The 1,153,433-nt window shown below is 46.2% G+C and overlaps 3 protein-coding genes and 1 pseudogene across 7 annotated transcripts; 1 reads left to right on the forward strand and 3 right to left on the reverse strand.

Moving 5' to 3' along the window:
• Positions 1-17,205: 17,205 nt before the first annotated feature.
• MARVELD2 (MARVEL domain containing 2) lies at positions 17,206-247,365 on the reverse strand. 2 transcript variants are annotated; one of them, XM_078675302.1, is made up of 7 exons: positions 247,255-247,365; positions 195,395-196,581; positions 116,809-116,844; positions 110,906-111,054; positions 98,263-98,434; positions 58,142-58,192; positions 17,206-18,278 (listed from the first exon to the last, which is right to left on the reverse strand). In XM_078675302.1, exons 2-7 carry the CDS (start codon positions 196,565-196,567, stop codon positions 18,159-18,161), a joined length of 1,701 nt encoding a protein of 566 aa, XP_078531428.1. In that variant the 5' UTR covers positions 196,568-196,581; positions 247,255-247,365; the 3' UTR covers positions 17,206-18,158. The 2 variants fall into 2 exon arrangements, with proteins under 2 accessions (XP_078531428.1, XP_078531427.1); XM_078675301.1 differs by lacking the exon at positions 247,255-247,365 and adding an exon at positions 199,788-200,019.
• A 504-nt stretch (positions 247,366-247,869) lies between these two features.
• On the forward strand, positions 247,870-812,602 carry RAD17 (RAD17 checkpoint clamp loader component). Of its 4 annotated transcripts, none has more exons than XM_078675299.1 (17): positions 247,870-248,041; positions 448,604-448,704; positions 449,220-449,489; positions 454,917-454,994; positions 503,965-504,121; positions 514,747-514,883; positions 553,377-553,429; positions 553,545-553,670; positions 553,783-553,852; positions 596,071-596,182; positions 637,917-638,114; positions 710,534-710,619; positions 720,437-720,583; positions 753,690-753,836; positions 792,316-792,436; positions 794,956-795,013; positions 811,886-812,602. In XM_078675299.1, exons 2-17 carry the CDS (start codon positions 448,663-448,665, stop codon positions 812,139-812,141), a joined length of 2,058 nt encoding a protein of 685 aa, XP_078531425.1. In that variant the 5' UTR covers positions 247,870-248,041; positions 448,604-448,662; the 3' UTR covers positions 812,142-812,602. The 4 variants fall into 4 exon arrangements, with proteins under 4 accessions (XP_078531425.1, XP_078531423.1, XP_078531426.1 ...); XM_078675297.1 differs by lacking the exon at positions 247,870-248,041 and adding an exon at positions 395,177-395,330; XM_078675300.1 differs by lacking the exon at positions 247,870-248,041 and adding an exon at positions 411,176-411,196.
• On the reverse strand, positions 362,929-394,688 carry AK6 (adenylate kinase 6). The gene is made up of 5 exons (XM_078675303.1): positions 394,534-394,688; positions 387,761-387,853; positions 386,305-386,363; positions 386,068-386,213; positions 362,929-363,222 (listed from the first exon to the last, which is right to left on the reverse strand). The coding sequence occupies exons 1-5, from the start codon at positions 394,580-394,582 to the stop codon at positions 363,033-363,035; spliced, it is 537 nt and encodes a 178-aa protein (XP_078531429.1). The 5' UTR covers positions 394,583-394,688; the 3' UTR covers positions 362,929-363,032.
• On the reverse strand, positions 734,148-734,705 carry LOC144819107 (mitochondrial import inner membrane translocase subunit Tim23 pseudogene; annotated as a pseudogene).
• Positions 812,603-1,153,433: the final 340,831 nt, after the last annotated feature.

Here is a 1,153,433-nt window from a genome sequence, read left to right on the forward strand (position 1 = left end):
TAATCCGCCCGCCTTCTCTGTCCTCTTCCTCCAGTAATTCGCCTTCTTCACGGCTTTACTCATCAAAATCTAGTTCCTAACAACCCATCCCTTGATGCCATTCACCCTGAGATCCCACCCTAGAGTCGCTACTGGCCCCCTTTGTTCCTACTTTTAGTGGTGCTGACTGCACCCATCGGTATTCCATCGGCCCAGCAGACCATTTGGTCATGTTTTCCTGGTGTTGGGGCCAGTGAGGTCGCTCTGGGCCTACGTAGGCTGGCCATGACGGGTTCCCCAGTTGGTACCGGGTGCGCCGCTCTATGCTCCACTCTCCCTTCTCCTCAGCACCAGTAAGCCGCTCCCACCTCTGCAGAGTTGGTCCCGTCGCGTTGCTCCTCCACCTGAAAAACAAAAGTCTAGTCTGGTGTGGTGGGCCAGAGCAAAATCCCCTTCTGCTCCAGTCTCCTCTTCCTACCTTGCTGCGAGCCCCATTCTACCCACCCTAAACCTGACATGAAACCCCTGACCGCTTCACTGTTACTGCCCCCTCTTCATCCCCGCTCCTGTCCAGCATGGCAGCAACGCACACCAATGCCGGGCCCTGCACCAGATTCCGCCCAGGCCCCCCAAAGTTGGGCTGTAATTCCACCCCCACACCCTCTTTGTGGCCCTCCCCTTCCTGACCCCTATACCCCTGCCCTTCTGCCAGTGACCCCCCTGAGCATCTAACTAACCCACCCTATCCAGAACCTCACTTCTGCATTCCATGAAGTGAAGCTATCTAACCCCTCCCAGACATGAGTGCCCCTTCTGGCTCCCAATCCCCAGGGATGTTGTTTTCTTTCCCCTCATCAGAGTCCCTCAGCTCAACTAACCCCCATGCAATTCCAAAAAACCCTCCCTCCCAGTGGCCAAACCTCCCCATCCCCCTGAGGCCTCTCCAAGATCTCCTTGACATTCCCTACTCGTGCATGCCATGTCAAACCCAGTGAGGTCATTACCAGCCTCAAAATCACTCAAGGCCCCCAAAACCTGCTGAGCAGTTGTATGCATGCATGCTTCTACTTCAGCACGGCGCCGCAACTTGCTCCTGTCGCCTCCTCCTCACTGTGCCTTCAAAACTGAAGTCCTCGCTCCCTTTCTGACAGTTCAGAGGTCTCCGGTCTCATTCACCTTGGGCCCCGGAGCTGCCAAAGCCTTCTCCTTCCTTCTTGCGTCTGCTGTGCCCTCATGGCCCAGCCCCCCTCCTTCCATCCCGGAACCTCCGACACAGCCCGATGCCCGAGTAAGCAGACACACCAGGGGCCGCTTTCCTAGCATACGAGCTGCCCCTCGCACTTACCCCCTCTACCTTTGACCTCTTGGAAGAGGTGCACGCCACCACTGTAGCCGCCGCCCCCACCGACACTCGCCGTGGCGGGGATGATGAGCCCAACACTCCTGGCACCAACAGGTTGAGCCGCACTGAGAAGCCGCATCGCCTCCAGCACACAAAAATGTTCCATGGTAATACTAAATAGCCTATATAACTAACCCAAACTCTGTCAAACCTAACGTCCTACAGCAAAACAATTCTCTATGCTACCACAGCTCCCAGCCACCAGGTCACCAAACCTAAAATGGTGGCTGGGAGGGGCCCACGCTGACCCTTATAATTTGGGCTATAACTGGGCTATATTTTACGAGCCCAAGGCATTACAAAATGGCCGGCACTCGGTCGGTCCACCCCCTCCCAATATGTCTGGGTGGCAGACCTCCCTATGCTCAGCTGCCCCAAACCCCCATTGTTATTAAAACCTTTTCATTAAACCACTGCTCATTGGGTTTCTGATAGTAGTACTAGGAGTTTAACAAACCATATTGTCTTTGATCATGTAACCACACAACAACGCAGCTTAGTCAGCCCTTTATTTTCAGAAATCTAACTAGAGAGATATACAAACCGCCTGAGTCCCTACATGTGGGTACACCCCCCTGTGTTATATATAAGAACAATAGTTCCAAGGCATGCTTTATTGTCTTTGCCGATTTCTAATTGGGTCTCCTTTGTGGCACTACATTTCCCATGTCCGCGACAAGTCATGTGACTGTGCGATTCTCGAGTGGCTACATCAGTGTTTACAATCCATATGACACCGTCACGCTGCGGCCAAAACATACACTGGTTCCTACTTATTGTTAAGCGGGAACGATATTTAAAACGGCGCCCTATTGAGACCTCTCTCCCCTCCCGATGGGGCTACAGAGGCTCGGTCGTCGAATAAACAGATAACAAGCTCTCCCGGGAACCTTATAAACATAAAGGATGGGCAATATTAATGTTCTTTCAGCCTGCATCTTTGTCTAACATAGGCGTCGGTGCAATGAAGGGTTTGTCACAAATTCAGAGATCAGCCTTCATACCAGATCAACCATAATACAGTACTTTCTTTCTGACGCCGCAACCAATATGCATATTGGTTCCTGCTCCAGGTGATGCTTATGTTTCGTGATGTGAAGGTTGTAATTTTCCCTACGCCTTTGGATGTAGTGTCCTGCGGCGCAGGGTAGTGTTCCAGTCTACCCGCGCCTACGAGGGCACGTTAGTGCGGGCACGTGTCGTCACGCGCCCGCTACAAAAATAAAGGGGCGTGGCTGACGTGATCAGTCAGAGCCACGAGCACAGCAAAGTACCGGCTCCTGAGTCTTATTAGCGTTGCGGCGCCGCATTAATTCGCGCTAGTGCCACCCGCGACATCACATTGGCGACGAGGAGCTTATCGACCCCATGCTGTGCTAAGTGCCCCCCCTCTGTTGTGTTGTTGGGCCAATTTCGTGTGCTGTGGTGTTCAGGCCCAAGAAGATCATGAGGGCTTCGCGGGTGCCTGCTACTGGTACTGAATGCTGCTGCCACAGTCCCCTGAATCCCCATCTGTGCCCACTATTGCTGAGAGCTGCAGACATCACTGAAAGTGAGCCCTCAACAAACCCTGGAGCTGGCCCACACCCGACTGCCACGTGAGCCCACCACTGAGGTCAGGGCTGTGCACCAGGCGGGTGACCATCAGAGAAGAAGGGAGGGTGGACCAGCCACACGGGTACCACCCGACAGTCACCACCGACCTCGGCCAGACACCTGCCAGAGCACCCGAGAGGTGGGTGAGCAGCACACGTGCCGCGGAGCGCACCACGCACGCGCCAAAATGGCGCTAATTCCCGCCATCGAACCGTTTGTCATCAATGGAGCTCCGTCATCCCTCGCTCCGCGATGGAGAGACTGGGTGGATCGTCTCCAGAACTACTTAAAAGGGGCGGGCACGGCCCGGGAGAAGCGCAGAGCATTGCTTCTTCATCTGGGAGGAAAAGATATCCACTGTATATACAAAACGATAGTGGAAGCCACGCCGAAGACGTACCACACCCTCCTCAACGCTTTAAACGCGCACTTTGAACCTTTGACAAGTAAAGACTATGAGAGGTTCATCTTCCGCCAGGCTAAGCAGGAAGCAGAGGAGTCGCTGGACGCCTTCCACGGGAGACTGAAAGAGTTGGCCAGCAAGTGTGGATTCCGTGATTAACAGGAAGAAATTCGAGGACAGATAATTCAAGGGTGTTACTCATCCAAACCTAGAGTCACCATCCTCCAGGAAGATGGCAAGCCGCTAGCAGACATCCTCAAGCTGGGGCGCTCCAAGGAGCTGTCGCAGGCCAGAGCCATCCATATGGAAGCAGCCCTCCACCGGCCCATCAAAACGGAGCAAGTCAACATGGCGGAGAAAGCGAACGTCGTGAGACCAAAAGCACTCTAATATGCTGGCAAGAAACAGCAGGACAAGCGTAAAAGAGTGTGGATACTGTGGGGGACCGCCCCACCGCATGCAGGATTGCCCGGCAAAAGGAAAGAGGTGTAGTGCATGTGGGTGGATGAACCACTATGCGGCGGTATGCCGGTCGACGAAGTCAAAGAAGGAAGCTGCACAAGCAGTAGTGGAGGAACGAGACAGTGAAGACATGGACGACGACACAAGTGACTATCCGGTCCACTATGTGTTTGCGATTGATCAGCCACGGCGAACGAAGCGACGTCTGCCAAAATGCCGAATCAAAGTCCATCAGCAGGAGGTGAGAGCCACTATCGACACAGGAGCATCCATTGAGCTGATGGCGGCCAACGTGTACAACCAGCTTAGTAATAAGCCCCCCTCCGCGAAGCAAGGATCAGGGTATTCACATATGGCCAGAAGACGCCAATTCCACTCATAGGGTGTTTCAAAACGGATCTGCAACACCACGGCCTCAAAGTCCCCACCACCGTTTACGTCACCAAGGAAGGTAGCGGCATGCTAATTATTGGACAATCAGCAGAAGAGCTGAGGCTCATATCGTTCACCATGGCAGTGCTGGAAGATGAACTAGAGGCCCTTTTAGAAGAGTTCGGAGACGTCTTCAAAGGCATCGGATGCCTGAAAGGGAAGGAAGTCTCCCTCCATATCGACCCATCGGTCCAACCGGTGGCACTGAGACACAGACGCATCGCGTTCCACTTGAGGAAGAAGGTCGAGGAAGAACTGGAGGCATTGGAGAAACAGGGCATTATCGAAAAAGTCAGTGGGCCCACTCCGTGGAGAAGCGTGGCTCAATGGTTAGAGCAGCAGACCCTGATGCAGAGGTCTGGCCCGGGACCAGGGTTCAATTCCCGCCTCGGCGGCTCTTAGACTCAATTTCCCCGGACCTGATAATTCTCGCCTCGGTGTGTGGAAAATGACTAAAATCGGTATACATAAGCGGCGTTCATTTATGTTCACCACAGCCACTGTCGAAAGTAGAGCGACAACCATGAAAACAGTAGCCACGCCATCTTGTCCCTTTTAGGCCCCATCACGAAAGTAGGTGGCAGCCATTTTTGTGTCACGACCTCTCTGCCCACTGCCAATAGCCTGCGCGCCTCTCCCCCTCACACCCCAGCCTTGCAAGCATTCCCCCGCGCCCCGACAGCCCCCGGTTTCTCCTGCTTGGACCATAAGCGCACCTCTAGCGCGACCCTGTCTCCGAGCCACATCCCGTGCTGAACCCCCTCGCTCTTTCATCTCATTCAAAGAACAGGCCCTTTTTTTGATAACCTCTTCCTCCCTGCCCGATTGTCCAGCCCGATCCCAGGCCATCACCTAGCCCGGCAGATGCAGTTTATTGCCCCCTACAGTAGGACCCCGCCTCACATCAAAGGAGCGGTGGTTAATCAATACCCTCACACCTCCAGATCCGACCGATCGCCCACTTTCCCGTTCCCAGCAGAATGTCCAGCTGCGCGACAACCACCACATGCTGAGGTCGAGGTGGGAACTCTACTGTAAATATGTGTGGGAACGGGGGTGAAGCGGGGATTCCGAGGATGTCTTTCCGTACATCAAGTATTAACAAGAATGTGTTTCATGTAATAAAGCAATAAACCTGTGTATAAGAGGCCAGGCCTCAAGGATGCGTTTAGAGCACCTCGAGAAGATACCCTGTTGTCTGATTTGACGTGTTCTGCTCCGTCGGAATAAACTCCTGTTTCCTGCCTTCTGTCTCCAGCGCCTGCCTCTTTGTTTGGTAATCTCGAATGGTATGAGAGGCGGCTAACGCCGGGCAAATACTGAAGGGTTCTTGGTCGAATTCGGCCCTACCTTTCGACAATTGGCGTCTCAAACGTGGGGCCCATCAGCGACGCGTGGATCCAGTGAGAGAGGTCCCAACGACAGAGTGAATGACTGTAACGATCGGGAAGTGCACCTGCCCGATAGACCCTCGTCTGGCAGCCGATCATCCGAACTTCACCGGTTCCGAGCAGACCTCTCTCGAGTGATCTACGGTCCTGACTGGGAACCATCAGGAGTGCCACAGCAATTACAGAGAATAGAGGACGATCAGGCGCTGGAAGCAGAAGATGAGAAACTGTCCATGCGGTCCGGGTAAGGTCGTGTAAACACGACGAATTGCGAATTGATTGTTTGAAAATACTAGTATTACTCATTTGATTGTTTCTGAGAGATTCTCTATTTGCAAACAAGCACGGAGTCGCCATACTCTGTTTAGTCTTTGCAGATAGTGAAGGGTAGGTAACGCAGGCCTTTGCCCCCGTTGTAACCCGTCGTGCCTACTTCCCTCTCCATTTGATTGATTTTTATCCAAGCCTTTACTGTTTTGGAATTGGTTCTCTTTGGATCATTCTCTATTTACAAAAAAGCACAGAGTCGCAATACTCTGTTTAGTCCTTGTGAATAGCGAAGGATAGGTAACGCAGGCTTTTGCCCCCGTTGTAATCCGTCATGCCTATTTGTATCCCTCATTTGATTGATTGTTTGACCGAACATTGATCGTTCGGAATTGGTTCTCTTTGGGTTATTCTCTATTCACAAATAAGCACAGGGTCGCAATACTCTGTTTAGTCTTTGCGGATAGTGAAGGATAGGTAGTGCAGACTTTTGTCCCCTTTGTAACCAGTCATGCCTATCTTTGCCCCGTTTGTTGGTAGTTGGTTCAGCCCGGACTGTTTATTAGAGGCAGATCATCCGGCTCCACCGGAAGACGCCCCTAATAAAAAGGACATATATATATATAAAAAATTGCGGGTTAGCCGCTGTATCGTGCTAGCAAACAAAAAAAATATATATATCGTTAGGAAAAACAAAAGGAATCGAGCAAAATCAGTAGGCCACTGATGGGATCTCTTTTCTGACCTCGCTAAAATAGAAACATTAGGAACAACCCCTCATGAGAAATATGAAACTAGTGAGAAGAATCGAGCTCGACGCCATGATGGCTGCAAGACAGCTCGGCTCCACCGCCCACCCCGCCCAAATAACGACAAACCCTATGCAAATATTATAAATATATACAACACTCCAGCAAAGTAACATGTTAAACTTTTTATTAAACAACTATTTAAAACTTTTTATTACACAACTATTTACATGGCAGCCGGCTGCAACAACAAACCCAACGCATTCGCCGTCTGCTTAACGCTGTTCCTGTCCCGCCTTCAATGTTGGGCTACTTTGAGCCACTTTTTAGTAGGCTTTGGGCTATAAAAAGTCTACAAAAGCCATCAGCCGGCGAGGCAGCGTCGGTAGCGGCCCGTTGAGCGAATAGGCCGGAGGCTACCCAACGCGCCAAGGCCTTGCTGACAGCCATCGGCCGAAGAGGTCGTCGGGTGGATGGCCCGGAAGCACCACGGCCACGATGTCGTTGTACTGGCCTTCCCATTCGTCCGCCCTGAGGTGGCATCCGGATGGCGTGGGGTGCGCTGGGAGGGAGAGGCGGCGCGAACGAGCCTCCCCCACCTCCCCAGGTGGAGGTGCCTCAGCTTCATGCGGCCAACTGAGTTGCGCCCGCTCTTGCGGAACAGTGCCTCGCTCGGCCAGCTGAGTTGCGCCCGCTCTTGCGGAACAGTGCCTCGCTCGGCCAGCTGAGTCTCACCCGCTCTTGCGGCACAGCGTCTCATCCACCATCCGGCTGAATTGCACCCGCTCTTGCGGTGCAGCGACAGGCGGCTGCCACGGAGCTCACAAAATGGCGGCCGACACCTTGGATTTGGGCCTGGTCCATTGGAGTGGTTCTGGGCTGCCTTGGAACTCGGATGCTTGCCTGCTCGGGCATGAGCCCCACTCTTGAAGATGTCCTCTCAGTTTTAAAAATTCTACGAAAGTCACTGGCCCTCGGCTCCCGCAGGCTTCCGGTGGGGGCCACCGCCACTGTTGCTCGACTATCCCCCATGGATATGCCACTGCCCCGGGCGACCGCCACCTTATCCACATCTGGTATCGAAGGAAAGACTGATTCAACGTATCGGTGGAGGGATACACCTGCTGTCCCGCTCTCCGGAGAGGCCACAACGTTGTCACAAGATGGTGGTGCTCTCGTGCTGACACCGGCCTTTGTACTGCCAAACTCGATCAGCTCCGGTGGGACCTCAGCGGGACCCGGTAGGGAAGATTTTGCCTTCCTCGCCTTTAAGCCGCAGTCCACGGCCCTTGTCCTCTCTGTTGGCGCTAACGAACTCTTTGAACTACCGAAAGGGATTCTGGTCCGACCGCTAGTTGTCGGAGGCATTTGGACTATACTCTGGACCCACCCGGCCACGCCCCAAAATGGCGCCAGTATAGGCGAGACTTGCAACTCCTTATGACGTTTTAGTTACGTAGCCTTGATATTATGGGATATGTATACGGTCCTTGAGCACGTGGCGGGCGGGGAAGGGCACTGACTGGGCATGCGGACAACCCTCCTGATATTGGTTGTTATTCACTATTGATTATTGTATTTTCGAAGTAATACTACTCATGATGCTCGCCCATGGTATGCGTATAAACGATTTTATTGTTACTGATCTTGTTTTACTTTCAATTATAAAATCAACCTTCATTGATCCTGCAACCATTTGTCTCGTTTAAGTTTTTCCAATTACAATGGCTCGCTCATCACGTACTCCTATACTACAAGTGTAATCTCTCCTTACCTCATACATTTCCCGTCTACCCCGTGGCCGGCCTGTATGGTTGCAGGCCCGTATCTTTATGCTGACATCTTTTTCAATCAAGGTTTTAAAAGAAAAAAATATATATATATAAAAATATGTAGAACTAGCCTCATATCAGTCACTTAGATTGGTAGGTTCTCGGATAAAGGCTACTATTTTCAAAATAAATAAAGGACAAGTAAAATGAATCAATTTTGGTTATGAAAAATTAGAAAGGCATGGTACATACTAACAATACGAAAAGAATAGTCAAGATCTGTCGTATTTTTGCACTCCTGCAGCATAAGCAATAGGTAAAAGATTCGGATATTTAGATATATCTATGAATAGGACAATAGACCAGTTCCTCTGGGCTGCAACGCCGAGATGCAAGGTACTGCTTCCCAAAGAAGATAAGTTAGGCACGTGGTAGGTAAAAACATTTTCGTGTTTTTGCGCGCTGATGTGCTTTGTACGCTGTCACCCCCCCCCCCCTTCTCTTTCTCTGCAGGTTAATATCGGAATTTCAGCTGGAGTATGGAGAAGACCCAGAATGCACCGTGTTACACGCAGAAAGAAGAAGAATTGTATGGTATGAATGCGCGCGTGGGCCCCGATTTGTGTTGTATGAATGCTCATGTGTGGCGCACGTCTGGGTTGACGGACGAATGTTTTTTTTTGTATGACTGAGGTATGGATCGAGCGGTTAATGGAATAAGAAAAACAAGCCCGAACATGATACCTGCATGTGAAGGACGAGAAAGAATATAGCACTTACCCTACCTAGGAACGACTCTCTCCCTCTCTGGAGCTAGTGAATGGGAGAGTGGCCTACGCCAGAAACTTGAAGGGTTATTGTAGTACCTCGGACCCCAACCGATATCCCAAATGAACGCCCTAAATGACGCGCACCAGTGAGTCAACTTAATGTGCAGACTAGATGAGAAAAGTTAAGGATACCCCGGGTTGGGATTCATCTAAAATCCCCCCTCAGCCCAGAAATTAGGGATATTGTCATGTTTTAGATTCACCCCCTCTTCTTCCATCCTCATAGAAAAGTCAGAATTGCACCATCGCACATCCGACAGACACCCCTCCTTTACCTCAACTCGGATCGTCATTTGTTAGATGTTGGAAGGCCCCACCGTGGGTATAAGCACGACTGGACCAGTGTCCGACCAATTAAAAGGAGTAAGTATTTATTGAAGCGAGGTTACCAACAGAAATTGTCTGCTATTAGGAAGGAAGGAGAACGAAGAGCTCGACCCCCAAATGAATTAAATGGAGTACTGAAAATATGCAACACGCATGAAAAGGCTCTTTCGCCAAAAATAGCCCTCTGTTTTATCTTAAGTTTTCGTACTTGATGTATGTACTGTCGCACCCTATCTGGTATTTGAATTTATGTTTTCCCTCAGCTTGTGTTTTTTTTTACGTGAAACTGACCCGTACTGATCTATATGTGTGTGCACTGAATAGCCTATTATTGTACACGTCTCTCCCTCTCTCTCCCTCTTTTTATGTTGTACGTGTACTAATAGCCTATTTGGTACGCACGACGCTCTCTCCCTCTGAGGGCTCCCTCGCTCCCTTTTGAATAAATGACGACACTGTACCTCGCCGGTACGGGAATAATTGGCTCTTAGACACGACAGTGTTTGAACAAATTGACAGAAACAAAACAATCGTATTTTTGCCATATTACTGCCTCTCCTTTCTGTAAAATGATGAAACTTAATTGGCTGAGAAAGAAAGGACAGGTGAGACGACTGATGTCCCCTAATCTGACCCTTGAAAAGGGAACTATATGTCAGTGGCTTTTGTCTTAAGTACTTTGGTAACACCACCCTCATCGTTCGGATTACCACCGCCCATTGTACAAAAATAGAATGTCCGATACGTCCCCGTTCCTCCAGAATGGTCCCAGTTCTGTACCAGCCGTCCCAGAAAATCTTAAAGACTGTAGCTATAGTCCCATGATAACAGCATTTCACAATTTTTATAAATTAACAGACCTTGAAGAAACATATAGCTCAACAGGATTTGTTTTAGACAAACGCGAGTCTCTACTGAAGGAGCCGGTTTGAATTCGATAAACTATGTAATTTTTAGACATCAGACTTCTTGCCACATTCGCAAATATAACAAGAGTAAAACGCCAGACAGACGTGTTGTTTGAAAATAAAAAATGCTTGCCAACCTGCACTACAGCAATGATGCATGAGTTAACAACATACACCGATGTAAGGATTACTAAGCATCCACCCTATCGTGACCAATGAACGTTTCCCCAACTACTTGGGGTTGGGAGAGAAATTAAAGTGTGTAAACGTCTTCCCCTGCCAATTCTCTAAAAATTGTTTTTTATACTCATTCAAGGATAACGTGCAGTCGTCAGGAGGAGAGAGGCCGGATGTGACGCACAGCCTGGCTGCAGATCGGGGAATATCTATGACCTCGACCTAGGTGGAGCCGCAGAGCAAAGAGCTGCGGGACAAGGCACCGTTCTCAGCGTGGAAAGTGAAGGAAAGAAGGGCCACCCAGAAGCCCCTGCACATTGATGAGCTCGTGACGAAAGTCCCAGCCCATTGTGCCCGATTGGTGGGCCCACTTGCTTGAAATTTCTGCCCTCCTTGGTCCGTTTCAGATCTGATCCCACTCCACCCTCTCTTCCCTCGGCCTCCCAAAGCACGCCCCCATCACCCCCTTTTTTCGTATGGAATTTTTTTAACTTGACTCTGAGACGAAAGACAGCACAAAAGATAGAATAGGGTTTGTCATGAAGGAAGAACGGAATGCGGGTACCCCGCCTAAGGTACCTATGATAGGTTAGTTAAGGAACTGGACAAACACAGGACTGTGGTCCGAGAGCAAAGAATGGCCACACCCTGCAACGCGAGATCTGAAGTAGAGCTGGACGCATAGCTCCACCGCCGGTGCTCAACAGTGCCAACGAAAAAAAAAGAAAAACAATGAGAGCTTACCAGTGATGGCTCGCTGTAAAAAGACACTGGACAGACGAACCCTTTTTGAACATTGCCACCCCTTGACTGTCCCTCGTATTAAGTTGAATTCCTCTCCCAACCACTTGTATTGATTATCACCCAATTGAGCTTTCGAAACCTTACATCGGTCACTTTCAACTGTACATGGATAACTAAGAAAGTGGTAACTCTGTATCATGACTTAATAGCCCTTATTTGGCCAGAACATTTTTGTATGACATCATGTTTGTATTCGAACGAATTTCCTACGTCGTCTAAATAATATCCCCGACTCCAAGGTCTAACATACGACACAGCTAATGTAATTTTGTATGCACTGCCTCCTCGCCTATCGCATCGACTACATGTGGTTATGTACGATTCTGTTAACATTGATAGCAGGATTATTTCCATCTGCCCGTAATGCATATGGGCTACCAAAGACCTCGATAGACAGCCCAGCCACATGCTTCCCTTATTAGTATAACTAGATGTCAGCTTGTACGTCCTTACCTCAGACATAAACAGAAATGAACTAACTCATGATAAAAACTGGGGACTGTGGAAAATGACTAAAATCGGTATACATAAGCGGCGTTCATTTATGTTCACCACAGCCACTGTCGAAAGTAGAGCGACAACCATGAAAACAGTAGCCACGCCATCTTGTCCCTTTTAGGCCCCATCGCGAAAGTAGGTGGCAGCCATTTTTGTGTCACGACCTCTCTGCCCACTGCCAATAGCCTGCGCGCCTCTCCCCCTCACACCCCAGCCTCGCAAGCATTCCCCCGTGCCCCGACAGCCCCCGGTTTCTCCAGCTTGGACCATAAGCGCACCTCTAGCGCGACCCTGTCTCCGAGCCACATCCCGTGCTGAACCCCCTCGCTCTTTCATCTCATTCAAAGAACAGGCCCTTTTTTTGATAACCTCTTCCTCCCTGCCCGATTGTCCAGCCCGATCCCCGGCCATCACCTAGCCCGGCAGATGCAGTTTATTGCCCCCTACAGTAGGACCCCGCCTCACATCAAAGGAGCGGTGGTTAATCAATACCCTCACACCTCCAGATCCGACCGATCGCCCACTTTCCCGTTCCCAGCTGAATGTCCAGCTGCGCGACAACCACCACATGCTGAGGTCGAGGTGGGAACTGTACTGTAAATATGTGTGGGAACGGCGGTGAAGCGGGGATTCCGAGGATGTCTTTCCGTACATCAAGTATTAACAAGAACGTGTTTCATGTAATAAAGCAATAAACCTGTGTATAAGAGGCCAGGCTTCAAGGATGCATTTAGAGCACCTCGAGAAGATACCCTGTTGTCTGATTTGACGTGTTCTGCTCCGTCGGAATAAACTCCTGTTTCCTGCCTTCTGTCTCCAGCGCCTGCCTCTTTGTTTGGTAATCTCGAATGGTATGAGAGGCGGCTAACGCCGGGCAAATACTGAAGGGTTCTTGGTCGAATTCGGCCCTACCTTTCGACAGGTGCCTAGTCTAATCATGGGTCCCACTCTGTGACTCTGGGCAATAGCTTGCTTAATCTCCACAACGGCCCCAGCAGCGCTTGGATGCCTGGCTTCACCTTGGGGGTGCCCAGGAGTGGACATTTCACAGGAAAGCCAGGATGGGTTCCACAGCAGTATGAATACAGCGCTACGAGACCTCTGGGTAGAAGTGCGCTATATAAATACAAACACATTTACACGACTACCGGGTAGAGTACAAACCCGGCTCATCGAATCCCGCAGACTACCTCTCGAGACATCCCAGAACGGCCACACAAGCGGAAAGAGAGGAGGCGGAAGATACCGAAGAAAACGTCCGGCTAGTACTGGAGAGAGCTCGGCCCCTGCCAATGAGTCTGGAAGCCATCATCGAAGCCACCCGGGGAGATGAGTGTCTACAACTGGTCGCAGAGGCTGTCCAAATGAACGACTGGTGCCCGATCCAAGCCACCCTGAACAGGCAGACACCGCAAGCGAAAGGGGCACTAGAGTCCATAATGCGGGTCAAAGACGAACTGTCGGTCGACAGCCGAGGCTGCCTCTTACGAGGACCACGCTTGGTGATGCCTTTCAGCCTGGCTCAGCAGGCCGTTGACCTGGCACACCGAGGGAGGCAGGGTAAAAACCAAGAGTCGGCTGAGGGCCAAGGTATGGTTCCCAGGAATGGACGCAATGGTAGAACGGAGGTCATTACCAAGTTCGAAAAAACCATTGCTATGCACGGAATATTCGAGGTGGTCAAAACAGACAATGGCCCACCCTTCCAGGGACAGGAGTTTGCGGACTACCTAAAGAGCTGGGGGATTAACTACAGGAAAGTGACTCCCCGCTGGCCCCAGGCCAACGGGGAAGTGGAGAGATTCATGCGTATGCTCAACAAAACAATATGCATTGCACATGCTGACGGATCACCCGTGGAGAGAGCCATCTACAGTTTTTTGAGAGAGTACCGCCTGACACCTCATCTCACAACCGAGGCAGCCCCTGGTCCGGCAACCATGGGCAGAGTTGTGAAAAACACCCTCCCGAACCACCCAAACTGGGTCCCAGCCTGAGTGGATGTGGAAAGAACCCTGGCTAACCGGACCCAATCCAACAACCAAGCCAGCGCCAGAAGACGGGCTAAAGAATCAGACATCCAAGAAGGAGACAACGTGTTCATCAAAGACCGATATCCAGGGAGCAAATTCCGGCTCCCGTTCGAGCACAAGCCCTGGACCGTTCTCCGCCGAACTGGCACCATGGTGACCGCCCAGAGGGGATCCGAAGTTGTTACTCAAAACATCTCGTTTTTCAAGAAGGCACACCCCGGAGCACCAGGTCGTCAGGAACCAGATCGCTCGACAACCAGGCCTAGCCAATGAATGGATGAAGACGACTATGAACTACCGGGGCATTACCCCACTGAAAATGAGAACCAAATGGACCCGGACACTCAGCCGATGCCGGAGACACCAGGGGAGAGCCGGCCAAACTGTCCCGTCTGGTCTTCGACAAGTGGGACCTGCAATGTTCTGTAATACTGTAGATCTACTCTTAACAGCATGATCGATATATAAGGCATACATTTTTACACTGAGTGTGTAGGTGGTGACATCATAGGGATTCCCCTCTATAGCACCTATCTTTGTTGAAACATCCGATGTACCATTGTATTACTTCTCACACTTGGCTAATATAACATAGTTGTAATCCTAGTGCATATACTTGACAGTAATTGACATATAACACCAGAAACCTGTGCTTTCCTTTTCTATGAAGTTCAGAACGCTGGGTATCTCTTCATCTTTCTTCTCCTTCCGATTAGACAAGCTTCGAGTATGCAAACTACATTGATATCTCGATATAAGTGCATATACTGGATATTTTTGCCTAGTTCCTTTTACATATAATGAATGCCCAGAAGAGCAGTAACGGACTACTAACCACCTCTCAATTCCCACTTATCTTTCAGAGCGGTGATATTTCCTGAGCCACATGCCAGTTTGAGGTGAGGCTTCTTTCCCGACCCCAACGGGTAAGCCTAATCATTACAAACTTTATAAGCGTGGGGCTATAATGAAATAACAGTTACGGGTATTTCCGAGCTATAACCTTGGCATAAATACAATTTTGTCTGTGGTTTTGTCTTGATTAGTTGGTTTCACCATTGAGCTACTATAACTGTCCTATGCTTTGACCTAGATTTTGTTCAATTGTAACTAAATCTTTTTATTTATGTACACATTTCTTTAGGGACCACCTGTGAATCCCTCCCAAACTAAGTACAAAACTTTGTACAAATTGATTTTTGAGATCAGTTTCTATTGATCATACTAATTGGGTTCTGTGATCTTGGTATAAATGATGGAATGAATGGAGATCAGTATTGGCACTTCTTTTGATGTTCAGTATTTATGGTCTAGCCTTACGGATTTTTGGCCAAACTCTTTCTTGGAGAGTTTTTTTACCTTCCGGCAGCTTTTTGTCTTGTCTGGCAATGTCCTGGTTCCAGATGGCACCAGAAGTAGTACGATTCTTGGCCAAGTATGTCAGGTACCATATCTGATGACCTTGAAGATGATGCAACTGGTGATGAAGGGGTTGAATGGGCAGAATATAATCCCTTCAGTGCTGTGGGTCATGTGATTAAAAATCTTCAGATGCTTGATGGGATGTGCCTCTGTGTGAAGGATGATTTTTACGGATGCCAAAATGGTGTCTGTAGGGGGCATAGTGGAGCATTACTTACATCTAGGTGGGAGAGGAACTTAAACTGTTTTAGTCTTATGGGAAATTTTATCTTGGAATGTGAGGTCTTTATCAAGTGTGAATCCCAGGAACTTTGCATTGTCTATCAATCGCGGTGTGCAGTCAACTACTTTGGTTTCAGGGAGCCAAACTCGAATAGAGCTCTCGCAAACAAGAGGGATTGAGCTTTAGGTAGGTACATGACACCCAGGGTTGTATTGTTCAAGACAAGATTTTAGTACCCGATTTGGCAGAGGTTGATGTTGTCAGCTTATTGGTGGATCTTCTCTAATGTTTCCATTTTAGCATATGCCACAACTAGGCGGTAACTCTGAAATTGTGTTTCAATACACAGACAGTGTCTGAACTTGGGGCTTTGTACATAATGGGATCTGTAGCAAAATAAAAGCTTTGTTACATTTAATAAATTCAGGGAGCTTGGCTTGCTGAGTGTTTTGTTAAACCTTAAGCATCCAGCAGATCGGCTTAAAGTTACAGTGTTAGTTACAGCGTAGTTTGGCAGTCCCTACAATATAAGCAAGAGAAAAACGAATGGCATCCTGACACTTTCAGGTGAAAAGTTAATATATATGTATCAAAAAATTACACACTCTATACATCTCGATACAATATCTGCCGGCACTACTCATTTTTATAAGAGATATGGTTATTTGAGACTGGCGACTACGCTCTTAGCTTGGCATTCCACCTCCCCACACAAATATATCCTCCTCTCCCCCTTTGCTTGGGATTCCGGGAATGACAACAGTTCTTAGAAGGCCCAGAAAGTTCGGCTGTTCAGCAATATTATTAGCCAAAGTAAGAATTGCCAATGCTTGATTTTTAGGCCTCTCACTAACTAATTAAGTGTGAAGCAGTAACAATGGATAAAGTAATGCCAGGCAGAACACGCAACTCCTGTTGTAACACGGTTATCGCCAAGACCCATTGACATTTGACAGAAGGCAAATATTGCCCTCTTATCGCCTCTAACTTACCTTTATTGTGCTCGGATGTAGTTCTGCTGGAGATACATCTAAGTAAAATATGAGAGAAGCAACTTGGTATTACATGACTAAGCTGTAGAAAATATGTTTAGAAAACATTTACAACCATTGGTATGTCATCACTACAGAGTGTGAATACTTCAACCTGCTGAACACCATTATGAAGACTATTAACTAATGTGCAAAATAAACTACAGCTTTGTAGCATCACTATCAAGATTATTTACATATTCCTTCAACCTTTTTGATTTTCTAGATGTGAAAAGAAAGAAATGTACGTGTTTTGTTTAACTAAAATAAAATGTGTGACAGCCAGGAGAACCAAATTAGTATACTTAGCACCTAACAAACCAGGCAACGCTTTAATAGCATGTGCGGTGCGATGCCATTTTATGTGTGAAAACCTGCAATCGATAAACGAGAGCAAAAAGTACAACATAAAGTGTGGACAATACAAAACTCATGTGGGAGCAGTTAAATTAAGAACCAAGCTTCCACTGCTAAAAATAAAACTATGACTCAGATGTTGTAAAGCTCAATTTTCTTTATTGCACTTTTTATTAAGATTAGCTTTCTCAATCCGAGCAGTACGAAGGTCTTCCCTATGTGCTTGCTATTTTTTCTCCAGTCCATTGCTGTATAATCTACTGTACCTGTCCTCCTAATACACGCTTCTTGGAGCACGTGTTACTTCTGTGCTAATAAGGTAAAATACACAGCAAACATTCTATACCTTGTTAGAAGGAGACTCATGTCTTTTGAACACCCGAGACTCTCACTTCTATTGAAGATCCAAAATTCTGTGGCCAGACTTAAAAAAGCAGCTCAACTAGTATTTACTTTGCATTTAAAAATAAGTTGTGGTAAATAAGAGATCCATGAAAACAAGGACATTATAATTAGCTCCTCTCCAATTCGCTTATGCCACCTTGCCAGAATATGTTCATGACAAAGCGACAAAAAAGCTATGAAAATCTAATTAAATGTACACAAAATAGAACGAACGAAATACGTGGTGTTTTGTTAAAATGTAAATACTGTACAGGGACGGCACTTAACAGAAAAAACATATTTTCAACTACAATATGCATTATATTTTGGATGGCAGAACATTATATAATATTGATCTACAATCAGTTGACATCTTTTTTTTTTAAGTGAATGCACTATCAGCTCAAGCCTCGATGGTATAGACTTTTGATGCAGCTTTGTTATGGTTTTTTGGTTCTGTATAATGGTTCAACTACAAGTTCAATAAAAAAAAAGTACAAAAATATGTAAAAAAAGATAGCAAAATATTTCTTTCCGTGTTACCATATTAAAACTCAAGCTGCATTTTATTGTAAAAAAAACTATTATTCGTTCTTAAATAAGGCATTTATATAGTGATACATTTGCTTTCAAGCTCTTCAGACATAGCAGTAAATTTGTACAAAAAAGCAATTATATAGAATAGACTGTTCATGCAAGTACGGCTTCCAACTAGTTGTATCCATCATTCCAATTCATAACTTTATCGTACTCCTGAATTCTTTGTTTTATATGAGAGAGTTTGTTCTTCAGATATTCACATCGTTCTTTCTTCTCCAAAAAAGTAGGATCCTTAAAAAAAGATGAAATCTATAAGTACACACAAACTTGGAAAATAAATACTTTTCAGATACACAAACATGGGACCAACATCCAAGGAAACAGATCCATATAGAACAAGGCACTTTCATTTTTATTAATCATCATCCATGTTTAAACCAAAGTATTGTGTTAGTATTGTCAGCAATTAAGTGCATTCAAATGGATAGGCACATTAAAACGGGTTTCAAGTAAAAGCAATACAAAATACCCAGACAATGGGGCCCTTGCTCACTTTGCCACTGGATTCAAGCTAGCCTGGCTAATATAGGGTGTTACCCCGAAACCAGTCCCAGGATGCTTGTTTCTGGTCCAGGGAAGACATGGCTTGGCAGTTCAGGCTGGACTGTTCTCATAAGGCAAAGGGTCAAGACTGATTTGCATATAGCTGTGTCTGAACTAGGGTGACGAAGTGAGCTAAAGAACAATGATGGATTCAACCCAGATCAGTGACTGGGGGTGGAGGGGGTGTCTGAAAAGTTTCAGCGCTCGGTCCATCATCTTGTGTTTGTGATCCACCACTAAGACAATTTTACAATAAAATGACACCAATACTGCATTTCATAGCTGTCAAAAATTAGATAAACAATCAGTAGATATCCGTATTCTAGAAATTGTGAGCATCACCATACAAGGATAATGGACATATACTCTCAGAAGAATAAGTTACCTAGTACCAATACTGTAAACGCATCAATAACAACCAGTAATCATATAATATCGAAGACATACAATACAAAGATCCCTCACTGCCTCAAAGGTTAATTTTTGAGTCAGTCAAGTTCTTCAAAATGTTTCTAAATCGTTCAGGTGATCAAAAATCTTCACATGATCCTCAAGAAAGATCCTTAATTTCACTGGGCCCACAAAGGAAAAGGGGAAATTACATACTTTTAGTTCCAATTTCAGACTGAGAAAGTTCTTCTGTTGCAACGCTGTCAGTATTGCATAGGCTTGAGAAATCCCAAATTTTTTGGGCCGTTCCATATCAGGGTTTTTAATTGCCTCATTTGGTCGAGTATTAGTTCAGTGTGTTGATATCTAAGTGGACGGAAAATCATACGTCTTGAACTTCAAAGGGCTCAAGGAGCGCTTGGAGGGTATTCTGTGGGCTCTCTCATTTTCCAACTGTTTTGTGAGAGATAGGCCCATGGGTTTTTGTAGTCACGACACCAGGAAAACACAGGCCTCTCCTTCAGAATCATCCGGGGGGCACAAAATTCCCAAATTACCCCTTCTGTTCCTAGCTTCTAAGTTGGTAACCTCTCTCTACAAGGAGGTTACATCCTTGGCCATCATGTCAGATTTGGTTGGACAGCATGTCTTGACTGTCTTATACTCTGCTGATCTGCATTTCTGCCTTCTCAATTCAGCTGGTTAGAGATTTAACATCATTTCTCAGGCCAGAAAGTTCAGCTTGTAGTACTTCTGTGTTCGTCTTTGTACACGGTGATGGAGAGAGTAAAAGTTGAAGAATGATGTCCATGGCGCTATCAGATTTACCCTTGACCGCTGAGTCCCGAGCAGGAGGATTTCGTCCATAATGTCCATGGTGCTATCAGATTTACCCTTGACCGCAGAGTACGGAGCAGGAGGATTTTGTTTTGTTCTTTTTTTACTCACTTTTTTGCCTTTTATGTAGAATGTTTGTCTGCCTTCTTTTGAATCCATGATTCACAACGGGTGGAACAAGAGTAGGAGGGAGTTAGGCTGACAGTGAAATGGGTAATTGAACAAGGAACATGTTTCAAGAGAGACCAAGAAGCTCACTACGATCAGATCACATCTAGTAGAAGTTCCAGACATGGCTCAAAATGTATCCATACATAGGACCCAAAAATCGCTGGAAGGCAGTGCAGGCCAAGTGATTGCACATGTATCTATGGTGTTTATTAGGCAACAAAATAAGGAGTGAGGTCGAATAAACTTGCTCAGGGGATACCCGGAGGCCCAGATTTCAGCAATGACCTTTGCATTCTAATAAACTATTCACAAGACTAGCTCATTCCCAAGTTGCGAATGAATTGAAACTGCATATTTACATTCACGTTCTCGTTGCCTCACCCATTGCCAGTGGATCAAAGTCTAAGGAGTGAAATAGGCTGGTAATCATATAACGGCAGGATATACTTTGTTGCTTCAGGGACAATCAGCGATCGCAACACAGCAGCGAATGTCGCACAGGCAGGCCTTCGGCCAGGCAGATTTATTAGACAGTGAAGCGGCTGAAGCAAACAAATGGGAATAGGATAAAATCATGTACATGCTCGGGACCGCAACCACCAACATTGCACCCACTTGCGCATCCATGAGGGCAGATGAAGTGGTTACAACAAACTTCCCTCAGAGGATGTAATGAGAGTGCACTATGCCATCTTAGGAACAGCTGTGTCAGAACTACAAAGGCTACACTGAGCAGAGTAATCTCATGAATTTAGTTTAAAACAAGATTGCTAAACTCTAGTGATGGATGTAGATCCAAAGGCAGTGAAATGATTATCGGCTCTGTAGTGTAGAACCACCTGCACCTGTGATTTTCATTCAGCGGCAGCGTTCCAAGCCTTGGTGGCCATTTTGGTTAAGGCACAAATCACGACCCTTTAGAGCCCCTTCAGCAATACCAGTTTCTCCCAACCCCATTTGAGCAAACAGATACATACCACTGTGTAATAGCTAACAGAGAAAGTGCCCTCAAAGCCCTGTGGTTGGGCGGATATGTGATTGGCCCCAGCAGTCGGCATGGTACAGGTGCCCAGACAGGATGACATGCTGCAGTGGGTTGTCAAGTGGCAGAGGCTGGTGTATATGAACTGTGGTCTATGCAAGGGATATGACGGTTCTGTTATAAAAAAAAATACATTGGCTGGGGTTGGCTTCTGGTCATTCTGGGCCTGAAGTACAGTGGATGGACTGAGGGATATGAATGGCCTGCCTCTCTGGGGTGACAGCCAACCAGAGTAGCTGCTGCTCCCACCTGATGGCATCAGCCAGTAGGGAGCAACCTTTACAATTGCATATTAAAGGGCAGATCCTTAGGCAGGAAGCCCACTGGCAAGAACTTCTTTTACCCAAGGCTGGTTTGTATGCTGTGCAGAAATGCTGGTGCTACCACTTGCAACAGGAACAATGCAGTGAATGCATGAAGGGAGCCAAAGGCGTGCTCTGCATGATATACCATGTAGACAAGGTGGCAAGGCAGTTGGAATTGGAGCCAAGGGTGCTCGCCCAGTGCGTAAGAAGGGCCAGCACTGACTTTCCACAGATGTACACTGCACCACTACTCTTCAGTAGTGTTGGAGATGTCTCCTGCACCCCCTCAGTTCATGGGAGAATCGGTGTCTGTACATGAGGCCAGTCTAGTCAGCCCCTACAAAGCCCTGGAGGCGTCCTTGATAGTGCAGCAACAACTTTTGTACCCATAGGTGGAACTGAGTGAATAAAGCAATATTGGCACTTGGTAGCAGAGTTGAATCTTTGGAGAATCTTTGCTGCGTGGCCCACATACAGTTGTTGGGGTTCCCTGCAGTCACCTCAGTCACATCGTTTTCCCTCAACCATGAAAGAGGCGCCTGCGTTGAAAGAGTATACAGACTTCCCTCCTGGACTTTGTATTCATATTATGAAATTCAGCTGGTATGACAAATGTGGAAGGTCTGTATGGTTTGGTATCCTTGTGGATTCCTTCCCATTTGATGATGAAAGATGGGAAGTCTTATGTCTTCATCCAGTAGAAGTGGTGTAAATATTTTTAGAGTGTTTGAGGGAAGGCTCTGACATTCTTAGCAGACAATGATAGACTGAAGATACTGTGTTATGCAAGTACCCTCACCTTCAGAGCTCTCGAGGCCACTAGGACCAGTTGGGAAAAGTAGCGATTTTGGGGATGTTTTTTGCAGGTTGCTTTATTGTGAGCTGGAGTTCTACTCTTTTTGCCTGCTGCGTCCCTCTCATTTCTCCAATTCTTCTCTCTCTTTCGTCTGTCCATTCCTACTTGTGCCACTTCACATGTTTTCCCTCCTTGTTTATTCTGTGAGGTGAAAATTCTCTTGCATTCAGGCCACCATATAGTGAAACCCTGAACAACGCTTTTCTGTATTGCAATTCAGTAACAGTCTTGTGTCAAACTGTGGTATTAAACCTCTTGAATGATGGGGAGTACTTCTTAGATGTTAATGGTGTGGAAGATAAACAAAAAAAACACAACAGTGTCCATGATGAGAAAAATACATATGTGCAGGTCTAAACTTGTATCTTGTGACCTCCTGACTTATGCCCCTCTCTTGAACACCAAGAAAAGCTGTAAAGGCCACCATCCCTCCTTTTCCAACACTGGAAAATACATGCCAGTCCTTTCTTGCTTTAAGACATATGCTGTATCTACACATTACTTGGTGTATATCACCGTACCAGCCTAAAGCTAAGCATTTTTTCCCACAACAAATTTTATTACGTTTTAATGGCACACGGTGGGCGGAGCCCCAAGCATACATTACAGATACAATTCGGATAAAAAGTACCAATCATTTTTAAACATCAAGCTAGCCTGCAAAACAGCAAGACCGACAAGTGAAACTTGAGACAGGTTATCCCATATAAAGCTAAGCATTTTCACCAAGTTACCAATTGTCATGTCTTGAGAAGCTAAACTATTTCTAATTACAGAAAGTCTTGTTAGAGTTATGTGGCTCACCTATCAAGCAATAAAACACTATTTTGTACATGCTTCAATTTGCAGGGAAGTAAATGAACCTTGACCATATCATGTGTAAATTTACTGACTATTTTTTAGTCTCTGCAGGAGTCTGGCGGAGGACTGGGATATCTTCTTCAGTTAACACACTACTTCAGCACTGTCTAAATAAATGTGTCTTTTATTATTACCTGACGCTCTGCGTAAACAGTGATTTTCTTAGACAGTATATTTTCTGTACACTTTAATAAAAGCAATTCAAACCTAAGAAATACTTTACAAGTAAACTGTCTACACCACTGGCAATGTTACATAAGACATTTCTGGATTTGAGTTCAGTGGCTAAAGCCACAACACAGACATTACTGCACCAATTGGCCAAACAAGTGAAGGATGCTAATGGTTTGAGATTAGTATATTCTACTACAATATTCTGACTGCTAATAGATCTTGTCAGAATATGAGCTTGATCTATTGTCACCCCAAATACCATTAATTAACGATCCACTACAATCACCTGTTCTTTGTTAAGTAATCACTCCTTCTAGAAGAGATTCAAGAAACGAAGGTTCGGTGAACATTACGTTTTGCTTGAAGGCACAGTCTTATGCAATGCCCTACCAATTGACATTGTCTCTGCTGATGACCATCTCTTATTCAGAAAGCATCTTAAATAATCCTAGTTAGAAATACATTCATGAGACCTCGAGTATAAATAAATCTCTTCTACCAGCTTCCCACATTCACCTGTTGGTGCCCATCCCATGCTCTAAAATGGTCTTTGGGAAGAATGTGGCTTGTTTCAAGACTTGCATGAGGCCCTTACTGAATGTGTGCAGTACAGCATCAATGACGGGTAAAGAGAGGACATGGAAGGGATAGCCAGCAGGATGACTCTGATGGACAGTGCGAACAGAGCACTGCACCTCTCTTTGCTGGTGGCAATAGCTTCAGATCAGGAGCATGAACACTGGCATCACATGGGCACACATGTGATTGATGCCAGGCCAGCTCCAAGCACTATCCCAACTCTACAATATAAATAAAAGTTGCAGCAATCATGAAATGGGTGATAAGTGCAAGGCTGAATGTTTACAGTGTAGGTGAACAGTCAGAGATCAGCAAGCCTAGAGGACATCAACATTGTAGAGTGATGCCTTTGCCTGAATCCTTTAAAATGTAAACACAAAACTCTTGGCCTATGAGAGGACTTATTTAGTGGAATAGAAAATATAGAGGGGAGGCAATTAGATTGTTGTCAATCTTAATGTATAGAATGACCAAGATGCTTGAAGGTGTCAGTCAGTCAGTCACACAAAACTTTATTTGGTTTGTTACAACCATAAAAGTACAAGTTACCTCGTATCCTAATAAAACATAAAAAACATAAAAAACATAACACAGCGGTATCAAAAAAAAAAAAAAAGTATAACATCAAAATACAAATAGTTTAACTTCCTTTATAAAATCGGAGTATTATAACATTCTAAATTATTAAAATCACTTAATACATACATATACATCAGATCTTTCACCTATAGCAAGTAGTACTGTAATCCCTTGATGGTTCCACTTTTGTGTGGTACTAGAAAGAAGCATTTTTAGTGCTTACTCTGCGCACTTGAGGAACACTTTAACTTTATTCATATATTTCCCCAGAGCACAGGCTATATCTAAATTCCTCATTTCCGCCAAAAGGTTAACTGCTTGCATCCTATTCACAATCTTATAATTTTTAAAAATCGGACATAAATACTCCTTTCGTATATCTAAAAACCACATACAATCTAATAAAATGTGAAATATCACAAGCGGTACCTAATGTACAAGTGCATTTACCATTGCAACCTATCATAAGATTTCGAACCCCTTTGTTCGTGTAACATGGGTTTATCCCAATTCGCATTTTTAAAACGTCCCGCCTTAAACTGTAACTAGGTAGGCGGTCCACATAAGGGAAATGTTGGTTAATCTCCCAAGACAATGTCATGTGGGCCACCGAGGTTTTTTGTAAAAGGTACTCCCGGTCATATATACGGGACGTATCGGCCCCTAAAAGCCTTAATTCTTTCTTACCTATTGTCCTGTGATCTTGCAGCGAACCTGCCGTCAAATCGAGCACCCCATATGCATCCCTTATTGATGCTCTGGTCTCTTTTGCCCAGGGTAACTCACTGGTGGAAATTTCCTCTTTGGCCCATTGGGAGATTTTAAGAAACTCCCCTGCTCCCAATCGCTGCCAAAAACGTACGAGGGCCATACAAGCAGATATCGCCCAGGAGGTAATTCCCAGCTCAAGTCTTGCTGCCTGTACCATGGATGATTTAGGCAGCAGGAATAAGCTTTTTAGTACATTTCCCTCCTCTTTATCCCAGGAGGTCTTACCACTTAGGTAAAGAACCTCGGCTCCATACAAGAATTGCGGGGGCACCATTGCTTGGTAGGCTTTTATGACCGGCCTATCCGACAGCTCTCCATAGGTACCATTAAATCTTTTTAGGCCTTTCACAGAAGCCAGTGCTCTCATTTTTAAGGCTTGCAGGTGAGTATGCCATTTCAAGGTACCAGTAAACCACATTCCCAGATATCTATAATCAGATACTCTCTCAAGCAAAACTGTGCTAAGATACCATGAGAACTTCGTTTTCCTCTTTCCAAAGCATACAATGTTTGTCTTCTCCACGTTTACTATTAGTTTTTTGGTTGAACAATATTCTTTAAACCTATTTAATTTTCTCTGAAGGCCTATCTCCGTCTGATCCATAATCACCAGGTCATCAGCATACAGAAGGCACGATATCTGGTTTCCTCCCAATTTCGGGTTCGCCCCTCTAACCTCTCTTAGTTTTTGGGGTAGATCAGCTAAAAACAGGGAGAACAAAAGGGGGGCAAGTACACATCCCTGCCTTAAACCATTTCCAATTGGGATTCTCTCAGACAAACCTCCCTCCTCATCCAAAATTATCTGCGCCCAATTATCTGTATGCAGTGCTTGGATTAGGGCTAGCAAATCACTCTGTATTTCAAGCCCTACCAATGTTGACCACAACTGCTCCCTGTCCACCAGATCGAAAGCTGCACGGAAGTCCACGAAACAGCAGAATAAATTACCCCTCTGATCGATCGACTTCCGTGCAATGGACCAAAGAGCAAAACAGTGGTCAACTGTTGAGTGACCTTCTTTAAAAACCCCCTGCTCTGGGGGTACTATCTGATTATCGTCCACCCACTCTTTGAGTAACCTTAGAACTACTTTAGAGAAAAGCTTTTCACCTATGTCTAGGAGGTTTATAAGGCGATAATTTTTAGGGGAGTTTACATCGCCTTTTTTATGTATTGGTCTAACAATAGCCCCTTTCCAGCTATCCGGGAAAATGCCAGTATTTAAAATCCCTTGGAACATGTTGGAAAAGAACTCCGCCCACCATTCTATGTTTGTTTTTATAATAACAGCTGGTAAATTATCGGGGCCCGCAGCCCTGGTTAAATTTAACGTAGTTATTATACCTCTAATTTGGTCAGGGGAAAAGAGCTCTTTTATCTCTTCCCTTGTTCCAATCCAGGCGTTGGCTATTGTTTCCTTCCTCCTTGGCCATTTACCGTAAATTTCCTCTAGGTATATCACCCACTTGTCCTCTGGCACAGAGCACTGCAGGGTCCCTTGGACTTTCCCCATACATTCCTGTATTAATTTCCAAAAGCCTTTCACATTTTTTTCTTCAATTACCTCTAATAGGTTCGCCCAACATTTATCCTTAAAGAGCCTTTTTTTGTCTCTGATAGTAGACTTATATTTTATCTTTATTTTCCTTAGTTCTAATACCGCTTCGTCACTATAGTTACCTCTGAGACGTCTCTCCAATTTCCTAATACCGGCTTTTATTTTCCGGCATTCATCATCAAACCAATGTTTAGTATTATTAAAATGTGATTTGACATTATTTAATGACTTATATTTTCCGTGCTTTAATTTTATCCTGAGACATTCCACTAGTTGCCTTATTATTTCCTCGTACCAGGATATACCATCTCCTGGTGCTAGGTTGTCTAGATTCACCGTCAGCTGGTGGGCGCTCAGTTTCTTTATATATTCCTCAGTAATTCGTGTAGTAAGGCGCTTGGGGTATTCCACCTCTACTGGTAACACTTTTTGTCTATACAAGGGGCTGTTTACCTGGAATTCAACCTGCAATGGATAGTGATCGCTACCCTCCACCCTGAGTATTTCAAACTGCTTAAGTAAATGGAAGTTCCAGGCCTGTATGAATGCGTAATCTATGGGGCACATTTGTTGCCCTACTTTAAATGTACGATTTGCGGGCTGGTCCGCTTCCTTTCTTCCATTCGCGCAGACCAGGCCCATGGCCCCCAACAGTTGCCCTAACTCATCATCTTGAGATGAGATGTCGCAACTGGGGAAATGTGCGGATTCTATTTTGTATACTCCTAACAGATCCCTCATCCAGGAGTCAGTTTTTTTGGGATTTAGTCTATGATTAAAATCCCCCAGTACCATAAGCACATCTCTTGGATAACAGTCACATAAATCCTCCAAGTCCGTTTTTAAGCGTTCCAGATCCGCATTATACTAATTTGTTTTCCCTTTCTGTATATATACGTTTATAATACATAGAGTCACTCCCCCTAGCATATTATTCAGGGTTCGTACTCTACTACCCAATGCCCAGTTACACTTGAGTTCGAGGGGTTGAATGTCTTTTGCAATCCTTGTGGAGACTAACGTCATCTGACCACCAGATGGTCTACCCACTATATTCTTTTTTGCTGGTTTTACATGGTGAGTGAAGCCTTCGGTTGCAGGGGTTTCGTCGCACAGCCAAGTTTCCTGGAGACATACAATATCGTTTTTCCTCAGGAGATTTTTAAAGTCTCCTTGTAACAATATTCTTTTGTATCCATTTACATTCCAGGACAGGATAGATAGGCTGTGCGACGACCCTACTTCCTAATCAATATTACTCATGTAACCATCTTCCTCACTGTTCATGTATGCCAACTCTCTATATCTATTCCCTGCAAGAACATCCTCAGCATCCCACCTCAGGTCTTTTGGTATTATTGTGATTTCAAGGGCGTCTTTCTTTCCTCTACCCAAGCTAATCAGTTTTATTTGTCTTCACCTAGTGCCGCATGGTTCCTGAGGAATGATTTCCCTATTTTGTCCAACAACACTTCCTCCCTTTTTAATATTCTAATTCCTTCCCAAAGCATCTCAGTCTCCGCCTTTTCTATTGCATCTTTTATTAGGGCTGAGTGAAGTAGGACCTTAGTTATTTCCTCTCCTTTACTATTTACCGTAAACCCAACTTCTTTTAGATCAGCGGTACTAACATATCTTAGAGTGGGACACTTTGCAAATAAGGAGAGGAGCTGGGAACGATTCAAGGGGTTCAATTTTTTGTTTCTTTTCCCCCCCTTTTCCTGACCTGTTGGCTCTACAAATATCCAAGTGTCTGCAGACAATTCTAGGTGCCTTTTTTGGGAATTTCCATCTGGCATTTCTTCCCTTATATGCCTACTTACTTCTTCACTACCTCTTATTCTGGCACCCTTTCCGTGGGTTAAATTAGAGGGCCCCGCACCTGCGGACATATCCATCCCCCATGCAGCTGTTGCGCTCTCCTTTACCCCTGGTTGGTTCCTTATGGTAACCTTTTCATTTTATCCCATATTAATCCTTATTTTCCGTCTTGGTTGTTCCTCAGGTCTACTGCTACTTGCTCCTATATCTACGTGGTTAAGCTTTTTATTATTTTGCCTCATTACCTTACTCATTATCTTATGTGCGGGGGTTTCCCCCCTCCCCCCATACTCCTGTTGCTTCGTCGTATGGCAATTAACTAGGGCCTTATTCCCTTTCCTTCGCCGTGTTGTATTTTGCTTTCTAAACCTCTTTTCCCCATACCTTTTTATAATCATCGGGCAGTAGGATATATATTCTGTTGGTATGTCCTCTGGGGGACTACTCGCCCTTCCCACAACTTCCCCCCTGACCAGTTTGTTATCCTCCTTGGCTTCTACTGGCCTTACTAGTGAGGGCATCAAGTTTTTAATCTGTGCCAACTCCCCGATTATATCTTTAAATTGGTCGCCTTGTCTTTTCAGAATGTTATTATTTAGGACTGAAACCTCTAAGATGCCCTGCAAGGTTTTCTGGAGTGTGGTAAATAAATAAATAATACCCTATTTTTGACTAGGCATATATCATAACAGATAGCTCAATAAATAAGAGTCAAGATTCGAGGTAGTAGGAGTTTCTGCAGGTTTATTACAGCATAAGGACAGGATCAGGACAACCTGCATAGGAACAGAATGGCAGGGCTAGAGTGGCCCGGCAGCTGCCGGGGCTGGGTCTGGGATGAGCGCGCTAACTTTTAATAACAATACACGGGCATATATACATAGCGCGAACACATAGCATTACATTGCAGTAGGCGTAGCAGTGGGTGGAGCAGAAGGTGTGACGCGTAGCAGTCGCGAAAGATAACAGTAAAAGTAGGTGTAACTGGGCGTATACATAGACATGTGGTGCAGACGTAACAGAATATGTCATGAATGGGGCGGAAACATTGGAGGGGGCTACCTAAGGAGCCGGGACCTCTAACCTGGTGGTGCGCGTAAACTGGCAATGACGTATCACTAGGAGAAGCTGGGGGCTATGAACTCTGTGCTAGGAGCAGAGACTAAAGTCTGGAGGGTCGGAGCGACATGTACCTAAACCCTATCTAGTATCTGATGTTTAGGGAACATGTTGATATAAACTAGAAGTCATGAGGGGAAAAGCTAACTTGACTCTAAGACTGGACCATGCATTATTCTACATGTAGTGCGTGATGAAGAATATTAAATGACCAGTAAATACAGTATTTCTCTAACATGGAGACGTGAAGGCTAGACAATGACGGAAACTATTGATGCAGTTCAGTAGCTTAGGAATGCAGAGAAGGAGGACTGAACTGATAACTGGAACTATAACATACTTTTGGCAGACTCAGAGGCAGAGCCAAGCTGCACCGGGCACTGCGAGGCAGGAAGTAAGCGAAAGGTCGAGGATACAGGTGGGGGCTGGATCGCTCCTTAGCGAGGCTTCAGGAGACAGGAGCTGAATCTGATGTCCGGGCCCTGTTGAGGCCTGGAAACGGGGACTTTATAATGGAATAACGTGTACACTGGGGAACGTGGCAACGTAGCTTTACATAGGCCTGATATTCGTAGTATTCACGAGAACTGGAAACTGGCATACTAGAGGTGGACACAACTATAATTGCGTCATTAATCGGACATGGGGAATAACATATGCATATTGGTCATGCACACATAACATATGATGGATGAGGCGTAGGGACACAGAACATGGCAAAATTTACTTTTCCACATTCCCTCCTTGTCACTACGTTTCCATCAGGAAACATCAATATTCATGATACCATCTATCATTTCATATAGTATCATTTGCTCATCTCGAATTGTCTTGGAACGGGATTTAGAACGGGGCTTGGGACTAGGAATACAAGAGGTAGCACAAATGCCGCAAATCGCAGGGCCACATTGTATACAGAGGCAACAGCTGAATATGATCGCTACTGCAATACCTAGAAAGGACAGGATTTTCCATCCCCATGCGGAAATTATATTCCAGAACCAACCGGACCATGTCCAGGTGCCTGGGTCTTGGTGTAACAGATGGGCAATTTTATGAAGTCTGGTTATAGCTGAATAAACAGACGGCGCGTTATTAGGAATGAAAATGCAGCAACTAGATCCGACAACTCTACAGGCCCCGCCCCTATCGGCCAGTATGACGTCAAGGACGAGACGATTCTGGAGCACAACAATTCTCATAAAGGATTGCTCTTCGGTTAAATTACCTAGAGCGGAGGCAGTCTCATCTACTACTGCTTCAAGGGTTCTTGTTAACCTACGGATTAGCTTACTGTTTACAACTGTACCTAAATAAGGGAACACACCTTTATCAATATCAATGAATTGCTCTGCAGCGGTTTCAGTATAATCGACAATCGGGAGGTTTCTCTTGTGTCTAGTATGTACTAGATGTGTGTTTCTATGATAGTCAGGTGGGGCTAGAAAAACAGGTGGCAGTAGGAAGGCAATGTAACAGGTTCCCTCCCAATCGAGGGGCAGATGAACATATGCAGTTTGACCACAAACAAAATAAGAATGACGTGAAGCTTTAAAATTAGATTTCCCACTGTCACTATACTGGATAATAGTAGTACAATCACTATGTCCTACGTGTATAGAACCATGACTACGGACACATAATTCGCCTTTGACTGGTAGTACTGAAATAGCAGGTGAGTCTGGAGTAGTATCAGACTGGACATTCAGGACCATGAAATTCGACGAATAATTACCTAAATTATACACTTCATTTTCTAGATCTAAACCTGTTCTGTGGGGGAAACCTTGCTTGTCTGGGAAACATGTACTGTTAAGAAAAGACATATCTGTCGAGGATGACGTTAACGTGGACCATGCTCCACACGAACCATTATGTGAGAATGGATAAGGAAAGAGTGGCAGAACTCCCTTCGGGGTCTGGAAAGGGGGGAGTCGACCACACACCCAACAATTAGTGGCATTGCTGGTCTGGTGTGAGTAATGTAACATACGGATAAATGAATTGTTACGCATAGCGAGGCGGTAAGCATATTCGTGAGGAGGCAGATCACTAAACGTGTGCTCTCCTGTAACATTAGCAGACTTATTTACATGAGAAACTGAAAAATACAGGAAAAATGCATAGCTGATGCAAGAAATCATAATGCTGATGAATAATATGAAGCTTAGAAAAATGATACATTGAATTGAACTTTGACTGACTCTCTCACTATGGGGGTCTATTTTATACATGTCAGAAACAGCCTAACCGTTTCACCTAGGGGAGGACTTATACAATCAAACTGACTGACTTATTTTACTAGACCGGAGCTTTAACTTATACTCCTGCTGCGGAGTTTTCTCTAACAGGGAAGGGGTTGTGTCAATGTCTTTTGCGGGACAGTCCTTAGGAACAATATTTCGGCAGTCTTTAAAATCCTGGGAATCCTTGGAAATATTTTTAGAAACGGGTTTCAATCCATTGAAAAGTTTTACATGAGAAAGGTGTATCCACCCCTTCCTGCCTTCCAGCTTGACGGCAGTACGGGTGGTCAGGAGGACCTGACGGGGCTCCTTCCAACGAGGTTCCAGCGGACTTGATCTGTCAAAGTTTCGGATCATCACCAGCGAACCTGGAACGATTTCATGCGGTGCCACCCCGGTATTGTCTGGAAATGCGGCGGCAACCTGTGAACGACATGAGTTGAGGGCAGACATCAAGGAAGCTAGGTAATCTGTCAGCATATTACATGAAACATCAGTAATACTTCGGGGTCTAGGAGTACCCCACATGTTAGGGGGGCGGCCGAATACGACCTCATACGGGGACAGACCTGATCTGGAATGTGCGACCATGCGCATATAAAACAAAGCGACTGGCAGAGCTACTAGCCAGTCCACACCTTTTTCTTTACAAACTTTGGCAATGCGGATTTTCAGAGTCTGATTATGTCTCTCGACTAGACCGGCTGCTTCGGGATGGCGTACACAATGGAACTTCCACTGGTACCCTAACAAAAGGGAAACGTGCTTCATGAGTTCAGATGAGAATGGCTGGCCGTTATCAGAATATACGACCCTTGGGAGTCCATAACGGGGGAAGAATTCACGAACCAACTGCTTAGCAGTGGTCGCGGCTGTGTAATCTGAGACTGGATATGCTTCTGTCCACCTGGACAAAGCGCATACAACTACAAGGACATACTTGAAACCTCGACATCGCTCCATCTGAATATAATCCATCTGGAGGACTTCAAAAGGGTGGTCAGGAGGCTGGAAACCACCTTGCTCCACCGGGACACTTTTACCTGGATTAAACTGACAACATATCATACAGGTACGGACTTTCTGCTTGGCTGCAGCTCGTAAATGCTTGTTGAACCAAATGTTCTGGATACTGTCTAACATAGCTTTTTCTCCTAAATGTGCTGGACTATGTGCGGTATTAACAATGACTTGAACCATAGAGTCGGGGAGAAACCATGTGGCTCTACCCTTTGTTAACCATCCTTGATCTGTCTGGACCCCTCCTTGTTCGGACCATTTCTTGATTTCATCGGGAGTAGCATGTAACTGGATATCTATGACATCTTGTGTAGGGTCCTTAACTGTCATGCATGTAGTCAGATCTGGAGTATGTGTCATGTTAACTGGAATGTCTGGAGTCTGTGCTGTAAGCTTGGCTGTGCGATCTGCTAGATCATTACCTTGAGAAATAATGTCAGTAACTTTCGTATGTGCTTTGCACTTCATGATAGCAATAGATGTCGGTAAATGTATGGCATCTAGCAGAGCTTGAATAAGGAGACCATGCTGAATCTTGGTTCCATGAGAAGTCATGAAACCTCTCTCCTGCCAGAGCACTCCGAAGTCGTGTACAACTCCGAATGCGTAACGTGAATCTGTGTAAACATTAACTTTCAGGTTCTTGGCGTGTATGCAGGCTTGTGTCAGAGCAACTAGCTCTGCTGCTTGAGCGGACAGAGTGTCAATACGGTGTGTTTCAATAACTTCGGTGTCAGTAGTCACTGCATACGCGGCGACTAGTTCTCCTGTACTAGTTCTCATACATGAACCATCCACATAAAGTGTCAGGTCGGGATCTGGTAATGGAATATCTGTCAGGTCTTGTCTTGGCTTTGTCGTAATGTTAACTATTTCCACACAGTCATGTGGGTCAGGATTTGAATTAACTGATGGTAACAGTGTAGCAGGATTCAGGACGTTGCAGCGTCTAATTTCTATGTGTGGCTGGAACAGTGTCAATTCATAACCTGTTAAACGTGCAATTGTCAAGTGCTGAGTTTGTGTTCGGTTTAAAAGAACTTCTACGGAGTGTGGAACCTGTACTGTCAGGGAGTGTCCTAAAACTATGGAATCACTTTGTCTAATAGCTAGTGCTGTGGCTGCAACTGACTTGAGGCACGCAGGCAACGCCTGGGCGACTGGATCTAATGTGCTCGAAAAATAAGCACAGGGCTTGTATTGACCTGCTTGATCTTGTGTGAGAACAGATAATGCTGTACCTTCGCGTTCTGTGACGAAAAGTGTAAAAGGCTTACTGTAGTTCGGTGTAGCTAGAACTGGAGCTTGGCATAAAGCTGTCTTTAACTCATTGAAACTAAGTGTATGTTCAGATGTCCAAGGGAGAACAGTCGATGCGGCTGCCTCCTGTGTCGTTAACTGTATCAGTGGCTTGACTAGGAATGCATACTGGGGAATCCATTGTCTGCAATAAGAAGTAAGGCCGATAAAGGCACGTACCTCCTTCTGGGTTCTGGGCTGGGGAAGACTCGCTATCAACTGGATACGGTCTGGTGTCAACTGCCTACCCCTCTTGGACAGCAAGTGTCCTAAGTAGACCACTTGCTGGACACAGAATTGAAGCTTCGAAGGGGACACCTTGTGCCCCATCTCGGCTAGGAAATACAGTACTGTAAGTGACGCTCGCTCGCAATCACGTTCAGAACGGGCTGTGATCAGTAGATCATCGACATACTGGAGCAGGGCAGTGTCAGTTGGCATGTGAATATTGTCTAGTTGTCTCTTGAGTGCTTGACTGTAAATACTAGGGCTTTCTGTGAAACCTTGAGGAGCGCGTGTGAACATATAGCTCCTTCCATTTAAACAAAATCCGAAAAGAAACTGGCTGTCTGGATGAATGGGAACACTAAAAAATGCATTCTTGAGATCTATGACAGTGAAGAACATGGCTTCGGAATCAATGGCTGTTAACAGGGAAGAGATATCTGGGACAACTGGGTACTGCGGAATAATACATTTGTTAAGTTCTCGTAAATCAATCACTAATCGATATACTGGGGGTGCATTTGGGTCAGTACGTTTCATGACTGGAATGATCGGAGAATTACATACATTGGAGTCAGTTTCTACAACTACTCCTTGAGCAATGAGCTCGTCTATAATTTTGGATAAGGCTGCTACAGCCTCGGGTGGCAATCTATACTGTCTGATTCGTGGTAACACTACACCTGGTTTTAGAGTCACACGATGGGGTGTGATTTGCATGTAACCTACATCAGTTGGACCTTGCGCCCACAAATGCTGCGGAACATTAGACAGTCTTGAATCAAAATCTCGTAATACATAGTGACCCTTAAAGTCACGTAGGAACAGTCGTATTCCCTCTGGGGAACAGCATATGACTGCACCCAACTCTTTCAGTGTCTTAATGCCTAATAGATTTTCTGGACATGACTTAGTAAGTAACAGATCAGTAGTGCGGGACAATGGACCTACTTCTAGAGTGACTGGCTTAGATATCTCGTTAACGATAGGTTTTCCTGAAAATCCAAGGGAAACATTTCTTGAGCCTTCGAGCGGAGCCCCTGGAACTTCGGCATGACTAATTGTGGTCCTACTTGCCCCTGTATCAATCAGAAACTTTCTGTCTTTCCCTAATACTTGACTGTGTACATAGGGACCTTCTTGATCTACAGGTATCTCGATGAGAGGCAAGCCTACCTCCCTCTCTAGGCTGTTTCATGAATATGGCTGGTACTCTGGATACTCAGACTGCGCATACTGGTACATCTGTGATGTGACATGCTGCGTTGCAGCAATAGGCTGCGGTGCTGTAACTGTCTGTTGTGCATTCTGTGGCTGAGGAATCTGTGAAACTTGTTCTTGTCTAGGCGGACGTGGTCTTTCTTTAGTCTTACCAGTAGCTATGTTGTGTTTCAGAACTGCACACTCATTTATAAAATGACCTGGCTGTTTACAATAATTGCAGTTCCCTTTAACGGGAGCTGCAGGATGACTGGCTTGATTCGGACCCCTCTTCTGGCTGTCTTGAGGAACAGATTGTGCAACTAGCACTTTCATTTTCGTGTCTTTCATACGTTTTCTCTCGTGTTCTTGCTCTTCCCTGATTCTATTCTGGTGATACTGAAGCATCTGGAGCATCTGGGACGGAGTATTTGCTTGCCAGGTGCTTTCGACTTTCAAAACTCGATTTTTAATTTGTGGACTTGAATTCTCGACTAATTTAGTAACGAAAAGGTGAGGGTATGACTCACTACTTGTCTTGAGACCACTGTTAATACTAAAACATTTTTCAAATCTAGAATAAAAATCACTAATATCTTCATCTTGCTTCTGTTTACAGGCTGAGATTGCATCCCAGTCTTCTTTTCTCGTTGTCAATAATCTGGGTAAAACTTGAATTAATAATTCTGGTAATTCTTTACATTTATCTCCAAGGCCGGTACCTGGTACTCGTGCCTTGTCTTCAGCTTCTAGAACTGTCCAATCGATCTTTTTCTCTCCCACCTCCCATTCTTTTTCCTTTAGTTTTTCATACACCCCTGCGGGTAGCAGAACTTTTAACATTTTAATGATATCTGGGTAAGTGTATTCTCCCATACGGAGCATGTCTTTTAATTCTCTATGGAACCCTGCTGGATCTTTGTCATGACAGGGAATTAATTTCTTCATCTCGAGGAGTTCCATCTTTGTAATTGGAGTGTATACAAACACTCGTTGCATTTCGCCACCCGTTCCTCTAACTGGGTGGACTTCTCGTAACGGATTCTGTCTGTCTATGTAGAATGGTTTACTTTCTGGGGGTGAGACATGAACAAAATGCGGGTTCAAGAACGTTCTATATTTGTGACGCTGTTCTAGAATGACACTAATTAAATCGGTACCTAGACCTCTCCATTTATACTGGAGTAACTCGTTCAGGATATCATGTAACGGACCTGGATCAGAATGTTGACCCTCATACAGAGTAATGAGGTGCTGGATCATATACATACCCACCAGTCGCTGCTCGGCTGGGGGCAGTTTCAGAAACATTTGTGCCACTATTTCGTCTGGAAAAGTGGTAGAATCAGTAATCCATCGGACTGCTGATCGGACTAGTTCTTGTTCATGCATAGTACTTAATTCACTGTAACCGATTCGTGATTTCAGAATGTGATCGGTAGCTTGAAATACTTGTTCTAGGGAACCTTGTTCTGGTACTGAATGATGGAAAATAGACTTGGGTTCTAGACGTAAATGACGATCTGGAAATCTAGATTTTCCTACATACGCTATTCTAGCAGAATTCTCGTCGTCTTCCTCTTCAGGATCAGAGGTACTTTCTTTCTCGCTTACTTGTGCTGCTTTACGCTGTTCGTGTATCTTTATTATCTCTCTACGGATTTTCTTGTACATACTTTCCATGGCACCGACGGTCTTGTGCTTACCCTCGGCTATATTATCACTCCACCTTGTCAGGATTCTCATTTCGGCAGAATCTTTAGACGGGTAATCTTGTTCTCTTATTAGACAATTAATCAGAAACTTTAATATCATGAGCTGGATCTCGGCTTTCCTTTGAGACATGGCTTCGTGAATACTTTCTGGATCATCCCCTGTACGGATGAAACGATATATTCTGTCTAGATCTTCTTTCATATTCGGTAAGGTGACTAGATACTCGGCCACCTTTCTTACGCGGAACGAATATAAAACCATATTATCCTCGCCTGGGACTGGATCATAGACACATTCGGCAAGGGATTTTCTTATTTCTGCTACCGTCTGATGTCTAGGCGTACGCTGTGACGCTTGTGCATGTAATTCGGCTAACGTTAAACGCTTGTGTGGCGGCGGGGTTTGAGGAGGACCTCCTCCTGCGGCCCCTAAACTAGAATCATCGACGGACATTCTTCGTGGCGGAGCGGGAAGTTGAAATGCTGGCTGGACCGGGGGTACCGTAGCAGGTACTCCGGTGTCTGGAAGAGCGGGAAGTGCCTGATTTACAGGGACTGGCGGAGCGCGAACAGGATTTGCATATTCTGGGACTGTGTCGTCCAAATAGGACGAAATAAAAATATCAGCTGCGGTCTGTTTGTGACGTAGCTTGGTCGGAACTAATGGTGGCGGGAAATTACTGGATGTCTCTGGGGTCGCTTTTGGCGAGCCCTCGGCAAGAAGAGGATACATACCCTTAATAAGGGCATGCCTCTGTCTGTCTGACTGTTCGGCTTTGACTTGTTCACCTATCTCGATTAATTCTCTTTCTTGGGCTCGTTCTTGGGATTCTCTACTTAACTCTGACTTTCTGACTTCCTTTTCGGTTCTTCTATGCGCTTCTTTACGCCATAACTCGATGGCATCTTTCTGTGACTGTCTGGCTTTCTTTTTCCATAATGCTTCTTCTACTCGCATGATACATTCGGCATCCCATGTACCCGATACAGGCCATCTATACTTTTCTTCTAACTGTTTGGTATACTCTACCCATAAATCTAGATACAATTTGGCACTTATGCCATGTTTCTGATACATAAAATGACCTGGACTGTCCCTCGGCGGAACAGGAACTGCTTCTTCTAATAAACCCTTTCTAGTTTTTAACTGACGTAACTTGGAAAAGAGCGGCATTGTAAACTTGAATCGGAACACAATACAATACACAAAGAACAATAACAATTGGGAAAACAATTCAGGCATACCACGACATTGAAAATACATTAAACAATATCATATCATAACAGTTCGAACAGAATATTACCTGGAATACTGAGAACAGAAATACAAGAATTTTCTCGAGAACGGAACAGACTAGAGTTACTGGATGCACTGCTGTAACAGTACGGAACATACCGGTCCCATAAAGGGACGCATCAAGACCCGTATCCACCTAGGTGAACACTTCGTTTGTGAGTCTGGGTACCACCAACCCACGGACCAGGAGTCAATTTAGATTGGTCCTGTCTAGATACTACCCCTGCAATGGTACTCACCGGGCAGCACGGAACGGAAGGCCTCGGACTGGACTGGACTGATGACGACGAACTTCGGACTTCGAACTTCAGTTACGGGTGGGCCTCCGGATACCTCGGACCTTGGACTCTCGGCTTGGGCTCTGGTCGGGACTCGCCGCGTTCCTCCACCGTCTCGTTTGGATGCTGGACCGCCTCCTCCGTCTCCTCCGTGGGCCTGAGGGATACTTGAAGCAGAAATATCTGCACTTGGCCAGTATGGTTCCGTCACGACTGCAGAGGGTCAGGGGGTCGGCGTGGCTTCACCGACGCGTGGGGAAAGGGCAAGTCCCTATTCGGGCGCCATTATGTGGTAAATAAATAAATAATACCCTATTTTTGACTAGGCATATATCATAACAGATAGCTCAATAAATAAGAGTCAAGATTCGAGGTAGTAGGAGTTTCTGCAGGTTTATTACAGCATAAGGACAGGATCAGGACAACCTGCATAGGAACAGAATGGCAGGGCTAGAGTGGCCCGGCAGCTGCCGGGGCTGGGTCTGGGATGAGCGCGCTAACTTTTAATAACAATACACGGGCATATATACATAGCGCGAACACATAGCATTACATTGCAGTAGGCGTAGCAGTGGGTGGAGCAGAAGGTGTGACGCGTAGCAGTCGCGAAAGATAACAGTAAAAGTAGGTGTAACTGGGCGTATACATAGACATGTGGTGCAGACGTAACAGAATATGTCATGAATGGGGCGGAAACATTGGAGGGGGCTACCTAAGGAGCCGGGACCTCTAACCTGGTGGTGCGCGTAAACTGGCAATGACGTATCACTAGGAGAAGCTGGGGGCTATGAACTCTGTGCTAGGAGCAGAGACTAAAGTCTGGAGGGTCGGAGCGACATGTACCTAAACCCTATCTAGTATCTGATGTTTAGGGAACATGTTGATATAAACTAGAAGTCATGAGGGGAAAAGCTAACTTGACTCTAAGACTGGACCATGCATTATTCTACATGTAGTGCGTGATGAAGAATATTAAATGACCAGTAAATACAGTATTTCTCTAACATGGAGACGTGAAGGCTAGACAATGACGGAAACTATTGATGCAGTTCAGTAGCTTAGGAATGCAGAGAAGGAGGACTGAACTGATAACTGGAACTATAACATACTTTTGGCAGACTCAGAGGCAGAGCCAAGCTGCACCGGGCACTGCGAGGCAGGAAGTAAGCGAAAGGTCGAGGATACAGGTGGGGGCTGGATCGCTCCTTAGCGAGGCTTCAGGAGACAGGAGCTGAATCTGATGTCCGGGCCCTGTTGAGGCCTGGAAACGGGGACTTTATAATGGAATAACGTGTACACTGGGGAACGTGGCAACGTAGCTTTACATAGGCCTGATATTCGTAGTATTCACGAGAACTGGAAACTGGCATACTAGAGGTGGACACAACTATAATTGCGTCATTAATCGGACATGGGGAATAACATATGCATATTGGTCATGCACACATAACATATGATGGATGAGGCGTAGGGACACAGAACATGGCAAAATTTACTTTTCCACAGGAGCATTAACATAACCTCAAGCATGGATAGGCAGGAGGAGCCTGTCACCTCGAGGCTACGTAGAAGCCCTTCTGATACATCAAATACAGCAGCATTTGAATTTTCTTGTCCTTCATGTCCATTTAAGCTGGATTCCCTCCCAGCAATGTTTCCTTTACCCAAGGAATTGCTACAGTTTATTCCTTCTTCATTCACCATCTCTACTCCCATGTCCTGGGTGAATATCGACTGAAACATCCTTGGTGAGGAGGACAAGCGAGGATCCATTGGTATCCCAGCAATGTTGAAGTCAGATTGGTTCAAGGCTTCTATGCTTGTAGCTGCCGAGTCCTCGATGGTTTGCGGGGACTCTAATGCACTTAACTCCTTATCTACTGACTCTTTCTCTTTAAAATATTTACCAATAAAATTTTTAATGGACTTTAATACCGCCGACCCCCCTTTTGCGCCTGCTGACTTAGAGGTTGTCGGCGCTAGCTGTGGGGTTGAGCTTGGAGGGGTGGTTGCTCCATTGGCTATTACTCTGCTGCCGGTTGGAGATGCCAAGTCTTTTATTACGTCATCCGGACCTTTCGATAAATCAGTCACTTCCCCCGTCACAGATTTATTTCCTGATTTTTTAGAGTTTTTCTGGACCTTACGTGGTTTAGATTTTCCTATGGCCATTGCCTTTGCTTTTTCTTTTCTTAAATTCTTCTTTCCGGTGTACGAAAATTGCGGCAGAGTTTTTTTTTCACTTTATTGGCATCCACCTCTGAAAAGATACGCAGCTACCCCCACTCCCTATATACTTCCCCTAATTATTGTATTATTGAAAAGGGGTAAAAATGTCTCCTTCACTTACCTCTGTTTCTATTGGCCCGCACTCTTTCCTCCGCCTCTCCACTCAATTTTCCAGGTTGTGTGCACAGCCACTTATATGATAATTAACTGCTGCAAACTCTGGTGGCTGTACATTCCCCTCCACAAATCCATACATACATAAAGTGCTTTATACACCTGTTGTATTGATCCTGCCACCTGTCACTTATCGAGGTATTTATACTTGGCTTGTTCTCTGGTTTGATGTCTGGCTGCCACAGACCTTTATGGTGCACATGCCCCGTGTTCCATATCTCCAGCGGTGAGGTGAGGCTCTTTCCCGTGCCTCTCACGCTTCTCGCGCAGGGGCTTCACCGGCCCTAAACCAGCCGCGAGGGTGCGGGCACCACGCCCTCTCGAACCCCCGCAGGCACCGGTCGTCGCTCGTCGCCTCTCATACACCAGCCGCTCCTGCCCAAGGTCCGTGATCCGCTCTTCGTAAAGCGGCGGCGGTGGCAATCAACGGGGTCAGAAAATGCAATCCTGGCCGGGGTCTCGTCAGACCGTCAATCCGGAAGTCGGAAGTTGGAGTAGACGCCGGACGTGCTGGGAACAGGGAGGCTCAGCGAGTGCTCGGGCAGAAACAGAGGTTGTCACATCCGAGGTTTTCATCAGACTACGCCAACCTGACACACCATAGGATTCAAAGCAATGAATATTTTCTTACCTATGTGTGATGTATTTGGGAACATTAATACTACCTTGATTGTAAAGGCGTTTTTGATTTTACTGTGATGTCCTAATGCCACACCACCTTTACCCAGTCCCTCACATACCTTTCACTCCCTTTCCCTATTTCACTGAGAGCACTATTCGAATGTAATGAATCTACAATTACATTGAATGATTGATCATCAATTACAATATGATGAATTCTCTGTTCAAGATTATCAATGAATGATTTCTTGTGGATAATAAATGCAATTTGACTATGAATATTGCACTAGTTATAATCCATTCAATTGAATTATATGTGGTGTTTTTTGGTACAAAGTAATAAACTTGTGTATACATAAAATTGTCAACTCGGACCACTACCCCTTCTGTACTTATTAACGACCCCAGGTCCTTGAGTTTACAGGGCAACCCCTTTATAACTCACACACCTTAGAGGTGTAGGGACAGACTAATCTTTTCTTCCCCTTTTGAATAGATGCAGTCTAGACTTCAAGTGGGAACGATTATTGCATGCCTAATGCTTCTTGAACTTACTCTACTTTTTATTTTGAGTCGTCTGAGACTCCTGCGTAGGATTATGTTTGTATTAGTGGCAGTTTCTTTTCTTAACCTCTTGCTGAGGTTCTTGTATGTCCAGTTGTTTTTGGCTTTGTAATAAATCTTCAAATTTTACCTCGTAGTCAGTGGTTCTTTGAATTGGGATGTATTTGGTCTTTTGAAAATTGTCATAGTTATGAAATTAGAGAACTTCCTTTACACTTTTTAGCAGACAAAAAGGTTCAGTCGGCCAGGGAAATCCAAGGATTGGTAAGGTGAAAATGTATACGAGAAACCTAGCTTCATCAGTTGGTAGCAACCGAGGATGGTTGTCTCTGGAAGTAAGGGAGTTCTAGATTAGGATAAGAGTTTCCCCAAGGCCCATAGAATTCAGGTGATGACCGTCCTGTGGGTCACCGGTGGAAGACAGCGTTTCATGGAAACTGACGGAGAGTGACAGTGCGGCGAAAGCAGCAGTTCGTGAGAGAGTGAGTATGAACAAGGTTATATGTTGTTAGATTGCGGTGTTTTGTGTTGTGATGTCTTGCGGAGTTGGAATGCCTGTTGTATGAAAGGAGATCAGGCTGTGACGCGCGCAGCCCGGGAAAGTCTTAGGCTCAAGGAGTAGCTTAAGCAGTTAGGGTGTAGCAGACACCCACTGTAATTGTTGACCATTGTTAAGGGAATCGTGAGGTACCATCGATTGCCCGCTGGACCGAGATAGGGGGAACGAATGTGTGAGTGCGTGAGTAACTGACGCTGGTCGCGGGTTGCAGAGTGTTTGTAACCTATCAGTTGAGGTGATTGTCCGGTCCTTTTGTGGACAGACAGATGCCAGTTTTCGGTAGACAATTACACGACTGTTTACGTACAGTCAAACCGTGAAAGTACAGTCAGCGAAGTAATTGCTTGGACGTACAGGCGATGATTTCAGTGTATGAATGGGACGTATGCATGAGTGAGAACCCGAACTGTAAAGGAGGGGAACTGCTGCGAGCGGGGAAAAGTGACGTCAGAAGGTGCCGCGATGTGATAGGGCGGTTGGTGGGATTGGTGGATTGTCATCGGGAAGTAAACAAGTGCTGCGAAAAAAGAAACGCTGGCTTCATCATGAAATGTTTTAAAGTTTTGTGGGATTTGTTCAAAAGAGAAAAGAAATTAGAGCCCCGGGGTGGGGGAGAGGCTCAAGTCAGGGAACACGCAGAAACAGAAGGCCGAGGATGAGGATAGCGGTACTGACGATAGCTTGATAGAAAGGTTGTTATCTGAGAGACCACCTCCCTACAATACGGAGTCAGAGGGGGAAGAGACCAGCCCCGACAGAGGGAACTCTGGAACCACAAGCTCCACAGAGTTCTGAAGTAGTGGGAAAGCTCTCAATGGGGGAAATGCAGAACGCAGAAAATGTCAGTTCTCAGAGGTTACCGGATGCTCTTAGGGTGCCAGTTACCATTGGTCCCATAGTGTCAGTGTACAATCCAGAGCAGGCGAGGAATGGAAGCCCATCACAGACAGGAATGGAAGGAAGTGCTGGCTTTGCCGGGAACAGTGTAGTGAATGGGTTGGTTCCATTACCGAGGAATGAAGAGTCGAGCACACCGTTGCCGGCTACAGCAGATTCATCAAGAGGAAAGATGGATCTGAGAGGACCAAGACCGAAATCCCTAGGAGAATTGAGGTCAGATTTGAGAATATGGGAGTTGGTTGAAGGGACTCAGAGTGACTGGCAAAGGGAGGACTGGGATAATGGGAGTGCCGAGAATAGAGTGGCTTTGAGGGACACATCTTAAGTGAGTAGGTGCAGAGAACAGGACAGTGACTGCAGAGAGTCGAGTGGTGCATTTAGTCGAGGTACCCTTAGGACAGCAATAAGGGCCAAGAGGTTAGAAGTGATGCGACTAAAAGCAGAAGTGGATGAGATTGTTGAAGGGAACTTGCGTCTAGAGAGAGTGGAACTCTATGAGCCAGACCAGGAGTTGTTTGTGGCAAAAGATGTGACCCGCAAGGCAAGGTCGGCACATGAGAAACTAACTGAATTGGCGAAAAGGTATAAAGTGGATTTGTCTAAAACGAAAATGTTGCAGGGTGGTCACCGGTTACAGTACACTGATCAAGATTTGGACGAAAAGAGGGCAATTGGACTAAAGACCCACATCAGAGAGATGATTATAGGGATACACGCATGGAATAGGCTTGATAAGTGTGAAGAAAGATGGTCCAAGAAAAATAGTGTTAAGGGAAATGCGGCAGAACCACCTCCTCCAGGAGGGGGAGTACATGGAATTGGGAACTACCCTTTACGAGACGAAGCTAGCGGAGGGTATGTGCAAGTGCCTTGGAGTAGAGGAGATTTTGCGGCATTCACAAATGACTTCCCAAAACTGAGAAAGAGCCCAGTTGAGCGGTATGAGCAGGTCGAGAGGTTTGTCAAGATCTCGAAGGTGTTGTGGATTTATTTGAAAATGTTGTTTGACATTGTGGTTCCGGGTGACTTGTGGGTAGCCTGTACGATTGCTGTCGAATGGCCCCCCTCTGAACCGGACAGGGATGTTGTCACCAATGGACCGTCGCCGATTATCATGAAAAAGTACAGGCAAGTGATCACGTGGTTGAAATCTAAGGTACCGCAACAGGACATTGATTGGGTGAAAATAGATCGGACAGTTCAGGAACCAAAGGAGACAGTGCATGAGTATTATGAAAGGTTGTTGCAAGTATTTCAGCAGTACAGTGGGTTGGATGTAATGGTTCCTAAGGATATGGGACAGTTTGTGTCGAAGTTTGTTCTAGGGTTGAGACCTGAGATTTGTCTTATGATCCAGCAGCATTTGATTCGTTGGCAGAACAAACCACTGGACGAGATATTGAGGTATGCTAGATATTGCAGTGACAAGGTAGATTCGAAGCAGAAGAAACTCAAAGACAAACTGATGCTGGTTAAGATGCAAGCTGCCGATAAGGGAGGCCAAGTACAGTCAGGTGGAGGTAGGCTGGGAAGGAAACAGAATGGTCAGAACAAGGGAAAGGGAAACGCAGAGGATTCTAAGCCAAGAGTGGATTTGGCAACACTGAAAAAGACTACTGAGTGTCATCAGTGTCATCAGATTGGACACTGGAGACAAGAGTGTCCCTTGAATCCTGCAAATCAGTTGCAGCAGGAGGAAGAGGTAGTGCAGGTACAAGCGCCTGAGGTGACAAAGACAGTAGTAAAGCCAAGGTCGATGAAAGGGCAGACTTCGGCTCCGCGAGTACAGGTTCCCCTGCCTCCGAGGATCCCGACAGGGACTCGGACCTATCAGCAGATGCCTCTTTTTGATGACAGCGATGATTGTTACCTAGACCCGTTGGCATGACGGTGCCTGAGGGGGGAGGAAGACTGCATTCTTGGGGCAGTCTTGGAGGTAGACCAGAGGGGACCATTCATGGAAGCTGATGTTGAGGGTCACCGTACCACCTTAATGGTTGATACTGGTGCTACCCGTTCTACTGTAAGATCTGCAGTAGTCCTCAACCTACCCCTCTCGGGACAGTCTATCCAAGTTGTAGGTGTTGCAAACAGGAAAATAACAACCCCTTTGACCGAACCTATTCCTGTGAAGATAGGGATGTTCCGAGACAAACATCAGCTTGTGGTGTGCGATTCGAGCCCTGTTTGTTTACTAGGGAGGAATCTCCTGTGTAAACTCAATTGCACCATTTATTGCACCTCTAAAGGAGTGGAACTGCAAACCAATGACGATGATGATGCTTTTAAGGTCACACATCAACATCTTTGCATTGAAATGTACCCTGTTGGGACTGTGGGAGAGCTTCCACTTGATTTGAGAGATTCAGTCTCACGGGAAGTGTGGGACTTCACTGGTGAGGTTATAGGCTTGATCAAAGGAGTTGAGCTCGTTAAGATTCAGGTTAAGCAGAATGTTGATTCCCCAATACAATTTGACCCCAGAAACGGATGCAGGGATAAAACCTGTGATCGATTCTATGATCAAGCAAGGGATCTTGAAGGAGATAATGGGCAGTCCATGTAACTCGCCTATTATGGGATTGCAGAAACCAAGTGGGAAATTCAGAATTGTGCAGGATTTGCGCCGGGTTAACAACATAGTTGTTCCCTGTTGTCCAGTGGTACCAAATCCATCTGTAATACTGTTTCAGATTCCATGTCAAGCTGAGTGGTTCACTGTGATTGACCTGTAGCAGGCTTTCTTCTCGATTCCATTGCATGAAGAGAGCCAATTTCTTTTTGCATTTAAGCTGGAAAATCGTGTCTTAACATGGTGTCGTATCCCACAGGGGTATACAGAGAGTCCATCGATCTTTAATCAGATCTTGAAAAAGAACCTTGAGAGTCTTGTACTGCCGCAGAACTCTGTTCTTGTCCAGTACATAGATGATCTCCTTGTCGCATCAGACACTGAGGATGCATGCAGGATTGATACCATCGCCATACTGAACCATTTGGCAGAGAATGGACACAAGGTGTCGCCAAATAAGCTACAGTACTGCTTGAATGAGGTGCAGTATTTGGGTCATCGGTTAGAAAAAGGCAAGAGGAAGGTGTCACCAGACAGGATAGAGGCAATTATGGGAAAGATGATGCCTTCTACTCAGAGTGAAGTCAGGATGTTCTTAGGGATGGTTGGCTACTGTCGTCAGTGGATTGCCAACTTCTCATTAAAAGCAAAGCCTTTACAGAGACTGACGCACAAGGATGTAAGTGATCCGGTACCATGGGACAGTGACTGTATGAAGGCTTTCTTAGAGTTGCAAGAGGATCTCTGTTGTGCTCCGGCACTGGGGATGCCTGATTACAACACACCTTTTTCACTATTCTGTTGTGAGCGAGAAGGTTGTGCACTGTCAATTGTAGTCCAAGATCATGGAGGTGTCAGTAGACCAGTTGTCTACTTTTCAGCTACTTTAGATCCAGTAGCTTCAGAGTTGCCCGGATGTCTCAAATCTGTTGCTGCAACAAGTGTCAGCATTGAAAGGTATGAGAGTATTGTCATGGGTCACCCATTAATTGTCTATGTTGCACATTCTGTTGAATTGTTGATGACCAGGACCAAGACACAGCACCTGATTAATAATAGGCTCACACGCTACGAGCAGGTTATACTTGCTGCGGAGACTGTGACCATTAGGTGTTCTGTTTTGAATCCTGCCACACTGTTGCCGTTACCAAACACACTTGATGAAGATTGTGTGGACCATGATTGTATTGATGTGACTGAGTTTTGCACCAAACCGAGACCCAACATTGTTGATGAACTATTGCCTGACCCTGGTGAGATTTTCTTCATGGATGGTTCTTGCTTAAGAGACAGTGTTGGTCAGTTGAGAGCAGCATTTGCGGTCTGTACCATTACAGGAGTAGTTGAAGCTGCATGCCTGGAAGGAGTATAATCCGCTCAGGTGGCTTAGATCATTTCTTTGACTCGTGCCTGCTTGGCAGCAGACCAAATTCAAATTACCATTTACACTGACAGCCAGTATGACTTTGGACAACTATGGTCGCATAGAGGTTGCATGACCTCGTCTGGATCACCCATCCGAAACGGGGAGTTTGTGAGGTTGCTCCTAGAGGCCTTACAGCACCCCAAGGCAATTGCAGTTGTTAAATGCAAGGCTCATGGAAAGGGGACAGATTTCGTGTCACTTGGGAATTGCTATGCGGACGAAGTTGCACGTTTCTGTGCCGAACAAGGTTGTTAATTCACTGAAAGTCATGTAGAAGGGAGCCAACAAAGAACCAAGTTCAACATGATGTTGGCCATGGCAGATACTTGGGATGAGCTCAAGTGCCTGCAGGAACAGGTTTCAGACCAGGAGAAGAATGTGTGGATCAATGCAGGCTGCGTGAAAGGGGATGTGGATATTTGGGTCTCAAGTGATGGAAGAGCAGTGTTGCCGGATGAGTTGTTAAGCCCGATGGCAAGGCAGATTCATAGTGCAGTACATCTGGGAAGAGATGCAATGGTGCGAGTGTTCAGACAAACGTGGTACAATCCGCGATTTCGCGCAGTGGCAGAAGCTGTGTGTCAGGGGTGCATTACATGTCAATAAATGAATGCTGGAAAGAAAACTGTAGATACAATGAGCCACATTGGGCGGTCCGGGGGACCCTTCAACAGGATGCAGTTGGATTTAATTGAGATGCCTCAGTGTAACGGGTTGAGATACATCTTGGTTGTGGTGTGTGTGTTCTCAAGGTGGGTGGAAGCTTACCATACACGTAGATGCGACAAACTAACTGTAGCACAGCTGTTGTTGAGGGAACTCATTCCTAGGTTTGGGATTCCGACCTCTTTGGAATCGGACAGAGGAACGCACTTCCATAGCAAAATAATTAAGATGCTTTGTACAGCATTGCAAGTTGATCAGAGACTCCATTGTAGTTATCGTCCAGAGGCTTCTGGGATAGTGCAGCAGATCAATGGGACTTTGAAAGCTCGAATGGCGAAAGTGTGTTCATCCACGTCTCTGAAATGGCCTGATGCTTAGCCTTTGGTGTTGATGAGTATGCGCAGTACCCCAGACAGGAGAACAGGTCTTTCACCTCATGAAGTACTGATGGGGAGGGTTATGAGGTTACCAGCGGTTCCATCGACAGCCTTGATAAGTATCACCGATGATCTGATCCTTGATTATTGCATGGAACTAGCTGATGTAATCCATTCTGTGTCCCATCAGGTGCAGGTTGCTGTGGTTCCGGCTTCAAGTGATCTCTGTCACGACCTAAGCCCGGGGGACTGGGTGCTGGTTCGGAAGCACGTGAGAAAGAGCTGCTTGGATGTTCGCTGAAGAGGCCCATATCAGGTTATCCTGGTGACGAACACTGCAGTAAAGTGTAGAGGATTGCCGAATTGGGTGCATGCTTCTCACACCCGTCGAGTTTCAGCCCCTTGGAAGAAACAGCTCCTCTCCCTAATGAAAATCCAGCTGAAGTGACAGGGCCACAGGAGGGGACAAGCCAAGCTGTGAGAGTGTCTGAAGAAGCTTGTTGTTCACCAGACCAAGCTGAGGAGGGTCACTATGACAGCGACACTGAAAGTGCCTCCGAAAGGGGAAGTTGCTGTGTGAGTGGTCCAGAGTCAGACTCAGCCGAGAAAAGTTGTGAGCAGGGTGAGCAAAGAAAAAGCAGGAGAACAAGCAAAGCAGAGGAGCAGTGGCCAGAGAGACAGAGGCGACTGAACTTTATCTGGTCTCCTCGAGGGATCTTGCTCCCGTGTCTGAAGAGTCTGAATCAGACGAAGGCGAAGAAGAGCAAGCTTGTGGAGGTCTGAGGTGATCAAGACGAAAGAGAGTGCCTTGCCGAAAGTACATGACTCCAGAGTGGTCATACGTTGTGGCTGATGCCAGGAGTGCTGAGATCAGGGAGGCTGAGGGCAGTGACAGTGGTTAGTACCAGCCCTAACGTGAAGTTGGATGTGGTGTTGTTAGAACCAGGACTTGAAATTGAAGGAGTGCTGACCATCACATTTCTGAATCCTCCGATTCTGAGCAGATTTCGCAACTTGATCTTGAATAGACTGATATTTCCTACCTTTGGAACTGAGATACCATCTCATGAATCTATTGTTCTTCGTCTTGAACTTTTGCAGCATGTTCTAGAAGCTGTTGGAGCAAATCTTATTTTGGATTAAAGTGACTTTGTTGTAAATAAGCTGAATTAGATAACCTAGGTACGAGTGGAAGAAGAAGAAATTTAGGGGCTTTCCACAGAGGACGGAGAAGGGTTAAGGTTGTCTTTTGCTTGCTGTAAATAAGGAACTGAAACAAAAAGGGGACTTTCCGAGGTGTGGTTCGAGTTGGTTCACAATCATCTGAAGAGGGAGGAAAGACTTTTGAGCGTTTATTGCTGAACCAAGAAGCTGAAAATATTTCTGAGACCATGGAGGCTGGAAACCCAAATCTTAGAGCCTGGTGCATAGTAGGCACACTTATAGGAGGAGTGATATTCTTCATATTTCTAGTAGTTGTAGTTTCATACTTTTTTTTTATTACCATTTTATTGCATCAAGAAACAACTGCATGCCCTGGTACATCGTCACACACAATCGGCCCTCTGGCCTGCAAAAAACTTTGTCAAGAAACTTACACAGCCAATGTGCCAACAACCCATGTCGGGCAGGCGGCGGTAACCATTCTGATCAAGTGTTCTCTCTATTGGACACTCAGCAAAGCATCTCAGGTGGCATAACATAATTGCGTGTCCTTAACGTTCAATATATCAATAGCTCAGGAACCTCTTGACCCTGTGTCCACCCCCCTGGCGTCCACCTATTCCCCTCCTTCCAGCACTTCAGTGTTGTTAAGTTTATACGCAGTATAGAGCACCCAGAAATCCTTCAGTCGGCTCCTGGGTGAAAGCAGCTCACTGTAATTTTCAGACTGCGTGCAATAATACATCATATCATGCGACCATTGTCGTAGTGTTGGGACTGGACCCCTCATCCAGCACATCGCAATCCTACGCTTGGCAATTAGAAGCCCCATATCTACCATTCTGCGAATAGTTTTGGGTAATTTCTTGGTGTTCCCCAGTAACGCCATCGTCGGGGCAGACACTAGGTCTACCTCTACCACTATCCCCAACTCTCTAAATAGATCCTCCCAAAAAGATTGTATTCCCGGGCACTGACAAGCTAAGTGCAGAAAATCAACAGACGGCGTTTGGCATCGCTCGCAAGTCGCCACTTCCCGAAGGCTGTACCTCCACAGTCTCTCCGGGGTGTAATAGGACCTGTTAATAAATTTGAAGTGTATAAGCCACTGCCGGCCGTGGAGCGAGATCTTCCTAGTGTTCATGCAGCAGTAGGTCCACATAGAGTCATCTATCTGTACGTGCAGGTCCCGCTGCCACGCTAGCCTGGCCGCAGTGTATTTGTTTTTCCTGTGTGCCATGGCAAGCTAGTATAGGGCCGTTTTCATCTTATGGGGGACTTAGTCTTAATCACGTGGGACAGCTCCCTCACCTCCGGTGGTTCTTCCAAGCCATCTCCCAACATATCCCGTAGTGCTCCTCGCACCCTGTAGAACTGAAATCTACTCAATAGCATGATTTCTCCCGCCGCCCCCTCAGCCTGCTCACAGGGTTTCACCACACCATCGATAAAGAGGTCTCCGGCTACTTCAACTGACATTGAGCGCAACGACTGCACCACACCCATATCTCTACATGGCCCCAGCCACCGCATCCATTCAATCGGCATGATTGGGGAATACAATAATGCTCCAGCTTGCTGCAGCAATAGAGTATGCCAGGCATGTACAGTGGAGTTGATGGGAGTCTAAAATGCCAGTTTTACGGTCAGGAGGGTCAAATATTGTGGCAAGTAGCGGAATTGGTTCTGCAAATAGATTTTCCATACGCAGGTACGGGATATTTGACTCACCGTGTATCCAGGCATAAAGCTGAGCTCCCTGCGCCACCCTGTAATATAATTCGAAGTCCGGTGCCCCCAGACCGCCCATATGGTATGGGAGTACGAAGACATACCAATGTACCCTCGCCTGCTTACCAGCCCAAGCCAGCTTAATCATGAACTGCCTAAGTCGATGGAAAAAGGAATGTGGCAAACAAATCGGTATATTTGTAAATAAAAACAGTAGCCTGAGCAGGACAACCATCTTCATAATCGATATTCGCCCCATCAGCGACAAGGGGAGACAGGAACACAGTTCAACCTTGTCTTCCAATTTGTCTATAACTGTGCCATAATTTTCTGGAAAGACAATCTCTGAGTCAGTATGCAACATTATACCTAAATACCTAATAGAGTCAGTAGTCCATTGCAGCGGGTATTCCATATCAAATTCCACTGTGGCAGGAGTGAGGGGAAACACCAAGGACTTCGCCCAGTTGACTCTCAGCCCAGACAGCGCTCCAAAGTGTACCACCTCTCTAATCACCAAGAACAGATTGTTCTCGGGGTCCCGAACGTACAGCAAACGTATCGTCCGCATACGTCGACACCACAATCCTGTACGTCGGGAATCCAATTCCCTCAGTTCCGTGGTATTCCCGCATTGCGCATGCCAATGGTTCTGAAACCAGTGCATAGAGGAGCGGCGACAGGGGACATCCCTGCCTGGTCCCCCTGGATATGGGAAATGAGTCTGTGACCAAGTCACCCAAACGGATCCGCACCGTAGGCTTGTAATATAAAATTCCAATCAACTGTAGAAAGACCGCCCCCGGTCCCATTCTCGTTAGCACCTCTCTCATAAACGCCCATTCCACAGAGTCGAAGGCTTTTTCCATGTCTAGGAAAACTGTGATAGCCTTGTTCTCCTGCCTCACATGCTGCATAGTGCCAAACACTGTGCGTATACTGTATGTAAGGTTCCTGCTCGGGATAAATCCAGCCTGCTCTGGAGCTACAAGGACCTAAGACAGAAGTGCTAGCCTGGTCGCTAAAATGTTTGCAAATATCTTAGTATCTACATTGAGCAGGGAGAGTGGGCATTATGAGCCACACTCCTCTGGGGGTTTACCTGGTTTGGGGATGGCGACCAAAAGGGCCTCCCTCATCGTTTGCGGCATCGTGTCTGTGACACACATGTCATCAAACAGGGTGTGTAGTTTCGTATTTAGCACCACATGAGCAGGCAGTGGAGGTAGAGGGAACACCTACACCTACTATTCCTAGCAAGAAAGAGGTCAAAATAGGAGACGAAAGAGCTTTGCTACTAGAGGAGTGTCGTAGGTTACATGCAGATCGGTCTAGAGGTGATTTTAAGCTAAATGCGTATGCGAAGTTGTTGTATGAGTATATTGATGCAAAAGATTGTTATGTGTGTATGCAGTTGCCAGCTTCAGTGGATGAGGGTATCAGATACCATCATCTCCCATTGACATATGGTATTATATGTAGTTTGCTGCTTAGCATTTTCTAAGGACGAAATCATTTTGAGTATTTCTTTTGAACTATGATGTAGTTCTTCATGAAGTGCCAGCTTATAAGCATTTGAATAAGTATGATTATTACAAATCAGAGGATAGACTTCGAACTTATTTCATTCCGACTCAAGAGTTGGATACGGCTTATGCTCATCACCATAATCTGACGTGCCTGTTGTCGGATGTGGAGAAGAAATTCATAGATCAAGTAGAAGATAGATACAGGAAACAAAAGCAGTTGCGAGATTCAGTACAGGGTAGAGTAGATTGGACAGATGAAGAAAAGTTACTCAAATCGAAGTATAGTTATGGTCTGATAGCTCTAGATGAAGTGCAGAAGAGGAAGTTATGCATAAGTAGACCACAGACCTATTATGAGAATGTCAATGTGGGGCAGACCACATGTGAGCATACCTTTACATTGGAGTATTATGCAAAGGACGTTTTGCAAAGTGTAGTGCTAATAATTCCAACGGTGTATTTTGTTTGTGGGAGGAATGCCTATGTGCGATTGCCTGAGAAATGGTATGGTACGTGTTATTTAGCGATAATTTTTCTTAAGATTTATCATACAGAAGGGTTTGGAGCTCCTAGAAGGAGGACAGCATGTAAGAGTGAAGCGAGGTGAAAGTGCAGCAGCTGTGGTTGGAGATATTTTTGGAGTGATGATACCAACATTGGGAGTGATTTTGAATGATGTGAAGATTAGAAGGTTGGCGACTGTTGTTGATGAATTGTCAATGAATACAGCTAAATCATTGGTGTTGGTTGAAGGAGAGATGTTATCGATAAGGACAATGGTTTTGCAAAATCGTCTTGCTTTAGACGTCCTTCTGGCAAAAGAGGGAGGAGTCTGTAAACTTTTGAAGGTCCAAGAGTGCTGTACTTATATACCAGATAACAGCAAAGATGTGGAGAAATCTATAAGTAACATCACTGCCATTCACTATGAGATTGAGGATTTGACTGAAGAAACTGTGTGGGAAAAAGTTAGTAAGGGTTTTGGTAAAGTGGGGAGTTGGCTTGCAAACCTTGGAAAAGGGTTCCTTGGCTATGTGTTGAAACCCCTTATTATAGTTGTGGCATGTGTGATTGGATTGTGGGGTTTGATAAGAGCTTACAAGTGGTACAAGTCTAGCCGATTGGAGAGATCACTGAGAGTGCAAGAGAGACTAATGAAAAGGCTGCAGGACAGTCAATATCATAACCTTAAGAACATGGAGATGCTCAGGAGAGGAAGAGTGGCAACAAGTTCTGTTTAAGTCGGTTCTTTCCCCAAGGGTGGTGTAGTTTGTGATGACACAGGCAATCAAAGGTGGGAGACTGATAGAGCGCCATGTTGTTTTGAAATTGTAGGGGTGCATTGTAACCGCTCGTAGTCAGCATCCACATATTTAGAGGACTGTATTAACGTGTGTTTCTTAGAAATGTAGAACTAATCAAGAGTATTGCAAAATATAGAAGGGTGCTCATATTATTTGAAGACTTATGTAGTGCCATACTCGAGAAATATGCCTTAAGTAACTTAGGAATTATTGCTTCATGTGGAAAATGTTGTATTAGGCCTGAATGTGCCATGTTAAAGTTGCATGTGTAGGTTGCTATTGAAGAGGAAATGGTGTTCTAACGAGAGAAGAATTAATGTTTAGAAATGCCATGAAATAATGCTTTTAGAATGGTTTCAAATGTAATGCTTATGTTATAGTATTAGAAATGCATTTAAAAGTGTAAAGGCCTGAGATATGAAAACGCCAGTAGAGGCCTAACTGTATTTCCTTAGCTTAGCTAACATGAAGATTTGAATGTGAAATTCTTTCCTTGGGAAAGGCTCCTTTTCACAGTAAAATTCAATTTGTAACTTAGAGAATGTGCAAGGTTGCTTCTCATGTATTTCTGTTGCAGGTGCAAGGACGTGAGGCTCGTTGGGTAGAATAATACATTGTTTAGAAGTTAGACTGGGAAATCCTCATGACCTAAGGCATAAAAATACCTAGCCAGAAACACACAACCAATGACAATAAACAGCACCAACACAGAGATTGTTAACTTCCGGAATCTCAAACAATGTAGACAGCCTCCACCACAGTAGGCTAATAATAGTTTGCTGGAGCTATGGACATTAATAACAGAAGGGAATAAATACAACGTGAGATTACACTTCAAGGCAAAAAAATCAACAAATTACACTCCAATACAGAGAATTTTGGAAAGAGGTACACATTAATAATACAGCAGATATGTCAATAATCGGCTAGCAAAAATTAAGATGGCAAACATTTTCTAAAGCTGGGTATTACCAAAAATACACAGATACTTCTCAAACAAAAGTAGGCACATTACTTATAGGACAAGCCCGTTGCCCTTTAGCAGCTACTGGGAATCGGTCTGACTAGAAACTGACTCTCTCATGATAGGATATGTTTATTTGCAGCAAGCCGTGAATAAAGTGAATGTTGTATTGCACTGCATCCAGTTTCACAACCTTATGCTGTTCACTGATTGGTAATAACTCTTATCCCTGACCTTGGGGTATTTGGTGCTCGACTGCTTCTAGATGGAAATCTGAAGTGGAGGGCTGATTTCTGAGTTTCCGTTCAGCCATTCTTACACGATGCATCCCAGGGTTTTTAGCAGTTATCTTTTTTAGTTTTTATGTGTGTAGTTTCCTGTGTTCTTCCTCCACCAAGGTTGCCCTCTCCCTATCTTCTATAACACCAGTTGGGAGCTCGATAGCCATAGAGGTAAGATGGAGGATAAAGCATCTGCAGATCTTAGTGACTGCTGGAGTTTAGAGGAGGAACATCGGAACACTCAACATTGCAGTCACCCGATGCTAAGTATAGAGGGTTTCTCAAAGCCAATATGCAGTTAGCATTTCTGGGTCAACGAAAGAAAAGCTGGCTTGACTCCTCTATTTTGAGGTGAGTAGACAGCAATGAGGTGTGTTACAAAGTTTCAAACTTTCTGTCTCCGTCACATTTCTGCACTCCGCATTGACATGTTTTTGTTTCTGCTCGGTTCTTATTGTGTCATATTCCTGTTGCTAACTTTGTTGTTCATGTTTTCTTTGCATTTATATTGAGACCTTTTTTTTCTCTGTTAGGAAGGTGTGAGGTTCTTCGTATTTACCTTTTTCGGAGATTCTGTGAACCTACTGTTTTATGAGACTGTTTTTCCGGTCTCCCTTTGCAAGCCCCTTTTTTTAGGAAGATGGACTAATGGTGTCCAGAGATGGTTGCCCTTCTCATCCCTTCAGCCGCCACCGAAGTAAGGTAAGGGCTGACTTACGACTGCCTCTTATCAGGACATTCTACATGACAGTAAGCAGATCTTGTTTTTTAGTCGAACTTTGCACAAGTGATAAGGAGAGGAAGCAAGGGTTTAGATGTTGCAAAGAAAGTATTAATAGGAAAAGGGATCTGATATGATGTAGGGGACAGAGATATCCTGCAACCTGTACACCATATTTTGAAGATCTGTAGAAAGCCTTACAATATATAGAAACAAGGAGATTGATATGAGAGTCACAACAATTGTAACACCACCACAGGGACAGGAAAATATATTTGCAGATGTATGCAGAAGGTTGACATTGATACACAAATTGTACACCTACATTATCTACACACTGGCAATAGCTACCTATGTCAAAGCTATACAAAATGATACCCAACAAATTAATTCTCATTATTTGCGAGTGTATTGGCAGACGGGGAGTCATTTTCTCTTAACACCACCAGTATCAGGCCCTAAAAATCATGGATGTAGATATTTTCCACACAACTCGTTGTTACATTTACCACAGGTACAGTGAATTAACAAGGGTGATTTTTTTACAAAGTTTGTGGGAACTGGGAAACAGAACCCGGTCATAGGAGTAAGTAACTCTGTAGTCAGTTGCGGCTCCTCCGCTAAGGCGGAGCGTCGGCCCACTGCTCGTTGAGCAGTGCAAAATAAAAATAAAATCTTAATATCAAGAAGTTATGATCATTTTATTTTTTTTGCGAGACTCCAACTCCAGCCAGGTCGCGCGGGGCTAGGTTGGGCTCCCCCACCGTCAGAGGGTCTGTAGCCTAGTAGAGAACATGCCCAGCCTCACAGTTACTGCCTGAGCCTCAGTTTTGGCTGCTCAGACCAATCATGACGCTGCTCCTGCAGTGTCGTGATTGGCTGGGAGAGGCTGGGAGATTCCGTGCTTCCGGTGTTCTGGGAGGATAGAGGAGAGAAGTGCAGCGGAGAAGAAAGTAAATTATTTTTTTATTTTTAAATCATGCCTTCCCCTTCCCTCTCACCCCAGCCCCGTACAGAGGCAGCCACCACTGTGTATAGTTGAATTTGTCTTTGAGAACAGGAGACCTATACTAGCTAACATGAGTTGACTGCAATGACGTTCATTTTGCCAACAACTTAGTAATGGGTATGCAAAATATAAAAGACGCTCTCACAAATACATCTATATATCTTTACACTCCTCTTGTAATTTATTAAAAGGTTTGAATACAACAATATAAATAAATAACTCAGTTTGTATAAGAAGCTAAACACTCTTTGGCACAGGATAGATGATATATGTAAACATGTAACTTAGAAGCTTACAAATAGAAATTTCATGAGTAAATAATTTCTGATAATTAAACAGTCAGCGTCCCTGAAGCTTGGCAAATACCAGGACTCGAGGGTATAAAATTAAGCAAAATAAACTAGCAATACTCACATTCTTTTTCTTTTTGTATTCCTGAAGGACTTTTGCAACCCGGTCATATTCCTAAAGAAGAAAAAGAAAAAGGAGTTATGCACAAAAAGTTATTCCGACACATAGGGCCCGATTTAGATCTCGCAGATGGTTTACTGCATCACAACGGTGACGGATATCTTATCCGCCGAAATATAAATCCGAAATATAAATCCTGCTGATATCCGTCACTGTTGTGACAGAGTAAAGCAGTCTGCCGAGATCTAAATTAGGCCATAGTCATAGTAGGTTCTAAATATAGAGTTTTTGCCTTTTGTAAGGTTAAAAGTGATTTAAGTTTCTACTTAAAAAAAATAAAAAATTACTGCAGATTTTTCAAATATAAATATAAAAACATGAGAAGCGTCGCATAGTAAAAAAAAAAACCCTATCCTTGCCACGAAAGATATAAACAGCTCGATGTGGTAACCGATAAATTCATAAATTTACCCTGTATAAATGTCATTAAACACCATATAAAGTACAAAGAGCAAAATACAAAATTGCAGATTCAGGCAAAATAAATTAAAAACCAGTCCCAATTTACGACGATGTTCTAACCGAGTTGAGACTGTCACATTGAGCTCAGTATAATTACAATTAATTCATGACATTAAAACATTGCTAATAGTTTATAGAAGCCACATAAAGTGCCATTCGTCGATTAAAGTGCAAATAGAGCAATAAACATTACTCAAAAATATACTAATCTCAATGTCAATTATTGAAACGGTGAAAACACATGCGATTCATAGCCAAGGTGCAAAATATGCAACCAATATTACTGAATTCAGCCAGGATAAAAAGAGTTGAGTACTAATTCAGACAGTACAGTGCATAAGGTGGTTCTATCTTGCGTTGATATAGCAGCACTGTTGTTCCCGAGGGGGTTGTGCACCTCTGATATAGGACAGCCATATAAAATCTCACTAATTTTGGGAGACTTGGTTTAGCACCTTTGACCATTTAATCCAGCTGCGCGGACTGCAGGACACTCACCCACGTTCTGTATAGAAGCACAGATACTGGCTTTCCTTCCTTTGCAAGCATACAAGGAAATTTCCAAATAGTATATTGACAACAGAAGTGCAAGCAATTAGCGAAATGACGGGGATGGGGCCAGTCTGGCTGTATTGTATCCAGCCAGACTAACGCAATGCAGATATGAACCACTGCCATGATTACAAAGAACTGATCGGGCTTTGTAACCCCCTTCACTGTGCATGCCCAACAACATTCAATAAATCAATCAGCGTTTGTAAGCACAACACTATCACCCCTAGAGGAATTTGGGTGCTGAGGGTGCAGTGTTTCTGCAAAAAAAGCCAAGTCTTGAGCTTATTCTTGAAGTCCGCCAGGGACAGTGCTGTTCGGAGGTGGAAAAGTGGTTGTTCCGGGTCTTTGCAGTGATTCAGAAGAAGGAGCAGCCCCCACTGCGACTGTGTCAGATGCAGGGGGTTGTGCAAGGGTGAGTAAGGTGGAGCACAGGTGCCTTGGGGACAGATGGAAGATCAGTCTGTGAATGATGTAGGATGGTCCTTGGTCGTGGAGAGCATTGAATGCGTGTATGAGGATCTTGAACTAGCATCTCTTCTGGATGAAGAGCCAGTGCAGGTATTTCACGTCTGAATATGAACAAGGAATAAAGAAAATTACACATCTAAACATCGTGACTTGGTCCTCTTGTCCTGATGAAATTTGTGATCAGTTTATGTCATCGACTATACTTTGTATATGTGTAACATGGATCTATTTTGATTTTACATTCTTGAGATTGCCAAGACTTTACACAATTGGAAATGGGGTGTGCTTCGCTTACCTTCTCTTTTGGGTTTTTAAGAATGATGCAGGTTTGTTTGGGGGGGTCTAGGATGAGTCTGGCAGCAGCGTTCTGTATGTTCTGGAGTCTGCTAAGGAGCTGGGTGGAGATCCAGATTAGAGCATGTTGCCGTTGGAAACAAGGGCCAGTGGGACTGTCTTTCTGGTGTTGATTGAGATCCATCTGAAGATTCTGCGAAGCATGCAATGGGTATGGAAGCAGGAGGAGGTGACTGCGTTGACTTGTCATTTCATGGTCAGCTGGCTGTCAAGGATGATGCCAAGGTTTTGTGCATGTACAAACGGGGGTGGTGATGGACGGAGCATCTGAACCAATCAAACACTCACACCCAGTCAAAAGATCTGGGTTTGATCCATCACTGTTCTTTAGCCCACTCTGACACCCCAGTTCAGACATGGCTATATGCAAATCAGTCTGACCCTGTGCCTCATGGGAACAGTCCAGCCCGAACTGCCAAGCCATGCCTTCCCTGGACCGGAAACAAGCTTCCGAGGACCGGTTTCTGGCGTTACAGCTGTCTTCAGCCCGGCTTGCTTGAATCCAGTGGCAAAGTGAGCAAGGGACTCACGTCTGAGCATACCCTGCCACACTTATGGCGGCCAAAGCGGTACAAAAGGGGGAGGTGATGGACGAAGCATCTGAACCAATCAAACACTCACACCCAGTCAAATGATCTGGGTTTGATCCATCACCGTTCTTTAGCCCACTCTGCCACCCCAGTTCAGACATGGCTATATGCAAATCAGTCTGACCCTGTGCCTCATGGGAACAGTCCAGCCCGAACTGCCAAGCCATGCCTTCCCTGGACCGGAAACAAGCTTCCGAGGACCAGTTTCTGGCGTTACAGCCGTCTTCAGCCCGGCTTGCTTGAATCCAGTGGCAAAGTGAGCAAGGGACTCACGTCTGAGCATACCCTGCCACACTTATGGCGGCCAACGCGGTACAAAAGGGGGTGGTGATGGACGGAGCATCTGAACCAATCAAACACTCACACCCAGTCAAAAGATCTGGGTTTGATCCATCACCGTTCTTTAGCCCACTCTGCCACCCCAGTTCAGACATGGCTATATGCAAATCAGTCTGACCCTGTGCCTCATGGGAACAGTCCAGCCCGAACTACCAAGCCATGCCTTCCCTGGACCGGAAACAAGCTTCCGAGGACCGGTTTCTGGCGTTACAGCCGTCTTCAGCCCGGCTTGCTTGAATCCAGTGGCAAAGTGAGCAAGGGACTCACGTCTGAGCATACCCTGCCACACTTATGGCGGCCAAAGCGGTACAAAAGAGGGTGGTGATGGACGGAGCATCTGAACCAATGAAACACTCACACCCAGTCAAAAGATCTGGGTTTGATCCATCACCGTTCTTTAGCCCACTCTGCCACCCCAGTTCAGACATGGCTATATGCAAATCAGTCTGACCCTGTGCCTCCTGGGAACAGTCCAGCCCGAACTGCCAAGCCATGCCTTCCCTGGACCGGAAACAAGCTTCAGAGGACCGGTTTCTGGCGTTACAGCCGTCTTCAGCCCGGCTTGCTTGAATCCAGTGGCAAAGTGAGCAAGGGACTCACGTCTGAGCATACCCTGCCACACTTATGGCGGCCAAAGGTTTTGTGCATGGTCGGTCGGTGTGGATAAGAGTCCAACTAGCCAACAGCTGTGGTTCCAAACAGAGGTGGTCTTCTTGAAGATTACAACTTCTGTTTTGTCGGAGTTAAGTTTGAGGCAGCAGTCTCTCATCCATTTGACTGCATCAGTCATGGCGCTGCAGAAGTTGGTTTTGGTGCCAGAGGGGTCCTTGGTGAGTGACAGGATTAGTTGAGTGTTGTCTCGTAGGAGATTATGTTGAGTACGTGGGAACTGACGACATCTGCGAGGGGGTCATGTAGATGTTTAACAGGGTGGGGCTGAAGGAAGAACCTTGTGGTATGCTGCTTATGATGTCATGGGTGTGGAGGTGTAGGGAGGCAGTTTGGTGCTCTGTGTGTCCTGTGAGGAAAGAGGCGATCCACTTGAGGGCGTTTTGCTGTAAGCCGATGTTATAGAGTCTGTCAATGAGGGTGTGGTGGGCAATGCTGTCAAACGCAGCAGAGAGGTCGAGGAGGATCAGGGCGAGTTTTTCCATGGTTGAGGAGGGTCCTGTTATCTGTGGCAGCGATCATTAACTCGGGGGTCAGAGTAACGTTAAGTTTTAGCACAGGTTCCATGAACTTTGTTACATCGCGCTTAAGTGTTTCAAACGCAGGGTATGTACTGAAGATATGAACCACATCCGTCCCCTGACTTAGACAGGGAGGGCAGCTGTTGCCTACTGAGCCGCTCCCATTTGGCAGTTTTTGCCGGTGTATAATAAAAGTTGAGAATTGTTTTGTAATGTTGCACCTGCAAACCAGGTGAACACAACAGAGTATGGCCTAGCTAAAGGGATTCGTAAAAACAACAGTGTCATGCCCAACTTCTTCTGCCATTTATTGCTATACTTCTCAAGATAATCAAGTGATAAAGAACTAAGACCCCCCCCAAATATCTGACTAATTGTACACCCCTCCCTAATCCTTAGTAGCTCCATTAGAGCATCTTTGTCGAAGCCTCCAGAGCCCCCGGTTTTCTATTGAAGAAAATCACGTACCTGTAGGTCTTTATAAAATTCCTTCTGATTAATCCTAAAGTCCACTTGAAATTCCTCAAATGAGGCTAATCTTTCCCCCACATAAAAATCCCCCAACCTTCTGAGCCCTTGGACCTCCCAGCTAAGCACATAAGGGTCCTGAAAACTTACGGAAAGTGATGGGTTTCTCTGCAGTGGAGTATAATAACTGAGCCTACCAAGCACCGTCTTTAACCTCAAAGTTGACCAGATCTCAAACGCACCCCAGAGGGTTTTTTTTAATCGGACCTTCTTGTAATAACTGGGTTCTATGTGCCTCAAAAAACAACTTCTGACCTCTTCCCCAAGTAATAGCTCATAAATGGGGGGTGCCTTTTCTCCATCCCGCCAATCTCCCACATGCCCTCCAATGAGGGAGCACATTTAGTGCAGCGCAGCTGCCCACTGATAAAGTTTCAAATTTGTGATAGCCCAACCCCCTGTGTTCTTAGGGAGTGTCATGTATTTCAGTGTTCTTCTGTTTGTGCATATGATCAAATGAATCTGCATATCAAGTCATCCATTATTTTGAGCCAACATTTTGCAAACTCGAGTGGGATTGCCCTAAAACAATAACATACTTTGGGTAAAAAGAGCATTTTCACCACATTGCAGCGGCCAACAATAGACAAATGCAAATTGTCCATCTTCCAGAAATCTCTGTTCGCCTTTTGGATGATGGGGCTAGACTGAATTCCATAGTTTGGTACACATCAGCTGCAATATTCAAACCCAGATATACAGCTTTCTCAACTAATCATGTTTCAACAATTTGCATCTGCCTATTGGCCACCAACTGAGTTTTTTGACGATTTAGAGAATAACCAGAAAACATCTGAAACACCTGGACCACTGTTTCCATCTTCTTCAGTGTTGAACCAGGATTGGGTGTCACAACTGCTAAATCGTCTGCGCAAGTAAGGACCTTGGCACTCCATACATGAAAATGCATAGGTCTAATTAGTGCATTAGCTTCTAACTTCCGAATCAAAGGGTCTATATAGAGAGTAAATAGCAAGGGGGGACAGGGACACATCTGCCCGTTGCCTCTTCCAATCTGTATTTGCCCGGACTGTCTCCCCATGATCTGAAGCCTAGCAGTAGGTTTATGATAGACTGCAGCCTTGATGTAGCTTATCCCAAATCCAAACCATTTCATAACAGCCCACAAATAGCCCACAGAAAACCTATCAAACACTTTTTTTTTCTGCGTCTAATAGGGCTAATGTCATGGGATCCACAGAGAGAGTGGCTGCATAAAAAAGCGTTTTAACTCGTCGAATATGATCTGTGGTCCCGCTCCCTAGAATAAAACCATGATGTGTAGGAGAGTCCACCTTACCTATAATCTGACTGAGCCGCGGGGCTAGAACATTAGAATATAACTTAGTGTTGCTGTTGATTAGCGTAACTGGTCCATAAGACCCAGGGTCTTGCAGGGGCTTTCCCTTTTCCAATAACACTACTATATTAGCCAAGGACCACGAGTCTGGTTGCCCCTTTTGCACCTGTAAGAATGTCTCAGCTAGATCAGACCCTAGGAGGGTAACAAAACTTTATAAAATTCTAGTGGGATCCTGTTGACACCTACAGCTTTCCCAGACTGGAGATCTTTAAGGGCCTCCTGGATTTCCTCTCTAGTGAAGGGAGCGTCAAAAGATACCGACCTTCAGGGCTTATCTTGTTTACTAGAATTGAATCAAGATATTGCCTTATATTTTCCTCCTCAGCTCAATAAAGCCCCTCAAAATATGTTTGAAACACCGAATCCAATCTGAATCCGAAACTCTAATTTCTGCAATCTCCCCTCGGAACACTTTTTGCCTGGTGCGTACCGCAAGGAGATGTTCAACCTGCTCGCTGTATTCATGGCACTCCCACCTCCGTACCAAAAATGTTTCTGCTGCTCTTTTTACAGAAATGTCATTAATGGCTGCCTTACCTAATACAAGTGTTTGCTGGACTCTCTCAAGGTCTAATACTTCCAAGACAGCTACAATGAGTTCCGCCTCGGCATCTCAGAGCTCTCCATATAACTCCCTCATATGCTGATTTGGTCTTTTCTGCCGGTTCAGGCTGCAGCTAAGAGTTCCCCCCCCCTTACACCGACTCTGAACGCATCCCACCCTATTCCGAAGGAAGCACTCCCTCTGTTGCATTCTAGGAATTCAGAAATCCGGTTATTCATATGGGAAATATATGCTTGCTCCGTGAGCAGACCTCTCTTAAATGACTAGGTCTGCACAGCCCTACCATGCCCAACAGGAGAGATCTCAATAACCAGCGTGTTGTGATCGGACATAACCCGGGGACATTTTTCAATTTGGCAGCAAACTGAGATATAAAACAATAATCCAGTTGGGGGTGCGTCCTATGGGTGCCTGAGAAAAAAGAATAGCCGGAGTCCAGCATTTAATCTTATGCCATATGTCAAGTAGTCCATGGTCCTCCCTCAAATGACGCAGAGCTTTAAAAACTTTAGGTTTACGGCCGGTATAACTGTTGCTTCCAGCGTCAAACAACCCACCAATCACATTGATATTCAGATCCCCACATATAAATCGGGGTTGGCCACAATGCCAACTCCATATACAGAAAATTAAAATCTGTAGGGTCATCTACCATTGACCACTGAACTGAACATAAAGTAAAGACGCAATAGCATGGTGATAGCCTCCATCTACCATATTTATCAGCGAAACAGAGTATAAACCTACATACATTTTTATGCAGCAATATTGCAACCCTAGTGTTCTGGTAACCTATGTAGAGTATGTTATAAGTGTGAAGCCGAGAGATTTCAACAAGTTTTTCGTTGACGCCTCAACATGACCTTCAGAGATCGGTTATCCGCGTGGTTCGCATTGGGGGACGTAAATCGAAGTCTTTTACAAGGGCCACGTTGGAGCTCTGCTCTATCATAAACTTCGCTACATTGGTAGGATCAGCCTCTGTCCCCCTTAAAATGGTACCTGGTGACTCCTCGTGAGACAGGCTGCCCCCAGAGACTGGGGCTGTAAAAATACTCCATAATCAAAGACAGAGACTGCAATGCTACCCCTGTAATCCATATTGTTGGCACTCCCGGTTCATGAGTTTCTTTTCCAAGGTTGCCTGTTGCTTTTGGCAATTTGTGGTTCTGGCTTTTTTACCCTCATTCCAACACTACTCCGGTCTGTGGAGCAAGGATGCCCAGAAAGGCACGGTCCCTGTGCTGCAATCTCCTTGTCCTGAATCGACATTGAAGTTTTCTGTGGCATTCTGCTCGCTACCATTTCACGCACACAGACAACTAAACACTAGGACGCCACTCGAAACCAATGAAACGTCTTGGTGTTCCTACTACCCACTAAGCAGCCGGGGATGCTACCAACGCTACCAGCACCAGTACCCAGACCTCGATCGACCAGCAGATCTTCTGCTTTACTCTCAGAGCAGGGCCGAGCAATTCTGCATGCCTTGTCTGATAAAGCTGCTCTCCTTTCACTAGCTGCAGGGAAGGACCAGTTTATGAGGCTGCTATGCGGTCACCATCTTGCTTCTCAAGAAGATTCTTCTTACTTTAAATGAATGTGATAGTTTCAGTGCCTTTTTAGATAAAACATAATTATAGGTAGAAGACTCAAATGTTTGTGCTTTACATTATACTATTTATACTAAGGGTGAGTAGTTCAGATCGCAAATTCTAAATTAATTAGATTATCAAAAACCGTTACAAATTTAAATAAAAACATGTACTATTAGAATGCAGTTAGACAAATATCAGCTCTCTGTATGACTTCAATATACTTCTCATTTTTCACCGAACGCAAGAGTCACAAAAAATATAGCAGTTAAATATACATGTTGCTGAGTTTAGGAGCTCTGTGTAGTATTCCCTGCTTAGAGGTATGCTTCTAAACGCAGGTTCAACAGCAGAGCTCCCCCAACTGACATATCCACATGCTGTCCTCCTTGTAGCGGACTTCATCATTCTGTCTCCTTCCTCTGAAACTCCAGGGATTTTAGTATTGAGGTCCTATGCAATGGCCCTTCACTGCTTGAACACTAGCTGGAGAGTAATCGACTATTGGCTACAACATTCCCCTATGCTAGAGTAGCCCAATGGGACTACTCAAACCCTCTGTGTGGAACATGGGTTGCAGCACATTGGATGCCTGACAATACAAGGAAAGCCTTAAAGGTGGTGTGACCTGTGGCGGTGAACAGGAGCTGGCTAACAGTGCTTTATCAGGGCCTACACAATCAGATCCACAGACCATCCTTACATTGCTAATAGTTGTCTGCCACTTAATTACTCACCCTAGGCTATGTTAAATACTACCACCTAAGTTAGTCAACGGAGCATGCATCCAGCTCACATTTGTCCTCCTAATTATGAAAAGCAAACCAGTGCATTCTTCTGCTCACAAACACTGTAGGAAGGCGCCTATACATCTTTTGGTCTGCCTTCGGGTTCTGCTGCATAGAGCATTTTTTACACGTGCATCAATTAAAAATAAAATCACTGCTGCCAAAAAATATACTCATCAGGAATGCTGCTAATTTACAGCAGCACCTTATTTATTATGTATTTATTTATAGTATTTATAGAGCGCGAGCGAAGGCCCTTGGGCATCTCGGCGCTAAGATCTCTGCCATATTCAGCCAGGAGGGAAAGAGGGAATCACTGATTAAAGAGCCAGGTCTTGAGTTGCTTTCGAAAAGACCAGAGAGACGGGCTAGTTTTAATAGCATGTGGCAGTGTATTCCAGAGTCTAGGTGCTGACACGAGGAATCTTCTGTCACCCCAAGACACCAGTTTGGTACGAGGTACCACTAACTCGTGTAGATTGGAAGATCGAAGGGGTCTGAGGGGACGATGGGGAGTGAGATTTTGGATCAGAAAGGCTGGTCCTTGGTTATGCAAGGCCTTAAAGACAATGCAGAGGGATTTAAATTTAATTCTATTACTGATGGAAAGCCAATGGAGTTCTCTGATGGTTCCTGACACTGAGTGGAATTTGGGGACACCTCCCAGAAGCCTGGCAGCCGCATTTTGGATGGCTTGCATTTTATTGAGAACTCTTTCTTGAGTGTTCAGAAATAGTGCATTGCAATAGTCCAGAGTGGACAGTACCAAGGATGTTATCAGGGTTTTACCCGCTGTGGCCGGGAGAAAAGGAAGAATTTTTAGGTTTCGACTTTGGCGAGGGGCTAAGCCCCTCCCAATCGAAATCTTTTGTTTTTAGTAGTGAGGTTCGGACCGCCTCTGCCTCTCATTGGCTAGCTCCATAAATGGAGGCTAGCCATTGGGAGGCAGAGGCTGTCAATCGCGCTTTCTCTCGAAAACGCGATTCGGGGGCGTTTCTGGTGCTTTTTTTAAGCCCCGCCCCTTTGTCCCGGGCCGCGCTGCGATTGGCTGCCGGCCCGGGACACCCCCGTGACGTCATTCCCGGGCCGCGCTGTGATTGGCTGCCGGCCGGGACACCCCCGTGACGTCAGCCAATCACAGCGCGGCCCGGGACCTGACTTGTTTTTTTTAGCCAATAATGGCTTTATTTTAGGTGTCTCGTGTCTAAAACCGCCTACATATCAATGTGGAAAATCCAATTCCCCTGATTTGTTTTCTTCAAAACCCCAGGTTAAAAATGATGGCAAACATGGTATTCTATCAATTGTTTGACAGATATTGCTCTCTGGTGCAAGCCTGCAGCATCTCTCTAGAGTGCCCTGCTGGACTCACCTTGCCACACCCCGGAGGCCCCCACAGGATGATGGAGGGCACCTCGTTTGACTCCAGCAGGCTCCTCAGCAGCGTGTCCGTCCCCAGCACCTTGCTCTGCCCCATGTACTCCTCCAGGGTGCTAGGCCGCATCTTGTCCGCCAGGGGTTTGCCCTCCAGCTTCTCTGGGATGCTCTTCACCTGCTCGGGTTGGGGCGTGGGACCAGCAGCGGGGCTGGCGCAGCTGGAGGAGGGGGAGGGCGGCACGGGGCAGGAGGCGCCCTCCACGCCCGGCCGCTGCTTGTGGAAGAGAAGGAAGGGCGCTGCGTTGGGGGACAGGCGCCGCTTCTTGGCGCTGTGAGACCCTTCTTCCGGTACCGCTGAGGCCGTAGGGGAGCCTGGGGTGCCGTTGTGACAGGGGGCCGCGGGGGGCTGCAGGCAGCGGTCCAGGTGCGCGTTGATGCGGGACGAAGGCAGCTCCTGAGCGCAGACAGGGCAGCGCACCCGCTCCTCGGCACCCGCCGCCTCGTCCATGCTGTCTGCCCTGGCAGGCCCTGCCCGCTGGAGACTCCGGTTTACACTTCAGAGACAGCTACGGCGTTACAGTTATGATTTTTCACTTTACCCGCGAAAGGACCAAAGGTGAAGCCCCTGCCTGCTCCTGCGCGGTGACAGCAGCGGAGGCTCTCGGGAATTGTAGTCTAACTAGTCAGCGCGCGCTGGCAAGAGGCCACTACTATACACGACCACTGCCCCGAGAGCGGTGTGTGAAGAAGAAAGACTCCCTTCACAGGCGAAAGTTTTTATTCCTACTGGAGTGTACGGGTCCGGCATCGATTATGTTAAACTGGAGAGGATATCAACACAAAAAGCTCAAACTCGGTGGTGCATGTTGTGCGAGGTTGTGTCTGGGGGCAGGGGTGGGGACTACTGCAGCTAAAATACTTTCGGTTGAGAGGAAACTGCAGCAGTATCATGGGGATTATGGCAGATGTACTGCACATGTCGCCGTTTGTAAAAAGAAAACTTACGTATTACGTAGAACAGTAATAAAAGAAATCAGCAAAAAAAGAGTAAAGCTCAATGTGTATTTGTGAGTTCAGGGCAGGAAGAAATAAGCAAGCCATAATGACGCAAAGAGGTGCCTGCATTAATAACAAAGACGGAATGAGTTCAGAAGTCTCTGTGGAGCAAATCGTTAAACAGTTTGTTATAGTTAAAGATACAATTAAAAAACACTGTTCAACGAGGTTTCTATTCCTTGCCCTGAGCATTTTTCTTAGCTGATCCTATTGCTGAAAGATATCAAAACGTGAAAATACCTGAATTACATACACTTAGAAAACGAAATCCCCTAAAAGTGCTGAGAAGTCTGTTAAACTATAGGGTTTCAATGATGCAGTTTATCTACATGCGCGTTCTTTCGCCCCTGGCAGACTGGTGAAGAGACCCCGTATAGAGCTGCCAACGCCCGGCGAAGACGCGAGCTGTGCAAGTGAGAGGTGAGCGGGGGGAACTGCCAGTGTGAGGCAGGGGGGGAAACGAAAACACAAGGGGGTAACGCTGGTACGGCACCGGAGACCTGCGTGCGGATCACGGCAACAATCGAGTCTCTCTGGGATATGTGTGGATTGCTTCCACCGTGGCACGGCGGGAGTGTGAATTTTAGTATGGGGGAATTTAGACATTAAAATTGTCGGGGTCGAGGTCTGTGAGGGGCACAGGGTTTACTCTCATACCTCACCCAGGTAGTCGGTTAAAGCAAGCTTTTGGAATATTAGTATGCTTCCGGCCGAGCGGTTTCCGCACCGGCAATCCCATCGGCGGAAGGATATTTTCTATGAACTGGGCAGCATAAGAACCTTTTATGGGTGTTACTTCCCCCACCTCATCCTCCCTCCACTACTACTAATCGATCGTACCTAGAGAGCCCCTTTTATACCCATCTTTTATGGGTATTTTCTTCATTGCATTTTTCCCCTCCCCCAAGCCCCGCCCTTCGGCGGTAGATGTAAACAGCAAGCTGTTAAGGAAATTTGGCCTAAGTAGAATGAGGCGGGGGTGTGTTATCGCCCTTGCTGTGTGGATATCACCTACTCCGACGCCCCCTTTGCGATCAGAGGGGCACCGGTCTGTGTTTACCAGAAATTGAATGATGGGCCTGTCTCCGCCGGGGAATGGTCCTTGTCCACTTCCGGGACGGATATTCTCTCATAACTAATCATGGTGTGTATGAATGAGTTGGTAACCGTTCCATTCTTCCGCGTTACCACCTTGCACCCCATTTGAAATCCGATTATGTTGCTGCGTCAATGCCCTGCTTAAAAAAAAAAATCTTATGTAGGACATACCCGGAAATAGTTTCATTTCAGGCTGTGGCTCCTGTCCGGAAACGGTGGGAGGGTTGGAGACAACCACATAAAAGCACAGAACTCATTTGAATGGCACTCTTAATCACGGCGTTTAAATTGAAATGTGCAAGCTAAGTTGACCGGGACCCTAGTGTTAACGTAATCTAGTCATGTCACTATAGGCAGGTGGAGGAGCTGCTTCTCACTTTCCAAATGGTGATCCGTTACCTGAGCGAGGAGCCTTTTTGAGAGTATTGCATCCATCGTACGTGATCCAATAGAATTTTACAATAATTACCTAGACGCTTAAACAATGTAATTGTCGCCTTTGGCTACATCAGATAGCGAATGTAATAGTATTAGTGCATAATTTAGCAACTTTTAGTGACATGACTCCAATTAAGTAGGGTATCAATGAATGAAAGCTGTACTTTTGCGGAAGGTATTTTATACTGGGTTGGGCACGCCCACAAAGATGTAACCAGGAGTTTTAAACCCTAACGTGTTTTTTTTTTTAATGCTCCGGGCTTCTAGATCACTGCAACAATAGCACCGCGTATAACAAATAAGCCTTCGTTGGTATTGTATTTATATTGTGCTTACTTCCGCTAATGTTTTGAAGCGTTTTACACTGGGCAGCACACTGCTCTGTAACCCAACGTTAGTGGTTAGTTAGTCCAGTGTTTTTGGATATTGTTGGTTATTAGGGTTAGTCTTGTGCATTCAGTTAAACAATTCCATGCATTCCAAGTTTCTTTGTGATATTGTAATTACATTTATATAGAGCTTACTACCCATCGCGAGGCACGAGCAAGCACCAGCATCCGGGCACTGTGGGTGGCGCCTCAGTGTTGTAGTAATAAGTATTTACAATACGTGTTTGGTGAAGGTACGTGGACGTTTGGTTCAAGGCCTGCGAGGATGGCTGGCTGAGTTGAACGTTCTTTGCTGCAACTTAGTGATTGCTAGTCATGACCATTACCTTGGTAAATTGAGTGCCTTAAATTGGGCAAATGTAACGTTTGGAACCTTTAGTGCTTAATAAGCATTGGCAATGCCACTAGGTCTCGCTTTAAATAAATTATGTATGGTACTGTGAAGCATTACAAGTAAATAGCATGGGAATGGATATCTATTTATGTGGAAGCAAGGAACTGTAGAATGCTACTGGTGTAGGTTAAACGGTCAGGTGACAGTTGCACCGTCAATCAACAAGAAAGGGACTGTAGGGCTTTTTAGAGAGGTCCAGCATGCATGCCCTGTGTGTGTGGGTGGCTCTCTGTGTGCGTGCATGTGGGTGCAAATGCAATAGGTCTCGCATTTGCGAGAGATTAAGCTATTGGCATTGTAAATGACAATGCCATTTATTTATCGGTTTTCAAAACCAACACATAAATAAAAAATTTGTCATTTACAATGCCAATACCTCTAACTTTTACAAAGGCGAAACCGTTGCATTGTAAATGCTTGTTTTTATAAGTCGTAACTTATGGAAAGCGGAGGAGGTGATCTGGTTGGCATGGGGGAGAAAGGTAAGACGGTCATCGAACATAACTCCCAGATTCCGCACCCTGCTCACAGGGGTGGGAGGGGGACCCAATGACAGTGGCCACCAGAGGGAAGACCATTCCGGCATCAGATTTCCGAAAATAACAACTTCGGACTTGTCAGAATTCAATTTAAGGCAATTGGAAGTCATCCAATTCCCTATTGCTTCCATGCCCAGATTGAATTCCTCTGATATTTTTTGGCCATTATTCCTGATGGCAAGGACCAACTGGGTGTCCTCAGCATAGGATGTAAGGCTCAGCCCATGGGCTCGGATGACATTGGCCAGGTCCGACACATATATATATATTGAAGAGTGTCGGACTCAGGGATGAGCCTTGGGGTACTCCACATGGCAACGAGAGGGTGGAGGACTGAAAAGATCCTATGGTGACCACCTGTGTCCTTTGTTCCAGGAAGGAGGCCAGAAGAGTCTTAGCCCTTTGCTGAACACCCATGCTTTCGACAAGGTCGATCAAGATGGTGTGATCGACCGTGTCGAAGGCCACCGACAGGTCCAGCAATATGAGGACCGCTGTTCCCCCAGCATCCCGAATAGTTCTAATGTCCTCCGTGGCCTTAATCAGTGCCGTCTCCGTCCCATGATATTGACGAAAGCCAAACTGGGAATCATCCAACAAGTGGTGTTCCTCTATAAAGGCTGAAAGTTGGAGATTCAGAGCCTTTTCGGCGATTTTGGCCACGGCTGGGAGGCTGGCAATGGGCCGATAGCTCTTGAGTTCGTCCATGTCAAGATTCGGTTTTTTGAGCAGTGGTCTTATTAGGGTTTTTTTTAGCGTGAGTGGGTAAATACCTGAAGTAATCATGGTATTACAAATGGAGGTGATGACAGGTAGTACCACTTCAATCACCGGGGTAAGTACTTTAAGGGGACATGGGTCAAGAGCAGAACCCGTCTTAATGGAAGACATAATGTCCCTAATCTGGGTTGTAGAGACCTCTGCAAACTGAAGGAATAAGGGGGTAGTTCTAATGTTGCAAGCCAAATCAGAGGTGGTTTTAGGGGTGATTTTAACACCATTGGCAAAGGCTGCGTAGATGTCATTGACTTTGCTAAAAAAGAAATTAGCCAGTGCATCACAAAGCGGCTGGGAAGGGGGAGGATGTAAATTGGGCGAGTAGCCTGCTAGCTGTTTGGTGGTTTCATACAAGGTCTTGTTAGAGTTTTTAGATAGTTCTATTCTCTCACAGTAGAACTTATTCTTGGCCTCAGTGATCCTGATTTTATATTTAGCCACCATTTCTTTATATTTAATTTTGGCCTCTTCAGAATAATCTCTACGCCAGTGCCTTTCTTTCTTCCTACACAGTTGTTTCTGTGTCCTTAAGAGGTCAGAGTACCAGGGGGCTGATGGGATTGCTCTGTTGCGGGAGCATTGTTTCACCTGAACCAGTACTGAGGTCGCGGAACCCACCCACTCATTATATTGGGTAATGGCAACATTTGGATCGTGTGTAAGGGAAGGATTGGAGGTGATCAGGAGTGATTCTAGACTGGCACCATCGATGCCATTCCAGGCCAGATACGACTGGCGAGGATTAGGGCTTGCCAGGGGAACTCCAGTATCATAGGTGGTCAATGAAGGCACTATAACATGGTGATCTGACCAAATGAGGGGAAGGATATGGATTACATGTAAGTCCTCCAGGTTGGTGAAGATGCCATCAAGAATATGGCCCCCTTCATGAGTAGGGGATTTAACCCGCGAGGAGAGACCATAAGTTGTCATATCCGCTAGGAAGGTGGCTGTGTCATTATCTTCTGATTTATCAAAGTGAAAATTAAAATCACCTAAAATGGTGAAGGAGCTATCCAGGGCAGTAACTTCCAAGACAGAGCTAATGTCGGAGACAAAGCCAGACCTATTACCTGGTGGTCGGTAAAGGAGAATGCCTTTAAAATTGACTGAAGGCGTCAATTTGATTGAGAATTGAAGAGCTTCGCAAGAGAGGAGCGGGACCGCATTGGTTCTAACCGCGTATAAGTCGCGGGCAATAATTGCTATCCCGCCACCTCTCCTGCGCTGTCTGTCCAATCTATAAATAGAAAAACCTTTGGGAACAGCTATTACTAGGTCAGGATCAGAAGAATTGTCCATCCAGGTTTCTGTCAAGAATAATAGATCTAGCTTTTTATCCTCTATCAGCTCAGATATTTCCTGTCGGTGTTTGCCGAGTGAACGGACATTAATAAGGGCAATTGAGTGTGATCTTGAAGTTTTATTCTGGTTACGTAAAGGTTGTTCCGTGTATAAAGGGATCGAAACAGAGCAGCTCTGGCAACAGCGAGGTAAGTTTCCAGTAAGGAGCCGCGGATCAAGTATTTTGCATGTTTGGTCTTGGGAGGGACGCCAGTGTCGAAGCTGATTTGGTGTGTAAAAACCTCCGGGGGCAAGGGATAAGAACCAGGGGGGGTGGCCCTGGGCCCGGTCCAGGCGCGGACGGGCGCAGACGGGCTTGCCTTCGGCGCGGACGGGCAGGTCGGTTGTTTATATGCATCTGAAGGATAGGAGGAGGGCAGGAGGGGCGGAGATCTCGATCGCGAGCCTTCCCCAGGCCAAGATGGCGGCTGAAGATTCTCGGGAAGTGCCTAGCGCCTGGCAACAGTGGCGCTGTGTGATGCGGGAGAGAGACCTGGGGCGATGTGACTCTCGCTCCAGGTAGGGGCTGATATAAAAAAGCTCCCTCTAAAATATTTACAGGTTTTAAAAAGAGATGTAATTAGTAGTCAATAACACCCACAATCAGCAAAATAATTACAGCGTGCAAGGGAGCGCAGAGTACCCCCGGCTTCCGCCTCAAGGGCGAGTTTTGGCAAAGTATCACGAGCACTAAGATACCCAACCCTTAAATATCCTGGGAGGGCGGGAGGGGCGGAGATCTCGATCGCAAGCCTTCCCCAGGCTAAGATGGCGGCTGAAGATTCTCGGGAAGTGCCTAGCGATTGGCAACAGTGGCGCTGTGTGATGCGGGAGAGAGACCTGGGGCGATGTGACTCTCGCTCCAGGTAGGGGCTGATATAAAAAAGCTCCCTCTAAAATATTTACAGGTTTTAAAAAGAGATGTAATTAGTAGTCAATAACACCCACAATCAGCAAAATAATTACAAAATAATTTATTAGTAGCCCTCTCACTACTCCAAGGAAAGGGGGCATTAATGCAAGGGATTTCTTGTCATACATGAATTGCAATGTATTTTTCCAAGTCTTTCCTCTTCCAGCAATCCACTGAAAATAATACATATTTTACCTTTTGGGGCTAAGCTCTAGATCAGGTTATACCATATCCTGCTTTTGTTTTAAAGGCAACTGTCACTGGAGAACAGCACGTATCACATCCTCCATATCTTAATGCTCAAGAGAAGACTATTTCGGATTTTTACTCAGGCCACATATAAGAATTACCCCACTCAGCTACTCCCAAGACACTATCCAAGTATACAAACCTGACCGCACTGGGATCTAGAAACCAGATGGCCATTATAACACACATTACCTACTCATTATGTATCTCATTAGTCCCTATGCAATCTGGGGTAAACCCACTTTGCAGCGCATGTACTCAGCTGCATAACACAAAACAGTTTTTTGCTTTCTTATACTTGGGTCCCAGGGCTCCAGCGAGAGTCCCCACTGGGGATGTGCTCCCATAGGTTCTGGTGGAGAGCCTGTGGTCATGGTTCAGAGTCACAGGTAAGCAGATATGGCTTACCTTGATAACTGTTCCTTCCCAGACCCTAACAGACTTCTTTCTGAAGCTTCTCAACTTTCAACCAAACACGAAAAGAGACTCACCATCAGGTGCCTCTTCTTTGCCAAAACAAGTAGATTCTTGTGGACCAGATCTCGGCTTTCCATTGTTTGTTCAAAATGTTTTTGAACAAATGCCCTAAATCCTACACCTTATTCTGACCTTCCTGAAGAAAACTATTGACTAAAATGCTCCTTAAACAATAACTATAGCACGCCTCTCGACTGCAACACCTGGGTGCAGATAGATAGATAGGTAGATATTCACAGCCATCTTTCTTCAACCCTTACTTTGCTCTCTTTATATATAATTTTTTTATTGAGGCTTTCCACACTAGCATTTGGAGATACCAATAGGGGCGAAGCATCTCGCCAACATGCGCTACATTCACATACTAGGCTCCCTAAGAACTAAGCAAGAGTAAAAATAAACTTCAGACAACCTTTACCCACCCTGCCTAGTACCTATAACCCTAATATACATTCAATAGACCACCAACTGCGGCATAAGGTGGAGTGTAAATAATCCTGATGCCACCATTATTCAATACCGTCCTATTGTTCTATTGAGGTAAATAACCTAATGCTCTAGTTGCACACATAGCCCCAAGGGTTTCAATCTAGGGGAAAAGCCATACATGGCAGACCCTCCGACATGCCATCCAGCAAAGGTTTCCAAATCGTGTCAAAACTTCAAGTGCCCCCTTGACATTACTGGATAGTCGTTCTGTTGCTAAATTGCTCCACACTTTTCAATGCCATTGATGCTTGGAGGGACAGGTTCTTCTTTCTCCTCTGGCTTCCTACGACCAGTTAAGTGCCTCCAAAACAATTCCATAAGAGCGAGCTATCATACTTTCTAACCACTCTCATGCCCTGCAGTCTTACGCCCAGGCCAGCCACTCCAGCATTCCTCTAAAATGGGATAGCCCTATACCTTCTTAACGGTTTCCAAGAGCTCTTTATGCAAAAGGCATAACCCTTGACTGCACCACCAAGCCGCGTATCTCCCATTTAACCCTCCAGCATTCAGGACTTAATGTTCGAGATCATATAATTTTGTAGTGACATAATACCAGTTGGATATTAATTTACATTTATAGTGGACCTCTATATTTCGAAAGTCAATCCTGCTCCTCGCCATGTCTTTTTATAAGGTCTTCCATGATCTTCAAAGTATATACTTCCCCAATTAACACGCCCATTTAGATGCGTGTGCCTATGTGGCAGAAGTGCTGAGAGATTAATAGTGTGTTATGCAATACAGCGATCACCCTTTTGGTTCCAGAGAAAAAAGTGGAAAGTTTTTCAAATTGGGGTTCCTCACTGATAAATACTATCTTAATGCCAGGATGTAGCAATCAATGTTTAAATTGCCAGTAATGCAGTATTTTCTCTTCTCCTAAAACAAAGTCACATTTCTAGGTGTTGAAGGAGCTAACTGGGTGGGTCCTGCGAAAAATGCACGATAAGATCATGCATCCTCTGCCGCAGTCTCTTGAAGGTTTTCATGTCCCATCTCCAGAGTTGGCATGCATCAGTGTACGTGGAGAACGAAAGGAAAGTAAACCACATTTAAATGTTACACAGTCCCAGACTCCAAAACTTGTCCTCGTGGGAGTAGTTCAATATGCGCTGGGTAACCATGCTACAACCCGGAGCATTCTGCCCATTAATGTTCGTTCCATTTGGATCCATATTTTATCTTTTTCTATTAGAGACCACTCAAACAGGACTCGAACCCGGGCAGGTTGGTAATGTAGCTTACATTTCGGAAATACCTGTGCATCTTCAGAATAAGGTCCCTGCAGGAGCTTTAGTGCAATTCTGAATTTTAATCAGTTACATACAACGAAGTTGCCCTTATTAAATGGTAAATTATTGCTAACTCTGGAGGGACCTCACTATATGTTGTTACCTCCATGTGGTGTTTTCTTAATTAATCAATTATAAAACATTCACGTGTTTCTGTATTCTATAACTTTCTTTTTAAATCATTTTATGAACGTTCTACTTACATTAAAAACATTTGTTCATTTTTAATACATAGATTTCTTGTCTTGACGAGCATAATCCTGTTGTTTTGGTGCCGTAATTTGCACCTCATGGCTTCTTTTATTAAATCATAAGGATTCCTCCCTTTTGTTCTTTGTTTTGAATATTGCAAAGTCTCTTTTGTAGCTTAATTATTTTTTAATCCCCACGTAATCCACCGTTGACTTGTTTCTTCCACACACATTACTTAACTAGTGGCATCATTACGATTTTCCAGACATGGCAACCACCCTGCTGTTCGAGTCCGCCAGACTGTGTTAACGACTCCCCTGACCAGGCTCGGAGGGGACCCACTATTCTCTCCCCAAGTAGCAGAAATGCCCGGGTTGTCGTTGGAGCTGGCAAGGAGCCATAAGAGCAATGTCTATTCAACTCAATGCCATGCTGCACACTTCAGTAATATTATTTCAATGGTAAAGCTCGTTTATTCTCGAAATGGATAAAGGGTCGGGGAGCATGCTGATAATATGTAATATTTATTTCTCCTCCAGGGAAAATAAAGGTGATAAATCCACATAACATTAATAATAAATAAATCCGTATTTGTTAAGCGCAAAATACTCACCCTTACGGGTCTCAAGACGCTGGGGGCCGTCGTGGAAATTAAGTGAGCTATTGCCCAGAGTCACATGGTGGTGAGCTGAGCTACCGCTGGAGCCGGGGATCGAACCTAGAACCATGTGCTCCGAAGGTAGCTGCCCTGGCTGCTGCACCACACCTTTCCATTGACACTAATCATATATATCTTTCTTCTGCAATACTTATACGGGATAACTTTAATTTTTGTCTTTATGAAAGTAACCTGTAGATCTGTGCTTTAAGACCGGTGATAGTATTTAAAGCTTGCATAGCAATGCTAGTCTAGAAGACCTCATATATGCAATCAATGGTTAGTCTATATTTTAGACAGGTAATTGGACACACTGCTATTGATTTACTTGCTCATCCTACCCTTACTAATGCCCCAGCACCAAACCTGTTGCATTATACATTAGTTCCGGGGTAAGGTTTGACTTAACAATCTCACATATTTTTGGCACACAGATTTCTAAGCGACCATCTCCCTAGTTTGCTTCAAGGCATTGTTTTCTATATTAAGAACTGCAATTTGCTGCCATAAAGCATGTATACACATCAATGTATAAGGTATACATGTGATGTCCCAAAATTGTTTGGGAATGGCTATAGTAACAGGTTGCTAAATTTTCATCTGGCTAAGCTAAAACATCCTCATAAGGACACACAATTTAGTGAGAGTGGTCATCATTTTGGGAAGTTATTTACCAATCTGCTTCACATGTGTCTGCTATTCCCTCCTCAATGCACAGTACTTTTACTGGCACTTTTAAACAAAACAGCCATAGTAAAAATCAACCATGGTTTGACAGTGTTGGAAGATTTGGTAAAAAACAAAATTCCAATACAAGCTAATATGTATAGGAAACAACGTATACTGAATGTAGGAGAGAGAGAAAACACGTTGCAGCCTCTCAATGTGCAAGAACTTGGCAAGAGGTGAAAGGAAGGGATGACAGACCAAGACGGAGATCTTGTAATAAGAACATAAAAGCATGGCATGCTCATGCAGAAACCGCTTATGGGGAAAAAACAACAATGCCATCTTTCAATACATATCTACACCTGGTGGTTGGAAAATAAACTGGACTGTAGCAATATTAAAGTAAATTATTCAAACAAACAGCTCCAGTGTACTACGACCAAACGGAATTATTAATCCCTAAATTTGGACTAAGGAATTATTACTGTGGCACGTGATGTTGCCAACAAACAAAGGATTTCTTCCTGTATGTTGGAAAGCTTGTTGAGGTTAATGCACGAAAAGGGGAAATGCTATATGCCTAACAATTTTAGTTTTTTTGTTTTTTTAAGTGTTTTATATAGCACGAACTAGACCCGAAGATATCAGAGCGCTTTACATGAGCACCAGTTTCATTACAGATGGTCACATTAATTTTTAGGTCTCGGACTAGCGTCCCACGAAGTGGGCGGAGTCCGAGATTTTATGTTGTCTAGTATGGGGGCTAGAACACGCCCCTCTTCTCCATTGGCTGGCCTCGTAAATGCTGGCCAGCCATTGGAGGAGAGGGGCGTCACTCAGTTCAGGCCCCGTCTTAACGCGATTCGGGGGCGTTTCTCTCTTTTTTAAGCCCCGCCCCTTTTCTAGTGATGGGCGTTACACCCTCCCTCTCGCCGAGGTCTTAGTCTATTTCTCCAGTAATGTACCCTTTGCTACCTCTTGTATTTTGTTTGCTTACAATTGTCACTTTTGCCTAACGTAACTTAACGTCTGCTTTTGTAACGTGTTTACTCGTCTCATGGATCATTTCTGTTCCTATTGTGACCACCGCTTGCAGTCACCTGAAGGGGCCGCCGCGCTGCTCGCGGCGACCCGGAAGTGCTTCCCTACAGGACCCGGATTCAGACCTGGGTTCTCCAGTCGTTCTGGCGAGGTTCGAGAAACTTGCATTTTTTTGTGGTGTTTTTTTTTCAATTTTGCATGGCACCTCGTGGCCTTAGTTATAATTTTTTCGATCAATTATGTTTTCATTCACTTTTACGGCATACTAATTAATTTTTAACAGGGCTCATCGGGACCTTTTCATTTATTTGTGCGAGATTGTCTGCTCATTTACCTTTAACCTTTTAGCGGTACATCACTTCCGCTTTGGGCAACAATACTCTTACTGCCGGTCTAGTTGTGCTGGCTCACCCGGGCTGCCCTAATTTCCGGTCATACTCCTTCCTGTAAGGGGCCGCTCTAGTCTCTACTGGTTGGCTTATAAATCACTTCCGCTCATTCACCGAAGCCTCCGTATGCATTATACGTGAAGAGCGTTAGAAGACACCGTGCTGGGAGAACAGGTAAGCGTTTTTTCCTTCCCTGACTTTACTGTAGAGACGTCTATAGTCGGATTTTCAACCTTGACTCCGCTTCCACATATTCTATTCTTCAGGTCTCCTCCTCTTGGATGCACCCGTCCAGACGATAGTTGTAGTGTCTCGCTACCCGAGGCACCAGCAGTATTCTATCGCCGTGAGATGCCATCACACGAGCCGGGGCCGGCAGAGGCACCCGGGGGCTTGCCACCCTGAAAGGATTATTTGCTATCATGCAGGCAGCGTTTTTGTGTAATGCAAATCTGCAGCTATGTGCATATGGACCCCGGCGGCATTCCTGTATATTCGCCAGGCCCTTGCACGCAGTCCAGCATGAACTCAAATGCCCCCCCCGCCCGTCTCCCCCCCCAGGCTCAAGATGGAAGTTGCCGAGCAAACACAGTCACCCGCTGCCACCCACCCAGGAATGCTACAAACTGGCAATCAAGCTGAAGGCCTGCTAGACAATTAATGTCTCTGCTCAAAAGTACCCATAAAACACGGCTGTGACGAATAGTCTTCCGAGAAGGCATGCCGGTTTCTCAACAATGCGCCGAAGCAGTCACTAACTGGCCAAGAGAGGACTGCAGCCTAAAATCGCGGAGCAGGCCTCTGGGATTATAAATGTGTGTTTGCGTGCTTCTAAACGTGGGTCGTTTTTTCTTACCACCATTGTTTTCAGTGTATTTGTGTCTAGATTTTTGTAGATGTCAGTAAATGCATGCAGATAAATATTATAGTTGTGTGTGCGTGTAGCTATATATATATATATATATATATATATATATATATATATATATATATATATATATATATAAATATATATAACTTATATTCATGTATACATCTTGTTTATATATAGAGACATGAGGGGGCCTGCATCTTACTTTTAAGACGGGTCTCAAGGGGGTTAGTGCAGTGTTGATTCCACTAGTTTCTCTCTTTCCGCTTGGACAGGCTTTGCTTCAGCCTTGGCTAAGGAAATTTGAGAGGATTGATCTAAAAAACTTGATACAGGAAGGACAAATGTTTTTAAAAAAAAGAAGTAAGGGCATTTGAGCAATAGTAACATCTGTAAAAAAAAAAAACGTTTCAAGTCTTCTGTGTGTCATGCAACTTAATCTCCCCATGTCTAATATAATGAATGTGTCCGTCTGTAACGCAACTGGTGCTTATGTAAAGCGCTCTGATACCTCCGGGTCGAGTTGGCGCTATATAAAACTGCAACAAAACTAATACAAATACGTAAGAGATAGATGTATCGTCCATACTTATGAACAACTCATGCAGTCCCCCACGCCAGTTAAAAGGGCCTCCTTGCTGCTCTGAATTCCAATTTTCTGCAGACTCCTGAAGCTACCGCCCTCTGCTGGAGCTCATCAGACAAGAACACGACATTGCTTGTTTTCATGAACTAGCAGGGTTCTCCGAGTCAGCCTAAACACAGGCTTTAACAATGGCACTAATTATTGTCTTCCTACAGCGAAAACATGTTGCACTATTCAGCAGAGTACAGAACAGGTGCCACATATTTATTTATTTATTTGTGTATTTTATAAAGCGCGCAGCGGCCCCAACGGGGCATCCCGGCGCTGAAAACTCTGAAAAACAGGAGGCATTAGGACGGGGGACCAAACTAGGAGGAAAAGAGATGGGTTTTCAGGGATTTGCGGAATAGTGGTTCGGCTTGACAGCTGCACAGAGCTAGCGGAAGCTTGTTCCAGTGCTGAGTGGCACAGACCTCAAAGGTTTTTCCACCTGCACGGGATCGTTTAAATCGGGGGGTTTCCAAAAAAAGAAGGGAGTTGGAACGTAGGGCCCTGGGTTTGATGTAAGGACGTAGGGTGTTTTTCAAATGGGCTGAACCGTTGCCTTTAGATGCTCGGAAGGCCAGTGTCATAGCTTTAAAGACGCATCTTTTGGCGATGGGTACCACTGAAGTTTACGGAGATGTGGACAGGCCCGGACTGGCCGTTGCGGCACCGGGCAATCCCCCGGTTGGCCGCGAGGGTGGGGGCCGGTTTTGGGCCCTGGGGGCCGTTTTTGTTACAGGGCCGTTTTTGCAGCATAGCTGCAAAATCGGACCTGTAACAAAATCGGCCGAATACCGGCCCTGGCAACGAGCGCGGTCGCACCCCCAGGGGGCCAGCCGAGCACTTTGCCAGGGCCGGTTTTGGTGCTCAGTCCGGCCCTGGATGTGGAGAGATATGATGTCTAGCAGGAATTCTCTCCACCAGCCGAGCAGCGGTGTTTTGGACCGTCTGTAGTTTGTGACACAGGCCAGCTGTGATTCCAAGATAGAGGGCATTGGCATATTCAAGATGGGAAAAGATGAGTGCCTGGATCACAGTCTTACGGCAGTCCTCCGGCAGATAGTTAATAAGCCGTTTGATTGTTCTAATTTTAGCGAAGCAGGAGGCTGCTACTGTTTGTACCTGGGAGTTGAAGCTGAGATGATTATCCCAGCGTACACCTAGGTTTCTCACCGAGTCTTTGGGCATGGGGGCTTGGCACAGGTCTACGGGCCACCACAAGCTAGAGTCCAGGGGAGATGGCGAGTTAAAAAACAGTATCTCCGTTTTTCCTGCATTGAGACGGAGAGAATTGGCATCCATCCAATTAGAGATATCTCTAAGGCAGGATTTCAGTGGATCGAAAGCAGAGGCAGAAGGGGTATCAAACGTGAAGAGTAGCTGAATGTCATCGGCGTAGGATATAGATTTAATCCCAGTTAGAGCAATCAGCTTGGCCAGAGGGGTAAAATAAACATTAAACAAAAGTGGGCTGAGGGAAGAGCCCTGTGGGACTCCCCATTTGAGCGGTCGAGCGGAGGAAGTGAAAGGGGGGGGTAAAAACTCGTTGAGAGCGGTCAGACAGGTAGGAAGAGAGCCATTTCAGCACAGAGCCGCCCAACCCTAAGTCCTCCAGCCTTCTCAGCAGGATCTTGTGGGAGACGGTGTCGAATGCTGCTGAGAGATCCAGCAGCACTAACACCGCCCTCGAACCTCGATCAAGTGTCCATCTCACCGAGTCGGCCATTTCAATAAGGGCCGACTCCGTGCTATGTCCCGATCTAAAGCCGTAATGGGAGTCGTGAAGAAGCCCATTGGACTCGATGAAATTCGCCAGTTGAGAGTGAACCAACTTTTCCAGGATCTTAGCTGGAGCAGGCAGAAGGGAAATGGGCCTGTAGTTGCTGGGGAGGTCGGGGTCCAAGTTGGGCTTTTTTTAAAATGGGGACCAAGGAGGCGTGTTTCCATTTAGAAGGGAAGATTCCTGTTCTGAGGGAGTCATTCCAGATGTGATTTAGATATGGGTTAAGTAGGGGTGCCAGTTTTTTATATTCCTTGGCAGGCCAGGGATCGTTGGGAGAGCCTGATTTACATTTAAGTAACTCTGTCAAGGAGTCAGCTTCCGATATTACTGTAAATTCAGACAGGGAGGCTGGTGGCGGTGTAAGGGATAGCTCATCGCCTCCTTCTCTATTGGAGGGGGGAAAGGTCGAGTAAATGATCTCAATTTTGTCCTCAAAGAATTGAGAGAGTTTGTCGCAAAGCGCCTGAGAGGCGGGCTGGGATCGGGTCAATGCGGTAGGGTCTGTGAAGGATCTCACAATGTTGAAGATCTCCCTGGCGCCATTGTTGGAGAGTTTGATCCTGGAGGCCAGAAAGTCCCGTTTATGCTTCTCTATCATTCTCCGATAGTCTTTGAGGGCAGTCTTATAGATGGTTTTACTGTCCGGAGAGTAATTCTGTCTCCAGTGGTGCTCAAGAGATTTACAAACAGCCTTTTTCTGTCGGAGTACCAGGGGGCTGATGGAACCGCCCTGAAAGTTTTAATTGGTTTAATGGGGGCCAGGGCGTCTAAAGCCTGACCAATCCAGGTGTCCAGGTGGTTGATGGCTAGCTCAGGGTCAGAAGAAGGACATGGTTGAGAGTTATTAAGGTGTTTCTGGAGCGCAGCCAGAGTGATGCGGCTCCAGTTTCTACCTGAAATTTTAGGTTTGATAGTAGGTCTGATGGGGCGGGGGATATTGATCTCAAAAGGGATAAGGAAGTGATCCGACCAGGTCACCGGCGAAGGGGATGACACCTGGATTGAGGGGATATTGGAGCAAATAAGGTCCAATGTGTGACCCGCTTTGTGTGTCGGGAGGGTTATTATTTGGACTAGATTGCAGGCCGCTAGCGTGGAGATAAAGTGACTGCTATACGAGCAGGATTCGTTGTCAACGTGGAGGTTGAAATCTCCTAAGGCGGTAAAGTTGGCGTATCGGGAGCTGAGCTGGATAATATAGTCCGTCAAGGCTGGTAAGTGCGATAGATTGGAATGAGGGGGACGATAGATGAGTATTCCTGAACAGGAGGAGGTCGGAGAGGTCTGGATGCAAAAAGGCAAGGCTTCAACACAGTCGATTTGGTCAAATGGGGGAAAGGAAGCTGTCCATGAGGATTTATGGATTAGGGCAACACCTCCTCCCGATTTACCATTGGGTCTATTAGCGCAGCTAATACTATAGCCCTCCGGTAGGGCAAGGGAAATGGCGGGGTTCGTGGTGTCATTCAGCCACGTTTCCGTTAGGAAGAGCAAATCCCAGTTGTTGTCACGGAGGGATTGCCAGATGTCAAAGGCATGTTTGGTCAATGATCTGCAATTAATAAGCGCAGATCTAAGGGTCAGGGAGGGGTGAGCATCAGAGGTGGAAATCGAAGTGGGAACAGAGATAGAGCGGGTTATGAGGGCCGAAGGTAGGAGGGAAAAGTGACAGACTGTGCATGCATAGTTCCTGCTCTGTGCGTGCATGAGAGAGCAGAGGTGGCTCGCGCAGAGAGGGGGTCTCAAGGACAGCAGATCAGTCCGAGTATATGATGGGGTGATGTGGCTAGAGGATCGAGCAGGGGGGCCGGCCCCGGTCGCGTCCTGATCGCGGACGAGCGCAGACGAGCTTGCCTTATGCGCGCCTTCGGCGCTCAATCGTCGTGCCCGCTGTGCTCGTCCGCTGCGCTTCCGGTCCAAGCACATTTTTATAGCGGAAGGGTGATGGCGGGGGGCATGGCCTCAGGGAGGGCGTGTCCCGGGCAGAGCGTGTGGAATGGCGATGGAAGCTCGGCGATTTCGCCCTTCCAAGCGCTCGGTTTTGCTTAAAAGAGAGTGCCTGCAGCAGCAGTTGTAACACAGAGTAAGTGTATGGATGCGCAGTGCACGCGCCTCCCCTCCACGGGACAGGTGCAGCATAGCGGCATGGGACAGGTGCAGCACAGCGGCATGGTGCAGCATAGCGGCATGGGACAGGTGCAGCATAGCGCCACTGGACAGGTGCAGCATAGCGCCACTGGACAGGGGCAGCATAGCGCCACTGGACAGGGGCAGCATAGCGCCACGGGACAGGGGCAGCATAGCGCCACGGGACAGGGGCAGCATAGCGCCACGGCACTGGTGCAGCATAGCGCCACGGCACTGGTGCAGCATAGCGCCACGGCACTGGTGCAGCATAGCGCCACGGCACTGGTGCAGCATAGCGCCACGGCACTGGTGCAGCATAGCTCCATTAGCAGTGAAGATGTGCAGCTCTGGACCAGCAGCGCGAGCATCCCTCCCTCCCGAATACCTATAGCACGGCCTCGGGGGTGGAAAGTTCCATCACCCAGCACAAGTCCATGGCAGGTGGTGGCAGCCAGAGTGCACGGTACCCTCACATGCGCCTAGTGCAGCACAGGATGTAGCAGTGCGACTTCCACACCCACTCTCTGCCCTGGGGAGAGTAGACAGCCACCTCAGCTTTTTTCTCTCTCTCTCTGCCTGTCTGTCTATATATTCTACGTTCTCTCACCTTCCCTCCCGTAGTGTGAGACCTTTTATTATGTTTTGGTTTTGGCATTGTTATTTGCAATGTCAATAGCTCAAACTCGCGTAAATACGCGACCTATTGCATTGCAAATGCAATAGGTCTCGCATTTGCGAGAGATTGAGCTATTGGCATTGTAAATAACAATGCCATTTATTTATCTGTTTTCAAAACCAACATATATTAAAAAGTATGTCATTTACAATGCCAATAGCTCTAACTTTTGCAAAGCCGAGACCGTTGCATTGTAAATGCTTGTTTATTAGGCACGGGGAGATTCAGGGATTTGCCCAGAATCACAGGATGTTGAGCGTCATTGCCGAGACTCAAACCCGGTTCCACTGCTTCGAGGTCGACCGCTCTAGCCGTAAGGCTACATCCTGTTCAGCAGCTCTGCTTGATGCAGAAAGTACACTCTTTGCACAAGTTCTCTAGATAAATTCAACATACTGGATGGAAAAAAATTAGCTTATACCAACCTCCCAAAATGGTTCATCAATAGTGGACAATGGAATGCCACTAACAATATTTGCTTACTTTCATAAATATAGGCACCATCCCCAATATATATATATACATAATGGGCAATAACACGTTTCCCTCCTAGGCTTAGAGGCTCCATGGTGTCAATCCTAGCATATACAGATGATGCAAGAAACTCTAGGATAAACAGGTGATTTAATAATCATGACCCAAGCACTGGTGGGCGTCCACGGCCTTTGGAATAATCTATTGCTATAAACAACAAGTGCAATGAATTAAAAGTGAACACACTGAAAACCAAGATTTTGGTTTGCGCTAGGGGGCAGTTAAAATACTCATGGTATGTGCTTAGTTTTCAAATGGAAGAGGTCACCTTTAAATCTACCTTAAATATGTTTCCAATTTGGACCACAAGAAATTGTGTCTGGGTAGAAATGTTTTTTTGTTATATTTTGAAACTTTATTTAAACCTTTATTTTTATTTTTTTATTTTTTTTTAAAACCTTTATTGTGCATCAAAAATGAACAAATACGGGCCCATAACCAACCGGCCGGCCACGGATACAGTCAATGCACCAACGCATGCAACACGGCGACACAGTAACAGTTTGTCACGAAAAGCAAGCAGTTGAGAGTTACACTGTAAATCATAGCGGTACTGCGTCTCAGGATTATTAAAGGTTTGTTTTACATTTTCCGGCGGGTAGGAAGGCCTACAGCCGCCATCGTGGCATAAACGAAGAAATCAAAAGAGTCAAGTCCGAGTAGGCATGGCTTAATAGTAATCACAACACTATCATGCAGTCATGAAAGTCAGGAGTAAGTCACATAGGCGGCAGAGCGGTTCTGAAATTACACGCAGGATTATAGCAATCAACGTCATAAACAGTGCTCATCACCCCCCACCCACCAACTATCCCAAACACGGACCCAAGAGAAATTAAGAAGGAAAAACAAAGGCAAAAAGAAAGAAAGCAAAAAAAGGTACCATAGAAACCGAAACCAAACTCAAAACCCATCCCTCAACCCCCACCCTACACGCATGCAGAGGCTATGGCCTACCCCCCCCCAGCAGTGTGTCTGTCGCCCAATAAACCCGAAATATAGAATAAGAAGAGAGAAGAAAAAGGAAAGAACATAGATGACTTCTAAGATATAGGGAGTAAGAAGAGAGCAATCTAGTCTATAACTCCCAATAAGAAGAAAAGAGGGGGAGGAGCCAACCGGATACCAAATCTCTCGGACACCCCAACCATGCAACCTCTCCTACCCTATATACCGTAACAAGAATAAAGAGTATACAGAACAAAAGAAGGTAGAGAGAGCACAGGTGTCACATCAGTACACACTTAAAAGACGTCTCATCCTGAATCCCCACCCGTCCATCAGCCCAAGTAATTATATCCCCTCATGTGGACCAGCATAAGCAGTGAGCTACAGGCATAATATAGAACAAAGAGCTTCACAGTAGCACACTGTAAGGAAACGCTTCAGTCCGAGACCTCGCCAGCCAGGAATGTACCATGCACCAAGGGAGTCCGCTACCCCTGGCCAGTCCGCACACGTCTCCCCAGCCAAAACCCCCGTGGGGCAACCTCCACGGGCAGAACAAAGGAACAAGATGGCCGCTCTCTGCAGGGAGTTGTTGTTCGAAGACAAAATGGACGGGTCCATTCCCGACCAGATCCATGAACCCCACGGATTAGTGTCAACAGGTACCCCCAATTGTGCAAAATAATCAGAGTCAGAAGCGGGGCAATCGGAGCGTGGGCAGGCAGACGATGTAAACGCTGTGTCTGCGTCGCTAGTCCCGAAGGCAGCATAACCTTGGCAGAAAGTACGAGCTCCGATGGAGGTGGAAACAGTGTAGCGCTGGCGGAGAAAGCGGGCATGAAATCGCGGTCACCAACACTGCCGGAGAGATGAAGTGCGGAGCACTCATGCGGCAACAAAATAGCCCGATCATGGGTCAGGATAGGCAAAGCGGGACACTGAGAAAAGCAAGCCCGCGGGGCACGAATCACCCCGGGCGCGACAGCCTCAAGTCTCTCGCACAGCGACAGAAAGCCTCCACGCATTTCTGCCCGCAAGTCGTCGATGGCAGCAAGAATAGAGCCAAATGTCAGAACGGCCGGACGTTCCATCCGTTCCACAGTCACAGGCGCGGCCACCAAAACAGTACAGCGCCCGGGGTCCCGCAGCTCAATCCAGGTGTAGTCCGGGGTAACGTTGGCAAGCAGTGCAGCCGGACCCGCCATCTCAGCCGCCCCACCGGGGAATATACCGGGGCGCGTGGGCGCAAATATCCCAAAGCAAGAGGGACTTAGGTCGTCATAGAAGCCACACGCAGGCAAAAAGGAACAGGAGCAGGCTTGTGGGGAGGCTACGGTATGCAGACGCCGGCCGCCACGGGAGGGGGCTCGGCGCCTCTCACCTGTAGATCCCGGCAGCAGAAGCACCAGTGAAAAACCCCGGTCAGCAGGCACACAATTTAGGGCAGGCACAGCCCCTTAGCCGACAGCAGCATCAATCAGGGCGCCGGGCTCGCTCCGCATACAGGACCCCTCGCAGCTCCGGTGGTCGCCATGTCCGGATCTCAGCCTGAGCTCCGGTAACAGGGGAGAAACAAAGTCCGCAAATCGCTCCAAATACAGCGGGTACTGAGGCAGGCAGGGACCTCGGGGGAGCAACAGGCAATTCAGCGCTCACACGCCGTCCTCCCGCTAGTATGCCACGGCAGGAGAAAGCTCAGGATATCGTCGCGAGGAACAAAGGATCGAGGAGCCGAGAGACTACACGTCCGTCCTCATCGCCATCTTGGCTCCTCCCCCTAAACCTTTATTTTTTGATGACTTGCAATGTATTACTTTGGTATATTCTTTTACCCCTTACTCTCCCATCTCTTGTTCTTTCCCCCTTCTCATTTGGAATGTTGCAAATGAATAGTTCTAAAGTTGTCAGTTGACACACAGGACTGAATGAGTCTGAGTTCTGACAGAAGATAGTTTGGCTTTTGGTGTTGCTGATCCCAGTGACCCAAAAAGTACTTGTTTAACCTTACTTCCTCAGTTCACCCTTAGATCTGCTTTCATGACAATTTTGGAGGGTGCTCTTTGGATCCACAGACACAAGTTTTCACTAGTAAGAGAGTGTTCGTTTTACTATATTGTGCACCTGCATTTTACGCTGATAGTTATGTCCAGTTATATAAGCTGAAATGCAAACACATTATTATATGCGAACCTAAAATGCCTGCTCTTTCGGGGAATCTTCACTTTAACCGAATTCATTGAAATACTGCGAATAATTACGCCTCACTCATCTGGGAACATTTAGACAAGGAAGTAAGTAATGAAGAAAATCATATTGAACCTTTATTGACAAAATGAAATCATAAGTAAACATGGCTATTCATAACACAGATCAAGGCCTCACTTCATGGTCTCGCCTGCAAGCTGCTGCATAACTGGAGCTTTAATGATGAAAGGCTTACTTTGAGCAGGTAAAAAAATTGGTTCTCTTTTGCTCAATCACTATGGAGAACTATTCGTTTAGAAATGCCTATACACTATCTTAAACCCACTTCCTGAAAATTTGGTTATGAATATTCAAATGTCTGATAGACGTTCTTGACATTAAGAATTGTTGACATGAAGCTCTCCATGTGTAGAGTATTGTCTCGGCCACCTGGCTTAGAAAAATGAATCACACATATTCTGTATATGTGACAAAAAACAGTGGAAACATTATCTGAGAGGCATATTAATTGAAAATGCTACATATATGATTATCAAAGTTATTGAATTAGGTCAATGGAGGGATTAATAGAATTCGCTTTAGAGTGATTACATTTCTTAGAGGAGTCATACAATCATAGTACATCGGCAAATCACTTCGCCAAATTGGATTACCTTAGAAGCAGCTAAAATTATTCTTTTAAATTCTGTTTTAAGGGCTGACCTGCTAATCTAGTGCATTTTGGTGTTTCTTAAAACTATGATGTAATCCTAGGCGCATGCAATACTTCTTTCTAGAGGTTTAGATGTATTTTTGTAGGTGATACAGTATTGTACTTGTAATTTCACAAAGGAGTTGTTGCTGGTATTTATACTAAGTGGCAGTAAAGTTTAAATTCAACACTTTCTTCAGTAGCTTTCTTAAATCTTTAAACTCCTTCAATGTCTTTAACTGCATCTACTTTCAAATTTAATATTTATGTGTCCAAATTGGCAACATATTGCAACATGCTTTTGTTCAGGTCATACTAAAACCGTTATGGTCAGTAAAAAGGCTGTGCATTTGTCATACTGTTTTCCTTCTCATTTTCACAGACATGCTGCTTGAGGCAAAGTCATAATTCAGCCTGAATCTGTATTTGCAGAGCATCTACACAAGGATTCTCCAACGTGTAGTTCGTGGGCTACTGGTAGCTCTCCAGTAAATAGCTGTCCTATGGCATTCCAGTCTACTGACTTAGAAGCTTCTGCTTGTAGAATTACCATATGTGTACCAAAATTTAAAGTTTATATTCAAGACAAAAAATTGTTTTTTAGAACTTATAAGCTAATATTTGGAGAAAAATTGCTGAATTTCCAAAATATATTTAAAGCTGTATTGGAGTAACAAATCACGTGGCATTGGCAAGACGGTTTACAAATGTTATTACGTTACTTCCAGAGGCACTGGGCTGTGGCTGTTATATATTTCCCATGTAGAGGCATTCTAGATTGACAAAGCCTTTTTTGCATCACTACTGGCAACCACACCTGATGCACAGCAATGATCGCTGGTAGTATTTTTGCATGCGGTAGGCACTATTGTAATCTTTTCTGATGGGTTCGCTGCTACAACATTAATAATATTAGTACCTCGCAATGAGTTCCTTGAACATAATTAGGTCTTCTTACAGAAAAGTTACAGACCCAGGGTCTACCCTTTTAAAACTCACTGTGGGGCCAACATCTCACAGTTAATTGCTGTGGTCCTTCTGGAACACTCCATGCCTACAGGGGCGGGTGGTGACATTTGAAATTGATGGGGCGTAAAATGATAATCATACTGCACCGTAGCGAGCGAGCGCAGCGAGCGATCCCGAACCCCCTAAGGAGTGTTCGGGGGGAATACCCCCCGAGAAAATTTTGAAAACACCGTGGACAAGTGGTGCATTTTCAAGCAAATTTGAGAAAGCAGGAAGGTTAATAAAGCAATTGTGAAAGTGCAGTTATTACATTAATAGATGTCATAACATAGGTAGCTGCTTATTCAGTATAACCACAGAGCTTCATACATTCCGTCCTATTACGCTGCTGAATTCAGACTATAAGACTTTCATGAAAATCTCAGCTCAAAGAGTAGCAGAAGTTGCACAGAAGTTGTACTTTCCTTATTCCGATATAACATCAGCACAGATAATGTTTGTTGGGTGCTAGAAAAAATAACATCCTACACCCTCTAGTCTCATATGGGCACTGTGCAGGATTGTCACATAAAAACATTTCTATCACTTTGAAGTCAGAGAAAGAAAAGTAAACACCAAGCTCCCTTGGAAGACAGAGAGTGACATTTGAGCTCTGTCTTTCAATGCACAGCAAATATGACAAGATAAGATTTAAAGGCCTGTTTACAGAGAGGCAGAACTCGGAAGGATCCAGTAAACAAGGAATGCCCACGAGAGAGATGTACTCAAGCTGAACAGCCCAAAGCAACTAAAACCAGATAATAGAAAGCAGGCAACTGTGAGTTACAAACTACAAAGACAATGGTAAGCAATAGGTGAAATGTATTCCCAGAGAAGCTTTCAGAATTTCCCTAAAAATGAGGCTCTGTGGAATAAAAGGTTTGCCTAGGATCACACAGTTTGGATAAGCAGGGAAGCCGGTATTGCACGTTATCTGATTTTATGTTTTGAGATTTGGCCACCAGATGTGTCTCTGTCTCTCTCTGTGTCTCTCTCTCTGTCTCTCTCTCTCTGTCTCTCTCTCTCTGTCACTCTCTCTCTGTCACTCTCTCTCTGTCACTCTCTCTCTGTCACTCTCTCTCTGTCACTCTCTCTCTGTCACTCTCTCTCTGTCACTCTCTCTCTGTCACTCTCTCTCTGTCACTCTCTCTCTGTCACTCTCTCTCTGTCACTCTCTCCCTCACCCTCTCCCTTGCTCTCTTTCCCCAAAAGTCACCGTTTGTCTTTTTTTCTTGGTGCAGGATGATCAAAACCAATACAGACATATTAGACCCAACTCAGGGCTAGCAGACCCAACTAACACTCCCAAAATGCATTTATTTGGAGTGTTCCCCACCCCAAACATCCTCCTGAGGCTACGCCCCTGCTTGTATGGGATTATAACCACAATATATAAAATATATGAAAGCTAGATACATGCATTTATAAAATAAAATATGTGATAGATTAACCAGCTTCTTCTTGATGAGTGATATATTTTATGAAAAATGCACTCCAATATATTCTGTCTGGTACACCCAAAATAAAACAAAATGGGATTGTTTACTACCTTGACAATACAAAACCGCAGTGTTATTGTTTCCATAGTGATTCAATAATAATATAATTATTGCCTGTGCCTAATTGAGGAACAAGTGTGTGTGTGTATATATATATATATATATATATATATATATATATATATATATATATATATATATATATATATATATCACATCTAATTTTTTGTGTGAAATAGATTGAACAAATCACATCATAAGAATAAACTAAAAGGAGAAGTGGGGAGAAACAATAACAGTATAAACATGATTTATAATGTACACAAAATGATCATATTAGCTCTTTAAAGCAGTGGTCGGTATGTTTATTTTCGGTGGCTTCTGCTTGAATTAATGTGCCTGTAGAAGCACATTAGAGGAAACACGTTGAGCAGACAGGTTTGGAATTGGCAATCAAACAGAAAGGGGGCTTTTCATGATCCTTAGAAATGTTACCAAGTGTGAACAAAGAACAGATGGCAATCACACACCCTCCTAAGAAATATTCACAGCAGAGCGATGCGTATTTGAAGCAGCAGCCACTGAGTGCAAGCTGGAATCTGGACTCTTTCTCCAATTTCTCTGAATCGATTTTGGATATGTTAGGGTTGTCAGGACATCACACTGGTGCCCCAAATCATCTTAATTATTGATTTAGCATTTTTTTAATTCAATTTACTTCGTACCCATATATAGAGAGACTGCGAAGTCTGCAGCCAATAATCTTGAGATTCAGCGACTTCGAGGGACTGCCAATACCGAGAAGAACTAATCAACAGAGACTCAACCTGTAACTGCAATAAAGATTGCAAGCGTCACGTGAAGCGCGGTATTTTTCTCAATTGACATGAACTGAATGTATTTTCTGTTCTGTAAGCAACAGAATAAGCGTTGCACATTATTTGGGAATAAGATGAGAACTGCTGTCTCGGACACTATTGCAAGCATTAAGACAGTGCTTCTGGTAAGGGGAGGGTGAAACTGCTTATATAAGGCAAATACTTATTTAATAGCATTTTTGTAGAAAATATAATTCTGCGCTGGCTGCCTCGCAGATTCACAGAAACTCGAGCAGGATAGGGCCACAAGTTATCACATCAGAAGTAGTCACGTCGTCACGTGTGACATTTTACAACCCCGCGGCACTGTTTGAAGCACATGTAGACAGGGATGTCAGTTAACCACCACACACTTTCACCGTCACGCCACCACAAAGGCTCTCTCCTGAGGTTCTGCGGCCTTGGCGGGAGAATGTGAAAGGTGGCAGGTGCTCTTGTAAAAATATCACAAAAGAAATCTGCGCTCTCCATCCCAGGGGGACGCTTTCTTTTGTGTTTGTTTGATGTCCAGTTCTGAACAAACCTAGTCAAGTCGAGGCAGCCAGAACCCTGTAACTGTTTCAGTGCCAATGTCAGAGGCCATACAAATGGCGTGTATATTCAAAAACAAACAGGACATGTTCCCTTTTATTATAAGTATATGTATCTGGGATAGGTAGCCATGAGGACTCCTATTAGTGAGGTCCTCTGGCAAACAGGAGCAACGCAGTTTGCAGAGGAGCTAGTTTTGATGTACAGTGGCCAAAACTAGCTGTGAAAGTTTTGCAGCTTCTTTGTAAAGAACGTCCTGTTTTTTGGCAGAGAAAAGGTGTCTTATTTAGGACACAGTGTAAACTAGCGGGGCAACCCAGGATGAATACAGTCGGCTCTCCTATTTCCACAGCCAGATAGTACAGCTGCTGTTCAAGAAGCCTGAGGTTTGTTTAGTGACGTGCCCTCCTCACAGCCAACTGTGACGCAGCGTGGCAACCTGTCTTCGCTGTGATGCGGCGCGACATCAAAGAGAAGGTTCACGTGTTCTCTCCCAGCTCATGTAAAGCGCTCTGATACCTTTAGGTCGAGTTCGCACTATATAAAATTAAAACTGCAATTTTCTTTTTCTTTAAATTGCTAAAGCCTTTTTGAATCGGGCCCTATCACCGATGGTGTCACAATGACTGAAAAAAGTATTAAGACATTATTTATGACATAAACAGAAACTGTATAATTTCTGTCAGTAATAAAGACCATTCCTATCCTATCACAGCCATGCAAATACACACATCAACAGAAAATAACATAATATACCCCTATAATTAACTTTATGTACCTCACAACACACATATGTCTGTTTTTCGGATCCTCTTTTATGCTAGTCATGTTAAAGCATGCGGTCTGGAAAGAACAGCCAACTCGCGCCTCCCTCCATTAACGTTGAAAAGCTCGGTTTTTCTGGAACCGCGGAGCCGGAGGTCGAAGAGATCCAAATGTTGGGATCATGATTGATGTGCAAGAGAGATAATTAGGTGTGAGTCATTAAATTTGCGAGCCCTGAAAGCTCAGTACGTCGGTTCTTGTATGCTATTTTAATTGCAACGATTGTTAAAAATGCAGAACTCTCTTCATATACATGGAAGGAAAACAATAAAGAGACGATTTTCCTCTCTAGTGGTCAAACTGTCCCACCTACTGCGCATCACGTTTTCGGGGCACTCCGTGCCCCAGTCCATGGAGCAAGCCCCCCTCCCCCAGTCAACAGCAGCAGGCATAGCATTTTTAGGTCAGTGTCACATCCAGGATCCAGCCCACGGTGTTCATTTTTTTAGGCAGCATGGCGTAGCTATCAATACTAGTACTGGGGCCTATTGTTCAGTTCTGCATCAAGGATGTGGCGTGGGCCCATGGCTCTTTTAAGTCGGTTTCTAGAACATTATATTTCCAGAAAGGCAGATATCAGACCTTTACCTCATTCCATGAACAATACTGCCTTGGTTGTTCTACTTGCGAGCAAGTATCCCTCAAAGTACCACACGCAATGCATTGAAATGCCGCACATAAGCACAGCACATTATGAAAACTTTGCAGCTACGGTGAGTGCCAAGCCACAATTATAAATCCCATTATGGTTGATTCCATCCTTAATGTTCATGAGGACAATACCCTGGGACACGCTACACACTGTTTACTGTGCTATGAGCTAAACTATGGTAACAAGCGCTATGGAAATGCGTTATTCCGAATTGTTGCTTTGCTAATTCATTTCCTATTGAATGAGCAGTAGGCGGGTTAAAACGTACGTCAGGAACAGTGAGGCCGGAAGCCAAGGGCACGCAGCCCCCCCCCCCGGACACCGCATAAAGGAGCTGCTCTGAGCCCGCGGAAAAGATGAGTTCACCCCGAGGAAAGCACCTCTTTGAGGGCCCGGTCCTATGGGCTTTAGTTTAGGGACCCACTGAAAATGTGCCCCGCCCGTATTATTATTAGAGGCTCAGGCTGCGACAAATCCGCAGCAGAAATCAAATGAAGTAAAAACATATGATATGCAGCTTGCACCCACCTACTGTGTCAGTGATTGAACGGTGACTGTGTGACTGTGGTGCCGTGTGGACCGTTGGATGTCTGCTGGACTGGCTGCTGGCTCTGCACGTGGCGACGACGACGACACTAACCCTGCACCAACTTCTGTTAGAAATAGAAAGTAGTAACTCACACAGAACGTCAGGGCGTGCGCGTCCCGAATGGCCAATCACTGCATGGCTTCATGCTGAAGTCACACAGTGATTGGCCATCATATATAGTGCTGAGCATTGTCTGCCACTCTGCCCCCACCCACGCGCGGCATCCAATAATGGATGTTGTGCCGTGGACCAGCCAATCCTGGCGCGGCATGCAGCGCCAGGATTGGCTAGGGGGGCACACTAAGTACTCGCCCTGGCGCCTTTGTAAAACCCGGGCCGGCTGAAGCAACACCCCCGGCCCCTTCGGACCCTCTCCCTATGCTGGGTGTTTGTCGCGCATGCTCGGGCAAGTCACAGGCCAAAATTCCTCATGCGCACACAGTGCTGCTGGCCTGCTGCAGACTGTCACTCAAGCTGCAGCAGACCAGCAGCCCCGCCCTCACCCCCTGCGCACTCCGGACCTATAATAGTACCATTGCTCGCCTGGCCCGTGTCCCGCGCTGCGCTGTGGCACTAATTTGATAATGTTTAATAATACTTTAAATAGCTTGCCACGGTGCGTCCAGGCTTAGTGGGGCTACGCCCCTACGCCCCAATGGACGCTCCGCGGGTGCATGCCTAGGGTCTTACTTCAATGTTGCACGATTTCAAAAATTCTTATTTCTGTAGATGAATAAATGCCATTGTCTCTCGGTCCCAGTTTTGGGTTTTTAAAATCTGGAACCTTCACAGGGACACAGACAGTATGATGATAACAAGGGGAAAGACAAAAGTGGGAGGCTGAATGATCCCCTAATCAGTGCACTTTTCCCTGAAACAAAGCACGAATAAGCTAGTAGTGAACAAGTCTCTGGCATAAATGACAAATGCTTTTGCTCACAATACCTCAGTAAATGAACACAACATCTTGAATTATTTCCCCTGTAGCACTATCGTGTTGCAAGCATGCTTAGACAGTAAAAGAATAATACTTACCATCTGGTTATCTGGGTTAAGAGGCAGCTTGCTCATCACCGAATCCAGCTCATCAAACTTTTTTAACACTGCCTGCACCTCGGCGGAAAGTTCTTTATATTCTGAAAATTGATCATTGAAAACTGCCTTATAGCGATCTCGTTCTTCGTCTGATCGAATTACTGGATATTTTCTGTATGAAAAGGAATCACATAATTAGAATGAATATTTACAGCTATTTGTCATTTCATCATAAAATATCTTTCTAAAGTAATATTCAAATCAATCCGTAAGAAACGAGTGCGGATGCTAGACTGGATCAGTTGTCAATATCCAAAAATGTCTCTTTTGTAGCTCAAAATTCAGATCTATATTATCACTTCCCAGAAATGTTTCAGTAAGCCTAAAAAAAAAAATAGCGGAGATGAAATGTTCAACAACACACATCAAATCATAGCCAATGTATCCTTAACTAAAATAAAGATTTTGTCACTGCAAATCACATTGCAACTATTTGTTAATACAAAGTATTTGATTTTTTTTATTCTTGCATTGGTGCATAGAGAACCAGAGTTTAGATCACAAACGAATTTTGTGACCAGCGGAGGGTCAGTTAATCTGTAGCTTGACAAATGGTAAAACAGCTGCCAGACCTGTTTTGGGGAAGGGGGCTTCACGGGGACTACTGAGGTAGGACTGTGATGGTTAGTGTCATTTGCCTTTGGTGTTGTTCGGGGGTCTGTCTTATAATGGCTCTGTAAACTAGGCCAAGTAGCAAGGGCATGCAGTCAAAGGCTTCTCAGTGAGGTGATGTGGGTGAACTGAGTCTCAGAAATCAAACAGTCAAACAACAGACACCAGAATAATTCACTGTCCAGCCAGTACTAGTCTTAGTAAAAAAAAAAAAAGTACAAAAAAAAAAGTACTTTATTGTCACATCCAAACGGAATACATCATCCATTAACGGTATTTCAGCAACAGAGTACTACAGCCTTACCTACATGTGATAGTCAAGAGCCACACCACCTATAGTGACATATCCCAACTCTTAGTGTGCCCCCCAAGTATCTTTGATGACTTAGCAGCAATAAATGGTCATAAGGCCATGATTATGCCCAGATGCAAGTTCACTAAGCGATCATCATCTCGAGTAACCCATATGTTAGTTGATTCAGTGCTTGCATAGAAGAGTTCACCCCAACAAAAGTTAACTTCTTAACGGCAGGCAGACAATATAGGCACAGTCTATTTGGCTTTCTGTCTCAGGCACTGTAATCCATTTCAGTGGCAACATCACTTGCTGTTGCGCAGGATGGTGCATTTGCTCCGTTGGTGTCTTTGTCTGTGGCGCCGGACCAGTGATGGCAGCCTTGCTCCTCACGTGGATCATTGGAAATGAACATTGCAGCAAGCATACTGGACGGATGCTCATCTTTGATAGGAGTCGTCCCTCTGGGAGGTGGAGCAGGGGTGCCAAACAGCCAGGTGACGCATCGCAACTTGGGTAAGCACTGGTTGCTTTGCCAATGTCAGTCAGCTTTACTAGGTGCATCTGACGCTAATAAAATGGCTGGGCTTCTCCTTCTGGACTGTCTCTATTCCTGCAGAGCCAGACACTCGCCTTTCCTCTCTGACATGGGCACAATGTGTGAATCTGTCATCTGTCAATTATCAACCTTCCTACAGTAGCAATCAGAGAAAGACCAAAGGGCAGGCCCTGCCTCGAAATGTCCTCACACTCAATAACAGAGACTACTCACTGATCCCCTCTCCTTCACCATCTACTAAATGGCAATGTTCAGGTTGGAATAATCAGCAACACCTACTAAAAGGCTCTTATTTCTAACCGAACCCTTGTGTCGATCCTCCCTCAATTCAGTGTCTGGGCCTCCAGCTACTGGAATGGAGGTAAAACAACGAAACCAGTCTCAGGATGATTGTTTCTGGTCCAAGGAGGACCTCGCTTTGCAGTTCAGGCTGGACTGTTCCCATGAGGAGCAGAGTCAAGGCTAATTTGAATATGGCTGGGTCTAAACTGAGGTGGCATGATGAACAAAAGAACGATGGATTAAACCCAGATCTCTTGCATGGGGGTGCATTTTTTGAGTTGTCACGCATACTGGCCATCATTTGGGTGTCTTTTGCTCTCCCAACAACACATTAGGCAGCTAGACAAATAGCATTTTCTGGCTAGCACCTCTTTGTTCTTGGTAACACTCCAAATACCTCCAGCATGCATGAGAGGTCCCTCGAAATATGCATGCTAGAAAAGAACAATTGTTACTTACCTGTAAACGGTGGTTCTCCAGTATTGGTGTCTTTCATTGATTCACATGCTTGAATATTCCCCGTAATCGAAGTGGGAGCCCCACGGTAAATAAAATAGCAATAAAACCAATAATATAAGTATATAAAAACATAATTACATTCATTCCAAAACCATAAATACTTATAAGTACCAAGGTTAGCATTAACACATAGGAATACATTAGAAAAAAAAGAACACTTTTATAGCATATCCATGTCATTATGTTAGTACAAACTACAGCCAATCAGGCGCAAGCACCCCTCTAGGACCTTCTCCTCAGAGGCTCAGGCCCTCAGATTTTCGTAGCACAAGAGTGACAAAACAGTCTAGAAGGAGAAGGGAGCCTCTGAGGGGAGGTGGGTGGGTCGCATGTGAATCTTTGAAAGACACCAATACTGGAGAACCACCGTTTACAGGTAAGTAACAATTGTTCTTCTCCAGTATTGGGGTGTCTTTCATAGATTCACATGCTTGAATAGAATAGTGAGCAGTAATAGCTGTCCGCAAGACAAAATAGCAGTGCATTAGCATGAAAATGCAATGAAATGACATAAAGCTGCCAGACAGATAACAGTAGAAACCATACAGACGGAGGGAAGGAAAGAGGCTCACCTTATTTAAAAAGATTGCGAAGCACCGCTTGGCCCACTGCTGTATCAGCTTTGTTGATTGTGTCAAGGCAGTAGTGCTTGGTGAAAGTGTGCCTGCTGGACCACGTGGCTGCTCGTCATATTTGGTGAATCGGCACACCAGCAAACAGGGCAGTAGAGGATGATATCGCCCTGGTGGAATGAGCTCTCACTGTAGATTGAAGAGGCTTGCCAGCCTTCTGATGGCAGAATGAAATTGTTGAGGAAATCCAACGTGCAATAGTTGGCTTGGTAACAGAACCCCGCTTGCGCATGCCTCAGTAAGCAGCGAACAGTTGATCTGAACTACGAAAGGGCGCTGTCCTGTCGATGTAGAATTTAAGGCATCTTTTAACGTCCAATGAATGCAAACGTTGCTCCGCCGGAGATTGGGGATTAGCGAAGAAAGTCTTTAAGAATACTGGTTCATTGAGGTGAAAAATCAGTTGGCACCTTAGGCATGAATGCCGGGTTGGTGCGAAGTACAACACAGTCCGATTTGAATTGAAGAAAAGGAGGCTGAATGGTAAAGGCGTGGATATCACTCACGCGACGTGAGGAGGTCAAAGCAAGAAGAAGGGCCACCTTCCAGGTCAAAAATTTCAAATCCGCTTTGTGGATGGGGTCGAAAGGCGCCTTCATCAAAACAACATTGAGATGCCAGATAGGAAGAGGACGCCGAATGGGCGGGAACATCCTGAACAGCCCCATGAAAAACTGCTGAATGACTCTGGAAGAGTAGAGAGAGGAAGACCCATTCTGGTGAAAACTAGATATTGCCGCTAGGAAGACCTTCAAAGTGGAGTGGGAAAGTCCTGATTGAGCCAACTGCAGAAAGAACGGCAGAAGCTGAGCAGGAGAGGAGTGCACGGGATGGATGTTGGCAGATGCACACCAGTGACAGAACCTTTTCCACTTTAGCTTGTAAGTCTTTACTGTGGACGGAGCTCTCGCATTGGCAAGAACGTCTCTACATGCTGGCGAAATATTCAAGTGGGCAAATTCAAGGTGCTCAGGTTCCAGGCCGATAATTTGAGAGAGGAGGGGTCCGGATGACAGATCTGACACTTGTCCATTGTGAGGAGATCCGCTCGAGGACGAAGGAGGATGGGTTCGCACTGTGAGAGAAGCAGCAGTTCCGAGAACCACCCTTGTCGAGGCCATCTGGGAGCAATCAGGAGAATGTGACACGGCTGTCTCCGCATTTTCCACAACACTCGGTGGAAAAGCGTAGGCAAATAGATTGCATCAGTCCAACAAAAGGGCATTCCCACATGACCCTTGATGGGGAAGCCAGCTTGCATAAGACTGGCATTTCCGGTTCACAGGGGTCGCAAAGAGTTCCATGTCCGGGCGACCCCACAGCCGAAAGATGAAGTCCAGAGTCAGATGATGCAACTCCCACTCGTGGGTCGCGGACCTGCTGAGGGAATCGGCTAGGATGTTGGAGATGCCTGGTAGGTGAACCGCTCTCAGGGTAATTTGGCGACGGAGTGCCCAGTCCCAGATGCTCTGTGCCAGCTGAGAAAGGAACGGTGACTTGGTGCCGCCCTGTTTGTTTACATAGTGCATACTGGTGGTATTGTTGGTTTGAATGAGCAAGGATTCTCCCTGGAGTAGAAGATGGAAAGACTTGAGCGCCAGGAAAATGGCCATTAGCTCCAGTCTGTTGATGTGCCAGGACCGTTGAGACAGGGTCCACTTGCCCTTTATGGATAGCCCCTGAAGATGTGCGCCCCAACCTTCCAGGGAGGCATCCGTGGTAAGGACGAGCTCCGGAGCGATGGATAGGAAAGAAGTACCGTCGGCGATGTTTGACGGTTGAGCCCACCATTGGAGAGCGGACCTCATCCGAGCGGTCACCAGGACCAGATCGTTGAAAGAGCCGGTGACCTGATGCCACTGTTTGTCCAGTTCCTCCTGAATTGGGCGACTCTGGAGCCTGCAATTTGGGATCAGGGAGATGCAGGAGGACACCATCCCAAGAAAGGACTTCAATTCACGAACTGAAACGGACCCTTTTGATTGGATGAGAGTCACTAGGCGTAGAATCCGCAGCTGACGCTCGTGAGTCATGAATGCCTTCGCCAGCGAAGTATTCAGAGTGGCTCCTAGAAAGATCCTGCAGGGAGCTGGATCGACCAGAGACTTCTCGGTGTTGATAGAGAGACCGAGGGAGTGGAATAGGGTCTGACAGAATTGAGTGTCCAGAGACGCCTGATGTCGAGATTGCGACTTGATGAGACAGTCGTCCAGGTAGGGAAAGATTTGAACGCCTTTCAAACGTAGATATGTCAACACCGGGGCCAGGACTTTCGTGAAGACGCGAGGTGCGGAGCGAAGGCCGAAAGGCAGAACCTTGAATTGAAAGTCTCTGCGCCCTACCCGGAAGCGCAAGTACTTCCGGTGTTTTTGAAGTATCGGCACATGGAAATAAACGTCTTGGAGATCGATGGTGGTCATGAAGTCGTCCTTTGAGAGAAGGCGGAGAATTTCTGCGAGCGTGAGCATGCGGAAGGATTGGCACTTCAGGTACTTGTTCAGGGCTCTTAAGTCGAGGATCGGACGCCATTCGCCGGACGAGGAAAAACCGGGAATAGAATCCCATCCCCTTCTGAGACTTGAGAACCACTTCGATGGCACCTTTCTGAATCATTAGTCAAATTTGTTGAAAGAGCTTCTTGAGGTGAGCCGGAGGTGGACCAGTTGGAGGAGTGTTTGGAGGGAACTTGACAAACTCCAAAGCAGGGCCTTTTGATACAATGTCCAGCACCCAACGGTCCGAGGTGATTGAAGACCAATTGGAAAAGAAAAGGAAGATTCGACCTCCAACTTTGAGCGGGGAAGGCAAGTCATTGCTTCTTAGAAGCGGAGCCTCTGTAGGAAGACTTTCCTCTTTGACACTTGGTAGACTGTTGCCGATAGGACTGCTGTGACTGGGAGGAATATCTCTGATTTCCTTGGCCATGGAGCGGTACTGGTTGGATCCGCCGCAAAAAGAAGAGGAGGTGCCGCGTCCGCGCAATCCACGAAAAGGCTGCTTGCGAAACTGCAAAGTGCTTAGGTCTGTCTCGGTGTCCTTTTTGATGGTTTGAAGTGCGTCGTCCACATGCTGGCCAAAGAGCGATTCGCAGTCATAGGGCATGTCGAGGATTTTCGCCAGAACCTCCTGGCGAAAAGAGCCCTAAGCCAGCCCTGACGACATAAAACGGCTGCCCCCGAAAGCTGACGAAAACCAGTGCACGCAATGTCCACAGAGCAGTCGATAATCTCTGATGACGCTCTCTCTCCCTCCTGAAGAATCTTGAGAGCCTCTGCTCTGGAGGGCTTAGGAATGAGGTCGATAAAAGAAGACATATCCAACCCCATCTGGTGGTCGTAGCGCCCCAGAATGGACAGAGAATTCGCAGTCCTCACGGTGGTAGAAGCCATAGTGGAAAATTTTCGTCCAATGACATCAAGACGACGTCCCTCACGGTCAGGAGGATCGGTAATAGGAGAAGACGGATTCCTGGAACGGCGCTGTGCGGCCTGGGTGATCACTGAATCGGGTTTAGGCTGCGCTACCATGCAAGCTGGAAAACCTTGGGGCGCCCTATATTTCTTCTCTAAACGAGGAAGAAGCGCCGGAATAGAATTTGGCGTCTGCATCAGTTTGACACCCTCGTTCCAAATTTAAGTCAATTTTGGGCACTGCCCGGACCTGTTTAAAAGGTTGACTCTTGAAATCATAAAGAAAACAGTCCTCATCGTTCAGAACCATAGGAAGCTTAAAGCGCAGTGCTGCTCGTTCCATAAGTTGGTGAAAAACAGCTATATCCACAGGAGGGGAATCCCCTGGACACGAAGGTGGCGGAGACGGTGTCTGTATCTGATAATCGTCCCAATCCGCCATGTTCCCATCATCATCATCAACTTCGCCGTCTTCCCGATCTGGGCGAACGTCATCATCCTCATAAACCGTTGCATGGACCTGAATAGAGGTTGTAGATGGTGCAGAAGGCGCAGTTGTCTCTGGCAGTGTAGTAGAGGGAGGAGCTGCTGTAGTTGCAGGCACCCTAGGTTAAGGAGACCCCTGGTGAGACAGTGGAAATCGTCTATTATAATCCTCTAACATGTATTGGAGATTAGAAATGAGGCAGAGCGGTATTTGTGCTGTGGGAACCTGAGCAGAAGGTTCCTCCTCATGGAAGTAAGGATCTTCCTGATCATCCTCATAGTCCTGACATTTAATAACCAGCTCCGAAGGGCTTTGAGCTGGTCGGAATCTATCATCTTCCTCTCATCAGAACCAGAGTCTTGCTCCGAACCCGTGGCAAAAAGAGGTGACGGAGGCTGAGAGTGACGTGGAATCGGAAGCTGAACCAAAGGCACATGTCGACGTTGGTGCAGAGGGTCAACAGCAGGAGCCCCAGAACCAGATGAAGAAATTGGCACAAGAGGCAATGATGCGAAGGTAGACGTCGATGACAGTAACACCGCCGACGGGACAACCACCGTCGACGAAGCAGTCGACGGCAAGACCACAGCCGTCGACGAAGCTGCCGTCGACGGAGCCACCGTCGACGGAGCCGCCGACGAAACAGCCGTCGTCGACGGAGCACCCGCCGACATCTCTTCACAGCAAGCATCGACAAAGATTTTGATGTCGACGAGACTCCCTTTTTAAACGTCGACGGGGAGATTGGAATCGCCGACGAGACAGATTTGAAGCTCACACACACCATCGTCGACGCAGCCGCCGTCGACAACCCGCTAGCACAAGTCGTCGTCATCAGAGAGCTAGAGGCGGCAGATTTCGTCGTCGACGCTCCCGTCGACGATTTAGCACGTTTTTTAGTGGAAACATGCATAGAAGGAGCCGTGGACGACTGAGTGTCAGATCTCGGGGGCGTAGGCGCAGCAGGAGGAGGTGGAGACACAGCAGGAGCCTTCTGGAGTTGAAGTTTCCTCTTCTTTAGGAAAGGAGATGGCAAATCCTGCACACTGCTACGTTTAGAAGTGGCTCTAGACACACCTGACGCAAGGCTTTCTGCATCAGAAAGAGGTGAATCCTTATCCTTCAACCTCTGCAACCACAGGAGGAGACGCCCTTCCCTGTCCTTAAGGGTCTTGGTTGAGAGAGTCCTGCAAATTTAACATTTTCCTACCTCATGCTCTGGATAGAGGCAGTAAATACACTTCTTGTGAGGGTCCTCTGAGAAGAGCCGCAATTTCCCACAAGAAGCACATGGTCAAAACAAAGACTTATTACTTGAAGACATCCCAGAAAACTGTAGAAATCCAGAAAGAATTTGAAAACTGAGCAGAGCTCAGGGAGACTCCCTTCACACGACGTGCGGTAGAAAATCTGAGGGCCTGAGCCTCTGAGGAGAAGGTTCTAGAGGGGTGCTTGCGCCTGATTGGCTGTAGTTTGGACTAACATAATGACATGGATATGCTATAAAAGTGTTCTTTTCCTTCTAATGTATTCCTATGTGTAAATGCTAACCTTGGTACTTATAAGTATCTATGGTTTTGGAATACTATTTTATTTACCGTGGGGCTCCCACTTCGATGACGGGGAATATACAAGCATGTAAATCTATGAAAGACACCCCAATACTGGAGAATCTGTGTTTTGGTACCAATTATAACAGTCTGTATCAGTGCTCTTTCTTGTAAAGATCCAAGAGAAATACTTAGGCATTCTCAAAAATAGGATCAGGGCAGGTCTGTTCTTTAAATGTTTTCACTTTCTAGTTTTTCATTTTATTAATGTCAGTCTGTTAGAGTTAACTTACAAGTAAACTGCAAAGCAAAGAAGGAGTGTGACAAATGGGGTGATCTGACGAAGCATTTATAATGGGGACAAAGATCAAAACCATCCTTCATGATCAGAGCATTCTTCATTGGTTAGACTTCTAGTCACTAAGCTATCATCCCAAACTGTTCTGATTCGTGGAATTACTGTCTACAGCTCCCAAAAAAAAATCACAGGGTTGCCAAACCACATATGCTGACCCAGCTATGTGAGGGCAACATCTCCTCCAGATAACCTGTGCAAAACACCAGGTACAGGAGTTAATGATGTGGTATATGTGGAACATTTATATTTTTAAGTGCGACAAGCCAATTGAAATGAGTAGTCCTCATCAATGTGAGTGGGGCATGGATCATACAACTGGCCTTTATAAATTCATTAACATTTTAACAGAATGCTGCTTCAAAGATATAGTATTTAATATACACAAGTCCAGTCCTGGATAGCTTGTGTTCTCGTTCAGGGTAGGCCTGGCCTGGCAGTTTGGGCTGGACTGTTCCCATGAGGAGCAGGGTCAAGACTGATTTGCACATGGCTGGGTCCAAACTGAGGTGGCTTGATAAGCGAAAGAATGATAGGTTGGAATGGTACCTGGGTGATTGCCAGTGGTTAGACAAATTGTAAGCTTTCCTCCCAGCACCTTTGATGTGTTCTATGAGCATTAACAGACACAAGTCTTTTTTCTCCCAGAGGTTGAGAATGATGTGGACAGTACCTGGTTTTGTGTTGTGTTTTGGTATGAAGCTAGACTGTACTTTGTTCAAGTGTTGATAGTTCATAGCTATGATGTGTGTAGTAAGTTCAGCAGTCACCATCTTTTCAATGACTTTGCTTTCTAAAGGTCATTTTGTCACGGCCTGAAATTTTAAACGAAGTTCAATTTCTTAGGTATTGGAGTGACTTGTCCCAAATTTAAAGTGGTTGGTAAGCTGCCTTCAGGCAATGATGTATCTACAAGTTTGAGAAGCTGGGAGAGAAATCAGCTGCTGATAGAGCTTCATCTGAAACAGTTGATGAATTGATAGTCATAATGATATTGCAAGGTCCTCTGTGTCCAGAGTTTGAAAGGATGACCATTTGGTAAATGATCTCCCTTGCTACCTTTTCGACCATGTCTGAAAGAGAATTTTGGATCTGCTGCCTGTGTCCCCAAACTTATTTTTTAAGTAGCTGTTTTACATCATGAGGCCTTTCTATGTGCATTCTCAGAGGACCAGAAGCCATCTGATTTCATAGTTCTCCAATTTTTTTTATAGTTGTAACTTTAGATTTTTGCTAAGATTACCTTCCTTAGAGTACCATGTTTTAGAGGCCTCTCTGCCAAGAGTGAAAGCAGCTAAATGATTGATGATGTTGGGCACAGACTACATTTAGTAGTTTTTAAGGGTAATATTTAGAGCCCCAAGTCTTAGAGTGATGGACCAAAGATTTTAAAAAGCAAAGAAATGTGGATAGTAAACACTTTATGGGTCTTTTCCAAGGTTAAAAACAGATGATAACCATTATCAGTCAACTCTCTGAGTTTTTCTGTGAAATTGGGGCTGGATCAAGGAGGGCAGTGGGGCTTATACCATGGTAATCTGAGATGCCACACGGTGAACAGGATAAAAACAATGTCTATTAATATGGGGTCCGACAGAGAGAAAGAAAGATCAAACTGAGTTTAAATGCAGCAAATTAGGATGATGATGTAGCTACATAGTCCCTTGAACTTTTATGAATGAAAGCTACTCCTTTGTTTTTATATGTAAATTTGTCTTTATGGAAGAAGGCCCATCCCTCTTGTCTAGGATGTCTGGATACATGAGAATGCAGGAGAAAGCAACATTTCTATTATGAAGAGCATGTCTAGAAGTTGAGAAGTTAATTGACCCAGGGTTCTGCAAGAGTGAGCTATAACTGATCTATCTAGTGCTGATGAGCATTCATCTTAAGGCTAGAGATGACTTTAAAGAGATAATTGAGGATGCAGTTTTGATAGGCAGAAACATGTTGAAATGAGTCTCTTGACATGGGTTGGTGATTGAACGAAGGAATGGAGTGATGTCACAGAGAATAGTAATTTGTGATCTTGTGGCTTTTTGGTAGACACATGATCCAATGGCATCAGTGACTGAAGAGTCAGGAAGGTGAATCTGAAGTGGATGTAGTTCAAAATTACATGTGAAACTAGAACGGTAGTGAAGGTCTGAAGCTTTAAATTACAGCTTCTAGTGGATGAGTCATTGTACCAGAGATCAACAAAAGGCATATGAAAGAAGTGAAGGTCAAAGTAAGTAAGAGATATGTTCACACTGTTGGCAGCTTAGCACTGTGTGGTCAGAATAGGAGAGAGGCCTTAAAGATTGGAACACACAACCTCTATTATAGGAGGCAATCTTCGAGGTTGGACCAAGTTGTTTTACTTTAAGTCTTGTCTGCCAAGGACACACTACAAACCTCATGAGAGAGTACAAGGACAAAACATGGACACAAACACACAACAAAAGATAGGATTAAAACATGGGTACATTGGAAATTGACAACAAGAAAGCAAAGAAACGCAAAGAGATTCCAGGAGTACATGTCCATACTTGTGCATTACCCATTGACACCCATGCAGTACTCACTGACACCAATTTCCTTACATCTTGTAGGTGTGAGACACCCAGCTACCGAACCCCCCGAAAACAGAATATCCTGGCTATCACCTTCACTGGCAACTCTAGTTGCCCAACAGGCCACAGAAATCCACTTCACACAATGACAGGGATACAACATGAAGCACACGAAGAAGAAGACGCTCCTCTGCTTCAGCTTCTTTTTTAGAACAGTTTACTCTACCTGCAACGTCAACAAACTTCCTTCCAAGGAAGTACTCCGACGTTGGTGCCAGCAGAACATCTTTGTGACCATCTTGGATGGGGTACTTTCATAAACAGATCAGACCACCAAACTAACCTGCTTATACACCATTCGATTTTACTGCAAATCAACGATCCATCTATATCAGAGAAGCTAATCAGCACTGGAAGAGATTTCAAAAGGAAGCCGGTGTGGTAAAAATAGACTAGGTATTGTCAGGGCCGGACTGAGAACCAAAACTGGCCCTGGCAAAGTGCTCGGCCGGCCCCCTGGGGGTGCGGCCGACCTCTTTACCGGGTCCGGTTTTCGGCCGATTTTGTTACAGGGCCAATTTTGCAGCTATGCTGCAAAAATGGCCCTGTAACAAAAACGGCCCCCAGGGCCCAAAACCGGCCCCCACCCTTGCGGCGCACCAGGGGATTGCCCGGTGCCCGCAACGGCCAGTCCGGGCATTGTGCTTCAGAATGGACGGGTTCAGAGTGGTGAAAGGAGCAAGTAAGCCATCGACAGATTCTTTATTGTGGTGTTGTAATATAAGTAGGGCTCCTGGTTTATGGTATTTATTTTTTAACATTTCCCCCTGTCTTTATGCATATTGGAGACATCTTATTGCTATTTAGACATATTTGTTTTGTGTTTATTTAATAAACTATGTGCACATTTGTATATTTCCACATGTACTTAACAGATAAACGTGCACTCATACTTTGATACCTGGCGAGTTTTAGCAAATTAAGGAACAAAATATAACAAAATAATACATAGACAGGTAAATATTAGCATTAAACTTCACATATATACTATTTTTAAGGATATCTAATGCTCTTTTTTTTAACTCCCATGCATTCTATCTATTAAGCTGTGGGCCTGGAATTCATCTAAGACAACATGGAGCATCACTTAAAAGAAGCCTAATTTTCTGTATTTTTATGCTTTTAAAAGTAAACACATACAGTAAACATATTGTTTTATATCTGTATTTATCTGTAAAAATCAGTAGAACCGGGACACTAGGAGCCTTACATATAAGACTAACTGCAGAATTTTACAGAAATCATCGCTTCACATAATAATACCTACCCTATATAGTCAGCCAACACTATGGGCTTAGGGATGTGCCCTGCTGGAATATGCCCACTGAGCAGTTCAGGTTTCAGCATTATGGATTTCAGTTTTGGGTTAGCCACTTGCACTCCGCACGATGGATCAGTCCCTACTGCCACTTCATGCTAAACAAAGAACACAGGCATTAAATCACATAGTAATACTAGGAATTTTACTATAGAAATATAAAATTACTTGCAATAAGACAATGCAACTTTAACAATTGTCTAAAAAAGTATGAGGTTACAAACTGGCTCTAATTAGTATAAAGACCTGACAATTGAACAAACTTTAAATACAAAAAATGGGTATTACCAACCATTGAAGTTCAAAATCACATTGCCAGTAAAACACCAGCTCTTCAATACGAATGTAATTTATCACATCAATAGGCTTTAGCTGATCTAAAAGAATGATGTCTAACACCTGATCTAATATGTTCCTTTTTACTTTGTTATTGCATTGCCAACAGTCATGGAAATATATACTGAGATGTAAAAACAATTATCGTCCCATAATCATACTTCGATATCAGATTTGATTTGTCTACTGAATTCTGGAATTAATGTTAATGTAACCCCTCTACTTCTTATCCTATTTGAGGTCCTAATAAAACAGAATATAACCACTAATTTAAATGTTCTGAAACCAATTTCATCATAAAGTACTCAACTGACACATATAAATTCCTAAGATCAAGATGATGCGGGCAAATACATAAGATGTGTTCAACCGACTCATAATAAAGGTTACAAAGACAACACTTGCAATTCACTCTTCGAACACCTCTCTATACACCTTAAAACTGGAAGATTAACTAAACTTAATCACAAGAACTTTTTTTAGCTAGTCTGAATCGAAACAGGATTATCAAATAGAGAGAGTACCACTAGTATAAAAGGCAGACCTACAATGATGCTTTAATGGTTTTCGCTGACAATTTATTGGTTGGCAAGTCACATCATTTTCCTACTGGATAAGTTGGTATCTGAGCAACATTAGACCATTAAAACTTAACATATTTGTTCTGGAGAGGGGTGGAGCTCGAACTTACACAGGCCCTCGGGTGGGAGGTTCCCCATTACCCGATGTGCTTCCTTTTGGGGGTGTTTGATGGCCTTGACGGCTCCAGGGCGGATAAGCGTTTCCTAGGGACGGCAGTGGCGGTGGTGAAGAGAGATATAGCAGCGCTCTGGTCTCAGGCCAAGTAGTCGACTGTGCGGAAACGGAGGAGAGGGGTGGATTGGTGCGGAGCACAGGAGGAACCCCTCTTTGAAGCCCGGAGTTGTCCTGAACTCTGCAGCAAAGTGTGGGGTAAATGGTTCAATTTGTTACCTGTCTGAGGGGTCCGACTAAATCTTGAAGATGCATAGTAATATGTGAATGTCACACTCACTCCATTTGGGCCTCCAATGTTTTTTGTTGGCTTACCCTGATTGTACTTCATCTTATTAAGGTGCTTGATCTGCTACCAATGAATTTATCTGTTACTAATAAAGTTCATTAGCAAAAAAAAAATTAACATTTATTATTTACATTTCTTATAGAAGTTATCATTTAAGAGCTTTTGTAGGCTTTTAATGAGACAGAGTCTATTTAAGTTCAGGACAAGAAACATCATAAAAGATACAGTTAGAACTGATATCCTTGGCTTGGTATTCCCCCAGACATTTTACCTTCCCACCCCTGTTTTCACTGAACTCGTTTTAGTTGGAATTAGGACTCTGTGGACTTTACGCCTGCTAAACAGTGTTGGAATGCTTGCATTTTTTTCCCTTAAACATGGTAACATTGGCATACACCTAATTTGCACCTTTAATTTATTTAGTATTCCTTAGAAAATGGTAATTCATGTACTCCGGGTCTGTAAATGAAATGATATAAGTGGGCACCAGCACTCATTGTGACACCAACTAAAGTAGCACTGTAAAACACTTCTCAAGCCTGCCTCTGCAGCCTGAATTGCAGTTTTAAAGTGCCATTTCCACCTGGCAAAATACATCTTTTTGCAAGGCCTTAGCTTTACTTTTCATGTAGCCTTATAGCCCGCCGTAGGGTGCTATACCGGCTATTAAAGGTCTGCTACAGCGTTAAAGGCCCGAGCCTGAGGTGAGGGACTTTAACAAGGGAGCGAAACTTTAATAGCTGGTATAGCCCAGCTACAAAGGGCTATAAGGCTATTAGAACATTCTGCCACTAGAGGGCAGAATGTTCTAATAGCCTTATAGCCCTTTGTAGCTGGGCTATACCGGCTATTAAAGTCCCGCTCCCTTGTTAAAGGCATTTAATAGCCGATATAGCCCGCTACAGCAGGCAATAAGGCTATATTAGTTACCCCTATGTTGGGCCCCAATGGCTCATAGGGCAAGGTGCATGGTATTTAAATAAGACATGTGTGCTCAGCTAGTCCGATCTATGGTGCTTAATATGACATCCTGCCATCTACAACGTTTAAATAATTACTACAACTCAAAGGGTATGAAACAGATGAGGGTGCTTTTGACTGTATCCCCAAGTGAGGACATGGTTCCAAGACAGTGAATGGAAACCCCAGTTATGCTCTCACTGAAAAAAGCTGGCTTGCCCAACTGACTTGCCAAATGTTCGCCCATTCTTCAGATCTACTGTGCTCAGCCAATGCTTGTAAAACATGTAGAATTGCCCCAAACCACAATATAGTAGTGTATTTTAGGCTCTAGAGGAAAGTGCATGCAAACCACCTCTCTAGTTGGTTGGGCAGTGACAGTCAGTCAGACATCACCGGCAAACTAGAAAACAAGGCCCTATTTAGCTACACAAGAACGTAGGGAGGCTTGCTTGCTAACAAGTGTTACAAGTCCATACAAGTGAATAAAGGGCTATGTTAAAGGTCGCAATCCAATCCGGAAAGGCAGCTAAAGAAATCCTCCATACATAGAAATAGTAGCTTGAGCATACAAAATGCAAAAGACAATAAGTGGAAGAAGCAGTATCAACCCTGAAAAGGATGAGGGTATCTGCAAGGGAAACCCCAAAATTGTACTTTATTGGCAGTAGCTGTATTGAGGTCCCAGGTAGGTCGTTCAAATGTGAAGAGAGAAATTAACTTTTAGAAGTCCAAAAGGATATTGGGTCCCTTGAAGCCCTATATTGATTGTTTATATTGACACAAGTTCATTCTTGTTGCAGAAATTAAGACAAACTCTTCTTCCATAGCCTCCTGAGTTTGACCTATGACCAACACTCTTCAGCGAATAAAAGACAATGGCATCTCCAGAGACCAATTGTGTTTTGGAGTAAACGGCCAACTAAGTAAAAGATTAAATTCAGGGTTAAAGATGATATTATATTTCCCCACCTGCACTATTTAAATCATACATGAGGGACCTGGTATCCTACTTACAGCTCTAAGTCCTACACATAAAAGCGCTGGGAGTGATGTCAGGAAGTACTCCTTTCCCTGTATGCAAACAATGGTCTTACTTGCAAGATCAGGAACAACTACAGGTTAGAAAGTATCCCCAACAAGAAATTTCTCCAGGAATGGGTAACAGCTCACAGGAACGCGAGCCACAAAGTTTCATACACTTTTCAATATTCCACAGAGCATATTTAACGCCACACAAATTACATACTATGTACCTAGCGGCCTCTTCGGGATGCCCATGTTGTCACATACTCAATGCGGACTTAATCCATATGATTTGGTCGTGCCCATCACTGTCAAAATTCTGGGGCAAAGTCTCGGAGGGCCACCCTCACCTGTCTGGAATCAATTCCTGGTCATCCTTGCACTACTGTATATTGGGTCTGAACCCACTGCCTAAAACAACTAAAGTGCTCATGCGCTTAACTGACCTTTCGTTACATTGGCTAAAAGAATGTTAAGACAATGCTGGAAGTCACATCGAGCTCCTATGGAGGGGGCTTGGGGGAAGGTTGCTTTACATTGGGCAGCCGCGGAGGGTGAGGCACTTAGGCGAGAAGAATATAGAGGGCTCTGTAAGAAGCCAATATTGTTGGATTGGGCTCACCTGCTGGAGGAATTCTATGCACACATACCGAAGCCTGAAAGGTATAAAGGAACACGTCTCTTCTTCTCACCCAACTGTCAACACATTAGCATTTCCAGTGCATTGCCATTCAAAGGCCCCTTGTGTGCCCCAACCGCCTGCATGTTTAACCGAGACACGAAAACACAAACTGGTTTCTAGAGGGAGGTTTAGGGAGTTTGTTTTCTTGTTTGTGAATGTTTCCCTCACTTTGTAACAGTACATACTTGCCTATAATTTTTATAGGCAATATTTCACTATAATAATTCAACAATAATCCTATGGGTTCCAGAGTAGCGTGCTACTCGCCAAAAAAGAGCTTCAAAACCCCATCAGGGGGAACAAGCGATATATAAATATAAACCTCTTTCCCTCTTCTATCCCGCCACCTACCCTTCTCTATCCATATCCACCACTCAAATTACTTCATATTTCACTATACTAATTTTCAACACTAATCCTTTATGGGTTCCGGAGTAGTGTGCTACTCGCCAGAAAAGCGCTTCCAACACCCTTCAGGGGTAACAGGTATTATATGAATGCACACCTTTCTTCCCTTTCTATCCCTCTGCTATCCTTCTCACTCCAAATAACTGACTAATATCCACCACTCAAATGACTTTCATATTTCACCACACTAATTCACCAGTAATCCTTTATGGGTTTCCGGAGTAGCGTGCTACTCGCCCAAAAAAAAGTGCATTAACACACCATTAGGGTTAACAAACGCTATATAAATACCAACCTTTTGTCCTCTTCTATCCTTCTGGTATCCTCCCAAATCCAAATAACTGACTAACCTATCCACCACTTAAATTACTTTCATATTTCACAATAGTAATTCAACACTAATCCTTTATGAGTCCCGGAGTAGCGTGCTACTCGCCGAAAAAGTGCTTCAACGCCTCCTCAGGGGTAGCATGCGCTATATAAATGCAGTTACAATACAATACATACATATAGAAATGCTGTTATAACCCAGCTGAAAGTGGAAACCACATACGTCTGGAGACGTACTGGGCAGGGAGGAGAAGATGCGCCACAAGTTAGATTATGTCATGCCTGGAATAGATTTTTCCAGATCAAAGAAGGCAGTTTCTGTCTCTTGCAGCCATTTTGAGGCTGTCAGACACAGCAGACGATCTAAATATCACCCATGCATACTCCTTGAAAAAAGTTTCTCTAATTACCAACAGCCACCCAATCGCCCTACTAGAGCAAGAAGGATGCACTGCACCTTTAGACGATCCTCAAAGAACAACAAGCATCGAGACTCCATCGCCCTTTCCACGTTTTGCGAGTCATGTATTTCCTAACAGCCAGAATGCTTACACTATACAGCTCAGGAGATTATTCTGCCCACAGTCACAGATTGGAACGTCCTGTGGGGCCTTCGTCGTGGTTAAAAAAAGATTCTTGTCTATTCACTCACAGGCTGCAAACATTTAAGCCGCACGGGCACGACGCAAATCGTCATGGTGAGCAAACAGGCAGAGACAACAGGAAATAAATAGTTATTGAAATACCCGCGGCTCAATCAAAGCGATCAGTCCCAGATGCAAAAGCAAATAGTTGTGCTCTGTTCTAAACTCAAGAAAACAGATATAAGGTGGCGGGGACCAGGAGGGGATTCAAAAAACTGCATACACACTGCATCACTTGCTCGACTCGTGTTTTTCAAGCAGGACAGAAACTACTGCAAACAAGCAGCCTTTTTACACGGCCAAATGAGTATCTTTCCAAGGTTAAACAGATCCTAAAATATAGTGAGTGGGTATTGGTAGAACTGTGCTTCAAACGGCATTAAAAAAAAATATTTATTCTATAGCTTTTAAAAAGGCAACTTACCAGGTCCTTGGCTACTGGAATCGGATGCGCGGTCATCTAGAAAAAAAACATAATTAACAAATCAGGGTTGGTTCTGAAACAAACTTATTTATGAATTTACTGCTCAGGCTCATCCCAATCTCTCTAAATGCACCACTCTTCCAAAAAACAGTGCTGCAACTGAGTCACATAAGGAAGAATTGTGGAACTGACTCCTACAAAAAACGTTGGAAAGTACTTTTGTAGGAAATAATATGCCTATGTTCGCCGTAAATGTCAGACTTTTGGAATTGAGAAAGATTTTCAGGAAGAGATGATGCGTTTTTCCAGTACCCACATGCATAGGCAGTTACACATGCCTAAATGTAACAGGTGTACATTTATATATTGGTAAATGTTAATTAAACTTGCATGTACACTTTGCAACTTTCTTTCTCCAATTGAACACAAATGTTTCCCGCGAAGAAACCCCTCTCCATACACCCCCAAGAACTTTGTGAGTGTTCCCTTTCCATTCCTACCCTGGATATGCACCTAGTTCTGCCTTGAATGGCTAAATCTCCAATCAGAGCCAACGGTGGAGTAAGCCTATAACAGGTTTTGAACACACACAAACCTGCAAGCCGGCAGGTGTTCATCTACCTGGGCAGGTACCCATCACCCCATTCACTGTCCTACACTGGCATGTCCATCACTACCATCCGACGGGAAGCTGATTTGCTCATAGGTGGCATTACATAACCCTCCTGAATATTATCTGTGCACAAATAAATTTATAAGCGTAAATCCAAGTTTTGAAAATACCAAATGCAAATTAACATGGAAATACAGGAGTAGAAAACACCACAATTCCATCCATTGTAAAGGAAGAGTACAAATGCAAATCATGGACTAAGCACCCACGGAAGAACCTAGGTGGTGTAGTTTCAACCGACCCTTGTGGTTGGGCTCCTTCCTCAATAGCCTTATCTAAGCAGGTGCTGGGTGGGGCTGTGTGGTACAGGGCGTTGCTAGCAGAGGCTGACGCTGTGCACACTACATAACAGTCAAACCTCATACAGACCAGCCTCCTTAGAGTAGCAGCCTTCTCCGTTATAGAGCTGCTCTCTACTGGGAAGGACCAAGAGTGCCACAAGACCAACATCCGATTTCACCTCAACCTTCTTCGCCTTTAAGACAGAATCCATTAAATCAGACCTACTCAAGGACGTTATATCCATCTCGGACCTGAAAGAGAGCCCATCACTGTCCCTTGCTGATGCCCCAGCCAATGATCTCCCACTTTTTAAACTAAAAAACAATGCATCATGGTCCCACTTCAACACTTACAATGAAGATACCATACTAAAAACGCTTAACGCGCTGAAACCATCCAATCACTTCACTGACCCGCTCCCGGCTAACTACTTAAAAGACTTCACTTCTCTCTTACTTCCCCTCTGGACAAAGATCATTAATACTTCCCTTCTGCAAGGATCCATTCCAGACACCTTGAAAACAGGGCAGGTCTCGCCTATCCTAAAGAAACCCACAGCGGATACCACTGACCCTAATACCTATTGCCCGATCTCCAACATCCCTATGTTAGCTAAACTCCTGGAAAAATGCGTTAACATACAACTGAACTGTCACATTGATCTTTTCAACTTGCTGAACCAATTTCAATCTGGTTTCAGAGCAGGTCACAGCACAGAATCAGCCATGACACATGTAGTAGATGACGCTCTAAAAATCCTCGACCAAAATGTCTGTTAATCCTACTCGACCTGTCATCAGCTTTTGACACCGTCAAACACGACAACCTGCTGAATCTCTTGAAACATAGAATGGGTTTATCTGGAAGTGTATTCAACTGGTTCGCCGCCTTCCTCCAAAACAGATCCCAAAGATTCAAGGTCAACCAATCCTTGTCCTTCCCCTCGTCTGTCACTCTGGGGGTTCCTCAAGGCTCCTCCCGCTCTCCCTCCCTTTTCAACCTTTTCATGGAACCCCTCACTGATCATCTCAGCCTCTCCAAAATACAATTCCACATGTACGCTGACGATACCCAAATCTACATCAAAATTCACTCTCTGGAAGACATCAAATCACTCAACTCCACACTACAAAAAAAACCAAATCTGGCTGGCCGAAAACCACTTGAAACTTAACTCCCTCAAAACGGAATTCCTTGTAATCGCCCCCTAACAAAACTCTATCACAGACTGGAAGAAGCACCTAACATCTCTCAATTAACAACCAATCATAGTCGTCTCAGCAAAATCTCTGGGGGTAACGCTGGACAGTAATCTCAAGATGCTGAAACACATCAGCGCCTCAACAAAGGGAGCCAACTTCCACCTAAGGACCCTGAGAAAACTGAAACCCTATCTGCCCGTCTACGATTTCAAACAAGCTATTCAGGCCTTAGTTATCCCTCGCTTAGAATACGGAGCAGTAACCCTATGTGGACTCCCGAGTTCATCGACAGCCCTGCTAAGAGCCACGATCAACTCTGCTGCGAGACTCATCACAGGCTCTAAGAGAAATGCCCATATATCCCCAGACTTGAGAGCCCTCAACTGGCTACCGTTTGAAGCCAGAATTCATTTAAAAATCGCTTGTATGACACACAAGGCTCTCTACCACAACACCCCACTATACCTAGCTCAGAAACTGGTGCTCTCAGCGGGCAGCAGAGCTTCCAGGAGTGCCAAGACTTCTCCTACAACCTCAAGGATTTGCCAAGAAAAAAACGTTTAAAGACGTTTAACCCGTCCTTCTCCGGTATGGCTCCAAGGATATGGAATGCCCTGCCCAGTGAAACTAGAATGAAGCGTTCCTCGGCTTCCTTCAAAAGAGAAGTTAAAGCTATCCTCATGGCTCAATTCACATGAACGCTTTATCTATTCACTGTACTTTATTACTTGCTTTTCTTCGCTTATATGCGTCCTTATCTTTGCCATTTTGCATTAACATCGCACTGCCTTTCTTGTTCTAGACTTATCTAGCACTTCCTTATTGCGCGATTCACTATATCGTAATATACTCTGTATATATTTCTACTTGCCATGTAAAGCGCTCTGATACTCGCAAGAGTCTGGTTCGCGCTATATAAAACTTTGAAAAGAAATAAATAAATAAATAAATAAACATGCACTGTGCCAGCATAAGCAGGCGTGCAGCTCTAAGCTGTGGTGCAGGTACATCTTTGGAGGCACACCTTTGGAAACACTTGCTTCCGCCTCTTCTCCCATTTTCAGGACTAAACAAAGAAAGCAAGAAGGGGAGGAAAGAAGAACAAAGCAAAAAGAGAACTTGGAAAATAACAGAAATTGCTCAATGTGGTGATATACGGTTTCATATTCGTAAGTGGATCTAAGGAAGGGAACCTAAAAGATGTACAAAACCAGTTAAAAATCCCAGGCTCAACCAGGGATTAAGTGGCCATATTTCTCTGGGGCCACAAGAAGGGTGCCTTTGTGGTGATGCAGAGGTCGATGGTTACTTCTTGCGTGAATACCCAAGAAACATTATCAGGCATAGGTGCAGATAATATAGTCGGAAAGTGTTCAGCTGATGAGGCTAAAAATGATAATATATGGACAGGAATGCTACCAAAAAAGTATGGAATTGTTAAAGTTCCAGGCTCAGGCCCCTATTCCTTTTCTAGGAAGTGTGCTTATCCACCTGTCATTGATTAATCTTCCAAAATTTCATGGGGAAAGTCAACCCAAAAAGGGTGGAGTGTTTGCTAAGTACGCGCGCTGGGTAACTGAGAGGGAGTACAGCGTGGGAGCTTGCAAATGCCTACACAGAATGTCAGCTGAGGCTGTGTGACTTGCACAGACCGGACCACAATTACGGACCCTGTGGAACCCTTCAAATATTTACAGCAAAGCCATTTGCGGTGCCACATGCTGGACTCCTAGTTTCCATTTCAGATACCCCACAGAGTGTGGGAAGATGGACCATAGAGCCACCACGTGATTCAATGCACGAACCAATGTGTGGCTGACCGGATGGATCACATATGAATTTGTGTTTGTCCAACTGTGAGAAGGAACATAGTAGTGTAAAATGTTGCAGCCGTAGAAAGGTGTGAATTTAATATTGCATACATATATGACTTCTTGCAGAAGTATATAGATATGCAGGATTGGACCTGGATACATTTAGTATATATGTGTGTGATGCAAGTTGAACTAGGAAGTCTCTTGGGACTTGTGTTTGTGTGAGAACGCAAACCTGGGCATTAGTCAGAGTGGCTGAACCAGGTACCAGGGGGAGGTCAGGCAGGGGCGTAGGAATCACAGGCTGCAATATGCATGGAGCATCATGTGAGACCACATACATAGAGCAAGCCTACAGACTTTGTCTTAAGGTGGTGTATCTCGAAGGACCAAAGCGTAACCTACATCATGGCTATCACAGTTAGTATGCTCATGAATCCATGTGGTAAAGTGTATTAAGTTTGCCAGGAAAGAATTTGAGGTCAAAGGTCATGGTAGGAGGGAGAGCGAGAGAGGGAGGGAGGGAGGGAGGGAGAGAGGGAAGGAGGGAGAGAGGGAAGGAGGGAGGGAGAGAGGGAGGGAGGGAGGGAGAGAGGGAGGGAGGGAGGGAGAGAGGGAGGGAGAGAGGGAGAGAGGGAGAGAGGGAGAGAGGGAGAGAGGGAGAGAGGGAGAGAGGGAGCGAGGGAGAGAGAGGGAGCGAGGGAGCGAGGGAGAGAGAGGGAGAGAGAGGGAGAGAGAGGGAGAGAGAGGGAGAGAGGGAGAGAGAGGGAGAGAGAGGGAGAGAGAGGGAGAGAGAGGGAGAGAGAGGGAGAGAGAGAGAGAGACAGACTCTGAAGGCATGCCTCTAGGCTCCAGCTGCTGGCAGGAAAAAAGAACTTCTCTTCAGAAATATTAGTGTGAATCTCCTGGAGGATGGACAGGAGACTAAGGGACCCATGGGCTGGAAGACCTAGCACTCGAGCCTAGTTCTAAGTCGCAGGCAGGCTTTCTAAGGACATCTTGATCCAAGACCACCACCAAGATACATGGGGACGTAGTTGATGAAGAGTAGCTGGTGGGAACACGGCTCTCAAGCTAGGCACAGTTGCACGCTGCTGATCCCCACTGCTAGGTTTACCAACACTGTTTGGTCAGAAAGGGCAATAGGTGGAGCTTCCTCCTTTGTTGAGTTGACGGGGGATGCTCCAGACGTGGCCTTCAGCCAAGCGCAAGCAGCATATTTCTAAGCTAGTAAATTCAGACAGGAATATTGCCGACAAAGGCCAATTCTGAGAAACGGAATCATTAAAAATAGCCAAATAAAGCATGACTGATACTGAACTGGAATCTACCCTCTTTAGACTACTATTCTGGGAATCTCGAGAAATCTGAAGTGATCAACAGGGAAGGTCTTACAACTATGTACATATTTTCAATGATACAAAGAAGTAATTCTGTTAAGCAACATTTTTGCACCTCTGTGGGAAAAGGTTTCTCCTACATTAATTTACCCATTCTGCAACAAAAACTGTTAATTTCTAATAATTAAAGTAGAGTTATGGGAACACTACCACATAACAGTGACTCAAGCTTTCAAGTCAGGAGATGGGTGAACGACCAAAGCTACTATACCCAAATAAAATAAAGGACATCTTGCTGCCACCTCTCCATCATTTATCAGAATATGGGGCGATTGTGCACTACTGAAGGAAAACAAACTCATTGGAATGGTGAGATACTGCCAAATAGTGGATCATCTGGATTTGATGCCTTGTGTAAGATAGCAGAGAAGGTTGTATACACAGGTCGTAGTTGCCCCTGGAAGTTCACTAATATCGGTTATCAATGGAAAATATGTCATGGACTTAATTGAGATTCTTTAATCAGGAGGTCTTGAATGTTGGGGTTTATTGCCACGCTGAAATGGTGATAGCCACCATACGCCACTAATGACACAAAGTTATGAATTGTTACACTTAAGCAGTAGTTCATCAGCAGATGCTGGAGACGTTTATTAACATTAGTGTGGTTGGAATTCTGCGGAATTACAAGCCTGACCATATGTACTGTTAAGTTATCAAAATGAATAAAAACCGTTTTGAAGGAGGATATCGTGCTGCATTAATCAAGACATTGTTGCTTCTTTCTGCTGCCTGAGGTCCCCAATTCTCTATGGGGAGTCAAATCAAAGACGGCAACTTGGCAAAACGTATAGCATATTAGTGGGAAAGGGTCAGGCAAATCTGTAAATATCTCAACATATACAACTTCAAAATTGCTTACAAAATCTGAGGAGTAACCTCGTTTCATCCCTGAGCCAGTGATACTGCCAGTTAAGATTATCCAATTTATTTAAGTTATGGGTTTGCCAGTATTAAGCACTGCACAAATCTAATGTACATTAGTAAGAGCGGGCCTTATCCAAGCCACCGAAGAGGACATCCTGCCGATGAAGGTGACTGACGGCTCGTTTGAGTCTTTTTAAGGTTTATGTGTAGTAGAGGATACAATAAGCTTCCAGAAACCACCCACCAGACCTCACAACTGTAATACGCTTTTGTTAAGTGATATAGAACAGCTATAATTTTAATAGAAACCAACTTATGCTGCAGTTTCAAATGGGAAAGTACCTTTAATTTTTCAACAAGTCTTACTTTCTTGCACAAAACATTTAAAGAGAGGGCATATATCACTTCACTGACTTGGAGAACAGGCCTGGGTGAAATTTCAATTACACAGGGGTAATTTTGTGAATTTCATGTTACTCAAAATACTGGAATGCAAGCGACTGTCATTCGTGGTACTAGTGTTTAGGGTGCCATATGGCGTAATTTCACATAATTTCCCAAACTTTTTTGCATAATTGCACAACAAGTTAAGTGAACATCACACATCATTGAGACTCCAGCACACTGATTGAGCTGTATTCTCTACATTCCACAGGCATGATTTTACAAAACAGTGACAACGTGAACACAGTTTGCCGTTCCCCACCATATAACCCCATCCTGTAACTGCCATCTGCTTCTGCAAACTAAGCATTACCATTTGTAAAAATAAAAAAATAAAAAAAAGAAGGCATGACACACTACGTAAAATAATGGATGGCACATCTACTTGTCACTGGCTCAGACTGTAAAGCACACAGGGAACTGACTCAGTGTGTTCAAGTAAAACAAACAACCTGTGAATCCAGAAACCATCGCCAGCCTTTGTCTCAATTCTAAAATGCAATTTCTAGACAAATCATTGATAGTAGATTAAAGCTCGTGTTGCAGTTTGTTTACCATTCACATGGTCTTCCAACACAGCACAGTAATAAACTCACAATACCCTACAGGCTTGCTCACAGCATGATTTCATTCTAATTTCCCTCTCTGAGAACTTGCCACAAAACACCATCCCGCGGCCGACCACCTTACACTGGATTGGAACAGTTACCTCAATCACCTTTCTTTTAAGGTATCTTGTCCAGCGACCTCCACTCAATCGCCAAAAACATTGAATAGTGCTGACTAAGGCTGACTTTCTTTAATTATACCACGATTCAAAATCCATATGTGCATCCTATGTTGCTATTTACTAAGGATTTGGCACTTATCAGGACCCCTGTACAAACGTTTAAAAAGTATAATAACTCATGCAAATTCACATCCTGAATGTGTCCTACAAAGAGTAATTCAGTATCAATTTGTTCAGATTGGTTTGGACTACTATTTTAAGAAAAACAAGCATTTACAATGCAATGGTTTTGCCTTTGTTAAAGTTAGAGCTATTGGCATTGCTCTTGACATTATTTCTATTTATGTTTTTTTTAACATAAATAAATGGCATTGTCATTTACAATGCCACTAGCTTTATCTCTCGCAAATGACACACACAAACACACACAGAGCCCCCCCACACCCACCCACACAGAGCCCCCCACACACACAGCCACACAGAGCCCCCCACACACACAGCCACACAAAGCCCCCCACACACACAGCCACACAAAGCCCCCCACACACACAGCCACACAAAGCTTCCCACACACACAGCCACACAAAGCTTCCCACACACACAGCCACACAGAGCCCTCCACACACCACAAGCAGGCAACAGGGGCACATGGAGGCACAAGCAGGCAACAGGGGCACATGGAGGCACAAGCAGGCAACAGGGGCACACGGTGGCACAAGCAGGCAACAGGGGCACACGGAGGCACAAGCAGGCAACAGGGGCACACAGAGGCACAAGCAGGCAACAGGGGCACACAGAGGCACAAGCAGGCAACAGGGGCACATGGAGGCACAAGCAGGCAACAGGGGCACGAAAACGGAGGCACAAGCAGGCAACAGGGGCACACGGAGGCACAAGCAGGCAACAGGGGCACACAGAGGCACAGGCAGGCAACAGGGGCACACAGAGGCACAAGCAGGCAACAGGGGCACACGGAGGCACAAGCAGGCAACAGGGGCACACGGAGGCACAAGCAGGCAACAGGGGCACACGGAGGCACAAGCAGGCAACAGGGGCACACGGAGGTACAAGCAGGCAACAGGGGCACACGGAGGCACACGCAGGCAACAGAGAGGCGTTTTATGTAAAGAGTGTGTGCGAGGACTTGGCACGGGGAGTTGTTGCGGGAGCTGGTTATTAAAGAGCAGGACTGAAGATGTTCTAATGTAAATGAGGTGGGACAGACGGCCGGAGACACGGACAGTGGGAGGGGGGGTGGGTGGGGGGTGGGGGTGCGGGAAGGAACGGGAACACGGACATTATGGAGCTGGGGGGCCAGGGTCGAGTCTCGGCGTCGACAACATAATCTGTTAGGATAGTAAAGAGGCCATTGTGCAGGGGAGAGAGAATCATGAATCTTAACATTTCAAACAAATACCTTTATATCTATAAATCTCAGAAAGCGAGCATGCAAGCATGTATCTGACAGCTGATCACTTACAAGACAGCGTGCCTTTGGAGGCTAATAATACTTCTCAGCAGGAACCTCTAAAACGAAGACATTCTCGAATGGATCGCGGATTGGAATGTTTGCAGCACTATTTTTGGCTAGACATGCCTGCTAATAGACAGAACGAGGATGGCGGGGATGAAAGGAGTGAGCGCTTGTGCGCCCGGGCCCGCTCACCCTCCTCTCCGGATCCGGGGCGGGTTTTCACGTCGAAGGCAATGCAGAGGGAGTCGCGCCTTGAGTTACACTTAAGATATCCGGAAGGGGCGCGGGATGGGTGGTCAGAAGGGTCGGCTCCTCCACGCACAGCACAAGGAGGGAGCTGCGGGCACACACTGTTCTCTGGCCCCCTGCATCCCTTCGGTTTCTCTCGTGTTTTGCTCTATCTGCCGGAGCCCCCGCCCAGCTGGGGGCGCTGTGTGGGTCCACGCCCCAGAATGTGTGCGTAGAGGCGCTGTAGCCCAGCTGGATGCTGTATGGAGTGGTGCGAATTACATTTAAAGGGGTGGGGGAGGAGGTAACAACACCTGCAGCCCCCGCACACCTCCCAGAGAACACAACTAACGCAGCACTTGTATTTAGTAAACAAACCTAACCTTCACCTTAACCGCAACCTTTCTCTAACCCCTCCAGGGAGCAGCGCCTCCCTCCACGCTCGCTCTCACACATTAACCCCGGCTGTTATTTCTGTCACGTTTAAATAAAACAATGTGTAAAGAAATGCATTATTTCGCACTTTTCAGTATTGAGTGCTTGCTGATTTCTGGAGAAAGGGTGCTTACGGGATTTAATTTGCATGAGCAATAAACGCCTGATTGTTTATAAGCAAAGTTTGGGATGGTGCTATAGTAACAAAAACAAGCAACTTATTTTGTGTGTGATGCTGTTTGGAATTCGATTTTTAACCGGTTATGTGGAAACCCTAAAAAAGCCAAGGAATTTGCATTGATGCCATTTTACGATCATAAAACGATGTTTACACGGTTTCTTCTCTAAGATCTTCTTATATAGTAATACAGATAATATGAACGTCGCGTTGCACGGTGCTGTTTGCCGAAATAAGAACGTCTATTTGCGATTAGCCTCTTGCCAGCATTCCCTTGGACACAAAATGCAACAGCATCAATTGTAATTAAAAATCAACCTTAACAATTGTAAACTGCTTTCCTGCAAAGCAACTGCCCCAATTAAAACATTTCGTTCCAAAATACTCGATTCCATTCGAGAAAGAACTAGAAGGGGCATTTTCAAACGGATACAAGCGTTTTCCCCATTAAATAAAGAATATATGCAAGACTTGAATTCCACACAGCTTCTGCTCCTTACGCTATCTGTTTTGACGGGCGACGCTGTAGTTTTATGCGTTCAAAATATCATTTAAGAATCTGGTATGTTCGGTGCTGTTTTTTTTCCTTGTTTAGCTGTTTTATTAATTGGAAGATAGTTGCAATTAAGTCCGGGCTCTAATTTCGGATCAAGCGCGCCGCTCAATTATGACCCGAGCCTTTAGTAACAGGAGAGTGCGTATACAAAATTGCACCACTGGCATTTTTGTTTGTTTAAAAACATAGTCAAATTTAGTTATGCTATTATTAACTAATTAAAGCCCGTCTTTGTATTTAAACGTGCAGCATCGAAGATCCGTGAAAACAATCTTTATTGGATGCAGTGCCAAACATATGTGATAGTAACGCTACTAGAGCTACCGTTTGCAAAAAAAATACATTTTACATTTTAACAACGGGTATACTTCATCATCCAGTGCTGTCCAGAAATGGGAATCCTAAAAACGCCGGCGATGGGCTTTTCGCCGAGAACAGTTGGGTAATAGGTGAGTTCAACTATATATTTACGAGTAGTAAGTGGGCATTAAAAGCAGCTTTTGGCCCTGTTATTTGCTTACGCGTCAGGCCTCCATTGAAATGCGCACGTGGAATAAACACTCGTCACTGTGAAGATGAGAGTGCGGCTAGGGCAGCGATGCAGCTGGTTTTATTGTGCAGTGTCCAGTAGCTGGAAGCGTCCGCGGGGGCAGCAGTAAGACTTGCAGTCGTGGCGCTCCTTGAAAGTAGGGCGGGGCCTCCCCAGGGGCCAGCACTGTGTTTTCCACCGGGACTGATCAGTTGTGCCCTTTAGGGCTCGAAGGGCTTTTGTGCCCTGTAGGTGAATGTACGCATCGGAGGTGTGCTGTGGTTTGGGGAGATGTGGGAGGGACTATCATAAAGGGGCCGGGGAGACACAGAGAGCGAGGCAGTGGTAGGGGGGTGGGAACGGGAGCCGAGGCAGCGGTAGGGGGGCGGGAATGGGGCCGGGGAGACACAGAGAGCGAGGCAGTGGTAGGGGGGCGGGAACGGGAGCCGAGGCAGCGGTAGGGGGGCGGGAACGGGGCCGGGGAGACACAGAGAGCGAGGCAGTGGTAGGGGGGCGGGAACGGGAGCCGAGGCAGCGGTAAAAAGCAAAAAAAAAAAAGCAAGCACTCACCTGGACTTCTTCCGGGTGCCTTCAATGGCGGACCAGATTCGGGGGCGTTCTCGGCTTTTGGCTGACGTAGCGTGACGTAGCCAAAGTGGAAAAATTCTCGGGAACGCCCCCGAATCTGGTCCGAGATTGACGGACAGAGCCCTCTACCAATGGCTAGCCTCCATTTATGGAGCTAGCCAATGGGAGGAGGGGGCGGATACCCGACCCCACATAGAGATATCATTAGATTTTGCTAGCGCATGCGTACTTCGTACGCATTGCCAAGCAAAACCTAAAAATGGGACTGTTAGCTTAAAAAAAATCTCTAAACATAAATGCTGTCTGGCTAGGCCCAGGGTCTATGAAATGTTTTTCAATATGTATAAACAATTTAGGCATTTCTATGCTTGTTGGGTGTGTCCATGTCCTCCCTGGAGTCAATCTGTTACAATTCTGCCCCAACATGGGCTAATGTCAAACTGTGTGGTTGGTAAGCTACAGATTCGATATGCAAAGCACTTAAGGCCGATGAAGAAAAAAGCCTAATTTCTCCTCGTCCAATCAGATGAGAATTGTCTCACATACCAAAAGTTGTCTAAACCGATTAACGCATTTTACCCATGATTTAAATAAATCACAAGAAGGAATTTCTTCTGGCATATACTTTATCTGCATGTCAAGAAGAATAGCAAAAATTAATATTTTATCGAAAAAACTTGGAACCCCTTGACCAATCTGCACCTTATTGGGAATGAAGAACCAAGGTCAGGCAAACCAAGAATAATTTTTCAAATATTAAAGAGTACAGAGGCCCTACCATGTCTCCGAAATATTTAGTTTTATGGGTTCATTCTGAAAATGTAAGCGGCACATAGACTTTCACTAATGCCTAAATCCGCTTGTGTAGTCCCTTCCTAGTGAGGCGAGTTAGGGAAATGCTGGTGCTCCATCTGTTTAAGCTCCCCATCTGCCCAAGCCCCTCAGTCGTCGTTGAGCATGCAAGAGCATTTCATGCATGCGCAGAGACTGGCAAGTTACTTTTGTTCTTATTGTTTTAAGAAAGTACAACAATGCTCACAAACCTATTCCCCAAATATTCCAGAACAGGAGTTAGAATAGTAAATCATCCTCTTCTCGAATACCTGGGGTTATTTATATGCATCTCTTCCAAACAAAAAACAACACATGTGAGAATAGAAGCAGCACAGAAACCTAGGCACTTCCTGGTGCATAGACAGACGTGTGAGCTTGAATAGTTTGGTAGGGCAAAGACGTTGCAACTCTCGTGTCCACTCACTTCTGGGAGGCGTGTAGTATCATTAGACTAACCTCTGAAGAGCCCGTAGGACTGGGCAGTGAGACACGTCAGACAGCCCTAATACATGCTCTAGCCACACTTACCTTCAATGCAGAAAATTAAATAAGCAATTATGTTGAGGAATAAAAATATGAATTGAGTATTATATACTTAGAAATACATATTACTCCTATTACAAACAAAAACAAGGTTGACAGGAGAACCAATGAGTCTAGTAGTTTCAATAAGGTATCACACCCGTGGGTTTAGTGGTAATTTGTTGATTTCTAAAGGCCTGTGATGGGAAACAGATTAATGAAGCAGAAACTGGAATTACAAAAGCCAAGAAAGTAATCAATTCTGAAGCAAACCTGCACAGTGTTATTTACGTTCTTTTTAATATCTGTAATGCCACTGCTGGTAGCTCATTTAAACCAGAGTGCAGTAAATCAATTTTCTTCAGGGGACTGTGAGAAGGCTTGTTGGTTACAGAATGGAGATTCAATCATGGAGATAGGCTGGCATCCATGGGCGACTGATGACTGCAACTAGTCCCTCTAACTGTGTTCTAACCGATTACTAGCCGAAGCAGACCACTAATGGTGGGGATGTCTTTGGGAAGCCTAGGAAAAGGGCATTACTAATACCTAGCAAAGGGACAATCAACATATGAGTCATAGTTTGGATCTCCAAGAACCAGAGGGTTCGCTTGGTTTGCCGCGCTCAGAAGGACGGACCATGATGCCATTTCATTACTAGTTGGTTGTAGGTGTCAAGGTGAACCGGAAGTCATTTAACTGAGTCTTCTATGACTTTTTTGGGGCACATTCAATTTATGCAACAGCAACTGGGAAATTATTCTGGTTAATAAAAGGAGATAAGACCAATATTTCACATCTCTAGTATGTAGTTTGAATCTGGAATTGTACTACTAATGGTCATTGCTCGCAGCAGCTATATTGGGAGGGAGGGGTGCAGTACTAAAAACTGACCACTTTTTTGTGAGTGAAAAAGGGCGCTTTATTGAAACGTGTGCATCACAAATTGTCCTGGCAAAACTGTGCTACAAAACTAAAACCTTGCTATATATCCAGTGAACAAGCCCCTGGCTCCACCCCTACGGCCCCCAACATACCCACCCTGCAGCTAACTCATTTAACTGTATTGCATTCCAACATTTCAAAACTTTTTATTCCCCCTACATCCTACTACTATATGTATGAACAGCCAAAGGGACGGATGGGAGGGGTATTTAAAACATTCTAAACTCCCAACTCCCAGCCACCAGGTCACCTGAACCTAAAATGGTGGCTGCTGGTAGCCCAACTTGACCCCCAAAATATACGTTTGGGCTATAAACGTAGCCCAATACAAAACGTCAGTCACTGGGGGTAAGTGGGGGCAGGGGGTGCAGACTTCCCTTACCTTACCTTCAGGTACCCCCGATTGGCATAGCTGTTCAATTAAAGCCAGCTTTCCTTTTTTATTGTAATAAGTATATTTATCCTGTCTCCACCTCACAGCAGAGAAAAGCTTTGTTCAACATTTGGTCCACTTTAGCTGCAAAATCGGTTCAATCAAGTTAAGTTTTTCCATGTAAAACAATCTGAATACATTTTGTCTCCTTTTCCGCATGGTTGACGTCTGAATATTCGATTAACAATAGGGTAAATAAGTGTCATACTCTTACCACCCTACACACCATATTCCTATTGTACACTGAGCAGCTTCACCCATGGCTTTGCCTGATTCTTCTGCTCCTTTGTATTAACTACTCAAGCATAATCATGGCTTTTATTTTAATCCATAATCTCATTTGAGTAAAATCCTCTCTCAGTGACCCTCCGAGGTTCACTTCAGGATTTGGAACTTGCCAAATGAATAAACAAAACCACTTATACATGTCTATTTACCAACAGAAATCATCCTTAAGACTGTTACAACCCATCCCAAGGTTTATTTGCGAAGTTGTATATAGCGCTGGCTAAAACCAGAGGTATCAGAGCGCTTTACAGGAGGATCAGAGTGTTACAAGGTTCCTTCCGCTAGCTTTAACTTAAGATGATTGTAGAACAAGGTAGTCCTATATCGGTCCACAACAGTCAGACATATTACGCATTCAGGATTGCCACATACTATGTAAATGATCACTTTTTAGATTATTTGCATGCACATTTGTCACACATGGTTATTCGGAAAAATCGGGCACCATCCAACCCCTATGATGCATTGGTGGACATCCCTGATGCAGAGAATGTACCAGAGATAAACATGTTGATATAGTAAATAAGCAAACTTGCGTTCTTTGGAAACATGAATGAATGATACTCTGACATACAACAGTCAAACCCAGTTATCTGGGCAATTGCTACATCCCAAAGCACATTATTTCCAGGCTATATGCTAAAAGCAGAAACTGTTCATCAAGATATTTTAAGTTTATCGTGAAAACAGGGGCCACACACAGTAATAAGTCAAAACCCGACAAAGAAAGAGAAGCACTAGATGGGCTCAATGACTTGCAAAAAACAAAACATTCAAAATCTACCAAATTACTAAAAGTTAAATGTGCAGGACCAGAAAGCCTCAAGCTGAAAATGAAAAAAGGGGAGATTAACTAAAAAATGTGTGTGGTCAACTGGAAGCATTTGTGCCCAAGGAGGTCAGAATACAAAATCAAGTTGGCATAGGCTTTTGTTACATTAAGAACAACTTCAAAACAGAAAACTGAGAGCAAAACCTGCAATTTTCATTCCTGGGATAATGCATCCACACCGCAATGGATGTTTTCCATGAAGGTGTACATTGCTCAGGATTAGGAGTAGATACAGGAAAATAGGAGAAACAGTTTGAAGGTGCCATATGGAGTTCCATAGTGATCATCTGTAAATCCTCTCCACTTTGAAGCCAATCTGAAAACACAATCTTTTTTAACCACTCCTGCAACAATGCTTCCCACCATCACATGCATGACTAACAAACACCACCAACACCAGGACATGCATACCTACCTGTAATGGATGGATGGTACAGGCTTTCTGAAATCCTAAACTGCTCCAAAGTTGAAATTTTGCTTATTGGGGTTAAATATGCTTAGGTACCTCCAAACCTACAAAGCCATCAACTCCTGACAAGTCAGTCACCACCAGCACAAAATAGTCGAAGAAGCACTATCATCTTAAAAAGGCAACTTAAGTTAAGATATGAATGTTTCATCCCAGAACTTCTTGCATTACTTTAGCTGCATCCTTAAATTTGGAGATCCAAAATGGATTAGTAGTAATAAGGAATTACCATCAACTAATGCTTCGACTCTGCCAACACACTTTATCAGATAAACTCAGTGGCCTCCAAATCCATACAACTAAACATGACAATTAAACTACTCATTAAGCAGAAGTCCTTGGTCTTTATCCACTATCTAGAAATCACTCCTCTGGCCCTCCCTTTAACTTTTTGATCACCTACAAATAATTTACAGGATATGAAAATCCTCCATTTAAGAGTCCCAAACTAGAACACCACAATCCTGGAGGTTTCTCTGCCACCATAGCCAGTTCAAGGTTCTCAGAGCACTCTGAAGGTCTGAAAAAACCCACATTACCTCGCCATCTAGGTAACCAGCCTGAGCAATGTACTACTGTTTTCTGCACCAAGATTTACCACCTCGTTGTCAGAAGAACTTCAAGCCGATATGTTATGAAATATTCTTTGAAACATCTAATTCGGGCCTAAACCACCTTGAGGCAATTTGCTCTATTTAGTGCTTTATACAAACTAACACTGAGGACAAGATTAGATTTCCATCTTTGTTTGAAGAAGAAAAAAACCCAGAACGGAAAGGTGCACAGATAGCTCCTAAAGTAGGGCCACCCACACCAACAAAAGGGGACGAATAGACCGTCTCAAAGAGACAATTTCTGCCCTGTGATTACAATGCCTCAAGATATGCAAAGAGAAAAAGGCAAAGTAGGACACTGAAATGCAAAGTGGAGAAGTCCGAGCCACGCTAGACTGAAGTATGCTATTCTGACAAGGCACTTACTTCAACATTGCTACAACATTCAACATGTAAACACAGAAAAAGCACAAAATTGTTTCTAAGTTGTATTGTTGTGTGGGGTTTTAAGCTCAGAGTGAATTTTCCCGATTCATGCCCTTATATAGGTACAATTCACATTGCTCTTATATAGGCATAGAAATCAAGCCCTTATTTAGGCATAGCCCATGCTACCCAAATACAGGCATGGCTACTTCCACCCGTACCAAACGTCACAACGATTTCTTGGAAAACCAGCTTAAGCAGTTAGGGAACTTCCCCTTGCTTGAATATTGATTTCTCCAAGAACTCAGTTACTTTACAATGAACAACTATTCCCCAGGGGTTCATTCATGACGTTCATATGCCTGACTTTACGTCAAACTATGGCATTCCTAAACACCTTCAAGGTACAAATATACCTTCACTTGCTATGGCAAACTACGGTGCTTTGGAGCAGTTCGAAGACCTACCTGCCCGACGCAGCTCGCTACAGCAAGTGCAGAAGGAAGCAGACTCTCCAGCTGACGCACTGATCAGGAAGCTGCCTTTCTCCTGCAGAGAATCCAGCTCCAGTGCTTCCGGCTCCCCTTGCGGGGTGTTGGGAAATCGAGTCCCGAGACAGAGATACCAGACCTCCTTCATTCTAAACCAAGGTATGGAGCTGATTAGAACCTAGAGAAACCTTTGGTAGATTCTTGGCAAAAAAACTAAATCTATGCTACACAATACTTACTTCTTCCCTCGTACTAGACTTAGGTTAGGTACATTGGGGTAGGTATATTTTGGAAGCACCAGTTGAGTATTTTAGTCAATGTTATTTATGTATGTTTTTTTATATGGCTTAGAAACCATACAATGCTCTTACAGTATTATTTCATATTACTGTTTACGCTGTACGCATTATACTTTGCAGTCTGCATAACGATTGTAGCAGTTCACTTCTCTTGCATGAGAAAGAAGACGGTTCAATAAACCCTTTTATTGAAAACACCCGTCTCTCTATTTCTCTGCAACTCTGTAGAAATGAAGCATGTACACTTGACTGAGTGAAATACTTATCTATTGTTTCCGCGACTCCGAGAGATATATTCTTATTCTTGGGAAACAAAGTTGTCATGTTTATACGGTTGTCAGAAACGAATCCCTTCTTGTGTATTTGAGAAAGTTTCTAGTGACCTCTGAGTTAGCTGGCACACACACAATTAAGTTTAGTATATTTGATAGAGACCTAGTTGACCTCAGTCCCACCTCAAATCTATAGGATATATTATTCCAATGCGCAGAGCCTATTTGGAACATAGGAACTACACTACAGTTTTTGTAATCATACCACATCTAAACTGCACTGACCAAATGCTGAGGGTCGCACTGTGCCCTCTTTTCCCTGAAACAGAGAGAAAGTAAGATGGAACCGCTGAATCTATGTTATTCACAGCTTGATCTGTTCAGCTTAATGTTACAAAATGGGGATCAATTGTGCAAATTTGATTTTGTTTTCTATTTGCTTGAACCATATTGTTTTGTTAAATTTTTTTAAACTCAGAGCCAGAAAAACACACAAAGACGTGGGCAGACTCGAAATGCCCAAACTTTAAATGGTAGTAGCTATACTTTTTAAAATGGTGTATTTATTTCTATTTTTGCCACATTTATGAGCCAAAAGCATTAGAAAATCCATTTCCATTATTTAGTGTTGATGAGATTCAGTATTTTGTTAGATCTCATTTATAGCAATTGTCTGAATCGCAGATTATCCCAATACATCAGCAGGTGTGACTACCTAGGAGTAAGTAACACTTCTTCATAGGAAATAGTGTAATATTTTTGGGAAAAAGAAAACACCGAACATGCCCTACACCCAGGTCAACCACAAAAATATCCAGAACCTACATTCACCAAACCAGTAAGGCATAGTCCTTATTTATTTCATTAGAAGTGGAGGGTTTGTAACGCCACATGGTAACCAATGCACGGCCTTCTAGCCGCAGTTAGATGGTTTCTGTGCTTCAGCATCCAGATCAAGTAAACACTGGTTATCTGTGCTATTTATATTCGCGGTAAAAAGCATTCAAGTAGTCTAGCCAGTAAGAAATAGCAGACCCAGCTGTACAGATTGAGCGCTGAAAGTCATGCAGATGCATGGTTTTTCTCTTTAGGGCACATAAACAAAATGTTACCATCTTAGATTTGGGGCTAAAGCAATATGTCAGCACCATCCAAGATTACTTCGGCTTTTTCGTTTTTGCTATTAGTAAACAGATTAGCAGCCTAATACTTGTTGCAGCTTTGGTGGTTCTTCCTTTATCGCTTAATAGATGTCAATGCAAATAAAGGAGTGACACTCCCAACAGTTAAGTGACATCAATAAGTCAATTAATTCTATCTAGTAGGTCATCAATTAGGACAGTTCTGTCTTTAGTGACTTATAAGAGCTTTCTGAAACCATATGCCACCTGCTGGTCAAGAAATTCTAAAAACATTCCAAAGGCTTGCCTTCAATGCATCCCAAAGAGGCCGCGGTGGTGGTCGGTAGCACAGATATTAGGAGAGGCAGAGGTAACAGGGTCCATTTGTATAAGGTTGATGTTAGTGGGGGAAAGACAGACAAAACATTTTTTTCATGAGTGGAAAGTGGTCAAGGAGCAGGTAATTGCGTATTTGTGGAGAAGTGTGGCTCACTGGTTAGAGGAGGCAAACCCTGAAGCAGAGGTCAGACCCGGGACCAGGGTTCAATTCCCGACGCGGCAGGGTTTTGAGCCCAAATGTCCACGGACTCGATAATTCTCGCTTCGGTGCCTACTCGAATCGCGGGTTCACACTCTGCAACTCTGGGCAATAGCTTGCTTAAGCTCCACTACGGCCCCCCCGCGGCGGGATGCCTGGCTTTCACCTTGGGGATGCCCAGTAGGGGTTATCGCACAGGGAAAAGCCAGGACGGGTTCCCAAAGCAAGCGCCTTGAGACCTTGCGGTGATAAGGCGCTACATAAGAACCTTTGACATTTATTTGGTTGCTTCACAGGAAGAGAGACAGTATTGATAGGGCCGTCACTTTACAGGCGGTTGTATCTCATATGTTGCGCCCATTCTGGAATAGCATATGAAGTTGTGCATGCAATTTGTTGACCTGCTTCCTGGCTGTGGTAGACATCTTCAGCAAAGGAAATGCTGAGTCTGATGCTTTAGGCATTCTGTATCCATAAAGTCAAAATAATGGTGTAAGGAGAGCCTAGTCCTACGCTCTTTATATTACACTGTGGTGCTGGTGAGCATGGGATAATGTACCGTAGAGAGGATTTGCTGACATTGAGCTCCGAACAGCTCAGTGTTGATGTGAACAGAGAAGAGGTGCATTCTGTTAAAATTGATAGGACTTTTATCAATAGTCAAGATTTTAACTCTTTTTCAAGCCTTCTGCATCATTTACCTTATGATTTAAATCAGCATGTTATTAACCACGTGGGACCGTGTCAAGGTTTGAACTAGTTTGGTTTTGCCATCATTAAATCTGATTCATGTATTAGTAGTAGGTGATTTTAATTTCTGGTTTAAATTTAACAGTTTCCAAATGTCTGTGAAAATGTTCTGCTGCAACCCTTGCTTAAAGTAGCTCATCTTGTGGACTCTCGCATCCTCTAGAGTATTTACAATATGGTTATGTTGGTTAAGGTGGTGGCATGAGCCAATCATCATGCTTTATTTTCTTCTTTGTTCCTGAGGTTTCCATCTGGACTAAAGATGTACTTAATAGTTGTTTATTTTGATTTTAAAGAAGTTGTTAGGTCAAATACTTATTAGCAGACATTTATGAACATTCTGCATCATATCAATTTTTGCCATCTATTAAAACACTATTTAATCTTTAGTGATTAGGAATGTCCCTATACGTATGTCAATTAACAGCCCCCCTAAGAGCAGAAGAAATAACAAGGTCCTTGATATGTTTAAAAAGGAAGCCTAAACTTTAGTGAAGGATTTTGCTTCCGTCGCCAAATAGCCATGAAGACAGTGTTAGACCCAAGTTAAGAAGAGGTTTTTTCTTTTCAAAAATGTTAAACTCTCTTAAGTAGCTTAGGAAGCTATTAGGCATACCAATAAAACAATCTCTCTACAGTGCATCATGACTACTAGGCTATGCAACTTTGTCAAGCAGTGTCACCTTTAAGGTTTTGTGTGGTAATATCTACCGTACCGGATGTGGAAATCGTCATAAGAGGACAAGCCACAAATCACAGTGAGTAACAAAGCCCAGTAACTAAATAAGAGGTGCCCAAAGCAAGCAACAGATAAGAGAAAGGAATTCCTACAATGAGAAGCTCAAGGTGTTCAGAGGGTCAGGTGGGAAAACTCTGTCCTTCTGAGTAAATGGCTATTACTGTGGCTCCCTCGCTTTACTCACAGAAAGGAGCAGCAAGAATGAACCTCTGTCAGGATCCTAAGTGACAAATAATAAAGCAGTACTCATAAGACAGTGGCAGGACTGGAGATGGTTACTTCCTAAAGAAATACCAAGGCAGAGTGAGAACAAATAATGCAGCAAAGACAACAAAAATGCCCGCTTTCCCTTAGAGTTCCTAGTGAGGTCGCCTTATCTTCCCTAGTTTTGATGTCACACAGAGAGCTACTGATAGAGTCTTAAAAGAGAGGAGACAGAGTTCTGGTTGCCGTGAACCATTTTGAGTGCCTAACAATGGCTTCTCTGGGCTAAGGAACAGAATGCTGGTGTCCATCAATCTGGCATACAACTGAAGCCGGTGAGAACAACAAATGGTGGCAAATACACCCACAACCCCTTTCCTTCCTTTTCAAGTGGAACCATTGGAATCTATAGACATTTGCCGTCTTGGGAAGGCCTCCCCTTGAAGGTGGGAAGGAATAGATAAGTACTTTAAGATGTTTAATAAGAGCCGAAAACAAGCCCATAAACCATCATACTTCAGAACTGGCTCCAGCCTCCAACAGCCAGAAAAGGGGAAGTTATAGAACCAGAATGCAAAAGCAAGTGAAAAACAAAACATACAAAGTCTCAAGATGATGCTTGAGGTGCAAATATGTACAATCAATATAGCCACCCCTCGACTACACATTAATGAAGACATATCACAATGTTAATGATCGAAGAGTACACCAGGGACCCAAGGAAAACCAATTTATATTGTTGTAATACAGGCTGGAAAAGGGGAAAAGCCAGATAATTAGGAAGCATGCCTAACAAGCGTTCAACAGCCCATCCACAGAAAGGCCTGCTAAGCCTCACCATGTCAACCTGACCTCAATTCTCCCCTGAGCTGCTTTTCAGTAACTTGCCTGTGCCAAAGACTTTTGTTATGGTGCTACCCACCCTGATACAGTAGTGGCCTTCGTGGAATGGTAGGCTGAATAGTCATGTTGCATAATGATAGAAAGCCACCTGCGAGGGAATGTCTGGGTGGGTCCAAAGGACGCTTTTGCCCCCTCCAGAGGGCTGCTGTCAGGGGGTGCACTGACATCGGCCCCCTGAGAGCTTCTTTGCCTCTGCAACCGCGTTTATAATACGGCACAGGCGCAGAGGCAAAGGGATTCCCTCATTTGATTGGGGCATGCGCCCATGCACATGAGGGAACGCTCCTTGAGGAAGCACTGGTGCTGTAAGTGCACCAGTGCTTTCAGCATTATAGAAGGAGCCGCACAAGCTTCTGCGGCCCCTTCTGTAATACCAAAGTGCCACGGGGCACGCAAAGCGGGCGCAAATGCCCGGTGCGCCCCGAGAGACTTTGTGTAATACAGCCTCTGTACCATTAAAAACATTCGCTTAAATGGCTATTGCTCCCACTCAGTCTCTGTGGTCATATCGCTGTCGGGTAGACCTAGGGCAGGACTAATGGCATGGTTTAAAGTCACTTTGGATTGTAAAATCAGTTTGGATCCTTCAGATTGCACTTTATGTCGAGCTTTTTTATTCATGTGGCCCATTGCCCAATGCCTGAATATTGTTTTCATTCATTTTTATAACAGGTATTTTGAGATTGATAACAGTGCCAATTTTAACAAGTTATATGATTTTATTCTTGGCTTGGAAGCCCAACTTTTACACAAAGATTTTCAAATCATTTTAGGGGGGATTTTAACACTAAACTTGGGTTAACACAGATGGAAAATGTGTGAATTATGTTTGATAACACTGTTATAGGCCACAATTACCACCTCAGGGATCAAAGAGGGTATGCACTCTCCGAATAAGTCACTCGATCTTACTAATGTGACCGAACTCTGTGACCCATCGTATTCTGTCAAGAACACTTTTGAAAGGGGAGAGTGCTTCTCTATCATGGACTATATTTTTGTTACCCATGATCTGTTGGCTAGGGTTTTCAGGGCACAGACACAGTCATTCGCGCTTCCAGTGATCATAACCCCTTAATCTTTGATTTATGTAGTCGAGGGGAGTATGTGGCTATGCAATCTTTAACAATTAAGACTCAAGGTTTGCGTCTGGCCCGGAGAAATACTTATCTGAAAATTCTCAGGTCTAAACTTGTCTGAAACATTTTCCTTTGGTGTCAAATTGTCTTCCTCTCTATGAAGATCACCAGGCTGTGGACAATCTATTTGTTCAGCTGAATATAGCGGTGAGTGGATTGCTTTTTATACCAAGTAGACGAGGGGGTCATGAGGTTAAATGGTTTGATCAGCATTGTAGGAAGGCCTTGGTGCATCTACATGGGGCACTGAAGGAGATATCCAGGGACTTCTGCAAAATCCAACAAAGTAGAGTGGAGCATAAGGCTGCGCAGCGGGCCAGAAGCAAACCGCTATAAAATGAATCCTGGGGGAAGCTGGTTAGGTCATATAGCCTGAAAGACACTAGGGGCCTTTTGGCTGGAGGCTAATAACACTATAACTGCGAGAGTTAAATTTAACAATATTTTTACCACCATTAGCCCGTAAGCCTGGGTTAACCATTCTAAAGAAGTGCTCACCTGTCAAAGGGAATAAAGGTTGCTGAAATTAGTTAAAAGCTGCACGCACTTGTCATATATTTTATAAACCTGGTCACAAGCTGGGATGCACACCAGTGAAACAGAACATGACCGCTTAATAACAGGTGCGTACATTATGCAAGTCAAAAAAAAAAAGTCTGTAGTCATTGTCTGCATTCATCAAGCAGCACTGGGCCTAGTGTTTCCAATGGCTATGCTGAGGAAGTGGCCTTCCCATTAGCCCTGGAATTTACTCTTAATGATGAGGTTGTAGATGTGATCAATAAGAGTCCCTCAAATAAGGCTCCAGGTCCACTGTTGTGTAATTCCTTTAATGCCGTTTGTAAGGCGGGACTCTCAAAGTCATGTTCTTGTCCTGATTTGTAAGAAGAGTAACCCTCACTCGCCAGGGTGTTACCGGACGATATCCCTGCTGGACTCTTCAGGGTGAGTTGTCGCGGAGCATCTTCTTACCTGGGGTAGAGAGACCAATACGGTGAAAGAGGTGCAGCATTGGTTGCGTGAGGGGATCAGCACCGTGGAGCAATGCCTAAACTTGCATCTGCTGATCAGCAAGTATATCGTCTGGCTTTCATGGACCTCTCCTGTGCCTTCAATAGTGTGTTTAGGTCTAAATTATGGGAGATCCTGACCTATCTAGCGGAAGAGGTCGATTTGGTACAGTTCCTGGGAGCATTACACTATGACCGGTCAGCTTCAGTTCGGTTTGGTCCATCAAGAGAGCAGACACATTGTTTCAAGATGGGGAGAGGGGCGCGCCAGAGATGTCCGGGCTCTCCTATTGTTTCTTTTATATATTAATGGTCTACGCAGGCACAACCCTGTCTAACACAGTTTTGGACACCCAGTCAATTGGTAGGAAAAAGGTCCCAATATTATGATATGCAGATGAGGCTGTTTTACTCTCCAGAACCCGCAATGGCCACAATATTTTTTTCTCAAGAATTTGCTTCTTTAATGGAGACACTTGCTTTGGTCTCTAATCAAACCAAAACTTTTATCATGGTTTGCAATCCTACGAAACATAAGATGTGGGCATATTTTTACAAGGTCCACCTGTCGCCCAGACCCAGGACTTTTCATATTTTGGCATAGTTATGGATGTAAGGGTTAATTGGGAACCCTATACTGCTAAAGTACGCCAGAAATGTGTACGTTCAGTGGGGTATATTTTTAATCTGGCTTACCGCATTGGGAAAAAACGTGTAACCCCCCCTCTTGAAAATGCCTCTCACTCTTTACACTTTGCTCGGCAATTTGGGGTTACTCTAATATTAGTCTCCACCAGGGTGAGCAAAACAGGGTTCTTATGCGACTCCTGTGTGTTACACCTGCATGCTGTACATTTATTATGCACGCAGGAACGTGGGGCGGATTATGCTGATATTATTAAGCCGGCTGTTGTATTCTCCTACTTCTCCTGCCTCTCACCATGGAATGTGGAATCTGGAATCATGCATTGCATGCAGTGGATTCCAGATTCCCTTCATTCCGACCTGGCGATTGCTGAGGCAGGAGGCTCTGTACTTAACTCCTTCTCGGAATAAATCCTGTCTACTTCACTTACCTGATCTCCAGTGTGTCCTTCATCTACGACAATTTGGCGACGATCCTGCGAGACCCACGGCTTCCTGCTGCCTGCCGACTGCTGACAGCCTGTCCTCAGTCACCGCGTCTTGAACTGACTTTAGACGCTGCCGGAGCCTCTCCTACAATTTGGTGCACATCCTGGAGCTTCTCCCCTCTTCCCGAGGTTGCCGTGAGTTATACTTTTCTGCCCTTTCGATTCCTAACGAAAGAAACCATAAATTGCCATTCAACGGCCTTCCCCGAACACACGTTGCCAGGCAACGCTGAACATCGCGCACACCTCGCGCCCAGGACAAACACCGCGCGCACCTTCACTCGCGCTGAAGCCCTCCAACGCTGCACGTCATTACGCACTCACAACACGCACGGCGGCCATTTTAAAGATAAAATCTTCATTTTGCCAACCACGACGTGAGACACATTGCCAATCACGTCACTAAAACTGTTTATAACCGTCTTAAACACAACTGGAGCATAAAAGACACGGTGCAGGACTATTTTATTCAGTTTTATTAATATAGAATAAGGAGAACATTATCAACTATTTAAAAAAAAAAAAAAAAAAAAAAAAAATTTTTTTTTTTTTTTTCTCTCTTTCTCCTCCTTGATAATAACTAACAATTACCATACAAACTCATTCAAGAAACGAACTCATCCCAAGCAACCGTTCTATGGACATTGTACTTATTGAATCTACAACCTTTCCTGCCTCAGCTTAATTCCGCATTGATCACCCTATAATTTCTCATTACCATGGCCACGACAGCCAATTCCACCATTGCACCTCCTCCCCCATTTTTAACCGAAGGAGATACACCAGCCTTAGAATGGGAGGAATGGATTAGTGTCTTTGAAAATTATCTTGAAGCCATTGATGGCCTAAGGTTTCCCTTGTCAAGAAAGAAAGCAATCTTATTAAATTCACTAGGCAAGGGTGGTCAACATGCATTCAAGTTTTTACCTGAATTACGTGGTGCAGATGGTGAACTAGTTGATAATCCTTATATGGAAGCGAAAATGAGACTTGAGAAATACTTCGGAAAGAAGGTGAACATCGTCATGCAGAGACACAAGTTTTACACTATGCCTCAAAAAGATAAAGAATCCATAGATCAAATGGTAACACGACTTAGGGAACTTTCACTTAAATGTGATTTCGGACCTATGACTGATCAGATGATCAGAGACCAATTAATCGTCCAATGCAAGAACAAAAGGATGCAGCAAAAACTTTGGGCTGCAAAGAATCCAAGCCTAACGGAAGCCATAGCCATTGCAAAAGTAGTGGAAGAGGCCGACAAATGCATGGAAGAAATGCACAGCTTGGATGTGAACAAGGATGATTCTATATGCGTTGTGAATAAAACAGACAAGAATCCCACTTCCGCAGATGTCAGACCTAAAGTTTTTGGTCCAACTGAAACAAAACCCAAAATTTCCAATTTTAGACAGAGAAACAGAAATTCTAATTTGGTTGCGAAAAGCAAATTTATGGGTTGTTTTCGCTGCGGTAGCATGGCTCATGCAGCCGACTTTGCAGGGTGTTTTGCCAGAGACAAAACCTGTATGAAATGTGGAAGAAAGGGTCACATTAGCAAGGCCTGCAGGTCGCCTTCCGTGAATAAGGTTGCTTATGTAGATGATGAATATGTTCCCAATGAAATGTCTTTATGCATTGAAGGCTGTGATGATGTGAGAACGTGCCTTTGTGTTAGTCTCCAGAGGCCGAAAGCAAAATTCATAGTAAATGGTGCCACCATAACGCTTCTCGTTGATCCGGGATCCATGCATTCCATATTTCCCATGTCATTATTCAAAAAACACTGGCCCGATATAACACTTCAAGTGAGTGACATAATTCCTAAAGGGTATAGTGGGCAAATTATCAACATTAAAGGCGTTATGGATGCTTCATTTGAATTTAAAGGCAGATGTTCTCATGGTAAGGTATACATTTCAGATGACGGCCCGGCAATTTTGGGCTGGATACAACAGTACGATTTACACATTATTTTAGACCCGCGTTCTACTGAAAGTGTTTTAGTAATTGATGAATGTCATAGTATTGATTATATTTTGGATAAATTTGCAAATGTTTTTCGCACAGATTTGGGCAAATTGAGCGGTTACATGCATGTCATTAAACTTAAAAAAGATGCCTCTCCTGTAAGACACACTCTCAGGAGAATACCCATTGCCATTCGCAAGGAAGTAAAGGACATGTTAGATGACATGCAAAAACAGGATATTATAGAACCTGTAGAAGTCTCAGAATGGCTTTCGCCTGTTGTCGTTACTAAGAAAAAGGATGGGAAATTGCGTTTTTGTGTGGACCTTAGGTCCCTCAATCAGAACATAATAGTAGATAAATTCCCACTCCCTAATATTTCCGAAATGGTACTGTTAATGGACAAAGCGAAATTTTTTAGTAAACTAGACCTCCGTTCAGCATATCACCAAGTAGTTCTTCATCCTGAGTCCAGAGAACTTACTGCTTTTGTCACTGTTGAGGGAGTATTCCAATTTAAAAGATTGCCCTTTGGGTTGGCTTCCGCAGCCAGCGTATTTCAACGAATGATGCATTCTTTATTTGGGAGCCTGAAACAAGTACATTATTTTCAAGATGATGTTTTAGTGACAGGGATTAATGAATCTGAACACAACGATAATTTAGCCAAGGTATTGCATATCTTTTCTGATGCGGGTCTCACTCTTAGAAAAGATAAATGCCAGTTCATGTTAACAGAAATAGATTACCTAGGTTACACTATATCACATGCAGGTGTTAAACCCAAGGAAGACTTGTTGAAAGCCATCAGATGTGCTCCCATTCCCACGAACAAAGAACAATTGAAATCGTTTCTAGGGTTAGTGGAATATTATTCTAAGTTTGTCCACAATTTTTCTCACAAGACTGAAGCTTTGAGGTTACTTCTTAAGAAAGGTGTTCAATTTGACTGGGGTTCTATGCAATCTGATTCCTTTGAAACAATCAAGTTAGAGATCGTCAATGCAGGTATTCTCTCCACATATGAACCAGGTAGGGATACGTTTGTGACCGTAGACGCAAGTGCGTATGGCATTGGGGCAGTCCTTTCTCAGAAGAAGGGTGACACAGAGAAAGCAGTAGCTTTCGCTTCACGCACCTTAACGGTTTCAGAACGCAATTATGCGGTCATAGAACGTGAAGCGTTGGCTGCTGTTTGGGGTGTGTCGCACTTCCGTACTTATGTATGGGGCTCACACTTTTCACTGAGAACAGATCACAAGCCCCTCCTCAAAATACTTTCACCTGGTGGTGCAAGTAAAGGTTCTCCTCGGCTCATGAGGTTTGCTGCAAAGCTACAAGAGTATGATTTTTCACTACAACACATCTCTGGTTGGAAGAACGTTCAAGCAGACTGCTTGTCCCGTCTCCCTGTTGATTGTGGAGAGTGCTATGATTTTGATGATGAGACTGTGTGCTTAATTGATGATTTTAGTGATATTTGCTCAAATTGTTTTAATTCCATATCTAGAGAAGAATGGCATCGAGCTGTTTTGGCCGATTCTGATTATGCAGAATTGATTAGCGCCATCCGGTTGGGGTGGAAGCGTGAGGGTAACATTAAATCTTCTTTACGCAGTTTCATACAAGTACAGGAGGAGCTTAGTGTAGGTAGCTCTGATGATTTTGTTTTGCGGGGTGAAAGATTTGTACCTCCAAATTCACTGAAGAAGAGACTATTTACTCTGGCCCATGAAGGTCACCTCGGTCAGAGTATGACTAGTAAACGCCTCAAGACCAACTTTTGGTGGCCAGGTCTAGATGATGATGTAAGGCGTTGGGTGGAGAACTGTATGATGTGCAAGGAGAGTGAAAAAAGGTTAAAAGTGAATTCACGTCCCTTGGGATCTATCTCTAGCTGCGAGGATTTACCTTGGAGCAAGGTTTGTTTGGACTTTATCGGTCCTATGGACTACTTGTCTGCTGATTGTCGGTTTGCAACAGTCCTTGTGGATGCGTGCTCTCGTTGGTTGAGTGTTGAGTTCATGAAGAATATAACCACGGAAAATGTGATTGGGTATCTTAGGTCGGTTTTTATGAAAGAAAGTTTTCCGTGCGTATTGTTGACAGACAACGGTACACAATTGACGTCTTCCTCCATGCAAATTTTTCTCTCCAACCATGGTATTAGACACATGCATACGTCCTTATATAATCCACAGGGGAACGGCATTGTGGAGCGTATGAACAGACTTATAAAAGGGGTTATTCAACTGGCTTTGCAAGGTAAACGGAATGTTCGTAGTGCTGTAGAGGAGGCTGTTTGGTCTTATAATACCACAGTTCATAGTGTGACTAATAAAGTTCCCTTTGTGACCATGCGTGGTAGAATTCCCAAGACTAAGATGATTCCTCAGTGGTTATTGGAACTTAAGTCTCAAGGATTTGAGGGCTCCCCTAACACTAATTCCATGCATCACAGAAGTTTCAAAGGGAAGGTTGGTAAAGTTGATGTTGGTGATTTTGTCAAAATCAAGTTAGGTAGAAAGGAGTCTGGAGCGAACAAATTTTCTGATCCGTTCAAAGTTAAAGAGGTGCACAAGTGGCATGTTGTACTTGAGAATGGCCAGAATTGGAACTTTAGGAGGATTGCTCTGTTTGCGAAAGGGAGTGGTGGCGTTGTCAAGAATGACTCGTGTGACTCTGAGAATACTACCTGTTCTAGTAATTCTGGAGTCACAGTCGATCCCAAATCCATCCCTAGTGGATCTGAGCGAATTAACGAACAGGTCAGTCTGCCTGCACAAACAGATCCTCGTTCCTCAAGACAGCGTAATACTCCTAGGAAGTTTGATAACTTTGTGTTGTATTAATTCTTACTCTAACCTTCCTTTCTTGCTCCCATTTGCTATTCCTGGTTAATTATTACTTATTACACAATAGAGTAAGATTGACAAATGATATTCATGTAGTACAAGTTATATCTTGTTTGTATAATACTTTCATTGCCATTATTTATTATCTTTAATAATTTCATTGCTTAGTTATGTTTGTGCTTTCTCACTGCACTTTCACTCGGCAAATATCTTTGTTCCAAGCGTTAGTTTAACATGATACTTTCATGATTGTATTCTATGATTATATAGTTTATACTTTGTTCATTAAGAAGAGAGGATATGTTGTATTCTCCTACTTCTCCTGCCTCTCACCATGGAATGTGGAATCTGGAATCATGCATTGCATGCAGTGGATTCCAGATTCCCTTCATTCCGACCTGGCGGTTGCTGAGGCAGGAGGCTCTGTACTTAACTCCTTCTCGGAATAAATCCTGTCTACTTCACTTACCTGATCTCCAGTGTGTCCTTCATCTACGACACCGGCCCACTGTTCTGGTGTTTGGTCAGGGTGAACTCACCTGTCTCGCTAAACATGGAGATCATCAATGACTGTCTCTAGTGCCCTATCTCACACCGGGCCGCCTGCAGAGGTTCTTTCCAGAAACTCACTTCGAGTGTCCCCGCTGTCAATCTCCAGGAGCGGATTTCAGGCATATGTTCTGGGACTGTCCCACCCTCCGAAGATTCTGGGACACGGTCCATCGCACCCTCGAGGAGGTTACGGCCATCACAACCATGACCACATGGGAGGCATGCGCGCTCGGGAACTTCCGTAGACGGAAAACCAAGAAAACACAATGCCGCTTTCTCTCACTGGCCATCCTCCTGGCGATACGAGGAATCGCCATGCATTGGAGGTCCCCCACGGGGCCACCAGAAGCGGCATGGATAGGCGCGGTACAGAAATGGGGCAAGCCGGAGGAGGAGATACTCCGAGAGGAAGAGGTACGTGGACATCACAAACACCCCATATCCCTGGAGTGGGCTCAGTTACTATATAAATTTACACAGGCGACACGCCCCCAAGAATCGCCCACCGCCTCACAATCCCAGACACACCCTGCCACACCAGCCCCCACACTTCCATAACATTGCCATAAGCACCACCTGACCATCATAAGCGGCCGTGCCCAGCGACCCTTTAGCAACCGGACGCGAGCCGACTACTCCCACCAAGCATCTGCGACATGCGACCCGGGAGCACTGATTCAGCGCCCTAACACAGAGACCCAACCGCCCCCCCCACCCTGCTGCCCCCTAACCTTTCCCCACCCACGTCATCCAGTTCATCCCTACGTTCTTGGGAGAGTTAGGAAGCTTAAGTTTGAAGGGGCATTCCCCCCCGAATATGGTTCACTGGAAAGGCCGATAGTAAATATCGCCACAACATCACGTGCTGTTGCGGATTCTGCCCACGTAGTTAGAGCCCCCTGCGACACCCCCACAGTAACGGCTACACTGCGAGTCCATCCCCTCATTGACACTAATTGACAGGTTCAAGTGGACGGTACTACCTCCCCGCAGAGGGATACACGCGATCTGGTGGGAGGCCACGTGGTCCACACTGCTGACTTGCAAGGAAAAAGGTAGTCGAAAGACATAAGACCTCGAACTGGGGGGGGGCGCAATGGGACTAACTCTAAAACTATGTATCAATGATCCTGTATTGCGATGTCCGTCTACTTTTACGATTACTGTCATGTTGATTGTATAATGCAACCTAAAACCCAATAAACAAATTTAAACAAAAAATGACTGTCTCTAGTGCAAGAGAAGTCTGAAAGTTCTTTGGCTTAAAAACATTAAATCTGACCTGACAAATTTGGGAAGGCTGTCCTTTTTTTCTAACCCAAATGCTATAACAAAAACTGATTTGGCCTGGGTAAAAACCACATTTAAGATAAGGATGGGAGTTCTTAGAAAGAAACGAACTCAACAAGCATTGAAAATGCACTAGGTCTAACCTTTGATTAAGTTAAAGCCATTTGCTTTGCTAATGGTATTGTATAGCAAAGCAAATGGCTTTAACTTAATGATGCAACTTAATGTATTCTTCTTGTTGCACACAAACAGGACACATTCTAGAGTGTTTCCCTTGGTGGTACTGGTGCAGGGATATTCGAAACTCCCACACTGGCTAAGTGTGCACTGGGAATGGAAGTTCTGGGGAGCACCCTATGCCGAGGACTTGCCCCTTAGAACACTCAGAAAAGACGCCGGCCCAAATGATAGCACTGGGGTAGTACTAGTGAGATGCCAGATCCCTACCAGTTAGCAAGCACCCTTGCCACCATAGCTCTCAGCTTGGAGGCAGGACTTATTGCAGTAGGCATTAGTGGATGAGCAACATTAAAAGTAGACAACTTGCAAGGAAGGGAAGTTTAATCCGGGATCAGGCAGCAACTGCCGATCCCCAGCACGTTTTCCATCCACCTGTGCCGGCATGCCACACACACAGCTCTGGAATGCAGGCACCCAATTCCTCCAAATATCCCCTTTCCTCACAATGAAATACAAAGACAACAATGTACAATCCAATTTACAAATGGATACAAAAATGATGATACTGCAACCGACGAGAGGAGGCAGGAGCAGCCGGAGACCTCTCCAGGAGACAGCCTCAAAGCACACCCCACGTCCGGATCTCCCCAGCGCTCATTGACAACCCCCCTTGGGCCAGAGCCTCGCTCCTGCCGGCCGACCACCTGTGCCCCCGGGCACCCACCCGCTGACGGCGAACAGGCCACATTTATACTAGGACTGTGAATATATACAGGTGGGACTCCAAGGTCTCAACGCGTAATGTGTGCCTGGAGGCGTGAGAGGAGAGGTAACTACTTCTTAGCGCTTCAAATTGTGACAAATATGGGGACCAATGCAAACAGAAAAAAAAGCATTGGCATAGCCAATAGGTCTCGCCTTTGGGACCTTATAAGTGTTTAGCCATGCAACAGTTGGTGTTGTTGCACCAAGGATACTGTGCTGCTAAACTAAATACTTATAAAGGTCCCAAAAGCAAGACCTGTTGGCTATGCCAATGCTTGGATGCAAGGCGGAGGGGAGAAGGGTGCAAGGCGCAGGGGAGAAGCGTGCAAGGCGCAGGGGAGAAGGGTGCATGGCGCAGGGGAGCAGGGTGCACGGCGCAGGGGAGCAGGGTGCACGGCAGAGGGGAGCAGGGTGCAAGGCAGAGGGGAGCAGGGTGCAAGGCAGAGGGGAGCAGGGTGCAAGGCAGAGGGGAGCAGGGTGCAAGGCAGAGGGGAGCAGGGTGCAAGGCAGAGGGGAGCAGGGTGCAAGGCAGAGGGGAGCAGGGTGCAAGGCAGAGGGGAGCAGGGTGCAAGGCAGAGGGAAGCAGGGTGCAAGGCAGAGGGAAGCAGGGTGCAAGGCAGAGGGAAGCAGGGTGCAAGGCAGAGGGAAGCAGGGTGCAAGGCAGAGGGGAGAAGGGTAAATGTAAATGTAAATGTAAAGGAATTTATATAGCGCAAATCACCAAGCGGTTTCTAAGCGCTTGCTTAGGGAACCCGTCCTGGTATTCCCCTGTGAGATAACCCCGGCAGGGTATCCACAAGGTGAAAGCCAGGCATCCCGCCGCGAGGGGCCGTTGTGGAGATTAAGCAAGCTATTGCCCAGAGTCGCAGAGTGTGAACCCGTGAATCGAGTAGGCACCGGAGCGAGAATTGGTCGAGTCCATGGACCTTTTAGGACTCAAGACCCCGCCGAGCCGGGAATTGAACCCTGGTCCCGGGCTGACCTCTGCTTCCAGGTCTGCCTCCTCTAACCAGTGAGCCACACTTCTCCAGGGTGCAAGGCAGAGGGGAGAAGGGTGCAAGGCAGAGGGGAGAAGGGAGTGACTATCATTGTATCTCTATCCATGTGCGTTTGTGTGTGTAATATAAATATATCAGTGTGTGACCAACAGTGGAATAAATATCACGAAGTGTGACTTTCCTTGTATCTCTATCCATGTGTGTGTGTGTGCGTGTGTGTATTATATGTATAATATATCTATTTATCAGTGTGTGGTTGTCAGTGGAGCTGTATGATTAACATGCTCGAATGAGTGTCTATAAAGGTGTCAACAGTAGCAGATGGTCCAGGGAATCCAGGCCTATATCTTTCTTCGCAATTGTTATGGAACCCGCGTCGCACACTGAATCATCCGTAGGACATCGCTATTTCGAGAGATTCACCTCCAATGAAAATTGTATGTGGAAAGCCATCTTTGATGTTACTGTGCATCGCAAAACTGAAAAAATTTAAAGAATGATTGAATCAAATTGATATAGCCTTGAGAAAGCCCTGGCGTCACTTGCCACATAGGGCTAAACACGTGTCGGCTGCTGCTTGTTTAATGTCGAATCAATAAAGGAATTTCTTGGATAAATCTCAATGAAGATGGAATGAATTCTTAACATTTGAATGGTGTTTGTAACAAAGAAAAAAGGATTTAGCCTTTAACTTACTTACTTACAGAAAAGGAACACATACTTATCCCTAATCTGTATCAAGGTGTGACTGCATCAGTGCTCCCTTTACACGTGGTATCGCAATCAGCAGCTGTCTCCTCCCGTGCGTGGCGACCTGAATTCATGAACCCATTCACCGCCATATAAAACCCCTTAACGTGCGTTTCTACCCTTACCGTGTATTTACTTGCGCATAACACTATCCAAGGTGAAGGCCTCGAGGACATTTGTCAACCTCAGGAATAGTTAACAGCCATTCCACCACACAAATGTTCTTCCCTGTGAATCGCCAACCAGTTATTGACCCCCACCTTATGCATCATACAACAATATTAAACCCCTGACACGTTTCAGCGGTGTGAGAGTCCTAAATACAGGCATGACCCCACCCATGCAGCCCAGCACAACGACCACCCACTACATCCTACATGAAGCACCCATTATTAAATTGCAGACCTACGCATACCCAGATTGAACATTAAAATGTATGAGCCACGGGCACTGCCCCCACAGCATAAAGTATGAGCCACAGGCCCCACCCCCACACAATAAAAAAATGACACCGCGTAAAAAGTATCTGCCATCGCCACACCACTAGCATGAAGCCAGATACATGCGCTTCCCTCCAGCATGAAGCTGCAGAGATATGCGCTACACCTCCAACAAGAAGCTGCAGTCACATGCACCACTAGTCCTCACCATGAAGCCAAGGACGCATGCAGCGGCCCTCAGCATAAAACCGCAGACACGCACCCCCAGGCATTAAGTTATTTATACATACACGCTCCCCCCAACACAGGTCGAAGACACTCACCTCCTCGTTTGCAACCTAAGACATTTTGCATCTTTTCTTTAATGTCTCGGACATATGTCCTTTCCTGTCTGATGCTTCAAACGCATGCACCTCTTATGAAACCTCAATAAGCTGCAACTTCCAATATAAAATCTTAAAACTGTGTGAGATCTTAAACTCGAACACATACCCCACACAAGGTCATAGACATGCAGGATGACCACAACACGCTCGCCCATTGCAGACAGCCCTTGTATGGTACAGTCCCTGATCCCTAAACAGGTACTCTCAGCTTGCGCTGCCGCTCGTATTCGGCTTTGCCAGGGGCGTAGCTAGAGCTTGTGGCGCCCGGGGCTATCCCTCAGATTGCCGCCCATGGCATCCGCAGCCCTGTGATTGTGTGAGCTTAAGTCTCGGACTCTAATTTAAATCTCACCTCACTGTCAAATTTTGGGTACAAATATTTCTCACATTTGCCGCCTGGGTCCGGCCCGCCTACAGTGATAGTCGTGCTGCAGTGGCGGCTGCTCACGAGAGGCAAGCGTGGTGATGGAGCGCGTGACTCATCACTTGTCACTGCTGCGCTTCTTTTCAGCGAGGGCTGGCCAAACAAGTTATGCCCAGGGCCATCATTGGTAGCGCTTTCCCGAGCTACAAGATTGACGGCCCTGGTACAGGACCCACAAGCAACCACAAACGGGGTACATAGCGCATGCTGCACGGCAGGCAGCTTTTACAAGCAGGTGCGCTTGCCTTGCTCTTAACACAGGGGTCGCGCTGCACTGGGGGCGGCCTTTATAATTTATTTGAGGACACTGACTGCAGTCACTGACAGTGAGTGTCCCCAAATAAATTATAAAGGCCCATAGCTGCCAAGGTTTCAGATTGCTTATGTGTGACATTTTCGTAATTTGAGTGTAATTATGAGTGACATTCAACAACTACGAGTGACACTTTCTGGCGAGCAAAAATCAAACAATTAAGATGAGGGAAACATATATATCAGAAATTACAGCCATTTCAGCAATGAGAAACACTATGAAGATCTTAAAACTAATACAAACCACCAGAAATGGAAGGGCACTATCTGACAAGAAACACAGACTGCGTAGCTGCCACGTTTTAAGAGTGCTTATGTGTGACATTTTTAAGGTTTTAGGGTACCTATGAATGCCATTCAGCTACTAAATGGATGATACTAAGAGTGACACTTTTTTGCAAGCAAAATCAACAAATTAAGTACATGGAAACAGATAAACATAACAAATTACATTAATTTGAGCAAGGACAAGCTTTGAAAAAAACTTGAAACTGCTGCAAAACACCTGATCCCACCGTAAAACGATTGTATACCCACAATCTACTCTAGTGATTTCACACTTGTGATCATTATTGATTCTTGCAGAGCCACAGAAATTGCATTTGCCAGTGTAAACTTGCTAGATCATGTTTGGCCACGGAGCACCTTATCGCACTTTGTTCAGCAATCCAACTCCTATTCTTTTTGTAATCTGAACCTTATTGCATACTCTGTCCCTAAACACAAACATCACTGATTCTAGCGCTTGCCCCTTAGTGTAACAGGCCATTTACCAACGGGAAAATCCTGTGTAGGGCTGTAGTGTCTAAGCTGCAATGTGAAACTCACTGCTGACAGCTGCTCTGCTCAGAGCTGCTCACAGACAGTGCTATGCTCGAGTCCGTAGGCAATCGATACACCACAGTGCTCTGACGTGGGCAGAAAAGGGCAAATGCTCTCAGCAGCAGAAATAACTTACATTGCAGTGCGCGGTGGATGTCTTTTAAAAAGCAGCGCTCACCATAATGAAACCAGTGCAGTCGAGTACTTCATTTTGTCTATGAAAAAAACACACCTGATCCATCCAGTCAGGAGTTAGTTATGTGCCATCCCTTGAAAGAGCCAGCCAGGTTGTGGAGGCATGATTACATTGAAAGGAGCCTGCCCCGACAATGAACGATTATTTAAGATATTAACTTTTACCGGCTGTGATTTCGAAAATAAAAGCGGAGAATTAAAACACATTGCTCTGCTGAATGCCATCCCGCCCAGCGTTTTGCGGCCTGTGTTATACTTGTGATTGCGTCCACAAGAGGCCTTTACTTAATTGCCGCACTCACCAGCATTAAATTACAGATAAAAGTAAGCAGAGCAATGTATTCTAATTCTCCGCTTTTATTTTCTAAATCACAGCCGGTAAATGTTAAATTCCTCTGTGTTGACATTTAGCAAAAGTGGTGCAGTCTACTCATTCCATGTTCAGTTATCGCAAATGAAAGTAAATTCAAAAGTATATTTTTATGTCACTCACGTTCCCTAATTGAGATTGGAGTCGTCCAAGCTGTTGAGTGAGTCCCGAGCGCGGGGCTGTTTCCTGACGGACTAGTGTCCTGGCTGCCGAGTGGTGCCCCGCAGGTCACTTTCTCCTTCCGGTGTGTCTCGGCTGTGGCAAGACTTTAATTTGCCAGGGTGCAGCAGCTGACAGCACACTTCGCCCGGGCCAGGCTTGCTAGGGGCCGGTGCGAGCTGCAGATGGAAGCTACGAGACCCAAAAATGCTTTGCAGGCGGCGCGGCAAACTCACCAACCAGCCGTCTGCAACAAACTGAACTACCCGCTCAAATAACAGACAGGATGTGACGACGGTCCACGTGGTGCTGGCACGTACTTAATAGCACACAACCTGACGGGGCCCGTTAGGCTGCCGCCTCCAAAATAGTGCCGCCTGGGGCGGACCGCCCCCCTCGCCCCCCCCTAGCTACGCGAGTGGGCTTTGCGCTCCTTCTCCTCGCGCTTCTGCTTCTCATCCAAAGTGCTGCGCTTGCTCAGGGTACGCCTGAAGATATCCACGCGTTCCGGTGAGGTGACGGGCCCCTCTCGCGCGCGCGCACTCACTCACGTTCCCTTTCTCATTCAGCGTTAGACCGGGACCGTGAGCGCGACGCCTGCCGCAGGTTGCGCTTGCTCTCCAGTGACCTGGAACGCTTGCGCACACGCGGCTACGCTTCTTGTTGTGCTTGCTGCTCTTGACGTGCATGGAGCGGGACGAGCTGCGGCTGCTAGAGCGGCCCATGGCCGAGCCTGCAGAGTAGAAGAGGGGAAGGTGCACGCTGGCCAGGAGATTATAAATTGAAGCTGCTGCTACGAGCAGATATCGCCCTCTGAGACTAAGCTGACGCTAGACACCTCCTCCTCCAGGGCTTTAAACCAGTCACTATGTAAACAAAATGTATCAGAACTGTCAAAGCTAGAACAAGCGCTCGCGTGAACTTTTTTGTTTCTGCCGTCCCACTTGGACAGCCTTGGCCTGCTTTCCTTTAGCTGCAAAAGGTTTTTATTATCTTTATGGGCCATGTGTTTGACCCCCCATAAAGATAACAAACCTTTTGCAGCAGAAGGAAGTCAGGGCAGTCTGTCCAAGTGGGACGGACGAAAAAGAGAAAACTGTTCGTCACCACAAGCTCTTTCCCAATGGCTGGCCACCATTTAGCATAAACGGTGATGCCGGCCAATGGCAAAGAGGGGTGGGGCTTAAAGCCCACTAGTGAAACATACCCTAAATCATTAAATCTCACCAGTCTTACGCTAGGCTCGACCTAAAAACCTACTGTTACAGAGTATGTGGAGTTACACAGCTCACTAACCCTGAAACCCTATCTGGAATGGATCAATAGATCAAGGGACAAATTATTAACTAGGTTTACGTAAGGATTTGCGAGATGGCAACTTGGCTTTTCTCTTGGCCAATCTGAATAATCTAAAGTACTGATATGTCCATGTGACGAATCCTCCCCGCAAAGCCTGCAGTATTTTACTTTTTGTTGTATGTATAGGCATTTATATAGCGCACTACTTACCCGTAGGGTCCCAAGGCGCTTCGACCGCTGCGAAACCCTTCCTGGCTTCCCTGAGAGATGGTCCCTTAATGGGTATCTCCAGGGTGAGACCAGGCATCCCCGGCGGTCTGGTGGGGCCGTTAGTGAAGATGAGGCAAGCTAATGCCCAGAGTTGCCGAGTGTGATCACTGATCAGAGTGGGCACCGAGGCGAGAGAATTATCGAGTCCGCTGACCCTGGTCCAGAAACCTGCCGCGCCAGGAATCGAACCCTGGTCCCGGGCCGTCCTCTGCTCTCGGGTCTGCCGCCTCTAACCAGTGAGCCACACTACTTCACTTGTTGTCAATTTTTTACCAAAAGGTTTCTAATTTTAATTATTAGGGAACAGGGAATCAGAAACCCTTGTTCAGCTCTGTGTTTTTTTGCAGCAACTTGATTCCACATTCAAATGTATAAATATTTGCTGCTTTTTAAAATGTGTTAACAGCATAAGGAAATCATTCATGTTTTAATGGGGTGAGTCGTACTCATAACATCCGTTTCTTTTAGGGATTTGCTGCGATTGTTACTTATTTGTGAAAAGATGTTGGGCCGACCATTTGGTTTTCATTTCTTTTGTTTTTAAATGTTTTTATAATTATCGACAACGTATTCCACTTTATCTGCTACTACCTCACACACAGAAAGAATGACCCATCGAGGTCTGAACCAATCTTGTTAGCTATGTTTATGGCTTTCTGTGGCACGGTTTGCTGTCTGCTTTTTAACAGTGATGTGTATTTGCTGATGCTTTTCCAATTTTAGCGCAATTGATTGTTGCGTCTGCCTTTATGATGTGATTTTTTATGTGCTCTTAGGGTTACTTTTGTAACAGAAATAAAGTCGATTTTGATGTTATTTTATGTAGGAGTGTCCTAACCAAACCTAAAGCAGCTGCGCTTCGGACACACTACAACCTTGGATTTTTATTAGCCTGGAATCCAAAACAGACTTCAAAACAATGCAGACTCTGTAAATATAAATGGAAGTCACTGTTGCACACAGGCTGCACTTGCCCAGTGCTGCTTGACGAATGCAGACACTGACTACAGACTTTATGTTGACTTGCACAATGTAGGCACCTGCTGCCAGGCGGTCGTCTTCTGTCCTAGTGGTGAGCATCTCAGCAGGTTTATAAAATATATAAGTGCGGAAAGGCTTTTAACTAACGAATTTCAGGTCTCAAGGAGCTGAGGGGAGGTGTGGGGGGTGCTGCTACTGCTCGTAGAGCCAGGTCTTGAGGAGTTTTCTGAAGGAGAGTAGGTCTTGGGTCTGCCGTATGTGGGTAGGGAGGGTGTTCCAGGTCTTGGCGGCGAAGTAGGAGAAGGATCTGCCGCCGGAGGTCGTTTGTTGGACGTGGGGGACAGCGGTGAGGCTGGCGGAGCGGAGCTGGCAGGTGGGGGTGTAGAAGCGCAGTCTGCTGTTGAGGTAGGCCGGTCCGGCGTTGTGGAGTGCCTTGTGTGCGTGGGTGAGGAGCTTGAATGTGATCCTCTTGTCGATGGGGAGCCAGTGTAGGTCTCTCAGGTGGGGGGTGATGTGGCTGTGGCGGGGGACGTTGACGATCAGTCGGGCGTAGGTGTTTTGGATACGTTGTAGTCGCCGTAGGGATTCATGCATAGAATGCGTTGCTGTAGTCCAGTCTGCTGCTGACGAGGGCCGTTCTTGTTTCGGACGGGATCCACTTGTAGATCTTGCGGAGGAGTTGAGGATGAATCCTAGGTTGCGTGCATGGTCGGTGGGTGTTGGTGCTGTTCCCAGTGTGGTCGGCCACCAGGAGTCGTCCCAGGCTGAGGGGGTGGGTCTGAGGAGGAGTACCTCCGTCTTGTCCGAGTTCAGCTTCAGGCGGTTGCTCCTCATCCAGTCGGCGACGGCCTTCATTCCATCGTGGAGGTTGGTTTTGGCGGTGTGTGGGTCCTTGGTGAGGGAGAGGATGAGCTGGGTGTCGTTGGCATAGGAGATGATGTTGAGGTTGTGATGGCGGGCCACTTGTGCGAGGGGGGCCATGTGGATGTTGAACAGCGTCGGGCTGAGCCCTGAGGGACACCGCAGATGATGTCGTTGGCTTTGGATCGGAAGGGTGGGAGGCGGACACTCTGGGTTCTGCCGGAAAGGAAGGACGTGGTCGAGTCAAGGATTCCGGCTTCTCAGAGGCGTGTCTTTAGAGTGCGATGGCAGACCATGTCGAAGGCGGCCGACAGGTCCAGGAGGATGAGGGCTGATGTTTCGCCGTTGTCTAGTTGGCGTCTGATGTCGTCTGTGGCGGCAATGAGAGCTGTCTCGGTGCTGTGGTTTTGTCTGAATCCGGACTGGGACGGGTCCAAGATGTTGTTGTTGTCTTCTTCCAGTTGGCGGGCCAATTGCCTGTTGACGATTTTCTTGATGACCTTTGCCAGGAAAGGGAGCAGGGTGATGGGCCGGAAGTTCTTGAGGTCCTTGGGGTCTGCCTTGGGCTTCTTGAGGAGGGCGTTGATTTTGGCGTGCTTCCAGCTTTCCAGGAATGTTGCTGTTTCAAAGGAGATGTTGATGACCTTCCGTAGTTGGGATGCGATGGCTGTATCTGCTTTGTTGAAATCGTGGTGTGGGCACGGGTCTGACGGAGATCCTGAGTGGATGGAGTTCATGACGTTGCATGTCTCGTTGACGTTGGACCAGGAGGTCAGGCGGATGGCGCTGGTGGTGTTCACAGGGGAGGTGGAGTCTGGCGTAGTCGCAGCGGTTGTGGTGTTGAAGCGGTCGTGGATGTCAGCGATCTTGCGGTGGAAGAAGATGGATAGTGAGTCGCACAGTTCTTGTGACGGCGGGATGTCGTTGGCGCTGGGGTTGGAGAGTTCCTTTACATTGCTTAAGAGTTCTTTGTTGTCGTGTGCGTTGCTGTCCAAGCGGTCTTTGAAGGAGGATCTCTTGGCTAATCTTATGAGGTGGTGGGGTCTGCGGGTGGAGTCCTTGTGGGCTGCGTGGTTGTCCGGTGTGCGTTTGTGAAGCCATTTTTTCTCCAGTTTCCGGTATGCACATTTGGAGGTCTGGAGCTCATCGGTGAACCAGGTGGCTCTCTTGCTGGCGTGGCTGTTGGAGGGTTTCTTGAGCGGGGCGAGGGTGTTGGCGAAGTCGATGATCTACTGTCTTAGGTTGCGGGCTGCGGCGTCTGGGTTGGTAAGGTCGGTGGGTGGGTTCTGGGCGAGGGTGGTGATCAACCGGTCTTCGGTGACTTTGCTCTAGCAACTGCGAGGCAGCTGTTGGGTGTGGTGGTGCGTGGTTGGTTTCGTGAAGGTGAAATGAATGCAGCGGTGGTCGGTTCAGTGAAGTTCGGTGGTGTGGTCGAAGGCGACGTGGGTGCCTGTGGAGAAGACGGGGTCTAGCGTGTGGCCGGCGGCATGGGTGGGTGTGGTGATGAGTTGTTTGAGGCCGAGGTTGTCGATCAGGGTGGCGGAGTTGGTGGCGTTGTTGTTCTCGAGGTGGAAATTCAGGTCCCCGAGGAGGATGTAGTCCGTGGATGTGAGCGAGTGGGTGCTGGTGAGGTCGATGATGGAGTCGCTGAACTGAGCCCGGAGTCCTCTGAAGGTGGTGTTGGGGTCGGTGTGGATCCGGAAGTGCAGGTGTTCGGCGGTGTTAAGGGTGTCGTCTGCGTGGGTGGCGACCTTGAGGGTCGACTTGTGGACGATGGCTATTCCTCCTCTGATTCCGTTGGCGCGATCCCTGCGGGTGATCCTGTAGCCGTCCGGGATGGCTATGGCGACGTCCGGCGCCGAGGAGTCGTTCCACCAGGTCTCGGTCAGAAAGGCCACGTCTGGGGCGGAGGTGTCGAGCAGATCCCAGAGCTCGTCGGCGTGTTTGCGAGCGGAGAGGGTGTTGAGGAGTATGCAGCGGAGGTGGTTGGGTCCAGTCCTTGGAGGTTTGGTGGTTCTGTCGCAGGTGAAGCTGCCAGTGCGGTAGGAGAAGGGTCCGTGGGTCCATTTCGGGGAGGCCTGGAAGCAGGTGTGGTATCGGCCGGTGTTGAGTGCGTGGAGGCTGCTGGCGTCGTAGTAGAGTCTGGTGTCGTGGCGTTCGCGAGGTCCAGGGGTTCTGGCGCTGGGCGCGGTCCAGGCGCGGAAGGGCGCAGACGTGCTTGCCTTAGGGCCACCCGCTAAGCGCGTCCGCAGCACGGCCGCACAGCTGCCGCCATTTAAACAGGAGCTGGGATGGAGGAGGAGCTGGGAGGCAGGGGCAAGCAAATGGGCATGGGGGGGTGGGGCCGCAGGGGCAGCAGCGGCGGGAAGTGAGCATTGGGCACGGGGGGGGGGGGGAGGAAAGGTAGCGCCCAGGGATGGGCAGCAAAATACCAGGGATGCGGGCACATGCGCAAGTGGAGCTGCAGCAGGGGGTATGGGGGGAGCGACCTACCTGGAAAGTCAAGGGTTGCTCTCCTCACCGCGCAGCTGCCGCCATTTAAAGGGGAGCTGGGAGGGAGGAGCAGCTGGGAGGCGGGAGGCAGGGGCAAGCGAATGGGCGCGGGCCGCAGGGGCAGCCGCAGCGGGAAGTGAGCAGTGGGCACGGGGGGCGAGGAAAGGGAGCGCCCAGGGATGGGCAGCAGGTGGAGCTGCAGCGGGGGGTGGGGGGCCACCTACCTAGAAGGTCAAGCAGACTTAATTCCCTCAGACAGGAAAGCGCTACTTAACATAAAAGCACCAAGCACTCTCTGAACGTTCTTCCTAGTTAGAATTTGATATTTTCTAAAGTGCTTGGGCAGCCCGGTTACTCGTAGTAACTTACAGATTGTGCTAAGCCTGCAAAGAGCAAAACATCTTTTCCTGCTGGATCACCATCTGAATGCACTCTGATCTTTAATCGGATCGACACGCGAACCTGTCTACATATTGAATTCAATGACGAACCATCCCATCTTCAGATGCTCATTTTATTAAGTTCATATTATTAATGCCAATTTTATTATTTTATTATCGATCAAAAGTATGGTTTTAATTAACTTAAATATATTTCTATGACAATGATGCCAGCATCTAGAACCAATGTAGACAGAGTGAGAAAATAAGAACACCATCTCCACCTGGATTTAGAAGGAAGAAGGCTGTCTGAGGATAGATGTGCACATGCCAGAATGCAATTTCTAGTGAAGTATGAATTAGGAGAATATATGTGTAATCATTACGATATCATACAGAAGGACGGGAAGACTAAAACTCAGGACTCTACAACTCCTAGAACTCATATTGTTATTGGCTAGAATAGTGTGGACAAATGAAGGTGTCTGAGGTGCTTTGAGACTATAAGACATGCTGTATAACTTGGGTGTTGCTGCAGCTGATGACTACTAAAAGTATAAAAGTGTGTGAGAAAAGCCATTTTGACCTAGGTGCTGAGGAGAGATCGTGCAGAAGAAACTCTACCCTGGGTCCTTCCTACGCTTGCCACTTGGAACTACAAGGTTAACCCGCTCATACCAGGAAAGAAGGGTGTGTAATCTCCTCCTACAGTATGCACCCAAGGTGCTCCAGCTGTGACAAGACAGATCTAGTGGGTGGTGAGGGTGGTAGGATAGTCGTGGGAAAAACTAGTCTGCTTGCTCTGTATGCAGAGATAAAACTGAGAAACGTAGTCTCAGTATCGTGCACTTTAAGAAAATATATCTAAACCCTACATCTGAAGGGATCACCCATGCACTGTAGAAAACAAATGATCAGTGGCCCAATTAGTTACAAAGGTTTATTAACAATGGCAATATGATGTGCATATGTATTATGTTCTCGTATCCAACATGATTTATAGATGTGCAGGTTTCGGATACGAAGTCACATTCAAGTGGCGCATGTCTAGGACGTCTGTCCATGTAATCTAGTAACAAGAAGGAAATAACGAATGCTACTCGTTGGCTTTATCATTCACACAGACATTGATCCCTAACTGATGCAGAGGAACCTAGTTTTCTTGAAGGAGTGCAGGTGTTATGTGCGAATGCCGCAGAAACTAATTCTACCCAGGGCAATAGCTACTAGTGATAGAATTTAGGCCATTAGGCAGTAGGAAACCGCTGAAACTTGTTGACTTGTACTGGCTGTTTCATTAATTACAAATAGCACAAGAGAAAAAGAATTTACAATCCCAAAAGTAGAAAAAATGATTGCTTCCTGTATACAATGCAGATATGAGAGAAATAATTTTGTGTGTGATGATTCAGGGTATTTTGGAGATGTCAAATAGTTTCCCCATGCCTTTCAATGCCAGAACGCCACAGAAGGTGGAATGATGCACCAAACAGCCAACAGCATGAGGTGACCGAAAAATACTAATCTGGAGAGAGCTATAGCCCATTCAATTTATTGGTTGTCGCACTGGTAAAAGAAGGAGCCCTCAAGCCAAGCCAAAAGATGCTGTTCCCCTAACAGAGTTCAGGACATGTATGTGAGGCTATCTAGTGTGACACTATTTACACTGACGCAGCCACATAATGCGTGGAGTATATAGAGAGCCCGATATTGTTAAAACAAGGGTCCTACCAGGCTCTTACACAGACACCTGGTGGCAGTGGTGATTAAAGTGTTTGTCCATAAGGTCCACAAATATGCCTTTGGTTAATGCTAATGATATCGATACTTATAATGCGCACTGCAACCCTACGGGTATCCTGGCGCTGAGATACAAGTACACGCACACCAAATTGCCACACAGACCATGTTACTACAGAACTTATGCTTTGGGTAATAGCCAAGATTTTATCTTCCTTTGGAACTCAAATAGGTTCGGCGTCTGTCTCAGATCGGTTGGTAGGCAGTTCCAGAGTCACGCTGCTGCGACACTAAAGGCTCTTCCCCCCCCATTATGCCGTTTTAAACCTGGGCACTTTCACCAGGTTGGCTGAGGAGGAACGAAGGCTACGGCTGGGATTATACCAGTCAAACTTGTTTTGTACCAGTATAGGCCCAGTCCCATGCAGCGCCTTGAAGACAATGCAGAGAGATTTGAATTGTATCCTCTGTGAGACCGGGAGCCAATGCAGCTTCGCCAATGCCAGGGATGTAGATGCTCATCGTGATCTCATAAGGGCAGGGCCGCCACAGTTTGGATTCTCTGGAGTCTCTCAATCAGATATTTTGGGGACTCCAGTAGCAACGCATTGCAATAGTCCAAACGACTCAGGATGACGCTTCTTACTACTTGTGCTCGTGCTTGGATTGGTAGCATCGGTAAGATCTTCCGGAGTGTTCCGATAAGAGCGAAGCTACTCCCCAAAACCTTATTGACTTGTGTTTCTAGATTCAGCTTATCATCAAAGCTGATTCCTAGATTGCGTACTGTTTCAGGGGGTACCAGAGGTGAATCCATAGGGATGGGCCAAAATCCCATCGGAAGTGGGAATGGTACTTTCCCTGTAGCACAGCACAATATTTCAGTTTTGTCGCTACAGAATTGCAAGGGGTTATTTCTCAGCCAGTGCACCGTGTCTTGCATGCAGGCATGAAAGTTTTCTAGTGAGTCCGCCAGGTCTCCCTCCAGTGACAGAATAAGCTGAGTATAGTCAGCATAGTTCACAAGGCTGACATTATGTGACTTGATGACAGCAATCAGGGAACTCATATAGGCGTTGAATAATATTGGGCTGATCACAGAGTCCTGGGGTACCCCGTGCCTGATATCATCTAAGTCCGATTGAAAGGGGGCGAGCCACTTCCTGTTGTCTGTTTGCCAGGTAGGACTGAAACCATTTCAGGGCTACACCCAGTACCCCGGCTCTCTCCAGCCTTGCTAGAAGGACTGCATGGTTGACCGTGTCAAATGCAGCAGACAGGTCCAGTAGAATTAATATGGCCGATTGTCCCCTGTCTTCCCGCATTCGAAGATCATCCAAAAAGGTCACCAGAGCAGTCTCCGTCCCATGACCTGGACAGAAGCCAAATTGCACATCCTCCAGTTTGTTGTTATCCTCCAGAAACTGAGAAAGCGCCCTACTTTCCAGGCGCTCTGTGACCTTCACTGGGTATGGTAGGAGAGAGATGGGCCTGCAATTCTTAGGACAGGCTGGGTCAAGCGTGGGATTTATTTCAGCAGCGGAGTTATAATTGCTTGCTTCCAGCTCAGTGGCACCATCTCACTGCTCAAGGACTGATTGCACAGCTAACAAAGTATCAGGAAGAGTTCAGATCCTAACTCCTTCCAGATTTTATGAGGGAAGGGGTCCATAGGGGAGCCAGAAGAGACTCCCAGTGCTGCATTGTTGAACTCCTCCTCTGAGGGTAGATCTAAATGGTCTAAACAGACCACCTGGTCGACTAACTTGTCCCCACCATCCCCACCCTCTTGTTTGCTTGGTGGTGACCTATCATCTTTCTCACCAAGAATGCCCAGGTCATCCATTTTTAGGCCTTCAATGATTTTAGTTATCTTTTCCTTAAAAAAGATGGCTAGACTGTCACATAACTCCTGTGTGGGAGGAGTCTTATTTTTTGTACAGTATGGACTGGCTATATCATTCATGATTTTAAAAATGCTCTTGGTATTATTGGAGGCCTTCAGGATAACTTTTACAAAATGTTCTGCTTTAAGCAATCACAATTTCCTTTTTATAGCAGATTATTTTCTCCTTCCACATAGCTTTCTGTTTCTGCATAAGCCTTCCTCAACTGACTGACTGTTTGCATCCCTTTTTCGAGGTCCTCAGTTTTTCATTGTACCAAGGGGCAGAAGGTCTACCCAGTTCCCGGATGTTCTTTTACCGGGGCAATATGATCAAGTGTTCCAGTTATGTGTTTACAAAAAACTGCATAATATTGTTTTACCTGTTTCCTAGAGTCAAAGGACCCATTAGCATGGGAAAAATGTGACATTTTGGCCCTCTTCACAAGTCCCTTCCAGTCCCTACCTAGGAAACTTCCTCCCATCTTGTTGGTGTCTGCACTCAGCCTGGGGTTAACCACCTGAAACTTAACCAGATGGTGGTCAGACCAGCCCACCGGTAGAGTATTTCCTACTCGGACGGAGTCTTGTCCAGCAAAGATCAGATCCAAGACATGCCCTCCCTTATGGGTAGGTTCTGTGATACATTGTAATAAGTTCAGGTTCTCACAGGATTGTATGAGGTTGTTATAACCAGAATCCAGGCTACCATTAGCCCACAAATTAAAATCTCCCAGGATCTAGCATGAGTTAGTGCCATATTACTGAATACGTCAGCCAAGTTCTGCTATTGTTGAAGGCTTGCTGCACCAGGGGGCCGATGGCATACGATGTCCAGTGAATGTCCATTGTGGTCTTTCAAGGAAAAACCCAACAATTTGATGTCTATCACTTCATCAATGTCCAATGACGATATGTTCCATATCTCCTTAAAGATGATCCCAACTCCTCCACCTCTACCACTAGACCGTGGTTTGTGGAACGCTTATACCCGGAGGACATGTCAAGCCCAACTCTAAATCAGACCCGGAGTGCGTCCAAGTCTATGTCATGAACAGGACGTCTAAATCATGTGTTTCCAGCAATATCTGAATTTCCAAATGGTGCTTTGGCAGTGACCTCACATTAACCAGGCCGCATCTCAGGGAGTCCTTTTTTACAAAGTCAGTCTCCGGGCCAGCGGTCCCTTCCAGCTTAGTTCCCCCCTGTTTCTCTTCCCAATCACCAATAGCCCCTAATTGTTTACCTGTGCAGCTGTAACTGGATTTACCGGTGGAGTGGGTCCTCAAACCGACAGCGCGGCTGGCAATGAGTGCACCGGGTGCAGACGGGCTAGCCTTTGGCACCAGTGTGATATACCAGAACAGGCAAAGAAACTAGAGTGCTAACCCACAGACGTGACGGGCCCACTCTAACAGGTGGACACCGCCAGGGTTCGAGTGTGCTACAGGAAAATTACTGTGGTAGTCTTAGAAAGTTAAAAACAACTTTGTGAATGATTTTAAAATATAAAGTGCAGATAACAGGTGCACGAGCAAAACACTAGCAGCAACAACACACAGTCAAAGATGGTATCAGCATGTATCAGCGCTGCGCGGTCGCGCCAGTGTGATGTTATAGACCAGAAATGGCCAAGAAACTAGAGCGCTAACCCACAGACGCGACGGGCCCACTCTAACAGGTGGACACCGCCAGGGTTCGAGTGCGCTATGGGGAAATCTTAGAACGTTAAAAACAACTTTGTGAATGATTTTAAAATATAACGTGCAGATAACAGGTGCGCGAGCACTAGCAGCAACAACACACAGTCAAAGATGGTATCAGCATACATAACGACTGCTAGCTCCTTCGTTGTAGGAGGAGGAAGGCTAACGGTCAGACAACACCCTTCATCTTCACCTTGTTCGAAAGGAGTGTATTGTGTTTACAGGCTTTGCCATTAAATCACTACAGAAAATACAATTGGCACAGACAAAACAGGTAGCTTTCAATAACGTTACTTTCTACAGACAATGCACCACTTATTTTGCTTAAGGTTATGGCTCAGCACAGTTAACCATGCCTCACTAAAAATAAACTGTTAGTTTAAGTGATGTGACTCTGAGTAACACCTGTTGCAAAAACACAGTTCAAGACCACTTTAAACGTTGATTTCTTCAATTACCAATTAGGTCAACCCAGAGTCCTCAATGTGATTTCAATAATACAATTAAAATAATCAATACTAGACTTCTATAAACACATTCGAATAAGTCATTTCTCTTAAGATGACAATAACAGTTTTTCACGTGTCCCACACTGTGATTCATATGCTGGAGTAGCACGTTTATTTAGACATACATACGTTGTGTTTTTCATAAATAGACACACCCAGGTGACGTCTCCTCCAAGGCCACTCTACCAAGGTCGCACTTATGTCTGTGATACTTCCGGTGGCGCTGGGTTGTTTGTAATTAGATCAGAAATGAAATCATACTGAAGAAAGTGTATGTGTGATAGGCATATTCTAAATATTGTCCCTTACCGAACAGGAAGAACAAGAATTAAAAACACGAATAGGTGTAGATTTAGAACACAAGTAGTCATGAATGAGTAAAAGGAGTAGAATTAGGAATATTTGGTGTGTACATATTTTGACAAATATAATTTGAACTACATATTAGAAAAATAAAGTGCTTAAAGGTTGTATTTATCAGTCAGTCAAAGAAGCTTTATTCGACTCTGCAAGTCATAAAAGCATTACAGATAAAATGTTAAAAAAACAGTACATTGTATTTGTTCTTACTCCAGCACAATGGTGTGTGTGAGAGGTAGTTTCCACTGTACAGTACAAATGTGTGTAAGGAATGTTAATGTAAAAGTCAACGTAAAGATACAGGCAGTGCAAACTACTTTTGGCAGAAGTTAGTGGTAGTTTGAGAAAGGAAATAAGGGCTGACATTGCAGAGAATATCACTAAATATGTTACATAAGAGGAAATGGAACACCTTTTAGGAATCGCTCTGGGCTTTCCACACGCACATGCGTTTTGTTTTTTTTGGTCTTTGCGTGTGTCATTCTAAAAAAGACATCACGCAATTGGTCATAGGCGTATACATGTATCCGCCCACGGCGTAAGCAAGCGGTTACGAGAAGAGGCGCGCTGTGTGCCATCTGTTCGGTATCAGATTGCAAAGGCTTTGCATCGCTTTCACTTTGTGTCCGCGGCCGGGCACTGTTTTCTGTAAACAGCGCTTCTCTGTTCGTGCCACCATCTAGCCTATAATTGTTGATTTTTACTTCCGGTCCTAGTTTACATCTTTTGTTGTTGCGTCACATCTTTCTTTTTTTTCATCACTACCCTTGTTTTCCCTGCTTCTTTTAATTCCTGTCCCTTGTGCGAATTTCGTTCCATCTCCCTTCACTCACTTCCTTTAAAACTCGAGTCTCCGTTTATTTCTCTAGTTTATATTAGATCTAATTATGTTGCGACTATTAATGCAAGCAGTAAGACCCGGCGGCATGGTAAACAAAACAAACCAAATCCATTCCGCGCTAAAGAGAGCCAGGCTGAAATTACTTATCAGGACGGTGATGGGTGTATTGCTTCAGTCGGTTCTACCGGAGGCCTGGCTAAAGTTACCCTCATCTGCACTCAGTAGAGTACAGGCGTCCCAGCTGCCTAATAGCGCAAAAGTCTGAAAATAGTGAAGAGCAGGCAGGTGCGCGTTCTCGATGGAAAACGTAATATTACTCAACGTCAGAATCACTTGAAACCATCTCTTTGTCAAAAGGGGCCGCTTGGGTACAAGCCGGTGGGTTGTACCTCTGGCGGCAGATCGTTCTCCCACCTCGCCGCCAAGACCTGGAACACCCTCCCTATCCACCTACGGCCGACCCAAGACCTGCTGACCTTCAGAAAACTCCTTAAGACCTTTCTTTTCGAGCAGTAGCAGCATTCCCCACCCCAGCGCCTTGAGACCCTCACGGGTGAGTAGTGCGCTTTACAAATGATATGATATGATTAATTGGGTGCTGCTGGGGCACCGGTCCACTAGCGGCTGTAGCACCACTTCCGGAACAGAGGAGCAGTATATCTCGGGGCAGCAGGGAAAGGTAGGTAGACCTTTCCAGGGGGCGGGACATATATTCTAGCCAAATGGGAGGATTCACTGGCACTTGCATCTCTACAAGCTATGGTGCCGGCGCCTGTCAATCGGTATGAAGCTTGGTTTTGGTTTTCCCCTCCCTGATTGTCTTCTATTGAAGTTCGTCAGTCGGAAGCAGCAATCTCCTAGTTAGGAAGCTAATGGATTTTAGACATCTTGGCGGGATGTAATGACCAAGCCCAGGAACCTCTTGCCTGGATTGTGCAGTCTGGGATATGGACAGGGGAAGACTATTTCCTTGCCAAGTTGAAGAACAAACCACTACCACAGTCCCACTGGAGTCAAGACTACACGGGTAATGGTACCACTGCTGCAGGAGGCTGTGGGCAAGGCCTTCTAGTTGTTTGCAATGTCACACCGGCGGGGACACCGACCATGACTGCGTAGTGTACTTGTAAACGGGGACACTCAACAGTCAGAGTTTGAACCAGCTTGAGTGTGTACCCATCCGCTTCCAGAGAATGCAGAGGTTGGTATCTTGTCTTTACCTTGAATGTGACATAGCAGCTCGTTGTTGTGTAAGCACACATACTGTTCCTATTTGTTAAACTGCCATAGTCTTAGGATGCTCCAAACAATTGAATTGTACTGCTCGTTTATATAGGGTACACCACATTTATGTATGAACAAATATACCACCTGAAATAAAGTGTGTTCATGGTGGGTATAGGATACTGGTTTTAGCAGACACGGAACTAGGAAAAGTCTATCGCGCTTCCACCTGCACATTATTAGTCTCACTTCCACTCAGTTAATCTCAAAGCCCAACAACGCACAGGTAACAAATGCATTGTAGTTGCACTTATATAGCACGTAACTAAGCCTGGCGAGGCGTTGAAATACTTAGTGCCAGGCAACACGCTACTGTCGAACCTAAGGTAGTGGTCTGTCCAGTGGTTATTGGGATTTGCCTTGGAAGTTTCCAAGTTTCCAAGGAAACTTTTCCATGCATTCACTCCATTTTCTTTGTTGTAAAGTGCAGTAATAGGAATTATTTTAAATCCTTTTGGGAAAGTGTGAGTTTATACAGATGCTTGGTGGGCTAATAGATGATTTAAAGGAGGTTAGGTAGTGTAAGGTTACAGGGATATCACTCTCCAAACCAGCATTGGCATAGCCAATAGGTCTCGCCTTGGGACCTTATAAGTGTTTGGCCATGCAACAATTGATGTTGTTGCACCAAGGATATTGTGCTGCATAACTAAAAACGTATAGGGTACCAAAGGCGAGACCTATTGGCTACGCCAATGCTTGTTATAAATGCATTCTTAGGTGCATCAGTGACCTTTCAGTATTTTTTTTACAACAAATTTGCAGGCCCAAGAGTCTCATTTTCAATGTGTTATTTGCAATTTCGGAATAGCAATTGTATAAGGCAAATGTGCCCCAGTTGAGAGAGAGTCAACTGTATCCTGTATGTGCCCAGAACATGGGAGTAAGGCAGGCCCTACTCACGCAATGAGGGCAGCTTTCAGCCTAAAGCCTATGAATATCTGTTAGATACGTATGTTTCACGTGCCCCTCATCACATCCTACAGAGGAGCCCTATCACTTTTCATAGATGCCAAGGTTTCAGATTACTTATATGTGACATATTCACAATTTCAGTGTAAATATGAGTGACATTAGACGACTATGAGTGACACTTTCTTGCGAGCAAAATCAAGCAATGAAGACACAGGAACAATGCATCCACATGCGTTCCCGCTCACATAGCAGCTGTATTAAGAGTAAATTGAAAGGGAACTGAGGTTATTTCTGTCGTTGGGGTTTCCAAAAAGAATGCAAGGCCTAGGTGCATCCAGTCATATAATCATAAAATTTTTTTTTTTAAATAGCACTTCAGCATTTCTATAAGGAATGGATTTTGGTGTAACAACTTAACAACGCTCAATATACTGGCCTCTGGAAGAAAGACACTAAGTGATGTTTAAATTACTACAGTGTTTACAAGCAAAACGTAACTCGTGTAGCTGCTGTACAAACACGCCTCTTAAATAGTCAAGCTCTGACTAATAAGTAGAATACCCGAAACCCTCTAATGTTTGCTGCAATACTAGACTCATACCTCTTACTCAGCTGTGAAAAGTTGGCACCGTGGGCGGGGCTGTACTTGCGGTACTAGCCCAGGGTGCAGAGGAGTACCGTTGCCAACAGTGCTGTGGCCCAACCCTAGCCTGCTCTATTGCTTGATGCTGGTCACCTACTGCTTGTTCCTGGTGTTCGGGGGCCAGGCCTGGGCCTTCTCGCTGCTGGAGCAGCCTTGCGAGGACGACTTGTGAAGGGCCGCTCACAAAGCATTCCTCACCGATCATCTCTGCGTGGCCGATACCGAGCTGGAGCCGTTTCTGGTGCAGATGCTGGAGGCCTGCACCATGGGAGTGTCCGTGCTGCGTAACGTTTTGGGTGGTGTGCAGTGGCCTCTGCAATTGAATTTACGGTGCCATGGTCATATGCATTGGCCTAAGCGGTGGGGATTGAAAGCTTTTCCTGTTTCTGGAGATCGTGTTGCACTGAATGTAAGATTTTATAATCACTGGTGAGTTTTAAATATTTACAAAGTATGCAAAATGTTACAGTGATCAGAAATACTGATGGCTTGACTGAAATCAGATGTCAGCAAACATGGGCGGGACTGTGTTCACATTTGGAGCACCGTCACACACACACTCGGGTGGCTGCACACTGCACCCCTCCTGTCTTACTTCACACCAGTTGCTGCAGCTCAGGCCACGAGCCACCGTCGCAATCACCGTTTGAGCCTCACCTGGTCACAGTCAGTGAGTCCTCGAGTCGGCAAAGCCTGTCGTGTGCAATCCAGCAGGGGCGGTGGGTGACATTTGAAAGTGGTGGGGCGCAAAGTGATTTGCATACAGCACCGTAGCGAGCGTGCAAGCCCGAACCCCAAAAGGGGGGTTGGGGGGGGTTACCCCCCCTAGAAAAGTTTGAAAAAAAGAAGAAAAATTGTGCGTTTTCAAGCAAATTTGAGAAAGCAGGAAGGTTAATAAAGCAATTGTGAAAGTGCAGTTATTACAGTAATAGATGGCATAACATAGGTAGCTGCTTATTCAGTATAACCACAGAGCTTCATACATTCCGTCCTATTGCAGACTCCGATATTGGCATTAAAAGTACTCTCCAGCTTATCAGCTTCAGCAAGGTTTCCAACAGCATAGCACCCATCCCTTTGCTACACACAGATTACAGGTTCAGCCACATGATGAAAATAGCAACTCATTCAGTGTGATAATTAAGGGAGCAGAGCGCATGGAAAACATATTTAGTGATGGGCCGAGCAAAACACAACGAACAAATTAACTTCTTTCATCTCCTTTATTTCAAACCATTTACAGGGCTCAGGTGTTTTAAACCTTGTGAAAACAACAAACTAATTTGGTGAAAGCATACTTAGAAATCTGTTTTTATGTATTGTAATTGTAGACTGGACCAAAAAACGAGTGAAGGGGCTCCACCAAAGCACCTCTCCCTTAATTATTTACATATAAATTTCATGCGGTCTGACAAGTCTGCCAAAGCTGCAGCAGATGAGCTGGGGCATTTACTCCTGGCCTGGGTGCTGAGGAGTTTACTCCTGGCCTGGGTAATGCTGCAGAGCTGCAAACTAAGGCGCTACCAGGTAACCAAGACTCAAGTGCCACCACAGCATCAATCTGTGCAACCATTCAACAACTGGTTCAAATATGTTCTCTCAATGTTTCAAGCTATATTACAAATGTCACCAAAATATGTTAATATTTCACTTCTGTTCTTGGATTTTCCTTTACCCTAGACATTGCAGTATAGTCAGCACCATAGTCAAAAAGATCAACCACAGTAGATAACACAGGGATGCCCATTTCAAGGCAACACATCCCATAACATAGACCGTGGCACAAAGTTAACGATGTACAGTCAGCAGCCTAGTACATTACAGTCCATTCTAGATCAAGTTCTGCCTTCTGGCCATATTGGACCCTCGATGAAAGAAGTTGCACTGCAGGAGGCACATGCAAGCCTTCAATTAGTCAGAGATGCTCCAAAAACACGGAGCAACTCCTGACATCAGCATTATAGGATGGCAACAACCAGTACACCAAAGAAGCCCTGCCATCAAAGACACAGTAGAGGAAGAGAAACACTGGCTCTCACTAGACTCCAGGAACATAGAACAAATACACACATTACGAACAAAGACATCCATAGGCCGAGCACAGTTTGACGCAATGGCCTCAGGTGCAGGGAATGAGTCGATCATTTTAGAATGGCATGACACCAGTATATCAGCAACGGTGTTTAATGAAACGAGGCAGTCTGGAGAGTGGGGGATTGAAATACGGATGACAGACAGACAAGAATTGTGATTCATGATCAACCGGTAGAACTCGGTATCAACTACTGTACTGGAAAACTACCCCACAGAGATCTGAACACGATAACAGAAAATCGCTATTTACAAGTGCATACATGCGGCTCTTTTTAAAAAAAAATCAACTGCAGCTCTCCAGTCACTGTTCAGGGCCCATTAAGCACGTTGCTCGCACGTTATAATCCTGCAGCGGCCCTCCAAATTATTAGCGACTGGGGTTGCATTTTTCAATTCAAAATTTTAGCAGCGGAATTTTAATCTCGGAAAACCAACGTGAAACTTTGAATGGCTGAGTGTTTCGGTACTGTGCCCTCAGCCACAACAGCAGAAGGCTGTCCGATATTTAAGCCCACATGGTACATTGTTTTAACGCCATGTCTCACTTTTGCACTGACTTGTGAAACTCGTGTCGAGCCCAGGTCATGCGCGCTGGACGTTTTTCCTCGCACACCAACTCTTCAGATGACAAAATCATCGCTCAGGCAATTAAAGTGGAGATTGTGACAACTGGTCAATAATACAGTTTAGCAATCGGAAAGATTTATGATGCGCACAATTTTCAATCTCAAATCAATTTGGAACAGCATTTCCCTGGCAGCGGACTATCTACGTAAGGGGCTTGCATCCTGCATGTGTTAATACCGAACAAACGATGTGGTGTACACACGTGCACGGTAAATATGCAAATAAAGTGCACAGGGTGCTAAACAGAATAAATAGTACCTCTGGCTTCCCTGTCGCATCCTCTTTTCACCCATCTCTTCCTAACCAGAACCGACACTCAATAATATCCCCTACAGAAGTCAACCCATACATCTGAGACGAAGAAAAAATACCCATTCTTTTTACAATTGTCTCTTAAAATCAACCCCACACACCTCCCATCTTCCAGCAAGTAATTTACAGCACAAGACAGTCACAATCACAAACCTTCAGTCGGTGCGGCGCCTCAGGGCCAGGGGAGTCTGCCACGGTCGGTGACACGGACGGGACACGGTCTCTGCTCACAGCAGCCAGCGCACGCATCCCGGCGATAATGGCCAATCACTGCATGGCTTCACCTGAAGTCACACAGTGATTGGCCATAACAGTGCGGCTGAGGCAGTGTGTGTCACCCCCACGCGCGGCATCCAATGATCGATGCTGCGCGGTGGACCAGCCAATACTGGCGCTGCATGCAGCGCCAGGATTGGCTAGGGGGGCATATTTGCTGCTCACCCCGTCGCCCTCTGTAAACCCCGGGGGCTGCGGCCAGGTAAACCAGCACCCTCTGGTCACGCTGTGTAAGGGAACGTTCAACTGTGCGCATGCTCGGGCAAGTTTTACACCAACTTGCACTTGCGCACTACGGTCTGGACTGGTCTGCTGCAGCCTGAGGGTGTGGTCATGGACTGAGTGACTGTCACTCAAGCTGCAGCAGGCTGAGGCCACCCCCTGCCACTCTGAAATCGCCGGGTGTGTCCCGGCGGTCAGGCGGATGATTGCAGTTTAAATTATTAGGGGGGATTGCTGCTAAATTAATGCTTAATGCGAAATGCAATGACGCCGACGGTGGGTCCATGTGGCTGGTGGGGCTATGCCCCTACGCCCCAATGGACGCACCGCGGCTGCAATCCAGTGACAGTCCGTCAGTCCAGTGTACCTCTCGGCAACAGATATTGAGATCGCCGGGTCCCGGGTCAAATTTACTGCACCTGCTCAGAGAGACAGCTGAGCCACATGGTCGGCTGTGGGAGCAGGGAGCACTATCGCGCCATGATTCGCCGCAATTTAAAGTACAAGTAAAATGTTTTGTTGCTTCTTCCACAATTCCGGCTGGACTGGGCAGTCATGTCTCGGTAGTAGCCATTGGGGACTACCTCGACGTAATCAGTGATGTCAATCTGAGAGCCGCACCCAATCAATCTCAGCAGGAGAGGGTCTGAACTTAATGATGATACATTGTAGCATGCAGCCTGCCAGCAGAGATGCTACTAGCACACGTAAACTCGTGCCACGGCGAGCTGCACTGCACTGCTGAGGCGCTATGAATATAATGCATGACAATGCATTTCAATGCAGTGATGCGGAGCACCACACTGAAATGCGTTTGTCTAAAGCGTGATGCGTGATATTTGGCTAGACTGATTTTGTGTTACACCACTGTTCGAGAGAGCATGCGCGCTGGCGGTGCTCCTCGACTCCCAGAACAGAAGAGTACCATCAGGTATTCAGAGCGATCAATGCACGTGCAAATAATCTCCTCTGATATCAAGTGTATGTACACAGTCAATATTGTTTACTGCTGTCCTGAAAGTTTGACTGGACTGTGTTCTGTGGTGGGACAGCAGTAGTGCAGGCCTAGAAGTTACTGGTTAGAGAAGATAAAGCAGTGCGAGTCTGACGAACAGCAGTAGGGGCACCTTGGAGGTATCTTTCATTGCACAGCAGCTCAGTGACCAACGGACGTCACAGAAGGGAGGGGATGAGAGACAATGACAGAGAGCGAAAGGGACAACAACGCAAAGAGCAGACAGGCAGCAGTGATGTATGCCAGTGGTTCTAGATGGAAGCCCAGCAGCTGTTGCAAGTGGGGTGGCACTGGATATATCAGTTCTCAATAGGGTACAGCAGCGTCTGTGTTTTTGCCTCCATGGTGAAAGGTCTAGTCACTGCCCATTAGGATTTTGAGTTAGTGGAATAGGAAAACGAGCAGTAATTTAGGAGGTGAATACTGCAGGAGCCTTAGTGCTGGGTGACAAAGGTCAGAGAAGAAAGGTGCAGAATGAGCTGTGCCACCTTCACAGATTACTTTTCTTGCAAGGGCAGCTTTGGACGGTAGCCTACACCAGGACTCAAACCCGGTGGCATCACTGTGGCAAGGACTAGCATGAGGTTAGGAATAACATATGCATTATAGTTTTATGTGGTTGATAGACAGTGGCATAGGGTGCATAATCAATGAAGCATGAAGTTCAAGAGAAGGCTAGAAAGACAATGTTCAGTGAGACAGAAAGCGCCAGCTTGGGGGATAGAGGACTGCCCAGATAGGAAACAAAAGCTCAGCAAGAGCAGACATAACTGAAAAGAGTGACGAGTTTGCCAGGCTCAATCACTGGTGGTATCTAATCAGAAAAAAAGATGGCGGGATTAGAGTCTCGTTGATGAGCAGTGCTTGAGCCCCTCACAGTGCCGAAGAGGTTGTCATCCATTACTCAGGGTTAGATTCAATGACATTCAACTATGGAGATCTTGGATGGAATTCCTTTCCCTGAATGGCCCGGTCCCACTTTGGAATGGGCCATTCTGACAGAATTAGTTGCACTTAAGGCAAGGTACTTAGTTGTGCAAGACTTGGGGTGCTGTTGGAACATGAAGGGTGACTGGGGATCAGCTAAACTGCAAGTTAATCAACAAGACCTTTTTCAGTTTAGGGTCACTGGTTTTGTGATATCCTGAGCCTTTTCATTTAACATAGTTATTTTTAAATATATATTAATATATTATATATAAATATATAATTAAATAAAAGTGCCGATGGTACTGGTTTCACAGCTCAAGAACCCTTCTTCCTGAAGAAAGGGTGCTGTCCCTTCAGTTTTACCCCTGCCCAAGAGATAATTTGGGGGTAAAAATGATTAGGATGTTTGCTTCTTCTCGCTTAATCTGTGCCACATAGAGGAAATGGGGACAACTTTCTTGCAGCCTTTTTCGTCTGAACTTGCTCGAATCAAGAAAGCTACATATAATATTACTGTCTAGCGAAAGAACTACTGAAGAGCTGTCATTTAATAATTTTTCATAGGCTGTGAAAACTTCAGCTAGTTGTTCCTCTCCAGGGCCAATGAGGAGCCAACCAATCTATGACAGTGCTTGCAGCTCCCCTTTAAAGTTTCCAGAGCTTGCTTTATACAGAATCTCTGAGCTTGCTCAAAGTTATTCAGGCAGGAGGTAGGCCACCAAGCCTTCGTCTCTTGTGGTCTTTCTGACGCAGCGGCTGCCACTCCTGGGGCCCTTGGCAATTCACCATTGCAACTTTGATATTTTTCGTCGATTGTGGCATGACATGCCTGGTATCTTTATACGTTTAGAAGTATTATTGCCAGTCTTGACATTTCTCCAAACTCCATACACGTTTGGGGAGATTAGCTTCTGTGAGCAGCTTACGCAAGGAACCCTAAAAATACATGAAACCATAGACGTATGTAACAAGCATTTACAATGCAATGGTCTCGGCATTATTAAAGGTAGAGCTATTGGCATTGCTCATGACATTTTTTTTCATTTTTTTTTTAAACATAAATAAATGGTATTGTCATTTACAATGGCAATAGGTGAGCATTAGAGAGTAGTAGAGAGTATTTGCGGACACAGAGCCACACACACACACACACACACACACATACATACAGAGCCGCGCACACACACAGACAGAGCCACACACACACACACACACACAGACATAGAGCCACGCACACACACACAGACATAGCCAAGCAGACACACACACACAGGCAGAGCCACGCACACACACAGGCAGAGCCACGCACACACACAGGCAGAGCCACGCACACACACAGACAGAGCCACGCACACACACAGACAGACATTATCCCTCTTTCAGCTGATTGAACCCTCGCTAACAGCAGAGCTATCCCTCCCTTTGTGCGACAACAGAATTATCCCTCTTTCAGCCGATTGAACCCTCGCTAACAGCAGAGCTATCCCTCCCTTTGTTCGACAACAGAGTTATCCCTTCTTCAGCTGATAAGGCTCTCACTCAATGCAGAGAGCACAGCTGTCCCTCGCTGGTAGAGCCCTTGTCCACTCTAGAGAGCAGATCTATCTCTACTTTGAGAATGGCCCCGGAGTTATCCCTCCTTCAGCTGATTGAACCCTCGCTCACCGCAGGAAGCAGAGCTACCCCTCCCTTGTGAATGACACGCCTCTTCTTTACCTGACGTAACCCTAGCCCGAGAGTAGAGCTATCCCTCCCTTGTGAAAAACATGCCTCTTCTTCACGGTCACCTGACTTAACCCTAGCCCGGGTCCCAGAGAGCACAGCGAGCCCTCCCTTTTGAGACGACAAGCATCACGTTTCCAGGTGACGGAACCCTCGCTCCCTGCAGACAGCAGAGCTATTCCTCGCCTGGCCACAGACAGCAGAACTATGTCTTGCTCCGCTGATGTACCCATAGGGAGGCACATTCATGTCCCCAGGAACTGAGGACACAGGGAGGCACAGGTACCGAGGACAGGTGGGGACACAGATACAGAGGACACAGGAAGACACAGGGTACAGAGGACAGGGAAAACACAGGGTTCTGTGGACACAGGGAGGCACAGGTACTGAGGACAGGTGGGGACACAGATACAGAGGACACAGGAAGACACAGAGGACAGAGGAAAACACAGGGTTCTGTGGGCACAGGGGAGACACCGGTATAAGGACCCGGGAAGACAGATACAGAGGACACACAATAGCACGGGTACTGATGACACCGGCAGACACAGGTACTGAGGACACAGCAAGACACAGGCACAGCAGACACAGGTACTGAGCATACAGGAAGACAGGTACCGAGGACACAGGAAGACACGGGTACTGAGGACACAGCGAGATACAGGTACTGATGACACAGCGAGACACAGGAACTGATGACACAGGAACTGAGGAAACAGAAAGACACAGGTACTGAGGACACAGAGAGACACAGGTACTGAAGACATGTGGAGACATATGTACTGAGGACACAGAGAAACACCGGTACTGAGGACTCAGGAAGACACGGGTACTGAGGACACAGGGAAACACAGGTACTGAAAACACGTGGAGACACGTACTGAGGACAAAGCAATACATAGGTATTGATGACACAGGGAGACACGGGTACTGAGGACACAGGGAGACACGGGTACGGAGGACACAGGGAGACACGGGTACTGAGGACACAGGGAGACACGGGTACTGAGGACACAGGGAGACACGGGTACTGAGGACACAGGGAGACACGGGTACTGAGGACACAGGGAGACATGGGTACTGAGGACACAGGGAGACACGGGTACTGGGGACACAGGGAGACACGGGTACTGAGGACACAGGGAGACACAGGTACTGAGGACACAGGGAGACACGGGTACTGAGAACACAGGAAGACACGGGTACTGAGGACACAGGAAGACCTGGGTACTGAGAACACAGGGAGACACGGGTACTGATGACACAGGGAGACACGGGTACTGAGGACACAGGAAGACACGGATACTGAGGACACAGGAAGACACGGGTACTGATGACACAGGGAGACACGGGTACTGAGGACACAGGGAGACAAGGGTACTGAGGACACAGGGATACACAGGTACTGAGGACACAGGGAGACACGGGTACTAATGACACAGGGAGACACGGGTACTGAGGACACAGGGAGACACGGGTACTGAGGACACAGGAAGACATGGGTACCTAGAATACAGGGAGACACAGGCGCTGAAGACATAGGAAGCCGCGGGTACCAAGCATGGCGGGGCCGAGGCGCACACACGGAGTTATATCGGTTGGTTAAAACCAGGCTGAAGGACACAGGGACAGCAGAGTCTAGAGCTAAAGAAATGGGGCATAACCGGAACGTGTATGTCCCAAGTACTGAGAGGGAATCACGAAGCCCTGGTGGCACCAGGCTCATAAGACCCTGCGCCAGGAAGAGCACTTCCAGACAAGACTCCGAACCGAGCCATGCGCTGCTCTGCCGTGTGGAAGGGCTCACCTGTACACATAACACAAACATCCATACACACTTGCTCACACGCAGCCACGTGGGTCAGTGGAAGGGCACAAACCCCTTCACCTGTCCAAGTCATCGCGTGCACAGCGGACGGGGGCGAGGTGGGTTCTTCAGACCTGAAGCCTCCTGCAGGAATGACCGCACTGACAACTCAGGACACTATTCCCACTCACGACTGAGGACCGAAGGTCATAGGATTAACCCTCACCCCTTTGAAACCGTAGGGGCACCCTGATCCTACAATTGTGCCGCAGATGGAGAGTGAAGACCCACTGCCCACGGGTCACCTCTGCCAGAATCACCCCAGCCATCAGTCTGCACTTAAGCACCTCGAGGCCAAGGAGCGGGTGAACTCTGCGCTTTACAAGTTCACATAGCAGGCCACCGCCAGCTGCCAACATCTGCTGCTTGCCTCAGGTGCCGCCCCTGCACCCCAGGGTTTACCGGCTAACCTGCTGACTTTGGGACCCGGGCTGCCGTCCTGGTCTTGGCACCTGGACTGAGATGTGTGATTCTAGGCTGATCACTTAATATGGAACTGTGCAGTTCTCACTGGTAGGTTCTCACTTGATATACACAACTTTGTGTCACATCCCAATCAATGTACAGTGCCATGTTAGCTGGGTTAGTGCCATATGATTGACAATACTTGCTTACCAACCCCGCTCGCCACTCTCCCAGGGGCCGGGCAGGTTCCCAGCCCTTCTATGTGTCCATCTACTAAGTGCACTGACTGTAGAGAGACAGACCCAGGGCTGCCTACTGTCCTGGGACGTACCCATACTTCTAAACCGTGACAGTTTGCCATGTACCCCACAGCCTGCTTGTCACACCCCTGTGTGTGTGTGTGCTCCACCTATTCCATGCCTGGGCTGAGACAGATCTCTGCTTCTGTACTCTGCACAGAGCTGAACCATAGTCAGCGCAGGAACTGGTACCTATAGAGCTTAGAAACAGCAAAAAACAGGATATAAAGCGCTATTTAAAAACATGTTATTGTTATTAATTGCCTGAAGCGTTCCTGTGCAGCTAGGCACAGACACCGCAGAGAGGGCAGCTGGCTGGAACCTTAGTGTTGTTTCTGGAGGAGTGAGGGGGTGCAGTACCCAGGGCACAAGGACGGGGTGGGACTTATCAACAAAGATCGGTGCTTAAATACAGAAAACACAAGAGACGAACCTGTCACCATCCAGCCTTTACTCTCAATAGACCTTACTGACATATCTGTAAGAGTGATGATCTTTTTGCAGACTTAGTATCCTCAAAAAAAGAGGGTGACACAGACACTCACCACACCAAGAGGAGTTGACGAGTATCACTAGCTCTTTCTACACCCTAGCACGACCACAACATCCATCGATAGCTGGCAAGCCCCTCCCAGCAATGCCCTCTTCACATTCGCTGCACAGCGTGGCGGCGACAAGTTCCTCCCTGTCACCCTCCAAGGGTAGCCTCCCTCTTCTCACTCCTCCATGGGATGCCATACGTCACGACTCGCGATCCCTCGCCCCTCTCAACAGGATGCCCACTTCCCCTCACCCCTCTGTGTGTGGCGGGACGTTTCTCTCACCATTTCCCTGATGCCCTCGCCACCACTCTCCAGAAGATGCTCGCTCCCTCCGACCCACACCACGATAGTGTGCCCTGCCCGGCCGCGTACCTTGAAGACATCCCCGTAGGTGCCGCTGCCCACCCTCTGGAATAGCTCGTAGTCCCGCAGGGGGTCCTGCAGGGACACGTCCCGCAGCTGCAGCAAAGGGGGCCCCGGGGGGCCCCTCATGGCCCAAGAGCCGCTGGTTCCGTTTCCTCTGGGCCGCTGTCACAGAGCAGCAGGAAAAACAACACAGGGAGGGCGGGGGAGCAGAGATCTGGGAGGCGGGGACCACGAGGCCTGGACCCCGGGGCCAAGCTTCGGCCCACAGCACAGCCCCAGCACGCCCACTGTGCCGCCCTGCCCGGTCCCAGCAGCTAAGCCAGCCCCGTACACCTGCCCAGGCCCGGTACAGAGCACTACCCCTGGCAACGGCAGGCCGAGACAGGATCTCCAGGCCTTGGCAGAGTCAACTGCTGTTAGAACGCTGGAGTACTCGGCTGCGCATCTTGCTAATGACAGTGCAAGGAATAAAACACGTCAGCCTAAAATGCACCAACACATACAATCTTCACTCATCACTTGCTCACGGAACGAGTTATGTTATCCTTGTGGAAAAGGGGATGTTTGTGTGAATTCTCCGAGCCTAGATATTTAGATTAAACATGAACAGCAGTCCTGGGTACACTTGATCATCATGTTGTTTACATCCAACAAGCACGGGCATCACTCCCCTGCAGGGCCAACAACTAGCTACAAACAGAGCTAGTTAGAATCCATCCAGCACCACCCGCTGTTACAGATGCAGGCGATTCTTTGCGCAGAAAACACAAAGGCCCAGCGGGAGCAACGACAGACTGCAGCCACACCGCCCCCCTCCAGCAGCAGCGCGGTTCTGTCTCTCTCCTAGCCTCCCGCCCCTCTCACCTGGCAGAAACGCTTGCAGTATGACACCGTGGCTGCCTCGCAAGCTGCTTGCTCCCGCAGCCGGGTCTCCAAGCCTCGTAGGGTTTTCCGTAGATGCTGCACCAACTCCGGTGGCATCCTCCTCTTGTTGTCGTCTTTGGCTCCCGGATCCGGTTCGCCCTCCCCGTCCGCCATCTTCCCTCTCCCAAACAGCGCGTAGGCAAGCACGTCATGCGGCAAACAAGCGCCCCTCTTGATAATGTGTCTACTAGAGGAAATGCATCTGAAAGTAGCATAGAACACCAAATGGAAGAACACGGGTGACACTGACAACAAGTCCGAACATCGGAGCTGGTTCTCACAACAACAAAGGGGGGCGGGATACAAAAACACGGACAGCGGGAGGGGGGCGGGATACAACGGGAACAAAAAGACACGGACGGCGGGAAAAAAGACGGCGAGAACGAGGAAAGAGCAGCCTACTTCAACTTTACCAGCAGGAAAATGGCGGCTTCAAGGTTCAGATATTTTTCGGATTTGGGGGCGTGGATTTGCTGTCCTGAGTGACGGACTACGTCATGAGCTAAAGAACAGCAAAAATGACGCCCCCAAATCCGAAAAAGACGGAGCCTATTCAGAGGGATGGCTCTCTCCTCCAATGGCTGGCCTCTGTTTAGGAAGCCAGCCAATGGGAGAGAGCCAAAATTAGAGGCGGGATAAAGAGCCCCTCTAAGAAACATAAGATCTCTCTACTTCCGGTTCTGCCGAACCGGATAGTACCGAGACCTAAAAACGAAAGCTAAGCCCTGGAGAATGTTTTTGTTTTTCTCTCTGGACGTCTGTGTGAGCTTTGTTTCCTGTTTTTACATTCACACCCTATTCCTTTTGCCAGGAATTCAGTGGTTCTAGTGTTTTAAAGTGAAAGAAAAGGGAAAAGCTCTATGATCCAACTCCTCATGCTCAGCATTTGTGCAGTTTTTGGTAAACAGACCAAGGAAGTATAAGATTGCAGAAGCCTATTATGAACTGAAAGGTGACAGTCTGATCATTTTTAAAGGCTTTTCATTACTCTGCTTGGGAAGTGGATGTCCCACAGTGTAAATGACTAAAGGGACTGGTTGATAAAAGTGCTGTCATAATAGACTAGTTGCGCAAGAGTAATGTTGTGTACACCGTGGATTGATCTTTCAGAATAAAACTAGTGTTACGAGTCGATTAGAACACACAGATATCTTACTTTCAGAAAGGTGGGTGAACGTATTTGTTGGTTTGAAGACCAGACGCAAGCACCCAGGTAGGCACTTCTCCTTCCAGCCCTATGCAGTGGCCTTGGCCACATTTATGCCAGAGAAAATCTAGTGACACATACAGTTAAGGCAAGAGGAGGCAATGGCCAGTTGTTTAGTTTATTTTCCAGTTGGAAGTGAATTTGGGTCTCATCCGCGTACATTTCCAAGTTCATCTGGTACTGTTTTAGAAGCTGTGCCAGAGCGGCAGACGCACACGTTGAACTGTAGAAAAGCGGGGATAATTCCTGTGACGTGCTGCAAAACACCATGAATGAGCACCACTGCAGGTGAATAATAACTGTTGGTTGCATTTGTGAAGAAGGGACCGCTGCCACTCCAAGGCAAGTTCTGGACAACCTGGCAATTCTTTTATTATTCCCAGTGGTGTGCCAAGGTGTGAACATGTGAGAAGTAAGAGTATTTAAGTGCGTATCTTCCTCCAAGTCGAAGAGAAGCTTTTCTCTGGTCTTGGCCTAGGTGGACTCAGAAACCTCATCATGATTCTGAACAAGATCGTTCATTTTCACATATTCTTGAAGATGACCTATGATCTCCTTAGCTGCGATTTGGCCAGTTATTAGCTCGGATCTATAATGTATACTTCTGATGACTTCTGCAAGAGGGGAGTGATGATAGTCGTTTTAAGGTGCTAAATGTGAATCAATATTGAATGGAGACTTTCCTCCAAACATTGGTACTTTTTAGTTCTCGCGTAACATTGCAGCGCATGCGTTGCTCGCTTTGCGAGGCATGCAGTATACAGTATTGTGGGGTGAAGCTCCGCCCACTTTTTGATTGGCTTAAATACTAAACGATGCATTGTGATTGGTTTTTGGCTTGTTAGTCCCGCCTCTTGAAGGCCATGTCGTCATTTTTGTCCTTCCGTGGCTATCAGCCCCTTTACTTTAAAAACAGTTTTGTTCCCCTGCTTCTCCGCTTTCCCTCCCGCAGTCCGTGACTACTTGGACCACCACCACACACCCCCACCCTCTCCCGTTCGTGCCTTCTTTGACGCCAACACTTCCATTTAAAATGCAATAGGTCTTGCGTAAATATGAGTCCTATTGCCTTTTAAATGCTTGTTTGTCCTCTGATTGGTGGGGGAATTCGCACTTGTTTTTTGTTTCGCATGCGCGCAATGCCTATGGGGCTGCACCTGCGCTGAACACACTGTATGCCATGATTTGTAAGGAGACTCGGGAGGAGAGCGTTGTCAGCACATTAGCCCAACTTAATGTGAGGAAAGGAGATGGCGAAAAACTCAGAGCGGCCAACTTGTGTCTGGAGCGGAGGCCCCAGGTTTGAGTCTGGGCACCAACTCAACAAATGGATAAGTGGTGTTGAAGGTAATGGTGTGTAAAGACTAACAGCAATGCACCGCTTTGTGGGTTAAAGAGAGTGTGGAGTGCGCTGTACGCTGCTGGCGGATAGCATGGCGTACATCACTCATAGCCTTGGTAGGAAACTTGTGTGGCCCTCGAAAACCCTGCTTCTGCCATACGATTTTGGCAGAGATTGGGAGAGACATTTCGGAGCGGGTTGGCACCGAGTAGACGATATCCCGTACACAGACCCCGTGCCCCCTCACTTGCCTTAAGCCCTCCCCAGACAGCACCCGGCCCCCGCCCATGTCGCCCGAGCGCCCGTAGGAATTGCAACCAATCCAACCGGCCTCATAAGGATGAAAGGCTGAGGGCATGAAGACTGGGCCTCGAACCACCATCCAAGGACTCCAGCAGCTCCCTGAATCCTCTCCCTATGTGTGCGGGCTATAGCCAAACCAGCGATCACCTAGAGGGCAGAGCACAGACGACCTTCCCCCCTCTTTCCACTGGCCTGACCCATCCTGTGCCTGCGTGAGGCGACAAGCCCCAATCCCCCTGCTGGCACATTGATCTGCCCCCCTCCCTGTGTGCCGCACTACCGGCCCCAATCAGCATACACCGCCGGCTGCCCCTCGCATCTCCCCTACCCTCTCTCCCTAGTCAAAGGCACTTCATCCCTCCCAAGGCCCACTGCTCCCCGAATATCCCCAAAACCCCCCTCACCTCACACTCTGTAGCAGTAGCACCTCTTCTATTGTAGAAATTCCCAGGAGGATATCAGCAGAAAAATAGCAGTGATGGCTCAGATAATTTTATAAGCACCATATGGCAGAACGGGGGCTTGCTGCTGGGGTAGCCGCCGGCTGCATGTCCTTTTACCATATAAACTCTGTTTCATTTTGTGCTCCTGGATGTTTTACTAACTCCTATAGATGCACTTTGACCCAAAAGCATATGAACTAAAAGCTGGACGCAGACCTCCAACATACTAGAACCGCTGTGCACTGCTAGCCTTTAATGTGCACAATCATTTGCAAGGCCCAGAGATGATCTTAGGGGCTCGCGCAGGCTCCCCGGAAGGTCAGTGTTACTGAATAGCAAGGCTGCAGTTTCTGATTTGACCTCCTGCCACTTCTCGTCTCTTCACCTCACTCTTTTAAAGGTTTTTTTTCCCCCCTGGCAGAGGAACACTCAACACTCTAGTCACTGAGTTCGGTCCAAGACCCAAGCACAGAAACACTGTTTAAGGAGCACCTCTTGCCAAATAAATGCGTTTGCAATGCGATAGGTCTCGCATTTACGCGAGTTTAAGCTATTGGCATTGTAAATGACAATGTCTTTATATTTAGGTTTTAAAAACCAAAACATAAATAAAAGACATTGACATTTACAATGCGAATAGCTAAAACGTGCGTAAATGCGAGACCTAGTGCATTGCAAATGCGTGTTTCTTTTATTACCAATGTGAGCATAGTCGTTAAAGCAACCTCTGTCCATCGCTCTCTCTCACACACACACACACACAAAATAGTTTGTAAAACCTAGGTGCATCGTTTTTGGTCTGGCATTAGTCAAGACCTTTTGATTCTATTCGAATGATATAATGCTTACTACTAACAGTCTACTTTTCAATATGGGCTTGTTTTGCCCTATTTTGGGTTAATTGACAATTAGCTGCAGCCAAAAAACAAAATCAACCATCTTTTAAAAAGGGCCTGAAACAGGCACCATACAGACGCTTTAAATGAACAGGTTTAAGGGTGGAGACCACCATATTAGGTTTGTGTACCATGATTATAAAGGAAAGGGTCAAGCTGCATTATTCTGTTGATTTTTATCTGCAATTATCTCATGCATTTCGGCTTAAAGAAGAAGAGGAAGCATGTGTCAGTTGTAATTGTTTACCAATGCTTCCTGGTGGCTTGATACTTTTAATTCTCACCCAGATTGTAAATGAAGTGGATTCCTCAGGATCCAGTGCATAGCGGTGACTTAGTGTCCTAAGGATGCAGTGAAGGAAGTTAGTGACTTTAGAATATGTTGCAGTGTTCTGTGTAGTGTCCCTAACGTAGGGTGGAATAGGTTAGTATCCTGCAATACAGTGTGTTTGATTAGTGTCCATATAGTAGTGCAGCTTAATAATGCACAAAGACTGAAGTCCACTGTGGTTGGTTGGTATCCTTGGCAAGCAGTGTGGCAGGATTGGGTGCCTAGATTGCAGTGTCCCTAGGTCCTACTTCTGAGCATCAAAACACCCGATAGGGAAAATTGCTCTGACTAATATTAATATATTACCTCGGCTACTCTATTACTTTGTCAATCTTCCTCTGGTCCCCCCACATTCCTTCTTTCAAGAGCTCATTTCCCTGCTGAGCACTCTTATCTGGGGTAGCGGGTGAGGTCGTGTGGAGCTTAGCAAGCTGCACCTCCCACTAGATCAGGGTGGCTTAGGAGTCTCATCCTTCCAGGCGTATTACCTGACAGCACAGTTACAATGGGTGTCACGTTGGACTGGCAGAAGATACCCGAGACAGACTGAGTGAAGGCATCACAGGGTATCCTTGGCCTCCTTCTACCGAAATCCCGATCCTCCCACCTCTCCGCCCATACCGGTGACTGTGGCTCGTAAATGCATTTCATGTGTTTACTGCAATGCACACAAACTACATGCATATGCCCCAGCCCTGCCTCTGACAGGATTACATAAATTCCCTGGATTTTACACAAGGCTTGATTTGGCTCCTCGTACACCTTGCTCAATTCACACAATGGGAGACCTCTTCCAAGACGGGCAATTTCTTAGATTTAACCAACTGAGTACGGTCTACCTCCTGGACAGTGTCTCTTACATCACTGACTCACAAACACATATCGCACCCTGTAGATCGCCGCAGTAACTGAGCCTGCACCACACCCGGTACTACAGACAATCTTAACTATGGGTTCTGGTCGTCATTTAATCAACTGACTGTATAAAGCGATATGTGAACTGACCACGCTTTCCCTAGGAACACGACGACATAAACGGGAGGGGGAGTTTGGACGGGCACTACATGATGAGGAATGAGAATTAACCTTACGGCTTCCACAACTCCTGTTTAAAGTTTAAAAACGTACAACTCTTTAGACTACACCGCGCATATCTCACACAGGCCCAAATCCATCGAATTTTTCCCCAAGCAGACGCTAAGTGTCCTAGATGTCACGCCTCTGGTGCAGATCTACAGCACATGATTTGGTCCTGTACATCCTTACATTACTACTGGTTTAAGGTACACAAAATCTTCATCGAGATTACGGCGCATCCTGATATCCACACATGGGAGGAATGTTCACTCTGCATTTTTAAGCGAGCCCCACAAAGTACACTCGCGCTTCGCACCCATAGCACTTCTCCTTGCCAAGCACACTCTTACCTTAAACTAGCATTCCCCGACAGCCCTGCTATTGGAGGTCTGGTAGGGCGCAGTCCACAGATGGGATGGTCCAGAGGAGGACACCCTCCATTAGGAGGAGACACGTGGCCAGGGAAAAAGACCAATCTCTCCCCAATGGGCCACCCTATTCTAGGAGTTTATACAATGCACACGAAATGATGACCTCCCTCCAAGAAGACATACAAGATATTATCCTACTCTTTTTCTTTTTACCGCCTTCCTCTCCACACATAACCTTACTGCTTCTGTTGAATACTCCAAACTGAGCAGATCCCGTACACACTGCTTCCATCTTCCCTGTATATCTATGACAAAATGATTCCCGCTACGTTCCTATTACGTGTGTTCTCCACCCCTTTTTTCCCCCTATTGCTTATTTCCACCCATTGTTTGACGTTTTATAACTACATTTAAAATTATGAAGGTACAACTTATGCACATGATTACTCGTAATGTATGTACACACTGAAATTGCATGCTCTAACCATACATCTTTCTTCTCCTTTGTTGTGCCCTGCACTGATTTAGCATGTGGTGGTATAAGTGTGACTTACAATACAGTCGATTTTTCCTTTTCTTTTTTTATTTATTTTTTTAAATCTATAAAAACAAATTTGAAGGAAAAAAATAAAATGTCTTCAAGTCATAAAAGACACTAATCATAACAAATGTCTCTTGCAGAACGTTTCATATGAATTTGCACTGTGTATGTCTTTGTTGTACATGAATTGCACTGCCAGAGAGACTTTTGTGATAGAACAATACAGGCACCAACCAGTCAAGAAATGTGAATCACAAGGGAAATAGGGCAGATTACCTAAGTGGGATCTTTGTGATTTACACACAGTCCTTGGCAAAGCGGGCCACAGACATCTCAGGGCAGAGCTGCATGAGAGCTTCTAAAAGGAACTGCTTTAAGTCAGTGGCCTGTGTACAAGTACAAGTAGAGCACTAGGCACAGCATATGCTGCAGTAGGGAGAATACTGCTGTGAGGACCTCTAAGCACTGCCCTCAGAACTGCTACATACATTTATTTTACGTGTAAGGATAGGGGAGTTGGAATAATCTTAACCTGCGCAAGAGAATTAAAGCTTTATGCTGCATGCAATAGTTTGCCACAGATGTGACCAGTCATACCACTCAAGGTTTCTACATGGTGGAATAGTCACTTCGCCCTGCATGTGTAGGCAAGTTTTTACACGTTAAGAAAATAATGCCTAATTCAAATGTGTTTCAGTTAGCATGACTAAGGCGCTGTCAGCTTGCGTTGAAATCTATTCATATTTACATAATAATACTGCATGTTTATTTTATGTGAGTTAGACTTTTTCTCTCTTTCTCTCTCGCTCTCCCTCTCAGCTTGTCTTTTTTTCCATTTCAGGAAAATCATGGAAATTTAAGCCTTACCTGTGAAGCATAAAATGTAATATTTGTGTTCTCTCAAGAAAGCAATGCTCAGGATGTTCCTTTCTTTTGTAATTTTCCAAGGTTGTTTTTCAATGTCCTGTGTATGTCATTCATGAACCACACATGCCACTGTATTGCATGCTACATAAAATGTCAATTTGTTTCCTTTATTAGTGATGCATAGCCTAACCAATTAAATGCATTAGGAAGTAGCGCTCTTTAGAAGTATCTTGTTTACCAGAATATAAAATGAGAGAGTGCGGACTAGTTCCTTTGTTACCACAGTTATCAATCAATAAAGCAAGCCGTTGGGTTGGAACCTGAAAATAAGGAAACCCGACCCGGTGTTCTCTGCTTAGAGAAACGGATAACGCTTTTTTGAGAGGACTCAACGTATACATTGACATGAACATTAAATCTCAGTTCAAAGATATCAAGCATTTACAGATGAGACCAAGAAAAGGGACCTAAAACTCCCCACTCATTGCATTTATCTGAGAGTTAACAATTATAAACAGATTCCGATTGTATTTGAAAAGTCTGGTTGGGGAGGGATGTCTCAGAGCAGTTAATAGTTACACGGCCCCAAAAGCATCAATTGGAGTCTTTCTACTTTTTTTCTGGAGATCCCGTAACATGGTCTCTCAAACTCAGTATCCCTTTCAGCACTTGAATCTCAGGATAATGAGACAAAGGAGTCCAAGTTTGACTCAGGTTGGTGATTTGGCTTATAAACTTAAAGTTAGGCAATCTTTAACTCCTTCGACGCTCATGATGAGCTCAGCTCGTCATGACCGTTAGAACGCTCGCACGCTGGGCTAATTCCCCTGCTGTGCAAGCGTTCTAAAGAAACGGGTGTATGAGCACCAGGGCGCTGTGCACACCCCCCTCCCCCCAGCAAAGCGGGGGAATGTGCCCCACAGGGAAGGGGTTAAAAGATAGCTAATGATCATACATCTATATACTACACACCAAAATGACAAACATCGATAAAATTTCAAGTGGAATTGCAAATTGAAATCACTCCTAAATGAGCCATGCAGAATCAAAGGGTGCCTTAAAGAAATACCATGAGACAACTAACAAGGTACAACTAAATTGAACTTTTGAGTGTGGTTCCAGGTGACAATTTGCACACCAAGAGGCTCTACATTAAAAAAAAAAAAACGAATGCCCCTATATTGTATTGTAATTGCATTTATTTAGCACTCACTACTCTGGACGAGGCATTGAAGCACTTTTTCGGCGAGTAGCACGCTACTCCGGAACCCATAAAGGATTGGTGGTAAATTAGTATATATTGAAATATGAAAGCAATTTGAGTAGTGGATATGTTAGTCAGTTATTTGGATTCAGAAGGATAGCGAAGGGATAGAAGAGGGTTAACGGTTTGCATTTATATAGCGCTTGTTACCCCTGATCGGGTGTTGAAGCATTTTTTGGCGAGTAGCACGCTACTCCGTAACCCATAAAGGATTAGTGTTGTATTAGTATATTGAAATTTGAATGGTGAATATGTCAGTCAGTTATTTGGATTGAGAAGGATAGCGGAGAGATAGAAGAGGGTTAACGGTTTGCATTTATATAGCGCTTGTTACCCCTGATGGGGTGTTGAAGCATTTTTTTGGCGAGTAGCATGCTACTCCGGAACCCATAAAGGATTAGTGTTGAATTAGTATAGTGAAATTAGAGTGGTGGATATGATTAACCTTGAACTTCAACCGCTCCGTAAAACCTATCTGAAAGCGCCTGTAGGCCATTAGCAGAGTGAACTAAGAGCTCTGCGTCATCCACATACAGAAGTACAGAGACCGGGAACGAGCCGGGAACGAGCCAACATTGGGAACATCAGGAGTAGACACACATAGAAATGTATCTAGGGTGTTATTATAAAATAAGAATAAAAAGGGGGCTAGTATACAGCCTTGTTTAACCCCACCGGGTGTCTTGGATGGGAGAAGTCTGGTCCCCGCGCTGGGTGTACCGTACCCTATATGGACCTCTGGCAATACATATAGCTCTTCATGATCAGCAAGTCTAGGCCTACAGGCTTTGTCTGGTCATTCGCAATGTAAAATAAGATGTCATCACATTTAAACATCAATATGGTAATCCTATCCGATTTAACATGAACATAAACATAAACATGCCCAAGTGGTCTTGAGAGACCCACCAAGCATTTTAGGCAGAGCCAAGGTATACAACAACAGGCACATAAAGTCTCCATCTTTTGAGACGTACGCGGCTCTGCCTTTCAGGGATTCCATACCACTTTGGTACCTTTTAATGTCCAAGAAAGACTGAATTGCCTCTTAGTTTTCTCACTGTTGGGGAGTTTTCTATACTGTTATGACACTACACATTACCTTTGGAAACGCTGTTCTGCTGCTGCTCATCCTTCAAACGCCACGCAACATCGGCTGTGTTATCTCCCTCGCTTACAAATGTATCACGCCGCCGGGCCTCAGGGATGCCGTTTACAAGGCTGTGTTCTACTTACTGTAATACGCTGCCGGCCTCCGGGTTGTAGGCGCGAAAAGCTGTGTATTCATTATCATCGTACGCAATAAAGCAGTGTTGAACTCCAAAAAAAAAAAAGTCTCCATCTTGAAACACCAAGCATGTATTGTGAGGAAACCTATGTACTAACTCCCTTCCTACCATATCTGTCAGAGAGCTTGCAATGTAAAGACATTTTGTATTGTCTTTGACAAGCAGCTGAATGTAAAATCCCTTCCTGTAATATTTTTCAGAGAGTTCACAATGGGTGGGTGACCTTTTCTACGCGGCCACTACTTCGGATTGCCTTTACTTCGCATTGTTAGTATGCAGAAACCATTACTTCGCATGGTTTTACCGCGCAAGACAGTTCGAGTTACTTTCGTTTCTAAATAACGTAGTACGACACTGAAGATGCAGGAAGCTGGAGCAGTGGAAGGTGATCCATGAGGAGAGAGAGGTAAGTGGGGCTGTGTGAACGGTTGTGTAGGTGTAGTGTAGAGTAGTGTATTTGGGTGTAGGGGGTCGTGAAGGGTAGTGTTTGGGAGTAGGGAAGGGACTCGGGGTAGGGTCAGGGTCGTGCAGGGGGTAGTGTTTTGGGGTTTAGGGTAGTGTTTTGGGGTTTAGGGTAGTGTTGTGGTGTTAGTGTAGGGTAGTGTTTTAGGGTTTAGGGTAGTGTCGGGGGTTTTGCAGGGTAGTGTTTGGGAGTAGGGACAGGACTGGGGCTAGGGGCAGGGTCGTGCTGGGGTTAGTGTTTTAGGGTTTAGGGTAGTGTTGTGGTGTTAGTGTAGTGTACTTTACTGTTTTAGTGTTTAGTGTAGTGGCTGGGGGTTGTGATGGGTAGTGAATAAATGTAGGGACCGGAGTTGGGGAATGTGTATGTTAGTGCAGGGGGTAGTGATTTAGGGTTTAGGGTAGTGTAGTGGTGTTTCAGAAATGTAGGATTGTGTAGTGTTTTAGAGGTGTAGGGTAGTGTATTTCTATTTATTATTTAATGTAGTGTTGTGTTTTAAACATTTCTTTTTTTAATATGACACGTTATTCCGCATACCGTTTTTATTACTAGGCAAGTTTTTACTTCGCATACAATAACACTTTCAATGTAATGATATGCGTAGTAAAAATTTGCGTTGTAACAGTTCTTGCTAAGTAATGACCGCGTAGTAATAGCATGCAAAGTAATGGCATGCAAAATAACATCTCATTCTTCACAATGTACAATCCCTTCCTATTGTACTGGTCACATGATTACTCCATGATAAGCCCTGCCCTACTGTATCTGATCAGGGTTCTTTGTTAATGTCCCTATCAGTTACGAGTAATGGAACTTCTTTTAAGAAGGACTCACAACTGTTTTCCAATCAAATACTCTTGGGAAGAAGATCAACTTGTGAGAGGAGACACACCATCTCTCTTAGTACTACAATTTACAGTTCTTTTTCTGAGTGATCACATAAGCGCTCATACACAACTGTGCTACCAAGCCAAGCAAAACAAATCACACAAAAACAGGGGTTTTCAAAGGAGGTAACCAAAATTCTTCACTACTAAAGTAATATATAGAAATCTGTATTAAAAATATTTGTCTACAACTTCAACACGGCATAATAGCAATACACCAACAAAGGCCTATTCCCTTTAACCTATACTTTTCACAATAAGCAATTCAGGCCTACTGCCTATGTCATAAATGTTCACAATATACAGATCAGACCTAAGACAATTTAGGTAACATTTCCCAATGAATCAATCAGGCCTAAGGCTTTGATCAGTGGCTTGGCACCATAAACAGCTCAGTACTACCATACTGTGCATTATCTGTGCAATACAAGTGTTCTGTACAAGTCTTCTGTCAGTGAAAGCGTACAACTTCTGTCCAGTCAAATTCAGGGTAGGAAGATCAACATGGGAGAGCCAAAGCCCCTCTCTCACTAGCTCTTTTTAGGTTAAAGCCTACAAGACAGAACAGCTGTCTGGTTTTCCAAACACTCCTTGGGGACTTTCAGAAAGCTTCCCTGTGAATGTATTCCACCCATTGGTTTTGGGATTTGTAACTCACAGTTGCTTGCTTTCTGTTTGCTGGCTTTGTTTGTTTTATGCTGTACAGTATGACTTTGTCCCTCTCGTGGATCATAGCCTATTTACTGTATTCTTCCAGAAGTACTCCCTTTCTATAAACAGGCCTTTAAACTTTGTTTCTATCTTGTCATATTTGCTGCACATTCAAAGACAGAGTTCAAATGTCAGGCCCTGTCTTCAGACAGAGTTCGGTGTTTACTTTGCTTTCTCTGACTTCAAAGTGAGAATGTTTATGAGACAAACATGCTGGGTAATGTGGGTGAAGGAAGGCTGTACAATGTAATTTTTTTCTAGCACACAACAAAATTTAAATGTCTGTAAATGAACTGTGCAAATATTTCAGGCGATATCAGAATTATGAAAGCACAAATTAAGTACATTTTTTGTAATTCTGAAGTGTGATGGAAACACATTTTAATGTGATTAAAACAAATCAGTACACTATTTCTACACATTAATTAGAACTACAGAAATGTACTTCATTAGCTACACCCTTGATGAGTGTGTGACTATAGGGCGACCCAACCCAGCTTCCAAGGCACTTGACACCCAATAATTGTGGGCGATTCTCCACAAAGACCTTTAGGAGTCAGGGTGAACCTGATGATGAAGCATGACACTACTACAGTGTGTGAGGGTTATATATAAAAAAGGATTTTTTTCTTCCCCGCACAAGTCATGCGGAGCTAGCACACTCATTTAGGGTGACCTACCCCTTTCTCCTGTGTCTCGTGCATAATATAAAGTATCGCCCCATGACCCTTGGTGGGATACTTGTTAGTTGAACTGAGTTATTTATACTGCATTTAAAAGGTATGAACATTGAGTGATCACATTTTTTTTTTTAAATCAATGATCTAAAAAAAGAATCACTCAGCTGGTAACCTTGTGCCTAGATATGGTGACCTACAAAATATACTCATAAAGAGAACTGTTAAAGATACTTTATCATATATTTACACCCAAAGACACAAACATTAAGTCCAGCTGTTTGAATTTCTGATTGAAGAAATCCAGATAAGTTGATTGCCAGTATTAACAGAAATTTGACGACTACAGTGAAGAAATATGTAAATTGTGTATCTTACCTCACTTTCTAGATATGCTCTCCGTTTCCTATTCTCTTCGTGCCTCCACAACTTTAAGCAGACAATGGCACTAATGAGGTAGATAAACATAAGCACAAATAGAAAGATCATGGCTGCGGTCTGTCCACCTTCCACTCGGCAAAAGGAAGCATTGATTGGAGTGTTAAACATTGCATAATAACATAGTCCTCCCCGGTTTGTATCATTCACATAGACAATAGCAGCTGCAAGGTATAGAATGAACAGTGCTACATTTATTCCAAACTCCGTTAAGGGCCACCAGTTGGAATCCAGGAGAATGGTTCGATAGTACATGGACATGCCCAGCACAAGGAGAACTACAGTCGTTAGCCAAGCCAGTCCCGCTACCACAAGCACAAAGGGGGTTTTAGGCCCACTATAATAGTATCCCCCAGTCATGCTGGTAGCTGCATACCCATAGGGCTGTGTATAACCAAACATGTTGTGCCATTCATTGTCTTTGTGGATATACGCAGTAACGCAGGCAAAGACACCTGCACCCAGAAGCAACTCCACAACTCCGAGAATCCTCAGCAATCCTGGCCAAGACTTCATGTAGGCGTATCTCATGTTATACTCTTCCACCCTCTCACTATATGTTTTTGCTGTTTGAGTATGGCGATCTAAGGACCCGTAGGGGTCTCGTGGAAGCATTGCTTCAGCTTCCCTTCGGGAATTGTAGCTTCCACCTGATCCACCATATTGATCTTTGTAAGTACTGGCAGCAGATTTTGAGTTCAAATCAGAGTCCCTTCCATGTGTGGGTGAGGGCGGTGGTGAACACTCCGCCCCCTTAGAGATGTAGTTTACATCAGACATGGGATTCTCCCAGTGTCCATTTTTACTCCCCCTGAAGAAGTTTTTCCATGAATCAGGAATGAATCGTCGTACTGGTCGCAATTCAAGAGCAGTAGCTGGATCCTCACTGTCACTTGGATAAAAGTCAGGGCCGAAAGGAGGTTGGAGTGGAAGAGGAGGTGGTGGGAGCGGATCTGCACTCAGAGCCAGTTCACAATTTTGCAAGCTTTGAAGTGATATTCCAGCATCCATGCGCTGGAGTGAGTCCACCGGTACCTCATCATAGTGAGAAGGCTTTCCATTTTGTACTTGTGCCCGTGACCTTTGTCCTGATGAGAAACCACCTCCAGACATTTGTGGTTTGTACACTAGTGAGAAAGAAAAATGAATAAATGTTTAGACTTGAAGCTAGTAGCTGTCTTCATGAGTAGTTTTACCTCACATTAGTTCACCGAGGTATGCCTTTTTCAAGGCTTGCTGTGTGTGGCATTTCACAAAAGGATGGACGACCTCTACTTTTCATTTAAATAACTTTTAGCAATGAAGGTTCATTGGTAAAACAGTGAAGAAAAGAGAAAGAACAGGGGTGAGGAAAGCAGTTCAATGGCCTTAACATCTGCTTTGAACAAAGAAATGTAGTAACAATTAAATCTCGGTATGCTGCAAAAGGACTCAAGGAGGATAATTGGATGAGGGTTCAGAGGCAAAGGCATCTCCTACTTCATATGGAAAGAACATTTGTGAAAGTGAATTGACAGAAATGGTTCAAAACTCACTCGATTATCAAATGCTCCACAACAGCCCAGGTCTGAATTTCTGATTATATCCAATGTCTCTCCTCTTCAGAATATGTAGCCCTTCAAACCGGATACCATAAAGGATCCCCCCGAATTCCCCCCCAAACGCGGAGCAGAGCATGGCAGATGCTTATTAAGACGCACTGCAACAGTAGGGCTTGGAGTAGTAATCGAGGCATTATCTCAATTACCATTTTACTCGTCTCAGTACTTACATTGGGTGTATACCAGTGCCCGCCTACCGCCTTCCTCAAGAAAAAAGCATTGGAAACCTCATGCCCGTTCTAGTGACATTTCAAAAAGTGATCGAATGTTGGACAATAACAGACAGAAATGTGTCCATCCCCTTCCAAAGCCTGAAACTTGTAGTGCTGGGTAAAGGTGAAAGTAGACACCCATATCACTGTCAGAAAAAAGCCCTTTACATGCACATAAGATGCAACCATTCTTCTAGGCGGATTCCTCTGGGGGAATCAGCCAGAGGACGCCATAGCAATGGTGGGACTAATCCAAAGCCTGACCTGATACCACAAATGTAATTTAGCCTGGTTTATTTATAAGGTAATTGCAGACCATCAGGTGTTGAATATTGCCTGTGGAATTTAAAACACCGAGTGCCTTGTAGTATAGTTCCTATTTATTCCAAGTCACACAAGACTGTTTTCTTCTTAGAACCAAATGAGTTAATGATGGAATAGAATGTTAGGTGTGCATCTTATGAAGAGGTGAGAGCTTCAGACTGGATGGCAGTTCCATATCTCAGTGGCTGTGGTATTCTTAAATAAACTTGTTCCCACTCTACTTAGACTATCGTAATTGTATGGACAGAGGGCATAACATTTTAACACTGGCGACAAGGATGGGATCCGTTATAGCTTCTTAGTGGGCATAGCGGCCCTTTGTCTTTACAAGATACTTGCCTGTTCTGAAGACCTTGATTTCTCTTCCGACAACAGCAGGTGTAAAACCAGCACCACAACATCATATGCATTCTGATTCTCTCAGTGAGTTCATTCCTGGAGTCTAGATATACGATACGGACCATCTCTTCTATGAGATGAATAGGCCACCAGTGGTTTGGACTCTCAGAGACACTATGTATATTCTACCTGTGGCAATTTACAATGACTACATGGATAGCAGTTCTTATATTTTGTCTAACAAGTAAGTTTTCAGAGAAGATTCATAAAATAAAGGGCTGGAATCTACTGGTTCTCCCAAAGCAGGCACACGTCCATGGCAAATATACCTACCACCACCATCATTTTCCCAAACTTACAGCATTTGTCAAACCTTATTACCATGCTCCGATTAACTAACTTCGCTTTCTAACACACACATACTTCAAACATGATCTTAATAATATAACAGGCATTTTAAGGAAGATCCGGTATTCCTGGCAAATGTAATAGCGCACAATCTATCGAGTGCCTTTTACATCACTTCCCTGCACCCAAGATAACTTTACGCTGCTGCCTTTTCCCTCAAATTTCAACTATCATCCTATTAAAACCTTGGCTCTCGCTTTCACTATTGTTCTTTTAGATTACTCTAAGTGCAGAGAGCAAAATGATTTCGAATATCACCCATCAACTTCAAAACACATCTCATAGTCACTCACATTTGATTAGGTCTCCAAATGATTCATTACCCATTTATGGCCCAATTACTGTATGCTTAAAAACTGAATGCACAGCAATTTTTGTACGAATGTAATCTCTTTTGTAGGCCTCCCTGTTGTAACTGAAGAATGACCGGATTCAGGTGGTATCTTCAAGTAGTTTATTAGGCAAGGCACTGGAAGGAACGAGGAAATGAACTAAGAACGAACTCCAACAGGAGCAGCCTCCTTGCTGCTCAGCCCAACACTCTACTGACACTCACCCACGCATCCAACACTATGACATCATTACTCAAACTAACATTATACATACATCCACTGGCTGAGCAGCAAGCTGGAAGCAGATACCACACTCCCTTGGCCTTAATTAGTGCCAACGTGTACTTAACAGGTTGATACAGCACTCCTGCACCCCGAGGGCAGCAAGGCACCGCACTAGTGGCATGAAACAGGACAAGTCCGAGATGCTGAAGGGAAAGACGCTTACACTGCTGCTGCCAGTGCAGCATCTACTCAGCCTGCGAGGCCCCTTGGGCAGCTGCTGATTGTGCTATAACTATTCTAGAGTGTTTTGGAAGGTGTCTTGCTTTTCTGATGCCCATGCTCTTCCGGAACAGTGTTTTATTGGAGTTCGTGCTGTATCTGCAGCCTGTCCCTTGTGTGAGAACAGCGTAACTGTTGTTGGAAATGCATTATGGGTGTTAGAGAAGCTTGCTAAACGCTGTACATTAGATATAGAACTTTGTCAATAATGCTTGTTTTCATGGTGGTGTTGATTGTATCTGTGCCCAGGGCAGTACCAGACCACGCAGAGCCAAACATACCCCCTCTTGCGCTCAGTAGTCGACCGATACTTCGAGGAACTAAATAACCACAAACAGCGAACCGGTAACTACGCCGGCCTTTCTTAACAGCAGGAAAAGAGGGAAAATCAGGACCAAAGCCTGCGCTCGGACGGCACGACTTTTCCCAGTGAACCCTTCCCCAAAAAGCCGCCCTTTAAGACCCGTCCCCACGGGGGTAGGGGGGAGAGACGACAGCTCTCGCGGTGCACCGACCGGGCACGGCAGTAAGCCCTCTGTGAGCACGCGGGAAAAAAACAAAGGGTGTTGTATGGTGCATGTGCGGGGGCAGTCAGGGCAGTAGGGTCTCTTACCTGTTCCCGTGCAACAAGTAGCTTCCTCTCCCGTTGGCTCCGCCCATTCCGAGACATTGTGGAAGACTCCTGGGTCAGGTGACCGGCCCGCGCTGACGTCACGCCGAAACCTAGCGCAGGTACTGGCTTACTTACCTGTACAGTAAATGCTTCCAGTTTCTTCCCAGCCTGTCGGCTCACAGAAGGCCAGTTAGTGCTTGCACAACCACTTTCATGTGTGACTCTCTCTGGGAGGAAAAAGTAATGAGCTTCTCATGTAATATATAGAGCATTGAAAATCGAATACTAAAGGTCAGATGCCAATGCGAATAAAATGTAATGTTAGATCGAGAAGCCATGTCTGTATTTGTGGCTGAATCCGTTATAGTTTAGTGGCCTCAGTTAAAGTGCAAGGTGTTAGTCTACTTACTCCTGGCTTTGTAACAAGAATGAGTGCATTCTGGGTCTTGTAGTTTTATATAAAAAATGAATACATGAATTGTATATCCTAGTATGCAAATAGCTGCCTGGAAAGAACCTGGACCGGCTGAAATAGTCACACATACAAAGGGCGTCTATTTATAGTTTTTATTTAGAAAGTTATCGCTGTTTCTCTGTTCCTATTAACCCTTGAAAGAGCTCCATGACTTGAGTGGAGCATATTGGTAATACTATAACGCAAATCACTATTAGAATGTTAGAATATGGAGAACATAAGTCATAAACATCTTTTCAGTTAGGAGTCCGTTAATCATAATCCTGAGTCACAGATTTGGGAAGGCGTGTGTGGAAATATACCCTTGGGAGCCTAGTCACAAATAGAAATATATATGTGTGTATTTACTCTCGTCAGTGGCGTAATAAGGAGTGCCCTTTGTTCTAATGCAATGAAGAAAAAAGCCCCCCAGGCCTAGCTTGGTAGTAAAAGGCAGCTATAATTGTAGATGAGATCAGTGGGTCCCTCATTCACGGTCGCTCCAGTAACACTGCACCTGCTGCACCATTGCTGGCTGTGCCTCTTTCTCAAATGAATATTTACTACTCTAACTTTGCACTTCTTTGCTATTCTCCACTTCGGAGGATAGATTTACACCAAGGTGTATACTTACATGCCTCCACCTCCTCAAACAAGGGGGGTGAAGCCTCCTACAACAAGATTTATGAGTGTAAATTTAACACTAGGGACTCCTCTATTGGAAAATATCTGGAATATTATTTACATTTAGTCTTTAAAAAATTTCAAAAAATAATTGAGCATAATATAAATGTAAATTGATTTCAACTATGTATTATTATCTAGAAGTAATAAAATTAAATGTTACAGCACATTAACTTATTAATTGTCGGAGCCCCTTTTAGAGGGCCACAGGACACTCAGGGGCTACGGTGCCCAACCGTGGTGGTTGACACATCTTACTCCTGATATCCTGGGACCTGACCTACTATGGATCCTGAGCATCTGGGCCAGGTACCCCTTCTGCCCTCAACTCTCAGCGGTAGCTGTGGACGAGCCAAGTCTCCCTCTGTGGGGAAGTGGAAATTCAGCTTAGTGAACATGGCTGATAGCTCAAAATGCACTCAACAATGTTAATAAATCAATGCCCAGTCAAATACTTATTTTTATATTAAAAATAAGTATTTTATTTCTAACTCTATGTTTTCAAAGAGGAATTGCAAGATTCATAAGCAATAACACAGTCCCCTTGAGGTAGTGGCTCTAGTGTTTAATTGGCAAATCACTGTCCTACCCTCTTCTTGCAATGTGGCTGGGTTTATTCTCCATTCACTGGTGGCCGCATCCAGTGAATGCTCACTAGTAGGCCTTACTCAAGAGTCCACTCTGACTCTTAGGAAACAGTCAAAAGTTTATATGGTGCTGCAGGACCTTTAGCAGCAAGTCAATCAATCAATCACAGAACTTATAAAGCGCACTACTCACCCGTGAGGGTCTCAAGGCGCTGAGGGGGGTGGGGGGGTGCTGCTGCCACTGCTCGAAGAGCCAGGTCTCGAGGAGCTTCTTGAAGGTGAGCCGGTCCTGGGTCTGCCGCAGGTGGGTGGGGAGGGTGTTCCAGATCTTGGCAGCGAGGAAGGAGAAGGATCCGCCTCCGGAGGTGGTACGTTGGATTCGTGGGACGGCGGCGAGGCTGGCAGAGCGGAGCTGGCGGGCGGGGGTTTAGAAGTTGAGTCTGTTGTTCAGGTAGGCTGTTCCGGAGTTGTGGAGTGCTTTGTGTGCGTGGGTGAGGAGCTTGAAGGTGATCCTCTTGTTGATGGGGAGCCAGTGAAGGTCTCTTAGGTGGGGGGTGATGTGGCTGCGTCGAGGGAGGTTGAGGATCAGGCGGGTCGAGGTGGATGCGTTGTAGTCGCTGTAGGTGTGTGGTCGGAATTCCTGCGTAGAGTGCGTTGCCGTAGTCCAGCCAGCTGCTGACGAGGGCTTGGGTCACCGTTCTTCTGGTTTCGATCGGGATCCACTTGTAGATCCTGCGAAGAATGCGGAGGGTGTTGTAGCAGGAGGAGGAGACGGTGCTGACCTGCTTGTACATGGAGAGGGAGGAGTCGAGGATGAATCCCAAGTTGCGTGCGTGGTCCATGGGCGTCGGTGCTGTTCCTAGAGTTGTCAGCCACCAGGAGTCGACCCAGGCGAACGGGGTAGGGCAGAGGATGAGGACTTCCATCTTGTCTGAGTTCAGCTTCAGGCGGCTGCTCCTCATCCACTCGGCGACGGCCTTCATACCCTCAAGGAGGTTGGTTTTGGCTGTATGCGGGTCCTTGGTGAGGGAGAGGATGAGCTGGGTGTCGTCAGCATAGGAGATGATGTTCAGGTCGTTTTGGCAGGCCACTTGTGCGAGGGGGGCCATGTAGATGTTGAACAGCATCGGGCTGAGGGATGAGCCCTGGGGTACGCCGCAGATGAGGTTGGTTGCTTCGGATCGGTAGGGTGGGAGGCGGACTCTCTGGGTTCTGCCAGAGAGGAAGGATGTGGTCCAGTCCAGGGCTTTTTCCCGAGTTCCGGCTTCTTGGAGGCGTGTTCTTAGTGTGCGGAGGCAGACCGTGTCGAAGGCGGCTGACAGGTCCAGGAGGTTGAGGGCCGAGGTTTCGCCGTTGTCTAGTTTGCGTCGGATGTCGTCTGTGGCGGCAATGAGGGCTGTCTCGGTGCTGTGGTTCTATCTGACTCCAGATTGTGACGGGTCTAGGATGTTGTGGTCCTCGAAGTGGCAGGTCAGCTGTATGTTGGTGATTTTCTCAATGACCTTCGCCGGGAAGGGGAGCAGGGAGATGGGGTGGAAGATCTTGAGGTCCTTGGGGTCCGCCTTGGGCTTCTTGAGGAGGGCGTTGATTTCAGCGTGCTTCCAGCTTTCCGGAAATTTCGCTGAGTCGGACGAGATGTTGATGACCTTTCGTAGTTGGGGTGCGATGGTGGCGTCTGCTTTGTTGAATACGTGGTGTGGGCAGGGGTCTGCTGGCGATCCTGAGTGGATGGAGTTCATGATCCTTCGTGTCTCGTCGTCGTTGACGTGGGCCCAGGAGGTCAGCTGGTTGGTGCAGGTGGCGTTCGGGGTGGGGTCTGTCGTGGTCGGGGCGGCGGGACGTTGAAACTGTCATGGATATCAACGATCTTGCGGTGGAAGAAGGTGGCCAGTGAGTGGCACAGTCCTTGCGAGGGTGTAATGTCGTTGGTGTTAGCTCTGTGGTTGGAGAGTTCCTTCACGATGCTGAAGAGCTCTTTGCAATCGTGCACATTGTTGTCCAGGCGGGCTTTGAAGGAGAATCTCTTGGTTGTTCTGATGAGTTGGTGATGTCTGTGAATGGCGTTCTTGTGGGCAGCGTGGTTGTCTGATGTGCGGTCTTGGAGCCATTTCTTCTCTAGCATCCGGCATGTGTGTTTGGAGGTCTGGAGTTCTTTGGTGAACCAGGTGGCTTTCTTGCTGGAGTGGTTGATGGAGGGCTTCTTTAGAGGGGCGAGAGTGTTGGCGCAGTCTTCGATCCACTGTCTGAGGTTCTGGGCGGTGGTGTCTGGGCCGGTGGGGTCAGTTGGAGGGTTCAGGGCGAGGGCGGAGGTTAGCTGGTCCTTGGTGATTTTGCCCCAGCAGCGGCGAGGCAGCTGTTGGGTGCATTGGTGCGTGGTTGCTTTCTGAATGTAAGTGGATGCAGCGGTGGTCGGTCCAGTGGAGATCGGTGGTGTGGTTGAAGGCGACGTGGGTGCTTGTGGAGAAGATGGGGTCGAGCGTGTGGCCGGCGGCGTGGGTGGGTTCGGTGACGAGTTGTCGGAGGCCGAGGTTGGTGAGGTTGTCGATCAGGGTGGAAAAGTTGGCGTCATTGTTTTTCTCGAGGTGGTAGTTCAGGTCCCCGAGGAGGATGTAGTCCGTGGAGGCAAGTGCGTGGGTGCTGGCGAGGTCAGCGATGGAGTTGCTGAACAGGGCCCAGGGTCCAGGACGTCTGTAGACGAGTGTTCCTCTGAGAGTGGTGTTGGGGTTGGTGTGGATCTGGAAGTGGAGGTGTTCGGCGGAGTTGAGAGAGTCGTCTGCAAGGGTGTGGACCTGGAGTGTGGAATTGTGGACGATGGCTATTCCTCCTCCGATTCCGTAGGTGCGGTCTCTGCGGGATATCTTGTATCCGTCTGGGATGGCTATGGCGATGTCCGGTGTCGAGGAGTCGTTCCACCAGGTCTCGGTCAGGAATGCCACGTCTGGGGCGTGGCGTTGTGTCGAGTAGGTCCCAGAGGTCTACGGCGTGTTTGCGTGCGGAGCGGGTGTTGAGGAGTATGCAGCGGAGGTGGTTGGGTCCGGTCATTGGAGGCTTGGTGGTTCTGTCACAAGAGAAGCTGCAGGTGTGGCAGGAAAAAGGTCCGTGGGTGCATTTCGGGGCAGCCTGGAAGCAGCGGTGGTCCCGGCCGGTGTTGAGAGCGAGGAGGGTGTTGACGTCGTATCGGAGTCTGGCACCCCGGGGGGGGCGCGGGGTTCTGGCGCTGGGCGCGGGCCAGGTGCGGACGGGCGCAGGCGGGCTTGCCTTTGGCGTGCATAAGCGTGCCCGCTGCACGCGTCCGCTGCGCTTCCACGCGGCGTCCTCCATAAAAGGCGAAGTGGGAGGGAGGAGCAGCTGGGAGGCGTGAGCGGGGCGGCCAATGGCCGTCACCGAGGGACGGGACACAGAAGGCAAAATGGGGCGGGCCGCAGGGGAGCAGTGGCGGGACGGGGTACAGAAGGCTAAAGGGGGCAGGGCCGCGGTGGGGTAGCGGGGGGTACAGAGAGCAAAGGGTGCTTAAGCCAAAAACAGAATACAAACCAGAAAATAATTAATAAAGCAACTGTCAATAAACCACAATGCAGTCAGCACAAGTGCACACCAGCGGCGAACTCATGGCAGCTGCGGCAGCGGGGCAAGAGTCACGGGCGCACAGGGGGAGCCGTGCGGCGTGGGGAGCGACCTGACCTGCGAGCAGGGTCAGGGGTCACCGACCCTCTGGGCCTAGCAGGACTGTATCAAGCGATATCCTATTCAGCAGCAAAGAAACTTTCACTGTTTCAGAATGTGCCCTGACAGTGGGCAACCTCAAAGCTCCAGTCCTGCTCAGTCGAGTCGGTCTGCATGCGTTATGCATGGCAGCAGGCACAGGCTCTCCCTGAGCTGTGCGGCCGGCTCCAACGGTGATCGATGTGCTCCTGGCTTCCGGTGATGTGGTAAGTTCAGCACTTCCCCCACTCTGGGGGAGAGGGGTCAATCCTTGTGCTACCGAGTTCCAGCAATTGAGCGATGTCCTCTCAACATCTCCCGAAGTCTGTGGGACAGGTCGGGGCAGGTTTTAGTGCTTATTTCTGATCTCCACGTCACAGCTTCAGTTTCCTGGGCCGACGGCCCGAATTTCTCAATACCTGGTACCGGCAGCCCCTCCTGGCATACAGGGTTGTTCTGATACCCGCTGGTAAGGCATTGGCTTTCACTGCGCAGCCAACTACACCACAGCGGCCCATCCTGGCATACAGGATCGCCGCTAAGGTCTGCATGGGTCATGGCACTTTGTTGGCAACAATTATTTCCACAGTGGCCTCTCATGGCATATGGGGTCACCTCAGCGAGACGGTACAGGTTTCACGCTCCCTGCACAGCACTTGATTCATGGCTAAACTCATGGATGCCTCTCCTAGCATATGAGGGTCACCGATCTGATCTTTCACACAGGCAACAACCAATTCAGTTCACAGCTGTCTCCTCACATCTCACACTGGGAGTCCTCTCTACTTGACCTCGCTCCCTCCAATGCTCTACTCCTCCTCACAGGGCACACTGTTGTTTGTGAGCAGGCAGGTGCAAGGGCTTCAAGCTCCAGAGCAGGTGGCTTTGTTTTGCCTGGGTGATGTCCCCCCACCCAGCAGGCATTGGCTTCCAGTCCTGGACATAGGCAGAAGTCTTTCAGGGATTCTCCTCCTCACACAGACTGACTGGCTGTTTAGTATATCAATATTTTTTTGGGTCTCAACCTCCCCTTCTTATAGTCCATTTTCAAACACCACATGTGATTTAGGGTCTGGCTCTTTGAAGTTTTATGATTGGGTACTGATTCATTTGAAATACACACTTCCCTCCTCTTTTCTTTCTCTTGAAAACATTTCAGTCTCCACAGGAGAGACTCCGTAGCTGTCCCACAACCCAGGCCATTTAGATTTCACACCTGGATGTCAGCCACAGTGATATGTGCTTCAAAAGGTTAATCCCAGACTCCCAGCCCTACTCCTTATTATTCCCTTATCAGCCCCATCAGTGTCCAGGCCCCTTCCGTGTGATTTCTCACTGAATCGAAGACGACCGTTTCATGTGTTCTGGGGGGAGTCTCTCTCCTTTCTCCATAGTCTCCCACCCAGCTCACAGGAATGCAGCAATTCAAAACTCTTTTTGACGGGATTTCTCTATTCCTTGTATCTTCACCAGGTAGGCCTGGGGTTCCAAAATGAATCCCAGGGTCATCCATGGAATGTACCATTTTAGGCACACTTGCATTGAGTGTTTGAACACAGCACACACACACTATTCAGTACTGTTACCTCCATGCATTGCTCCCTTCACAGACACACATATTCAGCACACACATTCGCACTGTGCACTGTTCAGTACAGTACCCTTTCTGAGTTGTGCCACGATGTGCTACTTGCAGACACACAAAGTGCCAGTACACACATTCATCCTCGGCGCTCAACACTTATTCGTTCATGTATTGTACTTTTCGCAATCCCAGTATATGCTTCCACTGTGCAAGCACTGCATAGCACTACATCTCTTGTGCGATGTGCCCCTCGCAAGTATATATACACCCAGTACATGCACTCACCATGCATGTACTGCCTAGCACTGCTCCATCCCTGTACTGTACTCTTCCTAGACACACATATATCCTGCACACAACACTTTACATCTAACTGATGTAGACCAAGGGTGAGTTAAGCACCCAGCAGCTGGACTTTTAAAAAGGTGAGTGAGCCAGAAGGCCTCACTCCAGTGACACAGGGTAAAAAGGACCTGTTCACTTCTACTGTGCCCTTCCAAGTCCTACAAAATCGCAATCCATGATACAAGCCTATGTTATGGCGTACACTCATGATTCTTGTTTGTTTAAAAGTCTCTGTATTGTGCACAAGGCCGTTCACGGTTCAGCCCCTAGTTACATCAAGGACCGACTGATTAACTATTGCCCGAGTAGGGTGCTCCGGTCAGCGGATGCTTGCCACCTTGCCTGCCCACGGTACAATCTATCGTCCTTGGGTGGGCGAGCCTTCTCGACCGTTGCCACTCAGACATGGAACCGTCTCCCCATTGAACTGCGTAAGGAAACAAATCTCCTCCGTTTTAGGAAGAGTTTGAAAACTGTATTGTTCCTAGAGGCATGGGGACCAATCTGAACAGCTCACTTTGCTCTCACCCAGGTTGGACGTCCGTTGACAGCGCTTAGAGACCTCTGGGTGATAATGCACTATATAAATTCATTGTAACATAACGTTTGCCTATGGCAGCAAAAATCTGCATTAGGGATCCAGACAATAGTACAGTTGTGCACTCAGGTTAGTGGTACACATCCATTGTAATACAGAGGACTTTTCCGTCCCAACAGTATTAAATAATTACAACACTTTTCTTTGGTAACCAGGAAGGTACTACTCCATGGGCGCTCAACTCTTGTCACGGGCTAAGTAAACATCCAACTATCCAAATTTCTGGTGCTCCAAAGGGAGAAAAGATTGGTTACCAATTCAATCTTATTGTTCCCTTCATCCGAAAGGATACAAAAATGCATAAAGGTCTACCAAGAACACACACAGTAAACTTAATAGTCCTTTATATTTTCAAAAAGTCCAAAAACTCTTGATCCAAGTTCAGGGTATTTATTCGAATTTTTAGTTCTCAAAATGTAGCCAGGCAATATTTCCAAGACACAACTTGATCTCAAGTTCTACTCACAGCAAACAACTGACAACTTGTATTTCGTCGTGCGATGTAATGGACAATTGACTTGTTCGGGGCTACAATCCCAAGAAAAAAACAATTACTCAACCATTTTCAGTAAAATATGTGGATTTCAAAAAGTTTAATGCATTCATCAAGTACAGAGGAGAAGAACCCAACGCCATCACCAAATTGTGATCAAAGTCATGTGAAAGGAAAGGTTTAGCATGTCACCAAGTACGTGTGTAAACGAAAGCAGAAGCAATAGCGCTATAAAAAAAATGCTGTGTGTAAGAAAGTTTCCCAGATGAGGAGTTACAGTCACCAAACAGTCCAAGTTCACCTGTAAGAAAGTCCTTTCGTCAAATCAAAATGATAAGATGCCCAAGTTGCAGAAAATAAATTAACATCAAAGTCCTGTAGGTACAAAAAACCCAGGTTATAAAAGTGTCCCGAATCTCAACTAACATCTCTAAGTAAGAGTAACCTAAAAAAATAAGTACACCTTGTAACTTGCTAAATCCTTCTTTGCAAATAACGAGAAATAACGAGACCATCCCCAATACAGTATTTAATATCACCTGCCCAAGTGAGATAATAGGTCATCTCACCTACAATGTAATGGGTCACTGGCTGAGAACGATATTTCATCAGCAAATGTCACTGTAAAGTCGGGTAGAAGTGCGTAATTCGTAAGATAGAAATCACAAGTTCATGACCTAGGGAAAACAGAAGAAATCATATCTAAGAACTCATAAGTACTCAAGGCTATTCACACTAATGTAACATAATTGCACGCAATATTATTTGTCAGTCATGTATGACCGAAAAACACCAAAATATAAATTATTCTAATCCAAAGTATTCAGACTCTCAAGAAACAGCATCTACTTAAAGTAATAATCCTGACGTATGTGTATAAGCCAGTAAGTCAGTAAAAAAGGAATGCAGTACGGGCATATCAAAACATGGCTCGGTTCCCGGGTAACATTTATTTTATTTAGAAGTTTTCTATAGCGCTAACAAGACCCGAAGGTAGCAGAGCGCTTTACAGTAAAAGGAATGAAAAGGTGAACAACAAGACATGTAACAAGTAAAGGCGATCAACGAAAGACAGTTTGGGAGGAGGCAAAAGTTCGTATAGTAAGGACTTCTAGGTAATAGGATACAGAGATACCACATAGTTCTGAGGATGCTGGCTGATCCTAGTTACCCACGACCTAGGGAACGGATAAGGAACAAGGATTTGAGTTGGCTCTTGAATTCCACATAGGACGGTATGGTTCTGATGTGCGGGGGGATAGAGTTCCATATTTTGGGGGCATTTCCTGTGAAGGAGCAGTCCGCAGTTCTCTTCTTTCTGGTTTTTGGTAGGATGAGCAGCAGGGAGTTAGAGCTTCTCAAATTTCTAGCTTGGCCTGCTTTTTTGAGCTTGTTTGCCAAGTATTCAGGTTTTCCGGTATGGAGGGCCTTGTGGGGTAGGCAGGCTGTTCTGAAGGTACTACGCATTTCCACCGGTAGCCATTCGAGTTCTTTGAGTGCTGGGGAGATGTGGTCAGATTTTTTGCATCCTGTGATCATTCTCGCTGCCGCATGCAGTGTTGTTTTTAATGGGGCCAGGTGCGATTTGGGGATGCCTGTTAGGATTGAGTTCCCGTAGTCCAGTCTAGATAGGACTAGAGATTGTGTGGCTAGTTTAAGGTCCTTGTTGGGAATGAAAGGTTTGATTTTGTTCAGAAGTCTGAGGTTAAGGAATGCACTTTTTGCCGAGTTCTTAATGTGGTTTGTCAAGGTTAGTTTGGGGTCTAAGATGAAACCCAGAGATTTAACGGAGTCAGCTAGCGTGAGAGTACCTTTAAGAGCATCGATCGACTTCAGCCACTCGATGATTTGAGGGTTGTCTTCTTTGTTTGAGATGAGAAGAGTTTCGGTCTTGTCGGGATTGAGTTTCAGGTGATTCTTCGTCAGCCAATCTTGAACATCATTTAGGACAGCATTAAGTCTGTGGATGTCATTAGGAGAAGAGGTTTCCAGGTAGATCTGTGTGTCATCTGCGTATAGGTGGAAGTGGATGTTGGCATTCCTGAGTAGTTTGGCGAGCGGTTCCATATAGATGTTGAAGAGTTGAGGAGAGAGTACTGATCCTTGGGGGACACCCTTGTTGACTTGCCGAGTTTCAGAGGTGAAGTTCTTAATTTTTATTATTTGCGAGCGGTTATGTAGAAAGGAGGAAAACCACTCGAGAACTACTTCGCCAAGGCCAGCTCTTACTTGCAGAGTTTTGATGAGGAGCTTATGGTCCACTATGTCGAAAGCAGCGGATAGATCAAGGAGTATGAGGAGGCAGCACTTGTCTGCGTCAAGAATGTCGTCTATGATGTTCAGCATCGTGGTTTCTGTGCTGCGGCCTTGTCTGAAGCCGGATTGGAGGGGGTCCAGGAGATTGATGTTGTCCAGATGATGAGTCAATTGCAGGAGTACGCAGCGTTCCAGTGTTTTTGCGAGCAGAGGGAGGTTAGATATCGGTCTGAAATTGTTCAAGTCAGTAGAGTCAAGACCGGGTTTTTTCAGCAGAGGGGTGACTTGTCCCATTTTTAAGCAGTCGGGGACCACTCCGCTTTGTAGGGAGCTGTTTATGATTTTGCCCCAGATAGGTGCTAAGGTGAGCTTCATTTTTTTGATTAGTGAGGGAGGAATGGGGTCTGAGATGTGTGCTGATGATTTGGAGGTCGAGATCAACGAGATTATCTCAGTTTCCTGCACGGGGCGAAAGCTTAGCCAAAGGAGGGGAGAGAAGCCGGATGGAAGGGCTTGTGGGATAGCCGCGTTGCTCTTCTGGAGGTGTAAGTTGTTGATGTCTAGAGATAATTCGATTTTTAAGACCTTGTCGTTGAAGAAGCTGGCGAAGTTATCGCATCGTTCTTTGGACGCCTGCCGGGGTGTGGGCAGAGGCTTGGATGTTTGATGTCTGATTATGTTGTAGAGCTCCTTAGGTCTGTTTTTGGAATTGGCTAGTGCCTCTCGGAAGAAGCTGGATTTCTTGTTTTTGATATGGTTGTTATACTTCCTGCGGGCTGTTTTTAGTTGTAAGCGAAGGATGGCTGTTGGGTTGTTTCTCCACTTTCTTTCTTTGGCTCTCAGGGTTCTTCTTTCTGCGTTGAGGTCCGCATTGAACCAGGTTCTAGATGGGGTGGTACGGCTTCTTTTGAGCTTTAGAGGAGCTAGATTGTCGAGGATGGAGACTAGCTCGGAGTTATAGTGGTCGATGAGATCATTGGTCGAAAGGTGCAGAGAGTTGACTGGAAGAAGTGAACTTAGCTGACCTTCTAGGATGTCTTGGGGTACTTGGGAGAGGTTTCTCGACCATTTGGGAGGGTCTTGAGGAGGTTTAAGCGGGATGATGGGGTGATTGATGTGAAATAAGATCAAATGATGATGTGACCAGTCTACGGGAAGTATGTGATTGACCGTGATTGAGTTCTTTTGTTCAATGATGGCATCCAGTATGGCTCCTTTGTAATGTGTCTCCTCAGTACAGTGTTGAGTAAGGTTGTTATCAGCGAGGAGGCTGGATAGCGATCTGATTAGAGGGTTATGAGTTTCGTTCCATCGGAGGTTCAGATCACCAAGAATTACGTTTTTGGAATCACCGAGTGCGTCTTGTGCAATCAGGTTGGAAAGTTGATCTCCAAACTCGTTGTTTCTGCCCGGGGGGTTATAGAGTAGGTGGCAAAGTAGAGAGTCGTTGTCTTTGGTCTTGATGACAGCGGATAGACATTCAAATGAGTCGTGCTCGAAGGAGGAGGTTTCTGTGATGCTCCAGCTGTCCTTGTGGATGATAGCGACCCCACCTCCTCGTTGTTCTATCCTGCCTTTGGAGATGAGGGAGAAACCAGGTGGAACCAGGTGGAACCAGGTGGAACCAGCATGTCTAGGCAGGGAGGAGATGTCTTATTTAGCCAGGTCTCAGTGAGGAACGCAACGTCAATGTCATGTGTGAGGATAGCTTCAGCTACGTCTGTTGCGTGTAGTGAGGCTGATCTGCAATTGATTAGGAGGCAGTTGGTGATTTTCTCCTGATTACTGGTGGTTTTGTCTTTAGCCTCTCTAGGAATAGCGGTGAGGACTGGTAATCTCTGTCGTTTGAGAGTACACTACACTAATATTATCCTCGTCTCATATGTAAGTGAGGACGGTTGCCCCACCATATCTGACTGAGTTCCCGCATCCTGGTAATCCTATTATACCGGCAGTAAACACCACAGGCATATCAAAGAAAGACTAGGTTCCAGAGTGGCACTGTTAGTGCAATACACTCCTACTCTCCACGTCCCATAGATGAGTAAGTACAGTCTCTCCACCTTACCTGTCTGAATTACCATGTCCCGGTAATCCTATTCTCTCAGCAGCGTGCACCACGGGCACCCTCTTGGAGGTACTTATATACAGAACAAGGCCGCGCCCTATTGACGAGAGGTGCAGGCTGTTACCCGGACGTGCCGACGGGCAGGTGTGGTGAGTGTGAGGTGGGCGGAGACTGGCTGAGGCCGTGCAGCTGGGCTGCTGCGAGCTGTGCGGTCAGGGAGTAGGGAGCTGGGAGCCGGGAGCCGATTGAGGTCCGGTTTGGGGGCTCCAGCAGAGCGGCGGTGTGCCGGTAAGTCGGCTAATTGCGTGTGGGAGGGAGTAAGGGTGTGGAGAGGCGCCCCGCCACTGCTGTGGTAGGGCTGGGCTGGATAACCGGCAGTAGGAGCTGCCAGCAAACGCGATACAAGCCTTCTGCCCTGAACCGCACGCACGTCGCATAGAGCCACTGCTGCCTGCTGCTGAGAGATCCCCAACCCTGTACATCCTGTACATCCTGTACAGTCACCCTGGTATCCCCCAGGTCTCTCTTGTGTTGCTCCTGATTTACTCCAGAAGGCCGCCCGGCGAGCAAGCTCCCTCTGCGGCGCCCTGTGTCGGTTTTCCCGCGCAACCTCACCTACTGGCCTGGCTGTCGGCCGTGTGAGGTATCTGGCCGCCCTTTTCAGCTCTGGGGCTGCTCCCCACGCCGTCCTTCCCCCCCCCCCGAGCCTGCCCAGTGACAGCCAGCCAAGCTGAGAGCCCAGCAAGCTCAGGACACTAACAAGCTGAGTCGGCCTGACACACACCAACTTTCCATCTGTGTTCAGACTCCGAGCTCAGTCTTGAGCCCAGTCTTGAGGTGTGCGGCTTGGCGGGCGGCCGTGGGTTAGGCGGAAGGGGTTGGTTAGTGAGCAAAGGGCGTGGGGGTGCCACATCCAAAGGTACCTCAAGCGCAGACAAAGCACCTGAGCGCGCCCAGTGAAGGGCCACAGTGCCACTTAAATAGCTACCTAGCTACCCATCATCTAGCTGGGCAGCCACCGAAGATCAGATCAATCAAAACGGAAGATAGTGGAGAACAGATGTGGAGAACATAAAGGAACAAAAAGGAAGGGAGCAAAAAGGAAAGGAATACTGCACTATCAAGCATAGCGGACCCAGACGGAGAGATCTGTACCGGTTGAACTGGCAGTACCCTCAGACTGAACACATTGACCACACCCGCCAGAGCTCCAAGGCTATTAAATCCCTTCCAACTCTTCAACAGCAGAGCCATTGCATAGCTATCGGAGACTTAAGGCTATAGCAACCGCCTTTTTTTTTTTTTTGTGACTATTTTGGACTATTTTTAGGCTCTTATCAGCCTTGGTAGCTTACCCTACCTCCATTTAATTGAGGCAATGAGATCGGGGAAGGTAAGAAGGACCACAGCGGCACCCAAACGGAGGATTACAAAACAACCGGCACCCAAAGAGAAACCCCATTCGGGTAGCCATTCAACCCTCCTGGGTCCCGAGGAAATAGTGACAGCGGTAAAAGCTTCTCCAACCAGCTGCTGCCACTCAAGTCAGAAAGGCAAGAGTTCGGACATGCCAAAAACCATGAAGCACTCAAACCTGTTGTCCTACTTTAAGAAAACACCACCCACGTTGGATACGCATCCACAGTCCCAGCCCCAGGACGCAGCAAGGCTTGATGCTCCGGACCAACTGGCCGAAATAAGCGTGCCCCCTCCACAACTGTTATCCCCATTACAGTGGTCAATGAAATCCAAAAAGTCTGTCCAACCCCCGGGAGTGTATATCTTTGGATCAACTTTCAACGATTCTATCTCGGCTAGGCCAGGGGACGTAAGCCCTAAACAAAACCCCGCAGTCATTTTTCAACCACAGTTGCAATTAGGACAGCAACTTTTAACCGCTGGAACAGACAAGCAAGGAGTATGCCCGCTCCAGTCCTCCCCGGTGGACCTGCAACCTAACCCAAGTTCCTTTTCAGATCACAAACCGAGATCAGAGTCCCCTGCACTTACCTCTCAACAAGAGCACGCCCCGTCAAATGAACCTACAATGGTCCCCCACTGCCAATCAACTCTTGCACAAATTCATGTGCAAAATCCCCATGTGCGCAATATCACTCTCCAAACGTCCTATTCACCCCAAGTCATAAACACATTAAATCAGCTCCCGGTCACGCTAAGTCCCCAGCGCATAGACAACGTCGTGTCAAGTCCTCAGCACTCTGTATTCTCACCACCAGCAGCAAAAATATCATCCCCTCGAGAAACAGCCAAGAAAACCGATCCGAACAACCAGCTCTTAGCGGATCTGTCATTCTTTTTCAAAAACACTCAAAACTCCCCCAATCATACGCCAAATATTAACTCTAACAAAGAAGACCTAACAGTAACCGGAGTCTGGCCACAACTCCTCCTAACGTTTCAACAAACAGTTAATGCACTAAATTATCATTCGGACAAACAGGACGTGCAGGTCGACCTTTTGAATACTCTAGCCCTGTTCACGGCAGGGATAGATAACAAACTCGACAAATTGAACAACTTAATATTAGGAGCACAAGCCTCGACCAAGCTCGTACAGTCTGTCTGCTGTTGCTCCCCAATCATTGACTCACTTTCTTCGCTTCCAGACTTTCTATCCAGTGTCATAAAGGAAGTTAAGTCGCTGAAGGGGGGTAACTCATCCATAAATTCTGGTCTGCAACAGCAAAGACAATCGGTAATGGACCAAGCCTCTACTAACCTATGGTCCATTACTAATAAAGGCTTAAAGCCAAGTGGTGGCACAGAACCAAGCACAAACCAGCTAAACGATCAGCCAAAAAGCGGACACCTCCAACCAGCAAGAACGGGTTCTGACCGAACTGAAGTGACGAGTGAAAACGCCGGGGCTTCCACCGGATACACAACCTGCATGGATAACCCTGTGACCAGGTCAATGGCCAGCCCAGTAGCCTTGGTACCCTCCAAATCAGAAGCGTTGTCAGCCCCCCCGCCACCATGCACCAAGAGAGAGCGCAAACGACAGCGCAAACATAGAAACAAAACAAGAGCCAAAGCAAATGCCGCATACCAGGACTTCTTTCCCCTCTTTGCGAAGGCAATTGATAAGAAAGCCATAAGTGAGACGGATGTCCCACCAACTTTAACAAGTCCCAGTGCCCCCAAATTAAAAGGGGATTCACCAGCAAGCGCCACCCAGCCATCCTTGGGGGGTATCCAAGATCTTATCGAACCAGCTAGGGGAGCGGCAACTGAAGAATCAAGCATAGCTGTGGAAAATTTAATGACCAAAACTGCTGAGCCAAGTCCAATAGGGCCCACAGTTACTTTAATAAAATCTAACCCAATGTCGGTCACATCCCCTCCACGCTTGGACACTGTAAAAACAAGAATGAATCTCACAAAAACAATTCACATCCAAAAAACAACTGTGCACAAAACCAGTCATCCTTCATTGAAGGTTCCTAATTGTCCAATGCAACAGGTGCAGAAAACAGATGCAGGACTGTCTACTAATAAAACCAACAAGTCGGCCCCAAGCATACCCAAAGAAGAGAATAAAAATGATTCCTCACTCTTTCACATCCTACTGGCACCAGAATATAAATCAAGGGGTCGACAGGATATCCTCAACAGATCTAACATAATAAAACTCGTGGAAGGCATCCCAGGGTTCGCAGGCCTGGCATCGGAGGACATAGAATCTATCGAATTTCTCCCACCAAGAGGCACCCAACCGTCCGAGGTAACGCTAGTGTCACTCAAGTCGGCCAGCTGGGCAGGAGTCTTTTTGAACCATAAGACCACCTTTCGGGACTGGGGCATCAGAGTGTATCCATATTCCACTCCAGGTTACCCCACCTCCCTACTAATCCAGCCGACACCTACTCGAAATGCTGGTACTACCAGACCAGCGTCCCATCTCAGACCGTATTCGATCTTAAAAAACGCGGCAGGATCCGAGGAACTATATAATATTCCCCCAACGGTGGTCTCCAACGTCGACACAAGTCTAGGCTGGGAATGGCTTCCAGCAATCCTGTCAACCAAAAGCTCAGATTGACCCTCCGAAGTAGAGCTTTCTGCCGACAACTACAAACCCCAAGCAACGCCAACTCCACCAGTAGTTCCATCTACAACCGCTCCAATTCCAGAAGCTGATCCAATTTTTCTTATATGTTCTTGGAACATTAGCGGCCTCCATCAGAAAATTACACACCCTGACACTTTTTCTTTCCTATGCGAACATGCCGTAATAGCCCTACAGGAAACCTGGGCTACAGAAGGATTTCCTGTCATTGGCTATACTGAATTATGGAAACCCGCACTCAGGGACAGCCGCTATGGCCACGCCAAAGGTGGCCTTTCAATATACATATCAAATAACCTAAAAGGCCCAATCTCACGACTAAGTACCAAGGAAGACTGGCTACTCGGGGTTAAAATTAATTCGTGGCGAAAAAAGCGCCCACTTCTTCTTTTTAATGTATATATCAACCCCAATACACGTACAAAAAAAATCACTTGGCACGCCTAACGGAAATAATGAGCGACATAGCTGCGGAACACCCCGACTCAGACTGCATTGTCACGGGGGATTTTAACACCAACTTATTCCAGGGGGACTTAGCAGATACCGACGGGCCCTTCTTATTCCCCATTACTGAGGCCTTGACACAAATCAAACCAACCAATCAAGCCTATTGCGGTCTGGGTGAGATCTGTGTGATGAAACTCTACAGCGCCGGCTACCTGGTAATGAATGGCAGGTCTTCGGGGGATATCCCCCCGAATTGGTCCTGGTCTAACGGTAGCAAACACTCTTATCTGGATTACACCATCTGTAACGCGGACCTGCTTCATTGTTTGACCAGCTTCTGTATCCTTCCACGTTCTGAAAGTGACCACAGACCCCAGGTCATATCCCTTAACACAAACACAGTGAAGCACAAACCCGCACCCTCGGCGTGTTTGGGAACATATACGGAAAATCTTAAGCGCCTTAAGTGGAGCGATGATATCAGCCCAACTATCCTACAGGTATGCATGGAACGTATAAAAGGTGGAAACGATCAAGATATCTCCCCTATCGTAATATGGACAACGCTGTGCTCCCATCTGACCAACTGTTTTCCAGTAATACAGCAGGCCCGAAGGACAACTCAGCCTCACAATTTCAAACTTTCATTACAGTCAAAGTTACTTAAGAAAGCCAGGAATAAGGCCCTGCGGTCACTTGCAAAAAATCCTGGGAACAGCGAATGTTTAAATCTCTATCAAGCTGCCCAAAAGTCATTTAGGTTGGCGACCTTCAAAGACAAACAGAACCACGAAAATCAATTTTGGTGCAAACTGGTGTGGGAGAGTAAGAGCAAAAACCCAAGAAAGTTCTGGGCCCTAATAAACCACACCAATCCGAGCACCACCAGCTTCGGATCAGCAAATATCCAAGAGTCTGAATGGGCATCATTCCTCACAGACCATTTCAGTTCCCCAGAACATCTAGGACCCATAGGATGCGGACCGTTGAGAGAGACCGCGATCGGGGCCAGCACCCAGCGGAACACACCCAATGAGCCATCAAGCTCACTCAATATGGATCTTCAGGTGTCCCAAGACAGAGTAGCGACGGTTGTGACTAAAGCAAGATCAGATGGAGCACCGGGCCCAAATGGCCTGCCACAGAACCTCTTCAAATCTGATGTAGCTTTTTGGTCAGGAACTCTAACAAACCTTTTCAACTACGCCCTGAGAACCGCAACCATCCCAGATTCATGGCGGGGTGCAATAATACATCCAATTTATAAATCAGGATCTCGCGCTGCCCCTAACAACTACAGACTCATAGCTCTTTTGGACATTGAGGCTAAGCACTATGCAGGCCTCCTCTTGGAGGACCTGAAGCATTGGGCAACGGAACACAACCGGATTCCGATGAATCAAACGGGGTTTGTTGCCAACTCAGGGACTATGACCAATCTCCTAGCAGTGTCAACCATTGTCGACAAAGCACTCTTAACATCCAGGACAGTGCTATGCTGCTTTGTCGATTTCAAAGCAGCATTTGATAGGGTTCCTAGGGCGGCCCTATGGGAAAAGCTAAGGAAGTGGGGAATCCCTGACAAACTACTGGAGGCCATGATTCAACTTCACTCTCGTACCTGGGTACGAGTGAAGTTAGGGTCCGGCACGCATCTCTCCCGGAAAATTATGACAACGAGAGGTGTAAAACAGGGATGCGTGCTGGCCCCCCTTCTCTTTAATCTGTTTATAGCAGATCTGTCACAGACCCTGGATGAAACTAATAGTCATCCTCCAAAGGTGGGCGGCACGGCACTCAGCAATCTGTTATATGCCGATGACCTAGTTCTTTTCAGCCTCACCAAGGTCGGGCTGCAAAGGCTCCTTGACACACTGCTTCGCTACACAATAGCGAATCAATTAGAAGTCAATCTAAAGAAAACCCAAGTAGTCCCCTTTGGGAAGAAACGACATGTCTGCGGTGGGTGGACTTTCAACAACATAAGCCTCGCGATTGGTCAATCGTATAAATATCTTGGTGTCCACCTGGATTCAAGGGGCAACCTTTTAAAACAGCGTCATGAGATTGCAGTTAAAGCCACGACCCTTGCAGTATCTTTAACCAAGCTTTCGAAAAACCTCTCAGGTCCAACCCTTTCGCCCCTCCTGGAAGTCCTGAGAGCGAAAATCGGCCCCACCCTATCATACGGGATAGAGTCATTCAAGGGTAAATTGAATACGGCCCTAAATCAACATACCACCAAAATCTATAAAAAGTTCCTCCAGTTGCCAACTTCTGCATCTGCTGCACAGATAAGACTGGAGATGGGGCTACCAAACTATGAGGTTTTCAATATTGGTGCATATCTAAACTTGTGTCACAAGCTGAGGCAGGCTAACCCAGGCTCACTAGAATCTCTAGTCTGGCTGGAAATCTCCCAGAAAAATCCAGGTGGAACGTTTGGTCGCCTTTTTAAGGACTATATTCAACAAATGTCAGCAGGTGACCTATGGGCTCTTAACCCCAGTCAGACAGCATTTAAAATCGCCATCAAAAAATGTGTAAGAATGAGATCACTCATCACAGACAAAGCACTCTTCTCAAAACGCAGCCATTCTTGGGCCCTTGTAAATTCTTACAGTCGGCTACTCCCCGCCGCTTACTTTTCCTGCACATATCCACTGTATCTAAAACGAACCCTTATAGCCATTAGAATGGGTGACTGGCGTTTTCTGCAAGATTTACCTCCTTGGAGACGCACAGTGGAAGATCTAACCTGCAGAGGGTGCGGTAAAACAGCCGAAACATTGCTACACGTGGTTTGCCTTTGCCCAGCCTTTAACCTCCAACGCAGGTGCAAACTAAAACCCGAATGGAATAGGTTGGGCGCCCGAACCTGCAGGCAAGCCATCATTGTGGCTCTGAACCCTGAAAACACTGACTTGAATATCAGACTTACAAAGTTCATCCAGCAAGCTTATCGTAATTTTAACTTAAAGAGGTCCTGCTAAATCCTCCCTCTTATTTCCTTTTTCTTTTTTATTACTTAATGACCCTTACGATACATCCCAAATTTCTAGGGGGATGAAACGAAAAGAATATGAGTAGTACCCCTAGGAGAATTGGGTCGTTTTTTAGTTGTTTGATATCCAACTCAGTGAGAGTAAAGAAAATGGGGTGAAGTTCCCAGTATATTAGATTTTAACTTTTGTATTATTTTTAGGTTGAGGATGCGGAAGACCCCTATTTCTATCATGCTTGGCTAATTGACTGTCTTGTTGTTTTTATTTTTAATAAGTTGTATACAACGTGAACAATGTAATCCTCTTTTAAAGATATCTGTGTTATATCTAAATAAAGAATTTCTACTGTAATTATATACAATCACTGCCCATGAAATCTTCTATCTCTATGGTGCAAATCGGTAGGCGCCATATTGGAGCGGTATATGTTTTCCAAATGTAATACCAAAGTCAGTCTTAATATGAATACTAATCGTACCTTGTGAGAAAGTGCCATCTTTCTTGCACTGGTATGCCCCCACTTTTTTCTGAACTGCTGATGTACTTTGACTGAGTGTGCCCTGGGTTCCTGCCAACCAGGTACACAGGGCCTGTGTTCCTTCCCTAAAAGCTGTGTTGAAACTAAAACCCAATTGGCATCTCTGGCCACCTGTCAGCCCCTAGTAAATGGTACCCTAGGTACCCAGGGCATGGTGACCAGAGAAGACCCCTGAGGACTGCAGCACTTATTGTGCCACCCTCAGGGGCCCCGCACCCTGACACCCACACACTGCCTTTGGAGTCTGAGTGTCTAAGTACAGACCTAAACAAAGAGTCGACATGGCACACGTCCCTGTGTGCCATGCCCACAGAACCCACTGCCCTGGCATCCTTCAGTCACCCCTCTAGCTGGGTGCCCAATGCCAGAGGTGTGGGCACAGGTGCATGAGCCCTGTGCCCCTACAGTACCCAGGGCCATTCCTGGGCACTGTAAGTGCAGTAATGCCATTAAGAGTATATGGTGCTTGGAGGTTGTCATTAAGAACTCCACAGCACCATAATGGCTACACTGAAGACTGACAAGTTTGGTACCAAACTTCTCAACACATTAAACCTGCACTGATGCCAGGGTGGGATTTAATGCAAAATGCACCAGAGGGCATCTTAGAGATGCCCCCTGAGAACCTAACCTACAATCCAGGTCTGGGCTGAGTGGCTGCAGGGGCTGCCACACAGCAGACATGTTGCTGGACCCCTGGGTGGAGAGCCCCCCGCTCTCCTGGGCCTGCAACAATGCACATCCTGGGCGAGGTGCTAGGTCTGCTCCCCCAGGATGGGCAGGGGGAAGCTTCAAAGGCCTGCCGCCTCTGTGAGCTTCTCCAGACCATTTGCTGTACCCAGCAACTGGCCCCCACCAGTTCTGACCCCCACTCTGGCAGGAAGACTGGCGGGAAAAACTACGTCAGGAAGGGGGGGGTGCCAGCCTGTGCCAACCCCACCCCTCAGGTGGGGGAGACGAGGTGAAGCACGACCCCGGGCTCCGGCCATCTTGAAGATGGGGAGCCCTGCCCAATCCCAGCTAGGCTTCTGTCCCCCTCCCACAGGAGAGGAGCAGGCTAGGGGGTGTACCCACGCCAGGACAGGGACCTGTTGGTCCCTACCCTTGCTCTACCTGTAACGCCCCTAAATTCAGTATTTAGGGGCTCCCTGAACCTTCCTTCCTCAGATCACGATACCAAAAGAAGAAAGAAGATCAAGAAGAAGAAGGCCCGCTGCGCAGCTGCTAACAACAGGACGACAACAACTGGCTCGGCCCCAGTCCTACCTGCCTGTCGATCCTGGAACCTGCTCCTGCCTAATTCCCGGCGACTCCTGCGGACAGCAACCTTGGGACACCCAGAGGACCTGCCTGCCTTGACGCTCTTAAAGACTGGGATGCCCATCAGCAGAGGCTCTGCTGCAAGAACCCCCCTGGTGCCAGCAAGGAAGCTCCGGACCAGCCCACTCTGCACCCGCGGAGCCCGGCCCGTGCCCGAGTGATCCATAACCACGAGGACGTCCCCCTGGCGACTGGGACCCGAAGTCCAGTGCCCAAAGACCCTCCTCGACGAACCAGACAACGCCTGCAGACCTAGAACCAAGGGCCCCCCAACCGCGACCAGCTGAGGGTAAGCTTTTCCGACACCCAAAGACACACCTGCACCCGGCGCCCTACAGCCCCTGTGCCTCCCTTTGGGGTACCTACCTGTGCTCCAAGATCCCAACTTACCTCTCAACGTGCTGGTCGCCCCTGGAGAGTTTCCGCCCCGAGCCTGCAGCCTTTGTTCCCTTTTGACCTTTTCCAATGGATAACATTGAGCGTCCAACAGCTCAAAAGCACCCTGCACCCAGCCGCCCGAGTACCGCTGGCTGTGCCACCTTTGTCCCATCCTGTTTCCCCCCTTGCTCTGAGCAAGTGATCAGGAGCCCAGCTCCCACAGCCGCGTGGCCTGCTAGCCAGCAGCTCCAACCGGAGGCCCCCTGACCCCCATTGGATAACATGGGCCAACCTACCTCTGCACTCTGTCGCCCCAGCGCCGCTGAGGGTGAACCAATTGTACTTACCTGACCCTGGGGGACCCCTGAGTCTATGCCCAGAACCATAACTTCACCAGTCAAGTACTCACCAGGAAACCAGTAACTCACTTACCTGCCATTGAATAACATTGACTGGTTTTGACTCGAAAAATCTTCTAAGTGTCTACTTTTGAAAACTTAAAATATTCATATAAAATCATCCGAATTCCAAAATACTCACCTGTGATCAGGAGAGGAGCCTGTACTGTACCTTGTAGCCCAGTACTGAACCGCAAAAGTAATCCCTAGCGGGTTTACTAGTAACTTGTATTTTCTCCATAGGAATCCATTGTCTGCTTGTCTATGAAATTTCTTCTAAGTGTCTGCTTTTGAAAACTAGAAATATTCTTTAAAAATCATACGAAATACTGAAACATAATTACTTACCTGTTTTAATTTGAGACCCCAGTGCTGGCCCCAGGAGCCCAGTACTGGATTACAAAAGTAACAAGATCGTACTTTACCTGCAAACTGAATTTTCTCCCATTGGATAACATTGCCAGATTTCTATTGAAAAGTTTCCAAGTGTGAACTTTTGAAATAGCTTTTTATTCCTGAAAAATCACTGCAATACCTAAAACGTTTTTGCTAAACTGTTTCCAGCTTAGACACCAGGACTGAATCTAGCAGCCAGTCCTGGAGTTACCAAAGTAATCCACAAAGTAATCAACTGTGTTTATACAAGAAAATCCATTGTGCTCAATGCTAAATTGTGTGTAGAATTGTGTTGCCTACTGCAACCCCTGTACCTATTGTGTTTATCAAGTTTAATGCCTTTCTGCAAAGTACTCACCTGAGATCTCTCATATTGAGAACAGTATATCTTGATGCCTGTTGGTTCTAGAAATAAAATAACTATATCTTTGATATAAAAACATTTGGCCTGGAGTTCAGTCTTTGAGTGTGTGAAACCCTTTGCTGACTGAGTGTGTACAACAAATGCTTTACACTGTCCTCTGGTACTACCTTACTGCTCGACCAAGCTACTACTTTAGAGAGTAAGGCCACACCTGGTTTTAACCTCTGTTATACCTCTGGGGTTGGTGGACTCTATACACACTGTACCTTATTCTGGTCCAGTATACATAGAGCCACTTTCTCACATACCTGAATACCGATAGTAGATTAATCTAAGACACAATATATCCATTTGAATGAAGTTACCAAGTACTTGAATTACCACAACGTAATATTCGATAAATTCAATTAAAGGCTTGTATACGTTACACACTGCCGAGTACTCTAAGGCATGCATGGTGGGCGCCATCTTAAGGGTGTTTGCCTATGTATTTCATCAATTCAATCAGACTACAATAAACCAAATATCTAGTAAGCCAATCAAACCACCAGGGTAAATAGGCTACGAGTACATTAACACAGTAGTTACGTATTCCCTAAGTCAAGATTCGCCTCTATTGAGAATATATTCTCATTATCCGCCTGTCTAAATAGGAAAGAAGTACCTGGGAAAAGAAATCAGTTCTATAAAAAGGTATTATTAATCGTGTAATAACGTACGTTTTAGAGTACAGATGAGGAATAGAAGCCAAGATGAATGTGCCCAATAAAAGTAATTTTAGGGGAAAGTAGGAAGAAAAATTAGGTACTCGAAACATGTAATGTGCTGGGATGACAGTATTGAAGAAACCCAACTGTAACGTCAGAAAATCACATCTGTTTACCATTATCAGTAAAGTTTTACTCAATTCTTATCACCTCGAATACAAATATGTTGACATAGGACTATACAGATCATTGTTAGCTCTAAATCAATTATATTCACTAGACTAAAGTGCCCCGTTATCCATAATATGACTAGTTCGTATTCTTTAGAATTGCATCTTATAACCAGTCTAATAAGGCAGAAGATCAACATGGGAAAATCATGTGTTATTATTCGTACATAGGTTTTTTTCTTAACATGAATGACCCATTTCATCATTAATAACCACGTGTTGTATGTGTAAAGCTGTTATTACGACACATAAAATATACTTAACAGGTAGAGATCCACAAAGATTTATTGGCAAAGAAACTACTGAAGTTCACTATTAATATTTAAACCAAGTTCTACTGCCCTCAATTTCATGATCCATAACGCCTCTTTCCATCTGAGCTGTAGTTCCCTGTTTCCACCTTGTATATCAAGTTTCACATGCTCAATTCCATGAAAGCTAAATTTGTGATTCCCTTGCTTCTGATGCTTCTGTACAGCATGTGCTACTATAGGATATCTGGTGTCACCATTTTTTAATGCTCTGAAGTGTTCAGCCATTCTCTCTCGTAGTCGCCTAATTGTACTTCCTATGTAAATCTTTTGACAGGTACAGAGTATGATATAAATTACAAATGTGGTATCGCAATTGAAGAACATATTAATCTTATGGTTACCCGTTTCATTATAGTTAAAGTGAGTTATCTTAGTTTTACCGCCCATCGACATGAACTGCAGCGTCCACATTTATGGAAACCTTTAATTTGGTCACTGTTAGATCTGGGGGTCTCTAGTTGGCAGAGGTAGGTACCACTGTCCAAATAGGGACCCTTGCTTCTAGTCAGGGCAAGGAGATAACCCTCTGAGATAACCCCTGCTCACCCTCTAGGTAGCTTGGCACGAGCAGTCTAGGCTAACCAGAGGCAATGCGTAAAGTATTTGTACCAACACTCACAGTAACACAGTGAAAACACCCCAAACTGACTCCACAACAGTTTAGAAAAATAAAGGTATTTTTAATCTAAACTACACAAGACCAAAACGACAAAAAATCCAACATACACAGTTCAAGAATATGGTTTCAAAAAGAGTTCATAAGGTTGCGTTAAAATTCTCTATGTTGCGATAGAATTCTCTACTGATGCGTGAAAAGTTCACAGTTGCGTCACGTTTACTCACAGTACCTTTTAGTTGCAACAAAGTTCCAAAAGCAGAAGCTGGTGCGGTGGAAAACAAGCGATGCGTTGCTCCTGAGATTCTGGGGAGGCGATGCGACAGCCCCGCTGCAGCAGCGGGCGTGTTGCGACGAATCCGGTCTGTATGGGGAGGAAGGCCACTTGTATGGATTCCGATGCATAGGTTCCGTAGGAAGTCTGTTCTCGCAAAGGCACGATGCGACGATCTCGTAGGGGCTGCGACGATCTCCGGGGCGACGATGCGCGGTCCAGCGGGGATCCTCTCTCTCGCAGCTCCTCGATGCGTTGATTCTGCGACGATACTCGCAGCGACGTGATGCGGTCCGCAAGCAAGCGGTGCGGCGATCTCACCCAGCGACGACAGGCTCTGCGACGATACTCGCAGCAATGTTCGATTCTCCCGCACCGGTCTGGTGCGTCCCGCAAACGAAGGATGCGACGTCTCTGGCAGCGGCGTCAGGCGCTGCGACGATCTCGACCTCCGTAGCGGCGGGAAACTTCTCGCACTGTCGGGGATGCGCTCCGCAAGCGAGCGATGCAACACTTTTCAGTTTCAAAAGTCACTCAAGCTTAGTTTCAAGCTTCCCAGCACAGGTACAACTTCCAGAGGCCCCACAACTGGATCAAGCACTCTAGGAAGGACAGAACTCTCTCAGCAGAGTTCAGGGAAGCTGGGGGTGAAGTCCTTTTGTTCCTGGGACTTCAAAACAGGGAGCCAGCTCTTCTCAGGCCCTTGGAGATTCCTTCAAGACAGGGGACACAGCTCAGCAGCAAAGTCCTTCCCCTCTCCTTGGCAGCAAAGCAACAGGTCAGTCCAGCAGAGCAACAGCAGGACAATCTTCCTTCTTCAGTTTCAGCTTTCTCCTTGGCAGAGGTTCCTTCTTGATTTCCAGGATGATCTAATTTTCTGTTGTCAGGGGTCCTGTACTTATACCCCTAAAGTCTTTGTTCTCTTGGTGCATGTGGGCCCTGAGCCCGGTCTGAACCAGTTCTGGGTGGATCCTGAGCACTTTGTTTTGCTGGCTGCATCTTTCCTTTCAGAGTGAGGGGCAGGGTCCTCAGCCGCCCAGCAGGGGGGTGGAGCCAGCATTGTGGAAGGCAGGCACAGCCCTATTCAGCCCAGGTGCTAACTCCTCCCACCACTCCAGTTGCAATTGCAGTCATTCAGCCTAGTGCTGACTCATCCAGCCTCCTGGGGAATTCCCCAGCCCCTGTCACTCTCAAACCAGACAGTCAATACACAAACAGGCCCAGGCACACAGAAGGGTCAGACAAGAGAACAGCAACTTTCTAAAAGCGCTGTTCTCAAACACAGGATTTAAAAACAACCTTTCCCAAAAGATGTGTTATTAAATTCTGAGTTCAGGGATACTAGATACTTATGTCCTATCTTGTTCCTATGGGAAGAAATGCTGTTAACCCCTGTAGCCAGCATCCCCCATGTTAACCTATGGAGCAAGATAGCCTTACAATAGTGAAAAACGAAAAATGGCTGTAATTCACTACCAGAACATGTTACCTGCACCAGTACATGCTCTACCTTTCACATACACTGCACTCTGCCCAGGGGGGTACCTTGGGCCTTCCTTAGGGGTGACTGATGTGCACAAAAAGGGAAGGGTTAGGCCTGGTCAGTGGGGACACTGACCAGGAGGACATGGCAGTTCTAAACTGCCCATAGGCACTGCAGTGGCAGGCCTGAGACACCATTTTAGAGCTACTCCTGTGGGTGGCACAATCAGTGCTGCAGGCCCACCAGTAGCATTTGTCATCAACAGCCCTGGCACACCCAGTGCACTTTACTAGGGACTTCATGGTGATACAAATATGCCAAACATGTATATCCAATTAGAATAACACTTTACATAGAGAGCATATGCACTTTAGCACTGATCAGCAGTGGTAAAGTGCGCAGAGTCCTATTGCCAACAGCCACGGGTCAGGAAAAATAGGGGAGGGAGAAGCAAGAAGGGCCAGTTCCAACAGTCACACAACCAGTTCACATTGGTTGGAGTTTTAGGATAACTAGGACTAACGATGTTAGCCACATACTCCTTCCTAAATGTCAAGCTTGGTGTCATTGTTAAGAAAGATGCAATCGATTTATCAGATCTCAATATTTGTTAAGTATCCTGTATAATTTATTGCTATCATGACTATAGTTAGTCACCAGTCTAATCTTATCACTGCCAAATGTCTGCCTGTTCTTGCTAGCTGATCTCAAGGTATCTTTTCTGTGCAATTTATGTGCTTTATGTGCTGCACTTTCCACAACAACTCGGTTGTAACCCCTTGCAACAAATCTAGTCTTCATGTCCTCAATGGTTTCTTTGAATTCAGTCTGTTCTGAGCAATTCCTCCGAGCTCGTACCATCTCCCCATACGGGATGGCATTTATTTGGTATCGGGGATGACAGCTCTCTGCAAATAGAAGGGCATTACAGCCTGGTACTCTTACGGAACATCTTACTGCATATCTTGATCTCCTGAATATACAGTTCTACATTTAGGAAGACAATTGTTTGTGTATCATAGTGTGTAGTAAATCTCAGATTACATTTCTTGGAGTTCAAATATACAAAGAATTCCTATCCATTGTCTACCCTTGTGACCTCAGATCCACTCCGCCTCAAACCAACCCAGGAAGAGGTTGGCAAAACACGGAGCGAATCTGGAACCCATGGCAGTCCCAAGTATTTGCCTGTACCACTTGTTGTCAAATAAGAACACATTATTTTCCAATATCAATCTTGTCATATCAAGTAGCATCTCAGTGTGGTCAAAGTATTCCACAGGACGTTTGTTCAAAAATTACTGTAAAGCCTTGATCCCTAGATGGTGAAGTATATTGGTGCATAATGACACCACATCTACGGTAACCAGGATCATTCCTGGTTCCCATTTCAAATCATTCATTAAGTTTAAAATATGTTTCGTATCTTGTATATACGATGGCAAATTTTGAACGTAAGGTCTTAAAAATTTATAGATAAAGTGGGAGAGTTTTTCTGTGGGACCCTCAATTACTGATATAATCGGTCTACCTGGTGGTCTGGTGCGGTTCTTATGAATCTTAGGGAGACTGTACATACATGAAAATCTTGGGTGGTCAACAAACAGGTATACATTGTCATCATGGTTAATCAGGCCCCTGTGATACCATATTTTAAGGTTCTTATTAATCAACCTCGTAAGTTCACAAATTGGATTGTTATCTAATTTTTCATAGTATTGTTCATCATTCAACTGGGAGAGAAGGTCATCATTATAATCTGATTTGTTCAGCCACACGATGTTACCACCTTTATCTGCCATGCACATTATCAATTCTTGGTTGTGGATCTCTACTTGTTATGAATATTGTATGTGTCGTAATAACAGCTTTACACATACAAGTGGTTATTAATGATGAAATGTGTCATTCATGTTAAGAAAAAACCTATGTACGAATAATATCACACGATTTTCCCATGTTGATCTGCCTTATTAGACTGGTTATAAGATGCTATTCAAAAGAATACAAACTAGTCATATTATGGATAACGGGTACTTTAGTCTAGTGAATATAATTGATGAAGAGCTAACAATGATCTGTATAGTCCTATGTCAGCATATTTGTATTTAATGTGATAAGAATTGTGTAAAAACCTACTGATAAAGGTACACAGATGTGATTTTCTGATGTTACAGTTGGGTTTCTTCAATACTGTAATCCCAGCACATTACAGCTTTCGAGTACATAATTTTTTTTCCTACTTTCCCCTAAAATTACTTTTATTGGGCACATTCATCGTGGCTTCTATCCCTCATCTGTACTCTAGAACTTACGTTAATACAGATTAATAATACCTTTTTATAGAACTGATTTCTTTTCCCAGGTACTTCTTTCCTATTTAGACAGGCGGATAATGAGAATATATTCTCAATAGAAGTGGATCTTGACTTATGGAATACATAACTACAATGTTAATGCACACATAGCCTATTTACCCTGGTTGGATGATTAATTTACTGGATATTTGGTTTATTGTAGTCTGATTACATTGATTAAATACATAGGCAAACACCCTTAAAATGGCGCCCACCCTTCATGCCTTAGAGTACTCAGCAGTGTGGAACGTATACGAGTCTTTAATTGAATTTATCGAATATTACGTTGCGGTAATTCGAGTACTTGGTAACTCCAATCAAATGGATATATTTTGTTTCAGATTAATCAATTATCGGTATTCAGGTACAAATAGTATTCATATTAAGACTGACTTTGGTATTACATTTGGAAAACATATACCACTCCAATATTTGCGCCATAGAGATAGAAGATTTCATGGGCAGTGATTGTATATAAGTACCTCCAAGATGGCACCCGTGGTGCACGCCGCCGAGATTAGCGGATTACCGGGACACAGTAATATAGACTGGTATGGTGGGGGGACTGTACTTACTTATCTATGGGTCGTGGAGAGTGGAAGTGTATTGCACTAACAGTGCCACTCGGGAACCTAGTCTTTCTTTGTTATGAACGTGGTGTTTACTGCCGGTAGAATAGGATTACCGGGACGTGGGAACTTGGTCAGATATGGTGGGGGGACCATCCTCACTTACATTTGAGAAGAGGATAATATTAGTGTAGTGTACTTTCAATGTTACCCGGGAACCGAGCCATGTTTTGATATGCCCGTACTGCATTCCTTTATTACTGACTTACCGGCATATACACATACGTCAGGATTATTACTATAAGTAGACGCTGTTTCTTGAGCATCTGAATACTTCGGAATAGAATAATTTATATTTTGGTGTTTTTCGGACATACGTGGCTGACAAATAATATTGCGTGCAATTACGTTACATTAGTGTGAATATCCTCAAGTCTTATGAGTTCTTAGATACGATTTCTTCTGTTTCGCCTAGGTCATGAACTCGTGATTTCTATATTACGAATTACGCACTTCTACCTGACGTTACAGTGACATTTGCTGATGAAATAACGTTCTCAGCCAGTGACCCATTACATTGTAGGTGAGATGATCTATTATCTCACCTGGGCAGGTGATATTAAATACTGTAGTAGGAATGGTATTGTTATTTCTTACATTATTTTTGCTTTTCCCCTTATCATAGATACAGGATATCTGATTTTGAGAGAATCTATGTACATGTGGTAAATTGTATCAGAAGTGGATGTACTTGCAAAGAAGGATTTAGCAAGTTACGAGGTGAACTTATTGTTTTAGGTTACTCTTACTTAGAGATGTTAGTTGAGATTTGGGACGCTTTTATAACATTTTTTTTTGTACCTATAGGACTTTGATGTTTTTTCTGCAACTCAGACATCTCATCATTTTGATTTGACGAAAGGATTTTCTAGCAGGTGAACTTGGACTGTTTGGTGACTGTAACTCCTCATCTGGGAAACTTTCTTACACACGGCATTTATATATTGCACTTTTGCTCTCGTTTACACACGTACTCGGTGACATGCTAAACTTTTCCTTTCACATGACTTTGATCACAATTTGGTGATGGCTTTGGGTTCTTTTCATCTGTACTTGATGAGTGGATTAAACAGTTTGAAATCCACATATTTTACTGAAAATGGTTGAGTAATTGTGTTGTTCTTTGGACTGCAACCCCGAAGAAGTCAATGGTGCATTAGATGGCACAACGAAACACGTGTTGGAAGTTTTTTGCTGTGACTAGAACTAGAGATCAAGCTGTGTCTTGGAAATATTGCCTGGCTACAATTTGAGAACTGAAAATTCGAAAATATACCTTGAACTTTTGAAAATATAAAGGACTATTATGTTTACTGTGTGTGCTCATGGTATACCTTTGTGTATTAAATAATTAATTTAATTGATAAATAGTTTTTAACAAATGAATAACAACACTAACTTTTTTACATTTTAATATGTGGTAAATTTTTCTAAAATGTATGTGTTGAATTAATTTATATGAGCTTTAGTTCTTTAATAGTTTAAAAGCTTAATTTCTTTCACATTTACGTGTATTATTACTTTTCAAAATGATTTAATAATATTTATTGTCTAAATTTCGAAATAATCTAATCCATTTAACATAATGTGCTGTCCTTAACGCTGTGATATCCATACGGATGAATGATGCGCTGTATACATAAGTAAATAAATAAATTAGTTCCTATGGGTTTTCATTTTATATCCTTGCCCCCCTTGTTTTCTATGGCAGTGTGTTGTAGTACCTGTGAGTAGCTATGTGTAGTCCTTTACTTACTCCAAAGCTGGCATAAATATGAATGATCTGGGTGTGACGCCTTTAGGGATGTAGTAACTTTAGAAGTGTAGTTGTGAATAGAAAAGTTCTTAGTCTTTTGTGTATGTGTGTTTGTATTAGCTTGCCTTTCCCTCAACCATGTCTTAAGTTCTGCAAAACCCCTCCTTGTCAGTAGTAAGTTTTTTCAATTTTTGAGTCACTCTACCTTGTCCTTCCCATATTTACTATAATAACATATATGCTGGAGCCGGTGATATCTACACAGAAAAGATAGGAGAGGTGGAGGTCTCCACCTGTAGATTTGTGAATAGCATTTTATCGTATGTGAGTAGTACTCTTGTAGTTCTACTTTACGTGCTACAAAACACAGAGTGTGAAGATGCCCTTTGGTGTCTTTACTGAACACCAATACATACGTTGTAGCAATGTAAAATCAGGCAAAAATGGGGGGGTGTGGCCTGAGGCGTCGAGATGGCGGACACACTCTAAGAGTGCTCTGGACCCCCTCCGTCATCTGCCTGGCATCTGCCCATCCTCAGCTGCAACTTACCTCTTCTAGACGAGGTCCTTGAACCCCCGCACTGTGCGCTCCATTCCGATCCCTCTCCGTAGCGGATTGGACTCCTCATCGACGTGGGCGGTCTTCTCTCCCCGCCGGCCCCAGCTCCTCAAAATGGCGGCCACGGCGGCTCACCACACTTGAAGATCATTCCTTGACTGGCGGCCGTGTCCGCTCGGGTCTGCCGCAGGAGCCCGTGGTGGTGACGCTGAGGTGAGCTGCCTGCGCTCCGGTGAGCCCGCCGCATCTTGCTGTTACCCCGGACAGCAGTGCTCTTACCTACCGCCCCCCGCCTGGCCCTGCCGCCGAACGGCTGCCTGGTGGGTTGGCGGGGCAGGGCTTTGTGGCCTACATCTGTCACTGGGACCGGGAGAGTGCCGCGCATCACCCCCTAGGGGCCGCGGGGGCGAGGCATCGCGTCTGGGCCTGTTGTGTGCCTCCCTTGAAGGTTCTGGCTGGCGTGGTGGAGCGGCTGTTGCAGGACCGCGTGGACTGGAGCTACAGCCCTTGGGCCCTGCACAGACGGTGAGTGGGGGAATCGGCCACTAAGTCGGGTGGCGGACGGGGTGACAGGGTAGTGCTTCACCCCCCCCCCCATTCCCTCCTCTCCTGTTGATGGCTGGCTCAGACTGGTTGGGGGTGACTGCCTTCCCTGGGGCCCTGGACTCGGGGGGCGTCCTGCCTGAAGTGATAGCCCTGGTGGCTGGGGGAGTGGGGATCGGCCACCGTGTCGGGCGCGGGTGGAACAGGGACAATGGCGCCCGCCCCCCCCTCCCGTGAATCCACTGGCCTGAGATTTCATCGCCTTGGATGGCCCCCCCTGCCCTCACTGAGGCCTCACCTTCGATACTGGGCCGCCGGCCCCTGGGTTTGCTGGCCTCCCGGGGCTGCGACGGGCGTTCCTCGCCGACCATGGCCCGCCGCTCAACTACGGCTGCCCCAGTTGAGGAGGCCCGCGTCCGGCTGGGGTTATTGCGAGGGGTGGCACGGTACCCGCTCCACCCCTGCCCACACTCCACGCTGCCTGCTCTGGACAACTTGTGAGGGCTACGTGCTCTGCTGTGGAAGTTGGCCGCACACTGCTCTGGGCTGTTCCATCGGAGATGTGGTCATCAGCTTCGGACTCGGGGACCGGCTGGAGACGGGTGGCGGTGGGGGGTGTTTGGTCGGCTCGGCCGCCCTTCGCTGAGGAGCTCTGCCTGACCTTGTGGGTGGTACAAAAGGGGGTGGTGATAGACGGAGCATCTGAATCAATCAAACACTCACACCCAGTCAAAAGATCTGGGTTTAATCCATCACCGTTCTTTAGCCCACTCTGCCACCCCAGTTCAGACATGGCTATATGCAAATCAGTCTGACCCTGTGCCTCATGGGAACAGTCCAGCCCGAACTGCCAAGCCATATCTTCCCTGGACCAGAAACAAGCTTCCGAGGACCGGTTTCTGGCATTCCAGCCGTCTTCAGCCCGGCTTGCTTGAATCCAGTGGCAAAGTGAGCAAGGGACTCACGTCTGAGCATACCCTGCCACACTTGTGGCGGCCAAAAGCGGTACAAAAGGGGGTGGTGATGGACGGAGCATCTGAATCAATCAAACACTCACACCCAGTGAAAAGATCTGGGTTTAATCCATCACCGTTCTTTAGCCCACTCTGCCACCCCAGTTCAGACAAGGCTATATGCAAATCAGTCTGACCCTGTGCCTCATGGGAACAGTCGAGCCTGAACTGCCAAGCCATATCTTCCCTGGACCGGAAACAAGCTTCCGAGGACCGGTTTCTGGCATTCCAGCCGTCTTCAGCCCGGCTTGCTTGAATCCAGTGGCAAAGTGAGCAATAGACTCACGTCTGAGCATACCCTGCCACACTTATGGCGGCCAAAAGCGGTACAAAAGGGGGTAGTGATGGATGGAGCATCTGAATCAATCAAACACTCACACCCAGTCAAAAGATCTGGGTTTAATCCATCACCGTTCTTTAGCCCACTCTGCCACCCCAGTTCAGACATGGTTATATGCAAATCAGTCTGACCCTGTGCCTCATGTGAACAGTCCAGCCCGAACTGCCAAGCCATATCTTCCCTGGACCGGAAACAAGCTTCCGAGGACCGGTGTCTGGCATTCCAGCCGTCTTCAGCCCGGCTTGCTTGAATCCAGTGGCAAAGTGAGCAAGGGACTCACGTCTGAGCATACCCTGCCACACTTATGGCGGGCAAAAGCGGTATAAAAGGGGGTGGTGATGACCTTGTGGGTGGCGCCGGGAGTCGACTCACCTCTGGCCCCACCGGGGACCTGAGGGGTTGGACTTGGACGCCTGAGATGGGCAGGAACCGCCCCGTCCAGAACCCGGTCCCTCCAACCCAAACAAAGATGGATCAATTCACCACGTCGGACCCCGACCCGGAAGGCGAACTGCTTGGCTTGCCAGGCACCACCGGGGGGGACCTCTCCACCATCCTTCAGGCGATAAGCACCTCTCAGGCTTTGGTGGAGTCCAAGATCGGCGAGGTGAGGGTGGAAGTGCCTCTCATTCGCCAGGATCTGCGCAACGCACAGCGAGTATTACGGAGGCGGAATCGTGTATCTCCACGGCAGAGTACAACATCAGCCAACTTAAGACCCAGGTGGCCCGTCTCCAGACTCAGACCTCGGAGCGCCACCGTGGGGCTGAAGACGCAGAAAATAGATTGAGGAGGAACAACCTCCGTCTAATGGGGTTTCCCAAGGGAGTGGAACAGGGTCAGGCCGACACATTGGTGGAGACCTGGGTGTGCTCCTGGATGTCCAACGCAGCCTTGTCACCATGGTTTGCCGTAGAGTGGGCTCACCGCTCCCTGGTGCCCAGGCCTCTGCCTGGGGTCCCTGCCCGACCTATAATCTTGAGGGTCTTCAACTTTCAAAACCGGAACGCTAGCCTCGGGGCAGCCAGGGCACAGGGGCCCCTGCACTACCAGAACGTCAAGATCATGGTCTTCCCAGATTACACCAGCGAGGTGCAGGCCCAGCGCCGGACCTACGATGAGGTTAAACAGTAGCTTCATGCCATGGGTCTCCGATATGGTCTCCTCTTCCCGGCCCGGCTCAAGGTCATCTTCCAAAATAAGACCCTTTTCTTTGATAACCCTCAGGCGACGTGGACCTGGCTCATGGAGGGGAGGCCCCTCCAGTCCCGGCTGGCTCCCTCCCCCACCCAACGGGCTCCTCATCAGCCGCACCCGACCCTTCCCAAGCCCCGGAGGCACCGGACGATGTCCCGCAGGAAGACTGACTGTCGCGGGGAGGCATCCCGTTCTCCGGGCGGGGCGGCCCAGCATTCTCCATCTCGAGCCTCGGCCCGAGGCTCCAACATTCCAAGCCCGACTAACTCACTGATTGACCCGAGTGACTGCCCGGGTCCCTCAAACAATTTGCGTCACGCCATTTATGACTCTGACCTGTCCAGGAGCCCGATGATCCAAGGAACTGGTGCATCTGAGGTAACCTGAACTATAGCTCATGACGAGAGCGCTTTCTCAAGCCATCTGAGGCACCCAAGAGGCAATGGTCTTCGGGTTTCACACGAGGGGGGATCTACTCTCCTCGACACCAAAGGTGTCACAAACTACTCCCTTCTTCACTCCCTGGACTCAATTTGCATTCTTAGTGTTTACTTGCTTAAAGCGTAGTTGTAGCTGTTCACGATTCTCTTATCCGATTGCATGGATGGGGGTCCATCTCTGCCACAGCCATGTTCCGCTAATCAATCTAGCTTAGCGACTGGACTTCTTGTTGTTGAATTATTTTTCCTTTTCAGGGCGACAGATGCTTCACGTTTGAAAGTGTAGGGTGGGGGGAGTTGGGAGATAAGGGGGGGAGACCATTGTCTCCAGTTCGTTTGTTGTTTTTGGCCGCCCACAGGCCACTGTGCTCTGTTCCTTCTGGTAGCCACACATGCTTATACGTCACTGGTGATGACACCAGACTCACCTCGCCACATACCCCCTACCCGGAAACCACGGCTAAGGGAACATGTCCCCACTGGGACCTGATATTGCCTGCGCTTGCTCCACCTCTTCCCTATACCACCCACCACGTTGGCGTCCACCCTTCCTAGGCCCCTCCACGTTCTTTCGTGGAACGTCAACGGTCTGCTAGACCGCATAAAATGCACTGCTGTCCTTTGAAGCGCCCACCGGCACGCCCTCGATATCCTGTTCCTGCAGGAAACTCACGGTATGGGCTCACAATGTAGTTTCCTCACCAGGTGTAGGTTTGACGGGGTCTGGCACTCTGGGTTCACGCGGGGCTCCCGGGGTGTGGTGGCAATTCTACTCCGGAAAGGGCTGCCCTTCACCCTGACACGAGCAGACATCGACGCACAAGGCTGCTATGTGGAGGATTGAGGGACACCCCATTAATCTCCTATGCACATACATCCCCCCCTGCTGTCATGGCCCCCGCCTTCCGCTGCCTCACACTGGTGCTTTCCTCCTTCCCACAAGGCCTGACAGTATTGGGAGGTGACTTCAACGCCATCTTGCAGCCCGCACGCGACAAAACAGGTACTCCTTCGGCGGCCTGCCTTGCTTCAGCAATACGCCTCTCTAACTGGTACTCGGCCCTGGGTCTCTGTGATGTCTGAAGGGTGTGGAATCCCCACAAAGTCCAATTTACCCACACGTCAGTGGCTCACCATACCCACTTTCATATCGACCTGTTTCTACTTTCTGCTGTGGACTGTCAATTGATGTCCGGGTCCACAATCTTACCCAGGTGTGTCTCTGACCACTCCCCTGTCTCCCTTCGATTCGGACACCCCCCCCCGGCGGCGCCCGTGCGGTATGGCGAATGAATGCGTGGTTCCTACAGGACTCCAAATTCGCGGAGTCCCTTGGGCTGGAATTGCAGCAATATTTCTCGACGAATGCGGGCTCGGTTTCCTCGTCGGGCACGCTGTGGGAGACCAGCAAGGCTGTGATGCATGGGGTGGCAAGGGGTCTGGTTCACGCGAAACGCCTGGAACAATCCGCGTCTGGAGGCCCAGGCAGCGCAGATGGAGGAGGTCCTGGCTACCACTGATAGTGATGGCTCTGCCCGACAACTTACACTGCTCCGTGAGGAAATTTGCCAGATCTCATTGGAGTCTGCGAAAATGCTTTGGCGCTCTTTGGTTGCACGTGTGTACGGCTGGGGCAATAAGAATGGCAAACTCCTCCACAACCTGGTGTCATAACCCAGAGCCAATCGCATTATTCCCGAGATTCGGGATGGAACCGGAACCCACTACACTACCTCCCACGACATTACCCAGACGTTCGCGGACTACTACGCAACCCTCTATGCAGCCCACCCTCCCTGGAATGCCTTGGCGGCTTTGATGTCCAAGACTGGGACTCAGTTGCCCTGTCTTTCCCAGGCAGACTCCGAGTCCCTGGATCGGCTCTCTTCCCAGAAGAAATACACGGGGCTATCTCCTTGTTGCACTCCGGCAAAACGCCCGGGCCCGACAGTTACCGCCAGGAATACTATGCGGCTTACTGAGACACGTTGGTCCCGCACATACAAGACCTGTTTAAGCACGTAGTCTAAGTGGGGGCCTTCCCATCAGAGACCAATGTGGCCACTATTGTAGTCATTCCGAAGAAATAGCCACCTTCCCTAGTGTGCTCAGACTACCGCCCCATTTCTCTTATCAACACGGAAATTAAACTCTTCGCCACCGTGGTGACCCAACGGCTACGTCCCCCCTTACATGATCTCGTGCACCCCAATAAATGCGGCTTCATGCCTGCCCGAGGGACCCGGCACTGCATACGTCGCCTCCATCTCGCCCTTGCCCACCGCCACCTCCTCCCCCCATATCTTGGACTGCTTTTCATAGACTTTGAGAAAGCCTTTGATACTGTGGATTGGGGCTACCTGGAGGACGTTTTGGAGAGGATGGGCTCCGGCCTTCCTTTTCGTCGCCTCATCCGGGTCCTTTACTCCGCCCTCAAGGCTAGGGTCCTTATCAACGGCGTGGCTTCGGAAGTGTTCCCCATCCGGAGGGGCACTCGCCAGGGTTGCCCGCTCTCACTGCTTGTATTTGCACTGGCAATGGAACCTTTAGCTTCTCTCATCCATCAGGATCCCCTCATCAGCGGCTGGGCCTGGGATTCACAGCAGATCGACAAAATTGCCCTGTACGCCGATGACGTCCTTCTCTTCCTGGCGGACATGGAGAGCTCTGGCCCGAGATGCCTGGATGCCCTTTTGGCTTTTGAGCGGGTCTCTGGCCTCAAACTCAACTCTGCAAAGTCCACTCTAGTTCCCTTGTATTCCTCAAGGGCATGCTTTGACTCGCAGACGACGATCCCCATGCGGAGGCAATCCTTCAAGTACCTGGGGGTGTGGGTGGCCCTCCTCCCGGAACTCAAATGGGCCCTGAACATCAGGCCCCTAGTCTCCAAGGCCAAAGCAGACCTCAGAAGATGGCAGACCCTTCCCCTAAATCCCCTCGGTAGGAGTGCTCTCTTCAAAATGATGGTCCTCCCCCGTTTCCTAAACATCCTACAAAAGGTGACCACTCATCTCCCCGGCGGCTGGTTTCGGGAGTTGGACGGCATCCTCGCCCGATTTTTAAGGGGAGGAGGCAGGCAACGCAAGTCCCTAGCGCATTGCCGCATACCTCCTTATGATGGGGGAATGGGGGTAACTAATCTCCACCTCTACTATTTGGCCACAAGGCTGATCGTGATCCACGACTGGTTCGCGGGCGGCTGTTCCGACCCGGCGTACCGAGTGGAGCTCCAGTCGATGGACTTCGCGCAAATCCAGGCCTACCTTTACGGTAGCCCAGTCCTGCTGGCTCTCCCCCACCACTAGAACGGTGCTCATGGCATGGCGCACCACCCTACGGTACGTTGGATGGGACCGGAAACTCACCAGACAGATGCCTCAATGGAGCGGGGCCTGGCTGGAGGAGGTCTCGTTCCTCCAGAACTTCCGTAAATGGGACCACATCGGGATCTCGCTACTTGGGGATGTTTGGGTGGGGGACCATGTTAGATCATTCGCAGACCTACAGCACCGCCACTCCCTCCACTCTTCCCAATTCTACAAATACTTAAAGTTGAGGCACGCCCTCCAAGCCCATATTCCATCCCCTATCTCCCTCCCCGAATTTAATCCCCTGGTGGCCCAAGTGATGATGGGGAACCAGGGCAGAGGTGGGGTCTCGCGGATTTACCGCTCCTTGGTGAACAACGGTCCTGCATCCTTAGACGCGCTCTGAGCCTGGTGGGAGGGGTGGCTGGGTCTCCTGGAAGACGTGGACTGGAGGGACGCCCTTATGGCACCCAAGACCCTGACGACTTCCTCCAAGTTGAATCTAGTTAAGCTCTACTACCTCCACACGGCATACCTCACCCACGGCCCGCTTGTTCAGTGCTCACCTACGGCCCTCCCTAGCGTGTCCGCGCTGCAGCCACGCCCCAGTGGATTTCTACCATATGGTGTGGCAATGCCCTGCACTTGCGCCGTTCTGGGCGGGGGTGGAACGTGAACTCACGCAAGCACTAGGGTAGGAGGTCCCTCACGACCCGGTACGCCTGATCCTGGGAGTGTTCGATGGCCTTGATGGATCACGGACAGATAAGCGCTTTCTGGGCACAGCAATAGCGGTGGCAAAGCTGGATATCACTGCTCTTTGGTCACAGGACAGGCCGCCCACTTTGAGGAAATGGAGGCGGGGGTGGACTGGTGCGGTACCCAAGAGGAGCCCCTCTTTGAGGCCCGAGGTTGTCCAGAACTCTTTGGGAAAATAAGGGGCAAGTGGTTTAATTTATTGCCAGTGTGAAGGGTCCATACGGATGCGTAAGTGATGAGCAGCGGCCGGGGGCAGGGGATCGTCCCCAAGTGTCGAGTGAGTCTAAACCTTACGCCATTTAATGTGATGTATCTTTATAACGTGTCTGATTGCTACCGATGTTTTTTATTTACCTGAAAAAACGTTATTAAACTTGATTATCAAAAAAATCAGCCAAAAATACATAAGACTATGGACAATCTTACTCAAGTGAGGATTCTCCGCAGTCTCAAACTTAAACACGGAGTTGAAAAGTTTTCAATGGTTATGTCTCCAATAGTGGGGGATAACAGACCTAAAGTGGGATTTATCGCACGAGTCATAAAGAAGTGGTTCGGGTAGAACACTACACATGATCGTACATAACCACACATGAGTAAGTGAGCTAAGAGGTCTGATTCAGAAAACCTGGGAGGCACACTTGTTAAAGTGCTACTGAGATAATCCCAGACAGTAGCAGTATACCTTTATGCAGCATTCTGTCACACACCACACATAAACCAGATGGAAGAAATATGCTCTCTTTGCCATAGAGCCATCTACAAAGATCAGTCTGCTACTACAATGCTTTAACAGCAAATAGTTTCTGAAGTCATTCTGTGGTGCCAATTGTAGATCCATCCCCAGGGCACGGGCAAATGTGGAAACGGGGAGGGGGCGCCGCATGCGCCCTCCCTGAGCCATAAATAGCTCTGGGGACCCCAACCCCAGGGCCAGCTCATAGGCTATGCCCCTGAGTGCCCACCATCAGGACACAGTGCTTCCCCTGCCTGCACTGGAAGGGAAACCTGTGTTTGCTCTCTCTTGGCGGAAGCAATATCAAATCTGCCCCCAAGCAGGAGCAAACACCAAGTGCGCTCCCAGCCGGTGGGAGCTTGAAGTGCTGCTCCCTATGGGCAGGAGCAATGCCTGCAGCCAGCTGTTGCGATGGGGGCCTTGGGGATCCCCCTACAGCTCCTAACATTAGTGAGATGGGTGCCCTGGGTAGGCACCCACCCTTTGTTGGTCAGGTCCCAGGGTATGGCCTTCCCTGGGCTGAAATCAGCCTGCAGAGGGGTACTGCGTGCCCCCTCTGCCTTGAAAATTTGGCAGTTGGATTATCATATGGTAATTGAATATTACTTTACATTAAAACAAATGAGAAATTCACAAAAAAAAGGTTAAAGTAACATTATAGTTAGGTGAAATGTTCAGTAACAACCTAACACAGGGACATCTTAAGGATTTTGGGGGCCCTGGTCCAAGCATATTTTGGGGGCCCCTGTGAGGAACAGTTTTGTATTTATGATCCTAGTTCAGGTCTTTCATGCCATCTTTGGCCGAGACAGTGACAGTACACTGACACACTTGCCCAAATTCTAATTGTGTACATGTAATATTCAGTGAAAATGATGCGTATTTTCAATACTGTAACACAGCAACAGCTCGCCAATATTATTGCAAATAATCTCTGTGACTCCCCTCCCATTTCTCATATGTGAGGTCCTTATTTGATCTAAAAGAAACAGTTTGATGGATGTTGCATGAAACATAAACACAACATTTCTCTAGAAAATGTCTATAAGAGACACACATATCACCCACATTGAAAATAAAGGAAAGGAAAGTGGTATTTAAAAGAATCTGTTTAAGAATCATTCAAGGCCACCAGGGCAAGACTCTGTAGAACAGAGCTGGTTCTATCAGGGGGCCCCAAAAGGCTGGGGCCTTGGGCCAGAGCCCACTTTGCCTATGCCTTAAAACATCTCTGACATAATGTTTTAAAATCTAAAAACCAGTGAAATTCACCAGTTACAATTATAATTATCTCAAGTAATTTTAACTTGTGCCTTAAGGTAACTCTAACTGGCGTTCTCGCCATGCACTGATAATTGTTCAACATATTACATCACTCATGGCATCTTCTTTGACATCATTGATAATATCACTGTGCATGGTGGGGGCACAAGCTATAGTTAATTTAGGACACCAGTTAGTTTCCTTGTAGGTATACTCCATTTATAGGAAACCTCCTAGAGCCGGTTGGGTTATCCCCCTCTGATATGATCTTCATTCACAAAGGTCCCCGTCTCATAATCTGGCAGGATTATATTTGTTTTAAAGGCAGATAACTCAACCGGCTCTAGGAGGTTTCCTATGAATTGGGTATAATTATAAGGAAACAGACCCATTGCTGGAAATTTAAAACACCAAGTTGTATAAATGAGAGGTTTACAGCGAGATAGACACGTAGGAGCACTGCACGCCAATGTGCACATTATGATTTCCATAAGAATGGGGGGAACCCTAACAAGTGAATTCCAATATCTTGTTTGCAGTATAACGTTTGGGGCTTGCCACATATAACAGGAAGATTTGCACACATCAATGTAATAAGAAAGGTGGAAACCCTAATGAGAAAACTCCAATATTTTGTTTGAACTGTAGAGCTGAATTTGCACACCTATGAAAGGAAGTTTATTTGTAGATGTGACCTGTATGATCTCAAGATTGAGATTCTGTTACACCATAATCTTATGACAGTACTGTACCTGTACATATGGCCTAATAATGCCTTACTAATGCTACATCATCAGTAAATTAGCTCCGAAGAGGCAACTATAAGGAAGCAAATGGTTTTTCATGAGACTGATCTCAATAATATCTGTATAATATACATTGTTTGTGAAAACATTGGAATATTGCTGTCTTTTTTGTATAACAACCTTTCTAAGATAACTTTGAATGAAATAGATGGGTAACACATAAAATTGTGAGCCATATGTTTCCAGTAAAAAACATTTTTTGCACCCCATTGGAAAATCATTTTCAAACTTTGAAAGGTATAAGTCCCCCAGCCTTCCCTGAACAGCAGGAGGGGTCTGTAATCGCTCTAAAGGCGCAGGACATTTCCGGCAGCGCGGGACGCTGTGTGTGACAAACAGGGCTGCTTCTCCTACCTGCGATGAGTTTTGGCATTCCTGCTGGGGTGGGACTTCTTTACCCAGCCTTCCCTGAGCACCACCAGGGGTCTGTAATCGCGCTAAAGACGCAGGACATTTAACGCGGTGAGGGACGTGCGCAGGCATTCACCCGGGCCAAGACCAGACCAAGAGCGGGCCCATCAGAGCCTGGAGGAGGTTGGGCTGGTCCACCCCTCTTGGATCGGCCACCAATAGCCATCATTTGTACGCTTTTACAGCAGCCATCGTTGGAAAACCATGGGTAAGAGAAAGGCACGTGCTATCACCGCACCAGTTAATGAGCGTCTGGCGCTGGGTCCATTACTAACCATTTAAATACCGCAAGGAGTGCATCAACTCTTAGACCGAGAGTGTGGGAGAGAGATTGGGGCAAATAGAAAGAGCCCCTTACTAACAACTACCAGTGACCACGTGTACAATCCAGCGCAAGTCAACGTAGACATAATAGCTGATGCAGGGGGAGTTGTAGGCGTGGGAAGTTTGAAGCCAAATAATCCATGTGTGTATGCTGGGGACCATGACATCGCAACAACACCACAGGCGCCTCCCCCTCAAACCTGTCCTGGCAGGTCTCCAAATACAGATATAACAGGTCCCCCTCCAACTAAAAGAAAGCAGGGCAACACCTGCCTGGTTCCCGTACCCAAGGCCTGTGGAAAGAAAGTCTCTGAGTGCCTGCAGACTGAAACCAGGAATGTGCGTATAAAAAGCTAAAAGTACATGCACAGGTGAAACTCTCTGCAACTTATGATGGAAGTGATGTTGCTATCCTCGGAGGCATTAACCAACTGGAAGGGATCATCACAAACCTACTTAGGGGCATATTTACAAGGGCTTTATCTCCACTTTTTTGGCTTACAAAGCCAAAAAAGCGGAGATAAAACTATCACCCTATTTACAAGAGGGTGCTAACATGCATAATCGCACGTAAGCACCCTTTTCCCCAACGCCTCCCTTTGCATCTCTAATGAGATACAAAGTGGGCGTCACTGGGCGTACCCCAGATGGACAACCTTGCAAATATTGCTGATGTTCACATCGCGATATTTACAAGGCTGTCCCAGCATTTTAGCTGCAAAAACATTTTTTTCTCCAAAAACTGACGTCTGATAAAATGCAGACTTACCTATCCCTAACATTGGGGTGGATTATGCTGATATGACCCTGTGGGTCGTATCAGCAAGGTTATTGCCATTTTGCAGGGAACATCGCTGGAAAATCAGCGATGTTTCCTGCAAAACGGCGATAACCTCGCTATCTCTGGAATTTTTATCACCCTGGAGTAAAGCATTGTTAATAACGCGCTACCAGGGTGATAAATTCCAGAGATAGCCTGCGATAATAAAATTATCGCTAAGCATGACCAGCGATAATTATCGATAATATGCCCCTTAGTCCTCTAGTGGCTGAACTTAATAGTATCGATAAAACATTGAGAGCTCGCTGTACAAATCCAGCACAAGTCACCTAGTTCCGTAGAGCACTTCAAGTGCCCCAGGCAACCTGAGGAGAATGCTCTCCCCTGCACAGTCACTACGGACGATGGGAGTCTGAAGCACCATAACCTAGTGCCTCTGATGGAATAGGCCGATGCCCTATAGAGAGGTTCTTCCCCTCTTTAGATATAGGTTCTGTTTCTGATGCACCAGACTCGACAAAGAACTCTGTCCCCTTACAGCTACCCCCGATTGTTCTCCATACGTGATCGTACTAAAAACATAATCTACCTTTAAGCCCAAATTTCTCTGATTTAGATTCTCAGTTAAAGCATTAGGTTATTCACTTGTTCAGCTCATCCCTTGGTAAAATTAATAGTGATGTACTCTCTAGAGCCATAATAGGCGTCCGTAGGGTATCCTGGACCGGCAGTAGCCCAAAAAAGGAAGGAGGCAATTGCATAGCTGCCAAGGTTTCAGATTGCTGTGTGTGACATTTTCATAATTTCATTGAAATTATGAGTGACATTTCAACAACTATGAGTGACACTTTCTCGCGAGCAAAGTCACGCAGTGAACATGAGGGAAACTACATATAAATATCAGTAATTACACTCATTTGAGTAAGGAGAACCTCTTAAAAGATCTTAAAACTACTACAAAGCACCAGAAATGGAAGGGCACTGGCAGACTGTGTGCCTGCAGTTTAAGTAGCAAAAGGCAGGCAGGCATTGATGCTGCTCTGAAGATGGCATTGATTTGATCATTCATGAGCGCGCAATAGCCTAAAAAAGAAAACTCATAGCATAGCAAGTGCAACTAAGAGATTGTACCCTAAATCGGGATTCTCTGAGACTGGTCAAATTGAAAGAGAATTAAACTAACTTTGTTTTCATTTCATTTTGAGAACTCACTGACTAGAGAAAATGTTGAACATTTAACACAGCAGACACGATCGTAAATGCATATATCTGCTAAGGCGCCACTTTCAATACTGGGAGCCAGGGGCCCAGTCGCACTCCGAGGGTAGAGGGAGTGTAGTTATGCCCCTGCCAAACACTAAATAGTCCCTGGATATTAGTGCACATTGTAATTACAGCCTTTCTTTCACCTTGTGTTATACAAGTTAAAAATAATGACATGAATATTTATAGTGCTGCAAGAGGCCGGGACTTCTTAGCACTTCCAAATATGTCACTAATCTCCAATGCATCAACCAGGGTTCAATTCTGTGTCAATGATGTTACAAACACAGCTGCAGTGATTACATTAACCAGAAGTCTCAGCACTGCACCTCGGTCCACACATGAATGCCACCTGCTGTTCCAGAACTGGGGCCCTCCCATACCACTCATTGTCCGTTATCTTCCTCTTATAATGCTCCGGTGGTGCTAACACACATAGGACACTGCTACATATAGCACTAGTAGCTTGCGTTTGCCCAGCACCTGTGTACCAACCATTAACGTACCTGTAAAAACTTCGATTTGTTGTTTACAGCAGTCAGACTCCCTAGTCCTGCCACACTGCCTTGAATTTGACTGGCCCCATGATCTCCTGAATACCAAGCTGCACATGTGGGTCGAAGGTGCTGTGGACTAAAATGTGCCACTCTGGCAGGCGGCGACTGTATTGGCAAGGAAAATCAAAGCTGCCTGCTAGTTTCCCGTCTGTCTGTCCCAGGCGATTAAGGGCACCGAGGCCTTTCCGGAAAAACAACAGACAGGGCGCCGGATAAACAAGGGGCTGCGGGCACACCACGCACTGTCTTCTGGATCGCACTCATCTGTTTGACAACAGAACACTGTGACACGTAACGTGGAAGGTTCCTTATCTGTGTGGGGAATCGGGATCTGAATTCACAAATCGGGCACCGGAGCAGAGAGTTCATTTAATCAGTCTCTGATCTGCAGCGCTGGCTGCTGCAGGCCGTGAGCCACCACCGGCCGCGGAAATTCAGGGATTTGCCGCCCGTCCAGCCTGCTGATAGTTGTGTTGTAACCAACTTTTTGCGATACCCAACTGGTTGGCTACATTTTACACAGGGTGCCTCAAGGGCCCTCTGAGGGCTTGCAGTGAGTCCCGCTGGGGTATTTTTTTTATAGGAATAGGACACTTTACCCTGCACACTTTTACAACGTGTGCCATTACCACGCATTTTTTATTCCGCAAAATCTTTTACAACGCAGGGCTTTACAACGCAATTTACTAGTCTAACTCCACCGGGGCGTTGTAATGGGGAATGCTTTGTAAAGGCTTGCGGTGTAAAGCCCTGCATTGTAAAAGATTTTTCGGTGTAAAAAATGTGGAGGATGTTTACCTTTTTATAGACCCACGCAAGACGCTGCCTTTGTCTTACAGTTTTCTAACCGTAGAGGCACAAGGACATTTACTATCCCGACAAGGAACTGTTGCACTGCCCTCGAAGAGGTGGACTAACTGGAACATGTCAATGCAAGACCAAGATTGACTGCAGGGCTCTGCGGTTCATACCACTCAAAGGCCGACTGTACGAAATTAGTTCAGCCCCACAATAATAGAATTCCCAAACATGGGACTGAGCATCCGCTTCTACAATCAAACGCAAATCATCATATAACAAGTATCCTTACCCGGCCTCCCACCAAGGCTCGTAACCCTGATACCGGTCAACCTCACAGCACTGGTTTCTCATCACGAGGGTTTGGAGCTCCTGCTCAATCTCCCAACCCAGGAACGGTGTTGCCATGTGGAACAAGTAATGGCACTGTAAGTTCCTATTGGAGTCTGCTATTCTGGAATGTTTCTGAAATTGCAAGCAAACTTAACGATAATAACTGGGAAGCCTGATACCCGACCACCCGATAGTGTGCTCACAAAACACATGGTTCCGGACAAATGTACGTACATGGTTTTTATTCAGTGGTCACTCCTGCCACCCCATCGACATCAGGGCACCACAGTGGTGGCCTATTTACCAAGTGTCACGGGGCGGGGCGCCATGGTGTTGACATTGATGCTGATGTAGACTGGAGGTCGGCTGTTCCCCCCCTTACACCCCTTTCTATTTCCGAAATGCAGCCTGCCTCCTCCTGGCCGGAGGAGTGGCCCCGGACGGACAAGGACGCTCGTTGGGGAGACGAAGACCTAACAGCACACGGTCCCTTTAAATCCCACGGCGATGAGGACGAGGCCCCACCCCACTGGTTCATGACGGAGCCAAAAGGAGGCACAACCCGGAAGTCGACGGACGGCGTTTCCCGAGGAGGAGAAAGTGTGAGCGACCGGAGAGCTGAGACGGAGACGGAGGACGGCGGGGAAGAGATCCTGATGAGCCCAGCTGCGGACTACAAGCCAGGAGGCCAACGACCCGGCGATTCGCCCCGCCACGTTCCCACGGGAGGAGCGTGGCTTACAAAGGTACGGGCAGAGTGGCGGGCTGGGTTACCCGTAGTGGTCATCCGAACGTGTAGTAACCAGTGTACATAGTGTACAGGCTCCAAAACCCTTACCCTCACGAGCACTTAAAGCACAGGACCGTCCGTGTGTATAAAACACTGCAGCACTTGGTGTCCCTCACTTCCCTGGCCCCCCGTAAAGCTGAAAGACTAACATCAGAGTGATTACTCTTTCTCCTACTTTCCTTTGCATCCCTGACCTGGGAGGGATACCCCGGCCCCGAAGACCTCCGAAGAACCATCGGTCTGGCGGGCTCCTTTACCCGGCGTGGCAGAAACACCCTGGATCGACCTGTATTCCCCAGAGGCGTCAAGATGGAACCGGACGAGTTTGCCCGGTTGAGGCTCTCCAGCAGACGACGAAAAGCCTACCTAAAAATAAAACCGTCTTTAAAATCACTACTGCAGGTGTCTGACTCGCTCCCTTCGGCCTCTCATGCTACCGAACCCGTACACCGTGACCAAGTGTCACCATGCCACCTATTATATCCAAAACGTATTTGGACTCTGTTCATTTCCAGATAATCTGTGTGTCATTTGGTTGCCGCTTGTTGTCCTGATTAATTTCTATCACTACAACTTTGACAGTAAAAGTTTTAATTATAGAGTCACTTGATCATGCGCTTGGTAATGTTTTTGTGGGAGTGAATGAAGATTATGTTATTTTATGGGGGGGGGGGAGGGGGGTGATTTCACATCCAGTCTGTGCCCCATTTCCAACAACCTTGTTTGTGGGACAGGAGGCAAGGAATCACTAAATTACTCCACTTTGATCATAATGTTTGTGGACATATGTTAAGCAAACTGTTGGTGTACCAAGATTATATCTTTTGTCTAGACCTGGCACCGAAAGGGGATATTAGAGAGGTTGCATACATTGGAACGGGGTATTGGGTCTCTGATTGAATACATTGCATTATCAAAGGTATGGGTCAGGAGGGTACATACATTTTTCATCATAAAAAGCCCCATGAGTGATCACAATCCTATGGTTCTAGGCCTATTCTAAGGGCTGTCAACATCGGTCTGTAATGTGGTTGTTCCTCCGATTGCCTACACAAAAATGGCGCAATTTACGGGATATTGACCCTATTGCACTCTTGTCTCTACCTTTGGAGGAAAAGAGGGAGCAATTTGAGTTATGTTTAAGTTTTCTGCCCGATTCATTGGGGGTTATGAGGGCTTTTACTGAAATATGCAAGAGGGTAACTGAATTGCTGGTGCCACCACAGCCACGGCATGCTCCCAAGGGCATTAAATGATTTGATAAAACCTGTACACAAGCACTTAGTAGTCTGATACAGATAGTTAAAAGGTCACCTAGGGATATAATGGAAGTCAGAACCTGCAGGAAATGTTATAAGGACACTGCCAGGGTAAGGAAAGAAATCTGATGGGAGGCTTGGGAGCAATTTAATGCCGCCTGCACAAAGAACGATGTCTCTCAATTCTGGCGAGTAGTAAATGCACCTTTTTTTCTAAACATCTAAACAACCCACCACTAGTATATATGCCACAATTCCAGAAAATGCTTGGGTCACCCATTTGACTAATGTATACAATTCTAACAATCCATGTTTACCCCGATGGCAGCTCAATAAATGCAGTAAACAGCCCAGGGGGTGGCGATCAGATAATAGTGATGCTTAATGATGTTATATCGGCAGTGGAAAGGTGTCCATGTAATAAAACCTAAAGACCCGATGGGGTCCCGATTTATCTTTTTAAGAGTAATCTGGATCTTTAGTCTCCGATTCTGGTGAATGTGTTGCACAGTGCGATCCGTACTGGCCCTCCTTCCTCTTGGTCTAGGGCAAATACTATTCCCCTCTTCAAGATGGGGAATAGAGGTGACTCACGGTGCTACTGCCCAATATCCTTTGATAGATTCTACAGCTGAGGTGTTGGGCAGGATACTGCTACATCAGCTGGAAAATTAGGCCACAGACAATGGCATTTTATCAGGGGTCCAGTATGGCTTCAGACAGGGACTGGGGACAACAGAACATTGTCTGAATCTTCATTTGTTAACTAGTAGATATGTGCTCACCAAAGGGGGATGCCTTTATTTGCCGTTTATGGACCTTAGTGCAGCCTTTGATAATGTCATTAGGGGCAGGTTGTGGAGTATGTTGTTGGAAAAGGGGGTCGTTTTGTGGATTGTCCTTTTACTTGCCCAACTTCATGCGGACGTTGAAGTCAGCGTCAAGTTTGGGCCCAGTGGGGAATATACATCATCTATAAAAATCAGAAAAGGCATCAGACAGGGGTGCGTGTTTGCCCCCTTCCTCTTCAACTTCTATATAAATGGCTTTGACAGTTACCTGTAGGCCTTAGGAGCTGATTCCCCTAGGAGAGGGACCAGGAAGCTGCCAATTTGAATGTATGCAGATGACTCCATTCTCATGGCAAGATCAGGGCGGGACTGTAGAATTTATTAGACTGATTTGTCGTATGTGTATGATCTGGGTTTATCAACTAACAAAGAAAAGTAATTCACTATGGTGTGCTGTTGCCCCCTGAGCAGGGGTACTCCTTTTCAGATTGGTGGTATAGTACTCTAGCATGTATCCATCTTCAGCTATTTGGGGGTACCTTTCGACATTACAAGCTCATGGAAACACCTGATGAATGTGAGAACAAGGCATTTTGAACAGACCGTTGCCTCCCTGTTCAAGTGTACTGCAAAACTAGGGTCTATGCTGTCATCAGGCCAGAGCCTTATTGTAACTGTAATAGCTTCTTATATAGCGCAAACTGCCACCCTACGGGTATCCTGGCACTTAGATTAAAAATAACCAACATGCGAGCGGGCCAAAGTATCAGGAAAAAGAGGGATCAGTCCTTGGGAAAGAGCCAAGTTTTCAGACTCTTTCTGAACTCGATCAGAGAGTCAATTTGTCTGACACTCTGCGGTAGTTCGTTCCATAGATGTGCAGCAGCCACACTGAAGGCCCCCCCATCCTGGAATGCTTGAATCTAGGAATCGTCATCCAATTTGCACTAGAGGAGTGGAGCTACCTCTTGGGGAGGTACCAGGTACATTTTTCCTGCAGTGGAACTGGGCCCCCATCATGTACCGCTCTGTGCACCATACAGAGCGATTTAAAGTGGACCCTTTCCTTGATAGGCAGCCAATGTAGGTCTCTCAAGGCCACGGTAGTAGAGGACCTGCGTTGCCTATTTAGTACCAGCTTTGCTGCTGTAGACTGGACTCTCTGCAACCCCTGAAAGATGTATTGTGGTGCTCCCAAATACAGGGAGTTGCAGTAGTCCAGCCTGCTTAGCACTGTGCTTCTCACTACAAGGGAGCGCAAGTCCTTTGGTAACAGTGGGAGTATCTGGCAAAGCATGCGCATCAGAGAGAAGCACACGCTGGCGGTTTTATTTGCCTGCGACTCCATTTGGAGATTATCGTCCATCAGAACCCCCAGATTACGCACAGTGTTGACAGAGGCCAGAGGTTCTTTCTCAGGGGTGAGCCTAAACTCCAGTGGCATATGCCTAGACATCTTAACATAAGAGCAATACATCACCTCAGTTTTCCCACCATTAAACTGTAGAGAGTTTCTCCCCAGCCAGCCAGCAGTCTGACGCATACACTCCTGGAACGTGTCCATGGATACTACATGTTTCCCTTCCAGGGAAAACGCCAGTTGAGTATCTTCAGCGTAGTTAACTAGGTCAATTCCGAACGATTTAATGATGGGGAACAGGGGCTGCAGATAGATATTAAAAAGAATAGGGCTGATCTCAGAGCCCTGCAGTACCTCATAGATTACTGGGGATTTGCTGGAGGTGAACGGTGCCATGGTCACCACCTGCTGTCTCCCCGATAGGTAGGACTGTAACCACTGCAAAGCCCGTCCCTTCACCCCTATCTTCCTCATTCTCTCCACCAGTGTTGAATACGGCCGACATGTCGAGAAGCACTAAGACAGTAGCATTCTCGTTGTCGGCTCTCATGCGTAGATTGTCCAACATACTTGCCAACGCTGGATATTTGGATATCATTAAATCAATGGGGTCAACCCAATAAGTCAGAGGACCTGGGAATTAATTGGTATATGAAAACACGGTGGTCCTAGGCATATCTTAAAGCTCAAATGAATTCACAAATTATTGTTTACACTTAGGGGAACAAATCCCATAGAGGATGGAGATAGAAGAAATAATACTAAGCCAGATACACTTATTAATAATTCATAGTACCCAACACACTTTTTAAAGAATAAATCTTTACATCAATCACAATACTTCAATTTATTTACAGCATCACTAAAACTTATGTACACATGTTCAATTTAAATAAAGTGAAGAGCACTGCAGGATGCAGTAAGTGTGTGAAAAGAGTGCTCAAGTGATTTAGAAAAGAAAAGAAATCCAAGAGGAAAATTCCAAGGGGAGAATTCAGGTAATTTAAGTTCAACTGAAATATGATTCTTCTGCTTGAACTACAAAAAGGCCTACCAGTACAATATTCAATAACAGTTGGATAGAAATAAAATCTGGGAAAGGGAAGGGGCAATGGGGCATGAAAACAAGGTGTAGGCCTCAAAATAACGGGGAAAGGACCGTCGACGTTTCGACCCTGGCGCAATTAGGGGTGAATTGACATCTCTGCTGTGGGTCTTCTTCAGGACTGGACAGTGGAAAAAGAAGGGCAGGGGTATACCTAAAAAAAGAATTGGACAATATATTCAGTAAAACTGTGTATTTCGAGGGTTCAATAAAACCAGTGTTAATAGTTGGGTACTTTACCAAAGTTGCCGTATGAAAGGAAGGTCCAAACAAAAATTGAGGACAACCTAAAAACGTACCGAATAGTCTGGCTTAGTGCCCATCTCCAAGGCACGGTGATAATTACATATCACAATCAAGAGTATGTCATAATGAGCACTCACCCGTCAGTGGTGTGCCCAATATTAATCCAATCTTGTTTAACAATTTCAATTATTTGAATAAAGTCCTATTCTTAATCTGTAGCAAAAGACAGGAAAGGAACACTAAATACAAAAAACAAACTCTTGGGAAAGAGTGAGCACATTTGCTCAAGCAGTTATACCAAGATGTACAAACTCACCCAAGAAACGCCAGCCGACTTGTGGCCAGGATGGTTAAAAACCACAATGGGACGGCGGTAGCAGAATTATGCTGCAATATTTGAACACCACCGGTACTGAAATGAAAACGACCGAACAGGGGTACACATTAATATAATGGTGAGTTGCCGTAAAATGCTCAAATAGCAATAATAACCGTTAAGTACTTCACAAGTAGCGCGTAGTGTAATTACCTAGCTCTCCAGTATACTTCTCGAGGTCAAAACCAGGGTTCCGTGTCAAAAAATCCCATGGACCGGGGAACCGCCAAAGCTGGTTCCTACTAACAAGATAGGCTCATCAACACAGCACGTAACCTGAAATCACGTGGTGCCTAAAGAGGACGTCAGCCCCGTTAGAGAGAGAAAAAATACTACAAAGATGAGTTACATCGGGCAACTCTGTACAATACGATACAACGTACAGGGAAATTCCCATTGGCAAGCGGTATATGTCAGAAAAATGAAATACCGGCATGATATAATTATTCCGTGGCTACAAATAAGTGCACAACCAATGGAGTTGGGCTGTCAATGCCATGTCATCCACGATACCTAATTAGCCGTAGTGGTGTTAACGTAAGTAAGGAAACTACATGGAAGTATAGAAATTTAGTGTAGTAAGAACAAAGTGAATGACAGAAAAAAGGGGAAAGATGTCATTAAATGTTCACAACAAATTGGGACAAAATACTACATACACAACAAAAATTAAGACAAAATTGTACATACACAGAATTCCCAATTTTTTTTGAAATACAGCGAACAGACAACAGAATCAAATAAATATATCATACAATTGAATAATTATTGGACAATAGCAATAACAAGGGTGTATCACAAGAATAACATAGTCAAACATTAAAACATTTGAAATGTCCATTTATCCTGTCCAATAATCCCCTAATTTAATTAGCCATTATGTATAGAGGCCATTTGTCTAATGACCTCTTCATGCTCATTCAAGCCCCTATTCACTGTATCAAAGAAATGCATCCATCTGCATTCTCGGGTGCTCAGGATGTTGGCAAAATTGCCACCCCGTGGGTTCTGTGTAACTTTCTCAATGACCCACCATTTTAAACTTTCTGGTTGGTGGTCAAACCTGATGAAGTGGTCTACCAGAGGTGCCCCCTGTACCTTACAACGGACTCTACTGTAGTGCTGCAGAATGCGGGTTTTTAACTTTCTGCGTCGTCTGGCCTATATACATAAAGCCACACGGGCAAAGAATTGACGGCTGATAGCCAGAAACCGGTCCTAGGATGCTTGATTCCGGTCCAGGGAAGACATGGCTTAGTAGTTCGGGCTGGACTGTTCCCATGAGGCACAGGGTCAAGACTGATTTGCATATGGCCATGTCTGAACTGGGGTGGCGTGGTGAGCAAAATAATGATGGATTTAACCCAGATCTGTGACTGGCGGTGAATGTTTGCGAATGTGCAACATTCCGCCCATCACCTTGTGTGTTTTGCTGTGATGTGTGTGGCTCTCACCAGGTTCTGTTACCCAGATTCTCTTGCAAACCTCAAACTTTGTAAAAGAAAAAAGCATTTACCTCACAATTTCTGTGATGGAAAGTTCTGGAATCTGTGCAAAGCCACAAGCCTCCACCCACCCAGCATTCCCCTAAATATCCTGATAAAAATGGTACCTCTCTTGTGTGGGTAGGTCTTGTGCCCGTGACAGAAAAAGAGCCCAAAACGCAACCTGGACACATCGCATATTTCCAGTGAAAACTGACCCTTTTTTCGCAATGTGCCTAGCTGTGAATTTTGGACCCTAGCTTAGCTGGCACCTAGGGAAATCTAGCAAGCCTGTACATTTTTTAAAACGAGTGACCCAGGAAAATCTGGGATGGGGTGATGTGTGTGGCTCTCATCAGGTTCTGTTACCCAGAATGCCTTGCAAACCTCAAACTTTGTAAAAAAACAAACACTTTCCTCACTTTTCTGTGATGGAAAGTTCTGGATTCTGCAGAGGCACAAGCTTCAACCCACGCAGCATTCCCCCAAGTCTCCCAATACAAATGGGACCTCACTTGTGTGGGTAGGCCTAGTGTCCACAACAGGAAAAGAGCCAAAATGCAAGGGGGCACATCACATTTCTCAAGTGAAACTGGATACTTTTTTCGCAATGTGCCTAGCTGTAGATTTTGGACCCTAGCTCAGCCGACACCTAGGTAAAGGTAGCAAACCTGTATTTTTTTTTAACTAGCCCTAACCAGTTTCTTTTACCCAGAATCCCTTGCAAAACACATTTTCCTCACTTTTGTGTGATGGAAAGTTCTGGAATTTGTGGGGAGCCACAAACTCCTACCCGCCCAGCATTCCCCAAAGTCTCCTGATAAAAGTGATATCTCACTTGTGTGGGTAGGCATAGTGAAAGTGACAGGAAACGGCCTAAAAGGCAATGTGGGCACATCACATTTTCCAGTGAAAACTGCCAATTTTTTCGCAATGTGCCTAGCTGTGGATTTTGGATCCTTGCTCAGTCAGCACCTAGGGACACCTAGTAAACCTATACATTTTTTTAAAACTAGACACGCAAGGGGAATCTAGGATGGGGTGAGTTATGTGGCTCTCACAGGTTATGTTTCCCAGAAAACACATTTTCATCACTTTTCTATGATGGAAGTTCTGGAAACTGTGGGGAACCACAAAGTTCCACCGACCCAGCCTAAGCAATGGGATAAGTGATATTGCACACACCTCCAATGTCTCCTTGGTTCAGAAATTCTTTCCTTGCAGTAAATGTAGCCATTGTAGCTTAGCAGACGGTTGCCTTTGCTGCTTTTAATGTACTTGGCTGCTTGGTCATTGGACATGTTCTGAAATGATAAGAACAAAAGGAAAACGATGTTCAAATTATATGTTTTTTAAAAATGTTATTAGTGTCTACTTCTCTACACATTTAGAGGCGTGTTTTTTGTTTTGAAAACATGGGCAAAAAATATTTACCTTGCTTGTTTCTTTTTTGTTCACTTTCAGTAGAGGTTGGATTTTGGATTTTGTCTCAGTTGATTTCAAGAAAGGGATGGTCAAATAGATTTTTAGACGATGTCTGTAGAAGGATTAAAAATAAATAGGTTGTAGTTTTATTCCGTATTAAAAACCCTATTTCTTTTTTTTTTTAAAGTTCACATTATTCATCATTTTCCCTACTGCTGCACATTCCTGGAGTTAGAATAGTAAATTACACCCTTACACTATCCATCACTTACTCTACTGCTGCACTTTCCTGGAGTTTGAATAGTAAATTACACCCTTACCCTATCCATCACTTACGCTACTGCAGCATCTTCATGGAGTTAGAATAGTAAATTACACCCCTACACTATCCAACACTTTCCCTAATGCATCACCTTCCTGAAATTAGAATAGTAAATTACACCCTTACACTATCCATCACTTACTCTACTGCTGCACCTTTCTGGAGTTAGAATAGTAAATTACAACCTCACACTATCCATCACTTACTCTACTGCTGCACCTTTCTGGAGTTAGAATAGTAAATTACAACCTTACACTATCCATCACTTACTCTACTGCTGCACCTTTCTGGAGTTAGAATAGTAAATTACAACCTTACACTATCCATCACTTACTCTACTGCAGCACCTTCCTGGAGTTAGAATAGTAAATTACACCCTTACACTATCCATCACTTTCCCTAATGCAGCACCTTCCTGGAGTTAGAATAGTAAATTACTCCCTTACACTATCCAACACTTTCCCTTATGCAGCACCTTCCTGGAGTTAGAATGGTTAATTACTCCCTTACACTATCCATCACTTTCCCTAATGCTGCACCTTCCTGGAGTTAGAATAGTAAATTACACCCTTACACTATCCATCACTTACTCCACTGCTGCACCTTCCTTGAGTTAGAATAGTAAATTACACCCTTACACTATCCATCACTTTCCCTAATGCTGCACCTTCCTGGAGTTAGAATAGTAAATTACACCCTTACACTATCCATCACTTTTCCTAATGCAGCACTTTCCTGGAGTTAGAATAGTAAATGACACCCCTATACTATCCAACACTTTCCCTAATGCAGCACCTTCCTGGAGTAAGAATAGTAAATTACACCCTTACACTATCCAACACTTTCCCTAATGCAGCACCATCCTGGAGTTAGAATAGTAAATTACACCATTACACTATCCATCACTTACTCTACTGCTGCACCTTCCTGGAGTTAGAATAATAAATTACACCTCTACACTATCCAACACTTTCCCTTTTGCAGCACCTTTTTGGAGTTAGAATAGTAAATTACACCATTACACTATCCATCACTTACTCTACTGCTGCACCTTCCTAGAGTTAGAATTGTAATTTACACCCTTACACTATCCATCACTTTCCCTTTTGCAGCACCTTTTTGGAGTTAGAATAGTAAATTACACCATTACACTATCCATCACTTACTCTACTGCTGCACCTTCCTAGAGTTAGAATTGTAATTTACACCCTTACACTATCCATCACTTGCCTTACTGCTGCACCTTCCTTCCTTTTCTTTGGTTAGCTCTGTGGTACAAGATGTATTTTCTTTTGATGTTCTTTGCTGTGTTTGGCTTTTCAAATGTTGGTCTGTTTTGGATGTAAAGAAAAACATTTAATTCTCGTGTTGCTATTTTTATACATTTTATGGTTGATGTTTACAAAAAACTTTATTTTTATTTACTTGATGTTCTACTTCTTCATTATCTGACGTTTCTGTTTGCATAACATTTAGTTCCATTGTTATCATTGTAAACATCTTTTTTTTATTTTTAAGACATATTTGCATTCGTTTTGTATCATAGAACATTTTGTTACAGAAGACTAATGTTTTCTAGGTTTGTAAACGTATTTCTTGTGATTTACCTTTGTTAATTTTCTTCTGCTTCGATGTATCTGGCTGGAGGATAGATTTAATTGAATTTCTTTATGGGTTCTATATGTTGGGTTGTGTTTCACAATCTGTAAAAAAATAGAGTTAACCTTTTTATTAAGTTTTCTTTTGTTTTTAAAGGTGTGGACGCTGTTTGTGGGTTTAAAAGAGGTTAGTTAAAAAAAGGTTAATTCTCCATTTAGAATTTTAATTACCTTTTTTGTTTTAGTTCTTTGGTCTTCGGTTTCTTCACTTATTTGAAGCTTGATTAATGATGGTCTTGTTGCTTGTTTCTTATTTATGAAACTGTTGTTTTTTCTGTAGAGGGATCGAAAGATAATTTACATGTTATTTGCTATTTCATAAACCCTATTTTTTGTGGGGGATTAAATTTGCGTTACTAACAACATTAAGTCATATTTTAATATGTGTTTCAAAAAATGTTAAACTTTTTTTTACATTTTTTTTACTATAATCATGGGTTTGCAATTTTTGAAGTTGAGCAACAGCATCACTTTTTTTAAAAATGCAAGTAATTATAATTTGATATGTTTACCTTATTTCTTTTAGATATTTTCTCGGGTGGTCTTTTTTTCGTAATATTTTAAAGCTTTAATGTTTTGATGTATTAAAATATTCAGTAAACTGTAAAAATGGAAAAGAAAAAATATTTAGCTTACTAATTTTTTTTTTTTGCTTTAGTCATTACACCCTCTTTAATAAAGATAGATATTTTAATCATATTTTTAAATTTTTTGAAAAAACGTGAACATTATTACATGGGAAACTGTTAAAATAATTTTTAACACATATATTTATTTTAATCGTACTTACATCTTTTGCCACTTTGTTCAATACTCGAAAAGTTTTTGATAAGTGATGGCAAATTATGTAGAAATCTGAAACATAATAATGCTTTGCAAAAGTTACTAAATGAAGTATTAATTATTTAAAACGCTATGTTTGCTTTACATTTAACTTAAACTTACTTTTTTGTATGTAAGGACTTCTCTCTGTTTGGCATCAGTTCACAAGAAGCGCAAGAGGTCAGAGGGTCAGTTGCTAGCGACTGTTCTCTCTGATAGTAGAATAACTACTGAGTTCAAAATGGTGTCTTACTGCTATTTATATGTTTTTGTGAGTATCACCTTCATTTTTAATAAAAGCATCGTTTAAATGTGTTTTTTTAAAGGATTTATTTCCTGTGAAAACGTCTAATTTAAATTACTTCTTTAAATGTGTGTTTTTTTCTGAATTTTGATTTCCGTTTTGATCTCCTTGTTGTTTTGAGTTCCTTGGTGTCTGTTTCATAAAAAGAGTTGTAGAACTATTTTTAGCTTTTGTTTCTAAAATGGCGCCCCAGTGTTTGTTTCGCAGTTTCATTATTAATACTTACGTTATTGCGTTTACTATATTTTATTTTTCACTATTTTATGTTAATTTAAATTCATTTGAAGTGCCTTCTTTAAATGGATGTTACTTTTTATTTTTTTAACATTCGTTTAATACTCGAGTACTTGTTTCAATACTTGAGTATTTATTTTAATACTCGAGTATTCATTTTTTTTAAATAACATGCTATTTCTCTTAATTTACGTTTAGTTTTTTACTACATTTTCAATACACTTCCCCACCAAAAACCTCTATTTTCCCTGCATCCCGTGCCAGTAGTTATTTTACTAATTAAAAAATATATATCGGAAATTCGTAATATATGCGTTGTAATGGTATGCGTTATATTTGTTTTCGTTGTAATGGTAGTTTTACATTACTAATATTACTTTGCGTTGTAATGGTATTTGTTGTAAAAAACATGCGTTGTAAAGGTACTTGCGTTGTAAAAATTGCGTTGTAAAAGCATGCGTTGTAATGTCATTCATCCGAACTTATGGGTCAGCTGCAGTTACGACATTGTGAAAAAATAGGTGAGTGTGAGCTACATCCAGTAATACATGAACAAGAATCAAGGGTTATGAAGGGTAAGACTTGAATGCATTGGAAATCCTTCTTTGTTTAAGGAATATTACACTTGTCAAGTAGCCATCTTTAAAAAACAAAAACAAAAAAAAACCCGGGTAGAACCTTAGCACTTAAAAGCAGTCGGAGAAACACTGTATCAGGGAATTTCCTTGTACGTTTGCTAACTCGTGAGTCAATTCAGCATTATGTCTCAACTATTTAAAAAACTTCTCAATATTCTAATAGTCTATATTTCTCAAAAAGTATCAGTAACAAAATATTTGTCAGGACTGGGATTCTCCCAACATGGCGCCGCAGCATCGCCGACTGCGACGGCCATTTTGAACACAATGCGCGGGCAGTGCCTTAGAGCAGCATGACACTGCTGTGGTTACAAACGGGCTTTAAATACGGAAGCGGGCCATGCACCCGTCAGTATGCGGTCTCCAGGGAGAGAAGTAGACTACTGAACCAGAGGCAGCTTTGATGAAGTAAGTAGTGGGGGCCCCCTTTTTCCTTCAGAAGGAGAACACTATCTACAGGTGACAACCAACACCTGAGAAGGGGCATCAGGAGCATCTGATCAATATATCTTTTTCTCTCATTTTAGAGTTTGACTACAAGCACCTCTACCCCTGGCTTTGACCATGATGCAATAATATAACATTAACAGAAGTACATCACTGAGATTACTTCTTTTATGTTTTATGCTGTATTATCACGTGGTGTCTTGTCTCACGAGTGTTATTGTGCAAGTGTTTTTCACACATCTGCATTGTGTGGCATATTCATGACACACTATGCGAGCACACAGGATAGACCATATGAGCACCCATCATACACAGGTGTTATATATTCAAATATTCTAAAGTTGCATGCAAAACTAAGCTATTGTGGCCTGCCAGCCTTGCTGACAAATCATTGTTTTAATGCTTTCTAATTACAGATACGGAATAATTACAGAAACCATATGTGTACAGTGCATGCACATTAGGTCTGCATGTTTTGTGACCAATATTATAGGATTCACTAGGAGTGGTACACACGGGGCAGGACCCCGTGGAGTCCTGATGAAGAGCTAATAAGGGAACAGCTCGAAACATGTTGACAAAAAAACATTACTGAGACAATCAGATTTATTAAGGTCCGGTTTCAACCCCTGATTTTTAACCATACGAACTAGGGACGGGAATAAGAGAGTGGCCAACTAGTTTAGTATTTTTAAGTTTTCTTTCCCTTTCCACTCCACATAACTGCACTACACATAGCCTACAATAAAAAGTGCTCCTACTTAATTTGCAAGTTGCAGCACGCCTCAATCCGTAGAGCAGTGGTTCCTAAACTTTTTTAACCCACGGCTCCCTTGACGTATTGCCAATTGGCTGCGGCTCCCCTTTATGTTACTATTTTTGGGTGGGTGTGGGGATTTAAGCCCAGCCTCTGAAGTACTTCCATTTTTCTCCCTGAAAATAATTGGGATGAAGCCAATAACGCTATTACTATTAAAATCATAGTTGTAATAAAATAAAAAATATAACCGTTGTTTAATATAAAAAACTTTAATTACTTAAGTCAGAAACAATTCAAGGGAAACTTTTCAGCACTGGGATCTGCATATGGATTAATGGGTGTACAAAATACTAAACAATACTACAGAAATCTGGGAGATAAGTCTGCACCTTTAAGGCTATTGTCCTTGGAAATACACTGTTCTATATATGTAGCACAGAGCTCCTTGGACGACATGGAACTTCATCAGTAACAGTTTCTGCTAAGATTCCAACCCTAAAATCATCTGTGCACTCTACTGGAGTGTGTTAAAGGAAGTCCGAGGAGCTGCTGAAGGAAAACACCAGATTGGTGTTTGATGAGCTGTTAAATTACCCTGAAGTGAAGACGTGATTAACTCTAAACCTCTCTGACCAGATCACACCTCTAAGGAGCAAATGTTGGACGTTAAGAGGAAACACCCAGTCATTACATTCTGTTGGTACAACTGTGGCCAAGTGAAGGGCAACACAGGTCATCACTCCTTTCTTTGATGAGGAAGAAGTACCTTACAGATTGTGTTTTTCCTGTTAGTTCCTTTAGTTAAGCGGAGCCTAAGAACATTTGTTGGGCTCCGCCCTGAAATAAGCTAAGAAGAAACTGAGACTGAATGATATTGGGAATGGTGGTCCGAGGGTCTCTGGCCTGTAATCTGAGGGTTTCTGACCTACTAAATTCTGTCCAGCCGCATTAAATCCTTTTGCTCTTCTTCTAAGCTTGTTTTCCGTTCAGGCAGAGGTAGCCATGTTTTGGCACAATCGCACCATATGAAGACATAAATAAGCACACCACGCAAGCACAGTGCAGTCTCCTGCCTTCAGCTAGTCTAAGAAGCTCCTTTAGCTTCCTTAATATCTTCCTTGCATGCCCAACGACCTATGCCTCGTTTTATGTCCTTCATGCTCTCTAGCATGTCCTCTAGTCCCAGAGGGGCAGAGTGGTTTCCTTTTCTATCTATTATTATACTACTATAAACCTTCATCTTAATCTGATGAGTAAAACTTCACAACTTGCCAAAGCCTTTGACAAATACTTCAGGAAACTCATTGACAAGACTTTGAGCCATATCAGAAAAGCAGGTGCTTGTTTCCCGCCTCGCATGCCTCCGAGCTGTCACGGTGCCGAAGTGTATCTGGTGTGTGGGCCTGACTTTGCTTGCACCCTTGTTTTGTGGTGGCAGAGGTTCAAAAACGTACAAACAAATACCCAGTTGAAAAGAGGGTGACCGCTATGTTGGAAAACCAACAACGGTAGAAAGAACATAGATCCCTCCCCTGCCTAAGGGCTTTTATGCTTCTGAACTCTGCAAAAGACACAAACTGACACACACTTATGTAAAATATTTTGGAAAGAGGAAAAAAGAAATCGTTTAATTACAAAATTCATTTATTTATTAAACTGTTTAACATCTTTTTGGTATTCATTATAAAATGCCTTTGCGGTAAGCAATACATTGAGAGCATGACCAGAAGTCTGAAAATACACTCTACGTGACATAACAGGGCCACAGAAAATAAAAATCTCAATTGTGCTACAGCAGAACATTTTTTTAGAAAAATAAGAGGATAAAATGGATGGCGTTATATTTTTGGAATCGGTAAAAGTACTACAAAATATAAGGAGGGGTGAAAAATGTCCGTGAAACAAAAAGAAGCAAGGTTTCCTAGTTTAACCTATTGCCACTAAACCTTTTGTTTCTGTGCTACAGAATAATCAATATTGCTGTAAAGGTTATTGATCCTGTTGGACGATGTTCAAAGCTTTAAGGCTGTTATTGTAATGAATGTTCTAAAATTAATCCAGTAGATGGCGATAAAGATAAAAAGATATCTTACGTCTCTGAACTATTTTGTATGGTTAAGCTCTGGATTGAAGTGCACTGGAAAAGCGTGATTTATATTGCTCTACCTTGCTTGCAGTGTCATCGGTGCGCATCTGTTTGCGGCGCCCCAGGCTAGTTTTGAGGGTGCACTGGGGTGCAGCGCGCACAGATTGGGAACCACTGCCGGAGAGGAACCCTAATGATGAAGCATGTCACCTAGAGCCAACCCTGGTGGGTGAGGGGTCTCTAGAGAAAAAGTATTTTTCCTAGACGTGTGATTACAACGAACTCTCGTTGTATCCTATCCAATACCATAAGGGCAGGTTTTCTTCAAAATACTCGATTTTTGTCTCTCAAATCCTACCGTGACAACCAATCTCAGCAAGTTAAACTACCAAACTCCTCTAGCTCCACCATCTCACCAATAATCTTCAATCTATCTACTTCACCCCTCACATACCTTCTAAGGCAATTCAACATTTCTTCCCATCTATATGCTGATGACACTTGCTTTACCTGAAGGTCACTTCCCCAGAAGACATAGCAAGTCTGGAAAAGAAACCAGACCTTCAGATATGGGAGCCTTTACACCACCTCAAACAGAAACCCCTGAAGGCGGACTTGTTCTCTTCTATGTACCGCACCTCTTTGTACAAGACTGGCCTGATTAAAATACCAAAATTGCTAGGCTTTTCTCTAGATAAAACTTCAACATCAAATCAGACTCCTCCGGTGAATTAAGATACTCATTCCCACAGAAGACTTTAAAACAGTTGTCCAATCACTGGTGCTATCAAGACTCGAGAAGGGAAACCCCTTACTAGCAAGCACAACAAAAACCAACAAACACCTTTAAAAGCTGCCCTCAACATGGCATTGTAACGTTGCCTGCTTCATGCACACCACAAAAGACAGGAAGCCCAGGTGTAGGGGTTTAACCGTATTTATTATAATACTTCTTGCAGGAGAGCGCCGGGACGTCCGGTACCCTCGGGATTTCTACCAACTCGCGCTGTTCAGCGCGATCGGAAGATGGCCGCCTCGCGCGCTACGTCATTACGTAGCGCGCAAACACTAGAACGCGACTCTACATATCTCCCCCTTTTTGTACCACAACATAAAACACAATGTCTCTGCCAGTGTCGAGCTATTATCCTTCTCCCAGTTCATAGTCTCGAAATCTTGCAGGTCTCACAATCACTCTGCCCCCTCGTGTACGCCTTACCGGGGTGGGGGTCACCTCCCTGGGACTGTTCTCTGCTGGGGTCACCACCTTATCCTCCGGAGCACCCGGTCTTTCTCTCCGTGGGGGTCTCTCTCTCTTCTCCTAGATGTTATTCTGCTATTGGGACCTCACTGTCCCCTTGCTCCTCGCTCGGTCCTCCTGCTACCATGCTTCTTTCTTCTTCCGGGCTGACGCTTTCGTTCTCCGGTGACCTCGGGTCCATCGTTGTTCTTTCTCTTTCTTCAGGGGACCATTGTAGAATCTTACTATATCGGGACATGCGATCTTGGGACCACACGTTCCCATCGCTGAGCAATGCCGCCCTGTCATACACTTCCTTTACTTGTAGTGGTCGACTGTATTTGCTGTCGCCTTTTTTCCGAAGTACAGCCAGTTTGACTCTGACCCATTTCCCTTTTTCCAGGGATCGTTCCTTCACATTCCTTCTCTTATTATAATGTTCAGTATAGATCATTTGGGCATTTTTTAGATTGTGCTGCACCACTGCGGGGGACCATTTGCTTGTCACAGTCTTTTCCTTCCAAGCCAGGTTGTCTTTAGTGAAAGGATCCCTACCCTTCAAAATCTGGAAGGGGCTGTACCCCGTGCTCGTGGGGGTGATGCGGTAGGCCCATATCATATTTTGGACTTCTTTTTCCCAGTCCTTGCCCATCGTGATGGCCGCTTGGATGGAACCCATTAGGACCCTGTTGAAACGTACCACTTGACCGTTTCCGGCTGGGTGATATATGGAGGTGTGCTTGGTTTTGATGCCATTCCTCTCCATATACTTGTACCATTTCTCGAAGGTAAAATGGGGACCATTGTCACTTAGGATCGATCTCGGTATGCCTTCTCTGAGGAAGGTAGAAGTGAGGAATCGTAGTACTGTATCGGTGTCCATTTCTTCTTGCACGTGCACTTCCGGCCACTTCGAGTATCTGTCAACGATGACACATAGGTATTTCAGGGTGCCCTGGGTGTCTAGTATGGGCCCCAGGATGTCTATGGATACTCTTCCCAGGGGTTTGTCGGATTGGTGAACTTCCCTAAGGCTGGTCTCAGGGGTGTCATGGTCTTGTCTGCCCGTTGGCACTGGTCACATTCTCTCATGTGTCTCTCTATTAGGATGTCCATTCCAGGCCACCAGTACATCTGCTTTGTCCTCATCTTGGTCTTCACGATCCCTAGGTGTCCTTCATGTAGTATCGCTAACAGGCGCGGTACCAGCAATGCCGGGGGAACTACTTTGTCTTTGTCATCCAGCGACAGTTCTTCTCGCACTACATAAAACTTCTTGAGTGGTGTCCACAAATGTCTCTTCTCTTGCCATCCTCGATGATATATTCCTTTACTTCTTGGATGTCTAGGTTTTCTCCGTATGCCTCGGTCCACTCTTGGTTGCTAATCACCTTCTCCGGGTCTTCCATCAAGGCCACCATTTCTTCACTCTCTTCTGCACCGTCCGGTTCTCTTTCCATGGTGGCAGCTCTACTAAGGTAATCTGCTACCTTGTTCTTATTTCCCGGGATGTATTCCACGTCGTATCTGTATTCGAGTAATTTCAGTGTCATCTTGGCGATTCTAGGGGTGGCACTCGCATGTCCACTAGACGTGAGCACTTTGACGAGGGGTTTATGGTCGGTCTTGAGTTGGAACCTCGTGCCCCATAGGAATTGGCGGAATTTACCCATGGCCCATACTACTGCCAGCATCTCTTTCTCTATGACGCAGAATTTTTGTTCTGTGGGGGATAGAGCTCTGGAGGCGAAGCTGAGAGTTTCCGTAGTTCCATTCCTCCTTTCCTGCATGAAGACTGCTCCCAGTCCCTTATCGCTGGCATCCGTCGTCAGCACTGATTGCTCTTGGGGATCATATCCCTGCAGGGGTATGGCTTGGCTGATGTTGTTCTTTAGGCCATTGAATTCTCTCTGTGTCTCTTCTGTCCATGCGAACACCGTTTTGTCCCTTATGAGCTGCCTTAGGTGGTGCGTCTTGGTGGCAAAATGTTGTACAAATTTACTGTAATATTCAGCCATCCCTAAGAAGGATCTCACTTCTTCCTTGCTGGATGGTGGTGGTGCGTCACAAATGGCCATTACATTTGCCCTTTTTGGTGTGATGCCGTGTTCTCCTATCTCGTGTCCTAAGTAGGTGACGGAGGTTATTCCTAGACGGCACTTCTCCCACTCCGCAGTTAATCCCTTTTCTTCCAGGACTCGAAGCACCAGGTCCAATTTCCTGTCGTGATCTCTTAGATCCTTCCCCATCAACAATATGTCATCTTGGAAATACTGCACTCCCTCAATGTCTTTGAAGAGTCGGTGCATTCATTTCTGAAACACGGCAGCTGCCGACGCAAGTCCAAACGGCATCCTGTGGAATTAGTAACATTCAAAGGGCGTTATGAACGACGTTAGTCTCCAGCTCGCCGGGTGCAAGGCTATCTGGTGATAGGCTGACGTGAGATCAATGGTGGAGAACCATTTTATTCCTTTGGTCTTCGCTAGCATTTCTTCGATGCGGGGTAGTGGGAATTTCTCCACCACAATGCACTTATTGAGTTCTCTCAAGTCCACACGGAGCGTGACCTTTCCATTGGGTTTCGTCACTACCACCAAGGGCGCCAACCACTCTGCACAGTTTATTGGTTCGATTATGTCATTTTCCTCCAATCTGTGCAACTCTTGCTGTACAGCTTCTCGCACTGCGATGGGAACATTCCGCACCTTGTGAGAAACCGGTCTGGCGTTCTCTTTGAGTTCTATCCTGTGTGCGAATTTTTCCAATTTACCGACCTTTCCTCCGAACACTTTGGGGAAGTCTCTCTTCATTTTCTAGAAGTCCGGCCAATGCTCGGTGCAGTCATCAGCACTTGCGTATCTCCTCCTGGGTCCAGCTGTATTCCTAGATCGCCTTGATCTATCCACGTCAGGACCGACGGTCCCTTTTCCACCACATACAACTTGCACTCTGCACTCTGCCCTTTGAATTCGAAGGTTAGTACTCTGTAGCCCACCATGGGTATTGGTTCTCCCGTGTACGTGACTGGTCTAATGTCTGGAGGTTCCAACCGTGGGCCTAGGCTTGGTCTAAACTTCTTATTCCACACTGATCTTTGAACGATAGTGTACGGGGAGCCAGAGTCTGCTACTATTTTGATCTGCACACCTCCGATCACCATGTCGCATTGTGGCTTGCGGGAGCGCTGGCCATCTATGCCCAGTACTTGGTCTTCCACGCACAGTATGGTGTCCTCTTCGTCTTGTTCTTTATCCTCTGCCTCTTCCGGATCTTGCTCTACATATTTCACCATGGTACGACTCGCCTTTCGGCGACATACTTTCTCATAGTGTCCCACTATGCCGCAGAACATGCACTTCGCCCGGAACACCGGGCACCTTTTGTCGTAGGCCTCATGGGTCTGGCTACCGCACCGATAGCACGTATTCTTGCCTCCTCTGTTCTGCTTCCCTTGCTGCACCGGTTTCCCGGACCATTTGTTGGGCCCTCTATTTCCTGCTGACACGGCTTTGTTCCTTCCCGCTGGTTCTTCATCGTCTTCCTTGTTCACCATGGGCCTCGGAATTGGTTCCCTCTTTGCTGCGTCAGAGCACCTTTTAGTCAGTTCGGCCTTTTTCACCATAGCGATCACCTCTTTTAGCGTGGCTTCTCCACTCGCCCACAATTTGTCTTGCACATTTTTGTTGGTGGTGTGCATTACTATTTGGTCCTTTATAAACTAATCGTGCAATGCACTGAATTTGCACGTCGTCACTAGTTTCTTCAGCGCAGCTACATACTCGTCGATTGATTGTCCAGTTTCTTGCTTCCTCTGCTGGAAATTGTATCGGTCTATAGATATGCACACCGCGGGTCGATAGTGGTTATTCAGCTCCTCTATGGCATGTCCTAACACATCATCGTCTGCTGCTTGCCTGGGCATGGTTACTAGGTTTTGAAACACCCTGATCCCTTCCGGACCCAAGTTGTGCAAGAGTATTCTCTTCTTTCTTTTCCTCTGAAAAGCTTCTCCGTGTTCATATTCTAGGGCTTCAATGTAGTTCATTATGTATTCTCTTCAATCCACCCACTTCATCAGGGGTTCTCCCGGTTTAGGTAAGAATGGAATCCGCGTCATTAGTGATGACGCCTGTGCACTCATTTCGGCGCGTCTTATAGGTTCCGCCTCCTGGCCTCTTGGGCTGCCTGGCGCGCTTGCCTCCTCTCCTGGCGCTGGTTGCAATTGGGGACCCTCTGCGCCCTTTGCTCTATCTCTCTCTGACTCCGCCAGGGCCTCTACTTGGGTTGGTGTTCCACTGGTCCGGCTTCTCCCCTGGTGTTTCTACCTGCTATCCTTCCCCCTTCCGTGTTGCAGGGGTCACTGTGGGGCCTGTTCCTGTCTCCCTTCCCCGGTGTCTCTCTCTCTGTCCCTCGTACCTGGTTTATTAGTTTTGAGTTTCTGCTGCTCATGTATGTCGTCTTGCGCCACTGCCACGCCCTCCCGCTGTATGTGCTGGTCCCTCGTGGCTCTTCCTGTGCCTCCTGGGTGAATAGTGTCTGGTGGTGCAGGGTTCTTCTCCTCTCTACCTTCCTTTATTTATTTTCTTTTTTCATCCCGTCCTCGTCGCCACTGTAACGTTGCCTGCTTCATGCACACCACAAAAGACAGGAAGCCCAGGTGTAGGGGTTAACCGTATTTATTCTAATACTTCTTGCAGGAGAGCGCCGGGACGTCCGGTGCCCTCGGGGATTTCTGCCGACTCGCGCTGTTCAGTGTGATCTGAAGATGGCCGCCTCGTGCGCTACGTCATTATGTAGCGCGCAAACACTAGAGCACGACTCTACAGGCATCATGAGCAATATCCGACTATAAGATCACGTCAACCACAAATAGCCCCCTCCCCCATAAATCCAGTCTATGTTCCTAAGCTGAATATATCGTGACCTTCCACTCTATTTCCTTTGACCAATTCAAGGACATGATTAAAACTGCTTACGACAGATGCAAACGTTTACGAACTGCCCCTCCCCTTTTTCTCAACTTTGGATTTCCCACAACATCCTTTCATGAAAACAAACGTGGCCTTTTACAAATGGTGCAAAACCAGAACACTGCGAATCTGGGAGAAAGTAAACAAGCCTAGTACTTAATACAGCGAAGTTAGACAATTTCCAAAATGTGCTATCTTCGTGTGCTAATTCTCAATAATTTGCATTTACCATCACAATTTTTTTCTCCCCCTTGCGTTGTAGTGCCATCTTTCTGCATCAGACTTTGCCTCCAATTGTCATCCAAGATTTCAGACAGTAGGACTAACCTTGATTCATGCCAATCAGCAACACTCACTATTCCCATATGTTGCTTATGTCGCCAAACTATGCACTTTCCTGCTAACATCTCCAGCTGATCCTCTATACCATACTCAAAACTGCCAACCCCGTGTTTGTATAGTCTGATACCTTTAGTCCACATTTACACATTTTGCTTTTCCTTTCTTGTGTCCTACTGCCACTCCCCCAAATGAGCAAAAACACAAAGCCAATTAGTATGACCTCAAATGTGTACAGATTAATGTCAGATATTTAGTCAAATACAACGCTGAGCTTCATGACCTTATTGTCGATGAAATTATTATTACTTTCAACATTGAAATGTGAATTAAAGAGCGCACTAACTGACCTTATTGTAGCCATTCCCACTTTTTATAAAAATCATTTGACAGGACAGCCCTACTAACCTGGAGGCAGTCTAGCAGTTATTTATATATCCACCATTATGATTAGTTGAATTGACATCTCAGAGGCTGAGCTCCTATAAGTAGCAATTAAGAGCTCTCCTAAAGTTATGTTTAAAACTCTGGTAGTTTACAGACCATCTCATTTTCACACTCATTTTTTTGAAAAAATAATGTGAATTCTTCCTCATCCCATGTATTCATTCTGCTAATTTCCTCATGTGAGGTGATTTTAACCTTCATGCTGATAATCCCACCGACAATAATGTTAAATTGCTTCTTGATGATAATTTCACCCTTTTGCAATGCAATGCACTAAAGCCCCCACTCACTGCAAAGACAGTATTCTGGGCCTCATCTTTGATCCTCCAAGCTCTGTCATTGTCTAAAGTATTGCTGCTCTCATTTTGGCTGACTACTGCTCCAGATTTTTCTCTCCAGTCCTCCAACCTATTCCTCAATCGAGGGCTCTTGTGACAAAACATGCAGATAGAAACTAGTCACTCCTGTCTAATAACGTCGTCCCTGCATCCCTAGAATGTGCTCCACACACTATTACTATGACTTAGAGCCCACTAGAATCACCTTCTATGACTCAATCAGTAGGGCTCTTGAGACCTCCAACCTATTAAATCTACTCACCATACAGGGTGTGGCTTGGAGGACAATATGGAGATGCCTTACTGAAGTACTGGGTTTTTCAGAACCGGTACTGAACCGGTAACCCAGCGGTGCCAGGTACAACACCCTAAGACCTCGGGTCCTTCCTGTTTCAGTCTACAGAAACACAGAGTCTTCTAGGTGAAGTCAAAGATCGAGTTTATTGGCTGCAACCAAGTAACAGGCGTCCTAGAAGTACAACACGGTGTATATTCTCAGGAGACTGCTCAAACTTACAAAGCCAGTCTTCTCTTTTTATACAAAATATTATGCTTTAGGCAAACATTCTTTGTTTTACAGTTGATCATTCACATATTTTCACTACAAAGAAAAAGCAGAGTCATGATGACTAGCCCATATTTCAGTTTGTTCAGCCCACAATCAATTACCCGGCAAGGCCCAGTATTTTCATCAGATATCTACGAAACCCCAATAAAAACGGGCGCCTCCTCCTCGTAAAGCAAGTCATAAAGAAAGAAACTGGGGCAGGTGTGTGTAAGATTAGGAAGGGTTTGTGTGTGGTGAAGGGTTTATGGTATGTTGTGCCTTGATACTATCTCGACCGGCCACTGGGAGAGGAACTGCCCAAACAGGTTTGGCCTTGGGCAGTGGAGTCATCTTGCCCAGGTCGTGCAGGAGTCAGCGAAGGTGTACGTGTCCTTTAGACTCGTTTTGGCCTTAGTCACCGGCCTATGTGAGGGCAATCACAAAATGGCTGCCGTTCACAAAATGGAACCCAAGGGTCAGGACAAAAAATGCGATTTCAAGTAGAAATCGTCACTCGAATATGACGAAAATGCTTGTGCATAGTATACTGGCCATTTTCGGTCTGCTGATATCAAAATCGTCATGATATGACGATGTTTATAACATAGGTCCAAAATTTTCAGTACCACAGACCCTCCTTTTGCCCTTACATAGGCAATAACCTATACTCATGCTGATCTGAGTCCAGGTCTATATTCATAAAGTCATTGAGATGTTGCTGTAGCATCATCCTATTACTTAGCTCGTCCCTCGATACAGGTTTCCTTACACACGATGTAGCACAGAGGCCACATAGTGCAGGAGCACACTGTACACACAGACAGAACAGGAAAAGAATGGCTAAGATTATCTCAATGACCATCAGAATTTTCCATCCCCAGGCGGATATCAGTTCCCAGAACCATCCCATCAACGACCAATCTCCTTTATCCACATGAATAGATTCGGAAATCTTATGCAGTTTGGAAATGGCCTGGTACACTGTTGGAGCGTTATCTGGAATGAAAACACAGCAACTCGATTGGATCACTCTACATACCCCACCTCGGTCTGCAAGTATGACGTCTAACGCGACCCTGTTCTGAAGGGTCATAAGACGATACGACTGGAGCTCAGCGGTCAAGTTACTAAGGGCACCGGTAGTTTCAACTATGGTGGATTCAATCACCCTTGTCAATTGCCTTATGTTCCTGCTGTTAACCATGGGTCCCCAAAACGGCAGAAAACCCTTAAAGAAGTCTCCCAATTCTTGTCGTGCAGTGTCTTCTTCACTGAAGACACCTCTAACTATCCTTGTCTTGTGATAATCTGCCGCAGCGGTGTAGGTGGGAGGCAACAGGAACGAAACAAAACATGTGCCCGAAAAGTCAGGGGGCAACCATGTATAGGCTCTATCATGGCAGATGAAATAGGTACCCTTAGCTGCTAAGAATGAAGGGGAAGTCTGAGACGCAAAAACGTACGTTTCAGTGCAGGTACTCTTCCCTAACTGAGCTCTGGGATTCTTGCCATTACCTTGCAGACATAGGTGACCCTGATGGGGTACAATCCAAATCGGGGACGATCTCTTAGCTCGCTGTTTCTCACTCAGAGTCACTCCATATCCGGTCACGTTCCATCCTATATATACTAGTGTCTCCTCTCTCGGGATAGTCTCATAGGAAATATCTTCCCTAATCATATCTACTATACCCTTAACTAGAGCACTATTTTTAGGATTGTCCTTTTCAGAACGTAGGGGGTAGACTTCATGCGCGTAGATGAACATTGTTCTGTATGCCCACACAGAACCATTATGGCTGAAAGGCAGGACCAGATAAGGGATACCTTTATCCGTTGTGTGAGGCATAAGACCACACACCCAACAGTTAGTCGTGTTCATTACTAGTTGGTGTTGGTGCAAAAGCTGAACAAAGGAGTTATTAATAAACTCTAATCTCCTAGCGGATTCATGTTCAGAAAAAGGGTGGAAAGAATGCGAGGAAACAGTAGGAGGAGGAATGGGCGATGTAGTGGGTGCAAATGTCACTCGAAAAGAGAATAAAACATATCTTATTAAAACATCATAACACTGAACAACATGAAAATGCATAGTATCAAAAAACGTTTCGTGGTCATCATTTTACATATTCTGGCTTTAAAGTTCATTGTTTTGGCAGGTCTCTCCATCTTGAAAACCTCCATCCTCTCTAAATGCTGCTCGCGATGGTAGGGTGTTCTATGCTAAGGAATGCTTCTGTCAGTCCAGGGCAACTCCCTCAGACCAACCAGAACTGTCGACCTAACGTCTTCAGCTGCACCCCAAAGACTTGGGCAACCGCGACCCTACAGCGGAACCCGGATGGTGGTTCGAAAAACAAAAATAAAAAAGTTTCTCAGATGAGAGAGCTGCACTTTCAAAACTTAGGCAAAGAAAAGGAAGATTTTATTAGTTCATAGTTCTCGGCCTCAGATTACAGCGTTTCTTCCCAGGTACTGTCTGGTCCTGAAACAGGAGTTCAGGCTCTGTAATGTCCAATCGAATTGACGGTGGCACAGCTTCTTGCAAAAGATTGTCACTTTCTTGTTCAGAAATTGTTCCTTTTATGCGTGCATCAGTGAAAGGCAGAAAACAAGGCACAGTCTCAGTCTCAGAGTCAGCAACACCCTCCTGGACCCACCGGTCGTACGGCAGAGGCAAAGGGACCTTCTTGCAGTGTACGCCGTGGATCCAGTTATTTTTTCCTTCCACTCGAACGGCTGATCTTGTTGAGAGAAGAACTAGGTGAGGGCCGGTCCATCGGGGCAGGTCATTCTTTGTTCGCTGGAAATTCTTGACCAGCACCCAGGATCGATCAGATGTCCTGGAGCTTCAGAGACCTGAGGCAGAGTATCGTGAACCTGTTGGTGTAAAACACGCAATTTAGCCGTCAATTCATACAAATAATCAAGCAGTACAGGGTGTTCGATTTCACTGAATTTTGTCAACCTTGGCCCTCCCCATATGTTGGCCGGACGGCCGAACACTATTTCATACGGACTAAGTCCCACTCGTGAATGCACAGTCATTCTTGTTGATAGGAGTGCTAAAGGCAGAGCGTCAGGCCATTTAAGACCAGAGCTTGCTTGGATTTTGGCCAATTTCAGTGTTAATGTGCCATTGTAGCACTCTACTAGTCCAGCTGATTGGGGGTGATTTGCAGCGTGGAATTTCTGTTGGATGCCTAGCCCTTCACATACTTTCTTCATCACTCGTCCTACAAATTCACTCCCATTGTCACTCCAGACCATTCTCGGCATTCCAAACCTAGGGAAAAATTCTTTGACAAGGGCTTTAGCTGTGGACAAGGCAGTGTTGTCCTTTAAGGGATATGCTTCTACCCATCTCGAAAAGGCACAAACAACAACGAGTACGTATTTCAAATTGTTGCACCTTTCCATGTGGATGAAATCTAGCTGCAAAACCTCGAACGGATACGTAGGAGGCGCAAAATGACCAGCTGGATTTGGGGTTCCCCTACCAGGATTGTATTTCAAGCACACCATGCAATTCTTGACCACATTCTCTGCACACTTAGGAATTCCAGCATTTTGCCATACTGGAGCCAACAACTTACAAATCCCTTTCACACTGATGCGAGCAATTCCATGGGCCATTGTAACCACTGCAAGCACATATGCATCGGGTAATAACCATCGCTGATGTTCTGACAATTCAATCCAACAACCATTCACATCCAATTTCCCCTTACTCTCTCTCCATGTACTCAACTCTTTCTCTGTAGCTTCAGCTTGAATAGACTTTACACTCTCTATCGTGTCTTCACACATTCCCACGTCACCAATCCATCTTTCAGGGCCTGCAACATACATTCGACTCATCACATCCCTCGCTGTTTCTTTTGCGACTTCGTCAGCAAATGCATTTCCACGACCAACATCATCAGTCACCTTTTTGTGTGCACTGCATTTTACAATCGCAACTTACAACGGCAAGGTAAGTGACTCGAGAAGCTCATTCACCAACTGACCATGCTGTATCTTAGCTCCGTGCGAAGTCAGAAACCCACGTTCTTTCCACAATCGTCCAAAACTGTGAGCCACACCAAATGCATACTGGCTGTCTGTATATATGGTCACTTTCATTCCTTTCGACAACACACACGCTCTCGTAAGTGCAATCAACTCTGCTGCTTGAGCTGAATTATGTGAGATACGTGCAGCTTCAACAATCGTATGCAAAGTCGTGACAGCATATGCTGCAGTCGTATCACCATTCGGAAGCTTGAAGCATGAACCATCCACCCATAAGGTACCATCACACTTCACAAGAGGAGTGTCCTGAAGGTCTATTCTCCCTTTCGTTTCTTCTTCTGTTCTGAGAAAACAATCATGCTGTTCAGAAGCGTCTAACTCTGCTACAATCGGCAACAACGTAGCTGGGTTAAGGGTGTTGCATCTTTTTATGTGCACATGACTCGCTAACAGTGTCAACTCATAACCTGACAATCGAGCACTAGTTAAGTGCTGTGTCTTGGTCCGGTTTAACAACGTGTCCACTGCATGTGGAACCATCACAACCAATGTATTATTCATGGCTAAACCAGCAGACTGTCGAATAGAAACAGCTGCTGCTGCTGTGGCTCTCAAGCAGCTTGGCAATGCTTTAGCTACCGGGTCCAAAGTTGACGAAAAATACGCACATGGACGCTGTTTGTCTCCGAACAACTGTGTCAACACTGACAATGCACAACCGTCTTTCTCATGGACATACAATGTAAAAGGCTTACTGTAGTCGGGGATACCCAACACAGGAGCCGAACATAATGCATTGCGCAATTCGGAAAAACTTTTCTGACACTCTTGAGACCATGGAAGGGGATGCGGTGTATCTTTACAAGTTAATGCCACCAAAGGTTTGGCCAACAAAGAAAAATTCAGTATCCATTGTCTGCAATATGATGTAATACCCAAGAAAGCACGCACTTCTCTCTGTGTCCTAGGCACACTCAGTTTTGCAATTGCCTGAATTCTTTCTGGGGTCAGTTTCCTTCCCTCTTCGATAAGAGATGACCTAAGTAGGTCACTTCTTGTCGACAATATTGCAATTTCGAAAGGGACACTTTGTGATGTAACTCAGACAAGTGATGCAACAACGACAACGTGGCTTCTTTACAGATTTTCTCCGTATCTGCAGCAACAAGCAGATCATCAACGTACTGAATAAGGGTAGCGCCATCAGGTAAAACAATTGTGTCAAGCTGTGCTTTTAAAGCTTGACTATATATCGATGGACTTTCACAGTAGCCCTGGGGAGCGCCTTTGAAGCGGAAGCTTCGACCTCCTAAACTGAAGCCGAAAATATCCCTACTCTCCTTGGCAATCGGGATGCTGAAGAAAGCGTTCTTCAAGTCAATCACCGAGAACCAGGTCGCGGAAGCTGGAATCATAGTCAATAGGGCAGTGATATCAGGAACAACTGGAAATTGTGGCACAACCATTTTATTGACCTCTCTAAGATCAATCACAAACCTGTACACAGGTGGCTGAGAAGGGTCAGTACGCTTCAAAACAGGCAGAACAGGACTATTGCAAACGTTGCCTCTTGTCTCTTCAATTACATCTTTTTCAATCAAATCGTAAATGATCGCTAGCAACGCTTTTTCACCTTCACTTGATATTTTGTATTGGGGAATTCGTGGCATTTTAACATTGGCTTTCAATGTCACAACATATGGCGGTATTTTCAAAAGACCCACATCGTTAGGACCAGTAGCCCAAAGAATATCCGAAAGAAGCAACAACTCTGTCGGAAGTTTATCCTTCGACAAATACATTGGAGAGACTATTTTCCTACCCTGTGTAAGCTGTACTCCCGAGGGAGAACAATACAACGTCGCATACAATCTCTTCAACAAATCTAATCCTAACAAGTTTTCACCACAACCTGTTGTCAGAATAAGGGGTGCTTCTAATTCACAAGGTCCAACAGAAAGGGACATAGGACTAGAAATCGGGTTCCTAACCGGGGCGCCAGAAAAACCTACTGAAACATTCATTTCGCCAGACAAAGGTGCGCCAGGGAGTTTAGAGTGCATAATAGAACTCTTTGTAGCACCAGTATCCAACAGAAAAGGTTCTGACACACCTGATGTAATCACCTCAACGTAAGGTCCACTCTGATCTACTGGAACTGAAACAACTCCCTCTCTTTGTCTATGGCTGTCCTAGCAATCATTACCTTCCATATTCTCATCTTCTGCATAGTAGTCATCAGCATAGTACTGAGCTGTCCTACTAGACGCGTTATTCTGCTGATCAAACCTATTCATTGAATTTTGAGGCGGAAGGGAACGCACGTTCTGGGGGAAATTTCCACGTCCTCTACCTCTAGGTGCTTGTGAAATACCTCGACCTCTTGCGCTAGAAACACCATTCATACGCTGTAATAAAGCAGGACAGCTACTTTTAAAATGGCCCTCTTCTTTACAATATGCACACTGATTAGGGCCTACAGGAAAACGTTGTTGAGGATATTCGGTCCTTTGCGTGTTTCTCTGAAACTGCTGAGGCTGCTGATAGTTACTCTGGCCACCACAAGGCGGGTACGCCTGCTGTAAGAGGACCTTTGTTTTTAACTCTTTCGTTTTCTTGTCTGCTCTATCTTTCTCATCTTTATCTCGATTTTCGTAATACTGGGCAGTAGCCAATATCTGTGCTGAAGAGGAAACGGCCCACGAACTTTCTGAATCTTTTAACTTCTTACACAACTCGGGAAGCAATATTGTGCACGAACTTGTCAACGAACAACCGTTGACCACCTTCTGTACTCATATCTTGACCGCTGTGGTCGATAAACGTCTCTTCAAACCTAGTGAAGAAATCAGACACTGTTTCATCTTTCTTCTGCTTACACGCAGACAACTTGTCCCAATTCACTCGCATCGCAGGCATTAAAGTCTTCATGTAATTAATGATCCTACCAGGGAGATCTGCTACTAAAGGCTCGGGTTTAGCACCACCAACTTGTCGGTCATTCGCAGCACTAATATTAGCCCATGAGTCGCCTAACTCTTGATCATGATCCGCATGACGAATCTTTCCCCATAAAGGCTGTGGAACAACATTTCCAAACAACATGTCTATGTCGGCTAAATTCATAATGCAAGAGCCTGCAGTCTGTGACAATTCCTTGTAATATCCTGCAGGATTTTTACGGGGATCAGGCAATGTCTGTTTAAGGGCCAAGACTTCAGCTCTTTTCCATGGAACATGTACCCAAACGCGCTGAAAGTGTGCTGGAACAGTGTCAATATTACGACCCGCATCAGCCTGCACTGCTTCCTTCCATACCGGAGGAACTTCTCTCATTGGATACTGTCTTACCTTCTTTTTAACAGAGGAATCAGACTCAAACAACGACCGAGAAACACCCTCACTCCTGCATGATAACAATGTCGCAACTGCTTTCTCAACATCAGAACCCACAATCGTGCCTTTTGCAAAATCGAACCGGACACGACACAACTCAGGCGGATTAGGCTCTAAGTCATTTTCCTCTAAATCCTCACAAAGAAAAGTACACATTTTCTCAAAAACGTATCTCTGTTTTGGTGCTTCCTACTGATGGAAATTGCAAAAAACACAGTAGATGGACATAATGTAGAACAATGTCATACATTCACCCCAGTACAAGGATCTGGGCCTAAATCCATCGTTTTTTTGCACTCCACACCACCCTGGGTTAGACACTGGCTATATGCAAATCAGCTCTGACCCTGTGCCTCATGGGAACAGTCCAGTCCGAACTACCAAGCCATGTCTTTCCCAGACCGGAATCAAGCATCCAAGGACCGGTTTCTGGCTATCAGCCTTCATCAGCCTGGATAGCTTGACTCCAGTGGTGTGGAGAGCCTGGGACTCACGTCTGAGCATACCCAGCCCACTCGGGGTGAAAATTGCAAAAAACACAGTAGATGGACAGAATGTAGAACAATGTCATACATTCACCCCAGTACAAGGATCTGGGCCTAAATCCATCGTTTTTTTGCACTCCACACCACCCTGGGTTAGACACTGGCTATATGCAAATCAGCTCTGACCCTGTGTCTCATGGGAACAGTCCAGTCCGAACTACCAAGCCATGTCTTTCCCAGACCGGAATCAAGCATCCAAGGACCGGTTTCTGGCTATCAGCCTTCATCAGCCTGGATAGCTTGACTCCAGTGGTGTGGAGAGCCTGGGACTCACGTCTGAGCATACCCAGCCCACTTGGGGTGAAAATTGCAAAAAACACAGTAGATGGACAGAATGTAGAACAATGTCATACATTCACCCCAGTACAAGGATCTGGGCCTAAATCCATCGTTTTTTTGCACTCCACACCACCCTGGGTTAGACACTGGCTATATGCAAATCAGCTCTGACCCTGTGCCTCATGGGAACAGTCCAGTCCGAACTACCAAGCCATGTCTTTCCCAGACCGGAATCAAGCATCCAAGGACCGGTTTCTGGCTATCAGCCTTCATCAGCCTGGATAGCTTGACTCCAGTGGTGTGGAGAGCCTGGGACTCACGTCTGAGCATACCCAGCCCACTCGGGGTGAAAATTGCAAAAAACACAGTAGATGGACAGAATGTAGAACAATGTCATACATTCACCCCAGTACAAGGATCTGGGCCTAAATCCATCGTTTTTTGCACTCCACACCACCCTGGGTTAGACACTGGCTATATGCAAATCAGCTCTGACCCTGTGCCTCATGGGAACAGTCCAGTCCGAACTACCAAGCCATGTCTTTCCCAGACCGGAATCAAGCATCCAAGGACCGGTTTCTGGCTATCAGCCTTCATCAGCCTGGATAGCTTGACTCCAGTGGTGTGGAGAGCCTGGGACTCACGTCTGAGCATACCCAGCCCACTCGGGGTGAAAATTGCAAAAAACACAGTAGATGGACAGAATGTAGAACAATGTCATACATTCACCCCAGTACAAGGATCTGGGCCTAAATCCATCGTTTTTTTGCACTCCACACCACCCTGGGTTAGACACTGGCTATATGCAAATCAGCTCTGACCCTGTGCCTCATGGGAACAGTCCAGTCCGAACTACCAAGCCATGTCTTTCCCAGACCGGAATCAAGCATCCAAGGACCGGTTTCTGGCTATCAGCCTTCATCAGCCTGGATAGCTTGACTCCAGTGGTGTGGAGAGCCTGGGACTCACGTCTGAGCATACCCAGCCCACTCGGGGTGAAAATTGCAAAAAACACAGTAGATGGACAGAATGTAGAACAATGTCATACATTCACCCCAGTACAAGGATCTGGGCCTAAATCCATTGTTTTTTTGCACTCCACACCACCCTGGGTTAGACACTGGCTATATGCAAATCAGCTCTGACCCTGTGCCTCATGGGAACAGTCCAGTCGGAACTACCAAGCCATGTCTTTCCCAGACCGGAATCAAGCATCCAAGGACCGGTTTCTGGCTATCAGCCTTCATCAGCCTGGATAGCTTGACTCCAGTGGTGTGGAGAGCTTGGGACTCACGTCTGAGCATACCCAGCCCACTCGGGGTGAAAATTGCAAAAAACACAGTAGATGGACAGAATGTAGAACAATGTCATACATTCACCCCAGTACAAGGATCTGGGCCTAAATCCATCGTTTGTTTGCACTCCACACCACCCTGGGTTAGACACTGGCTATATGCAAATCAGCTCTGACCCTGTGCCTCATGGGAACAGTCCAGTCCGAACTACCAAGCCATGTCTTTCCCAGACCGGAATCAAGCATCCAAGGACCGGTTTCTGGCTATCAGCCTTCATCAGCCTGGATAGCTTGACTCCAGTGGTGTGGAGAGCCTGGGACTCACGTCTGAGCATACCCAGCCCACTCGGGGTGAAAATTGCAAAAAACACAGTAGATGGACAGAATGTAGAACAATGTCATACATTCACCCCAGTACAAGGATCTGGGCCTAAATCCATCGTTTTTTTGCACTCCACACCACCCTGGGTTAGACACTGGCTATATGCAAATCAGCTCTGACCCTGTGCCTCATGGGAACAGTCTAGTCCGAACTACCAAGCCATGTCTTTCCCAGACCGGAATCAAGCATCCAAGGACCGGTTTCTGGCTATCAGCCTTCATCAGCCTGGATAGCTTGACTCCAGTGGTGTGGAGAGCCTGGGACTCACGTCTGAGCATACCCAGCCCACTCGGGGTGAAAATTGCAAAAAACACAGTAGATGGACAGAATGTAGAACAATGTCATACATTCACCCCAGTACAAGGATCTGGGCCTAAATCCATCGTTTTTTTGCACTCCACACCACCCTGGGTTAGACACTGGCTATATGCAAATCAGCTCTGACCCTGTGCCTCATGGGAACAGTCCAGTCCGAACTACCAAGCCATGTCTTTCCCAGACCGGAATCAAGCATCCAAGGACCGGTTTCTGGCTATCAGCCTTCATCAGCTGGAGTCAAGCTATCCAGGCTGATGAAGGCTGATAGCCAGAAACCGGTCCTTGGATGCTTGATTCCGGTCTGGGAAAGACATGGCTTGGTAGTTCTGGACTGTTCCCATGAGGCACAGGGTCAGAGCTGATTTTCATATAGCCAGTGTCTAACCCAGGGTGGTGTGGAGTGCAAAAAAATGATGGATTTAGGCCCAGATCCTTGTACTGGGGTGAATGTATGACATTGTTCTACATTCTGTCCATCACCTGTGTTTTTTGCAATTTCACCCTGAGTGTGCTGGGGATGCTCAGACGTGAGTCCCAGGCTCTCCACACCACTGGAGTCAAGCTATCCAGGCTGATGAAGGCTGATAGCCAGAAACCGGTCCTTGGATGCTTGATTCCGGTCTGGGAAAGACATGGCTTGGTAGTTCGGACTGGACTGTTCCCATGAGGCACAGGGTCAGAGCTGATTTGCATATAGCCAGTGTCTAACCCAGGGTGGTGTGGAGTGCAAAAAAACGATGGATTTAGGCCCAGATCCTTGTACTGGGGTGAATGTATGACATTGTTCTACATTCTGTCCATCACCTGTGTTTTTTGCAATTTCACCCTGAGTGTGCTGGGGATGCTCAGACGTGAGTCCCAGGCTCTCCACACCACTGGAGTCAAGCTATCCAGGCTGATGAAGGCTGATAGCCAGAAACCGGTCCTTGGATGCTTGATTCCGGTCTGGGAAAGACATGGCTTGGTAGTTCGGACTGGACTGTTCCCATGAGGCACAGGGTCAGAGCTGATTTGCATATAGCCAGTGTCTAACCCAGGGTGGTGTGGAGTGCAAAAAAACGATGGATTTAGGCCCAGATCCTTGTACTGGGGTGAATGTATGACATTGTTCTACATTCTGTCAATCACCTGTGTTTTTTGCAATTTCACCCTGAGTGTGCTGGGGATGCTCAGACGTGAGTCCCAGGCTCTCCACACCACTGGAGTCAAGCTATCCAGGCTGATGAAGGCTGATAGCCAGAAACCGGTCCTTGGATGCTTGATTCCGGTCTGGGAAAGACATGGCTTGGTAGTTCGGACTGGACTGTTCCCATGAGGCACAGGGTCAGAGCTGATTTGCATATAGCCAGTGTCTAACCCAGGGTGGTGTGGAGTGCAAAAAAACGATGGATTTAGGCCCAGATCCTTGTACTGGGGTGAATGTATGACATTGTTCTACATTCTGTCCATCACCTGTGTTTTTTGCAAATTCACCCTGAGTGTGCTGGGGATGCTCAGACGTGAGTCCCAGGCTCTCCACACCACTGGAGTCAAGCTATCCAGGCTGATGAAGGCTGATAGCCAGAAACCGGTCCTTGGATGCTTGATTCCGGTCTGGGAAAGACATGGCTTGGTAGTTCGGACTGGACTGTTCCCATGAGGCACAGGGTCAGAGTTGATTTGCATATAGCCAGTGTCTAACCCAGGGTGGTGTGGAGTACAAAAAAACGATGGATTTAGGCCCAGATCCTTGTACTGGGGTGAATGTATGACATTGTTCTACATTCTGTCCATCACCTATGTTTTTTGCAATTTCATCCTACTGATGGAAGACATCCATAACAGAATCTAGCTCATATCGTATGGGGTCTGTAACCCATTTGTGTGCCAAATAATTCAATGTTTCCTTCTCCCTAGAATCAGGCAATTGTCTACGTAACTGTTTACGCTCTGAGACAGGAGTTACACCTGTTGCTCCAAAGAGAGGATATAGAAGGCTAGCAACAGTGCTAGTCATTCTCTGGCGAACAGAGGGGCAGGTCGATGAAAGGACAGGCGGAAAAGCAGAGTGATGCAAGGCAGATGCAGAGGCAGTGTCAAGAGGAATGCCAGGAGTGGTAGTCGATATAGTGGTCAGAGTTGTAGGAAGTAAAGGCAGAGCAGATGTGAAAGCCGGTGGCCCTTGAGGAGGCTGCACCGGAAGAGTACGAGCCAACTGAAGAGCAGCTGGTGGCTGTGGAAGAACTTGAGGCACAACAATCGGGGGGTTGCACGACTAGAGGTTGCGGAGGTGCTGTAGCATTCTGCGCATAAGGGGGTGGCGAACTCAATAAATGCGACATTAGGGGATCTTTTTCAAGTTCTTTTGCTGCATCCTGCTGAAGAGGCGGCAAAACGGGATAACATTTATCCATTACCACTTTACGTTGCCTGTGCAACTGTTCACTCGCTTGTTCTTCCTCATCATCTTTATATTGCATAGCAGCTTGCATTATCGAGATACCCTTTTCTCTTTTATTCTTTTTAGCTATTTTAATTTCTTTCTGTTTGGCTTCCTTTCGCCATAGGCGGAAAGAGTCAAACATCGCCGGCCGGGCTTTCTTCTTAAAAAGTCTAACCTCTAGATTATCTAATATCTCTGTGTCAAAACTACCATATTGGGGCCATTTTAAAACACCATCTTTTCTGGTGTATCGGATCCATACTTCATTATATGCGATGGGGCCTACGCCATGTTTCACATAGAGCTCATAGGTTGGAGTTCCAATCGGAGGAACAGGACACGAGTCCTCCAATCGGGAATCCCTATTACAACCAAGACAAAACAAGTTTCCAAGTCTGCTAAGACCAGGCATCTTCGCTCTCTAGTCTAGCTTCAAACTTCAAAGGATTATCGATTAGGATAGTCTCGTGAATACACGAGTCCCTCGGCTTTGGTACTTGCAAGTTCCAAATCAAAGATCCCAAGGGGATACCTAAACTGAGGACTGGGAGAAGCTCCACTTATACTTAACTGAGGTATCGATGACGTCACCAGAAGACTCGTCTATCGTTTCGCTCTACCAATCATCAAGGGTCCAAAACAGGGCGATAGTCAGGGCAGCAGTCCTTCATAGCCGTCGGGAAGCGGGGAACCTCGCAGCAAAGACTTTCGGACCACGTCGACATGCAGGGGTCGATGAAGTGGCGGCCTTCCTCCAGAATTTTCACACGAAGCTCCTCACGAACCTCTGGCTTGGACCGGTACCGCTGATATGGCCCCACGTTGGGCGCCAACTGAAGTACTGGGTTTTTCAGAACCGGTACTGAACCGGTAACCCAGCGGTGCCAGGGACAACACCCTAAGACTTCGGGTCCTTCCTGTTTCAGTCTACAGAAACACAGAGTCTTCTAGGTGAAGTCAAAGATCGAGTTTATTGGCTGCAACCAAGTAACAGGCGTCCTAGAAGTACAACACGGTGTATATTCTCAGGTGACTGCTCAAACTTACAAAGCCAGTCTTCTCTTTTTATACAAAATATTATGCTTTAGGCAAACATTCTTTGTTTTACAGTTGATCATTCACATATTTTCACTACAAAGAAAAAGCAGAGTCATGATGACAAGCCCATATTTCAGTTTGTTCAGCCCACAATCAATTACCCGGCAAGGCCCAGTATTTTCATCAGATATCGACGAAACCCCAATAAAAACGGGCGCCTCCTCCTCGTAAAGCAAGTCATAAAGAAAGAAACAGGGGCAGGTGTGTGTAAGATTAGGAAGGGTTTGTGTGTGGTGAAGGGTTTATGGTATGTTGTGCCTTGATACTATCTCGACCGGCCACTGGGAGAGGAACTGCCCAAACAGGTTTGGCCTTGGGCAGTGGAGTCAGCTTGCCCAGGTCGTGCAGGGGTCAGCGAAGGTGTACGTGTCCTTTAGACTCGTTTTGGCCTTAGTTACCGGCCTATGAGAGGGCAATCACAGAATGGCTGCCGTTCACAAAATGGAAGCCAAGGGTTCAGGACAAAAATTGCGATTTCAAGGAGAAATCGTCACTCGAATATGACAAAAATACTTGTGCATAGTATACTGGCCATTTTCGGTCTGCTGATATCAAAATCGTCATGATATGACGATGTTTATAACATAGGTCCAAAATTTTCAGTACCACATTACTTTGTGGTTCTGTTTGAATCCCCTACCATCCGGCATTATCGTACTTTCTATAATGCTTGGGACGTCTAAATAACATGTGCTTTTCCCCCGATGGGTTAGCGACTGAGTGAGGAGTTTCTTGCCTGGTGCTGAAGAGGAATTGAAATCGACCTGGCCAGGCTCCCGAATTACTTTGGAGATTGGACTGGGCAAACAGATGCTCTGGGCTTTAAGACTTGGAGGAACTGACCTGCTGCAGCCCAGTGAGTGTTATTGAGAAATCCAGAGCACGGCGGCGGGGGAGAAGTGCAGCTGGGCTCAATATAGAAGACAGAGAGATGGACACACAGTTCTTAAATATGTATTGTCAGGGTGCCTGAAGGGACAGAAGGCTCCACAATGATGTAACTCTTTCTGACCGGTCTCAAAACATGGACCCTGGCTGACAAATTGTCTGACTGTTTCGTGATATAGTGTGTGCACAAGGCCCTTGTAGACCAACCCTCTCCGAGGCCCATCACTGAACAATTCTTAAACTATGAGGACAGGGGTATGATCCTGAGGGAAGTGAGGACCAGACACGCCATCATACTTCACAACAAGAAAATAATGCTTTCCCGGCTAATACCTGACTGGTACAACAACAGCCTTGTTCCATCTTTGCAGACAAACAAAAACTGTGTGCCATACATCTTGACTATGAGCTCATGTTTCTGGCCAAATTCCAGTCCCTTTCCCAAAATAAACCTTTCTTCGTCGAAATAGCAGGGGAAGCATGGGACTGGGTGGAGGCGAGAGATGCTCCAAGAGGCCAGGTAACTTGTACAGGAGGTTCAATGGGAAAGAAATTTCGGCCATCCAGACCAGGTGACTGTGGAACTTGCCGGGAAGAGAGAGGCAAGGGAAAACCGCTACCTTCAATGAGTGGCAATGAAGACATCCCCTGATAATGAGGGGAGGGCCAGTGTAAGAGAATGCAGGTGTGTCGGCTGTTTTTGTTACCACTGACTCACTATAAACAGTGGTCCGGCAACACTTAACAGTAAGTTGGGATCCTGGTTAGATAGGATGCCTTAGGTTTGAACCCAATTTCTTACTGAACAGTTTGGCACAAATATGGAGGTTAGGAGTCCAAACAGGGCTTTTTTGTGGAAATCAACTGCCCCAAGCACCGATCAAGGATAACCTGTTAGATATAGAGGACGATGAGTGCAGCTGCCCCACAGCCAGTTTTGGTTGAAATTACACAAGTTGTGAGGGTAAGACAACAGATGCCTCCTGGGAAGAGGGATGGCGTTGGGAGAATATAGATAAAGTTGGGGGTATATGTTTGGGAAGGGGGGCAGAAGTCCTTCTTACAGCTGGGGACCCAGGCAGTTTTAGACTCATGCAGTAGAAGGTCGAGGGGGACAGTAGGGAGTAAACAACAACAGCAATGTTCACAATATATAGATTCACCACACAATGCCACATGTACAGTGTACATTGTCACTAATTAAAAAAGAGGGAGCTGGTGGCACACCTGGGTCAATTTGCATTTCCAGAGTGCTGAGATATATTACCCAGTCCTCACATGCAGGAACTAAAAATCCTATGATGGAATGTGAATGGGTAAGTCAACACATTATAAAGGGGAGGGTTTCGATATTTACGCAGACACGTGCTGGAGTTTGCCCTTGTTGAGGAGATTCATCTTGCAGGAAGTCCCTGCAAATGCTTGAAGGGGGTATAAAATGGAATTTTGGTATCTGCTGTTCCAAATAGAACAGACATAGCTTGACGCCCGGGGTAGATAAACTGGGATACGGGGAATATGAAGAAGAAGAACAGTCTTTGTTTTAAATGTTTACACACTCCCTACACTGCAACTGATGGTTCACGACAAATTGGGACACATCCAACTGAAAGCAGATGCTTCACTGCACATAATAGGGGGGGACTTTAAAGAGCTGTTGGACTGGGCTGTGGATAGAATGATACTCACACCACGCCCCCCTCATAGACCTACCAGATCAGCATAATTTACTTATGCTATGGGCCTGGTGAACACATGGACTGCAAAACATCCGGCAATTAGGCAATACTCCTTTTTCTTGGACGTACATAAGACTTTTTCTATAAGTGATAACGTCGTTGTCCTGTTGAGTTAAAACTTGGTCCTACTAAAGGCCACAGACCACTTCCTCCTTTGAGTTACATTGTGAAGAAAAGATAAATCTCAAAAGTTCATTTGAAACTGGACAGTTCGAACACATTACGTACAGCCACCAAACTTTACTTAAAAAGAGCAATCACTTAGTGGATTCACTTATAGTGCTGTGGGAAGTATACAAGACGGTTCTTAGAGACAGAGAGAATAACATTATCTCCCAAAAATGGAAACAGAAGATATAACAAGCTACACACCTGGAAAAGGAGATACAGACAAAAGAAAGACTACACATTGACACAGGTTTGCATGCCAGTCTCTAGCACACTGGCACAAACAGCACTTTTATGCAATACAAAATAAATAAAATGTACAAAAGTGGGACATAAGGCAGGTTGGCTTTTAGCCTGACTGACTAAGAGAGAGGAAACAGGCAGATAAGTGACAGTCAAGGAGGAACAGGCTTTAGCATGCAAATACGCACAATAATACCACTCCCTGTATAGTAAAAGGCTGACTAGTAGTCACAGGATACTTGGGAGAACTGAAGATGTCCAGTCTTGATTCAGACAGCAGAAAAAGAATTAACACTGACAGAAATCTCTGAAGCAATAGGGCTTATGCAAAGTGGTATGACCCCGCGGCCCAATGGAATTCCAGTGGGGAATTTTATAAGAGGCTATCATTGGAGCTGGGTCCCCATAGTCATAATATGTTCAATAAGGCCAGAGATTCTGGAGAATTGGCATCCGATAATCAGCATACGACTATTGATGTACTCCCAAAAGAGAGGAAACCCTGAAATGTCTGTACTTCCTATAGACCCATCTCCATGTTAAACCCCGAAATTAAAATATTGGCAAAGATCATGGCAAAATGTCTAGCAATGATCATCAACCCACTGATCTATAGAGACCAGACAGGATTCTTACCCAGGACGCGTGCTCGACTCAATCTTCAATGACTGAGCAACTGGATGGGTACAATTAAAAATGCATGTGAGACATTGAGCATTATAGCATTTCATGCAGAAAAAGCGTTAGATTCTATCAACTGGACCTACTTTTTCCAAGTCCTGACGGTCCTTGGACTTGGCCCTAAATCTCATCAATGGGTAGTCTTGTTGAATGGGAAACTCACGGTGGCGGTAAGAGTAAATGGTAGGTAACCCTCTGACACATTCCATCTTGTGCATGACATCAGAAAGAGGTGTCCACTATTCCCTCTCATCTTCACCCTCTGTTTGTTGCCACTGCATGCTCGATTAGGGTGTGGACAGATATAGTGGGATTCCCTGAGGTCGTAGGGGAACCTGGGATTTCACTAAATGCAGACAATGTTCTACTGTATCTTTCTAAGCCCATGCTGTCGCTGCCCTTGATTTTTCTGTGTTTCGGAATTTTGAACGATAATCAATCTGACTTTTGGTAAAAAACTTAGGGGGGTGGGGGTCCCTTGAGAGTTTCAATCAAATGCTGAACGGTGGCAGAAGCTACCACTCTTGTTACTGGGGAGGGTAGCCGTATTTAAAATGATTACACTACCCAAAGTCCTCTATGCCCTCCAGAACACCCCTTGTACCAGACTTCCTTTGATAAGATAGTCAGATTACTGCAAACATTACTCTGAGATGGCGGTCTACCTAGGATAGCTCTTCAAACACTACAATGCTCGATAAACAATGGCAGCCTTTTGCTTCCATATATAAGAGCCTACTATTAGGTTTCGCAGCTTCAGTTTGTTAATGATTGAGGGTTCACCTTGATGCGCGACCCGGCAAAGATATTGGAACAGATCTCGATGGACCCACGCTCCTATCTTATCTATCTGTATGGGAAAAGATGTGACGTGATGCGCCTCTTGAATGCTACTCTGGTGACCTGGGACATATCATGGAAATACATGGAGTGACACACCAAGCTTGCGAGGAAAACCCCTTATGGCAGGGTAACAAGCTGCAGGAAGAGGGGAAGCTGAAAGGGTTAAAAAAGTGGGACCTCATTGGCATTTCTAAATTGGACGGCATAATCCAAGACGATTCAATAAAATCTTTTGAAAACCTGCAGGAAGAAAACAACTTGCCGCCCACCCAGTGACATAAATACCTAAAGCACAGACATGCCCTGGAGGCAGAGGAGGAAGACTAAACAGACTTTATTTTTAGCACCCCGTAGGAAGCCACCATGGTGTTACAGGAAGAGTTTATGGGTAAAGCCATCTCCTTTACCTACAAACCTCTCATTAATATAAAAAGATTTCAACCTAAAACGCTCATTAATAATAGGCCTGAGCACCTACCAAAACTCAGGGCAGCCTGGGAAGCAGACCTGGGTCAATTAGAAGGTAACCACTGAGACACCGACAGAAAGCAGCAAATAAAGCCCAGTTGAGATTAATCCAACTGAAAGTACTCCATAGAGTACATAATGAAAGGAGTAAAATTTACAAAACGGGAAGGGGGCAATCCCCAATATCCAAGCACTGTGGAGAAGCCAAAGGTATCTTTTTTCACACCATGTGGGAGTGCCACTCCCAATCCAAAGATACTGATCCACAATAACACATAAATTGTTGGGGGGGTGGGGTCCTGGTGGATACCGTGCCTAGTAGCCTTCAGTTCACACACTTAAAGATCATATGTGATGTTGATCTTCCTTGAAAGCAACTGCTGTTCAGCAACCTGGGTTTTATGCCATCACAAAGAAACATAACCAGAATGTAGGGCAATCCATCTATCCCAACTAAGCAAATGTGGTCAGCTGGGATGATAGATTGTATGAAAGGGCAGTCTATGAAGAGAGAGGGTACCAGCATAAGTCTATAAAGATATGGTTGGAGATCAAAGATTTACAATGGGTTTGACTGGGAAAACCGGTTACCTTAGGGAAATGACCCTTCAGTACAAATGCTGGGTGGTGCCCCATAAACTCACACATAAATGAATAGCAGTAATCGTGATGATTTATTTACTGTTGATACTGTGTGCCGCTGATTGTTTATATGTGGAAAATTAAATAACAAGAAAAAAAAGCATTAAAAAAATCCACTCACCTTAAGAGTTTACACCTATCAGTTCCCTGGTCCTCGCTACTTCCTTAATGGAACCAAAAAAAGATGCAAGAAACTGGAATGCAAATGGACCATGTATTTCTCCCCAATGATAAAATTAGTTATCAGCAATCTCTGTGGTATCACAAAAACGTATGAGAACCATTTGCATCAACTATTATGGTAGTTTTAACAAAGATGCACCCACCTAACAAAACGAAATACATTTTAAATATTTTAAATATTTTAAACAAGCTGTCTTCTCCTGACACGTTCAAAGCCAATTGTCCCCTTTCCCAATAATCTCTCAATTGTTTTCTAGATATAATCAGTGAAATCCTGAATTCTATTCGGACTTCACCTGCCCCGTTCCGACATTCGCTAATCCATTCCCATATTGGTCAAAACCATAATCTAGAACTTCATCCCATTGGAAAAAGACACTATATAAAACACTCTGTCCTCAGGCTCCATGCTCAGCCAGCTCTATTAAGCTATAGGCACTGCTCGTCATCTGACACATTTTTACAGCACATGCTTTTCCCACAGTGTATTCTCCATCTCTTGGAAGCGAGCGATGGAAGTCTCACTTTTAAAACAAGCATTTACAATCCAACGGTCTCGCCTTTGGAAAAGTTAGAGCTATTGGCATTGTACATGACAACATTTTTATTTATGTGTTGGTTTTGAAAACAGATAAATAAATGGCATTGTCATTTACAATGCAAATATTATAATCTCTCGCAAATGCGAGAGCTATTGCATGTGCTCTCTCTCTCTCTCTCTCTCTCTCTCTCTCTCTCTCTCTCTCTCTCTCTCTCTCTCTCTCTCTCTCTCTCCCCCCCCCCCCCCCCCCCAGGGCACACGTCCCATAGAGTTAGGAAAGAGCCTCGGCTCCCCCCCTCCCTCAGGAGCCTCCTTTGGCAGAGGGTTCGTCGAGCCTTTGTTCCCTCGCGTTGGTAGTTGTCTGTGCCCGCTCAGGGTGCGAGAGTAGCGGAGAGCCAGCGGTGGGCAAACCAGGGGGGAGGGGAGGGGTGCCGGGAGCATGGACAATTAATGAGGGCTTAGCACCGAATTGTTCCTAACTTGTAAACATGTATATCACATGCAGCATTTGAAAGTACATTGGTATATTCATCCACAATAGGTCTTCCTTTATTTTTGTACCTAAACAAAGCATTTAAATTTCTATTCACTCATGCGTGTGCGCATTAATGTATCTTTGCAAAGATGTACACGAATATATGTCCACAGACATTTCCAAACAGAACATGTTATTTTTATTGGGACCTTTGTGCACCTCAAAAGAGAAAGGCATCCTTTGATATGGCTCTGGCCACTAATGTGTGGCTGTGTAGTGCACTTTCCACTGGATGTGCTGGGCACGCTGCCCAGGGCAGAAGGAACACCACACCTTCCGATAGCGATCTGCACATGTAAGATATGGGACTCGTGGAGGTCTCCGCTCCGGGCAAATGGTACATTCCGATGCGAAACACCTCTCCAATTCAAGAGGGAGGCCGGGCGCGAGGCACACCCGCTCTCCTCACAGGACTAAAGGAACAAGGCAATGGCTGAAGCAAAGCAGCTTACACACAGCTCTCCTGTGTGGGACAGCAAGCAAGAGAAAGACTGAGCAAGAGACAGAGAGAAAGACAGGCAGGGAGAAAGTCATAGAGAGGGCGGACAGAGATACAAAGAGTGGGGAGGACACAGTAGGAAAGTAATAGAGAGTGGGAAGGGCGGAGTAACAGAGTAATAGAAAGACAATAGAAGTGGGAAGGGCAGAGTAGGAAAGTAGTAGAATAAGTAGGAAGGATGGATAAAGAAAGCCACAGAATGAGTGGAAAGGACGGAGTGACAGAGTAACAGAAAGAGTGAGAACGACGTTGTAAAAAAAAGTGGTAGAAAGATTGGGAAGGGCAGTAAGAAAAGAAATAGCAAGAGTGGTAAGACCAGAGGGCAGAGTAAGAAAAAGTAATAGAGTGGGAAGGAGAGAGCAACAGAGTAAGACAGTAAGAGAGCGAGGATAAGAGTAAAAAATAAAAAACGGAATAAGATTGAAAAAGGAAGAATAGGTAAGAATGTAAGAATGACAAAAAACGCCCACCTCTTCACAGAAACTCGCTCACACCGCCGAGTGAAGTGCTGGCCACTCGCCTCCATGGGAGAGAAGTGCGCCTTTGTGAGAGGTTAAGTGATTGCCTGCAGAGAAGAGTGATCACGTAAATAAAGCGTGGGAGGTAAAGCAAACCCATCCAAGAGAGTACGGAAGAAAGCACACAAGAGCAACCGAGACTTCAATACTTGGCAACAAATGTGAGAGCAGACTACGAGTGTGTGGTGCAGCACGAGCGAGCGAGTGAGAGTGATGGCAGAGACAGTCTGAGCATACAGCCACAGTTCTCAGAGAATCAGCGGTCACTCACAAGACAAACTAAACTACAGAGTGTCTATGTGGAGTGCTTAACATCCCCCCACCATGGGGGGGAGAGTGTGCATGTTTGAGAACAGTGATCCTCCGGAAGCTTGTGTGATACCCAACGGTTAAAAAGTGAATAAAAAAAATAGAGCGAAAGATAAGAAAAAAAGAAATATATTCGTAATTTTACGGTCAATAAAACAGAAACTCTTTCCTCGTGATTAGATTTCACCAACACAATGAAGCCCTGAAGATGAATCCCCCCCCCTCCCCTCCAAACCTCTCCCTCCCCTTCCTTTCACCGCCAAAATCCCTACCCGGCACAACTTACTGTTAGGCTGCCAGCATGTGCAGATAAAGAATTTCCCTGAATTGTGGTCTTGAGAGTTTATAAAAACTACTCGTTTTCCAAGATCGGACAACCATGGGCTGCATCAGCCGCAACCGCAGCCGGGTCCGTAGGGCCCGCCCATGCCAACTGGGGCCGCCGCTGGTGCTCCGCGAGTCGCAATTAAGGAATTCTAAGAAATCGCTATTTTTAAAGTGATTTCTTGATGCATTCCATTTTTCAATTCCTTAATAGCGAATCAGTATTTTTCGCTATTAAGGAATCGCAAAGTGGGATGTTGATGCATCTGGGGGTTAGTTTCTGCCTCTTAAAAGCAAGCAGAAGAGTTTACACTAGACCAAACTGCTTGTTTGAATAACGTATATTCATGTTTTACTAAATTATACTGGTGTATTCTTTTAACGTGGAATAGAACTGTGAATGTGATGACTCACATATTAGAGAGATTTCATTAACTAGTCTTTCCCCAATGCCCCAGAAATCTCTTTAAAAGAGATAATGGTTGCACTGAACAGAGTAGCTTCCACCAAAGCGCCAGCCCTAGACAGGATCCCTGGTGATGTTTTTAGGAACAAACCTACTATTTGGGCCCCATACTTCTGAAGCCTATTTAATGCTATTCTCCAGGGGATGCCAATTCCGACGACCTGGCTGGGGGCAGAGATCATTCCGATCTACAAAAAAAAAGGCTCTCCACTTCCCCCCGCTAACTATTGTCCAAGTAGCCTCGTAGATGTTCCTCAAAAAAATCTATGCACGAGTGCTTTTGGATCGATTAGAGAGATTTGTAAAAGTTTTATTAAGCATAAAGTCATCACATAAATGGCGTGCATCATAGCTTGTTACAGTAGTACAATGCCTTGCTCTGCATCACATAACCAAAACATCGTAAAAATAACCAACAGAAAACAGTGCCGTAAGTCAATGCGCCTATCATTGCATAAATATCCTCACAATCATATCTGTCAACTTATCTTTCATTATGTCTCGTTGGAGGCTACCTCCCTCCAAAACACACCAGGTCAGCTTTTCTTATCATACCCAAGTGTTCATCCTGCAACAGAGACAGGGTAGGCATAATCAGTCCGATTCTACTTCAGCCTGGGTCAGTAAGTATTCACGCAGTGGTGACCATATGTCCCTAGGACGTGAGGCTCGTGGCAATTCTTCAGCATAAGTTTCCAATTGGTCTCTACAGTATACCATGTCCTTGAGCCAGTAGTCCACTTTTGGATATCGTTTACTGCCCCATGTAAACAGGGTGCGCCTCTTTGCCAAGAGCAGAGCCAGCTGCACAAACCTCCCAATGATCCCCTTCAGGTTCTGACCGTATCCCAGCAGACACAGAGCAGGTGTATTGACTAAAGACAACCCAGTCATGCACGCAAGGAGAGCTAACACTTTCTCCCAGTATTGAAAGACTCAATTGCATTGCCATGCCATATGCACAAAGCCCGCCTCCCCCATTCCACACCTTTTGCAACTAGCAGTCGTTCTCAGCCCTATTTTCCACAGCCTGTGAGGAGTGTGATAAACTTGATGTAAAAACTTTAGGTGGATGATGCGAAGGTTGCTGTTGGACGACAGGCGTCCCGTTATCGAGCAGATTTCCTTCCATTCCTCCTCCGTTATGTTAGTGTCCATATCTAAATTCCAACGGGTCAGGCAGTGGCTGAGCTGTGTGGTGTGTCTTTTTGTACGGCCTTATATAATTTAATGACCAGTTTGCGCTTCGTGGGCGTGGTGATGATCATTTGCAAAGCAGGCAGAGTCTCGGGCTCGTCTGGGAAACTCGTGTAGAGTTCTTTCATCGCGCGCCTCAATCTATAGCATGTAAATTGGAAGATTAGTGTTGGATTCTGTATATAGGCTAGGTTGTCCCCCGCAATGTATGTACCCTCTGGGAAGAGATCACTCATGAGTGTGATGCCTGCTTCCTTTAGTGCCCGCACAGACCCCCGGTCCCCCCCAACTGACAGTGCTGCGTGTCCCTCAATGGGCAAGGCAGGGGCGTACAACGGGAGCCTGTTCGTCCTAAGGCCAATTGCCTGCCACGCCAGCACCGTGGCATCGAGTGTGTTGATCTCCACCCTGGGCATGTGTCGGCGAGTGTGAGTCCGTATACCACGTAGTGGAATAGGGTGGGCATCATCTTCTTCAACCGCGACATGTGGAACAAATTCATGCGGTTTATGCCAATAATACGCGTAGTGTGCTTGACAGCACAAATAGTAGACGTAAAAGTCCGGCGTGTTGAATCCTCCTCTCTCGTACGTTAAAGACAGGGTTTTCCAGCTGATGCGAGGCTGCTTGGCACCGCATACAAGCCTTAATAGCTGAGTCTGTAGCGTTTTAAAAAAGTGTATGGTGAGCGGAATCGGAATATTACAGAAGAGATACAAAAATTTCCGTAGAACCACCATTTTTATGATGGAGATTCGGTCCGCTAGGGACAATGGGAGACATTGCCATCTGTCTATCTGCACGACCAGTGCCGCATACGCAGTGCCGTATTTTCGGTTAGCACAGTCTTGGGGTCTCTATGTATCCACACCCCTAAATACTTAACAGGGTCTGCCAACCAGATCAATGGGTATTCGACTGTTGGAGGGGTGGTTATTTCCGTCAGGGGGATAACCACAGACGTATCCCAATTAATGTTTAAACCGGAGAATAGGCCAAATGTAACATATTGGCGCAGAATAGGGGATAGGTATGTGCATGGCTCATGAACATACAGGACCATATCGTCCGCGTACATCGAAATTCCTACCGGACGATTATTAAAGTTCAGAGCCGCCGCCCTATGTATCTTACGTATTTTACAAGCCAGCGGGACTAGGGCAATGACGAAAATTAGTGGGGTAGAGAGGGCACCCCTGGCGAGTGCCTCTGCCCACCGTGAATTGCTCGGACGTGTCTCCACCTACTCGGACTCTCGCGGATGGGTCCGTATATAGTATCTGAATCCACCTCGAAAACACCGGAGGAAAGCCCATTATGCGGAGTATGTGCATCATGTACCGCCATTCTATTGAATCAAATGCCTTCGCGGCATCCAAGAGGACCGCGACTGTAGGTAGATCGGGATTTAAAACATGCAGCATGGCGAATATAGTGCGCAAATTGAGGGAGGTGGAACGATCCGGAATAAACCCGGCCTGGTCGGGTAGTACAAGGAGTGGCATGAGGGGCTGCAGCTTAGTGGCGAGGATCTTTGCGAGTATTTTGGCATCTAGATTGATAAGGGATAAAGGGCGATAAGATTCGCAACGGTCAGGGGGCTTGTCTTTTTTCAACAGGGTAATGATCATTGCCTGGCGCAGCGTGGGAGGCAGATGTCCCGAGTCATATGCTTCAGCATACATCCGCAGGAGGTGGGGGGCTAAGATGTCAGCATGTGCTTTATAAAATTCTGCAGTCAGTCCATCCGGACCAGGAGCTTTCCCATTTGGGAGTGTTTTAATGGCGTCTGTTACATCCTCCACGTCTATCGGGAGGCTAAGATATTTGCGGTGCACATCCGACAGTCACGCACAGGCGACGTCATCTAGATATGTGTCCATAGCTGGTTCATCCATCCCGCCGGTGGAGGTGTACAAGGTGGAGTAGAAATCGCGAAACTGCTCCACTATGGCATTGGTAGTGTAGTGTGACTGCCCATCTGCGCCTGTGATGTTGTCAATAGGGGGCTGACAACCCCTGCTCTGTAAGCGTCCTGCGAGTGTTCTTCCTGGCCTTCCCCCCTCACCGTAGCGTCGGGCTGTGTGTCTCCGGGAGAGGTATTTCGCCTCTGTTTCTGCGAGCGTGTTGTACTCATCCACCTGTCCATGTATTTCTGTGAGCAGGGCGGTCGATGGGCTGCGGTCATACTGTGTTTCAAGCTCCCGCAGTTTTGCCTCTATAGTGGTAAGACGGCCCCTCAGTATCCCAGCAGATGTGCCGATGCACGTGCCCCGAATTGTGACCTTGAAGGCTTCCCACAATGTTTCCTGGCTGTCCACCGATCCCGTGTTGTTCTCAAAGTATTGCACTATGGCGGATTTTATGGTGTCTTCATATACAGGATCTAGGAGTGAGTCTGCGCGAAAACGCCATGTAAACGGCTTGTGTGGATTATGGGGGATATGTACTGTTAAGATCACCGGGTTGTGATCTGACAATGTTCTGGGAAGGTTGCGGACGTCTGTGACCCAGTTATGTGCTCCTTCGCTCTGCAGCCAGTAATCCAGGCAAGACCAACCCTTTGTCGCGGGTGTTATGTGCGTCCCCTCTATAATCCCCGGTTCCTGTGGCACCAAGCGTCAATCAGTCCAAATTCTAGCATGCCATCATTCACACATTTAGCAACTTTTACCATTCGTACACTCTGCGGGTTTGACTTATCAGCGTTTGGATCAAGATATGTATTAAGGTCCCCGCCTATAAGAATATCAGTTTCAGGCCAGTCGCGTAATACCCTGAACATATTTAAATAGGTTGTTGTGTCATCTGTGACCGGGCCGTATACATTTACAATTGTGACCAATACCTGACCCAGTTTCCCCATAACCATCGCCCAGCGGCCCTCCTGATCCGTGTGAATGCGTAGTGCCGTGAAGGCCACCCCTTTTTTTACTAGTATAATAACCCCCATAGCGTAGGTGGAATATGATGAGGCCAGGCGATAGGACGCCCAGCGGGTTGCCACTCTGCCCTCCGACGTCCCTGTAAGATGCGATTCCTGCAGAAGCGCAATGTGCACATGGTGCCTCTCGAGCTGTGCCAATACCTGTCTGATTTTTTTTGGTGTGTTAAGCCCCCTGACATTCCATGTGACACAATTATATGTAGACCCAGCCATGCATCAGATAATAAAGTCTAAGGTTCTCAGCTGATCTAACATCCTGGGAGTACCTCCAGCTGTCGCAATCGTGTATCATTATGAATCGCGCAGAATATGACATTCGCATTTAAGAAACAAACATCCCCATCCCTCCCCCCTCCCACTTCAGCGTTCCCAACCTGCTAAAGCCATGTCCCTCATGTAACTCCCTTAATAATCTCAACAACAGTGAACTCAAGTCCCACGGGGGATCACCCATCGAGGGTCGCGGTGGCTCAATCCCTTCCCAGTTGAAACAGGGAAAGGTGCCACCTCAGTGTTAATGTGTCCCCCAGCTCATCCTTCGGTGCGATATGTACACATTACAATTTGAAACAGTAGATGAGACTACATATGGCAAATGCATAGCATATATAACATTTCCATCCAGCCCCCACCCTCGCTTGCGGGGCTTCGCGGACCAGTGCGAAGGTCACACTTTACCCCTCTTACTGTTCAGTCCTCAACGTCCGATGTCTGGGATGTGGGTGAGAGCTGCTTCTTACGCCGGAGTGTTCGTGCATGGTCCATCGCAAGTTTGGGGTCGGTGAATATCTTGCCGTGTTCCATGGTGCCAATTGCAGTCGCGCTGGATACTGCATCGCATACTGGATCTGTTCAATCTGTAGGACCTTCTCTACGGCCTGGAATTCCTTACGAGCTGCCTGCACGGTCGCCGTGAAATCCGGATAGAAGGATAAGGCATTACCTTGGAAAGTGATAGAGCCCTTCATTCTGGTCATGCGAAGAACTGTGTCCCGATCTCTAAAGTTCAGCAGCCGCGCAATTATGGGTCTCGGGGGTGTCCCAGGCGGCGGACGTGTTGCAAGTGATCTGTGAGCGCGTTCTATTGCGAATAGGGGGGAGAGTTCGTCCTTTCCACAGATGTCACAGAGCATCCCTTCTACGTATTCCTCCAGGCGCCCCACGTTTGTGGATTATGGTAGGCCCAAAATACGTATATTATTCCGGCGCGAGCGTGCTTCGATGTCCTCGTTTTTGGCCTGAATCACCGCCAATAACTTGGTAATGTCTGTGGTTTTCTCTGCCACCTGTTGCAGCCCTTCCTCCGCATCCGATATGTGCTGTTCGGCCTCTCCAATCCGCGTCGCTTGTTTGTCAAGTTTATTTGAAAAGTGGTCCATTATGCCGATCAGCGCTTCTATTTTGCCATCTATGGCCTGCAGACTCGCCTGAATGGCCGCCAGAGATTTCTCAAGGGCCGTGGGAGGGTTTTCCGACGCATCCAATTTGGAATCTGATGCTGCTATTTGGCCAGGCTTAGACCCCTTCCGCAGTTCAAATGTCAGCCTGGGCTGCGACTTATCGGGCTTGCCCATGTCCTCGGAAATGAATGATACAGTCCTCAATAGCGTATGTCTGCAATGTACGCTGTAAAAGGTTCCACGCAAGGCCAAGCACTCGGCGACTGGCATTGGTCAGCGGTGCAGTCGCAGCGGTTATATGATTAGGCTGTGCTCGCCCTGGTATGTAGTGTCCCCTAGTACCTGTAGGGTAGGCTGCGGTCTTGGCACCAGGCGTCCCGTGATTGGAGTTGAGTGTAGTGCAAAATGGCGCCCGAAGTCCATATAGTACATGTAGCGGCGCTGTACACCGGGTCGTTATAAACAGCAACCAGGGTGCTGTAGGTGGCGGGGCCTCAAACGTGGGCTTTGCTGCGTAGTTAGTAGGGCCCCTTGCGGGCTTGGTGTCACCGTGGTGGATGCGCAGATAGGGGGGTGACTATTTCCTTGCTACGCGCCTCCTGGAGACAAAATGGCGGCCGTAATGTTAGCTCTGCATATGGGTTCGTTAGGGCACCAAGAGATGCAGTTGTCCCAAAAAAAACAACAAATAAAACAGTTCCTCGGGACCCCCATCAGTCGCAGTCAGCTGTCTCACGGTCTCAAGGTGGCATTCAGCGCGCTATCCGGTCCAGTCGTGGACTCGGAACGCGCACCTCCTTTGTCTCTGTTAGATTCGCCGCCCACGGGCCCCCAGGAGTGGCGTGGCTTCTCGTACGAGCAGTGGTCTCTGGTGCTGTCTCGTGTACCAACGGTGTCGCGCTATCTCAAATAGCGTCGGCTAGGGCGCTGGTGTCTGTGGCTGCGGTTAATGTGGGGCACGTCGGCCTGCTCCTCACCTCACATCCGGGCGCAGCCGTAGTTCACGCGCCTGGCGGGCGCATTCCGACGTCCCCCGCAGTCGTTTGGGGGCCGCTTTGATGTATGCCCCCACCGTTGTAAGCGCTTCATGCACGCCCTAACGCCCCTCGCCGTTCTCCGCACGTATGATCTTGCTACTTGTGACCCAGGATCTCCCGGCAGAGCGCAGTATCGCCACAGTCTTCAGGCTTGGGCCGCCATTAGCCGATGTCACTCCGCGGTTACGCTCTGTGTGGCAGTACGATCTCCAGCACGGCCACCACTTTGTCGCACTTCGCCAGGCAGCCCCTTGATTCAGGAGTGCAGTCCCATCTGAAAAACACCGAGTTCTTAAAGTTGGGGAAGGATAATTACAGGATGTCTTAAAGTGGCGGGCAGAGCTGCACTACAGTGCGGCCATTTTTGCCGAGCCTCAAGCCACGCCCCCTGGATCGAATAGAGAGATGGATGGAGGAGTATTCTATACTTAGCCCCTACCAGGCCGGTTTTAGAGCAGGGATGTCTACAATAGATCAGATTTTAAGGCTGCAACTCCTCTATTGGAAGACAGTGCTCATGGAGGGTGGCAGCCTTTATTTGATCTTTGTGGACCTAAAATCAGCATTTGACCAGGTCCCTAGGGGCAAGTATGGGGGTCCCGCCATACCTCAGATGAAGCGGCTTCACGAATCTAACTATGCACAAGTTAGATATGGGAAAAATGGTGAGCTCACAGATCCTATAGCCAAAGATAGAGGGGTAAGGTAGGGGTGTGTTTTGGCCCCAACCCTTTTTGTTTATTTATTAACGGACTTGTGGAGGAATTGACTGGTGGAAGTGATGTAGATTCCAGGTTGGCAAAACACAGGGTTCCGGCCCTGATGTTCGCAGACGCCACCTTGCTATTATCCAAATCCCCGATGGGAATTCAGTGGGCCCTAGATATCTTCCAGTCATTCTGCAAAAGTAGGGGTTTGGAGATAAACTCTTTAAAGACCAAATATATGTTTTTTAATGCAGGTGACTTCACATGCCCAAATCCCTGCTTAGATGGAAAATCACTGGAAAAAGTTACTGTTTTTGATTATCTAGGAGCAGTGGCACCCGCAAATTAGGAAGGCCAATTTAAGGCCATAAAAGTGTTTGTCCCGTTTATGGAAATCTATAAGACAGGGGGCTGCCCAAATGGGGCAGAAATCTAGGGCCATCAACCATCTGATCCCCCTCTCTAGGAATGAAAAAAAAATTATTAGACAAATTCTAGGCCTCACGAAAAGTACACCATTGAAGCCACTCCCTATGGATCTTGGGGTCGGCCCAATTGCTGAGGAAGTTGCCCTCAGGCCCATTCTCCACTGGCGACGTCTATGGTGCACACCAGAGTCAGTGGCATTCAAGGATGAGATGGAGGAGGTCTTAAACTTGCAGGGGGCGGGTAAAATCCCATGGTTAACCTATATTAAAAATACCTTTTTCTATAATCTTAACTTGGCACCCCCGCTGGCTAGGCTGTGGGCAGACGTGAAGCACTGGCGGTCATTAACTCTATCCCTGGTGGGCTGAGCCGCCCTCTCAAAATGCTGGCACTCCCGCGCTTTCTGTATATCCTTCAGAACAGCCCAAACCAAGTCCTAGACACATATTTTCCTGCAGTCGAGGTGGAGGTCCGTACGCTGTTGTGGGATGGCAGGGCCCCTAGGCTGGCATTGAAAAAGCTAACGAAAAGTTGGTACGATGGAGGTATAGCACTGGCAGACCTCAAGCTTTGGGCTTCACAGCTGATGGCTGTGAACCATTGTATATACTTCCCATCTACTGACCCGGCCTATGCCCTGGATAGGCACCAGACAGGCTGCTCGGGCTACTTCGGGGCCTTATACTCCCACACTAGGAAGAAGAGATACGTCGGTCCAACATTGCACACAATAGGGATTTGGCGCCAGGCTAATTCATGGCTATGCTGGGCTAACACCCTCACCAAGGTGACACCACTGTGGTATACCCAAAAATTAGGCATGCTTTGCTATCAACCAGGGTTTGACAAGTGGGACGTGATTGGAATCTCAGTGGTGAAAGATTTGGTTGAAAAGGGCTCGATACTTAAATTTGAGGAACTCCAGAGGCATTACAAGATGGCTCCAGGGGAGGTATTCTGATACCTACAAATAAGACACGTCTTACAGGCAGCTTTTCCAAGCTTTGAGGACATACCGGACTCATCGCCACTAGAAGATCGCTTGCTAGATGGGCCCCTACACTCTAAAGCCATATCTTTAACGTATAAAAAACTCAGTAACAATTTGCCTGATAGTTTTGGTAAGCTTAAGGAGCAGTGGGAGAGAAACTTAGGATCGATTGATGAGGAGTATTGGCGGTCGGCCCTTATGTCACCTAGGAAAGCGGCCATCACACTCAGATTTAGACTGATACAGCTTAGGATTTTATATCGGTCATATATGACAGGGATAACCTTGGCTAAAATAGGCGCAAGGCAGGACGACCTCTGTTTGAAGGGCTGCCAACAGCTGGTCACCTTCTACCATACTGACAGCTCAATTTTTAGAAGTCAAGGACCAATACAGGTTAGAACCTGTTCTTGATGTTAATCAGCCTCCCCTCAGTTAAAACTTTTTATTTGCAATTTAGGCACGTTGTACTACTACTCTGTGCCTTCACAAATAACTGGGGGGTGCACAGTCCAAGGGGTGTCCGGTTTGTGATAACACCCCAGAAACGGACCAACATGTATTGTTTGTTTGTCCTGTATACTAGAAGATTAGGCACCGATAGCTCCAACAGGTCTGCCGGAATCTCGGAACAACTCATTGTGTGAATGAAGGCTTATAGGATATTAAAATATGATACCAGCCTCCCTATTGTGTATTCAGTTTCCCAATACTTATTCTCTATGTGGTGTGTCCCTTTAACTGTATTAAAATCTAGCCTGGTTTAATTGGATTTTTTTTACCTTTTAAGCAATTTTGACCCTTTTTACTGTATACAAATTGAGTAGTTTTATATGTACAAATGCCTTTTCTGAGACCTTTTAAATATTGCACTGTCCAGCACTTTATTTCATTTTGCACAACCAAACTGTATGAAATATGTCCTATTTTTAAATGTACTTTTATGGCCAGAATGGCCGAAATGGCAGAATGGCCGAAATAAAGAAATGTAATAAAAAATAAAATAAAATAACGATTAACTAGTCTATTTAAATAATGATGTGCGTGATGGATTTATGAAACTAAGGGCCAGATGTACGACCCTGAATTGCATGCGCAAACAGGTTTACGACTCGTTTGCCCATGTAAAATGGCCCTGTGCTATGTACAATTCCTAAATAGCGAGTTGCAATTGATTTGCGACTCGCTATTTAGCAATTGCGCATCGCTATTAGGAAGGGGCGTTCCCTTCCCAATAGCGTCCGCAATCCAATGTATGAATGTTTTGTGGCCATTTTGCTGTGAGTGGGGGGTAATACGCCACCATATTGAGAGTGGTCAGAGATGCCCCTAGGGAGGAAGGATATCTCGCCGAATATTGAAAGTTGGGTGGCTTTACAAAAAAGATTATTGATACGTGACAGACTCCCATGAACCCCGGAGTTGAAAGTGTATTGTCTAGTTGTGGGGTAGCAGAATCGCCATACATCTATCAATCCCATGGCCACAAGGAAATCTGTCAATAGGTTCCCAGATGGTTCGCTCGCCTGGGTGGTAAGCGGTCAAGATCACCGTTCAAAGCAGCATTACAGTCTCCCCCCCAATAATACATCTCCCTCAGGTAGGTCCAGCATATATTGGCCTAGGTCAGTCAAGGCAGAGGAATGAAGTTTAGGAGGTAGATATAAGGAGGTCATGTTGAGGGACCTGCCCTTCCATTGGCCAGAGACCGTAACAAAACGACCGAGGGTCGAGAGTGACTTTATGTACCTGGAGGGAGAGGGAACTTCGTGCCAGAATTCCCATAACCCCATCTGTTGAGTGCGCAGTAGGAGGTACCTTGGATATGCATTTCCTGGAGTAGTACAGGGTAAGGAGCATGACGTTTTAAATACTGTAGTACTATTCACCTCTTCATTTGATCTCCCAGTCCATTCACATTCCATGTGAGTAATTTGACGCGATCCAGTAGTGGGGTGGTATTATGATCAACACTCATCTACATGTATGACTAAAGGTCCCAGTTTCCCTCCGGGGGGTAGAGCAACAAGGAAACCAAGACAACCCTGTTCTGTGAGATACCAAAGTGGATATATTGCACTTTTTTTTACCACAAAAAGATTTGAGCCTGCTATTGATGACTCAAGTGACATTAAAAGCGACATCAGTAACCAGACTGCACAAAAAACAAATCCAAAAACTACAATAAAACCCAATGAAACCCCCTGGAATCCCCCCCTCCATGCCTCTCTGCAACGTGGACTTAAAACTTCCCACCCCCCATTTTGCAGAGTGCCTGTATACCCAAAACAGAGAAACTGTGTAAACGGAACACCGCCAAAACTACCCAAGAGTATGGGCTACATCCCCCACAAAGGCGGTTTTGTGTGCCCAAAATATTGACCGTTAAACCTCATGTACAGTAGGTGGAGTGATACCCACCCACCTACAATGGCCGATCCCACTCCGTGTAGCGACCCACAGTAGCGGATCCAAAACCAGGATAGTCAATGTTTGCAGCCCTCGAATATCAAAAATATAAAGGAACGCATACATTTCGACAATCGTTCACCAAACACATTCACCAGTGCCCCAGCGGGACGATGGCTGCAAACAGATCATATCATGTGGCCAGGGCCGTATCTGCTCGCGAGGGGTAGAGTGAGCCACCAACATGGGCGATGGTCGACGACGAATCAAACACCTCTCTCTCGATCAAATCTCTCCAGCTGCGCTTGACACGGAGAAGAACGCCTGCAATTACTGGAAGTGCGCCAACCTTCAATCCATTCTCAGGTCTCCTCCGGAGTCTGGAAGAACCATGATTTCCCTTCCGTGAGCACCCTCAGCTTGGCCGGGAAGAGCATAGCGTACTTCAAGTCATGGTCACGCAGTGCCCGTTTAACTTCGAGAAAGGATCTCCGTTTCTGTTGCACTTTGTAAGTAAAGTCCGGAAAAAAGGTGATGGTAAAGTTTTCGAATTTAAGTGGTGGTGCAGCTCTTGCTGTATGAAGGATGAGATCTCTGTCGCAAAAGTTAAAAATTCTCAGCAGCCGAGGTCGTGGAGGAGTGCCTGGTTTAGGGGGTGCGCCCGTTCCACAGAGAAGTATTTTGAGAGGGACCGGGGCTGCAGGTGCTTCTGTATTAAATCTTCAACTAACAGATCAGCGGCCTGTCCCTCTGACTTTTCGAGAACCCCCAAAATTCATACGTTATTTCGACGTGCGCACACTTCATAGTCCTCCAGCCTCGCGTCAAATTCCGATGCATGGGCCTGCAACCGTTTGACTGTCTGTTCCAAGGACTTTGTTGAAGTCTTAAGTGTTTTCACTGAAGCTTTGGTATCCTTGACTATGTTGAATATGTTGCGGAGATCGGCACGTATTAGGGTGACCTCAGATGTCACCATATCGATCTTTTGTTCCAGTGCTGAGTGGACCCCATTGATTGGCCTCCATAACGTCTGTAGGGACGGGCCCTCTGCGGTGGACCGTTGCTCCGCGTCAACATTGGTGTTCTTCACATCTGATGCGACGGCTTTGGTGTGTGCGAATTTAGAGAGCTTCACCAGACTGGATTGCCTGGAGCCTTTATTAGTAGCCATTGCATTGTCTGCAATGCCCTGAATTGAACAGCCCCTATCCGGCGGTCACAAAGAGTCAGGGGTGCAATTTTGCTGCACCGGTGCAGTCCCGCTGTGTTTCTGGGGCAATCGAAATGTCAAGGCCTACTATACCGTGGTGTACTCCCACCAGTGAGGTGAAACCAGCTGTACCCAAGAGTACAAACCCCAATGGCAAGTGGACACCCACGAGCCCTCAGCATGCATCCCAGCGAACATTTTATCAAAGGTTTTTCAATCAGGGTAGGGGAGGAGCGACACGTGGATATGTGATGGCGGCCCCGGTGTCAAAAATGGCCTAATGGCCCAATCGGTACCATAATCCTCAGTAGTATCCGCGGGGGAGGGGTAATCCAGCGACACCGCTCCCGACCCCCGTCGCTGTTCTGGAAGCAGGCCGGTGTTGTCTGAAGCTTTCAGCTATCTTCGCGTGCACCGGAGCCCACCTTGTGCACCGCAGCATCTGTCGCTCCTTGAAATCAGTTGTAAGAGGCTGGGGAACCGCTGGGGAGCAAGGCACATCCCGCTACTCTCGGGCAGTGGCACCAAAGGAAGGGCACAGCCCTGTTTTTATAGGCCCGCGGCCACCGCGAGATCCTCCGTTGCAGTCTTTGTCATGCACCGGAGCCCACCCGGCAAAGTGCAGCATCCGCCCCAGCCTGCTCGGCGAGGGATCGATGACTCCCTGGGGACCAGGGGACGTCCCGGTGTGCATGCAGGTAGGGGCGTCGATAGAAAAACACTTCTCTGCGCTAGCAGGTCTCCGCGTCAGCACCGGACGTCGCGTAGGGCAGGTCAGGATGTCTTCACGGCCCGAGCTTCCTCCCAGTCTCGGTCCGAGGTTACGGCCTGGATTTCTCTGGACAGGGCTGGCCGAAATTCTTCATTGGCAGATCGGATGACTCCGCAGCACAGTGGACACCCAAGCAGCTGTGGGCAATACGGATGTTGGGGAATTAATTACGGCTCAGAGCCTCACTCCCCTGCGGCCATCTTGGGGGTTGGATAGCCACGCCCCACCATTTTATTTATTTTTAACGCAGAACGCAGCAGGTGAGGCTTTGACGCTCCCCCATCCTAATAAAGAAACCGCAGCTGTAAGGTCCTAGAAACTCTAGAATGTACAAAATATTTCCATTATTTTATATTGTGTATTTCATTAATTAAATTCAACTAAGCCTGCATTTTCTTTAATTTTTGTATTCTGTTCTTATGGATTGGCCTTGTGGACGTACAATGTGGAATGAAACTATGTTTCTTAGAAAGAGTTCCCATGTGCATATTAGGACGACTTGCAACATTTTCTATTACTTTGGGCACATCTGCCATGAGAACTCATGTGCCTTTGCTAAAAGACTATTGTTCACAAACTTTACATTTTGAATGGTTCGACAGCTTACGTGATGATCACCACCTTTTCGTATAATATGTATCTTCTTTATGGTGCATGTAAATCACCCTATATGAACTGACCAATGGACTGAGTAGTCTGATCAGATGAGGTGACCCAGGAGGTGTCACCCGAAACTTGCCGATTGATAAACAATTGTGTGACGAAGAGACAAAAGAGTAGATGGCTTTTCCATCTTGCTCTTTGCGGATTGAGAGGCAGCTTTCCATATTGCAGAATCTGCTGGCTTTCCTTTGGCTGACGCATACAATGTGTGTGCTATTCTTGGACTCCTTTTCCTCATTGGGAGAGAACCTTCGAGTTGATATGATTCACAACTTTTTCTGAACTTTTCTTCTCTAGCGGCCAGATTCATCATACTGAAATCGGCTCGCAAAGGGCCAGATTCTGAGAATCTGGCCCTTTGCAAGCACTATTTTTGCATTTGGGATTCATCATCCCAAATGCAAAAATCGCTATACTAGAAATCGCTACATTGCGAAGAATCGCATTTAAGGAATCTCAATTAGAGATTCTTTAAATGCTATTCATGAACCTTTTTAAAATTGCGAATTCGCAATATGGGGCCGCTATTTACCGCGAAGTGTAACTTCGTGGTAAATAGCGAAAACCTAGAAAAATGCACTTTAGTGCATGTTTCTAAGTTGTATGTTACAGACACACATGTCCTTCGGACATGTGTGTGCGCAACACCAGTGTACATTTGCATTTCAGGGGTGCCACAGGGTGTCCTTTGGACACCCTGGCACCCTTGAAATCGCTTCCTTATTTGCGATTCGCTAATTGCTAATCGCAAATAAGGAATGATTCCTTAATAATCGCTATTAAGGACTCACAAAAGAGGACAATGATGAATCTGGGGGTAGGTTTGGTAATTGATGGGCCACAAGAGATACATTTGATTATTCTGTGTTTCTTAACAAATGGCTGATATTTATATATTTTCTCTTCTTGAATTTACTGATAAAACGAAGCTAGTCTCAAATCCTGTTTATGTCTCTCTATGGCTCGTCTTGAATTATCAATTGTGCATTCCAATTGAGCATTAATGAGAGACAGGAATATAAACAGAGAGATCTCTGGACAGCAGATTCTAATGTTACTATGCATCATAGCTTTAACTGAGTTATTGGTTAGTCCAAATTAATTTCTTCAGGAGATTTGGTCTAGCTGTAATAATCCTGTATTTCTGTAGTGTAGTGTTGAGGGTTATATATACACAAATCTAATCACTAGTTTGCAGGTCAGTTATTCAATTCCTGGTCCTCATTGGATAACTGGATTGGATACCCTATGTTCGACCTCTCGGCACGATTCCAGATCCATCGGAGGACCAAGTAAATTAGACTGAAGTTTAGTTTAAGGAGATAAAGTGAGACAAAGTAAGTGGGCCCAGTGGTGCTACAGCACTCGCATCATTGCCTTTTCTGCCCACCACTATCCACTTTTTTTGGAGGGGCAGCAACTTTTAATAGGCTCCTCATCCTATTTGTTTTCGCAGTTCAGTCGAGCTTGGGACTTTACATACTGTCAGTCCGATCAGCTTGCCCATGTAGTTGTGATAGAATTAGAACTAAGGATTGGAATATGATGGGACAACCGATACAGAAGAAGGAGAGAGAGGCTGGGAACAGGCAATTAAATGGCTGTACTGGTCGCTGCACTTGAATTGCTTCTATTCCTTTATTGAAGTGCTGCACGTTACACGTAACAGGGAATGCCATTACGTGGTTACGGTCCTTTCTGGAGGACCACACATTTCAGGTAGTGGAGGGGGCCACTCATTCTAAAATCTGGCCCCTCAATCAGGGCGTGCCTCAGGGCTCCTCCCTGAGCCCCACGCTTTTTAAGGCTTACATGAAGCCTCTGGCAGAAATTGTGTACCCATTTGGCTTTGAAATCGTAACTTATGCCGACGACACCCAATTAGTGGTGGCCCTGAATCAGCCAGGCAGCACTCCCCACAACCTGAGTAGCTGTCTGGAAGCAGTAACAAAATGGATGGCCTTGTCCCACCTGAAGCTGAACGGGGACAAAACAGAGCTAATGTTCCTGGGGAATACAGCCGTACCGAGACCCACTATCGACTGGCCGATCTGCATGGGTACTCCACCAGATCCAAAAGATCGGATTAAAAGTCTGGATGTATGGCTAGATGACACCTTAAGTTTTAACCAGCAAGCCACAATACTTGCCGCCACATGCTTCGGGTTGATGAGGATGCTGAGGAAAGTTTTGCCTCTTCTCCCTTTGCAAGCCCGCAGGATAATGGTTCAGGCCATTGTCCTGTCCCGCCTTGACTATGGGAATGCTCTTTACTTAGGTGCACCGATCAGTACGATCAAAAAACTCCAAATAACCCAGAATGCGGCAGCACGCCTGCTTCTTGGACTGTCCCGAAGACATTCGGGCGCTGCCGCCTTGAGGAAATTACACTGGCTGCCTATCCAGGCCAGGATAAAATTCTAGGCAATGTGCATTATGCACAAGGCCATGTGGAATAAAGCCCCCGCAATGATCTGTTCCTTAGCTACCCCCTACCACCCCCAGAGATCACTGCGCTCTAGCACAGCTTTTCTGGCAACAACAAAAAAAATCAAACGCGCTAGGTGGGGTGGGCGCTCCTTCTCATGGAACGCTGCCTCTGTCTGGAATTCCCTGCCTCCGACACTGCGCAGTGAGCCCAACCTACAAAAATTCCGGAAAAATCTGAAAACATTTCTCTTCCAGTAAGAGCCAGTTAGCAGACTCCCGACCCTACCCATCCATAGCGCTACGAGGCCTCCGGGTAGTAACGCGCTTTACAAAACCCAATTTCATTTCATTTCACGTTTACTACACGCTTTGGGTGATGAGCTTTTGCCCGACTGCTTGTGTATCAATTAACGCATGCGTGCCGACTGCCATCACTGGGAATTGACCATTGCAACATTATTTCAATTGATCCAGGAATTGTCCATGGCGGTTTTTTGACGTCACGTCTGGGGGGGGAGAGGTGGAGGGGGAGGTTTAGGTGCCTGTTGTGTGTGCTCTTCGGCTGCTGGCAAATGGTTATTCTTCCTTCATACTGATGCATAATTTTAGCGTTTGCAAGAGGAGCTCCTGCGATGAGCATGTGTTAATCGTCGTATGAACAGGAGACACTGCGCGTACAGTTGGGGGACATCTTTGCATGTCTCCGACTACACACACAGATGCACCAAGCATGCTGATGTAATCACGCTTTGCACATTGTAGCACTGCCCAGGGCCGTTTCTAGGTGTTTTGCCGCCCTAGGCGAGAATTGAAAAATGCTGCCCCTCCCTTTTACTACCATCACTCTCTCCCCCTGTCATCCAGGCTAACTGTCCTCTGCAGTTTCTCACTCTCTATACACTTTTATTCTTTCTCTTCCAACATTTCTCTGAAATGGCTCGTACGCACGCCATGTCAGTGCGTTATTAAAACCTACAGAAACATCACAGTCTTCAGGAATGCAATATAGAGTGAAACGTGTGAAATGTAAACAGGCGCTGCGTCAGTGTCTTGGATTGCCTTTAGGGTGTTAGTTATTCTTCAGCAATCGTTTAGCACTCTTTGAGAACTTCAACTGCCAGTTACAGTGTCCACTCTGCTCGTTTTGCTGTAGAGGAGACTGGCCTTGGTGTACAACAATCTGCTCTCGGAGTCAGAGCGGCTGCTTGGGACCGAAATTATGTTTGGGACAGGGGAGGGGGCTACACTGACTGCAAGGAGGCCCTTTGGTTTTCTGTGATACAGGGCCCAGGGTGATAAAAAAAGCATCTTGCCAATACCACAGCCTAGTGCAGCTCAGTAAAAAGAACCAAAACAGCCTGTTTCAACCTGGAATCTCTACACTGCATGTGCATAGTAGTGACTGTCTGGGGTGCCATGCCAGTACTTAAAACGGAAGGCGAGGCACCACCAAATCTGTGTGGGGGCTGCAGCTAGTGCCCACGTTCAGATTGTGATCCGGATCATGTTGTTCTCCTCCATATATTGAACAGCACATGCTACAGCGCGGTTCCACAAATCATTTCTAATCAATACTCACCATTTCCCTGAAACCCTTAAACACACAACCATTCGTCAGTGGGGCCCATAACACTGCACGTTTACTCTTGTTCACTTACACTTGGCTTCAAGGCTTTTTGGTGAATCATACTGGAGAAATACTGTAACATTTGGTAGAGTGTCTAAAACCTATTTAAATCAGTTATTATTTACACTTACAGATTATTACACTTTACCATGGTTTTATTCAAACATTTAATTATTCAGACGCACCACCATAGTGCCAATGGATCTGCTAGAAAGAAAATTAGGCGTATTAAAATCACAAGACCAGCTTTTAAAATTCCATTTTCCCAATTTTATTAAAAGCAAAACTTTATTATGTCTGACATTTATGCATTAATAAATTCTTTATTCAGTAAAATCTTAAACTTTATTTCAAAATAATCATTTTATTTAGAGCTCAGGAAAAATCGCTTATTTTAGAAATCAGTTCAAGTTTAGCAAAGAACAGATAGTTCCAATTTCATTCTCTCCTAGCATCCCTAACTAACACCCTATCTTATCCTTCAGTCTTGCAAAGCAAACAAATAAAGTTCATAAGAGTCTTACATCCAGGAATCGGTCATCAGTCAGACAGCACTTCTAGTAGAAATCGGAAAAGCGACCCCTTATAGACAAAACCAAGGGTTTTTATACCCTAATTTCCTAACTTAACCTATCTAAAAAGTAACTAGCACTACCTATTCGAACTCTGATTGGACAAATTTGGGGTGGGTGAGCATCTTCTCACCATTACAACATCATTTTCTCGACGATTCAGCAGAAAAATAAAGGGTATTTGTTTTAGGACAGTCCATAGCTTAGCTATTTCCTCGAGTTGAAACATCGAAAGCTTTTCCCATGATCACAACATTCAAGCGTCCATGTTTGGCACCCATCCTAGGTTCCGGGCCAAGGTAGCCTTGAACCTCCTCGAGCAAAGGCAGTTCACTCTGACTTGCAGGCTTTTGGCGCGCCTGCGCTGTCCAGCTCTTGCTCACAGTTTACCCGAGCATCCATCTTTTATTTAGGCCTCAGAGGCCACTTTTGGAACTATCATAGAAACAAACACAAATTCATGTTAATTATTGAAATAAAACCCTTCTGTTTACCTCCCACCATACTAATGTTTCCCCATTAGTTGTTACCTAGCAAATAAGCCACATAAATGCGTTTTATACTTACATAATCGACCTCTTCTTAGCACAAAACGTTTACAATAAGCACATTTAGTCTGCGTTTGTTTATATTTAAGCTGCGAATTAATTCACAACACAATAACAATACATATTAATTAATTATATGGCAACATGCAAGCAAAATTAGTACTCCTGTGTATAGAATAATGTATGCATCTTATATACTATGGTTGATTAATTTACACAAACATGTCATTAGTGAATGTTAGCGTTATGGAACATTGACTTTGAGAGGGGTACACAAAATTTTGCGTTTGCCACCTCGCTCCATCAATTCCCTCATCTGGTGATTTTATCACCAAATAACTCTCAAAATTTTGGAAAATTTAGTAGAACATGTTTCAAATTCTTCTCTTTGGTGTCATCTATACTTTTGTTTCTTTCTCTTTTGAATCTTTGAAAATCTTTTCTCTTATTTCTTCCATTTCAATTTCATTCTTTTCTCTCATTCTTGCCTGCTGTTCCTCATTCCTTTTCCTTATTGACTTTCTAAAATTTCTTCTACCTCTGTATATACAGCATAATCTTATCATAAAAATTACTATCACTATGATTGTTATCGGTATTAGTATTTTACCTATAATTGAACTACCTATTTCTTGGAACCAATGCTTAATTGCTGAGAAACTTTTACCCAGTCTTTCAAGGACACCTTCAACCTCCAGTGGTTCAATTTCTCTATGCAAATCTGTAATATTTATAATATACTTTTCAATATTCTGACTTTTATCTGGGATATAAGTACAACAATGTTGCACCTTTAAAATCCCACAGACTCCTCCCTCTTTTGCTAAAATTATATCAAGGGCAAGTCGATTTTGCATAACCATAGGTCTCATAGCAACCATTTCAGTGTTTACCATCAGGAATCCTCCTGCTGTGTCTGTTGATAATCGATCAACTATTGTAGACAATTTTCTGATTCTATTTGCATTAAACGAAATTCCCACTGCTGGTATCAGTGCTCCAAATACATCACCTATTATTTCTAACACACTTTCTCTTCTTTTACAACTTAGAACTTTACCTATCTCATGCTTTCCATTAGTGCTTCTATCTACATGGAACATTTTAGGAAAGACCAAACCCACATAACAAGTCCCGTACCAATGGTCTGGTAACCTATAATAAGCTCTATTCCCACAAATGAAATAAATTCCAGGAAAAACAGGATCATCTCCTTTAAATCGCCAACCCCCTAAAACTCTATAAGTATCTTGAAATTGACTTGCACCCACAAAATAATTGTCATACATTGAATTGTCTCTCCTAATACAAAGTTTTCCCAACATTGGAGCGTCTATATTAATGGCTACATTCACATTCTTATCCTCAATATTCTCATCATCAAATGTAAAATATTTAGACTTTGCATGTTTCATTTTCTCATTAAGTTTTTAGGCAATTCTTCTTTCAACCATGTTTAAAAATCCCTTCTCTTCAATTCTCATTTTACATGTCAAGTTATTATTAAAAGCGTATTCATGTGTCAATTCATCTACTTCTAAGCAATATTCTCCCATTTCTTTTGCAGGTTTTCTTTTATTCAACGTACCATCAATTTTTAGTTTTGCTAATATTTCATCTACATTAGAATAATGATATTCCAATTTTCCAGTTTTATAAAATAAACTTGCAATCAAACTACAAGTTACTCCATATGTAAGAGGAAGGTGGTGATATGTCACCCCTTCTGACACTGATGCTGGCAATTTTACACAAACATAACAGTCATCAACATTCATATTTTTAATGTACTCTAGTAACAGCTTTGAAAAAGTATTTTTAGTATAGTCACTTATAGATCTATCTTGATGCAACTCTGGCCTGTACACATGAGTCTCATGCGCCTTTTCTTTCTCGACTGGCTTAATTGAACTCACATTCGGTTTTAATTTTGTTAAATTGCTCTGGAAAGGAATCACAATAGCTAAAATTATCCACAATATAATCAACAACCCCATACATATTGTAAAACATCTGCACCATTTTCTGAAAATAGAACATTTCGTTTTATGATTGTTCATTGCCATTTTTTCCTAACACAGTTTCTTCGACCTTATGTCACCTACAAGTTGCACACCTCACTCAACACACTAACAAGTTTTCTTCGACCTTGTGTCAATTACTATTCTAAATTATACTATAATTAGATTTTTCTAACAAGTTTTCTTCGACCTTTTGTCAACTCTGACCTCTTCTATATTTACAATATCCGTCTCACAGGACTTCAGACTTTTTACTTTAATATCATATACTTTGGGCACCTATCTTTTATTTCTTAGTTGACTTCTTTACTCACTTTTCCCAATTGGCTTTGGGTTGTATATGTTTTCTTGACTGCTATTAACCTCAACAATGGGTGGCAGGACAATATATGTCCACTCAGGTGATTTGTACCTCTGATTTGGACGTCTTACTCTTTTTGGCCTTTGAATAGTCTCTATTATCTTTCCCAGTGTTTCTTTCTGGCTGGTGATCTCATTTACCTGGTCTTCTTGCTCTTTTGTTTTGTTCACTATTTTGAATTTCAATCCACCAGCTCCTTTAGGCCAATTGTCTCCTTTACAGACTTTCTTAGTCTTTGGCTCTATTGTGTTATGCTCCACTCTCCAAGCTCTTTTTCTTGTGCTTTTTCTTAATGGAGTTTCGTCTGCACTGTCATCAGTTTCACTTTCAGTATCTTCTACTGTATCATTGATTATGATCTTCAAAATGTTGCTATCTTCATCAGATTTAGTTGTCTCTCTGTTACTCTGTTAGGAACACCTTCATAACTGGTACTTGGAATCTCATACTTATCGTGAGTTACTTCCTCTTCCCCAGTCTCAGGATTTCCGTTCCTGCTTTCAGAGTCTTCAGATTGCTTTTCAGTTTCCTCCTTTTCAGCAACTTTCTCTTTACTCTCCTTTGCGTCTCTTCTGGTGCTTGTCTTTACCGATTCTCGATCTTCAAGTTGATCTTCTGAATCTGGTATTTCAACAATCTCCCTTTCACCTTCACCTTCAGACGCAGAACTGGCTTCTGATACTTCCAGATGTCAACGTTCCTGTCGATCTTCAATATCTGGATTCTTTTCTGGTTCACCTTCAGAATCAGAGTCAGTTGTACTTTCACCGTCGTATGGGTATTCAGGTTCAGGTACACGGATGGTGTGACTAGCATGAACCCACCTTTTCAGTGCAGTAGTACTAACCAAGATAACTTGACATGGTCTTTGCCACCTCGGTACCAAACAATTCCTTCTGCAATGGACTTTCACTCGTACCAGTCCCCAGGGACTAGATCATGAGCTGGATTTTTCTCTTTGGAATTTGATTCAGTTCCCACCTGGTGGGGCACAGAAGTTACCACATCAGACAGATTTTTGCAGTAATTCAGTGTGATGTCATCATTAATTGTCAACAACTTGTCAACTGGTACATAGGCCTGTCTCATCACCCTACCCATCAAGATCTCATGTGGACTTAATCCAGTTTTTCTGTCAGGTATGCTTCTCAGTGTCATTAAAACAAGTGGCAAAGCATCAGGCCACTTCATTCCTGTTGCCAAACACATTTTTGCAATTCTGTTTTTAATTGTTCCATTCACCTGTTCAACTACGCCTGAAGCCTCAGGTCTATATGCACAATGCAGCTTCTGGCGAATGTCCAGAGCTTCGCAGATCATCTGCATAAGTTCATTTTGAAAATGTGGGCCTCTGTCCAACTCAATGGTCACCGGAAACCCGAAGCGTGGTATTATCTCACGCAAGAACAGTTTAGCAACAGTTAATCCATCATTCCTCCGTGTGGGGAAAGCTTCTACCCATCGAGAGAACAAACAGATTATCACAAGAACATATCTGAGTCTGTTGCATGGAGGTAGCTCAACAAAATCCATCTGAACTCTTGTGAATGGACCACCCTCCCATCCTATGGTTCCCAAACTTACAACAGTTTTTCTGTTTGGATTAAATTGTTGGCAGACCAAGCCTCTTTGACACAGGCTCTCAGCAATCATTCTGAATTTAGGATTATACCAAGTCTGCCTAAAGAGACGAATCTACCAATGTGGGCCTGACCATGGTACATTCGGGCCATATCTGAAATCATACTATCGGGCATTACTGGTCTTTCATCTTTATAAACTCAAATTTCATCTTCCTCCCTTTGTCTGCAACCTGATTTTAACCAGATATCTTTTTCTTCTGCTTCTGCCTCTTCCTGCATCTGTTTCACTTCCTGCCAAGTCTCATCTACAGTGGTTAGCATTAAAGGACTTGGAACATGTTCTTCAGTTTTTTCTCGATTGATTGAAATTTGGTTCTTTGCACAATGTTTTGCAATTGCATCAGCGTAACTGTTTCCTCGGGTGATATAATCCTCACTCTTCTTATGAGCAGAACACTTTACCACAGCCAACTTCTCAAGTAACTGAATCACGTCTATCAGTGTCTTCACAAACTCAGCATTCCGTATAGGTGTTCCTGCAGAGGTCAAATAACCTCTTTGGGACCAAAGCTGTCCATAATCATGAACAACTCCATAACCATATTGACTATCAGTCACTATGGTTACTTTCACCTCTTTTCCCAACTCACATGCTTGTATCAAAGCAATCAACTCTGCTAGTTGAGCAGAATGAATTCCTTTCAGACAAGATGCTTCCAACACTTCTGCCACTGTACAGACAGCATATGCAGCGCTTAGAACACCACTCTCTGTTCTCAAGCATGATCCATCCACGAACATTACAAAATCTGATTCAAGTAAAGGTTGATCTTTAATGTCTGGTCGAGGCTTTGTACAATACTCCAAAACATCCAAACACTTGTGATCCAGCTTACATTTCACTTCTGCTTCAATGGTGTCAGGTAACAATGTCGATGGATTGACATTCACACATCTTGCAATTGTCACATTCTCGGCTCCCAAAATTATTTTCTCATAGCGTATCATTCTGCTATTAGTCATGTACTGTGTCTTTGCTCTGGTGAGGAGAATCTCCACAGAGTGAGGTACATACACCCTCACAGGAAATCCCATCACAATTCCTTCACTTTGCTCCAGACTTACACTGGTTGCTGCTACTGCTTTCAAACAACCTGGCAAAGTCTTTGCAACAGGGTCCAAAACAGCTGCAAAATACGCAATTGGTTTTCTCATTCCTCCATGCCTTTGAATCAATACTGACAAAGCACATCCTTCTCGCTCACTGCAGTACAGTTCAAATTCTTTTTCGTAATCAGGCATTCCCAAGCTGGTGCTTCACACAACTTAGTTTTTAGCTGTTCAAATGCTTCCATCTCTGTTTTGGTCAAAACAATAGGGTCTCTGATATCTGCTTTTGTCAATCTCTGCAATGGTTTTGCAATCAATTAAAATCCACTTATCCACTGTCTGCAATAACCTACCATTCGTAGGAACATTCTTACCTGTCTTTGGGTTTTAGGTGGCTGCATTCCTTGTATCATTTTAATTCTCTCAATTGTGACCTGTCTGATTCCTTTAGCAATCTTGTGACCTAAGTATTGTACTTCTTTCTGACAAAACTGTAATTTTGATGGGGACACTTTATGCCCTTCCTCAGCCAAATGATTTAACAATGCCACTGTATCAGTTATACAGGCATCCTTTGTTTTTGATGCAACCAAAAGATCATCAATATACTGTACTAACACAGACTCTCCAAGTATGCTCAAATTTTCTAATGATTTCTTTAGCAGCTGATTAAAAATCGATGGACTCTCAGTGTACCCTTGTGGAATTCTACACCATGCCAGGATCCGATTTTGGAAACGGAACGCAAAAATTGGTTGGCTTGCTGGATGCAATGGAACAGTAAAGAACGCATTGCATGATCAATCACAGTATACCATTCTGCATCATGAGGTATTTGATACAGATTCACTGCTGGATTCAGAACAATTGGACAACATGGGACAACAATTTTATTAACCTTTCTCAGATCCTGCACAATTCTAAATGTTCCGTTATGTTTCTTCAATCCCATAATTGGTGAATTACAAGGACTGCTCTCAATTTCTCTTAAAATTCCCTGCTCAATCATTTTGTCAATTACTGGAGTAATTCCTTCAATTACTTCGGCAGTCATTTTATACTGAGGTATATTTGGGTAACTTGCACCTTCCTTTACAGACACTCTCACAGGATCAACCCCTTTCATCAACCCTATATCTTTTCCGGTGAAATCCCATACGCTTTCTTTCACTGCCTCTTTCAGTTCAACAGGAATTTTCTCTTTATCAAAAACAGGAAACAGTTTGTCTTGTTCTGCCTCAATCATGAGCATTGTCAATTTATACAAACTATCTTCATCTGGAGTTTGCAATTCTATGCCATCTGGTGAACAATATATGGCACAGTTCATCTTAAACAGTATATCTCTGCCTAGCAAATTAACAGGACTGCTGTCGCACACCACAAATCGATGCATATCTTTATATGTCCCAATTTCTATTTCAACTGGTTTTGTCAAAGGAGTATTTATTTGCCTATTAGCTACACCTACAACCTGGATTGTCTCACCCGAGAGAGGAAGATTTTGAATTTCCACTGATCTAACAGTAGAACGGGTAGCACCAGTGTCCACTAGGAAAGTTATTTCCACATCATTCACCTTTCCGTTCACAAATGGACCTGACTGATCTACCTCAAGAGTGGCTCCAAGCATGCACTCTTCTTCCTCCCTCAGGCACCGTCAGAAACTTTCATCCTGCTCACAGGCATTCTCTTCTTGCAACCAATATTGAGGACACGCAATTGCTCTTTGCGGTCTTTTTACCTGCTCACCTCCGCTGAATCCTGTCTCTGCACTGTATCTCTGCTGATTCCCACTGTATGGCAGTGGCGGTTGCGGCACCTGACTTTGCTGATTTGCTATCTGCTGTTTTTGCGGTTGCTGCTGATTTACCTCAAACTGCACCTGCGAATTCAATGATATATGTTCCCCATTAACTCTAGGCGGACATTTACACTCTCGTTTCCAATGCCCTAACTTGCCGCAATTGAAACATGGCATTTTCTTTTTCATTTCGTCAATATTCCCTACCAATTTAGGTTTGCCTTTTAACCCACCTTGATCTCCTGCATTCTTATTCTCCATCTGTGCTACTTGTTGTTCTGATACTTTTACTTGTGCCCACATGGCTTTTTCTTTCAACTTTTTCTGATTTGCATCAATTTCTTCACTGCAATACTTTGCCTGTCTCAGTACCTTATCTACTGAGCTCGACTGCCAATCCATCATGGTATGTCTAATCATGTCTGAAATATCCGGTCTTAATCCATATACGAACCTATATACAAAGTGGCTCATATCTTTTTCATTTAATTCCTCATACCCACTATATTGTTTGAAAACTAACAACAACCTTTCATAAAATGAATGCACAGTTTCATTTGGCTCCTGGGTGGTCCTGTCTATCAGCCCAATCAGTTTCCTTTGGAGGTATTTTATTTTTCAACCACACTATCACTTGTTCATATTTTCTCATCACGTCTGGTGATGGAGCTCCTGTTTTCTCATCTCTGGGTTCTTCCTCCCTTGGCCAATTCACAGATATTTTACATTCTGTCCATAAATCTGTTGGCACCACTATGTCAAACAACCCATCCAAATCAATCCATAATACCTTTGATACCTTTACAAATCTGTCAACTTGTCGATACCACTCTACTGCCTTCTCTCTTAATCTGGGGGAAATCATTTGTAAATTATAATATATCTTGTCTGCTCCAAGGAACATGTACATATCCTCCTCCAGGAATTTCTCTCTTAGGGAATTCAGTTGCCACAGTTCCCTTTTCTCTAATAGGAAAAGGTAATGTGGATTTATCACTATTCTCTTCTTTCTTCTTTGCCCATTTGACTCTCCACTTACCTACATCACCCCATTTGCGCAACAATCAAATCTTTTATCTGAACTAGTCTTCCTGCAGTATTCATGTTTTCAATGTCTCTTTCTGCAAAATCTACTCGATAGGTTTTCTGCAATGATTTTATTTTGGAAAATTCTATTCCACATTCACTTGCCACCTCTTCTAATTGATCATGCATTGTCTTAGCTCTCCATGTTATGCTTTTACATAAAAACATGAGCTCATCATCCTGGTAAGTTTTCAATCTGTCTGTCCCAATCGTTCCAATTATTAATTCTTCCATATCTACTTTTAATGTAGCCACATCCAACACTTTTGATTCCTGCTCTTTTAATTTTAATGTTTTAATCCATTCACTCAACTCTCTTTCTGATGGTCCCATGGGTGTTTGCGTTAAATCTATTTTGTCTGCACTTCTCTCTGGAGTGGCAGAGTCAGATTCTGCTCCTGTCGGGTATCCGCATGACAAATTTTGATTAAAAGTTCATTCTGGTGGATTTACACTTATATTCTGCTTTATTTCCGACAAATCAGGATAAGTACTCCCTTTTGCTCTCTGTAGACTTTGTTGTAATGGAATAGTTAATCTCGGCTCTTTTATTTTCTGATCTTCAAATACTGGTATTACAGGTCCTATTGTTACTGGAACAGTTACAGCTTCCATATTTTTAGTAAGGGTTTGAATCAATTCATGTGCAGAACGCTCATAATCAGACATATTTGGCTGTTCATCATTTCGTCTTTCGGCACTTAGCACAATTCTGTGTGAATCATTACTTTGTACAGGAGTACCTGTAATTCTAGCTTCTCCTATTGGTGTACTCGGGACATATCTTGTTTCTACTCTTTCAGGGAAATCTCTGAAATTTGATGGTTGTCTTGGCGTTTCATTAACTCTTTCTTCTGCCATCGGGGCATTTGGGGTAGTCCATAAAGAACTTGGTTGATAAGGGGGCGGTCTCCTATTTAATATTTCTTCTAAAACAGCATCCTCTGATTCACTTTCACCATAACTTTGATTTCCTAATTCAGTATTCTTTTTCTTCTCCGTACTTTTCCGTCCCTCATATTCTTCTACCAATCTGACTGGATACATACCATCACACATATTTCCATTTCTCCATCTGCGCATTCTAGTCTCATGTGTTTCTCCCCACAAATCTCTATCTCTACCTCTTGGTCTAAGATGCCTACTCAACCTCTCACTCTCCATTTGATGCATCTCATCTTCCCACTCAACCAGTGCTTCAAATTGAGTTGGTCTGGGTCTCGGTTCAAGTTTCATCATTTTGTCTCTCAAATTCCTCAAAATGGCCAAATCAAACGATCCTCCTTCTGGAAAGGCTAATACACCATCATCCTTGGTATACTGTACCCAATTTTCCAACCAAACACACGTATGATATCCATATTTCGAAAACATATAGGAAGCATGTGTTTTCGGTGAAGGAAGTATTTTCCCTCTCTTGTAACTACCTCTTTGTCTTTTACAAACATGTTTTTCAGCCTTTTAAACCATGAAGGTTTCTTCTTGTTATCATCATAATAGTAGTATGACATTTTCGGTAAACTTTCCTGCTTTCAAAAGATAGCGTACTATTCTGTTGCTGATTCTGTAACACCAACCTATCACAGCGTGGTTCGCACTAATGCACCAGTTAGAACACGATACGTCACTATAGTGCTTAACCAATAGCCTTTGCTGCTTTCTGTGATGAACCAATCAGCTCCTACTCTGTCTGGGTCACGTGGACCAATCCCAGCGCAACACTTTTGACGTCACCAGCGTTCCGGCTTCTGCAGCGCCGACTGACCCCTCCTTTACAGGGTTTTTTCAAGAAGCCGTATTTACAAGATATTTTACAAAATCAGTTAGTAACTTACACAAAAAAATTCCATTTGCCTGTTTCGCTAATAAAGTGATAGATTTCTCAATCACTCAAGTATTCTGTAACCGGAGTAGACGACGCTTATCTCCTCAGAATTTTTTAGACTCGTTGATAAAATAGCACAACCCTATTTTACCCTTCTATCAGGCAATAACAAACTCGCTTCTCCAGGAAAGCACATACAGAGATCTTTTTCACCTCCTTAGAGATAATCCCAGAGTTTCACCAGAACCCGTATTGCAATTTAATTTACACACGTTCATACAGAAAACCCTATTCATATACACATGAACTCTGTATCACTAGTAGGCAGCGCGTCCATCTAACCCACCACAGAATTCCTCTATTGTTAGTAAAGTAGACGCCGCTCCTTTACCCTTCTTCCAAGCTCGGGTTAAGACCTATTACTCTCCCAGCAGTAAGTTTTAATCAGGATACGCAATGATGCTTGAAGGCTGAAATTTCATAGACCGTCCTCACTATACATTTATCCTTTCACACCTATTGTCCCTAAACAGTGATATGCGACGATACCACCGCAGTATTCGGCGATACTCCTTTTTTTTTTTTTAAACAGACTAATGCACTGTGCGACTTTACCTTGCCACACTTCCTCCGTCTGCAGACAGAGGCACTGGCTTCTCGCAACACTTGGAAGCCTTTTCAAAACTACATATAACGTAATACGAACTCAACAGATGTTAGTCATAAATCTATGTATCAAATTGTATATAGTACTTTATACATAATCCTAGCTAATTTCCTTAGCAACCACTACTCTGCTACCAAGATATAACTGCTACAGCGCGGTTCCAGAAATCATCTCTAATCAATACTCACCATTTCCCTGAAACCCTTAAACACACAACCATTCGTCAGTGGGGCCCATAACACTGCACGTTTACTCTTGTTCGTTTACACTTGGCTTCAAGGCTTTTTGGTGAATCCTACTGGAGAAATGCTGTAACATTTGGTGGAGTGTCTAAAACCTATTTAAATCAATTATTATTTACACTTACGGACTATTACACTTTACCATGGTTTTATTCAAACATTTAATTATTCAGACGCACCACCATAGTGGCAATGGATCTGCTAGAAAGAAAATTAGGCGTAGGAAAATCACAAGACCAGCTTTTAAAATTCCATTTTCCCAATTTTATTAAAAGCAAAACTTTATTATGTCTGACATTTATGCATTAATAAATTATTTATTAAGTAAAATCTTAAACTTTATTTCAAAATGATCATTTTATTTAGAGCTCAGGAAAAATCGCTTATTTTAGAAATCAGTTAAAGTTTAGCAAAGAACAGATAGTTCCAATTTCATTCTCTCCTAGCATCCCTAACTAACACCCTCATCTTATCCTTCAGTCCTGCAAAGCAAACAAATAAAGTTCATAAGAGTCTTACATCCAGGAATCGGTCATCAGTCGGGCAGCACTTCCAGTAGAAATCGGAAAAGCGACCCCTTCTAGACAAAACCAGGGGGTTTTATACCCTAATTTCCTAACTTAATCTATCTAAAAAGTAACTAGCACTACTTATTCGAACTCTGATTGGACAAATTCGGGGTGGGTGAGCATCTTCTCACCATTACAACATCATTTTCTCGACGATTCAGCAGAAAAATAAAGGGTCTTTGTTTTAGGACAGTCCATAGCTTAGATATTTCCTCGAGTTGAAACATCGAAAGCTTTTCCCAGGATCACAACATTCAAGCGTCCACGTCTGGCACCCATCCTAGGTTCCGGGCCAAGGTAGCCTTGAACCTCCTCGAGCACAGGCAGTTCACTCTGACTTGCAGGCTTTTGCCGCGCCTGCGCTGTCCAGCTCTTGCTCACAGTTTCCCGAGCATCCATCTTTTATTTAGGCCTCAGAGGCCACTTTTGGAACTATCATAGAAACCAACACAAATTCATGTTAATTATTGAAATAAAACCCTTCTGTTTACCTCACACCATACTAATGTTTCCCCATTAGTTGTTACCTAGCAAATAAGCCACATAAATGTGTTTTATACTTACATAATCGACCTCTTCTTAGCACAAAACATTTACAAATAAGCATGTTTAGTCTGTGTTTGTTTATATTTAAGCTGCGCATTAATTCTCAACACAATAACAATACATATTAATTAATTATATGGCAACATGCAAGCAAAATTAGTACTCACGTGTATAGAATAAAGTATGCATCTTATACTTTGGTTGATTAATTTACACAAACATGTCATTAGTGAATGTTAGCGTTATGGAACATTGACTTTGAGAGGGGTACACAAAATTTTGCGTTTGCCACCTCGCTCCATCACACACGAGGAAAGCCTGTGGGGCAGCTCAGACAGGCGGCAGCTTAACTGATCACAGGTTTTGATCTGGGCTTATTGTGAAGCTAAAATAATAATGTGATAATCATGCCAGCGCTCACCTCTTTGAGCTGGGCCCAGCTCAAATCTATGTCACACACCACTGATTCAGTCACAGTCAAGAATCGGTCAAGAATCCTAAGTTAGGCAGCAGCCGAAAACCAGCAGCAAGCAGCTCCCTCTGCTACAAGCTGCCAGGCAGCAGGCTCCTGCTCTCGACAGGAAGTCTGAGTTAGCCAGTGCCGTTGCTGGTCGGGTGAGCCTGATAGGGCTGCGGGATCCATTACACCGCCCCTGCAGTACTGCAAACAGTGTACACACTGCAGCTAAACTTCAAGTTCCGCCAGCTCGCGGCACCGCCCTAGTAAAGTCTCTCGCCATTGGGCACTGAAAGTGACAGATATGCTGGCTGCGTGTTTCGGGTAATATTCACTGTAGTATGGTACTCTAGCGCGCACATGAACCACCAGTCCTCAAGTCTGCCGGGACATGTGCGCATCACGCTCTACAATGCAGCCATCGTTTTGGTGCATACGGAGACGGGGGCCGGCGGCAAGGGCCGATGCCATGAGCTAAATAAAAAAGCTATGAAACACTGAGTTATTACGAGTGTGCAGTGCTACACTCACAGGGATTGGTAAAAGATAACAGGCTCACCGGAGTCAGAGGTTTTCTGTGGTAGGTAGTCGGTGGTCTAGTAGAGGTCACGCACGCCTCACATTAGCAGTTCGCTACGACATCTTGTACACTAGTACCTCGGCCGGGTGATGTCAGGCGTGGATGTAGTCGTCAGCGAGTGACTCACTCAGCTGCGGGCGGGAATTTTGCAGCCGGCTATTAGCGGCGTGCACGACCTCCGCCTGTGGCGCTGTATGTGACGTCATGTCATGTCGAATTGTGGGCTACCCAATGAGCTTTCGAGGTTGAAGGCCATTCAAGGGGATTCCGAAAATCATGTTTTTAGCGCCCTCCCCTTTTTGCTGCCCTAGGCAGCCGCCTAGTCTTGCCTAATGGTAGAAACGGACCCGGCCATTTTGAATTTTTTGAATTGGAGCTTTATATAAGGCAAACTCGACCGGAAGGTATCAGAGCATTTTTACATGAGCACCAGTTGCGTTATAGACAGACATTAATTTTTTTAGGCACGGGGATAATAAGTGATTTGCCCAGAATCGAGACTCTAACCAGGTTCTCCAACATCGACAACCGCTCTAGCCATTAGACCACATCCTCTCTGCTGGCTGTACACATGAATAAACTCTTATGTGCCTAGCAAGCTATTGTAGTCACACCTTGTACGTAAAGGTGCATCCAATATCAACTGGGCCCGAATGGCTTCACCAGTTGTAAACACTGCAAACACAGAGTTTTGAGCTTGATACACTGTTAATATTCTCATCGTCCACTAGCTTAATTCTAGATGGGCTCTCCTTGTGTAAGTTTTCTATTTATGAGTTTTTCCTGTGATCGCATCTGCAGGTCTTGGTTCATGTCATGGTAACGCGTCATTATATACTTAAAATAGAATCCCTCATTTTGGGCATGACAACTTTACTCTGAAATTAGCAATTGATTACTTTTGCTATTTGTTACAAAGCATGTGCAGTTACAGTGGAAAAGAAAGAACTAGGGGTTTTGCCTCACAACTAATCGACTGTCATGGCAAATACTTCGGTAACAGTTAATCCGCCTAAAGAGTTTTTATGTGTTCCAAGTGCCTCAGAACTTTATTTCCAGAACAGGAAAAAAAGTTTGATGGCATTCCTTAGGTCCTAAAGGTGTGACAATATTCAATCAGTCTACCAAAGAAGGTATGGTGAGGAATGGTAATGTTTTTTCTGAAGCATTGGCCCAACTAGATAATTACTTTTCACCCGAAGTAAGCATAGGCCTTACACGTTATAAAGTATTTCACTGGGTTCAAGAAAAAAATTAGTCTGTTGGTGAATATATCACTGCTTTGTGGAGATTGGCCGTAGATCATAGACATGGGAACTTAAAGGAAGAGTTAATACAAGATCAGGTGGTCATGCATATGCGTAATCTTGCAATTCAGGAACGATTCTTCGTTAATGGTGATGATGCGCTAAAAGATATCGCGGCCATTGTGAGGAAGGCTGAATTGTCTAGGTGGTGTGCGAGGACTATTAAAACAGGATGTGGTACATTAGAATAGAAGTGGGTGCTAAGGTCACTTTTGACAAATTATTAGAAAGTTAAATCTGATAAGTATAATAAGGGTAAGAACAAGAAACAATTACGTTGTTATCACTGTGATGCCACAATCTAGTAAGAGTCGCTCTGCCATTAAATAGAAATGTAGCAATTGTGCTAAAATGGGCAACTTTGCACAAGTGTGTAAAACTAAACGTAAACATTTTGGGAAGGTCAAGTGCATTGGGATGGGGATACAGAATCATCTAGGAATGAGCAGTCAGATTCTAAATATGTTTTAAATCACACAGAATGAGTTGTGCTTAACATTTATGAGGGTGAATTGAAAAACAAACCTATTTGTTTTATGAAAATTGGAGGTGTTGGTATTCATATTGTTGTGGATTTCGGATCCTCATATACTATTGTAAACGAGAAGATTTATAAAAACAGTTTAGAGAAGAACATAGGTTTTACACTCATTGAAGCGGCTTTTGCACCATACACATACAATAGATAGGTGATTAATATTTTGGGATACAGGAAACTTATTTTAAGATTTAAGAACAGATTGCCTAGGGAAATTGTACGTAGCCAGGAAAGCTCCTGTACTACGATGGTTGGATCAGAAACACCTACATATCATCTTCGATCAAAATAGTAAAGAACAGGTTTCAGAGACTACTGGTTTATGCATGGATGAGAAATTTCCTGGTGTGTTCAATGGAACGGTTGTGTTCTTGAAGGGTGTTGAACACAGGGTTGTACGAAAAGAAAATGCTATTACTAAACTTTTTAAAGCAAGTTACTAACGGAGGATGTGTCTAAAGAACTGCTCTGGTTGGTGGGGGTGCAAATAATAGAACCAATTGAGTCTTCCAAATGCTTGGATCTTTTGTTTGTGGCTCAGTAAACAAATGGTAAAATTAGGTTTTACATTGATCTTCAAGATTTGAACAACAATATTCTCATTGATCGCTTTTGTCTGAGATAGATGAATGAATTGGTCGCATTGTCCAAGGGTATGAAATTATTTTACACGTTAGATCTGTCTACAGCATACCATGAGGTACCTCTCTATGAGGATAGTAAGACATACACCTCTTTCATTATTCAAGAAGTATGTTTGCCTTCTCGTCAGCTGCAGAGGTGTTTCTTAGCCTCAGCTGCAGCGGTTTTACAGAGGTTTACGTTTAACTTTCTAGGGAAAACAAAAAATTTACAGTTTTTTCAGGATGACATGATCATTAATTAGAGAAGGTTCTCAGTATTGTGAATGATCATGGATTAACAGTGGAGTATTCAAAATGTAGATTTTCACAAACAGCAGTCACATATTTGGGTCACAAGATTAATGATCAGGGTATTAGACCAAAAAACTTGCTGGTAAGTTATATTATGGCTGTACCAGCACCACAGAATAAAGATGATCTAAGATCCTTTTTGACTTGTTTTACGTTACGTTTGTTAAAAATTGATCTATGAAAACATTTACAATAAGAAACCTTCTGAAATCTAAGGTTTCATTTGAATGGTCTGAAGAATGTGAGAAAGAATTCTTTTCAATTAAACGTGACATTGTCTCTGTGCCGGCATTGCAAGATTTTGATCCCCAAAGCACTAGTTGTTTCACTACGGATGCCAGTAGTGAGGGATTAGGTGCTGTGTTATCACAATTTGCTTTGAGAGCTCTTTCTCCACCAGAAGAGATGCATGTTGGCACTGAAAGGGAGGCTCTGGCGTGCGTTTGGGCATTAGAGTATTTTTGTTCATTAGTGTGGGGAAATTAAATTTTCCGGTGTGATTATAAGCCTTTGGTCAAAGTGTGATCATCAAATGGTTTATTAAAATCTTTCCCAGGATTAGCTAGAATTTCTATGCGCATGTTGGATAGGTGTATAAGGTGGTGTATGTACCTGGGAAGAAAATTGTCAGATTTTCTTTCTTGAATGCCAATTACGTTAACTGAAATTCAAGATGTATTACTAGAAGAGAATAAGGTAACTTTGATTTGGGGGCAGTGGTTTACAGAGTTTTGATAAGGAGTCATGGGTAGAAGAATGCAAGAAAGATTGCTTGATACAAAGAGTTGTTCGCGGAGTTGAAGTAGGTTGGGGCAAAAAAAAAGAGTTAGACTCATTGAAACCATTTTGAGAAGTTTGTAATAAGTTATCATCAGTAGATTGTTTGCTGCTTGCAAGGGGAAGCAGTTTTGTTCACCCAAGTTTAAGAGAAAATGTAATTTCCATGTGACATGAAGGTCATCTGGGAATCAGCAAAACAAAAAGTGCTGTGAGGAACCTACATTAATGGCTAGGAATTGACTTTGATGTTGCACCAGTTGTTAGAGGTTGCAGTGATTGTATGGCTGCAGATGAGTACTTTTAAACAAGACCACCAATTACACAGTATGTGTGCATGGACGCACTTTGCAAGAGTGTTGCAGTGGATATTATAGGATCTATTGGTGTTCAGAACAAATCATGGATTTGTTCTCAAGGTGGCCTTAAGATAGAGTGGTTTACAAGGCTGATATTGGTAGTGTGTTGCAATTTTTAGAAAGAATGTTCCAAGATGAGGGTTTAGTTACAAGTCTGTTGAGAGACAATGGTGTTCAATTCACTTCCACTGAAGAGGAAGGATTATTTGAGGAAGTGTGGAATTTCCCACAGGACTACTTACCTGATTAATCCTATTGGCAATGGAATGGTAGAGGGTTTTAACAGTAGTTTTTAAAGGAGCTATGCAAATGGCTCTTAAGAATGGTTCGAATTAGTTGAGACAAGTCATAAAACGGGGTGGTCATAGAGAGTTATTGTAAGTTCTATCCTGAATGGCTAGTTAGACTGAAGTGGTTCATTGGTCTAGACGTTCACTATATTATAAAGAATATGAAGGGTAGGGGAGTGGTCAAGATGGCGCCACATCATTGTGAGCTCTGCAGCTAGTCTGTCCAATATCACCTGTTAATCCTGCCCATCCAGACCTAATTGCAGATGGAAAGTTCCCGGGCACACTGAGTGGCCGGCAGACACTACCCGATTTCCAATCCAAGGGGCAGCGTCCCCATATTGAGGAAACTGTGGCCATGTGGTACCGGCTGTGACAGTGGGCCTCATGTGTGGCATGCGCAGACGGGGGCCCACCCGCTTGCAATATCCAGGCTTTTGATTTCCACTACCTGCCTGTGAGGTGGCCTGGGGTCCAGAGGAGGTCGTTACCCCGCTGCTGTTGCTTAGAAGCTCAGAGGTGGATGCCAGAGATCCTTCCTTGGATGTCTTGTGTGGCCTGGTTCTGGGAGCGGTGCCGCAGGGACAGTCTTGGAGATATGGCCATCCTCGCATCATGACATGAGGCCAGGAGGACCTACTAGCGTCAAGGTGAGCTCAAATCCAGCCAGATCTCTGCCCGCATCTATGCATCCCCTGCATTGGAGAGGCCACCTTGTGGCCTGATATTGGCAGCCTCGATGGAATTGTGCAGCAGGGAGCGGCTTGTTGTCAACTTGCTGGGTGAGCTTTGGCTATCTACTTGGGTGGGGGCGCCCTCACTCAGACTCCCACACTGGGAACGCGTGAGGCCAGCAGGCAGCCCCTTATGGTGTGACTTTCTCCAACTTGTGACTACTTGGGCTTGTGCTCTTGCAGGTGGAGCCATCCCTTACCAGCCTGCTGGGGCGAAGGTGCTGTTTTGGCCTGCGTGTCATACGCAGCACGGGGCCTGGCACCACCCATGCTATCATCTAGGACCTACTTGCCGCCTGTGGACAATCTATGTTGCTGCAACTCACCTCACACTGTGCAAGTGGACACATGTAGAGGTGGTGTGTCACCTGACTGGCCATCTGGTATCCAATCCATGCACCACCTTTTGCAGCTGGCTTTGGCACAGTACCTTCCGCTTCGCATTCTCTTGGTTCCGGTGAGGCTTAACTGGAGCCTGGCCTCTGCTCTGGTGCCTCCTAGGATAAGGCACACATCCTTTCTGCCCTATTCCACAGTCACATTGGGCTCACTGACTTGCAGGTTGAAACCCCCTACATAGTCATGGCTGCTCCTGTGCTGCTCAACTGAGGACAGCCTCTAAAGTATTGGGCGTAGTAGGACTCAGTGCGGCGGTCCACATGGGGCTGGCTGTGAGATGGAGTCCCTGTTCCTTGCGACAAGGAGGGCCTCTGGCAACTATCCTGGAGGTGGAGAGACAGCAACTCTTCCCTGCTGGAGAGTCAGTTTCCCCGATGCTTTGCTCCGACACAGCAGGCATCTGCGGCCCGGTTATCTCTCCTCATAGGAAGCTGCCTTGTCTGACGCCATGATGGTGAAACCTAAAGTAACCACGCCCTTATTGTAAGATTCGCTCACAACATTGTCCTCCTCCACACCCGTGAACCCTATCACAGAAGCCATCTGGAGGCCACCCTGCATACGTTCTCTGCCCAATTCGGGATTGTGCTGCAGGTGATCCTGGACACCAAGACCTCATTGAAGATCAGTTATGGTTCAGTTGTTTTTGTTTTCCTCTTGTGATGCACACATTGGCAACTCCTCTATAGAATAGGGTGCTTTATATCCAGGGGGGGGGGGGGGTACACACCCTATTTTACCTATATATCCCAACACACGCCATACTATTGTGGGTCTTACTATTAGAATACTGATCATATATGCATGAGAGGGTGAATCTTCTTGTTCAACTATTGACCATTACTTATTAGAACATTGGAATGTTGGGAGCTCCATTGCAAACAATGGAGTGCTCTGGGCTTATAATGGCTGGTATAAGCCTGGAGCTCTAACATTCCAATGTTTCTTTGTTCACAGCTCTGGCTGTGAACAAAGGCTTCAGGGAGCCTGAGGGGATTCCAATCCCCTCACGCTACTATAAGGCTTTGTTCTTTTTTGTTAGAACATTCTGCCCTCTAGTGGCAGAGTGTTCTAATAGCTTTATAGCCCTTCGTAGCTGGGCTATACCGGCTATTAAAGTCCCTCTCCCTTGTTAAAGGCCCTCGCCAACACTGGAGAGGGCCTTTAATAGCCGGTATATCTCTCTACAGCGGGCTATAAATCTCTATTAGAACACTGGAACGTTGAGCATGACATTGAAGACAATGGAGAGCTCCGGGCTTCTAATTGCCGGTAGAAGCCTGAAGCCGCAATATTCCCAGGGTTTGCTTTCCACAGCAGTTGCTGTAAACAAAGGCCTCACTGAGCCCGCAGGGTTTTCAAACCCCCTCGTACTGCGCAAGGCCTTTAGTTTGCAACTTTTAACATTCTGCCTTCTCGTGTAGGTATGTTCAAATAGCCTTATAGACCTCAGTAGCTGGTCTGTACATTGTTAAAGGCCCTAGCCTTCGGTTCAGGCCTTTAATGCTGGAGTGGGCTATAAGGCTATATTACTGTATTCTGTACAACTTGTGGTGATTTATGTTTAAATGCCAATAAAGAAATTTAACACAAAAAAATTATATAAAGGGTACTGTGACAAAAAACACATCAAAGCATGTGACATAATGGTGGGATAATAGGTTAAAATAAAAATGGGAAAGTGCCTTAACCCCTTCGATGCTCATGACGGAACGGTTCCGTCATGAGCGTCGGTTGGCCTGTGCTCATGACGGAACCGTTCCGTCATGAGCCGGTAGGCTCAGTAGAACGTTCAGCACAGCGCAGGAATCTGCGCTGCGCTGAAGGTGTTAAGGGACCAGTACATGCTATGATCTTCAAAGGGTAAAGTTCTAAAGAACATTCAGTGAAAGTCGAGATTGGCAGGTGTTGGCACTCAATAGAGTGGCACTGTGTCCAAATGTGGTTAAAGGAAAAAAGAGAAATCGGGTACAATTGTTTGAGGATTTTGAAACTAATTCAAACTATTGACAGGGGTGTAGAAAACCACTTTGATATGGATTCAGACGTTGATTTTTGACAACAATATGAACTTCAGTCAGGAGAAAAAGTTGTTAGAAATGCATGAAGGAAATGTACAGGGCAACAAAGGTTGAGAGGGTGAACCGAGAGGTACTATTAATAAATGTCTTTAGAGGGAAATAAGTCATCCCAAAGCTTTGGATGATTTTTAAAGTGATTACAAATGTTTAAATAAAATATATTTTAGAACATTGGAATGTTGGGAACTTCATTGAAAACAATGGAGTGCTGTGGGATTTTAATGGCCGGTAGAAGCCCGGAGCTCCAACATTCCAGTGTTGTGGTTCACAGCTGTTGCTGAGAACAAAAGCCTCACGTAACCAGAGATTTCAATCCCCTCGGGCTCCGAGGGGCCTTTGTTTGAATTTTTAGAACATTCTGCCCCATAGTGGTGGAATGTACTGAAAGCCTTCTAGCCCGCCATAGCTGGGCATTAAAGTCCCACCCCCTTGTTAAAGGCCTGAGCCGGCCTTTAATGGCTGCTACAGCAGGCTATGGGCTATATTAGAGTGATAGAAGTAGTAGTTGTAAATTTTCATTCTGAAGTTTAACCTTTTCATTCTTAAGCTTCCGTGTTTGTGTGGAAGCTTTATTAGGTAAACAGTATGTCAGATATTGTAAATGAATAGTTACAGAAGGAGTAGTTTCTGTCCTGTAACTCCAGTTCTGTAGTAGGGGTATCTCTGTTATAGTCATAATCTAGTGAATAGTCCCGCCCATGTGCGTGGACCCCGGAGCAATCAAAAATAATCTCTTACAGTGTCAAAAAATGCAGAAATGCATAGACACTTAAGAGAGAATTTAAAGACAGATAATGCAGCCAAAAAGGCTACACTGTCCAGTACTTCAACTAGAAATTCCACCATAAAATCCACAAAACAGCAAAGCCTGTACAGATTTCCCTTTGCTTAACAGCAAAATCCCTCAGGAATGATAGAGAGAAGAACCTGGACAGACAAGCCCCATAGGCTGCCATTATGTGGCTTAATTAGGATACTGTGCCTTTAAGGAACCTTCCAGAACCTTCTCCCAGTATCCCAGAATGCATAGCAGGTCCAACTTAGCCTCAGTTCTTTTTGAAGGCGTAAAAAAACGCCAGACCTGTAGCATTATGAACATGAATAACTCTCCACCGGGGAGGCGGGAGGGCGCTTATGACTATAACAGAGATACCCCTACTACAGAACTGGAGTTACAGGACAGAAACTACTCCTTCTGTAGTAGGGGATCTCTGTGTATAGTCATAATCTAGTGAATAGAATGGCAAGCCCATCCCCACACCAAGCGGCGGTGGAGAATAAAATAACGCCACTACTGTGCGAACAGATTCCGCAGCGAAGCCTGCCCAACCTGAGCGTCTGCCCTGGCATCAGTGTCCAGGCAGTAATGCTCAGCAAAGGTATGGACCGACTTCCAAGTGGCCGCCTTGCAGATCTCTGCAATGGGAACATTATGGAGCATAGCTGTCGTAGCAGCCTTGCCCCTGGTGGAATGAGCCTTAGGCTTGCCCCCTAAGGTCTTATTAGCTTTGCAGTAACACAACTGTATGCAGGACACAATCCACCTCGAGATGGACTGTTTAGAGGTAGCAAGACCTGTCCTGACTGAGCCATAATTGATGAACAATTGGTCTGACCTACGAATATCTTTAGTCTTATCAAGATAAAACTTCAGCACCCTCCGCACATCCAGGGAATGTAAAGACCTTTCCGCTGGAGATGAAGGATTCTGAAAGAACGTAGGCAAAGTGATAGTCTGGTTGATATGAAAATCAGAAACAACCTTGGGAAGAAACTTAGGGTGAGTACGCATAACAACCTTAGCAGTATGAAACACAGTATAAGGTTCTTGGCAACACAATGCCTGAATCTCACTCACCCTGCGGGCCGATGTAATGGCCACGAGGAACGCCGCCTTCCAGGACAGGTGCTGCAATGAAGCCTTATGAATGGGTTCGAAAGGCTCCTTCATCAATCTGGACAGCACCACATTCAGGTCCCATGAAGGCGAAGGAAGCCTGACAGGAGGGAACACTTTCTTCAAGCCTTCCAAAAAATCTTTGATCACAGGGATCTGGAAAAAGGAAGTCTGTGAAGGGCCTTTCCTGTAGGCAGTCAAAGCAGCCAGATGAACCTTAATGGAATGAACATTAAGTCCCGACTGCGCCAGATGTAGCAGATATGGAAGGATGACATCTTCCTTGCATGTCGTAGGGTCATAGTTCTTAGACCTACACCAGATGCAAAACCTCTTCCACTTGTAAGCATAAGAAGTCCTAGTGGAAGGTCGCTTAGCCTCCTTCAGTATGTCCATACAATCCTCTGGGAGATTCAGATGGCCATATTGCACTATTTCAGGAGCCATGCCGCCAAACTCAAAGACGAGAGGTTGGGGTGCACCATCCGCCCCCCGAACTTCGTGAGAAGGTCCGGCCTGCACGGCAGCTTCATGTGAGGAAGGAGAGATCGGTGAAGCAGGTCCGTGAACCACCACTGTCTGGGCCATTCCGGGGCAATCAGAATCATCCTGGCCCTGGATTGGGACAGCTTGATGAGAACCGCCGGAATCAGGGGAATTGGTGGAAAAGCGTACAGAAAGCTGTTCGACCAGTTGATCCATAACGCGTTCCCCAGCGTCCCCGGCTGGTAGTACCTGGAGGCGAAGCCTTGGCATTTGCTGTTTTCGGCGGTGGCGAACAGATCTACGTATGGAGTTCCCCACCTTGCGAAGACTTCTCCCAGTACTTCGTCGTTTATGACCCATTCGTGGTTTTCCTGAATGAGTCTGCTCAGTTCGTCTGCCTGAACATTCTGCACACCTGGCAGATGGGTGGCCGTTATCGACAGTCCTCGAGCCAGAAGCCAGTGCCAGATCGCCTGCGCCTCCTGCAACAGAGTGCGCGATCTCGAGCCCCCCTGCTTGTTGAGGTAATACATCGTTGTCGTGTTGTCCGTCTGAACAAGCAGAGAGTTGGTCTGAAAGGACGGATGAAAGGCCTTCAGTGCCAAGTGAACAGCTCTCAGTTCCAGGAAATTGATGTGGTACGTGGACTCCGTCGGGGACCACGTCCCTTGAATTTGTAGGTCTTCGGAGTGCGCTCCCCGGCCTTGGAGAGACGCATCCGTCACGATGGTCTGTGTGGGAATGTCCTTGTGGAAGGGAACCCCTCTGAGGAGATTCTCCTTCGAGCACCACCACTTCAGAGACTGAAGAGCATGTAGAGACAGTCGTATCTTGTCGTCCCAAGAACCTCTCCTCTGGTCCCACTGATCCTCCAAGCACTCCTGCAGAGGTCTCATCTGTAGCCGTGCGTGAGGAGTGAGGAAGATGCAAGAGGCCATCGATCCCAGTAGAGAAGACACCATCCTCACAGTCGTAGACGGAGTGTTCATGAGAGCCTGAGCCTTCCGAACGAGTGATAAACGTCGCTCTTCCGAAGGAGACACGCTTGCTGACAGCGTATTGATGGAGGCTCCCAAGTACTGGATGCACTGGACCGGAATCGGGACCGACTTGGACATGTTGATGTGCAACCCCAGCTTGTTCAAGAGAACGCACGTCTTCTGGAAGTGTGCTTGAGCTTCCGAGAAGGAGGAGGCCTTGATCAACCAATCGTCCAGGTACGGGTAGACAAACACCTTGTTCTTCCTCAGGTGTGCTGCTACCACTGCCATACATTTCGAGAACGTCCTGGGTGCAGACTTCAGCCCGAAGGGTAGCACCGTGTACTGATAGTGATTGGTGCCGACTTGAAAGCGCAGAAACTTCCTGTGTTTGCATGCAATGGGCACGTGGAAGTATGCGTCCTGTAGATCTATGGCACACATCCAATCTCCTCGTTGCAGCTGAGGGTAGATCTGATGCAACGACAGCATGCGAAACTTTTCTCTGCGAATCCACTTGTTTGCCTGTCGCAAATCCAGAATGGGCCTGAACTCGTTTTTGTCCTTCTTGCGGACAAGAAAGAACCGAGAGTAAAGACCTCTTCCTCTTTGAGACAGAGGTACGTCTTCGATCGCCCTTTTCCTTAGCAGAATGACCGCCTCCGCCTGAAGCTCGCGCAGTTGATACTGCGAGCTGACGGGAGGAATCGATGGAGGAGGGCTGGTGAAACGTAGACTGTATCCATTGCAAACAATATTCAGCACCCACTTGTCCCGAGTAATTTTTCTCCACTCTGCCAGAAAAAATTGAACGCTTCCCCCCACCGGAGCGGGTAACGGACGAGGGGGAAGTAACCGCTCAGGGTCGAGACCCGGCCGGGCCCTTGGTCGCGGTAGAGGACTGTTGTCTACCTCTACCCCCTTGGCGTTTCTGGAAGGGCCGCCTGTACTGCTGCTGCTGTTGCTGCTGTTGATGTTGTCCAGCAGACTGTCCCCTTCCACGACCCTGCGACCCAAACCGACGTTGGAACTGTCGGAAGGGTTTCTTCTCCTTGGGCTTCTCCAAGCCCACCGCCGTCAGGGTCTCCGCCTCGGCCTTCATCCTGGCCATCTCGTCATCAGCGTGTTTTCCGAAGAGGGTATCTCCGGAAAACGGGAGATTCGCCACGCGTTGCTGTGCTTCCGGTTTCAGTGACGTCAACCTGAGCCAAGCATGGCGTCTCTGGTGAATCCCGTGGCAGTATCCGTGCGCTGACAGCAAGGAGATGTCCGCTGCGGCGCCGATGGCCTGGTTAGAGACCAGCATCCCCTCCTGGACGATCTCCATGAAGTCCTCCTTGCGGTCTCGAGGGAAAAGGTCCGCAAACTGCTCCATCGAGTCCCACAGTGCCCGGTCGTAACGCCCCAGCAACGCCGAGTCACTGGCGGCCTTCATCGAAGAGGCGGACGTCCCACACGCCTTACGACCAGCAGAGTCGATCCAGCGGCTCTCCTTGTCCGGAGGCACCGTGGACGCAGGGGAGGTGGCATGAAGCTTTCTGGCAGCTGTCACGATCACTGAATCCGGTACCGGGTCCTTCCTCAAGAAGGCTGGGTCCGAGTCCGGAGCCCTGTACTTTTTTAGGATCCTGGAAGGCGCAGACTTCACCACTGCCGGCGTCAGGAATAGCTGTTCAGCGGGCTCAAGGAGCCCTGGCACCAGAGGTAACAGGGGGCGAGACAAGTGCCTTTTGTGTAATGTCTCAAAAATCACAGAAGTAGAAGCTGTAGGCGCTTCAACCTTGATTCCCAACTTCGCCGCTCCACGCAGGAGAACCTCCTGAAACGTGCCAATATCGTCTATAGGAGACACCCTAGTCTCCGGCGAATCAGACAACGTGGGCGAGTAGGAACGGGTCCCAGAGGCAGAACGTGACCTGGACCGACGTCTCCTATGGTGATGCCTGGATCTTGAGGAAGATCCACGTCCACTCCTCGATCTGTCCCGTCTCCCCGAGCGAGACCTCGACCTCTTGGGTCTCTGACGTTCCTTCGGCCTCCCAGGGTCAGGAGTCCTAGGCTTCTTAGGAGTCTTCTTTGGTGGCGTCGGAAACTTGGGCATCGACACCGCCCTCGGTGGGACCGGGGGTGGAGGAATAACCGGACGCGGGGTCTGCGGAGCCGGCATCGGAGGAGGGGTCGGGGCCTTCGGAGGCGGACCCTTCGGCAAAGTAGGCCGCGAAGGAGGTGCAGAGGGCTTCATCGGAGTATCCACCCCGAAATGCGCCGTTCCCGGCGAGCCACCATCCCGTCCGGAGCCCCCCACAGTCCTGGGCCTGTCCTTAGGACCTCCAGACGCCGAAGATCGGTGCCCAGACGACGACCGATGGTCCCTCGACATCAAGCGGCCCTTCGGCGTCGACCGTTTCTCACTTCTCGACGTCGAACCGCATCTGCGTCTCGACGTCGACCCCGACCAGATGGACGAACCACGAAACCTCGACGACGGGCGATGGTGCCTCGACGGCGACCTCGACCTCTTCGCCTGCCTCGACGTCGACCTCTTGGATCGTCTCGACGTCGACCCTTTGGATTGTCTCGACGTCGACCTCTCGGACCGTCTTGACGTCGATCTCCTTGAGCGTCTCGACGTCGGTCTTTTCGAATGCTTCGACGTCGACCTCTTCGGCGCCGGAGACTTCTTCCGTCTCGACGGCGGCCTCGACGACGAGGATCCCCTCGACGACGATGTCCTCGACGGCGAACGGCGGTGTCGCCTCGACGGCGAGCGCCGACGCCGGGCCCTCCGATGTCGACCACTCGACGCCGACACCGACGACGAGGAGATCGACACCGGCTTCGACGGCGGCCGGAACACGTATGTCGACGGGCGACGTTTTCTCGACCCAGAGCCCTGGGGAGACCTGGAACTGGCCGTTGACCGTCCTCTCGACGTCGTGGTCAGAGCAACTGACCCAGACGGAGATCTTGGGCGAGGGCTGGTCTTCCTGCCCCTGGGGAGCCCCCCAGAGGCCTCAGCATGGGCAGAAGGAGCCCCTCCTGACCCACCTCGTGCCTTCAACCTTCTCTCTTCAAGTCCCTGAAGTCTGATCTTCTTCCTCTCCTTCAGGGTCCTTCCAGAGAAGCCTCTGCAGATCACACAGTCCTCAGGGATGTGGGAAGAGGGAAGGCAGAGAATACAGACCTCATGGGGGTCTGACTTGGCCTTCTTCCTTGAGCACTCCGGGCATTTGTCGAATAATGCAGGCATTATGGACAAAAAAGAGTGCAGAAACTCAAGAAGAAAGCCACCAAAGTACTTTTAAAGCACCAAAAATCGAAATTAGTGTAAAACACCAACAAAACCCTTGAAAAGGGAGAGCTCAATGCTCCAGGGTCCTGCTTGCAGGAGCCGGAAAAAAGAACTGAGGCTAAGTTGGACCTGCTATGCATTCTGGGATACTGGGAGAAGGTTCTGGAAGGTTCCTTAAAGGCACAGTATCCTAATTAAGCCACATAATGGCAGCCTATGGGGCTTGTCTGTCCAGGTTCTTCTCTCTATCATTCCTGAGGGATTTTGCTGTTAAGCAAAGGGAAATCTGTACAGGCTTTGCTGTTTTGTGGATTTTATGGTGGAATTTCTAGTTGAAGTACTGGACAGTGTAGCCTTTTTGGCTGCATTATCTGTCTTTAAATTCTCTCTTAAGTGTCTATGCATTTCTTGACACTGTAAGAGATAATTTTTGATTGCTCCGGGGTCCACGCACATGGGCGGGACTATTCACTAGATTATGACTATACACAGAGATCCCCTACTACAGAAATTGATAATACATTTGTTATTGAATAAGGGTGTGTGTAGTGGTGATAGAATTGGAATATTACAGGAGACCTGAGGCAAGAAATGGGATGACAGTTACACAGGAAGGATAGAGAAGCTGGAAGTAGTGGTGAAATGGCTGTACTGGTCGCTGTGCTTAAATAAAGGATACAAGCAATTACAGTGGTCACTACATTGCATTTATTTATTTTTGCTGCTTGATATAGTGCAAACTCGACCGGAAGGTATTGGAGCGCTTTAGACAAGCACTAGTTACATTACAAAAGGCTGAATTCATTTATTTTATTTTAGACACAGAAATTAATTTGCCAAGAATCACAGGATGTTGAGCCCAGACTCGAACCTGGTTCCCCAGCTCTGCCTGTAATGCCACATTCTCTCCCCGTCTGAATGAGGCTGCAGCATTCACAACGCGGGGAGCACAGCAAAACCACTTAACAGTTATGGATTTTAACTTTTCTACAGCTTTTCTAGCGGGAGGTAACTTAAGCTCTAGATTCACAACACAATCTGAAACTCATGAAGAAACAGTCGGCTGTCAGAGGGCTGGAAGAGTGAGTCAACCTCCACCACCTCCCAGGGCCCGAGATTTGCAGCCGTTCGATCCCAGCATCCTTTAATGACCGGTAAGTGTTCCAGTAGTAAGTGTAGTCGCATTTTCATGGATGTTAAAGCAAAAGCAGGCGCTTGAAGGTCCACTCCGAGTTACTGCCTCTTAAAGGCTTCTGCTGTTTCTCTAAATTGAATAACTTCGCTACTAAATTTCTTCCCATTCTGAATCAGACTGACTCGCAAAAAGCCTCGTTAATGGCAAGCCTTCATGAGCCTGTGGCAAATGGCTGTTTCCCTGATGAATTTGTTTATGTAGTTAGAACCACTTGCTTGAAGTGTGCGTTGCGTCTTAATTATGACGCACCCTGAAGCGTCCACACCCTGCGGCACTTGCTGTGTTCTCGCCATGCCTGGTTTCATGCGAGCGCTGCTCCTTTTACATACACAGCTGAGTGTTATTAGAGGCTTCACTCTTCGTCAAAGGGCTGTATTTATCCAGATGTATAGATTTCTTTAGCAAAACCTCTGTTTGCCTAATACTTGGTTAGTGGTCACCATTCGGATTGGGGCTCAGCTCATTTGTAAATGTCCATTCAGTACCCAAGACTTTTCCCCAGCTAAGGTTCTCTTTATCTGCTGTTGCCAGACGGGCAGTCTGTGGACCCTTGGCATACATTGCATTGTGGCCCAACTATTTTTAAACAGGGCACCATACATTTTGCAGCAATGCGCATGCCTGTTAACTGGGTTGATCGATCAGTGCCAAATAATATTGCACAAAGCACTCAAAAATAAAATGTCATATTGCCCACACTGAAATTGCATAAGCATTTTCCTTAGTGCTTTCAAAACAAGTATTGGCAAAGCCAATATATCTTGCTACCCAAGACCTAAGGGCTTGATCAAGCCTTTGTTTAGCCATCTTGTACAGCATTGTGGCTGCATGTGAAAGATAAAAGCAATCCAACGTCTGCGCCAACTGCATCACAGCGCTTGGTTTTTTCCTTTACTTTAGTCATGCTGCACAACTTCTGAGCTGCTGTGCAACATGCCTAAAACACATTAACAAAACCAATAGTTCTTGCAAAGATGAGACCTATTGGCTTCGCCAATGCTTGTGCTGCTTCAAAGTACTGATGTTCTTCCTTTTGAGCATTGTAAAATAATGTACGACTACAGAGCATGCAATTACCATGCATGCCTTGACCACCCTTTGTAAGTAAATGTACCGTAAGTATATACAATTTTTTGAAATAACTTTTATATTTTTGGGTCGTGGAGGGGGGAACTCCCAAACCTCACAGATAAATATTTTTTTTTTCTTTTTTGGGTGCTGGGGGCACCCCAAAACCCATCATGCTTTTAATTTTCTCCTAACCTCACTTTACCTACCCCATAACCCTAAAATTACACTTACCTCCCTTTAACACTTTCCAGCCGAAACCTTAAATTACCTTTACCTCTCTTAACCACTACATAGTCCAAACCCCAAAGTGTTCCCTACCTCTCTTTACCACTACCTATACCTAAATCTTTCTTTTAAACAACATAACAAAGATGTTTATTATAATAACGGAAAAAAAGTACGTGATAAAAGGTACAAATAGTTAACTGCATGGTGAAGGCTGCATTGTAAGGGCGGTTTCTCCTTGTAAAACGGTTGTTCAAGCCACTTTCATGGATAGATTAGATTACTATTACTTCGTATTTCTTAGCTTACCAACATTCATCCTCCTTCTCTCACCTTGTGTGAGCTGTTGGTTCCGTGGAAAGACACCTACTGTTGGGTAAAATGTGAGTTCTGCAAGTCAACAATTCATTGATGCGGACTTTGCTCTTTAACCACTTTCTCAGTTCAGGTCCATGCGCTCAATGCTTCAATAGGGGTTTTGAGGGCTCCAATCCGCTGAAACTGTCCTCTCACGCAGCCCATTTCATCTCACACAACCCACTTCATTACCTCAGCTCAGTATAACCAACACCCAGCTTTCTGCAGCATTTGACCTTCCACTGCTCTACAGAACTTAATCCCCCTTAGCAAAACACCCCTCTCCCCCCCCTCCACCCCGAACTAGAGCTGTGGGGTGGTTGTGGTGGTGGGGGCGTCACAGGCACTAATATTTGGAACAAGCACTTATTTTCATCCAACTGACGTTTACGGAGAACATGAGAGAGAAAAACACAACCTAAAGATGGAGAAAGAGAAACACGCAAAAAATGTCACAAAGGGAGAAACCAGGAAACTGCAAGAGAAACAAGCATTTGCAATGCAATCTGTCCTGCATTTGCGAGAGATAAAGCTATTGCAGTTGTAAATGACAATGTCTTTTAACCATGTGTTTTGGTTTGGAGTGGATGTATGTGGGTTGAATTGGAATTGTTAGTTGTGGAATTGTGTGCTGTGTAGTGCATTTCTGCAGTGGAATTATGTGGCATGGTGAATAGATAGGGGCGAGTGCTGCACAGAATAGATTGAAAGGAAGAAAGATAGAGAGGGATAGGTACTTTATGCACAGAGTGGTGAATAAACTCCAGACAGAGGAGCAGAAAAAGTGTGTACACAGAAGACACCCCAAGAAGAGGAGCACGTGGGTTTTAAAGACGGAAATCTTGAAAAGGCACAGCAACAAGATTGGGCTCGAAAACCTAAAGTGAACCAATATGAGAGAGATGGGAAGAGTGCGCAAGGTTGAGAGTGGGAGGGGCACCCACAAGGGCAGTGGGGAGGGGAGAGGTGGACCAGTGCACATCGCAAAGTGGTACAGGAAGGTAGCATGTGTGACCAGGCAGTATAGAGAGGCGATAGTGAGTGTGAGGGGATCAATGAGGGGGGGTAGTGAGAGTGTGAGGGAGAGACGAGAGGGGCAGTGAGTGTGTGGGGGGAGAGATGACCGGGTTGGTGGAAGTGCGATGTAGAGAAGGATTGTATTGGAATTTGTTGATGTGGGATTGTGTGTTGTGGGATTGTGTAGTGGAAATGTGGCACGAAGAGCTGTGGAATTATGTGGCTAGTAATTAAATGTTAATAACTGTTGTGGAATTATGCAGAGTGAAATTTTGTCATGGAGTTAATTATGTAGAATGGTATTGTGTGTTGTGGAGTAGAATTATGTGGTGTTAAAATTTGAGGCATGGTATGATGTTGAAATCTGTGGTGTGTATGGAGGTTGTGTTGTGAATTGTGTTGTATAGTTAAAATATGTAATTTGGTGTGGAATTATGTGGGGTGTTTTAGAAATGTGTTAGTTGAATTGTGTTGCGTTAAGTGAAATTATGCTTTTTGAAATTATGTGTCTTGGTGTGTAGTGCTTTTATGTGGCTTCCTGATATGCGTCATGAAGTGCATTTATGTGGGGTGTCTGTATTGTATTGAGTAAGAGTGTAATTATGGGGAGTGTAATCATTTAATATCACCACAGCTTTCAGATATCAAGCACTGAATATTCACAAAATCAGTCTTAACGTTACGTTCTTGACAGAGGTGGACTTGTAGAAGCTCAAAACTCAAGAAAGTGGAACTCCCCCAACCATAATCTGAAATCGGCATCCAGTTGGAAGCAATTCCGGGACAGCTTAAGTAGTTAGATCTACTTTCGACTGAACTTAACACAGTTCTTGGGTTGAGATGACAAAAGAGAAACAAAACATGGTCTTAGGTACAAACCCATCAAATTGCACACGAACTTGGCCTACTTTTTTTGTTGAAAATTTTCCCCATCTTCGGTGTTTTCTAGTAACTAAAAGACGACACAATGCTTTTTAAAACTTCTATATAAAACCCACCACTAAAAACACTGACCTCTGCACCATTATTTGGAAATTAGACTACTGCAATTTCCCCCTGTATGCCGTCAGAGCATTCTGTAATTACTTTACTACAAGACACTTCTAACAGTTCTGTGGACACATCCTATTCCGTCTGCCCTTTAAGACGTCAATTATTTTTAGGGAGGGAGTTCCTGTGCCCTGGAACCTTCACACTCTAAACCTAATGTTTCTTTACAGCCCAAAGCCTGTTTGGGAAGCACGGAGTCTGTTCATTTTATTTACGCAGACCCTTTCACTGGACCCTGCTCTACGAATATTTATATACCATTGCTTCTCTGTCCTGTGTATGCCTACTATACAAGGCACCATTGGCAAGAGTCCTAGTTAATGGAAAGATTTCTAGAGAATTCCTGTTAAGACGGGGGACCCTCTGGGCTGCCCTTCTCACCCTTGTTGTTTGCCCTCGTCCTGGAACCGTTGGCAATCTGGGTCCGTACAGACCTGTTGATACGAGGCCTTTGTTGGCCAGAGGAGTGGGAGGACAGAATATCCCTTCATGCAAACAATATCCTTTTCTATGTGGCATCACTGCGTGCTTCCCGGTGTAGGATATGGGATATATTCACTTCCTTTTGGAGACACTCTGGGTACACACTTAGTTAGTCTAAATCAATGTTGTTTGTTTTCAGGGGAGAGGCCCCACATCAAACCCAGTGTACTTTACTAAAGGGGACTAGGGATGGATTTCAATATCTAGGCATTTATGCCACGGTGAACTCCGAGGACTTAGTCGACAATAATCTGAAAGGCCCCCTGACACGACTTAAAAAGATGTCTGCCACTGGAGGAAACTGCCTTTTTCCCTACTGGGTAAACCATTGTTATTTAAGATGATGGCATTGCCCAGATTTTTTTGTGTGTTGCAAAACACGCCAATCCCAGTCCCAGAGGTATATTTTCGGGTTATTGAATCGGAATGGAGAACCCGGTTGTGGGATGGGAAGGCTCCTCCTATAGCACTCATAAAGCAGACCAGTGATTGGTACAATGGAGGAATAGCATTGCAGGACATCTATAAATATTACCTTGCGGCACAGCTTGCCACGGTTAACCAATAGATGCACTGTCCCCCTGGAGATCAAGGATATGCCATGGATCATCAACTGTTGCAAGCGCATGGCTACAAATGAGCACTCTACACCCCTTTCAAAAGCGGAACCCTCACGGGACCAACATCACACATGGTCCGTGCAATCATGGCATAGGATACTCAAAACACTAGGATGGGAAAGAAGAATCACATAAGCCACCCCACTGTGGGATTTCCATCGGACGTGGCTTACAGCCGACAATGGTGGCTGCTTAAACGAGGAGCTCCGCGATTGAGCCGTATTAATCCTGTTAAGACGGCGCCCGGGACCCCCCACCTCCTGCAAGACGATCAGGGAGGGAGTGCCCCCCACACCCCCGTGACGCTGAATCTAGTGCAGCGGAGGCTTGTGGGACCTGCGGGGGCGCGTTTGCCGAGTGGCCCGGGTGCTGCGAAGAAAGAGCCAAAATGGCAGCCGCGACGAGTGGTCGGACCCCTCCGACACTGCGGCGCAGTACATAGCCGGGAACAGGCGGGGCTCCAGAGTGTGCGGCAACAACCAGCGGACGGACCTGAGGGGGCCATAGCCTCGAGCGCAGAGGCAGAAGTGGAGCAGGACCGTGCCGCGGAGAAAGAACTAAGACAGCGGCCGCGACGGGCGATCGGACCCCTCTGCCACTTCCCTCTTTTAAGCTTTGTGTTACTTGATGGCATTAGTGGTTTTAAATTTCGATTAGGGATTTTTAAATACCGCGCATTTGCACAATCCTAATATCTCACCTTAGGAAGGACAGCAACACTCCAGTTTGCGGCAGATCCCTCGCGGGACTCGCCGCCATCTTGGGGGGAGGATTCGGTTTAGCGGGCTAGTCTTTGAGCCCAAGACCCCATTTAAGCGGATGAAGCGAGCACGCCGCCTGCGCGCAGAAGGCGCGCCAAAGGAAAGCCCGTCTGTACCCGTCCGCGCTCGCACCGTGCTCAGCGCCAGCCCCCTGCCCGGTTGACTTCAGGGACAGCCCCTAAAATTACATACTCTAGCGAAGAGCTGAGGGTTCTACAACCAGTGAGACCTGAGAAATCCTGTAACATCTACTACCCAAATACGGGCGCCACCACACATCAAAGATGTGCCCAGGATGCAATGTCAAAATCCCGGAGCTCACATCAATCCCGGTGGCAGGGTGGACTAGGAAAAAGGGTATTTCCAAGCAGGACACCGTGTGGAACTGTGTCCTGATCAATGCAAGATCATGGGTCAAGCACAGTATTGAATGTGCCGCCTTCCTAGAAAGCGAAGATATTAAGCTAGCCTTTATTACAGAGACCTGGACAGACGAAGCCTCAGGTCCTGATTTAGTGAAAGCGACACCTCCAGACTACATCTGCTATTCACTTAGCAGAAACCTAAAAAGAGGAGGTGGTTTAGCAGTGATACACCTTAAATCCATTGTATCATCATTTAACCCTCTAAAAAACGAAGGATGTGAGGCATTGGAATTCTGTCTTCAGTTCTCGCATCAGGATTCCTTTTGAGGATCCCTAATTTATAGACCGCCAGGCCCTCGAAAACCCTTTATCGCCCAAGTAGGCGATATTTTAGAGATCGGGCTTAATACCCCATCATTTACAATACTAGGTGATTTTAATTTTCACCTTGAGGCAGACCAGGATATAGACACCACCAACCTGATGGACTTCATGTCAGGTGGTAACCTGGAACAACGGGTCAATGTACCCACACACTCAGTGGGGCATACCCTGGATGGTATTTTTTCTAACAACCCCCTACTTGCCTTTACAAAAGCACTGCCTCTTACGTGGACTGACCACCTAGCAGTATTCTTCACACTTACTATGCTGCCTCGCCCAGTCAACAAACCCCCTAATAAACATGTTGAAGCCAGAGCATGGAAAAACATAGAGTAGGACTTTCAAAACGTCCTTAAAGCTACAGACACCCCCCACTCCAATTGACCTAGATCAGGCCACAGAATCTTACTCCAACTGGTTAGAAGGCGCAGGGAAGAAGTTGGCCCCTTTAAAAACAGTACGCCACCACAGAACACGTCCATCTGCGCCATGGTACTCACAAGAGCTCAAAAACCAGAAACTAGTATGTAAACAGCTAGAAAGGAACTGGAGGAAGGGCTATAACGACAAAGATAAAAAAGAATATAAATTAAGCCAAGCACAATACAAACAACAGTTGCACAAAACAAAAATATTACACGGATAAAATACACGAGGCCAAAAACACTGTTCAAAACGGTAAATGACTTAGCCCAGCCTAAAGCCCCAGCTACTCCGACCAGCCAAGATCTCTGTAACAGAATAGCCAATTGTTTCTTTGATAAAGTGAATACCATGTTTTCCACATTCTCAGACCTTCCAAAGGAAAATGTATCTAAGCCGGACGCTTGCTCTAGCACTGCCTTAAATATAATAGCCAAATCGGAATTCACTTCCTTTAGTCCTCTAGCGGAAGAAGACACAAACAAATTGATGACTAAAGCTAAATCATGCTCCCCCTACGACCCCTGTCCGTTAGAAGTGCTAAAACTAGCCGGTCATACAGTGACTAGCAAACTCACGGCCATATTCAACCTAATGTACAATGATGGCTATTTTCCTAGGGATTGGAGGCGGGCCGCTATACTGCCGCTGTTGAAAAAAGCAAACTTGAACCCAAATAGACCCAAATAACTTTAGGCCCATATCCAGACTCCCCCTCCCAGCTAAATTAATAGAAAGGAACATGAATTACCAGATTAACCAGTTCCTCAATCAGACGCAGGCTCTTGACTCCACTCAACACGGCTTTAGAGAAGGCCATAGCACCGAGACGGCCCTTATAAAATCTACAGAGGAAATCAGAACCACCTTGGATCAAGGAGGTCGGGCAGCCCTCATCATGTTAGATTTATCGGCCGCATTCGATACGGTACACCACACACTAATGATTGACCGGTTAGCAGAGAAAGGAATAAAACGCACTGCCCTGAAACTCTTAAAATCATTCCTTTCGGAGAGAACTCAAACAGTCAAACTTAATAAATATGAGGCAGAGGCCTTTTCATTGCCTTGTGGAGTCCCTCAGGGATCTTCACTAAGCCCGACGCTATTCAATGTACATGTCTTTTCCCTCGCGCCACTTATTGAATCTTATGGTTTTAGTTTAACTTCCTATGCCGATGATACTCAAATCGTTGTTGCCATTCAACCAGAAAGACTGCAGGACACAGCCACCAAATTCCATGACTGCATGCACGCAACAGGAAATTGGATGGCCAATAATTGTTTAAAGTTAAACTCCAATAAGACCGAGGTGATACTATTTGGGAATAACCCGGTCTTCTGGTCACCTAGCTGCTAGCCAAGCACATTGGGACAATTGCCACTCCCAACCAGGAAAGTGAAGAACCTGGGTATCTGGCTAGACGACACTCTTCGCTTCAAGGACAAAGTAAACTCAATTGCATCATCCACTGCGTTTACGCTTAGAGCCTGTAAAAAAATCATGCCTCTAATCCCCAAATAAGCACAGCAAACAGTAGTCACTGCATTAGTGCTGTCCAAATTGGATTATTGCAACAGCCTCTACCTCAAGCTACAGGAAGGCCTTATGAACAAGCTGCAGATCCTGCAGAATGCAGCCGCTAGACTCATCTCAGGAACACCCAAGCGTGCATCTATCAGTGGAGTAATTAAAGACCTTCATTGGCTGCCCATGAGGAAGCGGATACAATTCAAGGCCCTATGCCTTGTTTTTAAAGCATTGCAGGGCACAGGGCCTAAATTTCTGAAGCAACCCTTCAACTGGTATATACCCAAAAAAACTCTCCGATCATCTGAGGCTAAATTGGTGGTCACTCACCGGATAAAAAAAAAAGACTAAATGGGGCGGTAGAAGCTTCATTGCAAATGCAGCGATCGCCTGGAACTCACTACCCCCCAAATAAGACACCAAAATAATTTGTTGGCTTTTAGAAAGGCTTTAAAAACCTGGCTTTTTATAAATTAGTTGCCAACTATGGAGCGGGTCTGTCTTTTCCCAGCATTGATCAGTAGGTTTCTTTATCCGAGCGCCAGGACACCTCTTTTGTTAACAGCTGCGCTTTATAAATGCAATAAACAAACCTAAACACTAGCTGAGAGCGGGCGAGGCTCCTGGGTATGCGGCGGCGATCAGCTACCAGACCTGAGGGGTCCATAGCCTCTAGTGCGGAGGCTGAGGGGAAGCAAGCACATGCTGGCCGGAAAAGGAGGGGCGACATAGACCCACGGTTTCTCCCGGGGATGGCGCCCGGGCTGGCTGGTGTGCCGCGAGCTGGGGGCTGACATGGCTCCCTCGGATTCCATGGAACTGCTATGAGGGAGGCAGCTGCGGACGTATAGGATCTCCGCTGACGGGGTGGCGACTGGCGACCGCACCCGGAGAGCCCTCACACCGGACTGCAGCAGTGGGGCTGAGGTGAGGCTGAGCCGGCCTGGAGCAACAGAGCAGTGGAGGACCGTGGGAGGCCGCATCGGGATCTCTGCTGTGGCTCCGAGAGGCGGGGTCAGGGAGGGGGATATCTGCCCTGGCTCGGCCGTACACCATGAATGACGGTGGTTGCCGAGGAGGGGCGCTGTCCTGGTCTGGAGCCGCGGTTGGATCTGGGGAGCCCAGTGACTGAAGCTGGGGAGGTGGGGGCAGGGGAGCTGAATAGCGGGCACTCGCCGAACTGCAAAAGGCAGGGAGCGCAGGCACTGGAGCGGACTGTGCCCGCTGGAACTCATTGAAGGGTCCCCCCTCTGTCGAGGCTGCAAGTTGCACTGCGGAGCTGAACGGGGCAAGAACACGACTGTTGGGTCACTCGGGGTACAGCCCTGGTACAGGACCAACCGACCATAGTGAGAGAGCCGGGGGGACAGTCAAATTACCTCCGTAGGCAGACGCTGCCCACTGTGAACAGCGGCGGAAAAGTATCCCTGTGCCCGGACCTGGAGAGGATACCGCGGCTCCTACTGTGCCGCGAGGTGGCGAACACCGTGAGCTACACCTGGCGAACCCCCGGTACCCCTGAGGGACCATAATTGACAGCAAGTACTGGACTTTCTAGCGGCAAAGAGTATTGGGGGCCCACTGCTAGTGACCAAGAGGGCCACTGCTTGAGGTGACGCAACGCCTCCACATAACATCCGGTGGCAGGAACTTGGCACTACTGGCTCGCTGGCAGGGCAGGAAGGAGACCAAAGCCCTTTGAGAGTAGCATCGGGGGTGGCTCCCCGGGACTCACCGGCAGAGTGCCGGCTGCGGAGGACAGGCCGGACCCGTTCACTTGGGCTCTGCCCGACGATGGGGGAAACTAAAGGGAACTAAGAGTGGGGCCCAGCCACCCGTGGAAGAAGAAGTACCTGAACGGGAGGAGCAGGAGGGGCTCGAGCAAGTGCGGGACCCCCACTTACAGCAGCAGTTTGATAAAATCCTGATGGCAATCACAGATTCCCGTACAGCGCTCCAGCAGGACATAGCGCAGGTGGCCACGGGATTGGGCCTGTTACGGGCCGATCATGGGAAACTGGCCGATAGAGTCACAGCAGCGGAGGGCGCGCTCCGAATCATTGAACCACTACAACAGGACCTCAAAGCTACTCTGACCAGTGTGCTAGAACGAGTGGATGCTTTGGAAAAAAGAGCTGAGGATGCAGAGGGTCGCAATCGCCGGAACAACATCCGCGTAGTAGGTCTGCCGGAGAAAACTGAAGGATCGGACATGGTACAATATCTGGAATCCTGGCTCAAAATAATGGTGGCACCAGAGGGCTTGTCCACCTTCTACACATTGGAGCGGGCGCACAGGGTGCCGGCTAGACCGCCCCAGCAGGGCCGACCACCGACCGGCTGTTGCACTTTCGGGACCAGGACTTGATCCTCCAGAAAGCGCGAGTGGACGGCCCCTTCCAGGTGGAGAATAGTAAGGTCAATATCTTCCCCGACTACACTTACGACAGCCAGCGCCGCCGAACCTCCTTCTTGGCCTTCAAGAGAGCTGCGCACCGAGGGACTTCAGTATTCACTCCTATTCCCGGCCAGACTGAGGATCATTGTTGATGGCAAAACATGTTTTTTTGACACCCCAGACGACGCCTGAGCTTGGCTGGAACTCTACAAAGCTGGGAAGGATGACGGCGAACAAAGAAGGCGGGCCACCACAGAGGACTTACCACCGCGAAAATCACGACGGCTTCGGAACAGGCAGCGGGAACTAAGAAAGCCCTCCTCATCCCAGACGGAAGCGGAACGGCGAGGTGTGCTGGCAGCGGTGTCCACATTATCAACTACACAGCAGCCTCCATCGGTAGATAGCACGGAATCGGAGAAAGAGAACGCCCGGTCTGATTCTGAACACTCTGAAATGGACAGCGTGCGCTTACCAAAGGTCACCCCAGAGACGGCTGAGGGGATGAAGGGTAGACGAGCCTGCAAAGCCGATTAAATTGTGGACTCGGAGCTGTAATGGACTTCCTGCGATGACCTAACAAGGAAGGTTGGTTGTATGAGTGATGCTGTGGGGTGGGGGGGGGGGGAGCTTTGGTGGGCACCATTTATCTGGGCTCAGTGGGACTGTCGAAGTAGGCGGCCACAGGTTGGCAAACAGTCCCCCCTCATTGCCCTTAAGGCATGCCCGCAGTGTCTGCTGGAGGGCTTTGAAATGTGTTGCAAGTTATATTGGTTTGGATGGGAACTAGGTGGTTGTTGCTAGGTCCTGTTCTTGGGGGGGTGGGGGACAGGGGTTGTTTGGGCAGAAGTTTGGGAGGGATAGTCACGGACGCAGATGCAGAATTGAGCTTGATGCTGTTCAGGACACTAATGGGGAATGGGTGATACGGCGGATTTGCGATGTATAACCTGGAACGCGAGGGGGCTTCATTCCATGACAAGACGGCATAAAATCCATGCCTATTTGGTTCATAGGGGAGTACACATAGCACGGCTTCAGGAAACGCACTTGACTAAGGCTGAGGGAATAGCGCTGCAGCGTAGGTGGAGGGGCCAAGTGTATAACACCACATACTCGGCATTCGCTAGAGGTGCACTGATCTGGGTTAGAGCGGGAGTGCCTTTCCAGGTAACTAGCCAGACGATAGATCCCGACGGCAGGTTTGTGGCAATACAAGGCAAACTTAGAGGTAGGGACATAGCGTTTTGTACTATATATGCTCCTAATGTTGACCAACTGGAATTCCTGGCGAAGCTCCCTGGGTCTTTGGCGCACTATCTTGATAGCCAGTTAGTGATGGGCGGAGACTTCAACTCCGTCACGGATGTCTCACTTGATAGGTCGCATCCCCCATTGGCCGAGTCCCCGATCCGTAGACTGACTAAGGGTAGGCTAGATTGGCAAACAAGATGGGGTTTAATAGACGTCTGGCGTGCGCACCACCCGATGGAACGGGACTACTCCTATTTTTCCGGGATGCATGACTTACATGTCAGGCTGGATACGGTGCTATGCTCCTCCACGGTGCAGTCTGCAGTGGTGCAATCTGAATATCTGGCCAGGACGATCTCGGATCATAATCCTCTGCTCATCACTATGCACTGGATGTTAGGAGTGCAGTCCTTGCAACTGGTTTTCCTACGTAATCTTGTGATACAGCAATCTGTAAAATGAATCAGGTCCTGTAATGATCCTTGTGGTTATTTAGATAGGAATGATTTATGAAAGTTATTTACAGATTTCCTATGTTTAATTGTTGCCTTGACCAATGCTTGTTGATTTCTGACAAGAGGCTTGCTCCTGATTGTGCACTTGGTTCATCGCGCGGACATTTAGAATGGGTTTCACGCACTGTGTGATAGAACGTTCAAGTCAGAGGGAGAAGTCTATAAAAGGAGCGAGCGCAAACGGTTAAGTGCTTCGTCTAAAGTTGAAGATACGAAGAGCACTTCAGTTTGCGGCTCAGACTTTGAGCACGACCTGTTTCCTGGCATTTTCCTTCCTTTCGTGTAAAAACCCAATCGCCTCCAGTCCTAAAAACCCCGTTACCTCAACTCGTTGCCGACCCTACCCGCTAGCCTCTTACCTGATTTCTTGTTCGTCCGGGTGAAGTCTTCCGAGAAGCAACAAGGACTGATGACGACATCTTTTATTCGACGGAAGTCAAGCCGGTGATTTCTTCGACGGACCGATCGAAAGCGAAAAAGCACAGTAAGATTATTTAAGAGAAGGACCAAAGAACATTGACTTTGGGGTGAGGTGCCAAGACAATACAAGTTTAGTAGTTATCAAATGTTGTAGGTAATCGCTAAACTGATTGGTTAAACAAACCTTGACAAAAACAATTCAGTTAACTGTAAAATATTGCTGAGACTTCAAATTTAAAGTATGTAAAATAGTTATTTAATGCCAAAGATAGTTCTAGTGACAACTTAATCTCTGGGGGTCAAAATTGTTAAAAGAGTATTTACAAAGACAGCCCAGAGTATAGGTTGCTGCTTGTTCTTTTATTTTAATTTTACAGAATCCCTTAAGCAGAGAAACTACTGGGATCTTCAGGTATGTGCATGAGTTACAAGAGTTAATTAGACTAATTAACACACTAATTAATTCAAGTTTTCTAAGACAAAAGGTTCAGAATTAATTAATCTCAACTTTGTTTAAAGGAGGCAGTTCAAAGATAGTTTATTTGGATGCACTTGACTCCTGACAGACTCAGTTAAGTGTGAACAAGGGCTGTTAATTTCTATGGTCAGTAAATTTTAATGCGATAAAATATTTAAGAAATCTTAAATGTTGAAAAGCAGAGTTGTTGATCAAGTGTATTGTGTCACAGGATTATGTGAAACCAGGATTGCGTGAATTCAAAACTGCGGCCCTGAACACTTTCAAGAGAAACTGCAACAGGAACCAGTGTTGTTGTTGTCTGTTTCTCTCTCCACTTCCCCTTTCCCTTGGGGAGAAGTTGACAGTCAGAGTTTCCTTCCTGATTGTGTTGGTTGATCCTTGAGGGAGTTGGGAGTTTGCGGCATCAAGAGGAAACAACTGGAGTGACTCTCGTAACTGCTCAACACTGGATGACCGGAATTTCTTGCATCCCCACTTGGAGACTGCGCCCTGAGACGCTGGACGACCCGCTTTTTTTATGAGGCTCTGAGGGAAGGGATTACCCACTATTTTGCAGAGAATGCTGGATCTACGGCCACGAGAGCAACGGAATGGGATGCTTTCAAGGTGGTTGTAAGGGGAATCTGCATAGGGAAGTATGCAGGTGTGCGCAAGGCGCTGCTGACCGATCTGACCACAGCTGAAGCCAAATTACAAGAGGTGGAATTGTCGAGGCCCAACCACCCCGAATTGCAGGAGGAAGTTAGCACGGCAAAGGAAGCAGTAGCAGCAGAAATGGAACGATTGCGCAGCTACGACCATAAAGCTTATACGATGAGGGCACATGCGGAAGGTGACAAGGCAGGGACGTTGCTGGCTTGGTTGGCGAACCCCACTAAACGAGGCTCCTCTATATTGGCACTAGAGGCAGAGAGTGGGAATATAGTCCACACTCAGAATGAGATCCTACAATGCTTCTTGCGTTACTATTACACACTGTATCAAAGCACAGTAATAGCCGGGGACCCTGCAGTAGATGCGGTACTACAACTGCATGAACTAGAGCGTGAACAGGCCGACAGCTTGGGTAAAGAAATAGAACTGGGGGAAATAGAGGTGCTATCAAGCACATGGCTCACAATAAAACCCCAGGTGTAGATGGCTTACCCATAGAGTTCTACGCGAAATATGTAGATTTACTAGCGCCGAGACTCCAAGAGGTCTATAAGGAAGCAAAAGAGCTTGGACAAATGCCCCTGTCGATGAGGGAAGCGCTGGTAATCCCACTGCTGAAACCGGGTCGGGACGGGGGGGAGACGGCCTCTTATCGTCCACTGTCTGTTAACCACCGACTACAAAATACTGAGCAGTATATTGGCAACCCGACTTTTACAATACATGACCACATTGATCCATACAGCTCCAGCTGGCTTTATTCCGACGAGGAATAAGACTACAAATGTAAGGAGGTTAGTTATGTATTGGAGGAAGACCACCCTGAGGCACAACAACCCATGATATTGTCAGTAGACATCGAAAAAGCCTTCGATAGCTTAGAATGGGGGTATCTGTACCAAGTGATGGGGCACTTTGGCCTGGGAACGGACTTTCTAAAGTGGACAAAGGTATTGTATACATCGGCTGGGGCCAGAGTGAGAGTGGGTACGCGGATATCCTCGCAGTACCAGGTCGGTCGGGGAAACGAGGCAGGGATGCTCGCTATCCCCCTTTTTGTTCGCCCTAGCGGTGGAACCCCTTGCGGCGAAGGTCCGGATGGGGAACTACTATGAGGGCTTGGGGAGCAGAGACGGTCAACAATACATATCGTTATATGCAGACGATATGCTGCTCTTCCTTGAAGATGCTGGCAGAGCGCTGGTGGGAGCTGGATCCCCGCTTTCGGAATTTGGCACCATATCGGGCCTGAAAGTAAATTGGTCGAAAACATGCCTGTTTCCGGTGCGGCAGGGGTAGGCCCGGCCTACTACGGATAGGGAGGTGCGGTGGGAACCCACCTGTTTGAAATACCTAGGTGTACATGTCTACCATACTGCGGCAGACATGTTAGAAGGAAATGTGGGACGTGGCATACGAGTTTTAAAGGGTAGCATGGCTTTTTGGGCCACCCTCCCGCTGTCAGTGACGGGCCGGATAGCTCTATTGAAGATGATAGCGCTTCCGCGTTTCTTGTATTCTATTAGAACACTGCCAGTATGGATACCAGGCTCCACTTTTAAGTTGCTGAAATCGCTAGTGGTAACTTTCCTCTGGGGTACGGGCAGGCGTAGAGTGGCGCAAGCAACGCTCATACGACCTAAGGCCGAAGGAGGATTGGCGGTCCCGGACTTCGATTTGTACTATTTGGCAGCCCAACTGCAGTTTTTGACCCAAGCCATAGTGAAGGAATTCAGAGGACCAGAACAACAGAGAGGTAGGGGAATACCGCGCCTTATCCTGTCGTTTATAGCATTGCAGCAAAGGCTGAATCTCAAAGATCTTTTAATGGAAGAGAGAACGCTTCGACCTTGCTGGAACCGCTCCCAACGTAGAGCGGGAGTCATGCACCCGTATGCTCCCGAAATCCCACTGGGAATGATAACAGCGGGGATTGGTCACAATTGCAGGCCTGGGAAGAAGCGGGGCTCCAAGTCTTGGGAGACCTATACGAAGATGGGGTCATGTTGCCCTACCAGGCACTGTGGGATAGATTTGATCTTCCGAGAGGGGGATTTTTGTTGCATGCAGCTCTGACGAGGGCAATACAGGCACACTGGCGGGAGGGGCTCACGGAACCTACTACGACGATGGCCTGCCAATACACCATGATGGCGGCTGGGACCTTTAAGGCGGTCACGTGTCTCTACTCTAGAATGCTTAACAAGGGGTTAACACCCCTGGAGACACTGAAAAGGAAGTGGGAGGTTGATATAGGGAAGGATATCCCTGAAACCACCTGGAAGCAGATAGTGCGGAGGGCCTGGAAGAGTTCAAGAAATGCGAGATTTCAGTTGGTACACTTCTATATCCTCCATAGAGTGTACTGGACACCTAGAAGGATCTGTAAATATTTTAAGGCTACAGAAGCTGCATGTCCTAGATGTACACGAGCTGGAGTAGAATTAGAACTTATGCTATGGTCTTGTCCAATGATAGGGTGGGAGACACCCTCAATGAGATAACAGAGAGACAACTGACATTTGATATGGCCACTAGCGTCCTACACTGGTTCCCCCACACCTCCAAAAACAAAATAACGAGTAAATTCATGGACATGGGGCTCATACTAGCAAAACGGGAACTCACGAGACATTGGAAGGCGACAGTAGGACCTAGCAGCAAGAGGTGGAGGAATGAGTTTGTAAAGTGGGCAAATAGCGAGAGCGCACTGCGATATCAGCAAGAGCGCAGGCGAAACAATGATAGCGAACTAGAAGCAGCGACAGCATGGGAGACACTGGTGCAGGCGTTACGAGACAGACGCAAGACGACTGAATAGAATGCTGCATCACACAGGGGAAGCCCCGTAGCGTGACAGGGACATCGATAGGACTATGGTGTAGTATTTCCTGAGCACGACTGATACAAGGATTATTATAGCTCTATGCGTTGGTGACGAGAACTGGGGGGAGGGAGCAAATGTTTAAAAGAAAAGGGGGGTTGAGGGTCCTACAGAACGGGTTTTAATCGGACTATTGGGGGTATTACATGTTTACAGTTGACACATTGACGTGATATGTAACGTGAATTAGGCGGGGGGTAAATGACCGCAGTGGGAATATTACCGAGGTCGTCAGATCAGTTGTGTTAATGTCTGTATGGTACGAAAAATCAATAAACTACGTTTAAAAAAAACAAACTGTGGGATTTCCATAAATTGGGCACTTTGGGACTCAAGCCTGCGTTCAATAAGTGGGACATGATCAGCATCTCCCGGGTGGGAGATTTATGGAAAGGAGGGACAGTCCTACCATTGCCCAACATGGAGCATGAATATGGTCCGTTTACATCAGAGACTTTTAGATATCTCCAAATTCGACATGACAAAATGTCTGTAATCCCCTGAGAAGAGGTCCTCCCGGACGCGTCCCCGTTGTAAGCTAGGCTACTTGACGACTATATGACGAGCAAAGCGATCTCATTGACATATAAAAAAAACGGATTCATAATACCCCAGACACATTGCACCGGCTCAGTCATCATTGGGAGGCAGACAGAGTACATAGAAGAGGGAGATTGGAGAGAAGAGCTATCCTCACCTAGGGAAGTGGTGATCAGGGCTCGATTCCGCCCAATACAGCTTAAAATTTTACACTGCGCTTTTAAGTCGTGCAACATACTAGCAAAGATGGGGAGGAGGCCCAATTCCGCCTGCCTGCAGAGATGTGGATGAGATGGTACCTTCCACCATATAATCTGGGAGTGTCCAGTGATACAAATTTATTGGACTTTAGTGCTAACCTGTATAAATAATGTGGTGGGAGGAAGTGTACCCCTCAGAAAGAAGAGGGTTACTGAATGTGTGGGAATCATCAGATCTAGGCCAAATGGAGCAAGTATTGGTCACGCTGGGGTTGATGGTGGCTAAGAGGAACATTGTGGGAATGTGGGGAACCGTGATATCACCACACCTAAAAGATTGGAAACGAGAGATGGACTGGTGCATGATCGCAGAAAAAGTTATCTATGAAGGCCGTGGTTGTCCAAGAAAGTGGGGAAAGATATGGACACATTAGAATGAATGCAGAGGTGGGCTCTGCGCTGAGCCTGGGCGGGGGCAACCTGCAATGCTGGCCATGGGTGGAAGGGCAGACAGAGGAAAAGCTGGGGAAGAGACCCTCTGATGTGCGTGGATTGTCAAGGGCAGGTAACGGAAATAGTAATGTCACAATCACCTTATATATGTGCAATAACCTGATATTGTTGATCATATTGTGTGAAGGCTACATTTACTGTTCAATAAAATGGTATGAGAAAAAAAAAAGCTTATGGAAAGCAAGCTCTTTGAATGTCTTTACGTTATATTCAGGTTATATGCATCCCACCCATCTCTAAGACTACTTTAATAACATATCAACAAATAAAAGTATGAACTACTAGTACCAAAAAATTTCTTTATGAGGTTCCCACAAACGGATAAACAACCAGTTCCGTGTTTCTGCTATGTACAGCATTTCTTGTCCAATAATTTTGCCACAAATCTCCCCCCCAAAAAAAAAATTCTCGAAAGATAAGGTCTTTTTTTTTAACCCTCTACTACTGCCTTCAAAAGGAACGTGTAGTGAGTGAGCTGCTTAACTGCTTTTGGAGCTAGAAATGAAGGAAGAGCCGTGAAGTATTTTAAAGTGCTCTTTGTATCTCAAAGCATCTCAAGGTTTTGGTGCCCCTATTTAGATAGTGAAATTAACTAAGAAGGCCTGAGGTGAAGCAAGGCAGGTTCTTATCCACCCTCGGGCAACACCTACCTTGGAACAGTTTGTTTTGGAAAATGTAAAGTTCACAGAAATAAATTAGGCGGAAGGTTGGCTGCAAAACACTGCAGTACTTCTCATTGAAGCTATTTAATTAATCACCCTATCTGGGGTTTCATTTATGGAAAGCACACGCACCAGGATCCTTTTACTAAAATGCTGTGGCTGGGATGACACCCTCTCTTGCCATAACAATGCAGTTACTTTAGGACTTCAGATTTGGTGGAAAAGGAGGGAGGAAGGGAAGAGTAAATAAAAGCTCTGTCGGTGCAGTTCACTGTAGAGTTCACACAGCTAAAACAGTATTCGTTCACTGGCGGGTGCTGAGCAAACAAGGCGAATAAAACTTCACTCTGGTTTACATTGAAAAATACCAACAGCAGCAATGCAAGCAGGACAATCTGTAGAAAAAGACTGACCTCCACAATTCCCCACAAAATAAACCCCTGCAACACTATCATGAAGCTGGTGCTGAAAAACCAGTTGAATCATTTACAAAGCCATCTTGACAAGCACACTCACTTATGTCGCAAAAAAGGTCACCTCTCTGGTGGTTCCAGGCAAAGCCATGAATGTAAAAAGATAGGAAAGAAAAAAAAAAAATTAACAGGCCTTTCCCATCTAAGTCACCAGGAATCTGGAACAACAATCCCCCATATCCATTAGGACTGCCTCGGCGCGTTTTCATCGTAGATAAGGAAGCAGAAGCTAGTGCTCGAAGCAGACATTTCTTTTGTTTTTTTTTAAACAAATTTTTATTGGTTTTTCAAAATGAGGCCATAAAAAAAAAAAAAAAAAAAAAAAAGCCCAGAGGACATAACAGGTGATCCAACTGTGCAATTATTAAAGTTCAGTGCAGTTATCGCTCCCGTTCACTTTCATAAGGCCCGTCTTCCCCATCCATTATTGATTACTCCCATCAGGGAGACAACATGAGCACTTCCCCGTCATTCCAACCCCCCCTTAGTGCTCGAAGCAGACATCACAGTCAATTAAAGTACAGTAAAACTGCATCGCCTAACACTAAATAATCTAACACCACTCCCCCCGAAAATTCAAAAATGGGCAAATAGGATTTACATAGACGTTTTTGGTGAAAGCAACCCCGATTTGGCTTTGAAATGGATCTGCGCAGTTAATGGCAGGCATAAACCTAGAACCAACACTTTGGACCATGATATGCCAAGATTGGGGCATTTCCATAGTGCTCAGCCCTCATATCTGACCTCCCCAGACTAGTCTATACCCCAATCTTCCATTTCCCCTCTGCGGCCTAATTTATTGCTGTAGTCCTCATCCCCCAATCTTCCATTTCCCCTCTGCGGCCTAATTTATTGCTGTAGTCCTCATCCCTCACCTTCTTGTACTTCTAGTCCTCCATCAAATTGTTGTTGGTCAACTGTTGACCGTAAACTCCTCCTCCAAAGCAGAGCTCAGTTCCTTTGCAACTGGGTTTGAGATATGAAAATCACACCTTACCATGGCCTTCGAGCTCTGTGTGCCATTATTTAATGCCGAATACATTTATTTATTTGTTCATGGAGTGATTACTGTGTAGCATTGCTTACATATGGGTAAAGCCACCCTGCTTCACATGAGCACTTGCAGGCACTAACTTCTGGTCCAAGGTGAAATTAAACCGACTTAAAGTTATCCACAAATGCTACTGCTTTTTGGTTACAGGCTCAAATAGCAGACAGTCAAAGAGCGTACTCGTAGGCTTTCAAGTGCATCGATTTTAGAATGGAAACAATGCTTTTACACTAACCTCATCTTTGGGCAGGCTCTCCAGTTTGAGGACAGAGGACCCCCCCCTCCCTAAAACAGCTTAATTTTGGAATGTCTCACAAAGTTTCAGAAATGCTTCCAAATTAAGCTATTTATTTACACATGGGGCATCGGGTAAATTTGATGGCTGCATTAATGACAATCTGGGTTATATTTTATGGGATGCCCAGAGCAACGCACAGAGTAACCATGCCCCTCAAGCTACTCACACACAGCAAAAATGTAATTCTTAACTGGATAGTACAATGACACTATTGCATTTGTATATTTAACAGTGACATTAAATGATTGGTGCTAAATGTATGCACGGTGCTGTCATTTCTTTGTGGGGACGGCTCTATGGAACACAATGTTCATCCCTTAACAGCATAAACGTTCATTCCCTCACAGGTGCAGTTCGTTTAGATGAGGTATCATGGTCGTCACTTACTTTAATCACTTCACAAAAGGTAGGACCAGACTATTTGTGGCTGGGTCTTGCTACCCTCGTTATATTTAGTAAGCTGTTTTGGAGGGGCACTTTAAGGTGTCACAAACTACGTCATAATTAATTTTGTTGACCTCCTGCATTCAGTGCTTCCCCTTATGCGGCTATGGTTGCTGCTCATAATATTTAAAGAACAAGCATTTGCAGTGCGTGTGTTTGTGTGAGGGGGCGGAACGGACCTGCTCTGGAGCCCGCTGCAGGGCTCGCGGTAGGCGCTGAGCACGTTCTTTTTCCCGGGCCCACGTGGAGAGGGGTCCCTGGGGCCACCATTTACTCGAAGCTGTGGCTGATGGGTGCCTGACCCTAACATGGCCGCCAGTTGTGATTCCCCCCCCCAGCTGAACTTTTTTAAAACCTAGGGAGTAACAATACATGTAACATGGTGAGGTCCTCATAGGAGTTTACAATAAGAGACAAGGCGGTACTAAGGAAGGAGTAGTAAGCCTACTGACAAATGAAAAGCCACTGTTTACAAAGGACAGAGACAGGAGCCAATTAAAAGGAGGGCCGGAAGTGGGCGGAGCTTTATGCACATTTCCTGAATACAGCATGTCTGGAAGAGGCAGCACAAGTGCTACCTAAAAAAAATTGGGTAACATTTCTGATTCATGAAAGATAAATAGTTTTACTTTCAGTAGCACACTGTAGCTGTGGACACTATTAAACTGCTGGCTTCATAAACAAAAGATCCAAGCAACGCGACTACATACAGAATTGAAAATATTTAATTTATTGGGAGCAGCTACACCCAGAATCGTCCTATCAAAAAGTAGAAATCAGTCCTTTAAAGTCCAAGACATTGCATCAGAATTTAATTATTGTCTTTTATCCACTGCTCTGTCCACTGTGAAATCTGTTCCACGTTGCGCTCCATGTCTTCAGGAGTGTTGCTAGGTAATTGGTAGACGATTTCCTGCTTGTATGATTCTAGGGCCTCTTCATAAAGGGTCTGAAATATTTCACACTGCACGTTGTCCTGTAGCTTTTTATCTGTATAACCCCTGCAAAGAGAAACAGTTAAATACATTAATGTATGTTTTCCAAAGAGATTACAGAATCTAGTCAGCCTGCGTACCTGGGATAAAATGCCTGCAGAGAAGCATTAGAAACAAAGCTAGTCGCCTGACACTAAATTTCCCCATATTAAGTATTCTCAAATGGCTGCATTCAAACCCGAAACACTGTCCCTAACTAAAGGGCATGAAACTTGCTTTGCAAAGACTGAGACTATACCCTTTGTGTAGAGTAGACTGTTCAACATGCTTTGCTACACTTTAGATGTGTCTACTCTGTCTCTTCAGAGACAGCTGCAGTACTTCCATAAGTTTTATGTTCAGCTTCTTGAGAGGAATAGACAATTGAAAAAAGCAATAAAAAAACCCACAAATTAATTCCTTGTGCAGGACGATACAATTAACTGCAAAAGTGATTTCACCACTATTATTGTCTTTCACAAAGTGAAATGTGTGTGGCCATCAGGAATTTTTTTTATGAAGATTTTTTTAAACCTCTTGGCATCATCCGTTTCCTGTATTCAAACTACCTTAATGACATCACAAACTGTAGATGTCCCTTTGAACAAGGTTTGATTTCTTATAGGAGCACAGTCCAATAATGAATAGTTGATTAATAAAAGGTTTGCAGTGGCATACTTTGCAGTACTCTATATGACCAGGAAATTCACCTTAGAGAAAGGAGAGGCTGTATTCTGCACTGCATTTTTTTAATTACATGGTGGCACGTTGATCTTTACACAGGAAGAGGTCAATGTGCTTTTCCCACCAGCACTGGATTACCTACAAATTCACCTGCTTTTGATAACATAGTAGCAAGTTATAGTATCTAAAGGAGGATAGGAAGAGTAGAAAATATCTGCTGATGATACAATATCTGATCTTTGTGGCAGTCTTACTGTTAAATATTGGAGGGATTTGTTAGCATGAGCTGAAAGCCATTTTGTATTTCTGGCAGCCATTTTGTTTGCCATGTGCTGCCACGTGCTCGCCATGTGCTCTGTCCTCCCTCAGTGTTGGCTGCTCTTGTAATCTGCCTAGAAACTAACTATATTTAGCATCTTGCACCTTCGCACATGCCCAGAAGGGCCTAGCTAGTAGAATGCACCTGCTTCTCTAGTATAACTGTCAGGCTATTTTTGCTGCTGTATGGAGAAGTAACTCTCCTCCCACTTTGTTGAGCAAGCAGATCTTGTATGCCCATCTTAGTCATTTTGCATGCTTACATGAGCCAGGACTGCCCCTTGGTCTTATGAGGACTATGTAACCCGAAGTATATATAAGGCCACCGTTTTCTGCACTCCTCAGACTGCCTCATTCAGTTGCTAAGGCTTCTGTGTGACGTAGTCTCACTCATTTGAGGTTAATAAAAATGTTACTTTTATATTTCAACTTCTGTGCCAATTTCTTCTTTGTTGGTTTAAAAGGACCAAGTATCAGTGGAACCCCTGAGAAGGTTTCTATTTTCAACATTACCTCTGGAAGGGCATTATATGAAATATAAAATTTGAATTTACAGGAAAAGCCATAAACAGAATTGCTACCAACAAAACCATAATTTAGAATGTTTGTGATGGGTGGAGAAGGCATAGTAAAACTTGTAGAGAACTATGTTCAGTAGTGAATTATATGATTCAGAGGATCTGCACCAAGCAATTACTCCCCAGAAAACTACTAGAATGATCTCCGGCAGTTAATATGATCAGGAGGACAAGATGCCCAACAAATGTGCTGTTGTCCATAAGTGCAAAGTCTGTAATATGCACATAAAAGATACGAAATAAGTAAATATAACACACATTTGGCAAACACCTTGTGTAACTGTACGTTCGTTAACGTACAACGCAATCACTGATCTCAAGAATATGGAGAAAGGCTAGTCAAAAAAGAATGGTCGGTGCAGGAAACTGCAAAAGAGATAAACCCCTTCGAAGCTCATGACGGAATGGTTCCGTCATGACAGGGGCACAAAAATCCCTCTGCTGCAGACAGCAGCGAAATTTCCCTTTTTCATCTTATTGGCCTCACGTGGTTGGGGAAAGCCCACTAGAACCAGGGAATATATTTACTATGTAAATTAGGGGTGAGGGCTGCCTCATATGGGCACGCCAAAGCCCCCAAACCCCCCTGCACAATAACCAGAATCCCCTGCAAACCTCAACTTTTGATGAAAAAAAAAAAAAATCACTTTATTCTCAAATTTCCATGTGGGTAAGTTCTGGAACATACACGCATCCACAAATGTCCTACACCTCCGCATTCCCCCAGGTCTTCCAATGAAAATGGTACCTCACTTGCATGGGTGGGTCCAGTACCCGCGACAGGCAACGGCCCAAAACTTATTGAGGAGACATCAAAATGACCCATCACAAAACAACCTGGTTATGCAGGGGGGGTCACCTGGGTTTTTGGCCCCGGGACCGGCGGCCATCATGGGTAAATAACAAACTCACTAATTTCTGAAAAACTAGGGGAGGTGAAGACTTTGAGGAATGCGGGCCGAGTGGAATTTTGTGGATCCACACAGATTTCAGACCTTTCCATCACAGAAATGTGAGGAAAATTAGTTAAAAAAAAAAAAGATTGAGGTTTGCAAGGGATTCTGGCCAACAGTACCTGGTGAGAGCCAGACAAGTCACCCCATCCTGGATTTCCCTGGCTGTCTAGTTTTCAAAAATGTATAGTTTTGCAAGGTTTCCTTAGGTGCCGGCAAAGCTAGGGTTCAAAATCTACAGGTAGGCACTTCGCAAAAAAAAAAGGGGTCCGTTTTCACTGTGAAAATGTGTTGTGTCCACGTTGCGTTTTGGGCCATTTCCGGTCACGGGCACTAGGCCTACCCACACAAGTGAGGTACCATTTTTATCGGGAGACTAAGGGTAACACAGAATTGTAGAGCAACTGTTATTACCTATTGACTTTCGTTGCATTTCTGCCTTCCAAATGAAAGACAAGGTGTAAAAAAGAAGTCATTTTGAAAAATTACCTATAATTCTCATGCTAGTATGGGTATTCCCAATTTCGTAAATGTGCAAATATCTACGGTTTCTAAACTCTATATTATGTTCCCATTTCAGAAATACATAGGTGTCTTTTACATGTATACATTTTCCCAGAATAATTGCTATATACCCGGTACATAATAAAAAACCATTGCAAGTCGCTTCTCAGTTATTGGCTCTGGGTTCGTCGGGTTCTTGCGCAACCTACAAGTCCTATATATCCCCATAAACAGAAAAGCCCAGCGGATGTAACGGTAGATTGCTTTCAAACAGCTGTGATAATGAGGAGAAGTTACAGGTGAAAACGTTGACATAAATGTCTGTTTTTTCAACTAACTCAATTTTTCCTATATTTAACTGTTAGTTTCTATAAAGAAACCTTGAAGGCTCTACACAAATGACCCCATGCTGAATTCAGGATTTTATCGATTTTTCTAAAATGTTTAGCTTTCCAGGATCCATTATTGCCTTAATACCCATTTCTACCATTAACTAGAAGGAGGTTGAAAGCACAAAAAATTGGCTATGTCCAAGAAAAATGCCAAAACTGTAAAATATTTTGGTTTTCTGACAAAAGTTTGCTTGTCCCCGAGAGCTGGGAAGATTGTATTGTAATTGTAACTGCATTTATATAGCGCTTACTACCCCTGACGAGGCGGCGAAGCGCGTTTTCGGCGAGTAGCACGCTACTCCAGGACCCATAGAGGATTAGTGTTGCATTAGTGTAGTGAAACATGCAAGTGAATTTTAAGTGGTGGATCGGTTAGTCAGTTATATGTTAGTTAGTTATTTGGAAAGATAGCAGAATCTTGAACACGCCACTCCGGAAACCCATAAAGAATTAGTATGGTGAAATATGAAAGCAATTTGAGTGGTGGATATTAGTCAGTTATAAGAGGATGATTTCAGCACCACAACCCCTTTTTTTGATACCATTTGCAGGGGAAAAACAGACGCTTTCATCTGTAGCCCTTTTTTCCGCATTTTAAAAAACAAAAACAAAGCTGTATTTCGGCTAATTTCTGGGTCCCCTCCAGGGGAATCCACAAACCCTGGGTACCTTTAGAATCCCCATGCTGTTGGGGGAAAAAGGACACAAATTTGGCATGGATACCTTATATGATCAAACCGTTACAGGGGCCTAAGCGCAAACTACCCCAAATAGCCTAAAAAGGCTTAGCACAGAAGGGGGAAAAGGCCTAGCCTCGAAGGGGTTAACTAATTCACAATGAAATTGTGGCTTGTTTGGGAAGAAACGGAGAGAAGCATGTGAAGACAAACTTTAAATGGTTTATCGTCAGACATGTAATTTATTTTTAAATGCAAGAACCATTTTTTTCTTCATGAATTGAACTCGTTGATGTTCCGAGACTGGGACTGACATGCCCAAATATCAAGCGTCGAGATTCATGGATATTTGCTGCTAAGATTATTTCTAGAACCCAAATCAAGTCAATGAAAATATAGCTCAGTACCCAATTTGTATTTTCTCTAAAGGTAAGACCTGCTATGTTACAGATCTTATAGTGAAGGGGGGGGGGGGTACTAAAGAGTGGATGGCACCATAAGGACAACCCTGCTACATTTCCTAGCTCAGAGAAGAACTGGAACTCTTTAAGTCAAAAGAGAATACTTTAACCGTGTCATCATATAGAGAGAATCTTACAAAGAAAGTGACAGATTATTCTGTAAGATTTGTGAGTTTATTTCTACAGTGTTCTAGAGAATGGACGCCCATTATGGCTCTTGGATTCTCATTAACAAAAGACACCGGCTTAGATTAAATACAGTCAACCACTGGGAACCAATGCGGAAAGTGAAGAGGGTATGAGTCATCTCAGAAAAATGCTGCTGAAGGCCCAATTTTCTCACTATTACAATGACCATGTTTTCACGCCAAAAAAAACCAGACAACACAAGAACAACAATTTATGCAGAAACAGGCATTCATCATACCTGTGAAAAATCAAACGAGAAATAAGGAGAATTCATTCATTTTTTTTTATAATTTTATGACGATTAGGACTACAACTACCAACTGGGCTTAACTAAGGGCCAGAGAAACTGTTAACCATATCATTTTTCCTACTTGACAAAGCTGGAAAAGGATCGACGCTCAAGTGATTTGGCAAGTTCTCATCATCGAGCACGGCTGTGTCTGCTCATGTACAGCCATGCACAATAACTGCACATACAACCACTAATAGCTGTTAAGATCAAAACGGTGCCACTGATGATTGAAGGTACCCATTCAGAGTTAGCCCAGCTTGAGGGTCTATAGCACAAATGGAAAAGAAAATTATCGGACAAGTAGATGCAGTAAAACAATGTGGAGGGAGGCAACATGAAACACACACATATACATATATATATATATATATATCCAACAATTACCAACTTCTCTGCTGAAAAGAGGCACACCGACACCTGCTGAAAGAGTTTTCAAGCGCTTTATTCCACACAAAGAGAGAGCGCACAGGTACTGCAAATCCCAACATGTTTCAACTCCATTGAGCCTTGGTCACGGGAAGGTTCGTTTTTTGAAATGACCACGTGATTTAAAGACGCAGGTCACATTCTCTCACTCAAAGCGCTTTAAAACAGAAATGTTCAATAATTAACGGAAAGCAGCATAAATCATGCCAGTGTCACATTGCTGCAGTCCCAGTGTTCAATCGTACTGTTTTAGCGCTTTTAAAGTTTGCAAACCTGCATATCCAAGCAATGTTCTTCAGGTAACGCTTTCTGCTCTCCCAGCTGGCAAAAGGAAATGTTTCCTCTCGTCTCCCTTTATATATATATATATATATATACACACACACACACACACACACATACATATACTAAAAGACTCCACAGAAATGCGCACATGGCTGCCAATAAAAGGGTGGATTCCTTGTCCCCTCTGGTCAGCGAAACGCTTGCCTAAAAGAAATTCAGAAGAGAACTTGAAAAAGGAATAATACATTTCGCGCAGAGGACGCCCCTGAAGAACTTTTCTCGCATTAGAAATTGGCCTGTAGCTCATTGGATTAGAAGGGCCAGGAGAAGAGGAAATTCACCAAAATGTAAAAAAAAAAAAAAAAATAGCAAATCATGAAGAGACGATGGGGTAAAAGGCTCCCTCGATTAGTTAGCAGGAAGACAGGAGCCCTAAACAAATGAAATTAATCAACTTTGTTTATAAAGAATATATATAAATATGCACTCCACCTGATGAGCAATTAATTGAGGACACGTCTATCAGTAATGGATGGGCTACTGTTTCATGAATATGATCGGGAGGAGTTTCAAGAAAACAAAGAAGCAGTGTGCTGTTAAGAGATATCTTTGTAGTTGCTCTGCACCTTCTACGAAAAAAAAGAAGAAAAAAAAACACCTGCAGGAATTCTTTAGAAAGTGTAACAAAAAGTAGTCAGGTGGAAGAAAATTAGAGGCCTGGAAACGTCTTATTGAAAAAATAAATAATATAAGAATTGTCGACGAGGTATTACTAACACACAGCAAGACTTTTCTGAAGCAATCGTAGTGCACTGTAGACAATTAACTCAAATTAACTTTATTTAGGGCTCAGAAAAGTAAAAATATCCCCACAGTAAAGATTTTCTTTAACCCAACTCAGGAAGTCTTTGAAGTACTTGGCACATCTTTTATCAGTTGACTGGGTAAAGAATTCCATCATGGTTACCTTGTCGAGTGCCTGACCGAGCTACCAACTATAGCAAGTCGGTATACTAGGAGGGAGGCAGGACTGGGTGCATATTCAAAGACTGGAGTTATTAAATTGTCTGCCGCGGGTTCTCCATTTCCTGGGGTTGGGTGAGAACAGGATGCCAAGCAAGGATCTAAATGAAAGTAACCAAAAATAACTTAAAAACAGTCTTTTGAAATTTTAAGATATTAGGCTACGGGTGTCCACTTTATTTTCAGTACTGCTCACTACAATTAAGTCGGAAGGAAGCCAGCTCTCAGTAGTCCCTTAACAGCTATGCTGAGCTAGTTCCAGCAGGGGTATGCTGGTCTATTTTGTGCAACACATCCTGGGTTTTGCCTTGCTACCTACATGCTTTGAAGTTGCAGGAGGGGATTAGCACTTTATAAATAAAAGTATCTTATCGAGCCAGACTGCTCGAATTCAAAACCTTCTTGTGCAGACTTTCTAGCCAGTGGCAATTGCAGAATGGTCAAATACCAACACGCAGATAGTAGCCGGATAGCTCTGGATCACAGAATCCGGGAGGATAGTCTTGATTTTGGCAATGAATATTTATTAAATTGCCACAAAAACAACGATGGGTCCTGGAAATTACCTGCAGATTCGTATGAAACGTCGATGTGTCAAACTGAGTGTTGCTGGCCTGCAACAGTGTGTGGGGGTGGACTAGGAACAGCGGCTGGCACGTGTTTTTGAGGTGTTCGATGGCAGGGGTTGTCTTGAGTGTAACGGTGTCATGTAGATTGGGGTATTTGGGGCACTATAAAGGTGCCTGGGCCTCAGGCGCCACCAATATGAGTGGGCGATGCAGTGTGTAAGGGCAGAAGCTCTGTTCTGGAGAACATCATTATTAAACCTGAGGTGCAGTTAGTGCAGAATAGATACAGCGGCTTCACAGCCGTGAGCAGTTTGTGCCTGAACAGTTCATGCAAAAGCTCCAAGATCTGGGTGGGGGCCGCAACGTATGCAGTAAAACACATTCTGTGTGTGCACGTTTATCCGTGCATATAGTGAAGCCATGCCATGGGTGTGCATGTAAAAGTACACATGTCCATCTTCAGCCTGCCCAAGACATGTGAAAAGTGTGCATGTAAACACAGCCATGTCAGTCTGTAAGCTTTAAAATACAACTGCTGTAGTATCATAACCGCATGGTCTAAGCTGGAACACACAGAGTTCTAAAAGCACCCTGGGTTGCGTTGGCCACAGACATTTTGCACATTACCTACATTTATTTTTGTGGTACAATTGGCCGGAAATTTTCCTCAATGACGATAAATAATACAATATTAGGTTAGCCTGTCTCTCTGTATACCATTCAAACTTCCAATGCTCCGGTCTGCTGGTACTACTGCTATAATATACTGCATCTAAATTCAGACCTTGACTCGAGTGCCCTCTTGTGGGCAAATACATCGTTTACGCCATAGTTTTGGTGAGTACTTAGATGGTGCAATAAAGAGGTGCATTTTGTTTGTATGCCTACAAAGTAACAATAGGTTCCGCCAGTGGCTTTGCCAATATGTTTTGCCACGTTGTACTCTAGTGCAGCTGATATTCAGTATGGCTATAAGTTATTGGTCTAAAGTGGCTTGGCGTGAAGCATTCTAAAGTTGAGCAGAGTGTAGTTTTACGGAGAGGCGTAGAGTAGACTTGAATAGTATGGTGTGTTATGGAGTGGCATGCAGTGTTGTGCAGTGTAATGTATTAAGTATAGTGTCATAGTAAACAGGCGAAGAGTGGAGTAGACTGTCAGTGGAGCAGAGTGCTGTGGAGTGGCATAAAGGGTGTTGTGCAGATTCCAGTACAGGGGCACCGAGTGGCAGTGCTGTGTAGTGTGGCGGTGCGGCATGGAGCGGCGTTGCATAGAGTGGGACACTGATATGAACAAATGAAAAGCAGTGGGCAGGCTCAAGTTCACAAAATATATACATGTCTCGAAGAGACAGATCATGCGCTGTCTAGGCTCCACCTAAAAATAAATTGGAACAAACAAGTGAATAAATATGGGCGGGTACCTTTCAGGAAATCTGGTCATTACAGCGGCTCTTGGACCAGTAAAGCCCACACAAAGCTATATGAACAAGTTGAAAGTAAGGTTAATTACAGGGACGGTTAATAACTGTTTTAGGAATCAATGGTTTGTAAGTGAATTCCAGCTAATTGGCACCGCCCATTTAGGTATTTTAGCACTTAAAGCCTCTTGAAACATTGCGCATTCCCTGCTAGAACGATCCATGTGCAGCTAGCCTCCAGGTTTAGATAGAATACTCTTGTCCACTACACTGGTGGATTGCCTTTATTCATCTCTTCCAGGGGCTGGTTTATTTAAGAACAGCTCTGTATGGTTTGCTTGTACCTTTGTGTACCATGCTTAAACTATAAAAACACTATAGAGGCAAAGCAGTCCCTCTGGCTGGCTCTGAACTCTTGACAGCATACACCGGCCCTAGCAGGATGCCAAATTCCTGCGCTAAGGAGAATGCCTTTGAGGTCCGCTATGGAGACATAAAATATGACATATCACCTGGCTCCAAGTAAGTCCATATGTGAAGGTGCTGCTTGCCTTCTGAGACCATTGCAATGTTTCAGTTTATGGCAATGTCTTCAAAGCACTGCGCATAAAGCAAATTATGAATAAATGTGCATCTCTTGAAAAGTATGTTATCCTGCTATGTTTCAAAAGCTGTAAAGGAGAACAAGGGGACCCAACTCACAACGGAACCAGGGTGGTTAATTATTTAAATAACAACTCATTGAACTATTATATCGGTGTATTGGCAGTTCTTTCTCTTTGACATCTCACTTAACCCCTGTTCTAATATACGTATTTGACGTCCTTTTTTATAAATCATTATCAAGTATCTATTCCACAGGAGCCACTGTTCTTGTTTACATAATGTTTCAAAAGCTGCGCCGAACTTTTAAAACCAAGCTCTTTTGAGAATGCTTGGGTTCTTAAGCAATGGAGGGTGCAAGAACCTCCGTGCGAAGGTCATGCTACCTGGTGGGACCAAGGACAACCAGGAGACCCTCTCTCCTAGCATAAATCACCCATATGTCTGTTTTTAAACAGACACCGTTGCCCTCCCAATTTTTTTCATCGCCATCCTGGTGTCGGTTTTGGCAGTGGTGTTTTACTTAAATATCACCCAATTCAGTTACCGTAGCTTATATTTAGGGCTCCCAGTTTTCCGTTTTTACTGTTTTTTATAGAGAGGAGAGAGTGAAGAGAGAGTGAAGAGAGAGTGAAGAGAGAGTGAAGAGAGAGTGAAGAGAGAGTGAAGAGAGAGTGAAGAGAGAGTGAAGAGAGAGTGAAGAGAGAGTGAAGAGAGAGTGAAGAGAGAGTGAAGAGAGAGTGAAGAGAGAGTGAAGAGAGAGTGAAGAGAGAGTGAAGAGAGAGTGAAGAGAGAGTGAAGAGAGAGTGAAGAGAGAGTGAAGAGAGAGTGAAGAGAGAGTGAAGAGAGAGTGAAGAGAGAGTGAAGAGAGAGTGAAGAGAGAGTGAAGAGAGAGTGAAGAGAGAGTGAAGAGAGAGTGAAGAGGGAGTGAAGAGAGCAAGGGGAGTGAAGAGAGCAAGGGGAGTGAAGAGAGCAAGGGGAGTGAAGAGAGCAAGGGGAGTGAAGAGAGCAAGGGGAGTGAAGAGAGCAAGGGGAGTGAAGAGAGCAAGGGGAGTGAAGAGAGCAAGGGGAGTGAAGAGAGCAAGGGGAGTGAAGAGAGCAAGGGGAGTGAAGAGAGCAAGGGAGAGTGAAGAGAGCAGGGAGAGTGAAGAGAGCAGGGAGAGTGAAGAGAGCAGGGGAGAGTGAAGAGAGCAGGGGAGAGTGAAGAGAGCAGGGGAGAGTGAAGAGAGCAGGGGAGAGTGAAGAGAGCAGGGGAGAGTGAAGAGAGCAGGGGAGAGTGAAGAGAGCAGGGGAGAGTGAAGAGAGCAGGGGAGAGTGAAGAGAGCAGGGGAGAGTGAAGAGAGCAGGGGAGAGTGAAGAGAGCAGGGGAGAGTGAAGAGAGCAGGGGAGAGTGAAGAGAGCAGGGGAGAGTGAAGAGAGCAGGGGAGAGTGAAGAGAGCAGGGGAGAGTGAAGAGAGCAGGGGAGAGTGGTGAGAGGGGAGAGTGGTGAGAGGGGAGAGTGGTGAGAGGGGAGAGTGGTGAGAGGGGAGAGTGGTGAGAGGGGAGAGTGGTGAGAGGGGAGAGTGGTGAGAGGGGAGAGTGGTGAGAGGGGAGAGTGGTGAGAGGGGAGAGTGGTGAGAGGGGAGAGTGGTGAGAGGGGAGAGTGGTGAGAGGGGAGAGTGGTGAGAGGGGAGAGTGGGGAGAGTGGTGAGAGGGGAGAGTGGTGAGAGGGGAGAGTGGTGAGAGGGGAGAGTGGTGAGAGGGGAGAGTGGTGAGAGGGGAGAGTGGTGAGAGGGGAGAGTGGTGAGAGGGGAGAGTGGTGAGAGGGGAGAGTGGTGAGAGGGGAGAGTGGTGAGAGGGGAGAGTGGTGAGAGGGGAGAGTGGTGAGAGGGGAGAGTGGTGAGAGGGGAGAGTGGTGAGAGGGGAGAGTGGTGAGAGGGGAGAGTGGTGAGAGGGGATAGTGGTGAGAGGGGATAGTGGTGAGAGGGGATAGTGGTGAGAGGGGATAGTGGTGAGAGGGGATAGTGGTGAGAGGGGATAGTGGTGAGAGGAGAGTGGTGAGATGGGAGAGTGGGGATAGTGAGGATAGTGAGGAGAGGGGAGATTGAGGTGAGAGAGGGAGGGGAGAGTGGTGAGAGTAAGGAAAGCGGAGAGATAAGAGGGGCCACGCATCCCTCATTTCAGTTCTTCTGTTGTGGGCAGTGGCGTATCTTTACTCACTATTGTTTGGTGAGAATATTAGAAGCGTTTCTGCGCAGAAGATTACGCCTCAGGAATTAAAATATCGGATAAACACGGCCTGTTTGTTTGCAGCGTTTCTAAAAAGTGAAAACAAGCGGCAGCTACAGTAAACAGCGCAGTCTGGCGAGCAGGCGGCCTGCTGGGGACAGGGTGTCAGCCTCCTACCCTCGAATCGAATTAGAGGCACAGCGTGCTCATGAGTCATGGCGAGTGTAAAGAGCAGGCGATGGCGGAGGGTTGTCAGCGCCTCTGGGCAATGGAGGAGGGAGTCTAGAATTCAGCAAATGGAGCCGCATTTTTTTGCACAGCAGTACAAGCTGCTGTGCTACATAGCTTAATGTAAAATAAAAAATAAAAAATGTGGTCAGATCGTGTCATATCGCTTTTTTTTTTTACTTTAAGCTGTGCAGGTACAAAGAAGTTTAAATTGTTATTTTTCCTATACTTCATGCCCAGTGAAGTTACTAGCGTGCCAAGGTGTAGCTAGCTGGAACGCGGAGCATGGACAGACTGGTGTTACGGCCAGAGGTGCTAACTTTGAAACTGGGGAACCAGATTAGAGTCTTGGCACCAGATCAACATCCTGTAATTCTGGGCAAATCAAATAGCCGCCCCTTGCCTGAAAAATGATGTGTCCTTCTGCAATGTAACTGGTGCTCATCTAAATCACTCCAAGTCCTTCCAGTGGACTCTGCGCTATATAAAACAAGCTATGATCGAGGGAGGCAATTAGCAATGGGGTGGGGAAGGGGCATGCAGTGACAGGACCTAGGTAGTGAGAGACAGGCCAGCAACGAAGGGGAAGAAGCATGCAGCGACAGACGTGAGGTTGTGGTAGGGACAGGCAAGCAACAAAATAGAATGTGGACGCTGGACAGTAAAAAAAAAATGGATACTACAAGTGCAAGGCCAGTGGAAGGACACTGGATGCCGAAAACATTACTTGAGCCAGGCGCCACAGCAAGAACAAAGACGTGAAGCCAAGCAGGAAGCTGGAGGGAGGAGGCACTGACCAACAGGAAAAAAGGAAACACGAGTAACGTGGGAAACAATTAGTAGTAAGTAAAGGTAAGTAATGCCAGGGCTCTAAACCCCTTTAAGATTTTTTTTCTCGTAACAAGAGATTTTGCAATCGCCGTCTAGGCTTAACTCACACTTCTAACGCACAAAGTCGAATCACACATTAAAGCTATACTATTTGTGCAGGTATTGGGAAAAGGTCAAAATCCATCTAGGACAAGGAGAAATACGTAAAACTTGTACAGTCAGAAGGAACTACACATGCATATTAAGCCAAACACAATCTATAAACACAGCCCGATAACGAGACTGAGCTATACAAGACTTATGTAAGCACATCCGTAGGCCAAGCAAAATCCACGACAACGGAGAATCTCCATGTGTATGGAGCCAAACAACTACACAAAGCAATGCTAAATCTACAGACAGCGAAGTCAACACTGTACAAAAGTAAAATAAGATTTGCAACCAAAGCCAACACGTGAAACAAGCCCTCGGCATTGCTGTGGTGGGGAGGGCGGGCTGGGAGAGGCAAGAATAGGGGAGAGTAAGGGTGACGAGACGCACGGGGAGCAGCAGCCTTTGATGTGCCGGCCGGCCGTGGGCAGTGAATAATTAGGGGAGGAGAAATGCCAGAGCGCACGCTGGGGGAAGCTTGTGGGAGGGAGGCTGGTGGCTTTGATACGTGCACGCGCTTTTTTCACGGGCACAGCATCAAATCGCCCGTTTGGTTAAGCTCTCATTAAGCCCCAATATGTCTCGACATCTGCATTGCGCAAGCGCCTTGGCAGAGGTCGAGCCCTAAAAACTATCACAAACATGGTGGTCTGCTACCCCAAAAGGGCCACATCCATGTAATTACAGGCCATTCCCAATGGGTAAACGAAAGAGAAGACTCTTGGGATTAATATCAATCTACGTTAAACTGAAAATATTCACAGTCAAAAGATATAAACGTGTGGTGGCGACCTAACTCGTTCCAGCGACGGAAGGTGGTGTATATTTCCATACATCTACATGGTAGTCGTGATACACAGGATCAGGTCACGATCTACATTTGAATATCATTACAACACGAATAAGGTAAATCCTATTGCATATTGCAACACGATATTGAAAATATTAAATACGGCAGGGTTTCAACATACGTGGAAGGACCGTAGACGAATCTATATAGATGTTAAAAAGAACGTGCATTATAATAACGGCATCACCCTTGTATCTACAAAGGACCCCGATATGGCTTAACAATCCAGCCCAGTCGTGATCATCTATAGGATTCATGAATTACATATCATCTATATGAGACAAATATCTTTAATGTCCTGATGAAGGTGGTGGTCTAATAATTTATCGCCATCGAAACGCGCGGACGCTTCTTTTGGTATACGGTTGCATTCAAGGAGCCTCCTCTTGTCCAATAACATTACGATATAATGGACTGATGAAATTACCATTAAGTGATTCTTTTTTGGAGCAACCTTATCTTGATTGTTTCGCACTTCTTTTGTCTCTCAATGTTTCTTATTTGTTGATTTTTAGATTGATGTATTGTACTAATTAGGTTTTATTATAAAAATATAATTTTTAAATGCAACAAATATATACTAATAAATGAATGGTTTTTAATATGGATTTTTGAGTTCCCTGCCCTTGTGTGTATTACAGTTGTTTTGGGTTCAAAGAGTAATGTATACGTACTTTTTGAGACTGTCTGAATGTTGACTGTGGGGGTTTGAATATTTTCAGTTTAACGTCGATTGCTATTAATCCCAAGAGAGTCTTCGCTTTCTTTTACCAGTGGTACCCTGTCTCTTGGCAAGTGGGGTCGCTCCCTTCTTCTTGTGTACAGTCCCAATGCGACTTGCCGCATGAATATTGATTCGGTAGGTCAATTCCGACCCTACTGGGATTTGCTAAATGTGTCTGAGACACATTAGTATATTGCATTTTGCGACTACCTAATTGCGAGTTGCATAAAGTCGCAATTAGGAACTAGTAAAATGTTTTTGTCGCACATGTGGCCCTAAAATGCTTTATTAGGCAGGTTGGTTTTGAGGCAATTCACTGGTGTAAAAGTTAACAATTAGCATTAAGTATTTTCAGAAAAACACTAATGAACGCTCATAGCACCTGGTTAAGAATAGTCCATAAGTGCTGTGTTCTTGAGGTTTTGCAGTAGCAGATTCACAACATAAAAGGAGATTTCAGAATTTGTAGCACTAACCTTCTTAGCTCTGCATTGTACCAAAGTAAAGTTACTATTGACACCTTCGAGAAATAAACATTTAAATCAGCAAAATAAGGTGATGGCCTATGCTGACGATACACAGCTGCTGTTTACCTGGGACAAGACCTCCAGCTCAGTTGTGGCAGCCCAACAGTGCCTAGTTTCCATCTTTAAATGGCTAGCTGATGCTCAGCTTAAATGTAACGAACAAAAATCTGAGATTTTACTGTTCGGTAGCTTTCACACTGACTTTTGCGAACAGCTGTGGCCCCCTGACTCCCCGTTCCCCTCGGCGACAGGACAGTCTGATAAAAACTTGGGAGTCTGGTTTGACGAGAGTCTATCCTTTTCCTCCAACATTAAGAAACTGGCAGGCTGTTGCTTTGGTCTCAAGACTCTGCGCACTTTTTTTCTGCTCCTCCCCCAAGCGGCTAGAGAAACGGTCACCTGTGCCCTGATCCTTTCCCAGTTGAACTATGCCATTGCTCTCTTTGTCGGGTCCCCGGCTACCTGCTCAAAAAACTTCAGGTAGTCCAGAACACGGCTGCCAGATTGCTATTGGGTCTCTCAGCCATGACTAGTGTGACCTTTCAACTTAGTTCTCTCCATTGGCTTCCTGTTGCAGATAGAGTTAGATTTAAATCTTCGGTTTTGGCCCATCGAGCCCTTCATGGCCTTGGCCCCCTCTATCTCCAGAAGCGCTTCTCCTTTTACCGCCCGGCTCGTGCCCTTCGCTCTGCCACTCAGTGCCTTGCCCGGGTGCCTCGCTTCCGACTTCGGAGGATGGGAGGCAGTTCCCTCTCTGTGAAGGCCAGTCTAGCCTGAAATGCCCCCCCCCCCCTTTCTACAGTCGAATCAGAACCCCACCATTTAAAAAAAAAAAAAAAACTCAGGACACATCTCTTTGTTTGTTAATTTCTTCTTGTTCCTCTTGAGTCACGCGCCGGGACACTCATGAGTAGCCGTGCGCGTTACAAGTGGAAATAACATAACACTGAAAAGCGAGCAACGGGCAAAAAAGAAATAAAAAAATCTGGGTTACTCCACATGTAGGACGCAAACACATGGATTACACCAAATAGCTAGACAGCCTCTTCAACAAAAGGAGCCTGTATACCTAGCATGCCCTTCCTGGCAACTCAGATAGACTGTAGAGATAGGGCAAAGCGAACATACACCTGGTGCACGACATTTACACCAACATGGAGGTACCTGTACAGAAACATCTGAACAAACTAAATGAACAGCCAGTGTCCTGCCCAAACACTGTACCAATTGCAGATTACTTATAAGACTCTTGTGCCTGGGCAATGATCTTCCAGAAAGAAAGCTCTTAATTGAGACAACATAACCTACAGACTGGGACAATGTATACCAAGTTTGCAGACTCCCCTGAAAGTAAAGGATGGGAACTCTAGTCAATACAAAGGAGACATGGTCTTCCACACCCATATCTGATAAGGAGGCGTGGGAGAAACACACTGTTCTCAGCTGGAGTTGGTCACTAGCGCAGAGATGTAAATGAGAGACAATAGAGGGTGCTGGTTAGGTTTCGCATTTGATCCACACTACTTAAAAGAAGTACCTCTCGGAATGTAGTTTGCTTGCAAGAAAAAGATTCTGAAGCAAGAAGTACTTGGTATGCAACTACTAAACGTACAAAAAAAGAAATTGAGGACAAAAACTCATACATTCCATCTAACACTAAACAGGGAGTGCTCACAGCTTTTTCAGTCTGCTTTGGGGAAAATTGAGGGCTACTGGGCCCATCCAGAGAAGCATGTGGAAGGAACACACCAGGAGCTTTAAACTCACTTTTGGGCACATTTCGTAATCATCCTCAGACTGGCTTGGCTGTATGCCCACAAATTAAAAACAAAGGAAGGTGAACTTAAAAATAACCAAAATATAGAGATCTTTTTTAATTCTAATTATAAGTGCACCTAACTCTTCTTCCCAATTACATTCCACCAGGTCAACTGTATGGGATAACAAAGGTTTCTGCGCAAACCTCCAATTACATTTTATTATGCTGAACATTGATTTTAATTAATGCACTTGAAAAATGATTTTTCCTTTCATTATTCAATGCAAAATCTTTAGTATTTTTTGTTGAAACGCTTCTCTTAATATGCATGTACTGCACACCAATTTATGTTACTGCAATTTATGCACTGTAAGATTCACCTCTACAAGTTAAAGGTGAATGATTATGAGGAGGCGTCAATGTAAAAATACACATTTTCTTTAAACAGGGCTCAACACCGGTATTCAATTCATTGGTTTATTTATTTTACTTGTATTGTGAAATAAACTACTGTGGTAATAGTTTCTACTGGTTACGGTCTTTGGCTGACGAGCTTGAACTGTCTTTACCTATAACTAGCGGCCCGTCCCGACGTTGTCCGGGTATGACAAAAATGTCTGCAATGGTTAGAATAGGTGTGTATATTTTATTTCAAAACCTCATGGTATACCACATTTGTTAAGGCTGCAGGGTAAGTAGGCCCTAAAGCATGTAGTTGTTCTCAAGTTTAACACGCTATTTGTCGCAATTTTAGAAATTGTTTGTTACCTGTGTTTTAGATCCGTGCAGACACGCTACTGCTGGGTGTTCCTTGCAGCTAAACTTGTGGCCGTTAGTGGCTCATCTGGGAACGTTTTCCCTTTTGTGCTCCTGCGCACCTCACAGTCCCGTGACTCAGTCGTTCTTGCTTCCCCTTTGTGGCAGCTTACTAAGTCTCTGCCCGCACCTCCGCCCTTTCTTATAGATGGGTCCTCACAATGAATGAAGTCGCCCCAACGATGCTCTGTGTGCATGGGCTTGCATTTGCCTCTATCACCTGATCAGCATGCGGCTGCATGTGCCTCTGCAGCCGCGGATCACTTTGTGAATGTTTACCTCTCTGAGAAAGCGCCCCAGCGATATGTGCCTCTGCATCCGCTGATTACGGCGCCAACGTTCAGCGTGTGTGCCTGCTGTCAAGTCCCTTGGCCTTACAGTGTACAAATGCGGCACCGCGATGCTGAGCGTGTTCCAAATGTCTCCGTTCAATGTGATAATGCGGACCAGCGATGCTCATGTGCCTCTGCATTCGCTGATTAAGGCGCCGACGTTCAGCGTGTGTACGTCATCCGACGGCGTACTTAGAACGCTATTCTCATGCTTCAAACGTCATACAATGCTGAACGTACACGCCCACCTCAGAGGTGGTGCTACATCCAACGGACTACTTTGTCCCACAACGTGCTTTGCCCCTTCCAAATTATATTTTGCGCTGGTGTATAGCCTATGTCCATCTGCTTTGCCTCACCTTTCCAATGCTGTAGGCGGTGTTGCGGTTGGCGCAGTGGTTCGGGAGCTTACCCGCCTCAAAGGTTTGGCAATGCTGAACGTACACGCCCACCTCAGAGGTGGTGCTACATCCAACGGACTACTTTGTCCCACAACGTGCTTTGTCCCTTCCAAACTACATTTTGCGCTGGTGTATAGCCTATGTCCATCTGCTTTGCCTCACCTTTCCAATGCTGTATGCGGTGTTCCGGTTGGCGCAGTGGTGCCGGAGCTTACCCGCCTCAAAGGTTTGGTCTCTCTCTTTATATTATTAGTATGGAAATGGATTGCTTTGAAAATCAAAGCCCTAGGAGGAATGAAGTAAAAATGCTTCACTTGCTAAGACCCTTTCAGTCTGTGAATATTTTGTTAATTTCTGTTCAAAACTTAATAAAGGACGATTCATATAGTCATGGGATGTGTTTGCCACTACAAACAATGCATCAGTTTCTCAATTAGCACAGTGAAAAATACTTAAAGTAAACCGATTTCATCGAATTTTCATGTGTTCGCTCTTCATATTTGGATTATTAACAATCAGGCTTCACCACTTCCAGGTTTGCATTTACGTTTTTTCTAAGAATTGCTAACCGTATCTCAGTCAGAAGGGAATGCTAACAGGATATAAATAAGTATTTTTAATGGAAACGTACAGCTGCCACCTGCCAATTCATACATGTTCAGAGATGTATCTAAAAAGCCTGTGAAAGTTAGGGCGGTAGAAACCCATGGGATTCCGAACCAGCTGTGTTTTACATGGGCCATCTTGCTATGAATTCGCTCAGATGCACTGTGGTAAATGGAGTGCATTAAAACTCACCATTGCTGTAGCCCGTGCAGAGTGTCTCCACCCATGCACTTCAGAATATTTGTCCTTAAGTAAAAAGTAACTCTTTAAATTTGGGGGTGGCTCACGGTCTCTTCGGGTTTCTGTACCCACCTTCAGAGTGCAGGTGCATCCCAGAGCTCGTCAGCTCAAAATCTCAACAAGAGCCAGGTATGTATCAAAAACGCATGTGAACTGACAATAGAAATCTATGGACCCAGTTATATGAACCAGATGTGTTCCACAGGGGCCAACTTCCAATGAATTATACTCATTTTCTCTTCTCTGTTCAGCTCAAGTATTAGCTCAGCTTGGACGAGATATTTTCGTTGATTGAGAGAAGCTTGGCCCAGGTAATTTTTTCAAGGATTATCACTATTGTAATGAGTTTCATTATGCAAATGTATCTTATGTGGACATACTGAAAATCCGGAATAGAACATGCCCTCCTGGACCCAAGATAGACACCGCAGGCCTTCCCTGCTTCCACATGCACCAGGATTGTTACAGCAAGTCAGTAATTTTCCCGTGATACATCTGATGTACTGCTCTATATGTAATTAAGTTTCACTTTTGAATAAAGGTAATCAAGAGTGTATTCAAAGAGTCTCCTTAAAGCAAAAGGCAGTAGCACTGATTTGAGAAAGTCACGACCGGAGTGAAAAGACAACAACTACTAGTCAAAAAGCCTTGATTTGGAGATACTGCGGTTCCTTAATGCCTTTCTGAAATCCTGCTATCTGAACATGTTATCATGTAACAGCAGCCACAACTAGAACCTGCAGAACTACCTATTTATAATTAAAAGACCTCCTCAAAAACGAGGTACACATTCCCGGCATTGTACCCAATGAGGACGCCTCCCTCAGATTAAGGCTGTGGTTAATTCAGTCTTTGCAGCGCCTAAGAATAATCCTCAATCTCCTATTGCAAAAGAAATACTACAATGATCTCAACGCCTATACTTGTAAAAATTTCGCAAAGCAAAAATGGCATTACATGTAGGCTGATAGATAATAGTACATGCAAAATACTTGTAGAGGGGCTTTAAACTATCTAGACTCTCTTAATTAGTGGTCATGCAAGGTCTTTGTTAGCAAAGAGAAAGTGTTGTCCAGAATAAGAATTTCTCCATTAAAAAGAGCATCTGTTAATACTTCTCTGCCCATAATGCAAATTAAAAATAGCGTTCAGATGTTCAAGTAAGGCTCATGGGATCCTTCAAGTAATAGTTAGGCCAAAGTGCTGACAATAGAAAATTAAGAATTTGTGAAAAACCTACTTTAAGACACATTGACTTAATTCTTTATGTGTGCAAGATAGGTTGCAGCACATGAGCTCAATTCTTCATCACTGCTGGATGCAGATAATCATCAAGAGCTTGTGTGTAGCACACAGAGCTCAACCTGGAAACAACAAGTTGTAGTATTGTAGCATGTCAGTGTGATGCTGCACTGTTTCCAGCAAAAGGTCAGCTTCACATCAGTTTGCACAATTAAAAACAATGTTTTCGGAGGAGGAGCTACGCTAGCAACCAAGATGGCCGTGTAAGCTCCCGGCTCTGTCGACCTCCGTCAGTAGCTGATAAATCCTGTTAATAATCCTGACTTCGCACCAGACTCCCTGTGGCTGAATCGTTGCTGAGCCGAAAAGGTGCAATCCCGAGATTTTTATCGCTTCGAATGATGAAGCTATGCCGTGTTTCATTCTCGGCCTAACCCAGCGTGGAAGCCGGGGCCTCGAGTTCTGACCCATCCGGGTTGGAGTTGAACAACATCGGCCGCGGGACTTGGGCGGCGTCCGGTCTCCCGAAGTAGAGAATATCCTGGCCTGCTTGGATGGTGGTCCAGTTGACGCGAAGGACACGGTGGCAAGACGCATCTGTGGCTTTGGTTGGGGGTCCGTCACCCGAAGACCCTGCTGGCACCCCGGGGTCAACGGGTTTTGGATCCTCGCTGACTGCGACTGGGTAGAGATCACGGGATCGACAGATCGTCCACCGTTACTGCCCGCTCCGCTCGTGTCTGTTCCCCCGGAGTAGTCGACCTCCGGGGTTGAGGATTTGATCTGTCCTTGAGCGAGAGAAGATGGAGCGGGCGGAGTGTACGCCATCGCTGAAGACCGTAATGGCCGCCATTGGGGCGCTTCAAAGCCACCATCCACAAAATGGTCATAACAGTTGAGACTATGTGTTCGAGACCGGACTCCGACCCTTTGCCAGATTCGAAACAAGTTGTGTTACCCGCAAAGCCGGTTCTGCCTGGAAAAGAGGGCCCCGCGCGGAAACCAGAACTGGTGTCTTTCGTCAGCTCATGAACAACAGCCTGCGAGCTCGGAAATACTACAAACTCACCATACTCAATGGCAATACCGCACAAGATGGGCACAGCCGATCTTCTACACCAGGAGAACACCCCCAGTGCTTATTGGATTGATTTACCACTTTTCGCCTCCCATTTGGTTCTACTATGTTCTAGAGACTACTGTCGGTGGAAGAGTATCTTCATTTGATTTGCGGGCTTCAAGGTCTAAAACTTCGGACTCGCTCCGACTGTACCGATTTCGACTTCCTTGAACGTTTTGACTCTCCTCTTACTATGGCGGTTCTAATGGGGGGAGCTCGCATGAAAGATCGGAAGGGCCAAGGATGAGTTCGACTTTCTGGGTTTGATATAACGGTTTCATTGGACACGGGAATTGCTGCCTATAACGTTGCGGGAGTTGGGCGGGGGTTTTTAACTTATAAACTTCCCCGGTTTGTTTGGCTAGTAAATGCTACTTTTACAATGTTTTGACCATATTTAGGGGTCGTTTGCTTCTGGCGGGGGGTAGGGGAGACCGGGAGCCTGTATGACATCTCCTCCTCCACTCTTTTCCTACTTTTAGGATTTAGTTAGAGGGGCGACAGGCACGCTAGTGGGGTCAGGCCGTAGCCATTGCAGGGGTGCAGGTTGGGGGAACCGGGGGGGGTTTGTTGTTTTGCCTTCTTTAGTTCTATGGCCTTTTTTTCTTTCCTTTCCTTCTTTACGAGAGGTGGGTTGTTTCTCCTGAGTCGATCTTTTTTCATAGTTTGGTATCTACGCTGGTCTAATTATCCTGATTCGTGGGTGGGCAGGCTCTGAAGGCCTCAGCTTCAGGGGGTTGCCGATCGTGATGTTTTTTCTCCTGCCACGTACCTGCTAATGCAGACGTCACATACCCCCCTTCACTGCTTTGTACCTTGTCAGTTTAGTCGCCTGCTCGCCGTTGTAATGTTCTCTACTTATGATACCCGAATGTGCATTATGTCCTCTTGTTTTTCTTCTATTAATAAAAACATATTGGGAAAAAAAAAAAAAAATTCTGTTCTGTTCCCCACAACGTATGAATGTAGGCCTACTGGATTAGGCCACTGTTCCAAATCAATGCTTTTACAGTGGTCCAATTAATAAGCAAAAACAGCCACTCGTCGAGTTTCTGAACATTTATTAAAGAGCAATAACAAAACTGAGAAAATCGAGGACAACTCTACTAAGTCTACTGATTGAAGTATTGAGCAAACGTCTGCTGTGCACAGAAGATAATGAATTGCACATATGCACCTCAACACGGTGGTGCACACGTTTGTGATACAAGTTATCAGCAATAATTTAAAAAACATTAGAACGTTGGAACTGTATAGGGCAAATAAACGTTAGTACTTCCAAGGACAAGTTATTTCATGGATGGGGATTGTACACTGGGACAATTGCACCCTATTTCTCAGACAAGGAAATATTGTACCTTGGCCACGTTAAAAAACTTTGACACAATGCAGCGACTATAAGAAAGAATAGTTGTTTATCAGCCTCTCTTAGTTACGACCATATCACCATCATGCACCAGCTCTTACCTGGTCTCCAACCTCTCATAGAGCAAAGTATTGTCAGTGCGGAGTACAAATACAATCTGAAACCACCGCTCCGGGAAGAAGTCACAGCCATGATAATCAACAATCATTCCCCCTCTGGACATCCTGTCTTCAAGTTCATCAATCACCTGAAAAGGCAGCAGAAAAAGGATGGAAACTGTATTATAATACCCAAAAAACAAATACAGAATGAAGATTTGTAGTATGAGAAGTACTCACCCTGTCTTCATCTAGAACAGGGCAATCATACTCTTCATCATAACCTTCATATAATTTACCTGCAAAAAAAAAAGAAAAGAAAAAAGACCCCTAGGTTTTCAAGTATGACTGCCAAATTTCCATATTTATTTAACTATCTACCAGAAACACTGCAGCTTACCAAAATCACTCCTCCCCAGCCCAGGGGGCAGTATGTAGAAGTACTGCTGTGAACAGCCCTTTCAAAAAAGCACAAGCAGCAGAACGACTGCTACCACCCAATTCCAAACGTAGGAATCATCCAACAAAAATGTAAATAGAACTGCACACCCCACCAAGATGCAACAAGTACAAGTGTAGTTAACTTCTACAGAAACGGATTACCAGCATTTATATGTCTTCTTATAGAAAATCAGGAACGCGCGTCTTCAGACTGCTTCAAACAGGAGGCTTTTATTTGTCGCAGTCTTAAGAACGACAGGCATTTTTCAAGCCTGTTGCCACCACCTCCAAACAGCCATTCACCACAAAAACTAACATTTATATTTTGGTTACCTACTTCTCACAACCCACACACCATGCCAAAAAATACAAAGTTAGGCACAACCATTACCACTCACACCAAACACAATTTTAACTACACGTCAATTTCAATAAAACTAAATAGACATATTTAGATGCACACAAACGTAAAATTAAAAAGTTGTCTCTTGGTGCAGTGATTGTGAGCGAATACCACGTAAAACCCTTCATTAACGTTTCAGCCAAAATGTATTTAAAAAATAAGTAAATCAGCCTTCTAGTGCAATCTTGCAAACATGTCAAATGAATTTAAAAAAACAAAATAACACACAAATATGCTGTTGTACTTTTACTTCACCAATCTACTCTCAAAGAAAATACCTTTCCGTCATAGTTTACTTCGTCCTAGCTTTATGCCATTACCTACTCTCAATCCAAAAGGTTACTACGAAACTAAATCACTTCTTTAATCTTAACTTTAAGATAATTACATTAAATTGAGTTATTAATAACCATCACCCTAATTGAACTCAAGTTTTAAGTAAAATAATGTATTTGATTTGCATTCTTTGCACTTTTTTACTCTAAGAGAGCATTTCACTGGAAGAATGTTTCACCAAGTACTCAAAGTAAGGTGGGAAAAGCGACGAGGGAAAAAAGGGGGAGGGTATCAAAGCAGAGATATGGAACACGGGGAGGCAGATTAGTTATATGTAAGTTTTTCCTCTGAATATTTAGGTCATCCTTCCGGTCTTCAAGATTAGAACCTACAACACAACTCTATATATTGAATCAACTAGGCTCCACTGATGTTCTGTTTAAATGGAGAATGGACTAATTTCCTTTGCCAGACTCATTATTAGATGGCTTTTTTCACAATTCAGCTGCACCAAAAAGTGAGAGTGAAGAGAATGACAATTATTGTAAAAGAAAAAGTATTTGCAAACAAACGTACCTTCTTTTGCTAGATCGCTTACACTGATATACGTTAGTCCTGTACGTTCTGCCAGTTCTTTACCCAGCGTAGTTTTTCCAACACCTGGTGTGCCTGCGAAACAAAAAGGTAAATAATACCTAGTTACTGGGAAGGGAACAGGTGTGGATGTCCCTAAATGTTCCAGATTTATCTCACAAAAAAATTCATATGCTACTTTACATCACTATTTAGGGTATTTTTTACCTTCATGGTGAAGCCCTTAAATATTAGTGCTAAGTTCATAACAGAGCTTTACTCCACCCTTACACAACTTACTCATTTTACCATAAGCTTTTGGTTATCTATTTTTGTACAAGTCAAATTTGAAATTAGTCATTACATTAGATTCATACAACCTTGAAAATATTAAGTTACGGTTACAAACAAATGCACTCATCTACAGAGTAAACCAGATAGTATTGAAAACAACTGAATTCTGGAAAAGGCAGGGATGTCACAAGACATGCAAGATTTTCTTCAGAATACATAATCGCAACTGTTTCCTTTCACAGTTTCTGAAGCCGCAAATACAATATAGAATAAATATTTATCTGGAATACAGGAGGTTGCTTGGTATTTAGGCCCAGAGTAACCTTTGGACCACAACCTTAGGACGAAAGGAAAGGCCTCAAAACGATTCGGTCTTCAAAAACCCTACGAAAAGGATGCTTAAAGACAGGAGCACCCAGTTCACACAAAGGAAGAGAGGAGGGTATAGCCCACAGAAAGAAAGTCTTGAGGGACAACAAACGAAAATCACAAGAGTCCAGGGGCTCAAACGGAGGAGCCAACAATGCCCCCAAAACCAAAGAAAGATCCCAGGAAGGGAAGTGAATCAGAGAAGGATGAACAGCAGGTAACCCCTTGAAAAGAGGAAACAGCCTTCACTCCATAATTTTTACTTCGGAGCACATTTACCACGTATTTTATACTTTGATTAGACTGTTCCCACGCTAGTCTTAACATTGCAAGACTTTACCACGCATTTTGCACACAAGGTGGCAGTCTTCGACTATAAAATAGGACGGAATGCAGAAGGTATAATAAACAGTATATTTACAATAAATGTATGCAAAAACCGGTGGGGAGGCTACTGGGACGTTCCGGGAAACGGCCTTTCCCACAAAGTTTTTCCTATGAAATACTATTACTGCAAATGTCTTACATCGTAAATATTGTTTCTATGCATGTCACTACAACGCGTGTTTTCACCACCCAAATTCAGCAACTGTCAAGTAAAATTCATAAATACCCCTTTCCTTTTGTCGTTTTCCCGCATGCTGTTTCATATATAAAACCATTTTCCTTTGGTTGCCTGCGCCGTGGGAAAGAGCAACGCATGTGGTTCCCTACTGCTCTTTAATAAATAAGACCATATTTGTATATAGTAATCACATTTTAAATTGCACTGTTTCTGAAGTAAAGTTTATAGAATATGTTAGAATAATTACACTTTGTTAATCATTTGTGTCTCTCTGAGATGGAAAGTCATTCTGGGCCTTTTCCATTTAATTTGCAATTAAGCAATGGCTTGTGATTCCTTATCTTGAAAATGTAGTCTGGTTAGCTATTCTTTTTGTATGTATAGCTGGAAGGAATTTTCCAATGGATTAGGGGTGGGAAGTGAAGGGGTGTAGGCAGACTCGTTTGAAGTATAGTATAAATATGAAGGAGAATTTTATGTGTTGTCATTCATTGCCTACAGGGAATAACTTTTTCCTTGTGGGTCTTGCATCTGTTCAAGCTTGAATAAACTAAATGCTTTACCTCCAACTTCCTGTACTCATTTTAAAGTAAACTGGACAAGAGGTGCGTTTTCTAATTTCTGTTAAAAGGCTTTTTTAAATATGCTTCCGAGGTAATTCAGCCGACATGGTACAGGAGATTGATGTATGACACAAACTCAAGAGCACTGTCCCAGGGAATTAGGCTATCATCTCTCTTCTGTGCGTCTACGGCTTATTCTCCCTTCATGTAATAAAGCATTAGGGGCATGTTAGGAAGAATAATACAGATAACATAGAAATATATATATTTTTTTTTAAGTAGTGCCGCGCAAGTCAGGGAGTGAGTAGTACTTCTGATTGGTTGAGCAAATTAAGCAATTTAACTGCCATTGAGATTAACACCAAACAAGGTGCCCCTTCTTCAGACAAAATTAATGTTTCTCTAAAAAAAGAAATTCATCCGACATTTATTGTTAATGTTTAATTTTCCTAACTGTAATATTGTTCTCATCCAGCAAGCACATCACCTTCAGCCACTCCACTGGACCGACCACAGCTGCTTCAGAAGAACCACAACCCACCACCACCCGCAACAGGTTCCTCACAGAAGCTGGAGCAAGATCACCGCCGACCAGCTCACCACCTCCCTCAGCCAGAACCCACCCACCAGCACAACGGACCCCAACAAAGCAGCCCTCAACCTCACCCAGTGGCTGACCGCCTGCGCCGACGAACTCGCACCACTGAAGAACCCTCCCAGCAGACCCAGAAGCAAGAAGGCCTCCTGGTTCACCGACGAACTCAAGGACTCCAAGAAGACCTGCCGCACCCTCGAGAAGGCCTGGCTCCTCGACCGGACCACTGACAACATGACCGCCCTCAAACACGCCACCCGCAAGCACCACCAGCTCATCCGCACCACCAACAAGAAATCACTGAAGGAACGACTGGACAACAACGCCCACGACAGCAAGGAACTCTTCACCCTCGTCAAGGAGTTCTCCAACCCCAGCACCGGCAACAACAACATCACTCCCTCACAAGATCTCTGCGACTCCCTCGCCTCGTTCTTCCACCGCAAGATTGCCAACATCCACAACAGCTTCGGCGCACCACCCACGCACCCAACCGCCGAACCAACGCCCCCCACCGCCACCCTCCGCACCTGGACCACGGTGACCACCGAAGACACAGCCCGCACGATGAACACCATCCACTCCGGATCTCCGACTGCCCCCTGCCCCCACCACGTCTTCAACAAGGCCAACTCCACCATCGCACCCCAACTCCGAGACGTCATCAACACCTCCTTCAACACCGCCACCTTCCTGGAGAGCTGGAAGCATGCCGAGCTCAGCGCCCTACTGAAGAAACCAACAGCGGACCCCACCGACCTCAAAAAACTTCCGCCCCATCTCTCTCCTTCCTTTTCCTGCCAAAGCCATCGAGAAGATCAACAGACAGCTTGCCGCCTTCCTCGAGACTAACGGATCCCTCGACCCCTCGCAGTCCGGTTTCAGAGCCAACCACAGCACCGAGACCGCCCTCATCCCAGCAACCGACGACATCCGAGCCCTGCTCGACAACGGGGAAACAGCGGCACTCATCCTCCTGGACCTCTCCGCTGCGTTCGACACTGTCTGCCACCGCACCCTAATACAGCGCCTCAGCAACATCGGCATCCAAGAGAAGGCACTGGAGTGGATCGTCTCGTTCCTCGCCGGAAGAACACAGAGAGGCCTCCGCAAGGATCATCACTCAGCCCCACCCTCTTCAACGTCTACATGAGACCTCTTGCCGCCATCGCACGCCAACACAACCTCAACATCATCTCCTACGCCGACGACACCCAGCTGATCCTCTCCCTCACCAGCGACCCCGACACCGCCAGAACCAGCCTACAAGAAGGGATGAAAGACGTCGCCGATTGGATGAAGAACAGCCGCCTGAAACTGAACTCAGACAAGACGGAAGTCCTCATCCTGGGACCATCACCCTCTGCCTGGGACGACTCCTGGTGGCCCCCTGCCTTGGGCACCGCTCCCAAGCCAACAGACCACGCACGCAACCTGGGTTTCATCCTGGACTCCTCCCTCTCGATGACCAGACAAGTCAACGCCGTCTCCTCATCATGCTTTCACACCCTTCGCAAGATCTTCCGATGGATCCCGAGCGAAACCAGGAAGACGGTCACCCAGGCCCTCGTCACCAGCCGATTGGACTACGGAAACACCCTCTACGCCGGAACCACAGCCAAGCTACAGAAAAGACTCCAGCGCATCCAGAACGCCTCCGCCCGACTCATCCTGGACATCCCCCGACGCAGCCACATCTCCGGCCACCTGAAGGACCTGCACTGGCTCCCCGTCAACAAGAGGATCACGTTCAGGCTCCTCACCCACAAGTCTCTCCACGACCTGGGCCCGAAGTACCTCAACGACCGCCTGACCTTCTACACGCCCACCCGCCAGCTACTGTCTACTAGCCTCGCCGCCATACCACGCATCCGAAGAGCAACCGCCGGAGGCAGATCCTTCTCCTACCTGGCGGCCAAGACATGGAACTCCCTCCCCATCCACCTTCGGCTGACCCAGGACCATCTCGCCTTCAGGAGACAACTCAAGACCTGGCTGTTCAAGCAGTAGCGGACCCCCTCCCCCAAGCGCCTTGAGACCCTCCCGGGTGAGTAGCGCGCTATACAAGTGGTATGATTGATTGATTGACTCTGCTGTTTTGAAACTTAGAGAAGTCCAGTAGGGGCAGTGTTACTCTGTGAATACTGGTTAGTACGTCCGATCACTAAAGTAATATGAAATAACCGAAGTAATGATATGTGTGCTCATCGTTTGCGTGGCAAGTGTATTTTCAATGTATGCCAATATAAAAGCGCGCTATTGGTATGCGTGGTAAACACAACGATGTAAAGACGTGAGTAGTAAAACCACCTGTGGTAATGTCATACATCCCTTGAAAAGACGCCCCAACAAACCATCTGGCTCAGACAAATTGTTCCAAGAACTCCAAAAAGCCTTAATCACACCCCACTGAAGTTTAAGGGAGGCATCCTTCAACGCCAAAGAAGGCCCCTCCTACAGAAACAGCAACACATCAAATAAGGTAGAAGAAGCAGAGTCTAAACACTTCCCCGACACCATCTACTGAAAGAACGCCGTCAAGATATTGGTAGAGGAGCGCCTAGCAGCCTGCAGAGTCAAAGCCACACTACCCAGAACCCCCTTATGCAATAGACCTAGGCGTTAAACCTCCAGGCCGCCAAGCGCATCCTGAACAGAAAATCCTGCTGTAACACAGGGGACACCAAGAGGGAGGGAGTCAGGGGCAACAACCACTCCACTTCCCTCCTCATTTCCACAAGAAGATGAAACCAAGAGGCCCAGGGCCCAGCCGGGGCACCAAGAATGACAGACGCTCCAATTATCTGGAACCTGAGAAGCAGCGGAAAGGGAGGAAAAGCGTAAAGAAGCCCCAGTGGCCACTGGCAGGAAAGTCTCCACAGCCCAAACTGCCCTTCCCAGATCGCAGAGCAAAACAGTGGCACTGAGAAGACTCGCAAAAAGATCTATCACAGGGACACCCCACCACTCTGACAGCTCCTGACGCAGGCAAAAATCCACCGACGATGGAATGGCCCTGCTGAGAGCATCACCACAGTATTGGAGATCACACCGGATGTGGATCGCAGACACTGCCAACAGAGGAGACTCCGCCCAATGAAACAAACTCTCTGCCACCAGAACCAGAGATCTGGTCCACCCCCGCCATCCCCTCAAGTCTGTTCACATAAGCCATTGTCGTACCGTTGTCTATCCTGACCAGAATGACTGCACCCTCCAGATACAGAGAGAAGGCCCGCAGAGTCAAGCAGACTGCTTCCAACTCCCTCTAATTTGAATACCTCCTGCTCCAACACTGGGACCAAGGGCCCCATTCAGGCCCCGCAACCCAACAGACTGGCATCCATTGTGACAATCAAGAGGACAAGCCATTAACCTTGTCCACCCGAATCTATGGGGATACAGCAATTGGAGAAGATAGGGGGAAGACAATTGGGGGACCAATCCACCAGGTTGCGTGTCATCAGTTTGTGCAAATGAATGCCAGTCCAGGGAACCAGAAACACCATTGCAGCCAGATTTCACTGAACCTGGAACCAATGTGCAGGCACCTGGATGGGCCGAGTAAAAAACCCAGGGGCATTAAGCTTGATTGAAGACCACACTTTTACACCAGACATTACCCAACTTTAACACAGGAGTACAGGATTAGCTGCCAGGCTATAGCCAATTATCACAACAGGGTAACTAAAAAATGCCCATGGTTTATTCAATAAGACACAAAAGCGGAACGTAAACACTAAAATATTTACGAGCAGACACAACAGCGCCACAGAGGGATTGGTCATCTTAGCAAGTGAAAACTTCACAGCGTAATAAACACCAGGTGACTCAGACGTACCACATGCACCAGGGACCTTGGCCAAACACACCCCACGGCAGACTCTCAGTCACATTTCTCAACACATCAGGTACTCTTTTTAATATCCACTCTGGTCAATGAGAAAGCCCAGAACAGAGGGGTCGCACAGCCATGGCCGCTAGGAAGACGTGCCATGCTCTCCAAATTCTGATAACGTATCATAAATATGAAATAATTTGAGTGATTTCAAAAGGTTCGCAGAGATGTTTTCTGATCAATCAACAACTGAAATGTTAGTTTGTCTGCAGTTCATTGGCTACGAGTCTTTGGAACAGTGTGACTCCTCTCGAGTAGATGCAGTCGAACGATGCCAGTATCAAGGAAACGTAACAAAAAAAATATTTTTCAGAGTTGGGTAAACAGTGGGGTTACGCCACCGTGCCCGGTACCGTCCTGTCTGCGCACTGAGCTAGTGCAGTATACTAACTGCTATCTACAGGAATTCGATGCAGCCCCATCCTTCCCACGCCCTTACCGAGAACTAGCGTAATTCCATCATCTATTAATATCGAAGATGCACATTCTCACCGGTGAGCAAAATATTGGGAGCCTTCTGGAATCCGTTCGACTCCGCCATGTCACGTCCAGTCTATTCAGCTCCAGTGCAGCACGCGTAGGCACAGGGCTTCCCTAACTATGACGATGGAGGCTTTTACAAACCAAGCGTGCGCTTTGGGGCGTCAACTAACCTTAAGGTGGCCTGGCAGCTGCCTGCAGCCAATGTAGTGAGCTTTCCCGTCTCCTTTCACTGCTCCCGCGCTCACAGGTCGATCCTTGCTTGTGACGTGGTACGACAGGAAGTCTCCAATCTTGGAAAGGGAATGGAGCTCACATAAACTATCATCAACTGGCAGAAATATGTCGGGATTCCAGAGAAACGATGCATTATTGTAAATTGGGAGCTCACGAACTCTAATACAATACGTAGCACATTTCCCTGTTGTAGGCCACACTTTTAAACACATATGGTAGGCTACTTGTTTTGCCTGATAACAAGAGCAATTTGAAGGATGACTGACGCCGAACTGCACGAGCTTCTGGGAAGTTGAACTCTCTTCTCGTGTCGATGTATCCCATCTTACTAGCATAAGATGGCTACTGCGCTTTCTTGCTTTAGTTGTTTAGAAGCCAGTCATTTCCCCTGTAGTTCTGCGCCATCACATGTGACGTCATGTGTATGCGCCGTTCTGTACGCAGGACCCGTGACTGGTTGTTGCCGGTGTGTTTGACGGCTTTAGTGGACTGTTGTAGCGATTGCCTTATGTAGAGACTACCTGACAGGCGCTTAAGGAGAGGAAACATTTTTATAGAAAACTGCCCTGGAGGTGAGAGTCATACATGTTAGTGGCTGCACTTTTATAGGGTTAAGTGTGAGTTTGGTAGGAGTTGCCAAGGATGTTTCCAACTCTCGCCTGTCTCGAATAAGGTCCTAACCCAGTATAGCCATTGGTTGCATTATGGGTGCCCTTTATGCTCATTCAACTCTATACTGTCACTCCGGCTTCTCGAATATCTCTGATTGTCCTCTCTTTACTTATATATTCGCGTGTTGCCATATTTCCCCTTGTTAGAAGATTGCCAACTTGGGCCGAGCATTGACGCGGTGCATTTTGGCTCTGATTGATAATGTTTAAATACATTTATATATGTTGCTTGTGCATGTCATTGTGCGTAGCAGTATGTTACCCGTCCAGGGGCGCCCACAGAAATAGATTCGACTTTTGGTCATGTGAAGGAATTACTATATAATTGCAATTGTAAATCACAGAGTTGTAGTACGAGAGTGTCAGGACTGGCAGGTTAAGGAACGTGGGAAGCTGTCAAACCAGAATACCCGGTTCTCAGCGTAACCACTTGATCAAATTGTGTGATCTTGGGCATATTCTTATATATCACTTCACATTCTTTCATTAACTGCCAACATCTGGGAGCAACTAGAAGCAAATTGATTGAATCTGAAATATCCAAGAACATTTATTCGTAAACACATAAATCTGGTTTTCCTTCTTTTGGTCTACCGTGGTAACATTGCCTATTATTTGTCTAATCCCATTTCACTGCTCAAAGTTGTTATAGATATTTATCATAGCGTCACAAGTGGGCCCTTGACTAATTGAGCATATATAGTATATGTTGTGTCCAAGTGGAGGAAACCGGTCTCTAGATGCAATTAAGTTAATTGATCACTCAAATACCACTGTCTTCCCATTTTAGAGATCCAGATTATTTTATGCATGCTTCTCAATTCACCTTTTTTTTGTTTGTACTCACCTTAGAATAGTTTTGTTGTATTGTACTTTGACGGTCTAGCTTCCTAGCGCGTGACCTCAACTCTATTTTAGAGATCCAGATTATTTTATGCATGCTTCTCAATTCACCCTTATTTGTTGTGTGTACTCACCTTAGAATAGTTTTCACTCTTCCAGTATGGCATATGCTCCCTATATGCTTCAGTGTGGTCAGACTCCATCTTCAGAAGATTGTTCACTTCCAATTAGTTCACCCTTCAGTTCACTCTTCTCAAGAGCTTCATAGGCATGTTTTTTGTCGTAAAGGTAACTGACATAAAATCAAAGCAATAGACTTTAAATTTGGCATTGATAAAGGTCTTTACTTGCTCACTCAATTTTGTTCTAGCTTGTGAGCATAAACATTACATTTATGATAACTATGATTGTTCGGATTGCTAACGGAATATACATCCAGAAAACGGTCTAATAATTTAGCAATCAGTGGGACGCAATAGGCTTGCGCTCACTGTAAGTGGGCATGGTGGGAGTTATGTGACTAAGCAGGCTAAGTGGCAGCTGACTAAATAGCCTGCTCTGTATTTGGAGTCTTTGTGGGAAGGTAACTTTATATCACCCCTAGGCAGGAACAATGACACAAGCCATGGTAATGTACAGAGCCATCCTCTTAGGTTAGGACCTTCACTTAAAAGAAAGGACTAGAACCGAGGGGACTTGAGGGCTGGACAGGCAAATGCTAGTACTCGTCTACCCACCGGCAGGAAAATTCTGCAGAACTCTCTTGACATCCTCTCCTCCCCTGTGGGATACACTGAACCCCGAAGTATGGAGAAGAGTTGTTAGTCATGCAAGTTCTTTGAGTAAGCAGTAAGTTAGTGAGGCACAGTGGGTTATCACTAATGATTCACTACCCCTGGGCAAGTTATTGGCCAGCATGTGGTGATGTTAGATGTGGCCGGATGTGGAAAAGAGCTTTCTTTCCTTTAGAAAGTTCTTTGAGTAAGCAGTAAGTTAGTGAGGCACAGTGGGTTATCACTAATGATTCACTACCCCTTGGGCAAGTTATTGGCCAGCATGTGGTGATGTTAGACATGGCCGGATGTGCAAAAGAGCTTTCTTTCCTTTAGAAAAGTGCCCATAGCTGTGCATTATTATTCTTTTAGACATGTATTAAAAGTATAGCCTGGCATAGGCGGTCCCAATAGGAGAAATAGTGCAGTTATAGGGTACCCGGATGTTCCTAATCTAATCATTTTTTTGAATTCTTTTAATTTGTTTCATAATGACATCTACCTTCAAACACATGTAACATAGCCTCAAGCTTCTGCTTAGTCCTTACATGCACTAAACAGATAATTTCTTCCTAGCATGGATTTCCAGCTTTGAACAGTTTTGGCAATGTTATACTGAGCAAATATTCACTAAATAACTACTCTATTTGTGAACACTCTGTATAAGGAACCGCCAGTCTATCTGAGGAATGCCTGCTTTTATTGTGAATCACTTCTGTTCTCACTCCTCTTCCCTGCCCATTTCGTGCCACTTCCATCAATGAAACCTGGATTGCTCCTAAACATACCACTATACTTGCTGCTAACCTGAAATCACTTGGTGAAACATTGAGCTCCTCGTCAACAAGTTCCTGACTCCAACTCCTCCCACCTGGTCACACTCAGTCCCCAGGAGCCATTGGATCGTTCTGGAAACATCTACATTAACCTGGACTCACAGCCATACCAATTTCTCCTAGTCCTTAGTGACCTCACTTTCAGCTGGAAGAATGACAAAACAAACTATTCACTTCATTTAACTGCTCTCACTTTACTTCTCTCTTTACCATATGTCCTTGGCATCTTCATTGGCACACTTCACTCGGTTTTCAACTTCCACTATCTGTGTGGGTGCATAGGAAGCTTGAATTGCTGCTTTGTGGTGCACCTAATCTTAGAGAAGATTGAGAGCACATTTTCACTATACAAATGACATTCCATCTATTGGCTTTGTGAACGTTTACTCTCATCAAATGTTTCAGAAATATTGTAAATATGACTCATTTTGAGCTTTCATATCATTAGTGTATTTTTTAACTGTAATCCTGCCAGTGACCTAAAAAATGATATTGCCAGTAATCAATAAGAACGCACAGATTAAGGCAGAGTATTCGGTATTGATTCACCAACATATACTCCATTGTGGATTTTTACACTCTCAAAGATATTATTACATGTTTAAAAGCTGATTGTGAGAGTTTTAGATTTGTCACAGTAATAATTTCATGATCATAACATGATATTTTATTCTCAACGGTATGTGCACCAATATTTGCTTCTGAAGATCAGAAACCTGTAGATGATCCTTAAACATACCTTAGCCACTCTCCCTTTTGAAAGAAGAAACAAAAATGCAGAAGAAATCAAAATCTTTTATTAGGCTATAATAAGTGTGCTCCAAATGGCAGGTCTAAACTAAATTACCCAATTCAGCATCCACACCACTAATGGAGTAGGTTGGTTGTCATGGATTATACATCTGTACAAGTATTCTGTTAAGCTAATTTTGACAATTAGAATTCTATCCAGCTTAAAGAAAAATCAGGTTCCACAGTCCACATGAAGTTGTTTCATTTAGAACATGTTTGCAAGAGTCAGGGATGCTATATATGTTTTTCCACAGGTATAAGGCGGTCATAGAATCTGCAATCTTGATATAAATGATTGTAAAACTATTCCATTTTCACATTATATCTATATAAAATATTCTGCCACTTTATTTTTACTTGAATATGTTTCTCATTGGAATCCACTTCAGATAGTATCAAGTCTTTTATCAGTTCTCTGTGAAGGCTATCAGCAAAAACTAGAACACCTGGTCCAAATGGACTTTCAATAAACATGTTAAAATTATTAAAGGTATTCTAAATCGGATTTCCTTTCCCCTGTAGTGGAATATTTTAGATTCAAGGTAATTGCCTGGATCTTAAAGGGATTTGTTGTGCAACCTATCTACAAGAAAAGGGGATTCCACAGATCCAACTACCTACATACTGATTGCTTTCTTGGATTCACAGCTATATTTTTTGCAAGCCTCCTACTTAATGTCTTGACCTCATTGGTTGAAGAAAATCAGATAATTCATTCAAAACACATTTTTGTTTGATAAGATAATTCCACTTCTGAAGGTAACATTTTATAATTGTATATGATGGCACAACAGGCCAAGACTAACCCCCATGTATGTTTTTATAGATCAGTCATCTGCTTTTAATAGAATGAACAAAGGTATGTTATGGAAGAAATTATCATCTTGGGAAAAATATTCAATATTGACCTCATTGCAAATAGATACTTGGGTTGGAATGGGTAATTTATTTATTCAGAAAAATGGTCATGCAACAAGGGTTAATTTCCCATTCCATTGTTGTCCCTTTTTAAAATTCGTTTTACCTGTTGTTAGACCGACATGTATTTGTGCTAGCACAATTCATGGCAAACCTATTGTGTTCTATACTCCTCTAAGGAGGCTTTGCGTCAGCCTTGTTCAGCCCTTAGGGTTTTCAGCTTAGGAACCTTCAGTTATTGGCTTGTGACATTGTCAATAGCATTTTGTCTCAGCCCATAGGAGAATATCTATCTCACTGTTTTTCTATTGGCTGTTAGGATGTGTCCTTCCTCCTTTATTGTAATGCTCGAGGGACTATTTGACATGTTCCTGGTTCTTTTATTCACACACATTCAAGTGTTTAACACATTCGTACTTTACTCAGTGCAGGCTTTATTTTTATTTAAACGTAGCAGGCGTTTAAAAAAATTGTTCCTGTTAGCGCTCAAACGTGCGCCTTAGCTTAAGATAGCTGCCCTGTTGGTTTTTCCCTTTTTAAATTGTGACTGTCTGACCTCAAGACCGCTTGAAAGCTCGGGATGGAGTGGATGTTTACTTGTGTCTTTCTTTTATATCCATGCTACCTACACAGAACTTAATATCATTCTTCTTTTGGAATAAGTTTGTGAATGTTTACCTCTGACGTATGTTGTTACCATGCACACAGGTTTACTTACCTCAGCCGTTTATTCTTTAAAATCTTAGACATCCATTGATATAAACATTTTACTAATGCCGCATTAAGCAGAATGCAGTGCATGACCTTTGCAAGATCATAGTGCTAAGATTCAAACTGAGGGCTCACCCATAATTCAGCATGTAATTGACAGACAGCCATCCTGCCTGCCGTTTTATGGGCGGTACTCCGAGTGATCAGTAGCGTTTGACTTAAGACAAGTTGAGCACTTAGATACAAGGCGGAAAAAACCCACAGGCGTTTCTGAACTACTGTACACACCGCGTTAGGCAGAACTCTCTGTTTTACAATAAACTTGGCAAAGAACTTTAAAACCTGAATTTCACATTAGAACCCACCTTTAATCCATTCAGAGTAGTAATGTGCCCCTCGATACATAACTTAAAACTAGTGGGTAGGTTTTTATGTTTGTAAAACAAACCCATTGGATCATCTGAGCGCTCTTGTTTAAATGCTGTTTTGCTGTTGTCAAGAAGTTGTGTGAGACCTGGGCAGCCCCACTCTGAGCTTTTCAGTAATCTGTATAAATAATTATTTCCAAGCTCACAGAATAATTCATTATATTGTGTCCAGGCTGAAACTTGTGCATCAGGGTTGGAGGGCAGAAATTGAAAATGCATATTGAGCAAAAGATGCACAGAACTTATCTGTCTGAGAAACTGTGTGGTTGGTTATTTATGCTACCTTATAAATGCTGTCTGTTTAAGCACATCTGGATTTTCATTGTTCGATCTGGCTTTTATTTAATGATGTCTGTTGGTTACAGAGCTGTTTATGCCTACTAACTTCTGTTATTTGAGTCTCTGCAATCATTTTGATTATAAAACCTGCCTGTAAAGCACTAAAGAGTCCTGCCTTACCATGGTTATTTGATGAGCCCAGATTTTAGTGTATTCAGGCTATTTATTTTTATCCACGCCATTTGAATGTTATATGGTGGGATTCCTGCTGTAATTGCTGGAGGTTGCTTCTAAAGAAGAGCACGCTGCTGTTAGGAAAATTATTGACATGCCTACGGAGCTAAGAGTGGAACCATCACTTGACCTCCTGGGACCCTCAACGGATCACTTGAAGCACTTTTGCTGACCCTGACACCCTGAGAAGAAGACCGTGCACTCCTGCACTCAAGGACACCAACACCGTCAGCGCCTCGCCGGACCCGCTTCGCGGGTCCCGCAGCGCTACTCACACTGACTCTGGGAACTGTTTGTGGGAGCTGAGAGGAGCGCGGGGCAGGTGAGCGAGCTAGCGGGGCTGCGACCACTGAGGCAGGGACTCCAGCGTCCAGGAGTCCCTGCGCGCCCAACCAGTCACACCTGGGCTGCTCTCCCCGCTGGCCACGCCCCCCGCCTACGGAGCTAAGAGTGGAACCATCACTTGACCTCCTGGGACCCTCAACGGATCACTTGAAGCACTTTTGCTGACCCTGACACCCTGAGAAGAAGACCGTGCACTCCTGCACTCAAGGACACCAACACCGTCAGCGCCTCGCCGGACCCGCTTCGCGGGTCCCGCAGCGCTACTCACACTGACTCTGGGAACTGTTTGTGGGAGCTGAGAGGAGCGCGGGGCAGGTGAGCGAGCTAGCGGGGCTGCGAGCACTGAGGCAGGGACTCCAGCGTCCAGGAGTCCCTGCGCGCCCAACCAGTCACACCTGGGCTGCTCTCCCCGCTGGCCACGCCCCCCGCCTACGGAGCTAAGAGTGGAACCATCACTTGACCTCCTGGGACCCTCAACGGATCACTTGAAGCACTTTTGCTGACCCTGACACCCTGAGAAGAAGACCGTGCACTCCTGCACTCAAGGACACCAACACCGTCAGCGCCTCGCCGGACCCGCTTCGCGGGTCCCGCAGCGCTACTCACACTGACTCTGGGAACTGTTTGTGGGAGCTGAGAGGAGCGCGGGGCAGGTGAGCGAGCTAGCGGGGCTGCGAGCACTGAGGCAGGGACTCCAGCGTCCAGGAGTCCCTGCGCGCCCAACCAGTCACACCTGGGCTGCTCTCCCCGCTGGCCACACCCCCCTGTCCACTGACCAATTACTAACGATCACAGGGCATAAGGCAGATAACTGTTCCCGCTCAGCGGGAGCGAGCGGGAGCGCGCCGGGAGAAGCCCGGGACAAGGGCGGGACCGTTTGAGGCCGTTCGAGGCCTAAGAGGTCTGGCCTGGCCCACCCCCCTTGGTTCCCTTCATTGCCATTGCACCGGGACTTTGAGCTTTGTGAGTACTACATATAAAATATAATCGTCACACATTATGTGTACTCGGGGGACTCGCAGTAAGACCGCACTGGGGCTAACTAAGACAAAAGGCACCTTGGATAACTTCCTAGCAAAAACAAATCTGGCCATAGATGTAGAAATCACAAAGATGCAGAAAAGGGTTTCACTCGAGCTAGATGCGGCACGTAGACTTTCCCAAACGTTTGCTAATTCTAAAAAATCCTCTCTGGGAAATATTGCGTCCGCCGTTTCCCCCCAGCCAGTTGAACGCCCCCCTCCTCTGTTGATCCATGCGGATGTTCATCATTCCCCCTCTTTTTCTTTACCTTCACTAGATTCTTCTCTTATCTTTTCACCCATGACTGTTCAACCTAATGAGGGTGCACTATCTACCGAACAGGAAAACCTGATCACCTTGCCGGTTATAACTGCCCCTTCCTTCTCTGTAGCAAAAAGCTCAAATTCTGGTGCCTATGCTTTGAAGAAGAAGAAAAATAATGTAAAATCCGCCTATGCTCGTAAAAAAGCCAAAGTGGCTAGACAGCAGTTTTTCAACCGTCGAAGAACTTTACCTAATGTAGGGGATGGCAAACAAATACCTCCGCTAGTTACACAGCCAACAGGGGGTGATAATAATTCCAATCTTTCCACCCCCCTTAATGCCCCTACGGTTGAGAATCCTACTATTCTTGTAGATAATCGAACACCGGGAGGCCTAAAAGAGACAGATAGGGATACGGATAATCCAGGTGATGATGAAGACTTTCTTCAAACTGTCTGGGTCACGTTAAAACAACTATTGACACCATTTGAACTCAGACTGTCTCGTATTGAGAATCACCTACTCGAAATGGATAAAACACTAGTATCCCTGGCCACACTTAGCCTTAAACAGCTGGAAGTAATACATCCCCATATCAACGAGGGTTTACCCCTGGCTAGTAATATTGGTATTCTATCTGCCTCAGATCCTAAGACCAACACTAAAGTAGCCACAGCTTTAAAGGAGGATCCTCCTGCCCCTTTGATTTCGCCTGCTCCTTTACCCACCCCATCATATAAACCGACACCAATTCCCAAACCGAGGAAATCTGTTAATGTCCCTGCCAATCTTCCAAAAGGTAATGAAGAACCCACTAAAAAACAGGTCCAGCCTAAACCTCCCTCTAGATTTGACCAGAAGCTGAGTAATTCTGCCACTCCTCTTCTAGAGCCCTTACCAAACGCACACCTGAATCACCAGAACTTTCGGGGGGGCTACATTGACCTCCCGCCGGAGGCTGGGGCTTATGTTGCTATCTTGGCCGGGGTACCTCCGCTTGCCCCTGATCTCGTCGAAACCCAGTGGTCCCTAAAAAATAAGGTGATCCACTGGTTGAACACCAATAGGCAGATCCCACAAACCAACAGGAGCAGGGTTCTCATGGCCAGGAGAGTCCCCTGGGTGGGCCGTACCTATAAATCGATACCAGGAGATTGTATCGTGGTGTCCTTTGCTGACCCTCATACTGCCCACCTTATTACCACATGGGATCCATATAGGGCGGAGCAAACAATAGTCACTAAACCCCTTACTTTCTTTTATCCCCCTAAGCAGGTAGCCGGGTATCCTGGGGCTTGGACTGTGGCCCATAATCATAGATGGAAGGGTCAAGGACAGGGTTGGCAGCCCACTAACAAGTGGTGGGAAGGTGTCCCTACTATGAATAGGTTTGCTTGCCTAGATCAGGTGGATTGACTGGATACGGACGATCAACCTCAACGATCAATGGAACAAATGCAAGCAATAACCGCCGGTAATAGTGTCCCAGCGCCACATATTCCTAATAATGTGACCCATGCGATGGTGACCCAAACTCCCCTTGCCCGTTACCCGCCTGTTGCGCAAATCACACAACATCTAGACAGGGCACTTCCTCAAGACCAGACTGATGCTATGGAGTATGTGGGACACACACACCAGGTGGCTAGGGAACCGAAACACTCACTATTATCCTGGAATGTAGCAGGCTTGGGTAATAAGATCAGGCAGACATCTTGGCTGGAGACCATCCGGAAGCATGATATACTTTGCCTGCAAGAAACTTGGCTTGCAGAGGAAAGGCATATCATGGGGTATCGCACATTTCATTCACCCGCGGCTTCAGCAATCCAGGGGCGTAACAAAGGGGGCCTGTGTATATATATTTCAAATATAGGGGATATAAAGGTGTACACTTCCCACTTGGATCAATTCTTTCAAATCCTTTCGTTTAAATGGGGCACTACCCAAAAGTTTATACTGGTGAACTTTTATAATAATATGCCTGTAAATGAAATGGAATGCACCCTGAACAAAATGTTGAGTTACATTCACAGGGAGAGAGATCAAAACCTGGGAGACAGTACAGTCTTGTGGGTGGGAGACTTTAATTGCACCGTCTGTCCACTCTCTGAGTTAGGTTTGTGCGGCCTTGCAGAGCGAGAGGAGGACGGTCCTTTTCATTTCTCACACACCAAGCTGGGGTCTCTCCTTAACAGCATTGTGTTTACTTTCGATCTCACCTTCATTAATCAGGTATGCTCTCCACCAGTTTCCTTTGCCCCAACATATAATGGAAGAGGTTGTGAAAGTATAATCGACTTTGCACTCATATCCCCCACTATACCTAATTTTATAACCTTCTGGGAGATAGGGGATGATCCAATGAGTGATCACTACCCTATTACCTTTGGGGTTAGGCTCCCACAGGAGAAAGCAAAGGAAACTGATGGCCCACCCTATCCAATGGAGGTTACTTTAACGAAGTTAAATGGTTATGTGCTCAAGTGGGAGACCTTGAACCCTACAATCTTTCTCCACAACCTAATATCTTCTTGCTTTGCAGACATATCTGTCTGTTTAGAGGAAGATACTGAGCCTAAGGCGATTATGGTAGCTTTTGCTAATATTCAGGAGCACATAAAAAGCCTTCTCACCAAGAGCCATAAAAAGAAGGGGAAACGCGCTACCGGGTGGTTTGACTCTAGATGTACAGCTGCCTTAAAGAACTTGAAGAAAGTTCTTAAGGCTATCCCGAAAAATAGGGTCCTAATTTGTGAGGCCAGACGGGAGTATAAGAGAGAGATTAATCTTAGGAAAGCAACTAGGAAACGAGAGGCCTGGGAAGCTTTGGGAGAAGCGGCTAGGAATAAGGATACTAACCTTTTCTGGAAAGTGATCAGAGCAGCTTATAATACTAATGATACTGAGAACTGTATAGATGTAGCAATCACAGCAGAGCGCTGGGTTGAACACTATGGTAAACTTTATACCAACGGCCAGGGGGACGATACGAATAACCAACGGGCTCTCTTACCCCTGAACAAATCTACACAGGTTCATCAGTCAAGTGACCCCTCAGCTTCCCCCTATCCAATTGATTTGGTCTTCAGCACCCTAGAAGTGGAAAACGCAATTAGGGAAAGCCCTTCAGGGAAAGCCCCCGGTCCGGACTACACACCAGTTGATCTCTATAAAGCAAATTTGGAACTTTGGATTCCACTCCTAACTAATGTTTTGAATATGGGTAATAAATGTGGCTTAATTAAAACTTGGTCAGAAGCCATTGTTGTCCCCATTTTTAAAAAGGGAAATAGGGACGACCCGGCGTGCTATCGCCCTATATCCCTATTAGATGGCCTCATGAAAATTGCGGGAAGGATTATCCTCAAGAGAATCCAGAATTGGGAGACAGAAAACAAGATTATCACGGAATTCCAATACGGCTTCCGAAAAGGGCTGGGCACCCAAGAACAATGTTTAAATCTGTCCCTACTGATGGCAAAATATACTGAGGCCAAAAAAGGGGATCTGTTTATTACCTTTGTTGACCTTAGCTCAGCATTTGATTGTGTGGACCACCTGCAGCTTTGGTCGACATTGGAACTTATTGGGGTGGATCCAATCATTATTGCATTTATTAAAGAATTATATAGAGAGGCTGGTGCCAGAGTAAGGTTCGGGACCCAGGGACAATGCACACAGAAATTTCCCATAAACAGAGGGGTCAGGCAAGGATGTATCCTTGCGCCCCTTCTGTTTAGTTTCTATATCAACTCTGTTGTAGACCACTTGAGAATGTTTCAGAATGATTACCCAGTTGTGAACGATAGGCCAGTACCCATCTTACTATATGCCGACGATGCGGCTATTATGTCTAGGACTTTGATGGGGTTGCAGCGAGCGGTGAGAGAATTTTCATCCTATATGGGAAAAAGAAACCTAAAAGTGAACACTTCCAAAACCTTTTCCATGCCGTGTTCCCAAAGGAGTAAAAGGTCACAATGCTCGATCTATCTTGATGAGCAAAGAATTGAGAGCATGGATACCTTTTGTTATTTGGGTGTTGTCTTTGGGAGGAAAGGAGACTGGAAGCATGCGGTATCGGCTAGAAGGCTTGCCTTTACGCGCGCCATTGGGGCCCTGAGAACTTTTGCTGCGAAAATTGGGGGCAAGCCGATTGCTGAGATGATACAGGTTTATAAAGCAAAGTGTGTAGCGACAGTTACGTATGGAGCAGGCCTATGGGGGTTTGAAGATGTGTCCTCACTCCAAATCTGTGAGAACCTTTTTATCCGTTATTTATTGGGTGTGGGTAAAACTACTTCTACCTATCTCACTCACATTGAGTGTGGCCTTAAATATCTCAGTGACTATTTAAAGCTGGCCCCGTGCTTGCTCTGGCACAAAATTTGGACCACCAAGGAATGTCAACTTAATAGAGACCTGATCAGGGACTGTTTGAATTTGGACGCTGCATCCAAAATAAAATGGCTGCGACAGGTCCGGATGATGTTTTCCAATATTGGCTGTCCTGAATACTTTGATGATCCAGAGTCCTTAGAAAACCTGACTAGGTCATCTCTCAGAAAACTCCTAATCACACATCTGGAGGGCATTAGATGGGAGGCTGAGAAACTCAAAAATACTACTCTGAGTTACCAAAGAATAACCCCCACTGAAGGCTTGCAACTGTATCTCAGGGTCGAAACTGCTCCTTATTCCCGTATGTTACTTACCAGACTCCGCCTAGGCATTTTCTTTCGGATGATTACTTTACCAAAACTAAATGATTGGTCTACTTCGAATCTAATCTGTCCGTGTGATGATCGCTCAATACAAAGTAACATTCATGTCATGTTCTTTTGCAAATTGTATTCTGCCCCAAGGAAACTGTATTTATTACCTCTTCTTAAATCTTGGGGCATAAGAACATGCAAAAACGCTTACTTTAAGTTACTTTTGCTAGATGAGGTGTATGTCATCTATGTGGTTTCTTGTTTTTTAAAGTCAGTCATGAAATTTAGAAATTCTATGATGTAACTTTTTATATTTAAATTTTCGTACATGTCTTGACTTATGGTTGATTTTCTGAAATGATACCATCGACTGTATGTTCTTATTATCTGAAAATGGCTTTTTCGAGCTTTTAAGCGTTGGGAGAAAATTGTGGTATAAAATGTGCTGTATGCTTTTATGATTTTTACAAAACAAATCGAATAAAGCTTATTTTGAATTTGAATTTGACATGCACTATAAAGCTAAATATAGGCGATTCCAATGTTGTGTGTGCTCCTCTTTAATGGGTATCAGCACCATTATGTGTTGTGAGAATTTCTGCCATATCACAAATAGAAGCTCGTTGTGCAGAGAGGAAAATTTGCACCTTTGCCAATGCAGACTGTTTGTGGGATTTTCTGTGAAACGAAAAGCCTATGATACCCTGTAGAAATTGTTTTAAAAGACAATCTTCTCATGCCGTGAAGGATGCAGCACCAAAAGACTTAAATATTCAAAGGCTATATGCTTTAGAAATGCCATGTAACCGAAATACAGTAGTATTCCTTCTTGGTAATTTCTGCAATACCCTTTAGACGTTCTATAAGGGGACTTCTCATATAGTGGTACTTTATTATAGGTATTCCTAAAATACCCTAGAGAGATAAAGATTTCCATGCAGTTAACTGTGTTCTGTCATAGGAATTACTTCCATGAGTGTGTAGACTTTGTTTACATGCGATTATGATGCTGTTGCAGCTAGGAAAGCCATGAATAGACAGTCTTGCTATATAGTATGAACCCACGCTGCCTGTACACAAACCTCTCATTATGGTTTAAATCTTTTATTAATTTTCCAAACAGAAGAAGGAATAAGACCCCCAGCTCCCTGAGGACAGTGCGGTGACGATAACCATTGTCGCAGATTATAGCATTACCAAAGTAATATGAGCAGAGCGGGTTTGTAGGAGGAAACAAGTAGGGGCGGGAAAAAACAGAACAAACAACTAGAACCCAACATTACCACCCTCCACCCCCTCCCTCTTCCACAAAAAGAAAAAGGAATGAATACTCTGGAAGTCAGCGTGGTCGCTTAGGGTTACGCTAGGAGCTATCTTGCAGGATTTGTGTATCGGCAAGGTGAAGAAGTCTGAGGTATCGGGGGCATGTCAGTTCTTGAAATTCAGTTATGAGCAAGGTTCGAAAGGGTCGCCACAACTCTGGGAACTCAGACCCTTTGCCAGCTAATGTGAGGGTTAGCTTTTCCATCCCCAGTACCTGCCATAGTCTCTGTAGCCGGAGTGTGTCGGAAACTGGGCGGATCGCCAGTGTACAAGAATATTCTGAGTGGCTGCGCCCGGAGCGATGGCGATCAATCGGCCCCTCCGGGACTTTAGCGGATATGTTATAGGGTTGGGTAAGCCCAGGAGAATGTATGCAGGAAATCGCGGGAGTTGTGTTTCGAAGTGGCTGTCTATCTCTTCAAGTACTTGGGACCAGTATGGTTGGAGGCAGTCGCAACCCCAAAGAAGATGCATAAGAGTGCCTATCTCCCCGCAGCCCCTTCAACACAAGGCGCTTTGTCGAGGATCGAAGTGATGAAGGCGCTACGGCATATAATACCAATAGGTGGCTACCTTAGTCAGTGTCTCTGAGTCCTGTGTGGTATGCTGAGTGTCGAGCCCTATGATATATGCCATCCCACTCCTTGTGACTAAGCGTCCGTCCCAGGTCCCGCTCCCATCGTTTTCGGCCATCGTTATATGTGAGTGTAGAGGTTGTTAATAACTGTTTATATAGGTCGGAGATGATTTTTGACACCACCCCAGTAGGTGAAAGGTAAGCCGCCCGAGTGGCCAGATCTAAGAACCGTGTTGTAATGTGCTATTTACTAATGCACTCTCCCCACTGTGGTTCTCTGCCTGTCTGCTCAGCCTGTGGTGAGGTCATTTGGAATGTTGGGGTTGGTTTGTATGTAGCTGTGAATCAGTTGGTGTGATGGGCTGAGCAGAGAGGACCTTGCTCCTGGTGGGGCATTTCTAGACATTACCAGAGTTACCAGGTATTACTATGGATCTTCTTGTAACTGAATAACTGTAGATTACTTCAAGAATAAATCTTCTAATACCTTCTATAAGACTTGTCTAAGCCTCCTACTTCGTTTTAACACTGGCGACGATTTAAAAAGAACCCATGGAGCTACCTTGGATGCTTTTGACTTTTGAAACTGAAGTAAGAGAAGCTGATTAAGAAGAAGAACAAGCGCTTTTAAAAAGGATTTAAAGTTTTGGAACTTAAAGACTTAAAGTAAGTGTATTGAAACTCATGGATTGGATGAAACTAGGCACCCCTAATGCCCCACCTGTGACCAAGTCAGCGGTCGCCCTTAACTGGACTTAACTGAAGGTGCCTGTTTCTGTTGTCTACTTGATTCTTTTGGATACTGCCTGTCACTTGTCTGCCTGTTTTGCAACCTTATCTCTGCACTGTGAAATCGACAGGCATCCCCAAACCACCCGTGCTGATTTGTGTCAAAATTAATTTTGGAGTTACTGTTGTAGAGAGCTCATGCCAGCAAGTCTTCTGTCAAGCATGGAGAGCTGACTTTTGCTTTTCAAAAAGCGGACACCTTTGTGATGGGGAGAGGAGAGAGGCTGCTGAGGTTAATGCTCATAGTGTGCGCTCTGCATTTCCAGATGAAAGGGAGCGACGTGGGGAATTCAGCCTCGGTGTTCCAGTGAAGAGAGATGGGCGTTGCGAAGGAAATCGGGGACTGTGTAATTTCATTTTTTTGTGTTTTTTTTGTTTTGTGTTTGGTCACAGTTTAACAGACTTGCGGCGGTTTAAAACTGTGGCGCGTGTCTTATCTAGTGCACGCAATCTTACCTGAATCTCTGAGAACTTGATTACGCCATTGGATTCTCTATGACGCTGTGGATTCATGTATCGAAGCCTGTATTGCAGCAACGTGCCGTAAGCCACCCGGCCTTGCGTCCCTACGACGTGCTGCCATTTTGGTATTGGAAGCGATTTGCTGTGATGTCCGTGACGCTGCCAACCACGACTGTAATTTGAATAACGCTGCTTCCTTTAATGAAGTGCCGAGGTGCAGGAAATGATTCCTCGTGAATACAGCAACCTTGCACGGATTTGTGTTGCCTTGGTGGTGTACTGTCTTCTTTGGAATGAGCTCCACTCTTCAATTCTTCAATGAATCTGTGGTTCCTGGTGGAGTCTGCATGTTTTCAGTTGTCACTTGCAATCGACATCTTGGTGAAGTTTTCGATCTGTTTGGAGTTTGTGCAAATAGAAGCTGCATACAGCATTGACATGGAGTTCCTCGGGTGAGAGATCGCTCACCGGAGCACAAGTTTTTCTTTTATTTATTTATTTGTTTTAAAGTGTTTAGGCTTATTTCTTCTCAGCTTGATGTATGGGTTTGTGGGAGTGCAGTGTCCCTGTTTTATTCTTTCTTGGAAGGGTTTTGGGGATTTGTTTGTGCTTTCTTTTATTTTGAGGCTGGTTTTTGAGAGTTTCTTTGAAGAATATTTTGGACTGTGTGTTATAGATACACATGTAGAGTATTTTGTCAAGGGAGGTGTGTAATTTTAGAAGGTCACTATCTGCTTAGTTTGTTTCGCACGTTTATTTTGACGACTTTTTGGACTGCATGAATGTATTTCTTATTGTTTTGGATTTAGATTTACTTAGGTTTGCTATGTTCTATTTTTAACAGATTAGATAGACTGTGTGTGACGGGTACACACTTCTCTTATCAGTTTAGATTTACCCTCAGTTTTTGGGATTTCTGAGTTTATTGGTACTCTTTGTATGATTCAAGAGTGTTTTGGGTTACAAGGTTACCCTAGTGTGTTTTGGGTTTAAAGGATACCCTAGTTTTGTTTTGGGTTAAGGGATACCCTAGATTTTCAGGTTTTGTCTTGTGCTATATACACATTACTTAGACTGTGTGTGACGGGTACACAAGTGGGGGGGTTACTTCTGCTGTGTGTAACTTTCCCTATCAGTTTTGCTAATTTATTTTACCCTTGGTTTTTGAGATTTGTGCAGCACTTTAGGAAATTGGTGCGGTTTTGGTTTTTGCTATTTTTTTGTTTTGATCATTTTGTAGGAGAAGAATGTAAGGATGTATTACAATGTTTTGGTGGTGCGTCCTCTTCTCTCTGTCAAAAGTGTGTTTACCATCTTGATGCATTTTTGTGTTTATGATCGTTATTAAGGGGGAAGGATGTGTTATATATTGTTTTAATTCATTCTTCTTATCCTGACCTGTGTGGGGGAAGGATGTGTTATATATTGTTTTAATGCATTCTTCTTTTCCTGACTTGAAGGATGTGTTATATATTGTTTTAATGCATTCTTCTTTTCCTGACTTCTATATTTTCTGTATTTTATCTACTTTTATTCCTGACTTGTGTATTCTATTTCTGACTTGTACTTTTGTATTTCCATTCCAGACTCCTGTATTTTATCTTCTTCTATTTCGTGACTTTATCTTCTTCTGTTTCGGTTGAATGTTTTGATTATTAAAAGGGGAGATGTGTTGTAATGTGCTATTTACTAATGCAGTCTCCTCACTGTGGTTCTCTGCCTGTCTGCTCAGCCTGTGGTGAGGTCATTTGGAATGTTGGGGTTGGTTTGTATGTAGCTGTGAATCAGTTGGTGTGATGGGCTGAGCAGAGAGGACCTTGCTCCTGGTGGGGCATTTCTAGACATTACCAGAGTTACCAGGTATTACTATGGATCTTCTTGTAACTAAATACCTGTAGATTACTTCAAGAATAAATCTTCTAATACCTTCTATAAGACTTGTCTAAGCCTCCTACTTCGTTTTAACAAACCGCCTCACAGCAACTCGCGCATAGACGCCTCACACGTTCTTTCCATTCCCTGCAGGTCTCTGACTTTTCCCAGACTGTCCTTCTTCCTACAATTTTTTGCCGAACATTGGAAACTACCAAGTAAGCGCCCTTCCGCCCTCCCCCAGCTTTTCGAACATAACCCTAATGCTTCCTTCCACTGATAGACCATTCCTCTTCTTTTTAGACTCGGAAAACACGACATTGACACAAAGCACGTAAGTCCATGTTCTGCCGCCCCTTTGGGCGATGTTGAGAGACATGTTTTGATTTGGCTATGTTTTCATAGTGGCTAAGTGACTAGATGCACCCATTGATTTGTTTTATAGAGTGTCACTGCCCGGCTTGTCTCACATTCGTGTGCACTCACACCAAAGGTAAGAGGTCGAGCATGAGGCTGGCAGCCAGTTCGTTTCCCCCCCTATTGAGATCTTTAATCAGTGACACCTCTCCCCTTCTCTTTCTCACAGTGTTGAGGTCCTGATGAGAACCCCCCAATCGAATAAGGGTTCGAAACGCGTAGACCGTTTTCCTTCACCTTAAGACCGCTATTCTTGAAATAGCTTGCTACGGCTCTACCAATCATTTAAATTATATTGAAAGAGTGTCTTTGGTGTTTTTGTTGTATTAATTCAATTTGTAACATTCTAGATTGTAAATATTGTCCTGTGTATGCCTGGTATGTGTCAAAGAGTTAGTTTCGAATGAGAATATTGATCAATCACGTATGAATGTTGTCGTTTCACCAATTTGTACTATTTATGTAATGATGTCATTTTTATGAAAATTGTATTTTGTATTGTCCGTATTGTTATTGTTTTGAATTATGGTTGACTTTGAACCAACGAATAACTACAAACTCTGATAAAAAATAAATGTGATTTATTCTGACAAAACTGTCCTTACTCGCGCTTAGTTTAATTCTCAGTGCGCAGCGATCCAGTTCTCTTTCTGAAAATTTGTTGCAGTATTGGCTTTCTGTTTAGTTGTTAAGTTGTAGGTAGGGTAGGAGTTCCGATTCAGGGATGCCGTAATCTGTCTTGAGTTGTGGGAAAGGAATAATTCCCTCTAGGTCAAAAAGGTGGCCTAGGGATCGACATGTAGTGGGATGCCAAGGTGCGAAGACCTTCGGATCCATGCCAGGTTGGAATTCTGGATTATTGAAGAGGGGCGTAAGGGGGGAGGGAAAGGAAATCAGAGCATGGGTGGTGTTAGTGCAGTCCCAGGACTCCATAATCGTGCCCGTGATGTATGATGCATAGAGATTGGGTGGCCTATGTGTCTTGCGAAGTAAGGGGATGCCCTGCAGGGGCATGGCTGCCACTGCCTGGTCTTGAAACAACCAGTGCTTCTCCGATTCTAGGCGATGACATTCCACTAAATATCGAAGCTGTGAGGCATAAAAGTAGAGCTGTAGGTCAGGGACCCCTACCCCTCCCCTCTCCGGTGGGAGAATTGCAATTGCATGCTTAAACCTGGGCTTGCGGCCCTGCCGGATAAAGTGTGCTAAGTCAGATTGAGTTTGTTGAATTCAACCTGAGGGAGGGCGAAGGGGGAGGGTCTGGAAGAGATACAAGATCTGAGCTGAGGGAGTATGGTCATCTTGGTGGCCGCTAGTCTGCCTAGCCAGGAGAGGGTATAGTGCTTCCATTGCCCCAGTTCCCTGAGGATATGTGCACGAAGTTTGGAATAGTTGATGCAAATTGTGGCTTGTATGGTAGGACCTAGTTGTATTCCCAGATATGGGATCGAGGGAGTTGACCATTGTATAGCGTGTTCGTCTTGCAAGTGGGCGGGGAGAGAGAGATGTAGAGAGCAATCGACTTATCCATGTTGATCTTAAAACTGGAGGCCTGTGCAAAGCGGTGTAGTTCAATAAAAACGGCACGGAGCGCAGATACCAGGCTAGAGAGGAGAGCAGGATGTCATCTGCATACAAGCTGATGGTATGTACATCTCCTCCAAATTTGATCCGCATAATAAGCGACTCCAGAAAGGCTTTCGTTATGGGTTCGTGACCGGAGGTCGCAGAATGTTTGCAGGTCTCGGCCTCGAGGGCTGCAGCAGCCATGTTGGGAATGGATTGTGAGTGACCGAAAATGTCCTTCAAGGGTTTCACCTTTTTTGTCCTGGACGTGGACATGCTCTTCTGCCACCTCTAGGCCTGTTGTAGAATGGGGTCGGGGCGCCAGGGGGCTGCAGCTGAGCCAGGAAAGTATCAGCCAGGCAGTGCGATAGGGGCACTAGGCGCGCCGTGTAAGTTGTGTCTTTCTTCTGCGATCCAGCCTGGGCCCTCCGTGTCCGCTGCAGGTTAGGTGTCTCAGAATGGAGGCAGAGGTACATCACCGTGCTTGCCGACCCCTCTGTGCTCCAGCGCTGTACACAGTCGTCGCTGGAAAGTGTGACCAAGATGGAGTGACAGATAGTGGGGGACGGGGGCACCCGTCAGCAGACTAGGCCCCCAGGCAGGTGAGTCACAGATCTCTGCGGCCCAGACAGGCACCGCGCCCCCAGGCCCTCTCAAAATGCGCATGATCTATGCTCTGCGTGCCCAGTGGTCGCCAACATGCAGGGGCAGCCATCACACAGTCCAAGCAGGCCTCTCTTCAGCGCTGCTGCTTGGGGTGCGCTCTTACCGGGAGTCCGCTGGGAGTATAGTCCACTGCCGCAAGGCCCAGTTCCACGCGGGCCGCAAACCGCGGGTGATCCCAGGGAGCCGGGCCGATGGTGTGCACGTGCTGTGTGGGAAGTCTCTCAGTGCAGGTCTGGGGGTCAGAGCTATCCACAGAGCGCCTCAAGGGGGAACCTCACCTGGGAAGCTACAGATGTGCTCCGACCTCCCCCGTGCTCCTTGTTCCTCTATGGGCGCACCCGAAATTTAGGCCGAGGATCTGCACAGCCTGGTGCGCTGTCAGTCTCTTTCAGTGCACGTGCAGCTCCCGCAGTCGGGCACAGCGGAGGCCAGTCGCCGTCCTTGATTGTCATCAGGCTGGGGCTAGAAATGTCCAATCCGACCCCCCAGAGCGCCGAATACCCCCGCCGGCAGCCCGGGAAGCAGGCCGAAGACCAGGTATCTTTGAAGGCTTTAGCACCGTCCGGGGGTGTGTCACAGGCTGCTCATCGCGGCTTTGGGAGGCCCGTGGGTCTTCCGGGCTACTCCTAGTGCGGCTGGGATCAGGACAACTAGCCTCGGTGACCGGATCTCCAGGCCACCGCGTTGTTGAGGCCGCAGCTCCGCTCCGTCGTGAAGAAGCCGCTTCCGTCGCTCCGCAGTCTCAGCCAGTCCTCTGCAGACGCTTCCTAAGCCCGGGTCTCGAAACAGACTCGTGCAGAGTGCGGTCAGGGAGATGTCCAAGGGTTGCCTTGGGCTATTTCAGGCCCGCGGGGACCTATGTACGCTGATTTGGCCGGGCGACGGGCAGGAGCTGGAAGCGAAGCATCCTACCTCACCGCCATTGAGGCCACGCCCACTAACCTCTCATTAAAGACGGTGGGGGCATGTTCCATTGTTAAAAATGCAAAGCCAGCTCAGCCACAAGCCTGAGTAACCCATGTTACCAATATCCTGTAACCCGTACTTCATTTCCCCTGTGTGTATAAAACCTGGAAATTAGAAGCTGGTATTTAATGGAACATGTCTTCTGTACAGACATACACTATTAGTATACATGGGATTGTCCCATATCTTTCTTGAGAATTATATCTATACATGGGAGTTTGTACCAGTTTGCACTCTTCTGAAATGACGGATACACTCTTAGAATATATACATTGTCTTAAAGTTGTTTGTTTACAACAGTTTTCCTCATGGAAGAAAAAGTTATCTTTCCAGAAATTTCATGCACGTTTAAAACTATAACTTTCATTCACTTTTGAAACTTGTTATTTACTTGAGCTTTTCTAGTACCATGATATTGTAGTGTATCCTGTAGTTGCTGTCGCACTTGGGACTTTGCACTCTGGTAAGAGTAAAAGAAATGTTGGGGAATCTTCAGTTTAGTATATATATAATTACTTTAATTTTAGTGTTGTAATTACTCTGTGTTAAAATTGGTAGTTGCTTCTGCTGTGGAGACAAAAAAACTGCACCAACTTTGTGTAGTCATAAAAGCAAGTTAGTGGGCCCTTAGTTAATTCTCTTATTAGGGTTTGTAAACACAAATAATGCCCATGCTTCTTCGCAGAAATAGTGACATAGGTGGGCAACTGAAAACTTTATATGCTAATATGTGAATCCTTATAAACAATATTTGAGCTTCACAATTAGACATCCCAAGCTCACATCAGATAAGAATAAGAGCTTATTCAAATCCCATTACTAGCTAACAGAATGCTAATGCATTTTATTTTAGATTTGAGACATCACATGATTTCTAACCGAGAGTAGCATTGAAGGAGATGTTTTGTTTACACGAGAACAAGAGCAATCCTGTGTTTGCTTACTTGATTTTCTCCCGCATGCAGTTTAACATTATAACACAGTAGTCTCTGGAACACATCTGTGTTAGTATTGTAAAATAAAACTGCTCTTCCATCTCCGGAACTCTGGAACTTTTTAGTGTTCGGTGTAATGCTTTGATTAGCCGCTCTTGGGTATTTTGCAGCCACTGCCCACATAAATGAACATTTGGCAGCATCCCACAATGGAATGTATGACTTGGCAGTGATTCGACTCATGGTGGACACGTATCAAATATGGCTGGGCCATTTCATAACTCTGTTTTCACTACGAACCTTACTGGCCATGATCAGACAGTTCTTCACTCAAACATTTATCAATATGATTTACCCTTATATACCTACACATATCCCTAGGCCATGGGATCATTGATTGGATTGTATATTGTCGGTATGGTTCATGGTTCACAACACCTCAAGTAAGGGGTCTCTGCTCATGGGTCCACTAGTGCAAAGCAGACCAACACCTCTGTCCAAGATGTGACAGGCATGCTTTTAGAAGGCAGAAGGTCTCCACATAGTTATTTCATTACAGCTTTATTGATTTCAAAGTAGCTTTCAAATGTGTAAACCGGGCGCTATTGTCGAACAAGCTGAAGCGCTGGGGTGTTCCCAAAATACTGCTATGAGAAATCCAGTCACTTTACTCTGAAACATGGATTCAAATAAATATCGGGGGCGGTACCTGAATATCCAGGAAGATCGTGACTCACCACGTCCGCTCCTCGTCTCTTTAACCTCTTAATGCCGATCTATTACCAGCCTTAGATCAGGAAAACTCCGATTCTTTGCGGTTTGGTCCCCTTCGGCTATCATACGCAGATGACATTGTGCATTTTAGTTCAACCAAAGACCAGTTAACATCATGGCATGGTACACGAGAACTAACCATCTGGAGGTCAACGTGACAAAAACTAAATCAATGTCCATCGGTTATCGAGCTGGGCAGGCCGCCACAATGGTATTAAATGATGCTCAAATGGAAACAGTATCTAATTACAAATATCTTGGACTTTACCTTGATTCGAGAGGAAACTTCCTCCACCAAAAACAATATATAGAGAAGAATGGGCTTGCATGAATCCATGTCTTCGCAATCTTGGCAGAAAAACTAGGCGGGCCATCCTTTCAACTACTCTTATCAGTCATCACCGCGAAATTTCGAACAACCATTACATACGTTAGCGTGGCCATGCAAGGGCAGGATGCTGCAATAGTGGATAAAACCCTGACTAACACCTTTAAGTGAGCATTCAACCTGCCCCAAAACACATCGCCAGCACGAATTTGGGCTACTGAAACAAGACCTAGCCAGGTCAACAGCAATAAAAAGTTGGTATAAAATCATTAGCGATCAAGATTCCACACAAAAAAATAGCGCGTTATGATCAGCTTTTCGAAGTGATCATCGGTCGGAACATTATAAATAACTGAATTCTTTCCTCAAACAACTGTGTCTAACCGAACTATGAGCCGCAAATCTGCCATATGATGCCTTTTAAAAGGCGACCACTAGGGCACTAAAGCTACATTCTTGTCTTGAAGACAAATTCAGTTCCCGCTCTCACACATGGATAGAAATCAAATACTACGACACCCTGGCTCCAGCACCTTACCTGGCAATCCCCTTTTCAGCACGTATTAAGCACAAACTTATTATTCTGCACATAGGTAGCTTACTAACACTAGTAATCCAATCCGTTTTCAAACACGTTCGTTTGACATCAGGTTACTTTGCTTTTTTTTTTTTTTTTTTGCAAAACAACACAAAAAGATTTGTACATAAAAAAGACATATTCATAAGCGTAGATTATGCATGTATCAACATTAATATTTCTTGTTGTTAATACAGGTCATATACTTATGGAAGCAAAAGAACATAGCATAATGGTTATATCAAAGAATAAATCGAAATACAGAATTGTTATTTTATTGTAATTATCTGGTCCTATTATTCCAGCCCTCAATTGGCTCCTAAATTCTTTCCCCTCTCATCCTGGCTTTTTCCCTCCTACATGCATAAATTGCTTTTTCTTGATTATAAATCCCTAGGTATCGTGTCAGCCATAGTTGGAAGTTAGGGGGATCTGCCTCCTTCCATAGTGCTGCTAGGATTATTCTGTACACCGCCGTCCCCAAAAAGAGACATGTTTCCTCCTCCTTGCTGTGCATAAGAGTATTGTCATATCCTAGCAGATATAGAGTGGGTGATTCAGCTATGGCGTGGCCGAACACTTCTTGCCAAAATTCCGCTATCATTTGTCTGAAAGGTGTAAGTTTGTCACATTCATAGAACATATGTATCAGATGTGCTGGATTAGTACCACAGCGAGGAAATTCGGAGTTTGCTCTTTTCCCCCAAGTATACAGTTTGGCGGGTGTATAATATAGATTATATATTGTCTTATACAACTGGGCCTTTAAGTTAGAAGAAATAATTAATTTTGATAAAAGCTGTAGTGACATGTCAATATCGACATTAGGATTATTAAGTGTATTTGCCCATGTAGATCCGATATGCTCTAGGTCATCCTTCTTACTCTCTAGCAACATATCATAGAGTGTGCCTATCCTGGATGCTGATTTCCCTATATAATCCGATAAGGGGATATTTAACAGAGAGATATTAGGGATTTTTATATTGAGGATAGTGTTGATTTGGATAAACTTAAAGATATCTATGTTCGGAATTAAAAATTTGTCTTGAAGGTGCTGAAACCTAGTTTCTGAGACGGCCTCAAGGAAATCTCCTAGGGTTAAAACCCTTCAGGTTTTCCCATCGCCTGGAGATATCGTCATTAGCTTGTCTTGGTAGCACAGATGAGTTCCATAGTGGTGTGTACTTATTACATTTTGGGATTTTCAGTTGCCTCGCTGTTTTCTTCCAGATTCTCCAAGCACTCTTAATAATCTTGAACTTAACCTTTTTGTAATATGAGGGTTCTAATTGTTTTAGCAGCAAGCCTTTTGCCTTGTTTCCTAAGGCTAGTTCATATATTGATGGTATAGCACTTTTTTCTAGTGTTGGATCTGCTGTATATATATTGAACAGGGAAGACATTTTGCTGGAGCATAGTGGCCCATAGGTAGAGCATTATATTGTGGATTGCTAGCCCACCTCTGTGTACCGGGAGGGATAGGTAATTTAGGGCCCTCCTGATTTTTCCGTAATTCCACATAAACTTGCTCATTTGATATTCTATTGCTTTAATAGCTTTATCTTCAACTATTAGAGGAATAGCGCGAAACAAATACAACAGCCTAGGTAGGATGTTCATTTTCCGAAAATTTCCTCTCTCGCTAATTGAGAGGTGGAGACTGTCGACCCTCTTTAGATCTTTCTTAATGTTTTTTAGTAGGGGTTCATAATTTAGATCATTAATGATCTCTACATTAGGTGATATGCATATACCTAAATATACCGCGTTATCTACATTCTTTGGGTCGTCGAACTGAATATTGTCAGTGCAAATTACCATGGTTTTATCCCGATTGAGAGAATATCCTGAGATCTGCCCGAAGGCTTGTGTAATAACCTCAATTTCAACTATAGCTTCGGAGGGGTAGGGTGTTATTACCGCGACGTCATCAGCATATGCCAGACCCTTAGTGTCGTAAGAGCCTACCGCGACAGGTATAATTACATCACTTCCTATTAATTTGAGGATCAATGGATTGTTGTACATAGCGAACAAGATCGGAGAACACGGACAGCCCTGTCTTGTTCCTCTTAATATTTCAAACGGCCTAGATTCCTGTCCCATCACTAGAACCCTGGCCTTTGGTTCATGGTATATTGCCCTAATTGATTTAGAGAGGCTGGGCCCAAAGTTGTTTTTCTCAAGCACCGCCCATAAGAAACCCCAGGACACACGATCGAACGCCTACATTCGCCCCCCCGTCGCATTCGTGATATCGAATAGCGATATAGCCCTACGAGTGTGGTCTGTGGTGGACTTACCGGGAATAAAGCCATGTTGCCACGGGGAGACAAGGTTTTCGATGACCCTCCTGAGCCGATTAGCCAAGATTTTTGAGTATATCTGTGAGTCTGAGTTTATTAAGGAGATTGGACGATACGATGAAGGTAAGTTTGGGGGCATTCCCTTTTTAGGGAAGATAACTATATTTGTTACCTTCCATGAGTCAGGAGGGATGCCGCTTACTTGCCTCCCTACAAATAGATCTAGTAGATATGGTGTTATACAGTCTCCAAGAATTTTGTAGAGTTCTAATGGGAGTTTATCGGGGCCCGCAGCTTTTCCCGAGACTAGCTCTGATAGGGCCAGCAATACCTCTGTGTGTGTGATATTCTTTTCGAAATTTTCCCTAGTATCGTCGTCGATAATCTTATTTGATCCAATCTCGGTTAGCCATATATTAAGGGCATCTCTTACTGCTTCTTGGTCTACTTTGTCCTCATTCTGGTATAGTTTCTGATAGTATTGCCTAAAAATGTCTAATATGTCTTCTGGTGTTGTATATTCCTTTCCCTCTACTTCAATACTAGTGATTGTATTATGAGATTGCTTTTGGCGGGCGTGTAGAGCTAACTGCTTCCCCACTCTCTTCCCATCTTCATAGATTTTGTTACGATTTGCCTGGAAGATCTCAGCTGCTTTCTGAGTAAGCTTACTGGTTACTTTGCAAAGGAGAAAAAAAAGATAATCACACTCATTGGATCTGCACTTGTCCCAAACTGCGCACGTTTAGCTCACAAACTGTTAAAGAAAAGTTTCAATTACAGGGGTATCCATACGTGTAGGGAATCCATAAATAGCATGCCTTAATCCTGAAGACCCCAGTTAAACTGCAGGCTTGTTCAATTTCTGGCAATGGCTCCAACCAAATAAATATTGAATGTAATAATATTGTGACCAGTCCTCTAGCACAACTTAATAAACGCTCTAACAGGCTTGGGTCAAATAGGTGGCTGAATACAAGTTACATTGGGTTTGCGTATTTGCACTAATATTGCCCCGGTTTTAAAACTGATTTGTTTAATCATGTCATTTTTATGGTAAAAAGATTGATTGCACCTTTCCTTAGGATGTATTATTCTATTGCGTTATATAGCGTAACTTTTATACTTCAAATTGCGAAATTGTCATGGCCATGCGTATTTGCACATATACTGCACCTGTTTTAAAACTGATTGGTCTTAATCATGTACTTGTAGGGTAACATAACAGATGGCACCTTTATTAGGATTTACTACTTCATCACGTTATATATGGTAATATTTTATACTTTAAATTACGAAATTGTTATGGTTTTAATTAACTGAAACTCTAAACTTGAACTTGGTGGTGTGATATAAAGCCAGCTATTGTAAATCCGCCTTCGCAGTGGTGGTGTTCTTGGGTGCCAGAATACTACAGGGCTTAGCAGAGTCCTGCTTGTTTGGTGCTTATTTAAGCCTCACACTGTGCCATTAGTTACGTTTGCCTAGAGAGATTATTCCATTCTGGTTACTGGGACATCAAAACGGATCTAGGGCTGTGTGTCAGTATCTTTGCAAGAGAGTTTTTTGGGCCTTTTTTTCTGATCTTTTGGTTCAGTCATTGGCTTTTTTCTGTGTGCTTATTTCCTTAGTGCAGATCATTTTAGCATTTATAGTTAAATCGATGATTGTATCCTTCGGACATTCTATTGGCGTTTTTTTCCTTCCAATTGCTGTTCCTCATTTCATCAGTAACTTAAAACAATGCGTCCTGTGTCACTCTAGAGCTTCGCTGATCCACTGGTTTTGTGGGCAGCTTCAGATCAGATTATCTACTGATAATGGTGGAGGTTTTTTTTAAACAGGAATTGTGAGGCACTCGTTTCACCCCAACATACGTTGGTCTACATTTGTGCAATTCTTTTCATTTTGAAAGCGTAATTCTACACGAAGATTCACGTGTCTGCGGAACAGAAGTAGGAATATGGAAGTAGAGGAGACTGAGCCCTATTTTATTATCTGGTTGGGTGCAGCAGGTATGTGTTCTTGCTCCATTACTGTTTTCCCTCTCCTGGAATGACATGGAAGAGTTTCTGTGCAAGTGGAACTCGGATTTGCCAAAGCTGTGTAACAAAAGGATAGGCATCTTCCTGTTTACAGACGACGCTCTAATACCATCTTGCACACACAACTAATTACACAGGAGGCTAGACAGTTTCAAGAGTTTCTGTCTCTGTAAAGAACTATGTATAAACAGTCAACGAACCAAAATGATGCCAATGTGGACATACCTCCTCCCTAAAAAATTCACCAAGGATTGCTGGGCAGGTGCTTCAAACTGTAACTGTAACAAATGTGATTACCTGGGGATTTCCTTCAATAGTAAAATGATTTGGCACGACCATGTTGACAAGGCAGCCAGTACTTTCAGTGGTCAGCCAATGCCATTTTGAGGATCAAGTACAAAATTATCTGTCGGTTATTGAGTGTCATTTTTTCTTCAAGTATATGGGCAAAAAGAAGAGGAAGCAGCAATATATGATGCAGAGCTATTGGGATTTAGTAGCTGTAAACACCTCCAAAGAATAGAACATTATTTTTTGATATCGTCATTGATCCTGGGCTGGGGCAGGCTGATTCTCCCTCTATTCCCGAAGCTGGGTCTGGCCATTATCTTGGACACTGTTACCTTTGCTCCAGTCCTGTACTGGCTACGTCTAAACCGAAATCACTATGAGGAGTCATATTTGAGAGCAATACTCGAAGTTTCGGCCCTAGGAAGAATTAAGTACAATCCCTTGTCAAACTGTTTAAAGAAACTTGGCCTTGTTCATCTTTGGTTGGACCCAGCTCTTATTGCTGTCGTCACAGCTACAATGGTCAAATAAACTTTTCTAAAGTCAAAACTCAAGGCACGCATTTATCTTGCATGCTCCTCTGAACTTACTTGCAATTATTTGCAAATGAAGCTTGTTTTGGACAGGGAACAATATCTGGATGACATTGTCCCTGATGCACGTCGCACTTTATATTTAAAATTTCGGCAAGCCACTTTACCTGTTAAATCGTACCTCACCAAATATGCTGACAGATGTTCTAACTCCAGCCTTTGCGATTGTGCAACTGGTGGTGAGGAGGGAGCAATGTATTTTATGTTATTTTGCACAAAAAGCCAGCACCTACGCACCAAAGAACAAAACACTTACCTTTGGTAAAACCTTCTCTGGTAGAGACTCTGTCTAGCTGCAGATTCCTTACCTTTGAATTATCTCCAGGCCTCAGAATGGATCTAGAAATTTGTTTTAAGCAGTACCCCTGTGCGCCATTAGGTGCCATTGATCATCTCCGCGTGGCAGTGTCTGCACCGGAAGTGACATGCTCTACAGCTATATAGGTGCCACCCCAGCATGCTGACGTCCGGTTTCTTTTCTCTACCTCCGATGCCAGGAACACTGATCACTGGTGTGGAAACCTAGAACCCTGAAAGGGGAACAGCCCTCACTTTACAATCTGCTAACTGAGTTGGGAGGATGGGTGGGTCGTTAAGGACTCTGCGGCTAGAGAGTCTCTACCAGATAAGGCCTTAACAAAGGTAAGTAACTTGTTAATCTGATAGAGACTTCTAGTTGCAGATTCCTTACCTCTGAAAAAATACCCAAGGAATACCTCCCCGGAGCTGGGTCTTTGAGACAGATTTAGTTAAAAAAATATTCTGCAGGATCAAACAGGCAAAGTGCCCCTCCGGAGAGACCTAATTGTCCAGGCCTTAGTGTTTGTTGAATGTGTACTGTGAGGCCCACATTGCTACCTGGCAGATGTTGACGACTGGAACTTAACATGCTAACGCAGAGGTGGCAGCTTTTGTTCTGGTGGAGTAAGCACGCAAAACCTCAGGGGGTTGCTTTTCGGCCAGTGCGTAGTCGATTTTTATGCAGAGCACAATCCAACAGGAGATGGTAAGTTTCTGGACGGCCTTTCCCTTATTCGCTCCAACATACCCCGCAAACAGTTTGTAGTCCACCTGGAACCCTTTCGTGTGGAGTGAAAAAAAGTAGGCAGGGTGATGGACTGACCGGTATGAAAGGGATTGACAACTTTTTGCAAACTCAAGCGCACAGAACTGTTGACATTGCACATTCTCAGCGGTGACAAACATATACAACCAAGGACCTTGTGCCCCCTTCCGAATGGAGATGCCATTTGTGATCCGAAAGGCATATTCGACTGAGTTTCTCCGCCCTGGCGTTCACTGAGCCCGCCAGTGATTGAACTAACAGGGAAATGCTCTGATGTTCCTGCCATTTCCAGAGATGCAGGACCTCTTGACAATGGGTCAAAAACCTTACCCCACCCTGTTTGTTGCAGTACCACATGGCGGTCGTGTTGTCCGTGAACACCTGCACTAGCCTTCCCCTGATGGAGGGTAGAAAGACTTTTAATGCCAGCCATATCACCTGGAGGTCCAGAAGCCTGGATTCCACAGGAGAGCACAGACCTCTGATCTCCACCTTTCCCAGATGGCCGCCTTCGCCCAGGAGTGACACATCAGTCACCACTGTCAGATCCGGTTGGGGAAGGGAGAGGGGTCTGCTACTGACCCAATCACGGTTCGTTAATCAACACTGCAGATCTTTTGCATTTCCCTTCGAAATAAATATGGGCCATGTAAAAGCGATTTCCCTGGTGCTGCGCCCACTGGAACATCAGGGCCCACTGTAGAGCCCGCATATGCTAATGGCATGTGTCACAAGCAGGATGGGGAGACAATGAGGCCCAGCAGCCTCAGACTCAGTCTCACCAAAATCCAAGATAGAGCTAGAGACATCTGTATCGTAGTCTGAATATCCTGGGCTCGCCATTCAGGAGGATCAGTCCCGGCACTGCACTGTATCCAGAACAGCTCTGATGAAAGGGAGTGTCTTAAAGGGAGTCAGGTGTGACTTTGGCACGTTGATAGTGAACCCCTGCATGGCACGAGGTCCACTGTAATCTGGAGGTGCAAGACAACCGCCTGGGGCGAGGCTGCCTTCAGCAGGCATTCGACAAGATAGGGTAAGGCTGGTACACCTGATCACCGATTTTTAGCTGCAACCACTGCCATCACCTTGGTGAACACCCGAGGGGTGCTGGTAAGGCCAAAGCGGAGCGCGGTGAATTGAAAGTGCTTGAGGCAGGATGGGAATGTGGCATTATGGGTGCTGCAAGTCTACCGCTACCATCCAGTAGACAGGACTTGAGTGAGCATGATCCTTTTGAACTTCTCCTTCTTGATGAAGAAATTGAGAGGGTGCTGGTCTAGGATACAACAAAGGCCTCAGTCCATTTTGGGCACCAAGAAGTAGCGGGAATAGCAACTGTGGCCCACTTCTGCGCAACTGTATCTCTCAGAGTGTGGAAGTAGCGACCCAAAAGGCATGCAGTGTGCGCAGACCACAGTGCCAGGCTGGTGGAAGAAAACATCTACTTTCCCAAGGTGACCAGCCTCTTGGATTCCCTATCCTGGGGTACGGCAGGGAATGTGCGTGGAAGGTAAAGGCTTGGACTACCTAGCTTTCCGGAATAGGGTGTTATGCGAGGAAGTTGGTCACCTGGAGCAGGGCAGTGGCAGCAGGCAATCGTCCTGTTCACAGGAGCCCCTGTGCTGGGCTTGGACCAGATCCCATGCAGGGCTTCTGTAATAGCCTCATTAAAAGGGAGCATCGCTTTGGAAGGGGACACTCCTGGCTGAAGCACCTCCGTCAAGATGTTAGTCTGCCAATGAGGGCAGGCTTAGGTCCAGGACCGCGGCCGCCCTTCTCACCACCGTTACAAATGATGCTCCCTTCTTATTGTCGTACAGTTCTTACTAATTAAGTAGGCCTGTGCGTTTGAACAACATATGCATCAAAATAGGGGGACTAAGCCCACTATAATCAGAATATGTTGGCAAAATTCCTGGCTAGCTCACAGTGCGCCATCTGGACCCCTAAACCTGACAGGGTTCCGGATGGTGTCTGCAACCTCAGAACATATCTCAGAATATGACCACTTTGGTCCTGGAAATCATGGAAAGAGATCTACCCTTTTATTGATCTCTTAGGCATGCCCAAAGTGAGAAGCAAGAAATACACAAATTGGCATTTCAAACATTTATTGAAGCAATCGGATTCTGTGTAAAAGACATGAGCTGCAATTATTAGCAGATGGAAACAAAGCATTGTTACCAATATTACAAGAATGGTGAATAATGCAACCGTTATAACGTTGCAATGATTATATGAATATATAACATACTGATAACCCTGCATAACACTAACTACTCTAAATAGAGAGCATAATAAAGTGCATTCTGCTAGATATCTTGGAGCAGCCTAACTCCCCATTTACCGGAGTGTGTGATGTATCAGGATGCTCGTCTGGTGTAGATCAGGCCTCCGTCCTTTGCAGGATAGTGATGGATGTCGCCTGGGCTAGCAATCAGTCACGGCTGATCGTCCAGGATAATCCTTGGAGGTGCTCCTTTGACAATCTAAGGGTCGGAAGCAGTTTATCTAATAAAAACTGTCTCAGTTCGCACTGTATCTGAGCTCCATTGCTAGTCATTTCTTGTATTTCCGATTCAGAGCTGTCTCCAAACAGACAACAACAAAATGCGAAGGCAGTGTACTCTGTGTACTTTATCCTTGAACAAAAGGTACAGTGTCGTAATAAAATGCTGACGAAGAAACGTGCTTGCAAGCAGAGCACTTACTGAGTACATTATCGTGTACTTGCAAAGCGTGTAAAAAGATGTCAAGTTTGAACATGAACTTGTAAAATGGAAGCTTTTGTGCATGGGCCCTACTAAGCTTTACTACACCATTGGGGAATCTAAGGTCTAGTTTTCCTCAGGGTCTAGGGATCCCTCCCAATCCTCACCAAGTCTTAGCCTATTGTAATAGGGCTCAGACTCTGACCTGGAAGGCATGGCTCCAGTTGGTGCCTTAGTCAGACAACACCCCTCTAGCTCTGTGTCTGAGTCAGGGATCAGAACAGGGATTACACTGCCAGGGTGCATTACTGAGTGCGTCGACATCAGGCCGGGAAAGGTCATAGTGGTACGACTGGTGCCATTCCGGATCCATCTTTGGGTCCAAGAGGCCCGACTGGCGCCGAAGCCGCAAGTGTGGAAAAGGGGCCCCCTGCTAAACCGGCGGGGCGCACCAGTGGGAGCGGGCAGTTCAGCTATAAGATGCGTGGCCTCATAAAACCCGTGGAGTTGAGCAGAGGTTGCTTCGACTCCTGGAAAATCAGAAAAGTGTGGAGCCGTCTGAAGCGATGGCTCAACCGTTGAGCCAGGCCTCCAATGTTGAGGCTCCCTCATCCCGTCGGTCGACGGATGATGTGAAGTCGAAGACCTCTTCAACTTCTTGTTTTTATTCTTTTTGTGTGACTTATCCTTGTGGCCCGATGACTTGGGAATGTGGCGAGAATCGTGGACTCCGCAACCAATCCCAGAGCCTTCCTCTCGAATGGTATCGAGAACCTTGTGGTGTTGCTTGTCGGGCTGCAAAGAGCTTGAGGGGTCCAAGGGGTGGTGGCATGGCAAGCGGCACGCGTCTTTGTGTTGTGGTCGCAATCCAAGCACCAGAGGCATACAACCTGCGGCTCAGTCGCTGACATATGTCGGTGACAGATGCCACAGGGATTGAAACCAGTCTTCCTAGTGGGCAGCCCTACCACACCAGGAGAAGAACTCTCAAAAAAGCTTTGACAAAACATTGAAAAAAAGCTCTCTCTGGATCTGCGCTGATTTTCGCCAAAGGAAAAAAACTGACATCTGTGCCCTAGGGCGGTGCCTATATAGGCATGGCATACATCACTTGCGATGTGGATGGCATACTGAGCCGATTGACTCCACTCATCGGAGTGCCGGAGTACTGCTCAGGGAAAATTTCTGGAGCTAGTCTGATGGCTGGAGATAATTTAAAGGTAAGGAATCTGCGGCTTGAAGTCTGTCAGATTGGCTCGTAACATTGTTAAAGCAGTTCTCAACCACTAATTGTAGAGAAGCACTAGCACTTTGTTCTAGATCGGACTGTTAAGCAGTTTACAAGCCTGTGGCAAGCTATATCAAGGGAGCCTAACTTGTAACAAGAAGATCACACAGAGAGTGCCTCTCCCTGCCCCCAAATTGTCATAGTGGTACTTTATTTTAAAGTATATTCAAGGCCTGCTTTTAATATTTTTAAATTGGTGTATTTATTGTACTGATATGGTTTTTATATCTTATGGCATACATATATGCTAATAGTAAGAATGTAATAGAGCAAACTAAAAATGTTGCAATTTCTAACATTTTAGATGGAGGTTGATGTTGACTTTTCTAGCTGATTTGTTGTATAATTCTATTTTTAGGATATGGTAGACTAGGTGTGTCTTTTTAAGGTTTATTACTGCGCTCCTATTCTCTATTCCTCCTTAATTTGCCCTGTAGCAATATTTTTGATGTTTTTACATTTTGCACCAAATTAGATGCTTTAACTCACATGTATAGCCTTATTGTGAAGGAATCCATTCCCTTAGGACTTGGTTCACATATTTATAAGTATGTTTTGAAACTAGAACATAAGCTTACTTTATTTCTTAAGTACTCTTGAAGGTTGTCCTTGCATGAGATTTGTTAGTTGGTGACCGTTTCCCTTTTTGTATCACTTTATGTGGAAGGGTGGCTGGGTGGGGTTCAACCTTCTTTTTTTAAATTAAATCGGTCAATTAAAGATGGTGTGTGCAGATTGACTTAATATCGCACATTGCAATTCACTAGAAATTCAAAGTTTTATGACTTGCATATTTCATGTTTTAACAACTTTATTTTGAATATTTGTTGGGCTTAATTTTTAAGGCACTTGTAGGGTAAAAGGTAGCCAATTTGACAACACTTGGGCGGAGGGTCTAGTTCAAATGCTGAATGTTTCTATAGCAAAGTATGCATTAAGGCGCACGAGGGATAGTCTTTTTTTTTTCTTCCTTTTGGCTTTTTTGCTTACATAGTTCCAAATGAAAAATAACTTTTCAATGTCCTTATTGTGTCTATTGAGCAAATATTACTTTAATAGGCTACCTAAGCTAACAGCATTTGGAGGTCTTCAGCACTTTGAAAGGAAAGCGATTGCACATCCCTAAAAAGCCAATTTAGCCTTCAGTGTATCAGTTCATAATATCCAGCTCCCCCTCTGCCCAGTTTCCTCAGGGCGATACAAAAGGGGGACATTCAGTCCATCACTTGTTGTTTTTTGCAATTGCCGCCCTAAGTGCGCTGGGGATGCCCAGACGTGGGTCCCAGGCACTCCACACCACTTGGAGTCAAGCTAGCCGGGCTGAAGAGAGGTGTTACCTCGAAACCGGTCCGGTCCTCGGATGCTTGATTCCGGTCTGGGAAAGATATGGCTGTTGTAGTTCGGACTGGACTGTTCCCATGGGGCAACAGGGTCAGAGCTGATTTGCATAAAGCCATTATCTGACCCAGGGTGGTGTGGAGTGCAAAAAAACGATGGATTTGGGCCCAGATCTTTTGACTGGGGGAGTGTGTGACATTGATCCACATTCAGTCCATCACTTGTTGTTTTTTGCAATTGCCGCCCTAAGTGCGCTGGGGATGCCCAGACGTGGGTCCCAGGCACTCCACACCACTTGGAGTCAAGCTAGCCGGGCTGAAGAGAGGTGTTACCTCGAAACCGGTCCGGTCCTCGGATGCTTGATTCCGGTCTGGGAAAGATATGGCTGTTGTAGTTCGGACTGGACTGTTCCCATGGGGCAACAGGGTCAGAGCTGATTTGCATAAAGCCATTATCTGACCCAGGGTGGTGTGGAGTGCAAAAAAACGATGGATTTGGGCCCAGATCTTTTGACTGGGGGAGTGTGTGACATTGATCCACATTCAGTCCATCACTTGTTGTTTTTTGCAGTTTCCTCAGGGATCAAAACTAAAACTTGTTCAACTCCTAAACTGACTTCTCTTTCCTGCATTTGAAACTGGCTGCCCACTTTGCTTCAAAAGCAATGATTAGGGCCTGATTTAGATCTTGGCATATAGGTTACTCCATTCTTGGTGGACAGGCTACTCCGTCACAATGGTGATGGGTATCCCCTCTGTCAGAACATAAATACCATTATATCCTATGGGATTTATATTTCAGCAGATGGGATATCTGTCACCGATGTTACGGAGTAACCCATCCTCCAAGATCTAAATCAGACCCTTAGATTTGAATTGGCAGACTTGATTGAGTTCCACATAGTTGGGCAAAGTCCTTATATGTAGAGTCACACTGAAAAATCGTTTATCAATAGTTTTGCTTTGATTGCTGTACTTGGCGATGTGATGAACACGACAGTTGATGTAGTACACAGGATGGGAAATTTAGAGTTACTTGATAGTAGTGAGAATTAATATTTTTCTTATGATTGTGGCGCAGTCCTAGAATGACAGTGAATTCAAAGTGGGTCCAGTTGACTGGTATGAAACCGAGAGACTGTTGTTCAAGTGGTATTATTTCGTTACAGTTTTTCAGATTACACATTTGTGCTTCACCACTTATTCTGATGCTGTCTGTTTAGAGAATATAAAGCAATTTGTTAAACCCATAGTCCGCTTCTCCTTGAATTGAATGGCGACCTTACAGGGCACCCTTGTGTAATCAGTCAGTACATACTTTTGTGTCGGGCTGAATCACTGCTGAAATGAAACGTTAGAAAAAATATATCCCAAATCATTACAACATATGATGCATTACGATGTATAAATTAAAATGTTAAAATATCTATATTTCCTATGGGATTCAATTCTATGCAATAGATACATTTTGTTAATATAAACTCACTTCAATTGCATGCATGTTTTCCTATTTTACGTCCTATAGACTATAAAGCAGCATAGACAAGACATTGAAGTTATCCAGTCTATAACCACTCCAAACATGCCATTCTTTTTGAAAAATCGTTTTTATTTGCATTTCATTGTATAACACAGTACTTATGTATCAGATATCATAGGTAATAAACATCATGCTGGTTACAGATCATGGTGTCCGTTATAGCCATGATATTGAGTGTGGTTCAACAAACCACGAAGAATGCGCGCTTCTTTAAAATGAAACTGTAGGGTTTCTTCACTTACTCAGTTGTATATGTAATCAATTCTCACACCAGTCGTTTGAATGAACACATTACGACTGACTATTTCATAGATTTCATTGTTGTATTTAAAAGAGAAAACTTATTGAAACCGGCTCAACCTAGCACAGAACAAAAAACAGTATGTGTACTTAAGTTTTCGACAGAAGCAAAAAAGATCAAAAAGATAATCAACCGTCACTGGTCTCTGATTAAGACTGAACCTGATCTACAGAATTTATATAGTGAACATGTAACTTTTGCCTTCAGGAGATCAAAAAATTTGAAAGAAATTCTCGCTGTCAGCAACATCACAGAATCAGAACACAAAGGAATGGCAAAATGTTTCAATTGCATACATTGCAATAACGTTATAACAGGCAACATCTTCCTTCATCCAACCAAAGGATACAAGATCAACTTAAAATACACAGGAACATGTGATTCAAAAAATGTAATATACGCAATTAAATGCCCATGTGGAAAAACATACGTAGGCCAAACTGAACGGAAAATCAAAATAAGGATGACAGAACATAAGAGCAATATACGAAATATGAACAGTAAATCTACCATAGCCACACATTGGCTAGAAGCTCATCATCAAATCTCTCAACTGAGATTTACGATACTTGAGATACTGCCACAACGCTGCGACATGGATCCTGTTAAACAACGTTTACAGGCTGAATACTTTTGGATCAAAAAACTCCAGTCACTGCAACCAACTGGAATGAATGATAGGACAGAAATGACATGCTTTCTATAAAAACACAGCCTAGAGACTAGGAACTTTTTTCTCCCCCTGGAGCAATCCATAAATGAAAAGCTGTTTTACAACCTTACTCAGTCTTTTTCCATATATTTTACATAACCCATGAACCCATGAGCTTGTTTACTTTGTCAATATTTAACTCTTTTCGTTCAGACAACACTTCGTAATGAACATGTTCAATCAATGTATAGTTACTATTAGAGTTCCACTAGTTCATTAGTCATATGCTTAACTAATTTTACATCTATCTTTTTATTACCGTATTGTTTATTTACACTATTTGTTTTACACCATTCACGCAACATCGTCACGAGTTTCGTCGACCGCGTCCAATCAATTCATCACATTGCGGTGACATCATCACCACGTGATCGGACTTTTGTCCAATCACAACATTGAATGAACGAACCTAAGGCTACCGCCACTCGTTTAAACACACCACATTGCAGACTTTATTACCTTCCTTTAAAACACGCCGTTTTTGAACCCGAAAATATAATGATTAGAGCAATTATCTCATTTAGATTGGGTCGATCTCGACCTTCCCATTGTCGATAACGCGAGACTCATACACAACGTGACTTACATCTCTCTACTAATACCCCATTCATTGGCTCACACTAAACTTACATGACCCGGAACACGAATGTGAACACTGAAGTAGAAGACTAACGTAAGTTGTATCCTCGCGCTCGTTATTAGGCTTTAATAGTGTACTATTTCGGTTCATTGTTTTCATTTTCCATTAGGATGGTATTTTTGATGATTGTATTATTCAGTATGATAATGCTGCACGCTATAACTGCCACTCACGAAGCGAGCGAAGAAGCATGCATTTGGTTTTAAAACAGACCACTGAGTTTCCACAATTCATTTTGCGAATAATTGTTTCTAATTTAAACATATTTGTTTGATCTGAGTAATGTTTTTCTGTTACTGAATGTTAAGGTCCTGAACGTTTTCTTAATATTTTTCCTACAGGCCCCTGATGAAGGGTTATTTTCTTTCAACCCGAAATGCATTGGGCATAATATGAAACCGTGAACTTGTGAATTTTCATGAATATAATGAACATTTTTGCAAAAAGTGAAAACGGTTTCAAATGAACAATTAAATACAACGATGAAATCTATGAAATAGTCAGTCGTAATGTGTTCATTCAAACGACTGGTGTGAGAATTGATTACATATACAACTGAGTAAGTGAAGAAACCCTACAGTTTCATTTTAAAGAAGCGCGCATTCTTCGTGGTTTGTTGAACCACACTCGATATCAGTAATTTTAAGGCACTGCAGACTCAGTGCGACAAGGATAGCGCCAACACGAATATTTTTGAAATGGTCATAACCAATAGGTGTGCAAGAAGATAATATTGTCTTGGTCAGTTATAGCCATGTCATAGTGCATATCCCATCTGTCAGTCCATTAAATAGCACCGCTGAAGTGAAGAGGTACATGGGAATAAAGCAAGTGTCCATGAGAGATGGTCTGTACTGAAGACTAGACTTGAATTCTCAACGTCAGCCCTGTGGGTGAATGGTTGTTATACTTGCAGATAACAATCAGAACTCTTCAAACTGGGGAGTAGAACAGGGGTACGCTGTGGCTAGAATAGTATCGCATAATCGGGGCCAGCGGGTGAACACTTCCGGGTTGAGCTTCTGAGTGCGTGGTGCTGTGAAAGGGAGCAAGTACCTCAGATCGAGAGTGGTATAGGAATCGTATGCCCCAGGCCACTGTCCCAGACCCATTAAGTGCCTGTTCTACGGGGGACTGCTGTGGATGCCCAAACATGCCATTCTTGGCGCATGTCTGATTCTGTAGTGTTTTTAGTCGAGCTTTCAGTCTGTCCAATCGGGGAAAAGTGTAAGTAAAATATTTATTGAAAGTAGACAACCCAGTTTAGATTTACCAGTAGCTCTAGATCTATTGATGTTTTCCTATTGCAATTCCTTGCGAACTGGGATGTACTCTTGCATATATGTATGTGGTATTTGAATAATGTGAACCTAGCCAAAAGCATCATGCTATACAATGTGAAAGCCAAAGATACAGCCAATGCCACACTGTCCACACCAGACTCCAACTGTGCACTTATCTCTCCAGGTATAAACAATTAATCATGATAAAGAGTCAGTGAAATCAACTGATAAATAATTGTTTTCTATCAAGAAGTAACACACTTGGATAAATAAAGCATTGTATGTTTCATTTAAAAAAAGGCAAAGATGCAGCCAAGTTTTGGTTTTGGAAGCAGAAGTGGACTATTACCCAATTGTGATGTTGCGATCTTTAAAGAGGGTATGGGGGGCAGGAGTACTAGGGTGCGTGTCCAACACCTGAACATGACAGACACGTAACTGAGGTAATCCTGCGCCCGGGCCCTGTAATCCGGCCCTAATCTCATTCTCCTTAAGCCATCTGGGACCCGTCCTTGGACACTGGCACCAGGGGTCAGGAACATAAATAATAAGGCCCCGCTGCAGGCATGCGCTGAATGATAACACTATCCTGGCTGAGCAAGCTGTTGGTTGCACCACGTTGCTAAGATGGCGGGCAGCGATTGAACCAGAAGTTAATGATGGCAGCCTTCCTCCCACTGACGTGAACTATTGTGTCCTCACCTTTGATGAGGGGACACCTGCGTCCGTGCAGTGAGAAGTCTCGTACCGCTGAAGATTTGGGGGGTGTATTGGTGACTCCTGCGACATGCTAGCTGGTGGCCATACCATACTGCCAAGTTAGCGGATGACCTCTAAACCCCCGTGCCAGTGCCTAGTGGTGCCCTTCGGTGTACACTTAGGCTGCCGGCAGCCCTTGCGGTAGGCAAGGCGGTGATGTAAACCTTCCCTATCAATAACAGTGCATGGGGCTGAGTGCAGGGAAATTTCCGAGAGGTCCTGGGCCATTGCCTCTGTGAGCCCAAGAGGGGGCCCTTATCGTCAGCAGTGACAAAGTACTTCTAATCTACAGCATTGAGTACTGGAATTTAATGGGCCGGTTGTCTCTCCCTCTGTGAACTTCAATGGCGAACTGACCCTACCACTCTTGAGGTGAGAACCTGAACTGCCCCTACCGGAGGTTCTCGGCAGGGAGAGTGCCCCGTCTGTCTACTCAGTGGTGACATTAAAGAATAGTTACTATATGAAAGTTCATGAACCACCCATCTGCTGTGAACTGTATTCGGTGGACTCCCCCGGGAGCTACTGGTGTTTCCCCCGTCCTCATCCAAGAGACTTTCCATGCTGGCCACTGTGGACCTCCCTTGCCCGGGTTTTTGAATGCGGTGTTAAGGGACTTGAAAATATAGGGCGCACTAGGACAATAACGTCAGGGATGTGGAATTCCTATAGCCCGACGCCCAGGACATATTGTTTGGGGTCAAGGGCAACACGTTATAATGTGTATTTTGTCCTTGGGACAAGTAGGCCCAACCCCCTGCTGCACAAACCCTTTTGCTGCCAGTTTGCAGTTACACATTAAGGGTCAGGGAAGGGCACTGCCTTAAGTTAAGTTAATAGTTGTGTCCCTATGTTAATGCTGTTCAAACTTGTATTCATGGTTCATTAATTGAAAGCCTTTATTATTACGGTTCGCGCTCGAAGTAAATGTAAGTTCTTACTGCACTACTGACTAGTTCCAGTATAGAAATGTGCACTCACGGTTTCAAAGTTTAGCAATATGAGACTATGCATAATGCTCTCTGATTAGATACAAGTATTGGCAGACGCTTGAAAGCAAGATTAATCACTATTTGCTTTCAATATAAAATGTTCCTAAAAAAAATAAAAGTAGGAAAAAAAACATTTTGCTAAACTACTGTGAAATTTCAGGTACCATTTCTTTGCAGCATCATTTAGTAAAATGTGTTGATGCATGCTAGTATTTCGCAAAAATATTCATATTAGAAAATCAGTGTAACCAGTTTCAATAAGATTATGGGAAACATAAAAATAAACAAGCATTGGCAAAGTCATTAGGTCTGAAATTAGTGGTCAGCTTTTTAGTTTTGACTATACGTGACTTGTTTTGGCATGGTTTTTGTAAAACCTTATTGATATGAGAGCTGCCGGCCCCTCACCATTATAACAAACATTGGCAAAAGCAAAGAAAAAGTGGTCTAAAAAAACACGCACACTACCACATTAGTTACTGCAGCTGAACAAAACTACACCAGACCAAATTAGGGGCCCGATTATTAAAAGAAAAGTCTCAAAAATGCACCCTTGGTATATGTCCTTGCATTAAGTGCAGCTATATGGCTTTCGTAAATTCACAAGAATTTAAAGAAGTAGGGCAAGAAATTGTACTCCTAGAAAATATTTGTGAACTGCAGTTTATCATGAGCAAATATGCACGTGTAGATTTGCTCATGAGAAAACCTGAGTATTTGCAAGTTAATTTTCCCTTCAACCACTTTTTTCCCAACTCTGGAAGAAGGATTACGTCTGCCATTGTCAGGAGAAAGTTCCAACATTTCTCAGTATGGGAAAAGATTAGAGAAGAGTTGTTGAAAACCCTTAAAACATGCAAGTTGGTAGGTTTGCACAGACTCAAAAGGGCATTCCAACCTTGGAACTATTGCTTACCACTTCCTTCAGTCCCAGTATGTAGATCTTCAGAAACGTGGCAACATAAAGGGATTGCTAGTATTCAAATATTACTATGGTATGAGCCCTGGCATAATCAGAGAGGCTATATAAGAGTTCTTATATAATGAGATTGCTGCCATAATTTGTCGCTGCACCACATGGCACCAAAGGGACAAGTGGATTTTGTTATAGGACAAGTATATTTATGAAGCAACCTGCCCCATGGACAAGTAGATATTTTAATAAATTCCACACCCCTGAACGTACAGACCAACATTAACAACTCGCTTCCAGTTGTCTCCGCTGGATGGCTCTCCATTTAAGTTCCGGACACTGATATGTTTTCTTTGGAGGCAGCACCACTTCTGGTCAAACTTGACCATTATTCTGCAGGAAATCAGGGATTCAAGGCAAGGCACGGAACGACAACTATGGGGCCGTCACTACAGATGTGAGCCTGTTGAAGGATAGCCATTATAAATTGTCAGACCTGTTCAAAACAACTGAGGGGGTGCTCTCAACATTAGAACCTGCTCATAATCAACTTACTACGCAGGTGGCCCAGCCCCAGCACCGAGTGGATCTCCTAAAGACCATGCGGATGATGCGTAGGGAAGGGCATTTAGCAATAACATTCGCATTGTTGGTCTTCCAGAGGGCACAGAGGAAACGCGGGCGATCCAGTTTATGCAAATTCACAGCGAACACACCACGGCCTGGTGACCCGAAGGGTTCTACCTAAAACTGCCGGATGGGGCAGCTATTCTAAAAGAAACTCCCTTATATTTGGTAGCATATTTAGCTCTCAAGACACAAGACTAATTGGTCTACCTCTCCAGGAGCAGTACTTATAGGAACCCCTTTCGCTTGGAATTATCACCGGAATTAAGAGTCTACTTGAAACTGACCTCAACCCTGAAGAAGTCGCTGGGTAATCCCCTGTAACAGAGATGAAACACGTGTTGGCTAAGAAGGCTTAAAGATCTTGAATTAAAGACATATGAAAATATAAAGACAAGCATAATTTTGATATTTAACGTAACTTCATGTATTTACTTTGAACGTGTGCCAAGGATTTGTATATATAGCATAAGTGGTCTGCTGGCCTCAAACGTGGGGATCTGGTGGTTTTTCCCTTCCTTATGCACCGTGCCGGATTACCTGTCTTAACTGATTTGTACATGTGAAAGACCCTAGAGAGCCATCTTTGCCTATTGCTGACCACCGACTGTATAACTAATATGGCAGTTCAGCTCAACACTGTCACTTGGTGACAACAGTAAATCCAGTTGCCAAGGCCATTGTGATGATTGCCCTCCTCCTCAAGTACCACAGTGCCCACAAAAGAGGAATGGGCCACTGTTACTTGCAATGTTAATTGTGGCAGAGACTTTGTAAGTGTTCTGTGATGGGTCCATGCTGGCTGTGTCCACAATGTAACAGCGAGAGGGCAGTCAGGCAGCAATCCACCCTCAGGTATGTTACAATGGTACCTATTCTGAGTACCGTCTGATCCACAGTGGTCATTGCCATAAACTTTGGTTGTGGTGGCCTGGTGGTTACTCGTTATTCACCGAGTCTCGCATTGTGTAGGCCTGATTGTGTTTCCACGACCCCCACCTCTAGTTTGCTGTCAGCCATATCTGCACCGAAGGCCCCAAGCGGGTACCGTGTAGGTCGCGCCGGGCCACAGACCTGATCCGCAGTGGCCAAAGCGTACACCTCTTCGGTCCCCCACCCGAAATAGCATGCTGGACGGTTGCACCCGCACAGTTGCAGCCACTGATCATGCAGAGATGGTCGATGGGATTTCGCTCGGCACCCTGGCGGTGCCCTACGCAGGCTGAGTAGCTATCCTCTGCAGCCATGTTCACCACACTCCACTCCCTGGCAGGTGGCAGCTTGCAGCCTCTCATGTGTGTTTGTATGTGGGTCCACAGCGCCCCACCAGGCCCGCAATCCGGGAAAGCAGGACGGAAGGCTCCAATGCGGCGCGAACAGTCGCACCCTCCCTCCACCAGAGTGGGTCTCACAGCCCCGAGGGAGTGCACAGGGACGGCTCCAGTCATCTCCGGCACTTCTGTGCACAGCCGGGGTCACAAGGCGCGTCCATCACACCGCGCATCGTAACATCTGCAGGGGCCCCCACGTCTCTCCGGGGAGTCCCTTCCGCTCCGAGGAAATGTCTCTTGGAGCCGACATATCTGGCAATTGAGAACGGCTGTCGGCCTGTGATGAATCGAAGCAGTCTTGTAAGGTAGGCCTAAACGTCCATGCAGGCCCATACACGGCATCACGAAGGAGGGTCGTGTTGGCACAGGACGGGTATAAGATTCACTCTATATCTGCTTCGGGGTAACAAGGACAACAGGATACTTAGTGTGGCGTAGCGTAGCTCTCTAACACAAGTTGCTATGATCGCCATCTTGCCCACGCTCTTATTTTCAAGCAACTTAACACTATTGACTCATCTGACATGGGGCAGGGACGTCGTAGAATCAGTTTAGTAGGGCACAAGAGAGCCTGGCTGCAAGATGGCCGCCAATATGTGAGGCTCTGTGGCCCTGACGAGCCGATCTGACTTTTATCCGCTTCATAGGATGGCATCGGTGGCCGTCGGCTGATGGGAAGGGCTCCGTAGCAGCTACAGTATGCAGGGAGCCCTTTCGAGTGCCTGAGCAATGGAAACATACTCCCCGCGAACTGCGCCAGTGGCTGCAGCCTGGCGCCTTCAATGATGCGGCCTGCTTGAACCAAAGAGAACTGTGAGACTCTGCTTATGGAAGGCAGGGGAACAGCGGAATCAACACTGTTAGCTGTAAGGAAGAGTGCAGCTCGGCGGTGAAGAAAGCCCGGCGAGAGACGGAGGAGACCGCCGGAGCCGAGATGGAAAAAAGATTGGGCATTTCGAAAGCTGCGACCAGCACAGACAACTGCGGCAAGAGCCTGGACTGGAGGTACTGTGGCCAAGAAGACCAGAGATGAGGGATACACGCCCGGTGGTGAAAGGTAAGGCCCTGCTCCCTCAAGTGTTGACGTGCAGAATGGGCAGACCCAAGTGAAGTGGACGCTGGGAGCAGAGCGGGAAAGGGGGACCGAAGCAGCGGCTGACCCGGCGGGGGTGAGGACCTCCCAGAGATCTGGTGCGAGGGGGCTTAGAATGGGGCCTACCAGGGGAAAGTAGCTCACACCGGGTCACTAACGAGAGGAGGATGAGCCTTATCTGGTCAGGAGGTAGGAAAAGTGTCCAGGCTATGAAAGTGTAGACTGGGGGACTATGAGGTGCACTAGAAATGACACCCCTCACCACTAGAGACTTGATTAGGAGCAGCGTCAAGAGGCCCCTGGCATATTAACCCCCGAGTCCTGCCGACAGCGCAGGCCTCCGCCTTGAGGTAGGATTGGGGTGACACCGCTGTATTGCCCGAGTTGTACGTGGCATAACCGGATGAGTGGAACTTGCTTAACCCCGACGCGGGGCTGCGGGGAAAGGGTGTCTGAGTGTCCCATCCCCGGAGGCGAATGGAGCAGAAGTAACCAGTGAAATGCTGTTATCCAGAACTCCTAAACCTGATCTCGCTGGGCACTTGACAGTAACGGAATACTAGGACCTTGGCCCGAGGTCTCCCAAAGGGCTTGATCAGGCCACTCCAAGCATCCTCCGTAAGTGGGTAGGTCACCGACTTGGCTCAGTTGCCAGATATGCTGGACAGGCCTCCGAACTTGGTGAATTCTCTTATCAGAGGATTTAAGTTAACAGCGGGATTCTTAACATATAAAGGTACATCGTCAGCATACATCAATACAAGCACCACCTGGGGAGAGAAGGCCAGGCCTCTGTGTGCATGGTGCTGTCAGAGCTGCGTTGCCAGGGGCTCCATGGCCACAACAAAGAGTATGGGGGAGAGCGGGTATCCCTGTCTGGTTCCCCGTAATATTGAAAATGAGGGTGAGATCACCTCATTAACCCTGAGGTGCATCGTGGGTCTAGCATAAAGAAGGCCAATTAGCTGGACAAATTTAGGGCTAAACCCAGGCGGGACAGCAGTGCAAAAAGATACAGCTATTCAAGCGAATCAAAAGCCTTGGTGGCATCGAGAAAGATTGCAGATGCCACAAGCGAGGGGTCCAACTCCTGAAGTATGGCAAAAAAGGTACGCAAATGATGCATGGTGGCTCTACCCGGCACAAATCCAGATTGAACTGGCTAGAGATAGCAGAGGAAGGAGTCGCGAGACAATCAACTTGACTAGAATGTTATTGTCTACGTTGATCATGGACCGAGAACTATAAGAATCGCAATGCTGTGAGTCTTTATCAGGCTTCAGGATCGCTATGATAAGTGCCTGCAAGTGACGGAGGAAGTTCACCCCTCTCCAGTGATTCGCTATACATATTGATAAGATGGCGAGATAAGAACGCAGGATTCTCCTTATAAAATGCAGCCGATAGGCCGTCTAGACCCTGGGTCTTGTCCCCAAGAAGGACACTGACATTGCTTCCTGATCTGCTGACTGACCCATTGCCCGCTCATTGTCCTCTATTTGGAGTTCAGTAATAGAATTGTTAGCCCATGGCCTTCTAAGCAAGCCTGCCAGGGATTTATCCACACTCTCTCCCTCCCCATATGTTCTAGCTCAGGTCTCCTTACCAAGATAGTGTGCCTCCCTTGCCACAGCCTCCCCGTAGCCCTAAATTTTAACACGTATAAGACTCAGCACTTGCACACTACGGGTATCGAAGTACTCGCGCTCAAGTCCTCTGATCTCCGTTTCCATTTTCCTCGAGTCCCCTCTGAGCCCCTTCAACTTGGCTCTGTCCCTTCCTCCTTTAAAACCGCAATAGTCCTCCCTATTATCAAAAAACCGGGATTGGATCCCTCTTCTCCCCCTAATTTTAGGCCCATTTCCCTTCTCCCTTACCTCGGAAAGATTTTGGAAAGACATGTCACCTCTTGTCTGTCCTCCCATATCGAGGAACACTGCCTCTTAGCTTCCCATCAGGCGGGTTTCCGCCCGGCCATTCCACAGAGGGTGTTGTCACCGCCGTTATGGATGAGCTCAAGGGCAAGGCTGACCTCGGCCTCCCCCAGGCGTTGGTGCTCCTCGACCTGTCGGCTGCGTTTGACACGGTCGACCACGCCATTCTCATCGACCGTGTCAGCGCGGCCGGCATTAGAGGTGTTGCACTCTCTTGGATAGCATCCTTCCTCCAGGGCAGAACCCAGGCAGTCCATCTCGCAGGATTCTCCGCTCCTCCCCGCCCTCTTGTGTGTGGAGTTCCCCAAGGTTCCTCTCTTTCCCCTCTTCTCTTTAATCTTTACATCTACCCTCTTATTCTTTCTCTTCAGGAGCTGGGGGTCTCCGTGTACAATTACGCGGATGACCTTCAGCTCATCTTTGACCTGTCCACTCCTGTCTCTCCCTCTTTTCTTAGCTCAACCCTAGTTTTTATTTCGGACTGGATGATCACGAACCATCTCAAGTTGAATCCGGACAAGACGGAGCTTGTCCTCACGGGTGGTCCCACCAATCCTTGGTCCCCTTCCTACTGGCCCCCTTCCTTTGGCCCCTCCCCCGCCCGAGTTCCCTCTGTTCGCACCTTGGGCATCAAGGTCAGTAATGACCTTTCCATGCACGCCCAAGTTAGCTCCGTTGTTTCATCCTGTTTCTTGTCCCTCCGTCTCATCCGAAAAATTTCCCGCTTCTTTTCCACCACTGCCCTTAAATCGATCATCATGGCTCTCATCACCTCTCGTCTTGATTACGGGAATTGCCTTTATGTTGGCATCCCGGCCTTCGAATCACGACGGCTACAGGCAATCCAAAATCAAGCAGCTCGTCTCATTTTTCATCTCCCCAAATTTTCTCACATCACGCCTGTCCTTAAGTCCCTCCACTGGCTCCCGGTGCACTTCCGCTCCTTCTCTAAACTAGCCTGCTTAGCCTTCCTGGCTTACACCCACTCTGCTCCTCTCTTTATTGCTTCCTTAGTCACTCCCTATACCCCGACTCGCACCCTTCGTTCCTCTTCTCATCTTCTCCTCCAAGTACCCCGTTTCCGCAAATCCCGAACCGGTGGTACCCGCTTCTCGGTTCTGGCCCCCCAGTTCTGGAACAGCCTTCCGTTGTCCATTCGGTCAATTCCCATCTATTCCTCCTTTCGCAAAGCCTTAAAAACTCTTCTTTTCTCCCAGGCCTTCCCAGTTTAGTCCCTTGGCAGCACTGTAGAATCCGACACAACCCCCCCCCCCCCCCCCCCACAGCGCCAGGAAGCCGCTTGGCCGCAGTGCGCTTTCAGCAAGCATCTTTTCATTCATTCTTTTCATTCATTCAACGCTCCTGCCTGTTTGGCTATGCATTCACCCCTTATTACTGATTTAAACGCCTACCATAAAACTTAGTAGGAACCAACCATGCCAATGTTCTGCTCGAAATGTTCCACTATTGCTGCATGAATAGCCTCACGGAAAACCTGATCGCTCAGGGCTCCAGGAGGCAGTCTCCACATGAACATTCTACCAGGGCCCTCCGGCACGCTAAGCTCCAACAGAACTGGTGAGTGGTCTGCTAGAGTTCTGCAGAGGTGGGTTGCAGAAGTCACCCATGGCTCCACATCACAGGAGACCAACCAGTAGCCTATCCCTGACCAGGAAGAGAATGCAGTGGACACGCAGGTGCCCTCCTGACTCTCCGTATGTCTACCCTGCATACGTCCGTCAATTCATTATCTGCTATGATGGAATGAAGTTGGGCTGCTGCCCTGGGGTGTGGTCGACAGGAGTCTCCCGACCGATCACGCTGGGGGTCCGGAATTACATTAAAATCCCCTCCCCACAAAACTGCGCCAGTTTCCAAAGAATCCGCCAGCCTCCAAATGTAAGCTAAAAAAGTATGGATCGTCCACATTTTGATAATACACTAACACAAGCCTGATTTGATATCCTCCAAGCGTGCCAGCTAGCATTATGCATCTACAGTGGCGGCTCCCCCGCTAAGGCAAAGTAGCATCGTCTCACTGCTTTTAAGCAGTGACTCTACGGGAAAAATAACATAACTCAAAGTTATTATCATTTTATTTTTTCCTTGTTTCGGCAGCTTTACGGAAGGGACGGACGGGGCTGCTCTGCTGACTGAGGCGGACAGGGGTGGGAGTGGTTTGCATTCCCTAAAGTGTGCGTGAATGTTTGGCCCGCCCCCTGGCTATGTGCTTCCCACCTATCCAACCTGCTGGCAAGTGCACCAACGCTTTCCGTCAAATGTAGCTCTTGCAGTAGACCGATGTCAACTCCATGCCAACCCAGACAAGCCACAAGCTTTTCGTTTATCATTCATACCACGTATGTTCCATGTAACCTTCATTAGCAACATTGAGATAGCGACTCAATCTACCTAGCCAATGATCTCAAATGATGGTAAGTCCCGAGAGGTCCCCCCTGTGCCTCAATGCTATAATGACCCTCCAGAGACAAGACAGAAGAAAGAAGAGAAGGAGAAAGAACTAGAGACAGACAAATCAATTCAAAGCTTCCCCTCCACACCCACCCCTCACCCACTCCTGTCCCCAATCGGGCAGGAAAAATACCCCACACACCCAACTGCAGCCTCCTAGGGCTAACTGTGTAGAATTTGAGGGGAATCATCCCTAAGGGGGAACACTAGTGGCCCAGTAGACCTAGCACCGAATGAGCCGGGCCGGACCAGAAAGACGGCCAGCAGCCACCAGCTGAAAGTAATCAAGGGAAGAGCATCACTGCCACACGTGCATCCATCAGCCAGATGGAGAGCTTCTCGAGCCCCATCCCATTGCCACTGCTCTAGTCGAACTAGATTCCAGCAGTTCTCCCTCACCTAAATTGTCCAGCTAATAAGTCACTATCCCCATTGTCAGCAGCTCCTGGAGGGTCTCAACTAACCCGCTCAAGTTCAATGACAAAGTTAGCCGCAGCCTTAGGATCAGTGAAATCGGAAGTTTTGCCTACATGGAAGTTGTGCAGCTTCGCAGGGTAGAGCAGCGAGTACCTAGCTTCTATTTTTTGGAGCGCTCTTTTCACCAGCAGGAAGCTGTGCCGCTTGCACCGCCATCGTGAAGTTGAGGTAAAACGACACTGCATTACCTTGATATGACTGTGTTTGCTCTGCTCGTGCCACCCTAACCACAGGGTCCCTCTCTCTGTAATTCAAGAGGCGCGCAATAATTGGGCGAGCTGCCGTTCCCCGCGGAGGTCTCGGGCCCATTGATCTGTGCACCTTCTCCACTACACAGAAGCACAATAGGGAGTCCCCAAGCAAAGATTTTCACATGTCCTCAACATAATCTTCCTCTCAATTCATTTTAGTTAATTCTGGAACTCCCAACAATACCAATGTTGTTCCTATGGGCTCTCGCTTCTAGGTCCTTGTTCTTGTTACATAGAAGTTCAAGCACTTTCTCCATAGGGAGCAACTTTTCTTTTGTCGTGTTCCCCTCATCTTTCACCAATAGGTGTACATTGTTCCAATTGGTCCAGCCTTTCAACGTGTTCAGAGACCTTGTCTCTCAGTCAATCAAATCTGTCTGCCAGGGAGACAGTCTTATTATCAATCCAAGTTAGGGACTGTTTGAGGTCTTGGAACATCTCCCTTGTGTCAGGTTCCTGAGAGCTAGCGCAGCTGGCTTCTATCTTCGATGCTCCCCCCTCTGGGGGAGTGTCCGCATCCTTGGACTGTCTGCGTGACTCAAAAGTCAGCTTAGACTGCCTAGCATCTGATTTCCCCATCCGGACCAGGAGAAGATTTGACATTCGCCTGCAGCAGACGTGGCAGTTCTGCCTAGAATTCCCTCTCAGATGGGCGACGAAACCGACCAAATATTTGGGCATATGGCTGAGTAGGGAACCTGATGCTCTCTGAAGGGCGAATTATGATAGCTTGATTGAGCCGCTAGAAGATCAGCTGGCTAAATGTACACATCTGCCGCTGTCTTTAATGGGACGGATAGCCATAGCCAAAATGGTGATATTTCCCCAAGTTCTTTACCTCTTCATAAACCTTCCCCTTCTTCTCACTCGGGGGTTCAGACAAAGACTTTGCTCCTTTTTGGATTCGCTGGTATGGGCAGGAAAACAGCCCAGACTTGCATGGGAAGCCCTTACGCTCCCATTTGAATAGGGAGGAATTGGCATGCTGGGTATGGACTTGTATTATAGCTGCACACATGCACAGTTCTGATTTTTCTGGTTCTTCCCCACGCAGTTCATGTCCCATACAGCGCCAGTGCATGATCACGCTTCCAACGGATACGGGGGTACTGGGATCTTCCGATTTCAAAGCGTACTGTATAGCTGGACAACTGCAGTGGTTATCATACTGGCCCGTTGGCCATAATTTATTGGAACTAAATCTAACTGTAGTACAATAGAAAAATGGCCTTCTTCACCGGTTTTTGTGTCCGGCTGACCAATTTCTAACCACTCATACACTGCCTTTATGTATTGTGATTTAGTACTGGAAGATAGCACTAAGCTGTTCCTCAGTTTGAGTGCCTAACTTTCCCAATATACTGCCTAGCCTCCATACCGCCTCGGGTATACTAACGAGTAGGAGGCTTCTACCCAGGGCACACGAAGAAGTCACCACAGTGAGTGACCTATATGCGGAAAACGCTCTCATGACTCACAAAGATTTTACACAAACACAACCTCCCAGATACCTTTTCCTAACGCATGCCAGTCTCCTACGGTACATGTGTCCACTTTGGGCACCTGACGATCATTAACCACAGACATATGAATTAGAGCGATGCACACGATGGGACATTGTCAACACTCAGGCGGCACTGCTGTCTGAATGTTTGTCCCAGATCCCGTCACTCCCTACGGAGGCAGGGAGGAGCACAAGCAGAACCAGATCCCCTCTGCCACATCCGATGTTAGTCTCAATGTTCCAAAGGGTACAGATAGCAGTCCCCCTCACTCCCTGTTCAATAACCTCAGGGGCCAGGCAGGCTCAATCGCCGCTCCTGCAACCTCACTCACAAAGGCAGAAGACCTCCCATTCACGTGGCGGTCTCCCAAGCCTCAGGTCCCCTGCGGCACAGACATGTTTCACTCCGCACTCACTTTCCCACCTGTCTGTTGTTCCACCAACCTCCACTTTCCGCGCTGTTATTCCTCATCGTGGCTGCGCCAGTTCAGTATGAGGCCTCCTCTCAGCTGTTATTCCTCATCGTGGCTGCGGCAGTTCAGTATGAGGCCTCCTCTCAGCGGCCTCCGCGTGGCCCGGCGATCCTCCACAGCCACGCAGAGCCAGCAGCCTCTGTCCCGTCAAGCCCCATCTCCCCAGCACGGCTGCCAGGGGAGGGCCCCGAGCTCTCTCCTCAGTGGGTCCCATCTCCTGCAGCTACGCTGAGCCGGCGAGTGGCGCCCGAGCTTCCCCAGGTGAGCGAGCGTGCGGCTGGCCAGAGCTCACAAGTATCCAATCACGGGTCCCCAAGATCAAACGCAGACCCAGGCCCCCAGCTTCTCCACCCAAAGGACTCCAACCACACAGCCAAGAAGAAGAGGATGGGTGATACTGGCTCATATAAATGACAGATTTAGACCGCAGCTGACAGAGCCCCTCTTAAGTGCGGCCGTCTTCCGGCCAGGCTCTCTGTAGCCCCCACCCCCACCAAAGATAGGTAAAGGCTATTGGTTCCTGAAATACCATTCCTTTTGGGTTTGTTTCTCTTTGGCATTGAGACTGCATTGACTTCATCCATGGTACCAATAAAGTGTAATGGTATTATTCTGAAAAGGACTAATGCAGTTCGACTGCCTATTTGTGGAATCCTTCCTTTTGGTGCGAAAACAGAATAGTTTGCAACTGCCTTCTGTGGGATGTAGGTATTTTTGCTATAGAGTGTTATCTTGATATTTTCTGTTTCTTATTCTGTTTTTATGTGGGTAAATGTATTTTAATATTTTGTTTTTATTTGATTGTTTTTTTAGTTCCATTCCTTTCATGTGTTCATGTGGCATGGTGCGGATGGGAATTCTTCAAGCTGATAATGTCAAAAACTTCTTACAGCAGAAAGTTAGTGTCTGCTAAGGTCAGTAATCTGGATTCATGTGTCTTGTCTAATAAACGTTTATTATCTTTTCCTTCTTAACACAATTCAAATATAGTAATGTACAAGTGATTCATAGAACATACATCAAACCCACAAGAATAGAATATTTTATACTGCTTTTTCAGTTTAGATTAGTGTGTTGTGCCATCTAGTGGAGTTTCTTTATCTCATTCTTTACTATTGCATTTAGTTTTGATCTTAAAATATACAGAAGCACATAGCAGTTACGTTCCTTGCATACAACTCACATTATTAAATATACACTGGAGGCAGATTAGGATTACCGGCTTTTATTTTGCACCTAGTGGTTCTGAATTGCAGCGGGTAAGTACCTTGTGGCTACAACAAGGTCCGCACTTATCGTTTCTGATCAAATTAAGTCTTTAAATTTGTCATGCTTATGACTAATCTTAAATATGCATTTGCCAATACCCTTTTATTTTATCATTCCTATGTTTGTAAACTATACTCCTTTCTTTTTGTGTCTAATACAGATCACAGACTGGGTAGAACCATCATTTGAAGACTTATTTGGAAACTCAGTCCTCACATCGGCTCCTCCAGGATCCAATCCATCTGAAGGGATAAAGAGACACCATAAGAGTAAAGACAAGCCCTCTTTACACACCAGCTTCCAGAGCAAGTCATTGCACAGAAAGAGAGCAAAGCCCTTCTCTATCGAACGAATTTGTGATCAGTCTAAACAACCGGCAGGCGAGTCTTGCAATGATCCATGGATTGATAAATACAAGCCCGAATCACAGGTTTGTAAGGTTAAATCTGAATTCACTTTCCGTAACAGAAAACATGGCATGTGTTCATGGAGAAAGAACCTTTAAAAGTCTTCCCCTTCACAGCTTGCAAGCCTATCTACTGTGCATTGTTTTTTGCAAATCATGTATTTAATTTAGTCCAATTTTTATCAAAGATGGGTTATCTGTGCTTTATTTAAGGATGCCTGCCATATTTTCCTATATGCAACAGCCATATAAATTTCGGCAGCAATGCAGAGTTACATATGCAAGTTTATATTTTTGCCCAAAGCACCCATCTAAGGGTAAGCATATTTGTGGGCATACAACATGTTTTGTATGTTCCCAGCCATATCTTTGTCTTGAAATATGGTGCTAAATGGAACTGTATCAGGTTCTTGCTTGGCAAAGTTTGCTCTTTTGTTGATTCTCATTTTAAAGAAGATGCACATATTTATTTAAATCGTTTTTTTTCTAAAGTCAAATTGGGGGTCAAGGTTTAGGAGTAGTGCAGCTTGCTAAACTCTGTTATGCCTACTTTTCTGTGGAGCTGTGGCACTGCTCCGTTTTCAGTGTCCAGTTGCACCACCCAGGTTGAGTGACTGGTCTGGGAGGCGATACCAAAGGGGTTGATTGATGGAGCTTTTGAACAAATCAAACACTCACCCCCAGTCAACTGATCTGGGTTTAATCCATCACCATTCTTTAGTTCACTCAGCCACCCCAGTTCAGACATGGCTATATGCAAATCAGTCTGACCCTGTGCCTCATGGGAACAGTCCAGCCCGAACTGCCAAGCCATGTCTTCCCTGGACCGGAAACAAGCATCCTGGGACCGGTTTCGGATTCATAATCCTCATCAGCCAGGCTATCTTGAATCCAGTGGCCAAGTGAACAAGGGACTCACGTCTGAGCATACCCTGCCACACTTAGGGCGAACAAAGCGATACAAAAGGGGATGATGGACGGAACGTTTGAACAAATCAAACACTCACCCCCAGTCAACTGATCTGGGTTTATTCCATCACCATTCTTTAGTTCACTCAGCCACCCCAGTTCAGACATGGCTATATGCAAATCAGTCTGACCCTGTGCCTCATGGGAACAGTCCAGCCCGAACTGCCAAGCCATGTCTTCCCTGGACCGGAAACAAGCATCCTGGGACCGGTTTCGGATTCATAATCCTCATCAGCCAGGCTATCTTGAATCCAGTGGCCAAGTGAGCAAGGGACTTACGTCATTTATGAGGGTACATTGAAAAACAAACCTATTTGTTTTATGAAAATTGGAGGTGTTGGTATTCATATGGTTGTTGATTTTGGATCCTCATATACTATTGTAAACAAGAAGATTTGGTCTGGGAGGCAGCAGCTGCCTGGTGAATGGCTTCTTAGGATCGGCTGACGACTGATGGAGAGCATCTAACTAGTGTGGAGTAAGCCTGTGGCCCATACCGATATTACCCAGGGATCCCATTGAGAGCCAAACTGGTGATTTCCAGAGTCTCCTTTTTTATCCGGTGCTGGAGGAGTCCCTCTGGGTCCATGTGCAGGTCCTGAGGAATGCTATGGAGATTTGCTTGTAAAAGCCTTTCATTCTTCCTTGTTCCAGTCCATATCCAAATACAATGCAACGCAAATACGGTAAACAGCAAGCTAGTAAAGAGAAATTGAACTTTTTTGCCTAGGCCTCTGACAGCCAAAGACTCCAAAAGCAAAGTGGGAAACCAGTTTAGCTGGGATGACTTTAATACAGGGAGAAACACTATTAATGGCTACTTCAGGTAACTGCAGAGTAGTACAAAATGATTATATCTAAATTGTCAACCAAGCTGGGGCTGCTAGAAAAATTCAGAAGCTGTCAGGGCAAAAATGAAAGCGAGGCGGGAGACTTAAGAGAGTTTTTATGACAGACAAAGTGTTAAGAAACAATGACTATGAAGTCTGAAGAGCTCAAATGTTTGAAGACTATAAAACCCAAAGAGCTCGAAAGTTTGAAAAATATACTGACTTCTCGGTCGCCCATCTTGAGTCTAACCAATCGCTTGCACTGTGCCACATGTTCCCTTAGACCACCTCTTTACAAATCTGTTCTTTGGATTAGCGTCCCATTACCAATATTCCCACTCTCGCCAAATTATTGGAAAAATGCGCTCAACTACAACTGACTAAACACATTGATCTGTTTGATCTCCTTAACCTTCATCAATCAGGCTTCCGAGCAGGTCACAACACTGAAACTGCTATGACTCACATAATCGACGACGCCCTTCAAATCCTAGATCAAGGGGATACCTGCCTCCTCATCCTTCTTGATCTCTCTTCAGCGTTCGACACTGTTAAACATGAGAAATTACTCGATCTGTTGAACACAAGAATGGGTCTTTCCGGGACTGTTCTCAAGTGGTTCATCTCCTTTGTACACAACAGGTCACAGAAATTCAAGAGCAACAACCTGATGTCCTCTCCAATACCTGTTTCGTTAGGTGTCCCCCAAGGATCCTCCCTTTCACCAACATTGTTCAACTTAGTTATGGAACCTCTCACCACCTTGCTTCAAGCATCCAATGTACTTTTTCACATGTACGCAGATGACACTCAACTATATCTCAAATTACAATCTCTCAATGACATCGTACTCCTGAACTCTACGATCAGAAGCACCCAATCCTGGCTTGCTGATAATCATCTCAAACTCAATGCTCTGAAAACAGAATTCCTGCTGATCTCACCTCCAGCTAAGATCTCTACCACTCAAACCTGGCTTAAACAGCTAACTGCACTCAATGTCCAACCCACCATAGTGGATTCAGCGAAATCCCTAGGCATAACTCTTGACTCCAATCTCAACATGCAGCACCATATCAGCAAGGTTACTAAGGGAGCGAACTTCCAAATCAATACCCTAAGGAAACTTAAACCCTTCCTACCAGCCAAAGACTTCCAAACTGCAGTACAAGCACTGGTCATCCCGCGAATTGAATACGGCAGCACCGCCCTCTGCGGTCTCCCGTTAACCACTACTGCACCCCTAAGAGCCTCTCTAAACGCTGCAGCGAGACTCATCACTGGATCAAAAAAGCACTCTCATATCTCCCCTGACCTGAAATCACTAGACTGGCTGCCTTTTGAAGCCAGAATACATCTGAAAATCGCCTGCATGACACACAAGGCTCTACACCTGAGCTCTCCTGGATACCTCACTCAGAAGCTGTCAATCTCTGGCGGCTCTAGAAACACCAGAGGCACAAACAATCTTCTGCTAAAACCTCGAAGATTCCGGAAGGAAAAAACTTATAAACGCTCTTTCTCAGGAATGGCACCCAGGATCTGGAACTCACTCCCTCCTGAAACTAGGCTCATCTCCTCCACTACACTTTTTAAGAAAGAAGTGAAAGCTATTTTTATGGCCAAATACACCTGACCTATGAGCATGGATCTATAAAGACTCTACACCGACCTGTATTATTATGTTCGAACTCTATGACTATGTATTTCACCTGTATTATTGACGCTACTGACCAGCTATGCACACTTTTAACTGTTATATTTTTATTATTGATTTGCTGTACTAATTTGCTCCCTCACGTACCTACCCCTCCCACTTATTATGTTTAAATTCACTCGCTTGTTGGTATTCCCGGCTTTGTAAAGCGCTCTGATATCTGCAAAGATCTTGTTCGCGCTATATAAAACTTTCAAAATAAATAAAATAAATAAATAAATAGTGTGGATACAAACTAAGATATACAAATTACGAATATATATATATTTCTTAAGGAATCATGCTTGACTGTTGCCTCTTCTGAAACAAAGACAGATGTGAATATTGTGTTTTGATCATAAGACAAGTCTAGATTCCAAGCAATAGATGTTTATAAAATATATACATAGGAGTGAGTTTCTCAAGCCCTCCGTGAACCACAGATCTCTTCCAAATGAACCATTGTTCTTGGTATTAAATTGTATAACTGGGCAGATCAAAGCAATGGGAAATGGTTGCCGAATTGGCTATAAGAAAGAGGGACCTGCAAGGTAATGGGGGGCAGCAATCCACATTTTCCTGCACCGGAGCCATTTATCTTTAGTGAGAAAATAGGATCTGTAATCCATCATAAAAGTGTTAATCACCCAGGGCATGCATGTTCTCCAACGGATGTCAGATGAGGATATCTGAAGGTTTGATGAGCATCAGGGAATGCAACAGAGGGGATTCTGCCTGACCTGAACTCACCCATTTCATATGGATATTTTTCTTTATAAAGTGTTAAATCGTCCTGGCCTTTCTGATTCTGTATTCCCACATGAGCGTGGAAGTGATACATTTAGGATGTATGACAGCTGTGTTCTTTTGTTGTTTATTTATTCCACGCTTGATTTGTGAGACTGTTAAAAACGATATTTTGGTCTTTCTTCACCTCCACCCTGGACTGTCTTTTTCTACACCCAAAATAAACTCCAGATGCTGGAGTTTTACATAATGATTATGGTAGTTGTGATGTTTAAAGAACTGACCTGCTGCACAAAAGCACGTCATCATTGAATGTACCAACATTTAAATGCTTCTTTTGCAGGCACAGTGCACTATTGATGTATATTTGGTGGCTTTAGTGTAGCAACAATGGTGGCAGGTGCTGCCATCTGGGCGTGCCTATCTTTTTAAACCTCCTGCCCTTCCTTCTTGCTGCTTGGTTGTTGATCCTCCACTAAGCTTCTCTGAAACCTGGTTATCATGGGACGATCTGATGCAGAGACGGATTTGTGGCAATTCTGTTTGACCCTACATTTATTGCTACATTCATACATACCTTTGTGTTGAATAAAAGATTTAAAACAAGAGTTACAAACTTGTCTCTAACTTGTATTGTATATGCATTGTTGATGTATTTTGTATTAAGAGGTGATAGGACTCTGTCCGTAAGTACAGTCGATATATTGGGTTGTACAGAAAAACCCAGATGGAAGCATATTGTTTCAGGCAACTTAAATCTGGACATGGTGATGAGGGTAGTCTCTTTTGGCCAAAATGTGAATAAGGTGGTTAGCATTTGTTTTCTTAAATAAGTGATTTAATTCAATGAAATCACCCTACTAGCCCATAAACCACTTAGAGTCAGATGTTGAGTAATGCCTTGTCTTTATATCTTGCATAAATATTTAGAATGCACTGTTGGTATTCATGTTTTTAATGCCGTATTTCATTTCAAGATCTTTTATGTGCATTTGGTTGGTTTCCGTTCTTCTCTGTTTAATAATACAAATAAAAAAAATACTTCAGATGTTATGCCTTATTCGGTAGTGAAGCTGTTGGACATTTTCACATACTCTTGAATGTCCTGATTTAATAAGGACAAGGTGCTACCAATTCAAAGAAAGTTTTCGGGAATGACTCGGATCTGAGTAAACTGTATCATTAATCGATGACTCTTTGTAATGACAGGCTGAACTTGCTGTACACAAGAAGAAAATTGAGGAGGTGGAAAGATGGTTAAAAGGTCACATTGCAGAAAAGAAGCAGGTATGCTTTACAGTAATTGTAATGTGAAGTCATTTAGTGAAACGACTGATGAAAATAAAAATGGAATGTTATTACAGTGGGTTTAAATAAAGGAATTTACCGAACCTTGAAGTGATGATAGGATTGAAAATCCTTATTTAAGAAGTATGGCATTATATCAGTTTTAATGTGGGCAGGATGCATATACATACTCAAATGCCCCTACTTTCTGGGGCTGTGATACATTTTCAGTTAGTTGTACTATAAATTATGGAATTTTACATCAGTGTTCCATATCAACTGTCAGTGAAGGGTGGGCTTTTTATGTATGTCACTTATTAGGTTTTGGCCTTTCTCCGTTTCGTTTTAGGCTTCCTATTTTGTGTTCACTTTTTAAACATGCGCATTGCACACATACATTTTTAATTTAAGGCTTGCTATCAAAAGTATGATGTGAGTTTGCAAGACACCTAAGAGATCCTGGCATGTTATGCTAAGGTTTCTCTCCTTACACAACACAGATAGCGGAAAATACTGCTTTTTGAAGCGTGGACAGAGTGGGCTGCGAATACTCAGACCAATAGCAGGTACACAGAGGCACCCTCCAAGGCTACCTGCTGTCTCCTCTGTTGTTTGTACTCGCCATGGAGTTGCTGGCACGCAGACTGCATATGCAGGGGGAGAGTCATGGGCTATGGATAGCCGGCAGTACACATGCGGTTTCCCTTTATGCGAGTGACTATGCATGATGTAGACTCCAAATTAACACCCACACTGCAACTATTGGACTCTTGGACCACTGTCTGGACTGCCAATTAATGTGTCGGGAGAATGTGTCTCACTGTCTGACCAATGCTCGACCCTGATGGTGGACACTACATCATATGTTGTCCCCGTGACTATACATACTTTCCAGTTCCTAGGCGTTCAGGACTACCGGGATTCAGGGGATATTTGTGAGGGTTACTAATACTATCCCGCAAAGTGTTTACCGTTTTGAACAGCTGTCTATCCGAGCTGATGTGCGGTGGCACTGGGCAGACAGTGTTCACCAATGGCTGCGGGCGGTCTGGGAGGGCCAGACTAAGAATTATACTACCTGCGTGCCAACGACAATGGCTCATGACGTGGATATCCCCTGAGGCATCCAGAGACGACCAACCTCTGCTCCGAAAGACAAGGGAGGGCATGCTAACGGATATATTGGGGCAGACCCCTGGGGTCTAGAAGTTACCACTCTTGATGACAGTTGGACGTTATTGCTGGATGCGCTACTGGCGATGCAGGTGCGCTGCAATGGAATACTCGCTGGACCTTCCCCGTGCCGGTCTTTGCCAGGGTCGAGCGGATGACACATTGATCCCAATTGACCAGACCTCCGTAGTTGACCTGGGTCTGCTGTTTACGGAAGTGACAGCCCTTTCGTTCGAGGTGCTCCGAAAGATGTATGCTATCCTACTGGACAGTTTGTGGCACAAGCAGCACTTAGAAAGGCCATAGATAGATGAGACATGGGGAGGACCAAGTAAGGAGCTGGATAGGTAGACCAAGCACTACAGGTTCTGTTAACATGCAGTACCACACACCACTGGATCACTTGTATATACAAGGCTCTGATTCAGGAGATGTGTGGAAGAACCCTCAGCCACTTACGGGAGCGTTAGAGCATGGACCTTCAGATTGCACTAACGGAGACAGACTGAAGCAAAGTCCTGAGCTACATTCCGAGAGTCTTGAGAAATGCACTGGTGAAGCTGTTGCAGTTTAACTATGTCCACTGCACGTACCTCACCCCGTTACGCCTTCATCGGATGTTCGGCACAGTGCCACACAAATGCACCAGAGGACTTTTACCACATGGCAATGTGAGTTATTGTAACTGTTCTGGGCCGCAGTGCGCACATTTATCACATGCGACAAGGGCTGACAACACAACAGCAAACCTAAAACATGCAGCTGCTCGGCCTGACGCCCCGCCCTAAGACAGATCAGAAGAGAAACAGACTCCTAGCATTGGCAAGATGTGCAATAGCTGTACACTAGAGTGAGAGTTTGGTGCCGCTGCTTGCAGCTTGGTAGAGTGGTTGTGCGCCACTGGGTGAAAACGGAGGATGATGTGCTGCGGCTGCCACGCTGGCTGTCTAGACGAGCTGCCTACGTGATGGATTGGGACTCGATACTATTTGCATTAGAATCTGACCCAGATGAGCGACCGCCCTCAAGCAGTGGAGAAGAGAAGGGCTGTTCGAATGATCGGCACACAGGGTTTGGAGCAGACAGATCGGTCTAGCACTCTCCACAGAAAGAAGAAGAAGAAGAAGAAGAAGAAGAAGTTTATTGCACAGTTAATTAAAACCAATGCGATACAGTACACAATAGCAAAATTAAAATACTCCTAAAACCATGCGTTTAAGATCAATTCAACACTATATTGCGATAAACATAAACAGTTCAGCATACAAAATGATGTTCTTTGCTGGCCGCCCACATTAGGCCTTTTATACTTCTCATCCATTCTGTAGCCTGTTAGACTATTCATGTTTTTCCACAATTTTCATTAAAGTTTACAGGTGATTCGTAAATTAAATCATGTGTCCTGTTTGTAGATTATTCATTGATCAGTTTTTAGTAGTTTTTTTTCCACTACTTTAAAAAATTTCACAAAACTGCAGCTCAGCTGAGGGTCCTGTGCTGAAAAGCAGGTTAGCACTGCACTCCTTCGTGTGCGTACCCCCTGTAAAATAAAATGGCGTTTCAGCAGGAGCTTTCTTTCTTCTTGCAATTCTTCACACGTGCATAGCAGGTGCATCATGTCTTCAGCCCCAATGCCACATAGCCTGCATAATGTTCCTGATTTCGATCTCAGCCAGTGAGGGAGGTGTAGGATACATGGTAGCAGGCCCAGACTATATCTTAAAAAGGACAATTTGTTTTTTTTTGTATAACCTAGACCAAGATAAGGCTGGGAGGCTTGTATCAGGTATGTATTTAATACCATCCATGCGTGAGATCTTTTTGATAGGGTGGCTTTATCCTGGACCCATGACTGAAGCTTGATCGATTTCTTCACCAGTTTGTTCATTGATTTGTGATCTGCCGGGGACGCCCAGAGTTCTGCCAGCCCGGTGCTCACTATGCTCTTTGCCAAATATTTTGCTGCTGGTGAGTTTTGGGTCTGCTCTAGTTCTTTCCATAAGTATTCGTTTAATGTTCCTTCAGTCGTTTTTCTTACTTTGTTCCATGAGCAGATATATGCCCCTTGTCGTGCCAAAACCTGTGACCGAATACCAAACTCCAATCTGATCTGTGCTGGGGAGGATCGCTTTGGGAGGCCGAAGATGATTCTGTATGCCGTCACGATTGTACTGTCAAGTGTTACGGCGTCTCTGCCTCGGTGGGCCTCACTCCCATAAGTTAGTGTTGGTAGTAATTTTGCACGTATGACATGTAGTAGAGGGGTCAGAGAAGGGCCAGAGAGGTTGTTGTTTAGTGTTTTTAAGGCGATTGCCATAGCGAGGCCTTTACCTCTTATGCTGGCCCTTTGTTCACTGAATTGGCCACCCCTGTCAATCTTCACACCTAGATATTTATACGACGAGGTGTCTTTGATGCGGGTGTTATTCCAGAACCACGAGAAGCTTTTCTTATGTTTGTTCCTGCTGATTGTCATTGTTTGCGTCTTCTCGAGGTTTGCTGTTAGATCATTTAGCTCGGAGTATCTCTGGGTTGTATTTAAGAGATTTTGAAGCCCTACTCTGGTATGGCTTATTAACACCAGGTCGTCTGCATATAGGAGGCATGGTAGATTTAGGCCTCCTAATTTTGGCGAGTGTGAGTTACAGTTATTTAATAGGGGCACAAGATCCGCCAGGAACAGATTGAACAGTGTGGGTGCCAACACGCAACCCTGCTTAAGGCCATTGTTAGTTTGTATCCGCCTTGAGAGCATTGAGCCGTCCCCCACCTTAATCTGAATCCAAGTGTCTGTATGTAGATTGATTAACGGCTCCAACAACCCTTTTGGGATACCCCAATCCTTGAGTTTTGTCCATAGTAAATTGCGGTTGATGTTGTCAAATGCCGCCTTATAGTCTATGAAGCAGAGGTGCAGGGGCATTTTTTTCATCTCTGCCTTATCTATAAGCATGCTCATAGACAGTATGTTTGTTGTTGTCCCCACAGCTTTAACGAAACCTGTTTGATTGACAGGTATGAGAGACTTCCTCGTGGCCCATGCCTTTAGTTCTTCCAGTATTAGACCTGCAAAATACTTCGCATCATTATCGATTAGGGCAACTAACCGATAATTTTGAGGGAGACCTCTATCCCCTGCTTTATGTATGGGGGCAATAACGGAGCCCTTCCAAGTGTCTGGTAGGATGTTAGTATACCTGATCTCCCGAAAGAGGGGTTCCAATGCCGCTGCCCAATAATCCGTGTCTTGTTTAAAAAGGACGGGCGGAATCCCATTTGGACCCGGCGCACCTTCCCTTCTTCCTTTCTTTATTTGCCGCTTTATTATAGGTTCCAGAGATATATTATCTGCATCCCCTGCCATGTCCTATTTAGTTTGGCACATTTGTAGCCTATTGCCGACATCATGGGCTCGTGCAATGAGAGTTTTGCTCATAATCCGATTGGCCGACAGATCTCGGTTAAAGTGGTTTTCAAGAAACGCTGCCCAAGTTGCTTCTGCAATGTTAGATGTAACCTCCATTTTTGCAGGGTGCGTTAATGAATTTATTTTCTTCCAAAAATTTGCACTATCATTCTTTTTTATGTCCTCATGGAGTGTTGCCCAAAGTTGTTCCTCTTTAGTTCTGTTTGCTTCCCATTTTAGTTTTTTTAGTGAAGCTTTTAGTTTAGAGAGTTGATGCAGCGTCCCTTTGTTGTTCTGGTCCTGCTGTGCTGCTCTCATTAGCTTAGAGATTGAGTATTTCATTTCTTTTACTTTCCCTCTATCTGCTTGGGGAAGGGTGCCCAGGTTATTCGTCCTTGTGCGCATTTTTGGCTTGGTTGCATATTGCCCCAGGATAGTAGTAAACTGCAACCATTTCGCTACTTCATTAATGCCTGTGCGCTCCATATAGTGTTTTTTTGCCAGTCCAATCAAAAGTTCGCCCATTGCGACCGAATACTTGATCTTTTTGAAGTTTACGGTGTAGATGGACTCTTTAGGAGCCGTCGAACGCTCGTAATTTGGTTTGGCAAGATCCATAATGATTTCCCGAGGACAGTGATCACTGTCTGTTTGGTTCCCAATCCGATAAGATGTTATGAATTGGAAGAGTGGAAGTGACACGAAGGTATAATCTAGCGTGCTATTCGCTATTCTTGAGTGAAAAGTTGAGGCTGGCGGGTTATCCCCTGTAAACCTGCCGTTTAGTGCCCTGGTGTTAAAGTTTTCTAATGCCTCAAGTACCTTCTTTCCCAGTTTTGATTGGTCGGCTCTTTGTGGCTTGCCTTGTTGTGGTAGGGCCCAGAATGTATTTTGTGCCATGATACCCTCGCCATGATACCCTCCTCTTGTGTTGATCCCATGAGATTGAGGTTAAAGTCCCCAGTGAGTACTAGATTCGCTGTTTTTTTCCCCCATGATACACTCTTCTATGTATGCATATAGCTCCTCCGCTGCTTTTTTCTTTCCTTCGGGGTGAATATAAGCATTGACCAGGGTGCAGGTGTTAATTGTTTTGCCTTGTCCTGTTGTCAGAGTCAGGTTGACTGCAAGTGCAGCTGTTGCTGAGGGCCCGATTTCTTTGGCCATCGCAAAGCTAGTTGTAGCTACATATGTTACCAAGCCTCCTCTTAAGTGACCATATTTGGCTAGACTCTTTGCGCCGGAGAAAAAGCGTAGGTATCCCTGAAGGTGCGGAGGCTCAGCAAGCCAGGTTTCTTGTAGCGTGATTAAATCAAAGGACCGTATATAAGCTATGAAGTCCAAGTCAAGCATTTTGGATGCTTGGCCATTTATATTCCACGAACATAGACACAATTGATCCTGTAGGTGCTCCGTTGTTGTCCGCTGTGCTTGTCAATTGCAGTTTATTATGGTTCTCACGAACCGTCTTTCTTCCTGCCACCCGTTAGGGGCTTGTCTTCCATGTCGCTCCCCTAGAGTGAGTTCAAGGAACCCATTTCTATCAATGCAACTTGGCCCGACAGCACCCCTAAGAACCGTGCTTTTACTGCCTTCTGCGTGCTCCCTCAGGTTCAGGTTCCTCTCAGAGCACAGTACATCCGGGTATCGAGGCTTCGAAAAGGGCCTCAACATTATGCCCCAGTTTTTAAAAGTCTCGGATTCCGTAAGGATCTTTTGTGCCTGGTCTGCCGAAGCCCAAATCGTCTTCGTCGCTTCTTTTCCTGTGCCTTCCACAGCTATGAATTCAATGGACTTCAGGTCAGAGCTTGCCACAGATGTCAGTGAAGGGATGTGGGCCAATAATCGCAAGATGTTGCCTCTGTTAAGGGTATCGTGTCTCCCTTTGGAGATCTAGTTGGGGATAAACCATATGGCGTCCGAAGCTTCCCCTTGGTTGATGGCACTTCCAACCACATTGTCCGTGTTTAGTGTTGCTATCAGCTTCATGTTGCTTATTGTATTTGCTGATTCCCGAGAGCCCTCTCGATGGTGCTCCCATGCTGAGCTTTGATCCCTTGCACATTCAGTTGGATCAGAGGTTTCACAGCGTGGAAGCTGCTTGTTTAAGGTCAGGGCTGCATGTACAATTTTTGACATTGGCTGGTCCGCTTGTACATAAGTTGGCACAGTTTCTTTGGTGATGGCTGATATTTGGTTCTCAGTGAGTCCTAGATCTCGTCTTCCTTTTTTTCTCCCCTTGGGCTTATTAAAGCTTTCGGGCTTCCCATGGGTTTTGTGCGAGGTTTCATATTGTACGTTAGCCCGCTCCATGACCCAGGGTCGGCCAGTGAGGTGATGGTCCCAGAATGTTGGGGCACCACGGCTTGATTGCTTGATGGATCAGCTACTATTTTCACTGAGCTTTTATTTATTGGTTGTGCAATATCTTCAGATGGGCCACCTCTTTCGTCGTGTTCACGATCTAATGATAGTTATTCCACCAAGTTGCTCATGCTTTGTTCTGCAGTCTTTGTTTGCCCAAAAAGTTGCCTAAAGCCTTCACGTTTGGAGCAGAGCTTCTGTTTTCTCCCTTTACATTTTTTCGCTCTCCTCTGTTTGGCATTTAATTTATAGTTTGTGTCCGTGTCGTCTTCGACACCTGCCAATAGAGGCGTTGATGGCTCCGTCCTATTCTCCCCTGTATCCTGAGTTTTCTCTACCGTTCTTGGGTGATCATGCCGTTTGACATTGGTGTCCTTGCTGCAGGTAGCGTCAGCCTCAGCCTCCTTTGTTTGTGCTGTTGGCACTTTGCTAGGACCATTTAATTTTGGGCAACCCAGTACGTCACTGCCGATCTTCTGACTATGTTCGGCAGATCTTTTGAGGTGTCCACATAAGTCTGACATTAGTGTTGGCAGGGTGGCCAGTTTATCAATGATTGGGCCACATTCACAATCAATGCCGTTTCTCCTTTTGGTGTCCTCAAGTTGGTTTAATTTGCTCTGAAGAAGCGAGTTTAACGCGCCCAGCTTCCCATCTATTGCAACTACAAATACTGCCAGCGTGTCTAACAATGTTAGTTGGGCGTCCATTTTTTCCGATTGGTTGTGTGCTGCATCCACCAAGAGTTGTACTGTGTTAAGAAGACTGGGCCATGCGCTTTCTTGCCTATCCTGAGCTGGAGTTGCCTGAGCCGGAATTGTATCCTGATTTCCGTGGCACTCTTTGAGTCTCGCTTCTTGGGGCACGGGTGGCTTTTTTAAGAATTGCGCCATTCCTGGCCCCCCTATTCCTGCTATATTTATCTCCAGATGTGCCGTTCCACATTTTGTTGACTCACTGGCCGACCTACTTGCGCTCAGGTCTTTCGGGTAAGCCGCCATGAGTTCCTCCCACTCCTCTTTCCTTAAATAAGAAGAGATTTCGATCACCTCTGGTATGCAATTCTTCTGGCTTATATCTTTATTTCGCATCCCTTCTGATGCCTTGGATACTAGTATGGATTCGTTATTTGTTATATCGAGGACTACTAATGAGGGTTCCATCTTTGTTAACCGTGCTGATGGAGTTACAGTTTCCTCTTTTCTTGCGCCCTCCTCATTTTTACTTATGCCCTTGTTGCCCTCATGACCTAATTCATTAGTCATGCTGATATTCTCGGTGTTACCGTTGATGTTTGAATTCTTCTTCTCCATTATTGATGGCAGCATGTCCATGGCTTCCTTTGGCCGATGTATTTGTATAAGATTTGCGTCTATGGTCAATTCCCGTCCTACCGGGATACCTGTCATCTCGAACTTTTGCCCGAACTTTTGCCCCGTTTTGATTTTATTGCGCTGAGGTGTAGAAGTTTTTTGAGGTGGTGTAATAGATGTTATACTTTTGTCTCCTCTGCAATTACTGATGCTATTGCTGTAGCTATCATCCAATTGTGGCCGCTTATCTCTCGGATGATGGTTTAAGGCTGATTGGAATGGTTCAAGAGGCGATTGAAGGCCTGGTACTTTGTTTATCTTTGAAAATAATACGTCCCCTGGACTCTTTAGAAAGCAAAATTTAGTATAAATTTTAGGCTGAACCAGAGTTATGTTCATTTTATTTCCCCCTTCTTTTTGCGTTGTTTTTCTTGTTTGTTTGGTCATGGCAGTTTGGGGCTGTATTTGTTCCGTTATCTCACTTGAGACCATTAGGTCAATTGTTTCTGGTAGGGGGGTCTTCTCTATAGCTGTAGCTGTAGCTATGGACAGGTCCATCTGAGTCTCCATCTCCCCCTTAGATAGCTTAGGTTTTTGTTTTTGCTTGTTTTTCCCTCCCTTGTTCGTTTGGCTCCCCCGAATCTTGCCACATCTCATGTTAAGCAGTTGGTATTTAATTGCAGCCAACCGACAGACAGTGGAGGAAGGTGAAAGGTGGAAGCTGGGGGGGCTGGGAAAAGCTAGAGGAAGCTTAGAGCGCACACTGACCGTGAATTTGATGTCCCGGTGGAAAAGACACTAGTCCTTTTTGTCCTTTGGCACCCCCCCTTGCACCCCCACACTAGCATTCAGCGCACCAAGCCCGCCACTCACCGGTTTTTGGTCCTAATATGTGTCCAGCTCCCGGGGTGGTCAAGTGGTGGTCAGGTGCTACTGGCACAATCAGCGGCTTCACGGGCTCGTCCGTGCGAGTTTGGAGCCACAGCAGGAAGGTTAGTTATCCGAATGCCCGACGTCCTTACTCCCCTCTGCTTAGCTGGTTATCCCCTCCAGCATAGACTGTGCTGTATTGTGGCTGTGGTGTACTATGGCTGTGGTTGTGGTTGTGGCTGTCGCTGATAACTTTCTTTGATAAGTTTGTTTGTTGGCTAAAATCACCACACCTCGCCGTGTCTTCAGCTCAGCCCAGCCGTGATCGCGATGATAGCTGCTCCGTGCCTCGTGCCGCGCTGAGCTGTCGTTGTCGCTGGAGAAAACAACTGTGGGTCTTTTCAGTTGTCTTCTCAATTGTCACGTCGGGTAAAGTGCATTGTTCGTTTGCCCGTTTACTCCATTATTTGCCGGTTGCCGATTGCTGATTCTTACCGGTTCACCACTGCTAACTCCGCTGGTGACTGACGTCTCCACGCAGCCGCCCAACCCTGCCCTGCTCCGCTCTGCTCTCTGCCCTGCCCTCGGAGCAGTCAGGCAGTCAGGCAGTCAGGTGGCGCGCAGGAGCGGGAGTCAGCCGTTCAGTGTTGATCAGCGGCTGCCCTTCGCTCCTCGCCCCCGCTCTCAGTGCACCTCTCAGTGCACCTCTGCTCACACTCTTATTTCGCTCGTTTTCTGCAAGAGGGGAGCGCAGGGGGAGAGCACACCAAGATTCCTCTCGGCGCGGTCTCTGGCGTTCTCCGGCGTTCTCGGACCGTTAGCTCTGCTCGTTAGCTTTGCTCCGCTCCACTGCTGCTCGTCACTGCTCTCCAACGTACTGTACACTGTACACTCTCCACAGAGCAGGGTCGCAAGTGCAATATTCAGCACCTCCGTTGCAGTTCTGCCAACCCTCCCACTGCTTGCCTCAGTGCACATGTACACTCAAGATAAAAGCGCACCCACCTAGAGCGAGAATAATGCCAAATGAATGTATGACTGGATGCTGTATTGGTCCGTGAACTTCCTTTTCAATGACTTTCCCCAATGGTATTGTAAAATGTTAATAAAGAAGTTTTATGTAGTATTCTTATAGCGCAGGCGTGGGGTGCCATACAGGGTCACAGATAAGCGTACAGTCAACAAGTGATAGAATGAGTAGTTGGTTTGTGGACTGTTACTGCATTGTAATATTGTGTTATTTGAAGAGGTGCGCCTTCTAAATTGGAGGAGCCAACATTGGGGCAGTCCTGGTGGATATGGGGGTGATGTTCCAGGTTTTGGGTCACTTCTTAGTCTGCAGTCTGATGGTGTCCTGGCTGCAGGTGTGCCGGAAACCACCAGAGATGGTGAAATTGTCTGCAAGATAAGAGTCAAGATAAGCGTGGCTGCTGGTCGTGATGGCTTTGTAAGTGAGGCAGCTGGTTTAGTGGAGGACGGGCATCAAGGGGAGCCAGTTGAGTTTCATTATGATGGGGGTGATGTGGTAATATTGTTTCAGGCTCTGCATGAGATAGGTGCATGTAAAGTATAAGGCTAATAGTTTTTCATAGTTAAAGTGGTAATTTTCTTTTCTATTTGGATTTTATTAGTGCTCAAAAGTTTTCAAATAATTGAGATTGGTTTTGATTTGTTTCAATAATGAAAGTCCTGTAGGATCTCTCCAGGGTGCAGTCTGGACAGTTTGTTCCAGAGTTTGAGAGTGACAACAGAAAAGGCACAAGCTGAGGGTTTTGAGAAATGTTGCAATTTACGATCTCGTATTAAGTGCAGCTGTGCATTTTCTTTTTTAAAATAGATCTTAGACGGATAGTAAATGAAGGTTATTTTGAGCAGTTCTTTGGCTTTCCTCAGCAGCTTGTAATTGGTTCAAAGTGCCTTCCTTTGCAGGTCAGATTGACATCTTGTGGTGATGTAAGGATTGGAAGGACTGGAAGACTCTGATTCCACGAGCCAGTTACTCTGGTGACCCGTAGTAGGAGGATGTACCTTGCTTCATTAAAACTTAGAGTTTAACCCACAACCTGCATGGACCCACTACTACACATCTTTGTTCTAGCCATGATTTTACTCGTTGGCATGGTGATGTGTCAGAATTGTCTGTAGCAGAGGAAGCTCACATTAGACTTGCCTGATAGGTTGACAAAGTAATAGAATGGAAGGATCTGTGTGATGCATTTCTAGATCCGGAAGTGGCTATAACCTCCTCTGGTGATAAGTATATATCGAAAATGGGGAATCTGATGGGGGAGAACGCAGATGGACTGGGTGTCTCACAACAGGGTAAACTGGATTATAATGCATGTTTATGTCTGTGTAGGAGGCTAAGTGTCAGAAGACTCAGAAAAAGTTATTGTGGGACCTGTTGGGAGATTTGCATACTTCCCTGACTCTTTGGTGCCTGATTGTATACCTACTATGTCATTCAGTGCTGCTGTATTGTTTATAATAAAACTGAAAAATATACGTTTAAAAAAAAAGTGAGGTTTCTTCAACGTGAGTGCTCCTTAGCATCCTCCAATCTGTACTAAAGCTGCTGGGCAAGATCTAATAAAGATCTGACCGATGTATTGAGGTCTGACACTTCAGTTTTTAAGTTCTTCACTGATTTTAGGTCGAGCCTATAGCAGCGCGCATGTGCTGCAATAGGAAAACTACCTCTTGGAGCTCACCACAACTTTTCACATGCTTGTGCGTGTGTTTTATTTTTGGGCTGACAGCCTATTGGCCTTTGCATGCATCTTTCTAAGAAGGACAGCAAGCAATTGGGCAAAGGCTTGTGCATGTCCCACCTTTGCTCCACCCACGGCCTATTGCTTGCGGTTACCCGCACAGGCACCATCTGTTTTGAATTATCGTGCCCAGACGCATGTGCGATAATTCAAAACAGATGTCTTGCTGTGTCGCACGCGCACCACTCGCGTGCTTGTTCGCACTTCCCAAAGCATGCCTCATTCAGGAAAGAAACTCTCGACTCACCCTTTCTGAATTCACTGCAAGACAGATAGCAGCCAGAAGCGCCCAAGCACTGCGCCATTCGACTTATTCGTTCATTCATAAAATATCATGCTTTCGTGTGGCATTTCATACTTAGGGTATTCTGTTTTTTGGTGCTGTAAGCAACAGGTGTTTCTGTCACCGGCTTATGGATATTCAATTAATCAACCGGGAAACGATAAAAGTCGTCCTTGTCGCAATGTAAACTTTTAACCATCAGGTTTCACTTTGATCTCAAGACACATATATAAAGCCGAGCTCGACTACCATATCCATTCACAAATCCAATCTTCATTAATTCATTTATTCATTCCCATGCAGCCTGTAGCTTTGTAGGTTAGATTTGAAGCCTAAGTCAGATGCCAGTTTCTTACCGTGATTACTTTGTCCCATAGTTAATAGATTAGCTGGTGTCTAACTTAAACAACTCACATGGCTCCGTTTTAAACCAGCACCCCTTGAACTTGTGCCCTTTTCAGTAATCCTTTTCCTTCTCCCCTTTTTATATTGAATTTGACAAGCTTTATTCAAAGATAGATTTTGAAAGATCAATCAATCAATCAATCAATCAATCAAAGCATTTGTATAGCGCGCTACTCACCCGGAGGGTCTCAAGGCGCTTGGGGAGGGGGGGTCCGCTACTGCTCGAACAGCCAGGTCTTGAGCTGCTTCCTGAAGGCGAGGTGGTCCTGGGTCAGGCGGAGGTGGGTCGGGAGGGAGTTCCAGGTCTTGGCGGCGAGGTAGGAGAAGGACCTTCCCCCTGTGGTGGCTCTTCGGATGCGGGGGACGGCGGCGAGGGCGTGGCCGGTCGATCGAAGCTGGCGTTTGGGAGCGTAGAAATTGAGGCGGCTGTTGAGGTATCCTGGGCCTTGGTTGTGCAGGGCTTTGTGTGCGTGGGTGAGGAGACGGAAGGTGATTCTCTTGTTGACTGGGAGCCAGTGCAGGTCTCTCAGGTGTCCGGAGATGTGGTTGCGACGGGGGATGTCCAGGATGAGTCTTGCTGAGGCGTTCTGGATCCACTGGAGTCTCTTCTGGAGTTTGGCGGTGGTTCCGGCGTAGAGGGAGTTGCCGTAGTCCAGTCGGCTGGTGACGAGGGCCTGGGTGACCGTCTTCCTGGTCTCGGTGGGGATCCACCTGAAGATCTTGCGTAGCATGCGTAGGATGTTGAAGCACGACGAGGAGACGGCATTGACTTGTCTGGTCATGGAGAGGGAGGAGTCCAGGATGAAGCCCAGGTTGCGTGCGTGGTCTGTTGGTTTGGGTGCGCTGCCAAGGGTGGGGGGCCACCAGGAGTCGTCCCAGACGGAGGGTGAGGATCCCATGATGAGGACTTCCGTCTTGTCCGAGTTCAGTTTCAGGCGGCTGTTCTTCATCCATTCGGCTACCTCTTTCATCCCTTCGTGTAGGTTGGCTCTGGCGGTGGCGGGGTCGTTGGTGAGGGAGAGGATCAGCTGGGTGTCGTCGGCGTAGGAGATGATGTTGAGGTTGTGCTGGCGTGCGATGGCTGCGAGGGGACTCATGTAGACGTTGAAGAGGGTTGGGCTGAGCGAGGAGCCTTGAGGAACGCCGCAGATGACTTCGGTGGCTTCTGATCTGAACGGGGGAGGCGGACTCTCTGTGTCCTTCCGGAGAGGAAGGAGATGGTCCACTCCAGTGCCTTCTCCTGGATTCCGACGTTGCTGAGGCGCTGTACTAGGGTGCGGTGGCAGACAGTGTCGAAGGCCGCGGAGAGGTCTAGGAGGATGAGGGCCGCTGTTTCTCCGTTGTCGAGCAGAGCTCGGATGTCATCAGTGGCTGCGATCAGGGCGGTCTCGGTGCTGTGGTTGGCCCGGAAGCCAGACTGCGAGAGGTCGAGGGATCCGTTCGTCTCGAGGAAGGCGGCCAGCTGCTTGTTGACGGTCTTCTCGATGACTTTAGCGGGGAACGGGAGCAGCGAGATGGGTCGGTAGTTCTTGAGGTCGGAGGGGTCGGCTGATGGCTTCTTTAGTAGGGCGCTGAGTTCGGCGTGCTTCCAGTTCTCCGGGAAGGTGGCGGTGTTGAAGGAGGTGTTGATGATGTCCCGCAGGTGGGGTGCGATGACAGCGTCGGCCTTGTTGAAGACGTGGTGAGGGCAAGGGTCGGTCGGAGATCCGGAGTGGATGGAGTTCATCGTGCGGACGGTGTCTTCGGTGCTGATCGGGGTCCAGGCGTGGAGGGTGGTGGTGGGGGGCGGTGGTTCGGTCGTGGCGTGCGTCGGTTGAGTGCTGAAGCTGTTGTGTATGTCCGCGATCTTGTTGTGGAAGTAGGAGGTGAGGGAGTTGCAGAGGTCTTGCGAAGGGGTGATGTCATTGTTTCCGGCGTTGGGGTTGGAGAGCTCTTTAATGATGTTGAAGAGTTCCTTGCTGTTGTGTGCGTTGTTGTCCAGTCGTTCCTTGTATGCAGTTTTCTTGGTGGTGTGGATCAGTTGGTGGTGTTTTCGGGTGGCGAGCTTGAGGGCAGTCATGTTGTCCGGTGTTGGGTCTCTGCGCCAGGCTTTCTCAAGGGCTCTGCAGTTCTTCTTCGAGTTCTTGAGTTCGTCGGTGAACCATGGGGCTTTCTTGCTGCCGGGTCTGCTAGGCGGGGTCCTCAGAGGGGCGAGGTCGTCTGCGCAGTCGCTGATCCACTTCGTGAGGTTGGTGGCCGCTTGGCTGGGGTTCGTTGCGCTGGTGGGTGGGTTCTTGCTCAGGGAAGTTGCGAGCTGGTCGGCTGTGATCTTGTTCCAGCTTCTGCGTGCAACCTTTTGCTGTTGGTGGTGGATCCTGGTCCTTTTGAAGCTGAAGTGGACGCAGCTGTGGTCCAATCGTTAATATGTTACAAATTCAGGATACATAACTTAGGTATGTTACCCTCTGTTATGGTGCTCATCTGAAAGACCTCGGAAGGATGAGGGCCTGAACTAGTCACTTGCGGATCACCCCATGTTTCGGGGGTTTGTGTTGTCTTGTTTGAGAATTTAGAGTTATTACAAAGATGGAAACATGATTAAAGATTCCAGCTTGATGAATACACATACAAACATTCACCTTTGGAATCTACTTTTATTCTCACAATATGAAAGTGAAGGCCATTGATAAAAGTAAACTCCTTTACAATTTACGAGCAAATGTGTTCCCTTGTTAGGTTTCAGACTAGAAGTCTATAGCAAGCACCTGAGGTGACACGCAGCACCGTTAAAGGCCACAACCACAGAATCAAGCAACAACCACAATTTCCTCCAGATTGAGGACAGAGTGTTTACTGCCTTTGCAATAGTCAACTCATGAGCGTCGCCCAGATTATGATGCAGCCATATTGAGCATTGAGGGCGCCCCAAGTTCCAACCACCCTTTGACCAATAACGTGACAAATGACCATTGCATTCGTTGACAAGCCCTTTAGTCCAGGGAGTTGTCACGGCAGCATTTAGTCCACACATTGTATTAAAAGTTGTGTTAGTTAAGTTAAACCTGCATTAAGAACTGTTTTTAGGTCGAACCTATAGCAGCGCGCGTGAGCTGCAATAGGAAAACGACCTCTTGGAGCTCACCAAAACTTTTCACATGCCCGTGCGTGTTTTCTTTTGGGCTGACAGCCTATTGGCATTTGCGTGCGTCTTTCTAAGAAAGACAGCACGCAAATGGGCAAAGGTGGGTGCATGTCCCTCCTTTGCTCCACCCACGGCCTATTGCTTGCGGTTACCCGTACAGGCACCATCTGTTTTGAACTTTCGTGCCCAGATGCGTGCGTGAAAATTCAAAACAGATGTCTTGTTGTGGCGCGCGTGCGCACCACTCGCGTGCTTGTTTGCTCTTCCCTCGAAATTGGGGTGTTTTCGTTTCTCCATAACTAACGTTGACTCCCGCAGTTTTATCTCACTTCCTCATTGTCCTTCTCAATCCCTCTTTCTCCCGCGCTGCCTTCCTCTCTGTGTCTGCCTCCCACTCTCAGATGGCGCCTTTACAGCACCTCCCAGGACTCTTGGGCAAGGCACATGTAGTAAATACTCTGGAGCTTGTCATGAAGTAAGTTGGGTTTATTGCACAGAAAACAGGTTAAGCATCTTCATCAAGGAGCTGGTCAGGAACAACTGACTCAACTCAGAATCTCCAGAGGAGAACAGAACCATGTACATTCTGGAATACAGTGAGGTAAGGAATTACAGGAAACAAAGGTAGGAATAATGTATAACACATCTCCTCTCGCTGAATGTAAAAGTATTAGAATAATTAAAGAAAGATAAAATATCTATTAGTAACAGGAAACAATCTATATGTAATACAAGGAAAGTACATGACACTGAGAACACATTTTGCAGTCATTATAAAGAACATGCTTTTGATTCATTTAACCAATCAATCAATCACAACAGTAATCATTAAGATATAAAGGTGGTCTGCGAGACCGTAGACACCTTGAGGATGGCTGGAATCTATCTGAAGTCTCTCCAGTGGACTGGGCTCCAAGAGCATCACCACCACCAACCCTCCTACACTGGGAAGTATCACCAATTGGAGAAAGAGTGTGGGAATCACCCCCACCACCCCTTCCACTTAACCCTCCTACAGAACTGGAAGAAACATGGGAAGGAATAAACATATAACCTGAAGAATCATTATCAGCTTCATGTTGAATCTGAGAAGGATCAGACCTTGAACTATGAGAGCTGATGGAACCAGCTTTCTGATACAAAGCCACCCTTCTCAAATTCCATTTTTCTCCATTGGAAAGTACAACATAGTGAGGGTAAACCATCTTCACGAGAAAAGGGCCTCTAAATTTTGACAAACCCCCAGAAACCCTCCCGGATTTCACTTTCACAAGATCACCCTTATTGATTCTGCTTGAAGCAGGTTCCGTTAGTCTCCTAGCAGGAGTTATATGTGTCGGTGAAGGAAAAGACCCAGGCACAGAATCATCCTTTCCCAAGCCCGCTTGAGAAACTAAATTCTTGAGCCAAGAAGGGGTCAACTTCGTGCTGGCAACCCTACCTCTCATAATCTCAAAAGGAGATTTGTTCTGAGAACCATGAAGTGTAGTGCAATAGGCATATACCATCTCACTAACCAAAGCAGAGACAGACGAACTCTTAGATATAGCCATCTGAATGGTCCCTTTGACTAATCTATTCAGGCGCTCACAGAGTCCATTCCCTTGCGGGTTGTAGAGGGACGTTCTGTGATGAGAAATACCAGAGGCACTAAGAAAAGAACGCATCTCGTGAGAAATTAACTGTGTTCCATTGTCAGTGATGATGACGTTAGGGAAACCCTCCACAAAGAATAACGATCTTAGATACTTTATAGTCGTTTCGGTAGTAATGTCCTTCAAGAATTCAACAGACAACCATTTTGAAAAACAGTCCACTACAACAATGGCAAACCTCTGAGAGATCGGTAACTCGTTCATAGGACCTATAAAATCTAGGCATATGGTATGCCATGGAACTTCAGGAAAAATTAACTCTCCAACTTGAGACCCAGCTGAAACTTTCAACCGCTTTTCACCTACTATACAGGTAGGACAATCTTCAACCCAGGAAGTGACAGAGGAATCTATACCTGGCCACCAAAAGTTTAATCTAAGTCTTTGTTGTGTCAATGTTTGTCCCAGATGTCCCTCATGTGCTATGGCAATAAGCTTGGTTCTTAAGTCAGCAGGGGGAACAAATTTGTCTCCACGCATTATAACATTCTCTTCACACACAGACAATTCGTCAATTATCTTCAAGAAAGGACGAACTGATACATGTACACAACTTTCCCTTCGTGCACCTAACTTAATCAATTGAATGACTTCTTGTAACACACAATCATTGGACATGGCCTCTACCCATTCCTTATGCGTGAAGGAACTTTCACCAAGAGAGACAATATCGTTAATCCAAGCAATGTTTTCTTCCACACTCTCAAGATGGAATTCATCATCGGACAGATGTCTAGACGGGACTGCTAATCTGGACAGACAATCAGCTTGAAATTTTTTTTCCAGCCTTGTATGTGAGAGATATCAAAATGATACTCTTGCAGTTTAGAGGCTAATCTTGCCAGCCTTAGGGAACTACAGACTGCACCTCCAGGAGAAAGTATTCTTATAAGTGGTTTATGGTCGGTCTTTAGGTTAAAATGTGTACCCCACAAATAAGTGCGGAAATGGTGTACGCCCCAGGCGGCAGCCATAGCCTCTTTCTCAATAACGGAATAATTCCGTTCACTTTGAGAAAGGGTACGGGAAGCAAATGCAATGGGCCTCTCACCATCCTTATGTGCTTGTACTAGAACAGCGCCAAGACCACACGCACTTGTATCAACTAACAAAGTAGAGACTTTCTTGGTATCAAACGGTGCCAATACCTTTGCACAGCAAATGGCATCTTTGATATTGTTGAAACATGTGTCCAACTCTTGCCCCCAAACAAACTTACAGCCTTTTTTGAGTAATGTTCTCAAAGGTAATGTTTTTTCAGAAAATTTTTCCACGAATTTAGAATAGTATTCTATTAATCCCATGAAGGACCGTAATTGATCCTTGTCGGCTGGACAAGGAGCAGAGCGTATGGCCTCCAAGAGATCTTTTTTAGGCTTCACTCCCTTGGCGGATATTTCATGGCCTAAATATTCGATGTCCTGAACAAGAAAAGAACATTTCTCTTTCCGCAAGGTAAGCCCTGTATCCCAAATCCTATGTAATACATTCTTCAGAACTAGATTGTGTTCGGCAATTGATTCTCCAAATACCAAAATGTCATCTTGGAAAAACACCACATTTCTCAACCCCTTGAAAATTTCCGTAACTAATCTTTGAAATACACTCGCCGCTGATATCAAACCAAAGGGAAGGCGAGTAAATTGGAAAATGCCTTCCGGAGTGATAAATGCGGTGAGGTGTTTCGAAGATTCGTGAAGTTTGACCTGATGAAAGGCACTGCTCAGGTCTAGCTTTGAGAAGTATTTTGCTCCCTGAAGGGTAGACACCATCTCTGAAATATTCGGTAGGGGAAAAGTGTCGGCAACAACACACTTATTTAAGGCTCTAAGGTCCACACAAAACCTGAGTTTGCCATCAGCCTTCTTAGAAATGACCACAGGGGAAACCCAGGCTGATGCTTCTGTTGGTTCTATGACTCCTGACTGAAGCATTTCTTCAATCAACAATTTTACATCTTCACGAATAGAGATGGGAATTCTCCTGACACGGTGTTGTATGGGTAAACTATTCTTCTTCAGTTTGATAAGATGAGAGTAACCTCTCAGCTCACCAAGCTCGGCTTTAAATACTGAACTAAATTCGCTGAGGATAGACTCGATAGAATCATCATCCACTACCATGATCTGGTTCTTGGCTCTCGGGTTGATAACTATATACAAATCATATTGGTGGATCCAACCAAGAATGGGTGGGCCATCAATTGAGACGTATACTTTCCCTCGAGTGGATCTCTTCTCAAAGCTAATATCAGATTCAAAGAACCCAAGGATTTCAATCTTCTTGCCGTTAAAACCCTTTGCTGAAATGTCACTCTCATTTAAGTTCATTCTTTGCCAGAAGGTGTCAAAAGTAATTCTAGGAATAATGGTATGTCGTGACCCTGTGTCCACCATCAATGATACTTCGTGGGAGTCTATTGTGAAGACAGCTTTTGGTCTGTTTTGTCTGGGATCGTCACCAACCACATCGATATCATCCACCACTAAGAATCTTTCTGCTTCATTCTCATGTAGATAGTCCTCAACCGAAGCCACCCTTTGCTTAGATTTTGTCTTGCACATCTTTGAGAAGTGTCCCATTTTACCACATTTGAGACATTCTTTATTTGCCGCAAAACAGAATTTTGCTTCCGAAGAGTGGGTATTGCTTCCACATCTGCTGCATAGTTTACTGGCAATGAAGCTTTTCTTTTGTGGAAATCTAGGTTTGTTTCTTACTATTGCAACATTGTCACTCCCGCAATGTTCACATTCAGTAGAATTATTCTTATCAGAAACTACTGAAACTTCTTGTTGTGGACTCGCTTTGCGGGAATCCAGTGTCTTCATACACTTGCTCGATTCCTCAATGACCTTCGCTAGGTCTATGGCATCCTTGAGAGAGGGATTCTTTGCCGCCCACAATCTCTCCTGAATTTTCTTATTCGAACGCTGTACTATAAGTTGGTCCCTTATAAGTTCCTCATTCATGATACCGAATTTACATTTGATAGACAGCTCTCTGAGTCGGGCCACAAAGTCATCTATGGACTCAGAATCTTTTTGTCTTTGAGTGTAGAACTTATATCGGTTCATGACTAGATTCTCCTCCTTGGAAAATCTTACTTCCAACCTTGCTACAGCTTCTTTGAACTCATCATCCATGTCTTGTCCATTAGCTCTTAAAGCTATGGGTAAAAATCGGAAAACTCTCTGCCCTTCTTTACCTAGCGTGCTCAAGAGGATGGCTTTTTTCCTTTTAGCCGAAAATTCTTGACCGTCAAGTGCCTCAAGGTAGTTGTCGAACATAATGTACCAATCTTCCCATGGTATTTGGGGTGTACCAGGTTCAGGTAGGAATTGTGGAGGTAATGTAACTAGTATTTGTTGTGCCATATTGTTTAGATCAATTTATTAAAATAAAATTTTGAGTGTCAATATGAAAAATTGTCAAAATTGTTATAATAGTAACTAACTAACTTTATTGTAAATAATAGTAAATATCAGAAATTTGGCAAACGCTGGCAGGGCAGAGAGGCTGCACACGTCGAGTTCGTTTCTATCCTTGATGAAGTCTTCTGTCCGATGTTAGCACTGCGCCTTCACAATGACGACCAAAATCCTCACGGTCTGTTGAAAGTCACCTAGAGTATCTCTGACCAGCTACAAATCGTCGCCATAAATTGTAGTAAATACTCTGGAGCTTGTCATGAAGTAAGTTGGGTTTATTGCACAGAAAACAGGTTAAGCATCTTCATCAAGGAGCTGGTCAGGAACAACTGACTCAACTCAGAATCTCCAGAGGAGAACAGAACCATGTACATTCTGGAATACAGTGAGGTAAGGAATTACAGGAAACAAAGGTAGGAATAATGTATAACAGCACACCTCCCACTGGCTGCCGCCTGGTGTGGACTGCACTACAAGTCCCTTGATGCCCCGCTCTGCCTCGCCCCCTGTCACCTTCTCCGCCCCGTGCAGTCTGTGCCCGGGCTTGGATCGATGGAAGCCTGCTGGGCTTTGCTGCTCGCTCCGTTCCTCCTGCTCCTCCTCGAGGCGCCATATATCAGGTCAGTGCTGCTGCTTTTAAGCTCACTCTATTTCTGAGCCTGCCCAGTGACGCACATTGTACACACTGAGTTCAGAGCGCTTCCTTCATTCACTGTGCGCGCTCCCAGCAGTCACCGCCGAGCAGAGGGGTAAGCAGCCTGCACAGGGCCCATAGCCTGCATCTGTGGGCACAAGGACCGCTTCTTCGATGCGTCTGCACACCGCACAGCAGAGCACCATTCCTTGCCATTCACGGGACGGGAAGCAATGCATGCATAACTTTCCACCGTAGATCGAGTGCACCGCACAGCAGAGCACCATACCTTGACATGCACGGGACGCGAAGCACTACATGCATAACTCTCCCCAATAGATAGAATGACCAACACAGCAGAACACCACACCTTGCCGTGCACGGGACAGGAAACACTACATGCATAACCCAGCACAACAGATGCTTAAAATACGTTTTTATTATAACTTTTCAACATGTTGCACAGCACCCACGCTGCTCTTCAACATAGCTTAAAGACACTGACAAAGCCAATAGCTCTGCCTAAACACTTACAACGCCCCAACAGCGAGGCCTATTGGCTATGCCCATGCTTGTTCACTTTCCAGTGATCTGTAGCTTGTATTAATGCAGTTCTGCTCTCAGTAGGTTCACCTCCAGCGAAATAAGATCTATCTTATTTTCCAAGGTCTCTGGATTTTTCTATAATGGCAAGAACTTGGGCCCCTTTTGTATGAGCTTGGGTTCCAGGTGCATGTGGGTCTCCCATGCCTTTGTGGGTTTGCCATTTCTGGAGCCTCCTGGGTATTAATCTACTTTGATCTGCTGGGATATTCTGGTCGCTCTATGTTTTCCAATAATCAGGGTTCCCTCCATCTCTGACAACAGGGAGAGCTGAACTATACATCACCATCTCTGGGGCACGATAATTCTCACAGCAGGAGGATAAATACTATAGCGGCTGGTCCGCATTAAAAGGTTGAGGCTGGTCTAAAGTTCTTGGTTTGTTATCTAGGTGAATTTAATGTGGTTCCTGAAAAGGAGCTCTTGCAGAGTGATTTAATGTTCTGACCTTTCTGTGCCATAGAAGTGTGTGGTCATAGGAGGCCAGGATACTGGCCAACACTAGCCTTCAGGCAGCTCTCTATCATTCCCCCTTTTGACGATGTGCCAAGGGCACACTATTTCAAAGTCCCTGGGAATAAACAGTCTCACCCTTTTGGGGACAGCGGGGGATTGAGACCTGGGACACCCACCCATTTTACTGGACTGTTCAACTTTTTCCTCCCTTTAATGATTTCAGAGGGTAATAGTTGACCCCAGTCTTTCTTTTCATGTATTGCTGGCTTTCACCTCACAGTTGTTGTCTTCTGTTGAGCTCTGTCTGACTTGCAGACCACATGCCACACATTTGCCATTTCTGATTTGGTTTGAATTGCAATTCTTTGCTCCAGAGACCTGCAAAAACCGAACTCAAACGGAGTTTAATTTCTAATGACTTCTGCAAACTTGAATATATATATATTTTTTTTGTCCTCATTAGCCTCAGATTTGGCATTCACGCTACTCTGTCCGTAACTGCCCTTTATCGTTGCGTGAGAGCAAAAAGAGCAAGGTTCTGATAATCTCCTTACTTATCCAGAGACCTTTCCTTTGCACTTCATAAAACCAGACTCCCTGTCTTTCAACTCTCTCACCCAACCACCATTTCTTAGGAACCGACCCTCCATGAGAGATATGAGAAGATTTAGGATTGGCTTGTGCATTTATCCAAAGCCTGCTTTTTAGGCATATTCATTGGACCGCCATACCTACCTCTCCAGCCATTCCACTACAGGACGCCAAAAGGCATACCTTCTCCTATCTAAGGAGGTTGCGTCCAAATTTAAATTATATCTCAGTAATAATTTTCACTCCATATACATAGGAGCAGGGGGGCTGGCTATGTTTTACATAACTCTCTTCTCGCCAACAGCATAGCATAAAATATTAATTTCTGTTCATCCCCCACTTCCTCACTATTCACCCTATAAAATATTATGAGAGGGCTTACCTGAATCTGTTTCTTCAAAATTTCAGCCAGAGCTCTACACACCTCTCCCAAAAATACCTGAATTTCTGGGCACTCCTTGAACATATGAATATCATTCGCCAACTTCAGACCGCATTTGGTGCACGCCATTTCTCCTCTGTTCCCAACCTTCAATAGCTTATTCAGAGTCCAATAAACTTTATAGCTAGAAAAAAAGGTGGTTTCGCTTTAAATAGGCTGGTTTGATCATTTTATAAAGTGTAGAAAAGGATACTTGCCATAATTTCTCCAGCATTGCTCCTGGCAAGTCCCTCTCCCATAGGCTTTGTGGTTTGGTAAACTCCCCCTCCATCTCTTCCATCATTCGCCAGTCCCAATGTGATGTTTCCTTTCTCCTGGGATCGTCCAGAATCAGCATTTCCTCAAGTTCGTTGGCTCCTCCGATCTTATTTTCTGATGCTTGGACCCAACTTTGGATTTGAAGATATTTAAATCTTGAAACACTATGGTTTGTTTTGCTTTAGGAAAACTCTCCCATGAAATTATCCTTTTTCCTTCCAATAGATCCTCACATCTTTCCACGCCAGCTCTCCTTAAAGCACCGGCAAGATTGTCCTTTGTCCATTCCGGTTATCCGGACGAGTCCCAAATAGGAGCCATAGTACTATAATACATCCACTTCAATCTACTTCTAATCCTGTACCAAGTTTCTGCCACTCCTCTGAGAATCTTCAGCCTAACTTTTTTTCCTGAGGCCCCTCCTACTACCTCTTCTAGCAGTCCCGTGAACAGCTTGCCAATTTCTGAATCTGATGCCCTATCCAGGAGCATCCTATTATTCCTAAGCTGGAACGCCCATGCGTATAGTTGCAAATCTGGCAGAGTCAGGCCAGGCCTCCTTTCTCTTTCCTCCTCCGCAGCTTTTTCCATGATATTCGGGGACCTTTTGCTGCCCAGATGAAAGACCCAATCTTAGCCTGCAGCATCATAAGCCCTGCTTCTTTAAATGGCAAAGGTATGGCATTGAAAAGTAAGGTCAACTTTGGTAATAAAATCATTTTTACTAAATTCACTCTTATCAAAGATAGTCAGGGGTAAATGCATCCAACTTGACATTAAATCACAGATTCTTTTTCACCTTGTTAAAATTAGTTTCTGCTAGTTTTTTGATATCTTGAGTTACTCTCACTCTCAAATATCTCATTTCAGTTGTAATTTTTTGTACCCCTCCATCTAGGTTCCATACCATAATCTCTGATTTATCTCTATTTACCCTGATACTTTCCCCAAATCTTCTGCAATTGTTACTACATGCTTCATTGTGTTCTCCAGATCTGCCGTATATATCAACAGGTCATCAGCATATAATGCCAACTTCTTAACCCACTCGTTGCATTGGAAAGGAATTATCTGTAGCTCTGCCCTCCATTTTTTTTACTAATGGTTCCATATATAAATTAAACAATAATGGAGTCAGCGGACATCCTTGGCTTTTCCCTCTCTTTATATTAAAAGCTGATGTTAATGCTCCATTTACTAAAACTCTTGCCTTTGGTGACTTATAGAACCCAGCAATTGTTCTACAGAACCTATCCCCCAGTTTAGCAGTTTCCATAACAGATGCCAAGAAAGCCCAATTTACACGATCGAATGTCCTGGTGGCATCCAAGGCAATGACTGCTAGAGGTACATTATTTGTTTCTGCCAGATCTGTTGCCCCTATCAGGGAGTAGGTTAACTCATGTAGCAACCTTAATTGCATAAAGCCTTTTTGATGTATGTGTATCAAATCTCCCATTAGGCCTTTAAGTCTATCTGCCAGGATTTTGGAAAAGATCTTGTAATCGCAATTTAAAAGCGATACCGGCCTATAAGCTTCACAACCATTTTTACTCTTTCCTGGATTTAAAATTAGTGAGATTTTAACCTCTGACCAGGATTCTGGTTGAGATTTCTCTTGCATGAATATCTCATTAAATAATCTTGTCAAGATTGGGTTCAGCACCTCCTTTAGTGTAATATTGACTTCTAAAGGCATGCTATCGGGCCAGATGCCTTCCCCCGCTTGCCCTTCTTCAGCACCTGTGCTACATCCCCCTCCTGTATTTGAGTATTCTGTGTAGCAGTTTTTTGTCCTCCAATGTCACTATCTCCCCCTCTCTAAGCCACCTATTTCTCTCCACTTCAGATGACACCAATCCTTCATCTATTGGTTAACATCTTGCCCGTATTCTGACATTTAATTTCTTGTATTACATTTCTCACCTGATCTTTGCTTGTATGCCAGGCTAACAATTTTCCACAATTTTTCGCATATTCAAATTGTGTTAGCTTACTTGTCTTCCACCTTTCCTTCACCCTCTTGTCCAGGATACCGGCAAGTTTAATTTTCAAGTTTGTTAATTCAATCTGTCTTGCCTCCCTCTGAATATTATTAACCAACTCTCCTTCTAGTGTTCTTAGCCATTTCTGTACTTCTCCTATCTCTTCCCGAAGACATTTCCTCTTCCCATCCGCATAGTTTATTAACTTCCCCTCAAGTACGCTTTATAAGAATCCCATACCACATCTGCCGATGCTGAGCCCCAATTAAAATATAAAAAATTCTACTGTATCTTCCTTTAATCTCCTCACAATTTCTTTATCTAACAGCAGGATGCGGTCTAATGTCCATTTTGGGGGGAGGGGGGGGGGGGGGTTTCCTTGAGGCAGATCACCAAAAGAATTGCCGAATGATCCGACAAATGTACCCTGATATGTGCAATACTCCTGACTTGTTCCCCCAAACCTATATCTAGCAGAATATAGTCTATCCTCGACAGGTAATGATATTTATTATTGGCATACGTATATTCTCTTTTATCTCCCATCCTCCATCTCCAACCATCATATAATCCCAATTGCTTCATCATAGATTTTATCTGCCCTCTCATTTTTCGATTTGAAGCTGCTCTACTACCTGCTGATCTAGCTAGAGTACTATCCAATGCCACATTGAAATCCCCCGCCCAAATAATTGGGTCTGAGGAGCAAGATCGCTCCGGTAATAGCTCTTGCAATGGTGCTATGTCATCCACATTTGGCCCGTAATAACCTGCTAGCGTGAGATTATGTCCCCTCACTTTCAGTTTAACTACTACCTATCAACCACATGTGTCTGAATTGCTTTGTATAATAGAAATGTTTGGGTCTTGCTTTACTAATATCACCACTCCTTTGGTTACTATAGTTTGCTTGGTACACCCCATTTGCTGCACCCATTTTTGGGACTTAAATACTTCCTTACATTCTTTCTCTGACAAGTGCGACTCCTGGAGCACACAAATCTGAGCATTACAGTCTTTTAAATACTGGAGGATACGCTCTCTTCATGGCCACACCCTTAACCCATTAACGTCTTACGATAAGATTTTCAAACTCCATCCTTGTCTCTCTCTCATATTCTAAAAAACAACTTAACTTGCAAACCTGACGCTTCAGAGGATTTTTTTCTTTTTTCCGTAATGCTCCCCTCCCCTGGCCTTGACTCCCTATCTTTCCCCCCCCATGAAGAACCCCCCCCCCCTTCTAATGAATTAGACTTAAACCTAAGCCTAAACCTATGGGTATTCCCCCAGGTGTGTTTCACTCTTTATCTTACCTCTAACATCTAATTTCACATTGCCACCACTGTTCGTTACTATTCCTACCTAACTACCGTAAAAAATCTGTTGAGAATTTATTCTGAACTACTTGCCAGACCTTATATCTATTGAGACTTTATTTACAAACTATTTACAAGACTTAATAAAGTCATCTACTTCGCTCACCACTCTAAAATTATGCATTTCATTATTCAACATAACTTTTAGTACAGCCGGGCATTTCATCTGCACTAGCTCCTAGTTCCTCCAACTGGTCCATTCTCTTTCCCAACTCCCACTGTCTATTGCATGTGATATAAGAAATGTCTGACCTAACTTCGCAAGTTATTCCATCTACCTTTACTGTTTTCATTTTCAGAGCTTGGGATAGCGCCTTTTCTTCCAGACAGTAAGTAAGAACATTTTCCAAATTTTTCTGGGCTTTCTTCTATTTGTGTAACACCCTAATGTTCCCGGGATCGGGGGAAGGCCAGGATACAACAAGAGAAACAGACGGTAGTGGCTAATAATGTATTTAATGGAAAAGAAGACAATTGGCAGGATTAGCCGAATAGGAAATAATACAGGACAATGAAAATAAAGCAATGTCAACGATACCCTTTAGCAGCACCAGGGGCTCTTACCGTCCTCCGCATGTACACCGGTCCCGGTGTACGCCAACGGAGGGCACCGTGCTAAGAAACGGCCGAAAATGCAGTTCGACAGCTGCTAAGGGAGTACTGTCGGTGGTGTGGGTGCTCTTGGTGATGTCACGAACTTGGGAATGCCCAGCCGGGCACTCGACCATGCAGCCCGTGACTGGAGCCAGGGAACAGCCGCTCAACCTACTCCTGTGAAAGAGCACACCCTCTGGGTTGTATAGAGGTCCAACGTTCAGCCTCTTGTGTCTTGTAACAGAGACGCGGCAAACACCTCCGTGGCGTGCGTCTCTGTTAGCGATGCTTTGGAAGGAGTGGGGCAGAGAGCAGCCGCTCGATCTTGCCTCCTTTCCTCCGCTCCGGTTTCCTATGGCAAAAACTCTTCTAGGGCTCCACAGCTGAGACGCGGCTAGCACCTCCGCGGTGTGCGTCTCAGCTAGATACCAACGGTTATCAGGTCTTGGGGCGGAGAGCAGCGCTCAATCTCGCCTCAGTTATCAGCTATGGAGTTTTGTACCTAATGCACTCTTCAGCTGAGACGCGGCAAACACCTCCGTGGTGTGCGCCTCAGCTAGACAACAAGGATCGCTAATCGGGGGCAGGGAGACGCCGCTCACGCTTACCTCCGATCCTGGCTCTGCCGGTTCGCCGCACAGAACGGATTCCACGAAGCTGGGTCCTGTGACTGAATCCGACGTCGGCAAGGGATCAGAATATCCGACGCTGCGTCCTCGCTGTGAAACGCTTATGAAGGCGTTTCCGGTCCGCGATCCTCTCGCTAGGCAGGCTGGTCGTTGTAGTCCCGGTCCTGTGAGGGCGCCGATCATTCCGTGTCGGATCGCGCTGCAGTCAGCGGGATGTCAGGGGCGGGAGGAATCATGACAATTTGGATTGAGCCTGTAAGGATCCCTATGTATTCTTTGTATATCCCTCCTCAACTCTTGTTCCGTCTCTTCTAAGTGAAGCCCTATTTTTTAGCAACTTGATTATCCAGGCCTTCAAGTCATCTCCTTCTGCACCCTCTGGAACAATTAGGACTCACAAGTTGTTTCTCCTTTGATTGTTCTCCATCCTTTCCTCCCACTCCTGACGCCCCTGTTCTCTCAATCTCAAGCCCTATATTTCTTCCTCATTTATCTGTATTTTTCCCTTGAGCTCCTCTACTGTCTCTTCCAACACTGTTGTTCTTCCTGTTAAATCATCCCATTTCTTTTCTAACATCTCACAAGCTGTTTTAATTTCTTTTTGATTCCCTTCAGATACCTCAAACCGTCTTCTAATCTCAGATGTAAGTGTCGCTATCAGCTCCGCCAGACCTACTCCCTCTGTGCATGGCTCTTGCCCATTTCAGCCTTGAATTTAATTTTTTTCTCCTTTATGTTCAAAGTCTAACCCTCATTAGTTCTTCCTTCTCGCTCTATCACTGAATGGGTGGTGGAGTTGTCGTTAATCGCTTCTTGATCCTTTTCTTGCAGTATCATGAATATATTAGGGCTGTACACATCACTCCACTCTCCCTGTGGTTTCTCCATCTCATGATCTAACTCTCCTTCCATATTTTTAACAGTCTCCCCCATCTCGCTGCCTTCTGTTCTCCCTTCCCTCAATGTTAAAGTCCTGGGCAGCACTTTGAAAAAAGTCTTGAGTAAGGGAGCAACCGTCACCTTTACTTTGTGAGATTTGCTCATACTTTGTTGTGTCAGCCTCTCTTGCTTGTCAGATTTTTGTTGTTCTCTTTTTATTGGAATTCTTACTAGGGGTGTTTGGTTTCTGACATTTCTTTCTCCTCCCCACTTTTACTTCCTTCACATCCAGCCCCTACAGAGCTTTTGTCCAGCTTTATGCTCCTTAGAGAATACCTTCCTGGCAGCTTAAACTCACACTTATAGGGGATCACTAATCTTTGGTTTGAGCTTGCCTTTTTATTTTTGCCGCCCTCCCCCCCCCCTTTTAGGCTTCTTTCCCACCTCCTCCTCATTTTTGTCTTAAATTTTGTTGTTGAGCTTGCTTTCCCTCTGTATTTCCCCCCGTTCTTTCTAGCGTTTCTTTTTCCTGCTCCTCAATCTCTTTAGTGTGTGCCTTTTGGCTGTCCCCTCCACCTCCTCCTCTAAACGGGATTCTTGCTTCCGCCTTTCTCCCGCTTTTGACTTCCAGCGCGGCTCTAAACCATTGGTGTTCGCTTCCCCCTCTGCCCGCCGTGACTGCCTTTGCCTTTTCTTCACAACCTCACCTCCAGAAATACACTCTTAATGCACCCTCAATGCACCCCCAATCACAAGGGGGAAGGGAAGGGGTCAAAACAGGGTCTGAATTCCGTTACTACAGTCTCTATCCCGAAACTCCCCGAATCACCAGCCCGTCACCTCTCTACACTCAGGCTCTCTCCAAGCTCAACTCTCGACTCTCTACTCTCCAGGCACGGAGCCCCACCTCCTACAGAACTTGGCAGTCCGCCATCTCCCTGCTGTGATCCACGCTTCGTTGCTCCGCTGCTCCCGGCACTCTCCTCCAAACTCCCGGCTTCAGTAAGCGTTTTCTCGATTTTCCCCAGATGTTAACGCTATTCTCTTTGTCTCCATGTTCAAACTATTTAGGCATTATACCGCGTGAATTCTGCTCAGTACTTCAGTAGCTCTCAGGGATAGTATCCGCATTCACTCGATTCCGCTCACACACCTGAAGGACCTCCCGGGACCTGCCTCTAGCTGGCCGCCATGTCCTTCCCCACTAGGGCGACTGCGTTGTTACAAGGGAAGTGTTGTAGGTAATGACTTCTATCAGACTCTGCCACGTCGCAAACTTGAATATTGTGAAGACTGTCTTGGTTTAGCTTCAGGGAAGACTAGCTTGCACGTATGCCAATCTGCATATGTACTGCTTTATTTCACTGATGCCAGGCTATAATGTGAGCAGTGCAAAAACAACAGTTGATGGACAGAATGCCAATGTCATACATTCACCCCAGTACAGAGATCTGGGCCTTAATCCATCGTTTTTTTGCTCACCACACCACCCCAATTCAGACATGGCCATATGCAAATCAGCCTTGACCCTGTGCCTCATGGGAACTGTCCAGCCTGAACTGCCAAGCCATGTCTTCCTTGGACCGGAATCAAGCATCCTAGGACCGGTTTCTGGCTACCAGCCGTCTTCAGCCAGGATAGCTTGACTCCAGTGGTGTGGAGAGCACAGGACTCACGTCTGAGCATACCCGTCCCACTCGGGGTGACAAATGCAAAAACAACAGTTGATGGACAGAATGCAGAACAATGTCATACATTCACCCCAGTACAGAGATCTGGGCCTAAATCCATCGTTTCTTTGCTCACCACACCACCCCAATTCAGACATGGCTATATGCAAATCAGCCTTGACCCTGTGCCTCATGGGAACAGTCCAGCCCGAACTGCCAAGCCATGTCTTCCTTGGACCGGAATCAAGCATCCTAGGACCGGTTTCTGGCTATCAGCCGTCTTCAGCCAGGATAGCTTGACTCCAGTGGTGTGGAGAGCACAGGACTCACGTCTGAGCATACCCGTCCCACTCGGGGTGACAAATGCACAAACAACAGTTGATGGACAGAATGCAGAACAATGTCATACATTCACCCCAGTACAGAGATCTGGGCCTAAATCCATCGTTTTTTTGCTCACCACACCACCCCAATTCAGACATGGCCATATGCAAATCAGCCTTGACCCTGTGCCTCATGGGAACTGTCCAGCCTGAACTGCCAAGCCATGTCTTCCTTGGACCGGAATCAAGCATCCTAGGACCGGTTTCTGGCTATCAGCCGTCTTCAGCCAGGATAGCTTGACTCCAGTGGTGTGGAGAGCACAGGACTCACGTCTGAGCATACCCACTCGGGGTGACAAATGCAAAAACAACAGTTGATGGACAGAATGCAGAACAATGTCATACATTCACCCCAGTACAGAGATCTGGGCCTAAATCCATCGTTTCTTTGCTCACCACACCACCCCAATTCAGACATGGCTATATGCAAATCAGCCTTGACCCTGTGCCTCTGAGCATACCTGTCCCACTCGGGGTGACAAATGCAAAAACAACAGTTGATTGACAGAATGCAGAACAATGTCATACATTCACCCCAGTACAGAGATCTGGGCCTAAATACATCGTTTTTTTGCTCACCATACCACCCCAATTCAGACATGGCCATATGCAAATCAGCCTTGACCCTGTGCCTCATGGGAACAGTCCAGCCCGAACTGCCAAGCCAAACTAACTGAAAAGGAGGGTTTCACTATATTTACACCCCATAAGCATGGAATTTTCCCCCTATTTCATTGCTCTCCTGTGAAAATTAAGCACAATGAGACAAATGTGAAGTCTGAGGAACACCACTGCAGACCTGTCTATATTTAGTTGGTTTGCCTTAGTTCTGTCTGTCAGAAAAGATTTTATCCACCGGAGTAACACGTCCATGAACAATAATTTTCTAAGCGATATGGAAATGTAGGATGGTCAAAGGCAGTTGAGCACAACAAAAGTATTACTGAGCTGACACCACTCCATCCACTATTTTTTGGGAAGGAAATCTTTTTATTAACTTGTTGCTCAATGCACCATTCGTAATAAACATTTACCTTAATTTGCACATTGTTAACATTACAGTGGAAACACTCAGGGCTCCCAGAAGGATACATGGTCACCAATAGGATACACTGCAGCAGAACAAATATACAACAATTACTTCGGATCGTCCGCAAAGCGGCTTCATTAGACAGTTCAGGGTAACATTTTCTTATAATTGTACTATACAGGATGCTGATCCGCTACAATACATCCCCATCTGTATTTACACCGTGGAGACCATATTTTCTCCCACTTTTTGGCACATCCTCTGCCTTTGTATACAGTTTCATCGGCCCGTTGGCACCAACCGATATCATGTTTCCATTCTCTCAGCGAAGGAGGAGAGGGGGCTCCCTAATGCCTAGCAATGTTCCGTTTGGTGACCCCGGCTGCCAGGGCAAGCCACATACCTGTGTTTCTGGGCCAATTGGAGTCACCTTTGATCATAAGGAGGAGCTATTTAGCATCCATCAGGACCTGTACCCCGGAGACTCTGGACAACACCTCCGTCACCCCCTCCCAGTATCTGACTATATCAGGGCTCTCCTAAAGGATAGGGAAGAAAGTACCTTCCTGCTGGCACCTCCTGACACAGAGCGCAGTCTGCGTTTTGCCCCAGGTGTGTAGGTCTGTGCGTGGGTAGTATGTACGATGCAGTATTTTAGTTTGTACTAATCTAAAACGACACAGCACTGCAATCTCCCTAGGACTCTGTATTGCCTCCTGCCAATCTGTGGCGTCCAAGTTCTCTAGGTCATCTGTCCATGCAGCTCTCAGGGCCACGAGGGGATCTGGCATATTATTTATTAGTTTACGGTAGACTGCAGAGGTTGGCTTTGTGATGATAGGATCAAGGAGTGACCTATCTTCCAGAGGGGAGTAGTCCTGAAGGGGGGTACCCTGCTGGATGTGTCACTGCAGGGCATGTATAAGCCTGAGGTAGTGGTATTTTTGCATCTGATGCCAGGTGTATTCCTGCTGCAAGGTTTCGAAGGTGAGTGGCACCTCCCCCTCCACACGTCTCCCAGGCGGTCGATCCCTATAAGTTTCTACTTCCTGAAGCCTGTTAGTGTTGCCACCTCCTTCAGGAGGTCGCCTTCCCACAATGGAGTTTGGCTAGTCCGTTTTCCCACCCACCCCAGCAATTTATTTGCCTCCCTTCAGCATTCCACCACTACTCTTGTGTGGGCAGGGCACTGCAGCTGCCTCCTTCCTGAGTAGAGGAGTGTGGCATAATGACCCCCCCGGCTTGCCGGCTCTGTCCACCGATATGCTGGTTCATCCGGGTCTGCATATACCCAGTCATTTATGACCATGGGCTGTGAGGCCCAGTAATACAGCTTGAGGAACCGCCAAACCACCATCGTATACCCCGCACTGCAGTTTGGTAAGCGCTATCCTACGTGAGCCACCTTGCCATAGTAGCTGCCTGACTTCGGAGGATATATTTTTTTAAAATAGTTGGGGGTACTCGTTTGGGGTTTTCCGTAAGACATAAAGGAGGCGAGGTAGGGCCATCATTTTGAATAGGGCCGCTCTGCCCATTAATGACAACGGGAGGGAACACCAGTGACGCACATCAGCACTTAGTCACTCCATCTGGGGTCTAGGTTTCTCTGCACAAATACTGCAGGGTCTCTGACGATGTATATGCCCAAATATTTAAACCCTTCCGTTGCTACCGGGCTGCACAGTTGGTTGGCATCCTTGGAGGGGGGCCCGAGAGTGGGAATACGACCGATTTTGCGAAGTTGATTTTGTAGCCCGAGTAGCTGCCAAAAAGGTCAAAGATATTGACTACTCGTGCCATGGAGTAGTATGGCCTAGCTAGGTATAGAAGAATACCATCCACATAGAGCGAGATGCGCTCCTTCCGGTACCCCAGCCAACCACAACCACCCCAAACCCCCCCGCACCTCCCCCCCGGCGCACCTATACCCCAGATCTCTGGATCCCTTCGGACCCAGTGGGCTAGTGGCTCCAGAGCCAGGGCAAAGAGCAGCGGGGATATAGGGTAGCCCTGCTGTGTACCTCTAACTGGAAGGACCTGGATAGTACCCCGTTGACTCGCACCTGGGCCCTAGGACTCGCATACAATAGCCGAACCCATCTACTGAAATTAGGACCGAAGCCCAGTTTACAAAGTACCATAAATAAGTACGGCCACTCTATACTGTCAAACGCCATTGTGGCGTCCAATGACATCACTGCTATCTGTTGGACCTCCGGATTATTTGTGAGGTCGAGCACTCCATAGAGCCTGCGTAGATTGTGGCGAGTGCTTCTATGGGGCATGAATCCTGATTGGTCCGGGTGTATGACCTTATAGAGAACAGGTATCAATCTGTTAGCCAGTGTCTTAGCAAGCACTTTCGTCTCCATGTTGATCAGGTAGATAGGACGGTATGAGGCACACTGATCTGGCTGTTTCCCTGCCTTTTGTAGGCCGCGTACTGGTCAGGCCGGAGTCGTCCCGTCTCATAGGCCTCTGTCAGCATGTCTAGTAGCGGGGGAAGTATTATGGAGGCCTGATTTTTGTAGATCTCCACAGGAAGGTCATTGGGACCGGCCGCCTTCCCAGATTTGAGGTCGCCAAGAGCTACTCCCAGTTCCTCCTTCGTGAGATTCGCCTCCAAAGCGTCACGTGACTCATCGGAGAGCGCTAGAAGGGAAAAATCTCGGAGGAATTCCTCCTAGTCGCCCTCCGTCCTTGTGCTGACTAGTTTATAAACTGCCTCAAACTGCGCCGCAAAGGCCTCCGCTATGTCAGTGTTTGCTGTCTTTAGTTGCCCCGTCCCGCCAAACACACCTGTCACCTAGGAACGTTTCCGTTCTCGCCTTTCGAGCCAGGCTAGGAGCTTTTATGCCTTATCTCCTACGTCGTACAGCCTGTGTTGAGTGGCCAAGGCGTATGCCTGCGCTTCCCCATCTGCCAGTACACCCAAGTTGCGTTAGTTTAGGACCAGCTTATGCCTCATCTCTCGGGAGTTGTCAATTGCTGCGTCTTTCTCCATGTCAATGTTTCACGCTCCAGGGAACGTACTTGAAGCTCTTCATCACTCTATTCCCTATTGTCCTTAAATCATCTATAGCAGATGTAACCATTGTCTAGGTGTTCATATCGGATTAGAAACCTCCTTTAGCACCCTTTTAATAGACCTAAACTTTCTACATATTATGGGAGCTGTGATGTAAGAGGGATCTTTTCAACTAACTTGTCAACTTAAAGAATTAAAAAAGCTTAGTCTAGCTACGGTGTTTTTTTTTTTTAGGCTAGATCAGACAATTACTGACTAAAAATGCTTAAGAACTTAGTATATCAGTGAGAGCCGTAGCAATACGTTTTTTTAATGGCAAAGATTAATCTTGCTGGGCAAATGTTCAGTGGTAAACCTGATAGATTACTCCTAAACATTACATTTATTAATCAGTGGTAGAAATAGGGTGAACGTGATCAAACTCACACTAGAAACAAAACTCTCATTTTGTAGTTCATCTTTATCAACAGTGTGACATGCCTCAAACTTTTCTCTGCTTTATTGTGTAAAAAGGATGAGTATCCATTAAAGCTAGAGTAGTACCACCTCATTAGCAGTGTCTCTCAGGTTTGCAGGCGAGCCAAGAGATTTAAAAACGTATTTTCAAATATTATCGGCCATAAGGGTCTTTATTTTAGTAATATCTTCTTTTGTCTTGTGGACTATAATTATTTGTGCCAAATGTATTTTTCACTCTTTCGCTTCAGAGGAGACTTCACTACTATTTAATTAGCTTCAATTTACAGAAATTCGGGTGTAAAGGCGCTATCTAATTCAAGGCAGTAGTAAATGGACTGTATTTTTATTGATCTCGTTACCCACTTCTGTATTCCCAAACAATTTTAAAGCATTACTGAAAGTAGTACTTAGGTTATCTGGGATAATTTTATTCCATTTCCTGTTAACACTTTTATGTGAACCCTCATTCATGATGAGGTCCTTGGTAAGTTCAACCAACATTGAGAATGACATACAAAATGATCCATTGAGGAAACCTCTATAGGCTTCTGAACTATTAAAATATTTTGAAAACTAAAAATCAAATCATGTCCATGTCTGGCTTCCACTGTGGGGCTTGAGACACCTTGAATACGTTTTCGGAACCCCATACCAGTAAGTAGTATATTTTCTGACTTTGTGCTACCCGACCATTGCAATCACTTATCACAAGTGTGTTTTAAAGATGAATATCCACGTTTAAAGTTGAATAAGTGGTATTTATTCAAGTAGTATAAAACACAACCCTCACGGACCCCAATCCAGTCTCAACTGCCGGAATAGGTATCCACAGAATCCAAAGCAAAACAGAATTAGAACTTAAGCAGCATCATACATTACATGGTGAATGTTCTGTGCGGCATCATACATTACATAGTAAGTGTTCTTAGGAAATATTCTGAGATAAGGAAAACACAACACATCTTCCCCTCTATAACAACAAACAAAGGAAAGAAACTAAAAACTATATGTGAAAGATTTGTAACACTTGTGAAAAAAATGTAATTATACACATACAAAATACGAAGAATAAAGGATTGCATGAACAAAGCTTAAAGTAATTATTAATGCAGGAGAAAAAAAAAATAATTCATACACTAAAACAATATGTCTGTAATTAAGGAGAATGCATTATATAATCTTTGCGCCAACTAGATTTGAATCTAGATCTCACAGAATCTCTGTTGGAATTGTTGGAAAAATGATTCAAACCAACTCGATTGGATAGACGTGAACAACTATTTGAAGTCTTAACAAGATAGGACATATTCCAAACATCACCAGAATCCAACTCCACTACATTTCTCTTCACAGCAGAGATTACAAAAGAACCCATAAATTTAGAAAGACCTTTTCTTATAAAACCAGGTGTTCGTACAAGAACAGTATCACCAACACACCATACTGCGCGTCTTGTGCAATGTCTATTATCAAAATATTTATTTTGATAACTTTTCCTTTGTGCAGTCAAATCAGAAGAAGAAGGGTGGTCAAGAATAGATGTATCCAATCCTAACCAAACTGGATTTAACTTACAATGAGGTTTTCTTCCTCTGAGAACAGAGAAGGGTGACACAGATGCCACACTATTTGGGCGTAACTCTATGTGCTCACCATGTTTCTCTTAGAGCCACTTTCAGGGAAGATTTATTTTGAATTGCTCTTTGTACACAACTCTTGCCAATTTTGTTCATACTCTCTGCGAGACAATTTTCTTGTGGAGAGTATAGTGCAGTTTTATAATGATTAATGGCTAAACTAGAAAGAAATTGTTCCATTTCCAAAAACACAAACTGTGTACCATTATCAGTTATGACGGTTTTAGGAATGCCCTCACTAGAAAATTCTTCTTGGAGAAATTCAATAACATTTTTTGTGTTAGCTACTGGAACATACTTTGTTACCACCCATTTAGAAGTGTAGTTCACAAGTAGAATCACAAAACGTTCATCATGAGAAAGTAACTCAAATGGACCTGCGATATTTAATCCTAATTTTTGTCCATGGTTCAAGAGGTACCTCTATTGGAGAAATTGGAGCAGTAAAGGTTTTTTTAGATTTGTCATTGTTTGCATATTGCCAACAATCCTTCACTACATCTTCCACCTCATGGTCCATGCTTGGCCACCAATACCACTCACGAAGTCTTGTTTTAGTTTTATTACGACCCAAATGACCTTCATGAGCCAAATTAATCAATTTATCTCTAAAACTTGAAGGAGCAACTAAACGCTTTCCTCTAAGTATTCTTCCATTCAAAATACTCAATTCATCCTTCAGTCCAAAATAACAACTCACAGTGGAAGACAACATCTTCTTGTCTGGCCAACCTCTCACAATGAAATCCCTCAAAATAATCGGAATCATTCTCATTAGCATCAGTCTACTCCTTGTCATCTAATGCTGGCTTGCAAACCTAGTTTATTGAAGAAACCTCAACATTGATAACTTCCGACTGGATGTATAATCTTGACATATAATTTACTAAACAATTTCTTGCACCAGGTATAAATTCAACCACAAAATTGTAATTAGACAAACCATCAACCCAACGAGAAATCCTTGGAGAGAGATTATCAATTTCTCTTGAAGTAAAAATCTTGGAAAGAGGTTTATGATTAGATCTTATTGTGAAAGGTATACCCCATAAAAAAAATTTGAAATGGAGAATCCCCCAAAACACAGCTAATGCTTCCCGTTCTATCATGGAGTACCTCTCCTCCGCACCTCTTAAAGCACGTGAAGCAAATGCAACAACCTTTTGTTCACCATTGTCAATTTGAAAAAGGACCGCACCCAATCCAGAAATACTTGCATCAGTAGATAGAACAGTCTTCTTATTTACATCAAAGTTTCCTAATGTAGGTAACTTTGCGATACAACTCTTCACATGTTTGAAAGATTTGTCACACTCAACCGACCAATCAAATTGAGAAACTTGCTTTAATAAGGATCTCAAAGGCAGGGAAATAGAGGCAAAATTTTGTATAAATTTTGAGCAGAATTCTGTTAATCCAAAAAAAGAACAGACTTGATCCTTATTACAAGGTTCAGGAGCTTCACTTATACTCTTTGCCAACTCTAACTTGGGACTGATACCTTCTCTAGAAATTGTGTGACCAAGATACGTTACTGAAGTGACTCTGAACATTTTTCTTTTTTAATTACCAAACCTGAAGATTGTAACCTACTCAACACTTTCCATAAGATTTTATCATGTTCCTCCAAATCCTTACCGTGGACTAATATATCATCCTGAAAAAACAGGACCTTGTCTAAACCTTGCAGTACTTGTTTCATAACTCTTTGGAAACATGCCGCGGCGGAGGCAAGTCCAAATGGCATTCTTACAAATTGAAAGGCCCCAATAGGTGTAACAAACGAAGTCAAGTGCTTTGATTCTTGGTGTAACCTAACCTGGTAGTAAGCGGAGGACAAATCCATTACACTAAAAAATTCTGCGCCTTTGATAAGGGCTAAGGTTTCATTGATGTTTGGTAAGGGCTGTCTGTCAACCCAGATACATTTGTTTAACCCTCTTAAATCTCTTGGTCGGCCTTAATAAACGCAAGATCATTGCCTAAACATAAATATGAAATTGCAAACTTCATTGAAGATTGGAAGTTGGACCTCCTTTTTTTTAACTGAAACCTGGAGTGATTCCTTGTGGTCCAGATTTTACAACAGCAACTCCTGAGGGCTTCACAAACATTAGATTCGATAGAACCTCCAAAAAAGGAGGAGCTCTCGCTATTATACATCGTAACAACCTTACATTGCGGACAGAACTTGTCCCCATTACGACATGTGAAGCAGTTAGCTTTCCTATCTCAACTCCTTATTCAAGTCCATTTAAAGGTATTCTTCTTTATCGCCCCCCCTGGTCCTCGAACGGTATTCTTCACGACCATGGGTTGTCTCCTTGAACCTGTGGCAGGGGAAAAAAATTATACCATCTTGGGTGATTTTAATTTTAACCTGGAGGCTTATGATAATCCTGACACTATGGCCCCCTGTCGGAGAGTGAAGCGGTAGGCCTTAACCCGTTGACCGCGGCTGGAATTCCGCTGCGGTGCGGGTGATTTATGACTGGGTGTGGTCAGGACGGTGCCCGGCCGTCCTCCGCACACGCCCACCGTGACGTTGGCCGACCGGTAGGTGCCCGACGCACGCAAAGGGTTAAGCAGCTAGTTCTATCTCCTACTCATTCCGCCGGCCACACATTAGATGGCCTTTTTGCTAACCATAGCCTACTTACTTTAGGAGATAACCTCCCTGTAACTTGGACGGACCATTCTGCGGTCCTCTTCGACATTAAAACGGGGGCAAGCTCTCCTCTGCCTACTAAATCTTTGCCCCCCAACAATTTTAAAGCGTGGAGAAGTGTCGATGTGGCCGAATTTAAATCTAAACTGCTTGCCTCTCAGATACCAGTTGCCTCTGATCCCGAGAAGGCAGCCATTAATTACACAAATTGGATTCAAGATACAGTCAATTTGACGGTTCCAACAAAGAAAAGGTCCACTAATAGGGCCTCTAGTTCTGCCCCCTGGTTTAATCAAATTCTTGGGCTTGAAAAACAAAGTTGCAGACGGCAAGAACGTAGATGGCGATTAGACTACGATCCTGCCCAAAAACTATGCTATAACAAAGGCTGGCTAAATACAAACAGCTTGTCATCTCTGAAAAAAGTAAATTTGACAGCAGTCAAATTGAATTGGCACACGACTCAGTGAAACACCTTTTTCAAGTCATCACACACTTATCGGGACAAGGTACATCCACCTCCATTGATGCCACTCAAGATCTGTGTGATTCTCTGGCAACTTATTTTCAAGGAAAAGTCAGTGATATTTACTCGCACTTTAAGACACATACCATCAGTGATCCCCCAGTACCAGCTCCACTAATAGATTCTAAAGACTTGGGTGAAACTGTTACCTCTGTTTCTGACACTAAAACTGTCCCGACTTTTCAAGATTTCAGCCAGGTCTCCCCAGAATTGGTATCACATCTTCTGACCACTATTAACTCTGGTTCCCCGGATGATCCTTGCCCTCCATCTATCATCAAGCTATCTCCTGAGATTATTGGTCCTAATCTTGCTGAGATTTTTAACGCTATGTTTAAATCGGGTACCTTCCCTTCCATTTAGAAGAAAACTATTATCAAACCTCTTATTAAAAAGAGTACCTTGGATACTACTAATGTTACCAGCTACAGGCCCATAGCCTGTGTTCCATTTCCAGTCAAAATCGTGGAAACAATTATGAACGCCCAGAGTTCAGATTTTATTGACCAAAACAACTGTTTAGATGACTCAATTTGGATTCAGGAGAGGACATGGGACAGAAACTGCGCTTATCAAAGCCTCCGATTAAATTAGGAAGATACTGGATGGAGGGGGGCCGCAGTTTTTATATTGTTAGATCTCTCTGCGGCCTTTGACACGGTCAATCATTTCACGCTGATGGACCGTGTCTCGGCAGCAGTGATATCACATGGAGCTAAAACCCTTCTCTCCTCTTTTCTTGCTAATCGTGTCCAGTCTGTGTCCTTTGGCAAATTCAACTCGCCACCATTAATGTAGCCTTGTGATGTTCCCTAAGGATCCTCGATAAGTACGACACTTTTCAATATCTATGTGTCTGACTTGGCGAGGGTCATTAAATCCCATCACCTGGCTTTAACATCATACGCAGATAATACTCAACTGGTGTTGGCTGTCAACAACAACGGTGGGAAAATGGCCCATAATTTCCAACTGGGAATGCTTGCAATAAGTGCGTGGATGACGGAAAATTGCCTTAAATTAAACTCCGATAAAACGGAGGTGATGATTATTGGTAATCTTTCTCCGGCCTGGTCCCCTACGTGGTGGCCAGCAGATCTCGGATCTCCTCCCTCTCCAGTTGCCAAGGTCAGAAACCTGGGGTTCATTTTTGACAGTAAACTGTCATTTATGCATAATGCAAAGGTATTGTCTTTATTCTTTACCATAAAAATGATTAAGAAACTCCTACCTTATCTTCCCACTGATGCAGTTAAAACTTTAGTCAGCTCACTTGTGATGTCAGGTATCGACTACTGCAACGGGCTCTTTATAAATGCTCAAGAAAGAGTCTTGAATAAGTTACAGTTGGTGCAGAACGCGGACGCCAGATTGATTACAGGAACCCCTAAATTCAAACCAATTTCAAAAATCATCAGGCAGCTCCACTGGTTACCGGTAAGAAACCGAACAAAATTTAAAGCTTTATGTATTGCTTTTAAAGCAATCCATGCCTCTGGACCTGCATTCTTAAAACAATCTTTATGTCCTTACACTCCGGCACAATCTCCACGCTCTTCCACAGCAGGCCTTCTGAAGGTCCCAAGAACAAAAAAAGTCTCATGGGGTGATAGGTCTTTCATAGTTACAACCATCAAACTCTGGAATAGCCTACCATCCCAAATTAAGACCAGCACTTCTTTATTAACATTTCGGAAGCAGATAAAACACTTGGCTTTTCAATCAATACATTCTGTTCTTTACTGTTAGCGTATCCATAGCGCCGAGACACCTACGGGTAGTTGTGCGCTCAATAAATCTCTTAAATAAAAATAAATAAATAAAAATTCAATCAGCACAGAGGCGAATCTCCTTTCCACCTTCCTTTGGTGCCAAAACTATCGGAGCCAACGACTCCGAGCTTTCAATCTCCTCAATAACACCTCTGTCCATGAGTTTTCTAATCTCACATTCTAAAGGCTCCATCATCATAATTGGAACCTTCCTCACTTTGGCTACAAAAGGTGTAGCTCCACTCTTCAAGATGATTTTTTGTTCAAAATATTTTTAGCAAGCCAAGACCATCACTAAATACATCAGGAACATTTTCACAAATATCCTCAGGTAATTTTTCCCTAGCTAATAGCAGAACATTTTGGGTACTGTTGGGATTGAGTGTAATTCCCATATCCCTTTGATGTCTCCATCCAAGGAGATTGTCTCCCGTCTTTGCCACATAGATCTTGCCCACAGTCTCACGATCATCAAATTGAATTTTCCTAACACAATAACCCAATACATCAATCTTCACACCACCATATCCCACAGGGTTATGTCAGAGGGTAACAAATCAATGTTCTCACCACCAAATGTGGCCTCCCAATTTTTATCACCAGTGATAGTATAGGGTGACCCAGAATCTGCTAGGACAGATGTTTTGTTTCCACCCACAGTAATCTCACACTCAGGCATATCTAAAGGATCAGCATCCACACTTCCATCATCACATATACTAGAAACAATCCTTGTTTCTTCAGATAAATAATTTACATTTTGTTGTTTCGGTCCACGGCATACTCTAGTGTAATGACACTTTTTGCCACAGTTTTTACAGATAGCAAATCTCTCAAAGCATCCTGGACTGTTTGTCCAATGTCCTTCACTACCACATCTGAAACATTTGGGGTTACTACTTTCTAGTATCATTCTGAGTATATTTTTTCTTGCCAACCTTTTTATCCATGTCATTACTTACAATAGAGGAATTTTTCTAACAATCTTTCTTACTTTGTTTGTCTACTCTGGAAACTTCATTGACTGATGACTCAGAAGAAGAAGCAGCATTTTCTTTACTTGAGTTATCCTCACTCTTCTCATTACGCATCTCTTGTACCCACATATTGGTTTTTACCATCCCTTCAATAATTGCGATTGCATCTTTTAAATTAGGATTCTTGCTCAATAACTTTTCTTGGACTTTTGTATTATTTGTACACCTAACAATTTGATCTCTGTTGAGAGAGTCAGTTAAATGTTCAAAATCACATGTTCTAGCTAATGTTTTAACAGCAGCTACATAACTTGAAATTTTTTCTGTCTTCCCTTGGGTTCCAGAAAAAAATGTATGTCGTTCCAAAACTACGTTAATATGTCAATCAAAATGTTTCTCGAGCATTAAGACAGACATGTCATATTCATTACCCGGTTCACCAGCTTCATTCCCAATTTCAATGAAATCAAGGCTTTCATAGATGCACCTCCCTTCAATACCTAAGTTATGTACAAGAATTGCCTGTTTGCGACATGCAAAAAACTTCTCTCCACCGATGGCAATGAGATAAAAGTCGAAATTTTATTTTCATCTTTTCCATGGCAAAACAGGCTCTCCTTTCTGAGAAAAAAAATTTGGAGGTTCAGAAGAAGTCGACATTGATATCAGAAATATTTAAAGAATCTAAAAAAAAAATTAATACCTCAACATGAAAGTAAACGTAAATATGTTATAGATAAGTACCAAACATCACATCATATCTGTGAGTAGTCAAGTTATGGTAATATATATCACTGTGTGTACCACAAGTTCAATAAATAACGATGCTTCTTTGCAAAATGTGTATCACAATGTACACAATAGCACAGTTTCCTTGAATTGTTTCATTATAGTAGTATGCAAATCATCTTGTAATGCGAGTTCGTTGTCTGGCAATATTTGTTTCCAAATACAGTAGATGTGTGTGTATCACAGTGTACACAATAGCTTCGACTTCTCAAAATATAATTATTCGATATAATTCATCGTAAATAAACATAAACTGAACAGTACTTTCGGTAGAGTTAATTGCGTTAGAAAAGCGTTACCTTAATGTCCAGTTCGATCGGTAACAGCATAGTGACGATAGTGACAATAGGAATTAATTAAAATGGCCGCATACGCCGATCGCGTCGTTACGTCAAGACGCTTTTGACTAGTATGCAAAGAAACAGCAATCTGATGGTCTAGTTGTTCACTCCCACAACACACTTGGAGTGACAGTTGAATCTCGCATACGTCATCAAATCTTCAGTGGAAGTCAAGCTGCCAACATACCTCGCGCAGAGAAAGGATCGAAGGTCAGCATTCACACACACTTGATAACGGATACTTGCAATTCGCCCCGGATTGCTTTCAGACGTTTGTCAACCAATCTTGTAGATGTTCACCTCCCGTCGTCGCCTCAATTCGTTCCAGGTGAGGAAATAGGAAGGAGAAATCTTCAACCTGCGCGTGGGTTCTTTCAATTAAAACTGTTGTGTAGGGTTGTTTGTTTCTTCTCTTTACCTCGTCGCCATTGTTTTAAAGATGAATATCCAAGTTTAAATTTGAATAAGTGGTATTTATTCAAGTAGTATAAAACACAACCCTCACGGACCCCAATCCAGTCTCAACTGCCGGAATAGGTATCCACAGAATCCAAAGCAAAACAGAATTAGAACTTGAGCAGCATCATACATTACATAGTGAATGTTCTGTGCAGCATCATACATTACATAGTAAGTGTTCTTAGGAAATATTCTGAGATAAGGAAAACACAAAAAAGTGGTTTGTCTAATGTACTCTGGCAGGGAATTGTTAAATCATCCAACCAAATGGAGCAGTTGTCACCTACATAGGAAACTGTGTTTTGCATGGCTCAAACTCGTCTACCCTGCCTGCTCATCATTGTGATAGTCCTGGTATTTTTTCCTGGCCAAGTAAACGTATGTCTTAAATCCCCAGAGAGTTGCTTTACATGTTTTACTACTGTCCTCCAACAAAGTACAAGAATTCTTAAGGAAGGGTATAAATCAAGCATACCTATTCCCTTTCACTCCTATCTATCACCCATTTCACATGTTTATTTTTCCACTTACTGCCTATAGAAAATGTATGATTTCCTACTAGCTCCTCCTTTCCCAGCAGTTATGATGATGTGTGTCATTATGAAGGGATGATTGAGGCTGACAACAGTTGTAAACAACAACATTGGCTTCATAGTGGGTAGTGACATCTCTCTGTACCAATAGGCAGCGTTGTGTATGGAGTTAGGAGGGATGATTACAACCCTCCATTAACCATCCAATGAAGACACTGGTATTGTTGGATGTTGATACAAAACAAAGAACAGTCTAGCCCTTCAAAATAATAAACACGGATCTATTTAGAGTCCTATGATAGAGTTAGCCGTGATGAGCTCACTGAGAACCAGAACAACATGGACTAACACGGATATCATTCATTGTCAAAAGATATATTTAATTCCATTTTTTTTCCGAATAGAAAGTCAATTAACATTTTTACAAAGTATAAAACAATTAAACTGATTCTCACAAAAATGATATCATCAAAAGTAATTCAACGCTTCCGGGACCTGTTGACCCGAAGGTCCTCGCTCTTCGCCGTGGCGCCTGCTTACCTGAGCCTATGTGGATTCTCTGCTTATCAAGAATCGGAAGTCATTGACATTCCGCTGTATCTTTACCAGCCAGGTTCCTTAACTTCAGAGAGTGTCCAGAATTGGAAGCCATTTACATTCCGCTGTATCTACACCAGCCAGGTCTCCAATTTTCAGAGAATGTCCAGACCTCCCCCTGGCTAATACCAATTTTCTGCTACTTCGGTTACGTCTTAACCTGAGGGCCTTTGAGTATATCCACAAAACCCAAAAGCAGCTGTCTTGAATACTCTTCTGCATCTGTGTTCTTTTTAAAAAATCCTCTGGGCGAAACCTGTGTCCCCCAAGACGCATCTTATCTAGCCTGCTGCAGCCCGACTGATAGCGCATGAGAGGATTTTAATGTTTCTCCTTGTGATTGTTTGCTGATCTCGTTGTCCCATTCCTCCCCCACTTCCCCTCTCTATTGTGTGCCCTGACGAAGGTGCGGCCTTGTGATCCGGTCGAGCACCGAAACACACGTTGGCGCTATGAAACTGTCCTGTATCCTGGCCATCTAGTCTCCAATTTCCATCTCAAGACTCTGCAGGACCTCGTATTTATGTATAGCATCTGGCAACTTTAGGCTGATGTTTATTGATTTGATGTTGAATGCTGGAGTATGTGTGAAAAACTTTTTTTGCTATCTAGGATCTGGTAAGAATGCGTGAGTTTGCTTTATGATTGATAGAATGAGTGTCGGGATGTGTGGGACTCTTGTTGAATTACTTTGGATGATATCATTTTTGTGAGAATCAGTTTAATTGTTTTATACATTGTAAAAATGTTAATTGACTTTCTATTCGGGAAAAAAATGCAATAAAATATAAATATATCTTTTGACAATGAATGGTATCCGTGTTAGTCCATGTTGTTCTGGTGCTCAGTGAGCTCATCACTGCTAACTCTATCATAGGACTCTAAATAGAGCTGTGTTTATTCTAAGAAGGGCTAGACTGTTCTTTGTTTTGTATTGACTTTGCCTCCCCTGCCTGTCTGCCCTACATTCGACTTCTCAGGGGGCCCCTTTCTGTCTATTGATTGGTGGATGTTGATACTAGTCCAGGGGCATAGATCGTTTTACATAAACCCCTCGTGAGCCTGCCTATTGGCTCTCCCTGTGTAAATCCGTTCAGTGTTAAAAAATAGGAGCCCTTGCTTTCCCCAAAAACATTATGAATGTAGGTAACATTTATGATTGTAAATAAAGAATGGGAGTTCTTTTTTCTAGGGTTCCAGTGTTTGTTTTCATGAAAGATGGCATATGAAAACAGTTCTTGTCGAACTAGATTTAATTTCTGACGATTTCCCTATATTTGTTACAGATGCTGTCCAGTCAGCCCTTGAGGGTTGCATCCGTATACACTACAATACGAGCTAGGGTGAGGAAGTTCTAGTTGACCAGCCTGTGACTTTATAGAAGATAGCACTTTTAAAGGAAGGCCACTGGCCTGGCACATTGCCCACCAATTAAGGAAAGGGATGAGATCTGTGCCCATCCCGTATCATGAGTTCAACTCAGTTAGAAGAGTTGCTGTCCCAACAACAGCATCTGATTGGCCCATTTGGAGAGAATCCACAGTCTACACTACAAGTTATGGGATTCTCTTTGTCATAGATTCAGAGACACCAAGACACTTGTAGTTATAGGAAAAATCACATTACAATCAATTGCACAAAGAAACATACACTCGAGTTTGACTCAGCAGCTGCCACAACATTGGATATAAGTTGATACCAGGGAATAGATTGTGTTCGCGTTTGGCTTCTTTGAAGTTGTATGCACGTGTACATTGGAAGGATTGTAACAATTTCAGTGAACTGTTTTCTCCCCTCCCCGAAATCCAGGTAAGCTACTAGCATTGTTGAAAAGCCTGATGCATCAGCCGTTAAAACAAAGTTTAGAGTTTCTTCCATCCCAACCTTCTGACGCCTGTATGTTAGGAGCTTGTGCCAAGACTGAAGTGACCTGTCAAGCATGAATGTGATGTGCTGCAGGGTCATAGATTTCTTCTATGCATGTATCTCCACTGTACCTCCAAAAAAGAGTCCCTCTGTCCTGTACCTTTGTTCCCCGATAAGGCAATGACTGCTCAGGGAACAGTTCAAGAAACCTCTGGGCTGAACCTCTCCTTTAGTTCCAGGTTGCCTGATAAGCTCTTCTTCCCATGTGGCTGTGCAAAAGCCATTGTGGGAATGTCTGTATTGTGAGGTCCCTTGAACATTATCCCCTACAGACTTAACTCCTGTCATGGCCACAAGTATCTACATAGTCGCTCCTTGTCTCATCATCCTCCATTTGAAAGGTAAAATCTGACATGACCACTCTGTGTATCACCAAGTCAGCTGCTGCAGCCTGGGCAAGGCCAGCACCAGTGCATGTAATGCTCTGTGAACTGAGACACCAGGTGGGCTGCATGCAATGTGGGCTCTTCACTCTTAGGACAGCATAAGCAGACAGAACTGAGTTGTGTAAAGTTTGTTGGAGATGGGCATGTGACATCGATATCTTTGTCTGCAAACCATAAAGTTTTACTTACTGCTTTGCCGTTATACAAATAAAGGTCTTGTAGTGTTAAAAAGATATAACCTTGGTTGAACATTCCATATCTGAGTTCTCCAAACCTACACAACCCCCCAAGAGTAACCCTTTTTGCTTGTATTTGCTCATTGTTGTCCTCTGTTGTCCTTGGAGTACAGCGATAATACTCTTATTGTTACATGGATTGTCCAGAACCTGTGAGTGCCCAGGAATAGGGACAACATGTCAAATGATCACTATTTAGGAACTATCACCTGTCAAGAGGTGGGACTTGCTATATAATACATTATCGATGCGTGTAATAACATCTTATCTTTGCATGCACTTTATTAACAGTCATTCTTTTGCTGCAGGGTGGTTCTGTTTTGCTACTGACTGGTCCCCCTGGTTGTGGAAAGACTGCAACAATGAGTGTGTTGACAAAGGACCTTGGCATCCAGGTGCAAGAATGGACCAATCCATTCACAACTGAATATAAAAAAGATGAATATAATGAAGTTTACGAGCGAGGTAAGTTATTCCTATTTTCACTTCTTCTGCACACAAGGACAAATTAATTACTTGATTCTGTGTATGTGAAGAGTTGGAGAGTTGCAGTGCCTTAGCTGCCTGGCTCTACAGTTCAATTAAAATGGGATTTTTTTATGGCGTTTTTAAAATCCCTTTAGTGGTTTCAGTCCAGTTCGGACTAGGAAAGCATCCTCTACACTCATAACTGTCAAATTGTCATCACTCCCGTAACATATTGGCACCCATGTGATGGTCTCAAAGCAGAAACAAATTATCCTTATTAACATTTGGCCAAAGTAATATCCGGGCACCAGTGGGGACTGCTGAACGCAATTGGGCGTAAATACCTGCCAGAAATGCACTCAGGAAGCAAGGCAAAGAAAGACAGTTCCTTGTTGGTAGTTTTGGAATGGGGCTTTGCCCCATAGAATACGTTCCAAAAAATAGGGCCAAGTGGGACAGTTCTCAAAGGGCAAAAATAAAATATTCAAATAATTTTATGATATGAAAGCCAAGTCGGGGATTTCACCTGTACAAGAAATCTTTAAATACATTGGGGCAAAACACAATGTTCATTTCAGCCAGGGTCACTAAAACTGGTTGTATACGCGTAAGTATCACAGACAGTTAGAACATCTAAATTTACAATTTCACTTGGCCTAACATCTTTCAAAATGTATATATATTTTTAAGTATACATTCTATTTTTTCACCTTCCAAGGCTATTTAGAGATATGTTTATCACTGAAAATCAATTTGGAAGGAGCATATTGGAAAAACTAAATCTAACATTCACCGGTTCTGGGAAGCCGAACTAGACAAATCCTAAAAATTCACACAACGGAGCTGCGGTTTTTATTCCCGAGACCTTAACAGATGGGAAAACATTTGGAATAAAACAGACTTGCATGTTTATGCTTCAGACAGCAGCAGTAGTGATAGAAAAAATCTTCATCACTGTAGATGATGTAATGCCTAGATACAAGTCAAACAATAACTGCTATCTAGTAACAAGGAAACAAGATCAGCACTAAGCCTTCCCAACACAGCACAAATTAAACCCTTTGACTCAAACATCAGCTTAAAAGTTTCCCCAAACTATGCATATTTTTATTTTGGAAAAATAAGCTTATATAACCCAAAATAAAACTTTGTCATCTTTGAAAAAGAAACAAAAACATGAAATACCTGTGTTTAATTTTTAGTACATCTTGTTTGGGCCCCAAACATCATTTTGTTATTTCCATCAAGCCGTCTCAAGTACCACTACACGCTTGGGCAGATTCCTGCTACTAGGGATATCCATGGTATGACCTGGATTTCCAACCTTGTTAGGCCAGGGATATGACTGGGATAGTCAATACACTAAAATGCTAAAGATGGTACCAGTTCCTATGAGAAGGTGAGAGGCCGGCAGCCTGTTATGGTTGTGGGATAGGGTGTCTCCAAAGACAAGTAAAGTGCGTGTCAGAGTGGGGAGTGGTACTCCTGTATGTGCTGTGCCCTCTCATACCCTTGCGAGTGTAAAGCATCATCATTAAGCACAACTCGTCGTGGTGGTGGCGCTGCAGTACCTCACGGGCCCTCCAAGAGGGTACTCTGATGGAGATCTTTTAGGAGTTGCCGCAGTTGTGCATGTGGGTGTGTGGGCCAAGTAGTGAGTGTGAGTGAAGATAAAATAACCTGTTGGTACCCTAATGTGTTTATTAAAGGACCCTCAGGGTTAAATTAAAATCTGGACGGGGATGGAGATGCACTTAATGCTGATAGAGAGGGGAAAAAATAAATAGATTCCCACTTCTCTCAACCCATGTGACAGTGTTGTTGTGGTGTTAAAAGTGAGAGGTCGACATGTTTTGCGCTGCTAATGGGTCCCTAATGGATCCCGGAGCGCTTCATCAGGACCGTGAGTGGTGATATAGGGACGAAGGAATCCGGGAAAAGGCACCCTATATTCCTACCGTGCCTTCATTGAGGATGAATGACGCATGTTAGAGACACGTCTTATTTGTGTACTCTAGTTCAAACCTGATGGAGACATAATCAAGGGGGAAAAAAAGGGGAGAAAAACCACTGAACCACTGAATAAGTCATGGTGTTGAAAAAGAGATATAATTGACTACAAACAGTACTCATCATGCTTTGTAGGAAACAGTCAATACACTAGCAGTGGTGAAAATATTGACAAGAATGCCCGAATAGGCAACTCTTATGTTCGAGATAACTAAATGACTACAGTAAGCACGAACCCACAACAAAGCATGAATATCCATATAACCACTGGCTCCTAAGCGCACCCTCTGCATACCCGAGCCCCGGTTCCCCAAATCACCTCCCTCTGGCAACTATATATGCAAACAAATGAAGGTGAACACAGTCTGGGACACACCCAGGCATTTGCTTCTCTTTACCAGTGCCCCTTCTCACTGTTTTTTAATCCAGTTTTATTATTTTTCAATGCAATACATTGCTCTCAAAACAAGCATTTGCAATGCAATCGGTCTCGCCTTTGGGACCTTATTTGTATTTAGCTGTGCAGCACATTAGCCTGGATGCTGAAACATATTGTTCTTTAACATAGAGGGAAAGTAAGCACCAAACTGTGTGACACACCAGGTATGTACCCCCTACTGCAGTGTGTCCAGTAACCCACTGTACCCCCTGCTGGGGTGTATCCTGTAACCCACTGTACCCCCTGCTGTAGTGTATCCTGTAACCCACTGTACCCCCTGCTGTGGTGTATCCTGTAACGCACTGTACCCCCTGCTGTAGTCTGTCCTGTACCCCACTGTGCCCCCTGCTGTAGTGTGTCCTGTACCCCACTGTGCCCCCCTACTGCAGTGTGTCCTGTACCCCACTTACCCCTCAATGCAGTGTGTCCTGTAACCCGCTGTACCTCGTGCATTGGGTCTTGTAACTAACTGCAACCCACCATTAGGACAGTTCCTTCCTTCGTAGCTCACCCCTGTACTACTCCAGTACGTAAACCAGACCAACCGCCCGGTGGCTGCCAGCCCCACTCCCCGCGCCCACCCTACTATGCACAGAGCCAGGGCCAGCTTCGGGGTCTGCCGGGCCCGCCTGTGAGTGAACCAGAGGAGTGAAAGACCCACGTTACCTGTACTGATGCAGAGCCAAGGGTTCGGATGTAGGCAGGGTACAGGGTACTGGAGACACGGAGCCCTGGCTCGGTATATGCCATCAGTGGAGCGACGAGCAGTCTGCCTCCAGCCCCCATTAACCCCCGCCTTGTGGCATTTCCCGACTTGCCCCATGCTTGGCAGCAAGTGCCCGAGTGATGCGACTTGGCAGGGTGGCACAGGGAAGCCCCGCCCAGTCCTGCACATGCCAGGGATCTTAAAATGCCATCTGAGGGCAGCCATCGGCGCATTCATTCTAAAAGGGATAGTGCTGTGTGGTAAGACACGAAACATGCCACTGCCGAGGGCAAGTGCACAGGAAGTGCAAGGCACATGTGCAGAACTCTCCATCACTTATACAAGAGTTTTCTAAACAAATTATTGGACACGTCATTAGCAATCTTAAAAACAATAACAGAACACTAGGACGCAAGAGTCAAGGCTGCTCCCTTCATCGGAGTTGGCCTGCTCTGTGGTTTGCAGTTTACTGAAGGAGGTGGTCTGCCACATAAACCTGGAAGGAGGTATTAACGCTGGGGACGGCACACCTTTGTGAGGTTTTTAAAACCATTTGTGGGGTTTTTCAATCCATCCGTTCAACAGTGCATTTTTCAACGTATCTTTTTTTTTTTTTACTGTCACACAACCATGGGGTTAGAGGGGCGTGTTGTTGTTTGGCATTAGTTGATAGCTGTCGTAGTTGTTACAAACACACCTTTCCTCCCCCAGCCTTACCCCCGACCCCACCAGCAAACACCCTCACACCATCTTGTTGATATGCAAGCAGAGGAGAAAAGCGCTGAAGCAAAGCTTTTTCAAAGTGGGGGAACTGGTTTTGACAGACCCGGGACAGTGTCTGAGTGTATAAGAGAGGAAAAACGCCAGGGGGTGGGCTTGGGGTGGAAATGCAAATAAATAAACAAATCTCAAGGAAAGAAAAGTGAGAAAAACGAGAGAAAGAAGAAAACTGGAAGGGAGGGTGAATGAGAGGGGGCATGCCAGAGGTGGTCTCCTGGGAGGACCACCGTGTGTAAGGTGGGGGAGGGGGAATCGAGCTGTCAAGAGGCGTGAGCGCTCAAAGTGAAAGAGATAGGCAGAGAACAGGACATGGTCAGAGACACCCTAGGAACGCAGATAAAGGTCAGGATGGTGGAGAAGTGGAGGGCCCTGGGGCGAAGAAACCTGCTGAGAAAAACAGGTGAAGAGGGACTGGAGTGAAAAGCGAAAGCAGTGTAGCAAAATTAATAGGACTCGCATTTACGCAAGACCTACTGCATTGCAAACGGGACTGAGAGCGGCCGAGAAGGCACGAACAACGGAGTGCAGAGGAGGAAGGGGCGAGGGAGCAAGAAGGCACAGACTCTCTCAGTAAAGGGGCCAGTAGCCATGGAAGTATACAAATGACGACATGGCTGTCATAAGGAGGGACTAACAAGCCTAAAATAAATTGGAAGGCAGCATTTAGGAACGACAAAGACGGGCGGAGAGTGGGCTGAGCTTTCACAGAGCTTCCACTCCATACGCTATACTGCATGCCTCGAAAGCGAGCAGCGCATGGGTGCTGCCGCTATAGGCGCCACCTAAAAAAACGGTAACAATAGAAAGCATGCAGATGCTGAAGATAGTACAATAATGAGAACATTTGGTAAGGAGCAGCCGGTTTTATTCATACCAGTAATACGATATTAAACATCCGATCACAACAGAGAAAGTTATCCCACATTCATGCAAGTCGGCAAACACCGTATTTCCTAGGATGGTGATGTCCCACATTGTCTATATTGGTAACATGAGCAATGTGCTAGTTTGTCCCCCACCCTCCGTCTAACAGCACAAGGCACATTGATATACCCTAAGGGGAAATAGCAGTCCCTCAGCCCGGGGGGAGAGAGGTCCGTTGGAAGTTAGTGCCGGGAATAATAGAGGCAACTAGCAGGCCAATATTCTGCTGTACTGTTGTAGAGATGTGAAATGTGTCCCATGTAGGCCACCGGGAAATCCTTGAACGTCTGGAGATCATGTAGTAGACCATCCCATGAGGTGGCTATAGGGATTCTGCGCAGCTCCCGGATCTCTTCCCACCTGATTGCCATATGCCCCCTTTTCACTTGGCAATAGAGGATCTTGTTCTGCATCTGATGACTCTATGAACCTTTCATTCAGGGGATGGCATGAGCAAGACTCTGCACCCCACTGCACCCCACTGTTCTCATTCTTCAGAAGACTGAGAGCTGTAACCAGCAGAGCTCTCTCAGCTTTTTAAGCCTTCAAATGGTCAACTTATTTTCAGAGCATGCTAGGCTGCATTGGACTGGCTGTAGGTTGACAGGCTGTGGGCGCAGGGGACAGCCTGGGAAAAAGAACTCGACAAGGATTGAAGCAGGCAACAAAAGCTACTTAGTTCTCTGTCCCTCCCAGATCACTCTGCCTCTTCTCGTTGGTTGACCTTTCGAAGGTTCTGCTAATGTGAGGAGGCAGTGAACTTGGGGGAAGAGTGATTGACTCATTTCCTTCTAGTGTTTAAGGTGTGGAACTTTCTCACCATTGGTCTGGTAAAACATCTGCTTTTTGCAGTGCCTGCATAGCTTCACCACTGCCCCACAGGCACATTCTGGCCATGTGAAAGTGGGGTGGGGTGGGGGAGAGGGGCGTGTCAATTGACGACATCCATTGTTGGATGCCCAGCATGTGCCTGTACACTACTCTGCTGCATATAGACGACCAAACTGCAGAAGGGGTGCAGCAGACAAGGGTGCCAATCTCTTCCTCCTTTTATGTGAGATGGTGTAGGTCTGCCCCAGTAGCACTCTGTGAGTAAGCCACTGCTGCCTGGTACCAGTTTACAATGTTTCATCTTAGAAGACAAAAATCAGATCTTTTGTCTCAGACTGCTGTTCGACTTGGCATTCACAACAATTATAGTTAAATGTGCACTTCCAGTGCGATCAATCGAATGAGTTGCAGACATTTGAGTCTGAAGAGTTATCACACAACAGGTTCCTTCAGGAAGCTGGGAGAGTAGCACATCCTAAATCTTCCAAGGAACAGGAAGTTGACCGTGTTGATCTTGAGTATCCCTGGTACTCCACTATCAACTAATGGAACAAGTGGCAATGACAAGGCAATGGAGTTAGCCATACTTTTCTTTCCTCTGGCCCCCATTTTGTTCCATGTTGCTACTTTACAGACAAGCAGTAGCACTTGCATTTTGAGAAAGTGATTCTCCTAGTTGAAAATTTTATTTCTAATAATTTCCTTATGGCGTTGTGGTATCCACTTCAGAGTTCAGAGATATTACTGACCTCATTTGGCATGATGCACCTTTTTATGGGACGTCTTATGTAGAGTCCAGAGACATTTCCATCCTTTGTAACATTTATGTCTGATGGTCTGTGTAATTATCAGTGGAGTGGTTCACACATCTACATTTTACTAAAAACATGTTCAAAAATGTATTTAATAAGATGAATAGGTTCCTTCATACCTGCCCCAGCTCCCACAGAGCCACAGACTACAATCATCCAATTACAAACTGAGCAGTAGTGGTCTTCCTCCAAGGCGCTCAAAAAGGTCAAAAACTTGGAAATTTTAGTTTTGGAATGCAAAGATTTATTTCAAATAAACTTTCCTTTTTAATACTTGATATTCAGTGCTGAGCATCTGTTTACTATCAATTTGTGATCATAATATCTCATATCACATATTCTGTGTGATATGAGATCAGAGAAGAGTAAACAGGGTGAGACTATTGGCCAAGAGAAGTCTTGGCCAATAGTCTCACCCTTTTTACTCTTTTCTGTATACAGGGCCTATATTTACGTGGTCTCTGATTTTTGTAGGCATTCGTTTTGGCTAGCAGATTAGTCCAGCCTATCACATATTAAAACATTCTAGCACCCCTCCTTTAGCCATGGGCACTGCCGCATAATATGACTGTCTCCAGCACTTTCAAACTTGCATTTCAGGCTGTTGGGTATTCTTATACAACAATCACTCTAACCATTATTTATGTTCTGTGAAGAACCTGAAAAATGTGTCACTTTAAAACTTGCATTGGTGGAAACCATTTTAGTTTGTTTGCATGTTGTTTTGCAACCCCCTTCAATTGGTTCCAGTCCCTGATTGCTTGGCGTAAAAAATATGACGCCATTCCCAAACAGGAATATGTTTTATCCTTAGCCCAGTATAAACTAGCTATACAATCTAGAAAGGCTGCCTTTTTCGAGGAGAGAATTGTTGCTGCAAGAAACCCGCAAAAGGAAATTTTCCGGGTCCTGGCAGAGCTCAGGGTGAATAAAGAGCAAAAGCCCGATTTCACTCAAGAAGACTGCCAGAGGTTTCAAGACTTCTTTGTAAAAAAGATATCTGACATCCGGGACGAAATTGCGGAAACTGCACCCCTCGAATGTCCCCGCCCACCTGACCTTGCCGCCCTTTTGAACATCCCACCACTAGTAGAGTTTTCTTCCATCTCTAAACAGGAACTTTCTAAAATCCTAGGCCGAGTTAAATCGGGTTCCTTGGTGGACCCTTGCCCTCCAGACATTTTTAAAATGGCAATGCCAGGAATAGAGGAAGAGGTCCTGCATTTATTGAACACCTCTCTTCGCACAGGTCAGATCCCTCTAGCTCTTAAAGAGGCTCGACTGATCCCTTTACTGAAGAAACCGGGTGCAGACATAAAATGTCTGAAAAATTTCCGGCCCATCTCTCAGTTGCCTTTCCTGGCTAAAGTGGCTGAGCAGCATGTGTTAGCTCTACTATCGGACCATCTAGAGAATAACAACCTGCTGGAGACCAACCAGGCAGGTTTCCGTGCTAATCATAGCACGGAACTAGTTATGCTATCTATTCTAGATGAGCTAAGAACGCGGGCAGATGCCAAAACACCGAGCGCCCTGATACTATTGGATCTCTCCGCGGCGTTTGATACCGTGTGTCACAAACAGCTTCTGTCGCGGTTGAGATCCTTAGGCATCATGGGTACAGCACATGCATGGCTTACTTCATTCTTGCAGGGTAGGACACAACGAGTGCAGTTGGGTGACCTTTTTTCCACCTTGGCCCCGATCACCTGTGGGGTTCCACAGGGCTCTGCCTTGTCACCCCTACTCTTCAACATCTACTTACAGCCACTGATCGCCCTCCTGAATAGGATGGATTGCCTAGTGTACAACTATGCTGATGACACCCAGATAATCATCCGGTTGGATGACGGTCCGGGAGCCGCCACTAGGCTACAGGACATACTGAAAATCACAGTGAATTGGATGTCCGAGAACTCTTTGAAAGTTAACCCAGACAAGACAGAAGTGTTGCCCATTTCCATCTCGGGCAACCCTTGGAGCGAGAAATTCTGGCCTAAAGAATTGGGCGCACCACCAAAACCGGCAGCTGTGGTTAAAAGCTTAGGCTTACACATGGACAATAAATTGTCCATGGAAAAACAAATCACCACCGTAGTGGGCACTTGCATAGGCCTTTTAAGACAGCTAAGGAAGATCGCTGCCCTCCTCTCATTTTCCACTCTGAGACATGTGGTTTCGGCCACAATTTTGGCAAGGCTGGACTACGGGAACTCCCTGTACTTAGGTTTGCCACAGCGGCTGCTGGACAAACTACAGGGAGTGATGAATGATGCTGCCAGGCTGATTTTTAAAAAACCCAGGACTGCCCATGCCTCTCCCCTGATGCAGGAGCTGCACTGGCTCCCAATTCGCCAGAGAATTGTCTTCAAAGGTCTGTGCATTGCCCACAAGGCTCGGTATGGCAAAGCACCAAAATATTTGAAATCCCGACTATCCCCCTACATACCGGGCAGGACCTTGCGCTCATCGGACGCCACTCTCTTGTCCCAATCCCGCTTCAAATTGACCACGGTGGGGGGTCGTGCGTTTTCCAACACGCTCCCAGCTCTTTGGAATAAACTGGACCCAGAACTCAGGAAGGAAAGTAAACTACTCTCCTTCAGGAAAAGATTAAAAACTGTACTTTTTAGACAAGCGTGGGGCAGATCTTAGGCATGCAACTGGTCTCAAGTGAATGTAACATCCTATCACGTAAATCTGGACAAACAGCGCTTAGAGACCCCTGTGGTTATAACGCGCCATATAAATTAAATAAATAAAATAAATAAGTAAATTGCAGTATACAATCCTGTTATTCTCCATCCTCCCATTTATATTTGGAAATTAAGTGAACAGGTCAGGTGTCACTAATTCTGCTGGTATGGGAGCCGACTTTTCACTGTATGCATTATAGATTGCCTTGATTGAATCACAGATTAATTCCTATGTTGATTAAGCCCATTAACATAACATATGAAGCTAGTCTCCAACCTTACAACAACTTTTACGTGACCCTACTACCAGTTGTATAATAAAAACCATGCATGTCAAATAATGCATCCTGTTGAATCCAATCTCAAATCCAAACTGAAATCATAAATGTTTCTTCTGCCATAAGCTCTGTCACAGAACAGAAGAGGCTGTTCACAATTTTTTTGCCACCCCCTCAGGTAACCTTCAAGCAGAAACTTGTGCCAAGCAGGTATGTGTGGCATTTAAAGGGAAAAAGAGATATCATCCATATACATATAGAGTCTCCCTTTTACTCTATATGTCTCCTAAAAGATTACCATAGCAAATGGCACTCCGGTGTCCAAAAAGCCAGCAACTCCATTGCTGTCATTTACACTAATAGGGATAAGGAGTCTCTCTGCCTTTTCCCCTTATGAATATCGAATGAGTTGGAAAGCTGACCACTAATCCTTCATCTAGTTCTAGCATCCGCATCAAATAGCATTTGACCCTCAAATCTGAGTCAGCTAAGCGCAGTCCACAAGAATGACCTTATACCAAGTCAAAAGCTTTCTCAGCATCTAACAATACAGAGACCGCTGGAATAGTCAGTTTCAGTTGGTGAAAGATTGTGAATACTGTACTTAGATTATATGTTGTAGCTCTCGAACAAATCCGTTTTAGTGCAGCAGCACAAGCCCTTTCTTTAGTGGGGTCAAGTGATTAGCTATCACGTTGGCAAAGATTTAGTTGTTCACATTGGCTAGGGGCAACCGTCTGTACAATGAGCATTCCATCTTGTCCTTCCATATCTTAGGAAGTGCCATATTAATTGCTTCCCAATTAGATGACTGTCGCCTTCTCAAATACCAATAGCCCTTGACGTAGCCAACTCCCCATTTCTCAAGTATTTGATGACAGAGGAATGAATGACCATTTTCTGTAAGGGAGCAAGCACTCTTGATCATCCATAAAATAAAAGTGAAAGATATCTTAGAGCTTTGCAATCTTATAAAGTAATTTGATTTTTAGCCTTGTTGCTCTGTGATGTGAAATGTCTTGGTGATTGCAATATCCTTTTAACTTAAATTGAGGCCATCTTTATTGCACATACCATTAATAGTATGTTGCAAGGTTTACTTCTTTTAAAATATGTTGGAAATGTTTGTGTTTTTTCCTTTTCCAGGTTCAAATTTCCAACCTTTCACAAGTCAGTCACAAACTTCACTTTTCCAAGAATTTCTTCTGAGAGCAAACAAATATAATAAATTGCAGATGCTGGGACAAGCCACTGGGACAGACAAGAGGCTTATCCTGGTGGAGGTAAGACCTAATCTGTTCTTATATCCTATGAATGAATGTGAAGTGTCAGAAAACACTATGGGGCCTATTACGATCTCAATCGGAAAGCGTCCGACCTGAGGTCGGAGGTTTTCCGACCAAGATCATTGGTTTCAATTCTGACCGCCTAATTACAATTTAATGTAATGGATTTCGACAGGCTTAAGGAGCCTGTTGGCCAGTCGGAGACCGGACCGGAATCCCAATGGATGATGTTTCCGCCGTTGGGATTACAATGTTCGGTTTCCCAGAGGCTTTCCATACCGGGCTTTCCGACATGGAAAGCTTGTCAAAAAGCAGGTTTGGGGCCCCTAGCAGGGCTTCCTTCTATTTGCAGCCTCCAATTGGGGGCCAGGAGCAACTATGGTGCTCCTCTGTTGATCCCTGCACCGTATGGCAGCCACCTTGAGGTGCCTGCCACGCAGTGCAGGGATCAACACAACCTCCCATTTCCCTATGGGAGCTTGTGCTATGGCCGGTTTACGGGCATAGCACAAGCTCCCATAGGGAAATGTGAGCATGCTGCATCGTAATTCTGCGGTCGAGACCGCCGAACGGAGGTCGGTCTATCCCATTTCAGCAATGATGTCAGTTGGAGGCAACTCCTACCAACATCATAATGTCCCCCTATATTGCAAAACGGTCAACAATTAGGAAGAACAATAATTTTCCTGACAACCATACTTCCCAATGTTATGTGATCAAAACCTTGTAGGATTTTTCAGGTTCTAACCACCAATTTTTTTACTTGACGGGAAATCTCATCATATGACAACGGTTCCATAATCAGAGGAAATTACATTAAGGGCGGATGCCATGGTTTTTTTATGCTTGTAGATGTAATGAAAAAAAGAGTACACAGGTGACTTGAGGGCTTCGTATATTCACATTTTACCAAGCAAACCGATCAATGGAATGCAGTTCTCTGGCTTCCATTTAATAAATGTCTGGGTGATAGCTTAGTTTCACTGAGATCATTTCTTCAGCAACAGAATACATTAATGTCAGAGAGCACATCCTTCTCCACATCCCTTTATAATTCCATTGAATGAACATCACCCCATACCTAACAAACTTTATTGAGTTTTGTGGCACATTACGGGCAATGCCCATTACATATATTCCGGATACAGTATATTATAGAATAGTACTAGTTTTACCCAAGCAACGACATTGCCTGTGAACCTACAGGCCAACAAATGAACTTTGCACAGGTTACATTGTGTTTCCACTGCAACGAATGTCCTTATGGATGTAGGTACATGATACAGATGACTCATCCTACAATTATATGATCTACGCTTATTATGTTGCCTGATTCTGGAGGGTCTGGGGATGGTAGGGGAGGTAAGTCTGTACCCCGGTATGTTGCCCAACGAGACCACATTTTTCTGTGTTTTTGCAGACAGCCTCGCGCGTGATACATGGCAATCTCTGCCCCAATGCATCTGTCCATGGCCTTCTTCAATAAGCCCCCACCCCTTCCCCCCCCCCAATGACGACGGGGAAGTCCCCTTCCACGTTTGGGCAATATCTGCTTGGTGAGTGTAAGGCCCAGAAATAATAACTGTTGCTTGTAATGGTTCCCTCTTATCCCTTCTGTGGTGTGAAGTAAGAATAACTTGGGTTCGAATGGTAACCGCCAGGACCTGACCCAGACAGGAGGATATCCCACGCAAGAACGGCCGCAATGCCCCACAGCTCCAGACAGTGTGTAGGAAGGTCCTCTTCGATTTGCCACATCTAAGACAATTGGGGGACTGAATGGCAGAGGCGGAAGCGTGTATAATATGCTCTATGAAGATATTTAAATTGGATCAGACGATATCTCGTGGCACCCCGTGGGCTAGCTAAGGCTTCAATCCAGTCGTCATCTGTAAGGTCTGGGATGTCGACTTCCCAAGCAGCTTGCGTTGTGGGTAGTGTATTTTGTTTATGGGTGATCAATGTCTGGTAGATGGGGCTACTATTAGCCAAAAGAGAAATAACAATACATTGGAAGTCAAAGGAGGGCCCCAATAGTAAGAGATGGAGGGCGGAACTATGTAAATGGGCTTGTAGTGAGAGTGTTATCAGATTTCAACAGGCACGGCGCTCGGACAATGAAAAAGCATTGGAGACGGCTACAGCATGGGAGATGCTAGTGCAGTCGCTGGCTGATCAACAAATGGAGGAAGAATAGATAGAGAGTGCTGTTGCTGTAAATGACTCTGTACACAGCCATCATAGGTGCGCTGCAACTGCAGTTGGGTTGAGAGAGAGAAGTGTTTGGTATTCTGTGTTATCCAGTATTGGGGTATCTTTCATAGATTCACATGCCTGAATCATTCCCCGTCGTCGAGGCGGGAGTCCCACGGTAAAAATATATACAATAGCAGTGCCTAAAAATTTCTTGTAGTAGGCTGGAAAAGCCTAAAGGCCTAACTAGGCCTCAAAACTTAGCAGCCTATCTACATCATTATGTAAAAAGACCTGAAATAGTAGCCTCAGCCAATCAGCTGTCCTCACCCTCTAGAACCTTCCCAGCCCAGGCAGTTCTCCTCAGATTTTCACCGCACTTCGTGTGTAAGGGAGTCTCCCTGAGTGCCTACTCAGTTCTTTAGCCTTTTTGGTGTTTTTTCCTCAGGAAAATGCTGAAAAGAAAGCTCTTTTCAAGGCTTGTGGTACCTGCTTTAAGAAGAGAGTCCATGTGGATGACCAGCACTCTGACTGCATTTATTGTCTACACCCCTCACATGTTGTGAAGGACTGTAGAATTTGCCGTACCTTCCCTCAGACAACAATCAGGGATAGAGAGGCAAGGGTTCTTTTGTGGTTGAAGTCTTCTTCCACTGATGATGAGGACAAGGCCTCTACCTCCAGCAAGAGAGCCAGATCCAGGGAAAGCTCTTCTCCTGAGAGAAAGAAGAAACTAAAATCCTCTCAGAGAGCCTCAGAACCCTCAAAGAGTGCATCTTCTCCTCGGACGACAACTGTGAGTACAGCCCAGACAAAAACTGTTTCTCTGGTGTCTGCTCATACTACTACTTTGACTTCTACTTCTACAACTACTTCTACGGTCACCACTTCATCTATTACCTCACCTCTGATGTCTGTTAAAATATTGTCATCACCTGTGAAGACTTCGACGACGAAAACTGTCCCGTCGTCGACGTCTCCATCGACGACGGCCCCTTCTACCAAGCCTTCCGGTCCGTCGATGACAATCCCGTCGACGAAACCACCATCTTCGTCGTCGACGAAGGTCTCGTCGACGAAGACACCGACGACGCTCTCGTCGACGAAGGACGCGTCGACCAAGAAACCGTTGACGGCCTCGTCGACGAAGGACTCGTCGACGAAGACTCCATCGACGGCCTCGTCGAAGAAGGACTCGACGTCGAAAACACCATCGACGGCCCCGTCGACGAAGAACTCGTCGACGACGGCCCCGTCGACGAAGGACTCGTCGACGAGGGACTCGTCGACGAAGGACTCGTCGACGAAGACACCATCATCAGCCTCGCCGACGAAGGACTCGTCGACGAAGACACCGTTGACGGCGAAATCATTAGTTCTGTCAGCGTCGACAGTTCCGTCGACGGAAATTCCGATTACAATGGCTTCATCGTCATCGACGACAGCAGTGGCAGCTGCTCATCAGTTGCCCAGTTCTGCCCCTACGAAAATTCAGTATACACATTTTCAAATGAAAACATATCAGCGAGATTATTACCATATTTCTCCGCTCTTACTATCACATCTATTGGAGACATATATGGAGGATGAGTCAGATGACGGTGAAGAGGATGAGGGTCCTTTTGGGGTTGCCCGTCACCCGTCACAATTGAATATCAAATTTCAGGAGGATGATGAGGATGATGACCATGACAATTATGAGCATGAGGATTTCTCGACGCCATATCAATCACCCCATGCCAGACCTCAACAATCGGAGAATACTACTCAATTGCCATCCACTTTAATTCAGGATTTACAAGCAATGTTGGCCGACTATCGCCAGAGGTTTCCTCCGACACCGATTGCACCTGTAGTGCCGGTAACTCCAGTTAACTTGCCAAGACCTCCGTCACCGCGGGCATCATTGTCTCCAAGACAAGATACTGGTCCTGCACCTCAGCATGACATGGATACTTCTTCTCATGATGACGATGATGGCAGAGAAGAGGGCGAATTGCCAGATAATACACCTGTAGATCCATGGGAGGATTATGTAATTCCCATGCCTTCACCGCCTGCACCCCGCCCTTCAGATTCTCCACCTGAGGATATCGGCAGATTTCATAACATTATGCAACGTGCAGCAAATAGATTTGAATTGACCGTCACAGTGGAACAATCTGACTGCTTTTTGCATGACTTTAAAGAGGGATATCGCAGAGTTACCAGAGCTATCCCCATTATTGAATACATATGGAAGGAAGGCCTCAACATTATGAAAACGCCTGCTTTCATTCCTGCAGTCCTTCCACGAATAGAGAAAAAGTATCGAGCACCATCGTATACTCCATCTTGTTTAATAGGTCACCCTCGACCAGACTCTGTCATATCCCAGGCTGCACAACAGAAATCCAAGAATCCTTCTGTTCCCATTTCTACACCACCTGACAAAGAAGGCAGGAGACTGGATGCCATTGGCAAGAAGTTCTCTGCAAATGCAGCGTCCTCCATTAAAGCTGCTAATTCATTAGCTATCCTGGCCCGTTATGATAGGCAGATGTGGTCCGATCTGTCTGAATACCTTGAATTGATCCCTGAAGATCAGCAACCAGAGGTGCGCAGGATTGTGCTGGAGGGAGAAAGGGCGGCATCGGAGATCATTGATTGCGCCCTGGATATTTCTAACACCAACTTTAGACAATTGGCAGGAGCAGCAGTACTTAAGCGTCAAGGTTGGCTCCGGGCTACCACCTTCAGGCCTGAGGTCCAAACAAAAATCTTGGACATGGCGTATGATGGAGATTCACTTTTTGGAAAACACATCGATGACGCTTTGCTGGCAATAAAGACAGACACAGAAACAGCTAATTCCCTTGGTACCCTACAATACAAGAGGGGATCCTTTAGGGGAGCAAGAGGCCGTGGTTATTCCTCCAGGGGGAACTATTCCAATCAGCAAAACCGCCAATACCAATCTCAATACAAACAACCATACTATCAAACCTCTGGATCTTTCTCTCGTCAGGGAGGTAAACGACGCTCAAACAATCAAGGGCGTGATTCCAACAAGCGCCAATGAGCTTTGCCGGACGTCAGCCGTTCATTCTCCCCTTCCCGTGGGCGCCAAAATTTCCGCCTTTTACCAACAATGGCGGACAATAACCTCGGATCAGTGGGTCCTAGATCTTGTCAAGATCGGACATACTCTGGAGTTTATACAGAAGCCACCAACAACGCCGCCCAGGGGTCCCCCTCCCCCTCGTCTTCACTTACTCTTCAAAGAAGCCTTAAAGATGCTCCACAAGAATGCGATAGAACAAGTTCCTCCTTCTCAGAAAGGGAAAGGATTTTATTCTCGCTTCTTCCTCGTACAGAAAACTTCAGAAGAGTGGCGTCCAATACTAGATCTGCGCAAACTAAACAAATATCTAAAGAAACAGAGTTTTCGCATGGTAACGTTGACGGACATTCTGAATTGTCTCAACAAAGGGGACTTTATGGCTTCTCTGGATCTGCAAGACGCCTACTTCCACATCCCTATTCATCCAAAACACCGCAAATACCTAAGGTTTCAAGTGGCTGGCGTCCACTTTCAGTACAAGGTTCTTCCATTTGGCCTCAAATCGGCCCCCAGAATCTTCACCAAATGTCTAGCCCCAGTGGCAGCAATTTTGAGGGCTCAGGGAATACAAGTTTTCCCATACCTCGACGACTGGCTGTTAAAAGGACCATCGAGAACCTCCGCAATGGAAGCGGTCAGGAGTTCCCTATCCCTCTTTTCGAATCTGGGTCTGACTCTCAATTCAAACAAATCTCAGCTTCAACCTCGTCAGGAGTTGACCTTTCTGGGAGCGGTAAAAAAATTTAAATGTAGTATACTTGTAAAGCGCACAGCTGCCCCAGCAACGGGGCGTCCCGGCGCTGTATAACTCTGGGGAACCCGTCCTGGCTTTCCCTGTGGGATGGTCCCTTGCTGGGAGTCCCCAAGGTGGAGCCAGGCATCCCCGGAATTGGTGGGGCCGTTGTGGAGATTAGGCAAGCTAATGCCCAGAGTTGCCGAGTGGAACCCCTGATTAGAGTAAGCACCGAAGCGAGAATTATCGAGTCCGCTGACCAAGGTCCATGACCCTGCCGCGTCGGGAATTGAACCCTGGTCCCAGGCTGACTTCTGCTCTCAGGCCTGCCGCCTCTAACCAGTGAGCCACACTACTCCACTCCAAGACAGCGGTCTTGAACACTTGCCAGTGCAAGGCGTTCTTGACTCAGGAACGGCAGAACAAACTGTTGAAGCTGGCAAAACAAATATTTGCAAGAAGGTCACTTTCGGTTCGGACATTTGCTTCCCTTCTAGGGATGTGCTCCTCTGCAATCAGCCTCATCCCTATGGCGAGACTCAGAATGAGGCCATTACAGGAGGAGTTACTTCGTCAGTGGAGGCAAGTCGACGGATCGTTCGACGACCGCATCAAAGTAACTGCCAAAATGAAACAAGCCCTTCTTTGGTGGTCAAAGGCGCCACATTTGTCACCAGGCCTCACCTTTCTGCAAGACATTCCAGAGTTCACCCTGACTACAGACGCCTCTATGGAAGGTTGGGGAGGTCACCTCCAGGACCTTCAGATCCAGGGACGATGGCCTCGTCGGTACCGACAGAAACACATCAACAGCCTAGAGCTGAGGGCCATTTTTCTTTCCCTGCAAGCCTTCCTTCCCAGGATTGCAAATTCGTCAGTGCTGGTGCGTACGGACAATACCACCAGCATGTACTATATCAACAAACAGGGAGGAACAAAATCGCTCACCCTGTCGCTGGAGGCTCAGGAGATGTGGGAATGGGCCCTACGCCACGGCATATCCCTCAGAGCAGAACATGTGCAAGGCGTCCAGAACTCTCTAGCCGACAACCTCAGCAGAGCTTTCACGGGCTGTCACGAATGGGAGCTAGAACAACATCAAGTAGACAAGATCTTTCGGACTTGGGGGACACCGGCGCTGGATTTGTTTGCCACGCAGCAGAACAGCAAATGCCGGTTTTATGCCAGCAGGTTTCCTCAACAGGGGTCAAGGGGAAATGCCCTTTTGATGAGATGGTCCGGAATATTTGCGTACGCTTATCCTCAGATTCCGCTCATTCCAAAGGTACTGCAGAAGATGAAGAGGGAGCATTGCACTCTCATCCTCATTGCTCCCCGTTGGCCAAGACAGTTTTGGTTTCAGGAACTCCTTCTGCTCTCTCAGCAGCCTCCACTTTGTCTCAAACCGACAGTGTCAATGTTGACGAGAGAGGGAGGCCAGGTCCAACATCCGGATCCTCAATCGCTGCACTTGCACGCTTGGCTCCTGACTTCCTAGAGTTCAAGGATCTTAACATCTGCTCAGACTGCAGGGCGATCTTATCACAGGCCCGTGCGCAGAGTATCATCAAGACATATCGTCTTAAGTGGAAACGATTCTGCTCATGGTGTGGAGAACATAATATCCATCCACTTCAAGCTCCTCCTGAGGACATCCTTCCATATCTGCTGTCTTTAGCCAGGGCTGGACTCGTTTTTTCATCCATTAAAGTGCACCTGGCGGCGATATCCAGGTTCAGGAAGAGTTCCAACAAACCATCCTTATGCTCGTCATCTTTGGTCAAACAATTCCTTAAGGGGCTATTTCGAGCTTTTCCACCAGTTCGTCCTCCTCCCCCGGAGTGGGATCTTAATGTTGTTCTGTCTCAACTTCTAAAAAGGCCTTTTGAACCTATTCACAAAGCGGAGTTAAAGTTTTTAACTTGGAAAGTGGCTATCTTACTGGCTCTCACTTCAGCCCGCAGAGTCAGTGAGATACAGGCCTTCACTATTGCACAGCCTTTCTTACAATTCTCAAAAGACTTTGTGACGCTTAGAACTAACCCAAGATTCATTCCAAAAGTACCAACTCAGTTCCATATCAATCAACCGGTCAAACTCAAAACTTTTTTCCCGGATCCTAAAACTTCAGCGGAAAAGGTTTTACATTCTCTGGATGTGAAACGGTGCCTGAAGTTTTATCTTCAAAAAACAAAGGACATACGCAAATCCAATCAACTTTTTGTTGCTTATGGCCAAGCCACCTTGGGTCAAGCTGTAACGAAAGCCACTATAGCTAGATGGTTGTCTTCTACGATTATTTTCTGTCATGACAAAGCCAACAAACCTTTAACAAGAAAGGTCAAAGCGCATTCCACCAGGACAATGTCAGCGTCAACGGCCCTGTTTGCTGGAGTGACGCTGGAGAACATTTGCCGAGCTGCTACGTGGAAAAGTGTGCACACTTTTACCAAGCATTACTGTCTGCAGTCGGCAGTTCATGATGATACAGCAGTTGGAGAAGCGGTACTGCAGCATCTTCTACACTAAGGTTAGACTTTTTGCAGTCTTTTATTCTTCATTTGCCTGTTTGAAGCATATCTTTTAATTATGATGTTTTCGCATTCTCAAATACTGTCATATATCTAATGTACTTATGAAGGTTTGGATGCATATGTTATGTTAATAAGTTTGTGCTCTATTACCTTCCTGGTTGTGTGGGGATGTATATGGTTTATTTTGTCTCCCACCTTCCTCTAACGACAGACATGATGTCACTGCTTGCTACTCTGATTCAGGCATGTGAATCTATGAAAGATACCCCAATACTGGATAAGAAAACAAGTTACTTACCTGTAACTACGGTTATCCAGTATTGGTATCTTTCATAGATTCACATGCACCCACCCTCCTCCCCGGCAGGGCAGTTCTGTTTTATGGATACTCATTCTCACTTGTGCTGGGAAAATCTGAGGAGAACTGCCTGGGCTGGGAAGGTTCTAGAGGGTGAGGACAGCTGATTGGCTGAGGCTACTATTTCAGGTCTTTTTACATAATGATGTAGATAGGCTGCTAAGTTTTGAGGCCTAGTTAGGCCTTTAGGCTTTTCCAGCCTACTACAAGAAATTTTTAGGCACTGCTATTGTATATATTTTTACCGTGGGACTCCCGCCTCGACGACGGGGAATGATTCAGGCATGTGAATCTATGAAAGATACCAATACTGGATAACCGTAGTTACAGGTAAGTAACTTGTTTTCTTTCATGTAATACACTCCAGGGGGAGGGCGGGGAGGGGAACTTAGTTGGAGTTAGAAGTAGATTAGCGATTAGGTCGAGATATGCCTAGAATGAAGGGAGAGGGTAATGATTGGGTTATAATGAAATTTTAAGAAGGAGAACTGCTGCAATGAGTATTATTTCTGTTTAATGCTGTAATACTAAAGTTCTAGACATTGAATTGCAGGAATATGACAGTAACCTATAGTGTATATTGTACCTTGTCAACAAATAACCAATAAAATATGTTTTAAAAAAAAAAATCAATGTCTGGTAGATTTGCCGTGATTCTTTCTATGGGCTAAAACTCTGGCAAACCGGCCAGAAAGCCGATCAGGGGGGTCAGGGCATGTCTTAGCTGCAGGTATTTATGGAACTGTGTACAGTGGAGATGGTATTCTGTTTGCAGCTGTTGGAAGGATTTGAGTGTGGGCCCCTGCATTATATTACCTAGTGTGTAGAGTCCAATGAGGTCCCATGCCCCGAATCCTGGGAGCACAGCAACTGGTCGTAAGTAGGTTCCCTGCTACAGAGGGGTTGTCTGTGTGAGGCGCCTGTCCCAGCCCATCTTCTTCACTGTGTGGCGCCAGAGCTGTATGACGACTCTACAAGCAGTGGGTAGATGGTCGAGGTTGTTGCGGCTGTAGAGGAAGCTCAGGAGAGGGGTGTTCCCCATCGCAAGTCTCTCCACTAACAACGCTGGGAATGTGTGTGAGCTGTACCACCACTCATTTATATTCAGCAGGTGGGATGCTGCATAGTAAGCATGTATGTCAGCTGCCGCTATCCTGCTACAAAATGTCGACTGGGTGCAGGTTCATAATGCAATGCGAAAATCGCCCTTCCATAAGAAGCAGTTGAGGATTGCATTTACCTGGGCAAACCATGCTCCCGGCATATTGTATGGGAAATGTTGTAGCTGGTACAAGATGTGGGGTAGGAAGACTATTTAAAAAATGTCTGACCGCCCGAACAGAGGCAGAGGGGACCATCCCCTCGTCTCCTCCCGTATGCGGGAGAATAATGGGTTGATGTTGCCAGCCAGGAAATCGTGGGACATTGTGAGATGTAGACCCAATGGTATTTAAAGCCCCCTGTTAAGGGAGACAGTTGTGAAGCCCAAGAGCCACTCCCCTGATCCCCACATACTGGGAATAGAACCAACTTCGCTGAGTTGGTTCCAAGGTCGGAGGTCTCCCCAAATACCTGAAGCATCTGGAGAATTTGTGGGCCTGAAAATCTGTTAAGAAGAACAACACATCGTCTGTGTATAGCCCAATCCTAACGAACCTGTCCACTGAGCAGTCGTATCCTCTTACCAAAGGATTTTGCCTCACCCATGCCGCTAAAGGCTCTATCGCAAGCGCAAATAATAGTGGGGACAGAGGGCAGCCCTGTCTCGTGCCCCGATGGATTGGGAAGTGCATCAACCGAAATCCCACCACACACACCAAGGCCGAGAGCTCTGTGTATAATAGTTGTATATAGGAAAAGAAGCAAGAAACAAAGATGAGAGCTCGGATGTGCTGAAATAGGTAAGTCCAGCTAAGGGAGTTGAATGCCTTGTCTATGTTGGCCAACAGGATGGCCGCTGGGCAATGGCGCAATGGCGTTGTGAAATTGTCTAATATTATGCCGGGTAGAGCGGTGTGGCATGAAGGCGACCTGGTCAGGGTGGATGAGCTCGTGTATATATATGTACTAAGGCGGTCGGCAAGAACTTTGCCTAATAATTTAGATTTGAAATTCAAGAGAGAGATTGGGCGGTAGGATGATGGTTCTTCTGGGGGGTGTCCCATTTTTTAGGAGCACCACTATTACGGTGTGGCGGCAATCGGGGCAGAATGTGCTGCTCTAAGGCTTTGTGGATTTATTCTAGGATGCGTGGACGAGTTGGGACATATGCAATTGCAAAAACTCACTTAGGAATCCTTTAGGGCCAGGCACTCGGCCGGGATGTAGGTTTCGACAAGGCTTCTCTTAGTTCTTCCACTGTTATGGGAGCGTCTAATTGGTCCCGTATGTGATCGGATATTTTTTGGGGCGGTATGTCTTTTAGGAATACACCTATTTGCGCACTAGATATGAGTTCTTTCTGTGGGTAGTGCATAGAATCCCTTCTGCATTTTGCAGCACAGGCACTGAGGCAGGAGACAGCGCAGCCTGACATAAGCAGTGAAGCGTCTTACTGGATTTGTCACCCCATTGATAAATTCTATGTTGCGTCGCCAACCATATCTCGTGAGCCTTGTTAGTGAGATGTTGATGTAGCTGCTGTTGTCTTTGTAGGAGTCTACTCTGTGGTATTGGACCTTTGCCCTCCATCACCTTGGCCTCGAGAGCCCGCTGGAGATTTTCCAGGGCCATTACTTGGGCTAGGCGACTGCGTTTTTCACCCGCACAATAGCTGATGTCCACACTGCAGAGTGTGGGTTTGAGGGTTTCCCACGGTATTATACTGGAGGGTGCAGTGACCACATTAGATGCTAGGTAATCTCTGATCGCCTGTCGGAGGGTATTTTGATAACCCGGATTGTGCTGATGCAAGGGTGACATTCGCCATCTAAAGGGGAGTTTGTTTAACCCTATACATAGCTCAAGTGAGACCAGGGAATGGTCTGAGAGACCTCTGTGGAGGATGGAGACTGACGAGGCCCTATGTATGTAGGTGCATGGTAGAAAAAGGTAGTCTAGCCTGGATAGAGATCTATGTGCTGCTGAGAGGAAGGTGAAGCCTAGTTCTGTTAGGTGAGATGTGCAACATGTGTCCGACCATCCCAGGGTAGAAGCTAATTGATGTCGTTTGGATTCTCCCGTTTGGGGTCTGTGACTTGTCTCAGGCCTACGATCTATGGGTTCCATGATGTTGTTCCAGTCGCCACCCAGCACTGTCAGACTGTCTGGGAGTTTCCCCAAAGTTGTGTAATCCTGTCAATAAAAGTGTATCCCGAGGGGAGTAAACGTTGCTGATTGTAACTGTTTCTTCGTATATTGTGCCTGTCACTATAGTGTAGCGCCCACCTGGGTCTGGCCATAATTTGAACATGGTGAAGGCGATCCTGCTATGTATAAGAATGGCCATGCTGCGTGATCTGCGGGCAAACCCTGAGTGGAACACTGTATCGTAGCCGAAACGGGCCAGGCACGGGGCTTTATTTCCCAATAGGGGGATCTCATGTAGGAGGAGGATATCTCCCTCGCATTGTTTGGCTTGCCTAAGGACAGCACCTCTTTTTATTTTATCAACCACCCCTCTGACGTTCCAGGTTATGGGGTTGAGACCTCCAGGCTGAGTTCTTATGCGTAGTCTCTTGTCACTAGGGGAGTATGCCATCTGAAGTGAATGTGTGGAAATGCAATGAATTCACTGTGCCCATACCTAAACGTAAATAAATAACTTTTGCACAAGAGTTCTGGATGTCCCACCCCAATACTTCCTCCAACAGAGAGTATCTGACACGGTTGGAGAATGCCCAAGGCCCAACGGGGGCCCCAAGGTGCCTTCCCCAATAGTACCCTAACTTCCCTATGTGTTTAACCATGACTGTTCAGAGGATATAGTAGGCACCAGGCCTAGACCCCCTAAGCCGTTTTTGTTCCCCAGGCGAACCATAGTCAAAGTGGCAGATTTCCATATTCGGAGCCACTGGCGGGGGAGGCGGAGATGCCCCCATCACTTTCACGACTCATTGCCCTGTGTCTGGGAGTGTCAGTTGGACCCCAATCTGTATGACCTTTTTCGGGTGGTTCTTGCCGGTGCCCTGTGAGGAATCGGACTCTAGATGTGGCGGGGTGTGTGGTTTGAAATGGACTGCCTCGGCCCATGCGAAGATTGCTTCTGGTGTTTCAAAGAAGAGGGACTTGGGATTGTATATAATTTTCATATGAACTGAATACAGTAAGTATATTGAACATTCAGTTCTGTTTGTCGTCGTTTGGCTGCGGTGAATGATCGTCGTTGCTGCTGAACTAGACAGATATAGTCAGGGAAGATCATTATAGCCTGTGAATTATAGAGCAATTTATCCCTGTGAGTTCTGGCACATTGTAGAATTGTGTTGCGATCCATGTAGTTCAGCAGTTTAGCTATAACTGGCCTGGGGCGTTCGCCTGGAGGAGGCTTTCCTGTCAGTGCCAGTTGAGCTCTCTCCACAACAAAACAGGGGACAAGGAGTCCTCGGGCAAGAGGGATTTCAGCCATTGTATGAAAAAGCGTTCCATAGAGGAGCCCTCACACCCCTCCGGAAAGCCAATAAGGCGTAGATTGTTTAATCTTCCACCCGGGAGCCCCATAACTTTTTATCAGATATTGGTGACAGGTTTCCATTTTTAGGTCTTTGAAGGCAATGTGTTTGATTTGGTGGAATGTTTACTTTTTTTTTTTTTTTAGAATCAATCATCTTTTGTTGCGTGGTGTAAGATCAGAGTACACAGCTAAACTTACAAAAACAAAAAAGGAGTATCCACTCAAAAACAGAGAGAACGTAAAAATGCGTTCCTCTGGATAGGGGCTAGGGTGCTCAGTTCAGCACCATGTGCCTCAGCCTGTTTTCGGATAATGCATATCCTTATAGAAGACCCCTCACTCACCAACCTAGTTGGTGACATGCTTCATCATCGGGGTCCCACCCCATAGGCCGAATGCCTATAGGGTGTGCTGCGACACCTGATTACAGTGGAGCTGGTTCGTTTTTTTCTTTTATATGTACAAGGCGATCAAACAAGTGGTTTTAAAAAAGGGCCAACACTACTCACTGCAAGTAATTTATTCTTGAGTGCTTGAACCCTTAATTAAAAACGTGTTGCACCTATGCCTAATTAGGTAGGCTTCGGTGGTATAATTAGTGTTTGATAAAAATAGCTAAGTGTGCTATGTGAAGTGTGGTAAATACTATAAATTTAAAAGGGTCTACATGTTTCAACCATCAAATTATTCATTGGTTTTCGTCAGGACCATGTGACTGAACTGGGTGGTCCACACACGCTAAGGTGCGTCCTGCCCTAGTCCAGATTGGAGTGCACAAATTGTGGACTCGTGTAAAATAAGTGCTTATTCTTTTGTTCAAAGAAAAAACCTGTAAAAACAGGGAAACAAAAAACAAACAGGACGGGGTCACATACTAGGGTAGACAATACATATACGTCACATTTAACATATATAGCCATACCAAGTCAATAGTAGATGATAATCCTGAGTTGGAACAGAGGGATTCATCTATTTTATTTACATGGCTACAGTGCTATGATAGGACTGTGGCTGGTCGCTACTCAAATAATGCCAAAGAAGTGGTGTCGACCTAGTTCTGGCATTTTTGTGAATGGCTGGTGAAAAATAATCGGCGTGCTATGAGTGAGTGATCTCTACTTGTGATCACGAAGTGAACGGCTGCTGGAATATGTGGGCAGTCGTGACGTCACTTTTGGTGAATTGCGACTGGTATTGTTTTTAGCTTACGCTTCTTTGCGGTTTTGCCGCTTCATGGGCACCTGCACTTCCAAGACGGCAAGAGTCCGTCTCCTTAAAATCGTTATATAGAAAAGAGGAAGAAAAAGAAAGGAAAGATATGCCCGGTTATAGTTGTTCTGATCAATTGAATTTGTAGCCTTGCCCGCCGGCTTATCAATTCAGAAATACGAGGAACCTCTTGTTCCCGCATTAAAACGGTTGCGCATCACTTACTTGCTGCTTCTGTTCATCAGGCGGTAAACCTACACTGGCAATGAAGCTACCCCTATTTAAGCCCTAATAATGAAGGAATACCCTTCGAAAAACTACAACAAAACGATCTATCAAGAAAAACGATCGGTCTCCATGGCAACGTAAACGAGAGACTCTCTCTGACTACGTCTGCCAGAAACAGATGACACCAACCAAAAGCGCCGCCCTCGGAGCTCCCTGGTTGGCCAATGGCGGAGTCACGTGACTACCCCACGTGATACGGCCACGCCCAACCAGGAAGCGCTCCAAACGATACTTTACCGGTAGCCACAGCGAGCACCGGTTACTCTTCGGGGCACCACCAGCCGGAACCAAGTAGGTTTACCGCCTGATGAACAGAAGCAGCAAGTAAGTGATGCGCAACCGTTTTAATGCGGGAACAAGAGGTTCCTCGTATTTCTGAATTGATAAGCCGGCGGGCAAGGCTACAAATTCAATTGATCAGAACAACTATAACCGGGCATATCTTTCCTTTCTTTTTCTTCCTCTTTTCTATATAACGATTTTAAGGAGACGGACTCTTGCCGTCTTGGAAGTGCAGGTGCCCATGAAGCGGCAAAACCGCAAAGAAGCGTAAGCTAAAAACAATACCAGTCGCAATTCACCAAAAGCGACGTCACGACTGCCCACATATTCCAGCAGCCGTTCACTTCGTGATCACAAGTAGAGATCACTCACTCATAGCACGCCGATTATTTTTCACCAGCCATTCACAAAAATGCCAGAACTAGGTCGACACCACTTCTTTGGCATTATTTGAGTAGCGACCAGCCACAGTCCTATCATAGCACTGTAGCCATGTAAATAAAATAGATGAATCCCTCTGTTCCAACTCAGGATTATCATCTACTATTGACTTGGTATGGCTATATATGTTAAATGTGACGTATATGTATTGTCTACCCTTGTATGTGACCCCGTCCTGTTTGTTTTTTGTTTCCCTGTTTTTACAGGTTTTTTCTTTGAACAAAAGAATAAGCACCTATTTTACACGAGTCCACAATTTGTGCACTCCAATCTGGACTAGGGCAGGACGCACCTTAGCGTGTGTGGACCACCCAGTTCAGTCACATGGTCCTGACGAAAACCAATGAATAATTTGATGGTTGAAACATGTAGACCCTTTTAAATTTATAGTATTTACCACACTTCACATAGCACACTTAGCTATTTTTATCAAACACTAATTATACCACCGAAGCCTACCTAATTAGGCATAGGTGCAACACGTTTTTAATTAAGGGTTCAAGCACTCAAGAATAAATTACTTGCAGTGAGTAGTGTTGGCCCTTTTTTAAAACCACTTGTTTGATCGCCTTGTACATATAAAAGAAAAAAACGAACCAGCTCCACTGTAATCAGGTGTCGCAGCACACCCTATAGGCATTCGGCCTATGGGGTGGGACCCCGATGATGAAGCATGTCACCAACTAGGTTGGTGAGTGAGGGGTCTTCTATAAGGATATGCATTATCCGAAAACAGGCTGAGGCACATGGTGCTGAACTGAGCACCCTAGCCCCTATCCAGAGGAACGCATTTTTACGTTCTCTCTGTTTTTGAGTGGATACTCCTTTTTTGTTTTTGTAAGTAATTCTGGGGACCAGGAGTTCTCAAACTCACATTGATAAAGTGTAAAATCCCTTACTCTCTCGCTTTGTTATTTAAGATATACACAGCTAAACTGCCTACATCCATCGGCCGGCAGAGCGTAACGTTATGGTCAGTACACGGCGTACAGGTCTACAACCCGGAGGGCGACCCCGAGAAGAGACGCTTCATCTTATAGCGTAAATACCAGGCAACTGCTCAGATACCACTTTCATAAAAGAAAAGGAACAAGAAAATAGACAAACACCCAATCCCTCCACCCCCCCAAGTTCCCCTCGACCCTCCGCATAAGTCTCTGGCTCCCAAACCTAGCCTCCCATGGCCATCTGTCACAGCTCAGGATAGTTGGCGAGTACCCAATTGTCTACAGAGCGGTTTCAGCCAATGGGATCTTGGACGGGCATAATCTGGACATTAAAAAAGAAGGTGGATCACAGTTTCGGGCCTGTTAGAACATAGGGCGCAGTAGCGTGATACCTGCGCAGGCTTGTTCCATCTAGAACGAAGGTCATTTAGAGGTAATGTACCTAATCTAAATTTAATGAAAAGTCCCCGGTCCATAGGTGCCGTAATTATGTCCAGATAAGGCTCAAGGGCAACAACGTCTTTTGTTTGCAAATAAACTGCGGTGGAATTGCAGTGACGCTGATTGCTGATGAGCTTGGCAGAAACCCATTCCCAGTAAAGTTTTTTTAGGGTCGCCTTCGGGGGGGCACAATGGGTGGACCAGCACGACCCCAAGCCTAGGTCCCCTAAAAGATTTTTAGTGTCCCTGAGCCATTTTATCTTGTTACAGCCATCCAAACCCATCACCTCTGACAGCCCGTCTGCGTAAGGTTTTAGCTCCGGAACCCTCCACAGATGAGCCCAAAGGAGGAGAGGCCGTAAACGGGCCTGGTCCTTAATTGCTTTACAACCGATATCCAAAAGCACAGGAACTGTCGGGGTGCTCATCGGGATGACCAAGAGGTCCTTTAGGAATTTATTCTCTGCCTTAGTCAGAGCCTCCACATTACCTAAGCCCCAAAGCTCAGCCCCATAAAGTGATGCGGTTACAGCTCGGGCTTTGTAGATATCTATTATTGGAGCTACACATTGTTTGGATGAGTTATTGTACTCCTTCAACAGAGCTCCCCCCACCCTTTTGTGACTGATAGTCATTTTGTTTATATGGGGAGTCCAGCTCATGACATCACTCATTCGAATTCCCAAATAGTCAAATTCTGACACTCTTTCGAGAGGGATAGAGTTCAGAATGGGAGGGCGGCCGAGCTTACGGGGTGGGTGCATAATTAGATATTTGGTCTTATCCACATTGATGACAAGTCCTCTTTTTGTACAAAAGTCCTGGAAGCGGTTCAAGAGCTTCTGGAGGCCCTGGGGGTTTTTCGAAATGAGGAGGGTGTCGTCAGCAAACAACAAGGTTGGGATCCTAATGCCCCCCAAAGAGGGTGCGTCTGCTGGTTCGCCAAGCAGGTGCTCTACCACCCCGTTCACATACAGGGAAAATAAGGTGGGAGCTAGTACACAGCCCTGCCGGACGCCCCTAACGACCGGGATCCTATCAGTCTTTTCCCCATTCTGTCCCCATCGCACCTGGGCATAGTTGTCTTTATGCAGTTTGATGAGGAGCATTAAAATGTAAGGGGGCATCCCCAGACCATACAACACCCTCCAGAGTTCCTCCCTAGGAACCAGGTCAAAGGCAGTCTTCAGGTCTATAAAGGCCAGTTAAAGACTGCCCTTGCCCAGCTCCACCACCTTCCAATAGAGTAACAGGAGTCTAAAGACTTGCTCGATAGTTCCTGTACCTGAACGAAAACCAGCTTGCATATCGGACAATATGTGGTTGTCATCCACCCACTGGAGAATCCTCCCTAGAATTGCTTTACCCGCCAACTTCTGGGTTGAGTCAATGAGGCTTATTGGCCTATAATTTCCCGGTGAGTCCCGACAACCCTTTTTAAAAATTGGGACTACCTCTGCCCCTTTCCAAGACTCAGGCACAGAACCTCCCTCGAGGATAGCATTAAGGAGGCCAGAGATCAACACCCCCCATTCGCCTGGGTAGGCTCGGAGAAGGTCCCCTGGCAGCCCGTCTGGACCAGCTGCTTTTAGTGGTGTTAAAGATTTAATCAGATACGTGACCTCCCGTGCGGAGAAGAGGTCAGTGCCTCTATCCACAGGTGAAGGGGGGAGAAAAAACGGGTTGTTAAGTGTGCCTTCTACGGCAGAATAGAGAGCCTTAAAGTGGTTAAAACACGCCTGGGCAGTAATACTGCAAGTCCTCAAGGTGTCATCTGGACGGTTTCTGCTACCCACCAGGTCCCAGAACCCTTTGGCGTCTCTCCCTCGACTGGCGACCAGGAGGTCCTGCCAAAAGCTATCCTCCCATTCCTTTTTGGCATTTTTTAGACAGTGTGAATAAAGCCTTCTGGCCTCCCTAGTCCTGGCTTGTGATTTGGATTTAACCGCTTCTACAAGCGATTTCTTTGCTTCCCTGCAGTTATGATTAAACCAACCCTGTCTGGCCCGAGGCCGTAGTCTCTTCCCATTGGGTCTGGCTGGGACAGTAAACAGATTAGTTAGCACCTGAGTTAGGTTACAAAACCTATTAGACACCCCCGCCACCCCACCCTCGAGAGGGTCAGAGTTATCTAAGGCTGCCGCTAGAAGCTGCGTTATGGAGGATGTTATCTCGACTGAGAGCGACAGCCTTGCCCACTTTAGTCGTCGTCCACAGTTAGAGACAGATGACAGGTCAGAGACAGTGGCACATGGGGTTCCATTCCCTATACCTTCTAACCACCACGGAGTCATGTCGAGAGAGAGCAGATTGTGATCGCTCTCGACGGAGGGTATAATCTCCATGTCTTTGACCGAACTCCATAGGTTGACGTCAAGCAAAATATAATCGATTCTTGACGTATGGCTGGGCCTGTTATATGTATGTGCTCCCTTTTTGTCCGAGTTGGTCCTACCATTAAGGGCCCTCAGGTCAAACCCCATTAATAGGGAATTTACCTGGAGCACCACTTCCGTCCATCTTCTAATTGGGCTGATCTCTAAAGCCGGTATCCCCCTCCTGTAATCAACATCCTCTTGATCTTGTGTAACATCTGAGCCGAGAGGCTCAAATGTACAATTGAGGTCACCCGCTACCAGGGTACAAGACTTGTAGGGGGAGGATCGAAGCAAGTCCTCAAGGTGGGTTATAGTAGGGGATGCTCTACCCCCCTTGATGCCTCGTGCATAGATGTTATAGATGTTTAGAATAACACGGCCCTTGGGGGATTTGAGGGTGATGTTGAGGAGATCCGGACACTTGGTGTCGTGCTCCTCCACCCTACAATTAAGAGAGGAGGCTACCCAAACAAGGAGGCCTCCCGAGGGACGACCCCTACCAGTCTCCGAGTGTACAGCCGGTATATGGTGGGATGAATATCCTGCCTTATGAGAGGGCTCCCTACTCCAGGTTTCCTGGAACAGACATATGGAGTACTCTTCCACAAGAGCGTTCCAGTCGGGCAGGGCCAGTTTCCTGTCCAGACCAGCAACATTCCAACTGAGAACCCTAACAAGTGGGTCCGCCACAGCCGCAATGCTACTGGGCTCGACAGGGCCCTCCGTGTCTGTGTCTCCCAGGGGAGGACAGACAATGGCAGGCTCAATTTGGACCATCGCCACCCCTGCTTCCCATATATCGCCTGGGGCGACCTGCTCCCCTGGAGTAGGCAGTAGGTCGTTTCGTACTACAGATCTGGAGCTCCTAATCTTAGATGTTCTATCCACTCTGTTAATTCTTCCCCTACTAGTTTTCGGGTGATCAAGGGTTTGTCAACATCCCCACCCTAGGTCTTGCCAACCACCCGAAGGATTACAAATCGGGCCAGTGGTATGATTATAGTACTGTGGCAGTGGAGCTGATGTAATGATCCCTGGCCACGAACAACTTGAGGGGCAATTTTGCTCTTTAAACAGACTAGTCGAAACACTGGTGGGACGTGGGTAGAAAAAAGTAAGGTCAACAATGCCAATTCCTCCATTACTTGTGCCCCAACCCTGTCTTGTTAGCCATCCTGCCACCCTTGGGTCTTGAAAGTTAACCACAATACAGTCCCCCCCCAGGCTTTTGATGGTAGAGCCTATCCAATCTATTCTCCTTACCCCCAATATGAGACCATCAACTTCCCCTGGTAGAGGCCGATTCACCCTTAGCCAGTGCATGGCTTTATTTTTAAGCATCTGGAAGGTTTCTCTCTGTCCCGGTAGGAGTGGTGGGACATTTATAAGGATTACTACAAAGGGGAAGGAATCTGGGGTGAGGTTCATGGGGGGTTTCTTATGTGGTGGCTTTATCGGGGGTGGTACGGACGGTCTAGGAACAATAGGAACAGGGCGGGGTATAGGTTTATTTACTAAAGGTTGGTTACTAGTAGATGGGGCAGATGGTAAAGCAGTACCCATTCGGGTACACGCGTCACCCCCTGCTACTACAGTGACCAAAGAGTTTGAACTAAGCGGCGGTTGTTGCGCCGCAGTCTGAGCTGGGGCTACAATGTTGGGGGGATTTATGACAAGTCCCAGTAGTGCTGAGTCGGGAGGCTTAAGAGGTCTCTTGACAACCGCACTAACATTCTTTGGTGGTAATAGAGAGTTAGGTTGTTGCCTTTGTCCCTTAACTTGTGGTGCACCTTGGGTAGTATTCTTGCACTTACTACTTTCATCCAGCCTAGCCTGAGCTTTTATCAATGCCTTTGTTGAAAAGAAATTATCTAATGTTACCTGCTCGAAATGGTCTAAGCGGTCAGAGAGCTTACTAATACGTTCCTCTAATGGGAGCAATATTGACCGTAACAACCTTTCTAAGTCAGGAAACAGGCTGCTTAGGAGTGGCGGTTTGTCAGCCGTTACCAACCCAGTGACTGGAAGATTAATAGTACTAAGATCTGGGCTGTCTAGTGTTACTACAACCCCCTCTTTTCCCTACCACGGCTTACTTCGGTGACAACCTTACTGGGACACGTACTTTTGTTTACTTTTCTGAGTTTGTGTGGGGGCTTGGCTGGGAAACATTTTCTAGATACAGTATTCCTTTTTCTTTTAGATCCAGATTTTAGGTGGGTCAATGAAACCTGAGCACATAATTCAGCTGTACAAGTTATAGGATCTGTATGACTCACACAAGATGAAATCGATTCGCCCGCAGTACCCTGGTTCCCCTTATTAGTAATAGCATCATGAACCAATTCGGTTACAACAGGCAAGTTTAGTGATGACAGAGGTGTTACCAATGCAGGATAGATTTGTTCAGAGCGCTTATCCATTGGATTTTTAAGAAGTTCAATGGACAATCTCCGCTCAGCACGCCTCTCTGCAAGCGATATTTCTCTGTCAATAGACTGATTTGGGCGGTTGAAAAATTTGTCTAAAGGACCAATAACTGTTGGCCCAGCATCGCCCGGTGGAGTCATCAAGGCGGTGCTACTTGGGAGTTCCGGCATTCCTTACAGTTACCAGCCCTTTTGCAACACTTACTGGTGAGCACTTGTATGGCACAGCAATGTACCAAGGAGTATAATATCCGTTTGGAATCAAAGTCAGGGGGGTGGCCCAGCCCGGCCTCCTCCGGCGCCGGACGGCCACAGACGGTCCCGCCCTTGTCCCGGGCTTCTCCCGGGCGCGCTCCCGCGCAGCGGCGCAAATAGCTCCTTTTAAAATAAGGGGGAGAGATTATAGGCGGGGGGCGGGGCCAGCAGGGAGAGCAGCCCAGGTGTTGGGAATAGGGCACGCAGGGACTCCTGGTTAGTTGAGTCCCTGCTTACACGCTCGCAGCCCTGCCGGCAGCTCCAGAGGCCCCGAGGTCAGGACTCCTGTCCCAGATGGCACACACTCGATGTGCGGCGCTGCGGGACCCGCGAAGCGGGTCCGGCGAGGTCTCTCTCTCCTCGGGGGCAGACACGAAGGCAAGAGGTCAGTAGGAGCAGCAGCAAGCAATCAGGCAAAAAAGGGTCCCGTTGAAACAGGCTCCTCGGACCCTTTTCACTCCGTGGGCGGGGGGGCGGGGCCAGCAGGGAGAGCAGCCCAGGTGTTGGGAATAGGGCACGCAGGGACTCCTGGTTAGTTGAGTCTCTGCGTACACGCTCGCAGCCCTGCCGGCAGCTCCAGAGGCCCCGAGGTCAGGACTCCTGTCCCAGATGGCACACATTCGGTGTGCGGCGAAGCGGGTCCGGCGAGGTCTCTCTCTCCTCAGGGGCAGACACGAAGGCAAGAGGTCAGTAGGAGCAGCAGCAAGCAATCAGGCAAAAAAGGGTCCCGTTGAAACAGGCTCCTCCGCCCCTTTTCACTCCGTGAGCGGGGGGGCGGGGCCAGCAGGGAGAGCAGCCCAGGTGTTGGGAATAGGGCACGCAGGGATTCCTGGTTAGTTGAGTCCCTGCTTACACGCTCGCAGCCCTGCCGGCAGCTCCAGAGGCCCCGAGGTCAGGACTCCTGTCCCAGATGGCACACACTCGGTGTGCGGCGCTGCGGGACCCGCGAAGCGAGTCCGGCGAGGTCTCTCTCTCCTCAGGGGCAGACACGAAGGCAAGAGGTCAGTAGGAGCAGCAGCAAGCAATCAGGCAAAAAAGGGTCCCCTTGATTACAACGATGCAAAATAATTGAATTGTAGCACATAATTGTCGGTAAAAGACTGATACACAGCTAGATCGTTTTCAGATACACCGACAAGGACATAAATGTTTTATGTTTGTGGCATTTCGTATATTATTTGTAACGTTAAGAAATGGCCGCCACGACAGTTATTTTGAGAATGTCCTTCTTTCATCTCACTGACGGGAAGTGATGTGTGTATATATTGTGTAAGATAGACACGGAAATGTAAACACTGACGAAGGACACCTGGTCCGAAACGCGTCTGTTTTGACTGTCCGTGGCTGATTAAAAATATTCGCTGCATGTACCCCCGTGAGTGCGTTATCGTTTGTGGGGGAAGGAGAAATGATTGGAGCTGCCATAAATACATATATATATATAAAAACATGCAATAGCAGCCAAATAAAATCAGAGCTGAAATATGTTGTGTAGAATTTCCACCATACATGAATAATAAGCATTAGAAACATGAGAAACAACAACAAAGTTTGTTTAGAAACTGTTTTAATGCTCAGAAAGCAGTAGAAATTCTCATAACTCACTGGAAGCATAGAAAGCTCCCAGGCTGCATTGCAAACACACAGTCTAAAAAGACTGAAAAGCTAACCTGTAGCTGCATAGCAATAAACTGACACCGTGCCTTTAAGGCACCCATGACCCCCAGTATCCCATCATGCCTCAGGGGTGACAGTTAGGTCAGTTGTTCTTTCCGGCTCCTTCAGGAAGGATCCTGGTTACACAGCTCCACTAGTTTTCTGTTTTCTGACAGAAAAATACTTCACTTTTGTTTATTTTTACACTTACTTAGACATTTAACATCTAGTCAAGTAAGATACTGTCTTTTTTAGTCCGTTTAGTGAACATTTTCTTCTGAGAATGCCTTCACTCTTTGACAAAATCAGACAATCACGACGTCTGTATCTTGTGTCTGCCTGAAGATCATGATCCAGACACCTGTCCTCACTGTGAACACCTGTCAGGAAGAACTCTTAAAGACAGCGAGAGGATTCGCATTTATGGCCTGGCTCACAGGTCATCCAGAGGTAGATCTCCGGTGAAGAAGGGATCCAAGAAGACTCAAACATCTTTAAAAAAGAAGTCTTCACATCCTTCAACATCAGCGTCGGGCTCGGCGCTGAGAAAAGAACCATCGGTGGATCAGCTCTCGTCTAAACTACCGTCGACGGCGGGCTCGCCGTCGAAGAGAAGACCAGGTACGTCGACGACTTCGAAGGATCCAGTCCCGTCGTCGAAATCCCCTCCGCCGTCGTCAACCGGGCGACGATCGGCGTCGAGGAATGTGACTCCGCCGCCGTCAACCGGGTGACGGTCGGCGTCGAGATCAAAGGCCCCTCCGCCGTCTTCAACCAGGCGACGATCGGCGTCGAGGGAGGTCACCCCTCCGCCGTCGTCATCCAAGCGACGTCCGGCGTCGAGAAGTGTGACCCCTCCGCCGTCGTCTAAGAAACGACGTTCGGCGTCGAGGACCAAGACCCCTCCGCCGTCGACAGGGAAACGTCGATCGGCGTCGAGGACGCAGTCTCCGTCGTCGTCTCGTCGACTCTCGGCGTCGAGGGTGTCCAATACCCCTCCGCCGTCGTCCCATAGACATTCGACGTCGAGACAGAGGGCTCCGTCGACGGCTGGTCATCGCCGTTCGACGTCGAGATAGAGGACTCCGTCGACGGCTGGTCATCACCGGTCGACGTCGAGACAGAGGACTCCGTCGACAGCTGGTCATCACCGGTCGACGTCGAGACAGAAGACTCCGTCGCCGGCTGGTCATCTCGGTTCGACGTCGAGGCAGAGGGATCTGTCGACGGCTGGTCATCGCCGGTCGACGTCGAGAGACCATAGATCCTCGCATCGGTCGCCGTCGAGGCCTTCGAAGTCGAGATTGTTCGACCCGCCGACCCCCCAGAGGCGTTCGGCGTCAAGAAAAGAACGCTCGACGTCGAGACACTCAGAAAGAAACTCTGTTATCATGGTTACGGAGTCAGCTTCTCGTCATTCCACTTCGCAATCTTCTGGTTCCTCAACAGCATCCTCGAGGTCCAGAAGCCCTGTCCGCAGATCTCCTGTGCGTCAGCCAGATCCTTCGGCTGCGGAGATCAGACTGTCACCTAGATGGTACAGATCATTGGCGAAATTCAGGAGCTGCCAAACGTATGTATGAGTATGCCAGCTCTCAACACGGGTCTCCTCTTCAGAATCTGGTGGAGGAGATGGACAAGCGTAGTCCTCCCAGGCGCAAATCACCTGTGAGAACACCAACTAAATCTCCCAGAAGGGAACTTCCGGTTAGACCCCGATCTCCCAGAAAAGACAATCCGGTCAGGCCTCGTTCGCCCAGAGGGGAAGATCGGGTCAGATCTCGCTCTCCTAGAAGGGAAGAGCATTCAAGAAGATCGCGTGAGAAGAGACACAGTGCTCACCATAAACGTCGAAGGACTCCGTCTACTTCATCTACCTCTTCGACCAGGTCTTCCAAAAGAGATTACTCTCCTACGCTGACGGATAGTCCTACCTCTAGATCCTCTCCAGTGGATGACATCGGCACTTATCTGGATGTCCTACAAAGAGGAGCTCAGAAGCTGAGCATTGAAATGTCTGTCCCTCAAGTTACTACGACAGTCATTTTTGAGACTTTGCACAAAAAATCTATCTCTCGTCCACTGCTGCCTTTAGTCCCGGGGATTATGGATCCTGTCAAGGACGTTTTCCTAACCCCAGCGGCTATCAGAGCGGTTCCAGCCCGCATACAGAAAAAATACAAACCGGCTTCTTCTGACCCAGGTTTTGTAAAATCTGACCCTCCAGCAGACTCTGTGATAGTGGCAGCGGCGAGAAAGACACATGCAGTGGCCGCTACCTCTTCAGTCCCACCAGACAAGGACAGCAAATCTCAAGACTCCTGGGGTCGCAAGGTTTGCAATTCAGCTGCCTCCACGCTGAAGGTCTCCAGTGCGGCTGCGCTGCTGGGAGATACGACAGAGCCTTATGGAACTCCATGGAAAGGTTCAAGTCCAAACTGCCAAAGGAAGACCAGAAGGACTATGAAGAGACTATGACAGAAGGATGTCTGGTGGCGAACCAGTTAATAAGCACAGCTGCGGATGGTGCAGTGCTAGCGGCACATTCCTACTCCCATGGGGTTTGTGCTAGGAGATCGGCTTGGTTGCGCCTTACAGGGCTGAAGCCGGATGCGCAACATCGCATCCTCAATCTTCCCTTTTCGGGTTCCTCTCTCTTCGGGGAACATGCTGACGAAGAGATGACCCGTATGAAGACAGAACTGGACACAGTAAAAGCGGTGGGTTCGGAAAAGAAAAAAGAATTCAAACGCCGCTCTAAGACCAACAGGGGGAGAGGGGCTCAACAGAGGGTTCAAACCCCCTCAGTGGTCCCAAAGTAAGAACCGGGGAAAAACCCAGTTTCGAGGCAAAGACAACAGAGGTAGAGGAGGTCACCAACAATCCTCTAACACCACGAGAGGAGGAAAGGCCTGAGCAGTGGCTTCCTCTGGCGCCGTTGCCAACTCCAGTGGGAGGAAGTGCTTCACAACACCTGGCAGAGTGGGTCAGCATCACAAAGGATCAGTGGGTGCTGAATATACTGCGCAATGGATACAAGCTTCGTTTCCGTGCGCTTCCAAAGAGCATTCCTCCAAAGAACTCTTGCCCTCACCAGCTAAGCTCGCTCCGAAGAGAGGTGAAAGTTCTACTACAAAAAAGAGCTATAGAGGAGGTTCCCCCCTCTCAAAAAGGAAAGGGAGTCTACTCCAGGTACTTTCTTGTCCCCAAAAAAGATCAGGGAGACAAGTTCAGACCAATACTCGATCTGCGTCTCTTGAACAGAGTCATCGTCAGAGAAAAGTTCCGCATGTTAGCTCTTCAACAAATATGCCCACATCTTCAAACCGGGGATTGGATGTGTTCGGTGGATCTGCAAGATGCATACTTTCACATTCCGATTGCTCTACAGCATCGCAAGTACTTGAGGTTTGTAGTGGGAAGCAAACACTACCAGTACAGGGTGCTACCCTTCGGTCTCAAGTCCGCACCACGAGTCTTTACCAAATGCATGGCAGTGGTGGCGTTTTTTCTTCACAAAAAGGGTCTCTTCATCTGCCCATACCTGGACTACTGGCTCCTAAAGGGCTCGTCTCCGGTTCAGGTAAAGCACGATCTGCAACTTTGCCTACACCTGTTGCACAGACTCGGTCTCCATGTCAACCTGGAGAAGTCAGTCCAGCGGCCGACACAGTCCATCCACTACCTAGGCTCCGTTCTGGACACAAAATTGGGAAAAGCGTTTCCTTAGGAGGAGAGACTTTTTTCCATGAGTCAGGAATGCGAGATTCTGCTAGAGTCTCGGTTTCCAACAGCCCGACAAGTAGCATCCCTGCTGGGTTCCATGGCGTCCTGCATTTTCCTCATTCCAAACGCCAGGCTGAGAATGCGTCCTCTGCAACAAGTTCTAGAGGACCAGTGGGACCAAGCGACAGGGCATTGGGAAGATCGTATTACTCTTTCCCAAGCGACGAAGGATGCCATGAAATGGTGGACTCGGAGAAAGAATGTGCGGGTCGGAGTACTTTTTCACCAACCTCTTCCATCCCAGTCTATAGTGACGGATGCCTCTCTGCAAGGCTGGGGAGCGCACATGGGTCCACTTCAAATACAAGGTCAGTGGTCTGCGCAGGAGCAGACATACCACATCAACATGCTGGAGCTCAGACCGGTTTTTCTGGCTCTCAAAGCTTTTTTTCCAGTGATCGAGTCCAACTCAGTCCTAGTTCAGACGGACAATACAAGCACCATGTTCTATCTGAACAAACAAGGAGGCACACGATCTCGCCCGCTCTCCCGAGAGGCTCAAACAATCTGGCACTGGCTCCTCTCTCGAGGCCTCACAGTAGGGGCGGTGCACCTTCCAGGCGAGTTGAACGTAAAAGCAGACGCACTTAGCAGGCACTTCGAAGATCAGCCAGACTGGGTGCTAAACGACGAGGTGGTAGAAGAGCTTTTTCGTTGCTGGGGTCGTCCAGCCATAGACTTGTTTGCAGACGACGAAAACGCCAAATGCCACGCCTTCGCGTCCAGGTTCCACCGACCAGGGACGCCGGGGAATGCTCTTCTGATGGATTGGTCAGGAACATTCGCTTACGCGTTTCCTCCCCTGGCTCTGATTCCAAAGGTAGTGTCCAAGCTCCTCAGGTCGGACATGGAGATGATCTTAATAGCTCCGGATTGGCCACGGCAGTGGTGGTACCCGGACCTTCTACATTTCTCTGTGTGTCCACACAGACGACTTCCTTGCAGGCCGGACCTGCTGAGCAAGATGGGCGGGAAGATACTGCATCCCAACCTCCCATCGCTGAACCTAACAGCATGGCACCTGAGGTCCTGCAATATGGACATCTGAACTTGCCTCCCGAATGCATGAACATTTTAAAGGAGGCTAAGAGGCCTTCCACGAGAACGTCTTATGCGTTCAAGTGGAAGAGGTTTTACTTATGGTGTAGGGATCATCATCTGGATCCTACTAAAGGGCAGGAGGAGGTAATCCTGCCATACCTCCTTTCCTTGGCAACTTCTGGATTGAAATATGTTTCCATTAGAGTGCATCTGTCAGCCATAGTGGCGTACAGGAAATCGCCTCATCAGATTTCTTTCTTTCAGGTTCCGGTGGTTAAGGACTTCCTCCAGGGGTTGAAGAAAGTCTATCCCCCTGTGCGAAATCCTTCTCCTCCTTGGGAATTGAACCTGGTTCTGTCCAGGTTAATGTCACCTCCTTTCGAACCTATCCACAAGGCTTCTTTACAACATCTATCTTGGAAAGCAACCTTTTTAGTGGCAATCACATCAGCGCGCAGAGTAAGCGAGATACAAGCTCTCTGTGCGAAGGAACCATATACTGTTTTCCATCACAATAGGGTTGTCCTGAGGGCTCACCCATCCTTCTTACCTAAGGTGGTTTCTGATTTTCATATAAATTAGTCCATTTCCCTCCCTTCTTTTTTCCCAAATCCAGCGACCCCAGCAGAGCGGTCGTTGCACTCGTTAGATTTAAAGAGAGTGCTCAAGTTCTATTTGGAAAAAAACCAAGGGAATCAGGAAGTCGGATCAGCTGTTCGTGAACTATGGTTCGATGAGAACAGGCTTTCCTGCGGCCAAGAGGTCCATCTCTAGATGGATTGTCTCTTGCATTAAATTGGCCTACCAGCTTTCAGGCAAGCCCTTTACTGGTGTCACCCAAAGCGCATTCTACTAGAGGGAAAGCGGCCACAGTAGCTTTCTTGCACGACATTCCAATGTCAGAAATATGCAAGGCTGCGACATGGAAATCAGTTCATACCTTTACGAGGCATTACTGCCTAGAATCTGATTCCAGGGCCGATACTCAAGTAGGACAAGCCTCTTTGAGGAATCTATTTGGGTAGCCTGCGGCCTGTACGAGCTTAGTTGTTACTAGGCTTAGTATGGGTATTACTGTATTGTTACTCCTTTGCCCGCAGGGTGATGAGGTGAGGCTCGCTATTCTATTCTAATGCTTATGACTATTGATGAGGATCCCCTGGAAGAGAAGGATTAGTTACTTACCTGTAATCCTACTTCTCTTCCAGGGGTATCCTCATCAAAGTCATAAGCAACCCTCCCGCCTCCCCGGGCAAAGGACATTCTTTAATAAGGAGATATTGTTAACCTATTTGTTACTGGGTTTGTTTTCAGTCTCCGAAAAGAACAACTGACCTAACTGTCACCCCTGAGGCATGAAGGGATACTGGGGGTCATGGGTGCCTTAAAGGCACGGTGTCAGTTTATTGCTATGCAGCTACAGGTTAGCTTTTCAGTCTTTTTAGACTGTGTGTTTGCAATGCAGCCTGGGAGCTTTCTATGCTTCCAGTGAGTTATGAGAATTTCTACTGCTTTCTGAGCATTAAAACAGTTTCTAAACAAACTTTGTTGTTGTTTCTCATGTTTCTAATGCTTATTATTCATGTATGGTGGAAATTCTACACAGCATATTTCAGCTCTGATTTTATTTGGCTGCTATTGCATGTTTTTATATATATATATATATATATATATATATATATATATATATATATATATATATATATATATATGTATTTATATATATATGAGTATATATATGTGGGGCACATATAATATAGTGTTTCCGGGGTCCCGCGCATGGGCGGGAATATTCTAATGCTTATGACTTTGATGAGGATACCCCTGGAAGAGAACTAGGATTACAGGTAAGTAACTAATCCTACACATTCCAGACATTTAAAGTGCAGTCATACTATATCGACAGGACCAAGTCCTTTCGTAAAACAAACCGTTTGTAGCCTTTGCAAAACCCTGAAAGGGACATCCTATCTCTAAATCATGCATTGCAAGATTGTTAAATTAATGCAGACTTGCTTAGCTAAGGCAAATAATGCTCCTCCTGTGCCTCCTCAAGCCCATTCCACATGCCAGAATGGATCCAGCATGGTTTTCCTGGGAAACATCCTGTTAGCCGACATCTGGAAAGGTGCCATCTGGTTAACTCAACACACATTGACTAAAACTATTGTGAGGATATTCTGTCCTGCCAACGGTCAGTGGTTGGCCAGACGATGTTAAGAACTTGGTTCTAGACATCTAAATCATTTGCCCACTAGCCACCACATTCAGAGGAACCTGCTTTACAGTCTATACAGAGTATATGGATCTATAGACATACATGCTACACAAACGGAAAATGGTATTTACCCTGTGAGCATCTGTTTGTAGCATGTAGTGCTGTAGAATCACATGTGCTCACTCACTTCCTAGGAAGCAGGTAGTGATCACAGATGTCCAGTCACTTTTTCAGTTACTTTGACCATTCACAATACACAGCAAACACAAGGAGAGGATAAACGGAGTGCTAAAATCTTTTCAGACACTCTCCCCCCAGTCAAAGATTTGGGTTTAATCCATCTTCATTCTTTAGCTCACTTTGCCACCCCAGTTCAGACCCAGCCATATGCAAATCAGTCTTGACCCTGTCCCTCATGGGAACAGTCCTGACCGAACTGCCAAGTGCTCACTACGCCACCAGTTTCAAGCAAGTCTGGCTGATGAGGGTTGATGCCCCGAAACCGGTCCCAGGATGCTTGCTTTCCTGTCCAGGGAGGACCTGGCATGGCAGTTCGGGCTGGACCGTTCCCATGGGAAACAGGGTCAAAGCTGATTTGCATATGACTGAGTCTAAACTGGAATGGCTTGGTGAGCAAAATCACGCTGGATTAAACCCAGATCTTTGACTGGAGGTGAATGTTTGAATTTGTTCAACGTTCTGTCCAACATCTTTTTGTGTTGCATTCACAATACACAGCACACAATTTACTTGTCCTTGACACTTCACTCCACTTATACTACTCACCGATTGACCAGAAAACAATCTAAAGTGTTTGGCCTGTGTCTTGCCGTTCTTGTGAACTATGGGAGGACTCACAACAGCTCTTGTGACTCTAACTTCTTTGTACAAAATAAGTTGTAGCATCCAGGTCCAACTCTAAATGATAGAAGTATGCAGAGCCTGTGGATCAACAGCACTAGGGTGCGAACAGATGCTTACAGTTTGGGTAACCTTTTCCTTACATCTTTGCTTGTGTTATTACTGTTTACCTCACACAAGACCTTGCCAGATTGTCCTCGAGTTTTGCTTCTTTCCAAGTGCATTAGGTAATTCACTTTTTTTAGGTAATTCTCATTTTACTCTTTCTTTAAGTTCTTCTCTGTTCCTTTTATTTTTCTTCTCTTTATCACTATTTTTTATCGCTTTTCACTCCTACTGTTCTGACACCTATGTGGGCATTTGTGAATAATTCCATGCCCTTTGGTGTTCATGAGACCCAGTTCCTCTTAGGTCACCTGCTTCTTTACTTACTCCATGTTTTACTCACTGCCATCTAAGTCTACCGATGTCCACTTGTCTGGCTGCCTTTGTGATAGATTTCATAATAATTTCTTTGGGAGCCAATGCTAATTGTCGTGGACACTGGGTTATGGCATCTCTCAATTCTTCATTTCCTTTTTACTGGTTTGAATTTTGTTTACTTTTCTAAATGATTAAGAATGTCACCTAGGGAGAGAACTGGCTCCTCATGATTTGGAAGTGGGCACATTGTGGCATATCCATCCTAACGGGTATGAACGCTACTTAGTGCTGTTTCAGCAGAATACTTTGAATTTTCTATCTTTGGAGCCTTAAACATCTGATTTTCTTCCTCCCTGTTTTACCTAGAATTGTACTTTGTCACTGACGCAGGGCTCATTTTGCTACTTTTCTCCTCTTGTTATTATTCAGGAGGCCCTCCATTTATTTGCAATAAGGCTCTTTCACTGTCATCAGCATTTTCAATTACCAAAATTATCAAACCTAAATCTGTCTGATAGATGAGATGCCCAAAATAACCACTCAGCAAAAAAGTGATTATTTTTTGATTGCCAAGTCAGAGATATGGTAATAACTTATTTTTATATTGCTCCAAATACTACACTTTAGCATTTTCAAGTGCTGTAAATCACAAATATTGCAAAGATCATATTTATGGTGGTCCGTTGACCGATCTCAAAATTATAGCAGGCTAGACTGCCTTGCTGGGATTCAAATCATGACCGATAGAACAGTGCCTTTGTCAGCAGCGCACATTCAGTTAACGAAGTAATTCTCCCGACATAAGAAAGTTGAAATGTAGTACAGGGGTTCAGGGTTTTGTATATCCTCCATGACCCGATCCTGATTAATGGCAACCGCTGCAAAGACTTTAGCTATGTATATATGTCTGACATTCTCAATGTTACTGACCTGTGAAGATTTCAGTAGCTTGCCGCTATGAGAATTACCAATGCAGGACAAACATGATTATAAATAAGTATAGATAGATGTATAGCTAATGTTATATTTTTAATATTCTAGATAAGTATAGATAGATGTATAGATAACTAACTTAATCATCCCCTAGCGTATACCGTTTGTGACATATACTGGTAGGCTGACAGTTGGGCTTCAGCAAAAAGGCAAATTACACATACATTCTACCTCTATTCCAGTCTCAATATGTAGGGATGCTGCCAATGAGTTATTGAACTGAAAACTTGACCTAGTCAATGCAAGTTTGTACCATTCGGTGCAGATCTACAGCGAAAACATCATCTTCACACTTCTCATCCCTTGTTAATGATTCAGATGCCTATAACTAATATAAACACCTTGCAAAACCTTTATGGCAGTGAAGGGGTAGACAATCAACTTAAGAAATGTACCGATCTTAGCAAAGTCTGTGTGCCTGTACGTTCACTAGAGAGATTAAGTCCATAAACAATGGGCTAGGTAGTCCGAGGATAAATGCAGGGAATTATGACACGAAAGCTAAATACATTTATAAAGCATATTGATCAGGCCATGACAACATTCTAGAACAAGAAATCTCCTAGTAACGGATACTCGCCTACAATTCTATACAAGTCGGCGATACTCATGCCTTCTTCACATACAGGTACTGTGGCAGAATGTGGCTCTCAAAATGTTAGTGATAATGTAACTCATTTTTCACTAATAAAGTCTACAGTGTGTGGCAAAAGCCTGTTTACGATTGATAAATCTCATGCTCTTTGGAAGGATTGAATATATGCCCATTTGACCAAGGGCGTTGCAGACCGTTCTCCCTTAACTAAGGACTCCCAGCAAATGCTCTTTCTCATTAAGAAGATGACATCTACTGACAACCCTCCAAACACTGCCTCTGCTTACTATTCTCCTCTTTCCTGGTGAGGGTTAAACATTTTATTACCTGGTTTACTAATGGCTCATTCCGAAACAGGAACTTGTTGAAAAGCTCACCTCATGAACTTCTAAACAAGTAGTCAACATGCATTTACTGAGTAAATACATTCATTCTCTGGAAGGGAAGCAATTTAAAAAATAAAATCTGTTTTATTGAGTTATAGCAAATTGTTGACAGCAAACCATAGGTACGTATATATATGTAAAGTAACCAATGAGGGCTCGCTGTATCCAAATGTTAGAGGTAGTTGTAACAAGTTGCTGTGGCTTAATGTCACAGTCATATCACTGCTTCACAAATATCAAAAACAGTAATATTCACAACCATAATATAGGCGCTTACACCCAGTACCATTTTTGAAAGCATTTTGAAGACACAGCCCTTAATGAGTATTTTATCAATTCCCAATCTCCGTCATAATTGACATTTTAACCTAGGTTTATAGCCTCCCCATACCAATTTAATCAATAAGATTTTTAGCCTAACGAAGTTGTATTTCTCAAGGAGAATTGGGATATTATTAAACAAGTAGAGAAAGTTTTGCCAGGAGTTACTGTACCAGCCCAGTGGCTTAACAATAACTCCCATAACCCCCTCCAGCACTGTGCACGTGGCGGCGGACTCCTGGCTGGGTCTGGAGTGTGGGTGCCCCCTTCCATGTGCTTAGCAGGGGGGCCCCTACTCCACTGTCCTAGCCATAAGCAGCCGCAATGTTATCCATCTCTCCACTTGCCCGGTACTTTTTTCTAGCACCAGGCCATAGTTCTCTCTCAGCATCATTTGTTTATCTCTAACAAATATACTGAGATACTTAATCGAGTCTACGCATCACCACAATGGACAACTTACCCATAACTTTTGTAAGAGGGAACATTTTTCTCCAGTTAATTTGTATTCCGGATAGTTCCCAAAGCGTTGTTACCTCTCTAATTATAATTTCTAAATTAGCCTCTGGCTGTTTCACAAATAGGATGATATTGTCTGTGTGCATCGACACAAGCAAATGCTTAATTGGGAATGCTATTTCCTTTTGCAGGTGCTTCTCTCCTAATCATGACTAGAAATGGCTCAGTTGCCAGTGCTGAAAAGAGGAGTGAAAGTTGGCAACCCTGACGAGTGTCTGGAAAGTGAACCCATTATTAGGTGCCCTAGCCATGTGCTACATATATAGCAATGGCAATAGGTTCCACATATTGGAGCTAATCGCCCATTCTTCATGAACACGAGGGCCACTCCAATGAGTCAAAGGCCGTATGAGCATCAAGGAACACAGAGAGGGTTTTAATATGTGGCCAGATTTGATGTATATAGGCAACATAGTATGCAAATCATTGAGATTTGCTCCCCCTGGTATAAACCCAGATAGCTCCAGCAGCATCAAGCTCCTCAGCAATAGCTTTTATGTGGGCAAGAATAATAAGTGATAAAGGCTTATTAGATTTCCCATATTTTTTATCCTTTGCTGGTTTTGAGATTGCAGGGTTGACCTGCTTCAAGAATCGAAGGGGTTAGCCCCAGTGAACCGCGGATCCCGCTGGATCTTAAGTGATAAAATTCAGACATCAGACCACCAGACCCGGGAACCTTCCCACCCAGCATTCCTTCAATGGCAGTCATATTTTCTGAACCCCAGTGGGCTCCTGCATGTAAGACAAGGTACCACCTTTCATCTAAGTAAGTGCTAACCCATCTAGGCATTCCACAATATGGAGGGTTCCCTCATTGGTCATGAGGCATATAGATTTTTCTAATCTGTTTTAAACTTCTGAAGGAAGGCAATGTGTCTCTTAACTAATTCCCTGTTAGGTGACCTCAATGAGTGTATAACTGCTTGCTGGTGGGCCTTTCTCGGCATCCAGGACAATGTCCTGCTAGTGCCCTCTCCCCCCCAAGTGTTTGCTCTCTCGTTCAACCATCTCCGTGTAGGCCAGCAGGGTTTAATTATTTCTTTAAGTACCTAAGAAGAATGGGATGCTTCATATCTAGATTTGACATCAGCTGTTGTTTTCTATAGTCTATCTGTCTGCGTATGTATTTATCACAGCATCCTGATGTGTTTACCTTTCATGAATTTCCTGACACATATATCTTGAATGTTTCCCAAACTATGTTGTGAAGTAGGCAAATGGGCCAGTGTTAATTTCAAAGAATGCCTTTAAGGCAGCCTGCATTTTGTTCCTGAAGGCCGAATCTCTAAGGGAGCCCTTTCAGAATCTCCTTTGCTTAATTTGAGTCGGTGGTTGCCGATGGGGCCTCCAGCACTCACTTTTGGAGACCAGGACATATTTTTCTGCATCCGACATTTACTGGGAACAAGAGGCAGAAAAACAAAGCAGAAAGACCCCAGAAGAGAAAGATGGAAAAGAGGCATGATATGGATTCAACACTAATTAGCCTTGGTATTGGGCATGCTAACATTGAATTGCACCAGCCGTAGGATTCTGAGCAAGGTTTGGACACCATCACTCATATTAATACAAAATAAGCACTGGGAATCTCCATCTAACATGCCGTCACATTGGGTTTCGGATCTCGATAAAGTTAGGATCACATGGGTGTGGTCGGATAAAGTCTGAATCAGTTATTAACCTTTTGCCGAGCCCCCAATTTTGAACAAAAGTACAGAGAAAGCAGTTTCTTCACACTTGCAAGCTTTATCAATACAGCTTCCTAGATGCCCATCAATTTAGCTTCTGAGCCAAGCATGGCGTGGGCACAGTCTTGCGTTATATCACAGAGAGCCTCCTAAATTTCATTGTCAAAGGGCGTCTGGTGGTCTTGACCCAGCTTGGTCCTGCTGGATCCCTCCACAACCTTTTGATACAGTTGGCCATGCCATTCTCCACAACATGTTGTCCTCGATGTCCGGTTTAGGGATTCCTTGCAACTAGAGAATTTACCTTCTTCCTAAGTAATTTCCACTCCACATCAGAAAGTCTCCTCAATACCATGGCTCTTTAATATTTATATCCGCTGCCACTTCACCGTAATTAATATGTAGGAATTCGATTTTTGAAAAGATGCAAATGAATCTTAAAATTCCAAGAGAGGTGGAACAGGAGTTTGGGAGCTGTTGCTTCCATCATTGATATTAGCTCAATAAAACAGAAAAAAGATTTTAGTCACCCTGTCACTCCTGAGAAGATCAACAGCACGTTTCACAAGTCCGCCTTTAATAGATCAAGTCATTTTAGCAGAGATGAGAAGGTTAAAAACCTAGGCGTTGTAGTGGATTCAGGTCCTGCTTTAAAACCACAAAATCAACAGAACTGGCACTAGTGTTTATTTATTTTGCTCTCCTTTCTAAGGAAAATAACATATCTCATTCCATCTTATGTTAGGGGCACAATGGTGGGAGTTCAAGTCGGCCTATGACCTTTAACGCACTCCATACTATATATTTGAGATTTACTAAGCAGTGTATTTATAATCTAAAGATTGCAAAGAATATTGATATTGAAGTTCTGCAGGTCAATGAGTTTCTCTCTTGGCGAAAGTTGAGAACAGAATTCAGTTTAAAAGCATGTGCATCCTAGATTTAGTGAACACTAGAGCTCTGAATTCTACTCATCAGCATTTACTGAGATGTGGAGGCAATGCAGGCAGCTGCTAAGGCCACATATGCAAGAAGGATTTCCTCCTGTCTTACCCATTGCTACATCATGCATTTGCCCACACTTACACCCGGTGTCAGTGCACACTGCAGTAGAGCTTTGGTGGCATTCTCCATGAGTACGCCTATCGAAAACCTATGCCGAACATCTGTCACCTACCCACATGCAGTTTGTCAATGTTATGATCTTTAGACTTTCTCACAAAGCAATGCTAAATTTGGCACGACAGATCTTTTTAAAGTATTTGGCTAGGCTTAAGTTGGCCAATTCTGCTTTATTTTTATTGCTCTGGAATCTACTTACACTTTGAGAATGGGAACCAACGTGACCGCAGGTGAAGGATAAGTTTACTGTGACTCCAGTATTTATAGTAGATAGGCTCTTGTCTCGTTATCAACACTGAACTTGCAGTCATCGGTTTATGGACTCTGAGTGGTAGAGCACCAACTCTTGGATAGTAAAAAGCCACTGGGCTAAAATAATGAGGTAACCATGAAGGTAGCTTTATCCTAATGATATGAGATGTTTAAAATGGATCTCTTGACCGTAGGGTGGAATGGATAGTTTCTAGCTACAACACTTTATTTCGTTTTTAGAAACCTGGGTCTCACTGTTTTCCATGGTTGTTGTTGTGTTTGAAGCCATGATGAAATTCTGTAAGAAAGCACAGTATGACATTCTTTGTACAATATTTAAAATTCGAAGATTGCATTGTCCTTACAACACTGTTCTAGTAAATGCTGATTCCAGGTTATTATCGTATTTTCTTTTTTTTGTAGGATATGCCGAACCAGTTTTATCGTGACCCCCCAATTTTACATGAAGTATTGAGGTATGATTTAAGACCCCTCTCCTCATGCACTCACCTCAGCACCCACTTATTCAGTGCACTTCCAAGATCCGCTGTACTGCGAAATATTATGACTGATCTATGATTTCATTTTTAGGAGGTTTGTACGAACAGGTCGCTGTCCTGTGGTATTCATCATCTCTGACAGTCTCAGTGGGGACAGAAACCAAAGGCTACTCTTTCCAAAGGACGTTCAGGAAGAGCTCTTTATTTCCAATATTAGGTAACATGGTACTATTTATTTATATTTCTGTATTCAGAATGTTGATTATGTGCAGTATAGCTGACATAAATCGAATAGATTGTTCTATAATTTTCATTTTGGACTTTAACAGTTTCAACCCTGTGGCTCCCACGAGTATGTTGAAGGTTCTGAACCGCATCGGTACAACGGAAGCTAGTCTGGTAAGGCTTTGACAAATTCTCCAGTTTTTAGATTGTTCTGTTTACACTGGAAGCTTTCTTCATGAAACATACTTTGGCAGAAATGAGTACAATGTTTTATTTTTTTTATTTGCCCACCGGAGGCTCTTGTGTCACAGGCAAGTAGTGGTAACCTGTTCCCACACCACTCTATGGTCAGAATATGTTTTGACTGATGGCACTTTATACCCTATCCTTAGCTCCCCGTTGCATATGCCTTGCAGTCTTCCTTTCCAAGTCCAGTGCACCATTAACGTCTATATGAAACAATATGGCCGTATTAGTTGTACAAAAAATAAATCGTCTCCAGCCACTGCACATTGCATCATGGTAAAATGTGTATAATGTTTATCGCTTCAAAGTATGTCCTTTCTCTTTTTGCTCCCTCCCCTGCTGCCCAACCCCTGAGGAAATAAACCATGCCATGTTATTGGCATTTGTTTAGTAATAACCACCATTGTGAAGGCATCATAGCGCATTCAGTGTCTGCACTCCCTTTCATGCGAGTCTGGTAAGGCCATAATTAGTTCAGTCTTTTCTTTGTTGATGTCTCACTATGTGAGATTAGTAAACGTTTTCACTGGCTAGTTTACATTTTCTTTTTTATATTAGTGTGCAGATACGTTCTGTTCGATCTTGGAAGAGCTATTCAATGGTGTGTGCGTGTGTCTGCATGTGTGTGTGTGTGTGTGTGTGTGTGTCCACATGCGCGCTCACACACAGAATACTTTACCAGTTATTCTCTGAATTAGGTGGTCAGTGTTACATTAATAAAGTATTCTCAATTAATGCACCATATTCCTGGCAGGTAATTATGTTGTAATTTTTCGGGCATATTTATATTGTCCCTATCTAAGTTATGGTAGTCATCTACAGAGCACTAATCTAATGGAGAACTGTGTGTTTTTACCACTAAGGAGCATGATCAGAGGAGGCCCAGTGATCCACATGGTAACATAAAGAAATGGTATGCAACATTTTTAAAGCAAGCATAGTGCTAAATGAGTGACATTTCACCAGATGAATAAAACATTCAGTTTGAGCAGCAGTGAAGCTTAGTAACAGTTGTGAAGTAACTGTTATTGCTCCCCTCCCCAAGCATAGTGCAATGCACATAATACGATTGAGTTAACATGTTACTCAGGTCAGCCAAAACCTGTTGCAGTTTAAGTAATATCCAAGTGAGAGGTTCTAGAAATGATAATGCTGCAATGCTATATGTTTGGGTGGGGTGGATAGTATTCACTGAGAGTTGTGGAATAAGTTTAAGCTTGACCTCATAACATGCTGCCTATAGCGCAGCATCTCTCAGACACTCCATAAACATACACAGACCAAGGAGAAAATAGGCAATAATGGCACTCATTCAGCACACTAAAGATACTATCCATGGAAAGGAGGGTGACATCATTCTACTTACTTGGAGTATTAGAGGGCCTAAGGACCTTCTCAAGATACATTAAGTCTTGGTTATTTAGCTAAGCACCTTGTTAATATACCACTACTGGAGGAAACACAATTAACCAAGTCCTGGTCTGACAAATTTGCCTGAAGGTAGAGTTCATTTTGGTGTTTGTCATGTAACACTTGCTATACCAGATATGGGGCTATCCCTGTTAACAAGGACACACCATTTCAGGTACTACACTGTCCCAGATCCTGAGGTGACATATGCAGTATTGGGCAGGGATCACATAACACGAGTCATTGCATGTGCAACTAATATTGAGGACCTCTTCTTTCAGAGTATAATGGTGGCGTTCCAGATGGGAGTGATAAGATACAATAGTAAAATAGTTTACAAATAAATCTGAATCAGTCTCAAGCCCTGGGGTGGTATGGGAGGCAATCAAGATAGTTATCTGTGCAGTGTGCATACCAGACACAACATAGTGCTGCACAGTATAAAAAACACTGTACTGCCTTAGAGGATATCTTGAATCCCCTGGAAACACATCAAACTCTGTCCAGAGGAGAATCCATCCTGCCCGCCATTGAATCCTCTCATTGCTAGAATACAAAGATGAAGTGGACAGAGAGGGGAAGCTTTTTGGAAATTCTGAAGGCACAAAAAAGTATTGGAAGTGTGAGAGGCCAAACAGGGAAAAGTAGCAATCTAGTCATGAAAGAGAGAGACTTGGGGAATAAGTTGTATTGCAGCTCAGACATATTGATGGCCTTCACTGAATTCTACACTAACCGATATTCCTTTCAATTGTCTGCACCTTTGGAGGCATTGAAATGTATTTTATTGTGCACTTATCCTTAAGATTTTTGCTCATAATGTTTTTACCTCTATTTATTAATTTATTTTTTGTGTACCAGTTTTTTTATTTTATTTCTGACCCTCACAGCTCCCTCTTTTGTTTAAAATTATTTTTATTAACAACGGGGAAATAGGTGGCAATCATCACAATCAAGGCAATAAGCGTCTACATTCAAGCACCGGGAGTTTCAAGACATACATAGTTAGTACGATATGGAGGCATTTAACAGTACATCAGATAGCGTTTACAGTACATGCGGTTCGTCAATCGAGTCGTTCTGGGGGGGTTCATAGATGTTCCCTCTGTATTCGTTCCAGGTGGTCCATATTTGTATCCATTTCCGTGGGCACCCCCGTGCCTCGTACACAGTCTTTTCCTGAAGCATGCACCAGTCCATATCAGTTTTCCATTGGCCGACCTTAGGAGGCCGAACCGCCCCCCACAGCCTAGCAATGTTCCTTTTGGCGATCGTAAACCCTAGAGTGGCCCACAACTTCCCACTGTGTGATAGGTCCGTAGGTTCCCAGATGTTTAACAGGCACCTTTTAGCTTCAAGTCTGAGCTCCACCCCCCAGACTTCCTGCATACATCGGGTCACTCGGGTCCAGTAGTGCTCCAGCAGCGGCATTCCCAAAGTATGTGGAAGAAGGTCCCTACCTCTCCGCATCCCCGTCTACAGAGCCGATCTGCACTTCGGCCCATTCGTTGCAGTCTAGTCCCTGAAAGGTAGACTCGGTGTAATGTTTTTAGCTGAATGAGCGGAGTCTGGCCAAAAATGGCAACCTCCTTAGGGGAGGCTAGTGCAGTTCTCCATTCTTCCTCGTCTATTTCTAGGCCGTCGGTTTCCCATTTGCCCTTGAGGGGGAGCAGTAGTTCCGGGGAGTTGTTAATGATTTTTTCGTACGTGAGTGATATGGCGTGTTCGGGAAGGTGTCCATCCAGGAGCCTATCCTCCAGCGGTGAGGAGGCAGGGGGCTGTGTTCCCGCAGGAATGTTGGCCTGGAGGGAGTGTCTGACCTGTGTATATCTGAAGTGTTCCGAGTGAGCTAGTTCACAGCTCCCTCTTAATTTCACTGACCTGTATTTTAACTTTACTTTTACCAATATATATTTTATGATTGGGTAATGTATCTACCTGGCTTCACATTTTAGGCACTTTCTATCCCCTTCCCAGTTCAGGTGCTCTTTAGTCTGCTACACTTTGTGGGCCCTATACTAGGGGAACCTTGTATTATTTTCGGCCATTTAAGGTAAATGCTTCTCTTTGTTCCACCCAGAGTAGCTATTTCCTTAGACTTAAGCTGTAGCTCTGTCTGCTCTTTGAGAGCATGTGCAAACTGACTTTGCCCTATTATGCTTCAGTTGGTTTACAAAGGCAATATAGTCTGCGTTAAGTCTGCGCATCTGGAGGGAAAAGCTGTCCTTTTTCACCCAACCTTTCATGCTTCCCTCGTAGTGCCTCCCATTAATGCAGGTAGGCTTGTTTATTCATCATCTTTTCTTAAATCCTTTGTTCAAGGCATGTGTTCTGGAGTACACATGCTTTGCATACTCCTGGCATCTAGTGTTGGGTCCGGATGTTTGCAAGTTGTTTTTCTTCGAAGATGTCTTTTCCAGTCACGAGGTAAGGTGACTCCTCCTTTCAGTGATATTGCGCATGGGCATCAACTCCATTGTGAGATTGTTTTCATTCCGCTATTGGGTTTGGACGTGTATTCGGTGCTCCGATTCAAAACTGTTAATCGGGTTCCCTTTGGTGCGTACTTCACTTTACCCTCGTCTGTATTGTTTTCGATCACGTCTTCACCTTTTCGTGTCGAAATCTAAGAAAACCTCATCTATATTCTAAAAAACCCTCTAACCAGGGCCTTCGGGCCTAGCTCTTTCCTCAGCTTCTTCTTCAAAGACCAATGTCCAGCCTTCTGCTGATGGAACGGACACCATTGCAATTCCGTCCTCGATGCCTCTCTAAATATCCGTGTACCAACCACGATAAGGTCTGTAACCTCAGTCTTTCCCCGGAACATAAAAAGGAAGACCGACGTGTGTCGATTGTTCCATTCCAAAAATACTCTGCCAGACCGTCGAGCTCAATAGAGAGACATGCAGCGACAAAGTATCCAGGAAACCCCTGATATCTTCGGTGAGGACATCGAGCGAGCAGGAGCAGGAAGAAATGGCAGCGGAGGAAGAAGAGTAACCTGCTCCCTCTAGGACTCCGATTCCGAATTGGAGATCAAACTAGAGTCCCAATACATTCCAGCTGGACAGAGTGCCATGAGTACCAAACCGCACTGAAACAGCAAGTCAAGCCTTCTGGCTCGGGCCGAGCCGAGATTATACCCCTTTGGTTCCGAAGCATCTCAGATCGAAAGAGAAAAAGCAAAAATCCAGCTCGGCACCGAAAATGTTGGCGCCGAAACAAAAAGCCACACCTTTACAGTCACCGGAGACCATTTTGGAGAAAAGGAAGGAAACGCTGGGTCCTAAACAAAAGAAGATTCCCATAAATCCTGATACTGGACACATAACAGCTAAACCAGTAATACTATTAACCCCTTCCATGCTGATGACGGCCCCGTCCGTCATGCAACACGGTGGGCGTGTGCTGATGACGGCTGGGGGCCGTCATGATCCCGCCCACTCTTTAGAACTGCCGCACAGGCGCAGAATCGCGGCCGTGCCCAAGGGGTTAAAAGGGAAAGCGGACACTGGATACAGAACATAGCTACTAGCCCTATTCAGATTCCCCAGGCCCTTCCACCTTCTTCACCAATACCCATTATACCAGATACAGATCCTTTACACATTACACCATCGGGTTCTCCTAACACAAATCCAGGTATAGAGGAGGAGGGTGGCAATGATAATCAGCCACCTCCAGATCCATGGGATGACTATAATATAGATCCACCTCAGGATACAGACCCTGATCTATATCCAACAGAAACGTCCCCTCTTGATGATAATACTGCATATCAGGATTTAATTGCCAGGGCAGCTAATTACCATGAAGTGCCTTTACATGAGGAGGCACTAGAAAACGATTTCCTATTTGAAAATTTAGGAAGTTCACACAAAACTACACAAATGTTGCCTATACTTCAAGGCATGTTAAGGCACACTAATGATATTTTTAAAGATTCAGTTAGAGCAAGAATACTAACACCTAGAGTGGACAAGAAATATAAACCCCCTCCCTCTGACCCAGTTTTCATTATTTGTCAGTTGCCTTTGGATTCCTTAGTGGTGTCTAATGCCTGTAAATGGGCAAATTCACAAACATCGGGGTAGGCTCCTCCTCCAGATAAAGAATCCAAATTTATAGATGCATCAGGGAAGAGAGTAGTTGCTCCACTAGCCAAACATTGGTGTATAGCTAATACACAAGATCTGTTGTCCAGATATGATCACTGGGATGAAATGGAACTATTAGAATATCTCACAGAAGAACACAAAAAGGGGGGGCAGGAAATAGTACAAGAAGGGAAACTTATTTCTAATTCCTCAATCAGATGTGCATTAGATGCCGCAGATACTGCAGCTAGAGGAATCAACACTAGCATTATGCTTAGGAGCCATGCATGGCTCAGAATTTCTGGTTTCAAACCTGATGTCTAACAAACCATTCTTAACACGCCTTTTGATAAAGAACACCTCTTTGGGCCTCAAATAGATCAGTCCCTGGAAAAAATCCTTTTATCGCTCCTTATACAGAGGAGGCTCCAAACCTCACACTAACACCCCAGATGCAGCCTCATCTTCATACAAAACGCAATGTCTTTCCTCCCATTTCTCCTTTGGAATTCATCTCTTTGTTACAGAAGGTGAGTTCTGGCTCTCCCAACGACTGTTGTCCTCCCCAAATTCTTAAAGATGCTTTCTTGGCCTGCCCTGATCCTCCCCTAGCATTGCTTAATAACTCCCTTGCCACCGGCATAGTTCCGGATCTCTTTAAACAGGCGGTCGTGGTTCCTATCCTGAAAAAAACTAATGCGGACCCCACGATCCTGAGTAATTTTAGGCCGATTTCCCTCCTCCCTTATTTAGGGAAAATCTTGGAGACACATGTCACCCGTTGTCTGAGTGCGTTCATTGAGAGTTCCTCCTTTTTGGATGATCAGCAAGTCGGCTTTAGACCTGCCCACTCTACTGAGGCGGTCATTGTGGCCGTGATGGACACACTGAGGAAAGGCGCCGACAAGAACATCTCCCAGGCTCTTGTCCTGTTGGATTTATCGGCGGCCTTTGACACGGTCGATCATGCGATACTGATCGACCGTGTCAACAATGCGGGCATTCAGGGCTTGGCCTTGGAGTGGGTCAGATCTTTTTTACATCAGCGATCTCAGGCTGTGCACTTGTCCACCTTCTCTGCTTCTTACTCCCTTTTATCCTGTGGAGTTCCGCAGGGCTCCGCCCTGTCGCCGCTTCTATTTAATTTGTATATGCAACCCCTCATAGTTTCCCTCCGTAATACTCCGGTTACCATCTTTAATTACGCCGATGATTTGCAGTTGATCTTCCCCATTGACTGTTCTCCATCCTCCTGTGTCAATTTCCAAGCCACTATGCTGCACATCTCGGAATGGATGTCTCACAGCCAGCTGAAACTTAATCCCACCAAGACCGAGCTAGTGCTGATAGGCGGGATGGCTAACCCTTGGAATACCAACTTTTGGCCCCCCTCTCTTGGGTCCCCGCCTTGCCCTGTCAATTCGGTAAAGAGCCTTGGTATAATCATATCCAGCGATCTGTCTATGAGGCCCCAAATCAATGCAGTCACATCATCCTGCTTCTTCCACCTTCGCAGGATCCGTAAAATCAGCAGGTTTCTTACCACAGATGCGCTTATCCTTGTTATCCTGGCTCTCATTACGTCCCGTATTGACTACGCTAATACTCTGTATGTTGGGATCCCTGCCTACCATTTTTACCGCCTGCAGCTGGTGCAAAACCAGGCAGCCAGACTGGTTTTTCACCAGCCTAAGCATCATCATGTCTCACCACTGCTTAGGAGCCTCCATTGGCTCCCTGTGGCTAAGCGTTGCATGTTCAAACTTGGCTGTACAATCTTCAAGGCCTTGTCTGGTCAAGCCCCTGCTTTTATCTCTTCTAGCTTGATGTGCTATGTGCCTCAGCGAGATCTCCACTACACTTCGCACAATCTCCTGGTCGTCCCTAAATTTAAACGGAAAAAGCACGGCGGGATGTGTTTTTCTTTTTTAGCCCCCAAGTTTTGGAATTCCCTCCCGATATCTCTTCGACTTTGCCCTACCTATGACTGTTTCCGCAAATTACTTAAAACTCTCCTCTTTCAGCAAGCCTTCGAGTAACCCCCTGCACCTGTCTCCCGTATTTGTTTGAGCACCATGAAACCGTTGGGTGACCGTGCGCGGTACAAATATTTTTAACATAACATAACCGGGTTCTACAAGGGTAGATATAGAGGGAACAATTTTAATGGCAGAGGTAGAGGTACACCAACACGTGTCTCCCAGTCCTCTAACAAACAGTGACTTGCTACCACTTCCCCTCGACCATTTTTCACCAGTCGGGGGAAGATTACAACAGTTTCTTCCCAGTTGGCAATCAATAACAGACAGATGGGTTTTGGATATTATTCGACAGGATAATTTCCTAAAGCTTACCAGCAATCCTCCCAATATCCCACCTTGCATTCACAAACTCTCACTACAACACCAACAGCTTCTCAAACAAGTACAAGCTCTTCTCACAAAAGAAGCTATAGAACCAGTTCCATTGAAACATCAGGGGTCAGGAGTTTACACACTTTACTTCCTAATCCCCAAAAAAGACTGGTCTCTCCTACCAATTTTAGATCTCAGGCTGTTAAACTTATACATATTGTCAGAGCTCTTCCATATGGTCACCCTTCAACAAGTGCTTCCATTTCTACAACAAGGTGACTTTATGTCTATAATAGACTTAAAGGACGCATAGTTGCATATTGCTATCCACCCAGCACATCACAAATATGTCACATTTGTGATAGCGGGAAAGCATTATCAATTCAAACTACTTCCATTCGGAATAACTACTGCACCCAGAGTATTCACAAAATGTCTAGCAGTAATAGCAGCTCATCTCAGAAGACAACAGATTTCATGTCTTCCTATATCTGGACGATTGGTTCATCAAAGCCAACACACAGAGAAAGTGTCTACAACACACTCAAGATACAATAAACCTTCTCCATCAAGATTTACAGTCAATCCACAAAAATCCTATCTACAACCATCACAATAACAAACATATCTGGGAGCAATGCTAAAAACACACACAGATCTAGCCTCTCCCAATCCAGCCACAATTCACAACTTTCAAACTTTATAACTACAGTTTCAGAACAACCAATAACTAACAGTGAGGACTTTCATTCAACTGTTAGGCATTATGCATTGCAATAGAGCCTCACGCAAGATTACCCATGCGTCCTCTGCAGGAATGCTTAGCACTACTAGATGCACCCAACCAAGTGACCCACTTGGGTATGAGTAACACCTTTATCCCTTTTCCTGCATATGTCGTGGCCTTCTACAGATCAGTAGTATCGAGCTACGGAGAATCCCTGGTTCGTGGGTAAATCCCGGTAAATGTATTTTGGTATTTTTATACGATACTTCAACATCTCTACCAGGGCGCATCACCATGCACCTGCAGCCTCTCCATACGCTTGGTAATTACATCAACAAGAGATCCACGACATGTAATAGCAATCTCCTGGCCCCAGCCGTCGTGCTATTTTGCACATATAGCCAACTCCTGGCTTTCCATTAGGCTAAATATATCATCATTTTGGATCTGATTATCTAGAAACTCACAAATCGTATGTCTTGCCTTAGAACCCCATGCTGGCTCAATTAAGCACTCCCTCGGGCTGAAATAACAGCATTACTGCCCTTTTACATGCATGGTTTGATCAGGGCTTGCAACTAGGTGTATGTGTATATATATCACTTATTCCATACATGACGACCTGATTTTTATTAATTTTATTTATTAATTTATTACACTACTCGGGCTCCAGGAGTTTTCAGTCACCCATGGGCTGTGTTACAACATTATAGAACTTGCTCCGTGCACACTTCTGCTCTAAAGTTTTTAGGCATTCAATCACTGTGCAACGCTCTAGCTCTTCTTGCAAACGCCGTCCACCCTCACCATTACGTGACCACTGATTGGCCAACGCCCTCCGCCCACACACTGGCCCCGCCCATTCAGGAAGCGTGAGCGTCCTCGCTACGGGTCCATAATTACCCTGCTCCAACTCCGGTGCCTTATCCACGAGACCCGGTTTCAGAGGGCTGACGCAGGTATCGAACGGGTGTCTGATGCCGAGGGCGTGAGTACAGACGACACGTGAATTCCGCCATCAGCTAAGTCACTTTTTTACCTTTTTCGTAGCCTAATCCCAGTGTTTTCCCTCCCTCAGGGTGTGCCAAATGCATCACCACCCCCCTCCCGAGGTCTATGGTGTATAACTTTTACACCTGTCCAGTGAGAATGTTTTTAATTTTACTTTTCTTTCCTTTTGTTAAATACGGATGTCACAGGCCCTTGGCCCATTGGTCCTTCCACCATCCCACGCGCTATTTCAAGCGCTGTGCCGCATGTTTAGCGGCGTCGACCTCTGGTCACTTAAAGATCACGTGCTACAGGCGCCCCCATAAACACTCACGCGCCTCGATTGGCACATTCATGCGCCTTTCGCCAGTAGCCCAGTCTGATGATTATGACTCTACATGTCTGCTGAACCCTATCGCAGATTCACTCAAACCCACAGGCGGGGCCCAATATGTACTGCTAATGCCCCACGTGGGAGAGTGTGGGATACAACACAAGATCACAGAGTTATAGTTTACAACTGACACACCTCAGATCTATGCATCTAATTGTGTGTATGTCTTTTTATGTGTGTCTGTCCCTTTTTCCACAGGTGCAATTTAATTTTATTTTTGTTTGGTCTCCAGAACTGTGAGTACCGATCAATTTTTGCACTTTTTCACGACAGTACTTTTTACTTTCACGTCCCTTGGTAGGGTGGGCCTTAGCGCGTCCATACCACCGGGTTATAGCACACTAAAGGTCCTGACGAATGCCAGGTTAATTTACACCGACATTGGCAGAAACATGTTGACCGACAAGTACACTTAGAGGCAACTAACCATTTATTACATTGGTTAAGTTTCCCCACACATATCTTTTTAACATGTCTTATTGATCAGTCATTAAACTATTTTTGATACAATTAAGGCATTTTTAATTCTCACCACCTACACTTATTATAAGTCTCCTTCACATCCACTTAGCAACTCACCACTTCACATCACCCGCTTCGCAGTAAATCTGGCGTTGAAGCACACTGGGGTGGCACTCGGCCACACCCAGTGGGGCCCGATGATGAAGCATGTCACCGACCAGGTAGGTGAGTGAGGGCTTTCTATAAACACCAAGTCGGTGTTTTTTTCCCCTATACTACCTGTGCTCTTAATCCTGCCATTTCTAATGAGCTTCGAACACTCTTTTGTTGTTGATATTGTTTACCAGTGGGGAATAAGAGTGTTCACTCTCCCTACCTCTCTTCTTGTTGATACGGAATGCTTAGCACGTCAGTGGAATCAATCAAAGGGTCAATTAACAGATCTAGTGTTGATAGACCGCCACGCTCATCGCTCACTGCAGTAATGGAACACACAAAACCTATCAAAAGGGTGCCCTTTCATCGACCCCATTCCACAAGTCTTGCTTACAGGCAGATGCCTCTCTCACAGATTGGGGTGCATATCTCCATCATCTAACAATTCAAGGTCTATGTGACACCAAACAGAGAAGTCTCCACATCAATTACTTGGAGCTTCCAGCACTTCAACTAGCTCTAAAAGCTTTTCAGCCTCACCTAGTAGGGAAAGTTGTCCTAGTCCGGACGGACAATATGACAGCCATGTACTATGAACAAAAACAGGGGGAAGACACACTCTACTGTTGTCACTCCTCTCTCAGAACATTTGGCGCTGAGCAATACATCTCAAAATTCATCTTCAAGGCATGCACAAACCAATTTTCCGACCTCCTCAGCAGGATGCGGCAACAAGTACCCGAATGGGAACTTCATCCCCAGTTTCTCCTTCCATCTTTCCAGAAATGGGGATTCCCACAAATAGACCTCTTGGCCACAGTAGAGAACTCAAAATGCCCAAACCTCTCCTCCAGATTCCAACACCATCTATCCAAAGGCAATGCCCTATGGATGAACTGGTCAGGGATTTTTGCTAAAGCTTTTCCGCCTCTCCCGTTCCTTCCATTTCTAGTTCGGAAACTCAGACAGATGTCACTCACACTAATCCCAATGGCTCCCGGTTGGACTCCTCAACCATGGTTTACCACACTGCTAGAACTGTCTGTAGTTCCACACAAAACATTACACTATACTTCCAACCTTCTCACAAAACAATGGAGAAATCAGACATCCAAACCTCAAGGAGCTCAACCTAGCGATTGGGCTCCTGAAGTCTTAGATATTGATTGATAGATAGATATTGGATACTTAAATCTACAACCAAATTGTATGACAATTCTTAAAGAAGCAAGAAACCTATGACTAGAGCATGTTATGTAGAAAAGTGGAAAAGATTTGTTATATATTGTAAGAATAACACTGATCCACTAGATACATCTATACAGAATCTTACTTGTTACCTTTTGCATCTACAGCGAGTTGGATTAGCCTACACATCTATTCAACCTCACCTTTCAGCAATAGCTGAATATCTACAAAACAGACAACATGTCCCAGTAATTAAGGCTTTTATGGAAAGCCTTAAAAGAATAATACCACCATAGGTGCCACCTGCACATGTCAGGAGCCTAAACATTGTTCTCACAAGACTTATGGGGCCCACCTTTTAACCCATCACACAATTGTCCACTACAATTTCTTTCATGGAAGGTTGCATTTCTAATTGCTGTTATGTCATTAAGATGTGTTGGTGAACTACAGGCATTAACCTTAGAAGAACCCTTCTTTTAACTGCATAAACACAGAGTAGTTCTTCGTACAAACCCAAAATTCCTTCCAAAATTAGTTTCTGCATTTCACATTACCCATCAGTTGAGTTACCTCTGTTTTTCCCTCAACCTGATTCAGTAGCAGATTGGGCCCTACACACACTTGTCAAAAGAGCACTATTACACTACTTTGAACGAGCAAAATATTTTTGCAGAACAAAACAACATTTTGTTGCATTTGCTCAACCTCATAAAAGTAATCCTATCTCCAAATCGGGTATTTAAATGTATCCAAACTTGCTTTATTAAAACTAAAAGAACTTTAACTATATCTCCTAGAGCACATTCTACGCACAAAATAGGAGCATCTATGGCCTTTTTAGGCAACCTTCCCATAGCTTACGTATGAAAGGCAGATACATGGTCTACACCACACACATTTACCAAACGTTATTGTGTGGATGTATTCGCACGTCAAGTAGCTAATGTAGGACAAGCAGTGCTAAAAACAATTTTTCAAATCACTGCAACATCCACTGGTTAGCCACTGCTTTTGGATGATACTGCTATATAATCTATGCAAAGCATATGTATCTACAGCACACATGCCTTGAACGGATTATGTTACTTACCCTTTAAGCATCTGTTCTTAGCATGTAGAGCTGTAGATTCACATACGCCCTCCCTCCTCCATGGGCACCTATGGTTGTTGCACTTCCTATTATTCACATTACATACGCATGGACATTTCTATTCTACACTTACTTACTTCATTCTCACCCTCTTAAGGGTAAACAATCTAACAAAGGAGTCCATGCGCATGCGCACTATCACCGAAAGGAGGAGTCACCTTACCTCGTGACTGTAAAATACTTTTTCAAAGAAAAACAACTTGCAAACATCCGGACCCAACACAAGATGGCAGGAGTATGCAAAGCATGGGAATCTACAGCTCTACATGCCAAGAACAGATGCTTACTGGGTGAATAACATAATCCTTCCAATGCATGTTTACAGTTTTATCACAAATAAGTAATCTGGGTCTTCTAGCAAAGTCTGTGGTCATCATCTCACTTCTGTAATTGATTTCATTCTGATAAGACTATTAGACATAACTTTTTTAACCAATATTTCACCTTATTCTACAGCTAAATTTACTTGGGAGGCTGCTCTCCCATGGCACCCAGACAAAATGTTCAAGCTACTTTTTGGGGCTACCTTTTTATTGCTGAAATTTCGTTAGATCAAACATCTGGACCTAATTTAGAACTCGCTACCCTACTTTCATATAAAGGTAACTATTTTAATTAAACTGTTCGAGTAGGAAATGGGGACGCAATGATTTATAGAAAACCGCTTAATTGTTCTTTAATTTCCAACTATGCTTTCAAACTCACTTGAATGTTTGCAAGTGATTTGCACTGTTTCCCCTGAGTGTTCACTCTTAAATCAGACCCCCCAGGATATAGCGCCATGGATTAGCAAATTTAGCGGCACAAATATGGAAATTTAGCGGCATTTTTGAGACACTTTATTTTACTCCTAGTCATTAATTTTCAGCATTAAAACAATGGAAACTGTTTTAGCTGCGTATTCCACTTTGAAATAGGCCCTAATGTGAAGTAATTTCTTTTGATATCTTTTCCAGTACCCCTAGCATTTTAGTGAATTGACGCCCATGCTCTAGTTGGCCATTTTACCCCCTCACCTTCCATGTCCAATGTGCCTGTATTTAAAATATATCTTGATGCATTGAGACAACCCTACTTTTATATATTAAAGCAACTTCTAAATTAGAAATGTTTATTCTGTCCTACACGGAGAGACGGGCAGCTAAGCTTAGGTTCGCCTTACGGGATGTGGCCAAAATGGGATTACTGAAATGACAGTAAAACCCTGTATATTGTATCCAGTTGTGGTATTTCCGCGTTCGTAGGTACACTTTACACATGTAAAAATCAACCGGTCCTGATACTCTGAAAATAGAATATGCAATTACATTTGCAAACGGCAATGGTCCTTGAGGTCGTTCTAACTACAAAACAATTGTTGGTAACTCACATCCTGCTGTAGATTTAAAATGTTTGGAAGCTGTGCGCCCTGGTGTAATAATGCATCTTCTTTCGACATCCACAGACGTCCAGGCTTACTCATGGACATACTTGGCATACTCATATGCCACTGCATTGTGCACTTCCTGGAATGTAGATTCCAAGAGGCTTGATGGCACAGGAATTGCACGGACAAGCCATAATCTGCAAATTAGGCCACTTCATTTTCGCGGGCACTTATGTAAAAACTGCTGCATTTTTACAGAAGTGCCGATTTCGTGGGCACTTATGTAAAAATCGTGGCATTTTTACAAAAGTGCCGATTTCGTGGCAAACTGCCTTAGAAACCCATGGTTATCATATGTGAAAAACACCTTTGAGGTAGGGCTGTCTCAAATTTGCACAGAGCACTGTTCCAGCGGAGGATAGGAAAAAAGGCAGTGAACACGTTGTTGCTAAATCATGCTCCCTCACAAAGGTTAACAACAGAATGCAAAAAATCCTCAATCTCAGTGTATTTATATTTGACCCCTCAAATGCTCTGGGACAATATATATTTAGTTCTCGAGGTCGCTGGGAAAGACCCCTACTATTCTGCTTTTGGGTTGATGCTGTAATCTATTTACTTTTTTATGCAATGGGTTACCAAAGAATCTTTAGTGTGTGTCCTTGTCCCTAGGATGGAAGATTCTCCCAATCAGTGGTGCACTTCATTTCTTATTGTAAATTTCACAGAAAATACACCAAACAATTTTTAACTCCGTTTATTAAGTCACGCAATTTTCGGCAGTGTAGACCTATTTGACTGTATTTTGCAATGCTGCTGTGAACCTTGTCTCTGGCACTCATTGCCTGATATAATATAGGCACTATCCGAGCCACTCCATTCTGGGCTTGCCACTGAGCAGCAAAAGTCCCCATTGAAGGCTAATCATTGTTAGGAGGTGAGTGCCGAGAACTTGTTTAATTACTAATGAAGAGATGCTGTGACACTCGTTTTTCTATATTCTAATGTTAATAAGCAAATCAGAATGATTGTTTTGTCAGACACTGAAAAAATTATAAAATCTAAAAAAAAAAATAAAAAAAATGAGAAACACCCAATAACTCTGTAAGTGCTTGTTGTAAACTTAGTTTGGGTTCCTCTGTATTTTTTCATTCTGGTCTGATAGTTTTTCCATATAATAGTTGATGAATTTGTATCCCTGAAAGCCTCAAGCATTCTGACTGAAGTTGTATTCACAGACCCACTAGAGGCCTGAATCTATATTTATGTCTGGTCAATTGGGTTTCCCAAATTAAATAATTAAGTAGTTTCTTCAGACTAAGCGGCAAAACTTGATGACATTCCGGAAGATATTTCCCCCCGAGCAAGCAAACAGCATTTCTGCGTGTTCGCGGAATTTCTGCGTGTTCGCGGAGATTTTTTACCATTTCGCAGAGATTTTTGTAACGCGATAACGCAAATTCCACCCACCCCTAATGTTAGCCTAACTAAACATGTTGTAGGCCGCATTTGTTTTTCACCTGTTACCCAATATCATGCTTGTTTTCATGCCATATTGTATTTTCATTTTCGACAGCTACAATAGTTCAAGAGAAAAATTACAAAAATTAACTATTAAAGTTTATACATAAATAAAAAAAATTTAATTAAACTATTTCATATTGTATTTTTACACATACTCAGCACATGTTGTGGTATTTTGTTCTCTTCCTGGGATTTAGTTGGAAAAGCCCATGCAAGGTCAAAAAACATTGCTCCGTGCTATTCTCTGTGGTGGGACACTAGCACCTAGACATAATAGAGAAACCCAGCTGCTGTTTTTGAGCACACATGTTTTGTCATATAACCCTGGACATGCCGCACAGAGCAGAGATTTGCACGCAGAGCAAAAGTTCTGAGACGAAAGAACTGCGTCAGCAGAGATGTAAAACAGCATCCCAGAAATCTATAATACAACACTTTGCTTCAATATGTCAGCTAATATGACAAGGCTTTTCATTGTATAGGGTCTTTTAATCATGCTAATGACATTGTTGGCCTACATATGTTTTCTAGTTGAGGCACAGTTATTGCATATTAGAGCACAATAGTTTCAATAAATATTGTAAGCTTCCTTCATGTCTCTTTTCCATTTTTGTGGACAAGTACGAGTGAAAGAACGTAAGGGGATGACCAGCTACCGCAATCCCTCAGAGGGTCGAGAGTGTTATGTTCTGGGGTGCCAAATCACTTGTCTCTCTAGGAAGATTAGGAGGGCACGTGAGGCACTATAAGCTAGTCTGATTCAGGCTCATAGGTGCTGATGTGTTATGGTTACTCGGTCCCTACATACTAATATTCTATGGTCCTAAGCATAGTTTATTTCCTGAGCAGAATCCTTGCAACATGGTGCTGCCAACTCTTGTTCTGGTACTTTTTTGTGGATCTCCCGAGTTGTGCTTGTGCATGTCCACAATATCTTTGCACTTTTTACCGGAGACGTCCATGGTGTTAAAGGATAAATCCTCCACAGTATTTAGGAAGCACCTAATTCTGTTGCTTTTTTAAGCTTGAAAGTTTAAATGGATATAACCTGATTTTGTTTTGAACTTTGTTTTCCATTTTGTTTAGGTTATTGTAGAAGCCACAACCAATTGCAATTCCAGCTAACTGCAGACCAGCAGTTTATTCATATTTAGCGTAACGTGGACTTCCTAATGCAGGTGGTCCTGTTATCTTGTAGTAAAAGCGGATGTAGACTTTTTTTAGTCATGGGTCACATTTCCAGCTTTGGATGGGAATACTAACACATTCCATACGTACACTGTACCTGCTGCGCCTATTGACCTTATACGCTCATTGAGATTCCTCTCAACTTCTGGGATCACCAAAATTGGTTCCTCAGTGCCCTCCCACATGTAGCTACACCTGTAGGTTTGGGTCCCCATAGTAATAAGGGGGCGATTTGGCCAGCATTAGCTGGACATACACTGCACCCTGATATGGCTGATCAAAATTTTGTAGAATCACAAGCTTTACACACTGGTCTATTGACCTTATACAGATGCTTAACTGAATTTGTATTGCGCACCTTATTAGCAGGGTCTGCTAGAATTGGCCTGCAAGGACATGCCCAGTTGCCTGCAGTACCTACCATAAGTCCTGTAATTTTTTATTCAGTTATGGCCAAAAGACCCACTAATCGTGAGGAAACTCCCTTTTGGAACGCCCAAAAAATCGACCAGATGGAAGCTGTGTTTCTCCTTATGGGACCACAAGACGGGCACAGAATTTTGACTACGTGCTTACCCAATTGGATGGTTCCTGGTATTAAAGACTGTAACACCTGGGGGACAGTTTTTTTCTGCTGTCTATACTATCTGCCACGGTACTCCCTTGATGTCCATCTTACCAGACGTACTCAAACAGATACAAAGCTAACATGGGGCAGCTGCTGCCTATAATGGGAGATGAAACTAATGGGAAATGTTCCCATTGTATCTGCAATGATTCTGTCAAATGTTAACGGTGAAGCAGCTTCTCTGGGTATACGCCTGTGCCTCACAGCGGTTGCACAAGTCAACTGTGATTGTGAGTTGCCTATAATCATTGCCGATGTGTATACATCCTTAGGACACAATTTGGGATCCAGATCTAGCAAACCACCACTTGGCAAAACTAGTAGAGACAAGAAAGCCAAACCGGCCTGTGAGTTTGTAAAAACAAAAACAAAAAAAACCCATGGTATTAATCAAAACAACATCAGAAAGGTAAACTTTGTGGAGTTTCTCTACCCCCTGGAGTACTCTGGCAGGCGGTACGATTTTCAAAATTGCACTAAAATCAAGACTCCAGACAGGTATCAGGTTTCTGAACCACATTCTCCTTATACCTTTCATGAATTATCTGACCAGCAGGAGGACAGAGGAGAGCGGTCTGAACGCACACAAAAAGAGAATGTGAGACCGAAAGGGGAGAGACAGTTCTCGTCTGAGGTGAACATAAAGAAGGAGGCCACACTTCCTCAATATGAAGCCCCTTTTCAGAAAATGAAAATCGCAGCTTTAACCACCAAATATCCCACAGACAATGAGAACTCTCCTCCTGAACAGGAGTTGGGCAGTAACTTTCCTTGACAGCACAGCAGAAGTCACCATAGTGCGCCGGAATCTTCAGCAGTTTCTGTTAGTGTGAGCAACTGATACCGCTGTCACAGTTGAAACAGCAGATAGTCGCATAGCCCGTCCAGATAGATTATATTATTTAGATATTAAAATAGAAATTGACATACCACGCACCATTAAAGCAATATACTCGGAAAATGTGACTTTGTCCTATGACATCCTGTTGGCCCCCACAGTTTATACAAACATCCCACCAGGGAGAGGATGTTCTTCTTCTTTCCTTTTTTGTACTTGCCCCTAAACAAGTCAAACAAGCTTATGCAGCGGAGTGGGCTCTTGCACTAGCCCCTTCACTCTATCACAGTCCTGTTCAGTGGGATAAGGATTCTCCTTATCACGTTATACCCTTAAGGTCCAGTCCACAAGTGCAGAGAAATACTCTTCCGATTGGTGTACCAGGGAGTAATTGAACTCTGTGTCTCTCAGATGAGTAATCCTTTTTCCTGTTTTGAATCCGCATCATTCCTATCACATTGCCTTAGACTACATACATTTAAACAGTCACACACACACATTTGCAGTGCAGAACACAAATAGTACAGAACAAATTAACAATATAGTACGCAAAAAATACAAAACCAAATTGGACATTTTCAATGTTTTTTTCAGCCACAATCTAGCGCCTGAACACTGAGATTGGACTGCTTTTAGCACCCTTGGTTTTCAGATGTGATACGGATGACTCCCAATGGGCTATAAAAATAGGTATTTTTACTGCACTCATAATGTCAATTCTACACGATACAGACCACACACATTGTCCTATATAGATGATATCTACCTTACGGATGATCAACTAAATCCACTTAGCCAGAGTAGATCGCATATTCTTAGGGTTTTCTGAACTTGGCTATAAGTTCAACTTTAAGGAATCTAATATATCATTTCTAAGTGTCGATTGTGTATAAATCGCATCTGTATTCCAATGTGGAGATGTGTTTTGCTTCCACTGAAAAAATACTCACTGTAGTGCAGATCCTTCTTTAAAAAATAGCTGCTTGCGCTATGGAAAAACATTGTTGCCGTCACTCCCGTGCCTACCTTAGAGGCGGTCACAAAGGCTAGCGTTCCAAACACTAAAGTCGTTCATCCTCAATGGATACAGTGGGCAACAGCTGTTGATGTAGACTTTGTCTTTGACCCGACTTTACAGAGGCAGGAATTCCTACAGTATGAGCAAGTTTATCCCATGCCCTCGCCTATTTTGCCTCTTGATCAGTATAAATATATTATTTACACTGATGGTTCAGTTCAACCTGCTATAGGTTCTAAGCAGCAGTATTCAGTGGCATGCACTACTGTTGTTGGTGTTCTGTTATATGGTAACATCCAACCATAAAAAACTTGAACCCAGTCCTTAGACTGTGCTGCTCAGTTAGCTGAACTGAAGCCTTTAATCTTGCACAAAAACATACAGTTCCTGAATTCCCCACACTTATTGTGTGTGATTCATATTACTGTGTAGAGTCCTTTAATGGTAATCTAAATTTTTGCCAACAAAATGGATTCACAAATTCTAAAGGTAACACAATCAAGCATAAGACGCATTGAGTTAAAGTAGCTGACTTCAAAGACAGGTTGCCACTAGCTCATGTAATGCATACATTGAGTCACCAGCTGTGGGAACACATGTTGTAGGGAATTCCTTGGCTGATGAAGCAGCCAAATCTGCAGTCACAACTGCTGCTGCAATTACTTATTCTAAAACAGGAATAGTGATATTTTGACTTCCGTTAATGCTAATAACGATGGTATCCCCTTACCTAAGAGATTTCCATCTGAATATACCTACCACTTGAATGAACAAAACATTTGTTTTGTAATCATTTCAGTAGTTGGTGATCATTTGGCTACCAACCAAGGTCTCAGACTTGCTTTAGTGATTTCTGCACATGAAGGTGTTGCTTCTGCATATGCAGGTTTTGCAGCCACAATTTCACTGCTGCATCAGCATTATTAGTGGCATGGCTTATATCAACATGCCAAAAGATATGTTCTTTGTTGTGACATTTGTCAACAAATTAAAGATTCCACCGTGGCTCGTCCGCTGCAGACACACCTATTAATTTCTAACAAGCCTGTTGGCTGCATTTATTTGGATTATTGTGGTTCTCTTATCTCAGATACTGCATTTTCATTCATTTTAGTTGCAGTTGATTCTTGCTCCAGGATTCTCTGGGTTTGGCCACCGCGTTTGGCTGATGCTCAAATTGTTATTAAAGACATGTAAGTCTTTGTTTGGAAACATGCATGCAGTGCATTCCTCTTGGACCAGGGCCCGACTTTCGTGTCAAAAACGTACCGGGATTCTATGGAATTCCTGGTTTTACAGGTTCATTTGTCCTCTCCATACCGGCTCTAGGTCAATTCTTTTGTAGAGAGGATGAATCATGACTTGAAGCAGTCCTTAACAGCTTAACCACTAGAGTATTTAGCACTGGGCATAGTTAGATCCATCACCTATATGGAGTTCAGAGGGCTCTTAATAACCTCCCTAAAAGAACTCTGGGTGGGAAGACCCCATATGAAGTGCTTTTTGGCATTAAAATGTATGTTCCGGACCTTGACGGTCCAGACATTGTGGCGGTAGCTGCGACCTTTGTCGTAGATAATCATTGTGCTGTCTTACAGGATCTACAAAAGTTAATTGACACCCAATCGAGCGACCTATTGAATTTGTTTCTCTCTTCAAGTACCGACGTGAAACCAGAACTTCCCGACTGGATTCCAAACATTGGAGATCTCGTTCGAGAGAAGGTGGCGATTAAAAAGAAATTCAGGTCATCATACTGAACGCACACTGCCTGTCCTTGGCATCCAAGGCACAAGGACTGTTATCCTTCCTTCGTTTTCCTGGTTCTAAAGACAAACGCTTTGTCTTCATTGAACATGTCCAATTACACCATGTGGCCTTTTCTAAATAGTAAGCCACAGGTTGTTTGTGCTACTGCACAGGACCTTTCTCTGAAGCTAGTGAGCACCACCAAAGCTGTTAGTTCCCGGCTGGAGAAGTGGTGGAGCATGAGTCCACAACTAGCAACATGACTAAAGTGAGTACTGTTCTTACTTACTACTACGTCTTCTGCAGCTGACGTTGTTTATACTGATCAACTGCTTTTCGATTTTTCGAGTCCTGTTTCAAAACCGGAGCCTCCTGTTTTTCAGCTTGGTGTCTCGGAGTATTGTATGGCTCAAGATGATTTTTTTATGAGACAGTTCTTCTCAGACACTCCCCCAGCACGGATATGTGTTTTCTTTTAATGTTTGGAACGCACTTATCTAGTCCCGCCTTGGGTATATCTTTGGATTACACTTTCGTTGGTTTTGCTTTCCTGTGGATTAGATTACTGACTTTTTTTTCCTGTTGATTAATGTGCACTACCTCTCTGAACGTTCTGCTACGGAACTAGTTTTCTGAGTATTGGCCCCCGATTCGTCACATAAACTGAAAGGAGACTTGTCCTACTGAACATTTCAGCAGTTCCAGTAACTGATGGAATTGTTGGAATAAAGTTTCTTTCAACATATTCGGTCCTAAGTCGATCCTGCAGATACCATATATGTTCAAAGTTTCTATGGGTGATGTAATAGTACCCGGGTCGTATTCTGATGATTGGGATGTTGAAACTGTAAACTCCCTGCTCTTGGAACTGGAATATTATATTGTTTTCGAATCAGAGGACTTGTACCTTAATTCTGCTAATTATGCTGATTGATTTGTCATCACCATTACGGCCATCACTTTCTACACCAGGCCAATGTTCAATTTACACTTTTTAATTACACCCAATGGGAACATTGTCCCCAACGCCCTCTCAAGGGAGTTCCAAAACATACAGAGATACATTCACATATTGTTCCTGATATTACACTTCAGATCCAACATCCTACTTCTTTAAATTAGTTCTCACACCACCAAAGAAACATATGGTTGGGGGCGTGGCCACGGAGGCGACCAAGATGGCCGCTTCTGACTGAAGCTCCGCCGTCCGGGCGGCCAATCTTCTCCATCCTGCGGGACTACGCTTGAACTGACCCCGTTCAGCACATCCATCCTGTAGCGGCGGCGATTCGCCACCATCCGGAATCTGTTTGGGGCTCAGGAGTGACCCGGGAGGACTGCACGGCGGAGGAGAAGGAGCGCCACCCTACCGGCGTCCTCTCTAGCTGCGCTTGGCCTACTGGTGAGTTCTGCACCGGGGACGCGTTGCTACTCGCCCCTGACTCGCCTGGGGTGTTGGAGGCCTGGTCGTGCTTCCTCTGGCCCTGCTGGGGGGCCGCCCGGTAGTTTCGGGACTCCAGTGCGCGCTGTGGCCTTCGGGCCTGGAGCGTAGACCGGAGCCGGGGACTCGAGTGGCTGCCGATCCCGGCTGGGTCTGGGGGGCTGTGCGGCCTGGCCCCAGTGCCGCGGGGGTGGTGGGGGTGTCTCTGGGGCTGGGACCGCTGTGGGGCTGGGTGGCCCCGCCTTCCATCGGAGACTTCTCCCTGTGACTGCCTGCTGAGCGGAGTGCTACACACAAGTGCACCGAGCGCTCTTTATCTAATTGCGCAACAGCTTTGGTCCGCCATTTTTCGCGGGGAAGGCCTACATTGCGGCCCGGTGCATTCTGGCCCCTGAGGACGACACCTCTTTCCATTACCGGACGCGGAGTAGCGGCAGTGACTATCCGGGTGTGTGACCTCCCCTGTGTCTGCCTGAGAATTGCTTTAGTGTGCCTGACCTCAGTGGCACCTCTCTTATTTAGGGAGACGATGTGCCTGTCGTTGTGCCTCCTTCCTGCCACCTACACGCCGCTAGCCATCCTACTCTGCCCTTGGTCATCCACGACGAGATCCCTGCTGACCACCATGGGAAAGAGAGATCCTAACCAAAAGAAGCTAAGCTTTGATAAGACATCCCTGCTTACTACGGACTCCGCAACAGGATCCTCATCAGACGCGATGCCACCTCCCCCTCAAGACACCACAACTACTCTGGTCACCGCCATGATGTCCGAAATGAGGGCCGGATTCAAATCACTGGACAACAGATTTGACACCTTGGAGCAAAAATTAGCGGACATGGGCTCCAAGGTACAAGCACACGATCGCCGGCTAGATGTAGTCGAAGCCCGTGTATCAGACCTTGAAGACACGGGCGCAAAAGACCGGAAAAGGCTTGAACGAGTTGAAAAGATCCTGAAGGAAGTGGCCATTAAAAATGAGGACTTGGAAGCCCGCGGGCGACGCAACAACGTCCGTATTTTAGGTGTGGCAGAATCTACCCAAACTGGCAAGATGGATGTCTTCGTGGAAAAATTGCTCGTTGACCTGTTCGGCAGGGATCAATTCACCCCGGGGTTTGTGGTGGAACGGGCCCACCGATCTCTGGGGCCCCGGCCAAAACCGGGTCTACCACCGCGCCCCATCATAGCCAGGATCATGAACTTCAGAGATCGTGATGCGGCACTCAAAGCGGCTCGAGAGAAAGGGGAGATACGATGGCAAGGCGATTCCCTGTCCTTCTATCCAGACTTCACTCTCATGGTGCAGGAAGCACACCGGAAATACACTGGGGTGAAAGCTACTCTGCGCAATCTAGGCCTTAAATATGGAATGCTTTACCCCGCACGCCTTGGAGTGGAAATCGCTGGCAGATCCCGCATCTTTGACACCCCTACGGGGGTCCAAGAATTTTGTCACTCTATAAGTCCAGGGACGCACAAGCAGCAGCTAACTCCAGAACACCCTCTCCAGCACAGGAAGACTCACAGCACAGTGTGGATCTGTTCTCGGGCTCCGGCCTGGGCTGACACTTTGATTCTTCCCCTTGCTTCTTCTTTAATGGCATGGACTTTCTAGCAACAATCTGAATGTCCATTGGTCTGTATGTTGCATGAATATTTGGGTTGGTTGGCCCGGATGCTGTGGCGTTGCCACCCCCCATGGCGTATGCCTTTATTCACTTGGAGTTTATTGTTTCACTTACTGCGGTGAATCCGGTCTACACTGTTTTTTCTCAACACATGATATTCAGTTTCACCGCCATGTTGGGATGGGTTTTCCTCTTTGGGGTTTATGAGAGGTTGGGTGGGGGGCGGGAGTGGGGTTTTGTTTGGTTTCGTTCTCCTCGAATGTGTCACAACATTATCACAATTGCAAACTACTTGCTGAGCTGCTCATGTCTTAGGTCGTCATTCTCGGTCCGGTACTCATGGCCGGATTAGGGTTACAGATCGGCCCCTCAGGCCTTTCGCTGATGTCATGGAATGTTAGGGGACTAAACAACACCAGGAAATGCAGACAGGTCTTCAATTACATTGCCCGACACAGGATAGACGTGGTTTTCCTGCAGGAAACTCACTTGTCGCCAGACGCTGCCTCCCAGGTTGCCAAAAGTTGGGGCCCTCATCGCTTCTTTTCCCACTACAGCAGGTACTCCAGGGGAGTCGCTATTTGTATACATAAACGCGTACCTTTTACGCTATCACACACGGTACTTGACAGCGGGGGCAGATATGTTATTGTTGCAGGGACTCTTTTAGACCACAGGATTACACTCATTGGGTTCTATGGACCTAACACAGACACGCCTGCTTTTTTCACTGAGTTGCAGGTACACCTGCTGAACTTGGAGCCGGGGCAACTGATAATCGGTGGCGATTTTTATCTGTTGCTTAACCCAACCAGAGACAGTACGTCATCGGCTCCAGACATGAAACCCCGTTCCCGACCAGTCCTTCTTGATGTATGCTCCCATTTCTCCCTCGTTGACATCGAGGCTTCTTTGCATGCCCCCACGCCTGCTTACACACACTACTCTGGGTTTCACGACACCTGGACCAGGATTGACTACTGGCTGATCTCCCTGGACGTGGTTGGATGGGTAGATGACCTCCTTACACTCCCTCGCACTCTGTCAGATCACTCTCCCATTGTGCTACGACTGAAGGTTCCCAGGGCGGGTGGTTATGAAAGAAAGTGGTGCTTCCCCGGGACATCTTTATCAGATCCAGTATTCACTGAAGAAGTCAGGGAGGCAATAGAGGAATATTTTGAACTCAACACGGGCACGGTAGACACATGGGCGGTCCTGTGGGAGGGTTTTAAGGCAACCATCAGAGGAGTGTGCATTGCTAAACACACGGGAGCATTGCGCGAAATTCGCACTGCCCTACTCCGGACAGAGCGCGACATAGCGGCGTTGGATGCGGAACAACTTCTACAACATACGGAGGAAAGGGAAACAAAACTCTTACAATTGATGATGCAGTTCTGCGAGGAAGCGGAGAGAGAACTTAGATTTTTGACTAGGGCACACACGGCTAGGCAGTACGGGGAGGGCGACCGACCGGGCAAATTGTTGGCTCACCTACTGCGGCCCCCATACAAGTCTGCTTACATCACTGCACTAATAGGCCCTACGGGAGACACTCTGCACACCACGCCTGCAATATGCGATGCCTTTTTGAACTATTACACATCTCTGTACACTTCCACGTTGACTGATGACACCATTGACCGAGGCAACTATCTTAATGAGATAGCGATGGTGTACTTGGAAAATTGGATGAAAGATTTTCTGGCCGATCCCATCACACCTGACAATATCATTGAAGCTATTGATTCCATGAAAGGGTCTTCGGCCCCCGGTTTGGATGGCTTTTCGGCGGACTTCTACAAGGCCTATAAAGAACTGTTGGTCCCCCGTTTGGTGGAAGTGTACGCCTAAGCCCTGGAGACGGGCTGTTTGCCCCCCACACTTAGGGAAGCGGTCATAGTGCTTTTACCCAAGCCGGGAAGAGATCCCACACTGTGTGGTTCTTATCGCCCTCTCTCTTTGTTAAACTTGGACTACAATATCCTGGCGAAAGCCATCGCCATCCGCCTTTCGTTATTAATGGAGTCCATTATCTCCCCGGCACAGTCTGGCTTCGTACCGCATCGCTCCACTTCGCTCAATCTCCGCACCCTTTTTTCCGTCCTGCACCGGGTGGATCCTGCCACCCCGGCAGCGGCGATTCTCTTAGACGCCGAAAAAGTGTTTGACTCTTTAGAATGGCCATTCCTTATGTCTGTGATGCGCCGGATAGGCATACCTGAATGCTTGGTGAATACGGTGGAATTGCTGTACACGCTGCCGGTGGCACGACTGCCCCTCAATGGCACCATTACTAAACAGTTCCGCCTGTCACGTGGCACGCGACAAGGCTGCCCCCTCTCGCCACTTCTGTACATCTTAGCAATGGACCCATTGGTCCGTCACTTTCAGGAAAGGCATGTACATCGGGGTCTTCAGTTCCGCACAGGCCCACTTTTACTTTCGCTTTATGCGGATGACACCATCCTTTATGTCAGGAACCACAGATCAACCTCGAGCCGTTGATCTTGGAAATAACCCGGTTTGGCAAGTTTTCGCATAAACTGGCATAAATCTGTTATATTTCCACTCACGCCTAGCACTACTGAATGACCCTGCCCCTTCCCCCTCACTTGGAACCGAGATTCGGTGAAATACCTGGGAATACAAGTGCACTTGGAAACTGACTCCATCATTAGACTGAACTATGGCACCGCGCTGACTGCTCTGGAGGGCCAGATTGAGCAATGGAATCGACTCCCATTGTCCATGGCTGGGCGGGTCGCAATAATTAAAATGATAGTGCTTCCACGGTTCTTGTATTTGTTCAACAATATCCCTATACCCCTCACAAAAATGTTCTTCACACAGTTACGATCACTACTATTACGACTAGTGTGGGGTGACAAGAACCCCCGCGTGTCTTGGCGCATATTGACACTCCCATATGAACGTGGTGGACTGGGTGTTCCTGATTTCTATATTTACTTTCTCGTGGTGCAATGCTCCTACGCATACCCCTGGTTCCACCCAGATGCCCGGATTGTGTACCTGAAACCGGAAGCGATTTGGTTCTACCGGGGTCGCTGTCCACCACTCTGCCGTCAGGCTTCCCTAGAGACCCACGAGACATTCAGACCGTATCGTCGACCTGCTGGGCGTGGGGTACACTGCGCCGCCTGGCTGGGCTCACCCAACTATATTCTCCAGCCCTCCCATTACCCAACCCCACCTGGCTGGCAATAACTGGGGAAACTGTGGTGAGGCATACGTTATCCAAATTCCATATATCCACCATTGGGGATCTGTTCCCTGAGGGCTATGCCTTTTCCCTCACAGAAGATCACCGCTTTACAGAGAGAACGTTTATGGACTCCTTTGTACTGACTAGATTGCACTCATTGCTGCGTGCCTCGTTCCCCTCGTTTCCCCTCCCTCCGGAGGAGATGCCTCCCCTCACCTTTCTTATCCAAAACCCATCGGGAACTCACTTAGTCTCTAAACTATATCGGATGTGCTGTGACCTTCTTCCTTCTCCAGATCAGAAAGTGCGGGCAGCATGGGAGGCTGATTTGGGTTACCCCATTACAGATGAACAATGGCAGTGGTGCTGTAGGGCGACCAAAGACATCTCCCTCAACAGTAGACATAAGCTCCTACACTTTAAGTTCTTGCGTAGATTATACTTCACCCCAGCGCGATTACACAAAATAGACCCAACAAGACCACACACCTGCCCCAAATGCGGTGGCCCCCACGCGGACTCTGCACACCTCTCGTGGTCATGCCCAATGCTTCAAGACTATTTGAACAGGGTACACCGCACACTTAGTGACATGCTGCACCTGAATCTAGTCCCCATCCCCGAGATTGCCCTTCTGGGTTACATGGCTGACTTCCCTAAGGCGACGCGTAGACTGGCGGCGCGCTGGGGTTCTTACTGGCCAAGCGCGAGGTGGCCCTGCGATGGTGTGACCGTCGCCCCCGTTACATAATTCCTGGCTCCGGAGCATGGCGCACTGCAACGACAATAGTGAGGAATACTCTACTATGGTTCCCATTACTTCCAGACCTAAGGATATTTGGGGTCCATATCGTTCATATCTCGCTGGCGTCATGGCTGTAGATCGGATGGCCTCTACCACAGATATGGATCCCGCAGGGATCGGTTGAAAGACTGCACGGAGACGCTAACAGTTACATTTGATTTGTGTATTGCATCAGACCAAAACCCTGGTTACTTTCGCCTTTTCCACCGATTGCAGTTGTGATCTATGTGAAGCTTATACCTCATCGCTGCTGGGAAGCGATCTCGACCACACTATGACCCAGCGTTGCAACCGTATACACTCAGATACCTTTCATTTTGGCCTGGTCTGGAACTTGAGTATGCTCAGATTGTTATACATTGCATGTATGAGACTAAAGTGACATGATATGATATGACTGTACATTTTCAGCATCTATGCATTCCTTTATGTGTATGTTTATTTTGGAAAATTATAAATAAAGGTTTAAAAAAAAAAAACATATGGTTACCCAAAATAAGCTAATATATACATCTTCGTTTGTTACTCAGTTAGCCCTTAAAGGCTATGATTAGTGGAGGGACACGATTGAACTGAAGTCGATTTGGAGAACCAAACCGTGGCAAATTCAGTGGACAGAAACCTTGTTTAGAAGATGTTTAATCCCAACACAAATTATCTTCTTCAATGACACCGTCCAGCACACTACATGTCTGTGACTTTCAAAAACTGAAGAAACAAATGCCCTGGATGTTCCATTCATTGTCTGCTCCGATAATTGGTAACGTTTGAAAAATCATACTGGAGAGCAACTCCATATTATGGTGCAGAATGGTGTATTTAATTCCACACTTTCTGGTCCTCATGGGTGGTTATTGTGGCCAGTAAACACAAATGGATTTCATGCTAGTTTTCTTAATTCCACTGCTTGGTTTAAATCAAGCTGACCGGGCCCCCCGATATTTCCATTCGCAACATTCAGGTATTGTTACCACCTATTCAGTGGGGATGTGTGCCAACAATGGTTGAAACATTCCACACTGTGTGCAGTGAAAAAACATCTTTCTCTCCTGTCAGAAGACATGAATTTAGCAGATTTTTTAGTAAACTCTGAGTCTCCATGTTCAAAAAGATTTATTTAAGTTACATATAATGAAATTTGGAAATTGTCACAAATGAAAGCTGCTGCACGTTCAAGACAAATTAATCAAGATAACTTGGATAATGTGCTTGCTGTTGTTGATAATAGTATTAATAAGCTGTCTACTCACATTTATAATTTGAATGACATTGTGTCAACTGTTATTGATATTGTGCAATGACATGTCAACATTGTATCATGGGCAAAGTCTGCTTAGATCTATTATGTAGTTTCGCTGGCCACTTCAAACCCTTAAGAATGGGTGTGTTCTATGGTGTTAGCATAATTCCAGTAGCTTACTTATGGCTCATTCACCCTCAGTCACAGATCCGGGTAAAATTCATTGTTCTTTTGCACGCCACGCTATTCCAGTTGGGACCCAGCCATATGCAATTCAGTCTTGAACGTGTTCCCCATGCAAACAGTCCAGCCTGAACTGCCAGGCCAGGTCTTCCCTGGACCTGTTTTGGGGTAACACTCCTCATCAGCCAGACTAGCTTGAATCTGGTGGCATAGCGAGCATGGGACCTACATCTGGGCATACACTTCCCACTTAGGGTGACCAATTCTAAAAGAACAGATGATGGACCGAATGATGAGTTAATCAAACATTCAACCCCAGTCACAGATCTGAGTTAAATCCATCGTTTTTTTTGCATACCACACCAGTCCAGTTTAGACCCAGGTATATGCAAAACAGTCTTTTTTTTATTTTTTGGGGAAAAAAATATCTTTTATTTATTTATTGAATTATGACAGTATTTGCACAATATAATCAGCAGTGTTAATTTAATGCACATATACATGGTAAATGCAGCTTCTTTGTTTCAGTTCCCTCTTATTAACCGTCTGGGCTTATCACAGATTTGCATCCCCTTCTCCTCCTCCGTCTGTTTTCCCGCCTATGGCAAGTATCGCCGGTCATACCCCCCATTCACCCCCCCCCCCACCAGCTTAGTATAGAGGCCACCTCAGTATCCATTCCAGCTGGCCAAGATCTTCCCCCACTTCTGTGGACACCCACGGCCCTCATAAAGTACTTTTTCCGCCATCATACACCAGTCCATATCTTGTTTCCAATCTTTAAGCTTTGGTGGTGGCTCCTCAGTTTCACAATATTTCTCTTGACCACCATAAGTCCCAGTGTGACACACATTTGCTCTATCTGACCCAAATCTGAGGATGCCCTTACATTCAGTAGACATCACCTGTCTGAGAGGGGGATTCCCCCCCCCCACCACATTATTTATGCAGGACAGAATTGAAGTCCAATATTTCTGTATCCCTGGGCAGAACCCAAATTATATGATAGAAGCTAGCAGACAGGATCAAGTTTCCTCCCCATCTTTACTAGTGTGTGCATGACAAATATGCTCTGTGGAAGATCTTGAGTTGTACAAGACGGAATCGTGACCTGATCGCTACTTCTCTGCATGATGCTAGAGCGTAACGCCAGTATTTCTCATCTATGTCCCCTACATCCGCCTCCCAACTCTGACAGAGCCGGATCAATGTGTCTGGCTTATTATTTATCAGCTTCTTCTATGTTAGTGAGATGGCTTTTCCCGTCATATAGTTGTCAAGTAATCTAGCTTCCAAAGGGAATGCTTCAGGGAGGACGTAACCTCTGGGGATTGCTGTCATTATGGCATGTCAAACCTGGAGGTATCTAAAAGTTTCCAGTCTGGTGAGGCGGTATACCTGGACCATTAGTGATGTAGGTCCCTTTAGGATTCTGTGTCTGGAAGGAGTATAAAGTGCCCGTTTGTAGCCATGCGGTTGCAACAAATGACGTCCATGGTGTATCATGTGTCTCCTGGGGGACAGTGCATCCATTGGTTGATCTTGGCAAGCTGTGTCCCTTGATAGTATTTATGAATATGCAAATCAATCTTGACCCTGTTCCCCATGGGAACAATCCAGCCCAAACTGCCAGGCCAGGTCCTCCCTGGACCAGAAACAAGCAACCTGGGACCGGTTTCGGGGTAACACCCATCTATGCCCGAGAAGACATACTGCAACTCTTTTACATCTTTTACTCTTCACCGTATCCCCCGTCTGATCACTCGGTGGACCATTCTCGTGCTTTTCTTGCGCACATTACACAGCCCCGCATCCACACTACAACTAAACTTGCTCTCAATGCCACAATGACCACAGAAGACGTAGCCCAGGCAATCAGGGACTTAGCCTGTAACAAAACCTCAGGACTTGACAGCCTACCAGTCGAATATTATAGTACTTTCTCTTCGCAACTTGCACCCAAATTGGCTGCCTTGTACAAAATGACACTGACTGCAGGCGAGCTACCTCCATCACTCCTGGAATCACTGATTGTCTCTATTCTGAAGCCTGGTAGAAACTAAACCCAGCCATCATCATTCTAACCCATTGCCATCCTGTGGGCTAATTATAAATCTCTGGGTAAAATGCTAGCAGACCACTATGCCTGGGTCCTCCCAGATCTCGTTCATATAGACCAGAATGGGCCCGTCCCAGGACACAGCACCTCTCACAATATTCGCCGGTTATTTCACATAAAGGATCGGGTTAGGGGGCATTACTCACCACCGGCTTGTCTGATATTAGACCTGGAGAAGGCATTCAATTCTCTAACGTCGCACTACCTCTTACAGGTCTTGACCCAATTTAGTGTTGGGCCCCGACTCCTTGAATACACTTACTCCTTTACTCTAATCCGACCTCCTGAGTCCATCTGGGATGCCTTATTTCCGAGTTGTTTCAGGTGAGCAGGGGCACTAGACAGGGATGTCCCCTTTCACCATTGCTCTTCACCCTTGCGTTTGAGGCCCTTGCTATCCGCCTATGTAATGAGGGCTTTGACTGGGGAATACTCTTGGAATACAGGATGCTTGTGGTGCTCCTGTATGCCGATGATCCCCTAATTTATTTGAAGGACATCACTTCTGATCTATCCCGCTTCAACACACACTGGGCGTGTTTGCTGCAGCCACTGGACTTCGGGTAAATTGGGACAAATCTGCAATATATCCATTACACCCTGATCCACCACCATGTTCCATACCCCTTCACTGGCAAGGGGCAGCTGCTCTTTACTTGGGTATCTGTCTCTATCATACTCCTCTGGATAATTTTGAAGACAACCTTTGGGTGTCATTGTTGGGCATCAACAAGCAAATGTACTTCTGGCAATCACTGCCTCTTGCCACCGACAGGCTAAATAGCACTAGCGAAAATTATTATCCTACCTCACCTGGTTTATCACTTTCCTAACCTTTCCATAATCCCACCCGCTCATTCTTCAGAGAGCTTGACTCCTTGCTGGGAGATCTTATCTGGGGCAATGGGTGACACCATTTGGCGCTTAGCAAATTACAACTGCCTATGGATCGGAAAGTGTTGGCCGCTTCGTCAATTAAAGTGTATTTCCTAGTGGCGCAGTTACTATAGTTATCACACTGGATGGTTGGGAGGTATGTCAGAAAGACCTGTAAGGCGGACATCATGCTTCCCTTTCCAGCAATCCACCACCTATTACTACTAGAAACAGTACCCTCCTCCTCACTATCCCTATAGGTGGTAGTAGCACAGGCTTACATGAAAATAATACACTGCATGTTCCCGAAATCTCCGGTATACACTCCTGTGCTGCCCCTGGTTGGTCTTCCAGAATTTCCTGGGTCCTACACACGCCGTGACCTAGCCCCCTGGATGGGGCGCTCTGCCCCCACAGTTGGGGATCTTTTTCTCAATAGTCAGTTTCTCTTAATTGACCAGTTAGTGACAGACTATGCTTTATCCCCAGGGCAATTCCTCTTTCATCGCCGACTCATTCACACATGCCAAATCCTATGGAACATTGCGGAGACAGAACTTCATCAAACCCTGTGATGCAGACAATCCTAACGTAGGCCCTGCTTGTCCTCTTATTACTTGGCTGTTCAAAGCCATTCGTGAATTAACAATGCTTTTCCTGGACACCTTTCGACATAAATGGGAAGAGGAGTTTGGGCATGCATTGCAAGATGAGTGGGGGACGGCCCTGGAATTCCCACAAAAGGTATCCAGTAACTCTTGCTTTAAAACCCTGCAACTCTTCATGCTACATCATGCGTACCTCACCCCGTCCCAAATTAACCGATTCTTTCTTAAAGCAGATGCACACTTTACAGGCTGTCTGGCTCCAGGCACAGACTTACGACACATGATCTGGTCCTCCCCAGCCTTACATCAGTTCTGGGAGAGAGTACACAACACATTGCGCCAGGTCACGGAGCTCACTAATATCCACATGTCGGAGGCATGCTCACTTGGCATTTTCAAGCGCTACAAGCCCCACAAAGTGCACTCCCTCTTTGCCTCCCTAGCTGTCCTCCCTGCAAAACGGAAGTGCAATTACCAGTCACTTTATACAGGGGGGGTCCGAGCCGAGCTGCAAGATGGCCTCTCAATAGTGTGGCTCTGCCGGCCGAGCACAATATCAGCCATTTATCCGGGCACAAAATACCCATCCGCACCCCAAAAGCAGCAAACAATGCGCAGCTACTGAAGTGGAGCATACTGCTGAGCTTCGAACTACGGTGCGCCAAGGAACACAGGAGAAAACTGTGACTGTGTCGGCGAGCGGGCCCTGGCTGGGGACAGAAAGATGGTGCAGAGCAGGTGAAGAACGTACAGAGCTGGACTCACCAGGAACAAGGCGGCTGGAATCCACTTAAGGTCCAGTGGCGGCACGCCGGCTGTAGCAAGCGATGAAGACCGGTGGATGGCACGGTGACCTGAGCCGCATAAAGGGCCTGCAGGCAGAGATCGGGTGAGTGCGCGTCTGCTGCGGTTCCCGCCTGTGCTCCGTTGAGGTATTTAGGGTAGCTACGGTGGTCTGCACTGATGCGAGACAGCGTGCGCCTGAAGTGAGGTTGAGGGAGCCTGCCCCTCCCGTGAACCCACCCCCCCACCTCGCCTGTGAACAGGACAGAGAGCCCGGGAGACCTGCAGCAGCGAAGGCAAGCGGCTTGTGACGCAGCTCTGGGCCCCACAAAGCAGTTGAGGGAAGGAGGCAGGATCAGCGAACACTCGTGTCCGCAGTAGAGAACACACAGCTGGCGCCTGGTGAGAGGACCCCTCGCTGAGGCGGTTGGGGCCAACGGAGACAGAGCGTGATCGGGGCCGTACAGCGTAACCGAGAAAAGTGTGGCACCGGGTGGGGCCCGCACGGGAACAGTGCAGATAGTAAAGCTGGCTGCCACTGCCCAAGGGATAACACACCAGTAAAAAGCGAGAAAAACAAACTGAGCATGGCAAAGACCTAGAGGAGAGGCAGGTGATAGGCATTAATAAGGACCTGGCATCAACTGCAACTCTACCGGGTCTGGTAACAAACCTGGTGCTGAGCTGGGCTCCGGCAGCAGAATTATCGGGTGGGTCAGTCCCACTGGTTGCAAGGTCTTGGACACCTCAGAGCCACAGTGCTGGGGAGAGAGGACCTCCTACCTTTATAGCTACAACATTGACCTCCGGGGAAAGGGGACCGCGTATCACACCTGCTCCTCTCTATATAAATCGTAACCCCCCTACTTGTGTGGAACAGAGGCTGTACCCACGCTGCCATCGCTTCATATAGACTGGGATCCCATAGATAAGACCCTGAACCACTCGCAACTTGTGAAGTCCTGAGAAGACGGGGCGCACTGTGGTAGATCTGTCTAGAAGACAGGCGCACACCGGCTCGGCACGACGATAATACTCCGACCTAGCTTCCCCGGTGGTGAGGCATCTCTCTGGTACCAGACAAAAGCACCTCCTGACAGGGGCAGTGGACCCGTAAGATCAGAATCTCCTCCTTGAGACCCTGAGAAATACCCTTGATGGACTTTGGTGCTGAACTACTCGGCGGGGCTTGGATCAGAGCCTTTATATACTGTGGACAGGCGCTACAGTAGAAGAGCAGCAATGGGGGAAAACGGATAACAAGCCGGCTAAAATCACCTTCGAGAAACGTTCCTCTAGGCTGCAAGACATCGACTCGACACTGGTAACGGTGGTGCCTGAAACGCAGTTAGAACCTGAGCAAGAGGATGACATAAAAACTATGCTCTGTGAGGTACAAGTCAGTTTAAGTGCGATAGTCGCCAAACTGGACTCTCTAAAGCTGAGGATGGACCATGTCTCACAAAAAGTAGATAAGCACGAAACCAGAATAGAAACCGTAGAGACCAGCGTCTCGGACTCGGACGACCGCCAAGTGGAGACATAGGAGCAGCTTCTCCGCATGGATAAAGTGCTGGAAGTCATTAAGGCACGAAACTAAGACCTTGAAGCTGGGTCAAGAAGAAACAACTTTCGAATAACAGGAATCCCAGAGTCCACAACATAACAACTATGGAAAAATACATGGAGGGTCTTTTGAGAGATCTGTTTGAGCCTGATCTGTCAGCAATGTTTTTGGTGGAGCGAACACACCGAACACTGGGGCCCAGACCCCCCTGGCGCTCAACCTAGAACAGTTCTGGCTCGTTTACTAAACTACAGAGACAGAGACGCCATATTAAGGTTAGTCAGAGCGAAAGGAGACGTGCAACATCAAGGGAATAGCGTTGTGTTCTATCCGGACTTCACCCAAGCTGTACATCTGCGCGACTAGAATTCATTCCAGCAAAATAATTATTTAAAAAAGCTGGCACGAAGTACGCAATGCTGTTCCCTGCAAAGCTGAAAGTGCTGACTGGGGGCAGACCTATGCTGTTCACCGAAGCCAGCGCGGCGCTGTAATTCGCCAGGTAGACTGCAAGAAAGCAACACAGCAAGGACACTGCAGCTGTAGGGTTCCCAAGTAGCCAGCTAAGTGACAATGACTAATGTTTGATCCATGTTTGGCTGGTCCTTTAGTGTGCGGCACGCAGCCCACGGCTGTATGCCCAGTGGTGCTCCAAGAGTATTGCATGCTTATTGGAGTTCCAGGTTTGCTAAGAAATGTTATTTAAGTAGTCAAAATGCACTGCCACCCTATGGCTGCGGTGACCGGGCAGTATGCCGGCAACTCCACGCCCTTCTGGGATAATTCCCTTCAGCCCTATGTTTCACAGGCCTATGTTTGAAGTGGGTGGGCTATTGTGAGACGCACAACCTGATTGGGGGGTTGGTGTGGGTGGGGGGGTGGGCAGGGGATGTTCATGTTATGTGTTGTTTAATGCAGTACGTTTCAGATTTATCAGTAAGAATTTCCTGGTCGGGAAGCATAGAACACCTCCAGAACACAATTGGAACATTTTATATGAGCATATTGAGTGATACGCTGGGAACAGGATCTAGTGCATGGAGGCTCCGGGATTGGGATACCCCTCTACATATAGCACTGAGGCGCTATACATCCAAATTTCCAAGTTAACCTGTATCACCTGGAACGTCCGCGGCCTTAATGACCATCGGAAGGCACGTTTGGTATAAGCATATCTAGTTAGACAGCCAGCAGACATTTGTCTCCTACAAGAGACCCGCCTGAAAAGGACACTGCTCATGCAAAACTAACCAACAATAGATGGGGAGAAGTGCACACGTCCAGTTACTCAAGCTACGCTCGCGGAGCGGCTATACTGATCAGGAAAGGAGTACCCTGGCAGGCATAAGAAACAATAAGTGACCCGAAGGCCGCGACTTAATATTACAGGGGATATTGTACAACCAGCCGGTCATAATAGCCAACACATATGGGCCCAATACAGATGACCCCTCCTTCTTTCAACAAGTAGCAGCCAGTAATAATGGCTAACACATATGGGCCCAATACAGATGACCCCTCCTTCTTTCAACAAGTATGGCGTACGATACAGTCATTGAGGGACGCTGCACTAATGTGGGTGGGAGATTATAACATTGTCCTGTCGCTCTCAAAAGATGGAGAGGGAGCCTCACGCACGCATCACCCGCGGGCCGCTGCGGTCTTGCATGGTATGATGCAGGACCACCACCTGATCGACTCGTGGCGCACTCTCCACCCTACTGCTCGTGAAGGCACGTGTATCACACAGCAATATCAAGCATGGTCCAGACTTGACTTCTGGCTAACGATTAAAGACTTACATTCATGGGTTATCGACACAAAGCACCACTCCCGCATACTATCGGACCACGCCCCAGTGGCACTGTTACTCTCAGTGCCAAAACCCTTTATACAGCCATTCGTGTGGCGACTTCTTCCCAACGCACTTTTAGACACACCATTTAGAGAAAGCCTTAGGACGCAAATCGCAGAATATTCCGAACAAAACACGGGCTCGGAGGACACAATCGGAACACTGTGGGAGGTGTTCAAAGTAGTGATACGTGGGTTTTGCATAGCTGGACAATCTGGTGTGCTCTGCAATATCCGGGTACGCTTGAGTAGATTGGAAACAGAAATACAAACACTGGAGGCACTGTACTTTCACTCGCCCACTCCCACGACCCTCCCTGACATACGCACGAAATTGACTGACTATCAGGAGGAGGCGGTCCGAGAGACTACATTTCTAAACAAGCATGCAAATGCGCGCTGATACGGGGAGGGGGACAGGTCGGCTAAGACACTCGCAAACCTGCTCCGGGCTCCATGAGGGTCCACATTTATCACCGATCCCTGCCTGCCATTCTTGCCACCATGAAAGAGTTTTATGCACAGCTGTAAACCTCTCGGTCCAACCCACCGGACTAGGTCCTGCAGGACTATTTCAACTCGGTGGAGCTACTTTGGCTTAGTAGGGCCCATTGAGACTATCTGGACGTCCCATTTACTATGGAGGATGTGCAACGCGTTATAGGCAGCCTGCCAGCTGACAAGGCACCCGGGAAGGATGGCCTAACAGCAAAATTCTACAAATAATACTCTGAGCTCTTGGCGCCACAACTCCTGGCCGTTCATCACGAGGCCGCACAATCTGACATTTTGCCCGTCTCTATGCATGCGGCTGTAATCCTCACCATATTAAAACCTGATAAAAACCCTGCACAGTACAACTCGTACCGGCCACTCTCACTGATCAACCTGGACGCAATTTTTTATGCCAAACTACTGGCTGCCCGTCTCCAGCCACTGTTGCCCCTGATAGTCAGACCGGACTAGTCTGATTTTATACCGGGGAGGTCCACTTCCCATAACCTCAGAAAACTGTTCACGCTACTGCACTATCTCGCCCCCCTTGTAGCTGGGATCGCAGCGCTTTTAGACTCCACCAAGGCGTTTGATTCCTTGGAATGGGGGTTCCTACTCCCCCTTCTACACAGGTTGGGCCTGAGTCTGCTCTTTATTACACAAATACAGCTGCTTTATGCCATGCCCACAGCGCGCCTATTGTTCAATGGCCTGATTTCAGACCCGATACCTATTACAAGGGGCACCAAACAAGGGTGCCCCTTGTCACTATTATTATTTGCAATAGCCACCGAGCTATTGGCGGCCAGAATCAGGCAACACCACACAAACCAAGGAATCGGGATCACGAGGACTCAATGTGTCAATGTACGCAGATGATATTACCCTGCACATGATAAACCCCAAAGACAACTTTGCGGCCATGACACTTGAGGTGGTGCGCTACGGAGGGCTGTCTGGAGTGGAGGTAAATTGGAGGAGTAAATCCGTTATAATCCCCCTGACTTCTGAAACACAGTCCTTTGACACTGATTATCCTATAGTCTGGGCGGCTAGGCCGACATGATATTTGGGCGTTTGGATAAGTAATGATTTGCAGGAGATATGGACGACTAATTATGGCAGAGTGATGGACTAGATTGAGGATAGAGTACGGAGATGGAAGACACTCCCCCTCTCCTTGACAGGCCGTACAGCGGTGGGCCAAATTGTGAATGTTCCTATCCCCCTCACGATGCACTTTTTCAAACAACTCCGTTACTTAATGATTGAACTGGTCTGGGTGGGGAGACAGCCACTAATATCCTGGGAGGTACTCGCTCTGCCTCAGGCACAGGGCGGGTGGCGGCTCCAGACTTTGCCCTTTACGCGTACAGTGCACAGGCTCAATTCTTACATCATTGGGTGTACCCCCTTTCAACCTCACATCGCCATCGAGTCGGACAGAGCTGCTCCCCTTCCTCTAAACACCGCAATTTATCAATCATTCAAGCACCCATGCAACGAGGTGGACACTATAGAGGCGCAGGTGCGAGCACAGCTACACCACATACTGGTGGGTCATGACTTATACCCCAGGAGAAATATTCTCACATTGCAACTGATGTGTGGGCCTACGCCCCCCCAGCAGCGCTAGATAAGCTGCTATATTACCAGCTATGGGCAGCTTGTAAAAACAAATTTGGAACATTTCCAAACCCCCCCCCCAAGAATTCACAAGAATTGACACTATCACACAGAGTGATTATCCAATCACTGTTTCGACATCCCGCACGGCGTGGGAGGGGGATCTGGGAGAGAGTATTACAGATGAGCAGTGGGATTTTAGTTGTAGGCAGCTAGAGCAGATGACCCCAAATTATTGTCTCAGACTAATACACTTTAAGTACATTCACCGGCTCTATAGAACTCCTATGCAGCTCCATCGGATGGGGGTGCGCTCGGATGATAATTGCTGGAGATGTGGGGCTCCCCAAGCATCATTCATACACCTGGCATGGCAGTGCAGGACAATAGCCAATTTTTGGTTAAAAATACTACACCATGTTAGACATAACGGGACAAACCTTGCCCTGCACGCCACTGGTGGTGCTACTGGGAGTCCTTTCTGACTTACCACTGAAGCTGAGGTAATTGCCCACCATGTTACTATTGATGGCTAAGAGACAGGTGACCCTCCATTATGGTTGCGCCCCCCCGACAACAAAGGAATGGGTTCGGGAGGTGGCCTATTATAGGGCCCTAATATAGCGCCCAGCTGTCAGAGTATTGGGCGCTAATGCTGGCGCCAGAGACATATGGGACTCGTTTGTGAGCTGGTTGAGTTCTGCAGACGTAGATGATCCTTAAAATAGAACATAACAATGTTGAATGCTCCGAACCGCACTGGGACATATGGGGTGGTTTCCTGCCACAGTGATTACGAGATATCTCTGCCCGCAGACTATTTTCTGTTTTGTATGTCTAGACATATAAAACTCGTAGATAATAGAATACACTATTGAACTATACCATGCTCAAAAATACTATAGAGGTGTAACAATGATATGCTATATATGGCGTAACTTCCTTAAGGCTAACCAACGGATCTGTATGCAATATACTACTGTTCAAGCTACTGTTTGTAACTTTGTATAAAATACCAATAAACAAATTTTAAAAAGTCACTTTGTACTGCCGCTCCCCGACGACCCCTTCTCTGACTGCCTGGTATGGAGTGGTCAGTAATTTGAGTGTGGCGGAGGAGCATGCTCTCCGTTACGAGGAAGTTCCGGGTCTCTGCAAGCAACACATCCCCCCTCAATGGGCTACTGTTTTTTTGCAGTTTCTACAGCACACTTGGAATGATGATCTTCCCCCGTAACAACCCTACACTTACTTCATACCTGTTACTACCCTCCATTGCCTCCCCCGTCCCCCATCTTCGCTTCTTCATAACATACTGCATCACACCTGTCTCACTCGAAGATCTGGCCCACACAGCCCCTGTATCTTTATCTTAGATTGCTTCGATGGTACAGATTCACCCTTCACCCTTCCCTCATTCCCCTCTTCCCCAGTTTGTATACCGCACCCTTTGTTATCTAGATTTGACAAACACCTATACATATGCGCATGTTGTATATGGTATTGCACCCAATGCACTCGCTTACTGGACCTGTATGCTATCCGCATATGCCACTTTGAGCCTATATGGCAAAAAGTGATTTCATCATATTTTACTATCGAATGAACATTTCTCTCCATGTTTCTAAAACACAAATCTGAAGCTTTTGTACAGTTTTGTAATAATACTCATTATTTAGGATGTCCAAATGCAAACATAACTTTCCTTGTTTTCAGGATGTGTGTGGCTTTCAGCGCCCACATTTCCTGTCCCTCAAGTCCCACAGAAAACAGCCTTTGACTGTACCTATTGTACATCATGCACATTGTGTAGCCTGCAGCTTTGTCTTCTGTCCAACCTCACGCTCCGTACTACAGATTCTGCAGGGAGGGCAAGGTTGTCAGCATTGCTTGAGGGGCTCTGAGCCTGGCCACGGCGGTGTCTTGACCCAAGTACCACTGTCCTTAGACTGAATGGCATATGGTGTGGCCTTTTACCAAACCCAGAGATCAGTATGCAATCGCCGAAGAGCTCACTGGGCACAGAACATGAGATTTAATCAATATGTCCATCCATTTGCCCAGGCTTTCACCTATGTGTACAAATGGAAAGGCACAAACAGCTCACCTTTCCACTCTTAACTAAACCGCTGAATTCTAATCCTCATCCTCTCAAATTCCCAAAGCATTCAGTGCCACTTTAGACTAATACCCAATGAGTAGTTTGATGTATACATTTTTAATCCGCTAGATTTTGACGATGATACTTTCCCACGTGGAGATTCAAGTTTTGACTGTGGTATAGTTTGTACTCATGAACATTTCTCTATTTCTACATATTCATGCTAGACAAATTACTTAAAAAATAATAGAAAATGTTATTTGGTTAGAAGATATTTCTGATTGTTGTACGTTTTGAGATTGTGCTTTGTGAATTTTTTAAAGTTATCTTTTTCTATTTTCAGAATAATGGAAGAGTTTTTATCCCTGATAAGACATTCCTGGAGTTGCTTTGTACTGGAAGTTCAGGAGACATTAGAAGTGCAATTAACAGTCTGCAGTTTTCCTCTTCTAAAGGTATGTCAGAATAAAACAGCGGAATTGTTTCACCTAAATTTCCATTTACCTGACAATGTTTTTTTAAAAAAACATTAAAGCTGAAATGAACAGTTTAGTGTTAATGGAATTCTAGATTCAAATGTCTTCACGTAAAATGAAATGGTTTACGGTTACTGCAAAGATGTTTAAATTGACTCAATGAGTAGTCTTTATAGCCTTTTGAAATTGCTTTGTATGTTTTTATATTTTATTTTTACTTGCTGTGATAGTATTTATTTCTAGTATAGCAAAACCAAATGGGATGATGGACGGAGTGTTGAACAATGCAAGCACTCACCCCCAGTCAACTGATCTGGGTTTAATCCATCATCATTCTTTAGCTCACTCCGCCACCCCAGTTCAGACATGGCCATATGCAAATCAGTCTGACCCTGTGCCTCATGGGAACAGTCTGGCCCGAACTGCCAAGCCATGTCTTCCCTGGACCGGAACAAGCATCCTGGGACCGGTTTCAGGCTAATCAGCCGTCATCAGCCAGGCTAGCTTGAATCCAGTGGCAAAGTGAAAAAAGGACACACGTCTGGGCATACCCTGCCAACTTAGGGCGAACAAAGCAAAACCAAAGGGGATGATGGACGGAGTGTTGAACAATGCAAGCACTCACCCCCAGTCAACTGATCTGGGTTCAATCCACCATCATTCTTTTGCTCACTCTGCCACCCCAGTCCAGATATGGCCATATGCAAATCAGCCTGACCCTGTGCCTCATGGGAACAGCCCAGCCCGAACTGCCAAGCCATGTCTTCCCTGAACCGGAAACAAGCATCCTGGGACCAGTTTCTGGCTAATCAGCTGTCATCAGCCAGGCTAGCTTGAATCCAGTGGCAAAGTAAGCAAGGGACCCACGTCTAGGCATACCCTGCCAACTTAGGGCAAACAAAGCAAAACCAAAGGGGAACTTGGCCTCTGTTCACAGTACGTAGGTACTCTATACCAGTTGTGATGGATTAGCAATACAACGGAGTGACTAGGGTTGTTCATTGTGACAAAGGTGATAACGGCATATGTATTTAGTTGCAAATACTTGGAAGCAGCCTGACAGAGGTATAAACACATAAGCTTAAACCAGGTGATGTTGAGCCCTTTCAGAGCATACTGCCATGTTAATTGCAGAACGTACTTGATATCCATCTTTTCTTTTACCTGCTGGCTGCGAAGGATTATTTGTCTGATTAGGCTCCTGTCCCACCTCCTGCACTCCGGTGGGGGGGGGCCCAAGCCCCGGGAACGACCAAGTAGGGGTCCTGGGAGGCACAGACCGCCAGGACAGCAAGTTATAAGGCGGCACGAATGGAGGTTCTGCTGTAAGAAACGGGACCTGCGAAGCGCACCCAAGATGGCGGTCGGGGCTCCGTGATCGAGCAGGCTGCGAGTGCAGCTCACCCGGTGAGGACTTTCTGGGCACATAGGTGACGCAGATTACCCCCACACGAAAATCCAGGGACAGAGTTGCTGGGGGAATAAGGGGCTACGGCACCGCTAAGAACCTGATGAGCTGACTGCTCCGGAGGCAGCAGAGATGCAAGATGGCGGCGGGAGGGTCTGGCAGAGTTCTCGCGGCGGCGGAGGATTGAAGCTGATGGTGATTTGTGGAGATGAGTTGTGCCGTAGCGAGACCCGGTGCAGGGTGCGAGTGGTGGCGCTCACCCTCCCTACTATCCGAGGGCGGAATCGGCGGCAGCGAGGTGGCGCGGGAGACATCTTGCAGCAGACTCCCTGCACAGCATGCTCTTTGCTGCTACCACCGGGGGACCCCTGTCGTTGGCATAATGGGGGTGCACTGTGTAGCGGCTGGAGGCCCTCACCCACCGCAGAGAACACTCTTCATCGGAGCAGCCTGTCCTGCCACGGATCGAGGGGTGCAGAGGTGCTCCCACCCAGGAGTCTAAGCACTCAGCCCCCGCTTCCGGAACTGGAGGCGTGAGGACAGCTGAGCTCAGCCTTCTTTCAGCCCTTCAACCCCGGTGTGCCCACTCTCCAACAACTTCTGTTGTAGTCAAACAAAGTGCTGCTGCAGCCGGCAAGAGCGAGGAACCAGTGAACTTTTCCCAGGTATGGGGGCGCGGGAGCCATGACCGGCTGATTGTCTTCGAAGTTACTCCAGTGGACCAGAGCCTTCACGCCTCCTCTCCCTTCCGGACTTTGATTTCTGAACTTGCCCCCCCCCCCCCCCCCCCGGACTTCTCCTGGCACTCTAACTCATTCTCACTGGGTCACTCTAATGGACTTCTTTACTTTTTTTTCTTTTGCCCTGCCTGCCATTTTGCTGCTGTTCTTGGCTGCTTTTTTCTGGACCCTGACCCGCCATCTTGTCCATTCCCTCGTCCTTTCCCCTTTTCCCTCATTTCCCCCGTGACGATCCTTAAATGTTTCTTCCTTTTTCTGATTTGCCTTTTCTCCATACCCTTGTATCCCTCCCACCCTCCCTTGGTATTGTGACTGTGTCCCTCCTCCGACCCCACTTAATGGAACTCTGCTCTCCTGGTTTTTTGGGTCCAGACCTGAGAAAATCTACTATTTGTATATATATGTATATTGAGATAACTCTAATCACTAGTATATGCAGTAGACCTTTGTTCTATCTACCATTCCTATGTGACTCTTAGAGTATATCCATTCGTATGACTTTACTACCTTTACATTTGCAATGTTTTTTTGTATCTCTTCATTGTGTGACTTTATAACTTGTACATTTGCAAATTTTTTTCTCTGTTTGTATCTGTTATGTAACGCATGTAACCCTAAGTCCTTGTGTAACACAACTGGTTCTTATGTAAAGCGCTCTGACACCTTCGGCTAATGTTCACGCTATATAAAATCGCATTAAATAAATAAAATAAATAAAATCTATAAGCATATATGTAGTTCCAGCTATGCAGGTGGGAAACATTTTGGGAGTGGCATGTATAGGGCAGGATGACCCTATCTCACAATACAAAATAGTCTGATTGCCTTATTGCCTCTAGACTATTCTTGGAAGAGCATAATTTCACACTCAACATGAAGAAGACAAGAGCTTCTTTTGTCAACCCACTAATGAGATTCTCCAGCAGTATACATGGGAGGAAAAGGGCAAATTGCTATGTGGCACTTAAGTGGTACGGGTCGAAAATAGTACTCTTTCCAAGGGATTCAGTCTATCTGATAGAGACTTCTAGCCGCAGATTCCTTACCTTACAATGATCCCTAGGCACCAGACTAGATCCGTAAAATGTTCGTGTACAAAATCCCTGCTCACCGGTAGGTTGGGTCGTTCTGCTCCACATGCCGTCTTCCAGTACGAAAGTGATTTGTGTGGTGACCCACCCCAGTTCGCTGACGTCAGTTCTTTTCTTTCCGTGCCAGTCAGAGCAGATCCGGAGAGAGCTACCCTCAGTAATTTATTGACTGGCCTTTTTCGACTTTTTGTTCAAGTCCTTTTTGAGATCTTCTCATGGTGTTCCATCATGTAGCGCTAGCGCTGGATCCGGGGTCAACTCCAGTCCCAGGATCGCTGCCGTGAAAATGCTGTCCCAGTATTGCAGTATCCCTGGGCAGTACCACGCAAGATGCATAAAGTCTGCAACTGGTTCGCGGCATCGTTCACATTCATCCGACTGCCCGAGACCGTATCTGTGGAGTCTCTCGGGGGTGTAGTACACTCTTTGTAGAAACTTGAAATGAACCCGTCTGTGTCTACCGTTTAGTGATAGTTTCTTAGTGCTCATACATCAATACCGCCACATGTCGTCGTCGATTGTGACCTGTAGGTCTCTTTGCCAGGCTAGTCTGGCTTTCATAAGCTGGTGCTCCCGGTGCGACATTGTCATCTGGTACAGATTCGTTATTAACTTGCGGGGTGTCTCCGTTTTGATAACGTATGTGAGTTCTGGAACCTCTGGTGGCTCCGCCAAGTCTGGTCCTAGCAGATCTGTAAGGGCACAACGCACCCTGTGATATTGAAAACGGAGCAGCAGTGGGGCGTCCCCGCCATCTTCCGCTATCTGGTTCCAAGTTTTGACTATCTTCCGAGAATAGGTCTCCCGCCGTATAAATGCCCAATTTGTGTAGTGCTTGCACCACTCCTCTCTCTCTAACTGGCTATAACCAAAGAGCCCACTCCAGAGGCATGCTCGGTGAGTATAGCAAAGCGCATCTCTGAGCCTGCAAGAGGGAGTGCCAGGCATGATTCGTAGCAGTAATAGAGTCTAAAATGCCCCTCCGTCGATCCACCGGTCTGAAAATCGTGGCAGGGAGAGGCAGTGGGTCAGCAAAGATTCGCTCCATTCGCACATGGGGAATGTTTGCGTCTCCATATATCCAAGTGTGTAGATGGGCAGCCTGCGCCACCCTGTAGTATAGCTCAAAATCTGGAGCTCCCAATCCACCCATACTGTATGGCAGAGTGTAAGGATAGTCCACTTCACTCTAGGTTGCTTGCCTGCCTATGCTAGCTTAATCATAAGCTGTGTCATGGTCTGGAAGAAGACTTTCGATAGCACCATCGGAATGGTGCTGAACAGGAAGAGGAATCTGGGCAGTATCACCATTTTCATGATGGCTATACGTCCCATAAGGGATAGCGGCAGTCTGCACCACTCCTCTACATCGTCTTCCAGCTTGCTGTAAGCGACCCCATAGTTTTCTCTGAGCAGTATTTCCGAGTCCGAGTGCAATCGGACTCCTAAATATCTAACCGGATCCACAGACATTGCAGCGGGATTTCCATTTCGAACCTGCTGGTCGCCGGGGTTAGGGGAAACGCCACTGACTTTGACCAGTTGACCCTCAGGCCACAGAGCGACCCAAAACGAACTACTTCTCTAAGCATAGACGACAAGTTGTGCTCTGGGTCTCTAACATACAGCAGGGTATCATCTGCGTACGTCGAGACAACTATTTTATATGTTGGGAAACTTACCCCCTCGTTACTGTGATATTCCCGCAGTGCCCAGGCGAGCGGCTCAGCCACTAGTGCGTATAGTAAGGGGGATAATGAACTGCCCTGTCTAGTTCCTCTGCAAATTGGGACGGGGTCCGTCACCAGGTCGCCTAGTCGGATCCTAGCCGTCGGTTTGTGGTATAGGGCACCTAGCATTTTCAGAAATGGCTCTCCTAATCCCAGTCGCTGTAACACCTGCCTCATGAATGGCCATTCGACAGAGTCGAAGGCTTTCTCCATATCTAAGAAAACCGCGATTGCCTCCACATTTTGCTTAACATGCTGCATAGTTCCAAGTACCGTGCGAATATTGTAGGTCAAGTTCCTACTGGGAATGAATCCCACCTGTTCTGGAGCAACCAGCTTGGGTGCCAGGAGAGCAAATCGGGTCGGCAGCACTTTCGCATAGAGTTTGGCGTCCACATTTAGGAGGGACAGCGGCCTGTATGAGCTGCACTAGTCACGTGTCTTTCCAGGATTGAGAATTGTGACTATTAGTGCTTCCCTCATGGATTGTGGCATGCTGCCCTGAACACAGATGTCATCGAACAGCGTGGATAAATGAGGAATCAGCTTGTCCTGAAATGCTTTATAAAAGCCTACTGTGAGTCCATCAGCACCCGGTGCGCTTCCAGAGCGCATGCTCGCCAGGGCCTCTATGATTTTGTCTTTCCCTATCGGCAGCATTAGGAATTCGCGGTGCGTGTTCGTGAGCATGGGCAAATCAATGTGTTCCAAATAATCCGTGATTTCATCAGATAGGTCTCCACCTCTAGAGGAGTACAGGTCTGATTTATAACTCTGAAACCCGTTCGCTATCTCGCTTTCTTCAGTGACCACCTGGCCGTCCGGTCTCTTCAGCTCGGTGATATGGGTCTTTCCCCTATTGCCCTTAAGTAATCTAGCTAGGAGCGAGCTTGGCCGCTCCGCCTCTCCATATGTACGCGCCGTCGCATATTTCCCCATGTGCTGCACTTCCCTGTCCGCTTCCTCATTATATTCAGTAATAAGGGACTTTTATCTCCTCCGCTACAGTTGTGTCTGACGTGCTCTGCTGTCGTTTCTCTAGCACCGCTAATTGTTTCTCCAGCATTGTCAGTCTCTGTCGGATGGCTTTTAGTACGCTTGAGTGTTTTGACATAGCTATGCCCCTAATGTACACTTTAACGGCTTCCCACACAGATTGGAAGCTGCCTACTGATCCAATGTTAGCCTCAAAAAAGACATCAATCTCTTCCGCCAGTTCTCCCCTGAAAAGCGGATCAAGCAGTGAGTGTGGGGGAAAACGCCATGTAAATGGGGGATCTGTTTCATAGGAGCCACTAGAACCAAGAGGAGTGGGGAGTGGTCTGATAGTGTGCGTGTCAGGACTACACAATCCTTGATGCGTCCCATCATGGAGGAAGGCGCCAGCCAATAGTCTATTCTGGTGTGAATATCATGATAGGCAGAATAATTTGTGTAACCCCCCTGTTCTGTGTGCCTGTACCTCCATACATCTTCCAGATTCTAACTAGTGAGCTCCGTTAGGAGCGTTTGCGCAGAGGCAGAGGGCTTGCGTGGTGGGCCAGCGTGGTGGGCCAGCTGATCTATCTAGAGCCGGGTTAAGCACCAAATTGAGGTCTCCCCCCCCCCCCCCATATAGTACCTGTGCAGTGGAATAAGTGTGTGTAACATTCGCTAGGTTATGATAGAATTCCGGGGAGTCATAATTCGGACCATAAACATTAATGACTACAAAATCCATCCCGTCCCCTTGCAATGTGAGATCACGAATCGGCCCTCCTGGTCAGCCTTCAGAAGCGTCAGCATCAGTTTCGATCTAGGGTTGACCCATGTCAGCACGCCTCTGGAGTGTGTCGTAAAGCCTGCCGCTGTGGAATTACCCACCTGTCCCCTACTGAGCAGCATCCTACTTGTGAGTGGAAGATGGGTCTCCTGTAGAAGAGCCAAATCCACCCTCTGCCGCTGTAGATAGCTCAGCACCTTACGGAGTTTGCGGTAGTCGTTGAGGCCCCAAAAATTCCATGTGAGTGCTCTAAGCACAGCAGGCGGATCGCATGCAGTCGACTCATTGTTGTATGACATGTCTCTTATGTGTGTGTAACTCGTGTAGCTAGATATTTCTTAGGCCCAGGGCGGGCAGTGTGTGCATACAGTGGTTCAACATTTCCCCCCCCCTTCATCTTGTGTAGAAAACAGCAAAACAGCCCCTCCCCAACCCACAGCAGACCGCCCCCAATCTGGCCTTGCCAATCCCCTTCCCACCCTCCCTCCCTCTCTTCCCTTCCCTCAACTTTTTTTAAAAACTCCAGGGAGTCATGTGGGAGCATTGCGCGCGGGGGCCCAGGTTGCCATCCCACCAGCAAACAGTGCTATAGTGCACTACACTGGAGCCCCTCCGCTCGCTACCCGTCGTGGTTTATAGTATGCACTAACTAACCTAGAGGCGTAAATTGTTGCCCAGCAAGTCGATTGTTGCTAGTGACAGTATATCAGTATGATTCTTTCCCTGCACTGGCATTGACACTGCTATTCTACAGTTCAGTAAGCAGCGCACCGTCCCATGAAAATAGTTTGGCGCTGATGCTAGCAAGGCACACCCCGAACCAGTTATCACATTAAGTCACTGGGCGTGTCCGAGCCCTGCACTGCAATCTCACTCTGTTCCTGGGGGCAGCGCCCCCAATTATGGCGCCCTCTGTGCAACTGTCTCTCAGGGTACAGCTCCTAACTATTCGCAGCCCTTGCGTCTTACCGCCTTACGGTGCAACCATTTTGAAGTCCATTACACCTGCTCATCTAATCGGCTGTTTTCGCCTGCGTCTTCCCACTGCTTAAGGGCGTCCTTGCGATGGTCTCTCGCCCAGCTCTTTAGGGCTTGTTGCAGGGCTCGAGGGTCTGTTGACTCCTAATTTTGCAGGGTACAACATCGCGTAGTCTAGGCCCAGGTCCCTAAGTTGACGTTTGTATGGGGCAAAGTGCTTACGAGCCTCCTGCACTCTGGCGGTGAAATCTGGATACAGGTATACTTCCGAACCCTCAAACTGCAACGATTTCTTATCTCTGGCCAAGCGCAGTGCTGCGTCTCTGTCCCTATAGTTGAGCAGTTTGGTGATGATCGGGTGCGGTGGGGCCCCCGGGCGCGGGCCCAGGGAGCGATGGGCGCGCTCCACAACAAACATCTGGGAAAAGGACTCTTCCCCCAGAAAGGTGGTCAGCAATTGTTCTATGAATTTCTCCATGTTGCCTGTCTGAGTCGTCTCCGGTAGGCCCGTTATTCTCAGGTTGCAGCGACGAGACCGCGCCTCCAAATCTTCGGTTTTGTCTTGTAGAGTTTGCATGAGCTTTTCAATTTGTTTGTGATCTGTGTCCAGTTCCGTTTGCGCCTCCTCGACCTCCGTCAATCTCCACTCGGACATGTCCAACCTTTCTGCATGTTTATCAATCCGTTCCGCCATCCTGTCCATCCTATAGGTGAGGGCGTCTATTTTCGAGCCCAGGGCTGTCATGCTGTTCTGGAGGCTTTTTTCCATGGCTATTAGCATATTCTTTAAATCAGAGCCTGCTGCAGCTTCTTCACGTTCCTGCAAGGCCACCTTATCTGAGTTCGCAGCGTCTTGCAACTTCGAAGACTCTGATCGAAGGAGATTTTTGTCTGAGTTTTATCTCCTCTCCCCATCTTGTGGAGCTCTGACTTAGCTACCAGCACTGTGGCAGACAATGCGTGCTATGCTCCGGTTGGACCCCAGTCGCGTGAAGCTCCTGATGGTGCCAAGCGCTGTGTGGGCCGCGTTGCAGTGTAGGCACCGGGATGGCTAATGTAATTCCGGGGAGATTCCCAAAGCTCCCCTTTCCGAGTCGGAAGCTCCACTGATTGCGCTTGAGGCTCAGTGAGACTTACAGCGTGTCTCTCCCCCAAAGGTGTCACAGAGGGTGTGGCGACATCCGCGGTCTATCGCTCAGGGTAATCCCCACCAGCTAAGGGTTGTTCAAGGCCCCGCTGTGTTGCTTATTGCTTGGCCTGAGCTCACCCATGTGTGCTGCTGCTCTTTGAATTGGGCTCTCTCGTGGCCGTCCGTTACTCAGTTCTGCAGGGCTCAGCTCGCCTTCTACAGCTAGTGCAGCATCTTTACTGCGCCGGTAGGGAATATGGTCAGTGGGCCAGACTCTCCCTGGGCGGGCTCTACGAGCGCATCAGCAGCGCCTCTTGTCTCTCACCTCCTGCCGTTGCGCTGGCCAAGAAGCGCTGACTTGGGGGCGCAGCCCCGCCGCCCACACCTCCAGCGCAGGGCTTCTCTCGGCGCTTTGGTAATGGCCGCCGCCTCGTGGGTCGTCCGCGCCGTCGCCTCAGCTAAATTGTTATGTCCGGGTCATCTCCCCAGGCCCCAGCGGTATGTGGAGCTTAGATGCCATTCGGGGTTGTCTCACGGGCCGTTCCGGGTCAATCCCTGCTGCCTGGTCGGGTTCAAGATTCTCGATCCGAACGTCCCCCGGTTCAGCGCTGTGCCTCTGCCGCACGCACTGCGACGTCGCGCAGGCCGGCTCCGCACTCGAGGCCGCGGCTTTCTGGCCTTCAGCTTCGCCACACCAACGCGCGTCCAAACTCCAGTTTCCGGTAACGGTGCGCTGCCGTAGCGATATCGCTGTGCAACTCAGCTCTTCTCCAGTGCAGGGGAGCCAGTTCCAGCATCCGCAGATGGGGCTATTGCAGGATTGTGAACGATAGTTGTAAACCACTTAACGGAGCTCAGAGCTTATTCGGCCATCTTGGTTGCCGGCAAGCTCCGCCCCCACCTTTTCACAGTTGCTGTTACATTTCACCTTATGATTGTTCATCTGCTATATTCATATTAATACATTTCCGTATATTATTATTATTTAATTGTGAACAAAGCCACCCCCACCCCTGTGAGTCTCAACCGCAAGTCCAATCCAATGCGTCCTATGCAGTTGTTCGAAGGCAGTAAGATACCCCCAAGGTGGTGTTCTCCATGTTCCCATCCATTATTCCTTTGTTCCTGAAGATGTCTATGGTGCTCCAGGGGCTGGTGAATCCCCAGGGGTATTGGCTCCTGTGGCTTCATCTGAGTGTTTCTAGCGATCCACTATTGCTTCCCAGGCTCTAGCTCCATCCAGCGATCCTATCCCTCGCTTGCCCTCCCTGAGCAGCACTCTTTCCTCGCAATCCGACAACTTCTCTAGTTCCCTTTTCCATGCGGCTACGCCGGCCCCTCTGGGCTTTACAGTGTCTCGTTATTTCCCTCTTTGCTAAGATAAATGCTATGTCCTGAAATTTACTGCCTACTTTTGTTTTGGATCCGTGCGGGAACCATCCAATCAAGCAGTGGGCTGGCAAGACGGGCACTGTCCTTTCTGTGGCATCAGCAACTATATTTGGTCACACCCTCCCAGTAATCGTGCAACTCCGGGCAGACCCATAGCATGTGTAAGAGTTCTGTTCCCCCATCCCCGCACCTCGGGCAGGCGGCATCCGCCCTTTGGACTAGTGTAGTAATACACCCCAGTGTAAGGTATGTCCTGTGGAAAATGTGGAAGTTTATTAGTTTAAAGTGTGCATTTCTGGACACCCTGGTTGTACGTTCCAGGATCTTTTCACAGTTCCTGTTAGTCATAGGAACATCTAGACCTTCCTCCCACTTAGCTCGTAGGCCAACCAACGGCTGGAGCATGTCTCTCCTTATTGCCCAGTAGAGGTAGGTAACCACTTTGAGGGTACCCCCTGACATGCCAATATATTGGCAAGCTTCATGGGCCTTGGGTTCTGATGTACCAGTTTTCCAATGTCGACGGATGGCCTTCATTACTGCTCTGTATAATAAGAAATGGCCCTTACGTCAAATTCCAAGCAGAAGTTCTCAAAGGGGAGGAACTCCCCCTCTCTATACAGGTCCCTAATAGTTTTTTCCCCCACCGCTATCCACTCATCCATCCCTCTCCATTGTCCCCCATGGGGCAGAACAGCCAACATGAGCATAGGTAAGTCAGTTGAGTATTGAACAGGGCTGTGTGTCTTCTGGAGACACATATTTCAGCAGAGTCTCATCACTTGGAATTCGCTAGTTGCATTCGGTAGGGGGGCGGCCAACCTTTAGCAATACTCTTGTCAGTACTTCCCAGCAGGAATGAAGGGCCTGGATGGAATTCACTCCTTCCTTACAGGCCGAACAGAGACTACCTCCATTCTACCTCAGAACCTACAGAGATCAGCTGCAGAGGCGGGGACTGGTGCAGACCCCCTGTCGCTTCCCACAGCCTTGTGTTTACCTTCGGCCTCACTTTTGACCTGGCCTGATCTTTGCCCCTCTACTTTATTGGAGATCTTGAACAACATTAAGTCAGGCTCTCCAATTGATCCTGTACCCATTTCGATTTTACGTAAGTTGGAGCTCCCTCAACTTACTATGATTTGCACTTTACTTAATTTTTCACTTAGTTCGGCCACTGCCCCTAGTTGTTGGAAGCACGCAATGGTCACCCCACTATTAAAAAAAACGACCGCGGATCCTAATGTTGCTTCTAACTTTCGCCCTATTTCATTATTGCCTGCATTTTCTAAAATCCTTGAGAGGCATATTCATTTGCATTTATCACAATTTGTGGCAACTAACAATCTTCTACATCCCTCCCAGTCTGGTTTTCGTCCGGGTTTCTCTACAGAAACCACTCTTCTAATGTGTCCTTTCATAAGCTTATTTATTGCCCCTTTTTCCTTTTTTTTTTCTCTCTTTTTTCTTTTTCTTTTTCTTCTTCTCTGTTTCTCTGTCTTCTTCCTCAACCGTTCTCCTTTTATTTATTTATTTATTATTTTATTTTTTTCTCCCTTTTTGATATGAGAATGAATCATTCATGAAAGTAATTATTTATTGTACAATATTACTGTATTTGGACTCCTGTTTTATTTCTCTGGTTCTGACAAAGAAAAAAAAAGAAAAAAAAAAGAAACCACTCTTCTAGGAGTGACTGAGAATCTCCGCCTGCTACTGGATCGAGGTGAAACGGCTGCACTGATATTACTCGATCTCAGTGCAGCCTTCGATACTGTATCACACAGTATCCTCCTTAACAACCTTGCTTCCTTTGGCATTGGCGAAAGAGCCCTAAATTGGCTTACGTCTTTTCTCACGGATCGGACTTTACAAATTTTCAATACGTATGTATCCCCACATGGTGTGCCCCAGGGTTCTATCCTCAGTCCCCTTCTTTTTAATCCTTACGTTACTCCTCTGGCCCATATTGCACATCGTTCTTGTTTAAATGTATTTTACTTACGCTGATGACTCTCAAATTGTGTTTTCCCTATCCCAAGCTGATTCCACTTCCTTTTCTTCTCTGCAAACTGGTCTCAGCGAAATATCCTGCTGGATGAATCGCAACTTTCTTAAAGTAAACAGCGGAAAGACTGAGGTATTAGTCTTCGGAAATAAACCTGATCTTTGGAGCCCGAGACACTGGCCATTGGCCATGGGTTCTTTGCCCACTCCATTAGAACGAGTACGTAATCTCGGGGTCATTATCGACAAGGGTCTATCTATGAAGGATGAGGCCAACAAAGTTGCAGCCACCTGTTTTACCATCTTACGATGGCTGAGAAAAATCTTCTGGATATTACCTTCTAACACCCAGAGATCCGTGATGACGGCCTTGGTGACCTCCAGATTGGACTACGGCAACGTGCTCTATCTGGGGTCTACCAAGGCGGTCATACGCCGTCTTCAATTGGTCCAAAATGCTGCTGCACGGCTTCTCTGTGGTTGCCGAAAACGGGACCACATCACTGAGCGACTGAGGGAGCTTCATTGGCTCAATCTTGACAACTGTGTAAAATTCAAGGCACTGTGCTTTATGCACAAGATCAAGATTGGAGCTGCCCCCTCTTATCTTCAGTCCCTCGTTACACCTTATGTTCCTGCCCGTCCACTTCGCTCCTCTTCCCAACACTTATTCTGTATTCCTAAGTTCAGACTCTCGAGAATGGGCGGCAGCTCCTTCGCAACCTTGGGACCCAAACTTTGGAATTCTCTTCCCTTGGTTCTGCGGATGGAGAACTGCCACATCCGCTTCCGTAGAGCCGTGAAGACCTGGCTCTTTGTCCAATAATTTCTTTTAGGATTGTATTTTGCTGCATTTTGTCTTTCAGCGCCGGGAAACCCTTACGGGTAGCTGTCGCGCTATATCAACTTAACAAATAAATAAATAAATAAGAGTGCCCGAGGGCTCCTCCCTGAGTCCCACCCTCTTCAACTTCTACATGGGCCCAAGTGTCCATCATCCGAAACCACAGACTTATCATCATCTCCTACGCCGACGACACCCAGCTGATCCTCTCCCTCACCAACGAACCCACAGCCACCAGAACCATCTTCCACAACAGGATGAAAGGCATTACCACCTAGATGAAAGATAGCTGCTTCCAGCTCAAATTGGACAAGACCGAAGTACTAATCCTGTGACCCTCCCCCTCAGCCTGGGACGACTCGTGGTGGCCTACCGCACTGGGAACCCCCCACCCCCACGGACCATGCACGTCATCTCTGCATCATACTGGACTCCTCGCTCACAATGAACCGCCAGATCAACACCGTATCCTCATCCTCTTCCTACTTCCACTTGCTCCGCCTGCTTCGAAAGACATTCAGATGGTTCCCCACAGAATCCAGAAAGACAGTGACCCATGCACTCATCAACAGCAGACTCGACTTTGGCAATGCACTCTTTGCCAGCGCCACCCAGACACAGCTCAGAAAACCACAGAACGTTCAAAACGTCGCGGCCAGACTGGTCCTCATCATCCCCCGCTGCAGCCACATCACACAACACCTCCGATAACTCCACTGGCTCCCAGTCAACAAGAGAATCATCTTCAAGCTCCTCACACATGCCTACGAGACTCTCCATGGCGCAGGACCTACTTATCTGAACCACCGCCTCTCATTGCACGTACCCGCCTGACACCTTCGCTCCACCCAACTTGCCCTGGCCACCATCCCACGGATTGGCATGTTGCCTCTCTCTCGTCTGCATGCAAGCCATTGCATGAACTATTGCGACTGTCTGGCCTGGTAGTATGTCTCATAGTCAGGAACTGCAAGTCCCCCCTCTATGTCAGCCGTTTTAGAGTAGACAAGGCCTCCCTTTTCCGAGCCGCTCCCCAGATAAAGGATGTTATCAGAGAGTCAAGTTTAACACCGCGCTCTCTGGGGATCCAGATAGGCAGTGTCATGAATATATATAGCAGCCTAGGAAGTAACACCATTTTCAGGAGTGCTATCAAACCCGCCACTGACTGGGGCAGTGTCCCCCAGAACTCTATACTGGAGCGCAGTGATCTAATGGACCGCCCCAGATTCCCTTCTAACAGGTCCATCTGGTGATGGAAGATCTTAACCATCAAGTATGTTATCAGAGAGTCCAGTTCGACAAAGCGAGCTCTGGGGATCCAGTTAGGTAGTGTCACAAATATGTATAGCAGCCTAGGAAGTGCCACCATCTTCAGGAGTGCTATCCTATCCTCCACTGACAGGGTCAGTGTCCCCCAGAACTTTATACTGGAGCGCAGAGATCTAATGGGCGGCCCCAGATTACCTTTGAACAGGTTCGTCGGTGATGGAAGATCTTAACCCCCAAGTATGACAGTCATGGGGGTTCCCACTGCAGGCGTCCTAAGCTATCGGGTGTTCACAATCTGCGTCCATGGGGAACAAGCAAGACTTCTGCCAATTAACCTTGAGCCTCAAGAGAGACCCAAATCCCTCAATCAGTCCCCGTGCGCCTTCCAAGCCTTCTCCGATGTCATGAAGAAAAAGTAACAGGTAATCGGCGTAAAGCGCTATATGCTCCCCCGTTCTTATACCCCTATAGCGCCTAACTGATCGAGCCAGGAGGACCAAGGGCTCTATCGCCAGAGCAAAGATCAACGGAGACAGGGGGCAGTCCTCTCTGGTCTCTGCTCCACCTCTTATCGCTCGGAGATTACTCATCCTGTCCGGACCCTAGCCTGAGGTTGCGCATATAGCAATTTGACCTAAGCCAGGAATCCTGTCCTCAGATGCATGTATTTCAGTACTGAAGCCAGGAAATTCCATTCCACACTATCAAAAGCCTTTTCTATATCAATGGCAAAGACAGCGACATCCTCCCATGTTGTTCATGTGTCTCCATAATCGATAGCAGGCGTCTTATGTTTAATGCCGCATTACAACCCAGGATCAATCCTCTTTGTTTGGCGTGAGTCAAGGTTGACATGAATGGAAGAAGTATCATTGATAAGATTCAGCTCAAGATTTTGAAGTCCAAATTGAGCATTGACCATGGTAGATATGCCCTACAGTCATGCGGTGGCCTGTCAGGCTTCAGGGAAGGTACCACCAGGGCCCCCTGTGTTGTGTTGTGTAGTGCACCTGTCATCTTGGCTGCCTTGTACAACTCCATCGGGTTTGGGTGCAAATTCTTCAGAGTATGCGGCATAGAACTCCACCAGGAGCCCATTTGTGCCCGGAGTTTTGCCCCTAGTCAGGACCTTGATGGCCGCTCTTACTTCCTGTATAGTGACTGCTTCTCCCAACCCCTCCGCCTTTTCAGCCATGATAGTTGTGAGGAAGAATTGTGACAGGAAGCTCCCGCGTCTTGTCCCGCCACACACTAATAGAGGTTAGCGTAATAATCATAGAAGTGCAGATTGATCTCTTTCTGTCTATATTTTCAGAGGTCATCCTCCCTGGTAATCTCAACTATGTTTCCTAGTAGGGTTGGTGATTTATGCCAGCAAGGAGCTTCAACACCACCTCCATGTTCTACTGCAACAAACAGGACAGGGTGGAGTTGTGGACCCTTTGTCAAGAGACCCTGCGTCACTGGAAATATCTGGAACATCAGGGCATATTCCTGTTGGTTCAACACCTGCCGGGCTGAGTGAATGCCAGGGCAGATAAACTTAGCCAAAGATGCCTAGTGAATCATGAGTGGCGTCTTCATCTGGATGTGGTGCAAGGTCTCTTTCAGCAGTGCAGAGAGTCTTGGTTAGATCTGTTTGCCACCGCTGAGAATGCACAACATCAGCAGTTTGAATGCTCGTGTTTCCAAGGCGGCTCTTGCTCGGAGACACTTATCAGCTTGAGTGGAGCTCAGGCCTCCTGTACTTCTTTCCACCAATACCTCTCATGCCAGAGTAATCATGAAGACAAGTAACGATTGGGCCCAAGTCATCCTTGTGGCTCCGGACTGGGCTTGGAAAGTTTCTTATCCTGAGCTGTTGAGAGTGGCCATCTGTCCTCCGATTTGGCTGCCCCTTCTGGAAGATCTTCTGTTGCAGCACCCTAACCCATCAAAGCTATGCCTTCATGCATGGAGATTGAGGGGCATTGGTTCAGGTGTTCGCAGACAAACCCATCACCGTTTAGGGCAGGGTGGGGATGTTGACTCTTTTTCAAGAGGCTCCGCTCCTCTGGACATGGCTGGACAGGCAGGGCATATCCCTGGTGATTCAACATTTGGAAAGCTTGCTGAATGCTTGGAGGATCACGAATGGTGTCTCGATCTGGAGGTGGCACAAGTTCTCTCATAAGTATGAGGACAGCCTTGGTTGAATCTGTTCACCTCTGTCGGGAAGTTGCAATGTCACCAGTTTTACTCACTGGATTTTCCAAGGCAGCTTTTGCTCAGAGTATCTTTTTCGTCGTGAGTGGAGCTCTTACCTCCTATTCATCTTTTTACCAATATCACTCCTTCCCAGAGATCTCAGGAAGATCAGAAACGTCCGGGCCTAAGTCATCCTTATGGCTCCAGATTGGGCACTGAGAGTCTGATATCCTGAGCTGTTGAGCGTGAGCATGGGTCCTCCCATGAAGCTATCTCTTCGGGAGGATATTCTTTTACAGGGGCAGGGTTCTGCACCCAGACCTGATGACATTTCGCCTTCATGTGTGCCAATTGAGCAGTAACAGTTGACAGCTTTCGACCTTCTGCCCAAAGTCTGCAATGCTTTCTTGGCAGCCAGGCGGCCCTCTACCAAGATTGTATACGCCTGCCGTTGGGGCAAGTTTGTGGCATGGTGTGCAGAAAAACAGGTTGACCCTCTTTCTGCCCCCCTTTCTCAGGTCCTTCTCTTTATCTGTTCTCAAGCCCAGCAGGGCTCTGGTTTGGGCACCTTATAGGGCTATCTTTCTGCCATCTCAGCCTTTCTGCGGATGCCAGATCAGCCATCCTTGTTCAAGTCCCCTGTGGGGAATATGTTTTTTAAAGGTTTGCAACACGTTTCCACCCCTCATTATTCCTCAGTGGGACCTCAAGTTTGTCCTTACATTTCTGATGTGTGCTCCCTTTGAGCCGCTGCGCAACTGTCCTCTCACGCTCCTTACCATCAAGACAGCCTTCCTAGTCGCAATATCATCTGCCCGGAGGATCAGTTAATTTCAGGCTTCGTCATCTGAGCCCCGGTACCGGAGCATCTAGTCAGACAAGCTGGTTCTTCGCACTAGAGCTTCCTTTCTGCCGAAAGTTGTCGCTCTTTTCATATTGGCCAATCCATCACCCTGCCTACCTTTTACATTCTGCCACCACATCCCTCTAAGGAAGAGAAGCGACTTCCCCGACGGGACCCAAAAAGAGTGTTGTTGTTCTAGTTTGACCGCTCCAAAGAGTTCTGAGTGGATGACCAAGTCTTTGGGGGGTATGTTTGAGCGAAGAAGGGAAAGGCCATGCAGAAACGGACCATTTTCTGATGGATCGTGCTCTGCTTTAAGATCTGCTACGTATTGGTCAAGAAGCAACCCCCTGAGGGTCTGCGTGCTTCTTCCACCAAAGCTAAGGCTGCGACCAGTGCATTAGCACACAGAGTTCCCATACTGGATATCTGCCAGGCAGCAATGTGGGCTACTCTGTTCACGTTCACGAAGCATTACTGCCTGGACAGTCAGGTCTTTTGTGACCAGTACTTGGCTCGTTCGGTCCGGCAAGACTTTCTAGTGTGAAACAATTTTGTATACCCACCTCTGGGGAGGGACTGCTTGATTATCTATTCTAAGGTAAGGAATCTGTGGCTAGAAGTCTCTAACAGATGAACAAGTTACTGACCTTTGGTAACGCCTTATCTGGTAGAGACTCTACCTGTGCGGAGATTTTTTACCGACCCAACCAACCCATCCTACCTGTTCTACAAACTGATTTCTAGGGACAGGGCCATTCCCCTTTCAAGGCCCTAGTTTTCCACACCAGTGGTAAGTGTTCTTCATGGCTCTGTGCTCCTGACGTGGAAAGTTGCAAAAAGAAACGTATGTCAGCACACTAGGTGACATCTATGTAGGCACCTCATACGTCACTTCTGGTGCCAACGACACCACGCAGAGCTGAACGACGCCACCTACTGATACGCAGGGGTACTGCTCACTTAAAATTTCTGGATCCAGTCTGATGCCCAGGGATAATTCTAAGGGAAGGAATCTGCGGGTAGATAGAGTCTCTATCATATGAGGCGTTACTGAAGGTAAGTAACCTGTTCTTCAAGACCAGAGCCATTTATCCTCCTAGGCATACTGCAGCTGCTCCTTCACTCCTCTTCCTTCACCTTGCTTACTAAGAGACTGCATCCCAGTGGAAAATTTAAACACATTACCCACCATTGGACAGCAGAAGCTAAGACATTCTGGGAATACCTGTGTCCTGCCATTGGGGGAGTAAACAGTGCAAAGATCCACATGCACATTCTGCAGCTTCACTTGGAAGAGCATTGGTACAAGTTGTTGGGTAGTTATTTCAAGTTGGTTTTGGTCCTCACCGGTCATGGGGAAGAGGCCCACCTCAGAGATCTCTTCATAACCACTGTGCAGAACAAATCTAATACATTCCTCCACATACAATTACTGTTCAAGGCAGTCTTCATTGCCTTAAACAGTTCTTTCAAGCTGTGGAGACTTCACATTGTGTGAAAATTCAGCAAGACAACTTGAGCTGAGTTTCACTATACCCACACCTGCTCAGCACCATGATACTCTTCTGGGTGATAGTGCGCTGTACAAATCTGCATTACATAACATAACGTAACATTGATAATACAATGGACTCGTAAATTTGCTTGGCAATCTTTTAGGTTGGACATACTCATTTTTAGTACTCCAGCTCTAAGGAATCTTGGATGTAACGACCTGAAGGTGAGCTGAAGGTTACAGGGGTGAACTTACAGACATGTTTGCAGAAGGCAGAAGGCCTCTTATGTCCCAAAAGCAGAAAGGTTCTCATCTCACTCAGTAAATTCAAATAATGATAATTACTTTTAGCAGTGTATGCCCCTTAACATTAATCCATATTGAAAAACGGAAGTAATAGATAAGGAACTAGATTCCAAAGAAATGTATGAAGGTATTACCAACAGGGTCAACCACTTTGACTCAATTTCACACTCCAACACCAGATTCATCTGCAATTTTAGCTTGAACCTAATGAGGGCACTTACTTCAGTAAATTATATAGAAGCCCCAGCAGTGTCACCCAAAGATACCATATTCAAAGTGGAAGAAACCCTGCATTCCAACAAACTATTGTGTTTCTCCTATGTTTCTAAAGCAAAGTTATTGCGAACTCAAAAATGGAATAGTTTACTTATTTTGATTGGAGGAAATAATCGAAAACCTTTTACAGTGGCTCAACTAAGAGTTCCTAGTATGCTTTATAAAAGGAGGGCTTAAAGCCATCTGGTCTGGTGTGTTACTGTTGAACCTTTATGGCTTCCTCAACTTCCCTGATAGAAATTGATTTGCCTAAATGTTCAGTAGTCTCTGGCGTGATAGAGTGAAAAGTGAAATCTTCTTTGTACCAATTATCATCTTGAAAAAGCTGAAGAATTGTATCTGGCTTAACGTTTGAAACACTAGCTTCAGCCACAGTATTCGCTCCAGCTTTGCTTCGTTCCTGTGGGCCACCAGACTATCTGACATTTCCCCTTTCTCAAAGTACTGCTAATTACTATACATTTTACGTGCAGATTCTCTTACTAATTAATACCTCCATTTCTCCAAATAGCTTCTTATGCCGATATGTTAGCTTTGTAGCCTTTATACTAGTTCTACTTTTCCCCCAGATAGTATTGTGTTAGCTCACCCAATTTTTGCTTTAGCTGATCACAAATCAAATCATCTATGTAATTTTCTTTGAAATAGGGTTCATCGCATCCCTAATGGTAGCCAACAGAGCAGTGTCCCTAAATACCATCGTGTTCATTTTCCGTAAAGGGTTCATTTGGCTCTCAAGTAGATATTGCATTCTCCATCAAGAGTAAACAGTGGTCTGACCGATTCTGTGGCTTGATGTCAGTTGGCTACACTAAAGATCTTCGAGTATTCCTTATCAACAAATAATCTGTCATTTTGTATGAGCTGCAGTTGTTTGAATAAAAAGTATAGTCTCACTCGCTCCCATGTTCTGCTCTCCATTTGACTGATAAATCTCAATCTGTTGTTCGCTGTGTGAGAGCAGGTGAAGTGGTAGGCTGAAACGTTCCGTTGTGTGAACGATCCCAAGCAGGGTTAAAGCTGCATTGAGATCGGGCAACGCTGTTGCCCCCACTGTCACTTTCTCCATCATCGAGAATAAGTCGGCGGGTGGAAAAGGCCATGTCCAAGCAACCACAATGGCGGACGCATTTCGATCTGGCTCTGCGCCCGATCCCCCGATTATCCTGACAACCGTAACACCAAATCCCTTGGGGCAAACCTGCAGGTGCAGACGGCGCAGCTAAATATCCGCTGTGCCCAGCGGTTAACTTTCGAGATAGTGGGCACTCTTGACAGCTGAGATAGCAAAGATACGGCCTTCCCCATGCGGGGACCTGAGATCAGGTCTGCGCCTTTTTCATTCTCCGGCCTGCTTGACAGGTGGTGAGATCGAATTGTGTGCCTGGTTGAGACACCTGCAGGAGCAGAGACTGAGGTTTGCGCCCTGTCTGAGAAACGGGGGTACCTGTGAAGCGGAGGGCGCCCCTTCACCCAGGCGCATATCGGCCCATATGGGGACACACTGCGACCCGTGGCAAACAGCGGGCCTGAAGTGCACGCAAGCAGGCCTAGAGTGCATGCGAGAAGACAACGCAGGAGGTGACTGCTCATGATCTGGCTGCCGAGCGATCCTCTGCTGCGGAGCGGAGGGACCATCCCCAGGCACTACTCTATGCTCTACACGTCCAGCCCACATGGAGACTCCCAGCAAACAGCCACTTTCCTGGAGTCTGTTGAATTGCCAGCACTACCCCTTGACCAACACCTTGCACTAGAATCCCCCATATCACTTGACGACGTCCGGGAAGCACTCTTGTCACTGGCTTCCGGGAAAACACCAGGATCAGATGGATTTCCTACTGAGGTTTTTTAAGACATAACAGAAGTCCTCGTTCCACGTTTGCACACGCCCTTCACCTCTGCCATAGACAGCTCTGCCACCTTCCCTATGCAAGGCCAATGTGGTATAGTTGTTGAAACCAGGAAGCGATCCCACAGTCTTGGACTCCTACTTGCCCCTCACAATCTTAAACACGGACTATAAAATATTAGCGAAGATTCTCTCTAACTGGCTTGTGCCTTGCATTCCCTCCTTGGTACACGCGGACCAGATGGGTTCGTCCCTTCCCGAAACACCTCTCCCAACCTCCACCGCTACCTTAGAGTGGCAGAATATGCCCCATCGAACTGGCCCCACTCAGGTTGCCTTGTGCTAGACCTGGAGAAGACCTTCGACTCTCTCCAATGGGAATATCTATTCGCAGTGCTACTCAGGTTTGGTTTCGGCTCTTTCTTTATTAGCATGGTTAAATTGCTGTATAAACACCCGACAGTTTGTGTGAAAACTGGGCCAGACTCTATCAACACGGGTTGCGGGACCCGTAAAGGCTGTCCGTTATCACCCCTCCTTTTCTCCCTAGCAGTAGAACCGTTGGCTACATATATACGCTCTTGTGTGGACATGGGCATCCCTCTGGGAGATGCACCTGCGTCCAGAAGACTTTGGGCAGCATCTCCAGCACCCCCAAATAAAGTGTTGCTATCTAATGAAAAAGGACAATTATCCTGAAACACGTGTCTAGAGATACACAGCACTGGCTGCACCAACAAGGTTGAAAAACTAAAGCCTGACACCGATGAAAGTGTTATCATGCACTGCATTTATTATGATGCATCTAGGCAAACTGAGTGCTGGAGTGTGAGGCAGTGTGCGCCAACCCCCCTCCCCTCTGGGAGATGGTATGCACATTATTTCATTGTACGCTGACAACATTCTGCTATATGTGAGAGACCTTCACTCCATCCCCCCCTCTTTAGATTTAGCGCTTATATTATTTGCCACAGCATCAGGATTGCATGTCATTGCGGCGAAGTCCATTCTCTTCCCTTTCTCCTCAGACACCCTTGACCCTAAGCAATCTCTAGGCGGCGTTCAGGTGCAATGTTGTATTTGCACTTTGTTATGTGTCCACATATATCGGAGCAAAGCTGACCTCTTCGATGGCAATGTCGTCAGAGCTTCCATCGTAATTCAGTCACAGATGGCCTTCTGGGAATTGCTCCCATTGTCCGTCTCAGGCAGAGTAGCTCTCACGAAGATGGTGGTTCTTCTGCACCTTCTCTACTATTTCTCTACTCTACCCCTCTATATCTCTCCTTCCTTCTTCTGTAAATTCAAAAAGGTAATCAGGGACTTTGTCTGGGGGACGTCTAGACATAGGGTTTCCATTAAGAAACTTATCTACCGGCGGGACAGGGTGGACTCTCAAGGTCCAACGTCGAGCACTATTGCCTAGCCGCTCAATTGCAATGGATAGCCAGATGGCTAGCTTCCTGTCACCTAACCGACACAGCCACACTCCATCCTCCAACACCACATCACACACTGCTGCAGATGTTCCATCCCTGTGTAAAATTTCAATGCATGGATTTCTTATTGCTCTCCATAGCTTACAGATGCTACCGTAGAAGCCTGTTTATTACCCGCGACACCATAAGCCCCAACTATTCCCCTACTTGGGACGCCTAGGGGACGGTCACCTACCAGGACAGTCGAGGTGCGCAATTAGGATACGTCTGGAATCCATGATGTAGGAGACCTGTTTCAAGATGGTGTCCTTATCCCATATACTGTGTTCATTTCAGAGGAAGGTCTCGACCCGAGAAGCTTTTTGCTACACAATGCGCTCATAACCACACTCTAACCTAACCACGGAACCTCCTACACACTGCATGATCCAATACTTACATATAATGGGAGACTGGGGCAACTGATCCGTTGGTTTGCATCGTCCTTTCGTCAACATACGACGATCTCACTAGCCCCCTTGAGACAACATTGGCAGGACGATTTGGGACGGGTCCTTTCAGGCAAGGAATGGTCAGCTGTCTTGGAGGGTCCAACGCACATCCCTCGTAACCAACGCTTTTGCCAGATTCAGTTCTTTATCCTACACTGGGCATACCTTAACCCAGCCAGATTAATAAGTACTTTCACCGCACAGACTCAATCTGCCCCAGGTGTCGTTCACCCAATGCTGACCTACTACACATGCTGTGGCATTGCTCCGCCCTGGGGGGGGGGGGGGGGGGCGGGGGGGGGAGTACTGGCCTGGAGTAGTGGCCACCTTGCCCTCTTGCACGGATCGTGACATTCCTTTTCGCTGGGAGATATACATATTGCACCTCTTCAAGATGGGCAGGAATAACAGGGTCACAGCCCGTTTTCTGGTCCTGAGCTTAGTCACAGCAAAACTCCTGATCACCAAACGATGGAAGGTCCCACATGTAAAGTCCTGGCGCCACTCTTCACTTAATTGGGCCAAGGCGGAAGGTGTGGCCCTACAAAGGGAGGACCTCCTGGGGCTTCGCAAATTCCCCTAGCCAATAGTTGGGGGGCTGCTGTGGCTGATCTGCAGGGACTGGATATGCATTCTGGGGATTCTTGGGAGAGGGAGGAAGATTAGTCAGGTCGCACTTCGCAACATGGGTTTGTACATGCGGCGATGCATGTGGGTCGGTGATCCACAATACCTGTTCAGCTAGTACATTCTTAAAGGTCCTGCAAGCTAAGTTACAGCCTACGATCACCTACGGGAGTGAATCATTAAGAGAGATAGACTCAACAACTTTAGATAGTATAATAGTGACCTCTTACCGAGCGATCTTTCAGCTCCCCAAATACGTCTCTCCAGCCCAAATAAGGCTGGAATTTGGGCTTCAAAACCAGGCGATAGAATGAAGGGGAGCCTATGTCAAATGCTGGCACAACATCAAAACAGCCGAAGAGGGGACTTTGAATAACCACCCCTGGGTAGAGTTGTCTTGCACTGGAAAATCGCCAGCAAACCAATACCTCCAAGAATCCATCAAGATCCTAGGCCTGACAGACCTTTGGAATTGCCCAACGGCTTATTCAGTCTTTAAAAATATTGTTACAAAGACAACAAAACTAATATCAGCCATGGAGGACAAGAAAACATTATCAAAAAGAGCCCATAGTTGGGCTGTGCTGAAGAATTTTGACATTCTTAAACCACAACCCTACCTCAAGGCAGGAATTAAGCCGGTGACAAAGGAATTTTTTGTAATTGAGATTGGGAGTCCGCTCAATCGCCCCGTTTTTACCGCCATGGGAAAAAAGAAGAGGAGACCGACCATGCCGCTTGTGTGCCTGTGGTACAGAAAACCTTATTCACATTATTTGTATTTGCAGCAAACTAAAGGATATAAGGTGTACTCTACTAAAACAATCTTTTAACCAGCAATGAGTCAGGTCACGCAGACAGGCAGTAATGCTGTGCTTCAATCTAACTTTAGTACAGCTAAACTGCCGCCTCACAACATTTCTTGATCTCACTACATTGAGACTGAAAACCGTAACATTATTGGCTGTGAACTCTGCTCCACAAGATGGCTCATCAAGTCAACTTCAAGAACATCCTTAACAGCTCTATGTCGCCAAAACAGGCACAACCAGTAACTGTTTGCAGCTTGGGTCCATTTTTACCGCTTAGCGTACTCTTAGGAAAAGCTAGATAATCCAGAGTGAAAGTTTTGCAAAAGACTTTGGCAGAGTGAGAACTTAAAAAGTAAATTTTTACTAAATTGTCTTTTAGACAGTTTAGTAAAAGCACCAATTGTTAAGGGAATGACTTTTTATGTTAAAATCTTAATATGTATAATAACAAAGTGGAACATCTATTTATTATTGAGTAACTTTTATACCAACATAACCGGTTTGATTTAATGACTGTGTATGCAATGGTTTAAATTAATCAAGCATAATAAAAAATGTACCTTATCGTACCTGGTCAGCTCGTCAACACATAGATATCCAACACCACAGACAAGCAGACAAGTTCTCATTGTAGTTCCTCATAGCAACAGGTCACGGGCTGTTTTCACTACCCTCTCTTGTATTAATTTGTCCTCCTTTGGTTGAACCCTCCTCCCATTGTTCAAGTTTACGACATACCACACAGGGATCGTCCACAATACACATAACAAATGAGTGCACTTAGCTGTCATTGTTGTAGATTTATACCATCTAATGTATGCTTTTCCATTTTTCAAATGCATATAACTCTGCACATTTGCTGATATGCAAGCACCAATGCCAATAGATAACTAATGTAACCAGTGTGTAAGCTGATATCGAAATTATGCTGTTGTATAGTAAAAAAAAATATTAAAAAAAAGATTGAATCAAGTCTGGGCAGAGTACTTCCCTTTCTTCATTGGTCCTGTACGCAAAAATTAAAGTCAATGATATTACCTTCAGTTTACCTCTAACCACCACACTCCCCTCGTTATACAGCCTTCTCTCCTCAAGGACAAAAGACATGCCTTTCATAGGTAAAATAGCTGCCCCCCTGTCTGATTGGGCACTATAAGATGAAATTGTCTGTGATATCAGTGTGAACATAGCCATGCAGCATCTCATTTCAAATCTTTTCAAATGGCTTCCTGGAAGCATTGCAGTATGTGCTTTTTTGTTTAACATTTCATTAAAGCTTTGCTGGGCCGTTAAAATGTACACCTTTAGAGTATTGAACGGGATAGCTGATTTTTTTTTTTTAGTACAAAGAAAGTTTTATTGAAAGAATAAGGGTGTCAATGTACAATATATAAACTCAACCAAGATTCATTACCCCAGGTCACTCCCACGCCGCACGACTCTCCTTAGTGCCCGAGTGCTGCCGAGGGTTCGCCGCTGGTGTGCCCCTGGTACTGCCATCCTCCTTCTGCTGTGTTTTGCCCATGTAATTGTCATAGTTGCAGTATTGGTATTGTGACTGTATTTACTGTACTTTTCAGGCGCTCCTTTCGCCCCTGCCCTCTGTGCCGCCGCGGCCCCGCCCCCTTTTCATCTCTGTAACCCCTGCCCTCGCCCATTGGCCGCCCCGCTCCCGCCTCCCAGCTGCCTCTCCCTCCCACTTCGCCTCTTATGGAGGCTGCGCAGCGACCGCGCAGTGGGCGCGCCGAAGCCGCGCCTAAGGCAAGCCCGTCTGCGCCCGTCCACGCCTGGACCGCGCCCAGCGCCAGAACCCCTGGAACCCGCCCCCCCCCTCCCCCCGCAACGCCTGACTGCACTACGACTCCAGCACCCTCCACGCACTCAACACCGAATGAGACCACCCCTGCTACCGAGCCACCCCGAAGCGCACCCAAGGGCCCTTCGCCTGCCGGAACTGCAGATTCACCAGCATCCAGCCCACCAAACCACCAACCAGAGAGCCCAACCACCTCCACTGCATCCTCCTCAACACTCGCTCCGCTCGCAAACACGCCATCGAACTCTGGGACCTCCTAGACTCTACCGCCCCCGACGTCACCTTCCTGACGGAGACCTGGCTGAACGCCACCTCAGCACCAGACATCGCCATAGCCATCCCACAGGGCTACAAATCTCCCGCAGCGCCAACGGAGTGGGAGGGAGAATCGCCATCATCCACAAAGACACCATCAAAATCTCGACCAACACCAACGACACCCTCACCTTCGCCGAGCACATGCACTTCCAGATCCACACCGACCCCAACACCACCCTCAGAGGAACACTCATCTACAGACCTCCCGGACCACGACCACAGTTCAGCGAAACCATCGCCGACCTCGTCAGCACCCACGCCCTCGCCTCCACGGACTACATCCTCCTCGGGGACTTGAACTTCCACCTCGAGAACAACAACGACGCCACACCGCCCTGATCGACAACCTCGCCTACCTCGGACTCAAACAGCTCGTGACGACACCCACCCACGCCGCTGGACACACGCTGGACCCCATCTTCTCCACCAGCCCCCACGTCTCCTTCAACCACACCACTGAACCCCACTGGACCGACCACAGATGCGTCCATTTCACCTTCAGGAAACCCACCACACACCACCGCACCCAACAGCTGCCACGCCGCTGCTGGGGCAAGGTCACCAAGGACCAACTCACTACCACCCTCGCCCGGAGACCACCCACCGACCCAGACACCGCCGCATCCAACCTCAAACAGTGGATCAACGACTGCGCCGACACCCTCGCCCCTCTCAAGACCTCCACAACCAACCACACCAACAAGAAAGCCGCCTGGTTCACCGAAGACCTCCAGATCTCCAAGCACACCTGTTGGAAGCTGGAGAAGAAATGGCTCCACGAACGAACACCTGACAGCCACACAGCCCACAAGAGCGCCACCCGCAGACACCACCAACTCATCAGGAACGCCAAGAGGACCGCCTTCAAGGACCGCTTAGACAACAACGCACACAACACCAAAGAGCTCTTCAGCATCACACCAACGACATCCCACCATCACAAGACCTATGCGTTTCCCTGGCCACCCTCTTTCACCGCAAGATCACCGACATCCACGACAGCTTCAACTCCGACACCCCCGCACCCACCACCAAGTCCACCACCCCTGACCGCCTGGTCAAACATCAGCGACGAAGACACCATCAAAACCATGAACTCCATCCACTCCGGTTCCCCATCTGACCCCTGCCCTCACCACGTTTTCAACAAAGCCAGCACAACCATTGCGCCCCACCTCCGAAAAACAATCAACAGTTCCTTCGATTCAGCAACCTTCCCGGAAAGCTGGAAGCACGCCGAGATCAACGCCCTTCTGAAGAAACCCAAGGCGGACCCCAAGGACCTCAAAAACTTCCGGCCCATCTTCCTGCTCCCGTTCCCGGCAAAAGTGACAGAGAAGTTTGTCAACAAACAGCTGACCCGCTACCTCGAAGACATCCTGGACCCCTCCCAATCCGGTTTTCGCAGCAACCACAGCACCGAGACCGCCCTCATCGCCGCCACTGACATCAGGATCCTGATGGACAAAGGAGAAACAGCCGCCCTCATCCTCCTGGACCTATCAGCAGCCTTTGACACAGTCTGCCACCGCACCCTATCAGCACACCTCCATGATGCCGGAATTCAAGAGAAGGCCCTGGCCTGGACCACATCCTTCCTCACTGGCAGAACCCAGAGCGTCCGCCTCCCACCCTTCCGCTCGAAATTCACCGAGATAATCTGCGGCGTCCCACAGGGATCCTCCCTCAGCCCGACGCTGTTCAATATCTACATGGCACTGCTCGCCCACGTCGCACGACAACATAACCTCAACATCTTCTCCTACGCCGACGACACCCAGCTGATCATATCCCTCACCAAAGACCCCCACACCGCCAAAGCCAACCTCCACAGAGGACTGAAGGCCGTAGCCGACTGGATGAAGGACAGCAGACTGAAGCTGAACTCAGACAAGACGGAGGTCCTCATTCTCGGACCCACCCCATCAGCCTGGGACGACTCTTGGTGGCCCACATCGCTAGGCACACCCCCGGCACCCACAGACCACGCACGCAACCTGGGGGTCATCCTCGACTCTACCCTCTCCATGACCAGGCAAGTCAACGCCGTCTCCGCTTCCTGCTTCAACACCCTCTGCATGCTCCGCAGGATCTTCAAATGGATCCCTCCCGACACGAGAAAGACCGTCACCCAGGCCCTCATCACCAGCAGACTCGACTACGGGAACGCCCTCTACTCAGGAGCAACAACCAAGCTCCTGAGACGACTACAACGAATCCTGAACGCCTCGGTGCGACTGATCCTCAACTTCCCCCGACGCAGCCACATCACACCCCACCTGAGAGTCCTGCACTGGCTCCCAGTCAACAAGAGGATCACCTTCAAACTCCTCATCCACGCACACAAAGCCCTACACAACTCCGTACCTACATACCTCAACAACCGACTCGGGTTCCACACCCCCACCCGAAACCTCCGCTCAGCCAACCTTGCCCTCGCCACAGTTCCTTGCATCAGGAAAACAACCGCCGGCAGCAGATCCTTCTCCTACCTCGCCGTCAAGACCTGGAACGCACTTCCCACCGCCTACGACAGACTCAGGACCTGCTGGCCTTCAGAAAACTCCTCAAGACCTGGCTCTTCGATCAGTAGCGCTCCCCCCCAGCACCTTGAGACCCTCACGGGTATGTAGCGCGCTTTATAAATGCAGTGATTGATTGATTGATTGATTGATTACAACAAAAATTTAACTCTAACAGAAATATATGAATTAGATTAGTAAGTAAAAACAAAAAAGAATGATGTGATAAAAATAGTATAATGAGTATTTAGTTAGAAAGCTGAGGAACGTCTGAGGAGTTCATGGAGGTTTGAGAACTTCCTGTTGAGAAGGCTGTAACGGTGCGGATTTCCTAGCACATACATCAAAATACATTGTAACAGGTAACCATAAATGAACATGTTTCGTAGCCATATGTATAGGATAAACAAAGAAAGTATACAACCTATGATTATTGCAAATAGCGTACCACCAAGCCTTACAAGACATTTTTGTGAAGTCTTTCCAATTCCTGGTGATTTGCTGAAAAGCAACCGCTATTAATAAATCAATAATTTTAACATTAAATGTACATTTGCTCCAATTAGGTGATAAACTTACTAGAAATACATGAATGGAAGAAAAAGAAGTATTGGTACCAAAAATTAAATTGATATCAGACCATACACGTTTCCAGAAATTATGTACAAATGAACATAAAAATAACATATGGAACAAGTCTGCATTTGGAGATGAGCATGTCCAACATGTATCCAATGTAGTGGGAAATCTTTTATGTAAAGTATTCGGGGATAATAAAAGCCTATTATATACATAAAACAACGTTTGCGTTAGACTAACTGCTCTTAAGGATTTTCGTTTCTTGGCCCATATGTTACTCCACATAGATAATGGCCAGGATGCATTAAAGTCCTGCTCCCATGCACATTCAGTTTTTTATTTGTGTATGATATTATTCGTACGTTGTAAAAAATTATCTATGGTGGATGCTTTGGGTAAGGTGTGCAATAGGGTGGATAGGTCTTTAGATGGATTGGGCGTATGAATATTAACAGATGTAACAGTAAATTGAGCGCTAGCATCTAACACAGTTTTCTTAAGGAGGTTATACTTAGAGTGGAATGAAAAAGGGAGATCAAATAATTGCCGAAGTGTAGGAAAGGATATAAATTCTGTTTGTGAAAACAAGTGATGGATCCAAATGAAACCTTTTTGCCTACAAGTTTTCCAATAGAAGGGTTTATTACGTATTAACAAAGTCTTATTATGCCATATAGTTGAGCTGAAGAAATAACCAAAAGTCTCATGAGCTAAAGGGTGAAGTATTCCAAGGAGTTTAGAGGTGAACTTAATTATAGGTGTGGAAAGAGACTGGGGTTTACGGGAAAAGGAGAGATACTCCTGAAAAGAAAAAGGGGATAAAAAAGAGTTCCCAACTGATGTCCATCAACGGCGCTCTTCTGTGGAATCAAGCAGCCAGTATGATGCTTGACGTAAAAGAAATGCTTTTTAATTAACAGAAAAATTGGGAAAATTAACTCCTCCTTCAATCTTAGGGCGAACTAATTTGGAGATAGATATACAAGATTTCTTTTTGTTCCATAAGAAAGAGGAAAGTATGGAGTTAACGTTTTTAAATGATTTAGCAGAAATGGGGACCGGTATGTTGGAAATGGTGTATAATACTTTGGGGGAGAGCATCATCTTTATAGTGTCAAGGCGTTCCCACCAAGACAAGTAAAGAGGGTGTCATTTAGTTGTAAGTTCCGAGATTTTTTTAATACACTTGTTCATGCATAGCGAACTGTACCAGGAATCGAAGGTGTGAAATGTAACCCTAAATACTTAATATGATTGGGGTTCCATGTAAATTAAGCCGTGTTAAAATCTGCCTTAAAGGTATATTTAGTCAAAGGCAGAATCTCGCATTTGTCACTATTTAGTTTGTAGCCAGAAATTAAGGAAAAAGGATTGAACTTCTGCTAAAAAGGCAGGAATCGATTCACTAGGTCATGAAAGAAAAAGCAATATGTCGTCAGCATATGCTGCAAGTTTAATATGACATGTTGGTGTGTCAAAGCCATGTATATGTAAATTTTGACGGATTTTTAAAATAAAAGGTTCAAGAGCCAAATTAAAAAGAAATGGGGATAAGGGGCATCCCTGGTGTACTCCTCAACCGAAGTAAACAAATGGAGATATTAGGCCATTGACGCAAACAGCAGCGCAAGGATTAGAATAGAGGAGGGAGATTAGGAAGGTAAATTTAGGCACCGAAACCAAACCATCTAAGGGTATACAATAGGTAAGGCCATTCAACTCTATCAAACGCTTTTTCTGCTTCTAATGCTATTGCTGCAAGAGGGTGCTTTAGATGTGAGTTTTTGGATAAAATGTTGAAAAAGAGTCAGGTATTATCTGTAATACCTCGTCCTTTGACAAAGCCGGATTGCTCCTTACCCTGATATACATGGCAAAATAAATCTAAACGAAGAGCTAGTGCTTTGGAGAACATTTTATAATCAATGATGACAAGAGAAATGGGCCTGTAATTTTTACAATACTTTGAGACTTTACCATCTTTAGGTATGAGGCAGATGTGCGCTTCTGAAAACGAGCCAACAGAATTTTCCAAGGAGCAAAAGAAATGTATCAGGAAGTGTAATTTGGGTAATAATAATTTAGAAAAGTGAAGAAAAAATTTGACAGTAAAACCATCTGTCCAGGTGCTTTGTCTTTTTTGAGATGCTGAAGAGCTTCAAAGAGTTCCTGTTGTGTTAGTTTTCAGATTTCAAAGAGGATAAATTAGGGGGAGGTGGTAAGTTGGGGTTTTTGTGTGGTGGAAAAAAATTGTGACAACAAAAGATTCGTGGGATTTGTTTCCGAGCAATACGTTTTGTAAAACGGAGAAAATTAATTCAAAATTTCTACATTCTTAAATTTTAAGACAGAATGTTCATCGTAAATAGACTCAATGTTTAGCTTGTTATTTCTGGTTTTTAAATAATTAGCCAGAATTTTCCCCACTTTATTTTTACCACCATAAAATTTCGCACTAGATTTTAGTAGATATAGTGAGGCATTTTCTGTTGATTCTTTATTAAACTGTAATTTTGCTGTTATAGGAGCAGTTAGAACATCTTTGAGTTAGATGTGTAATATGAGTGCTCCAGTCTCTTTATATCTTGAAGAAGAGTATTGTTACGTTGACACGCAGTTCTGCGTGCTTTGGCAACATAATTTATTATGAAATCTCTTGCTGAAGCCTTGAAGGCATCCCAAATAGTCGAGAAGGATAGAGAATCATTCTGGTTTATTGAGAAATATTCATTAAAAAGGTGTTGAAGGAAGAGGTAAATGCGGGATCCAGAAGAAAAGTGTTTTAAAACGACTTCCTCTAAGAGTATTAATCCTGGGCAATATGTCGAGGATGATTGAAATGGGGGCATGGTCCGATAGTGAATGAGACCAATTTCTGCATTCATAAGTGCTTGTGATATGTTATGGGATACAAAAAATGAATCAATTTGTGAAAGAGTATGGTGAACAGGGGAATAGTTGTATTCTCTAGTGACGGGGTTACATTATCTCCATGCATCTAGGAGTTTATGTTGGGTGATAGTGTGGATAAAAGATTTGTGGGATTTATTAGGGATAAAAGAAACCTTGGAGTTTCGATCCATAAATGGGTCAAAATCTGATTACAATCACCCCCTAATGTGAAATTATCTTCAATACTTAGAGTGATTTGCTTAGCTAGCGGAGACCAAAAAGATGAGTCACCACCAGTAGGGGCATAAACGTTAAGAAAGAGACTGGAGCACCCTTCAAAAGTAGTTTAACACTAAGCCAACGACTATCCGTATCAGATGTTTGTGATATACATTTAACAGGGAGCGATTTACGACAAAGTATTATTATTACGTTTACCATCACCTTGGGAAAAGAAGACTTCCCCTACCCAACCCTTTTTTAATTTTTAATGATTCAACATCTGTGAGATGAGTTACTTGAGAAACACTATGTCAGCGTCTAGTTTGGCTAAGTGGGTTAAGACTCTGTCATTTGATAGGAGAATTTAATCCCCTAACGTTCCAAGAAACGAATTTTAACAGCATAACATGTGAAAAGAAAAATTTAAAAATGTTAACAGTAATAATCCAATTCAACAAAACAGTAATAGGAAATATGTAGAAAGAGGAGCATTGTGTATATGATCAATTTAACTATGGGATTGAGAGACAAAGATGAGGAAATCAATAGAAACGAACAGTAAAGTTGATGAGAAAATTACATTTGAGGGATTTGACATATTAAAGGAGTTATGAGTAAAGAAAGAAATAGAAGAGAATAGATGTGTAATGACAAGAATATTTGAGGGAGTGGACAGGAGAGAGAGAATGTCAAAAATGAAGGCACCTGAAAGATAAGGAATAGAATGAGGAAAGAAATAGAGAAGAAAAATAGTAAAGACAAAGACACCTGAGAAAAGGATAGGAAACATGTTTGGATAGGAAGGAGGAAGAGAAGATAAAAACAAGAAAAGAATGTGTAGAAATAACATACCTACACAAGAAAGATGCAGGGAAACATGAGGGGGGGTGTGAAACCACATGGAACAGACGGGGCATCCGGGTTCAACCAGACGGAGGACCGGGAGAAAACCACGCCATGAGGGTAATACAACTGTGGAAGCGAAAGACAACAAATATTAAGACAATTGATAAAACACATTATGAACAGGAAAACAATGAGAACATACCAAGCGAACCAACATATTTTGAGTCGAGATTAAAACAATAAGTTCATCTTAGGTCTGATAAGTAACACTGCTTGTGTGAAAAAATGCTCCAAAGAAGGAAACAGAAACTAAAGAGCCTGTGAGGAATATACATTGAATCAGACATTAAATGAATACGAAGGTCCAGAAGGTACCATAACATTCGTTTTACATAAGGTTAAGATACTTTGTGATTGCAGCAAATACATAAAGTCCGGTATTATTCGAATATGAAAGTCTTGAAGAGTCCATACCATTTGGTCTACATGAATTTATGAAACTTTTTAGCTGCAACGGATCTTCATATGTTGTTGTTCGGTTGTTATAAGTGACCTTAAAGAGACAGGGGTGAAAAAGACCATAACAGGCACCCATTGATCGAAGATCTTGTCTCATATTAAGAAATGCTTTGTGCCTATTAGCAGTAGCCTTGGCATAATCCTGTGCGAAGAATAAGGTTGAACCTGAACAAGTAATTCTTTGAGAGGATTTGACTGCTGACAAAACCTTTAACAGATCTGTGTATTCCAGGAAGTATAGGATAACTCCTCTTGGTCTTTGTGAGGGTGAGGTGTTTGAGGAAGGGTGACCTAATCTATATGCCCTTTGAATGTTAAGTGCTGTGCCCTCTGCCAGGTGTAGTAATTTGGGGAGGGAAGATTAAAAAAAGGTGAGAGGGTCTGACCCTTCAACTCCTTCCGCCAAACCATAGATACGTAGATTATTCCTTCTGTTACGATTTTCGAGGTCTTCAACCTGCCGTTGGAGCGTAGAGACTTGAGATTGAAGCTGGGAGACGTTCACACTTGTATTCCTAAAGGAGGACATACTGTATTCAACTGCAGTGACTCTTGTCTCAAGTTGAGACCAATTGTCAGTGAGGATTTGTAGCTTAGAATTGGTTTCCTCCATAAAGGGTCGGAGGGCTCTGATTTCTTCCAACAACAACTCCATGGAAACAGGTGAGACTGATTTAGGAGGAGAAGGAGGATTTTGTTTTAGGCGTTTGGTAACGAATTTCCCAGAAGGTGCCGAAGAGGGATCCATACCTGTCACCAAGGCTGGCGATGAAGACAGCAGAGAATCCTCCATCTTAGAATATGCAGTGAAAATCTTTGAGTTCTTGAGAAAAATATGCTTTGGTTGTAGTTGCGTAGAAAAAGATCAGAAAACAACTCAACTTCCAAGCAAAAAGATGCGTGAGGTTAATCAATATGAATTAAAATTCAAAACGATATAAAACATGGAAAAATCGCGCATAATATGTCAATGTTACAGTCAAGGTCAGTCTCACAACACCCTCTATATATTGAGCAGAGTAATCAAATTCACATTTGCAGCGGTATATCTTCAAAACGTGAAAAAGAGAGTCATTGATGCCTACACTTTAGCAGGTAGAGCGGTAGTATAGGGGTCATAAGACCATGAAATATTTCCAGTGAGGTGGAATGGAAATTGCACCATAAGGATGATGAGAGATGCACAAAATGGCTGCCAAAATTGTTTCTTCCCAGTCAGTATACCTAAATGCTGGGACTTAAAACCACACACCTCTGCCCAGGGATCCAGGGAAAAAGCAGTGAAGATGCATTGATTAGGGCATATTTGAGGAGATTTTCAGGACGATTTGGGCAGCTTTAAGCCGGTAGCTCCGCAAAAGTGGGGAGCGCGGCTGGTCGGGCGAAATACAAAATGGTGGCTGCGATATCGCGTCCCCGCTGAGAAGGACTGACTTGATAAATATTGGTATTTCCTTGCTATGTACAGGACCAGCGGGATTCACAGGACAAACTGCAGATCTTCAGACATCCTAAGCGTGCCTTTGCTTCGCAAGTGACAGCTGTAAATGTAAATGTAATTTGCACTTGTATAGCGGCTATCACCCAGGGGTCTCTAAGCGCTGTACGAATACCGCTGTGGAACCCTACCTGGCCTGTTCCTGTGAGGTGTCCACTCCTGGGCATCCCCAAGGTGAAGCCAGGCATTCTAGCGTTGTTAGGGCCGGTGTGGAGATTAAGCAAGCTATTGCCCAGAGTTGCAGAGTGGAACCCATGATTAGAGTAGGCACCGAGGCGAGAATGATCAGGTCCGAGGACATTGAGCCCAAGACCCTGCCGCGACGGGGATTGAACCCTGGTCCCGGGCCAGACCTCTGCCTCAGGGTCTGCCGCTCTAATCGGTGAGCCACACTTCTCCACAACCGCTGAGTCGCGCCAGAGAGCCTCATCCGGATGCCGCCATGCTCCTCGGGAGCCAAGCCACGCCCCCCCAGCTGACATTTATTGAAGTGGTGATTATTCCTGAAACCTAACTGGTGGCACCCATCCACCCACACTGACAAGGTGACACCTTTGAGTAGATAGCCGTCCCCACCTGCTTCATAGAAGGTGTTCTATATCTGCTAAATGCAAGCTCTGGTATAATGACTATTTGTTGTATTGGACCATTTTAATGTAAAATCAGGTCCCTGTACATGTATGTGGTGCAGCCACTGGAGAAACATCCAGGACTCAGCAGCACCACCTAGTATGACACCTGCTTAAGCACAGAAGAAAAAAGAAAAGAAGCACTATTTGCATTGATGTTCCATATCCAGTGACATCTCAGTATCATCTGTTATATTTAAATAAGAGGCACACTACTTTAACAACAGGAGATTTTCAGAGATTTTGTTTGGTGTCATCTGTGAGATACGCAGCCACAGTCTGGAGTTCGTAGTGGTAGCCTCATCCAAGGACCAGTATGCCATCATTCTTCTTCAGCTGATGTCTCTTTAAGTTCCTGTTCATGCCTCTTCCTTTCAATCCTAACCACCTACTTTTCTTTCTTTGCTCTAACGTTGCTAGTCCTTCTGGGCAATCTGGTAATTTTGTTAATGTCTGTTTCTTTGCCTGGCTGGGCGCGGTTCAGTTTGAGACCATGTTAATCTTCTTCAAGTATCTTCACAGTATGTTGGTTATCTTTGAGTTTGAGGGATAGATGGAAGGCGAAGTCTAATGAGTATGTTTTTTCCCTAAAATGGTGCATCATTTCTCTGATTTGTCTCTTTTGTATTAAGAGCTGAAAGTGTATCCCCTTTTAAATGAATGGGTTCTTGTTGCTTTAATATTTACCTATTGTATCTGTAACAAATGGACCCCAGTGAGTACATCTGTTTTGACTTGTGTTAAAGCAGGCTGTTGCTCATCCTATTGAGAATCTCCGTGGATTGAGACTATGGAAAGATGTTTTATTCAAGGAACGTGGCTCTTCCCACCTGTAGTGCCACATGCCTGCTGGTGAGTCATTCCCATGCTGTGGGTCCCCTTTTACAGGACCATGTGAGAGGACACTTTGCTGTAGTGTTTTGTGATGGATTTGGGGCCGCTAGACATGGTCTTTGGCCTATTTTATTTATCTCCCTTTTTAGGTTTGCTTGTTTACACTCCTTGGACCATCCTTGAGATGTTGGATGAGGATTTTACTCTACGGAACACCGGTCTTTGGGCCCAGCTTTAATACTTCATTTTTTTGATTTTCTATCGCCAGTTGTGCTTTTGAACTGTAACTTGTTATTGTTAGAGGATTTCAACATATGTGCATATTGCCATGCAGATGAACGATCTAGTGATTTCCTTAAAACATATAATTTGTTACTGTACCACACATATTAAAGGCCACACCATGGATCTTTTATTTTCAACTGGTGTGGACATTGATCTCAGTCAGTGCCTGCTGATGTCCTGGACTGATCATTATTTCATTCATTCACACAGGATATTGGCACTATACAGGTAAATGATGCATATAATAAAAATATTCAAGTGGCTTGGCATAGGAAAGAGTAGACCACGAGTCTCGTATCTGATCTTATAAGTTGTGACGTTGGGGACGGTTGGCAGATGCTTGAGCACTTCTACACAACTGTGGTGTGAATGCGAGCCCAGACATTTCGCAGTCTTGTCATTGTGCTGGATCACTGTCCCTGTAGAGCTCAGTTCTGTTATTGAGTTAATTATCTCTCATACTTGCCTCTTCGATAGTGTGGCTGGTTATGCAACCTTCCGCCCTGTTTAAGGACTTTTGAGGATTTTTCAATTGGGGCAGGACTTTGACTGTGCCTGCCTAGTACCTGCAATTTTCCACTTCTAGGTTTGGCGTCTCTGGTTGGAAATGCAACATTTGCTTATTTTTGCAGCGAATAGAATATTTTGTCATCCCTCACAGACCTATAGCCCCTGTATGTGTTCTTGTTTCCCACTTCTGTTTTCTTGGGTTACCTCTTATTGGAAGTGTTAGTTTCTTGATACAGATATTGTGCTGTGTCCTTAAAGTATGAGTCATCGTTGTGCATAGTAGTAACGGGTTGCACATTTGGGGTGTTGAAGTTATTTTCCCATAGTAAAGTGGCTATCTCTTGTGTTAACCTCCATTTCGACCATACCTAAATACATCTTTTCACCTGTTAAATTGCTGTGTTTTATATTGCTACAATGGGACTTTTACTGGCCTGGTTGTTCTTCGTTTCAAATTAGTTTGTTGTCCGAGCCACACTCAGTTATCTAATGACTGTTTCGTTTTCTGTTAGGACTACAGGGGTGTGGAACTTTTTGGTATTCAATCTAACCTCCTTCTGTGTAATGTATTAGGTTTCTAACTGGCCGGGGTAGACTTGGAGTTGTTGAGCCCCTTCTACCCAGTTTGACTAGTACTGATTTGAGTACAAAGATGGTTATGTAGAAAACTACAAGTCTTCTGTTTGACTACATTAGGAAATATGATAAACTAGGATTCCTGTAGTCGCTTGATTCTGGTCTTGGGGTTGTTTATGACTCTTTGAGTGGAGGGCGACCAGAATTCGTATTCCCTCTATGCTCCGTATTGTTGGTAAGACTCTTGTTGAGACATCATTTAGGATGGTTGGGCTGACGGTTTTCACTCTACATTGATTAATTTAAACAAGCCTTGGCAAAGCCAATAGGTTTTGCCTATGCGAGACCTGTTGGCTTTGTCAGTGGTTTTTTTTTAGATATGTTTCACAGCAGCACATGCTACTGTCAAGGTGCATCATGGCTTAAAGAAAAAAGTGATCTGATAATTTTTTCTTGACTTAAACCATAGTGCACCGCAGCACTGACTGCTGTGTAACGTCTTCAAGTAAAGGAATAAAGTGCTATGACGCGGTCATTGTTCACTGCGTCATAGTGCTTTTTTTGCAGGGAGTTGCAGTAGAGGAGGGAGGAAGCAGCAACAATGGACAGCAACAAGGGGAAGCAACATGGGGAGGAGAGTGGGACCAGCAAACATGGGGGGTTGGAAACAGCACTAGAGGCGCAGGGGAGCAGGGTGGCAGTACAAACCATGGACAGCGGAGGAGTGTAGGGCTGCAAGCAACATGAGGGAGGGAAAAGCAACACAAGGGACGTCGGGGTAGCAGCACGAGGGAGGGGTGGGAGATGGACTGTAGACAGGCACACTTCAAGAGTGCGTTTCCAAAAGTAAGAAAAATAAATAGTACCTGCAGGAGCAAGCGGACAGTGGCCTCAGATAAGAAGCTGTACTAGGTTTATGCTTCATGGCAAGGACCAACAATGGAAGAGCTTGGATGAAGCAGGAAGGAGCAGGAGACTGTGACCAATCAGAAGCAAGGAAACAAGAATGACTTGGAAGGCAACCAATGATACTTTTTTGGTGTCTTTTTTGTCCGGTTAATCGATTTCGCCAACAGCGTCTCAGACAAAACCTAAAAACAAAGATGTAGACTAGCTTTATAGTGTATTAAACTGAAAAAGCAATGTTTTGGTTTCTCTATGTTGCTGTAGTATTTATTCATGAGATGAGGAATCTGCAGGTAGAAGTATGCATCAGGCGAAAAACGTACCTTTAGTAATGACATTTCTGGTGGATAATCTACCTGCAGATTACCCACCCATCTTCCCTTAGGAGGAGGATTGTTGTTTAGTAAGGTTTCAAGCAAGTTTATCTGCTTTGCATTTCTGTCTATTTCGTTATCTTTGTATGACACTAATGATATGCAGAAAAGGATGGAAACTGATGTCAGAGTGCCGGTATGGCACTATGTACAGCTTTGTGGCATCACATTTTGGGAGGTACCTGAGACTATTTGGAGCTATGGTGCCACATAGCAGCTAAAGAGAGCTGTTGTAACTTTTCTGGATCGAGTCTGGCACCTCAGGAAATGAACAACGTGAGAAATGTACCGGTAGATGGGGTATTCACCAGAAATATTATTACCAAAGGTAAGTTACTTATTATTCGTTTCCTATGCAGTACATGACTAAATGGTGTAGAACATGGGCAGGAACATGCAGAGGGCATCCGTGCTTCTTAGTCTGTACAGGGCTGCATAGAGTCTGGCAGAGCTCTGTAGAGTGTGGGTGGAACTAGGTGTGCACTTGGTCGGGTTTAAAGTGTTCAGGGCATTAATGACCACTGCTGGAGCTATATAGTTCATAATTAAACACTGCTGATAGTGTTTAAAGCATCCTTGATTGTTGCTGAATGTTTGGCGGGCATGGCTGAAGGTTTGGCGGACATGAGTGAAGGGTTACAGGGTATGTGTGAACATCCTCAGGTGGCGACTGAAAGTGCTCAGGGGGGGAATGTAAATATGCAGGGCACGGCACGGGTGTGCAGGATATTCGTGGGTGCTTGCAGGGCATGTCTGAGTCTGTGCACTGTATAGCCGAGGGTTTGCACTGCATGCCTGAGGGTGTGCAGAATGTAAGGGTAGAATGGCAATTCATGGTGTGTAGAGCAAGGATAAAAAATTGTGGCAGGTTAATTCTTTCAAGTTGTAAGATATTGAAGGCTTTGTAATGGTGACGCAGTGTCCTTAAAACACATGAGGTAGGTGTCCCTGGGATTCTAGTAAAGTGTTCTCAATTTCTATCAATGTATTCCCCTCCATTGATTTTGTTCTGGAGACTATTGTGTCTATAATGCGTTTCCCTGCTTTTCAACTATTTGTAGTATTATTAGTGTTACAAGGTAGCACTCTGCTATTATTTCAATACAATTCCCCCATCTTATAATGTTCCACTATGTGCCTCACTACATTGTCTTAACGGTTGATGCTTGCAATTGCTTATTTTGATCCACGCGTCATATAAATGCTCTATATATGTTGCTTCTAGATGCACTGTTTATCAAATAAAAATGCAGATAGAAACAATGTTATGTTTAGTGTATTTCTAAAGCACACAATCACCTGTGAGGGTATCCTGTTCTGTTACTTTTGTCACTTAAGAGAAACTTAGCTAATGTAAATTTATGAGTACTTACAGTGGACTATGAAGAGAAAATTTGCTTTTGTTATTGTCCACTTCACATTTTATTTGACATATTCTGTTCTTAAGGTTCAAATGTTAAAATCTTTTTTCCCTAACTTTTTCAGTTTAGCACAAATGTCTTTGTACACTTACGTATTAAACATTATTTTCATTTATTCTGTTTAAAATATTATCTTTTACTTTGCATCATTTAAAAGTTTCAGGTACTGCCTCTTTTTCGGATCTCACTGGTTTCTTAACTAGATCTGACTATTGTAGCTAAGTGCATGTAACATAGTAAAGAGATATTTCTAGTGGTAATTATTGATTATTTTGTTTCAGATGGCTCCTCACAAGAAAATATTTTTTCAAGGAAGAGAGTGAAACATTCTTCTAAAGCTGTTGTTGCATCATCTGTTCCAAAGCAACAAAATAAGACTGAGAAAGTTAAAGGGAAACAAGACGACCTCCAAGCTATAGGTGGAAAAGATGTATCTCTTTTCTTGTTCAGAGCTTTGGGCAAAATACTGCACTTTAAACGTAAGTAGCTTATTCATTTGGCTGTATTTATTATGCACTTTTAAATTACAATATTAACACTTAAAACATTTTATATTAGCAACATTTACAATAGCAATTCTCCATGTGCAGTTTCTTCTGTATTGACTGCAAACAGAACATTTGAACTTCCATGAAGGAAAATATTTTTTAAAGGTTTTAAAATAGTTTGGAGTTTTGTTTTCTAGTAGTCATTACAGTTCATTAATCATACAGAAACTAGAACCTCTTTTCAATGTTGCTCTACCTCATCTGTTTAAAGATATTAGATGCAATTTAAAGTCTTGGGAAGATGAAGATTAGACTGTCTTCAGCAAGAATCATATTTCATAAAATGCCTGTTACTGCACCAGGTAGTTATGTTTTTAACAGTGCTACATAGTTTAGGAACACTAAAGTAATGGCTGTTTATAAAATTAAATTGAACGTGTTTTCTCTACCAATCGTTAATCCCACTGTAGAACATGATGGACGGGTACAGAAAATATAATTTGTACTTGAAGTAAAATTCTATTTTGGTGCTTGGAAACAACGGTAGTAGTCATGCCACAGAAGGTGTCTTTTGTTAACATGAGAATGAGAGGGTGTTTGTCATCTGAATTTGTTTCGGAATAAAAATTGTGCAGTGCAGTAAATTCACCAGAGTGGGACAGGAGTGACCTTGTCCACTCTTTCCAAGTCTTTCCTCTCTGGAGTGAGAGAGACTTTGGATCATCAAGAGCTAATTGTTATTGAATGCGCTACTCTCACTGGGAGCTGAGTCAAGAAGTTGTCTTTTGTTAACTTGAGAATGAGAGGGTGTTTGTCATCTGAATTTGTTTCGGAATAAAAATTGTGCAGTGCAGTTATTTCACCAGAGTGGGACAGGAGTGACCTTGTCCACTCTTTCCAAGTCTTTCCTCTCTGGAGTGAGAGAGACTTTGGATCATCAAGAGCTAATTGTTATTGAATGCGCTACTCTCACTGGGAGCCGAGTCAATTGCTGAATTTTTATTTTAAGGTTTCGGTGTTTAATGTTTAGCCACATAAGTGAACTCATGGAGAAGACCATGACAATCTTCCTTATATTTTGTTGTACTTTGCCATAAGAAGCAAAGGTGACACTGTAGAAGGGGATCGTGAGATTTGAGTCCGGTTTTTCAAACTATTTTCTCCTTAGCTATGTGACCCTCCAGTCTCACAGGACCTACAAACAATACACTATTATCTTTGCCCCCTGCTGTCCTCCTAATAGTCTTCAATGTATTCCTTGACAACTTGACCTGGGACTTTATTTCCTTAGCTACACTCTTATGATAATGGGACTGACCGTCTTTGCATTTGTTCCCTATTGTAAGAACCTAAATCACTGCTTCTTTCATATTGGATGCAGTTCTGTACATGATTGCCCTTTGTTTCCCTTACTTGGCTATAGAATCCAAATAGGAAGGCTCTGGCAGGATGACGTTATTAGGGGTTTCCACTGGGCCTTGTTTTGGAGGCCTATGTTTCTTAATACAAAGATGACTTTCTCATATATTTGATTGTTCCAAATCAGTTTGATTCATGTGCAGAACTGATACTGAATGGCTTTGTGGTTTATGCAGGGCTGCCAGTGAATTTGGCTAGATCATGCATGTTTCCAGCACCAAAGTGACAGATGTTGGTTATTGAGGCTCATACTTCACCACAAGGGTTACCTTTGTGCACTTAAGGTACCTAAGGATATTCATAGCCAACAGTGATTCACAGGTTTGGGCAGGTAACATATCCCCACTATTGGATAGGCACTTTTTGTCACAATCCCTGATGGAAACGGTGGCGATGACCAATATGTTGATACCTCCTAGGGTACTAATCAGAAACGGATTTCTAGCCGCAGATTCCTTACGTTAAAGTATTCCTCGGGCATCAGACTGAATCCGAATGTTTTTGTAGCATTTCTCCTGCATGCCGGTAGGTGGCGTCATTCGACTCGGCGTTGTCTGCACCTGAGTTGCCTTGTGTGGTACCTGTATAGGAGACTCCCCTGCGAGCTGACATCAGTTCTTTCCTTTCCGCCTCAGATAGCGATGATCCTGTCTGAGCAACACCTCAGGCACTTTTTGACTGGCTTTCAACGTTTTGTTGAATTTATTTTGAAAAATGTTCTCCTGTTGTGAGGTATGTCACCCAAGAAACCGGATGCCTTCAAACCATGTGGAGCCTGTCACAGGAAAAATCATAGACTCCCACTTGGTGTGTTATTGGTGCTTGGATTGGGACACGACTCCCAAGACCTGCGAGGACTGCCGCATCATGCACCCGAAGGCGGTAAGGGAATGCTTCTTCTCCTCACCATTCGAAGTCAGTCGACTCAGCGACACTAGAGGTCTGGATTGCTCAAAAGGTCTCAGCACTGTGTACCAAGCCCTTCCCAACGGTCATCGTCCGGTAAGTCTCATAAGCATAAGAAATCCAAGAAGTTGAAGAGGGGCTGAGTGTGCAGCGCTTTTTGAAGTGTTCCGAATGACACTGGAGCGTCTCCACTCTAGGCCCTGCGAGCCGGTGGAACCTGTCCCCCAGTCTGCTTTATTCTTCCCTGACTTTACCTGAGCCAGAGCAACCCCCACCCAGTTGACGGTGTTCTGTGAGGGCATCTTCCTCAAGTTTGGGCTGCCTGGCTCATGGGGTGCGCCTTCGGTCCCCTAGGGTGTGGGAGGGGTCCCCCTTGGATCCACGCTCCAAGACCTTCTTCGGCGCCTACTCCAGTGCCTACGGTGCCGGCTTCCCTAGGCAGCACCATCCCATTGTTATTCCCGACGTCGACACTGAGCTGGATGAGCATTGCCCAGCTATGACACCGATCGGGCCCATGCTTCCTGGATCTGAGCCAGTGCCTTATTTGTTTGATAGGCCTGGAGATGGAGACGAATGGGAGGAGTCTCTGAACCCTTATGAATGCCATCCCTCTGAGGAAGAACAGGAAAACTGGTCCAGGAACTGGTGGAGGCAGTCAGTTAGATACCTCACCTTACATTGATCTGGTCTCTCCCATCCTAACGTTCCTAGGGAGGAGGCAGCCTTTTTTGAAGTGGTGGTGCGTAGGGTGGCTGAGGTCTTGGACCTTCAGTTGCCCATGGTGGCAGTCAAGATGAACGCCTTCACGGATTTGCTTCTGCTGGGGGTCACCCCTTCTAAGTCCCTACTCCCTTTCAATGAAGCCCTTACACTTTGGACCTGGTCCAAGCCTTGCACAGGTGCTCCTGTGCATAGGAAAATTGCCCTCGGCCGTTGCCATACTCCTGGGGACCCCAATTTCTTTAACTAGCACTCCGCTCTAGAGAGCTTGGTGGTGCAAGCCTTTACATCCAGGATTAAACCCTCTCTACTGGATAGGGAATCCAAGAGACTGGATACCGTTGGTAACAAAAGGATCCGATGCATGTGTGCTGTATATATACATGCTTTGCATACTCCTGCCATCTAGTGTTGAGTCCGGATGTTTGCAAGTTGTTTATCTTCGAAGAAGTATTTTCCAGTCACAAGGTAGGGTGACTCCTCCTTTCAGTGATATTGCGCATGGGTATCGACTCCATTGTTAGACATTTTTTTTCCGCCATTGGGTTCAGATGTGGTTTGCTGTGTTCTGGTTTAAGCCCGTTCATTGGGATCCTTTCGGTTCGCAACCCGCTGTACCTGCATCAGTATTGTTTCAGACGCTTTCTCATCCTGCGTATCAAAAATTGGGAAAAATCACTCAGTTGGATTGAGAAAACTCCACCGCGGCCTTGGGCCTAGCCTGTTTTATTTCACTTCTACTCAAACAAACACCATTGAGTAATCTGCCGATGGAACGGTCTCCATTCCAATTTTGCCCTCAATGCCACTCCAAATATCTGCACACCAACCTTCACAAAGTCTGTAACCTGTGCCTTTCTCCGAAGCACAAGGAAGAAGACTGTGATGCCTGGCGCTTCTTTTGCTCGAAAAAGACACTCCGAGACGACCTGGCTCGACAGTCAGAAATGCAGCAAAAAAATATCAAAGACACCTGATATATTCGGAAAAGACATTGAGCAGGAAGAGATGGAAGCATGTGCAGTGGAAGAAAAAGAGGCCTTCTCCGTCCAAGACTCAATCTCTGAATCCAAGCTGGAGATTGAACTTGAGTTCCATGATATGCTTGCCGGTCAAGGTGCAGTGCGTTCCAAAGCCCCTTTGCCCACGGTACCTACTTCCATTAAACATAAGGCTCCCGGGCCACCACTGGCATCCGGCCATGGGAGGCACGGAGACTCTGCTTCGAATGCCCCACTCTCTGGCTCAGTACTGAAAGTGCACATCAAGCCTTATGACTCATGTTCTCATCATGACACCACATCCTCTGCACCTAAAACATTTGTTCCGAAAGACAAACACAAATCCAGCTCAGCACCGAAAATGTCAGTGCTGAAACATAAAAATACTTCTTAAAAGCCTCCAGGGCCAATTCTGGAAACCATGCAACAAAAGCTGGATCCAAAACAAACGAAAGTATATATAAATCCAGACACTGGACATATAACAGCAAAACCATTGATAACATCCTCCAAAAGGAAAATAGACGAAGGATATAATATCCCTCTAAAGAAAAAGAAGGACATGTCTACTAGCCCCATTCACCCGATTACTCATACCCCTCCACCATGTTCACCAGTACCTATTATACCACCCTTAGACCCTCTAGATATCGCACCACATGGCTCTCCTTGTACAGATACTGATCCTTATGTACAACCACCACCAGATCCATGAGATGATTACAATATAGATCCTCCTACAGACACAGATCTATACGCTGCTAAACCTTCCCCTCCTGATGATAACACTTCAAATCAGGAGTTAATTGGCAGGGCAGCCACTTACAATAGATTCACATTACACAAGGAATCTTTGGAAGAAGATTTCTTATATGAAACTTTAGGAACCATACATAAAACAACACAGTTGTTACCTATGTTAAAGGGTATGATTAGGCATGCTGAAGATATTTTTAAAGATCCGGTTAGGGCACATATTAGAACACCTAGGGTGGATAAAAAATACAAACCCCCACCATCTGACCCAATTTTTATTAAGAGCCAGATTCCTTCAGACTCATTAGTCGTGACCAATGCTAGTAAAAGAGCAAATTCACAAACCTCAAGTGATGCACCACCTCCACACAAGGAGTCCAAGTTATAGATGCCTCAGGCAAAATGGTGGCTTCACAATCAGCCAACCATTGGCGCATAGCCAATACACAAGATCTTTTGGTTAGGTACGAATGGGCCCACTGGGACGAAATGGAAGACTTACTCCAAAATCTCCCAGAGGTGCTTAAGAAAAGAGGAGAGGAAATAGTACAGGGGTGAAAACTAATTTCCAGTTCCTCTATTATCACTATTAAGACATGCATGGTTAAGAATCTCTGGATTTAAAACAGAGGTACAACAGACATTACTTAATGCCCCGTTTGATAAGGAACATATTTTTGGTCCTCAAGAGGATGAACCACTTGACAAAATGAAAAAGATCATATAGGTGGGAAAAATCTGTGGGAGCGCTATAGTCACCCTCTAACAATGGCTCCTTTTGCCACTCTTTTTATAGGGGAGGCTCAAAAAGTACCTCCACAGATACCAAAACATTTTCCTATAAACCATACAATCAATCCTCCACCTCTATAGGATTTTATAAAGGTGCTAACAGAGGAAACAATTTTAAAGGCAGAGTTAGAGGTACGCCAACACGTACCTCTCCATCTCCCAACAAGTAGGGACTTCATAACAATTCCCCCCGATCATCATACACTTGTTGGGGGAAGACTGCATCAATTTCTTCCCATTTTGCAATCAATAACATCAGACAAATGGGTGTTGGACATTATTTAACATGGTTATTGCCTGGAGCTCACCTCAATCCTCCCAATATTCCACCTCACATTCACAAATACTCTTCAGAGCACCATCAACTGCTCAAACATGAAGTACAAGTTATTTTAACAAAACGAGCTATAGAACTAGTTCCAATGCAACACCATGGATCAGGGGTTAATTCACTTTACTTCCTAATCCCAAAAAAGGACCATTCTCTATGACCAATATTAGATCTCAGACCGCTAAACGGATACATACTGTCAGAACACTTCCATATGATCACACTTCAACAGGTGCTTCCTCTCTTACAGCAAGGTGAGTTTGTCAACACTCGACTTAAAGGACTCATATTTTCACATCCCTATTCACCCAGCACATCGCATTTGTGGTAGAAGGAAAACACTATCAACTCAAAGTACTCCAATTCAGAGTAACTACTGCACCTAGAGTATTCACCAAATGTTTAGCAGTAGTAGTAGCTCATCTAAGAAGGCAATAAATTCATATCTTCCCATATCTAGCCTATTGTCTCATCAAAGCCAACACACATCTGAAGTGTTTACAACACACTCAAATTACTATAAATCTTCTTCATCAATTGGGATTCACAGTCAACGGGCAAAAATACCCTTCGCTAATCTGCACAGCTGCAACCCTATCTAGGAGCTATGCTGATCACTTAAACAGGTTTAGCTTATCCCAGTGCAGCCAGAATTCACAATTAGCAAACACTGCTGCTACAATTTCAAAGCAATCAGTATCTAATAGTAAGAACTTTCATGCAGCTTTTAGGGATGATGGCATCATTCATTCCCAGAGTACCTCATGCAAGATTAAACATGCGTCCTCTACAAGAATGCTTAGCACGTCAATGTAATCAATCACAGTGTCAACTAAAAGATCTAGTGTTGTAGACAGCTGCACCCATCGCTCTCTGCAGTGATGGAACACACAAAACTTATCAAAATTGCCTCTCTTTATCAACCCTGTTTCACAAATCGTGCTCACAGCAAATGCATCCCTTACAGGGTGGGTTGTCCATCTACAGCATCTAACAGTTCAGGATCTATGGGATACCAAACACATGAGTCTCCATGTCAACTACCTAGAGCTTCTAGCTGTTCACCTAATGCTAAAAGCATTTCTACCTCATCCGACAGTGAAAGTTGTCCTAGTCCGGACAGACAATATGACAGCTATGTACAAAAACAGGGGGACACACACACTCTACAGTTATCACACCGCTCTCAGACCATTTGGCGTTGGGCCAAATCACTGATCCAACTGCTGGCAGAACACCTTCCTGGGACGGACAACAAATTTCCCGACCTCCTCAGCAGGATGCAGCAGCAAGTCCAAAAGTGGGAACTCCACCCCCAAGTCCTCCTTCCCTACTTCCAAAAATGAGGATTTCCACAAGTAGATCACTTTTGCAACAGCTCAGAACTCAAAATGCCCCAACTTCGCCTCCAGGTTCCCATACCTTCTATCCAATGGCAGTGCCCTGTGGATAAACTGGTCAGGGATATATGCTTACGCTTTTCCGCTTTTCCTGCTTCTTCCATTTCTGGTTCGAAAGCTTAGGGAAACATCTCTCACCCTCATTTTGATAGTTCCCACATGGGCTCGTCAACCATGGTTCACCACACTACTGAAAGTTTCAGTAGTTCCATACCGGAAGCTTCACCCCACCTCAAACCTTCTCACTCAGAATCATGGAGAAATCAGACATCCAAATCCCAAGGGGCTCAACCTAGCGATTTGGCACCTGAAGTCATAGAATTTGGATACCTAAGTCTTCCATCAGATTGCATGACAATTCTTGAAGAAGCAACAAAACCTACCACTAGAGCATGCTATGTAGCAAAGTGGAAAAGGTTTGTTATTTATTGTAATAACCAAACAATTGAAACACTAGGTGCTACTATACAACAAATCATTTGTTATTGATTTCATCTATAATGTGCAGGCCTTTCATATACCTCCATACGCCTAGACCTTGCAGCAGTGACTGCATATCTTCAAACCACCAAACCTTCCACCTTCACCTGTATGGAACCTTAATATTGTTCTAACAAGACTTATGGTTCCACCTTTGAACCATTGCGCAATTGTCCACTGCAATTTCTTTCTTAGAAGGTGACTTTTTTGATTGCTATCATAAGACTGGTCATTGAGCTTTTTCCAACTCCATCGAGAAAGAGTGGTTCTTCATACTAACACAAAGTTCCTTCCTAAAGTAGTCTCTTTTTTTCATATTAACCAATCGGTTGAGTTACCTGGTTTCTTCCCTCAACCTGATTCTGTAGCAAAAAGAGCTCTACATACATTACATGTCAAAAGAGCATTATTGTATTATATTGATAGAAAAAAAGACTTTCGCAAAATAGAACAACTTTTTGTTGCTTTTGCTTCAACTCATAAAGGGAAACCTGGGGAGAGGATGTAACCTTATGATTAGAACGGTCGACCTCGAAGCTGAGGAACTGGTTCGAGTCTCTGCAACGACTCTTAACATCCTGTGATTCTGGGCAAGTCACTTACTCTCCCCCTGCCTAACAAACATGAATGTGTCCATCTGTAACGAAACTGGTGCTCATGTAAACCGCTCTGATATCTGATATCTTTTGGTCTAGTTTGCGCTATATAAAACTCATTAAAAAAAAACTATCTCTAAATCTGGTATCTCTAGATTGTTAAACTTTTTCAAACATGTTCAGTCAAAGCCAAAAGAACTTTGTCTGTACCATCTAGAAAACATTCTACTCATCCAATAGGAGCATCCATGTTCTTTTTAGGTTTCCTATAGCTTACATTTGTAAATCCGGTACATGTTCTACGCTACACACATTTACTAAACACTATTGTGTGGATGTATTCGCACGACAACAAGCTAATGGACAGACAGTCCTAAGCACACTTTTTCAAACAACTGCAACGTCCACTGGTTAGCCACCGCTTTTGGAGGGTACTGCTAAACAGACTGGGCAAAGCATGTGTATCTACAGAACACATGCCTTGAATGGATTGTTACTTACCCTGTAAGCATCTGTTCTTGGCATGTAGTGCTGTAGATTCACGTGCCCCCCCCCCCGGACACCTATGGTCGTTGCAGTTATTATTATTATTCATTTTATGCACACATGGACATCTTGATACTACACTCATTTACTCCATTCTCACCCTCTTGCTGGAAAACAATCTAATAATGGAGTTGATGCCCATGCGCACTATCACTGTAAGGAGGAGTCACTCTACCGCATGACTGGAAAATAAAAACAACTTGCAAACATCCGAACCCAACACTAGATGGCAAGAGTGTGCAAAGAAAAGCATGTAAATCTACAGCTCTACATGCAAGAACAGATACGTACAGGGTAAGTAACATAATCCTTCCCTTCAGCGAACTTTGCACAGAAGCAGTGAACACTGCATGCCTATTGGACCATTACTCCCATATGATATGGGAATCGGTTGCGCAACTGCTGTCAATGGTCTTGGCAGAGGCCCTAGCTATACCCACCTAGGCTATTGCTGATGGTAGAGATTAAGCTAAGTTCACCATAAGGTGTGGGATTGACATGACCGACTTGCCGAGCAGAGTGATTTCATCGCTGGTGGTCTTGCCTCACCACACCTGCAGGACTTTCTGGTTTAATTGGCTTCGAAGAGCCACCTGCGGGGAGGTGTTGCTTGGGTATCTATTTTAAGGTAAGTAATCTGGGACTAAAAGTCTCCGTGAGATGAACAAGTTATTTACCTTCGGTAACACCTTATCTGGTAGAGACTCTATCTAGCCACAGATTCCTTACCGGCTCTCCCATTCTCCACAATCTATGAAGAGATTGCGGAGTAAAGGGACACCCTTCTCAGGGCCCTAGCTTGGTACACCAATGGTAAGTTCTCAGTGTGGCTACACACTCTAGGCGTGGAAAATCACGAGTGACTGACGTCAGCGTGCCGGGGTGTCGCCTTCATAGGTATCGCACCCGTCACTTTTAGCGCAGGTGATGCAGAGCAGAATGACACCACCAACCGGCGCGCTGGGATTCTTCTCCCCAAAAATTTGGATCAAGTCGGATGCCTGTAAAATATTCTAAGGTAAAGAATCTGCAGATAGACAGTGGATACCAGGTAAAACATTACCGAAGGTAAGTAACTTGTTCTTCACTCACCTTTCTTTGGAACAATGGGATCTTCAGTGTCTTGGCTAAATGCTGTAAATGAGCAGACAAATTAAATTTTAGGAGGCCTCCACAACACATGAAGTTAAAATATCACCATATTTGAAGTTAAGAACTGTGCATAAGCAGACAAGTATTCTAAAGCTGCACACCCAGGATTTTGGAACACCATCCTACTCAATACCATGCTTTCTCCATCCCTCTTCTGAAAAGAACTGAACATTCTCCTTTTCAAGGGACACCTCTTGCATCATTGTTGTACCATTGCTCCCTCTACACTGTGTCTGCAACTTTAACAGGCACATCTCTGGATCCCCTTGCCAGCCATGAATATTTTACAAAAGTGGAAAACATTATATAATTATATGATGTTTTCCACTTTTGTAAAATATTCAATTGCTTTCATGCTTCATATGCAGTCACTTAATACTGATACATCCAAATACACATACATATATACTTTAGGTCATACATGATAATAGCCTATAATTTGATTTTGGAAGAACTACATTGACATTAACTCTTAGATAGATCAATGTTTGTATGCCTACCCTAACAGACTGAATATCAATTGGGCCTTGATCAGAGTCACCTATTCTGTATGTCACTGGAAACATGTTGATAGGCTAAGAATATCTGAAGGTTATCTTTGTATAGCCATTCTGGGAAATTTGACATTTTAGAAATAAAAGTAACCAAGGAAATATTTGATGTCACTATTGCAATTCTGGTCTTTAAATGATAAGCTGGGGGATTTAAACTTAAGTTAGTTTCTATATTTTTATGGGCATGTTGCATCTCTAAAACTTTAGAAATTCACCATGGGAATCACTTCTAATGATCTATGGCATTTGAATTAAAGATAGGGTTGTCTGATTATCCTAATGCCATATAGTCCTGTGGCAGGTCTGGTGTGCGGCATTTCTATAAATATAACACATTTGTTTTACAGTCAAGTTGCTCCTACAATTCCCTAGTTATTAAGTGGGCTTGTTGTGACCTCAGTTGCATTAAAATGTGTTCTCTTTTTGGTAGGTAAGTAGGTGGGCATTATCAAAGGAGAGCTTACACAAAGCTAAGGAGATGTTTGAGGAAAGTTGAAGATTTTACATTTCTGCATGCTTTACTTAGTGAGGGTGTTAGAAATAGATTGGAAATATCAGGGAATCCAATTTATTGAGCAAAGCACCCAAGTGTGCCTGTTTCAAATGTAAAAAAATAATAGCTGTCAGCATAAAATTGAAATGTCGAAGACATCACATAATATGATCATATCCCTGTTGCTAACTTGGACATTGCTAGCTGAAAGACTCTATGATTACCTGATTCAGAGTGCTTTTGCAGGTACACAAGATGGAGGCTTTCAATGTAGACAAGCAGACACAATGTCAGAATGGCAAGATCTAGTTCCATTGTATGTGTTTTGAACTGTCCTTATGACCGGCAAGGATGGCTATACTTTAACCTACTTTCTAATCAGGGACTCAAATAGGGTTTGTCAACCTGTGGAAGTATTTGTCCCAGATACTGAAAAGGTGGTCTCTGACCCTCTCGAATATGGTCAGCAGTAGGAGGGCCTCTTCACACTAAGTCATCATTGATGTGAGTCCAGGACTCAATTTTATACTCTGAATCATTGCTATCAAGTGTGTTAATCTAATTAGATCTGTAAAAGCCAGGGGTGTGGAATTTAATAAAATATCTACTTGTTCATGGGGCAGGTTGCTCCATAAATCTACTTGTCCTGTAACAAAAACCACTTGTCCCTTTGGTGCCATGTAGTGCGGCGACAAATTATGCCAGCAATCTCATTATATAAGAGCTCTGATATAGCCTCTCTGATTATGCCAAGGCTCATACCATAATAGTGTTTGAATACTTGCAATCCCCTTATGTTGCCACGTTTCTGCAGATCTACACACTGGGTCTGAAGGTAGTAGTAAGCAATAGTTCCAGGGTTAGACTGCCCTTTAAGTCTGTGCAAACCTACTAATTTGCATGTATTAAGGGTTTTCAACAACTCTTCTCTAATCTTTTCCCATACTGTGAAATATTGAAAATTTACACCTGCCAATGTCAGGCGTAAAATAAGAATGAAAACCGCTGCACTCCAAATTTAAACGTAAGAAAATGGTCAAATGTGAAAAGATTAAAAAACACTTAGGGTGCTGGGAACGGTCACCTCCTGGTCCTCGAGGTGCTGGAAATAATGTCAGAAAGGGCCTTACACCGTGTAAGGATAAATTCTACAGCACTCTTCTGGCGCGAAATTCGCCAATGGGTAATTTAACAAATAGTAATCCTCGTTTAGTCGAAATATTTTTCAAAATTTTAAATCTGAGTCATCTTTATTTGGTGTTATCATATTGCGTCATATGATAAAGAGTTTGTTGATGAATACGATATACGATATCCACATAGTTCAAATGTATATCAGATCAGCCATACATTAATGCAACTGTCCCCGATGCATTTCGAGCCGGGTGGCTCTTCTTCATGGGGGAATGTTCTGACAAAGAAATATGTAAAAGCTCACTAAGATACTTGTCCAAGGGCCAGAAGTTGTAAGTGCTAGCTAATCTAAATAAGAAAAGAGAGCCAAGAGGGAAATCTATATAATGTGCCCAGGATAAAAACGGTAAGTGTGTGTGAGGTCACCAAATGTCGGAAATATTGCCAAATGTGTTCTAAAGAGCAGAAGTAGAAACCAAGGAAAAATGGTTGAATGACATGCCTTCCGATCGTAAACAACGTGGTGAACGGTGAAAGACTGGTGAAGCACGGGAAAATGTGCGGGATACAGTGAAAAAGTAAATAAACAGTGCAACAAATGTGTGGGTTAACAACCGTGTGACCGGTGGGCAACCGAGTCTGTGTAAAGAAAGTTTCTCAGCGTGATACGAGATAGGTACTCGGACATGTAGCCCGAGTAATCGCGTTGTAACTTGTGGATAATCGTGCTCAACCATCTAGAACAACGAGTGAACATTAGTATTAAATAATAGTGAGATTTAATTAGAACTAGGTATGATAAAGATACATCTAAAGAAACTGGTGAACGCTCACCTCAGTACTGTTGGTACACGCGTATAGCCGAGTCAGCGTCTTCTTGGGACTGAACCTGGAAGACGCGGAGGTAAAAAAAAAACACAAGTAGCGGCGTGGTCATAGAAAGCGGACTACGTGGAGAGTACTTGGGCGTATTAGTAAGAACGTGAAGGAATTAGAAGTGTAAACGAAGCGCAAGAATGTAGAAACGGACAAAAATGGTCGGGAAACGAAATGAATGTGAAGGAAAATTCCAAATGAATCTACAAAGAGGGATGAATGCAAATAAGCACACTATGAAGGAATGATCAAAAGCATGTAAAACACAGATAATGACCACATTGCATAAGCCTGTAAGAGAGTGAAGGAAAAATGAGAGATGAGCCAAAAAATGATACAAATAAAAGGGAAGAAATAAAGTAAGATGTGAACGAAGAAGGGGAATAGGAAGAGTGTGGAAGGAAGTGGAATCATGCACAAAGTAAGAGGGAAGTAACATCCAAGTGTATAAAATTCAATTAGATGTAAATACAAGCTAAATGGAAAATCAAGGTTACAGAGAGACCGGATTGAAGTGGGTAATAGACGAAAAAGAAAGGTGACATGACACAGAAATAATGTTCAAAAACTACAGTCCAAACACATTAAGGTCACAGGACAGAAAGGAATCAATCAGCCAACTTATAAACAGTTGAAAAATTCAAAGAAAACCGCTGTATTGAAGTCTTTCATCAAGCCCTTTTGGATGTAGGGCGTTAAACTTGCGCATCCAGTAAAGTTCATGTTGAAGCAAGAATATTTTGTTGTCGCGACCTTCAATCTTATTCACAACTTCCAACACCAAGAACCGAATTTGGCTGAGATTATGACATTGATTGACATAGTGTGCTGCTACGCAGGATTTGAGATTCTTATTGCAAACATTACTCCGATGTTCTGTAAGTCTGGTTTTAATTTTCCGTTCTGTTTTGCCTGCATATGGGAGACCACATGGGCATTTCAGCAAATATACCAAGTTAATAGAGTCACATGTGGCATTGACCCTCAATTTGATCGGGGTCCCTTGAGATGGGTGTAGAATAGTTGTGCCTTTTATTATGCTGTTGCAGTTGCCGCAGTTGTGGCACGGAACTGTGCCCTTATAGGTAGGTTCTGTGGTTTCTTTGTGAGATTTTAACAGTTGTTGATTATTCCTAGAATGTTGAAAAGCAAATATCGGGAAATTTTGGAAAATTTTATTGAAATTCTGTTCCAATTGTAGTAGTTACCAATGTTTTCGGATAGATTGTTTAATTCTAACACTCTGTGTGGAGTATTTTTACCCTGTTTTGGGGTTTTTAGTTCAGAACGGTCTTTGATATTCACTCTGTTCATTGCCATGTTTGTAATGCTCTTGGGGTAACCCCTCTGTTGAAATTTCTCTAAGATGATTGAACTGTTGGGTAAGAATTATGTTTCAGTAGATGCGATTCTTTTGGCCCTTAGAAGTTGGGAGTAAGGTAAATATTTTGTTCGAGGCATGTGGGCTGCTAAATTCATATCTATTGCATAGATCGCCGCCTAGTGTTGGGTCCGGATGATTGCACATTGTTGTCCTGGAAGAGTCTTCGAAGTATCACGAGATAGGTGGCTCCTCCCCTGGACTACAGTGCGCATGGGCATCGACTCCATCCCCAGATTGCTTTTTTCCGCCATTGGGTTCGGATGTGGTTTCGACGTCTCCGTGTCGGAACCGAAAAACTTTGTTCTTAAGGCCAAAAGGCCTTCGTTACCTGCGTCGGTATTGTTTGCGTACGGTCTCGAGCATCCTCCGACTCTCTGAGCCGGAATTCTGCGGAGTCGAGTAACTCTTCGGACATCGAGGCCCTCTCGTCGCAGCTAGACCCCGACGAACTTAACATGGAGCGGAGCCCGTTCAAGTTCTGCCCCGTCTGTGGATCCAAATATCCACATATCGACGTGCATCCGGTCTGTAATAAATGCCTCTCGCCGGACCACAACGAGGAAAACTGCATGGCCTGTTCGAAATTCAGGTCAAAGAAGACGCTCAAGCATCGGCGCGCAGCGCGCCTCGAGGCCCAGCGAGCGGCCCCGGCACCCGACGACATATTCGACGACCCCGCAGGAGAAGGCGGTAGCCATCATCTTCAGATTTCTCCACCGTCGACGGAGGTCGAGGCGGAGCCCGAAGACCAAGTCGAAGGACAGGCCCTGGACCTTGAATACGTCGAGGAGGTAGGGGACGACGAAGAAGTTTATGGGGCCGCGGAAGATAGCTCAGAGGAAGAGCTATGCCCCGAAAGCTACATGACTCAGGCTCAGGTCACGGGATCGCCACTCGGCCTTACCCACGACCCAGCACCGCTATCCACGGCCCCGCCTTCTGGCCCGGCCACGGACACTCACGCGGAGCCGCCATTACACGTATCGAAACCGAAACCTTCGGATTCGACGGCACCAAAGGTGGCCGACGTCCCATCCAAATCGAAACCGAAACCATCGGATTCGACAACAAACAAACTGGCCGACGTCCAACACAAAATAGCGAAGCCTGCTCCTTCATCGACTCCGTCGACCTCCGGCCCACAGAAGTCGAAGAAGACTGTCGAGTCGACAGCGCCGCAGAAAGTGCCCAAGGAATCATCCTCTAAGAAGGACGTCCATCAAGTGTCAAGCACAGTTGCTCCGGCGCGGACCTCGAAGACTGCTGACACGCCTTCGGCCGCCACTGCGGCGCCTACCTGTAAACGCACAGTCGAGTCAAAGTCCACTAAAAGCCATGACCCGAAGACAGGGAGCACTAGGCATCGGCACCAAGATGCCGGATCGGCAGCAACGGCGTCGGCGCCAAAGGCTGCAACTGAGCCGCGACCCGTTAGTAACGAAGATTCGTCGACGGAAAACTCGTCGACACCGAGGGACTCCGACGCTACCGAACATCGGCCGTCAGTTTCTAAACCCTCTGCTTCCTTCACTAAGCAGGTCACCGACTCCCTCAAACGGATTCGGGAAAAGACTTTGTCGTCAACGGCTCCCACGCCGTCGGCTCCGAAATCGGTGGTCACACCTCCGAAGACCTCGGCCAAGCTTCTCTACTCTCTGCCACCTAAGGTGGCACCGAAGGCATTTGCACCCAGATCGGTGCCGAAAATCGCTGACACGTCGGACACTTCCACGCACGAAAGCTTGGATCGACATCACGCCTCTGAAGACCAATCAGAGCATTACATCGATGCCCAAACTGGGAAATTGACCCTCTACAAAAGGAAAATCACTTCCCAACCACTGGAATCCTATGTCATTCCACTGAAAAAAAAAAGGCCGGCACAGGACATTCCTGCCCTTGTTGAACCAGTTCTGGCACCACCGAGAAGGAGTCCATCACCTTCCCCCGACCAATCAGGTGGAGAGGATGATGACCAAGATGACCAGTACAATTTCCCAGTTGACAATGACCCTGATGTTCAACTGGACTCATATGGCGATACTGGGGACCAAGGTGGACATCAGGTGGTACAAGATCCACAGGGGTTTGGGGCACGTACATCACCAACAGAGGATTCTGCAGCGTTTAATGCTTTGATAGAGCGGGCAGCGGCAAATCATGATGTGGACATGCATGCTGACCCGGTAGAGGAGGATTTTTTGTTTGACACTTTCTCTGTCTCAGACAGAACAGTTAAAATACTTCCTATGCTCAAAGGTGTCCTTAAACATGCACCAGAAATCTTTAAGGAACCTACCAGGGCGAGAGTGGTGAACCCACGTATCGAAAAGAAATACAGGCCGGCACCTGGAGACCCTGCATATATTCGGGGACAGTTGCCTCTGGATTCGTTGGTGGTCGCCAATGCCCGCAAGAGGGCGAACTCCCAAACAACGGGTGAAGCTCCTCCCCCAGACAAGGAGTCGAAAGTGCTTGAGGCATCCGGCAAACGGGTGGCTGCGCAAGCTGCCAATATCTGGCGTATAGCAAACACACAGGCACTATTGGCACGATACGATAGGGCGCATTACGACACCCTAGAACAGCTCCTTCAACACCTACCTGATCAGTTTCAGGAAGGGGCCGAAATGCTCATACAAGAGGGAAAACTCATCTCAAACGCAGCAATAAAGTGTGCACTTGATGTGGCTATTACAGCGGCTAGGGGGATTAACACTAGCGTCATGTTAAGGCGACAAGCTTGGCTTCGCATATCTGGATTTAAACCCGATATTCAAACTACAATACTCAACCAGCCCGTCAATCCAGACAGACTGTTTGGTCCATATGTTGACACCACCCTAGAAAAGATTAAAAAGGACAATGAGACTGCTAAGTCCATGGGGGCGCTTCAGTCTCAACAATTCAGGGGAAGCACTTTTCGTCGCTCAGGAGCACGTGGTGTTACCAGAGGACAGTTGGGTCAACAAACACAATTCGCAAAAAGTGGTGCACAATCCTCGTACACCAAGCAGGGTAGAGGGGGTTACAGAGGTAACAGTGCCAAAGGCAGGGGCAGAGGGAACAACAACTCCCGTTCCTCTGCCGCCAACAAACAGTGACTCTCTGTGACTGCCCCCCGACCATCCAACACCTGTCGGGGGGAGACTCCAGCAGTTCCTGCCAGTCTGGACGTCCATCACCACGGACAGGTGGGTGAGAAAACGTATCCAGTACGGTTATTGTTTGGAGTTAACATCCACTCCTCCCAACATTCCCCCAAAACACCGTCCTATGTCGGAAGAGCACTTGCACTTATTGCAGCAGGAAGTTGTGGTGATGCTGCAAAAAGGCGCAATCGAGCTCGTACCGGTGGAAGAGGAAGGAACAGGAGTCTATTCCCTGTACTTCCTCATCCCAAAAAAGGACGGATCCCTCAGACCCATTCTGGATCTACGCCCTCTCAACATGTATATACTGTTGGAACACTTTCACATGCTGACACTGCAGCAAATTCTTCCACTGCTAAACCAAGGGGACTTCCTAGCAACCTTGGACCTCAAGGATGCTTATTTCCACATCCCACTCCACCCATCCCACAGAAAATACCTCAGGTTCACCATTCAAACCAGGCACTATCAGTTCAAAGTCCTACCCTTCGGGGTGACTACTGCCCCCAGAGTGTTTACGAAGTGTCTGGCGACAGTGGCGGCGCACCTCAGACGGCAGAACATACATGTCTACCCGTACCTAGACGACTGGCTTGTTCAAGCAAAGTCGGAACAACAGTGCGCCACAGACATGTCCCACACTATTCACCTCCTTCACAGTCTGGGATTCTCGCTAAACTACCCAAAGTCGCACCTTCAGCCAGCCCATGTGCGGCAGTATCTGGGCGCGACAATAAACACCCTGACTGCTATGGCTCAGCCAAACCCAGTCAGGATCGACACAATTCAATCGCTGATCCAGAGGTTCATACCGCAACACTCCCTACCAGCGAGAGTGTTCATGCAGTTGATAGGCATGATGGCCTCCTGCATCTTCATAGTCCCGCACGCGAGGTTGCACATGCGTCCGCTCCAAGAATGCTTGGCAAATCAGTGGACACAGGCTCGGGGACAACTGACAGACCTAGTGTTGGTGACCGGTCGGGCATACAACTCTCTGCATTGGTGGAATCCACACAACCTTTGCAAGGGACGACCGTTCCAAGAGCCAGTGCCACAGATTATCCTAACGACGGACGCATCTCTCCAAGGGTGGGGAGCCCATGTGCTCCACTACACTGTGCAGGGACTGTGGTCCACCCAGCAACAGAGGTTGCACATCAACTACCTAGAATTGATGGCAATCTTCATGGCGCTAAAGTCCTTCAAAGTACATCTGTGCAACAAAGTCGTGTTGATCCGGACGGACAACATGACAGCCATGTACTACATCCAAAAACAGGGAGGCACTCACTCGCCACAGCTGTCTCATCTGGCTCAGAGCATGTGGAAGTGGGCCATTCAGAGGAACATTTTCCTCATGGCAGAACACCTCCCGGGCAACGACAATCAGATGGCGGATCTGCTCAGCAGATACAGCCATCAAATGCACGAGTGGGAGATACATCCATCAGTACTCCACCCGTACTTCCAGCAGTGGGGTCATCCAGAGATAGACCTGTTTGCCACAAGGGAAAACTCAAAATGCCAAAGCTTTGCCGCCAGGTTCCCTCACCCGGAATCGCAAGGGAATGCGATATGGATGAACTGGTCAGGCAAATTTGCGTACGCTTTTCCCCCAGCGCCTCTCATTCCGCTGGTGGCAAGAAAGCTCAAGCAACACTCGATGACTCTCATCCTGGTTGCTCCAACATGGGCACGCCAACCATGGTACACCACGTTTCTAGAACTTTCCGTGGTACCGCATCAAAGGCTGCATCTCACATCCAGGGTCCTGACGCAGAACCATAGAGACATTCAGCATCCAGATCCGCAACAGCTCAATCTGGCGATCTGGCTCCTGAGGTCTTAGAATTTGGCTACCTCAACCTGCCTCCAGAATGCATGAACATCATCCGGGAGGCAAGAAAGCCCACTACCAGAGCTTGCTATGCAGCAAAGTGGAAGCGGTTTGTCCTTTACTGTACAGACCACAATATCAACCCGCTAGATGCATCCATTCCTAACATCATCTGCTATTTGTTACATCTTTACAAATGCAATCTAGCGTACGCTTCCATTCGGATACACTTATCCGCCATAGCGGCTTATCTCCAGAATAGGCAGCATCTCTCTGTTTTCAGGGTACCTGCCATTAAAGCCTTCCTGGAGGGACTGAAGCGAGTCATTCCTCCAAGAACACCACCAGCTCCAGTGTGGAACCTCAATGTGGTCCTCACTAGGCTGATGGGTCCACCTTTCGAGCCACTGCACTCCTGCGAAATTCAATTTCTAACCTGGAAAGTGGCTTTTCTCATTGCTATTACATCGCTCAGACGTGTTAGTGAGCTGCAAGCGCTCACGATCCAAGAGCCATTCATCCAAATACATTCAAACAGAGTAGTGCTCCGCACTAACCCCAAATTCCTTCCTAAAGTAGTGTCACAGTTTCATATCAACCAAAGTATTGACCTACCCGCATTCTTCCAAAACCCACAAACAGTAGCGGAAAGAATGCTTCATACATTGGACGTTAGGAGGGCGTTGATGTACTACATTGACAGAACGCAACACTTTAGGAAAACACAACAACTTTTTGTTGCCTTCTCGGCGCAGCACAAAGGCAACCCCATTTCCAAAGCAGGAATAGCCAGATGGATTGTTAAGTGCATTCAAATCTGTTATCAAAAGGCTAAGCGTACTTTAACAATACCCCCAAGGGCGCACTCCACATGCAAGTTGGGGGCCTCCATGGCTTTCCTGGGGAACATTCCTTTAGAAGACATTTGTAGAGCAGCCACATGGGCTACACCACACACATTTACCAAACATTACTGTGTTGATGTGCATTCCAAACAGCAAGCAGCTGTAGGACAGGCTGTTCTCAAGACACTTTTTCAAGCTTCTGCAGCTGGCACGGGCAACCGCCCTTAATGGAGGGACTGCTGTGTATTCTATGCAATAGATATGAATTTAGCAGCCCACATACCTCGAACTGAATATGCTACTTACCAGTATGCATCTGTTCTTGGCATGTAGGGCTGCTAACATTCATATCGCCCGCCCTCCTCCCCGGTGCCCGTAGCGGCTGCAGATACTCTCTTGCATTCATCATTAGCATGGACATCCTTTACACTATTTCACTCCATCTCTGCCACAATGGCTAAAAACAATCTGGGGATGGAGTCGATGCCCATGCGCACTGTAGTCCAGGAGAGGAGCCACCTATCTCGTGATACTTCGAAGACTCTTCCAGGACAACAATGTGCAATCATCCGGACCCAACACTAGGCGGCGATCTATGCAATAGATATGAATGTTAGCAGCCCTACATGCCAAGAACAGATGCATACTGGTAAGTAGCATATTCATTCAAGCTCATGGGATGAAAGCTACGGAAATGTAAATAATTATTCCGGTCAGTTGGCTTGGTGTATATTGAGGTCTCCAATTTATTCCCTGTTATCTTGATATTGACGTCCAAAAAAGCAATCTCAGACTGACTTATGGAATATGTAAATTGAATACGTTCATTGACTTGATTTAGATTTATTGCTGTTACTAATTGGGCTTGAGTACCTTTCCACAAAAGGAAGATATCGTCAATGTAACGATAATAGGCGCTACGGTGTTCTTGCCATTGTGGTTTGGAAAGTATGTAGTCAAGTTCATATTGATGCATAAACAGGTTGGCGTACGCCGGCGCGGCGCAATTGCCCATAGCCACTCCAGAAAGTTGGATGAAGAATTTTTCGGTGGATTTGAAGTAACTGTGGTGGAGAGTGAATTGCATTAATTCCATCAAAAACACTTGTAAGTCTAATGGTTTATTGCTCTTCAACAGGAAAGTTTCCATAGATTCTAGTCCCATGTTATGGGGAATGGACGTGTAAAGAGAATTAACGTCGATGGTGCAAAGGTACATGGGATAGTCCGTGTCAATCTCAATGTTGTAGATTTTGTTCAAGAAATCTGTGGTGTCCTGGATGTAACTTGACATACTTCTAACGATGGGTTGCCGATGTTTGTCTATGTAAATGCCAATGGGTTCGTGGATTGGTCGGAAAGGAGGTCGGGTCGCGTGTTTGTGAATTTTAGGCACCAAGTATAGGTATGGTACTTGTGGATGGTCTTTAAGAAGAAATGTTTTATCACGTTCAGTAATGGTTCCATGACTGATAGCTTTGTCAATGATTGTCAGGAGAATGGCTTTGAATTCCACTGTGGGGTCGGAATTAACTTCCATGTATAACAGTTCGTCACCCAGATGTGAGAAAAGACATTCGTTGTAGAAAGATGTGTCGAACAGTGGCGGTGCGTCCATTGGGGGCGTTGCCCCACTAGCCATGGACGCGACCGCACGGCACTGCCAACATTATTAAAGTGTGCTTAAAGAAATCTGTGCAGCGCGCACGCTGAAACTGCGCGCTACCGGCCCCGGCGGGAAAAGCCCGGCAGAATCGGGCAACGCATTAGGAAGTGGGCCGTGGGGGGCGGGGCCGCAGCAGAGAGTGGCAGCAGGCACAGTGCGAACAGGCAGAATAGAGAGACAGAAGCGGGGTACATACTGCGCATGTGAAAGCCAGGAGTACTCACTATTTAGACTGGCTCGCGCATGCGTAGTGTGGGAGAACCCCCCCACCCCTCCTCAGCGACAAAGGCAGGGACCCGGGGCCCCGGTCTCAATATGGGCAGAATGGTATCCTGCTCGTAGCCAATCCTGGCGCAGTGGCGCTGTTAACGCTGCACCAGGATTGGCTGCTGCAACAGGATGGTGCCGTGCGTGGGTGTTGGCTGCATTGATGATGACGCACTGCAAGGTCAATCACCTATCATGGCTATATGCCATGCCCTAAGCTAGGATTGGCTGAGAGCGAGGGGCTGTAGGCGCCAACGGGCCCGGGGCGACGCGGACCTGCTCAGGAGGACGGGACCTCAGGTAGGATTTTAAAATTATATTTTAATACCCCGTGCGAAACCCCCCACCTCTATCCCCCCCCCCCCCTGCGAGCAGCGACTTCGAGGATCCCGTAAATGGTTAAGATGACATTTCCAGGCCAGGCCCCTGACACCCTTGCCACGTTTTTGGATGAGACGTGCAGTTAGCAGCAAATCGTCGCAGTCGCTGGCTAGTCCACACCTTGTTGAAGCAAACCCTTCAGGTTTTCGTCGAGGCAGAGCGCTTTATACCACAAACGACAAACAGGTGTCACTTTGTTGCACAGAGTGCACATTACACGGGCAGCCTACTAATGAAAATTTCTTTCGAAAAGCTAAGCAACACTTAAGTGACTTGGGCCACCAGGCAAATTCTGACCTGATTAGAGTGTGCAGGTGGCGGTGCTGTGGCTGCGTATTATTGCGGTGTGTCGGCTTACAAGGTCTGGTTGCTCTTTCGTGTTTAAATAATACACTGTGGCTTTCACTGCAAACTTATTTGCAGAGCAGCCGAGACTATGATAATAGTATTGCTTTGCTGTTGTGGTGCAATGCCGACGTCTGTGCTCCGACCATACATTAGAACCGTCCACGACTAATTGTGAGTAGTTTGCCACCAGACAGTTCCCGTAGATTGAAAAACTTGAGAATGATTGCATAAAGCATAATTATGTGAGGAATGTTGCTGGAAGAGTTGTAGATCAGGGACCAGTTCTAGGCACATGAGGAACAGGGAGATGCTAGGTCGGGTGAGAAGTGCGGAGTAGTCTGGGTGTCGGGAAATGAAAGGTGCTATTAGGATATTGTTTGGATGCTCAGGGCTTCGGCGTGCAGAGTGCATCTTGCGTGTGTGTCTTTTGTTTCGGATCAGTCTCCCTCGTCGCATTTGGTTAAATGTTTATTCTGGTGGAATACAACTACTGTACAAATACACAAAAGTGGAGACACGGCGCGGGTGTCAAATTCCATCTATTTTGGAAGGGGAAACGTTATGTCACCATTCTGTCCTGTGCGCAAAAGGCTGCTTTATTGGGAGCAAGCTGTGACGTTGAGCTTTTTGCTCTGCAGTTTTGAACAACAAGGTCAGTACTGAGTCAGTCGAATGTAAATTAGTAAATATTTAGTAAAGCATGGTTTACGTCATGTCCATCTTGTGCAGGTCTATCCCCGGCTCTCACTCTGCAGGTTTCACGCACAGATAATCAAGCAGGGTTATTGCAGAAACAGCTTCTGGGTTCATGGCTTCATGGTTAGTGAAGATGAAGAGCTATTGACTGGAACAAGCCAGTACCCAGGCGTTTACTGTAAAAGAAATGAAACCTGAGAGTCCAAGTCGGCGACCACATGTAGCAATCTGTACGTTATGTGAGCTGGGGTAGGCCTCTTTCAGGCCATCTGAGAAACGACGGACTCTTATTATTAAGAGTGGGCAAAAATGTCAAATTGATTTGAATACTCGTCCTTCCGCAGTGTAAAACCAGTATTTTTGCAAAAATGACGCCTGGTATCTGCTTAAGGCTTGGTCAATGAGCGTTTGTACGAAAAGAATATCCTTACCTTAGATGCAAATATAATGAATGACTCCCAAATGCAGTGATATAATTTATTGTACCGGGTGGAACATTTCCACATGTTAATTAAATACACTTTAATTCTGAAGAAAAGTTATCATATTTGGGAATAAAAGGTTTAAACTATGAAAAATAAATAAAAAAACGAAATAAAGCAAGTCTGAGTGTTCAGAAAGTGGCTAGATTTATATTATTCACACCCAAACATATTAGCGCTACTTTGCAGAGTTTGTCAGTGAAGCAGTACTTTTGTGTTCTTGTCTTTTTTTGAACAGCATTGTTTCCCGAGGTGGGGAAGTGCACCAATACTGTGGTACTGCAATGACTGATTGATGGGTGGATTGGTATTCTTCCTGCTTATATTTCACATGCTTTACTTTGCTTTTTCCAGGATGTTGGTACTTTTTATTTAGGCAGCATATTGCTCTCTTTCTTGTCTAGTGCGTAATTTGAATGAAGTTGCAAGTATATTATGGTTCTAAGAGCACTCGCTACCACTGCACTGGCCTCTGGCAATTTTTAGAAACAATAAAAAGGTCATGATAACGGTGGTGATTAATGCTCTTCCTAGAGAGAGAGAGAGAGCAGGATCAGAGTTTTGACTAGTGGAAATTTTGACTCATGGAAAGCGCAGAAGGGTAATGTGCCTGCTGCAAAGAACATGTACCCTATGCAGATCAAAAAATGCACATGATGTAAATAGGTCAGTGAGTCACTGCTTTTGTCAGTATACAGAATAAGCAGCTACCTATGTTATGACATCTCTTTATTAATGTAGTAACTGAACTTTCACAATTGCTTTAATAACCTTCCTGCTTTCGCAAATTTGCTTGAAAATGCACCATTTGTCCACTCTTTTTTCAAAATTTTCGCGGAGAGAATCCACCGAATCCTCCTAGGTTGTTCAGGCTGGCTCGCTCACGACGGCGCAGTATGAAAATTATTTTACGCCCACCACTTTCAGATGTCACCAGCCGCCACTGGTCGAGGACAACCAGTGCGCCCCCTTTGTCAGCTTTTCAAATTGTAATCTTATCATTGGAACTCAGTTGGGCGATGGCATGGCGTTCTTTGTAGGACAAATTTGATTTTTGATGTTTGGTATTTTGAAAAATAGTATGTATGTCCTTTTGAACCAGTAGTTGGAAAGTGTCTAAGATCTTGTGGCTAACTGGGGATATAAAAGTGCTTTTTGGTCGAAGATCAAGCAAAGTTACGATTCTTCTTGGGTTGCAGAGTCGCATATGTTTTTGAAAAAGTGCTTGAGTCTCAAAGATCTCATAAACTTATAAAGACACACCTGGGTGTCGAGTTCGTTGGAATGATATGTGGGGACAAAGGATATCCCCTACTGTAACACTAGAGTTTGAGTTCCACTTAAGTCCGTATTGGAGATGTTAATTACTAAATTCTGTGACTCCTTGTTGACTTCGCTACTGGTAGATGAGCATTTTTTTAACTGGATCCTACTGGATCGCCGATTTGGTCTATGCCTTGTTCTTTAAAAGAAACCTGGGATGTTTGTGCCGTGGTCGAGGTAGTGGCTTGGTCGTCTGTTTGTCGAGCAGTTTGTCGAGGAACCCCATGTTGAGGAGTAGGTCGAGATGAATCGTCGGATGAAGTGGACTCACCTTCTGTTGATCTGTGAGTCGCTGGACGTTGTGATCTTCTAGCTGCATATATTTCTGCCCAATTATACACCTCGCCCAATTTATAATCGACGTGTCCCTTTTAAATTTCCTCAGTTTTCTTTCATTGATTTCTTTGGTGTATTTATCAAGTTGAACGTTGATATCTTCTAAGGTCTTTTGCCATTCATCGGGTGTTAATTTGCTGCTGAGTTCTTGTTTTAGTTGGTTAACTTCACTTTCTAACTCCTCAAGTAAGTTAGATAGTTCCTCCACAATGAGGAGGATCAAGTCTAGAGAGTATTTATTAAGTATACCATACCATTTCTCAGTGAAGCGAACGTTATTCTTACATAAAGTAGATTTAAGGGGGATCCGCGAATCCCCTGGGTATTCTCTGAACTTTATGGTATTGGATAAGTGTGCTGGCGTGTAACCGCTGATTGATTTCTCTCTTGGCTGTGTATAATAGTTGACGAATATTGGAATGTACTGATCCAGTAGTTGATGAAACCCATTCGGGCTCCTGGACAAGTGAGTATATTCTGTTAGTGTCTTCCATAGTAAATTCGAACGTATCTGCTTTGGTCCCAGTTATGTTTGCTATGTCCGTGTAAGACATGATGCTTTATGGGTGCAAGCGGTGTGGACTCGTGGTACAAGATCAAAATAAGAATGAAAACCGCTGCACTCCAAATTTAAACGTAAGAAAATGGTCAAATGTGAAAAGATTCAAATTCACTTAGGGTGCTGAGACCGGTCACCTCCTGAATGTCAGGCGTAAACCTTCTTTTAGAGTTGGGAAAAATGTGGTTGGAGGGAAAGTGAACTTGCAAACGCTCAGATTTTCGCATGAGCAAATCTACACATGCAAATTTGCTCATGATAAAATGCAGTTCGCACATTTTTTCTAGGAGTACTATTTCTTGTCCTAATTCTGTAAATTCTTGGGAATCGACGAAAGCCGTAAAGCTGCACTTAATGCAATGAAATATATCATGGGTGCACTTTTAAGACTTTCTTTAATAATTGGGCCCCTAATTTGGTCTGGTATAAAACCATGTCCTTTTGCGTTTATTAAAATGTTGTCTCTCTCTCTTTCTTTATCGCATGGCTTCACTGTGACTGACAGCATTCTGCTCTTTCACAAGGAGCATATCGGCACACATAGTAGTTTTGTTCAGTGCCAGTAACTACTGTGGCAGTGTGTGCTTTTTGGGACCAAAACCAAATTTTGCTTTTTTTTTGTCCTCGTGTATGGCATTGGCCCATGATCTGAAGCTATGTACAATCTCGCTGGGGTTGGCAAACCAGAAAACTTCTTCCAAGCGATCCATACGGCCTTTTTTTCCAACTATATATCTGGAGATAAAACACGACCTGACCATTCTCCAACACAGTTTAAATATGCCTTAATCATTGGACTTGTTAGATAGCATCTCAATTATATTCCCCGGGTGGTGGATTCCACTTAGATATTTTCTGCAGCTTCGCCCACATTGGGCCCCACATCGTTTTCCTTTTAGCTGACCCTTTTATGCAATCCGCCCGACAGGTGTTCCTTACATATAAAATCCACTCAAGTCAAGTCAAAACCACTTTATTCGATTAATTAAAATCATTAAAGTATACTAAACATTAATAAAACTATCTAAAACATGTTTTAGATAGTTTTATTAATGTTTAGTATACTTTTATGATTTTAATTAATCGAATAAAGTGTTTTTTTTTTGTTTGTTTTTTTATAAAATCCACTCTTTTAGTGACGGTGCAGCCTGGACTACCCACTTTGTGCAAATTTCTCTATGTGCTGTAATTATCAATACAAAAAGATGTGCCAAGGGTTTGTTTCCCATATAGTTTGTATCACCTATAGGTATAATTCCAAATATAACAAGTGTAAGACCTTCCTGTATTTTGGTCCCCAATGTTCTGGAACCAAACTCACCCACCTCGTGGCAGAAGATTTGGATTACCGGACATTGCCATAGCAGGTGAACATCATCCGCATTTTCCAGCATTCATTTGGGACATTGTCTTCTCTTACTTCCCCCATCTTAGATAGTTTCTTCAGCGACCAATAATCTCTATATAGAGTAAAAAGATGGTTTCTTCCCAAAGGTGCGGGTCTGACAGTGGACCAAAGTGTAGCACTTGATACTTGCCATAAACTTTGAATATCTGATTCCGGCATGTCCGTTCTCCATATCTCCTCTGGCGCTGGTAAGGTGTTATCCTCTGCTTCCACCATTATCCAGTACCATTTAGATACTTCCTTTTTAAAAGCTGAGTTTTTAACAAACTCTCCCTCCCATTCTGTTTCCAACCCAATTTGCAGTTCGTTTTGGGGCCATCTTGTTAATTGAAAGTATTTAAATCTTGATAGGGTGAAGTTTGTTTTTGATGCAAGTAAATGTAAATTGTAAATTGATACTTGTATAGCGCACTACTCACCCGCAAGGGTCTCAAGGCGCTTGTACGAATACCGCTGTGGAACCCATCCTGGCTTTCCCTGTGAGGTGTCCACTCCTGGGCACCCCCAAGGTGGAGGCCAGGCATCCTTAGCGTTGTGGGGGCCGTCGTGGAGATTAAGCAAGCTATTGCCCAGAGTTGCAGAGTGGGACTCCATGATTGGAATAGGCACTGAGGCGAGAATTATCAGGTCCATGGAATGTTTGAGCTCAAGACCCGCCGAGGCGGGGAATTAAACCCTGGTCCCGGGCTAGACCTCTGCATCAGGGTCTGCCGCTCTAACCATTGAGCCACAAGTGTGTTCCATGGTATCAGAGAGCTTTGAACAAATAACTCCACCCATTTTTTCAGACCTGCCGTAAATAAAGGTAAAGCTAGGACATCTAAAAGACACTCAGGGGTACCTGGTGAATTCAAGATTGGGGCCTCACAACTATAGTTCGGTACTCCCAAGATTCGCTTGACTTGCACCCATATCTTGCAAGCTACTAGTAACACCTTGAACTTGATTTTTTTATTTTATTTGGGGTGTGCATATTTGAATAGAAAGGAATGTTCTTCATCTGGGAGATTCTTTCTTAAAACCAGTAAGTGAGGGGGAATATTTTGAGTGTTGTTCATGAGAAGATGTCTAGTGTTTTTAAAAAAGAAAGCCCAATGATAAATTTTAAAATCCGGCAAGGCGATCCCTCCATCTATTTTCTTTTTACGCAGTTTTTTCCAAGCTATTCTCACAGCCTTATTTTTCCATATGAAACAGCTCAGATCACTTTGTAATTTCTGAAACCATTCATTTTTAAAGTGTAATGGTAATGTGTTCAAAATAAAGGTAAGTACCCTACTAAGATCAAACAAAATTCCCCAATTCATCACATGGGTGTTGGAGAGGTTGTGGGCTATTGGGTGATTTTCAACATATTTGGTGGGACTGTCCTGTGATACGACCCTTTTTGGAGGAAATCCTCACACAAATTAAAGATATGTTGGGGTACCCTATTCCGACCAATATGGAAGAAATTCTCCTGGGCCTTCGCGACCCCTTACTCAAACATCAAACTAAGGCAGATAAGGCCATTATGTGGACCTGCATTGGGGCGGTGAAGGTAGCGATAGTGGCCGCATGAAAGAAGAAGGAGGCCCCCGCTATCTTATTATGGCTCTCCAGGCTATGGGAATTACTATGCCTTTAACGGATGGCCAATATATTCAGAGATCATTACAAAAACTTCTAATATAAATGGGGCCCATTGGTTGCCTTCCTTTTAAGAGGATTACCGTTAGCAGTCCGCCCTGCATCAGTCAGAGGTATGCATCTTTTCCAATTTTAACCTACTTGATGTTACCATGACCTTAAACCACGCTGTAGTGGGATAGCCACCATCAGTACTAGGTTGGGTGGGAGGGAGGATGGGGTGGGGGTTTCTTTTGTCTTTTCTTATATCTTGGGAGTTCTATTCTAGGGACTTTCTCCCTTAGAAGGACACCTTCCCCATTGGAAGGCTTTGGGTTAACACCATCACAAAAGAAAGACTGACGAGTGGTGTGTTTTACTGTGGTATAGACCTACTCCCCGACCATGCATTGAAGAAGCTGTACTTATTCTTCTAGGTCTCTTTGGGATAACGGCGGTGGATATATAACTAGTGGCGAACTTCACTTTTTGGTCTTCTTAGCATGCCACACCTTCTGCACTTATCTTGGTGCACCATTGTCCATTTGTATTGTATTGTAATATGTGACAAAATGCTAATAGATATTTTTTGGGGAAAAAAATAAAGGTAAATTTAGGGAGGATCATCATCTTGATCAGATTTACTCTACCCAAGATTGACAAAGGCAAGTGCATCCATGATTCTAATAATGTCTTGGTTTCTAGGTGAATTCTCTTAAAATTAATGGAAGCTAGTTTATCCAGATCCTTGATTATTTTAACACCCAGATATCTAATCTCTGACTTTTCTGATGGAGAATTTATTGAGCCATTCCAGGTCATAGTCTCGGTTTTATCCTTATTTACTAGATAGCCAGAGATTTTCTCAAAGATTTCAATTATGCCCATTATAAGGGGTAATGATGCCACCGGACTCGGTGTATAAATCATCAAATCATCAGCGTATAGTGCTACCTTTATAACCCAATCCAGATATCTAAAGGGGGGAATCACGTTTTCTAATCTAATTCTCCTAGCAAGGGGTTCTATGTACAAGTTAAAAAGTAGATGTGACAGGGGGCAGCCATGTCTAGTCCTCTCTACCGTAAACTTAGGTGGAAGAGATCCATTTACCACCAACCTTGCTGTTGGTGCTTCGTATATTGATCTTCTGGCATTTAAGAAGTTGATACTCAAATCATTTTGCTCTATGACATTGTATAAATAAGGCCAGCTTACCCGATCGAAAGCTTTAGCAGTGTCGATCATTATAATAGTTTTGGGAGATTTTGTTGTGGTGGCTATATCAATTGCAGTGACCAGTTCAAGTGTTAGGTCCTTAAGCTGTCAATGCTTCATAAAACCCTTTTGATTCTGGTGTATAATATCACCCAGTACCATGCGTAACCTTGTAGCTAGAGTTTGTGTAAAGATTTTGTAGTCACTGTTTAATAAAGAAATTGGTCTATAAGACTCACATTTCAAGGGATATTTTACAGGTTTTATAATTAGGGTATAATTGCCTCTTTCTATGAAGCTGGGAGAGAGGCATGATAGACGGAGATGTTATTCAATAATTTATATCGATGTGGGACCAAAACTTCTTTTAGGACTTTATACAATTTGTTTGGAATGCCATCCGGTCCTGCCACCTTCCCTTTCTTTAAAAGAGCAATGGATTTTTCTATCTCTAGAGTAGTGATTTATTGATTTAATAAAGTTTGCTGATTAGTATTTATCCTAGGTAAGGGGTCCTGATTCAGCCACTGATTTAATTCTGTTTGAGAGGCCCTCATGTCCTCAGTATATACGTCTTGAAAGAAGTTTCTGAAGTCTTTGCCTATGCTAGAATTATCCTCACATAATTCTTGGGTGGCAGCATCCTGCGCCTTTTTGATCTCGTTTCTTAGCTGATCTTGCTTTGTCTTCCATGCAATGAGTTTCCCGCACCCTTCCCCATACTCATAATGGGCCATTTTACTGGCATACCATCGCTCCCTGATCCTTCTTTCTAGGAACTCTGCTAGGTGTTCTTTAGCCTCATTTACCTTGCCCTGAAGCTCAATGCTTGAAGTAATATTATGACAAGCGAATAGACTTTCCTGTGCTTTTTCAATGTTATCCTCATATTCCTTCAACTCTCTCTTCCCTTCTTTTTGATTGAAAGCTGCATAACTTGTAACTCTCTCCCGAAGATAGGTTTTAAAAGTATCCTATACAATGTACGGCGCTGCAGACTCTCTATGTATATCAAAAAATTCTACCACATCTCTTTTTAGAGCATCAACCACCTCCTGTTTCCCCAAGAGTGTCCTATCTAATCCATCTGTATTCAGCCTGTTGTTTCTCCATCGGAACTTCTAGTTTCACTGCCGCATGGTCAGACAAATGCTCAGGTTGATGAGTTTATTTATTTATTTATTTATTTATTTATTTATTTATTTATTTATTTATTATTTAAGCTTGTAGAGCGCGACAGCTACCCGTGAGGGTCTCCCGGCGCTAAGATACTGCAGCTAACAAGAGATGGTTGGCCAAATAGTTATAGCCATAAGATTGTTTTTTCTCAGTCTTTCATCAACAAGAAATAAATCAATTCTTGAAGTGTGTGAGTTCTTCTTGTTCTGAAACGTACATTCTTGTCTAGGACCGGCATTAAATCTCCAGATGTCCAGTAGACCTAGATTCTTCACTAGCTGCTGTATGCTCTTTCTAATTTTTGGGGCATTTATTGTATGTTTAGTTGATAATCTATCAAGGACAGGATTCATCAAGATATTAAAATCTCCTGCCATGATGATGTTATACTTAGCGTCTAAGAGGTGCCTGTATAGCTCGTTGAGGTGGGCGATGGGTCATCCACATTAGGGCCATAGTATCCTACCAATGTGAATCCTAATTTGTCAATTTTAATGTTGACTATAACCCATCTGTCCCCTCTATCCACCTTGTAACTTTCTATTTTTGCATTTGCCGATTTTTTTAATAATATGGCTAACCCTGTGACATTGCATGATTGACTAGAGCATAACAACTGTGTTATCCACTTATTTGATTTGAGTTCCCCTTCCCATTCCTCTTGTCGTAAATGTGTCTCCTGCAGGATTATTATATCATTTTCAGACAATGTAATTAATTCTAGAATCTTCCTCCTCCTTATATGTACTCTCAGGCCATTAACATTCCAAGATAGTAGTCTGATTTTATTCATGCTCTTCTCCCCCTTGTCTTTGCCCTTTGATGCCTCCTTTTAGTATTTTGCCAATGTATATGAGGGTGTTTTTACAAATTTTGCTTTTGCCAATGTTTGTTATAATGGTGAGGGTCCGGCAGCTCCCACACCAATGAGGTTTTACAAAAACCATGCCAAAACAAGTCACACATTGACAAAACCAAAAAGCTGACCACCAATTTCATACCGACTGGCTTTGCCAATGCTTGTTTATCTTTGTTTCACTCAATCCTATTGAAACTGGTAACACTGATTTTCCATTATGAATATTTTGGGGGAAATACTAGCATGCAACAACACGTGTTACTAAATGATGCTGCAAAGAAATGGTACCTGAAATTTTACAGTAGTTTAGCAAAATGTTTTTTTCCTGCTTTCATTTTTTGAATGAACATTTTAGTTTGAAAGCAATCTTGCGTTCATGTTTCTGCAAATATTTGCATCAAATCAGAGAGCATTATGGGAGCATTATACTTAGCCCCTTATTACTAAACTTTGAAAACTTGTGTACACATTTTTATACGGGAACCACTGTCCATAGCACAGTCAGAGCCTACAACATTTACTTAGAACACTCAACATTTACTTAGAACACTCACTCTAATAATAAAGGCTTTCAATTAATGAACTATAAATACAAGTTTGAACAGTATTAACATATGTACAAAAATATTACCTTGACTGCAGATAATGCCCTTCCCTGATCCATAATGTGGTACTGCAGACTGGTAGCCAAAGGGTTTGTGCTGTAGGGGATTTGGCCCAAGGACAAAATACTCATGAAAACTTGTTGCCCTTGGCCCCAAACAATATGTCCTGGGTGTCGGGCTTTAGGAAATCCACATCCCTGGGAAGCAAACCAAGTCTCCAGTTAAAAACCACGGCTGAAACCATGTTTGTGATGAAGTGGAGTGAGGTGGCCATTCTAATCTGAGGCCTAGGCAGTTATTTTTTACCCAAAGGTTCTTAATAAATCAGAGTCTAGGCAGCATAGTTTATCTTTCTTTTCTGGATCCCTTAAGTACAAGCTTTACAAAGTTTCCCAGAGGACCATGAATGCCCCTTTCAGAATTACTGTTATTACTCTCTACATTTATCTACTTTTCTTCTTCGGTACACTTAGTTCTGGCCTTGTCTGCCACCCCTGTCAAAGATTCCACAAGCATTGAGACCTCTGAATCCAAATTTGGTCCATTCATGAAGGAACTACCTGTCTTATTTCAACGGGTTATCAGTTGGGTAGTCCCTATTCATCACTCCTGGTCAGGTGCAATTTGATATCACTCTGCAAGGGACCAACTTCTTCAGGTGTCTTTGGCACATGAAGGCCTTGTGTATAATGTTAAGAGCTTTTAATTGGACCGCTGAGTTGGACAGAACCAGTAGAGTTCATTTGATATGGATTTTTACCCTCTGCAGCACTGGATCTTTCATAGATTGACATATCTAAATTATTTCCCACCATCAAATAAAAAGTATCTATTTTGAGTCTACTTTAAAGGAGAAATAATTTCTTCTCAAACAGTGGTCAGTCTCTTCTCTTAAGACATTTGTGATGACCGCTACAAGAAGAGTTTATACTTCCTTCGTAGGCACTAGCTGCCTAAGTGCTGCATCATTTACCAGAATTCTAAAGAGCAGGGATGGAAAGCTACGTTTTGCCGTTAATGTAGCTCTCCCCTTCTACGGAGGATTTGGTAAGAAATGCTCCACCGATGCCTGCTTCAAATAAGTCAAAGAAATTAAAGCATGTGCACTTGCCTTAGTTAGACAGATCTAAATGTAAATTGCATGACAGAGTGGCTTCTGTGGGGGAAACTCCATTTCCTCCACTTGAGCCAACATAGACTCCTCACAAATGGAATGACTAAAACTGCATTGACCATCAAAAGTTAGCTCTTCAGAGCCTTCTGCAGTTTTCACTTATAAATCTACATCATTAGGGGCTCTTACTTAAAAAAAAATATATACTTACATCTGCAATGCAGTATTGCTATTTTTAATAAGTGAGATACAGGAGACCAGTGGTATTGACTACAGGATGGATTCATAATTTGCAATCCAACTACAAAACTGGGCCTAGATTACAATCGGAGTGATTCAGTGCACCCCCCCCCCCACACACAAATGGAAGCAAAATGGCAGCAGTTGTTGGTAAAGCACCTAAAGTATGTAATCACAGATTACTATCTGATTAACTCTATGAAGGAGGACAAAAAATAGCAAAAAGAAAGTTTGACAATTGTATCTCCTCAGCTAAAAGACTAATGAAACTGTTGCTTATTTATGATTACCACATTCACCTCGCCGCCAATTACTTATGGACTCCCAACCATATTTTCATGCACACCATATTGAGGTGTAATGGACAAGTGTGTCTTCCCCAGCACCTATCGCAGTGCATATCTGGGCTTATTGCCCGATTGCCACAACCCCATTGGGGTGTTAGTCTTGTGGCATGTACAAGCCCATTGTTTGATTGACAGGAATCAATTATGTTTGTGATATATCAACCAGAATATTAATGTTTAAAGTTTAACAGCGTGATTTAGTTTTGAAACTCTACCGGGATGTTTCTACCAGGCTGAACTTCGTTTGATCTTGTCCTGAAGGAGTCTATAGTTTGGATGAAACGCGTTCGCTGTCTTCACTCAAAATATGACACATTTTTTCACAAACGACAAAAGAAAATAAAGACAAGATTTGCATCTCTGCCCTTGTAGTCAGATCATTTTTGTGGTGCATCTCTACGCTTTATTTTGTTACTTGTAACCTATACTTGGTTTTTGGCAGCAGGTGCTTGTACTTTGCGACCGCTGCCAACACGGATTGACCCGAGGACTTCTGAGCAATCTTTTAAAAATTTGGATGTTCACATTTGAAATGCATTGAAATATTTATCATCACAACCTGAACGTAAGATTATTGAACCTGTTTAGCCTTGAGAAAGCCCTGGCTCCATTTGCCACTAAGGCGAAACACATGTCAGCTGTCCTCTCTCTTCTGAATAAAAATTTATAAACAAAGTGGTGAATGAACCGGCTGTCCTCTTTCTTTTGAATAAAAACGTATAATCAAAGTGGTGAATGAAACCAAATGGAATAATTATCCTTGACAGAAACACATTCGGATAATAAGGATTTATCCTTGCTCACCAATTATCTGTCTGAAAGGAAGGAACATAGGCTCACATATATAACCCTGCTTGTACTTTGTGTACACATTGGTACATATTTATGCCTTAACATCTCTTGGAACACAAGGTGTTAGGTGCAGTACTTGTGGTCCACTACCTTTGCTCTGTTGACAAATATTTTTTTTACGCTTAACTAATATTTTCCCCTACTTTTTATCGCAAGTGACTACTGAACATATAGATACTATTACTCCGTTGATAATTTCAGGAGACTCACAAGATTTTATTTTAGTTGACGATCGTTAATATCCTCAAGAGGGATGGAAATGGTGCTAGTCCATTGGAGTCTACACCGTTATTAAATCTTAAGGGCCCTATAGCCATTTAGGAACCCACAGTGTCGGCTAGGATGCTGTCAATAAAGAGTTGATGGTAAAATTCCTGACCCCTTAAATATTGGTCCTTAACCACTCATTGGCTATCTTCATGTCACTCTTAAAGGTATTAATGTATCAATAATCACATTATAAGCAAACTATGGTGGAAATAAAATTTTGGATAGTGAATCTAGTTTCACCCAACATAAGTCAGGAAATAGTATCTCTACTAACTTTGGAAAGGTTTGCTATACAAAAGATCGATAGTATTGATAATGATTGTATTAAAATTTACAAAGATATGACTGAAGTGGATTTGATCAATTTAGAGGAAATTTCTATGTCATCTAATATTGAAGATATGCATTAAGGTTTTCCAAAATGATGCATCTCTCAAGGTCAGTAAGTCAGGATTCCATTGAGTTAATGGAGATAAATCCTGAGCCTGTTATAGATTTCTTAGTATTCTAGAATTCAGTGCAACTCCAATTTGTATCAGAATTAAAATGGACTGCCAGTCCTCCACTTGCATGTCCTTCTAGACTTGAAATTCACAGTTTAGAATAGATCTAATACCTAATTAAATTCTATAACATCAGGTTTCTTGTGAACAAATTATCTGTGATTTGGCAAACAGCAGAAATAGTCCGAGATTTATAAACTGCATTAATTTGACAATGCTCCGGCTTAATATCAATTAAAGAAACAAGGATTTTATTGAGTTGAAATTTGAGATGAAGCATGCAGAGCTTGTGTAATGCAGCATAGACTTTTTATTGGTATGGGCGCTACAGGTAAATGGTATACAGTAGTCTGTCAAATTCTTCCCCTAAATGTAACGACTAAAGCTCCTGAATTTGCTTTAATTTCATCATGTAAGATAAACAACATTTGATGGCGGGCTTCTTAAATATTGGGAGGTATGAACCATCACCACTCTATCTCCATAATTGAATGGAATACCCTTAGCAAGTGAGCATAGTTTTCTATTCCTTTCATTTTACCCACGACTAGCATATTCTGTGTACTACCATTTTCCATAATTATCGTCTTATTGTGTAAAAGCTTTAATTGTTGGCTTCAACAGTTTGTTGACCTTTTCTAGGAGTAATTATCCTGTATATTACGGCTATAAACGTGCCAGAACTAGATAGCAGCTCTTGTTATTTACTATAAATGAACATAGTGTAATAGTCTTGGAATGTACTTTTTACAGCCTTGCGCTACTTTAATAGTTAGGTGTGAAGAGTGCACGGACAAAGACGAAGTGGCGCCCGCTGACAACGGCATCGGCTGGGGGAGCCTCGCTACGAGTCTTGTGGAACATCTGGCCAAGCCCTGACTGTGGAGGGGGGACAGATCGGGCCGCGTTGGAACCTACGGTGAGGACATAAAGTGACGCTGGCTGTGTGGTGCGAGAGCAAATCGGCTAGACTGGGACGGCCCTGTAATAACTGCCTGATCACTGTGAGCAGACAGATAACAGCACTGTGGGTGCGAACGAGGCACTGATGGGACATAGTCTGCAGGAGTAGGTGTATGATTACCAGCGTGTGAATTACCACTGCGCAGTGTTGATGAGCCGAAGATCAGCAGCCGCCATTTTGTGTGACTGTGGGATGCCTGCACTGGATATCTGAGACGGCTCAGAGGAAGCTGATGGCTGGAATGAGCAAGCGGACGGTGCTATCGGTGACACAGTCAGGCTTTTGATGAGGAAGTATTTAGATGGAGGCGAGACCGGGAGGGGATGCCAGAGCTGTCGGGGGTCGACGAGACGCCAATAGGTACTCCCCCGGTGCCGTTTTGTACGGTCTGTGACCGAGCCTACTGTTGGACTGTTTATTGGATGATCAAGTGTTTGCAAGGGCGAGGGATCTTCATTTAGCGCAAGGACTTGGCACTGCGCTTGGACAAGCTGGAACATTACACGCGATAGCGCGAACTGCAGCTACGAGTGGACCCTGGGAGAAGCCACAGGGAGTTGATCACTTGGCACCCAAGTAGCGGAGGGAGACTACACACGCGGGCAAGTAGTGGAGGGCCTCTTCTTGGCCTACAGTCACGGGGAGACATTGACCTGGAGCTGGTGGATTACTGAGCATTGACAGACGCGGGGGCGCTGGCACAAGGCGTGAGTGGTGTGGACACGGACAGGCGACATACAGGTGCTGACCCATTAAGGTGCGAATTGGAGAACTAGAAAAATTACAGTTAAGTGGAGCTTCGAGGGACGTGATGGCATATGTTGCACACTGAAGGGCTAATAATACTGGGACTGGCATTACGCACGGTGCATCTTGAGTGGATCTGAATACTAAAGGCCTGTGGTGCTAGATGTTCTGGTGGGTGGCAGCACCGGAGCATTGGAGATTGCGGTGGGACGGCGGTGGAGAAGAGACCTGCGGAGAAATACGTGAGATATCGGTCGTTGAGGGGAGGACACGCACAGCCACGATGGGCAAGCCGGAAACGCGACAGCCGAAAATCACATTTGACAAGAAAACAAACAAAGCGCCGGACACAGAGCCAACAAGTGACGGTGCCCAGGAACAATTGCCGGCAGAGGACATCAGGTCCATGTTTCGGGAACTGAAACCAGTCTGCAGGGTATTGACACCAAAATGGACCCCTTGGCGGACCGCATGAACCGCATCACGCAACGGATGGATAAGCAAGAAGGCAGGGTCAGTGTGCTGGAAACAAGAGTGACTGAAACGGAGGAAAGCCAAACTGACGTTGAGAAGAAAATCAGGGGAAAGGACAAGGTGTTGGCATTGATCCAGCAGAAGAATGAGGATTTGGAGGCGAGGTCGAGACGCAACAACATACGCATAACAGGAATTGCGGAAACGACGGACATTCAGAACATGGAAAAATATATCGAAGCTATGCTGACAGAGTTGTTTGGCCCTGATCTTTCTCCCATGTTCCTCATAGAAAGAGCTCACAGATCATTGGGGCCCAGACCCAAACCTGGAGCGCCGGCACGACCAATACTGCAGGGACCGCGACACAATATTGCGCCTAGCCAGGGAAAAGGGAGCGATACGATACCGAGGAAATGACAATGCGCTATAATCGGACTTCACACTACAAGTGCAGGCAAATTTGAGAGTCGATCCGCTACTGGCACTTCTGGGATTTGTAATGGAGGTGCCCAGTGCTTCACGTAGGCTGGCTGCGCTGTTGCTCTTGTTGGCCAAGCGCAAGATAGCGCTACACTGGAAGAAGGCATCGTACCCATCCCACGGTAGCGGGATGGGTACGTTCGGCTGTGTATTGCAAAGACCAGCTGTCGAACTACTGGGACCTTTTGCCAAGCAGGTCTCGGCCAGCTGATGTTTGGGAACCATTTACATTGTGGCTGGGCCGGGCGGGCTCTGATTTATGTGCGTGCTAATCAATGTAATCAGGACAGAGGTCATCTAAGTGCTCTAGAGGGGAGTGGGGCGGTAGGAGGACTGTGGGGTGGCGCTGATGGTGGAAGGATATGTATAGTGGTTTTGCAGTGGCCAGGCGGTTTATATGGGTCATGTGTTGGATGGATTAGGCAATGCAAGAAGACATCTTTGTTTATTGCATTGGTTGGGGGCATGGCAGGGGGTTAGGATCGGGGTCTGTTAATAATGTTTTAAAATTACACAGGAAGTGTTCCATATTGAGGTTGAACATGATTCACACAAGTACGGATTATCACTGTGATAGTAACAAACCGCTGCCAAGCCCTATGGGATGTCGGCTAACAGGCTGTGTTAATACATCTGAAATATAGCTATTAAGCGCTGTCGGCCTCTGGGTTGTGGGCTCACAGCTGTGTATCATGTGTGACGTGAAATAAAGGTTTTTATAATAAAAAAAAAAAAGAAATTTGTGAAACTATCTGGTAGAATTAGATTTAGTCGTGCGTTTGTACTATTGAAAGTGCACATCTAATTGATGGTAGTGATAGTTATTGAATATTGGTGTTTGGCAAATAATCACTTAATGTTTCAGCAAGCAAACTGGTATTCCTTATAAATAACTCCTTGAATTGTAAATATTTGGCAATTAATATCACATGAAATTTGTTCTAGATTCATTGGAAGCACAAACTTGACATACTGTACAATAAAACTTTTATCATTAATAAAAATTCTGGGAGACTATATATCATTGGCAAAAGTTAAAGTGTTTTATCTGAAAGAGACACGTTAGTGATAGATTCCTTACCTTAGAATATCCCCAGGCGTCAGACTGGATCCGGAAAATTTTGCGTAGCAATACCCCTGCGCGCCGGCAGGCCTCGTCCGCGGCTCCGTGTCCATCGTTAGCGCCGGAATGACGTCGTCGGAGTACTTAGACGCCGCTCATGCGCGCTGACGTCAGTTCTTCTTTTTTCCGCGCCAGCTAGCGCAGATCCGGAGAAGCTCTACCCCTTAGTCTTTTTTGACTAAACTTTTTGATCATTTCTCTACTCGAGTCTTTGACTCCGACGGTGCCGGTAGGGATGCCCGGGTTTAAACCCTGTTCCAAGTGCGACCGACTGATATCGGTTACCGACCCCCATCGCCGGTGTCTCAAGTGTTTAGGCCTCGACCATAACGACCGCACCTGCTCCGACTGCCGGGCCCTGACGTCTAAAGCTAGGCGGGAGCGGTCCTGCAAGCGACTTGGGCTCCGGCAGTCGGCCCCGCGCCGCTCCAGGTCCCGGTCCCACAGGAGGTCGAGGGACCGGTCGCGGGGTCGGAGCCCTCGCAGCTCCGGGAGTGGACATCGGTCGTCGGGATCCAAGTCCTCAGGTAAGAGGCATGAGAGGTCGGAGAGACATCATTGTTCCTCCAACCGTTGCCGCCTGCCCCACACCTTCGGGTCCCTGGGTATGACGCGATGCCTGAGGAGATCGAGCGGTACCTCATGGCCTTGAGGTCCCTCCCTCCTCAGCCGGGTTGCGTGGCGCCTCTGGGCCCAACGGCCCAGGCTGGAGGGCCTAGCGTGTTGGGTGCTTCGGCTCCGACCCCGCCGGGTGCTTCGGCCCCGGCGCCGCCGGCGACTTCGGTCCCGGCGCCGCAGGCCCTCCCTGGATCCACTTCCAGATCCGGGTCGTCGCCGGTCGACCTCACCGGCGCCGGCCCTGCGGGTGTCGCCCCCGGCGCCTGCTATGGACGCCGTCCCCGATCCTACCCTCGGTCCGGTTCCGGCGCCGCTCTCGACGTCGTTTGGAGATTTCTATTTCCATGAACCGGCCCCATCTGTTGATCCTGAACTACAGGAGATGGGTGACGAGGGTGATTGGGAGGGGTCTGTTGACCCTCTGGCACAGGAGTGCCAGTCTCAATAGGACTGGACATATGAGTTTGGGGAGGCCAGTGGACTTGACACTTCGCCAGACACTGGATTTGTCTCCCCTCCCACCGTGACTACGGAGGAGGGGGCTGCTTACAGTGTAGTGTTGACGCGGGCAGCCAAGGCCTTAAACCTTGAGCTCCCCGTCGCGGCCGTGAGGACTAACCTCCTCACTGAGGTCCTTAAACTGCAGGCAAGCTCCACTGAGCCTCTGCTGCCGTTTAATGAGGCCTTGTGTGACGTTCTTGTGGGCACTTAGTCCAAGCCCGCCACAGGTCCGCCTGTGGATAGGAACATGGCCAGACGCTACCGCCCGGCCCCGGGCAACCCTTGCTTTTTGTCCACCCATCCCACCCCAGAGAGCCTGGTCATCCAGGCCTCCACTTACCAGACTGCATTCCCGGCGGCTCCGCCCGATTGGGAATCCAAGAGGTGTGAACAATTCGGGAAGAAGGTGTTCTCGTCCCTGAGTTTGGGACTGCGGTCAGTCAATACCGCATGCCTCTTGGGCCGCTACACCCACACCCTGTGGGACACGATCGCAGACGTGCTGCCACAATGTCCGGAGGAGGCCCGGGCAAAACTCGCCCAAACCCTTGCGGAGGGTCGAGATGCAGCGCGGTATTCCATCCGGTGTGGGCTGGATACCACGGACTCACTGGGCAGGGCGATGGCAACGACGGTGGCGGTTCGACGCCACGCCTGGTTGAGGTCCGCCAACTTTTCGGCCGATGTCCAGGCCACTCTTCTGGACATGCCGTTCGATGGCCGTCGCCTCTTTGGCGACAAGGCAGACCATGCGCTTGAGCGTTTTAAGGACTCCAGGGCTACGGCCAAGTCCTTGGGCCTCTCAGCCCCACGCCAGCAAACAGGTGCCTTTCGCTCCTTTCGTGGCCACGGAAGGGGCGCCCCCACACGTGCTGCCAGCCACGCGCCGCAGAATGTTCAACAGCGCGGTGGCGTCCGTGGAAACCGCCGTAGCGGCGGTCGGGGACAATGGCGAGGCCAGTCCACACCTTCCCCCGCAGCACCTGTCTCAAAACCCTCCTAGTCCGTGCTTTCAGGCCCATGTGACGCCAGTGGGGGGCAGGGTTCGCCAGCACCTCTTCCACTGGCACACTGTCACGTCGGACAGGTGGGTGCTGCAATTCGTCCGAAGGGGCTACTCCCTCCCCTTCGAGGCGACCCCTCCAGCCATGCCACCGCAATTCCACCGCGTGTCGGGGGATCACTTGCAACTTCTGCAAGAGGAAGTCACGGCCCTCTTGGCCAAGGGGGCCATCGAGGGCGTTCCTGGGCCGGAAGTAGGGTGTGGTTGTTACTCCCACTACTTTCTGGTACCCAAGAAGGGCAAAGGGGGCCTACGCCCTATCTTGGGCATACGGAACGTTAACGGCTTCCTCCGAAAGGAGAAGTTCAAGATGCTGACTCTGGCTCAGATCTTAGCTGCCCTAGACCCCGGAGACTGGATGGTAGCGTTGGACTTGCAGGACGATTATTTTCACATCCCCGTCCTGCCGGCCCACCGGCGTTACCTGCGGTTCACGGTAGGCCACAAGCACTTTCAGTTTACCGTGCTCCCCTTCGGCCTTACCAGCGCCCCACGGGTGTTCACGAAAGTGATGGCGGTGGTCGCAGCCCATCTGCGCAGGTTAGGGGTGTCAGTCTTCCCCTACCTCGACGACTGGTTGTTGAAGGCGGGCTCGCCCCAGACAGTCGTCAGCCACCTCCAGACTACGGCCGATCTCCTGCACCTGCTGGGGTTCTCCATCAACGTCCTGAAGTCACACCTGTGTCCCTCTCAGAAGCTCCTCTTCATCGGAGCGGTTCTGGACTCGGCGCAGTTTCGGGTTTATCCTCCCGAACAGTGGGTTCGGGATATTCAGGCTCTGATTCCAATCTTCCAGCCTTTATCCCGAGTCTCGGTCAGGTTGACGCTGCGGCTTCTGGGACTGATGGCCTCCTGCATCCTTCTGGTGCATCACGCCAGGTGGCGGATGCGGGCTCTGCAGTGGGACCTGAAATTTCAGTGGGGCCAGCATCAGGGCAACTTGTCCGATCACGTCTTGATCTCGGAGGGCACTGCGAGACAGTTGCAGTGGTGGCTCACGGACCGCGATTGGGTCAGTGGCAGATCCCTCTCCCTACCCCACCCGGAGCACGTAGTTGTGACGGACGCGTCCCTCCAGGGCTGGGGTGGCCACATGGGAGAGGCGGAGATCAGAGGACTCTTGTCTCCGGCGGAGGCCCGGCTCCACATCAACCTGTTGGAGTTACGGGCGATTCGTCTAGCACTGAAGGCATTCCTCCCCTCTGTCCGGGGGAGTGTAGTGCAGGTGTTCACGGACAACACCACCGCCATGTGGTACTGCAACAAACAGGGCGGGGTGGGGTCGTGGACCCTATGCCAGGAGGCTCTGCGCCTCTGGCAGTGGCTGGAACATCAGGGCGTGACCCTGGTGGTTCAACACCTGGCAGGTTCTCTGAACGCCAGGGCGGACGAACTCAGCCGTCGGTGCATGATGGATCACGAATGGCGTCTGAACTTGGACGTGGGGCAAGGTCTCTTTTAGCAGTGGGGAGAGCCTTGGTTAGATCTATTCGCCACAGAAGAGAACGCGCAATGTCATCAGTTCTGCGCGTCGGAATTTCGACGGCGGCACTCGCTCGGAGACGCTTTTCGTCGCGAGTGGAGTTGCGGTCTATTGTACGCCTTTCCGCCTATACCACTTCTGCCCAGAGTGCTGAAGAAGATCAGGCGCGACCGGGCCCAGGTTATCCTTGTGGCTCCGGACTGGGCACGAAGATACTGGTATCCCGAGCTACTCAGCATGTCAGTCGATCCCCCGATTCGTATGCCTCTTCGGGAGGACCTTCTGTTGCAGCAGCAGGGGACGGTCCTGCACCCGAACCTGTCCAGTCTCCACCTACAAGCTTGGAGATTGAGTGGCGACAGTTGAGGCCATTTGACTTGCCTCCCGAAGTCTGAAATGTCATTCTGGCAGCCAGGCGTCCCTCCACAAAGTCGGTATACGCCTGCAGGTGGAACAGATTTGTGGCATGGTGCACAGTAAAGGCTGTGGATCCACTCTCTGCACCCCTTTCTGAGGTTCTCCTCTTCCTTCTTTCTCTTGCCCAGCAGGGCTCTGCTCTGGGCACTATCAAGGGGTACCTTTCTGCCCTTTCCACCATCTTAAGGCTACCTGATCAGCCTTCCTTGTTCAAGTCCCCAATTGTAAATAGGTTTTTGAAGGGCATCACACACATTTCCTCCTGTTCCTTTCGTGATGCCCCAGTGGGACTTGAATCTTGTACTTACTTACCTAATGTGTGCTCCCTTTGAGCCTCTCCATAACTGTCCTCTCCGTCTTCTTACTTTGAAGACTACTTTCCTGGTTGCCATCACCTCTGCCAGGAGAGTGAGTGAGCTCCAGGCTCTTTCTTCTACACCTCCTTTCCTTTCTGTCCATCCGGACAAGGTTGTGTTGCGGACGAGACCCTCTTTCCTGCCCAAGGTTGTCACTGCCTTCCACTTCGGGCAGTCCATTACCTTGCCCACCTTCTTTCCGCCTCCGCCTCCCTCGAAAGAGGAAGAGAGGCTCCACCGTCTGGACCCAAAACGTGCGCTCTCTTACTATCTGGATCGCACACGCCAGTTCCGGGTGGATGACCAACTCTTTCTTGGTTACGTGGGCGCTAAGAAGGGAAAGGGGGTGCACAAGCGGACCATCTCGCGGTGGATCATCTTGTGTATCCAGGCGTGTTACTCCTTGGCTAAGAATGAGCCCCCTGTTGGACTAAGGGCTCATTCCACTCGGGCCACGGCGACTACCACTGCCCTGGGCCGAGTAGTGCCCTTGCAGGACAATTGCCAGGCAGCTACGTGGGCCTCGCTGCACACGTTTGCAAGACACTATTGCCTGGACAGCCAAGTCCGGAGGGATGGCTTCTTTGGCCGTTCCGTCCTCCAGGACTTTCTGGTGTGATTATTGGTTCGCAGACCCACCACCGGGGTTGGTATTGCTGGGGTATCTATTCTAAGGTAAGGAATCTATCACTAACGTGTCTCTTTCAGATGCACAAGTTACTACTTGTGTAATGATATATCTGTAAGAGACATTAGTTAGTGATAGATTCCTTATCGACCCACCCATCCTCCCCGTTCTGCGAACCGATATCTAGGGTTAAGGTCATCCCCTTTCAGGGCCCTAGTTTCATGGCACCAGTGTTGGTTCTATCATGGCTCTGCGTATCTGGCGCGGAAAAGCTGTGTATCAGAACTGACGTCAGCGCGCGAGGGCGGCGTCTAAGTACTCCGACAACGTCATTCCGGCGCTAACGACGCCGACGCCGGACACGGACGACGCCTGCCAGCACGCAGGGGTATTGCTACGCAAAATTTTCCAGATCCAGTCTGACGCCTGGGGATATTCTAAGGTAAGGAATCTATCACTAACTAACGTCTCTTACAGATAGATATATGGTTACACAAGTAGTAACTTATGCTTCTTTTTAAATCCACCCCAATTAATGAAGGGTGGTAGATGATCTATTTCCCTGTGTAACTGCCTATCTATTGTTTAAGGAAGGATATTCCTCTCATCAGTTCTTAGAGTCTAGTATAATTAGTTGAAATCTATCTATGGGTAATGTAATCAATCTGATACAGAGGTATAAAGACTTGCTCAAATCCAATTTCATTCCAGTCACTATAAACCAGATTTTGTCCTTGTATTGGGCAAATATGTTTTCCAGGCAACTTTAGAATGTCACACTACTTTGACATTTCCTAACTTGTGGAAGGGTAGACCGATAATTCCAGTCCACTAAATGGGCCCAAGAAATCAAGCTGATTGTTATCGTCCATTATTGGAGGCCTCTGTGAAAATCTTTACAAAGTTCTTATGACACCATTTGGTAGATAATATTCTGATATTTATGATAAATCAAGGGGGCATATGTGCAAATTGTTTTACACTGGACAATGCACTTGTGCTGAGACTAATTATTGATATTAGTATAAGACTCAACCAGAAGTTGAATACATATTTTATTTATCTATCAAGTCCCTTTAATAGAGTGGATTCTTCCACTTTTTGAACACATTTGTCAGCTTGGGGCATTCCATATGGTCTCTTGAAATTACTTTTTGCATTACATACAAGAGCCTGGGTAATAGTTTTGATAGGCCCAAGAAGAGAGTGTACTTCTAAAATCTTCATAGAAAACGGTTTTAAGCTGTTCTTCATTCACATTATCTGTAAATATCAATGCAGACTATATTGGGCTCCTAGACAGCAGTCAAGTGTTGGGTGATGGCAACAGTTATCTGCAACAAAATACTTTTTACAACGTCAAAAAGTAATATTAAACTGAAATAAGACCCAAGATAAGGAGCTTTTGGTAAAGGCCAACTCAAAAGTCCCAGGAAATGGGTATTTGCAAATATTAAAATATGAGAGTAAAGGATTATAGTTATCTGTGAATATTATTTCAGATTAAACTTTTTTTGTCTCTAGACATCATAAAATCATACAGAAATCTCGGTATGACTATTTTTTATTTGGGGTGAATGTGGGTTGGCTCGATATGAAAGCTCGCACTACTGTTAATGCTTCATAAAATCCAGTGATTGCATTCAGTTGATGCAACAAGATAAAAATTGAGGCTTGTTGGTCAAAGTTGTAGGAAATATGCCCACATTCTTAGACATATCTATGCATTTTGAACTAAAGCTCCAAACACAAAACACAGCTTAATTGTGCAGGAGTTAATGACAGATGTTTATATATTTCACATTAGCAAAATGCTGCTTCATAGCAAGGCATAGATATCCAGGATATAATATCCTTTATACAAAGAGTCCTGTTTCCTGTGTCCTGAGTCTATGTCCGAAGAATGCTAAATAGACATATAATTTTGCTCACAATGGCAATCATTACACACACACATCAGACTTTTGATTTCTGTATGCCATACTTCTTTACCTGAACAAATGCATTAATTTCTAACAGCTAATTAAGGTCCTCATATTAGGAGGTTTTATTTGAATGTTAAATCTAGGTAAGGAGTGTCTTCCAGTACGTGTAAATATCTGGCCGAGCTAACTGAGTGATAAATCATACATTCTGATGGATGCTTATAACTGCAGATGTCTTACCTTTAGAATATTCCCATGTGCCTGTCTGGATCCAGAAGGTTTTTTAGCATAGCTACTGAATGCCGGTAGGTGATGTCATGGAGGGACCTCATTCCTCCCTATAAGTAACGGTCGGAGCTTGCATATAAATTCCACCTGAGCTCGTTGACATGAGTTCCTTTCTTTCCATGCCTATGTATGCAGAACCAGAGCTAGCTCCTAACTTGTACTTGAAGGTTGATGAGTTTTTCTCTCAATTCCTTTATTAGTGTGGATGGGAACATGCCCCCTCCTAAAATTAGACAGTTAAAACCTTGTAGCGATTGTTGTAAAGAGATGTCTCTGATAGATCCTAAGACTGCAACAGATTGTAGCTTTCAAGGAAGCCATTTTGCATATCTTTATTACCCTGCTGGCTCCCTCTAGCACGCCCTTCGGTCTCACCCATCCGCCTAGGCCACCATTCTGGCTCCCCAGGCGGATTCGTCCCCTACACTGTCTGCACCGCCTGAACCCGGTTCGGGTTCACCCCCAACTCTTTTATAGAAGTAGTGAAAAATGGGTATTTGTTGTTGCAAATTGTATGGTGTAAATAAACATTATGTAGCTGAAGTACAGCTATATCCATTAAAAGGAATTCCTGCATGGAGGGATGATGACTAAACAAGAATTGATGGCTGGACTGTTTTTGCATTTATGGCATGAATCTACTGAAAAGGATCCCTCATTACAGTTTCTGTTGAATAGCCCTTGTGATTATGATAAATTAAATTATCTAAGGGAATGTATGTTTGAGAGAGAAAAGTGAGACTGTTGAAGTTTGATGTGTTGAATAGGTGGGAAAATACGTCAGGCGAAAACATATCAAGGAAGTAATGAAGATGGTAAGGGAGAAAGCAAGGGAATATGACAGAAAGAAAAGGGATGATGAATTATCTGAAGAGATGAGTATGACGTTTGTGGTATATGAACCAGAACAGATGGCTTCAGCTCCTTCCATTTTAGGGTACCCTATAATTGAACAAATTTTCACTAAAAGACTGCACCCACCACCCTGTGAAGCGGCCACTGATCATTTAAGGAAACACAGACCATATCAGAAACCTTTGGTTACGATATGCCTGCATTAAAACAACAGGGAGACCCAACCAACCCTTTTTCTCCTCCTCCTCCCAGTTTGCTGCCTACAGGGTTACCTGCTCCCAGTACTAAATTGTTAAAAAGCACCATAACACCAGAAATGCAAGATCAATTTAAAATATTCATTCAGAACTTCATGAATGGTGGCACTGAGAAGTATGCAGATAAGTGGGATAGGAATTTAAACACTTGTGAAAATGCAATGAAAAACTCTATAATACAAGAACTGGGAAAGGTTATTTATCCCCTATGCATTAGTTGTAATTCAATATGGTTTAAACATGGTTAGCCGTAGGACCTGGATTTGTCCTTTAGGACACACGCCAAGAAGACCGCTGGCGTGTGTTATGGAATGCTCCGGTCGGCCCGTAAGGTTCTTCCCCTGTTACCAGAACTCTCCCGGAAGCTGTTAGTCCAAGGTCTAATCATCTCGCGCCTGAACTACAGTAATGCGCTCTTTCTCTGAGCCCCGGAGTCAACGTTCAAGATCCTGCAACAAGTGCAGAACGCGGCAGCAAGGCTGCTGCGGAACGTGCCGGCCAGGCAGTCAGCCAGGCCTGCGTTAAAAGCACTCCCCTGGCTCCCCGTTAGAGAGAGAGTGACCTTCAAGGCTCTCTGCATTGCCCATAAGAGCATACAGGGGAAAGGACCAGCCATTCTGAAGGACATGATTCGGCCCTACAAGCCTACAAGAGCTCTACGCTCTGACAACAAACACCTCCTTCAGATAAAGAGAATTAGGAGAGCCCGTTCAGGTGGCAGGAGTTTTTCCATCCATACAGCGCGCGCCTGGAACTCCCTCCCATTCTCACTACGTTCCGAATCAAATCTTCTTAGGTTCCGGAAACTTCTGAAAACTTACCTATTTCCAGAATAAGTGTAGCTCTTTCTGCTCTGTTTTAGCAGCTTGCTCTAGGTCTCTATAGGCGCTGGGATGCCCCTGGGTAACCGTGCGCGGTACAAAATTCGTTAATAATAATAATAATAATAACCTGACACTAATAATTTCACCCATTACGACAGCGAATGACTGAGACACTTTTACTGATGGACGCTAAATGTAATACTGCATTTGCCCTATATCTTGAATGGATTGGCACATACAAATGTCATGTAAATGTAAATGTAAATGTCATGGTACTTATAGAGCGCACTGTCACCAGACGGTCACCTTGCGGTGTCGCCTATGCGGTTTCCTGGTGCTGATACTCATACCGCTGTGGAAACCCTCCTGGCTTTCCCTGTGAAGTGTCCACTCCTGGGCACCCCCAGGGAGAAGCCAGGCATCCTTAGCGCTGTTGCGGCCGGTGTGGAGGCTAAGCAAGCTATTGCCCAGAGTTGCAGCGTGGGGCCCGTGATTAGAATAGGCACCGAGGCGAGAATTTACAGGTCCGAGGAAATTGAGCCCGAGACCCCGCCGAGGCGGGAATCGAACCCTGGTCCCTGGCCTGAACTCTGCATCAGGGTCTGCCGCTCTAACCATTGAGCCACACTCCTCCGTATGTGCCTCTGTGATGGTTCCCTAGGCATAAAGTACCAGGTTTTGATGCCAATAACCCTCTTTATAATGTACATCTCTCCTGGACTAAAACAGAACTCATTGCCTTTTCCAAAGACTATCCCGATAGAAGGCAAAGCCCCGATATATGATATAACAGAACATAAATATATTGTGCATAGGCCCATACTACTCTGAGAGATAGGCACAAGGAAAACAGAATAAGGATCAGAAACAGAAGGAGTTGAAGATTAAACTGTTGCTCCAACACCTACAGCAAGGGAGAGTCAGATCCACATTCCAGGCACAATGGGAGGGGGGGAGGTAGGTGATACTCTGTACCAACTTACAGACCCCAGAATGGCGAAAAAAATAATGGATACTACAATTGTAAAGACCCTAATAATTGGATTAGAGAGTGCCCGTTAATACAGAAAACCATCAGAGGGCGCTCCATGTCATGAGAACGTGCCCTAGGGGAATGCAGAAATTCTTTTACCAAAGAGTCACAACAACATAGGGGAGAGATGTGGCACAGCAGCCAGAGTGGTTGACTCCGAAGCGCGGGGTTCACAGTTCGATCCCCGGCAGCAGCTCAGCTCCGCATCATGTAACTCTGGGCAGTAGCTCACTTAATCTCCTCGACGGTCCGCAACGCCTTGAAACCCTTAAGGGTGATATGTTTGCTCTTTGCAAATAAGAATTATTGTTATTATTACAGAATGATATGTCCAATAATGAACCCTATGCCAAATATTATGCTAATGACACCACTTATCAGGAACCGCAACAAAACTAATAGACAGAGTAACAGATCTCACATCCCTAATGGTAACTTTACCCTTGCCTGATTATGAAGTTGCCCAATAGTGTAGCTCGGGAGGAAGAGAGGAATAGATTGAAATTCCAGTGGCTCCAAGAGGGCCATATGTTGAAGCAATGGTACAAGGACAGAAGGTGAAATTCCTCCCAGACAATAGGATCACTAATGCCTTAATTTCTCGACAAATTATCCTATATACACCCCTCTCTGGAAAATATAATACATCTGTGGAATTTTCTAATGTAGCTGTGCACAGTCCCGTCTCCGTCCCACTGACAAATACAATTGGCCCAATAACTGATAAACATTTGTTTGTATTGACAGACAAATGTGCCATTAGCTTGTTGGGCATAGATTTAATATTAAAAAGTACACGCAACCATAAAATGTGCAGCAGATGGCTTATATCTTGACTACTGAAAACTCTCCTTTTCCCACTAATGTCTACTTCACCGACCCCCAACTACAGTACCTGAATGGGTGTTTGACACAGTAGACAACAATGTTTGGGCCACCAGTAAGAACGGTGCAGGACATATATTTATAGTACAAATAATTGGGAAGCAAAATTATTCCACGAGTACCACAGTAGAAAAAATCACCACAAAGAGAGCAGGGAATGGAAATAGTGATACAGGACTTTCTTAAGAACAGAGTGATGAGAGATGCAGGGCTCCCCCTCCAATATACCGTCCTTCCTGTATTATTTAGATAAAAATTAAAAAAGTGAGTGATGATCCAGTTAAGAATTTTGGGAAATTTGTGGTTTCAATGCACAGGCACTAAAAGCACAACTGGACACCTTACAGTTGACACAAACCACCACTCTCATACAATACATAGATGAAATATTATTGCACAGCACCAGCGAATACACTGCATTTCTGACACCGTTGCCTCATTATTTTCCTTGGACCACATGATCACAAGGTATTCCCCACCAAATTGCCATTTGTTCAACAGGAGGCTGGCTATTCAGGACACCTCCTGTCACAGGGCGAAAGGAGACCTGACCCTCAAAGAGTGAAAGCTATCTTGATTATTCAACCCACTACAAGAAGCACGAGCCTTCCTGGATATAGCAAGTTATTACAGACAGTAGATCCCTACCTTTTAACTTCTTCTTTCCAAACCTCATCTCTAATGACACCCCACAAACCTTATCCATCTGTGCATAAATTCATGAAGCACTACTGCCTTGACAGCCAGGTTTAACAGGAAGGACATTTCTCCTTCTCAGACGTGCTTGACTTTTTGATTTGAGCCGTTCTACAGGCCCGCCAGCTTGGGAGGTATTGCTTTATTATCTATCCTGTGAGGAATCTACAGTTAGAAGTATCCACAGAAAGAACAATTTATTTACCTTCTGTAATGATCTTTCTGGCCAATACTCTTATCTGACTGCAGATTTTTCACCACCCTCTCACCTCTTTATTCTGTGGAATGGCCACTTTTCCATCTAAAAAGATCCCAAATTAGAGAGCTGCATATTGACACAGAAATTGGGGTTTGAGCTCTATGTCTGAGAGCACAGACAGAGTCCAGAAATAAACTAACCTCAGTGTGCTAGAGTAGCTCTTATACGTGGCTCTGACCGCCACTTCCACCTCCAAGGTGGAACAATGTCGATGCTGGGCTGCACAACGCCACCTACAGGGGCTATGCTGGAAAATCTTTCAGATCCAGTCTGGCACCTGGGGATATTACCAAAGGTAAGTAACTTGTTCAATTATGCAATTATTGTCTGCAAAACATGAAACTTTTTCTATTTTATTTTTTCCCCGTACTGGTTTACTCCAGAGAGCACTACCTGTTTCCACTGTTTAAGAAGTGTAATGTATGTTTGTTATTGGACACTAAGTCTATTTATGGAAATGGAAGAGGAATGTTATGATCACGAAGAGGAAAAGAGCAACAATGATTTAAACATTATTTCAAATGTGGTAGCTCTAGCCAAGTTCAGGTACTCGATCTAGTAGAAGATTACAATTAAGAAAAGAAAGAAGATGGTACAGCTTGAGACGAATAATACCAACTAGGCCATTATCCTGATAGCTGTCAGTTATGAACTTCAAACGCAGTTCCACGAATGCTGGTGCACCCAACCTCTGATAGTTCACCATGATTTCCTCAGCACCAGTAGCTCCATCACCACTACCCCTTTGTTACCGCCTCTTTTTTCACCTCCGACCATGACACCGGTCAAGCGCTGTGACTGGTTTGGGTTAAAAAAGGTACCATCAGACGCCACGGGTAATTTGCAAAGGAAAAGAAGTACAGGATTCAACAGAAGAAGAAGAACTGTGAGAATAGCATTAATGCATGATCCCTGTAAAGTTCAGAAGATACCTCCACCAGTTGATTCACCTTCTGATAATATTGCCCATTTGTATTGCTTGTTACAGTGAATTTTGAGTGTTTCAATTTGCATATGTTAGCAGGTGAAAAATATTCTTCATATGTGATTTTAAAGAGCAACCGTTTTAATTTCCCATCATCCATCTGCAGAAGAGGTGACACCACTGGTTTCACTCTAAACCATTTTGAAAAGAAGAAGCCAGGCAAGAGGACATCCTTTCCCATTTTCCATCTTCCTAGGTTATGACATCACTTCCTGCATTCACCCTACTTAATTCAACTTTTCTGGGCATTTGCATTTATTTATTTATGCAATTTGTATAGCGCGAACAAATGCCCAAGGGCGTCTCGGCGCTGTGGACAGAACAGTGTATGAGTAGAGGAGGGAATTTATTGGTTGAAAAGCCAGGTTTTAACTTTTTTTCTAAAGATGGTCAGGGTGGGGGCAGATCTGATGTCCGGGTCAAGGGAGTTCCACAGTTTAGCTGTTGATACTGTGAACCTGCGATCGCCCCAAGTGACAGTTCTGGTTCGAGGAACCGTCATAAGGAGTGCATTCATTGATCGTAGTGATCGTTTTGGAACGTGAAATGCAAAGGTTTTTTGAAGAAAGTGTGGACCTTGTTTCTGCGTGGCTTTGAAAGCGATGCAGAGGGATTTAAACTTTATTCTGTTCTTTACTGCTAACCAGTGATAGCCTTTGATGATGTGGGCAATAGGTTGGAACTTGGGGGTGCCAGATAGCATCCTGGCGGATAACAAAAGAGAGTTGCCAATACTGATCACAAAATAATTCATATACTTTTAGGTACAGTACTTGAAACAACATTCAAGACCAATGGCTAGTTAATAGCTTTTATTATTCTTAGGGATTTTATCAACACAGAGATTCATATTTTTAGCGAATGCATATTCCAAAGAGACAAACATACAAAATATATGCGGCAGGGGGTCAATTTTGGGAATCATTCAACATATCACACATATCACAAGCATACACAATGCAACCATTCAAGAAAGACAGGGGGTACAATAGTTAGAATAATACAAAAGGTACAAAAGTTTTTTCAGTATTTACAAGATACAAGGGGAAAAAAATGAGAAAAGAAGCCAAGGTCTGCGGGGCAATTTAGCAATATGGTTACTTGATAATTAGTCTAGCACCAGGTACAGTCCTATAAAGAAATTAAATGTTTTTCAAAACAAGGTAATGTACAAAAAATAGGGGCAAGCAACAAAGCAATTCTCAACATCAGTGCTTGTCACTCTTGCAGACAACTGTATGGCTATGGCCTACGCGTTTCGAATCCCGTTGGCTTGGGGGGATTCTCTTCAGGGCCTTGGGTTTTCTCTGGGTAGGAAAAATAAAAAGAGAGGAAAAAAAGTGTAAATTTCAACATAACCCAGTTGATTTTACCAAGTGATCAACATTAGGCGCAACCCATAGTGACCAACCTTTTTCTAAACAGACTTACCAAAATGCAACTGAATGCGTGGGGTATGGAAGCCTCAACTTTATATTAAGGTGGAATATGGCAGAATCTAGAGGGGTTAAAACATATGGGTAGTCAGGACGTAAAAACCATACTAGGAAAGCTCTCTACATGGTAGAGGGGGCTGTATATTTACTTACATTTCTTTCTTGGGAGAGATTATCACAAGCAGAGGAGCCAGGTTCGCAATGAGATACTGTGGAGACCTGTGTAAATGTAATCGGATGATACGTCAGAATAATCTACTCGAGATGGATCACAACTGGAGTATAATAGCAGTTGTAAAATAGTGCTCACCTATAACTAATCTTGTTACATGTCCGCCTATGCCGGGAAAAGAAGACTCACCGGGGAAGTCTAAGTGAAGAAATGTATATTACTTTAATATACAAACACAAGAAACTGTCAGTAACACCGGCTTTTAATTAGAAAAAACATACCGAGCTACTATTAAGACTCTCATGCGGTGAAATGCAAAGGCGTCTTGTTCCTTTCGATCCGTTACGTGTTTTTAATAATCTGCAAACGACCCAACAAATGGAAATAGTTTAGTAACTGACAAGCGATTTTCTAGCAAAGGAAGGCTGTTAATCAGCGGCGGCGTCTTACCACGTGGAAGGACACCACTGTTCAACCTGCGCCGGGAGGGTCGCTAGAGTACAGCCCTTACGGGCGCCTGAAATAAAATTAACGAGGTATGCGTGAGGTTATTTAAAAAGGCAGTCTGTAGCAACAGAGTACTGCAAGAATTCAAACAGCGCTTACCGGCATGTCAATTGGCCATAATCTGTCCGAATTGGTTTAAAAAGGTTAACTGCAGAGGGGAACAGAATGGCTAAATAAGTTAAACCATTCACTGAAAATGGGTCGAATATCGGCGGGGGTTTGCACAGAGAGATACTTACAATGCAGTTCTCAAACAGTTCAATTCGGCGGCGTCTAAGGTCAGCACTAGTCACTGGCTCTTGCGAGGTAGCAAGCCATGGCTACACTGATCTCCCTTTTTATATTTTCCTGGTGGGGCGGTCCGCCCACAGCTTTAACCAGGGTGGAAAGTAAAATCTGGACCGGAGTGAAAAACTCCGGAATGACAGCCTAGTTAAAGGAACAGAGGCCAATTGGTCACGAATTATAGTTTAAAAATTTCACTCAATTCATTGAGCCCCGATACTGCAGTGTCAAACTTAACTATAAGGAGTGCTTCCCGTTTGGATAGTGCTAGATTCAGATCTCCTCCACGGGGATTTTTTTCTATTTTGGAGATCACAGTCCACTTTAGGTCACTGACTCCATGTTGCAGTCGTGTCCAATGTAGCACCAAAGGGGCATTCTCAACTTTATTTTTGATCCTTGATTTGTGCTGTGAGATCCGTTGGCGGACCTCTTGGTTAGTCTTGCCTATATATAGTAATTGGCAGGGGCATATAATCCCATAAACAACAAACTTGCTTTTACAGTTGCTTACAGTATCATGTTTCCAAGAAATTCCATTATGCTGGAACAAAGAACCTTCCACAGTTGAGTCGCAGCATAAACAGGTACCACATTTGTGGTGTCCGAGGATGGGTGGCATCCCCATCATTTGGCGTAAAGTTAAGGGTTTGGAAACAGGCATGGCAGCTCGGACTATGTGGTTGGCAATATTGTTTTCTTTTTTGAAAGCAAATAAGGGCTCATTTACGAGGCTACCATCCAGATCCTTTATCAAATGCCAACTTTGTTTTATGACTTTTTTCAGGCGATTAGCATTAGGGCAGAAGGTAGTGACACATACCTGCCTCTTTAAATCCGATTTGGGTTTACGTTCCAGAAGTGTCTCTCGAGGCGTCCACTGGGCTCTCCTCATGCAGTTCTTTACAAGTTTTTTGGGGTAACCCCTCTCACACAGCTTGGATGTTAGATTTTCTGAGTGTAATTTGAAATCCTCTATGAAGGTGCAATTTCTGCGGACTCGCAGGAACTGCCCATAGGGGAGATTTTCTTTTAGGTTACGTGGGTGGTTACTATTAAACATCAACGACTTGTTGCGGTCTGTTGGTTTAATAAATAGGGAGGTGGCCAATTTCCCTTCAGAAGGGAAGACTTCTACGTCAAGGAACGCGATCCTACTTGTGGATTCTGAGATGCTGAATTTTATATCAGCAGTCCTGGCATTGAGCCATTGATGGAAGTTGGTAAGAGTTTCAATGTCACCTGTCCATGTCATAAAGACATCGTCAATAAAACGGAGCCACGCTCCGATGTATTGACTGAAAGGATTGTTGTTATAGATGTATGCATTCTCGTACATATCCATAAACAATACTGCCAATTCTGGAGCAAAGGGGCAGCCCATGGCTACCCCCTTGACTTGATAGTAGAATTCGCCATTAAAACAGAAATAATTCCTTTTTAAAGCGAATGTTGCCAAATCCACAATAAATTTGGTAGGCACACGCATGGGCCTGGGTCTGGAATCAAGGAAGTAGGAGAGAACTGCTATGGCCTCATCTTGAGGAATCTGGGTGTATAAAGCAGTTACATCTAAGGTGACTAATCTGTCTCTGCCTTCACTGAAATCAATGTTTTCTGATTTCTTGATGAAATCAGTGGTATCCTGAAGGTAAGATTTAACCTGGATCATAAAGTCTTTGAGAAAACAGTCTACATATTTGGATGCCGGCTCTAGCACAGAACCACATCCTGCCACGATGGGTCTGCCTGGAGGATGGTCAGGATCTTTATGTATTTTGGGCAATATGTAAAACATCGGGACTTTTGGATGTTTAGTTTTCAGATATTCCAATTCTTTGGGACCAACAAAACCCAGATCAAAACCTTCCTGCACAAGTGCATGAAGTTCGTTCTGAAGGTCTGTGGTGGGATCTTTGTTTATCTTTCTGTAGCAGGTAGTGTCTTCTAGTTGTTTCATTATTTCAGTAGAGTAGTCTTGGCTATCCCACACTACAATAGCACCGCCCTTATCGGCCTGCTTGATGATGACAGTGTTGTCATTTTTCAGATTATTTAGAGCCGTCATTTGGTTTTTGGTGGTATTGAATTTTATATATTTCTTTTCTTTTTCCATGGCTGAAATAGCAGACAAAACACTTTTCTCAAAAATCAAAAGGTTTTTGGGGACTTTACTGGCTGGCGGGCAAAAGATGGACTTGTTCCTAAGGCCTGTCACCTCAGAGGGCTGGGTAGTGGGATTTTCACTGAAGAACAAAGTCAAACGTAATTTTCTACAAAATTCGATGAATTCTGACTTCATTTTCACGAAGTCAGTCCTTTTAGAGGGTACGAATGACAATCCTTTCGCTAGGATGCTTTCCTCGTCCGGTGTAAGGACCTTTTTAGAAAGATTGAAAATAGGCGACGCGTTTAGTTTTTGTAATGCTGTCGTCTTGTTTTCATCTCCCATGGGATGTTGTTTCTCACACGGCCTCTGGGGAGTGTCTGGCCTCTCCCTAAAAAATTCGGTGGTTGATTTTGTTGTTGCTGCTGGTTAGTGTTCCAATTGCGGTTTCTATTTGGGCGGTTATAATTACCAGTAGGTTCGCTGTCAGTACCTGACGAAGAGGTATCAGAAAAAGAGATAAATTGTCTACGAGACCTGCCCTGGTTTCCTTGGAGGAAACGTCTAGATTCTGCTTTGGAATAGAAATCAGCTTGTAGGTAGGGATATATATTCTCTAATGAAAAACCTTTTTTATCTTTTTCAAATTGATTAGATTTTTGAGTTATAGTGTGGTCTTTAAACTCTTGTATTTCTTTGGCAACCTTTTCCAGGAGTGCCTTGGCGTCTGCTATAGTAGAATTGCCACTAATTTCGGACTCTAACTTAGCGATTTCAACTAGTTCTTCTTTTGATATTCTAACCGCTGTCTCAACTGTCAGCATCATAAGATCCCTGCTACATTTGGTCTCTATCATAGAAAAACCTTTTTTGAATGTCGGATCTTCTGTAAAGATTACAGGTACGTTCTTGATTTGTAGTCCAACCGGGATGGTGCCTTCTCGGAGGTGCTGCAACAAAAAATGACCATGAAGGTCTGTCCTAATCTGCTTCTTTTTCAAACGAATAAGTTTGTCCGATTCGTTGGATGTGGTGGCTGTCTCACTTAAGGTGACTGAAGAGAAAACAGGTGGATCACTAAGGAAGTTTCTAATGTGATCTTCTGAGTAGGCGAAGGTATCTTTCTCTGCCATTACTCTGTGAAAAAACAAATAAAGAGAGGAGAGAAAGGAAAAAGAGTTTTTTACAACATATACTGACACCACTGCAATCAAACACAATGCCCAGAGAAGTTTCAAAGGGAAGGGTGGAGAAAGGAGGCACCTGGTCAACCTTTAATCCAAAATTTAATGGACAAACACAAAAAACCTCGCGAGCCAGCGCCCGCTATAATAACCAAGAAACAACTAAGGGTTGGCTCTAATCAGCAAGGCTGAGCCATGAAAGTGGATAACAAAAGAGAGTTGCCAATACTGATCACAAAATAATTCATATACTTTTAGGTACAGTACTTGAAACAACATTCAAGACCAATGGCTAGTTAATAGCTTTTATTATTCTTAGGGATTTTATCAACACAGAGATTCATATTTTTAGCGAATGCATATTCCAAAGAGACAAACATACAAAATATATGCGGCAGGGGGTCAATTTTGGGAATCATTCAACATATCACACATATCACAAGCATACACAATGCAACCATTCAAGAAAGACAGGGGGTACAATAGTTAGAATAATACAAAAGGTACAAAAGTTTTTTCAGTATTTACAAGATACAAGGGGAAAAAAATGAGAAAAGAAGCCAAGGTCTGCGGGGCAATTTAGCAATATGGTTACTTGATAATTAGTCTAGCACCAGGTACAGTCCTATAAAGAAATTAAATGTTTTTCAAAACAAGGTAATGTACAAAAAATAGGGGCAAGCAACAAAGCAATTCTCAACATCAGTGCTTGTCACTCTTGCAGACAACTGTATGGCTATGGCCTACGCGTTTCGAATCCCGTTGGCTTGGGGGGATTCTCTTCAGGGCCTTGGGTTTTCTCTGGGTAGGAAAAATAAAAAGAGAGGAAAAAAAGTGTAAATTTCAACATAACCCAGTTGATTTTACCAAGTGATCAACATTAGGCGCAACCCATAGTGACCAACCTTTTTCTAAACAGACTTACCAAAATGCAACTGAATGCGAAAGGAACAAGACGCCTTTGCATTTCACCGCATGAGAGTCTTAATAGTAGCTCGGTATGTTTTTTCTAATTAAAAGCCGGTGTTACTGACAGTTTCTTGTGTTTGTATATTAAAGTAATATACATTTCTTCACTTAGACTTCCCCGGTGAGTCTTCTTTTCCCGGCATAGGCGGACATGTAACAAGATTAGTTATAGGTGAGCACTATTTTACAACTGCTATTATACTCCAGTTGTGATCCATCTCGAGTAGATTATTCTGACGTATCATCCGATTACATTTACACAGGTCTCCACAGTATCTCATTGCGAACCTGGCTCCTCTGCTTGTGATAATCTCTCCCAAGAAAGAAATGTAAGTAAATATACAGCCCCCTCTACCATGTAGAGAGCTTTCCTAGTATGGTTTTTACGTCCTGACTACCCATATGTTTTAACCCCTCTAGATTCTGCCATATTCCACCTTAATATAAAGTTGAGGCTTCCATACCCCACGCATTCAGTTGCATTTTGGTAAGTCTGTTTAGAAAAAGGTTGGTCACTATGGGTTGCGCCTAATGTTGATCACTTGGTAAAATCAACTGGGTTATGTTGAAATTTACACTTTTTTTCCTCTCTTTTTATTTTTCCTACCCAGAGAAAACCCAAGGCCCTGAAGAGAATCCCCCCAAGCCAACGGGATTCGAAACGCGTAGGCCATAGCCATACAGTTGTCTGCAAGAGTGACAAGCACTGATGTTGAGAATTGCTTTGTTGCTTGCCCCTATTTTTTGTACATTACCTTGTTTTGAAAAACATTTAATTTCTTTATAGGACTGTACCTGGTGCTAGACTAATTATCAAGTAACCATATTGCTAAATTGCCCCGCAGACCTTGGCTTCTTTTCTCATTTTTTTCCCCTTGTATCTTGTAAATACTGAAAAAACTTTTGTACCTTTTGTATTATTCTAACTATTGTACCCCCTGTCTTTCTTGAATGGTTGCATTGTGTATGCTTGTGATATGTGTGATATGTTGAATGATTCCCAAAATTGACCCCCTGCCGCATATATTTTGTATGTTTGTCTCTTTGGAATATGCATTCGCTAAAAATATGAATCTCTGTGTTGATAAAATCCCTAAGAATAATAAAAGCTATTAACTAGCCATTGGTCTTGAATGTTGTTTCAAGTACTGTACCTAAAAGTATATGAATTATTTTGTGATCAGTATTGGCAACTCTCTTTTGTTATCCACTTTCATGGCTCAGCCTTGCTGATTAGAGCCAACCCTTAGTTGTTTCTTGGTTATTATAGCGGGCGCTGGCTCGCGAGGTTTTTTGTGTTTGTCCATTAAATTTTGGATTAAAGGTTGACCAGGTGCCTCCTTTCTCCACCCTTCCCTTTGAAACTTCTCTGGGCATTGTGTTTGATTGCAGTGGTGTCAGTATATGTTGTAAAAAACTCTTTTTCCTTTCTCTCCTCTCTTTATTTGTTTTTTCACAGAGTAATGGCAGAGAAAGATACCTTCGCCTACTCAGAAGATCACATTAGAAACTTCCTTAGTGATCCACCTGTTTTCTCTTCAGTCACCTTAAGTGAGACAGCCACCACATCCAACGAATCGGACAAACTTATTCGTTTGAAAAAGAAGCAGATTAGGACAGACCTTCATGGTCATTTTTTGTTGCAGCACCTCCGAGAAGGCACCATCCCGGTTGGACTACAAATCAAGAACGTACCTGTAATCTTTACAGAGGATCCGACATTCAAAAAAGGTTTCTCTATGATAGTGACCAAATGTAGCAGGGATCTTATGATGCTGACAGTTGAGACAGCGGTTAGAATATCAAAAGAAGAACTAGTTGAAATCGCTAAGTTAGAGTCCGAAATTAGTGGCAATTCTACTATAGCAGACGCCAAGGCACTCCTGGAAAAGGTTGCCAAAGAAATACAAGAGTTTAAAGACCACACTATAACTCAAAAATCTAATCAATTTGAAAAAGATAAAAAAGGTTTTTCATTAGAGAATATATATCCCTACCTACAAGCTGATTTCTATTCCAAAGCAGAATCTAGACGTTTCCTCCAAGGAAACCAGGGCAGGTCTCGTAGACAATTTATCTCTTTTTCTGATACCTCTTCGTCAGGTACTGACAGCGAACCTACTGGTAATTATAACCGCCCAAATAGAAACCGCAATTGGAACACTAACCAGCAGCAACAACAAAATCAACCACCGAATTTTTTAGGGAGAGGCCAGACACTCCCCAGAGGCCGTGTGAGAAACAACATCCCATGGGAGATGAAAACAAGACGACAGCATTACAAAAACTAAACGCGTCGCCTATTTTCAATCTTTCTAAAAAGGTCCTTACACCGGACGAGGAAAGCATCCTAGCGAAAGGATTGTCATTCGTACCCTCTAAAAGGACTGACTTCGTGAAAATGAAGTCAGAATTCATCGAATTTTGTAGAAAATTACGTTTGACTTTGTTCTTCAGTGAAAATCCCACTACCCAGCCCTCTGAGGTGACAGGCCTTAGGAACAAGTCCATCTTTTGCCCGCCAGCCAGTAAAGTCCCCAAAAACCTTTTGATTTTTGAGAAAAGTGTTTTGTCTGCTATTTCAGCCATGGAAAAAGAAAAGAAATATATAAAATTCAATACCACCAAAAACCAAATGACGGCTCTAAATAATCTGAAAAATGACAACACTGTCATCATCAAGCAGGCCGATAAGGGCGGTGCTATTGTAGTGTGGGATAGCCAAGACTACTCTACTGAAATAATGAAACAACTAGAAGACACTACCTGCTACAGAAAGATAAACAAAGATCCCACCACAGACCTTCAGAACGAACTTCATGCACTTGTGCAGGAAGGTTTTGATCTGGGTTTTGTTGGTCCCAAAGAATTGGAATATCTGAAAACTAAACATCCAAAAGTCCCGATGTTTTACATATTGCCCAAAATACATAAAGATCCTGACCATCCTCCAGGCAGACCCATCGTGGCAGGATGTGGTTCTGTGCTAGAGCCGGCATCCAAATATGTAGACTGTTTTCTCAAAGACTTTATGATCCAGGTTAAATCTTACCTTCAGGATACCACTGATTTCATCAAGAAATCAGAAAACATTGATTTCAGTGAAGGCAGAGACAGATTAGTCACCTTAGATGTAACTGCTTTATACACCCAGATTCCTCAAGATGAGGCCATAGCAGTTCTCTCCTACTTCCTTGATTCCAGACCCAGGCCCATGCGTGTGCCTACCAAATTTATTGTGGATTTGGCAACATTCGCTTTAAAAAGGAATTATTTCTGTTTTAATGGCGAATTCTACTATCAAGTCAAGGGGGTAGCCATGGGCTGCCCCTTTGCTCCAGAATTGGCAGTATTGTTTATGGATATGTACGAGAATGCATACATCTATAACAACAATCCTTTCAGTCAATACATCGGAGCGTGGCTCCGTTTTATTGACGATGTCTTTATGACATGGACAGGTGACATTGAAACTCTTACCAACTTCCATCAATGGCTCAATGCCAGGACTGCTGATATAAAATTCAGCATCTCAGAATCCACAAGTAGGATCGCGTTCCTTGACGTAGAAGTCTTCCCTTCTGAAGGGAAATTGGCCACCTCCCTATTTATTAAACCAACAGACCGCAACAAGTCGTTGATGTTTAATAGTAACCACCCACGTAACCTAAAAGAAAATCTCCCCTATGGGCAGTTCCTGCGAGTCCGCAGAAATTGCACCTTCATAGAGGATTTCAAATTACACTCAGAAAATCTAACATCCAAGCTGTGTGAGAGGGGTTACCCCAAAAAACTTGTAAAGAACTGCATGAGGAGAGCCCAGTGGACGCCTCGAGAGACACTTCTGGAACGTAAACCCAAATCGGATTTAAAGAGGCAGGTATGTGTCACTACCTTCTGCCCTAATGCTAATCGCCTGAAAAAAGTCATAAAACAAAGTTGGCATTTGATAAAGGATCTGGATGGTAGCCTCGTAAATGAGCCCTTATTTGCTTTCAAAAAAGAAAACAATATTGCCAACCACATAGTCCGAGCTGCCATGCCTGTTTCCAAACCCTTAACTTTACGCCAAATGATGGGGATGCCACCCATCCTCGGACACCACAAATGTGGTACCTGTTTATGCTGCGACTCAACTGTGGAAGGTTCTTTGTTCCAGCATAATGGAATTTCTTGGAAACATGATACTGTAAGCAACTGTAAAAGCAAGTTTGTTGTTTATGGGATTATATGCCCCTGCCAATTACTATATATAGGCAAGACTAACCAAGAGGTCCGCCAACGGATCTCACAGCACAAATCAAGGATCAAAAATAAAGTTGAGAATGCCCCTTTGGTGCTACATTGGACACGACTGCAACATGGAGTCAGTGACCTAAAGTGGACTGTGATCTCCAAAATAGAAAAAAATCCCCGTGGAGGAGATCTGAATCTAGCACTATCCAAACGGGAAGCACTCCTTATAGTTAAGTTTGACACTGCAGTATCGGGGCTCAATGAATTGAGTGAAATTTTTAAACTATAATTCGTGACCAATTGGCCTCTGTTCCTTTAACTAGGCTGTCATTCCGGAGTTTTTCACTCCGGTCCAGATTTTACTTTCCACCCTGGTTAAAGCTGTGGGCGGACCGCCCCACCAGGAAAATATAAAAAGGGAGATCAGTGTAGCCATGGCTTGCTACCTCGCAAGAGCCAGTGACTAGTGCTGACCTTAGACGCCGCCGAATTGAACTGTTTGAGAACTGCATTGTAAGTATCTCTCTGTGCAAACCCCCGCCGATATTCGACCCATTTTCAGTGAATGGTTTAACTTATTTAGCCATTCTGTTCCCCTCTGCAGTTAACCTTTTTAAACCAATTCGGACAGATTATGGCCAATTGACATGCCGGTAAGCGCTGTTTGAATTCTTGCAGTACTCTGTTGCTACAGACTGCCTTTTTAAATAACCTCACGCATACCTCGTTAATTTTATTTCAGGCGCCCGTAAGGGCTGTACTCTAGCGACCCTCCCGGCGCAGGTTGAACAGTGGTGTCCTTCCACGTGGTAAGACGCCGCCGCTGATTAACAGCCTTCCTTTGCTAGAAAATCGCTTGTCAGTTACTAAACTATTTCCATTTGTTGGGTCGTTTGCAGATTATTAAAAACACGTAACGGATCGAAAGGAACAAGACGCCTTTGCATTTCACCGCATGAGAGTCTTAATAGTAGCTCGGTATGTTTTTTCTAATTAAAAGCCGGTGTTACTGACAGTTTCTTGTGTTTGTATATTAAAGTAATATACATTTCTTCACTTAGACTTCCCCGGTGAGTCTTCTTTTCCCGGCATAGGCGGACATGTAACAAGATTAGTTATAGGTGAGCACTATTTTACAACTGCTATTATACTCCAGTTGTGATCCATCTCGAGTAGATTATTCTGACGTATCATCCGATTACATTTACACAGGTCTCCACAGTATCTCATTGCGAACCTGGCTCCTCTGCTTGTGATAATCTCTCCCAAGAAAGAAATGTAAGTAAATATACAGCCCCCTCTACCATGTAGAGAGCTTTCCTAGTATGGTTTTTACGTCCTGACTACCCATATGTTTTAACCCCTCTAGATTCTGCCATATTCCACCTTAATATAAAGTTGAGGCTTCCATACCCCACGCATTCAGTTGCATTTTGGTAAGTCTGTTTAGAAAAAGGTTGGTCACTATGGGTTGCGCCTAATGTTGATCACTTGGTAAAATCAACTGGGTTATGTTGAAATTTACACTTTTTTTCCTCTCTTTTTATTTTTCCTACCCAGAGAAAACCCAAGGCCCTGAAGAGAATCCCCCCAAGCCAACGGGATTCGAAACGCGTAGGCCATAGCCATACAGTTGTCTGCAAGAGTGACAAGCACTGATGTTGAGAATTGCTTTGTTGCTTGCCCCTATTTTTTGTACATTACCTTGTTTTGAAAAACATTTAATTTCTTTATAGGACTGTACCTGGTGCTAGACTAATTATCAAGTAACCATATTGCTAAATTGCCCCGCAGACCTTGGCTTCTTTTCTCATTTTTTTCCCCTTGTATCTTGTAAATACTGAAAAAACTTTTGTACCTTTTGTATTATTCTAACTATTGTACCCCCTGTCTTTCTTGAATGGTTGCATTGTGTATGCTTGTGATATGTGTGATATGTTGAATGATTCCCAAAATTGACCCCCTGCCGCATATATTTTGTATGTTTGTCTCTTTGGAATATGCATTCGCTAAAAATATGAATCTCTGTGTTGATAAAATCCCTAAGAATAATAAAAGCTATTAACTAGCCATTGGTCTTGAATGTTGTTTCAAGTACTGTACCTAAAAGTATATGAATTATTTTGTGATCAGTATTGGCAACTCTCTTTTGTTATCCACTTTCATGGCTCAGCCTTGCTGATTAGAGCCAACCCTTAGTTGTTTCTTGGTAGATAGCATCCTGGCAGCAGCATTTTGTATGGACTGTAGCTTTTTGATGACTTTAAGTTGGGCATTAAGCAAAAGTCCATTACAATAATCTACTGAGGACATTACAAAAGCAGTGACCAGGGTTTTGCCAGAGTTGGGGGGGAGATAGGGAAGAATCTTTTTTATGGCTTTTAACTTGAAAAAAGAGGAGGACACAATGGAGTTTACATGTGCGGAGAAGGTGAGCTTATCATCGATAAGAACACCTAGATTTTTAACCGTGGGGAGGGGAGGGGGGCCCAGATCATTGGGCCACCATCCATTAGGCCAGGTAGGGTCAGGCTTGCCAAAAGTGATGACCTCCGTTTTATTGGAGTTAAGTTTTAGACAATTTATTGTCATCCAATTACTAATGGCAAGCATGCCCTGATGGAAATTGGCGGCGATTTTATCTCCATTTTCTTTGATGGTGAGAACCAATTGGGTGTCGTCAGCATATGATGTTAGGCTCATCCCGCAGTCCTTAATGACCTTTGCTAGGTCAGTGACGTAGATATTAAAAAGAGTTGGGCTGAGGGATGAGCCTTGAGGGACACCACAGGGTAACGTCATCTGTGCAGATTGGAACGTTCCTAGCTGAACCGTCTGAGTACGGTGAGCTAGGAAGGATGACAGGAGATCTTTAGCTTTGGCCTGGATACCTAAGGCATTGACACGATCTATCAGGATTTTGTGATCGACCGTGTCAAAGGCCGCAGTGAGATCCAGAAGGATTAACACCGCCGCTCCTCCTTGATGAAGGGCTGCTCTTATCTCATCTGTAGCCTTGATAAGGGCAGTTTCAGTGCCATGATGTTTCCGGAAGCCAAACTGTGTGTGATCGAGAAGGGAGTGTTCTTCAATGAATTGGGAGATTTGATGATTCATCAGTTTTTCGACGATTTTAGCGGGGAAAGGCAGACTGGCTATAGGTCGGTAGTTGTTGGAGTTGCCAGCATCAAGATGAGGTTTTTTTAAAAGAGGTTTGAGGAGGGTGTCTTTCCAGATAGCTGGGTATATACCGGTTTTAAACATAGCATTAAAGATGTCAGTGAGTTGAGGAGCTATGATATCTGAAATTGGATGGAGTATGGCCTATGGCATCAAAGGACCGACACAAAGGGATAGCCTGTTTGGGTCTGAGTGCCAGAAGTCCTATTCCAGTGAAACCTACAAGATGCGATAAAATCAAGTTCCCCAGTGAGCATCCCATACTGCCAATCCCTACAATCACACTCAAACCTAGACGACCCAAATATTCACATAGCATTCTCAAAACACGTTAACCCAACCTCGTACACATCCCACTAACATCCCAAAACTCTCAAACTCCAGAACACACATTCCAACTTGTGCTCATTAACCCTCGCTTCGCAGTACACCACACCATGCAGTTGAATTCTCAGCTGTCACCTATCACATATCACAAGCTTGACGCCCTCTTTATCAGAGAAATATAGTTCATCCCTACATCCTAGACGTCCTACTTCCCACTAGCTACAGTATCCATCTTTGGGATTACCCACATAAGAAAGGAGGAGTGCTTACCAAACCTTCAGATCCTTAAAAGGCTTTTTTATTGACAACCCAAGGCTTGAACTCATCACTTAAAACAATGTCAATTCCAAGACCCGTCTAAACAATTTTTGGGAAAAACCATGTGATCATCCTCACCCCAAATAAACCACACAAGCCCAAGCCAAAGCCTTCAGCACTCTGGTAATATGAAGATCTCACTTTCCATAAACAATCCAGAAAGGGCTGGAAAGAAAATGGAAGAAAGACAAAACTCCCAATGACCTCATAAGTCCCTCTGCCCAACACGCATACAGCTCATCAAAGAATTGTATTACACCAGTGCAATCAAGTGAAGCCACCAATCGAAGCATAATGCTTCAATTAAACACTACATCAACCCTTGCTATACTCAAAGAAAAGTGCAATACCATCAACTGTTCTTCACTGAAAAAAATCCACAAGATCAGACAGCACATCGACAACACCATGACTGCCTCCTGTCTTTGGTCCACCCCTTCTCGTAAAAGCCTTCAAAGTCCTGTCTCTCGTAGCTCTCAATGACTTACTCCACGCCCTCAAACTACTTCTTATGAAGATATCTTACCCTCATCCGTCATAAAAGCTCCCTTCAGAGACGCTCTGTCATCACTTTTCACAATTGGCCATACAGCCCCCACTCAAGGAATCTTCCGATAAGCTCTGAAGATAGGACAGAGTCTCCCACTCCTAAAGAAACCTACAGTAGACCCCGATGACCTTGCTAACTACCGGGCCATCACTCACATACCATTCATCGGCAAGATCAATGAAAAAGCAGTCCATGTTTAACTCCAAGATCACATTATTGCTAACTATCTCCAGAAGCCTTCCAATCTGCCTTCAGATCACGCAGCAACAAACAGCACTACCTTACACACCGTAGACTATGTCCTGTTGACACCACAGATGAGGATGATCCCTGTCTTCTGATGTAGTGGAGCCTCTCAACTGCCTTCAACACAGTTGACAATAGCACCCTCAAACACACCCTGGAACCTCAAATGGGATGCTCTGGCAATGTTCTTCACTGGCTCTCCTCCTACCTTTCCAACCTATTTAAGTTTGTTCACTTGAGTACCTCTAGGTCTATAAAGATCTCTATCACCTAAGGAATTCTCTGAGGGTTCCTATACCATGCCCTTTCAACATGTACATGGAGACTTTGGGTACTCTGCCCGCGGATAACTGCATCAAAATTCACCTATATGCCATTGAAACAGACCTCTGCTTGAAAACCTCATCTGTTTTAGACAGCCAATGCCATTAGGCTACAGGCACATCATCTAGACCATTATGTCTAGCACCTGCCTGAAGCACAACACATCCAATGCAGAATTCCTGTTATTGGTCAAGAACTAACAAGACACAGCTCAAACCTGGCTCAATGGCCTGAATTTTGACGGGATCGACCCTCAACTTTTAGTGAATGCCAAATCCCTTGAATTAAGTTAAGACACTGATCACACCTTCAAGGAACACATTGCCAAGAAAACAAAGACTGATCTGGTACCAGCTCTCTCTTCTAAAGCAAGTGAAACCATTTCTTATCTGGATGGTGATATTCCCTTCTCCATGGCCTCTCAAACTACATACTAGCACCCATAAGGGCATCCTACACGTCACAGCATGTCTCATCCAGGGCTGGAAGAAATGTGATTACATCACCTCCATCCCGATGAAATTCCATTGACCTCGTTGCCTGGCCGCACCATCTTCCAAAACAGCTGCGTCATTTCCAAAGCTATCATGACAAACACCCCTTCTTACCTTAGATATGCTCACCATCTCTGATGGTTCTTGACACACAAGCAGCCAGACACCATCAGACTGCAGACTAATAAGTATAAAAAAGAAGAAATAAGGCAGCAGGCCTTTTCCATCGATGCAACCAGGAGCTGGAGCAACATCCATCAGGACCTCCCCTACACTGCTCCAGTTTGGGAAAGAGTTGAAGATGTACCTCTTTAAAGAACACTACATCACAATGTATTAGCCATCCACAACCCAACTTCCTCTCTTCCTACTCGCGGCTTTAAGCTTGTCTTTGACCATTTGCAGCAATTTCTTTTGGCTAGGTTTGTACTCTTAAAAAAACCACATCCATACATAGTACCTTGGTGCTAAGTGAAGCCCCTCCCAATTCGAGATAGCGTGTAAAAGGAAGGGCAAGCACTTGAGAAAACACCAGTGGCTGTTCCCGCAATCATTCCTGGGATGGAGAAGAAGAACAAGGTGCCAGACAATACATTAGCTTGTCTCCCGGGCCAACCAAAGCCATACTCACTGCACAGGGGCCTTTGGCACAAAGGAGAATTCTCTGGTGTCATCATTGATTGATATTGGTACACAAAGCCCACCAAATTGTTCATGATATCTTAAATATCTAGGCCGCATCCTGGACACCAACAAGGCAGAAATACGAGCTGTCCGTTGGGAAGGAAAATTAACTTCAGCCATAGTAAAAGGTTCAGCAGTGGACTTTCCTATACGGGCTTCTGATGAAGAGAATGCTAAAACAATTCCTCCCTCAATCCAGAGGTGCAAGGGTGCATCTTGGAAATGTCATTTGGCGGGGACTCTCTTTTTGGAAAGCACATGGCCAGTTCACTTCAGGGCATTAAGATGAATAGGGAAATGGTACACTTACTGGGAGCCCTGGTCTTTTTGCAGATCAGCATTTCATGGATCTAGGAACAGAATGGAGTAGTCTTGTTTGGAATTGATTGTTGTTATACTCCGTGTCAACAATACACCCAATGCCATTCATGCCAGCAGATGACCGAGATAGTAGGCCTATCAGAGACTGCAGTGGAGGCTTTTCTATATTTCCCAGCCTAATAGAAAAGGAGGCACTCAGGCAACAAGAACTAGCCAAGAGAACCAGACTCCTCTTAGCTGTCAGCCTTTCCGTCTTTTGGAGCCCAGTAGGTGGAAAAAAGCTGAAGCTTACCATAAATCGATGGATATTTGATTTAATATATTTCGGCTGGCATTTGTTTCACAGTTCACAGAGAAATCCCCACACCTCAAAAAGCTGCAAGACAAAGTATGCACTATGTTGCTGAAAGGAGCAATATAATTGGTTCCCAAGTTCCAGAGATACAAGGGTTTCTACTCCAGATAATTTTTTCTGGTCAAAATTAAACATGGATGGAAGACCCTTCAAGATCTCAGACAACTCTATAGGTTTCTGCATAGAGCGTAATGACCCTGGGACCTGGCAGATTAATTACAGGAGGAATAATTCATGACATCTTTATATTCCAATTTGCATATTTACACATACCCATTCATACAAAGATACACTGATACCTCTTGATTTTCAGTGGCTTCCCAGCGTTCACAATGGAAGGTCCTTTAATATGCGCCCACACCCAGACTTTCTACAAGAGGTCTTGTATTTGTGGTGGCACACCATAAGAGACAAGGTCTCCAAGGTTTCCCATACCTGTGTGCTTGGCTGATAAAAGGAAACTGATCCCAGTAAGCTTGGTCATCCATAGGTGCATGTCTGTCATTAGTATGAAAACTAGGACTCACACTGAGCAAAGATAAGCCAACCTAACCCAGAGCAATTGAATACTATTTGCGGGGCTGCCCACACTAAAAGCTAGCCCAACATAGGTGGCAACAGACCTTTTCTCTCACAGGGCTCCCCTTCAAATTACCCCAGCACTGTTTTGATAACTGACTCCTCCATTTGGGGTAGAGTACCAACATGAGGACTTATCATCCAGAGGAATGTGGTCATAAGAAAAAAACACATTTACACAACTGTACTGTAATTGAGAGCAGTTCACCTGGGACTCTTTCCTTCCGCAGTCACACGCAGCCACACACACAAAAATAATAGTTTAATGAGATTACAACTAGAATCAAAAGATAGGGGTCCATTTAGAGTTTGGTGGACAGGGTACTCCATTATAAAGGTGGCAGAGTACCCTGTCCTCCAAATCAGTGGTCTGCCAACCCTATTTCGAGTTGGACAGACTGTCATGTTTCTGACGGCGGTTCCAACACAAACCAAGGTGCATATATGAATAAAGAAATTCATGTATAAAGGGTCTAAAGAAAGCATGTCATTTAATCTCCGAGTGAGGCACTCACTTTGCAAGTGTGGCTGGGAATGAACTTGTAATGTTGTATATAAATGTAGTTGCATAATTTTTTTTTATTTTTGCCTTTGGTGAGGATACTAAACCATATATGTATGTTGCTAACAGGTGGGCCACCTGCAGACAGTGATTTCACTCGTTTGCCATCTCATCTGTCGACGCATGAGAGAGACCCATTACTTGTTCAGCCGGAGGTAAGTGTATTTCTTGTTACTTCTATAAAAATGGAGCCTCTATATAGTCCCTTCTTGAGTACAGTGCTTTCCTCACTCTAACGTGCAAGTTTACTTTTTATAATGTATACATTCAAAATAAAAAAAACTACAACCTTAATTCCTGATGATTAACTGGACAAAACACCTTCCTAAGCCCAAATACGAGGTCTGAGCCAATATGTGGCCTGTACCCTGCTTCTCGACGTACTACGCGGCCTTCTCACCTCTGTCCTCTCTTGTTGTCATCTTCTAAGTTTACAGGTTGAGGATTGAGGAAACTTGGATTCACACATTCAGGTTCTTGGATTTTAACTTTCCATTTTCTCTGGTGGATACTGTGCACTAGGGGCTATTTTTAAATGTCTGTCTGGATTCCATTATGTCTTCAAATTATCTTTGCTCTTCAAATTAAGGCAACCCGAACATTGTCTGTTTAAGGAAAAATTAACCTGGTAAATTGTCCTTTGTAGCACAATTTTTGCAAAAGTCTATCTCCGTGTATGTTTATGAGCTTGTATTTGGTTAAATATGTTTTTGAGCTTCTCTCTACTCGCGCCATGAATTATTCTGTTCCGACTTCAGACTCAGCAGTGCTTTTTGTATTCCTGTCAGTACAGGCAAGGACAAATCAACTTAGAGTACTTTTTTGCACTTTTCGCTTTATAGTACTGCTAAGTATATCGTGTAGTATTGCCTTTTGGTTTTATTATATGTAATTTGACATGCAGCGGGGCAAAATTGGATGCATCTGCTCAGTCAATAAAAACAAAAAAAAAGTCTTGTTATAAAGGGGAAGGTGGATCTAAGAAACATCAGTTTACTCTTAATCTGATTATGAAAGCAGCATAAATAGTGCAAAATCAGTTTGCTCCTTTTTTAGAAAAGGCTTTTAGGTAGATAGTTTTTCTTTGTTGAAGGCTTTTCATATATCTTTGCGGTAGTTCCATCTATCATTTTCCCTGATGCAAAAATATGTCTTTATTAAATTCTTGTACAAGCCATGTTGCTGCAATCTGGGTTACGGAAGCCACTAGAATGGTGCGACAGTTCAAAATATTAACTTGCACAGTGCTGGTATGTCCATGAATAGCAAGTAAAGACATAAACATTGTTTCTCATTCTCAATAATGTGGTGTTCAGACATGAGGTTCATGGAGTAAGTACTTCTGTTGATTTTAATTGCTTCCTTAGACTTTGATTAGTTTACACTGAAAGAATTGGCTCCCTTGGAAAATATTTGATATGCCTCTAAAGGATTCTCCAGTATAAAAATGTCAATGTATTAGTTTACTGATTCATTTACTTTCATTTCCCATTCCAACAGTGCTTAGTTTGTCAAAAAACGAATGAAAATAAATACCTCATCGACAATAGGGTGCTGCCGTCCGTTTCCCCAGGTGTTGTCGTCCACTGCCTTTATGGACTCTGTACAAAGTCTTCAGCGCTCCCCTTAGCCCCATAAGAAGTTAGATTGGCATGAGTGGGTTCCAGGATGTGAGTGAAATGGATTACGTTTTGGTTTGAGTTTTTAATGCTTTCTGATTATTCACATAACAGTTCAAACTCTAATATGTTGGACAAACATGAACCTCAATGGTGCACACATCCTCTGGTGAAGAAAACTGAGCAAAATCTAACATACAAGATCAGTAGCAGCTAGTAATCTTTGAAAGTGATGGTACCGGACATGAATTTGAATAAGTGAAGCGAATGAGCACACAATCAAGCAGGATACTGGGAAGGAAGAGTATACTCTTCTCGATTATTTTTAATGGGGTAAAATAATGCACATCAGAGCACAAACCATAAATTTGCTAAATAGCATTGGGGTCTGAAGTAGCACTCCTAAAATATTCTGGTACTTTCATGGTGTTCCAAGTAAACTTGACCTTCACGTAGAATGTTGCATGTTTCCTTGGCTAGTACATTTTCTGAAATTGTGGCATTTTCTGCACAATTTCGCTAAAACGTTTGAAAAGCGGTAAATGATACAAGCAGCTTAGAAGATGCAGTTTCACAAGGCGTAGGTTGTACAGAGGCACCTGTATCAACTTCTGCGTTTACTTCCTTTCCATTACTTCATCCTTCCCCTTCAAATTGATTTATGATTGAGCATCTCCTTGGAAAGTGTAGAATAGAAACAGAAAAGCAAATGCTCAAATTTTACAGTGTAAGGCAGTACAGCAGAGATAGGCAGGTTGTACAGGTTCTTAAAGTATTGCTTAGTCAGGTGATGGTGATCACGTGATCAAGGCTTCGTGGAAGCCGAAACATGTAAGTAGGTGTTAATAAACACCCTTAGATTCTTCTGGCTTTGCGTTGTGTTTGGGTCCCTGAGAGCGTGTGGTACCACGTTGGAACATTTGGAATATATATATATATATATATATCAATTCAAACAGAGTTACCTCATGAGGAAGAGCCGCTTTTGGTAGGTAAAAATCACTCCTTTATTACACACGAAGGCTGCATACAGAAAATGAGAGTGTCATCTAAAATAAAACTGCAAATGATGCCAGACGCGTTTCAAGTCTGATAGACCCTTCTTCAATGGCAGCAGTTTGAAAATGCATCACAAAGCCAGTTTCGGTGCAGCTACTTTATTCGACATATCCCGCCCCAGTGGGCGTGGCCACTTTTCAGGCCTTCTGGTCCTTGTAGTTGCACCCATAATGCTCAAGTGAGTCCGTTTTGTGTGAGGCATGATAGATTCATAGTATTACCACCGTGGGGAGGATGCACACTTTCAAAACTTCATGCTGCATGTTCGCTCCTTCATGTTGAAGAACTACCTTCCTCGCTGGCAAAGTCAGGATAGCTTCACCGAGGAACGCTGCGCATCACAGCTGGGCACTTCCGCGACCGAGGCAGGCCGCACAAAATCAATTCAAACAGAGTTACCTCATGAGGAAGAGCCGCTTTTGGTAGGTAAAAATCACTCCTTTATTACACACGAAGGCTGCATACAGAAGATGAGAGTGTCATCTAAAATAAAACTGCAAATGATGCCAGACGCGTTTCAAGTCTGATAGACCCTTCTTCAATGGCAGCAGTTTGAAAATGCATCACAAAGCCAGTTTCGGTGCAGCTACTTTATTCGACATATCCCGCCCCAGTGGGCGTGGCCACTTCTCAGGCCTTCTGGTCCTTGTAGTTGCACCCATAATGCTCAAGTGAGTCCGTTTTGTGTGAGGCATGATAGATTCATAGTATTACCACCGTGGGGAGGATGCACACTTTCAAAACTTCATGCTGCATGTTCGCTCCTTCATGTTGAAGAACTACTTTCCTCGATGGCAAAGTCAGGATAGCTTCACCGAGGAACGCTGCGCATCACAGCTGGGCACTTCCGCGACCGAGGCAGGCCGCACAAAATCAATTCAAACAGAGTTACCTCATGAGGAAGAGCCGCTTTTGGTAGGTAAAAATCACTCCTTTATTACACACGAAGGCTGCATACAGAAGATGAGAGTGTCATCTAAAATAAAACTGCAAATGATGCCAGACGCGTTTCAAGTCTGATAGACCCTTCTTCAATGGCAGCAGTTTGAAAATGCATCACAAAGCCAGTTTCGGTGCAGCTACTTTATTCGACATATCCCGCCCCAGTGGGCGTGGCCACTTCTCAGGCCTTCTGGTCCTTGTAGTTGCACCCATAATGCTCAAGTGAGTCCGTTTTGTGTGAGGCATGATAGATTCATAGTATTACCACCGTGGGGAGGATGCACACTTTCAAAACTTCATGCTGCATGTTCGCTCCTTCATGTTGAAGAACTACCTTCCTCGCTGGCAAAGTCAGGATAGCTTCACCGAGGAACGCTGCGCATCACAGCTGGGCACTTCCGCGACCGAGGCAGGCCGCACAAAATCAATTCAAACAGAGTTACCTCATGAGGAAGAGCCGCTTTTGGTAGGTAAAAATCACTCCTTTATTACACACGAAGGCTGCATACAGAAGATGAGTGTCATCTAAAATAAAACTGCAAATGATGCCAGACGCGTTTCAAGTCTGATAGACCCTTCTTCAATGGCAGCAGTTTGAAAATGCATCACAAAGCCAGTTTCGGTGCAGCTACTTTATTGGACATATCCCGCCCCAGTGGGCGTGGCCACTTCTCAGGCCTTCTGGTCCTTGTAGTTGCACCCATAATGCTCAAGTGAGTCCGTTTTGTGTGAGGCATGATAGATTCATAGTATTACCACCGTGGGGAGGATGCACACTTTCAAAACTTCATGCTGCATGTTCGCTCCTTCATGTTGAAGAACTACCTTCCTCGCTGGCAAAGTCAGGATAGCTTCACCGAGGAACGCTGCGCATCACAGCTGGGCACTTCCGCGACCGAGGCAGGCCGCACAAAATCAATTCAAACAGAGTTACCTCATGAGGAAGAGCCGCTTTTGGTAGGTAAAAATCACTCCTTTATTACACACGAAGGCTGCATACAGAAGATGAGAGTGTCATCTAAAATAAAACTGCAAATGATGCCAGACGCGTTTCAAGTCTGATAGACCCTTCTTCAATGGCAGCAGTTTGAAAATGCATCACAAAGCCGGTTTCGGTGCAGCTACTTTATTCGACATATCCCGCCCCAGTGGGCGTGGCCACTTCTCAGGCCTTCTGGTCCTTGTAGTTGCACCCATAATGCTCAAGTGAGTCCGTTTTGTGTGAGGCATGATAGATTCATAGTATTACCACCGTGGGGAGGATGCACACTTTCAAAACTTCATGCTGCATGTTCGCTCCTTCATGTTGAAGAACTACCTTCCTCGCTGGCAAAGTCAGGATAGCTTCACCGAGGAACGCTGCGCATCACAGCTGGGCACTTCCGCGACCGAGGCAGGCCGCACAAAATCAATTCAAACAGAGTTACCTCATGAGGAAGAGCCGCTTTTGGTAGGTAAAAATCACTCCTTTATTACACACGAAGGCTGCATACAGAAGATGAGAGTGTCATCTAAAATAAAACTGCAAATGATGCCAGACGCGTTTCAAGTCTGATAGACCCTTCTTCAATGGCAGCAGTTTGAAAATGCATCACAAAGCCAGTTTCGGTGCAGCTACTTTATTCGACATATCCCGCCCCAGTGGGCGTGGCCACTTCTCAGGCCTTCTGGTCCTTGTAGTTGCACCCATAATGCTCAAGTGAGTCCGTTTTGTGTGAGGCATGATAGATTCATAGTATTACCACCGTGGGGAGGATGCACACTTTCAAAACTTCATGCTGCATGTTCGCTCCTTCATGTTGAAGAACTACCTTCCTCGCTGGCAAAGTCATGGGTGCAACTACAAGGACCAGAAGGCCTGAGAAGTGGCCACGCCCACTGGGGCGGGATATGTCGAATAAAGTAGCTGCACCGAAACTGGCTTTGTGATGCATTTTCAAACTGCTGCCATTGAAGAAGGGTCTATCAGACTTGAAACGCGTCTGGCATCATTTGCAGTTTTATTTTAGATGACACTCATCTTCTGTATGCAGCCTTCGTGTGTAATAAAGGAGTGATTTTTACCTACCAAAAGCGGCTCTTCCTCATGAGGTAACTCTGTTTGAATTGATTTTGTGCGGCCTGCCTCGGTCGCGGAAGTGCCCAGCTGTGATGCGCAGCGTTCCTCGGTGAAGCTATCCTGACTTTGCCAGCGAGGAAGGTAGTTCTTCAACATGAAGGAGCGAACCTGCAGCATGAAGTTTTGAAAGTGTGCATCCTCCCCACGGTGGTAATACTATGAATCTATCATGCCTCACACAAAACGGACTCACTTGAGCATTATGGGTGCAACTACAAGGACCAGAAGGCCTGAGAAGTGGCCACGCCCACTGGGGCGGGATATGTCCAATAAAGTAGCTGCACCGAAACTGGCTTTGTGATGCATTTTCAAACTGCTGCCATTGAAGAAGGGTCTATCAGACTTGAAACGCGTCTGGCATCATTTGCAGTTTTATTTTAGATGACACTCTCATCTTCTGTATGCAGCCTTCGTGTGTAATAAAGGAGTGATTGTTACCTACCAAAAGCGGCTCTTCCTCATGAGGTAACTCTGTTTGAATTGATTTTGTGCGGCCTGCCTCGGTCGCGGAAGTGCCCAGCTGTGATGCGCAGCGTTCCTCGGTGAAGCTATCCTGACTTTGCCAGCGAGGAAGGTAGTTCTTCAACATGAAGGAGCGAACATGCAGCATGAAGTTTTGAAAGTGTGCATCCTCCCCACGGTGGTAATACTATGAATCTATCATGCCTCACACAAAACGGACTCACTTGAGCATTATGGGTGCAACTACAAGGACCAGAAGGCCTGAGAAGTGGCCACGCCCACTGGGGCGGGATATGTCGAATAAAGTAGCTGCACCGAAACTGGCTTTGTGATGCATTTTCAAACTGCTGCCATTGAAGAAGGGTCTATCAGACTTGAAACGCGTCTGGCATCATTTGCAGTTTTATTTTAGATGACACTCTCATCTTCTGTATGCAGCCTTCGTGTGTAATAAAGGAGTGATTTTTACCTACCAAAAGCGGCTCTTCCTCATGAGGTAACTGTTGAAAGCTCCGAGTACCCACAGATACGAGAAGCACTCCAACCACGGTGTACATCCATGCGCCCACAACCACGTCTCAGACTGCCGACGCGTTTCGAAATTCAATTCTTCTTCACAGGCTACAATCCACACAGTACACGGTGTTACGTTAAGACCACATCTTTAATCCGTGCAAAAACATAAACTGCCTTCTGATAGGCTGTCTTTACATGCCTCCTGATAGGCCTGGGAGTTCTGGGATGTGTAGTCCACCAAGTACAGTTCCGTGTGGAAATGTCTTAAAAGACCCTCTGATGGGCCCCGAGGCGTGCGTGGTACTTCAATGGTGCCGTGGCTCCAAACGACCAGGGTAAGTTTTCCTGTTCAATGGCCCGCTGCTGTCCTGCCTTCATGCGGCGGTGCTTCCCCTTACGGCTGGGCTGCCGCGTGTGTATGAAAGCTCCGAGTACCCACAGATACGAGAAGCACTTCAACCACGGTGTACATCCATGCGCCCACAACCACGTCTCAGACTGCCGACGCGTTTCGAAATTCAATTCTTCTTCACAGGCTACAATCCACACAGTACACAGTGTTACGTTAAGACCACATCTTTAATCCGTGCAAAAACATAAACTGCCTTCTGATAGGCTGTCTTTACATGCCTCCTGATAGGCCTGGGAGTTCTGGGATGTGTAGTCCACCAAGTACAGTTCCGTGTGGAAATGTCTTAAAAGACCCTCTGATGGGCCCCGAGGCGTGCGTGGTACTTCAATGGTGCCGTGGCTCCAAACGACCAGGGTAAGTTTTCCTGTTCAGTGGCCCGCTGCTGTCCTGCCTTCATGCGGCGGTGCTTCCCCTTACGGCTGGGCTGCCGCGTGTGTATGAAAGCTCCGAGTACCCACAGATACGAGAAGCACTCCAACCACGGTGTACATCCTTGCGCCCACAACCACGTCTCAGACTGCCGACGCGTTTCGAAATTCAATTCTTCTTCACAGGCTACAATCCACACAGTACACGGTGTTACGTTAAGACCACATCTTTAATCCGTGCAAAAACATAAACTGCCTTCTGATAGGCTGTCTTTACATGCCTCCTGATAGGCCTGGGAGTTCTGGGATGAAGTACAGTTCCGTGTGGAAATGTCTTAAAAGACCCTCTGATGGGCCCCGAAGCGTGCGTGGTACTTCAATGGTGCCGTGGCTCCAAACGACCAGGGTAAGTTTTCCTGTTCAATGGTCCTTGGTGGACTACACATCCCAGAACTCCCAGGCCTATCAGGAGGCATGTAAAGACAGCCTATCAGAAGGCAGTTTATGTTTTTGCACGGATTAAAGATGTGGTCTTAACGTAACACCGTGTACTGTGTGGATTGTAGCCTGTGAAGAAGAATTGAATTTCGAAACGCGTCGGCAGTCTGAGACGTGGTTGTGGGCGCATGGATGTACACCGTGGTTGGAGTGCTTCTCGTATCTGTGGGTACTCGGAGCTTTCATACACACGCGGCAGCCCAGCCGTAAGGGGAAGCACCGCCGCATGAAGGCAGGACAGCAGCGGGCCATTGAACAGGAAAACTTACCCTGGTCGTTTGGAGCCACGGCACCATTGAAGTACCACGCACGCCTCGGGGCCCATCAGAGGGTCTTTTAAGACATTTCCACACGGAACTGTACTTGGTGGACTACATATCCCAGAACTCCCAGGCCTATCAGGAGGCATGTAAAGACAGCCTATCAGAAGGCAGTTTATGTTTTTGCACGGATTAAAGATGTGGTCTTAACGTAACACCGTGTACTGTGTGGATTGTAGCCTGTGAAGAAGAATTGAATTTCGAAACGCGTCGGCAGTCTGAGACGTGGTTGTGGGCGCATGGATGTACACCGTGGTTGGAGTGCTTCTCGTATCTGTGGGTACTCGGAGCTTTCATATATATATATATATATATATATATATATATATATATACACACACGCACACGCACACACATACACACATACACACACACACTAGGATATAACATGTTGGGTTAGTAATACAGTATTACAAAGAGAACAACAAGAATAATGTTGGAATTTAAAATGTTTATGGAAAAAGCTTAGTTTCCAAAGTACTGATCTCAAACGCACACAAGATATGAGTGCACAAATGAAAATCAGATGTGAGAGCTTGGTCATTATATAGTTTAAATACATTCAGTAGTGTGAATTGGAACATAACAGAAAGGAAAATGTTGATAATTTTCTCACATAAATGTTTGAGAACTGTTTAGATCATATAAATGAATGATTTACTTTCCGGTAGCTCTGCCGGAGTAGTTGAGCAAATAAATTTTATTTTACTGAAATAACTTGTATGTTGGTAAGAGTTTTCTGAAGGAAACAAATCTATCTCAGAACAAATAATGACTACCTCTAGCCCCCCTAATGGTTTGGGACCAGATATATGGATACTCAGTCCCTTTCAGGAGCACTGGACAGATGAAAATATGAGAGATGTGAGGGAATTCCACAAATCAGCATAGGACCCTAATGGATTTTCAGAACAACTTGCAACATTTGAGGACACGTCTACTTTTGCTGCTAGGTAGAGTGGTGTTTTACAGAATGCTGGTACTCCCACAGCTTTTACATACTTCAAAATGCATCACACTGGGAACTTAATACATGAAACTGTCCTTTCCCTACTATCGGTTGGGGACCTTCCAAGGATTGCCTTGGACATATTGGCCAGCGAAGCATTTGATCAAGGCATTGCACACGCAACTACTCGAATGTCAGTATTTCATGCTAGCTGACTCAATTCTTAATTCATGTTTCATAGGTGCTACACACTCATGATCTTTCGTACCTGCTCAAATTATTTCAGCTTTTCAAAAACCAGAGTAAACAATTTTTTCTGTGTTTTTTAATCCAGCAATATCATGATTCCTTATACTGCTTGACCTTCTGAGGGGGTGCATTTTTTGACCAAGTATGGTGGTGCGTTGTTTGTTAGTGTCTTTGCAAAATGCCTTTCCCTAATGGCCTGAAAAGACTAGAAGTTTTCAAGTTCTCCCCCTGTTCATGAGGTCTTTAGCATGAAAATACATGGGACCAAATCATAGATCCTTACCTTGCAAGAAACCATAAGACAAATCTTGTCTGGCATTTGAAAAAGTACAGGGCTTGATCTGCTTATTGACCTCACTTGAGTATCTTGGTTGTGTCTGAAGCACTGCGCCTTTCACCAACCCATTTTATTGTAATGAATTATCTAACTGTGCATATCTTTTTCCCATTTTATATTAGGGAGTGGTGGAAAAGTCGCACATGCCCGGAGACTTCTTTAATTTATATCTTCACCAAAACTACTTAGATTTCTTCACTGAAATCGATGACATTGTCAGAGCAAGTGAATACCTGAGTATTGCAGATTTCTTCAGTGGGGACTGGAATGTAAGAATTCTGTGTTTTTTATCCAATTGCAGAGATTTGTTATTTGCATACTCTTCTTGAAAACGAATGTTCGCATGAACCTTTAATTTTAGTGATGTATACCATATGGGTGATACTGCTGCATATAAAGAATGTGAGAGATATAAAATTGATTGTGTACATAGGTACAGAGCAGCACAGCGGAAGTGGAAAAGCTTATGTCCTGGTGCATGAATCTATGCATATGCAGTTCTGATCGTTTCCATAAGCAATTTAGGTTTGCATAGGAATTTAGGGATGCATTGATGATCAGTCCGGAGACATGGGGTTGCCATCACCAAGAAGGGTGGTCTAAGACCTCATCATCCTCACTACTTTCTCCCCTACCAGTAGGTGCTCATCTTCAGCAGTTGGGTGGTCCTTTGAATACCTTGTCAGAAACTCCTGGAGTTGTATTCTGGTAGGGTTGGACCCAGCTCTTATTTTTTTGTTTAGCTTTACAGAGAAGCCTCATCTTTCACCTCTAGGTTGGAGTAAGGGGTGAGATCGAGCTCCTCAGCCATCCTCTCTGGTTTGCTCATTGATTTACTAAAGTGGGGTTCTTTTTAGAAGACCTACACAAAACGTTCTAAGTACTTACCCTCTAACTTCAGTGAGTTTTCAGGTTTCAAAAAATACTACAGGTACTCAATCGAAGGCCCTATCAAGACTTTTAGAAATTTGGAAAATAGTCCATTCAACAAATGAGTTGTACTGAAGTAAATTGCGGGACTCTTGTTGTGTGATAAGGTGTTGACTAACTTAGTCCGATAAATGCAAAGTCGCAGACCACACCGCTGATCCAGTATACTGTACCAAAGTAATGTATAGTGTGCAGAGTCCAGTGGATCCCCAGAGGTATTGCAGAGGTTAAATTAGATCATCACTAACAGCTCTCTTTGTGGTAGTGTGGTTATGTTTATCTGGAGGTGTGTTAAGCATTTATTGTATTCACTCTGGCAAGAACTGATGGCACACACTCAGAGACTGAATCCAGACCAATTTGGTAAGTATAAAAAAGGTATACTTATATTTTATTTCTAGAGCCAAGCAGAACTTGGCACAGGTAGGTCAAATATACTTTCAAATGCAAGGCTGTACACAGAGATGCAATTACTGAAAATGGAACCGTTACAGGTTTGTATTTGCTTTTAAAACAGTTCAGGATGGGCGTGGACAAGATGGCGGCGTGAGCAGACGTGTATTCTCGCTGCTCCCGCCGACGGCCGTCTTACAGCACCGGTTCTGGCGCCCTGGGGCCCACGGAAACGGGTCCGAGGACTGCCTGAACCGAGGAAATAGCTGAGCGGGACTGAGGAGCTCACCAGGCGAGAGACATCGAGCGATCGGGGCTGTGCAGGGCTCGGAGGTTGCGGAGCGCCCATCCCCCACAGGGTCGAGAGCGAGGCCCGGAGCTGTGCAGAGGAGCGGAAGCCGTACGGCGGTTCCCCGGGGCCCGGAGCTCGGCGGGCTTTGGTCCGGTGGCTGCGGCAGAGCGAGATTTGATGTACGGGCACTGATAACCCGCCCCCTGAGCAGTCACAGGCACGCCACATCGAGGCGCGGAGCTACGGCCGGTGGGAGGACGTCCCAAGCGCCTGGAGTGGCCGGAGAGCGGTCCCGCAGCTTCGAGGGCCCGGAGTGCTGATGTGTGAGCAGGCAACGACGAGAAGCCCGGTGAGCAGGGGAGACGGCCTGTGGGACAGCTGCGGCGGCGTGGTGATCGGCCGAGGAGCTGCGGTCCCTTGGAGCCAGCCGGGGGGGCTGGGGACCACGAGTCTGCAGAGTGGGCCTACGGAGTGGAGACTGCCGCCGGGGAGCAGGTCTGTTCTGGGCTGTGAGCTGCGAGTTGGCGGAGTCGTTCGAGGGTTGTGACCCACTTGTCCAGTGAGGGCTGCGACGCCATTCTGAGGGTGCCTGTGGGACGCCGGAAACCTTCATTCCCGGCGGTGCTGCCGCCCATTTCGGCGAGCGGGGCCTGCGGTCAGTGCTTTGGTGAGGAAAGGACCAGGCGCCCAGTGGAACCGAAGGTCTGGAGGCCCTGCAGAGGTGAGGAGGACGCCACAGGGGCGGATTGCGACCGCGGCAGGGGTGTCCAGAGGCGCAGGAGGCTCTTCGGGGACGAGTGGAGGCGGCCAGTAACACCGGGAGCGGAGTGGGCCCCGCACTGGAGGTCGGAGTTTGAGTGCTGGCAAAAGCGGGCGAGAGGGGATTGCGCCAGACTTTGTGGACTGGAGGCCCCGACGCTGCGGCGGATCTGAATAGCTCTACGTGCTCGGCAGGAAGGAGGCCCAGGCCTAAGGTACTGAGTCGGCATGCGTCTGGCTGCAGTGGGCAAGGGGTGCAGGGCCGCAGGGCAGCGCGCATACCAGTGAAGAAGGATGTCCGCTATCAGAGGCGCCCGCAGCAAAACTGTAAAGGAACTCTTTGCGAAAACGCAGACTGCCCAAAATAAAGACACCGCGACCCCGGGCTCGAAGAAAATGGAGCAGGACGCAGACAGCGGATCAGAACCCATCACGAAGGCGTTTTTGGAGTCTCTTTTTACATCCCTACGGGACGACATTCAAACCTTCAACGCAGAATTTGCCAGCGAAATCAAAGAAGTGCGGCGTGAGATGGACGGAATAGGGGAACGTGTGGCGGACCTCGAGTCCAAAAGTGATAGCAAAGATACTGAACTAGCGGCCCTGCAGCAAGAAATCATCCGCCTTCATGACCAACAGGTGGACCTTCAGCTCCACATGGAGGATCTGGAGAATCGCTCCAGACGTCACAACATACGTATTCGAAATGTTGCTATGTCCGTGGCCACCCAAGACACGTTTCGTTATGCCAGGGAACTTTTTAATCACGTGCTGGGGCGCCCATTGGACTCTGTCCTCCACCTTGATAGGGCACATAGGGCGGGGCCCCCCCGGACATTGTCAGCGCCCCCTCCGGACATATTGGTTTGTGTCCAAGACTACCGTACTAAGGAAGAGATACTGCAGAAGGCACGACAGATGCACCCGCTCACGTTTCAGTGAACGTCGCCATTGCTGTTTCAGGACCTGGCGGCTCTCGCGTTACACAAGCGTCGTCTCTTCAAACCGGTCACGTCCCATTTACAACAGAAGAATATTCCTTACAGCTGGGGACACCCCTTCCGTCTCATCTTCAGGCTGGAGAATAAACAATACCAGCTCAGGTCGGTCTCGGAGGCCTGCCGTCTGCTAGGACTTGAACAACCCGAGGAGGAAGAAGAGGTCCAGAGAGCCACGACAGAGGCGGAAGAGCTCAGGCCCCAATGGCGTCAGCAACGAAGGCGGGTGAAAAAACCCCCAGCGACTGAGATTGCAGCGGGCCAGCGAGCGGCAGTAGAGGCTGTCGCCGTAGATGGTGGTACAGATCCTACGGGGTGATCCTACGGGGTGAAGGGCCTAAGGCTTCCTGGTGGCCTGGTTACCTGTTCAGACTGCACGGCCGTTGGCGGGAGGGAGCTCCGGGATAGACTAATAGAACTACCCCGTGCTCGTTTTTTCCTTTTCATCTCTGGATGAAGGACTACAAAAGTTTGAAGTTGTGGTGGGGGGGAATTGAGGGTTGGGTGGGGGAGGGAAATTGGTCCATGGTGCACTTGTTGGAAGGGTTGGTCTTTGCCTCAGTGTTTTGGAGCTTGCGGGGTGGGAGAGGACCTGAGACGCTTGGGTTGGAATTCAAGGGGTTGCTTCAATGGCAGAGAAACGGTTACACTCTTCACAATGACGGCTGATGATTTGGTTCTCCTCACATTGAATGTGAGGGGACTGAATAACCCAGTCAAGCGCAAAGCGATCCTGCTCCACTTAGAACAGTCTCAGGCGGACATTTGTCTCCTCCAGGAGACGCATCTCCTGGCCAAGGATTGTCACCGGCTTCGGTCCTGTAGATTCCCCCTTCAATTTTTCTCCTCATGCCCTGATAAAAGTGCGGAAGTTGCAATTCTGGTGGCACAAAAGTTTAGGGGCAAGTTTTAGGCAAGACTGCTGAAATTAAGGGGCGACTGTTAGTATACAGGTTTGCAGTGGGGGATATAACTTACACGATTGGCACGATATATGGGCCCAATGAAAGTCAAGAAAAGTTCCTGCATAGAGCTCTCACTGACGTCACTGACACGACAGACCGTTAACTCCTGCCAGGCGGAGATTTGAATTTGGTTTTTGACAACATACTGGACAGGTCCTGTCAGCGCACCGCACAAGTAGGAGCTCTCACAGCTGTGGGCCTGGCCCGCTTGAGGGACTTGGGGCTAGTGGATCTTAGGCGCATGTAAACCCCGGGGAGAGGGACTACACATATTTTTCAGCTGCCCATAAAACGTACGCGCGCCTAGACTACCTGCTTGTCTCCACAGCTACTCAAGCACTCGTCACTAGCGTCGACATAGGTACGCCTCCCTTTCCGACCACGCGCCGGTTACGGTCGTCTTTTCCGTGCCTGCAGCGCAGCGCTCACGCAGGGTCTGGCGACTTCGAGAGTCATTGCTGTATAGGAAAGTGGTGGTCACCAAGATTCAGCGCGTAATAGCGGACTACCTTTCCCATAACAGCAACGCTGACACCACGTTGGCTACACAGTGGGCCGCGTTAAAGACTGTCCTCAGGGAGGAGTTTATCTCCATCTCGACGGCGGAGAATGTGGAACGTCAGGCCAAGCGAGACGAGCTTACACAACAGACTAGGGAATTGGAACAGATCCATAGGAGGACAGGGGCCCCGAGAATATGGCGGCAATTAAAAGTGGCGCGTCAGCAGCTCGCGGCCTTGCGACTGCGTCACGCATATTACACAAGTGGGGACAGATGCGGGCGCCTACTGGCACATAAAGTACGTGAGGTCACACAGAGACGGGAGGTGCTGGAGATAAGAGGAATGGATGGCACACAGGTGACTGGTGATCATGCTATAGCTGGGGCCTTCAGCGCATTCTATGCAGAGTTATACTCTGCTGTTCCGGCGGCGGAAGCAGACTTCTTGGCGGCTATCCCCCTGCCGGCTCTGACGCAAGACCAGATTGAATGCCTGGAGAGAGACATTCGTCCGGAGGAGGTGGTCTCGGCCATTTCTCGCCTCAAGTTGGCTAAAGCTCCTGGTCCGGATGGCTTTCCGGCAAGCTTTTATAAAACATTTTGTGCCCAGGTGGCCCCGCTGCTTGCTCGACTCTTCACCTTCTTCGCGGAGGAGGGGGCAATACCGAGAGACCTGCTGGAGGCGTCTATCGCTGTGATACCCAAACCGGGTAAGGACCATGCGGAATGTGGAGCGTATAGACCTATATCTCTCCTAAACGTGGACCTTAAGCTTTATACCGGGATCCTCTCCTCACGTTTGGGACCATACATGGGGGGGCTGATTGATCCGGATTAGTCTGGATTAATTCCGGAGTGCCAGACCTCTGATAATACCAAAAGGGCCTTCCACCTCCTCGAAAAAGCCCCTCGCACAGAGGGCGAATACATGATGCTGGCCGTCGATGCCGAGAAGGCATTTGATAGGGTGCACTGGCCCTACCTAGAGAGGGTCTTAGTGAAGGCCGGTATGGGCCCAAAATTCCGGACTAGGGTGATGAACTGCTATAAATTCCCCTCAGCCACGGTCCGGGTCAAAGGATGCACGTCTCCCAGGTTTGGGATCGAACGAGGCACCCGACAGGGCTGCCCGTTGTCCCCTCTACTGTTCGCCCTTTATATTTAGCCTCTCGCACAACTGCTGCTGTCGGACCCGAGGGTGAAGGGAATCAAGTTTGGAGGCGACGTCCACACCATAAGCCTGTACGCCGATGATGTGCTGATATCGCTTGCCAGCCCCCGGTACTCCCTCCCCGCGTGCCTCGACGACCTCGCCAAATTCGGACGGGTCTCGGGCTTCAAAGTTAACATGACCAAGTCCGTGGCCCTTGACCTGTCGCTGGAGGCAACCACTCGCTTCTGTCTACAGGCGGCATTCCCCATGCAGTGGGCCTCAGATACGGTCCCATACCTTGGGATACAGCTGGCCCCTTCCTTATTGACCTCAGTAGATATTAACTACTCCCAGCTGAGGCAGAAAATTAGACGCGAGCTGGGACAGTGGATATATTACCCGCTGTCCTGGTTGGGTAGGGTAGCGGCAGTCAAGATGACGGTCCTCCCTCAAATACTATACCTTTTCCGCACGATCGCCCTTGCCCCTCCGCGGGGCTGGATAAAATTGATGCAGTCGGAACTGTCGCAGTTTATATGGAATGGAAGGAAGCCAAGCATGAAGCTGCGGATAGCAATGTTGGCACCAGAACAAGGCGGGATTGGTATCCCAGACCTGGCAACGTATTTTCAGGCGACTCAGTTACGCTTCCTGGTGGAGTGGGTTAGATGGGAGTCCGGGAAACACTGGTTGTTCCAGGACCAGGCGGTCGCCGGGCGGACCCTACAGGAGATTCCCTTTATGCGACGGGAGCACAGGCCCCCTAATCTCTATGCGTCCTTTATCACGCAAGTACCGCTGGAGATCTGGGACCGTGTGGGGGTTAGCCAGGATTTCACCACCCTCGCACCGCCCCTCACCCCCATTATGGGGAATCCGGACTTCCAGCCGGGGAAGGACGAAAGGGCCTTCGCGCGTTGGAAGCCTGCCGGTTGTCGCGCTCTCCATCATGTCTACGGCACGGACGGTGTAATTCCTTTTCTGCCGTTCCGTCAGGAGTTCGGTCTGCCGGAATCCGAAAGACTCCGATACTTACAGGTCCGGCACTGGGCGCTCAATGCCGCTGTGAGATCTTCGGCGAATAGGCGCTTGACATCTTTCGAGCATTGGTTGATCACCCGCTCCACAGATAAACAGCTGATCTCAGATCTCTATAAAATGGTCAAACACAGATACACCTACAATTCAAGCAGGGCTCGCTGGGAGCGGGAGCTGGGGAGGTCCCTCACACACAAGGAGTGGGAGGGGGTATACTACAGGGCGCGCCATTCAGTCTACCACATGGGACTTACTGATACTCTCACGAAGGTAGCGACCTACTGGTACTACACCCCTGAACGCCTGTATGAGATGGACAGTGTCAAAGACCCCCTATGTTGGCGTGGCCGTGGTCAGGTTGGCACATTAGTCCATGTACTCTGGGAGTGTAAATTCCTACAAGAATACTGGGGCCAGATCCTAACAGATGTAGGCAATCAATTCGACACAGAAATCCCACTCTTTCCCTCCTATGTCCTCCTTGGACTGCCTAACGCACTGACCTATCCATTGCGGTCTCGGAGGGGTCGCCTGATTGCCATCGCGTTGGGGTCAGGAATGCAGAATATATTAGCGTATTGGCGATCAGCGCAAATTCCTACCTACCAGGGTTGGCTTCACCGCCTTTGGATGGTTCTGGGCATGGAAAAACTGTCGTTGTCTAGAGCAGGAGAGGGGGCTCGCTACGCAGAGTTGTGGAAGCCATTTCTGTCTTTATTGGCTTCTGAGTTTGTGGAGGTAACATGTCCGAAATATCTCCGACTGTTGAGGTTGACGGAGTCCGAAGAGGAGGTGAAGGAGATGGACTCGGCTCCAAAGATTGGATGAGGCCGACAGGGAGAGTAGAAGAGAACCATGGACCATGGGGGGTGGGGGTAGGGAAGGGTGGGGAGGGAGCGGTGGCAGGGATGAGTGGGGGTTTGTTGGGTTCCGGGTAGGGGAGCGATTGGTTGAGGGGGTTATTTTTTTTTCTGTTTATTTCATCGGGCTGAGGTGCTAAGTGCCTTAGGCTGGCTGCAGGGCGATTTGGCAACGGGCCGGTTCCGGAGAGGAGGTTGGGTGGACTCAGGGTGAATAGTAAAGGTAAAGGACCTATGCCTCCCCAAAGTTGCAGGACTGACGACGTGTATGGGGGGACGCCTATTATCTTCACTTTGTTTATGACGCGGCCGGCCCAGGTTGGGTTGTAGGCGACTTGCTGTGTGTAACATTGGTTCCCCATGCCATGGCAATTGTATTGTACCTCCCCCTCATGCCGATCCGTTGGTTGGTCGGTGGTCTACTTAGCGACCCTTTTGCAGCTCTACTGTATTCTTTCCTTTTTCTTTCGTCAATAAAAACATTTAATACTAAAACAGTTCAGAATACATAGAAATTCCTTTAGATTACATTTGCGTTCATTTTCAGTTACATCAGTAACTCGGAGTGATATGCCTAGATATCACACCATGGATCTTACAAAGCACAGGTAAATACAACTGTTTTGGGTTCAAAGCAAGGTTAATTTGGTTTCAGTACAAAAGTCAGTTCAACACTCAGACCATTTTTCGAGAAAAATCCTAACATGGGTTCCAAATGTTATTGGTTTGCAGGTAAGTAAACGACCTTCAAGAATAGCTGTTTGGGGTTAGAGCCAAGGTTCCCCAAGGCTCAAGGAAGCAATTAAAATCGTTCCACCAGCGGCACTTGGGCAGCCGGGTGTCTTTCGGGGCTCAGATCGTGTCCTACGCCGACGATACCCAGCTCCTCTTCATATGCCCTAAGGGTGTGGAGTTTGATGGAGAGAGTATCCAGGGTTGCCTTGAGGCCGTGTTCAACTGGTTCCATCTGAACGGCCTCAAGTGCAACTCGGATAAATCTGAGGTACTCTTTTTTGGATGTAGTGCGGATCCAGAGTGGCAGGAATGGTGGCCAAAGAATATGTTTCCACCTTCAGGTTCATCTCAGGTGGCCAAGAACCTGGGTATTAAGATCGACAAGGACTTGTCTTTGCGTTCTCAGGTAATTGGGCTCACTGGCACCTGTTTCGGTCTGCTTCGGATGCTCCGCAAGTTTCTGCCCATCCTTTCAGAAGATCATAGGAAGGTAACGGTACGGGCGATAATCGGTTCTAGACTAGATTACGCCAACATCTTGTACCTTGGCCTACCGGAGTATCTGTTACAACGATTACAGGTGGTCCAGAATTCGGCAGACTGGGCCATTTTTGGTCTGTCAGGCCGGGCACGAACCTCTGGTTTCCTGCAGGCTCTGCACTGGCTCCCTATTCGGAAGCGAATAAGTTTCAAGGCCCTGACCTTGGCTCATAAAGCTCTATATGGGTCAGGATCCAAATACCTCCGGAAAAGGGTAGCTTTTTATCACCCTCCAAGATCTTTAAGGTCTGGATCTCTGTTTCTTGCGGCGGTCCCTCGGATTAAGAGGGCCCGCATAGGTGGCCGCTCTTTCAGACTGCTGGCACCCCAGCTCTGGAATTCTTTACCACTGGCGCTGCGCAGTACATCCAATTTCTTGATGTTCAGGAAGGGCCTCAAAACTTGGCTTTTTTCTATTTAGCTTCGGTTTCTTAGGCGAGTCTGTATCTTTCTGCTGTTCTCTTCTCTTTGCCCTGTTTTTTAACTGTTATGTTTTCAGTATGTAGTGAAAAGCGCCGGGACACTCTTTGAGTAGCCGTGCGCTATATAAAACAATTATAACATAACATAACATAGTGTAGGAGGCCAAGGCTTACGAGCAGGCCATTCGGTTGTGGGAGCAAAGCTCCTGGGGTTAGGATCAGCTTTACAGGGGCCAACAGTCCACACAGGAGCTGTACCACCAGCGGCACAAAGGCGGCCATATGCAGGGTGCCAAGAGGTCGTTATGAGCCCTGTTGTTTTCATTGGAGCTCTACGATTTGGAAGAAATGCTGCAAGGAGGTTTCCTGAGGGCAACCACTGGCAAGAGGGGCAAGTTTGATTGTAGAGGGATGCCTGGGCTCCGTCGGTTGGGCCACCCAAGGTCGTGGTGTGTCGTGTGAGGGGTGTCTTTGGGCGTCTGGTTTTCTTATCAGCTCCGGTCGGGGTGAACTCCTCAGGTTGAGGCTGCAGGCGTTGGGTAGAAGGTCGTGGCAGATCAGGGATCACCAGATCCCAGGTCAGGATCGCTGAGGAGACCTCCTCGTGCTGTTGGGCCACTCAAACTCGGGACAGGGGGTTTGGGTGCAGAGTGGTGCAGGACCGTGAATCCGGCTGGATCTGGGGACAGTGTTGGAGTCTTTAGTTTGAGCACATCCGGTGCTCACAGGAGACCGAGTCTGTTTGGTGAAGGCAGAGCAGGTCCTCCAGGTTCTGGATGGCTGCTGGGCACGCCGTGGTTTCATTGAGAACAGGTCGAAGTCGGGACAGGCCGGTAAGGCTGGGGCTAAAGCAGTTGTCGTCTTCTTCTTCCACTTTCAGCATGGCTCTTTGATCCTTCTTCTTTCTTCTTCTTCAGTATGAGGAGGCAAGGTTAGGGGTCACCCTAAATACAAAATTTAGAGGATTTTACTGGGGTGTGCAGATCGTAACAAATAGTTCCCATTTTTGGGATGAGTACACACCCTATTATGCCACCCTCCAGGGGGAGGTGGGCATGAGCCTCTCTCTGATTGGCTGTGTCCCCTCATCTTCATGGATGGGATTGAGATGTGTGCTTCACCTAGATTCTCTCACCTGAGGGGTGGGGTTGGCAAATTTTCCTGTTACTCTGGCATGGCATTTCTCACTGTTTATAAGACCCAGAAACCATCACTCAGGGAAGAAGCAGGCTGAGAGCCCCTGTGGGTGACCTGACTTCTTTCGTGTTGATTAGCAATGATGCATGGGTACCAATAAATACATTTCACTGCTGTGTCTGGTGAGTTTCTTTTGTTTGCTCCTGGGAGGTTGCAAAGTATTTCCCTAACAAGTTTGCTATCAAACTTCCCAGGTTTCAGTAAAGCCATTATGGAGCTGTGGAGGTCGTAGTGACCAGCTCCCAGACCATATACTCTTTATGGCTTTATTGCATTTTCAATGTCGAAGAATGGACTTAGTCACTGTAGGGGTACAGTGCTCATACAACTGTGCCTTTCCTGTGTTCAAGTGCACCCTGCTAGAGGGGTCACTTACGTAGGCAACAGGCAGTGGATTGCACGCAGGGATGTGGGCAATGTCGACTCTTCGCTTTTCTCTGCACCAAAACATGCAGTCTGCAATGTCAGTGTGTGGGTGTTAAGGTGCAGAGTCCATAAGGGTGGCACAATAGGTGCTGCAGCCCTTAGAGGCCTTCTCTAGTCACAGTTCCCTTGGTAGCCAGGATAGCTTTGTTTCAAGGGCCTACCTGTGGCCAGAGGTGAGCCAATTGTGGGTACAGAGTACAGTTTTTTGGAAAATACACAGGCCTTGGGCACCGGATTGGCAAGGTCCCAGGGCACATCAAGTCAAAGTGCATCAGGCACAAAGTGGGGGGTAACTATGCCAAATGGGGCACTTTTCTGCAAACTCCTATCAAATCAAGGTGGCCCATCCTACCAACACCCAGTCCCAATTTTGTGATACTGTCTGGGAGGAATTCACAAAGGTCAACTGCACCTAGTCATGTGACCCAGGAACAGGCTGCAGGCATCAAATGGTTAGAACAAGAAATTGCCAACTTTCTAAAAGTGGCATGTTAATAATTGTGACCTAAAATCCTGATTTACCGTTAAAGGGGATTTAAAATTACAATTCCCTAGACACCAAACATGACATTTCTTCTACCTATTCTCAAAACAAAGCTATTACGTTTTGAATGTAATAAGGTTATCCTATGGGAGAGGTAGTCCTTGCAGTAGTGAAAAACGAATATAAGAGCTTTTCACTACCAGTACATGCAAAAGTTAAAAGTGCGTGTCCAACCTTTTAAATACACTGACTCTTTCCTGTAGGCTGTTTAGGGTCTACCCTAGGGGTCACTTATATGTATTAAAAATGAAGGATCAGGCCTGCCTTTTTTCCCAGGTCAAACTGGCAGTTTTAAACTGCACACAGGCTGCAATGACAGGCATGAGACGTGTTAAAAGGCTACCTAAGTGGGTGGCAGACTACTAGCATTTAATTTACAGTCCTTGGGTCCATGTATTACTACATTACAAGGGACTTAAGAGTACATTAAATGTGCCAATTCGGTGTAGGCCAATTTTTCCATATTTAAAGGTGAGAACGCAAGCACTTTAGCACTGGTTAGCAGGGGTAAAGTGCACAAAGTCCAAAAAGCTAAGAAAAAGAACCGGGTCAGAAAACAGGACAGGTGAAGGCAAAAACCTTTGGGGTGGCCCTGCTAAGAGTCCCAGTAGTAGTCATTCACTCTGTTTGATTGAAAATAAATAAAATATGATTTAAATTTTTTTTATCTCTTGCAGGAGCAGGACATGGCACCCATGGTGCAAACACAAATGTGGATGTTGGTTTTTACCAGCTGCGTGATATCTCAAGGCTCTGTCTCTTCCAGATTTTTCTGTCTGTTCTCACTTCATTGATGAACTCCATGTCTGAATCTCACTGGGATTGAACACATCTTAAATGACATCATTGCATCCATTTAGATTCCTACTGCCACTAATAGTTGCCCTCTCTAGTGGCGAGCTACACCTGTAATTCCATTTATAATCTCACTAATGGATAACATCTATAGTTTCAGCATCATCATGAATACAATGGTAGATACTTTCAGTATTCATACCAAAGTGTCACAGATGCAGACATTGGTTATTTTCTAGCCACATCTGTCTAGCTGTAGGGAAGAAATTACTATCACATAAAGGCATCTGAGACTTCCTGCTTTTTTCACTTTTTGTGGCATGCCGTGTGTTTTCTCTTCAGTTTGCTCTAAAAGTTTTGTTCTGATGGATACTTTTGCTAGCAGATTCCTCACCTCTTGAATCCCTTCAGATGCCAGTCTGCATCTGAAAACTTTGCAGAAACTTTCCTGTGCCATCAGGTCGTGCTATGATACTCTCACCTTCGGAAACCACACAGGTCATGGCGTCACTTAGATGAACAAACTACTACACTTGCGCACTGACATAGTTTCCTTTTTTCTCACGCCCTTCAACACCGATCCGGAGTTGCTCCAAAGTGTTCATTATGAAGAAATGTCCCCTTCTAAGTTCACGGTCTTCCAGAGATAACACTCTTGTTGCAGGTAGCTATTGTTCTAAAATCCACACAGTATCTGCTTATGGTCCCTGGGCCATAAGCACGACTCTGTCATATGAGAAATGCAGACACATGCATGCTAAGGTCATCCAGGAGGCAAAACTCTTCATGGTGTGGGCTAGTGATGAATATGTGGGTAAGAGACATTGTTCCAGTTTCCGCTCTCTGTACCGCTGTGGCTTACCTTTGCTAGTCAAGTCTTCAAAGGAGGCTGCTAAGATGAGTAGACAGAGGCCTGCCAAAAATGGTGCACTAGAGGCACAGAAAGGATGTTAAATTAAAGAAACATCAGTGCTCCATAGATGTTGGCATGGGGTACTTTAATAAATAAAGAATCATACGGACCCCATCCACAAACAGTTGAGGACTGGCTGTGCCTGGTTTCCTGGAAGGCAGAAAGCCAGATTGCTGCTAATCCACACAACAGTGGCTGGTTTTCTCACCCTGGTATTTTCTAGAAGACACCTTAGTGACAGGAGCGAAGCTGCAATCCCCACCAGCCCTGCCTAAAGTCTTCCGTGCGTCACATTAACTATATATCAAAAGTCAAATACCACTGTAGAAAACCAGTTTGTAGAAGAAACTTATTGGGGCATTTCTAGTTCTTCAAAATGACTGTCGTGATAAAGAAATCTTCATGTGAACCCAGTTGTTATATATTGCATATTGACATGTGTGTTAGGCTGATCAGACCTTCACGAGTAACACCATGGGTTTCTTTAGTGTAGTTATAGGTCATGCCTGTCAGCATTCCAGCTCCTGCAGTATTCAGGTCATCTTCTGCACCTTTTGTCTTTTCAATGAGAACACCGAATGCACAGAAAAGTAAGGCCAGAGACCCCCCAGGTGTTCGCCCAAAGTTCTTGTCTCATCACCATGTTAAAAACCTGTACACTTCTCTATTTGGACATGGACATGCTATGAGTATCCTGCAACCCCATTCATAATCCATTCAGTGCAGCAAACCCAGTGCCTTTTATGCAGCATCCTCCAATAGTGATAAAAGCCATTCCAAAACTGCTGTGCATTTTGCTAGCTCGTGTGGGTAAAATAAATTCCTCTGTGTCCTGCACAAGGTATCTGGGATTCATGTTTAAAGAGGGAGACGGGGTTTGTTCCAGTTAACTACACCCCTGCCAGATCCTTGTGAGAGTACCGGGTTCCCACCAATCAGACCGCTGCAGCTTCCCAAATAATTGGGCCCACCAGTGTCCATGTTGCTGATATGTCTCATTCATGTCAGGACGTTTACAGCTTACCTCTAGCTCAGCAGGGACATACTGTAACTAGCCCCATGCCTACTAGGAATCAGACCTGGAGCTAAATGGCCAAGAAGAAGATTCATTACTGATGGAATGGAGCAATATGTTCAGCAGGATGGTTGAAGGATGTGATACATTTTCTATAGAGGAGCTGATACAAATGCTACAGACTTACTGCAGAGATGGAGAGAAGCTGAACACTTCTGGATTCGGAGCACACAAAAGTAAGGGAGCAAAAAAACTTAGCAGGCACAAAAGGGGTAAACTGAAAACATGATAAACACTAAGAAGCTGAGAGAACAAGCAGGTACTGATCTAGTGCCTGCACTGCCTTTTTAAATTCAATGCCCTGCTAGGCCCCAGAAGTTCTGCTCACAACCCAGAAGTGAGAACTTGCCTAGCTTCCATGTACATACGTTCTTTTGAACTTAAGGAAAGATCTAACTCCTGTATGCCTGAGTAAAGTGAATATGCAGGCACGATTTTTTCAGACAATTGTCACAGTATCCCTTTGTTGTTCCCATACCAAAGTTTGTGGCTTCATACTCCGTTGACTTCAAAGCTGGACCTTGTGATACCTGAACCAGATTTGACCCAGATCAGGGCATGAATTCTTATGATCTTCTTCCTGCTTTTCCTTCACCTGGCTCTGATCCTGTGCAAAACATGGCCTTTATCCAAGTGATACTGGCCTTCTTCCCCAGAAACTCCACCTGGCTCCCTCTGGAGCCATCAGGGTCCTTGACTGAGCTCCAGCCACCAGTTCCAGGCTCCAGTCGCACCTGCTGAAACTCTGCATGAAGTTGTCCTAATGTTGACTGTACCGATCCCTGCCCCGAAGGCCTTGTTGGTTCCCACACCATCTGCAGTTTTCAAAACTGTTGCGTCTGAATAATGTTCCAAAGACTAAGGTCATTCTGGTCCGGTTTAGACATGGGTCACAGCAGTTACAAGCATTTGCCTTGCAGCAAGTATTTTGGCAGGCTTAGTGGAGCTCTTTGGCTCAGATTCGGTCTCCTTTCTGATGCTGAACATAGTCTGTCATGATGAGAGCAGTGAGGTGGGCCATCTCCTCTCTCCCCCACCCCACTGGTGATAACTACAGAATGCTAGTGGCCTGAACATCTTTCGAGAGGTGTTCCTTGATTGTCCATTCTTCTCCTACTGAGAAAGTTGCCTCATTAACGGTTGCTCCCCTACAGTAAGGCATTGATGTACCGCATCTTAGCAGCATGAGAACAGCCTGCTTCTGCCCCTGTGGTAAACGACCCATTCGCCCAACATCAGCCCCTGAGAACCCAAAGTTTGTGGCATCCCACCCCCTCCCCAGAGAGTCTTATGGTTCAGGCATCCTCTTTCTCCATGCAAAAGCCTGACTTCTTCCGAGCTTCTCCTCTTGATAGAGACTCAAAGAAAGTTGAGGTAATGAGAAAAAAGTATTTTCCTCTAGGACCCATGCCCTTCACTCATGAATGCAACATGCTTCTTGGCCCACTGCTCTGATGGCTTGTGGGAAATAACACAGTTGGTCATATCAAATCTTCCCAATAATCTATGTGACCATATTGTGAAGGCTGTGTGAGATAGGCAGGATGCGGCGAAACAAATGTTGTGTACCTGATTGAATATTGTGTATTCAGTGACTAGGACCTTGAGCTCTTCCATTACAAACCACTGCTACACTGGATTCCCAGATACGCACTTCGATGGTGCTCGTTCTTTTAGCAAAAAAGTGGACTTTGCCCTAAAATACGTCAAGCAGGAACAAGTCATGGTCCAATCTCTGGGGCTGTTGAAAGTTAGGCTGAAAACCGTCAACATTATCGGCGCCCTCTTGCTCTCCTTAAACCTTTTGTGCGCGTAAAACAGCCGCCATTTTGAACACCATGGCTTCCCTGCTCTCGCCGAGAGCCAGCGTGCCTCTCTCTCCCTCCTAGCTTCACTGGCAACCCCCTGCTTGCACCTGCCTTGAGTCATAAACCCCTCTTCGGCGCTGCTCTCCCCCAGGCCCTCATCCTGTTCCCAATGCGACACCTCCCTGCCTCCCTTCATGATCTCCGGCCCTTTGACGAAAACCCCTTTGCCCCGTGTGCCCGATTGTCTTCCCCGTTCCCAGGCCGACACCTAGCTCTGCCGATACCAACCCCTTGCCCCTCCCCATACAATAGAAAGCTTCCCTCCTCAAAGGACCCCCGAGATGATCAAAGCCCCCCATCCCACGAGATCCGATCGAAACCCGCACACTCCGTGAATCGGCGGAATACCCAGCTGTGCGATGATCATCACCTGTTGTGAACGGGGCGGGGACTTCCACTGTAACCTTGCGTGGGAACGGGCTGGGAAGGGAGGATTCTGAGGATGTCTTTCCGTACATCAAAGTATCAACGAGAATGTGTTACATGTAATAAAGAGATAAACCTGTGTATAAGAGGCCAGGCCTCGGGGATGCAGTTAGAGCACCTCAGAACGATACCTTCTGTCCGTTTCGTTGTGTTCTCCTCCGGAGAAAATAAAAACCTTGTTTCCTGTCTTCCAGTCTCCAGCGCCTGCCTCTTCAATAGTTTAACTTCTTTGTGGGTTCAAGAGGCGACACCGCCGGGCAAATACTTAAGGATCTTATATTCTGGTTGGTAGTGCCCCCCAGTTGTATTTTTCCACAATTGGCGTCCCAAGCGTGGGGCCCATCAGCGACCCATGGATCCAGTGGGAGAGGTCCTGACGACAAAGTGAACGACTGCAACGATCGGGAACGCGTCTGTCCGATAGACCCTCGTCTGACAGCCGATCATCCGAACTTCACTGGTTCCGAACAGACCTCTCTCGAGTGATCTACGGTCCTGACTGGGAACCATCAGGAGTGCCGCGAGGATAACGAAGAAGAGAGGACGATCGGGCGCTGGATTCGGAAGTCAGGAAACTGTCCATGCGGTCCGGGTAAGGTCGTGTTACCACGACAAGTTGCGAAAAAATTGCTTGATTGCTTGTTTGTTAAATACTAGTATTGCTCTTTTTGTTTATTTGGAGATTCACTGTCTGCAAACGGAGAAACAACAGGCTCTCTCTTTGCAAGCAGTGGAGGATAGGTAGGGCAGACAACCGTGCTTATTTTTCTCCCCCACTCAATAATCACCTGAAACTGAACTGTTGTTCACAAACTATTGTTTCCTGGAGATTCCCTGTCTGCAAACAGGGAAGAGACCACCCTTTTTGCAGATAGTGAAAAGGGTAGGTAACGCAGATCTTTGCGGACCTACTCATTCTCCCCATTGTTATTTATCGGTCTTTTGTTATCTTGATCTATGAGGGATTCACTGTCTGCAAACGGAGAAACAACGGGCTCTCTCTTTGCAAGCAGTGGAGGATAGGTAGGGTAGCAGCCGTGCTTATTTTTTTCTCCCCCACCCAATAATTGCTTGAAACTGAACTGTTGTTCGCAAAACTATTGTTTCCTGGAGATTCCCTGTCTGCAAACAGGGAAGAGACCACCCTTTTTGCAGATAGTGAAAAAGGTAGGTAACGCAGATCTTTGCGGACCTACTCATTCTCCCCATTGTTATTTATTGGTCTTTGGTTATTGTGATCCATGAGGTATTCACTGCCTGCAAACAACGTAGAATAGAAATATTCTGTCTAGTCTTTGCACCTAGTGATAAGATAGGCAGTGCTGACTTTTTAGTCCCTCGTTACGAGCCGTCATGTCTGTCTTCTCCCCACTGATGAGTAGCCTGTTTAGCCCGGACCGCCTATTAGAGATGGACCATCCAGCCCCGCTGGAAGGCACCCCTAATAAGGACATGTTCATGAAGCATGGATTGACCGCTATAGCCTATAGTAAACTATGGCATAAATATACAAAAAAGGGTCAAGAAAGTCAATGGCCCCTGATAGGATCCTTCGATGATGATAAAATAAAAACGCTAGAAACCGCCCTGTGTAAAAACAAGACAACACCTACTATGCTTGACAGCTTCGGCATGTGGCGAAAAGAAACTGAACAGCGTAAAAAGAAAACTGAGAGTAGGTTGGAAAAAGAGCTGCAAAAAGCAGCCCACCTAGCTGCTCAGAAACTAAAAAAGGAGATAGAGGAAAGAGAGAAAGCTAAACAGAAACTAGAAAGGGAAACGCCAAGCCAGTGTCCGGTTAGAACCCCCTCCATGCTCTACCCTGACTTACCCTCGAAACGACAAGCCAATGAGGACCTGCTGTTAGGTCCTCCTATCATCTACATGCCCCCTCCATATGCCCCTTCTCAACCCTTGGCGCAGCACGCGCCACCCCCAGGTACAAGCGAAGGTACCGCCACAGCGTCGGCCCCAATAGCCTCTGTGCCAGCCGAACCCCTTGTATTAAAACCCGCATCAACAACAACGTTAGATGACCATGAGACTCGAGGGGCTGGCCCTGCAAGAACAAACAGACTAGACAAGGATGAGCGAGCGGGGATCGACAAAATAGCGAGGACACTGGTAGAAAGGAAGGATGATGAAGAGTACATCACAGATATGTTCAGCTCGTATACAGGGAGTCACAGACGACATTTTACCGTACGACTGTGTTATCATGTCTTGAATGCATACGAGGACCGATATCGAGACAAAGGTCCCGAGAGCCTAAGGACTCTGTACCGGAAGGTCGATATCGGGGATGAGGGCGAGTGTGATGTGTCGGACCTCCTTACGCGTACGCTTGAGGTTTTCCGCCACCTCACTGAACGAAAGCCAGGAGCTAAATCCGCAGCCCCCGTAGTGACCGAACCACCAACCGAGCAATCTAACACCATGATGCCGATACGTGAGGCTGCCCCTTACTGGGTTCCCCCTCGAGGTACAGGGACTCACGATGATGCAAACAACCAAGATGCAAAGGGAAGGGTAGTATACAACTGGGTCTACCAGCCATGGGACCGGCAAGAGATACTGACATTCCGGAAATCTCTACCCGACCTACGTAAAAACCCCACTGCCTTCTATACTGAATTAGGTACAGCCCTGGGTTCAACGATCATGACCCTGGCTGACATCGACTTGTTCTTCGGGTTATGTCTGCCAGCTGATGTGTGGAAGCAAATCCGGAAAGTCGACCACCTTGAGCTGTTCGGACACACCTGGTCACAACTCGATGACTTGGACAAACAACGGGGACCAGGACAAAAGCCGTTGAAATCCATTCTAGACCTCCCAGATAAAATCGTAGAGAAATTAAAAACCCTAATCCCAGAAAAGAAAGTGGACTGGTCGATAGTAACAGCCTGTCGCCAAAAACCCCAGGAGGATGTATCGGAATACTTCTCCCGGTTTGAAACGGTGTTCTCCGATTACAGCGGCCAGGACATGACCACTGCAACCGGACACCATCTGTTTGTCCAGAATTATGTTAAGGGCCTATCATTGGACATCTCCCAGAAACTACAGGCCAGCGAGAGTAGTTGGGCAGCCTCCAAACCTACAGCGATTCTCCAAATGGCCCAATATTATGAGCATCAGAAAAATGAAAACGATAGGGCGACAGAGAAAAAGAAGAAAGACTTAAAAGAGAGGGTGATGATTGCCAAACTGCAAGGGGTGACTATAGGACGAGACCAATACCGGGGAAACTACCAGACAAACGTCCCTAAGACTGCATTTCCCCAGGACCGCACTCTGACTCCCTACAGTGGACGCACAGACCTTAGAGATGACCAGTGCGCTTTCTGCAAAGGGACTGGCCATTGGAAATCCCAGTGCCCAGTTCTCCTGGAAATGATCAGGAACAGAGACCCCAGGGATGTAGCAAACGGACCGAGACCTAAGGGACCACAACGAGGGCCCCCAAATGACGCGACTAATGACAGATCAAGCAGACCAAATACGTTCGATCGACCCAGACAGAACCAATATCAACAATCTGACTATGACGACACTCACACCTTTGCATAGGACAGCCAAGGGCGAGGGAGGGATCCAGTCGAGCTCTATGTTGACCAGCAGGGCCCTTATGTCACTGCTAAGGTCCTGGGTACCAAGTCTGCATTTCTGGTAGACACTGGCGCAACACGTAGTGCGTTATCTAAACGACTGATTCCAAGGGCACCCTTGTCTGGCTCACTCATAACATCGACAGGTTTCGATGGAACGCCCTCCACCAACCCTTTGTCTGCCCCGATTCTCTTTGACGTAGAAAACAACACCACCGACACCACGTTCTTGCTTTCCTCCAATAGCCCTGACGCCATTATGGGACTTGACTTACTGAAACACTTCCGAGCGACGATTAGGTGTTCTCAAGATGGAGTTCGAGTGTTTCTTTACGACAACCCCGTTCTGCTTAGACATTGTTCCCCCCGACACATGTTTTCCATCACCGACGTCGACGCGTCCCTGCTTGACACTCTACCTCCGTATCTGTGGGCCAAAGCGGATTCGGACGTAGGGCGTATGTTAATTGACCCAGTGCACATTACTGTCCGACCAGACGCAACACTCCCAAAACTCCCACAATATCGGATATCGCCAGAGGGCGAGAAGGCATTGGTAATGATTATCCAGTCACTGATAGACGCAGGAGTGGTAGAGGAAGTGGTTAGCAACGTTTGCAACAGCCCTATCTTGCCCATTATCAAGAAGCAGGGAGAGGGAGATGAGAAAGCATACCGTTTCATCATCGACCTCCGAGAGATCAACAAAGTGGTGGTACCCCAGTACCCTGTGGTCTCAGACATCACCACCATCCTGACCTTGATTCCATCCACTGCCACCACCTTTTCCGTCATCGACCTCAAGAACGCATTCTTCTCCATCCCCATCCACCCAGACAGCCGATATCTCTTCGGCTTTACCCTAAAATCCCGCTCATATAGGTTTTGCCGAGCCCCTCAAGGCTACACGGAGAGCCCTAGCATCTACAGCCAGGCCCTCAAAAGGCAACTAGACCAAGTCCGGTTACCCGACGGGGTGGTGTTGGTACAATATGTCGATGACATCCTTTTGGCAGCCGACACCACCCCTCTAGCGGTTACCGCCACCATTCAACTCTTGCACTTCCTTGCGGAAAATGGCCACAAGGTCTCCAAGAAGAAGTTGCAATTCTGCCTACCCCAGGTCACTTACCTGGGCCACCTTCTGTCCAAAGATGGAAGGAAACTCACCCCTGATCGAATCCAGACCATTCTAGACACCCCTGTCCCTAAAACCCAGAAGCAGGTTCGCTCCCTATTAGGCCTCACCTCCTTCTGCCGACAATGGTTGCCAAACTTCAGCCTCGTTGTAAAACCACTGCTCTCTCTCCTAAACAAAGACGTCCCTTTCCCACTCCCTTGGACTCCTGAGTGTCAAACTTCCTTCACGGAACTACGAGATGCCCTTTGCTCAGCCCCTGTCCTGGGTACCCCTGATTACAGAAAGCCCTTCTCCCTTTTCACTCACGAAAGGGAGGGGTGCGCTTTATCTGTCTTGACCCAGGCCATCGGTCCTAAACAACGACCGTGCGCTTACTTCTCTGCCACTCTTGACCCTGTCGCCAGAGCCTTGCCTGCCTGCCTTCGAGCTGTAGCTGCTGCTGCAGTCTCTATCCGACAGAGCGAGGGGATTGTACTCTCGAATTCCCTCACGGTACTGGTACCCCATGCAGTCGACACCCTCCTGAACCAAACCAAGACGCAACACCTGACGAGTGCACGACTGACTGGATACAGATGCCAAGGCCTGAAATATGTACTCGTCGTGGTGTGCGCATTTAGCAAATGGGTGGAAGCATATCCAACCCGTGACAACACCGCTATGGCCACTGCAAAGGTCCTGTTAAAGGAGTTTTTCCCCCGTTATGGCCTCTGTCGCGTTTTATGGAGTGATAATGGCCCCCACTTTGTAGCCAACGTTATCCAGCTCATCCTAAATGGGCTGGGTATTAAACAGAAATTCCACGCAGTCTTCCACCCCCAATCTGCTGGGCTTGTCGAACGACACAATGCCACACTAAAGCTTAAACTGGCCAAAATAGTGGCTACGACGGGCCTGAAATGGCCAGACGCCCTCCCACTGGCATTGCTATCGATGCGCTCCACTCCCACCCGACATCACTTAACCCCTTATGAAGTTGTCTTCGGCCGACCCATGAGCGTCTGGTCTGCCCCGAAACCAACTTCCATTCATGACGTTCCGGATGTCCTAATGTCTGATTATCTGTACAAATTGACTGAAACTTTGTCTGTCCTTCATCAGCAGGTGCAGCAGGCCATCCCCGATGCTTCCAGGGGTCCGGGCCACGCCATCCAGCCGGGGGACTTCGTGCTGATCCGAAATTTTCAGCGATCAAAGAGTTTGGAACCCCGGTGGACGGGCCCCTGGCAAGTGCTGATCACCACTCGGACCGCACTTCGAGTGGAGGGGAAGAAACACTGGCTGCACGCTCATCACTGCAAAAAGGTCTCTCCAGCCCTGGCCACGACAGACACCGTCAACACCCAAGAAGAGCTCCTGAACCAGGACCGACCATCGTTGAACTGCTACCCTGATACTGAGACACTTGAACTTTCAAAACATCCTGACCCCACTGTGCCATCTCGAGAAGGGTATTTCCTGCGTCGAAAGGAGGGAGCTTCGGCTAAGTAGGCCACGGACTAGGTTAGAGGATCTCAGAACGGTGACCCAAACTACCAAGGGTTACCTGGAGAGAAGCTAAAACTAAGTCTGTGGTCCTGCCCACTACCGAGCACCTTGAAGACGAAGATGATGGAAGCGCCAGATAAGAAGATGATGGAAGCGCCAAATAAGAAGCCGACGGAGACAGCAGGAAATACCCACTACAGAAATCCGAGAATAGACAGGCTCCATAGCTCAAAGACAATTGCACTCTTCATCGTAATTCTCCTCTGTTTTCTCCTCATGACTACGCTCTGGATTATGGAAGAACATGCACCTGCTCACGAAACATTCCTAACCACTGCTCAGCCTACCACCGTGAAGGAACATTATCTAATTTCGCTCTCTCCTCAACTAAGAGAGAGACGAAAGGAGTTTTGGAACAACTCTTTCGTGCAACTACTTCACCAGCACAATCTTGCCACCAACGCCACCAACTGCTGGATCTGTGGGTTGCTACCCCATGCCACTGGACATTCAATACCATTCATCCCTTCACCCTTCTCCGTCCACGGCTCCTGCCTTGCCTGGCTGATCCTCTTGCAAGAGAGCTATACGGACAATGCCACCTCCAGCAGAACTGCAGCACATTCTTCTCATGGGGCCGGGCGAAACAAGACAAAGACACACTTCTGCCCGCTGACCCCCAGCGACTCGATCCAAATGGACATCCCGGCCAAAGAACGAATCGAAATGCAGGTGTTCAACAATCCAACCAGACCCACCTTCTCCTATCTGCGGAAACGAACGGCTGCCACTCTGACTGTGGCCCTGACGGTCATCAACGTCACAGGCCACATGTGTGTAGAAGGACTTGGGACACAGCTGGTGGGTCGCAGCGCTTGCCGCTTTACCAGAACTTTGGACTCCACGGATCCACCTTCCTTTGTGTCATCCCCAAACATGTATTTCATCTGTGGCACGAAGGCCTACACCTGGCTCCCCAAAGGCTGGGGGGGCACTTGCTACATCTCCTTCGTCCTTCCTCCAACTTATGTGGCCCCAGCGAATCACCACAGACAAAAACGAGCCAAAGACGTCGAGCAAGCCGACTCAACAGGGGCACAGTTCCTCGATGCTATGAAAGGACTCGTCCCCCTCTGGGGCCCGATGGCAAACAGCCGTGCCATCCGACATTTGACTCAGGCAGTCGAGACAACCATGAACATCACAGCGGGCATCTTTGCCAACAACACTGCCGAGCTCCAAGCGGTCCGTTTGGTGGCTCTTCAGAACCGCCTCGTTCTAGATGTGGTTCTGGCGGACCGTGGAGGAGCATGCCGCATTATTGGGGCCAGCTGTTGTACATACATACCGGACAACTCACCCTCAGTGTACAAAGCCATCGAACATCTTCACAGACTCTCTTCGGAAGTTCACCAAGAGCAAGAAGAATGGTCGCTTGGTGGTTGGTTCTGGGACACCGTCAAAAGCTGGGGCTGGAGACTGCTCACCATTATCCTGATTCCCGTAGTTGTAATATGTGGCCTATGCTTAGGAATTCAATGTTTGCCACCTATGTGTTCCTTATGTGCGAGTTGTATTTTTCCCAAAACTGTGGACATTGGAAGCGAACATATGAGGGCATTGTATGATACCGAAGTTAGGAATTTGATGAAAATTGACATTGAGTAAGCAAGTTGGCTAGATATGTTGAAAAGGGAGGACTGTTGAAAGTTAGGCTGAAAACCGTCAACATTATCGGCGCCCTCTTGCTCTCCTTAAACCTTTTGTGCGCGTAAAACAGCCGCCATTTTGAACACCATGGCTTCCCTGCTCTCGCCGAGAGCCAGCGCGCCTCTCTCTCCCTCCTAGCTTCACTGGCAACCCCCTGCTTGCACCTGCCTTGAGTCATAAACCCCTCTTCGGCGCTGCTCTCCCCCAGGCCCTCATCCTGTTCCCAATGCGACACCTCCCTGCCTCCCTTCATGATCTCCGGCCCTTTGACGAAAACCCCTTTGCCCCGTGTGCCCGATTGTCTTCCCCGTTCCCAGGCCGACACCTAGCTCTGCCGATACCAACCCCTTGCCCCTCCCCATACAATAGAAAGCTTCCCTCCTCAAAGGACCCCCGAGATGATCAAAGCCCCCCATCCCACGAGATCCGATCGAAACCCGCACACTCCGTGAATCGGCGGAATACCCAGCTGTGCGATGATCATCACCTGTTGTGAACGGGGCGGGGACTTCCACTGTAACCTTGCGTGGGAACGGGCTGGGAAGGGAGGATTCTGAGGATGTCTTTCCGTACATCAAAGTATCAACGAGAATGTGTTACATGTAATAAAGAGATAAACCTGTGTATAAGAGGCCAGGCCTCGGGGATGCAGTTAGAGCACCTCAGAACGATACCTTCTGTCCGTTTCGTTGTGTTCTCCTCCGGAGAAAATAAAAACCTTGTTTCCTGTCTTCCAGTCTCCAGCGCCTGCCTCTTCAATAGTTTAACTTCTTTGTGGGTTCAAGAGGCGACACCGCCGGGCAAATACTTAAGGATCTTATATTCTGGTTGGTAGTTCCCCCCAGTTGTATTTTTCCACAGGGCTAGCTTCTCCGGCATGCAAGCTGCAAGATGAAGGGCTATTTCTGCATCTTCCCTTTCAGCCACATCATCCCTCACATCCTGTGCAACAATTCAATAAGCTCTTGCAGAGCTACAGGGGTTTGGTGGTTGAGGGAACACGTGCAGCCTGGAGAAAAATGTGTCCCTTCATTTGGAAATTAGGCATTCTGTCATGTTGGACCCGTTGGGTCCTGCGGAGTGTCAGCTAAAGCTGCTTCTTTTCCTTTGAGTACTTGCTTACTCCCATTCCCCCTCTCCCTTCAGTCACCTTGGACCACCATGCCTCTGTTTGCAGCAGGAAGGTGGTTCCTGAAACTGAAATAGGGCAGGGATACTATTTTTGTCATTTTCTTATTCCCCAGAATGATGGGTCTTCCGTTCCGTTCGGGACCTTTGTATACTGAACACATTAGTCTTTGTGCCAGAGCTGAAAGACTGGATGTTGTTCCTGAACTTGCCGGTCTCAGATTTTCTCATCCTGATCAAGAGGTTGCACTGGAGGTACTTGGGCTTGGTGGTGGATACAACCCATTATCAATTTACGGTCCTGTCTTTTGGGTTCATATCTGCTCTTCAGGTCTTTACAAAAGTGAAGTCAGTGGTTGCAGTACTTAGTTACAAGTTGGCATCTTGATATTCCTATACTTTGATGACTGTCTGCTGAGGGTGGCTCACCATAGCTGGTGTCAGACCACCCGCAGTACACAGTTGGTAATTAATTGTGCATAGTGCTATTGTGCAGTCTAAGATTTGCATAGTGGATGTTTTTTTAATACCTAGTAGTGGTGACAGCATTTTTGTATCCATGTAGTTTTGTACTTGGACGGCTGTCTCATAAAGGTGTCCTCTTTCACTCATGCAGTATTTTATTCCAGAACTTCTCCCTGTTCTATTAACTTAGCCTCAAAGTCAGCATGTGTAACTAGTTTACCAGTGAGCACGAACCTTGTTTCTAGAAGCAGTCTCCAATATAGTCACTTCTGTGCCACACAGTGTTTGCAGTATTGAAAGCTATAGTTCAAGAGATAATACACACTATGCAAAACAAGGTGCTTCCACAGATCATTTAATCCTGCAGGCAAAATGTGCATTTTTGCAGAATCAGGATCGGGATGCTTAGGGGGGACAAGCCCATCAATGGATTCTGATAGTACGTTTGTGGGAAGATAACAGTTGCATACCAGAAAGCATGAAAGGCATTAATATTGTGATCTGACCTCCAGAATGTTCCCTAAGGGACCTGCTTGAGACCACCTAGCAAGATATCACTGTGATAACAGATGCCTCCCTGGAAGGATGGTGCAATTATGCAGACCTTTTGAGAGACGTGTATCGTCTCAAAAAGGAAGCCCGCATTTATCAACCTGTTGGTTTTTAGGGTACTTCATCTAGCCATCAAAATATTCCTGCTTCATGGGATAAACATATGTGCGCCCATCAGAGAACGCAATACAATCACCATGTTTTCATACGAAAGTAGGTAGGGGCGATATCCCTAGTTCCCTAGTTCTGTCAAGAGATATGTATGTTGACTGTCCATCACACCATCTGGTTGGTTGCTGAAGTCCGTTAAAAAATACTACTAGTGAGAACTGGGCCAAGATACATACATTTAATGATCAACTATGGAGGTGCTCCTATAACCAATTCAAAATGCCACCACTTTTTTTTTGGTGTTGAAGCATTTTCAGAACGCATGTTGTGTTCCATGCATGTGTGCTATAGAGACACATGCTTTGCATACTTCTGCCATCTAGTGTTGGAGGTTTTTCTTCAAAAACGTCTTTCCTAGTCACAAGGTGAGGTGACTCCTCCTTCCGGTGATAGTGCGCATGGGCATTGACTCCATTGTTAGATTGTTTTTTCAGACATCGGTTTCAGATGTGTATTGCTGCGCTCCGGTTTGAAACTGTTCTTCGGGTTCCCCTCGGTGCTCAATACTCACTACCCTCGACTGTATTGTTTCGTACGCGTTTCCCACCTCTCCACGGATCTTTTCGGTCAATCCCGTCACAAAAACCGCAAGGCTTCGGTACCACCTCTGCCTTCTGGCAAGGTATGCACCGAGATGACATTTCCGATGCCCCACCTTCTGGCTCGGCTCCGAAACACCCAGTGAAGCCTTCTGGCTCTGGACCGAGTCGACACAAACCCTCTGCGGAACCAAAGCCCTCTGGTTCCAAGTCGAAATCTGGCTCGGAGCCAAAATCCTCGATGCCGAAAAATAAATCGCCTTGGGATCTGAAATCTTCTGCACCCAAAGGCCAGTCCATATCGGCACTGAAAACGCCGGCACCGAAACCGAAAGATATCCCTTTGGATCCAAATGCAGACATTGTTCCACCAAATATGGATCCCAAATAGAAGAGACTTTATATTAACCCAGAAACAGGTCATATTCATACCAAGCTGTCTCGTAAACAAAAGCTTCCTGATGAGGACAGTCATTACAAGATCCCTTTAAAAAAGAAGACTATTGGTACCAGCCCTTTTTATCCATCACCAGCCTCCTCTCCACCCACCTCTTCTCTGACTCGAAATCCTTTGCACATGACATCTCAGGATTCTCTACAATCTCAGCATGACGGGGATGATATTGATGAGGGGGGACACGCATTTACCATTAGATCCATGGAGGGATTACACAGTTGACCCTCCATTAGACAATGATTCAGACCTTTACCCTGCCAAGCTATCTCCACCTGAGGACAATGTATCTTATTAGTAACTCATTGCAAGGGCTGCTGAATACCATGGGGTAGTACTACACTCAGAATCCTTAGAAGAGGATTTTTTTGTTTGAGACATTAGGGTCCATACGCAGGTCAACACAAACACTCCCTATGCTTAAAAGTATGATGAGACACGCTGACGAAATTTTAAAGATCCTCTGCATGCACGTATCTTGACTCCTAGAGTTGACAAAAAATATAAAGCCTGACCAACAGATCCAATATTTATTAAGGGCCAGTTGCCACTAGACTCACTGGTAGTGTCCAATGCTCTCAAACCTCAGGGGATGCTCCTCCCCAGACAAAGAATCCAAACTAATAGATGTTTCTGGCAAACGCATAGCTGCTCAAGCTGCCAATCACTGGTGGATTACAAACACATAGGGCCTTTTGGCCACATATGACAGGGCAATCTGGGATGAAATGGAGCAATTGCTCGAATATCTCCCAGATGAGCATAATGCAAAAGTGCAAGATTTAGTAAATGGAGAAAAGCTCATTTCCAATTCTTCAATAAGATGTGGTCTAGATGCTGCTGATACCGCAGCTAGAGAGGTCAACACTATAAGACATGCTTGGTTAAGGATTTCCGGGTTTAAGCCCGAAGTCCAACAATTTATTGTAAATACACCATTTGACAAAAAACATCTCTTTGGTCCTGAGGTCGTTCAGGCACTTGAAAAAATGCAAAAGGACACTGAAGTGGGTAAGCCCATGGGAGCTCTCCAGTCTCCTTCAAACAGAGGCTCCTTTCATCACTCCTTTTACCAAGCAGGGTCAGAACCACATCCTCAGAACAGAACACCTCCTCTTACAAAGGTAATAACGAGTCCTCTTCCTCAAGAGGCTTTTTGTGAGGAGGATATAGAGGAAACAACTCTAAATGCAGTGGTAAGGGCACCACACCCCGTAACTCCCCTTCCCCTAATAAGCAGTGACTTCCCCATGCTTCCCTTCGACCATACCACACCTGTCGGAGGAAGACTTCAACAATTTCTCCCCATTTGGAAATCTATAACAACCGAGAAATGGGTGACCGGAATTATCCAACATGGTTATTGCCTGGAGCTTACCACCAATCCTCCAAACATTCTGCCTCGCTCTCACAAATTGTCTCCAGACCACTTACAGTTGCTCAAACAGGAAGTGCAATCTCTCTTATTAAAAGGAGCCATAGAACCAGTTCCAGTACAGTATCTAGATTCAGGGTTTTATTTTCTGATTGCCCAAAAGACGGCTCCTTAAGACCTATTCTGGATCTCGGGGAGTTAAACCAATATATACTGTCAGAGCACTTTCACAGGGTAACCCTTCAACAAGTACTTCCACTTTTAAAGAAAGAAGATTTTATGTCAACTCTAGACTTAAAAGACGCATATTTTAATGTTCCAATTCATCCAGCTCATCGCAAATACCTCAGATTTGTGATAGCAGGCAAACTTTACCAATTCAAAGTAGTCCCGTTTGGAGTGACTACTGCTCCCAGAGTATTTACCAAATGCCTGGCAGTAGTCGCAGCTCATCTCAAAAGACAACATATTCAGGTATTCCCCTACATAGACGACTGGCTCATCAAAGCCAACACTTACCAAAACTGTCTACGACACACTCAGACCACAATAGACCTACTTCATCAACTGGGCTTTACGGTCAATGCACAGAAGTCTCACCTGCATCCTTCACAGAGGCATTCTTACCTAGGGGGCACTCTAGACACTATCAAAACTCTTGTCTGTCCCAATGTAGCCAGAAGTCACAACTTTCAGTCTGATACTAAAGTTTCAATCCAAGAAAACATCACCAGCCAGAGTGTTCATGCAACTGCTGGGAATGATTGTGTCTTGCATCGCAACTGTCCCCCATGCAAGATTCCACATGCGTCCACTACAAGAGTGCTTAGCAAGTCAGTGGAATCAGTATTGGGGTCAATTAACCGATCTAGTGTTGGTAGATGGCCGCACCCATCGCTCTCTGCAGTGGTGGAACCCACAAAATGTATCAAAAGGACTGCCTTTCATCGACCCTATTATACATATCGTGCTTACAGCAGACGTGTCTCTGACAGGTTGGGGTGCCCATCTCCAATATTACTCAATATAAGACCTGTGAAGCAACAAGCACAACATCCTCCACATCACCTACCTAGAGCTTCTAGCAGTCTTTCTAGCACTCAAAGCTTTTCAAACTCACTTGATAGGCAAAGCTGTCCTAGTCTGGACAGACAACATGGCAGCAATATACTATGTACAAAAACAGGGGCGAGGGGGGCACACTCTGCAGCTGTCACGCCTCTCTCAAGCCATTTGAAATTGGGCAATGCATCACAGAATTTATCTGCTGTCAGAACACCTTCCAGGGGTAAACAATCAGATTGCCGATCTCCTCAGCAGAAAGAGGCAGCAAATTCACGAGTGGGAACTTCATCCCCAAGTTCTCCTTCCATACTTCCTATAATGGGGATTCCCACAAATAGGCTTGTTTGCCACAGTCGACAACGCAAAATGCCCATACTTTGGCTCCAGGTTCCCACACCTGCTCTCAAAAGGCAATGCCCTATGGATGAACTGGTCAGGGATATTTGCCTATGCATTTTCACCTCTCCCATTCATTCCTTGTCTGGTTCGGAAGTTCAGGCAAACATCTCTCACACTAATTCTAGTAGCTCCCGCACGGCCCGTCAACCATGGTGCATCACCCTTTTAGAGCTGTCAATAGTTACACATCAAAAGCTGCATCTCACCTCCAGGCTCTTCACGCAGAACCATGGAGAAATCAGACATCCAAATCCCAAAGAAATTAACTTCGCGATCTGGATCCTGAAGTCATAGAGTTTGGTTATTTAAATCTATCACCAGACTGTATGACTATTCTAAAAGAAGCAAGAAAACCTACTACCAGAGCTTGTTATGCAGCAAAGTGGAAAAGATTTGTTGTCTACTGTAATAACAACAAAATCAATCCTCAAGATGCTTCAATACAAAATATCTGTTACCTGTTACACTTACTGCAAACTGGACTGGCTTATACATCTATTCGATTGCACCTTGCAGCGGTTGCTTCATATTTGCACAACAGGCAGCATTTATCACTATTTAAGGTTCCAGTAATCAAAGCTTTCATGGAATGCTTGATAAGGGTAATACCACCAAGAATTCCCCCTGCACCAGTATGGAATCTTAACATTGTCCTTACAAGGCTTATGGGTCCACCTTTTGAACCATTGCACAATTGCCCTGTGCGGTTTCTTTCATGGAAAGTTGCTTTCCCCATTGCAATCACTTCATTAAGGAGAGTTGGTGAGCTACAGGCAATAACCTTGGAAGAACCCTTTTTTAGCTCCACAAAGACATGGTAGTTCTTCGCATCAACCCTAAATTCCTTCCCAAAGTGGTTTCTGCTTTTCAAATAAACCAATCTGTTGAGTTACCTGTGTTTTTCGTCAACCTGATTCTGTAGCAGAACAGGCTCTTCACACGCTTGATGTCAAAAGAGCTTTATTGTACTACATATAGGACCAAAGATTTCCGCAAAACAAAACAACGGTAAACAAGAAGTAATGGCATGCAAAGTATCATCATACATTAGTTTGTTACATTTGCTCCACCTCACAAAGGCAATCCCATCGCTAAATCTGGCATTTCAAGATGGATTGTTAAATGCATTCAAACATGCTATGCAAAAGCTAAAAGATCTTTATCCATACCCCCTAGAGCACATTTCACTCACACTATAGGGGTTACAATGGCCTTTTGTAGGTAACATTCCTCTAGCTGACATATGTAAGGCAGCTACATGGTCTACACCACACACATTTACCAAATACTATTGTGTAGATGTGTTAGCACACCAACAAGCTAATGTAGGTCAAGCAGTACTTAAAACATTGTTTCAAACAACTGCATCATCTACAGGTTAGCCACCGCTTTGGGAGTATACTGCTTTGTAGTCTATGCAAAGCATGTGTATCTAAAGCACGCATGCCTAAAACGGATTGTTACTTACCCAGTAAGCATCTGTTCTTGGTATGTAGAGCTGTAGATTCACATGCACCTACCTGCCTCCTCTGGCACCTATTGCTGTTGCAGTTCTTGATTATATATTCATACGCATGGACATCTCTATACTGCACTTTCTTACTCCTCTTTCACCCTCTTGTGGGAAAACAATCTAACAATGGAGTTGATGCGCATGCGCACTATCACCGAAAAGAGGAGGCACCCTACCTCGTGACTAGGAAAGACTTCTTCGAAGGAAGACAACTTGCAAACATCTAGACCCAACACTAGATGGCAGAAGTATGCAAAGCATGTGAATCTACAGCTCCTCTTGCCTAAAATAGATGCTTACTGGGTAAGTAACATAATCCTTCTCTGTGCTTTGCCTGCATCCTGCTATTTGCGAGGTTGGAATCCCCTGTTTAAGACATCAAAGATTCTTCCTCCAACCAAACAATAACCACTGGATTGTCCTGGCAAATCAAGTCTCAGCTGCTTCAACTGTCGCATTGAGCAACTTCCATTCACCTCACCTTTAGAGGTTTGTAGATTTTTTTCTAGGTGGTCAAGATTGGACCCAAAGACACTTACAGGTAAGTAGTACGCTATTTCTACTCCCCTTACTAGGTCTGGCTTCTTAAACCATTTCCTACAGATGGTCATTCCCTCTTCATGCTTACCAGGCTGTGTATACATACGTATTGTAAACTGAAAGAAAATTAACTCATACAAGGAAAACCAGTGGATGTGTAGGAGTCAAAAAGATGTGTATGGGCCCTGTCTTCCAAATTGAATTACCTTGTGATGCAAAGGAGCTCTGCTGCCCTCCAATACCACCGAAGCAGGGAAAACAATGATTCTGAAGGAATTTAGCTTTGGGACTAGTAGAAAATCACTGCATAGAATAGGTACACTGTAATTAAGTTTGGAGGCATTGATTATCAATACAGCTGTGTTGTATTCATTTTCTCAAACTGTGTTTTAGTCTCGATCAACGCTGAATGAATACAGCGCATCAGTGGCCACCAGAGGAGTCATCCACTCGAACAAAGCACGAACTTCTGCACTTGGCCAAGGAGGAGTGGGATTTAAACCTTTGCATAAACCACAGTGGCTTTTGATCAATAAGAAGGTTAGTATTGGTGCCTACCAGAAGGCATCATATGCTAGTAGTAATGTAATGTTACTATCAAACACTATTTGAATTTTAAATGCTGGGTAAGACTTTAAATGCTGTCAGAAAAGCAGAAGTTTCAGAATCTGTTAACTTTAACTGCCAATAATATTGTTAGCTCCTTTCGATCTGTTATTCTCCTGGTTTGGTGCAAAACAGCACTGCTTTAATGCACAACCATATTTGATCAAATGAATCACCATTTATTCATCAGGATCTATGTAAGGACAATATTCCATAAGTTAACCTTACATTCTGGCTCTCTTCCGCTCTCAACATGTCGGCATCCCTTTCACCTTGTGGCAGGAACAGAAATTGTTTTTGCACATTCTGCGCATTCATTTACCTTTGAAACGTGTATGTTGCACACCGGTGCTTATGACCCTTTTTTGAGTCTCGCCTGAGACAGGGCACCTGCGCTGTCACTTGCGAACATATATGTTTCTTTAAATAACCTGAGGTCTGTTCTTTTTGCACCAGCCAGTACAGATCCAGAAAGTGCTACTCTTTAGTCATTTTTTGACTAGGTTTTATTTTACTTTGTCAACGTCTTTTTGAGGTCTTACCTCCTAGTGTGGCAGAAATGTCCTCTAAGAAGGCCGGCTTCAAGCCCTACAGTGCCTGTCACCAACAGATGCCCGTGACGGACCCGCTTCTTGTTTGCCTCTGGTGCTTCGAACAGGACCATGGCCCAAAGGCCTGTCCTGACTACTGCAACATGCACCGAAGGCCTTGATGGAGCACTCCCTCAAGCTTCTGACAGCTCGACGTGCAAAGCCATGACGATCAAGGTCCAAGTCGAGAGGAAGTTCCGGAAGCTGAGGTCATTGTCTCACTCCAAGTTGTCGAGCTATTCAGGTAAGTCAAAGTCCTTGTCCGTCGACCAATGAGATGAGGGAGCGTTGCCACTCGAGGCATGCCTCCGCGGTTGAGCTAGAGCCTGGGTTGGCTCTGTGCCTTCCCGAGTTTCTGGAAGCCAAAGTGACCCTCCACCAACTCAGAGAATTTTATGAGGCTATGCACCTCATATTTGGGTGGCCCCGATCCTGCTGGCATGCCTTCGGGCCCCACGGGTTTGGAAGGGTTCCCTTTTGTATTCATGCCGGTGGCTCCGGCCCTGGCGCCCTTTGGGCCCCAGGGATCCACGGATGGATCAGGGCCTTCGCCCAATGTACCATTTCGACCTTTCCTGGCTCCACTCCTGGTTCTCCCGGCGCCATCAGTGCCCACCGGCCGCGCCATCCTCATTCCAGTCTTTAACACAGAGCCGGAGGGGCTTTGTCCGACTGCGACGCCATGCTGTCCAGAACTGAACCGGATCCCTATTCTTACGCGCTAGGATTAGGGGAGGAATGGGAGGGGTCACTGGATCCTGAGGAATACCAGTCTTATGAGGAAGGAAATATGGACTGGTGTGAGGATCTGGGTGAAGCCAGTGGACTGAACACTTCTCCAGATGCTGGCATGCTTTCTCCCCCTACCGTGGCCACCAAAAAGTCTCTTTTTCATCCCCTCCTGCACACTTGGATAACGCATTCTTTTTAAGATAGCACCCAGGGCTGCAGAATTTCAAAGTACTGTCAAATAGTAAATGTGGCCATTTGTGTAGTAATTGAGACAGTGGTCATTTACAGTGCTGCAAAGCCTGCACTCTGTGGCAGCAAGCGCTATATAGAAAACAATAAATTTTCCACGTCTCTGTTCCTCAAATGGTACTGTAATTGAAGCCTTCCCAACTCATTAGTCTACTCTATGAATCCAACTGTTACAGGATTTAAATTTTTCTTGTCTCACTTTAACATGGCTTGCAGTAGTAATCGTCCAATAATGAAAGCACGCAGAGGAGATGCTGTTCTTTCAGTTCAAGCTTTAATATGAAAATCACCCTATCGGGTGCCATTTTGCCTATAAAAGACAATGATCTAGTTCATATAGCGCCTTATAACGGCTGTGTTGCCTACTCCCAAACACTTAGGTTTTTGACACCTAGTCAGTCACATTTTAGACGACCCGACTGAATCAGCAATACTCAACCCTCTGCAAGGGACTGTGTCCCACCAATCAGAACACACTTTGGTCAGCTCAGCCCAACTTCCAGCTTAGTCAGCACCCACCTGGTGCTGTCGTGCTTTGAAGGGACTGTAAGATGACACATAACACTCTACAAACTACCCAAATAAATAAACGGTTTGGGGACCCAATGCAACTGACAGGCTAGGAATGAGGCCCTGCAGTGCTGCTTCCTCATCCAGTAGGCGTCTTCTTCAGTCTCTTCCAATCAGTTCCTGCATCTTCTCTTCCCCACAACAATGTATCTAGACACACATGGCACCCTTTCGCAATCTTTGGAATTAAAACAAGCATTACTGAAGACAGTCGATCTTGCCTACTCGAGAGCTGAAGGCTTTGTCAATGTTATGTTTAGCTGTGCTGTACAGCAGTGCGGCAGCTGTGAAGCTTAAGAAAAAGTTAAGGAAAAATGTGCTTTGATGTGGATAGCGCTTTTCTTTCTTCCCTTTCAGCCATGCTGCACATCAGACGCGCTGCTGTACAACATGGTTAAAAGACATTGACAAAGCCAATAGCTCTCACATTGGCAAACCCTATTGGCTTTGCCAATGCTTGTTTCACTTTTTTGTTTGGTTCAGAGCCTTCTTCTCTTACATTAGGCAATTTCATAGCTGAACTGACAAAATTCAACTGCAATCTGCTATCCAGTCTTGTTTTCTGAATGTTGTCGATTTAGCCATCAGTTTGCTTTATTCTTCCCCGCTCTAATTTTCCTGACGCAAAAGAGGTTGTCGTTCCAACTGCTTGTGGTATGAGTGTGTGCACATTACTTTATACTAAAATGCTTGATAGGGACGCAATTCCTTTATCCCAATTCGAGTCTAGTCCCCAGGCTGTTTTAAAAGTTCACCAACCTGCACATCAAATGGATGTGTTAAAAATCCAGGAGCAAGTATTGGTAATGTATCATCCTGCACAGGTATATGGTTATTTTCTAGTGTAATAGCTGCATAATTTACATAGCAGTCTCTAGCTCCTGTAATGTATACTGGATTTACTGCTCTTCATCTATACAGATTTCTGTGGGATATTGTAGTTACCAGGTTGGAAAGACAAGATGTAAATGCATAATGATCACTGGAGCCGTTTCACGGTGGTGCATTTGTATAAAATGAAATGTATATGTTTGTCTTTCTGTACTTTTTTAAGGTTTACTGCAAATTTGTGTTATCAGCAAATCACTCCCAACATCCATTCCTCATGTATAATTGGTGTTTATACTGTGGTAAAGGAGGACGACATTATTAAGTGGTAGAGCAACAGGAGATCTTACATTTTGTACTTTCTAGCACTGAGGAAGTCATTAATTAACGACACACATGTTAGCTATACCTGATCATCGATACGGTCAAATAAAGAACATTGCCAACACAATAATATTTGGATATTGAATCTCTCAAATTTTGTGGAGTGCTCAAGGTAAAGTTGAAGTATCGTGGACCTTTCTAATGGACAGCTGGCTTAGTGGCCACTCGTACCCTCATTAATCAGAGCACTAATACTTGACGAAATAAGGGAAGTGTGCGCCTGCATATACCTAGCCTCCAGCCTTGAAGAAACTTCACAAAATTCCGAATCGGGGTGGATCGCAATCCAATCTATCTCATCAGTATTCAAATTGTGACGCACTGCGGTTGGTGGCTATCACGGGGTGATGGCCTCGATGTCTGTGATCACACTTTAATGAAGTCAACTTTTTTTTTTAAAAATGCGGGCAATTTTTTTTTTTTAAAGGAAAATAGGGCTGCATTAAATTTGTTTAGCTGTATGCAATGTTCCTTGACCTACTCCCCACCAAACTTTTGGGTTAGTAACTTTTCAATATTTTGTGTATGACTGCTTCAAAACATTCATAAATACCATAATAATTTTCTATTTGGAAGGACCACCCTAAACACACCCCTTTCAAATAGAGATTTATGATGACTTTTTAAACCCATTTTGCAATTCATGTGTTTAATAGATTTAAAAAATCAATTCTGCTGTTGCAAACCCTGTGATTCTGCGAATCGCAGGCATTGCAACCTGAAAATTGCTTCATAATCAGGCCGTGAATGCCCAGTCTGTAGAATGAGATAAAGAAGAGTTAGTGGACCAAGATATATCTATTATGTAGCATCATTTTCAAGAAGCGTTAGCAACTCGGACGGCATCACTGAGGCTTTATGATGCCACTGGCCTTTGAAAAATTTGCGGTGTCCACTATTATATATCTGAAAGAGACAAGTTAGTAATAGATTCCCTAAATTAGAATATCCCCAGGCGCCAGGCTGGATCCGGAAAGTTTTGCTTAGCAGTACCCCTGCGCGTCAGTAAGTGGCGTCGTGCAGCTCCACGTCCGTCGCTGGCGTTGTAAGTGCAGAGATGACGGCAAGGAGACTACTGACGTCAGTTCTTTCTTTTTCCGTGCCGAAGCGCCGATCCGGATTGAGCACGTACCTCAGTAATTCTATTGACTACTTTTTTTAGACTTTTTGTCTCCTTTTCTTGTCTCCTGGTGCACGTAGGGATGTCCGGATTGTGGGTCGTGCCGCCGTAACATGTCGGTGGCGGACCGCTACGATATGTGCCTCTACTGCCTGGGAGACCAATCATGACTCCCGGGACTGTCGAGACTGTCGGGCCATGGCCCCGAAGGCCTTGCGGGAGCGGCGCCGGTAGTTGCGGGAGGTCCGGCATTCCTCTCACCGCCGCTCTGGGTCTAGGGGACATTCGCGGGACCGCTCGCGGGACCGGAACAGTCGCTCCTCGGGCTCTAAGTCTTTGCCTTCGTAAGTGACACCATAAAAAGAAGTCGAAGAAGCGTGTTTGCTCTCTGACGTCCCCCCGTCGCTCCACGGAGGGGGACAGGAGCTGCGCCCCTGCGGTTCCTCTGGAGCCGGGGAGTCCCGCGGCCTACCCGCTCTACCCGGGTTCGTCGGCGACTCCCGAACAGATGCGAGTGTTTCTTGCTGCCATGGACCACCTTTTCAGGCCGTGGGCTCCCGCCGGCGCGCCTTCGGGCCCGGAGTCCCGTGTCCAGATCCTGTTGGCCCGGCGGCTCCGCCACCGGCGCCAGCCACAGGATCCTACGCCTCGGGCTACACGAGGTGCAGCGCCTCAGGCGCCACCCTTGGCTCTGGCACCACCACAGGCTCCGCGCTTGGTGCCGTTTCTCCCACATCTTCCCCGGTTCCCGGACCATTTAGTTCTGGCCTGGGATCCGAATTGGGATACGGCTCCGGCTTGGCCCCGGCTGGTGCTGTTTTCGGCGCCGTTTGTCCCTTCTCCGGCTCCGGCCCTACCGCCGCAACCGGCTCCATCTACACTAGAGCCGGACGAAGACTGGGACGGCTCCGAGGACCCCGCTGCCCTGCTGTGTGACTCCGAGCAGGATTGGGTGGACGAACTTGAAGATGCAGGAGAACTTGATGTGTCTTCTGACCCGGGGTTTGCCTCTCCCCCACCTACTATGGAGGAGGGCGCTTCCTACACCGTGGTGCTGCGTCGGGCTGCGGAGGCTCTCAATCTTGACCTCCCTACTGCAGCCCTCAAAACCAATCTCCTTACAGAGGTGCTCCAGGTGGTGTCTACAGTGTCGGAGCCGCTCAGAGCCGCTGCTTCCTTTCAATGAGGCCCTTACTCAAGTCCTCTTGGGCACTTAGTTGCGGCTGGCCACAGGGGCACCGGTGGATAAAAACATCGGCAGGCGTCACCGCCCGGCGCCTGGTGATCCCGCCTTCCTGACTGCTCACCCTATGCCTGAGAGCCTGGTCATTTAGGCCTCAACGTTGCAGAGTGCCTTCCCCACGGCTCCGCCGGACAAGGACTCTAAAAGGCTGGAACAATTTGGCAAGATGTTGTTCTCCTCTGCCAGCTTAGTGCTGCGGTCGGTTAACACCGCCTGCTTGTTGGGCCGTTACTCCCACATAGTGTGGGATTCCGTGGCTCAGGTCTTGCCTCAGTGTTCTGAGGAGGTCCAGGCTGTCCTTTCCCTTTCTGAAGGTAAGGATGTGGCTAAGTTTGCCATCAGATGTGGTTTGGACACCGCTAATTCCTTGGGCAGGGCAATTTCCACGACTGTGACGTTGCGGCGCCACGCCTGGTTGCGTTCGGCTGGGTTCTCGCCCGATGTCCAGGGCTCGCTCATGGACTTGCCCTTTGATGGCTACCGCCTCTTTGGTGATAAGGCTGACAGTGCTCTGGAGCGCTTTAAGGACTCGCGGGCCACGGCTAAGTCCTTGGGCCTTTCTACAAAGAACCCTGCCACTTCTGGGTTTCGTTCCTTTCGTGGCCAGGGCAGAGGCACCCAGGCACGCTCCTCCAACAAGCCTGTGCAGACCCAGCATCAGTGCAGCCGTGGCTTCCGCAGGGGCGGGTCTGGGAACCAGCGTGCGGTTCAGTCCACCTCTACCCCCTCTGCTTCCACCTCTAAGCCTTCCTAATCCGAGCTTCAGGGAGCACCCCACGCCGGTGGGTGGCAGGGTCTTCCACCACCTCCACCACTGGCGCGAAATTACATCGGACAAGTGGGTCCTGCAGATAATCTGCCAAGGTTACTCGCTTCCCTTTCAGTCCCCCCCTCCAGCCATGCCACCTCAGTACCACTGCATTTCGGGGATCATTTGGCTCTTTTCCGCCAGGAAATCTCGGCCCTCCTGGCCAAGGGGGTCATAGAGTGCGTTCCCGGTCAGGATGTAGGGAGGGGTTGGTATTCACACTACTTTCTGGTCCGAAAGAAGGACAAGGGGGGCCTGTGCCCCATCTTGGACCTCCGGGATGTCAAGGAGAAGTTCAAGATGCTGACTCTGGCTCAGGTCCTGGCTGCCCTGAACCCTGGAGACTGGATGGTAGCGTTGGACTTACAGGAAGCTTATTTTCATATTCCTGTCCTGCCGGCCCACCGGCGCTACCTGCCGTTCACGGTAGGCCAGGAGCATTTTCAGTTTACCATGCTTTCCTTCGTCCTTACCAGCGCCCCTCGGGTGTTCACGAAAGTGATGGCAGTGGTCGCAGCTCATCTGCGCAGGTCAGGGGTGTCAGTCTTCCCCTACCTCGACGACTGGTTGTTGAAGGCGGGCTCGCCCCAAGCAGCCGTCACCCACCTTCAGACTACGGCCAACCTCCTCCATTTGCTGGGGTTTTCCATCAACATGCCGAAGTCGCACCTGAGTACCTCTCAGAAGCTCCGCTTCATCGGAGCGGTTCTGGATTCATCGCTGTTTCGGGTTTATCCTCCCGAGCAGCGAGTCTGGGAGATTCAGGGTATGATTCCGATCTTTCAGCCTCTATCCCGGGTTCCAATCAGGATGTCCCTCCGGATCCTGGGCCTGATGGCCTCCTGCATCCTGCTAGTGCAACATGCCTGGTGGCATATGCGGGCTCTGCAGTGGGACCTGAAGTCCCAGTGGGCACAGCGTGGGGCAACCTGTCCGATCATGTCCAGATCTCGGAGGGCACTGCACGACACTTGCAGTGGTGGCTCACGAATCGCAATTGGGTCAATGGCAGATCCCTCCCCCTTCCCCAAACAGAGCACACAGTAGTGACGGATGCATCCCTCCTGGGATGGGGAGGCCACATGGGAGAGGCGGAGATCAGAGGCCTCTGGTCTCCGGCAGAGTCCCGGCTCCATATCAACCTTCTGGAGCTGCGGGCGATCCGACTTGCACTGAAGGCATTCCTTCCCTCTGTCCGGGGAAGTGCAGTGCAGGTGTTAACGGACAACATCAACGCCATCTGGTATTGCAACAAACAGAGCGGGGTGGGGACGTGGACCCTATGTCAGGAGGCTCTGCGTGGTTCAGGGTCTCTTTCTGCAGTGTGGAGAGCCCTGGTTAGATCTATTTGCGACCGAAGAGAACGCGCAATGTCATCAGTTCTGCATGTTGGAATTTCCAAGCCGGCACTCGCTCGGCGACGCTTTTCGTCTCGAGTGGAGGTGCGGTCTGTTGTACACCTTTCCACCTATACCACTTCTGCCCAGAGTGCTGAAGATCAGGCGCAACAGGGCCCAAGTCATTCTTGTGGCTCCGGACTGGGCTCATAGAATATGGTATCCCGAGCTACTCAGTATGGGCATCGATCCCCCGATCTGTCTGCCTCTTTGGAAGGAACTTCTGTCGCACCAGCAGGGGACGGTCCTCCACCCGAACCTGTCCAGTCTCCACCTCCATGCGTAGAGATTGAGCGGCGGCAATTGACACCTTTCGATCTTCCTCCTGAAGTCAGTGATGTTATTCCGGCAGCCAGGCGTCCCTCCACTAAAATGGTATACGCCTGCCAATGGAACACATTTTTGGCATGGTGCACAGCAAAGGCTGTGGATCCCCTTGCTGCCCCTTTTTCTGAGGTTCTTCTGTTTCTTCTGTCTTTGGCCCAGCAGGGCTCTGCTCTGGGCACTATCAAAGGTTATCTTTCTGCCATCTCCTCCTTTTTAAGGCTTCCTGATCAGCCTTCTCTTTTTAAGTCCCCAGTTGTTAACCGTTTCCTCAAAGGCATTACTCACACGTTTCCTCCCGTGCCTTTCATAATGCCTCAGTGGGACTTAAATCTTGTCTTGACTTTTCTGATGTGCGCTCCCTTTGAGCGTCTTCATAATTGTCCTTTACGTTTTCTTACCTTAAATACTGCTTTCCTGGTTGCTATCACCTCTGCCAGAAGAGTGAGTGAGCTCCAGGCTCTTTCTTCTAAATCTTCTTTCCTTTCTGTTCATCCGGACAAGGTGGTTTTAAGGAACCGTCCTTCTTTCTTGCCAAATGTTGTTGCGCCCTTCCACATCAGGCAGACCATCACTTTGCCCACCTTCTTTCCGCCGCCGCATCATTCAAGGGAGGAGGAAAACCTCCACCGTCTGGACTCAAAATGTGCGCTCGCTTTCTATCTGCAGCATACACAACAGTTCCGGGTGGATGATCAACTCTTTGTTGGCTACGTGGAAGCATAGGTTGGTCTGTGCACAAATGGACCATTTCCCGGTGGCTTGTTTTGTGCATTAGAGCATGTTACTCCTTGGCCAAGAAGGCCAAGGGGTTGCTTGCCCATTCGACCAGGGCAACTGGAGCCACTACTGCCTTGGGACGCGGTGTTCCCTTGCAGGACATTTGTCAGGCAGTTACGTGGGCCTCGCTGCACACGTTTACAAAGCACTACAGCCTTGACAGTCAGGTCCGGAGAGACGGCTTCTTTGACCGATCTGTACTCCGTGACTTTTTGGTGTATTCTCGTTCGCAGACCCACCTCCGGGGTTGGTATTGCTGGGGTATCTATTTTAAGGTAAGGAATCTATCACTAACGTGTCTCTTTCAGATGCACAAGTTACTACTTGTGTAACGATATCTGTAAGAGACATTAGTTAGTGATAGATTCCTTACCGTCTCACCCATCCTCCCCGTTCTGCGAGGTGATTACTAGGGTTAAGGTTATCCCTTTTTAGGGCCCTAGGTTTATGCGCCAATGGTCAGTCTCTTGCATGGCTCTGCGTTTCGGCGCGGAAAGTCGTGTGCAGAACTTACGTCAGTGTGCATGGGTGGCACCTAAGTAGTCTTTGTGACGTCATCATGGCGCTTACGACGCCAGCGACGGACGCAGAGTTGCACAATGCCACCTACAGACGCGCAGGGGTACTGCTAAGCAAAACTTCCCGGATCCAGTCTGGCGGCTAAGGTAAGGAATCTATCACTAACTAATGTCTCTTACAGATATATCGTTACACAAGTAGTAACTTGTGCTTTAACCCTTTTGCGTGCGTCGGACGGCCCCCGGCCATCCGACGTCACGGTGGGCGTGTGCGGAGGACGGCCGGGGGCCGTCCGAACCACGCCCAGTCATAAATCACCCACACTGCGGCGAAATTTTCGCCGCGGTCAACGGATTAAGAAGATAAAATATTTTCGGGAAGAATGAAGTTAGTGTTTTATTTTTGTAAAACGTTTCAGAAGGATATAATTGGAAGCAAATGGCTGAGGTTTCCACTGTAGTACATACCTATTCTGATAGAAGCTTCTAACTACAGATTCCTCACCTTTTGATTAGTCCCTCGTGTGCTAGACTGGATCGGTAAAATTCTTGAGCAATAGCCCTGCGCTGATAGGGGCGCAGTGCGGCTCTGCAGTGACTTTGTTCCGCTTTGGAAGTGTTGCTCAGGCACCCATATAGGTGCCACACAGCTGCAATGATGTCAGTTCCTTTCTTTCTGCTCGAACAGACACCAAACCAGAAATACCCCTTGTCTTTTTGAGTCTAAGATTTCAAATGTTTTTCCGAAATATTTATTGTAAGAGTGTACAAGGGAAATGTCACCACCTGAATCTACAGGGTTTAAACCTTATGGGGAATATCACAAACAAATGTATGTCACAGACCTGCATGTGGTTTGCCTCTCGTGCTTTACCTCTTGTGCCTGGGGTCTTAATGCATCCCAAGGCCATCTAGGAGTGGGAACAAAGCTGTTTGACGGAAAGCACCACAAGACTTCACATCGTGACTAGTCGAGGTCCAAGGCGAGGTCATAGTCCTCCACCTGCGGTCATCCTGCAACAGACCGTTACTGCGGTCCACATCTTCAGGTTAGTTGAAGAAAAAACGAAAAAAGTCCAAGCAGGACTTGTAATATTCCTGCCATTCTCGTATCTCCCAAGTAGGTCTTGGTCTGGCTCTCGAAGTCATTCCCCCCTAGAAACCATTTCTGACCTTGTTCCTACACAACATGAAATTCTGGGGCTGTTGCCGATACCGCAGCAGATTAAGGAATTCCATAATGCCATGCTGTGGCTTTTTGGCATGGTATCAGCTCCCTTTAGCGCGCCTTTGGGCCCAAGGATCCGAGAGGCCTCCCAGTTAGGCTTTCTCTGATGGGTCCTCTGGTTTTGCTTGGGTGCACGACCAACTTCGGTATCGGCTCCTTCTTTAGTGCCACATGCCACCCTGAAGCGAAATCCTCCAGCGCCAGTGCCATCAACACCAGATGATAGGGGCCAGCCGAAAGTGCTGTCCCCGCCCCAGTCTTGACTGCGCCGCATGCTGCTAACCTGTGGGCCTCCCCGCTGATTCAGATACAGTGCTCCTGCTCCTCGGAAGGGCTCCTGTTCTACATACATTTTTTGCACTGATTCGGATAGCGGTTGCTATGATGCTGGGGACGAGTTTGCCCATCATAATCATGAAAACAATTGGTATGAAGACCTCCAGGATAACCGTGGCCTGGATACTTCCCCGGACACTGGGTTGAGTTAGCCTCCAGGCCCTCCCACAGAGGAAAGGGCCTTCTACGCAAAGATTTTGCGGAAGGCAATAGAGATCCTTGACCCTCAACTACCTACCCAGGAAGTCAAGATCGATGTCTTAACAGGTGCTACAGCCTGTTCAGAAAAGTTCAGAGCCCCTACTCCTTCTTTTTTAATTTGTTTTTATTGTATTCATTCAACTTATAGGCAGTGATGATATAATGCAGAAAGTCACATAGTATAGTTAGGTTACACATTTTCAAATACATTGCCGTTATGAAATCAATGGTAATCTGTACATTCCCTAATAGATCGTCCGGCAGTTCAGTCCCTACCGGACCCCCAACCCCTCCTTTATTCCTCATCTGAGCTATCCACATCGGACTCTGGTATTGGGTCACAGATGTCCACCCGATAAGCATTCAAGGCCGCCCAGATTTTAGTCCATTTTCGGGGGCTTCTCCGATTGGCATATACTGTCCTTTCAGTTACCATAGTGAGATCCATGTCTCTACACCAAGTCGCCAGCGAAGGCAATTCCACTGCACCCCATTTCTGCGCAATATTTCGTTTTGCTACCATGAGTCCCAGTGTGACCCATGTTTGTCCGTGGCATGTGAGATCATTGGGCTCCCACATGTTGAGTAAGCATCTGTGCGATTCTGGTAGAAGTCACACCCCCACCGCCTGTGATATTGTTAGCAGTACCTTTCGCCAGTAGTCCGCTACCCTACTCCTTTTTAAAAAAGACTGTTCCGGGCAAGCTTTTAGGGTCTTGGGCAAAACCTTGTGAAGGGCTCCCTGTTAATTGACAAAGTGCCAGGTGCCAATGCCCATTCAGATCGACCCAGACTTCCTCACCCAGTACCCCACCCTTGAGATCCTTGTGGTGCAGGTTTTGGCCAGCAGGTTCAAACTGAATTTGTTCCAGTCTGCTTCCCCTGGCAGGGAAACGAAGAGAATAAAGACTTTTAGCAAGCGTGCATTCTCAGCTAAATGTTTGTCTCTTCATTTTGTGAATGCCAATTGTCTTTTAGGATGCTACACTCGCACTTTATGGAACCCTGTGTTGCCTAAGTGTACTCAAGAAAGCATGTTCCATCCTCTCTCTGGGTATACAGAATGGTGGGGATGCAGCCAAATGTACAATAAGCTGTGGGCAGGATAGTATGGACTCTATCGGTAGAGTCATTGGCTTATCCGTAGCCCATTCGCTGGCGAGTCTAGATGCTGTCTAGTGGGGTTTTGGGCGATATCCAGGTCCTTCTCATGGACAAGCCCTTCGATGGTTCCTGACTTTTAAGTGATAAAGCTGACTCAGCCCTGGAGTGCTTTAAAGATAGCAGGGCCACATCTTGTTCCCTGGGCCTGACTGTGCCTCCATGCCAAATGCATCAACGTTCTCACCACCTCTGTGGCTATGATATGTGTTTTAATTACATACAGCAGATGCATCCAATACAGCAACCCCCCCAAACCCACTCCTTTCATAGCCTCTGTAATTATAGACCACATGGAAAACAGGGGCATCGTTCAGCGCAGTCTTCCGCTCCTACAGCTGTCGCAGCCTCCCAACCTCTTAAGTGTAACATTCTCTCAACGCAGAATCTGATACTTTCTGTCAGGGTGGAAAACAATAAAGTCGGACAAATAGTATAACCTAGGGCTTTGTATGTTGAAATATTTTTTCAAAATAATGTATTTATTCAATGGCAACAGATGATAAGCACTTACCCCCATGTAAGCCCTAACCTGCTATTTAATTTTATTTGATTCAGACACTTTTGTTGCAGGTATAAAGCGGGAGAGAAAGTGCTAGCAGATTCCATTAGTTAAGTATTTTACGCATCCAGGTTATTGGCCATAGGCAATTAAAATAGAATATTTTCTCCAAAGATTTATGCAGAGGTAGTACCAGACTTTTTTTTAACACAATTACATTATTATACATTTGCAAGATCGGGGCTCCCCAATAGAGACTTTAGACCCAGCTGAGCTCCAAAACAGGACAGCAGGGCCACACTCTGTAGGAGCCTCGTTGGTCCTGAGGTTCTTAGTCATGCAGGGAGGTTTTGACGCCAGTGGTGTCCAGACTGGACATTAACAAGCCTAGGTTCCTGCAAGTGCTCCAGTACCCTCGATATTGGAGAAAGGGTGCTCCTGGAGGATCTTCCGCCTCGAAACAGGGTGGAGAGACGGGGCTTGCCTGCGTCCTACCCTTGCTCCGGGACCTGGTCCTGACGAAGTGCCATTTGACCCTGTTAGGGGCAAATCGGGTACGAAACATGTTGACCATTCACATTTAGTTCGACCCTTGAGGAACATTATCTTTCACACAGGGGCACACACACAGGTTTTAATTAGGCCAGAGCTACCTAGGTTATTAAAATTGACCCTCTATACCTATTTTAACTACCTCACCCTCTTGTGCACTACCTAGCCCCCACACCCACCTTACGGCTTCTTCTTCAAAAGATACCCGCCAAAAAGCCCCGGTTTCGGGAGCCCGTCAGGCATTGCAGCGCCCGCCTGACGAGGGGCAAACGCCCTATGATGAAGCATGACACCTCTCGGGGTGTGTGAGGGCATCACGAAGAAATACCTGTCTTCCCCACTGAGCTTTATAGGAACTGCACACTCCTTTCTAGTTCTTAGTCTTACCCCGGAGCCTGTGTGCAGGACGTCCTAACCCGGCTCTCTGTCCCTCCTCTTTGATATAGAGATGAAGGAGAGACGGGCGAGATCAGGTAGGTGAATTCTTTTTTTTCTTTCAATTCCACCCTGTACACCCCCCACTTGGCTGCCCGGCAACACCCGCCCTCCGTACCGAACCGGCTGCCACTGGACATCTGCAAAGAGAAATTCAGTCTCTTACACAGGCCTTTTTCATTCTCCTTTTTCTTCTTTCTGTCGCTCTCTCATTTTTATCTTTTTCCTTCTTTTATCATATGTATATATCCAGATCAATCGTTTGTAAAAGATCCTTGAAAACAACGAAGCCACAGCCACTTCTCCTTATCCAAGTGTGTTTTATTAAATTTCATTCTGGCCATGCCACTCGACGCGTTTCGGAGTACCTACTCCTTTGTCACGAGAACAAGTGTTTGCAAATAACAGTGTAAATACATTTTGAATGCCACACCTCTTTAGTGAAAATAAACAACAGATTTCCCGGCAATTCATGATCAGTGGAGCTAGAAAGACAGACTGTTTTTTTCAACTTTCTACTTTCTCAATGAATAATAAAGGAACATTTCAGAATCATTTTAAATAAACATGTTTAGGCTAATTTGTGCATTGTGTGGTTTTTAAACGTAATGTTTAAACAAGAACTTTATTGTTCCCATGCTGAAACAGACACGGTCACGCCCCTGTGGGCAAAACAAATAGCTGTAAACCACGTATTTATTGCATGACCTTGCCAGCCTCAGAATAAAACGTTTGTGCCTTTAGCGGCGATAAACGCATGATGAGACTAGACTGTAATTAGTTAAAATTCAATCAAACTGTGTCATTCTCAAAAATAGAAGAATTAACGAGTAAACTAAAAGCAATCTGCGACATAGAAGAATTTGAAAATGACATGCAAAAAATGGAACAAAAACTGGAGAAAATTGAAAAGGAAATCCGTGAAAAAAAGCAACGGAAATACCTCCGTGACCAGATGGATTACGATAAAAGACAAGTGCTAACTTTTGGTAAAAAGTACGATCATTTAAGGGCAAATAAAGCGACGACCAGCACTACAACCAAACAAAACGCACTAGACACGAGTGTTACCGTTAATGGTGAAGATTCAACGACAAGTGCAAATGCAGCTGGGGCAACCACGAACGAAGGAAGTGGCAACCAAAGTACCTTGGGTGTCAGAAACCCTAAAACTAGCTCAACACCTTGTGTTGGCGCTTTAGTGGTTTCTCGATTCCGTGGACATGAAAGCTTGCGCACCTTGGTTGGAAGATATCTTTCCAAGGTGGCAGCGCAACTCTGAGTTAGCGTTCTAGCATTCCGGGTGATCGGCACGAGACCCGAGAGCGCAGCTGAGGCTCGTGCTGGCTCTGGGTTCTGCGCACTTCGCCGAGACCGTTACGGAGTTCGATTGGCCTCAACCCTCGTCGTGTAGTTTTAGTGTAGTAAGTCGAATTCCGCGTAAAAGTCCTACCGTCGGTAGTAAGTAAATCTTCTATGCGTCGGTCCTTGAGAATCAACGTTGGAGAAAGAAGATTCAGCTGTCCGTGACACTGCAGTCAACTCTGAGGAGAATTCCGGTCACGCAAGTATTCCTGAATAGGAAAAGAGAAATATTGAATTAGTACTTACCTCTACGAGTAGAGTTCGACAAATAAGTAAATTAGTTCTAAAAGCAAGTACCTGCGAAAAGGCTCGCTCACGAAATAGGTTTCTGTTCATCCTGTTGCAAGAAAAGTAAACGTTTGTTTTAAGGCAATACCAAAGGAGATTATTATCGTTTTGGTGAAGTCTGAATTGAATAAGACTATACTTACCTTACTTAGTGTAAGTCTTTTAGTTATGAGAGTTCTACTGAAAAGAGTCTAAATACCCCCACAAAGGTTAGAACTAATATCACATTAGTACATACAAGTCTGAACACACACGTAGACATAGAGTGACCAGATTTTTGAATGTGTTTATTTACAGGATATAGAGTGAATTAAGTGAAATAAGAACAATTCGAGTTTACAAACTATATCCTACGAAGAGAAGCAAAAGACTGGTTTAGTTTGGGTAGGTAAAGGTACAAGAGGGAGGAAGAGAGAAAAGTCTCTAAATTAGAGCTGCTTGTGTGTTAATTCTGCTTATGTTCTTACAGTGAGAATAGCGCTCAGAAGACATAGAGTAGCTGTGAAGATTCACCGTAGAAGACCAGCAGTCTCTTCTCTGTCCAAATACCCTTTCCCCCATGGGAATTCTTCCACGCTGCTGTTTATAGTCTAGGTGCGTGGAGAAGCCTCAGGGGGGCATTGGGGAAAGAGCATCATTCTGTTCCTGAGGGGTTTCCTGGATACTTCAAGAAAGACTCTCCTGACAGAGTGAAGTGCCCACGAAAAACATAACTCTCCCGAACAGAATGGCTGAAGGAGTAGACTTGAAGAGTTTAGGAGGAGTATTAGACATTATTCAGAAGAAGTTAATAGCAGTCAGAGATGAGAATAAAGCCCTGAGACAAGACCTGTTAGCCTCAAGAAGAGAAACCTTGGACTTAGCTAGTAGAATGGATGGTTACTTCGCAAGCTCAAATTTTTCTACCTTATCCCAAGACTCCCAAGCTAGTAATGCCACTTCAACCTCACACCCTAAGGGTACTACCCAGGTTATTCACTCCTTGTCCCCTGTGATTCCGCTTGCACCTCCAGAGCGATTCAGTGGGGATCCACAAAAGGCACAAATCTTCCTGACGCAGTATTCATTACACTTTATGTGTCGGCCCGCCATTTTCCCTGATGCACAGTCAGGGTAGCATTTGTTCTTTCATATTTAAGTGGCGACGCAGCCGCATGGTCACTACCCTTGGTCGCCAAGGATTCAACCATTCTATATGATTTCAATGAATTTAAAAAAGAATTTTTGCGAATTTTTGATCGGAGAAAAGTGTCCCAAGCCACGGACAATGAGTTATTGGAATTGAGACAAGGAAATAAGGAATTGGTGGCTTATCTGGCTCAATTTAACAAATTACTTGTGGAAACGGATTGGCCAGAGAATAAAAGAGCGGCTCTTTTCTATTGAGGGCTGAAAGATGAGTTAAAGGATGCTCTATCCCAGATTCCTAATCGACCAACAGAAGTTTCCGCCCTTATCGACTTAGTTCTAGAATTGGACTATAGGCAGTCGGAGAGGAGAGGCGAGAAACGAAGAGATTTTCGTTCCAATGTTCCTCGGCTTGACCGAGCTAGGTCAGAAGGATTCAAATCTACAGAAAATCGGAGGAGCTTGGCGGGCATCCGAGATGGCCGCTTGAGCACAGCGCTCTCCGGACCCTCGCCGCTCCCGACATTTTATCCTGGCTGAATCCTGATTTCTTGCAAGAATTCGTGTAGGGGACGTTTGGCTGATTACCCTGGCACTTTTCAGAAATCGATTTGGATCTCGTATTCCTGAGATATGGTGCTCTGAACTTTTGGGCTCCGCCCTTGAGGTGCGCCCGGGACGGGGTGCGGTACTGTAGCCGTCCTGCAATTGAACAACAACGGCAGGAGATCTGGCCTTGTGGGTCCCCCCTTCCTAAGTTTCGGTTTCGATTCTGTTCCGACTTGGGCCACGGATGTGGATGTCGTGTTGCGACTGAGACTTGGAGGCAGATCGGCTGTTGGGCTTTCATGTGACCTATTTGCTGGCTTGGCGACCTCTACCCGAGTTGTGCCCCCTTTTTATGTACTTTTGATCCTGTACTTTGGGTGTCGGGCCCGTCGACCCTGGTGGCTTGTCCTGTGACGCATCTTCAAAATGGCGGGCAGAGGGGACAGAGAGACGCGCAAGACGAAAACACCTCTGCGCGGAGCTCCAGTTCAATCAAATGTCATGGACCGTTATACCCATTCTAAGGGGTCCCCCGGAGCTGCCCTGCCTGGTTCTAGTATAGCGTCCGAACGAATTTTGGAAGAGTCGGCGGAGCCCTCCCTACAGGATATCATGGGCGCCATCTCGGGTGTGAGGGAATCCATCGGCCTACAGTACGAGGCCTTGGCCCACACACTTGACACCGTGGCTATTGAGGTGAATCTGATTCGTGCTGATCTCGGCAAGACGAATGAGAGGGTACAATCACTGGATATTAAATCCTCTAGCCTTACGAATGACGTCTCGGAGCTCCAAACAGAGATTGGAAATCTTCGTCGGGGGAACGACTTCATGACCCGTCGCCTGGAGGACTTTGAAAATAGGGCGCGTCGCTGCAATGTTCGCCTGGTTGGTGTACCGGAAAACCCTGAACCCCACTCGGTGGATCTCCTGGTTGAGGATCTGGTCTTGAACCATTTGGCCCCTTCTGGTCTCACAAAATTTTTCACGGTGGAACGTGCACATCGTGTTCCAGGGGGCAAAGTCAAGCCGGGAGCCCCGCCGAGACCCATTGTAGCGAAGCTTTTTCATTATAGAGACCGGGACGCTATCCTGCAGGCCTCGCGGGTGAAGGGCCCGGTGGCCTTTGAGAATGCTACGGTGAACTTTTACCCGGACTTTTCCCAACAGGTTCAGAGACAACGTATGGAGTTTCGTGGTGCCAAGAAACGTCTCCGGGATCGGGGCCTACGTTACGCCATGCTCTTTCCCACTAGACTCCGGGTTGAATACAATGAACGTACCCTTTTCTTTGATCGGCCAGATGCTGTTAATGACTGGCTGGACTCATTGCCTGACCGTCCTCCTGAGACAGACTCCGCCGCTCACCCTGGTGGTGCCGAAGGTGGTGTGGAGATCTAACTGTTCGGCTCTTATGTCTTATTTTGAATACATTCTCAGGAGTGTTGGCCGGCGTCCCTCTACATTGTGATCATTCTATCTTTCGTTTGTTATTTTTGTTCTTGCTGAGGTCGGGGGGTGGATGGAACGGAGACCTTTCCTCCTCCGGGGTCTTTGTGTAGAATAGGGGTTCTTGGGCGACAGGCACACTGCAGGTTGGGGTGGCTCTTTAGCTTTTTGCAGGGGTGCAGGGTGGGGGGTGTTTCTCTTCAGTTTGGGGGAGGGGGGTTGGGAAGTTTTTTCTTTTCTGTGTGTTGTTTTCAAGGCGAGTTGCTCCTGTGTTTGCTGCTGTTTCTGATGTCTAGCTCATGGACGAGGGGTCTTGGCTCGGGCGGTTGGGATGGGGGGTAGAGGGTTGAAATTTCTTTCCTGGAACGTTAATGGCCTGGGAGATCGTATTAAGCGCAGTGTGGTCTTAAAATGTATACGACGTTTGTCACCGGACATTGTTTTCATGCAAGAAACCCATTTGATTGGTAATGTTTGTTATGCAATGAATAGATGGGGCTACCGCCTTGTGGCGCACTCGGGGTTTACCTCCGGATCTAGGGGTGTGGGTATTCTTGTTCGAACCTCCCTCCCCCTGGCTATCGATGAGGTGATTCATGATGACCGTGGGAGATATACTGTCCTGGTGGGTAGATATGAAGGCCGCACCCTATCTCTCTTCAATGTTTATGTTCCCCCGGGTTTGCAGACCTCTACTTTTACTGACTTGGGCCGTGTTTTGTTAGATCTCCCTGATAGCACTCTCTTTCTTGCCGGTGATTTTAATTCGGTGCTTTCCGGCCTTCACGATCGCCATCCCCCTAGAGATACCCCGCAGGCTCAGCAGTGGTTGGGTGGGTTTTTAGATACCTTTGGCCTTGTGGACTGCTGGCGACTGTTGCATCCTACTCAGCTCCAATACACCTTCCATTCTGGGGCCCATGGCAGTCTGTCCCGGTTGGATTATTTCCTGATGCCCGCAGCCCAATCATCGGCGGTTCGCGAGATTTTACATTTGCCGAGGGGTATTTCTGATCACTCGCCGCTCTGGCTTCGTTTCGAGGTTGGGGTAGAGGCGGCGGGCCGAGTGGCTCCCATTAACCCTTGGTATCTTTCCTCCCCTGAGACTCGTACCCTCTTGCTCAAGTCCATGGATGCATATTTCCTGGAAAATGAGGGGTCGGTCTCTTCGGCTGTGTCCCTGTGGGAAGCTTTTAAAACTGTGATTCGTGGACAGGCCCTTTCCTTGATTGTTGAAGCTAAAAGGGCAGGGAGGAAGGAGGTGGTGGACCTTGAGGGGGAGATCTCTGCTTTGGAGGACGAGTTGGAATCTGGTGTCACGCCTGAGAAACTCCATGCCCTGGGTCTAAAACAGTTTGCATATAAATCTCTGGTCACTGACGCTGCAAAGGTGATGTTTCGTGAGCAGCAGGGCAGATTGTACGATGTGGGTGACAAGGCGGGCAAACTCCTAGCGTGGTTGGACAAGAAAGAAAGAGTTAATCGTGTGGTGCCCGTGATTCAGTCTGCGAGTGGTGAGAATGTGATTGATCCGACCGCCATTGTTGATCGTTTCGCGGAATATTTCCGTGTGGTATATGCTCCTGTGTCTGTGAGGGATGTTGCGGACTCCCGCCTTCTTCTGCGTGATATCACTTTGCCCTGTGTCACCGACTTGGACCGTATTGCTTTGGACTCCCCTTTTACGAATGATGAGATAGCCAATGCAGTTCGATCGCTCCGTTCGGGCAAAGCACTGGGCCCGAACGGTTTGCCTATTGAGTTGTACAAATTACGCCCCGATAAGGTGGCGCCGTATCTCCGCGCCATGTTTCTAGAATCTCGTGAGCGGAACATACTTCCTTATGATCAGCGTCTGGCGACAATCGTCGTCATTCCCAAAGAGGGTAAACCGCGTGACCTCTGTTCCTCGTATAGGCCCATATCCCTATTAAATGTTGAACCTAAGGTGTTGGCTAAACTTTTGGCGACCCGTCTCCTTTCGGTTCTTGGGGAGTTGGTCCATCCGGATCAATCTGGCTTTATCCCGCATCGCAACACTGCTCTGAATTTACGTCGCCTCCACGGCGCGCTGGCGAGGGCGGGGCTTTTGACTGAACCGGCCATTTTGGCGTCCCTGGATGCCTCCATGGCCTTTGATACTGTGGAGTGGCCCTATTTATGGGCGACACTTGAGAAATTTGGATTCGGGTGTGAGTTTATTAGCTGGGTTAGGCTGTTGTACGCGGAACCTCTGGCGCAAGTTGTAGTGAACGGTAGAGTGTCGGCCCCCTTCTCCTTGGGCAGGGGTACCCGTCAGGGTTGCCCCTTGTCCCCTCTGTTGTTCGCGCTCGCTCTTGAACCGTTGGCGGCCTGGCTCCGTTGGGAACCGTCCCTTAAAGGTATTCGTTGGGCCCCGGACTTCGAAGACCGCGTCTCGCTTTATGCGGACGACATCCTCTTGTATCTTACTTCTCCTCGCAAGTCTTTATCTGTTTTATTTGACGTTCTTGCGTCCTTTGGCGCTAACTCAGGCCTCGTCATCAACTGGTCTAAATCCTGTGTATACGTTTTATCTGGTATCTTGCCTCCGTTGCCGAGTAGACTTCCTCTTCAGGTGGTCCGGGATGGTTTCAAATACTTGGGGGTTTTCGTTACCTTGGATCCGTCCCTTCGTTTTGATCGTAATCTCCTTCCCCCGTTGCTTAGGCTCCGTTTGGACGTTGCCCGCTGGCGAAAACTTCCCCTGTCTCCACTGGGTCGGGCGGCCCTGTTTAAGATGATGTCACTACCGCGGTTTCTCTACGCTCTCCAGAATTATTATGATCCTATCCCCAAGACCTATTTTCGGGAGATTGAGAGCCTTCAGAGGCAACTTATTTGGGATGGGCGACCGCGCATTGCTCTCGCGAAACTTTCCATCCCGTGGTACGATGGGGGCATGGCGCTCCCCGATATTAAGAGATACTACTGGGCTTCCCATCTGTCCGCTATTAATCACGCTATGTTCTCTCCGGGTCGTAATCCGGCGTTTGAGATGGATAAACTTCAGCTTCCGGGAGGTGACTTTAATAGAGTGCTCTATTCTCGCTCCGCTGGGCGCCATCTTGTGGGACCTACTTTGACTGCTTTGACAGTGTGGCGTGCGGCGAATGTGAGCCTGGGCTGGGAGGATCGCTTGACGTTGGCGACGCCGCTTTATGCTTCAGAACGTCTGGGCGGTCTTTGGTCTTCCAAGGGTTTTGACCGTTGGGACTTGATTGGGATCTCTAAAGTGGGGGATGTATATTCTAAGGGTTCTGTGCGCCCGTTTCAGGCCCTCCAGGCTGACTATGGCCTGAGTAGTCGGAAATTCTTTCGTTATTTACAGATCAGGCACGCTTTGGTTTCGGTGTTTGCTCCTGGTGAGATTCCGCCTGACTCTTCCCCACTTGAAGACCGTATCCTTGACGAACATCTTCCTGATAGCACTATCTCCCTGATCTATAAAAAGTTGATTAACAATCGGACTGACTTATTGGCCCGACTTCGGGAACAGTGGATGGGAGATGGGTTGGAACTTGATGATGAGGATTGGCAATCGGCCCTCTCCTCTCCGAAGGAGGTGGCTATACCGGCTCGACTCCGTCTGGTCCAATTGAAGATCCTTCATCGGGTGTACGTGACGGGACCGCGACTGATGGTGATGGGCTTTTCCTCCGATGGACTGTGTAAGCGTGGATGTGGTTTGCGTGCTACTTTCCTGCATATTCTTTGGGAGTGCCCGAGGGTGGCTGCTTATTGGGTGGCCGTGCTTGATCTGATGACTGTGGTGACAGGGATATCCTTGCGACCGGAACCTCGTCGCTGTCTTTTGAATGTTTGGGAGCCCACGGACTATTCGGTGGCACAGACTAGATGGGCCACCCTGGGCTATATGATTGCGAAGCGAGATATTGCGCAACTCTGGGGGGCCTCCAGGCCCCCTGCCCTCTCGCAATGGGAGGATAATATGGATTGGTCCATGTTCCGTGAGAAAACTGTCTATGTGGCCAGGGGTAGACCCAGGGCATGGGTGAAGGTGTGGGGTCAATGGAACGAATACCGTGGCGACATTTGTACTCCTCCCCTTGTGGACACTATCGAGTTTACCCTGTCTCCTTAGGCTAGCGTTCCCGGAATCTTCATATAGGGACTGAGCTGGTGTCTCCGGCTCTTCCCCCCTTCTTCTTCCTGATCTCTGCCCCCCTCCCCCCCCCCCCCCCCACTCCATACTCCTTAGTGCTTAGGATATTACTACTGCACCTCCGCTGCTGTCCCCCCCTTGCTTCCCTTGGGCTGACCTTCAGTGATACACTCTCGCCTTTCTGTATGTTTGTTCTTTCATATATATAAAACCTGTTTTGGTCCTGTATATAATGTGGAGTATTGCATTGTTGATTGACGGTTACCTCTGCGGGCATATGTGATATGTGTCTACTCCTTTTTAGCGGCTGGCCCGTGTGGTTGTAGGCCCATCCTTGTACATTTCTGCTTGCTCAAATAAAGGTTTTTAAAAAAAAAAAAAAAAAAAAAAAAAAATCTACAGAAAATCAGTCGTCAGCGGAACCCATGCAAATTGGAGCTGTGAGGGGACCTCTTTCAAAGGAGGAAAAAGAGAAACGGAGGTTAAATAATCTCTGCATGTATTGTGGAACCAGTGGCCATTTTGTAAAGGCATGTCCGAAGAAGCCCAAAGTCTCGCCGAAGGAAAACTTGCGGCACCACCAGTAGAAGGAGTTGGGCTGGTGGTTGCTATGGAAAAGACAACTCCAGAATCTCATTTGTTGGCGAACACTCTTCAGTCTTCCACCCCACATTTAACCTTATCAGTGATCTTGAAATTCAGAACCGCAGAGCAGAAAGGAATTACTGTAATGGTAGATTCTGGAGCTACTGGGAACTTCTGCGATATTAAATTTGCTTCCAGTATAGGATTACAAGCAATACGAAAATCCAAGAGTGAAGCAGTAAGAGCTGTAGATGGAACAAACCTATCCTCCGGTCCAATTGTCCACCATACTGAAGAGGTGGAGTTACTCCTGATAGGTGGTCATCGAGAGCTCATACAGTTTAACCTGATTAATGCCCCGCAATTTCAGTTAATTCTTGGACTCCCATGGTTAACTGAACACAATCCACAAATTGATTGGGAAAAGAGATCAATCAAGATGAATTCTGACTATTGCCGGGAATCCTGTTTTCATGACCAAAAAGAGGAGAAAAGGTCCAACCTAGCAGCTAGTTTGTGTGACAATGAAGCAACGGTATGCATAATTCGAACAGAAGAAATTCCAGAAATCTATCGAGAATATGAGGATGTGTTCAGTGAAAAGAATGCGGAAAAATTGCCACCACACAGACCGTATGATTGTAAGATTGAACTGGAACCAGGCGCAAATCTTCCATGCAGTAGAATTTATGCCCTGACTGAGAAAGAGAATGCGCACTTGAAAGAATATATCCAGACTTATTTGAGCAATGGATTTATCCGACCATCACAGTCTCCGGTTTCATCACCACTCTTCTTTGTTCCTAAGAAGGAAGAAGGCGAACTTCGAACTTGCATAGACTATCGTGCCTTGAACAAAATCACAGTTAAGAACAGATATCCGCTACCTTTAATATCCGTACTTCTGGATCAAGTTAAGGGAGCCCAGGTTTATACCAAACTCGATCTTCGTGGGGCTTATCATTTGATCCGGATCAGAGAGGGCGACGAATGGAAGACCGCGTTTCGGACCAAGTTCGGTCTGTATGAATATCAGGTCATGCCTTATGGTCTATGCAATGCCCCTGCGGCCTTCCAGTACTTTATAAATGATGTTTTGAGTTCCTTTATTGACAAATGCGCCATAGTGTACATAGATGACATTTTGATCTATTCAGGATCCGAAGAGGAACATCAAGAACATGTCAGAGGAATCCTGGAGAAGTTACGAGAAAACAGCCTCTACGTTAAACTTGAAAAATGTGCTTTTCATGTCCGCTCAGTGGATTTCTTGGGTTTCATCCTTTCTCCTGAAGGAATCACTATGCACACAAAAAAGATTGAAGCAGTACTGGATTAGCCTTCTCCCGCCTCTGTGAAGGAGGTTCAACGCTTCCTAGGATTTGCCAATTTCTATAGAAGGTTCATCCACGGGTTTTCTCAAAAGATTATTCCCATCACCCGACTTCTAAGAAAAAATGTTCCATTTTCTTGGTCAACGGAAGCAGAGGAGGCTTTTCGATCCTTGAAGGAGAGTTTCACTTTGACTCCAATCCTCCTGCATGCGAATCCGGCAGAACCTTTTTACTTGGAGATAGACGCTTTGGATCAAGCCATTGGAGGGGTGCTCTCCCAAAGGCACAAGGAGACTGGACAATTGCACCCTGTAGCTTATCACTCCCGCAAACTCCTTCCAGCTGAAGTCAATTATACAATCACGGAGAACGAGCTTCTTGCTATTAAAGATGCCTTCAAAGAATGGCGACACTATCTGATGGGGGCGCAGCATACAGTTACGGTGTTCACCGATCATAAAAATCTACAATTTTTAAAGTCTGCTAGAACCTTAACGCCGTGTCAACTCAGATGGTCACTATATTTTGCAGATTACAACTTTGTGATCACCTATCGGCCAGGTAGTCAGAATGGCAAGGTGGACGCCTTGTCTAGATTAGAGACGGAAGATTCTAAAGTGGAGATTAAAGATCAACAGATCATTCCAGAATCGAAGATAGTGGGAGCGGTTACAAGTGAGTTTCTGGAGGCAAAGATACGAGAATGTTTCACACAAGAAGAGCTACAAGAATGGATAACGAAGGACGCATCTCGAGAGGATCGAGATGGTCTGCCTTATCATAATGGAGCCTTGTTCGTACCCACTTTGGAATTACAAGAACAAGTCCTGTCTAATTGCCATGATCATCCTTTAGCTGGTCACAAAGGGATACAAAAGACTGAGGAACTGATCAAGAGACAATTTTGGTGGCCAAAAATTAGCACGGATATCAAAGAGTATGTGCTAGGTTGTGGACTTTGTGCTCAGGGAAAACCGACACGCCAATCACCACAGGGACTCTTGCGTCCCATGCCAACGCCTCCTTATCCGTGGCACACTGTGACCATGGACTTAATTGTTGACCTACCTAACAGTAAGGGTTACACCGCAGTTTTGGTATTTATTGATGCTTTAACTAAAATGGCCCACTTTGTTCCTTTAAAAGACATTCCAAGTGCTAAAGAATTGGCTACACAGTTTGGGTTGAATGTGGTAAGACTGCATGGAGTTCCTAAGATCTTAGTCTCCGATCGTGGAACACAATTTTTGTCCCACTTCTGGAAGGCTTTCACCGCAGGGTTGCACATTGAGACTAGGTTTTCTACTAGTTACCATCCAGAAACTGATGGTCAGACAGAGAGGGCTAACCAAGAGTTAGAGCAGTATCTTCGTTTGTACTTATTGGATCAGGAGGGAGTTTGGTCAGACCTTCTTTGGGCTGCAGAGTTTGCACATAACAATTCTCAAAACAGTTCCACTGGTCATTCCCCCTTTTATCTAAACTATGGCCGACATCCAAATCTAATGATATATGCTAGTGAGGTTCCAGTTCCCGCTGCCCACGAATTTGTACAAAGCTTTAAAGACACTCAAGAGTTAGCAAAAGAAAAACTATAGAAGTCAAAAGAGAACTAGAGAAGTCAAAAGAGCTTTATAAGAGTTATGCTGACAAGAAAAGAAGAAAAGAGGTAGATTACCCAATTGGTAGCAAAGTGTGGCTCAGTACTAAGAATTTGAACCTGGCAGGAAATCGAAAGTTTCAGCCCCGATTCCTAGGTCCGTTTAAAGTAGAAAAGAAAATAAATCCATTAACGTATAGTATAAAACTTCCCACTCAATTGCGAGTTCATCCAGTTTTTCACGTATCACTGTTGAAAGGTTCTTCTCCACACCTTAGGTCTCCAAACATTCCAAAACGGTTCCAAACAATTGATGGAGAAGAATACGAGGTGAAAAGAATTCTGGATTCAAAATGGAAGAACAGGACCTTGTACTACCTGGTAGACTGGAAGGGATATGGTCCAGAGGAGAGGTCACGGGAACCCTCTTCTAATGTCTATGCTCCCCGTTTGATTAAGGCCTTTCATGATCAAAACCCCTGTAAGGCAAGGGTTGGAGAAACCCCCTTGCGGAGGGGTACTGTCAGAAACCCTAAAACTAGCTCAACACCTTGTGTTGGCGCTTTAGTGGTTTCTTGATTCCGTGGACATGAAAGCTGGCGCACCTTGGTTGGAAGATATCTTTCCAAGGTGGCGGCGCAACTCTGAGTTAGCGTTCTAGAATCCCGGGTGATCGGCGCGAGACCCGAGAGCGCAGCTGAGGCTCGTGCTGGCTCTGGGTTCTGCGCACTTCACCGAGACCGTTACGGAGTTCGGTTGGCCTCAACCCTCGTCGTGTAGTTTTAGTGTAGTAAGGCGAATTCCGCGTAAAAGTCCTACCGTCGGTAGTAAGTAAATCTTCTATGCGTCGGTCCTTGAGAATCAACGTTGGAGAAAGAAGATTCAGCTGTCCGTGACACTGCAGTCAACTCTGAGGAGAATTCAGGTCACGCAAGTATTCCTGAATAGGAAAAGAGAAATATTGAATTAGTACTTAGCTCTACGAGTAGAGTTCGACAAATAAGTAAATTAGTTCTAAAAGCAAGTACCTGCAAAAAGGCTCGCTCACGAAATAGGTTTCTGTTCATCCTGTTGCAAGAAAAGTAAATGTTTGTTTTAATGCAATACCAAAGGAGATTATTATCGTTTTGGTGAAGTCTAAATTGAATAAGACTATACTTAACTTACTTAGTGTAAGTCTTTTAGTTATGAGAGTTCTACTGAAAAGAGTCTAAAGACCCCCACAAAGGTTAGAACTAATATCACATTAGTACATACAAGTCTGAACACACACGTAGACATAGAGTGACCTGATTTTTTTATGTGTTTATTTACAGGATATAGAGTGAATTAAGTGAAATAGGAACCATTCGAGTTTACAAAATATATCCTACGAAGAGAAGCAAAAGACTGGTTTAGTTTGGGTAGGTAAAGGTACAAGAGGAAGGAAGAGAGAAAAGTCTCTAAATTAGAGCTGCTTGTGTGTTAATTCTGCTTATGTTCTTACAGTGAGAATAGCGCTCAGAAGACTTAGAGTAGCTGGGAAGATTCACCGTAGAAGACCAGCAGTCTCTTCTCTGTCCAATTCCCCTTTCCCCCATGGGAATTCTTGCACGCAGCTGTTTATAGTCTAGGTGCGTGGAGAAGCCTCAGGGGGGCATTGGGGAAAGAGCATCATCCTGTTCCTGAGGAGTTTCCTGGATACTTCATGTAAGACTCTCCTGACATTGGGACCAAAAGATCGCATTTTAAACAAATTTTCTCTCATGGCACAAGGCCGCAAGGAAACACAAAACAGGCCGAATACCGGGGGACAAAGAGGACGTGGAAGAGGAGACAGAGGCGACGCAAGAAACAATTCTGCAATAAGAGAAGAGATTACAAGTCCAGTGGGAACGAGAACAAGGGGACAAATCAAACAAAAACCATAATGGACAAGAAGACAGTTGTTAATCTGTCAACACGTGAGCTGTCAGATACGGAAATCTGTTGTTTATTTTCACTAAAGAGGTGTGGCATTCAAAAAGTATTTACACTGTTATTTGCAAACACTCGTTCTCGTGACAAAGGAGTAGGTACTCCGAAATGCGTCGAGTGGCATGGCCAGAATGAAATTTAAATAAAACACTCTTGGATAAGGAGAAGTGGCTGTGGCTTCGTTGTTTTCAAGGATCTTTTACAAACGATTGATCTGGATATTTGGGGCCCGCGACCCCGTCACAGCCCACCGCTGCAAGAGACTTGGGTTTCTTCGCGAAATCATAGCTGTGGAATATATATATATTATTTTATTTAAACATCGAATGAATGTTCAGCCTGTGATCTTCTTTATAATAAGGATGACATTTTTATATTTTTACTACATCTAAAAAATAAAGAATAGAAAAAAAAAGGCTTTGAACAAGTAGGTCCTGCAACTTGTCCAGCATGGTTACTCTTTACCATTCCTCTAAACCCCGCTGCACCCACCACCATCCCCTAACTGCTGATGGAGGAACATCTGTCCCTGTTCTGTTGCAGCAGAAACTGATGGCTTTTTTGACCAAAGGAGCCATAGAGAGTATGCCAATTCTGAAGGTTGATTGTGGCTGTTCTTCCCGCTACTTACTGGTGTAAAAGAAGGACTGAGGCCTCCGTCTCATTTTAAATCTCCGCCCTCTCAATGCCTTCCAGCACAAAGACAAATTCAAGATGCTCACCATGGCCAAGGTGTTGTCTACCCTGGAACCTGGAGATTGTATGACAGTGCTGAACCTGCAGAATACTTATTTCCATATCTGCATCTTGCAGGCCCACGGACGCAACCTGCAGTTCACGGTGAGCCAGGAGCATTTTTAGTTCACTGTGCTTCCCTTTGGCCTTGTCAGCGCCCCTCAGGTGTTCTCAAAAGCAATGGCAGTTGTTTCAGTGCAACTTCCGTTGTCAGGGGTGCCAGTCTTCTCCCTTGCTAGACAACTTGCTGTAGAAGGCAGGCTTGGCCCGTGTAGTCGTCACCCACCTCCAGACTATGGAGAACATCTTAATATCATTAGGGTTCACTATCACCGTGCCAAAGTCACACCTGACTCCTTTGCAGATGATCCCATTTATCAGTGCCATCCTGAACACAGTGCAGTTTGGCACCTAGAGTAGAGGGTCCAGGACTTTCTGGCTCTGATCCATATGTTTCAGCCTCTCTCCTGGATTTCACTGAGAATTAATCTGAGGCATCCTGCTGTCCAAGCCAAACAGGTGGTATATGTGGGTTCTGCACTAACCAAAAAGAACCTCCCCAGGGCTTGCAGGTTCATTCTACCAGAGACAAGATTGCTACCACTGTGTTGCCTGTTCTGGATATTTGCCAGGCTGCTATGTGGAAGTCCTTTCGTACGTTCAGTTAGTACAGCCAGGTCAGTACAGAAGGACTCTTTGCTTACTTGGTCATGCAGGATTTTTTGGCTTTAGCCCATTCACAGTCCCACCTCCTGGGAGGTACTGCTTTAGTATCTAATCAAAAGGTAAGGAATCTGAGGTTATAAATCTCTATCAGTAGAACAAGTTACTTACCTTCTGTAATGCTCTTTCTGGTATAGACTATCTTACTGCAGAATTGGACTCCTAATTTTAAAAGATACCAAATCAGAGATTTACACACTGGTCATGACCAATCAGAAGATTGGGCTCCACGTCTGAGGGTGCAAACCGTACAGAAAAGCAACTGATGTCAGAATGCCTGGGTGGTGCTTAAATGTGCCCGTACGTCACTACCAGAGTGGCTCAATGTTACCATAAAGCCCACAATGCCACATTACAGCACACAAGATTTTTCTGGATCAAGTCTGATGCCTGAGGGACTATTCAGAAGATGAGGAATATATGGTTAGAGTACCAGAAAGAGGACTACTGTCGGTAGGTAAATTGTTATTCTTGCTTTTTGTGTTGAGGTTTGCTCTTTTTCTCTCCACCTTCTTTGGAAGTAAAACTACCACCTGTTGAGAAAAGCGAAGTCTCGCCTCTTCTGCTGAAGTCTGTGGAATCGTATTAATCAGTTCTAGCTTCATGGTGTCTTTGGGCGACAGTACATTTTTTATAGGTGTTTCTTTTATTCAGCTGAAAAGTATTTTTCTTTGTTCAATCAAACTGTTAAAAAGTGTTTGATGGACTCCTGCACTTCTCCCCCACGTTGAGAAACAACATCGTTGATCGACTCTTTTTTTTAACTGTCAGAAGGCCCGTCCCTGCATTTGTTTCTTTTAACAAATTATTTGGTGAACTCAAGGTGATTGTTATTTTTCCGTTTTTTTGGCTTAAAACCTAGTCATTCACTTTCAAAGATCACAGTGTGATCCTATGTGCCCTCTTCTCATTACGTGTTGTTACATTCTCAGTCACCTTCTATAATGTACATCAAGACAAACCTTTTATAATGAGTAAGTAAAAAAAAAAAAGAGATTCTGTATACTTTATAACTGCTATTTAAGTAGGTTGTCCTGCCATCTAGCAAACGAAAGCTGGTGCAAGTGCTCACAAACCATGCCAAAGCCTTGTGGTACTGCAACATGCACAGCGGGGTGGGTCTTGCGCCCTGTATCATGAGGCTCTGCAACACTGGAAGTGGCTGGAACGCCAATGAATTTCTCTTGTGGTAAACCATCTGGCAGTGTCTTTAAACTCCAAGATGGATGAACTCGGTCACAGACGGCTATCGGATCACAAATGGCAGTTGCACCTAGAGGCGGAGCACGGAGCCTTCTAGCAATGGGGAGAGCCCTTGCTCGCTCTTTTCGCCACCGTGAGAACGCACAGGACTTTTACACATTAAAGTTTTCTTCTCCCTACGGGATTCCCTTCTTCTAGAGTGGAACTCGAACCTCCTGTACACTTTCCCGCCACTTCCTCTCCTGCTTGAGTTCTGAAGAAGGTCAGGAATGACCAGCCCCAAGTCATCCTTGTGGCATCGGATTGGGATAGACGAGTATGTTGCTCGAAACTCCTGGGCAGGAGCATCTGTTGTACCATCAGGCTACCTCTTCAGGAGGGCAGCAGAAAGGCAGGGCGCAGCACTTGGTCCTGCACAATTTGTATCTCCATGCTTGAAGATGGAACAGCTGCAGTTAACCTCCTTCCCCCTGAAGTTGTTAATATCATCTTGGCAGTGAGGTGTCCTACAGCAAAACCGGAGTACGCCACCCCTTGGGTCAAATTTGTGGATTGGTGAAGCACCCAACAAATTGGCACGTAATGGGCAATTTATCTAAAGTTTTGTTATTTGTTCTATCTCTGGCGCATTTAGGACTTTCTTTGGATACTACTGTCGGCTACTTAGTGACTCTTTCGGCTTTTTTGTGTTTGTTGGATCAGCTTTCATTATTTAAATCACCTGAATGATCTGATTTTTAAAAGATTTACAGCATAATTTGTGTTTTGCCTACTTTGTGCCTACTGTGGTGTTCCAGTGGAACTGGAACTTGGTCCTCACTGTTTTGATGTGCACCCCTTTTGAGTTGCACAGTTGCTCATTGAGACTCCTCACATTGAAGATAGTCTTTGTCATCGCCATAACAACAGCTAGGCATCAGAGTGAGCAGCAGGCTCATTCTGTCAACCCACCTTATACAACATTCTTTCTGGATAAGCTGGTGTGAGGAGCCAAGCTTCCTTTTCAACAAAAGTGGCCACTCCATTTCATGTCAGGCAGGCTAGCACCCTTCTAGCATTCTTTGCTCCACATAAGCCCTCTAAGGTGGAAGAGAGGCCCAATTGTTTGGACCCTAATAGGGACCTAAGCTTTTATATTGACCAAGCCAAAGACCATTGAGAGTACAATCAACTCTTTTTCGGGTTCTGCAGCACAAAGAAGGACAAGGCAGTGCAAAATTGCACTCTCTCAATAGATTGTTCTCTGCATTAAGGTATGCTATGCACTGGAGAAGCAGCCTCCAGAAGATTTTCAGGCTTACTCCATTAGGGCCAATGCTGTTACTACTGCCTTAGAACGCCGAGTGCCAGTCCTGGGAATTTGTCAGGCGGCTACATCGGCATTGGTACACACATTCACAAAGTACTGCTGCCTCAAAAGTCGGGTCCGTCAAAAGGGGCATTTTTCTCGATCCATCCTGCAGGAATTTTTGGTATGAGCCAGTTAATAGACCCACCACCTCAAGAAGTACTGCTATAGTATTGGATCCCAGTTACTCAGAAGCCAAACTCCAGCAACTTTTTACAAACTATTTTCAAAGCGAAAATGTTTTTGAAAAATATTGCGCGCCTCACAGAAAACGCACTCTCCAAATTCGAAAATATGCAAGAGACAGTACTATCTCCACATAAAAACACAAACAACACCAATGTCTCTATCAAACAGGCATAATTGACCTTGAAAACACTCTAGCTACCCAAGGAAACGCAAATACTACTGCAATCCTACGAGACGTCACCGGCCACAACTAACCCTTGCAATGAGAACAAGGTACACGTAATCAGCTCAGTCCCAATCAACTCCTTTAGAGAAGTCAGGCCTAACACTAACCAACCCAATGCAAGACCCCATCCAGGATTCTCAGAAAAATATCACGGGGCTACTCATCAACTGCCGATCAGCAGTGAAACACACGTAAGACATTGCTGACCGTATCCTGAGTCAGGAGATCAACGTCGCGATCCTAACGGAAACATGGCTCACAGAATCTTCCTCGCCATGTTTGGATCTACTTGTGCCCCCTAACTATTTCAGGAGGTGGTATTGAAGTGATTCATCACTCGGAGCTCGTGGTTAAGCAATTGCCCGCCGACCCTCTTAACTCATGTGAATACCTCGCACTCTCCATAGTTAACAATGACGAACAGCTTTGCAAGGTTCATACATTCTATCACCCACCAGGCAAGAATGAACCTTTTATCAGCCACTTAATGGAGCTCATCACAGCAAACCGCTCCCCTCACTCCAATGACATATTTCTAGGAGACTTCAATTTAAACTGGAACAATCCTAATGACAGCCAGGTCAACATCATCAAAGACTTCCTAGCAGACCAAAACTTAATGCAAGCCTGCACGCTTCCAACGCATGTGAAAAGCTCCACGCTAGACTGGATCATATCCAAAGATAAAGCTGTGAACTTGACCTCAATCATGCCTTGTGACCGGTCAGATCATCACATAATAACCTTCCAAATTCCCAGAGTACTAAAGAAAAGAACCACTCAACTAATCAAACCCAAACAATGGGTGAGGATCACAAAAAATATGGACAATGAGAAGCTGGTGTTGTTATGCAGGAGAGATCTTCCCCCTCCCAGTAATAATATGACTCCAACTCCAACGAACTCATGGAGCACTACAATGCGAAGATGTCACAGATAATGGACACTATAGCACTGTTAAAACTAAAACGAGCATCGGACAAAGATAGAAACCCTTGGTTCAGCGACACGCTAAATGAAGAAAGACACAAACTGAGACTAGCAGAAAGGAAATAAAGACAGCAACCATCATCCCCACAGCTAAAACTGCTAAGAAAAACCAGAAGCGCCTACAATAAAAATATTCTGAAGTAAACAAAAAAATTTCTTCCGAACGGTATTGGAAAATGCAGAAAACACAAATAGAAAACTATTCGAATTGGTTCAACAGCAATCAAATAAAACGTATAAATCCGCACTCGTAGTAACAAAAAAACGCAAATTAGCTGTGAAGAATATGCAAATTTCTTTACATCCAAGGCCGCGTCTCTGGAATGTGAGCTTAAGTCAGCAGCTTCTACATGGGAGGCATCTCAACCAAATTTTCCTTTAATGCCCAACGATTCAATACCCAAAAACGAAGCTCATTGGTCCAATTTTGACCTATATGACCAGAACAACATCCTGAAAACCTTATCGGCCATTAAGTCAAAGAATCACTTCAACAACTCACTCCCTGCAAAATTTGTGCCGCACATAGACCAGGAGATCACTCCCAGCTGGACATCGATAGTCAATGGTTCCCTGTCTCAAGGATCTTTCCCAGACTGTCTAAAAATGGGACAAGTCATTCCCATCATAAAAAGAACAACGGAGAATCCCGCTGAACCTAGCAACTTTCGGCCAGTATCCAAGATTCCCCTGTTGCTAAAGGGATTGAAAAATGTGTTCAGCAACAACTAAGTTAGTACATATGTAAACTACTAGACGATTGCCAATCAGGATTTAGACCTAACCATTGTACAGAAACAGCAATTCTGCACATAGTAGATGACGCATTACTCTATCTAGACCAAAATAAAGCATGTCTGTTGATCTTGCTGGATTTATCATCCACGTTCGACACAGTTAACCACAAGATGTTGCTTGAATGTCTGGAAAACAGGATGGGTTTGTCCGGGAACGTTCTTGAAAGGTTCAAGTCCTACTTGAGGAATAGATCACAAAGATTTCTGGTGAATAAGAACCTGACAACTTCATCCCCTATTCAGATAGGGGCTCCTCAAGGATCAACCCTCTCCCCATCACTATTAAACTTATATGTGGAACCACTAACGGAAATACTCCACCGTGCCACATCCTTTTCCACATGTACGCCGATGACACGCAGATCTACATTAAGATCTCCACCTTAGAGGAGATCAGAACAATGAACAAGGCTCTACGGGAGACGATGCAATGGCTAACAAGCAACCAGCTTAAACTAAACGCAAAAAAACAGAATTCCTCCTAATTTCCCCCACTAAAAGCCTGCCCACTATAAAAGAATGGACCAATTTGGTCACTGTAATCAATTGCACCCCGATCATCGTAGATTCAACCAAATCTCTAGGAATAACGTTAGACCAAAGCCTGAACTTGCAGTCACACATTAACACGCTGGCTAAAAATGCAAGATTTCACCTGAGCTACATTAAGAAATTAAAACCTTTCATCGAAACGGGGGACCTGAAAAATGGCAGTTCAAGCATTAGTAGTCTGGAGGATCGAATATGGATGCACAACACTTTCTGGGCTCCCCAAAGTTACAACAGCACCTCTAAAAGCTTGCCGCAATGCAGCAAAAAGGCTCATAACAGGGTAAAAAAAAAATTCGACCACATCTTTCCTCACCTGAACACACTGAACTGGCTACCTTATGAAGCCAGAATTCAGCTCAAACTGGCGTGCATAACACACAAAGCTCTACACTTCAAGTCACCAAGATACCTAGCGCAGAAATTGGTGATCTCTGGAGGAAACAGACAATAAAGGAGCGCCAGAGATCTAGTGTGGAAACCACAGATTTTCCGCCAAAATGAAACAAAACGTACAACAGAGCGTTCTCAGGTGCCACACCGAAAATATGGAACTTGTTTCCACCAGACATCAGAAGGCTTCCCAACCACGCAAGATTCAAGAAAGAAACTAAGATCTTCTTAATGAGTAAATTCCTACGGTAAACATTACATGGTCACCAGTGCTTTTTACCAAGAGCTAATTGTCTACAGGGTTTTGCTTCCCTCGAGGACATGGTTACTCTAGTCTTTCAGCCTGCGAACATACTATAGCAGCTATCAATGATGTAGCTGGGACAACTGTGAACTGGTCTAGAATATTTTAACTGTCATACAGAACTTTGTACTGGAAAAGTTACCACGCCCTAAACTGTGAAGCACTCTGATACCCTACAGGGTCTAGTTCGCGCTATACAAAATACTGAATCTATACTACTATAATAAAGTAAGAACTTTCAGGCTTTGAGGCGGGTAAACTCGGGAACCACGGCACCAATCTATACACCCGATACACCGTTGAAATTGTCAGGGTTTGTAGATGGTTATAGGCTATATAAATATAAAAAATAAACGTTATTTACAAAATTTATATAAAAAAAAAGTATTCCCTCCAAAGTAGCGCCGGCCGCGACGTGCGTGCTCACGTCAGGAGCACGGGGAGGAGCAGCGTCCGAAGAGCGGCGGACATGGCGCGGGGGAGGAGCGGTGACGTGAGGAGCAGCGGACACGCCAGCGGCGGTGTGAGCAGCGGAGAGGCGGACATGGCGTGGGGGAGGAGCGGCGGCGGACAGGCGGTGAGTAGCAGAGCGGCGAGGAGCGGTGAACTGAGGAGCGGCGGCTGAGGTAAGGCTCCGGGGACAATGTCGGGACAGGCGGGTGTCGGGCCAGGCGGGGGACGGGGAGTTACAACAGAACAGATCGGCTGAGGAAAGGCAATGTCGGGGCAGGCGGGGGTCGGGGCAGGCGGGGGACGGGGACTAACAAGGTGACGGGTGGAACATTTTGCACGTACTACTGTCCACGGGGATTTACAACAGAACAGATCGGCTGAGGAAAGGCAATGTCGGGGCAGGCGGGGGTCGGGGCAGGAGGGGGACGGGGACTAACAAGGTGACGGGTGGAACATTTTGTCCGACCTCCATTGACTCAGGACAGGCGGGGGTCGGGCCAGGAGGGAAAACAGATCGGCTGAGGAAAGGCAATGTCGGGGCAGGCGGGGGTCGGGGCAGGCGGGGGACGGGGCGGGCGGGGGCACGGGCTGCTGGGCAATGTCGGGGGAAGCAGGGGTAGGGGAAGCCTGAATGCTCCCGGACAAGGTCGGGACGGGCTGCTAGTGAATAAATAAAATCTATTTCCAAGGTAAGGTCCTTCTAGCAGATACTCTGTCTAACTGCAGGTTCCTCATGAACCCTCCCATCTCCCCTTTCTATGAACTAGACTCTTTCTCCATCTAAAAAGGTCCTAATTATAGAAATCTGCACACTGGTTATGCTAATCTGCTAAGGGGCTCTGCGTCTGAAAGCACAGACAGCCTAGAAAGCAACTGTTGTAAGCGCACATGTGTGGCGTTTATATGCAGATCCGTTTATTGCTTTGGACCGTAACTACATTGGCACGGAGCCACACAACGTCACAAGCTAGCTCGTTGTACAGCTGCGTTTTCCGGATCCAATCTGATGCCATGGGAATAATCACAGAGTGAGGAATCTGCTGGTAAAGTATCCACCAGAAAGATCATTACTGAAGGTAAGTAATTTGTCTATCTTTCCTAAAGGGGTTAACTTGAAACTTCTAATGTATTTTCCATTATTAACTCCCAACTTTGGAGCCACAGTTTAGAGTTGAAACCCAGAAAGATATTTATTAAATAACCCAATCATTTACTCGGCAAAACAATTTATTTTTCTCTAATTGAAGTTAAGCAAACACAGCTTCATAGTAGTTTACATCAGTGATTGACATGTAATTTGCACTCTTTAAGTGCCAAGGCTTTCCCCTGACCATCCACCCTCCTGGCATTACTCCCTTCCTAATCCCCCTTACGGGAATGGCCCCAAAACGTAACAAGGAACCATCAACCTGACCATCCAACCTCCTGTCATTACTCCCTTCCTAATCCCCCTTACGGGAATGGCCCCAAAACGTAACAAGGAACCATCAACATTTAACCTTCAAAAATCACCCATTCTGGCAATGTGCACAGCTGCAGTATTTGTGGCTCAGCTCAGGAGGTACCCACTGAAACCTACCTAAGTACTCTGGGAGTCATGGTGGTGTGCACTGCGTGAAACCTACTATGTTTCCATGCCCAGAATGCCTTGCCATCGTCAAAGATTGACTCAACTCCGATGTTTTATTCACATTTCTGTAAAGATGGCCTTTTTGGAGAGCTGATGAGAAATCATTCATAGTGTGGGCTGCATGTTTCAGCTTTAAAATTAAACAAGCCCATTGAGCATGACCTGCGGGAACGGGCTTCTCTTGAAAATCAGTTTTGGAGCATTGATATCTGAAGTGTTATGCGCCCTAATTTTTTATTTTTAGATCAAAATAAGCCGTACAACTTTTGCTTAACAACCAAGATATTTTTCTCCATGTCCCACAAAAGATTTTCACATATTTATGACCAAAAGTAGTCTGAAAGATACAGATTTCTACTACTACATGTTGTGTTTGTGCAGAAAAGGATTACTTTGTGTTAACGTTTGCCCAGTTGTGTTTTACGTGGTATTGATAACTATGTAATGAAATCGCTTGATGTTTCACTGCACTAATCAAAAAGGAAAGCAGTGCTAAAATGTATTTTTTCTTGTTTAGTATCGAGAGAATTGTCTTGCTGCAAAGTCTCTTTTCTCAAGTTTCTGTATGTCACCTTCGTGCCTTCAAACCCAGCTATTGCCATATCTCGCCATGCTAACCAACCCAATGAGAAATCAAGGTATAGTGCACTTTATGTTCTATTTTGATTATGGTAAATGATAACTGATCCAGGGATTCAAACTATGATAATGCCAGCGGTAAGGTACTAACCATTGTTTTGTGTTGCAGCTAAGAATCAGGTTTGCATGAGTAATATTTCAGTTTGCTACATCATGTTGTGTGTTGCTTTGGTTCCTTATTCAGGGCATTGTTTGCACTTAAAATACTTCTACATGAATATGAATGCTTTTTATGATTCTTAACTATTTTTTGTTAAGGACCCTTAACTAATTAGTAGAGGCAGTCCAAACCTTGGCAAAACCAGTTTCATATTTAAACTGAAAAAGAGTTCAAACCTACAGGAACGACTGTGAAAAATATTATAAATGTTTCATAGACCAGTGCTACAAAATTTAAACTTAAATCAGATTACAGTCACTACATTCATTTAAAACATTCATTAGTAGAAAACAATCTAATTGAACTATGTAAGCTCCAATTTGTGTGTACTGATGTCAAGATCTTAATCTTCCTTATACATCCCCCTTCAGACATCTCTCAGCCCTAGTTCTGTGTTGTGGCGCTAGGTTATCTATACCCTTGCATAACTTACCTCCTCTCCTCTTGCATGTTTGTAACCTAAATGCGCCTAGAAGCTTGCTGCGTTCAATTGTAAAGATTGTAGTCCCTGATTGGTTTGGTGGCTGCCTTTAGAGAATGACTGTACCCACCTGTGCTCAGTGCAGCCTGTCACTAAGGAGTGCTGTATTACAATTAAAGACTGCCTCGATCAGTGCTTGTAGTCTGGTCTACCACAACAGTTCTGCTTTTTTGGTCCATATTTCCTTTTTGCCTGGAAATTCAGGCAAAGATCACAATTCTATGGGTAATTTACAAAATAAGCACAAATCTTCAGGAAAATAAGCAAAATGTTTAATATATATGCAGACAACTAAGAAATCTGTGTTTTCTGCAGAATAATCCCTGCCTCATATTTGAACTGTTCCTAGTAACAATTGAGCGAGACATAAAATGTGCAACCCAATGCTGTTAACCAAAATTGCTTATAGACTCTTACTGACTGAAGATATTGTGGTGGGAAAGTTAGATGAGGTGCGTTTTAGTTTCTCCAGGGAGATCAAGAGATTGTACTCAAGAATGTCAGTTCAAGTGAAATTTTGTAGTCTGTGTCTTTCAGCTATAATGTTGCGTACAGACTTTCATTAGCAGAGTGAGGTGGAGCCCCTGGTTATTGTTTAGTGACTGTTGCTGATAACATCTGGAATGCATCCAGCCCCACCCGCTGACGTAAAGAGAAGTGGATGCTCTCGGACATGTTTATAGGACCTCAGGATTTAATTGAATCTTCCAGTTTGACTGCTGCTCTGTGTACGGCTTGGACGCTGTAAAATTGGTATTTTGATTGAGGGTGGGGAGTGTTGCTATTACCAATTTGTGAATTTGTGGAGGCTCTCATTATTTACAGAAGTGCCTTATCTTATCAGGGGCTGAGTGAATATCGGCCTGTCAATCCCACCCAGCTTTGAAGTGGGAGGCTGGAGGTCTTGTGATGCACTGACCACTAAGTGATGTAGCGCACCCTTAGATTGTGCAGCAAACATTTATGCACCCATAGTTACCTGCGAAGTAGTGAGAACTCAGTAAGGTCATGTGTGGTTTTCTGCACCTACCACTTCTGTAGTCCCATGTTGGGAACTAATCTTGGTGTTGCCCTTCCTTATGGGCTCATCATTTGAAATGATTTGCTGTTTCTGATATTTAACGATGAAGACTGCCTTTCCTCCAGCAGTTACATCAGTAAAGTGTAAGAGGGAATTTGCAGGTAAATTTCCCCACCCCACATAATGCTTTCGTCTTACATGGTTTTGAGTGCCATACAATCCTTTCTTGTGGCTTAAGAAAAGTATGTGATTCCACAGATTACAGTACCATCCTTCTCTCTGCTCCCTTCCACGGTGGAGAATATTTCCATAGATTACACCATAAGGGGCCCAATGTTTTCCAGGTAGAGAACTCCAGGCATTAGAGAATCCAATGTGCTGGTGCAAAAATACTCAGAGTAAGGCATCAAAGCTCATCACAGCAGTTTAAGAGGTTCATTCAGCTATGTTGAGAGGGGTACCAGTGGCAGACATCTTCTTTGCTGTAACTTGGTCCTCTCTGTAAGCACTCAAATCAGTATTTAATGTCTCAGTTGTAATCTTAGAAGTAGATTCAGTTGTGTCATGTGGCCTTGCAAACAATTGTGGTGTATTAATTAACATTCAGTGAGCATTAGGCACTGTTCGTTTCGTGATGCTGCTGTGGTAGCTGTGAAAGATAAGGAAACTTTAAAATGGAGTATCCACTAGAAGAGTACGTTACCTTTGGTAACATTCTTTCTGATGGAAATATAATCGTTCCTCAAACGTTTCGTCGGAAAGAAGTAAGCAATTGCATCCTTTAACGAGCAAGTCCAGAAAAAAGTGTGAAGTTAATTATTAGTGAAACGTAAATCATATGCCTTTTTCTTCACAGCTCAAATTGCCTTTATCCAGGATGTTGGGAGACTACCCTTGAAAAGATACTTTGGAAGGTAAAACGTAACAAATTACAGTTTTGATTAAAAAATGGCCATATTTGTTCTTGCTTTTTTTATGTACCTTCAGCATGCTACTTGAAGGTCTGAAGGAACTTATGTGCACATGGACACATACAAACAAAAGTATAATTTCATATCATCGATAACGCCACATTTTAAGTGATAACCAGAGGTTCGTGTGTTTACGTTGAATACAATGTTTTAGTCTCATTTGAAAGGCTATTCAACATCAGGTTTTTGGGGGTGGGGGTGGGGGAGCTGGCTTTGTGGTAGCGTGAATGATCGCTCTCAAAACGGCTCTGCATACCTCTTCGGATCCTTGGAGGTGGTCATGTTGCAGTAATCGAATCTGCATGGACAACAACAATGCTTGACTTGGCTGACAACCAGGCACCAAGTGTGTGGTGGACAATCCCAGAAGGCCACAAGCTTACCTCAGGCTAGTGTTTGACTTGTGATTGCACCTTGGAATTAGAGGCAGGAGTGTGATTGAAGGCACTCCTTGAGAGGTGCGATCAGTAGACTCCAGCAATTCACAGACATCAGGGCATCCGGGCATGGGACTAGCCATTGTGAAATTGCACATATAAAGAGACGGAAAAATACTTCTTTTCAGTCCAAGCAACAGAGAAAGAAACTGGCTGGTGTGAGTGAACACGTCTCTATTGACAATCAGGCAGATAGGCATGATGGTGGCAATTGACTTCTTTAAGAAGCTGGATAAATGACTCTTGTTGCAGTTGAACCCTAATTGTAAAGTGTGGTACAGATGTTGACAGGGCGAGGGTCACGTTCGTGATGCTAATGATTCTGAAGCGGGACAAAGAATCTGAAGGCAGGTAGATTCTTCTATTCATGGACCTAGGCACAGCTGTACAAGCCCAGAGAAAGCAGCATAATGCAGTGAGATATGTAACTTTGCCCAGAGTGTTTCCTTATTGGGACGGTATCTGTACTGACTCAAAGTGGAAAGAGATAGTAAAATCTAAAACTTATGTAATTTTTCCTGAAGGATCAATATTGTTTTTGAAGTACTCTAAAGCTGCTGCAAAAACAAATCTGTGAGGATTTAGCCCATTTTTTAAATTGCTGGTTGTTATCACTATAATTGTCTCCAAATTATCCATGTAGTGCTGCCAGCCTTATCCTTTACCCTGGCTCCTGTGCCATTTCCTTATTCCAATTCTGCCTCGCCATTCTATTTCCTGCTTTCTATGTGGCACATAAAGCTGGTGATTAATATTTTTCTGGGTGCAATATTGTAAGAAACGTAATGGTCCATTTTATTTTCTTTCACTCTAATGCGGACGGCAGTGTTTGACAGCCGGATTTAATGATGTTGTTTCTTGGGGTTCTACATTTATCATGGGATCTGTGTACATATTTACATGGTTCTGACTGCTAATAGTAATCATTTACAACTAACAGCATGCTTTCTTTATTTTCCTGAACTTTGGATTGCTTGTTTGTCTTCCAGGTTTACTTCCGGAATGTGCTCCCTTTTATGTTGAAGCCTACCAAACAGCGCAGCTGTCTGGTTGCTAAAGACTTCTTGGGGAATTTCTGAAAGCTGACCTAGGAATGCATTCCATCCATTGCTCACCATTGGCCTTGTGGCTTGTATCTCACATTTGCTTGCTTTCCGTTTGCTGGCTTTATTTGTTTTAGGCTGTCTAACGTGTCTCTCGAGTTTGTCCAGTGGAGTATAGCCTGTTTATTGTATTCCTCTACAAGTGCTCGCTTTATGTAAACAGGTCTCTTTACATTTTATCTTGACGCATTTGCAGTGCAATCAAAAACAGTGTTCAAATGTCATGCTCTGTCTTCCAAGGGAGCTTTTCTTTCTCTGACTACAAAGTGAGAGCATTTACCTGACAATCTGGGGGTGTGAAAGGAAAGGTTTTCTTTCAAGCACACAACAAAATTTAAACATCGTTAAATGTACTGTGCAAATATCCCAGCATTTCTCGGAATTAGGATAGCACAGATAAAGCACAATGTTTTGTATTTCTGAAGTATGGTGGCAACAAATACTTCAGTATGAGCAAAACAAGTCTGTACATTAGTGATGCCATTTCCACACATCATCGTTTGTGTCCTGTATAGCTTTATTAATAAAACTGTATATCTGTGCAAATGTAATGGTAATTTCAATTGAAAATATGTCGCTTGTAATGGCAGTGCACTACCACACCATGCATACCCCACTCTAATCCCCTACACTCTACGATATTCCATGCCACTCTATGCCATTTGATGGCACTCTACCCTACGCTACAAATCTCTACACCACTCTACTCTACTCTGCTCAGCTCAACTCCACTCCACTCCACTCTGCTCAACTCCACTCTACTCCACACTGTGCCACTATAAGTCTCTCCGCTCTATGCCATTCATTTCCACCCTATGCCAATCCATCTACGACACTTCCCTCTAGGCCACTCTACACCACTCCACTCTGCAACACTTAGTCTAGCCATTCTAGGTCACTCCACTCTACGGAACTCCACTCTACTATACTCCACAACACTCTTCGCCACTCGACTCAATAACACTCTATGCCACTCCACTCTGCTCCATTGTACTCCACTCTATGCTATGCCACTCCACTCTATGGCACTCTACACCACTCCGCGAATCTCTGTGCTGCTTAATTCTAGGCCACTCTACTTCACTCCGTGACACACTGCGCTACTCCACTCTACTTCACTTTACCCCAATCTATGTCACTTCACAAAACCTTACTCCACTATATGACACTTTACCCCACTCTATGCCCCTCCCATCCACTCGGACACTATTAAACTTTGCAGCACTCTATGTCCTCCATTCTACTACATTTTACTCCCCTCTACGCCTGTCCACTCCATGCCACTCTACTCTATGACACTCCACAACACTCTACTCCTCCACACTTTACTCCAATCTACCACACTTCCCTTTAAACCATCCCACTCTACACCATTCCACTCTGACACTCCATTCCACAGCACTCCAATCCTCTCTGCAACACTCTACGATACTCCACTGTACAACACTATACACCACGCTGCTCTGCGCTACTCTGCTCACAGCTGCTTCACTCTGCACCACTCCAATCTATGCCACAACATTCTACTCTGCTTCACTCTAATTTGCTTCACTGTGCTCTAATTCACTCTGCTTCACTGTGCTCTAATTCACTCTGCAACCCTTTACTCTACTTTGCGATCCTTTACGCTGCTCTGCGACTCTTTACTCTGCGACCCTTTACTCTACTCTGCGACCCTTTCCTCTACGACCATTTGCTCTGTGACTCTTCACTCTGCGACCCTTTACTCTGCTCTACAACCCTTTAGTCTGCTCTGCAACCCTTTACTCCGCTCTGCAACCCCAGTTTCTGTTAAGAATGTTAGTTTTGGCTGCTCTTCTTGTTGCTCCTATTAAGCATGGATTACCTCTACTTAACTACAGCTGTCCAAATTTCAGAACTATTAATATTAGCTGTATGGCTGTAATAGACCATCCCTTGTGCCAGATCAAACAATAGCAAAAAGAGCAATTGATGGATGGAATGCTGAACAATGTCAGACAACCACACCCACCATTACAAAGATCTAGGCCTAACTCCATTGCTCTTTGCCCCGCACGCCATGTCAGTTTGGACCCAGCCATATGCAAATCAGTCTTGACCCTACTCCCCATGGGAACAGTCCAGCCCAAGCTAACAGGCCAGTTCCTCTCTGGGCCAGGAAACAAACATCCTAGGACTGGTTTCTGGGTATCGCCCCCTCATCAGCCAGGATAGCCGGAATCAAGAGGCATGGCTAGCACAGGACTCGCGTCTGGGCATCCTGGGACCGGTTTCAGGCTATCACCCCTCATCAACCAGACTAGCTTGAATCCAGTGGCATGGCGAGCACAGGACCCACATCTAGGCATCCCCGTCCCACTTGGGGTGACATTCCGTCCATCATCTTTTTGTGTTGCTATAGTCGCCCTAAGTTGGAAGGGTATGCCCAGGTATAGGTCCCGGGCTCGCTATGCCACTGGAGTCAAGCTATCCTAGTTGATGAGGGAATGATATTTTGAAACTGGTCCCAGGTGGCTCGTTTTCCATTGCAGGGAGGACCTGGCCTAGCATTTGGGGCTGGACTGTTCTCATGGTGAGCAAAAAAATGATAGATTTAACCCAGATCTGTGACTGAGTGTCAATGTTCAGCATTCCGTCCATCATCTTTTTGTGTCCATACAATAGAGCAAAATGCTATGACTCTTTAGTTTCTTCTATCACAAGTGTTGGAACTGATGTATTTTCCCTGATTGCCTCTTAATGCAATTTTAGGTTCTCTAGACCTTTTTTCAGTTCTGGTAGCAGTTTCGAGGGTTTCCTTCATGGTCTTTGGAAGCTCTTTATGCCTTCATGCATGCCATGACTATCTAGTTACCAATGGTACACTGCTTACACTAAATTACAGTGGCCATTCAGGCCCCCATTACATTCATTATGTGATGTCTAATGTGTAGCTACTGGCTCAGACTGATGGAAAATTTACACGTGTCCTATAAGCTCACCCTAAGAAGACATAGGGCAACAGAGATTTGGGTAAATCAACCGAGAGGAATTTTACCAGCACGAGGAAGACTGAAGGATATTACCATGTTTTGGGAAAAGAATATTGGAAATCTGACAAATGTCTTGTTCAGTATGTTGTCCCGGCCAGCCAACCAAGGCAGTGATAGAAACATTATGGTGTTTTGAAAATATATAATTTTTGTCAATACATAATTTGTTAAAGATTAGGTATCAGTCGTAAAGTTTCTCTCAGAAGCCAGGGGTTGCCGAATTTCAAGACTGCATAGATTTGATTCCACCTAATGCATCTTTCATCCACCACCAGACACTCCTTTCCCCTTCATGTATCAGTTCAAAGTTGTTTTTCATCTACTTACTTTCTTTGTCACTGTTTTTCTGATGGCCTCTTCCTGCAATTTCCCCTTTTGTGTTTTTCTTTATTTTGCTCAAAGTCTGATAAAGAAAAATAAGTGCTGGTCTCCAAAAATGCATGCCGGTGGGCCCACCTGCAACCACTAGCTCAAAGTAGACACTGGTTGTGGTAGGTTTTCGTACAGCCTGCGGTGAAACCTAAGTAAAAAAATAAGTAGCCTAAACCAGCATTTTGCTTTTCAGTAGTTTCCAAATTTACTAAATGCACTGCATCCAATGTATCCCCTGTGGGAGTCCCAAACCCATAGAACACACAAATATGTCTGAAACTCTCAGGTGACACTAATGAACCAGGTTAGAAGGCAAGTCTTGGCAGGGATGTGTTTGTGCACAAGGTGATTTGGAAGGAATTAAAATGTTTTGCAAAAAAAACTGGAGTTACAAAATCAATAAGCGTATCCCTCTATCTCAGAAAGCTAAGGTGCGCTTCTTGAAATGATGCCACCTCTGTACAAGATGAGAAGAAGGAAAATGAATCCTTTTTATATTTATATATATATATATAACCCTCACCCACTTTAGTAGTGGCATGCTTCATCATCGGGTTCACCCAGACCCCTAAAAGCCAGGGTGGGCTTAATCGTATTCCATGGAAGTCTTTATATATTATGGTGTCAGGCGAAGCTACATGTAAATAAAAATACCTAATCTAGCCATTTTAGGTCTCCCCTTATTAGTGGGCTGGATGGGCAATGATTCAAAAGAATTAATATATGAGGTCATGCAGGATATAATGGTCCTATGACCCTCCTGATGCCAACATGTTTCTGCCCTACTCTAATGGCCACTGAAGGTCTTGGGCATTCATCAGGGTGGGGTTGCTTTACTAATACTCCTCCCAGTGATATCCTGCGAATACCTTTTCACTGTGGCATGCCGGCCGGGCAGTGGCAATCATTACGCCATCATAATGAGCCCCAAACTGTTACTTAACTGAATTGAGTACCAATAGCCCACACGGATATTGGTTCAGTCAACATACGAAAAGACAGAAAGCATCGCCTGGTCACCTCCTGAATAAGTTGAGTTGCTCAGTGCCGGAAGGACAAAAAACTGGGCAGGAAGATGGGGGAAGTCCCCAGAAAAAAGAGGTATACTGCCTTTTGTACGGGGCGCACTGGAACCCAGACCAACAACGAGACTGTGGAGTCGGGAAAAGACTCGGCTCCCTCGAGGCCAACACTGGCGGACAGTATGCAGGCTATCACAGCCTCCAGAGAGGTGTTGCAGGCAAAAATTGACGCAATAATGGCAGATCTAAATCTGCTGAAAGATGACCACCGCAAACTTAAGGAGCGCATCATGACCACCGAGAAAGCGCTCAATGACCTCCCAGAGGCTGTGACTATGCTACAAAAATCACTCAATGCGGTGAAGGCCAGGATCAAGGTCCTAGAAGTACTGGCTGAAGATAGTGCGGGGAGATCCCGCAGAAATAATTTACGGATAATAGGAGTCCCGGAGAGGGCAGAGGGCACGGACATGGTGCGCTTCATGAAGGATTGGTTCAGAGCTGAAGTAGCCCCTTCTACGCACCGGAAAGAGCCCTTAGAGTCCCAGCTAGACTGCCTAGGTCCGGGGCCGCTCCTGGTCCAATAGTGGTGCGGCTCCTGCATTTCAGGGATAGAGACCATATTCTTCATCAAGCCCCCCAAAAGCATAATTTATGCCATGTTTGATTTAGTAACATTACATATTTTTATTACGTACGTTTTCTTGTTCAAGGGGCCCTTTCTTTGTTGATTACAATCAGTACCGAGCCCCTTGGTTAGTGGGTCACTCCCTCTCTCTTTTTTGGTAGATCCCTCTCCCTTCCCCAACCGGAGCACACAGTGGTGACGGATGCGTCCCTCTGGGGATGGGGCGGACACTTGGGAGAGGCGGAGATCAGAGGCCTCTGGTCTCCGGTGGAGTCCCGGCTCCATATCAATCTTTTGGAGCTTCAGGCGATCCGACTTGCACTGAAGGCATTCCTTCCCTCTATCCGGGGAAGTGTAGTGCGCGTGTTCATGGACAACACCACCGCCATGTGGTATTGCAACAAGCAGGGCGGGGTGGGGTCGTGGACCCTATGTCAGGAGGCTCTGTGCCTCTTGACATGGCTGGAACATCAAGGTATTACCTTGGTGATTCAACACCTGGCAGGTTCTCTGAATGCCAGGGCAGACAGACTCAGCCGCCGGTGCTTGATGGATCACAAATGGCGTCTAAACTCTGACGTGGCCCAAGGTCTCTTTCTGCAGTGCGGAGAGCCTTGGTTAGATCTATTCGCCACCAAAGAGAACGCGCAATGTCATCAATTCTGGGCGTTGGAATTTCCAAGGTGGCACTCGCTCGGCGACGCTTTTCGTCGCGAGTGGAGCTGCGGGTTGTTGTATGCCTATACCACTTCTGCCCTGAGTGCTGAAGAAGATTCCGCGCGACCGGGCCCAAGTCATACTTGTGGCTCCGGATTGGGCACGAAGATACTGGTATCCCGAGCTACTCAGCATGGCAATAGATCTCCCGATCCGACTGCCTCTTCAGGAGGATCTCCTGTTGCAGCAGGAGGGTACGGTCCTCCACCCGAACATCTCCAGCCTCCACCTCCATGCGTGGAGATTGAGCGGCAACAGTGGACAGCTTTTGATCGTCCTCCCGAAGTCTGTGATGTCATTCTGGCAGCCAGGCGTCCTTCCACTAAGACGGTATATGGCTGCAGGTGGAACAAATTTGTGGCATGGTGCACAGCAAAGGCTGTTGCATCCCCTTCCTGCCCCTCTTTCTGAGGTCCTTCTGTTCCTACTATCCTTGGCCCAGCAGGGCTCTGCTCTGGGCCCTATCAAAGGTTATCTTTCGGCCATCACCGCTTTTCTAAGGCTTCCAGATCAGCCATCTCTCTTTAAGTCCTCGGTTGTTAACCATTTCCTGAAAGGCATTACACACACGTTTCCTCCCGTGCCTTTCATAATGTCTCAATGTGACTTAAATCTTGTCTTGACCTATCTGATGTGCGCTCCTTGTGAGCCCATTCATAACTGTCCATCTGAAAGAGACACGTTAGTGATAGATTCCTTACCTTAGAATATCCCCAGGCGTCAGACTGGATCTGGAAATTTTTGCGTAGCAATACCCCTGCGCGTCGGTAGGTGTCGTACGCGGCTCCACGTCCATCGTCGGCGTCGTTAGCGCCGGAATGACGTCGTCGGAGTACTTAGACGCCGCCCATGCGCGCTGACGTCAGTTCTTCTTTTTTCCGCGCCAGCTAGCGCAGATCCGGAGAAGCTCTACCCCTAGTCATTTTTTGGCTAAACTTTTTGATCTTTTTCAATCATTTCTTTCTTGAGTCTTCGACTCTATCTGTGCCGGTAGGGATGCCCGGGTTCAAGCCCTGTTCGAAGTGCGACCGACTAATGTCGGTCACGGACCCCCATCGCCGGTGCCTGAAGTGCTTAGGTCTCGACCACGACGACCGCACCTGCTCCGACTCCTGGGCCCTGACGTCAAAGGCTAGGCGGGAGCGGTCCCGCAAGCGGCTCGAGCTCCGGCAGTCAGCCCCGCGCCATTCCAGGTCCCGGTCCCACGGGAGGTCGAGGGACCGGTCGCGGGGTCGGAGTCCCCGCAGCTCCGGGAGTGGACATCGGTCGTCGGGATCCAAGTCCTCAGGTAAGAGGCATGAAAGGTCGGAGCGGCATCATCCCTCCTCCGACCCACCCCGACGCTCGCACGATGCGGCCGGGGGTTCGGGCGACACCGCCCACGCGGCTCCAAGAGAGTCGCAAGCGTCGCCGCCTGCCCCACACCTTCGGGTCCCTGGGCACGGCGCGACGCCGGAGGAGGTCGAGCGGTATCTCATGGCCATGAGGTCCCTCCCTCCTCAGCCGGGCCCCGCGGCGCCTCCGGGCTCAGCGGTCCCGGCTGGAGGCCCTAGCGGGTCGGGCGCTTCGGCCCCGACGCCGCCGGGTGCTTCGGCCCCGGTCCGCAGGACCTCACTGGATCCGCTTCCGGATCCGGGTCGTCGCCGGTCGACCTCACGACCTCACCGGCGCCGGCCCCGAGGGTGTCGCCCCCGGCGCCCATTGTGGACGCCGTCCCCAATCCTCCCTTCGGTCCGACTCTGGCGCCGGAACGCGCCGTTGGGCGCCGCTTCAGACGGCCTTTGGAGATTTCTATTTCCATGAGGAGGTCCAGTCTGTTGACCCTGGGTTCCAGGAGACTGGTGACAGAGGTGATTGGGAGGGGTCTGAGGACACTCTGGCACAGGAGTGTCAGTCTCAAGAGGACTGGACATATGAGCTTGGGGAGGCCAGTGATATTGACACCTCGCCAGACACTGGATTTGTCTCCCCTCCCACCGTGGCTACGGAGGAGGGGGCTGCTTACAGCGTAGTGTTGACGAGGGCGGCCAAGGCCTTGGGCCTTGAGCTCCCCGTCGCGGCCGTGAGGACTAACCTCCTCACTGAGGTTCTTAAACCGCAGGCAAGCTCCAGTGAGCCTCTGCTGCCGTTTAATGAAGCCTTATGTGACGTTCTGGTGGGCACTTGGTCCAACTCCGCCACAGGTCCGCCTGTGGATAGGAACGTGGCCAGACACTACCGCCCGGCTCCGGGCGACCCTTGCTTTTTGTCCACCCATCCCACCCCCGAGAGCCTGGTTATCCAGGCCTCTACTTCCCAAACCGCATTCCCGACGGCCCCGCCCGATCGGGAATCCAAGAGATATGAACAGTTCGGAAAGAAGGTGTTCTCGTCCCTAAGTTTGGGTCTGCGGTCTGTCAATACCGCGTGTCTCTTGGGCCGCTACACTCACACCCTGTGGGACACGGTTGCGGCCGTGCTGCCACAATGCCCGGAGGAGGTCCGGGCTAAACTCGCCCAAGCCCTTGTTGAGGGTCGAGATGCGGCACGATACTCTATCCGGTGTGGGCTGGATACCACGGACTCACTGGGCAGGGCGATGGCAACGACGGTGGCGGTTCGACGCCACGCCTGGTTGAGGTCGCCAATTTTTCGGCCAATGTCCAGGCCACTCTTCTGGACATGCCGTTCGATGGCCGTCGCCTTTTTGGCGACAAGGCAGACCATGCGCTGGAGCGCTTTAAGGACTCCAGGGCTACGGCCAAGTCCTTAGGCCTCTCGGCCACGCGCCAGAATACGGGTGCCTTTCGCTCCTTTCGTTGCCACGGAAGGGGTGTCCCCACACGTGCTGCCAGCCACGCACTGCAAAATGTCCAGCAGCGCGGTGGCGGCCGTGAAAACCGCCGTGGCGGCGGCGGTCGGGGTCAGCGGCGAGGCCAGTCCACACCTCCCTCCGCAGCTCCTGCCTCAAAACCTTCCGAGTTTTCAGGCCCAAGTGACGCCTGTGGGAGGCAGGGTTCGCCATCACCACTCCCACTGGCGCACTGTCACATCGGACAGGTGGGTGCTGCAAATCGTCCGAAGGGGCTACTCCCTCCCCTTCGAGGCGACCCCTCCAACCATGCCAACGCAATTCCACCACGTGTCGGGGGATCACTTGCAACTTCTGCCAAGGGGGCCATCGAGCGCGTTCCTGGGCCAGAAGTAGGGTGTGGATGTTACTCCCACTACTTTCTGGTGCCCAAGAAGGGCAAGGGGGGCCTGCGCCCTATCTTGGACCTGCGGAACGTCAACGGCTTCCTCCGACAAGAGAAGTTCAAGATGTTGACTTTGGCTCAGGTCTTAGCTGCCCTGGACCCCGGAGACTGGATGGTAGCGTTGGACTTGCAGGACGCTTATTTTCACATCCCCGTCCTGCCGGCCCACCGGCGTTACCTGCGGTTCACGGTAGGCCACGAGCACTTTCAGTTTACCGTGCTCCCCTTCGGCCTTACCAGTGCCCCACTGGTGTTCACGAAAGTGATGGCAGTGGTCGCAGCTCATCTGCGCAGGTTAGGGGTGTCAGTCTTCCCCTACCTCGACGACTGGTTGTTGAAGGCGGGCTCGCCCCAGACAGTCGTCAGCCACCTCCAGACTACGGCAGACCTCCTGCACTTGCTGGGGTTCTCCATCAATGTGCCGAAGTTGCACCTGTGTCCCTCTCAGAAGCTCCTCTTCATCGGAGCGGTTCTAGACTCGGCACAGTTTCAGGTTTACCCTCCCGACCAGCGGGTTCGGGATATTCAGGCTCCGATTCCAATCTTCCAGCCTTTATCCCGAGTCTCGGTCAGGTTGACGCTGCGGCTTCTGTGACTGATGGCCTCCTGCATCCTTCTGGTGCATCACGCCAGGTGGCGGATGCGGGCTCTGCAGTGGGACCTGAAATTTCAGTGGGCCCAGCATCAGGGCAACTTGTCCGATCACGTCTTGATCTCGGAGGGCACTGCGAGACAGTTGCAGTGGTGGCTCACGGACCGCGATTGGGTCAGTGGCAGATCCCTCTCCCTACCCCACCCGGAGCACGTAGTTGTGACGGACGTGTCCCTCCAGGGCTGGGGTGGCCACATGGGAGAGGCGGAGATCAGAGGACTCTTGTCTCCGGCGGAGGCCCGGCTCCACATCAACCTGTTGGAGTTACGGGCGATTCGTCTAGCACTGAAGGCATTCCTCCCCTCTGTCCGGGGGAGTGTAGTGCAGGTGTTCACGGACAACACCACTGCCATGTGGTACTGCAACAAACAGGGCGGGGTGGGGTCGTGGACCCTATGCCAGGAGGCTCTGCGCCTCTGGCAGTGGCTGGAACGTCAGGGCGTGACCCTGGTGGTTCAACACCTGGCAGGTTCTCTGAATGCCAGGGCGGACGAACTCAGCCGTCGGTGCATGATGGATCACGAATGGCGTCTGAGCTCGGACGTGGCGCAAGGCCTCTTTCAGCAGTGGGGAGAGCCTTGGTTAGATCTATTCGCCACCGAAGAGAACGCGCAATGTCATCAGTTCTGCGCGTTGGAATTTCCAAGGCGGCACTCGCTCGGAGACGCTTTTCGTCGCGAGTGGAGTTGTGGTCTATTGTACCCCCTTCCGCCTATACCACTTCTGCCCAGAGTGCTGAAGAAGATCAGGCGCGACCGGGCCCAGGTTATCCTTGTGGCTCCGGACTGGGCACGAAGATACTGGTATCCCGAGCTACTCAGCATGTCAGTCGATCCCCCGATTCGTCTGCCTCTTCGGGAGGACCTTCTGTCGCAGCAGCAGGGGACGGTCCTCCACCCGAACCTGTCCAGTCTCCACCTACAAGCTTGGAGATTGAGCGGCGACAGTTGAGGCCATTTGACTTACCTCCCGAAGTCTGTAATGTCATTCTGGCAGCCAGGCGTCCCTCCACAAAGTCGGCATATGCCTGCAGGTGGAACAGATTTGTGGCATGGTGCACAGCAAAGGCTGTGGACCCACTCTTTGCCCCCCTTTCTGAGGTTCTCCTCTTTCTTCTTTCTCTTGCCCAGCAGGGCTCTGCTCTGGGCACTGTCAAGGGCTACCTTTCTGCCCTTTCTGCCTTCTTAAGGCTACCTGATCAGCCTTCTCTGTTCAAGTCCCCTATTGTAAATAGATTTCTTAAGGGCATCACACACATGTTCCCTCCTGTTCCCTTCGTGATGCCCCAGTGGGACTTGAACATTGTTCTTACTTTCCTGATGTGCGCTCCCTTTGAGCCACTTCACAACTGTCCTCTTCGCCTTCTAACTCTGAAGACGGCTTTCCTGGTTGCCATCACCTCTGCCAGGAGAGTGAGTGAGCTCCAGGCTCTTTCTTGTACTCCACCTTTCCTTTCTGTCCATCCGGACAAGGTTGTGTTGCGTACTAAGCCATCTTTCCTGCCCAAGGTTGTCTCGGCCTTCCACATCGGGCAGTCCATCACATTGCCTACCTTCTTCCCGCCTCCGCATCCCTCTAAAGAGGAAGAGCGGCTCCACCGTCTGGACCCAAAACGTGCGCTCTCATTCTACTTGGATCGCACACGCCAGTTCCGGGTGGATGACCAACTCTTTGTTGGTTACGTGGGCGCTAAGAATGGGAAAGCGGTGCACAAGCGGACCATTTCTCGGTGGATCATCTTGTGTATCCAGGCATGTTACTCCATGGCTAAGAAGGAGCCCCCTGTTTGAGGGCTCATTCCACTCGGGCCACGGCGACTACTACTGCCCTGGGCCGGGGAGTGCCCTTGCAGGACATTTGCCAGGCAGCTACGTGGGCCTCGCTGCACACGTTCGCAAGACACTACTGTCTGGACAGTCAAGTCCGGAGGGATGGCTTCTTTGGCCGTTCCGTCCTCCAGGACTTTCTGGTGTGATTATTGGTTCGCAGACCCACCACCGGGGTTGGTATTGCTGGGGTATCTATTCTAAGGTAAGGAATCTATCACTAACGTGACTCTTTCAGATGCACAAGTTACTACTTGTGTAACAATATATCTGTAAGAGACAATAGTTAGTGATAGATTCCTTACCGACCCACCCATCCTCCCCGTTCTGCAAACCGATATCTAGGGTTAAGGTCATCCCCTTTCAGGGCCCTAGTTTCTTGGCACCAGTGTTGGTTCTATCATGGCTCTGCGTATCTGGCGCGGAAAAGCTGTGTATCAGAACTGACGTCAGCGCGCATGGGCGGCGTCTAAGTACTCCGACGACGTCATTCCGGCGCTAACGACGCCGACGACGGAGGCGAAGCCGCGGACGTCGCCTACCGACGCGCAGGGGTATTGCTACGCAAATATTTCCGGATCCAGTCTGACGCCTGGGGATATTCTAAGGTAAGGAATCTATCACTAACTAATGTCTCTTACAGATATATCGTTACACAAGTAGTAACTTGTGCGTTACGTCTTCTCACTCTAAAGACAGCTTTCCTGGTAGCTATCACCTCTGCCAGAAGAGTGAGTGAGCTCCAGGTTATTTCTTCGAAACCTCCTTTCCTTTCTGTTCATCCGGACAAGGTGGTTTTAAGGACCCGTCCTTCTTTCTTGCCAAAGGTTGTCACGCCCTTCCACATCGGGCAGACCATCACTTTCCCCACCTTCTCTCCGCCTCCGCATCCTTCAAAAGAGGAAGAGAGGCTCCACCATCTCCACCCAAAACATGCGCTCTTGTTCTATCTGAAGCGCACACACCAGTTGCGGATGTATGACCAGCTCTTTGTTGGCTACGTGGGTGCCAAAAAAGGTCAGGCCGTGCACAAATGGACCATCTCTCTTTGGGTTGTTTTGTGCATCAAAGCGTGTTACTCGTTGGCTAAGAAGGTGCCTCCTGTGGGGCTGCGTGCCCATTCTACCAGGGCAATGGCGGCCACTACTGCCTTGGAACTCGGCGTTCCCTTGCAGGACATTTGTCAGGCAGCTACGTGGGCCTCGCTACAAAAGTTTACCAAGCATTACTGCCTTGACAGTCAAGTCCGGAGATACGGCTTCTTTGGCCGTTCTATTCTCCCTGACTTTCTGGTATAATCTTATTCGCAGACCCACCACCGTGGTTGGTATTGCTGGGGTATCTATTCTAAGGTAAGGAATCGATCACTAATGTGTCTCTTTCAGATGCACAAGTTACTACTTGTGTAACGATATATCTGTAAGTGACATTAGTTAGTGATAGATTCCTTACCGCTTCACCCTTCGCCCCCGTTCTGCGAACTGGATACTGGAGCACTTGCAGCAACCAAGACTTGTTAGTGTCCAGTCCGGACACCACCCCTGCCTAAATCAACCTGCATGACAATGGGACTTTCAGGAACAACCAGGCTCACACCGAGAGTGGCCCTGCTGTCTCCTTTTCCTGCCCTCTCCTGGCCAAACCAAGAACTACGAGAGCCTCCAATGCAATTGAAGAGCCAGCCAAACACCTGTGCACCCGAGCCCCACAGCCCGGGTTCACGACAACCAACTGGGCCCCCTTGTTCTAAAGAGCTTCACGACCCCTTTGGGTTCTGCCAGACTTCTCCCCAAGTCACGCCTTGAAGCCTTTGTTTTCATGTGCCCATTGCTTTCTACGATATAGAGCCCGAGGCTAGCAACCCGAACCGCACCTCTGCTCCTGGACTTGCTAGGGCAGGTAAACTAAAACTGCTGGTGGCTCTTTAGACCTTGGCCACTAGCACCCTAAGTTCCAAAGGGCTCCCCCCCGAACTGCGACTACAAGTATATGTTTGCAGTATGTCTTTCCTCCCATAAGATAACATTACCATGTCCGAGGCTCATACCTCAAAAAACGTTGTTTGTGTATTTTCCTGTTATTTTGTAAAATCCATAACACCAAAAGTACTTACCTAAATCCAATGAGCTTTGTGTCTAAAATAATATAAAAATCGGTGTTAGTTTTCGAAATTGATCTCTGATTTCTACGAGTATGTCTCATTTATTGACCCTGTGTGTGCAACAAATGCTTAACACTCCCCTCTGATAAGCCTAAGCTTCTCGACCACACTACCACAGTAGAGCACTCAGGATTATTAAAGTAAGCCCTGTAGATCAATACGGGTTGTCTGCACTCTTTGCATGGTGTGCCCCTACGTTGGCCCACTACATAATGGCCCACTACATAAAAAGACAGCTTCCTAGACTCAGTAGGACCTCAATCTAGTTCTCACTTTTTTGACGTGTTTTCCTTTTGAGCTTCTCAACAACTGTCCCCTCAGGCTTCTCACACTAAAAACAGTCTTCTTGGTGGCAGTACATCTGCCCATAGAATGAGTAAGATGCAGGCCTTATCATCTAAGCCGCCTTACCTCTGTCTATCCTGGCAAAGTGGTGCTCCGCACTAGAGCCTCCTTTCTGCTGAAAGCGGTCACCCCATTCCAGATAGGTCAATTGATCAACTTGCCTACCTTCTACGCTCCTCCACATCCCTCTAATGAAAAGGAGCAACTCCATCGTCTGGACCCAAAAAGAGCGTTGTTGTTAGACCTTGACCTGACACGAGAGTTCCGGGTGGACGACTAACTCTTTGTAGGGTATTTTGGTGCAAAGAAATTTCGGGTGGTACAGAAGCCAACCATCTCTCATTGGGTCATGCTCTGCATCAAAATCTGCTACACATTGACTAAGAAGGAACCTCCTGAAAGGCTTGCAAGCTCATTTCACCAGAGCTAAAGCTGCGGCGACTGTGTCCATAGGGATGGGCACTTCATCTGTTCGGTCCTGCAGCACTTTCTTGTGTGAAATTGATCCGTAGACTGACCACCAGGGATAGTATTGCTTGGCCATCTTTTTTAATGTAGTGAAATCTACAGCTAGAATTCTGTATCAGATGAACAGTTACTTACCTTCGGTAACGCCTTATCTGGTAGAGACTATATCTAGCCGCAGGTTGCTTACCAAACCACCCATCCTCCCTGCTCTGTGGCCAGATATCTTAGGGCAGGGCTGATCCCTTTCAGGGCCCTAGTTTATCCACACCAATGTCAGTGTTTTTCATGGCTCCCTGCGTCTGGCATGGAAAGTCGTGAAGTCTAACTGATGTCAGCGCACCAAGGTGGCCCCTATATAGGTGCCCCGGGCGATACTTTGGGCGCCAACAACTCACGCAGAGCCAATCAATGCCACCTACCAGCGCGCAGGGGTACTACTAACAAAAACACTTCAGTATCCAGTTTAACGCCTGGGTAAATTTAAGGGTGAGGAATCTGTGGCTAGACTAGTCTCTACCAGATAAGGTGTTACGTAAGGTAAGTAGCTTGTTCTTCAAAGCTCTCAAGTGATCCTCGTGTAGGGAGCTACATCAGCTTAACCTCACTTTTGAATTGAATAATGGTAACTTTCATACCCAATGTTAATCCACCATGGTCAGGTAATGCTCACAGCTTTGGCAGGTTAGGGTGCCTCCTTTACACTTGTGGTAGTACCTCTCATTTGGTTGCACCATTTTTCAAGAAATCAGTTTTGAATTTGTAATTTTTTTCCCAGTAGTTTCTATGTTTATGTTTACTTTGTGTATTTGACCGCTCCAATTTGCTCCCGAACAGGTTGAAGCTTGAAGCTCTTACTGACATGGATTCTGGAGTCCCTGATCTCGACAGTGAGGATGAGGAGGAACTCAGTGGAACACCATCAGAAAAAGCACTTGAACATACGAAAAATCAGTCACACGAGGAGGAATCATCACCCCCCACTGGCCAGGTGGGAGGCAGTGATCTGCCTTCCAGTCAGCCCCAGCCCCCTGCAGCTAGAGCTGTCATGGAGGAGGATGAGGTACAAATAGAAGAGTATGATAGTGACTGAATTTTTGACCACCAACTGTTTGGCGGGCCCACTCAGATTGAATGGAAGAAAAGCAATCAGTGGAGTTGCTGATTGGTTAAAGGACTTCATTTTTGCTGCACCCAGTGTCATCTAGTAAAGGATGGAAAGGCAATGGTCCTGCAGCATTAGAATCAGAGGTTGACTTCCAAGCTGCTACAGTTTATATGTTCAAGAGAAGGATCAGAAGCACACGTTTTACAGTTGTTAGAAACAAAAGCCATTTTATTGTAATGCCCCACCAACTGAGCAGAGCACCTCTTTTTGACATACACTTGATATAATGTCTAGGATATTTATTTTAATGCAAGTATATGACAATTGCTCACTTCATATTTGCTATTCTGAAAGTTGTCATGAAAAGGAAAATGTGAATTGTACTGAGTTTAAATTTCAACACTTAACTATTTAAGATGTAAATAAACAAAATGCTGTATTTCTTATATTTTGTTTTCGTTTGAATGCACAATTTGCTACTGTTTGGTTCTGTTCATAGCTTGTTTGGGTAAAAACGTTCTTAAAATATTCTTTGTGCTCTTTATTAATATTTTTATTTATTTGGGGCATTTGATACAGCACATACTATCTTTGTAGAACTAGTGGTGCGCAAACCAGAATGCGACTAGAGGGATGTGGTAGCATATAACTGAGACAGTTAAAGACTTCACACCCTACAGTTGGATTTTTTTCATTACACATATTTTATGTTGCAAATTACCAACATTTGGCACATGTAGATGGAGTGATATGACCTGAATAATAATTATTTGATCAAGCTTTGAAGCCAGGATTAGAACCTAGATCTCGTGGTTTCACTTTGGCACTTAACCATTTCTTCTTTCTGAAATCTAGAGTACAATAAAAATACACAAGCCATAGGTATGAAAAAGTGTTTTCATTATAGATTGTGCATGAAGACCTGGAGAGGTGGCAATTGAGCCTGAGCAACAGTCATTGCCATTGCATTACTGATCTTGAGTAGGCGACATGGATCACATGTGGCATTGATAAAAACAAATGTTTGACCTGCCTAAATCACTTATGTTTTTCGGACTCTATAGTTGTTTGTTGCAAACTCATTTCTGGAGTTAACATTTTCTTTACAAATGTGTTGTGGGATGAAAGACATGTATATGTGTGATATTGTTTCTAATTTTGTCCTGTTGCTATGTTTCCACCTTTGCAAAGGTTTTATGGACCTAGGATAACTATACCAAACAGTAGCTTAACAGTACGCTGCCATGAAGAGAAACGTATTCATTAGTTTTCTAAAAATGCCTTACTGAGAGCGAGATCAAAGAGGAAGAGAGTCCCAAAAGGCAGGTACAATCGAAGAAAAACTTCTGCTAATTAGACGCTCTCATTTGGAACTTTTCAGTAACAGCAGAGAAGGTTTATCTTGATGGACTGTATACTTGACCCTTTTACTAATAAAGATGGGAACATAATTGTACAGGCATCAGTAAACCGCACATACAGACCTTGAACGGGAAGCCAATGAAGTGAGGACAACAAAGGTCTGGCAAGGCAGAACTTGAGGTAACCAGTCACGAGTCTTGAGTCTAGTTTTGGATTCCTTGGATCTGAAACAAAAGAAATTTGGGAAGAGCATTGTACGAACGTTTTCATTGCCAATGCCACCTGCATGATGTCCTGCATTATTCAAGGAATAATTCCCCACCTCTGCAGAGATCTTGGGGGCAGTGCTCTCCTCGGACTCAAACGGAAACACCACATCTCACAGCAAGATTGAAAGAGCCCATCAAAGGTAGCTATATAGATTGGTTGTAGTGTCAATCCAAGCACTCATACACAGTTTTGTCACAGGTTAATTATTTTAGACTGTAGCTCAAATACGGTAATCTCTTTTTTGTGCCTGGCCTCTTATCTATGTTTTTGTATACATGTTTTCTCTTTTCAGTTTGGTTTATAGTTGGCCAATTACATTTTTGTCTTGGTGTTTTGTTTTTATACATCAGCACACTTTCATTTCTTTTACATGTTTGTGCTGCGCATATGCTTCCATTTCTGAGTCTGTGCATGTTCTTTCCATTTTAGCTTGATTGTGCTTTCTTTTTGGCCCTGGAAGTGCTTTCTTGTTACCTTTGTTCTCTATATGCTTTCTTCAATTTCTGTGCGAGGTGCTTTCTTGTTAATTTATTGGTTGCAGGTGTTCTTGTTTTTGTGCACGGGGAGGCTTTCATTCTATCAGTTAGTTCAACGTTACTGTTTGTAGGGAATCATTTGTTATTTTTTTCTGGGGCATTTATTTGTCATTGGCTTTTTCAATATCTACTTTTCATGCTGGGATTTTTTTTTTGTTTCATCTCGTTGTTAAGGCTGACTTGATGGTGCAGTTGTCTGTATGACCTATTGTTTACAATGCTTTGAAATATAAATAGAATAGGCTTTGGCTCCACCCAGGCAAGTAGTTTCCTGTTACTTCAGGCTATTAGCTTCCTATGGAGTGCTTGCATTGCAATGCATAAAGGACTATTTTACATCTCAGTAGTACCCTAAATCATCACACATTACAGCCTTTATTTCTTTGATGCTTTATATTTAGACCGCGATCCTTTTTAGGTCTGGCTTGAAAGCGCAACTGTCACAACACTCACTGGGATTTTAGAAACCAAAAAGGAGCTTTCAGGAGAGATCCAAAAATGTGATGCCAAGCACTGTGTCACTGAACACCATCAGAAAGTGCATAACAACTGGTCTTGGTAGAAATTGATGACACAGATCCAAGACAGTTCCAGTGAAAGGTCATCTTCACATTCCAAGTTGTCTATTAAGTACAAATCGAAAAGAAACATAAGTCAAAGCATGACGCTCTCTCTTCTCACCATTCTTGTCAGAAGAATTCTAGAGGATATAAGGTGCCTCTCAATCTCAGTGCCAGTCCCCTACAGAGGAACCGATTTCACAGTTTATACCGATAAACCCACATTTCCAGGTCCCTCGGCCACACCCTCACATGTTGAATTGAAGCCTTCAAGGAAGGAATGATACACATAGGGGTCGATTATGATGGCGGACGGAAACCGGATCCGTCCGCCACGGACGCGGCCAAGATACTCCCAACCGCGCCGCGGAGAAACCGCCGTTGCGATTAGGATAAAAATGTCATGAAACTCCGTCCGCGGCGGACGGAGTACAGCAAACCCCGTCCGCGGCGGACGGAGTACACCTGAGACCGCCGCAAGCGGACGGAAGCTAAGAAACTCCGTCCGCCGCGGACGACCATGACCGCGGGAACAGGCACAGCCACCGCAATACCTGCGGATGCTTCGTCCCCGCGATTAGGATAGCGCCGCCAGTGCCACGGAACTCACCCCCATCCACGACCGCTGCGGAAACAATGCAACGAGAAATCCAGCATCCCACAGGAAGCCCTACACGGACACCATCCCTACGTCAAACCAATTCACAAATGGCTGACGGAAATAAATACAAAACACACTACACAGGACACCCACCCACCTGAAACACCCACACCAATCACAAGCCACAATGACAACCCCCCAAGCACCTACTAATCCAGTCAAGTCAACACACCCACCTAGCACCTGACTGCCATCAACCATTGGGACACAACCACGACACAGACTATAAAATTACTCCCACCCACTACCACAGTCCTTTGCATCACAGCATAGCTGCTAGCAAGAGGCCCCAGACGACGAACAGCAGAGACACATTGCACACATGCAACCACCACCCAAACACACCCACCATACAAACACTCACCACACCATTCCTACACACCACACACCTGCACCTCCCAAAACAACCAACCCACACCTTGAGCACCACACACCATGGCACCCAAAAAAACAAAACAAATTCACCGACACAGAGTTGAAGGTCATGGTGGATGAAATCATCCGTGTTGAACCCCACTTATTCGGAACACTAGTCCAGCAGACCACCGTGGCCCAGGAAATCACATGTGGGACAGGATTGTTACTCGGGTGAATGCGTCAGGGACCGTGCCAAGGACAAAGCACGAAATCCAGAGGCGGTGGCACGACCTAAAAACCAGGGTCAAAGGCATCCGTGCCAAAAATCATCTACGAGCAATTCACACTGGCGGCGGCACACCCCCGGAGCCCATACCCTACACTGATTGGGAGGAAAAGGTGCTGGGCATACTGCACCCAGAGAGCCTGGAAGGAATTGATTAAGGAGAAGAGGCTGGTAAGTAAAAACCAAGCACCACGAGCACATAGACATGGCCTGCCACACACAACAGAGAAGAAAAAGCTCCCAGGCCCTAACCTATGCATGTGGGCTACATACTCACCAACATGTAAACGACTCCCAACAGGCCCCCATGTCCACAGGGAGGGTGCTGGGCTGTGGGGTGTGTGTGAGAGGTGGGTGGGGTCTGTGAGAGACCAGCACTACAACTCCCAACAGGCCCCCATGTCCACAGGGAGGGTGGTGGAGGGTGGGGTGTGTGAGAGGTGGGTGGGGTGTGTCAGAGACCAGCACTACAACTCCCAACAGGCCCCCATGTCCACAGGGAGGGTAGTGGGGTGTGTGTGAGAGGTGGGTGGGGTGTGTCAGAGACCAGCACTACAACTCCCAACAGGCCCCCATGTCCACAGGGAGGGTGGTGGAGGGTGGGGTGTGTGTGAGAGGTGGGTGGGGTGTGTGAGAGACCAGCACTACAACTCCCAACAGGCCCCCATGTCCACAGGGAGGGTGGTGGGTGTGGGGTGTGTGTGAGAGGCGGGTGGGGTGTGTCAGAGACCAGCACTACAACTCCCAACAGGCCCCCATGTCCACAGGGAGGGTGGTGGGGTGTGTGTGAGAGGTGGGTGGGGTGTGTCAGAGACCAGCACTACAACTCCCAACAGGCCCCCATGTCCACAGGGAGGGTGGTGGAGGGTGGGGTGTGTGAGAGACCAGCAGTACAACTCCCAACAGGCCCCCATGTCCACAGGGAGGGTTGTGGGGTGTGTGTGAGAGGTGGGTGGGGTGTGTCAGAGACCAGCACTGCAACTCCCAACAGGCCCCCATGTCCACAGGGAGGGTGGTGGGGTGTGTGTGAGAGGTGGGTGGGGTGTGTGAGAGACCAGCACTACAACTCCCAACAGGCCCCCATGTCCACAGGGAGGGTGGTGGAGGGTGGGGTGTGTGTGAGACCAGCACTACAACTCCGAACAGGCCCCCATGTCCACAGGGAGGGTGGTGGGGTGTGTGTGAGAGGTGGGTGGGGTGTGTCGGAGACCAGCACTACAACTCCCAACAGGCCCCCATGTCCACAGGGAGGGTGGTGGGGTGTGGGGTGTGTGTGAGAGGTGGGTGGGGTGTGTCAGAGACCAGCACTACAACTCCCAACAGGCCCCCATGTCCACAGGGGGGGGGGGGTGTGGGGTGTGTGTGAGAGGTGGGTGGGGTGTGTCAGAGACCAGCACTACAACTCTCAACAGGCCCCCATGTCCACAGGGAGGGTGGGGGGTGTGTGAGAGGTGGGTGGGGTGTGTCAGAGACCAGCACTACAACTCCCAACAGGCCCCCATGTCCACAGGGAGGGTGGGGTATGTGAGAGACCAGCACTACAACTCCCAACAGGCCCCCATGTCCACAGGGAGGGTGGTGGGGTGTGTGAGAGAGGTCACTGAAAAGTAATGTATGCCAATCAAAACATGTCATGTCCAAAGTATTGATCATCAAAACTTTCCCCCCCACAGGTGATCGCAATTTGACTGGTGGAACCAGCAACCCGCCGCCACATTCTCCTCACTCACATCCAGGACTCTCTGGGGACGATGCCACAGCCAGCTCCGGTGCGGAGGAGGAAGCGGGCCAAAGCACACTGCCAGGGCCATCTGGCACACGGCAAATCCCTGCCTCCACAACTGTGGCCTGTGTCACTCCTGCAACACCTGCCACAGTGAGCTGTAGAACCACCACCACCACCTCCACCACCACCACCACCATTACCACCACTCCTGCCTGTGCCACCCTGCCTGACCCACCGCTAGACGCAGGGCCATCAACATCCCAGGCAAGCAGGGAGAGTGGACAGGAAAGGAGAGAGCCGAGGCAACATCCCCCAAGCAGGAGTACCTCACACCGGTGAGCTGGGGAAGGACACCCACCCCATCCTGCCGCTGAGACACTGGAAGCCCTAGGCAGAGTCCAGGCTTCCTATGAGCGTGGGCAGGGACATGCTGATCGTGCACACCAGGACATGGTTGATAACACCAATGTGTTGCGGGCCATTGACAGCCGCTTTGGCCAATTAGTGGACCTCGTGGCCCAGCACACAGCACTGTGGAGGGTATGGTTAGAACGCAACACCCCCCCCCCCCCCTCAACCAAGTGTCCAGCCGCCACGGTCATTAACACCACCGCCACCTGTGCCCCTGGAGACGGATGTGGCCCCTCAGCAACCTGGCCCACAAGCTGACTCCGCACCGCCTCCAAGACGGAGGGGCCGTCCCAGGCTGGATGGAGGGGAGAGCAGTGGGGATGCTCCATCTACACGCTCGAAGAGGGGCTGACAATGACTCTAACACTGCCTGAGGCTGCCATCCACCCCCAAACTATCCTGTCCCACCACGCCAAGTATTGGCACAGGTCTGCTGGACTAGCCGGACATCACGCATTGTGGTGTCAGCACGGACATTTCATCTACCATGACCTTCAACTCACACTCCCCCACCCAACACTCACTTGTATATATCCACCAGCGCCAATGCACAACCTGTAAATAAATTTCCGTTACACACTCAATGATGTGTTGACTCCATGTTTATTCACATGATTGTCTCAGAAACAGACCTGGCCAGGTGCAGGGAACCATATCGTACAGAATCCTGCCGCTGTGGGAGTGACCTAGGGAAAATCAGAGACCGCAAACACACGTCAGGTAAGTGATTCACAACCATCACAACACACAGCAGTGTAAAATTCCACAAATCACACCCATCACAAAATCAGTGGATGAGAGGACACACATCATGGAGACTTGCATGTCCAGATAAATAAACACACACACATGCAAACATAACATACCTGACCAGGCAGCTGATGAACACCACATCCACACACCACCAGCAAACATACAAAACGCATAGTCAACCGGCACATGAGGTAGTCACTCACATTCAAGAGAAATAGCGATCAATGAGCTGACGCCTCTGGTCCACACCTTCCTCCTCAGCACTATCCTCATCAGTCGACATGGGTGGGATGGGAGGCCAAGGAACTTGTTCGTTTTCAGGGTCCAAGATCAGTTCAATGTTATTGTGCACTGCCAGGTTGTGGAGCATGCAGCAGGCAATCACGATCCTGCATACTTTGCCTGGTGAGTAAGGCAGGGCCCCTCTGGTCTTATCCAGGCACCGAAACCTGGACTTTAGCAGTCCAAAAGTACGTTCCACCACTCTACGTGTCCTTCCATGGGCATCATTGTAGCGCATTTCACCCGCTGTAGTTGGATTACGTATGGGACTGAGGAGCCAGGGCCTGTTTGGGTACGCCGAGTCGCCTATGTAGGGGGATGACAGACACAAATATCACAACCAGATTTGGTGGGTACCCCATGCCACACATAGATTACAAATGTCCCCACATCATACTCACCAACAAGCCACGCATGTCCTGGACGCAGATTAGCCATCCGTTGGGGGACAATGCTGCTGCGCATGATGTGGGAGTCATGTGCGGAGCCTGGGAATCTTGCACACACATGGGAGATGATGTTGTCGGCCAGGCACACCACCTGCACGTTCAGCGAATGAAAGTGCTTCCTATTCCTATATACCGGCTCACGTGCCCGAGGTGGAATCAGAGCGATATGTGTGACATCAATGGAACCCACTACGTGTGGTATCTGGCCCAGTGCATAGAAGTCTGCTTTGACTGCTGCCAACTCTGCCGGCCGTGGGAAATGGATGTAGTCATCCTTGTACAGCATCATGGCTTTTAGTACATCCCGAAGTACCATGCTGAACATTGACTGTGACATCCCGCCGGCATGTCCAACTGTGTACTGAAAGGTGCCAGTAGCAAAAAAGTGTAGTGCCGCCATCACCTTAGCTGTGGGTGTAATGGAACCAGGATACGTCCTTCGTGGCTGCAGATGAGGAAACAATTGGGCTACAAGCTCCATCAATCTACGTCGATCTAGCCGGAATTTCCTGATCACCTCCTCGTCAACCATATCCTCCAGCACAGTGTATGGGCGATGGACATTTGGAGCCCTCCTGTGTGGGAGTAGACGTGATATAAGTCAACTTACAAACAAGGCATGGCTGTGCAACTCCATCACATGTAAGCCAACACTAGCAAGAAGATAAATGTTGTGGACAATAGTCATATGTGTGACATGTCAGAAAGTAACGACAATACGGAGTGCCCTATGAACAATGTGCTGCCACTAGCAACATGAAGTGCGTCAACTTGTACAATGCAACGTAGTCTCATGTCAACATTACTGCCAAGAAGACATGTTAGGACCCAATTTTGTAGAAGCCACATCACAGACACACATGCACATGCAAACACAACACAAGAATGCTACACACACTCCATGTCATCATGCACCAATGACAACACAGACAATGGTGAGCATCCGCTCATTACATGCATGGTCAAACAGGCAACACACATACGCATACACAGAATGCACGTGGACCCCCACCATTGTTATTAGCACACATTAACTACACACTGACAACAGATTCAGAATGTGGCGAGACAGGCCTGATGTACTGTGTGGATGTGAAGTATTTGAAACGTGTGTAGGGAAATACAAGACGTCAACACGTCGACATGCACATGTGTAGCACATTGTGTGCACATCAATGGGCATAGTACGAACACACATGATATAGTGCATGACATATGCAGTTTTGACACCACGGTCATAACCCTCATAACGCAAGAGCGGACTATACAGCACGGTGTAGGGATCAAAATAATAACAACATAGGCGCCGCCATGGCGGTGCACAGCTTTACGCGATTTCCTAATGGGCATACGCGCCCCGCGTTCCCTCTTCCCATTGGCTGCCTGTGCACCGACCGTCTCAGTCACACATCGTCAACCGCATGTGCAAGCTTCCGTGACGGATGCTTCTCTTGCTACAATGTTCAATCAGTGGCGCCACCATGGCGGTGTACGCCTTCCGCGGGGGAGGTGCAGGCCTACACATCCTTCTGATGATGTCAATGGAGATGTCAGTTCATGACCCCCCTTACAGTCACGTTGCATCATCCACCGTACACCGTCCGTGCCCGGCCCGGTCACCCACCGCCGGGCCGGGCCCGGTCACCCACCGCCGTGCCAGGCCCGGTCACCCAGCGCCGGTCACCCACCGCCGGGCCGGGCCCAGTCACCCACCGCCGGTCACCCACCGCCGGGCCGGGCCCGGTCACCTACCGCCGTGCCAGGCCCGGTCACCCACCGCCGGTCACCCACCGCCGTGCCAGGCCCGGTCACCCACCGCCGGGCCGGGCCCGGTCACCCACCGCCGGGCCGGGCCCGGTCACCCACCGCCGTGCCAGGCCCGGTCACCCACCGCCGGGCCTGCCCGGTGGTGGGTGACCGGGCCCGGCCCGGCGGTGGGTGACCGGGCCCGGCGGTGGGTGACCGGGCCCGGCGGTGGGTGACCAGGCCCGGCCCGTAGGTGGGTGACCGGGCCGGGCACGGACGGTGTACGGTGGATGATTGAACGTGACTGTAAGGGGGGTCATGAACTGACCTCTCCATTGACATCATCAGAAGGATGTGTAGGCCTGCACCTCCCCCATGGAAGGCGTGCACCGCCATGGTGGCGCCACTGATTGAACATTTTATTTATTTTTTTTCAGAGTTTTATATAGCGCGAACTAGAACCGAACCGAATCAGTTATCAGAGCGCATTACATAGCACCAGTTACGTTACATGAGGACACACTTTCATTTTAGGCACGGGGAGATTAAGTGGTTTGCCCAGAATCACAGGGGGTTTTTGGCGTCGTTACCGAGACTCGAACCGAGTTCCCCAGGTCCGAGGTCGAGCGCCTTAGCCGTTAGGCCAACCCCTCTCCCCAACTGTTGCAATAGTATTCACCACACTTCCCCTTAATTGCAGATTCCATTTCTGAACCCATTGTTATGGTTACATATATAGTGCAAAAGATTCAAACACAAGTCAGACTAAACTGGGAGACTAACTGTCTAAGGGTTTAAAAATACATACAGGATACCAATATATAACATTGTTGCAAATGATCCAACCGTCGCGGAAGTGCGCACTTGCGGTTGCCGATGTGTGTCCGTGACGGCACGTGCACAGGCAGCCAATGGGAAGGGGTCACGCGGGGCGCGTCTGCGCCATCGACAATGGCGGAAACAGTGCACCGCCACACCAGGGCCTGTCATTGGGCCTTTTCCAATGAGGCATCCAGGAGGAACCAATAGCTGACCACGTGTGCCACTGACATGGGCTCTGGTCCCTATATATGTGTGACTTTGAGAAGCACACATTCACTGCTTCGATCCAGTGCTGCCTGTGACCATCACCTCGACCTGCTGCTGCTGAGCTGACCTACGGCTGCTGCCTGTGACCATCACCTCGACCTGCTGCTGCTGAGCTGACCTACGGCTGCTGCTGTTGTGCCACAGTCCAGGACCTTGCCATGGAGGGAGTGCGAGAGAGCCAGTCCCGTCCCTTCACCGCAGCGGAGCTGGATGTCCTTGTGGACGGTGTGCTCAGCCACTACCAACGGCTCTACGGTGCACCCGGACAGGTGGTAAGTACAGTGGTGTACATGTTGTTGGTCATGAGGTGTTCAGTGGCTCCTGTCTTCTGCAGGCCTGCCGGTGTGCTGTGGGACCTTTACATGTGTAGTGCGGAGCATGGCTGCATGTTGAATCGTGTTCCTGCGATGTTTGTGCATGTCATACTGTCCACTTACGTTACCCTCTTGTCTCCCATCATGGCAGGTAAAGCTGCACGTTCGCAAGGCCGTGTGGAGGACGATAGCACGTGATGTACGGGCAGTGGAGGGGTTCAATAGATGACACACACACTGCCACAAGCGCTGGGACGACATCTCCAGGCTTAGCAAGAATGTGGCGGAGATAACACTGGGGATGATTCCAAGATCTACACGTCTGACCTGTCCGCCCAGCTGAGTGGAGAACCACTGCAAAGTAGCGGTAAGCAGATTGTATGTGTATGTTACTTGGGCCTGCAATGCATGTATTGCTGCTCGGACACAGTAGTGGCTTCCGTGGTGCGTATGTTTAGCTGAAATACCATGCTGGTGCCATTAGCGGAGTAGGCGTTGGCATCCATGTCCGCCAGGTGGACAGCCCTCTTGCTTGGTAGTTGAGGGTTCCAGGACATGCCGTTGAGGTCTGTGGTCACATGGCATGACATGTGTGCAGATAGTAGGGGTGGGACGTGTGCAGGATGTGTGCCACATGTAGAATGTATGTAATTGAATCCTAGATCTGTTGTCCTTCAGTACGTGTGTGTGGCACTTACTCACACCGCGTTTCTCTCTATTTCAGCTTTGGCAGAGGGCACTGACCCGCAGACGACGGAGATGAGTGGTGGCAATGCTTCCGAATCAGAGGTCGCACACACGCAGACTGACACTGAAGAGGGCAGCCCCGGAGAGGGGGACAGGACCGTCCCTGAGGACTCGCATATGGAAACACCATTGCCCTGATCCTCAGAAAGTGGTGGTGAGTCCGCACTGTTGGCACAGACAGGGAGTGGGCAATCGACACCTTCAGTCGGGACACAGCACACAGGGCCCACACTGCCACCCACTGCAACATGTACTGCTCGTGCTCGCCAGAGGATGGGTAGCAGAGTTACCTTCGGTGCAGGAACCGCCGCCCCTGCCCCAGTGACACAAAGTGCACTTTGTGCAGAGGCTGTTGATCTGCTGCGACAGCTGTGTGTAGGGCAGACCAACATGATCAATGCATTTCAAGACCATGATAGGAAGTTGGGGCAGGTGGTGGCATTCATGGAGGGGATGCATGGCGATGTTGCTGGTCTCCACAGAACAGTTCAGTCATTGGCAAACACTGTGTCCTCAGCCATTGTACAGTCGCATAGACAGGGTGCTACTTCTGTACCACCATCCACACCACTTGATGTTACAGGGGAGAGTGAGTCTTCAGACCAGGCCTCTTATTCTGGTCATTACACTAGGAGCAGCCACAGGCAGCAAGGCAGGGCACGGAGGGCACAGACACCATCCCCTAAGCCTGTGATCTCTTTATCCGAAGACGACGTGTCCAACACTGAAGTTGACAGACAGGATCATAGAGGGGTGTGTATGGAAATGGATTCACATACTACACAGCCATCCCCCACCAACGTGACTCCCAAGCTAAGGCCACCTCCCAAGAGCAGGGACACTCCCAGGGACACTCCCAGGGACAAGGAACCTAACATGGAAAGGCCACCTCCCAAGAGCAGGGACACTCCCAGGGACAAGGACAGTAACAAGGAAAGGCCACCTCCCAAGAGCAGGGACACTCCCAGGGACAAGGACAGTAACAAGGAAAGGCCACCTCCCAAGAGCAGGGACACTCCCAGGGACAAGGACAGTAACAAGGAAAGGCCACCTCCCAAGAGCAGGGACACTCCCAGGGACAAGGACAGTAACAAGGTAAGGCCACCTCCCAAGAGCAGGGACACTCCCAAGGACAAGGACAGTAACAAGGAAAGGCCACCTCCCAAGAGCAGGGACACTCCCAGGGACAAGGACAGTAACAAGGAAAGGCCACCTCCCAAGAGCAGGGACACTCCCAAGGACAAGGACAGTAACAAGGAAAGGCCACCTCCCAAGAGCAGGGACAAGGACAGTACCATGGAAAGGCCACCTCCCAAGAGCAGGGACACTCCCAAGGACAAGGTCAGTACCAAGGTGAGGGCACCTCCCAAGAGCAGGGTAGCTTCAAAGGAGAGGGACACTACAATGGACATGTCTGCACCCAGGGACAGGGCACCGAAAAGGGATCAGGGCCATTCCAGGGACAGGACACCTCCGACGTCCAAGGCACATCCCATGGCCAAGGGTTCTCCCATGGACACGAGCACCATCAAGGACAGGCATATTTCACCCCTGGCTGCACTGAGGATGATGTTTAAGGAACGTACAACACATGTATCAGCGGTCGAGTCACCCCATACCTCTACTCCCATCCATGGCCCGCTAAAGCAGAGGAAGGAGTACACTGTTGTTGCATCCCCCATTACACATGATGCAGAGGGCAGAAGGCAGGCCCACAGCAAACGGCAGGCAGGGTCCAGCACGTCCCCAGAGAGCAGACCACCACAAGCACATGATACACCTTTGATGTCTGGTGATGCCACTCCACTTACCAGTCCAGGCATGTCCGAGGTACCCCAACGTTTCACAAAGAAACGGAGACACACACCAGTGAGACCTGAACACCCCAATGTCGCTCCAGTACAGCTGTCCCCAGCTCCCAGAGCCACCCTGCCTCCTGGCCCATACAGCCCTGTGGCTCACCATTTCAGTGGTCCTAGTGGCTCAGCTGCTGTTCACTCACATGTGTCAGGTGCAGGCATGGTATTTGTTGGTCAGTGTACTGGGACATGTCCGGCAAGTGTGTCTGGTTCTAGGGCTCATGTGTCAGTGAGTAGATCGGTGGCTGTGTCTCACACTCCTGTTTCTGGTGCTGGCGGTGTGTCTGGGTCTATGGCACATGTATCAGTCACCACAGCTGTGGCTGTGTCTCACACTCCTGTTGCTGGTGCTGGCGGTGTGTCTGGGTCTATGGCACGTGTGTCAGTCAGTAGATCGGTGGCTGTGTCTCACACTCCTGTTGCTGGTGCTGGCGGTGTGTCTGGGTCTATGGCACATGTGTCAGTCAGTAGATCGGTGGCTGTGTCTCACACTCCTGTTGCTGGTGCTGGCGGTGTGTCTGGGTCTATGGCACATGTGTCAGTCAGTAGATCGGTGGCTGTGTCTCACACTCCTGTTGCTGGTGCTGGAGGTGTGTCTGGGTCTATGGCACATGTGTCAGTCAGTAGATTGGTGGCTGTGTCTCACACTCCTGTTGCTGGTGCTGGCGGTGTGTCCGAGGCGAGTTGTTCAAGCAGTCCACCAGATTCTGTGGTGTGAGGTCTAGTTGCCATCAGTCACATGTCATGTAAGTTTGTGTGTAGATTGACGAATGTAACCACCTATGTTTTGTTAATCTCCTTGTGACGGGTCGCTTGACACACGTTCTTGGCTAGCCAATGATGTACCTGCTCTGTTGGGCACAATGCCCTGTTGCTGTTCTGATACTGCATTCTGCCCTCTCACGTGCTGCCAATGATGTACCTGCTCTGTTGGGCACAATGCCCTGTTGCTGTTCTGATACTGCATTCTGCCCTCTCACGTGCTGCCAATGATGTACCTGCTCTGTTGGGCACAATGCCCTGTTGCTGTTCTGATACTGCATTCTGCCCTCTCACGTGCTGCCTCTGATGTACCTGCTCTGTTGTCCACAATGCCCTGTTGCTGTTCTGATACTGCATTCTGCCCTCTCACATGCTGCCAATGATGTACCTGCTCTGTTGGGCACAATGCCCTGTTGCTGTTCTGATACTGCATTCTGCCCTCTCACGTGCTGCCTCTGATGTACCTGCTCTGTTGGGCACAATGCCCTGTTGCTGTTCTGATACAGCTTTCTGCCCTCTCACGTGCTGCCAATGATGTACCTGCTCTGTTGTCCACACTGCCCTGTTGCTGTTCTGATACTGCATTCTGCCCTCTCATGTGCTGCCTCTGATGGACCTGTTCAGTGCAATGGACTGTTGATGCACTTAGCCCCTCTCACGTGCTGCCTCTGATGGACCTGTCCAGTGCAATGGACTGTTGATGCACTTAGCCCCTCTCACGTGCTGCCTCTGATGGACCTGTTCAGTGCAATGGACTGTTGATGCACTTAGCCCCTCTCACGTGCTGCCTCTGATGGACCTGTCCAGTGCAATGGACTGTTGATGCACTTAGCCCCTCTCACGTGCTGCCTCTGATGGACCTGCTCAGTGCAATGGACTGTTGATGCACTTAGCCCCTCTCACGTGCTGCCTCTGATGGACCTGTCCAGTGCAATTGACTTTTGATGCACTTAGCCCCTCTCACGTGCTGCCTCTGATGGACCTGTCCAGTGCAATGGACTGTTGATGCACTTAGCCCCTCTCACGTGCTGCCTCTGATGGACCTGTTCAGTGCAATGGACTGTTGATGCACTTAGCCCCTCTCACGTGCTGCCAATGATGTACCTGCTCTGTTGGGCACAATGCCCTGTTGCTGTTCTGATACTGCATTCTGCCCTCTCACATGCTGCCAATGATGTACCTGCTCTGTTGTCCACAATGCCATGTTGCTGTTCTGATACTACATTCTGCCCTCTCACGTGCTGCCTCTGATGTACCTGCTCTGTTGTCCACAATGCCCTGTTGCTGTTCTGATACAGCTTTCTGCCCTCTCACGTGCTGCCAATGATGTACCTGCTCTGTTGTCCACACTGCCCTGTTGCTGTTCTGATACAGCTTTCTGCCCTCTCACGTGCTGCCAATGATGTACCTGCTCTGTTGTCCACACTGCCCTGTTGCTCTTCTGATACTGCATTCTGCCCTCTCATATGCTGCCAATGATGTACCTGCTCTGTTGGGCACAATGCCCATGCTCTTGGATTTTCTGATATTATGCACCTATTATGTTGAATAAAGCTAATGAATCATGTTTTGTGGTTTGTCGCTGTCATTCCTGGTTGTGTACTTCACTTGTGTATATTTCGGTGCGTTCGTCAATGTTTTTCCTGTGACATAACACTCCCCCTCCCAACGTCACAGCCCTGCCAGGTTCTCCCCTTCCGGAAGTAAATGGTGTGTAGCGTACCTGCGTCGTCGTCGATGATGGTCCATGACTTGATGGTGGAGGATCGCGAAGAGTATCGGAAAAGCGTGTAGCGCTGGGTCCATGTGGGCGAGCTGCTTGTGGTGGGTATCTCTGCAATGTGTTGTGTCTTCGCTGTGGGAAATCCGCCGTGTTCAGGCAGGTTGTTTTTCCGCATCGGTTTTATGTGTGTTTTCCGCCATCGTGATTTGGGGCACGGTCGGAGACGTCATTCCGTACGGCGGTGTCTCTGGATTGGTTACGTCCGCCGCGGGGTCGGGTGTAGTTCCGCGGCGGTGCGTTCTCTTCCGCCGCGTACGGAGTTTTGACAGGGTTTCTCATCCTAATATGGCGGTCGGACTGTCCGCGGCAGGCGGACGGAAAAAGGCTTTTTCCGCCTACTCCAGGACGGCGGACGTCCTTCCGTCCGCCATCCTAACGAGCCCCATAATTGGCACCCTTCTGGCTCCCTCGGGCGCACCTTTGATCCCCAAGGATCCGAGGAGGTGTCCAGGCAGACTGCTTTTGGCAGATACATCCTTTACACCATCTGCGCCTTTTGACTGCTGGGTGGTCCAATTCTGGGACTGACACCAAACCTGACTTTGATTCTGTTGCCACGATCTTCACTCGTCCCCCTGTGCATCAACACCAGAGACAGAACTCGTTTAACGGGCTCTGAAGCGCACACAACACTACCTCGACTGAAATCATGCCCCCCATATGATGTGGCACAGCCAGTCCAACCTCTTTCTGACTTGAATAGAAATCTTCCTTTACCTAGAACGCTCTACAATCCCTTTGCTTCAGATTCAGAACAATTAGCTTGATGGAGATGCTGAGGATAATGCATTATGAGGAGGATAATCTTTTCATGGACCTTAAGGAAGCCAGTTTATTAGACACTTACCTGGATGCTGGGTTCAACTCTCCCTCTGTCGTCTCCACAAAGTTTAAACTGCACCTCTGGCTCAGCTCTGCAAGGTTTGTTATCTGCTAGCTAGTGACTTCTAACCGCAGATTCCTTACCTTAGAATCATCCCCAGCCGTTAGACTGGATCAGGATTTTTTTTTTGTGAGCAGCAACCCTGCCGTCGTTGCCATTATCCACGCCAGAAGTGACTTGCCACCCCAGCGTACTGACGTCAGTTCTTTTCTTTCCGCACTAGTCTGTGAAGGACCTCTTTTTTAACTTTTTGTCAACATTTTATGAAGACTTGTCTCCTGGTGTGGCAAGGATGTTGGCTAGAAAAGCTGGTTTCAAGCCATGTGGCGCCTGTCACCGACTGTGACATACCCGTATTTGGTGTGCCTCTGGTATTTGGGGTGCGACCACGATGCCAAACCTTCGTTGATTGCCATGTCATGCGCCCCAAGGCCTTTAGGGAGCAGTCCCTCAAGCTCATCGCCGCATCAATGTTCACAAACTCAGTTAAGGGGAAGGTTCCAGGATTGTTCACGGAGCAACTCCAGGCATTCGTTGTCGCAGTCGAGGTCATCAGTGAAGCCCCACAGACGCAAGAAGATCAAGAAGTCGAAGAGATCCTCGACTTCGCCACATCCGTCAAAGCCAACCGACAAAACGAGGGAGTGTTGACACTCGAGCCTAGCTCTGTGGTGAAGCCTGTTCTGTCTCCATGCCTCCCACAATTTCTGGGAGCCGGGGTGACACCGCCCAGTTATGTGAATTTAATGAGGCCATGCGCCTCATATTTCCCCATGATAGAGCCAATGTGTTATTTCTCTGATAGGCCTGGATTGAGATACAAATGGGAGGCATCTGCTGACCCTTATGGATACCAGTTAGGAGTCCAAGGACAACTGGTATGAGGATCTGGTGGATGCCAGTGGTCTGGACACCTCTCCAGACACTGGCCTGGTCTCTTCTCCGGAAAAGGATCTCTCTTCCGCCAGCCTGGTACTGCGGTTGGTGAAATCTGCATGCCTCTTGGGCTGATCTTCTCATACCATCTGGGACTCGGTTGCGCAAGTGCTGCCCACGGTCATGGAGGAGGCCAGAGCCATACTCTCTCAAGCAATTGCTGATGGGAGGGACATAGCCAAGTTCCTCATCCGATGTGGACTGGATATGACCGACTCGCTGGGCAGATCAATTTAATTGTCAATGGCCTTAGGAGCTATGCCTCACTGATAGATGGCTCTCGGTTGTTCAGAGAAAAGGCAAACTCTGCTCTCGAGCTCTTTAAGGATAGCAGAGCTATGACCAGGTACTTGGGCCTTTCTATGGCACTACGCCAACCCCAATTCACCTTCCTCCCCTTTCGTGGCCACGTGAGGGGACTTCTATCCACATCTTTACACGCCCAGCCACTCCGGCCTTCAATCCTCACAATATTTTTGTGGCCAAGGACAGGGTTTCCACAAACCATATGGGACAGGCAGCTAGAGGTCAAATCAGTGCACCACCCCCTGGCAGCCACAGCCTCCAAACCCCTTTAGTACACCACCAACCATCATGGGCATCTAGAGAGGGGCAGGATGAAACAAGTTACTTACCTGTAACTTTAGTTCTCCAGTATTGGTAACTTTCATAGATTCCCATAGCTTGTATCATTCCCCGTCGTCGGAATGGGAGCCTCAGTAATAAAATATATATATATATATATATAGGTAGATAAACCAAAAGAGGTACAAAAGAGGAAAAATTAGGCCTAGGCCTCATACTATTTTGTAACCTATAGGTGTCCTATTGTAAAAAAGACCCAAATGTAGAGCACCAACCAATCAGAACAGCCTCACCCTGTGGAACCTTCCTGAGAAAGCTCAGAGCCTCAGATTTTCGTAGCCGTTGTATAGCCCGAATGACATATGCCAAAAGGGGTGAGCTTTCCCAGGGGAGGTGGGTGGGCGCATGGGAATCTATGAAAGTTACCAATACTGGAGAACTAAAGTTACAGGTAAGTAACTTGTTTCTTACTCCAGTATTAGAACTTTCATAGATTCTCATAGCTTGTATCAGAATAGATAGCAGTAGCATACTTAGCACATTTCGTGAATAACCTCCCAATAACCTTACATAATATGTCATGAATTCACCATAATATCACAATACAGTTAAACAACAGTATAAATAACGAAATGTGAAAGAAAGGAAGGAGGGTAGAAAGGAAAGCTCACCGCTCACTGGAAGAGATTTCTCAGGACCGCTTGACCAACAGCTGCATCCCCTTTAGCAGAGGAGTCCAAGCAGTAGTGCCTTGTGAAGGAATGAGTACTGCTCCAGGTGGCCGCTCTGCAGATGTCCTTAATCGATACTCCTGCAAACATCGCCGTTGAAGATGAGATAGACCTCGTGGAGTGCGCTTTAACCTGTCCTTCCAGGGGCTTCCCCGCCGCCTGGTGGCAGAAACGGATTGCACTAGATATCCATCTGGGGATCCCTTGTTTTGATATCGGAAACCCCTTATGAGGGGCCCCAAAAGCCACAAACAGCTGAGGTGATTTCCTAAACCCAGCTGTGAGTTGAAGATAGAATTTTAGATATCTCTGGACGTCTAGAGAATGAAGTGCCCTTTCGGCCGGAGTCGAAGGCCGAGGAAAAATGGAATTCAGAACGATTGGTTCATTCAGGTGAAAGTCCGTAGGAACTTTAGGAATAAACTTTAGGTTCATTCTAAGGATCAAGGTGTCATTTTTGAACTGCAAGAAGGGCTCTTTAATGGTCAGAGCCTGTAGCTCTCCCACCCTCCTCGCAGAGGTGAGAGCGAGGAGAAGAGCCACCTTCCATGACAAGAATTTCAAGTCAGACTTATGAATTGGTTCAAACGGGGGCCTCATTAGTTGGGCCAGGACCACATTTAGATGCCATACAGGAGGTGGCGGCCGGATTAGTGGAAACACTCTAAACAGTCCTTTTAAGAATTGCTTTATGACTCTTGTTGATAAGAGAAGGACCTGATCTTGTTCTTCTGTATCTGGAGATTGCCGCCAAGTGGACCTTGATGGAATAATGGGCAAGACCTGCATGAGCTAATGACAGGATATATGGCAAGAGTTGATGTGGAGCAGATGAAAAAGGGTGCACTCCTTCTCGCTGGCACCAGATGTAGAAACGCTTCCACTTTGCTCTATACGTCCTATTCGTGCTATGCGCCCGCGCCAAGATGTTTCTGCATTCGTCCGAAATGTCTAGATCTCTGAACTCTCTGTGCTCAGGAGCCATGCTGCCAATTGAAGCGAGTTCGGGTTTGGGTGGAGAACTTGCCCGTTGGACATTGACAGAAGAGACTGGCTGGGTCGTAGATGTATGGGATTGTCTTGAGACAGAAGGAGAAGCTCCGTGAACCAAAACTGGCGAGCCCAGGCGGGAGCAATCAGAATCATCTTGCATCGGTCTATCTTGAGTTTCCTGAGGACTCTAGGAATTAGGGGAAACTGAGGAAAGGCGTAAACAAATGCGCCGGACCAGGACATCAAAAGCGCATTCCCCAGCGATCCCCGATGGTGTTCCCTGCTTGCATAATACCGGCATTTCTTGTTTGCCGGCGTGGCGAACAGGTCGGTTGCTGGCGTCCCCCATTGGGCGAAGATCTCCTTGATCACTGAATCGTCCAATTCCCACTCGTGAGAAATCACTCTTAGGCGACTTAGAGTATCCGCCTTTGTGTTGTGTACGCCTGGCAGATGCTCTGCCACCAGCGAGATGTCCTGCGAAATCGCCCATTCCCACAGTAGTTGAGCTTCCTTGGACAGTTGTGACGATCTTGTGCCTCCCTGCTTGTTGACATAGTGCATGGCCGTGGTGTTGTCCGTACGCACTAGGATGGATGAGTTCCTTATCCTTGGGAGGAAAGCTAACAGAGCCAACCGAATGGCTCTCAGCTCCAGAACATTTATATGCAGACGACCCTCCACCGGCGTCCAATGCCCACTGACTTGGAGGTCTTGCATGACCGCTCCCCATCCTTGAAGGGAGGCATCTGTTGTAATGATGTGAGGGGCCAGAGGCATTCTGAAACTCAGACCCACCGAAAGGTGAGAACCTTCTATCCACCAGGCCGCCGCCTGCTTCATCTGTAGGGTGACCTTGACTTTGTCCTTGAAAGAACCGTCCACTTGCCTCCACTGAAGGTCTAGTTGCTCTTGCAAGGGACGCATCCGCAGCCTGCAGTGCGGAATCAATTGAATGCAGGAGGAAATCGACCCTAGAAGAGACTTGTACATCCTGACTGACACTGACTGCCTCTTTCGCAGTCGACTGGCCGAAGAAATGAGTTTTGCTTTTCTTTCTTCCGATGGGTAAGCTTTGCAAGCCTGCGCATCGATAAGAGCGCCCAGGAATTTCACCGAATTGGCCGGCCGAAGGACAGATTTCTCTCGGTTGAGCTGAAAACCGAGCTGATCGAAGAGACGCAAACATGTCCATACTGCTCCTGCAGCCGCTTGATAACTTGGTGCCTTTAGCAGCCAGTCGTCCAAGTACGGGAACACCTCTAGCGACTGCCTTCTCAGAAAAACTGCCACCGGGGCCAGCACCTTTGTGAATATCCGCGGCGCTGATCTCAACCCGAATGGGAGCACCATGAAATGGAAGTGACTCTTGCCCACTGTGAAGCGAAGGAAACGTCTGTGAGCTGGGTGGATCGGGATATGGAAATAGGCATCGTCCAGGTCTAACGTAGCCATAAAGTCGCCTGGATTCAGGAGGCGCAAAATATCCTGGAGTGAGATCATCCGAAATGAGAGTTTCACGAGATAGGTGTTGAGCTCCCTTAAGTCCAGGATCGGACGCCACTTGTCTTTGGTCTTCTGAATCAGGAAAAACCTGGAATAGAAGCCTTCGCCTCTTTGAGATAGAGGGACACGCTGGATCGCCCCTTTCTGAAGCATTTGTTGAACTTCTAACTGCAGAAGGCGTAAGTGTCTCGTATTTGTGGCGTGGGGAGCTCTGTAAGGTGGAAAATCCTGGAACTCCAATGTGTGTCCCTGACGGATGATGTTCAATACCCATTGATCCGATGTTATCTGTTCCCAGCTGCTCAGATGTTGAGATATCCTGCCGCCCACCGGTGATACATGGGGCGGAGGAACAGTCGGCAGAGTCAGGATGCCGCTATTGACGCTTGGAGGCGTCCCTGCCCTGACGACCCTGTCGTCCACGTGAGCTTTGGCGAGAGAAAGATTGCGTTTGCGATTGACGCTGATAGTACTGATTACCGTACTGAGGCCTGTACGATTGTGATTGTTGATTATAACGTTGTTGTTGGTAACCACCTCTCGTTGATGTGAAGCCTCTTCCTCTTGCTCCACGGAAAGGTGTCTTCCTATATTGCAATGTGCCCAAGGACCGAGCCGTCTCAGTGTCCTTCTTTATCCCCTGTAGAGTATCATCAACATGTTTCCCAAACAACATGTCACCGTCAAAGGGTAAGTCCAAGATTTTATTCTGGACTTCTGGACGAAACCAGGTCGCCCGCAACCAACCCTGACGTCTAAGAACAGCTGCTCCACCAAGAGCACGGAAAGCAGTGGTAGCGATGTCCATCGCGCAATCTATTATTTCGGATGAGGAACGTTGTCCCTCCTCCAGGAGTTTCTGGGCCTCAGCCTTAGGATCGTCAGGGAGCTGGTTTAAGTATGGCGAGACGTCACTCCACATCTGACGGTCGTATCGTGCCAAGATCGCTAGGGCATTGGAAGCCCTGACCAGCAAACTAGCAATAGACGAAAAACGCTTCCCTGCGTTATCCAATCGTCTACCTTCTCTGTCCGGTGGAGCTGTTAGAGGAGCCGATGGATTGCGTGACTTTCGCTGAGCTGCTTGCGATATCACCGAATCCGGTCTCGGTTGGCCAACAAAGCAAGCTGGACTGTCATCCGGCGCCTTATATTTCTTTTCCAAGCGCGGAAGGACTGGAATGACCGTCGCCGGCGCCTGCATCACCTTCTTTCCCTCTTCCCATATATGTTCCACAATGGGAATGGAGCGTACAGCCTTGCGATATGACTCCTTGAAATCATATAAAAAACAATCCGTGGAAGTTGACGGCATGGTGAGCTTAAAACGTGCTGTGGCTCTATCCATTAAGTTATGAAAACCTCCCACGTCCGCCGGAGGCAAGTCAATTGGGTCCGGTATTGGGGATGCAAGATCTGTAATAACATATTGATTCCATTCCACATCAGGATCTTGAGCCTGATTATCTACTTCATCGTCCTCTGAAGTGTCCACCTGGGTAAGCTCTACCCGCTGAGGAACTTCTACAGCCTCCTCTACATGCTGGGGCCGTGAAGAACAAGCAGCCGACAATTGAGATTGCTCCTGCGCCTGATCTTGCACTGGACGCGACGCTTGCCTGCTACGATATTCCTCCAACATAGCTCGTAAGTCCGTAAGCAGAGTCAACGGCATTGAGACCAAACCCTGCTGGTTCGGGACATCCTGATATTGTACGCGATCCTGCTGCTGTTGTTGTTGTTGATTATAAAAATATTCATTCTCTGGCTCAGAGTCATGAAACTTTAGGTGCAATTGTGATGGACTATATGCATCCCCAAATTCACCATCTTCCTCATCCGAATATTCTTCCTCGTCAAACAATAAGACCGGAGGTAATGGATCTACCTTCCTCGGCGAAGTCATATCCGGCGTAATACGTCTTTTTCTAGGGTGCTCAGCCCTCACTAACGTCGACCCTTTCCTCGTCGACGGTGGTGTCGTCGAGGTCGTCCACGACAGAATTGGCTTTGTCGTCGTCGAAATCATCGTCGACGGGATAGTCATCGTCGACGGGATAGTCGTCGTCGACGAGATTACCATCGTCGACGGAATTGCCGTCGTCGACACTTTCGTCGACGCTGTCGCCGTCGTTGACGGTGTAGTTCGCGTCGTCGCCGTCAACGGAAGCTTCTTCTTCGTTGACTGTAAAGAAGATGTCGTCGTCGGTGGTAAACTCGACGACGATGACGTCGACGACGTCTTTGCTTCTTTAACTTTAGCCACTGAGGAAACCTCTACAGCTGTCTTCCTCAAAGTTTTAGATCCATCAGCCTGATGGGATGGCCCAGCCGAGCCATCTTCTTTCTTTGATTTTGGTACCTCAGGTACCGGCTTCTCCCTCTCCTTTTCACTTCCGTGAGGAGATTCGCCAGGCCCAGGCTTGCCAGACCTGTCAGAGGTCCCACGCACAGCCTTCGAGGGGGGTTCCAAAGAAACTGAAGCAAATGACCTACCCCTCTTCAGTGACCTCTTCGAAGACGTAGTTGAAGCAGCATCCTCTTCATCACTGGAAATAATATTATCTCTCAACTTCATCTTCTGTAACCATGTCAGCAGACGCCCCTCACGGTCACGTAGGGTTTTGGTTGAAAAGGTTCTGCAGATCTTACAGTCTGCCACCTTATGATCTGGGTATAAGCAGTATATACAATCCTTGTGCTTATCCTCAGCAAAAAGTCGTTTTTTAGAACATGTGGCACAAGGCCTGAACAGGCTTTACTTCTCCTTGTCCGCCATTATATAAAAATGTTAAGAAATCCTGTAAAGATTTAGTAGAAAACAGTACCTCAAAAGAAAACTAGAGCAGAGCTCTATGAAGACTCCCTAGCACCAACGTGCGGTAGAAAATCTGAGGCTCTGAGCTTTCTCAGGAAGGTTCCACAGGGTGAGGCTGTTCTGATTGGTTGGTGTTCTACATTTGGGTCTTTTTTACAAAAGGACACCTATAGGTTACAAAATAGTATGAGGCCTAGGCCTTTTGTACCTCTTGGTTTATCTACCTATATATATATATATATTTTATTACCGAGGCTCCCATTCCGACGACGGGGAATGATACAAGCTATGAGAATCTATGAAAGTTCCAATACTGGAGTAAATGCTATCACCTGCACAACTGGAGGTCAATACCAACCGACCATTGGGTATTGTTGCTTGTCCAAAGGCGCTGCCCCCTCCCCTTTGTGACCAACCACCCCCCCATGCTCCTGCGTATGACAAACTGGAGGAGGACTACCTATCCTTGCTTTGTCAGGAGGCATTCGCTTTCTTGGCCAACAGAGCTAAAGAGATTGTACCAGCATCAGAAGTAGGTTGTGGTTGCTATTCTTGCTACTTTTTTGTGCCCAAGAAGGACAGAGGATTTGTTCCTATTTTAGACCTGCACCTTCTTAATCTCTACCTGAAAAAGGAGATATTCAAAATGCTCACGCTCACACAACTCTTGTCTGCCCCGGACACAGGAGACTGGATGTAATCGCCGGAATTGCAAGACATTTCTTTTCACAACCCCTCTCCTGCCTGCCCACAGGCGCTACCTGTGGTTCTCAAAAGGCCAAGAGGACTTTCAGTTTGCCATGCTCCCCTTCAGCCTTAACAGCACCCCTCGAATGTTCACAAAAGCGATTGCGGTGGTTGCAGCTCATCTGTTGAGGTCACGGATTCAAGTCTTTCCCTACCTCAATGATTTGCTGTTGAAGACAGGCTCTCCGCAGGCAGTCGTCTCCCACCTCCAGAATACGACCAATCACTACCAATGTGCCGAAGTCACACCTGACTCCCTCTCAGACCTCCCTTTAATCTGAGCTGTTCTAGACACAGTACACTTTTGGGCCTATGCTCCAAATCAGCAAGTCCAGAATATTTAGGCTATGATACCAATGTTTCAGTCTCTAGCCTGGATTTTGGTGAGACTGATTCTGAGGCTGTTGGGCCTCATGGCTTCCTGCATTCTTCCTGCATCCATATCCGCTGGCATTTAAGGGCTCTGCCATGGTTCATGAAGTTTAAGTGGGAACAACATGCTCAAGATCACAGAGGAAACTGCAAAAGACCTGCATTGGTGGCTAACGAACCACGATTGAATCAGTGACAGACCCCTCTCCCTTGTTCACCCAGAGTTGACTATGGTGACATATGCATCGCTTCTGGGCTGGGAGAGATGGAGATCAGAGGACTCTGGTTTCCAGCGGAATCCTAACTCCACATCAATCTGTTGGAGCTCTGAGTGATTCAACTGGCTTTGAGGGCATTTCTTCCTTCAATCAAGGGAAGTCTGATTCAGGTGTTCTCGGACAACACCACCACCATTTAGGGAATAGTGGGGTTGTGAAGCCTTTATCAAGAGACTCTGCTCCTCTGGTCAAGGCTGGAACATCAATGCATATCCCTGGTGGTTCAACACCTGGCAAGCTCTCTGAACACCGGGGCAGACAAACTCAGCCTTTGATGTCTAGAATATCGTCATCACCTTCATCATCATCATACTAACTTTATTTCGATCTCCAGGATCATAAAAGTACAAACATACATAAGTAAACATAAGTCATCATACACTATGATAATAATCACCAGAAATCAAAAGCATATGTTAATTGACAGAAAATGTATTTTGATAAAAACCACAGTCAAATGCACATAATACTATACCATTAAAAACATGATGGCATCATACTAAAGACAAGTGCAATAAGGGACCATAAAAAATGAAAGTGCTTATAAAACACATCATGGTGAGAACCATAAGATTGGTCTTCTAATTGGTTAAAAGCTTATGCCTAAAATCTCAGGGTAAACTCGCTCAAGAATATAAAAAAGATTGATCATGTAAACCTTTTTCGTACACACCATATTGAAAACAAATACCTTGAGACAGCAAAAGCTATTGGTTGATGGGTGCCATATTTCAGAATTCTAAGGGCCATCTGACAACTGAAGGTCCCTATGTTCCTACAGATCTGGACTATCCACCTGTGCCTATGCTTTTTATTGTCAGGACAGAAGAAGAGTACATGGGCCTCAGTTTCTTCTGAAGCTCCACAAGAGGGACATTTCCAGTCTAGAACCCTTTCCAAGCATTAGTAAAAACACTCAAGGGGAGGGAGCCGTGCCTAACCTGTAAATAAAGTTTCCTGGCTAAGGCTGGCTGTATCTCATCTAGGAAAGACTCTGGGATATAAAATCTTTTATCTCAATAAACCTCTTAGTAAGCGTGCCCATAGTAACACCCATCAACAGGTAAAAGAGCTTGAGCCCCATATAGCTAACCACAAGATTTCTCCTTGATACTAGCAAAGAAGCTGCTGCAGGATCAGACCATAAGGACACTACTTCAATACTGGTAAGAGTTTCCCTAATTTAAAAAAGCCAAGGTAAACTTTTTGCCCTGGATATTTCCAGTATCTCCTCCGGAGCAAGTCTGTATGCTATCCGCTCTGGGGTAGCCCAGATTATCCTCCAAAAGAGGAGAGGTCTTAGACCAATCCCCTCCGAGAGGGGTCTGAGTCCTAGATCTAGGCGAAGCGTGGTTAGGGGATTGCTAGGGGGGTGGTAAGACTTATCATCTGCACCTAATATAGTTGTTTTTAACCAGTACAATGTCTTTCATAGGTGATGGTTCCTAGGGCTTGGATTTTGTAGATATCTACCAAACGGCTAATAGGCTTAGAAAAAGAGGCCCTGTGTACCCTGGCGATGACACCTGTAATCTGCGCAAGTTTCAGCCTTTATTTGCCAATCTAAAAGGACCAGTCCATAAGCTCATTAAGAGTAAGCCCCAAATAGTAAAAAATGGGGACCCTCTCAAGAGGAATTCCATTCAAAGAGGGGTTAGATCGTGAGGAAGATGCTGGGTTAAAAACCATAAGTGTCTTATCAACATCAATTTCTAGTCCCCACGACTTACAAAATGAACTGAACCCATCTAGAATCCTTTGCATACCCATAGAAGACTAGTATAAAAGTAGGGTGGCGTCGACAAACATCAGAGCTGGACTTTTGGAGCAGTTGATCTTCGGAGCATCACTATCTCTTAACCCATTTAGTAAGTCCACCAGCCATTGATATCCAAACAAAATAAATTGGGGGCAAGTACACAGCCCTGACATTCTCCCCTAGTCATGGGGAACAGTTAAGAAAGCTCACCCAGTTTTCCACATTGAACCTGTGCAAAGGTCTTTTCATGCAAACTACTAATAATATGAAAAGGGTAAGTGGGAACCCCCAAGTCACTCAATACGGACCTCAATTTACATCTCGGGACTAAATCAAAGGCAGACTTATGGTCCACAAATATTAAGTATACACTGCCACCCTCCAGTGCAACTGTTTTCCATTGAAGGAGTTGATGGCGAAACACCTGATCAATAGTAGAGGTTCGCCTCTTGCAACCTGCTTGTAATTGACCTCGAAACACAAAAAGATGATGGACCGAATATTTAACAATGTCAAACATTCACCCCGAATCACAAATCTGGATTTATTCCATTGTTGTTTTGCTTGCCACGCCACTCCAGTTTGGGCCCAGCCATATGCAAATCAGTCTTGTCCCTGTTCCCCATGGGAACAATCCAGCCCGAACTGCCTAGCCAGGCCCTCCCTGGACCGGAAAATAGGCATCCTGGGACCAGTTTCTGTGCATCACCCCTCATCAGCCAGGCTAGCTTGAAACAGTGGCGTAGCAAGCACGGGACCCACGCCTGGGCATACCCTTCCCACTTAGGGTGAAAATATAACACAAAAAGATGATGAACGGAATGTTGAACATTGTCAAACATTTACCCCCCAGTCACAGAGCTGGGTTTAATCCTTTGTTATTTTGCTCGCCACCCCAATCCAGTTTGGACCCAGCCACATGCAAATCAGCCTTTGCCCTGATCCCCATGTGAACAGTCCAGCCACACTGTCAGGCCAGGTCCTTCCTGGACTGGAAAACAAGCATCCTGGGACCGGTTTCAGGGCATCACCCCTTATCAGCCAGGCTAGCTTGAAACCATTGGCATAGCGAGCACGGGACCCTCGTCTGGGCATACCCTTCCCACTTAGGGCGAAAAAAGCAAACATAAGGAGATGATGAACTGCTCCCATGAGGGACAGGGTCAAGACTGATTTGCATATGTCTGTGTCTGAACTGGGGTGGCAAAGTGAGCTAAAGAACGATGATGGATTCAACCCAGATCTGTGACTGGGGGTGTGTGTTTGAAAAGTTTCAGTGCTCCGTCCATCATCTACTTGTGTTTGCTTTGTTCCCCCTAAGTTGGCAGGGTATGACCAGATGTGGGTCCCTTGCTAACTTTGCTACTGGATTCAAGCTAGCCTGCCTGATGAGGGGTGTTACCCCAAAACCATTCCCAGGATGCTTGTTTCTGGTCCAGGGAAGACCTGACTTGGCAGTTAGGACTGGACTGTTCCCATGAGAAACAGGGTCAAGACTTATTTGCATACGGCTGGGTCTGAACTGGGGTGGCGAAGTGAGCTAAAGAACGATGATAGATTCAACCCAGATCTGGGACTGGGGGTGAGTGTCTGAAAAGTTTCCGCGATCCGTCCATCATCTCCATGTGTTTGCTTTGTAATTAACTAAGGACACTATGACCCTCCATAAACTCCTGCACATGCTCCAATATTAACCTAGAGAAAACATTCTGCATTATGTCTATTAGACTAATCGGTCTATAGTTCCCCGATAGCAAGGGGGAACCTTTTTTAAACACAGGAATTATTTCTGCTCCTGCCCAGGCATAGCCATTCCCCCCCCATTATAGCGTTGAAGATCACCCATAAGTACGGCCCCAAATGTCTGGTACAGTGAGGTAAAAAATCCCAGTTATTTTGTCAATACCAGGAGCCTTATGGGGAGCTATTTTAGAAATGGTGCCATATCCTTTTGTGAGAGGTATTGGGGGAAAGTCCTGCAGATCATACCAGTGCAAAATACTTTAAAAATGGTCTACATCAGTATTCACCCCTTCCTCCTGTCCCTCCTGCACATCATATAGTGACAGAAAGTGCCCATTCCATACTTCTGCCGTAATATTGGGCTCAATGTTCGATCATCCGTCCCTGTTCTCAAAAGTAACTATATTCCAGAAGGCCCTAAATTCTTTACATTTGAGGGCCTAAAGTAGCAAATCCCGTTTGGCCTGGTCCCAATCTTTCTTTGCCAATTTAATGGCATTCCTGTACATAGCTCTCAGCCTTTGTATCTGACCTCTGTCCTTGGATTTTAATGCTAATATTAGGGCAGTTTTTGCATTTCTACATTGGCCATTGAACTTTGAGAGCTTTCTATGTTTATGAAAGACCACTAAAATCACCATAAGGGTTGCCTGGATTAGCGCAAGGTGCATCACTTAAATAAGGGTGCACTATATACTAAGTCAGCCTCCTTCAGTCTTTGCTGCAGCTAGAGCCCAGAGAGGTATTGCTTGGGTATCGATTCTAAGGTAAGGAATCTGCGACTGGAAGTCTCTATTAGATCAACAAGTTTCTTGCCTTCGATAACGCCTTACTTGGCAGACTTCTTACCAACACATCATTCTTCCCATCTCTCCAAATGTGTTAAGAGTGAAGGGCTGTTCCCCTTTAAAGGGCCCTAGTTTTAACACACCAGTAGTCCGTTTTCTTCGTGTCTTCGCGCTTCCTACCTGGAAATGCATGAAAAGAAACTGATGTCAGCGTGCTCGGGTGGCGACTATATAGGAATTGCTCACATCATTTCCGGCACGGACAACGCTATGCAGAGCCAAATGATGCCAACTACCAGCAAGCATGGGACTGCTGCCGAACAGATTTCCAGATCCAGTCAGACGCCTGGGGATTCTTCTAAGGTAAGGAATCTGCGGCTATATAGAGCCTCTACCAGATAAGGCGTTACTCGAGGAAAGTAACTTGTTCTTCACACCCTCGGGTGACACGAGTGAACCTGAATCAATGTACCAACACTTGAATGTGAAAGACAGATTTTTTTAGCCCCGCAGAACCCTACCCAATACATAGTTGAAATGGCATCAAGGCTTTTGGGTTACTAACAGTCCCTAAATAGTGATCTAGGGATACTGTGGTGATTGGACTTTTCGTTCTTCTCAATACCACACACACAAATTGAACTAAGAAAAATACACTTTAACTAAAATGTGTGTTGATTTCAACAAGAATATAAGAACATAATTAAAACAGCACAGATGCATGTTGTGAACAACAGGAATAAAATGAACATTTCTACCATGGTTATGTTGCTCAAATGTGAATTTACCTTGAAAAAATAAAAGACAAGAGGCGTTTGGCAAAACAGGAACAGTTGGTTTAATTAAATGCAGCAGCTGGGAGAGCAGGCTACAGAGTTGGGGGTCTGAAAGCACATTAGTTTCATCCATAATTTTATACATTGCATGAGGCGTCATAAAGTAATTTGTGCATTCCTTTGGATACGGAAATCTGGGCCTATTTCCAGGGCGAAAAATCTGGGCATTTGATAAGAAGCGCAGGTGGGTCACAACCTTGCGTGGGCACTATGTGGGGGCAGTTGATACGTGTCCAGATGTGCCGCATAGGGAGTGCATGATCATTGCATGTAGTATGCATGCTGTGTTCTTATTGGCTGAGTGTTCCTAAATTAGTGCTGCATCCAGCTTTTTGGTCTTTTGGGAACGCTCTCCCTCTTCAGGCCAAAAGTTTTTTATTGTGCCCAGTCTCCTAAGACCATTGTGGTGGTGCTGCCTATCTGTGGGATCTATCTGGGTTTCCCTGTTTGCGCGTTTTTTTAACAGTCTGTGATCTGCCAATCAGTTGCTTTAGACCTAGGTCATAGGCCCTCCCTGACCACGTATTTCTGACTCTTGCTTTATGGAAAGGTAATATTGGGTGGATTCGACAACAGCAATGCAAGTTGTTATACGTACATATATCATGGTGTACATCAACATCATATTTTTCAATATTGAATATTAACATTCATAGGTATTTGAATTCTACTGAATTTGTTTTTACAGCAGGACACCCGAACTTGTAGGAAACCACACAAAAGCAGCACAAAAATTACAATCTGAAGCAATAACGTGCACAGTCTGGTCAACTACGGGAGGAACCAGGAAAATAAATCAACAAACCAGTCCTTGTCAGGAGCACCTCCCTCCTTCTTGTCAGCTTGTAGACGATTCAGTGCTTGGATGGCAAGATTTAGTGTCCCGTTGTCTAAGTGATTTCTGGGGGTGAAAGTACAGCAGGCTACACTAATTTTGGCAGACACCCCACCCTCGATCGCAGTCATCAGGTTCAAAACATACCGATGTTGCATCAACGTAAGAAAGATGGCTCTTAGTTCTTCCTTATTTATTTATTTTATGTATTTATTGAGCTTGATGGCATGTAGGCTGAGCTCAGTATCATTGATTCTCTTCAGCATTTCCCACCTGGTTATTTGCAACCAGTGGGTGTTTACCTTTGTTCTCAAGGCTATGGACCCTCTCGCATTTGCTTGAGTGTCAGTAAACAGACCGAATTCTTCCAGAATTTCCTTGTACTGAGCCCAGCGAAAGTAATCAGAAGTTCTGTTTTTCTCGAGCCTGAAGCAATGGAGTTTTTTTCTTCTGTAGTGGATGTTGGAGCAACTCAGACAGATCTTCTCCAGAGATGACCAGGGTCAGGTGTGTATCTTTACAAGGGTGCAGAGGCCCCGCCATCCAGGGATGAGTTGGGTGTAGGCAAACTCCCCACATTGACAGTAAGTATCCATCAACACAGAGGTGCACTATTGCATATCTGGTACGTGCTGTATTGCTTCACAATTCTCATTTGTGACAAGCGGTATCGTTCCTTTGCCTCTGGAACACAAAGAATACAATGTCAGTTCTATGCTGGCATTTAATCCGTTCCTTCTAGACGCATTTCCCCTTGTATCTCCGAGGTTAATGGCCCTGCACTGGAACTCGATGTCTGGGGCTGTTTGTTATCAAAGAATACATCCCCAGATACGCTAAGGGCCACCCTGGGACCAAAGACAGAGGCGGTAGTGGACATTTTTTTGTGCACTGGTGTGGTGGCTTTGCTACCTCCAAGAACCTCTTCTCTTGGGGCCAAACAGTGTCCTTCCCTATAGTGCCTCCCCCGCGCATCTTGTCTAGCTCAGTTTGAATGTCACTAGGCTCGGAAAAAAGATGTAGTGCTGTGGGGCTGTTTTCACACTGGGTGATGTTTACTACTACTACTGTATGGGGTTCTACTCTACTGGGTTGTATTGTGGCTCTAATCCTACAAAAGTACAGATGGATGAGGCATTTTACTTTTCCGGTGACTAAATCTTGGGACAAGTAAAGTCTGTCTGTGCCCAAAGCATGGAGTATCGACAACAGCACAACCTAGACAATGTCTAGGCGGTCAAGTGCTGGTACCATTTGTTGTGCAAGAGTGCGCTGTGTGGAGTGTGTGGAATACTAGTGTTTGGTTCAGTGTAAGTAATGTGAGAGAGGTCCATACATAAGCGCTGTAGAAATGTCGAGGTAGTGAAGAGGTGGTGGGCCGCAGAAAAGGTGGTGCACTTATGGCTCGATTGCAGACCTGTTGGATAAGAGCTGTGGGTTGTAGGTTAGCTTTTAGAAATACATACATCATTATTCAGTCTCGGAAATTCCTGTGCCTGTCCTTTTTCGGGCATTTCAGTGCATCCATTTTGTGCAAACTTTGGCGAGGTTCTAGATGGGGGGTGGGGGCCCAAATTGGGCGTCATTTTAGTAGTCATGAGTTTTTGGACATGAGTCACCCGACTTTTATTTTATGGGTTCCTTGGTTCGTCCCCCTCACTGTAACAAAGGTGAATGTTTTAGTTGGGTGATCTTTGTGGGTGTGTGGATGGCTCTTTTTACCGAACTATCTATTTATGGGCGTTGTCGGCCCTCTTAATACTTTACTTCCCCTAACATGTGCGTATGTGTGTAGTTTATCGATGTGGATGGTACCTTTTAACCTGCACTTGAGCAAAGTGCTGTGAAAGGAAGGGGGCTTGTCACAATTTTGGGGGTTGTGGGTAATTGCAACATGTCCTGAGGACACGTGTATGCCCCTCTGGTCTCGTCACGCGGCATGTAACAAGGTTTTCCCTAATGGAATTGGGTGTTTTGACTACCCCTTTTTTCTGAAAGCTTCGCTTTTGGACTGCTCCTGTCAGGTACTTTGGCGCCTTCCTAAGGTCTCATGTAGTGTTGGTTTTATTATGGCATACCGGTGGGCAGTGTTCCCTATAGGTTGCGCCCCTGTGCGTGCGCACCCCAACCTCCACAAGCGCGCAATAACTATTCTGATAAAAAAGACAGAAATCAGCCTGCTCACTTTAACCAACATTAGTGCACAGGCCCGAATGTCTTGGCATGTTCTCTGAGTGGAGCGCTGAAATGCACATCATGTAAATAATCCAACGAACATATGATAACGTCTCTTTAAATCCAAAAAAGCTCTTTTTCCTAACATGCAGAATCTTTGATGTTAACATATTAAATTATACCGCTGTACCTACAGGCACATATTAAAACTGAGATTTTTTTTAAGCATGAACTTACAACCACTGCTGCACTGGACTTTGCTAAAATGTTTGTGAACTCAGAGGCAAGTAAATTGTAATGTGCACACACTATGTGGCCCACATTCTTATAGAAAGAGCAACATTGGGGAGAGGATGAGGCCTAACAGCTTGGGCAGTCGACCTTGAAGCTGGGGTACCAGGTTTGAGTCTCGGCAGGGACTCTCAACATCCTATGATTCTGGGCAAATCACTTGGGACCCGATGTAGGGAAGTTCATTTTTCTGGTTCTTAAATACCGATTCATACCGAATCGGTATTTATGAATCGGAAAACTGAATGTAGCTAAAAAATTGGTAAAAAATACCGAATCGGTAACAATCGGAATCCACACTCTGTAAATACCGATTCGGTAATATCCGAATCGGTATCACCCATTCAACCCTATGGGCCTCCAGGCCCATAGGAATGAATGGGAGATACCGAATCGGAAATTACCGATTCGGAGATTACCGAATCGGTAAAATCCGATCTCGAAAATTCGAATAGAAGACATGTGAGCCAGTTAACCAATCAGGGACACCCACCACACCCCACAACAAAGCAACTGAGAAATCAACCATTCAGATGCAAGTACCACACCCCAGTACCTGGAGGTGGCCACACCCATGCAGGTGCAGAGCTACAGAACTGTTTGGAGAGCTGGAGGGAAGACAGAGGAGCAGGCTGCACTGAGCCCAGCAGAGCATCACCATGGAGTCTCAGGAAGGCCTGAAGGATGGAGGTGATAGAAAAAGGAAGCTTAAATTCAGCACAACTGAGCTCCAGGTGTTGGTGGAGGAGGTAGTGCAGCATCACAGCTAGCTTTTTGGGAGACAGTCCCTGCAAGTAGCAGAGTCTGTCAAAAGAAACACCTGGCTGGCGATCCAGAGCAAAGTAAATGCCCTAGGGGTCACACATTGGGAAATTGAAGATATAAAAAAAGGTGGTATGATCTGCTGTTATTTAACTGTTAACTGTTATTTGATTTTATTTCCTCTATTATTGTGAGTTATTACATGTGTGGTTATGGCATTGAAGGGTTTGTGTGTCTTTCCGCATTAATTTGTGGTTGCAGGTTCTTTTAAATTCACGATAAAACAGGGACTTTTCTCAGATTTATATTTCATTACTCCTTGTCCCCTATTGGATTTGTAAGGAGACCTCCCTTTTCTTTTGACACATGATCTGAGGATCACCACCAAAAAGAAGATAGCAACCCAGAGGAAAGAATCCTTAGCCACAGGTGGAGGGAAGAGCCGTGCACCAAGCCTCACTGAACTGGAGCAGCTGGTGGAATCCACCATGGAGCCGGAATGCATACATGGGATTGGGGATGCTGACAGCTCAGCCAGAGCTGCAAGAAAGAAAGGTAAGATGCATGGACATGAATCCCCACCCATTCCCTGGCCCCTTCCCCAATGTGGGTGACTGAATCACAATCCAGAACACATGTCAGTACTCACCACCAATGCATCATGGTAGTCGTAGTCATAGGAACATACATCAAAGCAGCCAACACAGAATTCAGCATGCCATGCCACACTCCCCATACACAAGCAGTTGAGGCTTAGGAAATTGTGTGATAGGAATGTGTTTAATGAAGACACACAGGTGATCATTGTCCATGTCTGCCCACAAGAGAGTCATCGCGCAGTGCAGCGCAGGGAGGGGAGGCGAGTGCACCAGCAACGGCTGCGAGGGAGAAGCCTTCAGACACATCAGGACCCAGCACTGTCCCTGAGGACACTTCCACAGCACAGGCACCCACAGCATTGGAGGAAGACACCACAGCACAGCCACTGTCGCCCCTGCTGTTTGGGACACAGACTCCGGAAGCACCTGCAGGTGCCACAACACCAACCTCAGGGTCCTCTGTGAATGTGAGGCCAAGGAGGCAGGATGTTCCACCACTCAGGATCCTAGAAAGCTCTGATGAAGAAGAGGTGGAGGTTCACACACCTAGCACTCCACCACTGGCTGGCAACGCAGGGCAACAGGGGTCATCAGGATCTTTGCGTGCAAGTGTCCGTGGTCGTAGGGCATGTGAGCGAGACGAGGGGCAGCATATGCAGGGGGTCTTTGCTGGTTTGGAAACCACTATGGTGAAGATCCAGCGCATGCAGGCCAAATGGATCATGGCAGTGCACAGACAGGTGCGCATCCTGAACAGGAGGATGTCAAACATTGATCGGGGGATATGCTCCATGGCCCTAGGAATGGAGTCCATGGCAAAAGGAATGGAGTCCATGGCAGAGGGGGTGAGGGAAATGGGTGTGCGCATGGGTTCCCTCTGTGACATGCTGGAGAGTGACCAGACAGAAAGGCGCAGGAATAGGCACGTACTGAAGCAGCAGAATAAGGCCATCAACCGGCTGGCAACTGCAACCACCCTGCTATGCCGCCGGTCAGTGAACATGCAGACTGACATTGTGCACTGCTGCAGTGACTTGTCCAGGGGGATGGGGAGAGTGACCTCTGCTATGGAGGTACTGCTGACACCGCAGACAGCCACTGCTGGTAACACGTGTGTCGGGGACACAGAAGAGTCCACAAGCAGGAGTGGATCCAGCACGCCTGTACAGGACGTTCGTCGGACCAGCAGGCTCCATGCAGAAGACCCTGGCACCACTGCGCAAGTTGACCCCCTGCCCCGTAGCTCCCACACCATATTGCATTAACAAATAATCCTGAACACAGGACAGGTCACAGTGATGTGAACTTTGGCCACCCAGTGTGAAATGCGGATGTTGTATGATTCATGTGGTCTGGTATATGTGAAGTGCAGTAGTGCATATTAAACTGAGTGCTTCGGGAACTAAACATGCCTGTGTCTCCTCACTCTATTAGAAATATCTGGTTGTGATTTCTGCGCATCTCAGTCTGCCATCTGTTGCTGGCGCTGCTCCTGCTGCATTGTGATCGGCTTGTTCTGTCCCATCATCTATGTCCTCATGATATGTTATTTCTACCTCTGTGCCCTCCTTGGTGGACAGATTGTGCAGCAAGGCGCAGGTCGCAATAATTTTGCAACAGATCATTGGAGTGTACTGCCATGCACCTCCACTCTTATGGAGGCAGCGAAATCTGCTCTTAAGCAGTCCAACAGTGCGTTCCACCACACAACGTGTTGTTCTGTGTGCCACGTTGTAATGCCTTTCACTCCTGGTGGATGGATTCAGGTAGGGGGTGAGGACAAATGAACGCAGGGCATATGCACTGTCACCTGGGTGGAAAATGAAATAATGATTAGTCACATACTCATGATTGATCCTTCTGCATTGACTATCAGGGTGTCTCACAGTTATTTACCTAGCAGTTATCCATCCCCAAAATCACCAGCAACAAGGCGCGTGTATATCCCACTATTCTGGAAGATGTAGGAGTCGTGGGTACTGACTGGAAATTTGGCAACAATGTCGGTAATGATGTTGGCAGCGTTGCAGATCACCTGCACATTGATTGAATGCGTAGACGTCCGGTTACTATAAATGTGTTCTTTTGCTGCAGGTGGGCATAGTGGGGTGTGCGTGCCATCGATACAGCCTATGATGTGCGGGAAGTGTGCAAGTTAGTAGAAATTGGTTTTGGTCTTTGCTAGTTCAGCAGGTGTGTCAGGGAACTCAATGTAGTGTCCCATCCTCTGCATCGTGGCGTCAAGGAATTTCCTGAAGAAACGTGACAGGCAGCTCTGGGACACCCCACCTACCACAGCAATCATATTCTGGTAGCTCCCAGAAGCAAGAAGGTGTAGGCAGCACAGCACCTGCACATGGGGTGGGATGGCGTGTGCTCTTGGGGTTGGGTGTTCCAGATATGGGTGGAGGTCCCTGATCAAGTCCAGGATGCTTCTGGGGTGTACCCTGTACCTTTGCAGGATCTCTGGTTCAGTCAGTTGGAATAGGGTGATCCTCTGCCTATTTACCTGCTCCTCCCTTAGCCAGACCCTCTCTCCTGCTGCCTGTATCCGTAGCCGCCTTGTCATTATGTAGAAAGCCGTCATTGTGGTTGCACTGTTGCATTTTGGGGCCTTCTTTTATATCCTGCACCTGGTTTCCACCTGCTTTCATTCCGTTGTAAATACCGACTCTTAAATACCGATTTTCATGGTATTCGGTATTTTTTGGGTTTCCTACATCTCGATATGCCATTTTTTCCCATTTCTGATTTACCGATTCGGTAAATAAGAATTCGGTATATTCCGATTCGGAAAATACCCATTTCTTATTTACCGACTCGGTAAATAAGAATTCGGTATATTCCGATTCGTGAAATACCGAATCGGTATTTTACCGACTGATTTTTACCGATTCGGACACTTTTTTTCCACATACATCTCGAAACTCTTATTCCGGTCGGTAAGGGCCGAAATTACCGAATTTCGGCCGTTACCGACCGGAATTTGGCTACCTACATCGGGCCCTTAATCTCCCTGTGCCTAACAAAAATGAATGTGTCCGTCTGTAAAGCAAATGGTGCTAGTGTAAAGTATTCTGATACCTTTGGGTCTAGTTTGCGCTATACAAAACTAAAAACAACAAACATTATAGTCTAATATACTAAACCCAATATGTTTGTATGCCTCATATTCTAAACTCGCATATGTGAAGATACATTCATATGCAATAATAAAGAAAATGGAAGATTGCTGAAATACAATATTTGCCTATGGTCACAAAGTTTAGTTAAGCGAGGAAGCTGGGGTTAGTCTCTGTTTTCCTGGTTTCAGTTTGTGAAATAAGCTACTAAATGGGTATCTATTGGTCTCCTCTTTATCACTGCTAATGTTTGTGCTTTGTGTTGAACTCTGTCTGCATAATTTCCACATTTCTTATGAAGTACAGGAGGGACAGGAGTGCCATCTCCTTCCCTCAAGCCAACTCGTTTTTTCCTAGTTTGTATTGAGAGGCAACAGTTACATTTCTTAGATTGTTAGCATTATTGTTAATTTTGTTAGTATCATTATCTTCAAATGCCAGAGGAACTTACACCGATGCACAACACCAAAGACGTAGCTAGTATGGCATGGGCGTTAGTGCAAGGAAGAAAATGGGACCCTTGGCCGCTGTTTGAATGGTTAAATACAGATAAATCACCTTTCAGTGGCCCCTCAGACCTCTAGACCCTGATGTCACAGCACCTGCTGCTTCATCTCCCCATGATGGAGCTTCTAAAGGATTGTATCTGTCACATTTCTCCCCAGAAATGTTGTAGCCCACCCAGCTCCACCTCTCATGTAGTATGAGTGCTAGGGAAATCTGAATTACAAAAGGTGTAACTCACAATGGGTTTATAAACCCATTTAGCGTAATTAATGCTAATAAATAAGCACATGAGCACTCTCCAGTTTGGCCTAAACTGGAACCCTACGTAACTATTAAATGCATGGTAATTTTTTTGGCACACATATCCTTGGTTGCAGTGCACAGAAACCTTACACTTCCGCACACAGAGGAAAAAAATTAGGGGGAACATTGCCGGTGGGGGTGGAAAAGCAGGTCTGTAGCCTGTGTGGTTCAGATGTGGCAATGACTGAGATTGGACCTATTAGTCCCTTAGTCAACGTTCGTGAGGCCCTGTGTTATTTGCTTCAACAAGCTGGGTGTGGTGGTGAGCGTATCCTTGCATCTTTGGTGTTATGTTATGTTATGTTAATGGCATTTGTAATGCGCGCAGCTGCTCCAGCGAAGGAGCGTCCCGGCGCCCGACAAGGTAGACACACAACATAACCAAAGAGCAGATTTATTTAAAAATTCGAGTTTTAACAGAACTAAGGAAACAAGAGAGTCTTGACAGGCCTACGAAAGGGAAGCAGGTCGGCAAGGGTCCGAATTTCGCGAGGCAATGCGTTCCACAGAGCTGCTGCCCGCACCTTGAAGGAACATCCCCCAGCTCGGCTACGTTTGAAGCGTGGAGCTGCTGCCAGTTCGTGATCCGAGGAGCGGAGGGAACGGCCAGGGATATAGGGGCGCAAAAGATTATGCAGTATTGGAGCAGAAGGGCCTTTTAAGATCTTAAAAGCCAAACAAAGCACCTTGAAGTGAATCCGCTGCCTGACAGGCAGGCAGTGGAGAGCACACAGGGTGCGAGAGACCGAGCAGAACCTAGGAAGGCCTACAACTGCTCTGGCTGCTGCATTTTGCACTCGCTGGAGACGAGTCAGCTCGGCCTGATTTAACCCTATAAAAAGGGAGCTGGCATAATCTAGCCGAGCCAGTACCGTCGCCTGAACCACAAGTTGGCGGGTTGCGGCATCAAAATATTTGAGTGCAGGTCTCAGGTTACGCAGAATGCCAAAGCAGGAGGCCGCCGTCCTTTTGGTATGGCCAACAAAATTGAGTGAGGGGTCCAACCACACCCCTAGATTTTTAATCTCCGAGACCGGAGTGGGGGTGGGACCCAACTCAGAGGGCCACCAGGTATCTCCCCAGAGATCCGTCCGCTTGCCGAAGACCATCACCTCTGTTTTTTTGGCATTCAGTTGGAGACAGTTGGACGTCATCCAACTGGCCACCGCCCGAAGTCCGTCCCTGAATCGTGGGGCCTCCACCTCGGGATCCCCGCTGATCGTGACCGCTAGCTGAGTGTCATCTGCGTATGACACCATAGTCAAACCGCAGAGCTTCATAACCTCAGCCAGCGGCCTCACGTAAAGGTTGAACAACGTGGGACTCAGCGAGGAACCCTGCGGGACCCCAAGCGACAGAGGATGGGATTTGGACTGGTAGGGCGGGGCGGCCACACAGAAGGACCGATCCGCTAGAAACGAGCGGAACCACTGGAGTGCAGTACCGGTCACACCTGCCTCCTCGAGGCGCTGCAGGAGGATCTCATGCGAGACAGTGTCAAAGGCAGCGCTCAGGTCTAACAAAACAAGCGCCGCCGTTTGACCTGCATCAAGCACTGCCCTCAAATGCTCGACCATAAAAAGGAGAGCTGTCTCCATACTGTGACCAGCTCGAAAACCGTTCTGCGTATCATCCAGAACGTTGGTACGCGACAGATGGTCAGTGAGGGCGGTGTTAACATGCACCTCCGCGAGTTTGGCTGGCCACGGGAGAAGTGAGATGGGTCGATAGTTCTCCGATTTACTGGGGTCGAGAGATGGCTTCTTCAAAATGGGCATTACTACTGCCTGCTTCCACTTCGAAGGCACCCGGCCAGATGTGAGCGAGATGTTAATTAGCTCACGGACTGGGTGTGAGAGTGTCAAGTCTCTAAACATTACTGGCTTAAGCGGATCTGCCGGAGACCCAGATTTGACTTGGAGAGACAAACTCTTGAAAGTCTCCGGAGTAAGACAGGGGAAAGAGTCTAGCACCACCTGTCCAGGCAGGGTATGCGGCCCGGCATCGGCCTGCACAACAACAGGAAAGGCTCTGTAGATGGTATGAACCTTCTCCAGAAAAAAGGCCGCCAACGTTTCACAGTGAGCATTAGAGCTGATGGTATCAGAAGCGGGCTTTTTTGCCACAAGGTCCTTAAGAGCCTTAAAGATGGTTTTAACCGGATGTGTTATTTGCTTCAACAAGCTGGGTGTGGTGGTGAGCGTATCCTTGCATCTTTGGTGGGGGCTGTGATGGTAATCTACAGAACCCCTTTCCCTCCCGTCCTTGCTTCGGGTCTGTGCCCTCAGCTAGTGTGTTTGCTGACGGTTTACCTTTTGGCTGAATGTGCTGTGCGCTCGGGTTGATCTGGACTTAGTTTTGTAAATAGGAATTTTGCTGGGCCTGGCCCAGGCATATTGGTCTTTGCTCATGGTATGCCTTTAGGCAGCATCGGTCAGCCATGTGGCCCATTCGTGGCAGTAGTAGCACTGTCTGACGTCTGGCTGCTGCCAGCCTCCCTGACCTCTGCTGCTAGGCCTCTGTGGAAACCCTCTGGGTTCGGCAGCAGAGCTCCCTTCAAGACTGCACGCTTGCGGACAATGTAGCCCCCCTCGAGTGCGGTCTTTTTTAACTTATGGTGGACCAGCTTAGCGGTGTCTCTTTGGGCTTGCTCCTGATTTTCCCTGTCCTTTTCCTGTTTCTTACTGTAGTAATATGTGGGCCTATATTTCCCACCAAAGTTTGATGTCTAATCCTACTATGCTGTCCAGACGACTATGTATTTCTTTGGGCAGTCCCTTTTTTGCGGATGTTGTAGAAGAATGCAACCTAGGGGCCCGTATTTGTCCACGGCAGTTCTGTCTCTTGACTCCATTGGTCCTTTTTTCTGTCCAGAAAGTCGGCCACGGTTTCTCCAGGTTGTATGCTCTCTGCCATTAATTCTCCTACGTTTGGACAGTCAGGGAACATTTTCCTCAGGGCCGTCCAGATCTGGTGTCTGAATGAATTGAATGCGGCCCGTCATACTTAGTGTTGGTTAGCGTGACTGCCGTGATGCGGGCTTGGCAAAACACTGTGTTGATCTGCTCTCCGATGAGGCTGCTTAGCAGACTCCAGACATCGCCTATTTCTACATTTATTCCTGCTGTATTATTCTCAAAATAGGAGATCCATTTTCCTGCCCTGTCCATCAATGGGGGCAGTTTGGTCCTGAGTACTTCTTTGTCCATCTGGGACCATGGCACATAGGTGGTCCCTGACATGTCTTTCTGTAACAAAGCAAACACAAGGAGATAATAGACGGAGCGCTGAAACTTTTCAGACACTCACCCCCAGTCACAGATCTGGGTTGAATCCATCATCTTTCTTTAGCTCACTTTGCCACCCCAGTTCAGACACAGCTATATGCAAATTAGTCTTGACCCTGTGCCTCATACCAACAGTCCAGCCTGAACAGCCAAGCCATGTCTTCCCTGGACCGGAAACAAACATCCTGGGACTGGTTTGGGGGTAATACCCCTCATCAGCCAGGCTAACTTGAATCCAATGGCAAAGTGAGCAAGGGACGCACGTCTGGGCACACCCTGCCAACTTAGGGCGAACAAAGCAAACACAAGGAGATGATGGACGGAGCGCTGAAACTTTTCAGACACTCTCCCGCAGTCACAGATCTAGGTTGAATCCATCAACTGGCGGATTAGTGCAACCCAGTAAGGGAATGACAGGGATGGAAGGCATTAGAGAGAGCACCTCTGTGCCTGTGTATGGTGGGGGAGAAGCCGACGACTTGCTTGCGTGTTCTGGAACAGGATTGTAGATCGAGCCATCTCAAAGACAGCCCAAAATTCTATCAGTGCCTCTCTTCTGCCTTCTTCTGCTCTACATGCTCGATCCCAATGTGTGTCCTCGTGTGCTCTATTATGTTGTAGTCGAAGGTCCCCCAGACTGGCTAGGGAAACAGATGCATCTTAATGTGTGCATGTCATTCATGGTACAAATTATCTAGCTTTTTAGCCTGCATGGGGAATCTAGTTTGCATGTGGTTTAAAGTCAACTCTATGATGGGTTGGAAACTTTTTTAAGGGCTTCAGAACACTGTTAGACTTCTCTGGTTTTTTAAATAAACTTAAATCCTACTATGCCGGCAATAATTACTTTTACTATGAGCTCAGCCTAGGACAAAGATGCATAAAAAATAAAAACAACATATATGAAAAATAACCTGTAAGAAAGTGCAATGGTTAATTCAAAACATTATGAATTGGTTTTTTTAGCAGCAGAACAGCAAAATGTGAATAAATGACAACTTTTTCACACGCACAGGGGTCATGCATACCAGCTGTGTCACACCCATTGGTCCAAGTGCATAACACCTCACTTACTACTAGTGTTAAGAAACCGATAGCACTAAAAAACTCCTTTAGACTAAAAAATTCCGCTTGAGATGCTGGCTCTATATCACATCCAGAGCCTACTTGTACCAACTGTGTCACGCTCAGCAGTCCACAGGGCGAGGCCCCACCCCTGTATCATACCCAGGGATCAAGTGTACCATTTGTGTCATGCCCAGCAGTCAAAACGGTCCCTATATCACACCCAGAGACAAGCGTACCATCGGTGTCACGCCCAGAAGTCCCTGTATCCCACCCAGAGACCAGCATACTGTCCATGTCACGCCCCGTGGTCCAAGCAACTCTTCAACTCTCACCTTCCTCTGGTGCTGACTATTGAAAAAAGGTGACCTCCGCGGGTTTGCCTCCGAGGTTGCCCTGCTACTACTCAGCTTGGACACACAAAATAGGATATATGTCAGATTTCTGTTAGTGGCAGGGCGCTCAGGTTAGCTTTTTGCACTTCTTCCTAGTTTGCAATACACCAAATGCTGGGACTAAGGATTAGATGTAGTCTCTTACCCACTGACAGCGGCTTCAGGACGGACCTCCGCGACGTCTGCAAACCGTTCTTTCTGAGCAAATGTGAATCCGTACAAGCAGGCAGGATCCTGTTCCTTCAGCTGAAGTTGGGCTCGAAGAGCCAATCTCTCCTGGCTGGCTCACCAAGATGTTGCTCGAATGTGAATTTACCTTGAGAAAATAAAAGATGAGATATTCAGCAAAACAGCAACAGTTGGTTTAATTAAATGCAACGGCCGGGAGAGCTTCCCCCAGTACTCGTCTAGATGCGTTATTTAATGCTCGCTGAACTGCATACAGATTATGAAACTTAGTAACCTAGTGGTCAAGGCTTGTGTAATCGTGCCGTTAGCATGCTCAACTAACCCAGTGGACTTTCGGATCTGTCTCCAACCAAGCCTCTACTCTTGAGCATTGGCTGATGGCAGCCGCCGACGCTGTAGCTCCTCTAAAAACTATAAAAACCTCGCGTCCCCACGACGCCCAGCGTTGGTTTACCGACCAGTTAAAACTCGACAAACTGGCCCTCCGCCAAGCCGAACGCCGCTGGCGCCATAAGTATGATCCCTTACTTAAAACTAAATTCACCACTTTACTGAATACATATAAATCTTCCATTCTAGAGGCAAAACATCTTACTTCTCCCGCAAAATCTTGGAGTCGGCCTCCAAAGCCAAAGACATCTTTTCGATCGTCAATGAGCTTTCCCTTCCTGACCGCATCACTCTCCCCCCTATGTCTACCCAGGCCCTATGTGACGAGCTCAATACTTTCTTTCAGGACAAAATCTCGACAATTAAAAACAATATTTCTCCACCCTCTCCTTTCCAATCATTTTCCCTTCCCTCTGAAAACCCTCAGCAATTTAATATTTTTCCTCCCATTTCCATCACCGAACTTCACAGTCTTCTTCACAAAGTTAGTTCCGGTTCCCCCGAAGACTGCTGCCCCCCTCATATTCTTAAAGAAATCTTCCTGACTTGCCCTGATCCTGCTTTGGCTCTTCTCAATACCTCCTTAGCCACAGGAATTGTCCCAGACTACTTCAAGCAGGCCGTGGTGCTACCCATCTTGAAAAAGCCCAACGCAGATCCACTAGTGTTGAGCAACTATAGACCCATCTCCCTTCTCCCTTTCTTGGGTAAAATTTTAGAGACCTATGTAACTCGGTGTCTGAGCACTTTCGTGGAGACTTCATCTTTTTTGGACCCGCAACAGGCTGGCTTCCGCCCCCTCCATTCCACAGAGGCGGTGATAGCGGCCGTCATGGATACCCTAAGAACAGGTGCTGACAACAACACTCCTCAAGGCCTTGTACTGCTTGACCTGTCGGCGGCTTTTGACACGGTCGATCACGCCATCCTGATCGACCGTGTCACCAACGCCGGCATTCAGGGCGTAGCCCTTGATTGGGTTCGATCTTTCCTTCAAGGCCGCTCCCAGGCAGTCCACCTCTCCACTTTTTCTGCTCCTCTCTCCCCCCTTTCCTGTGGTGTCCCTCAGGGCTCGGCTCTATCCCCTCTCCTTTTTCATTTATACATGCAACCACTTATGGTTTCTCTCCGTCACTCCCCGGCCACTATTTATAATTATGCAGACGACCTGCAATTGATCTTTCCTTTGGGCACCTCACCATCTTCCCGCACTAATTTCCAAACCACAATGTTATATATCTCTGATTGGATGGCTCACAGCCAGCTCAAGTTGAATCCGTCTAAGACGGAACTTGTTCTGGTGGGTGGCCCGACCAACCCCTGGGATGATAATTACTGGCCCCCCTCTCTTGGTATTCCCCCTCGCCCGGTCAGCTCGGTGAAAAGTCTTGGAGTGGTCATCTCTGAGGATCTATCTATGAAATCGCAAATCTCGGCTGTAACATCTTCCTGCTTTTTCCAACTGCGCAGGATCCGTAAGATCTGTGGATTTCTTACCAGAGAGGCACTCATATTAGTCATCCTGGCTTTGGTCATCTCCAGGGTGGACTTTGCAAACATCTTATATGTGGGAATTCCCGCCTACCAGCTCCAAAGACTCCAGCTTATCCAGAACCAGGCCGCCCGCTTGGTGTTCCACCAACCCAAACACCAGCATGTTTCCCCTCTCCTAAGGAGCCTTCACTGGCTCCCAGTGGTCAAACGGTGTTCCTTCAAACTCGGGTGCACCATTTTCAAATCCCTCCATAACCGTGCACCGGTGTTCATCTCCTCTAAGCTAAAGCGGTATCTCCCAACCCGCAATCTCCGTTCCTCTGCTGACAACCTTCTGTGCATTCCATCCAACCGTCGCAAGAAACATGGTGGCCTGCGCCTCTCTTTTCTAGGGCCCTCCTTTTGGAACTCTCTCCCTTCTTCTTTCCGTCACTGCCCCTCATACGAGCTATTCCGAAAGACATTAAAAACTCATCTCTTCAAAGCTGCCTTTGAGTAAAACCACCTGCCCTGGTCTGCTATGTCTGTTATGAGCGCCAAGAAACCGTTTCGGTGTACGTGCGCGGTATAAGCCTTTTTAACATAACATAACATAACTCAGCTCTAAATGGGTTGCTGTATTACAGATACACTTCTGATACAGACATGGCATCCCTTTAATCCTTGGAGTTGAACGCAGGACCATTATTTTAGTGAAATGAATGAACCTCCCCCATCGCCACTAGACACTGTAAATCCTTTATGACTGCTGAAGCACTTGCATGTCTCTGTGGCACACCCATAGGAATCGAGAACCTGAATCGGTGGCTACCATGATATACTTATGTCGGTTAACAGAATTATTGGGCTGATGTGGTCTAAATAAATCACACTGAATGGGATTTTGGGGACTGTGAGAAGGCTTGGCAATGTCTCTTAACAGTAGATGATTTGGTGTGTCGACAGATATCACACTTCCTCACATAGTGTCCAGTTTGTTTATATAAACAACGCCACCAGAAGCATTGCTATGGTTGCATTAATCCCACCATGTGCAGATACCAAGCCCTCATGTGCTTTCTTGATTAATTCTCATCTGGATAGCCTTCGTGGAATTATACTGTCTCCTGCTCCTCGTTGTGTGGCTGCAGGAGTGTTTTCTGAATTTAGGGTGTTGGAATATTTAGGAGTAGTGTGTGGTTGAGTGTATTACTGTTAAAATATCTGTGTTGATCTTTATCTGAGATCTGGTACTCTGACCATTTGAATTGCAGCTAAATCAGCCACATAGTTCCCTTTGACGGGAAATCCATCTGATGGCCCAAAGTGTGCCTCAGATGTGGTCCATACCAATAGAAGCTTATCTTGTAAGGCAGTTACCTTTCCCTAAAGCTGCTTATTCTTAATAGGCTTTCCCTTTGTGTTCTTGAAGGCATTCAAGCGCCAGCGTTGCAAGTCAACATTGTATCCTTGCACACAGGAGGATGAATCGGAAACTATGAGTGAAGGGACTGCTGGATTAGCCTTCTGTGATGCAAGTACGAGGGCATTAAGTTCTGCTTGTTGCTCAGTGCTATCACCTAGGATCTTAGTGTGGGGGTGCTGCAAACAGAATTCACCATCTTTCACTGCACTTTACACTGCAGTGCGGGCTGTGGAGCACGTATATTTTGTTCCTACCACTGGTTGAGCAGAGCCATCCAGATACAACACGCTCTGATAAGACTCAATAGGCATGGCAGTTGGAGTTGGTGGATCATGTCGTTAATAGTAGAGAAAAGCATGTGTAATGAAGAATGGGATGACACAAACTTTACTTTCACTGCATTCAAAGATGAGTCCCACTGCACCCACTTCGGGCGCAGAGCGCGAGCATTAGCTGCCTTTAGTGATGCTACAGGAGAAACCACAATCATGAGTTTTCCCTGCACCAAAGGGACTCCTTCAGAATAGCTGTTTGCACATCTTCAAGAACTTTTTCAATGGAAGCAAAACATGTTTGATTTGGAGAATACAAATGAGAGTTGCATGCTATAGGAACAGTCCTCCCCTCTTTGTAGGTTTCAGATATCAGTGTGTTTGCTCGTCTATTGTTTTGCTGAAAACTTGGGAGAAATCAAGTCATACAAGGGCTTCACTCACTCAGCATTGTGAGACAAGTAGGTACCTACAAAGATAAATAATTCCAGCAAAGATTGCAACTTTTTCAGTATATTGTTAGGCTGCAAGGTAGCACACTTCTGAAGTAGTTCAGGAGCCAAACCCTTGCCCCAATGGATAGCTCTTATCCGAGGAAGGTCACCATAAAGTAGTCAATCTTCAATTTTTTTTAAGTTAATTCTGTAATCTTGTGATGTTAATAATGTTATAACTTTGTCTACCCTAGTTAGGTGTACATTTGAATCATTATCGGTCAGATAAATATCATCAATATATGACAATACATCAGGCTCTAGTTGTCAAAACAAAAACTGCTCCTCATTAAAATTAAAGGTGTTTAGGTACTTGCTTTCAGGTGCCATGTTTTGACTGAAAAACCCGCTGGAGATATCTAGGGTTGTTTTATATTTTTCCTCACCAGATTCATCATTAAACCTTGCTATGTGCATTTTGCACCACATATGTGAATTTCAATTCCTATAGCCTAAAACTATCCCATAGTGTCTGTCTAGTTTGGAGACAGGAAAAAAGGGCTTGTTCATTGATGAAAGACAAGGTGCTGTTATTCCCTGATATTGAGGTTGATCTAATATTGCTTTTATACCACGCTTCACTTCTGGCTTTAAAGGATATTGAGCTTGTGCTTGAGGTTCACTGCGTAAGGGAATAACATGTGGAAAAGAGTGTTTAACCCACCTCTCTTGGTTTCCATATGAGGCCGTAGCTTGTCTTATAGCCTACTCTAGTGTACATTTCCCTGATGTCTTCAGGTACTTTGGGAGAAAAAGCTACTCTATTACTTCCGCTCCCTTGGACTCTTCCTAATATAGACTGGAGGCCAGTCTTCTTCAGTTAGTATGGTGTCATAATCGGCAGATGATGTGACCAGAAGATTGCTTTAATAATGTGTGGTATATCCCCTTCAATCTGTATTTCTAAACCGTATTTGTCTTGCCATATTTATTCAAAATTACTGATACTTTCTTCTCCTTAACTGGAGTTTTAGAGTTCAATCCTTTCTCTTCCCTCTTCACATTGACTGCAGTCTCTCATCCTGTTCCACCTTTTTCTGCTATACTCCTCCTTTCTTAGGTACTCATATCGACTCCCTCTTTCTGCTCGTTTATTGCCTGTTTTCTGAAAAAAACATGGAGAGCAGATTTCAGAATACTGATACCTTTCATTTTTTTTTTTTCATGGTTCCTCAAATTATAACCACCCTTACCAGATTCCTGGGATGTAGGAGTTTCAGTCCATCTTTGTTCTTTTCCCCTCTGTTTCTTCCTGCCTTCCCTTTCAGTTTTCTCTTTAACTGAACCCTCAGAGTCACTTTTAGGTTCTAAATGTGGCTTAACAGCTTGCAAACCTAAGATATCACAACCCACAAAGGTGTGAAGTTCTATAATATTTTGGTGGTTGCCATTTATGATCCATAATTGGAACTGCTTCCAGTCTCTGGTATATGGCCTGAACTGAAGCTTCTCCCTTAATGTTGTTCAGGAAGATCGTGGAAACTGTAGAAAAGTTCCCAATTAATGTCATTCCTAAGTCTAGACCTGGTGCATTTCCATGCTCGTTCTGTACTTGTTTAAGTACCGCAGGGAGAACTGCTAATAAAGGCATACCATGCATGCTGGAGTCAATGCGTGCAATATTCTTCCTCAGGTGCTACATTCCTCTTCGGGTAGTACCATCCCTAGCGAGAGACTCATAGTCAGTATTCTTTGTTTGTCTTGGGTTGTTGAATGCAGATAGACCGTTTCCAACTGGTTGTTCTTTCTAGCAATCCAGAAAGGAATCTTTTCATGATTCACAGACCCTTTTCCTATGGTAGCATTAATAGTCTGTGGACTAATAGCCTGTGCCTGTGCCCAAACTGTTGGTCCTTCTGTGAAAACAGGTCTAGAGTTCATGGTACGTAGTACAAAATGTACAAGCCTCCTGTATAAGGCGACTGTGTAATTTAATGCCCCTACCACACCAACAGGTGCCGCGGTGTCGGGATGAGAAAAGGACATGTAACCAGCCAAAACTGGCCATGTAGCCCCTTCATTGCTTAGGGATCCAGGCAGACATTCCTGTGCATGTGTAGTAGCAGTCCAGCAAATCAGTTCTGGCTCTTGAAGTCAAAGAGTTAGTAAGCTACGACTTTTGTGTAATTCTATAAGGTGTGCTTTCCCACCCAGGGATGAACTAGGTTCAATGCCCCAACAATGAATGTGAAAGACAGGTTATTGTAACCCTACAAAACACTATTCAATCTGTTATTGAAATTAGAGGTATTGCTTTTTGGTTAGTAACAATCCCTATAAAGGGATCAGGGGCACCGTGGTAACAGTAGCAACCCTATTTTGTTATTCACAATATCACACACAGACTGTACTAAGAAGAATGAACACTTTTAAGTAAAAGCTTTTATTACTACATGAACAATCAAACAATGTGTTTCCCAGTACATCTAAAACAACTACACAGAATACTATAAGAACAGCAAATGACATTTTATAAATAATTAGAATAAAATGAACATTTCTAGCATCGCTTAAATTTGATCTAGAACCTAATACCCTAATGCCTACTTCTATGTGCTACACTAAGAGAATAGAAGTCAGTGCAACTTGTATTCTAGAGTTTCTTAGGGTAAAGAGATGCACTGCATACCTTGTTGACTGCAAAAGCTGTCTTTATCAGCTCGGGCACCAAAACAGTGTTCCCTGCGAAGGGCAAACGCAGGCTGCGGTCTTTCTCCGGGACTTTGATTTATTAGCTTTAGGTGAGATGTAGCATCTGTATAGTGTGAAGTGTGCTGGCAGTAGGTGAGATCGTCTCTTGCAGAATCTCAAGTTATAATCTGGGCAAACGACCTCTCCTGACAAATGGTCAAGTGTCAGTCCTTATATACTAAATCTGATCAGAAATTTGAATTTCTGACAGGTTTAAGAATGTCTAACATAGATTATGTGCATCAAGGTGTGGGGCCCAGACATTCCTTATGAACATATATAGTAAAAGGACATCAATTTAGACTACACTATTTTGGTTATATGTCTGTATCTGTTCTTATTTAAACTTGACTTGGTGAAAAGTAGACATTTGACCCAGACAAATGTTGCATTTGGTGTTACATATATGTCATTAGTGGAAAGTCTTAACACTCTGATACTTCTTAAAAAGATATGGTCTGCCGACATCTGCGTCAAAGACAGACATGACATGACAATGATCCATACATCAGGAAAGATGGCAGCTTATATTGCCTAAGATTGAGAAGATGGTGACTTACATTATCAAGGTAGTCAGGACCTACATGAAATGGAGTCTGATCTTTGGGGCTTACATCAAAAGGAATTTCCAAATCTTGGTAAGCCCTATAATTCGTAGGCTATGGTAAAGCCTTATATGCCTGAAACTGCCTATAGGCAGCATCAACAGCTTCAAGCACCCATGAGCAAAATGGCTCAATGGTATATGCCGCATGAACTGCTATTAGAAACGGTACTGCCTCTTCCCCCACCCCCCTCAACACCCCCTGCATGGGGGACACTTCGATGGTTGAGTTACTGAGTAACAGCTTACTGAAAATTAGCCCCGTCACAATATGGACTGCCATATGATTGGATTTGAGTGAAATTGATTTAAAGAATTAGAAAACCCTCAGAATGGGGAATCGCCTTTTAAAAATCAAGCTTGACAAACCTACGGCAAAAGGGGCTCCCTTACACTGAGTCCTCATCTCCTCTTCAGTAATCTCTAACCTTAATGCATCCACTTGTGCCCTTGTTAATCTAGGAAGATATTTACCCCTTAGCCAGGCCTCTATTATTCCCCCTTTCTGGCTGTATGTCTTCTTTATATAGCCTGCTCATTTACTTCCGAGCTTCCCTTCTGATCTCTGTATTGGTATTCAAAGGCAGCCAGAACCCGAATCCAGAAAAACCTGTATCATGTTCATAGCTTTATCTGCTCTGACTTTCCAAGCCAAGAGCGAACTATATCTCTTGCCTTATGAAAATTGTTGTAACTTACTAACTCTCCATTTATCCTGGATTTTCTTTGTGAGCTGAATCTCATATTCTACCTGCAAGTCCTCCAATTATCCTCGCAGGATAGATATCCTAAGTGAGCCCTCTGATGAAGCCTCCTGAAGTTCTATTTCTTTGATCTTAATTTTAGCTTGAAATATCTCTTCTCTACTTTGTGTTGCTCGCCTCCTATCAATCATTATGGGACTGATTACCGCTCTTAGGTACGCCTTATACGATCCCACACTGTTTGTAGGTTGGCAGAATCTTTATTAAACTCAAAAAACTCTGCAGTCATATCTGCCAAGTCTGCGACCACCACCTTATCCAGCAATATAGCTCTATCCAGAGTCCATCTTCTCTGTCCCTGTTGTTTGTGATCCCTTAAGAATAGAACCATGGAAGATTGATCTGAAAGGAAGGCTGCATCATGGGCCACTAACTATACTTCGTCACATAGGGATTGGTTGACCAGAAAATAATCCATCCTTGAATGATGTCCATACTTTTTGATATAAAAAGTAAAATCCCTTGCCGCACCCTTTTTCCTTAGCCAAACATCTAGTAAATTAAATTACACAATTATATCCTTTAACTTACGCAGTGTCCTAGGGGTACTTTTATATTTAGCTCTTGATATTCTATCAAGGTCTTTATTTAAAGTAATGTTGAAATCTCTAATGATAATGGGGACCGAGATCTCCAGAAGATGGCATTGCAACCTGTTCAATGCTTCTGGATCATCACTATTTGCACCACTATAAGTTTCACACGCTATCTGTGTATCCCGAATCACCAGGTTTGCCACCAACCATCTACCCGAGCTATCCGTAACATACTTCAATAATTTTATTCCAGAGTTTTTCCTGATGACTAGATCCACTCCTCTAGTACTGACCCTTTGATCTGAACAGACTACTTCCTGTACCCACTGTAGCTTACTAAAGCAGGATCCCCTCTCCTTCCTCTCTAAGTGGGTCTCTTGAAGCATTGTAATATGTGCCCCACCATCTCGAAGATACTCTGCCACCATCGTCTGTCACCTCCTAGCTTTCAGCCCATTAACATTCTAGGTTATTATTTTAACCTTCCTATCCATTCTTTATTACCTTATATCTGATGACCCCTCTCTGTGAGCTCTCCTGCTTGACCTTATATAATAAGGACTTTCCTAGATTCGCTGTGTTATTACTAAATTGTGAGATGAGAACATATTTTTAATTGTACCCACCTCTGCCCCCAACTTCCAGTGCTCAACCCCACCCTCCTCTCCCCGGAAATCCCCCCTACTATCTTTTGCCGATATCGTCCGCCATTCGTGAGCTCCCTACCATGGAAGTTGAGGTGCATATCTCCATTACACGTGCTTAACAAACATAACTATGTACATATCCGGCTCTGGCGGGGAGGTTGTTAAGAGAAACATAGCTGGAGCTTGGGGAGCGCCCGAACCTCCGACATTGGCTGCCTGGCTCAGTGATATGGATTGGTACAGTGGCGCAGAGCAGGTGGTATATGAAAGCCGGGGTTACCCACGAAACTGGGGGAAAATATGGGGATCCTGGACAGAATATAGAGGCCTGTGGTGAGACTTGTTCGGAACACCATGTGTTTTTATGGGGTGCTCAGTGACGTACTCCAATGGGTTTTGCTGGGCTCCACGCATCATTTTTATTTTAGAAGGTGGGATACGATGTCCTGTTAGTTGTCATGTCCGATAAATGCTTTTGATGTATAATACATAATGCATATGCCTGAAGCTTGTTTTGTTTAATAAAAATAATTAAAAAATTAAAAAAACAATGTATATATCCTCTTCAAATCGAGTTTCTCTCCCCTCTATCTCGGATAAAAAAGACTCCTAGGTTTGAAAAGCAGCAGCCAAAGTTTCATCCATCTGAGCGATCAGGGCATCAGCCTCCTCTGGGTCCCACAGGTTATGCATCTTATTCCTCCATATAATCCTTAATATCGCAGGGAATTTCATCTGTACCTTAGCCCCCTTACTCTGTAGGTCATTTATGCTAGAGCCCAGGTCCCATATCCTCTGCAGAATCCTCTTTCCAGTATCAGACCTCACTTGAAAGGTGAAATCCCCATACTTCGGGGGTTTTTCCTCATTGCACGACCTAAGACTAATTCGTTTACAGCATAGGAAAGAAAGTTTACGAGGATTTTCCTGGGGGATTTTCTGTTGGCTGTTAATTTAAACGGAACTATATGAACTCTTTGGATCTACTTATCCAAGTCCACATCCAGTCTATCAAGCAAGGACCCATCTCTTAATAATTTACTGACAAACTTTTTCGCATCTTTCTCCATGCCTTCCGGGATGTTCAATAATCTAAGATTGTTACACCTTGAATGGTTTTCCAACTTTTCAAAATCCTCTGGCAGGGTCTTATTCTGTTGCTTCAAGGCCTCAATATCCAGAGAATGTGTATTCACCGTCTCTGTTATTTCTTTCAAATTCTCTTCTAGGGTTGACGTACGTCCAGCAAGGCTATCTAGTTTTTCCTCCAAAAACACACATTTTTATTGTATGCCTTTCTGATGTACTTCTGAAATCTCAAATTTCTTCAGCATATCAGGCCTTAAGTCCAGCAATATTTTTTCTAAACGATCTTGTGCTTCTTCTGCAGTTTGTGGGTATCTTTTGAGATTTGTGGACTCTTTTCATCAAACATTTCTGTGGTATGAGTCGCTACCCTTTGTACCCCTGTGCCCTCTTACGCTTGATCTGAGTCCACCAGAGGGTTAAAATGATTGCTGGTGGCAATGAAAGTCCCTTTGGACCTTGATTTAATTTGATTTGATTTTAATTTGTAAAGCGCAACATATGCCCGAGGTGTCTTGGAGCAACTTGCAATATTGAAGGGATCAAAATAAACTACAGCGGGAGAGTGAAAGGCCAGGTTTTGAGAAGCTTTCTAAAAGCCAGAAAATTGGATGAGTTGCTCAAAGAAACTGGCATTTGATTCCAGAGACGAGATGTAGCATGAGAAAAACTTCTACCACCCCAAGAAGCTTTGTGAAGACGAGAAACCGACAGTGTCATTGAGGAAGCAGAACCTACAGACCTGTTAGGGGTATACCATGAAAATCTTTTACCCAAAGATTCGGGGCCTTGGAAATGCACTGCTTTATGAGCAATACAAAGCGCCTTAAAAGCGACTCTTTTTTTTTTTTTTTTACCAGTATCCAATGGAGTCCATCTCTAGCTTTGGTCACAGACTCAGAGTTTTTGATCTTGTTCAAAAACCTGACTGCAGCATTTTGTAGCCTTTGGAGCCTGCTTAGGAGACCACTGCTGGGCTCCAACCAGGAGTGCATTGCAGTAGTCTAGTTTAGATAAAACCAGTGAGGAAACCACTGGTTTTTGTAACTCTAATGGTAAGAAAGAAAGGATTTTCCTCAAAATATTAAGTGTATAAAAACAAGAGGATGTAAGGTAGTTGGTTTGATCCCTAAAGGACAGATTGGTGTTGAAAATTATTCCAAGATTTTTGGATTTGGACACTGGGACGGGAAGTGGACCAAGAGCATCCGTCCACCAAGATTGATTCCAGAAGGAGGTATCCCGCCCATAAATAAGGGCTTCAGTCTTTCCTGCATTTAGTTTTAAGCAGTGGTTGCCCATCCATTGCAAAATGGCACGCATGCATTTATTGAAATGCGATGCCACCTCTTCTGAGTTTTTGTTTATGAGAACAATAATTTGAGTATCGTCCACATAGGATATTATGGGGAAACCAAACAATCTTATCAGTCACATGAGAGGGGCCACATATATATTAAATAAAGTGGGGCTTATTGAAGGTCTCTGCGGGACTCCACATGGTAAGGAGAAAAAATTTGACCTGAAATCTCCTATACTAACAGTTTGCTTTCTTCCCTCCAGAAAGGCACATAGTAGCTTAAAGGCCATAACATTGACATCTATGTCTAGCAGACGCTGTTTGAGAATTGCATGACTTACTGTATTAAAAGCTGTGGATAGGTCCAAAACGATTACCGCAGCCCTGTCTTCACAGTCGAGAAATTCCCTGACTGTTAGACCTGGCATCATTGGCGTAGGTCTCCCTTCCCCTGCTACTCTTCCTGTCTGGTATGTTGGCTGGATGTAGAGGTTCTGGGCTCCGTGCCACTGCTACTCAGTGCCACAGCGCGAATGCTCCATGTATATAAATGACTGTGTGAAGTAGGATAACTGACGCTTACATTAGTGTAGCCTGTGTTGTTAAGGATTACTGTCTATCACCCTATCTGGGCCAAGGAACCGGATAGGAACTACGTGTTTAATATGTTTATAATCGGGCCGGCGAGGGCCACCTTTTAGTGACGACCGTTTAGGTATTATATGTTGTGAAATGCCTTTCCTGAAAATGCTGTAGTTTCTTGTTTAAAGCTTTACTGCGGGCTGTTGCGAGTATGCATATTGGCACTCTGGTTTTGGAGCAGCAGGGCCAGCTGGGTCAGATCTGGCTGGAGAGAGGGATCGGTATTCCAAGCGTGGGGAGGGGTGACTCTTTGATCCAAGCCGGGTCGCGCCTGGTAAGGTGAATGATGGCTCCACCTCCCACTGGGTGTCTGATAGCAGACCCCCTCATTCTGAAAGGGCAGGATGTCGCCTCGTAAACCAAGTGCTCCCCGACCCCACCGATCTGGTTCTGGCTGGCGTCAGTGATTTGCAACCTTAGAGAACAAAGACTTGTTAAGTATAAAATGCTGCACAGGAACTTTGGCCATGTGTGTTCCTTCTGGATGTCAAGACGAGACTCTGTCCGAGTGAACGGAGAAAAGGACTTTAACCCATCTTGCCGAAGAAACTACCCGAGGGCTCAAATCGAGGGAGCCTCCAGCCAAAGTCTCAGGGACAGTAGACTTCACCCAGTCGGCCATTGGAATTGCCATGCGGGGAGTTCCGCTAACAGGTGAGGCCCCGTCAGGTAATCCGGAGCCTCTAGGTCTACTGTAAGGGCCGTGGACTGGACCTCTTCTGAAACTTTTACTGAACTTGTGCGGGCCGCAGCAGCTCAGAGGGAACTGCCGCGGCTGAGCGCCCGCCTAACTCTGAACCTGTGAACCTCCCTTTGCTAAAACTATGCGGGAGGCGGCAGCTAAGTTGAGAGCCGCCGCCGCTGAGAGCCTGCCTAATTCTGCACCCTCCAACCTTCCACCGGATCCGTGTGGGCCTCTGCAGCTGAGGGAGAGCTGTCGCCACTGAGAGCCGCCAGGATCTGCATCATAGTGATTTGGCCCTTGGGCCACCGCAGCCGAGAGAGAGCTGTAGCCGCTGAGTGCTCACACCTTTTGCTACTGTACACCATCGTGATTTGTCCCGTGGGCCGCCACAGCAGAGAGAGAGCAGTAGCCGCTGAGTGCCCACACCTTTTGCTACTGTGCACCATCGTGATTTGTCCCGTGGGCCATCGCAGCTGAGTGAGAGCTGTAGAAGCTGAGTGCCCACACCTTTTGCTACTGTACACCTTTGTGATCTGTCCACAGTAGCCGCTGAGTGCCCACACCTTTTGCTACTGTGCACCATCGTGATTTGTCCCCTGGGCCACTGCAGCTGAGAGAGAGCTGTAGACGCTGAGTGCCCACACCTTTTGCTACTGTACACCTTTGTGATCTGTCCTGTGAGCTGTCGCAGCCGAGAGAGAGCTGTAGCTGCTGAGTGCCCACATCTTTGCTACTGTGCACCATCGTGATTTGTCCCGTGGGCTGCCACAGCCGGAGGAGAGCTGTAGCTGCTGAATGCCCACACTTTTGCTACTGTGCACCCTCGTGAGTGGTCCCGTGGGCCACCGCAGCCGGAGGAGAGCTGTAGCCGCTGAGCACCCATCACCCTGTGTTACTGCGCATCATCGTGCTTTGTGGAGTGGGGCGCCGCAGCTGAGAGAGTGCTGTAGCTGCTGAGCGCCCGCACCCATGACACCTTTGACTACTTTGCATCCCCCTTTAGAATTGTCCCGCGGGCTGCCGCAGCTGAGCGAGAGCTAAAGCCGCGGAGCGCCCACACCCTTGACAACTTTGCATCCCCCCCGGAATTGTCCTGTGGGCCGCCTCAGCCAAGAGAGAAAGCTGCTGCCGCTGTGCGCCCACCATGGAGCAACCCGACAAGAGTCCTTGCCTCTCCCAATCTGGGGTGCCACAGCTGCGTGCTGCTACTGCGGGGAGCCCAGCTGCTCCCGAGTGCCCGAGTCAGTATGGGTCGCTGGGAGTCCGCCTGTCACCATCTCCGCTTCTTTGAGAAGCTGCGTGCTGTCCCACCTTTCAACAACAGGTACCTGGAACGGGTCGCATAGGCCCCGTCCCTGAACTCAGTCAGACGATTGGGTCGAAACATTGTCATTCCTTTGAGTCCCTACGGCTTGATTGAATTGTTATTGTTGATGCACTTTGAGAGATGAGTTAAACTGCTAGATAAAGATATTATTTTTCTATACCTACCTGAGTTGTGTCCTTTTGTGGTGTCATTGCTGCCTTATTGTACGTGGTCATAAACGCTTCACACACTGCCTCTCAGATATGCCTAATTGCTTGTGCTACGTTACCACAGAGTTGAGCAGGGGTTATCGAAAGGGGTGACCCACTTGTCCTGACTTAGGAGGAAGGGTCCCTGTTTGGACAGTGGCACCAGCCAGTGCCAACTAGAGATCCCCATTTCTAACACTGACCTTATCGGCTACTGTAACTAGAGCGGTCTCTGTACTATTGGCTTTCCTGAAACTAAATTGGGATTTATCCAAGATGTAATGTTGGTCCAGAAACTGAGTGAGACAGATGTTAAGGTATCTTTCTAGATCTTTGGTTGAAACCAGAAGTCTTAATATAGGGCGATCATTTTGATCTTCAGCTGGGTCAAGGGGTTATTTCTTTAGGAGAGTCAGAATGGACGCCTTCTTGCATTCTGTAGAGAAAATCCCAGATTTTAGGATGTTATTAAACATCAAAGAGAGTGGGAGTACAATGAAATCAACTATTTTGCGCAAAACCCTAGTGGGCCATAGGTCTGAGGGGGACCTGATTTTGTTTGTTTAAGGAACTCAGTCATACAGGCAGGAGAGATGGCTAGAAACTCATCACAAACCTGATGTATTTGGTTAAGTTGAGAGGGGATTTGTGATAGATGGTTTGTTCCATTATTAAGAATACGGTCATTATAAACTACCTCTACTTTGTTTTTTTTAAAAACTCTCTAAGTTGTCCCAAAACAGCTATGAAGGGGTCATTGTGGGCAGGATAGACAGGTCTGATAGACTAGATATTGTCTGGAACAGCTCCCGGGACAAATTCACTGCGGATCTGCTTTTATCAGTGAAAAAAACTAGTTTTTTCAGTGACAATCGGGTTCTTATATTCCCGAATCTGTTCTATGTATCTCAGTTTTTCCTCTGGGGTGTAATTACCTTTTCCTTTCCTGCTGACGTCAGATTTGTTTTTGTCCTAATTTCTGTGAAAACCAGGGGGCTGATGAGCACGCTCTATGAAAATAAATTTCTTATAAGGGGCTAATTTATTTACAAGTTTGTGGATCCAGTTAGAGGCTGCAGTGTAAGGAGTTTCAGTTAACACAGTTTGAGTGGACTTTAGTGTCCTAATTAGGTCCTGTTCATTTATTTTGTTCCAAGGCCTGATCAGTTTGGTCTGGTTTTTTCAGGTTTAGGCCTTCCTTCATCTGATTAAAACAGAAGCCAAAATTAACTGCCCTGTGGTCTGACCATGTGACAGGGATAATGTCTAATAAGTGCAACTCTAAGAATATGTAAAAATGCCTTTGAACGTATGTCCAGCCTGATGAATAGGAGCAACAACCAATTGCTTTAAATCAAAACATTGCATGTTATCAATAAGTCTTAGTATCCCTATTGCTAGGATCATCAAGATGATCCAAGTATAGTATAATTATCTAAGAAAACACTCCTTTCCAAGTAATCATTAACCCCCTGGCTGCGGCCAGAATTCCGCGCCTGTGCGGCACATTCCGATCACGGGCGTGGTCATGACGGTTCCCGGCCGTCATCAGCACACGCCCACCGTAACTCATGACGGCCGGAAGCCGTCATCAGCACCGAACGGGTTAAAGGTTTCTAAAAAAAAACCAGTCTTGGGACCAGAAATCCCTGAAGTTTGGTTTGATTCCTCACATTACAACTGAAACAGACGGCTTCACAACAAGTATTAGAACTGGGTGGCATGATATTTCTAAAGTGTTTTTATGGAATATAGCAAGCCCTCCTCCTTTTTAGGTCTCATAGGAAAAAGACCTTTAGCCATCCATTCTAATGTGTTGCATTGCTTTCAATGGTAATGCATGCACGTTTGGCGATTCCCTTGCGGGAGCGAGCTTTGACAGATGGTTTGGTAGTTTGGTCTGCCCTGTTCCCATGATGCACTGGGCCAGGGACAGACTAATTTGCATATAGCCAGGTTCTGAGCTGGGATGGGGCAGTGAGATAAATAACGGTGATGGATCAAGCCCTGATCTTTGGACTGGGTAAGAGTGGTCTGCTTAATTCAGACACTCTGTTCATCACCACCCCCTTTTCTGAATCGTTTTTGGCCACTATTGGTGTGGCAGGGTATACTCAGACATGAGTCCCTTTCTCACTGCTCCATCAGGATTCAAGCAAGCCGGGCCGAAGAGGCTGAAATGCCAGAAACCGGTCCCCGGTAGCTTGTCTCCTTTCTGGTGAAGAATTGGCTTGGTAGTTTGGTCTGCCCTGTTCCCATGATGCACTGGGCCAGGGACAGACTAATTTGCATATAGCCAGGTTCTGAGCTGGGATGGGGCAGTGAGATAAATAACGGTGATGGATCAAGCCCTGATCTTTGGACTGGGTAAGAGTGGTCTGCTTAATTCAGACACTCTGTTCATCACCACCCCCTTTTCTGAATCGCCTTGTGGGCCTGCGGCATTCGTGCCTCTGCAGTGCCCCCCGTCTCTGGACTGAGCACCCGTCACGCTGCACGATCAGTGGCGCTGCAGAGGGTGGGTGCCCTCTTCGGCCTGTACCTTCCCCTACTTCCCTTAATTAGCACCGGAGACACTCCTCCAACAGCCACCGGCTGGCAGTGCTCCCGGCTTTGCGGCCGACTCCCCCCTTGACTGGCACACTTCCGCCTCTGCAGCGAATACCCCCTAAGCTGGCAGTACTACCCCGGGTTCTTGTAAGGATGGCCCACTCAGCTGGCAGGACCAACAGCCCCCCCCCCCCGTGACTGGTTTGAAATCACGCGGTTCCTTAAGGTAATAGGGGAAAGGTCTTGATAGAGCTGTGGAATCCTTTTTTGCAAATAATATCTGCTGTAAAGGCATGATGAATATACCAATTCCTTCAAGAACGTGGTAATCAGATCAAACACAAATATATCACTTATCTGGAGGGAGATCTCACAGGAAACTTTGAGCAAAATTTGGAGAATGTCTGCCTAATCTTCTGTATGCATGCAGCATAAAGAAATTGCTTACTAACTCAATACGATGGTTTATGGCCATGTTTGGCAGGCCTGACATCTGTTGGAAGGGATGTGGTGAACGGGAAACATTGTTACACACATGATGGTCATGTCCTTCCATTCGTCCGTTTTGGTGCAAAATCATCTGCAGCATTAAACCTGTCACAGGCATCACCATATCACTCCAACCCACAGTAATGTTGTTGGGAGACCCAGGCAGAAACAATATTTTCATCTCACTACACCCATTGGCAAAGTCATCCCACATTTACATTTGGCAGTTCAACTATCTGGGGCACTTGCGTGGAAATTGCCTAATAAACCCTGCTTAATATGAGGTGGGTAAATACGTGGTATATCTTAGCAATCGAGAAACTCTCAGCAACTGTACATGACACAGTATTTAAATTTGAGAGAACATGGCATCCTTCTATTACCTAAAAAAAGACACCAGGTGATTGGGAGCAACCCAGTGATTCTATCTGGCACTTTACGATGCTCAGGCCTATGTGAAGTGTGGCCTTAAAGAGAAGTTAGGTATGGGATATCCTTATTATCTGTGCCTAGTAACAGGCTGCCACAGGTTCTGGAATGTGGTGCGATGGAATGCAGCGGGTATGGTAGTTAGAAGAGTTACCGGTGGCTTGCAGGGAATACTGATTATCTATAATGTTGTTTCTCTCTCTTTAATCTGTTCTGATAGTAATTTTTGCTTAATAAGATACAAGGGGGTTTGCAGGATGTACTTCATACTTATACTCCCGCAGGTTCGGTCTCTCTTACATCCACGTACCAATGTTTTGGAAAATTAAAATAAAGTTGTTAAAAAATGTAACAGCAGTTATCATCAATAATACAGTTTACCTCTTCAATAAAGCAGTTAACAATTTTCTTGGCTTGAAATGAGTAAAATATTGGTGCCGCTAATGTCTATCTAGAAGCTATTTCCACATCCTTCAGATCCAACAGCAAACACCCTGTTTGACTTGCAAATTGTGGACATATTTTCTAAAGGGTCTCATCAAACTGACGTCTGCCTAAATGTGACCTCAGTTTGATGCTCACCTTTCTTGTGCTGTCATTTTTGACCAAATTCAATTGTGAGGTTCTTATTGGATAACCGAATGCTTTCCCCTCTACATACATTTATTCATGACAATGTACTTTAAAGAGTTCGTCCATCTTTCCTCGCAAAAGTTGTTTTGGAATTTGATCTTACAAAGATTACTTTAGTATTGTGCTATTCAGTTAAGTTCAGTTCAGTTCAACATTATTCGGATACAATAGTACCCATAAAAGCACACAAAACACAAATACATCACAGTGGTTAATACAAAGGATTAAAATTCAACATACAAGTTTCCAAAGTGCCTTGTGCAAAACTATCCATCATGTCATTATATATAATTGTTAAAAACAATTCGCAGATTATATCATGCAGTGTCAAGTGTCCATCATAGATCTCCGCTCCCTTGATGCGGTTTTTAAGAAAGTGCCAGTGCGAAAGATAAGTTCAACATCATCTAAATCTACCATTAATCGGTACGCTGCCTCCAGAGTAATTGGTCTTCTTTTATTAAAATAAGGATATAAAAACTGCTTGGAATATTTGATGTAATGTTTGCAGAAAAATATAAAATGCATAATAGTTTGCTCACTCCTCCCATCACAAGAACACAAGTTAAAATTCAATTTTGGGCTACATCCACGTGGAAAGCAAAGTGCAAATCGAATTGTGCCCGCTCTTAGTCGGAACAGTAGGCTCGTTTCCCAATGGCTCATTGGTAAGGTCAAATACGTGTGAAGCGGATAGCAATATTGTTCAATAGCCATGTAGTTACGCACAGTTGATTTCCTGGTCCCTGCCACCTCACGCTCATTATTATATAGGGAGTACAAAGTGTTCTGCAGTTCCTTTTTTGCCACTGAAGCTGCTAGTATGGGGTCCCGGAAAACACTTTCTCTATTTATACTGTACAAACTACTCAGCACACCGCTTAGCCATGGGATTTCTAAGCCCTTCTCACCACGAAGGCAGTCCTTAATGATCAGCTGTGTCAAGGATGCCGCTTCGTTCTTCCACACTGCAACCCACATAAGTGCCGGACGTGCCCGGATAAAATCAGTTATAAAATTAATATTGAGCTCTTTGTGACATATACATTGGGGGATAGAAATTGGGATGTTCAATAATTTTCTGCAAAACCTATTTTCTTCCTCCTGGATTACAGAGCAGTTGACCGTTCCCCAGATCTCGGCGCCATATGTGGCCACCGGGGTGCACTGAAGTTTATAAATTTTCTGTACAGCTAAAAGCGCACCCGTGGTCTTTGGACGGGGTAAGCTTAAGATCGAGTTGGTGGCCTTTGAGAACTTGCTCCTGGCGTGAGCTAAATGCTCACTCCAGGAGCCGTTCACAGCAAAGGCCAATCCTAAATAAACGAAAGATCTTACGGATGTCAGTTTTTTGCCATCTATTGTAATCGGGCCTATGTCACGCTTCCCCGGGCCACTGCTCATTAAAAAATATTCCTTACAATTCACCCGCAGGTCTAATTTTTTCATATAAATGTTAAAATTTTGAACAAGAAGACGCAGTGAATTTGGAGTACGGCCTATAAGAACCGCATCGTCTGCATAAAGCAGCACTGGGATGAGCTCTTTGTTAATATATGGGACGTCTTGAGTAGGCAATTTCAGAGAGGCATTGAGGCCGTTGATATATATAATGAAAAGCAGGGGGGCCAACACGCATCCTTGTCTGACCCCCCTGCCAATATCGATGGGCCCCGAAACCTCTCCACCCGCCCCAATCCTTACTTGGGCCTTGAGGTCTCTATGCAAATATGCCAAAAAATGTACCATAGTTTCGTCCAATCCCCCAACTTGTGCTATTCACCTATGTATCCAACCAAAGGTTGAGGACCATTGACTTGAACATAAGACATGAGCATAAGTAGGCTCATTTTCTTTAATGAAAGACCTAAATAACAGACAACTGACAAATAGGATACTCTGAGACAGAGAAGAGAAAGACTATAAAATAGAACATTTGTCTTTGTGTTTTTCCTGTGGCTTTGTCATCATACCCTAGTCCAATGGGAATCAAGACCATTTTGCTACAGATGGGACAGTTGCATCAGCATTGTTGAGTGAAGCCTCTTCATAAAAAACTGCCATGCTGAAACTTGGTCATTGCTCTATACATTCACCAAATATATTTATTACCTTCCTGGGTGAGTTTCAATTTGGCTATGCCATCACAAATGTCAACACTAGATTCAAATCCCACTGAGGAGCAGTAAGCAAAGTGGGAAAAAACAAGCAAAGCAAGCCTGTTAGAAACTGCACCACTAGTGGCAATCTAAACATGGAAGGTTGGTCAAGCGGACACATGAAAACAAAGCCCTTAAGAGTAGCCACCGCTATGCTCTGCTAAGCAAGGTACAATCTAACCTGCAAGACGTCAGAAAGGTGAGATTTATAAGAGTTGAGCCGTCCAACTCACACTACTGCAAAACGTGTTGCAACAGCCTGCAAAGATGGATTCGATAGCAGGTTTCCTGGCAGCCATGATGATGTTTCGGACCTCATCAGGAAGGCAAAGGGATTCTCGTTGGCACAGCTCCAACTTTATGTGGGCCGCGGCACTGTCTGGGGTAGGGGTGGAACACGTGGACGCTCTGCTGGGACAGCAGATTCACGCTATGTGGTGAAGAGGTCCCCAAATGCTGAGTGTCAACAGATAATTCTAGACATAAAATAATCCCTGAAGGATTTACTACAATTAAATATTTTAGTGAGTGTTACCCTTAGTTTCCAATCGCAGCATTGCATTAGACTGTAAATACATTATTTTGCTTACTTTTTGATAACTGAAAATATTAATGAGGACCACTAAAATTACAATTGATATGAAGTATTTAATCAGTTACACAATGTAGTACAACCAAAAGAAGATTATGGGTCATTTGAACGACACACTCAGTACAGGAACATTCCCCTTTGAGGGGACTTTCTCATCCCAACCACTTTGTATATTAGCATATTAACAAATAAATAAAACATACTCAATCATGCCATTAGAAGGCTGGTTACACTCACTGTAGGTAAAATTAATATTGTAGTGACGTGTAATGAAATATAATTAGGACATACTTGACCTTTGTCCTAATGTGCCCGATTGTTGCTGTGTTTATGATATTTACAATTATTCTAATGCACACAATTTGCAGACAAATGGTGTATAAGAAATAATCATATAGTAAAATACTAACTGTTTTGTGCATACTGACTTTTGAGGCCCAAGCGGGGCTCTATACACACCTCCTGTGAACGAGAGATTCTTGTGTCTGACTCTTAACCATGCATTCCACCTCCTGTGAACAAGATTCTTTTCTCTGACTCTTAACCATGCATTCCACCTCCTGTGAACGAGAGATTCTTTTGTCTGACTCTTAACCTTGCATTACACCTCCTGTGAACGAGAGATTCTTTTGTCTGACTCTTAACCTTGCATTCCACCTCCTGTGAACAAGAGATTCTTTTGTCTGACTCTTAACCTTGCATTCCACCTCCTGTGAACGAGAGATTCTTTTGTCTGACTCTTAACCATGCATTCCACCTCCTGTGAACGAGAGATTCTTTTGTGTGACTCTTAACCTGGCATTCCACCTCCTGTGAACGAGAGATTCTTTTGTCTGACTCTTAACCTTGCATTCCACCTTCTGTGAACGAGAGATTCTTTTGTCTAACTCTTACCATGCATTCCACCTCCTGTGAATGAGAGATTCTTTTGTCTGACTCTTAACCTTGCATTCCACCTCCTGTGAACGAGAGATTCTTTTGTCTAACTCTTAACCTTGCATTCCACCTCCTGTGAATGAGAGATTCTTTTCTCTGACTCTTAATGCATTCCATGCATTCCACCTCCAATGAACGAGATTCTTTTGTCTGACTCTTAACCATGCATTCCACCTCCTGTGAACAAGAGATTCTTTTGTCTGACTCTTAACCTTGCATTCCACTGAAGCTTAACGCTGGGTGGATGGAATGAGAGGCATATACCAGTTCTCCTTTTCTCAGAAAATGAAATGCTGGGAGCGTGGCCTGGGAGGCAATGGAGTGAGACGAGCCGCCCTTGCTCTCCTTGTCACTGGGGCCCGCTGATACGCCATTGACCGCCGCGGGGCAATCGAACGAGCACCCTGCAGCCCAGGTGACTACTGCTACAGGCCTGCACTCAGTAGGGCCGGTCAGACGCTGTGGAGAGAGCTTGCCTCAGCCGACTAGAGTACACACCGAGAAAGAGGCAATACTGCGGGCATCCAGGGATAACACGGAGCTATCCTTCAGAGACTTTGCAATACAGGCAGATGTGTCAAATCTCCATTCTCGGACCACTGAACTGCCGGCCAGTGGAACAGTTGAGTGTTTTGAAATTTGTCTGTTAAAGTTAGGATTAACTTTTCTTGGAATTCTGCATTTGTTAGGAGATTATCGTCATTAAAGATTTCCAGTAATAATAAAGGATGATTTTGATTCAATCTACAGAAGCCCAGGTCCATAAAGCCGGGTAGAAAATCAGGACTATGGAGCAGGGATACAGGTGATGACTAGAGGAAGCACCTTGTTGTTGTATTACTTTTTGCCAGTTTTCTAGTACAGGTAAATGGTCTTTAACAGTGAGCATGGTTTGGGTCTGGCTATTGAGGATAGCCATAATATCCACCTGAGTGGGATCTTCGAAAATTTATTTTTTATTTGAAGCCAGGGTTTCCTATCAGGATCATAGTTCCAGTCTAAAGCTGTGCAAAGTTGGTATGCACCTACACTGGGGAACACCATATGCCCCTCTACCGTAGGACAGTAGAGGGTTGCCCTAGAGACCCTTGGGGATTATTCTTTCCAGACAAAGTCCAGCAGTCATTTTTTTAATTCAGGAAATGACTGACTTCCAGAAGAGATGGGGTAGAACCTGGGTTGCATAGAGGAGGCGAGGCAAAAAAGTTCATTTTGAGGTTTGCTATACCACCTATCTAGGAAATTTCAAACCTACCCCAACAGTACTTGTCTTTGTAGATTTTGGAGCAAATGAGGTATTTTGCAGTTAAACAAGTCTTTGCAAGTGGAAATGACATCCCCCAACATTAGGCGATCTTCTCTTTTTGTAGAGAGGAGTAATGTCCTTGAATTCCCTACATTCTGCTAGGGTGAAGGATGATACATCCTAAAACAGTTGCACGGTAGCAGCTTTAAATGTTACAGATTCTTGCTTGCGGGCTTCAGGAGGATCTTTTTTTTCCCTTGGAAGACGTGAATTTGGGTCAGTGTGTCTGTTGTCAAGTTACGCCTTATCTGAAATGCACAGTTTACTCTGTGAGTGTGATCTAGGCAAACTTCTTCATCTTCGGGAAGCTAGAGTATTTAGGCAAACAGCGCTTGCACATGAGATTCTAGATCGACGTTAGATATGTCCTTAGAAATACCTCAAATCCTCATCTGGATAAGTTTTCCAAGTCATCCAGTTTCTCAATCATGGAATACTGTTAATGTTCCCAGGCCTTGATATGTTAAGTCTGCTCTTCATTTTCATGCGTTCACAGTCCTACCCACAACGTACGTCTGACGTCTGGGATTCTGCAAGACCATGGCGAGGAGGGCAGCCCGGAGACGCCACAATAAAGGTAAGTGCGTTTAATTTACCTTACATTTTATTTTACTTTTAGAAATATTTATTGAGGGGGAACGGAGACGCGGAGCAGAGTTTATGCCTAACTCCGTGGAGCTCCTCATAGAGCAACTACGCCTGCTCAGCCCGGGCTTAATCTAGAGGTAAATTTAGTTGAAACTGAAAGCATCCACAGTCAAATAGTCAAATAGCCCATGAGTAACCTGTTGGGAACAATTGCAAGAGCATTTCCTGTTACGTAGGTGGTAAAGAGGTGTGGCAAATACTGAATGTACTGTGGAATGGAGTTTCTGCTTGTTGTTGGGCTGTGTTTAGTCTCCTGCTGGAAGCATTCTTTCACATGTTAGTAACTGTAATTCAGTTGTTGACACACTGGTTCCTTTGTCTATGGCTCAAAAATGGAGTTTTAGGGCTTTGTCTCCGTGTTGGGAGGAGATGCATTGTTACAATGTTATCTGTCAGTATCTGTAGCAGGGAGATTGTCAATTCTGGAAGGAACACTATCAATACTTGCACTGCCCTCAACCGTAGCACATTTATGTGAGGGGCTCTTTTGGGACCAACAGCCAGGTCAAAAATGTATTTGTCTTTCAGAAATGTACATCAACCTTTAGTCTACCATGTTCGTCTCTTGAGGCCTCACACACAAACATGTTGGATATCCTGTTCACCTTATGACAAGTCTACTATATCCTACAGCACTTGTAACATGGTGGATGGATATCCATCACATTTGTAACAGAGTAACCCGTCCACCAAACTCTAAATCAGGCCCATGGTTTCTCCCCTCAAAGCAGACTTTTACCCCTTGCCTGGCCAGATACACTTTATATTCAGTCCAGGCTTCCACTCTATTGTCCTGATGCATCATGGTCCTTATAGTTCCCTGTCTTGAGACCCTTCCTAGATCACATGCTGGTGGTGTTTTTTTGTTTGCTAGATTTGTTCCCGGATTCTACGGTTATTTTGAACACTTTATGTCTGCATTCTGGACCCATTTCTATGTTTTCTCTGATCCACACTTCGTTCCAGGTTGTCATATTCCCTGTTTTGTGCCTCCTGCTTTCCTTGGTCTCCCAGCCTCAGTTCAGCCTTCCCATCATTGTGGGTTCCCTGATTCCTTGTACCTGGTTCATTCCTTGCACCTGGCTCCCTCCCTGTACCTGGCTCTCTCCCTGCACCTTGCCCCTCTCCTGAGCCTCCAGCTATTTCAGCCCTGTGAGCGCAGAGTGAGCCGTTTTACAACTGTCTTCTGTTGAGTCTCCTTGTGCTCTCTGTTTCTGCAGTTGTTTCTACATGCTTGTCCTTTGATTCTGCTCCCTTTTTCCCTGTACCTATTTCCCAGATTTTTGGGAATATGTAATATATTTTACTGTATCTGGTTTCCTAGTATCTCTGTTCCTCTGTTAGCTATAGTTCATAGTCTCTTGTTTCTGTCCCTAGTTTTCCTGCATCTCTGTTTCTGTCTTAGCCATATCTCATAATCTCCTGTCTGCAATCTTCTTGATCTGCCCTGTTATATGCAGACTCCTAGCATTGTATTCGGTGTTCCTGTTTGTCTGCATATTTTTGTCTTGCCTTGTTTGAGTGCAGAACTTGCCTAGCCTTTTTCTTAGAATTCCAGTCCTGTTCCTGACCTAGATTTCCAGTACTGGTTTGCCTGAGCCCAGTTTCTGTTTCGGTGTTCCTTGTTCTGTTCCCTGTTCTTCTGACTTGTATTTTTATCCAGAGTTGTATTGCTTACGAGGGTGCCAGTTAGATTCAAATGCTTGTTCCTTTGGCACAGAGAATCACCCAGCACACCTTCTCCATAGGAGCTGCTGGGTGTCTCCTAGAACTCTTTGAGAACGATCTGTTCCTTGCTTTTGTATAAGATCTTTTTACCTCACAGAGAGATCATTTCAGCGGAGCAGACAAGCTATCATTTATGATTGTGGTTTATTGTTTCCCTGCCTATTATGCTCCTGTTGTGCGTTCTTGTTTATGTCCTGCAGATTTCCACTGCCTTTGTCACAGCCTATTTCCAACATGATTTAGTCCTCTCCTTCTGTCCTGTTTTCCTTCCAGCCTTCTAGAACTTTCTTCTGTGTATTCCCTTCAGAGATCACACACAAACCTATTATCCAGTCTTGTTCCAATCTCATTCAGCTAGTCCTCTGACCAATCACCCTTGCTAGTTAGTTCCCTGCTAGACCCCCGACAATCTTGTTCATTTTCATGTTAGCTTTACTGGTTTTCTGATAATCGATGAGTATGGGGGTCTTTTGTGTGTCATGTGTGAATGATAGCACTACGACTTTGGAAAAGGGCCAGTGGACCTTACAATGTAGTCCAACATTTAAGTCCTTCCTGATTATGTCATGCCCATAACCAACTTCACCTACCTCTTTTCAGTTGCCTGTTAGTGCATAATAGTACCCTGGTTACAAGAATCTACGCCGTAGGCAGGTCCCAGATTCCAGAAGAAGCTTAATCAGTGGTTTTCAGTATGTTGACTAACCTAAGCATATTGGACAGAAGACAGTGCAGTTTCCCTGAATTTGCTTGATTGGTCTTCAACAGTCAAAACAGTTAGCCATTCCATCCTTCTCAGCAGTTTTCAAGCAATTGGTTACTCTCCTTCATGCTAGAGTGGGTCAGAACTAAACCCGGGCGGTAACTCCCCTCCGCCAGCGGAGTATACAGAATTTTGCCAACTCTGTGATCTGTTGCAAACGCGGAGCTTAGGCAAAACTCCGACTCCGTGGCGGAGCGGAGTTAGCCAGCCCCTCCACCCTCCCAAAATAATTAATATGTAAAAGAAAAGGCACTTACCTGCCTTGGCTGCCTCCTCCTCGCCATGGCCACTCTCCTTCCATGCCATATTTCTTCATTGATAACTCCTACTTTGTAAGTCTTGCTCACACGGTACTCCGCGTAGAGGCACTACGCCTGCGCCGCCCACCCTTAGTCAGAAATTTCAGTCAAGATCGATCTTACACAGTAACATTTCCTCTTTTCACTCATACTTGTAGTTAAGTGTTGTGTGGCTTCCTGTCCCCAGAATTCTTTACTGTGTACCTCCAATAAGGCCCATTCATTCAACTGAAGAGCTTGCTTAAACCATGCTAATAACATTCAGCTTCTCCAGTTACCTATTGCTGAGTTGCTGAGCGCTAATTGCTAAAAGCTCCATGGAGATAATGGTGCTTAGAGGTCTGTTGGTATACAGACAACTAGCCAAAAGGACTGGATGCTTCACCATCAATGAGTGAATGGTTAAGAACATTTGGATCATTGTGTATGGTCATATCTCACAGCCCCTTAGATTTGCAACAGTGTATAGGTTTCCACATTTAAGAAGATACTCAAATTACTGATCCATTTTCAAAGAACTTAAGCAGTGGTGGGAGCTTTCCTTTTGAGGAAAGACTATGTCAGTATAATTTATTGAGACAGCCCTAAATACGTTCCCATCTTCAACTAATCCAGAATGTTGCTGTGTTTTTGTTAGCCTAATCCACAATCTCGTCTTCCATCCTTTTGAGTGTTGCACTGACTGCCAGACATAAAGCATTTAACACTTAAAAAACAATGTATGGTCTATCAACCTTTAATAAATCGTGTACTGCCATTATTGCAAAGTGCTTTCGTCCATACTTCCCCTCCAGAAATCTTCATTCTGAGTCTGGTTACTGCTCAGTGCAGACAACTCCGATGTAAACTAACCTCCCTGATAATATTTAAGGCAGAATATCATTTTGCTTACCGCCTGATATTCTTTAATGATTGATTCTGTAAGAAAGCATTTGCGGCTGGTTCCTTGGCATTTATCATTTGATTGTCCTAAGTGATCTAGTAAGGTACCAGACCCTTTGTGGGTAGGCGAGCGCTCGAGCACAATCAGTGAGATGTGAGTCGTAAAGTCCCTACAATGCGCAATATAAGCCTTGTAAAAGAGTCCTCAAGGAGAGCACACTCCCTCCTGACACCCACACCCGATTAGGTGGGCAACCCCCACTACGTTCACCCTTTGCCCTGTACCAGACCTTTCCAGGTAAGCAATTTCTCTGCTGCAATCAATGAGATTTTAGTGGCCAAGCCCCACCAATGCACACTGTACATGGCGTGAAGAAGTCCACATGAAGACCCCACTCCCTCCAGACACCTACAACCCATTAAGTGGGTAAGTGCTTACTACACAAACCTTTCACATTGTACAGAAGAGCTCATAGCCATCCCGCTCTCTCCTCACACCCACGTCCCATTAGGTGTGGCAAGCCCCTACTAGGCACACCCTTTGCCCTTTACCAGACCCTTTGTGAGTAGGCAATATCCTGGGTGGAATCCATGAGATGTGAATGGCAAGTGCCGACAACCCACAATGTACGCCTTGTAAAGAGGTCCTCACAAAGCCTACTCCCTCCAAACACCCATGCCCCATTTAGGTAGGCAGGCTCCTACTACACACACCTTAGGCCTTGTACATAATTCCTCACTGAGAGCTCTTTACTGCGATGCCATCAGTGATATAATCAATTATGTCATTGTATATGTAATGAGTGGTTAATATGTGAGGTCATAAGCAGTGCATGGGGTGCAATTTATAGTTAGAAGAGTACTCTATAACTGGAGAACTGTTTTTTTGGGGTGTAAAATGTCAAACTATGACTAGCATTGTCACCGTCACCTACCTATAACATCCCTTTAATCTTTGTTTTCCAGTGAATTTTTAGGTTTTTTAAAAACTTTTAACATAACATGGTTTTATTACCATAACTAACTATAATGTCTGTTTAACCTTTGCTTTTTTGGTGAATTTCTTTGCCGCCTTCAGTGTGAACCCATTTTTATTGGCCATAAAACTCTGTACACATTTAATTTTTATAAGTCTCTACTTTATCATACTACATGTATGTATGGCCTGTAAATTAAGTGTGGGATGCAGCACTCATGGTGCCACCCACTAAAGTAGCACTGTAAAACATGGTTTCAGGTCTTCCATTGTAGCCTCTGCGTGCTGATTTAAAATGCCATTTTGACCTGGCAAAATACCTTTTTTGTCAGACCTAAACCTTCTTTTTTATACTTATAAGTCACTGATAAGGTGGACTCTAAATGCCCATAGAGCTGGATGTATGGTAGGTAAAAAAGAAGAGATGTGTAATTACACGTCCTGGCAGTGAAAAACCTACAAAGTTGTTTTGCACTGTGGCAAGGCTGGCTCTCCCATATAAAAATACCTTGCTATCATATCACAATGTATAATGCTTAACTTAAGTTTGGTAGTAACTAGAAATACGATTCAAAGACTCATTTGAATAGTATTTAATAATCCAGCTTAATATTAAATTGTATTTTATAATTCTATTATTTTTTTTTAAATCTGTTTTTATTTTCTAGAAAGAGAACAGGACGAAGGTCCGGGTATACACAGCGTCAGGCCCACAACCCTATTCAGGGCCAGCCGTATGATGTAAGAGGGTCTCCAAAATTATTATTTTTTTTTTTACATTTCTTTATTAAGCACAAAATGTAATCCACAGTTACAGTCAAGCGAACCAATACATTGGATATGAAATGACTGGTGAAACATCATCCAATATACAAACATGTACACTGCAGGAATGTGGACTTGTCGAATAGTGTGATCAAGTGTACAGTGTGCTGTTTTCCGGTACGATGAAACCATAAAGACAAAAATTAGGCAATAACAAAAGAAGAAAATAAAAACAATACACCAAAGGGCAAATCATATCAAAAGGTTTGCGAGAGTCATAGAGCAAGTCGATCAGCACAGTAACAGGTACAGGCTTAGAACGCCGTATCAAGGAACACGATAACCACACAGCGTGCCACAGGTCAATGCGTACCGATCACCAATCAAGAGGAGCGGAGCTCCACAATGGACAAGCATCGCGCTCGGAAGCACACCGGATCACCACACCAACTCTCAACACTCCGAACCACAGCAGGTCGTTGGGCAGGGCCCGCATGAGATACACTAATAGCAAGGTGAATTCGGCCACGCAGCCTGCGCTGCGCCCGTCCTAACCCACCCCTGTCGGTACAATGGAATGTAGTGATTGGGACTGCGTTTTCTGGGTAGGTTTCGCAACATAGCTCCGATATGGCCCCCAAATGTCTGTCGGGCGGGAAGCAGTCGGGAGCAGTTCCGAATATTCCACACTATTTACATTGCAGGAGGCCACGCTCCTAAGCCATGCACCGACGGTCGGAGCGCGTCGTGCGCACTAGAGCAGAGCTATCTCCCTTTTGGCCAAAAGGAAGCAAAGGGACGCCAGTCTACGTAGAGGGCGTGGGAAATTTACAACGTAGCCAAGCAACGCAATTTCGGGGGTGGGATGTAGCGTCATGCCCAGTATGTCACCCAGAACCCGGTGAACTTCCAGCCAATATGCATGCAACCGCGGGAACGTCCAGGACAAATGGGAGAAGTCAGCATGTGGGGCGGCACATTTGGGGCAGCAGTGCGGTCTACCAATGTCAATTTTGTGAGCAAGTGCAGGAGTGTGATACATCCTCCTTAGGAACTTTAAATGTATAAGTTTGTGCCTGCTGTTCATGGACACGTCTCTAGTGATAGCGCAACACGCCTCCCACTGATCGTCTGTAATCTGAATACCCAAGTCGCCCTCCCATGCGGCGCGCACCGCAGCGTCCGAGGAAGGAAGTGAGGCCAGACACAGTTTGTTTTTTTTTTTTGTTTTTTTTTTAAAACCTTTATTGAAAGACACGTAGAAGTACAAGCGCAGGCCTACAACCACAGGGGCCGGCCGCAAAAGCAGGAGAGTCAAAAAAAGGGCAACATCAATGCGTACAATAGAATGAATACAGGATAGACGTAAAATAAAGACGTTAAACAGTCAGCGCCAGGATAAGAAAGGTTTCATTTTACATTTTATAGAGGAGGCAGCAACCATATCTACCGGGCGTCACGCAACATATATAGAAAAAGGGGGGGGGGGCGGGAGGGAGACAGCCCCCCACGCAATCAATAACCCTAGTAGGGTGAAGCCCAAAGACATCCCACGTCCAGCACAGGTTCAAAAATAAAGGATAAATGTCAGCGAACAAATAACACGGACGCCACATGTACAGCCCTCCCGCCCCGGAAAAGGAGAAAGTGCGGACACGTACGAAACAAAGGAGTGAAGACAAAGGGACATAGCCCACCCCCTGAAAAAGCAAAAAGGGACCATAGAATAAAACAAACTAAAATAACAAACACCCCCCCCACCCTACATCACTGTAATGGCTACGGCCTACCCCACTAAACAGCGTGCCTGTCGCCCAGAGTCAACCGAAATATAGAAGAAAGAGAAAGGGAATAATAACAAAGAAAGAGAGAGAAGGAGAGGAAAAAGAAGGATAAGAGAGGAGAGGAGCCAGCTATCGAAACATGGAACACCACCCCACCCGCAACCGCGGATCACCAATCGAGGTCGGAAAGGACATTGAAAAAGGCCCACACAAGGATGAAAAACAAGAACTAACCAAAATAATGAGGCCTGGAGATGCCATTCAAAAGGGTCCCACAGGTACTCCGGCACAATCACCCCTGTCCACTTTTATGAAGAGTCGAGCTTCCAGACCCCGCCACGGCCGAAAAGCAGAATGATACCGTGGGTCCATACCAGTCCAGGAAGGCGAGTGGGATCTCCGCAGAACACCGTCCCGGCCAACGAGAAGCAACCAGGAGAACTCGGCAGCAGTCAGAATGCAAAAGTACCTCAACGATCCACGTGGCCAAGCACAATATCTGGGCTGTCCAGCACGAAGCAGAGAAATCAGGATGTAGGAAACACTGCAGCATCGGCACCGGGTCCACATGATCCCATAGAGTCAAACACCCAGCTGGAGATCCCAGCACAGCAGCCGGAGAAATTTCAACCATTACAATTCGGGAAGACGACACCGCGTCACAAAATGGCGGAGCAGCCATGGCGGAGATCCGCAACTCCAAGTCTCGGCATTTCAAGGACAGGTCGATTCCCAGAGCAGCCAGGGCAGACAAGACAGCAATCCGAGTAGGGGCCGCCCGAATCAAACGAGGGCTGGAGAGAACAAATGCAGCAATTTCCCTGTCTCCAGGAGAAAGACTCTCCGAGGGGCCATCCGCCATCTTAAGCACAGCGCCCGCCGCCTTCATCGTGGGCGCCTCCAAGTCCACCAGGAGCACCGGCGGCCCCAGGGCACACAACCGATCCGCGGCGAATGGCGCTCGGCGGAGAAAGGAGAGTCACCAGAAGAACGGGCGTGCTCCCCACAACACTCGGGGGGAGCCCAGCACCGGACCCCGGGCGGGACAAGCAACAGGAGTGGGCTACCCACTTGAGGGGTGCCGGACAGCGCGGCTTCTCGTCTTCGGGCCGGCAGGCAATCGGACATACGGGGTGGCCCACCCGCGGGGGTGGGTCCGCTCCAGGGCTTCCGGCCCGCGGCTTTCAGGCTCCCAGCATCGGGTCTCTCCACCGGTTCCGGACCTCCGGTACTCCGAGCATCTCCGGGCAAGCACAGCACTCGAGGCCCCGGCTTCAGGGCCGGGAAGGCCAGCAAGGCAACAGGGGCAGAACGCCGAAATGACTGCACGCCAGGGCCCCGGAAAAGGATGGTAAGTGAAGGCTCTTCCTTGGTGACCAAATTCGGAACACCCCGAACAGGATGAAAGACAGGATAGGTGGCGGGGAGGAAGAGATCACGGAGCGCGGCGGTTATGCGACTGTTCCGATCGCCATCTTGGCTCCTCCCCCAGACACAGTTTGTAGAGCTTCGATACCACATGAGTACCCGCCTGGTTTTGTATTATAAAGGTGAGTGCGGGGTTGTCATCAGGAGGTAATGGAAATGTGTGGAATTCAGCACGAAGCATGGAACGGAGCCTAGTCAGAGTGAAAGCGTCCATAAATGTTCGGTCAGTGAACCGGGTGTCCTCCGTCAGGGAGAAAGCATGTCCGTCCGGAAAAAGATCACCAATTGTATGAAGTTGGTATTTGGACAATGTGCGGCAAACTACCGACTCACCGGTGATGGGTAGCCAGTGAGAGTTAGGTAGCGGTAGCGCAGAGGAGTACAACCTGTCCATGCAAAGCAGTCTCCGCAGCTTATCCCAAGCCCAGCTCGTGGTGGACATCGGCTGTATGTCTTGTGGGTCCCGGGGGAGCCCTTTGGGAAGGATGGAGTTGAGTGGCACCGGGAGCGCCGTATCGGCCTCAGGTCGCAGGTAAGGGACCCTGGCATCTGGGTGATACCAGGGGTGCGCATACGAGCACTGTGCCACCAAGTAATAAAGATAAAAATCCGGCACTCCGAATCCCCCTCTCTCGTAAGGTAGCGTCAGCGTGCGCCAGGCCACATGAGGGTTTTTGCCGCCCCACACCAAGCGCAGCAATGTAGAGCGGAGTTGCGAAAAAAAGACCTTGGTAAGAGGGATCGGAATGTTATTAAATAAATACAAAAACCGAGGGAGGACAACCATTTTGATGATAGCAATCCGGCCAGCCATGGATAATGGGAGACGGAGCCACCGCTCTGTATTATCCTCCAAAAAATCCAGGGCATGTCCTTAGTTCAATCGGATAATGGACACCGTGTCAAGATGAACGTGGACTCCCAGGTATTTAACGGAGTCCATGCACCATTCAAGAGGGAAAGAGCAATTCCACTGCACGGTGGAGGGGGTCAGTGGAAAAATAAGTGACTTGTGCCAGTTTATCTGGAGGCCTGAATATTCGCCAAAGCGCGTAATCTCCGAAATCAATGGTTCCAAATTGGTACTAGGGGCTCGAACATACAAGACCGTGTCGTCTGCATATAGAGAGACGAGGAGTGGGCCAGTGCGGAATTGAAGCCCCCTGTGGAGATGTTTTTCCTGAAAATGCCGCACTAAGGGGTCCATCGCAAGGATGAACAGGAGCGGGGATAAGGGGCAGCCCTGCCGGGTTCCTCTAGAGAGTGCAAAGCTTTCAGTTATAGTGCCATTTAAACGTATCCGAGCAGTGGGCGCTGAGTACAGCAATTCCACTGTGGCCACAAACATCGCGGGCATGCCCATTCTCCGCATGATCGATAAAAAGAAAGGCCACTCCAGGGTGTCGAACGCCTTTTCCGCATCCAGAAACACCGCAGCCGCCGGGGTGGAAGGGTCGATTCTATGTAAAACAGAAAACAGTGTACGGAGATTTAGGGAGGTAGACCTGTGTGGGACAAAGCCGGACTGGGCCGGTGAGACTATGGTATCCACAAGCAGTGCCAAGCGGATTGCCAGAACCTTGGCCAAAATTTTGTAGTCAAGGTTCAGGAGGGACAGAGGTCTATAAGAACTACATTGTGAGGGATCGCGGCCCGGTTTAGGCAGCAGAACAATGACCGCCTCCCGGAGGGTGGGAGGGAGAACACCCGACTCCAGCGCCTCTGCATACACCTCAACAAGCCTTGGCACAAGTTCTTCTTTGTATTCCTTATAAAAGTCGGCAAGGAACCCATCAAGACCCGGCGCCGAGGAACTTTTCAACGAGTCAATGGCCTCAATTATGAAATCTGGCGTGATGGGCTCAGCCAGAAAGTCTTGCATGTTTTTCTCCAGGTACACCATGGCTATCTCATTTAGATACGACCCCGGGTTGCAGCAGGCCCCTGACAGTGTAGAAGTGTAAAGAAGTCTGTAGTATGACAGAAAGGTGTCGCAGATGTCGGGTGTGGAGTAATGTCGTGTGCCCTGCGAGTCGAGTATGTCAGTAATGTAAGCTGCCCGGCCTTTCCCCCTCGCCATACTGACGCGCTGTGTAGTGTTTACCTAAGAACCGTAGCTCCCTGTCAGCAGTGCCCCGAAACTCTAGTAGTAACTCGAGGCGTTTGGCCTTTCGGGCCGGCGAGTAATCCCTAAGTATCTCCCCCTCCAGCGTGGAGAGTTCCGCCTCTATCTCACGCAGGGCTCCGACATGTTTGGCAATACAAACCCCGCGGATGGTGGCCTTAAAACCCTCCCATAACGTGGCCCAGGAGGTCACAGAGCCAGTGTTAATGTCAAAATAATCATCAATGGCAGTGCGGATCTCCTCAGTAAATACCGGGTCCAGCAGGGCCCTGCTAGGGAAACGCCACTGTCGTTCGTATCCTCCCAGCCTCGGGATCTCCAGAGTCAACACCACAGGGGAATGGTCAGAGAGCGTGCGCGGGGGAGTGGAAAGGCCATCCACCCACCCTGCCACGCCTGGGGAGAGTAGCCAATAGTCTATTCTGGTGCTAGTGTTGTGAAAACCTGAGTGGTGTGTGTAGACAGGGGCGAGTGGGTGCAACCTAGCCTCAACATCAATTAAGGAAAAGTGAGAGCAAATTTCCGCCATCACCGAGCGGGCAAGTGGTTTGCAGTCAGGGGAGAAGGAAGTGCTGTCTCTACCAGGATTCAGCAATAAGTTGAAGTCGCCCCCCAATGCCAATAAATCGATGTCAGAGTGAAGCAGCATAAGCTGCAGGTCTTGGAAAAAGGCCGGGGAGTCCACATTGGGGCCGTAGACACTCACCAGTGCAATTTTGTACCCATACAACACTCCAGAGATCAGTACATATCTGCCCTCATCGTCAGTATTACTATCAGTCAACACAAAGGGAACACGTTTGTGCACAGGAATCGCTACACCTCTTGCATATTTACTATAACACGAAAATACCCTATGCGCACCCCAACTCCTAGCCAATGAGATGGTGTCTGCCTGCACCAGGTGAGTTTCCTGTAGGAAGAGGACATCTACCTTGTAACGCGCTGCATAGTTTAGGACCCGTTTGCGTTTCCGTGTGGTGTTCAAGCCACGAACATTCCAAGTCATCAGTGTCAGTCTGGAAGGGCCAGCCTGAAGACCTATCCTGGCCATACCGCCACACCAAGGTCAATCAGCTGTAATCGTGCATCCGACAAGTCAATCCCATGAATCTCGCTGTCACACACAAACAAAAATGACCACAAAAACAACACACATTCCATCCCCCACCCACCACCCAGCCTCCCAACATCCCCAGAGAGGCAGTCCCCAATCAAGCACTGGACCACAGTAGAAACTACAAATTGTAAAAACCATAATATGAAAGAAAATTTCTGCAATAAGAAAGATGGTAAACCCCAAAAGAAGATATGCAAACAGGCATTCGCCATGGGGGGTAGCGACGCCACGCCATGCGGGCGTCCCGGAAAAGCGACCTCAGAGTCAATGGTCGTACAACAAAACCTGAAAGATCACAACCATTAGCAACAGAACGAGTAGTGCCCAAGGAGGAAGCGACACTGGACATTCAGCCCTGGCCGGTTTCGGCAAAAAGGTCAGCACTGGACTGCGTGTCACTATGGGGCGGAGAACGCTGCTCGGAGCCGGAGGCAGATGGTGAGCCGTGTTTCTTGTAGCCATGACAAAAGTCCTGCGCGTCCGCTGGAGAGTCAAAAATGCAGAATCTGCCATTCACCTCCACCTTCAGTCTTGCCGGATAGAGCATGCCGTACTTCAGGCCAAGGTTATGGAGGGCGGATTTGACTCCAGCATATTTACGACGTGCCTCTTGCACCATGAGTGTAAAATCCGGGAAGAAGGACAGCCTGCTGCCCTGCCACTGCACCTCTCCCGCCTCGCGCGAAGCGCGGCGTCCCGGTCGCGAAAGTTCATGATTCTGGCTATTATAGGCCGAAGTGGTTGTCCAGGGCGCGGCTTGGGCCCCAGTGACCTATGTGCACGCTCGACAACAAAGCCAGCAGTGAAGGTGTCCTTTCCAAATAGTTCAAGGAGGAGGTGTTCAACAAAGGTATCAAACCGACCCGTGACAGTCGTCTCCGCCACGCCAAGGATTAGAATGTTATTGCGCCGGCTACGCGCTTCCAAGTCCTCATTTTTTATGGCCACATCTTTTAGAATTTTCTCGACACGCTCCAGTCGTTTCAGCGTTTTCGCGGCACCATCTTCAACATCCGATATTCTGGACTCCGCTAAGTCAAGTCGACGAGCCTGCACTGTGGAGCTCATATCTGAGAGTTTTTGTTCGAGAATATCAAAGCGAGTGTCCAGAGCCTTGAAGCCAGCGCGCATTTCTCCCATCATGGCGGCCACCATTGACGCAGCGTCCCCCGCGTCCACAGTGCCAGCTGCCCCAGAGGCCGAACCAGGCGGAGGGTCTGTTGTGCGGAGGGAGGTCTTATCGAAGCTTAGTTTCCTCTGGTTTGGATCCCTTTTCCCCATCAATGTGACTGAAAGGGAAACGCAGCCGTAGTGGTGACTGTTCACGGCGCCAAACTGCGAGACGGGCAAAAGGAGGCCTCAGCAGGCCCACGTTCAGGTAGGCCCCAGGTACGTGTGCAGTATCGGACAACGTCCGGCGAAGGCAAAGAAGTCCGGCCTCTTACGTGTGGGGAGCGATGGCGCCCAGTAGCCGCTGAGGTCTAAGGCTGGGGTACAGCGTAGGCCAGGCACTGATGTTGAAGCGTCACCCTTTGCGGCCCGCAGGGGTGGGGAGCGACCCTCTCCTGACACCCAGTGCAGGAGGAAGGGGGGGAAATCAGGTATCCCACCAGGTGTGCACAGGGCGGGGCCGCTGGAAGCCGCCGGGGAGCGCCGCCGGAGTCCCAAACCGCCGCAAACCCCGAACCCCGTCGCCCTCAGTCGAGCGCCCCCGCCCGAAAACCAGCGCGGGCTCGCAAATCGAGGCCCCGGCCCCAGCACGCCCCTAGGCCGTTAGGCCGTGGTCGCGCCCCAGGAGTCAGGCGCCCCCACCCGGGAGCCCACGGAGGAAGGGCAACGCGCTAGGAGGCCCGAAGGGAGCAGTTGAAGGGCAAGAGGCCCGGTAGCCGAGATCCACGCCGCACTCACCCAGCGCTCCGGCGCAGTAGAGAAGATGGCGCCGAGGTCCGGGGGCCTCGAAACTCCTCCGCCCCGCACACCGCCGTAGGTCGCTCCCCAGGTGTCACAAGTCACCCAAAGGCACAGGGCGACATCAGGAAGCAAATCAGGTGGGTTGTGAGGGACTGGAGCAGCGGATCATATCGTGTTCGTCTCCGCCGGGAGCCCGCATGGAGGACCTTCACGGAAGAGCAGCCATTCCGCTCGCCGCCGTGGCCACGCCCCCCCCTCTCCAAAATGTTGGAGAAGCATTGGTGAAGTATTTTAAACACAGCATGTCGCATACAACCCTTGTTGGGCCAGCCGCGTGATCCATACTACTATTATAAAGAGAGAACTGGAACCTTTGAGGCGGTTAAACTCAAGAAGTACAGCACCAATCACAACACCCAATACACCATTGTAAAGGGTAGTTTCAGCAGATAGACATAGGCTATACAGCTGGCCACCATAAACATTAGAAAGGTCAAAGAACATTAGGGGTAAAGTAGTCCCTGAAACTGAAAAATCGTTATCGGAATTGTAATGGTGCCATGTATTATCCATTCAATGACAGGTTCTTGGGAGACTGTCAATGTTAATCTTCTAGTTTCTCTGCTCAGCACCGTATAGTCTGCCCCTCTTTGTGCCAAAGAGATTTGTTTATCTGTAAGGTTAAAGACAGAAAACAATGACGTTGTGTTGATTAGACGCCATGGAACGTAGCCTGAACGGAGATTTTGTAACGTCCAGCCTAACTGTACAATAGAACATAATTGGCACTGGCCATGTTGTAACATCAGCATGTCCTGTTCTATTATATCAATAGCAGATGATACAATGCTGTCCAGTGAATAAATTCTGGAGGACACAGTCGTTAACCCATTGTCCACTACAGACAGTGTTTTTTCCAAATTAATACGATCAATTTCTCCTACTTTGTCAGCAGTTTCAATTTGCGTTACTTTCCAAGCTTCGTTGTAAGCAGCATATGTACCGGCGTATATGAAACGTTTTTGACGCTGTTTGCAAGGTCCCAATAAGAAATCACGCAAGTCAGCACCTTCTTTAAGTAAGGTCAAGTGTTGCTTAATTTCAGGTAGTGTGGATTTCTGTAGCCATTCGAGGCATAGTTTTCCTACACTGTATGTTGTTATTATCCCTGGATGTTGTCTCTGGGAATATCTTGGGTCTGGCCTGTTTGAACCCCTGTGTTTTGTTCAGGAATCTATCTTGACAGTTATTAGTGTTTGTGGGCCAGATCAACCATTTTCTCCAATCAGGATTAGTTCTATTTTGGTGTAAAATATGGGATACGTCTATCTCCATATCTGTGGTGCTATTACTATCAGGTATGGGCTTTGGTATAGACGGTTTGTTTAAGTCCTTTATTCTGGCTAGGCCAAGACAGGTTGTTTGTTGAATGGTGTCATTCAGGAACATTATTTGTTCTGGGATCATGCAGGCTCTGAATAATGATTCTAAACATTGTACCTGCCAGTCTTTTGTACCCCAGACAGTTTTTGTCTCAATGTTGTTTTTCCAAAATTCAAAACCAAATGTAGACAATTTTTCATAAAATTTGCAGAATATATCAGTTTAGTATTTGTCAACATGTTTTTCATTCCTGTCTTATTTATAATCTTAAAATAAAACTTTTCTGGATCAGTGTTATTAAACCCTGAGAAGTATGGGAATTTCTCATAAAATGTTTTTGAGCTGCCTTTTGGCGGTGTTGGACAATGTTCCCATTGATTATATGCAAAAACATTTCTAGGATTAGAAGATTTATGCAAATAGTGGTGCCCATAATGATTAAAGCAATACATTTCTTCATAATCTGATGAGCCTTCTGAATAATAATGTTCTATAAATTTTGCTGACATTTCTAAATCTGACATCATATTATTAATATTTTCAAAGTCCCAATCATCAGAGAAAGTACTAGGTGATACAAAGTCACTTAAAGAAACCTTGAACTGGTGTGGATATTTCAAGAATTCAATCGGGCCATTGATGTTGTTATCAGTAGCGTCCCATGCTACACCACCAGGTATAGGAATGGCTGTGATGTTTACTGATGATAGTTCTCTTTTTTCAATGTGAGAAGATCTGTGAGGCTTTAGAACCAAGTTGATGTTCTGACTTGCTGTGTCCATTGTACTGTATTTTCCATCAATCATTCTTCCCAAGCTTAAAACCAAAATGAGCCACAGTAGGAGGAAAAGTACACCTAACACAATCCACAATTCAATCCATGGTGAAATCAGGTATGGTTCTCCAAGTTGATGAAAGAGCTTAGTTATTTTTTCTTTGAAAGTTTTATTTGCTGGCTTTTCTTCATGTTCACTTTGATCTTCAGAAAAGTCATCGAAATTGATGAAGTAGCCAGATGCAGATATGTCAATTGTTGGAATTGCTTCCGGATTTTCATTAATCTTTGGATTTGTATGGTCAGAGGCTACATCATTGTAGACAGGTATTTCTTGACGAGCTGTTGCAATTTGGGTTTCAAGAGGCACAAGTTCCATGGTTTTGTTGCATAGTCCTTCTTTATTCACTGCAGGTTTATCAAATGTGATTAGTCTCTCAGTTTGAACCTCTTGAATTGTAGCAAGGGTTGGTCTTCTGCTACATCTTGGGAGTCCACTGGGCCTACTACTTATTATTGGCCACATGATTGTAGTTTTACCAGGTCGATTGATACAACTCTGTTCTCCTTTTTACCAGCAAGGGGTGGTAGTACTACTGATCTTGTTCCGCTGATTGCTAAGACAGGTACTGCTTTCCTGTAAGAAGGCCCAAATTCCTTCTTCACCGCAATCTTTTCTCTGACCAGATCCCCAATCTTTGGAATTCAGACAGGTCTTCCTGGGACAGGTGGTTTTTCTTCAGTGGCCGTTGGCTTTAGCTTTGTGTTGCTTAGACTTCTTCTTGTCTCATTTAAGTCCTGTAAAACAGCCAAACAATCTTTGATATCAAAGGTTTTTTGTTCCACCACTGAAGTCTGACTATCGAGGTCTTCGATTATCATTCTTGTACCAAACAAAAGTTCATACGGAGTGATTCCACCCAGAGAATTTCTTGGCAGATTATTAAGACTACGTTGGACACTTATTAGATGTTTGACCCACCCATCACCCGAACCTAATACCCTCGCTGTTATAGATTGCTTTATGTCACGTTTTTTTCTCTCCACTACCGCATTTCCCTCAGGATGGAATGGACTAGAGTACCGCAATGCAATGCCCAAGCTGGCCATGGCCTCCTTGTAAGCTCGAGAGCTAAACGCAGGACCCTGGTCAGAATGTAGCATGCCAATTGCATATGTGCCGATAAAGACTCACAAATCTTTTATAACAGTTCTGGCGTCAGCCGAGTGCTGGGGCCACATCCGAATTAATCTTGTGCAGGAACACTGCGACCATGATATATTTATAGTTGCCATCCCTTTGTAAGGGACCACAGTGGTCCAGGTAAACACATGCTAATGGTTTATCTGAGATTAGAAGGGGCGTCTGTGCAGGTCGTTTCACTGTTGATACCTTCATTTTTTGGCATATTTCACATTCTAGAACATAGTTTCTAGTCTGCTTTCTCATGCGTGGCCACCAATATCTCTGTTTTAATAACGATACTGTGGCGAAAACACCAGCATGTGCAGAAGCGAGCCCTTCATGTGCCGCTAAAATTAGTCCTAACCTATGTTCCATGTTTGGAATTGCCCTATCCCCCACTCCAGGGATTACAGCAAAAGGAACATTATTTGCATCAGTTTTGTATGAGTACTTTACTGGAAAGCCTTTCGGGAGTGTCTTACCACTGTTTTTTACTGAAGCACTGACAGCTTGCATTATCTCGCTGTCTATTTTTGTTTTTGACCGGGTAATAATGGCAGCTACGGAAGCCGTTTGCACAGCTGCCTTCGCGGCCTCATCAGCCAATGAATTCCCTGCAACGTGAACGCCATCACGTTGATGACTCAGTGTATGTATCACGTGAGTCTTTTGTAGTTCTTTCTGTAAAAGAACTACTTGTTCCCAAAGCATTTTATGCTTGATTGGGCCACCTTTTGCATCTTTGAAACCGTTTTGACGCCAGTTCTGCAAGTATTCATTGTAAGACTGGACGCAATAATACGAATCACATACTATTAGTGTGGGGAATTCGCGATCGGTATTTTCAAGCGCCATCTTAAAAGCCTGTAGTTCAGCTCACAGAGCTGTACAGTCTCTGAGTGATTGAGTTTTAGTGACCAGGGGTCTAAATTTTCCTTCGTGCCAACAACCTTTAACAATCGCGCACGCAGCACTATATGCTTGTTTACCCCCAACCGTGGGTTGTGCTGAACCGTCTGTATATATTATACAGCCGTAATGTTCCAGAGGCAGGATCTCAGTCGGCAGAGGACATTCATACTCGTATTGGAGAAATTCTTGCGTTTTTAAGTTAGGATCAAATTCGTATACTACGTCTGATGCAGCAAGAGAATTAACCCATTTTATCCATCTCGGATGTAAAGCTTTAGCATTCGGAATGCTGGCTCTTGTTACTGCCTCTAGGGCAGGTACCGGTGTAACGATTATTATACGTTTACCTTCTGCGAGGGCTCTTTCTTTTGCTACAGCAGTTTGGACCGCAGTCAGACTTTTTTCAGTAGAACTGAATTTCATTTCAGCTTGTGTGTACAAGTGTGATTTATAAGCTATTGGTACCGTTTCTCCCTCATTAGAGGTCAGGTACATAAATCCGCATCTTCCTGGGATGACTCTGATTACAAGGTTGCGCGTGTTTGCAGTTTTGTTTTAGTTAACATGTCTGTTTGTATTGATCGTAAAATTTTTGTGTGTTTCTGTGTCCAATTAATTGGTTTGAAATCAGGTTTTATTAATTCGTAGAGAGGTTTAACCCTCTCTGCTTAGTTTAGAATGTAAGTTTTCCGAAATTCAGGAAACCTAGAATTGATTGTAAGTTTTTCAGCGTTTTTGGAGCTTGGAGTACTGCACATTTCTCTAAGAAGTTGTCTGCTAGGCTTATGCCTTCACTTGATAACTCATATCCTAAAAATAGGACAGTGAGGTGGGCAATTCGTGATTTTTTAAAGTTGAATTTGTACCCTTCAGATGCGAACCCAAGTATAATGGTGTTCACTCTTTTCAAGTGTGTCTCCAGGTCATTGTCTGTAAGATAGATGTCATCGACATAAGATAATGCCTCATCATCATACATTTGTAGTAATTCTGTTACCCTGGCTGAAAATAATCCTGGGCTGTTCTTGAATCCCTGGGGGAGACGTCAAAATTGCCTCCGGGCCCCCATACTTGATAAAGCGGTCAAATACCTGCTTTCTGCTACAATGTTTTGACAGAAGAAACCATTTGAAATATCTAATGTCGTTTTATATTTTTTACGCACGATGTTATTCATTAGTGCTGCACTGTGTGAATTTTGTACTGCAAATGTTTTGCAACAAGAGTTTAGGTGTCTGTTATCCAAAACTAGACGATATGAATAGTCTGGTTTGGAGACAGGAATCAAAGAGTTGTTCATTTGTGAGGTGCATGTTTCAATCACCCCCTGGTATTCAAGTTGATCTAAGATCTCCCTGACTTTTTTTTTAGCTTCTTGCTTAACAGGATACTGCCTCTGTGCAGTAGGTTGATTTTTTAACTGAATTTTATGGTGAGGAGAATCCTCATCCCATCCTACATGATTTTTATATAATGCAGGGGCTTGGGCCACTGCCCATTTTCTAGCATATGTGTATTTTTTATGAATTGGAATGTGATTTGAGAAGGCAGGCATAATCATTTCTTCGCCATGTGGGCACTCCCTGACAAACTCTGGTGGCAGGATATCATAGCCGTTAGATAGATTCTCCCAAAAGAGACCTCTTATTTTCCTAGTTTTGTCCCCTTCTATACGTAATGTTATTTCATATAATTTATGGGGTACACTAACTCTGGTGTCTGCAGTTTCCACCTGAATGTATTCATTCGTGTCCACTGTCTCCAGAAGATTCATCAGGATCTTGCGAGCTATGGTCACTTCTGCTGCGCTGTCTAGCATTGTCTGGGCCCATTCTCCGTTCTTGAGTTGTGTCCTCAGAATCCTCGGCATGTTTTATTTTAATACTAGCTACCTTCTTTTTGGGAAATTGTAATTTTTTACTTTGATGAGCAGGTTCCTTGTCTTTGGACTTTACACGCTCTTCTTTATGTTCTGATCGTCCTCTTCTTTCCGATTTCTGTGAGGAAGTCAGAAAAGATCGAGAGGGACGTGTATCATTATCTTGATATCTGTCAAGTTTTCTTAAATTGTCCCTATTTCTAAGGTTGTATCTTTTTTCAGAGGGCTCCCGTTGTGGAGACCTGTCCCCCCCGTCCTGGAGATCTATTTCTCCGTTGGGGAGACTTTCCTCTGGACTGAAACTGTTTTTCTCTGGGAGTGGTTTGTTTATTACCCTCCCACTTCTTTTTTGCAGTAATGAGATTATTCTTAATAAAGGTTTTTTCAGAATTTTCAGTTAGTTGTGGTTTTAGTGGTTTGCCACCCAAACTGTCTCTACCTAATTCTTCATAGCACTTTTCAATTATTCTGGCAAGTTCAAAAGGTTGGTCTGTTATTTCTGTTTCTTTTAATTTTTGGCGGATCGCCACAGATGCTGCTTCTCCTTTTATGTTGGCTAGTAGTATAGCGAGACTTGCTTAAAGTCTTTCAGTAATTTCATACCTAGACTTAAAGCAGGCTCCGGACCGTATTCATTTTGAATCTGTCTTAGTACGTCTGGTATAACCGCCATAGACGGAACACCATGTGTTTTTGTGTATATTGAAGCAAAGACTGTTCCCCAAGTGTCACAGTCCTCCACATGCGGTGCAATCCCCATTGGTAGACAGATTGTCAGAATTCTGTGTTTTTCATGAGGTGTACTATCAGGAAATACTGCCTCTATTTGAGTCATTTTTTTAGCTGAACGGAATTTGTTCCCGTTTTGCGGGTAATTGCCAATGACTGATTGTATAGTCTGTGGTGTAATTTTATTTGTGTTCCCCTGGTGAGGGGTGTGCTGTGGAATTGTTATTGCTGGTTGGACTGTTAAAGTCCGCATGACATATTGGACTAATTGTCTGTGTATTTTAATTAATTGTTTTAGCTGAACTAAAGGTTCTCTGTCTGACATTTCTTCAATGTCAGGATGTGGTGTATAGCTGGCTAGAACCGGCCATGTGGCTCCTGGTCTGCCTGGTAATGTGATTTTGATGTTTTAGGGCGCCATTAAACCAGGGCTGATGCTCCTGGTAAGTTAGTGGAATTTCAACGTCCTCGAAAGGAACGTATTCCACTGGAGGTTCCTCTGCTTTGTAGTAGTGGAACTCGTGTGTCACAGCATTTGTTGCTGGAAAAGTAATCCATGAATAGAATACCTCTGTCTGCCGATCTTCATGTGCCTCTACCACAAATATGACTGTACTACCTCTTGATGATACTCCATTATTTATAAGTTTGTAAGTTACACTTCTTCTTATATTTATCGGGATCTTTATTGCCTCCGGGTCATTTTGGAGGGCTGTGTCATCTAAGACTGCTTGAGCTTCTATTCTAGCTCTTTCCCTTTCGTCTTCACTTTCCGTCATTTTTGCTGACAGAAAGTTTGCAGAGCACGTTTCAAGGAAACAAAGATTAGGTGCACAATATTTTGGAACACTGTATCCTTCAACGTTGACTAAACCAAAAACTAATTCATAGGATTCTCCTCCTACTAAGTTTTGGCGGATATTAACCTTTTACCCACTCCAGACGTCTATTGGAGTTTTTACGGGAAAAAGGGGTCTATGTGAAAAGCACGACTGAGTTACTCTAGTATCTAGCGTTAAATTATCGCCTTACCAAACGTTGGGCGCCATGTAGTGTAGTTCCTATAGTCCCAATAGGCTCTGCGCATTGGAATAACATAAACAATAGTTTAGACGTAGGACTTAGGTCGACTAGGTCTCTATTGAATATGTTAGACTTAATTATGAATGCCAGCTAGCTCAGAGGTCACTAGAAACTTTCTTGAATTCACAAGAAGGGATTAGTTTCTGACAACCACATATACATGACAACTTTGCTCCACCAAGAATAAGCAGTATGTCTCCAGAGTCACGGAAACAATAGATAGCTATTTTACTCAGTCAATCGTGCATGCTTAGTTTCACCAGAAGTGCAGAGAAACAGAGAGACGGGCGTTTCCAATAAAAGAGATTATTTATTGAACAGTCTTCTTTCTCATGCAAGAGAAGTGAATTGCTACAGTCGCAATACTTGTCATAAAGTAAAGTGCTTACAGTAAAAGGAGTATTATAAAATAATACTGTAAAAGCATGGTATGGTTTCTAAGCCATACGGTGTTTAAAATAGATAAAATACAAAACAGTGATAAAATAATGACTAAACGTACTCAACTGGTGCTTCTAAGATACGCCTACCCCGGTGTACCTAACCTAAGCCTAGTACATGGGAAGGAGTAAGTGAGATGTAGTTTGAGTTAAGATAGTTTCTGTCAAGAATCTAAGTCAAGAATTCTCTAAGGGAGGAGGAGCTACGCAAGCAACCAAGATGGCCGCATAAGCTCCCGGCTCCGTCGACCTCCGTCGCTGGCGGACTTATCCTGAACTTCATCCTGACCTCCCGCCAGACTCCCATGTGTCTGAATTGTTGCTGAGCCCAGGGGCACAATCCCGGAGTTTTTCTCTCCTTTATTGACGAAGTTACACCGTCTTTCATTTTTGGGCCTTCTCCAGTGTGTAAGCCGGGGCCTCGAGTACTGACCCAGCCGGGTTTCAGTTGAACAACATCGGCTGCGGGTGCCCGGCAGAGTCCGGTCTCATCGGAGTGGAACATATTCTCCATCCTGGTGGTGGTCTTTGGTCCCTGCGAATACTGGACGAACGGCGACGAGACGTGGTTGCCACGGTGGGTGGGGGGCCGGGTCCCGGGACCCTGCTGTAGCCCTCGGGGTCCGCGGGTGGGGCCCCCGCTCTCGGCAGTGGTGTAACGGTTGCCAAGCCTGTGAGTCGCCAGTCGCCTCCGTCCCCTCCGCGCCTGTTGGTTCCCCCGGAGTAGCCGGCCTCCGGGGTTGAAGATCTGCTTTGTTGTCGTTCACGCGGAGATGGTTCGGACGGTGTGTGGACCGACCCTGGGGACCGTATTGGCCGCCATCGGGGCTCTTCACCTGCAAATGGAGGCTGCTCTCCACAATTTGACTGCGCGCCTCGAGACTGTTTGCTTGAGATCGGACTCCAGCCTTGTATCAGACCTGCAACATACGGTTACCCCCGCGAAGCTTGATCTACCTCGAGAGGAGAACCCCGAATATGTTCTGGAACTGGTGCCAGTTGTACCCGCACGATTACAGCGATACCTTACTGGAGCCCCTGAACACCTAGCAAGATCGGCGAAATCATCGCCCACACAGGACTCACTTCTTCCTTCTTTTCTGGAGACCTCCACTAATATTTTTTGGATTGACTTTCGTGTATCCGATAGACTTCGAGACTTAACCTTTTTGACTCTTTCAGGCTATATTGATCTCCTTTTTCGGCAACGATTTGACTCTTTTGCTACTATATTTGTTCTCCTGTATGGGGTTTGTGCAATGGTTCGTAAGGGCCAGGGCTGAATTTGACTTGAATTTGGTACAGTGACTTTCTTTTGACTCTGCTGGGTTGTATCTGTGGGAGTGCGGGCCAGATGGAATTCTTATTGTCTGGGTTTGGTGTGACTGCTGCGATCGAAAAGGGATTTGTCGCCTCAGTGGTACCGGGGGCTGGGCGGGACGGTCTTTTCTCTGTCGGGGGCTCCCCTATTGGTTTGCTTATTAGTCTGTTACAACTTGCTTAATACCACGGTAGGGGATGTCTGCTTTTGGCGGGGGGGAGGGGAGTCCGGGAGCCCGTATCGTTTTGTAATACATCTCCTCCTCCATCTTTTCCCTTCCTTGGGGTGTAGTTTAGGGGGCGACAGGCACGCTGCTAGTGGGGTTAGGTCGTAGCCATCTGCAGGGGTGCAGGGTGGGGGGCTGAGGAGGGTTTTTTTATGTTTCCTTTATTTTGTTCTATGACCTTTCTATTCCCTTTTCCCTTCTTCACAAGAGATGTGGCATATTCTCCTGATCTTTTTGTCCCTCATATCTGGGTGTCGAGTGTTCAATTTGCATATCCTGTATTCCTGGTGGGCGGGTTTTGATAAGGTTTGCTTATGGTTATCTGTATTGTATTGTTTTGCCTCAGCTCTAAGCTGGTATTGATATTCTTCAAATGCCTATAATTGTAATGTATTTCCACACTTCCTTCGCCCGTTCACCGCTGTAATATGTCCCACCAAATGACACCCGTTATGTACATTTTTACTCTTGTGTTATAATCAATAAAAATATACATTAAAAAAAATAAAATAGGAATTCTCTAAGGGTCTAATCAGCTCCGTACCTTGGTTATAGAATGAAGGAGGTCTTGTATCTCTCTCTCAGGACTCGATCTCCCAGTAACCCGCAAGGGTGACAGGGAAACACTGGAGCTGGATTTCTCAGCAGGAGAAAATACAGCGTCTCTCTCATTTCGTCAGCGGGAGGGTCGGCTTGCTTCGGCACTTGCTACAGCAGGGCGTCGGGCAAGTAGGTAGTCGATCTGCTCCAAACCACCGTGTGTTTTGCTAGGGCAGATGCTGGTATATGTATACCTGGAAGGTGCCGAGTATGACGTAAGGTTGGACATAAGACGTCACTAAGAACTCGCAGTTCTTTCAGGACTCCGGGAGTTCTAGGACAAATCAATACAGAAGCAGGGGGAATTCCCGGGCTGCTGGAGGCTTGGTTTATCTAAGAACACGTTGTGCTTTCTAGGAGTCTATGGGAGTAGCCTTGCCGTATTTGGACTGCATTGGCTATGTCTTAATATGGGTATGATTCTTATGCCTATATAAGGATATGTTTTGATATAACCAAATAAGGGCATAAATCGGGAATAATTAAATAGAGTCCTAGCTTCATTTATAACAGCAGGATGTGAGGCGGTAGGCACCACCGCGGGGGACGGGTGGGGCAAGTGGCCGGGTCCTGCAGGAGAAGCTCAACATGGGCATGGCCGGAAAGCGATATGGCGGATATAGATGCCGCCAACATGACCCTTATCAGGGTGTGAGAGATAAAAAGATAATCGGTGCGCGAGTACGAACGATGGACGTGCGAGTAGTACAAGAAGTCCCGCACCTCAGGAGAGTGGTACCGCCATGAATCCATCAAGCCAAGGTCTCCTCTCTGTCTCCAGAGGGTGGAGGACATGGCCCCCGTCCCATTTGAGAAGGCTTCACTGCGGTCTATCTTAGGATCCCACGCCAGTTTAAAATCTCCCCCAGAATCAATGAGGGGTCTCCCTGCGGCACCTGTTCCCGCAGTATCGTCCAGAGGTAGGAGTCCTTCATCTGGTTAGGTGCGTACACATTACACAGCATAAATAGGCGTTTCCCAATTCCTACCCCTGCTCTAATGAAACGTCCATCTGAGACATGAAAGACTCTGAGTTCCCCCTGCCTGATGCCATTTCTGCAAAGAATTGCCACTCCAGCCATTTGGTGGTTGCCGCGGCCCAGAATTGGAGGGGATATTTAGGGTGTGCCATGCGAGGAATGTCTACTTTCAAAAGGTGGGTTTCATGAAGAAAAATAATGTCTGGGTTGTGTTGGAGGAGATAACGCCATGTTTGCCGCTGCTTGTTGGGAGAATTAGCCCCTTAACGTTAAGGGATATAACCTTTAAAGGGCAGGGGAGAGCCATAAATGTGTCCGATCCCAAATTAGTCCATCATGCCACTGTAGAAAGCATCGAAGGAAAGTTTACCGATGGTGAACCCGGCACTCCACCCAGAGGTCAACATCTCAACATAACAATTGAAGGATGAGGAATTATGCCTTCTAAGCAAGGGTCTGTCCTTTTTTCCTACGGCTTTTCCCAATAAATTCTCTATCAAAACGGAGCTACATAAATTCTTCGGCAAGATACGCCTTCGCTAATTTTTCAGGAATACAGTCTCTCAAACACAGGTCTCGTACACGGGTCTGCGGACTCCATCCATTTTTGTGTCACCTAGACATGCAATGATGAATAAGATCCTGGCATACAAAAGTGTTGTTTTGAGAGACGTATGTAAACTTCTGGAGGAACCAAAACACACAAGGTTTAACATCAGCAAGATTGAGAATACAGCTATCACATCCTTGAAAGACAATAAACGTGTGGTCATCAAACCTGCCGATAAGGGTGGAGCTATCGTTGTACAGGACAGAACCAACTACCAAGAAGAAATTCTGAGACAACTGCAAGATGGGGTCAGTTATCAACTCAACTCTGATCCATCTAAAGATCTAGCCCATGAGATCATGTTGGTAACCCAAAATGGTCTGGAACGAGGATTTCTGAGTGATTTGGAGAATGAATACCTGAATCAGAAACACCCACGTTTGCCCACGATTTACACACTTCTGAAAATACACAAAGACATGATCAACCCGCCTGGACGTCCAATTGTGTCTGGTTGCGGGTCCATCCTAGAACCGTTGTGTTAATATGTTGATCACTTCCTCAAGCCTATTGCAGTAGGGACTCAGACATACCTTCGTGATACAATGCAAACCATTAATTTGGTGGATGGCCAACCTTTTGACTCAATCAAACAATTGTTGGCCACATGTGATATCTTCTCCCTATACACCAGTTTTCCCCAATAGTCTTCTCTGGACGTGGCTGAGGCAGCTCTCAACCAAAGACCTTGGGCTGTACCAACGGATTTCATCATCGCCCTTCTGAGAATTGCCATGGTACTTTCTACTTGCAGATGAAGAGGGTTGCCATGGGGGCCACTTTTGCCCCACATCTAGCCATTATGTATATGGACAACTTCGAACTAGGGACGTGGCTTGACCACCGACGGGCATGGCTGCTTGAGCTCGGAGCTCCGTGCCTGCCTCGCCGGATTATCCTGAAACACTGCCTAGGGGGTGGCGCCCGGGACCTGGAGGGTCCCCCTACACTGTGGCGACACTGCGGCGCTGACCGGGGGGGGGCTGGCAAGGCCCGCCGCTGCGGTCGGAGCGCGATCCCTGCGGACCCGGTGTCAGCCGCTCAGCCATCTTGGTGCGGCCTAGCCCCAGCGCCTCATCCCCGGCCTCTCGTACATAGGAGGCCGGCGCGGAAACGAGGCGGCCATTCTGTGGCCGGATCGAAATTTCTTTACCGCAGCGGATTTCCGCGGCGGACAGACGGCGGGGCTGCCGTCCTTCCTTACGGAGGTCGCCTGCATTGGTGGAGACCCCAGATGACCGTGGGGCCCTCGGATGCGACGCCGTGACTCCGAGGAGGACGTTCCCTGTGGCCGGCACCGGCTGGCTCCCGAGGTTGAGCCGAGATCTCCAGCTGGGGGCCCCCGACGCCGTGCCAGACCTTGCTGCGGCGTATATGGCCCGGAACTGTCCGAGTGGCTTATTACGGGCTACGGACTTACCCGCTACTTGAGCCCGGGCTGATTGGCGGTCTGGCCGAGAGCCGGGTGGCAGACAGCGGAGATCTGCTGCAGAGGGGCCTGGACCCGTCTTCTGCTGCAACTGGGGCCCTGTGTTGCCCTGTGAGGGGAGCTCCGACGGGAGTGATAGCCCTGTTGCCCGGTGTTGGGTGGCGTCGGCCCGGTGTTCGGCCCGGCCAGGACTGGCGGTCCCCCCCCCCCCCGCGGCAGCTTCATTCCCCAGGGAGGGAGGCACCATCGGGGGTGACGAAGGCTCAGATACTGCGCACTGCTCCTGAACCGCTTGGGGGCCTGGTGGCGGGACGGCCGACGCGGGCTGGTGGCCCTGACCTCGTGTCGTGTGGATAGCTGACCTTGCACCTCTGTTGTCCCCGGCACTGGGTGCACGTTGTGTGTCCACCGGATGCCCGGTCTTGGGAGGCGTAGGGACCCTGTGGAACCATGGGGAAGCTGAGGTCAGCGAAGGGAGGACCACCTCCTGATCCTGTGGAAGATACCTCAGCAGGCCTGGATCCGGAGTACACTGGCGCACAGACCCGGGGGCTCCAACAGCGGCAACTAGAACAGATCCTGCAGGCCATCACGACCACGCGAGAGGCGTTGCATCAGGACATTACGCAGGTGTCTGCGAGCTTGGGCCTGCTGAGGGCGGATCACGGCAAGTTGTCTGACAGGGTTAAGGCCACGGAAATGACTTTGGAGGTGCTGGAACCTGACTGCAGAGCGACTGACGCAGCGATGGGGGATCTGCTGCACAGGGTGCAGCAACTGGAGAAGAGGGCAGAGGATGCTGAAGGCCGCAATAGGCGGAACAACGTTCGGGTAGTGGGCCTGCCCGAAAAAATCGAGGGAAATGACATGGTTGCCTACCTGGAGACGTGGCTGCGTGAAGTGGTGGCCCCCGAGGGGCTGTCACAATTTTATACACTGGAGCGCGCCCATCGGGTGCCTGGCCGTCCGCCAGCGGCGGGCCGTCCTCCCCGTCCTGTGGTGGCACGGCTGCTGCATTTTAGAGATCGGGATCTTATCTTGCACAAAAAGCGCAAGCACTTGGCCCTTACCGGGTGGATAATGCATCACTATCCATTTATCCTGACTATTCCTATGACGTCCAGCGCAGCCGCTCCACCTTCTTGTCGGTTAAGAAGGCTCTTCGCGAGGAGGGCATACGGTACTCTCTCCTTTTCCCTGCACGACTGAAACTTCTGGTGGATGATAAAACACACTTTTTTGACTCTCCTGAGGATGTTTGGGGTTGGCTGGAAACTTATAAAGCTGGCAGGGACGGGGAAGATGCGACGGAGAAGGTAGTTGAAAGGCCAGCTGAGACCAGCCCGAAACCGCGATGGAGGCGATGGCCCAGGGGTCGCAAGACTTCCACTAGAACGCTATCACAGTCACAGACGGAGATGGATCGCCGGGCGGCTCTCCAGGCGGTTTCCGCCATTTCCAGAACGGCGGACGCGGATCATGTGGTGGAATCGGGCTCCCAGCAAGGGTCGGAGGGCCTAGCGACTGAGGGCTCTGATGTGGATGGCCGGGCACTGCCGCATGTCACGCCGGGGACTGCTGATGACCTCATGGACGAGTGACATTTACATACCAGGCTTCTGTACAGTAAGGGGGTGTTTGACCGGCGTTGAGCCGCCCTGTTGGGAGGAAGGCTGAAGGGGGCTGCTGCTTGAGATGGGTACATGGTTCTACTGTTTGTTTGCCTCGGTGGTGGTGCTTGTTGTCGGGGATTAACGGGGGGCCCCTCTGGGGTGGGGTGCTGAGGACCTAGGGGATTTACGTGAGAGGCTGAGCGCTGATAGACTAGTAAGTTGTTCCCACCTAGTCTGCTCGGGTGTACGAGCACCCCCCATACTCACGCCAGGTGTGAGGCTCTGGTAGTTGCCAGAGAAATTCCCGCTTTTGGGACCAAGTTTAGATGGGTAACAGCAGTTTAGCGCCTGTTCTGGGGAAGGGAGGGAGGGGGTTTGGTTGGTGAAGTTTGGGGTGTTGGGGTACTGCCAGTGTGCCAATCGGGGAGAGGGTGAAGTCGTTTTCTGATGTGCTCTACCATGGGGACCCGACTTGAATTGAAATGCATTTCCTGGAATGTGCGGGGGCTGAACTCCATGCGGAAACGATATAAGGTGCATGCCTACTTAGTGCGTAGGGGGATCCAAGTGGCTTTTCTGCAGGAGACCCATATTGTTCAATCTGAAGGTCGAGCGCTGCAGCGTAGATGGCGGGGCCAACTGTTTTACACTACATTCTCTGCATATGCACGAGGCGCATTAATTTGGGTGCGTGCAGGTGTGCCTTTCCAGCCTTTGACCATGGTGATTGACTCAGAGGGGAGGTTCGTGGCAGTGCAGGGGCGCATGGATGGTAGGGACGTGGTCCTGTGTAGTGTGTATGCTCCGAATGTGGACCAGCCGGCCTTTTTCGCGCGCCTGTCTGGAAAGCTGGCGACCCTCCTGACTGGTGCGGTGTTCCTCGGGGGCGATTTCAACTCGGTCGCAGATGTGGGCTTGGATCGCTCTCACCCTCCGCTAACTCAGTCGGCGGTGCATAGGATAGCGAAGGCGCGGCGGGAATGGCAGGACGCATGGGGCCTGATAGATGTGTGGCGGTCCCATCACTCGACAGATAGGGACTACTCGTTTTACTCTGTCCCACATGAATTGCATGTGCGAATAGATGGTGTCCTGTGCTCACCGGAAGCCCAGGGCATGGTCTATCATAGTGAATACCTGGCGCGGACGCTGTCGGATCACAACCCCTGCCTAATTGTAGTGCAGTGGACGTGGCAGCGTCAGGCAATCCCCACGTGGCGACTGAACCCCACGGCATTGGAAGACCCTGCTTTTAGTGCGGAGGTTAAGGATAGCATCGAACATTACTTTGCCGAAAATGCAGGCACAGCGTCTAGCAGAGCCCATGAGTGGGACGCATTTAAGGTGGTGATAAGAGGGGCGTGCATCTCGGCCTCGGCGGGCGCCCGTAAGACGTTGTTGCGGGATATCACGCGGGAGGAGGACCGGCTGCGTCGTGCTGAACGGGCGAGTCACACGGATGCGGCGCGCAGAGCAGTGGTGTTGGAAGCGCGCGAGGCGGTGGCCACTCAAGTAGAGCGTCTGCGTTGCCTTGACTACAGAGAGTACCTGGTGAGGGCCCATGCTGAACGGGATAAAGTGGGCTCCTTGTTAGCATGGCTGGCGAACCCGGCAGCCCGGGGCACCCCAATTCTATCCTGGAGTACGCCTGGAGGGGGCCATGTACATGCCCAATCGGAGATTAATGACCAGTTCCTTAGCTACTACACCGCACTCTACCGCAGTACGATGCCAGATTTACCAGAGGAGACCCGGGAATTCCTTTCGGCGGCCCAGCTTCCACGACTGGATCTCCGGAACAGGGAGATAAGTTGGGAGAGGCTATTTCCCTGGGTGAAATTCGTACCGCGATCAAGCACATGGCGCGGCGGAAGACGCCTGGCGTTGACGGGCTCCCGGTAGAGTTTTACACTAAATATGTGGAACTCCTGGCACCCAGACTGCTCCTGGTGTATAGGGAGGCTTGGGATTCGGGCAGTCTCCCTGCTTCCACCAGAGAGGCGATTATTGTACCGCTGCTGAAGAAGGGCGGGGATGCCAGTTCGCGCTCGGCCTACCGACCGCTCTCCATGCTCACGGTGGATTATAAAATACTTAGTAGAATTTTGGCGACCCGGCTTCTGGAGCACATGACAACTCTGGTGCACCAGGACCAGGCGGGATTTCTCCCTACTAGGAACACGGCGACGTGTATACGCCGGTTAATCCGGGTTATGGAAGGAGGTTGTCGGGGGGGGTCCCGAATGCTGTTGTGCTTTCTGTAGATATCGAAAAGGCCTTTGACAGCGTGGAGTGGCCCTACATGTTCCAGGTCTTAGGTGAGTTCGGCTTCGGAGACCAGTTTGTGCAATGGACGGCGATATTGTACAATTCTGCCTCTGCCAGGATCAAAACGGGGCCGACAATATCAGCGGGTTGCCGAGTAGAGAGGGGTACCCGACAGGGTTGCGCGCTGTCCCCGCTATTATTTGCCCTCCCGATCGAGCCATTGGCCGCGCACGCTCAGCGAGGAAGTTCATACGAAGGCCTATCGATGTGCGGGGAAACTCACTATATTTCCCTATACGCCGATGACCTCTTGATGTTCTTGACCGGCGACGATGAAGCACTACGAGGTGCTAGAGCACTCCTCCAGCGGTTCGGTCAACTGTCGGGCTTGTGTGTGAACTGGAGCAAGACATGCCTGTTCCCCTTGACCCCGACGGGGTGGCAGCCCTCAGCGGGAGGGGACCTGAGGTGGGAACCCTGTTGCCTGCCTTATTTGGGCACTTGCATTTACCATTCACAGGCGGACCTCTTGGACGGAAACGTGCATAGAGCAATAAGGGGCCTGAAGGGTAGCATGGCCTTCTGGAGCACTCTTCCTCTGTCGGTTGCGGGCCGAGTGGCGCTCTTGCAGATGGTGGCGTTGCCGCGATTGCTTTATTTCTTCCGTACCCTACCTGTATGGATTCCGGCCTCGGTTTTCCGGATACTTCGGGCTCTAACTTCGGGCTTTCTCTGGGGGACGGGTCGACGGCGTGTCGCACTTACCACTTTGATGCGCCCGCGGGATAATGGGGGACTGGCAGTTCCTGATTTTGAGTGGTACTACCTGGCAGCACAGTTCCAGTGGCTTACGCAGGCGGTGGCTCGGGAGTTCCGGGGACCTGAGGGACCCTGTGGCAGAGTGATCCCCCAACACGTACTATCTTTCATAGTTCTCCAACAGAAGATCGAACTTAACCAGCTCACTCTTGAGGAGCGCACTCTCCGCCTCTGCTGGAACCGGAGTAAAAAATGAGTCGGTTGTTCCTCTCCGTATGCCCCGGAGAACCCGTTGGGCATGTGTACAGCCCTCCCACATGGAGGCAATTGGACCGCGTTGGCGGCTTGGCAGGATTTGGGCCTCCACATGGTGGGGGATCTATACAGGGATGGCGAGTTGCTGTCCTTTCAGGATCTACAAACTGAGTTCGGGTTGCCACGAGGAGACTATCTCCTGCATGCAGCGTTGGTGGTGGGATTGCAACGCCACTGGAAACCTGGGCAGCAGGAGCCCCCGACATCCCTGGGTTGCCAGTATGTGGTCATGGCGGCCGGCACCTTTAAGGCTGTCACTTACGTTTACCGACGCCTATCGACTGAACACTTATCGCCGTTAGATACTCTAAAAAGTAAATGGGATTCGGATATTGGCAGGCAATACCACCTTTTTAGTACAGTTCTTCACGCTTCATAGGGCATATTTGACCCCGGCTAGGATCCTGAGGTATTTTGGAGTGTCCACTTCCATGTGCCCGAGGTGTGCTGTGGATGCTGCTGATTTCCGGCACATGTTCTGGACCTGCCCGGGGCTGGGTTCCTATTGGGCAGAGGTAGTAGCGTGTCTGAACCGTTTGATGGGGCGGACCATAGAGGCGGAGATGGCCACTTGTTTGCTGCTCTGGTTCCCGCACACATCCCGTACTAAGGTCACTAGTAAATTTTACGACCTGGGATTGATCATGGCGAAAAGGGAGCTTACCATGCACTGGAAGTCCCGAACGGGCCCCCAATTTTAGAGATGGCGGACGAACTTCTTGGCCTGGGCGAGTAGCGAGGGCGCCCTCCGCCTGCAACTGGCCAGGCGTTCAGCTAATGAGAAGGCATTGGAGATGGCAAAGGCATGGGAGGCACTGGTGACCGAGATGCAGACCCCATCTGCTGACTCTGAGGAGGAAGATGAGGGGGAGGGTCCAGACGCCAGTCGGGAGGGTTCTGCGGGTGCTCGACGGGCGGAGAGAGAGCCGGATGAGGCTGAGGAGTGTGGATGATTTTATGGGGTGTCTGATGACGTTCCAGGAATGATTGCATTTGCAGCTTGGGAAGGTGCTAGAGGGTTCTGACCCTATCGCTGGGCGAGGGCAGCTGATAGCGCTGGCGAATCGCACAACAGGCAGATGCACAGTTATGCAGTCGAGAACTTGATGTTGAACTTCTGATTAACCTAAATCGGGCACACTGGCAGGGGCGGGGGTGGGGGGGGGGACGAGAGGGGGGGAAGGAATAAGGGGAGGGTTGGGAATTTGGAGTTTGCTTTTCTCCTGTGGCAGCACGAGCCATCTGTGCAATGGCGGCCTTATCATTGTGGTTCCTATGATTCTATTATAAAACTAATAAAAATTGTTTAAAATTTTTTTTTTTTTAAATGGACAACTTCGAACTCACCCACGTGTTGAATACCACCAACCCTTTCAGTTCCAATCTGGGCCTATGGAGGCGTTACATAGATGATATTCTCATCGCTTGGACAGGCAGCACAGATGAACTTGATAGTTTCCATGCATGGCTGAACCTTCGCTCCCCTGACATACAATTCATCATACAATCTGACTCCCAGAAAATTGATTTTTGGGATATTACCATTTATGCTGAACACGACATGCTGTACACCACATTGTATCGGAATCCTGCGGAATGGAAATCTCTCTTGCAGTACACCAGCCACCACCCTCGAGGTTTAAGGGATAATCTTCCCTTTGGGCAATTTCTCAAGGTCGGGAGGAAGTGCTCCAACAAAACCAACTTCATGACAGAATCCAAGGACCTCATGGACCGTTTGATTGAACGTGGGTACACTGTGAGATTGGTAAAGAAGGCGAGGAAACGGGCATGGTTTAATCCCCGAGAGATTTTGTTACAACCAAAGCCACAAAACGATACCACCAACCAAAGAATGATATGTGTGATGACTTTTTCAACCCACAGCAACGCCATAAAAAAAGTCATAGATAAACATTGGAATCTTGTGTCGGACGACATAGATCAGCCAACACCACCGATGCATTCTTTTAAGAAGGTGAAGAGTATTCGTGACCACATAGTTTGATCCTTTTTGGGCACTCCGGAATCTCCCACACTACAATCTATGTGGGACCTTCCCCTGATCTTGGGCCATTATCGCTGCTGCCATTGCAAAGCCTGCACACTGACCATTCAAACTAAGGACTACAAACAACTAAAAATAAGCCTAAAAAGTTTTACGAACTGTAATACAGAAAATGTAATCTATGGGATCATGTGCCCCTGCGGTCGGGTGTACATCGGGCAAACACAGAAGAAAATAAAGGCGAGGATTCTCCAGCACTGCAGCAGGGTCCGCTGTGAAGTCGTGGGAGCTCCTCTTATTGAACATTTCAAAAAGATGGGGCATACCCCAGAGTCCCTTTGTTGGCTTGTACTTGAAAAAGCCACGCTGGGCCCGAGGGGTGGATAAATTCGAACCATACTAAATGTTAGGGAATCAAAATGGATGTCCCTCTTTGACTCTGTTGAGAATGGGCTCAATGAAATGGACAGTAGTCAGGCCCAACTTGCTACAGTATGCCCGTAATTCTTTTCTCAACTGCAACCTTTCCTTCTTCCATCTACACTAAGGCCTTTCTCTAAAACATTTTGCTTCTGTAATTTGGCTATTAAATTATAGGACACTAAGCCCCAACAGACGCTTTTGCCCTCCTGTGATGAGAGGCGCTGGCGCCTTTGCTGGGTAGTCTAATCATGTTCTGTGAATATGACTTTGAAATATGATGCCATTTGGGCCAAGTAGACGTCTATACCCTGCTACGTGAGAGGTACTCGTCATGTATGCAAATGTTTATATACAAACGTTTATACAACTATGTTTTACGTTCAGCAGGACATTTTGTAAATTTTACCTACATTCACAACACTATTTTTCCAAAACTGCCATGTACTGTACTCCTTGCGGTCGTTACACAGCTGACCTCACTGACATTTGGTCCCGCAATAGTTCACAACACCACCATCCGTAGGTTCGGCAGCCAATTCGGCCGTACGCTGGGTTTTCATTGTTAGTTGGGTTACTATGGTAACCACATCGATCGGATCAGTTTCTCCTCTGCAGGACGGAATTCCTGTCTCACGCATTGGACGTGGCGTGACGTACACGCGCCGAACTGGCTCGAGTTTATTTGCCGATCTTTTTCAAGTGCGCCGCTTCCCAACGAAGTGACTGACGCTGCTGCGCTTTTCTTCCCATGGTGAGTGTTCGAGTGAGGCTCCCATTTAGCCCTTACCACTGCTATACCCTATATACCCAGGATTACATAGATGGTCCCCTCTCCTGTTCTTCTTGCAGAATGCGATGTTTTCCGACCATCTACCGGCGGTTTAAGCTTACACCAGTCACGAAGCCTATCGGGCTCAGGATCTTTGTGAGTATTGACGCCACACAGAGGCTGTTGATCAGCTGCGACAGCTGTGTGTAGGGCAGACCAACATGATCAATGCATTTCAAGACCATGATAGGAAGTTGGGGGAGGTGGTGGCATTCATGGAGGGGATGCATGGCGATGTTGCTGGTCTCCACAGAACAGTTCAGTCATTGGCAAACACTGTGTCCTCAGCCATTGTACAGTCGCATAGACAGGGTGCTACTTCTGTACCACCATCCACACCACTTGATGTTACAGGGGAGAGTGAGTCTTCAGACCAGGCCTCTTATTCTGGTCATTACACTAGGAGCAGCCACAGGCAGCAAGGCATTGCACGGAGGGCACAGACACCATCCCCTAAGCCTGTGATCTCTTTATCCGAAGACGACGTGTCCAACACTGAAGTTGACAGACAGGATCAAAGAGGGGTGTGTATGGAAATGGATTCACATACTACACAGCCATCCCCCACCAACGTGACTCCCAAGCTAAGGCCACCTCCCAAGAGCAGGGACACTCCCAGGGACAAGGAACCTAACATGGAAAGGCCACCTCCCAAGAGCAGGGACACTCCCAGGGACAAGGACAGTAACAAGGAAAGGCCACCTCCCAAGAGCAGGGACACTCCCAGGGACAAGGACAGTAACAAGGAAAGGCCACCTCCCAAGAGCAGGGACACTCCCAGGGACAAGGACAGTAACAAGGAAAGGCCACCTCCCAAGAGCAGGGACACTCCCAGGGACAAGGACAGTAACAAGGTAAGGCCACCTCCCAAGAGCAGGGACACTCCCAAGGACAAAGACAGTAACAAGGAAAGGCCACCTCCCAAGAGCAGGGACACTCCCAGGGACAAGGACAGTAACAAGGAAAGGCCACCTCCCAAGAGCAGGGACACTGACAAGGACAGTAACAAGGAAAGGCCACCTCCCAAGAGCAGGGACAAGGACAGTACCAAGGAAAGGCCACCTCCCAAGAGCAGGGACACTCCCAAGGACAAGGTCAGTACCAAGGTGAGGGCACCTCCCAAGAGCAGGGTAGCTTCAAAGGAGAGGGACACTACAATGGACATGTCTGCACCCAGGGACAGGGCACCGAAAAGGGATCAGGGCCATTCCAGGGACAGGACACCTCCGACGTCCAAGGCACATCCCATGGCCAAGGGTTCTCCCATGGACACGAGCACCATCAAGGACAGGCATATTTCACCCCTGGCTGCACTGAGGATGATGTTTAAGGAACGTACAACACATGTATCAGCGGTCGAGTCACCCCATACCTCTACTCCCATCCATGGCCCGCTAAAGAAGAGGAAGGAGTACACTGTTGTTGCATCCCCCATTACACATGATGCAGAGGGCAGAAGGCAGGCCCACAGCAAACGGCAGGCAGGGTCCAGCACGTCCCCAGAGAGCAGACCACCACAAGCACATGATACACCTTTGATGTCTGGTGATGCCACTCCACTTACCAGTCCAGGCATGTTCGAGGTACCCCAACGTTTCACAAAGAAACGGAGACACACACCAGTGAGACCTGAACACCCCAATGTCGCTCCAGTACAGCTGTCCCCAGCTCCCAGAGCCACCCTGCCTCCTGGCCCATACAGCCCTGTGGCTCACCATTTCAGTGGTCCTGGTGGCTCAGCTGCTGTTCACTCACATGTGTCAGGTGCACGCATGGTATTTGTTGGTCAGTGTACTGGGACATGTCCGGCAAGTGTGTCTGGTTCTAGGGCTCATGTGTCAGTGAGTAGATCGGTGGCTGTGTCTCACACTCCTGTTTCTGGTGCTGGCGGTGTGTCTGGGTCTATGGCACATGTATCAGTCACCACAGCTGTGGCTGTGTCTCACACTCCTGTTGCTGGTGCTGGCGGTGTGTCTGGGTCTATGGCACATGTGTCAGTCAGTAGATCGGTGGCTGTGTCTCACACTCCTGTTGCTGGTGCTGGCGGTGTGTCTGGGTCTATGGCACATGTGCCAGTCAGTAGATCGGTGGCTGTGTCTCACACTCCTGTTGCTGGTGCTGGCGGTGTGTCTGGGTCTATGGCACATGTGTCAGTCAGTAGATCGGTGGCTGTGTCTCACACTCCTGTTGCTGGTGCTGGCGGTGTGTCTGGGTCTATGGCACATGTGTCAGTCAGTAGATTGGTGGCTGTGTCTCACACTCCTGTTGCTGGTGCTGGTGGTGTGTCCGAGGCGAGTTGTTCAAGCAGTCCACCAGATTCTGTGGTGTGAGGTCTAGTTGCCATCAGTCACATGTCATGTAAGTTTGTGTGGTGATTGACGAATGTAACCACCTATGTTTTGTTAAACTCCTTGTGACGGGTCGCTTGACACACGTTCTTGGCTAGCCAATGATGTACCTGCTCTGTTGGGCACAATGCCCTGTTGCTGTTCTGATACTGCATTCTGCCCTCTCACGTGCTGCCAATGATGTACCTGCTCTGTTGGGCACAATGCCCTGTTGCTGTTCTGATACTGCATTCTGCCCTCTCACGTGCTGCCAATGATGTACCTGCTCTGTTGGGCACAATGCCCTGTTGCTGTTCTGATACTGCATTCTGCCCTCTCACGTGCTGCCTCTGATGTACCTGCTCTGTTGTCCACAATGCCCTGTTGCTGTTCTGATACTGCATTCTGCCCTCTCACATGCTGCCAATGATGTACCTGCTCTGTTGGGCACAATGCCCTGTTGCTGTTCTGATACTGCATTCTGCCCTCTCACGTGCTGCCTCTGATGTACCTGCTCTGTTGGGCACAATGCCCTGTTGCTGTTCTGATACAGCTTTCTGCCCTCTCACGTGCTGCCAATGATGTACCTGCTCTGTTGTCCACACTGCCCTGTTGCTGTTCTGATACTGCATTCTGCCCTCTCATGTGCTGCCTCTGATGGACCTGTTCAGTGCAATGGACTGTTGATGCACTTAGCCCCTCTCACGTGCTGCCTCTGATGGACCTGTCCAGTGCAATGGACTGTTGATGCACTTAGCCCCTCTCACGTGCTGCCTCTGATGGACCTGTCCAGTGCAATGGACTGTTGATGCACTTAGCCCCTCTCACGTGCTGCCTCTGATGGACCTGCTCAGTGCAATGGACTGTTGATGCACTTAGCCCCTCTCACGTGCTGCCTCTGATGGACCTGTCCAGTGCAATGGACTGTTGATGCACTTAGCCCCTCTCACGTGCTGCCTCTGATGGACCTGTCCAGTGCAATGGACTGTTGATGCACTTAGCCCCTCTCACGTGCTGCCTCTGATGGACCTGTCCAGTGCAATGGACTGTTGATGCACTTAGCCCCTCTCACGTGCTGCCTCTGATGGACCTGTTCAGTGCAATGGACTGTTGATGCACTTAGCCCCTCTCACGTGCTGCCAATGATGTACCTGCTCTGTTGGGCACAATGCCCTGTTGCTGTTCTGATACTGCATTCTGCCCCCTCACATGCTGCCAATGATGTACCTGCTCTGTTGTCCACAATGCCCTGTTGCTGTTCTGATACTGCATTCTGCCCTCTCACGTGCTGCCTCTGATGTACCTGCTCTGTTGTCCACAATGCCCTGTTGCTGTTCTGATACAGCTTTCTGCCCTCTCACGTGCTGCCAATGATGTACCTGCTCTGTTGTCCACACTGCCCTGTTGCTGTTCTGATACTGCATTCTGCCCTCTCACATGCTGCCAATGATGTACCTGCTCTGTTGTCCACAATGCCCTGTTGCTGTTCTGATACTGCATTCTGCCCTCTCACATGCTGCCAATGATGTACCTGCTCTGTTGTCCACAATGCCCTGTTGCTGTTCTGATACAGCTTTCTGCCCTCTCAAGTGCTGCCAATGATGTACCTGCTCTGTTTTCCACACTGCCCTGTTGCTGTTCTGATACAGCTTTCTGCCCTCTCACGTGCTGCCAATGATGTACCTGCTCTGTTGTCCACACTGCCCTGTTGCTGTTCTGATACTGCATTCTGCCCTCTCATATGCTGCCAATGATGTACCTGCTCTGTTGGGCACAATGCCCATGCTCTTGGATTTTCTGATATTATGCACCTATTATGTTGAATAAAGCTAATGAATCATGTTTTGTGGTTTGTCGCTGTCATTCCTGGTTGTGTACTTCACTTGTGTATATTTTGGTGCGTTCGTCAATGTTTTTCCTGTGACATGACACTCCCCCTCCCAACGTCACAGCCCTGCCAGGTTATCCCCTTCCGGAAGTAAATGGTGTGTAGCGTACCTGCGTCGTCGTCGATGATGGTCCATGACTTGATGGTGGAGGATCGCGAAGAGTATCGGAAAAGCGTGTAGCGCTGGGTCCATGTGGGCGAGCTGCTTGTGGTGGGTATCTCTGCAATGTGTTGTGTCTTCGCTGTGGGAAATCCGCCGTGTTCAGGCAGGTTGTTTTTCCGCATCGGTTTTATGTGTGTTTTCCGCCATCGTGATTTGGGGCACGGTCGGAGACGTCATTCCGTACGGCGGTGTCTCTGGATTGGTTACGTCCGCCGTGGGGTCGGGTGTAGTTCCGCGGCGGTGCGTTCTCTTCCGCCGCGTACGGAGTTTTGACAGGGTTTCTCATCCTAATATGGCGGTCGGACTGTCCGCGGCAGGCGGACGGAAAAAGGCTTTTTCCGCCTACTCCAGGACGGCGGACGTCCTTCCGTCCGCCATCCTAAAGAGCCCCATAATTGGCACCCTTCTGGCTCCCTCGGGCGCACCTTTGATCCCCAAGGATCCGAGGAGGTGTCCAGGCAGACTACTTTTGGCAGATACATCCTTTACACCATCTGCGCCTTTTGACTGCTGGGTGGTCCAATTCTGGGACTGACACCAAACCTGACTTTGATTCTGTTGCCACGATCTTCACTCGTCCCCCTGTGCATCAACACCAGAGACAGAACTCGTTTAACGGGCTCTGAAGCGCACACAACACTACCTCGACTGAAATCCTGCCCCCCATATGATGTGGCACAGCCAGTCCAACCTCTTTCTGACTTGAATAGAAATCTTCCTTTACCTAGAACGCTCTACAATCCCTTTGCTTCAGATTCAGAACAATTAGCTTGATGGAGATGCTGAGGATAATGCATTATGAGGAGGATAATCTTTTCATGGACCTTAAGGAAGCCAGTTGATTAGACACTTACCTGGATGCTGGGTTCAACTCTCCCTCTGTCGTCTCCACAAAGTTTAAACTTCACCTCTGGCTCAGCTCTGCAAGGTTTGTTATCTGCTAGCTAGTGACTTCTAACCGCAGATTCCTTACCTTAGAATCATCCCCAGCCGTTAGACTGGATCAGGATTTTTTTTTTGTGAGCAGCAACCCTGCCGTCGTTGCCATTATCCACGCCAGAAGTGACTTGCCACCCCAGCGCACTGACGTCAGTTCTTTTCTTTCCGCACTAGTCTGTGAAGGACCTCTTTTTTTACTTTTTGTCAACATTTTATGAAGACTTGTCTCCTGGTGTGGCAAGGATGTTGGCTAGAAAAGCAGGTTTCAAGCCATGTGGCGCCTGTCACCGACTGTGACATACCCGTATTTGGTGTGCCTCTGGTATTTGGGGTGCGACCACGATGCCAAACCTTCATTGATTGCCATGTCATGCGCCCCAAGGCCTTTAGGGAGCAGTCCCTCAAGCTCATCGCCGCATCAATGTTCACAAACTCAGTTAAGGGGAAGGTTCCAGGATTGTTCACGGAGCAACTCCAGGCATTCGTTGTCGCAGTCGAGGTCATCAGTGAAGCCCCACAGACGCAAGAAGATCAAGAAGTCGAAGAGATCCTCGACTTCGCCACATCCGTCAAAGCCAACCGACAAAACGAGGGAGTGTTGACACTCGAGCCTAGCTCTGTGGTGAAGCCTGTTCTGTCTCCATGCCTCCCACAATTTCTGGGAGCCGGGGTGACACCGCCCAGTTATGTGAATTTAATGAGGCCATGCGCCTCATATTTCCCCATGATAGAGCCAATGTGTTATTTCTCTGATAGGCCTGGATTGAGATACAAATGGGAGGCATCTGCTGACCCTTATGGATACCAGTTAGGAGTCCAAGGACAACTGGTATGAGGATCTGGTGGATGCCAGTGGTCTGGACACCTCTCCAGACACTGGCCTGGTCTCTTCTCCGGAAAAGGATCTCTCTTCCGCCAGCCTGGTACTGCGGTTGGTGAAATCTGCATGCCTCTTGGGCTGATCTTCTCATACCATCTGGGACTCGGTTGCACAAGTGCTGCCCACGGTCATGGAGGAGGCCAGAGCCATACTCTCTCAAGCAATTGCTGATGGGAGGGACATAGCCAAGTTCCTCATCCGATGTGGACTGGATATGACCGACTCGCTGGGCAGATCAATTTAATTGTCAGTGGCCTTAGGAGCTATGCCTCACTGATAGATGGCTCTCGGTTGTTCAGAGAAAAGGCAAACTCTGCTCTCAAGCTCTTTAAGGATAGCAGAGCTATGACCAGGTACTTGGGCCTTTCTATGGCACTACGCCAACCCCAATTCACCTTCCTCCCCTTTCGTGGCCACGTGAGGGGCTTCTATCCACATCTTTACACGCCCAGCCACTCCGGCCTTCAATCCTCACAATATTTTTGTGGCCAAGGACAGGGTTCCCACAAACCATATGGGACAGGCAGCTAGAGGTCAAACCAGTGCACCACCCCCTGGCAGCCACAGCCTCCAAACCCCTTTAGTACACCACCAACCATCATGGGCATCTAGAGAGGGGCAGGATGAAACAAGTTACTTACCTGTAACTTTAGTTCTCCAGTATTGGTACCTTTCATAGATTCCCATAGCTTGTATCATTCCCCGTCGTCGGAATGGGAGCCTCAGTAACAAAATATATATATATATATATATTCACTGAAAAAACCATAGGTTATAGACCATATATAGTTAGGAATTAGCATTTAAAAAACCTTTTTTTACTCACACAAAACCATTGAAATTCCATATATAGTTAGTAGTACTAACTATATATCGCGCACCCGCAATCCACTGCTGATCATGTCACATATTACATCATTCATGACATGGTCAGTGACATCACTGATGACATCACTGATGACATCTCAAATGACATCACTGATGACATCACTGATGACATCTCAAATGACATCACTGATGACATCACTGATGACAACATCCAGTGACTGTGTATTTCTGTAAAGTTAAAATATGTCTTACATATTGAAGAATGAGTGGATGTAGAAGTGTCTGGATGAAGGATTTAGTAGGTGCATGACTGACTGTATGAGTGAGTGGTTAAATGTGTCTCACTGAGTGCATGGGTTAGTGACTGAACTGTCTTAATTTGTGCATCATTATGTTTGTTGTTCTGTAAACTGCTGCATGTGTTCATCAGTAGCTATATGAGTAAGTATATGGGTTATTGATTGGTTGCTCAAGTATTTGTATGGGAGACTGAGTGTGTGTGTGGGTGGCTGGGAGGTGTATGACTGTGCATTGGTGAGTGAATGGATATCTCAGTGCTACATGTCAAAGTAAGTACATATGTAAAACACAGTACATGTGAGAGTTGGCATATATAAATAACTGTGCATAAGAGCCAGTGAATGTGTGAGTGGCTGTATGGATGATTGTGAACTTGTATCAGGGATTGTAAAAGAGAGTAAATATGTGTTAGTATATGTTTGAATAAGTAAGGTGTGTATAACTGTATAGTTGAGGAAATGGAGGTGTGATTGATTCTTTGCATGACTGACTAGGTGTGTAAGTAACTCCATGGATGAGTGACAGTCTATGAGTGTCTGTTTACACTGAGTGTATCTAAGGTTATATTAGAGTCTGAAGAGGTTCATCGTATTATCACATGAATGATGTCATCAGTGATGTGATCAGTAATGTCAAATGAGATGTCATCAGTGATGTCATCAGTGATGTCATTTAAGATGTCATCAGTGATGTCATCAGTGATGTCATTTGAGATGTCATCAGTGATGTCATTAGTGATGTCATTTGAGATGTCATCAGTGATGTCACTGACCATGTCATGAATGATGTAATATGTGACATGATCAGCAGTGGATTGCGGGTGCGCGATATATAGTTAGTACTACTAACTATATATGGAATTTCAATGGTTTTGTGTGAGTAAAAAAAGGTTTTTTAAATGCTAATTCCTAACTATATATGGTCTATAACCTATGGTTTTTTCAGTGAATTTTCAAGGTTTTGTAAATGCTAATTCCTAACTATATATGGTCTATAACCTATGGTTTTTTCAGTGAATTTTCAAGGTTTTGTAAATGCTAATTCCTAACTATATATGGTCTATAACCTATGGTTTTTTCAGTGAATTTCAATGGTTTTTTAATAGCAAATATCATAATCTGTCGAATGTCAAGTACGTGGTAAGAAAAAACATTTTCGTGTTTATGCACACTGATCTGCTTTGAATGCTGCCCCCCCCCCCTCATTTCTATTAGGAGTACTCTCTCTTTGCAGATAGTGAAGGGTAGTTAACGCAGGCCTTTGCCCCCGTTGTAATCCGTCGTGCCTGCTTCTCTCTCCATTTGATTGATTGTTATCCAAGCATTTACTGTTTTAGAATTGGTTCTCTTTGGTTCATTCTCTATTTACAAACAAGCACAGAGTCGCAATACTCTGTTTAGTCTTTGCAGATAGCGAAAAATCGTGTAAAAAAACAAAAGGAATTGAGCAAAATCAGTAGGCCACTAATGGGATCTCTTTTTGACCTCGCTAAAATAGAAACATTAGGAACAACCCCTCATGACAAATACGAAACTAGTGAGATGAACTGAACTCCACACCATGATGGCTGCAAGACAGCTCGGCTCCGCCACCCACCCCGCCCAAAATAATGATAAACTCTATGCAAATATATACAACACACCAGCAAAGTAACAGGGTAAAACATTTTATTAAACAACTATTTACATAACTATTTTAAACTTTTTGTTGCCCGATCCGGCTAGCTCAATCGATCGAGCATGAAACTCATGCACTCTGATGATTCAAAGTTTTGAAGAGTGCTTGTAACACTGTCTGAAGCCTATTTGCACTTGCTTCATCTTCACTATTCTAAAAGTAAGTGGGGGCTGTTTGAGTACGTTACTGCATTTGTAAACAATGTGATGCGGTGCCACCCTGAACGCTTAACGGAGGCCCCCGAGGGACGGTGTGATGGCGCGGACTCGGAGGGGGCGCTTGGCTCCGGCCCCCTCCCCAAGTCGTGTTCTCCTGGTGTGGCCTGAGATCGCCCCCGACATAGGTGGCCGGCTCCCGGGATCAAGCGGAACTTTTTGCCTTTTGGTAACTCTTGCATTCTTGACCTTGTCCCACAATCCGTTTCACCTAAAGACACGCTGTAGTGGGGCGCCCCTTTACCATTTCAGTTGCCATTCCGCCCGCTTTTGCTACACTGTGCCTCTTCCGCTATTCAGCTGTTTACCGCCCGCTCTTTCGACTACAACGTCTCGCTCACCATGTAGTTGAGTTGCTCCCGCTCTTGCGGTGCAGCGATAGGCGGCTGCCACAGGACTCTCAAAATGGCGGCCGGCTCTTCAGATTTGGGCGTGGTCCACTAAAATGGCCCTGCGACACCTTGGAACTCGGACGCTTGTCTGCTAGAGCTTGGGCTCCATTCTCGAAAGCGTCCCCTCAGCCTTGAAGATTCTACAAAAGTCTTGGGGGCCCCCGACTCCCACAGGCTTCTGGTGGGGAGCGGCTAGCATGATTGCTCGTGGAATGGCCATGACGGAGCTACGAAATGGTGGTGCTCTCATGCTAACGTCAGCTTCAGTCTGAAACATCCAGAAACTCTGTAGACTACCAATTCGATCAGTTCCGGTAGCGCCCCAACGTGACCCGGTAGAGAAGAACTTGCCCTCCCCTCTTTGACTGATGGTTCTTGTTGCCTGTCCCTTCTGTTGTCATTTAACAGAACTATTTAGCCTGCTGAAAGGGGTTGTGTTCCGACCGCTGGTTGGTGGAGACATTTTGACTATATTCTGGACCTGCGTTGTCGCGTAATGCGTCATATGACGCGCCGCGTTAGCGCATCCGGAAGTGATCCGGCGCGCAGCGCGTAACGTAAGCATAACAGATCATGTAACTTGTTAATAAAACTTTTCATTGGTTCATTTTACTTTTCTTATTCTAATGATGAAAGGCTTGGTCATATGACCTAAAAATTACGCTTTTTATTACTTTCGAACATTATTTTTTCTTAAACATATGTTATAATGTTCCAGGCTAATGTACTTTCCCGGAAAATTTACAACTGTCCTGCAAGTAAAATATATTCCTTTTTCGAGAAAAAGGGCGTTTCTTCGTCCCATGACGGAGCCGTTGAGCAAAAGAGGGTCGGCCTGCTGTCTTAGTCGCCGATACGCCAGAATATCAGATTCTTATCGATCACTTTATGTTGCAGGAGTAGAAAATACAACAACCCTTGACCATTTATCTTTACTGCGTTCCTGCGTATTATACCTTTTACCCTTCATGTAATTCGAATGCTTTATTTCACTTGCCTTTTACTGATTCTAAAACAGTGACTATTATTAAAAACTTTACCAATGTAAATACTACTACCATGTTTTCTTTTAAAAACCTTTATTGTGAAAATGTCAGTATACAAATACGGGCCTATAACCACGTGGGCCGGCCACGGAGCAAACTGTAATCGTATATGATGAGTAGACATTTACACTGTAGAGGAACGTAACGGGCGGGCCATTAGGTTGCAAGAACTAAGGTGTCTAACAGTTGCGGAATCGGTGGACGTACATTTTATAATTAAAATACGACAGGGCCAGTTACAATAAAATTATCTAGATATACATTTGCGGGCAAGTACCATGGGTGACGTTAATTCGAACTTTCAATAGTACAGTAATCAATAACACATCAGAACTTAATATCAATAGGGATGTCGAAATATTCAATAAATTCTCGTCCCCGCCCGCCATGTGTTTCAAAACTGCATACGTATCTCGTGATTTCAAGGTTCTGCAACCAGTACACAACAACGAGTTACGAGTCCCATTTATTCCGGCGCCATTTTGGGCGAGGACGGGCAGGTCCAGGATATAGTCAAAATGTCTCTACCAACCATCGACTATGATGATGTTCATATGCTGTATTTATTAGAGTAACACTCATCTGTCCACATGAAATTAATTTGCCACAATCTAAACATGTCATTTTAATCTTTCCAAAGTTCTTCTAAATATTTGGGACCGTTTCCCCTGCCTCTGATGCTGTCAGTGCCAGTTCTTTGATGAATGTACTGGCAGGTCGGGGGTTCTCCTCCAAATCTCTCTTTTATGCAGCACTATAATTAATCGGTGCCACCTCTCCATATGACGATGCATGGTATAGTTACCATAACTATATTTTTTTTCGGTTCCTCTGGAGAGTACATCGTGGCAGATGAAGCGTGTAACGTACCGGGAATTTACCTTTTTTGCATGTAGAGGAAAGGAAAAAAAATTCGAGCGTCCGAGTTCTAAGGTGTCCCAGGGCCATTTTAGTGGACCAGGCCCAAATCCAAAGGACAGGCCGCCATTTTGAGAGTCCTGTTGCAGCCGCCTGTCGCTGTAGCATCAAGAGCGGCCGAAACTCAGCTGAATGGCAACTGAAACGGTAAAGGGGCGCCCCACTACAGCAGACGAGCCTCCACCTGGCAAGGCCCGTTCACGCCGCCTCCCCCCCCCCCTTCGGGCACCCCACGCCGTTATTCGGAGCAGGATTGTAGGATGGCCACACCAATGCGGCAACTTACTAGACACCACCTCGGTGCCAACCGAATCTCAGCGCCTTGTGGTGTCTTCTATTCAGAAAACATTGTTGTGCTGCCTTCGACCTATTCGCCGCAAGTGCGCACGCAACTCAGCTGCATAGCTTGCTAGACACCACCTCGGTGCCATCCGGATCTTGGCGCGTTGCGCTGCCTTTGGCCCCATTCGCACATCGGTCCACTACTGACGCCACCTCACAGGCCAACGGGGCGCCCCACGCCGACTTTCAGCATTGTAGGATGGCCACACCAGTACGGCAACTTGCTAGACACCACCTCGGTGCCATCCGGATCTTGGCGCGTTGTGCTGCCTTCGGCCTATTCGCACATCAGTCCGCTACTGACGCGAACTCACAGGCCAACGAGGCGCCCCAAGCCGACTTTCAGCATTATAGGATGGCCACACCAGTACGGCAACTTGCTAGACACCACCTCGGTGCCATCCGAATCTTGGCGCGTAGTGAAGCTGCAGCAGCTGCAAATAAGCTTCAGACAGTGTTACAACCGCTGCTCAGAACTCTCAACTATGACACCACCTCGGTGCCATCCGGATCTTGGCGCGTTGCGCTGCCTTTGGCCCCATTCGCACATCGGTCCGCTACTGACGCCACCTCACAGGCCAACGGGGCGCCCCACGCCCACTTTCAGCATTGTACGATGGCCACACCAGTGCGGCAACTTGCTAAACACAACCTCGGTGCCATCCGGATCTTGGCGCGTTGTGCTGCCTTCGGCCTATTCGCACATCGGTCCGCTACTGACGCTGCCTCACGTGCCAACGGATTTTCTACGCTTTTTATACCCTATGCCGCATAACAGGTCATGTGACTTGTTTATAAAACTTTTCATTGGTTCTTTTTACTTTTGGTTTCCTAATGATGGAAGGCTTGATCATATGACCTAAAAATAACACTTTTCATTGGATGAAAACTTTTTTTTCCCCAAACGATGAAAGCCCCACCTTGTTTCTGGATGTTTCAGACTGAAGCTGGCGTCAGCATGAAAGCACAACCATCTCGTGGCTCCGTCGTGGTCATTCCGCGAGCAATCATGGCAGCCGCTCCCCACCGGAAGCCTGCAGGAGTCGGGGGCCCCCAAGACTTCTGTACAATCCTCAAGGCTGAGGGAACGCTTTCGAGAATGGGGTCCAAGACCTAGCAGACTAGCGTCCGATTTCCAAGGTGTCCCAGGGCCATTTCAGTGGACCACGCCCAAATCTGAAGAGCCAGCCGCCATTTTGAGAGTCCTGTGGCAGCCGCCTATCGCTGCACCGCAAGAGTGGGCGCAACTCAGTTGAATGGCGGATTTTGACACAGTGGACCAAAAGCGGACGGAATGGCAACTGAAACGGTAAAGGGGCGCCCCACTACAGCAGACGAGCCTCCACCTGGGGAGGCCCGTTCACGCCGCCTCACCCCCCCCCCGGGGCGCCCCACGCCGTTATTCGGAGGGCGGCAACTTATTGGACATCACCTTGGTGCCATCGTTCTGCTGCCTTGGAACTATTCGCACAACAGACCGCTACTGATGACCCACCCCCCGCGACGCCCCACGCCGGATACCGAAATCAGTGCGGCACCCAGGCAACATCACCTGGGTGCCGTCCAGAAATCTGGACGTTGTGCTGCGTTGGGACTATTCGCACAACCGACCGCTACTTCCTTCTTTTTCCCTAAAAATGTTTAAATGTTTTTACTGTTTTTGTTTTGTTGTATATATTTATAAGTTATTAAAGTTTTATAATCCTACTACTTTGTTGGAGTGCTATATATTTTTAACGTGACACATAATTGTAAAAACTTTGATGTACAAAGAGGTATCCCTGGAATCTTCCGCTTCAGGCTCGGTCCCCTCCCCAATCACAATACAGAATGGTTTTCAGATAGTAGGAACGCGTGTGGTGTGACGGATCTCATCGGTTGTGGGCCTTGATCTACTATAACTCCTTTGAAGAGGGGTGATTCTTTACAGCTGGGGCCATAAACTACATCTGCAGGGCTAGCTGATAGCCTGGGACCGGCCTGGACAATCGGACACAGAGGAAGAGGAGTGTCAGAGGGTGCGGTAGTGAATAGGGCGAAAGGGAGGTGTCGGACAGGCACAGATTGTGATTCTCAGGGAAGAGCAGCGCAGATGGGGGGAGGTTTATTGCCCATGCGTAAGACAGAGAGCGGGGGTGACCAGTGCCTGGGGGAGATGCTTGCGAGGGTGGGGAGCCATGCTAAGGATCGACAGCGTGCAGAGAGTGGGTCTGGTCAAGGCATCTAAAATGGCTGCAGTGCACGACAAAAGTGTGGCATTTGAAAAAAGGCAAGATGGCGCAGACAATGTTTATCAACACTTCCTGATTTCCTTCGAATCGAACGTTAACAGACGTTATCTCTACCACACTACCGGTCCCCCTGGGCTTAAACGCCGAGATGGTAGGGACTGCATCCCGTGGAGATAGGCCGAGACGTCACTCAGCAGAAAAAAAAGAAAAAACAAAGTCTATAAACATACAATAAGTTAAAAGTCAATCATTCTTGTTTCCTTGTAGTACGCTCCCCAGGCCCGCGGGGCCCTTTTAAAACCTCCACATCAAACCTAGGGGGTCAGGGAGGATCTACTATGCCCCCTTATGGTCATTTGCCCCTTCGCTTTGGCCTTCTCTTGTCTCTCGATCCTACCGAGAGACAAGATGGCGACCGCTACGGACTGTTTGGAATGTTTACAGACGCCGGAGAACCATCCGGTCCGCTGTTACAGATATATATCTTTTTTTGAACGTTAATTTCTCAAAATCCACTGGAGCACATATATTGAGACCTAGCAAAGGCACATCGGGCTACCAGTCCCTACAATTTTGCCAAGTTTCGTGCAAATCCATTCAGCCGTTCGGGCTAAAAGTGAGGCCAACCGCCCTATGGAAATTAACATTGGAAAAACGCGTTTTGTGACCCCCCTTTTTTCTCGGCCCCCCCTTGACGAACCCCCCCCAAATTTCCAGGGGCTGCTCAGAAACAAAATGTTCCATTTTCCTGAAAATTTCTGCCAATTCCGTCCACAAACGCCAAAGTTATTAGACATAGAATTTTCAAAAATCCTTACAATCACTTCGCTACAACCTCATAAATTAAAAATAAAAATGAATAATGTCTCAAACAATTTTTGATTTCTAAATATAAATTTATTCTTCTGAATTTTCATAATTTGAAAGAACTAGTAACATGTCCTCATCAGGAATTTCCTCTTCAATCATCTCATCAGGAATCTCCTCATGAAAAGTCTGCAATGATGATTCTTGTAACTCTATAGTCTCCAAACATTCGATAAATTCGCCGTCAAGAGATTGATCAAAAAAATCATTCAAGTCATCTCCTCCTTGTGAGAATATTTCATTATTGGTGCTGTCAATTTCAATAAATGTAGTGGATAATTAAAAAGAAATTGCCACGGTCTCTTCATTGTGATCCATTTTATTTTGAAATTTCTTGCTGTAAATTGCAGAAAAAAATAATCACTTTCATTTATCGTTTTTAGTAATACATAATATAAAACTAACTTTATCAAGTATTTAGTATAACAGAAGGACTGTAAATAAATAACAGAAAAATTTTTTCAAATTATCTTAAAGTGTACAACATAGTTCCCCTTACAAATTAACAACTCACCTTTTTGAAAGTAGGAGAAGCGTTAGTACTGTGTAAATCAAACACCAGAAATTGAGCACCAAAAATTCCTCACAAATGTACCTCAGACAGTAGTATCACAAAATGGCTGTGGTTTCCTCTCATTTTAGATATATACATAACCAATTAACTTTCATCACACACAAATACAAAACCAAAGTAACATTTTAATTGGTTCTAAATTTCAACACTTTCAAATGTGTTTTCCCCATATATACATAACCAATTAACTTTCATCACACACAAATACAAAACCAAAGTAACATTTTAATTGGTTCTAAATTTCAACACTTTCAAATGTGTTTTCCCCATGCAATTTTCCATAGGACATTTAGATACGTCTACAGCCTGAATGGCTGAACGGAATTACACCAAACTTGGCAAAATGGTACATCAAACCTAGGGGGTCAGGGAGGATCTACTATGCCCCCTTATGGTCATTTGCCCCTTCGCTTTGGCCTCCTCTTGTCTCTCGATCCTACCGAGAGACAAGATGGCGGCCGCTACGGACTGTTTGGAATGTTTACAGACGCCGGAGAACCAATCAGCTTCGCTTCACAAAGCTCCGTAACGCGAAAAGTACACGAAGCGGAGCGCTGCCCGGTCCGCTGTCACAGATATATATCTTTTTTTGAACGTTAATTTCTCAAAATCCACTGGAGCACATATATTGAGACATAGCAAAGGCACATCGGGCTACCAGTACCTACAATTTTGCCAAGTTTCGTGCAAATCCATTCAGCCGTTCGATTATTATTTTTTTTAAATTTTTTTTTGCCCCGCGGGGCCCTTTTAAAACCTCCACATCAAACCTAGGGGGTCAGGGAGGATCTACTATGCCCCCTTATGGTCATTTGCCCCTTCGCTTTGGCCTCCTCTTGTCTCTCGATCCTACCGAGAGACAAGATGGCGGCCGCTACGGACTGTTTGGAATGTTTACAGACGCCGGAGAACCAATCAGCTTCGCTTCACAAAGCTCCGTAACGCGAAAAGTACGCGAACCGGAGCGCTGCCCGGTCCGCTGTTACAGATATATATCTTTTTTTGAACGTTAATTTCTCAAAATCCACTGGAGCACATATATTGAGACCTAGCAAAGGCACATCGGGCTACCAGTCCCTACAATTTTGCCAAGTTTCGTGCAAATCCATTCAGCCGTTCGGGCTAAAAGTGAGGCCAACCGCCCTATGGAAATTAACATTGGAAAAACGCGTTTTGGGACCCCCCTTTTTTCTCGGCCCCCCCTTGACGAACCCCCCCCCAATTTCCAGGGGCTGCTCAGAAACAAAATGTTCCATTTTCCTGAAAATTTCTGCCAATTCCGTCCACAAACGCCAAAGTTATTAGACATAGAATTTTCAAAAATCCCATAGAGAAAAAATCCTAACTATATATACCTACTGGCGACCGCCAGTAGGTAATATATATATATAGGTAGATAAACCAAAAGAGGTACAAAAGAGGAAAAATTAGGCCTAGGCCTCATACTATGTTGTAACCTATAGGTGTCCTATTGTAAAAAAGACCCAAATGTAGAGCACCAACCAATCAGAACAGCCTCACCCTGTGGAACCTTCCTGAGAAAGCTCAGAGCCTCAGATTTTCGTAGCCGTTGTATAGCCCGAATGACGTATGCCAAAAGGGGTGAGCTTTCCCAGGGGAGGTGGGTGGGCGCATGGGAATCTATGAAAGTTACCAATACTGGAGAACTAAAGTTACAGGTAAGTAACTTGTTTCTTACTCCAGTATTGGAACTTTCATAGATTCTCATAGCTTGTATCAGAATAGATAGCAGTAGCATACTTAGCACATTTCGTGAATAACCTCCCAATAACCTTACATAATATGTCATGAATTCACCATAATATCACAATACAGTTAAACAACAGTATAAATAACGAAATGTGAAAGAAAGGAAGGAGGGTAGAAAGGAAAGCTCACCGCTCACTGGAAGAGATTTCTCAGGACCGCTTGACCAACAGCTGCATCCCCTTTAGCAGAGGAGTCCAAGCAGTAGTGCCTTGTGAAGGAATGAGTACTGCTCCAGGTGGCCGCTCTGCAGATGTCCTTAATCGATACTCCTGCAAACATCGCCGTTGAAGATGAGATAGACCTCGTGGAGTGCGCTTTAACCTGTCCTTCCAGGGGCTTCCCCGCCGCCTGGTGGCAGAAACGGATCGCACTAGATATCCATCTGGAGATCCCTTGTTTTGATATCGGAAACCCCTTACGAGGGGCCCCAAAAGCCACAAACAGCTGAGGTGATTTCCTAAACCCAGCTGTGAGTTGAAGATAGAATTTTAGACATCTCTGGACGTCTAGAGAATGAAGTGCCCTTTCGGCCGGAGTCGAAGGCCGAGGGAAAAAGGAATTCAGAACGATTGGTTCATTCAGGTGAAAGTCCGTAGGAACTTTAGGAATAAACTTTGGGTTCATTCTAAGGATCAAGGTGTCATTTTTGAACTGCAAGAAGGGCTCTTTAATGGTCAGAGCCTGTAGCTCTCCCACCCTCCTCGCAGAGGTGAGAGCGAGGAGAAGAGCCACCTTCCATGACAAGAATTTCAAGTCAGACTTATGAATTGGTTCAAACGGGGGCCTCATTAGTTGGGCCAGGACCACATTTAGATGCCATACAGGAGGTGGCGGCCGGATTAGTGGAAACACTCTAAACAGTCCTTTTAAGAATTGCTTTATGACTCTTGTTGATAAAAGAGAAGGACCTGATCTTGTTCTTCTGTATCTGGAGATTGCCGCCAAGTGGACCTTGATGGAATAATGGGCAAGACCTGCATGAGCTAATGACAGGATATATGGCAAGAGTTGATGTGGAGCAGATGAAAAAGGGTGCACTCCTTCTCGCTGGCACCAGATGTAGAAACGCTTCCACTTTGCTCTATACGTCCTATTCGTGCTAGGCGCCCGCGCCTGAGCCAAGATGTTTCTGCATTCGTCCGAAATGTCTAGATCTCTGAACTCTCTGTGCTCAGGAGCCATGCTGCCAATTGAAGCGAGTTCGGGTTTGGGTGGAGAACTTGCCCGTTGGACATTGACAGAAGAGACTGGCTGGGTCGTAGATGTATGGGATTGTCTTGAGACAGAAGGAGAAGCTCCGTGAACCAAAACTGGCGAGCCCAGGCGGGAGCAATCAGAATCATCTTGCATCGGTCTATCTTGAGTTTCCTGAGGACTCTAGGAATTAGGGGAAACTGAGGAAAGGCGTAAACAAATGCGCCGGACCAGGACATCAAAAGCGCATTCCCCAGCGATCCCCGATGGTGTTCCCTGCTTGCATAATACCGGCATTTCTTGTTTGCCGGCGTGGCGAACAGGTCGGTTGCTGGCGTCCCCCATTGGGCGAAGATCTCCTTGATCACTGAATCGTCCAATTCCCACTCGTGAGAAATCACTCTTAGGCGACTTAGAGTATCCGCCTTTGTGTTGTGTACGCCTGGCAGATGCTCTGCCACCAGCGAGATGTCCTGCGAAATCGCCCATTCCCACAGTAGTTGAGCTTCCTTGGACAGTTGTGACGATCTTGTGCCTCCCTGCTTGTTGACATAGTGCATGGCCGTGGTGTTGTCCGTACGCACTAGGATGGATGAGTTCCTTATCCTTGGGAGGAAAGCTAACAGAGCCAACCGAATGGCTCTCAGCTCCAGAACATTTATATGCAGACGACCCTCCACCGGCGTCCAATGCCCACTGACTTGGAGGTCTTGCATGACCGCTCCCCATCCCTGAAGGGAGGCATCTGTTGTAATGATGTGTGGGGCCAGAGGCATTCTGAAACTCAGACCCACCGAAAGGTGAGAACCTTCTATCCACCAGGCCGCCGCCTGCTTCATCTGTAGGGTGACCTTGACTTTGTCCTTGAAAGAACCGTCTACTTGCCTCCACTGAAGGTCTAGTTGCTCTTGCAAGGGACGCATCCGCAGCCTGCAGTGCGGAATCAATTGAATGCAGGAGGAAATCGACCCTAGAAGAGACTTGTACATCCTGACTGACACTGACTGCCTCTTTCGCAGTCGACTGGCCGAAGAAATGAGTTTTGCTTTTCTTTCTTCCGATGGGTAAGCTTTGCAAGCCTGCGCATCGATAAGAGCGCCCAGGAATTTCACCGAATTGGCCGGCCGAAGGACAGATTTCTCTCGGTTGAGCTGAAAACCGAGCTGATCGAAGAGACGCAAACATGTCCCTACTGCTCCTGCAGCCGCTTGATAACTTGGTGCCTTTAGCAGCCAGTCGTCCAAGTACGGGAACACCTCTAGCGACTGCCTTCTCAGAAAAGCTGCCACCGGGGCCAGCACCTTTGTGAATATCCGCGGCGCTGATCTCAACCCGAATGGGAGCACCATGAACTGGAAGTGACTCTTGCCCACTGTGAAGCGAAGGAAACGTCTGTGAGCTGGGTGGATCGGGATATGGAAATAGGCATCGTCCAGGTCTAACGTAGCCATAAAGTCGCCTGGATTCAGGAGGCGCAAAATATCCTGGAGTGAGATCATCCGAAATGAGAGTTTCACGAGATAGGTGTTGAGCTCCCTTAAGTCCAGGATCGGACGCCACTTGTCTTTGGTCTTCTGAATCAGGAAAAACCTGGAATAGAAGCCTTCGCCTCTTTGAGATAGAGGGACACGCTGGATCGCCCCTTTCTGAAGCATTTGTTGAACTTCTAACTGCAGAAGGCGTAAGTGTCTCGTATTTGTGGCGTGGGGAGCTCTGTAAGGTGGAAAATCCTGGAACTCCAATGTGTGTCCCTGACGGATGATGTTCAATACCCATTGATCCGATGTTATCTGTTCCCAGCTGCTCAGATGTTGAGATATCCTGCCGCCCACCGGTGATACATGGGGCGGAGGAACAGTCGGCAGAGTCAGGATGCCGCTATTGACGCTTGGAGGCGTCCCTGCCCTGACGACCCTGTCGTCCACGTGAGCTTTGGCGAGAGAAAGATTGCGTTTGCGATTGACGCTGATAGTACTGATTACCGTACTGAGGCCTGTACGATTGTGATTGTTGATTATAACGTTGTTGTTGGTAACCACCTCTCGTTGATGTGAAGCCTCTTCCTCTTGCTCCACGGAAAGGTGTCTTCCTATATTGCAATGTGCCCAAGGACCGAGCCGTCTCAGTGTCCTTCTTTATCCCCTGTAGAGTATCATCAACATGTTTCCCAAACAACATGTCACCGTCAAAGGGTAAGTCCAAGATTTTATTCTGGACTTCTGGACGAAACCAGGTCGCCCGCAACCAACCCTGACGTCTAAGAACAGCTGCTCCACCAAGAGCACGGAAAGCAGTGGTAGCGATGTCCATCGCGCAATCTATTATTTCGGATGAGGAACGTTGTCCCTCCTCCAGGAGTTTCTGGGCCTCAGCCTTAGGATCGTCAGGGAGCTGGTTTAAGTATGGCGAGACGTCACTCCACATCTGATGGTCGTATCGTGCCAAGATCGCTAGGGCATTGGAAGCCCTGACCAGCAAACTAGCAATAGACGAAAAACGCTTCCCTGCGTTATCCAATCGTCAACCTTCTCTGTCCGGTGGAGCTGTTAGAGGAGCCGATGGATTGCGTGACTTTCGCTGAGCTGCTTGCGATATCACCGAATCCGGTCTCGGTTGGCCAACAAAGCAAGCTGGACTGTCATCCGGCGCCTTATATTTCTTTTCCAAGCGCGGAAGGCTGGAATGACCGTCGCCGGCGCCTGCATCACCTTCTTTCCCTCTTCCCATATATGTTCCACAATGGGAATGGAGCGTACAGCCTTGCGATATGACTCCTTGAAATCATATAAAAAACAATCCGTGGAAGTTGACGGCATGGTGAGCTTAAAACGTGCTGTGGCTCTATCCATTAAGTTATGAAAACCTCCCACGTCCGCCGGAGGCGAGTCAATTGGGTCCGGTATTGGGGATGCAGGATCTGGAATAACATATTGATTCCATTCCACATCAGGATCTTGAGCCTGATTATCTACTTCATCGTCCTCTGAAGTGTCCACCTGGGTAAGCTCTACCCGCTGAGGAACTTCTACAGCCTCCTCTACATGCTGGGGCCGTGAAGAACAAGCAGCCGACAATTGAGATTGCTCCTGCGCCTGATCTTGCACTGGACGCAACGCTTGCCTGCTACGATATTCCTCCAACATAGCTCGTAAGTCTGTAAGCAGAGTCAACGGCATTGAGACCAAACCCTGCTGGTTCGGGACATCCTGATATTGTACGCGATCCTGCTGCTGTTGTTGTTGTTGAATATAAAAATATTCATTCTCTGGCTCAGAGTCATGAAACTTTAGGTGCAATTGTGATGGACTATATGCATCCCCAAATTCACCATCTTCCTCATCCGAATATTCTTCCTCGTCAAACAATAAGACCGGAGGTAATGGATCTACCTTCCTCGGCGAAGTCATATCCGGCGTAATACGTCTTTTTCTAGGGTGCTCAGCCCTCACTAACGTCGACCCTTTCCTCGTCGACGGTGGCGTCATCGAGGTCGTCCACGACAGAATTGGCTTTGTCGTCGTCGAAATCATCGTCGACGGGATAGTCATCGTCGACGGGATAGTCGTCGTCGACGAGATTACCATCGTCGACGGAATTGCCGTCGTCGACGAAGTTGTCGTCGACGACGTGGTCGTCGTCGACGCTTTCGTCGACGCTGTCGCCGTCGTTGACGGTGTAGTTCTCGTCGTCGCCGTCAACGGAAGCTTCTTCTTCGTCGACTGTAAAGAAGATGTCGTCGTCGGTGGTAAACTCGACGACGATGACGTCTACGACGTCTTTGCTTCTTTAACTTTAGCCACTGAGGAAACCTCTACAGCTGTCTTCCTCAAAGTTTTAGATCCATCAGCCTGATGGGATGGCCCAGCCGAGCCATCTTCTTTCTTTGATCTTGGTACCTCAGGTACCGGCCTCTCCCTCTCCTTTTCACTTCCGTGAGGAGATTCGCCAGGCCCAGGCTTGCCAGACCTGTCAGAGGTCCCACGCACAGCCTTCGAGGGGGGTTCCAAAGAAACTGAAGCAAATGACCTACCCCTCTTCAGTGACCTCTTCGAAGACGTAGTTGAAGCAGCATCCTCTTCATCACTGGAAATAATATTATCTCTCGACTTCATCTTCTGTAACCATGTCAGCAGACGCCCCTCACGGTCACGTAGGGTTTTGGTTGAAAAGGTTCTGCAGATCTTACAGTCTGCCACCTTATGATCTGGGTATAAGCAGTATATACAATCCTTGTGCTTATCCTCAGCAAAAAGTCGTTTTTTAGAACATGTGGCACAAGGCCTGAACAGGCTTTACTTCTCCTTGTCCGCCATTATATAAAAATGTTAAGAAATCCTGTAAAGATTTAGTAGAAAACAGTACCTCAAAAGAAAACTAGAGCAGAGCTCTATGAAGACTCCCTAGCACCAACGTGCGGTAGAAAATCTGAGGCTCTGAGCTTTCTCAGGAAGGTTCCACAGGGTGAGGCTGTTCTGATTGGTTGGTGCTCTACATTTGGGTCGTTTTTACAAAAGGACACCTATAGGTTACAAAATAGTATGAGGCCTAGGCCTAATTTTTCCTCTTTTGTACCTCTTTTGGTTTATCTACCTATATATATATATATATATATATATATATATATATATATATATATATATATATATATATATTTTATTACTGAGGCTCCCATTCCGACGACGGGGAATGATACAAGCTATGGGAATCTATGAAAGTTCCAATACTGGAGTAAATGCTATCACCTGCACAACTGGAGGTCAATACCAACCGACCATTGGGTATTGTTGCTTGTCCAAAGGCGCTGCCCCCTCCCCTTTGTGACCAACCACCCCCCCATGCTCCTGCGTATGACAAACTGGAGGAGGACTACCTATCCTTGCTTTGTCAGGAGGCATTCGCTTTCTTGGCCAACAGAGCTAAAGAGATTGTACCAGCATCAGAAGTAGGTTGTGGTTGCTATTCTTGCTACTTTTTTGTGCCCAAGAAGGACAGAGGATTTGTTCCTATTTTAGACCTGCACCTTCTTAATCTCTACCTGAAAAAGGAGATATTCAAAATGCTCACGCTCACACAACTCTTGTCTGCCCCGGACACAGGAGACTGGATGTAATCGCCGGAATTGCAAGACATTTCTTTTCACAACCCCTCTCCTGCCTGCCCACAGGCGCTACCTGTGGTTCTCAAAAGGCCAAGAGGACTTTCAGTTTGCCATGCTCCCCTTCAGCCTTAACAGCACCCCTCGAATGTTCACAAAAGCGATTGCGGTGGTTGCAGCTCATCTGTTGAGGTCACGGATTCAAGTCTTTCCCTACCTCAATGATTTGCTGTTGAAGACAGGCTCTCCGCAGGCAGTCGTCTCCCACCTCCAGAATACGACCAATCACTACCAATGTGCCGAAGTCACACCTGACTCCCTCTCAGACCGCCCTTTAATCTGAGCTGTTCTAGACACAGTACACTTTTGGGCCTATGCTCCAAATCAGCAAGTCCAGAATATTTAGGCTATGATACCAATGTTTCAGTCTCTAGCCTGGATTTTGGTGAGACTGATTCTGAGGCTGTTGGGCCTCATGGCTTCCTGCATTCTTCCTGCATCCATATCCGCTGGCATTTAAGGGCTCTGCCATGGTTCATGAAGTTTAAGTGGGAACAACATGCTCAAGATCACAGAGGAAACTGCAAAAGACCTGCATTGGTGGCTAACGAACCACGATTGAATCAGTGACAGACCCCTCTCCCTTGTTCACCCAGAGTTGACTATGGTGACATATGCATCGCTTCTGGGCTGGGAGAGATGGAGATCAGAGGACTCTGGTTTCCAGCGGAATCCTAACTCCACATCAATCTGTTGGAGCTCTGAGTGATTCAACTGGCTTTGAGGGCATTTCTTCCTTCAATCAAGGGAAGTCTGATTCAGGTGTTCTCGGACAACACCACCACCATTTAGGGAATAGTGGGGTTGTGAAGCCTTTATCAAGAGACTCTGCTCCTCTGGTCAAGGCTGGAACATCAATGCATATCCCTGGTGGTTCAACACCTGGCAAGCTCTCTGAACACCGGGGCAGACAAACTCAGCCTTTGATGTCTAGAATATCGTCATCACCTTCATCATCATCATACTAACTTTATTTCGATCTCCAGGATCATAAAAGTACAAACATACATAAGTAAACATAAGTCATCATACACTATGATAATAATCACCAGAAATCAAAAGCATATGTTAATTGACAGAAAATGTATTTTGATAAAAACCACAGTCAAATGCACATAATACTATACCATTAAAAACATGATGGCATCATACTAAAGACAAGTGCAATAAGGGACCATAAAAAATGAAAGTGCTTATAAAACACATCATGGTGAGAACCATAAGATTGGTCTTCTAATTGGTTAAAAGCTTATGCCTAAAATCTCAGGGTAAACTCGCTCAAGAATATAAAAAAGATTGATCATGTAAACCTTTTTCGTACACACCATATTGAAAACAAATACCTTGAGACAGCAAAAGCTATTGGTTGATGGGTGCCATATTTCAGAATTCTAAGGGCCATCTGACAACTGAAGGTCCCTATGTTCCTACAGATCTGGACTATCCACCTGTGCCTATGCTTTTTATTGTCAGGACAGAAGAAGAGTACATGGGCCTCAGTTTCTTCTGAAGCTCCACAAGAGGGACATTTCCAGTCTAGAACCCTTTCCAAGCATTAGTACACTCAAGGGGAGGGAGCCGTGCCTAACCTGTAAATAAAGTTTCCTGGCTAAGGCTGGCTGTATCTCATCTAGGAAGGACTCTGGGATATAAAATCTTTTATCTCAATAAACCTCTTAGTAAGCGTGCCCATAGTAACACCCATCAACAGGTAAAAGAGCTTGAGCCCCATATAGCTAACCACAAGATTTCTCCTTGATACTAGCAAAGAAGCTGCTGCAGGATCAGACCATAAGAACACTACTTCAATACTGGTAAGAGTTTCCCTAATTTAAAAAAGCCAAGGTAAACTTTTTGCCCTGGATATTTCCAGTATCTCCTCCGGAGCAAGTCTGTATGCTATCCGCTCTGGGGTAGCCCAGATTATCCTCCAAAAGAGGAGAGGTCTTAGACCAATCCCCTCCGAGAGGGGTCTGAGTCCTAGATCTAGGCGAAGCGTGGTTAGGGGATTGCTAGGGGGGTGGTAAGACTTATCATCTGCACCTAATATAGTTGTTTTTAACCAGTACAATGTCTTTCATAGGTGATGGTTCCTAGGGCTTGGATTTTGTAGATATCTACCAAACGGCTAATAGGCTTAGAAAAAGAGGCCCTGTGTACCCTGGCGATGACACCTGTAATCTGCGCAAGTTTCAGCCTTTATTTGCCAATCTAAAAGGACCAGTCCATAAGCTCATTAAGAGTAAGCCCCAAATAGTAAAAAATGGGGACCCTCTCAAGAGGAATTCCATTCAAAGAGGGGTTAGATCGTGAGGAAGATGCTGGGTTAAAAACCATAAGTGTCTTATCAACATCAATTTCTAGTCCCCACGACTTACAAAATGAACTGAACCCATCTAGAATCCTTTGCATACCCATAGAAGACTAGTATAAAAGTAGGGTGGCGTCGACAAACATCAGAGCTGGACTTTTGGAGCAGTTGATCTTCGGAGCATCACTATCTCTTAACCCATTTAGTAAGTCCACCAGCCATTGATATCCAAACAAAATAAATTGGGGGCAAGTACACAGCCCTGACATTCTCCCCTAGTCATGGGGAACAGTTAAGAAAGCTCACCCAGTTTTCCACATTGAACCTGTGCAAAGGTCTTTTCATGCAAACTACTAATAATATGAAAAGGGTAAGTGGGAACCCCCAAGTCACTCAATACGGACCTCAATTTACATCTCGGGACTAAATCAAAGGCAGACTGGTCCACAAATATTAAGTATACACTGCCACCCTCCAGTGCAACTGTTTTCCATTGAAGGAGTTGATGGCGAAACACCTGATCAATAGTAGAGGTTCGCCTCTTGCAACCTGCTTGTAATTGACCTCGAAACACAAAAAGATGATGGACCGAATATTTAACAATGTCAAACATTCACCCCAAGTCACAAATCTGGATTTATTCCATTGTTGTTTTGCTTGCCACGCCACTCCAGTTTGGGCCCAGCCATATGCAAATCAGTCTTGTCCCTGTTCCCCATGGGAACAATCCAGCCCGAACTGCCTAGCCAGGCCCTCCCTGGACCGGAAAATAGGCATCCTGGGACCAGTTTCTGTGCATCACCCCTCATCAGCCAGGCTAGCTTAAAACAGTGGCGTAGCAAGCACGGGACCCACGCCTGGGCATACCCTTCCCACTTAGGGTGAAAATATAACACAAAAAGATGATGAACGGAATGTGAAACATTGTCAAACATTTACCCCCCAGTCACAGAGCTGGGTTTAATCCTTTGTTATTTTGCTCGCCACCCCAATTCAGTTTGGACCCAGCCACATGCAAATCAGCCTTTGCCCTGATCCCCATGTGAACAGTCCAGCCACACTGTCAGGCCAGGTCCTTCCTGGACTGGAAAACAAGCATCCTGGGACCGGTTTCAGGGCATCACCCCTTATCAGCCAGGCTAGCTTGAAACCATTGGCATAGCGAGCACGGGACCCTCGTCTGGGCATACCCTTCCCACTTAGGGCGAAAAAAGCAAACATAAGGAGATGATGAACTGCTCCCATGAGGGACAGGGTCAAGACTGATTTGCATATGTCTGTGTCTGAACTGGGGTGGCAAAGTGAGCTAAAGAACGATGATGGATTCAACCCAGATCTGTGACTGGGGGTGTGTGTTTGAAAAGTTTCAGTGCTCCGTCCATCATCTACTTGTGTTTGCTTTGTTCCCCCTAAGTTGGCAGGGTATGACCAGATGTGGGTCCCTTGCTAACTTTGCTACTGGATTCAAGCTAGCCTGCCTGATGAGGGGTGTTACCCCAAAACCATTCCCAGGATGCTTGTTTCTGGTCCAGGGAAGACCTGACTTGGCAGTTAGGACTGGACTGTTCCCATGAGAAACAGGGTCAAGACTTATTTGCATACGGCTGGGTCTGAACTGGGGTAGCGAAGTGAGCTAAAGAACGATGATAGATTCAACCCAGATCTGGGACTGGGGGTGAGTGTCTGAAAAGTTTCCGCGATCCGTCCGTCATCTCCATGTGTTTGCTTTGTAATTAACTAAGGACACTATGACCCTCCATAAACTCCTGCACATGCTCCAATATTAACCTAGAGAAAACATTCTGCATTATGTCTATTAGACTAATGGGTCTATAGTTCCCCGATAGCAAGGGGGAACCTTTTTTAAACACAGGAATTATTTCTGCTCCTGCCCAGGCATAGCCATTCCCCCCCATTATAGCGTTGAAGATCACCCATAAGTACGGCCCCAAATGTCTGGTACAGTGAGGTAAAGAATCCCAGTTATTTTGTCAATACCAGGAGCCTTATGGGGAGATATTTTAGAAATGGTGCCATATCCTTTTGTGAGAGGTATTGGGGGAAAGTCCTGCAGATCATACCAGTGCAAAATACTTTAAAAATGGTCTACATCAGTATTCACCCCTTCCTCCTGTCCCTCCTGCACATCATATAGTGACAGAAAGTGCCCATTCCATACTTCTGCCGTAATATTGGGCTCAATGTTCGATCATCCGTCCCTGTTCCCAAAAGTAACTATATTCCAGAAGGCCCTAAATTCTTTACATTTGAGGGCCTAAAGTAGCAAATCCCGTTTGGCCTGGTCCCAATCTTTCTTTGCCAATTTAATGGCATTCCTGTACATAGCTCTCAGCCTTTGTATCTGACCTCTGTCCTTGGATTTTAATGCTAATATTAGGGCAGTTTTTGCATTTCTACATTGGCCATTGAACTTTGAGAGCTTTCTATGTTTATGAAAGACCACTAAAATCACCATAAGGGTTGCCTGGATTAGCGCAAGGTGCATCACTTAAATAAGGGTGCACTATATACTAAGTCAGCCTCCTTCAGTCTTTGCTGCAGCTAGAGCCCAGAGAGGTATTGCTTGGGTATCGATTCTAAGGTAAGGAATCTGCGACTGGAAGTCTCTATTAGATCAACAAGTTTCTTGCCTTTGATAACGCCTTACTTGGCAGACTTCTTACCAACACATCATTCTTCCCATCTCTCCAAATGTGTTAAGAGTGAAGGGCTGTTCCCCTTTAAAGGGCCCTAGTTTTAACACACCAGTAGTCCGTTTTCTTCGTGTCTTCGCGCTTCCTACCTGGAAATGCATGAAAAGAAACTGATGTCAGCGTGCTGGGGTGGCGACTATATAGGAATTGCACACATCATTTCCGGCACGGACAACGCTATGCAGAGCCAAATGATGCCAACTACCAGCAAGCATGGGACTGCTGCCGAACAGATTTCCAGATCCAGTCAGACGCCTGGGGATTCTTCTAAGGTAAGGAATCTGCGGCTATATAGAGCCTCTACCAGATAAGGCGTTACTCGAGGAAAGTAACTTATTCTTCACACCCTCGGGTGACACGAGTGAACCTGAATCAATGTACCAACACTTGAATGTGAAAGACAGATTTTTTTAGCCCCGCAGAACCCTACCCAATACATAGTTGAAATGGCATCAAGGCTTTTGGGTTACTAACAGTCCCTAAATAGTGATCTAGGGATACTGTGGTGATTGGACACAATCTTTTTCGTTCTTCTCAATACCACACACACAAATTGAACTAAGAAAAATACACTTTAACTAAAAGGTGTGTTGATTTCAACAAGAATATAAGAACATAATTAAAACAGCACAGATGCATGTTGTGAACAACAGGAATAAAATGAACATTTCTACCATGGTTATGTTGCTCAAATGTGAATTTACCTTGAAAAAATAAAAGACAAGAGGCGTTTGGCAAAACAGGAACAGTTGGTTTAATTAAATGCAGCAGCTGGGAGAGCAGGCTACAGAGTTGGGGGTCTGAAAGCACATTAGTTTCATCCATAATTTTATACATTGCATGAGGCGTCATAAAGTAATTTGTGCATTCCTTTGGATACGGAAATCTGGGCCTATTTCCAGGGCGAAAAATCTGGGCATTTGATAAGAAGCGCAGGTGGGTCACAACCTTGCGTGGGCACTATGTGGGGGCAGTTGATACGTGTCCAGATGTGCCGCATAGGGAGTGCATGATCATTGCATGTAGTGTGCATGCTGTGTTCTTATTGGCTGAGTGTTCCTAATTTAGTGCTGCATCCAGCTTTTTGGTCTTTGGGAACGCTCTCCCTCTTCAGGCCAAAAGTTTTTTATTGTGCCCAGTCTCCTAAGACCATTGTGGTGGTGCTGCCTATCTGTGGGATCTATCTGGGTTTCCCTGTTTGCGCGTTTTTTTAACAGTCTGTGATCTGCCAATCAGTTGCTTTAGACCTAGGTCATAGGCCCTCCCTGACCACGTATTTCTGACTCTTGCTTTATGGAAAGGTCATATTGGGTGGATTCGACAACAGCAATGCAAGTTGTTATACGTACATATATCATGGTGTACATCAACATCATATTTTTCAATATTGAATATTAACATTCATAGGTATTTGAATTCTACTGAATTTGTTTTTACAGCAGGACACCCGAACTTGTAGGAAACCACACAAAAGCAGCACAAAAATTACAATCTGAAGCAATAACGTGCACAGTCTGGTCAACTACGGGGGGAACCAGGAAAATAAATCAACAAACCAGTCCTTGTCAGGAGCACCTCCCTCCTTCTTGTCAGCTTGTAGACGATTCAGTGCTTGGATGGCAAGATTTAGTGTCCCGTTGTCTAGGTGATTTCTGGGGGTGAAAGTACAGCAGGATGCACTAATTTTGGCAGACACCCCGCCCTCGATCGCAGTCATCAGGTTCAAAACATACCGATGTTGCATCAACGTAAGAAAGATGGCTCTTAGTTCTTCCTTATTTATTTATTTTATGTATTTATTGAGCTTGATGGCATGTAGGCTGAGCTCAGTATCATTGATTCTCTTCAGCATTTCCCACCTGGTTATTTGCAACCAGTGGGTGTTTACCTTTGTTCTCAAGGCTATGGACCCTCTCGCATTTGCTTGAGTGTCAGTAAACAGACCGAATTCTTCCAGAATTTCCTTGTACTGAGCCCAGCCAAAGTAATCAGAAGTTCTGTTTTTCTCGAGCCTGAAGCAATGGAGTTTTTTTCTTCTGTAGTGGATGTTGGAGCAACTCAGACAGATCTTCTCCAGAGATGACCAGGGTCAGGTGTGTATCTTTACAAGGGTGCAGAGGCCCCGCCATCCAGGGATGAGTTGGGTGTAGGCAAACTCCCCACATTGACAGTAAGTATCCATCAACACAGAGGTGCACTATTGCATATCTGGTACGTGCTGTATTGCTTCACAATTCTCATTTGTGACAAGCGGTATCGTTCCTTTGCCTCTGGAACACAAAGAATACAATGTCAGTTCTATGCTGGCATTTAATCCGTTCCTTCTAGACGCATTTCCCCTTGTATCTCCGAGGTGAATGGCCCTGCACTGGAACTCGATGTCTGGGGCTGTTTGTTATCAAAGAATACATCCCCAGATACGCTAAGGGCCACCCTGGGACCAAAGACAGAGGCGGTAGTGGACATTTTTTTGTGCACTGGTGTGGTGGCTTTGCTACCTCCAAGAACCTCTTCTCTTGGGGCCAAACAGTGTCCTTCCCTATAGTGCCTCCCCCGCGCATCTTGTCTAGCTCAGTTTGAATGTCACTAGGCTCGGAAAAAAGATGTAGTGCTGTGGGGCTGTTTTCACACTGGGTGATGTTTACTACTACTACTGTATGGGGTTCTACTCTACTGGGTTGTATTGTGGCTCTAATCCTACAAAAGTACAGATGGATGAGGCATTTTACTTTTCCGGTGACTAAATCTTGGGACAAGTAAAGTCTGTCTGTGCCCAAAGCATGGGGTATCGACAACAGCACAACCTAGACAATGTCTAGGCGGTCAAGTGCTGGTACCATTTGTTGTGCAAGAGTGCGCTGTGTGGAGTGTGTGGAATACTAGTGTTTGATTCAGTGTAAGTAATGTGAGAGAGGTCCATACATAAGCGCTGTAGAAATGTCGAGGTAGTGAAGAGGTGGTGGGCCGCAGAAAAGGTGGTGCACTTATGGCTCGATTGCAGACCTGTTGGATAAGAGCTGTGGGTTGTAGGTTAGCTTTTAGAAATACATACATCATTATTCAGTCTCGGAAATTCCTGTGCCTGTCCTTTTTCGGGCATTTCAGTGCATCCATTTTGCGCAAACTTTGGCGAGGTTCTAGATGGGGGGTGGGGGCCCAAATTGGGCGTCATTTTAGTAGTCATGAGTTTTTGGACATGAGTCACCCGACTTTTATTTTATGGGTTCCTTGGTTCGTCCCCCTCACTGTAACAAAGGTGAATGTTTTAGTTGGGTGATCTTTGTGGGTGTGTGGATGGCTCTTTTTACCGAACTATCTATTTATGGGCGTTGTCGGCCCTCTTAATACTTTACTTCCCCTAACATGTGCGTATGTGTGTAGTTTATCGATGTGGATGGTACCTTTTAACCTGCACTTGAGCAAAGTGCTGTGAAAGGAAGGGGGCTTGTCACAATTTTGGGGGTTGTGGGTAATTGCAACATGTCCTGAGGACACGTGTATGCCCCTCTGGTCTCGTCACGCGGCATGTAACAAGGTTTCCCTAATGGAATTGGGTGTTTTGACTACCCCTTTTTTCTGAAAGCTTCGCTTTTGGACTGCTCCTGTCAGGTACTTTGGCGCCTTCCTAAGGTCTCATGTAGTGTTGGTTTTATTATGGCATACCGGTGGGCAGTGTTCCCTATAGGTTGCGCCCCTGTGCGTGCGCACCCCAACCTCCACAAGCGCGCAATAACTATTCTGATAAAAAAGACAGAAATCAGCCTGCTCACTTTAACCAACATTAGTGCACAGGCCCGAATGTCTTGGCATGTTCTCTGAGTGGAGCGCTGAAATGCACATCATGTAAATAATCCAACGAACATATGATAACGTCTCTTTAAATCCAAAAAAGCTCTTTTTCCTAACATGCAGAATCTTTGATGTTAACATATTAAATTATCCCGCTGTACCTACAGGCACATATTAAAACTGAGATTTTTTTTAAGCATGAACTTAAAACCACTGCTGCACTGGACTTTGCTAAAATGTTTGTGAACTCAGAGGCAAGTAAATTGTAATGTGCACACACTATGTGGCCCACATTCTTATAGATAGAGCAACATTGGGGAGAGGATGAGGCCTAACAGCTTGGGCAGTCGACCTTGAAGCTGGGGTACCAGGTTTGAGTCTCGGCAGGGACTCTCAACATCCTATGATTCTGGGCAAATCACTTGGGACCCGATGTAGGTAAGTTTATTTTTCTGGTTCTTAAATACCGATTCATACCGAATCGGTATTTATGAATCGGAAAACTGAATGTAGCTAAAAAATTGGTAAAAAATACCGAATCGGTAACAATCAGAATCCACACTCTGTAAATACCGATTCGGTAATATCCGAATCGGTATCACCCATTCAACCCTATGGGCCTCCAGGCCCATAGGAATGAATGGGAGATACCGAATCGGAAATTACCGAATCGGAAATTACCGATTCGGAGATTACCGAATCGGTATTTACCGAATCGGTAAAATCCGATCTCGAAAATTCGAATAGAAGACATGTGAGCCAGTTAACCAATCAGGGACACCCACCACACCCCACAACAAAGCAACTGAGAAATCAACCATTCAGATGCAAGTACCACACCCCAGTACCTGGAGGTGGCCACACCCATGCAGGTGCAGAGCTACAGAACTGTTTGGAGAGCTGGAGGGAAGACAGAGGAGCAGGCTGCACTGAGCCCAGCAGAGCATCACCATGGAGTCTCAGGAAGGCCTGAAGGATGGAGGTGATAGAAAAAGGAAGCTAAAATTCAGCACAACTGAGCTCCAGGTGTTGGTGGAGGAGGTAGTGCAGCATCACAGCCAGCTTTTTGGGAGACAGTCCCTGCAAGTAGCTGAGTCTGTCAAAAGAAACACCTGGCTGGCGATCCAGAGCAAAATAAATGCCCTAGGGGTCACACATTGGGAAATTGAAGATATAAAAAAAGGTGGTATGATCTGCTGTTATTTAACTGTTAACTGTTATTTGATTTTATTTCCTCTATTATTGTGAGTTATTACATGTGTGGTTATGGCATTGAAGGGTTTGTGTGTCTTTCCGCATTAATTTGTGGTTGCAGGTTCTTTTAAATTCACGATAAAACAGGGACTTTTCTCAGATTTATATTTCATTACTCCTTGTCCCCTATTGGATTTGTAAGGAGACCTCCCTTTTCTTTTGACACATGATCTGAGGATCACCACCAAAAAGAAGATTGCAACCCAGAGGAAAGAATCCTTAGCCACAGGTGGAGGGAAGAGCCGTGCACCAAGCCTCACTGAACTGGAGAAGCTGGTGGAATCCACCATGGAGCCGGAATGCATACACGGGATTGGGGATGCTGACAGCTCAGCCAGAGCTGCAAGAAAGAAAGGTAAGATGCATGGACATGAATCCCCACCCATTCCCTGGCCCCTTCCCCAATGTGAGTGACTGAATCACAATCCAGAACACATGTCAGTACTCACCACCAATGCATCATGGTAGTCGTAGTCATAGGAACATACATCAAAGCAGCCAACACAGAATTCAGCATGCCATGCCACACTCCCCATACACAAGCAGTTGAGGCTTAGGAAATTGTGTGATAGGAATGTGTTTAATGAAGACACACAGGTGATCATTGTCCATGTCTGCCCACAAGAGAGTCATCGCGCAGTGCAGCGCAGGGAGGGGAGGCGAGTGCACCAGCAACGGCTGCGAGGGAGAAGCCTTCAGACACATCAGGACCCAGCACTGTCCCTGAGGACACTTCCACAGCACAGGCACCCACAGCATTGGAGGAAGACACCACAGCACAGCCACTGTCGCCCCTGCTGTTTGGGACACAGACTCCGGAAGCACCTGCAGGTGCCACAACACCAACCTCAGGGTCCTCTGTGAATGTGAGGCCAAGGAGGCAGGATGTTCCACCACTCAGGATCCTAGAAAGCTCTGATGAAGAAGAGGTGGAGGTTCACACACCTAGCACTCCACCACTGGCTGGCAACGCAGGGCAACAGGGGTCATCAGGATCTTTGCGTGCAAGTGTCCGTGGTCGTAGGGCATGTGAGCGAGACGAGGGGCAGCATATGCAGGGGGTCTTTGCTGGTTTGGAAACCACTATGGTGAAGATCCAGCGCATGCAGGCCAAATGGATCATGGCAGTGCACAGACAGGTGCGCATCCTGAACAGGAGGATGTCAAACATTGATCGGGGGATATGCTCCATGGCCCTAGGAATGGAGTCCATGGCAAAAGGAATGGAGTCCATGGCAGAGGGGGTGAGGGAAATGGGTGTGCGCATGGGTTCCCTCTGTGACATGCTGGAGAGTGACCAGACAGAAAGGCGCAGGAATAGGCACGTACTGAAGCAGCAGAATAAGGCCATCAACCGGCTGGCAACTGCAACCACCCTGCTATGCCGCCGGTCAGTGAACATGCAGACTGACATTGTGCACTGCTGCAGTGACTTGTCCAGGGGGATGGGGAGAGTGACCTCTGCTATGGAGGTACTGCTGACACCGCAGACAGCCACTGCTGGTAACACGTGTGTCGGGGACACAGAAGAGTCCACAAGCAGGAGTGGATCCAGCACGCCTGTACAGGACGTTCGTCGGAGCAGCAGGCTCCATGCAGAAGACCCTGGCACCACTGCGCAAGTTGACCCCCTGCCCCGTAGCTCCCACACCATATTGCATTAACAAATAATCCTGAACACAGGACAGGTCACAGTGATGTGAACTTTGGCCACCCAGTGTGAAATGCGGATGTTGTATGATTCATGTGGTCTGGTATATGTGAAGTGCAGTAGTGCATATTAAACTGAGTGCTTCGGGAACTAAACATGCCTGTGTCTCCTCACTCTATTAGAAATATCTGGTTGTGATTTCTGCGCATCTCAGTCTGCCATCTGTTGCTGGCGCTGCTCCTGCTGCATTGTGATCGGCTTGTTCTGTCCCATCATCTATGTCCTCATGATATGTTATTTCTACCTCTGTGCCCTCCTTGGTGGATAGATTGTGCAGCAAGGCGCAGGTCGCAATAATTTTGCAACAGATCATTGGAGTGTACTGCCATGCACCTCCACTCTTATGGAGGCAGCGAAATCTGCTTTTAAGCAGTCCAACAGTGCGTTCCACCACACAACGTGTTGTTCTGTGTGCCACGTAGTAATGCCTTTCACTCCTGGTGGATGGATTCAGGTAGGGGGTGAGGACAAATGAACGCAGGGCATATGCACTGTCACCTGGGTGGAAAATGAAATAATGATTAGTCACATACTCATGATTGATCCTTCTGCATTGACTATCAGGGTGTCTCACAGTTATTTACCTAGCAGTTATCCATCCCCAAAATCACCAGCAACAAGGCACGTGTATATCCCACTATTCTGGAAGATGTAGGAGTCGTGGGTACTGACTGGAAATTTGGCAACAATGTCGGTAATGATGTTGGCAGCGTTGCAGATCACCTGCACATTGATTGAATGCGTAGACTTCCGGTTACTATAAATGTGTTCTTTTGCTGCAGGTGGGCATAGTGGGGTGTGCGTGCCATCGATACAGCCTATAATGTGCGGGAAGTGTGCAAGTTAGTAGAAATTGGTTTTGGTCTTTGCTAGTTCAGCAGGTGTGTCAGGGAACTCAATGTAGTGTCCCATCCTCTGCATCGTGGCGTCAAGGAATTTCCTGAAGAAACGTGACAGGCAGCTCTGGGACACCCCACCTACCACAGCAATCATATTCTGGTAGCTCCCAGAAGCAAGAAGGTGTAGGCAGCACAGCACCTGCACATGGGGTGGGATGGCGTGTGCTCTTGGGGTTGGGTGTTCCAGATATGGGTGGAGGTCCCTGATCAAGTCCAGGATGGTTCTGGGGTGTAGCCTGTACCTTTGCAGGATCTCTGGTTCAGTCAGTTGGAATAGGGTGATCCTCTGCCTATTTACCTGCTCCTCCCTTAGCCAGACCCTCTCTCCTGATGCCTGTATCCGTAGCCGCCTTGTCATTATGTAGAAAGCCGTCATTGTGGTTGCACTGTTGCATTTTGGGGCCTTCTTTTATATCCTGCACCTGGTTTCCACCTGCTTTCATTCCATTGTAAATACCGACTCTTAAATACCGATTTTCATGGTATTCGGTATTTTTTGGGTTTCCTACATCTCGATATGCCATTTTTACCATTTCTGATTTACCGATTAGGTAAATAAGAATTCGGTATATTCCGATTCGGAAAATACCCATTTCTTATTTACCGACTCGGTAAATAAGAATTCGGTATATTCCGATTCGTGAAATACCGAATCGGTATTTTACCGACTGGTTTTTACCGATTCGGACACTTTTTTTCCACATACATCTCGAAACTCTTATTCCGGTCGGTAAGGGCCGAAATTACCGAATTTCGGCCGTTACCGACCGGAATTTGGCTACCTACATCGGGCCCTTAATCTCCCTGTGCCTAACAAAAATGAATGTGTCCGTCTGTAAAGCAAATGGTGCTCATGTAAAGTATTCTGATACCTTTGGGTCTAGTTTGCGCTATACAAAACTAAAAACAACAAACATTATAGTCTAATATACTAAACCCAATATGTTTGTATGCCTCATATTCTAAACTCGCATATGTGAAGATACATTCATATGCAATAATAAAGAAAATGGAAGATTGCTGAAATACAATATTTGCCTATGGTCACAAAGTTTAGTTAAGCGAGGAAGCTGGGGTTAGTCTCTGTTTTCCTGGTTTCAGTTTGTGAAATAAGCTACTAAATGGGTATCTATTGGTCTCCTCTTTATCACTGCTAATGTTTGTGCTTTGTGTTGAACTCTGTCTGCATAATTTCCACATTTCTTATGAAGTACAGGAGGGACAGGAGTGCCATCTCCTTCCCTCAAGCCAACTCGATTTTTCCTAGTTTGTATTGAGAGGCAACAGTTACATTTCTTAGATTGTTAGCATTATTGTTAATTTTGTTAGTATCATTATCTTCAAATGCCAGAGGAACTTACACCGATGCACAACACCAAAGACGTAGCTAGTATGGCATGGGCGTTAGTGCAAGGAAGAAAATGGGACCCTTGGCCGCTGTTTGAATGGTTAAATACAGATAAATCACCTTTCAGTGGCCCCTCAGACCTCTAGACCCTGATGTCACAGCACCTGCTGCTTCATCTCCCCATGATGGAGCTTCTAAAGGATTGTATCTGTCACATTTCTCCCCAGAAATTTTGTAGCCCACCCAGCTCCACCTCTCATGTAGTATGAGTGCTAGGGAAATCTGAATTACAAAAGGTGTAACTCACAATGGGTTTATAAACCCATTTAGCGTAATTAATGCTAATAAATAAGCACATGAGCACTCTCCAGTTTGGCCTAAACTGGAACCCTACGTAACTATTAAATGCATGGTAATTTTTTTGGCACACATATCCTTGGTTGCAGTGCACAGAAACCTTACACTTCCGCACACAGAGGAAAAAAATTAGGGGGAACATTGCCGGTGGGGGTGGAAAAGCAGGTCTGTAGCCTGTGTGGTTCAGATGTGGCAATGACTGAGATTGGACCTATTAGTCCCTTAGTCAACGTTCGTGAGGCCCTGTGTTATTTGCTTCAACAAGCTGGGTGTGGTGGTGAGCGTATCCTTGCATCTTTGGTGTTATGTTATGTTATGTTAATGGCATTTGTAATGCGCGCAGCTGCTCCAGCGAAGGATCGTCCCAGCGCCCGACAAGGTAGACACACAACATAACCAAAGAGCAGATTTATTTAAAAATTCGAGTTTTAACAGAACTAAGGAAACAAGAGAGTCTTGACAGGCCTACGAAAGGGAAGCAGGTCGGCAAGGGTCCGAATTTCGCGAGGCAATGCGTTCCACAGAGCTGCTGCCCGCACCTTGAAGGAACGTCCCCCAGCTCGACTACGTTTGAAGCGTGGAGCTGCTGCCAGTTCGTGATCCGAGGAGCGGAGGGAACGGCCAGGGATATAGGGGCGCAAAAGATTATGCAGTATTGGAGCAGAAGGGCCTTTTAAGATCTTAAAAGCCAAACAAAGCACCTTGAAGTGAATCCGCTGCCTGACAGGCAGGCAGTGGAGAGCACACAGGGTGCGAGAGACCGAGCAGAACCTAGGAAGGCCTACAACTGCTCTGGCTGCTGCATTTTGCACTCGCTGGAGACGAGTCAGCTCGGCCTGATTTAACCCTATAAAAAGGGAGCTGGCATAATCTAGCCGAGCCAGTACCGTCGCCTGAACCACAAGTTGGCGGGTTGCGGCATCAAAATATTTGAGTGCAGGTCTCAGGTTACGCAGAATGCCAAAGCAGGAGGCCGCCGTCCTTTTGGTATGGCCAACAAAATTGAGTGAGGGGTCCAACCACACCCCTAGATTTTTAATCTCCGAGACCGGAGTGGGGGTGGGACCCAACTCAGAGGGCCACCAGGTATCTCCCCAGAGATCCGTCCGCTTGCCGAAGACCATCACCTCTGTTTTTTTGGCATTCAGTTGGAGACAGTTGGACGTCATCCAACTGGCCACCGCCCGAAGTCCGTCCCTGAATCGTGGGGCCTCCACCTCGGGATCCCCACTGATCGTGACCGCTAGCTGAGTGTCATCTGCGTATGACACCATAGTCAAACCGCAGAGCTTCATAACCTCAGCCAGCGGCCTCACGTAAAGGTTGAACAACGTGGGGCTCAGCGAGGAACCCTGCGGGACCCCAAGCGACAGAGGATGGGATTTGGACTGGTAGGGCGGGGCGGCCACACAGAAGGACCGATCCGCTAGAAACGAGCGGAACCACTGGAGTGCAGTACCGGTCACACCTGCCTCCTCGAGGCGCTGCAGGAGGATCTCATGCGAGACAGTGTCAAAGGCGGCGCTCAGGTCTAACAAAACAAGCGCCGCCGTTTGACGTGCATCAAGCACTGCCCTCAAATGCTCGACCATAAAAAGGAGAGCTGTCTCCATACTGTGACCAGCTCGAAAACCGTTCTGCGTATCATCCAGAACGTTGGTACGCGACAGATGGTCAGTGAGGGCGGTGTTAACATGCACCTCCGCGAGTTTGGCTGGCCACGGGAGAAGTGAGATGGGTCGATAGTTCTCCGATTTACTGGGGTCGAGAGATGGCTTCTTCAAAATGGGCATTACTACTGCCTGCTTCCACTTCGAAGGCACCCGGCCAGATGTGAGCGAGATGTTAATTAGCTCATGGACTGGGTGTGAGAGTGTCGAGTCTCTAAACATTACTGGCTTAAGCGGATCTGCCGGAGACCCAGATTTGACTTGGAGAGACAAACTCTTGAAAGTCTCCGGAGTAAGACAGGGGAAAGAGTCTAGCACCACCTGTCCAGGCAGGGTATGCGGCTCGGCGTCGGCCTGCACAACAACAGGAAAGGCTCTGTAGATGGTATGAACCTTCTCCAGAAAAAAGGCCGCCAACGTTTCACAGTGAGCATTAGAGCTGATGGTATCAGAAGCGGGCTTTTTTGCCACAAGGTCCTTAAGAGCCTTAAAGATGGTTTTAACCGGATGTGTTATTTGCTTCAACAAGCTGGGTGTGGTGGTGAGCGTATCCTTGCATCTTTGGTGGGGGCTGTGATGGTAATCTACAGAACCCCTTTCCCTCCCGTCCTTGCTTCGGGTCTGTGCCCTCAGCTAGTGTGTTTGCTGACGGTTTACCTTTTGGCTGAATGTGCTGTGCGCTCGGGTTGATCTGGACTTAGTTTTGTAAATAGGAATTTTGCTGGGCCTGGCCCGGGCATATTGGTCTTTGCTCATGGTACGCCTTTAGGCAGCATCGGTCAGCCATGTGGCCCATTCGTGGCAGTAGTAGCACTGTCTGAGGTCTGGCTGCTGCCAGCCTCCCTGACCTCTGCTGCTAGGCCTCTGTGGAAACCCTCTGGGTTCGGCAGCAGAGCTCCCTTCAAGACTGCACGCTTGCGGACAATATAGCCCCCCTCGAGTGCGGTCTTTCTTAAGTTATGGTGGACCAGCTTAGCGGTGTCTCTTTGGGCTTGCTCCTGATTTTCCCTGTCCTTTTCCTGTTTCTTACTGTAGTAATATGTGGGCCTATATTTCCCACCAAAGTTTGATGTCTAATCCTACTATGCTGTCCAGACGACTATGTATTTCTTTGGGCAGTCCCTTTTTTGCGGATGTTGTAGAAGAATGCAACCTAGGGGCCCGTATTTGTCCACGGCAGTTCTGTCTCTTGACTCCATTGGTCCTTTTTTCTGTCCAGAAAGTCGGCCACGGTTTCTCCAGGTTGTATGCTCTCTGCCATTAATTCTCCTACGTTTGGACAGTCAGGGAACATTTTCCTCAGGGCCGTCCAGATCTGGTGTCTGAATGAATTGAATGCGGCCCGTCATACTTAGTGTTGGTTAGCGTGACTACCGTGATGCGGGCTTGGCAAAACACTGTGTTGATCTGCTCTCCGATGAGGCTGCTTAGCAGACTCCAGACATCGCCTATTTCTACATTTATTCCTGCTGTATTATTCTCAAAACAGGAGATCCATTTTCCTGCCCTGTCCATCAATGGGGGCAGTTTGGTCCTGAGTACTTCTTTGTCCATCTGGGACCATGGCACATAGGTGGTCCCTGACATGTCTTTCTGTAACAAAGCAAACACAAGGAGATAATGGACGGAGCGCTGAAACTTTTCAGACACTCACCCCCAGTCACAGATCTGGGTTGAATCCATCATCTTTCTTTAGCTCACTTTGCCACCCCAGTTCAGACACAGCTATATGCAAATTAGTCTTGACCCTGTGCCTCATACCAACAGTCCAGCCTGAACAGCCAAGCCATGTCTTCCCTGGACCGGAAACAAACATCCTGGGACTGGTTTGGGGGTAATACCCCTCATCAGCCAGGCTAACTTGAATCCAATGGCAAAGTGAGCAAGGGACGCACGTCTGGGCACACCCTGCCAACTTAGGGCGAACAAAGCAAACACAAGGAGATGATGGACGGAGCGCTGAAACTTTTCAGACACTCTCCCGCAGTCACAGATCTAGGTTGAATCCATCAACTGGCGGATTAGTGCAACCCAGTAAGGGAATGACAGGGATGGAAGGCATTAGAGAGAGCACCTCTGTGCCTGTGTATGGTGGGGGAGAAGCCGACGACTTGCTTGCGTGTTCTGGAACAGGATTGTAGATCGAGCCATCTCAAAGACAGCCCAAAATTCTATCAGTGCCTCTCTTCTGCCTTCTTCTGCTCTACATGCTCGATCCCAATGTGTATCCTCGTGTGCTCTATTATGTTGTAGTCGAAGGTCCCCCAGACTGGCTAGGGAAACAGATGCATCTTAATGTGTGCATGTCATTCATGGTACAAATTATCTAGCTTTTTAGCCTGCATGGGGAATCTAGTTTGCATGTGGTTTAAAGTCAACTCTATGATGGGTTGGAAACTTTTTTAAGGGCTTCAGAACACTGTTAGACTTCTCTGGTTTTTTAAATAAACTTAAATCCTACTATGCCGGCAATAATTACTTTTACTATGAGCTCAGCCTAGGACAAAGATGCATAAAAAATAAAAACAACATATATGAAAAATAACCTGTAAGAAAGTGCAATGGTTAATTCAAAACATTATGAATTGGTTTTTTTAGCAGCAGAACAGCAAAATGTGAATAAATGACAACTTTTTCACACGCACAGGGGTCATGCATACCAGCTGTGTCACACCCATTGGTCCAAGTGCATAACACCTCACTTACTACTAGTGTTAAGAAACCGATAGCACTAAAAAACTCCTTTAGACTAAAAAATTCCGCTTGAGATGCTGGCTCTATATCACATCCAGAGCCTACTTGTACCAACTGTGTCACGCTCAGCAGTCCACGGGGCGAGGCCCCACCCCTGTATCATACCCAGGGATCAAGTGTACCATTTGTGTCATGCCCAGCAGTCAAAACGGTCCCTATATCACACCCAGAGACAAGCGTACCATCGGTGTCACGCCCAGCAGTCCCTGTATCCCACCCAGAGACCAGCATACTGTCCATGTCACGCCCCGCGGTCCAAGCAACTCTTCAACTCTCACCTTCCTCTGGTGCTGACTATTGAAAAAAGGTGACCTCCGCGGGTTTGCCTCCGAGGTTGCCCTGCTACTACTCAGCTTGGACACACAAAATAGGATATATGTCAGATTTCTGTTAGTGGCAGGGCACTCAGGTTAGCTTTTTGCACTTCTTCCTAGTTTGCAATACACCAAATGCTGGGACTAAGGATTAGATGTAGTCTCTTACCCACTGACAGCGGCTTCAGGACGGACCTCCGCGACGTCTGCAAACCGTTCTTTCTGAGAAAATGTGAATCCGTACAAGCAGGCAGGATCCTGTTCCTTCAGCTGAAGTTGGGCTCGAAGAGCCAATCTCTCCTGGCTGGCTCACCAAGATGTTGCTCGAATGTGAATTTACCTTGAGAAAATAAAAGATGAGATATTCAGCAAAACAGCAACAGTTGGTTTAATTAAATGCAACGGCCGGGAGAGCTTCCCCCAGTACTCGTCTAGATGCGTTATTTAATGCTCGCTGAACTGCATACAGATTATGAAACTTAGTAACCTAGTGGTCAAGGCTTGTGTAATCGTGCCGTTAGCATGCTCAACTAACCCAGTGGACTTTCGGATCTGTCTCCAACCAAGCCTCTACTCTTGAGCATTGGCTGATGGCAGCCGCCGACGCTGTAGCTCCTCTAAAAACTATAAAAACCTTGCGTCCCCACGACGCCCAGCGTTGGTTTACCGACCAGTTAAAACTCGACAAACTGGCCCTCCGCCAAGCCGAACGCCGCTGGCGCCATAAGTATGATCCCTTACTTAAAACTAAATTCACCACTTTACTGAATACATATAAATCTTCCATTCTAGAGGCAAAACATCTTACTTCTCCCGCAAAATCTTGAAGTCGGCCTCCAAAGCCAAAGACATCTTTTCGATCGTCAATGAGCTTTCCCTTCCTGACCGCATCACTCTCCCCCCTATGCCTACCCAGGCCCTATGTGACGAGCTCAATACTTTCTTTCAGGACAAAATCTCGACAATTAAAAACAATATTTCTCCACCCTCTCCTTTCCAATCATTTTCCCTTCCCTCTGAAAACCCTCAGCAATTTAATATTTTTCCTCCCATTTCCATCACCGAACTTCACAGTCTTCTTCACAAAGTTAGTTCCGGTTCCCCCGAAGACTGCTGCCCCCCTCATATTCTTAAAGAAATCTTCCTGACTTGCCCTGATCCTGCTTTGGCTCTTCTCAATACCTCCTTAGCCACAGGAATTGTCCCAGACTACTTCAAGCAGGCCGTGGTGCTACCCATCTTGAAAAAGCCCAACGCAGATCCACTAGTGTTGAGCAACTATAGACCCTTCTCCCTTTCTTGGGTAAAATTTTAGAGACCTATGTAACTCGGTGTCTGAGCACTTTCGTGGAGACTTCATCTTTTTTGGACCCGCAACAGGCTGGCTTCCGCCCCCTCCATTCCACAGAGGCGGTGATAGCGGCCGTCATGGATACCCTAAGAACAGGTGCTGACAACAACACTCCTCAAGGCCTTGTACTGCTTGACCTGTCGGCGGCTTTTGACACGGTCGATCACGCCATCCTGATCGACCGTGTCACCAACGCCGGCATTCAGGGCGTAGCCCTTGATTGGGTTCGATCTTTCCTTCAAGGCCGCTCCCAGGCAGTCCACCTCTCCACTTTTTCTGCTCCTCTCTCCCCCCTTTCCTGTGGTGTCCCTCAGGGCTCGGCTCTATCCCCTCTCCTTTTTAATTTATACATGCAACCACTCATGGTTTCTCTCCGTCACTCCCCGGCCACTATTTATAATTATGCAGACGACCTGCAATTGATCTTTCCTTTGGACACCTCACCATCTTCCCGCACTAATTTCCAAACCACAATGTTATACATCTCTGATTGGATGGCTCACAGCCAGCTCAAGTTGAATCCGTCTAAGACGGAACTTGTTCTGGTGGGTGGCCCGACCAACCCCTGGGATGATAATTACTGGCCCCCCTCTCTTGGTATTCCCCCTCGCCCGGTCAGCTCGGTGAAAAGTCTTGGAGTGGTCATCTCTGAGGATCTATCTATGAAATCGCAAATCTCGGCTGTAACATCTTCCTGCTTTTTCCAACTGCGCAGGATCCGTAAGATCTGTGGATTTCTTACCAGAGAGGCACTCATATTAGTCATCCTGGCTTTGGTCATCTCCAGGGTGGACTTTGCAAACATCTTATATGTGGGAATTCCCGCCTACCAGCTCCAAAGACTCCAGCTTATCCAGAACCAGGCCGCCCGCTTGGTGTTCCACCAACCCAAACACCAGCATGTTTCCCCTCTCGTAAGGAGCCTTCACTGGCTCCCAGTGGTCAAACGGTGTTCCTTCAAACTCGGGTGCACCATTTTCAAATCCCTCCATAACCGTGCACCGGTGTTCATCTCCTCTAAGCTAAAGCGGTATCTCCCAACCCGCAATCTCCGTTCCTCTGCTGACAACCTTCTGTGCATTCCATCCAACCGTCGCAAGAAACATGGCGGCCTGCGCCTCTCTTTTCTAGGGCCCTCCTTTTGGAACTCTCTCCCTTCTTCTTCCGTCACTGCCCCTCATACGAGCTATTCCGAAAGACATTAAAAACTCATCTCTTCAAAGCTGCCTTTGAGTAAAACCACCTGCCCTGGTGTGCTATGTCTGTTATGAGCGCCAAGAAACCGTTTCGGTGTACGTGCGCGGTATAAGCCTTTTTAACATAACATAACATAACATAACATAACATAACTCAGCTCTAAATGGGTTGCTGTATTACAGATACACTTCTGATACAGACATGGCATCCCTTTAATCCTTGGAGTTGAACGCAGGACCATTATTTTAGTGAAATGAATGAACCTCCCCCATCGCCACTAGACACTGTAAATCCCTTATGACTGCTGAAGCACTTGCATGTCTCTGTGGCACACCCATAGGAATCGAGAACCTGAATCGGTGGCTACCATGATATACTTATGTCGGTTAACAGAATTATTGGGCTGATGTGGTCTAAATAAATCACACTGAATGGGATTTTGGGGACTGTGAGAAGGCTTGGCAATGTCTCTTAACAGTAGATGATTTGGTGTGTCGACAGATATCACACTTCCTCACATAGTGTCCAGTTTGTTTATATAAACAACGCCACCAGAAGCATTGCTATGGTTGCATTAATCCCACCATGTGCAGATACCAAGCCCTCATGTGCTTTCTTGATTAATTCTCATCTGGATAGCCTTCGTGGAATTATACTGTCTCCTGCTCCTCGTTGTGTGGCTGCAGGAGTGTTTTCTGAATTTAGGGTGTTGGAATATTTAGGAGTAGTGTGTGGTTGAGTGTATTACTGTTAAAATATCTGTGTTGATCTTTATCTGAGATCTGGTACTCTGACCGTTTGAATTGCAGCTAAATCAGCCACATAGTTCCCTTTGACGGGAAATCCATCTGATGGCCCAAAGTGTGCCTCAGATGTGGTCCATACCAATAGAAGCTTATCTTGTAAGGCAGTTACCTTTCCCTAAAGCTGCTTATTCTTAATAGGCTTTCCCTTTGTGTTCTTGAAGGCATTCAAGCGCCAGCGTTGCAAGTCAACATTGTATCCTTGCACACAGGAGGATGAATCGGAAACTATGAGTGAAGGGACTGCTGGATTAGCCTTCTGTGATGCAAGTACGAGGGCATTAAGTTCTGCTTGTTGCTCAGTGCTATCACCTAGGATCTTAGTGTGGGGGTGCTGCAAACAGAATTCACCATCTTTCACTGCACTTTACACTGCAGTGCGGGCTGTGGAGCACGTATATTTTGTTCCTACCACTGGTTGAGCAGAGCCATCCAGATACAACACGCTCTGATAAGACTCAATAGGCATGGCAGTTGGAGTTGGTGGATCATGTCGTTAATAGTAGAGAAAAGCATGTGTAATGAAGAATGGGATGACACAAACTTTACTTTCACTGCATTCAAAGATGAGTCCCACTGCACCCACTTCAGGCGCAGAGCGCGAGCATTAGCTGCCTTTAGTGATGCTACAGGAGAAACCACAATCATGAGTTTTCCCTGCACCAAAGGGACTCCTTCAAAATAGCTGTTTGCACATCTTCAAGAACTTTTTCAATGGAAGCAAAACATGTTTGATTTGGAGAATACAAATGAGAGTTGCATGCTATAGGAAGAGTCCTCCCCTCTTTGTAGGTTTCAGATATCAGTGTGTTTGCTCGTCTATTGTTTTGCTGAAAACTTGGGAGAAATCAAGTCATACAAGGGCTTCACTCACTCAGCATTGTGAGACAAGTAGGTACCTACAAAGATAAATAATTCCAGCAAAGATTGCAACTTTTTCAGTATATTGTTAGGCTGCAAGGTAGCACACTTCTGAAGTAGTTCAGGAGCCAAACCCTTGCCCCAAATGGATAGCTCTTATCCGAGGAAGGTCACCATAAAGTAGTCAATCTTCAATTTTTTAAAAGTTAATTCTGTAATCTTGTGATGTTAATAATGTTACAACTTTGTCTACCCTAGTTAGGTGTACATTTGAATCATTATCGGTCAGATAAATATCATCAATATATGACAATACATCAGGCTCTAGTTGTCAAAACAAAAACTGCTCCTCATTAAAATTAAAGGCGTTTAGGTACTTGCTTTCAGGTGCCATGTTTTGACTGAAAAACCCGCTGGAGATATCTAGGGTTGTTTTATATTTTTCCTCACCAGATTCATCATTAAACCTTGCTATGTGCATTTTGCACCACATATGTGAATTTCAATTCCTATAGCCTAAAACTATCCCATAGTGTCTGTCTAGTTTGGAGACAGGAAAAAAGGGCTTGTTCATTGATGAAAGACAAGGTGCTGTTATTCCCTGATATTGAGGTTGATCTAATATTGCTTTTATACCACGCTTCACTTCTGGCTTTAAAGGATATTGAGCTTGTGCTTGAGGTTCACTGCGTAAGGGAATAACATGTGGAAAAGAGTGTTTAACCCACCTCTCTTGGTTTCCATATGAGGCCGTAGCTTGTCTTATAGCCTACTCTAGTGTACATTTCCCTGATGTCTTCAGGTACTTTGGGAGAAAAAGCTACTCTATTACTTCCGCTCCCTTGGACTCTTCCTAATATAGACTGGAGGCCAGTCTTCTTCAGTTAGTATGGTGTCATAATCGGCAGATAGATGTGACCAGAAGATTGCTTTAATAATGTGTGGTATATCCCCTTCAATCTGTATTTCTAAACGGTATTTGTCTTGCCATATTTATTCAAAATTACTGATACTTTCTTCTCCTTAACTGGAGTTTTAGAGTTCAATCCTTTCTCTTCCCTCTTCACATTGACTGCAGTCTCTCATCCTGTTCCACCTTTTTCTGCTATACTCCTCCTTTCTTAGGTACTCATACCGACTCCCTCTTTCTGCTCGTTTATTGCCTGTTTTCTGAAAAAAACATGGAGAGCAGATTTCAGAATACTGATACCTTTCATTTTTTTTTTCATGGTTCCTCAAATTATAACCACCCTTACCAGATTCCTGAGATGTAGGAGTTTCAGTCCATCTTTGTTCTTTTCCCCTCTGTTTCTTCCTGCCTTCCCTTTCAGTTTTCTCTTTAACTGAACCCTCAGAGTCACTTTTAGGTTCTAAATGTGGCTTAACAGTTTGCAAACCTAAGATATCACAACCCACAAAGGTGTGAAGTTCTGTAATATTTTGGTGGTTGCCATTTATGATCCATAATTGGAACTGCTTCCAGTCTCTGGTATATGGCCTGAACTGAAGCTTCTCCCTTAATGTTGTTCAGGAAGATCGTGGAAACTGTAGAAAAGTTCCCAATTAATGTCATTCCTAAGTCTAGACCTGGTGCATTTCCATGCTCGTTCTGTACTTGTTTAAGTACCGCAGGGAGAACTGCTAATAAAGGCATACCATGCATGCTGGAGTCAATGCGTGCAATATTCTTCCTCAGGTGCTACATTCCTCTTCGGGTAGTACCATCCCTAGCGAGAGACTCATAGTCAGTATTCTTTGTTTGTCTTGGGTTGTTGAATGCAGATAGACCGTTTCCAACTGGTTGTTCTTTCTAGCAATCCAGAAAGGAATCTTTTCATGATTCACAGACCCTTTTCCTATGGTAGCATTAATAGTCTGTGGACTAATAGCCTGTGCCTGTGCCCAAACTGTTGGTCCTTCTGTGAAAACAGGTCTAGAGTTCATGGTACGTAGTACAAAATGTACAAGCCTCCTGTATAAGGCGACTGTGTAATTTAATGCCCCTACCACACCAACAGGTGCCGCGGTGTCGGGATGAGAAAAGGACATGTAACCAGCCAAAACTGGCCATGTAGCCCCTTCATTGCTTAGGGATCCAGGCAGACATTCCTGTGCATGTGTAGTAGCAGTCCAGCAAATCAGTTCTGGCTCTTGAAGTCAAAGAGTTAGTAAGCTACGACTTTTGTGTAATTCTATAAGGTGTGCTTTCCCACCCAGGGATGAACTAGGTTCAATGCCCCAACAATGAATGTGAAAGACAGGTTATTGTAACCCTACAAAACACTATTCAATCTGTTATTGAAATTAGAGGTATTGCTTTTTGGTTAGTAACAATCCCTATAAAGGGATCAGGGGCACCGTGGTAACAGTAGCAACCCTATTTTGTTATTCACAATATCACACACAGACTGTACTAAGAAGAATGAACACTTTTAAGTAAAAGCTTTTATTACTACATGAACAATCAAACAATGTGTTTCCCAGTACATCTAAAACAACTACACAGAATACTATAAGAACAGCAAATGACATTTTATAAATAATTAGAATAAAATGAACATTTCTAGCATCGCTTAAATTTGATCTAGAACCTAATACCCTAATGCCTACTTCTATGTGCTACACTAAGAGAATAGAAGTCAGTGCAACTTGTATTCTAGAGTTTCTTAGGGTAAAGAGATGCACTGCATACCTTGTTGACTGCAAAAGCTGTCTTTATCAGCTCGGGCACCAAAACAGTGTTCCCTGCGAAGGGCAAACGCAGGCTGCGGTCTTTCTCCGGGACTTTGATTTATTAGCTTTAGGTGAGATGTAGCATCTGTATAGTGTGAAGTGTGCTGGCAGTAGGTGAGACCGTCTCTTGCAGAATCTCAAGTTATAATCTGGGCAAACGACCTCTCCTGACAAATGGTCAAGTGTCAGTCCTTATATACTAAATCTGATTAGAAATTTGAATTTCTGACAGGTTTAAGAATGTCTAACATAGATTATGTGCATCAAGGTGTGGGGCCCAGACATTCCTTATGAACATATATAGTAAAAGGACATCAATTTAGACTACACTATTTTGGTTATATGTCTGTATCTGTTCTTATTTAAACTTGACTTGGTGAAAAGTAGACATTTGACCCAGACAAATGTTGCATTTGGTGTTACATATATGTCATTAGTGGAAAGTCTTAACACTCTGATACTTCTTAAAAAGATATGGTCTGCCGACATCTGCGTCAAAGACAGACATGACATGACAATGATCCATACATCAGGAAAGATGGCAGCTTATATTGCCTAAGATTGAGAAGATGGTGACTTACATTATCAAGGTAGTCAGGACCTACATGAAATGGAGTCTGATCTTTGGGGCTTACATCAAAAGGAATTTCCAAATCTTGGTAAGCCCTATAATTCGTAGGCTATGGTAAAGCCTTATATGCCTGAAACTGCCTATAGGCAGCATCAACAGCTTCAAGCACCCATGAGCAAAATGGCTCAATGGTATATGCCGCATGAACTGCTATTAGAAACGGTACTGCCTCTTCCCCCACCCCCCTCAACACCCCTGCATGGGGGACACTTCGATGGTTGAGTTACTGAGTAACAGCTTACTGAAAATTAGCCCCGTCACAATATGGACTGCCATATGATTGGATTTGAGTGAAATTGATTTAAAGAATTAGAAAACCCTCAGAATGGGGAATCGCCTTTTAAAAATCAAGCTTGACAAACCTACGGCAAAAGGGGCTCCCTTACACTGAGTCCTCATCTCCTCTTCAGTAATCTCTAACCTTAATGCATCCACTTGTGCCCTTGTTAATCTAGGAAGATATTTACCCCTTAGCCAGGCCTCTATTATTCCCCCTTTCTGGCTGTATGTCTTCTTTATATAGCCTGCTCATTTACTTCCGAGCTTCCCTTCTGATCTCTGTATTGGTATTCAAAGGCAGCCAGAACCCGAATCCAGAAAAACCTGTATCATGTTCATAGCTTTATCTGCTCTGACTTTCCAAGCCAAGAGCGAACTATATCTCTTGCCTTATGAAAATTGTTGTAACTTACTAACTCTCCATTTATCCTGGATTTTCTTTGTGAGCTGAATCTCATATTCTACCTGCAAGTCCTCCAATTATCCTCGCAGGATAGATATCCTAAGTGAGCCCTCTGATGAAGCCTCCTGAAGTTCTATTTCTTTGATCTTAATTTTAGCTTGAAATATCTCTTCTCTACTTTGTGTTGCTCGCCTCCTACCAATCATTATGGGACTGATTACCGCTCTTAGGTACGCCTTATACGATCCCACACTGTTTGTAGGTTGGCAGAATCTTTATTAAACTCAAAAAACTCTGCAGTCATATCTGCCAAGTCTGCGACCACCACCTTATCCAGCAATATAGCTCTATCCAGAGTCCATCTTCTCTGTCCCTGTTGTTTGTGATCCCTTAAGAATAGAACCATGGAAGATTGATCTGAAAGGAAGGCTGCATCATGAGCCACTAACTATACTTCGTCACATAGGGATTGGTTGACCAGAAAATAATCCATCCTTGAATGATGTCCATACTTTTTGATATAAAAAGTAAAATCCCTTGCCGCACCCTTTTTCCTTAGCCAAACATCTAGTAAATTAAATTACACAATCATATCCTTTAACTTACGCAGTGTCCTAGGGGTACTTTTATATTTAGCTCTTGATATTCTATCAAGGTCTTTATTTAAAGTAATGTTGAAATCTCTAATGATAATGGGGACCGAGATCTCCAGAAGATGGCATTGCAACCTGTTCAATGCTTCTGGATCATCACTATTTGCACCACTATAAGTTTCACACGCTATCTGTGTATCCCGAATCACCAGGTTTGCCACCAACCATCTACCCGAGCTATCCGTAACATACTTCAATAATTTTATTCCAGAGTTTTTCCTGATGACTAGATCCACTCCTCTAGTACTGACCCTTTGATCTGAACAGACTACTTCCTGTACCCACTGTAGCTTACTAAAGCAGGATCCCCTCTCCTTCCTCTCTAAGTGGGTCTCTTGAAGCATTGTAATATGTGCCCCACCATCTCGAAGATACTCTGCCACCATCGTCTGTCACCTCCTAGCTTTCAGCCCATTAACATTCTAGGTTATTATTTTAACCTTCCTATCCATTCTTTATTACCTTATATCTGATGACCCCTCTCTGTGAGCTCTCCTGCTTGACCTTATATAATAAGGACTTTCCTAGATTCGCTGTGTTATTACTAAATTGTGAGATGAGAACATATTTTAAATTGTACCCACCTCTGCCCCCAACTTCCAGTGCTCAACCCCACCCTCCTCTCCCCGGAAATCCCCCCTCCTATCTTTTGCCGATATCATCCGCCATTCGTGAGCTCCCTACCATGGAAGTTGAGGTGCATATCTCCATTACACGTGCTTAACAAACATAACTATGTACATATCCGGCTCTGGCGGGGAGGTTGTTAAGAGAAACATAGCTGGAGCTTGGGGAGCGCCCGAACCTCCGACATTGGCTGCCTGGCTCAGTGATATGGATTGGTACAGTGGCGCAGAGCAGGTGGTATATGAAAGCCGGGGTTACCCACGAAACTGGGGGAAAATATGGGGATCCTGGACAGAATATAGAGGCCTGTGGTGAGACTTGTTCGGAACACCATGTGTTTTTATGGGGTGCTCAGGGACGTACTCCAATGGGTTTTGCTGGGCTCCACGCATCATTTTTATTTTAGAAGGTGGGATACGATGTCCTGTTAGTTGTCATGTCCGATAAATGCTTTTGATGTATAATACATAATGCATATGCCTGAAGCTTGTTTTGTTTAATAAAAATAATTTAAAAATTAAAAAAACAATGTATATATCCTCTTCAAATCGAGTTTCTCTCCCCTCTATCTCGGATAAAAAAGACTCCTAGGTTTTAAAAGCAGCAGCCAAAGTTTCATCCATCTGAGCGATCAGGGCATCAGCCTCCTCTGGGTCCCACAGGTTATGCATCTTATTCCTCCATATAATCCTTAATATCGCAGGGAATTTCATCTGTACCTTAGCCCCCTTACTCTGTAGGTCATTTATGCTAGAGCCCAGGTCCCATTGCCTCTGCAGAATCCTCTTTCCAGTATCAGACCTCACTTGAAAGGTGAAATCCCCATACTTCGGGGGTTTTTCCTCATTGCACGACCTAAGACTAATTCGTTTACAGCATAGGAAAGAAAGTTTACGAGGATTTTCCTGGGGGATTTTCTGTTGGCTGTTAATTTAAACGGAACTATATGAACTCTTTGGATCTACTTATCCAAGTCCACATCCAGTCTATCAAGCAAGGACCCATCTCTTAATAATTTACTGACAAACTTTTTCGCATCTTTCTCCATGCCTTCCGGGATGTTCAATAATCTAAGATTGTTACACCTTGAATGGTTTTCCAACTTTTCAAAATCCTCTGGCAGGGTCTTATTCTGTTGCTTCAAGGCCTCAATATCCAGAGAATGTGTATTCACCGTCTCTGTTATTTCTTTCAAATTCTCTTCTAGGGTTGGCGTACGTCCAGCAAGGCTATCTAGTTTTTCCTCCAAAAACACACATTTTTATTGTATGCCTTTCTGATGTACTTCTGAAATCTCAAATTTCTTCAGCATATCAGACCTTAAGTCCAGCAATATTTTTTCTAAACGATCTTGTGCTTCTTCTGCAGTTTGTGGGTATCTTTTGAGATTTGTGGACTCTTTTCATCAAACATTTCTGTGGTATGAGTCGCTACCCTTTGTACCCCTGTGCCCTCTTACGCTTGATCTGAGTCCGCCAGAGGGTTAAAATGATTGCTGGTGGCAATGAAAAGTCCCTTTGGACCTTGATTTAATTTGATTTGATTTTAATTTGTAAAGCGCAACATATGCCCCGAGGTGTCTTGGAGCAACTTGCAATATTGAAGGGATCAAAATAAACTACAGCGGGAGAGTGAACGGCCAGGTTTTGAGAAGCTTTCTAAAAGCCAGAAAATTGGATGAGTTGCTCAAAGAAACTGGCATTTGATTCCAGAGACGAGATGTAGCATGAGAAAAACTTCTACCACCCCAAGAAGCTTTGTGAAGACGAGAAACCGACAGTGTCATTGAGGAAGCAGAACCTACAGACCTGTTAGGGGTATACCATGAAAATCTTTTACCCAAAGATTCGGGGCCTTGGAAATGCACTGCTTTATGAGCAATACAAAGCGCCTTAAAAGCGACTCTTTTTTTTTTTTACCAGTATCCAATGGAGTCCATCTCTAGCTTTGGTCACAGACTCAGAGTTTTTGATCTTGTTCAAAAACCTGACTGCAGCATTTTGTAGCCTTTGGAGCCTGCTTAGGATACCACTGCTGGGCTCCAACCAGGAGTGCATTGCAGTAGTCTAGTTTAGATAAAACCAGTGAGGAAACCACTGGTTTTTGTAACTCTAATGGTAAGAAAGAAAGGATTTTCCTCAAAATATTAAGTGTATAAAAACAAGAGGATGTAAGGTAGTTGGTTTGATCCCTAAAGGACAGATTGGTGTTGAAAATTATTCCAAGATTTTTGGATTTGGACACTGGGACGGGAAGTGGACCAAGAGCATCCGTCCACCAAGATTGATTCCAGAAGGAGGTATCCCGCCCATAAATAAGGGCTTCAGTCTTTCCTGCATTTAGTTTTAAGCAGCGGTTGCCCATCCATTGCAAAATGGCACGCATGCATTTATTGAAATGCGATGCCACCTCTTCTGAGTTTTTGTTTATGAGAACAATAATTTGAGTATCATCCACTTAGGATATTATGGGGAAACCAAACAATCTCATCAGTCACATGAGAGGGGCCACATATATATTAAATAAAGTGGGGCTTATTGAAGGTCTCTGCGGGACTCCACATGGTAAGGAAAAAAAATTTGACCTGAAATCTCCTATACTAACAGTTTGCTTTCTTCCCTCCAGAAAGGCACATAGTAGCTTAAAGGCCATAACATTGACATCTATGTCTAGCAGACGCTGTTTGAGAATTGCATGACTTACTGTATTAAAAGCTGTGGATAGGTCCAAAACGATTACCGCAGCCCTGTCTTCACAGTCGAGAAATTCCCTGACTGTTAGACCTGGCATCATTGGCGTAGGTCTCCCTTCCCCTGCTACTCTTCCTGTCTGGTATGTTGGCTGGATGTAGAGGTTCTGGGCTCCGTGCCACTGCTACTCAGTGCCACAGCGCGAATGCTCCATGTATATAAATGACTGTGTGAAGTAGGATAACTGACGCTTACATTAGTGTAGCCTGTGTTGTTAAGGATTACTGTCTATCACCCTATCTGGGCCAAGGAACCGGATAGGAACTACGTGTTTAATATGTTTATAATCGGGCCGGCGAGGGCCACCTTTTAGTGACGACCGTTTAGGTATTATATGTTGTGAAATGCCTTTCCTGAAAATGCTGTAGTTTCTTGTTTAAAGCTTTACTGCGGGCTGTTGCGAGTATGCATATTGGCACTCTGGTTTTGGAGCAGCAGGGCCAGCTGGGTCAGATCTGGCTGGAGAGAGGGATCGGTATTCCAAGCGTGGGGAGGGGTGACTCTTTGATCCAAGCCGGGTCGCGCCTGGTAAGGTGAATGATGGCTCCACCTCCCACTGGGTGTCTGATAGCAGACCCCCTCATTCTGAAAGGGCAAGATGTCGCCTCGTAAACCAAGTGCTCCCCGACCCCACCGATCTGGTTCTGGCTGGCGTCAGTGATTTGCAACCTTAGAGAACAAAGACTTGTTAAGTATAAAATGCTGCACAGGAACTTTGGCCATGTGTGTTCCTTCTGGATGTCAAGACGAGACTCTGTCCGAGTGAACGGAGAAAAGGACTTTAACCCATCTTGCCGAAGAAACTACCCGAGGGCTCAAATCGAGGGAGCCTCCAGCCAAAGTCTCAGGGACAGTAGACTTCACCCAGTCGGCCATTGGAATTGCCATGCGGGGAGTTCTGCTAACAGGTGAGGCCCCGTCAGGTAATCCGGAGCCTCTAGGTCTACTGTAAGGGCCGTGGACTGGACCTCTTCTGAAACTTTTACTGAACTTGTGCGGGCCGCAGCAGCTCAGAGGGAACTGCCGCGGCTGAGCGCCCGCCTAACTCTGAACCTGTGAACCTCCCTTTGCTAAAACTATGCGGCAGCTAAGTTGAGAGCCGCCGCCGCTGAGAGCCTGCCTAATTCTGCACCCTCCAACCTTCCACCGGATCCGTGTGGGCCTCTGCAGCTGAGGGAGAGCTGTCGCCACTGAGAGCCGCCAGGATCTGCATCATAGTGATTTGGCCCTTGGGCCACCGCAGCCGAGAGAGAGCTGTAGCCGCTGAGTGCTCACACCTTTTGCTACTGTACACCATCGTGATTTGTCCCGCGGGCCGCCACAGCAGAGAGAGAGCAGTAGCCGCTGAGTGCCCACACCTTTTGCTACTGTGCACCATCGTGATTTGTCCCGTGGGCCATCGCAGCTGAGTGAGAGCTGTAGAAGCTGAGTGCCCACACCTTTTGCTACTGTACACCTTTGTGATCTGTCCACAGTAGCCGCTGAGTGCCCACACCTTTTGCTACTGTGCACCATCGTGATTTGTCCCCTGGGCCACTGCAGCTGAGAGAGAGCTGTAGACGCTGAGTGCCCACACCTTTTGCTACTGTACACCTTTGTGATCTGTCCTGTGAGCTGTCGCAGCCGAGAGAGAGCTGTAGCTGCTGAGTGCCCACATCTTTGCTACTGTGCACCATCGTGATTTGTCCCGTGGGCTGCCACAGCCGGAGGAGAGCTGTAGCTGCTGAGTGCCCACACTTTTGCTACTGTGCACCCTCGTGAGTGGTCCCGTGGGCCACCGCAGCCGGAGGAGAGCTGTAGCTGCTGAGCACCCATCACCCTGTGTTACTGCGCATCATCGTGCTTTGTGGAGTGGGGCGCCGCAGCTGAGAGAGTGCTGTAGCTGCTGAGCGCCCGCACCCATGACACCTTTGACTACTTTGCATCCCCCTTTAGAATTGTCCCGCGGGCTGCCGCAGCTGAGAGAGAGCTATAGCCGCGGAGCGCCCACACCCTTGACAACTTTGCATCCCCCCCGGAATTGTCCTGTGGGCCGCCTCAGCCAAGAGAGAAAGCTGCTGCCGCTGTGCGCCCACCATGGAGCAACCCGACAAGAGTCCTTGCCTCTCCCAATCTGGGGTGCCACAGCTGCGTGCTGCTACTGCGGGGAGCCCGCCTGCTCCCGAGTGCCCGAGTCAGTATGGGTCGCTGGGAGTCCGCCTGTCACCATCTCCGCTTCTTTGAGAAGCTGCGTGCTGTCCCACCTTTCAACAACAGGTACCTGGAACGGGTCGCATAGGCCCCGTACCTGAACTCAGTCAGACGATTGGGTCGAAACATTGTCATTCCTTTGAGTCCCTACGGCTTGATTGAATTGTTATTGTTGATGCACTTTGAGAGATGAGTTAAACTGCTAGATAAAGATATTATTTTTCTATACCTACCTGAGTTGTGTCCTTTTGTGGTGTCATTGCTGCCTTATTGTACGTGGTCATAAACGCTTCACACACTGCCTCTCAGATATGCCTAATTGCTTGTGCTACGTTACCACAGAGTTGAGCAGGGGTTATCGAAAGGGGTGACCCACTTGTCCTGACTTAGGAGGAAGGGTCCCTGTTTGGACAGTGGCACCAGCCAGTGCCAACTAGAGATCCCCATTTCTAACACTGACCTTATCGGCTACTGTAACTAGAGCGGTCTCTGTACTATTGGCTTTCCTGAAACTAAATTGGGATTTATCCAAGATGTAATGTTGGTCCAGAAACTGAGTGAGACAGATGTTAAGGTATCTTTCTAGATCTTTGGTTGAAACCAGAAGTCTTAATATAGGGCGATCATTTTGATCTTCAGCTGGGTCAAGGGGTTATTTCTTTAGGAGAGTCAGAATGGACGCCTTCTTGCATTCTGTAGAGAAAATCCCAGATTTTAGGATGTTATTAAACATCAAAGAGAGTGGGAGTACAATGAAATCAACTGTTTTGCGCAAAACCCTAGTGGGCCATAGGTCTGAGGGGGACCTGATTTTGTTTGTTTAAGGAACTCAGTCATACAGGCAGGAGAGATGGCTAGAAACTCATCACAAACCTGATGTATTTGGTTAAGTTGAGAGGGGATTTGTGATAGATGGTTTGTTCCATTATTAAGAATACGGTCATTATAAACTACCTCTACTTTGTTTTTTAAAAAAACTCTCTAAGTTGTCCCAAAACAGCTATGAAGGGGTCATTGTGGGCAGGATAGACAGGTCTGATAGACTAGATATTGTCTGGAACAGCTCCCGGGACAAATTCACTGCGGATCTGATTTTATCAGTGAAAAAAACTAGTTTTTTCAGTGACAATCGGGTTCTTATATTCCCGAATCTGTTCTATGTATCTCAGTTTTTCCTCTGGGGTGTAATTACCTTTTCCTTTCCTGCTGACGTCAGATTTGTTTTTGTCCTAATTTCTGTGAAAACCAGGGGGCTGATGAGCACGCTCTATGAAAATAAATTTCTTATACGGGGCTAATTTATTTACAAGTTTGTGGATCCAGTTAGAGGCTGCAGTGTAAGGAGTTTCAGTTAACACAGTTTGAGTGGACTTTAGTGTCCTAATTAGGTCCTGTTCATTTATTTTGTTCCAAGGCCTGATCAGTTTGGTCTGGTTTTTTCAGGTTTAGGCCTTCCTTCATCTGATTAAAACAGAAGCCAAAATTAACTGCCCTGTGGTCTGACCATGTGACAGGGATAATGTCTAATAAGTGCAACTCTAAGAATATGTAAAAATGCCTTTGAACGTATGTCCAGCCTGATGAATAGGAGCAACAACCAATTGCTTTAAATCAAAACATTGCATGTTATCAATAAAAGTCTTAGTATCCCTATTGCTAGGATCATCAGGATGATCCAAGTATAGTATAATTATCTAAGAAAACACTCCTTTCCAAGTAATCATTAACCCCCTGGCTGCGGCCAGAATTCCGCGCCTGTGCGGCACATTCCGATCACGGGCGTGGTCATGACGGTTCCTGGCCGTCATCAGCACACGCCCACCGTAACTCATGACGGCCGGAACCCGTCATCAGCACCGAACGGGTTAAAGGTTTCTAAAAAAAAAACAGTCTTGGGACCAGAAATCCCTGAAGTTTGGTTTGATTCCTCACATTACAACTGAAAGAGACGGCTTCACAATCAGTTATTAGAACTGGGTGGCATGATATTTCTAAAGTGTTTTTATGGAATATAGCAAGCCCTCCTCCTTTTTAGGTCTCATAGGAAAAAGACCTTTAGCCATCCATTCTAATGTGTTGCATTGCTTTCAATGGTAATGCATGCACGTTTGGCGATTCCCTTGCGGGAGCGAGCTTTGACAGATGGTTCCTGCTCCCTCCCGCAAGGGAAACAGGCCTAGGCTCCCTCCCCCTGCTGCCAGCGTGAGGTGCGTGCGCTTGTTTTCCTGGAGTCGCCTTCGTTTGCATACAGCGTTGAAAGAGCTGGCACGCGGAGCTGTTAGGGAGGAGGGTGCGCTGCGTGTAAGAGTCCACGGTCTGGCCCAGCTGCTGGGCAGAGAGGTCTGGCTAGGTATGGGGTAGTTGCCAGCCGCCAATAGTATAGCTGCGAGGGCCACCTCGCACTGAGGAGTCCTTGATAATGTACTCGTTCACAATGCCCTTTAAAGCTCCTAGGACGAGAAATGACCACTCTGCTTCAACTGAGCCCTCTAGCTTTCGCTGCGCCCCATATCCCTTCTTAGAGAGATTTGGATAGCTCATTAAATCCCAATATCTCAGTCTTTTGCTTTCTTTTGTACTGTTCGGCTGACAGACACCGGGCAGTTTGAGCTCTTGACTGCTACTGAGTGCCCTGTTTCTTAAGATTTAACATCTAATGCAATATTGTTGGTCACCAGTGCTTGAATGAGTCCAAAAAGGGTAATACATTCTGAGTTGCTCCAAGCATGTTTGCACCATCCAGTGCTCTGGGAAAGTCCCCCCTTCAGCCTGCAGACAGTGCCCACTTCTATGCCCTCCTCTGTTGGCACCATACTTGACTCTAAGCATCTTTGGTTGTGCAACGGATGCCACCCTTCTGCTGGCACCATCTCTTGTTCCAAGGCAGGTTACCCCCATCCCTCTGCACTAGCTGCTCCCTTCCATTAGTACCATCTCATTCTGCACCTAGTGCCCCCTCATTCAGCACCATCCCTTGCTCTGCAGTGGACGATTCTCTTGGCCGCACCATCACTTATCTGAGGTGGACCCTCAACCACCTCTGAGCTGGCACTAGCCCTGGTTCTGAAGTGGATGCCCAACTCCTGCTGCACCATCCTCCTTACTTCCCGAGTCACCCTCATCCTGGCTTGCAGCCCCTCTGGCCCTGCAAAGGGTGGTTCCTCGGTCTGCGCCATCCTTGGCTCTGCATTGGGTGCCCCCTTCCCCTGGCCTTCGCCCTCCTCGGCCTATGCTATCCATGCCACTCACTGACACCATGCTTCCTTTAATCGGGGTTCCCATCCCCCTCTTCCTTAGCGGCAACCCCCCTGGCTTTGCAGAGGATGCCTTGTGGGCCTGCGGCATTCGTGCCTCTGCAGTGCCCCCCGTCTCTGGACTGAGCACCCGTCACGCTGCACGATCAGTGGCGCTGCAGAGGGTGGGTGCCCTCTTCGGCCTGTACCTTCCCCTACTTCCCTTAATTAGCACCGGAGACACTCCTCCAACAGCCACCGGCTGGCAGTGCTCCCGGCTTTGCGGCCGACTCCCCCCTTGACTGGCACACTTCCGCCTCTGCAGCGAATACCCCCTAAGCTGGCAGTACTACCCCGTGTTCTTGTAAGGATGGCCCACTCAGCTGGCAGGACCAACAGCCCCCCCCCCCGTGACTGGTTTGAAATCACGCGGTTTCTTAAGGTAATAGGGGAAAGGTCTTGATAGAGCTGTGGAATCCTTTTTTGCAAATAATATCTGCTGTAAAGGCATGATGAATATACCAATTCCTTCAAGAACGTGGTAATCAGATCAAACACAAATATATCACTTATCTGGAGGGAGATCTCACCGGAAACTTTGAGCAAAATTTGGAGAATGTCTGCCTAATCTTCTGTATGCATGCAGCATAAAGAAATTGCTTACTAACTCAATACGATGGTTTATGGCCATGTTTGGCAGGCCTGACATCTGTTGGAAGGGATGTGGTGAACGGGAAACATTGTTACACACATGATGGTCATGTCCTTCCATTCGTCCGTTTTGGTGCAAAATCATCTGCAGCATTAAACCTGTCACAGGCATCACCATATCACTCCAACCCACAGTAATGTTGTTGGGAGACCCAGGCAGAAACAATATTTTCATCTCACTACACCCATTGGCAAAGTCATCCCACATTTACATTTGGCAGTTCAACTATCTGGGGCACTTGCGTGGAAATTGCCTAATAAACCCTGCTTAATATGAGGTGGGTAAATACGTGGTATATCTTAGCAATCGAGAAACTCTCAGCAACTGTACATGACACAGTATTTAAATTTGAGAGAACATGGCATCCTTCTATTACCTAAAAAAAGACACCAGGTGATTGGGAGCAACCCAGTGATTCTATCTGGCACTTTACGATGCTCAGGCCTATGTGAAGTGTGGCCTTAAAGAGAAGTTAGGTATGGGATATCCTTATTATCTGTGCCTAGTAACAGGCTGCCACAGGTTCTGGAATGTGGTGCGATGGAATGCAGCGGGTATGGTAGTTAGAAGAGTTACCGGTGGCTTGCAGGGAATACTGATTATCTATAATGTTGTTTCTCTCTCTTTAATCTGTTCTGATAGTAATTTTTGCTTAATAAGATACAAGGGGGTTTGCAGGATGTACTTCATACTTATACTCCCGCAGGTTCGGTCTCTCTTACATCCACGTACCAATGTTTTGGAAAATTAAAATAAAGTTGTTAAAAAATGTAACAGCAGTTATCATCAATAATACAGTTTACCTCTTCAATAAAGCAGTTAACAATTTTCTTGGCTTGAAATGAGTTAAATATTGGTGCCGCTAATGTCTATCTAGAAGCTATTTCCACATCCTTCAGATCCAACAGCAAACACCCTGTTTGACTTGCAAATTGTGGACATATTTTCTAAAGGGTCTCATCAAACTGACGTCTGCCTAAATGTGACCTCAGTTTGATGCTCACCTTTCTTGTGCTGTCATTTTTGACCAAATTCAATTGTGAGGTTCTTATTGGATAACCGAATGCTTTCCCCTCTACATACATTTATTCATGACAATGTACTTTAAAGAGTTCGTCCATCTTTCCTCGCAAAAGTTGTTTTGGAATTTGATCTTACAAAGATTACTTTAGTATTGTGCTATTCAGTTAAGTTCAGTTCAGTTCAACATTATTCGGATACAATAGTACCCATAAAAGCACACAAAACACAAATACATCACAGTGGTTAATACAAAGGATTAAAATTCAACATACAAGTTTCCAAAGTGCCTTGTGCAAAACTATCCATCATGTCATTATATATAATTGTTAAAAACAATTCGCAGATTATATCATGCAGTGTCAAGTGTCCATCATAGATCTCCGCTCCCTTGATGCGGTTTTTAAGAAAGTGCCAGTGCGAAAGATAAGTTCAACATCATCTAAATCTACCATTAATCGGTACGCTGCCTCCAGAGTAATTGGTCTTCTTTTATTAAAATAAGGATATAAAAACTGCTTGGAATATTTGATGTAATGTTTGCAGAAAAATATAAAATGCATAATAGTTTGCTCACTCCTCCCATCACAAGAACACAAGTTAAAATTCAATTTTGGGCTACATCCACGTGGAAAGCAAAGTGCAAATCGAATTGTGCCCGCTCTTAGTCGGAACAGTAGGCTCGTTTCCCAATGGCTCATTGGTAAGGTCAAATACGTGTGAAGCGGATAGCAATATTGTTCAATAGCCATGTAGTTACGCACAGTTGATTTCCTGGTCCCTGCCACCTCACGCTCATTATTATATAGGGAGTACAAAGTGTTCTGCAGTTCCTTTTTTGCCACTGAAGCTGCTAGTATGGGGTCCCGGAAAACACTTTCTCTATTTATACTGTACAAACTACTCAGCACACCGCTTAGCCATGGGATTTCTAAGCCCTTCTCACCACGAAGGCAGTCCTTAATGATCAGCTGTGTCAAGGATGCCGCTTCGTTCTTCCACACTGCAACCCACATAAGTGCCGGACGTGCCCGGATAAAATCAGTTATAAAATTAATATTGAGCTCTTTGTGACATATACATTGGGGGATAGAAATTGGGATGTTCAATAATTTTCTGCAAAACCTATTTTCTTCCTCCTGGATTACAGAGCAGTTGACCGTTCCCCAGATCTCGGCGCCATATGTGGCCACCGGGGTGCACTGAAGTTTATAAATTTTCTGTACAGCTAAAAGCGCACCCGTGGTCTTTGGACGGGGTAAGCTTAAGATCGAGTTGGTGGCCTTTGAGAACTTGCTCCTGGCGTGAGCTAAATGCTCACTCCAGGAGCCGTTCACAGCAAAGGCCAATCCTAAATAAACGAAAGATCTTACGGATGTCAGTTTTTTGCCATCTATTGTAATCGGGCCTATGTCACGCTTCCCCGGGCCACTGCTCATTAAAAAATATTCCTTACAATTCACCCGCAGGTCTAATTTTTTCATATAAATGTTAAAATTTTGAACAAGAAGACGCAGTGAATTTGGAGTACGGCCTATAAGAACCGCATCGTCTGCATAAAGCAGCACTGGGATGAGCTCTTTGTTAATATATGGGACGTCTTGAGTAGGCAATTTCAGAGAGGCATTGAGGCCGTTGATATATATAATGAAAAGCAGGGGGGCCAACACGCATCCTTGTCTGACCCCCCTGCCAATATCGATGGGCCCCGAAACCTCTCCACCCGCCCCAATCCTTACTTGGGCCTTGAGGTCTCTATGCAAATATGCCAAAAAATGTACCATAGTTTCGTCCAATCCCCCAACTTGTGCTATTCACCTATGTATCCAACCAAAGGTTGAGGACCATTGACTTGAACATAAGACATGAGCATAAGTAGGCTCATTTTCTTTAATGAAAGACCTAAATAACAGACAACTGACAAATAGGATACTCTGAGACAGAGAAGAGAAAGACTATAAAATAGAACATTTGTCTTTGTGTTTTTCCTGTGGCTTTGTCATCATACCCTAGTCCAATGGGAATCAAGACCATTTTGCTACAGATGGGACAGTTGCATCAGCATTGTTGAGTGAAGCCTCTTCATAAAAAACTGCCATGCTGAAACTTGGTCATTGCTCTATACATTCACCAAATATATTTATTACCTTCCTGGGTGAGTTTCAATTTGGCTATGCCATCACAAATGTCAACACTAGATTCAAATCCCACTGAGGAGCAGTAAGCAAAGTGGGAAAAAACAAGCAAAGCAAGCCTGTTAGAAACTGCACCACTAGTGGCAATCTAAACATGGAAGGTTGGTCAAGCGGACACATGAAAACAAAGCCCTTAAGAGTAGCCACCGCTATGCTCTGCTAAGCAAGGTACAATCTAACCTGCAAGACGTCAGAAAGGTGAGATTTATAAGAGTTGAGCCGTCCAACTCACACTACTGCAAAACGTGTTGCAACAGCCTGCAAAGATGGATTCGATAGCAGGTTTCCTGGCAGCCATGATGATGTTTCGGACCTCATCAGGAAGGCAAAGGGATTCTCGTTGGCACAGCTCCAACTTTATGTGGGCCGCGGCACTGTCTGGGGTAGGGGTGGAACACGTGGACGCTCTGCTGGGACAGCAGATTCACGCTATGTGGTGAAGAGGTCCCCAAATGCTGAGTGTCAACAGATAATTCTAGACATAAAATAATCCCTGAAGGATTTACTACAATTAAATATTTTAGTGAGTGTTACCCTTAGTTTCCAATCGCAGCATTGCATTAGACTGTAAATACATTATTTTGCTTACTTTTTGATAACTGAAAATATTAATGAGGACCACTAAAATTACAATTGATATGAAGTATTTAATCAGTTACACAATGTAGTACAACCAAAAGAAGATTATGGGTCATTTGAACGACACACTCAGTACAGGAACATTCCCCTTTGAGGGGACTTTCTCATCCCAACCACTTTGTATATTAGCATATTAACAAATAAATAAAACATACTCAATCATGCCATTAGAAGGCTGGTTACACTCACTGTAGGTAAAATTAATATTGTAGTGACGTGTAATGAAATATAATTAGGACATACTTGACCTTTGTCCTAATGTGCCCGATTGTTGCTGTGTTTATGATATTTACAATTATTCTAATGCACACAATTTGCAGACAAATGGTGTATAAGAAATAATCATATAGTAAAATACTAACTGTTTTGTGCATACTGACTTTTGAGGCCCAAGCGGGGCTCTATACACACCTCCTGTGAACGAGAGATTCTTGTGTCTGACTCTTAACCATGCATTCCACCTCCTGTGAACAAGATTCTTTTCTCTGACTCTTAACCATGCATTCCACCTCCTGTGAACGAGAGATTCTTTTGTCTGACTCTTAACCTTGCATTACACCTCCTGTGAACGAGAGATTCTTTTGTCTGACTCTTAACCTTGCATTCCACCTCCTGTGAACAAGAGATTCTTTTGTCTGACTCTTAACCTTGCATTCCACCTCCTGTGAACGAGAGATTCTTTTGTCTGACTCTTAACCATGCATTCCACCTCCTGTGAACGAGAGATTCTTTTGTGTGACTCTTAACCTGGCATTCCACCTCCTGTGAACGAGAGATTCTTTTGTCTGACTCTTAACCTTGCATTCCACCTTCTGTGAACGAGAGATTCTTTTGTCTAACTCTTAACCATGCATTCCACCTCCTGTGAATGAGAGATTCTTTTGTCTGACTCTTAACCTTGCATTCCACCTCCTGTGAACGAGAGATTCTTTTGTCTAACTCTTAACCTTGCATTCCACCTCCTGTGAATGAGAGATTCTTTTCTCTGACTCTTAATGCATTCCATGCATTCCACCTCCTGTGAACGAGATTCTTTTGTCTGACTCTTAACCATGCATTCCACCTCCTGTGAACAAGAGATTCTTTTGTCTGACTCTTAACCTTGCATTCCACTGAAGCTTAACGCTGGGTGGATGGAATGAGAGGCATATACCAGTTCTCCTTTTCTCAGAAAATGAAATGCTGGGAGCGTGGCCTGGGAGGCAATGGAGTGAGACGAGCCGCCCTTGCTCTCCTTGTCACTGGGGCCCGCTGATACGCCATTGACCGCCGCGGGGCAATCGAACGAGCACCCTGCAGCCCAGGTGACTACTGCTACAGGCCTGCACTCAGTAGGGCCGGTCAGACGCTGTGGAGAGAGCTTGCCTCAGCCGACTAGAGTACACACCGAGAAAGAGGCAATACTGCGGGCATCCAGGGATAACACGGAGCTATCCTTCAGAGACTTTGCAATACAGGCAGATGTGTCAAATCTCCATTCTCGGACCACTGAACTGCCGGCCAGTGGAACAGTTGAGTGTTTTGAAATTTGTCTGTTAAAGTTAGGATTAACTTTTCTTGGAATTCTGCATTTGTTAGGAGATTATCGTCATTAAAGATTTCCAGTAATAATAAAGGATGATTTTGATTCAATCTACAGAAGCCCAGGTCCATAAAGCCGGGTAGAAAATCAGGACTATGGAGCAGGGATACAGGTGATGACTAGAGGAAGCACCTTGTTGTTGTATTACTTTTTGCCAGTTTTCTAGTACAGGTAAATGGTCTTTAACAGTGAGCATGGTTTGGGTCTGGCTATTGAGGATAGCCATAATATCCACCTGAGTGGGATCTTCGAAAATTTCTTTTTTATTTGAAGCCAGGGTTTCCTATCAGGATCATAGTTCCAGTCTAAAGCTGTGCAAAGTTGGTATGCACCTACACTGGGGAACACCATATGCCCCTCTACCGTAGGACAGTAGAGGGTTGCCCTAGAGACCCTTGGGGATTATTCTTTCCAGACAAAGTCCAGCAGTCATTTTTTTAATTCAGGAAATGACTGACTTCCAGAAGAGATGGGGTAGAACCTGGGTTGCATAGAGGAGGCGAGGCAAAAAAGTTCATTTTGAGGTTTGCTATACCACCTATCTAGGAAATTTCAAACCTACCCCAACAGTACTTGTCTTTGTAGATTTTGGAGCAAATGAGGTATTTTGCAGTTAAACAAGTCTTTGCAAGTGGAAATGACATCCCCCAACATTAGGCGATCTTCTCTTTTTGTAGAGAGGAGTAATGTCCTTGAATTCCCTACATTCTGCTAGGGTGAAGGATGATACATCCTAAAACAGTTGCACGGTAGCAGCTTTAAATGTTACAGATTCTTGCTTGCGGGCTTCAGGAGGATCTTTTTTTTCCCTTGGAAGACGTGAATTTGGGTCAGTGTGTCTGTTGTCAAGTTACGCCTTATCTGAAATGCACAGTTTACTCTGTGAGTGTGATCTAGGCAAACTTCTTCATCTTCGGGAAGCTAGAGTATTTAGGCAAACAGCGCTTGCACATGAGATTCTAGATCGACGTTAGATATGTCCTTAGAAATACCTCAAATCCTCATCTGGATAAGTTTTCCAAGTCATCCAGTTTCTCAATCATGGAATACTGTTAATGTTCCCAGGCCTTGATATGTTAAGTCTGCTCTTCATTTTCATGCGTTCACAGTCCTACCCACAACGTACGTCTGACGTCTGGGATTCTGCAAGACCATGGCGAGGAGGGCAGCCCGGAGACGCCACAATAAAGGTAAGTGCGTTTAATTTACCTTACATTTTATTTTACTTTTAGAAATATTTATTGAGGGGGAACGGAGACGCGGAGCAGAGTTTATGCCTAACTCCGTGGAGCTCCTCATAGAGCAACTACGCCTGCTCAGCCCGGGCTTAATCTAGAGGTAAATTTAGTTGAAACTGAAAGCATCCACAGTCAAATAGTCAAATAGCCCATGAGTAACCTGTTGGGAACAATTGCAAGAGCATTTCCTGTTACGTAGGTGGTAAAGAGGTGTGGCAAATACTGAATGTACTGTGGAATGGAGTTTCTGCTTGTTGTTGGGCTGTGTTTAGTCTCCTGCTGGAAGCATTCTTTCACATGTTAGTAACTGTAATTCAGTTGTTGACACACTGGTTCCTTTGTCTATGGCTCAAAAATGGAGTTTTAGGGCTTTGTCTCCGTGTTGGGAGGAGATGCATTGTTACAATGTTATCTGTCAGTATCTGTAGCAGGGAGATTGTCAATTCTGGAAGGAACACTATCAATACTTGCACTGCCCTCAACCGTAGCACATTTATGTGAGGGGCTCTTTTGGGACCAACAGCCAGGTCAAAAATGTATTTGTCTTTCAGAAATGTACATCAACCTTTAGTCTACCATGTTCGTCTCTTGAGGCCTCACACACAAACATGTTGGATATCCTGTTCACCTTATGACAAGTCTACTATATCCTACAGCACTTGTAACATGGTGGATGGATATCCATCACATTTGTAACAGAGTAACCCGTCCACCAAACTCTAAATCAGGCCCATGGTTTCTCCCCTCAAAGCAGACTTTTACCCCTTGCCTGGCCAGATACACTTTATATTCAGTCCAGGCTTCCACTCTATTGTCCTGATGCATCATGGTCCTTATAGTTCCCTGTCTTGAGACCCTTCCTAGATCACATGCTGGTGGTGTTTTTTTGTTTGCTAGATTTGTTCCCGGATTCTACGGTTATTTTGAACACTTTATGTCTGCATTCTGGACCCATTTCTATGTTTTCTCTGATCCACACTTCGTTCCAGGTTGTCATATTCCCTGTTTTGTGCCTCCTGCTTTCCTTGGTCTCCCAGCCTCAGTTCAGCCTTCCCATCATTGTGGGTTCCCTGATTCCTTGTACCTGGTTCATTCCTTGCACCTGGCTCCCTCCCTGTACCTGGCTCTCTCCCTGCACCTTGCCCCTCTCCTGAGCCTCCAGCTATTTCAGCCCTGTGAGCGCAGAGTGAGCCGTTTTACAACTGTCTTCTGTTGAGTCTCCTTGTGCTCTCTGTTTCTGCAGTTGTTTCTACATGCTTGTCCTTTGATTCTGCTCCCTTTTTCCCTGTACCTATTTCCCAGATTTTTGGGAATATGTAATATATTTTACTGTATCTGGTTTCCTAGTATCTCTGTTCCTCTGTTAGCTATAGTTCATAGTCTCTTGTTTCTGTCCCTAGTTTTCCTGCATCTCTGTTTCTGTCTTAGCCATATCTCATAATCTCCTGTCTGCAATCTTCTTGATCTGCCCTGTTATATGCAGACTCCTAGCATTGTATTCGGTGTTCCTGTTTGTCTGCATATTTTTGTCTTGCCTTGTTTGAGTGCAGAACTTGCCTAGCCTTTTTCTTAGAATTCCAGTCCTGTTCCTGACCTAGATTTCCAGTACTGGTTTGCCTGAGCCCAGTTTCTGTTTCGGTGTTCCTTGTTCTGTTCCCTGTTCTTCTGACTTGTATTTTTATCCAGAGTTGTATTGCTTACGAGGGTGCCAGTTAGATTCAAATGCTTGTTCCTTTGGCACAGAGAATCACCCAGCACACCTTCTCCATAGGAGCTGCTGGGTGTCTCCTAGAACTCTTTGAGAACGATCTGTTCCTTGCTTTTGTATAAGATCTTTTTACCTCACAGAGAGATCATTTCAGCGGAGCAGACAAGCTATCATTTATGATTGTGGTTTATTGTTTCCCTGCCTATTATGCTCCTGTTGTGCGTTCTTGTTTATGTCCTGCAGATTTCCACTGCCTTTGTCACAGCCTATTTCCAACATGATTTAGTCCTCTCCTTCTGTCCTGTTTTCCTTCCAGCCTTCTAGAACTTTCTTCTGTGTATTCCCTTCAGAGATCACACACAAACCTATTATCCAGTCTTGTTCCAATCTCATTCAGCTAGTCCTCTGACCAATCACCCTTGCTAGTTAGTTCCCTGCTAGACCCCCGACAATCTTGTTCATTTTCATGTTAGCTTTACTGGTTTTCTGATAATCGATGAGTATGGGGGTCTTTTGTGTGTCATGTGTGAATGATAGCACTACGACTTTGGAAAAGGGCCAGTGGACCTTACAATGTAGTCCAACATTTAAGTCCTTCCTGATTATGTCATGCCCATAACCAACTTCACCTACCTCTTTTCAGTTGCCTGTTAGTGCATAATAGTACCCTGGTTACAAGAATCTACGCCGTAGGCAGGTCCCAGATTCCATTTAATCAGTGGTTTTCAGTATGTTGACTAACCTAAGCATATTGGACAGAAGACAGTGCAGTTTCCCTGAATTTGCTTGATTGGTCTTCAACAGTCAAAACAGTTAGCCATTCCATCCTTCTCAGCAGTTTTCAAGCAATTGGTTACTCTCCTTCATGCTAGAGTGGGTCAGAACTAAACCCGGGCGGTAACTCCCCTCCGCCAGCGGAGTATACAGAATTTTGCCAACTCTGTGACCTGTTGCAAACGCGGAGCTTAGGCAAAACTCCGACTCCGTGGCGGAGCGGAGTTAGCCAGCCCCTCCACCCTCCCAAAATAATTAATATGTAAAAGAAAAGGCACTTACCTGCCTTGGCTGCCTCCTCCTCGCCATGGCCACTCTCCTTCCATGCCATATTTCTTCATTGATAACTCCTACTTTGTAAGTCTTGCTCACACGGTACTCCGCGTAGAGGCACTACGCCTGCGCCGCCCACCCTTAGTCAGAAATTTCAGTCAAGATCGATCTTACACAGTAACATTTCCTCTTTTCACTCATACTTGTAGTTAAGTGTTGTGTGGCTTCCTGTCCCCAGAATTCTTTACTGTGTACCTCCAATAAGGCCCATTCATTCAACTGAAGAGCTTGCTTAAACCATGCTAATAACATTCAGCTTCTCCAGTTACCTATTGCTGAGTTGCTGAGCGCTAATTGCTAAAAGCTCCATGGAGATAATGGTGCTTAGAGGTCTGTTGGTATACAGACAACTAGCCAAAAGGACTGGATGCTTCACCATCAATGAGTGAATGGTTAAGAACATTTGGATCATTGTGTATGGTCATATCTCACAGCCCCTTAGATTTGCAACAGTGTATAGGTTTCCACATTTAAGAAGATACTCAAATTACTGATCCATTTTCAAAGAACTTAAGCAGTGGTGGGAGCTTTCCTTTTGAGGAAAGACTATGTCAGTATAATTTATTGAGACAGCCCTAAATACGTTCCCATCTTCAACTAATCCAGAATGTTGCTGTGTTTTTGTTAGCCTAATCCACAATCTCGTCTTCCATCCTTTTGAGTGTTGCACTGACTGCCAGACATAAAGCATTTAACACTTAAAAAACAATGTATGGTCTATCAACCTTTAATAAATCGTGTACTGCCATTATTGCAAAGTGCTTTCGTCCATACTTCCCCTCCAGAAATCTTCATTCTGAGTCTGGTTACTGCTCAGTGCAGACAACTCCGATGTAAACTAACCTCCCTGATAATATTTAAGGCAGAATATCATTTTGCTTACCGCCTGATATTCTTTAATGATTGATTCTGTAAGAAAGCATTTGCGGCTGGTTCCTTGGCATTTATCATTTGATTGTCCTAAGTGATCTAGTAAGGTACCAGACCCTTTGTGGGTAGGCGAGCGCTCGAGCACAATCAGTGAGATGTGAGTCGTAAAGTCCCTACAATGCGCAATATAAGCCTTGTAAAAGAGTCCTCAAGGAGAGCACACTCCCTCCTGACACCCACACCCGATTAGGTGGGCAACCCCCACTACGTTCACCCTTTGCCCTGTACCAGACCTTTCCAGGTAAGCAATTTCTCTGCTGCAATCAATGAGATTTTAGTGGCCAAGCCCCACCAATGCACACTGTACATGGCGTGAAGAAGTCCACATGAAGACCCCACTCCCTCCAGACACCTACAACCCATTAAGTGGGTAAGTGCTTACTACACAAACCTTTCACATTGTACAGAAGAGCTCATAGCCATCCCGCTCTCTCCTCACACCCACGTCCCATTAGGTGTGGCAAGCCCCTACTAGGCACACCCTTTGCCCTTTACCAGACCCTTTGTGAGTAGGCAATATCCTGGGTGGAATCCATGAGATGTGAATGGCAAGTGCCGACAACCCACAATGTACGCCTTGTAAAGAGGTCCTCACAAAGCCTACTCCCTCCAAACACCCATGCCCCATTTAGGTAGGCAGGCTCCTACTACACACACCTTAGGCCTTGTACATAATTCCTCACTGAGAGCTCTTTACTGCGATGCCATCAGTGATATAATCAATTATGTCATTGTATATGTAATGAGTGGTTAATATGTGAGGTCATAAGCAGTGCATGGGGTGCAATTTATAGTTAGAAGAGTACTCTATAACTGGAGAACTGTTTTTTTGGGGTGTAAAATGTCAAACTATGACTAGCATTGTCACCGTCACCTACCTATAACATCCCTTTAATCTTTGTTTTCCAGTGAATTTTTAGGTTTTTTAAAAACTTTTAACATAACATGGTTTTATTACCATAACTAACTATAATGTCTGTTTAACCTTTGCTTTTTTGGTGAATTTCTTTGCCGCCTTCAGTGTGAACCCATTTTTATTGGCCATAAAACTCTGTACACATTTAATTTTTATAAGTCTCTACTTTATCATACTACATGTATGTATGGCCTGTAAATTAAGTGTGGGATGCAGCACTCATGGTGCCACCCACTAAAGTAGCACTGTAAAACATGGTTTCAGGTCTTCCATTGTAGCCTCTGCGTGCTGATTTAAAATGCCATTTTGACCTGGCAAAATACCTTTTTTGTCAGACCTAAACCTTCTTTTTTATACTTATAAGTCACTGATAAGGTGGACTCTAAATGCCCATAGAGCTGGATGTATGGTAGGTAAAAAAGAAGAGATGTGTAATTACACGTCCTGGCAGTGAAAAACCTACAAAGTTGTTTTGCACTGTGGCAAGGCTGGCTCTCCCATATAAAAATACCTTGCTATCATATCACAATGTATAATGCTTAACTTAAGTTTGGTAGTAACTAGAAATACGATTCAAAGACTCATTTGAATAGTATTTAATAATCCAGCTTAATATTAAATTGTATTTTATAATTCTATTATTTTTTTTTAAATCTGTTTTTATTTTCTAGAAAGAGAACAGGACGAAGGTCCGGGTATACACAGCGTCAGGCCCACAACCCTATTCAGGGCCAGCCGTATGATGTAAGAGGGTCTCCAAAATTATTATTTTTTTTTTTACATTTCTTTATTAAGCACAAAATGTAATCCACAGTTACAGTCAAGCGAACCAATACATTGGATATGAAATGACTGGTGAAACATCATCCAATATACAAACATGTACACTGCAGGAATGTGGACTTGTCGAATAGTGTGATCAAGTGTACAGTGTGCTGTTTTCCGGTACGATGAAACCATAAAGACAAAAATTAGGCAATAACAAAAGAAGAAAATAAAAACAATACACCAAAGGGCAAATCATATCAAAAGGTTTGCGAGAGTCATAGAGCAAGTCGATCAGCACAGTAACAGGTACAGGCTTAGAACGCCGTATCAAGGAACACGATAACCACACAGCGTGCCACAGGTCAATGCGTACCGATCACCAATCAAGAGGAGCGGAGCTCCACAATGGACAAGCATCGCGCTCGGAAGCACACCGGATCACCACACCAACTCTCAACACTCCGAACCACAGCAGGTCGTTGGGCAGGGCCCGCATGAGATACACTAATAGCAAGGTGAATTCGGCCACGCAGCCTGCGCTGCGCCCGTCCTAACCCACCCCTGTCGGTACAATGGAATGTAGTGATTGGGACTGCGTTTTCTGGGTAGGTTTCGCAACATAGCTCCGATATGGCCCCCAAATGTCTGTCGGGCGGGAAGCAGTCGGGAGCAGTTCCGAATATTCCACACTATTTACATTGCAGGAGGCCACGCTCCTAAGCCATGCACCGACGGTCGGAGCGCGTCGTGCGCACTAGAGCAGAGCTATCTCCCTTTTGGCCAAAAGGAAGCAAAGGGACGCCAGTCTACGTAGAGGGCGTGGGAAATTTACAACGTAGCCAAGCAACGCAATTTCGGGGGTGGGATGTAGCGTCATGCCCAGTATGTCACCCAGAACCCGGTGAACTTCCAGCCAATATGCATGCAACCGCGGGAACGTCCAGGACAAATGGGAGAAGTCAGCATGTGGGGCGGCACATTTGGGGCAGCAGTGCGGTCTACCAATGTCAATTTTGTGAGCAAGTGCAGGAGTGTGATACATCCTCCTTAGGAACTTTAAATGTATAAGTTTGTGCCTGCTGTTCATGGACACGTCTCTAGTGATAGCGCAACACGCCTCCCACTGATCGTCTGTAATCTGAATACCCAAGTCGCCCTCCCATGCGGCGCGCACCGCAGCGTCCGAGGAAGGAAGTGAGGCCAGACACAGTTTGTTTTTTTTTTTTGTTTTTTTTTTAAAACCTTTATTGAAAGACACGTAGAAGTACAAGCGCAGGCCTACAACCACAGGGGCCGGCCGCAAAAGCAGGAGAGTCAAAAAAAGGGCAACATCAATGCGTACAATAGAATGAATACAGGATAGACGTAAAATAAAGACGTTAAACAGTCAGCGCCAGGATAAGAAAGGTTTCATTTTACATTTTATAGAGGAGGCAGCAACCATATCTACCGGGCGTCACGCAACATATATAGAAAAAGGGGGGGGGGGCGGGAGGGAGACAGCCCCCCACGCAATCAATAACCCTAGTAGGGTGAAGCCCAAAGACATCCCACGTCCAGCACAGGTTCAAAAATAAAGGATAAATGTCAGCGAACAAATAACACGGACGCCACATGTACAGCCCTCCCGCCCCGGAAAAGGAGAAAGTGCGGACACGTACGAAACAAAGGAGTGAAGACAAAGGGACATAGCCCACCCCCTGAAAAAGCAAAAAGGGACCATAGAATAAAACAAACTAAAATAACAAACACCCCCCCCACCCTACATCACTGTAATGGCTACGGCCTACCCCACTAAACAGCGTGCCTGTCGCCCAGAGTCAACCGAAATATAGAAGAAAGAGAAAGGGAATAATAACAAAGAAAGAGAGAGAAGGAGAGGAAAAAGAAGGATAAGAGAGGAGAGGAGCCAGCTATCGAAACATGGAACACCACCCCACCCGCAACCGCGGATCACCAATCGAGGTCGGAAAGGACATTGAAAAAGGCCCACACAAGGATGAAAAACAAGAACTAACCAAAATAATGAGGCCTGGAGATGCCATTCAAAAGGGTCCCACAGGTACTCCGGCACAATCACCCCTGTCCACTTTTATGAAGAGTCGAGCTTCCAGACCCCGCCACGGCCGAAAAGCAGAATGATACCGTGGGTCCATACCAGTCCAGGAAGGCGAGTGGGATCTCCGCAGAACACCGTCCCGGCCAACGAGAAGCAACCAGGAGAACTCGGCAGCAGTCAGAATGCAAAAGTACCTCAACGATCCACGTGGCCAAGCACAATATCTGGGCTGTCCAGCACGAAGCAGAGAAATCAGGATGTAGGAAACACTGCAGCATCGGCACCGGGTCCACATGATCCCATAGAGTCAAACACCCAGCTGGAGATCCCAGCACAGCAGCCGGAGAAATTTCAACCATTACAATTCGGGAAGACGACACCGCGTCACAAAATGGCGGAGCAGCCATGGCGGAGATCCGCAACTCCAAGTCTCGGCATTTCAAGGACAGGTCGATTCCCAGAGCAGCCAGGGCAGACAAGACAGCAATCCGAGTAGGGGCCGCCCGAATCAAACGAGGGCTGGAGAGAACAAATGCAGCAATTTCCCTGTCTCCAGGAGAAAGACTCTCCGAGGGGCCATCCGCCATCTTAAGCACAGCGCCCGCCGCCTTCATCGTGGGCGCCTCCAAGTCCACCAGGAGCACCGGCGGCCCCAGGGCACACAACCGATCCGCGGCGAATGGCGCTCGGCGGAGAAAGGAGAGTCACCAGAAGAACGGGCGTGCTCCCCACAACACTCGGGGGGAGCCCAGCACCGGACCCCGGGCGGGACAAGCAACAGGAGTGGGCTACCCACTTGAGGGGTGCCGGACAGCGCGGCTTCTCGTCTTCGGGCCGGCAGGCAATTGGACATACGGGGTGGCCCACCCGCGGGGGTGGGTCCGCTCCAGGGCTTCCGGCCCGCGGCTTTCAGGCTCCCAGCATCGGGTCTCTCCACCGGTTCCGGACCTCCGGTACTCCGAGCATCTCCGGGCAAGCACAGCACTCGAGGCCCCGGCTTCAGGGCCGGGAAGGCCAGCAAGGCAACAGGGGCAGAACGCCGAAATGACTGCACGCCAGGGCCCCGGAAAAGGATGGTAAGTGAAGGCTCTTCCTTGGTGACCAAATTCGGAACACCCCGAACAGGATGAAAGACAGGATAGGTGGCGGGGAGGAAGAGATCACGGAGCGCGGCGGTTATGCGACTGTTCCGATCGCCATCTTGGCTCCTCCCCCAGACACAGTTTGTAGAGCTTCGATACCACATGAGTACCCGCCTGGTTTTGTATTATAAAGGTGAGTGCGGGGTTGTCATCAGGAGGTAATGGAAATGTGTGGAATTCAGCACGAAGCATGGAACGGAGCCTAGTCAGAGTGAAAGCGTCCATAAATGTTCGGTCAGTGAACCGGGTGTCCTCCGTCAGGGAGAAAGCATGTCCGTCCGGAAAAAGATCACCAATTGTATGAAGTTGGTATTTGGACAATGTGCGGCAAACTACCGACTCACCGGTGATGGGTAGCCAGTGAGAGTTAGGTAGCGGTAGCGCAGAGGAGTACAACCTGTCCATGCAAAGCAGTCTCCGCAGCTTATCCCAAGCCCAGCTCGTGGTGGACATCGGCTGTATGTCTTGTGGGTCCCGGGGGAGCCCTTTGGGAAGGATGGAGTTGAGTGGCACCGGGAGCGCCGTATCGGCCTCAGGTCGCAGGTAAGGGACCCTGGCATCTGGGTGATACCAGGGGTGCGCATACGAGCACTGTGCCACCAAGTAATAAAGATAAAAATCCGGCACTCCGAATCCCCCTCTCTCGTAAGGTAGCGTCAGCGTGCGCCAGGCCACATGAGGGTTTTTGCCGCCCCACACCAAGCGCAGCAATGTAGAGCGGAGTTGCGAAAAAAAGACCTTGGTAAGAGGGATCGGAATGTTATTAAATAAATACAAAAACCGAGGGAGGACAACCATTTTGATGATAGCAATCCGGCCAGCCATGGATAATGGGAGACGGAGCCACCGCTCTGTATTATCCTCCAAAAAATCCAGGGCATGTCCTTAGTTCAATCGGATAATGGACACCGTGTCAAGATGAACGTGGACTCCCAGGTATTTAACGGAGTCCATGCACCATTCAAGAGGGAAAGAGCAATTCCACTGCACGGTGGAGGGGGTCAGTGGAAAAATAAGTGACTTGTGCCAGTTTATCTGGAGGCCTGAATATTCGCCAAAGCGCGTAATCTCCGAAATCAATGGTTCCAAATTGGTACTAGGGGCTCGAACATACAAGACCGTGTCGTCTGCATATAGAGAGACGAGGAGTGGGCCAGTGCGGAATTGAAGCCCCCTGTGGAGATGTTTTTCCTGAAAATGCCGCACTAAGGGGTCCATCGCAAGGATGAACAGGAGCGGGGATAAGGGGCAGCCCTGCCGGGTTCCTCTAGAGAGTGCAAAGCTTTCAGTTATAGTGCCATTTAAACGTATCCGAGCAGTGGGCGCTGAGTACAGCAATTCCACTGTGGCCACAAACATCGCGGGCATGCCCATTCTCCGCATGATCGATAAAAAGAAAGGCCACTCCAGGGTGTCGAACGCCTTTTCCGCATCCAGAAACACCGCAGCCGCCGGGGTGGAAGGGTCGATTCTATGTAAAACAGAAAACAGTGTACGGAGATTTAGGGAGGTAGACCTGTGTGGGACAAAGCCGGACTGGGCCGGTGAGACTATGGTATCCACAAGCAGTGCCAAGCGGATTGCCAGAACCTTGGCCAAAATTTTGTAGTCAAGGTTCAGGAGGGACAGAGGTCTATAAGAACTACATTGTGAGGGATCGCGGCCCGGTTTAGGCAGCAGAACAATGACCGCCTCCCGGAGGGTGGGAGGGAGAACACCCGACTCCAGCGCCTCTGCATACACCTCAACAAGCCTTGGCACAAGTTCTTCTTTGTATTCCTTATAAAAGTCGGCAAGGAACCCATCAAGACCCGGCGCCGAGGAACTTTTCAACGAGTCAATGGCCTCAATTATGAAATCTGGCGTGATGGGCTCAGCCAGAAAGTCTTGCATGTTTTTCTCCAGGTACACCATGGCTATCTCATTTAGATACGACCCCGGGTTGCAGCAGGCCCCTGACAGTGTAGAAGTGTAAAGAAGTCTGTAGTATGACAGAAAGGTGTCGCAGATGTCGGGTGTGGAGTAATGTCGTGTGCCCTGCGAGTCGAGTATGTCAGTAATGTAAGCTGCCCGGCCTTTCCCCCTCGCCATACTGACGCGCTGTGTAGTGTTTACCTAAGAACCGTAGCTCCCTGTCAGCAGTGCCCCGAAACTCTAGTAGTAACTCGAGGCGTTTGGCCTCTCGGGCCGGCGAGTAATCCCTAAGTATCTCCCCCTCCAGCGTGGAGAGTTCCGCCTCTATCTCACGCAGGGCTCCGACATGTTTGGCAATACAAACCCCGCGGATGGTGGCCTTAAAACCCTCCCATAACGTGGCCCAGGAGGTCACAGAGCCAGTGTTAATGTCAAAATAATCATCAATGGCAGTGCGGATCTCCTCAGTAAATACCGGGTCCAGCAGGGCCCTGCTAGGGAAACGCCACTGTCGTTCGTATCCTCCCAGCCTCGGGATCTCCAGAGTCAACACCACAGGGGAATGGTCAGAGAGCGTGCGCGGGGGAGTGGAAAGGCCATCCACCCACCCTGCCACGCCTGGGGAGAGTAGCCAATAGTCTATTCTGGTGCTAGTGTTGTGAAAACCTGAGTGGTGTGTGTAGACAGGGGCGAGTGGGTGCAACCTAGCCTCAACATCAATTAAGGAAAAGTGAGAGCAAATTTCCGCCATCACCGAGCGGGCAAGTGGTTTGCAGTCAGGGGAGAAGGAAGTGCTGTCTCTACCAGGATTCAGCAATAAGTTGAAGTCGCCCCCCAATGCCAATAAATCGATGTCAGAGTGAAGCAGCATAAGCTGCAGGTCTTGGAAAAAGGCCGGGGAGTCCACATTGGGGCCGTAGACACTCACCAGTGCAATTTTGTACCCATACAACACTCCAGAGATCAGTACATATCTGCCCTCATCGTCAGTATTACTATCAGTCAACACAAAGGGAACACGTTTGTGCACAGGAATCGCTACACCTCTTGCATATTTACTATAACACGAAAATACCCTATGCGCACCCCAACTCCTAGCCAATGAGATGGTGTCTGCCTGCACCAGGTGAGTTTCCTGTAGGAAGAGGACATCTACCTTGTAACGCGCTGCATAGTTTAGGACCCGTTTGCGTTTCCGTGTGGTGTTCAAGCCACGAACATTCCAAGTCATCAGTGTCAGTCTGGAAGGGCCAGCCTGAAGACCTATCCTGGCCATACCGCCACACCAAGGTCAATCAGCTGTAATCGTGCATCCGACAAGTCAATCCCATGAATCTCGCTGTCACACACAAACAAAAATGACCACAAAAACAACACACATTCCATCCCCCACCCACCACCCAGCCTCCCAACATCCCCAGAGAGGCAGTCCCCAATCAAGCACTGGACCACAGTAGAAACTACAAATTGTAAAAACCATAATATGAAAGAAAATTTCTGCAATAAGAAAGATGGTAAACCCCAAAAGAAGATATGCAAACAGGCATTCGCCATGGGGGGTAGCGACGCCACGCCATGCGGGCGTCCCGGAAAAGCGACCTCAGAGTCAATGGTCGTACAACAAAACCTGAAAGATCACAACCATTAGCAACAGAACGAGTAGTGCCCAAGGAGGAAGCGACACTGGACATTCAGCCCTGGCCGGTTTCGGCAAAAAGGTCAGCACTGGACTGCGTGTCACTATGGGGCGGAGAACGCTGCTCGGAGCCGGAGGCAGATGGTGAGCCGTGTTTCTTGTAGCCATGACAAAAGTCCTGCGCGTCCGCTGGAGAGTCAAAAATGCAGAATCTGCCATTCACCTCCACCTTCAGTCTTGCCGGATAGAGCATGCCGTACTTCAGGCCAAGGTTATGGAGGGCGGATTTGACTCCAGCATATTTACGACGTGCCTCTTGCACCATGAGTGTAAAATCCGGGAAGAAGGACAGCCTGCTGCCCTGCCACTGCACCTCTCCCGCCTCGCGCGAAGCGCGGCGTCCCGGTCGCGAAAGTTCATGATTCTGGCTATTATAGGCCGAAGTGGTTGTCCAGGGCGCGGCTTGGGCCCCAGTGACCTATGTGCACGCTCGACAACAAAGCCAGCAGTGAAGGTGTCCTTTCCAAATAGTTCAAGGAGGAGGTGTTCAACAAAGGTATCAAACCGACCCGTGACAGTCGTCTCCGCCACGCCAAGGATTAGAATGTTATTGCGCCGGCTACGCGCTTCCAAGTCCTCATTTTTTATGGCCACATCTTTTAGAATTTTCTCGACACGCTCCAGTCGTTTCAGCGTTTTCGCGGCACCATCTTCAACATCCGATATTCTGGACTCCGCTAAGTCAAGTCGACGAGCCTGCACTGTGGAGCTCATATCTGAGAGTTTTTGTTCGAGAATATCAAAGCGAGTGTCCAGAGCCTTGAAGCCAGCGCGCATTTCTCCCATCATGGCGGCCACCATTGACGCAGCGTCCCCCGCGTCCACAGTGCCAGCTGCCCCAGAGGCCGAACCAGGCGGAGGGTCTGTTGTGCGGAGGGAGGTCTTATCGAAGCTTAGTTTCCTCTGGTTTGGATCCCTTTTCCCCATCAATGTGACTGAAAGGGAAACGCAGCCGTAGTGGTGACTGTTCACGGCGCCAAACTGCGAGACGGGCAAAAGGAGGCCTCAGCAGGCCCACGTTCAGGTAGGCCCCAGGTACGTGTGCAGTATCGGACAACGTCCGGCGAAGGCAAAGAAGTCCGGCCTCTTACGTGTGGGGAGCGATGGCGCCCAGTAGCCGCTGAGGTCTAAGGCTGGGGTACAGCGTAGGCCAGGCACTGATGTTGAAGCGTCACCCTTTGCGGCCCGCAGGGGTGGGGAGCGACCCTCTCCTGACACCCAGTGCAGGAGGAAGGGGGGGAAATCAGGTATCCCACCAGGTGTGCACAGGGCGGGGCCGCTGGAAGCCGCCGGGGAGCGCCGCCGGAGTCCCAAACCGCCGCAAACCCCGAACCCCGTCGCCCTCAGTCGAGCGCCCCCGCCCGAAAACCAGCGCGGGCTCGCAAATCGAGGCCCCGGCCCCAGCACGCCCCTAGGCCGTTAGGCCGTGGTCGCGCCCCAGGAGTCAGGCGCCCCCACCCGGGAGCCCACGGAGGAAGGGCAACGCGCTAGGAGGCCCGAAGGGAGCAGTTGAAGGGCAAGAGGCCCGGTAGCCGAGATCCACGCCGCACTCACCCAGCGCTCCGGCGCAGTAGAGAAGATGGCGCCGAGGTCCGGGGGCCTCGAAACTCCTCCGCCCCGCACACCGCCGTAGGTCGCTCCCCAGGTGTCACAAGTCACCCAAAGGCACAGGGCGACATCAGGAAGCAAATCAGGTGGGTTGTGAGGGACTGGAGCAGCGGATCATATCGTGTTCGTCTCCGCCGGGAGCCCGCATGGAGGACCTTCACGGAAGAGCAGCCATTCCGCTCGCCGCCGTGGCCACGCCCCCCCCTCTCCAAAATGTTGGAGAAGCATTGGTGAAGTATTTTAAACACAGCATGTCGCATACAACCCTTGTTGGGCCAGCCGCGTGATCCATACTACTATTATAAAGAGAGAACTGGAACCTTTGAGGCGGTTAAACTCAAGAAGTACAGCACCAATCACAACACCCAATACACCATTGTAAAGGGTAGTTTCAGCAGATAGACATAGGCTATACAGCTGGCCACCATAAACATTAGAAAGGTCAAAGAACATTAGGGGTAAAGTAGTCCCTGAAACTGAAAAATCGTTATCGGAATTGTAATGGTGCCATGTATTATCCATTCAATGACAGGTTCTTGGGAGACTGTCAATGTTAATCTTCTAGTTTCTCTGCTCAGCACCGTATAGTCTGCCCCTCTTTGTGCCAAAGAGATTTGTTTATCTGTAAGGTTAAAGACAGAAAACAATGACGTTGTGTTGATTAGACGCCATGGAACGTAGCCTGAACGGAGATTTTGTAACGTCCAGCCTAACTGTACAATAGAACATAATTGGCACTGGCCATGTTGTAACATCAGCATGTCCTGTTCTATTATATCAATAGCAGATGATACAATGCTGTCCAGTGAATAAATTCTGGAGGACACAGTCGTTAACCCATTGTCCACTACAGACAGTGTTTTTTCCAAATTAATACGATCAATTTCTCCTACTTTGTCAGCAGTTTCAATTTGCGTTACTTTCCAAGCTTCGTTGTAAGCAGCATATGTACCGGCGTATATGAAACGTTTTTGACGCTGTTTGCAAGGTCCCAATAAGAAATCACGCAAGTCAGCACCTTCTTTAAGTAAGGTCAAGTGTTGCTTAATTTCAGGTAGTGTGGATTTCTGTAGCCATTCGAGGCATAGTTTTCCTACACTGTATGTTGTTATTATCCCTGGATGTTGTCTCTGGGAATATCTTGGGTCTGGCCTGTTTGAACCCCTGTGTTTTGTTCAGGAATCTATCTTGACAGTTATTAGTGTTTGTGGGCCAGATCAACCATTTTCTCCAATCAGGATTAGTTCTATTTTGGTGTAAAATATGGGATACGTCTATCTCCATATCTGTGGTGCTATTACTATCAGGTATGGGCTTTGGTATAGACGGTTTGTTTAAGTCCTTTATTCTGGCTAGGCCAAGACAGGTTGTTTGTTGAATGGTGTCATTCAGGAACATTATTTGTTCTGGGATCATGCAGGCTCTGAATAATGATTCTAAACATTGTACCTGCCAGTCTTTTGTACCCCAGACAGTTTTTGTCTCAATGTTGTTTTTCCAAAATTCAAAACCAAATGTAGACAATTTTTCATAAAATTTGCAGAATATATCAGTTTAGTATTTGTCAACATGTTTTTCATTCCTGTCTTATTTATAATCTTAAAATAAAACTTTTCTGGATCAGTGTTATTAAACCCTGAGAAGTATGGGAATTTCTCATAAAATGTTTTTGAGCTGCCTTTTGGCGGTGTTGGACAATGTTCCCATTGATTATATGCAAAAACATTTCTAGGATTAGAAGATTTATGCAAATAGTGGTGCCCATAATGATTAAAGCAATACATTTCTTCATAATCTGATGAGCCTTCTGAATAATAATGTTCTATAAATTTTGCTGACATTTCTAAATCTGACATCATATTATTAATATTTTCAAAGTCCCAATCATCAGAGAAAGTACTAGGTGATACAAAGTCACTTAAAGAAACCTTGAACTGGTGTGGATATTTCAAGAATTCAATCGGGCCATTGATGTTGTTATCAGTAGCGTCCCATGCTACACCACCAGGTATAGGAATGGCTGTGATGTTTACTGATGATAGTTCTCTTTTTTCAATGTGAGAAGATCTGTGAGGCTTTAGAACCAAGTTGATGTTCTGACTTGCTGTGTCCATTGTACTGTATTTTCCATCAATCATTCTTCCCAAGCTTAAAACCAAAATGAGCCACAGTAGGAGGAAAAGTACACCTAACACAATCCACAATTCAATCCATGGTGAAATCAGGTATGGTTCTCCAAGTTGATGAAAGAGCTTAGTTATTTTTTCTTTGAAAGTTTTATTTGCTGGCTTTTCTTCATGTTCACTTTGATCTTCAGAAAAGTCATCGAAATTGATGAAGTAGCCAGATGCAGATATGTCAATTGTTGGAATTGCTTCCGGATTTTCATTAATCTTTGGATTTGTATGGTCAGAGGCTACATCATTGTAGACAGGTATTTCTTGACGAGCTGTTGCAATTTGGGTTTCAAGAGGCACAAGTTCCATGGTTTTGTTGCATAGTCCTTCTTTATTCACTGCAGGTTTATCAAATGTGATTAGTCTCTCAGTTTGAACCTCTTGAATTGTAGCAAGGGTTGGTCTTCTGCTACATCTTGGGAGTCCACTGGGCCTACTACTTATTATTGGCCACATGATTGTAGTTTTACCAGGTCGATTGATACAACTCTGTTCTCCTTTTTACCAGCAAGGGGTGGTAGTACTACTGATCTTGTTCCGCTGATTGCTAAGACAGGTACTGCTTTCCTGTAAGAAGGCCCAAATTCCTTCTTCACCGCAATCTTTTCTCTGACCAGATCCCCAATCTTTGGAATTCAGACAGGTCTTCCTGGGACAGGTGGTTTTTCTTCAGTGGCCGTTGGCTTTAGCTTTGTGTTGCTTAGACTTCTTCTTGTCTCATTTAAGTCCTGTAAAACAGCCAAACAATCTTTGATATCAAAGGTTTTTTGTTCCACCACTGAAGTCTGACTATCGAGGTCTTCGATTATCATTCTTGTACCAAACAAAAGTTCATACGGAGTGATTCCACCCAGAGAATTTCTTGGCAGATTATTAAGACTACGTTGGACACTTATTAGATGTTTGACCCACCCATCACCCGAACCTAATACCCTCGCTGTTATAGATTGCTTTATGTCACGTTTTTTTCTCTCCACTACCGCATTTCCCTCAGGATGGAATGGACTAGAGTACCGCAATGCAATGCCCAAGCTGGCCATGGCCTCCTTGTAAGCTCGAGAGCTAAACGCAGGACCCTGGTCAGAATGTAGCATGCCAATTGCATATGTGCCGATAAAGACTCACAAATCTTTTATAACAGTTCTGGCGTCAGCCGAGTGCTGGGGCCACATCCGAATTAATCTTGTGCAGGAACACTGCGACCATGATATATTTATAGTTGCCATCCCTTTGTAAGGGACCACAGTGGTCCAGGTAAACACATGCTAATGGTTTATCTGAGATTAGAAGGGGCGTCTGTGCAGGTCGTTTCACTGTTGATACCTTCATTTTTTGGCATATTTCACATTCTAGAACATAGTTTCTAGTCTGCTTTCTCATGCGTGGCCACCAATATCTCTGTTTTAATAACGATACTGTGGCGAAAACACCAGCATGTGCAGAAGCGAGCCCTTCATGTGCCGCTAAAATTAGTCCTAACCTATGTTCCATGTTTGGAATTGCCCTATCCCCCACTCCAGGGATTACAGCAAAAGGAACATTATTTGCATCAGTTTTGTATGAGTACTTTACTGGAAAGCCTTTCGGGAGTGTCTTACCACTGTTTTTTACTGAAGCACTGACAGCTTGCATTATCTCGCTGTCTATTTTTGTTTTTGACCGGGTAATAATGGCAGCTACGGAAGCCGTTTGCACAGCTGCCTTCGCGGCCTCATCAGCCAATGAATTCCCTGCAACGTGAACGCCATCACGTTGATGACTCAGTGTATGTATCACGTGAGTCTTTTGTAGTTCTTTCTGTAAAAGAACTACTTGTTCCCAAAGCATTTTATGCTTGATTGGGCCACCTTTTGCATCTTTGAAACCGTTTTGACGCCAGTTCTGCAAGTATTCATTGTAAGACTGGACGCAATAATACGAATCACATACTATTAGTGTGGGGAATTCGCGATCGGTATTTTCAAGCGCCATCTTAAAAGCCTGTAGTTCAGCTCACAGAGCTGTACAGTCTCTGAGTGATTGAGTTTTAGTGACCAGGGGTCTAAATTTTCCTTCGTGCCAACAACCTTTAACAATCGCGCACGCAGCACTATATGCTTGTTTACCCCCAACCGTGGGTTGTGCTGAACCGTCTGTATATATTATACAGCCGTAATGTTCCAGAGGCAGGATCTCAGTCGGCAGAGGACATTCATACTCGTATTGGAGAAATTCTTGCGTTTTTAAGTTAGGATCAAATTCGTATACTACGTCTGATGCAGCAAGAGAATTAACCCATTTTATCCATCTCGGATGTAAAGCTTTAGCATTCGGAATGCTGGCTCTTGTTACTGCCTCTAGGGCAGGTACCGGTGTAACGATTATTATACGTTTACCTTCTGCGAGGGCTCTTTCTTTTGCTACAGCAGTTTGGACCGCAGTCAGACTTTTTTCAGTAGAACTGAATTTCATTTCAGCTTGTGTGTACAAGTGTGATTTATAAGCTATTGGTACCGTTTCTCCCTCATTAGAGGTCAGGTACATAAATCCGCATCTTCCTGGGATGACTCTGATTACAAGGTTGCGCGTGTTTGCAGTTTTGTTTTAGTTAACATGTCTGTTTGTATTGATCGTAAAATTTTTGTGTGTTTCTGTGTCCAATTAATTGGTTTGAAATCAGGTTTTATTAATTCGTAGAGAGGTTTAACCCTCTCTGCTTAGTTTAGAATGTAAGTTTTCCGAAATTCAGGAAACCTAGAATTGATTGTAAGTTTTTCAGCGTTTTTGGAGCTTGGAGTACTGCACATTTCTCTAAGAAGTTGTCTGCTAGGCTTATGCCTTCACTTGATAACTCATATCCTAAAAATAGGACAGTGAGGTGGGCAATTCGTGATTTTTTAAAGTTGAATTTGTACCCTTCAGATGCGAACCCAAGTATAATGGTGTTCACTCTTTTCAAGTGTGTCTCCAGGTCATTGTCTGTAAGATAGATGTCATCGACATAAGATAATGCCTCATCATCATACATTTGTAGTAATTCTGTTACCCTGGCTGAAAATAATCCTGGGCTGTTCTTGAATCCCTGGGGGAGACGTCAAAATTGCCTCCGGGCCCCCATACTTGATAAAGCGGTCAAATACCTGCTTTCTGCTACAATGTTTTGACAGAAGAAACCATTTGAAATATCTAATGTCGTTTTATATTTTTTACGCACGATGTTATTCATTAGTGCTGCACTGTGTGAATTTTGTACTGCAAATGTTTTGCAACAAGAGTTTAGGTGTCTGTTATCCAAAACTAGACGATATGAATAGTCTGGTTTGGAGACAGGAATCAAAGAGTTGTTCATTTGTGAGGTGCATGTTTCAATCACCCCCTGGTATTCAAGTTGATCTAAGATCTCCCTGACTTTTTTTTTAGCTTCTTGCTTAACAGGATACTGCCTCTGTGCAGTAGGTTGATTTTTTAACTGAATTTTATGGTGAGGAGAATCCTCATCCCATCCTACATGATTTTTATATAATGCAGGGGCTTGGGCCACTGCCCATTTTCTAGCATATGTGTATTTTTTATGAATTGGAATGTGATTTGAGAAGGCAGGCATAATCATTTCTTCGCCATGTGGGCACTCCCTGACAAACTCTGGTGGCAGGATATCATAGCCGTTAGATAGATTCTCCCAAAAGAGACCTCTTATTTTCCTAGTTTTGTCCCCTTCTATACGTAATGTTATTTCATATAATTTATGGGGTACACTAACTCTGGTGTCTGCAGTTTCCACCTGAATGTATTCATTCGTGTCCACTGTCTCCAGAAGATTCATCAGGATCTTGCGAGCTATGGTCACTTCTGCTGCGCTGTCTAGCATTGTCTGGGCCCATTCTCCGTTCTTGAGTTGTGTCCTCAGAATCCTCGGCATGTTTTATTTTAATACTAGCTACCTTCTTTTTGGGAAATTGTAATTTTTTACTTTGATGAGCAGGTTCCTTGTCTTTGGACTTTACACGCTCTTCTTTATGTTCTGATCGTCCTCTTCTTTCCGATTTCTGTGAGGAAGTCAGAAAAGATCGAGAGGGACGTGTATCATTATCTTGATATCTGTCAAGTTTTCTTAAATTGTCCCTATTTCTAAGGTTGTATCTTTTTTCAGAGGGCTCCCGTTGTGGAGACCTGTCCCCCCGTCCTGGAGATCTATTTCTCCGTTGGGGAGACTTTCCTCTGGACTGAAACTGTTTTTCTCTGGGAGTGGTTTGTTTATTACCCTCCCACTTCTTTTTTGCAGTAATGAGATTATTCTTAATAAAGGTTTTTTCAGAATTTTCAGTTAGTTGTGGTTTTAGTGGTTTGCCACCCAAACTGTCTCTACCTAATTCTTCATAGCACTTTTCAATTATTCTGGCAAGTTCAAAAGGTTGGTCTGTTATTTCTGTTTCTTTTAATTTTTGGCGGATCGCCACAGATGCTGCTTCTCCTTTTATGTTGGCTAGTAGTATAGCGAGACTTGCTTAAAGTCTTTCAGTAATTTCATACCTAGACTTAAAGCAGGCTCCGGACCGTATTCATTTTGAATCTGTCTTAGTACGTCTGGTATAACCGCCATAGACGGAACACCATGTGTTTTTGTGTATATTGAAGCAAAGACTGTTCCCCAAGTGTCACAGTCCTCCACATGCGGTGCAATCCCCATTGGTAGACAGATTGTCAGAATTCTGTGTTTTTCATGAGGTGTACTATCAGGAAATACTGCCTCTATTTGAGTCATTTTTTTAGCTGAACGGAATTTGTTCCCGTTTTGCGGGTAATTGCCAATGACTGATTGTATAGTCTGTGGTGTAATTTTATTTGTGTTCCCCTGGTGAGGGGTGTGCTGTGGAATTGTTATTGCTGGTTGGACTGTTAAAGTCCGCATGACATATTGGACTAATTGTCTGTGTATTTTAATTAATTGTTTTAGCTGAACTAAAGGTTCTCTGTCTGACATTTCTTCAATGTCAGGATGTGGTGTATAGCTGGCTAGAACCGGCCATGTGGCTCCTGGTCTGCCTGGTAATGTGATTTTGATGTTTTAGGGCGCCATTAAACCAGGGCTGATGCTCCTGGTAAGTTAGTGGAATTTCAACGTCCTCGAAAGGAACGTATTCCACTGGAGGTTCCTCTGCTTTGTAGTAGTGGAACTCGTGTGTCACAGCATTTGTTGCTGGAAAAGTTATCCATGAATAGAATACCTCTGTCTGCCGATCTTCATGTGCCTCTACCACAAATATGACTGTACTACCTCTTGATGATACTCCATTATTTATAAGTTTGTAAGTTACACTTCTTCTTATATTTATCGGGATCTTTATTGCCTCCGGGTCATTTTGGAGGGCTGTGTCATCTAAGACTGCTTGATCTTCTATTCTAGCTCTTTCCCTTTCGTCTTCACTTTCCGTCATTTTTGCTGACAGAAAGTTTGCAGAGCACGTTTCAAGGAAACAAAGATTAGGTGCACAATATTTTGGAACACTGTATCCTTCAACGTTGACTAAACCAAAAACTAATTCATAGGATTCTCCTCCTACTAAGTTTTGGCGGATATTAACCTTTTACCCACTCCAGACGTCTATTGGAGTTTTTACGGGAAAAAGGGGTCTATGTGAAAAGCACGACTGAGTTACTCTAGTATCTAGCGTTAAATTATCGCCTTACCAAACGTTGGGCGCCATGTAGTGTAGTTCCTATAGTCCCAATAGGCTCTGCGCATTGGAATAACATAAACAATAGTTTAGACGTAGGACTTAGGTCGACTAGGTCTCTATTGAATATGTTAGACTTAATTATGAATGCCAGCTAGCTCAGAGGTCACTAGAAACTTTCTTGAATTCACAAGAAGGGATTAGTTTCTGACAACCACATATACATGACAACTTTGCTCCACCAAGAATAAGCAGTATGTCTCCAGAGTCACGGAAACAATAGATAGCTATTTTACTCAGTCAATCGTGCATGCTTAGTTTCACCAGAAGTGCAGAGAAACAGAGAGACGGGCGTTTCCAATAAAAGAGATTATTTATTGAACAGTCTTCTTTCTCATGCAAGAGAAGTGAATTGCTACAGTCGCAATACTTGTCATAAAGTAAAGTGCTTACAGTAAAAGGAGTATTATAAAATAATACTGTAAAAGCATGGTATGGTTTCTAAGCCATACGGTGTTTAAAATAGATAAAATACAAAACAGTGATAAAATAATGACTAAACGTACTCAACTGGTGCTTCTAAGATACGCCTACCCCGGTGTACCTAACCTAAGCCTAGTACATGGGAAGGAGTAAGTGAGATGTAGTTTGAGTTAAGATAGTTTCTGTCAAGAATCTAAGTCAAGAATTCTCTAAGGGAGGAGGAGCTACGCAAGCAACCAAGATGGCCGCATAAGCTCCCGGCTCCGTCGACCTCCGTCGCTGGCGGACTTATCCTGAACTTCATCCTGACCTCCCGCCAGACTCCCATGTGTCTGAATTGTTGCTGAGCCCAGGGGCACAATCCCGGAGTTTTTCTCTCCTTTATTGACGAAGTTACACCGTCTTTCATTTTTGGGCCTTCTCCAGTGTGTAAGCCGGGGCCTCGAGTACTGACCCAGCCGGGTTTCAGTTGAACAACATCGGCTGCGGGTGCCCGGCAGAGTCCGGTCTCATCGGAGTGGAACATATTCTCCATCCTGGTGGTGGTCTTTGGTCCCTGCGAATACTGGACGAACGGCGACGAGACGTGGTTGCCACGGTGGGTGGGGGGCCGGGTCCCGGGACCCTGCTGTAGCCCTCGGGGTCCGCGGGTGGGGCCCCCGCTCTCGGCAGTGGTGTAACGGTTGCCAAGCCTGTGAGTCGCCAGTCGCCTCCGTCCCCTCCGCGCCTGTTGGTTCCCCCGGAGTAGCCGGCCTCCGGGGTTGAAGATCTGCTTTGTTGTCGTTCACGCGGAGATGGTTCGGACGGTGTGTGGACCGACCCTGGGGACCGTATTGGCCGCCATCGGGGCTCTTCACCTGCAAATGGAGGCTGCTCTCCACAATTTGACTGCGCGCCTCGAGACTGTTTGCTTGAGATCGGACTCCAGCCTTGTATCAGACCTGCAACATACGGTTACCCCCGCGAAGCTTGATCTACCTCGAGAGGAGAACCCCGAATATGTTCTGGAACTGGTGCCAGTTGTACCCGCACGATTACAGCGATACCTTACTGGAGCCCCTGAACACCTAGCAAGATCGGCGAAATCATCGCCCACACAGGACTCACTTCTTCCTTCTTTTCTGGAGACCTCCACTAATATTTTTTGGATTGACTTTCGTGTATCCGATAGACTTCGAGACTTAACCTTTTTGACTCTTTCAGGCTATATTGATCTCCTTTTTCGGCAACGATTTGACTCTTTTGCTACTATATTTGTTCTCCTGTATGGGGTTTGTGCAATGGTTCGTAAGGGCCAGGGCTGAATTTGACTTGAATTTGGTACAGTGACTTTCTTTTGACTCTGCTGGGTTGTATCTGTGGGAGTGCGGGCCAGATGGAATTCTTATTGTCTGGGTTTGGTGTGACTGCTGCGATCGAAAAGGGATTTGTCGCCTCAGTGGTACCGGGGGCTGGGCGGGACGGTCTTTTCTCTGTCGGGGGCTCCCCTATTGGTTTGCTTATTAGTCTGTTACAACTTGCTTAATACCACGGTAGGGGATGTCTGCTTTTGGCGGGGGGGAGGGGAGTCCGGGAGCCCGTATCGTTTTGTAATACATCTCCTCCTCCATCTTTTCCCTTCCTTGGGGTGTAGTTTAGGGGGCGACAGGCACGCTGCTAGTGGGGTTAGGTCGTAGCCATCTGCAGGGGTGCAGGGTGGGGGGCTGAGGAGGGTTTTTTTATGTTTCCTTTATTTTGTTCTATGACCTTTCTATTCCCTTTTCCCTTCTTCACAAGAGATGTGGCATATTCTCCTGATCTTTTTGTCCCTCATATCTGGGTGTCGAGTGTTCAATTTGCATATCCTGTATTCCTGGTGGGCGGGTTTTGATAAGGTTTACTTATGGTTATCTGTATTGTATTGTTTTGCCTCAGCTCTAAGCTGGTATTGATATTCTTCAAATGCCTATAATTGTAATGTATTTCCACACTTCCTTCGCCCGTTCACCGCTGTAATATGTCCCACCAAATGACACCCGTTATGTACATTTTTACTCTTGTGTTATAATCAATAAAAATATACATTAAAAAAAATAAAATAGGAATTCTCTAAGGGTCTAATCAGCTCCGTACCTTGGTTATAGAATGAAGGAGGTCTTGTATCTCTCTCTCAGGACTCGATCTCCCAGTAACCCGCAAGGGTGACAGGGAAACACTGGAGCTGGATTTCTCAGCAGGAGAAAATACAGCGTCTCTCTCATTTCGTCAGCGGGAGGGTCGGCTTGCTTCGGCACTTGCTACAGCAGGGCGTCGGGCAAGTAGGTAGTCGATCTGCTCCAAACCACCGTGTGTTTTGCTAGGGCAGATGCTGGTATATGTATACCTGGAAGGTGCCGAGTATGACGTAAGGTTGGACATAAGACGTCACTAAGAACTCGCAGTTCTTTCAGGACTCCGGGAGTTCTAGGACAAATCAATACAGAAGCAGGGGGAATTCCCGGGCTGCTGGAGGCTTGGTTTATCTAAGAACACGTTGTGCTTTCTAGGAGTCTATGGGAGTAGCCTTGCCGTATTTGGACTGCATTGGCTATGTCTTAATATGGGTATGATTCTTATGCCTATATAAGGATATGTTTTGATATAACCAAATAAGGGCATAAATCGGGAATAATTAAATAGAGTCCTAGCTTCATTTATAACAGCAGGATGTGAGGCGGTAGGCACCACCGCGGGGGACGGGTGGGGCAAGTGGCCGGGTCCTGCAGGAGAAGCTCAACATGGGCATGGCCGGAAAGCGATATGGCGGATATAGATGCCGCCAACATGACCCTTATCAGGGTGTGAGAGATAAAAAGATAATCGGTGCGCGAGTACGAACGATGGACGTGCGAGTAGTACAAGAAGTCCCGCACCTCAGGAGAGTGGTACCGCCATGAATCCATCAAGCCAAGGTCTCCTCTCTGTCTCCAGAGGGTGGAGGACATGGCCCCCGTCCCATTTGAGAAGGCTTCACTGCGGTCTATCTTAGGATCCCACGCCAGTTTAAAATCTCCCCCAGAATCAATGAGGGGTCTCCCTGCGGCACCTGTTCCCGCAGTATCGTCCAGAGGTAGGAGTCCTTCATCTGGTTAGGTGCGTACACATTACACAGCATAAATAGGCGTTTCCCAATTCCTACCCCTGCTCTAATGAAACGTCCATCTGAGACATGAAAGACTCTGAGTTCCCCCTGCCTGATGCCATTTCTGCAAAGAATTGCCACTCCAGCCATTTGGTGGTTGCCGCGGCCCAGAATTGGAGGGGATATTTAGGGTGTGCCATGCGAGGAATGTCTACTTTCAAAAGGTGGGTTTCATGAAGAAAAATAATGTCTGGGTTGTGTTGGAGGAGATAACGCCATGTTTGCCGCTGCTTGTTGGGAGAATTAGCCCCTTAACGTTAAGGGATATAACCTTTAAAGGGCAGGGGAGAGCCATAAATGTGTCCGATCCCAAATTAGTCCATCATGCCACTGTAGAAAGCATCGAAGGAAAGTTTACCGATGGTGAACCCGGCACTCCACCCAGAGGTCAACATCTCAACATAACAATTGAAGGATGAGGAATTATGCCTTCTAAGCAAGGGTCTGTCCTTTTTTCCTACGGCTTTTCCCAATAAATTCTCTATCAAAACGGAGCTACATAAATTCTTCGGCAAGATACGCCTTCGCTAATTTTTCAGGAATACAGTCTCTCAAACACAGGTCTCGTACACGGGTCTGCGGACTCCATCCATTTTTGTGTCACCTAGACATGCAATGATGAATAAGATCCTGGCATACAAAAGTGTTGTTTTGAGAGACGTATGTAAACTTCTGGAGGAACCAAAACACACAAGGTTTAACATCAGCAAGATTGAGAATACAGCTATCACATCCTTGAAAGACAATAAACGTGTGGTCATCAAACCTGCCGATAAGGGTGGAGCTATCGTTGTACAGGACAGAACCAACTACCAAGAAGAAATTCTGAGACAACTGCAAGATGGGGTCAGTTATCAACTCAACTCTGATCCATCTAAAGATCTAGCCCATGAGATCATGTTGGTAACCCAAAATGGTCTGGAACAAGGATTTCTGAGTGATTTGGAGAATGAATACCTGAATCAGAAACACCCACGTTTGCCCACGATTTACACACTTCTGAAAATACACAAAGACATGATCAACCCGCCTGGACGTCCAATTGTGTCTGGTTGCGGGTCCATCCTAGAACCGTTGTGTTAATATGTTGATCACTTCCTCAAGCCTATTGCAGTAGGGACTCAGACATACCTTCGTGATACAATGCAAACCATTAATTTGGTGGATGGCCAACCTTTTGACTCAATCAAACAATTGTTGGCCACATGTGATATCTTCTCCCTATACACCAGTTTTCCCCAATAGTCTTCTCTGGACGTGGCTGAGGCAGCTCTCAACCAAAGACCTTGGGCTGTACCAACGGATTTCATCATCGCCCTTCTGAGAATTGCCATGGTACTTTCTACTTGCAGATGAAGAGGGTTGCCATGGGGGCCACTTTTGCCCCACATCTAGCCATTATGTATATGGACAACTTCGAACTAGGGACGTGGCTTGACCACCGACGGGCATGGCTGCTTGAGCTCGGAGCTCCGTGCCTGCCTCGCCGGATTATCCTGAAACACTGCCTAGGGGGTGGCGCCCGGGACCTGGAGGGTCCCCCTACACTGTGGCGACACTGCGGCGCTGACCGGGGGGGGGCTGGCAAGGCCCGCCGCTGCGGTCGGAGCGCGATCCCTGCGGACCCGGTGTCAGCCGCTCAGCCATCTTGGTGCGGCCTAGCCCCAGCGCCTCATCCCCGGCCTCTCGTACATAGGAGGCCGGCGCGGAAACGAGGCGGCCATTCTGTGGCCGGATCGAAATTTCTTTACCGCAGCGGATTTCCGCGGCGGACAGACGGCGGGGCTGCCGTCCTTCCTTACGGAGGTCGCCTGCATTGGTGGAGACCCCAGATGACCGTGGGGCCCTCGGATGCGACGCCGTGACTCCGAGGAGGACGTTCCCTGTGGCCGGCACCGGCTGGCTCCCGAGGTTGAGCCGAGATCTCCAGCTGGGGGCCCCCGACGCCGTGCCAGACCTTGCTGCGGCGTATATGGCCCGGAACTGTCCGAGTGGCTTATTACGGGCTACGGACTTACCCGCTACTTGAGCCCGGGCTGATTGGCGGTCTGGCCGAGAGCCGGGTGGCAGACAGCGGAGATCTGCTGCAGAGGGGCCTGGACCCGTCTTCTGCTGCAACTGGGGCCCTGTGTTGCCCTGTGAGGGGAGCTCCGACGGGAGTGATAGCCCTGTTGCCCGGTGTTGGGTGGCGTCGGCCCGGTGTTCGGCCCGGCCAGGACTGGCGGTCCCCCCCCCCCCCCCGCGGCAGCTTCATTCCCCAGGGAGGGAGGCACCATCGGGGGTGACGAAGGCTCAGATACTGCGCACTGCTCCTGAACCGCTTGGGGGCCTGGTGGCGGGACGGCCGACGCGGGCTGGTGGCCCTGACCTCGTGTCGTGTGGATAGCTGACCTTGCACCTCTGTTGTCCCCGGCACTGGGTGCACGTTGTGTGTCCACCGGATGCCCGGTCTTGGGAGGCGTAGGGACCCTGTGGAACCATGGGGAAGCTGAGGTCAGCGAAGGGAGGACCACCTCCTGATCCTGTGGAAGATACCTCAGCAGGCCTGGATCCGGAGTACACTGGCGCACAGACCCGGGGGCTCCAACAGCGGCAACTAGAACAGATCCTGCAGGCCATCACGACCACGCGAGAGGCGTTGCATCAGGACATTACGCAGGTGTCTGCGAGCTTGGGCCTGCTGAGGGCGGATCACGGCAAGTTGTCTGACAGGGTTAAGGCCACGGAAATGACTTTGGAGGTGCTGGAACCTGACTGCAGAGCGACTGACGCAGCGATGGGGGATCTGCTGCACAGGGTGCAGCAACTGGAGAAGAGGGCAGAGGATGCTGAAGGCCGCAATAGGCGGAACAACGTTCGGGTAGTGGGCCTGCCCGAAAAAATCGAGGGAAATGACATGGTTGCCTACCTGGAGACGTGGCTGCGTGAAGTGGTGGCCCCCGAGGGGCTGTCACAATTTTATACACTGGAGCGCGCCCATCGGGTGCCTGGCCGTCCGCCAGCGGCGGGCCGTCCTCCCCGTCCTGTGGTGGCACGGCTGCTGCATTTTAGAGATCGGGATCTTATCTTGCACAAAAAGCGCAAGCACTTGGCCCTTACCGGGTGGATAATGCATCACTATCCATTTATCCTGACTATTCCTATGACGTCCAGCGCAGCCGCTCCACCTTCTTGTCAGTTAAGAAGGCTCTTCGCGAGGAGGGCATACGGTACTCTCTCCTTTTCCCTGCACGACTGAAACTTCTGGTGGATGATAAAACACACTTTTTTGACTCTCCTGAGGATGTTTGGGGTTGGCTGGAAACTTATAAAGCTGGCAGGGACGGGGAAGATGCGACGGAGAAGGTAGTTGAAAGGCCAGCTGAGACCAGCCCGAAACCGCGATGGAGGCGATGGCCCAGGGGTCGCAAGACTTCCACTAGAACGCTATCACAGTCACAGACGGAGATGGATCGCCGGGCGGCTCTCCAGGCGGTTTCCGCCATTTCCAGAACGGCGGACGCGGATCATGTGGTGGAATCGGGCTCCCAGCAAGGGTCGGAGGGCCTAGCGACTGAGGGCTCTGATGTGGATGGCCGGGCACTGCCGCATGTCACGCCGGGGACTGCTGATGACCTCATGGACGAGTGACATTTACATACCAGGCTTCTGTACAGTAAGGGGGTGTTTGACCGGCGTTGAGCCGCCCTGTTGGGAGGAAGGCTGAAGGGGGCTGCTGCTTGAGATGGGTACATGGTTCTACTGTTTGTTTGCCTCGGTGGTGGTGCTTGTTGTCGGGGATTAACGGGGGGCCCCTCTGGGGTGGGGTGCTGAGGACCTAGGGGATTTACGTGAGAGGCTGAGCGCTGATAGACTAGTAAGTTGTTCCCACCTAGTCTGCTCGGGTGTACGAGCACCCCCCATACTCACGCCAGGTGTGAGGCTCTGGTAGTTGCCAGAGAAATTCCCGCTTTTGGGACCAAGTTTAGATGGGTAACAGCAGTTTAGCGCCTGTTCTGGGGAAGGGAGGGAGGGGGTTTGGTTGGTGAAGTTTGGGGTGTTGGGGTACTGCCAGTGTGCCAATCGGGGAGAGGGTGAAGTCGTTTTCTGATGTGCTCTACCATGGGGACCCGACTTGAATTGAAATGCATTTCCTGGAATGTGCGGGGGCTGAACTCCATGCGGAAACGATATAAGGTGCATGCCTACTTAGTGCGTAGGGGGATCCAAGTGGCTTTTCTGCAGGAGACCCATATTGTTCAATCTGAAGGTCGAGCGCTGCAGCGTAGATGGCGGGGCCAACTGTTTTACACTACATTCTCTGCATATGCACGAGGCGCATTAATTTGGGTGCGTGCAGGTGTGCCTTTCCAGCCTTTGACCATGGTGATTGACTCAGAGGGGAGGTTCGTGGCAGTGCAGGGGCGCATGGATGGTAGGGACGTGGTCCTGTGTAGTGTGTATGCTCCGAATGTGGACCAGCCGGCCTTTTTCGCGCGCCTGTCTGGAAAGCTGGCGACCCTCCTGACTGGTGCGGTGTTCCTCGGGGGCGATTTCAACTCGGTCGCAGATGTGGGCTTGGATCGCTCTCACCCTCCGCTAACTCAGTCGGCGGTGCATAGGATAGCGAAGGCGCGGCGGGAATGGCAGGACGCATGGGGCCTGATAGATGTGTGGCGGTCCCATCACTCGACAGATAGGGACTACTCGTTTTACTCTGTCCCACATGAATTGCATGTGCGAATAGATGGTGTCCTGTGCTCACCGGAAGCCCAGGGCATGGTCTATCATAGTGAATACCTGGCGCGGACGCTGTCGGATCACAACCCCTGCCTAATTGTAGTGCAGTGGACGTGGCAGCGTCAGGCAATCCCCACGTGGCGACTGAACCCCACGGCATTGGAAGACCCTGCTTTTAGTGCGGAGGTTAAGGATAGCATCGAACATTACTTTGCCGAAAATGCAGGCACAGCGTCTAGCAGAGCCCATGAGTGGGACGCATTTAAGGTGGTGATAAGAGGGGCGTGCATCTCGGCCTCGGCGGGCGCCCGTAAGACGTTGTTGCGGGATATCACGCGGGAGGAGGACCGGCTGCGTCGTGCTGAACGGGCGAGTCACACGGATGCGGCGCGCAGAGCAGTGGTGTTGGAAGCGCGCGAGGCGGTGGCCACTCAAGTAGAGCGTCTGCGTTGCCTTGACTACAGAGAGTACCTGGTGAGGGCCCATGCTGAACGGGATAAAGTGGGCTCCTTGTTAGCATGGCTGGCGAACCCGGCAGCCCGGGGCACCCCAATTCTATCCTGGAGTACGCCTGGAGGGGGCCATGTACATGCCCAATCGGAGATTAATGACCAGTTCCTTAGCTACTACACCGCACTCTACCGCAGTACGATGCCAGATTTACCAGAGGAGACCCGGGAATTCCTTTCGGCGGCCCAGCTTCCACGACTGGATCTCCGGAACAGGGAGATAAGTTGGGAGAGGCTATTTCCCTGGGTGAAATTCGTACCGCGATCAAGCACATGGCGCGGCGGAAGACGCCTGGCGTTGACGGGCTCCCGGTAGAGTTTTACACTAAATATGTGGAACTCCTGGCACCCAGACTGCTCCTGGTGTATAGGGAGGCTTGGGATTCGGGCAGTCTCCCTGCTTCCACCAGAGAGGCGATTATTGTACCGCTGCTGAAGAAGGGCGGGGATGCCAGTTCGCGCTCGGCCTACCGACCGCTCTCCATGCTCACGGTGGATTATAAAATACTTAGTAGAATTTTGGCGACCCGGCTTCTGGAGCACATGACAACTCTGGTGCACCAGGACCAGGCGGGATTTCTCCCTACTAGGAACACGGCGACGTGTATACGCCGGTTAATCCGGGTTATGGAAGGAGGTTGTCGGGGGGGGTCCCGAATGCTGTTGTGCTTTCTGTAGATATCGAAAAGGCCTTTGACAGCGTGGAGTGGCCCTACATGTTCCAGGTCTTAGGTGAGTTCGGCTTCGGAGACCAGTTTGTGCAATGGACGGCGATATTGTACAATTCTGCCTCTGCCAGGATCAAAACGGGGCCGACAATATCAGCGGGTTGCCGAGTAGAGAGGGGTACCCGACAGGGTTGCGCGCTGTCCCCGCTATTATTTGCCCTCCCGATCGAGCCATTGGCCGCGCACGCTCAGCGAGGAAGTTCATACGAAGGCCTATCGATGTGCGGGGAAACTCACTATATTTCCCTATACGCCGATGACCTCTTGATGTTCTTGACCGGCGACGATGAAGCACTACGAGGTGCTAGAGCACTCCTCCAGCGGTTCGGTCAACTGTCGGGCTTGTGTGTGAACTGGAGCAAGACATGCCTGTTCCCCTTGACCCCGACGGGGTGGCAGCCCTCAGCGGGAGGGGACCTGAGGTGGGAACCCTGTTGCCTGCCTTATTTGGGCACTTGCATTTACCATTCACAGGCGGACCTCTTGGACGGAAACGTGCATAGAGCAATAAGGGGCCTGAAGGGTAGCATGGCCTTCTGGAGCACTCTTCCTCTGTCGGTTGCGGGCCGAGTGGCGCTCTTGCAGATGGTGGCGTTGCCGCGATTGCTTTATTTCTTCCGTACCCTACCTGTATGGATTCCGGCCTCGGTTTTCCGGATACTTCGGGCTCTAACTTCGGGCTTTCTCTGGGGGACGGGTCGACGGCGTGTCGCACTTACCACTTTGATGCGCCCGCGGGATAATGGGGGACTGGCAGTTCCTGATTTTGAGTGGTACTACCTGGCAGCACAGTTCCAGTGGCTTACGCAGGCGGTGGCTCGGGAGTTCCGGGGACCTGAGGGACCCTGTGGCAGAGTGATCCCCCAACACGTACTATCTTTCATAGTTCTCCAACAGAAGATCGAACTTAACCAGCTCACTCTTGAGGAGCGCACTCTCCGCCTCTGCTGGAACCGGAGTAAAAAATGAGTCGGTTGTTCCTCTCCGTATGCCCCGGAGAACCCGTTGGGCATGTGTACAGCCCTCCCACATGGAGGCAATTGGACCGCGTTGGCGGCTTGGCAGGATTTGGGCCTCCACATGGTGGGGGATCTATACAGGGATGGCGAGTTGCTGTCCTTTCAGGATCTACAAACTGAGTTCGGGTTGCCACGAGGAGACTATCTCCTGCATGCAGCGTTGGTGGTGGGATTGCAACGCCACTGGAAACCTGGGCAGCAGGAGCCCCCGACATCCCTGGGTTGCCAGTATGTGGTCATGGCGGCCGGCACCTTTAAGGCTGTCACTTACGTTTACCGACGCCTATCGACTGAACACTTATCGCCGTTAGATACTCTAAAAAGTAAATGGGATTCGGATATTGGCAGGCCATACCACCTTTTGCGGCGAGCCTGGAAGGATACGCGCAATGCCCGGTTCCAGTTAGTACAGTTCTTCACGCTTCATAGGGCATATTTGACCCCGGCTAGGATCCTGAGGTATTTTGGAGTGTCCACTTCCATGTGCCCGAGGTGTGCGGTGGATGCTGCTGATTTCCGGCACATGTTCTGGACCTGCCCGGGGCTGGGTTCCTATTGGGCAGAGGTAGTAGCGTGTCTGAACCGTGTGATGGGGCGGACCATAGAGGCGGAGATGGCCACTTGTTTGCTGCTCTGGTTCCCGCACACATCCCGTACTAAGGTCACTAGTAAATTTTACGACCTGGGATTGATCATGGCGAAAAGGGAGCTTACCATGCACTGGAAGTCCCGAACGGGCCCCCAATTTCAGAGATGGCGGACGAACTTCTTGGCCTGGGCGAGTAGCGAGGGCGCCCTCCGCCTGCAACTGGCCAGGCGTTCAGCTAATGAGAAGGCATTGGAGATGGCAAAGGCATGGGAGGCACTGGTGACCGAGATGCAGACCCCATCTGCTGACTCTGAGGAGGAAGATGAGGGGGAGGGTCCAGACGCCAGTCGGGAGGGTTCTGCGGGTGCTCGACGGGCGGAGAGAGAGCCGGATGAGGCTGAGGAGTGTGGATGATTTTATGGGGTGTCTGATGACGTTCCAGGAATGATTGCATTTGCAGCTTGGGAAGGTGCTAGAGGGTTCTGACCCTATCGCTGGGCGAGGGCAGCTGATAGCGCTGGCGAATCGCACAACAGGCAGATGCACAGTTATGCAGTCGAGAACTTGATGTTGAACTTCTGATTAACCTAAATCGGGCACACTGGCAGGGGCGGGGGTGGGGGGGGGGACGAGAGGGGGGGAAGGAATAAGGGGAGGGTTGGGAATTTGGAGTTTGCTTTTCTCCTGTGGCAGCACGAGCCATCTGTGCAATGGCGGCCTTATCATTGTGGTTCCTATGATTCTATTATAAAACTAATAAAAATTGTTTAAAATTTTTTTTTTTTTAAATGGACAACTTCGAACTCACCCACGTGTTGAATACCACCAACCCTTTCAGTTCCAATCTGGGCCTATGGAGGCGTTACATAGATGATATTCTCATCGCTTGGACAGGCAGCACAGATGAACTTGATAGTTTCCATGCATGGCTGAACCTTCGCTCCCCTGACATACAATTCATCATACAATCTGACTCCCAGAAAATTGATTTTTGGGATATTACCATTTATGCTGAACACGACATGCTGTACACCACATTGTATCGGAATCCTGCGGAATGGAAATCTCTCTTGCAGTACACCAGCCACCACCCTCGAGGTTTAAGGGATAATCTTCCCTTTGGGCAATTTCTCAAGGTCGGGAGGAAGTGCTCCAACAAAACCAACTTCATGACAGAATCCAAGGACCTCATGGACCGTTTGATTGAACGTGGGTACACTGTGAGATTGGTAAAGAAGGCGAGGAAACGGGCATGGTTTAATCCCCGAGAGATTTTGTTACAACCAAAGCCACAAAACGATACCACCAACCAAAGAATGATATGTGTGATGACTTTTTCAACCCACAGCAACGCCATAAAAAAAGTCATAGATAAACATTGGAATCTTGTGTCGGACGACATAGATCAGCCAACACCACCGATGCATTCTTTTAAGAAGGTGAAGAGTATTCGTGACCACATAGTTTGATCCTTTTTGGGCACTCCGGAATCTCCCACACTACAATCTATGTGGGACCTTCCCCTGATCTTGGGCCATTATCGCTGCTGCCATTGCAAAGCCTGCACACTGACCATTCAAACTAAGGACTACAAACAACTAAAAATAAGCCTAAAAAGTTTTACGAACTGTAATACAGAAAATGTAATCTATGGGATCATGTGCCCCTGCGGTCGGGTGTACATCGGGCAAACACAGAAGAAAATAAAGGCGAGGATTCTCCAGCACTGCAGCAGGGTCCGCTGTGAAGTCGTGGGAGCTCCTCTTATTGAACATTTCAAAAAGATGGGGCATACCCCAGAGTCCCTTTGTTGGCTTGTACTTGAAAAAGCCACGCTGGGCCCGAGGGGTGGATAAATTCGAACCATACTAAATGTTAGGGAATCAAAATGGATGTCCCTCTTTGACTCTGTTGAGAATGGGCTCAATGAAATGGACAGTAGTCAGGCCCAACTTGCTACAGTATGCCCGTAATTCTTTTCTCAACTGCAACCTTTCCTTCTTCCATCTACACTAAGGCCTTTCTCTAAAACATTTTGCTTCTGTAATTTGGCTATTAAATTATAGGACACTAAGCCCCAACAGACGCTTTTGCCCTCCTGTGATGAGAGGCGCTGGCGCCTTTGCTGGGTAGTCTAATCATGTTCTGTGAATATGACTTTGAAATATGATGCCATTTGGGCCAAGTAGACGTCTATACCCTGCTACGTGAGAGGTACTCGTCATGTATGCAAATGTTTATATACAAACGTTTATACAACTATGTTTTACGTTCAGCAGGACATTTTGTAAATTTTACCTACATTCACAACACTATTTTTCCAAAACTGCCATGTACTGTACTCCTTGCGGTCGTTACACAGCTGACCTCACTGACATTTGGTCCCGCAATAGTTCACAACACCACCATCCGTAGGTTCGGCAGCCAATTCGGCCGTACGCTGGGTTTTCATTGTTAGTTGGGTTACTATGGTAACCACATCGATCGGATCAGTTTCTCCTCTGCAGGACGGAATTCCTGTCTCACGCATTGGACGTGGCGTGACGTACACGCGCCGAACTGGCTCGAGTTTATTTGCCGATCTTTTTCAAGTGCGCCGCTTTCCAACGAAGTGACTGACGCTGCTGCGCTTTTCTTCCCATGGTGAGTGTTCGAGTGAGGCTCCCATTTAGCCCTTACCACTGCTATACCCTATATACCCAGGATTACATAGATGGTCCCCTCTCCTGTTCTTCTTGCAGAATGCGATGTTTTCCGACCATCTACCGGCGGTTTAAGCTTACACCAGTCACGAAGCCTATCGGGCTCAGGATCTTTGTGAGTATTGACGCCACACAGAGGCTGTTGATCAGCTGCGACAGCTGTGTGTAGGGCAGACCAACATGATCAATGCATTTCAAGACCATGATAGGAAGTTGGGGGAGGTGGTGGCATTCATGGAGGGGATGCATGGCGATGTTGCTGGTCTCCACAGAACAGTTCAGTCATTGGCAAACACTGTGTCCTCAGCCATTGTACAGTCGCATAGACAGGGTGCTACTTCTGTACCACCATCCACACCACTTGATGTTACAGGGGAGAGTGAGTCTTCAGACCAGGCCTCTTATTCTGGTCATTACACTAGGAGCAGCCACAGGCAGCAAGGCATTGCACGGAGGGCACAGACACCATCCCCTAAGCCTGTGATCTCTTTATCCGAAGACGACGTGTCCAACACTGAAGTTGACAGACAGGATCAAAGAGGGGTGTGTATGGAAATGGATTCACATACTACACAGCCATCCCCCACCAACGTGACTCCCAAGCTAAGGCCACCTCCCAAGAGCAGGGACACTCCCAGGGACAAGGAACCTAACATGGAAAGGCCACCTCCCAAGAGCAGGGACACTCCCAGGGACAAGGACAGTAACAAGGAAAGGCCACCTCCCAAGAGCAGGGACACTCCCAGGGACAAGGACAGTAACAAGGAAAGGCCACCTCCCAAGAGCAGGGACACTCCCAGGGACAAGGACAGTAACAAGGAAAGGCCACCTCCCAAGAGCAGGGACACTCCCAGGGACAAGGACAGTAACAAGGTAAGGCCACCTCCCAAGAGCAGGGACACTCCCAAGGACAAAGACAGTAACAAGGAAAGGCCACCTCCCAAGAGCAGGGACACTCCCAGGGACAAGGACAGTAACAAGGAAAGGCCACCTCCCAAGAGCAGGGACACTGACAAGGACAGTAACAAGGAAAGGCCACCTCCCAAGAGCAGGGACAAGGACAGTACCAAGGAAAGGCCACCTCCCAAGAGCAGGGACACTCCCAAGGACAAGGTCAGTACCAAGGTGAGGGCACCTCCCAAGAGCAGGGTAGCTTCAAAGGAGAGGGACACTACAATGGACATGTCTGCACCCAGGGACAGGGCACCGAAAAGGGATCAGGGCCATTCCAGGGACAGGACACCTCCGACGTCCAAGGCACATCCCATGGCCAAGGGTTCTCCCATGGACACGAGCACCATCAAGGACAGGCATATTTCACCCCTGGCTGCACTGAGGATGATGTTTAAGGAACGTACAACACATGTATCAGCGGTCGAGTCACCCCATACCTCTACTCCCATCCATGGCCCGCTAAAGAAGAGGAAGGAGTACACTGTTGTTGCATCCCCCATTACACATGATGCAGAGGGCAGAAGGCAGGCCCACAGCAAACGGCAGGCAGGGTCCAGCACGTCCCCAGAGAGCAGACCACCACAAGCACATGATACACCTTTGATGTCTGGTGATGCCACTCCACTTACCAGTCCAGGCATGTTCGAGGTACCCCAACGTTTCACAAAGAAACGGAGACACACACCAGTGAGACCTGAACACCCCAATGTCGCTCCAGTACAGCTGTCCCCAGCTCCCAGAGCCACCCTGCCTCCTGGCCCATACAGCCCTGTGGCTCACCATTTCAGTGGTCCTGGTGGCTCAGCTGCTGTTCACTCACATGTGTCAGGTGCACGCATGGTATTTGTTGGTCAGTGTACTGGGACATGTCCGGCAAGTGTGTCTGGTTCTAGGGCTCATGTGTCAGTGAGTAGATCGGTGGCTGTGTCTCACACTCCTGTTTCTGGTGCTGGCGGTGTGTCTGGGTCTATGGCACATGTATCAGTCACCACAGCTGTGGCTGTGTCTCACACTCCTGTTGCTGGTGCTGGCGGTGTGTCTGGGTCTATGGCACATGTGTCAGTCAGTAGATCGGTGGCTGTGTCTCACACTCCTGTTGCTGGTGCTGGCGGTGTGTCTGGGTCTATGGCACATGTGCCAGTCAGTAGATCGGTGGCTGTGTCTCACACTCCTGTTGCTGGTGCTGGCGGTGTGTCTGGGTCTATGGCACATGTGTCAGTCAGTAGATCGGTGGCTGTGTCTCACACTCCTGTTGCTGGTGCTGGCGGTGTGTCTGGGTCTATGGCACATGTGTCAGTCAGTAGATTGGTGGCTGTGTCTCACACTCCTGTTGCTGGTGCTGGTGGTGTGTCCGAGGCGAGTTGTTCAAGCAGTCCACCAGATTCTGTGGTGTGAGGTCTAGTTGCCATCAGTCACATGTCATGTAAGTTTGTGTGGTGATTGACGAATGTAACCACCTATGTTTTGTTAAACTCCTTGTGACGGGTCGCTTGACACACGTTCTTGGCTAGCCAATGATGTACCTGCTCTGTTGGGCACAATGCCCTGTTGCTGTTCTGATACTGCATTCTGCCCTCTCACGTGCTGCCAATGATGTACCTGCTCTGTTGGGCACAATGCCCTGTTGCTGTTCTGATACTGCATTCTGCCCTCTCACGTGCTGCCAATGATGTACCTGCTCTGTTGGGCACAATGCCCTGTTGCTGTTCTGATACTGCATTCTGCCCTCTCACGTGCTGCCTCTGATGTACCTGCTCTGTTGTCCACAATGCCCTGTTGCTGTTCTGATACTGCATTCTGCCCTCTCACATGCTGCCAATGATGTACCTGCTCTGTTGGGCACAATGCCCTGTTGCTGTTCTGATACTGCATTCTGCCCTCTCACGTGCTGCCTCTGATGTACCTGCTCTGTTGGGCACAATGCCCTGTTGCTGTTCTGATACAGCTTTCTGCCCTCTCACGTGCTGCCAATGATGTACCTGCTCTGTTGTCCACACTGCCCTGTTGCTGTTCTGATACTGCATTCTGCCCTCTCATGTGCTGCCTCTGATGGACCTGTTCAGTGCAATGGACTGTTGATGCACTTAGCCCCTCTCACGTGCTGCCTCTGATGGACCTGTCCAGTGCAATGGACTGTTGATGCACTTAGCCCCTCTCACGTGCTGCCTCTGATGGACCTGTCCAGTGCAATGGACTGTTGATGCACTTAGCCCCTCTCACGTGCTGCCTCTGATGGACCTGCTCAGTGCAATGGACTGTTGATGCACTTAGCCCCTCTCACGTGCTGCCTCTGATGGACCTGTCCAGTGCAATGGACTGTTGATGCACTTAGCCCCTCTCACGTGCTGCCTCTGATGGACCTGTCCAGTGCAATGGACTGTTGATGCACTTAGCCCCTCTCACGTGCTGCCTCTGATGGACCTGTCCAGTGCAATGGACTGTTGATGCACTTAGCCCCTCTCACGTGCTGCCTCTGATGGACCTGTTCAGTGCAATGGACTGTTGATGCACTTAGCCCCTCTCACGTGCTGCCAATGATGTACCTGCTCTGTTGGGCACAATGCCCTGTTGCTGTTCTGATACTGCATTCTGCCCCCTCACATGCTGCCAATGATGTACCTGCTCTGTTGTCCACAATGCCCTGTTGCTGTTCTGATACTGCATTCTGCCCTCTCACGTGCTGCCTCTGATGTACCTGCTCTGTTGTCCACAATGCCCTGTTGCTGTTCTGATACAGCTTTCTGCCCTCTCACGTGCTGCCAATGATGTACCTGCTCTGTTGTCCACACTGCCCTGTTGCTGTTCTGATACTGCATTCTGCCCTCTCACATGCTGCCAATGATGTACCTGCTCTGTTGTCCACAATGCCCTGTTGCTGTTCTGATACTGCATTCTGCCCTCTCACATGCTGCCAATGATGTACCTGCTCTGTTGTCCACAATGCCCTGTTGCTGTTCTGATACAGCTTTCTGCCCTCTCAAGTGCTGCCAATGATGTACCTGCTCTGTTTTCCACACTGCCCTGTTGCTGTTCTGATACAGCTTTCTGCCCTCTCACGTGCTGCCAATGATGTACCTGCTCTGTTGTCCACACTGCCCTGTTGCTGTTCTGATACTGCATTCTGCCCTCTCATATGCTGCCAATGATGTACCTGCTCTGTTGGGCACAATGCCCATGCTCTTGGATTTTCTGATATTATGCACCTATTATGTTGAATAAAGCTAATGAATCATGTTTTGTGGTTTGTCGCTGTCATTCCTGGTTGTGTACTTCACTTGTGTATATTTTGGTGCGTTCGTCAATGTTTTTCCTGTGACATGACACTCCCCCTCCCAACGTCACAGCCCTGCCAGGTTATCCCCTTCCGGAAGTAAATGGTGTGTAGCGTACCTGCGTCGTCGTCGATGATGGTCCATGACTTGATGGTGGAGGATCGCGAAGAGTATCGGAAAAGCGTGTAGCGCTGGGTCCATGTGGGCGAGCTGCTTGTGGTGGGTATCTCTGCAATGTGTTGTGTCTTCGCTGTGGGAAATCCGCCGTGTTCAGGCAGGTTGTTTTTCCGCATCGGTTTTATGTGTGTTTTCCGCCATCGTGATTTGGGGCACGGTCGGAGACGTCATTCCGTACGGCGGTGTCTCTGGATTGGTTACGTCCGCCGCGGGGTCGGGTGTAGTTCCGCGGCGGTGCGTTCTCTTCCGCCGCGTACGGAGTTTTGACAGGGTTTCTCATCCTAATATGGCGGTCGGACTGTCCGCGGCAGGCGGACGGAAAAAGGCTTTTTCCGCCTACTCCAGGACGGCGGACGTCCTTCCGTCCGCCATCCTAAAGAGCCCCATAATTGGCACCCTTCTGGCTCCCTCGGGCGCACCTTTGATCCCCAAGGATCCGAGGAGGTGTCCAGGCAGACTACTTTTGGCAGATACATCCTTTACACCATCTGCGCCTTTTGACTGCTGGGTGGTCCAATTCTGGGACTGACACCAAACCTGACTTTGATTCTGTTGCCACGATCTTCACTCGTCCCCCTGTGCATCAACACCAGAGACAGAACTCGTTTAACGGGCTCTGAAGCGCACACAACACTACCTCGACTGAAATCCTGCCCCCCATATGATGTGGCACAGCCAGTCCAACCTCTTTCTGACTTGAATAGAAATCTTCCTTTACCTAGAACGCTCTACAATCCCTTTGCTTCAGATTCAGAACAATTAGCTTGATGGAGATGCTGAGGATAATGCATTATGAGGAGGATATTCTTTTCATGGACCTTAAGGAAGCCAGTTGATTAGACACTTACCTGGATGCTGGGTTCAACTCTCCCTCTGTCGTCTCCACAAAGTTTAAACTTCACCTCTGGCTCAGCTCTGCAAGGTTTGTTATCTGCTAGCTAGTGACTTCTAACCGCAGATTCCTTACCTTAGAATCATCCCCAGCCGTTAGACTGGATCAGGATTTTTTTTTTGTGAGCAGCAACCCTGCCGTCGTTGCCATTATCCACGCCAGAAGTGACTTGCCACCCCAGCGCACTGACGTCAGTTCTTTTCTTTCCGCACTAGTCTGTGAAGGACCTCTTTTTTTACTTTTTGTCAACATTTTATGAAGACTTGTCTCCTGGTGTGGCAAGGATGTTGGCTAGAAAAGCAGGTTTCAAGCCATGTGGCGCCTGTCACCGACTGTGACATACCCGTATTTGGTGTGCCTCTGGTATTTGGGGTGCGACCACGATGCCAAACCTTCGTTGATTGCCATGTCATGCGCCCCAAGGCCTTTAGGGAGCAGTCCCTCAAGCTCATCGCCGCATCAATGTTCACAAACTCAGTTAAGGGGAAGGTTCCAGGATTGTTCACGGAGCAACTCCAGGCATTCGTTGTCGCAGTCGAGGTCATCAGTGAAGCCCCACAGACGCAAGAAGATCAAGAAGTCGAAGAGATCCTCGACTTCGCCACATCCGTCAAAGCCAACCGACAAAACGAGGGAGTGTTGACACTCGAGCCTAGCTCTGTGGTGAAGCCTGTTCTGTCTCCATGCCTCCCACAATTTCTGGGAGCCGGGGTGACACCGCCCAGTTATGTGAATTTAATGAGGCCATGCGCCTCATATTTCCCCATGATAGAGCCAATGTGTTATTTCTCTGATAGGCCTGGATTGAGATACAAATGGGAGGCATCTGCTGACCCTTATGGATACCAGTTAGGAGTCCAAGGACAACTGGTATGAGGATCTGGTGGATGCCAGTGGTCTGGACACCTCTCCAGACACTGGCCTGGTCTCTTCTCCGGAAAAGGATCTCTCTTCCGCCAGCCTGGTACTGCGGTTGGTGAAATCTGCATGCCTCTTGGGCTGATCTTCTCATACCATCTGGGACTCGGTTGCACAAGTGCTGCCCACGGTCATGGAGGAGGCCAGAGCCATACTCTCTCAAGCAATTGCTGATGGGAGGGACATAGCCAAGTTCCTCATCCGATGTGGACTGGATATGACCGACTCGCTGGGCAGATCAATTTAATTGTCAGTGGCCTTAGGAGCTATGCCTCACTGATAGATGGCTCTCGGTTGTTCAGAGAAAAGGCAAACTCTGCTCTCAAGCTCTTTAAGGATAGCAGAGCTATGACCAGGTACTTGGGCCTTTCTATGGCACTACGCCAACCCCAATTCACCTTCCTCCCCTTTCGTGGCCACGTGAGGGGCTTCTATCCACATCTTTACACGCCCAGCCACTCCGGCCTTCAATCCTCACAATATTTTTGTGGCCAAGGACAGGGTTCCCACAAACCATATGGGACAGGCAGCTAGAGGTCAAACCAGTGCACCACCCCCTGGCAGCCACAGCCTCCAAACCCCTTTAGTACACCACCAACCATCATGGGCATCTAGAGAGGGGCAGGATGAAACAAGTTACTTACCTGTAACTTTAGTTCTCCAGTATTGGTACCTTTCATAGATTCCCATAGCTTGTATCATTCCCCGTCGTCGGAATGGGAGCCTCAGTAACAAAATATATATATATATATATATATTCACTGAAAAAACCATAGGTTATAGACCATATATAGTTAGGAGTTAGCATTTAAAAAACCTTTTTTTACTCACACAAAACCATTGAAATTCCATATATAGTTAGTAGTACTAACTATATATCGCGCACCCGCAATCCACTGCTGATCATGTCACATATTACATCATTCATGACATGGTCAGTGACATCACTGATGACATCACTGATGACATCTCAAATGACATCACTGATGACATCACTGATGACATCTCAAATGACATCACTGATGACATCACTGATGACAACATCCAGTGACTGTGTATTTCTGTAAAGTTAAAATATGTCTTACATATTGAAGAATGAGTGGATGTAGAAGTGTCTGGATGAAGGATTTAGTAGGTGCATGACTGACTGTATGAGTGAGTGGTTAAATGTGTCTCACTGAGTGCATGGGTTAGTGACTGAACTGTCTTAATTTGTGCATCATTATGTTTGTTGTTCTGTAAACTGCTGCATGTGTTCATCAGTAGCTATATGAGTAAGTATATGGGTTATTGATTGGTTGCTCAAGTATTTGTATGGGAGACTGAGTGTGTGTGTGGGTGGCTGGGAGGTGTATGACTGTGCATTGGTGAGTGAATGGATATCTCAGTGCTACATGTCAAAGTAAGTACATATGTAAAACACAGTACATGTGAGAGTTGGCATATATAAATAACTGTGCATAAGAGCCAGTGAATGTGTGAGTGGCTGTATGGATGATTGTGAACTTGTATCAGGGATTGTAAAAGAGAGTAAATATGTGTTAGTATATGTTTGAATAAGTAAGGTGTGTATAACTGTATAGTTGAGGAAATGGAGGTGTGATTGATTCTTTGCATGACTGACTAGGTGTGTAAGTAACTCCATGGATGAGTGACAGTCTATGAGTGTCTGTTTACACTGAGTGTATCTAAGGTTATATTAGAGTCTGAAGAGGTTCATCGTATTATCACATGAATGATGTCATCAGTGATGTGATCAGTAATGTCAAATGAGATGTCATCAGTGATGTCATCAGTGATGTCATTTAAGATGTCATCAGTGATGTCATCAGTGATGTCATTTGAGATGTCATCAGTGATGTCATTAGTGATGTCATTTGAGATGTCATCAGTGATGTCACTGACCATGTCATGAATGATGTAATATGTGACATGATCAGCAGTGGATTGCGGGTGCGCGATATATAGTTAGTACTACTAACTATATATGGAATTTCAATGGTTTTGTGTGAGTAAAAAAAGGTTTTTTAAATGCTAATTCCTAACTATATATGGTCTATAACCTATGGTTTTTTCAGTGAATTTTCAAGGTTTTGTAAATGCTAATTCCTAACTATATATGGTCTATAACCTATGGTTTTTTCAGTGAATTTTCAAGGTTTTGTAAATGCTAATTCCTAACTATATATGGTCTATAACCTATGGTTTTTTCAGTGAATTTCAATGGTTTTTTAATAGCAAATATCATAATCTGTCGAATGTCAAGTACGTGGTAAGAAAAAACATTTTCGTGTTTATGCACACTGATCTGCTTTGAATGCTGCCCCCCCCCCCCTCATTTCTATTAGGAGTACTCTCTCTTTGCAGATAGTGAAGGGTAGTTAACGCAGGCCTTTGCCCCCGTTGTAATCCGTCGTGCCTGCTTCTCTCTCCATTTGATTGATTGTTATCCAAGCATTTACTGTTTTAGAATTGGTTCTCTTTGGTTCATTCTCTATTTACAAACAAGCACAGAGTCGCAATACTCTGTTTAGTCTTTGCAGATAGCGAAAAATCGTGTAAAAAAACAAAAGGAATTGAGCAAAATCAGTAGGCCACTAATGGGATCTCTTTTTGACCTCGCTAAAATAGAAACATTAGGAACAACCCCTCATGACAAATACGAAACTAGTGAGATGAACTGAACTCCACACCATGATGGCTGCAAGACAGCTCGGCTCCGCCACCCACCCCGCCCAAAATAATGATAAACTCTATGCAAATATATACAACACACCAGCAAAGTAACAGGGTAAAACATTTTATTAAACAACTATTTACATAACTATTTTAAACTTTTTGTTGCCCGATCCGGCTAGCTCAATCGATCGAGCATGAAACTCATGCACTCTGATGATTCAAAGTTTTGAAGAGTGCTTGTAACACTGTCTGAAGCCTATTTGCACTTGCTTCATCTTCACTATTCTAAAAGTAAGTGGGGGCTGTTTGAGTACGTTACTGCATTTGTAAACAATGTGATGCGGTGCCACCCTGAACGCTTAACGGAGGCCCCCGAGGGACGGTGTGATGGCGCGGACTCGGAGGGGGCGCTTGGCTCCGGCCCCCTCCCCAAGTCGTGTTCTCCTGGTGTGGCCTGAGATCGCCCCCGACATAGGTGGCCGGCTCCCGGGATCAAGCGGAACTTTTTGCCTTTTGGTAACTCTTGCATTCTTGACCTTGTCCCACAATCCGTTTCACCTAAAGACACGCTGTAGTGGGGCGCCCCTTTACCATTTCAGTTGCCATTCCGCCCGCTTTTGCTACACTGTGCCTCTTCCGCTATTCAGCTGTTTACCGCCCGCTCTTTCGACTACAACGTCTCGCTCACCATGTAGTTGAGTTGCTCCCGCTCTTGCGGTGCAGCGATAGGCGGCTGCCACAGGACTCTCAAAATGGCGGCCGGCTCTTCAGATTTGGGCGTGGTCCACTAAAATGGCCCTGCGACACCTTGGAACTCGGACGCTTGTCTGCTAGAGCTTGGGCTCCATTCTCGAAAGCGTCCCCTCAGCCTTGAAGATTCTACAAAAGTCTTGGGGGCCCCCGACTCCCACAGGCTTCTGGTGGGGAGCGGCTAGCATGATTGCTCGTGGAATGGCCATGACGGAGCTACGAAATGGTGGTGCTCTCATGCTAACGTCAGCTTCAGTCTGAAACATCCAGAAACTCTGTAGACTACCAATTCGATCAGTTCCGGTAGCGCCCCAACGTGACCCGGTAGAGAAGAACTTGCCCTCCCCTCTTTGACTGATGGTTCTTGTTGCCTGTCCCTTCTGTTGTCATTTAACAGAACTATTTAGCCTGCTGAAAGGGGTTGTGTTCCGACCGCTGGTTGGTGGAGACATTTTGACTATATTCTGGACCTGCGTTGTCGCGTAATGCGTCATATGACGCGCCGCGTTAGCGCATCCGGAAGTGATCCGGCGCGCAGCGCGTAACGTAAGCATAACAGATCATGTAACTTGTTAATAAAACTTTTCATTGGTTCATTTTACTTTTCTTATTCTAATGATGAAAGGCTTGGTCATATGACCTAAAAATTACGCTTTTTATTACTTTCGAACATTATTTTTTCTTAAACATATGTTATAATGTTCCAGGCTAATGTACTTTCCCGGAAAATTTACAACTGTCCTGCAAGTAAAATATATTCCTTTTTCGAGAAAAAGGGCGTTTCTTCGTCCCATGACGGAGCCGTTGAGCAAAAGAGGGTCGGCCTGCTGTCTTAGTCGCCGATACGCCAGAATATCAGATTCTTATCGATCACTTTATGTTGCAGGAGTAGAAAATACAACAACCCTTGACCATTTATCTTTACTGCGTTCCTGCGTATTATACCTTTTACCCTTCATGTAATTCGAATGCTTTATTTCACTTGCCTTTTACTGATTCTAAAACAGTGACTATTATTAAAAACTTTACCAATGTAAATACTACTACCATGTTTTCTTTTAAAAACCTTTATTGTGAAAATGTCAGTATACAAATACGGGCCTATAACCACGTGGGCCGGCCACGGAGCAAACTGTAATCGTATATGATGAGTAGACATTTACACTGTAGAGGAACGTAACGGGCGGGCCATTAGGTTGCAAGAACTAAGGTGTCTAACAGTTGCGGAATCGGTGGACGTACATTTTATAATTAAAATACGACAGGGCCAGTTACAATAAAATTATCTAGATATACATTTGCGGGCAAGTACCATGGGTGACGTTAATTCGAACTTTCAATAGTACAGTAATCAATAACACATCAGAACTTAATATCAATAGGGATGTCGAAATATTCAATAAATTCTCGTCCCCGCCCGCCATGTGCTTCAAAACTGCATACGTATCTCGTGATTTCAAGGTTCTGCAACCAGTACACAACAACGAGTTACGAGTCCCATTTATTCCGGCGCCATTTTGGGCGAGGACGGGCAGGTCCAGGATATAGTCAAAATGTCTCTACCAACCATCGACTATGATGATGTTCATATGCTGTATTTATTAGAGTAACACTCATCTGTCCACATGAAATTAATTTGCCACAATCTAAACATGTCATTTTAATCTTTCCAAAGTTCTTCTAAATATTTGGGACCGTTTCCCCTGCCTCTGATGCTGTCAGTGCCAGTTCTTTGATGAATGTACTGGCAGGTCGGGGGTTCTCCTCCAAATCTCTCTTTTATGCAGCACTATAATTAATCGGTGCCACCTCTCCATATGACGATGCATGGTATAGTTACCATAACTATATTTTTTTTCGGTTCCTCTGGAGAGTACATCGTGGCAGATGAAGCGTGTAACGTACCGGGAATTTACCTTTTTTGCATGTAGAGGAAAGGAAAAAAAATTCGAGCGTCCGAGTTCTAAGGTGTCCCAGGGCCATTTTAGTGGACCAGGCCCAAATCCAAAGGACAGGCCGCCATTTTGAGAGTCCTGTTGCAGCCGCCTGTCGCTGTAGCATCAAGAGCGGCCGAAACTCAGCTGAATGGCAACTGAAACGGTAAAGGGGCGCCCCACTACAGCAGACGAGCCTCCACCTGGCAAGGCCCGTTCACGCCGCCTCCCCCCCCCCCTTCGGGCACCCCACGCCGTTATTCGGAGCAGGATTGTAGGATGGCCACACCAATGCGGCAACTTACTAGACACCACCTCGGTGCCAACCGAATCTCAGCGCCTTGTGGTGTCTTCTATTCAGAAAACATTGTTGTGCTGCCTTCGACCTATTCGCCGCAAGTGCGCACGCAACTCAGCTGCATAGCTTGCTAGACACCACCTCGGTGCCATCCGGATCTTGGCGCGTTGCGCTGCCTTTGGCCCCATTCGCACATCGGTCCACTACTGACGCCACCTCACAGGCCAACGGGGCGCCCCACGCCGACTTTCAGCATTGTAGGATGGCCACACCAGTACGGCAACTTGCTAGACACCACCTCGGTGCCATCCGGATCTTGGCGCGTTGTGCTGCCTTCGGCCTATTCGCACATCAGTCCGCTACTGACGCGAACTCACAGGCCAACGAGGCGCCCCAAGCCGACTTTCAGCATTATAGGATGGCCACACCAGTACGGCAACTTGCTAGACACCACCTCGGTGCCATCCGAATCTTGGCGCGTAGTGAAGCTGCAGCAGCTGCAAATAAGCTTCAGACAGTGTTACAACCGCTGCTCAGAACTCTCAACTATGACACCACCTCGGTGCCATCCGGATCTTGGCGCGTTGCGCTGCCTTTGGCCCCATTCGCACATCGGTCCGCTACTGACGCCACCTCACAGGCCAACGGGGCGCCCCACGCCCACTTTCAGCATTGTACGATGGCCACACCAGTGCGGCAACTTGCTAAACACAACCTCGGTGCCATCCGGATCTTGGCGCGTTGTGCTGCCTTCGGCCTATTCGCACATCGGTCCGCTACTGACGCTGCCTCACGTGCCAACGGATTTTCTACGCTTTTTATACCCTATGCCGCATAACAGGTCATGTGACTTGTTTATAAAACTTTTCATTGGTTCTTTTTACTTTTGGTTTCCTAATGATGGAAGGCTTGATCATATGACCTAAAAATAACACTTTTCATTGGATGAAAACTTTTTTTTCCCCAAACGATGAAAGCCCCACCTTGTTTCTGGATGTTTCAGACTGAAGCTGGCGTCAGCATGAAAGCACAACCATCTCGTGGCTCCGTCGTGGTCATTCCGCGAGCAATCATGGCAGCCGCTCCCCACCGGAAGCCTGCAGGAGTCGGGGGCCCCCAAGACTTCTGTACAATCCTCAAGGCTGAGGGAACGCTTTCGAGAATGGGGTCCAAGACCTAGCAGACTAGCGTCCGATTTCCAAGGTGTCCCAGGGCCATTTCAGTGGACCACGCCCAAATCTGAAGAGCCAGCCGCCATTTTGAGAGTCCTGTGGCAGCCGCCTATCGCTGCACCGCAAGAGTGGGCGCAACTCAGTTGAATGGCGGATTTTGACACAGTGGACCAAAAGCGGACGGAATGGCAACTGAAACGGTAAAGGGGCGCCCCACTACAGCAGACGAGCCTCCACCTGGGGAGGCCCGTTCACGCCGCCTCACCCCCCCCCCGGGGCGCCCCACGCCGTTATTCGGAGGGCGGCAACTTATTGGACATCACCTTGGTGCCATCGTTCTGCTGCCTTGGAACTATTCGCACAACAGACCGCTACTGATGACCCACCCCCCGCGACGCCCCACGCCGGATACCGAAATCAGTGCGGCACCCAGGCAACATCACCTGGGTGCCGTCCAGAAATCTGGACGTTGTGCTGCGTTGGGACTATTCGCACAACCGACCGCTACTTCCTTCTTTTTCCCTAAAAATGTTTAAATGTTTTTACTGTTTTTGTTTTGTTGTATATATTTATAAGTTATTAAAGTTTTATAATCCTACTACTTTGTTGGAGTGCTATATATTTTTAACGTGACACATAATTGTAAAAACTTTGATGTACAAAGAGGTATCCCTGGAATCTTCCGCTTCAGGCTCGGTCCCCTCCCCAATCACAATACAGAATGGTTTTCAGATAGTAGGAACGCGTGTGGTGTGACGGATCTCATCGGTTGTGGGCCTTGATCTACTATAACTCCTTTGAAGAGGGGTGATTCTTTACAGCTGGGGCCATAAACTACATCTGCAGGGCTAGCTGATAGCCTGGGACCGGCCTGGACAATCGGACACAGAGGAAGAGGAGTGTCAGAGGGTGCGGTAGTGAATAGGGCGAAAGGGAGGTGTCGGACAGGCACAGATTGTGATTCTCAGGGAAGAGCAGCGCAGATGGGGGGAGGTTTATTGCCCATGCGTAAGACAGAGAGCGGGGGTGACCAGTGCCTGGGGGAGATGCTTGCGAGGGTGGGGAGCCATGCTAAGGATCGACAGCGTGCAGAGAGTGGGTCTGGTCAAGGCATCTAAAATGGCTGCAGTGCACGACAAAAGTGTGGCATTTGAAAAAAGGCAAGATGGCGCAGACAATGTTTATCAACACTTCCTGATTTCCTTCGAATCGAACGTTAACAGACGTTATCTCTACCACACTACCGGTCCCCCTGGGCTTAAACGCCGAGATGGTAGGGACTGCATCCCGTGGAGATAGGCCGAGACGTCACTCAGCAGAAAAAAAAGAAAAAACAAAGTCTATAAACATACAATAAGTTAAAAGTCAATCATTCTTGTTTCCTTGTAGTACGCTCCCCAGGCCCGCGGGGCCCTTTTAAAACCTCCACATCAAACCTAGGGGGTCAGGGAGGATCTACTATGCCCCCTTATGGTCATTTGCCCCTTCGCTTTGGCCTTCTCTTGTCTCTCGATCCTACCGAGAGACAAGATGGCGACCGCTACGGACTGTTTGGAATGTTTACAGACGCCGGAGAACCATCCGGTCCGCTGTTACAGATATATATCTTTTTTTGAACGTTAATTTCTCAAAATCCACTGGAGCACATATATTGAGACCTAGCAAAGGCACATCGGGCTACCAGTCCCTACAATTTTGCCAAGTTTCGTGCAAATCCATTCAGCCGTTCGGGCTAAAAGTGAGGCCAACCGCCCTATGGAAATTAACATTGGAAAAACGCGTTTTGTGACCCCCCTTTTTTCTCGGCCCCCCCTTGACGAACCCCCCCCAAATTTCCAGGGGCTGCTCAGAAACAAAATGTTCCATTTTCCTGAAAATTTCTGCCAATTCCGTCCACAAACGCCAAAGTTATTAGACATAGAATTTTCAAAAATCCTTACAATCACTTCGCTACAACCTCATAAATTAAAAATAAAAATGAATAATGTCTCAAACAATTTTTGATTTCTAAATATAAATTTATTCTTCTGAATTTTCATAATTTGAAAGAACTAGTAACATGTCCTCATCAGGAATTTCCTCTTCAATCATCTCATCAGGAATCTCCTCATGAAAAGTCTGCAATGATGATTCTTGTAACTCTATAGTCTCCAAACATTCGATAAATTCGCCGTCAAGAGATTGATCAAAAAAATCATTCAAGTCATCTCCTCCTTGTGAGAATATTTCATTATTGGTGCTGTCAATTTCAATAAATGTAGTGGATAATTAAAAAGAAATTGCCACGGTCTCTTCATTGTGATCCATTTTATTTTGAAATTTCTTGCTGTAAATTGCAGAAAAAAATAATCACTTTCATTTATCGTTTTTAGTAATACATAATATAAAACTAACTTTATCAAGTATTTAGTATAACAGAAGGACTGTAAATAAATAACAGAAAACATTTTTCAAATTATCTTAAAGTGTACAACATAGTTCCCCTTACAAATTAACAACTCACCTTTTTGAAAGTAGGAGAAGCGTTAGTACTGTGTAAATCAAACACCAGAAATTGAGCACCAAAAATTCCTCACAAATGTACCTCAGACAGTAGTATCACAAAATGGCTGTGGTTTCCTCTCATTTTAGATATATACATAACCAATTAACTTTCATCACACACAAATACAAAACCAAAGTAACATTTTAATTGGTTCTAAATTTCAACACTTTCAAATGTGTTTTCCCCATATATACATAACCAATTAACTTTCATCACACACAAATACAAAACCAAAGTAACATTTTAATTGGTTCTAAATTTCAACACTTTCAAATGTGTTTTCCCCATGCAATTTTCCATAGGACATTTAGATACGTCTACAGCCTGAATGGCTGAACGGAATTACACCAAACTTGGCAAAATGGTACATCAAACCTAGGGGGTCAGGGAGGATCTACTATGCCCCCTTATGGTCATTTGCCCCTTCGCTTTGGCCTCCTCTTGTCTCTCGATCCTACCGAGAGACAAGATGGCGGCCGCTACGGACTGTTTGGAATGTTTACAGACGCCGGAGAACCAATCAGCTTCGCTTCACAAAGCTCCGTAACGCGAAAAGTACACGAAGCGGAGCGCTGCCCGGTCCGCTGTCACAGATATATATCTTTTTTTGAACGTTAATTTCTCAAAATCCACTGGAGCACATATATTGAGACATAGCAAAGGCACATCGGGCTACCAGTACCTACAATTTTGCCAAGTTTCGTGCAAATCCATTCAGCCGTTCGATTATTATTTTTTTTAATTTTTTTTTTGCCCCGCGGGGCCCTTTTAAAACCTCCACATCAAACCTAGGGGGTCAGGGAGGATCTACTATGCCCCCTTATGGTCATTTGCCCCTTCGCTTTGGCCTCCTCTTGTCTCTCGATCCTACCGAGAGACAAGATGGCGGCCGCTACGGACTGTTTGGAATGTTTACAGACGCCGGAGAACCAATCAGCTTCGCTTCACAAAGCTCCGTAACGCGAAAAGTACGCGAACCGGAGCGCTGCCCGGTCCGCTGTTACAGATATATATCTTTTTTTGAACGTTAATTTCTCAAAATCCACTGGAGCACATATATTGAGACCTAGCAAAGGCACATCGGGCTACCAGTCCCTACAATTTTGCCAAGTTTCGTGCAAATCCATTCAGCCGTTCGGGCTAAAAGTGAGGCCAACCGCCCTATGGAAATTAACATTGGAAAAACGCGTTTTGGGACCCCCCTTTTTTCTCGGCCCCCCCTTGACGAACCCCCCCCCAATTTCCAGGGGCTGCTCAGAAACAAAATGTTCCATTTTCCTGAAAATTTCTGCCAATTCCGTCCACAAACGCCAAAGTTATTAGACATAGAATTTTCAAAAATCCCATAGAGAAAAAATCCTAACTATATATACCTACTGGCGACCGCCAGTAGGTAATATATATATATAGGTAGATAAACCAAAAGAGGTACAAAAGAGGAAAAATTAGGCCTAGGCCTCATACTATGTTGTAACCTATAGGTGTCCTATTGTAAAAAAGACCCAAATGTAGAGCACCAACCAATCAGAACAGCCTCACCCTGTGGAACCTTCCTGAGAAAGCTCAGAGCCTCAGATTTTCGTAGCCGTTGTATAGCCCGAATGACGTATGCCAAAAGGGGTGAGCTTTCCCAGGGGAGGTGGGTGGGCGCATGGGAATCTATGAAAGTTACCAATACTGGAGAACTAAAGTTACAGGTAAGTAACTTGTTTCTTACTCCAGTATTGGAACTTTCATAGATTCTCATAGCTTGTATCAGAATAGATAGCAGTAGCATACTTAGCACATTTCGTGAATAACCTCCCAATAACCTTACATAATATGTCATGAATTCACCATAATATCACAATACAGTTAAACAACAGTATAAATAACGAAATGTGAAAGAAAGGAAGGAGGGTAGAAAGGAAAGCTCACCGCTCACTGGAAGAGATTTCTCAGGACCGCTTGACCAACAGCTGCATCCCCTTTAGCAGAGGAGTCCAAGCAGTAGTGCCTTGTGAAGGAATGAGTACTGCTCCAGGTGGCCGCTCTGCAGATGTCCTTAATCGATACTCCTGCAAACATCGCCGTTGAAGATGAGATAGACCTCGTGGAGTGCGCTTTAACCTGTCCTTCCAGGGGCTTCCCCGCCGCCTGGTGGCAGAAACGGATCGCACTAGATATCCATCTGGAGATCCCTTGTTTTGATATCGGAAACCCCTTACGAGGGGCCCCAAAAGCCACAAACAGCTGAGGTGATTTCCTAAACCCAGCTGTGAGTTGAAGATAGAATTTTAGACATCTCTGGACGTCTAGAGAATGAAGTGCCCTTTCGGCCGGAGTCGAAGGCCGAGGGAAAAAGGAATTCAGAACGATTGGTTCATTCAGGTGAAAGTCCGTAGGAACTTTAGGAATAAACTTTGGGTTCATTCTAAGGATCAAGGTGTCATTTTTGAACTGCAAGAAGGGCTCTTTAATGGTCAGAGCCTGTAGCTCTCCCACCCTCCTCGCAGAGGTGAGAGCGAGGAGAAGAGCCACCTTCCATGACAAGAATTTCAAGTCAGACTTATGAATTGGTTCAAACGGGGGCCTCATTAGTTGGGCCAGGACCACATTTAGATGCCATACAGGAGGTGGCGGCCGGATTAGTGGAAACACTCTAAACAGTCCTTTTAAGAATTGCTTTATGACTCTTGTTGATAAAAGAGAAGGACCTGATCTTGTTCTTCTGTATCTGGAGATTGCCGCCAAGTGGACCTTGATGGAATAATGGGCAAGACCTGCATGAGCTAATGACAGGATATATGGCAAGAGTTGATGTGGAGCAGATGAAAAAGGGTGCACTCCTTCTCGCTGGCACCAGATGTAGAAACGCTTCCACTTTGCTCTATACGTCCTATTCGTGCTAGGCGCCCGCGCCTGAGCCAAGATGTTTCTGCATTCGTCCGAAATGTCTAGATCTCTGAACTCTCTGTGCTCAGGAGCCATGCTGCCAATTGAAGCGAGTTCGGGTTTGGGTGGAGAACTTGCCCGTTGGACATTGACAGAAGAGACTGGCTGGGTCGTAGATGTATGGGATTGTCTTGAGACAGAAGGAGAAGCTCCGTGAACCAAAACTGGCGAGCCCAGGCGGGAGCAATCAGAATCATCTTGCATCGGTCTATCTTGAGTTTCCTGAGGACTCTAGGAATTAGGGGAAACTGAGGAAAGGCGTAAACAAATGCGCCGGACCAGGACATCAAAAGCGCATTCCCCAGCGATCCCCGATGGTGTTCCCTGCTTGCATAATACCGGCATTTCTTGTTTGCCGGCGTGGCGAACAGGTCGGTTGCTGGCGTCCCCCATTGGGCGAAGATCTCCTTGATCACTGAATCGTCCAATTCCCACTCGTGAGAAATCACTCTTAGGCGACTTAGAGTATCCGCCTTTGTGTTGTGTACGCCTGGCAGATGCTCTGCCACCAGCGAGATGTCCTGCGAAATCGCCCATTCCCACAGTAGTTGAGCTTCCTTGGACAGTTGTGACGATCTTGTGCCTCCCTGCTTGTTGACATAGTGCATGGCCATGGTGTTGTCCGTACGCACTAGGATGGATGAGTTCCTTATCCTTGGGAGGAAAGCTAACAGAGCCAACCGAATGGCTCTCAGCTCCAGAACATTTATATGCAGACGACCCTCCACCGGCGTCCAATGCCCACTGACTTGGAGGTCTTGCATGACCGCTCCCCATCCCTGAAGGGAGGCATCTGTTGTAATGATGTGTGGGGCCAGAGGCATTCTGAAACTCAGACCCACCGAAAGGTGAGAACCTTCTATCCACCAGGCCGCCGCCTGCTTCATCTGTAGGGTGACCTTGACTTTGTCCTTGAAAGAACCGTCTACTTGCCTCCACTGAAGGTCTAGTTGCTCTTGCAAGGGACGCATCCGCAGCCTGCAGTGCGGAATCAATTGAATGCAGGAGGAAATCGACCCTAGAAGAGACTTGTACATCCTGACTGACACTGACTGCCTCTTTCGCAGTCGACTGGCCGAAGAAATGAGTTTTGCTTTTCTTTCTTCCGATGGGTAAGCTTTGCAAGCCTGCGCATCGATAAGAGCGCCCAGGAATTTCACCGAATTGGCCGGCCGAAGGACAGATTTCTCTCGGTTGAGCTGAAAACCGAGCTGATCGAAGAGACGCAAACATGTCCCTACTGCTCCTGCAGCCGCTTGATAACTTGGTGCCTTTAGCAGCCAGTCGTCCAAGTACGGGAACACCTCTAGCGACTGCCTTCTCAGAAAAGCTGCCACCGGGGCCAGCACCTTTGTGAATATCCGCGGCGCTGATCTCAACCCGAATGGGAGCACCATGAACTGGAAGTGACTCTTGCCCACTGTGAAGCGAAGGAAACGTCTGTGAGCTGGGTGGATCGGGATATGGAAATAGGCATCGTCCAGGTCTAACGTAGCCATAAAGTCGCCTGGATTCAGGAGGCGCAAAATATCCTGGAGTGAGATCATCCGAAATGAGAGTTTCACGAGATAGGTGTTGAGCTCCCTTAAGTCCAGGATCGGACGCCACTTGTCTTTGGTCTTCTGAATCAGGAAAAACCTGGAATAGAAGCCTTCGCCTCTTTGAGATAGAGGGACACGCTGGATCGCCCCTTTCTGAAGCATTTGTTGAACTTCTAACTGCAGAAGGCGTAAGTGTCTCGTATTTGTGGCGTGGGGAGCTCTGTAAGGTGGAAAATCCTGGAACTCCAATGTGTGTCCCTGACGGATGATGTTCAATACCCATTGATCCGATGTTATCTGTTCCCAGCTGCTCAGATGTTGAGATATCCTGCCGCCCACCGGTGATACATGGGGCGGAGGAACAGTCGGCAGAGTCAGGATGCCGCTATTGACGCTTGGAGGCGTCCCTGCCCTGACGACCCTGTCGTCCACGTGAGCTTTGGCGAGAGAAAGATTGCGTTTGCGATTGACGCTGATAGTACTGATTACCGTACTGAGGCCTGTACGATTGTGATTGTTGATTATAACGTTGTTGTTGGTAACCACCTCTCGTTGATGTGAAGCCTCTTCCTCTTGCTCCACGGAAAGGTGTCTTCCTATATTGCAATGTGCCCAAGGACCGAGCCGTCTCAGTGTCCTTCTTTATCCCCTGTAGAGTATCATCAACATGTTTCCCAAACAACATGTCACCGTCAAAGGGTAAGTCCAAGATTTTATTCTGGACTTCTGGACGAAACCAGGTCGCCCGCAACCAACCCTGACGTCTAAGAACAGCTGCTCCACCAAGAGCACGGAAAGCAGTGGTAGCGATGTCCATCGCGCAATCTATTATTTCGGATGAGGAACGTTGTCCCTCCTCCAGGAGTTTCTGGGCCTCAGCCTTAGGATCGTCAGGGAGCTGGTTTAAGTATGGCGAGACGTCACTCCACATCTGATGGTCGTATCGTGCCAAGATCGCTAGGGCATTGGAAGCCCTGACCAGCAAACTAGCAATAGACGAAAAACGCTTCCCTGCGTTATCCAATCGTCAACCTTCTCTGTCCGGTGGAGCTGTTAGAGGAGCCGATGGATTGCGTGACTTTCGCTGAGCTGCTTGCGATATCACCGAATCCGGTCTCGGTTGGCCAACAAAGCAAGCTGGACTGTCATCCGGCGCCTTATATTTCTTTTCCAAGCGCGGAAGGCTGGAATGACCGTCGCCGGCGCCTGCATCACCTTCTTTCCCTCTTCCCATATATGTTCCACAATGGGAATGGAGCGTACAGCCTTGCGATATGACTCCTTGAAATCATATAAAAAACAATCCGTGGAAGTTGACGGCATGGTGAGCTTAAAACGTGCTGTGGCTCTATCCATTAAGTTATGAAAACCTCCCACGTCCGCCGGAGGCGAGTCAATTGGGTCCGGTATTGGGGATGCAGGATCTGGAATAACATATTGATTCCATTCCACATCAGGATCTTGAGCCTGATTATCTACTTCATCGTCCTCTGAAGTGTCCACCTGGGTAAGCTCTACCCGCTGAGGAACTTCTACAGCCTCCTCTACATGCTGGGGCCGTGAAGAACAAGCAGCCGACAATTGAGATTGCTCCTGCGCCTGATCTTGCACTGGACGCAACGCTTGCCTGCTACGATATTCCTCCAACATAGCTCGTAAGTCTGTAAGCAGAGTCAACGGCATTGAGACCAAACCCTGCTGGTTCGGGACATCCTGATATTGTACGCGATCCTGCTGCTGTTGTTGTTGTTGAATATAAAAATATTCATTCTCTGGCTCAGAGTCATGAAACTTTAGGTGCAATTGTGATGGACTATATGCATCCCCAAATTCACCATCTTCCTCATCCGAATATTCTTCCTCGTCAAACAATAAGACCGGAGGTAATGGATCTACCTTCCTCGGCGAAGTCATATCCGGCGTAATACGTCTTTTTCTAGGGTGCTCAGCCCTCACTAACGTCGACCCTTTCCTCGTCGACGGTGGCGTCATCGAGGTCGTCCACGACAGAATTGGCTTTGTCGTCGTCGAAATCATCGTCGACGGGATAGTCATCGTCGACGGGATAGTCGTCGTCGACGAGATTACCATCGTCGACGGAATTGCCGTCGTCGACGAAGTTGTCGTCGACGACGTGGTCGTCGTCGACGCTTTCGTCGACGCTGTCGCCGTCGTTGACGGTGTAGTTCTCGTCGTCGCCGTCAACGGAAGCTTCTTCTTCGTCGACTGTAAAGAAGATGTCGTCGTCGGTGGTAAACTCGACGACGATGACGTCTACGACGTCTTTGCTTCTTTAACTTTAGCCACTGAGGAAACCTCTACAGCTGTCTTCCTCAAAGTTTTAGATCCATCAGCCTGATGGGATGGCCCAGCCGAGCCATCTTCTTTCTTTGATCTTGGTACCTCAGGTACCGGCCTCTCCCTCTCCTTTTCACTTCCGTGAGGAGATTCGCCAGGCCCAGGCTTGCCAGACCTGTCAGAGGTCCCACGCACAGCCTTCGAGGGGGGTTCCAAAGAAACTGAAGCAAATGACCTACCCCTCTTCAGTGACCTCTTCGAAGACGTAGTTGAAGCAGCATCCTCTTCATCACTGGAAATAATATTATCTCTCGACTTCATCTTCTGTAACCATGTCAGCAGACGCCCCTCACGGTCACGTAGGGTTTTGGTTGAAAAGGTTCTGCAGATCTTACAGTCTGCCACCTTATGATCTGGGTATAAGCAGTATATACAATCCTTGTGCTTATCCTCAGCAAAAAGTCGTTTTTTAGAACATGTGGCACAAGGCCTGAACAGGCTTTACTTCTCCTTGTCCGCCATTATATAAAAATGTTAAGAAATCCTGTAAAGATTTAGTAGAAAACAGTACCTCAAAAGAAAACTAGAGCAGAGCTCTATGAAGACTCCCTAGCACCAACGTGCGGTAGAAAATCTGAGGCTCTGAGCTTTCTCAGGAAGGTTCCACAGGGTGAGGCTGTTCTGATTGGTTGGTGCTCTACATTTGGGTCTTTTTTACAAAAGGACACCTATAAGGTTACAAAATAGTATGAGGCCTAGGCCTAATTTTTCCTCTTTTGTACCTCTTTTGGTTTATCTACCTATATATATATATATATATATATATATATATATATATATATTTTATTACTGAGGCTCCCATTCCGACGACGGGGAATGATACAAGCTATGGGAATCTATGAAAGTTCCAATACTGGAGTAAATGCTATCACCTGCACAACTGGAGGTCAATACCAACCGACCATTGGGTATTGTTGCTTGTCCAAAGGCGCTGCCCCCTCCCCTTTGTGACCAACCACCCCCCCATGCTCCTGCGTATGACAAACTGGAGGAGGACTACCTATCCTTGCTTTGTCAGGAGGCATTCGCTTTCTTGGCCAACAGAGCTAAAGAGATTGTACCAGCATCAGAAGTAGGTTGTGGTTGCTATTCTTGCTACTTTTTTGTGCCCAAGAAGGACAGAGGATTTGTTCCTATTTTAGACCTGCACCTTCTTAATCTCTACCTGAAAAAGGAGATATTCAAAATGCTCACGCTCACACAACTCTTGTCTGCCCCGGACACAGGAGACTGGATGTAATCGCCGGAATTGCAAGACATTTCTTTTCACAACCCCTCTCCTGCCTGCCCACAGGCGCTACCTGTGGTTCTCAAAAGGCCAAGAGGACTTTCAGTTTGCCATGCTCCCCTTCAGCCTTAACAGCACCCCTCGAATGTTCACAAAAGCGATTGCGGTGGTTGCAGCTCATCTGTTGAGGTCACGGATTCAAGTCTTTCCCTACCTCAATGATTTGCTGTTGAAGACAGGCTCTCCGCAGGCAGTCGTCTCCCACCTCCAGAATACGACCAATCACTACCAATGTGCCGAAGTCACACCTGACTCCCTCTCAGACCGCCCTTTAATCTGAGCTGTTCTAGACACAGTACACTTTTGGGCCTATGCTCCAAATCAGCAAGTCCAGAATATTTAGGCTATGATACCAATGTTTCAGTCTCTAGCCTGGATTTTGGTGAGACTGATTCTGAGGCTGTTGGGCCTCATGGCTTCCTGCATTCTTCCTGCATCCATATCCGCTGGCATTTAAGGGCTCTGCCATGGTTCATGAAGTTTAAGTGGGAACAACATGCTCAAGATCACAGAGGAAACTGCAAAAGACCTGCATTGGTGGCTAACGAACCACGATTGAATCAGTGACAGACCCCTCTCCCTTGTTCACCCAGAGTTGACTATGGTGACATATGCATCGCTTCTGGGCTGGGAGAGATGGAGATCAGAGGACTCTGGTTTCCAGCGGAATCCTAACTCCACATCAATCTGTTGGAGCTCTGAGTGATTCAACTGGCTTTGAGGGCATTTCTTCCTTCAATCAAGGGAAGTCTGATTCAGGTGTTCTCGGACAACACCACCACCATTTAGGGAATAGTGGGGTTGTGAAGCCTTTATCAAGAGACTCTGCTCCTCTGGTCAAGGCTGGAACATCAATGCATATCCCTGGTGGTTCAACACCTGGCAAGCTCTCTGAACACCGGGGCAGACAAACTCAGCCTTTGATGTCTAGAATATCGTCATCACCTTCATCATCATCATACTAACTTTATTTCGATCTCCAGGATCATAAAAGTACAAACATACATAAGTAAACATAAGTCATCATACACTATGATAATAATCACCAGAAATCAAAAGCATATGTTAATTGACAGAAAATGTATTTTGATAAAAACCACAGTCAAATGCACATAATACTATACCATTAAAAACATGATGGCATCATACTAAAGACAAGTGCAATAAGGGACCATAAAAAATGAAAGTGCTTATAAAACACATCATGGTGAGAACCATAAGATTGGTCTTCTAATTGGTTAAAAGCTTATGCCTAAAATCTCAGGGTAAACTCGCTCAAGAATATAAAAAAGATTGATCATGTAAACCTTTTTCGTACACACCATATTGAAAACAAATACCTTGAGACAGCAAAAGCTATTGGTTGATGGGTGCCATATTTCAGAATTCTAAGGGCCATCTGACAACTGAAGGTCCCTATGTTCCTACAGATCTGGACTATCCACCTGTGCCTATGCTTTTTATTGTCAGGACAGAAGAAGAGTACATGGGCCTCAGTTTCTTCTGAAGCTCCACAAGAGGGACATTTCCAGTCTAGAACCCTTTCCAAGCATTAGTACACTCAAGGGGAGGGAGCCGTGCCTAACCTGTAAATAAAGTTTCCTGGCTAAGGCTGGCTGTATCTCATCTAGGAAGGACTCTGGGATATAAAATCTTTTATCTCAATAAACCTCTTAGTAAGCGTGCCCATAGTAACACCCATCAACAGGTAAAAGAGCTTGAGCCCCATATAGCTAACCACAAGATTTCTCCTTGATACTAGCAAAGAAGCTGCTGCAGGATCAGACCATAAGAACACTACTTCAATACTGGTAAGAGTTTCCCTAATTTAAAAAAGCCAAGGTAAACTTTTTGCCCTGGATATTTCCAGTATCTCCTCCGGAGCAAGTCTGTATGCTATCCGCTCTGGGGTAGCCCAGATTATCCTCCAAAAGAGGAGAGGTCTTAGACCAATCCCCTCCGAGAGGGGTCTGAGTCCTAGATCTAGGCGAAGCGTGGTTAGGGGATTGCTAGGGGGGTGGTAAGACTTATCATCTGCACCTAATATAGTTGTTTTTAACCAGTACAATGTCTTTCATAGGTGATGGTTCCTAGGGCTTGGATTTTGTAGATATCTACCAAACGGCTAATAGGCTTAGAAAAAGAGGCCCTGTGTACCCTGGCGATGACACCTGTAATCTGCGCAAGTTTCAGCCTTTATTTGCCAATCTAAAAGGACCAGTCCATAAGCTCATTAAGAGTAAGCCCCAAATAGTAAAAAATGGGGACCCTCTCAAGAGGAATTCCATTCAAAGAGGGGTTAGATCGTGAGGAAGATGCTGGGTTAAAAACCATAAGTGTCTTATCAACATCAATTTCTAGTCCCCACGACTTACAAAATGAACTGAACCCATCTAGAATCCTTTGCATACCCATAGAAGACTAGTATAAAAGTAGGGTGGCGTCGACAAACATCAGAGCTGGACTTTTGGAGCAGTTGATCTTCGGAGCATCACTATCTCTTAACCCATTTAGTAAGTCCACCAGCCATTGATATCCAAACAAAATAAATTGGGGGCAAGTACACAGCCCTGACATTCTCCCCTAGTCATGGGGAACAGTTAAGAAAGCTCACCCAGTTTTCCACATTGAACCTGTGCAAAGGTCTTTTCATGCAAACTACTAATAATATGAAAAGGGTAAGTGGGAACCCCCAAGTCACTCAATACGGACCTCAATTTACATCTCGGGACTAAATCAAAGGCAGACTGGTCCACAAATATTAAGTATACACTGCCACCCTCCAGTGCAACTGTTTTCCATTGAAGGAGTTGATGGCGAAACACCTGATCAATAGTAGAGGTTCGCCTCTTGCAACCTGCTTGTAATTGACCTCGAAACACAAAAAGATGATGGACCGAATATTTAACAATGTCAAACATTCACCCCAAGTCACAAATCTGGATTTATTCCATTGTTGTTTTGCTTGCCACGCCACTCCAGTTTGGGCCCAGCCATATGCAAATCAGTCTTGTCCCTGTTCCCCATGGGAACAATCCAGCCCGAACTGCCTAGCCAGGCCCTCCCTGGACCGGAAAATAGGCATCCTGGGACCAGTTTCTGTGCATCACCCCTCATCAGCCAGGCTAGCTTAAAACAGTGGCGTAGCAAGCACGGGACCCACGCCTGGGCATACCCTTCCCACTTAGGGTGAAAATATAACACAAAAAGATGATGAACGGAATGTGAAACATTGTCAAACATTTACCCCCCAGTCACAGAGCTGGGTTTAATCCTTTGTTATTTTGCTCGCCACCCCAATTCAGTTTGGACCCAGCCACATGCAAATCAGCCTTTGCCCTGATCCCCATGTGAACAGTCCAGCCACACTGTCAGGCCAGGTCCTTCCTGGACTGGAAAACAAGCATCCTGGGACCGGTTTCAGGGCATCACCCCTTATCAGCCAGGCTAGCTTGAAACCATTGGCATAGCGAGCACGGGACCCTCGTCTGGGCATACCCTTCCCACTTAGGGCGAAAAAAGCAAACATAAGGAGATGATGAACTGCTCCCATGAGGGACAGGGTCAAGACTGATTTGCATATGTCTGTGTCTGAACTGGGGTGGCAAAGTGAGCTAAAGAACGATGATGGATTCAACCCAGATCTGTGACTGGGGGTGTGTGTTTGAAAAGTTTCAGTGCTCCGTCCATCATCTACTTGTGTTTGCTTTGTTCCCCCTAAGTTGGCAGGGTATGACCAGATGTGGGTCCCTTGCTAACTTTGCTACTGGATTCAAGCTAGCCTGCCTGATGAGGGGTGTTACCCCAAAACCATTCCCAGGATGCTTGTTTCTGGTCCAGGGAAGACCTGACTTGGCAGTTAGGACTGGACTGTTCCCATGAGAAACAGGGTCAAGACTTATTTGCATACGGCTGGGTCTGAACTGGGGTAGCGAAGTGAGCTAAAGAACGATGATAGATTCAACCCAGATCTGGGACTGGGGGTGAGTGTCTGAAAAGTTTCCGCGATCCGTCCGTCATCTCCATGTGTTTGCTTTGTAATTAACTAAGGACACTATGACCCTCCATAAACTCCTGCACATGCTCCAATATTAACCTAGAGAAAACATTCTGCATTATGTCTATTAGACTAATGGGTCTATAGTTCCCCGATAGCAAGGGGGAACCTTTTTTAAACACAGGAATTATTTCTGCTCCTGCCCAGGCATAGCCATTCCCCCCCATTATAGCGTTGAAGATCACCCATAAGTACGGCCCCAAATGTCTGGTACAGTGAGGTAAAGAATCCCAGTTATTTTGTCAATACCAGGAGCCTTATGGGGAGATATTTTAGAAATGGTGCCATATCCTTTTGTGAGAGGTATTGGGGGAAAGTCCTGCAGATCATACCAGTGCAAAATACTTTAAAAATGGTCTACATCAGTATTCACCCCTTCCTCCTGTCCCTCCTGCACATCATATAGTGACAGAAAGTGCCCATTCCATACTTCTGCCGTAATATTGGGCTCAATGTTCGATCATCCGTCCCTGTTCCCAAAAGTAACTATATTCCAGAAGGCCCTAAATTCTTTACATTTGAGGGCCTAAAGTAGCAAATCCCGTTTGGCCTGGTCCCAATCTTTCTTTGCCAATTTAATGGCATTCCTGTACATAGCTCTCAGCCTTTGTATCTGACCTCTGTCCTTGGATTTTAATGCTAATATTAGGGCATTTTTTGCATTTCTACATTGGCCATTGAACTTTGAGAGCTTTCTATGTTTATGAAAGACCACTAAAATCACCATAAGGGTTGCCTGGATTAGCGCAAGGTGCATCACTTAAATAAGGGTGCACTATATACTAAGTCAGCCTCCTTCAGTCTTTGCTGCAGCTAGAGCCCAGAGAGGTATTGCTTGGGTATCGATTCTAAGGTAAGGAATCTGCGACTGGAAGTCTCTATTAGATCAACAAGTTTCTTGCCTTTGATAACGCCTTACTTGGCAGACTTCTTACCAACACATCATTCTTCCCATCTCTCCAAATGTGTTAAGAGTGAAGGGCTGTTCCCCTTTAAAGGGCCCTAGTTTTAACACACCAGTAGTCCGTTTTCTTCGTGTCTTCGCGCTTCCTACCTGGAAATGCATGAAAAGAAACTGATGTCAGCGTGCTGGGGTGGCGACTATATAGGAATTGCACACATCATTTCCGGCACGGACAACGCTATGCAGAGCCAAATGATGCCAACTACCAGCAAGCATGGGACTGCTGCCGAACAGATTTCCAGATCCAGTCAGACGCCTGGGGATTCTTCTAAGGTAAGGAATCTGCGGCTATATAGAGCCTCTACCAGATAAGGCGTTACTCGAGGAAAGTAACTTATTCTTCACACCCTCGGGTGACACGAGTGAACCTGAATCAATGTACCAACACTTGAATGTGAAAGACAGATTTTTTTAGCCCCGCAGAACCCTACCCAATACATAGTTGAAATGGCATCAAGGCTTTTGGGTTACTAACAGTCCCTAAATAGTGATCTAGGGATACTGTGGTGATTGGACACAATCTTTTTCGTTCTTCTCAATACCACACACACAAATTGAACTAAGAAAAATACACTTTAACTAAAAGGTGTGTTGATTTCAACAAGAATATAAGAACATAATTAAAACAGCACAGATGCATGTTGTGAACAACAGGAATAAAATGAACATTTCTACCATGGTTATGTTGCTCAAATGTGAATTTACCTTGAAAAAATAAAAGACAAGAGGCGTTTGGCAAAACAGGAACAGTTGGTTTAATTAAATGCAGCAGCTGGGAGAGCAGGCTACAGAGTTGGGGGTCTGAAAGCACATTAGTTTCATCCATAATTTTATACATTGCATGAGGCGTCATAAAGTAATTTGTGCATTCCTTTGGATACGGAAATCTGGGCCTATTTCCAGGGCGAAAAATCTGGGCATTTGATAAGAAGCGCAGGTGGGTCACAACCTTGCGTGGGCACTATGTGGGGGCAGTTGATACGTGTCCAGATGTGCCGCATAGGGAGTGCATGATCATTGCATGTAGTGTGCATGCTGTGTTCTTATTGGCTGAGTGTTCCTAATTTAGTGCTGCATCCAGCTTTTTGGTCTTTGGGAACGCTCTCCCTCTTCAGGCCAAAAGTTTTTTATTGTGCCCAGTCTCCTAAGACCATTGTGGTGGTGCTGCCTATCTGTGGGATCTATCTGGGTTTCCCTGTTTGCGCGTTTTTTTAACAGTCTGTGATCTGCCAATCAGTTGCTTTAGACCTAGGTCATAGGCCCTCCCTGACCACGTATTTCTGACTCTTGCTTTATGGAAAGGTCATATTGGGTGGATTCGACAACAGCAATGCAAGTTGTTATACGTACATATATCATGGTGTACATCAACATCATATTTTTCAATATTGAATATTAACATTCATAGGTATTTGAATTCTACTGAATTTGTTTTTACAGCAGGACACCCGAACTTGTAGGAAACCACACAAAAGCAGCACAAAAATTACAATCTGAAGCAATAACGTGCACAGTCTGGTCAACTACGGGGGGAACCAGGAAAATAAATCAACAAACCAGTCCTTGTCAGGAGCACCTCCCTCCTTCTTGTCAGCTTGTAGACGATTCAGTGCTTGGATGGCAAGATTTAGTGTCCCGTTGTCTAGGTGATTTCTGGGGGTGAAAGTACAGCAGGATGCACTAATTTTGGCAGACACCCCGCCCTCGATCGCAGTCATCAGGTTCAAAACATACCGATGTTGCATCAACGTAAGAAAGATGGCTCTTAGTTCTTCCTTATTTATTTATTTTATGTATTTATTGAGCTTGATGGCATGTAGGCTGAGCTCAGTATCATTGATTCTCTTCAGCATTTCCCACCTGGTTATTTGCAACCAGTGGGTGTTTACCTTTGTTCTCAAGGCTATGGACCCTCTCGCATTTGCTTGAGTGTCAGTAAACAGACCGAATTCTTCCAGAATTTCCTTGTACTGAGCCCAGCCAAAGTAATCAGAAGTTCTGTTTTTCTCGAGCCTGAAGCAATGGAGTTTTTTTCTTCTGTAGTGGATGTTGGAGCAACTCAGACAGATCTTCTCCAGAGATGACCAGGGTCAGGTGTGTATCTTTACAAGGGTGCAGAGGCCCCGCCATCCAGGGATGAGTTGGGTGTAGGCAAACTCCCCACATTGACAGTAAGTATCCATCAACACAGAGGTGCACTATTGCATATCTGGTACGTGCTGTATTGCTTCACAATTCTCATTTGTGACAAGCGGTATCGTTCCTTTGCCTCTGGAACACAAAGAATACAATGTCAGTTCTATGCTGGCATTTAATCCGTTCCTTCTAGACGCATTTCCCCTTGTATCTCCGAGGTGAATGGCCCTGCACTGGAACTCGATGTCTGGGGCTGTTTGTTATCAAAGAATACATCCCCAGATACGCTAAGGGCCACCCTGGGACCAAAGACAGAGGCGGTAGTGGACATTTTTTTGTGCACTGGTGTGGTGGCTTTGCTACCTCCAAGAACCTCTTCTCTTGGGGCCAAACAGTGTCCTTCCCTATAGTGCCTCCCCCGCGCATCTTGTCTAGCTCAGTTTGAATGTCACTAGGCTCGGAAAAAAGATGTAGTGCTGTGGGGCTGTTTTCACACTGGGTGATGTTTACTACTACTACTGTATGGGGTTCTACTCTACTGGGTTGTATTGTGGCTCTAATCCTACAAAAGTACAGATGGATGAGGCATTTTACTTTTCCGGTGACTAAATCTTGGGACAAGTAAAGTCTGTCTGTGCCCAAAGCATGGGGTATCGACAACAGCACAACCTAGACAATGTCTAGGCGGTCAAGTGCTGGTACCATTTGTTGTGCAAGAGTGCGCTGTGTGGAGTGTGTGGAATACTAGTGTTTGATTCAGTGTAAGTAATGTGAGAGAGGTCCATACATAAGCGCTGTAGAAATGTCGAGGTAGTGAAGAGGTGGTGGGCCGCAGAAAAGGTGGTGCACTTATGGCTCGATTGCAGACCTGTTGGATAAGAGCTGTGGGTTGTAGGTTAGCTTTTAGAAATACATACATCATTATTCAGTCTCGGAAATTCCTGTGCCTGTCCTTTTTCGGGCATTTCAGTGCATCCATTTTGCGCAAACTTTGGCGAGGTTCTAGATGGGGGGTGGGGGCCCAAATTGGGCGTCATTTTAGTAGTCATGAGTTTTTGGACATGAGTCACCCGACTTTTATTTTATGGGTTCCTTGGTTCGTCCCCCTCACTGTAACAAAGGTGAATGTTTTAGTTGGGTGATCTTTGTGGGTGTGTGGATGGCTCTTTTTACCGAACTATCTATTTATGGGCGTTGTCGGCCCTCTTAATACTTTACTTCCCCTAACATGTGCGTATGTGTGTAGTTTATCGATGTGGATGGTACCTTTTAACCTGCACTTGAGCAAAGTGCTGTGAAAGGAAGGGGGCTTGTCACAATTTTGGGGGTTGTGGGTAATTGCAACATGTCCTGAGGACACGTGTATGCCCCTCTGGTCTCGTCACGCGGCATGTAACAAGGTTTCCCTAATGGAATTGGGTGTTTTGACTACCCCTTTTTTCTGAAAGCTTCGCTTTTGGACTGCTCCTGTCAGGTACTTTGGCGCCTTCCTAAGGTCTCATGTAGTGTTGGTTTTATTATGGCATACCGGTGGGCAGTGTTCCCTATAGGTTGCGCCCCTGTGCGTGCGCACCCCAACCTCCACAAGCGCGCAATAACTATTCTGATAAAAAAGACAGAAATCAGCCTGCTCACTTTAACCAACATTAGTGCACAGGCCCGAATGTCTTGGCATGTTCTCTGAGTGGAGCGCTGAAATGCACATCATGTAAATAATCCAACGAACATATGATAACGTCTCTTTAAATCCAAAAAAGCTCTTTTTCCTAACATGCAGAATCTTTGATGTTAACATATTAAATTATCCCGCTGTACCTACAGGCACATATTAAAACTGAGATTTTTTTTAAGCATGAACTTAAAACCACTGCTGCACTGGACTTTGCTAAAATGTTTGTGAACTCAGAGGCAAGTAAATTGTAATGTGCACACACTATGTGGCCCACATTCTTATAGATAGAGCAACATTGGGGAGAGGATGAGGCCTAACAGCTTGGGCAGTCGACCTTGAAGCTGGGGTACCAGGTTTGAGTCTCGGCAGGGACTCTCAACATCCTATGATTCTGGGCAAATCACTTGGGACCCGATGTAGGTAAGTTTATTTTTCTGGTTCTTAAATACCGATTCATACCGAATCGGTATTTATGAATCGGAAAACTGAATGTAGCTAAAAAATTGGTAAAAAATACCGAATCGGTAACAATCAGAATCCACACTCTGTAAATACCGATTCGGTAATATCCGAATCGGTATCACCCATTCAACCCTATGGGCCTCCAGGCCCATAGGAATGAATGGGAGATACCGAATCGGAAATTACCGAATCGGAAATTACCGATTCGGAGATTACCGAATCGGTATTTACCGAATCGGTAAAATCCGATCTCGAAAATTCGAATAGAAGACATGTGAGCCAGTTAACCAATCAGGGACACCCACCACACCCCACAACAAAGCAACTGAGAAATCAACCATTCAGATGCAAGTACCACACCCCAGTACCTGGAGGTGGCCACACCCATGCAGGTGCAGAGCTACAGAACTGTTTGGAGAGCTGGAGGGAAGACAGAGGAGCAGGCTGCACTGAGCCCAGCAGAGCATCACCATGGAGTCTCAGGAAGGCCTGAAGGATGGAGGTGATAGAAAAAGGAAGCTAAAATTCAGCACAACTGAGCTCCAGGTGTTGGTGGAGGAGGTAGTGCAGCATCACAGCCAGCTTTTTGGGAGACAGTCCCTGCAAGTAGCTGAGTCTGTCAAAAGAAACACCTGGCTGGCGATCCAGAGCAAAATAAATGCCCTAGGGGTCACACATTGGGAAATTGAAGATATAAAAAAAGGTGGTATGATCTGCTGTTATTTAACTGTTAACTGTTATTTGATTTTATTTCCTCTATTATTGTGAGTTATTACATGTGTGGTTATGGCATTGAAGGGTTTGTGTGTCTTTCCGCATTAATTTGTGGTTGCAGGTTCTTTTAAATTCACGATAAAACAGGGACTTTTCTCAGATTTATATTTCATTACTCCTTGTCCCCTATTGGATTTGTAAGGAGACCTCCCTTTTCTTTTGACACATGATCTGAGGATCACCACCAAAAAGAAGATTGCAACCCAGAGGAAAGAATCCTTAGCCACAGGTGGAGGGAAGAGCCGTGCACCAAGCCTCACTGAACTGGAGAAGCTGGTGGAATCCACCATGGAGCCGGAATGCATACACGGGATTGGGGATGCTGACAGCTCAGCCAGAGCTGCAAGAAAGAAAGGTAAGATGCATGGACATGAATCCCCACCCATTCCCTGGCCCCTTCCCCAATGTGAGTGACTGAATCACAATCCAGAACACATGTCAGTACTCACCACCAATGCATCATGGTAGTCGTAGTCATAGGAACATACATCAAAGCAGCCAACACAGAATTCAGCATGCCATGCCACACTCCCCATACACAAGCAGTTGAGGCTTAGGAAATTGTGTGATAGGAATGTGTTTAATGAAGACACACAGGTGATCATTGTCCATGTCTGCCCACAAGAGAGTCATCGCGCAGTGCAGCGCAGGGAGGGGAGGCGAGTGCACCAGCAACGGCTGCGAGGGAGAAGCCTTCAGACACATCAGGACCCAGCACTGTCCCTGAGGACACTTCCACAGCACAGGCACCCACAGCATTGGAGGAAGACACCACAGCACAGCCACTGTCGCCCCTGCTGTTTGGGACACAGACTCCGGAAGCACCTGCAGGTGCCACAACACCAACCTCAGGGTCCTCTGTGAATGTGAGGCCAAGGAGGCAGGATGTTCCACCACTCAGGATCCTAGAAAGCTCTGATGAAGAAGAGGTGGAGGTTCACACACCTAGCACTCCACCACTGGCTGGCAACGCAGGGCAACAGGGGTCATCAGGATCTTTGCGTGCAAGTGTCCGTGGTCGTAGGGCATGTGAGCGAGACGAGGGGCAGCATATGCAGGGGGTCTTTGCTGGTTTGGAAACCACTATGGTGAAGATCCAGCGCATGCAGGCCAAATGGATCATGGCAGTGCACAGACAGGTGCGCATCCTGAACAGGAGGATGTCAAACATTGATCGGGGGATATGCTCCATGGCCCTAGGAATGGAGTCCATGGCAAAAGGAATGGAGTCCATGGCAGAGGGGGTGAGGGAAATGGGTGTGCGCATGGGTTCCCTCTGTGACATGCTGGAGAGTGACCAGACAGAAAGGCGCAGGAATAGGCACGTACTGAAGCAGCAGAATAAGGCCATCAACCGGCTGGCAACTGCAACCACCCTGCTATGCCGCCGGTCAGTGAACATGCAGACTGACATTGTGCACTGCTGCAGTGACTTGTCCAGGGGGATGGGGAGAGTGACCTCTGCTATGGAGGTACTGCTGACACCGCAGACAGCCACTGCTGGTAACACGTGTGTCGGGGACACAGAAGAGTCCACAAGCAGGAGTGGATCCAGCACGCCTGTACAGGACGTTCGTCGGAGCAGCAGGCTCCATGCAGAAGACCCTGGCACCACTGCGCAAGTTGACCCCCTGCCCCGTAGCTCCCACACCATATTGCATTAACAAATAATCCTGAACACAGGACAGGTCACAGTGATGTGAACTTTGGCCACCCAGTGTGAAATGCGGATGTTGTATGATTCATGTGGTCTGGTATATGTGAAGTGCAGTAGTGCATATTAAACTGAGTGCTTCGGGAACTAAACATGCCTGTGTCTCCTCACTCTATTAGAAATATCTGGTTGTGATTTCTGCGCATCTCAGTCTGCCATCTGTTGCTGGCGCTGCTCCTGCTGCATTGTGATCGGCTTGTTCTGTCCCATCATCTATGTCCTCATGATATGTTATTTCTACCTCTGTGCCCTCCTTGGTGGATAGATTGTGCAGCAAGGCGCAGGTCGCAATAATTTTGCAACAGATCATTGGAGTGTACTGCCATGCACCTCCACTCTTATGGAGGCAGCGAAATCTGCTTTTAAGCAGTCCAACAGTGCGTTCCACCACACAACGTGTTGTTCTGTGTGCCACGTAGTAATGCCTTTCACTCCTGGTGGATGGATTCAGGTAGGGGGTGAGGACAAATGAACGCAGGGCATATGCACTGTCACCTGGGTGGAAAATGAAATAATGATTAGTCACATACTCATGATTGATCCTTCTGCATTGACTATCAGGGTGTCTCACAGTTATTTACCTAGCAGTTATCCATCCCCAAAATCACCAGCAACAAGGCACGTGTATATCCCACTATTCTGGAAGATGTAGGAGTCGTGGGTACTGACTGGAAATTTGGCAACAATGTCGGTAATGATGTTGGCAGCGTTGCAGATCACCTGCACATTGATTGAATGCGTAGACTTCCGGTTACTATAAATGTGTTCTTTTGCTGCAGGTGGGCATAGTGGGGTGTGCGTGCCATCGATACAGCCTATAATGTGCGGGAAGTGTGCAAGTTAGTAGAAATTGGTTTTGGTCTTTGCTAGTTCAGCAGGTGTGTCAGGGAACTCAATGTAGTGTCCCATCCTCTGCATCGTGGCGTCAAGGAATTTCCTGAAGAAACGTGACAGGCAGCTCTGGGACACCCCACCTACCACAGCAATCATATTCTGGTAGCTCCCAGAAGCAAGAAGGTGTAGGCAGCACAGCACCTGCACATGGGGTGGGATGGCGTGTGCTCTTGGGGTTGGGTGTTCCAGATATGGGTGGAGGTCCCTGATCAAGTCCAGGATGGTTCTGGGGTGTAGCCTGTACCTTTGCAGGATCTCTGGTTCAGTCAGTTGGAATAGGGTGATCCTCTGCCTATTTACCTGCTCCTCCCTTAGCCAGACCCTCTCTCCTGATGCCTGTATCCGTAGCCGCCTTGTCATTATGTAGAAAGCCGTCATTGTGGTTGCACTGTTGCATTTTGGGGCCTTCTTTTATATCCTGCACCTGGTTTCCACCTGCTTTCATTCCATTGTAAATACCGACTCTTAAATACCGATTTTCATGGTATTCGGTATTTTTTGGGTTTCCTACATCTCGATATGCCATTTTTACCATTTCTGATTTACCGATTAGGTAAATAAGAATTCGGTATATTCCGATTCGGAAAATACCCATTTCTTATTTACCGACTCGGTAAATAAGAATTCGGTATATTCCGATTCGTGAAATACCGAATCGGTATTTTACCGACTGGTTTTTACCGATTCGGACACTTTTTTTCCACATACATCTCGAAACTCTTATTCCGGTCGGTAAGGGCCGAAATTACCGAATTTCGGCCGTTACCGACCGGAATTTGGCTACCTACATCGGGCCCTTAATCTCCCTGTGCCTAACAAAAATGAATGTGTCCGTCTGTAAAGCAAATGGTGCTCATGTAAAGTATTCTGATACCTTTGGGTCTAGTTTGCGCTATACAAAACTAAAAACAACAAACATTATAGTCTAATATACTAAACCCAATATGTTTGTATGCCTCATATTCTAAACTCGCATATGTGAAGATACATTCATATGCAATAATAAAGAAAATGGAAGATTGCTGAAATACAATATTTGCCTATGGTCACAAAGTTTAGTTAAGCGAGGAAGCTGGGGTTAGTCTCTGTTTTCCTGGTTTCAGTTTGTGAAATAAGCTACTAAATGGGTATCTATTGGTCTCCTCTTTATCACTGCTAATGTTTGTGCTTTGTGTTGAACTCTGTCTGCATAATTTCCACATTTCTTATGAAGTACAGGAGGGACAGGAGTGCCATCTCCTTCCCTCAAGCCAACTCGATTTTTCCTAGTTTGTATTGAGAGGCAACAGTTACATTTCTTAGATTGTTAGCATTATTGTTAATTTTGTTAGTATCATTATCTTCAAATGCCAGAGGAACTTACACCGATGCACAACACCAAAGACGTAGCTAGTATGGCATGGGCGTTAGTGCAAGGAAGAAAATGGGACCCTTGGCCGCTGTTTGAATGGTTAAATACAGATAAATCACCTTTCAGTGGCCCCTCAGACCTCTAGACCCTGATGTCACAGCACCTGCTGCTTCATCTCCCCATGATGGAGCTTCTAAAGGATTGTATCTGTCACATTTCTCCCCAGAAATTTTGTAGCCCACCCAGCTCCACCTCTCATGTAGTATGAGTGCTAGGGAAATCTGAATTACAAAAGGTGTAACTCACAATGGGTTTATAAACCCATTTAGCGTAATTAATGCTAATAAATAAGCACATGAGCACTCTCCAGTTTGGCCTAAACTGGAACCCTACGTAACTATTAAATGCATGGTAATTTTTTTGGCACACATATCCTTGGTTGCAGTGCACAGAAACCTTACACTTCCGCACACAGAGGAAAAAAATTAGGGGGAACATTGCCGGTGGGGGTGGAAAAGCAGGTCTGTAGCCTGTGTGGTTCAGATGTGGCAATGACTGAGATTGGACCTATTAGTCCCTTAGTCAACGTTCGTGAGGCCCTGTGTTATTTGCTTCAACAAGCTGGGTGTGGTGGTGAGCGTATCCTTGCATCTTTGGTGTTATGTTATGTTATGTTAATGGCATTTGTAATGCGCGCAGCTGCTCCAGCGAAGGATCGTCCCAGCGCCCGACAAGGTAGACACACAACATAACCAAAGAGCAGATTTATTTAAAAATTCGAGTTTTAACAGAACTAAGGAAACAAGAGAGTCTTGACAGGCCTACGAAAGGGAAGCAGGTCGGCAAGGGTCCGAATTTCGCGAGGCAATGCGTTCCACAGAGCTGCTGCCCGCACCTTGAAGGAACGTCCCCCAGCTCGACTACGTTTGAAGCGTGGAGCTGCTGCCAGTTCGTGATCCGAGGAGCGGAGGGAACGGCCAGGGATATAGGGGCGCAAAAGATTATGCAGTATTGGAGCAGAAGGGCCTTTTAAGATCTTAAAAGCCAAACAAAGCACCTTGAAGTGAATCCGCTGCCTGACAGGCAGGCAGTGGAGAGCACACAGGGTGCGAGAGACCGAGCAGAACCTAGGAAGGCCTACAACTGCTCTGGCTGCTGCATTTTGCACTCGCTGGAGACGAGTCAGCTCGGCCTGATTTAACCCTATAAAAAGGGAGCTGGCATAATCTAGCCGAGCCAGTACCGTCGCCTGAACCACAAGTTGGCGGGTTGCGGCATCAAAATATTTGAGTGCAGGTCTCAGGTTACGCAGAATGCCAAAGCAGGAGGCCGCCGTCCTTTTGGTATGGCCAACAAAATTGAGTGAGGGGTCCAACCACACCCCTAGATTTTTAATCTCCGAGACCGGAGTGGGGGTGGGACCCAACTCAGAGGGCCACCAGGTATCTCCCCAGAGATCCGTCCGCTTGCCGAAGACCATCACCTCTGTTTTTTTGGCATTCAGTTGGAGACAGTTGGACGTCATCCAACTGGCCACCGCCCGAAGTCCGTCCCTGAATCGTGGGGCCTCCACCTCGGGATCCCCACTGATCGTGACCGCTAGCTGAGTGTCATCTGCGTATGACACCATAGTCAAACCGCAGAGCTTCATAACCTCAGCCAGCGGCCTCACGTAAAGGTTGAACAACGTGGGGCTCAGCGAGGAACCCTGCGGGACCCCAAGCGACAGAGGATGGGATTTGGACTGGTAGGGCGGGGCGGCCACACAGAAGGACCGATCCGCTAGAAACGAGCGGAACCACTGGAGTGCAGTACCGGTCACACCTGCCTCCTCGAGGCGCTGCAGGAGGATCTCATGCGAGACAGTGTCAAAGGCGGCGCTCAGGTCTAACAAAACAAGCGCCGCCGTTTGACCTGCATCAAGCACTGCCCTCAAATGCTCGACCATAAAAAGGAGAGCTGTCTCCATACTGTGACCAGCTCGAAAACCGTTCTGCGTATCATCCAGAACGTTGGTACGCGACAGATGGTCAGTGAGGGCGGTGTTAACATGCACCTCCGCGAGTTTGGCTGGCCACGGGAGAAGTGAGATGGGTCGATAGTTCTCCGATTTACTGGGGTCGAGAGATGGCTTCTTCAAAATGGGCATTACTACTGCCTGCTTCCACTTCGAAGGCACCCGGCCAGATGTGAGCGAGATGTTAATTAGCTCATGGACTGGGTGTGAGAGTGTCGAGTCTCTAAACATTACTGGCTTAAGCGGATCTGCCGGAGACCCAGATTTGACTTGGAGAGACAAACTCTTGAAAGTCTCCGGAGTAAGACAGGGGAAAGAGTCTAGCACCACCTGTCCAGGCAGGGTATGCGGCTCGGCGTCGGCCTGCACAACAACAGGAAAGGCTCTGTAGATGGTATGAACCTTCTCCAGAAAAAAGGCCGCCAACGTTTCACAGTGAGCATTAGAGCTGATGGTATCAGAAGCGGGCTTTTTTGCCACAAGGTCCTTAAGAGCCTTAAAGATGGTTTTAACCGGATGTGTTATTTGCTTCAACAAGCTGGGTGTGGTGGTGAGCGTATCCTTGCATCTTTGGTGGGGGCTGTGATGGTAATCTACAGAACCCCTTTCCCTCCCGTCCTTGCTTCGGGTCTGTGCCCTCAGCTAGTGTGTTTGCTGACGGTTTACCTTTTGGCTGAATGTGCTGTGCGCTCGGGTTGATCTGGACTTAGTTTTGTAAATAGGAATTTTGCTGGGCCTGGCCCGGGCATATTGGTCTTTGCTCATGGTACGCCTTTAGGCAGCATCGGTCAGCCATGTGGCCCATTCGTGGCAGTAGTAGCACTGTCTGAGGTCTGGCTGCTGCCAGCCTCCCTGACCTCTGCTGCTAGGCCTCTGTGGAAACCCTCTGGGTTCGGCAGCAGAGCTCCCTTCAAGACTGCACGCTTGCGGACAATATAGCCCCCCTCGAGTGCGGTCTTTCTTAAGTTATGGTGGACCAGCTTAGCGGTGTCTCTTTGGGCTTGCTCCTGATTTTCCCTGTCCTTTTCCTGTTTCTTACTGTAGTAATATGTGGGCCTATATTTCCCACCAAAGTTTGATGTCTAATCCTACTATGCTGTCCAGACGACTATGTATTTCTTTGGGCAGTCCCTTTTTTGCGGATGTTGTAGAAGAATGCAACCTAGGGGCCCGTATTTGTCCACGGCAGTTCTGTCTCTTGACTCCATTGGTCCTTTTTTCTGTCCAGAAAGTCGGCCACGGTTTCTCCAGGTTGTATGCTCTCTGCCATTAATTCTCCTACGTTTGGACAGTCAGGGAACATTTTCCTCAGGGCCGTCCAGATCTGGTGTCTGAATGAATTGAATGCGGCCCGTCATACTTAGTGTTGGTTAGCGTGACTACCGTGATGCGGGCTTGGCAAAACACTGTGTTGATCTGCTCTCCGATGAGGCTGCTTAGCAGACTCCAGACATCGCCTATTTCTACATTTATTCCTGCTGTATTATTCTCAAAACAGGAGATCCATTTTCCTGCCCTGTCCATCAATGGGGGCAGTTTGGTCCTGAGTACTTCTTTGTCCATCTGGGACCATGGCACATAGGTGGTCCCTGACATGTCTTTCTGTAACAAAGCAAACACAAGGAGATAATGGACGGAGCGCTGAAACTTTTCAGACACTCACCCCCAGTCACAGATCTGGGTTGAATCCATCATCTTTCTTTAGCTCACTTTGCCACCCCAGTTCAGACACAGCTATATGCAAATTAGTCTTGACCCTGTGCCTCATACCAACAGTCCAGCCTGAACAGCCAAGCCATGTCTTCCCTGGACCGGAAACAAACATCCTGGGACTGGTTTGGGGGTAATACCCCTCATCAGCCAGGCTAACTTGAATCCAATGGCAAAGTGAGCAAGGGACGCACGTCTGGGCACACCCTGCCAACTTAGGGCGAACAAAGCAAACACAAGGAGATGATGGACGGAGCGCTGAAACTTTTCAGACACTCTCCCGCAGTCACAGATCTAGGTTGAATCCATCAACTGGCGGATTAGTGCAACCCAGTAAGGGAATGACAGGGATGGAAGGCATTAGAGAGAGCACCTCTGTGCCTGTGTATGGTGGGGGAGAAGCCGACGACTTGCTTGCGTGTTCTGGAACAGGATTGTAGATCGAGCCATCTCAAAGACAGCCCAAAATTCTATCAGTGCCTCTCTTCTGCCTTCTTCTGCTCTACATGCTCGATCCCAATGTGTATCCTCGTGTGCTCTATTATGTTGTAGTCGAAGGTCCCCCAGACTGGCTAGGGAAACAGATGCATCTTAATGTGTGCATGTCATTCATGGTACAAATTATCTAGCTTTTTAGCCTGCATGGGGAATCTAGTTTGCATGTGGTTTAAAGTCAACTCTATGATGGGTTGGAAACTTTTTTAAGGGCTTCAGAACACTGTTAGACTTCTCTGGTTTTTTAAATAAACTTAAATCCTACTATGCCGGCAATATATACTTTTACTATGAGCTCAGCCTAGGACAAAGATGCATAAAAAATAAAAACAACATATATGAAAAATAACCTGTAAGAAAGTGCAATGGTTAATTCAAAACATTATGAATTGGTTTTTTTAGCAGCAGAACAGCAAAATGTGAATAAATGACAACTTTTTCACACGCACAGGGGTCATGCATACCAGCTGTGTCACACCCATTGGTCCAAGTGCATAACACCTCACTTACTACTAGTGTTAAGAAACCGATAGCACTAAAAAACTCCTTTAGACTAAAAAATTCCGCTTGAGATGCTGGCTCTATATCACATCCAGAGCCTACTTGTACCAACTGTGTCACGCTCAGCAGTCCACGGGGCGAGGCCCCACCCCTGTATCATACCCAGGGATCAAGTGTACCATTTGTGTCATGCCCAGCAGTCAAAACGGTCCCTATATCACACCCAGAGACAAGCGTACCATCGGTGTCACGCCCAGCAGTCCCTGTATCCCACCCAGAGACCAGCATACTGTCCATGTCACGCCCCGCGGTCCAAGCAACTCTTCAACTCTCACCTTCCTCTGGTGCTGACTATTGAAAAAAGGTGACCTCCGCGGGTTTGCCTCCGAGGTTGCCCTGCTACTACTCAGCTTGGACACACAAAATAGGATATATGTCAGATTTCTGTTAGTGGCAGGGCACTCAGGTTAGCTTTTTGCACTTCTTCCTAGTTTGCAATACACCAAATGCTGGGACTAAGGATTAGATGTAGTCTCTTACCCACTGACAGCGGCTTCAGGACGGACCTCCGCGACGTCTGCAAACCGTTCTTTCTGAGAAAATGTGAATCCGTACAAGCAGGCAGGATCCTGTTCCTTCAGCTGAAGTTGGGCTCGAAGAGCCAATCTCTCCTGGCTGGCTCACCAAGATGTTGCTCGAATGTGAATTTACCTTGAGAAAATAAAAGATGAGATATTCAGCAAAACAGCAACAGTTGGTTTAATTAAATGCAACGGCCGGGAGAGCTTCCCCCAGTACTCGTCTAGATGCGTTATTTAATGCTCGCTGAACTGCATACAGATTATGAAACTTAGTAACCTAGTGGTCAAGGCTTGTGTAATCGTGCCGTTAGCATGCTCAACTAACCCAGTGGACTTTCGGATCTGTCTCCAACCAAGCCTCTACTCTTGAGCATTGGCTGATGGCAGCCGCCGACGCTGTAGCTCCTCTAAAAACTATAAAAACCTTGCGTCCCCACGACGCCCAGCGTTGGTTTACCGACCAGTTAAAACTCGACAAACTGGCCCTCCGCCAAGCCGAACGCCGCTGGCGCCATAAGTATGATCCCTTACTTAAAACTAAATTCACCACTTTACTGAATACATATAAATCTTCCATTCTAGAGGCAAAACATCTTACTTCTCCCGCAAAATCTTGAAGTCGGCCTCCAAAGCCAAAGACATCTTTTCGATCGTCAATGAGCTTTCCCTTCCTGACCGCATCACTCTCCCCCCTATGCCTACCCAGGCCCTATGTGACGAGCTCAATACTTTCTTTCAGGACAAAATCTCGACAATTAAAAACAATATTTCTCCACCCTCTCCTTTCCAATCATTTTCCCTTCCCTCTGAAAACCCTCAGCAATTTAATATTTTTCCTCCCATTTCCATCACCGAACTTCACAGTCTTCTTCACAAAGTTAGTTCCGGTTCCCCCGAAGACTGCTGCCCCCCTCATATTCTTAAAGAAATCTTCCTGACTTGCCCTGATCCTGCTTTGGCTCTTCTCAATACCTCCTTAGCCACAGGAATTGTCCCAGACTACTTCAAGCAGGCCGTGGTGCTACCCATCTTGAAAAAGCCCAACGCAGATCCACTAGTGTTGAGCAACTATAGACCCTTCTCCCTTTCTTGGGTAAAATTTTAGAGACCTATGTAACTCGGTGTCTGAGCACTTTCGTGGAGACTTCATCTTTTTTGGACCCGCAACAGGCTGGCTTCCGCCCCCTCCATTCCACAGAGGCGGTGATAGCGGCCGTCATGGATACCCTAAGAACAGGTGCTGACAACAACACTCCTCAAGGCCTTGTACTGCTTGACCTGTCGGCGGCTTTTGACACGGTCGATCACGCCATCCTGATCGACCGTGTCACCAACGCCGGCATTCAGGGCGTAGCCCTTGATTGGGTTCGATCTTTCCTTCAAGGCCGCTCCCAGGCAGTCCACCTCTCCACTTTTTCTGCTCCTCTCTCCCCCCTTTCCTGTGGTGTCCCTCAGGGCTCGGCTCTATCCCCTCTCCTTTTTAATTTATACATGCAACCACTCATGGTTTCTCTCCGTCACTCCCCGGCCACTATTTATAATTATGCAGACGACCTGCAATTGATCTTTCCTTTGGACACCTCACCATCTTCCCGCACTAATTTCCAAACCACAATGTTATACATCTCTGATTGGATGGCTCACAGCCAGCTCAAGTTGAATCCGTCTAAGACGGAACTTGTTCTGGTGGGTGGCCCGACCAACCCCTGGGATGATAATTACTGGCCCCCCTCTCTTGGTATTCCCCCTCGCCCGGTCAGCTCGGTGAAAAGTCTTGGAGTGGTCATCTCTGAGGATCTATCTATGAAATCGCAAATCTCGGCTGTAACATCTTCCTGCTTTTTCCAACTGCGCAGGATCCGTAAGATCTGTGGATTTCTTACCAGAGAGGCACTCATATTAGTCATCCTGGCTTTGGTCATCTCCAGGGTGGACTTTGCAAACATCTTATATGTGGGAATTCCCGCCTACCAGCTCCAAAGACTCCAGCTTATCCAGAACCAGGCCGCCCGCTTGGTGTTCCACCAACCCAAACACCAGCATGTTTCCCCTCTCGTAAGGAGCCTTCACTGGCTCCCAGTGGTCAAACGGTGTTCCTTCAAACTCGGGTGCACCATTTTCAAATCCCTCCATAACCGTGCACCGGTGTTCATCTCCTCTAAGCTAAAGCGGTATCTCCCAACCCGCAATCTCCGTTCCTCTGCTGACAACCTTCTGTGCATTCCATCCAACCGTCGCAAGAAACATGGCGGCCTGCGCCTCTCTTTTCTAGGGCCCTCCTTTTGGAACTCTCTCCCTTCTTCTTCCGTCACTGCCCCTCATACGAGCTATTCCGAAAGACATTAAAAACTCATCTCTTCAAAGCTGCCTTTGAGTAAAACCACCTGCCCTGGTGTGCTATGTCTGTTATGAGCGCCAAGAAACCGTTTCGGTGTACGTGCGCGGTATAAGCCTTTTTAACATAACATAACATAACATAACATAACATAACTCAGCTCTAAATGGGTTGCTGTATTACAGATACACTTCTGATACAGACATGGCATCCCTTTAATCCTTGGAGTTGAACGCAGGACCATTATTTTAGTGAAATGAATGAACCTCCCCCATCGCCACTAGACACTGTAAATCCCTTATGACTGCTGAAGCACTTGCATGTCTCTGTGGCACACCCATAGGAATCGAGAACCTGAATCGGTGGCTACCATGATATACTTATGTCGGTTAACAGAATTATTGGGCTGATGTGGTCTAAATAAATCACACTGAATGGGATTTTGGGGACTGTGAGAAGGCTTGGCAATGTCTCTTAACAGTAGATGATTTGGTGTGTCGACAGATATCACACTTCCTCACATAGTGTCCAGTTTGTTTATATAAACAACGCCACCAGAAGCATTGCTATGGTTGCATTAATCCCACCATGTGCAGATACCAAGCCCTCATGTGCTTTCTTGATTAATTCTCATCTGGATAGCCTTCGTGGAATTATACTGTCTCCTGCTCCTCGTTGTGTGGCTGCAGGAGTGTTTTCTGAATTTAGGGTGTTGGAATATTTAGGAGTAGTGTGTGGTTGAGTGTATTACTGTTAAAATATCTGTGTTGATCTTTATCTGAGATCTGGTACTCTGACCGTTTGAATTGCAGCTAAATCAGCCACATAGTTCCCTTTGACGGGAAATCCATCTGATGGCCCAAAGTGTGCCTCAGATGTGGTCCATACCAATAGAAGCTTATCTTGTAAGGCAGTTACCTTTCCCTAAAGCTGCTTATTCTTAATAGGCTTTCCCTTTGTGTTCTTGAAGGCATTCAAGCGCCAGCGTTGCAAGTCAACATTGTATCCTTGCACACAGGAGGATGAATCGGAAACTATGAGTGAAGGGACTGCTGGATTAGCCTTCTGTGATGCAAGTACGAGGGCATTAAGTTCTGCTTGTTGCTCAGTGCTATCACCTAGGATCTTAGTGTGGGGGTGCTGCAAACAGAATTCACCATCTTTCACTGCACTTTACACTGCAGTGCGGGCTGTGGAGCACGTATATTTTGTTCCTACCACTGGTTGAGCAGAGCCATCCAGATACAACACGCTCTGATAAGACTCAATAGGCATGGCAGTTGGAGTTGGTGGATCATGTCGTTAATAGTAGAGAAAAGCATGTGTAATGAAGAATGGGATGACACAAACTTTACTTTCACTGCATTCAAAGATGAGTCCCACTGCACCCACTTCAGGCGCAGAGCGCGAGCATTAGCTGCCTTTAGTGATGCTACAGGAGAAACCACAATCATGAGTTTTCCCTGCACCAAAGGGACTCCTTCAAAATAGCTGTTTGCACATCTTCAAGAACTTTTTCAATGGAAGCAAAACATGTTTGATTTGGAGAATACAAATGAGAGTTGCATGCTATAGGAAGAGTCCTCCCCTCTTTGTAGGTTTCAGATATCAGTGTGTTTGCTCGTCTATTGTTTTGCTGAAAACTTGGGAGAAATCAAGTCATACAAGGGCTTCACTCACTCAGCATTGTGAGACAAGTAGGTACCTACAAAGATAAATAATTCCAGCAAAGATTGCAACTTTTTCAGTATATTGTTAGGCTGCAAGGTAGCACACTTCTGAAGTAGTTCAGGAGCCAAACCCTTGCCCCAAATGGATAGCTCTTATCCGAGGAAGGTCACCATAAAGTAGTCAATCTTCAATTTTTTAAAAGTTAATTCTGTAATCTTGTGATGTTAATAATGTTACAACTTTGTCTACCCTAGTTAGGTGTACATTTGAATCATTATCGGTCAGATAAATATCATCAATATATGACAATACATCAGGCTCTAGTTGTCAAAACAAAAACTGCTCCTCATTAAAATTAAAGGCGTTTAGGTACTTGCTTTCAGGTGCCATGTTTTGACTGAAAAACCCGCTGGAGATATCTAGGGTTGTTTTATATTTTTCCTCACCAGATTCATCATTAAACCTTGCTATGTGCATTTTGCACCACATATGTGAATTTCAATTCCTATAGCCTAAAACTATCCCATAGTGTCTGTCTAGTTTGGAGACAGGAAAAAAGGGCTTGTTCATTGATGAAAGACAAGGTGCTGTTATTCCCTGATATTGAGGTTGATCTAATATTGCTTTTATACCACGCTTCACTTCTGGCTTTAAAGGATATTGAGCTTGTGCTTGAGGTTCACTGCGTAAGGGAATAACATGTGGAAAAGAGTGTTTAACCCACCTCTCTTGGTTTCCATATGAGGCCGTAGCTTGTCTTATAGCCTACTCTAGTGTACATTTCCCTGATGTCTTCAGGTACTTTGGGAGAAAAAGCTACTCTATTACTTCCGCTCCCTTGGACTCTTCCTAATATAGACTGGAGGCCAGTCTTCTTCAGTTAGTATGGTGTCATAATCGGCAGATAGATGTGACCAGAAGATTGCTTTAATAATGTGTGGTATATCCCCTTCAATCTGTATTTCTAAACGGTATTTGTCTTGCCATATTTATTCAAAATTACTGATACTTTCTTCTCCTTAACTGGAGTTTTAGAGTTCAATCCTTTCTCTTCCCTCTTCACATTGACTGCAGTCTCTCATCCTGTTCCACCTTTTTCTGCTATACTCCTCCTTTCTTAGGTACTCATACCGACTCCCTCTTTCTGCTCGTTTATTGCCTGTTTTCTGAAAAAAACATGGAGAGCAGATTTCAGAATACTGATACCTTTCATTTTTTTTTTTCATGGTTCCTCAAATTATAACCACCCTTACCAGATTCCTGAGATGTAGGAGTTTCAGTCCATCTTTGTTCTTTTCCCCTCTGTTTCTTCCTGCCTTCCCTTTCAGTTTTCTCTTTAACTGAACCCTCAGAGTCACTTTTAGGTTCTAAATGTGGCTTAACAGTTTGCAAACCTAAGATATCACAACCCACAAAGGTGTGAAGTTCTGTAATATTTTGGTGGTTGCCATTTATGATCCATAATTGGAACTGCTTCCAGTCTCTGGTATATGGCCTGAACTGAAGCTTCTCCCTTAATGTTGTTCAGGAAGATCGTGGAAACTGTAGAAAACTTCCCAATTAATGTCATTCCTAAGTCTAGACCTGGTGCATTTCCATGCTCGTTCTGTACTTGTTTAAGTACCGCAGGGAGAACTGCTAATAAAGGCATACCATGCATGCTGGAGTCAATGCGTGCAATATTCTTCCTCAGGTGCTACATTCCTCTTCGGGTAGTACCATCCCTAGCGAGAGACTCATAGTCAGTATTCTTTGTTTGTCTTGGGTTGTTGAATGCAGATAGACCGTTTCCAACTGGTTGTTCTTTCTAGCAATCCAGAAAGGAATCTTTTCATGATTCACAGACCCTTTTCCTATGGTAGCATTAATAGTCTGTGGACTAATAGCCTGTGCCTGTGCCCAAACTGTTGGTCCTTCTGTGAAAACAGGTCTAGAGTTCATGGTACGTAGTACAAAATGTACAAGCCTCCTGTATAAGGCGACTGTGTAATTTAATGCCCCTACCACACCAACAGGTGCCGCGGTGTCGGGATGAGAAAAGGACATGTAACCAGCCAAAACTGGCCATGTAGCCCCTTCATTGCTTAGGGATCCAGGCAGACATTCCTGTGCATGTGTAGTAGCAGTCCAGCAAATCAGTTCTGGCTCTTGAAGTCAAAGAGTTAGTAAGCTACGACTTTTGTGTAATTCTATAAGGTGTGCTTTCCCACCCAGGGATGAACTAGGTTCAATGCCCCAACAATGAATGTGAAAGACAGGTTATTGTAACCCTACAAAACACTATTCAATCTGTTATTGAAATTAGAGGTATTGCTTTTTGGTTAGTAACAATCCCTATAAAGGGATCAGGGGCACCGTGGTAACAGTAGCAACCCTATTTTGTTATTCACAATATCACACACAGACTGTACTAAGAAGAATGAACACTTTTAAGTAAAAGCTTTTATTACTACATGAACAATCAAACAATGTGTTTCCCAGTACATCTAAAACAACTACACAGAATACTATAAGAACAGCAAATGACATTTTATAAATAATTAGAATAAAATGAACATTTCTAGCATCGCTTAAATTTGATCTAGAACCTAATACCCTAATGCCTACTTCTATGTGCTACACTAAGAGAATAGAAGTCAGTGCAACTTGTATTCTAGAGTTTCTTAGGGTAAAGAGATGCACTGCATACCTTGTTGACTGCAAAAGCTGTCTTTATCAGCTCGGGCACCAAAACAGTGTTCCCTGCGAAGGGCAAACGCAGGCTGCGGTCTTTCTCCGGGACTTTGATTTATTAGCTTTAGGTGAGATGTAGCATCTGTATAGTGTGAAGTGTGCTGGCAGTAGGTGAGACCGTCTCTTGCAGAATCTCAAGTTATAATCTGGGCAAACGACCTCTCCTGACAAATGGTCAAGTGTCAGTCCTTATATACTAAATCTGATTAGAAATTTGAATTTCTGACAGGTTTAAGAATGTCTAACATAGATTATGTGCATCAAGGTGTGGGGCCCAGACATTCCTTATGAACATATATAGTAAAAGGACATCAATTTAGACTACACTATTTTGGTTATATGTCTGTATCTGTTCTTATTTAAACTTGACTTGGTGAAAAGTAGACATTTGACCCAGACAAATGTTGCATTTGGTGTTACATATATGTCATTAGTGGAAAGTCTTAACACTCTGATACTTCTTAAAAAGATATGGTCTGCCGACATCTGCGTCAAAGACAGACATGACATGACAATGATCCATACATCAGGAAAGATGGCAGCTTATATTGCCTAAGATTGAGAAGATGGTGACTTACATTATCAAGGTAGTCAGGACCTACATGAAATGGAGTCTGATCTTTGGGGCTTACATCAAAAGGAATTTCCAAATCTTGGTAAGCCCTATAATTCGTAGGCTATGGTAAAGCCTTATATGCCTGAAACTGCCTATAGGCAGCATCAACAGCTTCAAGCACCCATGAGCAAAATGGCTCAATGGTATATGCCGCATGAACTGCTATTAGAAACGGTACTGCCTCTTCCCCCACCCCCCTCAACACCCCTGCATGGGGGACACTTCGATGGTTGAGTTACTGAGTAACAGCTTACTGAAAATTAGCCCCGTCACAATATGGACTGCCATATGATTGGATTTGAGTGAAATTGATTTAAAGAATTAGAAAACCCTCAGAATGGGGAATCGCCTTTTAAAAATCAAGCTTGACAAACCTACGGCAAAAGGGGCTCCCTTACACTGAGTCCTCATCTCCTCTTCAGTAATCTCTAACCTTAATGCATCCACTTGTGCCCTTGTTAATCTAGGAAGATATTTACCCCTTAGCCAGGCCTCTATTATTCCCCCTTTCTGGCTGTATGTCTTCTTTATATAGCCTGCTCATTTACTTCCGAGCTTCCCTTCTGATCTCTGTATTGGTATTCAAAGGCAGCCAGAACCCGAATCCAGAAAAACCTGTATCATGTTCATAGCTTTATCTGCTCTGACTTTCCAAGCCAAGAGCGAACTATATCTCTTGCCTTATGAAAATTGTTGTAACTTACTAACTCTCCATTTATCCTGGATTTTCTTTGTGAGCTGAATCTCATATTCTACCTGCAAGTCCTCCAATTATCCTCGCAGGATAGATATCCTAAGTGAGCCCTGTGATGAAGCCTCCTGAAGTTCTATTTCTTTGATCTTAATTTTAGCTTGAAATATCTCTTCTCTACTTTGTGTTGCTCGCCTCCTACCAATCATTATGGGACTGATTACCGCTCTTAGGTACGCCTTATACGATCCCACACTGTTTGTAGGTTGGCAGAATCTTTATTAAACTCAAAAAACTCTGCAGTCATATCTGCCAAGTCTGCGACCACCACCTTATCCAGCAATATAGCTCTATCCAGAGTCCATCTTCTCTGTCCCTGTTGTTTGTGATCCCTTAAGAATAGAACCATGGAAGATTGATCTGAAAGGAAGGCTGCATCATGAGCCACTAACTATACTTCGTCACATAGGGATTGGTTGACCAGAAAATAATCCATCCTTGAATGATGTCCATACTTTTTGATATAAAAAGTAAAATCCCTTGCCGCACCCTTTTTCCTTAGCCAAACATCTAGTAAATTAAATTACACAATCATATCCTTTAACTTACGCAGTGTCCTAGGGGTACTTTTATATTTAGCTCTTGATATTCTATCAAGGTCTTTATTTAAAGTAATGTTGAAATCTCTAATGATAATGGGGACCGAGATCTCCAGAAGATGGCATTGCAACCTGTTCAATGCTTCTGGATCATCACTATTTGCACCACTATAAGTTTCACACGCTATCTGTGTATCCCGAATCACCAGGTTTGCCACCAACCATCTACCCGAGCTATCCGTAACATACTTCAATAATTTTATTCCAGAGTTTTTCCTGATGACTAGATCCACTCCTCTAGTACTGACCCTTTGATCTGAACAGACTACTTCCTGTACCCACTGTAGCTTACTAAAGCAGGATCCCCTCTCCTTCCTCTCTAAGTGGGTCTCTTGAAGCATTGTAATATGTGCCCCACCATCTCGAAGATACTCTGCCACCATCGTCTGTCACCTCCTAGCTTTCAGCCCATTAACATTCTAGGTTATTATTTTAACCTTCCTATCCATTCTTTATTACCTTATATCTGATGACCCCTCTCTGTGAGCTCTCCTGCTTGACCTTATATAATAAGGACTTTCCTAGATTCGCTGTGTTATTACTAAATTGTGAGATGAGAACATATTTTAAATTGTACCCACCTCTGCCCCCAACTTCCAGTGCTCAACCCCACCCTCCTCTCCCCGGAAATCCCCCCTCCTATCTTTTGCCGATATCATCCGCCATTCGTGAGCTCCCTACCATGGAAGTTGAGGTGCATATCTCCATTACACGTGCTTAACAAACATAACTATGTACATATCCGGCTCTGGCGGGGAGGTTGTTAAGAGAAACATAGCTGGAGCTTGGGGAGCGCCCGAACCTCCGACATTGGCTGCCTGGCTCAGTGATATGGATTGGTACAGTGGCGCAGAGCAGGTGGTATATGAAAGCCGGGGTTACCCACGAAACTGGGGGAAAATATGGGGATCCTGGACAGAATATAGAGGCCTGTGGTGAGACTTGTTCGGAACACCATGTGTTTTTATGGGGTGCTCAGGGACGTACTCCAATGGGTTTTGCTGGGCTCCACGCATCATTTTTATTTTAGAAGGTGGGATACGATGTCCTGTTAGTTGTCATGTCCGATAAATGCTTTTGATGTATAATACATAATGCATATGCCTGAAGCTTGTTTTGTTTAATAAAAATAATTTAAAAATTAAAAAAACAATGTATATATCCTCTTCAAATCGAGTTTCTCTCCCCTCTATCTCGGATAAAAAAGACTCCTAGGTTTTAAAAGCAGCAGCCAAAGTTTCATCCATCTGAGCGATCAGGGCATCAGCCTCCTCTGGGTCCCACAGGTTATGCATCTTATTCCTCCATATAATCCTTAATATCGCAGGGAATTTCATCTGTACCTTAGCCCCCTTACTCTGTAGGTCATTTATGCTAGAGCCCAGGTCCCATTGCCTCTGCAGAATCCTCTTTCCAGTATCAGACCTCACTTGAAAGGTGAAATCCCCATACTTCGGGGGTTTTTCCTCATTGCACGACCTAAGACTAATTCGTTTACAGCATAGGAAAGAAAGTTTACGAGGATTTTCCTGGGGGATTTTCTGTTGGCTGTTAATTTAAACGGAACTATATGAACTCTTTGGATCTACTTATCCAAGTCCACATCCAGTCTATCAAGCAAGGACCCATCTCTTAATAATTTACTGACAAACTTTTTCGCATCTTTCTCCATGCCTTCCGGGATGTTCAATAATCTAAGATTGTTACACCTTGAATGGTTTTCCAACTTTTCAAAATCCTCTGGCAGGGTCTTATTCTGTTGCTTCAAGGCCTCAATATCCAGAGAATGTGTATTCACCGTCTCTGTTATTTCTTTCAAATTCTCTTCTAGGGTTGGCGTACGTCCAGCAAGGCTATCTAGTTTTTCCTCCAAAAACACACATTTTTATTGTATGCCTTTCTGATGTACTTCTGAAATCTCAAATTTCTTCAGCATATCAGACCTTAAGTCCAGCAATATTTTTTCTAAACGATCTTGTGCTTCTTCTGCAGTTTGTGGGTATCTTTTGAGATTTGTGGACTCTTTTCATCAAACATTTCTGTGGTATGAGTCGCTACCCTTTGTACCCCTGTGCCCTCTTACGCTTGATCTGAGTCCGCCAGAGGGTTAAAATGATTGCTGGTGGCAATGAAAAGTCCCTTTGGACCTTGATTTAATTTGATTTGATTTTAATTTGTAAAGCGCAACATATGCCCCGAGGTGTCTTGGAGCAACTTGCAATATTGAAGGGATCAAAATAAACTACAGCGGGAGAGTGAACGGCCAGGTTTTGAGAAGCTTTCTAAAAGCCAGAAAATTGGATGAGTTGCTCAAAGAAACTGGCATTTGATTCCAGAGACGAGATGTAGCATGAGAAAAACTTCTACCACCCCAAGAAGCTTTGTGAAGACGAGAAACCGACAGTGTCATTGAGGAAGCAGAACCTACAGACCTGTTAGGGGTATACCATGAAAATCTTTTACCCAAAGATTCGGGGCCTTGGAAATGCACTGCTTTATGAGCAATACAAAGCGCCTTAAAAGCGACTCTTTTTTTTTTTTTTACCAGTATCCAATGGAGTCCATCTCTAGCTTTGGTCACAGACTCAGAGTTTTTGATCTTGTTCAAAAACCTGACTGCAGCATTTTGTAGCCTTTGGAGCCTGCTTAGGATACCACTGCTGGGCTCCAACCAGGAGTGCATTGCAGTAGTCTAGTTTAGATAAAACCAGTGAGGAAACCACTGGTTTTTGTAACTCTAATGGTAAGAAAGAAAGGATTTTCCTCAAAATATTAAGTGTATAAAAACAAGAGGATGTAAGGTAGTTGGTTTGATCCCTAAAGGACAGATTGGTGTTGAAAATTATTCCAAGATTTTTGGATTTGGACACTGGGACGGGAAGTGGACCAAGAGCATCCGTCCACCAAGATTGATTCCAGAAGGAGGTATCCCGCCCATAAATAAGGGCTTCAGTCTTTCCTGCATTTAGTTTTAAGCAGCGGTTGCCCATCCATTGCAAAATGGCACGCATGCATTTATTGAAATGCGATGCCACCTCTTCTGAGTTTTTGTTTATGAGAACAATAATTTGAGTATCATCCACTTAGGATATTATGGGGAAACCAAACAATCTCATCAGTCACATGAGAGGGGCCACATATATATTAAATAAAGTGGGGCTTATTGAAGGTCTCTGCGGGACTCCACATGGTAAGGAAAAAAAATTTGACCTGAAATCTCCTATACTAACAGTTTGCTTTCTTCCCTCCAGAAAGGCACATAGTAGCTTAAAGGCCATAACATTGACATCTATGTCTAGCAGACGCTGTTTGAGAATTGCATGACTTACTGTATTAAAAGCTGTGGATAGGTCCAAAACGATTACCGCAGCCCTGTCTTCACAGTCGAGAAATTCCCTGACTGTTAGACCTGGCATCATTGGCGTAGGTCTCCCTTCCCCTGCTACTCTTCCTGTCTGGTATGTTGGCTGGATGTAGAGGTTCTGGGCTCCGTGCCACTGCTACTCAGTGCCACAGCGCGAATGCTCCATGTATATAAATGACTGTGTGAAGTAGGATAACTGACGCTTACATTAGTGTAGCCTGTGTTGTTAAGGATTACTGTCTATCACCCTATCTGGGCCAAGGAACCGGATAGGAACTACGTGTTTAATATGTTTATAATCGGGCCGGCGAGGGCCACCTTTTAGTGACGACCGTTTAGGTATTATATGTTGTGAAATGCCTTTCCTGAAAATGCTGTAGTTTCTTGTTTAAAGCTTTACTGCGGGCTGTTGCGAGTATGCATATTGGCACTCTGGTTTTGGAGCAGCAGGGCCAGCTGGGTCAGATCTGGCTGGAGAGAGGGATCGGTATTCCAAGCGTGGGGAGGGGTGACTCTTTGATCCAAGCCGGGTCGCGCCTGGTAAGGTGAATGATGGCTCCACCTCCCACTGGGTGTCTGATAGCAGACCCCCTCATTCTGAAAGGGCAAGATGTCGCCTCGTAAACCAAGTGCTCCCCGACCCCACCGATCTGGTTCTGGCTGGCGTCAGTGATTTGCAACCTTAGAGAACAAAGACTTGTTAAGTATAAAATGCTGCACAGGAACTTTGGCCATGTGTGTTCCTTCTGGATGTCAAGACGAGACTCTGTCCGAGTGAACGGAGAAAAGGACTTTAACCCATCTTGCCGAAGAAACTACCCGAGGGCTCAAATCGAGGGAGCCTCCAGCCAAAGTCTCAGGGACAGTAGACTTCACCCAGTCGGCCATTGGAATTGCCATGCGGGGAGTTCTGCTAACAGGTGAGGCCCCGTCAGGTAATCCGGAGCCTCTAGGTCTACTGTAAGGGCCGTGGACTGGACCTCTTCTGAAACTTTTACTGAACTTGTGCGGGCCGCAGCAGCTCAGAGGGAACTGCCGCGGCTGAGCGCCCGCCTAACTCTGAACCTGTGAACCTCCCTTTGCTAAAACTATGCGGCAGCTAAGTTGAGAGCCGCCGCCGCTGAGAGCCTGCCTAATTCTGCACCCTCCAACCTTCCACCGGATCCGTGTGGGCCTCTGCAGCTGAGGGAGAGCTGTCGCCACTGAGAGCCGCCAGGATCTGCATCATAGTGATTTGGCCCTTGGGCCACCGCAGCCGAGAGAGAGCTGTAGCCGCTGAGTGCTCACACCTTTTGCTACTGTACACCATCGTGATTTGTCCCGCGGGCCGCCACAGCAGAGAGAGAGCAGTAGCCGCTGAGTGCCCACACCTTTTGCTACTGTGCACCATCGTGATTTGTCCCGTGGGCCATCGCAGCTGAGTGAGAGCTGTAGAAGCTGAGTGCCCACACCTTTTGCTACTGTACACCTTTGTGATCTGTCCACAGTAGCCGCTGAGTGCCCACACCTTTTGCTACTGTGCACCATCGTGATTTGTCCCCTGGGCCACTGCAGCTGAGAGAGAGCTGTAGACGCTGAGTGCCCACACCTTTTGCTACTGTACACCTTTGTGATCTGTCCTGTGAGCTGTCGCAGCCGAGAGAGAGCTGTAGCTGCTGAGTGCCCACATCTTTGCTACTGTGCACCATCGTGATTTGTCCCGTGGGCTGCCACAGCCGGAGGAGAGCTGTAGCTGCTGAGTGCCCACACTTTTGCTACTGTGCACCCTCGTGAGTGGTCCCGTGGGCCACCGCAGCCGGAGGAGAGCTGTAGCTGCTGAGCACCCATCACCCTGTGTTACTGCGCATCATCGTGCTTTGTGGAGTGGGGCGCCGCAGCTGAGAGAGTGCTGTAGCTGCTGAGCGCCCGCACCCATGACACCTTTGACTACTTTGCATCCCCCTTTAGAATTGTCCCGCGGGCTGCCGCAGCTGAGAGAGAGCTATAGCCGCGGAGCGCCCACACCCTTGACAACTTTGCATCCCCCCCGGAATTGTCCTGTGGGCCGCCTCAGCCAAGAGAGAAAGCTGCTGCCGCTGTGCGCCCACCATGGAGCAACCCGACAAGAGTCCTTGCCTCTCCCAATCTGGGGTGCCACAGCTGCGTGCTGCTACTGCGGGGAGCCCGCCTGCTCCCGAGTGCCCGAGTCAGTATGGGTCGCTGGGAGTCCGCCTGTCACCATCTCCGCTTCTTTGAGAAGCTGCGTGCTGTCCCACCTTTCAACAACAGGTACCTGGAACGGGTCGCATAGGCCCCGTACCTGAACTCAGTCAGACGATTGGGTCGAAACATTGTCATTCCTTTGAGTCCCTACGGCTTGATTGAATTGTTATTGTTGATGCACTTTGAGAGATGAGTTAAACTGCTAGATAAAGATATTATTTTTCTATACCTACCTGAGTTGTGTCCTTTTGTGGTGTCATTGCTGCCTTATTGTACGTGGTCATAAACGCTTCACACACTGCCTCTCAGATATGCCTAATTGCTTGTGCTACGTTACCACAGAGTTGAGCAGGGGTTATCGAAAGGGGTGACCCACTTGTCCTGACTTAGGAGGAAGGGTCCCTGTTTGGACAGTGGCACCAGCCAGTGCCAACTAGAGATCCCCATTTCTAACACTGACCTTATCGGCTACTGTAACTAGAGCGGTCTCTGTACTATTGGCTTTCCTGAAACTAAATTGGGATTTATCCAAGATGTAATGTTGGTCCAGAAACTGAGTGAGACAGATGTTAAGGTATCTTTCTAGATCTTTGGTTGAAACCAGAAGTCTTAATATAGGGCGATCATTTTGATCTTCAGCTGGGTCAAGGGGTTATTTCTTTAGGAGAGTCAGAATGGACGCCTTCTTGCATTCTGTAGAGAAAATCCCAGATTTTAGGATGTTATTAAACATCAAAGAGAGTGGGAGTACAATGAAATCAACTGTTTTGCGCAAAACCCTAGTGGGCCATAGGTCTGAGGGGGACCTGATTTTGTTTGTTTAAGGAACTCAGTCATACAGGCAGGAGAGATGGCTAGAAACTCATCACAAACCTGATGTATTTGGTTAAGTTGAGAGGGGATTTGTGATAGATGGTTTGTTCCATTATTAAGAATACGGTCATTATAAACTACCTCTACTTTGTTTTTTAAAAAAACTCTCTAAGTTGTCCCAAAACAGCTATGAAGGGGTCATTGTGGGCAGGATAGACAGGTCTGATAGACTAGATATTGTCTGGAACAGCTCCCGGGACAAATTCACTGCGGATCTGATTTTATCAGTGAAAAAAACTAGTTTTTTCAGTGACAATCGGGTTCTTATATTCCCGAATCTGTTCTATGTATCTCAGTTTTTCCTCTGGGGTGTAATTACCTTTTCCTTTCCTGCTGACGTCAGATTTGTTTTTGTCCTAATTTCTGTGAAAACCAGGGGGCTGATGAGCACGCTCTATGAAAATAAATTTCTTATAAGGGGCTAATTTATTTACAAGTTTGTGGATCCAGTTAGAGGCTGCAGTGTAAGGAGTTTCAGTTAACACAGTTTGAGTGGACTTTAGTGTCCTAATTAGGTCCTGTTCATTTATTTTGTTCCAAGGCCTGATCAGTTTGGTCTGGTTTTTTCAGGTTTAGGCCTTCCTTCATCTGATTAAAACAGAAGCCAAAATTAACTGCCCTGTGGTCTGACCATGTGACAGGGATAATGTCTAATAAGTGCAACTCTAAGAATATGTAAAAATGCCTTTGAACGTATGTCCAGCCTGATGAATAGGAGCAACAACCAATTGCTTTAAATCAAAACATTGCATGTTATCAATAAAAGTCTTAGTATCCCTATTGCTAGGATCATCAGGATGATCCAAGTATAGTATAATTATCTAAGAAAACACTCCTTTCCAAGTAATCATTAACCCCCTGGCTGCGGCCAGAATTCCGCGCCTGTGCGGCACATTCCGATCACGGGCGTGGTCATGACGGTTCCTGGCCGTCATCAGCACACGCCCACCGTAACTCATGACGGCCGGAACCCGTCATCAGCACCGAACGGGTTAAAGGTTTCTAAAAAAAAAACAGTCTTGGGACCAGAAATCCCTGAAGTTTGGTTTGATTCCTCACATTACAACTGAAAGAGACGGCTTCACAATCAGTTATTAGAACTGGGTGGCATGATATTTCTAAAGTGTTTTTATGGAATATAGCAAGCCCTCCTCCTTTTTAGGTCTCATAGGAAAAAGACCTTTAGCCATCCATTCTAATGTGTTGCATTGCTTTCAATGGTAATGCATGCACGTTTGGCGATTCCCTTGCGGGAGCGAGCTTTGACAGATGGTTCCTGCTCCCTCCCGCAAGGGAAACAGGCCTAGGCTCCCTCCCCCTGCTGCCAGCGTGAGGTGCGTGCGCTTGTTTTCCTGGAGTCGCCTTCGTTTGCATACAGCGTTGAAAGAGCTGGCACGCGGAGCTGTTAGGGAGGAGGGTGCGCTGCGTGTAAGAGTCCACGGTCTGGCCCAGCTGCTGGGCAGAGAGGTCTGGCTAGGTATGGGGTAGTTGCCAGCCGCCAATAGTATAGCTGCGAGGGCCACCTCGCACTGAGGAGTCCTTGATAATGTACTCGTTCACAATGCCCTTTAAAGCTCCTAGGACGAGAAATGACCACTCTGCTCAACTGAGCCCTCTAGCTTTCGCTGCGCCCCATATCCCTTCTTAGAGAGATTTGGATAGCTCATTAAATCCCAATATCTCAGTCTTTTGCTTTCTTTTGTACTGTTCGGCTGACAGACACCGGGCAGTTTGAGCTCTTGACTGCTACTGAGTGCCCTGTTTCTTAAGATTTAACATCTAATGCAATATTGTTGGTCACCAGTGCTTGAATGAGTCCAAAAAGGGTAATACATTCTGAGTTGCTCCAAGCATGTTTGCACCATCCAGTGCTCTGGGAAAGTCCCCCCTTCAGCCTGCAGACAGTGCCCACTTCTATGCCCTCCTCTGTTGGCACCATACTTGACTCTAAGCATCTTTGGTTGTGCAACGGATGCCACCCTTCTGCTGGCACCATCTCTTGTTCCAAGGCAGGTTACCCCCATCCCTCTGCACTAGCTGCTCCCTTCCATTAGTACCATCTCATTCTGCACCTAGTGCCCCCTCATTCAGCACCATCCCTTGCTCTGCAGTGGACGATTCTCTTGGCCGCACCATCACTTATCTGAGGTGGACCCTCAACCACCTCTGAGCTGGCACTAGCCCTGGTTCTGAAGTGGATGCCCAACTCCTGCTGCACCATCCTCCTTACTTCCCGAGTCACCCTCATCCTGGCTTGCAGCCCCTCTGGCCCTGCAAAGGGTGGTTCCTCGGTCTGCGCCATCCTTGGCTCTGCATTGGGTGCCCCCTTCCCCTGGCCTTCGCCCTCCTCGGCCTATGCTATCCATGCCACTCACTGACACCATGCTTCCTTTAATCGGGGTTCCCATCCCCCTCTTCCTTAGCGGCAACCCCCCTGGCTTTGCAGAGGATGCCTTGTGGGCCTGCGGCATTCGTGCCTCTGCAGTGCCCCCCGTCTCTGGACTGAGCACCCGTCACGCTGCACGATCAGTGGCGCTGCAGAGGGTGGGTGCCCTCTTCGGCCTGTACCTTCCCCTACTTCCCTTAATTAGCACCGGAGACACTCCTCCAACAGCCACCGGCTGGCAGTGCTCCCGGCTTTGCGGCCGACTCCCCCCTTGACTGGCACACTTCCGCCTCTGCAGCGAATACCCCCTAAGCTGGCAGTACTACCCCGTGTTCTTGTAAGGATGGCCCACTCAGCTGGCAGGACCAACAGCCCCCCCCCCCCCGTGACTGGTTTGAAATCACGCGGTTTCTTAAGGTAATAGGGGAAAGGTCTTGATAGAGCTGTGGAATCCTTTTTTGCAAATAATATCTGCTGTAAAGGCATGATGAATATACCAATTCCTTCAAGAACGTGGTAATCAGATCAAACACAAATATATCACTTATCTGGAGGGTGATCTCACAGGAAACTTTGAGCAAAATTTGGAGAATGTCTGCCTAATCTTCTGTATGCATGCAGCATAAAGAAATTGCTTACTAACTCAATACGATGGTTTATGGCCATGTTTGGCAGGCCTGACATCTGTTGGAAGGGATGTGGTGAACGGGAAACATTGTTACACACATGATGGTCATGTCCTTCCATTCGTCCGTTTTGGTGCAAAATCATCTGCAGCATTAAACCTGTCACAGGCATCACCATATCACTCCAACCCACAGTAATGTTGTTGGGAGACCCAGGCAGAAACAATATTTTCATCTCACTACACCCATTGGCAAAGTCATCCCACATTTACATTTGGCAGTTCAACTATCTGGGGCACTTGCGTGGAAATTGCCTAATAAACCCTGCTTAATATGAGGTGGGTAAATACGTGGTATATCTTAGCAATCGAGAAACTCTCAGCAACTGTACATGACACAGTATTTAAATTTGAGAGAACATGGCATCCTTCTATTACCTAAAAAAAGACACCAGGTGATTGGGAGCAACCCAGTGATTCTATCTGGCACTTTACGATGCTCAGGCCTATGTGAAGTGTGGCCTTAAAGAGAAGTTAGGTATGTGATATCCTTATTATCTGTGCCTAGTAACAGGCTGCCACAGGTTCTGGAATGTGGTGCGATGGAATGCAGCGGGTATGGTAGTTAGAAGAGTTACCGGTGGCTTGCAGGGAATACTGATTATCTATAATGTTGTTTCTCTCTCTTTAATCTGTTCTGATAGTAATTTTTGCTTAATAAGATACAAGGGGGTTTGCAGGATGTACTTCATACTTATACTCCCGCAGGTTCGGTCTCTCTTACATCCACGTACCAATGTTTTGGAAAATTAAAATAAAGTTGTTAAAAAATGTAACAGCAGTTATCATCAATAATACAGTTTACCTCTTCAATAAAGCAGTTAACAATTTTCTTGGCTTGAAATGAGTTAAATATTGGTGCCGCTAATGTCTATCTAGAAGCTATTTCCACATCCTTCAGATCCAACAGCAAACACCCTGTTTGACTTGCAAATTGTGGACATATTTTCTAAAGGGTCTCATCAAACTGACGTCTGCCTAAATGTGACCTCAGTTTGATGCTCACCTTTCTTGTGCTGTCATTTTTGACCAAATTCAATTGTGAGGTTCTTATTGGATAACCGAATGCTTTCCCCTCTACATACATTTATTCATGACAATGTACTTTAAAGAGTTCGTCCATCTTTCCTCGCAAAAGTTGTTTTGGAATTTGATCTTACAAAGATTACTTTAGTATTGTGCTATTCAGTTAAGTTCAGTTCAGTTCAACATTATTCGGATACAATAGTACCCATAAAAGCACACAAAACACAAATACATCACAGTGGTTAATACAAAGGATTAAAATTCAACATACAAGTTTCCAAAGTGCCTTGTGCAAAACTAACCATCATGTCATTATATATAATTGTTAAAAACAATTCGCAGATTATATCATGCAGTGTCAAGTGTCCATCATAGATCTCCGCTCCCTTGATGCGGTTTTTAAGAAAGTGCCAGTGCGAAAGATAAGTTCAACATCATCTAAATCTACCATTAATCGGTACGCTGCCTCCAGAGTAATTGGTCTTCTTTTATTAAAATAAGGATATAAAAACTGCTTGGAATATTTGATGTAATGTTTGCAGAAAAATATAAAATGCATAATCATTTGCTCACTCCTCCCATCACAAGAACACAAGTTAAAATTCAATTTTGGGCTACATCCACGTGGAAAGCAAAGTGCAAATCGAATTGTGCCCGCTCTTAGTCGGAACAGTAGGCTCGTTTCCCAATGGCTCATTGGTAAGGTCAAATACGTGTGAAGCGGATAGCAATATTGTTCAATAGCCATGTAGTTACGCACAGTTGATTTCCTGGTCCCTGCCACCTCACGCTCATTATTATATAGGGAGTACAAAGTGTTCTGCAGTTCCTTTTTTGCCACTGAAGCTGCTAGTATGGGGTCCCGGAAAACACTTTCTCTATTTATACTGTACAAACTACTCAGCACACCGCTTAGCCATGGGATTTCTAAGCCCTTCTCACAGCGAAGGCAGTCCTTAATGATCAGCTGTGTCAAGGATGCCGCTTCGTTCTTCCACACTGCAACCCACATAAGTGCCGGACGTGCCCGGATAAAATCAGTTATAAAATTAATATTGAGCTCTTTGTGACATATACATTGGGGGATAGAAATTGGGATGTTCAATAATTTTCTGCAAAACCTATTTTCTTCCTGCTGGATTACAGAGCAGTTGACCGTTCCCCAGATCTCGGCGCCATATGTGGCCACCGGGGTGCACTGAAGTTTATAAATTTTCTGTACAGCTAAAAGCGCACCCGTGGTCTTTGGACGGGGTAAGCTTAAGATCGAGTTGGTGGCCTTTGAGAACTTGCTCCTGGCGTGAGCTAAATGCTCACTCCAGGAGCCGTTCACAGCAAAGGCCAATCCTAAATAAACGAAAGATCTTACGGATGTCAGTTTTTTGCCATCTATTGTAATCGGGCCTATGTCACGCTTCCCCGGGCCACTGCTCATTAAAAAATATTCCTTACAATTCACCCGCAGGTCTAATTTTTTCATATAAATGTTAAAATTTTGAACAAGAAGACGCAGTGAATTTGGAGTACGGCCTATAAGAACCGCATCGTCTGCATAAAGCAGCACTGGGATGAGCTCTTTGTTAATATATGGGACGTCTTGAGTAGGCAATTTCAGAGAGGCATTGAGGCCGTTGATATATATAATGAAAAGCAGGGGGGCCAACACGCATCCTTGTCTGACCCCCCTGCCAATATCGATGGGCCCCGAAACCTCTCCACCCGCCCCAATCCTTACTTGGGCCTTGAGGTCTCTATGCAAATATGCCAAAAAATTTACCATAGTTTCGTCCAATCCCCCAACTTGTGCTATTCACCTATGTATCCAACCAAAGGTTGAGGACCATTGACTTGAACATAAGACATGAGCATAAGTAGGCTCATTTTCTTTAATGAAAGACCTAAATAACAGACAACTGACAAATAGGATACTCTGAGACAGAGAAGAGAAAGACTATAAAATAGAACATTTGTCTTTGTGTTTTTCCTGTGGCTTTGTCATCATACCCTAGTCCAATGGGAATCAAGACCATTTTGCTACAGATGGGACAGTTGCATCAGCATTGTTGAGTGAAGCCTCTTCATAAAAAACTGCCATGCTGAAACTTGGTCATTGCTCTATACATTCACCAAATATATTTATTACCTTCCTGGGTGAGTTTCAATTTGGCTATGCCATCACAAATGTCAACACTAGATTCAAATCCCACTGAGGAGCAGTAAGCAAAGTGGGAAAAAACAAGCAAAGCAAGCCTGTTAGAAACTGCACCACTAGTGGCAATCTAAACATGGAAGGTTGGTCAAGCGGACACATGAAAACAAAGCCCTTAAGAGTAGCCACCGCTATGCTCTGCTAAGCAAGGTACAATCTAACCTGCAAGACGTCAGAAAGGTGAGATTTATAAGAGTTGAGCCGTCCAACTCACACTACTGCAAAACGTGTTGCAACAGCCTGCAAAGATGGATTCGATAGCAGGTTTCCTGGCAGCCATGATGATGTTTCGGACCTCATCAGGAAGGCAAAGGGATTCTCGTTGGCACAGCTCCAACTTTATGTGGGCCGCGGCACTGTCTGGGGTAGGGGTGGAACACGTGGACGCTCTGCTGGGACAGCAGATTCACGCTATGTGGTGAAGAGGTCCCCAAATGCTGAGTGTCAACAGATAATTCTAGACATAAAATAATCCCTGAAGGATTTACTACAATTAAATATTTTAGTGAGTGTTACCCTTAGTTTCCAATCGCAGCATTGCATTAGACTGTAAATACATTATTTTGCTTACTTTTTGATAACTGAAAATATTAATGAGGACCACTAAAATTACAATTGATATGAAGTATTTAATCAGTTACACAATGTAGTACAACCAAAAGAAGACGATGGGTCATTTGAACGACACACTCAGTACAGGAACATTCCCCTTTGAGGGGACTTTCTCATCCCAACCACGTTGTATATTAGCATATTAACAAATAAATAAAACATACTCAATCATGCCATTAGAAGGCTGGTTACACTCACTGTAGGTAAAACTAGTATTGTAGTGACGTGTAATGAAATATAATTAGGACATATTTGACCTTTGTCCTAATGTGCCTGATTGTTGCTGTGTTTATGATATTTACAATTATTCTAATGCACACAATTTGCAGACAAATGGTGTATAAGAATTAATCATATAGTAAAATACTGTTTTGTGCATACTGACTTTTGAGGCCCAAGCGGAGCTCTATACACACCTCCTGTGAACGAGATTCTTTTCTCTGACTCTTAACCTTGCATTCCACCTCCTGTGAATGAGAGATTCTTTTCTCTGACTCTTAACCATGCATTCCACCTCCTGTGAACGAGAGATTCTTTTGTCTGACTCTTAACCTTGCATTCCACCTCCTGTGAACGAGATACTTTTCTCTGTCTCTTAACCATGCATTCCACCTCCTGTGAACAAGAGATTCTTTTCTCTGACTCTTAACCATGCATTCCACCTCCTGTGAATGAGAGAATCTTTTCTCTGACTCTTAACCATGCATTCAACCTCCTGTGAACGAGAAATTATTTTGTCTGACTCTTAACCTTGCATTCCACCTCATGTGAACGAGATTCTTTTCTCTGACTCTTAACCTTGCATTCCACCTCCTGTGAACGAGAGATTCTTTTCTCTGACTCTTAACCATGCATTCAACCTCCTGTGAACGAGATTCTTTTCTCTGACTCTTAACCTTGCATTCCACCTTCTGTGAACGAGAGATTCTTTTCTCTGACTCTTAACCTTGCATTCCACCTCCTGTGAATGAGAGAATCTTTTCTCCGACTCTTAACCATGCATTCAACCTCCTGTGAACGAGAAATTATTTTGTCTGACTCTTAACCTTGCATTCCACCTCCTGTGAACGAGATTCTTTTCTCTGTCTCTTAACCATGCATTCCACCTCCTGTGAACAAGAGATTCTTTTCTCTGACTCTTAACCATGCATTCCACCTCCTGTGAACGAGAGATTCTTTTGATTGACTCTTAACCATGCATTCCACTGAAGCTTAACGCAGGATGGATGGAACGGGAGGCATATACCAGTTCTCCTTTTCTCAGAAAATGAAATGCTGCGAGCGTGGCCTGGGAGGCAATGGAGTGAGACGAGCTGCCCTTGCTCTCCGTGTCCCTGGGGCCCGCTGATACGCCATTGACCGCCACGGGGCAATCGAACGAGCACCCTGCAGCTCAGGTGACTACTGCTACAGGCCTGCACTCAGTAGGGCCGGTCAGACGCTGTGGAGAGAGCTTGCCTCAGCCGACTAGAGTACACACAGAGAAAGAGGCAATACTGCGGGCATCCAGGTATAACACAGAGCTATCCTTCAGAGACTTTGCAATACAGGCAGATGTGTCAACTCTCCATCATCGGACCACTGAACTGCCGGCCCAGTGGAACAGTTGAGTGTTTTGAAATTTGTCTGTTAAAGTTAGGATTAACTTTTCTTGGAATTCTGCATTTGTTAGGAGATTATGGTCATTAAAGATTTCCAGTAATAATAAAGGATGATTTTGATTCAATCTACAGAAGCCCAGGTCCATAAAGCCCGGTAGAAAATCAGGACTATAAAGCGGGGATACAGGTGATGACTAGAGGAAGCACCTTGTTGTTGTATTACTTTTTGCCATTAATCTAGTACAGGTAAATGGTCTTTAACAGTTATGTTATGTTATTAAATCTTTTGTATCGCGCTCTGGTACTACAGAGTATCCTGGCGCGATGAGCATGGTTTGGGTCTGGCTATTGAGGATAGCCATAATATCCACCTGAGTGTGATCTTCGAAAATTCCTTTTTTATTTGAACCCAGGGTTTCTTATCAGGATCATAGTTCCAGTCTAAAGCTGTGCAAAGTTGGTATGCACCTACACTGGGGAACCCCATATGCCCTTCTACCGTAGGACAGTAGAGGGTTGCCCTAGAGACCCTTGGGGATTATTCTTTCCAGACAAAGTCCAGCAGTCATTTTTTTAATTCAGGAAATAACTGACTTCCAGAAGAGATGGGGTAGACCCTGGGTTGCATAGAGGAGGCGAGGCAAAAAAGTTCATTTTGAGGTTTGCTATACTACCTATCTAGGAAATTTCAAACCTACCCCAACAGTACTTGTCATTGTAGATTTTGGAGCAAAGGAGGTATGTTGCAGTTAAACAAGTCTTTGCAAGTGAAAAGCAAGTGGAAATGACATCCCCCAACATTAGGCGATCTTCTCTTTTTGTAGAGAGGAGTAATGTCCTTGAATTCCCTACATTCTGCTAGGGTGAAGGATGAAACATCCTGAAACAGTTGCATGGTATCAGCTTTAAATGTTACAGACTCTTGCTTGCGGGCTTCAGGAGGATCTTTTTTTTCCCTTGGAAGACGTGAATTTGGGTCAGTGTGTCTGTTGTCAAGTTATGCCTTATCTGAAATGCACAGTATACTCTGTGAGTGTAATCTAGGCAAACTTCTTCACCTTCGGGAAGCTGGAGTATTTAGGCAAACAGCGCTTGCACATGAGATTCTAGATCGACGTTAGATATGTCCTTAGAAATACCTCAAATCCTCAAGTTATTACATCTGGATCAGTTTTCCAAGTCATCCAGTTTCTCAATCATGGAATACTGTTAATGTTCCCAGGCCTTGATATGTTAAGTCTGCTCTTCATTTTCATGCGTTCGCAGTCCTACCCACAACGTACGTCTGACATCTGGGATTCTGCAAAACCATGGCGAGGAGGGCAGCCCGGAGACGCCACAATAAAGATAAGTGTGTTTAATTTACCTTAAATTTTATTTTACTTTTAAAAATATTTATTGAGGGGGGATGGAGACGCGGAGCAGAGTTTTTGCCCAACTCCGTGGAGCTCCTCGTAGAGCAACTACGCCTGCTCTGCCCGGGCTTAATCTAGAGGTAAATGTAGTTGAAACTGAAAGCATCCACAGTCAAATAGCCCATGAGTAACCTGTTGGGAAAAATAGCAAGAGCATTTTCTGTTACGTAGGTGGTAAAGAGGTGTGGCAAATACTGAATGTACTGTGGAATGGAGTTTCTGCTTTTTGTTAGGCTGTGTTTAGTCTCCTGCTGGAAGCATTCTTTCACATGTTAGTTAGTAACTGTAATTCAGTTGTTGACACACTGGTTCTTTTGTCTATGGCTCAAAATTGGAGTTGTAGGGCTTTGTTTCAGTGTTGGGAGGAGATGCATTGTTACAATGTTATCTGTCAGTATCTGTAGCGGGGAGATTGTCAATCCTGGAAGGAACACTATCAATACTTGCACTGCCCTCAACCGTAGCACATTTATGTGAGGGGCTCTTTTGGAACCAACAGCCAGGTCAAAAATGTATTTGTCTTTCAGAAATTTACATCAACCTTTAGTCTACCATGTTCATCTCTTGAGGCCTCACGCACAAACATGTTGGATATCCTGTTCACCTTATGACAAGTCTACTATATCCTACAGCACTTGTAACATGGTGGATGGATATCCATCACATTTGTAACAGAGTAACCCGTCCACCAAACTCTAAATCAGGCCCATGGTTTCTCCCCTCAAAACAGATTTCTGCCCCTTTGACCTTTCTCACTGGACCATTAGGTGGATGCTGACTTCTTGGATGTTTTGAATTATTTTAGTTAATAGCAAATGTGGGATGGCAAATGCTGGATGCATCATAGCCACTGCCATTGGTGTTGTTCGTTTGATGAAATCTTATGTAGATACCTGCTGACGATTTGAAGGTGCCATCTTCAGCTACCTTGTCACCAATCTCAAAGTATAAGTTATAGAATTGCTTGGATACTGCTGAGGTCTCTCGATAAAGTTATTTGAGACCAGATTGAGCCTCTAAAATGATACTGATCGTACCTTTGTCAGAATTCTGTCATCCTGCCACTAGGCGGCGCTCCCGAAGGCCCTCTGGACTCCTGCCTTTATCTCTAAATAGGACGTTATACACTTTTACCCCTTGCCTGGCCAGATACACTTTATATTAAGTCCAGGCTTCCTCTCTATTGTCCTGATGCATCATGGTCCTTATAGTTCCCTGTCTTGAGACCCTTCCTAGATCACATGCTGGTGGTGGTTTTTTGTTTGCTAGATTTGTTCCCGGATTCTACGGTTATTTTGAACACTTTATGTCTGCATTCTGGACCCATTTCTATGTTTTCTCTGATCCACACTTCGTTCCAGGTTGTCATATTCCCTGTTTTGTGCCTCCTGCTTTCCTTGGTCTCCCAGCCTCAGTTCAGCCTTCCCATCATTGGGGGTTCCCTGATTCCCTGTACCTGGTTAATTCCTTGCACCTGGCTCCCTCCCTGTACCTGGCTCTCTCCCTGCACCTTGCCCCTCTCTTGAGCCTCCAGCTATTTCAGCCCTGTGAGCGCAGAGTGAGCCGTTTTACTACTGTCTTCTGTTGAGTCTCCTTGTGCTCTCTGTTTCTGCAGTTGTTTCTACATGCTTGTCCTTTGATTCTGCTCCCTTTTTCCCTGTACCTATTTCCCAGATTTTTGACAATATGTAATATATTTTACTGTATCTGGTTTCCTAGTATCTCTGTTCCTCTGTTAGCTATAGTTCATAGTCTCTTGTTTCTGTCCCTAGTTTTCCTGCATCTCTGTTTCTGTCTTAGCCATATCTCATAATCTCCTGTCTGCAATCTTCTTGATCTGCCCTGTTATATGCAGACTCCTAATTGTATTCGGTGTTCCTGTTTGTCTGCATATTTTTGTCTTGCCTTGTTTGAGTGCAGAACTTGCCTAGTCTTTTTCGTAGAATTCCAGTCCTGTTCCTGACCTAGATTTCCAGTACTGATTTGCCTTAGCCCAGTTTCTGTTTCGGTGTTCCTTGTTCTGTTCCCTGTTCTTCTGACTTGTATTTTTATCCAGAGTTGTATTGCATACGAGGGTGCCAGTTAGATTCAAATGCTTGTTCCTTTGGCACAGAGAATCACCCAGCACACCTTCTCCATAGGAGCTGCTGGGTGTCTCCTAGAACTCTTTGAGATCAATCTGTTCCTTGCTTTTGTATGAGATCTTTTTACCTCACAGAGAGATCATTTCAGCGGAGTAGACGAGCTATCATTTATGATTGTGGTTTATTGTTTCCCTGCTTATTATGCTCCTGTTGTGCGTTCTTGTTTATGTCCTGCAGATTTCCACTGCCTTTGTCACAGCCTATTTCCAACATGATTTAGTCCTCTCCTTCTGTCCTGTTTTCCTTCCAGCCTTCTAGAACTTTCTTCTGTGTATTCCCTTCAGAGATCACACACAAACCTATTATCCAGTCTTGTTCCAATCTCACTCAGATAGTCCTCTGACCAATCACCCTTGCTAGTTAGTTCCCTGCTAGACCCTCGACAATCATGTTAATAATCTTGTTATTATTAATAATAATGATAATAATAATATTAATAATCATTTTCATCTTAGCTTTACTGGTTTTCTGATCATGAATGAGTATGGGGGTCTTTTGAGTGTCATGTGTGAATGGTAGCACTACGACTTTGGAAAAGGGCCAGTGGACCTTACAATGTAGTCCAACTATTTAAGTCCTTCCTGATTATGTCATGCCCATAACCAACTTCACCTACCTCTTTTCAGTTGCCTGTTAGTGCATAATAGTACCCTGGTTACAAGAATCTGCGCCGTGGGCAGGTCCCAGATTCCAGAAGAAGCTTAATCAGTGGTTTTCAGTATGTTGACTAACCTAAGCACATTGGACAGAAGACAGTGCAGTTTCCCTGAATTTGCTTGATTTGTCTGCAACAGTCAACACAGTTAGCCATTCCATCCTTCTCAGCAGTTTTCAAGCAATTAGTTACTCTCCTTCATGCTAGAGTGGGTCAGAACTAAACCCGGGCGGTGACTCCCCTCCGCCAGCGGAGTATACAGAATTTTGCCAACTCTGTGATCTGTTGCAAACGCGGAGCTTAGGCAAAACTCCGACTCCGTGGCGGAGCCGAGTTAGACAGCCCCTCCACCCTCCCAAAATAATTAATATGTAAAAGAAAAGGCACTTACCTGCCATGGCTGCCTCCTCCTCGCCATGGCCACTCTCCTTCCATGCCATATTTCTTCATTGATAACTCCTACTTTGTAAGTCTTGCTCACACGGTACTCCGCGTAGAGGCACTACGCCTGCTCCGCCCACCCTTAGTCATAAATTTCAGTCAAGATCGATCTTACACAGTAACATTTCCTCTTTTCACTCATACTTGTAGTTAAGTGTTGTGTGGCTTCCTGTCCCCAGAATTCTTTACTGTGTACCTCCAATAAGGCCCATTCATTCAACTGAAGAGCTTGCTTAAACCATGCTAATAACATTCAGCGCCTCCAGTTACCTACTTGCTATTGCTGAGTTGCTGAGCGCTAATTGCTAAAAGCTCCATGGAGATAATGGTGCTTAGAGGTCTGTTGGTATACAGACAACTAGCCAAAAGGACTGGATGATTCACCATCAATGAGTGAATGGTTAAGAACATTTGGATCATTGTGTATGGTCATATCTCACAGCCCCTTAGATTTGCAACAGTGTGTTAGATTTCCACATTTAAGAAGATACTCAAATTACTGATCCATTTTCAAAGAACTTAAGCAGTGGTGGGAGCTTTCCTTTTGAGGAAAGACTATGTCATTATAATTTATTGAGACAGCCCTAAATACGTTCACATCTTCAACTAATCCAGAATGTTGCTGTGTTTTTGTTAGCCTAATCCACAATCTCATCTTCCATCCTTTTGAGTGTTGCACTGACTGCCAGACATAAAGCATTTAAAACTTAAAAATGTATGTATGGTCTATCAACCTTTAATAAATTGTGTACTGCCATTATTGCAAAGTGCTTTCGTCCATACTTCCCCTCCAGAAATCTTCATTCTGAGTCTGGTTACTGCTCAGTGCAGACAACTCGGATGTAAACTAACCTCCCTGATAATATTTAAGGCAGAATATCATTTTGCTTACCGCCTGATAGTCTTTAATGATTGATTCTATAAGAAAGCATTTGTGGCTGGTTCCTTGGCATTTATCATTTACTTGTCTTAAGTGATCTAGTAAGGTACCAGACCCTTTGTGGGTAGGCGAGCGCTCGAGCACAATCAGTGAGATGTGAGTGGTAAAGTCCCTACAATGCGCAATGTAAGCCTTGTAAAAGAGTCCTCAAGGAGAGCACACTCCCTCCTGACACCCACACCCGATTAGGTGGGCAACCCCTACTACGTACACCCTTTGCCCTGTACCAGACCTTTCCAGGTAAGCAATTTCTCTGCTGCAATCAATCAGATTTTAGTGGCCAAGCCCCACCAATGCACAGTGTACATGGTGTGAAGAAGTCCACATGAAGACCCCACTCCCTCCAGACACCTACAACCCATTAAGTGGGTAACTACGCAAACCTTTCACATTGTACAGAAGACCTCATAGCCATCCCGCTCTCTCCTCACACCCACGTCCCATTAGGTGTGGCAAGCCCCTACTATCACACCCTTTGCCCTTTACCAGACCCTTTGTGAGTAGGCAATATCTTGGGTGGAATCCATGAGATGTGAATGGCAAGTGCCGACAACCCACAATGTACGCCTTGTAAAGAAGGCCTCACAAAGCCTACTCCCTCCAAACACCCATGCCCCATTTAGGTAGGCAGGCTCCTACTACACACACCTTAGGCCTTGTACATAATTCCTCACTGAGAGCTCTTTACTGAGATGCCATCAGTGATATGATCAATTATGTCATTGTATATGTAATGAGTGGTTAATATGTTAGGTCATAAGCAGTGCATGACTGGGGTGCAAGTTATAGTTAGAAGAGTACTCTATAACTGGAGAACTGTTTTTTTGGGGTGTAAAATGTCACACTATGACTAGCAACGCCAAAACGCCACTGACCAGGGAACGGAGGAGGGTCACAGGAGCACCGCAGCATTCCCGAGCTGCTTGTCAGCAAAGTCACCGCCGGCCGCCGCATCTTTGGGGCATCGCGGCACGGCGGACTCCATTGCCCAGCAGCGCCCAAGCGACCGGAAGTCGCGCACGCCCTGTACCGCCCCCGGAGGTGCTCTAAAGACCAGCTAGAGCCCCCGCGTCGCGGGACGCGCGCGGGCTGAGCCCGGGCAGAGGGCGGGCCATCTGTGGCCATCAGGGGCCATAGGAGGCCGGGACGGGGCACCCCCCTTACATTGGCTGACCCGGATTGGGAGTAAATTAAAGACATAAGGTACTGTCATCATTGTTACTCCCCAGTTCATTACAGGCCCGGGTAGAGCTGTAACACAGCTGAACGTTTTCCTGGTGGTTTGATTCCGATCCAGTTGTAACTGATAGAACCCATCTCGTCATGACCCGTGAGGTGGGGGAGACCAGAAATACTTCCTCCCAGAGTCACACCCTTAAGGGGACAATGGACTATTTCTTCAAAAGGGTAACTCTCCCTATTTCTAGTGAACTAGAGAGAATAGAACGATCCCCCGCGATGGATAGTCCCCCTAGCATATGTTCTCTTGTACAGTCTCCTGATGTACTACCAGCTTTATCGCTACTGGACGAACTAAATCAATTATGCAAATCCACGTACGTTACTGTGGAATCAGGTAATGTGCAAATCAATGCCCCTGTTTGCACTATAGCAGCCATTACTCCCATTACTCCCCAGCCCTGCAGACAACTCCAACTAACTGAAAACTCCCAGGGTACTCCCCTTCTAGTACTACCAGAGTCAAACTTTAAACCTACAGGGCCACCACAGGTCTCCTCTATCAAAAGGAAGAAAGATGGGGTTAAACAAATGGGGAACCATGCTAAGCAACACAAACTAAACCCAAATTCTCCACTGCCCAACACTCCCAGCACTGCCAGTATAGCACCTGCTCAGGCTTCTCTATTGGTCCTGATCGAAAAAATGTTGGAAACATTAATATCACCCCTGATAGAAAAAATAATCAGCTTAGGGGATAGGCTCACGGGGGTCGAGGAAGCGATTAAGGCTAACTCGCCACTCACAAAAACCCTGGCAGGACTTTCCCAGTCACAGCGCCCAGCTCCTACGGAAATGCCCAAATCCGTTATACAAAGCAAGACTACTCATAATCAATTAATCAACTCACAAAAGACAGCTCTGAACCTCTCGAAAGAAGGCACAATAGCACGGAGCTTTTACTCCAGAGCAAGGCCGAACAAAGCACCTACGTTACATAAGGGGTTACCGGCAAACAGCGAGAATATGCGATACAAAACCAATCTCCTACATTTGCCACCGGAGGCTGTTCCATTTGTGTGCGTCCTCGCAGGAGTACCAGAACTGACCAAGGGGAACAATGAAAGACAACAGGACCTAAGAAATAAAGTCATGTTCTGGCTAACTAAAAATAGACCTCTGCCAACTAATATCGATGGTACTATACTATCTGTCAGAAGGGTGGGCTGGCTAGGACCTTTACCTAAAGACGTTGCAGGGGATTTGATACTTGTAAAATTTGGGAGCAAATATGTAGTCCCACATCTCCAATCATGGCAGCCACAAATAGGAGATGGTCCCATATCCACCTGGAGCATAAGTGATTTTTACCCCAGAACATTATATGTCCCGTCCCCATGTTAAAAAGCACTATACAATTACATGACGGAATGAACTGGATTTGTCTCGAGTGGCCGCTTATCCCCTATTTTTAATAATTTTGAACCACCCCTGGATCAAACTTTGATGAATTAATATGTATGGATAGAGACACTATTTTAAAGGAAAGTAATGATCTAATCCATTTTTATTTGGTAACAATTCTTTATCACACTGCTTTATTTACTGTTTTTATGGAATTACATTTTTATTGAATTTTTGTCATTTTATAGTGTATGTAATATTACATGTTACGCTTTTATGGTTATATTTTTAACCGAATAAAGTACTTTGATGATTGATTGACTAGCATTGTCACCGTCACCTACCTATAACATCCCTTTAATCTTTGTTTTCCAGTGAATTTTTAGTTGTTTTAAAAACTTTTAACATAACATGTTTTTATTACCATACCTAACTATAATGTCTGTTTAACCTTTGCTTTTTTGGTGAATTTCTTTGCCGCCTTTAGTGTGAACCCATTTTTGTTGGCCATAAAACTGTACACATTTAATTTTTATAAGTCTCTACTTTATCATACTACATGTATGTATGGCCTGTAAATTAAGTGTGGGCTGCAGCACTCATTGTGCCACCCACTAAAGTAGCACTGTAAAACATGGTTTCAGGTCTTCCATTGTAGCCTCTGCGTGCTGTTTTAAAATGCCATTTTGACCTGGCAAAATACCTTTTTTGTCAGACCTAAACCTTCTTTTTTATATGTATAAGTCACTGATAAGGTGGACTCTAAATGCCCATAGAGCTGGATGTATGGTAGGTAAAAAAGAAGAGATGTGTAATTACACGTCCTGGCAGTGAAAAACCTACAAAGTTGTTTTGCACTGTGGCAAGGCTGGCTCTCCCATATAAAAATACTTGGCTATAATATCACATTGTATAATGCTTAACTTAAGTTTGGTAGTAACTAGAAATACGATTCAAAGACTCATTTGAATAGTAATTAATAATCCAGCTTAATAGTAAATTGTATTTTATAATTCTATTTTTTTTTTATCTGTTTTTACTTTCTAGAAAGAGAACAGGACGAAGGTCCAGGTATACACAGCGTCAGGCCCACAACCCTATTCAGAGCCAGTCGTGTGATGTAAGAGGGTCTCCAAATTTTTTTAAACACAGCATGTCGCCTACAACCCTTGTTGGGCCAGCCGCGTGATGTACTATACATAGCAGTACTGATCTATTGTGGAAAGTCCCTCTAAAAACAAAAACACTGAGAACGTGGGTGAGATGCCAAAAGAAAGTGAGTAGTGGTGAGTAGACAGAAAAGTGTCGAAAAAGTGAAGAGACAGTAGAAAAGAAAGGTAGACAGCAGCAAAAGGGGTCGTGTGGGGGCGGACGGGCGGAATGGTTCAGCGGAGCCATTGTCTCATTTTACTGAGAGCGAGAGTCTGAATACTTGTCAGAGTGGATTACGCGCAGGGTTGATCTGGTTGCTTGAGTAATCTGTTGGGGTCAGTCGGGAGTATAGCGTCTTCAAAGACTCGTAAAGCCCTGAGTTTTGAAGGTAGGTAGCGTGCATGTTCTATTTTACAAAGATATTTAACTCAGGGTTGCCAAATAGTGGTGAAGCGGGTGTCACGTGATTGCAGTCGCGCTGTAAATAGTTCCATGGTTACTACGTTCCATTAGCGCACAAACCAGGTGGCAATTGGGGGGTCTCCGCTTTCTTACAATATAACGCTATAAGTTGTTTAGCAAGTCCAAGCATGTGAGGTGCTATAATCCAATCGCTGCGGATAAGTGCTTTTAGGTTGTCAGGCTTGAGGCCTAAATAGACCGTGGCTGTGGACTCAGGCAGGGGGAAGCCTAATACCTCCTTAATATGGCTAAGGACTTCTTTCCAGAGCAGGGTCAGGAGTGGGCAAGCCCACCAAATATGAATGAAGTCTCCAGATGCAGTCGAGCACCTCCAGCACCATGGGGACGTGGCAGGGAACATTTTGTGCAGTCGAGTAGGCGTGTAATACCATTGCGTCATGATCTTGTACGCAGTTTCCCCCTGCAAAATACTGCGATAGACCTTTGGAATGTTGCGCCATAGGCGATTCCACTGTGCGGGTATGATTTCCTTGGAGGACGTCAGTTGCCATTGGCGTTGATATGGATGGGCAGTTATTTTAAGGAGGTGCTGCAGGATCTGGCATGTCCGAGAGATAAGGCACTTCAATTTGTCAATGGAACGGACCAATCGCTCAAAGGGAGTGAATGGTCGGACGGATGCCTGTTGCATCTCCAGCGAGGACGCCCAGTGTCGCGGCTGTGCGTACTGGATTTTCGCTCCCACTGGAAGGTGAAATTCCTCTCTGCACTGAGCAAACTTCTTAAGCGTTCCCCTTCGTACAGATCACCGATCACTCTGCATCCCCCTTGTAACCATTTGGCAAATGTTTGCGGATTAAGGGCTGGAGGAAATAGCGAGTTGCCTGCAATGGGAGTGTGGGGGGAGGGAAAGGTTGTGAGTCCCTTGCGCACGGCCACCTTGTCCCATATATCTAGAACCGTCTTTGTGGGCACTGCAATATATGCGCTACGAGAGCGTGCAGTACGGTGGAGCCACGTAAGATCCCAGATGGTACCCCCACTACCCTGTCAATATGGAGCCAGATCTTTTCACTTTCAGTGGTTGTCCACTCCGAGACAACGCGAAGATAGGAGGCCCAATAATATTCCAGGAGGTTGGGGCATGCTAGCCCTCCTCTGTCTCGCGAAAGCATGAGGACCTTGTGGGAGAATCGTGGTTTATAGCTGGCCGACATGAAGCTGATGAAGTCTCGCTAAAGGCCCTGAATCTGATGCTGTGGGATAGGGGGGGGAAGGCATTGAAATAAATACAGGATTTTAGGGAGTATCAACATTTTAATAGCATTAAGTTGGCCCAGCCAGGACAAGGTCAGAGATTTCCATCCCCTCAAATCCTCCAAAACAGTTCTCCTGCACTCCTGCCAGTTTACTTGGGTCCTCGTGTCAAGGGATGGAGTCAGTTTAAGCCCTAAATATCGGATGTGGTCGGTGGCCCATTGATAAAGGAGCAAGCTTTTTGAAGACTGGTATCTCCTCCTCAGGAATTGTGAGGTTCAACCCCAGGATTTTCCATGATTAATTTTAAGGCCTGAGGCCCTCTCAAAAGACTGTAGTTGGGAGTGGAACGCCAGGAGGGATATATGTGGACGTGATAAGGTCATCCGCGAAAATCGCTACATTATTTTGCCGACCCCAGAGGGAAAGACCATGTATATCCGCAGCCTGCCTGATCATCTCCGCTAGAGGCTCTACCACGAGGGCAAACAGCAGAGGAGACAGAGGGCAACACTGCTGTGTACCCCTGTGAATGGAAAAAGGATTCCTAAGCTACCCATTGACCCATACTCTAGCTTGTGGGGAGAGGTAGGGGTCCATGATCATAGAGATCATGTTCCAGCCCAGTCCGATTTACTGCAACACCGCCCGGAGGAAGGTCCAGTTCACCCCGTCAAATGACTTCTCCGCGTCAAGCGATATGTTCCAGTGTCGCGCTTTCCCCACCAGGTGTGCGATTCTACGCACATTATCCGCTCCTTGTTGGTTTCGGATGAAGCCAACCTGGTCTGGCTCCACAAGGCCAGGCATGTGGGGGTCTAGGCGTTTAGCAAGTATTTTAGTGTAGACTTTAAGGTCCGTGTTCAACAAAGCTATGGGGCGATAGGATGCTCATAACGTGGGGTCTTTTCCCGGCTTGGGTATAAGGGCTATTTCTGCCATACCCATGGAGGCCGTCGGCCCTTCCGTGTCTGAAATATAATTATATAGTCGCAAGGGCGCGGTGTCTTCCTAAGAGGGAGGTCTTTTAACACTGCCGTCAGCTCCTCCGCAGTGAGAGGACCCTCCAGTTGTTTGGCATGGTGGGGGTGTATTGGGGTCCAGGGGCACTGGCTCAGAACGTCGTTAATGTAGTCCTGGGACGGTTCTTCTGCTGTTTAAAGGGCAGTATAATAGGCCCGAAAGGCCTCACATTTGGCCCGTTGCGTGGTGACCCTTTCCCCGTCCGGCAGTTGGAAGTTGGCTAAAACGGCCTTCACTGCACACGCTCGCAGGCGTTTCGCCAGTAATCTGCCCACTTTGTCCCCCCCTTAAAAGTATCATTGTTTTAAGGTTAGCAGGGATCTCTCAGCCTTATTGGTATGCAGGGAGCGGAGTTGTCCCCGAAGGTTTGCAAGCTGCCGCCGACATGCGAGCGAAGGGTGTTCCTGGTCTTGTCTCTCCAATTTTTTAATATCCTTGGAGAAGTTATCCTCCAGGAGTCGGGCTTCACGCGCCCCACGCAATCGATAGAGTTGTGATGTGGCTGCGGATTGTAGCCTTGAAGGCATCCTACACTACAGGAAAGGCGTTTCGGGTATATCATTACTCGCGAAATAAGAGTCAATGGCAGTCCGTATGCTTTCCACATCGGCTGGGTCCTGCAAGAGAAGCTCAACATGGGCATGGTCGGAAAGCGATATGGCGGATATAGATGCCGCCAACATGTCCCTTATCAGGGCGTGAGAGATAAAAAGATAATCGATGCGCGAGTACGAACGATGGACGTGCGAGTAGTACGAGAAGTCCCGCACCTCAGGAGAGTGGTACCGCCATGAATCCATCAAGCCAAGGTCTGCTATCTGTCTCCAGAGGGTGGAGGACATGGCCCCCGTCCCATTTGAGAAGGCTTTACTGCGGTCTATCTTAGGATCCCACGCCAGGTTAAAATCTCCCCCCAGGATCAATGAGGGGTCTCCCTGTGGCACATGTTCCCGCAGTATCGTCCAGAGGTAGGAGTCCTTCATCCGGTTAGGTGCGTACACATTACACAGCGTAAATAGGCGTTTCCCAATTCCTACCCCTGCTCTAATGAAACGTCCATCTGAGACACGAAAGACTCTGAGTTCCCCCAGCCTGATGCCATTTCTGCAAAGAATTGCCACTCCAGCCATTTGGTGGTTGCCGCGGCCCAGACTTGGAGGGGATATTTAGGGTGTGCCATGCGAGGAATGTCTACTTTCAAAAGGTGGGTTTCTTGAAGAAAAATAATGTCTGGGTTGTGTTGAAGGAGATAACGCCACGTTCGCCGCCGCTTGTTGGGAGAATTAAGCCACTTAACGTTAAGGGATATAACCTTTAAAGGGCAGGAGAGAGCCATAAATGTGTCTGATCCCAAATTAGTCCATCATGCCACCGTAGAAAGCATCGAAGGAAAGTTTACCGATGGTGAACCCGGCACTCCACCCAGTGGTCAACATCTCAACATACCAATTGAAGGATGAGGAATTATGCCTTCTAAGCAAGGGTCTGTCCTTTTTTCCTACGGCTTTTCCCAATAAATTCTCTATCAAAATGGAGCTACATAAATTCTTTCGCAAGATACGCCTTCGCTATTTTTTCAGGAATACAGTCTCTCAAACACAGGTCTCGTACACGGGTCTGCAGACTCCATCCATTTTTGTGTCACCTAGACATGCAATGACGAATAAGATCCTGGCATACAAAAGTGTGGTTTTGAGAGACGTATGTAAACTTCTGGAGGAACCAAAACACACAAGGTTTAACATCAGCAAGATTGAGAATACAGCTATCACATCCTTGAAGGACAATAAACGTGTGGTCATCAAACCTGCCGATAAGGGCGGAGCTATCGTTGTACAGGACAGAACCAACTACCAAGAAGAAATTCTGAGACAACTGCAAGATGGGGTCAGTTATAAAAAACTCAACTCTGATCCATCTAAAGATCCAGCCCATGAGATCATGTTGGTAACCCAAAATGGTCTGGAACAAGGATTTCTGAGTGATTTGGAGAATGAATACCTGAATCAGAAACGCCCACGATTTACACACTTCCGAAAATACACAAAGACATCATCAACCGGCCTGGACGTCCAATTGTGTCTGGTTGCGGGTCCATCCTAGAACCGTTGTGTAAATATGTTGATCACTTCCTCAAGCCTATTGCAGAAGGGACTCAGACATACCTCCATGATACAATGCAAACCATTAATTTGGTGGATGGCCAACCTTTTGACTCAACCAAACAATTGTTGGCCACATGTGATATCTTCTCCCTATACACCAATATTCCCCAACAGTCTGCTCTGGATGTGACTGAGGCAGCTCTCAACCAAAGACCGGCACCTTGGCCTGTACCAACGGATTTCATCATCGCGCTTCTGAGAATTGCCATGGTACTTTCTACTTGGAGACGAAGAGGGTTGCCATGGGGGCCACTTTTGCCCCAGATCTAGCCATTATGTATATGGATAACTTCGAACTCACCCACGTGTTAAATACCACCAACCCTTTCAGTTCCAATCTGGGCCTATGGAGGCGTTACATAGATGATATTCTCATTGTTTGGACAGGCAGCACTGATGAACTTGATAGTTTCCATGCATGGCTGAACCTTTGCTCCCCTGACATACAATGCATCATACAATCTGACTTCCAGAAAATGGATTTTTGGGATATTACCATTTATGCTGAAAACGACATGCTGTACACCACATTGTACCGGAAACCTGCGGAACTGAACTCTCTCTTGCAGTACACCAGACACCACTCTCAAGGTTTAAGGGATAATCTTCCCTTCGGGCAATTTCTCAGGGTCCGGAGGAACTGCTCCAACAAAACCAACTTCATGACAGAATCCAAGGACCTCATGGACTGTTTGATTGAACGTGGGTACCCTGTGAGATTGGTAAAGAAGGCGAGGAAACGGGCATGGTTTAATCCCCGAGAGATTTTGTTACAACCAAAGCCACAAAATGATACCACCAACCAAAGAATGATATGTGTGACGACTTTTTCAACCCACAGCAAAGCCATAAAAAAAGTCATAAATAAACATTGGAATCTTGTGTCGGACGACATAGATCAGCCAACACCACCGATGCATTCTTTTAAGAAGGCGAAGAGTATTCGTGACCACATAGTTCGATCCTTTTTGGACACTCCGGAATCTCCCACAATACAATCTATGTGGGACCTTCCCCCGATCTTGGGCCATCATCGCTGCGGCCATTGCAAAGCCTGCCCACTGACCATTCAAACTAAGGACTTTGAGTACAAACAACTAAAAATAAGCCTAAAAAGTTTTACGAACTTTAACACAGAAAATGTAATCTATGGGAGCGTGTGCCCCTGCGGTCTGGTGTACATTGGGCAAACACAGCAGAAAATCAAGGCGAGGATTCTCCAGCACTGCAGCAGGGTCCGCTGTGAAGTCGTGGGAGCTCCTCTTGTTGAACATTTCAAAATGATGGGGCATACCCCATAATCCCTTTGTTGGCTTGTACTTGAAAAAGCCACGCTGGGCCCGAGGGGGGGAGACATTCGAACCATACTAAATGTTAGGGAATCAAAATGGATGTCCCTCTTTGACTCAGTTGAGAATGGGCTCAATGAAATGGACAGTAGTAGGGCCCAACTTGCTACAATATGCCCGTAATTCTTTTCTCAACTGCAACCTTTCCTTCTTCCATCTACACTAAGGCCTTTATCCAAAACATTTTGCTTCTGTAATTTGGCTATTGAATTATAGGACATTAGGCCCCAACAGAAGCTTTTGCCCTCCTGTGATGAGAGGCGCTGGCGCCTTTGCTGGGTAGTCTAATCATGTTCTGTGAATATGACTTTGAAATAGGATGGCGTTTAGGCCAAATAGACTTCTATACCCTCCTACGTGAGAGGTACGCGTCATGTATGCAAATGTGTATATACAAACGTTTATACAACTATGTTTTCCGTTCAGCAGGACATTTTGTAAATTTTACCTCCATTCACAACACTATTTTTCCAAAACTGCCATATACTGTACTCCTTGCGGTCGTTACACAGCTGACCTCACTGACATTTGGTCCCGCAATAGTTCACAACACCACCAGCCGTAGGTTTGGCAGCCAATTCGGCCGTACACCGGGTTTTCATTGTTAGTTGGGTTACTATGGTAACCACATCGATCGGATCAGTTTCACCTCTGCAGGCCGGCATTCCCGCCTCACGCATTGGACGTGGCGTGACGTACACGCGCCGAGCTGGCTCGAGTTTATTTTCCGTTCTTTTTCAAGCACGCCGCTTTTCAACAAAGTGACTGACGCTGCTGCGGCTTTTCTCCTCATGTTGAGTGTTCGGATGAGGCTCCCGTTTTGTCCTTACCACTGCTATACCCTAGATACCCAGGAATGTGCTTTGGCGTTCTGAGGGGCTTGAAACCGCTGCTGGGTTTTTCCCCCGGAAAGTCCGCCAACTCATCCTCCAGGCGACCATTTTGTCAAGATTGGATTACGGCAATTGCCTATATTTAGGCGCAAACAAGGCTAGCGTTAAGCATCTGCAGAGGGCACAGAACGCTGCTCCTCGCATGCTGTTGGCCCTCCCCTACACCTGTTCGGTCTCCCATGTCCTGCAGAGGCTCCACTGGCTGCCGATAGCTAAGCGTATTCAATTTAAGACGCTTTGCTTGATGCATAAGATCATATCACCGCAGGCACCGGCTGGTTTGAGGGGACTGCTGCAGTCCTACGCACCCCGCCGTCCTTTAAGATCTGCCACCTTAGCACTGGCATGCACTCCGCGTGTTTGAAGAGCCAGAGCTGGTGGCCGCTCCTTCCGCTGCCTAGCTGCCTAGCTGCGCAACTGTGGAACTCTCTCCCTGGGTCCATCAGAATAATTCAAAACCATCTTGTGTTCCGGAAGGCCATTAAGACCTGGCTCTTTCCGGCTTAATGCTGTTTGCTGCGGTTTCGTGTCTGGGAGTTGTTGGTCTGTGCTGGGACGCCCCGTCGCTGGGGCAGCCATGCGCAATATAAATCTAACAAATAAAAAATAAATACATAGATAGCCCCCTCTCCTGTCCTTCTTGCAGAATGCGATGTTTACCGACCATCTCCCGGCGGTTTAAGCTTACACCAGTCATGAAGCCTATCGGGCTCAGGATCTTTGTGAGTATTGACGCCACACAATGACTGCTCTTCTGGGTGCAGGTTTCTTTACACTTGTGGTTCCGCATCTGGGCAGTTGAACCAGGTTTACTAGCTTGTGGGATCCTTTTGCATTAGTACCGACAATCGCGGCTTGTGACGGGTTGCCAGGCACACCCGTTCATGTCTTTTTGATCATCACAGCAACGCTATCCATTTACCTTGCTCTCATGTATATACTTATCTGTGATATCACATCTTGGTTCTTGAAATAAGATCGGATTTTTAAGTGCTGGTTTCCTCTCTTTGCAGATCATGCCACGGGCGACCGATCATAGGCGGCACATACATCGATTTATTACAAGCTCATTGTTTTCCAGTGAGTAAATAACTATGGCCCACTGGTTGATCCTAACAAACCTCCCCCCCCCTTTTTTGAGTAACTTCTCTCATTTAGGTCAGATTCTTTTCTTTCTTTAATTCTAGAAACTTAATTGAATTGTTTCCTTTCTCTCGCATGGAGCTTCAGGGCCTTCATTACCATGTAGTCCCTGACCGTGACCACTGGCAATCACGGTAAATTATTTTTTTGTGTTCAAGTAGTCACCATACCTTGCTGGCTCCGTTATTCCTTACATTGATTTTATGCCCTCTATTTCCCAGGTCCCTTGCCCTTCCCATCTTGTCCTGAAGAAGACCCCGTCCTAAGGTCACACCGTCACCTAGAACACAGTGGGTCGAGACGTCGACAACAATAGACCAGAATGTTGATTTATTTACAATGGTTGCTTTAATGATGGCATGTGATGAAACTTTTTGTACATTTATGTGAAGTGTGTAGCTGTATTTTTTTTAAATATTTTTGTTGTGAAATCATAGAAGGCACATGTTCTCAAGGCTTTCCAGGCCAAGCAAAGACAGGACTATCTACATGCAATTTGCAGGACAATACACAGCCAAACGGGTCCACATCCCGGAGGCTGGACGGCGCAGAAGTGGAGCATGTGTCAAGGAAACTTAGCCTTGTATTGAAAATTCGTATATATCCTTGTATTCGCTAATTTTCACAAGATACTCCCCTGCCCATGTCCTTCATGTAATCCCACTTGTATCCCTCTGGAAAGGCACTTTTTCTAATGGTTAGAAGTAAACACAGTTTTAACATAGAACAAAAACAGAATCAAACCCCCCGTGCGTGGCATCATTAATAAAGTACGTCAAGAATCGGACCACCCATGTGAGGCCCATGGAGGTGAAGTCATTATATCTAAGAGTGTAGCTGTATTTTTAAGCCAACACAGTTGTAATTACTCTGCGAATCAGGTCACTTTGACCAGCACTTTCCTCCCAATTTTTCTCAGCAACCTGCACACCCACCTTGCACAAACAAACCCCCCCTCCCTTCCCGTGGGCACTGTTGTTTTGTCACTTATGAACGTACTAATCTTTCTTTTGATTTATTAAATTGTGAACCCATTTTTATGGTTTGATTCATTGTGATGTCATAACAGTGATTCCTAATTGCATTTATTCTTTCTCAATTTTCCTATTTTCTTCTATAACGTTTCTGTACTGGGACCCTCTATTCTTGTACCACTTGCTACCCATGTCCCAGTGACATTACTGGGCCTACCCTTTTTTTTGGTAACACTGTATAAAGCAGGTCTGAGTAAGTGGAAGAAGGCGCAAGGGCGTGCCATTCCTATCTAGGGGGGTGCGCCATAGCATTAGGGTTTCCCGCCCGCCACACCCAGAAGACAAGAAAAAGGAGGAAAGAAGAGTCAGAAAAGTAGGAAAATATATGATCGAAAAGTCGCCTTAAGGTGTTGGATGCTAGGTCCTGAAAGATCTGAATCTTGTTCCCATCGTAGGTAAGATCCTCCTTAGCTCGTGCCGCTCTGAGTATAGCCTCCTTTTCTGTGAAGAAGTAGACCCTAGTTAAAATGTCTGGGAGAACGCCCGGCCAGCCCGTGGGCTCGGAGACCCGATGGGCCCGGCCCTGGGCCGGAGGGGAATCGTCATCATCCCCCCAGAGCTCGTGGAGAAGTTGCGCCACGTAGGTCATAATGTCCTTCCCCTCCGCCCTGAGGGGGACCCCCCAGATGCGGAGGTTGTTCCGGCGACTCCGATTCTCCAGGTCCTCCTACTTCAGTTGCAATTCTATGGTTTGGCCAGGCGCTGCCAGATTTGTTCCTGGTCCTCAGTGCAGGCGCTGACTGTCTTTTCCAGCCCGTCCACTCTTTCACCCAGGTCTGTAACCTCCTTCTTGAGTTCCCGAACACAGTAATGCACTTCAGTGCGCAGGGAGCCTATTTCGGTCTTGAGTTCGGACATGAATGAGACCATAAAAGCTTGCGTTACAGGTGGCGATTCCCCTCCAGTTTGTGGAGCTACCTCAGTGGGGGCCGACGTGCCCGCCTTGCCCCACATTGCTGCTACAGGGTTGTCCTAGGAGGTCGCCACCGAGGTGTCCTTGCCCCCTTGGTACGTGTCATTTCTGATCTATAGACGTCCTTCGGAGCGCAAGTCACAAAGGTCAGTGAGGTTCCATAGAATTGCCCACAGGAACAGCTGGCTGTCAAATAAACTTGTTGCGTGTCAGATGGAGGGGCCCCCAGGGGAGACAACAGTGGCTGGGATGCTAGTCGTCAGGGCCCCCTAACGGTCTGTTAAACCAGTCAACGATGTGGCCATCAAGATCCAGAACAGGTGTGTACCTCACCGCCTCCGTGAGACAGCAGTGCTCAGTATCCAAGGAGGAGGGGCAGGTAAAGAAATCAACAGCAGGGTTGATCACATTCCGCTCCTCCCCACGCTGCGTATCCACGTGGCTGGTGTCCCCGCAGCAGGATCCACAAGGAAGGCACAAACGCCACGTCAGCAGATCCCCTGTGAGTATGCAGGCCCGCACCAACTCCAAGGGGGCAGGGGAGGCCCAAGGCGACAGGCCCAAGCTAACACTGCAACAATACCTGCTCCCGGTGCCTCTCGCTAGGTCCACCGCATTCTCGCAGGGCCATGGCGCTCTTGCTGAGTCACGCGTCTAGCCCTCACAGGCTCAAGATGGCGACAGAGTCATGCCCAACACCCGCCCCACTCCAGCTCCAAGGGGGCGGGTGAGACCCAAGACAATCTTCCCAATCACACTGGACCAAGGCTCCACACAGGGGGGTCGTCTGCTCAGGGCCCACACCGTTGTCTCTAGGCCATGCGCTCACCAGTCACTGTCCCAACAATGGCGGCCAAAGCACCAGGGGGCCTGCAATCCCACCACCCACCCTGCGGCAGCTCCAGGGGGCAGGTTGGGCCCAGGGTGATAGATCCAGTCACGCAGGAGGTTGAGGCGTTACCCGGGGTTGTAGAGCGGTCTACTCCAGGGACCCCCATGCGCTCCCCAGGGCCCAGAGTATTCTTCCCAGGCAGCGCGCTCACCAGTTCCAGGCTTAAAATGGCGGCTGTCTGTACAGCAGGCTTCCCAAGGCCAGGGGCTCTCACTCACCAGTAGGGTCTCCCCCGCCGTCCCCTACCCTGCTCAAAGCGCTGCCTCCTCCACTCATCAGCTCCGGTGAGGTCAGGAGGGACAGCCTTGTCCTCCCGCAGTCATAGACAGCGCCCCCGCTCCAACTGTAGGGCCGTTGGTGTGGTCCCGATCTGCTGCTTGCTTCTTGGCCGCTGGGATCAGCACCCCCGCTGCTCCACCGTCCAGGTCGGCGCCGGAGGCAGCCACCGTGCTCTCAGTTTCACAGGACCAAATGTCACCACACCACAGGAGTGCCCCTGCCCAGGTGCCTCAAGATGGCGGGCCCTCTATGCTGTAAGTCAAAGTCTGTTGTCACCTTCAAGCTTTCTCCCGCTCCGCCGGAGGTGGCCCTCAATAGCCGTCGATGTCCCTGGCTCTGTCCCACCAGGGTCTGGGTTTGGGAGTCGCCTGGTGGGGAGCAGCAGGAGGGGCTCTGTTAGGCCAAGGTGAAGCCGCCCGCATCTTCTCGCTCCGGGGAACGCTCCCGGGGCGGCCTGCAAGATGCCGTCCCAGAGCCCGCCTCCGATCCGATCACTCGCTCCGGGCTAGCCACTCACTCTCGTCTCCCTGGTATCTCTGCTGTTGTGCTGCCTGTTTCTGTATGGAAGAGATCCAGGGGGGCTGCAGGGGCACAGAGGACCGCTACCGCATCGCTGAGGGGCTCCGCTGTAGGCGCCGTAAAATGGCGGGCGATTCTGCTCGCCGGCTGATGTCGTGCGGTGGCTGCACCACATCTGTCGCCTCCAGGCAGGTGTCCGCTCTGCGAGTTGTGCCCCACACGGTCAGCTATCTGGCCCCCCCCCCCAGGAATGGCTGCGATATCCCCCCCCAGCTCTGCTAAAATAGCTTTGTTTAGAAGCGGATGGCCGGAGCTCTCCCAACGTGCGTCTTACAGCATTGCCAGCAAGACCACCCTCCCCTATATTACTATTTTGGAAGCAACACCTGACCGCTGATCGGTCCCTTGAGTGTTATGTGTACTGTTCCCAGACAGTGGAAAAATGCCTTGGGTGTGGGACAGGCTGTTCCTGCGTTGAGCAGGATGACCTGGTGGCTGTATCCAGCCCCTTCCTGACTTTAACTAAGGTCTACCCTGTCACTAGCATATGGAGCTCACACCTGGACTTGTCTGTTTGTTGTCTCTCAAGTCAGGCTGGCACCAAACTCTGTGGAGATAGAGGAGCTGATCAGAACTAGTTTTGGGGGTGGACAATAGCTTGGCCTCCACCCTCAGGCTGACACTGGGCATAAAAGTGAACCCCACAGACCTCCTCTCAAAACACTTCTGGACCTCTGTGGCTCAGAAGAAGGACTTGTCTGCTCCTTGACGAAAGAATGAACCTGCTTGCCTTGAAGCAAGGACCCCAGAAGTGACTAGAAGGGCCAGATCAGATCAGAATACGCTTTATTCAAAACATAATAAGAAATAAAAACATACATTTCATGTATATATACAAAAGAGAAATTCGAACGATGTTTTAAGAAAAAGTGGGACCATCCATTGTCAGCCGTTGTCTAACCACCCCTTTCAGGTATTTAACAATGTGATCAATCACGGATTTGTCATTCAGATATTGCAGCTTTAGAAGGGCGGGACGGCATTGTCTCAAGCCATAACTCATTAAAATTGGTAAAATCAATTTTTTCCTGGGCATAGAATAAAACTTGCAAAAAAACAAAACATGAATTGTCGACTGAGCAGAGAGGTTATCATACGGGCATAAACATAAGGTGCGGGACCAGTCATTAGTTTTTGGGAAGGTAACCCTAGTGTGAAAGATGCAAAGGCGTAGGCGGGTCAATAACAATCTATCATAGCCCCTGCAGTATTCATAAGTATGGTTGTATTCCTGGTTGAGTCAAGAGTAGTTGGTGTGTACTCACTGATGGTTTTACAATGTTACTGGATAGATTAATGGACTCCAAATAGTCCAAACACAGTGATTTTAAATTATTTCTAGTAACATTGTTCAAACTGTCAGGATTAGAGAAATATTCCGGATGTCCTAAACTCTCTAAAAATGTTTTAACATAAGTCAACCAGGAGATACAACCAGCCCCGTCAAGGGACAAACAATCCTTGATCAGGTCCCACTTCAAGCCAGTAGAAGTACCAGTCCAAACTTTATGCCACAACAAGATGGGCTGCAATTTAATCAAGTCTAGAAGATAAGGCAACCCCAGCTCAGCGTGGCATACAAATGCAGCTGAGCTACTGGGTACAGCTAAAAGATATCTCAGGAACCTATTTTCAACTATTTGCAGGCACTCTGCATTGGCATAACCCCAGATGCCTGCTCCATACATGGCAACAGGAATGCATTTGGCTTTATAGATTGTTATTAAGTTTGCAACTGGGCGCCTCCTCAATTTCCTGGCAAAATTAATTATAGCACCAGTGGCTTTAAAAAATAATAATTTCCTAGATTCAATAGCTTTAGCCCATATACCCCTTTTCTCAAATACAATGCCCAAGTAGGAAAAATGAGCCGTGCATGTGAGTTTCCTGTTGTCTGCTCCTTGACAAAAGAATGAACATGCTTGCCTTGAAGCCAGGACCCCAGAAGTGACTGGAAGGGTCAATTAGCTGACCTCCTGTTTGAGCCACATGGGCACAACAAGCTTCCAGAGGCCTCACTCTTGCAACTGCCCAGCTGACCAGTTCCAATTGGACATTCCCTGGAGCCTGCTGCTGGCCTCTATTGGATTGAGTCCTAATGCCCAAATGGTGCCCCTCCAGTCTGGTACCCTTGGCTGGTGTTAAAATGTACTCCTCTTGCCAACACTGCAAAGGTTTGCACTTAGAATTGTTTGCCAACTTTTGCTCCAGACAAACAATGGGAGACTGGGACCGCTGTAGAGCTAAAGCTGTCGAACTGCTGGATTCAACTTGCTACTTTGCCCAGCTGAAAGAGATCTCCGCTGAAAGACATCTGACTTCTAGAAATGTTCTAAATCTGAAAATAGAGGGCATCAACAAGACCGAGGCCTTCCTGGATTTCTCCTGCTCACGGCTTTCCCACCTTCTTTGACAATTTCACCTGTACACCCCCTCTTCCGCAACTCGCCCTCGTTGAGCTCTGCATCGGATCCTGCTTGCCTCACCGACTACTCATCTGCAACCACTTTTCTCCAGAAAATGTTTGAAGTCCAAAAGAAACCTTGCACTGGGACGAACCTGGTCTCTATATCCGTCACATGCTCCACCACCGTCGGCCTTAACTTTGCCCTTTGACCCAGTCTAGTGCAACTCGACAGCCGTAGTTGGTCAATCGTGCTTTTTGGTGCTTTTCTTTTATTGAAACTCATATCTCTGTTTCTACTGACTGTATTTAAAAAAAATCTTTTATTAAATTCACAGCAAGTAAAAAGCTAGACAGAATACCACATTGGAAGCTACATGCACTTGGTTAATGTATAGATTGCATTTCAGTATATACTTGTCTCATTCTTCACCTCTCCCACCACCAACACTGTTCGTGGGTGCAGTTTTGTGGGTCAATGTCTATGGCGTCCGTTGGGTTGAGGGAATTGCACAGGCTTCCGCTATAGACATTCTAGTTACCCCAGACTTTCTGGGGCAGTCCTGCCTTTAATAGACCACCTTCTCTGATGCCATGCACCAGTCATGTCCCAATTCCAGTCTCCCAGGGGAGGCGCAGGTGACGCTCCCATTAGACGTGCAATGTTGCATTTGGCAGTCCCCAGGCCCTGAGTCATTCATGCCCGTTTCACATAATTCAGGTCTGTTTAGTCCCACACATTCAAAAAACACAATTTGGCAGAGATCAGAATCTCACTCCAACACACCGCATTCAGGCACTCCACCACTGCTTCCCAAAATAATTTTACTACTGGGCAGTCCCAGACTATGTGAAAGAAAGTCCCCGTTTGGCCACACTGTTGACCACAGCCCACATCTGCTGCCCTACCCATTTTGTCTACTGTTGTGCATGCCAGATGAGACCTGTGTACTATTTTGAGCTGCACCAACTGAACCCCCGCCTAAATGGCCAGATCCCTGGGGAAAGCCAGGGCGTCCGGCCATTTATTGTCCTCCAACCCTCCCAAGTCTTGATCCCACTTTTCCCGCAGATGTAGGTGTGTGTCCAGTGAGTTGTTGATCAATTTCTTGTACGTGAGAGGAATTACCTTATAAATCATGTGGTCATCAGGCAGCCTATCCTCAAGGGGCGAACCCCTGAGAGGTCTGTTCCCCAGGAGGATGGCTGCCTGGAGTGTGTGTCTTATCTGGAGGTAACGAAAGGTCTCAGATGGTGGCAGTTCATCTTTCCTTTGTAAGTCAGGGAAAGGGATGACATCTCCCCTGGCCCAGAGGTCTTCTACCTCAGAGTGACCTATAAGATCCCACTTTTCAAAACCAGGTCACCTCCCCAGTGTGCCTAGTTTCTCTGACCGGCAGAGAGGAGTGGCTTAAGTAATCTTGCCCCCCCAGCCCAGTGAATTAAGTGTGGAGTGTCAGAGTTGGATCGTGATAGCCGTGGGTCCCTGTAGAGGCATTTGGCATGGGTTGGTATAGGGCGCTCAAAGATATCCCCATCGTAGAACCTGCTGGTCCATACGATATGCTGGTTCATCATCAGGGTGATGAACCCATTAGTTAACGACTGTCAGTTGTGCTGCCCAATAGTATTTTTCGGATGTCAGGCAGTGCTATCCCCTCATAATACCAACCTCTCGTCAATTTGGTAAGTGCAATGCGCCAGACCCCCCATCCCACAGCAATGGTCTGATTTCAGACTCTATGGCCCTGAAGTATTCTGGAGGCACTGGGAAGGGCGTATTCTGTCAAATATAAAGGAAGCGCAGCAAGGCCATGATCTTGAACAGTGTTGCCCTGCCCAGTAGCGAATATGGTAATGACTGCCAGAGTTGGACATCGCTCTTGAGGTGCGTCAGAGGAGCTTGTAAATTATAGGCATAGAACATGACATGGCTCATGGTAATAGATTCAGATTCAGATTAGCTTTATTCGATTTTTGTTACATAAAATCATAAAAGCAACATTTCATATATATACACACAATTCATATACAATAAAAACATTTTGTTAAGACAGGATTAAATCAGTGTAAGGTACTTCGCTAATCACTAAATTCCGTTTTCTTAAAACATTTTTTAAAAACCCAGTCATAACCATAGTACAGGTAGCGTTTCCTAGTTGCTGCAAACTAAGAAACGCAGGATGGCATTGCCGACAAGCACCTTACTTCAGATACTGTTTAATCCACCTTTTACGCTCACTCTCGTATAATTTACAAAACAATACTACGTGAAAGGTGGATTGTACCGATGTACAATCACATGGGCAAGGAGCTAAGGTTCTCGACCAGTCATTTTTGCTTGGGAATGTAACTAGCCGGTGGAATAAGTTAAACCTAAATCTTGTTAGTATAAATCGGTCAAAGCCCAAGTTACATAAGGTCAGATATGGCTGAATTGTGTAGGTGGTCAGTGATAGTTGATGCTCACTAACTGTTTTCTTCGTCATCTCTCCTACACATCTAAGAAGTTCAAAGTGAGCCATACATAACCTCTTCAATTCAGATTTTGAAATGTTCATGATTGAGACTGGGTTGCTAAAATACTCAGGCCGTTGTAAGTCAATAAATATTTTCCTGACATAGTCAAGCCAGGCTATGCGCTTTGCGTTTTCAAGGGCCATAACATCCTTTATTATGTCCTGATTTAGTACAAGGGCCTCTGAGACCCATATTCTGCGCCAGAGTAAAACTGGTTGCAGTTTAATCAGATCGGATATAAAGTCCATCCCCACTTCCTGATGGCAATTAAAGACAGAGGTACCTTTCGGGAGAGCTAGTAAGTATCTAAGGAAGTTATTTTCTTCAACTTGAATCGCCGATGTATCCTGATACCCCCAGATCCCTGCCCCATAAAGTGCAACACTTCTGCATTTAGATATATAAATCTTTAGCATTATTTCAGGGGGTCTTTTGCCCAGCTTAGCGGCAAAATTTTTTAGTGCTCCTATAGTGCGTTTAAAAGATAGGGTCCTATTCTTGATCTCGGGCCCCCAGGAGCCAGAGCCCTCGATTATGACCCCTAAGTATGGGAAGGTTTTGGTGTGCTCAATTACAAGTCCAGACGCCTTAAGATGTTTACAACTTGTACGTCCCTTGCCACACTGCATCACGTAAGATTTTTTTGCATTTATCTTAAGACCCCTTTCTTCCATAAATTCAAGATATTTTGTTAGGGCTTTCTGCGCTCCCACCTTGGTTCTCGCCATCAGTACCGCATCGTCTGCGTACAAAAGTGATACAATTGGGTTATTACCATACCTTGGGGAGTCTATTTTACAAGCACCCAGTTCTTCCTCAAGTTTGTTCGTATAAAGGGTAAAAAGAAAGGGGGCCAATACGCACCCTTGTCTTACCCCTTTTTCTATACTGAAAGAGCCAGTGCACTCTCCCCTCACCCCATATCTGACTTTGGCCGTTGCCCCCGAATACAGTTGCCTTAGGAAGAGTGCAATGGCAGGCTCGACTTCCATTTCCTCAAGGATTTGCCACATCTTGGAATGTATCACGCAGTCAAAGGCTGCAGATAGGTCAACAAAGATGGCATATAGTTGACCTTCTTTAGCCCGGGTATATTTAGCTTGTAACAAAACGAGGTTTAGAACCTGCTCAACTGTACCCATCCCTTCACGAAAGCCATACTGCACAGGGCTCAATATGTCGTGTTCCTCAGCCCATAGTTGCAATTTATTTAAAACCACCCTCCCCGCCATTTTCATAAGGGAGTCTAGTAAAGAGATGGGTCTATAATTGGACGGGCATTCCCTGTCCCCCTTTTTGTATATCAGTATAATAACCGATTCCGACCAGGTACCGATAAAGCCTATAGCACAACAAGCCTGAAGAACCCGGGTACAAAGTGGGGCCCATAGATCTGTATTTAGTTTAAAAATGTCATTGGGGATCCCATCCGATCCGGGGGGTTTATTATTTTTACTAGCTTGCAAAGCCTCCTGGACTTCCTGTAGGGTGATCCCCATACTAATAGGATGACAATTACTCCCTCTCACTGGGCATCCTATAAATTTGTCATCTGTCGAGAGGGCCCCCTGTTTGTTTGTGTAGACCTTTGAGAAGAAGTCAATCTAGGTTTTTTCATCAATGGCAGTTTCCTGCCTTTCTGCCTCCTTTTTTGTAAAGAAGGGTGCGTTGACTGCCTCCCAGAAGGCCCTGGCATCTCTACACTGTGAGGCGGTAAGCAGATTCTGCCATGGTATGTCCTTAATTTCCTTTTTCCGTTTACACCTTGCCTGGGTGTACATCTTCCTGCAATATCTTATTGCCTCAAGGTCCCTTGGTTTACAACTCAAGGCATCCTTAAGAGCGGTATATGCCTTGGTACACCTAGAGTCAAACCAACCCACCCCTTTATTGGGCTTATCTCTGCACCCTAGTTAGGTTATCTCGAATGATCTTTGTAATTTTGCCAAAAGCCTCCCAAGGTTTGTTCTTCTAGGGAATTCTCATCCAGACAAACCAGTATATCTGTAAGGGTCAAAGTTCTTATTTCTTTGAATTTATTGGCCACGTCTACAGTGCTCCATTTAAGTGTCATCCCATTATAGTGAGCTAAGGCAATGTTTTGAGTCCAAGTTAGTGACTCAATAGTAGTTGTACTAGTTAGCTCTCCTATAGGTATGGTCAAACTAAGTGGAAGGTGGTCACTTAGGCCAATTGTTGGAATCTCAAAATTTTCTACACAATGGGTGAAACTATTTGGCACAATAACAAAATCAATAACGGAGTGACAACCTCTTGCTAAAAAGTAGCACTAAATTCTACCTTGGGTGTACACATTAAATTTGCAAAGCCAAGGTCAAAATTTGCCATAATATTATTTAGTACCTCTCCCTTATTGGAGTGCATAAAGTGGCACCTACTCACATTCCCCCCCCCCCCCTTCCATATTCCTGAAATCCACAACTTTCTTGGTCACAAATATTCAAATTCAAATCCCCTACCCAAACCAACATTTTGTTTCCCCCCCTCAATAAATTCTGGGCATTTAATTCCTCTGTCAGGCTACTTAGAACCCCTGCAAACTCCTCATTTTTTAAATTGTTATAGAAGTTAACTATTAGTAGCTCAGCCCGATTGTTAAGGGTAACAGAGACCATCTGGTAATAATGTGTGTAGTTATTTCTCGTAATTTTAACAACTTTTAATAAGTTGGAGATATAAATACAAATTCCTCCTTTAGGTCTCCCAAACAGGGAGCGGACTGCGGGGATATGAAAAGTTTTAAAACCTAGAAGATGTTTCTCATTGATAAGCCATGTTTCTTGTACACATAAGATATCAATGTTTTCGATGAAGTCTCCCCAAATTGTATTGGGCACTTTGCTCTCTAACCCACATACATTCCAGGAAACAATCCTCACTAAACCTCCCCGCTCCCTGGGTAATTTCTGCTTTAACAGTGATTTCTCCTTACTAGTGATCACCCCCTGTATGTCTGGGATGGAATCGACTCCAACATGTTCTTGCTCATAATTTGACTCTTTATTCCCAGCTGGCATTAGCTCAGTGCCCTTACAGTCCCTGATATTAATTACTGACACAGGTGGGATGTCGTGTAAGACATCTTTAGTGATTACTGCTTCCTGTATGTTGGAGTTTATTTGATCACACGTTAGCCCTATTATTCTATCTCCCTTGGTTTTTTGATCATGTGGGTTATATGATGCAGGGTGCTTCCTCCCTTGCAAAGCATCTACGTGTATCATTATGACTTTATCTTTTCCACCACCCAGTCAGTCACAATCATTTAAACCGGAAAGAGGTATAAACCGGTTTGGTCCTATCAGGATTGGAGCATATCCCAAATTTCCCCTTCGATTCCAAGATGGGTGGCATAGATGTCTCTTTTTAGGATATTCCCAGGGCTGGCTTATTTGTGAGTATGGTATCCTATCCTCCCGATTTTGATATGGGGGCCTAGAGTGACCATACTGGTGTTGAAATAGCGGCCTAATGTAGTTGTCCTGGAATTGGGATGGATGGCTAAAGTAGTCATCCTGCTGTTGAAATGGGGGCCTAAAACAATCATCCTGATGTTGGGACGATTCCCCAGAGTGATAATTTTGTTGTTGAAATAAGGGCCTAATGTGATCGTCCTGGCGTTGAAATGTATACCTAAAACGATCATCCTGCTGTTGAAATAAAGGCCTAGAACGATCGTCCTGATGTTGAGGTAATGGCCTATAATTGATTACAGGGGCCAGTGAAACTCTGGGATAAAAATAGGGCAATTTGCGTGGTGTAATTGCTTTGCTACCAACTTGTGGGTACCAATCTAAGATATGTCTAACTGCTCTTTCGTCTCTGAAGTTAATTATGATGATATCCCCCACTGTATCTTTTACTCTATGTCCCAGCCAGGAAAGACGCCTCATGTGTAGAATTTCACCATTTATATTCGGAGGGAGTGGTCTGTTCTGTTTTAGCCAAAATATAACTTTGTTTTTTAACTGGTATTGATCTTCTCTCTTAGTCTCCTCCAAAACAGGCACACCAGTAAGGACTACCACCAGTGGAGCTGCTTCCGGAGGCAGTTCTACGTTGCACCCCTTGGGAGGAATTAACCTATCAAGATTTTCACAGGAGTTTAATTTTTGTGTATTTCCTGGGTGTTTAAATTTCACACCTGTCAGTGCCTCTTTATCACTGATTTTGACATTTTGTCGTGTTATTTTGGGAGGTAATGGTGTCACAGATTTAAAAATATCTTGTTTAGTGGTTTTTACTCCCGTTTGGGCTGTGCTGCTTGAAGATAGTCCAGTGATCGTAGACACCAAGGGGGGCTTTGGTGTACCCTCGATAGCCCCTTTAATTTCTCCAATGGCCTGCTCTAAATTTCCCAACTGCTGGGCTAATCTTTTTAGTCTCTCCGTTAATTGCAATATGAGAGACCTAATTAGGTATTCCATACTTCCCATAAAATCAGTAGTTGATGTTGCAATTTCTGGGAGATATAATGGAATAGAGATAGCAGGTGTTGTAGGTGCATTGGGTGAAGAGCTCTTAGAATTGTCAGAGTTAATTTGAATGATCTTATTTCTCTGAGATCCACTCCCCCTGTTTCTCCTTCTTTTCGGGGGTGGACCTTGGGCTCTGGGATTTTTAGGAGATTTATTTGATTTTTGAGCAGACTCTACAGTTAACTGCGGTGAGTCTGTCAAGGCTACTACCTCTGGTGTCAGATTACAGGGAGATGCTAAAACATTTGTATTCAGTTCGTTACTTGCATCTTGTAAGAAGGTTCTGTCTTGAAGGAGTAGCGGGATGCTGTCATTGAAAGTTACCTCAAGTCCCTCACGTTCAGGTGGTGTATTTACGTGTGTGCCAACATGTGGTGAAATAACTAGTTGTAGCGGACCCAAGGATGAACGTCTAGTCTTCATTAATTCAACTGAGCGGCGTCTATCAGCCCGCCTCTCGGCAAGTACCATTTCCCTGTCAATACCCGCTGTAACCCTGATGACATAATTGTCTAGTGTTCCATTATTTCCTCCACCTGGCAATACAGTTTTTACTTTGGGGAGGGTTGACGACATGATGCGGGCAAGGGCAATGAAATGCTAGCTAAATCACACTAAGCCCTTGCAGTTACCCCGGGCAGTCTAGCAGGCATATGATGTCCACAGAAAGCGGTAAAAGGGAAAAATGTCAAATACTATGTTAGTAATGAGTACGCTTACTGGGATGATGTTCAGAGGTCCATGCCAGAATATGAGCAAAAGGGATATGGCCCAGCCCAGCCTCCTTTGGCCTCCGAGGGCCTAAGAGGGACCGCCCTTTGCCTAGGCTTTGCCCGGCTCGTCCAGCGGTGCGCGGGTCCGGTGAGGATTTTGTTCACCTGGTCAGCTCTGGGCTGGGCGTGGCGGGTGGATGTAACTAAGCCGCAGTGTCTTTTGGGAGCCGTAGTCTTTCCCAAGCTTCTCCCGTTGATGATATCGGGTGCGAGCGTTTCCCGCGAAGCGGGAAACGCGAGAAGTTGCTTGCTTGCTCTGGAATCCTCAGGGGGGGTTTGCGAGTCAGCCCCAGTCCTTCTCTCCCACTAGTGCTACTCAGGGTTAGCACAATCCGCACAGTCCGCACAGCAAAGGTTTCCCCTTGGTAAGTGCGATGCGCCAGACCCCCATCCCACAGCAATGGTCTGATCTCAGACTCTATGGCCCTGAAGTATTCTGGAGGCACTGGGAAGGGCGTATTCTGTCAAATATAAAGGAAGCGCAGCAAGGCCATGATCTTGAACAGTGTTGCCCTGCCCAGTAGCCATAATGGTAAGGACTGCCAGAGTTGGACATCGCCCTTGAGGTGCGTCAGAGGAGCCTGTAAATTATAGGCATAGAACATGACATGGCTCATGGTAATATAATTACCATGATACTGACACCCATCCACCTCCACCCGTGCCTCGCATTTCCTGGTCAGGTCCGGTGCCTGGCCATGCAGGACGTGAATGATAGATTTGGGCCAGTAAATCGTGTACCATGAATATCGGCCAAATAGGGTGAATATGTTCATAATCCTGTCAACGTAGAAAGGTGGGTCAGCAACATAGAGCAGTCGTCATCTGAGTAAAGAGATATTCTGTCATCCAATTGCTCAGTGCATCGCAGCCCTCGAATCAACAAATTTGTTCAGATCCAGGCTGCAAAAGCTCCAGTATGAGAGCAAAGAGGAGCAGTAGGAGCAGAAATCCTTGTCTAGTTCAGTGATAGAGATTAAAGACTTGAGACTCCCTCCCATTGACCATGACCTGAACTAGAGGCTCAGTGTAAAGAAGTCGCAGCCTGGACAAAAATTTAGGGCCGAAACCCATGCGGGCCAGTAGTTTGAAAAGGTACGGCCATTTAACCATATCAAAGGCCATACGAGCATCCAGTAAGAGGACAAGAGCATCCTCCTGAATTTCCACGTCCCAGCACCCGATAGAAATGTTGCAGATTGAGCATCTAACTGCACCTTGGCATAAAGCTGGACTGATTGGGGTGTAGTAACTTAAAGATGATTTGGATAAGTTGTGAAGGTAAGAACTCGGCCAGAATTTTTACTTTCACAAGAAGGAGCGGAATAGGCCTATATGAGGCACAGCTATCTGGTGGCTTACCCCCTTTGTGGATGACTACTAATGAAGCCAATCGTTGGTCCTGAGGACAGCGCCCCCGTCCAAACTCTCTTTGTACATCTGTAGTAGATGAGGCGCTATGGTGGTAGCTGTGACCCTGTAGATTTCTATTGGGATGCCTTTAGGGCCCATTGCCTGACCCGTGCTCAAGTCCTGTGTTGCCCAGGCAACTCGTCCACAGACGGATCACTCTTCATAAGTGTTATCTTCCCCAGAGAGGGTTGCAAGCTGGATATCAGCCAGTAAATTACGGGAATCCTCTGCTGTAGCAGTGCCTGCAGGGGAGTAAATTTGTGTGTAGTACATGGCGAAAGCGTCAAGTAGGTCTTGTGTGTCTCTCAGATGCTCCCCACCCTCAGTACAGACCTCAACAACCCAGTTGCTTGCCCTTTCACGCCTCTCCAGCCATGCTATCAACTTTCCTGCTTTGTCTTTGTACCTCATAGAGGCAATGCCTTGTTGCCCTGAACTGGGCTTTAGGCGCCTTTGTCAGGGTATCCCTATTTTCTTCTTGCTTGAGACTCAAGGTGGGTTTTATCCCTTCATCAGCTCTATGTGCGAGGTTAGCCTCAAGGTCAAGTATCTTGTGCTTAAGTGCCTCTAGTCAGTATTTTTTAAATCTCTTTCATGCCTCACTATCACAGACAGCACCTGCCGTTTGATGACTGCTTGGAATGGCTTCCATAAATTCTGGGTAGAAGTTACCAAAGTCTTGTTTTCTGTGAAATAATGTTCTGTGGTGTCCGCAAAGCCCTTTCTAACACAAGATATTTTAAAATACCATTGATTAAGAGTGATGATTCTGCAGTCTCACTGCTTGCCCAAGCTGTAGACTGCCGAGAGCGGGTAATGGTCAGAGATGCCCCTAGCTAGATGCCAGACATCTTGAAAATTGGGAAGTCGATCATCTAGGGTAAGGATGTAGTCTATATGTGAAAGACTGCCATGGGCACCCAAGTGGTACTTAAAGTATTTTGCCAAGAGATTGAGGGTCCCGCCATACGTCAACCAGGCCCACAGCATTGAGGGAATCCGCCAACAGGTGGCCCTGGAAATGCACACAGTCTCTGAAGATTGGGGGTGGCGAGTCTCTGGAAACATATGCCTATAAGTGGCGGTTACTCTATGAGAGCGTGGGGGGCGTTGACCTTCGACTGTGAGCCGCCATAACAAAGACAGACTCCCTTAAAACCCATTTGTTCTTCCCTTGAATCTGCATTCATCTTTTTCCAGTTAGGGGAGGGACTACAGCGTTTTTTTCCAGCAAGGATGGGCTGTGATGACAACTAGCCTGTGTAAACTAAACTGAACTGTGCATGTGAGATTGGCCATTGTTTGCCCTGTGGCCAGCCTCACTTGCGCAGTTCAGGCTTCCAGATGCAATGCTAGCAGGGATGTGAGAGAGCAAAGACACAGCCTCATTAGTCTCCAACAGTGCGTTGTCTTTGCCTGAACCAGCCAATCCTGGCACTGCTCTTATGCTGTTTAGTATTATAACGATTCAGAAAAGGTGGTGGTGATGAACAGAGTGTCTGAATTAAGCAGACCACTCTTACCCAGTCCAAAGATCAGGGCTTGATCCATCACCGTTATTTAGCTCACTGCCCCATCCCAGCTCAGAACCTGGCTATATGCAAATTAGTCTGTCCCTGGCCCAGTGCATCATGGGAACAGGGCAGACCAAACTACCAAGCCAATTCTTCACCAGAAAGGAGACAAGCTACCGGGGACCGGTTTCTGGCATTTCAGCCTCGTCGGCCCGGCTTGCTTGAATCCTGATGGAGCAGTGAGCAAGGGACTCATGTCTGAGTATACCCTGCCACACCTATAGTGGCCAAAAACGATTCAGAAAAGGGGGTGGTGATGAACAGAGTGTCTGAATTAAGCAGACTACTCTTACCCAGTCCAAAGATCAGGGCTTGATCCATCACCGTTATTTAGCTCACTGCCCCATCCCAGCTCAGAACCTGGCTATGTGCAAATTAGTCTGTCCCTGGCCCAGTGCATCATGGGAACAGGGCAGACCAAACTACCAAGCCAATTCTTCACCAGAAAGGAGACAAGCTACCGGGGACCGGTTTCTGGCATTTCAGCCTCGTCGGCCCGGCTTGCTTGAATCCTGATGGAGCAGTGAGCAAGGGACTCATGTCTGAGTATACCCTGCCACACCTATAGTGGCCAAAAACGATTCAGAAAAGGGGGTGGTGATGAACAGAGTGTCTGAATTAAGCAGACCACTCTTACCCAGTCCAAAGATCAGGGCTTGATCCATCACCGTTATTTAGCTCACTGCCCCATCCCAGCTCAGAACCTGGCTATATGCAAATTAGTCTGTCCCTGGCCCAGTGCATCATGGGAACAGGGCAGACCAAACTACCAAGCCAATTCTTCACCAGAAAGGAGACAAGCTACCGGGGACCGGTTTCTGGCATTTCAGCCTCGTCGGCCCGGCTTGCTTGAATCCTGATGGAGCAGTGAGCAAGGGACTCATGTCTGAGTATACCCTGCCACACCTATAGTGGCCAAAAACGATTCAGAAAAGGGGGTGGTGATGAACAGAGTGTCTGAATTAAGCAGACCACTCTTACCCAGTCCAAAGATCAGGGCTTGATCCATCACCGTTATTTAGCTCACTGCCCCATCCCAGCTCAGAACCTGGCTATATGCAAATTAGTCTGTCCCTGGCCCCAGCCAGGTTCTGAACTGGGATGGTGCAGTGAGCTAAAAAACGGTGTTGGATCTAGCCCTGATCTCTTGACTGGGTGAGAGTATTCTGCTTAATTCAGAAACTCTGTCCATCACCACCCCTTGTTGTTAAATATTTTGTCCACCCTAAGCGTGGAAGGGTATACTCAGACATGAGTCCCTTGCTCATTGCACCATCAGGATTCAAGCAAGCCGGGCCGACGACGCCTGAAATGGCAGAAACCGGTCCCCGGAAGCTTGTTTCCTTCCCAGTGTAAGAATTGGCTTGGTAGTTTGGTTTGCCCTGTTCCCATCATGCACTGGGACAGGAACAGACTAATTTGCATACAGCCAGGTTCTGAACTGGGATGGTGCAGTGAGCTAAAAAACGGTGTTGGATCTAGCCCTGATCTCTTGACTGGGTGAGAGTATTCTGCTTAATTCAGAAACTCTGTCCATCACCACCCCTTGTTGTTAAATATTTTGTCCACCCTAAGCGTGGAAGGGTATACTCAGATGTGAGTCCCTTGCTCATTGCACCATCAGGATTCAAGCAAGCCGGGCCGACGACGCCTGAAATGGCAGAAACCGGTCCCCGGAAGCTTGTTTCCTTCCCAGTGTAAGAATTGGCTTGGTAGTTTGGTTTGCCCTGTTCCCATCATGCACTGGGACAGGAACAGACTAATTTGCATACAGCCAGGTTCTGAACTGGGATGGTGCAGTGAGCTAAAAAACGGTGTTGGATCTAGCCCTGATCTCTTGACTGGGTGAGAGTATTCTGCTTAATTCAGAAACTCTGTCCATCACCACCCCTTGTTGTTAAATATTGTTTAGTATTATAAGCCGCATGAAAGCAGTGCTTCAATTGGCAGGGATACTTAGGGCTTATCTGGTGCGAGAACAGCATGCACACGTAGTAATCCGAGCAGCGCGACACGGGACAATCCAGATGCCAAGGTAATATTTATGTTTAGTTTTGGCAGTCTCCATGCTTATAAAAGATAGTAAATGCTTTATAAATTGAATGTGCCCCAATCAACTCTGCAATACGAATTTCATTCTGCATCTTTTGCTGCAAAATGTAATTTGTACTGCAAAGGTGCCCCACCACTTTCAGATTTTACCAGCCTCCTCTGCTAAGGGGAGGGATACCCCACTGGTTCTAGGGAAGGATGAGACAATGAAGTATACCTTCGTGAAGGAGCCCCTTGTTGTTAAATATGGTTTGAACCCAAAGAAGTACTGCTTAAGGTGTAGGGTCAGTCAAAAACGGTCTAACCAGTTTGGGGTGGATTTCATGGACTACTCAAGAAAGGGACCAGAAGGTTGAGAGAAGGGCAGGACAGTGAAGCTCTATGAACGACTGTACAATCTATTTTTAAGAGAACACCTGTTTAATAAATGCCTTGCAGAGCTTCACCAATGCCTGACTGACTCAAAGCCCACTGTGCCCAGTGAGCTTGCGAAGGAAGCTGACCTCTGGTTAGTACAGGTTGTCAAACAAGGTACCTTCAGGGAGAGGCAGGGGGGAATTACCGAAAGGGTTGGGGGAGACAAAGAAAAAAAAAGTCCCACAAGGAGATTTCAGGGGAAGGGCAACCAGTATAATCCTGAGCGAAAGAAGGGTGGTTTAAACTGGAAGAATTTCCCAGTGTACTTCCGGCCCAAGTACCGTGAATGTTACTAGTATGAGCAGTTTAAGGGGCATGCAATCTGCACCCGCCTGACGCAATTTCCCACAGGTGGGTCCAACCCTGAAAAGGCCAGTTTAGCGCTGTTAGGAGGTAGCCTTAGTTGGTTTTTGGGGGGAAGGGGCGTGCTGAAGTCACACTAGTACCCCTAGGTACCAAGGAGATGGTGCCAAAGGCTCACATGTCTCACAATACCAAAAGGTGTGGGCAGTGACTCACCATCAATGGGCAGAGGGTGGAGGCTCTGATAGACTATTGTTAGGTATAATCTGTTGTCTCAGAGAAAGTAGTGCTCGATGTAGTCCACCAAGTTGTGACGGCAGGCAACCAGGTAAGCCAATATCCGATGGCTGTATTTGCCTTGGAATGGAATGGACAGAGGTTCACAGTTCAATCTAATAATATTGTGTACTTCTGAGCATAGCTTGATACCTAAACAAACTGCAGTACTAGTTACCCCTGGGGTTGGAGAATCTGGATTAAAATTGAGGAGGAGCTGAGTTTTAGATATATTAAGTTTATACCCTGCAACCTCACCAAACTGGGCTGCCACATCATCAGCATATGTGATCAGTTTAAACTGTTTCTCTCCAACAGCGAAGGGTTGAATATCTATGTTTATGCATTGTGACTGCATGTATGGCACTATATAGAGAGCAAATAAAAGACAAGTGTTTTTACCTCCCCCTTTGACGTGACCCACTTCCTAAGCGGACTACTCTGAGCAGCGTAGTTGACGCGCTTGCTTAGATGCCGTTGCGAGGAAGGTCCGGAGGATTTAGGTTGTTGATACAGCTGGGCCTGGTCCTGATCCGCACACTTTGTAGAATTAATATGGTTCTGCTGAGGATTATGCCCTCCACCCCTCAGCAGAGGTATAGTAGTAGTCAAAGGGCCCCTATCCAAAACAGGGGAGAAGGTATCGATTCAACTGGTGATGGCCGTGGAATCGCTACAACCCACCCTTGAGGGGTTATTGACACTGCCATTGTACTGTGCCACTGCAACCCCCCCTGAGTTTCAGTACCCTCTCACAGCCTTCACCCTTTATGGCCACCATATCGACAGGGATCCTCCCACCCTGGGCCCCAGCAGTATCAGTAATAGTATTCCCATAAGCTAGCTTGGATTGTACAGGGTCACATCCGATGAGACTATGTGTCCTATGTTTGCCAGCCGATGAGACTATGTGTGCTATGTTTGTTGAGAGGTTGTCTGTTGCCTCTCCTTTAGTCTTATTCTCCGCACCAGAAAGAACTCCTGCTGTGACTGCTGCCATTAGAGTATCTGCCAGCGAAAGACCCTTGTCAGAAACTGCTGGTTCTGTAGCAGAGGACTGTATGATTTTCCTCATAACTCCAGACCGCAGTGGTTTTAATATTGGGCGCCCAACTTGTGTATTTTCCAGCGCAGGTAAAATGGTGCAGGCTCTCCTACCACCAGCAGCTGTTGCTCCTCCTGCCCCTGTGGTTCAGTAACTTGAGTATTGGCGGCCCCTCTGGCTCTACGGGGGGGATTTATCTTGGAGACATCATTAAAATGCTACACTGGTACCTTTGAAAATAGATCACAATCAGCCGGAGCCACAAAAAGCTCTGCACCAGCTGAAACACTGAGGCCACAAAGCTGCAGCATTCAGGTAGAGTCGCCGGGAATCAAGTCGTCAGCGTGAGCCAAGAATCTGCAGCTCAGTACGACGCATCAGTAATTGCGGCACAATTGATGGTGGCTGACACGGAGTAGCGGGATGGAGCGGCTCTCCACCGTGGGCTCAACCCGCCATCTTCCTTCACCTCCCAATTCTCAATGAAAGTCAAAAGGAAAATGAACAATTCTCCTACATTGAAATGCACAATATTGCAAACTGTGTGTAGTTCATAGAAAAGAAAACCAAACCACCTTTTTTGTTTTCTCTAGACCTACAGAGAACATCCAAGAACCCCATCAGTCTCCATAGCAGGGGTCTTAAACAGCACTTTTGCATTGAAATTGTGAAATCGGACACACGAGTAAAGAATCATATCACTTAACTTCATTTCATTTTTAACCACTTTGGCTTTTTGCAATGGTGAACCACTCTGAAACATCCCGCTACACATCTACTTATTGGTAATACATTCCCTTGACTGCTCGCTCTTCTGTAACACTTGTGTCAGCGGTCCACATAAAAACACTTTTTAAACATGCAAGGCACTGGTGGGCGCGCTGCGGATTCCAAGATGGCCACCTGAGCTTGGGGCTCCGTGCTATGTTGGGAGAGACTCTCTCGATTTCGGCAGTTTAAAAGCTGCTTTTCAACTAAAATGGGGAGAGATTAACAGCGGAACTTCCCCTGACCAGGAGGCTGTCCTTCATTTTCTCCTTCCTGATTCTATTTAACGAAAACGTCGTGGGACAAAGACTACTAACTTCTGGTGGCCATTTTGTCTTTACCTCTGACTGGAGGTTGTTTCCTCTCAGCTCTGAATTCTTATTAAGATACTGGTTTTCCCTCTTTTTTTCTCAGTTTATTTTGGATTACTCCAGCTGTATTTTTAATATTTACGTCACTGGACTTTTCATTTTTATATATTATTGTTTTTTTCTGCCCACGTTAGTTTAAACACATTTTCTTGAATACATGGACAGGACTAAACATTAGTCACACTCAAATAAATGGCTTACTGCTGGTTTGCCTAAATCGGGCTCTACTTCCTTAGCACCCCTTTGGATGAGTTACATAACTCCATCAGTATGGCTCAATCTAATTCTTCAAAGTCAGCGTCTATATCTATTGCGCTATCAAAGTTGCACTCACCCTCCTCAGCCAACAAAAGGCTCAAGCAAGACCGTCCTTCTCCACTGAAATCTGCTTCTCCTGTATCATTGGACATTGTCTCGGAGGAAATACGTGCTCTGTGACCATTTATTGAAGAAACTAATACACATTTTCAAGTTTTGGATACAAAGTGGTCCACGCTCAATTCCAGGGTGTCCACTGTGGAACAGCATGTCTGTGACCTTCAAGATGTCTCTAAATATATTTTGTATCTGGAGAAGGATGTTGGACTCTGGAAGAAATCTGCTGAGAACCTTGAAAACAGAAATAGGCGCAACAACCTTCACCTATATGGTCTTCCGAAGGGTGTTGAAAGAAATGACCCAGTGAACTTCTTCTCCTCTTTTCTTCCGAAAATTCTAGACCTTTCTGCATCAGTATCTTTGAATATCCAACGTGCCCGGAGATTAAACATCCAATGTGCCCATAGATTGGGTCCTCGTCTGTCTTCTTCATCTGCGCCTTCAAAGCCTTGTGGCGTATTCATCCTATTTTTTAAATTTACTGACCTTTCCAAGTTTTAAATGCGGCCATGCTCCCCCAAAAATGATTTGGTCTGGTGCTAAATTGTTCTTATCTCAAGAGGTTTCTACTGCTACAGCTAAACAGCGGAAGGAGTTCCTTGAGCTCAGACCAGCTCTGCGAGCCTTGGGTGCGCGCTAGGGTTTATTCCATCCATGCTTGTTTAAAGTGACTTTTCAGAACCACACCTCTAATTATGAAATCCCTGCAGATCTTCAAAAATGTCTTCATTCACACACTACGTCCTCCATGGACACAGCTGGTCCTTTTATAACTTGACTCTTATACGACAGCCTCTGGGAGTTTGAGAGTTTCATGGTAATCCAGCTATAATCTTTATTTTTTGCTTTCTTTGCAGATTATTTCTTGATGGTTGTATCTGTATTTAATCATATCTATGTGTTTCTTCTTTCTTTGTTTTCTACCATCCCGATAGATCATCCAGATCCTTACATATTCATCCTCTGTTCCTTTTCGTTCTCCCGGCGTGGTATGTCTTCCCCTGTTGGATATGCTGTTTTTTCTGTCTGTCGCCAGTCCTTGTTGTTTGCTTGTCTCCCTTTGAAGGTATGTGTTACAGTTGCCACTCTAGGTTTGACATGTACTGTCTCCTTTTTATCTTTACTCATTCCCTTTCCCTCTTTCCTATTCCTCCTCTCTAACTCTTTTCTTACTGACTGTAGCGGGTTGTAGAAAACACCAGACAGAGATGCCTTCATACACCTTAATTGCTTCATTCAGCAAGTACGTAAACAAACAAAAGGAATCTGTCGCTCCCGGGAAATAGCTGTCTTCTTCTTTATATAGCTCTGCGCCACTTGTATCCGGGGTATGCGGGTCAGGTTGCGCCCAAAACAAAGAAAAGAAACAGGCGTCAATGGCACGTTCTTGTGCTATATGTCCTAAAAGGGAAAGGAGTGGGGAAGGTACGCATCAGAGATGCAGAGTGGTAGCTGTGACAAGGAAACTGTCACCGAAAGTGTAGACGAAAGAAGGGTGTCTCTAAACACACCTGGACCCCCCTTTTTTTTGGCTTCCCCCTTAGAAAGGACCGGGCCCTTTCTTCTACCCGCCACCCACTATCTAGAAACCGATGACGCACCTGGGCGAGCCACACTCCTCCTGGAACGCGGCTGGGCGGCTCGTTGGGTTGTTGGCCACCAGGCACTTCCTGTTGGGCTTTGCGGCAGGTCTCAGTCTTCTGTGACCCTTCTCTGGCATCTTCCTCACTTTGGGAGTGTTTCACCCCATCTCCGGTCCCTGGTCCGCGTTCTTCCTTTATTCAAAACAGCATGCCGCTCTCCAGCTCCTCCTGTCCCCATCCGGCCCTGGTGAATCCCTCCTCCAGGGGGTGTGGCTTTCCTCCTCGTTCTCGTCCGGCAGCCGGATCTTAAAGGGTACCAGTCACTGTCCTATTCTTCTGCCAGTTACAGTACGTCACTGCTGGGACCCGGGGGCTGGAAGGCAGGCAGAGGCATGGGCCAATGAGGCAACAGCTCTTCATTCTCACCAGGGTCAGCGGGGTACGGAGCCTGACACACCCCATCCCTAGCGTCTTCCCTATCGCGGAGGTAAGGGACACGGGACAGGAAGTCCGCATTAGAGTTTTGGGAACCTTTCTTATGCCTGACTTCAAAAGAAAAGGGCTGGAGGGACAGGAACCACCGTAACACCCTAAGATTGTTACCCTTGTTTTGGCTCATCCATGTTAGCGGGGCATGATCTGTATAGAGAACGAAGGGTTTCCCTTCTAGGTAGTAACAGAGTTTTTCTACCACCCACTTAATCGCTAGACATTATTTTTCGATCACAGGGTATTTCCTTTCTCTTGGGAAGAGCTTTCAGCTGATAAACAGGACAGGACATTCCAGGCCTTCTGAGGAGTCTTGAGACAACACTGCCCCTATACCAACGTCAGAGGTGTCCGTTTGTAAGATGAAGGGCTTATCAAAGTTAGGGGATATTAGGACCGGGCTGCTCAGGATGGCATGTTTATGGTGTTGGAAGGCTTCCCTGACGTGGTCTGAAGGATGCTGGAGACTAGTCTTTGGGACATCATTTTTCAGGAGATCTGTAAGGGAGATAAATCTCCGATAATAATCTAAAAGGCCTAGGAAGGTTCTCACCTCTCGTTTGGTTGTAGGAATAGGAGTATTCAAGATCGCCGTGATCTTCTCTTCCTGGGGTTCGATAACCCCGTTGCCTATTTGCTAGGCAACGGAGTTATCGAACCCCAGGAAGAGAAGATCAAGGCGATCTTGAATACTCCTATTCCTACAACCAAACGAGAGGTGAGAGCCTTCCCCAGATAGCATACTTTTCGAAACCCCATTCTGGATTTCCTGACATTTACATTGAGACCCGCCTTTTGTATATCTTGGAATATCTGGCGACAATGTTCAAAGTGTGATTCCCAGGACGGACTGAAATCACCTATGCCGTCCAGATAGGCAGAGGAGTAGGATTGGTGGTTACAAAGTACAGAGTTCATTAGTCTCTGAAACGTAGTGGGTGCTCCGTGCAAGCCAAAGGGAAGGACGGTGCACTCAAAAAACCCATCTGGGGTGGAAAAGGCAGTCTTTTCACTGTCTTTTTTCCTTAAGGGGACCTACCAATACCCCTTCGTTAGGTCGAGAGTGGATATATAGACTGTGTCTCCTAACTTTTCTATCAGCTCGTCTATTCGTGGTATGGGGTAGGCATCAAACTTTGAGATGGCATTTATGGATCTGAAGTCGATGCAGAATTGGACTGATCTCTCTGGTTTCGGGACATGGACAATGGGCAAAGACCAGTTACTTTGGGACGGTGTTATCACCCCCATTTGTAGCATCTTGCTGATCTCAGAAGATATAGCCTCTCTCCGGGCGGCTAGTATCCTATAAGGTTTCTGTTTCACCACTTGCCGGGAGAGGTTTCGATCATATGCTCTACCAGGGAGAATTTCCCACGGAGGTCAGAAGACAACTCCGCGAAAGGCTCAAGAGCAAACCGGAACATTGTTACTTAGTCAGGTCCTCATTCATTACCAGGTGTTCTAAGGTACAGGGGTCCGTCCGGGTTGATAGGGTAAGGTGGGTTGCTTTTGGTAGCGGACCTAACCACTTCTTCAGCAGGTTAATGGGAGAGCTCTGTTATTTACGAGAAGTGACCTGGATTCTGTAAGTGGTCCTTCCTATTTGGCCTACCACTTTAAAAAGACCCTTCCATTCGGACTTGACTTTCGGGAGGGATGTGGTCTGCAGTATGAGGACCCAGTTGTTTACTTGTAGGGTTCTCCATTTCTTCCCCCTGTCATAAAATGTATGTTGCTTACTTTGGCTCCTCTCGAGATTGGAGTGTGCCAGGTCACTTAATTTCCCTATCCTAGCCTTGAGTTGTTTGGTATAGTCTAGGAGTTCACTAGCGTTGTCCTCTCCCTTTTCCCAGGCCTCCTTCGTCATTTCCAGAAAGGTCCGGGGCTGATGACCATATAACAGCTCAAAAGAGGAACAGCTTAGGCTGCTTTGGACCTGTCCTCGGATGACGAACAGGGCAAGAGGGAGAAGCTGGTTCCTATTTTCCCCTCTCTTGTGAGCATCTTCTTTAAAGTCAGTTTGAGAGTCCCAGTGTATCTCTCGACTAACCCGTTTGTCTGGGGGTGATAGACCGGGGTCTTGATATGGATTAAGTCGAGCATTCGACATACTTGAGCCATGAGCTCAGAAACGAAGGGAGTACCCTGGTCGGTAAGAATCTGACGTGGAAAGCCTACTCTGGAGAAATATTCAACCAACTTGTCAGCTATACTGGTTATATTAGGAGTTCGTAAAGGAAAGTCTTAAGGGAACCGGGTGCTGTAGTCCACCAACATTAGTACGTACTGATATCCCTTCGGGGTTTTGGGTTGAGGCCCTATCAAGTCCATACCTATCCGTTCAAATGGTTTGCCTATGATCGGCAAAGGCTGAAGCGGTACGGGGCTTGGCCTATAGGGGCTTTTCCGTTGGCAAACGGAGCATTCTTGGCAGTACTTTTTAATGTGGGCATAAATGCCTGACCAGTAGAAATGCCAGAGGATGTTCTGGTTGGTCTTTAGTGCCCCTGTGTGTCCTGCCAACAAATGCGAGTGGGCAAAAAATATGATTTGGTCCTGAAAGACCTGGGGTACAAGCAGTTGTGGGGACTCATTTACTCCTCCCAGCCTATATGGGAGCCTATTTCTTTCTACAAATCATGGATATGCTAGGGGGGAGTTTGCGGGATTGAGTTTCCGAGCCTCTTGCCAAGCATTCTATAAAGATGGGTCATTGACCTGGGCCAACCGGAAGTTCTTATCCGTCTGCCATGGTTCTTGGGTGATGAGGGCAAGAGGGATATTGGAATCATGGGTGGTTGTAAACCCGTCCTATTGATATTTCCCCGGACCAAGGCTAAAAATCTGGGATTGTCTGTCCCTATGATGAGTTCCTCAGGAAGGTTCTGGAGAACCCCTACAGTCACTATTGATTGAGGACCCTCTGGAGTTTGTATGAGCATGAGGGCCACTGGTTACCTCTTAACGTCCCCACTTAGACAACAAATCAGTACCTGTTTCCCAGGAAGAACCTGTGTTGCACCTCCTAAGCCTTTTTGTATCACAGACTGGCGACACCCTGAATCCAGGAGGGTGGTTACTGGGGTGTGATTGACAAGAACACTCACATAGAAACAAGCCCCCATTTCTTCTGTGTAGAGAAGAGGCCTGGGAAAACAGCTGATGTCCATGGGTTCATCACCTGGCTTCTTATGGGGACAGGTCCTGGTAATGTGACCCCACTCGCCACAATCAAAACATTGAGGCCCGCGGTAGGGGGAGCTTCTGGTTTGTAGGAGCGAGGTTTCTGTAGCTTGCTGGGGGGGGGGGTCATGAGTTCCTCTTGGGTGCTTGGATGTTTCAAAGTGTTTTCTCTGCATCCCACGGGGAATCACTGGTTGGGCACACGAAAAGGATGAGGCCTTCTCTACTGCTTGTTTAACCGTGAGATGTGAGTGTTGACGCAGCCATCTTTGTGTAGAGAATGGCAAGGTCTCAAGGTACTGTTCTAAGTAGATCTGGTCCATGATCTCTTCCTTAGTCTTTTCAGCAGGTTTCAGCCATTTGTCCCTGGCTAGCTTCAATTTAGAGAACAGGGTCTTGGGGTTATCACCCGGAGCCCCCTTCGCCTTCCTGAATTTAACCCTGTAGGACTCTGCATCCGTGCCGAGGTGATCCAGAACGACTGTCTTTATTTTCTCATACGGGGTGATACCCCCGGCGTTGGTGACTTGGTAAGCCGACTGGGCTTTCCCAGTCAAGAGAGGACTTGATAAGATCTTTGAAGGTGTCCTGATTGGCTTGGGCCGAGGCCATTTGTTGCTCAATGGCCCATTCCAGCTTCTTCTGTCCATCCACTAGGTGGTGGACAAGAGCGTCCATCTCGGCTCACAAATGAACTGTTGCCCGCATTCTCCACCAAATGTAGCGGGTTGTAGAAAACACCAGACAGAGATGCCGTGATACACCGTTATTGCTTCACTCAGCAAGTACGTAAACAAACAAAAGGAACCTGTCTCTCCCAGGGAATAGCTGTCTTATTCCTTTATATAGCTCTCAAACACTTGTATCTGGGGTATGTGGGTCAGGTTGCGCCCAAAACAAAGAAAAGAAACAGGTGTCAATGGCACGTTCTTGTGCTATATGTCCTAAAAGGGAAAGGAGTGGGGAAGGTATGCACCCGCTATGCAGAGTTGTAGCTGTGACAAGGAAACAGTCACCGAAATTGTAGGCGAAAGAAGGGTGTCTCTAAAAACACCCGGATGCCCATTTTCATGGCTGGGAGGCTCGTGGGGTCGTTGGCCTCCAGGCGCTTCCGTTTGGGCTTCACGGCTGGTCTCCGTCTTCTTCTACCCTTCACCTGCGTCTTCCTCGCTTTGGGAGTGTTCCACCCCATCTCCGGCCTCTGGTCCGCATTCCTCCTTTCCCCAAAACAGCATGTCACTCTCCAGCTTCTCCTGCCAACTTCCTCCTTCCAGCCCTGGTGAACCCCTCCTCCAGGGGTTGTGGCTTTCCTCCTCGTTCTCGTCCGGCAGCCGGGTCTTAAAGGGCCCGTACCAGTCACCGTCATGTTCTTCTGCCAGGTACAGTACGTCACTGTTGGGACCCGGGGACTGGAAGGCAAGCAGTGGCATGGGCCAAAGAGGCGACAACCCTTCATTCTCGTCAGGGTCAGCGGGGTACAAAGCCTGACACTGATCTTATTGTATTTCTCATCCTATGCACTTTTTTCTTCACTACTGTATTTTTCCCATGTCATCACTGATGATCGTGTTGTTCTTTACCTTATTCAATATCTTTACATTCAGAGTTATATCTTGGAATGTGAAAAGTTTTATTAATCCTACAAAGAGGTAGAGAATATTTTTCCATCTAGCCTCATACAATCCTGACTTAGTTTTGTTGCAAGAAACCCATTTGACGGAGACAGAGGCTCGGAAAAAGCTACAACAGAATTGGGTTGGTTTAGTTCTAGTGTCTCCTACGACCACTAAAAAAAATGGGGTGATTATTTTTCGTCATAAAAAGTTGAAATATTCAGTTTTTTCATAAAGATTTTGAGGGTAAATGGCTATTAGTTAAGTTGCTTATTAATAACATATCTTCAACAGTTTTTAATGTTTATGGTCCGACTCAACCGGATTATTCTTTCTGGCCTCACATTACTAAAAAGTGTATTCAATATAATGATTAATTTTTTTATCCTAGTCGGTGATTGTAATCAAATTATTGATCCCTTTATTGACCCCCCAATCCCAGGTTTGTTTTATTCCTCACAAGTCTCATAAGCAATTTCAAAGTACAATTTCCCAGACACATCTTGTAGATGCTTGGAGACTCTGTAATCCAGTTGCAACAGAATTTTCTTTTCTCTCTCCTCCACATGACTTCCTGCCCCAATTAGATTACATTTTCCTTTCTAAATCCTTGACTCAGAACCTCATTTCTTTTCCAATTGAACCTATTGTCATCTCTTATTATACCCCGGTCGTTGCTGATTTCCATCTGCTCCATTCGCATCCCATGTCCTCTAGATGGAAGTTCAACAACTCCCTTTTACAAGATCTGACTTTTTTTCCTCTTTTATTGCCTTTGCTGAGGTATTTCTTTCCTTAAGTACAGACCCAGATTCTTCTCCTTTCATTAAGGATACAGCCCGTGGATTTATCATAGACTTTGTTTCAAGGAAAGATAAACACTCACTTATTCAACATAAAATTCTACTAGCCAATATCAAATGCCTAGAACACCAATTTTACACCTCGTCATCTGACTCCGCCTTACAGGTGCTTGTTCGTGTGAAACTCGATTTTAATAAAATAACTACAGACAATGACTCATCTATTCTTCTACGTACTAGTGCACATTATTATGGTGGACGAAACAAAGTTGGCAAACTTTTGGCTAATTACCTTAAATCTCGGAAGGAGCGTGTGTTAGTAGAATCCATTCATTCACCAGATGGGAAACTTCTTTTCAAGAATCAGGACATTTTAAATTAATTTGACTTTTTTCAAAACTCTTAATACTCTGGAGTCCCACTCCCCTCTCTCTCTCTCGCTTACTGACACCTATCTTAGTCGCGTTTTACCCTCCTCCCATAAAGAACTTGACTTCGCATCTCTAGAATCTAATATATCGACTATAGATATATCTCAATCTTTAAGTCTTCTTAAAAAGGATAAAACTTCAGGCCTTGATGGATTTACGGTAGAATTTTATTTACACTTCTCAAATCTACTTCTTTCCAAATCTCTTACAGCTCTTTCAATATTTGTGTTCTTCTGGTGCGGCAGGGGGCACCTTTTTAGAAGCTACAATATGCCTAATTCATAAAGATGGTCGTGACCCCAAACAGTGCAAAAATTATCGTCCTATATCACTGATAAATATTGATTATAACATTTTTACCAATTTGTTTGCTTTACGTCTTGAACCTCTTTTACCAGATATCATTGGTCTAGAGCAGTGCGGTTTCGATAAAGGCAGACTAACTTACGATAATTCCCGGTTATTCTTTAATGTTTTGAATAAGGCTTCAACTCTTTCCTACTCTGTAGCTGCAGTGGCTATTGACGCGGAGAAGGCTTTCGATAGGGTAGACTGGTCATTTTTATTTAAAGACCTTCATTGGCATGGTTTTGGTCCTAAATGTGTTTCTCTTATCTCCTTGCTTTATTCAGCCCCTAGAACTTCAGTCTTAGTTGATAGTCTCACTTCTCAATTCTTTCCTCTGCAATGTGCTGTACGTCAAGGTTGTCCCCTTTCTCCTCTTCTTTTTATTTTATCACTTGAAACCGTTTTAGCCCATATTTGTCAGAACACTTCTATCACTTCTATAACTTTATTTATGGTGATCAACATTTGAAGTTATTCGCCTATGGTGACAATATTTTAATCTTTATATTTCATTCTGATATTTCTATCCCCCCGTTATTGCAAGAAATCTCAGATTTGTTCCTATATTCAGGTTACAAGATCAATTCTGACGAAACAGAAATCCTTCCCATCACCAAGTTTTGTCACAAACAGTTTGATTTTACTGAGTTCCATTGGAATAGTTCTAAAATCAAGTACTCAGGTATTTGGTTCAATAGTTCCTTTTTAGATTCAGTTAAAATGAATATGAAGGAAGCACTAGCTCGCATTTCTAAACTTCTCTCCTACTGGAATTCTCTTTTTCTTTCTTGGTGGCATCGTCTTGATTCTATTAAAATGATGATCACTCCTATTGTATTATATATCCTCTCTATGACCCCCATTCATATTCTGTCTATTTACTTTACAAAAATCGTCTCCCTCCTTTCTACATTTTTATGGAGTAATAAGAAAAACATAATTTCCCTGTCACATCTTCAGAAAACTAAATCCAGGGGTGGCGTGAATTTTCCCAATTTTCGACTTTATCACAAGGCCTTTCATCTTAAACAAGCTTCTAAGTTGCTTCTTACTACCTCCTCTTTTACATCTTTGTGGGTTAATGTTGAACAAGCATTACATGCACCTTTTTCTATAAAGGAAGTGCTTGCCTTTACAACTAAGTTAATTTCATTTCTCGCCCGCTGTTTAAACACCTATGTTCATTAGTAAGACCTTATTGCCAGTTAAAAATCATCTTTTGAGACTCCTTCCTATGATCGCCTCTTTGGTACAATTGTCCCAATACTATCAACAATAGACCTATCCACTGGAAATACTGGAGACTTAAGGGAATTGTTTGGGTCCAGGATATGTTTGATGATATGTCTCCTTGTTCTTTACCGCAGTTTCAAGATAAATTCTCAATCCCTATGGGAGTGATTCTACATGTCTTTTATTCTCTTCCTTCAAATGAATTAACACCTACAGAAGATCCACTACTCAGAAAATTGGCAGTCCTTCCCAAAGCATCTTTGATTTATAAACACTTTTAAACCCCAAATCCTGATTGTCCTAAATCTAAATTGGAACTTTCTTGGGAGACGGATTTGGGTTGCGATTTGAGCTTCGATTTCTGGGACAAGATTTGGGGTAGGTCCTGGAAAATTTCTAGATTTCCTCCACCACTCAATCCATGTTCATTTTTATAACATATACTATATTATACTCACCTTTCTATAGCTAGCTTTACATACACTGATAAAAAAAACTGTCATCTTGTGATTTTCCCCTGGCAGATTTGATGCACCTCTTGTTCTCCTGAACTGCTGTATCCTCCTTTTGGAGGAATATTTGGTCTCATATCTCACTTATTTTTAATTTCTATACTCCCTTGTCAAATAATATTCTTTTTACATGAAGCTTATCAGAGTCATGGAGATCGCTTTCACATGAAAAGGGTTTATTCAACTTGTTCTTGGCTTTAGAGTTTCAGCAAATTTCACTAAACTGGAAATGTTCCACTAAACTGTCTGTTAAGACCTAGTGGAACAATGTGTGTGACTATCATAGTTTGGATGTTGCCTTTGCCTCCTCTTTTAAACCTTTTGTAAATAGAGTTTTATTTTGGTCACCATTAACTAATTATTTGAATAATACTGCAATAATCCATGTTTCATGCAATCGTTCAGAAAATTTCCAACTTCCGTAAGCTGTTGTTGTCTCTGTTTTTTCCTCTGTATTATTTTTTTCATTATTGATTTTTTTTTGGATAGTTTAATTTTCTCTCTACATTTTTGTAATTGTATATTGTTACTCAGTCTTCAGTTGCAGATCTGTATTTTGTCACCTCTTTCCCCCTTCCTTCCCTATGATATTGTAAAAATGAAAATAGTTTTCTACCGTACTTTATTGCCTATCTTTCCCTTTTTAGCTTTCTCACAATTAATATGTCAAATACATGGCTTTCTTTTCTGTAGTTGTTATTTAATCAATGAATTTGTGTTGTTAAAGAGCGCTAAGAGACACCAACCCAAAATCCATCAGGCAAAGTACCTGCTTGGAGTCATTTTTGGGGGAACAATTAAAGATTGAGTTGTCCCATATATCCAATGGTCAAGTTTATATTTTTCCTAAGTATGTATAATTAATTCTGTGTTTCAGATTAGAAGTGAGTGCCAATAATAGACTTCTACTCTATTGCTGGGACACTTTTGTATTAAGCCCTCCCTCACAAAAGACAAGGTAAGAATGTTTTTTTCCAACAAAATAACATGGCATTTCAGTTTACCTCAGTGTGGGTCTTGGTATTATTGCCTAATATGGGATTGGAGTTTGTTCTTCCGCTTTTCGGAACCGCAGCCTGGATCTGGGAAGTTCTTAGAAAAGCCCTCTCATGGGTAGCAAGGGACCAGCTTTTCTTAAGGAGTTTTTTTCGGTCTGCTCCCAATTCTCAACGCAGCTGCTGCGCTCGCCCTCAAACTCGGCAGCTTCAAGACTGACTCGAACTCCGACTGAACTCCTCTCTTAAATGAGAAGATATAGCTCTGCTCCTTCCTCGCACAATGACCTTTTCTGCAAGTCCAGTAGGCCTAGACGCCATTTGCAAAACTGAGAAAAACCTCTTCACACGAGGCTATGATTCATCACCCCTGTCTGTGGAACCAACAGGAGTGCTCTCTGTTGACCGCACACCCCCAGCCACTCCCCCCCACCCCATGGGTTTTCTGTCTTATGGATGGCTGTGGTTTACGATTATATTACTGAGACAGGAAAGTTCAGGATTCACTGTGTGAACAAACAATAACTCGAGCAAGGTCTCCAAAGTTGAGCTAAAGTCTCACATACGGGAATTTTCCAGAACCTTCACGGGATTTAGAGGCCTTTTATATTAGGTACATGTATGACGCAAATGCACTTTAGTATGTATGTTAATGCACTCAATCTAGGTATTATTGTTATGCTGCACAAGCAGGGCTCCTTTACTTACGAGTCCTGCATACATTCTGGAAGACATGCTACTTATCATTGCATTAATGCAACTACTTGGTTCACATCAGGAACCTGCGAAACTGTGTGTAGCCTGAACTATAAAAAGATAGGGGGTGGTGGTCTAGTCACCAGAGAATGACGAGTAACTGTAAGAATATGTAGAGGAGAGGCACTTTTGCACAAGAATGCATCTATATCGGTCATGGTGATGCCTTCATTGTTTGTTGTTCATAAGGTGCTTTTGAAGACACGTGAAGGTCACTTTCTGACTTCTTGAGGCCGTTAGTCACCAGAGAATGACGAGTAACTGTAAGAATATGTAGAGGAGAGGCACTTTTGCACAAGAATGCATCTATATCGGTCATGGTGATGCCTTCATTGTTTGTTGTTCATAAGGTGCTTTTGAAGACACGTGAAGGTCACTTTCTGACTTCTTGAGGCCGTTTTGAAAGAAAATTCAATTTCCATACCCTGGTTGTGTGCTGTCATCGGGTAATGAGCCCGGTTTCAAGTAGCAATTGCTTAAGTGTTTTTTGTTCCTGGATTGGGAGTTTTTTTTGTACAAATTCTTTACTGATTTTTTTGAATATACAAAAAGACATAAGCACACAGCAAGCAGCATTAGTTGATATGAAGACAAACCAGGTGCACTGTTAAATGTACAGTACAGCGACAAAGACAAGCAAGATGATCAGCGAACAATGTATCCTGCATCTGCTTAAAAAATACAGAACAAACTTGTCAGTAACGCCATCTATTCCTCCACAGCAAAGGAGACACACCCACCGAGTGTGTGCTATCAGAGAACGCGGCCAAAGAGAGCAAACAAGCATTTACAATGCAATGGGTTCGCCTTTGGAAAAGTTAGAGCTATTGGCATTGTAAATGACAAAATTTGTATTTATGTGTTGGTTTTGAAAACAGATAAATAAATGGCATTGTCATTTACACTGCCATTAGCTTAATCTCTCGCAAATGTGAGACCTATTGTACCCTACGGACGAGCTCAGCAGACAGCAATTACTACCACATACACACACCCAGAGCCACACACACACACCCAGAGCCACACACACACACACACACACCCAGAGCCACACACACACACACACACACACCCAGAGCCACACACACACACCCAGAGCCACACACACACACCCACCCAGAGCCACACACACACACACACACACCCAGAGCCACACACACCCAGAGCCACACACACACACACACCCAGAGCCACACACACACCCAGAGCCACACACACACCCAGAGCCACACACACACCCAAAGCCACACACACACCCAAAGCCACACACACACACACACCCAAAGCCACACACACACACACAAAGCCACACACACACACACAAAGCCACACACACACACACACACACACACACACCCACACCCAGAGCCACACACACACACACCCTGCTGATGAGGTTATTTGGCACTTCCATGATGATAGACCAAGTGTCAATCCTACACTACCAATCAGGTCTCCTTATTCCAGCGATAACAATCTGACTACTCCGCCACATCCTCGGCAGTACAGGCTACCTGTTGCCGGCCTCAGTTGGGCCGCTGTAAAATGGTGCGTGGGGTCAACACGCAGTGCTGTGATGTGTTGTTGGTATTAATAATTGCCACTTGTATGCCACTAAATATGTCATTAGTACGGTATTGATGGACAGATGAGAGGTGAACAAGTTTAACTAGGGGCAGCCTCCTGACGGCCACACTAGGCCTGGAGAGCATGAAAGGCGGAGCCATTCGAGAACCCCCGTTGTTGACAGTACAGTTTAGGTAAAGATACCTTTAAGAATGTCCACTTCCCAGAACTCCGATCTATCCAGGAGGAGCGCACCAAATCTAGAGGTTTGCTTGGCATTCTTGGACCTGTTCTGTATAGCATCGGGGCTACAAGTACCCGAAAAAAGCTCCCCTGGATTAACTAGCTGCTTGCGCATAGACCTAGAAACATTGAGAGCTCGGAGACGACCGAGGCCAACAAACACAATTAGGCAAAAGACAATCATTAAAGACCAAAACCCACTGAATGACACCACTTAGAATTCCACAAGGCCTGAAACCAAACAGGAACATGGTATTTAAAAAGTAAGAACGGAAGGATTTATGGAAAATGCTATACTGACCGTGGGTGTTCTTGTCTCCTTTGCTGGAAGTCTGTGGTAGGATCCAGGGTGGATTTGGGGCAAAGAGGTTGTCGTTGGCCTGCTTCTTTCCAAAGAGCCTGGTCAGGGTGCCTGATTTGGAGTGTGTCTTCTTCATGGCGTCGGGTGCTGGGCCGGACCTGGGGTGCTCCGGGCCTGCTGCTCTAGCAGGGCATGCTGCGGTATGGGGCGCAGGGCGGCGGTGGCTGTATACTGACGGGCGCAGGTGGAACGCTTTGGGCTGGCCCACAGGGGGAGGAAAGCAGGGAACACCCACTTCCTGCAAGACTGAAACTCGCACAGGTAGGACGGACGCGCCTCTCTCTCTCTCTCCCAGGGATCTACCCTACCCTTCCCGAGGACGAAACTGCCCTCCTCCCGGTTAGAGCTGTCAAGAGGAGCTGCTGTCCTGTCTGCTGCCAGAGAGTGGACTTTGGAAGGGTGACGCACCATGGAACACCTCCGTAAAAATATTTCACAGGGTGCGCAGCGCTGTCCTGCAAATTCTGGCCGCAAAGCGCGACCAAACTGTCCGTAGGGAGAGGGCACCGACAAGGGAGCTGCTGTGCTGCTTTGTTCCACAGATTCCCGGAGGGTAAATGTACTAAAAGCGATGTCAAAATGGCGTGTGGACTGGGGTTCTGTTACACAAATCCTGGCCCTGCATTGGCCACACCGTCGCTACTGCAGGTTGGAAATATTGCTGTTCTCGGTGTGCCTGCCCTCTCACAGAGCGCCTGGCCTTTCAGAGTGTAGAAATGCCATGGCAACAGTTAGGGTGAAAGTAACAAAGGTGCTGCTCCGCTTTTCACCACGAAAGCCCTGGTAACATGAGAGTTAAGGTAAGCCGATGCTTTAAAAATCCTGCTCGGCACAATAAGCAAAAAAACACAACTGGAAGCAAGTAGAGGATGTATGGCTTACTCCTGTGGTGATGTGTGGTCCCTCAAGTGCACCTTTATGGCCAGCCTGTGAGGTGCTGCTGTACGTTAGCACGTGTGCCTCGTGCTGATTCACTAGTGCTGCAGCCTTGCGTCAGTACATCAGTGCACGGCTGGGCGGAGCAGAGCAAACAAGCGCCATTACTCGTCAATTTAAAAAAAACACACGCTGCTGGCTTCCGGCCAGTTCGTAGCGGAGTTTAAACACACACAGGTAGATGTTGACTCAGAACCCGTCCTTCTTTCCGAGGCGGAAGGCGCGCAGCAGGCAGTGATGTCTGCTCTCCCTGAGACCAGCGATCAAGCGTCACCCAAGCAGCAGACAGGTGAGGCGCTCACTCCTGTCGGTTCACTTCGCTCGCCTTACCTTTCCCCTAACCACACCCTCTCTGTAACTACAGCAACTGCCCGGGCCACATTCTTAGCTGCTATCGCGGCCTTCCACAACGAGGCATTATTATTATTTTTTTTTTTTTCTTTTTCAAAAACCTTTATTTGAGCAAGCATAGAAAAATACAAGAATGGGCCTACAACCTCACGGGCTGGCCGCTAATAATAAGGCACAAGGCATGAATTAGAAATGTACACCCGTAGTCCGGTACAAATCCAGCACAAAGCATTACTCCTCACATGTCACAGAGCATTTTGAATTTTTATTTTATACAAAAAGCAAAACAAACACTAAAAAGGCGAATGCATGGTAATTAAGGTCAGCCCAAAGAACGGAGGGGATGGTCCACAAACAGGAGAACATACCCAGAGCCCTGAGGCTCCAACAAGGTCGGGGGGGAAGGGGAGCAGCGGGGAGAATCGAAAATGCAAAAAACAGCTTGAAAGGGTTCCGGGAACGCTCGCCTAGGGAGATAAGATAACCTCAGCAGTGCCTACAAGGGGAGGGGTACAGATATCCCCACGATATTCATTCCACTGGCCCCAAATCTTCGTCCATGCCCTGGGTCTGCCCCTGGCCACATAAACAGTCTTCTCACGAAACATGGACCAGTCCATGTTATCCTCCCATTTCGAGACCTCAGGGGGCCTGGAAGCGCCCCAGAGTTGCGCAACATCCCGTTTCGCAATCATGTAACCCAAGGTAGCCCATCTGGTCTGGGCCACAGAGTAGTCAGTGGGCTCCCACACATTCAACAGACATCGTCGAGGCTCCGGCCGCAGGGCCACACCAGTCACGTCAGTCATCACCTCAAGCACAGCAGTCCAGTAAGCCGCCACAACCGGGCACTCCCAAAGAATGTGTAAAAAGGTAGCACTCGACCCACAACCACGCTTACATAACCCATCCAAGGAAAAGCCCATCGTCACCAGACGCGGACCAGTGACATACACTCGATGAAGGATCTTAAGTTGAACCAAACGGAGACGGGCAGGAATGGCTACCTCCTTGGGAGAAGAGAGTGCCGATTGCCAATCTTCGTCGTCCAGTTCCAACCCATCGCTGACCCAAGCCTCCCGAAGTCGGGCCAATAAGTCCGCCCGATTATTGATCAGCTTCTTATAGATCAGGGAAATAGTGCTATCAGGCAGGTGCCCATAGAGGACACGATCTTCGAGGGGGGAAGACTCGGGCAGGGCCTCATCAGGAGTCAAAACTGAGGCGAGGGCGTGCCGGACCTGCAGATAACGAAAAAATTCCCTACCATTCAAACCATATTCCGCCTGGAGGGCCTGGAACGACTTCACACTACCTTTCGAGCATACATCACCCACCTTACAAATCCCAATCATATCCCAGCGGTCGAAACCCTTGGTAGACCAGAGACAGCCCAAACGTTCCGAGGCATAAAGCGGCGTCGCCAGCGTCAGTCGATCCTCCCATCCCAAACTCACATTCGCGGCTCGCCATACAGTTACTGCAATCCTGGATGGGCCCACAAGATGGCGCCCGGCTGATCGAGAATAAAGCGCTCTATTAAAGTCCCCACCCGGCAGCTGAAGTCTATCCATCTCGAACGCAGGATTCCGACCCGGTGAAAACATCACGTGATTAATAGCAGACAACTGGGAAGCCCAGTAATATCGCTTGATATCGGGGAGCGCCATGCCCCCGTCGTACCAAGGGATGGTGAGTTTCGCGAGGGCAATACGTGGACGCCCGTCCCAAATCAATTGCCTTTGAAGACTCTCGATCTCTCGGAAATAGGTCTTGGGGATTGCGTCATAGGAGTTCTGGAGCGCGTAAAGGAACCGCGGCAAGGACATCATTTTAAACAGGGCCGCCCTGCCCAGAGGAGACAAAGGAAGCTTACGCCAACGGGCCACATCCAGTCGCAATCTAAGCAATGGGGGGAGGAGATTACGCTCAAAGCGGAGCGAGGAGTCCAACGTAATAAAGATCCCTAAATATTTGAAGCCAGACTGGACCACCTGGATAGGAAGTCTGCTCGGCAACGGGGGCAAAACACCCGAAAGAACATACACGCAGGACTTGGCCCAGTTAATAACGAGGCCTGAGTTGGCACCAAAGGAAGCAAGAACGTCAAATAAAACAGACAGAGATTTGCGCGGGGAGGTGAGATATAAAAGCATGTCGTCCGCGTAAAGTGAAACACGGTCCTCAAAGTCCGGAGACCAGCGAATCCCCTTGAGCGAAGGTTCCCACCGAAGCCAAGCAGCCAATGGTTCCAGGGCGAGTGCAAAAAGCAACGGAGACAAGGGGCATCCCTGACGGGTACCTCTACCAAGGGTGAAAGGAGCCGAAACCCTACCATTGACCACTACTTGTGCCAGAGGTTCCGCATATAATAACTTGATCCAACCAATAAACTCAGGCCCGAAACCAAATTTCTCAAGAGCCGCCCAAAGATAAGGCCATTCCACCGTGTCAAAAGCCATTGAGGCATCCAACGATGCCAAAATGGCCGGCTCCGTCAGAAGCCCCGCCCTCGCTATCGCGCCGTGAAGACGACGTAGGTTCAGAGCCGTGTTGCGATGCGGGATAAATCCGGATTGATCTGGATGGACCAAGCCACTAATGACCGTCAGGAGGCGGGACGCCAGGAGTTTCGCCAATACCTTGGGTTCAACATTTAGCAGGGATATGGGCCTGTAGGAGGAACAAAGATCTCGCGGTTTACCATCCTTGGGGATGACAACTATCGTGGCCAGTCGCTGATCATAAGGGAGAATACCCCGTTCCCGGGACTCTAGAAACATGGCGCGAAGATACGGAGCCACCCTGTCGGGACGCAATTTGTACAGTTCAATTGGCAACCCGTTCGGGCCCAATGCTTTGCCCGAACGGAGTGAACGGATGGCAGTAGCTATCTCATCAACAGTAAAGGGGGAGTCCAACGCCACACGATCCAAATCGGAAACACTGGGCAGAGCTATATCACGCAATAGAAGGCGAGAGTCAGACACATCTCTCACAGACACAGGGGTATACACCACACGGAAATACTCAGCAAAACGGTCAACTATTCCAATCGGGTCCGTCACACTCTCACCACTCAAAGACTGAATCACGGGTACCACACGATTAGCCCTCTCCTTCTTATCCAGCCATGCCAGCAATTTACCCGCTTTGTCACCCACATCATACAAACGTCCCTGTTGCTCCCGAAACATCACTTTAGCAGCATCTGTGACCATGGACTTATAGGCAAATTGTTTCAGACCCAGGGCATGGAGTTTCGCAGACGTGACACCAGATTCCAAAGCATCCTCCAATGCAGAAATCTCTCCCTCAAGATCCACCACCTCTCTATTCCTCGCCCTCTTAGCTTCAACAATAAGGGAGAGGGCCTGCCCACAAATCACCGTCTTAAAGGCCTCCCATAGGGACACAGCTGAGGAAACAGACCCCTCGTTATCCAGAAAATACGCGTCCAAAGATTTAAGCAAAAGGCTGCGGGTCTCGGGGGAGGTAAGGTACCACGGATTGATGGGAGCCACCCGGCCCACTGCCTCCACTCCAACCTCAAAACGAAGCCAGAGCGGAGAGTGGTCAGAGATACCCCTGGGTAGGTGTACAATCTCACGCACCGCTGGCGACTGAGCCGCAGGCATCAGGAAATAATCCAGCCTAGACAGACTCCCATGGGCCCCAGAATGAAAGGTGTACTGAAGCTGAGTGGGGTGCAAAAGCCTCCAGCAATCCACCAAGCCAAAGGTATCCAAAAATCCACCCAACCACTGTTGGGCCGCAGGAGTATCTCTAGGGGGGTGGCGATCGTGGAGACCAGAGAACACCGAATTAAAATCACCAGCCAGAAAGAGAGTACTATCAGGGAGGTCCAACAAGACACGGCCCAAATCTGAAAAGATAGAAGTCTGTAAGCCGGGGGGCACATAAACAGTGAATAAGGAGAGGGCACGACCCTCATAGCGACCCACAAGGACAGCATACCGCCCCCGGTCATCCTGAATCACATCATCAATAGCTAGGGGGAGGGAAGCCCGAACAAGGATACCCACACCCCGAGAACCCGAGGTAAACCCCGAATGTGCCACGAGGCGATAGCCCCACCTATTCATTGCATGACAAACATTTCCTACCAAATGAGTCTCCTGCAGGAAAACAATATCAGGAGATAAACGTCGTATACATTTCAACACCACACTTCGTTTGATACGGTCTCCCAGACCGTTAACGTTCCACGAAACAAATCTCAACCCGCTACCCCCCATCCCACCCGACAAAGCCAGAACCCCCCACCAATGAGCACGACACCAAAAACATTTTCAAATACAGGATAAAGTCGCCTTGAAAACAGAACACACAAACAACAAACTTCCCTACCACCCTCCCCCCAAATAACAAGAAAACACCCCCCACCCTGCACCCCTGCAAAAAGCTAAAAAGCCACCCCAACCTGCAGTGTGCCTGTCGCCCAAGAACCCCTATTCTACACAAAGACCCCGGAGGAGGAAAGGCTCCGTCCCACCCGCCCCCCGATCAAGACCCATGACGAGAAAAAGAACATACATCAAACAGATAAGCAGTAGAGGAACATAGGCGTACACCCCTGGAAAAGTTATTCAAAATAAGGCACCAGGTATAGACAAAATGTTCAGCTCTCTACACCACCTTCAGCACCGCCCGGGTGGGCATCGGACTCAGTCTCAGGAGGTCGGCTGGGCAGGGAGTCCAGCCAGTCATTCACAGCATCCGGCCGATCAAAGAAGAAAGTTCGGTCATTATACTCAACCCGCAGCCTGGTCGGAAAGAGCATAGAGTAACGCATCCCCATGTCCCTAAGACGCTTCTTGGCACCACGAAATCCCATCCGCTGCTTCTGGACCTGTTGGGAAAAGTCCGGATAAAAATTCACCTTGGCATTCTCAAAGGCCACCGGGCCCTTCACCCGCGAAGCCTGCAGGATAGCGTCCCGATCTCTATAGTGGAAAAGCTTCGCAACAATAGGTCTCGGCGGGGCGCCTGGCTTACCCTGGCCCCCCGGAACACGATGTGCACGCTCCACTGTGAAAAATTTACTAAGGCCAGATGGAGATAGGTGGTTCTGGATCAGGTCTTCAACCAGGAGATCAACCGAGTGGGGTTCTGGGTTCTCCGGCACACCAACCACGCGAACATTACAGCGACGTGCCCTGTTCTCAAAGTCCTCCAAGCGCCGGGTCATGAAATCGTTCACCCTACGGAGATTTCCAATCTCCGTCTGTATCTCAGAGACGTCCGTCGTGAGGCTGGATGATTTGATATCCAATGACTTCACCTTTTCGTTCGTTTTGGAGAGATCGGCACGAATCAGATTCACCTCGATTGCCACAGTGTCAAGTTTGTGGGCCAAGGTTTCGTACTGTTGGCCTATTGACTCCCTCATGCCAGAAATGGCGCCCATGATGTCCTGCAAGGAGGGCTCCGTCGACGCATCCACTACGTGGTCAGACGCACTGGGACCGGGCAGGACAGCTCCGGGGGACCCCTTAGAGTGGGTATAACGGTCCATAACATTAGATTGGACCGGACCCCCGCGCAGAGGTGTCTTCGTCTTGCGCGTCTCCCGGTCCCCTCTGCCCGCCATTTTGAAGATGCGTCACAAGAAGATTCAGCAGGGTCAACGGACCGGGCACCAGAAATGGAGACCCCGGGACCAAAGGACCGCCAGAGGGGTATCACTAGGATAGAGGCAGCAAACGAGGAAAATAGTCCAGCCAAAGGCCCGACAGCCGACGTGTGTCCTGGCACCAGTTCTGTCCCGACCCTCTCACCAATGTCCCAGTCTGAGGCAGAATCGAAACCGAAACTTAAGAAGGGGACCCACCAGTCAAATCCCCCTGCCGTTGTTGTTCAACTCCAAGACGGCTACCGAACCTCACCCAGTACCGGGCGCACCTCAAGGGCGGAGCCCAAAAGTTCAATTCATCATAACTCAGGCACCCGGTGTCCAAATCAATTTCTGAAAGGTCCAGGTAGATCAGCCCAACGTCCTCTATATAAATCCTCGCGAAAAATCAGGATTCATACAGGATATTATGCCGGGAGCGGCGGGGGTCCGGGGAGCGCTGTGCTCACGTGGCCATCTCAGATGCCCGCCAAGCTCCTCCAACGAGGCATTATTAACAGACGCAGAGACACTTCATTAAGAGCCAGCACAGATTGTGGGACCGGGACAAGGCTTCCAGCAGCCCAAGCGCCTCTTTGAAAAGTCCCACGACTCCTGTCTTCAGCGGGAGGGGAAGGGGGGGCGGGAACGGGGACACGGACAGCGGGAGGGGAGGGGAGCACTCACCAGGACTTCTTCCGGCGGCGGTCAGCCTGGAGGAATGACCCAAAAAAAAAGAAAAACCACCGCCCACCGCCGCAATGACGTTCTACAAGGGGCGGAGAGGGAAAAAATCGCCGGAACGCCCACGAATCGCCTCGCACAATGACGGACAGATCTCTCTTCCAATGGCTAGCCTCCATTTATGGAGCTAGCCAATGGAAGAGAGAGGCGGGACTAAACTACATACTGTTCTCAAAAGATTTCGCCTGCGCGAACGCTGCTGCGCAGCGGATCACCAGGCGAAACCTAAAAACAGGCATAGTCCTGAGGATCATATTATGGTCAAAGGTAAATATATACAGAGGAAAGAAATGCTTACTTTATTTATTTATTTATGCGTTGTTTATATAGCGCAGACTTTACCCGAAGGTGTCAGAGGACTTCACAATAGGAACAGTAATGAAACATGAGGAGAAAATTACAAGTGAACAAATTACAAGAGCAAACGTTCAGTTACATGAGGCAAAAGTGACAATTGTGAGCAAATAAAATACAAGAGGTAGCAAACGGTACATTACAGGAGGAAAAAGTGATATGTATGCAAGTTACAAAAGCGTACAAAGTACCAGAAGAGGTATAATACTGCAATAAAAGGCAGACACTCAAGCACAAGAACAAACGTTACGTAGGCAATGGTGGCACTTTTGTAGGTATCTAAAGCAAACAAAACGTAGGAGGTAGCAAACAGTGTGTTACAAGAGAAAAGTGACGTGTGCATGTAACAAAAGAGTACCAAACACAGGTAGAAGGATAATACTGCAATAAATGGCAAACACTCCAACCACAAGAACACACTGGGAAGGCACTTCCATAGTCATGGAGAATAGAATTTTCTATAATGGAAGGTCTTCCTTCAGATAATAGAGAGGGCGTGAATTAAATTTGGAGGTGTCTTTGGAGGAGGAGAACTTTGAGGTCAGTTTTGAAGGCCTGGGAGGAGGTGGTGGTCCGGAGCTGAGGCGGAAGTGAGTTCCAGATTCTCACTGCGTTGCCTGAAACGGATTGGGCCATCGATCTTTCATTCTTGAATGTGGGAGGTTCCGCAGCTCTTTCAAGACTGTTTTGGTGACTGGGGCACTTGGGCTCTGAAGGGTGATAGGGATATTGTACTTATACGGAGGTGCTCGGGAGGGTTAAGGTGGATGCTTGGTTCTGACAGAGGAGATGGTCGCAATAGTGTAGATAGTAGGGTTACTAGGAGATGCAGGTTGAAGAAGGGTGGTGTTCAAGGGCTTGTGTGAGTTAACGCAGTTTGCAGACGACAGGTTTAGCTTGGCTATAATGGGTGAGGGGGCGAGGTTCATCTCGTGGGAAGGTGAGGGTTTTCCAAAGGAGTAGAGGTGTATGGAAAGGTGGAAATCTTGGAGCTTAAAAGTGAAATGGAAGCTACAAGCTGGGAGATGGAGGTGATAAGAGAGCCTAGCTTATTTTCCATAGAGAGGAAGGCAGAGCACGGAAGTTTGGGTGGATCGATGGAAACAGGAGGGAGTGGAATTGGTGGTGGAAGGCAGGGAGAGGTGGGGGGGACAGGAGGAGAGTTGGGGTATAGGGTTCAAAGGTGGGGAAAGGTGGAGGTTGAGAGCGGGAGTTGGTGAATCAGAGGTGAAGGGAGAGTTGTCTTTGTTGGCGTTGGAAGAAGGAAAGGAATTAAGGACATATTTAGGGGGAGATGGGTGCGGATCAAGGCGATAGGGTAGAAGGAGAGGGGAGGACTGTGTGGAGTCATGGGAATGTAGGAGGTTTGGGAGGAAAAGAGGGGAGGTGGTTGGAGAGGTCCTGTCAGCTAGGAGAGGTGGCTGTGAGAGAACGGCATCTGGCAGAGTGAGGGGGGTTGGGAGAAAGGGAAGTTGAAGAAAGTAAGTGGTTCTGCTGGGCCAGAGGGAGGGAAATGGAAAGGGTTACCAAGGGGAGAAAGGGGGTAGCACAGCATTACTGGAGGAGTGGAGGGAAGGAGAGAGATGCAATGGGTCTGTGGAGAAATCGGGGTGAATAGCGAGGGGAGGCTAGAGAAGAGGGGGAGAGGGAGGAATAAGGGGAGCGTAGGGAAAGTTAACTGGGGGAGAAGGTTGGCGGAGAGCTGGACTAAAAAGGTGGGAGGCAGGTAGAATATAGGGGAGGAGAAGAGATTGGAGTACCGGGATGGTGCAGATTGGTTGGTGCTTATGGTCCCTCAGATGCACCCAGTGCATTGCAAGTCCCTTCTAGAAACCTGCAATCCCCCTCTCCGCCATGATCAGACTAGGGTGTGCCCCGCCCCCACCCAGGTAGAGAACGAGGTATCTCACTGGATGCTACCCCTGGAGGAGGATGGAGCGTCAGGGCCATTCGCAGGTTAAGGATCATGGGCAATGTAATCCCGTTACCCCCCTCATTATGCTAGTAAAGGTGACTACACATCAATGAACACAGACATTCCGTCTTGAAGCCTGTAGAATTGATGATCAGTCCATATGAGACCATCTTGCGCATTTCAATAAGCCGCGCCTCGCTCACTGGTAGGGTGGTTAGACACCACTGTCTCAGTTGTGCACCTGGGGCATGGCCACTGCTGTCTGGAAGAAATGTCTGCCATGTCAGTTGCATCATACAATAGGACCAATGTGTTAGAGGGTGTAATGAGCAGGTTCAGTGTGCACCAGGCCAATTCCAAATTTGATATAAAATTAGACATGAACCCTTGCACTAAGGCAGGTAAGAGCTGGTTGTGCACCTTCAGCAATTGGAATCCAAGGCATCCCGGCTCTCAGCAACTTTTGTAGAGTCCAGTTCCAGTTTTGCAGTATCTTAAAATGACTAAATTTCAGGTGAGCTTCCCTAATTAATACTTGTGTCATGAAACTTTAACGCTTGGTATCTGTCTTCTTTCATTTACCCCTGATTGGGGAGTTTTACCTGGGAGTACTTGGAAGCAGTCTTCTACTGGCCTGGAATAACACGTCTATCAGAGCTTTATGTAGGCTGGACATCACTCCCCAATGACAGCCCCAAGTCCTTAAATAGGCCAGTATTGGGGAATCACGGAGGACTCCAGAAAACGGTCCTAATCTTCATTTGAGGCAATGTGTCGGTGGAAGTATCTCCAATTACCAGCGGCCAACAAGCCATACTCTCTCGGTAAAGAATGGAATGATCACAGGTCCCAATCTGTCAGTGGTTGGTTGCCGGCAGTCGCCCAAGCATCCCATTTGAGGGTCTATCACACTATACGGTTGGCCGTGTTGTGGTAAATGAGGGCATGCTTATTGACATGACAACAGTGTCCATCTACTCTAAGATTTTTTAACTCTGTTAGTCCTGAAGAAGGTGAAAGCATCAAGGTGTCACCGAAACGCTGTTCCGACTGTCTTTTTAAATAAAGTTTTTTATAGAGTTTTTTTAGATTGTAACCTCCAAAGGGGGAGTATGAAGATATTGCACGATAGCTACAATTAATTTATAATGTATGTTTTTTAATATATTTGTATGAAAATTATAGTGCTCTGATATATATTTTTTTAAACAATAATTTCATGTTTTTTGTCTCATGCTAGATTGTGTGATAATATTCATATAGAAACTTGTGTAATAAGATATCCAATATTGATAGTAAACACTTGGTCCTAGGGTTTGGAGCTTTTCCTTTTACCATCAGATAATAGGGACTCTTTATTTTTGTCGTTCAGTGGTTACCCCGTCCCTTTGCTTTGCATTGGGGTAGCTCCCTCCTCTTATTTTGTTTCATCAAGGGACAGAGCCAGCACTTTCTATTGGATGTCATTAGAAAGCCACAGAGCGCGCAAGAGAGTTCAAGGTTGATTTCTTGAGGACCAGCCTGGAACATATACTTGTGGTACAAAAGGGGGTGGTGATGGACGGAGCATCTGAACCAATCAAACACCCACACCCAGTCAGAAGATCTGGGTTTGATTTCACCGTTCTTTAGCCCACTCTGCCACCCCAGTTCAGACATGGCTATATGCAAATCAGTCTGACCGTGTGCCTCATGGGAACAGTCCAGCCCGAACTGCCAAGCCATGCCTTCCCTGGACCGGAAACAAGCTTCCGAGGACCGGTTTCTGGCATTCCAGTCGTCTTCAGCCCGGCTTGCTTGAATCCAGTGGCAAAGTGAGCAAGGGACTCACGTCTGAGCATACCCTGCCACACTTATGGCGGCCAAAGCGGTACAAAAGGGGGTTGTGTTTCTCCAGGTGTTCTGTGAGCCGGTGGTTAATGGCTTTCTCAAGTACTTTGGCAGGGAAGAGGAGCATCAAGATGGGCGGTAGTTCTTGAGTTTGTTTAGGTCGGCGGAGTGTTTCCTGAAGAGGGGTCTAACCTATGTGCGTTTCCCTACTTAGGGGAAAGCGGCTGTGGTGATGGATGCGTTAAGAATGGAGGTGAGTTTGGCACTGTTTTCCTTGCTTCCTAAGTTGAAAATGTGTTGGTGACAGTGGTCCGTCGGTGCTCCTGAGTGGATGCAGTTCATGTTATGTTATGTTATGTTATGTTATGTTATGTTATGTTATGTTATGTTATGTTATGTTATAAGAGGTTTTATAGAGCGCACAGCTACTCGACAGAGTATCCCGGCGCTGAGACAAAAAAAAGCTGCGGATGCCAGATAGGGGGGAAAAACGTCCGACCTCGAGAGTGGAGCGCTTAGCCTGCTTGTTGGAACAGCCAGGTTTTCAGTTTCTTCCTAAAAGCCAGTATGTTTGTAATTTGCCTAAGCGGGAGAGGGAGCTTATTCTAAAATCTAGCCACCAGCACCTGGAAAGAGCAGCCGCCGCAACGGGCTTTAAGACACTGAGGAGTCACCAGGAGGTGTTGGTGAGCTGACCTAAGAGATCTACCAGGAGTATAGTATGAGATTCTTCTACAGGTGTAAAGTGCCCCCATGCCATGCAGAGCCTTGAAGGCCAGGACCATAGCCTTGAAGAGTATTCTGCAATGAACCAGTAACCATTGCAGATTC

This window comes from Lissotriton helveticus, chromosome 2_1 (genome assembly GCF_964261635.1).
Source record: "Lissotriton helveticus chromosome 2_1, aLisHel1.1, whole genome shotgun sequence".
In the NCBI taxonomy this organism is placed as follows: domain Eukaryota; kingdom Metazoa; phylum Chordata; class Amphibia; order Caudata; family Salamandridae; genus Lissotriton; species Lissotriton helveticus.

Excerpts from the sequence above, each read along its gene's own strand:
- MARVELD2 (XM_078675302.1), bottom strand. The coding sequence starts at position 196,567 with ATGTCTGGAGGTGGTTTCTCATCAGGACAAAGGTCACGGGCACAAGTA. Across the intron at positions 116,845-195,394 it reads GAGCATATCTAGAAAGTGAG|ATGACCGCGCATCCGATTCC; the intron begins GTAAGATACACA and ends TTTTTTTTCTAG. Across the intron at positions 111,055-116,808 it reads TTCCAGTAGCCAAGGACCTG|CATGAAGTGGCAGTAGGGAC; the intron begins GTAAGTTGCCTT and ends TTCTTTGTTTAG.
- RAD17 (XM_078675299.1), top strand. The coding sequence starts at position 448,663 with ATGTCAAAAACTTCTTACAGCAGAAAGTTAGTGTCTGCTAAG. Across the intron at positions 553,671-553,782 it reads CTCTTTATTTCCAATATTAG|TTTCAACCCTGTGGCTCCCA; the intron begins GTAACATGGTAC and ends GGACTTTAACAG. Across the intron at positions 710,620-720,436 it reads CATTACTTGTTCAGCCGGAG|GGAGTGGTGGAAAAGTCGCA; the intron begins GTAAGTGTATTT and ends ATTTTATATTAG.
- AK6 (XM_078675303.1), bottom strand. The coding sequence starts at position 394,582 with ATGGCGGAGTCGAACGGATTCCAGAAGGCTCCCAATATTTTGCTCACC. Across the intron at positions 386,364-387,760 it reads AAGCGATCTAGCAAAAGAAG|GTAAATTATATGAAGGTTAT; the intron begins GTACGTTTGTTT and ends TTTTTTTTGCAG. Across the intron at positions 386,214-386,304 it reads CTGTTCTAGATGAAGACAGG|GTGATTGATGAACTTGAAGA; the intron begins GTGAGTACTTCT and ends CTGCCTTTTCAG.